The sequence below is a fragment of the Rhynchophorus ferrugineus genome, unplaced genomic scaffold, assembly GCF_030347505.1.
Source record: "Rhynchophorus ferrugineus isolate W39M unplaced genomic scaffold, kcgeb_rfMv2 rfM7, whole genome shotgun sequence".
Lineage (NCBI taxonomy): Eukaryota > Metazoa > Arthropoda > Insecta > Coleoptera > Curculionidae > Rhynchophorus > Rhynchophorus ferrugineus.
The window spans coordinates 10868906-12022338 of NW_027472586.1; the positions used below are offsets into that span (position 1 = coordinate 10868906).

The 1153433-nt window shown below is 33.5% G+C and overlaps 38 protein-coding genes, 2 long non-coding RNA genes and 1 other non-coding gene across 81 annotated transcripts in view; 23 read left to right on the plus strand and 18 right to left on the minus strand.

Annotated features, from left to right (window-relative positions):
• The first annotated feature begins 14877 nt into the window (after positions 1-14877).
• On the plus strand, positions 14878-18476 carry LOC143199623 (uncharacterized). The gene is made up of 6 exons (XM_076409559.1): positions 14878-16220; positions 16296-16422; positions 16472-16702; positions 16757-16968; positions 17704-17907; positions 17962-18476. Exons 1-6 carry the CDS (start codon positions 14978-14980, stop codon positions 18258-18260), a joined length of 2316 nt encoding a protein of 771 aa, XP_076265674.1. The 5' UTR covers positions 14878-14977; the 3' UTR covers positions 18261-18476.
• On the minus strand, positions 18460-19188 carry PolE4 (DNA polymerase epsilon subunit 4). The gene is made up of 2 exons (XM_076409584.1): positions 18695-19188; positions 18460-18646 (listed from the first exon to the last, which is right to left on the minus strand). Exons 1-2 carry the CDS (start codon positions 18944-18946, stop codon positions 18506-18508), a joined length of 393 nt encoding a protein of 130 aa, XP_076265699.1. The 5' UTR covers positions 18947-19188; the 3' UTR covers positions 18460-18505.
• A 137-nt stretch (positions 19189-19325) lies between these two features.
• On the plus strand, positions 19326-24653 carry LOC143199621 (RNA polymerase II-associated protein 1). 2 transcript variants are annotated; one of them, XM_076409557.1, is made up of 19 exons: positions 19326-19512; positions 19586-19727; positions 19776-19981; positions 20032-20206; positions 20267-20435; positions 20491-20715; positions 20770-20901; positions 20953-21324; positions 21376-21542; positions 21604-21712; positions 21769-21909; positions 21973-22186; positions 22788-22927; positions 22977-23154; positions 23211-23476; positions 23536-23662; positions 23720-24092; positions 24164-24351; positions 24406-24653. In XM_076409557.1, the coding sequence occupies exons 1-19, from the start codon at positions 19399-19401 to the stop codon at positions 24628-24630; spliced, it is 3663 nt and encodes a 1220-aa protein (XP_076265672.1). In that variant the 5' UTR covers positions 19326-19398; the 3' UTR covers positions 24631-24653. The 2 variants fall into 2 exon arrangements, with proteins under 2 accessions (XP_076265672.1, XP_076265671.1); XM_076409556.1 differs by having other exon boundaries at positions 19326-19483; positions 19537-19727.
• Pp2A-29B (Protein phosphatase PP2A regulatory subunit A) lies at positions 24098-31027 on the minus strand. Of its 3 annotated transcripts, XM_076409562.1 has the most exons (13): positions 30663-31027; positions 30433-30587; positions 29899-30126; positions 29638-29787; positions 29386-29580; positions 29229-29334; positions 28924-29165; positions 28684-28863; positions 28500-28623; positions 28067-28440; positions 27673-27757; positions 27575-27618; positions 24098-24559 (listed from the first exon to the last, which is right to left on the minus strand). In XM_076409562.1, exons 2-12 carry the CDS (start codon positions 30514-30516, stop codon positions 27608-27610), a joined length of 1779 nt encoding a protein of 592 aa, XP_076265677.1. In that variant the 5' UTR covers positions 30517-30587; positions 30663-31027; the 3' UTR covers positions 24098-24559; positions 27575-27607. The 3 variants fall into 3 exon arrangements, with proteins under 3 accessions (XP_076265677.1, XP_076265675.1, XP_076265676.1); XM_076409560.1 differs by having other exon boundaries at positions 27575-27757; XM_076409561.1 differs by lacking the exon at positions 24098-24559 and having other exon boundaries at positions 27077-27618.
• On the plus strand, positions 24745-26300 carry Tsp33B (Tetraspanin 33B). Its single transcript, XM_076409577.1, has 7 exons — positions 24745-24823; positions 24886-25090; positions 25163-25296; positions 25349-25508; positions 25559-25805; positions 25864-26010; positions 26064-26300. Exons 1-7 carry the CDS (start codon positions 24760-24762, stop codon positions 26277-26279), a joined length of 1173 nt encoding a protein of 390 aa, XP_076265692.1. The 5' UTR covers positions 24745-24759; the 3' UTR covers positions 26280-26300.
• A 68-nt stretch (positions 31028-31095) lies between the features above and the next one.
• ric8a (ric8 guanine nucleotide exchange factor A) lies at positions 31096-33620 on the plus strand. 7 transcript variants are annotated; one of them, XM_076409567.1, is made up of 7 exons: positions 31096-31231; positions 31306-31341; positions 31459-31651; positions 31698-32025; positions 32081-32937; positions 32989-33126; positions 33185-33620. In XM_076409567.1, exons 3-7 carry the CDS (start codon positions 31468-31470, stop codon positions 33370-33372), a joined length of 1695 nt encoding a protein of 564 aa, XP_076265682.1. In that variant the 5' UTR covers positions 31096-31231; positions 31306-31341; positions 31459-31467; the 3' UTR covers positions 33373-33620. The 7 variants fall into 7 exon arrangements, with proteins under 7 accessions (XP_076265682.1, XP_076265681.1, XP_076265680.1 ...); XM_076409572.1 differs by having other exon boundaries at positions 31202-31231; positions 31306-31409; XM_076409566.1 differs by lacking the exon at positions 31306-31341 and having other exon boundaries at positions 31103-31231.
• Positions 33621-34689: 1069 nt separating this feature from the next.
• ETHR (ecdysis triggering hormone receptor) lies at positions 34690-203769 on the minus strand. 2 transcript variants are annotated; one of them, XM_076409576.1, is made up of 9 exons: positions 203635-203769; positions 161935-162211; positions 160486-160696; positions 66207-66387; positions 35866-36070; positions 35424-35598; positions 35154-35325; positions 35015-35095; positions 34690-34956 (listed from the first exon to the last, which is right to left on the minus strand). In XM_076409576.1, exons 2-9 carry the CDS (start codon positions 162157-162159, stop codon positions 34779-34781), a joined length of 1428 nt encoding a protein of 475 aa, XP_076265691.1. In that variant the 5' UTR covers positions 162160-162211; positions 203635-203769; the 3' UTR covers positions 34690-34778. The 2 variants fall into 2 exon arrangements, with proteins under 2 accessions (XP_076265691.1, XP_076265690.1); XM_076409575.1 differs by lacking the exons at positions 34690-34956; positions 35015-35095; positions 35154-35325; positions 35424-35598; positions 35866-36070 and adding an exon at positions 37730-38771.
• LOC143199711 (uncharacterized) lies at positions 198321-200560 on the minus strand. Its single transcript, XM_076409703.1, has 2 exons — positions 200370-200560; positions 198321-200267 (listed from the first exon to the last, which is right to left on the minus strand). The coding sequence occupies exons 1-2, from the start codon at positions 200386-200388 to the stop codon at positions 199405-199407; spliced, it is 882 nt and encodes a 293-aa protein (XP_076265818.1). The 5' UTR covers positions 200389-200560; the 3' UTR covers positions 198321-199404.
• A 21523-nt stretch (positions 203770-225292) lies between the features above and the next one.
• On the minus strand, positions 225293-266941 carry e (nonribosomal peptide synthetase ebony). Its single transcript, XM_076409558.1, has 16 exons — positions 266689-266941; positions 247709-247840; positions 247492-247645; positions 246217-246347; positions 236928-237092; positions 236640-236866; positions 236084-236146; positions 235816-236026; positions 231277-231396; positions 228808-229004; positions 228413-228647; positions 226682-226894; positions 226488-226623; positions 226163-226426; positions 225903-226086; positions 225293-225825 (listed from the first exon to the last, which is right to left on the minus strand). The coding sequence occupies exons 2-16, from the start codon at positions 247836-247838 to the stop codon at positions 225685-225687; spliced, it is 2571 nt and encodes an 856-aa protein (XP_076265673.1). The 5' UTR covers positions 247839-247840; positions 266689-266941; the 3' UTR covers positions 225293-225684.
• Positions 266942-291993: 25052 nt separating this feature from the next.
• Vps13B (Vacuolar protein sorting 13B) lies at positions 291994-308698 on the plus strand. Of its 3 annotated transcripts, none has more exons than XM_076409549.1 (53): positions 291994-292333; positions 292387-292564; positions 292620-292704; positions 292757-292938; positions 292991-293111; positions 293169-293258; positions 293314-293456; positions 293512-293678; positions 293731-294191; positions 294250-294565; positions 294617-294882; positions 294937-295151; positions 295204-295444; positions 295508-295678; positions 295730-295922; positions 296230-296359; positions 296468-296629; positions 296682-296870; positions 296944-297153; positions 297208-297393; positions 297459-297644; positions 297711-298034; positions 298089-298213; positions 298273-298432; positions 298592-298735; positions 298786-299002; positions 299056-299239; positions 299295-299663; positions 299717-299863; positions 299924-300092; positions 300151-300405; positions 300461-300735; positions 300795-301049; positions 301105-301371; positions 301429-301822; positions 301880-302195; positions 302260-302648; positions 302701-302991; positions 303047-303263; positions 303315-303583; positions 303642-303894; positions 303948-304128; positions 304187-304353; positions 304406-304527; positions 304577-304731; positions 304795-305241; positions 306480-306717; positions 306771-306911; positions 306984-307194; positions 307251-307435; positions 307490-307674; positions 307737-307923; positions 307983-308698. In XM_076409549.1, the coding sequence occupies exons 1-53, from the start codon at positions 292247-292249 to the stop codon at positions 308612-308614; spliced, it is 11850 nt and encodes a 3949-aa protein (XP_076265664.1). In that variant the 5' UTR covers positions 291994-292246; the 3' UTR covers positions 308615-308698. The 3 variants fall into 3 exon arrangements, with proteins under 3 accessions (XP_076265664.1, XP_076265663.1, XP_076265662.1); XM_076409547.1 differs by having other exon boundaries at positions 292030-292057; positions 292208-292333; positions 306771-307194; XM_076409548.1 differs by having other exon boundaries at positions 297483-297644; positions 306771-307194.
• Positions 308699-308932: 234 nt separating this feature from the next.
• LOC143199628 (diuretic hormone receptor) lies at positions 308933-440667 on the minus strand. 2 transcript variants are annotated; one of them, XM_076409573.1, is made up of 11 exons: positions 440404-440667; positions 440151-440341; positions 428252-428429; positions 417003-417093; positions 409242-409338; positions 403629-403709; positions 390695-390771; positions 370257-370529; positions 324605-324771; positions 314172-314700; positions 308933-310140 (listed from the first exon to the last, which is right to left on the minus strand). In XM_076409573.1, the coding sequence occupies exons 1-10, from the start codon at positions 440445-440447 to the stop codon at positions 314232-314234; spliced, it is 1668 nt and encodes a 555-aa protein (XP_076265688.1). In that variant the 5' UTR covers positions 440448-440667; the 3' UTR covers positions 308933-310140; positions 314172-314231. The 2 variants fall into 2 exon arrangements, with proteins under 2 accessions (XP_076265688.1, XP_076265689.1); XM_076409574.1 differs by lacking the exon at positions 314172-314700.
• LOC143199634 (uncharacterized) lies at positions 325724-327178 on the plus strand. Its single transcript, XM_076409580.1, has 3 exons — positions 325724-325945; positions 326456-326592; positions 326976-327178. Exons 1-3 carry the CDS (start codon positions 325770-325772, stop codon positions 327092-327094), a joined length of 432 nt encoding a protein of 143 aa, XP_076265695.1. The 5' UTR covers positions 325724-325769; the 3' UTR covers positions 327095-327178.
• LOC143199635 (uncharacterized) lies at positions 327873-328939 on the plus strand. Its single transcript, XM_076409582.1, has 3 exons — positions 327873-328149; positions 328440-328576; positions 328760-328939. Exons 1-3 carry the CDS (start codon positions 327974-327976, stop codon positions 328849-328851), a joined length of 405 nt encoding a protein of 134 aa, XP_076265697.1. The 5' UTR covers positions 327873-327973; the 3' UTR covers positions 328852-328939.
• On the plus strand, positions 330970-332037 carry LOC143199636 (uncharacterized). Its single transcript, XM_076409583.1, has 3 exons — positions 330970-331339; positions 331396-331532; positions 331872-332037. The coding sequence occupies exons 1-3, from the start codon at positions 331164-331166 to the stop codon at positions 331958-331960; spliced, it is 402 nt and encodes a 133-aa protein (XP_076265698.1). The 5' UTR covers positions 330970-331163; the 3' UTR covers positions 331961-332037.
• On the plus strand, positions 339048-341587 carry LOC143199639 (uncharacterized). The gene is made up of 2 exons (XR_013006512.1): positions 339048-339310; positions 341339-341587. It is a non-coding gene; the product is annotated as an uncharacterized LOC143199639 (long non-coding RNA).
• LOC143199632 (retinol dehydrogenase 11) lies at positions 341663-362490 on the plus strand. The gene is made up of 6 exons (XM_076409578.1): positions 341663-346711; positions 346910-347684; positions 350958-351162; positions 359466-359590; positions 359647-359960; positions 362290-362490. Exons 2-6 carry the CDS (start codon positions 347543-347545, stop codon positions 362470-362472), a joined length of 969 nt encoding a protein of 322 aa, XP_076265693.1. The 5' UTR covers positions 341663-346711; positions 346910-347542; the 3' UTR covers positions 362473-362490.
• Positions 440531-638563, minus strand: LOC143200196 (uncharacterized). Its single transcript, XM_076410599.1, has 5 exons — positions 638471-638563; positions 638338-638424; positions 624461-624508; positions 568421-568462; positions 440531-440667 (listed from the first exon to the last, which is right to left on the minus strand). Exons 1-5 carry the CDS (start codon positions 638561-638563, stop codon positions 440608-440610), a joined length of 330 nt encoding a protein of 109 aa, XP_076266714.1. The 3' UTR covers positions 440531-440607.
• On the plus strand, positions 606140-611006 carry LOC143199638 (uncharacterized). The gene is made up of 3 exons (XM_076409585.1): positions 606140-606280; positions 610521-610698; positions 610759-611006. Coding segments are annotated over exons 1-3 (327 nt in total). The 5' UTR covers positions 606140-606278; the 3' UTR covers positions 610906-611006.
• A 680-nt stretch (positions 638564-639243) lies between the features above and the next one.
• LOC143199625 (negative elongation factor A) lies at positions 639244-646509 on the plus strand. Of its 2 annotated transcripts, none has more exons than XM_076409563.1 (10): positions 639244-639463; positions 639768-639891; positions 639948-640078; positions 640136-640313; positions 640422-640523; positions 640577-640663; positions 640716-641071; positions 643022-643151; positions 643213-643361; positions 644255-646509. In XM_076409563.1, the coding sequence occupies exons 1-10, from the start codon at positions 639254-639256 to the stop codon at positions 644573-644575; spliced, it is 1788 nt and encodes a 595-aa protein (XP_076265678.1). In that variant the 5' UTR covers positions 639244-639253; the 3' UTR covers positions 644576-646509. The 2 variants fall into 2 exon arrangements, with proteins under 2 accessions (XP_076265678.1, XP_076265679.1); XM_076409564.1 differs by having other exon boundaries at positions 643025-643151.
• Positions 646510-647317: 808 nt separating this feature from the next.
• Chro (chromodomain-containing protein chromator) lies at positions 647318-656814 on the minus strand. Of its 5 annotated transcripts, none has more exons than XM_076409553.1 (23): positions 656681-656814; positions 656027-656381; positions 655607-655963; positions 655329-655547; positions 655005-655272; positions 654756-654949; positions 654517-654699; positions 654427-654460; positions 653842-653966; positions 653623-653783; positions 653313-653564; positions 652889-653256; positions 652693-652832; positions 652575-652627; positions 652163-652517; positions 651936-652104; positions 651718-651879; positions 651426-651660; positions 651157-651362; positions 650829-651100; positions 648441-648603; positions 648210-648377; positions 647318-648151 (listed from the first exon to the last, which is right to left on the minus strand). In XM_076409553.1, exons 2-23 carry the CDS (start codon positions 656348-656350, stop codon positions 648057-648059), a joined length of 4503 nt encoding a protein of 1500 aa, XP_076265668.1. In that variant the 5' UTR covers positions 656351-656381; positions 656681-656814; the 3' UTR covers positions 647318-648056. The 5 variants fall into 5 exon arrangements, with proteins under 5 accessions (XP_076265668.1, XP_076265667.1, XP_076265669.1 ...); XM_076409552.1 differs by having other exon boundaries at positions 651157-651365; XM_076409554.1 differs by having other exon boundaries at positions 651157-651365; positions 651718-651840; positions 652575-652639.
• A 474-nt stretch (positions 656815-657288) lies between these two features.
• Positions 657289-715387, minus strand: LOC143199633 (uncharacterized). Its single transcript, XM_076409579.1, has 4 exons — positions 714907-715387; positions 673483-673541; positions 658836-659042; positions 657289-658779 (listed from the first exon to the last, which is right to left on the minus strand). Exons 1-4 carry the CDS (start codon positions 715154-715156, stop codon positions 658582-658584), a joined length of 714 nt encoding a protein of 237 aa, XP_076265694.1. The 5' UTR covers positions 715157-715387; the 3' UTR covers positions 657289-658581.
• A 2029-nt stretch (positions 715388-717416) lies between these two features.
• On the plus strand, positions 717417-721688 carry LOC143199644 (hexosaminidase D). The gene is made up of 13 exons (XM_076409600.1): positions 717417-717615; positions 717853-718260; positions 718324-718521; positions 718574-718751; positions 718804-718974; positions 719036-719222; positions 719273-719351; positions 719402-719566; positions 719627-719813; positions 719872-720000; positions 720056-720305; positions 720357-720536; positions 720588-721688. Exons 3-13 carry the CDS (start codon positions 718372-718374, stop codon positions 720784-720786), a joined length of 1875 nt encoding a protein of 624 aa, XP_076265715.1. The 5' UTR covers positions 717417-717615; positions 717853-718260; positions 718324-718371; the 3' UTR covers positions 720787-721688.
• A 995-nt stretch (positions 721689-722683) lies between these two features.
• Positions 722684-725483, minus strand: LOC143199646 (dihydrolipoyl dehydrogenase, mitochondrial). The gene is made up of 10 exons (XM_076409604.1): positions 725296-725483; positions 724820-724966; positions 724620-724758; positions 724443-724559; positions 724255-724382; positions 724092-724193; positions 723804-724028; positions 723420-723747; positions 723186-723361; positions 722684-723127 (listed from the first exon to the last, which is right to left on the minus strand). Exons 1-10 carry the CDS (start codon positions 725335-725337, stop codon positions 723011-723013), a joined length of 1521 nt encoding a protein of 506 aa, XP_076265719.1. The 5' UTR covers positions 725338-725483; the 3' UTR covers positions 722684-723010.
• A 292-nt stretch (positions 725484-725775) lies between these two features.
• Positions 725776-727591, minus strand: LOC143199649 (E3 ubiquitin-protein ligase RNF185). 3 transcript variants are annotated; one of them, XM_076409607.1, is made up of 4 exons: positions 727447-727591; positions 726874-727037; positions 726596-726792; positions 725776-726535 (listed from the first exon to the last, which is right to left on the minus strand). In XM_076409607.1, the coding sequence occupies exons 2-4, from the start codon at positions 727032-727034 to the stop codon at positions 726330-726332; spliced, it is 564 nt and encodes a 187-aa protein (XP_076265722.1). In that variant the 5' UTR covers positions 727035-727037; positions 727447-727591; the 3' UTR covers positions 725776-726329. The 3 variants fall into 3 exon arrangements, with proteins under 3 accessions (XP_076265722.1, XP_076265721.1, XP_076265723.1); XM_076409606.1 differs by lacking the exon at positions 727447-727591 and adding an exon at positions 727210-727384; XM_076409608.1 differs by lacking the exon at positions 727447-727591 and adding an exon at positions 727117-727196 and having other exon boundaries at positions 726874-727067.
• A 500-nt stretch (positions 727592-728091) lies between these two features.
• rictor (rapamycin-insensitive companion of Tor) lies at positions 728092-740875 on the plus strand. Of its 8 annotated transcripts, none has more exons than XR_013006513.1 (26): positions 728092-728598; positions 728655-728702; positions 729307-729466; positions 729526-729657; positions 729720-729910; positions 729967-730189; positions 730249-730402; positions 732067-732211; positions 732271-732435; positions 732495-732636; positions 732695-732833; positions 732888-732989; positions 733049-733246; positions 733300-733496; positions 733553-733792; positions 734950-735124; positions 735181-735444; positions 735502-735770; positions 735828-736054; positions 737411-737636; positions 737754-737875; positions 737931-738099; positions 738161-738332; positions 739206-739317; positions 739401-739575; positions 739628-740875. XR_013006513.1 is itself a non-coding variant. In XM_076409593.1 (25 exons), exons 1-25 carry the CDS (start codon positions 728529-728531, stop codon positions 740023-740025), a joined length of 4503 nt encoding a protein of 1500 aa, XP_076265708.1. In that variant the 5' UTR covers positions 728092-728528; the 3' UTR covers positions 740026-740875. The 8 variants fall into 8 exon arrangements, 5 of the variants coding, with proteins under 5 accessions (XP_076265708.1, XP_076265710.1, XP_076265711.1 ...); XR_013006515.1 differs by having other exon boundaries at positions 737769-737875; positions 739628-740015; XR_013006514.1 differs by lacking the exon at positions 739628-740875 and having other exon boundaries at positions 739206-739322; positions 739401-739539.
• An 861-nt stretch (positions 740876-741736) lies between these two features.
• pcs (SH3 domain-binding protein parcas) lies at positions 741737-759504 on the minus strand. Its single transcript, XM_076409605.1, has 8 exons — positions 759451-759504; positions 746818-747535; positions 746287-746464; positions 745968-746086; positions 745753-745914; positions 745565-745694; positions 742947-743173; positions 741737-742890 (listed from the first exon to the last, which is right to left on the minus strand). Exons 2-8 carry the CDS (start codon positions 746926-746928, stop codon positions 742705-742707), a joined length of 1113 nt encoding a protein of 370 aa, XP_076265720.1. The 5' UTR covers positions 746929-747535; positions 759451-759504; the 3' UTR covers positions 741737-742704.
• Positions 747884-753916, minus strand: f-cup (leucine rich repeat containing flyers-cup). 3 transcript variants are annotated; one of them, XM_076409601.1, is made up of 12 exons: positions 753690-753916; positions 750677-750963; positions 750326-750516; positions 750056-750259; positions 749864-749987; positions 749632-749804; positions 749438-749580; positions 749175-749378; positions 748975-749118; positions 748727-748915; positions 748482-748667; positions 747884-748429 (listed from the first exon to the last, which is right to left on the minus strand). In XM_076409601.1, exons 2-12 carry the CDS (start codon positions 750834-750836, stop codon positions 748324-748326), a joined length of 1824 nt encoding a protein of 607 aa, XP_076265716.1. In that variant the 5' UTR covers positions 750837-750963; positions 753690-753916; the 3' UTR covers positions 747884-748323. The 3 variants fall into 3 exon arrangements, with proteins under 3 accessions (XP_076265716.1, XP_076265717.1, XP_076265718.1); XM_076409602.1 differs by lacking the exon at positions 753690-753916 and having other exon boundaries at positions 750677-750966; XM_076409603.1 differs by lacking the exons at positions 748482-748667; positions 753690-753916 and having other exon boundaries at positions 748183-748429; positions 750677-750970.
• Nuak1 (Nuak family kinase 1) lies at positions 751594-772720 on the plus strand. 6 transcript variants are annotated; one of them, XM_076409590.1, is made up of 25 exons: positions 751594-751995; positions 754234-754341; positions 756353-756431; positions 756494-756614; positions 757203-757420; positions 757473-757569; positions 757621-757776; positions 757858-758170; positions 758226-758853; positions 758912-759101; positions 759219-759239; positions 759598-759813; positions 759873-760045; positions 760169-760389; positions 760444-760602; positions 760660-760937; positions 760998-761103; positions 761157-761288; positions 761345-761468; positions 761524-761651; positions 762042-762208; positions 767005-769291; positions 770452-770639; positions 770696-770831; positions 771616-772720. In XM_076409590.1, exons 2-25 carry the CDS (start codon positions 754244-754246, stop codon positions 771737-771739), a joined length of 6360 nt encoding a protein of 2119 aa, XP_076265705.1. In that variant the 5' UTR covers positions 751594-751995; positions 754234-754243; the 3' UTR covers positions 771740-772720. The 6 variants fall into 6 exon arrangements, with proteins under 6 accessions (XP_076265705.1, XP_076265706.1, XP_076265701.1 ...); XM_076409586.1 differs by lacking the exon at positions 751594-751995 and adding an exon at positions 754000-754152; XM_076409588.1 differs by lacking the exon at positions 751594-751995 and adding an exon at positions 754000-754152 and having other exon boundaries at positions 759873-759952.
• Positions 765227-765948, plus strand: LOC143199651 (uncharacterized). Its single transcript, XR_013006517.1, has 3 exons — positions 765227-765348; positions 765532-765620; positions 765904-765948. It is a non-coding gene; the product is annotated as an uncharacterized LOC143199651 (long non-coding RNA).
• A 1441-nt stretch (positions 772721-774161) lies between the features above and the next one.
• Nup107 (nuclear pore complex protein Nup107) lies at positions 774162-779137 on the minus strand. 2 transcript variants are annotated; one of them, XM_076409599.1, is made up of 11 exons: positions 778824-779137; positions 776923-777227; positions 776569-776869; positions 776245-776509; positions 775988-776185; positions 775728-775933; positions 775415-775675; positions 774913-775361; positions 774653-774854; positions 774368-774599; positions 774162-774313 (listed from the first exon to the last, which is right to left on the minus strand). In XM_076409599.1, exons 2-11 carry the CDS (start codon positions 777221-777223, stop codon positions 774206-774208), a joined length of 2523 nt encoding a protein of 840 aa, XP_076265714.1. In that variant the 5' UTR covers positions 777224-777227; positions 778824-779137; the 3' UTR covers positions 774162-774205. The 2 variants fall into 2 exon arrangements, with proteins under 2 accessions (XP_076265714.1, XP_076265713.1); XM_076409598.1 differs by lacking the exon at positions 778824-779137 and having other exon boundaries at positions 776923-777363.
• Positions 777370-777930, plus strand: LOC143199650 (selenoprotein M). Its single transcript, XM_076409610.1, has 2 exons — positions 777370-777582; positions 777645-777930. Exons 1-2 carry the CDS (start codon positions 777496-777498, stop codon positions 777885-777887), a joined length of 330 nt encoding a protein of 109 aa, XP_076265725.1. The 5' UTR covers positions 777370-777495; the 3' UTR covers positions 777888-777930.
• An 849-nt stretch (positions 779138-779986) lies between the features above and the next one.
• Hml (Hemolectin) lies at positions 779987-815299 on the plus strand. Its single transcript, XM_076409611.1, has 65 exons — positions 779987-780100; positions 780158-780220; positions 780338-780486; positions 780545-780724; positions 780789-780948; positions 783690-783817; positions 783882-783977; positions 784035-784226; positions 784282-784463; positions 786245-786405; positions 786467-786633; positions 786743-787048; positions 787110-787240; positions 787299-787467; positions 787526-787654; positions 787716-788051; positions 791235-791395; positions 791450-791769; positions 791828-792126; positions 794836-795049; positions 795108-795313; positions 795372-795624; positions 795682-795836; positions 795890-796040; positions 796097-796252; positions 796307-796662; positions 796716-796912; positions 796965-797216; positions 797276-797377; positions 797454-797709; positions 798116-798392; positions 798447-798603; positions 800485-800662; positions 800715-801009; positions 801089-801192; positions 801392-801557; positions 801615-801791; positions 802232-802416; positions 802477-802623; positions 802673-802840; positions 803127-803394; positions 803675-803816; positions 803876-804081; positions 804138-804308; positions 804360-804455; positions 806024-806238; positions 806298-806435; positions 806489-806670; positions 807537-807773; positions 807832-807998; positions 808409-808700; positions 808757-808900; positions 809107-809282; positions 811498-811556; positions 811615-811818; positions 811877-812078; positions 812796-812884; positions 812948-813204; positions 813703-813873; positions 813929-814075; positions 814131-814256; positions 814316-814457; positions 814516-814635; positions 814687-814836; positions 814986-815299. Exons 1-65 carry the CDS (start codon positions 780033-780035, stop codon positions 815147-815149), a joined length of 11814 nt encoding a protein of 3937 aa, XP_076265726.1. The 5' UTR covers positions 779987-780032; the 3' UTR covers positions 815150-815299.
• Positions 815300-815758: 459 nt separating this feature from the next.
• On the minus strand, positions 815759-835087 carry Vps13D (Vacuolar protein sorting 13D). The gene is made up of 56 exons (XM_076409620.1): positions 834948-835087; positions 834423-834565; positions 834181-834371; positions 833949-834128; positions 833647-833895; positions 833416-833589; positions 833138-833355; positions 832956-833079; positions 832726-832899; positions 832543-832667; positions 832345-832490; positions 830819-830975; positions 830585-830765; positions 830337-830526; positions 829932-830279; positions 829706-829877; positions 829433-829653; positions 829062-829321; positions 828835-829003; positions 828056-828775; positions 827814-828004; positions 827521-827751; positions 826964-827466; positions 826711-826902; positions 824753-825313; positions 824520-824694; positions 823907-824467; positions 823653-823848; positions 823434-823599; positions 823167-823380; positions 822885-823111; positions 822582-822825; positions 822315-822526; positions 821899-822263; positions 821704-821846; positions 821278-821651; positions 821035-821221; positions 820798-820977; positions 820525-820740; positions 820248-820472; positions 820014-820195; positions 819786-819955; positions 819553-819727; positions 819356-819489; positions 819154-819271; positions 818829-818962; positions 818628-818776; positions 818460-818564; positions 818219-818404; positions 818029-818166; positions 817800-817972; positions 817279-817747; positions 816982-817220; positions 816811-816930; positions 816618-816755; positions 815759-816558 (listed from the first exon to the last, which is right to left on the minus strand). Exons 2-56 carry the CDS (start codon positions 834514-834516, stop codon positions 816303-816305), a joined length of 12342 nt encoding a protein of 4113 aa, XP_076265735.1. The 5' UTR covers positions 834517-834565; positions 834948-835087; the 3' UTR covers positions 815759-816302.
• A 200-nt stretch (positions 835088-835287) lies between these two features.
• On the minus strand, positions 835288-842208 carry iav (transient receptor potential cation channel subfamily V iav). Of its 2 annotated transcripts, XM_076409613.1 has the most exons (19): positions 841930-842208; positions 841720-841874; positions 841443-841665; positions 840259-840354; positions 839976-840193; positions 839631-839919; positions 839393-839576; positions 839083-839340; positions 838808-839024; positions 838529-838756; positions 837104-837226; positions 836932-837044; positions 836684-836885; positions 836571-836625; positions 836391-836506; positions 836064-836334; positions 835730-836006; positions 835555-835677; positions 835288-835504 (listed from the first exon to the last, which is right to left on the minus strand). In XM_076409613.1, exons 1-19 carry the CDS (start codon positions 842066-842068, stop codon positions 835336-835338), a joined length of 3456 nt encoding a protein of 1151 aa, XP_076265728.1. In that variant the 5' UTR covers positions 842069-842208; the 3' UTR covers positions 835288-835335. The 2 variants fall into 2 exon arrangements, with proteins under 2 accessions (XP_076265728.1, XP_076265729.1); XM_076409614.1 differs by lacking the exons at positions 841443-841665; positions 841720-841874; positions 841930-842208 and adding an exon at positions 840818-841118.
• A 107-nt stretch (positions 842209-842315) lies between these two features.
• LOC143199657 (uncharacterized) lies at positions 842316-843487 on the plus strand. Of its 3 annotated transcripts, none has more exons than XM_076409618.1 (3): positions 842316-842465; positions 843084-843266; positions 843311-843487. In XM_076409618.1, the coding sequence occupies exons 1-3, from the start codon at positions 842453-842455 to the stop codon at positions 843472-843474; spliced, it is 360 nt and encodes a 119-aa protein (XP_076265733.1). In that variant the 5' UTR covers positions 842316-842452; the 3' UTR covers positions 843475-843487. The 3 variants fall into 3 exon arrangements, with proteins under 3 accessions (XP_076265733.1, XP_076265732.1, XP_076265734.1); XM_076409617.1 differs by lacking the exon at positions 842316-842465 and adding an exon at positions 842879-843033; XM_076409619.1 differs by lacking the exon at positions 842316-842465 and adding an exon at positions 842879-843033 and having other exon boundaries at positions 843323-843487.
• Positions 843488-843675: 188 nt separating this feature from the next.
• Positions 843676-844640, minus strand: LOC143199655 (uncharacterized). Its single transcript, XM_076409616.1, has 4 exons — positions 844393-844640; positions 844103-844340; positions 843986-844056; positions 843676-843912 (listed from the first exon to the last, which is right to left on the minus strand). The coding sequence occupies exons 1-4, from the start codon at positions 844535-844537 to the stop codon at positions 843806-843808; spliced, it is 561 nt and encodes a 186-aa protein (XP_076265731.1). The 5' UTR covers positions 844538-844640; the 3' UTR covers positions 843676-843805.
• A 45-nt stretch (positions 844641-844685) lies between these two features.
• Positions 844686-845848, plus strand: Ttc1 (Tetratricopeptide repeat domain 1). Its single transcript, XM_076409615.1, has 3 exons — positions 844686-845228; positions 845288-845536; positions 845594-845848. Exons 1-3 carry the CDS (start codon positions 844775-844777, stop codon positions 845716-845718), a joined length of 828 nt encoding a protein of 275 aa, XP_076265730.1. The 5' UTR covers positions 844686-844774; the 3' UTR covers positions 845719-845848.
• Positions 845849-845933: 85 nt separating this feature from the next.
• LOC143199659 (uncharacterized) lies at positions 845934-850888 on the plus strand. The gene is made up of 17 exons (XM_076409622.1): positions 845934-846109; positions 846164-846324; positions 846380-846531; positions 846587-846675; positions 846735-846920; positions 846972-847143; positions 847204-847268; positions 847320-847411; positions 847472-847554; positions 847609-847874; positions 847930-848115; positions 848171-848504; positions 848562-848810; positions 849763-850240; positions 850294-850483; positions 850536-850658; positions 850714-850888. Exons 1-17 carry the CDS (start codon positions 845999-846001, stop codon positions 850783-850785), a joined length of 3009 nt encoding a protein of 1002 aa, XP_076265737.1. The 5' UTR covers positions 845934-845998; the 3' UTR covers positions 850786-850888.
• Positions 850889-850958: 70 nt separating this feature from the next.
• Positions 850959-883068, minus strand: kermit (PDZ domain-containing protein GIPC-like protein kermit). Of its 2 annotated transcripts, none has more exons than XM_076409624.1 (6): positions 882860-883068; positions 871236-871473; positions 864041-864137; positions 857027-857160; positions 854937-855185; positions 850959-851557 (listed from the first exon to the last, which is right to left on the minus strand). In XM_076409624.1, exons 2-6 carry the CDS (start codon positions 871467-871469, stop codon positions 851321-851323), a joined length of 951 nt encoding a protein of 316 aa, XP_076265739.1. In that variant the 5' UTR covers positions 871470-871473; positions 882860-883068; the 3' UTR covers positions 850959-851320. The 2 variants fall into 2 exon arrangements, with proteins under 2 accessions (XP_076265739.1, XP_076265738.1); XM_076409623.1 differs by lacking the exon at positions 882860-883068 and adding an exon at positions 877991-878133.
• A 123261-nt stretch (positions 883069-1006329) lies between these two features.
• TRNAC-GCA (transfer RNA cysteine (anticodon GCA)) lies at positions 1006330-1006401 on the plus strand. Its single transcript has one exon. It is a non-coding gene; the product is annotated as a tRNA-Cys (tRNA).
• A 21901-nt stretch (positions 1006402-1028302) lies between these two features.
• The window catches only part of heph (polypyrimidine tract-binding protein 1 heph), a 953472-nt gene continuing 828341 nt past the window's right edge, over positions 1028303-1153433 (plus strand). The window contains exon 1 of one of the 2 annotated variants that reach the window (XM_076409826.1): positions 1028303-1028609. The gene's annotated coding sequence lies outside the window, so the exon portion shown is untranslated. The remainder of the gene's footprint in view (positions 1028610-1153433) is intronic. The other variant, XM_076409822.1, reaches the window with a different exon arrangement.

A 1153433-nucleotide genomic window follows, 5' to 3' on the forward strand; every position in this document is an offset into this window, starting at 1 on the left:
CCAAGGGGTGGTTTTTTCCCGCCCGACCCCCCGCGCTCCCGGTCTAAGACTCGTGCCCAGCGGACGTTTAGCCCCTTCGCATAGCACGCGGTTCGTGTGAACCAGTTCGCTAATCGCATTTATTCAACCCAGAGCCAGTCAATTACCAGAGCTTATTTATACCGTCCGAATAAATTTCGCTCGATTTACCCTGGCAGCTCGTTATTTACGGGACCGAGTCAGTCGATCAACGTTTCTCGTTTGTTTTTTCTCTCGACGCTACCATGGTCGACCACCGTATAAATATTATGGTCGTTGGTGGTAGAGAGGGCGCTGGATACTGACGACAATACGAAAAAAACCTTTGTTATTGTTTTTTAATTCATTTATACATTGGTACTAGTCGTTATCTACTAACTCATAATTTGTTTTTATATATTATTACTAGCGACCCGCCCCGGTTTCGCACGGGTGCAATGCTGATACTAAATTAAATACACTACAGAAAAAATATAAACGTTGTATATAAAAACATAGCGGCCCGCTCCGACTTTGCACGGGCATAAAATATATATGCCTATGTCACTCAATGAAAACATGATTAAAATCGATCCAGTATTTTTGGTTCATTCATTACTGCCCTTGGCCTGCACGCATTAAATTTGGAGTAAAACAACTCCTCTTCCCCTATACTTACTATGAAGATTTCCTGCTATCTTTGGAATATCTAAATTCATACAATTTTTATTACATTACACATTTTTAAACGCAAATTTTAAATTTGTAATATCTCCGAAAATATTTGTTTAATTTACATGCTGTAAGGAACCATATTGATCTATATTTATTGCACACTGTATTTAAGGTACTTAATTCGATAAGGATTAATGCCGTATTGCTTAAAATAGCTTCGCCATTCGCATCTTAAATAAGCCATTTTCTCACGTAAAAAGTAAACAATAAAAATGGTTAATGTGGGTTATCCCTAAAAGATAAACATATACCATCGCGGACTTTTTTGTAGACCTTTTTATGGTGTACAATACTGTAGTACATTAATTTGATCTAACTCGTAGGGTTAGGCAACGTTTTTGCTAATTGCTAAATAAGCCTAAAAAATAGGTTAATTTACGACATCACGTTAGAAACCTCTAAAATTAGCAATGTTGTCTTAGTATATTATGCATGTATTATACATATAAACCTTCCTCTTGAATCACTCTATCTATTGAAAAAAACCGCATCAAAATCCGTTGCGTAGTTTTAAAGATTTAAGCGCACATAGGGATATAGGGACAGAAAAGGCGACTTTGTTTTATACTATGTAGTGATTGAAACCTATATTTTTACGCTAAAGAGAAAACGAACATAAATAATTTCCTTTAAAAACTGTTTTATTTCACCTAAAGGAGAGGCGACTTGAGGCAACACTGAGGGTTCTTATCTGTTAGAAAATAGACCAACCCGTCTCACTCGTTCACCAGCCAAGAGTTAGTAAAAGAGATGGCCGGATAGTCAGCACCGTATTACATAACACCTGTCTCCTAAGGAAACGGCCACAGGGATGTATAGTCTATTCAAAACAGTAGTAAACCCACGTAATCTGAGTTGATAACCTCAAAATGTCGCAATGTTGCCGCATCAACTCTGAGTTTTAGTACATTTTGACTTTGGCATATAACAAAATTTTAAATATTCGTGTATATTCTGAACAATAACACACATGCACATAAAACTTTCACTCTCTATAATACAGTTTCCTACAGTTAAAGTATATTGTTTTTATCACATTGTCTTGGTAATTGTCAGTATTAAATCACAAACCACCATTCATAAAGTTTTATTCAATCACTATCAGACTTGCTCACGATGCTGTCTACCATTTGACAATTTCTTCTTCAATGTTTCTGATCGAGCTCATCCAAACCGAATGTGTTATTGTCGAAGATGCTTCTTTCCATAAATCCAGACAGTTCTGGTTTGAATATCCTTCTCAATCTGAATATCTATTATAATAATTTCTTGCAATATCAAATATGAACTCAACTGGATTAAATATGCAGTGTTAGGAGGAAGACGTAATACTCTGAGGCCATAACGTTCAGCAATATGATCTACCATGTATCTTTTCTCAGGCTTATTTCTAAAAAAGTATATTAAATAAAATGCAATTAAATATTTCACTTATTTTTATTGAGCAAAATTCTGAAATATTTCATTCTTTAACATGGTTTCTTCAAAACTTATATTATGTACTTTAAATCATTCGTTAATTGCAACCTTTGTTGATGTACTTGTTGGAATCTTCTCCACTAGTGTACTATACTATCGTGAATTGTCCATAACAATAACGGATGATTCCCCATATTTCCGAGTTGATAAAAGTAGATTTTCAAACCACAGTAAAAATAAGTTATGGTTGATTTCTCCGTGGTAGTCATCCTTGGACTTAGAGAAAAACGTTAATTCTGCACCAGGAATACAAATATTCCTGTTTCCAGCATGAAGAACTATATGTCTGCAATGAATTATTAATAGATAATCAATTGTTATTACAAGCTTTACATTTTCCCATCCTTTACACCATTTAAATCCTAATTACCCAACAGTGTATGAAGGGATGTTCTATACCCCTCAAATAGCATATCTTTCAGCTTTTTTGGTACTTTCCAGACTCACAGTTTTCTCCGAAATAATTATATTTAATCATATTTCGATTGAAGAAACTACTTTCTGTTTTTATACTAACATCAAGCTAATCTTGATTCGTTTCTCCTTTTCGCATAAAGACGGTTTCCTTTTGGTGAATTTAAGGTTACATTGTTTTTTAGTGATCGTGACAGCACTAATACTCAGTGCAGCTGCAACACGCTAAAAATATTTTCAATAAAAACCCCGGCGGTTTGAAATTCATTAAAACAAAGCGTTAAAACAACGTTTGCCGGTTTATAACCCATAATTATAATATTTTGAAGGCTCATTGTCGAACAGCATTCTATCTCTTTTTAAATATAATAAAATGAGAAGGAAAATATTGTCTGACTGTAAAAGGATTTACAACTTCCTCCAGGCACATATTGATGACGTGAGTTCATTGCTATTTTGAATAGACTATACGTAGTTGTTATTCCGTCTAGATAGCTTATAGCAGTTATAAAAATTATAGATATAAAAGGTCTTGAAATGTATGAAATACTGTTTCCACCCAAATTTCTATGGTTATTTCTATTTCTCGATATTCCAATGGTCCACGGTTGAGAAACTGAGCTTCTGTCCAAATTCCTGTGGGCTATGTTAGTTCACTGCACCTTCAGGCCGCCTTTAGTGGCCTTATATCCTTATCTAAGAAGTTAAGGGACACGGAGTACATGGATTGGGTGTACCTTTCAAAACTTGAATCGTTCTTAGTTGGAATAGTTTATGATTAGGGGTCGTTGAGCACCTTCTACCCACTTTTATGGATCTTAAAGCTTCAGCTGCGATATTTTTGCTCAAACTCCACTTAACTACACCAAAAAATGCTTCGAGTAAGTGTGGAACGATTACCAATCCCACGTCAACTTGTCTTCTATTCCTGATAATTAATATAAACTTCATAAAATGTGAAAAAATTCAGAAAATATAAATTGTTGTAAAAAATATTCTTTAAATTTATATAGCTGGCATACACTAAAAATAATATCAAAACCATAGTACGTAAACACATACATGTTGTCTAAAAGTTTTTTAAAAGAGAAATAGCCCTACCACAGCTATAATAGCAAAAATGTGATTGGAACTGGTGAATATTACTGTATGCTCTCAGAAAGGTACTGGCCTTTCTTCGATTTGATAAAAAAGCCAATTTGGACCTATTGGGTGCAAATATGGGGTAGCACTAAAAATTCAAATCAACTAGTCATCCAACGCTGCCAAAACAAAATTCTTCGATTAATTACCGATACCTATCGCTACGTAACCATCGAAGAACTGCACGACGACCTGGAAATCAAACGGATTTGCGAAGTTATCCAAGATTTCGCCTGGAAACACGAAAGAAGATTACTAAATCATAATAATGTGGAAGCAATACAACTGCTGGACAGCCAGAATGTCAAGAGATTGAAGTGAACCAAACCATATGAACTTATATAAAGTGTATACCTTTAGTGCAAACTATGTAACTATATATAACTATAACTATTTTCTCGCACTCGTCTTGGTTGTGAATTAATCCAAATACAAATGAAATGTAGTAATAAATTAATTTATGATTAAGATGGTACTAAGCGTATCTAATAAAGATATAAAAAAATTAATATTTTTCCAACGTTATATGCATAATTGCGAATTCCCTAAGGAGTCATTCAACGATATCCCTCTGCACTAGCTACTCAACTGAATGTGAACGGGACACTAGAAGATGACATTATCACCAAAGAAACCCGAAAGCCCGTTAACTCGACGTTTACTCAACAACAATAGAACCCCAGAAAAAACCAGACCGCTCGAAATATCCCCGACACCTACGCCTTACCTCCTCCCCACCACCACCCTCTTCTCCACCCAGTAATCCGGCAATCCATCATCTCGATTACCCTTGCCGGCGAACTTCATGGCCTCGAACCTGTCGCTATTTGCATCGACGTCGCAGAACCGGGGAGGGAGAGACGCGCGAACGGACGAGGGCGTCGGGACGCGGGGGGAGCCCAGTGCAAGACGCCTTCCCCTCCTCTACACTCAGCCACCCTTATCAGCGACGGGCAGAGATTGTCACGGCTTCCGTCATATCAGGCGGATGTCTGAGCGTTGCGCTCTGCTGTTTATCCGGGGGGAATGGTGATCGTCCATCGGATTAGGAGCCTTATCTTAATGATATAGACGCTGTTTAGGCCTCAATGGAGCGTGTACGTAATGGCAGAAATCCGAGATGAGTTATGTGGAGATGGAGATGGAGGTGAAGGAGCCGATTAGCATCTTCGGGCATGTGGAAACGTTGCGCGTCTGCGGACGTGCAGTTTCCGGACGAGGGATTCCGGATTGTTTGACGTAAATGCGGTTGGTGTAAGGGCGCCGTCGTCGAATACAATATTCGAGAAGATGACGAAGAGATTCATCTGACGGAAAGGCTTAATTAGATTCAACATTCCAAGATGAACGTTTAATATATAAGAAACTATATAAACCAGTAAAGTTTTCCCTGAACTGTTTTGGAAGCTGAAATATTAAACTTAAAAAGGAATCTTACGATTGATTGATTGGATAATCTCATTAGCTATATGCGAGTTGAAAATGACTTGTCAAATTTATTTGAAATCTGGGCCAATGTTCACCATGATAAATATAATATTATAATATTTTGACCAGTGTAAGGTCAACAGTCACACAGCAAGTGCAATCGATCACTGGAAAATCTTAGGCCTTATTTATAACATAAGCTACTTAACAGGTCAATTGAACAGTCCCAGGCATAACATAGTAAAACACATTTTTTTGGCAAAATTAGTTCTTTTTATTCAACATAATTCCCTTCTGATTATAGCGACCCTCCAACTTTTGGATATCATTTTTTTAGTACGATTTGTCCTTTGCGTCAAAATACGCCTCAGTTTCGGCGATCACCTCTTCATTCGACGAAAATTTCGTCTCAGCGGGCATTATTTTGAGATCTGAGAACAGGAAATAGTCGCTGGGGGACAGATCTAGAGAATACGGTGGATGAGGAAGCAATTCGAAGCCCAATTCATGGATTCTTGCCATCGTTTTCACTGACTTGTGACTGAAACGGCCCAGTAACACTATGTAATAATGGCTGTTGATGGTCCTTCCTTTTTCAAGGTCGTCAATGAAAATTATTCCATGTGTATCCCAAAATACAGACTCCATAAAATTGCCAGCCGACTGTTGCGTTGTCCCATGCTTTGGAGCGGGTTCATCGTGTGCAGTCCACTCGGATGACTGTCGATTGGTCTTCGGAGTGAAATGATGGAACCATGTTTCATCCATTGTCACATATAGACGCAAAAACTCGGGTTTATTACGCTTGATCATCTGAAAACACTGCTTCGAATCATCAACTCGTCGTTGTTTTTGGTCAAAACTGAGCTCACGCGGCACCGACTTTGCACAGAGCTTTCTCATACCCAAATATTCGTGAATGATACGATGTACACGTTCAGTTGATATCTGCTATTTCATTCAGTTTCAATTTACGGTAATTCAAAATCATTTTGTGGATTTTTTTAATGTTTTCGTCGGTAACAACCTCTTTTGCGCATCCAATGCGTTCAACGTCTTCGGTGCTCATTTCACCATGTCTAAACTTAGCATACCAATCCTTGATGATTGATTTTCCTGGGGCAGTGTCCGGCATCAAGCCAAGTTTTCGCTTCAACTGTATTTTTTCCGTTCAAAAACAATAATTTATCAACACGCGAAATTCCTTTTTATCCATTTTTTTCACAATAACAAAAGTTGCTTCACTCAAAATGCTATAATTCACAAACTAATGGTCCGACAGCTGTCAAATTTATACACGCATCTTTTGAGGGTTAGGGCTAACTAAAAAACATATGGATTTAATTCTAGTAGCGCCATCTATGTGCCAGAACAAGGACTTCTCAATTGACCTGTTATTTAGCAGAAAAATTGTAATAAAAAGAGTTTTTGATCATAACGTCATGTTTATGATGGTCGCCGGGGTACTACGCACCCCGAGGTGGTTATCAATCGTATCTAACCGCCGCAACGACTAAATCTAGGCACCAGCGAGACACCCAAGAAGAAAAGGAAACCCTATACGTGCCGGTAAAGAGATACGCGTCGCGAGAGAGAGACGTATACGCGCGCAGCTCCGACCGAGCGGCCAGGACGAGATTTACAGCCGATGGGGTAAATTCATTACGGGAGTGTTGTAGCGGCGTCGAGGGGGCTGCATTCGGTTAAGCGGCAACATTAGCGCCCGCCTGCAGCGGAAATAAGCCGGAGATGAAATTGTGCCGTCATTTCCTTCAGACGAACACCGTCTTCGTCGACTGCGTCCGCCCTTCCAACAACCACCACCACCAACCACCCCCCCTTCCGCCCCGCCGCCCCCATCGCCGCTTTACACTAATTCTTCGTCGGGCCTCTGATTGTTAACTGCTGGACGGTTAATCGATATGGAATGGGGACGCGCGAGCCAGTGCCGTACAAATCGTGTTGTTGATGTTGTTATTCAAGTATGCTTTCAATAACAGCATACAGTAATCTTCACCAATTCCATACTCCAGCCCCTTCTCAGATGCTTTCCAAATTTCCGGTATTCCTGTCCATCGTTTCAGTACCTAGTGTCCACACCTTCTTGTTTATGAGAATAGTGGTTAAATGTTTTTTTTAATTAATTTTATGTTTACATTATCTTTGCATTATTTTATAATAATAACACTGTGTGACACAATTTTTTTAACATAAATAAGATTACGTGTTTTCAATTTTCTATTCCATTCTTAAAAACATTGTCTAAAGATAAGGATACATTAAAAATCATCGTGGTCCGGGTAAATTGAATATACTGCGCTGGCGCGTACGTCCCCAGTGTTAGAAATATTTGAATATTCTCAATGTTGCTTGGGACGCCGTAAGTATCTCTGTATCTTAATTATAACCAAACTTTTAATATCCTTTATACTTCTTGCACTATTTACTAATTAATTACAATACACTGAAAGTTGCAATAGAACATTTTTCCAAAAAAGGAAGGTTAATATATTTAATGGAAAAAGGGTTTACTCACTAAAAAACGCCACCATATTTAATGAAATCAGGACTCAAGTACGTAAAAACTCAATGATGATAATATTTTGTGTTTTTTCTTGTATATATTACCTTTCAAGTATTTTCTTTTATCTCTTATTAGATCTGCTTTCTCTTCTTTGATATTTTGGCAGACTACCCTTTGTTATCAAGCAATCATACAGCTGTAGCAAGTACAATACTTTTCTAAATAACTAGCTCTTCAGGGTTAATAGCATGCTATCTTTTCCTGCACTTCTGCAGTGCCTATAAATTGGACGATTGATTATATAAATCGATATTACTTAAATATATAATTCCCTATTACCTTGTCAAAATTCAATAAAAGAGATTCTGAGATTCATATTGCCTACTTGTATTTGCTTCAATATTGGGTCATATCATTCAGATTCTTAACAAAAAAATAGATATATATGCTTACATAGACAGACCCAAATTAATTTTTTGCCCATAACTCTTTTTTCCTTGTTTTAGTCTACCTAAAATTCATTCGTAAGATAATAATCACATCGATACTTTCATGGAAATTACTACCTTGTCAATTACTCCTTATACTGTTGTATATTAAGCTTCTTCACTTCTTGTTTCCTAAAAAATTCTTTAAACAATATTTTTTCTTTATCGTTCTGTGCGTTCCAACTTTCAAAGTCTTACAAATTCTTAAAATAAAGATTAGATTGTTTAACATCTATATTGTGGATCCGACAAAGATGCTTCCGAAATTCAGTATGTATGGATACTGAAATCATTAAGATGAGGACAGGGAGAAGGCAGATAATCCTAGTTGTCGTCGGCTTAAGTTGTGCAGCAAGCTCATGATGAAATTCATATATGTGTTTCTTTCTCTTACTACTAAGTATGTCTTATTATAATCTTGACATATTAATTTATTTACACTACAAAAAGTCAGTTAATTCATTTATCCTATTTGTAACAACTGAAACTAAACTTAATCCTGTTATAATGCTAAAATGTTAAAGTAAAAGGCCTTCTTTTTCAGTAAAAAGGAAAGTCAAAATATAACTTTATGAAAAGCCATATCGAACGCTTCAATAGTTTAACAAATAAATGCAAAACGTTTAATCAGAGCAATACGGTATGTCGCTATTTCTTTTGAGGAACGCTTGGCTTGCAATACCATATAATGTTGCCAAATCTAAAGTCAAGAACTATATATTGTACTATATACAAAAAAAAACGTATCTGCTCTATTATCATTTTCTGTTTCAAAACAAAATATAAAAGTTAATGTCAGAAAGTCTTATTGTACATTTTTAGTTTTTAGGTTTTGTTTAAATTCCATTGGGTATCTTTATCTAATGCTCGCTGGGAAGAAATTTTCGTCGAATAAAGAGGTGATCGCCGAAACTGACGCCTATTTTGAAGCAAAGGACAAACCGTACTACAAAAATGGTATCGAAAAGTTGGAGGGTCGCTATCATCAGTGTATCACACTTGAAGGGATTTATGTTGAATAAAATAAGCTAATATTGCCAAAAAAATGTGTTATAGTAGGCCGGGGACTTTTCAATTGATCTGTTACTGCACAACCCTATCGACAAGTCAATGAAAACTTTGCTAATAGAATTGCTTTGTCAGCTATTATTGTACAGTCCTGGTCTGATCCTCAGTGATCACTGCTTATTAGTATTTCCTTCTGCGTTTGTTTCAAATATCCTACCCTGGTCAGTTATAATCAATAGTGTGAAAAATAATCCGAAAGAATCAAATTTCTTGCGCGCCCCGGCTAAACCGTCGATTGTGTGAAAAGCCGTCTCTCGTGGAAACGTCAATAGCGAGGCTGACGCGTGTCCAGAGCCCATTCTAAGCGCCCGTCGGTCGAGGTCCCTGAAAAATGTTTAATGCCAAACCGACGATAACATCTAAGACTGGTCAATGTGCATGTTCATGGAGGTACGCGGCGAAGAGGGAGAACGGGACCGACGGCATAGAATTCCATGGAAATGTGCCGGACGCCTACCGCTCACGGAAACCCATTTGCCTTTTTCCACGTGAGACACGAGGGTGATTTTTCGGCTAGATATGACGGAAGAACGAACCGTGTTAACGCTGATGCCGATATCGGTGTAAAAATATTTGTTTTGAATTTTTGGAGGTTCAGATGCTCTTATTTCTTGTCTTCATGTGGGAATCGTCCTCCTCCATATGTTCTTTTAGAGTATTTTAACAAAGTAACCCTAAAAAAATCGAGGTGTGTCTGTTAAAAAGATGGAAATATAAAAAAGTGCGCGATATCAAGCTTCAATCATAAATCCTAACCTTGTTTTGAATTCCGCTCTACTTTCTTTACGTTTGGTAGCCTTGGTGAACTTTATCTAAAACAACTTATCATAACTAAAACTGATTGGAATACCAAAGTAAAAATTATTCAAAATTTTATTATTGTAAGCCTGCGTTAGACGCTAAGTTGTCCCAATACTTTTACAGTCTTTTTATATATTTTAAAGTCTCCTTTTACCAACGAAGGTATATCTGGACTGGACCTGCAGTTTAACGTGGGCTCCGAACCACGGTCCTCGGTATTAAGCCTACCGACTGGCGAGTGGCTAACTTAGAGATCATCCCAGAAGACATCCGGTCTTACCCAGCCTGGTTACTGGCGTGACTGGGATCATTTTCCTTGTCGGACATTTTACACTGTTGCCTAAGACAATCACAAATATTAACCAATCACAAACATAAATCTACAACCCTGCCCCAGCAGGATTCGAACCCGCGATTATCGCAACAGTAGGCGGACCGTCCTGTCGCCTTTACCATTGCGCCAACCAAGCCGGCTGTCTTTGTTTTTGTCCATTATTTGATCAGAAAATGCTGTTGTTTTTATACCAATAAAGTTACGAATACTGCTCAGTCCTGAATGCAAGTCTAAATAGGTATCGTACGTAATAAGTATTGTAACAGGCGATGAATAGTAGATCTTTTTTTAATAATCTCCTAGAACGTTAACAATCTGCCCGTGGGAAATAAGTATTATTAGATGATTTCAGTTATATAATATAACTATCCTGACATGTAGTAGATCACTTCAGTAAGTGATCAATGATACAACAACAAAGTCTCGTTATGGGTTCTATGGGGCTATCTGGCTGAATCAGTTTGTTGGACATATAATATGGGGCATCGACGATGACTCGCAACACTTTATTCTGAGAACTCATTCCCAAATATTTAACGTTGTCTACTTGCGGAAGTTCATGATTATTCTATTTTACTGAGGGACATGTTCTTCTACAAAGGGTGAATGTCACATGGGTAGATTTTGTCTCATTTGCTTTGATATGCCACGTTTTCAACCACATTTCGACTTTGTCAAGATGAAGTTGGAGGTTTCTTGTGGCTGATCTGGTGATTGGATCCTCGTGTGATGATAAAACCGCTGTATCGTCACCATATGTTGCAACAGTAGTGTTCTTCTTTCTTAATGTTTGTTGAAAACATCTGTAGACCCATAGAATAAGGTTATACTACACTTTTAATAGCCGAATCATGTCATCCAATTACTAACGTGATGCGTCAGTCATATAACAAAGCACCAACATTCAATAAAATATGGAAAAATCCAAAAACATTTACTCAAAAAGTGCACCATAAAACTCAACAGTTATTTTCGACTTACGATTTAAGACCTTCAGGTTCCAATATCATAATCACATCATCAGGGAAAATATCATAATCACAGGGAACAAAATCTGGAGAATATGACCGGTGAATCAATACGGTTTATTTTAATGTTTCAAGACAAGTTTTAATCTCTTGAGGTATATGCGGACGAGAATTGTTATGTAACAAGTTTGCTAACTATACGAATCGAGAATCCCGTTCTTCCTGTCGTTAGTATAATTGCTGACATGCGTAAGAAACGCCACTCAACGTATCCAGGCTTTAATTTATATAGTAACTAATGTCATTATTTTTTAATGATTTTCAGTAAACGGATAAAATATAAGAAACGGAATACGGAACCATTAGAACGGAAATAATATAAGAAACTTGAATATTTCAAAATGGTTCATTGTGGCAGTCTTGGCAAGACAGTAACAAAAAGAGTGTAAAGACAATAAAAATTGATGGAAAAGTTAAAAGTTACTATAGCATTCAATTGGGTTTTGTTGGTCATTATATTTATTAATAGTTAATTGCAGATATATTGCTGGTTGAGAAGGATATTTCATCAATAACTATTTGGATATGTGGAAGAAAGCATTGTCAACCATAACACCTTGGGTTTAGATGAACTCGATAAGACATACAGAGGAAGTAATTGATAAATGGTGGAATCGTGAACATGTTTTATACAAATTGGAAATTAACAGTTTAGTGATTTGAATTGGACAGTGAGTCATAAAGTGAAAATGACTGAAGGAAACTTTCAGGATATGTGATAATGCTGTACAGTACTGGAAATTCCTAAGACAGAGTGATGAGAGTGGAAACTACTAAAGGTATGCACATATTTAATTGAATATAACTGTAGAAAATGGTATTTTAGAGCGTGAAAGAAGTGTGTGCACAGATAAGATCGTAATTGAACGAATACTAACTGTTTTGTAGATATAGTAAATGCATTAGACAGAATTCAGTGGTTAATTTTATGAAGAATGTTGCACACAGATAGTAGCAGAAGAAATAAAATATATAGTGATACCAAGATGACTTGACAAGTAAACACAGCATTGAAGGAAACAAGAACTAAACGACAAAAGTAAATATGCCCTCGAATGCAAGTAAAATACGTTTCTCAGATATACAATTGTTAATTAGGTGGATTGGGCCTCCAGGGGGATACCACTACACAAAAAAGCGCGCCTAGAGACTCTATTTTATGGATTGTGTGGAAAAGAGTTAAATGTAAACAAAACAAATCTAACCTACAAATTATTATAGCTGTGTCTTAATTGTAGTTTTAAGTCCTTCGATAACATATGTATTAGATTTTCTATAATGTTAAAATAAATTATATTTCATAATATTTTTGTTCAATTATTTTATTTAGATTAGAATTTTTTTATGTATGTGCCAAACTGAACTAAAACTAATAGTTAATTCGGCAACATTGCAATATTTCGACGTCACAAATATCCATGATGCATTACGAAAAAAACTTTGAATAAACTATAGAATGATGTTTGACGAACAAATATTTTGCCTCGACACATCAAAATAGAATTCGCCAATTTAGGTTTCCCTTTAGTTTTAATAAAATAATTATAAAATTAGTACCGTATTCAGAGATGACACAGTACGGTCATGTTCTTTTCAATGAGAGAATATTGAATTATTGATAACAAAAACCCGGACAATATTAATTAGAAATAGAAACGCACTTCAATCTCACCACAAAAATATATAAATACAGTTTTAACTTATCACGAAGCTAATAATAACAATATATGAAAAATTCGCATCAAAGAATATGGAAAAATCGCTCCGAAACAGACATCAGTCAATTTCAACGGTGGCGCATCGTTATCCGAGCAACATTTCAATTTCGCCAGGCAACAAAAATCAGTACCGTATCCGGCTCAATAATATATTCATGATACGAGCTCTCGGCCGGCAAGATAGTTGCCCCTATAAAGTCATTTGCTATTACAGATTCATGACCGTTTGATAGGACTTGATGTATTGGCAAGATCGTTTCATAAACTACTCCAGAGTAAGTCATTAAACATCAGTCATGAACCGTTCCAGAGCCCCGCTGAATAATGGATAAATTATGCAATCTGCCCGTGTCCGTATGCTAATGGAGAAGTCGCTTGATTAATTGCCATTTGATTTGCAGATTATCCCGCACCCGTACGCAGACACCGACAACGTTTTTGTGCGGGCCACCGTTCTGACGAAACGACAGTGAAAAAATAATAATAATACACTATTCACACGAGCACAACCTAGAAATAAAGGGTGTTAAATAACCGCCGTGCGATCAATGAGAAAGATTAGAGGCGAATTTCTATGCAGATTGGATCTAAACAAAGTTAAATCCACCGTGCTAATAAAGTAGGTTCACCAAAACGAAAAGATTGATCACTGATTAATATCTGAGCCCTTTTTCCGTACTATTTAATAGCTAGTTTCCAAAAAGAACAACCAGAGACATCTACCGACAATATCTAAAACTAGCGGACCAGACAATTTTCTGGTTTTAATGCTACAATTTCGTAAAATCAATAATATGTAAACATAAACACACCTATATATAGGTTTTTGTCATATTAATTAAGTATTTTGACTCTAAAATAATTAATTTTGTAGTTATGCGATTGCTTTAGACACAAGCAATTGATACCATAGATTCTCTTAATATCGATCAAAAAATGTTATTTCAAATCCTGCATAATTATATTTATCGAAAACATTTAATCACTAGTTGACGTTGTATAAAATCTAGCGAAAAGATGTATATAACTATCAAAAGAATTCTTTAAAAGTATATACGGTTTCACAACACTAAAATATGTATTTGAATATATGTTTATTATTATTGGCAATAATTCATGTTTTAAATCGCAACTTACAAATGTCAATAAAACAATTAAATCTTTTCCATTAACAAATAATATAACAGCTACCCATGCAGGCAACTAATATTCTTCATTCGCCCCTAGAGCCCTCTAGCACCAATAAAGCGAACAATAACTTTGATGAATAACAAAAAGAAGAAAACTGTTATTTGTGGTGTCATCTAACAAAAGTCCTACCAACTATGGTTGTGTCAAAATACCGTAAGATGGAACTTTAATATTTAGGCAACCAATATTTCTCGGACCGCCAGAGTCATCTAACGCTAATCATTCGAACTATAGCTTTTATTGATCAAAAGATGGTAGCACCTAAGCAATCTAGAGCCATCTAGTGACACCACTATAACTACAACTTCGCCTAGCAGTGCAGAGATGGCACCTAAATGAACTTTGATTTTTATTGTATCGGTAATATCAGTTCTAACAGGAACTTTTATAAACTATTGCAGAAACATGACAAATTTATATAATTATAAAGATTCAACTTGGCGTTGTATATTCCATTAAAAGTACTTCTTATTTTTGATTTTTATGTTTTCGACAACAAAAATTCTTGTTACGTTTCATTTGTCACATTGTTGCATATGTTTTAGTTTGACAATGAGAAAATACAAATTTTGCACATTTGTTAAATTGTTTGAATTGTGCTGAGCATATTGATTCGTTTGAAATAGAGGATGACCGAAAATAACAAGTTGTCGTCGTCTAACGACGCCGTAGAAAAAATGATTGGGAATATGACGTCGGAAATGCAAAATAACGACGGTCAATATATTCCGCTAAGGTTTTCATCTCAAACAAATGTTCCTGATCAACGAGCTTGGGAGTCTCATCGTCCGCCAAACGCCTATCTCAATATGGGATTTCACTACGCCGAGCCTCATCTCAATAAAGTACCGCTCTCCCCAAGACAACAGCTGTATATGCATGAAGCTAATGCAATGTGTGATATTTTTAACAAAGCTATTATACCCGAATATAACAATTACAACTCAAGATCAAATAGTGCTCCCCAAGCTATGTATGCCTTTCCTCCAAATGTCGTTCCAGATAATGTTTTGCACAATAATCTCAACCACAATTCACCGACGTCCCCGATTTTCGAAAATCTAGTAGGTAATTGGACTGTTCCCAATAATACTGGGACGTATTCCCCGTTTGGAAATACTGATACATTCAAGCCAAACTTGTTTGAGTTCCAAACTCAAACCAGTGAGAATAGTTTCGTTGATGCATCAGAAGACGTGACGTTTAAACAAAGTGAGCATATTGATGACAAATTCAATTTCAATCGGGATAACAGGAAAGCCAGACCTTTAGCAGAAGTGAAGCCAATGCGTCCCAGTTACTCAGATGTCTTAACCAAGCCAGTACCATCAGGCAGCAACATCAAACAACTCAAACTAGAATCGAAGGATGTCAAGGTAAAGAAAGAGTCACGAAAAAATGGTAAAACCGATAAAACTCAGAAATCTGGAAGTATTTTGAACCGATCCAACACCAATAATGACATAAGAGATATTTCAATGGACAAGGTCTTTATGAATAATAAGGCCGATAAGAAGTTAACGAAAACGAATCAACTCAATAGAAAATGGGCTTCTCTGGATAACATTTCCGAACCAAATCCCGTCAAAGTGGATGAATCAAAGAGATTTAAGAAACAAGAAGATTCTAACGTAAACAATAAACCAGCTAAACCGGCAAAAAATAAAATAAACAAAAGTGTAAATAATATTTCAGATCATTTAATTGAAAATAGCGTTAAAGCTGAAAACTTGAATGTGTCTAAGAGTACGGCGAAGAAAAATAAAATGTCCGCTCGTCAGAAACAAACCGATAGTTTCACAGGTGGCAATGAGAGACCATCGTCCAAGAGGAATCAGAGAACGAAGAAAAAGGAAGTACAGCCATTTTCCGGTAATTTATTTTTGAAATGTCCCGTTTAGTGCTATTCGTCGGCTTTAGCAACATTCAGTTATTGTACTGTTTCAGATATTCTTGGAGAAAAAGTTCAAATTTATATGAAAAGATGGTGGAAGGTATTGGTGGTGTTCTTCCTATGGTTATATCTCTTAATTTTTGATATATGCAGCATGAGCGTCCACCTGGGCAAGGAATTGTATGTATACAGCAATACAATGATAATTGTTGCAAAGATAATGTTTTAGTGCTGCGACTTCATGGAACAACATCGTAGATTTTTGGCATTCCTTCACCAGTACTGGTGAAGCTATTTTGAAGAGATGGCGTCTGTCTGCTTGGATATGGAAGCATATTGAGGAAAAATTCAAAGGGCAGAAAAAGAAGACCCGCATAGAAGAAGAAACTAACAATTTCCTGCACAATGGCTTGGAAAACAATATCAATATGCCCACGACAGGCGATGAAGCAATGAAGAGGTACAAGGAAAGTATTTTTAAACACATCCAATATTCATCAAGCGTTTTCCACAGGTTATTGGCCTGTAAAGGCAAGGATCCATATAGTATACTGGGAGTGACGCCAAAATGCACCGATGACGATATCAAAAAGTACTACAAACGACAAGCGGTCTTAGTCCATCCAGATAAAAATAGCCAGCCGGGTGCAGAGGAAGCGTTTAAGATCTTGGTGCACGCCTTTGATATGATCGGAACTTCAGAAAGACGGGTAGCTTACGATAGAGGTAAGTGGTTCACTTTGATGAGTTGACTAAAAAATATTTAGCCAATACAATCCATAAAGGAATATCTGTTTTAAGCGCATTCACCATATTTTCAAGACTCCATCGTCATTTTATTTATAAATATAGATCTTGTATTTTGTATCTAATCTTAACAGCAACTCCTAGTACTAGTATATCAGTGATGGGGATTGATCAGTCAACGCTTCTTTTAACATTAAAACATTGTCTGAAATTGTCAACTTTGATTCTCTATATTTTGGGCATATGCTATTTTTTTATTTGTTTTACACCTTGAAAGGCACTCTTGGATTATTAAATTGTATATATTGAAAACCCAGATGAATGTAGGATATTTGTTGTTGTCCATTTGTATCGGCTAATGGATATAGCCGATACAAATGGACATAAAGTAGCCCTCACCCCTCTCTAGTAATAGAATGAGCTCTCATCAAATTTATTCACGATTATTTATTTTACCCGTGGCCGAGTCAGCCTTTGTCGCGCAAAATTTTACACATGCACATGCTATTTTTATACTTGTTTTACACTTTGAAAGGCACTCTTGGATTATTAAATTGTATATATTGAAAACCCAGATGAATGTAGGATATTTGTTGTTGTCCATTTGTATCGACTAACGGATATAGCCGATACAAATGGACATAAAGTAGCCCTCACCCCTCTCTAGTAATAGAATGAGCTCTCATCAAAGTTATTCACGATTATTTATTTTAGGCGTGGCCGAGTCGGCCTTTGTCGCGCAAAATTTTAGTCAAATGGCGGAATTGCTCCAGAAGTTACAGCAAAAAATGGAAATGAACGCCAATACGATAAGATGCAGTGCCTGTAGCGAGCGACACAAAAGAATCAAAGTAGATAGGCCAAGTTATGCTGCGCGAAACTGTCACATGTGCAAAATACACCATTCTGCGCGAGAAGGTTCCTCTACATCTACCCCTTAGAACGGCATTTATTAATGTATTAATTTTCCAGGCGATATATGGGCAGAAGCAAAATGTTTTGGTTTCCTTTGGCACTATTATGCCTGTATGGAAGGATCCGTCTATGATATCACGGACTGGGCAGGGTGCCAGAAAGACACCCTAAAACATCTCAAGCCTGATTCTCACCATGTCCAGTACAGGATCGCCTTGGGCAAACCAAACAACCAACCCAGACGGAACAGTTCCTCCCCACGAATGGACAGGCCCGACTTAGAAAATTTACTAAACTCTCTCTATGGACAAAGTGAAAATGGCAACACAAGAAGAAAAACTAGAAATAGAAAATAGATCAGGAAATATCTCGTACATTTATGCGGTTTATATCTATATATGTATATATAAGCATATATATGTACACCACCACTCAAGATTGACTTTTTTTCATTTTGGTTTAAATTTAATATACATTTCGTAATGCTTATTTATAATCTTATGCTGCGCTGTTACATTTTTTTTGACTGTACCGTTTTACTTATTAAACGAAATATTAGATATGAAAACAAAGATTTGTTTTATTTTAAGAATAACAATGTTTATTCCAAGGCTCCATCCAGAAAACATAACTGAGGGATAACCTCGATGGTGGCATCAACATCTCTTTTTGTTAGCGTTTTTCTTTTGTTCCCCATTAACTGTTTATAAGTTTCCTTAGTCAAAAATTCTATAAACATTTCCTGAAACACAATAGTTATAAACCATTCATCAAAAGGAATACTACATACAGTTGCTTTAGTAACTAAAAATGCTGCATCTTGTTGCACCAAAGCGCAATCAGGATCCATTTTCATAATTTGTTTAATTTTTGAAAAAGGTAGTCTAACATACTTCACTGGCTTATTTATTGTTGGGCTGTCTTTTTTGTTATCTAATAAATCTGAGTTTTCTGTTAATATATTTGATGAACCTAACTCACTGTCCGTTATTAACTCATCCGGATTTAAAGTTTCGGCAAATATATCATTACTTTCACTCATTATTTGTATTCGCTATCAAAACACTAACTTATGGTTGAAAAGAATATATAACCTAAACAAAAACAAATATAAAAGTTCAAGTGTGACCCAACCATTAGCTTTGGCGGGAAATCAGTTCCATTATCAGATGTTTAATGGTTTGTTCCCTATGGGATTTTGCACTCTAAATTAGTTTTGAGCACAATAGGACGGCAGTGATTAATTTTGTATATATACACATTGGAATAATATAAACAAATGCAAACAAAAATTAATATCGACAAATCGGTATCGCTTGTTGAAAATTATCGATATCTATTTTTTTTTTAGAAAATCGATACGTTCTAATAGGGTAACACATGGTCAGGCAACACTAAATCCATCGTAAAAATAAAGAAGTATAATATATGATAGGGATGTCGGAAACGTCAATATATATCGATAGTTAAAAAATATTTAAAAAAAATCCATGTATGAAGACTTTGAAAAGAACATTGATATATATTTTAGAATTTTTTTGCATTGACGACGGAAAAACATCATATATTATCTATATCGGTTTGGAAAATACATATTTTGTATTTTTGGTAGGCATATCTGTTTATTTCTAGGTTAAACAAATTTACTTATTAAGGTTATAGTATTTATTTACCAATAAAGCAACCAATTATTAAAATGCTAAAAAGACCGACACCCTATGATGATGAAGATGAAATTTTACGACAGCAAGAAGAATTTTTCAAACAGAAGGCACAAAATAAAATAAAACCTGCTGCGGTCGTAGTTAGTAGTAACATCGGAGGTAATTTTAATCTATTGTAATAATCTCGTCTGTAACGCGATCTTTTAGAAAATGCTTGCAGTAATAAAGATGAAAAAAATAACTCCGAGGAAGAACAAAACCAAATTAACATACAGGAACAAATTGCCAATACATTTGAAGCGATACCCACAGATATGAAACTAAAAGAAGTTGTGGAACTAAATAGAACTTCATTATTTAAATCAAGGATGAAATTCGATAGTGGTGGATTTCCTAAAGCAGTACGCAGAGATGTGAGTGGTATACTGAAAGGTATTTCAAGGATTAAATGAGATATTTGTAGCCAAGCATTCAACCAACCAAAGGAAGTATATTTTCGCAACATATTAAAAGAATCAAAAGGGATGTTATCGAAGATGTGACAACTAAAATGGATGTAGAAGAGATGCCATTAGTAGTAAAAGAAAATCTGAAAGATGATTGTATAGTAACGAAAGCTGAAAATAGAACTCAGAAAGGTTTGAATTCTGAAAGCTGCTGTATTTTAAATCCTATACAATAGTCACATTTCTTTATAGAAACAACAGCTCAGATTTCCTCAGTTCTTACAACCGCAGATAAAAGAACCATACATGAAGAAAATATCAACAAATTAAAGGCTATGTCATCAGAAGAAATTCTTGCAGAAAAGGAACAGCTTGTATCATCTATGGACCCAGCTCTAATACAGTTTTTAAGATCCAGAAAGTATGTACTTATTTAATACAGTTGTTCATAATAATGATAGTGGTCTTTAACTTAGGGCAAGGAAAGGTGAAGGTAACAAAAATCGAAATCCAACTATACATGAACAAAATGAAGCTGCTGAGACTATAGCTATGGAAGAGTTAGATGCCCCTAAAGAGATTTTGTCAAAACCTGAGTCAGAGGGTTGGTTGAATTTCAATAAATTTGAGGCTAGTAAGCTTGCCTGGATGAAGGATATAAAAGTACGAGATTTGAAGAAAACAACTGGATTTGAAGCACGGTTAGTGGACAAGTAGTTTTATGATGAACATCTATGGTTTCTGTGTTATTATAGATTCGATTTTGATGGTTATTTATTGCCATACTGTGTTTCAAAAATTGATGAATCCAACAGGCATCTGTATCACCATGGCGATGAACCAGAAAGACCAGGTTATACTTTGCAGGAACTTATGTTGCTTTCAAGGTAATATTGTTGTACTTAATGTAACAGATCCTACAATAAACACATAATTAGATCCAATGTGATACAGCAGAAAATCATAGCCTTGAACACTTTGGGTAACATCCTGTCCCTGGACCAAACAGGAATTTATGATAGGGTCATTGATATACCCATTGAACAGGTGTTTTTTGTCATACGGTTCTGTTTGGATGATAATACGCCGTCAGTATTAAACGGCGCCATAAAAGCTCTGAGGAACCTGATTTACTTCCAGATAGACGAAACCTGCATTGATAATATGCTAAATTTCGGCGTAGGGTTCGTTCAGCCGATACTGGCGGTTGATAACATCATGGAGGATGATAATACCGTCAACGACCAACAATTGGCCGAGACTAACCTGATCAAATGCTTGGCTAGGACCGATATATTGATCCGAATCAGGTGAGGCTGCAAGAAAATAATAAAACAATCGCTAAGGGAGGATCATTTTAGGTACATAATAAACAATATCAAGCCTTCCTTGGAGACGATTCTCTATTGTTTGGATATTCTCACCCGACTGGCTCGAGATTCGGACTTTATAATGAACAGAATTCTGCAGTGCGATGGGCTCTTTTCCAGTTTAATGAAGTATTTTGTGCCTTCTTCGTCCACAATAAGTATGATTAAGTGAAACGGCGTTTTTAGGTTGAGCGAATACGAGAACGTGTTGTGTTTCAGAGTCAGATAAAAGCAATCCCGACTATTTCGTGCCTCTGCCCCAAATGATTAAGTTTCTACGAGTGGTATCATCAAGAAGTCGAGGAATCGCTGAAAATATTTTGAGAAAGTATGAAGAGATATGATAATCCCTCCGAGAGAAATGTAAGAGTTTGTCGGTTGTAGGTATGAGGTGCTGGACATAGTGGTTTTTTATTTATATGACGAAATGTTCTCGCAAAACGCCAGGGGAATGCGTCTGCAGGTTGAAGTCATGCATTACTGGAGACTATTAATCCATTACGGATTAGGTGATGACGCGGTTCGGTATGATTGGATTGAAACGATTTTTATATCCCGATCATAGTTATTCTTTTTTTTTTCACTCAGAACTCATCAAACTTTGCTCCTAAAACTCCTGGATTATCATTTCAAAAACACCGATAACTCCGTATCCACAACGCTCATCAGGCAGAGTCACCTGTCTGCCTTACTGTTGCTGATATCCAAGGCTGTCGAAAAGGAACACCATCTGTTTCCTACCCTTATACCAGAGTGCTTCATCAAATGGATTAACCAGTTTGGTTCCATGGATAGTTTCAAGGTAACATTTTGAGCTTTTTTGTTACCATTGGTCATTATTAACAAGAAATAATTATCTTAACAATATTTAAGTAATTTCCTTTATATTTGGCCGCAAAAATGGTAATGCCACTGTAATTTCGCCTTGTGCTTTAAAACGTATCGATCTTTTTATCATATTTCTATTGTCTTTTGTAGATTAGTGGTTTTTATAGTTAAATTTAGACTATTATAAAGCGGAACTAGCTATTCCTCTCCTGAAAACTGAATCATTGTCCTGGCAATAAAACAGCCAATACACGTCATCAAAATTTGTAATGCAACGTTGCCGCGCCAAATTTAAATTTTCATTTATTTTGACTTTGAAAACAAAATATTAATGCAAATAAAATAATGAATAAAAAATAATTTATTTTAACACTATAATACATCTAATGCATATTTATTGAAGGACTCGAAGTTAAACAGCCAGAATAGTCTGTAGATTAAAGTTGTTTTATTATATTTGCATTGACATATGATAATAAATCGAATTTATAGACCGATTTGGTTACATTAGAGTTCATTCTGCCTCTTTTTAAGTAGAGTAATGTGAAATTTTGCATGTTATTCACGTTTTACAGTGTGGACATTCTCAAATTACCTCGTCTGTTTTGCTATGCGCAGCAGCATACAATTGCAACTACAGTGCTGTTTTAGATGTCGGATCATTGGAAAGAATGATAAGTTCCGAAATATTTTGTACAGCGACTAAAGATATTAGGTAAAAGAAAAACATTCGCTTGCGTCAAATTACCCGAGATAATTTTTAGCAATGGTTCGTTGCTTCTTAATAATTACGAGACACACAAGACCACTGCGAACTTAAAATCATTGGAAGCTGCAGTATGGCACACTATGGATCACATCGTCCCGGTTCTTCAATTAAACAGTTGCATGCCATTCCTGTATGCTTTAACTACCAGCATCATGACGTACAATTCCCCACAGGTTTGTTTTTCAACAGCATTGTGTTTATGGTATAAATATATATTAATAATTTTTAGTTGAAGCTTCAGTTTTTGAATCATCCCAATATCCAAACCTACACAAGTAAACTGAAAAACGCCGAGCATTATTACAATGTGGGTAATTGGTTCAACAGATGTGAAACATTCCTCGTGATGAATCTCCTCAAAATCGCGAAATCAGTTGGCGATTCCGTGAATCCAACGTTCTACTATGATATAGCTGTTAAGGGACTGAGTGTTTTCAGTGCCGAACAAAAGAGGGACATGATCTTTTTGCTCGATAACGTCGTGTTTTGTCCAAGGTATGAAACTGCAATCTTGGAGGCGTATCTACGTGTGATTTTATCGCTGTTGATCGTAGATTCTATCCTGTTGAAGTTGCCTTGCAAAATACGAGGATCAGTGACAAAAATGATGAGTTAACAAACGCTTGGAGTAATTTAGACGAGATCAAGACCGTCTACGCCAACGTCCTAGGTTTGACCAAAGTAAAACGATAATATTTGTTAATAGAATTTAATCAAAGCACACTGTGATTATTCCAGAATAACATAACGTTCGAAACTACACTCTCGCTGGATATGAGCATTGGCAACGTCATTCCCATGGATTGGATCTACACGCCCCTAGTTCTCCTTTACGCGAACCAACAGAAACGCACCAAAGAAGAAACCGTCGATGAACAAGCCGACTTTCGTATAGTGTTAAACTGTTTAAGGTGGATCCTGATCTACGAGACCTACTTCCACACGTTGGCGCAATCGATCAGCGTGACCGAAAAATATGTGAGGCTGAGTTGTCTCTTCCTGGGTAGCGATAACCTGTTCCTCCTGGACGATATACAAACCTTATTGGTTCGGATTTACGGGTTCATTAACAAAGCCGAGGCACAACTCAACTTTGAACAAGAAATTTCTGGTAAATATTATTAACCAACCATATATTTTACTTATATTATAAATACATTTTCAAAAAAAATCATTTTCTAGGTCTAACAAATTTCAAAGACTTTTACGTGCAGTTACTAGAACAATATCAAGCAGTCAGCTACGGCAACAAAGTGTTCGCAAACGTTTTACTGTTTCCTCTGATGAAAAGACACGATGTTAAATACAGGAAAACTCTTTGGTCCGAGTACATGGGCGTCGTCGAGACATTCACTGTAACTAAAGAGGATGTGAGTCTTCGCTTGGATGTCCTTTCATTGTTTGATCATAAATATTTCTTCTAGGTATGGATTAATTGGAAAAATTTAATATATCCCATCGATACAGAACAATCTCTTTGCCGCTGTTATCTCAAAGCCTTGCAGTCTGGTGCTGTACCGAAGAGAACGATATTGTACGACGTCGCCGAAGTTAACGTGAAAAAATTCCAAGAAAATGCTACAAAACAAAGAGAAAAAAAGATAATTTTAAATAAAACAGATAAAAATGTAACTGAAATGGAAATTTAAACAAATACAGTATTTAAAAAGAACACTTCAAAATTTCATTTGTTTTTATTGTCAGTCCCCTTTGTCAAATTGACACGCCAACTGTCAAAAACACTATAATGTTATATACCACTTTTTATTTCCAATATTATGAGCATTGGGTTATTTAAACTAAGCCACAATCAAAGAAAAACACTGAAGATAATATTTCTGGGTAAAAACCGGTGTCCTTTATTTTTTAGAAGTCGGACTACCTCATTAACAGTTTTATTGTAGTTTTAAATATATTTGAAATTCTGATCGGGAGTATGTTTGTTGGCGTGTCGATATACGTGTGTGTCTACATCTCGCCAATGATATTAACGGAGAAGGCTGAAATTAACTTTGTTTTCGTCGTGTACGCCCTGTTTGGGTTCAACATAGTAACTAACTGGTTAATCGGTATCAGGATTTGCTGTAAATGTTTTAGCCAAGCTCACAAGTGAGTCAGAAAACAATATAACATTTAGCGTATAATCTATATATCTGATATAGTAAGTATGTTTATCTCTAGAAAAAGTACAAGGAGTTTACTTTTGTTGTGGTACTTTGCGGGAACCAATACCGTTATTATGCTGATAATAATTGCGAATCTATCCAAAAAGACTAATAGACATATAGAAAAATCAATGAAGAATTCTATACAAAGTAAAGGAATGTAATGTGGTGATCTACGGGTAAAAATAGACATTTTTTCTAGGTGGTATGAAGAATTATCTGTACGACATGGACATTAAAGAGACAATAGACACGATACAATATAATCTAGAATGCTGCGGCTATGACTCATATAAAGATTGGCACCAAATCGAGTGGATGGACAAGACTATCATAAATTCGGGTTCAAAACAAGTTGACGAGTACGTACGTTTATTCGATAAATTCTCGATCATGCCAGGTTTTGTTAAAGATTACGATATGACAAGAACAAACTGTACCTTCCGGTCATACCCTGGTCTTGTTGTAAAATCCAGTATCCCATGCAGTGTTTCCACGATCCCATCCAACAAACTGCTTTTACTAACTTATGGGTGGACGCCCCAGAGACAGTCGCGGACTCCATAAACACCAAAGGGTGCGTGGAGAAAATGAAGGGGTCCATAGGATGCATCATCGAGGGCTTTATCATGTTGATAGTCATTGTTGCGGTGATTCATGTCAGTATTTTATATCGTCCGATACTAATAGAATTCAAAGGTGGTTTTCTCGCTATAGGTCAACATATTTCTTGTGTCCAGAATACTGTACACGTCGTGTAGGAACGCGGTTTTATTATACGACCCACAGGGAGTTGCTCCTGGCTGGATATTCGGGAGAGGCGACTGTGGGTATTCCCGGGGCAAAACCCTAACGGAGCTAATGGTACGTAACACGAGACCAGTTTCCTGTACCTTACCCGAACTATCTCTTCTTAGGGTATCACTAACGAGATACTGGAACAAAGAATATTGCAAGGGAAGAGACTGGGGACCAGTGATAAATCCAGCAAGAGCAAAGTGAACCGCCACAGCGGCGAAGTAGACTCGTCTGGTTTCCATCGAATAAAATCGATACCAGATAGTAGCAACAGAAAGAATGAGCTCGAATCCACCACGGCTGGCGTCACGGAAACAGAAATTAGTAACAAATAGTGGACTGTATACATTTTTATTATAAGAGTAATATATATTTTTATGAGATTATTATTGTCTGATTTCGAGACCAAACCAAACGCTTTCTAGTGAAGTTAAGGTTGCCTAAATACAAACCTATATATCAGTTACCATGCTTGCGTACATGACACACATTTTTGAATTTTTTTTTAAACGTAAGATTACAAATAATTGACTATGGAATATAAGAGAGAAAAAAACGCCGGAAATTTGAAGGACGATTTAGTTGATATATTGTGTTGGTTATTGTTAAAGTAGGCAACAGTTAAACAAGCTAACCTAACTGTTAAATTGGATGGTTTTAACATTTTCCCACTTAGTATTAGTTAGTTACCTAGAGTGTATATCATGAAACGCTTAAAATTGCCTACATTCATTACATTTATTGTTTGATTTGAAAACACCTGCTACTAAAGCCCATCAAACACTTTTAGAAACGTATGGTCATGCTGCTCTGTAGTGTAGTGTTTCCAATTGTTGATTTTGTTTTTCAACGATTTAAAAGTGGCAATTTTGATGTCAATGACAAAGAACGACCTGAGGAGCCGAAAAAACTTTAGAAATGTTTTATGGAAAATATTTGTATTAATTTATATTCTACCAATTTCTCTCAATAAGTACCTTTTAAAGTGAAAAATATAAGAACACACGTAAGTACCTAATCATGAATACCAACACTAAGTAATTCACTGATTATCAAAATAAGTTAATTCACAACCCGGGGGATCCCAACACTACTAACAGCAGCCGCAAATAAAAGGCAAAGAACAGCAACGTTTTTCTGATATTAAAATTTATTTTGCACTATTAAACATTACATAGTTTTAAATATTTACATTAAACAAGAAAATTAAAATTACGTAAATAAATGCTCGGGGATGATGGTAAGCCACCAAGGAAACAAAAACGTATTATGTATATGTACCAATCGAGAAACTAATAGTAGATTTCGAGAGTGAGTAGAAACAACGCAACGACTATCGGGACTTTTTCTCCTCGACATATATTTTCGACCAATGCCTTAAGAAACCTGTTTAAATTATGGCAAACATAAATACTTACATAACAAAAGAATTATTTAGCATTACTAGACCAAAACTCGTGAACAATTTCTCGTTTTTTTTTTTGATTTAATACTAAACTCTAAGTCATCCATTTTACATACTGATGTTTTTTTTAAATATATAAATGATAAGTGGTGTAACAATTATGAAACTCTATGAGATAATATTATGTATAAATTTTTTCCAGCTCTCTTGTTCTTCATTACTTACATTTAAACGTGTCTTAGCTCATCCCGAGGATTTTCAACCTAAAGCTGAAACGACCAATTGTGAATGGTGTTCGTACTGGGCACCGACGGGATACTCACCAGCTATACCTGAAATAGCCTCGGATGCTGAATATTTGACGTCCACGTCTACGTCCATGTTTAATTTATCTAAAATAGGCTTAACCTGCGGAAAAATACAAAATGTTAAGGCTCACCAATTGATCTAGAAACTTAAAAAAAAAACATGTTTTTTTGCATAATTTTAAGGTGTAAACCTTTTAGAATATGTTATCAACACTATTCGGTATTATAGCGACTTTTGTTATGTGGCAACTAGACCAGATGAACAAATAAACCATAATTGTTTCGAGGAACCTCTTTATACTTAACAAGGACAATCAAATTACTAATTAGCGGTCGTCCTTTAATTATGTCATGTTTTTAGTAACGTTTTACTTAGTTTTTAGTTATCAAAAATTTGAGATTGACTTACCTGTGGCTGTATGACGGCCTGGTCAAGTTGTGGAGCAATTTTCTGCAAGGTTTTCGCGACATTAAACCTAACGTTCGCTACTTTGTCGTTGGCCATGCTCAGAACGGTGGGTAGCAGCAGCCGCGTCGTGATGTCGCTGCCGCAGGCTTCGGCCAACACGTTTATGCAGAACAAACAGGTCATCCTGTAGAGATAGTTCTGATCCCTGGACATGGCCAACACCTTCGGTATGATGGTGGATTCGGCCCATTCGGCGCCGAACTGGTCGACCAACTTCCGCAAGTTCAGCGTCGCGGCCTCACGGATGGCGAACACGTGGTCCATGAGCCAAGTCATGCAGAGAGCGTTGAGCTTCTCGTCGAAGAACTCCCTCCCTGCAAAAATCAAGAACGATTAGAAAAGACCGGTAGTCCGGTAATGTCGTGGCACTAACCGAGTTGGCCGGCCAACAAGGGCATGTATTCGATTATTGCTGATCGGACTCTCCATTTCGAATCCTCTGCCAATTCGACGATCGCAGGTAGCAATGACTCCGACAACTGCTTTATTCCGATGACCTGAAACCATCGACCAACGTTAAAATCGTCGATAAAAATACAATCGTCCTCTTAACTCACTTCGTTGACGCAATCCAAATTGGAGATAATATTTAATCTAACCTCAGGACATTCGTCTTTCAGCTGAGTCAAAAATAGAGGTAGAAGGTGTTCAATAGTATTGTGGCGTCCTAAGATAGGACTCAATCCCATTATGACCGATGCCAGTGCTGATTTGACGTGTTGGTTAGGATCGGCGACCTGTAACATCACACGAGATTTAAAAACACCAAACTACCGGATCGGAACAAATAATCTTACCAATTCCTTAACGCATGGAAGTATATTTGTCATAATAATATTCTCTTGATGAGTTTTATCTAAGCTCTGGCAAAAGTCCTTTACTTTATTCGCAGCGGCTGCTCTTACTTCCGCTTCAGTGTCCTTGAGCAAGCCCTGGAAGGCTGGTACTAGGTCCGTTCTGGTTATTTCGGGTCCTACCGCCTTTTGTAATTCCGTAAACTTGTCCGCCACCATATACCGAACTCTCCATGATGTGTCACCTAACAAAAACACAAACTCATTGTTTATTCAGGTCCAACATGTGTGCATAACATTAAACATACCGGTACACTGCCGAAGCGTAGGCATAACTAACTGTTCCACGTCTTCCTGCTGCAGTAGAGTAGCAATACTAACACATGCCTCAACTGCCAAAAGTCTAACCGAATCCTTAAAAAGAGTCATCATGAAGACAAAATTATATATAACAATAACACAAACCTGTTCATCTTGAGCTAAATTAACAAACATGGGTATCAAATCTGATTTAAGATATTCCAGTTCCACGACTTGTGCAAGTTCCCCTAATTTTGTGGCGGCAGAACGACGCACCATAGGTGTGTCGTCCTGGCACAACGCTTTGAAATGGGACCTCAAATCTGCTTTCATCCCAGCTGACACTCTGGCATAACATACCTAGAACCATATAGCTAAAATGTAAATAACTTTAATGTAATATGATCAATTCCTTACGGCAAATAATCCACATGCTGAAGTTCTTGATGTGAACCAATCACCAGATGCCAATCTCTGAACTAATGGAACAAAATGAGTCTCTAGATCAGCTGGACTATGTTGCTGAGCAACAGCCCTGAGAGATTCTACAGCTTTATCACGAACAACCTACATGAAATTTGAAAAATTTAGTTAATCCCCTTTATTTGGACTACATACAATAGACATATATTTTAAATTACTCATACTAGCACTTAAAAATAAAAACTTCTACTTAACTGTTTCCTCAACTGTTGCTAAACTTTCCAATGGTGGCAATAAGCAATATGCAAATTCAGGGCCGCCAACTAGTGTAATGAATTGGCCCAACTGCTCCGCAAGGGCCAGAAGTACTTCGTCTTCATCATAGATTGTTTCAGTGAGGAATGGAATGAGTTCAGATCTGGTCCTCTCCACCCCCAAAGCCAATGCAATTGTTGACAACTTCTTTATTGAATTAAGCCGTAACTAAAATAAAAAAAAACAAACTTACACATACAACTTTTAAAATGCATGAAAAATTAACCAAGTAAATATTTACCATATAATTATTATCATCAATCTTACAACTATCAGCAAAACCAAAATATATGTAAAAGGTATAGATAATACGATACTTGTCAATAAACAATTAATTAGTCATATTTCCAAATAAAAAACCGTTTCAGGTGTAAAATTTTGACTAAAAGTAGGTGAAAATGAATCATATTGTCACGCTCGACAAATTTAACATTCGAATTTAAAGTTAAAATGCACAAGCACAACAATTATTACCTGGACATCCTCGTTTTTAAGTTCATCAATTAGTACGGCGATCGGATACAAAGAATCGTCGCCCGCAGAATCGCTGGCTGCCATTGTAGACCCAAGTCCAGTGGATAACGCCGATATCGTCGTTTTTACTTGATTTTAATAACCGCGTTCCGCACCTAACGAAGCAGCAAACCGCTTAGTTAGAACCGTTATTCGCCAAAATTGAGTAAAACGTGTGTAGATGTACTTACAAATCTTTAAAACCTTAAAAGAAATTTTAACGAACGATCTTGTCTGTTTAGCAGTCTCCTAGCATAATTATGAAGGCGCTGCCGCACCAAATTGCGTTGACATCTGACATTTGACAACATCCCGGGAAGTTTAAACCTAGCTAATATTATCACTTTAGTGCACAATAATAATAATAGTATCTCAAAAAAACATAAATAAATGCGCATCATTACAATCAATCATTTATCTTAAATAATTAACTTAAACATTTTTAAACATAAAAAATTAAAATTCCCTGGAAACTAATAACATTATATGATCTTTGAATTATATACTTTACTGACGGAATTTATAGAAAAAAGTTTCATTGTCTACAATTATGACTAAAAACAAATAATTTTGTATTCATATATTTATGTATTATAAAAAATAGAGTTCTATAAAAAAATATATATATTTTCCGCAATACTAGCACCACCTGTTAAGTAATTTTAGTAGCAGCAATCAAAACAAAGATCTATTTAAATCGATTTATTTCTGTATGTAGATTTGTAAAATTATTGGAAAAATAATAGGGCACTGTTCGTAGGTAATCAATACTTCTCCAAAATATTTATGTTTATTTAACACTGTATATAATGACGTTTTTAACACGCTTTATAGGTTAGTTGGTGGTTTGGGTGTGTGTAGTTCTAAAAGGTATAATTTAATTGTGTTTATTATAATTATTATGATACTTCCATTCATTTATTTTCACTAATTAGTTGGTAATTTATTGTCTCTACTGTAATGTGTCCAGGTACATTTTTAAAGCAGTTTTTAGAAATGGCTGCTACAGAGATTAATTATCAACTTCAACATTATGAACCTGATTTAACAGTACCAACAAAAAAAAACATCGAAGATATCATTAATGGGATTGAGAAAGACGATAAGCCTCTTTATGAACAAGCCTTGGTCAATTTTCTGGTAAAAGAATATAAGGAGTTTGATATTGCCGAATTAAAAGGTATATCCTCAATTAATTTTACATGTTTTTCAAGTTTTGGTTGTAGAAGGTGATATTCGCGCAAAGTTGTGGAGAAGCTTGACTAATTTAGCTACCAGTATCAATGACAATGGTTTATTAGGTGTTGTCTTCACTGTATTTCGTATTATCAGCAGAGATAAAGCATCAGTAAATAGTTTAGTTAGTGAAGAATGGTTATCTCTGGTCATTCAAAATATTGGTTTAAATGATAAATCTTTTAATTATGATGAGGACACATTGTGCAAAATTGAGGAAGGACAAAAAGTACTATGGAACACTTTATTTAACAGCAAGGAACTAGTGGAAAAATCTGTCACCAATGGCATAGTGGAAAAACTCATTAATCGTATAAAGTATGTTTGATTTAAATATTAAAAGGCACAAAATATCTAATTATATTTATCTTAGATTATATGAAAACTTCCATGTGTCTGATACAATCAAATACTATGACATTAAATTAGTATTTCTTTTATCAGCCTTATCTATAGCAGTGAGGACCAAAATAGAAACAGATTTAGATGGTTTGACTGTTCTTATAAGTGTTTTGAAAGTGATTCTCAAGGAGGCAGCAGAAGGCATTGCACAATCACATCTACCTGCAGTATTAGATGATAAAAAAGCTGATATTGCTTCGGAAACATTGAAGGCTCTCTTTAATATAACCTTGAAAATTTCAATGGAAGATCAGTGTGTTCAACAATACACTGAGTTGGTGGGGATTTTAAGGAATTACCTGCTTGCATCAACAATAACTTTGGACAAGACTTGGCAACTAAGAAATGATATAATAAACTTACTAACCAATGTGCCAGCATTGTGTTATGTAGAGCTCCTGATGCCAGTGGATGAATCCAAGCCCCTGCCAAAGACATTGAGATATGAAAATTACAACATGATCGTGATACATGAGATTTTAATGTTCCTAGAAGCTAAATTTAATGATAAGAAGGATGTGGCGAAACAGTTGGAAGTTTTCTCTCCAGTATTGACAGTATTATTGAAGGCAACTAGTACTCATAGGTCAATGAGGAAGTATTTGAGATTGCATATCCTTCCACCTTTAAAAGATGTCGATAAAAGACCTGAAGATACTGATACACTGAGAGGACATTTGTGCAAGTTGCTGACATCACCCATTACTCAAATTAGGGACTTAGCTGCAGAATTATTGTTCATACTTTGCAAATGTAATGTTGCCAGAATGATAAAATATACGGGATATGGGAATGCAGCTGGTTTATTTGCCCAGAGAGGGCTTCTAGGTAAGTAAATTTAAGTATTACGTGTATCGTTCCAAACACTTCCATCCCTAGGTGGTAAGAAAGACGAAGCAGAAGCTCACTTCAGTTCAGACGATGAAGACAGCGAGACCGAGGAATACGCCGAGCAAAAACACTTAATCAATCCCGTTTTGGGATGCCTAGACCAGCCTCATCCCAATCCCATGGAAGGTATATTATAGATTGATCGGTCGATAGCACCATCGTTTCTTTGTGTACTCAATTCCAGGTATGACCGATGAACAAAAAGAATACGAGGCTATGAAGCTAGTTCACCTGATGAATAATCTCCTAAAGTCAGGAACAATTCAGCCTTGCAGAGTAGGTGCAGATGGCAAACCTCACCCCATAGAGCACGTTCTACAGTTACAAGAGGGATTGAAGAGACAAGAAAACAATGATTCTGATAGCGATTAAATGTATACTTTTGGATTTCTAAAACACGTTTCAGACCAATGACTACATCATCTTTTATCAAGATTGTGTAAATATTAACGTTTCCTGTGCATTACATTTCATTATTTAGGAACTATATATTATGTATATCCGCATAATTTATAATATCGTAAACAATGAGACCATCAAATTATGCGTTACGTAGAAACTTTGAATATTTTAAAGATTTTTTATCTATGTTATACAAAATATATTTCTATTTGGAATTATATAGTCTTATTAGTATATCCCAGAACGCCTTGAAATTTCACAATCATTTTTTTTACGTTTAGCTTACAATTTGTTTCGACATATGTCAAATAGTTTAAATTTCTTGTTCCTTGATAATAAGTAATATAAATATCCAGTAATTAATTACTGTATTTCTCAAAATTCGAATGGTAATAAAAAAACAACGTATTTTGAATGTTTATTTTCATATATATTATTTGAGGTACAAAAGTTACATTTGTAAATATGACTAGATTAAATTGAAAAATTTATTATAAAATGTCTTTTGAATTTATAGCTTTTCAGATACTTAACTCGCTACAGCTCGATATGAATAATTATTATTCCAAACGACAAACTAACAAAAACATAAAATGTCTTTAACAATAAAGAAAAAATCACTCCATAACAGAAGTGTCGTTATAAAGTATTTTGGCGATATTCGATTTATAATACTATATATATATATATTCGCAACGGCTTGGGTATATAAGTCTTTTTATTTAAATATACCATAAATCGAACTATATTTCCTCTTTCTATATAAGCGTTTTTATGAAAGGGCAGTATACCTTATCTTATTGTCTCTACTACACTGTAGCTCTACTCATCACTATGAATCACCGTTTGTATTAAAGCTCGAAGTGTTTTCTTTGTTTTATTTGGCACTAGTACGGTATAGTAAAATGGGGAATATACTCAACAATACTTACGAATATACATAACAAATTATTTTGCATGTCTTACCAATTTTTTAAAAATATAGTATACTGTAATTAAATTTTATACCTAGCTACTTTAAGAACAATATCACATTTTTTCAAAAATAGTAAAATGCAAATGCTAGTTAATTGTATAAGAAGTTGCATAACATTCGATAAACATTTATTCCAAACATTAAAACTGTCTTGCTTGTTATTCAGTAGAGTCCCCTTTTACCTGTTTCTGCATAGCAAATCCACAGGAATGTAAATAAATTAGTAATATTAATAAAAACATTGTTACATTGGCCCTCGGTATCGTTAAAAAGGAGAATAAATAACTTAAAAATAATAATACTACAAAAAATCAAGTGGCATAAATGTCATTACATTTCGGCTACCGTAACGTTAGTCTACCCTGTAGGTTAGTACAATTTTCATTAATCATTTACAGATCTAAACATATATTTCGTTTCCTAAAGTTAGCTTTTGTCCGGTCACTCCTCCAGCGATTTGTACTGGCGCTCTTATGTAAATTTTCTTGGTTAAGTTACTTGGGGATGGTGCAGTGGGACCTCCCTGAACATCCTCCTCCTTGGGATTCTCCTTTACTTCCTTCAAACTACTCGAATACCTAAAAAAATAATTGAGGCGATGTATTGCTAGTTGCAGGTGACTGAGGGAACATTTACCTAGATTGGTTCCTACCGCTCTTTACTGCGCTCTCTGATGTTTGTTGACTGCTGGGTGTCGTAGAACTAGTAGTACTTTTTCTGAAAGGATACAGGTATCTCATACATTAAGATATAAATATATTTGTAGCGCAAATACCTGATAATTTCAGTCTTTCTTAGCCTCCTCTTTAGCGATCTCATGCCGCAGAGTTTTAAAAACCCGCTTCTGAATTTCGAGCTCATTATATTATACAGGATAGGATTGACTGCTGAGTTTATGTGAAACATTATCCTAGAGAAATACAGTATGTTGTAGAACGTTTCTAAACCTGAAACAAATACTATATGGTAGTTAAGGAAAAGCGTTTTAAATCCACCGAAATACAGGCAACCAATCATTCATTATTAACCCGTAGAAAAATGTTACCTATATTAAAATTAAATCCCGCGGGACTAATAATTATCCAAAGAGTCAGTGCTCGAAAAGGCAGCAGACAAATGAAGAACGCCAACACCACAGTGCCCAGCATCATCATCACCTGCTTGCGGTACTTGATAACACTTTGACTGGGTACTGTAACACTTTTATTCTGAAGACCAGTCTGAAAAAATAATATAATGAGAACTAAACACTTTTTCCACAAAATGTCTAATAAATATATTAGCTTTAGTAAAATACTGCTATTTATGAGGTAAAAATGAATACTAAAAATATATGTATATATTTGGTTGCATATGTCCAGGGAACAAAATTATATTTTATAATATTAGTTTAAATTTATATATGCCATTACGTAGTTATAAATAAATTAATCAGAATATTATAGGTGGTTTTTAAATGTAGTCGAACAGAAATTACTAGGACTTACCAAATTGTTGGGATGAGTCATCAGTGTTCTGGCAATTAACGCGTAGATGCATATAAGGATCGCCAGTGGAAATATGAAGAATACTACGACAGAACTGATGAAGAAAACACAGGGAAATAGATCTTCCACCATGCTGAAGCAAACGAACACAATGGTGCCGTCATAATACTTCTCGGAACTGTATTGGGTAATGGCCAGGATGGGACTAAAATACAATATTATAATAGTTTTTGTTTTCTGACGAATTGCGTTTTTTATACATTTTTTCAAACCCAAGTAGCAAAATGCTTTGTTTGTATATTTAGTTGCCTATGATTAAAAACATTTTAGGGTAGACATTTTTATCAAGAGTTATATAGTGACACAGAATTCATCTATTTTTTAAGTAAATATCTATTTTTATATCGAGTTGGCGCGACTAAACAAACAATAATTTTTTCGCCACGTAGGTTTGAACAAGTGGTAGATTTTTTTCATGTCTGACACTTTATCTCTTCCTAACTACTCCGGTCAGCGTATCGAAGGAAACTTTCTCGAACGGGAGGCGCAACAACAATCGACAGCCTACGACGGATCACAAAAAAGTTTCATCGTTAACGGGCGATAGAGGAAATTTAGCAAAATTAATGTTATCAAGCATCAGCTAAATAATATGATCTGATTTATTTACGAGCTAGCCAAACTCGAGACTAAGAAACTACACGGCCAACTGATACGTACCCCCAAATCTAATTTAAACTTTTCGCTTATCGGGTAGGTGGCTGTGGATTTCGATTAAGAAGAAGGGTTTCTTCTAAAAGTTACTGTTAACGCCTATCAAACTAATCTAAACACGGTATCATCTAAAAGCAGGTGTTATTTTTTACATCAGTGTTAAACTTAATTAGCGATTATATTTATTAAATTATTATTTGCAATTAAAATATCTATAATACAGATATAACTATAAAATAGAGTGTATATTGAGTGGTATAAATATAGGGGTATTATTAGTTTAAAAAAATCATTGTAGCTATCACTGTCACTGTCATAAAATTTAGGTTTTGTTTTCTTTAAAAGACATTGCAATGATCACTAAGAAAATTAGAGTTCTACTTATTTATCTACGATAAACACGAATTAATACAATAATAATGTATATTCTATTGTATTCTTAGATTCTTGCGAAAAATTAAGTTTAACACCGATAAATTTAATGTGATTAAAAAAATGAGACGTACTTACGTTTTCTGGGGACCTCGGTTGATTGTCATTGGTAGGATGAGCCTTAGAATCGATGATTTGACATTCACAAATGATTAGGTGTGAGTACGAGTAGTAGTGCGTGAGTTCTAGTTCGGGTGAGTTCGGGCTAAGCGTTTCAGGACATCGGTTTTGATCGGTTATAAGTTTAGTTTGGATTAATTCATTTTGTAATTGTTATATTTAGCATTTGTATTTATTTTATTACTATAGAATTTTTAGATGAGAGTTAAATATCATATTTTGCATTGAGAATAACTAAACTTTAAAGTTAACCTTAATACTTTTTAAGTTGGTTAGTATAGTTTGGCTCCGATTTAGCATCGAAAAATATAAAGGGGGTGTAATAAAATACAATTGAAACAAGCTTTTATCTTCGTATATTTAATCTTTGGTAAATATGTTTATAAATGCGTAGATGATCCTTAGACAAAATAGGATATTAACACAAATAGAGGTAATACTAGATGTGGATATAGACAGATATATTTTGGTTACCAATAGATAAGGATTCGTTTTAATTATGTTCTAGATATGGGAAGCACCGGAGGCTGATATTTGGAAGTGTCTTACAGCAAATACGCACAAGAAGCCTGATTTATAGATTTTCCGTCGGGTCTTCTCCAACTTTCTCTCCTGTTGGCATCGAAAGTTATTAATTTTAATTATCATAATACTTCGGGAACTTTTTCTGACGCCGAGCCCTTGGCGGCATTGGCGGAAGATTAATTACATCTTTTATTGGGAGTTCGTGATGCATCTAAACGAACGTTTCCTCTTCGATTTTACCGTTTTTCTTTGGTTCTTGGTGACTGTCGTTAACGTCCGACTGATGATGTTTTGCTTCGGGGCATATTATCACCTTTTCGGTGAAAATGTTGACGTTAATTTGGGTGACTTCGCTCCCGGTCGGTTTTTTGCCTGGATCCTCGTTGTTTTCACCGCGTTTCTTGTTGGTAGCTGAGTGTTTATTCACGGGACTGTTCTTGAATGAATCCAGGCTTCTAGTTTCGGACGAGTCAGTCTTGATGAGCACCGAGCAAGTCCTAGGACGATAGCAAACGCGGTATCCTTCATGACTCGTCCTGAACGTACTGCTTCTGGTACTGGACGAGTGTTGGGTACTACTGAACGTTCCGTTGGCTCGTTTTCTCAGCAATTTTCTCCGGGTATTTGAGCAAATAAGAAAGCCGTGTCTAAACTTGGAGCTCATCAGGTTGTATAGGATCGGGTTGATGGCTGAGTTGAGGTACACCATGATCCTGCAAAAGTACAGGATGTTGTAGTACCGTTCGGCGCCTAGATTGTACACGTTCTCCTCCGGTACGAGGATGATCCACATGGTGAAGACCCGAAACGGTATTAGACAGAGGAAGAAGCTGAGCACCACGGTGCCGAGCATCAGGATCACCTGCCTCCTGGCCCGGATCGAGTAGTTATCCAGGTGCTTGTTGAGCATCTCGCTGGCGGCGTTGTAAATTAGGTTTTTGGCGATGACGCAGTACAAGACGAGAAGCACGATGAGAGGTACTATGAAAAAGAGGAAAATACTGCCCAGGAAGTAGAGGGCGGACCAGAAAGTGTTGGCCAGGGTGTGACAGGCCGGCACTTTGGTCCCGTCGTAGTAATCGACCTGTTTGAACTCGGCTATACCTAGCATGGGGCTGCAAGAGAAGAAACATGGCCAATTTAGGATCAGTGGAGACGTGCAGATTTCTTTTTTGTTTAAATTTTTAAGCCCAACTATTTATCACTTACGGACTCAAATGATTATTATGTTAAGGCATTTCAAGAGTTTACCGTATTTTCAATTGCAGTTGCCAGTTTACGTTAGAAATCTCTCAGTTAAAAGAGATATGAAATTCGAGTCGATGAATTGGTATTACTATACCATGTCTGCAAAATTCTTCAAGACATTGGCAAAAGTTATAAATCAAAAGTCAAATCATAAATCAAAAATTTTGATGACGCGTATTGGCTGTTTTATCGGATGGACTATATATAGTCCTTCAAATAAAAGAGCCAATGTGCGTCATAAATAACTGAAATTAAAAAAAAATGTAAAAGTCGTTTAAAACTTGGTTCAGATTTTTCTTTCTAAATTTATCCTTTATTTAAAAAGATATATAAAATTCGATTTGATTTATTACTAATAATCCATGTTGCCAAATGTCTGCAAAATTCTTCAAAACATTGGCAAAAGTTATAAATCAAAAGTCCAAGTTGATATGGTAATATTGTGACATGCTGACGTCGTAAATTTTTATGATGCCTATTGGCTGGCTTATTCAATGGGCTATATATAGTCCGTCTAATAAAATAGCCAATGAACGTCATAGATGACGTCGAATATACTACCAAATGCAGTTTGCTACTGTTTCGTCATTCAAAACTCGAAGCCGATTTTTCCTTCTCATTCAAGTTACTTCTAATCAAGACATAAAATTCTATTTGAGTTGGTATTAGTGCACCATGTTGCCAAATGACTGCAAAGGCTGGACTATATATAGTCCTTCAAATAAAAGAGCCAATGTGCGTCATAGATAACTGAAATTAAAAAAAATGTAAAAGTCGTTTAAAACTTGGATCAGATTTTTCTTTCTAAATTTATCCTTTATTTAAAAAGATATATAAAATTCGATTTGGGTTATTACTAATGATCCATGTTGCCAGATGTCTGCAAAATTCTTCAAAACATTAGTGATAGTAAATAGAGGTTAAAAAATAACATACGGTGTAAATTGCAATTCTAAGATGATGCGGCAACATTGATACATGCTAACATCAGAAATTCTGATGACGTGTATTGGCTGTTTTAGTGCATATAAATAGAATCTGACGCCTGAGTCTGACGCATCGGAACATGTCATTGAATCATCCTATAAAACTAGAATTGGATTGGTAATGGCGAACCATGTTGCCAAATGTCTTCAAAAATTCTTCAAGGCTATAGTGATCACAATTGAAAGTTATAAACTTGAAATTGTTGTAAAACATAAATTGAGGCGACAACATTGTGACGTGCTGACGTCGTACACTTTCATGACGTGCATTTTCTATATATTCGAATAGTTCCTAACGATGCTTCTGTGTAATAATTAAATAGAGAGTCGTAAAATCATAGGTGTACAAATATGATTCCGTCTCTTTTTATGTATATCATAGATATCTGTTTCTTTAATTTAAACAATGTATGGCTAATTTTTACGTGAAAATTTTGTGAAGTTAATTGTAGCCAAATAATGCTTCTTTGCATGCATGTATAGAATCCATTCAAGCTGCAACAGTGTCTTCCTCGCAACTCTTGTAACGTGTGACCTAGCGTTGTAATGCAAAAAATGTTTTTTTGCTACAATTTACTCATATGACATCGATAGATGTCTGTAGTAAAAATTTGGGATATGAAGGAGTAGTATCATCGTAAGTTTTCAAACGTGTTTGATGGGCCACAGTAGCAGATTTCGTTAAATCAAATAAAAGTGGATACGTTAGAACCATTTTTATAGCTAAACTACAGTTGTTTCCATGGATACTTCGCTTTTTAGTACTAGTAGATCAAAATCCAAGCAAACATCAATACAACAAAATGTTGTGTAGCACGACTGCTACTTCATTGGTAACTTGACAAAATGGTATGGCAAATCTCCTGGTGTTAATAAATCTATCTCTGTTGTTCCAAAAACAAGAAGAAGCTTACTCTGCAATCAAAGAAGCTAAAGCAGGTGTACCACAAGGAAGTGTACTGGGTCCAATGCTTTATTTACTCTACACTTGTGATATACCACGAATGGAAAATATTACGATGGTTACATTTGCTGATGATATTGCGATTATAGCTGTCGGAGACAATAGTGAAGAAGCCTCACGAAAATTACAACAGGTAAGTGACAATATAAATAATTGGACACAAGCCTGGAAAATAAGAATTAATGAAAGTAAATCTGTACATGTGGAAAAGAACAAAAGAACTGGAATTGAAATATAGGAAAATGTACTGGCTAATTAGAAGAAAATCACAATTATCAGTACATAATAAATTACTATTATAAAAGCAAATACTGAAACCTATATGGACATACAGAGTTCAATTATGGGGATGTTCTGCAAAAAGTAGCATAATTAAAATATAAATTTTTCAGAACGATGTTCTGAGAGGTATTGTGGGCGCTCTCAAATGCTATAGGAATCAGTCCTACATCGGGACCTTGAGATACCCACAATCAGTCAAGAAATTAAGAGAATTGCAAGGGGGCATGAGGAGAAACTTCATTCTCATGATAATATTGAAGTATTGCAGCTTTTGAATACCACCAGAACAAGACACAGATTCAAAAGAATCAAACCATCTGATCTTGTGTACTGTTGTGTAGTGAGGGGTATATAATAAAACTATAGCAGTGACATGTATAAACATTATTTAACCAGAGACAACCGGGATGTAGGACCGATGGGTTCTCCTAGTCATATACCTAGATTTATGTTATCATAAAGACAAATTGTAGGTTAGACGGAAACGACTAGTAACAATGTATTAATTAAATAATAAAAGAAGATGTTGTTATAAAAGCTAATAAAACTAATTAATGGAAAACTAACTAAACTAAAAAGTTAACTGTGAAGTACTGGATTTTCAAAATCCTTAGTTTATGCCATGAATTCCTGGTATTAGTGTAACCTACTTGAAATTTAGATGAAACATGCATCACAATTCAACGTAAAAAGCCACCAAAGACGAACAGTGGTATATTGAAAAAAATTGGAAATATGTGTAACAATATTACACTACAAAAGGTTAAGAATGGATGTGAATTAAACTGGCAAATGAACGTATAATCATACAATTTGTCATAAGCGAATACTATCCAGTTTAGGCTAATTAAATAAATATTGTGTTTCTATCTCAGTGTATATTAACATTCCCATATAGGATGTGAGAGATTTTTTTTATTGGCATTGTATTTATTAGGTTTTGAACCCTTTTCATCTTTTGTAAATATTATGAAACATATCGTTAAGTAGCATTCAATGATGCTGCTAATAACTGTGATAATTTTAGAGAAAAATCTACATCAATTAATGTTTCCAACTCTACATACTTTTATTTCAATAACTTTCCGTATGTAAAAACCTGTTATTACATATTGTCCGAATAAATTTACTTTAAATTTTTAACCTAGCATAATATATTTATGATTAGAATAAATATTATAACCTAAAACATAACGTATTTTAAAGAAGCGAAATCATATACGTAAACATACAGTAACTGACGTCCAATTTTGTGGTCATATAGTCGAAATTTTCCAATAATTATTAATCAAAAACGATAAAAAAAATCGAGTCAAATTCAAATAAATCAAACTGTTGAAATACCTTAACATCGAGGCTCGAAAAATATGTACAACTCATAGGACAGAAGTTCGATTATTCGAATAAAGAAATAACACAAGCCCCCTCGAATTTCTTCTACTTTTAATCATCCGTAATAAGCTTTCACCATAGCACATTCTGTTTGCGAAAAATCACGAGAAGTAATCTTCACGTTCGCAATGCATGGGTTCAAAGAAGCTTGGACCTTTTCCAGTTCTGTCTCGGTGGCGTAAAGGTGATTGATAACAATCTCAAAATACTTCGACAAAACTGGAGAAGGTTTATACACATTTAGAAAGGACAAACGACGTCGTAATTCGTTTGTCGCGCGTTGATTATTTCGGCAAATAACTAAATAAGAGTTAGTAAACAATTTACAGACAAAACGTCGCTTCATCACAAAGACATTAAAGCACAGAGACATACTCTTGGGGATAAATGGGGACTTTAGGGAGCAATAAGTAAAATACGTAAGGATTGTAAGGATTTTTTATCATTTAGATAATTAAACGGGCATAACCTTAATCGTTGTTCCTGCTTGTCTATATGACATTAAATTATTTTACGAATTCGGTGTGACATCTATTGGAGATTGTTCTAATTGAGGAAATAAATTAAAATTATTTTATTTAATTTGTTTTAATTGTAACGAAATTCCTAATGGTCTATTAAACTTTTATCTTTATCCTAAATCCTTGTTAATATTAACGGCTAATACCTTTTATTTGGATTGTTTTCTTCTATTTAATATAATGTATCTCGGAATGAATCTTCATGCTAAACTACGCTGGAAGGAACATATACATGAGCATAAACAAGAAAAGGAAATTATAGAAAGTGAATTGGTTAATTGAAAGAAAATCACAATGATGAGTATACATAACATATATACGGGCGATTTAAGTTTTTGTAAAGACTAATTATCGGTTAATCGGTACCGACTAGTAAAAATGTAATAAATAAATTTAAAAAAAGTTCAATTTAAAAATAAATTTTTAACGAATCAATTCATCAAAATAATTAAAAGGCATAGATACATAAATATACATAAAATTGGTCGACATTTGATTTTATTCAAAATGTATTCACAGAAAATGGTGAAAAATATATTATTTTTTAAATAATAAACATATAGTTTATCCAAAGCTATTTTGTATATACGTCATTTAAATCTGTGATGTCAAAACGTCGCAATGTTGCCGCATCAACTCTGAGTTTTAGTTCACTTTGACTTTAAAATACAACAAAATTCTAATCTAAATAAAATAATTGTACAAAAATGTTATCAAATATAATTTATTTTAATATTATAGTACATCTAAAAACTACAGTTAAGATACAGCCACAATAGTTAGAGTTAGAGTTATAACCTTTTATCACTATTGCTTTCAAGAATTTTGCATTCGTCTGACAACCGGACGACTTTGATAGACTCATTCGTTCACGTGCTTGAAATAATCACACAGCATTGCGTCTCTTTTTAACTAGAATAAAATTAAAAGGAAAATATTGTCTGATTCTAAAACGAATTTACAAACTGCGACAGGCAATACATTAAACATTTTGCCGTATGTACAAACAAACTTTAAATAGTCTGTGTTATATATAACCATTTAGGAAATAATTTCAATATTTGACATAACTGCTTCAAACGACACTAAATAAAATTTTTAATTTTATTTCAAAGTTCACATATTTTCTTTTTATAATGTATTAGTAGAACTACAGCGACATCTGTCGGATATATGAAGAATTGTTTGATGACAAAATCAAATAATTTTTGTTGTTCTTCACTACATAGTATAAAACAAAGTCGCCTTTTCTGTCCCTATATCCCTATGTGCGCTTAAATCTTTAAAACTACGCAACGGATTTTGATGCGGTTTTTTTCAATAGATAGAGTGATTCAAGAGGAAGGTTTATATGTATAAAACATGCATAATATACTAAGGTAACATTGCTAATTTTAGAGGTTTCTAACGTGATGTCGTAAATTGACCTATTTTTTTAGGCTTATTTAGCAATTAGCAAAAACGCTGCCTAACCCTACGAGTTAGATCAAATTAATGTACTACAGTATTGTACACCATAAAAAGGTCTACAAAAAAGTCCGCGATGGTATATGTTTATCTTTTAGGGATAACCCACATTAACCATTTTTATTGTTTACTTTTTACGTAAGAAAATGGCTTATTTACGAAGCTATTTTAAGCAATACGGCATTAATCCTTATCGAATTAAGTACCTTAAATACAGTGTGCAATTAATATAGATCAATATGGTTCCTTACAGCATGTAAATTAAACAAATATTTTCGGAGATATTACAAATTTAAAATTTGCGTTTAAAAATGTGTAATGTAATAAAAATTGTATGAATTTAGATATTCCAAAGATAGCAGGAAATCTTCATAGTAAGTATAGGGGAAGAGGAATTGTTTTACTCCAAATTTAATGCGTGCAGGCCAAGGGCAGTAATGAATGAACCAAAAATACTGAATCGATTTTAATCATGTTTTCATTGAGTGACATAGGCATATATATTTTATGCCCGTGCAAAGTCGGAGCGGGCCGCTATGTTTTTATATACAACGTTCATATTTTTTCTGTAGTGTATTTAATTTAGTATCAGCATTGCACCCGTGCGAAGCCGGGGCGGGTCGCTAGTTTCTATATAAAATAAGATTTCATTCGTAAACTGTATTTTAACAGTATAAATAATAAAACAGCATAAACAATATTTTAAGTATTTAATAATAAAGCTATTTAACTGTTCTTATAATGTAAGTGGGCGTAATTGGACGTCTGAGTGACATTTGACATTATTTTATATTTATAACCTAACAATTATGGAACATATTAAGAAATTAGATTTGGAACTTGTTGATTTTATGGGTGAACGTTTAGGTGCCGAGAAACAATCAAATTTTACGGTGGCAACCTGGCGGCGTCATATTTTCGCTTTATTTTCGCGTATTCCATTGCCGGCAAAGCGCTTTTCCGTCTAGACTAGCGGCAGTCTGCGTTTGCACTGTAAGTGAATATTTTCGGATGTGGTGCACCTGATGGTCGGTAATGGAGGACGAAGAGGACGGTATCCTCTAAAAATAAGACGGAGCTGTATGGACGACACACAATACTTCGCGTAATAAAAGCAAATAGAGATCCAATGGAGGTTTTATCGGAAGATACCGGTAACTACAGGAAAATAAAGATTGGCGTGATGTTAACACAGGAAACGATTTTGAAATTTATGGCGTCATCGCCAACATTTGAAAACACAGCTGGTTCTTATATAAGTTTAATGGCAACTAATTACAATAAAAATAATGAGACTAAGAAAAAAGTAATTTCAATTTTCGTAATAGAAGAAGTGAAAAAGCCACAATTTCGTTTTCAGTGACTTACACGAAATTAGCAATTGAAAAGCTAACACAGAAAAATAGATATTTAAGTTATTCAGAGACGGATTAATTATTTTACTCGAAAAGTGGCAACAGTCACAGAGCTAATAGATATGCAACTTTATAGGCAATTTTAGACAAATGTTTCGCGATGTCCAACATCTAGTATAAAATATTGAGAATTTAGAAGGGTATCTTAAATGTGCGCATGCGATACAGTGTTTTAGTTATTTAATTTTCCCCCAGGTAGTTTCCGCGAGGTATAAATTTGGTAGCAAAGATGAAATTTGACACTTTCTGCTTTCAGAAGACTATTCTAAAAAATAAGAAGGCGTAGTGTACGTATGTTTATATTTGTTGGAGATAATCAAAAATTTACTGGATATTTTGGACCTTTTTGGTAATTCTATGCTTCCTATAGAAACAATATGATTTATATATAAAGAATTTCGGTTTAATTTTTTTACATAGTTTGGTATGTATATATATAGTCTATTCAAAGTTTTTTTTTGTACATACGTCATCAAGATGTTTAATGTATTGCCTGTCGCAATTTGTAAATTGGTTTCAGAATCAGACTATATTTTCCTTCATTTTATTCTAGTTAGAAAGAGACACAATGATGTCTGATTAGTTCGAACACGTAAACGAATGAGCTTGCCAAAGTCGTCCAGTTATCAGGCGAATCCAAGATTCTTGAAAGCAATAGTGATAACATATTTTAACACTAAACTATGAACTGTATTATTAACTGTAACTTTTAGATATAGTATAATGTTAAAATAAACTTTATTTGATAATACTTTTGTTCAATTATTTCATTTAAATTAGAATTTTGTTGTATATCAAAGTCCATTTGAACTAAAACTCACAGTTGATGCGACAACATTGCGACGTTTTAACGTCACAAATTTAGATGACGTATGTACAAAACAACTTTGAACAGGCTATAATTATATACGTAAGGTTTTTGTATACACATACATAAACTGTTAAAAACATACATTTTTAGAAAGTTAACCTATTCGTCAATTTGTTACTAACAAATGGACGATAGTTATTAGAATTTTAACAGAAAAGAATGGGGAATTTATTTTCAACATGTAAAACAAAAAGACATAAAGACGGAATAATAGAGATTTAAATTGACCAATTAAATTAGTTGAATGGGCGACTATAACCCCATCTAGATATTGGACGTAGCGAAACTTTTCTCCAGAAAACCCCATTGAGTTTTCTCTCTATTACTCTATGGCTTTTATCCATGGAACTATCACTAACTATAATTTTAACAATTTCTATGAGGATGCTTTTTATATAGAGTGCTTTTTGGTAGTAGTTTATTTTCAATAAGTAACTTTTAATAATAAATTTCGGGCCTGAAATGAAAGAGGATGTAACCTCATAATCTTCGTAAACTTAACCTTTAAGTGTCAAAATGTCATGACAATTTGGTGCTTAGTTTAAAAGTTATAGCTTTTTCAGTTAAGCAACTTTTGCTATTTGTAAATGAACTAGTGTGAAGAACTACTTTTTATGAAAACCAATTTTACTTATCTTGTTTTTGAGCAAAGTTATAGGCAATCAAAATGGTAGGTATATTAGCTACATATGTGATATACGACAAAATATACATATCAAATATACGACAAATATTCTTTATATTAAAAAAGAAATACTAATACTAACAAAAGAAAAGTGTTAGAAACCTCTCAAGATCAGTATACTATCGATTTTAAAAGTAATATACTTAAAACAACTATCGAACTTAATCCAATTGATCGACCGTAGAGGAAAAGTAAAACAAGAACAAAAGGATAGACGAATATTTCGTCTAATTTATTGTTGCCGACTAAAAGGATGTTTCGGACCAGATGGACAAAGAGAACATCTTTCCTCCGATGAACATCAGACTTTTTATTAAATTATGTTGGTTTTTGTACAAGATAATATATCTCCATCTTACTGTCGTAATATAAATCAATCTGTGGGAGGATTATATTAAAACAAACTCGTATATCATTAGAAACATCACAATAGTTAGTTATAAGATGTTCATATAAAGGATGTCCGATAATTTACGTAATATGTTTATTTACACAAAAATGTTTAAACTCCGATAGTTTTTTTTAAATAAAAATAAGGTTGTGGAAGAGAAAAACTGAATGTCCCCTGAAGAAAATACTAAAGAAGAATAGATAAATAACAAGTGAGCATCATACAAGAAAATTGAGGTTTTTTTTTGGCGTTGGGCAGTATCTTGTTTTCGATGAAGCTTAATTTCATCTTAATAGACATGTAAATGAGCAGATCTGACGTTTTGGAATGTAACAAATTCAAAATCCCTTTATTCGCAATCGATTTATAAAGTTATGTTGTGTCATGGCGATTTTGTCCAATGTTTAAATTCTGTTAATTATTTGATTTTTTTAACATTAAGGGCACCATTTTCGATAAAACTGAAACGTATTTTATAAAGAAGTTACATTAACGAATGGACAAATAAAATTTTGTGGACGTTATACAGAGTGGATGTTAGAATGAATTAGTGAAAGTGGTATTTTATGTTCTATAATATTTATAAGCATTCAATGTTTTTAACGTCTACAGAATCTATTTCGATAAATCCCCTGAAATGTTGCGGAGTTTGCTATTGGATAAACAAAAGCCGTTGCATTACAATGGAGACGACAAAGATACAGAAACAACTTGGTCACGGATGAAGAGGGCTCGCCACTTACATCCGACCACAGGAGACAAACCCCTATCTCCGGGCAATCCTTATAGTAATTGGCCCAAATTGTTTCGACGACATTCCAACGTATACAGGGTGATAATGGAAGTTCTCGAGGGGGTCGCTCTTAATGGAATTGCGACCCTAATTTGGTTTTTTCGCTTTGCTCCACTGCCTCAATCGCCCGCATCGCCCCGCCGCCGTCTCACCCTCCTACCCCGCCACGAATCAGATTAGCTAATCAAATCAGGGCGATATTCGGGGATGATTGCAATCTGCCGTTATGGTCGATACTGGGGTTGTGCAACAGGCTGATTAGTTTTTGTTTCCTGTCTGCAATATATATATATATATATATATATATATATATATATATATATATATATATATATATATATATATATATTTCGGTAATTGGCAACACTATTGTCATGTGGATCCATCTGACAGCTACATCGTAAAGTTTGACATTTTTGACGTTATACGTACTCAGAACATTTTCTCGCACGGGCGCTATTTGTTTATTTTATATTTAATTGAAAGTTTTATCTCGGAAAAAAATGGAACTGAATCGTGAACATTTTCATGCCATAATTTTTTACGATTTTTGACGTGGATTATTACAACAAGAATTTGACAGGCTCATTCGTTTATGCGTTCGAACCATATAATATTCTGTATTTGTTAACATTATCTAGGCAACCCATTACTACGTACGGCAAAAGTCCTGCTACCATTTTGACTGCCTATAACTTTGGTCAAAGAAAAGATAAGTAAATTTGGTTTCCATAAAAAGTTTATTTGGTCTTCACATTATTTTTTTCGGTATGATTAAAAAATTATATCGGTTAAATGGTGACCGCGATTCGCTATGTAACTTTCGGCTCTATTTTTTTCACATTTTTGATGACATCCTGCAACATCTAACGCTGAATGTCTTCAATTTCGTGACAAATATTGTCTTTAAGATGTTGAATCGTTTGGGGCTTATTCACATAAAGTCTTGATTCAAAAAAGAAACCGATAAGAAAAAGTTTAATGCTGTTAAATCCGGGGATTGTATAATAATTGAATTGTTGAACGAGTTGTGTGTGCTGTGGTCCCATCTTGCTGAAATCACATGTCATCTAGTCGTTCTCTTCCATTTCGGGCACAAGAAAATTTCTAATCATGTCTTGGTACCGTTCAGCAGTAACAGTAACTGCAACACCTTGGCCATTTTCAAAAAAAAATAAGGACTAATAATGTTTTAGACAGCCTTGAGATTGTATTACTGTACTCAACCCGTTGATCAGGATTTTCAGGAATTTTTGGACTAATTGAATTAAAATAAAGAATTTTGTACGAGAACATTTTCAAATCAGTTTTAAATTCGCCTTAACTGCGTATAGAAATGTGTAACTGGGAACCACGTCTCTGAATTGATGTTTCTGGAGACTATGCAACACTATCGCGCACCAGAGCCACATTTTTAGCGTAACGAAACATCCGTTATCTTTCAGAACGAGTCCTGTCTGCTGTCGTACCGTACTGTCGAAAATTCGGATGTAAACGATAAATTGTGGTTTTGTGAGGCACTGGGTCATTGGATATTTTTGACGCAATTTCCACTGAGTGGCAATAACGGAACGATTATTTTCAATAAATATTGTCACTATTTCTGCTCGTTCTTGTGGCGTATATTCATACATAATAAAATTTGGACCACGATTTTTTACGATTTTTGACGTGTATTATTACAACAAGAATTTGACAGGCTCATTCGTTTATGCGGTCAAACTAATCAGACAGCATTGTGTCTCTATTTAACTGGATTAAAATGAGAAGAAACATATATTCTGATTCTGAAACGAATTTACAAATTGCGGCACGCAATACATTAAATATCTTAATGACACACAATTGGGGAAATGATAATCGTTTGGCAATATTATAAGCCTTTAAATTCAGATCGTTTCCCCTATTTTCACATGATCACTAGATGGAGAAAAATTGGTATTTTTTGCAATCGAAAACTCCAATCTTCTCTTGATAAAGTTGCTATTTGGACTAGGGAATTGTTAATCATATTAAATGAAGTAATATCTACACACATTAAACACTAATAAGAGCAAAACTGCAAATTCCATAAGTAGCACAGAACGCGATGAACTCAATCATCAAGTTCAGGAAAATGTATTGGTTGCTTGGCCGAAACTTCGAGCTATCAACTTACAACAAGCTTATTGTGTATCAGCAGATACTGAGACCATTATGGAGCTATGGAATTCAGTTTTGGGGCTGCGCCAGTGACTCCAACGTCCAGGTGTTTCAGAGGTTACCAAATAAGGCGCTAAAGTGTATTGCCAATGCGCCTTGGTATGTAAGCATTTGTGACCGAAGATATGCCGACTCCAGAAGCACGTCAATACGGAAGCCTCCAGACTTCTAAATGTGGTTAATGTCATTAGACGTCTCGGAAAGATGGAAAAGAACCTTTTTATCTTGCAAATGTTGGAACATTAAGTGATTGTTGTAGTTGTTTGTAAGTAGGTTAAGTCAGATTACATCAGAAACAATAATAAAACGTTGGTTTGTTGAGTTCAAACTTGGTCGTAGAGACACCGATGATGCAGAACGCAGTGAATGTCCAAATGAGGTGCAAATACTAGAAAACATGGAAAATATCCACAAAATCTTAAAGCTAACATCTTAAAGATATCAAAAGAACGTGTTGGTTTTACATTGTAGGAGAATTTGAGAATGAGAAAGGTCTGTTCAATGTGGGTACCGCGTTTGCTCACTGTTGACCAAAAACAGCGGAGCTGGAATGATTGTGTGGTTCTTGATGGAGATTACGTTGATGAATAAAGCCAATTTTGAATTAAAAAACGAGTCTCCTTTGTTACGCCCGGGACTTTTCAGCCCATGTGTCAATGTAAATAATATCGTTAACTAAATTTAACTTCCGCGTTACAGATATCTATATCGCTCGTTTGTTTTCCGGTAGTTTTTGAAACTGTAGAATGTAGGAAACGCCAAATGTTACTTGTATATCCAGCAACTAGAGTTAAACGATACCTTTGACTGTTGGAAAAGTAATATGTTGACAACAAAATCTAATAATTATAAGTTGTATCACCGAGTAAACTTAATTATCAACAGGATATCATCCATTTTCCAAACAGCTTTGGTACAACATCATCGAAAACAAAGTCCGGGTTCTATTAACGTCCTCCGTCTCCGTGTTTATTTTTCAATCAAGTATGCTGTATTTCCTTACACGAAATTTAATATTTCCTCCATTACTGTCTCCCCGTTTTTTCCGCCGGTGCGTCTCTCCCCCACCGCCGGGTCGCCCGGCCCAGTCCCCATCCGAATATTAAGATCGCGTCCCCTTCGCTGCCCCCTTCCTCCCCCATAGTTTCACACGTGTTGACGGCAATTCTTAGCAGGATATTTAGATACCATTTATTTTCTTCTGACGTCAGTCCCTCCGCCAGGCTGCGGCTATTGACCTGACTGACTGGCTGGCTCCCACCGTCTCCTCTCCACTCTAACCAACTTTTTTCCCCGTCTCTTTGCATCGCATACACTCACACTCGCAGGCACGCACACTTGCACATCTCGGATGGTAAGTTATAGAGTTACGACCGCTGGCCAAACACAAAAGGAAACGCTTTCCCGGTTTCCCTTTATTTTCGCTTTTCCCTCGATTCCGTGGTATCTGCTTACTGCCGGGTTGTTTTGTTTGTTCGGTCTCTTCTTGCTCATCTCTATCCCGCTCGGCGATATACGTATCGAAAGGATTGTTGGTCGGGGAGGGTGTCTGCGAAGACGTTTACAGATCGTTACTATCAGTTCGTTAGACTCTACCGACTTGGATTGATCGGTATTGGTCACTATATTTATATAAAGTAAATTACCCCCTCGAAATTAGAGATATGATAGAATAAAGGAGAAAGGCTAGAATAAATATTGGTACAGACTCAGAAACGCTGCAGATAAAAGAATGTCTAATAGAGTCAGTAATCAGACCAATTAAGAGACAAGAGAATATAGACAGAACTACTTCTACCACATTTTAATGGCCTAAGCTCGGAAAGATTATCTCAACAAAGACAAAGCTAATCCATTTTCACAATATCTAGTTAATGTATTTCAACAGAACCGTATATCAATTTATCAGCCCTAGGTAACTATAGAGTTGGTTTCTTCAGTGGAAGTTGTCATAGATATTTACAACACCCTAAGCCCTAAAATGGCTCCTGGAATTCTTTTTTTTGATAACATCTTTATTAGATACGCTTAGTACAATCTTAATTTACAATTAATTTATTACTACATTTCATTTGTACCTGGATTAATTCACAAGCAAGACGAGTGCGAGAAAATGCATCAATATGTATTCCTCAATTATAAAATTATAATAACTTAAGCTATAGTTTACACTAAAGATATACACTTTATATAAGTTCGTATGGTTTGGTTCGCTCAATCTTCTGACATCCTGCGCGTTGTCCAGTAGTTATATATTGCTTCCACGTTAGTATGGTTTGGTAATCTTCTTTCGTGTTTCAAGGCGAAATCTTGGATAACTTCGCAAATCCGTTTGATTTCCAGGTCATCGTGCGGTTCTTCGTTGGTTACGTAGCGATAGGTATGGTAATCAATCCAAGAAACTTGTTGTTGTTGACAGCGTTGGATGACTATTTGATTTGAATTTTTAGTGCAACCCTATATTTGCACCCCATATTTCCAAATGAGCCTTATGATTGTATTATAGATCAATTTCTTTTCTTTTAAATGAAGTTGGGAGTATCTTCCGACTAAGCAGTATAGTTGTTTTATTTTGGTTCTAATACGTTTTGTTTTTTGCATAACATGATAGGCAGAGATATGTCGTTTGCCATATTAATTGTGTCTTCAGTAAGGGTTCCAAGTAGCGTTTCGTTTGTTGTTGGGATGTCAGCAGTGTAGAGCAGATACAGAGGGTTTGTCAGGTTTTTTGAGCATAATTATTTGTGCCACCTTAAAGCATTCCAGAACATGCTTCAATCCTAAACAGGCATTAAATATATATGTTAACATGACAATTGCTTTTCGTGGCAGTTTTTTCAATAATCCAGGTGAAATGTCATCTATACCAGGCGCCAGGTATATATTTAGGATTGAGGTTGTCAATTTCAGTGGCAACTTCTAATGGAGAAATTAGATTTAGATCTACATCGGGTTGATAAACAGGAGATGTATACATGGTATGTGGTTTGGCGAGTACATTGGGATGCACTAATATTCTTTCAGAGTACTACGCACTAACACTCCGAATCACACTCGTTATGGGTTCTATGGGGATATCGGGCTGAATCAGTTTGTTGGACACATAATATGGCGCATTAACATATTCGACTCGCAACCCTTTATTCTGGAACCTCTGGAGGATATCTATGTCAGATTTGCTAGTACCCCACAGTTAAATACCAAATAGGTCTAAGTATTGTCTTATACAGCAAAACCTTGTTATCTAATGATAATTTAAATTTACGCCCTATCAGCCAGTACATTTGGTTTAGTTTAAACCTAAGCTGTTCGCGTTTTGTAACATTTTTTCCATGTCAAACGTCGATCGAAATGCATTTCCAGATATTTAACTTTGTCTGCTTGCGGAAGTTCATGATTATTCAATCTTAGTGAAGGGCATGTTCTTCTACAAAGAGTGAATGTTATATGGTGTAGATTTTGTCTCATTTGCTTTATTAAGCCATGTTTTCGACTCTCAATTTGACTTTGTTAAGTTGTTAAGAAGTTGGAGGTTTCTTGTGGGTGATATTGGACCCTCGTGTGTATCGTCAGCATATGTGATGAAAAGTGGATCTATTATTATGATCCAAAGAGAGAAAAATTATGGAGACTACGTGGTTATGCATCAATAGCAACGGCAAAGCCGAATATCAATAGCTCCAAGCTCAATGTTCTGAATTTGGTGGAATTAGCTTGATGTGGCTGATGTTACTTTTCAAGATGACAATGCTCGACCATATGTCACAAAACTGGCGAAAACATACATGGAAACATGAAAATGTGAAGTTCTACCCCACCCGCCGTGTTCTCCAGACCTTGCTTCTTCTGAATACTCCTTGTTTCGACATATGAGTCGTGACCTATTCGAGCAGGGCTTCACTTCTTATGAAAATACCATCGAGTCTGTAGATTCGTGGATAACCTCAAAACATATATCATTCTTTCGAGATGGAATTCGTAAATTGCCTGAAAGATGGTAAAAGTGTCCGCTATCGATGGACAATACTTTGAATAAAATCCAGTGTACCGATTTTTAACGATAAAGCTTCAAATTCATTAAAATTAATTTACAGGCCGTAACACAAAATTTAAACTGGAAATGTAAAGAAACCCGGTAGGCTATGGAAACGAAACCACCCGCAAGTCAATCGAACACCACCAATTCCGGCGGTAAATGCCTCCGATCTGGACACGCCTATTCCAAATATACCCGCCTGAAATGAAAAACTGACCCGGACATCACGCATAGGCGTCAATAATTCACCGACCATAAAGCGAAACCATCGGATAAAGAGCTCAATAAAAGGCGCGACGTCGTATCGCCATACGCTTCAATCAAATTCGGTTTTCCAGTGACGTCAACGAAACAAAAGTGGCCTTTTTATTGTCGTGATCTACCAGTTCGTTTGGGCGCTCATAATATTCGCTAATAGGGTCTTCTGTTAGATTCTCTTTTCGTATTTTTTTTTTGGTAGTAAAGTGTATGGTGTCAGTTTGATACTAAACCAACAATAAAATCGGTGTTATAAAGAACATTCAAACTCTCTTTAGTGACGAATCACTTTCGTTTCCTGATAGATTTATATGAAAATACTTTTGACTGTTTTATGGCAATAATAGCTAATATTTCGATTACTCTCTCGATTTTCGTTTTGTGGAAACATTTGTGGAGTATTCCATTCCATAGAGAACTTCCATTCTTTTTGCAGATCCATAGAACATTCGAATATAAAAGTAATTCTACCTCTTTCAAAATGAAATTATTAATTACGTGTTGATAGTATTCACTAATAATTTTTTTCCTTTTCTTTTTTATAGTTAGTACGTGAAGGAATATGCACATCTCCGTCTCGCTTATACTACCGTTGGAAAATATAAGCACATATAAAATTAACCGTTCCAAGCAATTATCTTCGTCTTTTCCTCTCTCACAATTTTACAGGAAAGGGTTCGTATATCTTCGTCTGACATCACGAATTGACAGAAAAAAAAACAGTCGAACCGTGCATTTGTCTGAAAATTGTAATTACTATTTTCAGTCGCTAGTTTTTGGGCTATCGACTATTTCGACTCTATTGCGACTATCTAATGTTTCGACTGTTTTCAGTCGATAGTTCCCAACGCTACTAATTGCTAATCTACAAGACTAATCTACAAGATACAAGATACCAATGTACAAGATGAAGATGAGCAAATTGCTACCGCAGAACTATTGTCAACTGCTGAGGTCATATCTTTCGGAAAGAACAAGCGGCATTCTCAACACTTAAACTTATTTCGTCTGGAGTTCTCCAAGGTGGTATCTTAGGACCACTCCCATATCTGCTCCACACGGTTGATATCCCAACAACAAAAGAAACAGTACATGGAACATTTTCCGACGACACAGTTATTATTGAAAAGATATATCTCTGTCTAACGCTGCAGAAAAATTACCAGTGATAGTTAACAAGATCTACAAATAGACGAATACAGCTTAATAGCTCCAAATCTGTCCATGTTAATTTTGAGTTGCCTAATTATGTCACTTAACGGATGTCCGATTCCCTAAAAAGAATCAGTTAAATACCTCACCATCCATCTAGATAGTAGGTTACATTGAAAACATCATGTTAGACAAAAGATAGAGTAGATCAGACTCAAAATCAAGCAAATGCATTGGTTAGTCGGGAGATCCTCAACTTGAGCTAAAATCAAAGATATTGGTTGATTCATTTATCATAAAATCGTTAGGACCTATAGGGTACAAATATGGGGTTATAACTAAAATAGAAAGAGACAAAATCTACCCTCAAAAAGTTCGTAGTACACTCAAATAAATAAATAAACACACCCCAGATCAGAATATAAAAAATAAAGTAATAAACTTACATCAAAATGATATTCGCCCACCGGAGGATTTAGTTTAATGGCTATTGTATCTTATGGATGCGAGATTAAGCTGCTTAATGGGCATTATTTTGTTGTGTGAGACGTAAACAAATTTTTCAGAAGTTTTTATTGTCCCACTATCAGATTGAGCCACCACTCACCACTTATACACTTCAGAGATCATAAGAAATACACCCAACACATCTATACATAAATTGTTTAGATAAATTAGCTCCTGTTTGTTTGTTTTTTTTGTTGAAACATTTATTTCCTACAAAAATAATACACTTTCTGGAAATACTAAGTATATCAAAATATTATTGAACAGTTTTTTTAAAATTAGTTATGTCTGATATTGAGAATAGGAAGAATGACAAAAGTTTTCAGGACTTTTCATTTAAAAATGGTCACAGTAATTGTTCTTCACAAAATATCACCACCATTTTATTTTGGAAGTTGGAATGTTCTTATGTTATTATTTTATTGGTTTATGTTACATACAATGTCAATAGATTCATCCAAAATCAAGCCACATCAGTCATATCATCCATCACATTGGTTAAGCACGATATAGCGACTGTTATTATATTCAATGATGGTTTATCATGTTTGTCGTGACAATTTACTATATTAAGAAAATATCTAGATGAGCAAAATACGGTTGGGATCATTATTATAGTTTTTAGATATGTATACTCGAAAATGGAAATTACACGCTACCAATTCTGGTGAGTTTAGACGATGTTATCTAGTTATATCTGAGGTATTTTCATCGTCCTTTTATTTTAAGTTTCCCCTACTTTATCGGGATTACAGAACGGTACAGCGTTTTCCAATGACCAATCTAAAGTTTGTTGATAAATATGTCCCGTTTTTATAGAAATTTCTGGATAATAAAGGGAACAAAAACCATCAATCAAGTGAAATTATTTCAGTGTGTGAAATGTTATTGACCACATAAAACACAAAATGTTTGTTATTTATCCAAATTTATATCCCCTTCAAAGCAAGTCTCTCGAAATAATACATTTAGGTTAACAAATAACTTCTTCAGTTCATGGACCATTGCCGCCATTTATCTTTTATGTGTTCTATTAACTGAAAACAGGCGACTTGAGATGGTAATTTGAGTTCTGGAAAGAGAAAGAAATCGAGCGAAGCTATATAAGGCGAATAAGATGGTTAGCCGATAAATTTTGGCTAGAAACAAGTAAAGTAGCGATACTAACTTTAGCAAAAGAAGTTGACAGAGAGAGGCAACTCTTCCTCCACATCCTTCTGTGATATTTCCAGTGATTCAGTACATGAAATTCCATTTCATGCAATTTCTTTTAGAATGACGAATTCCAAGTACTTTTTGATGTGGTATATGTTGAATAATTAATAAACTGTGTCATTGTTTATATATATATATATATATATATATAGTTAAAAAGAGACACAATGCTGTTTGATTTGTTCGAACGCGTAAACGAATGAGCCTGTCAAAGTCGTCTGGTTGCCAGACGTATGCAAAATCCTTAAAAGCAATAGTGATAATAGGTTATAGCACTAGCCTATAAACTATTGTGTCTGTATAACTAACTGTAGTTTTTAGATGTACTATAATGTTAAAATAAATTTTATTTGATAACACTTTTAGGTTAGACCTCTGTTGTATGTCAAAGCCAAACTGATCAAAAACTCAGAGTTGATGCGGCAACATTGTGACGTTTGACGTCACCAATTTAGATGACATATGCACAAAATAACTTTGAATGGCTATGAATTCAACAAGACAAAGAGGGAACAACTCTAAAACGAGATAAATTAAATAATATAAAATTGCAATGCCTTTTTCTAAAGTTAACTGCATCTAAATCGATAATATTAGAGACAATGACAATGTCTACTGCTTTTAGGGCAAGGAAACCGGGAACTTTGCACCGCTTCATCCACCGGGACTGCTTTTGGAAGATTAGAACCTCATTCTCCTTCGCTGGAGTCTATAAAAAAGAAAAATAGGATATGGGGGGCGCAAAATAGACTGCGTGTAAGTCAACGTAGGCGACGGCTCGGTGAAAATAACCTTGAAAGATGTCAGTTGTCGAGTTATTTAGATTTATTGTGTGGCGTTAAGGCTTGTTTACTTAATCTTAATTACAATAATTTGCGTCATATTAATTACAATTTTAATTATATTCGCAAGTAGGTGAAATGATTAAAATATACGTCTCATTCTTAGATTAATATTAATTAAATTCCCGATTTTACTATGCGCAAAAATTACGAGGGTTACAGGAGAATAGGAGAAAATCTACGCTAAACTTTTATTCTTAAGCTTGAAACTGATGAATTTTTATCTCATAATATATCGTGAACAAGTTTCTCTCGACAAACACCAATTTTTTTTTCATTTATTTAGCGTTGATATTTACATTCGATGTTGTTTACGATACAATTTTTGTTTTGTTTTTACTAGTTCAAAAAATGTAAGGTAATGATTCATAAAATATTAAAATTTATACACTTGTTAATATAAGGTCGGGAAAAACTAATACAGCCGTTTTCGAGTGTTGTTTAACATAGTACATTATTAATTATTATATAGTGTGTTCGGAAATTTAATTTGTCACTAAAATTGTGGAATCCTGATTAAAATCACCGGCATTCAAGTAGACGACGAGCTACCTCTCCATCTAACCGCACTGATGGCCAACAAGAGACAATTATCATAGTGATAATAACGAAAATATCATTGGATCGGATGCTATCTGACGATCATAATGAGACGATCGATGAGAATGATAGATGTAGGTGATGTACCGTTTTGATTGGCCGTTCCAGGTGAAAATCAGAGATACTCTCTCCAGCCGGAAAACCATCGACCACAAGGTACCCTCCTGGCACCCGCTTTATCTATCTTTTTCGTTCAGATATCCCTAGGACAAATAATCGCAGAGGAGAGATTTATTATTCCAGACCATCAATTTGGCTTCCGTAATAAACACGGAACAACAGAACAAATATATAGATTAGGCAACCAAATTAACAAAAACTTAAACGATAAAAAATATTTCTCAGGCCTTCGACAAGGTGTGGCTCACTGGACTGCATGTTAAACTGAAAAAGCTTAGATGGGCTTTGAAAGTGGCCATACGCAGTTTCAACTGCTAAAATACTGCTGCTCACAGACAAACATTTTATTGTCAAACAGGGTGACGAATACAATGACCTATACCTAATATATTCGGGTGTTCTGCGGGGCAGTGTTCTTGGCCCATTCTGGTATCTATTGTATACAGCTGACCTGTGGACCTCAAGACACACTACTGTTGAAACATATGCTGATGACACAGTGCTTTTATCATCACACAAGGATCCAATATCAGCCACAAGAAACCTCCAACTTCATCTTAACAAAGTCGAATTGTGGTTGAAAACGTAGCGTATCAAAGCAAATGAGTCAAAATCTACCCATGTGACATTCACCCTTTGTAGAAGAACATGTCACTCAGTAACATTGAATAGTCATGAACTTCCGCAAGCAGACAACGTTAAATATCTGGGAATGCATTTTGATCGACATTCAACATGGAAAAAAGGTATAGTAACAAAACTCAAACAGCTTGGGCGTAAACTAAACTAAATGTATTGGCTTATAGGGCATGAATCTAAATTATCCTTAGATAACAAGGTTTTGTTGTCTAAGTCAATACTTAGGTCCATTTGGACCTATAGCATTGAACAGTGGGGTACTACTAGTAAATATAACATAGCTATCCTCCAGAGGTTCCAGAATAAAGTGTTGCGAGTCATCGTCGATACCCCATATTACGTCTCCAACAACAAACTGTTTCAGCGCGATATCTTCTTAGAACACATAATTAGTGTGATTCGAAGTTTTAGTGCAAAGTACTCTGAAAGATTATTAGTGCATCCCAATGCGGCTCAAACGCAAACTGCCATACGAACTGATTAAAACACACATACAGTGAGATATAATAATCTCTAGTTAGAAGTTCTAGTTCTCTAGTAAGTTAGAATAGTCTTTAGAATTTGTTAGGATAGATTTAGAATAAGTTAGAACAGTATTCAGAATAAGATCTAGATTATAAGATTGTGCAGCAGATCACTTACTGAAGCGATCTTCTACATGTCAGTATAGTTATATTGTATAACGGAAATCATACAATAATACTTATTGCCCACGGGAAGATTGTTGAAGTTCTAAGAGATTAATTAAAAAAAATGAAAATGCGTATTTATGTCAAGTAAAAGTCAGGATACTTAAGAAAATATCTTCAAATAGTAGAATAATACAACAGCTAATGTGAATATCTTCTCATACATACTTATATATGTTTAATATACCTTTCATAGTATTCGTACGTGATTTTGCAGATATCTGAATAGAATAAAAATTGCTGTAACAATACCAGACCGAACTGCTCCAAAATTGTTTAAAACCCATTAGTCCCGATTCACTAACAAGCGATTTTGATTTATCGAACACAATTTTTTTTTATTCGACCTGTTTATGATCCGTGTTTCCTTTTTCCATCCTCTAGCATTGTGCGATTTTAACGGGACCTTAATCTGTTAATATCCTCCGTATATGGCATCTACCATATATACGACATGTCATGAACTAGCTGAGATCACTCTGATGAGAAAGATTTTGGTGATAACGAGCGTTATTATGCGAGATGAATGTCAGTAACTTGTTTTTTTATAGTTTACATATATTGTGCTATATGGTATGGGTTTTTTTCGCCGATATAGTAGAAAACCGGTATATTAACAAGGTTTAAACTTTTATTTTGGTGTTGGGTTTTGTAGGGTAATTAAAATCGCAACTATTGGGATTAATATCGTCATCGTCCGTATTTAGAATTTATCATTTAAAAGACGTCACCAGGATTTTTTTAATATTTTTTTTTGGAAGAATTCAAGGTTTCTAATGAATTAGTCTACGAAAATTTTGTAGAGCGTTTTTGTGGTTGTATTGCATTTAATGAAGCTTACTTTGAAAGTAACGCAAAGTAACTTTTGACGTAAATATAACGTGATATATAAACATTGTATTGGTAATTTATCTCAACAAAATTTCAACTAGTCGTACATAAGTTGCCGTTGTATAAGCATATAAACAACAATGTTATGAATCGTCCTAAATATATACTTAGTTTTTAAGTAAGTAACAGAGTAAAATTATAATAATTAAATAAAATTGAGCAAATATATTTATCAAGGCTATGAAATATATTAACTAGGCAAAATTTAAAACGCAAACAGCTATTAGTCACTGAGGACGAGGTCTGGGCAATTTGGTGGGTGCCAGAACACTTTTAAACAAATCTACTTCAATTTTATCACTACTGTTTTGAAATGAACGAAAATTGCTTCACTAAAATCACTAAACTTGTACACTAAGTACCAGACTGCCATCAATTTATGGCATATAGGATTGCTATATTATCTTTAGGCACATTAGGAGAACCATCTCTATTTCAGGACCAATACTTATTGAATGATCATCGTTTCATTTACTTAATGGGCGACAAAATAATGTATCTTCATTAATAGTCAATATACATTAAAACGAGAGACAATTTGGAGCTACTCAGAATTTATTAGTAACAATATATGGTATTGAATTAGTAACATTATTATTTAACTCTGAGTATTTAAAATGCGGGTTTAATCTCGTTGAATGTTCATTAGATTCGGAGCAACCTTACTGAAAGGGAGATTAACTTTACCAATATCCTTCTCTCTGTGTTTCTTTTGGTTATGGTTATGTCACATGCTGTTACCACAAATTCATGCATTCTATGAAGATTGTGTAGCAATAGTAGTGTGTTGAAAAGCACGCTGACCAATATATTCGGCAATTTGGAGGGAGAGTTCCATAAAAAGGGAGGTATTTAGTTATTGAGCTTAATCAGGGTATTGTGAAATGTTTGTCATTCGTTTTGTCTTGTTCTATAGGATCAAATTAATGGTAAAATACTTTATTTGTTTCAAGTTATTGTTGTATCTTAATTTGAATGAGTTTTGGATTTTATAGAGTGTATATCACGTCTTGATTGTTGTCTTTTGTGGTGGTTTGGTGAAAGTTTCCAGTAGGAAATATTTTGGAGCCCCCATTTTATTTATGGGTTTATCTGGGATGGACCTAATGAATAACGTGGGCACTAAACCGCGGTCCTTGCCATTAAGTCTACCGACTCCCGAATATCTAACTAAGAGATTATTCCAGAAGATAACTGGTCTGACCCAGCCTGGTTAAGCACGTAAGTGCATAAGTGAAGCACGTCGTATGCAGTATTGCTAGAAGCCATCTTGTTTCAACTCCGTATTCTTATATTTCATATTTTGGCAACCTGATAAAAAACTGACTTATATTTGTCATCACTCAGAATTTTGATAATCAGTCTCATATGGAATAAGTACTCCGATACCTAGTTAGTGAATATACGACTCTTTTTGTTGTCCTTTAGAGTCTGCAGCTACTACTGAGTTTTAGTTTTATAATTGCTTCTCTTGTGCAGCTGCAGGTTTAAATTAACGCCAAATTCAAATCTCAGATTGATATGGTAGTAGGAGAGCTGTAGCTAGATTTTTACTAAGTTGGTTTAGTGATTTGCATCCATTACTTATATGAATCCATGGTAATTTGAACTATGAAAATTATCATCAAGGTTATGGCCACAGAGTATTACGTCTTCCCCCATCAATGCATATTTAAGCCAATTGAGTTGATATGGGGTATTGCAAAGAATTATTACAATGAACATTCAGGCCGAGGAGGATATCCAAACCTGAACTGTCTGGATTTATGGAAAGAAGCATTGTCAAAAATAACACCTTCGGTTTGGATGAGCTCGATCAGACACAATGTAGAAGAAATTGACAAATGATGGAATTGTGAACAAATGTTAGCTAGATTGGAATTTAACAGCTTAGTTATTCACTTTATTAGTGTTTCTGAAAGTGACAGTGATTGAATATATCTATATAAAGGTTGTTTTATGATTCAGTGCTGACAACTAAAGGTTAGTATGTAATTAATATACTTTAACTGTAGGAAATTGTATGATAGAGTGTGAAATGAACGTTCGGTAGAAATGTATGAGGAGAGATATGGCAAATGCATTGAGGATAATGCAGTGATTTTAATGTAGTTTTATCAAGAAAGATGTATACATGTATGTTAGTAACAGAACAAACTAAGGAAAAGTATAGTAATATCAAAATGACTTTACAAGGAAACATTGCATCGAAGGAAACAAAAACTAAGCGTAAAAGGTAAATTGCTCTCTAGTGAAACATAAAAAGACGCACCCAGAAATCTACCTATACTAGTGTGGAAAAAATTTCAATGTAAATATAATAAAATAACTCTAATAATTATTATTATTTTATAATCAATTATACTTTTAAGTTCATCGATGATATATGCATTAGATGTACTATAATAGTAAAATAAATTATAATACATAACATTTTTGTTTCATTATTTTATTTAGTTTAGAATTTTGTTGTATGTCACAGTCAACATGTACTAAAATTCATAGTTGGTGCGGCAATATTGCAACGTTTTGACAGATCACGTGGGTTCACTGCTGTTTTGAACTGACTATCTTATATATAAAATTCTCATGTTACAATGTTCCGAGACGGCTTGACCGATTCTTATGAAATTTTTTTATGCATATTCAGTAGGTCTGAGAATAGGCTACTATCTATTTTTCAAACCCCTAAGTCATAAGGGGTGTCCACCCCATTTTTTTAAAAAATTTTTTGAATAATTTTTTTTTGTTGTAGCAGTAAAAAATACATACAACCCTAAATGTTCACTTTTCTATAACCAACCCCTGCTTTTTAATAGTAATTTTAATAATTTTATCATTTTTTATCCCGCTCGATAATATCAATAATTATCACTTGGTAAGTTATTCCCCCATGTGTCTACCGGTGTCACTTCTCACCCAGTAAACATCACGGAGTAGAGATGACAACGAATATGGTCTCCTATTTCTCTCAAACAATAAGTCTTCCCTCACTCCCTCTACAGTTTTCGGCTACTATTAGTTTATGCGACAAGCGTAGTGGTTAATCAATTTTGCTATCTCAGTGTAACTCTCGTATCAAATATATTATCAAGTAACTTTATTATTTATTTATTAATAACTAATATTATGAAATATAATTTATTATTAATAAATAATAAAATTGTCAATTTTGAGTGTAATTCGCACAATAATTAATTAACTGATTAAGTGATTTACATAACCTCTAAAATACTCAGCACGTGTCACGAGTTCCCGCAAACAACGGCTACTGAGTTGTAAGTATGAATTATTCGTATACGTTTATTATAAAATCAAAAATTATTCGTTCTTATTTATAACGAAAATATTGTTGGGAATTGTGAAAAACGAATTCGGTGAAAATTTTTTTGTGTTTACTTATAAGAGCTCTAACTTCTACAGATTTTTTTCACTATTTCTAACAATATGTATTTTCGTTATAATTAAGAAAAAGATCGCTTTCGTGAAATTAATATTTACATGTATATTTAATGTAAGCAAAGATAAAATAAATTATTAATATAAAACTTTCATTATTAAATAATTCAATCAGTTCTATTCATGTGTGTTTAGTATTGTACAGTCAACAAATAATTCTAGAAGCATTCGAAATAGAACAGCCCAAAGAACCGAAGAACAAGTTCAGGAAGAAAATACCAGAGGGCGTGTGAGAATGGCGCAATTGCGTCAAGAACAAAACAAAGACGGACTAAGAAAAATATTGTTCACGCTGTAGCATTAACAGATTTATATTATGTAATGTATTAATGACATAAATAATTATTACTTAAAATAAATTATAATAAATTAAAAAAATTAATGTTTGGTGTTTTATTATTTTTATATTCCCTCATTGTTCACAGCGCTCCATGCCTTTTTCATTCATATACCACATCCTTACACCTCTATAAATCCTCTAGAAATTATTTACGTGGCAAAACCACGTTTGCCGGGTCAGCTAGTATATATACATATATGATAATGATTTACATTATGATTTCAACGTCAACAACTGAATAAAAAACCATAAATGACCCGAACAGAAAAAACTTTATGATAATGTACGTGGTATCGCAGCAAGACCGACAACATTTCACAATACCCTCGTAAAATCTACGGGACATCGACACTGTTTTGTAGCTCATTCCGGATTAGGTCTAATAGATTTTTAGGGCGAAATTTATGGGCTCGTCTGGATATATAGTTAGCTATTAAACTGGAGATTGATGGTGTTGATATCTCGTCTCGTTTGACGCACACGGAACAACGTGCTGCGAATCGATAGAGTGTGGAATTGGTCGCAGTGTGCTATGTCGGCGTGCGTTCAAGCTGAGGGGATTTGGCAGGGAAGGTGTTAATGTACCTGGTGAAGACGGCGGCAACGAACCAGGCCAGGAGACAGATGAGCGACGCCCTGGCTTTAGTGCATATGTAGCTGGCCTTCAGCGGCTTGCAGATGGCGTAGTACCGCTCGAAACTGATGGCCAGGATGGTGAGGACTGATGCGTGAGCCACGGTCAGTTCCACGAAAGGGACTGCTTTGCCTGCAAAACAGAATTGTTTAGAATTTTTTATCAGTCTTGATAGTTACATGAAAATAAAAATATTTTAAACAATATAACCTAAAGACTGAAAAGGGAAATACTGGAAATTAAAAACAAAACCATAAAGGACTATCTGAGAAATTTAACACATGATAAAGAAACTGATTATTCACTCTGGAAAGCCACAAAACATGTAAAGCACTCATATCTACACAGTCCATTTATAAGAGATCTATGTGGGAATTGGGCACGTGTCAATCACCAAAAAACAGAAGCATTTGCTGAATATCTAGAAAAAACTTTCAATCTAATATTGAATATAATTTGCTGAACATTCGATGATTGAATTAGTCACGCTGAAAGAGCTAACCAAAGTTAGTAAAACTGACATTAAACCTAGGAAAACACCAGGCTACGATTTAATAACAGGATAATTATATTTAGGTTAAAACATGTCCCAGGCATTTAGAAGATGGTGGAAATTATAATGATCACCAAACTAATTGGAATTCACCAAACGAAATATAAGCCTATAGACCTATATCACTGCTGCCAGGAATATCTAAGGTTTTTGAAAAATTCCTGTTGAAAAGAATAAAACTGATCATAAAGCGAAAAAACCTAATACCAACACACCAGTTTGGGTTTATTAACAAGCATTCAACAATTGACCAGATCCACAGAATAACAGATGTTATAAAAAAGCCTTCGAAAGTAAAATGTATGCTCAGCTATATTCTTAGATGAAGCACAAGCCTTCGATACGGTTTGGCATGAAGGCCTTGTTCATAAACTACAGAAAATGTTACCAAAACAACACACCGAACTACTAAAATTGTACATTCCAAACAGAATGTTTAGAGTCAAACAAGAAGAAGCTTACTCTACAATAAAAGAAGCTAAAGCAGGTGTACAACAAGGAAGTATACTGGGAAGATGATACTGCGATTATAGCTGTCGGAGACAATAGTGAAGTCTCACGAAAATTACAACAGGTATGTGACAATATAAATAATTGGACATAACCTTGGAAAATAAAAATTAATGAAAGTAAATCTGTGCATGTGCAGTTTACTTACAATCAGACCGTACAAGCACTAGTAATATTAAATAATACTATCATTCCATATAGCAACAACGGTAAATATCTCGGAATGAATCTTGATGCCAAACTTCGCTGGAAGGAACATATAAAGAAGAAAAGGAAAGAACTGGAATTGAAATATAGGAAAACGTACTGGCTAATTGGAATAAATTCACAATTATCAGTACAGAATAGATTGCTACTATATAAGCCAATACTGAAACCTATATGGACATAGTGCAATTGGGATGTTCTGCAAAGAATAACATAAATAAAATACAAATATTTCAGAATAAAGTCCAGAGAGGTATTGTGGACGCACCCAAATACTACAGGACTGACTACTATATCGAGACCTTCAGATACCCACAGTCAGTCAAGAAATCAAGAGAATTGCAAGGGGACATGAGGAAAGACTCCATTATTATGAGAATATTGATGTATTGCAGATTTTGGATACCACCAGAACAGGGCACATACTCCAAAGAATCAAACCATCTGATCTTGTGTAGTGTTGTGTAGTGAGGTGCATATAATAAAAAAATACAGCAGTGACATGTATAAATATTATTTCACCAGAGACTGAGATAGGGGTTCTCAATGGGTTCTCCTAGTTATTTATCTAGATTTAAGTCTTCATAAAGACAAATTGTAGGTTAGACGAAAACGACTAGTAACAATGTAACAATTAAATAATGAAAAAGTCTACAACCTGATGAAATTTATATATTTACAATAAAGCGCTGGGGACATGTACATCTTTCTATATGTACATTTTGATTCTGAACTTCTGAACTTGAAAATAACTCAATGACTTGTACAATATATAAACAATGATGATAATGTTGCTCCGTGAAGTTATTAAACAACCTAGTGTATAATCTGGTAATTCTAATAGTTTAATTCTATTTGCAGCGATATGAGGAATTTATAACTTCCTTGTTATCTGTATATTTACAGATCATCGCTTTCTCAAGCCTGCTTTGTGTGATATATCGAGAAAATTCCCAATTACGCATGGTCGTAGCAAATATTTTGCGAGCACTGATTTATTTGAGCGCAGAGGAAAAACATACGCCAAAATATATGGATCTGGAAACCTGTAAATTATACTGGAAAAAAGCGAATGGTTTACCTTATGGATCGTAAAAATGGAGATCGCTACCATTGCCGCATATGAATAAACAGAAAACCCTTGTACAGGACAGTTCGATGTTTTATTTTAATACTTGCGTCATTTTTATAGTAGAATTTTATATCTAAAACAGTATTCCTAAAGTGATTAGCCTTTTTGTTTAATCTTGCAGTGTGTAATTTACTGGGTGGAGTCGGGACTTTGGTAGGACACCCAAATAATTGTCCAAGAGTCGTCGGAAATATATAAAAAACTTTCTTAGCTACTAATTGGTACAATGTTGCATATTATAAAACATGACAACGAATCCGTAGTAGATAAGTCGTTAACAGAATCGTAGAGCGTATTACAAAAGGCCAGAAATATATCATAAGATCATATGTTTAGTATAAGACAAATAATTGAAAAAATTCAACGCTGGAAAAAAAACATTTACTGATTTAGAAAATACATTTGACAGAGCATAAGAGGGGAAAAAGCTACGGGTTATATTAAATTAAAATAACATGATATTAAAAACTTTAAAAATCCAAGGAGAGTAAATATTAAGACCAACTCTGTTTATTATGTTAATGGGGTACAAGAATATGGAAAACACAGAAATGCCGATGGTAGCTTTTGCAGATGATATAATAATAACAACTGACAAACCAGAAAATCTACAAACCTACATCTTAAACAGGTGGAATATGATAACAAGATAATATAGAGTGATAGTGAATAAAAAGAAAACGAAAGTTATATAAATATATTAGTAATAAATATCTAAATCGGTTCGTGGTTCTAAATAGCAAATTCGTTCATAAAAAGGAAATATTAAGCAAAACTAAAATAGAAGTGTACAAAGCGATTTACAATTACAGTCCAGTCCTGATATTGGCTTGCAAGACCAGTGTATTGTGAAAGAGAGATAAAAATAAGATACAAGCAGAAGAGTCAGTGGTATAACAATGATGGACAGGATGAGACGTAAAGAAATAAGGAAATACTTCAATATTAGATCAGCGGAAGCGGACATACTAACGACACAACTCAGTCGATGGGGATACTTACAATGCACGTAGGACACAAGACAGATAAAGAAGAAGAAAGAGAGAAGAACAAAAACAGAGGATGAGCAGAAACAGGAAAAATGAAAGGAACTTATACTTGAGTCAAAAGGGAATATACACTAAGCAACACACCTACATCTTTATGTTGCATGAAAGCTGTTTTATTTGAACTGACAGTTTTTTGACCTTGGTTGGTTTGAGGAAAAGTAACCATACTTGCAAACCGCAATCAAGGGTTTTAATCTACACAGGAGAGGGAAGAGTTTTTATACGCCAACATTTTTGACAATATCCTGTTGGCTGCCGGCTTGGTGGCGCAGTGGTAAAGGCGATGGGACAGTCCGCCTACTGATGCGATAGCCGCGGGTTCGAATCCTCCTGGGGCATGGTCGTAAATTTATGTTTGTGATTGTTTAAAATTTGTGAATGTTCTAGGCAAGAGTGTAAAATCCGACAAGGAAAATCATCCTAGTCACGCCAGTAACCAGGCTGGGTAAGACCGGATGTCTTCTGGGATGATTTCTAAAGTTGGTCACTCGCCAGTCGGTAGTTGTTGGATTTGATCTAGCCATTTTAAACGGCAATTGTATATGTCAAGTAGTCCAGTGAATATGAGCAAAAATTTGTAAAGCGTTGTTAATTTTGTATTCAAAATCAAAGTGTACAAGATGCTGTCTAAAAACTGTCTATTCTCTGTACATCAGAAAATCGAATCTAATGATATCAGTGGAAATGTGAAGCCTTCGCGATAACAATCACAGAAAATAGTTTTTCTTGGTGTATCCATTACAGCTCCCAAGAAAAAAACATCCTACCGGACAGTTTAATCCATTAGATATATTAGTTTTCGATTGCATCGGATTCTAACACGTCAAATAGATAAATTTAAGCTCCCTAAATAACGCGGGGCCGGGAATGCATTCTGCACCCATAAATCCACGTCAAAAAATTCATTCTGTCCCGATAGATTTACTGCCGCCACCCTTCTGTCTACCATCGTAGAAACAATGAGGTTCGGTATAAGTAATTTATTTTTATATCCCTTTGTTACCAGGAACAGTTTGTCTGTAATATCAATGGTATTTCCAGTTGCAAGCGCTTAAATTTTCACAGAAATAACGTAGAGCGGTCAAATTTGGAGCTTTGAGCAACTATTATGGGATTTTTTTTTCAAATATGGAGCTCAATACGATGGTACAAGCTCGTTGATCGATTTGATGTTCGCTGATGATAACGCTCTATTCGGTGATAGAGATGTTGAGGCTTCTAGCATTCTTCATGATATAGTTCGCACTGCAGAACCATACATCTTGAAAATTAATAAAGAGAAGAACAAAATATTCACAACTAATGGATTGATATTATTACACGGCTTTACGGCTGCTATTATAAATCCGAGGATTCAGTTAAAGGAAATTAGTTCACGTATTTAGGATCAGTAATACAGGAAAATAAAGTGAAAAAAGCTGTTTTTACAGTGGCTTTTGCTTCTCTAATATGGTTCATATAGAAGAGATAAAGTATTTCAATAAATACTAAAATTAGCATCTTTTGAACGTTTATCTTGTCAGTCCTTCTGTATGGCTGACATTTGTAAGCTTGAGGTTTTTCACATGCGAAGGCAAAATCTAAACAAGTCATCAAATATTATTTATTCTAACATTAAGGTACATTTAACGCATATATTATGGACTTAAACGACAGTTAATTACTCACCCATAATAGTTTGTAGGTTAGAGTTGTTTTATTATATTTACACTGAAGTATTTCCCTATGAGGTAGAATTCTAGGCGTAATTTCCAGACGTTTCTGGCGTTTTCAATTAGAATAGTTAGAAGTATTAAGCAGCGATTTGAAATTCACCAACAGAAGCAAAGTGCAAAAGCAACGGTTGCCGTTTTATAACCTCTAATTATTAGCACTAATGTTTTGAAGACATTTGACAATCGGTTGAATTTTACAGGCTGATTCGATTGCATGACTATATATAACAAGTCAATAGAAAAGTCCCCGGCCTACCATAGTAAAACACATTTTTAACAAAAATACTTTTTTTTTATTCAACATAGTCCCCTTCAACGGTGATACACTGATTATAGCGACCCTCCAACTTTTCGATACCATTTTTGTAGTACGATGTGTCCTTTGCTTCAAAATAGGCTTCAGTTTCTCTCCTCTTCATTCGACGAAAATTTCTTTCCAGCGAGCATTATTTTTAGATCTGAGAACAGGAAATAGTCGCTGGGGGCCAGATCTGGAGAATACCATGGATGAGGAAGCAATTCGAAGCGCAATTCATGGATTTTTGACACGGTGCATTGTCTTGGTGAAGCAACACTTTCTTTTTCTTCAAATGCGGTCGTTTTTCGGCAATTTCGTTCTTCAAACGGTCCAATAATGCTATGTAATAGTCGCTGTTGATGGCCCTTCCTTTTCCAAGGCAGTCAATACAAATTATTCCATGGGTATTCCAAAATACAGACGCCATAACCTTGCCAGCTGACTGTTGCGTTTTCCCACGCTTTGGAGCGGGTTCATCGTGTGCAGTCCACTCGGATGACTGTTGATTGGACTTCGGAGTAAAATGATGGAGCGATGTTTCATCCATTGTTACATATCGACGCAAGAACTCCGAATCATCAACTCGTCGTTGTTTTTGGTCAAAAGTGAGCTCGCGCGGCGCCCACTTTGCGCAGAGCTTTTTCATACACAAATATTCGTGAATGATTTGATCTACATATTCAGTTGATATACTTAGAGTGTCTGCCCTTTCATTCAATTTAAATTTACGGTCATTCAAAATCATTTTGTGGTTTTTTAAAATGTTTTCGTCGGTAACAACTTCTTTTGGGCGTCCATGGCGTTCTCGGTCTTCGGTACTCATTTCACCACGTCTAAACTTAGCATACCAATCCTTGATGGTTGTTTTTCCTGTTACAGTGTCCGGAAACTCGGCACCAAGCCAAGTTTTTGCTTTAACTTTTAACATTGTTTCCCTTCAAAAAGCAATATTCCTTTTTATCAATTTTTTTTACAATAACAAAAATTGTTTCACTCAAAATGCTATAATTCACAAACTAATGATCCGACAGCTGTCAAATTTATACACACATTTTTTGAGGGTTAGGGCTAACCACAAAACAAAAGGATTTATTTCTAGTAGCGCCATCTATGTGTCAGGCCGGAGACTTTTTAATTCATCTGATATATATTTTCGAGTTTGTATTAGAAATTAAGTCATTTGTTTAAGATGAAACAATCAGAATTTCTGTAGCGAAATCGACCTTTTGAGTGAGAGATACAGAAAACACTTCTGATAAATATAAGGATCAAAACGGCCACATATGGAAAAATTTAATAAAGAATGTTTTGCAGCACGAAAACAATATTGGTGTATTTGTATTGATTGAGGAACAGATACCCTTCCCGAGCGCTGGGGCTATGGATTCATGATGATGATTATAACTGAATAAATGCTATATATAATGTTAAACATAACAAAAAATGATCAATTAATGAGGCAGTATTTAAATATCTAGTAAATAAACGTCGAAAACATTAATAAAAAATAATAATAACATCTCCAGAAAGAAAACAACGAACCATATCGACGTTTCTCACTTTATAATATCGACTGAATGAAGAGGACGCCTCCCCCTCAATTGAGACGATACTATTAAGCTAACAAAGCGTGCGACAAAAGAAAAACAATTCGGTTTCTTGAACTGGAAAAAATGCGCCTTTTATTAAAGCCATAATTTAGCGTCGGCGTCACTAAATGACAACGAGGCACCCCCCTCGTGGAGAGCGCCGCCCCGAAATGACGCCCCAAACCCCCGTTCTGTCATCGATCTCGACCTTCGAAGGTGATAGTAAACCGTTCCGTGATCCCGTCTAACTGTTCGGATGATTTTAATCGCGCGGCAATGTGGCTTTCATTAACCGTTTAATTGGTCGTAATGATGTGGTGTAGTGGGGCGGTAATCTCACGAAATCTCGGAGATATTCAACTGATTTAGGGTCGATTGCTCGCATATTGAATTTGATATGTCGGCAGCCACGATAAGTTTTCGTAATTTTTTTAAATGATTGCCACGGCATTGCAATGCTTATATGTGTGTTGTTTACAAAAATAAGGTATGTCTCAGTACTGTGAATACGGTAGTACCCAGCCTGGTTTCTGGTGTAACTGGGATGGTTATTGCCTGTCGAATGTTCTATTGTTGCCTATAAAGACATTTATAATTATAATCACAAACATAAAGTGCATCCATGTCCCACCAGGATTCGAACCCGTGACAATCGCAGCAGTAAGAGTCCGTCTGACCAGTCGGTCCAGTCAGACCGTCCCGTCGCATTGACCACTGCGTCAATCAAGCCGGCAACATGTATTTTTAAAGTATTTTAGAGTTCATCCCGACTGATATTTATAGTTAGTTTGATATTCGAACCATATTCTTTGAATTTATGTCTAACACCTGGTGAATAACCATCTAGAGACCATCCGAGAAGTATATTCGGAACGTCCTTGGCGGGATTTGAACTCGCAACAATCGCAGGAGTAGAAAGAATGTACTATAGTCTTAACCTCTAACCTCTAGTGGTTCGACAATATGTCCAGTGGTAATGAGCATTTCTTATAATAACTATTAGTTACATGAAATGTAGTAGATCGCTTCAGTAAGTCAGCTCCTGTGTAAATAAAGTATTTTATTCCAAACCTTACTTTTAAGTCTGTATCTGTCCATTAAATAAAGTGCATCCATGTCCCACCACGATTCGAACCCGTGACAATTTCAGCAGTAATAGTCCGTCTGACCAGTCGATCCAGTCAGACCGTCCCATCGCATTGACCACTGCGTCAATCAAGCCGGCAACACGTATTTTTAATGTATTTTAGAGTTCATCCCGACTGATATTTATAGTTAGTTTGATATTCGAACCATATTCTTTAAATGTAAGTCTAACACCTGGTGAATAACCATTTAGAGACCATCCCAGAAGTATATTCGTAACGTCCTTGGCGGGATTTGAACTCGCAACAATCGCAGGAGTAGAAGGAATGTCCTATCGTCTTAACCTCTAATCTCTAGTGGTTCGACAATATGTCCAGTGGTAATGAGCATTTCTTATAATAACTGTTAGTTACATGAAATGTAGTAGATCGCTTCAGTAAGTGAGCTCTTGTGTAAATAAAGTATTTTATTCCAAACCTTGCTCTTAAGTCTGTATCTGTCCATTAATCAGATGAATATTTTAGTCTACGCACTTCATTACTATCAAGCTTACTTATTTTCCAAGCACAAGTGGAGTACACTTAACACTAAACACTTTGAATTATACTAATTATGGATTCCAAGAGGATATCATAATGTATCGCTTCATTAGAGCTGTTGAATATGGAGCATCATGAGCATTATGATGAAGATAATGGCATGTCATACTTTGTCTCGGAACCGTTGAATGATGACTATATTAGATTTGCTAGAAGTAGCCCATTGTTGGATTTCGTAAGACCAAACGGATCTAAGTATGGATTTTTGAGCTTATATCTAGTTATCTATACTAGTATAGTTGGTTTAGTTTAAGTCCAAACTGTTTGTCCTTTGCCAAGTATATGTTTTTTCCAAGTTAGACGTTATTCATATTCATTGGCGGGCATGTTCTTCTATGCAAGGTAAAGATAATAAGCAAATTGAAATATGATTTATAAGAAATAGGAATGGGAGATAACAGTGACCCACTATGTGGCATGTCTAGCCAATCATTTGTTCATTAAAAACTTTATACCTTAGAGTAGATTGGATTTTATCAGGCCTATACATTAACTTTAAAGGATTTGCAATAGACGGTGTTAATGTATATTCCAATGCATTGGATACATTTGTAAGCAATTTCATTGAAACCTCACTAAGATGCTTCATTTATCAGTATGTGTCATCTCGTAAAAGTATAAAGATTTTTTTTTCTGAAAATGTGGAAAATTAATTTTTACCGAATGCAAATTAGCATTTACGCGAGGTTTTACTATGTTACTTCATTTTGAAGAAAAAGGCCGTCATCGAATACAGACTTATAGTACGAGGCTCCATCGATTTCAAAATGTGAATAATGGTTTCGATGACGCCCAAACAATACAAAAATAATAAAACTTTGTAACATATGCACAAAATGAAATTACGAACAAAATAAATCTATTTTGTTGCTCTTACCGACTTCAAACTGATCAGTTGGTAGTAGTTAAAATAATAATATTGCTAAATGGTATGTATATAGTAGAATATAAAATACGTGTAGTAACAGGTCAATTGAAAAGTATCCGGTCTGACATTCGCTACTAGAATTAAATCCATATGTTTTTAGTTAGCGCTAATCCTCAAAAGATGCGTGTATACATTTGACAGCTGTCGAATCATTAGTTTGTGAATTATAAAATTTTGAGTGAAGCAACTTTTGTTATTGTGAAAAAAATAGATAAAAAGGAATTTCGCGTGTTGATAAAATATTGCTTTTTGAAGGGAAAAATACAGTTGAAGCAAAAACTTGGCTTGATGCCGAGTTTCCCGACACTGCTTCAGGAAAATCAACCATCAAGGATTGGTATGCTAAGTTTAGACGTGGTGAAATGAGCACCGAAGACGATGAACGCAGTGGACGCCCAAAAGAGGTTGTTACCGACGAAAACATTTAAAAAATCCACAAAATGATTTTGAATAACCGTAAATTGAAATGGAATGAAATAGCAGACACTCTAAAGATATAAACTGAACGTGTACATCATATCATTCTCAAATATTTGGGTATGAGAAAGCTCTGTGCAAAGTGGGTGCCGCGCGAGCTCACTTTTGGCCAAGAACAATGACGAGTTGATGATTCGGAGCAGTGTTTGACGATGTTCAAGCGTAATAAACCCGAGTTTTTGAGTCGCTATGTGACAATGGATGAAACATGGCTCCATCATTTCATTCCGAAGTCCAATCGACAATGATCCGAGTGGATTGCACATGATAAACCCGCTGCAAAGCGTGGGAAAAAGCAACAGTCGGCTGGTAAGGTCATGGCGTCTATATTTTGGGATGCTCATGGAATAATTTTCATTGAGTAAATTGAAAAAGAAAGGACCATCAACGGCGACTATTACATAGCGTTATTGGACCATTTGAAGGACGAAATCCCCGAAAAACGGCGGCATTTGAAAAATGTCAATAATCTATGAATTGGGCTTCGAATTGCTTCCTCATCCACCGTATTCTCCAGATCTGTCTTCGAGCAACTATTTCCTGTTCTCAGATCACAAAAGAATGCTCGCTGGAAAGAAATGTTCCTCGAATGAAGAGGTGATCGCCGAAACTGAGGCCTATTTTGAAGCAAAGTAGGTTCAATTTTTTGTTAAAAATATTTTTTGTATGAATTTTTAATTTACTTACCTAATTTAAGGGAATATATAACTGCTTTGGACAAAATCATCACGTTTTCACGCTTTAATTCAAACAGGTAACATATTCGACTTATTCCAAACGATTTGCTTGATAGAAAGAAAATAATAAACATCGAAACGCTGACGACGACAAGCCTTGTCCGATGGCTTCTCTGTTTAATTTAACCATAAAACAACTTGACATTTTAAAGGAGCCAACGGTGGAGAATTTAAGAACGATTAATGATACGGTAACATTGATCGAGATGTTTCGATACTCCCTAGATTTTTTCTTTGAGTGGGTGTGTTAAATTCCATCGATTAGTTGTTTATACAATTGTCGTCAGGTTAATTTATATGTGAGACTTATTTTTATCGCTAGTGTTGATCCATGAAGTCAATAGAACTGTTGTAGATTTTTTCAAGTGATATAAATTGGAATAAAAGTTAAATTAAGCATGTCCATCACAACTTGATCACTAAGTTCGCAGTCTATTTGTAAAAGCGAATTTTATTTGCTTATATTTTCTCGATATTTTTTTGCTAAAACACAGACAGAGAGACATGTACCATTTTTAACCGAATTCGACAAAGAAGGAGCTTCCATGTTCGGCTGTATATATATATATATATATATATATATATATATATATATATATATATATATATATATACTAGCGACCCGCCCCGGCTTCGCACGGGTGCAATGCTGATACTAAATTAAATACACTACAGAAAAAATATGAACGTTTTATATAAAAACATAGCGGCCCGCTCCGACTTTACATGGGCATAAAATATATATGCATATGTCACTCAATGAAAACATGATTAAAATCGATCCAGTATTTTTGGTTCATTCCTTACTGCCCTTGGCCTGCACGCATTAAATTTGGAGTAAAACAATTCCTCTTCCCCTATACTTACTATGAAGATTTCCTGCTATCTTTGGAATATCTAAATTCATACAATTTTTATTACATTACACATTTTTAAACGCAAATTTTAAATTTGTAATATCTCCGAAAATATTTGTTTAATTTACATGCTGTGAGGAACCATATTGATCTATATTAATTGCACACTGTATTTAAGGTACTTAATTCGATAAGGATTAATGCCGTATTGCTTAAAATAGCTTCGTAAATAAGCCATTTTCTCACGTAAAAAGTAAACAATAAAAATGGTTAATGTGGGTTATCCCTAAAAGATAAACATATACCATCGCGGACTTTTTTGTAGACCTTTGTATGGTGTATAATACTGTAGTACATTAATTTGATCTAACTCGTAGGGTTAGGCAGCGTTTCTGCTAATTGCTAAATAAGCCTAAAAAAATAGGTTAATTTACGACATCACGTTAGAAACCCCTAAAATTAGCAATGTTGCCTTAGTATATTATGCATGTATTATACATATATACCTTCCTCTTGAATCACTATATCTATTGAAAAAAACCGCATCAAAATCCGTTGCGTAGTTTTAAAGATTTAAGCGCACATAGGGATATAGGGACAGAAAAGGCGACTTTGTTTTATACTATGTAGTGATCACACATTCTTAAAATAATCAGATATTTGTGTATAATGTTATTGCTGAGCTGATGTAACGGAAAATAAGAAGTCGTTTAGTGCAAACGCCATTCAGTTTACCTTTTAAGCACTAACTATAGCATATAGGACCTTGTAGAAATAGGCAATAAATAACTGTTTCCATGGTGTAATGGTTAAACCGTTTAGCTCTCAAATTGATATCGCGGGTTCGATTCTAAATAAATACTAAATAAAATAACGTTAATTATTTATAAAAAAATACAAAAATGATAATATAATTTTGTGACATATACAATGACAATGACATATTCAATTTTTTTGTTAAAGATATTTAATAGGAAGTCATAAATCTTTCCAAATTTCTATGGTATTTAGAATTCTATCTCGTAGTTCGATATTTTAGATCTATTCATTTTGGGTCGTTTAAGTGTTTTTTAAAAAAAGTTTAAATAGTAATATAAAAGAACTAGGCGGGATTGCCGCTTCTTTTTAATTGTATGATGTGTCGCCGTTACGAATATTTAGCAACATAAATAATTGCCACGAATGGCAACATTGCTTCGGCAGTTTCTTAGGATATTAGAACTTTATAAAGTCAAGGTCACTTTATTTTACCGGGTTTGTAATAATACAATAATTCCGAAGAAAACTATTATGAAAACAGACTTATGGAATATTGCCTTCAACATGTAGTCTGCTAGGCGTGGATAATGAAAATCATATTGATGATAATAACTGTACATGAATATAATAATGATCCAAAAACTCAAATTAAATTCTGGTCATATAGACAATCCAGTTTAATCGGGAATAGGGTCAACTGTTTTCCTATTATTTCGGAACTGTGGTTATTATATAGTTCTGAACTCAAATATCTAACGTCTAAAATAATCAGCCAGTCTTTCCTAATACATTCACTATCCTAGTATATGAAAACGCGTACAATCAAAATGAACCCTGCATCCTAAACAAACAAGTTTATCCCTCTCGAGTTGCTATCTAGCTTAAAAAGTGATAACAACCTCATCATCTCCGCCACAAACTTGCGGATACACGTGCGAGCTCCTAAATTATCCAGAGAACGCGTTTTATCGAAAATTCAGCGAAAATATGCTCCACACACTTGGGATTATCGATCAGATGTATCAATTACCTCGGGCGAACTCTTTCGCAAACTATTACGTTAAATTAACTGCTAACTAAACCAAATTAACCTAACGACAGATTTATTTCCACTACAGCAAGGAGTTCTGGGAACAATAGAGCTGTTTCTACGTGAATATATCGCCTCTGTTCATTGGTTGAGAGTATCTTACGACGCATCTTTAATTTATTATATCTCGTGTTAAATAATTTATCCAATATTAATTTTTAGTAATGTTGCCGCATCAACTCTGAGTTTTAGTTCAGTTTGGCTTTGACATACAAGAAAATTATAATCTAAATAAAATAATTGAACAAAAATGTTATTCAATACAATTTAGTTTAACATTATAGTACTTCTAATACGTATATTATCGAAGGACTTAAAACTTCAATTAAGAACACAGGTGTAAGATTTTGTAGGTTAGATTTGTTTTGTTTACATTTAACTCTTTTCCACACCACCCATGAGGCTGAGTAACAAATTAAGGGAAGTATAATCACATATATGTCAAATATAACCATCTGCTAAAGGTAAACAAAGAGAAAATAGAAATTTCACTATATAGGTAATTTTGGAGAAATGTTTTGCGACGTCCAATATCTAGATGTCACTACTTTGAATATATTGTGTAAATCGTTATGCTAAGAACCACAGGGCATTTGATTGGTCAATTTCATATATATATATATATATATATATATATATATATATATATATATATCCTGCGTGATGTGAATGAATGTTATTTGCAAGAATATATTTTTTTCAACTTTTGGAAAATAAAGGCAAAGAACAGAAAAAAGTCTAGAAAGAAGAAAACAAAAAACTACAATTAAGTTTAAAATTAAGTACCGAAACGCACAATCTTGGTTTTTACTAGCCAGTTTTTCTCAACATATATCTTTTTAAAGTGAAACATCGATCTGAATATTTGTAAGTACATAGTATAAGAAGGTTTTTATTATATATTCAATTTAAAGGTTTTTTCAACTTTTATTCTATGTATACGCTTGCCAATTTTTACAGTTTCCAGACACTATTATATTAGTATTTTTTGTTTTAGTATATATATATATATATATATATATATATATATATATATATATATATATATATATATATATATATATATATATATATATATATATATATATATATATATGAAGCTGTTACTGCAGTTATGCACCGATGTCAACTGAACAAATTGAACGAGTTATTGTAGCAAAAGACCGACAATATCGAGTAACATTCTCAATGTCATCCTCTTGTATGGTAACACTCGGCCACACGTATATATTCTTCTACACCCAGTCCCTACGTATTCACCAGACATGGCACCTTCTGATTATCACTTGCTCCGAAATTGTGAAGAAGTGTAAAAATGTATCGCTGTCAAAACAAAATCGTTCTTTCTAAACGGTGTCGTTATGTTATCAGAAAAATGGGTAGAAAATGATGGAACATATTTAGTTTAACATGTATCGAGCCAGTTTTTCTCAACATATATATTTTTGAAAGAAATATATCGCCTAGCAAAAATATCGATATATTTTGTCAGCTAATAAAGATATATACAGATTCCACTTTTCCCAATAATCATAATAACGCCGTTTATTAACTCAGAATCAACAAACGTTCAATGCACCTACTAAATCCGCCCAACTAGAAACGTATCTAAATAGGGCGCGCGAATTATAAATCCAAATTACTGCGGGACGATGACGTTTTGATGGCAATTAACGTGGGAAACAACACGGGGCAAATTTAAAGGGAATCATTTTGTGCCGGTTAGCGGAAAGAAGGCCGATGGCAACATTGATTAAAACTCGGTAATTTCTTCTAATTTGTTTCATCTCGCCGCCGAAATAAGATCGTAATTAGGTCCTAATGAAGTTAGTCGGAAGGAAAATTACCTTTTTTTCCTAATATATTATCAACCTTTTGAAAAGGACGAGGTTATTTACCTTATTTCTTAAGCCAATGTGGTATAAGGAGGTTTTCGCTGTTTACTGAACTATCGGGTCTGTCTATTGGTAAGAATGCGAAGTATCAATGTAAATAACTGTCAAATGGGACATTTTTCTACAAAAAATTATTGTTTTCGATTTCTCTGGAACGTTCAAAATTACATCTTCCACGAAGAAATCTGCTCATTAAACACTTATGTTGATGCCATTCCGTAATATCCTAATTGTCAGTTTTGGTTTCAACGATTTTGAAGATAATTTGAGAATAATTGATAATTCTTATTTCAGCGACAAAGAATAACAAAACAATCGAAAGACAAGGAATCGTAAGACTTATTGGACAAAATCTCAGCATAAACTCTCAATGAACCTTCAAATAATATAACATTTGATGAACCAACTGCTTCCATTTGTTTACATGCAATGAGAATGTGTAACGTTTCATTACTTGCCGGAAGAGTTTCTTGTAGTGTATTGCGAGTGACAATGAAAAGTAAATTTATTATGATAATTCCAAGTTTAAAAAGTTATGGGTTAGTCCAGGAAAGTCATCCATATCTGAATGAAGCTGAACATTAATAACCATAAAGTGTTTCTGTTCATATGGTGGGATCAGCAAGGCGTAATGTATTACTAGCTCCAAAAACCGAATGAAGCTGTTACTGCAGTTATGTACCGATGTCAATTGAACAAATTGAACGACTTATTGTAGCAAAAAAACCAATAATATCGATTTTTTTTTCATTATTTAATTATTACATTGTTACTAGTCGTTTCCCACTAACCTACAATTTGTCTATATGATAACTTAAATCTAGGTATATAACTAGAAGAATCCATCGGCCCTAGTCTCTGGAGAAATAATGTTTATACATGTCACTGCTGTATTTTTGTATTAAGTGCACCTCTCTATACAACACTACACAAGATCAGATTTGATTCTTTTGAGTCTGTGTCCTGCTCTGATGGTATCCAAAAGTTGCAATACTTCAATATTCTTATGATGAGAGTGGAGTCTTTCCTTATGTTCCCTTGCAATTCTCTTGATTTCTTGACTGACTGTGGGTATCTGAAGGTCTCGATATAGGTAGTCAGGCCTGCAGTATTTGGGTGAGCCCACAATACTTCTCAGGACTTTATTCTGAAAAATTTGTATTTTGTTTATGTTACTTTTTGCAGAACATTCCTATAATTAAACTCCGTCTGTCCATATAGGTTTCAGTATTTGCTTATATAATAGCAATTTATTATGTACTGATAATTGTGATTTTCCTTCAATTAGCCAATACATTTTCCTATTTTTCAATTCTAGTTCTTTTCTTTTCTTCTTTATATGTTCCTTCCAGCGAAGTTTTGCATCAAGATTCATTCTGTGATATTTAGTGTGGTTGCTATATGGAATGATAGTATTATTTAATGTTATTGGTGCTTGTACGATTGTAGGTGAATTGCATATGCAAAGATTTACTTTCGTTAATTGTTATTTTCCAAGCTTGTGTCCAATTATTTATATTGTCACTTGCCTGTTGTAATTTTCGTGTGGCTTCTTCACTATTGTCTCCTACAGCCATAATCACAGTATCATCAGCAAATGTAGCCCTCGTAATATTCTCCATTTGTGGTATATTACAAGTGTAAGGTTGATAAAGCATTGGCCCCAGTACACTTCCTAGTGGTACACCTGCTTTAGCTTTCTTTATTGTAGAGTAAGCATCTTGTTGTTTAACTCTAAACATTCTGGCTATAATATACGATTTTAGTAGTTCGGTGTGCTACTTTGGTAAAATTTTCTGTAGTTTATGATCGAGGCCTTCAGGCCAAATCTTATCGAAGGTTTGTGCTACGTCTAAGAATATAACTGAGCATAGTTTTTACTTTCATAGGTTTTTCATGAGTTATTCTATGGAGCTGATGATCTATGAGCTATTATTGAATGCTTGTTAATAAACCCAAATTGGTATTAGGTTTTTTCGCTTTATGATTAGTTTTATTCTTTTCAACAGGAGATTTTCAAAAACTTTAGATATTACTGGCAGCAGTGATATAGGTCAATAAGCTTTTATTTAGTTTTGTGACTTTCCAGGTTTTGGGATCATTATAATTTCCGACATCTTCCAAATGCCTGGGAAACAATATCGAATAATAGACGCAATGTCACGCAACAATGCACATATTGCAAGAGTTGTGAAGGATATACTGTTATAGCTCGAATGAGAAGTTCTGCCACACCCACACTCCACGTACTCACTACACATAGCATCTTCTGATTACCACTTGCTCCGAAATACTGAAGAAGTGCAAAAATGGATTATTTTCGATACGGTATTTCGTCATGTTTCCAGAAAAATGTGCAGAAAATGATGGAAAATATTTGGTTTTTAGTAGCCAGTTTTTCTCAAATTATTTCTTTTTAAAGTACTTTTTAAAATACATAGTCTAAGAAGGTTTTTATTATATCGTCAATTTAAAGGTTTTTTCAACTTTTATTGTATGTATAGTTGGCTCTACTCTTATTGTTGTTATTCGTATATATATATATATATATATATATATATATACGCTTGCCAATTTTTACAGTTTCCAGACACTATTATATTTGTATTTTTTGTTTTAGTATAGATTCTGTCCGTATATATATATATATATATATATATATATATATATATATATATATATATATATATATACACCCAGTCTCTACGTATTCACCAGACATGGCACCTTCTGATTATCATTTGCTCCGAAATTCTAAGGAAAATGTACTGCTGCCAAAACAAAATCGTTCTTTCGAAACGGTGTCGCTGTTATCAGAAAAATGTGTAGAAAATGATGGAAAATATTTAGTTTAACATATATCGAGCCAGTTTTTCTCAACATATACATTTTCGAAGTGAAACATCGATCAGAATATTTGCACGTACTTAATATAAGAAGCTTTTTCACTATATACTTACTTAAAGATTTTTCAAGTTTTATCTTTTTACCTTCTGGTTTTTCTACGCTTGTCAATTTTTACAGTCTCCAGACGGTATTATATTTGTATTTTTTGTTTTAGTATAGATTTTGTCCGCATAAGATTTTAAATCGAACGAGATACCCTTTTAACTCTAATGTTTTAAAATATAGAAATAAATTCATAGGTTGGTAGTCAACACAACTAATTTTCTATAAACTGGAAATTTAAAAAATAGAAAGTAACACCGTAAATGTCACTTTTATAGTAATTTTTCAATTAAATACGCTATTTTTGAGCCAAAGGCTTTTTATTTGTTGTCCACGAAAATTATTTCACATTTCTTAGAAATATTATAATTTTCTGATACTTTATTAAGATATCTCAATTAATTTTTTAATTAAATTCTTGTAATCGTTCGTTTAAGGGGGTATTCTAGTCGATTTTTTATATTTTCAAAGCTTAACGTTAAATCATTTTTGGAGAAATTAAAAAAAAATTTTTTGAATTTTTAATATTTTCGACTGCATTTATGTATTCTTTAAATATTAATAAACATCTAGTAAATGCAATTTTTTATTTTTATTGTAGTATACTAACACTAATAAGCTATTTGTTTTATCCTCATTTGCTATTCCTATCTGTTTTAAAATTACAAACCACTTCTACGATAGACACTTTGGGCTTAAACTATATGTCACTATTTTTAATATGCACTGAGTTCTACTCTTATCTTCTCATTAATCTTCTGACTATGCCATCACTATCTAGGAGCTGGAGAACTTCAACATTGATGTGCTCATGAAGCCTTTGTTCATGTCTTTGAGCATAGTCCTTGATAACGTTCTCGACAGTTTCTACCTTCAGGTCTTAATGCAGATAGTCATTACGAATGTACCATGAAGCATCAACAATATATTGCAGTACCTTGTTTTGAAACCTTTGTATAATATTTTTGTTGCTTTGACTCCAGATCCCAGATTTGTAATAAGTCCACACTGGTTTCAAGACTTGTTGGTAAAGTAAAAGCTTATTATATACTGACAGAGCTGTAAATATAAAAGGGATAGGCCAAATATTGTTTGTTTTTTAATTCATTGGAAAAAAATACCTCTAGACTAGAATACCCTCTTAATCGTCCAGAATATGACTGTTAAGATACTATAAAAGAAATTTCATAAAATGCAATTTTGCAGGAATGAACTATGCCCGTTTTTAATTTCCTCCCTGCTCATAGCCTGCATCTGCGATCTCCACTATCAACTTCCTGTCTGTTGGGATTTAATTAATTTTTATTAAATTTCTTTTCGTGCCAACTTTAACGTTCGACAAGTGCCGGTGTGGCAGGAATTCTGCCGGAATTGTTGCGGCAACTTTCGTGGAAATATAGGTCGGTATAGCAGGAAATCTCTCAGGTCGTAAAGTTTGCTTTATATAATATTGCCTCAGTTATAACAGTCGATAATAAAGTAAATTGCAAAAAATATTGTTGTACGCGAAATATTTTAATGATATACCGAATAATATTTAACATTATCTGCGTATAAGAACCGTGTTAACTCTTACGAATATTCATTTATTTAAATTCTGATTATACGACGTTTTTACCTTTAAATATTTGGTATTTTAGCGGTTAACGATACGTGATTCCGTCCGAAACGAACTGAAGAGATAATAATAACGACACCATAAGCCATTAAATTAAAATATCTTCACAAAATATACCATTCATAACATCGTATCACCTCTTGATCGAACTGTTTGCATTTCGGATAAAAATAATGTTACTAAATAACCATCAGCATCAAGCTAACCTAAATACCTACCTTTTATCTTTACAGTTTGCTGTAATATCTTTAGAACGTTAATTGGATCTCGCGTCATCTTCCGTAAGTGTTTGATAATATATGAGTTTTTTTTATGGATATTAAGTGTGTATGATTACTTTTTATTTTCTAAGAATTACGAATCGACATTCAGTCCAGTCATATTTATCTGCTCTGGCGAGTGCATTGACATTCTTTTAGAGCACTTCAAACTGCCACATTTGGTGAAGCTCATATGGGTTTCAAGAACGTATTATGGGTCATTGACAATGGAGTATATCAGTTGATTTTGGAAACTTTGAAGAATGGCTATGTTGCATTTACTAGTAGTACTCCACAGCTGTTGAACACCATAAGTTCAAATGGGTCTATGGATTAATGGACTCTATGGATTCATTTGATTTTTATCAGAAAAAACAATTATTTAGTATAGTTTAGTAAGTTTTAGTAAAGCTATACTGTAGTAAGCTATACTGTTTTTGCCGAAATATAAGTATTAAATATTAATGAAATGAGTGTTGAATTCTGCTGTCACTTTTGCCGCGATAATGTTATGTTGTCACTATTCACTATTCCTCTTCGCTGATGATGTTTTAGCATATTTTGCGTATAGAGTCGCTATCGTGAATGCTATCGCTCGTAAAATGTTGAAAAATTGAAATATAGCCACTTTTCAAATGCTAGATATATATTTAGTTTTGCTCTAAAATACCGTTAATTATAAAAATTATGTTAGGTAGTAAATTAAAACTTTGGGTTGTAAAACGTACAAAGTGCCATAATAATGTGTTTAATTATGTGATGTGCAAATTCACTCTAATATTTTTAAGAGTTAAAAATAAAAAGTTGATTGTTTTTGAGGAGATATAGTCTTAGGGTGGAATACATTTATATACCTATTTATGCGATATAGGTTACTAGATATTTCAACTAAATTTTATGAAAATATATACTATTTGCTCAATTTTCGTTAATTTAACATGAGACGTACAAACGAGTGTCTTACCCTTAGACAGCTTACTTATGTAATTTGAAGAAATCTACGTAGGGGATACTTCGATTGTTTGTACACATGATAATGCTAAATTAATTGAAACTAGTTGGTATAAATGGCTTAACGACATTGAGTGCGGTAAGAAAATAACGTGGTAGATGGTCGGAATTCTATAAAAACGTGGGATTGATCGTTGTGTCCTTTTTCGAGTTTTCGATTCGAGTGTTCCTTTCTATGGCGTCATTTCTTACGAGAACGCCGAAAATGGTTGATTCTTGAATCAAAAAACGAAGAATCTTTCATCGCATTTCAATTCGTATAGAACCAGACAGGCAAGGAATAAAATATATGGTATTATTTTTCCCCTTTCTCGTTTCTACATGTGACAAAGATTTGTAAGTAAATGTTAGTATAGTCTATTCAAAGTTTTTTAGTAATGCGTCATGGATATTTGTGACGTCGAAACATTGCAATGTTGCCGCATCAACTCTGAGTTTTAATTCAGTTTGACTTTGACATACAAAAAAATTCTAATCTAAATAAAATAATTGAAGAAAAATGTTATCAGATATAATTTATTTTAACATTATAGTATATCTAAAAATTGCAGTTAATTATGCGGCCACAACAATTTATAGGAAAGAGTTAAGATCTTTTATCACTATTGCTTTCAAGAATGTTGCTTACGGCTGACAGCTGGTAGCCGTCCAGTTGTCAGATGTACGCTAAATTATTCAAAATATCAGTTATAATTACTACAGGTTGTAAACCGGCAAACATTGTTTTAGCCCTTTGATTATTTTGATATATTTTTAGTCGCTCCGTAATATATAATATTACTTTGTTTAAAAATGCCGAAAACTATAAATATTCAGGGTCACAAATAGACTGCGGCCTTAATTTATTATTTCGAACAGGAACGATATAATGGAGGCCCTCTTTTGCGGGTAAATTCTGTTAGGGAGATAATTATTGATGATATTAAATAATATAAGTCCCTACAAATTTATTGAAAATGGTTTTAGCGGGTTGCTGCTGCGCTAAATATTAGTGTGGGTACTATGAATAATATCGCTTACAAAATGAAGAATAATACCTTAGATTCACCCAAGAAAACCCATCTACATACAAAGTGGGTGACGAATCTTGGCCATCTTGATATTGGCTCTATTCGAGATCAAATATACGAAATGTACAAGAGCAGTAAGTACACAATCTATTTTATCGATATAAACATAATTTAATAAAATTATTTTAGAGAAAACTGTCTGTCTGGGAGGTATACTTAAAAGAATTAGGGACATGCAACTTTTTGAGGGATGTAAGACATACTTTCATATACTCTTATAGGCCATAGGTTTAAATGGTGTGAAGATAACCCTCGGAGAGGTTTAATGGAACTTACAGACATTGCCATAAAAAGAATTCAATTTAAGACTTAAAATAAGACCCAGGAAGATAAACTATTTGAATTTGTGTATCTTGATGAAACTTGAATATTTCAAAATGGTTCATTGTAGGACTTTTGCCAAAACAAGCAAAAATTGATGGAAAAAGGTAAAAGTTACAATAGCATTCGATTAGGTTTTGTTGGTCATTATATTTATTAATAACTAATATGCAGATATATTGTTGGTCGAGGAAGATATTCCATCAAAGACTGTTTGGATATGTGGAAGGAATTATCGTCAATAACAACACCTTTGGTTTGGATGTACTAGATAAGATATACACAGGAAGTAATTGATAAATGGTGAAATTGTGAACATATTTCAGGCAAATTAAAAATTAACATTTTAGTGATTCAATTGGACAGTGAGTCGGCAAGTGAAAGTGACTGAAGGAAACTTTCAGGAGATGTGATAATGCTGTACAATGCTGGAAATTCCTGAGACAGAATGATGAGAGTGGAAACAGCTAAAGGTGTGCACATAATTAACTCTAGAGACTGGTACTGTAGGGCGTGAAAGATTTGTGTGCATAGATATGATTGTATTTGTTCAAAATTAAACATGAGCATTAGGTTAGAACGTATGAGGAGATAATGAATACTAACTGTTTTGTGTATATACATTCAGTTTCAGTGATTAATTTTATGAAGAATAGTGTACATAGATAGTAGCAGAAGAAATAAAATATATACTGATACCAAGATGACGTGACAAGTAAACACATCATCGAAGGAAACAAGAACTAAAGGTAAAAAGGTAAATATTCTCTCCAATGAAAGTAAAATAGGTTTCTCAGATATACAATTGTTAATTAGGTAGATTAGACCTCCATGGGGATACCACTATATAAAAAAACGCGCCTAGAAATTCTACCGCATGGATGGTGTGGCGTTCAATGTAAACAAAGCAAATCTAACCTAAAAACTATTATACCTGTGTTCTTAATTGTAGTTTTAAGTCCTTCGATAATATATGTATTAGATGTAATATAATGTTAAGATAAATTATAATTGATAACATTTTTGTTCTATTATTTTATTTGGATTAGAATTTTGTTATATATCAAAGCCAAACTGAACTGTGTTTCGACGTCACAAATATCCATGACGCATTACTAAAAAGACTTTGAATAATACTAACTATAGATACTTCTTATTGCTAACAAAACAATTTTATTGTTAATAAAGCTTTGTTAAGTTGTTAGAAAGAAAAATTACTGTAATAACAATTTAAATTTGATTCACTGTGTTGAAATTCAGTTGGCAATGAATCCATTTAATTTAACGTTCATGTCCTTTTTTATTTTTACTACTTTTCATTGAGAATCTGGCCAGTAAAAACAAAATTAGGATATATTAACTGACTATTCAGATGAAGCTGGTTACAAAGTCGACCGTCCCATAATTTTGGTGCAAATACACGCCGTTTCAACGACAACGAATCGCCGCCATTTTCCCGCCGAGTAGGCGGACTCATAGAAGAAATCAAATAAGCCGTAATAAATAAACTGCAATCGTAAATATCTTTATTGCTATACTAAACAAAATTTATCGTAAATATCTTTATTGCTATACTAAACAAAATTTATCGTTGACAAACTATCTTTATAACGTTAATACGTCTATATAAATCTCGGTAATCTCTTACGGTTCTGTCGGTAGGTACGGTATGACGCCTGGTATCGATTCGAACGTTTTACAGCGAAAACTTAATTAGCAATCGTTAGAATTCAATAACTGGGATGGGTTAATATCGCGTCGTTTTGATATGGAACGTACCCAATTAGAATAGAGAGCGTGCGGACTGAGTCTGGCGGGTGGCTTCATAAAATTCAAAGTTTGCGAAAACTGAATAATTAATAAGGTGAGGTATATCGGAAACCTTGGAGCTTACATTTTACGAAGTATTTAGGCAACATATATTCGATTATAGTACGGTTTCTTTCGAGATATTGTTAGGAATTTTTAGATATTTATAGTCATGATATGTAATACTGGTCTACAAAAAATTAAAATTTCTTGCACATGGGCTTGGATATTATATTGTATAAAACAGGTGGGGCAAAAGACCCGCTGCTATTTTGATTACGCGCCATCTTGGTTATGTGACGTTTAGCTCAGTTTTGCTTTAACCATTGTGTAGGCGTCCAAATTTTATTATGGATATATACTATATACGATATATATATATACGTCGCAAGAACGGGCAGAAATATTTATGACAAACAATATTTATTGAAAATAATCGTTCCATTATTGTCATCAGCGTAAATTACGTCAAAAATATCCTAATCGTCCATTGCTTCACAAAAGCACAATTTAATGTTTACATGCGAATTTTCGACAGTACGGTACGATAGCCGACAGGTCTCGTTCTGGAACATAACAAACGTCTTGTAATGCTGAAAATATGACCCTGGTGTGCGATAGTGTTACAGATTCTCCAGAAACATCAATTCGGAGACGTGGTTCCCAGTTACATATTTCTGCACGCAGTTTAAGGCGAATTTTGGAAACTGATTTTGAAAATGTTCCCTTACAAAATTCAATTAGTCCAAAAATTGCTACCGAGAGGTCCTGATCAACGAGTTGAGTAATCCTAAGGCAGCCTGGTAAAATTGAAGATTTTTCGTCTAAATTGATAATGAGCGATGAAGCCCATTTTCTTCTCAGTGGCCACGTCAATAAACAAAATCATTGGTTTTGGAGAACACAGCATTCACTAAGCATTATTGCATCTACTAAAAACAACTGTATGGTGTGGTATTCATGCTGGAAACATCATTGGTCTCTATTTTTTGAAAATGATCAATGTTGCAGTTTCTGCTACTGCTGAACTGTACCAAGACATGATTCGAAATTTTCCTGAAATGGAAGAGCGAGGACTAGAACCAACTCGTTCAACAATTCAATTATTGAATGATGTTTTTCCACGAAGACTAATTTCGCGAAGAGGCGACTTAGCATGGCCAACTATATCTCCGGATTTATCAGCACTAGACTTTTTCTCATGTGGTTTTTTAAATTAAAAGATTATGTGAATAAGCCACAAATGATTCAACATCTCAAAGACAATATTTGCCACGAAATTCAAGAAATTCATAGCGAATTGCAGTCACCATTTGACCAATCTAATTTCATAACGGAAAAAAATGACCAAATAAACTTTTTATGAAAAACAAACTTACTTACCTTTTCTTTGAGCAAAGTCATAGGCAATTAAAATGGTACCGGGACTTTTGCCTCACGTATACAAATTCCTTTGTATATATAATGTAAATTAGTAGTGCATAATAATAATTGTAAATTCTTTAGGTTTTACTTTTTGGATCTTCACTCTAGTTTTGTTTTGAGATAAATAAACGGCGTTTATTCATGAAACTATGTATCAAAATTGTGAAACTCAGGAACACTCAGAATTAAAATTGTGAAATGTTTAGCTAGTTCGCAGCAGATTTTATGATTTCAGATTTTTATGAGCGCAGTTTAACTTTAGATTATTGAACATAATATGTTAGTATAGTTTGGCAGATATATCGGAATAGAATTATGTAACAGGTATTTGAAATACAAAAAACAACAGTAGAGAACTATATAAATAATTATAATTATAAATTATGAAATATAAAGAAAAAGAATGAGAAAATTCCAATCAACGATAAACTTTATTAATAGAATGTTGCTGAATATATGACTAAATGTAAATATAATGAGTTAACATAAAAAACAATATTGCTAGTAGCACTTCCTTAACTGGCAATGAAACAAGACTCCTACAGATTAACAGCTACTTTATGTTTTGCAGGAAAAAACCTTTTTAGCTACGTAGTTGGGTAATTTGAATATCAGGGGTGGTCCTTTTTATGTTGTATCAAAATACATGATATAAACTCTTAGCTTGAAGCATATTCATGATATGATGACATAATCATGATTCATTAATGGAGTAATATATATATATATATATATATATATATATATATATATATATATAACGGAATATAGAACGGATTTAGTATATTGAGCCTATAACTCATAGTGTTATCATCACTCGAATCGAACATAGATCGTGAATAAGAAATAATATAATGATACTATTTCAAAAATTAGAAGAAGGAACCAATAACAACTATGCAATTTTAGGTACATTTGAACTACATGACTTGATGGATTCTTCTTCCAACTAATCTTTTTTCCTACTTTTCTTAAAACAAAACTTTATAATTGAGAAATGGTCGAAATAATATAGAAACGAGCAAAACAAGCCATATATTACTGATGCCGAAATGATGTTTACGAGACGTGACGTCACGCGTTTATGATTGACGTTTAACCTAATATGACAAATAAAGAAAATTAATTACGTATTCACAAAAGCTCCCTCTCTCTCTCCCCCCCCCCTCTCTCTCTCTTTTTCTAAAGTTGTAAAATATAAAATTTTGTCCAAGTCAAATAATACATTCTAGATTGTTTTGATTGACATTTGATATTTGAAAATGTTCCCATACAAAATTTAACAGTTCAAAAGGCTGTCTGGTGGAATTGATTTTTCCTCTAAATTGATAATGAGCGATGAAGCCCATTTTCTTCTCAGTGGCCACATCTATAAACAGAACAGTCTGTTTTGGGGAACAGAAAATCCTCAACTAATTCATGAAACATCATTGCATCCACTAAAAATAACTGTATTCATGCTGAAAACATCATTGGCGCCTATTTTTTTTGAAAATGACGAGCTAGGACTAGATGACATATGGTTTCAGCAAGATGGAGTCACAGCACACACAGCTCGTTCAACGATTCAATTATTAAATGACGGTATTCCACGAAGACTAATTTCGCGAATAGGCGATTTAACATAGACAGCCATATCTCCAGATTTAATAGCACCAGATTTTTTCTTATGGGGGTTATTAAAATCAAAGGTTTATGTGAAAAAGTACCAAAGGATTCAACATCTTAAAGATAATATTTGTCACGAAATTGAAGAAATTCAATCTCAGATGTTGCATTGATGTCATGAAAAATTTACACATGTTACATTCACAATAGCAATCTTCATAAGGATCTGAAGGTAGAATCTGTCGAATGGAATAAAAACTAGGCTGATTCACTCCAAATATTCCATAAAGCTATCTTAAAAGCGAAAATATACCTTCATAGGACATTAAAACCAAACACTCATTCATAACATAAAAGTATGAATAAGTTCGGGAAATGTCGTTCTGAGTTTCATAATTCCATAATTTATGACGCACGTCCCTTCCTTCAAGTACATTTACGATCCGAATGAGATTTTAAGCTCAACGCCTATAAATATAATTAGAAATTAGACGTCGCCGGAAATATGAACAATTCATCGTCGGTCTCTCCCCCGAGTTGGCCCAGCAGATGTCTGCCAGGGTATTTAGTTAGACCGGTTCGTTCAGCCACTCCATCGACGACCCCTTTCTTTCCTTGTGTCGGGCCGATCTCTCGATCCGACTGCCTGGGGTGGGACTTTTTCACTTTAGCTAAAAACTTCTCTATATTTAGATTGAGACGACACGACTCTATTAATATTAATAAGGGTATTTGGTTGTTGTTTTTGGAAATGGATTTGTTAGATGTCCTCGTATTTTTTCTGTTATTCTCGTATTTTTTCATTGGTCCTCTTAAAACACATCAATTTCTGTCACAGAGTCTCTATTATTTTAATTATAATAACTATTTGGTTCGTACTAAATTAATTGTGGTTATAAACATGCCAAGCTGAAGTACATCCAAATATCTTGGCGTGATCCTTGACGATAAACTTAGGTGAAATACAAAAAAATTATTGGTTATTGGGTCGATATTCAATCCTGTCAGTCTATAATCAGCTTTGTATAAAGATTCCAGAATAAGATACTTTGAGTTATTGTTGATGCCCCATGTTACATTCACAACAGCAATCTTCATAAAGATCTGAAAGTTGAAACTGCCGAATGGAATGAGAACTAGGCTGATTCACTCAAAACATTCTATAAAGCTACCTTAGAAGCAAAAGTAAACCTTCATAGAACATTAAAACTAAAGACTCATTCATAACATAAAAGTATGAATAATTTCGGGAAATGTCGTTCTGAGTTTCATAATCCCATAATTTATGACGCACGTCCCTTCCTTCAAGTACATTTACGATTCGAATGAGATTTTAAGCTCAACGCCTATAAATATAATTAGAAATTAGACGTCGCCGGAAATATGAACAATTCACCGTCGGTCTCCCCCCAGAGCTGCCCCAGCAGATGTCTGCCGGGATATTTAGTTAGCCCGGTTCGTTCAGCCACTCTATCGACGACCCCTTTCTTTCCCTCTGTCGGGCCGATCTCTCGATTCGACTGCCTGGGGTGGGACTTTTTTACTTTAGCTAAAAACTTCTCTATATTTAGATTGAGATGACACGACTCTATTAATATTAATAAGGGTATTTGGTGGTTGTTTTTGGGAATGGATTTGTTAGATGTCGTATTTTTTTCTGTTATTCTCGTATTTTTTCATTGGTCCTCTTAAAACACATCAATTTCTGTCACAGAGTCTCTATTATTTTAATTATAATAGCTACTTGATTCGTACTAAATTAATTGTGGTTATAAACATGCAAAGCTGAAGTACATCCAAATATCTTGGCGTGATCCTTGACGATAAACTTAGGTGAAATACAAAAAAATTAATGGTTATTGGGTCGATATTCAATCCTGTCAGTCTATAATAAGCTTTGTATAAAGACTCCACAATAAGATAGTTTGAGTTATTGTTGATGCCCCATGTTATATTCACAACAGCAATCTTCATAAGGATCTGAAAGTTCAAACTGTCGAATGGAATGAGAACTAGGCTGATTCACTCAAAATATTCTATAAAGCTACCTTAGAAGCCAAAGTAAACCTTCATAGAACATTAAAACTAAAGACTCATTCATAACATAAAAGTATGAATAATTTCGGGAATTGTCGTTCTGAGTTTCATAATTCCGTAATTTATGATGCACGTCCCTTCCTTCAAGTACATTTACGATTCGAATGAGATTTTAAGCTCAACGCCTATAAATATAATTAGAAATTAGACGTCGCCGGAAATATGAACAATTCACCGTCGGTCTCCCCCCAGAGCTGCCCCAGCAGATGTCTGCCGGGATATTTAGTTAGCCCTGTTCGTTCAGCCACTCCATCGACGACCCCTTTCTTTCCCTCTGTCGGGCCGATCTCGCGATCCGACTGCCTGGGGTGGGACTTTTTCAGTTTAGCTAAAAACTTCTCTATATTTAGATTGAGACGACAGGACTCTATTAATATTAATAAGGGTATTTGGTTGTTGTTTTTGGGAATGGATTTGTTAGATATCGTATTTTTTTCTGTTATTCTCGTATTTTTTCATTGGTCCTCTTAAAACACATCAATTTCTGTCACAGAGTCTCTATTATTTTAATTATAATAGCTACTTGATTCGTACTAAATTAATTGTGGTTATAAACATGCAAAGCTGAAGTACATCCAAATATCTTGGCATGACCCTTGACGTTAAACTTAGGTGAAATACAAAAAAATATTGGTTATTGGGTTGATATTCAATCCTGTCAGTATATAATAATCTTTGCATAAAGATTCTAGAATAAGATAGTTCGAGTTATTGTTGATTCCCCATGTTACGTTCATAACATCAATCTTCATAAGGATCTGAAGGTAGACACTGTCGATAACGTAATCAAGAACTATACCCAAAAATATAGAGATGTTCCATCGGCACATCAATGTTTTCTTTCTCTAGCTCCTAGATAATGATCACTTAGAAGATAATAGAGAGTAAAACTATTTGATCTAGATCAGTGGAGTGATAAATAAAAGTCACTGGATATTAGAAAATAGCGACGTAGATGTTAAGCCCAATGTGTGTAGAATAAGTACTTTGTAATTTTATAACCATAGCAAATTAGGATAAAAACAAATAGCTTATTAAAGTTAATTTGCTATAACTAATAATAAAAAAATAAATAAATATGATGCTATAATAAATATAAACTTATATTTATAAATATTATAAACTTATAATAAATAATAAAATAAATAAATATAAATTTCGCGATTCATTTAAATTTAATTTGATTAAGTTTAAAAATACAAGTTGTTTGAACAGTGGGTAACTATTTTAGCAAAAAATAATGTGTCGAAATTAATTTCTTGTTAGTTTTTCTATTACACGTTGTTTACAATGAATTTTTAAAATGTATTTAGTCAAACTATTGACCATTTGAATCTATAAATTTTGTTCATATCTCAAGCAATGTCATAACAGAAAAACAGTTTCTCATTTGGCCTAAATTGTTGATCTGCTAGCGCGTCTTCCGTATCGATGCTCGATGCAAAGTGATAGCCGGATTGAGCCAGGTCTGGACAGTACGGCGAGTGCGAAAAAACTTCCCATCCAAGTGATTTCAACGCTTCTTTTATTGATCTTGTTGTATACAGAGTTCATCTTGTATATCCTCCTTCTACAGTAGAATATTTTCTACGAACAAGATCTCAGAGGATATTAAATATGATAAATGAGCTGAATTTTTCAAAGTTTGTGTTTTAATTTATGAGTTTCATTGATTTTTTGAGCTGTGCACCTGATGATTGTTTTTTTTTCCGAGAATAGAAAAATTATATTATGTATAATTATGGTTTTATTTTGACAAACTAAGTTCAGGTATACGTCTAAGATTAATATCTGATAATATCTCATGGTAATAATGTTAATAGCTAAGTGTTTATAGATATAAATTGGTTGTTAGTTTAAGGTTGATTTATCTTGAATTTAATTAATGAAGGTAGGTTATATATTATAGAGTATAATATCGGAAACTCATTATTATCTCATTACTTCGGTAGTGTGAAAATAAACAAAATATTTACAAACTTATATTAATTGTAAATATTATTATCATAAATTCTGAACTATAGAAATTTTAAGGTAAGTAGATAAAATTTTCTCAGGCACATATATTTATTTTTCTTTCTTCAAGTTCACCATTGTTGGTTTGAAATACTTTTGATGCTGATTTTTTATTTTGAAAATATAATGGAAATTAATACTTTTATTGCAGAATGAATTGTTTCTGTTTTTATAGTTAAAGTTACATTACGAAAAAAACTTGAGAATGTTTTTTTCTTCTAAATATAAGGAAATGTTCAAAAATACAATTACATTATGATATTATTAATTATTATTGTATTTCAATCATAGTTATAACTACTACATATTGTGCCACAAGGTAGTGTCCTTGGGTCAATATTGTATTTACTCGAAAATAGTAGTAATTAAAAATAAACAATCCTTTAAAAATATACATATGTTATTTCAATAGAATTATCAAAAGATAACTTTATATATAGGGATTTTCAATAAAAGTGGGTAGAAATGGAACGAAAATAATCTGTTTGTGAGGTATTAGCGAGAAAATTAACTTTTAACAGAGTTCCATGGATGTATTTATTAAATAATACTGTTGATAAATATTATTCTTCAACTAAATATCAGATTTAACATCAGTGGAGTTTAAAATAGCTTCGCAGCATCCGCGCCATCAATCGCCATCAGTTTTTATTCAATTACGTCATTTTTTTCCTGACCCTGTCCCTTTCCCTTGCATCTCCTGCGACCCTTCGACGAGCCGGCCGCTTCCATTTGCCCTGACCTTCGATGACTGATCTCTCTGTTCTCTCCCCTTTCATTTTTTTCTGTTCAGTAAGCGATTAAAATGGCTGCGCTCCAACATTGCTCGATAATGGGATCCAAGGGTCTTGGTTTTATGTAACTTTAGGCTTGACGTGTCCGATTGTGAGGTTTATTGGCAATTTATTGGACGACGATGTTGATTGTCGACGGTTCGGGCGTTAATAGGATGAAAACCGAAAAAAAATGGCCAGCTGCCATCATCGTCGTCCTGGTAATTTAAGATGTCGTCAGGAACGAGGGAAAGTACATGTTTTATAGCTCTGGATCGGGTTGTATCCTGTTATAAAGCAGCTTAACTCGATCTCAGACGACCTCACTTCCTTATAAAATGCGAACACTAGAAGAATCCAAATTCAAGAAAATAAGATCAAATATAGGGTTTTGAATAAGAGAAGTTCGATGTTGGACATGTAATGAACAACCTGAGCTGAGGTATTAACGAAATAGTGCGGCTAAATCGGCAACCTCCTTTCCCCTCCCCATCACGGATATTTGTGTCCATATCTTTATCCCATACGTTTCTTGTTTCACAAAGAACGAGGTACAACATCGTTAGGCCCAGAAGGCCAACCTCAATAGGCTCTTTTAGGTTAAAGCTGATTCTTTCACCTCTTTTCCCGTTCATTCCCTTCGTCACCATGTCGTAGCTCTGAATCGACGGCCACTGTCGTTTCTCGCACGGTCACTTGATAACTTATTTCAGTCTCATATACTGAATGACTGTCTACCCATTCGTTTCTTGTTTCACAAAGAACGAGGTACAACATCGTTAGGCCCAGAAGGCCAACCTCAATAGGCTCTTTTAGGTTAAAGCTGATTCTTTCACCTCTTTTCCCGTTCATTCCCTTCGTCACCATGCCGTAGCTCTGAATCGACGGCCACTGTCATTTCTCGCACGGTCACTTGATAACTTATTTCAGTCTCATATACTGAACGACTGTCTACGGTTCGCCCAGATTAGAACTAAGTACGAGCTGCAACATTTTAGAAATGCTTTAACAGGAGAAAATACAGACAGACTCCTCGGATTTCTACGAGAATTTTGTAATAACCATTACCACTTTGGTGTGGGTGTTGATGTGTGCTATCTGGATAGAGCCTCTACTTCGTTATGGTTGTGTTTGTAGTCCTGTATTTGTGTTCATTTTCAAATTATATATATACACTATTTATATTTTTAGCGTCCCTGTTTGTGTTATTACTTTTATTTATTTATTAATTTATTATTTTACAGACACACTGTTTATCTCCGTCCCCTCTATATCAACACCGCAGTATTGTTAGTCGCGAAATGACAACAAACATCAAAGGGACAAAAAAGCCACTAAAACTCATAAAAAATGTTATAAATATGTAACTACTAATTTCCACCCAATTGAATTCTTTCTAATCCTTTAAATCCTTTTTACTAAGTAATAAAAGCCTATCCTACCATTAATGGTCGTTGGATATAAGAAATTATTTTTAATCCTTCTACTTTTATTTCAGGCGTTTTTTATTTAAGGCTCACAAAACCCTTGAATGCCATGTTAAAATTTCAGTTGATCTCTAAAAATCTAATAGAGTTTTTTATAGACCGAAATATTATATTGTTTTTTACAAAGATTATATTGTAATCGCTATTTTAATTTCTTCCATAATGAGGATACGTTGATAATGATAACTGGGGCAATGTAATTTTATTAAATTATCAATTTAAAAGGCTTAAATATTTAGTTTTAGTTAGAATTTAGAATGAGAAAGTATATAGAAGCATTTTTCCATGCAAATTAGTTAACTAAATTGGGTGTTTTCCGGACATAAACATACTGAAACTGATTATTAAGGTAGCTTATTACTTTAAGACGAAAGTTTTAAGAAATAGAGCGCTTGAAAACCCTGAAATCTACTGCAACGTATATGTATTAGTGAAATACCAATATTTGGTATTTGTGTGAAATACATATTTGGTATTTGTCATCCAATTACTTTTTAAAAACGTATAATTGGTATTCTAATTACTGAGGTATTTTGTAGTTGGTATCTCAAATACTTACGACCTCAAAATATATTTAAACATAAATACATTTATGATTCAGCTCAGATCGACTGAAGTCTTAAAAACTGTCTTAGACATCATCAATATATGTCTGTCCCAAAAGATAGAATTAAGAGATAATCAATTAATATATCTCTGTTCACAAGATGGAACTCTCTAGGTGATTTTATAGTGCAGTTTATGAGAAGTAAATCTAATTGTAGTAGTGAAGACTATTGCGAAACTAATTTATCGCAAGCGTCTGCATGCTTTAGTGATTATATAATCGGCTACAGGATTGAAATTTGAGACATTTTACTGTTAACTTCTCACACTCACTCACTTCTCTAGAAGAGAGCTTAGAAATAATTGGCGTCATGCTACCACTCTCGTTACAAAATGAATTGTTTACCAGAAAGCATCAGGACAGATGAAAGGTAAATAATTCAAAATGTTGCAATATATGAGCTAGAGGAAGCTTACGTAATAATTATAGTAATCAACTGTAATGGATACCAAAAATAGAGTTAGAATTAGTCAGCTATATAAACAATAGAAGCAAAAGTTTATCAACTTTGAACCCTATAAGAAAAATATAAAAAAAGCGTTCATACAATATAACACAAATGTAGACTGTATATATTTCCTAAAAACAACAGTCTGTTTGTCTGATAGTACATTTAAAAATCTAGTGTTCATGAAAGGAAATTCTTCTTTTAATGACCAATAGACTGACATAACCTAAGAAATGACTGTATCTTATCATTTGTATTTTATGTTTTAAATATGAATAGTTAAAATACAGTAGTATAATGTATATTTCAAATAGACGACAAATGTATTGTTTTTCGTATTTAAAAAAAAGCATGTATATTGCCCGGCTGTGAATACCTGTTACATATTTTTGAACAATGCAATTGTTCAGCAAAGTTTGCATGAAATCTGAGGTCAGCTCTATGAGGAAACCTACTAAAAAAGTATTTTAAGATGGTATATTCCATCTGACTAGATTATTACAGATTATCATTGAACCAGACAAAAAGTCGAAGAAGAATACAGAAACGTTTTTCTGTTTATTGTCGAAATTTCAAGTTTTTCCCTAAGATAACTTGATCGTTGGCATTTTCCGTTAGTTTTTTGTCTGCTAATGGATGACAATATTTCCTTACCACTCGATTATTTACCTCATTTGCTAAAAGCATTCCAAGCACGGATCGACGAATAATTTAAATAAAAACATAATAAAAGTCCCCGTTTCTCCTGCGTTCCCGATCTACCTACCCTGTGTGTGTTTTTTCGCAGACAAATTGAGTCGCATATATATGGAGGTCACCGTGATAGCCGTTCTTAGGCATTGCGAAAAAAAACGCACGATAAAAATATACAAATACTTCACGATTTTTTTTTCGTACGGCTGCTTGGCAAAGGGCAAAATGTAAAGCGGAACAGGTCTGGGACGTTCGTTGAATTTTAAATAGGCGGGGGATGAAGTTTAGCGCTCGAAATGTCTTTTGTTTGAACGGTATAACGGAAAACTGAATGGTCACGAGTGACGTTAAGTGAGAACAGCGTGAAAGAGATACCATTCATTCGAATATATTTATATTCTAGGTTGTTTTATAATTTTGACGAGTGCTATCACCTCGTAAGCAGTAGAATTAAAATGTATTGAAAAAGTTTGTTTTTGCAGTAAGATCATGTCTATGATTATAATTGAACAATCTAGTTTATTAGGATCAGAAATTAATCCTTATTAGTGTCAATTATTTATTGTAAATTTAATGTCATGAAATTTAATTGGTAGTTTACACTGTCAAATAAGATATAAATTATTAGTGCCTTATTTATTGTATATAAAACAGGTCAATTGAAAAGTCCATGACCTGACACAGAGATGGCGCTACTATAATTAAATCCATATATTTTCAGTTAGCCCTAACTGTCAAGAGATATTTATATAAATTTAACAGCTGTCGGATCGTCACTTGGGAATTATAGCATTTTAAGTGAAGCAACCTTTATTATAGTGAAAAAAAAATGATAACAAGGAATTTCGCGTGTTGATAAAATATTGATTTTTGAAAAGAAAAAGATATAGTTGAAGCAAAAACTTGGCTTGATGCCGAATTACCGGACACTGCCCCAGGAAAAGGAACCATCAATATGTATGCTAAGCTTAGACGTGGTGAAATGAGCATCGAAGAGGGTGAAGGCAGTGGACGGCCAAAAGAGGTTGTTACCGACTAAAACATTAAAACAATTCACAAAATGGTTTTGAATGACCGTAAATTGAAATTAAATGAAATAGCAGACACCCCAAAGATATCAACTGAACGTGTACATAATATCATTCACGAATATTTGGGTTTGAGAAAGCTCTGTGCAAAGTGGATGGGACCGTTTGACGGACGAAATCGCTGAAAACGGCAGCATTTGAAGAAAAAAAAAGTGCTGTTTCACCAAGCCAATGAACCGTGTAAAAAATCCATGAATTGGGCTTCGAATTGCTTCCTCATTTACCGTATTCTCCAGATCTGGCCCCCAGTACTATTTCCTGTTCTCAAATCCCACAAGAACGCTCTCTGGGAAGAAATTTTCGTCGAATGAAGAGGTAATGAATGCCGAAACTCAGGCCTATTTTGAAGAAAATGACAAATCGTACTAAAAAATGGTATCGAAAATATGGTGGGTCGCTATAATCAGTGTATCACCCTTGAAGGAGATTATGTTGAATACAAAAAAAAATAATTTGCCAAAAAATATGTTTTAGTATATTAGGCCGGGGACTTTTCAATTGACCTTGTTAGGTCTTGCACTCTTGCCTAAGGACAATAGGATTTGAATTGGCGACTATAGCAACAGTAGGAGGACTGTCCTGTCGCCTTTACTACTACACCAACCAAGTCGGTTTATTTATTGGTAGAAACTCAACGGTAATCTATTAAGTTATTTTTTTTCTTTTACATATATTTTTATGTATCTTAGATATTATCTATACCACAAAACATAGAGATATAAAATGGGAACTTAAATGGGCAAACCCGTAAGCATGCCTCGACTGTGCATCTTAACCAATAGAGGGCGCTAGACAAAACAAGTACAGCTGGAAGATGGTTCTCTTTTCTGCCATTTCAAATTTACTTCCTAATCGTTTTTGTAGCACTTATGGTAAATAAGATTCATTTAAAGGAAAATATATTAAAGATTAATGGCAACCTTTCATGAGCTTCCACATCAAGCTTCTGGAAAGGAAGGTTTGTTCTTTTTATTTCAAACCAAATGATTACCAAGAATCTACATAGAAAATTGAATAGAAATACATAATATATGTACATTAACGGGATATTTCCTATAACCTATCGAAAAGGAAAATATTGCTGCAAGTTAAATATTGGAATCAGCAATTGCTCAGCAATTAGACATTAGAACTCAACATTAGAACAACATACTCAACTCATCATTGGAGTCTTTAAGAAAAATTAAAATGTAGAAGTAAATGCAATATATTTTTTTTCAATCACTCTGACTAGACCTGAGAAAGTTCTTTTCAATATCACACTGTTAATTTCTACTATATATGACTTTTTCTAAACTCAAAGCTTGCAATGTGTGAGAATATATTCAAAGGAGTTACTATTGAAATATTCCCTGGATTTCTTATTCTACAATTGTAAAATTGTAAAGAAAACAAATCTAAAGACTTTCAAAAATATTAATTCATACAGAGCACTCTAATGGTTATATTTTGAGCTATCAATATAATTTTTGTAACTAATATAATCGATCTATGATGACGTCTTAAATACAAAAAATCGTAAAGCTATTAAGACATTATAAATATAAGTTTTTCACGAAAAAGCTGAAGACGGTATTTGTTGAGATGCGGGAGAGAAAACAAGGTTGTAAATTAAATACAATTTATTTTCCCTCTTCCGTGAGTAAATTAATATCCAAAGACGGGTTGTTTAATTGATGATAAAGAATACACATATATACATTTAAAGGATATTACTTAATACGTCAAGGGAAAAGGATTATGATTGAAATCGCATGTACTTACTATTAAAGAATGGTATAGATTGGCTGATATAGACAGGAGTTCTATGCTTTCAATTAATACAGTGATTTCTTCAATTAATGCTCATTCAATTATTTCTTCTTCATTCAATTCAATAGTTTCCGATTCGTTGAAAATATCGGAGTGGGAAACACTCTGCCAGCTAGGAACTTCTCACACTGATAAAACATGTGCGTTTCGGACACTTAAAAAATTCCCAAAAATTCCACGATTTCGGGTCTTCTTGATATATTTATGGTTAGGCGCCATAAAGAGTCCTCTACCAGGTCTAACATCCGACACGTTTCGTCTAGCCTCGGTACTTAAACCCTCGTTATCCTGAACACCTGACAACGAGCCGATGGGAATCATCCTTGTTGAACACGTCTGTTCTGTTTACTTGGAATCGTTTTGCTTGTCTATATTTACCAGTTCAATGTGAACGTTATGTTTTTTATCAGGTCATAATTCATTTCCATATCATATATATTAAAAACTTTAGTTAACAGGTCTAATAAATTATACCCTCTAACAATAGAACCGAAAGAATTCTACAATTAGCTTAACTTACATTTTACAGTCGCAACATTATTTATAACGCATATAATAGATATATTTTCGTTTTCTAAACCACTTCTCCATATAAATTATAGTGAAATTATGTTAAATATCATAAATATACTTATAAAATTATTTTCCTCTTGTTTATATTACTGTTGTTGTTAATAGTTCAAATTGGAGATTTAGAGCTACAAATGTAGAATAATCAAAAAATATAGTACAAAAATGATTTAGGGTCAAAAAATTATGTTGTTCGCACATGTTCCAGTTCAATTTAAATTCAATAAGTTTAAATCTTGATCAATATCCATAACCTTCACTTTAGAATAACTTATGATTTGTAATTTATATAACTGACGATAATTTAAATCACTATAACAAACATATGTGGGCAAAAAATATATGTTAGTAAATTAGAAGGAAGCCCACACCTTTTCTTATACCACATCCCCAGATACCAATAAGTTTTCGTGGCCGAATTGGAAAAATCCGGTGAATTCCTGCCGGACTATAGAGCTGTACAATCACCGATGCCTGGCAGAGCGAGTTCTTCGAAAACAATTGCTAGGCAATCGATATTTTCTTGTGCTGGGACATAGTAATTTATTAAAATAGATGAATATGGTTTATGGATGATGTTTGATTGGAATGGTATAGTTTATATTATAACACCTGTTATAACAAAATACCTCAACGTTATAGCTCTCAAATATATAATAATTTACTGCTAATTCATTTATTAGCTTTCAGTATATATATATATATATATATATATATATATATATATATATATATATTTATGTGCATAGATATTTGTGTAGTTGTTTAGAATATACATTAGCATTAGGTTAGAATTTAGTAGAGAATTAATTCTCATAGAAATTTTTTTGCAGATATGGAATATGCATTATGGAGAATATTGAGATTAAATCTAATTTTATAAAGGAAATCATAGAGGCAGTAACTGAAGGAATTCAGGAGATGCTTAACAAGAAAATACAGGAAAGAAGGAAACAAGAACTAAACGTAAAAAGAAAAATATGCTCTCTAATGAAGTAAAATATATTTAGATATAGAATTGTTAATTAGGAAAATTAAGCCTCCAAGAGATACCATTATATAAAAAAATATAGAACTCTATATCATAGGTAGTGTAGAAAATAGTTAAATATATACATAATAAAAGAACTTTAAACTACAAACTATAGTGGCTGTTTAATTTACAAGTAGTTTAAGTTCTTATGAAATATATGCATTAGATGTACTACAATGTTAAAATAAATTATATTTGGTAACGTTATTTTTGTTTCATAGTTTTATTTTTATTAGTATTTTGTTACGTCAGAGTCAAAATAAATCAAAGCTTAAATTTGATTCGGCAACATTACATTTTGATGACGGGCATTAGCTATTTTCTTGGAAGCACTCTAGAATTGTTTTCTGGATAGCATACAAGAACAAGAGATCACTTGTTGAGGAGATCTTCTACATGTCGCTATATAACAAAAATTCCATCAAATACTTATCGCCCATAGGGTAGATTTTGAAATTCTATGAGAATGGTTCTAAAAAAATCCTTTCAAGAGTTGCCTATTATATGTTTTTTTATTAATCTTAGTAGTTCCACAATCTGCCAAGAGGGCAATAAGTATTTGTTATGTTTATATTATATATACATGGCATGTAGAAAATCTCTTCATTAAGTGTCCTGTATAAAATACTATTTTATTTAATTAGTCTTAGTTCAAAGCTTATTCTAAAGTCCATATATGTTCAATAATCACATCGGATGGTGTTCAATATATTAGTCTACGCACTTCACTGTCACATCGTGTATTTACCTGATTAGTGTGTACATTGCACTTTCGTTATTGGTTCTAGAGAAATATCCTGCCGTATTAGTTCATTTGAAACTTAATACAATGCATCGACAACGCTACACTAATTAGACTTGCTAACGGTTCCTTATAGTTGGATTCCATATAACCAAATAGGCTTGAGTATAGATTTATACAATAATATCTTATTATCTAATGATAACTTGGATTTACGCCCGATAAGCTAATATATGTTGTAGAGTAGTCCGAGTTGTTTCCGTTTGAGGAGTATGTGCTTCTTCCAAGTTAGGCATCGATCTAGGTGCATACCAAGATATTTAGCGTCCTCTGCTTAAGGGAGTTGATAATTAGTGATATTGACTGGTAGACCTATGCATCTACGGAGCGTAAAAGTTATAAAACTGGATTTTGAGTCGTTGGCTTTTATACGCTATTTTCAGCCACGTTTGTATTTGATTCAGGTGTGTTTGTAGGTTAATTGATGCTATGGCTGGGTCTTTACGAGAGGCTAAGACTGCTGTGTTGTCTGCGTATGTTGCTACAATGGTTATTTTTGTTGCAGGTATCGGCTGTGTACAGAAGATATAGTACTAGACTCAGTACACTATCTTGTGGAGCTCTTGAATATATTGCATGTAATTCGGTAGATTCATCGCCCTGTTCTACAGTAAAATGACGATCTGGGAAGTAAGATTTTAGTAGCTCGTAATCCGGATGTGGGAGAACTTTCCTTAATTTATCCTGCAATCCCGTATGCCATACTTTATTAAAGGCCTGAGATATATCTAGGAATGCAGCTGAATAAAATGTTTTGGCGTTTAAGTCCATATTTATTTTATTAACAAGTCTATGCACTTGTTCTGTTGTTCCATGCTTATTTCGAAATACAAATTGGTATTCTGGAATGATCTTTCTCCTTTCTGTTATAAAATTGGGCCCCTTTATGTACAGTCTCTCAATATTTGTTGAGATTATTGGTGATAAACTTATAGGCCGGTTGGAGGTGATATTTTCTTGTGTTTCCCTGGTTCGAGAATCATTATTACTAGAGCTACTTTCGCAGATGCTAGGAAAATCCTATTATATATAAATGGAAAAATATATAATACGGTTTAGCTATTTTAAAAAAGTCTTTAACTATTGTTTGACATACAATAAAAATCCATTTAAGGAAGGAAATTGTCAATATTGCTGTTTCATGTCATCTTTTTACGATACTGGGAAGCTTAAAACCTTCATTCCCACAATCCTCGACGACAAATAAGCAATATCAATGTTTCCTCGCCTTGAACGCCGTCTTATAAGGACTCATTCCGGGATTATCGACGGTTTCCCGCTTTTTTAACTAACGGCCGCGTACCCGCTCCGGCGGAAAAATTGAAACTCGGCGAATTTTCGCCGAATTAGGATTTCGTTATTCGCGATGGAATGCCGCTCTACGCTCTCCGTATCGGATCGATCCGGTAAAGACCCCATCGGGAAACTGTAACGTTTTTCCAATAAAGCGACAATGGAAACGTGGAATGCCCGATACGTCCTGCCAGGCAAAGACCCTGAAATTAGATCTGGGAACGTTTAAAGGGCAGTTTTAATAAATGTTTCGTTAATATATCGTTACGGTTCTGACCTTCGATACCGCCCCGTAGACGACGGAAAGGATATTTATTCTTTTCGTTGCCGCGTTACCATTTTATTGCTTCTATTATTTCTATTGCCATTGTGTGTTTTACTCGGTTAATATCGACACACGTTTCCCAATAAATGACTGGATATAGTATAAATAATACACAAAAATAAGAGAATAATAAATCAAAACGCGTTAGTTTCGCAAATTAAAATTCACCAAAAATATGAATGAACCAGAAAATGGACATTTCGCATCATGGATTTGTCAAAAACTAACTGTCTTTTCAAAATCCAAATTTCTCTCTCTTTTTCCCTCTTTAGCCCTCTTCTTCATATCTGCTTCTATCTTCTCTTTCTCTTCCTGTCTAATATAATCTATAATCAATTTGTACACAAAGATAATACAGTAAAGTACTTAATTTTTAGATGAAGTATTTTACATAATTTTATCATTCCAATGCACATAATACGATGTATAAAAATCTATAATATCTATTTTTTACTGCAAAAACATATAGTTTATTCAAAGTTTATTTGTACATACGCCTTCAAGATGTTTAATGTATCGCCTGCCCCAATTTGTAAATTCGTTTTAAAATTAGACAATACTTTCCTTCTCATTTTATTCTAGTTAAAAAGAGACACAATGCTGTCTGGTCAGTTCGAACACGTAAACGAATGAGCCTGTCAAAGTCGTTCGGTTGTCAGACGTATGTAAAATTCTTGAAAGCAGTAGTGATAAGAGGTTATAACAGTAACCAATGAACTATTGTGGCTGTATAATTAATTGTAGTTTTTAAATGTACTATAATGTTACAATAAATTTATTTGATAACATTTTTGTTCAATTATTTTATTTAGCTTAAAATTTTGCTGTGTGTCAAAGCCAAACTGAACCAAAACTCAAAGTTGATGCGGCAACAATGCGATGTTTTGATGTCACAAATTTAAATGGCGTATGTACAAATACAGTAAACGTTGTTTCTTTGTAGTAAATATCGCTTATGTTTCCAAGAATTTTGTAGAAATTTGACAACAGTGTCGACAAGTGCGAACACAAATCGAATTTTACAGACCGATTTGGTTACATGTTCCGACTCATCAGACAGCATTGTGTCTTTTTTTATCTAGGGTAAAGTGAGAAAAGAAATTCCCTTCGAGTTTAAAAGTAGTACTTTTTATAAACTACATTGTTAAAGATATCAGAGAATGAGTAAAATAGTTAATTATGTTATTCTAATAGTCATTTTACAAAATACAGCTTTGATAATAGCTACATTTTTATAGCTTTATGGAGGTATTTTGATCACTCCGGCATTTTGTCGGTCAGTATTTGATCATTGTTTGAGATCATCATGTTGTTACCGCTACTTGACCTCTGGCTTATTTGGGATATGGAAAAATCATTATAATTGACTACTGGCTAGAAGAGAAGCCGATTGGCAAATGCAGTAGACTTCCAAAGTAGGCGTGACGTACATAACATCTTAAATAAGTCCAATCGAGATTCTCAAAGTGTTAATCCTCTTTCACTTAAATTTGATAACCCCACAATTTGCGATTATTCATGAGGTCAAAATCGAGAGGTCTATATAGAAAAACCCATAGTAAAGACCGCCTTGGTTTATTTAAATAGTAATTAATGGAAACCAATTAAGTAGTTTACAGTAAAGTGTTTCATTAATTCGCAAGAACGTCTAGTTGAAATCGTCAGCTGTGAGCAACCAGAGCGCAAAGTGAATTAGCAACAACAAACAAATTAAAGGGCTCCAACGGCAGTTCGCTACGAGAGCTATTAAAGAAGTTTTCTAATGTCGAAAAGAGAACTAGGTAGTTTTTTATTAACAATATTTGGCAGTATATTTGATGTCATCTATGACGAGCGTTGGTTGTTTCATTGGAAGGACTATAACTTGTGCGAAATAAAAATGTAAAATATAAATCCATCCACTCATTAAACCATTTGGTGTACAAGATACCAGATATTTGATGATATTGGAGTTTTTAAAATTTTGAGCTCTTTAATGCTTGACTGATACTTTTTAAGATTAAGATTGGCAGTTAGGGAGTTTTAAAAACTCATTTTCTTCTATTTTATTGGTATTAACATCTTTTAAAAATATATCCTGACTTCATGCATACTTGTTAAATTGAATCCATCAAATGACACTGAAAATTTAAATATATTTCCATATTATTTGATAACAGGAATAACAAAAATATTATTGGTTGCTCACATACGCATATGGTACTGTGATTACAATAAGCAAAACTAATAAAATCTAATCTCAAATGAGTTCGACTGTAAATTACTCGATATATATTATTGAGACACGTCAAACATAACTACATGAAGATAATAAATAAAGTAAAACTCATGTCAAAATGGTTTTACCAAAAATAAATTACCAAATTTCAAGATAGTGGGATGAGCACCGAAGACAGTGAACACAGTAGCCGCCCAAAAGAGGTTGTTACCGACGAAAACAAATCGAACAACGATGGTAAAAATCCATCCATCCACCGTATTCTCCAGATCTGGCCACCAGCCATTTCCTGTTCTCAGATCCCAAAAGAATGCTCGCTGGGAAGAAATTTTCGTGGGATGAAGAGGTGATCGCCGAAATTGGGGCCTATTTTGAAGCAAAGGACAAACAGTATTACAAAAATGGTATCGAAAAGTTGGAGGGTCGCTATAATCACTGTATGTGAAGGGAATTGGTGTTGAATAAAAAAAAAAACGAATTTTGCCCAAAAAAAATTTTACTATGATAGGCCGGGGACTTTTCAATTAACCTGTTACACAAAATATTTTTTATTGATTTTTATTTAATTATAACACAAAATTATTAAAATAGTATCAGTCATGTATATAAACAGTCATGTGCGACGTAACACCTACATGAATGAAGATGGGGCGTTTCTGGCGCGCATTTAAAATCATATTTGAGAAATCACTTCTGTCATTTCTAGAAAAGTATATTCGTAAAAATACCGTAGTCTCTCAAAATTAGTCATATTAGTCATACTAAAAAGTCTAATAGGAAAATGATGAAGGCGCCATAGCAAACCGAATGAAACTGAATCACTCTACTAAAAATGCCAGTTAATGACCACAAGAACTGATCAGCGACAAGTATCCGTAGGTGGCTCTGTTATACACCAAGGTCACTTATTTTAATAACCGCAAAAAAAACCTGGATGAATAATAGGACGGTATAACACGATGGTGGTCATTAAATTTCACCATACAGCGAGCCAAGATAACGAAACTAGTATGCTAAATCTTTCAACGCCCGAAAGGAAACGTTCGTTTGCGTCGATCATAAAGGCATTCGTGCGGGTAACGTATCCGCGACTAACATATATTCGCACAACAATCTGTGAGGCGTTGTAGGCCCTTGAAATATAAGCGAGCCATGTTCGAAGCCAACGCTTTGTCACCGATCTTTCGTCGAGAAAAAAAATACGGTAGCGTTGGTCGGAAGGTTTTATCGGTGTTGATTCATACGACAAACGGGCAAAATATACCGGGTTCCGCTAGTCACAGTCTAATTGCTTGTTGCTGGCGTTGAACTACGAGCAGTAGGTCTCTCGGGTCGGACAAGCACATGTTTTGTACTTAAGAGTGGCCATTTTAAGTCAGGCTTATACCGTGTTGCATCATGAACAATGTTTTATGTATGCTATTATATTAAGGGGTTATATTTATAACGTTGTTTTCCGATAACTGAGTTTTTTTTTTAACTACTCGGTGGTTTTCAAAAAAAATATTGAAGGTTTATATTCTGCCAAAAAGTATTGGAAATTAATTATTTAAAAAATACGATCAAAGAGATTTTTAAAATTATTTTTGTCGCAGTGATTTGACATAATTGTCCTCTATATTGACGTGAAGTCAAAGTCAAAGAATTTATTCTAAATCTTGCATTTGTATAGGGAATTTCGTGCACCGACTCGTTGAAGATGTTCCAGAACGACTTTACCAAAAACATCACTAAAATAAAGGAAATGCTGACTGAAAATCGTTATTTCAGTCGAAAAATGTTAGATTTTTGTGTACAACCTGCACCATCACAACTCTCTGGGTCACATCATTTCTATTTTTTTCGTTTTAAAGAAATATCTAGCCCAAAAATGAAAATTTTCAAAGAATTTATTGTTAGAATATGCGAAAAACATCGGAAAGTACCTTTTTTATTTTTCTGTATACATTATTTTTTTTATTTTATGTTATGTTTCTTTAAAAAGTTTGTAAATATATTCAAACCAATTTTTAGCCTATTTTCTGGTTAGTATACCTGATGTAGTACTGATGAAACATCGCACAATATTCTATTAATATTTTGAAAGCAAATGGGGTGCCATGAGTTTTACTTAGTTCCATCTATTTTTAGGATTTCAAATGAAATTTTATAAGATAAACCATACCTATGGCTCGAATACGTGGACAATACTTCTGTGATATAAACGCATGGAGGATGAACAAGAATGTTGACACAATCCTACCAACTCCAAGACAAGTCTCTAGACCCTTTTAGCGAGATATTAATAAATGATAATAAATGAGGCAAAATGAATAATATAGTATATTCAAAGTTATTTTGTACATATAGTCAATTCAAAATAGCAGTGACACGAGTATCAATATATGTCTGTCTAAATTTGTAAATTCGTTTTACAGTCAGCCAATATTATTCTTGTCATTTTATTCTATTTAAAAAGAGATAGAATGCTGTTAGAGAAGTTCGAACATGTAACGGAATGAGTCTGCAAAAGTTGTCCGTTTGCCAAACGTCCGAAAATTCTTCAAAATATTATAATTACGGGTTATATACCAACAAACGTTGTTTTAACGATTTGTTTTAATAAATTTGAAATCGCCGCGGTTTTTATTGAAAATATTTTTTTCACTGCCTTTCAGCTGTACTGTATATTAGTACGGATACGGCCACTAAAATATCTTAAAAAATAAAAAAACAATTTAACCTTAAAATCGCCATAAAGAAACCGTGTTTATGTGAAACAGGTGACGATTCAAGCTCAATCTTGGTGTGCCAGAGATCAAATATACGAAATGTATAAAACAGTAAGTAGTTTTTTTCAATCGAAACATAATTTAATACAATTATTTGAGAGAAAATTGTTAGTCTGGGTATCTTCCACAAAGATCCAAAAGATATGCAGTTATTTGACAGATGTAGAACATCCGTTCATACATTGTTGGATAATACAGGATTTAAGTGGTGTAAAGATAACCCACGAAGGGGTTTAATGGATTGCATTGATGATCCAGGGATTGCTTTTAAAAGAATAAAATTTTTAAAAACATATAACAAAATCAGGGAAGAATTATATTCATTTATATATTTAAAAGATACATGAATATTTCAGAAAGATACATTCGTTTGCTCATGGCAAAATGATAATAAATATAGTGTAAAGACAACAAAGGTTCATCGAAAAAAGTAATCGTCAGAATAACTATCGATTAGGTTTTGTTAGTCATAATGTATACATAATGTATACATAATGTATACATAATGTATACATAATGTATCAACGCATTATGCAAAGTCTGGATTTATGGGAAGAGGCATTGTCGAAAATAACACCTTCTATTTGTATGAGCTCGATCAGACACATTGAAGAAGAAATTTACAAATGGTAGAATTTTCAGGAAGTTTTTAATAGACTGGAAATAAACAGCTTGGTTATTAACTTGACAAGTGTTTCTGAAAGTGACTGTGATTGAATAAAACTTTATGAATGTTGGTTTTTGATTTAGTGCTGATGTTTACCAAGACAGGGTGATGAAAGAGGAAACCATTAAAGGTCAGTATACAATTAATATACTTTAATTGTACGGAATTGTATTATAGCGTGAAAGCTTTATGAGCATGTGTGTTATTCTTCAGATTATACATGAACGTTTGGTTAACATGTATAACTAGAGAAATAACACTGTCTTGCAGATATGGCAAATGCATTAAGAAGAATGCAGTGATTAAATGTAGTTTTATCAACAAAGATGTATACAGGTAGTAACAAGACTGGAATTTTAATAGACTGGAAATAAACAGCTTGGTTATTAACTTGACAAGTGTTTCTGAAAGTGACTGTGATTGAATAAAACTTTATGAATGACAGGGCGATGAAAGAGGAAACCACTAAAGGTAAGTATACAATTAATATACTTTAATTGTACGGAATTGTATTATAGCGTGAAAGCTTTATGAGCATGTGTGTTATTCTTCAGATTATACATGAACGTTTGGTTGACATGTATAACTAGAGAAATAACACTGTCTTGCAGATATGGCAAATGCATTAAGAAGAATGCAGTGATTAAATGTAGTTTTATCAACAAAGATGTATACAGATAGTAACAAGACTGGAATTTTAATAGACTGGAAATAAACAGCTTGGTTATTAACTTGACAAGTGTTTCTGAAAGTGACTGTGATTGAATAAAACTTTATGAATGTTGGTTTTTGATTTAGTGCTGATGTTTACCAAGACAGGGTGATGAAAGAGGAAACCACTAAAGGTAAGTATACAATTAATATTCTTTAATTGTACGGAATTGTATTATAGCGTGAAAGCTTTATGAGCATGTGTGTTATTCTTCAGATTATACATGAACGTTTGGTTAACATGTATAACTAGAGAAATAACACTGTCTTGCAGATATGGCAAATGCATTAAGAAGAATGCAGTGATTAAATGTAGTTTTATCAACAAAGATGTATACAGATAGTAACAAGACAAACTAAAGAGAAATATGACTTTACAAGGATACATTGCATCGAAAGAAACAAGAACTAAGCGTAAAACATAAATATCTAATAATCCTCTAATGAAAGTAAAGTACATTACTCAGATATACAATTGTTAATTAAGTGCATAAGGCCTTCGAGGGATACCACTACATACAAAAACGCGTCTAGAATCCTACCGATACTAGTGTGGAAAAAAGCTCAATGTATATATAATAAAACAACTCTAACCTATAATTTATTGTGGCTGTAAAATTAATTCCAATTTTAAGTTCTTCAATAATAAATGTATTTGATGTACTATAATGTTAAAATAAATTATATTTAATAGAATATTTGTTCAATTATTTTATTTATATTAAAATTTTGTTATGTCAGAGCCTAACCGTTGTAATACCCAGAATAGCTGCGGCAACATTGCGACGTTTCCCGTGTCACTGCGATTTTGAATTGACTTTATACCATCTAAATTTGTGACATCAAAACGTCTCAATATTGCCGCACAAACTCTGAGTTTTAGTTCAGTTGGGCCTTGATATATAACAAAATTCTAATCTTAATAAAATAATTGAACCAAAATGTTAACAAATATTATTTATTAATTAACATTATAGAACACAAAAGCATTAAAGCCACAAAAGTTTATAGGTTAGAGTTATAACTTCTTCTCATTATTGCTGTCGAGAATACGTCTGACAACTGGACGTCTTTGACAAGCTCATTCGTTTACGTGTTCGAACTATCAGACAGCATTATGTCTCTTTTCAGTTAGAATAAAATGAGAAGGAAAATATAGTCTGATTCTGAAACGAAAAACTTTGAATGGACTATAAATAAAAATGCATTCATTTCGCCAATTAATATATATTACACCAAAAAGTTAACATTTGGCATCATGGTGATGTCTAGAACTACTACTATAACAGAAGAAGGAAAGGAAAAAGCAGAGAAAGAGAGAGATATAGATAGAAAGAAAGAGACAAGGGGAAAGAGAAGAAAAGGGGCAAGGAAAGAAAAAGAGTTCGATATTTTTTCAACACAAAACCAACATATTCGAGATCAACTGACAAAATTAAGTACTGTAAAAGAGCTAAATGACAGATGATCTTCAAACACCGGATCACTCATATCAGTTATGGTGACATTTATGTCACTAGGTGTCAAAAATAATTAACAAGCCGTATAAACGATTTTTAAAATGATTATTCAGACATAATTCATTTACTGCTGTAATTCAACATTATTTAAATAAAGATAATATGTATATAACAAAACCTGTATATGTAATTGGTATTATAACCACGCCACTATGTGAGATCTCTTACTTATCGAATTTTTATCATTAAACCAGACGGACATTTCCTCGGAAGTCTCCTAGGAACTCTAGTTAACACCTAAGAAAACATCATTGAAACCTTCAGTGGCTCGTTATGTCGTAGTTTTAAACGTAGTTATTTCAGAAAAAGGCAGATATACCAGCCGAATGTCAGATTGCAGTTTTTACCGATGTTCACTGGTCGGTAACGATTTTTATCGACGAAATCGCCTTATAAGAGAGTCATCGGCCTCTTAACATCTAACCTATATGGTCTTGGAAAGTATATTAGTTTAAAAGAAAAAACAATTAAGTTTTTTTTTCATGTCACATCGAAAAGGAGACAATTAAGTTGTAAGAAATAATAGTTAGTGGGTTGATTTTAGTTGGGTGACTCAATTTTCTAGTATTGTCGATTTACAACAAAAGGCGTAATTTATGTAGTGTATATTTTTTTGCGGTCAAGAAGTGGTAATTTTTGGTTGAAAATTCGAAGTTTTCACATGAAAGGGTGGAGACTGTTAATAAACGTATTAGTGTGTTCGTGGACCCTTTCCTCTTTTCCTGCAACACTACTTCGGAAACCTCCAGAAAACTCCGCAAAAAAGCGAATAGAAATCGCATTGTCTTGAAAGGCTTCTCATATTCAGTATCTATATATTAATTGGCTTAGCAAAAATTTTGCCTCTATTTCTGAAGAAAACGGGGACACCTGGAGGCGTAAAATTTGGCACGAAAAACGAAAAACGTCCATATCAAGCAACCTGGCCGTCAGATCAGTGACACAAAGAATATAAACAAAGTCAGATAATTTTCTTCCCAGCGCGCATTATTTTGAGATCTGTGAACAGGAAATAGTCGCTGGGGGCGATTTCTGGAGAATGCGGTGGATGAGGAAGCAATTCGAAGCCCAATTCATGGATTTTTGATACGCTACATTGTCTTGGTGAAGCAGCACTTTTTTTCTTCAAATGCGGCCGTTTTTCGGCGATTTCGTCCTTCAAACGGCCCAATAACGCTATGTAATAGTTGCTGCTGATGGTCCTTCCTTTTTCAAGGTAGTCAATGAAAATTGTTCTATGCCCATCCCAAAATACAGACACCATAGGCTTGCCAGCCGACTGATGCTTTGGAGCGGGTTCATCATCGTGTGGGGTCCGCTAGGATGATTGTCGATTGGACTTCGGAATGAAATGATAGAACCATGTGTCATCCATTATCACATATCGACGTAAAAACTTGGGCTTATTACGTTTGATCATCTTCAAACACTGTTCCAAATCATCACCTCGTCGTTGTTTTTGGTCAGAAGTGAACTCGCGCGGTACCCACTTTGCACAAAGCTTTCTCATACCCAAATATTCGTGAATGATATGATGTACACATTCAGTTGATATCATTAGAGTGTTTGCTATTTCATTCAATTTCAATTTACGGTCATTCAAAATCATTTTGTGTTTTTTTTTAAATATTTTCGTCGGTCCCACTGCGTTCACCGTCCTCGGTGTTCATTTCACCAAGTCCAAACTCAGCATACCAATCCTTAATGGTTGATTTTCCTGGGTTTGCTTCAACTGTATTTTTCCCTTAAAAAAGAAATGTTTCATCAACACATGAAATTCCCTTTTATCAATTTTTGTTAACAATAACAAAAGTTGCTATAATTCACCAATGAATTATCCGACAGCTGTCAAATTTATACACGCATCTTTTAAGCTTAAGCTTAGAGCTAACAAAAAAACATATGGATTTTATTTTGGTAGCGCCATCTATGTGTCAGACCGGGGACCATTTAATAGACCAGTTATTGTTAATATATATATATACATATATATGAATACATGAATGCAGCAATGAAAATATGCCTGAGTTAAAATGAAACTAACTACATAATTTGCATAGATGGAACATATAGGACAAATAGAAGCAACTAATTGTTAAAAATACATTTAAAAGAGGTTATTTCTTGAGACAGTTTTTTTTATACACTTCCGATCTATATTGAATTTACTGTTAAAACATGTTTTAGTAACATATCATTTTAAAATGAATCCCTTTACTTTGTTATGTGAGAAACATGATTAACCTAACAAATTCGGTCACAGGGCGATCACTAGTTCAAAATAATTCAGCTATGTTAAGTTTAAAGACTCAAACTAATTTAAATTATTGAGCTAATTACACCATTGAGTCAGGGAAATAATTTTTTTTCTTTAAATAATCCAGCTTTCGAATATTTATCTTCGCAAATCTCGGAAAGTGGTTGATTGATTGACCTGATCTTTTTTAAAAATGCTGAGCTTCAACAGAAGAAAGTATAAAACATGTTTCTAAACCAGACCAGTCTTTTAATCATAGTTATCGGATCTCTTGGTTTGTATTAAAACGCCGAAAATCAATCGACGGAACCAGGAAACGGCGTTACTCCCTGAGGAACGGGCGGGGTGCGAAAAAAGGCGCGAAATAAACAAGTTACGGCATGCAAAACACGAGGAAAACGAGCCGTAAGACGGCAATTTATAATGGGCGATCTGACCGAACGGCGGCCACATTAAAAAGATAAATGGGGCATACGTTAGCGCTAGATCGTAAATTCGACGATGTAAATTAAACCACTTGTTAAAAGCCTGCGAAAATACGCGGTCCGCATCGAACCAATTTAGCGCATTAAAAAATGGCGGCGAATTGATTTCAATCGACGACGAATTGACTGGTGTCGTCAATGTGACACGTCGCATAGATTAACTGGCTTTTATAAGTGGAACGTTCATGTGCAACACAACGAACATAGAAAAGTTGACGGAGATTTAACACGAATCCACATGCTTTACAAATGGTATAATTATTTCCCGTCGCGCATTCACCATTTCTCAAAAAGATTTATAATAATGGATAATATTAATATTTAGTTCGTTGTTACAATATTCAGTTCACTATCAAGTTATACTGGCAGCGAATTATGTCCTATGACAGCCATATTACGCATCTTAAGACGATCCTGGAATTCTATTTCAATTTTGATTACCGTCTCTTATAAAGTCCTACAATATTGGAACGTTATGTAAGAAGTTCAGAGGAAAGATGGCGATAAAATATCGATATATCGATAGGTTTATTAAAATATCAATATATCGAATATCAAACTATCAGAGTATTCAGAGTATCTCTATATGAGACATATTCCTGCGAATTTACCAATAAAATCAAAACAGTCCAATAGAGAAAGGCTACAAGTGTCGAAAAGGAATATTTCGTACATTATAGGGGATTCCAGATTCCACTGGATAAATTGAATAAACTTTAATATAGTCTAATAGTTTCTGTTAAAAACAAAAAGAAACTTAGATTGGTTTAAAAGAAACTAAAGGTATTCTAAAAAGGTGAATTGACTTTTTGTTATTGGGGTATTTTAAGAAGGTATTCCAGTCTAGAAATTTGAAAAAGGGTTAAGCCTTTTAGAATATGCCCTTAAAAGTATTTTTAAAAGTTAAACTATTTTTTGAAATATAACAGGTCAATTGAAAAGTCCCCGGCCTACCATAGTAAAACACATTTTTTAGCAAAATTACTATTTTTCATTCAACTTAATTCCCTTCAAGGGTGAAGCTGATTATAGCGACCCTACAACTTTCCGATATCATTTTTGTAGTACGATTTGTCCTTTACTTCAAAATAAGCCTCAGTCTCGACAATCACCTCTTCATTCGACGATAATTTATTCCCAGCGAGCATTTGAGATATGAGAGCAGGAAATTGTCGCTGGGGTCCAGATCTGGAGAATGCGGTGGGTGAGGAAGAAATTTGAAACCCAATTCATGGGTTTTTGATACGGTGCATAGTCTTGGTGAAGCAGCACTTTCTTTTTCTTCAAATGCAGTCGTTTTTCAGCGATTTCTTCCATCAAACTGTCCAATAACGCTATGCAATAGTCGCTGTTCTTCCCTTTTCAAGGTAGTCAATGAAAATTATTCCATGCGCATCCCAAAATATAGACGCCATAACCTTGCCAGCCAATTGTTGCTTTTTCCCACGCTTTGGAGCGGGTTCATCGTGTGCAGTCCAGTCAGATGACTGTTGGTTGGACTTCTGAGTGAAATGATCGAGTCATGTTTCATCCATTGTCACATATCGATGCAAAAACTCGGGTTTAATATTAATCATCTTCAACTTGATCATCTTCAACCACTACTCAAAATGATCAACTTGTCGTTGTTTTTGGTGAAAAGTGAGCTCGTGCGGCATTCACTTTGCACAGAGCTTTCTCATACCTAAATATTCGTGAATGTTATGATGTACACATTCAGTTGATATCTTTATAGTGTCTGCTACTTCATTCAGTTTCAATTTACGGTTATTAAAAATCATTTTGCGGATTTTTCAAATTTTTTTCGGTAACAACCTCTTTTGGGCGTCCACTGAGTTCACCGTCTTCGGTGCTCATTTCACCATGTCTAAACTTAGCATACCAATCTTTGATGGTTGATTTTCCTGGGATAGTGTCCGGAAACTTGACATCAAGCCAAGTTTTTGCTTCAACAGTATTTCTTTCAAAAACTTTCCATTTTTTTCACAATAACAAAAGTTGCTTCACTCAAAATGCTATAATTCACAAACTAATGATCTGACAGCTGTCAAATTTCTACACGCCGCTTTTGAAGCTTAGTGCCAACTAAAAAATGGATTTAATTCTATTAGCGCCATCTATGTGTCAGGCCTGGGACTTTTCAATTGACCTGTTAGTTGTTGTAGTTAAATGACGTTCACATAATATCTCACAAAAATATCTTGCTCTAAAGTGCATCTAACATATAATACCTTCCTAAATTTGCTTTCGATTTATTAATGAACACCGAAAAGTAATTTTTTCCACTGGATACATTAAACAATTAAGTACAGGACATTATATTAAAATATACATAACCTGATTACTAAAATCCGGTAACTAACATAATTTTTTTAAAAATTGAATTGGAACGACCACTAGTTATTATTGCTAAACAACATAATTAATCATTGATATTGTTCCTAGACCTGCATTATGATTAAACTTATATCTAAGACATGGTTGTTTGAACAGTTGTTTAAATCAAGTGTATTTTTCAATCTCAGCTACCTACTCTGTTATTGTAGAATGTGCCGCACTTTGTAGTTACACGTTGTATATATTAACAATCAGTAAATAAATCACTTCTCGCGTCGCACGACTATTTTCGCAAATACATTGCTTTAATAAACAATTATTATCTATAGAGATAGTAAATGTGGTAAAAAACAAGTCAATATTACAGGATCGGACAGATGGGAAACCAATAAAATTGTATTTTTACCTAATTCATTGAACCAAAGCTCTGTGGGTTTTATATCTATTTTTAGTACACACCACTATCAATCTAAGTAACGGCCAGAAGTCCAATGAAGTTAAATCAGGAGATTGGTATTACATATTTTAAGAATGATTAAATCATTGGAAGTTAACATATCAATAAAAGAGGATTAAAAATACATTCATATTATTGAAGGAAAACGGTCAAAAGATAATTGGAAAAAACTCAATGTTTTTATCTATATATTCTATTATTACTTATAACGTAAATTTAGATATATATCTAGGAAGACACAACGACTATATCTTAGTCTCTGGTGTAAAAATGTTCATATGCATCTACCAGATTATACTACACAAGATCAAATGACTTCTGAAATGAATTCTTTTCAGCCTGTCTTCTATTCTGGTGTTATCCACGAGTTGTTATCCTTCGATATTGACATGTGAATGGAGCCTCTCCTCATGCTTTGTTGCAATTATCTTGATTTCTTTAGTGACAGTCGGTATCTGAAGGTCTCGGTGTAAGTAGTCAGTCCTATATTATCTGCGTGCATCTACAATACTTGATAGTTCTTTGTTCTGGAAAACTTGCATTGTCTTTATATTACTTTTCGCGGAATATCTGTACTGTTTAACAGCTCTTTATTACCGTAGAGTATACACAGAGGTTTTACTTAAATAGGCGAAACCGAGGAAATGTTTTGCGAGGTCCAACCAAACTGGCTCTGAGACCATTTTTTGCATTAGTTTATTTGAATTGGCCTACAAAGGCATTTTATTGGCTCATTTCTATAACGCGATTGCTTGTTCCAATTTTATAACGCCATTTTTGTGTCTTAATTATAATCACTATTATTTGATCATAATATATCTTCAGTCTCAAAAGTGTTGTGTATCCAGGGTATGTGCGGAAATAAAAACACCAGACGTTGTTTTCCTTGGAAAAACAATCCAAATTAGCTAGATTAAGAGTGTGACTTAGCACTGCTTTTATTTGGTATGTATACAGTTATTTATATAAAGCATTTGTGTTCATATATATTGTTATTTGCAGGAATACAACGGAAGAAATCATGAAAATATTACCCACACTTTAAAACCTAAATATGTCCCAATTAGGGAATGGTATAATTACATTTAAGGTAAATATTATTATACTACATGAAAATTTTTTGTTACCCTTTAGACAGTTGTTTGTAAAGTATCATCAGTTAAAAACCTAATACTTTTGAAGGTTTTGAAGGTTTGTTGAAAAGGTTATCTCGGTTAAGAAGCCTTAAGCCAAAATTTTAATTATAAGTATCTTGACCAATTTATTTATTTATTTCATTTATTTGAAATAAATGAATAAATTATAATTAAAATTTTGGCTTAAGGCTTCTTAACCGAGATAACCTCTTCAACAAGGACGTTAAAAATATATTAATACAAAATAAAATAATACAATTAGTAGACCAGCAAGACGAGTTTTGACTTTATAAACAATTGATTATCATGCTTGTTTTACTATATTATTAATAGATACTTAGTCTGTCCCTTTAACTCCTTAATTTTACCATAATAAGAGCAAAGCAGTAATTTTGATACATATCATAAATTTCAATTTTTGGTTGCTGTTTAAAGTATTAATTTTTGGTATGGTTTCTCTTTTCTAAAGTATATCATATAATTTAATCAATTTAATTATCTGATCCATAATTTTTACTATAACATTGTAAGAATAATTATAACTTGTCTCAATACCTTTTTGTGTTGAACAAGTAAGTAAGATAATAACAGACACAGACTTTTCGCTGTGCTGGTCTACTTTCAGTATGAGGGAACAAAAAGATAGAAACTTTAATACATCTTATTTAAATTAATAGCATTAAAGAAATATGAAAAGGGGAAAATATCTATAGACAATTTTGATTATATTTGCCAGGAGATATCTTATGTTTTCAATTAGATTGCGGCCTTTTTTACATTTAATTAGTTTTTATTTCTGTATTTATGTCATTATTTTTTATTTATATACATTATATATATTCATTACGTACTTATATTTTAGTTTTTTGATATTTTATAATATTTGAATTTGTATAGAAGTTTATTTTAATACATTTTTTTGAAAAATTATATTTGGGTTTTATTTCAAATTTAGTTGGACAGTAGAATGGGACGTCAGAGGTCAGTCACGTGATGCATATATGCATATCAACGACCAATGAAATGCTTTCCTAATAAAATAATTTGTCTGCAGGTGCTTGTAACTTAAACTAACCAATGAAAAGCAGCAAAATGACGTTCTCAGCGCCTTCCTGCTGAGGCTACGCAAAACATTTCTGAAATAATTTGTATTTTTTTCTCTTATTCCAAGATGACCAGCTAGAACCAAATGGTATTTTGCTGGTGTCGCTTCGGGCTCGGGATGTGAGTGTTTTGCGGGTGACAGAGACAATGGGATTGTCGTAGTTGGTTTACTACCGAGGTTTATGAATGAATGAACACTTGAAGTAGTTCAAGTTGTCTCTCAGATACTTATCTGTACCACACCTGTGCTCTGTAGAGGCAGACTGGATGGACTAACATTTTGTACAGAGTAGCTTTCTGGGGGATTATGAGTTTACTTTTTCTGCAGAGAAGTGGAAATAATAGGTTTTACACGCCATTGCCTTTGCAAATAGCGTGCTGTATTTCAGCTGACCATTGGAATCGGTCGAACTGGAGACCGAGGTATGGTCGAACTGGAGGCTATAGGCGCGAAACCCAGTATGATAGTTTGTATTAAGTTCACACTCTATATATTGCTCTATGTTTATTATGTACTGATAATTGTAAGTTTCTCATTAGAAATTGTATAATTTCCTATATTTTAACTCCAGTTCTTTCCTATTTTTTAAAATGTTTCTTTTGGCCAAGATAAAACCTGAATTTTTCAATATTTTCTTGATTACAAAGTAGATAAACTATGAAAAAAAAAGTTACGAACTGATTCAAACACGTAACAAATCCATTTTCTAACAGTGTTAAATGTAAAATTGAAACAGACTGCGAACATTTTAATAAGAATGTTCCTTCTTGGTCACGTATCCACACATGTCACGCTTATTGTCTCACGACTCCCATTTCGATAGAATGTCGGATATTATATGCGCATATATATAATACCGTCATCTATAATAAATAATTGTGGTAAGGGGGCTTGTTAAGATTCATGCTTAAGCTGATGGCTATCGATGTGACCGGTGCTTCAAGTGCCATCCTGGAGAAAAATTGTTTTTCACCTACATGGTCTGCATAACATACATGTTACATTCTATTGAGTATTAGACAGTGCGTGTTATTTGTTCTCGCAAAGTTCCAGGGCATTGTATGGGCCTTATATTATAGATAATAGATATTTTCAATCAAAAATTCTTATTATTACATATGTATAATAAAATATTCTTAATACTCATATGAGCCATACTTCAGTTTAGATTGTTAAATTAATTGTGACAATTATTTTAATATCTGAAGGTATTTGTTTTTCGAATTATAATAATATTACTCTATAATATTGATTATGTTAAGTATGTTAACATTAAAGACCAACAATATTTAATAAGTCAGTGGCACTTTTATGTCCTTTCTCAAAAAGAATGCAGCTTTATGGATATAACAGGTCAATTGAAGAATTCAATCCATATGATTTTAGTTAGCTCTAAACCGCAAAAGATGCCCGTATAAATTTGACAGCTGTCGGATCATTAATTTGTGAATTATAACATTTTGAGCGAAGTAACTTTTGTTAATGTGAACAAAATGGATAAAAAGGAGTTTCGCGTGTTAATAAAGGGAAAAATACAGTTGACGCAAAAACTTCGCTTGATGCCGAGTTTCCGGACACTGCCCCAGGAAGACCAACCATCAAGGATTGGTATGCTAAGTTTAGACGTGGTGAAATGAGCACCGAAGACGGTGAACGCAATGGACGGCCAAAATAGGTTATTACCAAGGTCAAATCGTACTACAAAACTGGTATCGAAAAGTTGGAGGATCGCCATAATCAGTGTATCACCCTTGAAGGGAATTATTTTGAATAAAAGAAGTAATTTTGCCAAACATTGTGCTTTACTATGGTAAGCCGGGGACTTTTCAATTGGCCTGTTAAATATCCTCCAATTGACCAATTAGATCCAATGCTTGATAGCTGTAAAGTAAAATAAGAACAACAGACCAAATTGGATACTAAAGAAATAATAAAGCTATATTCGAACGGCATAGGAAGGTTTCTCAGAAGCCCTCTAACCCGAAAATTAAAATGGATTCGTTAAATATAATTGCTGTGTACAAGATTCCTTGAAACTGAAGAAGGAATGGTGCGCAGAAGAGAAATTGGGATGATGATAAGTGACTCATCAATGAACATAAACGACGTCTGAGATATGGACACGCGGTGCAGTCAACTTTGGATAGAGATGTTTAAATACTGGCGACAACATTCACCTCAATGAAGTCGAGATTTTAAGAGAACTCTACAAGGCTATACACACCAAAGTAATATCCATATCAATAATATCAAGGAAGGCCCATATAAGACCTAATATAGGGCTGTACGATCAACCCTCTCTGTTTTGCTTTAACCTGTTGATCACTTGAACTTTCGCCTAGAAGATATAACCTGTAACGATTTCAAGACATTGGCATTGGATTATTGTCAGTACACGCGGTACTACTTTAAAAGCTAATAATAATCAGTACCAAATCTAAAATCGAAAGAAGTTATTTTTAAGCATTGATGACAAAATGCATTTTTTTGTTCAAATGTGTTAAGTAGAACTCACCAGTGATAGTTTTGCTATGTTGAAATAACTATTAGTGGAAATATTATATACCAAATACAGACATGAGCTTTGATCCAAAGTTATTTTTTTTATTATTAACCAAATTAATTTCATAAAATATATACACACATTTTTAACGATTTTAGATCCTTTAACGAAGTTCATTTCAATAAAATTATAATTTTATCATTAGTTAGTGAAATAGACTTCGTCAAAATAACACCATAGATCTACCCTTATTGGAAAACCCTATAATAAGTTATGCAATCAATTACAAATCCTCCAAATTTGATAGTAATTCTGGGATTATGTTATCAGCTATATTATAATGATGATGATTGATTAATACTAATATTAAAACTATTACGTACTCGAAATAATGAATTAGGTGATGTTCATTTAACACAAATAATCAATATAAACTACATATTAATAACGGTCAGTATTCGACCATCTTCACTTTATTTGACTTTATTAAGTTCCTTTATACAAGTTTACTATAACAGGACAATTGCAAAGTCCCCGGCCTGACACATAGTTTTTTAGTTAGCCCTAAATGCAAAAGATGGGTGTATAAATTTGACAGCTGTCGGATCACTCTAAAGATATCAACTGAACGTGTACATCATATCATTCACGAATATTTGGGTATGAGAAAGATCTGTGCAAATTGGGTGCCGCGCGAGCTTATTTTTGACTAAAGACAATGACTAGTTGATGATTCGGAGCAGTGTCTGACGATAATCAAGCGTAATAAACGCGAGTTTTTGCGTCGATATGTGACAATGGATGAAATATGACTCCATCATTTCATTCCGAAATCCAATCGACAGTCATCCGAGTGGACTGCACACGATGAACACGTTCCAAAGCGTGGGAAAACGCAACAGTCGGCTATGTTAATGGTTATGACTGTCTGTATTTGAGGATCCGCATGGAATAATTTTCATTGACTACCTTAACAAAAAGAGGAAGGACTATCAACAGCGACTATTACATAGCGTTATTGGACCGCTTGAAGAACGAAATTGCTGAAAAACGGCCGCATTTGAAGAAATAGAAAGTGCTGCTTTACTAAGACAATGCACCGTGTCACAAGTCAATGAAAGCGATGGCCAAAATCTATGAATAGGGCTTCGAATTGCTTCCTCGTCCACCATATTCTCCAAATCTGACCTTCAACGACAATTTTATGTTCTCAGTTCTCAAAAGAATGCTCGCTGCGAAGAGATTTTCGTCGAATGAAGAGGTGATCGCCGAAACTGAGACCTATTTTGAAGTAAAGGACAAATTGTACTACAAAAAAGGTATGGAACAGTTGGAAGGTCACTATAAGATAATTATATTGAATAAAAAAAAATTGTTTTACTATGGTAGACCGGGGACTTTTCAATTGACCTGTTAGTCTTTAGTAAAGTTTATTTATTAAGTTCCCTTGACAGTTATTATTATATAATTAGAATAAAAACTCATATAGTCAATTCAGAACTAGTATCCTCAAATATATGAGACAAGTATAACTATTATTATAATTAGAGCAAAAAAGTGTTTAGCGTTCATCGGCACTAAAAAGATCGTAAATTTATTCCATCATTTTATTACGATACAACTAGAACAACAACGGCAAATGCAAACAATAAATCTCAAACTTCACCGAGAGTTACAAGGGTCATAAAGTAAAAGTCTGCCTGAAAACTCCACCGTCTCACCGTTGTTAGATCTCGGTTATTTATCAGAATCAGATTTAAATGTAACGGGAGGGTCCTTTTCGACCTCTTAGTATACTTCTTTTTTAAATCATACAGTGCAATGGTTGCTAATTATATTTCTGGCTTGATAATGAAAGTTGACGATCTAAACTGAGTATATTGCTTCTCGAAATACTTTCCAGCAAAATAAATACATTTTTCCGATGACTTGGAACTATTTTTCATGACAATTTTTAAGGTTATCAGTTATATTGTTCGCTGATTTCTCCGTCAAATACGGATCGATTTTCAAAATTCTTTTTTTATTCGAAAGAGCACTTCCTAGTGGTCCAGTTGGAACCAAGTCAGGATCTGATGGGGGAAGGGGGGAAATCGAGGAAAAACCTCAAATTTTAAAGGCACGTACAAAGTTTTCACTTATTTTTTTATCTAAAATAATCAGATATTTGTGTGCAATGTTATTGCTGAACGGAAGTCGTTGAGTTTGAATTTTAAACACTAACCATATCATATTAGAAAACATAGAAATTTTGCGGGCTACTGCTTCTATGATGTGGTGACTGGAGCGTTCACCTCCTACACGAAGATCGCGGGTTCGATTCCCGGCGTGGGTAACTACTCTTTGTTGTTGTTCTAGTTTGGTTAGCACATTTGTCAAATCTTCTAGGTTAAGTAGCGGACACCGTTCCTTATTTTCAATCATTGTTTTTTAATCCTATTTTTCCTCATACGGCCTGCAATTTCACTTGGCCTATCCACTGTAATACTTAATAAAATAACTGCGTAATTTATTGAGTAAATATTTAACACAAAAAGAGAAAAATGAAACATATTTAACAAAAAAAAATTGAACCGATTTCAAGAAATAAATAAGGAAAAATTTTAAAAAATAGTCAAGCTTAGATTTTTAACACAAAAAAAACGTTTTAAAATAAAATATGTACATAACAATCGGTGGAATAACTAAATAAAAATAAACAAAAACCTTATTAACCTATCTACTACAAGTTTTTTATATTCTACTATATTCACACAATTTAGCTTAATACACACCTAAACCTATTCATCTATTTACAATTTTATTTTAACTACTATGAACTGATCAGTTTGAAGTTGGTGCTAAGCTCAAACAATATTTGAATAATAATATAATTTTGTGACGTATTCATAAAATTAAATTACGAACAAAACAAATCTAATTTGTTGTTGTTATTTATTTTTTGAAGTCGGTTCAATTCCTTACAAAAATATTTTATGTACTGTAATAAAAATGGTGATGGGGTGCCAAATCAGGACTGTACGACGGATGTCCCATCAACCCTGTATTGTGACCGGTTAAAAGACTTCAAATATTTTAACGAATAAAACAATTATTACATCAACTTTTACAGTGCTGTAAGATGATAATTTACCACTTTGCAAATAATTCAGTTCATCATAAGCCATGTAAATCAATAAACCAAGTTCATAAATTATTCAAGTTATTCTAAACAACAAGGTTAATCCTATGCCATATATAGTAAGTGTTCAACTTACCCCCAACACTATATATATATATCTATATATATATATATATATATATATATATATATATATATATATATCTATATATATATATATATATATATATATATATATATATATATATATATATATAGTCCAGATATATATAGGCATTTCAATAAAACAACCAATGCATGTCATAAATGTATATACTACCAAAATGCAGTTTTTACAATCTAAAATTTGTTTAAAACTTGGATTCTCATTTTATTTCAATTAAAAGGGGACAGAACACTTCCTGATGCGTCGGAATATTTAACCGAGTCTATAAAATTAATTTGTCTTGGTATTGCTTGACCCTATTATAAAATGTCTATAAAATTCTCCAGAACATTAGTGATAATAATTGGAGACCGGTAAACTTTGTAATACCAAATTTGATGATGTGCATGTTCTTTGTTGATAATGGGTGATAAATGAGTATTTTGGATTTCTTCCAGAGTAATCTGATATAAGAAACACTAACACCTTTTAGATAATTACTTAGTCAAAGACAATTCTGATAACTTATCAACATCCACACGACTGACTGGTATAGTAATTAAATGACATCGTCATTTTCCTCAATATATCAATAATAAAATCAACGAGTTTACTTAACGTTATCTTGTGTAATATATGCACCCCAAGTGACCCTATTATTACAGTAGTATTAGCTAACGATAAGAACATTTGGTCGATAAATAATATTAGAAAAATGCAGTTGTTTATCTTTTTTTAATATTGTACTATAAATCAGTCACCTTGACCTGATTACATTGTTATCAAAGCGTGTAACCTAATCTGTTTTTATTGCTATTATTTTTAGGCATTTTTTGTTTTTTATCGGTCAAGTGTGTTAGTCCTTCATTAATATACACTTGATTGCTGTAATTTGAAATTATACTTAGAATGAAGCCCTACTATATTTTTTATTTCTGATTCATGACAAAATGTTTTACATCTCTGCTGATTAATGTGTTTTAGGCTCCAGACAATTGATGTTTCAATACTCTTAATTACAGTGTTTCAATTCAGTTTTCCCAATTTTCTGTTGTTCCTTATAGCAGGTTAATTGAAAAGTCTCCGGCCTGACACATAGATGGTGCTACTAGAATTAAATTCATTAAATAAATTAAAATACGTTTTTTAGTTAGTCCTAACCCTCAAAAGATGCATGTATAAGTTTGACAGCTGTCGGATCATTAGTTTGTGAATTATAGCATTTTGAGCGAAGCAACTTTTGTTGTTGTGAAAAAAATGGATAAAAAGAATTTGGCGTGTTGATAAAATATCGTTTTTGAAGGGAAAAAATAAAGTTGAAGCAAAAACTTGGCTTGATACCGAGTTTTCGGGCATTGCCCCAGGAAAATCAACCATCAAGGTTTGGTATGCTAAGTTTAGACGTGGTGAAGTGAGCACCGAAGACAGTGAACGCAGTGCACGCCCAGAAAAGGTTGTTACCGACGAAAACATTTAAAAAATCCACAAAATTATTTTGAATGATCGTAAATTGAAACTGAATGAAATAGCAAACACTCTAAAGATATCATCTGAACGTGTACATCATATCATTCACAAATATATGGGTATGAGAAAGCTCTGTGCAAAGTGGCTAGCGCACGAACTCACTTTTGACCAAAAACAACGACGAGCTGATGATTCGGAGCCGTATTTCAAGATAATCAAGTGTAACAAAACCGTGTTCTTGCATGGGTATGTGACAATGGATGAAACATGGCTCCATCATTTCACTTCGAAATCTAATTGACGGTCATCCGAGTGGACTGCACACGATGAACATGCTCCACAGCGTGGGAAAACGCAGCAGTCGACTGGCAAGTTTATGGCGTCTGTATTTTGGGATACGCATAGAATAGTTTTCATTGACTACCTTGAAAATGGAAGGACCATCAACAGCGACTATTTCATAGCGTTATTGGACCGTTTGAAAGACGAAATCGCCGAAAAATGGCTGCATTTGAAGGAAAGGGAAGTGCTGCTTCACCAAGACAATGTACAGTGTCAAAAATCCATGTATTGGGCTTCGAATTACTTCCCCATTCACGATATTCTCCAGATCTTGCCTCCAGTGACTATTTCCTGTTCTGAGATCTCAAAAGAATGCTCGCTTGGAAGCATTTTTTGTGAATGAAGAGGTGATCGACGAACCTGAGGCCTATTTTGAAGCAAAGGACAAATCGTACTAAAACAATGGTATCGAAAAGTTGGAGGGTCGCTATAATCAGTGTATTATCCTTGAAGGGAATTGCGTTGAATAAAAAAACTAATTTTGTCAAAAAAATGAGTTTTGCTATGGTAGGCCGGGGACTTTTCAATTGACCTGTTATTTAATAATGTGGATTTGTCGAACGTGGAACTTCTAAGCTCTGACGATTTTTTTTAAAATCTAGATTAACTCATAATATCGTCTGTATGCTATATAAAAAATCTTTTATGATAAAATGATTAGTCTCTAAGTAATATTTTTAATTGTTATATGGCAATAAAACATATTTGCAATGGTAGCAAATATCCTGTCACAAGCGCTTAAAGCCATAAAACCGTTATTATGGACACCTTGATCTAATTAACATCTTATCTTCATATTACACTGTCTATTTTTATTGTTTTTGCAATTTTATTGTTTGTATTTTTATTACGGTATCCTTGACCGTAGAAATAAACAAATTAACTGTAATAAAACCGTAGATAGTCTGGAAGAATCGAGATTGTTTTCCCATTTTAGGCTGATATAAAGTTTTATGCCAAATCAAACAACCATGTATCTAGAATACTGAAAAATCACTCATAAAAAATATTTTTAACAAAAAAAATGAACCGACTTCAGAAAATAAATAAGGAACTTACTAAAAATTAAAAAATAATCAAACTTAGATTTCTGACACAAAAAACACATTTTAAATTAAAATATGTCAAGTTTTAAATAAATTTTAAACGCATTTTAAATAAACCATCATTCTAATAACTAAATAAAAATAAACAAGGACCTTATTGAACCTATCTACTATACGTATTTTATATTCTACTATATACACACAATTTAGGTTAAATACCTACGTAAACCTAATTACTTATTTACAATATTCTTTTAACTACTACCAACTGATTAATTTGAAATCGCGCCCCTATGTTCTAACTAAACTGGAGTAAGGAATTATTTTCCGCATCGGGAATCGAACCCGCGACCTCCGATTAGGAGTTAAACGCTTTAATAATTACACCATAGAAGCAATTGTCTACAAGATTTTTACGACGTCTTATATGCTATATATAGTTAGTGCTTAGAGAACAAACTGAATGGCTCAGCAATAACATTATACACAACTATCTGATTATTTTAGATAAAAAATATGTAAAAATTTTGTACGTGCTTTCCTCGATTTCCTGGCCTTCCTCCCAACAGATCCAGATTTGGTTTCAATGGCACCACCTCGAAAGTATACTCTTTCGAATAAAAAAAGAATTTTGAAAATCGGTCCATAATTGACGGAGAAATCGGTGAAAATACATTAGAAAAAATACACTCGAACATAGAACCTCCTCCTTTTTTGAAGTCGGTTAGAAATTATAATGATTAATCAAAAACTGTAGAAAGATAAATGTTAAGAACTTCACTTACCCAATTATTAATACGAATTCATTATTCTATTATTTTATTACATAAAAAATGCAATAAATTTTAAATTAATAAAAATTAAATGTTTTATTGTCTTCTATTAATTAATAAATGCAGTAAAAAGAAATCCGTTATCCTTGCGATCCATGAAATTGAAGGTTTTATTTAATATACTTAGAATGACTCGATTTAGGTCAAATATGCACCGTTTTATTTGATGATTTGTTGCCGTTTTGCGTGTAATTCTATTGACAATTAAATTTTCACAAACCTCTTTTGCGACGATTTTTTTACTAGTAAAATAGTTCGCCAAGGGCAGGAACAAATGGTAATCACTTGGTGTTAAGTCCGGGTTATATGGTGGATGTATAAGGACCTCCTAATAAGTTCCTAATCCTCCCTAGAAAGGATCATTAATCAGGCTACGAAAAAAATTATTAAGCCACCATACGGCTTTATCACTGGTTGATCTAAAATGGCAGTTTCTCTAGCATTCTAATGAAAGTTTCGAAAGAAGTCGCATCAGCCACTAAATGCGGACAAAAATAGAATATTAAACGAAAAATGAGAATAATTATCAAAACTTCTTGGGAAGTATGAGCAAATATATATCTCCTATTATGACATCAGTCCTTTGACATTGTGATTATTCGATTTCTTTCTATGATAAGAACATCTGCATCATCTTTGACGTGTCTTGTAGTGTTATTAACGACTTAAAAGTCTTTATGATTGAAACAAACATTGTAGAGGGTTTTATTTGCTGCCATATGTATAATAAATGAATTATAATAACATTAGACCCATGATAAGCAAAATACCTGCAATAACTGATTTTTGTGACCTTTGGCCTTTAATATCTCAAGACGTGGGTATGAGATTTTATCAGAGATAGATTTTAGAATGTCAAAATAAACCTTTACACGGACTTACAGCTTATTAAGTTTCATTCCGAGATTAAACCTCTTTGGCTTATACGACCGGACCATGAAGAATATTCTGATAGAAAAATACATAGTCAAGGGAGCGCACAGTTTATGTCACTTGGTACTATAGAATATTGTCGTCAATAACCTGTTTAATATACCCGTCTATTTTTGCAACTTGCAAGGAAATAGGCGTAGAAGATCCAAAAAATTCAAATTTTTTTGTTTCATAAATCGACAGCATAACTATTCAAGAATTTTTCGAAAATATTAAAGTAAAATTCCGAACAATTTAATAGAGCGCGTGACGTATTGTGGTCTTGGAAGAATTCTTTGTTTCTTTTAATCTTTTAATCTTTGAGATTTTTGGTATAAATGTACAGAAGTATTAGTGATTCAGACAAGGGTATTTACATTTTAAAATCAGTTCTAACTTAACTTTTATAGCGTGGGTTTCATTTATACAAAAAATGTCTTCGTATCCGAAAAATGAGCACGGTGGTTCAAGCAGTAGTACTACACCTCTGCGTTATGATATTTGCTTGCTAGTAAGGTTTTTCAGATGGTTTGCTGTTATACCATCTGGGCCTGGAGATTTTTTAGAAGACAGACGTTTTATGGAAAGTTTAAGGTCTCTGGGAGATACTATGCTCTTCAGAAGATAAATAGACTGTAAGTATTTCCTCTTTAGCGAGGGTATAATGTTATTGATGATGGACAATGTCTGTTGAGGTAGGCCATGGATTGCATTTCATTTGGTTCTGGAATGAATTAGCGAGAAGCTCGGATTTCCGGATTTGTCAAGGCGATGTCCGGTTATTTTGAAGAAATGGCACGCAAGAAAGCCAGAGATCAGGGACTGAACATTACAGGGAACTAAGAGAATAAAAATCGCAATAACGTCGCGACGGTACCAAACAGGTGCTCGGAAACTCATCCGTGAACTGTTACGGTGATTTTATGTAGGAACGACCATCTCATAGCTTTAACAAGCACCAGAGCTAAAGACAAATGGTCTACAATTTCAAATTATGCCACGCGTTTATCCTCAGGATCCAGAGTGGTGCGAGCTCTTCTCGTTAATCGGTTCTTGTACCTGATTAGTTCTTTTGTTTCTCTTGTTTGTTTTAGTAGCTCTGTCTGCGACTCATTGAATATCTGGAGTGAGTTGAGCGACTGACCTTTCTAGATCGTCTGGAGAATTTATATTTGGGATAAGTCGTGTCCGCTGAAGCTCGAGTTGAAACAAATTCCAGTTGATAGTTTTCTTGGGTCTAGCAGATACGAAACTCAGGGGAAAGACACTGATAGTAAGGAGGATTGGCCTGTACTTGCAAGTCGCAAGATTGATTCGCATTTTGATAAATGAAGAAACCAATTATTGTTGGTTGATTGGAAGAATAATGAGTTGGATCGCTTCGAGCAATTAGTCTAAGTTTCATCTCGTCTATTATCTCGGTGATGCCTGGACCATCAATGTTTAGTCTGCTTGTACTCCAAAGTGGATGGTGTGCGTTAAAATCATCCCGAATTTAGAGATGTTTCCTTGAAATAATGATTTAAATTCATATGCAATGAATCCATTTTTTTTTTCGATAGATTGATGTGATTTGAATTTGTCTGCTGTTCAACACGATTGTTATAGAGGTGTGTTCAAGACTTGATAAAGACTGCGATTTCAGTAGGATGTGCTTGATGTTGTTTTTGACAGCGATGGCTGTACCACCGCCGTGGCCTGTTGTTCTGTCGTTTCGATAAATCGAATAATTCGGAATCTTCAATCGGATGGAGATTTTTAGAAAGGTTTCCTGGAGAAGCAATATGTCGACAGTACGGTATAAGTTCCTCCTTCTTATCAAGCACGGAAAATGCATTCCAGGACATTATTGTTGTTAATGATCGGGGAGGGGAATTAATCATGGCGGACCGATAGTAGCTTTTCCAGAAGCTTCCAAATCACCTATCTGAATGAATACTTATAACGCGCGACAGTCTATATCTTCTCGTGTTTTATTAAAAAAACTTTTCTCGTGTTTTATTAAAAAAACTTTTAAGGATTTGGTTATAAACTCTTAAATACATGTACAATATATTCTCAAAATATATGTTAAATGAAATAAATGAATGAATGAATAATAAATAATTCTTAGTAGGTTAGTCTTCGCCCCTTAAGTTTACTTAAATAGTAATATTTACTGTTATCAATTTTCGAGGAAAAACACTTTCTAAAATAATTAACTTTAAAATAACACGCGAACTATCTATATATCAAAGAAACGTCAAATTTAGTTCCCATCAGCACCCAACAAGTTCTACTTCATTTAATATCGGAACTTATCCCTCTCGAAATAACGCTTCGACCAATCGTCCTAATCCCAACAACCAAATTCGCATCTAATACCGTCCTACTCGACCTCCTCCCGAATATAATTTCGGGATCTCGGTCGCAGTACGGGATCTGTCAAATTGAATTCGCCGAAATTGTCTCCCGCCTCGCTATTCTCTCCTCTAACTCGGTTAGTCGTCGGTAGCAGGGCCAGTTCGGATGTTCATCCGGATCGGTTTCAGGTATACCTTTGTCAATCAATTAATGAGAGATATTTAGTGATGGACTGAGCGGTGTTGAGCCTTTCAGCTTCTTCGGGGTAAGGGTTCCCGTTTAGATTATCACGCCGTCCTATACAAATTAACAAATAAACCTGAATAAATGAAGGAATATAAAGTGGACGGTCCTGTCATAATAGCGAGACGATTATTGGACTCTTATCAGTTGAAATAACAAAGTTATATCGGATAGTAAATCTATTTTCTATATAAGTTATGTGAAGTTATGAAGAAGTCCTAAAAATTTGAAGAATTCAGAACAATTTTTTTTAATTGTATTATTTTGCGGAAAGAAGTGGAGAAATATATTCTAATATAAATGAAAGCCCTAATTTAGTTCTAATTTGGGTGAGCCGTGCGCTACTGGGTGAGCAAGTACTATAAAAATAAAATTTACTAAAATTGTTACAAAAAATAACTTCCTGGAGAGTAATAGTTTCTTAAATTTCTTCATTCATTAACTGCTTGCAAAGAAAACTATTCATTCATAAGTAATAGAACACTCAGTTAAAAATAAAATATAAAAAGAATAATTATTATGTAGTATTCGCATTTGTATCGATCTAGTTCTGTTTTATGTAAATCCTAAAAAATAATCTAGCTGATATAGTATAGTTTAATAACCAAGATTCAAGTGGTTTCGATTTTGGCAGAAAATAATCTGCCCACTATGAATTAATAGATCGTTTTTCCACTCCGTTGAAAACATACAGAACAGCGTTGGAGTATAACGAACCGTTTCATTCCTCATTGTCAAGGATTAATTTACTATCAATTTAAGTCTATTTTTAGTAGACATACGTAGCGACTACTCTTTTAGATATTTATCATAAAACACGCTATTACTATAGACACGGCGTAACCGACTAGAGTTCAGAGAAGATATGAAGCTGACGAGAATAGAATCATTAATAACCTCTTGACAGAAAAAAATGCTAATCATTGTTGCTAACCCTAAAAAAATATTTAAAAACACAATAACTTACAACATTATTTAACTGATAGGACCACACGCATATACAAAGCCTGCCCGCTATGTAGTTAGAATACTGTCCAGTATATTCAAAAGACTTTACGACATTGGCATTTCAACAAGCCATTCTGATTCCGGATCAAAAGAGAATAAAAATGTACCGATGTTTTTCGATGAACACTTACAGAATAACTTTTAACTGTATCTATGAATCGCTGAGTGACTTTTACTGTCATTTTGTTAAAGCGAAATTTCACTATCATTATTTGAGATTAAGTAAAAGTAAATGAAAGTGTTGCAATTATTTTTTTTTAGTATTTTAAAGCTTCGTTCTTGCCAGTGATAGTTTATAGAGATCGGAGCTACAGTTTAACGTGGGCTCCGAACAATGGTTCTCGGAATTAAGCCAACCGACTGGCAAGTGACCGACTTTGGAGATCATTCTACAAGACATCCGGTCTTACCCAGTCATTATAAAATGATATAACGACAGCAATTTCCAAAGCTTTGCGTGGCTACTGAACTGCTGGTGCCGCATATCTCTAGTAATATTTATTCAATGAAGCCATATTATAACATATAAAATATTCTACATATAGTCCGACCAAAACAATAGTGAACTAATGTCATTATGACGTCGAAAGCAGTTCGTAAATTGGTTTGAATTAAAATCAAACACTTCATTTACTGAACTTGTAATACATCCTTCGTACAGTGTGGAACTTGCTCCCTCCAACTCTTAGTCCTACAAAGACGGATTCGAAAAATGCTTGTAAAAAGTGACGCTGAATTTTGGTTTTTGCCAGAAAAAGGAAAAATATTCATGGATCAAAACAGCATATATATATATATACATATATATATATATATATATATATATATATATATATATATATAAATGATTAAGTTTTAAAATATATATGAATATATTCGCCTTGAAAACGGCGCAAATACCCAAAAACTTTTTTTAGTAACGATTAGTTAGAAGACGTAACATCAATGAATTGATGATTAATTTTACTAAAACACCTTCAGAGACAATCTGAATAATGCCCCCATATTTTTCCTTTTATGTGAAAATCCATTTATCCTGTGATCCATTTATATCCCCAATCCCCGGTTTATTCCATAAATTATCCCGATATTTGTGAGCGAAATTAATGTTGTATAATTAGGATATTGTTCAATAGTATCCACTATTTATTTTTCCTAATGGGACGTCGTTAGACGACCCGTAAGTTGACCTTGGCTAATGCCACCATCAGCGATATCAGGACGTTGTTCAGAAAATTTCGATCACTGAACAAATAATCTAAAAATAGTTCGATGGGAATTTTTTGCCCATAACAATATACCTTCAAAGAAACCTTTAGCTATAAGATTCATACTTATAAGGGCTATCTTTTAATATTATCTTAACATTTTAGATATTAAGAATATAGTTATATCCTAGTATAATATCTAAAACAATAATTAAGATACATTTTAAATTTACTAATTGAATGTAATATAGCTGGTGTCGGTTTGCTGGTGGGTGACATAAATAAAGCATTATTTCTAGATTCGAAAGTTGAAATTTAAAGCATTGACTTCTTTTGCTTCGAGACATGTCATTTAAAAACAATAATTTTTCTATGTTGTAGGACAGGACTATATGTTCCCAGAGCTCCTCTATGTACCCCATGATGACTCTATAAGGATTTCTAGGAACTTCTCTAAATCCTTCAGTGTACCATTGATAATATTGTAGGAAATACTTTTATTTCTTGCTAAATTAAATACGAATATTCAGCAAAACATTATATTGGTCATTATCTTGATAATATACTATACAAGGTTATATAACGGTGATTACAATAACATTCGGTTATCAACTACGTCAACAAGTACCCTTCGAGAGACTCTAAGAAACTATATCATTTTTAGTCAAGGCACCGGCTTTTATATCCAAAAGTGTACATCTCAGCATTCCCATCGCCCGGTCCCGAATGAATCATCAGATGCCCTTTACGTAATTCCTCAACAATGCCGTTCTATATTTTCTTACAATATTTCGAATCAGCTTGTTTTAATTCTTTACTTCTAACAGAGGTCGTAAAACTTTTATTTCTTTTTTTTTTGAATTTGACTAAATGTATTAATTTAATTTCGTATGTTCGTTATTTTAATTTAAACCAATTTAAAAATAACGTCAATCTGTCAATTCTCGCACGAAATGACGTTCTCGACATTTAAAACTATTTCGGCTAGAGTGAAACAAGGTCGAGTCTTATGACATCTCCTGCATCTGCTCTACACCGCTGACATCCCAACAACAAAAGAAACACTACTTGGAACCTTTGCTGACGACATAATTATTATGGCAAACGACATATCTCTGAATAGGGCAGTACAAAAAGTACAAATGGACTAAAGATTGGAAAATTTAACTTAATGGCTGCAAATCTGTTCATGTTAATTTTGCATTACGGCGAAATAATAAATACCTAATGATATCACTCAATAGATGCCCGATTCCTCAAGCAGAATCAACTAAATACTTTAGCATCCATCTTGATAGTAGATTATATTGGAAAGGTCATGTTAGGCAAAAAGCCAAACACATTGGAACCAAAGTAAAGCAACTATACTGGTAAGACACTCTCAACTTGGTCTGGAATCAAAAAGATTGATTTATCAGTCAATCATAAAGTCAATTTCGACCTACGGGGTGCGAATGTAAGACCTATGGGGTGCATCAAAAATTCAAATCAACTAGTCATTCAACGCTGCCAAAACAACATTCTTCGATTAATTACCGATGCCTATTGATACTTAACCAACGAAGAAACTGCCCGATGACCTGGAAATCAAATGGATTTGCGAAGTTACAAGATTTGACCTTAAAACACGAAAGAAAATTACTAAATCATACTAAAGTGGAAACCATACGAAGTTATAAAGAATGTAAACTATAGCTTAAATTATTATAATTTTATAATTGCGGATACTCTCAATATATTGATGTATTTATCTCACACATGTCTTGCTTGCGAGTTAATCTAAGTACAAATGAAATGTAGTAATAATTTAATTTATAATTAAGATTGCACTAAGCATATCTCAAAAAAATGTTATCAAAAAAAAATCTGTCAGTGTATTCTGTACTGTCATCTGAGTTATTGTTTACATGATATGAGACCTAAAGTTAAAAAAGTTTTCCGTAAGCTTTATTAAGTACTAACCTTGTCGTAGTTATAACAAACCCAACAAAAAATACTTATCCAATTTGGTGAAGCGGTTCTGAAGTTATGGGCATACATAAACTTTGTTTTTGGTACTGGTGCAACCTATTAGGCCACCACGCATTCACCTACATCAAAGTCAAAGGTTGGTAACGCTGGTGGATTGGATGCAGTTGCCGGCTACAAAATACCACCACGACGACGTCTCGCTCTCTTTTCTTTTCTCTACCCCCTTGTACCACTTTTACGGCGCTACCGTACTTCTTCTAACTAACTTAATATCCTGTTCATTCTCCCGTCGACCACATATTTCAATTTAAATCGAAATAAACAAGTATTTCTTCAATTCATATTTTTAGTTCCCGGAAAATTCTTTCCACAAAATAGTAGTGAGTGTTCGAGCAAACCATCGCATCGACAGCCACACATTCCGGCCGATCGACCAGAAGAACATTCCTACACTGGAATATTATTACACAATTCGCTTTGATATTTGATTATTACCATGTCTATATAATTTATTAATACCTAAGTTTTGTACAAAATGAAATTTCGAATAAGAAAACCTTCAACAAAAACCCAACTATTGGAGAAAAAAAGTTCCCCAAGCTATTATAACTTTTTAGGAGATATTAAATCCATAAAGAGTGGGCAGAGAAGTTGTCAATAATAAGGCGACAAGCTCGGTATTCCTTGAACCTGTATAAATAAAGTTCGAGCATTTTCAATACAGCTTTTAAGAATATATAATAAGTGTCAGTTGACAATACGGATTGCAAAGTTCTGTGATGCTCGTTCGAGAAGAAAGGCGAACGGAAAATGGAAGATACGAGACATTTTATTTTGTCACAGTATTTAATAACAGATTAATAAAAAGGTCCCCGACCTGGCACATAGATGGCGCTACTAGAAGTAAATCCATATTTCTTTTAGTTAGCCTTAACCCTCAAAATATGCGTGTATAAATTTGACAGCTGTCGGATCATTAGTTTTTAGCATTTTGAGTGAAGCAACTTTTGTTACTATGATGAAAAATGGATAAAAAGGGATTTCGCGTGTTGATAAAATATTGATTTTTGAAGGGAAAAAATACAGTTGAAGCAAAAACTTGGCTTGATGCCGAGCTTCCGGATACCGCCCCAGGAAAATCAACCATTAAGGATTGGTATGGTATGTTTAGACCTGGTGAAATGAGCATCGAAGACGGTAAACGCAGTGGACGCCCAAAATAGATTGTTACCGACCAAAACATTTAAAAAATCCAAAAAATGATTTTGAATGACCGTAAAAATTGAAATTGAATGAAAAGCAGACACTCTAAAGATATCAACTCAACGTGTACATCATATCATTCACGAGTATTTGGGTATGAGAAAGTCCTGTGCAAAGTGGGTGCCATGGGAGCTCACATTTGACCAAAAACAAGGACGAGTTGATGATTCGGAGCTGTGTTTCAAGATGATCAAGCGTAGTAAACCCGAGTTTTTGCATCGATATGTGACAATGGATGAAACGTGGCTCCATCATTTCACTCTGAAGTTCAATCGACAGTCATCCGAGTGGACTGCACACGATGAACCCGCTTCAAAGCGTGGGAAAACGTAACAGTCGGCTGGCAAAGTTATGGCGTCTGTATTTTAGAATGTGCATGGAATAATTTTCATTGACTACCTTAAAAAAGGAAAGACCATCAATAGCGACTATTATATAGTGTTATTGGACCGTTTGAAGAACGAAAACGCCGAAAATGGCTGCATTTGAGGAAAATAAAAGTGCTGCATCACCAAGACATGAATGAAATACATGAATTTGACTTTTAATTGCTTCCTCATCCACCGTATTCTCCAGATCTGGCCCCCAGCGACTATTTCCTGTCCTCAGATCTCAAAAGAATACTCGCTGGGAAGAAATTTTCGTCGAATGAAGAGATGATCGACTAAACTGAGGCCTATTTTGAAGCAAAGGGTAAATCGTACTACAAAAATGGTATCGAAAAGTTGGAAGGTCACTATAATTAGTGTATCGCTCTTGAAGGGAATTATGTTGAATAAAAAACATAATTTTGCCAAAAAAATGTGTTTTACTATGGTAGGCCGGGGACTTTTCAATTGATCTGTTGCACGTACCATTTTGAAGTTATGATAAAGTAAAGTACTATTAATAAAAAGAGTGAACATTTTAAAATAATAAAAAATAATGAACATTTTAAATCAAAGTAGCTCAGGTTCTGAAAGAAAATGACGAAATGTTGACTTTCCTTTCGAACAGTAGAACTCTGTTTGATTATAAACCAATAGTAATCTGTTAGCATTTTAGCCTTCCGCTTTCCTTGACCTTCGTCATTCGCCATTCCAAGATTATCGGTCTATAGACCCTAGGTACAAGATTAGATAAGTCTATATGCGAAATAGTATGTAATGGTGACCAATTCATATTTAATGTACTGACATGCACAAAATGTTAATCCGGAACTAATTCCAAAACAAAAATAAAAAATAACGTTATGACTTCGTCGTTAATACGCGTACCACAGCTCGCCAAATCACCAAACCGAGCGATAAACATTAGTTCCGCTACTTTGCATATCAACGGAATTAAAGACGAAACCAAACCAAACGATATTTAACGTTTTTACAGAATAAAAACTAGGTCGTTTGCATATTCAAAAGACGGACCGATAGGAAACCACAACGTTACCGTCCATCGAAAGACGGCAGCGGTTGGGGGGAAGTTCGGGCGTCGAGCCCTTGCATCGTATAATTCCTCGAGATCGATACCCGTCCATAAAAGAACGATTCGAACGGGACCATATTGGAATTACGCATAATTTTCCACCCAAATTAAGGCCACGAGCGAAATTACTTTCTGATGACTGCTGGTGGTCGGTTAGTTATGTATCGATGTTGCAGGAAACGCGATAGCTCGATAGCAGCGGCCTCCTTTTTGAGTATAGGGAACATAGAACATATATAAGGGAACAAACAATTGTACTTTTCATAAGATTTTTATACTTTAAAGGGCAACTTGTTGAATCGACGGTACAGATGATAATGCTACTTATTCTTATTTTAAAAAAAATCTTTAACATGGCCTCCGAACCACGGTCATTAAGCCGATTGGCGAGTGATCAACTTGGAAATCATCCCAGAAGATATCCGGTCTTACCCGGTCTGGATACATGGCATGAACGGGACCATTATCCTTGTCGAATTTTGCACTTTTACCTTTTGGAAAATCACAAATATAAATTTACGACTATGCCTCACAGGATTCGAACCCGCGACTGTCGTAACAGTAGGAGCACCGTCTTGTCGCCTTGACCGCTGCGCTGAAGAAAGCCGGCTGAGACAAATATAACTTTTGAAACATGACAATTACAATAGTGGCTAGTTTCAGTGGCGCTTTGTCGGTATTCGGTTAACTTCGGAAGTTCGCGAGTTATGAAGCATTTTTAAGCTATTGAGAGATCCAAAAATCTAACTAACCGAATACCGTCGTTTAAGTAGTGGACGAAATCTGGAAAGCAAATTCGATACTCCCCTTCAAGAACCGTAGATCTTCGTATCGAACTTTTTTTAACAAAACCAACTTTTCACCAAAAAATTAAGCACCATGGAAGAAAAAGTTCGATACAATACTTCAAAATATCTCAGCTTTAACAGCGATATTTTTCTTTGAAATTCAAATTTCGATATTGTTTTACAACTATCGATATATATAAAACAATATTGAAAAATATCGATATTTTGTCGGAATCCCTACCGCTATTTATGTTTAGTTGTTGAATCCGATGAGTTAAGTTGCTTCAATGGCTTGTTTATATATGATATACAGTTATATATAGTTTACAGTATTTATAGCTATATATATATATATATATATATATATATATATATATATATATATATATATATATATATATATATATATATAGCTATATATAGCTCAAGTGTTATATTATTATTTGTTCTAGTTTCAAATAGTATGCAATAATGAATGGAGAAATTCCTCACTCATCGAGATGAGTATGTGTATTATTCATTTGGATTATGCAATTCTACAACAATTTCAATATATTTTCAACAAAACTGAGTTTGCGAGTGTAAATTTTCCAAGAAATATTACTCGATCTGCTTTGTGCGAGCCAGAAAAGTAAACCAGAAACATTGAAAATTGACTCGACTGAAGTTTTTGAAAGGAAAACAACGTTATGGCTATCTATAAGAGAACCTATGTTAAAATTGAATATTTTTATCGGATATTTATAAAAAGTTTTGATTTTACTTGTAATATTGATAAGTATATAAGAATATACTTTTAGTATATTCTAGAAGCTGATATTTATATTTATATTAATATTTTAATCGATATTTTAACTTGAATTTATAGGATATTTTAGGATATTTATTAAATTTGTATTAATTTTAAATGTATTTTAGGTTAATTTGTAAATCTAAGAAAACATATTTTATTATTTAAATACACATATAATACGTATAGATATATTATATCACTTTTTACCAGCATACATGCTATATATCGCTATGAAATATATATGTGTAACAGTATACATCGCTATGAAGTCACAATGGATATTACACATAAAAAATAGAGAATATGATATATACAACAAACCTAAGGAAACCTTGTCTGAAATTAAAGGGACATCTATGAGGTTACAAAAAAATTATAGTGTAGTTGCAGTTTGGGAGTAGTATAGAAAAGAAAATAATGGACATTAAAATAGTTACACGTTTTTATAAGCTTATTAACTTAAAAAAAAACTTGATACTTCATAGCTTGTTCGTCCTTATTGAAAACCCCTACTTGTGAAAGAAATATTCTGTTAGCACAAAATGTTATTATAAAATGTTCATAGTAATTTAAAGTAATTCATATCTAATTTGCCTTCTATCGATTGCGTTAATGTAGTATATCTAACTTGTCATCATTTCTACTTTGTCTTATGTCCCACTAACAATGAAGATATTTTATAATTTGTAATATTCTTTGCAACATTCATTTTAATTCTTGTTACACCAATTAACGTATTTATTACCAATATTTGGTTAATGTTTTGTTGGGAAATGGAGTTAACAATAAAGCATAAAATTAATTAGAAGTTAGTACCACTAATATATACAAAAAAAATCTTAATAATCGTTAGAATTTCCATTCAATGTTATACTATGTCTCCAGAACCATATTAATTACAACCAATTTTTAAGCAAGAACAATTTTTCTCAGCTGTTCTGTGTTCACCAGACATAAAATAAAATCAGTAGCTGCCAGCGAAAATACAAATGCTTTGCAAATAAAGAGGACAGATGATTCTTGTTATTTTCGAATTTTGCCTAACATCGATCCGCCCGTACTGAAAAATCCTATAAAGAAGACAAATATACTGTTAGCACCATAATCTTGAAGCCACTTAAATAATAAAAGTATTTCGAATAAGTAATCTGGTTCTATTATAAAATGTTCATAGTAATTTAAAGTAATTCATATCGAATTTTCCTTCTATCGATTTCGTTAATGTAGTATATCTAACTTGTCATCATTTCTACTTTGTCTTATGTCCCACGTGGGATCTAACAATGAAGATATTTTATAATTTTTAATATTCTTTGAAACATTCATTTTATTTCTTGTTGCACCAATGAACGTATTTATTACCAATATTTGGTTAATGTTTTGTTGGGAAATAGAGTTAACAATAAAACATAAAATGAATTAGAAGTTAGTACCACTAATATTTACAAAAAAATCTTAATAATCGTTAGAATTTTCATTCAATGATATACTATGTCTCCAGAACCATATTAATTACAACCAATTTTTAAGCAAGAACAATTTTTCTCAGCTGTTCTGTGTTCACCAGACATAAAATAAAATCAGAAGCTGCCAGCGAAAATACAAATGCTTTGCAAATAAAGAGGACAGATGATTCTTGTTATTTTCGAATTTTGTTTAACATCGATCCGCCCGGACTGAAAAATCCTATATAGAAGACAAATATAGTGTTAACACAATAATCTTGAAGCCACTTAAATAATAAAAGTATTTCCAATAAGTAATCTGGTTCTATTATCAAAAGTAACATCAAGAGAGTGTTGATACTATCAACATGGATATTAAACCCAATTGTTATTACGGTCACCAAAAAAATGACCCTTTTACTTTGTTGTCATCCTCAAGCCATCGCAAATACCGGTGATGTTATTAAAATCGTCGTCAAAACTTTCGAGGGTCACCAACACCTACTCTACGTTGTTAAAGTTCCTACAAAGAACTTTCAAGTTTTATTAATACAAGTCTTGGGATAATAGTTGCCGTCAGCATCGTTAATATCCGCAAAAAAAGTTGTTCCGACGCCTTTACAAAACTTTCTGCCCGGAATAGTTCGCTGACATTAGCCGAGTCTTTGTGCTCCTTCTTTTATTATACAACCAAGTATAAATAAACCGCCATCAGGGGAGAATATAATATCATTCATGTTTGTAAATATACGACCAAAGCTATTATAAATTTACGTCTCAGTTCGAAGGAAGTTCGTAATTCATTTAATACTTCCCAGCATCTTGTAGTTTTTGGTTTCGTTGACAAAATATCGGATTTTGATAAATTATTGGGTGGAACTGCGATTATGTTACTAATCATGGTTCGTTCTGACATTCTAATCGACTTCTCACTGTCTCACAACAAAATTGTTGTTGATAACAAATTATATCGGTTTAATTTGAAGACTTTTCTTGTTTTCATTTTGTTATCGTGAAGTTCTTTGCAATTTTTCTGAGTTGTAAGTTTAAAAGCTGTTTTAAAGTACTTCAAATTTTGAAAAAGTATAAATATTGATAGTTATAACCCATTCAATGTTACTCATAACCTTTATCTGCTGAAATACGAGTCAAATTATGATGAGATTATTAAGATGACAGTTTTGTCACAGGTGATAATAAGTATGGGAAATCATGAAAAAGAACAGAGATAAATGATTTAGGAGCATTACTAGTTGAAAATGTATTCAGCGAGAGTCGGGAGAAAACTAGTCAATAACGGACAATATTTTGATTAAAATGTACATTTATTTTATTGTAAAATTATTGATTTTATATTTGTCTTAACCTTAACAAGCTTAACCGTCCCAAATTTTCTGCCCCCAGGTACCACCGTTTTCATCAAAAAGGGAGGCAAAATTGTCGCTAAGTCGATTGATATATAAGGGTACATTACTTAACAAATATCTCCGGATTTGGCGCATGCGCATACTGGATTCTATTTATTTTTAAAACAACTAAGCTGTATATAGCTTAATTTACTTACTCCTTTTTTATATAAATTATTTTTATAAGCAAATATACAGAAATTTGATAAATGATTCATTTAATGTTGAAACTACATATAAACAGGGACATAACATTGATTTTTTTAAATAACACACATATAAAATAATATTGAATAAAATGATATAATAAAAATAATTTCTACATGCCTTCCTATTTTTACAAAAACACCATATATTAATTTACATACTTGAATAATTAACAAGAACTCCAATAATCATATAAAAAAAACATTACCAAAATCGTTTAGATTAAAGCCAGCCAATATAGTTAAAATCAAACGAAAAAGCCACCACTATATATAAAATAAGTGAAATTCTAAACATTTTCAAATATGATCAACTATGACCGCTACTATTCTTGATCCACAAACCTCATTAATAAATTGACTACCTCGAGCTTTCGATTAACATATTTTACATTTACTAATGTAAAATGAATGCATGATCGCACTTTTAAGTGGGAAGAAATCTCAGTTAATCCATCATTATTTTTACAAAACAATAATTTATTTACCTATACTCTATATAATAATGCATTATATTTTCGTTAACACTGTTAACTAACATTTTCACTATAAACAAAATTGATGCCGTTTGGATTTTATAACTTTTAAGAATTTAACCTTACATTCTGCACTTACCCTTGTTCTTCTATACTTTAAAACCATTGTATGTTAAACCACCAAGAATAACACAACAATTTAATTGTTATTACTATAGACTTATTACTGTAACACAAAATCTAAATATTCTAAATTTTTTGTTGATCGACTGTACCTATCGATTCAAAAATAATTGTACCGCTATTATAAAAGAAAGGCAATATAGTTTATTCTTCTCTATGGTTTTCTATGCAGGATAGTGCACATGCGCCAAATCTGAAAATAGTTTTTAAGTAATGCATCCTTAATATATAGATATAACAGATCAATTGAGAAAAGTCCCCGGCCTACCATAGTTAAACACATTTTTGTGGCAAAATTAGTTTTTTTATTCAACATAATTCCCTTCAAGGGATATACACTGATTACAGCGACCCTCCAACTTTTCGATACCATTTTTATAGTACGATTTGTCCTTTGCTTCAAAATAGTCCTCAGTTTCGTCGATCTCCTCTTCATTCGACGAAAATGTCTGCTCAGGGAGTATTTTTTGGAGATCTGATAATAGTAAATATTCGCTGGTAGCTAGATCTGGATAATACGATGGATGAAGAAGAAATTTTAAGCCAAATTCATAGATTTTTGACTCGGTGAATTGTCTTGGTGAAGCAGCACTTTCTTTTTCTTCAAATGCGGCCGTTTTTCGGCGATTTCGTCCTTCAAGCGGTCCAATAATGCTATGTAATAGTCGCTGTTGATGGTCTTTCCATTTTGAAGGTAGTTAATCAAAAGTATTCCATGCGTATCCCAAAATACAGACGTCATAAACTTGCCGACTGTTGCGTTTTAACGCACTTTAGAGCGGATTCATCGTGTGCAGTCCATTCGGATGACTGTCGGGTTTATTACGCTTGATTATCTTCAAACACTGCTCCGAATCATCAACTCGTCGTTGTTTTTGGTCAAAAGTTAGCTCTCGCGGTACCCACTTTGCACTGAGTTTTCTCACATCCAAATATTCGTAAATGATATGATGTACACATTCAGTTGATATCTTTAGAATATCTGCTATTTCATTAAATTTCAATTTAGGATTATTCAAAATCATTTTGTGGATTTTTAAAATGTTTTCGTCGGTAAGAGCTTCTTTTGGGCGTTCATTGCATTCATAGTCTTCGGTGCTCATTTCACCACGTCTAAGCATACCAATCCCTGATGGTTGATTTTCCTAGGGCAGTGTCCGGAAACCCGGCATCAAGCCAAGCTTTTTCTTTAACTGTATGTATGTGTTTTCCCTTCAAAAAGCAATATTTTATCAACATGCGAAATTCCTTTTTATCCATTTTTTTCACAATAACAAAAGTTGCTTCGCTCAAAATGTTATAATTCACAAACTAATGATCTGACAGCTGTCAAATTTATACATACATCTTTTGAGGGTTAGGGCTAAATAAAAAACGTTTGGATTTAATTCTAGTAGCGCCATCTATGTGTCAGGCCGGAGGCTTTTAATTGAACTGATAAATTAAAATAGTTTGTTTTAGAACTATCTTGTTTTATTTTACAGATTATATAATTAATAACTAATTATATTTAATAACTTAATATTGTTGATAAGAATCAACAAGCAAAACTAAATTTGATTTTGCCCCCCAGATGCATTAAATATCCCCGGAACAATAGTTTCTCCACCCACTACCGCTGTAATCGCATATACTCCCATCCCAATTGCACAGTAGAATTAAATCGAAGTTATCATCATCCGGAGACATTTTCTTCACGTATCGCCGACTTTTAGATCCGTTTCGTACAATTATACGATGGTTTTCTTGGAATCGGTGGCAAAAACATCTCTCGTTTGCCTAATTCTCCTATTTCGAGTCGTCGGTTGTTCTTTTCCCTTGGCCGAATAAAAAGTCTCTCCCGGTATATAAATGAGGAAATGGAGAAATGTTTTTTGTATTTCCTGACGAGAGATTCAACGATTAAAAAAATATGTTTTAAAAAAATATCGATTAACTCTGCTTTAGAAATGTAAATGATACATTATAATTTGTATATCTCCCATAAGAAAAATTTTGAAGTTCTTAATAGGTCGCAGGAGGATGTAATTAACTTGTGGATGAAACTGTTTTACTTTATTAAAAATACGGGCACATGTAATTCTTAATATATTTTTAACCGACTTCGAAAAAGGAGTTCGGCTGTATATACACTTTTTAATGTATGTTTGCCGATATCTCCGTCAATTACGGACCGATTTTCAAAATTTTTATTCGAAAGAGTACACTTCCGAGGTGGTTCCATTGGAACCAAATCAGGAACTGTCGATTAGAAGCTGAAAATTCGATGATTGTATTAGTCACGACGAAAGAACTAACCAAAGTTATTAAAACTGACATTAATCCTAGGAAATCACCAGGCTATGATTCAATAACTTGATCAATACAGCATTTAGATTAAAACATGTCTCAGGCATTTGGAGAGATGGCGGTAATTATAGTGATCCCAAAACCTGGAAAGTCATCTAACGAAATAAAAGCCTATAGACCTATATCACTGTTGCCAGTAATATCTAAGGTTTTTGGAAAACTCCTGATGAAAAGAATAAAACCGATCATAGATGTAAAAAACCTATTACCAACACACCAGTTTGGATTTATTAACAAGCATTCAACAATTGACCAGGTCCACAGAATAGTAGATGTCAGTGAAAAAGCCTACGAAAGAAAAAAGTATGCTCAGCCATATTCTGACATGTAGCACAAGCCTTCGATAAGGTTTGGCATGAAGATCTTGTTCATAAACTACAGAAAATGTTACCGAAACAACACACCGAATTACTAAAATCGTACATTACAGCCAAAATGTTTAGAGTTAAACAAGAAGAAGCTTACTTGAAGAATATTGATGCAAAACTTCGCTGGAAGGAACATATAAACAAGAAAAGAAAAGAACTGGATTTGAAATACAGAATAATGTATTGACTAATTGGAATAAAATCACAATTATCAGTACCTAATAAATTGCTATTATATAAGCAAATACTGAAACCTATACGAACATATGGTGTACAATTATGGGGATGTTACATAACCAAAATACAAATTTTCTAGAACAAAATCCTGAAAAGTACTGTGGGCGCACTCAAATACTACAAGACTGACTACCTATATCGAGACCATTAGATACCCACAGTCCGTCAAAAAATTAAGAGAATTGCAAAGGGGCATGAGGAAAGAGTTCATCATCGTGAGAATATTAAATTATTGCTACTTTTTGCTTTTTGCTTTTGCTACTTTTGTATACCACCAGTGCAGGACACAGAGTCAAAAGAATCAAACCATCTTATGTAGTGTTGTGTAGTAAGGTGCAAATAATAAAAAATACAGCAGTGATATGTATAAACATTATTTCATAAGAGATTGATATAGAGCCGATAGGTCCTTCTAGTTATATACCTAGATTTAAGTTATCATAAAGACAAATTGTTGATTAGTCGGAAACGACCAGTAATAATATAATAATTAAATGATATAAAAATGATCTGTTGAGCAGAATGGGGGGAAATTAAGCGAAACGCTTAAATTTCAACAGCTCGTACAAAGTTTTCATATATCTTTTATCTGAAATAATCATATATATGTGTAAGAGTTCTCCATGACAGTTTGTGAGTGATTATAAAAAAGTTATCCACATAATCAACCGACGCGGAATATTCATGCGCACTCACCAGACAGTAATTACCGCCTGGTCAGTTTGATGCAGCGTGGCTTGGCTGACCTAAGTTTTCTAGTTAATGTTCTCTAGAAATTCATTTGTAATGTGATATGATGATCAGACGCCATAGAATTGTTTAACAAATACGAGCTAAGTACAGCATAATAGTTGATTGTGGAACCTAGTTGTCAAATATGAACAAAATCCTTTTAAAATTTGAATGCACTGATTGTCTACAACATAGCTGATGCCTGTTTGATTTTGCGTAACGTAAAAAAAGTTTTTATTTGGATTCCAAACTTGGAATTTAAAATGTTGATTTCTTTTGTTTCGAGTGATGCCATTTCATAAATTGCATTGTATTTACGAATCATAGATAGAAAATGTTCGGAGAAAAGAGCCTGATGGATAAGGATATAATCCAAAGGTTTAGGGCACGGCTCAATAATAGCAACTTGACAGCTATTACAGCAAATTTTTGAATGTTCGTCCTTCTATTTTAAATCACGACACCAAATACAGGGCAGCCCATTTCGTATACTTACCGTTTTATCATTTGAATGGTTAATAACTTTTCTATGTACTTAATGATGATTTTATAGCGTATATCTTTTAGTAGCTTCTCTAGGTTCTTCAATGTGATTTTGATAATATTTTGAATTAGCTTGTCTTCTCTCTCTTATTTTTTGCTCTTCAATAAATGTATTAATATGTATTTTTATTATGTATTACGTACCAGGTGTACAGGAAAGTCTATCGATTTTTTAACAGATCAGTTTCAAAGTTATAGATATTATATCTCTTTAAAAATGTCAAGTTTCTTGCCTGAAAGCGCGCACGCATTTCTTTTTCTTAAGGGAAAAAAAGCTGCTGAAAGTCATCGCTTGTTGGTAGAAATTTTCGGTGAGCATACTCTAGTCTTGAAAACAAGATTGGAAGGTGGATATCACATCATTTAAATAAATGGCAAATAGAAAATCGAAAAATCGCCTGTGAAATTATGCTTCAAAGGTATTCGCGGAAACCAGTTCCGCATCGAATAGTGATGGGTGATGAAAAGTGGATATATTTCGAAGATCATCTGGCAAAGCCAGCCTATCGGTTCCAATGGCCAATAATTTAGGTTGCAAGCCAATGCTCTGTGTTTGGTGGGACCAGAGTAGCGTGGTGTATAACAGTTAATAGTGATCGCTACCGATAACAAATGACCAATTTGAATCATTCAAATTCGACCAACGAAGTACTCTCCAGACTTTGTCCCGTCAGACTATCATCTTTTTGCATCAATGGGACAGGCTCTTGCAGAACAACACTTCACCAATTTCGAAGAAGATAGAAAATGACTCGATTAATGATTTTGCTCAAGGGACAAACCGTTTTTATATGACAACATCCACAAATTGCCTGGAACTTGGGCAAGATGTATAGAATAAAATGTTCAATATTTTGAATAAATACATTTTATATATTTTCGTTAATATGTTTTTATATTCACTATATTAATGTAAACCTATTTAAAGAAAACGTCAATTAATAAATATCTTATCAACAGACAAAACAAGCTCTCTTCATATCATGAGATTTAAGTATAAAAAATATTTCAATAACGGACACAACAAAAACATAATTATCCAATTTTGTATAGTGTTTCTGAAGTTATGCGTTATAAGTTAATATTTATATAGATTCATTCACAATATCGAACTGATTATACATTTGCAGGCTCAGTCAAGTCTCCTCATTTCATATACGACATCTCTCCAATAAATCCTTCTTATTATTTTCCAGTTGTAGATGCAGCACGACGAATTTATCTAGTAAAACGGCGATTTTAAATTCAACTAGTGCGCCGTTCCCCGAGAAAGTAGACAAATAGGAGGATATCGATATAGGAATGCGTCCGTGTTCGCGGCGATAGATTTTAAATATACGATAGCTGTCGGACCGCGGCTGGTTTAGCTCGATTTTGATTTGGATCGGTCTGGTGGTACGTAAACGTCCTGACTGTATCAAGATGTTTTATTCATGTGTACGAGAAGAATACGTCTTGTTCAACGTCAATGCCGGTCGCGTTCGTATTTATAGAGATATCACCGAGATACGGGGGCAAACTAGGAAGTACGTCATTTACATCATTTGAATAGCGAGGGAGTGAAACGGAAGATGTCTACAAATCAAATGTACGAACACAGAATACGAGAGTCAACGACATTCCACTATTTCTTGCATCTAAGACTTAGTATTGCTTAAAATACGCTTCAAGACAATTTATATATCATTTGTATTTTCTTAAAATACAAAGATATATACCATTCCATCCAGGTACAATACTTTCATATGGTAGTTCGGTATTTTAGACCTTTTAATTTTGGTCGTTTGGTTTTTTTGTTTTTAAAAAAGATATTAACGATAATTTAAAGGAACTTTGCTGGATTGCCGCTTCTTTTTAAATATAGAATTTCTTCATCTTTACAAATACTTCGCAGCAGGAATAATTATCATGAATGGCAACATTTTTGACGTTTCTTACAGGGCCGTATTTTCCAGATGTGGAGGGATGTTAGAACTTCAAAAAATTTAATTTCTGAAGACGCGACACTAAAAGTCACTGCTTGTGTCTTATTCATTTTATTTTTCTATGTTTTGTGCCGCACAACCTAAGTTTCATCAAATGGTGAGATTATTCACACAGTATTCCAATTTTATCTTTTTAATTCCCCCTTATTATTTATTTTATCTCGATTTATTATTTTCTATTTATTATTTTTCATTAATTATTCTGTATTTAGTAATTTATATTTGTTATTTTCTATTAATTGACCTATAATTATTTATTTATTATTCATCTATCGTTATCTATTTTATTCTACTCTATTTTATTATTTTTTCGGGTAATCCCCCTAAATATGATAAATCAAAGATAATAATTTTATGGTTAATTGTAAATATAAATTATAACTATTTTATAAACCAAAAACTAACACCAAAGTAGCCACAGTTACTGATATGTAGTTATGACCTATGGATAAATTGAACTTACTATGGAAGATGTTTGATGATATTCTGATACTCTTTTTGGTCATATATATGGGCGTATTATCATTCTAGATATGGCAGTGGTAGCAATAGTCATAGCAAGAATTTCATCACTGAAGGTGTCGAGATAATAATTAGCAGTAATCCGACCAGTGATGAGAGTGTCCTCCGAGCTGAACACCACTATATATCCACCGAAGTAATAACGGAACTTCACTCATGCTTGTCTGTAGGAAGCAGGCAATAGGATTCTTTTGAGACCATCCATAAATAAATACGGCGGTTTGTAGAAAACAAGTGTTAAAGTATGTTTTTAAAGTAAAAAATTGATTTAAATACACGCGACCACCTAATAAAAGGCAGCAAAATTGCACATATAAAACGAACTGAAATTATGCATTTCGACATACCGATACTTTTGCTACAATTGTTTTATTTGTAATACGATATTATCAATAGTTTCGGGACTTGAACTTTGTTCGAATTAGATATCAACAACCTCGAGGCGTCAATAGACAAGCTGTCAAAAGACAAATAGGTAGCAACATGTATCTGCTTGGATAGTAACCGAAAACTCATATTTTCTTAATTATATTGGAATCTTGAATAAGTTCTTAGTGTTTTTCAACAGATATCTGAATTATATCAGTTACCCGTAAAATATTCCTCTATACCCGCAACATCTGTCCCCTGGGAACGAGTTTTTTCAAAATCTGGGCAAATAATTAAGTATCGAAGAAATCGCCTCACGGGAGAAAAGTTGAACATGATCATATTCACAATAATTTAAAAATATTTTCGTTCAAAAATAAATACAATTTTTATTTAAAAAGGGTCTGGTAGTTATTGTATGATCATTTTTAGGTTCATCATGGATTAGATTTTTCAATGATTAGGTATATGTTTCTTTTCTTTTTTAAAGTTATCAAGTGAATGTATATATATACATCTCTGTCTCGCTTACACTACCATTGGAGAATATAAAGACATTTAAAATTAACTGATCTAAGCATTTATCTCCGTCCTTTCCTATCTCATATTTTATACGGACAAGAATTCGTACATCTTCGTTTGACATCACGAATGGAAAAAAACAGTCGAACCGTGCCTTTCACTGAAAATAGTAATTACTATTTTCAGTCTCTATTTTTGTGACTATCGACCGTTTCGACTGTTTTGCGACTACCGACTGTTTCTACTGTTTTCAGTCGATAGTTCCCAACGCTAGTATTAAGCTAAATTGTGTGTATATAGTAGAATATAAAATAGGTGTAGTATATAAGTTAAACAAGGTTTTTGTTTATTTTTATTTAGTTATTACAACGATTATTATGTACATATTTGATTTTAAAACATTTTATTCTGTTAAAAATCTAAGTTTTATTATTTTTATGAGTTTCTTATTTATTTTTTGAAGTCGGTAGTTAAAAATATATTAAGACCTTAATATACCACAACTATCCATGTACGGTATCTATCGTAATCCAAATGAAGTATAACAAGAATTATTTTTAAATAAATTTAATAAGGAAATAGCGGGATTTTATTCAAGAACCTAATATATTAACCAAATCTAATCGCGAATCATTAGACCGGAAACCAACATTAAAGGTTCCAGACAATTTTCACTCATTTTTTATCGTCGAACTTTCAACTTTCCTGTCGGTGAAGAAGCCACCGATGATAATTCAGAGGTTACTGACGTATGCTTGGCGCTTTTTTTTCTAAAAAGAAAACCGGAGGAAATCCCATTATACTTCTTAATCTCCGACAAAGTTTATTTGCTTTATTAGTTTAATGAAGACGGAACGGATGGGACGGAAATTGATAGATGATTTATTTGTTTTAGTAAGATTTATCGATTCGTTTGAAATTCATTCGTATATTAAAATAGGGCATATCCAGGTTTTTATTAGGATTTTTTAAATAGCGGTAGAGTCGTAAAAAATCCTGATTTATTGAACAATAACAATAACAAACTAAGAATTTAGAATTTTTGGGTTAATAGTTCGTCACGAACAACACTTCTTTGCTCTACATATCTGGAATAGTGACGCTTCTGTACTTCTGTTACATAATTAAATACTAGGGTGCAGAAGTAATTCGAACTAGTCATCGCCCTGTGGCCGATATTCGACCACAATGTATTAAATTAATCATGTCTGAGGTTCTCTGATAACAGAGTAAAAATTTTAAGTTACTAAAACTTGTTTTGACAATATTTTCAATATAAGATCAAAAATGTGACTGATACATTACATTTATTAAAATAATAAATGTTTGCGTATTAAACACTCTAACACACTGACATTTAACAATTATTAATAGTATAAATTAATATAAATTACTTATAAGTATAAATTACTATGCCACGAATACACTTAGGTAATTTAGTTTTTATAATTTGGAAATATATGTTAAAGGAATGTATTTACAATCATTAAATTAACTATTGATTTTGCAAAACTTAGGTATATAAAGTAAATAATCAAAATAATTGATACAAGGTTCTAAGAATAAAATTAAACAGCTTAAAATGTATCAGTGTTTTAAAATATTTACAAATACATTGTTACTATTTCTTAATTTATTTTATTTATCCTAGGGCTTCTATCTATGAAAATTGTGTACATCTAAATTACCACAATGTTTTAGCAAGTGGATGAAAGAAGTCCAATGTCCGATAAACAGAGGAAACTACTTACCTAGATTTTAAAAATCGTTTATGAATGAATTTTTAGTTATCGAGAAAATTCTGCAGCAGATATAAAAAGGTTATTAACAAGAAGATGAAATTAAAGATTGTTGTTTAAATTAAAGAAAAGTTTTTGTCCTTATTTATATTCAATTAAAATATATTCATAGCTTAATAAAGATAGGAGGACTCTATTATAATTATTTTAATTTATTATACCTATAACCAAGTATTAATCTCACTACTGCTGGCTTGATTGACCGTAGTGGTAAAGGCGACAGGACGGTCCTCCTACTGTTGCGATATTCGCGGGTTCGAATCCTGCTGGGGCATGGTCGTAAATTTATGTCCATGGTTGTTTAACATTTGTGATAGTCCTTAGGCAAGAGTACAAAATCCGACAAGGAAAATCATCCCAGTTGCACTAGTAACCAGGCTGGGTAAGACCGGATGTCTTTTGGAATGACTTCTAAGTTGGTCATTCGCCAGTCGGTAGGCTTAATGCCGAGGACCGTGGTTCGGAGTCCACGTTAAACTGTAGATCCAATCCAGATAAACCCTCGTCGGTAAAAAGGAGACTTTAAAATATATGTAAAAATATCCCTACTATTTTAAACAACATATCGTTTAGATTTTTTTTTGTTTTCCCTATATTAATAGTGACATTTTATCTTAATATTTTAAAAACTCTCTTTTCGGATATATGTATATTTTGATTGTATGGACTTTGTAAAGTTTGTTTATGTTATGTTGAAAAGTTAGGTTTTTTGAAATGTGACGTTTTTCTTACTAGGGTGCGATGTATTATTAAAACACAAATCTAAGATTTATAACTTAATTTTACTGGTTTTACTTGATTTTTTCTGGGGTATTGAAGTGATATTAGATTGAGATTGGTAGTGACCTCCTGGCCTAATCCATGATATTGTGCGTTTGAGATTGTGGCAGTCAATCAGCTTTGCATTACCATTCACAATATATTGAGGAAACCTTTTGTTTTTTGCCTGGCAAGTAATAAAGTCATTATGTTGGAAGGGTCCAAAAGCAAATTTTTAACAAATTAGTATGGCAATCATTCTTCGTCTTTTTGAATCTTTCCCATTGCATGTAAACGACCTGAGACAAGCAACAAGTCTTCAAACTTTCTTAGTCCTCCAGATGGTTCTACTATAAGCTTCTAAATAGAAATGGTGTCCCTAACTATTAGTTTATTTACACTGGCTAGGAAATATTTCCACTAGGCATTCTCACAATATTAAAAAATATATATTATTGACCTAGATATAGGGAAAATTATATTTTCATATATAATATTTTAGTTATCAATGTAACTACTACACTGATTATTCCAAAACTAAAGACTGGAGATCCACGATGATTCCACAACAATTCGTTACCATATGCGCTCAGAGTATTATAATATATAAATTGTTACTTACACATTTCTTTTCCTAGCACCCACGTCTCTGGTTTAGAGTTCACTTCCACCAAAACAGTCGGAGTACATACCAATAACACCATCAGATCGGCGATACTGAGATTTACTAAGAAGATGTTCGTACTGTTTCTCATATCTTTAGTTTTAAAGATCACTATAGGCACCATAACGTTGCCGATCACACCGAGACACATTATGATGATGCAAAACACCTGAAACAAATGAAAATATCAGTTATCGTAATGAGTGTTGTTTGTATTTTTTTTTAATAGTTTATGAATCTTGCAGCTAGCTTTTACAGGTGTGGGGTGTTGAACAAGATTCCGAGATATTCTATATTTTCACCACTTAAATGATGCACTAAGCAAAAACAGGTTCAGACATTTATTAAGCCGATACAATATAGGAGAAAGCGAAAGATCAAAGTCATTAAGCGCGTAGAAAACCTGGAAAATGTTAATCAGTCTGTTAGTGGCGATTTGAACCTTTCAATTGTTGACGATATGTTATGTTTTTTTGGCATATTCAATTTTAAAATTTCAAATTCTTAAAAGAAGATTTTATTAAAATTCATCAAATAAACTGAGTAAGTCATAAAGAAAAACATTTGAACTGTTTAACTGCAGTTTTTTTGAGTTCATTAAACAAAATTACTACTGATTGTTGAAATTGTGAAAATGAGTCATTTCTTGGAAAGCTTCTGAAAAACTTTTGTTTTTTTCAACATGGAATTAAAATACAGTCAAAAGGTAATGGTCAAAGTAATGGTACATAATTTATTACAGTTTATATTAAGAAGAGTTAAAATAACAAACTACTCCAACATGTAATCCCCGCGCTAGCATCCAAAATAACACATATATGTTATATAATGCAGTTGGAGAGTTTGGTTCTTAAAAGAAACTTTAATATTTTAACGACGTTTCGGCAGAATCTTATCAATCACCTTCAGGACTTGCATGCTTTAGTTACACGAGCTGAACTAGAACCTGTTGGAATCAAATGCGGATAGAAGACCAGAATACTACTCCAGCAGTAACACCCGCGGAAAGATCACAAACACCATAACATATATCAACAAATATATAACACAAAACAAGCATACAAAAGCAAAAAGCAAAACGTTAAAGTTTGGATTTTGAACCTGTTTCGAAAAAGCCATTGGAGAGGTCCAATACTGATCGACAGAATGGTATTATTGATTTCTTTACCTTTGGTACATTTGTAATTTTTTATGGTTGCTCAATTTTAGCCGGCTATATGCGGTAAAGTTATTGAATATTGAAGCACTCGGATGATTAAGGCAACGATGACAGACATTTACGCAATCATGTTATAATCTATACATGAAGGCATACATGACCGTTTCATAACACACATCTTGGAATAGAGTGAACCCCAGTTCAACCTCGACACGCCCTTATTGAAAATAAAGGGTAAATTGGCATACCATTGATGTAGTTCGTATATAACTGGGAAACAGCAACCCGCTATATTCCAAACTCCCATTGTAGCTGCCATTTCCTGCGTAAAACGTCGTATTCACTCCGCTAAGGTCCGATGTAGTGGCTGTGTAGAGGTAGCTGTAGCTGGCGGTTGTTAAGTTGAGGTCCGTCGAGATGGAGCTGGTATTGAGCGTCAATGGCGTAGTAAGCGCCGTAATTGGTGAGATCATATCATAGTTCGGTCAAGTTTGGCGGCCGGCTCGCCAAAATAACAATGACAGTCTGAAAAATAAAAGCAGTTTTATTGTTTTCCTACGACAATTTGCCTATAAAGATGATATAATCGATGATTTCAATTAATATTCCATAACTAATGGCATAGAAACTAAAAAAAATATATTACACATAATTCACCAACGTTGATCAATCATCGATCAAGACATTTGACAATCCTCAAACGGTTGACATAATATGACTATAAATAGACTCATTTAAACCACGATTTCTCACGAACAGGCCGAGGTGGAAGTGTACCTCCTACATCAGCGATTTTTAAAGATATCTATTGTAAAAGAGACAGCAATAACATTGGCTTAATCTTGCATCCTTATTTTATTTAGATTCGAATTTTGTTGGACGTCATAGCTAAAATGAACTAAAACCCAGCATTACGACGTTTTGACATCAATGGCGTGAGTTCACTGTTTTATTGATGTTACTATATACATAGTCTATTCAAACTTTTTTGTACATACGTCATCAAGATATTTAATGTTTGTTTCCCGCAATTAGTAAATTCGTTTCAGAATCAGACAATATTTTCCTTTTCAATTTATTCTAGTAAAAAAGAGACACAATGCTGTCTGATTAGTTCGAGCGCGTAAACGAATGTGCCTGTCAAAGTCGTCCGGTTGTCAGACGTATGCAAAATTCTTGAAATCCATAGTGATAAAAGGTTATAACTCTAACCTATAAACTATTGTGGCTGTATAATTAACTGTAGTTTTTAGATGTACCATAATGTTAAAATAAATTATATTTGATAACATTTTTGTTCAATTATTTTATTGAAATTAGAGTTTTGTTGTTTGTCAAAGCCAAACTGAACTAAAACTCAGAGTTGATGCGGCAACATTGCGACGTTTTGACGTCACAAATTTAGATGACGTATGTTAAAAAATAACTTTGAATCTACTATATATAATAGACTATATAATAGGCTATATATGAATTTACTCAATGTATGTAATGAAATAATCTATCCGTTTCATTCAATTTAAATCTCAAATATCTCTACTGATTTTATAACGATATCACTCTTATGAACGCCTATTCGTTTGAAGGAACAGAGGTTCAACTATCTCTACATGCAATTCGCTCTAACAGCAACGAAACCATCAACCCCATCGAGCAACCCTGCTTTAAAAGTTCGGAACGATTCGGCGGCTAAACGCGAACCGTTTTTGCGAGCTAATATAGACGAAAGCTCATTAAGATCAGAAGGAAACAGCGATTAAATCCTAACGGCGGACCGTTACCATCAAGTTCATTGTGTTTTCTATGTTCTCGTCGATTTTTTCGACCGCGTTTTTCGGTTTTGGGCTTGTAAATAGATTTAATACTGGAACTATTACTGTAGCATTGGTTTTATGCGTGTGTGTGGATATGTTTTTATTGTTAAAACTGGTTTAGTTTAGTTCGCAACAATCACTAATATGCTTATTAACTACACTAAAATATTATTATCACAATAAAATATCAATATCTCTTTTTTATCTACCATCAACTACCTTCCAGCCAAATTACAAATTATTTCTCAAATTTCGATACTTAAATTATTGATCCAATGGCCTAGGTAGCCATTTTAACTGGTGTACTACTGGCAATCTAACGTAGCTGTCCTTCAGAGGTTCCAGAATAAAGTGTTGCTAGTCATCGTCGATGTCCCACATTACGTGTCCAACAAACTGATTCAGCGCGATATCTCCTTAGAACCCACAACAATTGTGACTCGATGTGTTAGTGCGAAATATTATGAAAGACTGTTAGTGCGTCCCAATGCACTCGCCAAATAGTTAAATGTGCGCGATGACAGTGAAGTGTGTAGGCTCAAACGCAACGTAAACTACCATACGAACTGATTAATAGACACAAAGAGTGAGATATGATTATCTCTAGAATAAGTTAGAATGGCCTTTAGAATAAGCTAGGATATACCTTATAATATGTTAGAATAGTACCTAGAATAAGATTTATATTATAAGTTTGTACAGCAGATCACTTACTGAAGCTATCTTCCACATGTCAGCATAGTTATATTGTATAACGGAAATCATATAATAATACTTATTGCCCACGGGCAGATTGTTGAAGTTCTAAGAGATTAATAAAAAATATAACTGACCTTCACTATTATCACATCATACAATATAAAGATATATTCCCTTATATTTAATCTAAACTTAAACGAAGTGACTCAATTGTAAGATAGCACCAAGTTATGGCTAATACGATTTCTTCACCTCTATTGTCCTATCCAAATCCAGATCCTTCCCAGTTATTCTAAACCAACTTATGCTGGGGCATTGTAAAGTCACCCATTTTCATCTGCTATATGTCAATAACTAGGAATATGATATGATAAGGACTTTTCTGGTTGTTTCTTTATAATGGTGACCCCAAGGTCTCTGCCAAAATTCAGCTATGTCAGAATTGTGGTGATTTGATCACTAATTTTACGGCTAAACTGACCGGACTATAAAACTCTGATATCAGAAAAAATATGACACAATTTCGCATGTAGATTTTCAACATTGTATGGTTCTTCCATCCAGTTCATATGGTTACCATAAATAACACCATAAAATATAAAGGAAATGTATCTTTCTTAACATATAAAACATATTAAAACTATTGTATTTCGAACATTTTACTCAAACGAATTCGTTCAAATGATCCCAAAGTTAGGAAGCCTACAAACAAGCTACGTTTACACGAATTAAGCAGATATTAAAAATGCGAGGAAACCAGAAACGGAAAATGCGATTCGTAACCGTTCATTCCGACGCGAGATGTATTTAATGCTCTTTCCCCGACGGAGGGGAATAAATCCGGGGTGTAACAGGTGGCGCCCCCTCCGTCACGGCGGTCCGTTTGGGTATCAAATATCCAATAATTTCAACTTGCGGGAGTTTAGGTAGACAGTTTAAATGAAATTACCCTTAAAATGGTGTTCGGTTTTACGGAGAATGGGAACGAATCGAAAGGCAGGGGGTGGCCGGGCACGGAGGGTAGCGGGAGAGACGGTGGGAACTTGTCGAACGATTCCTAATTCGAGTGGGGTGATATTCGATGGTTTCTATTTTTAAATGTGTTGGAACGTTATATGGTTGGATTCTAACATATTTTTACTGAAATCGTCTGTAAAATGTACTCATAATTGTCAAATAAGTCAAACGTTAATAAGTAAACAGTTTAGTTATATATAAATGCTTGAATCCTTTCCATGTTTTTGATTGTCTATAGGAATTCTTTAATATTTCTTTGATTGGCTCAAATGTCATGTAACAGGTTAATTGAAAAGTCCCCGGCCTACCATAGTAAAACATATTTTTTTGGAAAAATTAGTTTTTTTATTCAACACAATTCCCTTCAAGAGTGATACACTGATTATAGCGACCCTCCAACTTTTCGATACCATTGTTGTAGTACGATTTGTGCTTTGCTTCAAAATAGACCTCAGTTTCGGCGATCATCCCTTCATTCGACGAACATTTCTTCCCAGCGAGCATCCCTTTGAGATCTTAGAACAGGAAATAGTCGCTGGGGGCCAGATCTGGAGAATATGGCAGATGAGGAGGCAATTCGAAGCTCAATTCATGGATTTTTGACATAGTTGTCACTGACTTGCGACACGGTGTGGTGCATTGTATTGGTGAAGCAATACCTTCTTTTTTTACAAATTCTAAATGATTTCGTCCTTCAAACGGTCCAATAACGCTATGTAATAGTCGCTGTTGATAGTACTTCATTTTTCAAGGTAGTCAATGAAAATTATTCCATGCGCGTCCTAAAATACAGACGCCATAACTTTTCCAGCCGACTGTTGCCTGTTCCCACGCTTTGGAGAGGATTCATCGTGTGCAATCCACTCGGATGACTGTCGATTGGACTTCGAAGTGATATAATGAAGCCATGTTTCATCCATTGTCACATATCGATGCAAAAACTCGGATTTATTACGCTTGATCATCTTCAAAAACTGCTCCGAATCATCAACTCGTCGTCGTTTTTGGTCAAAAGTGAGTTCGCGCGGCACCCACTTTTGCTTCTCGTAACCAAATATTCGTGAATCATATGATGTACACGTTCAGTTGATATCTTTAGAGTATCTGCTATTTCATTCAATTTCAATTCACGGTCATTCACAATCATTTTGTGGATTTTTTAAAATGTCTTCGTCGATAACAACCTCTTTGGGGCGTCACTGCGTTCACTGTCTTGGTTGATTTTCCTGAGGCAGTCTTCGGAAACTCAGTATCAAGACAAGTTTTTGCTTCAACTGTACTTTTTCGTTTCAAAAAGCAATATTTTGTCAACACGCGAAATTCATTTTTATCCATTTTTTTTCACAACAAACTTTGCAAAGGTTGCTTCACTCAAAATGCTATAATTCACAAACTAATGATCCGACAGCTGTCAAATGTATACACGCATCTTTGGAGGGTTAGTGCTAACTAAAAAACGTATTGATTTAATTCTAGTAGCTCCATCTATGTGTCAGGCCGCGGACTTTTCAATTAACCTGTTAGAGTGAGATTTAATAATCTCTAAAATAATAGTTAGAATGGTGTTTAGAATAAGTTAGGATAGACTTTAAAATAAGTTAGAATAGTATCTAGAATAAGATTTAGTTTATAAGTTTGTACCTATTGAAGCGATTTTCTACGTGTCAGGATGGTTATAATATATAATGGATATCATATAATAATACTTATTGCCCACAGGAAAATTGTTGAAGTTATAAGGGATTAATAAAAAAATTATTCATAGTCCATATAATTTAATCGGACACTAAGTGTACTATACACATCTTAAATTCCACCCTGTATATCAAGATTTACAACTAAAGAATGAGGCGTATAATGGCTCTAAGCCAGTAAAAATTTTATGCCTGTAAAACACAGCAACCACAAGAAGGCGCGCAATTTTCTAACAATTTTCCGCAGCCCTCTTGATCTATAGGCCGAGACCTTCGTCGTCGTCTAGTTCTCGCGATTTATAACCGGAGAACCAACAAGTTCATTGCGGCGTTGTCGCTATATAAATAACATTTTTCTACTGATTAAAATTCCCCATAATACCATATGGGAGGAGGTCGGAACAAAAAGCGGCCAGGTCCCGAAGACATAGCGGGAGGACGACGAGGGGGGACTCGTGATTTGTGGACTCCCAGATCCACCCTCCTAAGCTGAGACCGTGGAAATTTATTCGTTTTTGGTTGCTGAACGGGCAAACTTGTTTTCGACGACTCGTTTTCTTGTTGATAATAATATTTTTTATTTCAGAAATTTATATTTAGATCTCAGATTTTGCTTGACATAACACGTGAGTTGAAATATTTATTTCCACACCTAGACAATTAATTGCAGTAATTTAAACTTTGCTGCTCGTGTTACTTTCATTGTTTAAAACAATGTCAATATAATTAAAGAAAAATGTTATTGCACCCAACATGTTAATGTGGAGTAAAGTATATTTAAATTAATCTCTTAGAACTTCAACAATCTGCCCGTGGACAACAACTATTATTATATGATTTCCGTTATATATTAGTATGATTATCCTGACTTAGATAAAAATTTCGGTTTTATCTTTATCATTCCCAGCCCAAGAGTATCCCAAGGATCCCATATTTTTTATTAATAAAATCATACATTAGGTATGCTTAGCGCAATATTAATTTAAAGTTAATTTATTACTACTATTTTGTTGTACTTGTATTAACACAATCAAAGCGAGTACATTACAAATACATGTAAGTAGGTATTTCCCATATCACTACATAGTATAAAACAAAGTCGCCTTTTCTGTCCCTATATCCCTATGTGCGCTTAAATCTTTAAAACTACGCAACGGATTTTGATGCGGTTTTTTTCAATAGATAGAGTGATTCAAGAGGAAGGTTTATATGTATAATACATGCATAATATACTAAGGCAACATTGCTAATTTTAGAGGTTTCTAACGTGATGTCGTAAATTAACCTATTTTTTTAGGCTTATTTAGCAATTAGCAAAAACGCTGCCTAACCCTACGAGTTAGATCAAATTAATGTACTACAGTATTGTACACCATAAAAAGGTCTACAAAAAAGTCCGCGATGGTATATGTTTATCTTTTAGGGATAACCCACATTAACCATTTTTATTGTTTACTTTTTACGTGAGAAAATGGCTTATTTACGAAGCTATTTTAAGCAATACGGCATTAATCCTTATCGAATTAAGTACCTTAAATACAGTGTGCAATTAATATAGATCAATATGGTTCCTTACAGCATGTAAATTAAACAAATATTTTCGGAGATATTACAAATTTAAAATTTGCGTTTAAAAATGTGTAATGTAATAAAAATTGTATGAATTTAGATATTCCAAAGATAGCAGGAAATCTTCATAGTAAGTATAGGGGAAGAGGAATTGTTTTACTCCAAATTTAATGCGTGCAGGCCAAGGGCAGTAATGAATGAACCAAAAATACTGGATCGATTTTAATCATGTTTTCATTGAGTGACATAGGCATATATATTTTATGCCCGTGCAAAGTCGGAGCGGGCCGCTATGTTGTTATATAAAACGTTCATATTTTTTCTGTAGTGTATTTAATTTAGTATCAGCATTGCACCCGTGCGAAGCCGGGGCGGGTCGCTAGTTTTAAATAATACTAATCTACTTAAGCTACAGTTAAGAATACACTTATACACCACCCAAGTTCGTGTGGTTTGCCATGTTTCAATCTTCCAATTTCCTGCGTGTTATCCAGTAGCTGTATTGTCTCCACTTTGCTCGGACTCAGTAACCTTATTTCATATTTCAAGAGGAATTTTTTGATAATTTCGTATATCTACCTGATTTCTAGGTTATCGTGCTGTTCTTCGTTGGTTTTTTAACACACAATATCAAACAATACATCACAGATAAGCATTGGTAATTAGTCCTAGAAATTTGTTTACGGTGCGATGGATTACTAGTTGGTTCGATGTTTTAGTACGAAGCCATATTTGCACTCCATAGGTCCAAATTGGCTTTATAATTGACTGATGAACCAATAAACCCGTGGGCAACAACTATTATTATATGATTTCCGTTATATATTAATATGATTATCCTGACTTGGATAAAAATTTCGGTTTTATCTTTATCATTCCCAGCCCAAGAGTATCCCAAGGATCCCATATTTTTATTAATAAAATCATACATTAGGTATGCTTAGCGCAATATTAATTTAAAGTTAATTTATTAGTACTATTCTGTTGTACTTATATCAACACAATCAAAGCGAGTACATTACAAATACATGTAAGTAGGTATTTCCCATATTTTAAATAAAACTAAACTACTTAAGCTAAAATTACGAATACACTTATACACTACACAAGTTGGTGTGGTTTGCCATGTTTCAATCTTCCAATTTCCTGCGTGTTATCCAGTAGCTGTATTGTCTCCACTTTGCTTGGACTCGGTAACCTTATTTCATATTTCAAGGCGAATTTTTTGATAATTTCGTAAATCTACCTGATTTCTAGGTTATCGTGCTGTTCTTCGTTGGTTATTTATCACACAATATCAAACAATACATCACAGATAAGCATTGGTAATTAGTCCTAGAAATTTGTTTTCGGTGCGTTGTAATACTAGTTGGTTTGATGTTTTAGCACGAAGCCATATTTGCACTCCATAGGTCCAAATTGGCTTTATAATTGACTGATGAACCAATAAACCCGTGGGCAACAACTATTATTATATGATTTCCGTTATATATTAATATGATTATCCTGACTTGGATAAAAATTTCGGTTATATCTTTATCATTCCCAGCCCAAGAGTATCCCAAGGATCCCATATTTTTTATTAATAAAATCATACATTAGGTATGCTTAGCGCAATATTAATTTACAAGTTAATTTATTACTACTATTCTGTTGTATTAACACAATCAAAGCGAGTACATTACAAATACATATAAGTAGGTATTTCCCAAATTTAAATAAAACTAAACTACTTAAGCTAAAGTTAAGAATACACTTATACACTACACAAGTTCGTGTGGTTTGCCATGTTTCAATCTTCCAATTTCCTGCGTGTTATCCAGTAGCTGTATTGTTTCCAGTAACCTTATTTCATGTTTCAAGGCGAATTTTTTGATAATTTCGTAAATCTACCTGATTTCTAGGTTATCGTGCTGTTCCTCGTTGGTTATTTATCATACAAAATCAAACAATACATCACAGATAAGCATTGGTAATTAATCGTAGAACTTTGTTTTGTGTGCCTTGGATTACTAGTTGGTTTGATGTTTTAGTACGAAGCCATATTTGCACTCCATAGGTCCAAATTGGCATAATGATTGACTGATAAACCAATATCTTTGATTCTAGGTAGGTCTTCTAGGTCAAGTTGAAATAGATGACATAGGACAAATAGAAGAAATTTTTATGTACACTTTAAAGCATAATAAATTAACGTTTTTAATGACTAATGTTATAAGATAAGTGACTATAGTTATAAGATACACAAATACTTATATTCATTTAGATTTGCGTAGTTGTTAATTGAATTTTTTGTATATGTCACATAATTATATTATATGTGTATTGTTTGGGCTTGGCACCGACTTATAGATAAATAGGTTTAAGTAGGTATTAAGGTAAATTGTGTGTATATATTAAAATATAAAATAAGTGTAGTAGATAGCTTAAATAAGCTTTTGGTTTCTTTTTATTATTTATTTTTGTTTAGTTATTACAACGATTATTATGTACATATTTTATTTTAAAATGTGTTTTTTTTTGCTAAAAATCCAAGTTTGATTATTTTTTAATTCTTAGTGAGTTCCTTATTTATTTCTTGAAGTCGGTTCAATTGTCTTGTTAAAAATATTTTATAATTAATGTTATATATCAAATAGATTTCTGATCCTATATTGCGAAGTTCTTCTAAAACAAGTTTTAGTAACATGTCATTTTTAAATTATTCCGTTTACTCTGTGACGAGGAAATATGAGTTTCGACCACCGGAAGATCACTATTTAAATAAATTCTGTTAAAATTTGAAAGGAACAATACGATTCCGAATTTTTTTTACGAAAATCATACGTTTGGCGTGCAGAAAAACACCGAAACTGGCAACACGTCCGCTGCTGATGAACCCTACACGCATTTAACGATGATTAACGTGTCAATTCTCGAGCCGTCGACACCTCGGCGATTTGTAAAACGTTTACTTCCAACTTCAATCTGACGCGAGCTGATTTTTTAGGTCTGTCGGCCGGCTCGGGCCGCCTGCCCGCTCATTTTCCCGAAAATTATAAATTAGCCCGACGCTTTCGACGGAATTCCGTCTATTTTTAACGTGTCGCAATTTCGCTTTCCATTTTCCCGTCGAATTTATCTGTTGTCGTACGTACGTCGGCTTCGAGATAAATCACCAAACATCGACGATTCATCGTTAAGGTACTCGATAAGTTTTTCCGCGTATTTATTTCGAATAGGCTAGCTCGTGCTCAGAAAAAAACAAAATTTCAACAACAAACATTTTAGAATATATATGAGGTTTTTTTTTCAGTGCCTGATATCCACAAACAAGCATATATAATTATCAATTATTTTTAATGTAGATTTATTGCTTTTCAAAACTTTCTATTAAAATTTTATATTGGTGTGAATTCAAATCTCTACAGCGATTTGGAAAGTTGAATATTTGTTCTTCATAAAAAGCTTGAGGGCGAGTTGTGAGCCAATTGCGTACGTACTCCTCAACTTCTTCATTGCTCTCAAATATTTTGCCTCCTAGTGATTCTTTCAAAGTTCTCTTCGCGAACAAAAAATAATCACAAGGTGACAAGTCAGGGCTATAAGGAGAGTGCTCGAGGGTTTCTCAGCGTATTTCTTCCAATTTATTCCTTATCAAAACCGCGGTGTGTTTCTATAAAGCCAAGTTGATTAGTGATGATGGATTGAAAAGCACGGATCTTCTCGCTCGTCCGTGAGTTCTCTGAAAAAAACGATTCTGAGTGTACTGTTTTCCAAAATGGCCTTTATTCGTTAAATAGTTTAGGATGATGCGTTATGTAACAGACGAAGTTAAAATATAAGTATATTTTTCATGTCTCTAGTGCCATCAACTCAAACAAGATGTATTAAAGTTTCTATCTTTCTGTTCTCTCATACTGAAAGCAGAGCGGCACACCTAAAAGTCTGTGTTTGTTAATATTTTACTTACTTGTCAAGCATAAAAATGTATTGAGGCAAGTTATAATTATTTTTACAATGTTTTTATGGAAATTATGGAACGGATAATTAAAACAGATAAATCGTATGATACATGTCAAAATGGAGAAAACATACCAAAAAGTAATAATTTAAAGAACAGCAACAAAAAATTAAAATGTATGATATATATAATAATTGCAGTTGTGCTTTTATTAAGGTAAAATAGAGGAATTAAAAGAACAGCTTAAGCATCTATTAACAATAAAATAAAACAAGCATGATAATCTCTTGTCTATAAAATTATATTCTTGGTCTAAAACATGTATTATATTATTATGTATTAATGCATTTTATTAACATCCTTCTTGAAAAGATCATCTCGATTAAGGAGCCTTAAGCCAAAATATTAATTATAAGTATCTTAAACAATATACGTTTGTTTGTTCAAGTAAATGAACCCCTAATAATTAAGTTTTAAATTGATGGCACTTTACAAACATTTTTTTAAGGGTAACAAAAACTTTTCATGTAGTAATTTTTTTATAACATCTTTATTAGATAGGCTTAGTACAATCTTAATTTACAATTAATTTATTACTACTTTTCCTATGTACTTGGATTAATTAACAAGCAAAACGAGTGCGAGAAAATACATCAGTATGTATTCCTCAATTATAAAATTATAATTATTTATTAATTATTAAACTTACAGCTATAGTTTACTCTAATAGTACAAACTAAATGTTCACACAAGTTCGTATGGTTTTGCTCGTTTCAATCTCCTGACATCCTGCGCGCTGTCCAGCAGATGTATTGCTTCCACGTTAGTATGATTTAGTAATCTTACTTCGTGTTTCAAGGCGAAATCCTGCCCAACTTCGCAAATCCATTTGATTTCCAGGTCATTGTGCAGTTCTTCATTGGTTACATAGCGATAAGCATTGGTAATCAATCGAAGAACCTTGTTTTGGCAGCGCTGTATGACTAACTGATTTGATTTTTTAGTGCAACCCCATATTTCCACCCCATAGGTCCAAATTGGCTTTATAATTGTATTATAGATCAACCTCTTTGATTTTAGATCAAGTTGAGAGTATCTTCCGACTAACCAGTATAGTTGTTTTATTTTGGTTCTAATGTGTTTTGCTTTTTGTCTAACGTGATGCTTCCAATTTAATCTACCGTCAAGATGGATTCCAAGGTATTTAGATGATTCTGCTTGAGGAATCGGGCATCCATTGAGTGATATAATTAAGTATTATTATTTCGCCTTAATGCAAAATTAACGTGGACAGATTTGGAGCTATTAAGTTGAATTTTCCAATCTTTCGTCCATTTGTAGATTTTGTTGACTGCCACTTGCACTTTTTCTATTGTCCTAGACAGAGATATATCTTTTGCTATAATAACTGTGTCGTCAGCAAAGGTTCAAAGATGTGTTTCGTTTGTTGTTGGAATGTCAGCAGTGTAGAGTATCAGAGTCAGTATCGATGGGACCACGCAAAACATTTGCTCGGTTTAGCCTATTTAAGTAAAACCTCTATGTATACTCTATGGCACTGCGGACAGAACCGAGCATAGCTGCTACCCACACCGGTTGTGTTTGTCTTGATGATTTTGTATTTTATTAATTATTTAAATACTAAGTAGTATTTATATTGTTATTATTATGTATCTATTTTTACCAATGAAAATATTTAATCAACATATATATTGATTATTGATGTTTCTGATGATCTCTGCGCTTCTAAAGGGCCTAATTTAGTTACAGCTTTTTATATAGGAGATCGCTTTCTCTGTCTGACTACTCATGAGGTCTATCGAAAAATAAATGAACACTATATAGACGAAAACGATAGGAAAATATCAACAGTCAAAATCGAACCATAAATAAATGGCGACAAGTTTAAAGCTGGATATTATAATTTGCGAATATTAACCGCAGATATTCGAACTCATATTAGTGAATGCTTCAAAATTGATGTTAGGTTTACATCATAGAGTCATAGAGCAGAGTGTAAAGAGAATAACTAATCCAGTGATGCCTGAAACCAACCTGGGTAAGACCGGTTGTCTTTTAGGAAGGTCATTGAGTTTAAAAATACAATTTAAAAACATATTTTTGCAATTTTAACCTATATAAACACATAAACACAACAAGACATACAGAATATTCGATAATTAATTTAAAAAATATCTTCTTTGATATCGACGCTACTATTTTAAATAGCACAACTTACTTGATTCGCATTATTTATTAAGCTTTTACATCGACGGCGTGGTTTCATGAAACATCAAAGTTAGTTCGGGAGGAACGCGATTTATTTTCAAATGTTTTCATTTATTTTATTTATTATTATACTATTGATGTACCCGCGGGACTATTTGTTTGCGAAACATAACCTAAATCTGTCGAATGACAATTATGTGGCGACGTGACCAACAGCGATGTTTTTATTTTAGTAGTAGTGGCGTAATTTTACACTATTTTTTAAAGTTTGTTAATATATTAGTACTAAGCGTTGCCGACTAACTTACAATTCTTCTGCATAGTGTCTTAAAACTAGGTACTTAGTCTAAAAGTTAGCTACTTTTCAGTGTTTTTTCCACTTAGTACATTTCTTTACACAATGCTTCAAAATCATAGGGTTTGGTTATATTCAGTCTGCATCCTAGTTCAGTGTTATCCAAGATCTGCAGGACTTTGATGTTAACAAAGGAATGGAGTTCTCCTCATGTCTTGATTCGAATCTCTTAATTTTCTCTATAACAGTTCCCAAGAAGTAACAGAATCCAAAGGGCTCGGTGTAAGTAATTGTTTCCATAGCACCTGGATGGAGCCACAATACCTTTTAGGACTTTATTCTGAAATAATTTTATTATGTTCATATTACTTCTCACAGACCATCCTCATATCTGAATTTTGTAGTTCTATACAGGTTCTATTACGACTTCATTTCAAATAAACAACACGCTTTTTGTATTATAATTCTATTTCTTTACTTTGTTTTCGTTATGCTCCTTCCAAAGAAGTTTCCGATGTCAGGATTAATTACAAGGTACTGTATGGGATATGTTGCTCAGTTCTCATTAGAATTTTACCAATATAATATTCTTTTCAACGATAATAAATTGAGAGGTTGGATACTGAAAATTATAATGTCTTTCTCTGCAGACGATTTTGCAACAGAACAACGAATTTCCGTTTAAAATTCACATACATAAAAGCCAGACAGTAAAACACCAAAAATACTAAGAATTAAGTGTATATGTGGAAATATTGCAAGCAAGAATTGTTATATATATTTATATGATTCTGCTATGATTAGTTGTTATTGCTTGTTTATGTTGTATATGTTTATTTTTATTTCCCCCATTTTATATTTATTTTTTAAATTTTCCCCTGTAATAAATAAACCCACTTTGCGCGCCATAAGGTGACTGGAACGAACAATACTTGGCTACAACTTTATACAGGGGAAATCTGTCTATTCTGTGGTGACGATGTGACATATACTGATTTTTCAGTTTTCATTTTAGTTGTAATCACAACGCATAAAAATAAAAAATAGGAACTTAAATGGGCACACTCGTAACCATGTTCCCGCTATGCGTCTTAGTCACTAGACGGTTAAAGATGACAGATAAGAAAAGGAAAATAAAAGGAATCCTTTTACCAACTATGGGTTTATCTGGACTGGACCTACAGTTTAAAGTGGTTTCCGAACCACAGTCCTCGACATTAAGCCTACCGACTAGCAAGTGACCAACTTGGAAATACCAGAAAATATCCGGCCTTACATAGCCTGGTTACTGGCGTGACTGGGGTCATTTTCTTTGTCGGACTTTGCACTCCTGCAACTATGCTTACCACTACGCCAACCATGCCGGCTAAAATTATTTTTGTTTATTTCCGGTACTTTAGACGAATAATACTGGGCTACAACTTTCTACAAGGTGACAAGTCAATAGAAATGTCCCCGGGCTGACACATAGATAGTTTTTAATTAGCCCTAACCCTCAAAAGATGCGTGTATAAATTTCAATCATTAGTTTGTGAATTATAGCATTTTGAACAATGAGAGTGAAGCAACTTTTGTTATTGTGAAAAAATGGATAAAAAGGAATTTCGCGTGTTGATAAAATATTGCTTTTTGAAGCGAAAAAATACAGTTGATGCAAATACTTGGCTTGATGCCGAGTTTCTGGACAATGCCCCAGGAAAATTAACCATCAGGAATTGGTATGCTAAGTTTAGACCGTGGTGAAATGAGCACCGAAAACGGTGAACGCATTGGACGCCCAAAAGAAGTTGTTACCGACGAAAACATTTAAAAAATTCTTCACCAAGACAATGCACAGTGTCACACGTCAGTGAGAACGATAGCAAAAATCCATGAATTGGGCTTCGAATTGTTTGCTCATTCACCGTATTCTCCAGATCTGCCCCCAGCGACTATTTCCTGTTCTCAAATCTCGAAAGTATGCTCGCTGGGAAGAAATTTTCGTCGAATGAAAAGGTGGTCGCCGAAACTGAGACCTATTTTGAAGCAAAGGACAAATCGTACTACAAAAATAGTATCGAAAAGTTGGAGGGTCGCTATAATCAGTGTATCACCCTTGAAGGGAATTATGTTGAATAGAAAAAACTAATTTTGCCAAATACAAGTGTTTTGCTATGGTAGGCCGGGGACTTTTCAATTGACCTGTTACATCGCATTCTGTGTCTCTTTATTATGTGGTTATGACAGCGTAATTTTACACTAATTCGATTTATCCATTGATAACCAATAACCGACGCTAGATGAACTCCAATTTGCTGCCTAATACGTTCTTTTTGCTCCGATAATACCACGCATTTGTCATCTCCGAACTTCTTCCGCCGTTATATTCGATGTTTACCCAAATAAATAACTTGTGTCAGATTCTCGGACGGTTTCTTTGCCATGTTCTATTCATCGTTCCGTCTTTACCCTCTTCAAACCTCCGAAAGCCATCGACCTACCAAACCGTCTTCGTCCGCTCTCCGCCGGTTAGACAAATAAATTTCGTCGGAAAGACGAGAACAGTTCCTGTTCCAGATTTACACAAATCAAAATCGGCCTAGGACGTTTACATTTGATGGCTTGAAGTAAGATATCGGGAGAAATTGTTGTCTTTCGCCCTTAAAAAAAAGTTCGAGAGTTATTCGGAAAGATTAGATCATCAGGAACGTCAAAATCGACAATATTATATATGGGTAAAGAATTTGTTATTGGGAAGTGATTGTATGGCATCAATATTGAAATTATCTGTTCTACAAGTATATTGGGATTGTCTCAGTCATCCGGCAGTCACTGAAGTTAATGGCAGATACAAAAAACAACAAGAAAATATGTTATACATTAGGTGCTTATAAATTTATTGGTGAAAATACGAAATATCATTGTAAACAACTGTTATATCATATTGTTTTGACATTTCTCCGCAAACAAATAATAGTTCCTCAATTACCTATTACGCCTATCAAACATTTTTAGAAACTTATGATGATGGCGTTTCGTTATACCCCATTTATCGGTTTTAATTTCAACCAAGTAAGAGGAAAGAGTGACCTAGAGGACCAGAAATGTCCGAAGACTTAGTGGACAAGACAAAACCCAGCTCAAACTTTCAGACAGCTTAGCACTTGATGAAACCAATTGTTTATAGACTTTTACATGTGGTATAAAAGATACAAAAAGGGGGAAGATTGCTATCATAAGAATTTAAAATTGAAATGCAATATTAATCTGTTTTATTATTGCGGTTTTGCATTCAGTCCATCACCATGTCCAAAATTCAATGCATATGTATTACGATCGGCTAAAACCGATTGAAACTGTTACTACAGATATTTACCGATATCAAATGAAGAAGTTAAATGGCTTATTGTTGCAAAAAGTCCAGCAATAGCGAGTAACAAATGCAAAACCATACTATTCTGAGTCATAGCAAAGCTCGGCTCTATATTGCAAGAGTTGTGAAGGATATACTATTATAGCTCAATAATACCCAATAACTGCCACGAAAAGCAATCATCATGTTGACATATATATTTAATGATTGTTTGGGACTGAAGCATGTTCCGGAATGCTTTAAGGTAGAACAAATAACTATGCTCAAAAAAACCTGACAAACCTGTATAATACTTCATATACAAATATTCAAACTAATATTCAAACGTGATAAAAAATTTGTAATAGTACTAAATTTCTAGTTTAGTTTTCGAAATTACCACTCAACAATCGATGCACAGAGTGCAGAGAGTAACTGCGGCTATTGAAAATGCGTTTCAGGAAAAGAAATAATGCCCTGCAATATTCCTGGATGTCTCACAAGCTTTTTATTCGGTTTGGCATTTGGAATTAATCTGTAAGATCAGCAAATTGTTACCGCGTAACTATTGTCAATTGTGTCTCGCACGAAATGGCGTTCTCGACATTTAAAGCTATCTCGGCTGGAGTTCCACAAGATAGCGTCTTAGGACCTCTCCTGTATCTGCTCTACACTGCTGACATCCCAACAACAAAAGAAACACTACTTGGAACCTTTTCTGACGACACAATTATTATGGCAAACGACATATCTCTGCCTAGGACAGTAGAAAAAGTACAAGTGGCAGTGAACAAAATCTACAAATGGACGAAAGATTGGAAAATTCAACTTAATAGCTACAAATCTGTTCACGTTAATTTTGCATTGCGGGGAAATAATAAAAAATTAATTATATCACTCAATGGTATCACAATGGACGGTAGATTAAATTGGAAACATCATGTTGGACAAAAAGCAAAACACATTAGAACCAACATAAAATAACTATACTGGTTAATCGAAAGATACTCTCAACTTGATCTAAAATCAAATAGATTGATCAGACAATCATAAAGCCAGTTTGGACAAATTGGGTGCAAATATGGGGCTGCACTAAAAATTCAAATCAACTAGTCATCCAGCGCTGTCAAAACAAAATTTTTCGATTAATTATGAATGCCTATTGCTACGTAACCAACGAAGAACTGCACGATGACCCGGAAATCAAATGGATTTGCGAAGTTATCCAAGATTTCGCCTTGAAACACGAAAGAAGATTACTAAATCATACTAACATGGAAGCAATACAACTACTGGACAACGCGCAGGATATCAGAAGATTGAAGCGAACGAAACCATACGAACTTATGTAAAGTGTATACCTTTAGTTGAACTATAGCTTAAGTTATTATAATTTTATAATTGAGGAATACATATTGATGTATTTATGTCGCACTCGTCTTGCTTATGAATTAATCCAAGTACATATGAAATGTAGTAATAAATTAATTTATAATTAATATTGTACTAAGCATATCTAATAAAGATATTATCAAAAAAAAACCAATGAAGCCATAGTATAGCGCGTCAGTAGAACATTCTAAATAGAAAGGTAGCAATTACTCAATCAAATGTTTTCAAATTTTGTTTGGTGCGATTGGAGAAGAATGGTTTGGCCAATTCTTGCCATCCCTACCATTTGTTATGGTCTCGACTAGTGAATCTTCTCGTGAATCTGAAAATACCCCAAGTTCCATTTTCCCCAGTCTATTATTCAAGTATTTTTATAAACACCATTAATATTTTCGTTATAAAAATTTGTTACAAAATACCAGGTGGGTCGGTAATTCCTTTCCGATTTTTCGCTTGTTGAAGAAAACACGTAATCCGCATAAAGCCATTTTCATTACTCTTTACAAATCGATGTAAAAATGACCTCCTTTTGTACCTTTGAAGCAGCAGTTCACTGACGAATTTTCGATTTCGAACCTTAACATCTTTTGGATCATTCCCACCGCTTGCAATGGTTCACGTTCGGCCTTCATCCAGCTCCTTCTATTCCTCATCTTCAAACGTTTTCGGCCTAACAGGACCTTCTTTGTCCTGAATATTGAAATCACCGCATTTCATTGATTTGAACCACGTTTTATATGTTCTACTGGTTGAAGCAGGCTCACCGTAAGTCACTACCGATGAGTTTCAGTGGCTTTTTTCTTTTGATGGAACAAGAAAAGTTAACGCCTGATCAAATCCAAGTTTTCAGGCACAAAGTTCTACATTTTCAAAAAAATTATAAATCTATAACGCTGTTATTTTGGCGAAGCTTGTGCGGTTTTGAGGTTGTCAGTCGAATAAAATGACATATGCATCAAACGATAACATAACATACTTATGGAACCTGATATATATTTCTTATAATTCTTTAAGCCAATACTATTCCACATTCAGCACTAAAAACATCGAGATGGACTATCAATATGTAGGTCGTTGTTTTCTATCTATTTCTTTAGAAACTAGTAAATTTAAAGTTAGTTTCTCGTACTTTCCAGCATAAACAAGCGGGTGTTTATCCAGACCGAGGCCGGCAAACACTAAATAGAAAGATAAAAATGAAATTTTGAAAGGTTTATTGCGCAGAAAGAACCAGTCCCCTGAACATATCAAGGCAAAGGCTTTTGATACCCAATTAATGTGTTTGTTAACTTGGGCCATAGCCCAAAAAACAAACTCCGGCTGCAAAATATACAGTTTTTTATAACGGCGAAACAGTTTATTCGTGTCTTTCTCTAGTCCGTGGTATTTCGAAATGTGGGCGCTTTGCTGAGGAACGATGACGGCTTTGACTTATTTTTATAGAAACGATTGATGGTGGTGTCGATTCTAACGATGTCATATTGCGGGTTTAAATACCAATCTACTCATAATTTAATATTTGTTCGTTTTAAAATATATTATACAACGTGGGGCAAAAGTCCCGCTACCATTTTCACAAAAATTTTATTTGGTATTTACTTTTTTTTCGTTATTATTGAAAAATTATATCGGCTATATGGTGACCACGATTTTCTATGCAAATTTCGGCATTTTTAAGGCCTTTTTCATGACATCCTGCAACATCTGATGCTGAATTTCTTCAATTTCGTGACGAATATAGTCTTTAAGATGTTGAATCGTTTGGGGCTTACTCACATAAACTTTTGATTTTAAAAAACCCCATAAGAAAAAGTCTGGTGCTGTTAAATCCGGAGATCTGGCTGGCCATGCTAAATTCTGGCTGGCTCATTCAGTACTTGAATTGTTGAACCAGCTGTGTGTGCTGTGGGCCCCATCTTGCTGAAACCTCATGTCCTCTAGTCCGTGTTCTTCCATTTCAGGCACAGAAAAAATCGAATCATGTACCGTTCAGCAGTAACAGTAACTGCAACACCTTGGTCATGTTTCTATAGACCCTGCAACACTATCGCGCACCAGAGCCACATTTTCAGCGTAACGAGACGTCCGTTGTCTTCCAGAACGAGGCCTGTCTGCTGTCGTACCGTACTGTCAAGGAATCGCACGTAAACGATAAATTGTGGCTTTATGAGGCACTGGACGATTAGGATATTTTTGACGCAATTTCTGCTGAGTGGCAATAATGAAACGATTATTTTAAATAAATGTTGTCACTACGTATGCTAGTTTTTGTGGCATATATTTACCACAATAAAATTTGGACATCTACACAACACAATGGTTAAATGAAAACTGACCTAAACGTTACATAACTAAAATGGAGCACAATCAAAATGGTAGCTGTACTTTTGCCCCACCGTTTATATAGATGTTTAACTTAAACTATATATGTGCTTTTTATGGTAATTTTTTCCGCATAAAAAAAGCTTTTGTCAAGAAATATAGCGAAATATATACGAGTTAAAATATTTTCCATAATTTTTTACAACTTTTTCCCATCATCGATAGATCTATTCATCAATCGCATTTCTTCAGCATTTGAATTTTCATCGAACTGAACATGTTTTACATCAGATTTCAGTGGCAGAACTTCCCATTAAAACTGCAACAGAGTGTCTTTTATAATATTTTTTGACATTAAAATTATGGTTCGTACTCTTCTCATCGCTAATCATATATGTTGGGACCCTAACCCACGATTTCGGTTCATCAAATATTTATGTGTACAGAAATTAAAATGTGCATCAAACTCACTATTGCCTTTGCCTAACTATTTAACTTTAGCAAATAATAAACTGTGATTTTAGTTGTTTATAGACTTAGTAATAACAGCGTCTTTATAGTCAATTCATTTGGTAAGCTTTTTTCCTTCTATTGGATCTTTCTTTCTTCTGAGTTATCGTCTTTTCAACTGAGTTATCATCCAATAAGTATTTCAAATCATTATCTTCCAACTTGTTTAATCTTTCAAGTTCAATTCTCCATTGACCCAAAAATTACCACTTTTAAATCACCGAGACGAATACCGAGAATTGGCATATGAAGGAATAGCATCACCATGAGTTTCTAAGTATGCCTGATGGCCATCGGCAACAGATTTATTCAAATCAAAAAAAAAGTAACACTATATTCAATGAAAAACCATTATTTCATGTATATATATATATATATATATATATATATATATATATATATATATATATATATATATATCAAAATCATCGAGTTTAATAATATTAGGTATTTAGATAAATACAAATCTTATATTGGAAAAATCATTTTCTTGAGTAATCCTTATCATTTTTTCAAGGACTCTAACTAATCCAATGTTGTTAAAAAGCTGTGATAATATGAAAAATGTGATATTGTTTTATACAAGTAAATAATCAAAAAGAACTATAAATCGAGAATACGGCTATGAGATACACCTTCTTATTTTAAGTATTTTGATATAGGTTTTCAGGGATTTTGCATGATAAAGCTTTAAAGCTGTTAGTATTCATTAAATAATTTAGTATTAGCAAAAATATAGGAAAAAAATGCTTCAAAATGGTAATTTTTCATTATTTGACAATATAATTCTTATATTAATAATAGATGTTTAATTTAAAATATTATAGCCTAGATTGTTGTCATATACAAAAACAACATAATATTTAAATAGTATTAATAGATAATATCAGAGAAAGAGTCACACATCCCTAGTATACTTATTCCATGAAGCCAATCAACTGTATTTTTTCCTTCAAAAAGTAATATTTTATCAACACGCGAAATTATTTTTTATACATTTTTCTAACAATAACAAAAATTGCTTCAGTCAAAATGCTATAATTCACAAACAAATGATCCGACAGCTGTAAAATTTATACACGCATCTTTTGAGGGTTTTTCAGTTGACCTGTTAACTAAATAAAGGATATAGTGGAATAAAAATTAAAAATGAAAGGTACCCTCAAACCTTATTTGTACCCTCCATAATCGATTTTTCGTTTTGTTTAAACTACAGGCTTAAATACCTGCTCTAATCTTTGATTGATAGGTACAACATGTCAGTATTAATTAGAATTTCTTAGTAATTAGTTAGTATTTTTCGTACCATCATTAATAAACATAACAATGTCTAAAATGTGTATTGTTTTTAGAGTCAGATGTTTTTATTTTCCATGCTCAAAAAACAATGTTTTCTAATTAAAAGGTTATGAATTTTTGTCTGCAAGCTAAGAATTAAGATATTATTAAATTTTTTTTTAAATATTTCCCTAACTGTTTATTTTCCTAATATATGTTAAATTAATTTATGACAGTCCTCGTCACGTTACATTGTAAGTTATAGATTATTTATAGTATTTGTCTTTATATTAACACATAGTAAACAAAAGTCCTCTTTTGTTCTGAATGAACTTGAATTAAACTTACGCTTAAAACAATATGCAACAGCAAGTATAACTAAAACAAACATTATGAATAATAATACAATATTTTAGATCTCAGACCGACCATTATTTGATGTAGAAAATAGTCGACATAAAATACCTCAATACCACATATAATACTGAAATATACTTCCTGCTATCGTTTTAACGATATGGTTATATAGTTTTGGCTATATGGAGGCTTTCTATATAAGTGAGGTCGATTTTTTTGTCAAAATATCTCGAGTTTTATGGTACAATATTACTCATATAACATTATAGATCACCTCTCAATTGATCTGGGAATTTATCTTATTCTTTAGATTAGGGAACTAAAAAAATAATGGTGTATTGATGTTAATGTATTATCCAAAGGAATATTCAGAGAATTTCTAAGAGCTAATGGCGACTTAATTTTTTAAAAAGGAACCACATAATTTCGACCCATTTTGATATATTCATAAGTAAAGCGCTGCTCAGACAAGTCACCACTCACATGTCGGAAGAAGTAGCCGTCACAAGGACCAATATCTGGAGAATACGGAATGTAGTGTAGCACATCCCATTTTCTCCATGTCTCTCCTTTCACCGATTTTGCAACAAGTGTTGTTCACATTTTCATTTTCTTTTTCACATCTCAACACACTTCATGTTGTTCCTATTGCCATGCTGAAGAATAGCACTGTTGTGTCTTTACTCGTATTCCGATCGTTTATCGCGTAATGCTCAGCTCACACGCATAGTGATCCCCAATGATGGTCTCATTGAGGAATACCTTCAAATCTTCAGTTAAAATTTAAATTCTTCAATATTCTTGGCTGTTCAGAACCCTCTTTGTTTTGAGGTGTGTCGTTAATATATATAACTACAAATCAAAATACGACATTAATAGACGTAATATCATGACCATGACCAAAAATTAGCCTGATAATTTCATGATTATTTAGAAAAACTCAACAAAATTTCAACACTTTCTCCGTCATCAAAATATTTAAGAATTATTCTGCTACCAGTTAACCTTGTATATATCTCATAACCATTTTACAACAATATTCAAAGTGCGTCTAATAAAAATGTCGTATTACAACCAGTACCCACCAATATTATTTAACCATAAAGATAGGGTCTTGATAAAATGACACAAGAAAGGATTTTGCGACGTGATCATCAGGCTAACGCTTTGCGTATACGTTTAAATTGGAATTTATTCATCAAAAAAATTACTCGGAACCTTAAAATATACGGTGTGACGCGTCCAGAATGCCTTTGAAGATAGAGAACGTTTTACGTTTATTAAAGAATTTTAATATGGTAGAGTAATGTCCAGTATAATAAAATATGTATATTTGTGCTTGGTTTTATATCTCAATTTAATAAAGTTGAGTTATTACGTAAGCAAATTATATACATTCCCATATGTTATGTTTAATATGATTTACATATAGGTCTAGTAAAGAGAAATTCATTATCTTTCCAATAGATGGTTTTAATAAATCGTCTCGTGCTGTTAAAATCTGATCATACACAATCGATTTCCTATATATATATATATATATATATATATATATATATATATATATATATATATATATATATAAAACCTCCTCCTTTTTTGAAGTCGGTTAATTAATACTGATACTAATTAAAATGAAGGAAATTACTCTTATTATATGCATAATTACATTTTTAACAGATATAATTGAGATTAAATTACGTAAATCGCTCAAAGAGTATTTAAACCAACTGTGGTAAGCGTTCAAATAAGAGCGCCCCAACAAAAAGGGGGAACCGTAAATAGAAAACCGACAAAATTGGGAAATGTTTTTGTCGGGTAGAGATCTTTTTTCATTAGACGGACAATTGTGTGAGGAAAACTGCAGGAAAATCCGAGCAAATCCGAAATTTACGACACTAAAATGAGAGATGGGCGCGCGTTGGTGTGTATGAAGTGGCTTTTTGCCGGATATCTTTTATTCAACATAAAACAAATATAGCATCATCGTAAAATGAAGTAAAACCTTGAATATTTAGATTTTGTAGAAACTTTTATACATCATTAGGCAATGTTAACAATATTCGGTCACAATATATGTAAATATATACGAATGTATCATTAAAAGTTATTAAAAATGTTTATCTTTCTACTTACTAAAGTCTGTTCAAAACATTAGTCATCAATATATTCCTTCTCATTTTATTCTATTTTAAAAGAGATAGAATGCTGTTAGAGAAGTTCGAACATGTAACCGAATGAACCTGCCAAAGTTGTCCCTTTGTCAAACGTCTGCAATATTCTTCAAAATATTATAATTACGGGTTATAAACCGGCAAACGTTGTTTTAACGCTTTGTTTTAATTTTTTTTTACTCTTTGTGATTCCACAATCTTCCCTATAGGCAATAAGTATTTCTTATGTCTATATTATATTTACATGGCATGCAGAAAATTACTTCATTAAGCAATCTTCTGTATAAATTAGTATCTTAATTAATTACTCTTATTCTAAAGTTTATATATGTCCAGTAATCAGATCAGATGGTGTTAAACGTTTTAGTCTACGCACTTCACTATCACGTCGCATATTTAGCTGATTAGCGAGTACATTGGGATGCACACCCTTTCGAAGTACTTCACACAAACACGTTGAATTACACTCGTTATAGGTTCTAGAGGAATATCGCGTTGTATCACTTTATTTGAAATATAGTACGGAGCATCAACAATGGCACGCAACACTTTATTTTGGAACCGTTGAATGATGGATATATTAGATTTGCTAGCGGTACCCCATAGTTGGATTCCATATGACCAAATAGGCTTGAGTATAGACTCATACAGCAACACCTTGTTATCTAATGATAACTTGGATTTGCGCCCGATGAGCCAATATATTTGATATAATTTCGTCGAAGTTGATTTCGTTTATAGAACATGTGCTTCTTCCAGGTTAGGCGTCGATCTAAGTGCATACCAAGATATTTAACTTGGTCTGCTTGGGGGAGTTGACGATGATTGATATTCAATGGTGGACATGTGGGGTGGAAAAAAACGTATACAGGCAGCAACAAAACAAACTAAGGTGAATTATAATAATATCAAAATTACTTTACAAGGAAACACTGCATCGAAGGAAACAAGAACTAATCGTAAAAGGTAAATATGATCTCAAATGAAAGTAAAACACATTACTCGGATATAACATACTACTGTTAAATAAGTGGATTAGGCCTTCGGGGGGTACCACTTCATAAAAAAGCGCCTAGAACTCTATCGATAATAATGAGGAAAAAAGTTCAATGTAAACCTATAAAAATATAAACCTATAAATTATTGTGGCTGTATAATTAGTTACAGTTTTAATTTCTTCGATACTATATGCTTTAGATGTACTATAATGTTAAAATAAATTATAATACATAACATTCTTGTTACATTATTTTATTTAGATTAAAATGTTCTTGTATGTTAAAGCCAAAATGTACTAAAACTCTAAGTCGCTACGGCAACTTTACGACGTTTTGACAGATCACGTGGGTTCACTGCTATTTTGAATTGACTTCACATAAACAGGTATTAGCATTAGTTTCTTGGGAAACAAACTGACAGAATAATAAACTTACGTCATTATTATAATATCTGAGTTTTGGAATAGGCATATATCTCAGAGAGTGTAGGGCAGTAGAAGTGTCCGTGACAGAGTCTTTCGACATCCTTCTGTATTATAATTAAAATTTCAGAATATATGTATTTTAAATCAAATTGAACGACTAAAAATAAGTAATCTATTTAAAATTCTACGACAAAGTACTGTAGAAAAAAATTGAAATAATTCAATTTAATCTAATACGTGGAATTTTCAACAAGGGTGTGTCTATTGCGGCCTCGTTATTTTGGACTTATCTATTTAACTTGTTGTTCATTAGCCAGTTAATGACATCAAATCACTGTAACAAATTACATTATTGAGTAACACGTTTACACATACTTTCTGGTAGAGATTTTTGAAATTGCATATCTACGCTAAAAATTGACATTGACGCACACAATTGACAACCCAAAACATCGGTCAAACGCATTTTGATTTATGATGCAGAGTCATGGAAAACTAGACCATTCCAATCCTTGCCATTGTGAGAAGACATCATTTATATAAACGTCCAACTTCTTATATTCAATAAAAACACTGTGTGTAACAGCTCATAATGTTTATATTTTTTTACCAAAATTGTCTAAAATTCAATAAACTATATGAGTTTATTTTTAATCTGTAAAATTAGTCACCGATGTCAATGAACTATTATATTTACGTATATATGAAATTCTATATAGAATAGTCTCAAAACTTTTATACATATTATTATACAGATTTTTAACAAAAAAAATTTTTAAAATAAAATATGTACATAATAATCGTTATAATAACAAAAAAAATAAACAAAAATCTTATTTAACCTATCTACTACACGTATTTTATATTGTACCACTAGCGACCCGCCCCGGCTTCGCACGGGTGCAATGCTGATACTAAATTAAATACACTACAGAAAAAATATGAACGTTTTATATAAAAACATAGCGGCCCGCTCCGACTTTGCACGGGCATAAAATATATATGCCTATGTCACTCAATGAAAACATGATTAAAATCGATCCAGTATTTTTGGTTCATTCATTACTGCCCTTGGCCTGCACGCATTAAATTTGGAGTAAAACAATTCCTCTTCCCCTATACTTACTATGAAGATTTCCTGCTATCTTTGGAATATCTAAATTCATACAATTTTTATTACATTACACATTTTTAAACGCAAATTTTAAATTTGTAATATCTCCGAAAATATTTGTATAATTTACATGCTGTAAGGAACCATATTAATCTATATTAATTGCACACTGTATTTAATGTACTTAATTCGATAAGGATTAATGCCGTATTGCTTAAAATAGCTTCGTAAATAAGCCATTTTCTCACGTAAAAAGTAAACAATAAAAATGGTTAATGTGGGTTATCCCTAAAAGATAAACATATACCATCGCGGACTTTTTTGTAGACCTTTTTATGGTGTACAATACTGTAGTACATTAATTTGATCTAACTCGTAGGGTTAGGCAGCGTTTTTGCTAATTGCTAAATAAGCCTAAAAAAATAGGTTAATTTACGACATCACGTTATAAACCTCTAAAATTAGCAATGTTGCCTTAGTATATTATGCATGTATTATACATATAAACCTTCCTCTTGAATCACTCTATCTATTGAAAAACCGCATCAAAATCCGTTGCGTAGTTTTAAAGATTTAAGCGCACATAGGGATATAGGGACAGAAAAGGCGACTTTGTTTTATACTATGTAGTGATATACACACTATTTAGCTTAATATCTACTACCTGCATATTTATCTATTTGCTATTTTAATTTAATTACTACCGACTGGTCCCATTGCACTTTGAAGTCGGTGCTTGAGGGTTTTTTTTGGGTCTATGCACGGTGTAAGAAAAAATAATTCTTCAATAAGTATGTTATGATTAATACAATGTAATGTATTTGTAATATGTGCCAAGAAATATATTGAGTTAAATGAGTTTATCAACTCAACTAAAGTAGAATTAAAAAATACTTACCAGTTATCAAAAAAAAAACACTACACCACGTAGAGTTATAAAAAGAACAAAATATTAATTAACTATTTATTTGTTTCTAAGCGTCTGGATAACACTTAACAGGTAAATTGATTCTGCACCAACCTAACTAGCGATCACTAACCGATGAACTATAAATGATAACGCAACACTATTTTCGAGACAAGCGGAAGTATAAATAAAATCCCCAATCACCTCCGACTCTAACATTGCGATAATTCCTGTTACTCTTTAACCTTGATCCACATTTTTTCGACAAACCTGATAAGTTTCCAGAATGAGATTGTCGCGAAATTCGTTTGAACTCCATCACCGTGTCATGTAGCGGCTTTGTCGCATTTTATTTTTATAAATAGTGACCCATTAAATCGCCGAAGCCGTCTAATGATCATATATTACACCACTCCCCCTTTCTACGGCTCCAACACCATCTCGAACGCTGAAAAAAATTCTCGGTATATCTAGATTCGCGTTCCGCGTTCGTTTTGCTTTTTTATTGGCCAATTAACGGTGAGATTGCTATAAATAAGCGGTGTAACGAATGTTTTCTTTTACTCCTGGATTATTCAGATCAGCTGGAGTAAGAATAACGATGTTTTGGCAAAGTAGATTGTCACAACATCGATTGAGAAACAATCTCGCAGTTCGCGGCGTATTCTTCATTGGATAGAATAAAGAAAACATTATCTATCTTCTTCTCTATATACTAGTCGGCTTAGCGAACATTTTGCTGTTATAAATAAATAAATTCCAAAAAAACGAAATGCGCGAAAATTAAGAAACCAGGTGTCAGATCGGTGACACAATATACATAAACAAATATGTGATTCTCTGATCGTCTCGTTGCCAGCGCCTAATTAAATTCGATAGATTATTCAACGTTTCTGTTGTACCTAAATCATAGAAAAAAAAATTCACGGTATAGGCGACCTTGGGGAAATGTTTTGCTTAGTTCAACCGACGGTAACGCTGCGATCGCAAATTGTGATTGGCTAGTTTAAATTGCTGGAACCGCCACTAAAATGGAACGTTATTAGTTGGTCAAATTGTGAGAAGCCATCATTTTATATGGGCATCAATCTTTAAGTTTGTTTTTTAAAATTTTTGTGTTTGTTTATGTTAAGAAATCTTCGTTAGTAGTAATATATAAGTAATAATATAAACATTGATTACAATGCATCCGTGTAGTAAAAGATGTAGTGTACTTGGGTGTAAATCTACTACCGAAATTAGACATAGCCCAAAGAATGATCTCGCTCTCTTCCAAAAATGGGTTGATCATATAAATAGTAGTAAATTATATGGATTAACCACAATGTAAATATATCAACGTCATCGTGTCTATCACAGACATTTTAGTGAAGAAGTTAGAATTACCCTTTCTTCACGAACAGGTATTAGGGCAAATGCATATCCAACATTGTTTTTATCAGGTACACAGAAAATTATCTATCTATTACATATTTGTTTATCTATTGTTTGTTTACAGAAAAACAACCTGCTAATGAAGATGTTAATGGTAATAATGAGAATATGAATTCAGTTATTCTACCAAGTTGTTCGCATGCTGTCAATATGATGTCACCCTATAAAAAATCTTGCAAGAAGGTAATAATTAAGTCAACTGGATAATTAATACTAATAAATAATATTTCTATTTGTAAAATCTTTAAAATATTTGAAACACTTATGTAATACTTATGTCATTTTTTAGAACAACAATCAGTGTTCAATAATTTTGGAGTAGAGCTAAATGTATATCTAAAAAGCTCCAAATTCTATTGCCTTGTTAAGAAAATATTTGTTACGGTACCATGAATTAAGTATTTAATTGCTACTTTTAGGGGATTTATTTCCTTAAAGAAATCTATTTTGTCTAAATTTATAAATAACTACATTTATTTACGTAATTTTAACCACGATATCTTAGAGAATTTTTTTGGAACTATTAGAGGTCATGGAGGTAGAAACATATATCCTTCACCTTCCTTCCTTTATCATTCATACAATCAACATACTAGTTGAGAGTTTTTTATAGTGCTCATCATCTTTTCATTTTTTTCACATCATTCTTCCGGAGCAAATTATGAAGATGAACATGTTGGCGCTTTCGCTAACTTTTATTTATTTTAATATATTAATTGCTACTTTCAAATAATATACTATAATAAATACAGACAATACAATAGAACTTAAACAAAACCTAAAATTTAAAGATGTACAATAACAATAAATATTAAATAAACATTAAACATATCCCTAATCATAGAAAAGAAAATTAAATCATAACATAATTAAAAATGGTCGCACAATAGTCAAAAGTGCTTTATTATTTATCATTTACAATTTTAATCTTTTTACCCTATTACATCAACAATCTTGAAAATTTTCGTTCCAAAATGCTGCTATATTAATATACAATTTATTGTTATTTACAAGTAATCTACGAAAAAATCATCAAACATGTATATTACATATAAATCTATGTAAGCATAAATTAGGTACATTTTTGTCAAGGTCGCGGCTAGGATGACAGAGCCAGAACGTTAGAAAAGAGTCGATAGTAAAAAGTAGTCAATTACTAAACAGTCGATAGTCGATTTCAGTCGAGATTAAAAAGAATCATTTGACCTTTTTTCACAAGATATTTAGATTTATAATGTAAACATTAATGAATTCATTTGAAATTTTAAGAATGTCTGAATTTGTTATATGGAAAACACAGAATAGAAGTGAAAGTTTATGTTTTCTTATGGACTGATAATATTCGATATTGTTATGGAAACATAATATATCAGATACTAGTGGAATAGGAATAATTTTCATTGGCTACCTTGAAAAGGACCATCAGCAGCGACTATTCCATAGCATGGACCATTTGAAAGAAGAAATCGACGAAAAACTGCCGCATTTGAAGAAAAAGAAAGTGCTGCTTCACCAAGACAATGCACAGTGTCAAACATCCATGAATTGAACTTCGAATTGATCTCTCATCCACTGTATTCTCCAGATCTGGCCCCTAGTGACTATTTCCTGTTCTAAGATTTCAAAGAATGCCCGATGGGACGAAATTTTCGTCAAATGAAGAGGTGATCGCCGAAACTGATACCTATTTGGAAGCAAAGACCAAAAATCGTACTACAAAAATGGTATCGAAAAGCTGGAGGGTCGCTATAATCAGTGTATCACTCTCGAAAATAATTATGTTGAATAAAAACACTAATTTTGCCAAAAAGATGTGTTTTACTATGGTAGGCCGGGGACTTTTCAATTGACCTGTCACTCTTGTGATAATTTTATATTGTCATATATTCCTATAGTATTTTTAATTTAGTGATATTTTCTTAATTATTGGAATTTGATGAAAGTAACCTTGATATTTTTATTAATAGAGGTTGGTTATTAAGTTATTTTATAAAAATGTTTAATGCGCCTCATTCATAATAATATTTTACTCTTTCCAGTTATTTTATAAATAATAGCACAGCTCAATAAAATGTGGTCGAATTTCGACTACTGAACGATCAGTATTTTTTATAAATAGTGACCCATTACCTCGTCGGACCTGTCAAATGATGTCATATCTCGAACAGCGCAAAAATTTCTCGGTATTTTTCGATTAGCGTTCCGTGATTTAAAAATTCGTTCGTTTCCCTTTCTTTTATCGGCCAATTAACGATGGAATGGCTATAAATAAGCAATGTAACGTATGTTTTCTTTTACTCCTGGAGTTTTTAAGTCAGCTGGAGTAAAAATAACGATGTTTTGGCAAGGTAGGTTGTCAGGACATCGATTGAGAAACAATCTCGCCGTTCGCGGCGTATTGTTCGATGGAAATAATAAAGAAAACATAATATATTTAAATCTTTATCGTTTTTGCGTTTGAATGAGATATGTATACCTACTAATCATTCTGATAGAATAATAAAGTAGGTGAATGGTAATATTTTCGCAAATCCGACGTGGGCGGACAGAAACATGTGTTAACTCAATTTATGACATTTGAAAAATTTTTTTATGTATGTTAGAGAGGCTGTTGGTACTTAGGGATTATGGTAATGATAAATGTTGACCGAAAAATTCTTGTTTGCTTACGGATAATTATTTAGTATCAATCGGTGTTGTATTTAATAATAATAACAACTACTTTTGAGTTATTTATTCACAATTAGAGGTGGAAATATAATAGTATAAGTTGGAAAATAAGTTATTTCGTTTTCTTTTTCTTTTCCAACATTAAGAGACTTCTAAAGAACTTCTTGTGAGATGATGAATTTAAGATGTCTGAGTAGATTGTCCTATACAAGATTTTAAGGCCAGAAAACACCCGTCAATGGGCCAAAGAAACCATGAGTTAATAAATTCCTACATTTCGTTAATATATTGGAGAATGACAACGGCTCATCACCATTGGGACACGGAGATCTCTCAATTGGATCCATTAAGAAGAAATGAATAAATTGGCTGTGATTTACAACAGATAGTGTTATTGTTACAAACATTTCTTCGGAGCGCTGAAAATCCCTGAATTGTACCCAGTAAATCGAATTTCCGATAAGTTTTATTTTTTTACTTCAGCCTGAAGAAAAATTTCTCTGAAGGTCATCAAATACTGTGTGAGCCTTGAGAGAACCAGGCTCCATCGATATCAACATGTGAATACTTGTTTTGACGTTTTAAAATCAGTGATTTTGACACCGAAGACAAAGAGCGTTCAGGACAAACAGACTAAAATTGAAGACGATAATTTGAAGGAATTAATCGATTATGATCATTGTAAAACGCAAGAAGAATATGCAGAATTGTTGGGAATGACACAAGAAGCAATTCTGAATGTTTCAAAAGCAAAGAGACATTGAAAGGCGTTTGGTCATGTGTGAAATGATACAACGGAAATATCGGAAAGGTTTTTTTGCATCGTATTGGTATTGATAATGAAAAGTGGTTCAATTAGAATGATCCAAAATGGAAAAAATCTTAGAGGCCATCTGATTATGCATGAATATCAACGGCAAAGCTGAATATCCATGCTGTATTTGGTGGAATCGGCTTGGTGTTATACATTATGAACCAATAAAACCTAATGAAACCATCAGTGGGAATAGCGATCGACTACAATTAATGCATTTAACAGGTCGATTGAAAAGTCCCCAGACTGACACATAGATGGCGCTACTAGAATTAAATCCATATGTTTTTTAGTTAGCCCTAACCCTCAAAGGATGCGTGTATAAATTTGACAGTTGTCGGATCATTAGTTTGTGATTTATAGCATTTTGAGTGAAGCAAGTTTTGTTATTGTGAAAAAAATTAATAAAAAGGAACTTCGCGTGTTGATAAAATATTGCTTTTTGAAGGGAAACAATACAGTTGAAGCAAAAACCTGGCTTGATGCCGAGACGACGTGAAAAGATTAGACGTGGTAAAATGAGCACCGAAAATGGTGAACGTAGTGGACGCCCAAAAGAGGTTGTTACTAACGAAAACATTTTAAAAATCCACAAAATGATTTTGAATGACCGTAATTGAATCAAGTAGGACATACTCTAAAGATATCAACTGAACGTGTAAAGTGGAAGTGTGGAAAACGAAATAGACGGTTGGCAAGGTTATGGGGTCTGTACTTTGGGATGGACTTAGAATAATTTTCATCGACTACCTTAAAAAGGAAGGGCCATCAATAGCAACTATTACATAGCGTTATTGGACCGATTGAAGGACGAAATCGCCGAAAAACGGCCGCATTTGAAGAAGAAATGGACCGTGTCACAAGTCAGTGAAAACGATGGCAAAAATACATCAAATGGGTTTCGAATTGCTTCTTCATCCACCGTATTCTCTAGATCTGGCCTCCAGCGACTATTTCCTGTTCTGGGATTAAATTTTTGTCGAATGAAGAGGTGATCGCCGAAACTGAGGCCTATTTTGAAGCAAAGGACAAATCGTACTACAAAAATTGTATCGAAAAGTTGGAGGGTGGCTATAATCCGTGTATCAACCTTGAAGGGAATTGTGTTTGAAAATGTGTTTTACTATGGTAGGCCGGGGATTTTTCAATTGGCCTGTTAGTTCGAGCACTATGCGAAAAACGACCGGAATACGACCAAAGAGGTAACAATATTATTCTTCAGCATGAGAACGCTCAACCACATGTAGCAAACTCGGTATAGACATATTTGGAAAAGTGTTGCGTACTGTCCAAACCATGCGCCTTTTGAATACTACGATCTCTAATAAATGAGCTGTGACCTGTCTGAGTAGCGTAAATGGCCCGATTTGTGGATAACCCCAAGAAACACAACTTATATTGCAATAAAAAGTGATAAAAAGTACCGGCTACCGTTGGAACACACTTTAAGTAAAGTACATTGATTTTTCAAATAAAGCTTCAAATAAAACAAAATCAGCACAAAATATAAATTACTTAATATTCTAAATTACGTTAAACAAAATTGTTATTTTAAAATACTAATTAAAAGCGCCTCTTAAAAATCTATTTTTAAATATTTTAATCAAGAGAATAAACCTGGCCCAACAAGGATATCATCGAGGGATTCCCCTTCTCCAATTTTTCCGAACAAAAAGCACAATCTCTTCTTGTTTAATCGTTCAAATTAATTTTCGGTTACTATAACAGGAACAATATCAATTGTCAGCAGAATTATTGATTAATATCAAGGGACAAGAGCTCGAAATATAAAATATTTCTGATAAAAAAATTGAACCGACTACAGAAAATAAATAAGTAACTCACTGAAAATTAAAATAATTAAACTTAGATTTTTAACACACGAAAAACAACATTTTAAAATAAAATATGTACATAATAATCATTGTAATAACTAAATAAAAACAAACAAAAACCTTATTAACATCTCTACTACATGTATTTTATCATATCATTTATTTGTGTGTATATTCTACTATATACATACAATTTGGCTTAATACCTACCTGAACCTATTTATCTAGTTACAATATTATTTTAACTACTACCAACTGGCTACTTTGAAGTCAGTGCCGAACCCAAATAATTATATTAATTTAGATATATTTTGTTGGTTATTTAATTTTTGTATATGTCATAAAATTATATTATTATTTTTGTACTGTTTGGGCTCGGCACCGAAAGTGTTCAGTTGGTAGTAGTTAAAATAATATTGTAAAAAGATAAATAGGTTTAGGTAGGTATTAAGCTAAATTGTATGTATATAGTAGAATATAAAATATGTGTGGTAGATAGGTGAAATAAGGTTTTTGTTTATTTTTATTTAGTTATTACAACGATTATTATGTACATATTTTATTTTAAAATGTTTTTTTTGTGTTAAAAATCTAAGTTTAATTATTTTAAAATTTTTGGTGAGTTCCTTATTTTTTGTTGTTTTGAAGTTGGTTCGATTTTTTTGATAAAAATATTTTATTTTTCTCTTTTTAGTGTTGGATATTTACTCAATAAACCTCTCTACTACACGTATTTTATTATATCACTAGCTGACCCGACAGACTTCGTCCTGTACAAAAAATTTGACTTAATACGTGGCAGTTTTTGTGCCTACGTATTTTAAAAAATTCTCTGAACTAGAACCATCACCCTGGTGATAGGGCGTTGTGAATAAAAAATAATTAAATAAAACATATATAAGGATTGGTAAGTAATTGCTTTATTGTATATGGAATCATAATTATATTATTATTTTTATATTGCTTTGTGGTATACGATGTTTTTTGTTTGATTACCTGGCGCATAGATAAACAAATCTGATGGTTTTCCAACACGGGAACAGACAACATACAATTGACCATGTGAGAAACATGGGTTTTCTAGATTAATACCACAAACACTTAATGATTGCCCCTGGGACTTGTTTATAGTCATAGCAAAAGCAAGCCGTCAACATGTCTATAGGAAATTTGCCATTACCAATGTCAATGAGTTGTTTAGAGAATATGTTTCCAGATTGGTCATTTTGCAACTCGACACGCATATTCTTGCTTAAATGAAGTACTTTAACATGTTTCCACAAATTGGAGGACTTTAGACATGCATTGAGTTCATCAGCTGGCGTTGATCGTGGAATCACTGGCAATGTTTGACGAAAATCTCCTGCTAATAAAATCATTGCACCACCAAATCGGTTATTATTGCTACGTAGATCTTTTAAGGTTCTGTCTAAAGCCTCCAAAGATTTTTTATGTGCCATCGTGCATTCATCCCAAACAATCAATTTACATTGCTGCAAAACCTTTGCCATTGCAGAGTTCTTCGAAACGTTGCAGGTTGGAGTTTCATTGCTTTGCATATTTAATGGCAATTTTAGTGCTGAATGGGCTGTTCGACCACCTTCAAGCAAAGTTGCTGCGATTCCCGACGAAGCGAGTGCAAGTGCAATTTTATTTTGTGAGCGAATTGTTGCTAATATTAATGAAATAAAAAAAGTTTTTCCTGTACCACCAGGTGCATCTAAGAAATAAATCCCTCCAGTTTCATCATTTGTTACTTTCATAAGAGTTTCAAATACATACTTCTGTTGTTCATTTAATAGTGGAAGATTTGTTTGAATTTATTCTTTCAAAGCGTTGAGATCATACAGTCTTTCTCGATGCAACTCTTGGTTAAAAGCGTCATGCATTGGACGATTGGGCGCGGTCAGGCCTAATTGAATTAATAGTTTGTTTGACATTATCAAGCACATGTCCTCAATTGAAATCAATGCTTCATTGTAAATTTCTTCACTGATTTGTATATTTGGATTTCCCATTCTATTCCGTATTTGATACAAAATATCATCACACATATAATCTTTGTACTTCATCCACAAATCAATTGGGTTTGATGGGAAGCATGTAGATATGATTATAGAAAACAATGTTCGTATTTGATGAGTGTGTGATGATATTACAGCATCATTGAGAGTTTGATCCCAATGAGCGTCATTTTCAAGCAATTGCAAACGTTGACAGGCTTCTCTGTAGGATCCACACAATTCACCATCAACAGTTCGTAACTGTTGGAATGATGTTGGGTCACGTACATTGACTAATAGCAGTCGTAAATAAAAACATTCATCATTGCTTGGATGTACTGAATAAATCCGGCCAATCGCATCGGTGGAATATACATCTGTATATCCTGGAACTGGTTTTCCTTGTTTCCGTCGTATAAATCTCCTTGAGGATTGATTCCAGGTATAATATTTTGGCATTTCAGAATATAGCAATGTTTGTGCGAAATCATCGTTTTGGCATGTCTCAAAAAAACTGGTTAATGTAGTAGATGGTGGCTGAGCAGCTCTTTGTACTGCGTTCTGTGCTGTAAAATACACTCTTTGTCCATTTTCTAAATGCACAGCTAAGTGAACAACAGAAGGGTGTCTCTCATGAATAGGAAAAGAAAATATTCGCCAAACTGCTTCATTACTACTGACATAGCGGCCCATTTGGTATTGGGTAACTTCATCATTAGAATTCTCTGCACCAATTCCAATCACAGCCATATCACTCCCTTTGGTTACATATTTGCAAATGTATTTAATCGATTTCACTGAATGGCAAGATTCAACGTTGATGTGTGCTTTGAATGTCTTTGATAAAATGGGTGAATATGGAACAATCCAACGATTATCTATTTCAATATCTTGTTAATTTAATTTGACAATTGTTGATTTTCCATTATCTGCTGTCGATCTGCGACGATACAATGGATAACCGTCATTACCAGTAATTGTTTCCGATATTAATGTCCGTGGATATCGTTTTGAACATTTACCATCCATCATACACGGTGAATTTTGATTAAGAGTTCCACAGGGACCATGTATCATGTTTTTGATAACTACCTCATGCAATCCAGGATCTACTTGTACATTAGGGATTTCAGCTGATATCACTGCATCAACTTCATTTGGCCTTATCTTTTCAACCAACCAAATCAAAATGTGTGCATGTGGCAATCCTCGTTTCTGCCACTCCACAGAATACATCCAGCAGCGTGTCTCACCAAACACATTATGTTTTACGATGAAATTCATTAAAGATTTCAACTTTGGTCTAAAGACTCTGGCTGTAATATCATGACGATCAATGGGTGATTGCCCAGGGAATAACTCCTGCTTAATTTCTATCCATTGCGGATTGCATGTAAATGTGATGAACAAATCTGCTGTACCATAATGACGAACATACGACATGGCATCTTGAGCATATTCGTGCATATGCCGAGGGCTTCCGATGTATGTTGCTGGAAGAATAGTCATCCGACCGACATTCTGTGCATTTCCATCAGTATTAATCGCATCTCGAAGGTGAATATACTCTTCAGATCGGAGTTTGGTTTGATTCAACCTGATGAATGTTAATCTCTCCGTTTCAATTTTAACATAAATGTCAACAACATATTTGTGATATAATCGCCGACATTTCAATATGTGATTATCTTCATTTTCCCGAATCATTAGGCGGTATGAATAGTTCATTGAACTGACTTTTTTGTTGGTTTCAGAACCTGTAAATAGATTTTGTTTTAATAACATTCAAATATAAAATTAAAATACGTAATATAGTGACTGAGATATTATCGCCATAGCTAAACTAATATTTTAGTTACCTGTAATGGGATTTATCATTTTTATTGAGAAATCGTAGCCATCTTCACCTTGCCAAAATATAATGGGATATTGCAGTGCATCATATGAGCGGTGTGTTTCCTTTATACGTTGTAATTGATCATTCCGACGATGTAAAACAATATCACGGGATTCCAAGTTTTCTACAACTACAACGACAGCAACTTCATCAATAGTTGGTGCATTAAAACATCTTGTATGTTGACCTGCAGGTGTTTTATCAGCTCTGATTACAATTTTGTGATTATCGGATGGCATCAGATCCAGGGCAGTTTTAAACAATATAATCAATTGATTGTGTTGATGAAATAAAGTTTGTAATTGTTCTACAATAGACCTTTTTACTAAATTGTTATGTGCACAACGCAGATCAATTTCTTGTGGTGAATTGCCCATAAAATAAATTTGCAGGAATTTGTTGTCGCTATCTGACACTGGTAACAGTGAACCTGCTCTGTGATATATTTGCCCTTGTATCTGTAAATAAAAAAAATATTATGGTGTGGTATAAATTAATGGATTGTCAATGATCAAACTTAAATAATATTTGATCTTAAAAAGTATATATTTAGTTTTAACTAATATCTATCAAATATAAAATATAATAAAAGTGTCACTGAAACTGAATCACCATATAATATGATGACTAAGTGATATATTTCGTAATGATTAAGAAATTGAAGATTAGTAACACATCTTAACTTTGGTGACAGAAAATTTTGTTCGCTAAAATAATTATGAGTAACTGCTATAATACATACCTTGAAAGTTGGCATAAAATTTTCCCGAACTGCATTTGTTGCCCCAAATGAAGTCATTTGAAAGCAATTGTTATATTGTTGAATATGTGTCAAAAAGTGTATAGAATCTGTTCCTATTCCTGAAACCAATGAGTACAATGGTTCTGGTGGTGGATCCAATTGTATCAATTTCACTTTACCATTTGCGCAACACAATCCATTGGCTTCGTTTTTGTATTTTAATGCCTTACAGTGTGAGCAAACCAAGTTCATAGAACCAATAACAACACATTGGTAGTTACTGTAGTCAATTGACACATCGTAACTGAAAGCAGCTGGATTCAAACTTGCGCGATTATTAGTTGAATGTCGCGCTCGCGCTTCACGCGTTTGTGATATCCGAATTCTTTCACGTTCATTTCCGTCGTCACGTTCTTGTGCAGTACGATTAGATCGGTAATTAGCTTGGTTTATAACATTTCTGGTTCTTCTACCTAAATTGCTTCGTCTTATAGGAGGCATATCAAATATAAATTATTTTTTCACTAATCACGAACTAAACAAACACTAACTAACTAAACACTCTGCACAAAACACGATATACGAATTTGTTTCGTGTATCACTTGACAATTCATCTGTCATCTGTCAAAAGTCATCTGTAACAGACAACTTTTTTTTTTAAATTTGATATGACTTGAACTCAAATCCTTTTAAGCCGTACGAATTGTTTTATTTATTTAAAATTTGAATTAAATTTTAAACAAATAAAAAATTTTAAATAAATAAAACAATTCGTACGGATTAAAAGGATTTGAGTTCAAGTCATATCAAATTTAAAAAAAAAAAGTTGTCTGTTACAGATGACTTTTGACAGATGACAGATGAATTGTCAACTGATACACGAAACAAATTCAAACAAAAAGGGCTATTTTTAGGGTTTTTCCAGCAATAATTCTAATTTTTCTCGCCGTAAAAACCATCCCTGAACTTCAACGAACATTTTAAAAAAAGATTTGGCCAAATTGGTCCAGGCGTTGTTGAGTTATGCGCTTAGGAACATATTTTGCGATTCATTTTTATATATAAGATTTATTTGTGTGTATTCTACCATATACACACAATTTGACTTAATACCTAGCTAAACCTATTTATCTATTTACAATATTATTTTAACTACTACCAACTGACTACTTTGAAGTCATTGCCGAACCCAAATAATTATATTAATTTAGATATATTTTGTTGGTAATTTAATTTTTTGTATATGGCACAAAATTATACTATTATTTTTGTACTGTTTGGGCTCGGCACCGAAAGTGTTCAGTTGGTAGTAGTTAAAATAATATTGTAAATAGATAAATAGGTTTAGGTAGGTATTAAGCTAAATTGTATGTATATAGTAGAATATAAAATATGTGTGGTAGATAGGTGAAATAAGGTTTTTGTTTATTTTTATTTAGTTATTACAACGATTATTATGTACATATTTTATTTAAAAATATTTTTGTGTTAAAAATCTTAGTTTAATTATTTTAAAATTTTTGGTGAGTTCCTTATTTTTTTGTTGTTTTGAAGTTGGTTCAATTTTTTTGATAAAAATATTTTATTTTTCTCTTTTTAATGTTAGATATTTACTCAATAAACCTCTCTACTACATGTATTTTATCATATAATTTATATTCTTAAATATAATTAATTTAAATATTTTATAATATATATTTAACTTCACCGTCTAAGAAGATTATTTTCGAATAATACAGAAAGATTGAATCAAGCGGAAATGTTAAAGTCATTGGTCATCAACATCAACAAATACTGGAAGTATCATTGAAGTTTATGGTAAGTATTATTGGTATTATTATGCTAACCAGAATGTCTGGTTAGTCAGACTTGTTTCTATTTTCCACTTTCTGAGAAATAGAAGAAAAGTGTGAAAATGACACTAATTACTATTAATTACTATTAATTATAATTACTATTAATTAATTGACTAAAACAATAGGCAAATTACAAATAATAGCTAACAAGATCCAAAGATGACCTTGAAAATTTAACATTTGTATCTCTAGATTTCACTTCATTAAATGAGAAGATGGTATTTAAATAATACAGAAAGACTGAATCAATTGGTAATACCAAACTGACCGATCATCAACATCAAAAAATGGATGCTGATTTCGTGAAGATGATTATCGAAGACCAAGTTCATCCATAACATGTCGATGTTAGGTATGGATTTTGTGCTGAAAACATCATTGAATCCTCACGTCTCAGGACATGAGGCTGATCAAGTAATAATTGTTATTAATGCTCCATATCGTAACATGATTCTTAGTTCGAGTTATTCTATTTTGCCTAAATTTAATGGCATTGATGTTGACAACTGTTAGTGGTTTAAACAAGTTGTGAATTATGCCTGGTATATTTTATAGAAAAGTACTTATGATCAGAAATAAGAGTCGGTGGTTTATTTCAGTCATCATCAATCAACCAAATGACACTTACATGTGATTCTTGCGATTAGAACAAAATCTTCAGCGAACATATTGTTTGGTAAACCAACTTCATCACAATCATTCACATGAATCACTCCAGTATGTATAATCGCTCATGAATTGAACCTCATCGTCGACATCCCCGCGATATCGGGTGGAAAGTTTCTCCGCTTCGTCGTACGTACTGAACGGATCGCAGTGGGCCGGCACGCGCTGACGGAACCACGTCGTCATACGGGGAGTTCCGATCCAAGCAGGCGGCGAAAACAAACTGACGTCGCCATAGCCAAGAAGCGCCGTGGTCGAACTTTTTCCGTTTAATGATTCGATGACAGAGCGAGCGCGCAGATTCGGGAAATTGCGAAGGAGTCGCGAAAACGCGGAAAAAACACATGGCTGCGGACCGGGAAACTGTCGGGATGCCGCTGACAACCGTAGTTGCGATAATGCCGACTGATGTTTGTTCCAGGAATCGGCGAGAAGGAACGTAACATCAGCCGAGGTTTTTCGCTATTTTTATACCTGGGTTTTTTCGCACTATTATCCGAGGTTTATTAGCTTTTATAATAACCACTTATTTTTTAAATTATATAGGCTGTAAAAGCGAGTTTTTTTGTTTATTTTTTCTTGATATTTCTTCCCTCAAACACAGACAGAGACATATACCATTCAAGGAAATCACAAATCGTCCCGTATATCTATTATACTTAAAATTCTATCTCGCAGTTTGATATTTTAGACCTTTTCAATTTCGGGTCGTTCCAGTGTTTTTTTAAGGTGTAAAAGATAATGTAAAGGAACTAGGCGGTATTGCCGCTTCTTTTTATTTGTATGATAACACTTATCAATAGAAATAATTAACATGAATGGCAACATTGTTGATCTTTCTTCGCGGGTTATATTTGCCAGATGTGATCATGTCCTAGGGACGACAGAACTTTATAAAAGTCCATTTCTAAAGACGCGACGGTCAGAGTCATTACATTCTTCTTATTCAGTTTATTTTCTACTTTTTTGTGCCGTTCATGTTGAGTTTCGTGAAATGGTGAGTTTGTTCACAGAGTATTCCAGTTTTCTGTAATATAGTTTTATCTTTAATAAATAATTATCAATTATTATTTATTAAATCTCCATTTATCATCCATTCGTTTATAATTATCTACTTATTATTTTATACTTATTATTCTCTATTCATTATGTTCTACTTATATATTTATTTATTTATCCATTATTGTTTCTTAGAATCGTCGTATATACGCTGTAATTCTAAAATTATGGCAAATTAAAAATAATATTTTTTTATATACATTTTAAAGACTCCTGTTTACCGACGAGGATTTATCTAGGGACTGGACTTACAGTTTAACTTGGATTACGAACCACGATCTTCGACATTAAGCTTACCGACTGGCGAGTGAACAACTTAGGAATCACCCCAGAAGACATCCGGTCTTACCCAGCCTGGTAATTGGCGTGACTGGGATCATTTTCCTTGTCGGATTTTGTACTCTTGCCTAAGGACAATCACAAATGTTAAACAATCACGACCATGCCACAGCAGGATTCGAACCCGCGACTATCGCAACTCTATGTGGACCGTCCTGTCGCCTTTATCACTACGCCAACCAAGCCGGCATAATTGTGGCTAAAGTTACTGAGGTGCAGTTATGATTTGTGGGTATGTTGAAGCATACAAAAACGTCACCAAATGTGGTTCCTGCTGGCACTGAGTGGAAGTATATCTAAAGTGTTTGGCTTTAACTTTTTCCCTTGCACGCATTGCACGTTCATTATAGCCTGAGTTAGAACCAATGGACGCACAACAGCAAGATTTTTGTGCATATTTATTTATATGGGATTTTGGAGTTACCATAGTAGCATTTCACTCAATAATCCATTAAATTAACTTTGATATTGACATCAAAACTCACCCCAAAAGAAAATCCTGGACGCACTACCGATGACTCTTGCTGATTACTGCTTATTAACGAGCCGTCCAAAACAAAACAAACAATTTTCCAAATATTACAGCGTAATTATAATAAAAAATTACCTTATTACCGTTAAACTGCTTCCTATTTTCCCGAAAAACTCCCGCCATCCATTCCGCAAGAAAATATATGACACTCGCTCGGAAGCAAAACATAAACAACACCATATCTTACCACTGCGGTAAATATGAATAAAAAATTGAATAACCTTAATAAAGGACTATTTATCAGCAGCAAATGGGACTCGTAATATTTCGATATCTCTCCGGTCCTGATTCATTAACCGCTTCCATGATAGGGCGGAAAGAAGAAAAAGAAAAAAGAAAAAGTTTCTTTAGTCTCGAAACAACAAAATTCCGGCAATATATTAATTAAAGCCGTCGTAGCTGATTAGAATTTCAAACTGCTGACGACGCTGCGGAAGAAGCGGTCTGCGTTTATTTCTTCGTCTATCAATTCGTGGATTATCCTTAATATTAATCGATTGGTGTTAAAAGAGTGTGATAAACATGAGAGATGAGTGCTGAAGATTATGTCCATTAATATTGTTTTATTAATAAAATATGGAATGTTTTCAGTAAATTTACTTGTTAATTAATCTGTTCGGTCAAGTGATCTCCTGTATAAAATACTATTATAATTAATTAGCCTTATTCTACAGCTTATTCTAAAGTCTATGTATGTCTAATAATCAAATCGGATAATGTTAGACATTTTAGACTACGCACTTCACTGCTACTTCACATATTTAGTTAATTAGTTGAGATGCACTGAAACACTTTCGAAATACTTTACACAAATACGTTGAATTGCACTTTTTATTGTTTCTAGAGGAATATCGCATTGTATCACTTTATTTGAAACATAGTACGGAGCATCGACAATAGTAAGAAACACTTTATTTTGGAACCGTTTTTTGATGGATATATTAGATTTTCTAGCGGCTAACCATAGTTGAATTCCATATGACCAAATAGACTTCAGTATTGATTTATATATTAATATATTATTATCTAATGATAAATTGGATTTGCGCTCGATAAGCCAATATATTTGGTAGAGTTTAAGTCCAAGGTGTTTCCGTTTGGCGAGTATGTGATTCCTCCAAGTTAGCTGTCGATCTAGGTGCGTACCAAGATATTTATCATCGTCAGCTTGCGAGAGTTGACAATTATTTATATAGACAGGACGTTCTTCTACGGAGCGTAAAATTTATATGACTGGTTTGTTTCGTTGGCTTTTATACGGCAAATTTTCACCCACATTTGTATTTGATTTAGGTGTGTTTGTAGGTTAATTGATGCTATGGCTGGATCATCACGAGAGCTTAAGACTGTCGTGTCGTCTGTTTATGTTGCCACAGTGGTTATTTTTGTTGTAGGTAGATCAGCTATGTACAGAAGAAATAGTACTGAACTACCTTGCGGAACTCCTGAATATATTCACTTACAAGTTCGTGTGGTTTGGTTCGCTTCAATCTTCTGAATTCCTGCGTGTTGTTTAGTAGCAGTATTGCTTCCACGTTGATATGATTTAGCAACCTTATTTCATGTTTTAATGCGAAATCTTGGATCACTTCCATTTATATCCATTTCATTTCGAGGTAATCGTGCAGCTCTTCGTTAGTTACGTACCGATAAGCATTAGTAATTAATCATAGAGATTTGTTTTCGATACATTGGATTACTAGTTGATTTGATCTCTTAGTGTAACCCCATATTTGCAGCCCATAGATCCAAATTAGCTTTATAATTGACTGATAAATCAATCTTTTTGATTTTACGTCAACGTGAGAGTATCTTCCGACTAATCAGTACAGGTGCTTGACTTTGAGTCTAATCTGCCCTGCTTTTTGTCTAATATGATGTTTTCAGTTTAATCTACCATCGAGATGTATTCCGAGGTACTTAACTGATTCTGTTTGAGGAATCGGACATCCGTCAAGTGATATAATTTGTTTCAAGTTTTTGTCATTTAGCCGCTACGCAAAATTAACACGGACAGATTTGGAACTATTAAGCTGTATTTTCCAGTCTCTAGTCCATTTGTAGGTCTTGTTGACCGCTACTTGTACTTTTTCTACAGCCTTCGACAGACATACATGTTTCACGATAATATCTGTGACGTCGGCAAATGTTCCAAGTACTATTTCCTTTATTATTGGGATATCAGCAGTATAGAGCAGATATAGGAGTGGTCCCAAGACACTACACTGTGGAATTAAATAGGTATAAGTGTTGAGAATGCCCCTTCATGCGAGAATTTAAATTTTCTTTCGAGAATATTTGATTTCAACCGTCGATAGTAATTCCACGGTAGCAATATACTCATTTTGTAGATAAATCCTCAATCTCAATTGTAGATGTATTGCAGGGAAGTATTTCTTTCCTTCGAATACCTTTTCAGCAACCGCTAGTGGCTCTATGCACTTGGTCGATTGTCGCGTGGTGATTTCCAAATCCAACCTGGAATTTCTATAAATGGTTTAATACGTTTTAACAGCAGATTCTGAAGTAATTTGCAGTGCACGTAAGTTAGCGTCAAATGAGAAGTAAAAATCCGTATTACACTAAATTTAACGTCATGTATAATATGTTCTGGTTGTTTTTTTGGAAGGACTATAGTTGGTTTATTTGCGAAAACTAGAAAACCACCAGATAACTATTAAACTTAATATTTCTCCGTAGTATTTTGACAAAATCTACATAGTGCTTTATAGCCACATTCCAGATTTCAGTTCTAGCTCGTGTTTCACACAACACAGATGTCCAACATCATTGTTTTATTTTCCACTTCGTCGGTACATTAGACGCACTATTATCAGATCAATAAACACCCAGTTGACATTCCGCATACTGTACCCGCCATCGCTTCTACGAAACGGAAAGAACCGTTTTAATATGTTTCATGTTCAGTCCCACCGTCAAACGTCCATCCACCGCATCGCTTCAAGCTTCACGATTTTACGTACTTGTCCGTGTACGTAGCTAATAATAAATATGTTGGGCGTTTATTTTTAAAGACTTCTTTTTAATCGCATCGCACACCGAGGAATAACGATTGAATGCACGGGAATGTGGGATTGTTCGATTGTTTCGACGTATTAGATTTGAATAATACTATAAAATGCATTTAATGTATCGGCCGAGGCTCGTAAATGTTCGCCGTAAAGCTGTTTTTGCTCTTGAAGTGGTCTGATTAAACTAGGGATTCTTCGGAACATTTTATTGCTCAGGTAAAATTTGAGATATTGTAATAAAAATACCGTAATGTATGTCATGACTGATATCTTGAGGTGTGATTACACACCATTTTAGACCTGAGCTTGAGGTGGTCTGATTAAACTCGAAAGATTCTTAGGAACATTTTATTGACCAGATAAAATTTGAGACATTGTAATAAAAATGCCAGTATGAATCTCATGACTAATATTATATTAAATTGTGATGTGAATTACACACGATTTTGGACCTGAGCAACCAAAAGCTGTCTGTAAGGTAAGTCGGGCGGCTGAATCCAGATCATCAGTTTTTTGCATCAGATCACGTTTTTGAAATTGGTTTTAGTTTTCGAATTTTCAATAAAATCACTGTATTATTACTGTCTAAGCATTAACGTTCATTTACTGAATTAAAAAGTATAAATTCGAAATTAACAGAGGTTTTACACTGATTGGGATCTATTTCACTCAGTAGGGTCCAACAGTATGGCTCTGCATGCCTTCGTCCCAATATCCTTGGTATCGTCTTTCGATTTTCTCTATAACTTAGTGTAGTCGCTCTTCTAGCTTGTTGCTCGTGTCGTAAAAGCTTTGTGGGAAAAAGATGTGCCTGCAGAAACTGTATTTTGAGAGACATTCGCATTCCAATCTTGTGATCATGTTACAATAATTGTCGATTACGTACTTGTAATCTGGTGGTTTATGGTTACTGAGAAAGCTGTTTCTTCAGGTATTAAATATTTTGTAAAATTTGCGTCAGTCTTTGATTCTTCCATAACAAAATCGCTATAATTGCTGGTCGCAATTATCTACGTGATTTCTTATTTTCATCAAGTAGATACTTTGTTCTGCACGCGTTATAAAACAATTTTGCTGTCCAATTGGGCTGTCACTGTTTAATACAGAAAAACCAAATTACTGCAAGTGTGCATCTATTAATGTATTTGTGATAACTGATTTACTTCACAGAGCATATAACTAACATATATCCACAAACATAACAAAAATACTTTCAATCACTACATAGTCTTCATACATAGCTTAACTATAATAATTCAAAGGGTTTTTGTCTGTTGAACTTCCTCGTGGACCATTATTAACAAGCACTTGTAGTACATTTTATATTTAATGTTTTTTGCACATAATTTCTTCATGACTAATGATACATCTAGATCATTGTGGATATCCTCATTTCTAAAATATAATGGGGCGTTAATAATGCTAGTTAGGATCATATTGATATTATGCAACCCCCATAGGTACACGTCGCATCTCCATCCGCGTCTGGCTTCAAAATATATATATATATATATATAATATTTTGTTGTATAATGTTGAGCCAATGCTCTTACGACTTGAGACAATATCATCAGTACATTTGGCCATTGTACTACTTCACATTTAGGGTTATCATTGATATAAATTAAGTAAAATATTGTTTGAAAAATATTACCTTGTGGTATATAGTAGTTCACATTGTAACGTTAAATTTAGTGATAACTTCAGTGATAACTAACAGCTAACAAATGAAGTAATAAACAAACAAGCACATTATTTTCTTGTCTGCTTTTTATGGTCAATAACATATACTACGAACAACTGGCGACCCCGAGAAGTTTATCTGGGAAATTATTAAAGGGTACATCCCACCATTCAGTATCTGACTTGCGTTGAGTTCAGACGCGCCACCATCGACTGTTCAAGTCTCGTCACCAGGTAACATCGCTCCCAGCGTTTTTTTAACACTTGTATTTTCACACTTTTATATTACTTCAATAAACAACGGTCACATGATGTAAACACCACTGTTTGATTTCGTCTTATCTCCATTCATTGACCCATATCCTTACCCTAATCTAATGTAATATTATTTCATATAAACATAGCCCTATGTAATACTGTTGTTTTTTTTTCATAACACACTATTTGAATATATATCACATAATAAAAAAATCATAAATTTAATTTAATTAAAACGTAAAACTTTTTTATGTCACATAAAGGTACGAATACGGTTTACAGCATCGACGTGTTTATATGATTTGCTTATTCATCATCGTTCTCTTGTAACATTTTATGGTTTTATGGATTTATCCATTATATACATATATATATATATATATATATATATATATATATATATATATATATATATATATATATATATATATAGCGAAAAACTGATAACAAGAATAGAGAAGAATATGATTCTTGTTGTGTTGGAAGTAGTCAAGACATTAAAGAGGTTTGTCCTTCAAGAATACTAGCAAAAACTGTAGTATCTGGTAATAATTAGATATTTATTTTAAACATAATATATTTTAGCAATTATTTAAATTTTTTTTTATAGCTAAGATGTAGCTAGAGTTTGTTGAGAGTAAAAGTCGAAGAATGTGAAATTCAGAGAATCAGAGAAAAATAAATTAGACAGTATTTTGCTAAAATATAAAAACAGCGTACAGTGATACTTGCAAATAATTAAATTTGCTTACAAAAGTAGACGTGGATCAAATAAACAAACTATAAAACTATTAACGACACCCTAATGATCTAGTGATAATGAAAATACAATGCATTATTATACAAGAGTATAGGTAAACAAATTATTGTTTTGCAAATATAATGATGCATTGACTGAGATGTCGTTCAGCTCTAAAGTACGATCATCCATTCGTTTTAGACTAGTAAATATTCAATATGTTAATCGAAAGCTTGAGGTAGTAAATTCATTAACAGGGTGGCTTTTTCGTTTGGTTTTAACTATATTAGCTGTATTTGATCTAAACGACTTTAATCTTTTTTATGGTAATGTTTTTTTATATGGTTCTTGGAGTTCTTGTTAATTGTTCAAATATATAAATGTATTTATATATACTGTTTTTTAAAATTAGAAGGGCATATAAAAATTATTTTTATTATTTCATTTTATTCAATAATTTTTTAAATAAAATGTGTTATTTCAAAAAATGTTGAATGTTTATTTCTGTCGTTATATATAGTTTCAACATTAAATTAATTATTTATCATATTTGTGTATTTTTATTTATAAAAAATAATGATGTTTAATATAATGTTTTAATAAAATTAGAATAGCTGGACATATATTAAATATATTTTTATTATTTCGTTTTAATCAATACTTTTTTAAATAAAATATGTTATTACCAAAATTTTACCATTTTTATTTAGTTCCTGAACCTATTTACCTGCTTAATATATTCGACATTAGATCTAATAATCATGATAAAAAATAAATAAATAAAGCTGTATATACGCATGCGTCAAATTCGGAGATGTTGTGGAACAATGTATCCTGTGGCTAGTAACAGTGCTCGGTTCTGTCCGCAGTACGGCCATGAGTGAGCTTGGGGTACTTTCGTCTGCTGCACAACGCATCTTCATAAAGTTTTTAACTAATGAAGGCGTTAAACCATCGGAAATTTTCGCTCGTTTGAAGGCACGGTTTGGGAATGAGACACTGTCTCGGAATCGAGTATATACGTGGGTCAGAAATCTGATCAGAATTGGGTATGAGCTATGGAGGTGTTCAATCTATCATCACTAACCAACTTGGCTTTAGAAAAATTAGTGACCAAACACCGCAGATTTGACAAGGAATATGATTGAAGAAAAGCGCTGAGAAGCTCTCGAGTACCCTCCTTAGAGCTCCGACTTGTTTCCTTGTGATCATTTTGTTTGCGCCCTTGAAAGAATCACTTGGAGGTAAAAGATTTGAAAGCAATGAAGAACTAGATAAGTATGTGAGCTATTGGATGACAACTCGCCCTCAAAATGTTTATGAAGAAAGAATATTCTTGAAAATTGTTAAATATTCTGTTTGTGTATACCATTGATCAATAAATTTGTTTTACAAAATCGTAATTATTTTAATATTTGTCGTATTGAATATTTCAATTTATTTTACATGATTTAATTTATAGTAGGAGAACAATTCTTTACGTTTTGTTGTCTCCCTTTTTTTTCATGTAACTTCCCTTCACTTTTATACAGGCCGAGGATATATATAAATTCACGTTGAACCCATATTAGACATTAGGATTAAATTTATGTTACTTTGTCAGGGTAGAGGGAGTGGAATATATAGATATTATGCAAAACGTTGATCCTTACAACTTATGGTAAATCGGTGAACGGAATCATATTGTGGGATCATAAACACAATTTTAAAATAAATATTTCAATTTTTTACTTGTCATAGTATATTACAAGGAATAGTTATTTTTAAACATAAATAATAAAAAAACATACGTCTTGAAATATTTAAGAGTTTACTAGTTTTTAACATGTAAATAGATATTATAATTTATATTAACATGTAATTTATTATTTTATATTAACATGTAAATATATATATATATATATATATATATATATATATATATATATATATATATATATATATATATATATATATATATATATATATATCACTACATAGTATAAAACAAAGTCGCCTTTTCTGTCCCTATATCCCTATGTGCGCTTAAATCTTTAAAACTACGCAACGGATTTTGATGCGGTTTTTTTCAATAGATAGAGTGAGGAAGGTTTATATGTATAATACATGCATAATATACTAAGGCAACATTGCTAATTTTAAAGGTTTCTAACCTGATGTCGTAAATTAACCTATTTTTTTAGGCTTATTTAGCAATTAGCAAAAACGCTGCCTAACCCTACGAGTTAGATCAAATTAATGTACTACAGTATTGTACACCATAAAAAGGTCTACAAAAAAGTCCGCGATGGTATATCTTTATCTTTTAGGGATTAACATTAACCATTTTTATTGTTTACTTTTTACGTGAGAAAATGGCTTATTTACGAAGCTATTTTAAGCAATACGGCATTAATCCTTATCGAATTAAGTACCTTAAATACAGTGTGCAATTAATATAGATCAATATGGTTCCTTACAGCATGTAAATTAAACAAATATTTTCGGAGATATTACAAATTTAAAATTTGCGTTTAAAAATGTGCAATGTAATAAAAATTGTATGAAATTAGATATTCCAAAGATAGCAGGAAATCTTCATAGTAAGTATAGGGGAAGAGGAATTGTTTTACTCCAAATTTAATGCGTGCAGGCCAAGGGCAGTAATGAATGAACCAAAAATAGTGGATCGATTTTAATCATGTTTTCATTGAGTGACATAGGCATATATATTTTATGCCCGTGCGAAGCCGGGGCGGGTCGCTAGTATATATATATATATATATATATATATATATATATATATAATCAATTCAAAATAGCAGTGACACGAAGTGTCAATATGTGTCTGTCTAAAGTTGTAAATTCGTTTTGCAGTCAGACAATATTATCCTTGTCATTTTATTCTATCTAAAAAGAGATAGAATGCTGTTAGAGAAGTTCGAACATGTAACGGAATTAGCCAGCAAAACTTGTCCGTTTGCCAAACGTTTGAAAATTCTTCAAAATATTATAATTACGTGTTATAAACCGGCAAATGTTGTTTTAACTCATTGTTTTAATAAATTTGTAATCGGCGCGGTTTTTATTGAAAATATTTTTGCGGCTTGCAGTTGCACTGCATGTGTGTTGTTGTTCAGAATATACATGAACATTTGTTTAACATGTAAAGAGAGAGAAATAACACTAACTGTTTTGCAGATATGGTAAATGCATTAAGGAGAATGCAGTGATTAAATGTATTTTTATCAAGAAAGATGTATACAGATGGCAATAGGACAAACTAAGGAGAAATATAGTAATATCATAATGACTTTACAATGATACATTGCATCGAAAGAAACAAAAACTAAGCGTAAGCATTTTTCAGATATACATTTGTTAATTATGTGGATTAGGTCTTCGGGGGATACCACAACATACAAAAAGTGTCCATTTGATGTACTATGATGTTAAAATAAATTATATTTAATAAAATATTTGTCCAATTATTTTTTTTATATTAAAATGTTGTTATATATGTCAGAGCCAAAATGTACTAAAACTCAGAATTGATGCGGCAACATTGCGACGTTTTGACAATTCTCCCGTGTCACTGCTATTTTGAATTAACTATATATATTTTAGTTTCTCTTTTTCTAAAGTCTCCTTTGACCAACTATGAGTTTATCTGGACTGGGCCTAAAGTTTAACGTGGGCTCCGAACCACGGTCCTCAGCATTAAGCCTACCGACTGGCGAGTGACCAACTTTAGAAATCTTCCAAGAAGACATCCGGTCTTACCCAGCCTGGTTACTGGTTTCTGACATGACTAGGATCATTTTCCTTGGCGGATTTTACACTCTTGCTTAGAATATTCATAAATTTTAAACAGTCACTAACATACATTTACGACCATGCCCCAGCAGGGTTCGAACCCGCAGCTATCGCGCCACCAAGCCGGCTTATTTATTATTTTTATATGACAACTTCAAATCTTCCAATCGCTATAGGAACACTTCCCTGGGCAGCCATTTTTTAAAGAATAATGAGGACAGTTTGATAAGTCACTAACTTTTTAAATGTCCCGCGTAATTACTTGAAAGGCATCACTGCTGCCATCAACAGCCACCTATTATTATTAGACTGCCACGAGGTTCAGAGCAATAATAGAATTCATCCATTCTATCTTCTTTTTGCGGCGAGATTTCTATTCAATCCCCTCATTGTCACTCAGCACATAATACTTATTCTACGATAGATACTTTGGGCTTAATCTATGACACTGTTCTTAATGTGTACTGAGTATTTCTTACAACTCCACTGAACTAGATCAAGTGGTATTACTCTGTTTAATCTTCTAACTAGGCCATTATCATCTAAGAGCTGGAGACTATCAACAATGATGTGTTGATGGAGCTTCTGTTCATGTCTTTAGACGTAGTCCTTGATAGCGTCATAGCAACAGTTTCTACATTCACGTCCTTCTACAGATTGTCGTTACGAAGGTACCATGGAGCATCAACAACACCTCTCAGTATCTAATTTTCGTAACTTTGTATAATATTTATATTGCTCTTGGCTGGTCTAACCCAGAGTTTAACACCGAAAGTGGTTTCAAGACTTGTTGGTAGAACTAAAGCTTATTATATACTGACAGTGCTGAATACCCAACAACCAGTACATTCTTTTGTACTTCAAATTGTGTTCTTCAGATTTTTTATTAATATATCACATGTTCCGTCTGAATTTAACAACAATATTGTATGTCCGCAATAGCTGTGCCATTGAAGAAAGCAATAGCTAGAATTGCCGTATCATTTGCAAATGTAGTAACAACATTTTAACCGAGTATACACAAGATAAAGAAAAAGAAAAATAATTTTTGACTGAAAGACTGAAATATCGGTTAGTTATGCGTGAATAAAATATTTGATCAAAGGTCAGTGAGACGTCATCCCCATATACAAATGTCTTCTCGGCATTTTTCCATGACATTGGTGATTCTGTGAACCTGATCAATAGTTGAATGTTGTTTCCTGAAACCAAATTGATGATCTGCAATAAGATTCTTTTTCTCATTGATTGGTTTTATCCTTTTGAATAGAGGTTTTTGAAATAAATTGGAGATTGCCGGCAATAGTAGTGTTGGTCGGTATGATGCTGTTTCATGAGACGGCTTTTCTGCTTTAGGAATTATAATTGCTTCGGCCACCTTCCACGGTTGTGATGCAGATTGTAGTCTGAATGAAGTATTTATTAGGTTGACGATCTTAATTTGTTGTTTTCATTTTATTATATGTTACTTATTCCTCATTTTATATACATCTTGTGATCGTAACCAATGACGGTGACTGATTGAAGCTGAGGTCGTATATCAATCTAATTTAAACTCGTTATATTTATTTGAATTCCACTCTAATTTAAACGAGACTCTTAAAATATCTAATAAATATATATATATATGACACTAGTTAACCACTTTTTCAATTAGTACTAATCTATAGTAAAAACCTGTTAAAATTTCATGACATTTTACTCATAAGTTTGTGAGTTACAGTGCTAAGAGAGACAATACTTTTGTTATTGTCAAAACAATGGATCAAAAACAATTTCGTATTTTAATTTTACACTACTTCTTGAAGGGAAAAAATACAGTTCAAACGAATCAATGGCTTGACCAATTGTTGATAAGAAAACAAGAACGTGTTGACAATATGTGACAAAGGATAAAACATGGATCCATCACTTCCACTTCGGAATCAATAGGATCGTCATCTGAGTGAACAGCACCTGGTGAACCTCATCCAAGGCGCCCGAAAGCGCTCGCACACTAATCGGCTGGAAAGGTTATGGCCTCGGTATTTTAGGATGTGTGCGTGTAATATTCAAAGTCTATCTTGAGAAGGGAAATACAATCAACAATGAATGTTATATAGCGTTATTGTTAGAGCGTTAGAAGGCCGACTTTGCAAAGAAATAACCGCATATGACAAAGAAATAAATGTGTTTCAACAAGACAAGGCACCATGTTACAAGTCAATCAAAACAATGGCAAAACTACATCAATTGAACTTCGAATTGCACATCCACCGTATTAGCCAGATTTGGTTCCCAGCGACTACTGACTGTTCGCCTTTTCTTTGTTAGTCCCGGAGCTTTCCAGCATATGTGTTATGTAACACTTTCTTTCAAAAAAGCTTAAAATGTACAAAAAATAATGTCAGAACTTATTTGTCCAGTCTATAGAAATACGAATTATTGTTTCTGTTGTTACGAATAACCTTGATTGAATAAAACGTCCGAAAAAATAATCGTGTAGAATAACAAGCCCGAAAACTATATGAAAAATACGAAAAAATATGAATGAAAAAACGCCCATCGCCATTATACGAAGCCATTTGTCACGAACAAATGGAGAGGCTCATATTAGAGAACCTCCTCCTGTCCGTCTGGATTCATTAAGTCGTCCGAGAAGAATCCCGAGGAAAAAACCTTCGCTGTCGGTCGATTCCTCCAGACTCACTTTCTCCAGCCAGCTCCTATTAATTAACTCGTCATGCTTGATTAGAATTTCGGAACGGACCGAAGGATAATATGTTCGTTTCTTTGTTGTTACTTCTTCTCCTTCTTCTGTCAGTTATACGAATTATGTCGGACTTAGACGGGGTAAATTTGAAAAGAAAATATCGCGCGAATATAAATCCATCCATTCGGTGAGATGGAGTGGATTTATGGGGCGTCAGAATCAGACTGATAATTTTTTTTTAGTGACGGTCATTGTCTCCGGAATAATAGGCGTTAAAAGGTGGCATTAGAACGCAGTTTTACAGTTTAATTTAATTGATGTTCGTGTCTATATGCTGTGGTTAAATAGAGTTGATAAAAATTAATGATTTTTGCTATTTACAAGAATTCTATACCGAGAATGTTGACTTTTTCTACATATAAGTTGTTCATTAAAATTTATTAAAATAGTGATATGGTTAGCGATATTTGTAGGTGGAGTCGACAAGTATTATTGTAAAGAACTTAACATGCTAAATTCAATGATTTTAACATTTCCCTACATAAATAGTATTATTGAATTATTCAGTGTATATAGACCCTAGTCATCGAACGCTTAAAATTTTCGACATTTTCGATATTCATTACATTTATTTAGTGTTTGATTTTAAGAAATCTACCGCCAAAGCCCATTAAGCGCTTTTAGAAACTTACAGTGATGCTGCTTCATGTTATCCCAATTGTCGGTCTAGGTTTCCACAATATAAATGTCATGATGTTAATGTCAATGACAATGAACAGTCTGGGGACCGAGAAAATTAAAAAACAATGGATTTCATGGCTTACTGGACGAAAATCCAGCTCTAATTCTCAACGAATCTTCAAACAGCATAATAGTTTAAGAATCAGCTGTTCTCAGTGATGAGAAACTATATTTTATTTCAATTATCTAACACTATATTTTACAGTTAAGTTTAATTGATATTCTTTCATGCACACTTCGATTGAAAGGCGGCCATAAAAATTAATGGTTATTGTTACTTACAAGTATTTTTTTAATACAAATGTTGATGATTTTTTTTCAAGTAAGTTCCACATTGAGGATATTAAAGATATATAATTAACTTCATTCAGAAACACAAAACTCTAATAATGATGAAACATATTTGGTACATACAGTATTAATTAACGCTTTAATTTAATTAATTTTCACAATCTTCTTTATAAAACAATCATTTTAATGATAAATCTGTAACTGAATTATTTTAAGCTCTCTTAGAAATATAAACAAAATATTTCTCTTGATCTCCAGGAAGGTGTGATTGTCAACCAACAGAACATAATTTGACAGAAATTTACATTTCTTATTTAATTCAAACTAAACTAACTGGTGACAGTACTCCATTGATATCTAAAATTGGTAACAGTATTTTAAAAACAGTATTGGACAAAAGTAATAGTAAAGAAAAAGAAAAGTTCAAAAATATTCAAGGAATTAACAGTTCAAAATCATTACATTTTATACCCAAAGTATGTTACAATACGTTTGATAACAATCCAAAAGAAATTTTACATAAACATTAAAAATGAGTTAGATAAACAGTAACAGCAATGTAATCTTTAAAAAATAACGGTACAAGAAATAAAAGCAACCCACAGATGACCAAAGATAACTACCGGCGATGTAATCATACCACATGTGACATATTTAGCATTGTTTCATTTATTAAATACCAAAACTTTCATTTGATGAATAGAACTGATAAGAAATAGTTGATACATTTAAATATATTATGTTGTTCATTCTTTTTTTATTAACCCAAGTCACAAATCAAAGTCAAAGTATGTATAAAGCTAGCTGGCTTTGTACGTAGAAAAAAAAGATTTTAACTACTGCCATAGAATATACACGAAACAAAACGTGTTTTGTGATGTTGTGAAAATGCTCGTAAAAGATCTGCTCTAACCAAGACTCTCTTACGAGTTCTTACGTAAGTAGAGGAAGGTTTGTTCTTTACATTTCAGACCAGGTGATTATAAATCCAAATGTGGACTGGTATTGCTTAACCAGGATTATGTGCCTAATTGGAATTTAAAGTAAATTGAGAACTTTGAAAATTGAAAATTATAACATGTTTTTCCACAATACACTAGGCATTAGAACATCACAAAAACCAAGAACTAGGTGTGATAATAACAATAAAATGTTGTTTATTTTGGTAGATGGTAAAAGTCACCAGAAATTAAAGGGCATTTTTACACCTATTTTAATATTAAATGTTGTTGAAAAGGAACATTTTTCATTAATATTGAATTCTCTCAAGCAGATGATGTTATTTATCTTGGTATGCATTTAGATCGACGCCTAAACTGGATGAAATACATACTGGCTAAACGAAAACAACCCTTTGCTTTAATTATATAGAATGTATTGGCTCATTGGATACAAATCCAAATTATCATTAGATAACAAGGTGTTGCTGTATGAGACTATACTCAAGCCTATTTGGTCATATGGAATCCAACTATGGGGTACCGCTAGCAAATCTAATATATCCATCATTGAACGATTCCAAAATAAAGTGTTGCGTGCCATTGTTGATGCTCCGTACTGTGTTTCAAATGAAGTGATACAACGCGATATTCCTTTAGAACCTATAATGAGTGTAATTCAACGTGTTTGTGTGAAGTACTTCGAAAAAGTGTCAGTGCATCCCAATGTACTCACTAATCAGCTAAATGTGCGACGACGAATGATGAATTAATGAATTGATTTTCTACATGTCATATATATATATAATATATATATATATATATATATATATATATATATATATATATAATATAAACATAAGAAATACTTAACCACTAAGAGTTATGATAATAATGAAGGAGTTATAATTTACATATTTCATATTTAACATAAGAAACTACAAAGAATAAAATTTTTTTTACATACAATCCCTCTTAAAATTTAAGTTATTGGCCTAATGCATATTTTTTCATATTTGATTAAACATTACCTCTGTCAGAGTGTATAGAGATCTTAAATTAATAAAAATTTAGTATTAAAAAATATTGTTATTATTATGTACATATTTTTAAATAAATATAAAAAATAGGTTATACTAATTAATTTTAAAAGATTTTTTTAATTTCCCTTCAAGATTTCAAGCAATATTCAGCAATGTATCATTTGAAGCTGTCCACAAATCGACAATTTTTTGCCATCTTCATAAGAAATGCAGCGCTGCTCAAACAGGTCACGACTCATATTTCGGAACAAACACTAATCAGAAGGAGCAAGGTCTGGAGCATAAGGCGGGTGTGGTAAGTTTTGTAATAAGTTGTCGAGCGTTGTTATGCTGAAGAAGAGTATTGTTCTGTCTGTTTTTCTTGCAGTGCTTGACTTAAATGACGGTTTCGTCGAGTAATGTCTGCAAATCCTCAATCCTGTCTCAAATGACCAGAACGCTATTTGCCTTCGGTGTCAATTAGTATTCATCTGTTGATGGGTGATAGTTACTATAAGTTTCACACATCCTTCTACGACCTTCAGTCGTTTATTTCTTCAAAATGAAGTAAAATTTCCATTTCTAACAGTTCGACCTTATACATGGGATATCGCCTTTTATGTTTCATCATTCTACGGTTACAAAATGAGATATCTGTGCTTTTTCATTCAATGATTATCTTCCAACTGATCTGTCGATTAAAAACAAGAAGTTAACTGAAACCGGCTCACGTAAATTACCATTTTACTTATAATAAATGAAAAGCTCATACATCTAAGAACACCTAATTGACTTGTACATGAGAATCAACTGTCACATCGCAGCGTGATGGGTTTTCCAACAAGAATCAATAAACGAAATCTCTATCTCCAGCAGCAGATGATTTAATTTGTAACCGCCCGTAAAGCGAATTACAAATTACATAAACATTCGGTTGTCGATCTGGCGTGCGGTGGACGCGGACGACGTTTCCAGTCTTCCTGGCCAGTCTGGCGGAAGAACGGCCGTTATGAATTATTAACGCAAACGTTTTATATTCAAATTGTTTTAACGCGAAATTGGAAACAACAATGTAGGGCGGGCGTCGTGACATTTCCCCAGGAAATTACAGCCCGTCGTGTTTTTTTTTCCGAAGATTACGTCATTAATGATGTAATGGAGAAGGAGCATTGAAAATGAGTTTGTTGAGATACAAAATTTGTTTCAACATCTATTCTTTCGTCATCTTGTCATTTCGTTTTAGTCTACTACTTCATTTTTATCACTATTACCAAATATTTAGCCGATTGGCAAGTACATTAGGGTGCACTGTCAGTCACCATTAAACTCGTGAAATTAGAAGCATCATTTTAGATAAAAAGCAGAGCAGATCGGACTCAAAATCAAACAACTACACTGGTTAGTCTCGAAGATACTATCAAGTTGACCTAAAATCAAAGAGATTGTTTTATCAGTCAATCATAAAACCAACTTGGACCTATGGGGTGCAAATATGGGGGTTGCACTAAAACATCAAACCAACTAGTAATCCAACGCTGTGAAAATAAAGTTCTACGTTTAATTGCCAATGCTTAGCGCTACGTAACCAACGAAGAGCTGTACGATGACCTAGAAATCAAATGTATTTACCTTAAGTGATTCGACTTAAAACATGAAATGAGGTTGCTGAATTTCAGCGACGTGACAAACCCTACCAACATGTATAGTATTAGTGTATTCTTAACTTTAGCTTAGAGCTCTAGTTTGTAGACTATGGAGAAGGATTTATTTATTATTTCTAACATTAAGTCACATGAACGGCAATGAAGGCATCTCAGGACTCATCTCTATTTATGTCCACCTAATTATGTTACCATATTTCTTTGATAGAACGGAGAGATAAACTCTACGGGTGCTCTAAGGGTTCCCTTAGAGAATTTTAAGGGATCTAACGACTGGTAGACGTTTCTCAACCATTCAGAATGTTTAACTGAAAATAATAATCATAATTTCAATGTTGTTGCCACATTTTTAAATTTATCTGTTACATTGTTACTTGTCGTTGCCGACTAACCTACTGTTTGTCTTTACAATAACTTACATATAGTTGTATATCTGGGGTCCATCGGCACTATCTTTATCTCTGGTGTAATAATGCTTATGTATTAACATCACTGTTTTTCTATTAAATATATCTCACTAGAGTACACTACACAAAATCAAATGGTTTGATTATTTTAAATCTCTGCCCTGTTCTGGTATATTACAAGAATTTTATTACTTCGATACTGACATGAGAACGGAGCCTGTTCTCATGTATCTTTGAGATTCTCGCGATTTCCAGAGTGACAGTCAGTATCTGAACGTCTCGGTGTAAGTATCTGGGTGCATCTAAAGTACTTCTCAGGACTCAGGCCTGTATTGTCAACTTTGCTATTTTTACATCCATATTGTCATTCACAGATCGCCGAAGAGAAAGCTCCGAGAAATCCTGTTCTTGAGCGAATTATTGTCATTATTTTTAAAGGAAGAGTTAGGGGCCTTTTAATGTTGGTCTCTGTTGGTTTTGATGGGGTCTCTTGTTGTTGAATAATCTATAAAGAATAATAGATTGCCTTTCCTTTCTTTTCTTCAGTCCTTACTTATTGCAATTTTTTCGAAGCTTCATTTTCTCCGCTGAATCGTGAACTAAGGAATCCAAAATAATATCTATATTTTGTGTATTATTTAAAAGAGAAAATTAAAGATATTTTTAAACATTTCAGAATATATGACTCTAAAATGAAGTCTTTGGTATTAATTAACTTCAAAGGTTTTTAGAAAATATTAATACTTTTTTTAACATTGACATTAAAATTGCGACATTAAAATATTTGAAACCAAAACCGACAATGGTGATATGACGGAAAAGCACCATCATATGTTTATAAAAGTATTTGATGGGTGTCACTAGAAGATTTCTTCAAATCAAACTATTTTATCAGTACAATTTGAACAACTCATAATTATCATCTATACAAATTGAATAACTCAATAATGCTAAATGAAAAACTCTTGTTTTATATAGAAAAATGCAAAAACCCTCAAATTTAAGAGTTAATTTAGATTGTTTAATGGTTGTTTAAAATAATACTTCTACGCCAACAGATAAAGCCGATTAAAAATACATGCAAGGACCTAACTATACTATAATGGCTGATATAAATAGCACAATTTAGTAATTATAATTTTATTTATATATTAGAAAAGAAAACTTTTAAAACATTAGTTACATGTTATATGGCACAGAATTGTTAAAATTTATTCAAAATCTAGAAATAAATATTTATTATTTTCACTGAAACATGTAGCGATTATTGATATCCCTATGTATTATTGCATAAAGGTCAATATTATATTTGTAAATAGTAATTATTGCAATGTCAATTGTAAAATGATAATCAATAATTGGGTATCGATAAAATCTGCAATGAACATAAACTACTATAAATATAAATGATTAAAGAAATAATTTCACCGAAACTCACACCAGCTACACTCACGATCATCGCTGTTAATGAACACTATCGACGAATGTAAATAACACCATTACAAACAATAAAGTGCAATAAGGTACGAGTTATTAATGTTAATCAAGTTACGAGAGTCATTCGTTTAAGTTAATCAACGACTTTAGGTAGCCCTTCGATATTTCTCGCTGAATGTAAACGTTTGGAAACTGTTGAATCATTTACTGCCGAACTGTTTAATAGTTTGAACCGGGTTTTTGAACAATACATTTTTCAATTTGTTTGCTTCGAACATTTTTTAACTCCGGATTGTTTCTTAACATTGACATCAAAATTGCCACTTTAGAACATCTGAAACCAAAACGGGCAATAGAGGTATGACGGAGAAGCACCATCCTAAGTTTATAGGAGTTTTTGATGGGATTCAGCAGAAGATTGCTTAAATATATGGATATTTTGGAATTTCAACCGTTATAACAATAATTCATAATATGTGAAAGGGTTTAGGAAACTAAAAAACTATTAATTTACTTGAAAAATATTATTTGATTTAAGGGAAAGAAGAGACTTTTTATATATTAGAAAACAGACCTCTCCAACTCATTCTTTCACCATTCAGTTAGTATTACACAGATGATTGGATAGTCAAGACCTTAATTATATTTATATATATATATATATATATATATATATATATATATATATATATATATATATATATATATATATATATATATATATATATATATATACATATATATTCTTCGAGGCCTACATCCTTATGGGGAACAACCCAACAATCCAATTTTTTAGAATCTGATGATAAATAAGGAAAAAACGAATCTTGTTATCTGGTTCTTAAAACACAACAAAAATAATCACAGCAATTAATATTATATGATTATGTTTTGTTTTCATTCGTGCGACGCAACCTTCGCCATTTCGTTATCACATCAATGTAAAACTGGGGACAAAAACACGACGAAAAATACCACAAAACACACACGGGCGGAAGTTGGGAAAACATTTATTGAACATTTTTTTCCGTAAACGATAACATTTCTCTTACGCTATCCCCTATATACTAACAAATAAATTATATACATATTTGATAAACAATAAAAATACTACATATAAGTAAATACTGTATATAAATATATAAGTAAATACTAAAGAAAGCTTTTATATATTGAGCGTATAACATTCTAAATAAACCACAGGCTTAACAATATCTCCTAGCTACAACAACAGTAATAATAATTTGCATCGTAAAAATAAAAATAAATATTATTTGGAATTTTTTTTCTCTGCATTATCACATAAATACTTTTCCTAGAGTTTAATTATGAAGTTTGGATACAAACTGATCTAGGGATAGGTATTATTTCGACGACAACTCTCATTTATTCCAAGGGTTTCCAATGAACTATGGCCCTTTGGTCGTCTGGTGCTAAGCCGAATGGTTTAGTATTGTCACTGGAAACGTATGTGTTTACTTGATAGTTGAGCATGCATTTATACTTGTAAACATCGCTACCCAGTTGCTAAAAATAAACAAAAGTTATTTATTATATGTTTAAGCGCCTTCACCAATTTGAATGAATATTGCAAAAACATTTACCTGTGTCAGAGGACTTGTGTTGGTCGTAAAAATACCAGCGAAACCTCTGGTTTTGGCCAGTTTTAACTCCTCGTTTTCCATGAATTGGAAGATGGCGACGTTTTCCCTGGGAGTCAACGACGAATGAGTACCCATCATGAAGGAATGTAACACTTTTCCTTTGCCGACTGGTAGCTCATTATCTCTACAAGAACAAAATAAAGAAAACGGTTCTCGTTTTAAGTTACTTTTAAGTTTCTTTAAGTTGTCGTTAATTTTACCTGACTGGGCCTTCGATGCTTTCCAGGAACTCGAATATTATGGTCAAGCGGGATTGAATATGGACTTCTGGTTCATCGTGCGCATCAAAATTCAATGCAACTCCACATATTTTGCCATCCCGATTTTTGGCGATGAAGCTCAGGTTTTTCTCTAGCAGGGGCTCCCATAAAGCGTCCATGAGTTCCTTGTAATCCGCCACGGATATGTCAGAGATAATCCATTGTTCCAGATCAGCTTTTTGGTAGAAACTAGTGGTAATCATGCTGGAATTTGACAAAAATAACATAAAAATAACGATGGTTATCGATGGTCATCAGTACTTACTCTAAAACGACATCTTTATGCTCCATTTTCAACATTTCTGATACATAGCTGGGTGGTTCTTGAACAATCTTGGTTGCCTCGGTCATTCGTTGAAGGACCTCGCCGAAATCGATAGCAGCAATAAAATCGCCGATATCTTTAAGAAAGAACGTAGATTATGCACAATTTTGCACCAAAAAGTATCGAGAACTTACTGATATGGTAACCTTTTCCGGTTAACCTGGAGATGGTGAAGATGGAGTTCAACGAATTACCGCCGATTTCGTAGAAGTTTGCGTTGATCGAGATGGTGGTCCGGGCGGAACGTCCCAATACCGAAGCCACGGTTTCGAAGAGGTCTTTAGCGGCTTCCATCTGGTGTGAGAGGACTCCTTCGTAGCTGATGTCGACTTGAGGTGTACAGTCATCTAAAACATCATCGATAGCGTAAATTGTTGGTCGTTAAACAAAATCAAATTCCACCAGAGTTACTTTTTATAGTTTTGGCCTTAGCAATACTAAGGGTTGTTAGACCCCATCTGGTGTCTCCAACTGGGATATTAATAACCTTCAATAACCATTACATTTTTCAGAATGTTTTGTCATTAGAACAGAACTTTTGACGACTCACCTCGAGGAATGCAATGAAACAATTTAAAAATCAACCGTGCGCGAGATTATATTACAAGATCATCATATGGCTTACCATGAGGTTAAGTCATACTTGGACATTAGTACAACAACTGATGCTTGTACCTGTCAAACATTGTTCACAATGGTCTGTCAAAAAGATGTTCGTGTCAATTGGTACAAAGGAAGGTTCAAGATATGCAATATCAGACTATCAAAACCCAGTATAACATCTATTCAGATAGTGGAACTAGGATCTATACATATGGGCTACCAAACGACCATTTAACAGCTTATTTAATACATCAAAGGTTCGAATTGATGAAGCATACTCCGTACAGACCTGATTTAGCAATATTTTCCATGTTTCGGGCGTACCTTAATCAGTGTGACAAAACTGTTACAAAGATTGGTTCAAGAATATGCAAAAGTGCATTGATCATCATGAAGAATGTTTCGAAAAACATTATGCATAATAAACGTTGTGGCGAAATGACAAAAACATAATTATATCACTTGACGGATGCCCGACTTTCCAAGCAGAATCAGCCAAATACCTTCGAATTTATCGCGATGGTAGGTTAAACTGGAAACATCATGTTAGACAAAAAGCAGAACAGATTAGAATTAAAGTCAATCAGCTGTACTGGTTACTCGGAAGATAATCTCAAGTTGATATAAAATCAAAGACATTGGTTTATCTGTCAATCATAAAGCCAATTTGGACATATAGGGTACAAATATGGGGTTGCACTAAGAGATCAAATTAACTAATTATTCAACGCAGCCAAAACAAAGTTAAATGATTAATTACCAATGATTATTGGTACGTAATCAACGAAGAACTGCACGATGGCCTCGAAATCAAATGGATATACGAACTGAACCAAGATTGCACCTTAAAAGATGAACTACAGTAACGTGGAAGCAATATAGCTATGGCACAACACGCAGGAAATTAGAAAATTGATGCGAACCAAACCACACGAAATTATTTAGTGTTAGTACAACAGAACAGTGGTAATAAATCAATTTGTAAATTAAGATTGTACTAAGCATATATAACGTAAGAAGTAATTAACAAAAAAATTAAAATAAACGAACTCGTCGAAAATAAATGTATGTATTTCATTTGTAACACCGTGTTCTCTCGTCAACAACTCAACAACATTAAAACGAAGATTTAAAGAAAACCAAAGCCAACATTCCATAACCCATTCATAGTCTCGTGTACTGCTGACATAAAATGACTCGAAACTTCTATTACATCAACGGCCACAAGTACAGTCAGTTTAAAACATGATTTTATCACTCACCATTATTATTAGTATTCTCATACATCTTCAGCAATGACTGCCTGTCTATTTTTCCATTAACAAGCAATGGAATGGTCTCCACCAGTACGATTTGCGGAATCATGTACGAGGTCAGTTTATCGCTCAACATGACCTCCAGCTGATGCTCGCTCAACAACACCTTGGTGGTGACGAACGCCAGTAAAGCCTGGCTGATCTCTCCCGGTTTGTAACACAGCACCACGGCTTTATCCACCTTAGAAAAACGTTAAAAAACTGGTATAATCAATTGTTGAGAAAATTACGTCAGATCGAGCGGAGCAAAATCCGTAAATATCAAAATAACGAGTCCGGAAGATAAATAAACCATCCCCACGCCGGCTTGAGTCAACAGGTGGAATCAATTCGTTACTTACCGGCTCTAGAGATGTCACCGCTTTTTCCACTTCACTTAAATCCACTCGGTGGCCCCTGATTTTTACTTGGGAATCGGTCCTGCCCTCGTACAATATCGTCCCCTTCTCCACCTTGGCGAAGTCGCCGGTCCTGTACAATTTGGAGTAAGTGGGATCGATCGCCAGTGGATTGTCAACAAATCTTTCGGGATCACGTCCTGCATTTTCAAAAATAAATAAATATTTGCTCGTATAACTCGATACAGTAGGTGGCCAAATTTATTAGGCACAGTACTTGTATTTATTTAATGTATAGTTTATAATATTTGATTAAATAAATGATGTTGTTTTAAAGGGTTATTTTATCTTAAATAGGTACTGGTACTATTATTAATTGTTTTTGTGAAGTGGCAACACAGTACCATATACGGCCCAGGACACATCTCCAAGAAAATTAGAGACATACAAACGTTGTCACTGCACTCCATAACAGGTACATTTAAAAGTCCCTGGCCTGACATATAGATAGCGCTACTAGAATTAAATCCATATGTTTTTTAGTTAACACTAACCCACAAAAGATGCGTGTATAAATTTCAGGGCTGTCCGATCATTAGTTTGTGAATTATAGCATTTTGAATGAAGCAACTTTTGTTATTGTGAAAAAAATGCATAAAAAGGAATTTCGCGTGTTGATAAAATATTTGAAGGGAAAAAATACAGTTGAAGCAGAAACTTGGCTTGATTCCGAGTTTCCGGACACTGTTCCAGAAAAATCAACCACCAAGAATTGATATATTAAGTTGAGACGTGGTGAAATCAGCATCGAAGTCGGTGAACGTAGTGGATGCCCAAAAGAGATTGTTACCGACGAAAACATAAAAAAATCCACAAAATAATTTTGAATAACCGTAAATTGAAGTTGAATGAAATAGCAGACACTCTAAAGACATCAACTGAATGTGTACATCAAATCATTCACGAATATTTGGGTATGAGAAAGTGCGAGATCACTTTTGATCAAAAACAACGACGAGTTGATGATTCGGAGCAGTGTTTGAAGATGATCAACCGTAATAAACCCGAGTTTTTGCGTCAATATATGACAATGGATGAAACATGGCTCCATCATTTCACTCCAAAATCCAATCGACAGGCATCCGAGTGGACTGCACACGATGAACCCGCTCCAAAGCGTGGGAAAACGCAACAGTCGGCTGGTAAGGTTATGGCGTCTGTATTTTGGGATGCGCATGGAATAATTTTCATTAGTCAATGAAAATTATTCCGTGGGTAGTCACCTTGAAAAAGAAAGGACCATCAACAGCGAATTTTACATAGCGTTACTGGACCGTTTGAAGGAAGAAATCTCTGAAAAACGGCCGCATTTGGAGAAAAAGAAAGTGCTGCTTCACCAAGACAATGCACCGTGTCACAAGTCAGTGAAAACGATGGCAAAAATCCATGAGTTGGCCTTCGAATTGCTTCCTTATTCACTGTTTTCTCCAGATCTGGCCTCCAGTGACTATTTCCTGTTCTCAGATCCCAAAAGAATGCTCGCTGCGAAGAAATTTTCGTTAAATGAAGAGGTGATCGCCGAAGCTGTGGCCTGTTTTGAAACAAAGGACAAATCATACTACAAAAATGGTATCGAAAAGGGACCAGGGTCTTTTCAGTTGACCTGTTACATATTCAGATATAGATAGCAGCTATTGCTGGGGTTTCAAACTCTGTTATCAACCTAATTAAATTTAAAATTGATAATACAAAGCCTTTTAAGGCAAATCGTATTGCTAAATGTGACAGAACATGAATCACCATATCATTTTAGGTGCGTTTTTCCGACTTATCAATATTCCAATTTTTTATTGAAAAAAATTATTGATGATTCCACGCTGATTACCTTGTAGAGATGATTAAACGCCCGGTTAGTGTTATGGTGTCGTCCGTTATCTCATCCAAAGGCATGGCACACATATACATTATAGAAGGGACAATAAAACAAGACCGTACAAGCGAGTATTAGGAACCACTTACTACTTTTTTAAGCATAAATCTATAGATAAATAAGCCATAACATGTACAGCTTAGAATCTTGATGTCCATAGAATTAAATGACATATGTGTCAAATCTTAACGTTGCATACCTAAGACCAGCTATATTTCTTAGAGAAACCGGGAATGACTTTCCGGTACACCTGGTAAAAACAATATCACTCATTATAGCAAAAAACAATTATTATCTATAAAAAGACTTACAATGCCACTAATCTCATTACAAACAATTAAAATGTCGTTAATAAGTACCAGGTGCGATTAGAAAACCTTCACAGAACACAAATACTATTACCTAACGTTACATAATAATTAAACCCAATAGAGTCTAACGTTTGAGATCAAAATAAAACATATATCTGAAAATATGCCCAAAATAGTGTACTTAAATTCTATTTTTATTACAGAAATATTAATTTTAAGACGTTATATTACCGTTGACGTATCCAGCCGCAAGATTTAGTCCCGAGACGAAGAGTTCTCCAACCTCTCCCGATTTGACAGGTCGAAAATCTTTATCCAGAAGATAGATCATGGTGTTGTCAATCGGTAGACCTGGAATATAGAAAGTGTTAGTGTAATACTAATTAGAATCGTTGTTTCATCTGGATTTGGATGTATTGCTCTATTATCTATTACAATAAAATTAGTTTTACTTTATAGTTATTTTACACAATATGTTAATAGTTTATCAGCTAAATACCTCATCATCCTTCTTGACAGTAAATTAAATTGGAAACTTATGTTATGAAAATTATGTTAGACAAAAAGCAAAACACATTAGAACCAAAATAGAACGACTAAACTGGTTAGTCGAAAGATACTCTCGACTTGATCTAAAATCAAAGAGATTGATTTATTAGACATATATAATTCAAATTAACTGACTATTGGATGACTATCCAACACTGCCGAAACAAAATTCTTCGATTAATTACCAATGTCTGTCGCTACGTAACTAACGATGAACTGCATGATGACCTGGAAATAAAATGGATTTGCGATGTTATCCAAGATTTCGCGTTAAAACACGAAAGATTACTAAACCATAATAACGTGGAAGCAATACAACTACTGGACAATGCGTAGGTTATCAGAAGATTGAAGCGAACCAAATCATTCCAATTTATATAAAGTGTATACCATTAGTGTAAACTATAACTCAAGTTATTATAATTTTGTAATTGAGGAATACATATTGATGAATTTATCTGGTACTCATCTTGCTTGTGAATTAATCCAAGTACAAATGAAATGTAGTAATAAATTAATTTATAATTAGGATTGTACTAAGCGTTTATTTGTTTTTGAAAATCTATATAATCCCTGAATTAACTGTCCTAATATAAAGCAGGAGAAAAAGTAGTCTCGGTTTTTCCTAATAGATGGCTTTACAGTATGCATATATAAAAATATTATCACTATTCACTTTTTCCAATTATTTTAGTTATTTACTTTAGAGGCCAAAATTCAATAGTTTATTGATTATTAAAACTTAATGAAGATGATTATTAATTATTAAAATGCTTATAATAAATAATTCTTATAATAATAAATTACTTATGATTATTAGAACTTAATATTAGATTTATTTAAATGCCATTAAAAAAAAAGGTTAGTGAGTGCTAGTTCTGGAGATAATTTGCATATATTTTAATATACAGGCATTTCTTACTGTAACTGTAACATTTAACTATAATATTTAACATATAGCATATGCTAAATATATTTCTGATCTTATAGTGAAGATATTGTAAAAACAAGTTTTAATATATAATAACATATCATTTTTAAATTGTTTTCTTTATTGTAAGGAAAACATTATTTAACAAATTCACTTAGGACATCAAGATTTTAACGACTAACAGGTCAATTGAAAAGTTCCCGGCCTACAATAGTAAAACATACTTTTTTGGCAAAATTACTTTTTTTTATTTAACATAATTCCCTTCAAGGGTGATACACTGATTATAGCGACACTCCAACTTTCCGATACCATTTTTGTAATACGATTTGTCCTTTGCTTCAAGATATGCCTCAGTTTCGGCGATCACCTCGAATATTCGACGAAAATTTCTTCCCAGTGAGCATTTTTTTGAGATCTGAAAATAGGAAATAGTCGCTGGATCTGGAGAATACGGTGGATGAGGAAGCAATTCGAAGCCCAATTCATGGATTTTGCCATCGTTTTCACTGACTTGTGACACGATGCATTGTCTTGATGAAGCAGAACTTCCTTCCTTTTTCAGATATAAGGTAGTTAATGAAAATTATTCCATGCGCATCCCAAAATACAGACGCCATAACGTAACCAGCCGACTGTTGCGTTTTACCACGCTTTGGAGCGGATTCATCGCCTACAGTCCACTAGGATGACTGTCAGTTGGAGTCCGGAGTGAAATGATGGACCCATCTTTCATCCATTGTCACATATCGAAGCAAATACTCGGGTTGATTACGCTTGGTCATCTTCAAACACTGCTCCGAATCATTAACTAGTCGTTGTTTTTGGTGAAAAGTGAGCTCCCGCGGCACCCACTTTGCACAGATCTTTCTCATACCCAAATATTCGTAAACGATATGGTGTACACGTTCAGTTGATATCTTTAGAGTGTCTGCTATTTCATTCAATTTCAATTTACGGCCACTCAAAATCATTTTATGGATTTTTAAAATGTTTTCCTCGGTAACAAACTCTTCTGGGCTTCCATTGCGTTCACCGTAACTTAGTATACCAATCCTTGATGGTTGATTTTCCTGGGGCAGTGTCCGGAAACTCGGCATCAAGCCAAGTTTTTGCTTCAACTGTATTTTTTCCTTTCAAAAGCAATATTTTATTAACACGCGAAATTCCTTTTTATCCATTTTTTTCACATCAACAAAAGTTGCTTCACTCAAAATGCTATAATTCATAAACCAATGATCCGGCTGTCATATTTACACACGCATCTTTTGAGGGTTAGGGCTAAATACAAACCTATGTATTTAATTCTAGTTAGCCATCTATGTATCAGGCCGGAGACTTTTCAATTGACCTGTTATTGCTCTATTATCTGTTACAGTAAATTTAGTTTTACTTTATAGTTATACATTATATAATATTTTAATAATTAGCTTGAACTGATTGTTTCATATATTCGTTAAATTATTTAGTCTAATATTTGCTTTATGTTGCTATTTTATTTTATATTATTTTATATGCTATATTAAAACTATGCTATCTTTTTATTTGTAAATTGAAAATTTATATAACCTTTGAATTTATTGTCCTAATATAAAGCTGGAGTAAAAGGATTCTCGATTTTTACTAATGATGGCTTTATAATATGCATATTTACGAATGTTATCACTAACGTTCTAAAGAATTTTCATTTTATGTATTGTTTATACTACATTAGATATTTGGCAATATGACACTGATAAATTCAATTGAATATCAAAATCTTAACGACTCTATAATTACACAGTACTAATACCTATATTATATGGTACATACTTTCGTTATTAATCTATGGTTTTATTTTTTCTATTTCTTCTCATTGGATATTCTGTTTATAAACCTTTTTTGTAAATAAACCTTTTATATAAATGTCAGATTTTAAGTGATACACATATAATATTCTTTCAATATCAATAACTTCAGTGTGTTATATTTAACGTGGCCAATTTAATTCAAGAACATTGCGACATTTAAAAAATGCAAGCAGTCTGACGACGAATTAAAAAAAGCTTTTTACGCAATTCCAGTAGGAAACAATACAAAAGGTAAAAAACCTAAATATGATTTCGTAGCTACTAACTCAACCGTTGCAAAGTGATATCGAGTACAAGGTAACTCTTAAACAATTATGTTAGTGTTTTTTCTTCGTGAATATATTCGATATTTATTTTATTAACGACGAAGCCTTTGTTCGCGGTTGGTACTTTATTACCATGATAACAGATATGAATATTTCGTTCAAGTTCGTTTAACTTCAAGTCTCTCTACTAAAAATCTACTCTAATAAATCCTGTTCGTCTCTGTTGAAAATTGGTTAGAAAAAAGCTAATAAGCTCAACCAAAGAGATAATATCTAGATAGTGATATCTGAAAAATAATTGATACTAGTTCAATGAGTAATATTATGTAGTTCTAAATGACTAAAAAAAAGATTTTCGAAAAGATAATTGATTGCTTTGCTTTTGCACTAATATCACACCACACCAGCTCGAAAGGCTTGAGTCATCCTATCCTATACGTGCCATCAAGAAGCTGGACTACCTCGACATTGACATAGTGAAGACATGTTTGTTCTTGACTCGGGGTAAGTTTTCTAATGTCCTGGTTAATTCTGTCCATTTTCAAATAACTATGGAGATCACTATTTCTGAAGTACCAAAGGGCATTAACAGCACACCTTAATATTTTGTTACAAAACCGACGAATTATGTCAAGACTGCTCTTCTTCCCATATATCACTTGCTTATAAAGCAGTACTATACTGATAGAGCAGAATTTCTTCGAAATAGCCAATACATTCTTCTAAATGAAATATCCAGTTCTTCTGTCGTTTTCTTTATATGAGCATATTTAAATATTTTGTGGTTTAAGCATATGCCACTTTTATATTTTATATATTACTTATTATGAGAGCTCATACTTTAGCTCATTCAAACTGATATTATTTTATATATATATATATATATATATATATATATATATATATATATATATATATATATATATATATTGTAGTATGTTTTCGCAACATACAGCATCACCTGTCTATACCAGATAAAGGACTGGTCCCAACGCACTACCTTATACTCACACTTTTATTTATTTCAATTCCGAAGAGACATCCTCAAAGAACATAATCATAAATTAAATTTAAACTTAAATTAATATTTAATAACTTAAATTTATTATAAGATTATTGAATAAATTTAAGTAACTCGCAAAACTGCTAATAAACATCATTCAATACTACTTACCTATTGGAACTTTGTCCTGGTGTTTCAGTTGGCTGCGCTGATCGATGACGTGATAAGTAACGTCGCCCATTATTTCAGTACTACCGTAGAAATTGCACAGTTGATAACGGCCTTCCTCAAAGAAGTTGAAGAATTCCTCAGCCAAAGACACGACCAAAGTTTCACCAGAACACACCCAAGTTTTCAAGGATCTCAAGATGTTTCTTTCTTTCTATAATAATGATGGGCGTTAAATTATACCGAATTAATGACAACCAACTAATTTTACCTGCAAACTCATGTACATCAACAAGCTTCTCAGGAGAGAGGGTACCAGAACCAATCGTTCAATCTAAAACGACAAAAATAGACTGAAAATACTGCACATACTGAAATATCTAGACAAATGTTTAGGTATATATGAAAATAATTCCCAAAATTACCAGTAGGCATCAAAAAAGATATAGATTTCCAATGTTTATTTTTTTAACAGTTTGACCGAGTTTAATGCAAAGCAACTCAATCCTAAAACAGTCCTTTTTCTTCTCTCGACCTCTTTTCCCTGTATTTTTACTGATTCGAAAACAACCAGAAATCGGACGGAACTAAATCTGAACAAGAAGGAATTTATAGATTTTCACAGCGTATGTTTTTGTTCCATTCTTAGTGGAAGCGGAACATATTGTGCGCATAACTTATGTTCATATAAAATGTCATATTCTTATAAAAGATAAAAATTGATAAATAAAATATAATATCTTATAAAAGATAAGATTAATCACTTAACAAGGGATGAAGAAGAAGAAGAAGAAATAATAATAAACTGAAAAATGGGTATAATTTACCTGGTATTCGTCAATCAAATTGATCAACTTCTCTGGATCTTTTGTTAAAGCTTTTGGTACCACTAGAACGGACAGTCCATTGATCAAGGGTCCCCAAATTTCGCTCACGCTGTCCACAAACGTCAATGCTGTCTTGAACACGCAAACCTTCTCGGTGGAACTGTACGGGAACCGCTTGAATTGCCAATGAAGGCGATTCAGTATCACCTTGTGGGGCAATCGAACACCTGTTGAAAGAAGAACCATCACGAATAACCGTCTACTGATGATTTCTGACTAGTGACATACCCTTTGGTACTCCGGTACTGCCGGATGTGTATAGCACGATGGCGAGGTCATCTCTGCTGTGGCGAAGTTGCTCGTCAACCTGAAGAGAGTGGTCAGGTTGATGGGAACTCCTATGTACCAAATCGTTGAAAGATATTTTGTGCGTATCCAGATAAAATGGTGAATCTGTAAAAAAATATAGATATATATTAGGTAATTTTGTTATACAGCGCGACTAATACGAGACTGAATATTATAAGAAAACGATGTGGTGTATAGTGATACATTACTGATTATAGAGTTTCATTTATATTGGAGTAGGTATTTTCTGTATAAGTTCGTTTCAAGTTCATTAGTTAATTAAATCAAACAGTTTAAATAAAGTGCATTAAAAATATTTGGTTGAAACACCTATTTGGATTATTAGTTACTTATAATCACTAAAAAATCATTAAAAAAGTGTTTGTATATAATTAACGTTCTTGTCAAATACTCAGTCATATAAACAGTATCCTTTTGTTTGCCTTTTAATAGATACAAATAACGAAATCATCTAGACAATCTAGATTAATCTAGCTGATTTACTGACGTAAATTATTATATAGTTCTTGGAGAATTGACTGATAACATGGAAATAACTCTGAAGTCTGTTTACATTATAGCCAATATTTTGAAGATGGAACATTTCGCTGCAAGATCAGCTATAAAATATCTCGGTTTTGTCAAATAATTCTTGAGAGAAAACACATCTGTTCAAAAAGTACTTATTTTTAAATAGATCAATATGTAAAAGTAGCGTGATTTTATTCTACGAAGGTTAATACGCCGAATTTGGAAGTTACTTTGGATACATTACATGATTTAAATGACAATAAATTGAAGAAAAATCAAATATGGAACGCATTCTCGATAAAACGCTCACAGGCCTTAATTTCAATTGCTATGAGACATTTATAGACGTTAACAGATCCTATTATAATTATAGCAAAATAAAGTATTTTTAAAAAAGAAAAGAATATTGTATAATTCTACTATATACACAGAATTTAGCTTAATACCTACCTAAACCTATTTATCTATTCACAATATTATTTTAACTACTACCAACTGACCACTTTGAAGTCAGTGCCAAACGCAAATAATTATATTAATTTAAATATGTCTTGTTGGTAATTTATATGTATTTATATATTTTGTATATGGCACAAAATTATTATTATTTATTATTTTTGTACTATTTGGGCTCGGCACCGACTTTAAAATGATAAGTTGGTAGTAGTTCAAATAATATTGTAAATAGCTAAATAGATTTAGGTGAGTATTAAGCTAAATTGTGTGTATATAGTAGAATTTAATATACATGTATAAGATAGGTTAACTAAATTTTCGTTTATTTTTATTTAGTTATTACAACGATTATGTACATATTTTACTTTAAAACATTTTTTTTGTGTGTAAAGAATGTAAGTAAGTGTTTATTTTTCTCTTTTTAGTGTTTTCACTCAATAAATTACGCAGTTATTTTATTACTAAAATAGGAATAAAACACAATGATTGAAAATAAGGAACGTTATAGTCCTGGGGTCCGCTACCTAGTCTAGGTGATTTGACAAATGTTTCAATCAAACTAGAACAAAAAAGTCGCTGCCATGTTACACCACAGAAACAGTTACCTATAACCTTTCTACGATGTCTCATATGATATGGTCATTGTTTGAAAAGCAAACTGACTGACTTTTACACTGAACTATTATACACTAATATCTAATTATTTTAGATAAAAATATGTGAAAACATTGTACGTGCCTTTGAAATTTGAAGTTTTCCCTCAATTACCCTCCTTACCCCTCCAGATCGTAACTTGGAAGTACACTCTTTGGAATAAAGAAGTAATATATAATAATATTAAATGTATATATATATATATATATATATATATATATATATATATATATATATATATATATATATATATATATATATATATATTCCTCCTTTTTGAAGTTGGTAAAAAATACATTATTGTATAAAGAAGATAATGCACATAAGAATTATGAATTAATCTCAAAGGGAATTATTCGACTTCTTTTTTAGATTTGTCACTTATCTATCATTTTATTGAAATATAAATAGGTGTGAATAAAAATAATAACTAGCAATGTGTCAAAGTTTGCAAATCATCAATGCGACACTAATCATTCTAATTGTAAATTACATAGTAATACCTTTCCAATATTTATTTTTGTTAGATTATGGATCATTAGATTCGCAAGAAAATTAAGAAACAAATGTTATCAATAAGCCTTGATTTATGAGCATATGGGGAAAGAGAAGCAACTTCATAAGCATTTTTAATGATACTGAAGGACTGTACTAAAGGAATAAATTAAAAAATCGACCTTATTATGATGATTATACTTTGATCAAACCAAAACTTTTAACTGATAACTTTTACAGTGTGATACATTTTTTTAAACAGTGGTGGAAATCGATTTGACTCAGTCTTCATTTTATAAAAAGTAAATTATTCGATGAACTCAGGAGATGTGGAGAAACTATGTACAAGAAACTACCAATCTCCAAGTATAAAAGGAACAAAGATCATCATACTGCAAGTATAAATGTAATGTTGCTTTTGCTTCAACTATAAAACAATTAAAAAGGTTTGCATTTATGTTTTAAATTAGAGTTCAACAAGTCATGGATCTTCAAACTACAACTGTCCAAAATTTCAAGACAATATGGCGTTTTGTATAAAAATTACTGCGGTCTTATTGAGAGAACTATCATTATTTTCCAGACAATACACCATGTGAGGTATCGATGAGAAAATCGTCAAAATGAACGAATTATTTCGCTACCCACTCTATACTTCAAATATGGCCCCCAGTGACTACCAACTCTTTGCAGACCTCAACAGAATGTACCAAGGACATCAATTTAAAATACTTCTATTGCATACACCGAGCTACCTAACAATTTTTATAATTGAACACCTCGACAAAATAAAATTATTAATGATTTATAAACATCGCTAATGGTTTTAGCATGTATTATCGCCCATTCGTACGATAAATCATCAAGCTAAGCGGCAAGAACGAACTGAAAAATGCTAAAATTATAATAGAAAGTTCTTTTTCAGCGACTCCGCCAGGGGATATCGATAATTTCCATCACAAATCGACGCAGAAAGGCCATATCAATTATATTCGTGATAGAATTCAAGTGGATTAACACAAAGAATAAAATAACAATCGTTTATTATAACGATTATTTCTTAAATAGCCTCTCAAGGTAAGCAAAAAAAAACGACAAATTGATCTTTGTACAATTGCTGTGGCGGTTCTTTAAGAATAGGTAGTTAATAAAATACCTTTTATTACTTCCTCCTGTTTTAGTTTCGTATTTTTTCAAGAATTATATATCACATAGACTGAATAGTTTACAATCATCTGAGATCAATAATTCATATTTGTCTTGATTGTATCGCATAACAATAAAAATGTTTTGCACCTTAAATTACATTGCTATTAGCTGTAAAAATAAGCCAATTGTGTTCAGTAAAAAAGATACCACCACTTAAGTAATGTGAAATTGTTCAATATAAATAGATTCTGCTAAAAAAATCTTTTTAGTAGGTGTTAACGTCGAGGAAGGAACAGAATGGCCCTCCTACTGCTGCTGTCCTAAGACTATACGTAATGATCACCTAACTAAGACTAACTAGTATTATGATAACTAAACTGGAATGGACTAAAACCCATAAAAACTGGACGGAAATATTTATAAAAATATGCTATGGACAGATGAGCATAAATTCCATATCTTTAGATCGAATTTTACGAACCAATACTATGATAGACACTGTGGACTTAACACTATGTCAATGTTTTCAATGTACGCTGAATTTTACTTATAACATCACAGAACTAGATCAAACGGCTTTAATATCTTTAATATAATACTATGGTTAAGTTATCATTATCTAGGAGTTGGAGAACCAAGAGCACTTGCTGATTTCTATATACTGGCTTGTGCTTATTAATTTTGTTTGCCTTTTTTCTCTCCAGAATTGTATTTCGACAATAACTGTTTGTAACTTTTCGATTGATTCATTGTTGTTATCTCTAATGGCTAGGATTGCATTGTCATCTGCAAATATAGTAACAACATTTTCGTTGAATGTGGACAAGTCCACAGCTTACAGAATATAATTAACTGGTTCAAATACACTTATTTGTAGTACACCTGCATGTATTTTCCTCAAGTCAGAATAGGCATCTTCTTTTAACAACTCAATTGAAAAGTCCCCGGCCTACCATAGTAAAACACATTTTTTTGGCAAAATTAGTTTTTTTATTCAACATAATTCTCTTCAAGGGTGATACACTTATTAGAGCGACCCTCCAACTTCTCGATACTATTTTTGTAGTACGATTTGTCCTTTGCTTCAAAATGGGCCTCAGTTTCGGCAATCACCTCTTCATTTGTCGAAAATATATTCCCACCGAACATTCTATTGAGATCTGAGAACAGGAAATAGTCGCTAGGGGCCAGATCTGGAGAATACGAGGGATGGATGGATTTTTTCCATCGATTTAACTGACTTGTGATACGGTGCATTGTCTTGGTAAAGCAACACCTTCTTTTTCTTCAAATGCGGCCGTTTTTCAGCGATTTCATCCCTCAAACGGTCCAATAACGCTATATAATAGCGCTGTTAATAGTCCTTCCTTTTTCAAAGTAGTCAATCCAAATTATTCCATGCGCATCCCAAAATACAGACGCCATGAACTTGGCAGTCAACTGTTGCGTTTTCCCACGCTTTGGAGCGAGTTCATCGTGTGCAGTCCACTCAGATGACTGTCGATTGGACTTCGGAGTGAAATGATGGAGCCATGTTTCATCATCAACTCGTAGTTGTTTTTGGTCAAAAGTGAGCTCGCGCGGCACCCACTTTGCAAAGAGCTTTCTCATACCCAAATATTCGTGAATGATATGATGTACACGTTCAGTTGATATCTTTAGAGTGTCTGCTATTTCATTCAATTTCAATTTACAGTAATTCAAAATCATTTTGTGGATTTTTTAAATGTTTTCATCGGTAACAACCTCTTTTGGGCGTCCCTGCGTTCATCGTCTTCGGTGGTAATTTCACCACGTCTAAACTTAGCATGCCAATCCTTCATGGTTGATTTTCCTGGGGCAGTTACCGGAAACTCGGCATCCGGCCAAGTTTTTGATTCAACTATATTTTTTCCCTTTAAAAATCAATATTTTATCAACACGCGAAATTCCTTTTTATCCATTTTTTTTAATAACAAAATATGTTTCACTCAAAATGCTATAATTCACAAACTAATGATCCGACAGCTGTTAAATTTATACAGGCAACTTTTGAGGGTGAGCGCTAACTAAAAACATTTGTATTTAATTCTAGTTGCACCAACTATGTGTCAGGCCGGGGATTTTCAATTGACCTGTTATGGCTCTAAAATATTTGAATATTGGCCAGAGAGAAGCATTTTGGTCCTATGCTTTAAACCCTCATGCAAAGCTTTATCCAAAGCTTCGGCAACATCTAAGAATATTCTAGAACAAACTTTATTTTGTCGTAGTAATTTTTCTATGATATCGCTGATTCTGTGAATCTCAGAAAGGTCATTATTTAACTAAGAATGTATTTATTTTTTAATTTAATTTTTACTAAAGATATTTAACTAACTTTAACTGAATGTTAGTCCAAGGTTTTGTAGAGATTTGAGTATAATACATTATAACAACAGAGAAAATAGAGATTTAACTTTATAGATAATTTTGGAGAAGTGTTTCGCGACGTCCAATTTCCGGATGTCACTATTTCGAACATTTTACTTGTCGGAATTGCTATGCCGAGAACCACCAAGGCATTTGATTGGTATATTTCTTTTCTATGTTGCTTTTTTTATTTTGGGCGCCATTTTCTGAGTACAGAACCAATAAATACTGATTTGTAATAATTTTCTATGTTTTCGTGGTTAAGTTATAATCGAAAGTACTTCGTTATGATGCATATTCGTTCTAAAAAGTACAACTGGGTGTACAGAAAGGAAGATAATAAGATATCATTTTACTTTCAATTAATCGATTAATCATGTGTATCGTGTGATTCATAGCATTTAAATCCAAGATCCAATCCCTGTGCCACGGAATGGTTCCCGAACAGTCTCCCTTGGTTATTGATTGACATTGACAGTATTTTTGTCTATAAAACATAAATAGAGTTTTTATTTATAATTCCTAACTTTAGAAGTGGGAATCTTATCCAATCAAGTATGTGTAATTAGAATAACAGTGAACAATTTGCAGATAAATGATAAGTGATGCTGATGTCTTTAAGCTATCTGCCTCATTTTATTCCTAGATTCTGCCATGTCAATTATTTATGTTGTATAACATGTAATGATTTTCAAGATAAAAAGTTACAATGATTATGTTAAGAATATGAATGATGGATTTTTTGTGGAAATATTTTGGATTAAAGAAGTTATTAGAATGACAACAGGGAAGGATGAGGAATTTGTTTTCAATATTATAAAACAACAAGACAGAACTCTAATAGATCCTATTAATTGAAAGGCACTAATGAAATGTGAAACGCAGTAAACTAATTTACTAATTTTTATATATAATATATATAATATATATATATATATATATATATATATATATATATATATATATATATATATAGATAGATAATAAAATTACTTAAATGGTTATTATCCCCATATAGATATTGGACGTAGGGAAACTGTTCTCCAGATTCAAAGTTCGTTTGTATACGCGTCATACGAATTTGTTTTCAATATTGTAAAACAACAAGACAGAACTCCAACAGATCCTATAAAATGAAACGCACTAATGAAATGTGAAACGCAGCAAACTAATTTACTAATTTTTATATATAATATATATAATATATATATATATATATATATATATATATATATTTATATATATATATATATATAGATAGATAGGTAATAAAATTACTTGAATAGGCGATTATAATCCCCATCTAGATACTGGACGTAGGGAAACTGTTATCTAGATTCAAAGTTCATTTGTATACGCGTCATCGAAATTTGTAGCGTCAAAACGTCGCAATGTTGCCGCATCAACTCTGAGTTTTAGTTCAGTGTGGCTTTGACATACAACAAAGTTTTAATCTAGATAAAATAATTGAACAAAAATGTTATGAAATACAATTTGACAATAGTTTATAGGTTAGAGTTATAACCTCTTATCACTATCGCTTTCAAGAATTTTGCATACGTCGGACAAAATATTGTTGTTGTTGACGTATATACAATTACACTTTAAATAGGCTATATCTGCTTTATTGTCGTATCATTTAATTATCTTATTGTTTCCAAATGTTTGATCTGCAGTGACTACTCATTTTGCTTGAGACTGACTTTCCTATATTTTCCATTACTCTTTGTTGTAATTTATACGACAAAGGCTGCTTTTGTTTGCAGTTAATCTTCCGTAACCGATTCTTCAACATTCCCGTATTTTATTTTCGCTATTCATCCGACAACCATTGGCAATAAACTCAGTATTGTATATATACCATTTACCTTGATATTAGAAAAACATTAAATTAACATCATCGCAATACTACGGCGATAGATATCACAATTTAATTAGTAAAGAGTTGAGCTAATAAAGCTCATAAATGCTTAGAAATCCTTTATGTAATTAATTTTAGCGTTTCGTTACGATAGTAAAATAAATATTGTGTAATGTGTGCGTGATGCAGGAAAAATTGTGGATTTATTGTTGAATTATTTCTTATATTTTTGTTTCTTTTGTCTTTTATATTCTTTGTTATAATAATAACATTATTTTTTTAAATAAATCCTTACGTGCAAATACAGTATAACACTCAAGGTGGTCAATCACTTATTCACAATCACCAATTTATCATTATATGTTTATTTTTATCTTCATTCACATTTTTTTTGTTCAAAATTGGTTTGATTCATCGACGTAATCTCCATCAAGAGCCACATAAACCTTCCAGTATCGCTCTAACATTTCAATGCCATTTTTTAGAACGATTTATGTTTTGCCTCAAAATAGACTTATCACCAATTGCTGTCCATTCAGATTGCGATCGTTTTGATTTCAGAGGGAAGTAATGGATCTATGTTTCATCCATTGTCACTTATCAATGCAAAAATTGTGGTTTGTTACGTTTAAACATGACCAAACACTGCTCAGAACTAACAACAAGTTTTGTTTTTTGGTCAACAGTAAACAAACGAGGCACCCACTATATAAAAGCAACACTATGATATCTTTACGATGTTAGCTAACTCACACAGCTTCACTTTTCGAACAACCAAAACGATATTGTGGATTTTTTTCATCATCGGTGTCTCTAGGACCACATTCGAAATCATCAAACCAACAATTTATTGTTGTTTGTGATGAAGTGGAGTCCTTATAACACTTTTCAAGCCACTATATCTCTTGACCGATATTTTTTCCACGAAAAAACACGAACTTGTTTTTGATCTATTGTTTTGAAAATAACAAATGTAGCACAATAACTCACAAACTTATAAGTAGAATATCAAAAAATTTTAAAAGTCTCATTTTGAAGGTTGGTACTAACTGAAAAGGCTGCGAAAGCAAGAAACCTAGCGCCATCTATATGTTAGACTCTGTACTTTTCAATCTATATATTATATAACTTCACCGTCAAATGTTAAAATATCGACCAGTTCAATTCATGCGACACCAAAATACTTCATTCAGTCATCTCTTCAAAAATCCTTAATACGAATTATTTTCAGCTAAATATTTGTTCAAACAATAAGAAACTACAAATGAAAACCACTTTATCAAAAGGAAATATTGCGTCGAATCCTTGGAAACATTTTTGAGTTAAGATACGAAGTTATTCTATAACAACCATATTTTCCAGACATATGTTTCACATGTAAATATACATTCTCTCTTGTCAACATCAAGAATTCAAGTAATTAATTCCCCTATATTGTGTATATATAACTTTCGCCATATACTTCCTGTTTTTGTAATATTAACATATAGTGGATAACCTTCTTGTACTGAAGACCAGTCATAAAATCTCGTATTATTCTACCCACTACTCACTCAAGAAACCGAGTTGGTATTTCAAATATTATATTATTATTAAAATATTTTTAATGGAAAATTTGGGAATGTTATTCAGTCATTGAAAAACTCTTCTCTGATTATTTTCTTGGTCTTCTTGGAATATTATGATACATACCTTCATCAAATAGAACCATCACAGGTTTTGATTCTCTTATGATATGCTCGATTCTAGGACCAGGGAAAGCATGATCCAAGGGCAAATAAGCACATCCTGCTTTCCAGATAGATAACAGCGTAATTACCAGGCTATCAAAAAAGAAAGATCTCTAATCAATATAATAAACATCAAAATTTAGCTCGAAGAAATCTGCATATTAATAAATGGTTAGTTCTTTTAACAGCACTATTAAAACTACATCAATAATCATTAGGAAAAATGACATTCTAACAATTATAACATTTTGCTTAAGCTTATATTATATTTCAGAGAAAATCTTTTTTATAAGTTTTTCTTTTTTTTCTTTCGACCAATATCTTTTTAAAGAACATGTGACGGTCCCATCTACCCTGATATCTTTCTTCCATTCATTTTAGATACAGGTGGAATAAGAACAATTTATTGGGAAATCTATTTAGATTATAATGGTGAAAATTTAGTTTCTTGTCAAGACGTGTAGCTTATCAAAAAGTTTTGTGTAATTTCTATATAATAGAAGGTGCTTTATAACTGTAACTATCTAAACAGTTTCTACCACTAACAGAAAACCTCCCCGAACTTCACTCCATTCAGTAAAACTTCGTTTTATAAGTTGCATGATGAGTTTAGAAAGAATTCTGCTTCTTTATTCTTTTTGATGAACAATTTCATCATAGCTAATTGGATATGCAGTGGTGGAACATAATTCTTTACTCAGGAATGGGTCATAAGAGCCACATGCCAAAAATATCCGGTTGCTTACGTTGAAACTTGGCCAAATACTGCTCATAATCATCAACATGTTCTTGTTTTTGGTTAACAATGAACAAACGCGGCACCCACATTGAACAGATCTTTCTTATAGTTAAAAGCTCATGCAATATAAAACCAACACGTTCTTTTGATATCTTAACGATGTTAGCTAATTCATGCAAATTCACTTTTCGATCATTCAAAATAGTTTTGTGGATTTTTTTATGTTTTCTGGTGTTACCACCTCATGTGGACGTCCAATACGTTCTCCACCATCGGTGTCTCTACGACCACGTTTGAACTCAGCAAACCAACGTTTTATTGTTGTTTCTGATAGAGTGAAGTCCTTACAACACTTTTCATTTTTCAATAACTTAAATCACGTTCCTTAATATAACTATTTCTATAATGTGAACGTATACACTTGGTTTAAATTAGTTCCCTATAATATGAACTTGGGCTTTGTATAAAATTTTGATCCAAAAACTCTGAAATTGTTACCTGTCACTTGGATGTAAATTAACCGCCACTATATAGTCACCATCTGCATTCTTCGACAAATTATTCGAGATAATCTCATCTCGAATACTCCTCGCTATTTTGTTGGTGATTCTATCGAGTTGTTCGTACGTATGCTGCCTGATATTGTCATTATCTGCAAAAACAAAACCAAAAATATGATAACGCTCGGTATTGTAACATCTAGTATAACAAATACCTTTGAATATCAATGCGGTATTGTTCGAATGAATTCCTCCGGCCACATTTTCGAATAATCGATGAAGAAAATTCGGATTCAACGGCCTGCTGGGACCTTTGATGATCGATAGTTGCGGTATTGTACCCATATCTAAAAAAATCGATAAAAAACATTTTAAATGGCTTCAAGGTAAAGGAGTTAATGTAGCGACTTGACAATCAGAGGCAAAAATTCGCGATGCGCTATTTTGTGATTAATCTGTGCTGTCTGTACGATTCAAAGTGTTTTGAATTATTCAAGAACGTATTTTGGGACCGTGTTTGGGAACGTATTATGGGTTTGTATTTATGTCTCTTGAGAATATAGAAATCCTCAATGTAATTATTGGTTTTTTATTGTGCGATAACGATTCTCTATATTATCATACTACCACATTCAGTCATTCATACAATAATTTCACTTAATTTCAATCTGTGAATTATACTACTCCATAATCTACAAATATGACTAATAAAGCAACATATTTTCATCATAATTCACCAAGATATGCACCTTCAAGTGACTTGTGTAATGGAAACAGATTCAGCTCGTTAAAAAATTAATTTATACGTCCTTTGAACATCTGGGAATATCCAATAACAATAATAACTACAGATTATAAAGCCGCAAACGTTTCTGCGATTTTTATTGAGAATACTTTGTAGGGTGTTGTAGCTGCACTGAATATTAGTATGGACACAGCCAGTGCATTATCTCAAAAAATTAAAAATATAATCTCGAATTCGCCGAAAAGAAACCGGCCTCATACGAAATGGGTGACAATATAAATATAGTTTAATACAATTATTTCAGAGGTCTAGTGGAACTTTTCTTCTTTTCTTCTTTTCTTTTGGAAGGAAGACTTTTGTAACTTGTGTATTTGTGTAATTCAAGCAAAGCAATGATTTTGAATATTTTTTTTTGGTGTCGGGAACGACTTTCTATTTAAATATTGAAATCGATGTTCGAATGCAATGTTCGAAGCACCGATCGAAGACGAACAGTCTCCAATGACTCTAAGCAACACTTTTCATCCAATTAAAGTAGAAAATTAAAATTTCTCGCCAAAGATGTTTACTTAACCCATCAATTGAAATTGAAAATAGTACACACTAAGAGTTTCTTAATGAAACGACAGATATTACCTGTCAAACTTAAACATTGCATTTTTTAAAATAATTTATATATCACTACATAGTATAAAACAAAGTCGCCTTTTCTGTCCCTATATCCCTATGTGCGTTTAAATCTTTAAAACTACGCAACGGATTTTGATGCGGTTTTTTTCAATAGATAGAGTGATTCAAGAGGAAGGTTTATATGTATAATACATGCATAATATACTAAGGCAACATTGCTAATTTTAGAGGTTTCTAACGTGATGTCGTAAATTAACCTATTTTTTTAGGCTTATTTAGCAATTAGCAAAAACGCTGCCTAACCCTACGAGTTAGATCAAATTAATGTACTACAGTATTGTACACCATAAAAAGGTCTACAAAAAAGTCCGCGATGGTATATGTTTATCTTTTAGGGATAACCCACATTAACCATTTTTATTGTTTACTTTTTACGTGAGAAAATGGCTTATTTACGAAGCTATTTTAAGCAATACGGCATTAATCCTTATCGAATTAAGTACCTTAAATACAGTGTGCAATTAATATAGATCAATATGGTTCCTTACAGCATGTAAATTAAACAAATATTTTCGGAGATATTACAAATTTAAAATTTGCGTTTAAAAATGTGTAATGTAATAAAAATTGTATGAATTTAGATATTCCAAAGATAGCAGGAAATCTTCATAGTAAGTATAGGGGAAGAGGAATTGTTTTACTCCAAATTTAATGCGTGCAGGCCAAGGGCAGTAATAAATGAACCAAAAATACTGGATCGATTTTAATCATGTTTTCATTGAGTGACATAGGCATATATATTTTATGCCCGTGCAAAGTCGGAGCGGGCCGCTATGTTTTTATATACAACGTTCATATTTTTTCTGTAGTGTATTTAATTTAGTATCAGCATTGCACCCGTGCGAAGCCGGGGCGGGTCGCTAATATATATATATATATATATATATATATATATATATATATATATATATATATATATATATATATATTGAAATTAAGTGATACTATTGTATGAATGATTGAACGTGGTAATATGATAATAGAGATTATCTCTTGGAAAATGACTGGAGCTTATATGACTTCTACACCACCAGTGGACGTTAATATTTTCCCCAACAACACCAAGCAGAAGATGCTAAATATCTTGCACGCACATGGACCAACACCTAACTTGGAAGAAGCACATACTTGCTAAAAGAGAACAACTGGAACGTGTAACCAAATGTTTGATCTTGACGGATGCAAATCGTTCACAAGTTATCCTTAGGTAACAAACCGATAATTAATTCAAATTGTTGTAATTTAAATGCAAGTACTTTAGAAGAGTGTCAGTGCATCCCAATGAGCTTGCCAATCAGATAAATGTATATATATATATATATATATATATATATATATATATATATATATATATATATATATACAAATATATATATATATATATATATATATATATATATATATATATATATATATATACAAATATATATATATATATATATATATATATATATATATATATATATATATATATATATATATATATATATATATATATATACAAATATATATATATATATATATATATCTGTATATGTATATGTATACATATAGGTATAAAAAATCTACGCTGTATTAGTCTAATTAAAGGTTATCTTTGCACTTAAATTGTTTTCCACTTTCTGTAAGTTTCCTACATAAACAGAAATGGCTAAAGCAAAATTCTTACATGTACTACGTTTAATTTATGGCCTTTAAAACCATTCGGATCTAAAATCAGATACAGACCAACATTATTTATGAATGTGGAATTTTACTATTTTTGGAACATCGTCTAAAAGTAGTTTTTTTTTTAATTGTTATTACCTTGTCGAAGGCAATATATCTTATAGAAAAGGACTCAGTTGATCTTTTATAGACATTAAAATCTAAATAGGAATAAAAATCTAATAAAGATTTCAAGGCATCTCTCAATACAGATGCATCCATCTTAAATGGTAGCAAATAAATTGATGTCAAAAAACCCTATTCGTTCAATAAAATCTACTTTTAATGATACATAAAGCAATCGTTAATTTTATTTATTAGCTCTAGAAAAAAAAACGAAATAATGTTTTCCATTCACAGATTTATAAGGTACAATGATGCTATTGAAGTAGAAAATTGTGCGGAAGAAATACAGTTGCATACATGACTTTTTCAACATAATTTTCCTCAAACTTAATAACATAGAACTATGGAAAGCAAATTGACGATTTGGTGATTTTCTGGAAGATCTAATGGCATCTAGTGAAAATCGTTTTGCACGAAAAATTTTTGCCGATGTCAAAGGGAACTAAATCTGGCCAGTTCCTTCTCTAAAAATGCTAAAACAATTTGTTCTTTAGCTCACTGAATTTCTTGGTGCACTGTTTTAAATTGTACGAGCAGGTAAGATGAAATTTGTAGAAAGAGAAAAATGAGCTTTAAGAAAGAAAATTGATTAACACAGAAAAGAGACAATAATACGTATGATAAATAATGATAAAAACAAATGATAAATAATGTAAAACACGTAAAACAAGATTTCAAAGACAACGAGGATAAAAATACGTCGTATAAATAAGTTTTTATCGCATTTCTCAGAAAAATTGGTACAATGTATTTTTTTCAAAATATAATTAGTTATACATTTTCCCATGTTTCATTCAACATAAATATTCTGAGTTGATAAAAGGTCTTGTTTATTGAATGGATCCAAGAACCATCCATGGGAAATATGTGTGCTATCTATTTCGAAATCATTTCGAATAGAAGGAACATATAAATAAGAAAAGAAAAGAACTGGAATTGAAATATAGGAAAATGTACTGGCTAATTGGAAGAAAATCACAATTATCAGTACATAATAAATTGCTATTATATAAGCAAATATTGAAACCTATATGGACATACGGAGTTCAATTATGGGGATGTTCTGCAAAGAGTAACATTAATAAAATACAAATTTTTCAGAACAAAGTCCCGAGAGGTATTGTGGGTGCACCCAAATACTATAGGACTGATTACCTACATCGAGACCTTCAGATACCCACAGTCAGTCAAGAAATCAGAAGAATTGCAAGGGGGCATGAGGAAAGACTCCATTCTCATACGAATATTGAAATATTGCAACTTTTGGATAACACCAGAACAGGACACAGATTCAAAAGAATCAAACCATCTGATCTTGTGTAGTGTTGTGTAGTGAGGTGCATATATTAAAAAATTCAGCAGTGACATGTATAAACATTATTTCACCAGAGACTGAGTTAGGGCCGATGGGTCCTCCTAGTTATATACCTAGATTTAAGTTAGCATAAAGACAAATTGTAGGTTAGACGGAAACGACTAGTAACAACATATTAATTAAATAATAAAAAAAATTCGAATGGTCTTGTTACGAAATCACTTCGAATAATAAAATCAAACTTTTATTTCTTTATTAAAAATTGTATACAATGATTGGTTCAAATATATCAATCTTAATTTATTAAGAACTTGCTTGTAATCTAATCATTTTTAAACACGTTTATTGAGTAAAATATGATACGCAATATACAACATATGTAGTAATAGGACGGCGCTAAATCTGGTGAGTATACAAGCACAACTACAGTATCAGAATTTACCATCCGAGTCTATCCTTCACAGCTCTTGGAACGTGTGGCCAAGCATTGTCATGCAAGAAGATGGTCTATTATTCACTATTGTTGGCCTTTTCGCTGCAATTTGTTATTCAATTTGTTCAATTGATGTCGGTATACAACTGCAGTAACAGTTTCAGTTGGTTACACAATGGTCTTTATCCCACCAAATGCAGTGTGCAGTGCGTTTCGGTTTAGATGTGGTTGGTTCTTATAACTAACCCATAACTTTTTGCGCAGTCACAATACACCACAGAAAATTGTTCTTGTTTTTCTTTGACTGGTAAGCAAATAGACACTTGGATGTTTTGGCTCTTTCGTATAGCATGTAAACAAATAGTTAATTAATCAAATATCGTTAACGATTTAGTGAGTTTGAGTTGTATTTTCCTTCAATAAGTGTGTGATTCATTGTCTTTGTATGTTTATGATCTTACAGGGCGTCCTTTATTGTTGACATCGAAATTACCATTACCAATCAAATATAAGTGGTAAACAATCAAATACCGTCGAATGTTTCGAAACTCTGCAAGATTTTTTTTAATTTAAATTAACTATGATATTTGTTGATCATTTCGTAACGAAAATCCTGCTATATTAAAACTGATATTGCCGTCGTCCAATGTCAAATTAAGCGGAAGATTTTGAACAAACCACCGCTAATTAATCAAAATCCTGCAATTTCCTTGGTGATTTTGTTATTGAAAAATCGAGTCGAATGTAATCTGGTGCCTCGGACGCCAGGTGTATTGTACACACGTTAGTTGCAACAAGACCGACGTTGCATAAGCGACGTAAACAAAAATGCTGCAATTTTTATCGCTTCCTGCTACCAGACCGGTCTCTCGAGCGACGGCCGCTCGCTCGTAGTTTTTTTTTACGCAACGATCTGACGATCGAAATCAAAAGTCCTCGGAACGCTTCGTACGTACGCTGCGCTTCGGGCGCTAGGCCACATCTAAGTCAAGGCCCCGCATCGATCACTTTCGCGTTCAACGGAAACGGCCTTGAGAGATGAACTGGACGTTTTTCCGGTACCGAGAGGGAAAAAGACCGGCAGAAATCTGTTTTCTTCGGGTTGTTTGTTCGTTCTTACCGTTACCGGACAAGGTCGAGGTCATCCAATTTGTGGAATCGTGTTGAAAGGACGTCGAGAGTTCCACGGCGATTCGTTCTTGAGAATGAAGACTTTGTGCGACTTTTTTTTCAACATAATATTCAAACGCTACTAGGAAAAAAACTGAAATTTCTTGAGGTGTGAGTGGATCCTTGGGAATAAGCTGGATTAATTCGCCAATTTTTAGGGTGTTTTTTTGATCTGTATAAGAAGCTGCACTATTTTGATGGAGAGTGAAATTTCTCTTTAACAGGTAAATGTTTGCTCCAATGTGGTTAAAAAGGCTAAAATAATAATCTGATTTATTTTTATAGTACTAATATCAGCCACAAGAAACCTCCAACTTCATCTTAACAGAGTCGAATTGTGGTTGGTCATCTTTAAACACTGTTCCCAATCATCAACTCGTCGTTGTTTTTGGTTAAAAGTGAGCTCGCGCGGCACCCACATTGCACGGAGCTTCTTCGCACCCAAATATTCGTGAATGATATGATGTACATGTTCAGTTGATATCTTTAGAGTGTCTGCTATTTCATTCAATTTCAATTTATGGTAATTCAAAATCATTCTGCGGATTTTTCAAATGTTTTCATCGGTAACAACATCTTTTGCACCACCGCGTTCACCGTCTTCGGTGCTCATTTCACCACGTCTAAACTTAGCATACCAATCCTTGATGTTTGATTTTCCTGGGGCAGTGTCCGAAAACTCGGCATCAAGCCAAGTCTCTGCTTCTGATGTTGTATTTTTTTCCCTTCAGAAGGCAATATCTTATCAACACGCGAAATTCCTTTTTATCCATTTTTTTCACAATAACAAAATTTGCTTCACTCAAAATGCTATAATTCACAAACTAATGATCCGACAGCTGTCAAATTTATACACGCATCTTTTGAGGGTTAGGGCAAACTAAAGAACATATGGATTTAATTCCAGTAGCGCCATCTATGTGTCATGCCGGGGACTTTTCAATTGATCTATTATATGAGCCCGGGTAAATTTTTCTAGTTAGTTTATTTGTTAAATTGTCTGCAAAGCCTTCGTACACTTCTTTACTAAAGTCATAGGCGGTACGTCTTCAAATACAGCTGAACTTTTTTTCAACTACATTCGTAACATTATATAACATTATATTATTACTATTACCAAATGGATTTGATTTTCCTCAATCGTTGCTTTGGCTCATTTTAAGAACAGGTTATCGGACAGACTGGATATCATTGGTAACAGAGGTCTTCAGTTAAAAAAAAATATAATCGCCATCCCAACTTAATATGTATAAAAAAGTTAACGAAATAAAGTGTATCTTAAGATCTCTCACAAGTTAATTGCCATAAAAAATTATCTCATGGTTTGTTTCAAGATACTGACTAAGTGGCTGCCAATTACTTTTTTACGACTCTATTATAATTCACTCATTAATCACTACATTAATTAATTTTTGGTCATCCAGCTTATAAATAGTTTACAAGGCAAGGCATATATTAAAAATATGAATTAATCTCGTAGGATTTATAGCATCAAATATGTCTCCAATTATATTTTACCATTAAGGTTTACTTGTATAATATAAAATGAATTTTAATTTTATACGAAAAAAAAACTACGACGAAATTTCGACAGAATCGGTCAATTACATCAAAGCGACTTAGACTATTATAGGAGATTGTTATGGATTCTAATAGATACATTTGGTCTCAGCCGTGAAGAAAAGACAAAAACGCGACAAAATTTTTTTAAAACAAAACAAATCTCAAAAAAATTACAACAATACGTGAAAACACGTGCTAAAGGAAGCTATAACGAAGTGGAGTGGTATGAGACATTACCTTATACTTGATCAGCAATGTAGTGTGACTGAAATATTTTTGTACCATTTTTCCAATATGAGATACAAACGCTACTAGAGAGAAAAAAAAGAATACTTTTTGAGGCGTGAGAAGATCTTGAAGAACAACTACGATGTTCAAATAATCAAGTATATTAATTGGCCGAATTTTAGGATGATCTTTTTATTAGCATGAAGATGATTTTGATGGAAAGTGATATTTTCTATTAAAAAACTGACACCAAATTGATCAAAAAAAGTTACAATAGTAGTATGACTTTATTTAGAAGTAACCTACAACCAAAATTCTTTTCACGTCCCTAAAAACTGACGCCAACAATCTCTTGATGGATTTTTGAACAAAAACTCGCTGTGGATCCAAAAAGTAATTTTCATATGACTACTTATTCTCTTGTTTTGGTATATAACCATGATAATAGAACCAAGTGTCATCCACAGTCATAAAAGGACGCACGAAATCCTTTCAATCATTTTAAGTCGCACTCTAACGTTTTTACAACATTCCTGATATCTATACTCCAAATCTTTAGTTTGATATCATAGCAACACCACCAAAATATGTAGCTATAATAAACTGTGTTATTCAACCAAGTAAAGTGATCATTCAACCAAGAAATTACCATAAATAAAATGAAATTAAACCATAAATTAATTAATTACGATCTTGGAGTAGGAAAAAAAGCGATTTTAATATTAAACAGTTTCGAGAAATACTCGGCACCAAACCAGATCGATTTAATGAACCCGTTACGTCGAACTGGCATTTGGTTCGGTGATTTCCAAATCGCTAAAGATGAATTGGCGCGACAACTATTTAGCGTGTGCAAATTTACACCCGAAACTACGTTCTCGAGACTGTTTTTGGTATATATTTAATAATTATCTTGTGTAAGAACGTGTGAAAAATATTGGGGGATCAACAGTATATAAAGTCCATATATGTCGGCTAAAATACATGACATTCAAAAGCTTATTTCTTTCTCTTTCATACAGTTTGTCTTCATTTTATCATTTACGTAATTTAGAATCAGCTGAAAGGTACGACAAACGACCATAAAATTAGAAGAATACAATGCAAAAGACGATATTTTCATCAGCGTACAGAAATTTACATCCGATACTAAATTCTCGAGACACTTTTTGGTATATATTTAATAATTATATTTTGTAAGAACGTGTGAAAAATATTGGGGGATCAACACTATATCAAGTCACTATATATCGGCTAAAATACATGACATTCAAAAGCTTATTTCTTTGTCTTTCATACAGTTTGTCTTCATTTTATCATTTACGTAATTTAGAATCAGCTGAAAGGGACGACAAACGACCATAAAATTAGAAGAATACAATGCAAAAGACGATATTTTCATCAGCGTATAGAAATTTACATCCGATACTAAATTCTCGAGACACTTTTTGGTATATATTTAATAATTATATTTTGTAAGAACGTGTGAAAAATATTGGGGGATCAAGAGTATATCAAGTCACTATATATCGGCTAAAATACATGACATTCAAAAGCTTATTTCTTTGTCTTTCATACAGTTTGTCTTCATTTTATCATTTACGTAATTTAGAATCAGCTGAAAGGGACGACAAACGACCATAAAATTAGAAGAATACAATGCAAAAGACGATATTTTCATCAGCGTATAGAAATTTACATCCGATACTAAATTCTCGAGACACTTTTTGGTATATATTTAATAATTATATTTTGTAAGAACGTGTGAAAAATATTGGGGGATCAACACTATATCAAGTCACTATATATCGGCTAAAATACATGACATTCAAAAGCTTATTTCTTTGTCTTTCATACAGTTTGTCTTCATTTTATCATTTACGTAATTTAGAATCAGCTGAAAGGGACGACAAACGACCATAAAATTAGAAGAATACAATGCAAAAGACGATATTTTCATCAGCGTATAGAAATTTACATCCGATACTAAATTCTCGAGACACTTTTTGGTATATATTTAATAATTATATTTTGTAAGAACGTGTGAAAAATATTGGGGGATCAACACTATATCAAGTCACTATATATCGGCTAAAATACATGACATTCAAAAGCTTATTTCTTTGTCTTTCATACAGTTTGTCTTCATTTTATTATTTACGTAATTTAGAATCAGCTGAAAGGGACGACAAACGACCATAAAATTAGAAGAACACAATGCAAAAGACGATATTTTCATCAGCGTATAGAAATTTACATCCGATACTAAATTCTCGAGACACTTTTTGGTATATATTTAATAATTATATTTTGTAAGAACGTGTGAAAAATATTGGGGGATCAACACTATATCAAGTCACTATATATCGGCTAAAATACATGACATTCAAAAGCTTATTTCTTTGTCTTTCATACAGTTTGTCTTCATTTTATCAATTACGTAATTTAGAATCAGCCGAAAGGGACGACAAACGACCATAAAATTAGAAGAATACAATGCAAAAGACGATATTTTCATCAGCGTACAGAAATTTACATCCGATACTAAATTCTCGAGACACTTTTTGGTGTATATTTAATAATTGTCTTGTGTAAGAACGTGTGAAAAATATTGGGTGATCAACAGTACATAAAGTCACTATATATCAGCTGAAATACATGACATTCAAAAGATTATTTCTTTGTCTTTCATACAGTTTTTTCATTTTATCGTTAACGTTATCAAGAATCACTTGAAAGGAACGACATGTGACTATAAAATTAGAAGAATACAATGCAAAAGACGATATTTTCATCAGCGTACAGAAATTTACATCCGATACTAAATTCTCGAGACACTTTTTGGTGTATATTTAATAATTGTCTTGTGTAAGAACGTGTGAAAAATATTGGGTGATCAACAGTACATAAAGTCACTATATATCAGCTGAAATACATGACATTCAAAAGATTATTTCTTTGTCTTTCATACAGTTTTTTCATTTTATCGTTAACGTTATCAAGAATCACTTGAAAGGAACGACATGTGACTATAAAATTAAAAGAATACAATGCAAAAGATGATATTTTCGTCACAATCAATGTTAATAAATTAACTGAAGATATTCATCAAAGAGTTATAATAAATTGTCATGGATTATATGGTCCAACAATACTTTAATCAATAATTACAAGAAATATTGAATTTATTTAACGAAATCTAATAAATAGATTTGCAAAAACTAATTTAGTTTCATATATATGTCGAGATTGATAGTTTAGCTGATAAAATATAAGAAGAAAATACAATAACTCGCCGTGATGAATTAATCAACAATTTGAACAAATTACGTCACTGTTCAGCGACAAAAAAGCGTCCTTCGTCTGGTCACTATATTAGTTTAAAGAAATATCATTTTTGATATCCTGTACAGATATTTTTAATGGATTTTATAAATATATCGATATTTTTTATAGCGGGCCCAAGAAAAAATCGTCAGTTCATTTTGTTTGATAATTATATATATATTTGTGCGGGAGTAGGCATCATTTATACGCTTAATAATTCATAATTAATACACAATAATAAGTGATTATGATCTTTTCGCTGATAACTATTTTTTCGCGAATTTAAATCTAAAGAAACGGCAATTAATTAAATCATTTAAAATCAAACAAAATCGAAAAAATCCGAATAACGATGACAGATCAATTAAGAAATGTACTTAATATAAATGGAAAATCTCTATATTATCTTAAAGAAGCCTTTAAAGTTTACCAAATCCATCATAGATCATGGCGCCATAATAAAATTAGTTGGTAGAATGACAAAAACAATTTTAAATTATCTCGTTGTGGTGAATATTCCCTGCTGAGTCAGTGCTAACCATTACTAGGTTCAAACTTCCGAAGCAATTATCACGATCCAAACATTGTTACATCATTATATTTGTAGTTTCCAATCTCGGTATCAGTATTCAATAATAACATTTCATTTCTATAGTTTTTTTTAAATAGAAAAAGAAAAAAATTGTACGCAATATATGTTACATGATCAAAACAGCCAGTGGTTATTAATTCACAGGTACATGGAAGCAAGACATCTACTGGCCAACAAGTTGCGGGAAATAAAAAGATTGAAGCGAACCAAACTACACGAAATTATATAGGGCATAAATGTTACTCGTAACATTAGCTTAAGTAGTTTAATTTTATTTTAATTTTCGAAATACGTATTGATGTATTTATTCCGTACTCACCTTGCTTGTGTATTAATGCAATTTTTTTTACATCTATATTAATAAAAAAGGATACATTTCCACAGATTTGAAAAAGGTATTTGACAGAGTAAAAAGACAGATATTAAGGGTTATATTGAAACTTAATAAAATTAATTCAAGAAATATGTAGAATAAACATAACTGCTGTAATACCGAGTCAAACACTTTCAGATCAAAATTCAGATTAATATCCTTTAAATAAAGAAATATTAGATCGAAAGGCGTTACAAGTTTAAAACATTAGAGAAAGTAGAGACGGTGCAATCTAATCTTAATCATGAATGTATAATTAATTTTTTACAGGCAAATTCTTAAATTTCAGAAAAGAGCAACAAAACACAGAGGAAGAATACGGGAGACGCAGAACAAAGAAGAATGATAGGACATATTCAAGATAAAGAACATACAAGAATAAATTGAGATAGTGTTAAGCTAAAAGAAGAATCGCTATTATATAAGAGGATATGTTATATATAAAAATTATTTATATTTTGGCATATGCATACATACAGCTTCATTTACTTTAAAATACATACATACATATATATATATATATATATATATATATATATATATATATATATATATATATATATACCATATTTAAACATGAACTCCAAGCACCATATATATAAACGTTATATGAAAATATATTTAAAGAATTTGATGGACAAACCCTATTAATTAATTGATTACGTCCAGGTTTTGGTTGACATATTATACATTTACTAGCCTAAAACGAATGGTCACCTGTAATATTTCTAGTACAATTGTATATTTCTACCCCACATATTTTACGTGTTTTTTAAATTTGAACACCACGAATAATCTTTTTAAAATCTGCAGCTCTTTCGGGATAAAATTTGAAAATGTTTTGTTACAGATTTGGAAGCTAACATTCCCACTATAAACAAAACTGATGCTGTTTGGATTTTACACCTTTTGAAAATTTAATCTTACGTTCTGCACTTACCTTTGCTCTGTCGTATTTTAAAAACAATGTCTGTTAAAACACCAAGAATAATACAACAATCTAATAATTATTCCTATAAAATTATTAATGTAAAATAAAATCTAAATATTCTATAAACTCTGGGTTTTTGTTCAGTTTGGCTTTAACATACAACAAAATTCTAATCTAAATAAAATAATTCAACAAAAATGTTATGAAATATAATTTGTTTTAACCTTATTACAGTCAGTTATACAGCCGCAATAGTTTATAGGTTATAGTTATAACCGCTTGTCACTATTGCTTTCAAGAATTTTGCATACGTCTGACAACCGGACGACTTTGACAGGCTTATTCGTTTAGGTTGTTCGAGCACCTTCAGACAGCTTTGGGTCTCTTCTTAACTAGAATAAAATAAGTAGGAAAATATTGTCTGATTCTAAGACGAATTTACAAATTACGGGAGGCAATAAGTTAAACATCTTGATGACGAATGTTCAAGAAAAGTAAGACAATATAGTGTATTGTCTATTCTACTAATATAGTGCGCCCTGTAAATACGCCCATGCGCAGAGATGAAAATAATGTTTCTAAATAACATCCTCATAATAAGAGGGTCAAAAATAACACAAAACAACAGTTATGAGAATGGCTATAAAGATATAAGATCTTAAAAACGACCATATTATGTTGAACAGGCCTGTAACTGCTGACAAAAAGTCATAAAATTATATTTCAGAGCAGTTCAACATTGTTGTGAATAAATTAACTGTGAACTAATGTTTTCAAGGGCAGGATTCTTGGACGATAGATCACAATTTTTTTATTACAACCCAGTGTAAGGTCCACACTGCGATAATAATGAAGACAAATATTAAAGTCACGCCCACATATTTCCGTACGAAATATTTTTGAAAATACACAGATAACGAGCGCGGAGATCAGAAGAGGTGGTATTGAGCGTTGACCACTTTCAAGCGTTTTAATTTTTTTGTTTCGGTAATTCTAGCGACCATTACCTTGCAGGAATGAGACATTTAAAATTTTTCTCGCCATTTTTTTCGTTCGGTTTCTCAAGGATTATAATTACGAAGCAATTTTTATTTTCTCATATGTCTTATTTACTGAATTATTCTTTCATAATATCAGAATAACAAATCCTCGTTTCAAATGTTGATGTCGTCGTTGCTGCTTCTTCTAATTTTTCGCTTTTTAATGGTTATATGAAACTACAAATTATAGAAATTTAAAATGGGACTTAAACAATTAATTAAATTAAATAATTTCCAAGGAATTCTGCTCTAGCGTAGAAACAGTTTTTAAAAGTAAACGTCAGGAAACCTGTTATGATCTCCTACATCAAGCGTCAGGAAGGGAAAACTTATTCTTACCCAAGATACAATTCTTAATAGTAATTTCAAGAATAAGTTCTTCAAATACAAAACATGCGTAATATTCACAGATCATTTCCCTTAACCTATCGAAATATTGAAAACAGCAGTTGCTTAGCTCACTTTAGAATATTTAAAAAGAATTAGAAATAAGTACAAACAAAAACTTTTCTCAAAGGCAAAAGAGTACATTAAGATGTTTGAAAGCAGAAAACGTGTGTTTTCACAGGTCCTTTTAAAACAGACTAATATGTATCTTCAACTTCATGAAAATAAGAATCAGACTATATAACACCAAAAAGACTAAAAACTAGATATATATGAGTTAATATTGCGAGCAAAAATTGCAATATATTGTTTTTTATAATTCATCTATTATATTATATTATCTAAATGCTATTTAACGGTACCAGGGACATAATTTGATTCATTTGTGTACGAAACCTTTTCTAGACTTTTTATTTATTATTATTTATTATTTGTTGACAAAAGAATATACAAAAGCAAATTCTCATTTAGATTTATTTTTATTTTGAGCAACGAATATTACATTTCCTAGAATTCGGTGTTTCTTGTTCTGGTGGTGAACATACATTACAGATAATATGGATAGTGTCCAATTATATACATATAAAAATATATATTAAGTTGTAAAGGCGGTTTTGTAATCAAAATTGAAATATGTAATTCTTATATTTAGTAAATTTACATCCTGCACCCTTTTTATTTTATGACTCAAACACACTAATTGCAGTGACATTTCAAAAATATAATCAATAATAATAAATTTCAGTAAGTCAATAATAAAAAGTAAAAACTGTTGTAAAAATTTGAAAAAAAACAAAGTTGTAATTGTTCTAATAAAAAACTTGATATTTCGATGTTAAAAAGGTACGTAACTCTGGCTGTGTCTGTTGAGGAAGATGTAGGCAATCCTCCATGACCCACCAAAGGCCGTCTAAGAATCTTAGTTGTTGACAATGACATTTTGCGGTTAATGTCTCGCCTTAGTCTCCCTATTTGCAGTTATCTGCTTTTTATTGGCGAAATTAACCATCAATGACTAATTGTCAGTAACAAGAAACTAAATTCCAGCACATAGAAAAAGGAAAATCGAATTTATATACTGGCCACGGCCGTGAACGGTTCATACGGTCTGTACGCTCAACTAAACATAAAATCCGTTGCAAAATATGTATTAGGTAAGTTTCTTATGACATTTAAAAGGAACACACATAAGCTGAACACTATATGTATGCAAACAAATTAGAAATTCCGCAATTACATTAGATGTGTTATAGTTGAAAGGGAAAACAATCATATAAAATCATGCAAACAAATGTCGATCCACTGTTCAACCAATTAAATGTGCATAACGAGATATTTTATAATATCTTGCGTTAAATAATCTTAAAATATAAATAATGTATACACTCGCGGACTCAAAGAACGTTTGTTTGGATGGAATAATGTATTAACTCACAAGACAAATAAGTTAAAATATAGCAATATTAGTATATAAATAAGTATAGTCTATTCAACGTTATTTTGTACAAACGTCATCAAGATGATTAATATATTGCGAGCCACAATTTGTAAATTCGTTTTAGAGTCAGACAATACTCTTTTCTCATTTTATTCTAGTTAAAAAGAGACACAATGCTGTCTGATTAGTTCAAACATGTAAATGAATGAGCCTGTCAAAGTCGTCCGGTTGTCAGACATATGCAAAAATCTTGAAAGCAATAGTGATAAGAGATTTTAACCCTAACCTATAAACTAATGTAGCTGTATAATTAACTGTAGTTTTTAGATGTACTATAATGTTAAAATAAATTATATTTGATAACATTTTTGTTCAATTATATTATTTATATTAGAATTTTGTTGTATGTTAAAGTTAAACTGAACTAAAACTCAGAGTTTATGTGGCAAAATTGCGAAGTTTTTATGTCACAAATTTAAATGCAATATATACAAAATAACTATGAACATAACATTAACCCTTTTGTACAAATAAGCTTATAATGTTTCGTGGAAATTATACACAGATGTTGCAGATACACAAATGTTGCAGATAAATATTTACTTTGGTTTTGTTTCATCCAATAGCAATAATGTTAAAATTAAAATGACAAAAATTGATAAATACTCTTTTTTTCTTAGTAACATTGGATGACTGTGACTAGTTAATATAACAAGGATGAGCACCATTTATACGACTTACTAAAGCAGTAGCTGGTTATAGTGTTAATGTTACACGAGTTGCCTTTAAATATAAACATAGATATTCGAACCTCTAACATGAGCTATATTTAGTTAATAAACACAGCTCCAATCCAGAAGATCATCAATCCATCATCATAGAAGAAACCAGGAGATCATATTCTCTTCGAGTTTAAAATGATATTTAAAATAATACAATATTCGAAGTTCTGAAAGGATAAAATGGATTGTAGGTGGGAAGGAAACGTTCAAAAGCTTGCTCAATTTTTACTAAACATAGATTGAGGTGGTTGGAGCCCATTCCACCGAAGCCAAATTGAATAATTTTTGTTATACATCCGATGTAACACGAATAAAAATGCCTCGAATCCTTGAAAAGAGTCAGACGTGATTAGGTACGGCTAGGGCTAAGAACTCAACAAGCTTGAGAAGAACTTGATCAAAAAACGTCAATTCACTATCAAATGCCATATATGATCGAGAAAGGCTTGCATAATGCATAGAAACACGCAAAAATTGCCCAAAGAAATATAAAATAATGGGTACCATGCTTAGGATCATGTCTCTTCATTTTTCATTTAACATAAATTTGGTTAAAAAAAACTCTGTAAGAACGCGTCAATAATAATAGCATATACCTAACAGTTAGATTTGCATAGCAAGAGGATGTAGATTTCTCCTTCAGAATAGTATGTGCAAATATATTCAATGAGTTTCGACTTATTCGTTCCTTAGAAATATCACAAAATTGTAATAATTATGACATAGAGCAAATCTTGTGGTAACAGTTTCAAGCCAAAACAAGAACAAGCCGACCATATTATTTATACCACTTCTTTCTATTCGTAATACTAAAATCACTACCTTGGAATATACATATCATATACAATAATTTTTATAAAAAAAGTCGTAAAAATGGACTAAAAAAAGTAATTCCAAAATCGTCATATCACAATTTTAATAAATCTCACATTCATTGCCCCATACATCTGTAAAAATTAATGTATTTTAACCAGACTGACTGATTTATTGTTAACAAAAAGTGCAGACGGTCATATGCTTTAACTCATTCTCTCGACACAATACGTTCAATTATCCTTTATAGAGGTGCATATGAATGGACATTAAATGATTTGCACGTTGATCACTCTTAATTTAAGTATACCATTTATTAGTTTAACAAATAAAACCTACAGTTGTCAACAACAAAAATTTTGCTTGTTTGACTAGTAGTAAATACAAAATTAGGACGTTCTTTTTAAATGCCACTGGCCCCCCTTGATATTATAACGAAAAATTTATAAAAATGTTGTCACAATAAAACGAAATAATAGTTTTTGAATGCTGCAAAAGACAATAATATGAGGAAAATTCCGGAACGTCAGGAAATGACCTATTGCAATAACATTAAAGGTTTGATTGATTCATACAACCCCAAAGAACACCTCAAAGAAACCTACAAGAACTCGACATATTATATGAAGACTATGGTTGACAGGTGTGCTCGAACAACACGCAAATTCTCTTTCTATAGGAATAGCAGAGATCGAGCAAATCACTAGAGCAACAAAGATGGTCGCAGAAGGATTTTAAAGTTGACGAACTTCTTTTAAACGTAGGAATGATGAAGTATTTTGTAAAATAACTCCTCAAAGATACATTGTTTCAAATCTTCCAAGCCTCTCAGAAACAAAGGTGAGGACACCTTCCTTTTGGTTCGGCCAGACGTTAGACGATGCCACCATGATGACTTTCCGAAGAATTTGGTAGATTTGATCGCAAAACAAGGTGAACGATTTCATCAGGATTCTTCCCACAAGCAAAAATATATAAAGAAGAGCATTACTGGGGAAAAGAAAAGGTTTTAGTGTGTGCTAGTGAACGTATATTAAACAAAATATATGTATAGTTAATGATTTGTAAATAAAATTATATTCTTTTTTATTTTGATGTAAGTGTTCACATAATTACCCAAATTGTCAGGAGACGTGTCGTCCTAAGACACACAGGAAGTCATTTTCGATACACTCAAATATATATTAGGTCACAAATCCTAAACAACTCTTAGACATTTTTGGAGACCAGTATCAGTATAACAATTACTTATAAATGTAAAAATACTTTATTAATATTTCGAGAAAATCACGCCAAAATATATTTTTAACATTCAAGATCATCACAGCATACATTTGATGTATTTATATCACATTATAGTCATATTACTTTGAATAATCTATTATTTTTAGCGATAATTGTATACTATAATTAAAAACAAAATAAAACCAGGGTCCAAAACGTGAAAAAAGATACTAATTTATAGTTATTTCTCAATGCACATTAAAAAAACGATCGCAAAAAATAATAATTTTAATACTGATGCCTTTACATACCTTATTTTATCTATTTGAGTTTTCCAAGCACTATTTTACGAAACAATAAGGGAACAATTATGCAAATAAGAATATTAGAGTGATACTGAACCACGATTAATTCGGTTTTGTCGTGTCAATTCAGCCCGACCACTTTGCTCGAAGGACCGAAATTAAATAAGCTCGCAGAAATCGCGCTTTTATTGTCCAATGAGATATTTAGCGAATCACGGACATACCACGGTACCCGACGCGCGTACGCTAGAAGGAGACAGAGCTACGGATTCGGCTCTCAATGATAGGGTTCTTGGTTCGGTGGTAGGGTCCGACGAAAGAGCTGTGACGTAGGCGCGGGAAATACTGCGGGCGGTCCGTTTCGGATGTTGCGAACTCTCTGGTCGGGGAATTTTGTGACTGATATGTTATCGTGCAGAAATTGGAGGAATTTTTCGAATCGGTTTCGATTTTTCCGAAATATTTTGCGCGAGAGTGTGCCGGTCAAGCGGATGAGTCATGCGGTTCTAAAAATACGATAGTTTCAGCTGCATGCTGTATGGGGTCAACAAGCCCAACGATGAACGAGATGCATCGATTGTAAACAACTATCGATACCACCAAGTTTGCGTCCTTGAATGCTGAATGTATATATTAGGTGTCATATATGCAATCTTCTGGTTATTTTTTCACTTTAGAAAGGTTTTTTTTACGAAAAGTTGATACAACTTGAAATAAATTTTCTTCATCTTTCTTGTAGTAAAAGTTGACAACGTGCCGAAAAACAATGTTGGTTTGGCAGCGATCCAATCTGTAATATTTCGAAACCGTGTGCTGATTAAGCTATAGTATGCCCAAAGTAGCAGTGAAACTATGTCATCTCATTGCATATCCCGAAAGTTTTATTTAGTAACTGTTTCTTACTTTGTCACTGTTCAAGTTAATCACTGTTGTTAATCACAAACTGTTGATTTCCAATATATCTAAAACTTCCACCATTTGTCAATTTCTTCCTCTGTATGTTTGATGGAGTTCATCCAAACCGAAGGTATTATTGAAAACAATGTTTCTTTCCACATATCCAAACAGTTCTTTCTTGTATTTGCTTCTCGACCAGCATGTCTATTGTAATAATTATTTGCCACCCTCCACACCCTAAATCGCAAAAACGCAATTAAACCTTTCATTTTTATTTACCAACAATCGGTACAACAATCGGAAATATGTTTGTTGAGTTTTTAGTATAGTTAATTCAAGTTTTGCAAGCCAGTCCTTCATTACCTGTTGAGATTTTGTTCCACCAGTGTGCTATGATATGGTATATTGACCATAACAATAACTGATGGTTCCTCCAGGTTCTTTAACAATTGATTTTCAAACCAGGGGATTTCTCCATGGTAGTTGCCGTTTATCTTGGAAGAAAATGCTAAGTCTACTCCATAAATAAAACCTGCAATGAATTATTAAAAACTATTATGACCAACAAAACCTAATCAAATGTTATTCTAACTTTTATCCTTTTCCATCAACTTCTGTTGTCTTTACACCCTTCTTGTTAGGGCCTTGCCAAGAGTGTCGCAATGTACCATTTTGAAATGTTCAAGTTTCATCAAGATAAACAAATTCAAACAACAAATATTCCTTGATTTAATTTTTTTTTAATTGAATTATTTTCAAGGCCATGTCAGAAAGTTGCATTAAACCTCTTCGGGTATTATCTTTACAGCATTTGAATCATTTGTAACCTAACAGTGTATGAAGGAATGATTTACATTCCTCTAAAAGCTGCGTATCCCTAAGCATTTTATGAATATTTTTGTGGACGGTTTTTCTTTGGTAAATCTTCATTTTTTAAAATATTTTAATTACCATGTCCATACTAATATTTAGCGCAGCAGCAACACTTTAAAAATATCTTCGATAATACATTATCTGATACATGTACTGAGCAACATTATCTCATTCCTGTTCAAAGTCACTAATTAGAGACGCAATCGGTTTCTAATCCTGGCTATCTATTGCCTTCAGCGGCGTTTTAATATTTATCAAAACAATCAAAGCGCCATAATAACGTTTGCCGGTTTATAACTTCTTATTATCACTAATGTTTGAAGAATTTTGCGGACATTTGACAACCGAGCCACTTTCGCAGGCTCATTCCTTCAATTGTTCGAACGGATCAGACAGCATTGTATAACTGGAATAAAATAAGAAGTAAGATATTATCTGATTCTAAAACGAATTTACAAATTACAGCAGGAAATACATTAAACATCTTGATGACGTGATTTCACTGCTTCTTTGGATAAACTATATGCATCGTCGACCTGAGCAAGGTGTAATAAGAAGGCTCTATGTGTCATAAATACGCTGACTGTAACAGAAGTTCCCATTCGAGCTACAACAGTGTATCCTTCAACTATTGTAACATGTAATCGAGCGTTGTTATGCAAGAACATGACTATGCGTCTATTACTCGCTATTACTAGATTTTTTACAAGAATAAGTCATTTATATTATTCAATTTACGTCGGAAACATGCTGTAATAGTTTCGATCGGTTTTAACAGCGTATGGCTTATAATTACACATTGCTGATCCCACCCTATAGTCAGCAGAATGGCTCTCTCAATATATCTACTTTCCAATGGCAGTCACTATACGCCACAGAAAACTCTTCATTTTATCTGGTAAGGAAAGAAACAGCGATCTTAAAAAGTTTCACTTTCTCATTTTGATTCTTTCTCTTCAGATCTCTTCCCTCGTATGTCTTGTCAACTCTTAAGCTATCTTTAAGTACTTGAACTGGCTTCTCGTCAAATACATCTTTAAATTCATTGTCTTCAAACTTTTTGGGCTTGCAAAACGTTCTTTATCATTGACATCAAAATCCATTTTTAAATCGTTGAAGCCAATTAGGATATAACGGAGCACCGCACTACCAACTAAAAACTCAACAATACCAAATGAGAATCTGTTCTTTCATGTAAAGAAAAGGTTATAATTTTAATCTGAATGTATTACCTCTCGAATTTGGCGTCAATATATAAACAAAATTCATCTTGCATCCCAAATAACTCCCTCTGAAAAGCAATTAAGAGGACCAAGTTGCCTACATATATCCCATCCTTAACAAAACGATAATGTACCATTGATCAGAAACCACAAAGCAGGGCTCTTTTGTTGAACATCTAGCTAATAATAACAAACGGATCGCTGTAAAATTAGTAGACATTAATTAAAATCCGAAAATATTTTACGAGTTACTACAATATACCTAACCAAAACCATAAGAATAAACTTAACAAAAACAAAACAAAACCGGGATTTAGAATGTAGCCCTGGTACATGATCATAGCACTAAAATCTTATAAGTATACAATATCTAATCAGTTACCTCGACATTTTTTAAAAAACCATTAAAAAATTGAATAACCTAACCTTATATAATTAATTTGTCATCACCATACAGTCCACCACTCATGGCTTTACATATTTGATCCAAGTAACACACGTTATACATATCTTAGATCTATTAAATGATTTCCCATTATATTCTTACAACACTGTTAAAAATATCTTAAAACTTAGGAGAAAATAATTAATAAATAGCAACCCCAGACTCATAATTCATAGTTTCTAAATTTCGAAAGATAACCAGAAATTCCATCATTCTTCACGCGATTCCTTCAAACAGTTTCAGTAAAACATTCGTTCTGTAACTTTTTTGAACATTTTTACAAAAAAGCTTTTTAATTATTTCGTATGTCTGGAAATTTTAATCACAATTTTTTCACTCATGCTAAAAATATCTGCTATTGAAATGATATAGGTAATATAGATCTAATAATGCAGGTCTTATAATACATTTGACATGGATGTTAGTCGACGTTAAGTCTTATTAACAAAACAATTTTAAATTGACTAAGTAAAACTCTATTCGAAAGTAGTTAATTTTGCTAAACCCTAATTGCGGAACTGTCGTATAGTCATGTTAATTATATGAGGAACAAATACATTTTTCAAGAAAGATTTCATGAAATAACTCTTATCTGTTATAGAGTCTTCATAAATACAGCTAATTTCTACATTATTCAGTTTATATCGAATTTCATACTAAACTACTCTGCTTTGGAACGTAAACTCGTTGAAAATTCAGCTGAATGCTGAGTGAATGCTTGCAAATGAGAATGTCTTCTAGGAAATAATTTTGACGACTCAAGAAAGGTGATCCGAATATAAAAAAACAAATAGTCAATTTCATATACCAATAGATATGGATAATATTTTATCACATACAGTAACAATGCTATATATGTTAGCTTGGGATGTATCTTGACGCAAACTTCATTGCAAGGAGTATAACAGAAAGAAAAAATATAATTTGAAATACAAAAACTGTATTGGTTGTTTGGAATAAAATCTAAATTATCCGTACATAATAAGTTGCTGTTGTGAAAGCACATACCAAAGACCTTCAAATACTTACTGTTACAGAGGAAATTAAGAGATTAGTAACAAAACATATAGTCCATTCAAAGTTTTTTAGTAATGCGTCATGGATATTTGTGACGTCGAAACATTGCAATGTTGCGTATCAACTCTGAGTTTTAGTTTAGTTTGGCTTTAGCATACAACAAAATTCTAATCTGAATAAAATAATTAAACAAAAATGTTATGAAATATAATTTATTTTAACATTGTAGTACATCTAATACATATATTATCGAAGGACTTAAAACTACAATTAAGAACACATGGTATAATAGTTTGTAGGTTAGATTTGTTTTGTTTATATTTAACTTTTTTCCACACCATCCCTGAGGTAGAGTTTCTAGGCGGGTTTTTTATGTAGTGGTATCCCCCTGGAGGCCTAATCCACCTAATTAACAATTGTATATCTGAGAAACGTATTTTACTTTCATTCGAGAGCATATTTACCTTTTTACGTTTAGTTCTTGTTTCCTTCGATGGTGTGTTTACTTGTCAAGTGATCTTGGTATCACTGTGTATTTTATATCTTCTGCTACTAGCTGTGTACACCATTCGTCATAAAATTAACTACTGAATTATGTCTAATGCATTTACCATATCTACAATACAGTAAGTATTCATTCTCTCCTCATATGTTCTAACCTAATGCTCGATAATTTTGAACAATTACAATTATATCTATGCACACAAATCTTTCACGCCCTACAATATTCTCATCACTCTGTCTCAGAAATTTCCAGCATTGCACAGTATTATCACATATCCTGAAAGTTTCCTTCTAGAGTATGCAACATTCTTGAAAGCAATAGTGACAAGACGTTTTTAACTCTTATCTATAAATTATTGTGGCTGTATAATTAACTGTAGTTTTTAGAAATACAATAATGCTAAAATAAATTATATTTGATAACATTTTTGTTCAATTATTTTATTTAGATTAGAATTTTTTGTATGTCAAAGCCAAACTGAACTAAAAATCAGATTTGATGCGGCAACATTGCAATGTTTCGACGTTACAAATAGAAGAAGAAGTGATATAGAAGTGAAATCTTGTGCAGTTGTCTAATGAAATGTACTAAATGGTAAAAACACTGAAAAGTTTTACAAACTGTTACTCTATTTAAGAGTAAGTAATTTTAAATCACTGTAGGGACAAATTATCTTAAGTTAGTCGTCAACTAGTTATAATATATTAATAAATAAATAAGACAAAAGAGGAAATTGATAGAGACAATGATGACAGAGATCGCAAGAAGTTATTCTACAATTAAATCCACGATTTAAAAAGAAAACACTTGAGTGCCCTACGAACTGAAACGAAAACGTCGAAAGATCAATTTTCACCTCTGATAAGTCGTAAAAGATATTTGAACATATTCTAATGGAATATTTTACTCAGCATATTCGCCGGACCTTGTTCAATCTGATTATTGGTCGTTCTGGCTTTTACAGAATCGTCAGACGTGACAAAAAGTACAAAAGGTAGTATCAAACATTCATATTATCCTATTAATTAAATAAAACAGATCTTATTTGTAATAATAGATAAAAACGTACTCCAAATTACATTGAATTAATGTTTTCTGTTGTCCATCTACGAAGTTTACGGAACTAAATCGTTGGCATTAATTTAGCTTGATTCTATTTCCTATACATCAATAGCATTATCCAATTAAGCTTGTATTTTTTAATGAATTAATTTTATAATGTCAGCAGACGTAGTAACATTGATTATAAGGTTAGTACTTTTACCCGCTCCGTTATATTATCAAAAATTCGAATGTTTCTAATTAAAAACGCTATTTTAATTCATTTCAATAGCAGGTTAACCATCTTGGGAGCTGTTAGTGGATTTTTTAATTTGTTTTAGAAACTATTAAATCAAGGCCGGGTAGATTCGTTTAGATTTTTACCTAGTATAATTATGTATTCGAATAAACTGATAATGGGTATTTATATAAAAAATATGATCGTATTTTTTATATATGCTCGAAAATTTTATAATGATGTGAAACTATTTTATGAGATTCAGAGCACACATTAAATAAGTGGGTGCATCCCAGATCAATCCTTAAACATTGTTTCAAGAACCATAAATTAACTTAAAAAATCTACTATTCAATAAACTTTTACAAATTAAACGGACCTTTTCGAAAACAAAAACAATAGTAAAAAAGTTTATAGTATCAGGTCAATTAAAAACTTCGCGGCCTACCATTTTTTACCCTACCAAACACATTTTTTTGGCAAAATTAGTTTTTTTATTCAACGTAATTCCCTTCAAGGGTGATACACTGATTATAGCGACCCTCCAACATTTCGGTACAATTTTTGTAGTACGATTTGTCCTGTGCTTCCAAATAAGCCTCAGTTTTGGCGATCACCTCTTCATTCGACGAAAATTTCTTCGCAGCGAGCATTCTTTTGAGATCTGAGAACAGGAAATAGTCGCTGTGGGTCAGATCTGTAGAATACGGTGGATGGGGAAGCAAGTCGAAACCCAATTCATGGATTTTTTGCCGCCGTTTTCCCTAGCTTGTGACACGGTGCATTGTCTTGGTGAAGAAGTGTTTCTTTTTCTTCAAATGCGGCCGTTTTTGTTTTTTAAATACTATGTAATAGTGGCTGTTGATAGTCCTTTCTTTTTCAAGGTAGTCAACGAAAATTATTCCATGCGCATCCCAAAATACAGACGCCATAAATGTAACAGCTGATTGTTGCGTTTTCCCAGGCTTTAGAACGGGTTCATCGTATGTAATCCACTCGGACGACTGTCTATTGGACTTCGGGGTGGAATGATTTAGCCATGTTTCATCCATTGTCACATATCGACGCAAAAATCGGGTTTATTACGCTATCATCTTCAAACACTGCTCCGAATCATCAACAACATCAACTGAGGTCAAAAGTGAGCTCACACGGCACTCACTTTGTACAGAGCTTTCTCATACCAAAATATTCGTGAATGATATGATGTACACGTTCAGTTGAATCTTTAGAGTGTCTGCTATTTCATTCAATTTCAATTTACGGCCATTCAAAATCATTTTGTGGATTTTTTAAATTATTTCGTCGGTAACAATCTCTTTTGGGCTTCCGCTGCGTTCACCGTCTTCGGTGCTCATTTCACCACATCTAAATTGAGCATACCAATCCTTGATAGTTGATTTTCCTGGGGCAGTATCCGGAAACTCTGCATCATGCCAAGTTTTTTGCTTCAATTGTATTTTTTCCCTTCAACAAGCAATATTTTATCAACACGCGAAATTCTTTTTTAGCCATTTTTTTCATAATAACAAAAGTTGCTTCTCTCAAAATCCTATAATTTACAAACTAATGATCCATGCATGTTAGGGCTAACTAAAAAACATATGGGTTTAATTCTAGTAGCGCCATCTATGTGTCGGGTCGGAGACTTTTCATTTGACTTTTCACTTATCCCAACAAGGGGTTTCCATTTTTAATTTTTGTGAAAAGTCGGAAGTCTGACTGAGCTTCGGCTAATTAGGCGGATGTTGTTGAATATTGGCATCTAATTTGCATTTAAGTTGCAGCAAGAGCAACCTCAAATAAACCAGCGTTTCCGATATAAAGTCCTAAGGAACAGGGTACTCTGATACTGCCGAAATAGAGACATCCATTGTGATCTTCAAATTAATAGTTTCGATCAAACCTTTGCCAAATTTGCCATTAGCCATGAACGAAAGTTACTCAACCATGTGTACGATGAAGCTATCCATTTCCTGGATAACAGAAAGCTAGTAGTAAAAGTCAAGAAAATGAAGCTTAGTGATTTTGTGAAATAGTGATAATGCAACGCAGAGTATTTTACGGATTGTGCAACATACTAACTTTAGTGTAGTTAACTTAAAAGAACTTTGTTTAAATAATGTTTTAATGTGATTAAAAGACCTGTAGTGGTTGTTTTGAGTTAATAATAAAAGAACTGTCTATTTAAAAGAGAAATCCTGAAATTCTGATTATTTTGATGATGAAACATTACATTTTACTCTCAATTAGTACTCTCTTGAGTCTTAAAGAGCCATATACATGAGCCCACTACGAGGCTTTTTTTATTTTTCCAGTTTGATCATGTAGAACCAAATGAACCACAGGAAGTGGGAAATCAGCCACGTAAATGTTTAACAGGACTGGAGCTAGTGGAGAAGCTTGCGGAACTTCTGCGGAGATTTCTTTTCGAGAGGTGACTGCATCGCCGATCTTTACTTGAAAGGATCTCCCTTCCAAGTATGAGTAGACCAGGGAAATTCGGTAGACTTAGTCGATTCACTTTAAAGATTAGACCGCTGTATCATACTTGATCGAATGCTTTAGATAGATTTAGAAAGATGGCTCCAGCTTAGCAACCCGTTATGCGACTTCGAGGTAGTGTCAAAGAACATGTAGTCTTCTGACGTGGAATTCAATTTCCAATAGAAAATGCTCGTAATTTGGTTCAATAAACAAAATAATGGTACTGGAATTTCAAAATGAGTACAAGAAAACAACACAAAAGATGTATAATTATGTTAATTTTATATTACATACGTACGCAGTTTTCAAAAACAGTAAATATATGAATAAATACGTTCATCTCTGATATGATAAACTTAGAAATGACAAATTACTAAAAAACCAAAAAATTTTTAAACAATTTATTTTCATCACTATAGTAAAAAAATAGTTTTATTCGCCTCCATTAACAAACTGAAATTACTCTCTGGTTAGATCGACATCATCATTAGAAAAAAAAAACACGCATTGAAAGTTCGGAATGCAATGGCACGCTATACTTGAAACAATCGAATAATATTTCATTCATTCACCACACTAGCCGTAAATATCAGCTTGTATAGTATCATTATGTAACAACGCAAAACAGACAAAATCATTTATTTCAATAAGGTGTATAAATTATAGTATGCTGGATTTTCGTGTAAGTATAATGCGTTAGACACGAGCAGAATTTTATTTTTCCTATTAATAATATACATTCTAACGAAGTTGAAGTAATATACTAGAATTACGAACTGATTTCCAGAGATTTATTATCTAAATGTTAAATCTAGTAAAAACAAATTCTTTATTTTTCCTTTTATTAACAAGTGGTTTTAATAAATTATATCTTGCTAATTAAAAGTCTCAGGATTATGTTTTTATAACAACGGATTGCTGTTCTAGCTAAATCTCGAGAGCTACTGAACCGATTTGGTTATTTTTGGTTTTGAAATATATTCGAAATTTGAGAGACAGTTTATGTGGTGAGAAAATATGGAGGAATTGCGAGAAAAAGAGTGAAAACAACAATTTTGTTAATCCATACATCCCATACATCATTGTCACAAGGGATCGACGTTTCTGTTTGCTATCAAATGTTTAAGATTATTTTGTAACTAGAAATGTTGTAACAGGTCAATTGAAAAGTGCCCGACGTGTCACATAGATGGCACTACTAGAATTAAATCCATATGTTTTTAGTTAACACTAACACTCAAAAGATGTTTATATAAATTTGACAGTTGTCGGATCATTAGTTTGTGAATTATAGGATTATGAGTGAAGAAACTTTTGTTATTGTGAAAAAATAGATAAAAAGGAATTTCGTCTGTTGCTAAAATATTGCTTTTTGAAGGGAAAAATACAGGTGAAGCAAAAACTTGGCTTGATGCCGGGTTTCCGGACACTGCCCCAGGAAAATCAACCATCAAGGATTGGTATGCTAAGTTTTAGACGTGGTGAAATGAGCACCGAAGACGGTGAACGCAGTGCAATGCCAAATCTGTCCACGTTAATTTTGCATTGCGGCGAAATAATAAAAACGTATTTATATCATTCAAAGGATGCCCGATTCCTCAAGCAGAATCAGCTAAATACCTTGGAATATATGTTGACGGTAGATTAAATTGGAAACATCACGTTAGACAAAAAACAAAACACATTAGAACCAAAATAAAACAACTATACTGGTTAGTCGGAAGACACTCTCAACTTGATCTAAAATCAAAGAGGTTGATCTATAATACAAAATAAAGTCAATTTTGACATATGGGGTGCAAATATGGAGTTGCACTAAAAATTCAAATCAACTAGTCATACAACGCTGTCAAAACAAGGTTCTTCGATTGATTGTCAATGCCTATCGCTACGTAACCAACGAAGAACTGCACGATGACCTGGAAATCAAATGGATTTGCGAAGTTATCCAAGATTTCGCCAAGAAACACGAAAGAAGATTACTAAATTATACTAACTTGGAAACAATACAACTGCTGGACAGAGAGCAGGATGTCAGAAACAAACGAACAAAACCATGCGAACTTATATAAAGTGTATACCTTTAGTGTAAACTATATCTCAAGTTATTATAATATTATAATAGAGGAATACATATTGATTATTTATTTATCTCGCACTCGTCTTGCATATGAATTAATCCAAGATTATAATAATGCTGTATCTTATAAAGAAGAAACCACAACGGCTGCCCTTGACCTGATATTAAAGATTTATCACAGTTTTAAATATTAATATTTCATGATAATTTTTATTTTATTTTCATTATCAAAAAGGTCGGCCGTCCACCATCACCAGCAACCGCATAAACCATAAAAATATAGTGACTACGAACGTTATGCGACCACAACCGTGTTTTTTTCTCTGTTGGGATATCCCATCGGAAGCAACGTGTCCAGCAAATTAAAAGTCCCAAAAACATTTCGCCGAACTCTTATGACACATTCTTTGTTTACTAAAATATTCGTGCAATATTGATTAGGTAAATATAGTGAAGGCGAATTAATTTTGATGGTTTTTTTTCTAGATCCAAGGATTATTACACTACGCATTGCCGCTTGCATAAGTATTATATTTCCTTTTCCTACGAGAACGTAAATTAAAGCAGTGAATGATGATTTTCGATATATTGTTATAAAATCTGTCTCAATTTCATTAACTGCATGAATGAATACATTATTCAAAACATTTTCTATTGAAAGTTAAACATTCTGATTTTTCTTTATTTCTTCAGATGAACTGAAGCCTTTTCTGTAATAATCAGAAGGGGCGTAGTCAAAGCTATAAGAAGGGTAGAATAGTACTTGTATTGCCCAATATCGTCGTTTTATAGACAATCATTATTCCAACTCCTAAAAATAGATCCTATAGACTATAGATTATAGACTGAAAATAGTCGAAACAATCGATAGTCGCAAAACAGTCGAAACATTCGATAGTCAAAAAACTAGCGCAGTAATTACTATTTTCAGTCAAATGCACGGTTCGACTGTTTTGTTCTATTCGTGATGTCAGACGAAGATGTACGAACCCTTTCCTGTATAACTTGTGAGAGAGGAAAGGACGGAGAAAACTGCTTGGAGCAGTTAATTTTATATGTGCTTATATTTTCCAACGGTAGAATAAGCGAGACGGAGATGTACATATTCCTTCACGTACTAACACTAAAAAAGAAAAGGAAAAAATAATTATTGAATATTATAATATGCAATTAATAATTTCAACTTAAAGGAAGTAGAATTACTTTTATATTAGAATGTTCTGTGGATCTGTAAAAAGGAATGGAATTTTTCTATGGAATGGAATAATACCCCACAATTGTTTTATCGTATTTTAATATGTTAATTGCTATTTTTAAGTAATATACTACAATAAATAAAGACAATACAATAGAACTTCAACAAAACCTAAGAACTAAAGATATATAATAACCATAAATACTAAATAAATATTAAACATATACCTAATCGTAGAAAAAAACACTAATTCATGACATGATTAAAAGTGATCGTACAATAACTACTAGAGCTTTTTCAAATAAAGTAAATGCTTTATTTATCACTGAACGGAAATATTTTTTAACAAAAAACGAGAGAGTAATCGAAATTTCACCTATTATTGCCATAAAAACAGTCAAAAGTGTTTTACTACCTATCATTCAAAATTTTAATATTTTTACCCTGTTACATTAACAATCTTGAAAAATATTGTTCCAAAATGCTACTATATTAATATACAATATATTTATTTATTTACAAGCAAACTACCAAAAAAATCATAAAACTATATATATTACATATAAATCTATGTAAGCATAAATAGGGTACATTTTTGTCAAAGTCGCGGCTAGAACAACAGAGCCAGAACGTTAAAAATCCATCGAATGACGCTAGTAGAACCAAAAGTAGTAACTAGTTACGTACACGACTGAAACAGACGATAATACATAGTAACAAAATTATTCGGAGCGAAAGTAGCGAATGAAAACAGTCGACTGAAACAGTCACTGGTAAAAAGTAGTAATAACATCAGTAGAACAAAAAATAGCGACTGAAACAGTCGATAGTAAAAAGTAGTCATTTACTAAACTGTCGATAGTCGAATTCAGTCGATAGTTCCCAACACTAATTATATCGCATTTGGTTGCATCATGTTGGTAACACTACTTACGTGTAAATAATGCCACGAGTGTGTATTACAGAAATGAACGGTTATGGGAAGCTTGAGAGCAGAGAGTGGGGCGTAAATTTCCAAAGTCATTGAAGCAATTGAGGGATGTTTTGGTATAACGGGACAAAATTGCGTTGGAAACCCTTCAGACACTCCACCGATCTATTCCGCGAAAACTGTAGCTATTTTAAAAGCAAATGGTAATTCAATATATTATTAATAAATGAATACTGTGTCATACAATAGGTCAGGTGTTCATATTATTTTGTCCATTTACCGTAAGACGATTGGTTGATCATATTGTCTTGTAAGTTGTCCAGTTCTTCATCTTTACATTTTGCAGTCGATCAGAACATTTCCGCCTCTCGCATCAACACGTTTTTTTTTCTGATAACATCTTTATTAGATATGCTTAGTACTTAATCTTAATCTTAAATCTTAATTATAAATTAATTTATAACTACATTTCATTTGTAGTTGGATTAATTTACAAGCAAGACGAGTGCGAGATAAATACATCAATATGTATTCCTCAATTATAAAATTATAATAACTTAAGCTATAGTTTACACTAAACCACAAACTTTCAATCTTCTGATATCCTGCGCGTTGTCCAGTAGTTGTATTGCTTCCACGTTAGTACGATTTAGTAATCTTCTTTCGTATTTTAAGACGAAATCTTGGATAAATTCAAAAATCCATTTAATTTCCAGGTCATCGTGCAATTCTTCGTTGTTTACGCAGCGATAGGCATTGGTAATTAATAGAATAATTTTGTTTTGGCAGCCTCGGATGACTAATTGATTTGAATTTTTAGTGCAACCCCATATTTACACCCCATAGGTCCTAATTGGTTTTATGACTGACTGATAAATCAATCTCTTTGATTTTAGATCAAGTTGAGAGTATCTTCCGACTAACCAGTATAGTTGTTTTATTTTTGTTATAATGTGTTTTGCTTTTTGTCTAACGTGATGCTTCCAATTTAATCTACCGTCAAGATGGATGCCGAGGTATTTAGCTGATTCTGCTTGAGGAATCGGACATTCATTGAGCATCAATACGTGAGTAACGAAAAGTACCTTGACTGTATTACATAGTCAAAGTGCCAACTTTGATCAATGAAGCCGGTGAAAACCATTCAATAAAGCCAAACTAGCTGGTTTAAAATAGTATAGCATACTGTTAATCGTAGTAGTATAGAATATTATACATACTATATAGAGAACACGGACATTCTAAACATATCGACAAATATTGATTTCAAGAAATCATTAAATGAATTATTTGATATTATTGAATTATTGGTAAAAGGAGACTTTAAAATATATTAAAAATATATATATATAAATGTCTCCCATGATATTTCCTTAATTTCTAGCATATACATAACGAAGGTAGGTGTACCATTTGATTATTTTTTTACAGTCATATATTTGAGGCTTTAGTCAAAGATGAACATTTTGAACTTCTTCCTGTAATATGCTATAGCTTTACAAGGTGTCTTTTCACCTTATTAAATAACTAAAGTAACTTTTTGGTAGCACAAAACTGAATTTATATTCACGAAATGTTAGACAAATGCTGCAAATAACATTTAAACCAACAAAAAAGCTCGAACAATGTAAAAAATTATAAAATTATGTTTACGAAAGTGTGAGGTCACGCGATTCTGATCCACCGAAGTTTTAAAACTTCAGTTCATCCGCTAACTGAAAGCTCTTAAACTTAATTTGTTTGTTTGGTTTCGTGTTACACACGTTTCATTCCTTTGTGAGATTGTACTAGAAAGAAACCTTGAATTAAACGGTCTGAACGAAAAGTTTCGAAGCCCTACAGCCATAAGTTATATTTAATTGATGGCGATATCTCTATATGAGAAGGTTTACTGTAACAGACAACCTTAGATCTTGCCGATACCTTTTACAACCTGCCCGGTGAATGTTGTAAGAATAACGGAATACGTTGTATCATTTTGTCTAGTAGATTTGTTAGAAATCTAATGTTAATGCTTTTTTTTGTTATTTATATTGTTAAGTCAGTGTAAAGAAGCTTCGGTTTTCATATGTTCTTAAAACGAATTTTATTTATGCGCTTTTCAAGTGTTACAAATAACCATTCTGGTAAAACTATAATTCCATCACTGTAGGACTTGTGTGGTTTCTGAGCCAAAAATTGAACTAAATGATTTTCTTAAGCCCCTTTCGAAGAAAACCTACTTCTTCGAAAAACACTTAGTATATTTTTATATAACAGCTTTCTAACAGGCAATTATTTTTTATAGTCTAAGAGCTAGTAACGTTTTTGAGAGAGAATTTCAGGTCAGCTGATGTTTATACATATATATATATATATATATATATATATATATATATATATATATATATATATATATATATATATATATATATATATATATATATATATTTATATATGTATATATATATATATATATATATTTATATATGTATATATATATATATATATATATATATATATATATATATATATATATATTTATATATGTATATATATATATATATATATTTATATATGTATATATATATATATATATATATATATATATATATATATTTATATATGTATATATATATATATATATATATATTTATATATGTATATATATATATATATATATATATATATATATATATATATATATATGTATATATATATGAGAGTGAAAGAGATGATATATATATATATCATCTCTTTCACTCTCTCAGTCAGCACCCGGCCCTTTACCGGAAAGCATTGTACCAGGTAATTATAAATTAATTTACAGGTAAAGGTTTGTTGTTATATTTATATTATATATACATGATATGTATCAAATTGTATTACATGGTATGTAGCAAAACATAATACGGAGAATGGACAATGACACGCAACACTTATATATTAGGCTTGCTGGCAGTTCCCCATAGTTGGATTCCATATGACCAAATAGGCTTGAGTATAGACTCATACAAAAACACCTTGATATCTAATGATAACTTGGATTTCTCTTCTGCTTGCGAGAGTTGAAAATTATTAATATGTGAACGGTGTGACTGATGGGGACATGTTTTTCTATGCAGCGTAAAATGTTATATGACTGTATTTTGTTTCGTTGGCTTTTATACGCCATCTTTTCAACCACATTTGTATTTGATTTACTTATGTTTGTAGGGTAATTGATGCTATGGCTGTATCTTCATGAGAGGCTAAGACAACTGTGTCGTCTGTGTATGTTACCACAGTGTTTTTTTTTTGTTGTAGGTAGATCAGCTGTGTACAGAAGATATAGTACTGTTATAGCATCGCCTTGTTTTACAGTAAAATGTCAATCTGCGAGGTAAGATTTTTAGTAGTTCATAATCCGGATAAGGGAAAAGTTTCTTTAATTTACCTGCAATTCTATATTACATAGTTTATCAAAAGCCGAAGATATGTCTAGAAATGCAGCTCAATAATATATTTTGGCATTTAAGTCCCTATTCCTTTTTATAACAAGTCTATGCTCTTGTTCTATTGTTCCATGCTTATTGCGATACCCAAATTGGTGTTCTAGAATGATCTTTCATTTCTATATTATACAATTAAGTCTCTTTATGCACAATTTCTCAAAAACTTTTGAGATTATCGGTAATGAACTTGTAGACCGGTAGGAGGTAACATCTTCTGGTGTTCTGGCACGCGTTTCATTAATTCTTGATCAGTTTCAAGATATATGGGGAAAATATGTAAGAACCTGCATTATAATTTACATACATTTACATAAATATGAATTTTATATTTCAAGGATCTTAACCTCTCTAATTCTAATTTCAATTAAATTATATTGATGGATTATATATTTTTAATAACGAACGAATATAATAGTAATTAATAGGCTCCAAACAATGATGTTTTACAGATTCTGCTTTGTTTTGTATTATTGTGTTGGAATTTTAGCAGCTGGTTTGGCTACGATCATATTAATTATTAGATTTCAATAACTCTCACAACCCCCCCCCCCTCCCCTTCTATGAATACCTGATCGATTATGCTCAAATTTAGACCTAATAGTATTTTTACCAATATAGGAACTACCAACCGTAAAAACCTCCAAGTCAGCCAAACTACAGTGTTCCTTGTTCCGTTTAAATGCTCTGGATTGACTATATGATCAATGAGTTGTGACTTTGATGAAATATACTCATATAAAGGACATCGAGTCATAACAAGTCAATTGAAAAGTCCCCAGTACCATAGCAAAACACATGTTTTTCATAATTCCCTTCAAAAGTGATACACTGATTATAGCGATACTCCAACTTTTCGATACCATTTTTGTAGTACGATTTCTCACTTTTTGTAGGCGATCACCTCTTCATTCGTCGAAAATTTCTTCTCAACGAGCATTCTTTTAAGATCTGAGAACAGGAAATAGTCGCTGGGGGCCAGATCTGGAGAGTACGCTAGATGAGGAAGCAATTCGAAGCCTAATTCGTGGATTTTTGACAAAGTGCATTGTCTTGGTGAAGCAGCACTTTCTTTTCCTTCAAATCCGGCCGTTTTTCAGCGATTTCGTCCTTCAAACGGTCCAATAACGCTATGTAATAGTCGCTGTTGATGGTCCTTCCTTTTTCAAGGTAGTCAATGAAAATTATTCCATGCGCATCCCAAAATACTGTCTGTATTTCTGAAAAGTACACATAAAAGAGTTGGGGACATGCAGCTTTTTGACGGATATAAGACATCCTTTCATACACTCTCACAGGGCATAGGATTTAAATGGTGTAAAGATAACCCTCGTAGATGTTGAATAGAACTTCCAGACATTGCCTTAAAAAGAATTCAACTTTTAAAGGCGTATAATAAAATCAAGGAAGATAAATTATTTGAATTTGTGTATCTTGATGAAACTTGGATATTTCAAAATGGTTCAATGGGACACTCTTGGCAAGACGGTAACAAAAAAAGTGTAAAGACAATAAAAATTTATGGAAAAAGGTAAAAGCTACATTAGCATTCGATTAGGTTTTGTTGGTCATTATATTTATTAATAATTAATTGCATATATATTGTTATTCATGCGGGAAATAAGAATGGTTTTAGTCCTGGAGTGGAATTAGTGTTTTCCTGCAAATCCAAGGACGACTACCATGGAGAAATGAACCATAGCATGTTTTTGTTATGGTTTGAGAACCAGTTGTTAAAAAACCTATAGGAACCATCATTTATTATTATGGACAATGCACCATATCATAGCACACTAGTGGAAAAAAAACCTACAATAGCATCAACAAAGGCTGTAATGAAGAAATGGCTTTTAAAACATGAGTTTTGAAAAGACTATGCTAAAACTGAACTATTTCAGATTGTTACTAAGTAAATATAAATGAAATGTTTTATTGCGTTTATTACAATTAACTTTTTTCAGTAAAAAGTCCGAAAAGAAATATACAGTAGGTCACATAGTATTACTTACGACCTCAGTATCACTGCATATTCATTCCAATCGAGTTGACATGGGCAGTAGTAAAGTCTTATTACAATAGATATGCTGGTCAAGAGGGATATTCCATCAAGAACTGTTTGGATATGTGGAAGGAAGCATTGTCAACCATAACACCTTCAGTTTGGATGAACTCGATAGACATACGGAGGAAGTAATTGATAAATGGTGGAATCGTGAACATGTTTTAGACAGATTAGAAATTAATACTTTAGTGATTGAATTGGATAGTGAGTCGGAAAGTGAAAGTGACTAAAGGAAACTTTCAGGATATGTGATAATGCTGTGCAATGCTGAAAATTCTTGAGAGTGATGAGCGTGGAAACAACTAAAGGTATGCACATAATTAATAGAATATAACTGTAGAAAATGATATTGTAGGGCATGAAAGATTTGTGTGCACAGATATGATTGTAATTGTTCAGAATTAAAAATGACCATTAGATTAGAATATATGAGGAGAGAATGAATATTAACTGTTTTGTAGATATGGTAAATACATTAAACAGAACTCAGTGATTAAATTTATGAAGAATTGTGTATACAGATAGTAGCAGAGGATATAAAATATACTGTGATACCAAGATAAATTGAGAAGTAAGCCCACCATCGAAGGAAACAAGAACTAAACGTAAAACGTTAGATATGCTCTTGAATGAAAGTAAAATACATTACTTTGATATATAATCGTTAATTAGGTGTATTAGGCCTCCAGGGGGATACCACTACATAAAAAACGCGCCTAGAAACTCTACCTCATGGGTGGTGTGGAAAATAGTTCAATGTAAATAAAACAACTCTAACCTACAAACTATTATACCTGTGTTCTTAACTTTAGTTTAAAGTCCTTCGATAATATGCGTATTGGATTTACTATAATGTTCAAATAAATTATATTTGATAACATTTTTGTTCAATAATTTTGTAGCGAATTGAGGCATGTCGAATTTTACATCGTGGAATAACGGTCTACAAAATACCCAGAAATATAATCCCAGATGTTGAACACGGGCGGGGTGCCAACTGGAACCCGACAACGAATAGCTGGCGGCAACCCCGAGACGTTTATCTGGGATATTATTGAAGGGTATTTCGGTCATTCAGTGCTCAACCCTCGTTTGGTTAAGACGTGCCACCATCGACTGCCCAAGCCTCGTCAACAGGTAACTCCGCTGCCATCCTTTTTATCTTTGTATTTTTTCTCATTTTTTATACTGTCAATAAATAACGGTCACATCATGTAAACACCACTGTTTCATTTCGATTTACCTCCATTCACCGAGCCACATCATTTTTACCCTAAAGCGCTGGAACCCGACGTGATCTTTCGGAAAATTGGGTTTGGACTCGTGAATGGAGGGTACGTGGAACATGGTGTTTGGTATGTATTTTACGTGGCCGTTATATTTTTTTTGTTTCAAAATTTTAAATATTTTTAATTCGATTCCTTTTCAATTTTACCTTCAAGATTCATTTTCATTTTATTCCGATTAATTTCATTATTTCCAATTCATTTTTTTTAAATTTTTTTTGTCAAAATTTTTATTTCACAATCTTTTGAATATTTTGACATCACTGCTTAATCATCAGCGTCTCGGCTAAACATTTCTTTCGGCGCTATGTTTAAATCATAATGTCTTCCTTCGCTCGCCGTCTCCGTCATAATGGCAGATATTTTGATTTAAAAGGCTTTGGGCAGCTTCGGTCGGATACCGTCGTTATTTGTTTTTTTTCTGAATTAACCTAACGTATGTGACTACGGATTAGTCACAGAGCAGCTCCAGAAGCTAGGTACCGATTGCAGTCACCGTAGACTCGTTATGTCTTCGCCGAAGTACCAGAATTGCTAACGTCTCGTCGTCGAAGAAAATAAGCTACCACGTCGTCGAACAGTCGATCCTCCCACAGCGTCGATTACGGGAGCCCTGTCTGAAGAATAGCTTGTTTTCAACGTCGTCGATGGACCACATTCAAGTGCCAAAGCGACGATGATGCAAGGGTATCTGTAGGACCGGAAGATATCAACAGCCGTACCAGATCGCAACCGTACCAACCACAACCGTTTCGAACTATCATATTTTTTCAAAGCCCATTTTACACAGCACATTTTGTTTGGTATATGTTTTTTTTTGTATTTGATATTTTTGCAAACATTTTTGTATTTTTGTTGAAGTAATTTTATGTAAAATTCTGGCAGGGGAGTATTGTAGCGAATTGAGGCATGTCGAATTTTACATCGTGGAATAACGGTCTACAAAATACCCAGAAATATAATCCCAGATGTTGAACACGGGCGGGGTGCCAACTGGAACCCGACAACGAATAGCTGGCGGCAACCCCGAGACGTTTATCTGGGATATTATTGAAGGGTATTTCGGTCATTCAGTGCTCAACCCTCGTTTGGTTAAGACGTGCCACCATCGACTGCCCAAGCCTCGTCAACAGGTAACTCCGCTGCCATCCTTTTTATCTTTGTATTTTTTCTCATTTTTTATACTGTCAATAAATAACGGTCACATCATGTAAACACCACTGTTTCATTTCGATTTACCTCCATTCACCGAGCCACATCATTTTACCCTAAAATTTTATTTAGATTAGAATTGTCTTGTATGTAAAAGCCAAGCTGAACTAAAACTCAGAGTTGATGCGGCAAAATTGCAATGTTTTGACGTTACAAATTTCTATAACGCACATATAAAAAAAACTTTGAATAGACTATATCGATCTTTAACCCACAAAATGTCGCCGTGACTGAAGCTGCGTCACCTCACCAAGCTGCGTCCCATTGTGCGTCTGGTCTTAATTGTCTGGGAGATGAGCAAAATGTACATTGTGAAATGACGAATAGTTTGAATAAATTAATAACAACTATCCATCATAAATAACGCGTTTTTCTTCTGCGAGAAACTCGGAAAGGATTAGCAACAACTGGTATTTGAAAATTAAATTTCCACTGACTACTTGATCGTTTGTAAGCAATCAGAAATTGCCTCCTTTACTCGCAAAGAATTCGGCTTCGAAACAATCTCAAGAAATCGTTTTTATCCGAAAATTCAGGCCGAAATATTAATAATTCATCGAAAACCAACGGACACACCCTAAAATATTAACGCGCCACATTCAGAAACTGGGAAATTAACAATTCAGCTCGGATAACGAGCGTTTTGATTTTATGCGCTCGCGAAATAATTAAAAAACGTTCATAAATACATTCGAGCTCGGTACGCGATTGTTGAAATATCGCAATTCGAAAGTCCCTACTATTAATTAGTTTTAATTTTGAGATATCGACCGAGCTGTGGCGTAGTTTTTGTCTAAGGTCAGTCCTTTTTTGGGTCAAGTGTGTCTAAAACGTACCACTTTACGGGTTGGAATACGATTTCCTGTGCGAAAATTCCGCGTTTCGGATTGTCGAGTGGAAGTTTTCCGTCCTGATTAGGCGCGTAAACGATCGTTTCACCAGTGCCGGGGCCGTAGAGGTCAATACGAGAACGGTAGGAAGTAAATTGTGGCTGAGAAAACAAGTTGGAGCGTCCCAGGCGTTATTTCGATAATTCCATATAATTAATCTCTTTTTTTTACGTTTTTCGACGCGACTCCATTAAAATAAATTTCAAACACTCAGCATATAACCCTTTATTTACTTCCTATTCAATTTCCCCCCGGACATCACGGCTTCTTTTATAGATACTTCCCGCCGTCTATGTTCCAGGAGGGGTTACAAGAGCGACATTTTTTACCTACTCTCCCTCTATCCGGAGCAAGTAGTGGCTAGTCCTGGAGAATCCCAACCGCTTTCGGGAAACTTATATATAATATCCAGCAAGCAAAGCAATTGAATTCTACAAGTACAAAATGTAAAAGTGACGCTACAAGTGTTAAAGCATGGGTAAATGAGATCAAAAATACAGGATGTGTGTTATATAAGCCATAGTTTTAGTTTCTAGTAGCGTTGGGAACTATCGACTGAAAACAGTCGACACAGTCGATAGTCGCAAAACAGTGGAAACAATCGATAGTCAAAAAAATAGCGACTGAAAATAGTAATTACTATTTTCAGTCAAATGCACGGTTTGACTGTTTTTTTTCCATTCGTGATGTCAGACGAAGATGTACGAATTCTTGTCTGTATAAAATGTGAGATAGGAAAGGACGGAGATAAATGCTTGGAGCAGTTAATTTTAAATGTCTTGATATTCTCCAATCGTAGTATAAACGAGACAGATATGTATATATATATATATATATATATATATATATATATATATATATATATATATATTTATTTATTTATTTATTTATTCACGTAATAACTTTAAAAAAGAAAAGGAAAAAAAATACTAATTTCTATTATCGTGTAATAAATAATATAAATTTAAAGGAAGTAGGATTATTATACGGAATGTTCTGTGGATGTATGTATATATGTAATTGTTAACTTATATGTTGTTTTATTTTGTCCTTTGCTTTTTAATATATGCTTGTATAGGTTAAATAATTTAGAATTTTGTGAATTCGAGAATATATTTTATACTCTTCAAGAACTATAACTTTGGTTTGTTATTGTAATATTTATATATTAATAAATAATTACATATTGTTTCATTTTCTCTATTTCCTTTTCAGAATTAGTTTAAAATGAAATATGCTAACAAAAGGTTCTTCTTATTACATTTTTTATATTATAGGAGATGACAAATGTACTAAAAAATTTTAACTTGAGTCCTACAGAAATATTAGATTAATTTGTGAATTCAGTAAAAGATAATTTATATATATATACTAATACTAACTAATTATTGTTAACTTATATGTTGCTTTATGTTGTCCTTTGCTTTTTAAAATATGTTTGTAAAGGTTAAATAATTTAGAATATATTTTATACTCTTCAAGAACTATACCTTTGGTTTGTTATTGTAATATTTATATATTAATAAATAATTACACATTGTTTCATTTTCTCTATTTCCTTTTCAAAATTATAGAAGAAACTCATAGTAAAACAACTAGGAACAGGCGACAGAAATATTATTCCACTCAAAATCAAAGTGCATTCATAATAAACAAAAAACAAGTCTTATTTTTTTCAATCAAATCAATCAATAATATAAAATTAAAAACTCGTAGTAAAATCACTATGAACAGGCGAGAGTAATATTTACCCCACCCAAAATCAATGTGCATGCGGAATAAGCAAAAAAAACTACTAAATATTGAAATCGAATCAATCAATATCACAACCTAAACGAGCATCCACCAAAATTAGTGAAAGGTTCGATGCCTGATACAGCATGTTTCAATTGCTAGCTGACACCCGTCATTTTTCAGGGTTAAAAAATACACCTAGCATTTCGGGCTGAATAAAAAATGCATCTCCGACATCAAAGTGAACGCTCGGGGAATAACGACCTTTCACGGTTGTTATCTCACTCGAAATCCCCGTGCCTACTTCGATCTCAACCATCGTTAACATCACCAACAATTTTTATCAACGTATTATTATGACAAAATTCGTATGAATATTGATAACCGATTATACATGACGTTAAGTCAGAACTAAATAAACAATCAAAATAACTACTGTAAAACCTGAATCTCAATCAATAGCTTCTCGATTACATCAGCTTGTTTTTTCTTAGGCCGTTGTTTTTTAAACCTAATGTGTGATTGATTAGCTTCTTCCTCGTTTTTATAGGTGATTGGCTTGTTGCGACCGAAAGGAGCGTTATTTGTTTTGTTTTTATTGCTGTCCTACAACACTGGATGTTTCATCATAAAGCTAATACTGGATTGACCTTGTCAAAAACTTAAACATTGCCTTGAATCCCCGAATGCCTTGAAGATATTTCGGTAATTTTTTAGCCAAAATATTACTCGATTTTATTGCATCATATCAACGGAGGTGTGTCGACAAAAATTTACATATTTATCTAAAAAAGTAAACCATTTCTTGCATTCGATTATCTACAAAGGTTTTTAACGATTTGAAATTTCTTTATTCAGTAATACCCATTATTATATAAAAATATATTATGACTTCGAAATACCCTCTTACTTCATAAAATACCAAGCGTAGTTAACAAAATGTACCTATATGTCATCATGACACTGACGTTGTCATATGTATTAATCAAACACATAGGGTTAAAACCTTGTAATTCATTTGAACTAAATAAATTACGGAGAGTTCTAAAGTTTTCCGGCTTAAAATTCGAATTTTCAATTACACTAGGTAAATGAGATGTCTTCCCTGCTTTACCAGGTTAGAAAATCTGCCTCTATAGAGCAGGGGTATCTTAACGCTGTTGAGGCAGTAAATTGAATTGTGAACCCGAGCAAAACATTTTTAAAATATATATGGACATGTTGTAAAACATTAATTTAATTTAGGAATGTTATTAATAAAAAATTATAAAAATAAAATACCTGTCTCTTAAATTAACAATTAAACAGGTAAATGTATGTTTTGCCCCATCTATCGACATCAGTGCTAAACTTACTAGGCGAATCTCGAACCGCATTATAATTTTTTACAGAAAACTAGATTTATATTGAGATATTTCATAATATCTAATTTAGTAAATAACCTGGTATAACAATTAAATTACCGTTTATGGGACTAGCTCATATAGACAAACCAGAATTTATCAAATATATAGTGTGTGTATCTATTGGCGACTAACCAAAACATATTTGAAATAGACTCTAAGTTTTACAGAATACTTTATCATATAGTATAGTATTTTAAAATAAATAATAGTGTATATTTAAATTATTCTATATGGACATTAATCAAATCAAAATATTATAAATATACTTTAAATCGCGATATTAATGACAAATTCACAAAACTACTTCAAATCAGCTGATTTCGGTTTGTTGACATCGTCGAGATGACAGTCCCATCGTACCCTTTAAATTCTTGTTTTTAAATGTATGAAAATAACTTGTTTGACGTTAAGTATTCCTGATAACAAACAATTTTAATAAACTCGTATTAAAATATGATAAAACACCTTATCACCTGCCACATATTCGAATTCTAACCTATTAAATCGATCTCAAATAAACAAATATATTTCAGGATATAAATATGATAAAATGGTAAAATAGAAACTTGAAAATGTTCAAATTAGAATCATATATAACTCCTATTATATTAAGTTATGTAAACAGATACGTTAATAATTTTAAAACCGAAGATTCTCAGGTAAACATCAAAGTTTGTTTAGGCATTATTTATTATTTATTAAATGGTTATAGGTGTCATTATGGGGTGGTGATGCAACTTTTCACAATCTAGAATTAAATCTTGAGGTTCTCGAACAGGAACTTCAACTACCTTTCAGTTTTGTATCTGGTAATATTAGAGAATTATCCATTCACGTACCATGGACAAAAATTGCTTCAGAACCAATTCGGATCACTATAAATACCATAGGTTGTATTATGTTAATTTGGAGGAGATTTCAATAATGTACTGATTATTTTTTTAGAATGTATATTAAATTTGAAAGGGAAAGGGTCAGTTAAAACACCTCAGAGACAAAAAGCAAAAGAGAAAAAGTCTGCAGGGCAGAGGTATTTATTTTTTTCTATGTACATTTTATTTTGACAGTTTCATCTTTTGTAGTAAAGCTGTAGAAGCACCACCTGGTTATATTCAGTCACTAATTAACAAGATTGTTAGTAACATATGCATTTATTGTAATAATTTAATATTGAAATATGTGGAGGAGGATATTGTTCTGTCAATGAATGTAAGGCTTTTAAAATATGAAAGCGCTAATGATAAATGGGAACCGGCATATACAGGTATTTTTTCAGAAGAACATTTAAATTTCAGTAACTTACCGAAATATTTTAGATTTATCCCCTGCTCAAGTTATACTCAGAAAAGTTATTAGTGTAAATGATTTAACTTTATGTTTGGATAAACGGAATGCCTCTGGTAAAATTGAAGTGTATCAGGAACCAATGTTATACAGGTTAGATTGATTAATTCATTATATCCCAGTTGAATTAACTTTGTAGCCATTTTTTAGGTGTTCAATGACAATTCATTTATTAAGAAACTATCATTCTGCCACTGCTAATAAAGCTTCGATTACCAGGCTTGATATATATTGCAACAAGTTAGTATCTTCATAGTGTTACTGTTTGTTTTGATTTTATTCTTGTTTGTTGCAGTATGGAGTTCAGTATGACTGAGCAACAAGTGCCCATGTTAATGAGGTTATTAATGTTGCTTTATGCCCTTCAACAGAAACAGCTTAAGCCAGAGGAGGGCTCACTAACAGATGCAGTGGGAAGTTGCAATGATCTTAGAAATGGTTGCTATTAAATACTATATATGTAATTATGTAATTTAATGTATGATATGTACAGATAATCCAGAAAATAATGAGACTTGGACTGGTTGGGCATGGTCTTATGTATCATCAGTCCTGCCAACACCATGGGATAGTGAGTGGAATGATGAGGATTTCAGTGATCATAAGGGTCATACTTTACAATTTGGATTGTATGTCGATCGTGCTTCTATAACTTTTAAGGTATATTAGTGAAAATTTATTTAGAACAACGTCTCATATAATTACACTATAGGTGTCAGAACCATCAACTGATAAGACATATTATCATCACAAGAAGCTGCGATATTGGCCCATGCTCACGTTAAACTTGCAAGGAATTTACAGTGATACCATTATACATGGTTTGCAATGGTTTAATTGCACAGGAGGGGTGAGTGAAGCTACTCTTATCCCGGCGGGACATTGCAGCTGTGGTTCACTCGAAGTAAATGAGAGCACCGCGCCATATTTAAAAATAGGTGCCTCCTCCAATTATCATAAAAGTGACTCGTTGTTTGATGCCGATGCGGTGGAAAATAAGGGAGAAAGGAGGCACTACAACACATCCTGGGAGCACCACATGATGACTAACACCGAATCGGTCTTGTTGGAGAGAACCCCCGCGTTCGCCTTTGACTATTTGTACCAGCTTGTGGTTCCTGATGACACTAGCAGCGATATTTTATCAGAACTGGGCAGTAACTACGAATTTAGGTACCAACTTTAACTAACATTGGAAAACAGCCGAACCTTACCGTTTCATCTCTTTTAGCAACTTATCGGAGACTTCCGCGCTGCGTCTTTGCGTAGGACCTCTACGACTACGCGTTTGCTCGGGATTATTTCATCGATTTAGCACCCTCCTCATGGCGGCGTCATTCTACGATTATCCTCCCTATTACACTCCAAAACTAGACGTTTCTATTCAAGATTTGCTACCGCCATCAGAAGACGATTTCGATGCTCTGATCGAATTCATACCCACTAGAAGTATGAGGCTGACTTTCTTCGCGCCCCAGATCGAACTTGATTTAATGGATCATCCCTTTTTTGAGCCAAACAAATTTGTTATGTTTAAAAGAAACAAGGTAAGTATTCATCAATGTCTTAACTGTAATGTTCATTTAAAATAATCTTAGAAAGCAGCAACATCAAGCATGCCTACCTCTTCATCTACATTGCCTAAAATTACCATTGAGTGCCAATTTATTGACATGAGCGCTCAGTATCCCATGTATGTAAATAGACTGGTGCACACCACGTGTCAACTACCCGAACCCCCGGAAAAGTTGTTTAATGCTTGCTATACGAAGAGGAGCATCAAAATCGTGGGATTATTAAGTCGACTGGTGATCAACCCGATGTGTCAGAGTATCATACTGACTCCTAGTTCGATGTCTTACAGGTTCTTATACCCCGCCACTAAAAGTTGGTAAAAATGTTGACGCTCCTCTTTCAGTGTTAAAACAATTTTGAAACCCCAGTACTGGACGAATTTCAACATAACACATAACGAAGTTGTGTTCGAAAGCGAAAGCGTGACCCTCAACGCAACAAAGGCCAAGCTTCTGGTGGTATACAATATCATCGAGAAAATGTTGTCGAAAGAGTCTGACCCGGTGGGTAAAAGCATCTACAGTTCCAGCTTGCTCACCGATGCTTGTAGAGATTTTGGTAAATGAGGGTATCAAAACGGGACTCGCTCGTAACTTTTTGTTAATTCCAGGATTTCCTTACATGGAAATTTGTATTGAAGGCATGAGGTTTCAAAAAGTAACGACAAACTCTACGGAATCACTGAACATGAGCCTAGAATGTATAAGAGCCTTTGTGTTTGAGTCGGTTGATGCGAAGAACAATTTGAGGATTAGTAAGGGTATGGCGGCCTCGGATATACAACAGGTGTTATTTTTATCGGGTCCCGAGGGAACCACTTTTAAAGAATCCGACACTCAGCATAAAAAAAGGTATTCTCTATAGCAGAACGCTCCTAATGTAGCCCACATCTTAACGTACCTTCATTGTTTCAGCGAGATACCAGAGAACATACCTCTGCTAACAATAACTTTGCAGTATCCATTACAACCAACATTACAAAAGCACGCACCAATAGTAATTTTCAATTTACGGGAAGTTCGGATCTGCATCGATCCTCTCTTATGCAAATGGTTCCTGTATACTCCCAAAAGCTTCCTGTTCAAGTAAGACAATGAACGCGCCTTGTAGGAATTTTTAATTGATGAACGTTTTAGCGATATCCAAGACAGTCCACCTCTAACCAAAATAAAACCTTTGTCTGAAGCCAGCATTAGTGGTATTGAGACTTCAAGAAAATTCAGCTCGCATCAAATAGGATCGGTACACAGTAGTTCGGACAGAGATCATAAAACCGTACTGGCTAGGAAATTATCGATGGAAAACAATAACGATGGTCATTCTGTTGATGTAGGTTTTTTTTTCAGTTTGGACGGGTCGATGTTGGTGGCTGTGTTATTTTTGCAGGATCTGTTTAAACTATTGTTTATTAATAAAGCCAAACCAAATATATATATATATATATATATATATATATATATATATATATATATATATATATACACTTCTATATAAATATATATATATATATATATATATATATATATATATATATATATATATATATATATAATTATGTTTCTAATCAACATCTACTAGCCCTTCTTTAAAAGCTTTTGTTGTGTTATTTGGTGATGTTCAAGTTTTTCCTTTCCAGATGCAGGAACGAGTGTATAATGTATTGAAGACTTGGTTTGATGTATGGAAAGGAATATATCTTTGCGGGAATATATCGCAATGTAGCATATATTTCCCGACAGTATCGTTATCAGCTATAGGATCACAAGGTAACATCGGTTCAGTAACTAAAAAATATCGATTATTTTTGTTATGCGAGCAAAAAATAAGCATACAAAATCAGATAATCTCTGTGACAGTTTAGTATTTCTGCGCAGGCATACAAGAAGCTGTCGAGGACATTGTCAACAAATCAAACCCTCCTGATATTATGGTGATTACCCTGCCTTTTGCTAATATAAGAAGCGCCCAAAGGCAAAGCATTAAAAGTTACCTCAAGGAACTTCCAATTACATTACCAAGTTCGTTGTGGTCACCAGGTAAAATTACTGTATATTATAGTGCTTTTTGGTGATGTGTTGTGTTTTATAGATAAGTCTAGTTTTCCGTGGACTATGTCTGTGTCCGACTTATCTTGTTACACCATACAAGCAGGAAAAAAATTAACTTTTCTGAAACCCGTAACGCTTAGCGCTACAGTGGGATTATCTACAAGACCCTCCAAATCAACGCCAACTTCTGGCAATGAGCCAGAGAGTGGGAACAGTAACTTTAGCCAAGGTTTATAGTTTAGTTTTTATTGTATATGTATATTTTATTGTTTAATTATATTTTCATTTACTTTGTCTTGAAGGTAACAAAGACGACTTAAGTGGAACCAGCACAACTACTCAGAAAAGAAAAGAATCCAAAAACACCAATTTAAGTTCTGCCAGTGCAGGAAACCCGCGGCATTGGAGAAATAGCAGCGGCAGTGCACCAAACAGTCCTAATAATCAGGTAATGAATACTGACTCTGCAGAATTGAAAAATACCTCCACCAAAGTGGATATTGGTTATTTGGGTATGAGTTAATACATTAGTTATTTATGAAAATTATTAATAACTATATTTTCAGGTATATGTGTCCATATTGATATGACTCCAGTCATTATATCCACGTCAGAAGTACAAGTATATCTTTTTGCCAGCATTCTCTATGGCCTGATGGAGGTGGCTCAAAATCTATTACCTCTTCCCAAAAACAAAACTAGCGGTAAGACGCCTCCACCTGATGTGATACCAACATCATTAATTACTAAAGGTATACATCAAGTTTTTGTTCTTAAGTTGATCTAGCTTACTTGACACTATAACCCATAATATTAGGCAGTACCACCATTTCTCCCACAGTGCAGAATGATGACACAGAGCATTCAAGTCAAAAAACCCCACCACTGAATGAAGCTGCGATCGCTAACGTTGTGCTAGATCATGAGTCTGTTAAGTTAACGGCATGGATACAGTGGACTATCACCAGATTTACCATAGAGCTGCTTTCCTGTCCTTTTAAAGGTTATTTTTCTCCTTTAGGTCTTTTTATTTGAAATATGTGTGAAACAAATAATTTCTTATTATTAGACAATGAATCAGAGGCGGAGTCTTCTCAGCCCAAATTAAAATTAATACTGGACGCCGAAGACATCGTCAGCTCGCTGGATTTTCAAAGCGTCTACCTGAAAATTAAAAGTAAAATTGGTTCAGCTTCGATCAGGCACTTCGAGCGGTCCTCTCCTAGTGCCAACTGGGTTGCTGGCCCGTTCACGGGTATAGTGATGAGACTAAGGGAAGATTTATCGCCGGGCCAGAGACAAGAAGATAATAGTTTAATTAGCGTGGTTTTAACAAGAGCCAGCTGTCAACATACTCATACATTATGGGGAGCAGTAAGGAAGAAGGATAAGGGTGAGTTAAATGTAGAATAAGAGCGGATGGGATTTTTTAGTATGATTTTCTCAGACAAAAAGGACAACGCCCCACAAGTGCTCTCACTATCGAGATACATCACGGAAATAGTGATCAATATCCAGCCGATGGACTTTATCGTTTCACTGAGTACATTGAGGAGTTTTTACTTAGTTTTGGTCAGTGTTTGCTGCTCTTATTTTCACGTGACAAAAAGCTTATCGAAATTAATTTATAGATTCCTTTATTGAACATACCAGTTAACACTTTAGACTCTGAGAAACCCGATTCGGTATCGAGCAACAGTTTCTTACAGTCGATCAATAATCAAACGTTGCCTCTGGCCTATTTGGACTGTCAAGATATTAGGATTATTATGCCGTCAGCTGATTTACTAGGTATGGACATATTTCATTGGAATTCATATTTTATCAATTATATTTTTATGAATTTATGCATTTATTAAAAATAAACAAATAGTATGTGTATGTATCATTGATTTGCACTGGTTATAAAGCCTACGATAACAAGTTTATTAAAATGAAGCTCTATATTAGGTAGTGGTGGTCTTCATGACTCCTTGGTATTCCAACTTCAAAAGATTAATCTCAGTCCGCAAGCAGTGAACCCCATATGTCGTACTCCTATTCGATCGGACATTTACGATCAAGCTGCACATGCTCGCATCTTGAACGTTCCTGGTAAAGTAATCATTATTTTCTTCTGTCAAAAAAATATGATTCGTTTTTAGGCAGTGACGTAGAAGATCGGCAGTATCAGATGGACTTGATCGGGTTATCTTTATCGACAGGCATATGGGACGACATTCATGCGGTACTTTCACCGAAGAACAACGCCCTCTCGGACTTACGAGGAATGAGCGAGAATCCAGCTTTGGAGTGGAATATTCTCGAGCAGGGGCAGCCCAACCATACACCAACCCTTAACCTAAGATGTATCGTGGAGAAGTAAGTTTGGAATTCGATGCTTATCGTTGATGGTACTTACTGTTGTGTTGCAGATTCGACATATCTCTTATAGCCGCGCCCGCTATGATATACAAAGATAACACCACGATTTGCGGCCATGCTGTCGAAGTCAACTTCGTATCCGACATTTCCGTCAATCTGTCTCTTCATCAAATTAAAATTTTATCTGCTGTATTGAATGAATTCGTCGTATTAATTACCCCCCTCATCCTCCAGGTAATTTTATTTTCCCACAGTAGATGTTCGTACCTAATCGGTTTATGGTTATTAGGATGGCATGTTAAAGAAACCTAAAATCAACTTCCCTTACACCAGAGTCGAATCATTCCGGTTGGAAAAAGGGTCCGAAAAGGAAGTCGCCGTGATCGAAGGTTTGAATAAAGATTCCGGTATCGAGACATCCGATGTTAAAAGCGTGCAATCGTTGAAAGGTCAGGGAACTATCTTGAGGCAGAGCTCTGAGAGTGACAAGCAGTATATTTTCCCCAGACCTCCGAATACTGTGTCTTATGTGTACCATTCGGTGCCTCTCGAGATTTTACTTGCCGCTGGTAGGATTAGTTTTACCCTGTACAGCGCGGAAGACGAACGAAACACCTTCATCAAGTACAAGGGAAAGAAAAAGAAGTCATACAAGAAGGTGATATATTGAAACGCGGTGGCAGAGAATCGTTATATCTTATTCCATTGTAGGCTGATGAAGATCAAGGCTATGAAGCATCGGAAGAAAGCACAGACGATCGAGCGGATAACCACAAGAAATATAATCCTTTATTTTATGTCTGCATCAATCAACCCAACTTGTTTTTCATAAAGCAACAATTAGGACGAAAGTTACAGGTAACATGCAACATCATCTCAGTTGAGCCCCAGTTTTCAGTCTAACGCTCTGTTTTCTAGCTTTCATGTTTTGACGTTAAACTAAAACTAAGCGGACCAGAATATCCAGCCGTCAATCACGTTCCAAACGAGACTGATTTCCCGGTAAGTTTGCTGGAAACAAAGAAAGGATCACCCAACCCTAGCAACGGGATATTTCCTGCTTTTTTCATATTGAGGTTTATAAAAGGTTAGAGTACAGTATTCAGCATCTTTATACAAATAAATAAACTATTTGCTGTCGTCAGGTGTTGGTAAGAAATCGAAGATTGAGCTGGACATATCAAAACCGACCAAAATCCTATGCAAGACGTCCAAGTGGAGTTATTTGCTGTCTATCAAAGATAAAGTAGTTGATACCTTCAAAAGTGGAGGTGGTAGCGATAGTTTTATGATCCTCTTGGAAGCCACTGCCAATAAACAATCCCCTAAAATGGATAATCAGAGAACCTCTCGAGTGAGTGACACCTACGGTAAATTTCAAGAAATTCGAAATATTTTGGGTATGTCTATACTGTTGAAAAGAACTTTACGTGTAAATAATTGTGTCATTTTAAGGAAATACCAGTGCGGTCTCGGTAAACTTTGACCAAATAGTTTTTGCTCTATCATCAGAAAGTGGCCACGAACTTCATCTCGCTACGCAAAAACTGAAGAGTCATCTGGCACTCAACATGAGACCAGAAAAGCTCTGCCTCGTGACTACTTTCGAGTGTCTAACCTTGACGGTGATACACGAGAGCTTCAGGAAACTGCTCCTGAATCCTTGGACGGTTACTTTTGATGTGTGCGTGTTTTGGGAGTCCTGGCAAGATAATGATAGCGATCCTCAGGTGAAATATCACCTCTTTTGAGTAATACTGCTTAACGACTTTCCATTATCATTATTCAGATTCAAATAACAATGGAGAGCGATTGCATCGCTATAGATGCAACTGCTGAACACCTAAAGTGCGTGGAAATGGTAATGAAGGATGTCAACGAGTTTGTATCGATGTTACCACAAAAAGAATCAACAGTTAGTGCAGTAGAGTCACTAGTGAAAGTCGATAGAGATCAGTACTACAAGGATGACTTAAGGGCCGGCGCTTTTCAGTTTATCGACTCCAACACGGACAATTCTGATGAAATGCCTTTACCCTATCAGGTAATCTGTTTTTATTAAAACACATTAAACGTTAGTTGATTTCTCCCTGTTATAGGTAATGTTCTGGTCGAAAACTATCTCAGCGATGGCCTGGAAATATCCCCAACCTCGTGCCCTGACCAAGGTCCGAGTGTATCCAGTTCCCTATAAGATGGCATTGGACTCGCAAGATAACATCATGATGCTTTGCCATTTAGAATACTGGTCCGAATGCAGGAATTGCTATTTACCATACACGCAGTTTTATTTGTCAGAAAGCGAAGTGTGTCATTTGAATTTACCGAATACTTGTCCGAAAATGATCGTTGCCAGCGTTTGGAGGGTGAGTTTAGCTGATATTATTCTAGGTATGGATGGATGATTCGACGACATTTTATAGGTCGTAATAACAGCCATTGATGAGAACACTGAAGAAAATATAATCCATAATGTAGCGATATCACCACGAGCACTAGCGGCGTGTATGAGGATCGATTCGTACTTCAATAAATCCTTAATTCCGAGCTTAACGGCTGCTTTATATATAACCAAGATAGAATTAGCACTGTACAATTACTTTCCTAAGTGGGAGAATATCAAACTACCAGATATCTTGAAAAAATACTCGCCCGACTATGCATTCCCCACGAACCAGAGGTTTTTAACGTTGTCTGTCGACAATTTAAGTTCATATGTCTCTACATGGAACTTCAATATCTTTTCTACCGAAATATCCGGAGCGCTCAGCTCGAACGTATTGGATTATGCTTTTCTGACCCAGCAAAGTTTTTTGGGTAAGTAATAATTGGACTTTTGGGTTTAGGAGGAGGTACATCATTTAAATTCAACAGACCCATTTACATGCAAATTGGAATTTTGTTTACACGATGGTTTTCAATGCAACGTCATCTCCAAACCAATGCAGGTGAACTTTGGTCCAAGCGTAGCCCATACTCTGGCCGTCAGTTCACAGATTTGGACCCAGAACAGTTTGCTTGATGACAATGCCATCGCAGAGTTTGTGATTGTAACGAGAACGGTCATTTGTAACGATACCAACGTTGGTATACGACTCGCTCAGTGGGGAACTGAAGAGGACATTCTACTACCCTCCAGAAAGTTTAACTTATATACATGGCGTTCACAGAAGAAAAAGCAGTATTTACGGTAATTAAAAATGTTAAATCTATTAAAGAGAGAACATCCATATACATCGTTTCGTGTTATTCAGAGTGGCGATTGAAGAAACCGACTGGGTCTGGTCTAAGGCATTTTCCATCTCAGAAACGGGGAGACAAGTGATAAATTTCAACGGCGAGAAGAATATTACCATGTACGTCGTCGTGAAAGATTTATCGAAAACACAAAAGCAGGTGACCTTCTTTGGTCAACTGATCGTCTACAATATGCTGTCGGAGCACTTCGAAATGAAAGTGGTGGAGGCAGTAACGGAGAACAAAGAGAATGAGTTTAGGAACGCCCCGAATCATATCGCTCCGGCCAGAAGCAGCGCCCCCAGTATTTTCGTAAATAACAGGAGGACTTATTTCTTGAGACTGAGGTTCTACGGTTTGGATTCAGCGTGGACTGGTGATATTCCCCTAAGAGAGCATGCTGTCGGTTGGTATTTCTTTAAACGACAATTTTCGATTGGTGATTTTTTTATTATCAGATTCACAGCCTTGGTTGGTTAAAGTCCCACTTAAAGAACGTGGCCATTTTCTCTCTATATGGTGTCGAATCTTCATACAGGACTTTCAGAAGAGCAAACGAATTTTAGCCGTGCTATGGCCTCTGTTTATGGTGAAGTCTAATTTGCCGATGAGTGTCAACGTTCACATCGAGACCCCCACGCTGAAGGTTCATCTGGATTCGGTGGTAAATGGGAAAGGAGAACCTCAACAGCTTTATTGTCCAGGAACGATTGATCATTCTCATCAAATTACATTCCAGTTAGAATCAGGTATATGTCAGGCGATGGTTTCATTTTATTTTCTGCAAAGGCTGATTTTTTTTAGAAAATACTAGTAACGCCAATAATCCCTATGTACCGTTGAATTACAGCTTGGTGGATCAACAAAAGTTTTTCAAGAGATTTTTATCTGAAGATATAGATAATGTTTTGGAATCGTTGAATTCTTGTTTCGATTCGAAATGGCCCTATTTCGGCGACGACCTAGATGACATCGAATGGATTGTGGATGATAATCAACCATTAACACACGTCCAAGTCAAGTAGGTCTAAACCATCGTTAATTTAGTCGATATTGTTCTTGATTTTCATAGATATCAAAATTCCTCCAAATATTCCTGTGCTTTACTGGTCGAACTACTGCCATGGTGTTTGATGGTCAATACTTTAGGAACGCCGATATCTCTCATGCTGAATGGGGTAGAATTGTGTAGACTCCCGCATCATGGTATAATGGCACCGCCTAAACTGGAAGAAAATTTTCATTTGGGGGTGTCTAAAGGAAATGAGTGGTTCTTCTCCGGGCCATTACAACTGGCCAAGAGTGATTGGAGTCAAAGTTTCTACATGCCGAAGATAACTGGTATAAGACCTTAATGAGACCTCTCCATTGAGAACTTATGTTTTTGTGTTATTTTCAGGAACTATCCCATTAGAAGGTATAATAAAGTGTTCCATAAGATGTGAAACATACGTCTCTATTGTATCAATAACCAGTTTGATTTCAAACGAGATACGGTTACTAAAAGTATCCTCCACTCATGTTATATCTAACTATTTATCAACACAGATCAACGTTGTATGTCTGGCCGTACCGGACACAAAAGATATGGTGGAGCTTACTGCTGAGCTTGATAAAATATGTTTCACTGTGGCACCTCAATTACAAAAAAGGTAAAATCTAAAGATCTGACGTAAAGACGATCATTTATGATGCTTTTTTGTAGTCATTGTGGAATACCTATACTCCAATGGTTTGTCGTCAATTTGCCCGTTGACACTGCTAATGTAGAGTACGCCTTATATATGATATTTTCAGTAGACCCGACACTAGGATGGTCTAGTCCTATACGAGTAGATAAACCTCTAATGCGCAAATCATTTTCGGTGCAAAACCAGAATTTGTCGGTATGCATAACTCCATCAATGTGTTTCATCCTCAGTAACACTCATGCTATGTTTTTAGATACCCGCTGTTCTTACAGCTCAAGAGATTAAGGGTCAGATATATCTAGCTATTCACAACGATCCTCGTCCTCAAGTTTTCATCGAAAACAAAACCAAAGTTAATTTTTACTGTGGGCAGGCTTTACCCGATGATAGTGATGTGGTCAAAGAGTCGGATCATTTTCGGTAGGATTCTAATGGTGTCCATTATCGCTGTTTCCTTATTTATATTTTTTAGACACGCTTATAAAATTAGGAGCATGTCGAGTGTTTACTATAACATGCCTGGCATATCGGAAAAGTTTCCGGAGCTGCCCCAGACGTATTTCTCTGAAAAACTGTCTCTGGGTTACAATGATGGTAGGTTCATGTTTCAGAGATTTTTCGGTTTTTGATTAATGTTTTCTAGATGAGAACGAACCTAGTAATATCGAATGGTCTGCTGGAGTCAGTATCGTAAATAACAACACCCTCTTTATCCGGGTCCCGTATTATGGAGATGTTAGATTGATTATACACAATACGGCATGTATCACTTTTGTAACCATTGAGAGTGGTAGTCAGGTAAACAATAATACTAACCGTAGTATGAGGTGAACCGTATAACAACATTTTGATTTGGTTTAGGTTGAGATAAGCGCCAGAGACATCAGAGTTCGATTATCCATGAGACAGGCCGAGAAGAACCAGCCTCTCTACAAGGCCAATCGCGAGTTGGAAAAATTCATCAAGAATACTGTTCATGAAGATAGTGTATCAACTATTTCTACTACCGAGTCACCCACGAAACTACCATCGTTTCAGTCTCTACCCACTGTATCTGAACATAACCAGCAGCTTCAAATAAAGAAACTGAATAGGGATCAGACCACTTGTCGTCACCTCGATCACAAAAAGACTATACTGACCAACACTATTTACATGAAGGAGGGATGGAAGAGCTTCACGTTCAATGTCTATATTCAAAGTATTGTGGTGTGCTTGTGGTCGGACGCAGAAAACGACGATAGAGAATTATTCGAGGTTTCCAGTTTGACATGCGATAATATTATGGTAGCGGCTTCTCAAACAGAGGTATATCATTACTAATTAACAGGTCAATTGAAAAGTCTCCAGCCCGACACCTAGATGGCGCTACTAAAATATCAATCCATATGTTTTTTAGTTAGCTCTAATCCTAAGCCTAAAAGATGCGAGTATAAATTTGACAGCTGTCGGATCATTAGTTTGTGAATTATAGCATTTTGAGTGAAGCAACTTTTGTTATTGTGAAAGAAATGGATAAAAAGGAATTTCGCGTGTTGATAAAATATTGCTTTTTGAAGGGAAAAAATACAGTTGAAACAAAAACTTGACTTGATGCCGATTTTTCGGACACTGCCCCAGGAAAATCAACCATCAAGGATTGGTATGCTGAGTTTAGAGGTGGTGAAATGAGCACCGAAACGGTGAACGCAGTGGACGCCCCCAAAAGAGGTTACCGACGAAAACATTTAACAAATCCACAAGATGATTTTGAATGACCATAAATTGAAATTGAATGAAATAGCAGACACTCTAAAGATATCGACTGAACGTGTACATCATATAATTCACGAATATTTGGGTATGGGAAAGCTCTGTGCAAAGTGGGTGCCGCGCGAGCTCACTTTTGACCAAAAATAACGGCGAGTTGATGATTCGGAGTAGTGTTTGAAGATGACCAAGCGTAATAAACCCGAGTTTTTGCGTTGTTATGTGACAATGGGTGAAACATGGTTCCATCATTTCTGCGTGCGTATGGAATAATGTTCATTGACTATCTTGAAAAAGGAATGACCGTCAAGAACGACTATTACATAGCGTTATTGAACGGTTTGAAGGGCAAAATCGCCGAAAAACAGCCGCATTTGAAGAAAAAGAAAGTGTTGCTTCACCAAGACAATGCACCGTGTCACAAGTCAGTGAAAACGATGGCAAAAATCCATGAATTAGTCTTCTAATTGCTTCCTCATCCACCGTATTCTCCAGATATGGCCCCCAGCGACTATTTCCTGTTCTCAGATTTTAAAAGAGTGCTCATTGAGAAAAATTTTCGTCGAATGAAGAGGTGATCGCCGAAACTGAGGCCTATTTTGAAGCAAAGGACAAATCGTACCACAAAAATGGCATGGAAAAGTTGGAGGATCGCTATAATCAGTGTATCACCCTTGAAGGGAATTATGTTAGATAAAAAAAATTGCCAAAAAAACTATTCTATTATGGTAGGTCGGGGACTTTTCAATTGACCTGTTACTATCACCCATCAGCAGATCTGTATATATATTTTGTAGCAATTGGACGTGAGGGTATCTGTATCTGATATTCAATTGGATAATCAGCTTGTTACTAGAGAGTCCTACGACTTTCCGGTGGTGCTCATAAGTCAGGAACTCAGACAGATAAAGAAAGTTAACATCCTGAACATGACTATGGAGCAACTGGTCGAAACTTTTGCACAGGACGCCATGCACGTGGCTGAGTTCGTTTTGGAGAGTTGGAGGAATGAGTCGGCTAACAAGTCGTACACAGGTATGGCTCTACATGAATAGAATTGGGAAACCTAAACATTTTTTTTGTTGTAGGAATAAAGTCACTAAAAGTAAACATCAGCCCCATTTCGTGTTTTGTCGAAGATATTTTTATAACGAGACTGATGCAACACCTGAAGACATTTAACGTTGATTTGGTTTTGTGGTCCACTCACAAAAATATTTTCAGACCGAGTAAGTTTCTGGTTATCAACCGTACTTTTTGTGGTAGTTCATGTAAAGGAAATCTACGTTTTATTCCTTTAGGTTTTAACTCCAGCTTGGTGAATGTACCAGAGCTGGTATCCTGGCAATGTGCCATTTTGGCTCATCCACTAATAATACGGAGCTTTAGTGTTAGCCCATTATCAGTATTGTTGTCCATTCATAGTTCGATGAAAATATACATTGCTCTAGATCAAAGTCCTTTACAGTTCAGCAAGTTTGAAAGAAAACGACTATATACGACGCCATACAGGTATATTAATCGTGCCAATGAAATATATGCACGTAAATTTATTGTATTTAACACAGATTAGGCCATGCCCTTACTATGCATTATTTATCTGGTGCTATTTTTGGTGCCGGTTGGGTGGTAAGCTCCTTGGAGTTGTTGGGTAGTCCAGGAGGGTTAGCTCGAGCCATGGGGACGGGTTTAAGAGACTTCGTGAGCTTACCCTATAGAGGTTTAGTGCAAGGCCCTATGGCCTTTCTAAAAGGTAGACCATCGTATCAAATTCGAGCATTCAGTTTTGATACAACATCCATTTCAGGTATCACCACAGGCTCAGCTTCGCTTATGAGACACGTTACGGCCGGAACTTTACAGTCGGTCACTAAATTGGCGTCCAGCGTCGCTCGGAACCTAGATCGTCTGACTTTGGATGAAGAACACCAAAAGAGGGCAGAGGAGCAACGTCGACAACGTCCGCAAGGTGTTGCCCAAGGTTTCATGCAGGTATTTGACGTTTATTCAAGGCAACCTTGTGGAGTCGTAATACGTATACATTTACATTGCAGGGCATGACTAATTTAGGAATAAGTCTCCTGGGAGCGGTGGGAGGTATCGCCCATCATCCGCTGCAGTCGGTTATGGCAGACGGGGCTAGTCCAAGATCGTTAGTTGCTGGAGTTGGTTTGGGGATCGTTGGAGTATTTACAAAACCACTCAGTGGCGCGGCTGAATTGGTAGCAATGACTGGACAAGGTGATTCCTCTTCATATTAGTATTAGGCATTAATTAATTTGTGTAACAATTAATTACAGGTTTACTGCAAGGAGCTGGCTGGAACTCACTACCAGATCCGCGCAGACATCCTCAAACTCAAAAAATCGGTCTGGCTACCAACTCCACCCTAAAATACTCCTGGAAATTCATGAACCTCCTCAGCAACCACATGTTGTTCGTGACCGAAGCTACCAGTTTATCGCAGGGTGCAATATATGCCGCAGTCGCCTTGATTTTAACCACGGACAACGTTGTCGTTATCGTGCTAGACGGGGACGAGGTGAATCGTGTGTTACCCTTGAAGGAACTGACCGTCATCGCCAGTAACGATCCCACGCTGCTGTCTTTGAAGCATACCCCGACGACGCCCACCAAGAAGGACCTGGAGAAGGTCGACGACGACTTGGCGATTCCCATGGATCCGGAAATGAGGGCCAGGGTTGCTGACTATGTCCGTAGTACCGTGGGTCTCCTGAATCTACCCGAGGTCGATTCCATGCATTCCGAGATCAGTATTAGCCCTTTGTCGAGCCCTACTGCCGACGAGGAAACATTGGGCGAAGCCACCGTGGTTAGTTTTTATATGAGCGCGCAAAAAATCAGATACTTCACCTGCTTATTCAATTTGGCCAAAAGACAGACGGATGGAAATCATTTTCCCGTGTTGTAATTTTAATTATGTAAATATGATCTAAGCCTCACAACAGATTGATAATATTTTTAATAAAACGTATACTAACATTCTGCATACTTACATCGGAGTTGTTTTATTGACATACACACACTGTAGATCTTACATAACTCAGTAAACAGGGAAATATCTATAGTATTAACTTTATTAGTGTTTTTGACAATATCATAACTATGAGAATGGCACTATCATATTATTGGTTGGTTTAACTGTTAGTCCCATAAGGACGAATATGACAAAACAAGTAATTTAAATATAAGTATTTCCCTGTAAATGCCTTTAAAATCAAACAAAATATTTAAGGGAATTCAAATTTATTTATTTCAAAGAAAAATTTACAATATATCTTCAGAACATAACCAAATATTGGTCGAAAATAACTAATTAATAACCAGTACATAACAATAAACCTGCGATGAAAAATCAACAAAAAATTATTAAATTGATTTTGTACTACTTATTCTTAACTTTATAAAAAAATATATAAATTTAACTAATGTTTAAGTTTACCTTGGAGACATAGATTAAGATCAGAAATTGATGGCGTGGATTACGTTTATAACTTTAGGCCACATTATCTTGGTATAAACAAAAACATTCATGGTTCAAATTCCGTATAATTCGTATTAGTACACAGATTTTTATACTGTAACTGTCAGAATTGACAACAGTTCGGTGGTTACTAGATTATACGATATTTGTTTTTTTCCCAAGTAAACGTACACGGGATTTGACCGAAATAACATTTTATGCTTAATCTAATTGTTGACAGAAATACAGCCTGAGAAAACTATAAACATAAAGGTCGCACGGAAGCGTTCGAAACAAAAAACGAACGATTTCGCACGCCACTGTGTGACATTGGTTCGGTTAGCTCGTCTAAGTCTAATGATAAATTTATAAAAAGGCTTTAATGGTAATAATATTTACACTAAATAACTTTGGTATAAAGGAGGTACATAGTCTTTGAATAGAAACATTCAAATATATTGTTTTTACTTTGATAACATTAAGAAGTAAACTTTTTATTTATTACAACTTTGTGCCCTTTAACATGTAACAATTTTCGCAGATGAATATTTGTGTTAGAATATGTGTACAATTGGATTAATTGTTTGTTTGGTTGCATACATAAAGACATTTTTATTATTTGGACTAGAAAATAGTTAAAACGTTGGTTTATTTTTTGACATTATATACGAAGAACAATTGAGTTAATTTTTTTTGTTTATTGTAAAATTTATTATTATTTCTGGCATGATATGGTTTGATAGATTTTTTATTCTATCAAGAATATATTAATAGGACAGTTATCAGTTTACACTGTACAGAGCTATGAAAAAAAGGAGGTTTTTTAAACGTTTCCTCCATAGCTTTGTCTGGGCGGCTGTAGGAAGGGACTGCGTCCTTGTGGTCCACCATTGACGGTCACTAGGGTAGTGGTGGTGACTTCGGACGTGCAGGACTCACGTTTATGGTAGTAATTAGTGGGTTGGGTGTAAAGTCTAAAACAGGCAATATTATTACACGTCAATATCTATGCGTGTATATACTGTTGTTTTTATTATTTATATCAAATTACACGTCATCAATTGGAATGCTATACAAAGCAATGTATTATATATGTGATCTGTTAACTATTGTTAGTTGTACTATTATAGAAGCGAAACATCTATAAATAGCAAACATATTAAATATTAAGTACTCTGTTTCTACTGGGCTGAAGGAACCAGAAGTATAGGGGCTATATAACTAGGACAAGTGTTTGTACTAGTTTTTGTTCTGAAATATCAGTTGATCGATTTTCTTGTTATTATAGAATTGAGGTTATTTGTTTGATTTTGTTGATAATATGGGGATTTTTTGGATTGGGATGGGTCTGCGTGGAATTTCCTGCCAGTATTACTTGAGAAATGTATTTTGAACTACTTGAAGTCTTTCCATTTCGACGATACTAATGAACCAGCACTAGTTCGAACCCTACAACTGTGCGGACTAGATTAACGGCCTGTAGAGCCAAACTTTGATGATGACAAACTATTTTCTGTTCCTACGAATGAGCGGGCAGGAATCTTCGATAGAAATGGAGGCTGAGGTGACTTCTTCAACTGCACGGTGATTTGAATGTCTTTGCGGAGATGGAATATGACGGATTGGGTTTCCGGAGGGTTGACTGGTAATCAGTTGACCGTAGTATTTAACTGAATTCGTAAGTAGTCTTCTTTGAGCGGTAGAAACGGAACATACATATGAGAAGGAATCCCTGTTTTTGTATTACTTTATTGGAATGTATTTTTTTGTATGATTTAGTCTTAAGCTGGTTGCTTGTTAAGCTAAATGTTTGGTAAGTATCAATGACTCTTGGGGAGGGGGGGTTTGCTAGTACCGGCAATTTTAGGGGGATAAGGTCGCTAGAGTACACGGGTAGAGATTTGACGAGCGAATTTTCCTCGACAAAAAGAATTACAGGTTCACGGTGATTTATATTTCACCGTACTTCTCCCCGTAGGGGGATGACACAACATACAGTCTACACAACAGTGAACTCCTCATTAAGGTGGTTTAATGTATTACCTATTGCAATTTATAAATTAGTTTTAAGATTAAATAATATTTTCCTTCCCAATTTATCCTAGTTAAAAAGAGATACAATGCTATCTGATAAGTTCGAACATGTAAACGAATCAGCCTATAAAAGTTGCCCGGTTGCCAAACGTCTGCAAAATTCTTGAAAACATTAGTTATAACAACTACAGGCTAATGTTTTAGCATTTTGATTGTTTTGATACACTTCAAATTGCTGCTTATTAATAATCAGAGTCAGAAACACATTGCGTCTCTAATCAGCTACTTTGAACAAGAACGATATTTTTGCCCGTAAAATGATTTAGATATGCCATTGATACTGTTAATACTTGTGACGGTTTTTATTGAATATATTTTTTTTCATTTTCGATTCACCGGAAAGAAAGAATCTACATATGGTGAGTAGTTTTTTAATATAAACATAATTTAATATAATTATTTCAGAGTTAACTGATTAGTACGGAAAGTATCAATAGGAAACTTAAGAGATATACAGCTCTTTGAGAAATGTAAGTCATCACTTCAAACACTGTTAGGAAATACAGTATTTAAATAGTATAAAGATAATACACGGAGAGACTTGTTATTTCAATTTGTGTATTTAGATGAGACATGGATATTTCAGAATGGGACCAATATACTCAACGGTTACTCATGGCAAAATGTTAATAAAAATAGTGTTATTATAACTAAAGTTGATGGAAAAAGGAATTCAATAGGTTTTATTTGTTATAATATTTATTAATGATTTATTGCATATATATTGTGCTTCATGCTGGAAACAGGAAGATTAATAGTACCTTCGGTGTCTATGACCTCGACCAGACACATTGAAGAAGAAATTGAGAAATTATGGAATCGTAAACAACCGTTCGATAGATTGATTGATTGAAATTGAAACTTTCTGACTATGGGATTATAATTCAATGTTGATTATTTCTAAGACAAAACAGGGTGCTGAGAGTGGAAACAACTAAAGATGAGTATATATTTAAAATATAATAACTGTAGGAAATGTTATTGTAGAGTGCGAAAGATTTATGTACATTAGATATGTGTGAAATTGTTCAGAATATATCGAACTATCAGAAAATATATCAACTGTTTTGCAGATATAGCAAATGCATTAGGGAGGATTCAATGATTAATCTGACCAAGAATGGTGTACACAGGTAGTAGCAGAAGAAATAAAAAATAATATCAAAATGACTTGACAAGGAAATACACCATCAAAGGAAACAAGAACTAAACGTGAAAAGGTAAATTGCTCTCTAATGAGAGCAAAATACATTATGAGTTAGATATACAATTGTTAATTATGTAGATTAGGCCTCCAGCGCAGAAAAACGAGCCTGGAACTTTACCTCATGGGCGGTGTTCAATGTGGGAAAAGAGTTCAATGTAAATATAATAAGATAATTATAACTTATAAATTATTGTGGCTGTATGATTATCTGTAGTTTATTCGATAATATATGCCTTGGATGTACTATATAATATTGAAATAAACTATATATATATATATATATATATATATATATATATATATATATATATATATATATATATATATATATATATGAATTGAAAAGTCCCCGGCCTACCATAGTATAACATATTTTTTGCAAAATTTTGGTTTTTTTATCCAATATAATTCCCTTCAGGTGTGATACACTGATTATAGCGACCCTCGAACTTCTCGGTACCATTTTTGTAGTACGATTTGTCCTTTGCTTCAAAATAGGTCTCAGTTTCGGCGATCACCTCTTCATTCGACGAAAATTTCTTCCCAGCCAGCATTCTTTTGAGATCTGAGAACTGGAAATCCGACGGATGAGGAAGCAATTCATGAATTTTTGCCATCGCTTTCACTGACTTGTGACACGGTGCCTTGTCTTGGTGAAGCAGCATTTTCTTTTTCTTCAAATGCTGCCGTTTTTTGGCGATTTCATCCTTCAAACTGTCTAATAACGCTATGTAATAGCCGCTGTTGATGGTCTTTCTCTTTTCAAGGTAGTCAATGAAAATTATTCCATGCTCATTCCAAAATGCAGACGCCATAACCTGCCAGCCGACTGTTGCGTTTTCCCACGCTTTGGAGCGGGTTCATCGTGTGCAGTTCACTTGGATGACTGTCGATTGGACTTCAGAGTGAAATGATGGAGCCATGTTTCATCCATTGTCACATATCGATGCAAAAACTATGTTTTCGTCGGTAACAACCTCTTTTGGGCATCCACTGTGTTAACTGTCTTCGGTGCTCATTTCACCACATCTAAACTTAGCACACCAATTCTTGATGGTTGATTTTCATGGGGCAGTGTCCGGAAACTCGGCATGAAGCCAAGTTTTTGCTTCAACTGTATTTTTTCTCTTCAAAAAGCAATATCTTATCAACACGCGAAATTCCTTTTTATCCATTTTTTTCACATTAACAAAAGTTACTTCACTCAAAATGCTATAATTCACAAACATGCATCTTTTGAGGGTTAGGGCTAACTAAAAAACATATGGATTTAATTCTAATAGCGCCATCTATGTATCAGGCCGGGGACTTTTAAATTGATCCATTATTTTGTTTCAACTAGAATTTTGTTATATGTCAAAACCAAACTGCACTAAAGTCAGAGCTGGAAAAGAAAAATTTATTATGTATGTAAACATTGCAATGTTTTGGCGTTATAAATTTTGATGACGTATGTTTATACCAACTTTGGATAGACCATAAACTAAAATGTGTAAAATGTCAAAGTTAAATGCGGCAACATTGCATCGTTTTGACGTCATAAATTGAGATAACGCGAGTTCACTGCTGTTTTTGATAGACCATACTTTCGAGTTAGACCTAATATTTCGAAAATAGGGGGAAGCCGAATGAATGCACATGGTCTACGCTAAGCATTGTTAATCACAAGCATACAGCACCGCTAAAAAGTACCTAAATAAATACCTCTACCGTTTCCTGACATGCAGAAGCGAGAAGCGAGAGTTTCCCCCGTACCCCGCACCTCTAACCGTCCCGGCCCTTGTCCCAGCCGGAGGGCACGACGATCGAGGCGCCTCGCTCGTCCACCATCACCGCCACCCTGGGGTACAACAACCCGCCGAAATCCGCGATCTTCGTTTCGGCCGCCGTCGGCGAGTCCTCGCTCTGCTCCAGCAGCGGCTGGTTCACCAGGGACTCCTTGCGCTGCGTGCAGAACACCGCGTTCGGGTTCAGGGTGTCCTTGTTGACCTGGACGTCGCTGTTGCACTTCCTGCCGGGATGGAGGGCGTTGTGCGAGTGCTGGTGGGCGACGTTGACGGACTCGTTGCTGAAGCGACGCAGCAGCGGTTCGCGGCTGAAGCTCTCCTTGCGACTGTTGGGCAGCAGCGACTCTTTGGTCTGGTTGAGGGGGGAGGCGCGCAGTTTGGCCGAGTGTCGCTCGTCGTCGTCGTCGAGGTCCTCGTCGGCACCGACCAGGGTGCATTCGGTAATTCTGCGTGAATGCGGCACATCAAACATGCAAAAACATGCAAAAATTAGAATAGGACAGGCCAAGAAGCTGATTGCGATTATGCGTAAACCTCTACACTAATACTAAACGATCTAAAATCGTCGATTTCTTCTATAATCGATGAAATTGTTACAAAACGAAATGTTTAGTGACGACAAACATATCCTAACCTCACTTAATACAAATAAAACAGCTGTTGTCTGGGAAAAAATCGTAGCGTTTGCCCGATAGATGGCGTTAATTGAAGTATTTTTTTAGCAAATGTACGTTATGTTGTTTTTCCTTAAGTAGTCACAACTATTATTGTTGAAGGGAAATAGCAGGGGAACAGAAAATACTGGTTAATTTTATATTATTTTTATTTAATTCGAGATCGATGGAGGTTGGGATGAAAGTTGGATAGGGGAAAGGGGGAGATACGTATTTTTCTTAGTCTATATTGATCAGTTATAATCGATTGGTCTTTGGCTGATATGGCTTGATCTGGTTAGTACGAGACACAGCTGCAATTAGGACTGTCGCAGTGGGATTGTGCGTGGGTAGGGACTTAATCAAGAGATTGAAATATTCCAAGGGAGAACCTTATACTGGGCACGTTCGTGAAGCATTTCACAAATTAAATATCTGTCTCTAGGTAGATGTTTCGTTCCTCATGAACGATGGAGTGCTGTATAGCGCTTGAACCTTCTTAGACTGAAAGATCTGAGGTAGGTCAAATTGTCTGTACAGATCGGTTGGGTTGTTGAGCCCCGTACACACACGGACATATCAGGGTAGCCTTAGTAGTAATTTTAAAATAAAGTATCAAACTTTGAATATAAATATAAAAGTCTAGGGATTTTGGATTTCTCTTGGATTTTCTCGTGGTAATCAAAAATTTGGAATAGAAAAAGATCGATATTAAGACCTCGCGAAGTAGGATATATATATATATATATATATATATATATATATATATTCATATATATTTTAAGTATCGAAACTCGACGTAGTTCTCATTCTTTATACCCTCGGATTGCATGATATATGTGGCGGCTTATGGAATGACAGCGATTTATTGCCACAACTCAATAGGCAACCACATCTTCACCAGTGACGAACCAGCTGCGTGCAATGGATTTGTCGGTACTAATACTATGGTAACTTGATTATCTCAAAGGAATCAGTGTTTCTGTGCCCACGTAAACTTCGAGAATGACAATGAGTACTGTTTGTTAATCAGTCAATTATTTTAAAAAAATCAAGTATACTATCCATAATAATGCGGCATATTTGATTCTTTATCTTACTGCAACAACAAAACATGACTAAAAATAATGCTAAGAATTTTTTCCCACACTTAAAATATTTCATTATCGGACAATGGAAAATTGGTTAATTTTTGTTTAGATTAAGGCGAATTTTAGGAATCCCATACTGTTCTAAGTTATATAGTACATATTTTTAGAAAACAAGCAGCGTTGGTTTGATTACTATTTACAAGAAAACCCAATAAATACTGTAATTTTCACTAATAAGTTAGTTCTATATATTTATGTATTCTGGTCTAGAAGTTTAATTTTATATGAACCTAAAATGCATAATTATTCATTAAAAAAATGGACACAGAATGTCTTAATATTTGTTATATCCTAAAAAGTATGGGGACTGAAACCACTTTTTACTCATTCTTTTGGCGACAGGTGACAACACAAACCATTTGACGAGGTAGCACAGCTACCAAAATATTTCAAAAACCTGTTTTAGTTTTCAACGTTGCCAGATTGTATCAATTATATCTATATATGGGGATTTATATGTAGTAATCATTAAAATATTTAAAAAGCCTATACTACAAACTTAAAAAAAGTTAAGTATTAATCGAATATTAAAACCTTTCTTGGTTATTTATAAAACAATAAAAACATTATATGATAATATTATAATAAATATAATTTATTTTAAAACAATAAATAGTGAAATATTAGTCTGAAAAAAAAGCAACATCGCTGGTCGTTAAATGGTTTTAATAGATACTTAATTTATCAGAAAAAGTCGAAGAAATCTATCTCCAAAAATATTACTTCAAGTATAATTTAAAAAAAATTGTATATTTTCAAAATATCAATAAATGTGTCGTTGAAAATGAATATTAAACTCAAGAAATTGTCCAAAATGTATCCGTGTAGAGTAAAAAACTAGCGCCAATATATTTAGAAATAAAAATAAAACATAACTTCTTCGTTTAACATTAAAAAATATCCCGTGTTGCATTATTAATATTTAAATGGCGTATATCAAAATTTTAAAATATATCTATGCATATAGCTGTGCCAGTTTTGTTTTTTTTAATATTAATAGCTTTATTTAGCATTTAAAAAAGATTTAAATGAGAAACCTGTCAGGTTTTTTAACTATGGCAGAAAAAGTAGTCTCATTTATTTTTCACCAAAATTCGTATATTTTTTTGGAAGATTATTTGACTTAAGACATACATTTCAATGTCTTAGGCATTGGTTTTATTTACATATATAAATATACTAGTGATCTATAAATATACCAGTGGTCGAAGCTCTATATGTTAATTATAACAATTCGTTTGAAGGACGAAATCGCCTAAAAACGGCCGCATTTGAAGAAAAAGAAAGTGCTGCTTCACCAAGACAATGCACCATGTCACAAGTCAGTGAAAACGATGGCAAAAATCCATGAATTTGGCTTCAAATAGCTTCCTCATCCACCGTATTCTCCAGGTCTGGCCCCCACCGACTATTTCCTGTTCTCAGATCTCAAAATAATGCTCGCTAGGAGCAAATTTTCGTGATCGCCGAAACTGAGGCTTATTTTGGAGCAAAATACAAATGGTACTACAAAAATGGTATGGAGAAGTTGGAGAGGCGCTATAATCAGTGCATCACCTTTGAAGGGAATTATGTTGAGTATAAAACACTAATTTTTCCAAAATGTGTTTTACTATGATAGGCCGGGGACTTTTCAATTGACCTGTTATATTCTTCTGTAAAAAAATAATCATAATAAATCAAGAATATATATGTGATTGTCAAACTTGAAGCCTATTTTGAAAACAATGACACATCATTGTGAGAAATATTTTTAAAAACCGGATTCGTGGTACTGTGGTTAAGGAGACAGGACGGTCCTCCTACTGTTGTGATAGTCGAAACCTGCTGAGGCATTGATATACTTTATATTTGTGTTTGTAATTGTAAATGTATTTATAGACAACAGTGAAAAATCCTAGGAATGACTATGCCTCTCCCGCCAGTAACCAGGACGGGTAAGACCGGATGGTTTTGGGATGGCTTGTAAATTAGCCACTGGCCAGTCGATAAGCTTAATGCCAAGGACCGTGGTTTGGAGCCCACGTTAAACAGTAATTCCACTCCAGATAAACCCTCGTTAGTTAAAAGAGATTTTAAAATTTATCAAAACAACAATAACGCAGTAAGCACTAAATTGAATAATACATTAAGCATGTTGTTTTCTTGTAATATTTCATTCATTCAATTATCGGTAATATCGGAACCTACCAATTTACCTTAAATCAATTACAATTAAAACCCAACATAGGCAACAATAAAAACAACTAAAACATGTTACAATAAATTGATTGAAAACTATGGTCCACGTTTATTTTTTTACAATATTGCATTGAGAGTATTAAAATCGAGTTTACGGGATACCAATCGATATTAAAATTGGAAATATGATTCTATTTACTAGCGTCCGGTCCGGATATTGCGTAAAAACTCTCGTCGATATGACATAATGTTTTTTACACGATTTTTTTTTACCGTTAGAGGTCTGTGTGCATTATTAAATAACGGCAAATGCTGACTATTGAAATCTGTTATTGTTTGTAGTATTTAATAAAACATCAAATTTAATTTGAAACGCTACGAGAACAATTGAATAATACAATAGGCACTACACGGCTGTCATTTAAAAGTCGTTGAAGAGTTGGGTACATCATAACTTAATAATACCTGAATTAGAAATAAAAGTGCTGAATGTGTTACTTCTTTTTTACTGATTTTTTTTCATCCCGTTAAGAATTAGTATATTTAAAATACTAATACAAAATATTTTCATGACCTCTGTTGATTTTCAGGCCATGGAATCACAAAAATATTGTACTTATCTAATGAAATCATATCGATGGATATATAAAAATGCACCAGGTCTGGAAAATATCTTCATTGGTTGAAAAAAAAATCGTTTTTGATATCTCTTCCATATATGTAAAATATATAGGAAATAAAATATATTGAAGCTTTTGCGGACATCTTCATTGGTTAACTGTATTCGGAGAATCCTGGCATACGCACGAGGATTTGAATTTGCAACGTTGTCAGTTCTTGAGGATTATACGTATATTTGAAGAATATAATAAAAATATAACACTAAGGTTGGAGGTACTTATGTTGGTAAAAATTGCAGTGCATCTACATCTACATCTCAAGGTGAAAGTGAATTAAAACTACTCATTAATATAGCCTATATATAAATATATAGACAATCATACATACACATTAATGTGTGCAATAACTTTGGTTTGTTATTGTTACGTCTACATATTGGTAAATAAATTATACTTATTATCTTACATATTATTTTATTTTCATTTTTTCTATAATAAAAGTTATTTTATAATTACATATCTTTATAAAGTTTTTGAAATAAATTTTAATGTATTATAGATGAAATTTTTATTAAAAGAATTGAGTTTTGGAAATTTTAGGTTAATCTGAGAATTCACGAAAATATGTACTGTTTTACATATAACATTACATATTTTTTTGTATATTTTATGTTGTATTTTATATATTCTATTTATGAAATATACATATAATTTGTTAGAACTAGCAAGGTGGCACCATCAAGTTTTAGTGCGCATGGTAGACCCTTGTACCTCATCTGTCGCCGGCGAAGAAATTTTAAATACATTAGAATATTCCTAAATACTTCTAAAGCACAGGAATATTATAAAAGAATCCTCAATTCTTACTATGAACCAAAACATTTCGAAGACAAACAATTGGAAGCACCAGTTTATGAATATCCAAGTTAAAAGCAAGAGTGTTTTTTGATAAAAAATAACGAGAATACGAGAAAATATGAAAAGTTATTCATTTATATGATGACAACGTTCACTCTCATTGCCAAATACGTCTTATTTGTCGGACACTGCTTCTTCCGAATATGGTTTTGTTTCATTTTTGGAAATAAAAATGCACAATTGCGAGATCATATTAATTCGTACTACTAACATAGATACATTTTATAAAATCCGGCAACACTTTGGAATAATTACTATATTATACATGTCACACAAAATTAATACAGAATAACAAAAAATTTAGAGAGTAAAATAATAAAAAGAACCAAACATCAAACGCAAACTATTCGTAAAAGAAGGAAAGATATCTACATTTCACATATGACTTACATCACAATCTCTTCATATACTTGAGATCTAGAAACAAAAATCAAACCAATCGTCAGTTATTTTACCGATAAAATTAATCAATGAAATGTAGTTAATAAAATAAAGGTTGGGCCGCAACAAACCTTTAACATATTACGTCAAGATGTCCCCCTATTGAAGCCTCTACTCCCATAAAAAGAAATCGCTAGGTGACAGGTGTCTTTTGCAGGACATATGTTCATACTCATACTCATATTCACATACTCTCTCATTAAGCCTTCGAAACTCTGTAGCTAAGAGCTCGAATGTTATGTTTCCAAATAAAAGTGAAGTCTAGTACCTAGTACATAGTACTAGTACTAGTCTGGTATAGTACGGCCCATCCTTTATTTCAACTATAATATTTTAAGATTTTTTTTTACTAACCCTTATATACATTTTGTTAAAGTCGGGAAAAAAGGATTTCCAAATTGAACTGAAATAATATACCGTGTGTTTAACTAAAGCTTCTATGTGATGAATAGTAGAATATGGAACCGAGATATATGGAATAGATATTTTTAGGTTATGTTGTTGATAGTTATCTAATCTAAGCTTATTGTTATAAATAATAAAATTTAACTTTTGTTGAACCTAAAATGCTTATGTTAATAAATGGATATTATTACCCTAGAGATTAAGATACGACCGATGGGTTTTCCTAGAAATATATGTAGATTTAAGTTATTGTGAAGACAAATTGTAAGTTAGTCAGCAACCACTAGTAACAATGTCAATTGTCAGATTAGATACTCTTTTTGATGATTTAGTATTTGAATATTAAATGTTATTTAACAGGTCAATTGAAAAGTCCCCGACCTGAAACATAGATGGCGCTACTAGTATTAAATCCATATGTGTTTTAGTTAGCCCTAATCCTCAAAAGATGCGGGTATAAATTTGGCAGCTGTCGGATTATTAGTTTGTGAATTATAGCATTTTGAGTAAAGCAACTTTTGATATTGTGAAAACAATTGATAAAAAGTAATTTGGCGTGTTGATTATATTGCTTTTTGAAGGAAAAAATACAGTTGAAGTAAAAAATTGGCTTGATGCCGAGTTTCCGGACACTGTCCCAAGAAAATTAATCATCAAGGATTGGTATGCTAAGTTAAGACGTGGTGAAATGAGCACCGAAGACGGTGAACGCAGTGGACGCCCAAAAGGGGTTGTTACCGACGAAAACATTTAAAAAATCCACAAAATGTTTGTGAATGACCGTAAATTGAAACTGAATGAAACAACAGACACTCTAAAGATATCAACTGAACGTGTACATCATATCATTCACTAATATTTAGGTATGAGAAAGCTCTGTGCAAAGTGGATGCCACTCAAGCTCACTTTTGACCAAAAACAACGACGAGTTGATGATTCGGAGTAGTGTTTGAATATGATTAAGCGTAATAAACCCGAGTTTTTGCGTTGATATGTGACAATGGATGAAATATGGCCCCATTATTTCACTCCGAAGTCCAATCGACAGGCATCCTAGTGGATTACACACGATGAACCCGCTCCAAAGCGTGGGAAAACGCAACAGTCGGCTGGCAAGGTTATGGCGTCTGTATTTTAGGATGCGTGATGGAATTATTTTCATTGACTACCTTGAAAAGGAAGAACCATCAACAACGACTATTGCATAGCGTTATCAGACCGCTTGAAGGACGAAATCGCCGAAAATCGCATTTGAAGAAAAAGGAAGTGCTGCTTCACCAAGACAATGCACCGTGTCAAAAATTCACGAATTGGGCTTCGAATTGCTTCCTACATGCACCGTATTCTCCAGATCTGGCCCCCAGCGACTATTTCCTGTTATTGGATCTCAAAAGAATGCTCCATATGAAGAAATTTTCGTCGAATGAAGAGGTTATCGACGAAACTGGCCTATTTTAAGGCAAAGGACAAATCGTACTACAAAAATGGTATCGAAAAGTTGGAAGGTCGTTTAATCAATGTATCGACCTTGAAGCGAATTATGTTGAATAAAAAAAAGTAATTTTGCAAAAAAGTGTGTTTTACTATGGTAGGCCGCGGACTTTTCAATTGACCTGTTATATTGGTCTTATTACGCATATATTTTCATAAATAAAAAAAGTTAATTTAAATATATATTTTAAATTTCCCACTAAAAATATTCTCGCTTGTGGCGCTCTCTGTGGTTTAGAAGCGCATAGTTTAAACACAGTTTTTATATGGGAGATCGCCATCTATGTTTATAACTTATGGTTTTACTGTCAAAAAACCCAAACCTCAAAATACGATGAAGAAGTGGTCTAAAACATAATCTAGTAATCTAAAATACCTCAGCCAATATATCTGGATTTAAAACCACCTCTGAGCTATTTTTGAAAACCCGCCTGAGCACATAATAATTATTCACGTCGTATAGGGTTAATAAATCGAGGAACTCGATAATAGTTCCCAATATAAAATATCTGCAGCATGATTAACAACGCATTTAAGGCGAAAATACTCCATTATAAGCATTAACTGGAAGCTTCTATAAATAGTCTGTATGGAGAGACCGGAAGCCCATTCCCATAACCGTCAATAAAGTCACCCTTTGTATTAATCATTCTCCTGACATTATTTAGGTCAAATATTACATCGACATTTTATGGATGATACATGGAAGGAATTAATGGTTATATCCAGCCAGTTAAACTCATTAAGCATTCTAAATATTGTGCTTTATAGTACAATCAGATTAGGCGTTCAACATTGGAAGAAATGACAGTTCGTCAGTAGTTGTCAGAGGGTCTCAATGTAAATATTGATTCTCCATTTTCCGAAAAAATACTATTAATTCTTATAATCAATAATAATTAAACAACTAGAATAATTTCGTGAACATTATATGGCATATGTTTTATTTACTTCACCACAGGAGGTTTTGTTGACATCCTTAACCTCTTTCTCTTGCACACTACAGAAAAACAAACAATAAATATATATAGTATATAATTGATTCATTTGAGCATGCGCATTTCGATAATTTACATCTTAAGTTATGTTTACTTACTTATTATATAGGCCACAGTAAAAGGGCCCAAACGAACGTGTTCATTGGCCAGAACTGCTCATGCGCATTTACTCTAAACATGACACTTTATAAGCCCACAACTTTTATCTAGCTTAGACTACAATATAAAATAACAAATAATTATATTACCTCAAGAAATTACCGGTAAATATAAAATTAACCTAAAAATTGCTTCTGTGCAAGTGAAATCTGTCAAGCTAATTTAAAATAAATGCACATGAGCAGTTCTGGCCAATGAACATGCACACCGGGGCCCTCTTACTGTTATATTAACTTTATGGTAATATTCTTACTTCATTATAAATATATTATAAACGATTGTAAGAATTTGATAAAATTCATTCAAATACTAGTTTTTTATTGGTAATAAAAAAATGAAAAAATATATACATAGCGAAGCCGAGATAACAAATTATGTTTGTGTAAATTAATCCCAATAAGTGAATGTTAATATAATATATATTACCAGTACAAAATTCATTGTAAAAGGTAATTAAAATACGAATAAAAATTTTAAAATATTTTCAACTGTCATTTTCACTAATTATAAAGTGAGCCGTTTTAAATAAAAATAGCTTAAATAATAATGTAAACAATATAGTTAACTAAATGTACTTGTCACTGAAATATGAGCATTTAAACAATAAAAACGTATATATATCCAAACTAAAATGAAATGTTCTTAATGTTATTTAAGTGCGCATGTACATTTAATTAGGCATTATCACATTGTACAGTTTGTTTGTTTCTTTGTAATGTGTAGTTGCCTATCTAGATTTACGTATATTATTATACTATTTTTTTAGGTGTGATTATAACTCTTCTATGAATTATTAAATATAACCGCTTTCCAATAGTGACAGTATGAACTTTAAAAATAGGAATATTCGAAATGAAGTCCGTGATATATTCAGTATTTTATCCAATATCAAAGTCATTACATTGCTCGAATGTTTCTTATTATAGCATAAGTTTTATAACGAAACCTATATAAAATCGTTTATTTTTCTTTATATAGCAAGCTTTTAGTTCAGTGTGGTTCCATTCCACACTATAGAAAAGTTTTTCTAGATCCTTTTGTTAGTTAGGTACAAAGGAAAGTTTAGATCTTTACAAGAAACTTTTTCTATTTTGTTTTATTATCTGGGCGAATACAATATATATATATATATATATATATATATATATATATACACATATATATTTCTCATTGATAAAAATCGGTACTTACAGTATTTATTGAGTTTATATAGTTCAGAAAAATAATTTTATTTCAATGGTTAGTACCCTACACCTTCACCAAATCTTTTAAAAGCAACCGTTTCTAATAAATAGCTGCCAAAACATTTTGTATCGTATCTGTAGATATCTACCTTAAGCTCTCAGTCCTTGATCTTGGCGACCAGTCTTTGCTGCGGCTGCTGGACCGTAATCGGTTTTGTCTCAACGACTTTTTGGTCTTCCAGGTTTGGAAATGGTGCCTGAGCGTGTTCTGGACTTCCGCGTTCATGAAACAGTAGAACAATGTCACCATACAACCCTAGAAATATAATATAATAAATGTGAGGTTATCTTGCTAAGTGGTCTGTTATAATATAAAGTTTTTATAAATTAAATTATTTGGTTTACAAAATCTCTAATGCATTGGTATTTTTATAGACCGATCAGTAAGAGATAATTACTAAAAGGAAAATGTTGTTAATTAATTATGTCATGTTAATGTTTAGTTAGATAATTACAAGTAAAATTATGTACACAGCTACCAATTTTTTCTGATAAATGCTTTTATTAAAATTTATTTAAAAACCCTATATATATTTGTTTATATAGAAATCAAAAACTCCGAATGTTATATACAAAAGTTAATCATTGTTTTGTAGATAAACTTACAGAGAAAGTAGAACCGTACATTATTATTTTGTAAGAAAGCGCAAAGTCGGCCATGGAACAACTTCGAATCCTACCAGACAACTTTATAGACCCTGTTGGCGTCTATCCCTAATCTACTAAACGATAAGCCCGTGTAACGTATTGAGTATATTCCGGGAGAAGCCGCGTTGATAACGTTACGCGAATGAGCACGTAAGCTCTAAAATGAGCTTGCGGTTTGTCTGGTTGTCTAACTCGAGATAAATTGGACCGTTCCGAGGCTAATTTGATGTTCTCGCCCTGGAAAAATAAATGTCTTGTTCACGATTGGGATTGTTTGTCATTTTTGACAATACCACGAACATAACCAAACATTTAAGGTTTACCGGCATTATTAACAATTAAATTATGACGGGAAAGGGTTTTTATCGAAATTATTGTGAATCATTATCGTTTTACCTCGTATTAACAAATATCACTGTAAATAACCTTGTTTTGTTGATATTCCTTTTAATATCGATTGCAAATCGTAACACTATCGAGGTTTTATTGTTTATATGCTAGGATTTCATCAGAAATTATGCAAAAATAAGGTTGTGTTGTTCGTTATAAAAGGGAGATATCGGTTTTATCGTGGCGTAGTGACCGAAAGTACTTGGCGCCGTTAAGATGAGAAGTTTAATTGTATTCGCGACTTGCGTGTTTGTTTGTCAGGCTCTTAAACCTGCACCGGAATGCGATCCTTGGGTTTCGTGTTTGGATACCGAGTGTAAACCGTTTCCTGATAGGTGCCCTGACGGTCAACACTTGGTTTGGGATAAATGTGGATGTTGTCAATTGTGCAGGTAAGAGTAATGTAGTTTTTCTATATTTGTAGCGCTTATATATTTTGTTGTTTTTTTTTACAATTTCAAATCCATAAATATGTATTTTTTTGATTATTTTTAATAACGATATTATTTTTCATTATTCGTCACAAATTAATGTAAACTTATTTTTTAGTTATTTTCCACATTGCACCTTTAAACCAAAGTTCATATCTTGAAATTATTGAGTTTGGCCAATGCAACGGTTTAACAAACAAACGAATCAGTTTTAGCTTTCCTTTTTTTCGATCAAATATAATTCTGGAGAAGTAGTAATTTCGAGTTATCTTAATAGATAGCCGTATATTTTTAGTGATACTGATTTAGTATATATATATATATATATATATATATATATATATATATATATATATATATATATATATATATAAAAGAGATATACCAAATTATAGAAGTGTTAGCGTTGTATGGATGATAGTATTATTAATGGTTAAATGTGAAAACTATATATCTAGAATTTTTTTGCAGCAAGGAGCCCAGAAGTGGACCTTGTGGAACCTGTGGCAAAGATTTGGTGTGTAAAGAAAAAAATCCAATTTGCAAAAGAGGACAAATTACTACCCTAGACTACTGTGGCTGTTGTAAAGTTTGCAAGGATGTACTGGGTGAGATCTTTTTAATATTACATACAAGTTCAAAGATAAGTTTTAGTTTGGCTTTTGGATCACCGAACCAAGAAGTTTGTCTGCCATTTAACCTTCTTTACTTTTAAATCTACTATTATTTTTCATTTTAGAGACAAGTAGATATATCGAGAAATAATGGTGCCGTGGTCTGACGGTATCAATGACATTTTAATTCAATACATTCGTACTCTGCTATTGGTATAGCTCTGTCAATTTCTGATGCACTCTTTGTAATTTTGCGTGAAATTAAACCTTATTGTTTTATTAAAATTATTTGATTTGCTATGTCGTTGTTTGTTCGTTGTTTCAGATCTAAAAATGAATTCGAACGATTATAATATATTTAATGTCGTTTATTTCAGAATTTGATGAGAAATGTACCCCGGAGGAGCCCAACTATGGTGTCTGTAAATTTGGCCTGACTTGTATAGAGGGTAGATGTAAGATCTTGAGGCAGCTGTTCGGTAATAAACGTCATTGAAATATAGCTTTCAGCATGCTGAATTCATTTTTATCATTAATTAAGTTATAAACATTTTATTTTGTAATACATTATTATATAATATTAAGTGTATTTATTACCCGCCCTTTATTTCCTAATTCAGAATGATATATTACTATAATCAAAAAATAGTAAGACTTTAGTCACAGTAATTTTATTTTGCGCGAATGTCCTTTTTTGAAATATAATTTTTTCTGTGATTTTACTCTCCAAAAACGGCGTGACACGTTCATTGCTGTCGAAGGATTCCAAGGATGCCATTAGTTTGGAGCCGGTGACGGCATTTACAGAAAGTGGCAAATTATTACTAGCAGTGGGTGTTTTAAAACACTGTCTTCGGAACATTTTTTGTGTTTAGGAAATGTTCCGATGGTGCTGAATCGAATAGGGAGATTGTGAACGATAAGTTGAGTAATCGAGTTATAATTCGGGCAAATAATGTGATTCATAATGTTTAGTTCGATTCAGTCGAAAGAATTATTAATGAATCCTGTTATGGTATTTCCAGGAGCGATTATATACCAACGTAACGTACTGATATCGGTATAATTTATTTACGAGAGTTGTTGGTAAACAAGAAATATATTCAAACCTCTTAAATAACTAATTCTCCTGTATATATCGACTTAGCTAATGGTAAATAATAGTTTCCACGTCATTAGCAGTGAGATGTTTCAAAGAAAAGAACATTAGCCGCTTAACCTTGAATTTCAATCTTTCTACGAGCGTTTCGAACATAAAACTGATATGGTTCGTTTATTTCGTGCGTTGTTTAGCTAGACGTCTATCGACGCAATTCTGTTATCGAACTAAACTTGACCATAACATCAGTTTTCGTTTTATAATAATATAACGAGTATGAGAGGTTTTGTATTGATCGTGTTGGTGGCTTTGCTCCATTATTTTACTGAGGCATCATCAGGATGCGAGGATTGGACGTTGTGCTCCAGGGTATTATGCGCAGCGCCTCCCGCAAAATGTCCTACTGGTGAATATCTCGTGTGGGACGACTGTGGATGCTGTCAGAGTTGCAGGTAAAGTGTGGTCCTGGGTTTATTGATTGAAAAAACTCGTTTTGGTTTGTTTGGAATCAAAATATTAGATACTTGCAGGTCTACTGAGATCATATTTTCACTTAAAAAAGCATATATATATATATATATATATATATATATATATATATATATATATATCTTTTATTCACTGTTTCCCATCTTCCTGGTGACAAGATCTTTTCCATAACCTGTAAATTTGTCTAAAAGTTTGTACACAGTTTGATTTGAGTTTCATATAACGTTTGTTTCTTTATTTTGGGCTTATATAGCAAATACCCTAAGAACGGACCATGTGGCAAATGTGATCAAGACGTAGTCTGCTGGAAAAAAAATCCTGTCTGTCGTGAGAATCAAATATCCACCATAGATCACTGTGGCTGTTGTAAAGTTTGTAAAAATGTTCTAGGTAAGTTTGAAGTTTGTATATATATATATGTATATATTGTATATATCCAATACTAAATGCAACAAGTGGGATTAAAATTATCCGAATGTCTTTCCAAAAATGACTAAAAGATATAATTAACAATAACAACAGATATGACAAAATACTAATATTTTCTCAATTTTATATCGTTGTGTTTTACAGATGAAGGTGCGAAATGTTCCGAAAAAGAATCCACCTCCGCAGTTTGCAACTATGGACTCAAATGTGTAGGAGGTATATGTAAACGCCAATGATATTTTATTTTCGATAATATTTACTATTCTAAAACATTTCTTGTTCATTAATATTGTTATATAAGATAATAAATTGTTATAGATGTCATTTGTTTTAATTAGAATGATATATTACAAAATGAGTTATCAAACTTCTTGATAATAATTTGAAAAAAGAGTCACACTTAGATTACTGGTCATTTTCTTAAACCATTTACTTATTAGATGCTTGATTTATTTGTGCGAAAATGACCCTCTAACATTAATATCAGTTGCCAAAATAACATAATCCAACTGTTAAATTCAATGACTTTCATAGTTCTCTACACAAAATAATAATTGTCTCCTTAGTGTTTATTGAATTATTCAGTTTATTTTCTACATTTATTACAATTATTGTTTGATTTGAAAAAATCGATTGCCGAAACTCATTAAAAATGTTGAAAAACTTAAACGATTTGAAAGTGGCGGTTTGATGTTGAAGTGCTTTGAGAAGAATTCGAATTTTATAGCATTTGATGTGTATTTTTTATGAGGATTTGGTAACAACGGATAAGACTATTATACAAAAACGAAAGACGAAGACAGTGGTTCAAAACTAAAGAAAGGAGATAAAAAATTGATTACTGCATCTGCCGCAGATGGAACAATTACAGGCCAGTATTAGAGAAAGATGTTTCACTTAGACATTACATCTTTATATAAAAGCGTTGGCTATGCGGGATTTGGGCTTAAATATCCCTCCTGTTCTCCCGATATTGTATCGTTAGATTTTCATCTGTGTCCAAGCTTGAAGACTTTTGTTTCTGTGAAGTGCCTAGAGTGCAATGAAGTTGAGAGGGCGGTAGATTAAAATTTTCGCTTCTTAAACTTTTCACTTTTTCTTCCATACAATCACTTTTTAATTGAAAATCGTTGCCGGTATTTACCGTTGTACTTCTGCCAAACAAACAGTAGTCGGTAATGCTTAAAAATTATATAAACGTTTTGAAGTAATGGCTTCGGAAAATTTTTCAGTTTAGAGATTGGTTTGATGGAGCTGAATCAAGCCGATATGGCAATTGCGGAATGATGATAAATTTTTTAATGGAAGACGTCGCGAAAAGTCAACGCTGAGTCGATTTTATCGGGCCAATGATATGAAGTGTATTTATTACAACTTGCTTGATCGAAATTTAGTATACTCGCACTTGTATCTGTTCCTAATTTTCTCACTCTCTTTCAGATGCCGGAGAGATGCCAAATCAGGTTTGTTGAAGCCCTTTTTTTTAACTTGCAGACCGAGAACTTTCCATCTTGTCCTCGTATAAATATAAAACACTTTCCTAAATTAGCTTAATGCGTTCACTGTGTCGGAAAAAAATATCCAAAAAGCGCCATTAGTATGGTGCCGGTGACGGAATTTACCGTCAATAAAACTGTAGTCGGTAACTGTAAAAAATTAACAAATTTTTACCGGGAGTGAAAGTTTTAAAGTGATGTCTTTGGAGTTTTTTTTAAGTATAGAAAATGGTCTGATGGAGCTGAATAAGGGGAATAGGGCGTTCGTGAAACGACCATGAAGTTTGAATTACAAATGTCCCGAAACATCACCTCTGAGTCGATTACCGCGCCAAGAATATGATGAATAAGTTTATTTATTACAATTTGCTCGACCGTCCCCCATATTTTCCTCATTTAGTTCCCTGACTTGAAGACGCTTGTTCCTAAGCGTTGGGCATTTAATGAAGTTGAGAGGGTGGTAATTTTACACACTTCCAAACTCTCACCAGCAGAACCGAGTACTGACGGTGGAGAAACGCGCCAAATGAGACTAGATCATGTAGACAAACAAAATAATTCTTTTATTATTCAGACCGAGTACTTTTCACGTTGTCATCGTATATGCAAAACAAATTATAGTAATACAATAGAGTTTCTTACAGATGTTATAATATAATTTATTAATATGTATACATTATATTCTCGAAAATAAATGTTACATCGATATTATTAATTAATAAAAAATCCCCACGATTGTAACGGTCAGAAGTTTCAGAGAAATGAACAATACCCAGCTAACCTTGGGTCTTAACCTCTTCAAGAGCGTTAATTTAACGAGAAACTAAACGGTTATGTTTACTTAACCCGTTGTTTTGTCACACGTTCATCAAAACTCGGTAAACTACATTATTCTGTTGGTATATCGTACAAAAACCTGACCATAACAACGAGTGTTTATCTCCACGTCTACGTTACGAACAAACAACGTTAAATCAAGTATAATTCGCAAATATACACCGAATTTGTGTATAAAACGAACGTTGGTTTCGTTTTTCAACAACATATCGATCATGAGAGGTTTGCTGTTAGTCGTGCTGGTAGCTCTGCTCCATAATTTTACTCAAGCATCACCGGGATGTGAAGATTGGACCTTATGCACTCGAGTAAGGTGTGCAGCGCCACCTGAGAAATGCCCCGAGGGTGAATATCTGGTGTGGGATAGCTGTGGATGTTGTCAGAGTTGCAGGTAATGCTTGATTATTAATAAGAGATTGTTTTATGATGTTTTTACAACTTTTGCAGTAAGCAACCCAAAACTGGACCTTGTGGAACCTGTGGAACAGACGTAGTGTGCAAGGAACAGTACCCCATCTGCAGAGAGGGTCAAATTACCACCATAGATTATTGTGGTTGTTGCAAAGTTTGTAAGGATACTTTAGGTGAGTTCAAATGCCATGATATTATAATAAAAAATGTGTTCTGGGCTATTCTGGTTTAGCCAATTTAGAATCTATTTTTTTCATCAGATGTTTATTTATATTTTAAGAGATCCCAAAAAGGTAGTGTTTTTCACGAGTTCTTCTTTATCAAGGCAATCATACACTATTAAAACAGTTTTGTAGAGACTATAAACAAATGGCAGTCACACGAGACAAGATCTGGGCTATCAGGCGTTTTTATATCTTGACTGAATGTTTGAAAAAACGTCGTAACTTGTCTTAACTTGAACTTATTTACATTGTATAGTGAAATTTCGATTATATTTTATGGTTTTACAGATGAAGGTGCTAGATGTGGCGGCAAGGACTTTGCTGTTTGCAAGTACGGACTTAAGTGTATCCGGAAGAAATGCAGACGCGAAGAATGATCATCTTCCCTGATTTGTCCCAAGCATTTATTGTTTTGCTAATATTATAAAAAATAATAAAATGTGTATATAACTTGCATTAATTGTTTTAATGCTATAATTTTCTAGAAACAGTTTTTAAGAAATACTAAAAAGATACGCTATGTTATGGGTGACTTGGGGACTTGTTCTTGCGACGTATCGATTAATTAGATGGTACTGCAATCGCTTTTTTTGTGAAAGCATGTTTTTCTATGTCTATAAAATAGGTGATTCCTCGATCTGTGGCGCTTTTTATACCGGGATGTACAGAAAGCTTTGAAATGAGATATCGTTTTTCTAACAAGAATGCATTTTTATTTCAAAAACGGATGAATTAAGTTGAAAATCCCAAACTATCTATATTTGGCCTGAAACTGATGAATGTTTTGTGTGTTTGTGTGGGTGTGAGTGTTAGCAAAGCTCCAGTGAAGACTTCAAGGTTACGAATATTATCTGTTTCTACCTACCATCTACATAATTATCATATAAAGCAGTTTCTATCAGCAAATAGGTGATGGTAGCGAAAATAGAATAGTGTAAAGTTATATTGAACGTATTTTTTCGTAAAACATTTCTATCTTTAACCAATAATAAACAACATTTTGTTGGCCTATATAAAGAATATTTGTTAGGGTGTCATCAAAAAAGCTAATTATTTCTTTAAGGGGTTTATTTAAATGCAAATAATATATACGCTAGTAGAATTAAATCCATATGTTTTTTAGTTAGCCCTAGCCCTCAAAAGATGCCTGTATAAATTTGACAGCTGTCGGATCATTAGTTTGTGAATTATAGCATTTTGAGTGAAGCATTTTTGTTATTGTGAAAAAAATGGATAAAAAGGAATTTCGCGTGTTAATAAAATATTGCTTTTTGAAGGTAAAAAATACAGTTAAAGCAAAAACGGCTTGATGCCGAGTTTCCGGACACTGCCCCAGGAAAATAAACCATCAAGGATTGGTATGCTAAGTTTAGACGTGGTGAAATGAGCACCGAAGATAGTGAACGCAGTGGACGCCAAAAAGAGTTTGTTACCGACGAAAACATTGAAAAAATCCACAAAATGACTTTGAATGACCGTTTGAATGAACTAACTTTGCTAAAAAAATGTGTTTTACTATGGTAGGCCAGGAACTTTTCAATTGACAATATGAGGGTAACAAGCCATTAAAATTAAAATTGTAAAACCACCTATTGAGTTATATATACTTTTATGACATTTTTAACGTATTATCAGTGGAGAGAAGTATCTAAAAATCGAAGAAACTGAATGTCCTGTGTTCTTCGTATTAATATTTTGAGTTTTTCGATCTTCTTAAATATCGATAATTATATGTTATTCGATATATCGTTATATCACTACTTTCTATATTTCGTATCGATATTTTAAGTTATTTCGATATCGATAAATATCGATAATTTTGGCTGACTATATATAGATTATTATAGTTTATTTGATACATTTTACACCATTACTTTCGATATTGCGTTTCTATATTTTGATTTTTTTCGATACTTATAAATATCGATATTTTCGGTCGTCTACATATCGATAATTATCGGTTATTCAATATATCGTTACATCACTACTTTCGATATTTCGTATCGATATTATGAGTTTATTCGATAGTTTCAGGCGACTATATATAGATTATTATTGTTTATTTGATATATTCTACACCACTACTTTCGATATTTCGTATCTATATTTTGATTTTTTCGATATTTGCAAATATCTGTATTTTCGGGCGTCTATACATTGATAATTATCAGTTATTCAATATATTGTTACATCAGTACTTTCGATATTTCTTATCGATATTATGAGTTTATTCGATATTAAAGTAGTAAATCTAAATATCGATAATTTTAGATGTCGATGTATGAATTAGTATCTGATATATCGTTGCCTTACTAAATAGTACCGACTCGTCGCCTTAACCATTACGCAATCAAAAAAAAAAAATACCCCAAAGAATGTCAAAACTGTCAAAACTAATCCCACAATGACAAGACCCCAAAAAAAATTAGTAAATTTAAAAAATTGCAATAACATTCTCTGTATACCCGCGACCTCGTGCTGTTCGACAAATTTAAATTTGCCGTAAATTACCTAAACCTATTCGTCAGTAATAATGGTAATTTCGATTACCTAACATTTGTTGTTATTATCTGACTTGACGTAGAAAAAAACTCGTTAAAACAACCACCTTATCGTGTCCCATATCTAAAAATAATTGAGCAAAATATTGCTTCCAAGTTACGAATACATAAATAAATAAATTGGATATAATATCGTTAATAACACCCGCCCATTTCATCTTCATCAAGTCACATTAATTTTATCGCTTTGCGGTAGTTCTCGCGCGACGTTTTAAATCGCATCCGTTAACGGTATTTTATCTACCTTTTTTACTGAAGAGAAAACTGAGAGATTCTTTAAGTACAATAAGTGAATAACACCATTAATAAGTGCTAAAAACTGATAAAATAAATCTTCTTTTGTCATTTTTCCTTTTTCAGACATTCTGACATTCCTTTAACAATATTATAAGGGGTAAAATGACGCAAAATAGTTTTTTTGAAATTTTTGGCCTATGTGAGCCTTGGATTCGTACTTTTTTTGTAGGCTTCAGTAACCTCCGAGTTGTTTTTCTTCTGTAAATAGTTACATTTTTCACGATTTTCATAATTATACAGTACGACAGTTATAATTGTAATAAGAATAATAGAGCTGTTTTGTCTGGAAACATCAATGCCAACAATTTAAACAGTATTCAGAATTTTATTTTTCTAGACCTGTGTTCAAGGTCATTGAGTTAGATCAAAGTTTTTTCCATTGTGACACTACAAAGCACAAAATTCTATTTGTTCTTATAAAACGTTTAAAATGTTTCGTTAGAAAGTGCGATATTCATTGGATATACACCTTTTTAGAACCCAAAGCTTCAGTTAAAATATTGTTCATTGTACCTAGTGAAATATTTCAGTCAAGTAATATCTTATTTTTGGATTTTTCCTGATGAATTTTGGCGTTGGTTGGTGCAGTTTTTCCTAGGATTTACTATTACTTGGTTTACAGCGGATTACAGCAATTTTTCATTGTTAGAAATTAACTATATGTCAATTTAAAATGATTTAAAATAGTGATTACAAGGGAGTTCTCTTCGAAAGACAAATCTGTTCAGTTTTAGTGGTGAACCTCGTGTATTTTGTATTGTGTAACTACAGCTATTAAATTTGGATACAAGTCTACATGAAAAAGTAATGACGCAATGTTTGCTCTTGCCCTTTCATCCGACCAAGAAAAAAAAAAGAATAAAGTTGTCTCAGTCTATGTAAACGAAAAAACTATTCTTGACTATGCGCCTATTCAGTTTATTAAAAATTAAGAAGATTTTAAGAACAAACTGAGTAAAAAAGTAGTTATTTATTATTTACCGTTTACGACTCTTTTGAGGTTTTCCGCCCATAAGGGCCTCTCCAAATACCGGCTTTTTTCCGGCAATAAATAATGAAAAACATATGCCTTTAAGTGGATCAGAGGAAAAGATTTACATCTCCCAATAATATCGTTTCCCATTTTTCCCCCTCGCCGTATTTCTCCACCGACGTGGCGTATACTCCTCCAGACTATCAAATCAGATTGAATTTTTACGACCTCGTCTGTTGAATATTTCGTTATGGGAGCTCAATATACTCGGTTTTGTTGTCATGAAATAGTAAATATTGTGAGACTATTGTTTTGTTCATTTCTAGCGTTGAAAGAATATTGTTTGAAAAGATAATGACACTGTTAATTGGTTTACTAGAACATCCTTAAGCTGATATATAAGTCGGTATCTGTTATTCACTGTTGTTTATTATAATTTTAAGCTATGTTAGTGTTATGCCATTTAAAATAGAATAAATCTTTTATTAAAAGATGTATTCTGAAAATGTAGCAAAAGCCTTATAGCAACGGTAAGTTATATTTGTTGAAAATTATAAGAACTAAAAGTATTAATGTAAATAACTCAAACTCTAATAAACTAACCTACCTGTTAATTTCGTTTTCATTACATTCGATATTACTCTACATAAAACAATAGTTTTCAGTGTATTCAGTGTTTCAACATTGTATTGTATTTTCATCTGAAGAAATCTGCTGCAGAAGCTCATGAAACACTTTTAGAAACTCATGGTAATTCTGCGTTGTTATATTCAATGGCAAAACTGTGAAGGATACACTGTTTTAGTTCGAATGGGAAGTTTGGCCGCATCCAGCATACTCATCAGACAGAACCAAACCAAAGTAGCAACAGCAGCATCAGAAAGATGGGAAAAATTGTAGAAAATAACAAAACATGATCAGAATATGCAAGAAGTAATAGCACCATTACGTAATAGCTCTAGTGGACAACTATGATGAGAAAAATCCATATCAAGAAGCAACTGTTCGATAATTTTGAAAGCAAGTCTTAGGAAGAGTTAACTAACTGTAAGAGATGGACAATTTTGTCAAAAAATTTAAAAAATGAGATTGGTAAGTTAATAAATTACCATACTGACTTCGTAAGTGACAATTCGTTGAGGCAATTCATAAGAAATACATGGAGATTTGGTTTAAGCCTTATCATAGTTCCACTGAGCTTGATTTAAATTACTGTAAAGGTGAAACCCTTACAATAATAAATTATTAAAAAGAACCACTAGTATTGAATCAATGTAATACTAACAGGACAGATATTTACATTTTTTAATATATATTTATAAATAGAAAATTAATCATTAACAGTTAAAATACACATTATTTTTATTTCCCTGGGGTAATGTCTTGGGACCAGTGTCTTATATACCCCTGCAAAACAAACAATGCTAGAAATATTTGCCGATGTTGCAGTAATCATGGCAAAAGAAATATATCTGCTAAGGCTGTAGAAAAAGCACAAGTAGCAGTCAATAATATCTACAAATGGATTAGAGACTGGAAAATACAGTTAAATAGCTCCAAATCTGTCCATGTTAATTTTGAGTTGCGGCGAAATGACAAAAACTCAATCCTATTACTTGATAGATGTCCGATTCCTCAAGCAGAATCAGCTATATACCTCGGCATCTATCTCGATGGTAGGTTAAATTATAAACATCATGTTAGATAAAAAGCACAGCAGATTAGACTCAAAGTTAAGAAACTGTACTGGTTAGTCGGAAGATACTCTTAACTTGATCTAAAATTGAAGAGATTGGTTTGTCAGTCAATCATAAAGTGAATTTGGGCCTATAGGGTGCAAATATTGGGTAGTACGAAAACATCAAACCAATTAGTAATCCATCGCACCCAAAACAAAGTTCGAGGATTCATTATCAATGCTTACTGTGAAGTGATTTAAGATTTCGTCTTAAAACATGAAATAAGGTTGCTAAATCACAGAAATGTGGAAGCAACACAGTTACTGGACAACACGTCGGAAACCACAAGAACTTGTACAGTATATAAGCGTATTCTTAATTTTAGTAGTAGTAATAGTTTTATTTTAATTTGGGAATATGTTACATACTGATGTATTAATCCAGCACTCTCCTTGCTTGTCCATTAATGCAAGTAAAACAGAATACTACTAATAAAAGTAACTTGTAAATTAAGATTGTACTAAGCATATCTAATATAAGATGTAATAAAAAAAATTATCCCCATTTATATATAGCCAGGAAAAATGTAGATGCAGATATATCTGGAAAACATTTGAAACCGTCAGTAATCCGCAATAAATCAATCGATCGAAACAAAGGACTCTCAAGTGGTTTGTCACACGAAAACATTAAACTACAACGACCAAAAAAAAAACACGGAAAAAACAACATTTGCAGCAAATGTCAAAAGCCATTAAGTATTTTTAAGAGGATAAAAGATGTTTAATGGGCTTTTGATGGCTGTTTTATTCCACTGTTAATAGACCTTCAATTGTCATAGTCCCCGAAAAGGTTTTATGTTGATTTAATTTGTTTTTCTCTCAGAATAAATTTTTCTTTAATAAAAACGTAATAAAAATTTGGTTACGATTTTTATTTACAAGTCTTTTAAAATTGACGTCCGTGTCAAGAATGATTAAAAGCTATGGAAATTCACACCAAATTGTGGGAAATATTGATTTTTTATCTATTTTAAAATTTCCTTTTTACCAACGAGGGTTGATCTGGGTGGACCTGCTGTTCAACGTGGGCTCCGAACCACGGTCCTCGGCAATAAGCCTACCAAACAAAATATAAATTTTTCAGAACAAAGTCCTGAGAAGTATTGTGGGAGCACCCAAATACTACAGGACTGAATCCTACATAGAGACCCTCAGATACCCACAGTTAGTGAAGAAATCAAGAGAATTGGAAGGGAGTGTGAGGAAAGACTCCATTCTCATGAGAATATTGAAGTATTGGAGCTTTTGGATACCACCAGAACAGGACACAGATTCAAAAGAATCAAACCATCTGATCTTGTGTAGTGTTGTCTAGTGAGGTGGATATAATAAAAATACAAACTACTAGTATAAACATTATTTCACCAGAGACTGAGATAGGGCCGATGGGTCCTCCTAGTTATATATCTAGAACAATTACATGACTTATTATATTTACTTATTTTCTTAATTTCTTGTGACCTTATAGCCTCAACTGCTACCGAACTCTACTTAATTACAGGAAAGAATGCTTGGAGTAACTTCGGATCGATAACCATACCAGTCCAACATCAGCCTCCTTTATTTTCTTGTTAATTTATTTGATTCCGATTAATTGAAAGAATTAAAAATTATAAACAGTCTGATGATCTCCTCGGAATATTACAGAACGCTTTTATGAAATGTGGAGGATTTAGAAGGAACAAAAACTATTTTATTTTATGGAAACGAGTGTTGACTGTTGAAAGCATAAAACGATATTGAGATACTTATCTGTATATGTCTAGACGTCTCATCCATCACATCATTAAGTGAAACATAAATACTCAGTCGATATAACATATGCATACCTACGAAAACTCTTTCTAACCAGATTAAACTAGTCGTGTGGCCAATATCTCTGGTACTCAAGGAATAGTCTGAGACTCAGTGTTACCTTGACGGTCATATGAATTGAATTAATAAAAACACATGATGCTACAATGCAGAAAAACAAGCAGACTAACAGTATCCACCATAATTTTACTGACGCTGGTTGTAAACAGTGTAACTGCTTCCCCATGCGGTATATGTGGCGTCGACATTATCTGTAAGAGCAAGTACCCGGTCTGTTCCAGTAACCAAGTGGTGACTTTGGATATTTGTGGGTGTTGCTTGGTTTGTAAAAGTATTTTAGGTAAGCGTTTTGTTAAATTGCTATGTTTACTATGAAAACTGGTTCTTTGTAACTATATAATTGATCATTTTTGCGAAACGACGATTATTTAACAGTTTAGGACGTATGAGTCATTTCGTATTTGAAGCTGAGAATTTTAACCGTCCTCATCAGTTCTATTTTCTTATAAACCTCCTTCTACTATATAGGTTTGAATGCTGTTAATGACGAACAAACTTCATTGTATCATATTCAAGCATTGAAAGTAAACAAAGATCTGAATGTTAATGGTTATCTAAAATATTATGCCAATGAATTTAATATAAATATCAGATTTGACATGACACTTTCTTAAAAAATATTGGAAAATGATCTGAAAAACCCGCTCAATTTGGCATAATTGTTTGAATTTGCTAGTTAAAAACATTGAACAAATGTTGTATTGCCAACAGAATTTCATGCATTCTACATTATGATAATACAGATTTTCGCAAAAACTTTACAAACGTCGTCGAATAAGCACTGTATTTACCTGACATAGTTTTGTCGACTCCTTTTTATTTACACAATTCAAATTATTACTTCCAGATATTCGATTTTTGGCTAGAGAACATAAAACCTTTCCTCTGTAAAGTTCATAATATTGTATTTCCTCGATGTGATGTCTCTTGTTGTTTCATGTAAAGTGTCCAAGAGTTATTACCATTTATGTTCTCCATCTTTTTGTATCATGATTAAATCCTTTTCTTTACCCAACATGCACTGAGTTGATAGTTTTCAATCAAGAGTTTGGAATTTAACATACTAGCTATGACGACTTTTGTCATATTGTCACAAAACATTTAGTCGCAAGTTCTGTAAATGACATCCAAGCCTAATTTTCCTTTGTACTCATTGTTGATCTGAAGTTGGAATCTAGCTTCATTTTACGAATATCTCAAAACATCCCTTCTTTCAGTTTAGATTCTTATAAATGAGAAAATAAACTGTTTCATTAAGCCCAGCTTATGGGTAGTGATGATGGAAGAACAATTTGAGGTTCACTATTGTTACATGTTTCTTACCGGGCGCCAAAGTTTTTCAATTTTATTTTTGTTTTTAAACTACTGTCGATACCTTCTTGTTATCCTACACGGAAAACATTGAAAGTAATTCTTTTTGTATTAACGAAGAAGTGTAATTAGACTTTCGTAAAATTATATTACGATTTTTGTAAGTTGTCTTAATATGGGTTGACTGGACAGCAGACAACGAGTGATAAATATTCTTATTTGCATGAATACGTATTTTTAAGTCGTTTTTGATAGTGAAGTATTAAAATATAAGATTTTTTTTTATCTTTTTTATTATTTTTATGGGGATTAGTGACACCAAACACCCCATTAAGTAAAAATCAGTGATATATGATATAATAATTGATATTGTATGATAGATTGATACTACTTGACAATATGGCCATCGTCTTGTAGGGAATTTCTCAATTTGTGGGGAATCTCATGTTGATTTTGGGATTGGAATTATACGGGGAAAATAATTCATTCGTATTATTTGAAGATAAAATTGATGGTGAATGGAACTGGTCTAATGTGTTTCGCCTTCTTCCCAAACATAAACATTGTGGGGTCTTTACTGCCAATACTACCGTTTCCAAAGGCATCGATTCAGCGAAAATCTAGTGTCCTAAACAATTTAAAAACAGAGAACAGCAATCGACTAAATATAGAAACTGTTGTGTCATGTACAGATATACATGTGTAGTGTTTAAAGGTGACAAGGGAAGGGATTAATAAATTGACGGGTATCAAGTATCATATTATGAACGGATGAAAAATAAATATTACTTAAATCGTTTGGGCTTGTTCCCTATATTAAAATAATTTTGAGGGGAATTTGTGGGGAGGGGCGTTTCTCGACAAATGTTTCTCACCAATTTGGGGAATTTAATTAGGTTTACTGGGAAATTTGATACATTGGCATTGGCAATATTGATAATCCAACATTTTTACGCAACTATCATAACCATAACTAATTAACGAAATTACGTTTCAGGAAAAGGAGAAACCTGTTCCTCAACAGTGGAGACCGATTTCATATGCAAAGTCGGCTTGGAGTGCATAAATGGTAAATGCGCGAAGCCAAAATAGTCCCCGTTATCAGGCTGCAAACGTTCTAATTACGCCTCATTAACGGACAAGAATTATTGTGTTTTGGGCGGAATGTATTGCGCATTAAGCGATGATAATATCGTTTAACAGATATTGTTTTTCTTTAACGGCCAATATATAATTTTATAGCGAACGTATGTAGTGTTTTTTTTTCATTTAACCCCATTAAACGACAAAATACATTGATGGATGCATGTAATTAAGTGTTTTTTTTTGTGAAGGCTGACGTTCACTATTATAAAAATATCTTTAATTATTTGTTTGCCTTTATACGGGGTAGATGGAGAATTAAATTATCAAGGGCGGTACTGAAAGAAAGTCGTAAATATTTGTATTGCCAGTTTGATTGAAATAAAGAAGAATATTTGTAAAAATTTAACTTTTCAGTTTTGCCTTTATTTGGTATTTGCCTCTATAATTATTCAATTCGTGTTATTTAACACCAAGAGATATCTTGTTTTGCAAAAGACGTATCTATTTTTTAAATAAGTTAAGCCTCTGCAATATTTTTAGTTTTCATAAATTGTGTAATAACCTTTCATTAAAATTGTTTATTTCAGAGATCTTTCTCAAACTTTCTTCAATAGATAACATTGTAATGAACTGTTAAACATGAGTTTTACTTTGATAATCTTCTGAATTGCATTGTTTTTATCAAATTTCCATGTTGTAGTCTGTATGGAATGGTTTTAAAAGTTTAGCAACTGATCTACTGAACTGCAAGCTTCTGTCCAAATTCCAATGTACTAGGCTGCTTCACAGCTATTTTGGCTTGCTGCTTATGGTTAGAGGACGTTGATCACTCTGGTATGGTGGTTATTATCATAATATAATTTTTGTGTAATCTATTTCCTAGACTATTTGCCGTAAACATATTTAGAATATGTTGTGTGCATTTAACGTCTTTATTTCCATGCATTTAGTTCTAAATAAATGACAGACTATAACAGACTTACCTCCTTATATACTCCAGTGTCTCAAAAAGGATATTGAGACAACTACAACTATGATGGAAATTAAATTGATCTATTGCACAATTTATAACAAGCTCATGCACTTCTAAAGCAGAAATGTTATGATAATCATGATTCTTCATCAATAATATCATGAATATTACTTCGAATTTGAATGATAGTATGTCCAAAATTTTCGATATCGTCTCCTGCTAGAGTGGGTTGGACTTTTCCTCATTCAATATTCAATCAATTCAATAAAAAATCAATAAAAAATTGAAAATCGGATCATTCAATATAGGGCATATGCAGTCACGCATATAGACCTATAGACATGTACGTCATATATACAATATATGATTATGGACGATGATGTGGAAATAGAGAGAAAAATCCTAATACCTACATACCAATTTGGATTTATTAACAAGCATTCAACAAATTGATCAGGTGTGTAGAATTACAGATGTTATTGAAAAAGCCTACGAAAGTAAAAAATATGCTCAGCTATTTTCATAGATGTAGCACAAGCTTTCGATAAGGTATGACATGTTGATTTTGTTCATGAGCTACAGGAAATGTCGTACAATACAGCTATAATCTGTAGAGTCAAACAAGAGCAAGGCCCCTCTACAATAAATGAAGCTAAAGTAGGTGTATTGCGAGTTAATTCTTTACCTATTCCGCACAAGTGATATATCATATATAGAAAATATCACGATGGCTACGGAGATAATAGTGAAGAGGCCGCAAGAAAATTACAATAGGCAAGTGACAATATAAATAATTGGACCCAAACCTGGAAAAATAAAAATTAACGAAAGTAAATCTGTGCAAATGTGGTTCAATGATATTATTATTTCTTTTTGGTAAAAACGCTAAGTATCCCGTAATGAATATTGATGTAAAAACTCACTGGAAGAAGGTAATGAAATATGGATATATGAAAAATAAAACAAATACTGTACAAGTTTTCCAGACCAAGGTCCTGATCCTGGTCAAAATATTATAGGTACTACACTTAGATACTACAGGACGAATTACTTACTCCGTGGCCTTCAGATACCGACTCAAGGATATTAAGAAAATCGCAAAAAGGCATGAGATTTACTTATATTTAGTTATTGTAAAGACAAATTGTAGGTTTATAGGAAACTACTAGAAACAATGTAATAAAGAAATAAAATGTTTTAAAGAAAATGTTGGAGAATCTATTCAATCTACACGTACAATGGAAGAATTTGTGATTTCGCATCCAATGTTAACGGTTTGTGTATTAAAATTGCAACGGGCTTTAGAACATTTAACATTTCTAGAGGTGTTGAAGAAGTAGAAGTGTTATGGTAGAAGTTAGACCGTCTGTAATATACTTAAAACATTTAACTGGCAGTTTTTAATATCAACCCTTAAACATAACTGCACCATATAACTTTGTGCAATCAACTTTTAGTTTTAACAATTTTCAGCAAATAATTCTTAGCTTTACTGTTGAAGGTTACGTGCTGTTTATTATTGAACAACCTGATACACACTCAAAAACTTCTTTCAAATCCTTATGAAACGTGTTATTGTCTTTGGAATATGCAAACTAGGACAGTAAACACTAAAGGAAAGATTCTTAATTTAACGCCTTGTTAAATCCCGTTGATACGGTCATGATTTCCACGTAATGAAATTCGAGTTTTATCTAGGTAGAAATCTTCATCGGCATCAGATGGTAATTTATATGTATGAAGCGCAGTAGTTCGAAATATATTATTTTACCTTTTTTCATTCCCGCTGGAGGGAGAGTGAGAGCATCTAGGAGGAACGGTTTGCGCAATGAATTATGGGGCTTTAAAATAACTGTTGGAGTAAGCAGTTGGATCTACGCATTAGATTTCAGTTTGCAATTAGTCTTTCTGGTTTTAAAAAACGTATTAAAAAATTGGAGTTGAAATTGGTACGTTTAAATAAAGCATATCACACAAACGATATTATTGTTATCCATATTATACGATTATTATTACGAAAATGTGTGAAAATCTAGACGGAACTGTTTAATTGAGATACCCTAACTAATACGTCGCATTCACCAGATATTGGTTCACCTTACAAAGTTAAGAACATATTCCCAACTAGATCTAAGATTAAAGTGATTGGTTTATCAGACAATTATGAAACCTATTTGAAGTTATGGGATGGTAATGTGGGGTTACACTAAAACGTCAAACCGACTATTAATCCAATGCTGGCAAAATAAAATTCTTCGATTAAGAGTTAAAATTTGTATCGCTATGTTACCAACGAAGAACTGGACGACAAACTCAAAATTAGATGGATCTACGACATTGTACAAGATTTCGTCTTAAAACATAAAATTAGATTACTAAGCCAAAGCAATGGGGAAACAAAATAGATACTGGACAATGCGCAGGAAATCAGAAGATTGAAGCGAGTTAAAATACACGAAAAATACACGAATTTGTATAGTATGTAAGTGTTTTTTGTCCGATAGGAGTGTTGCAAGTAACAACATAACTAAATGTATAGACAGGGGCTTGATTCAACTGATGTTGGCAGCATTGTGTCTCTGGAGTCTTGATGTTGATGGGCTCACGATGAGTTGGTTTGAATATTCGATTTTTTGGGTCGTTGTCGGATTAATATCCTACAAGATCTGATTTAAATTAACCACAGGGTGGTGTACGAGCAACGTGTGTTTAGTTGGGAAGACCGTCATTGTAACTGGAGGAAACTCAGGTAATTAGAAGAATCAGAAAATAAACTAAGTTGTTCAGAAAATTCGTTCACGTTCTCTGATAGTTATTTTTCATTTTAAAAAGGTATTTATTCGGAAAAATGACTACAATATATATCGATCACAATATTTTTCATCCTTTTCTATAAGTTACTTCCATTTCTCTGGCAACATAGCAATACTGTGTCAAAAGAACGATGGTGGTTTGGCATCCATCCGTTTCCACATTTAAAAATGGTGTGCCAGCTAGTCAAGCTAATCTGCATTGATCAGAACAAGTAGTAATTATGAGGCACTATGTCTGGTGAGTACGTTGGATCGTGAATCTCATGCAACGTGTGGTCCATAGTTATCATGCAAGAAGATGACTGTTATTCGGCATTGTGAGTCTTTTTTTAACATGGCACTATGTTTAGTGAGTACGTTGGATCGTGAATCTCATGCAACGTGTAGTCCAAAGTTATCATGCAAGAAGATGACTATTATTCGGTATTGTGAGTCTTTTTTTAACTTGGCACTATGTTTAGTTAGTACGTTTGATCGTGAATCTCATACAACGTGTGGTCTAAATTTATCAAGCAAGAAGATGACTATTATTCGGTATGGTGAGTAAATTTGTAAACATTTTTAAGTATTGATAATTATTAAGGTGTCTAACGATTAATGTAATAAGATATCTGACCGTATGATATTTTATTCTTCGAACTTTGTATTAATGTAGACCTAAGTTTTGAAAAATCAATAATTAATTTATTCATTATAAATATATTCCTTTAACACACATTTTAAAATTCTAAAGAATAAATTACTTAATTCGTTATTGTTTCAATATATAGCTAAAGTGAAATATCAATTTTAAAATTGTTTTATTCATATATTCCCTGTTTTAATATACAAACACGTATTACTTCATTTATTATTACATATTTTTGTTCATAACATGATACTTTCATAAGATGAGATCATGTATACACATATTTGATGATTTGAAGTTGTTACAGTTCTGAAAATAATTTTATTTGTGATACTTTGTTATAACGTTCAGTGGTGTACTAATTTAAACTCATTAATACTTGGATTATTGAAACTTAATTTAAATTAGGTTTAATTAAATGTAATTTAAAAAGGCAACATAACAATACTGTGTCAAAAGAACGATGGTGGATTCAATTTTTATTTCTATGGTGTGCTCCGACACCTATTTGAAAAATATGTCAAAAATATGTTATATGAAAAATCCCAAATTATCTAAATTAAGCATGTCTGGTTTATGAATGAGCATTGCTTATATGTATAGGTAGAGCTTCTGTATATATATATATATATATATATATATATATATATATATATACATATATATATTTTTTATATAGAAAGTTAACCTATTTTTCACCTTGTAAATATATTGGCCACAGCAAATTTTGTTCAAACGAAAAGATCTCGAAAATATGAAGAAAAATGTGACTACTATACAAGGAAGATTTGTTAATAAGTTTATCAATATTTGAATAATGTCATATTGTATTGCTTATTAAAGTATTACATTTTTAAGGGGTTAATTTATGTAAAGAAATATTTTTTGGCTAAGCATCCAAGTTAATATATCCAAGACAGCTTGGATTTTTGTTTTGGATCTATTTGAAATCATGGGATCAAAATAATACATGCCTTAACAATTGTGTAAAAAAAGAAGTTAAGTGAAATTTTGGTTTATAGTCTATCATGGCTAACCCTGTAGACCAAGATGAGATAAAATTTATAGAGGCAAGGCAAATATGGTATTCTGCACCTAGCATCTCCGTCAAGATTGTTGTATTATATTGTGGCTCCAAACTATCTGCCTAATTTTATTTTTATATTCAGATATGACAATAATATAACAGCAATTGTACATATTTTTTAAAAAATATAAATTTGAAACTATTTCCTTATGTGATAGGTAGTGATTTTCAGGATTAAATGTTAATATGAATGATATATTTTTAGATTAAAAAATAGATCCTATTTAACTAAAGGCACAGGTAAAATTAAATTTTTATAAACAAAAAAAGAAATTTTATAAATTAAATTGTAGTACAAAGAAGTTGATAGTTTCAGTTAACAATACCCGGTAATACCAACAAAAAAGCTTCATGACTATCGCAAATCACTACGCAAGTTAGTTTTGTGGTGAAAATCACGGGAGTTTGATCGAATTTGCCGAAACTACTTTTCCAATTACCCGAGCTAATTACGCCGTTCTAATTGTTTGATACAATCAATCCAACATTACGCAAACGGCGATCGATTATGCGACGAAAGGTCGAAAAATCGTTTAAAACAATACGATTTCGATGTCCTCAATCAGTCGTTGTGCTCGATTGGTCTCTGGAGTCTTGATATTCATGGGCTCGCGATGAGTTGTTTTGAATATTCGATTTTTTGGGTCGTTGTCGGACTGATATCGTACAAGATCTGGTTGAAATTAACCACCGGGTGGTGTACGAGCAACGTGTGTTTAGTCGGAAAGACCGTTATTGTAACTGGAGGAAACTCAGGTAATTATAAGGATTAGAAAATAAACTAAGTTGTTCAGAAATCAGAGAAAAGTTCAGCATTCGTTCACGTTGCCTGATAGTTAGTTTTCATTTTAAAAAGGTATTTATTCGGAAAAATGACTATAATATATATCGATCACAATATTTTTCATCATTTTCTATAACTTACTCCCATTTCTTTGGCAACATAACAATACTGTGTCAAAAGAACGACGGTGGTTTGTGATCCATCCGTTTCCACATTTCAAAATCGTGTGCCAGCCAGTCAAGCCAATCTGCATCGATCAGAACAAGTAGTAATCATGAGGCACTATGCCTAGTCAGTATGTTGGATCGTGAATTTCATGCAACGTGTGATCTAAAATTATCAAGCAAGAAGATGAGTATTATTCGGTATTGTGAGTCTTTTTAAACAATATGTTATTCAGTTCTTCAACTGATGGCAGCATTGTGTCTCTGGAGTTTTGATATTGATGGGCTCGCGATGAGTTCCTTTGAATATTAGATTTTTTGGGTCGTTGTCCGACTGATCGTACAAGATCTGGTTGAAATTATCCACCGGGTGGTGTACGAGTAACGTTTGATTGGTCGGGAAGACCATCATTGTAACTGTAACTGTAACATATAGAAAATTCTTATTTTTTGCTTCGCAAGCAATGAAACTGCGATGTTGAAATAATTTGAAATGGTATTTTCTGTCAATTCAACATCATCTCAAACGCTTGGAAACATCTGATTTTTCAACTGCTAACCTGTTAAATTTATTTGACAGTTTGAGCTGGGTTTTCTTCCAATAATTCTTGTAATCCATTGTCCTCGAACATTTTTGATCCTTCAGGTTGTTCCTCTTTGTTGAAATTAAAATGTCCACTTTTAAATATCTGAAATTAAAACGGAAAATTGGGATGTGGTAGAGTAGCATATTATAAGTTCCTAAGAGTGTTCGATGGACTTCGATAGCAGATTTCTTTACTGTCCGAAAATCTGAGCCAACTGATTTTCAGAAGCCTCTTGAAGGCCGATTTACCCTTTTAAGTTAGTTTTGAAGATATCCGAATAAATGGTAACCAATCACTGAAAATGTGTGTGGTCCAGCATTGTCTTCATGAAAGAGAAAACTATTCTGGTAATTTTTTTCGATCAATTGATTTTGATTGTTTATTTCTTCAGTTGCTGATTGCCGAAGAGTAGATGATTTGGTCAGATTCAAACATTCATTCAAGGTGTTGGGTAACTTTCTCTGGCCTTAACGTTTATCATTTGTGAACTTTATAATGTTTTTTTGCAATGGACAGTTTTGGTCTGGTTGTGCTATTTTGATGAGAATTTATCCTCCTCTGTAATGTCTCCTTTTGTTTCTATTTTTTAACTATACGCTGATCTCAAAATCAAATAGGTTTACGAACTCATCCAAGATCTCGCTTTAAAACAATATGAGGCTGCTAAATCATAGCAACGTGAAAGCTACTAGACAAGGAAAGAGAAAAGGAAATCAGAAGAATGAAGCGTATCAAATCATACAAATTTGTACAGAATATAAGCGTTATTTTTAAATTTAGCTTAAGGTTGTACTCTAAAAATTAATTTTAAAGGATTTACAATAGATGGTGTTACTGTGTATTAAATCGCATCGGGTACATTTGTACCTAGCTTCAAGTGAGTGTTATTTTGTTGAATGTCTAAATTTGTATCAAGCAAATCGGTTTTGAGAAGTTTTATTGATTTACATCAGTTTGAAGAAAAAGGCGACGGAAAGTGGCGATTTTAAGATCGAAGGCAAGGACTGTTCTGGATAGGTATTACTCCATGAAGTTCATGGGAACGAATATGTAGAACTGTTGGGAGTAATACAATAAACCATTTTCATCCACTTGAAGAACATGGTATTGATCCAAAAGCTTCGCTATGTTGTACCGTATGTGTGTCAAGAAAAGAAAGTCAAGAGATATATTTTTTTATAAATCTCCTGGAATGTCAATAATCTGCCCGTGGGCAATAAGTATTATTATATTATTTCCGTGATATAATAAGTATAATACCATCCTTACATGTAGAAGATCACTTCAGTAAGTGATCTCCTGTACAACTTATAATTTAAATCTTACTCTAGATACTATTTTAACTTATTTTAAATATTAAATCTCACTCTATGTGTCTATTAATCAGTTCGTATGGTAGTTTGCGTTTGAACCTACACACTTCATTGGCATCGCGCACATTTAACTATTTGGCGAGTGCATTAGGATGTACTAATGGTTTTGCAGAGTACTTTACAATAACACTCCGAATCACACTCGTTATGTTTTCTATGGGGATATCGCGCTGAATCAGTTTATTGGACACCTAATATGACGCATCGACGATGACTCTCAACACTTTATTCTGGGACCTCTCGGGGATATCAATGTTATATTTGCTAGTAGTACCCCACAGTTCAATACCATTGACTTATACAGCAAAACCATGTAATCTAATGATAATTTAGATTTACGCCCTATCAGCCAGTACATTTGGTTTAGTTTAACCCCAAGCTGTTTGCGTTTTGTCATTATATGTTTTTCCAGTGTCAAACGTCGATCAAAATTAATTCTCAGATATTTAACATTGTCTGCTTGCGGATGTTCATGATTGTTCAATTTTACTAAGGGACATGTTCTTCTACAAAGGGTGAATGTCACAAGGGTAGATTATGTCTCATTTGCTTTAAGAGGCCACGCTTTCAACCACAATTCGACTTTGTTAAGATGAAGTTGGAGGTCTCTTGTGGCTGATATTGGATCCTCGTGTGATGATAAAACAGCTGTATCGTCAACATATGTTGCAACAATAATGTTTCTTGTGGTCGGTAGGTCTGCTGTATACAATATATATAACAATGAGCCAAGAACACTATACCAAGGCCACCGAACTATAATACTATTGATACAAAAGCTTGGATATGTTATACCGTATGTGTGTGTTGAAGTCAAGAGACATTGAAAAATTGGAAAGGTTTTTAGCATTTTATTGTTATTGGTGACGAAAAGTGGATATTACCTGAAAGTTGGGAGAAAGTAATGACTATCGACTGACAGTACTTTAAATAAAAATATTGGTTCGATTTTTCACAATAAAGCTGCAACTTAAAACATCCTTTGAAACTTATTTAAAAATAATTAAAGATAACGTGTTAAAATGGCGTTTAATGCAGTATAACCTGATGTATGAACGAAACTAAAAAGGAATTAAATCCTATTCTCCTTGTTCGTTAATATAACTTTTCTGGTTCTACAGGTATTGGTTACGAAACAGCTGGTGATTTAGCCAAACGGGGAGCCAAGGTAATCCTCGCATGTCGGGTGGAGAAAAAAGGCCTAGCGGCTGTCAGAAAACTGATCGAACAGACCGACAATCCCAACATTTTCTTCAAGCCGCTGGATTTGTGTTCGTTCCGCAGCGTTAGGGCGTTTGCTGACGATATAATAAAGACGGAAAAAAGGTTGGTAATTTGTAACGTTTTTTTTTGGGCATATGGCGCGATGGTATATAAGGTCAGTTGTATTTAATGTTTCAAAATTAACATATAACATCATTACGGGCTTGTATATATATTATAATTAGATTATTTTTTGAATTTTTCATGTTTTATCAAAAATTATTAAGGTTGTTACGATGGTTTAATAAGTTTTATATGGGTACACAATTATAATTTATCTTTATTGATTATTGAAAGCGATGTCAGCGGAGGATAAGTTGTTTTTCGATATCGCAAATTAGTTAGTATATATACGTTAGAACGGTATGGGAAGCTGAGATAATGGGAAGAAGCTAGGAGGAAAGGCTTATATAGATAATTTACTATTGGTATAAAAATGTAGCCCACTTCTGAAATAAAGTCTAAAAGGGTAGATTATTTTTCCAAATCAACTTCATCTCCTTCAAAGTAACTCCATTCAGATGAGTGCTTTTTTGTCAACCTTCTTACAGTTTCTGAAATAATTATTGAGGTTCGAGAGAGCTAAATCAGGTGAGTATGGGGGTCTAGTAGTAAGATAAGTTGATTTTTTATGAGTTGTTGCACAAAATAAGCAGAACAAGTTGGATCTTACAGGCCTATTTAACTGCTACCTGCGACACCAAAGCTATTTGAGAAACTGCTGTTAAAACATATTAAACCATTTATAGAAATACCAGATTTCGAGTTTGGTTTTCGAAGTCTCTCAATCTATTAACCGGGTATGCCATTTGGGATTAATCTACAAAATGAGCAAATTGCTACTCGCATGAAGGTGCATTTTCAACCCTTAAACCAATTTCAGCTGAAGTTCCACAGGTTGGTGTTTTGGGATCACTCCTAAATCTGCTCTATACTCTTGATATCTCAACAATAAAATAAACAGTACTTGGAACATTTGCCGACGACATAGTTATCATCCGAAAAGATGTATCTCTGTCTAAAGCTGTAGAAAATGTGTAGAGGTCAACAATATCCACAAATGGACTAGAGACTGAACAATACAGCTTAATAGCTCCAAATGCTGCCCGATTCCTTAAGTAGAATCAGTTGAATACCTCGGAATTTATCTCGATGGTAGGTTAAAATCAAAATCAAAGAGATTGGTTTATCACTCAATCATAAAGCTAATTTGGACTTATGGGGTGCAAATATGGGGTTGCCCTAAGACATCAAACTAACTAGTAATCAAACGTATGCAAAATACATTTGTACGATTAATTACCAATGCTTACCACTACGCAACCAACGAAGAGCTGCACGATGACCTCGAAATCAAATGGATACACAGAGTGATTCATGATTTCACATTAAAATATGAAATAAGGTAACTAAATTACAGGAACTTGGAAGCAATATAGCTACTGGACAACACGCAGGAAATCATGCAAAACATTAACTTTAGCTTAAGTAGATCACTGACATACTGATGTATTAATTCCGTACTCGCCCTGCTTGTGTATTAATGTAAGTACAACACAACAAAAAATTGTAAATTAAGATTGTATTCAGCATATCTAATGTAAGATGTAATTAACAAAAAAACAAGTATAGTTGCGATGTGTATGACAGTCAAAACATATTGTAGTGAACCAAGAGTTAGTGACCAATAATTTTGAACTTTCTGCCTCATAAAAACAACGAACGACACTTAAACAATATTTCTTATTGGAAATGTTGCACATCAATAGTGTTGATGAGATCAAATATCCAGAAATCCTTGATCATCTAAGTTCTCAAAAATTACCAAGAAAGAGAATTATAAAACTCGCCAACTTACATTATAATCCTAAAATTTGGAAAATATATTTAATTTTTTTTGTAACCAATAACGTCTGTTTATGGAGATTAATAATTAATACTCAAGGAATTAATTGAAGCGCAGAAGAGAATGAAAAATTGCGAATCAATATTGTAGTAGACAATTTATTTTTGTTTTCAAAATTTATTTGAGCCAAACTTCATTCGCTGTAGTCGGTAGTTTCTGGGAATCAGACCAGGACCATATGGTGGGTGGCAAACCAATTCGAAGCGCAAGTCGGCCAATTTAACTATTTTCTCTAATGAGTTATTATTACGGTTTAACACTTTTTATATATACGATGTACGAGGGATACTATTAAGATTAAAGAAGTAAGTAATTGTGAAGTCTTGCTCTACTCGCAGTATTAAGCAGATATTGTTCTTTCAGATTACACTGTAATGTTACACCTAAATGGCCAATAGAAAAAATGATATATAACATTGATAACGCTCTTGTATCTGTTTTATATTCTGGTGAAAGCGTTCACCTTGTTCGTCATTCACCATTCAAAGATTAGGAGGGAAAGTCAAAATGGGAATGAAAAAAATGTATTTTCAAACACACACATTGTGGAGTATGTTTATATAGCTTTTAAGCCTAAGTAGTATGGAACGTGACGTGTTACACAACCATATCAATAGACAATGTTTTTAACAATGAAATAAGCAATTCAAAACAAGTAATCTTATTTATGTTAACAAAGTTGTGTGAGTCAGTGTTATTATTTCATCCAAATGATGTAAAAATGTAATACTGGGAAGTGTAACAATTGTTCATCAAAATATAAAGTTAGAAACACGTTAAAGGTTTTTTATTAAATATATTTTAAAGTCTCCTTTTATCAACTAGGGGTTTATCTGGAGTGGGTCTACAGTTTAACGTGGGCTCCGAACCACGGTCCTCGACATCAAACCTACCGACTGGCGAGCAACCAACTTAGAAATCATCCCGGAAGAAATCCGGTCTTACCCAGCCTGGTTACTGGCGTGACTGGGATCATTTTCAGTAGTACTTAAGCAGTAGTAGGACTGTCCTGTAGCCTTTACCACTACATCACCAAGCCGGCTTTAAATGTTGTTATGTCGGATATTACCCCCTGATCACCTATGGGGGGCCATTTTAATTGATGAATTAAGATTAGTTGTAATATTTCCACGGCAGTAGGTTATAAAAAAAGGGAACAAAACTATCTGTTTTATATCCTGGTGAAAGCGTTTATCATGTTCGTCAATCACAATTCCAAGATTAAGGGGAAAACCGAAATGGCATTGCAAGAAATGTATATAAGATAACCAAGCCGCTACCGCTTTCGTAGTAAGATTTTCATCGAATTCATTGTTTTTATAAGTTTCTTTATCTGTGGACCAACAAAAATGTCTTATATCAATTTAGCACTACTTTATTTAGACAAAATTGCTTTCAAATACAAAAATCCTTAACCAATTTTATCCACGGCCTTGACAACATTTTTCATTAAGCTAAGGGTGGAAGAATCTCATTTTCTTGTGAAATAAGAGTTTCATATTTAACGTTTGATTTACCACAAACAAAGTCAGTTCTTTTTTGGTCAATCTTTAACTTTATAGTAGTTCTTGGTGTCTCTACTGTGTCACAAACAGAGAAAATAATAATATTTTGTGAAACAAATAGTAGAAGTCTAAAATTAATTTCATGTTTTCGTACGTTCTTTTAAAATGAGAGAATATGCAATAAGTATATCGGCTGCCGTTGTGGAGTATGTTGATGCAGCTTTTAAGCGTAAATAGCATGCAAGGTGACATGTTAGATAACCATATCAACAAACAATGTTTTTAACAACGGAATAAATAATTCAAAACACGTAATCTTATTTATGTTAGAAAAATTGTGGTGACTCAGTGTTATTACTTCTAACTTCGGTGGTGACTCAGTGTTATTACCTCTTCTTATTAACATATTTTAAAGTCTCCTTTTATCAACTAGGGCCTACAGTTTAACGTGGGCTCCGAACCACGGTCCTCAGCATTAAGCCTACCGACTGGCAAGTGACCAACTTTAGAAATCATCCCAGAAGACATCCGGTCTTACCCAGTCTGGTTACTGGCGTGACTGGGATCATTTTCAGTAGTAGTTAAGCACTAGTAGGACCGTCCAAGCTGGCTTTAAATGTTGTTATGTCGGGTAATATCCCCTGATCAGCTATGGGGGCCATTTTAGTTGATGAATTAAGATTAGTTGTAATGTTTCCCCGGCAGTAGGTTAGAAAAAAAAGCGAATAAACGACCGGTAACGCCTCGTAGATTCCCGGAACGCCTTGTGGATGTCGGTAATCCGAAAATCCTTATATCACTTTTACGATAACAGCAGACCCTTCTTTTATCGACCATATATTTAATTTCTCTGACGTTTTCTGCAAACCGAGCCGCCCATTTTGTACGCCGTCCGTTCTCCATTATATAACGGCCGTTAAAGCGCGCACGATTTCCATTAACTTTATTGAAGCCTCATTGTTTATTAATTTAAAACGGATATTCAGATCCGTTACCTTTATGCTCGCTATTTGGCTATGGAATTTTCAACGAACGATGATTTGACGAACCGTATCGATATAGGTACTAGGTTCTTGGTAATTGGCTGTTATATAGGGTGTTCGAATTAATTTTGAGGGGTTTTTTTAACTTTGTAAGTTCAGAATACTGATAAAAGCATTAAATCTTAACATTGTTTTAAATTAATTACATCTTACATTAGATATGCTTAGTTTACAAATTAATTTATTAGTACTGCTCTGTTGTATTTGCATTACTACATAAGCAAGGTACGGGATTAGTACATCAGTATATATTTCCCAAATTAGAATAAAACTAATGTACTTAAGCTAATCTTAAAAATACACTAACTACACTAAACTAGTTCGTTTGGTTTGGTTCGCTTCAATCTTCTAATTTCTCGCGTGTTATCCAGTAGCTGCTGGACGTTGCTGTCATTTAGCAACACTGTTTCATATTTTCGGGCGAAATCTTGGATCACTTCGTGTTAATCGATACACGATAAGCGATAAGCGTTGGTAATTAATCGTAGAACTTTGTTTTGGGTGCATTGGATTACTAGTTGGTTTGATGTTATAGTGCAACCTCATATTTTCCATGCAAATAGGCATTAGGAATGACTGATGAATTTCTTTGATTTTAGATCAAGTTGGGAGTATCTTCCGACTAACCGGTACAGTTGCTTGATTTTGTGTCTAATTTGCTCTGCTTTATCTCTCATATGATGTTTCCAGTTTAACCTACCATCGAGATATGTTTCGAGGTATTTAGCTGACTCTGAGGAATCGGGCATCTGTCAAGTGATATAGTTAAGTTATTGCCAATTCGTCGCAACGCAAAATTAACATGGGCACAGATTTGAAGCAATTAAGCTGTATTTTTCAGTCTATAGTTCATTTGTAGATTTTGTAGACCGCTACTTGTACTTGCCTTATAGCCTTAGACAGAGATACATACATCTTTTGCCATTATAAATGTGTCGTCAGCAAATGTTCCAAATACCGTTTCTTTTGTTATTGGGATATCAGAAGTATAGAGCGGATATAGAAATGGCTCCAAGACACTACCTTGTGTGAACTCCAGACGAAATAGGTTTAAGTGTTGAGAATGCCCCTTCATGCGAAACTCTAAATTTTCTTTCGAAAATATACGATTCCAGCAGTCGACAGTAATTCCGCGGTAGCATTAAATCCTAACATGAGTTAAGTTTTTGTTCTTGTTAGCCTTTTAAGTTTTTATATAATTCGAATTGAGTGATATAATTAACGCTGGCTTCAGACTCGTATATATTTTTTATTTGATGCAAACCGTAAATACGCTGGATAAAAAGTATTATTGCATTTTTCCAAATGGATTTATTTCATGGAAAAAAAGGAAATAATTGGCAAATTCGTCGGCAAACGCTGGCAAGATTTTCTAACCGCTCCTGCATCATTTTGCGCAACATTTTATCGCAATTTTGTAGAAATTGTAATTCACGCAAAAGCTCTGTTTGTTCTTATCTTATTCGTTTCCACTCTTGTTGGTTAAAGCTTCATCAAGACTTCTACAAAAATTATATTGGTCGTGGTCAGAATACTATTCAGAATCCTCAAAATTCCACAAACATTTAAAAATATAAGATAGTAGCGTAACTCTTTCATTTATTTAGCACTGCAATGAAATAAATTACTTTCAATTTTAATTCTCGATTTTCAATGATCAATCTAACCTAGAAACATATAAATTATTAAGAAGTTTCACCTTGTGTGAACTCCAGACGAAATAGGTTTAAGTGTTGAGAATGCCCCTTCATGCGAAACTCTAAATTTTCTTTCGAAAATATACGATTCCAGCAGTCGACAGTAATTCCGCGGTAGCATTAAATCCTAACATGAGTTAAGTTTTTGTTCTTGTTAGCCTTTTAAGTTTTTATATAATTCGAATTGAGTGATATAATTAACGCTGGCTTCAGACTCGTATATATTTTTTATTTGATGCAAACCGTAAATACGCTGGATAAAAAGTATTATTGCATTTTTCCAAATGGATTTATTTCATGGAAAAAAAGGAAATAATTGGCAAATTCGTCGGCAAACGCTGGCAAGATTTTCTAACCGCTCCTGCATTATTGTACGCAACATTTAATCGCAATTTTGTAGAAATTGTAATTCACGTAAAAGCTCTATTTGTTCTTATCTTATTCGTTTCCACTCTTGTTGGTTAAAGCTTCATCAAGCCTTCTACAAAAATTATATTGGTCGTGGTCAGAATACTATTCAGAATCCTCAAAATTCCAAAACATTTAAAAATATAAGATAGTAGCGTAACTCTTTCATTTATTTAGCACTGCAATGAAATAAATTACTTTCAATTTTAATTCTCGATTTTCAATGATCAATCTAACCTAGAAATATATAAATTATCAAGAAGAAAGTACAAAATATGCCCTATTCTTTCAAGCCCTCAAAAGACTAGGATTTTTTTTAACGCAGAAATCGTATGCTGGCTGAAGGATAGGAGAAAAGCCAGAGGACAAACATTGTTTTGAACTTTATTATAACAAATTTACATAAAGCTAAAGATTATTTATCAATACTAGTGGTAACCGGCTTGGTTGGCGCAGTGGTATAGGCGACAGGACGGTCGCGGGTTTGAATACTGCTGGTACGTACACGGTCGTAAATTTATGTTTGTTATTATACTTAGACAAGAGTGTAAAATTCGACAAGGAAAATGATCTCAATCACGCCAGTAACCAGGCTGCGTGCGTTTTCTGGGATGATCTCCAAAGTTTGTTACTCGCCAGTCGGTAGGATTAATTACTATATAATAGATAATAATTAGTTTGAATATGCATGCTGTGTTTTTTAAATAAAAAAGTCCTCGGCCTACCATAGTAAAACACATTTTTTTGGAAAAATTAATTTTTTTTATTCAATATAATTATCTTTAAGGGTGATACACTGATAATAGCGACCCTCCAACTTTTCGATACCATTTTTGTAGTACGATTTGTCCTTTGGTTCAAAATAGGCCTCAGTTTCGGCGATCTTCATTCCACGAAAATTTCTTCCCAGCGAGCATTCTTTTGAGATCTGAGAACAGGAAATAGTCGCTCGATGCCAGATATGGAGAATACTGTGAATGAGGAAGCAATTTGAAGCCCCAATTCATAGATTTTTGCCATAGTTTTCACTGACTTGTGACACGGTGCATTGTCTTGGTGAAGCAGTACTTTCTTGCCAGCCGACTGTTGCGTTTTCCCATACTTTGGAGTGGGTTCATCGTGTGAAGTCCACTCGGATGACTGTCGATTGGACTTAGGTGTGAAATGATGCAGCCATGTTTCATCCATTGTCACATATCGACGCAAAAACTCTGGGGTTTATTACGCTTGATCATCTTCAAACACTGCTCCGAATCATCAACTCGTCATTGTGTTTAGTCAAAAGTGAGGTCGAGTGGCACCCACTTTGCACAGAGCTTTCTCATACCCAAATATTCGTGAATGAAATGATATACACGTTTAGTTGATATCTTTAGAGTGTCTGTTATTTAATGCAATTTCAATTTACGGTCATTCAAAATCATTTTGTGGATTTTTTTAATGCTTTCATCGGTAATAACCTCTATTGAGCCTTCACTGCGTTCACCGTCTTGATGGTTGATTTTCCTCGGGTAGTGTCCGGAAACTCGGTATCAAGCCAAGTTTTTGCTTCAACTGTATTTTTTCCCTTCAAAAAGCAATGTTTTATCGATACACGAAATTCCTTTTTATCCATTTTTTTCACAATAACAAAAGTTGCTTCACTCAAAATGCTATAATTCACAAATTAATGATCAGACAGCTGTCAAATTTAAACAAGCATCTCTTGAGGGTTAGGGCTAACTAAAAAACATATGGATGGATATATGTGTCAGGCCGGGGACTTTTCAATTGACCTTTTATATTGAATAATTTATTTTTATTGCAGATTGGATATATTAATAAACAACGCAGGTGCAGGAGTACTGCCACCAAAGACAACGGAAGATGGATTGCAAATAATGATGCAGACCAACTACTTCGGTCATTTTTTACTGACCAATTTACTGTTGGGTAGAACGAAACTGATGATATACCTTAAAATCATATATAAACGAAGCCTTTTTCAGATTTAATCAAACAAACTCCCAAATCTCGAATCGTGAACGTTTCCTCTTTTCTCGCCCAGTATCCCTTCAAGCTGGACGTGAAGAACCTCAATAAATATCCGCAAACCGGCCTGCGGCAGATCAACGATTTGATCATCTATTGCAGGACGAAGTTGTGCTCGGTGCTGTTCACGATAGAACTGACGGAACAATTAAAGGGGACTAGTACCACGGCTTATTCGCTTCATCCAGGAGTGATAAACACGGGTATCTTTCGGAATCATCCCTTATGGTTACGTTATCCAACCTATTTGACGATTTACTTGTTTTATAAGGTATTTTATAAGTTTTCCGGTTTATGTGAAATATTAATAAGTCATAACTATCCAATATTATAATTTGATACATATATCATTTTATTCTATCGACATTAACTTCAAATCTGCACAAGTTACGTTCCTCCAAAGTAAGAACGTTATGTATTTATATTTTTTTTGAAAATGTCGATTTTTGTGTCTAAAAACGTGCATTTGCGGCTCCCATTACTTTTTTGTTTCATTAACAAGGAAAAGTCGCTGAAAGTCATCGTTTGCTGGTAGAGGACTTAGTTGAACAAACTCCAACCATAAGAACAAGTGAAATGTAGTTACCACAGTTTAAGTGTGATGATTTCAACATGCAAAACAAATAACGTCCCGATAGGCCGAAGACGTTTGAAGATACGGAATTGCAGGAGAACTTAGATGTGGACCTAACATAAACTCAAAAACGATTGGCAGGAAAGTTGAATATTTGCCGAGTCACAATGGATGTCATCACGAATTTAAAAAATCTGACTACATTATTTTCGCATCGGTGGGACAACTAAGTTAAAAATGGCTCAATTAGTGATATAGCTCTAAAGAGAAATCGTTGTTTTGGAGTAGCCTCTATATGGAATTATTTGAATAAATAAACATAAATACAAATCTTTAGCGAAAAATGTGGAAAAATTAAAGACTTTATCATGAAAAAGTTCTAATAGTAAACTAATTCTTCCATTTTTATGATAATGAATTAAGTGTTTAACAAGTTTATATATGTGGAAATCATTCATTGAAGCGACATTCTATGTGTCAGTTATGTAATGAAAATCCCTAAAGATATATGTGGCCCATTGGATAGGTTTTTAAACATCTAGTAGAATAATAAACATGATGGAAATTAAATTTTTCTTCTACAAAATAATAGTCTAGGTTTATTATTTTACCAGCGTGGAGGTAAACTACGCACAGAATTCTTTTAGCATCCTAAAAAATCAACCTGAACATTTTTTGTTCGATTTCTAACATTAGTTTGTTTCGGAGTCCGATAGATGATATTATATTACTCTTCAGCCTGTTATTATGAATCAGAACTATAGCGGTGAACATAAGTCTAATCTATAGTAAAATTTTGGCTAATATAAGGTTACGGAAAAGAAAGTTCGAATTTTTCTGATAGATATACACATTTCATGGAACATTCGAGATATAAATGTAGTCATTCGACTATTCAGTCAAAAGTTTTGGGTTTTAAAAATGTAGATTTCAGAAGGTAATTTTCGTCATATTTTGCTTTTTTATTTCAGAAAATTCTCAAGATGTAGCACGTGCTAATGAGATACTATGTGGAATTTATAGCGATGAATTTTTAAATAAATTTCATATCACGTTTTTGCTAAGAAACTAGACATCGATCAGAAAACAGTTTTCAGTCATATTGTTATTTTATATGGTCCAGACCATCCTGTCAAATAGAAAACAGATGTATTTCTATTTATCTGACTGATGAACTAATGAGACGGGTTGGATCTGTTTTTACCCTCAGTGTCGATTTGTATCGCAGTTCAACCAGATATCAAAATAAGTTCAATGCTTGGGTTCCAGTTGAGTTAACATTGAAATATTTAATGGAGCTAGTTCCATTTGTGTACTGTTGTTGTTGACAAGAATGAAAAGTGTATTTTTACGACAATAATCTGCAAAAATGGTGATTGCAAAGGAAGTGCTCGAAAAATTGAGAGAAAACGGCTGGGATCTTTTAATGTCTCGAGCGTCATTTGTTATGATCTCCTCAGAATATTTTTAACAGTGTAAAGCTGGCTTGAAAAAGGATTGCGAAAACACTTTGTGATAGTGATAGGATTATAATCATACCGGACTTGGTAAAAGATTTGGCTATTGGTTTGGAAAAATTTGAAAAATTGATATTATTGAACTTATTGAAGAATTTGGTAGAGGTTTAGAATGATATCAGATTTTGCAAATCTGAGCGTATACCATATAATATAAAGACCACTTTTATTTCAACGTTTCACTAAAAAGTATTAATCGTATTCGACAATAATGTGTCAGGAAAGACAAGTTTGATTCTCCGTCATTTTTGAGAGTTCTGGATATTCTTTATCAATTGTGTCGAATCTACCACTTCTAAAACCGAATAATCTATAGTTACGTGTTTCATCAATAGACTGTGATTACTATAATTTAGTATTAGTATTGGATTGTAAATTATTCATAAGTATTTGACATAAATCGATCTATTCGTTTTCTTATTAATTATACAATTAGTATCATTAAAATAAAGCGACGAAGAAAGAAGAATATATATCGTTGATTATTTAAATAATTTTCGTTATTTCAGAATGCCATAGAGGGCGCCCAGACTACCGTGTATTGCAGCGTCACTAAAACCATCGAACACTTATCCGGAGATCATTTTCAGGACTGTAAAGTGGTCGACAGGTACCCGAACGCTTGGAATCCAGACCTAGCGAAAGATCTGTGGGCAGAATCTATGAAAATTGTCGGCTTGCATAATAAATAACACTGAATTTCAACAAAATGGTTGTTTTAGATACCTTATGTTGTCTACATATTTATGTACATATCTAAAATACTGAATTATCATTTGGTGATATCTTTATTCGTAAAAATGCTTATATCAGAAATAACAATAAATTTTTTTTATTAAATTGAAAAATAATAAAAATATAAACAGTACTAAATATGAGTAGCCATAAAAAAGTATTTATAATTAAGTACCACACATCACTACATAGTACAAAACAAAGTCGCCTTTTCTGTTCCTATATCCCTATGTGCGCTTAAATCTTTAAAACTACGCAACGGATTTTGATGCGGTTTTTTTCAATAGATAGAGTGATTCAAGAGGAAGGCTTATATGTACAATATATGCATAATATACTAAGGCAACATTGCTAATTTTAGAGGTTTCTAACGTGATGTCGTAAATTAACCTATTTTTTTAGGCTTATTTAGCAATTAGCAAAAACGCTGCATAACCCTACGAGTTAGATCAAATTAATGTACTACAGTAATGTACACCATAAAAAGGTCTACAAAAAAGTCCCCGATTGTATATGTTTATCTTTTAGGGATAACCCACATTAACCATTTTTATTGTTTACTTTTTACGTGAGAAAATGGCTTATTTACGAAGCTATTTTAAGCAATACGGCATTAATCCTTATCGAATTAAGTACCTTAAATACAGTGTGCAATTAATATAGATCAATATGGTTCCTTACAGCATGTAAATTAAACAAATATTTTCGGAGATATTACAAATTTAAAATTTGCGTTTAAAAATGTGTAATGTAATAAAAATTGTATGAATTTAGATATTCCAAAGATAGCAGGAAATCTTCATAGTAAGTATAGGGGAAGAGGAATTGTTTTACTCCAAATTTAATGCGTGCAGGCCAAGGGCAGTAATGAATGAACCAAAAATACTGGATCGATTTTAATCATGTTTTCATTGAGTGACATAGGCATATATATTTTATGCCCGTGCAAAGTCGGAGCGGGCCGCTATGTTTTTATATACAACGTTCATATTTTTTCTGTAGTGTATTTAATTTAGTATCAGCATTGCACCCGTGCGAAGCCGGGGCGGGTCGCTAGTAATATTAATAAACTCGTAAACAATACACTCTAATTTTGACTACTTTGAACCTTTCTAAGCAAAAAATGCTCTTTAAAGATCGTAATTTCATTTTGAATGTCGTGAGTAAACCTGTTGTTTTTTCGTCTGACCTCTCACCTTTCAGTTTCATTCGTTCTCTGTTGGTAGGCGTGTGCTTTGTGTGCTTGCTGTTTGTTTATTTGATATATTGTTGTCAACAATAATGTTAAACAATTAAAAGTTCTGCTGTTTTTGTTTAAACATAATTTAATAACGTCTGCACATACAGAAATATATTGTTATTGTGGAAAGTTAGCTGAAAGTAAATACAGACGTTAAACGTCAGTCGCTTGTTGTTTTAGAGCAATACACTTCGAGATTTCGTATTGTTTTAGCAAGTATTATTACGAAATATATAGCGTTATTTTCTGATTTTGGTCTCTTGTTCAATTTTGTACAGTTTCGATGTAGAAATGGTATATTTTCGTTCTTAAAATAGTTATATTTTGTTATTCGAATTTTCTATCTGTCATTGTTTCATTACCTTCCTCTCCCTTTCCCTTGGAACCCATTAATTCAACACGATATATCAATTTTTTAATGAAACCAAGCAAACAGATGTGCAATATTTAAGCAAGAAAATGACGAGAAGGGAATATCCAATTACCCTCTAATTTCAATGAACACTCTATTTGCTGACGACTTATGTAGTTTGAATTCAAGCAATTTAATTCAACTCACAACAGAGTGTGTTTAAAGGACTACGATGGTGAAACTTTTAAGGAGACCAATAGAAAAATATCAGAACATTTGAATATGAACACTAAAGATGCCGGCGCTGAAGTGGTGTTTTGTCACATGCAGAGGAAGCTGAAGCAATCGAAAACATACTGCACATTATTTCAGAGAAATATTTGAAGGTTGCACACTAAATTCATTTGTAGTGAATGCTTTTTAATTAACAACATTTAAGAAAACTATATGTTGCCAAATTACTTGCTGATATAACTAAATTTAATTTATTTTATTTGAATTTATAGTTTTTAAGCGTAATTGTAAACATAATGATGATAATATTCATATTATATACATGATAATAGTAACAATATAACATAACAATCATAACACTATTCTTTAAGTTTGAATTCTTTGCAATAAAAGAAAGTATTTTGATTTAAACTGTATACATTTTTGTTCTATACACAAAAAAATATTACTAAGTAATTAATGTTTTATCTTCCTGAAATTTCGCATAGGTCTTTTAGGTTATGCACAAAAAAGAAAACTCCATTCAAGAAAATGTTTTACTTTCGGGCCCTTGGTCAGTTGGATTTTGTATACCTACCGCATTTTCTAAATGGTTTTGAGACAATGTTTTCTTTTTACCCCACAGACTGATATTTTATTGTCAAACAGGGTGACGAACATACTGGCCTACACCCAATATATTCGGGTGTTCCGTAGGGAAGTGTTTTTGGTCCATTGTTATATCTATTGTATACATCTGACCTACCGACCTCAAGAAACACTACTGTTGCAACAAATCTATTGAAAGTTTTTTTGTACGTACGTTATCAAGATGTTTAATGTATTACCTGCCGCAATTTGTAAATTGTTTTCAGACAATATTTTCCTTCTCTTTATTCTGCTTAAAAAGAGACACAATGTTGTTTGATTACTTTGAACGCGTAAACGAATGAGCCTATCAAAGTCGTCCAGTTGTCAGACGTATGTAAAATTCTTGAAAGCAATAGTGATAAGAGGTTATAACGCTAACCTATAAATTATTGTGGCTGTATAATTAACTGTAGTTTTTAGATGTACTATAATGTTAAAATAAATTATATTTGATAACATTTTTGTTGAACTATTTTATTTAGATTAGAATTTTGTTGTATATCAAAGCCAAACTGAACTAAAACTCAGAGTTGATGCGACAACATTGCGACGCTTTGATGTCACAAATTTTGATGACGTACGTACAAAATAACTTTGAATAGACTATATAGCTTCTTGTGTTAATTATCAGCTGAGTTAAAACATGTTTGTTTAATACTTTCTCTAATAACCAACAACTGTAATTACATTTGTAAAGAAATTGTTTTCAATTTTTACAAGTTGCTTAATATTGAAAACAATATTGTACAATATACGGCAAAAAATAATTACACGAAAATCAAATAGACGGAAAAAGTAGGACATTAAATAATGAGTGTTTACTGGAGCATATTTCTTATTAATAATTGCACTGAAAATCTACGTAAAGATGTATGTATAAGCAAACAAATGAGGCTTCGGTAAATAAATCAAACAAAACATAGACTAATTTACTAAACAAACAGTATGTTCTTTTATTAGTCGTTGTATTAAGATAATAAACAAAAACATCTTTTTGTGTGTTGATAAATAAGTTCTGTAAAGGTGACATGTAAACTTTATTATGTGGATAAACGATTTGTGAAATGTTATTTGAGTGCCACTCACAAAACATGGAAAGATAGAATGGAAACTTAAATGGACTTAAACTTAATTTTCTATTTTTGTGTATAATTTTAAAGAAATTTGTTGTTATGACGTTATTTTTGTAGGATTTAAAGTAAATGTTATTTGTTTAAATGCGAAATCATATTAAGAGTGTTGTTCTTCAAGGTGTGAAGGTTGAAATGAAATTAATTATTTTCCAAAGGATTTTGCTCTAGCGCAGAAAAGGTTTTCAAAAGTGAATAACGAAAAACTTCAGGAAACCTCTTATAATCAGACCGCCTAGATGATGATGGTTCCGATGTGGATGGATGATCATTGCTTAATCAAGACGTAATTCCTAATTATAATTTTAATGAGTCTTCTATTAAAATCTATATCGATAATTGAATAATTGAATTAGATAAGAGAATTATATGTGTTTATTCGCAGATTCTTTCCTTTAACCTATAGAAAAGGAAAATATGTCTAAACGTTATAACGTTAAATATTGGAAACAGCAGTTACTCAGTCCACGTCAGAATCTTCAAAAAAATTAGAAGAAGTATATTTAGAGCTTTGAAGTTTTCAGTTTATAGTTGAAGAACAAATGCAGAGACGTTGATTGCAAGAGTTTGAACATGTCTGTTGAACGAATTCCTCATATACATGCTTAAATGGACCTTTTGGGTAAAATGTACGCAATGCAAGTATCAGTTCCAAAAAAGGCATGGTCCATGGCCGTGGAAGTGACCTGAAGTATATGAGACTAACATTGACTGACGATTGCCAAAAGTGGTGAGATTTAGCAAAGAATATTCCCGTAAGTTCTGCGCACCAACAGCAGCATATTGATAATGAATTGAAAATAAAATTATTTGAAAATATTGAAAATAAAACTTGGATTTACGAGAAAAGATATTAATTCCGCGAACAGTTCATTGAAGCAATCTTTAAAAATTTGGTGCCCTATCAGATGAATATGGAGAGAGGTTTCATGAGGCTTCCATATTACTTCGAGGCCCCATAATGGAAAATAGTCAAAAGTAATGTCTGGTGATTTTTGTTAGTCGCGTTACTGTGCCACTCAATGAAATTAATAATAGTTCTTTTTGTTATTAATCTCAGAACTTCAAAAATCTGGGGTATCGACGATGACTAACAACACTTTATTTTGGAATTTCTGAAGGAGAGCTATGTCAGATTTGCTAGTTTTTCCCCACAGTTCAACACCATAGGTCCAAATGGGCTTAATTATTAACTTATACAACAAAACCTTATTATCTAATGATAATTTCGATTTACGTCCAATACATTTGGTTTAGTTTAAGCCCAAGCTGTTTGTATTTTGTCATCTGAAACGCTGATCGAAATGGCTTCTCAGATATTTAATGCTGTTTGCTTGCGGAAGTTCATGATTATTCCGTTTTACTAAGGGACAAGTTCCTCTACAAAGGGTGAATAGCACATGGGTAGATTTTGTTTCATTTGCTTTGATACGCCACCTTTACAACTACAGTTCGACTTTGTTAAGATGAAGTTGGAGGTTTCTTGTTGCTGATCCCCGTGTGATGATAAAACCGCTGTATCGTCAGCATATGTTGCAACAGTAGTGTTTCTTGAGGTCGATATGTCAGCTTTATACAATAGATATAAAAATGGGCCAAGAACACTGCCCCGCGGAGTGTAACTCGTCACCCTATTTGACAATAAAATGCCTGTCTGTGTTAAGCTTGTCGAAGGTCTGAGATATATTGAGAAATGCAACGCAGCAAGATTTTTTATCGTTTAAGTTTTTGTTAATTTGGTTGACTAATCTATGTATTTGTTCTGTAGTTCCGTGTTTATTACGGAAGCCCAAAGCTCCGTGATTATTTTGAGACCCTTAATGTATAGTTTTCAAAAAGTTTAGAGATTACAAGTAACAGGCTTATAGGACAATAAGAGGAGACGTATTTTGATTTTTTCCAGGTTAAAAAATCATAATTAATGATTTGAGCCACTTTCCAAGTGCTAGGAATAGACCGTTTTGAAGGGTCCGTCTGCACTCCGCGGTGGTTTGAACAGAACTGTTAGTAATAGGTAAAGAAAAAAAAAACAAAGTAGCTAAGTGCTTGATTATATGATAACTTTTACGCGTTCTATTTGATTTTTTCATTCAAATACATGACATATGATATTATCAGACAGGTGGTTCTTGTATCATCAATGTAACACCATCAATGATAAACTCAAACATAAACATAATCATTGATGAGCATAAAACCGAAAAAAAACCCTTAAAGAAAACAGGATCTTCATAAATATTAACGAAGTTTCTTCTAACATTTACCTCTAGTTTGATTGTTGTTACTCCGTAACGATTGTTGAAAGATTTCTCGTGTTGGAAACGCTCTTCAACTTCTCGCCCGGCACCGAATAAATCACCCGAGATTATGTAGATTCGAAAGTCATTTTAAATGATTGTCGAAAAAATAACGGAGTTTTTTTTCGTTCGAAGGAACGATTATTTTTCCGCGTCGAACTGTTGCCTTTCGAACCATTAAATCCGAACTGGAAAAAGTCCCACTCTCTTCTTCGTTATGCCAACATCATGGGTCATTTATTATTCAGAATTGACGTTTCTGTATTATTAATTCATGTCTTTAATCCATTAGTTGAATTAACTGATGTTTGCTAATTAGTAAATAATTGTGGAGATTTATTTATGTGCATTAAGACCGGTGCATTAATTTTGGAGGTTTTTTGAAGATAGTCGACGAGTGTTAGTTGTTATTTTCAACAACTTGACTTCAAAGAAGGAGGAGGTTTTATGTTCGACTGTATATTTTTCTGTAATGTATGTTCGGCGACTTCTTCGTCAATTATGGACCGATTTTCAAAATTATTTTTTTATTCGAAAGAGGGCACTTTCAAGGTGGTCCCATTGGAGTCAAGTCAGGATGGGGGAAGGAGAGGGGGGAAATTTAGGGAACCCTCAAATTTCAAAGGCATGTACTGTAATAATATAAAAATAATATTACAATTTTGTGACATATACAAAAAATGAAATTATGAACAAAACAAATTGAATTTGTTGTTTGTACTGAGTGATCAGTTGGTAGTAGTTAAAATAATATTGTGAATAGATAAATAGGTTTAGGTAGGTATTAAGCAAAATTGTAAGTATATAGTAGAAAATACAATACGTGTAGTATATAGGTTAAATAAGGTTTTTGTTTATTTTTATTTAGTTATTGCAACGATTATTATGTACATATTTTATCTAAAATGTTTTGTGTTAAAAATCTACGTTTGATTATTTTTTTCCTTATTCCTTATTTATTTTTTGAAGTCGGTTCAATTTTTTTTTGGAAATATTTTATTCTAGACATCACTGAATTCCTCTTAAATGGTTTGACAGGTTTTGATGAAATTCCGGTAGGTGATGCTGTGATAAGATAACAGGATTTTTTAATAAATTTTTGATTTTAAGAACATGTCACAACGAAATCACTATTAGGATATTATTATGATCATCTTATAGTGTTTGTTTTATTGCCGATTAGATATTATTATTAAATAAGTTATTATTAATAATAACATATTAATGTTTCATATTATTTTATTATTGTTCATTCTTTTTGTTTAGGCCACAAAATTGTCGATTTTACCATGTGGTTCAGTTTTTCTTTTGACAACGAATCAAAATGCAATTACTATAAATTAATTAAATTTGTTTTAAATTGAATATAGCTTTGTAATTAGTAATTAATATATTGTATTATTATAAAAATATATGTTTATATACAAAACAGTTTGCTATTCGGTGAATTGCCACATAAAACTACAGGAAAGTACTTTGTTCTTGGTACTAAGCCCATCTATTAAATATACACATTTCTAATAGATATTATTGCATAATTTTTTAATAAGTTATATATTTCTTCAAAATAAACGTAATTTTTGGTTTTGTTTACTTATAAGTTTATTGTATTAGAATATATGATAATTCTGATACTTAAAAGGACAACTTAGAAGTAAAAGGCTTAAAAAAGGCGTAAAAGGTAAGTAAAACGTTAGTTTTAAGTAACTTTAAGGTAAAATTTGCTTTTATTCAAGACAATAGGATTTTGAAGACACGCGATATATTCCCTTAAGCGGTTTTCTAATTATTTTATGCTTTTTTCGTAGAAGGAATTATATTTTCTTTCCAAATATGTATAGTAACTTGGGATACTTACCTGTAAAGATAACAGAACGCTGCGGAATATCTCCCATATGGAGAAGGCGGGAGCATATATGGTGATGGCGTACGTCACGCCCAACAGCGGTATCAATATGGCCAACGCCTTGACAGCTTTCCGGTATTGTTGAATCTCCAGCGTGTTGGCCGATCGCAGTTTCGTCACTAGTACCACCATGATGGAGATCATGAAGATAATATTGATGAAGATGACGGCTATGGTAGGTACTTGAAACAGAAGGTCAAGATTGGTGTCCCTGAACCAGTGGCACTGAAACAAGTGAGAAATTATCACCTCACAGTGAAAAGCAGGTCATTTTTAGTTTATACGTTTAATTTATTTTACATATTAGGTATAGTAGATGCACCCAAATATTAGGAATGATTAGTTACACCGAGATCTTCAGATACCGACCATCACTCAGAAATTCATGAGAATTGCAAGAAAACGTGAGGGGAGACCCCATTCTCATGCCAAGTATTACAACTCTTATATAACAACAGAATAGGATACATGTCATAATATCAAACCAATTGATATTTTAGGGCAATGAAGTGTATTTTACAGAATATTTAACAGCAGTGCTTATTAACGTATGGATATTATTACTATATGGAGTAAGTAAGGATTAATGAGTTCTAAAAAATACCAGGTATGCCGCTAATTCCTTTCTGGTTTGATCGATTCCTGGTCGAAGTGATGACTATTTGATTCCATTCATCGAGCTATTGTTTAACTTTTTGGAAATCTCTGATATGCTGCTCTGCAAGTATATAAAGCTAAGCTAATATAAGTGCTCCATCAATGCGAAAAGGTGGTAGTCGGACGACCGATCACTCTGACTGGTTTTACAGTATGAGATGTCCCACTGTCATATTACAAAATCAATTTATTATGTATTTAAGCATATTGTAGGCGTTTTTCAATCAATGCAGAGTTCAAATTGATTTTTTGTTGCCAGTAGCGTTCACCAACCTGGTTTCCGCCGACAGAGAGCATGACAAATTTAAAATTAATGGGCCAGCTTCGCGATGCGATAAGCATGCTTCTTCCATTTTGAATTTTCGAAATAAAACCATTTTTCGCCAGCCGTTACTATTCTATGGAGAAATGAGTTCATTGCATGTGTTTCCTCATCTTCCCTTCTTTTGGACATTCCACATTGCTTGTAATCATTCACAAATTGTGATCCTATAAAATTGGGAAGTAATTATTAAAGTATCTGGTATATTTACTTAGTATATCTAGTTTTTACTTACTTTTTTACTACTATACTTTAAGAAAACACAAATTGTATAGTCTACCCAATAAAATAGCCAATGGATTTTGATTTACAACATTTGCCAGTTTATAACAATTAGTTGCATTGTGGTTACATTGTTAAAAACATTGTTTATTGATATGATTATCTAGCACGTCACGTTTCTTAGTAATAGTGTGAGTATTATTTATATTACGCTTAAATGATTAACGTTGCTTCAAAAGTTTCACGAAATATCTGTTTGTCGAACAGTAGAGATACCAAAAACAACTATGAAGGTAAAGGTTGTCCATGAGCCTCTTATTCCACAAGAAAATTTTATTCTTCCATCCTTACATGTAAAACTTGGTTTAATGAAAAATTTTGTCAAGGTTATGGATAAAAATGGTAAAGGATTTTTATATTTGAAAATTGCTTTCTCTAAATTAAATGATGCTAAATCTAAAAAAGGCATTTTTCTTGGCCTTCGATGAAAATCTTACCGCGAAAAAAATAGAGGCTTGGTTATCTCTGAAGAAAGTAATTCCTGGATGTTTAGGCAATATTAAAAGCTGAAAATTCGAGTTTTTAGTGAATGACTTGTTAGAAAAACTTAAAATAATGGGGTGCAGTCTTTAAAAATACGTTTCTTGCATTCCCATTTCGATTTCCTCCCCTAATATTGGAATGGTGAGTGACGAACAAGGTGAACACTTTCACCAGGATATAAAAGAGATGTTAGAGCCTTACTAAGGAAGATGGACTGCTAAAATATTAGCAGATAAGAGGAAAAGTTAATATTTCGTCATTTTCTTTCAGCCTGAGCTATTTTGATTCATTGTCTATTTGTAAATATATATTACTATTCTTTTATAAATTTAATAATTTAAATAAATAAATATGATTTAAAATTTTCGTACTCTCTTTATTTACGTACTATACTTATACTGCTTTGATTTAGCTTATTTTGAAATGATACATGTTACAAAAAATCCGTTTCAGTTTTTGTGTTCAGCACGTACAATTTGATAAAAAAGCTGTTTTAGAAGAGCTGTGTTATAGAACAAAAAAGGTTGTGTTATTATTACTAAAGTTTTGAAGAATTTTGTAGACAATTGACAACAGAGTCGACCAGTAAAATGAGAAGGAAAACCCCACTCCGGGTTTAAAATGCATTTTGTATTTTTATAAATTTCATTAACTGTTTTACTGGAAGGACTATATTTTAGTCGGGAACGACTAGTAATAATGTAACTAAAAAAATAGGTGAAATAATTCTAATTTCGTATAGAATGATTTAATTTTTGATACAATTCATTAGTTGACCAGTTTTTGTGAATTTTTAGTGCTACTGTTGACGAAAAAATGGTACACCATAAACTGATTGAACAACCTAGTTTACTGAAAGCGACAAAGCCAATTATCATAAACGCATTCTACCGTAAATATTATTTAATCCAATGATACAGTTCCTGATTGAACCAGTCCACCTAATAATACGAATGCTACATCGGGGACCGTTCGTTTAAGCAACGAACCATCCACTCGAGCGGTAAATAATGACCTTTGCCACTGAAATGACTCATTCTTAATTAAAAGGAAAGCCATCAATTCCGGCGGCGTCTCTCCAGACTTGAACTGGCAATTTGCCATCAAAATACTTTAAAAAAAGGAAGCGGCGCGGAAGAGGAGGAGGCTTTGTTACCCAGTCATGTCCGGGTCTGGTGGTTGCGGTGCGAGAACGAGAGAGAGAGTGACGCAAAGAGGAAATTGCTGACTGGCTTCTTTACCACGGTTGAGCAGGGTAAAAACGCTTCTTAAAAAGCGATTAAGTTTTCTATTTTTGCGCACAATATCGAACCGGGACTTGTGGTTGAATATTTGCCATCGTATCTTCTGCAAGGGCTTTTATTTCCAACTAGCGACCCGCCCCGGCTTCGCACGGGTGCAATACTGATACTAAATTAAATACACTACAGAAAAAATATGAACGTTGTATATAAAAACATAGCGGCCCGCTCCGACTTTGCACGGGCATAAAATATATATGCCTATGTCACTCAATGAAAACATGATTAAAATCGATCCAGTATTTTTGGTTCATTCATTACTGCCCTTGGCCTGCACGCATTAAATTTGGAGTAAAACAATTCCTCTTCCCCTATACTTACTATGAAGATTTCCTGCTATCTTTGGAATATCTAAATTCATACAATTTTTATTACATTACACATTTTTAAACGCAAATTTTAAATTTGTAATATCTCCGAAAATATTTGTTTAATTTACATGCTGTAAGGAACCATATTGATCTATATTAATTGCACACTGTATTTAAGGTACTTAATTCGATAAGGATTAATGCCGTATTGCTTAAAATAGCTTCGTAAATAAGCCATTTTCTCACGTAAAAAGTAAACAATAAAAATGGTTAATGTGGGTTATCCCTAAAAGATAAACATATACCATCGTAGACTTTTTTGTAGACCTTTTTATGGTGTACAATACTATAGTACATTAATTTGATCTAACTCGTAGGGTTAGGCAGCGTTTTTGCTAATTGCTAAATAAGCCTAAAAAAATAGGTTAATTTACGACATCACGTTAGAAACCTCTAAAATTAGCAATGTTGCCTTAGTATATTATGCATGTATTATACATATAAACCTTCCTCTTGAATCACTCTATCTATTGAAAAAAACCGCATCAAAATCCGTTGCGTAGTTTTAAAGATTTAAGCGCACATAGGGATATAGGGACAGAAAAGGCGACTTTGTTTTCTTTCGACTTTCTATTCGATTGTCGCTATTGTTGTTTGCATTTTAATTTATTTTTATATCCCAACTAGTTGACTCGAATCGTTGTTCCGTCCCAGCTATGAACATTCAATTCGAATTGGAATACTGGATACTGTACACATATTATACAAGTCGATGTTTCGAGAGCTCAACATCTGTCAATATGGCTGTGTTAGCGATCCATGACCTCCAGTCCCATTTCCCATGTCCTGTCAGTTTGGCTAAACTATCTAAAAGGGTGGAAACTTTTGAGTGAATTACAAAAGGATGCTTTTTTATTAGTATTATTTTTATATTATCTTCTTTTATTCTTAATTTCTAATTATATAATTTTCTAATTCTAATTTTTTAACATAAATTGTTGAAGCATGTATTTTTTTTGACTGCCATGATTTTTTTAATAGATCCAAAACAAAATATAATCAATCTTGCTTAAGTAGCCTTAAGCCATAACATATTGGTTTGGAAACCGTAATTACAATACTCTATACTCTCAACTCTCTCGCAAAAGAAAACAATATCATTCCTGATGAACAATTCGGCTTTCTCGCTCACCGTCTATCAGGCTACCCGTCTACGTCTTCTGGACCTAACCAAAGCCTTCGACAAGGTCTGGCATGACGGTTTGCTCGCAAAATGCGTGCGGTTAGGCCCCCCAGAAGACCTAACCGCTCAATCAAGTCTGTCGGACAGATTTTTTCAGGTCAAGATCAGGAAAACACTTTCCACTCAAAAACAAATCGATGCTGGCGTACCTCAAGGTTCCCTACTGATCCCAGTCTTATTTAACCTCTTTATTTCAGATCTGGCGAGAAAAGAGCGCATTGACGTCGCGCTTTAGTTAATTTTAGTTTTAGGTCAGAACAAAAAAATGTAATTACAATTTACATAGATTTCACTACTTCTTCTTGTGCCCGAAGGCAGTTTATTGTTTCATTTTGGGCGCCATTTTCTATATATAATATATTATATGTATAATATAAATTACAAATTATACATAAAGTTTTTAAAGGCAAGGCAATGTCTCATGCCACACTTGGCAACTCCTTCAAGAATGTTTTGTTATATTGTGGGTGTGTTTATCTGTTTTAATTTTATATATTTTATTCATAGATTTTGCTATATCAATAATGTCACAGTAATTTTACATATTTTATTTTAAATATAAATTTTATAACTTTTCGTTGTATAATACGTAGTGGCTTTGAGAGATAAAATGTTACAATTATTGTGTATAGAATATGAATGGTAGTAGATTTTTTGTGAACATATTTATTTCATTTTATAAAACATTCTATTTTATAGATTTATATTTACATATCTATGTAATAAATATAGGCAAATATAAATCAGTATATATTTATATATGTAGTGTTTCTATATATACTTTTTATGTATTTATTGAATTTTATTTAATGATTTTTTTACAGACATTGAATTGTTTATAATTTGAATTTCATTGTTCAATGAAATGTGATTTTTTTAAAGAACTCTAGTTATAGGCCCCTATAGAGTTTTAGTTGTATTATTCTATTTTAATAATGTGGTTCCTTTTTATATATATTTTAAAGTCTCCTTTTACCAACTATGGGTTTATCTGGAATGGGCCTAAGGTTTAACGTTGGCTCCGAACCACGGTCCTCAGCATTAAGCCTACCGACTGGCGAGTGACCAACTTTAGAAATCATCCCAGAAGACATTCGGTCTTTCCCAGCCTGGTTACTGGCGTGACTGGGATCATTTTCCTTGTCGGATTTTACACTCTTGCCTAGAACATTCACAAATTTTAAACAATCACAAACATAAATTTACGACCATGCCCCAGCAGGATTCGAACCCGCGGCTATCGCGACAGTAGGAGGACCGCCCCATTGCCTCTACCACTGCGCCACCATAATGTGGTTCTTGTTTATGTTATAATAGTTTTCTTAATATTCAAGAAATTTTACTAGAATTTTATGTAGAATTTCTCCATGAAAACTTTCATTTCAAATAGACACAGATGGGGTCCTGGCACATTAGCTGCAGTTACAAGTATTTGATAAACTCGAATTTAGGAAATTGTAACTTTTCTAATGGTATTTGTGATGTTTTAGAATACAGGAAGCGGAAAAGCGTCGGGACAATAGATCGCGCCTTCAATATTTGTCCCATTTCTCTCTCTTTAAACCGTTTGCGGGAACGACGGGACCCTTTTTACGTCAGCGGTTTAATTGGGAGTGAGCCGGCACTAATAAAAGAGACCTCAGCCACGGAAAGTGGGGTCTCGCCGCTGATCCACAGATATCCAGATGGAGTTTTTTCGCGAAATTAATTTTCACGCTTAATTTAAAAGTTGTGTTCCGTCTGCCTCTCCTCTGCGTGATAATTAGCTGAGAGAATTGTTTTTTTTTCTCGAATACTGTAAACTGGGGAATCGGTAGAGGTTTTGGAGCTTCACTCGCTCAAGTTATTTTCCGTAGAAAGCACAAAACTCTTGAAAAAATTGGTAATTTTTGTTTCCCCTTTAATGTTACTATCTGTACTCTAACGCTCTGTACAAAAAAAATAATAACAATAATACCATCCAACATCAGAAAATGGACAATATTGGACAGTAGTGCCTAATTCTGGATGACCCCTAGCTGGCATACAGTAAACTTGTATTATGTGAAGAAACATGTGAGGGAACTCGATCCAGATGCGTACCTTGCAAATTGGTTTTAATACCATACCAAATTTATTATATTTCACTCATAAGTGACCCTGCGAAAGTAAAAGTTCAGATAAATTTGACTCGATGTCCTTTATTTGAACATACTTCACCAAAATCACAGCTTGTTAAACGCTAAACTAACGCTATATATTTATATAAAAATAAGCATATATAACATATATTTATTTTCCTTTCTTTCATAATATTGGTCCTTTGATTAATACGTGTAATTATGTACCAGTTCAGTACACACTCAGCGAACAAAAGCAACCGCAAAATTATTTCTCTTTGCTACATGGTATAATATATCTATATATAAATTAATTTTAAAGTGGTACAGTACAAAACGGACCGTTACAATTGACGGCTAAGTTGTTTTTGAAAATGGACGAAGAAATTAGCATCGTACAAATGAAATTTTATGAAACCGCCACCGGGGTAAACACATTTCGCATTCTGCTCGCTTTTCACAAATAATACACATCGTCTACTTCTGGTTTATTCAGTGGCGGGACTAACAAAAGTTATTGGGGGTACGGGATCTTTAAGTGGTAGTTTTCGATTGATTTTGGTGCCCTTCTGGAAAAAGGTAGACTATAGAAATTTATTGTTATGTTAAATGTCGTTGAAAACTACCAAGATTATTAAAATGCCACTCACGATTTACAGGAGATAGACAAAATAATATAAACATCCGACATATACACAATATTTATTTATTAATAGGGTATTGAACCATCTTTTACTTTTAAAATATGAATAGTTTCTAACAGAATTTTGCCCCATTCTTGTCTCTTGGAATTCAAACTCTTGGAAAGATTGGTAATTTTTATGTTGGTTTTAATAATCCTATCTGTATTCTAACGCTCTGTCCAAAAAAATAATAACAATAACACCATCCAACATGAGAAAATGGACAATATTGGACAGTAGTGCCTAATTGTGGATGAGCCCAGCTGCGTGCGATCCAGGTGCGTACCTGTTCAATTTTTAGTTAAATTTTGCAAATTGGAGTCAATTCCATATCAAATTTATTGTATTTTAATCATAATTGACCCTGCGAAAGTAAAAGTTCTGATAAATATGACTCGATGTCCTTTATTTGAGCATACTTCATCAAAATCACCGCTAGTTGATCACACCGAATCATTCTACAATATTAAAATTGAAAAAATAATTGCAGCTTGACACATTTGAAGATTTTGAGGTATGGAAAGGTAATTTTTAAACAACTATTTCTATTATGATTGTGGATTCCTATTTTGGTAAAAATATTACAACTTCTAGAAGTAGTAGAATAAATTCTCAATGTTCAGCTGGTATAGAAGTGACAACACATGTAGGACATGAAAATGACTTGGGCAAATTAATTCTATTCAACTCAGACAAAATCAGAAATGTGATTACAGTCAAAATAGCAACTAAACAAAAGTATAACGTTGATTTGTTATTATAATTCTTATAAATAGTTAATTAAATTATATTTATTATGTTACATATTGTATTGTATTTTTTGTTATTTAGTTATTTTGTTATAACTTAATTATTATGTATAATATAAATTATAGATGAACATTTTACCAATAAATTTAGCTCAATTTGAACTTTAGTTTCAACGGTAATTTTACGTTAATTTGTGATTTCGAGAATATATATTCTATATGAATTATACTCTTCAAATATAGGAATAACTTACAAGGACTATAACTTTGGTTTTTTTGTATTTCCTCTTTGTCCTTTTAGAATTATATATATTTATAAAAAGTTCTTCATATTACATTTTTAAATTATAAGAGACAACAATTTTAGCTTGAGTTTCAAGGGCGGTTTTAGGCTAATTTGTGAATTCAAGATAATTGAATCTATTCTTCAAATATAAGTATACTTTGCAAGAACTGGCAACGTCCCAAATTCAAATTCTTGTGTGCACGCCAAAATCTTCCAAAATTAGGCTCTTGTATAATGGGTTTGGGAACAAGTTCCGATAGATGATGCTAGTGGTAGAGGCAACACCACTAGAGACAACTTTTATATAAACATCGACGTTGCGCAGTGAAGAGAAAGTGGAAAGAAGCAATGAAAAAATGTGTCATATTATGTAAAATTACTATGACAAAGACAAGCTTGCTACACTAAGTATATCAAAAAGTAAAAAGATAGAAGACAGGAGAATGAAAACGAGCAAATTTAATTTTGAAGATATCGCAGTCGCAGATTTGGAAGTTCAGCATGGACAACTGAATAGCAGACGTTGAACCTAATTCTTGTAAAAACTTCTAGAGAATTTTTAGAAAATTACTGTCAGTTGCTATTAAATGAATTAACCCTCTTAAATCATCAAATCGAATCTTAAATCATTACAATACTTTTAAAGGTGACATAACTTCACAGTACACATTTAAAAAACGGTTAATATAAGCAGAAAAGAAAAAAAAACCTATTAAATTAAGAAAATATTTCTTGATTAAAATTCTCACCATAATTTTACCAATTTGAAATTGAAAAGCAAGAGATTATATTGGAAATTGGTATTGTCGAAGTAGGCGTTATAATACACAACAAAATGGCCCCTTAAAGTCATCATAAAAGAAATTTTAATTTTAATTCCAGTTAATGTTTTATACGTAGAAAATATGCAAGTTTCTTCCGAGTTTTTCGAAGTTTTTGTGTTCTATCCGATCGACTTCATTTCATAATAAAATATTAACTTTACAAGTCCCAATTTATAAGAAAGAAGTAAAATTTGGAACACAATCAATATTTAGGGACGATCTTTACAGAAGCCTTGCCGAAATGCTCTACCTTAGTGCTTTGCAGAAATTCTTGACATCCAATAAAGATATTTTTAACAAAAACATTGAACCGATTTCAAAAAATAAATAAGAATGTCACAAAAAATTTAAAAATTATCACGCTTAGATTTTCAAAAAAAAACATTTTAAAATAAATTTTGTATATGTCAGAAAATTATATTATTATTTTTGTATTTTTTTGGGCTATTCAGCTGTTTTCATTACATATACTTCTGCTAATTGAGCACCAACCATGTGCCCTCTTTCGATATTTCAGGGATTACGCATTTGACAAATCAATCAATCAATCAATTTCACCCAATTATAAAACGCTAAAATGTATCCTACAAGACTTGGTATATAAATTGAGCAATACATACGTGTAATGTTATTGTATAAAATCTATTACACTCCATATCTCCTGTGTATGTGATAGTTTTTGTGTAATAACTATTTAAGAATTGAAAAATAAGGACGATTTTCAATTTATATTTCCAATATTTTTTTAAATTTTACAAATTTCTTGAAAAAATTTGGAGTGAGATCACAGAATTATTTTAAAATTTTGAAAGCCAATAAAACTCTCCAGGATTATAGAACAGAAGACGGCGAATCTTGTAACGGAAGTTCCATCTCTGAGGTTTCCACTACGTGTTTTGCTTTCGATGCCAATTTTACCCAAAAAGCTTTTGAAGCCACTCCTGATAACTTCTTTCATTTAAGTTAACATTTCTATCTAAAAAAGACTGCAAGTTAACAACGAAAATGGCCCATCTATTTTTAAAACCATATTAAAGAGTTATATTTTTAAATGTTCTTTAAAGTTTTGCTGAGAAGTCGTATTTAAGGGTTTGTGTAATGTCATAAATTCGAGAAAAATGAAAAATTATGATTACTTTTCTAGATGTCTGCCGTAATAATTTAAATTATTTTTATAAACACGAACAGCATTTAACAATGGAGACGTCATTAAAATGAATTCGTTCAATTTAAAGACCTTAGCGAGGCAAGGAAAAGAGAAAATTCCCCTTGTCTGGGGTTTATGAATGTTTATTTTTAGTTCTTATCTTTTAATGCTTTTATGAATCTTATGTACATCCTTTTTATAAGTACATAATTAGATGTAAAGGTGATTCTAGTTTTAATTTATGGTCAGTTAATTATCAACTTACTTGACATCGATTCCGTGTTTTAAAAGATGTGAAGTAATTGACGTTTCAGAAAATCATTAAGATGATGGATCCAGTTCCATGTTTCAGAATTTCACTACGTATTTGACCGTCGATCCAATTTTACCAAAAAGCTTTTGAAGCCAATCCTGATAACTTATTTCATTTAAGTTTTCTGGATAACTGCCACAATAATTTAAATTATTTTTATAAACACGAATAGCACAATGGAGATGCCATTAAAATGAATTCGTTCAATTTAAAGACCTTAGCGAGACAAGGAAAAAATGAAAAATCCCTTCACCTGGGGACTTAATGCTTTTAAGAATCTTATGTACATCCTTTTTATAGGTACGTAATTAGATGTAAAGGTGATTCTAGTTTTAATTTATGGTCAGTTAATTATTAAGTTATCAAGTTATCAGTATCAAATAATTATCAGTATCAAGACGTCGAATTCGTATTTTAAATGATGTTCAAAGAAAGCAACATTTTTTATCATTCAATTTGATTTATTTTGTAAAATATAATGAAATCCTTTATTGCATTTCTCTCTTTTCAAACAGAAATAACTTGGAAGTTGCTGTATTGAAACATGAATATCAGACTTTGTGCCTAATATTTAAATGACTGATCAGTGATAACATTAAAAGTGTCATCAGCAGTATTCGCTATGTTGCATAATGGAGGAAGAATTTGTTCATTCTACTCTACAATTATGGCTCACCATAGTGATTAGCAACTTCGGTAATAATTATCGTTCCCGAATATAAGCGGTATTTAGCAATAAAATCACTAGAGTGCGGTAAAATATACTGCAATCAATCAAGTTATTTATCCGGTATTACATCCAATATATTAAAGAAGAGATTGTAAAAACTTCTAGAGAAGTAGAGTCCGTGAGTCTCTATCAATTGTTAGAAAAGTATTAGGAATTGGTATTCAATGGATTAACCTTTTAAATCATCACATAAATGCCTTAAGTCATCAAAATACTATTAAAGGTGAGAAAAATTAACGGTACAAATTTACAAAAATGTTATTAAAATTGTTAACTGCACAGAAGAGAAAAAACGTAATTATAAAATTATATTATGTTATTTTTTTAAAATATATTTTAAAGCCTCCTTTTACCAACTAGGGGTTTATCTGGACTGGACCTACTATTTAACGTGGGCTCCGAACCACGGTCCTCAGCATTAAGCCTACGGACATCCGAGTGACCAACTTAGAATTTATCCCAGAAGACATCCGGTCTAAGCCAGTCTGGTTACTGGCGTGACTGGGATCATTTAAAATAAACTGGTACTTACGGCACAGCGATCCAAGCTATTATTCCCGTCCTTTCCTATTTCAAAATTAATAGGGGAATTAATGTGTACATCTCCGTCTGTTATCACGAATAGAAAAAACAGTCGAAGCGTGTATTTGACACCTTTTCGTTATTACTATTTTGAGTCAACTACTTTTGTGACTATCGACTATTTCAACTATTTTGTCGATAGTTCTCAACTCTAGTTAAGAGTAAAAGCTTCATACAATAGAAACATAAATAAAAACTGTACAAAGTTATTGTTTTTATTATAACTTATGTTCAAAAATAACATTAACACTTTATAAACTAACAATATTTGATAAAATAGCTCGATTATACTAAGGCGCTCGTTTCTAAGGCAACTTTTAAATCTAATAAAAGCAAATAGAGTCAGAGATAGCGGTAATATGGGGGCGATTCCGCCGGCACTATACGAAGTTTAAAGTCGAATTATCATTGTGGGGAAGTTGTTCTAAATGTCAATGGGGAGCAATTCGAATTTGCGTTTGTTGAGGTCGCAACTCAAACCCTTCGTCGCGAACTGGACGCCGAACTCGATCCATTGCAGCAAAGTTGCATATGGAAACTCGAAATTCTCTATATAATACGATGGCAAAACTAAACAGCAAATTGTTGTTTAAATTATACTTTGAGTTCAAATAGATCTCTTTGATTTCAAATGGTTATATATAATTTAATTCTCAATATATATTTATTATGAACAAGAATAAATACATAGATTAGTTAACAAAAATCTTTTCCCCATACGCACTTTGAACTGCTGAAATCATACCTCACAGACAGACATTTTATTGCTAAACAGGGTGAAGAATACCGGCCCATTGTTATATCTATTATATACAGCTGACTTACCCACCTCAAGAAAAAACTCTACTGTTGCAACAGATGACCAACACGACGATCCAATATCAGCCACAAGAAACCTCCAACTTCATCTTAACAAAGTCGAATTGTAGTTGAAAACGTGGTGTATCAAAGCAAATGAGACAAAATCTACCCATGTGACATTCACTCACCATTTGTAGAAGAACTTGTCCCTCAATAAAATTGAATAATCATATATTTCCACAAGCAGACAACATTTTGATTGACGTTTGACCTGGAAAAAACATATAGTGACAAAAGGCAAATAGCTTGGGCTTGAACTAAACCAAATGTATTAACTGATAGGGCGTAAATCTAAATTATTATTAGGTAACAAGGTCTTGCTGAATTCATTACTAAGGCCCATTTGGACCTTTGGTATTAAACTGTGAGGTACTACTAGCAAATCTAACATGGATATCCTCCAGAGGTTCCAGAATGAAATATTGCGAGTCATCGTCGATGCCCCATATTACGTCTGCAACAAACTGATTCAGCGCGATATACTCTTAGAATCCATAACGAGTGTGATTCGAAGTACTGTGAAAGACTCGTCCCAATGCACTCGCCAAACAGTTAAATGTGCATAATGACAGCATAGGCTCAAACACAAACTACTATACGAACTGATTAATTGCTACATAGAGTGAGATTTAATATTCTCTAGAATAAGTTAGAATATTAGTTTAAAAATGTCGGTATGTATGTCACTCTGGAATAAAATGGCTTTTAGAATGTTGACCAAGGGTTCATTTGTTCAATGATGACTACTGTTTCTGAAGTGTTCTCTAGTTCAAGTCAAATGACATTTTATCGATATCATTAATAATACCGTTTTAATGTAATACGAATTCAGAACATATATCAATAATTTATTAGTCAGTGTTGGGCAAAACCGCCAGTATCTCAGCTCTACCTATAACAAGAGGTTGTTTCGAGCAAAAATATGTATATGCTGGTTCTTAAATTTATTATATTCGTTAACATTTTTTATTTTTTATTTTTTGCGACCATCCTCTATCAGTTCTTTTTTCAGTTATTCTGTTATTATCTTTATTATTGATGTTCTCTCGGTTCATCGTTCTATTTACTTTTTTCTTTTTATTTTTGTAGTTAGTGCTGGGGCAATGGGGTCGTCTTTTCTTTCTTTTTTACGTTAACAATTGTATTTTTTCTAATGTCTAACCATTTCTGTTTGTTTTATAATTTTTAATATTTGACTTCTTAGCGAATATATAAACTCTTGTTTCTATACCCCAAATGTTATCGGAGTTCTTTTGTTTCTCTGTCTCGCCTTTATATCCTCCCTCCTCCATCATATTACTTAATTTTGTCAATCAATTTGTCAATTGTGAGTTCGTAAGATCGATTTTGCGTCAATATTTAATAGTTTTTTTCATAATATTACTCAATAGAATATACTTTTCCTTTCCTAGGTTTCACAGTTTTTATTTCTTACTTATTATGGTCTTGTCTCCTTCAATAATTGTGTGGCCATTTTGTTGGATTTTTAGTGAGTTAAGCCTTTTAATTACCACCGCCACATCTTACCACTTTGATCATCACTTTCTTTGTTTTCCGGAAGATTGAATATATAATTCAGGATATATAATATGACCCCTGGGCTAAAGTTAGGCCATCTTTCTTGTCATTTTTTCCATTTGAATAAATAACTTTTTATTTTTTAATTTTGTTCGTTTAACATTTTTAAGTATATTTTATTTACGTTTAACTTTGTTATGTTCGTTTCTTCAAAGGATACGTCATGCTGCTAATCTAAATGTTTAACTAGGTGTAACAGCCGGCTTCGTTCGCGCAGTGGTTGAGGCGACAGGATGGTCCTCCTAATGTTGCGATAGTCGCGGGTTTGAATCCTGCTGAGGCATGCTACCAGCTTGTACTTAATGTTTGTGATTGTAATTGAAAATGTCTTTTTAGGTGGAAAATATGGCAAGGAAAAACCATCCCAGTGACGTCAGTAACCAGGCTGGGTAAGACCGGATATCTTTTGGGATGGTCTCTAAATCTGTTACCGATCAGTCAGTAGGTTTAATGCCGAGGACGTTCGGAACCTACGTTAAACTGTAGGTCCCGTACAGTTAAACTTTCGTTGGTAAAAAGAAAACTAAACTATTAAAAAACTAGAAGTAACAAATGTTTATATTATTTAGATTGGTTTAGATGGGAATTATAAAGAAATCGGCAGCATTGTTTGTGTTTTGAAGTAATATTCGTGTGTATATATATTACAACTAAAACAGACTGGAGACAGTTTATTTAAATGTACAAAATTAGACTGTCAAGAACAGTCACTTTTACGTGGTGACTTGTGTGGTTCTGACTAAAGAATAAGAATGGGCCTCCGTGTCTCGCGACGTTAACCCGGGACTTGACGACGACAGATTCGGAAAACGTAATTTAGCCGAGCAAATTTATATCGTAAAATCTCACTGGGAAAATATTTGTCTCAGTGTTTACCTCAAACTTAACGTTTCAGAACTGGAAACTGTAATTATTGTAGCTAAATTTGTACAGCTTTTAAGCGACTGTTTATTTTTCGTTTTCATCGAGTCCGAATGGGTACAAAACGACTTGATACAAATCAGTTTCTGTCATCGGATTCTGAAATTATGTTGATCTCTTCGAGTTCCTCAAAGAGTTCCAATAAGAATATTTAATATGTCTGTGTATCGCTTGTTTTTGATCAATTACATTATATGTATGGTCAACATATTGGAGCTGAATGGCGTTCTACCCAGTGCCAATTGTGAATGCCTTAGGAAATACAGACTGCAACTTTATTAGTAGATAACCATCGGAAAGGTGATGGTTGGAAGCGAAAGACAAAGTTCGTTTGGGTTCAATTTTTTTATTTCAGTTAAAGAAAATGGTAGGCGTAGGACCATAATGAACGATTAATACGCAGGTTGATGCTGAAAAATTGACTATATCAGTTAGTCGAGCATTTAATTATTAACACTATTGTGGATAAAAAGAGGGATTGCACCAGATAATCGGAAGAAAAAAGTTCGAAATGACGCCCGAATAAGTATTTCGTGAGGAGCATGCTTGAAGAATTTTTGGTGCATCCATCGTAATGTCCAAACATAGCACCCTACTTATTCTATTGACAATAACTTGTTCCAGTCTCAGCAGAATTTTCTCAATGTAGTTAAGTTACCTTCAAAGAAATCCTGTGAAAATAATACGATTCCAACTTATTCCAAAAAGTACTGATTAAAAAAAGCACTAGGTGCAGCGATAGGAAAGTTAATGTAAATTAAACATTTCCTTTGTCCCAGGTGAAGTGCAGAATTCGCTAGAGCTACACTGATTTTTTTAAAACAATTATAAGAATTCGAAATACTTTATCTGAGAATTAAGAAACAGTATCTGTAAAAATGGTTTTAAAATAAGTTATCATTCTAAAATTGTACCAATTTATTACATTTTATGTCTTCACAAAAAATCATTTAATAAATTTTGATCTAATATAATTATGTGATATTGAATATTAGCAACAAAATACAAAAAAATCAGATAGGAATAAAAACTGGCAACCGCAATTTTATATAAAGTGTACTGAAAACTGAAACGTTTGAGACATTCCAAACAAATGAAATGCCTTCAAAATATGGAGAAATCATGGAAACGTCAATAATTTTTATCGAAAATTCTATTGATATCTCGATTGAAAGGAAATTTATTTGAAACAGAGATATAAATAAAAGTTTTAAAAACATCTCAAGCATAAAAATTTATCCATATACGTGCAGTTATGAAGGTTAAAATCTAGTTAACCATGCAAAACAAATAATTGTAGATATTGAGTCATAATGTAGTTTGCGAAATTCGAATGAATATTTTTGTTATCAATATTAAGGAGTCACGACAGAACTTTTGGAAAATAATTTATCAGGGTTTAAAGGGAAGCATGACTTCATATCTGGTTGAGGAACGTTTGGGCGTTATTACAACTTGACTGTATACAGAAAATTGCTAGGTTTGTTTTAACAAATTTTTAGCTAATTTTAACCTTCAAACCATTACTGAAATAAATAACTGAAAGAAGCATTATATTTGTTCAAAAATAGATCAATGAACACTGGAAATATTAAAATCCCAACAACTAAGAAGTCGAGATACTTTTTAACACAAAACTTTTGATTTTCCGCTAACCTTGACGTATTAGGACTGCCATTAACGTTATATTAACATCATATATTCTGTCTATTGTCTGTTTGAAGCCTATTGTGAAACCACGATATCAAGATGCTTAATGTATTGGCTGCCAGACAATATTTTTCTTCTCATTTTATTATAGTTAAAAAGAGATATAATGCTGTTTGATACGGACGAATATGTTACCAAATCAGCCTGCAAATGTCATTCGGTTGTAAAATCTTTGAAAAATTTTTCAGTGCATTAATGATGATAAACCGTCAAATGTTGTTTTGTCGCTTTACTTGTTTTGATAAATTTCAAGTCGTTGCTTAATATTTGTGATTACACTATGGCTAACATCTCTCAAAAAAAAAAGAAAAGATAAACAATATAATTTTAGATTCACCGAAAGGAAAGTGCCTTTGAAGTGAAAGTGATATTTATGAAATTTATAAAATGTATAAAAACGTTGAGTAGTTTTTTAAAAATATAAACATAATTTAATATAATTATGTCAGGGGAAATTGTTAGTCTGGAAAGTCTACATAGAAAACTTAGGGATATATAGCTCTTTGAGGGATGTAGAATATCCCTTCATAAACTGTCTATTGTTAGGTAATACAGAATTTAAATGGTGTAGAGATAGCCTACGAAGAAGTCTAAGGGAACTTTCACATTGTTTTTAAAAGAATACAATTTTTAAAAGTAAAAAATAATATCATGGAAGACTTATTATTTCAATATTCTAGAATGGGACATCGAAACTCATGGCAATATGATAATAAAAACAGTGTTAAGGCAACAATAGTTGGTGGCAACGGGAAAACGCGCAGTACAAATTGATTCGGTTTTGTTAGTCATATACAAGCCAAAACTGGCTGGATATGTGGAAAGAGGCTTATCTACAATATAAAAAGATATTTGGTTTAGATGAACTGGATCAGACACATTGAAGAAGAAACTGACAAATGGTGGAACCGTGAACAAGTGTTAGATAGATTAGAAATTAAGAGCTCTGTTATTCACTTCAGTAGTGACAGTGATTGATTTAATCTTTCTGAATGTGGGATTATGATTTAAGGTTGACAATTACCAAGACAGGATGATGAGAGTGGAAACACCTAAAGGTAAGTATATATATTTAATATTCGATAACTCTAGAAAATCGTATTGTAGACTGTGAAAGATTTATGTGCATGGATATGTGTTTAATTGTTCAGAATATAAATGAGCATTTGGTTAAAATGTATAAAAGGAAGAATATTAATTAATTTTCGGGTATGGCAAATGCATTTGAAACTATGCAGTGATTATATGTAGTTTTATCAAGAAAGTTGTATTCAGTTACTATCAGAACAAACTTAGGAGAAATACAGTGATATTAAAATTACTTTGCAAGGAAACACTGTACCGAAAGAGGCAAGAATTAAACATTTGGATATGCTGCTGCTAACGCAATCGTGCAACAACTTACCATGATAATATAGATGATATTAGTGATTTAATAATAAATAATACATAAAATAAGTGTTTTCAAAAGCTGTCAACATTTTTATTGTTAAAAAAACCTTTGTTGCAAGTACTTCTAATAAAGTTAGACTCCGCTTGTTGCTTATAAGCATTCAAATCATATCTATAACCCATTCGTCCTCTTATACAAGCTATATTAAGCATCTACGAACAGTAGACGCTATCTACGCCTCCGTAAACTTAGGGTTTCGTTTCGAAAACTCCCCGAACTTTCCAGACGCTATTGGTCGACGGGCAATAGGCATTAGACGAGTACATTTCCAGAATTCCGGAGAGCGTTAACGGGCGACGACGTCAGCGGCGAATTCAATCCGCGTACGGCTAATTGCCGAAAGAAATTGCATTTGGCGAGCGTGGAACCGAAACTAGCCGCTCAGGGGTTGTCGCCGGGACTCAGGTTTGTCAATGGCGAACGTTGCCAACGGTCGAATTAGATAACCTGGGGCCTTGTATGAACCGCGCCAAGACTATATTAGGGATTTGGCTTAATTCATTCGGACAATTGGCGAGAATGGACAGAGGCGTTCATTCAGAATTGAATTGTACCCAATAAAATTAGAGTTTCTTATTCTTTAAAATGATATGTTTCACTCTAATAACGTTACGTTACTTGTTTGTTGTCAGATTCATAATTAACGAATCTTATATTCTTTAGAATTAGCTCTTTGGTCAATCTTTCCTTTAGTGGTATTTGTAAATGTGGGGTATAAGAAAGCTTATAACGGCAACAGAACAAATTTGGGCTTATGTCTTGTAAACTATAAGAGGTAAATAAATATGCTTGCCAGATTAGGAATTGGCATGTCTTGTATGTTCTAGGACAATTTCTTCGATCAATCTTTGACTTACTATAGAGGTTTTAGTAAATGTGAGCCCTAAGAAGCTTACCATATCCACAGAACGAATTTGGGCGGCTTGTATATCGGAAAATATAGGGGACAAATTTAAATGTTTGCCACAGTAGTAATTATGGAGTCTTATATGTGCTAGGGCAAGTTATTTGGTCAATGTCAATGTCACTTGGTACAGTGGATTCAATAAATGTGAAGCCTAAGAAATCTTACCATAGTGACAGAATATGTTTGGCCAGCTTATATTTCGAAAACTACAAGAAATACAGTGAAATGCTTACCAGATTCATTATCAGTGGGTGTTATATGTCCTTGAGAAGGTATTTAGCCAATGTTTCTTTTAATATGGCTATTTTAGTAATTGTGGAAAGGAAGAAAGCTTAGTTATGTCTCGAAAACTATGGATCATACATTGAAATTATAAGTTGATTCACTCATTTATTTAACCCAAAATTTTGTAAGAATTATATGTTAAAATTGAGTAATATCATAATGAGAGCAATCTATGAACTGCAATTGTTTGAGTGGAACATTGAAATTGCAAAGTTTTAGCGGTTCAAAACTTCATACGATTTATTCACTAGATATTCGCTATCCTATGATTATTGCATAATAATATAGTTTATAATGTCAATTTATGAATAGGAAAATGTTGTATGATATTCTGGTACTCCTCAAACAAAAGCTAAAAGCAAAAGACTTGTTACACGGCAAAACAAGACATTCCCTTATTCTACTGTGATATAGTGAGATATGCAAAGATGATTTAGTATGTATTTAAAATATTTCAAGTTATGCTTAGTCTGTTTTATAAGAAATACATTCACTAAGCAAATTGTGAACATATATACCTAATTTATGAAAACAAAACTATAAAATAAAGAGGAAAGGTGAATCATGCCCTTTGATATTATGACAGCGTATTCAGTTACATGTTAAATCAAAACAACATAACTAGATACCTTAAAAATATTCATTATAAACAAAAAAACTTACCGAATCAGATGGATCTGGTGGTGGCGGTATAAGAGTTTTCAGTACGGCCCAAACAATAATGAAGAATAATGGAGTCCCTGAAACAACACATTGAATGAACATTCAGAAATATATACGAAAAAACTTTCGTATAATAACAGGTGGAATGATATTAAAAATGTGATGTTGCGCCATTGGTTATTATATAAACTTTCGTCGGCACTGAATGTACTGGGATGCGCCCCTTAAATTTTGCTATATTGCCACAGGTTGCAGCGAATTTCCAATGTGTATGAGTTTGAAAATGTAGATATGTTCGTATTTACTCTTCGATCGTGTACATAACTTTTATGCAGAAGCAATATCGAGATAAAATATATCTCTTTGTATGCATTCTCTCCTTTATTTTTGGTGAAAAATCGGGAATTTATGGTGAACGAACGGAAAGTTTTGTTCTATTTAAGCTATTATTGATCGTTTTTCCATCGCTACTTCTCCCATCTCATCAATTTTGTTTGTTTTTGTATATTTTAGGGGTATATTTTATCAGTCTAGGTCTATAATTTAGATGTTTTTTGTAATATTTGTGACATGGGAAGAAATCTATGACTTCAGAAAATATAAAATATCGTATCAAATCTCTAATAAAGCCAGGCCAAGATAGGAAAGGCACCGAGAAAAGCAGAAAACACATGACTAGCAAAAAGGATACCTCATCAGCTCGTTGTTGAGTGTTCCGGATAATGAGGGTTCAGTTACCAGAGCTAGATGAAGCTTGTTAGAAGTTAGACCTGGTAACTATAGTCATAAACTTCAAGAAGGCCCAAGGCCGTGGAATTTTCGAGCATTCCTTGAGAGTCCATATTTCCCTCCCGGAAATTCTGAACAAATCGGGATACAGAAAGGGTTTTTTTGAACCAAACTTCTCAGTCACCACCAAGAACCCGAAGGAGGAGCTTCAACGACAATAAAAAGCACAATGCACAATGCATCGAGAGTGGTAATCAGAATTAGCTAAAGAAGAGTCAGAATATAAACAAGCATCAGAATTTAGAAGAAAGAAAAAGTCAACAACAATAATCAAGAAGAGAAGCAGAATTTTGTAAAAAACAGCGCGATCTTCATCAAAGTACAAGTTCACATCAAGAGGAACAGTAGAATTCCTATATATCATTTTTATAATCGTCAGTTGGGTTCGATGATGGAGTCGGCATTAGCCAAACCAGACATAGATATAGTAAGTCCTTTCTTATCATTTAATATTTCCCTCACGTATCGATTTTATATTATTAACTTATTTTATTTTTGTATATTTGTTACGTTATGCAGTTAAATTAACTCATATTTGTGCGTTAATTTACGCAAAGAAAAGATAAAATTAATTGTATTTGATTTACAACATTGTTTTATTTCCTTAACAACTGATGTATTAACCTAACATTCTGTTAATATTTATAAAAATAGACAATCAGAAATTATGCGATGAAAAAATAATAATAATAAAGGCTGTCAAGTTAGAAATATGTTAATTAATTTAATTATAATTAAAGTATAAATAATATTGTGAAATTGCTAACCACTCTTCTAATAGTGTAGAAGGAAAAATAATTTTTTACAGGTTTATATATAAGGTTTTCTATGCGGTTTTGTTCATTTTTTGGGATCATTTTTATTATTAAAACAAAATTTTTTCGTTCAATCGTCAAATACAGCAGTAGTAATCAATATGAATTTATTTAAGCTTATTGAATGTTACAATACTCAAACCTTTTCCAGTGAAACAGTCTTCATAACAATTATCGATACGTTTCAGTAAATGAAGTATGTTAACATGAGCTTTCTTCGAATATAAAAGAAAAAATCAATGTTAGAGCTGAGAAAAAATGTGATATTTGTCAAGACAGGACTTCGTTGATATAATAATGGATTATATATATATATATATATATATATATATATATATATATATATATATATACATATATATATATATATATATATATATATATATATATATATATATATATATATATATATATATATATATATATTGATAACTTTTTTCAAACAAACCCTTTTTCATTCATTGGTAAAATACATCAGTAACAATCGACATGTGCATTATTATTATATCGACTTATTGAATATTACAATACTCAATTATTTTTGAGTAAAAAAACCTATAAAATTATTATTATTGTGTTCCTCGGAATGAAAATTATTCATACGAGATATATCCCTAAGTGATTCTATAAGATTTATATGATTTGAAAAGAAAAATAACGTTATAGCTGAGAAAAAATATCATATTCTCACACTCCGCAGGCACAAACATTATATGGAATATTAACAATTACTTATTGATAAAGATTTTCGCAAATATCCATGATTATATATCGTAAACTGAGCAACTCCAATGTCAATATAAAGACTCGGTATTATTATTGACAGGGCGTACGTAATTCAAATGAAGTTAACCTTCGGCAATTTAAATCAAAACTCGGCGTTTCAGTGGAACAACTTCGGAATATCTAAAACGCGAATAATTAACAAAGTTTCGAGAAATATTGCTAGTTTACCGTTATTCAACTCAACCCCCGCCATTATTCCACAATTTGTTTAGATTAAAATACAAATATTTCCCGAACAGAGAAAGTTTTTGTCGTTGCTTTTAATCATTTCAATATTTATCGACCAGTTAGTTTAAGTCAGTCCATTTCCATACATTTTAATGGAGATTTTGTTGTGCTTGATGAAATTCCATCCAAGTTTGAAGTTATGGTTTTCAAAATACTTAAGGTTTCGATTAACCATGTTCCGAATAAAAAAAATATTGATGAAAAATAGTGAAAGAAATCTTTTTTCAACTCAGGAAGTCAATAATTGTGATTAAAATATAATATTTTATCAATAATTGAGACATTCGACTTGTTAAACACATATTGAGTTTTGTACTTGTACATAATTTTGGAAAATTGGGCGAAAACTACTGTATTTAGGGTCAGTTGCATTTATTTCTCGTATTATCAATATGATATCATTGGTAGTTACGTCATCTAATCTACCTAATGTAGTATGAACATTTCGAACAATTTAATAAGAATTTTCAATAGGTAGTATCTATTTTTATTTTTGTAATTGATACGTTCAGTGGCTTTTTATAAATGATATTTTAGTTTTAAACACATAACCCTATTATTTATTTTAATATGGCAAATTTAATTGAATTCTATATCATGCACGTAATAGTGGAGTATTGTAGGTCATTTAAAATGTTTTCGTAAAATATATAAGCAATTGTGAGAGCATGCATTACTTAAATATATAACTACTACAAAGTATAAAGTTAGTAAAGATATCATTATAGAGATTCAACCTTAACAATTGATGTTTTCAACAAAAAAAAACTCGACATATATCTATAATAAAGTAGTTTGGAAAATTGGGCGAAAAAGAACTACTATATTTAGGACCAGTTGCATTTATTTTTCGTATCATCAATATGATATCATTGGTAGTTACGTCATCTAATCTACCTAATATAGTATGAACATTTCAAATAATTTAATAAGAATTTTCAATAGGTAGTATCTATTTTTATTTTTGTAATTGATACGTTCAGTGGCTTTTTATAAATGATATTTTAGTTTTAAACACATAATCCTATTATTTATTTTATTATGGCAAATTTAATTGAATTCTATATCATGCACGTAATAGCGGAGTATTGTAGGTCATTTAAAATGTTTTGGTAAGGTATATAAGCAATTCTGAGAGCATGCATTACTTAAATATATAACTACTACAAAGTATAAAGTTAGTAAAGATATCATTATAGAGATTCAACCTTAACAATTGATGTTTTCAACAAAAAAAAAACTCGACATATATCTATAATAAAGTAGTTTGGAAAATTGGGTTTTAGAAATATACATTTTAAGAACTACGTAAACTCAACAGGATATAGGTAGCATTTTAAAATTGCGAACAAAATTTATATTTATATATTCTCCATTTAAAATGTTGTAGCCTATTTAGACTTTTTAAACTTTATTATTTTTATATATTCATATATATACGTTCGCTTCATGGGCAACAAATAAATTATTCAATATAATGGCGGATTTATTGTGTTTATATTCATCATAAATTTTACATAAATACACAGTAATAAATTTTAAAATAGTATTGTTAAAATTGTTGTGGTTAGTCAATACTGAATGACCAGTTAATTAATGAGAATGTTGTATTTTTAATTATTACGAATAGATGATTATTATATTTGAATATTAACATATAACACCTTTATTGTATGAGGTTCTAATAATTCTAAAATTCAGATGGGAGAAAAAGTTATTTCGGGATATTTTTCCAAAGTGAACTGCATTTATATACATTTTAAATATTAATAAATGTATATGCGATCGATTACATTTTGACACTTTTTGACACAACATTTGGTATTTCACTGGCAGTTTCTAATTGGCTTATTAAAATTGAAATAAATCAAAATCTCTAAAACAGTTCATAGTCGAAAATATAGTATCTACAATATATTACAATTATTTAAACATTTCTAAACTCTTGCGTAATAAAATATTGTCTGAGAACTCTTCGTGGTAATCTAAACAAGATATTGTGTATGACTGCCAAACATAACACAAAATTAGTATTCGTATATTTTTTATCAAAGAAAGGATCTAATTAGAAACTTGGGAACTGGTATTAAACATTTTAAAATAAAGAATGTGGAGGTTGGGAAAAAGTTGTAAAATATATATAATGTTCATCAAGTATGGTGCCATAAACTACAATGTTTAAAAACTGTTTCACGTGATTTTACTTTATGTAAATTATATAAGTATTCATAAACCTTTCTTCGATAGTATTTAAAATAGGCAGTACTGAAATGGTGAACTTATAAAAGATATACTTGGAAATAACAATAATTCTTTGAAAACTAATGATCTACATAATATGTCAGATTTTGACTATCCATATAGAGGACAAACTGTACAGTTTAAAATGTAAAATCATATGTCTGGATATGTAATTATTAGTTCGAAATCGTCAAATGTTTTGACGACTTATTTATTTCGTTAAATTTCAAATACAAAGAGGAACTGCCTACATGCGAAGCGGATGACGATTAAAGATCATCCTGATGTTGAAAAAGTCAGTAGTTCTTTTCGATATTGTCTTGATATAATCATAATTTAATACAATTATTTCGGAGGAAACGTTTGCTAATCCGGAAAATATTCTCAGAAAACTGAGGAATATGTAGCTCTTCGATGGATGTAGATCATCCCTTCGTACACTATTGGGAGACGCAGACTTTAAATGGCCAAAAGTTAATTTTCTTATTTCTATATGAATTACTTTTACTATAAACTTTACTTACTTAAAACTACAATTAATTTTACAGCCACAATAATTTATAGGTTATAGTTGTTTTATTATATATACATTGAGCTTTTTTCCACGTTAGTATCGGTAGGGTTCTAGACGCGTTTTTGTATGTAGTGGTAACCCCCAAGGCCTTATGCACTTAATTAACAATTGTTTATCTGAGTAATGTACTTTACTTTCATTAGAGAGCATATTTGTGTTTTACGCTTAGTTCTTGTTTCTTTCGATGCAATGTATCTTTGTAAAGTCATTATGATATTACTATATTTCTCTATCTTTATACATATTTCTTGATAAAACTACGATAGTAATCACTGCATTCTCCTTAATGCATTTACCATATCTTGAAAACAGTTAGTGTTATTTATCTACTTATACATGTTAACCAAACGTTCATGTAAATTCTGAAGAATAACACACATGCTTATAAAGCTTTCACACTATAATACAATTCCCTACAATTAAAGTATATTAACCTTTAGTGGTTTCCTCTTTCATCATCCTGTCTTGGTAATCGTCAGTATTGAATCAAAATCCAATATTCATAAAGTTTTATTCAATCATAATTATTTTTAGAAATACTAGTCAAGTTAATAACCAAGCTGTTTATTTCCAATCTGTTAAAAACTTGCTCAAAATTCTACCAATTGTCAATTTCTTCTTCAATGTATCTTATCGAGCTCATACAAATCGAAGGTGTTATTTTCGACAATGCGTCTTTTCATAAATCCAGACTTTGCATAATGAATTGATGCATTATGTTATGACTAACAAAACCTAATCGATAGTTATTCCAACGTTTACCTTTTTCCATGAACCTTTGTTGTCTTTACACTATATTTATTATCATTTTGCCATAAGCAAACGAAGGTATCATTCTGAAATATTCATGTCTCTTTTAAATATATAAATGAATAAAATTCTTTCTTAATTTTGTTATATATTTTTAAAAATTTTATTCTTTTAAAAACAATCCCTGGAAGTTCCATTAAACCCCTTCGTGGGTTATCTTTACACCACTTAAATCCTGTATTATCCAACAATGTATGAACGGACGTTCTACATCTCTCAAATAGCTGTATATCTTTTGGATCTTTGTGGAAAATACCCAGACTAACAATTTTCCCTCAAATAATTGTATTAAATTATGTTTCGATTGAAAAAACTACTTACTGTTTAGGGTAAAAATGATGTGGCTCGGTGAATGGAGGTAAATCGAAATGAAACAGTGGTGTTTACATGATGTGACCGTTATTTATTGACAATATAAAAAATGAGAAAAATACAAAGATAAAAAGGATGGCAGCGGAGTTACCTGTTGACGAGGCTTGGGCAGTCGATGGTGGCACGTCTTAACCGAACGAGGGTTGAACACTGAATGACCGAAATACCCTTCAATAATATCCCAGATAAACGTCTCGGGGTTGCCGCCAGCTATTCGGTGTCGGGTTCCAATTGGCACCCCGCCCGTGTTCAACATCTGGGATTATATTTCTGGGTATTTTGTAGACCGTTATTCCACGATGTAAAATTCGACATGCCTCAATTCGCTACAATACTCCCCTGCCAGAATTTTACATAAAATTACTTCAACAAAAATACAAAAATGTTTGCAAAAAATATCAAATACAAAAAAAAACATATACCAAACAAAATGTGCTGTGTAAAATGGTTGTGGTTGGTACGGTTGCGGTCTGGTACGGCTGTTGATATCTTCCGGTCCTACAGATACCGTTGCATCATCGTCGCTTTGGCACTTGAATGTGGTCCATCGACGACGTTGAAAACAAGCTATTCTTCAGACAGGGCTCCCGTAATCGACGCTGTGGGAGGATCGACTGTTCGACGACGTGGTAGCTTATTTTCTTCGACGACGAGACGTTAGCAATTCTGGTACTTCGGCGAAGACATAACGAGTCTACGGTGACTGCAATCGGTACCTAGCTTCTGGAGCTGCTCTGTGACTAATCCGTAGTCACATACGTTAGGTTAATTCAGACAAAACAAATAACGACGGTATCCGACCGAAGCTACCCAAAGCCTTTTAAATCAAAATATCTGCCATTATGACGGAGACGGCGAGCGAAGGAAGACATTATGATTTAAACATAGCGCCGAAAGAAATGTTTAGCCGAGACGCTGATGAACAAATGACGTAAAAATATTCCAAAAGATTGTGAAATAAAAATTTTGACAAAAAAAAATTTAAAAAAATGAATTGGAAATAATGAAATTAATCGGAATAAAATGAAAATGAACCTTGAAGGTAAAATTGAAAACGAATCGAATTAAAAATATTTAAAATTTTGAAACAAAAAAGAATATAACGGTCACGTAAAATACACCATTTTCTACGTACCCTCCATTCACGAGTCCAAACCCAATTTTGCGAAAGATCACGTCGGGGTCACCACTTTAGGGTAAAAATGATGTGGCTCGGTGAATGGAGGTAAATCGAAATGAAACAGTGGTGTTTACATGATGTGACCGTTATTTATTGACAATATAAAAAATGAGAAAAATACAAAGATAAAAAGGATGGCAGCGGAGTTACCTGTTGACGAGGCTTGGGCAGTCGATGGTGGCACGTCTTAACCGAACGAGGGTTGAACACTGAATGACCGAAATACCCTTCAATAATATCCCAGATAAACGTCTCGGGGTTGCCGCCAGCTATTCGGTGTCGGGTTCCAATTGGCACCCCGCCCGTGTTCAACATCTGGGATTATATTTCTGGGTATTTTGTAGACCGTTATTCCACGATGTAAAATTCGACATGCCTCAATTCGCTACAACTGTTTATAAATTTCGTATATTTGATATTTGAAACACCAAGATTGATTGACTCGTCATCTGTTTCGCATAAACAAGGTTTCTTTTTGGCGAATTTAAGGTTATATTGTTATTTATTTTTTGAGATATTTTAGTGACCGTGTCCGTAATATACAGTGCAGCTGCAAGGCGCAAAAAATATTTTCAATAAAAACCGCGGCGATTTCAAATTTATTAAAACAAATCGTTAAAACAACGTTTGTCGGTTTATAATCCGTAGTTATAATATTTTGGAGAGTTTTCAGATGTTGGGGCAAACGGACAACTTTTGTAGGCTCATTCCGTTACATGTTCGAACTTTTCTAAGAGCATTCTATCACTTTTTAAATAGAATAAAATGACAAGGATAATATTGTCTGACTGTAAAACGAATTTACAACTTTAGACAGACATATATTGACACTCGTGTCACTGCTATTTTGAATTGACTATATATTTGATAACATTCTTCATTCTAAAATCCGAACCAAAATAAACTGGAAGGCAAAGTTGATGGGACAACATTGTGACGTTGTCATAACCGAACTTATTTCTTGCGATGTTCTCTTTAGTTTTATTTATAACAATTTAAATTTTCTTATGGAACATGTTGTATTTAAAATAGTAGAATTTTAAGCCTTATTCCATAGAGACGACCTTAATATCGCCAAAGCCTTTGACAAAAAAGCCTTTTTTTAAAATTATTTTAATTTGTAGTCGGGTAATCACGTTAAAAATGTCGAGAGGCTAAATTTTAATTATCAACTACGAAATGTCCGAGAACATCTTGGTATGATTAGATTTTTTCAGGCAGAGAGGTCGGATAATTAGAATATACTCTGCAGACGAGTAATTAGCGCTAATTGAATCAACCGGCAACTTTTTAACAGCTTGTCCTTATAAAGCCGCTCAGTCTCTTAATTAACTGACCCCTCGACGGTTTCGCAGCCGTCAAGAGAGCGGCAGAAAAAGTTGTTTCCGGAGCTCAAAGTATGAAAAGTGGAAGGAAATAGTTAAGAAGAGATTTTTTTATCAGCCGAGGTCAAAGACAATGGGTAAGGCAAATGATTAACGTTTAAAGGCAAGTATCCACTGAACATCAAGACCGTGAATTAATTTTAAAGAATTTGCTTTTCTTTGAAAATTTCTATAAATAATTCTCAATTTGATTTGAAAATACGTTTTCATACGAAAATATACATACAATGCGGGTAACCAATGAAATGTATAAAAACAGTTAATAGTTTTTTTACAATACACATATTTTGATACAGTTATTTCAGAGAACTGTTCAGGAAGTTAGGGTATTATCTTAGAAAATTTAGATGCAGTTCTTTGAAGGGTGTAGCTCGTCGCTTCATACGTTGTTAGGGAACATTTTAAAGGAGTTATTTTATTTCAGTGCTTTGCTTTTACAATTTCTGTAAATCATAGTCAATATAATTTGAAGATTTGAATAAGAATTTGACGTGTCGTAAAGAAAAGATATCGTATTAAGAGGTTAAGAGTGGTGCACAACCAGATCTGAAGCAGAAATTCACAAAGACGTGATTTTGTTTTTGCGATTCCAAAGGAATTTTGGTCACAGATATATTTGAAACTAGTGAAACAATAAATTCAAATAATTATTACAACTTTTTGGACCAAACGACCGCAATTATGTTTAAATGTACCCGATTTAAGGACAGATGTTTATGAATTCTGTCTGAATATAATACCGAATCAGCCATAATATATGTATTATAGTTAAAATCTTCCAAAAAATTAAGAATCTTGTATTCACCGAAGAGCGTTCACCTACGAATCTGGTGGCTAATCAAGATCACCCTTGATGTTGTTCTTGAATGCTGTATTTCCGATTAAACTGATGAAATTTATAAAAACATTGAGTACTTTTTTCAGTATAAACATATTTTAATACAATTATTTCAGAGAAAACTGTTCAGTAACTTTGGGAAGTATCTTAGAAAACTTAAGAGTAGTCATTGGGCCACTCATGACAAGATGCTAATTAAAAGAGTGTAAATATAACAAAATTCGATCAAAAAAGGTTAAACTTATAATAACATTTCTTTAGGTTTTATTAGTTAGTATAATAATTTGTAATAATTCATTGCATATATATCATTCTTCATGATGAAAACGAATGGAAAAGCTTAATTTACTTTTTTAGAAATAAGCCCGAAAAAGGTACGGCCTAGATTACATAGTTGAATAATATGGACATAGAGTATTACGCCTTTCACTTTATTATTATATATTCAGTCCAATCGAACTGACTTGGGGATAGTATGACAAATACATTAGGGGGAATGGAGTGATTAGTAAAAATATGTTATAGGTTGTGTATAAGTATTATGGCCGTTCTTCAATAATATATGCATTAGATATATTATATTGTTAAAATAAAAATACTGAATCTGATAACATTACTTTTGTATAATTACTTTATTTACGTTAGTATTCTGTTATATGTTATAGTCTAAATAAACCAAAAGTAATATTTGATGGGGCACTACTGCAACGTGTTGATGTCATACATTTTGATGATAACGTGCAAGGCGAGGTATATATATGTCAATAGATGAAAATCAATCAAATAATCCATTGAATATTTTATATTGTGTGAAGGAATAGAAATGATGGTATAAACAAACATAAAATATTCTATTTATTTAATGAATATTAATGGATTTAAAAGCAAAATATTTATTCTCATATTTAGATCGATATTGATAATATATTTGATAAAATATACTCATAAAAGCTAGCCATCATGATAATTATCATGACTGGTGTTTCAATCAGTGAAAAATACCTCATTGCTCGTCAATTAAAGTTCATTAAAAAGTACATTGAAAACAGTGACGTAGAAGTTAATTCTAAATGTCTATTGTAGACTATTTTGTAATTTTAAACCGTAACAAATTAGGACAAAGACAAATAGCTTATTAATGTTAATTGGCTAGATTGCTATAGTTCATAATAAAAAAACTCTTTATAGGGTAAAACAAAAGACAGTTTACAAGAAACCAAACAACATAGGAAACGGTATGACAAACCAGAAAGGATAACAAAACTGTTATGTCGGTTATTGAATAAAGTTTTAAAAATCTAAAGCAAGACAAATAAGGGACATGATACAGTTTTACAAGCTTAATTATAGCAGACTAAAGAAGCATGTAATAAAATTAAGGAAGGTTATTTATTTCATTTTGTGCATCTCGATGTTCCAAAAGTGAACATTGTGCCACTCATGACTAGATGTTAATTGAAAAAGTGTAAATATAACAAAATTAGATGAAAAAAAAATTAAACTGATAACATTTCTTTACGTTTTATTAGTTAGTATAATAATTTGTAATAATTCATTGCAAATATATCATTGTTCATGATGAAAACACGAATGGAAAAGGGTAATTTACTTTTTTAGAAACAAGCCTGAAAAATTTACGGCCTAGATGGGGCACTATTGCAACGTGTTGATGTCATACATTTTGATGATGATGTGCAATGCGGGTTATAGATATGTCAATAGATGAAAATCAATCAAATAATCCATTGAATATTTTATATTGTGTGAAGGAATACAGATGATGGTATAAACAATTATAAAATATTGTATTTATTTAATTAATATTAATGGATTCAAAAGCAAAATATTTATTTTCATTTTTAGATAGATATTGATAATATATATGATAAAATATCATAATAAAAGCTAGTCATCATGATAGTTATCATGACTGGTGTTTCAGTCAGGGCAAAATACGCCATTTTTCAGTGACTAATCAGAAATGTGAAGGTGGCAAAAGTATTGATATATCGTTATTAAAATACTAATCAATTCGTAGAGACTTCTTTAGATAATCTATATATCTTTTGATCCTTTAATTATTATATCTGTATTTGTACTGATCTGTTGATGTTTACACTTTAGCATTGTATTGAATTATTTTATTAAGGATTTAATTTTCAAGACAGTAATGTTTCTGTATATTATTTAAATGGTATATTTCTTTTGACATGATATTTCGTAGTCCTATAAAGAAATCTATGAATATTTTAATCAAATTTAAATAGTGTCTCGTTTTCCATCGCCAAAAACTCCACGGCCAAAACAAAACAAACACATAAACTTTTATTTATTTCCTTTTTTCCTCTCCGGTCGGGTTTCTTTTCAGCTTTCCCCGAATGTTGTTGATACAAACTGGAAGAAACAGGTCGAAATATTAAATTGAGAAAGTTTAGGATCCAGTTTGTTATTCGATAGTTTTTCTTCCTTTTTTCCTGTATACCTACTAATAAATTTTTGTTGTCTGACGTAGTGGGAAATAATATTTTATATATCCTATTGTTTTTTTTTAAGATACAGGCCTCTGACAAAAGAACAAGGTCCAAAAATAAACCAAACTGTTATAGTTTTTCATGAAAAAGTTAATTTTGTAATGTATATTTTATTTTAATCTTTACCATAACCAAATTTAATTAAAAATAATCAGAGAGAGAGGAAATTACATTAAATTTTTACTGAATATAATTAGAGAATTTGTTATTTTAAATTGATTTTGGAAAGGGAATGCGTAATGAACGTTACAGTTCACCCTTTCCTCTCTTTCTGCATTATGTATCAACACAGATCATCTTTCAGACAACTGAAAGAGATCAAAGAAAGAGTGGCGATTAAAAGATCGTTTTAAAATGTGTAGGTGTGAAATGGATTTTTACTTACCCCAACCTATAGCCAGGTAGACGCGTAATTTAAAGCTTTCCCTTGTCAGTGTTCTCACAACCAGAATGTATAAATAGAGACCTGTAATTTGATAAAATATTAAATCAATACAATTTTAAAAGAACAAATAATATTTTTTAAAAAGTAATACAAAATGTTGGAAAAAAGAAAGTTTAAGGTTTATATTTAAAGAAAATATTTTTTTATCGATTATCACTATATGTCTGTCTAAACTTGTAAATTCGTTTTACATCAGACAATATTGTCCTTATCACTTTATTCTATTTAAAAAGAGATAGAATGCTATTAGAGAAGTTCAAACATGTAACGGAATGAGCCTGCAAAAGTTGCCCGTTTGCAAACGTCTGAAAATTCTTTAAAATATTATAACTACAGGTTATGAACCGGCAAACGTTGTTTTAACTCTTTGTTTTAATGAATTTAAAATTGCCGCAGTTTTTATTGAAAATATTTTTTTGCGCCTTGCAGCTGCACTGTATATTAGTACAGACACGGTCACTAAAATATCTCAAAAATAAAAAACAACATAACCTTAAATTCGCCAAAAAGAAATCGTGTTTATGCGAAACAGGTGACGAATCAAGATCAGCTTGGTGTTTCAGAGATCAAATATGATACGAAATGTATGAAACAGTAAGTAGTTTCTTCAATCGAAACATAACTTAATACAATTATTTCAGAAAAAATTGTTAATATGGAAAGTATACATAAAAATACAAAAGATATACAGCTATTTGAGAGATGTAGGACATCCGTTCATACATTGTTGGATAATATAGGATTTAAGTGGTGTAAAGATAAACCACGAAGGGGTTTAATGGAATTTCCTGAAATTGGTTTTAAAAGAATACAATTTTTAAAAACATGTAACAAAACAAGGAGGAAATATATCAATTTATATATTTAAATGAGATATGAATATTTCAGAATGTATATTGGGTTGCTCATGGCAAGATGATAATAAATATAGTGTAAAGACAACAAAAGTAGATGGAAAAAGGTAAATGTTGGAATAACTATCGATTAGGTTATGTTAGTCATAACATTTATTCAATAGACATTAGACATATAGTTCTTCATGCTGGAAATAGGAATGGTTTTATTCCTGGTACAGAATTAGTGTTTCTCCAAGTCCAAGGGCGACTACCATGAAGAAATTAACCATAAGTTATCTAATGCAGTAGTTTGAAAATCAGCTCTTAAAGAACTTGGAGTTATTGTTATGTACAATGCACCATATATATCACTATATATGTACGGGATATGTATGAGGAGAGAAATAACACTAACTGTTTTGCAGATATGGCAAATGCATTAAGGTGGAGTAGGATATTCAAACCAGAACTGTCTGGATTTATGGAAAGAGGCAATGTTGAAAATAGCACCTTCGGTTTGTGTGAGCTCGATCACACACATTGCAGAAGAAATTGACAAATTGTGGAATCTTGGGCGAGTTTTTGATATATTGGAAATAAACACCTTAGTTATTCACTTGATTGAATGCTGACGATTATCAAGACAGGGTGATAAAAGAGGAAACCACTAAAGGTCAGTATACAATTAATATACTTTGTTTGTACGGAATTGTATTATAGAGTGTGAAAGTTTTATAAGAATGTGTGTTATTGTTCGGAATATACATGAATGTTTGGTTAACATGTATGAAAAGAGAAATAACACTAACTGTTTTGCAGGTATGGCAAATGCATTAAGGAGAATGTAGTGATTAAATGTAGTTTTATCAAGAAAGATGTATACAGATAGTAACAGCACAAACTAAAGAGAAATATAGTAATATCATAATGATTTTACAAGGACACATTGCGTCGAAAGAAACAAGAACTAAATGTAAAACATAAATTGCAACCTAATTAAAGTAAAATACATAACTCAGATATACAATTAATAATTATGTGGATTCGGCCTTCGGGGATACCACTACATACAAAAACACGCCTAGAACCGAACCGATACTGGTGTGGAAAAAAGCTCAATGTGTACATAATAAAACAGCTCTAATTTATAAATTATTGCGACTGTAAAATTATTTGTAAGCTCTTCGATAATAAATGCATAAAATAGATGTATACATATACATTTAAATGATTTCACAAAAACGCTTCAACAATAATTAAATATATATTATATATATGGTAAATTAAAAGAAAGAAATCTGTCGAATTTTAAACCAAAAGCTCCAGACCTACTTTACTTTTCAGTTGGCGGCAGAAGCCGAACTGAAGTGAGCAATTTTAGGAGTAAATCGAAATTTAAAATGCCATAGCAAACTGCATCGGAATATGGAACGGAGCCGAGATGAGAAAGAGGGTGGAAGGGTTGAGCGGGCGAGAGGGGAAATGGCGTTATGATTAAAGCAGTAACAGTCACTGGCTCGAATGAGAACGCTATATTTTAATAAATAATGCAGCAGGTTCGGTAATTCCCTGGCTTTGAACTTGAAGAAATATAACACCAAGCAGGAAATTACATTATATATATATATATATATATATATATATATATATATATATATATATATATATATATATATATATATATATATCTATATATATTAATTAATTATTAGTTGAAGCATTTTTGTGGGATCATTTAAATTAATATCTAACAGGCCTGTATGTCACTGCATACCATCAAAGGTAACAATACTAAGCCAACTGAAAAATTTCAATATTTCCGAAATACAATGCCGGACAGAAAAATGGCACATCAAAATGAATAGAGATAAATCACTGCATATTTATTTCACCAACAAAAGAATGAAGCTTAAGCCAGTGTATATAAACTAGCAAGTAGTCCGTATGTAAATACAGCCAAATAACTTGATATCGCCCTTGATGTTAAACTTAAGTGGAAGTCACATGTTAAGAAAAACATTGAAGAACTGGTGCCGAAGTATAAAAAATACACTGGTAAGTAGGTAGATATTTAGCTGTGTCAGTATATAATCAGCTTTTGCTTTACCGGCAAGTCTTGAAACTTGTGTGGACTTATAGTGTTCGACTATGGCGTTGTACTAGCCAAAGCAATAAAAGTATTGTAAAAATATTTCAAAACAAGATACTGCGAGGTATTGCATAACAGGACAATCTGAATAACAGGACCTGAAGGAAGAAGCTGTCGATAAGGTTATCAAGGACTATGCTCAAAAATATGAACAGAGCACACCAATATTGAGATTCAGTGTTAATTCAGTGAACTTATTTACTGAATTAACATCACAGTCACACATTATTACAAAATTCATTGAAATGTACATTGAAAATAGTGACGTAGACGTTAATTCAAATGTCTGCCGTAGACTACTTTGTAATTTGGAAATGTAACAAATTAGGACAACGACAAATAACTAATTAATGTTAATTCGCTAGTTTGATATTGTACATAATAAAAAAACTTTTTATAGGATATAAAAGAAGACAAGTTTAGACAAGTTTTGCAAGCTTAATTAAGACAGACTCTTAGGTAAGAGCCATATAAATTATGCAAATACTAAAAAGAAGACAACTTTGTAATTTTAAAACAGATTAGGACAAAGACAAATAACTTATTAATGTTAGTTTGCTAGATTGCTATAGTAGATAATAAAAAATCTGTATGGGATATAACAGGAGATAGCTTACAAGAACCAAACAACATAGAAAATGGTATTATTCATGACAAACCAGAAATGATAACAAAAATGTTATGCTGGTCATTGAATAGAACTTAAAAAATTTAAAGCAAGACAAATAAGAGGCATGGCAAAGTGTTATAAGTTTAATTAAGGCAGACTCTGAGGTCAGAGCCATATAAATTATAAAAATACCAAAAAGAAGACTACTTTTTTAAATCGTAAAACAAATTAGGACAACGACAAATAGCTTATTAATGTTAATTTGCTAGTTTGTTATGGTACATAAAAAAACTTTTTACAGGATATAAAAGAAGACAAGTTTAGCAAGTTTTACAAGCTTATTTAACACAGACCCTTAGGTTAGAGCCATATAAATTATACAAATACTAAAAAGAAGACTACTTTATAATTTTAAATCGCAAAACAAATTAGGACAAAGACAAATAACTTATTAATGTTATTTTGCTATATTGCTATAGTAGATAATAAAAAATCTGTATGGGATATAACAGGAGATAGCTTACAAGAAACCAAACAACACAGAAAACGGTATTATTCATGACAAACCAGAAGGGATAACAAAACTGTTATGTTGGTCATTGAATAGAGCTCAAGAAATATAAAGCAAGACAAATAAGGGGCATGGCAAAGTGTTACAAGCTTAATTAAGATAGACTCTGAGGTTAGAGCCATATAAATTATACAAATACCAAAGAGAAGACTACTTTGTAATTTTAAATCGTAAAACAAATTAGGACAACATGTACTAAAAAGAAGAATGTTGCTATAGAAGATAATAAGAAGAAGAATCCTTTATTCTAGTATATCGATGGAACGTCACAAAAATAATAATCATTCGTTTTAAATAAAAATAAACAAACACGCATATATATATATATATATATATATATATATATATATATATATATATATATATATATATATATATATAAAGGAAACGTACAGAACAATAATATTTATTTTCGAAATGTAAGCAGCCTCACTGCAGTCTCTCACGACAATATCTTTTACAAACTCGAGACCTTCTCTGTTTTTGTTTTCTTTTATTCGATTCTTGGCGAAACATACGCCCTGAATATTTATTCTGATAGAAAAGCCTGTCCGGAATTCAAACAAAACTTGTTTCCTTCGAAATCATTGAATACAGGCTATACGGAATGTTGAAACGTAATTTGCGACGATATTCAAATATCCTTAGTTTTATAAATAAATATTGTGTTTGTGTGGATAAAACTATTACTGTTTTGAGTAGTGTACTACTTTTTAAATTTCTTTAGTAGTATAATTAAAAAGACTTGCGCCTCAGCACTGGCCTGTATAGGCTGGAGAATGCATGTCTTAATATTATATTTAGGTTTAAATCATTCTTTATCAAAATACACCTATAGTCCATTAAAAGTTATTTTGTGTATATGTCATTTAAATTTGTGACATCACAATTTCGCAATGTTGCCGATTGAACTCTGAGTTTTAGTTCAGTTTGCCTTTGACAGACAATAAAATTCTAGTTATATAAATTCTAGTTCATAGGTTAGAGTTATAACCTCTTATTACTATAGGTTTCAAGAATTTTGCATTCGTGTGACAACCGGACGACTTTGACAGGTTCATTCGTTTACGCGTTTGAACTAATTAGACAGAATTGTCTCTCTTTTCAACTAGAATAAAATGGGAAGGAAAATATTGTCTGATTCTAAAATGAATTTACAAATTGCGGCAGGCAATATATTAAACATCTTCATGACGACGTATGCACAAACAAAATTTGAATAGACTATACATATTATTGTTACTCGAATTTAAGAGAAAACTATATATATATATATATATATATATATATATATATATATATATATATATATATATAATAATAAATTATTTATAAAGACACTGTATCAATGATATATTACAATATATATTTTAAGAAATTGTCTTACCTTCTACGAACATCCAAAAAAAGGTCGTAATGTGGAAATAATGGAGAAGGGTAACGAGGAACACGCACATTATTGCCATCTGTTCCCTAAAATTTACCTGTAAATGGAAAAACAGTATTATATATAGATTCGATGTCGCAAATAAATGTGTTCATCCAGGACACATTTTGTGTTCCAGAAGTGCGCGTTTGAAAATATTGATGATAGCCGAAGCTAAAAGCCTTTTTGTCTCAGTCATCTGGAGAGTTGGTGGAATAGTATATTTATTTTGAGATTTGGTGAGCTGTATACCGCAGAACTAAAAGCTATTGTTCTCGGTTCGTCTGAAATTGTCAGATAAATAGAAAATATGGTTGTCGTATTATAAATATAACCCATATACTGGGTTATATTAATAATATTAAGCGTTGTTTTCAGCTGGCTATGTTTATTAATAAATTTATTTAAAATGAAATTGAAAAAACTATTGTTTGTTCTATTATTTTTTTCCATTTTCACGCAACATATAACACAAATAAATCATGTTAAAAATCAATGACAACTGTTAGAATATAGGCATTTACTATCTATGGTATGGTGAATGAAAAAAAAAATCCACAAAAGCAAAAGCAAAAAAGAACTAAAGAGGAAATAAGACAGAAATTGGTCACAGGGAAAAAATATATGCAGGAATAGGAAAAAGTCGATGAAAGTAGGAACATAGGACAACATAAAAGCAATGCTTCAATGAAAAATGTGAAACAGATATAAAGAAAAAATGATGGCGATGAAGAATACAAAGTTATCAGTGTGGATTCGTTAGATAAAACTCTAAAAGGATAATAAAATAACAATAAATAAAAATTAATAATAATATATCAAGAAATAAAAACTGAAATGTTGTATATGAAGAGGAGGCAATTGAAGGAATGGAAAGAGAATATCAGTTAAATTACAAAATCTAATGAAGATGGTACTAGCCCAAAATAATACTAGTATAATAAAACCAAAATAAAGTTAAGAATTTACCATTAATGGAAAAGAAAAATTTTCATATAATAGAACATACAATAATAACACAATAAAATTAGAAGGTGGATAAGAATCCTGTATCGTTGACCTAATTGTAATAGTTAAAACCAATAATTAATATCAGAAAGACAAAAACTGACAGCTGAAATTGTATTAACAAAGAGAATGGTTAAGAAAAGGTAAAACAGTTTAAGTATCTAGAAAGTATGGTGTTAGAATATGGAGAAAGGGAGATAGAAATAAGAGATGAAATTATAAAAACCAGCAAAATATTCTGTGCAGTTTAAATATTATTGTAAAGTAAACATACATTAAAAATTGCAAAAGGAAGTATATTAAACGCTAGTGGAATTAACAAAAGTGTATAGTAAAGAAACAATAACAATAATAAAAACGAACGACAAAAAATCGAAGAAAAAATAAGAATAGAGAAAATTAAGTTAAGAAGAACAATAAAAGTTAGTACATATTAAAAATATATTGGAGAATAAATTGAAATAGATATAGTTTGGAAAATAAAGCATCAGACAGTACAGCAGAGAGAATATATATTGAGAAGCGACAAGAAAGGTATTACAAATAAAAGGAAAAAAAATACGAGGGAATAATAAATATAATCTGTAATTTTCAGAAAAATTCACCTTGTAGTAGTTGGGGAAGAGTCGTTCTGAATAGTTTTTAAAAGGAGTAATTAAATAAAAAAACCATTTAGGTAGAATTACATAAGATAAGTAAAAAAAAAAACACAAATAGACAGTACAATATCTTTCCATATATATACCCACAATAGGTGAATAGACGTCACAAAGTTCATCGAGTTCAACCGTCAAAGGTTTACAACCACGCAGGTTACCAGCATGATGAAGAGTTTTTCATCCTGCGGCGAATCGATATCACTTAAAATCATTATTACGAATTGTATAGCAATAATATAATGAATTTCTGGTAGGCATTCGGCATGATTAATAATAGCGGAAGTAATTTTCGTGCCTGAACTTTAAATCTGGGAAATTGGATCGCGTCCGATCGCCTATACACGAAATCGTTAGTCGTATTTATTGCGGTAATTTTGCGGTCTTGAGGGGAGTCGATGGAATGGTGGATGCGCCATTCGTTGTTCTTGCGAGGGCGAGTTAGAAATCCTAATAATAAAGTAATCTATTAGAGATGACGTTGAATATATAGCAGACATTACTGTTGGTAACCTGTTGCTGTGGAATTATCATGATCTCGCAAGTAACACGATTGACAACTAACAGGTCAATTGAAAAGTCCCCGGCCTACTATAGTAAAACATATTTTTTTGGCAAAATTAGTATTTTTTATTCAACATAATTCCCTTCAAGGGTGATACACAGATTATAGCGACCCTCTAACTTTTTGATGCTATTTTTATACTACGATTTGTCCTTTTTTTTCATAATAGGCCTCAGTTTCGGCGATCACCTCTTCATTTGATGAACATTTCTTCCCAACGAGCATTCTTTTGAGATCTGAGAACAGGATATAGTCGTTGGGGGCCAGATCTGGAGAACACGGTGGATGAGGAAGCCATTCGAAGCACAATTCATGGATTTTGACATCGTTTTCACTGACTTGTGACACGCTGCAATGTCTTGGAGAGGCAGCACTTTATTTCTCTTCATATGGGGCCGTATTTCGTCCTCCAAACGGTCCAATAACGCTATATAATAGTCGTTGTTGATGGTCCTTCCTTTTTCAAGATAGTCAGTGAAAATTATTCCATATGCATCCCAAAATACAGACGCCATAACCTTGCCAGCCGACTGTTGCGTTTTCGCAAGTTTTGGAACGGGTTCGTCGTGTGCAGTCCACTCGGATTAAATTTCGGAGTGAAATGATGGAGCCATGCTTCATCCATTGTCACATATCGAGGCAAAAACAAGTTTATTACGCTTAATCATCTTCAAACACTGCTCCGATTCATCAACTCGTTGTTGTTTTTTGTCAAAAGTGAGCTCGCGCGGCACCCACTTTGCACAGGGATTTCTCATACCCAAATATTCGTGAATGATATGATGTACACGTGATATATTTAGAGTATCTGTTATTTCATTCAATTTCAATTTACGGTCATTCAAAATCATTTTGTGGATTTTTTAAATGTTTTCGTCGGTAACAACTTCTTTTGGGCGTCTACTGCGTTCACCGTCTTCGGTGCTCATTTCACCAGGTTTCAACTTAGTATACCAATCCTTGATGGTTGATTTTCCTGAGGCAGTGTCCGGAAACTCGGCATCAAGCCAAGTTTTTGCTTCAACTGTATTTTTTACCTTCAAAAAGCAATATTTTATCAACACGCAAAATTCTATTTTATCCGTTATTTTTTCACAATAACAAAAGTTGCTTCACTCAAAATGCTATAATTTACAAACTAATGATCCGAGAGCTTCCAAATTTATACACTCATATTTTGAGGTTTAGGGCTAACTAAAAAATGCATGAATTTAATTCTAGTAGCGCCATCTATGTGTCAGGCCGAGGATTATTCAATTGACCTGTTATCTATTTGAAATAATAAAACTTTTACTTGGATCTTATAGAAAGTTCACCAGAAGGTTTGTCAGGTAAAATGCATCTACTCAAAGTTAGTGTCTGATGCCAATTTTAGGCGGAAGAAATAGCTGATGCATTGTACTTCCTCATTCATCAACGTCCAGTACTACAGAATGATGATTATTGATTTAATTTAACCCAAACTTAATGAAATGTATGTGTGTGATACGTGGTCTCAAAAGGATGGTACTAGGTGGGCTTTACTATGACTATTCCTTATGAACGCTTTGAAGGTATAATTTTCTGCCGTAGAGGTGACCCTCAAATTGACCACCGAGTTTGTGCGATTTAACTTTAGCAAATAATAAACTATGTTTTTAACTGTTTATTGACTTCATTCGCTATTTTTAATTATCACACATTAAGCTTAAAATTATACTATTCAACAAGACAATTCTGTTGTTCATTCCGCGAAGCTCTTTAAAGACTATTTTTCAGACCCTGATTCTAATATTACTGAAAATTGTTGGGGTAAGTTAGCACATAATGTGTACTCAAATGACAACTAACAACAACTAATTTTATCCAAGATGAGTGCAAAAATGTAGATCAATATAATGCTAAAAACCTGAAGAAACTGATTGACACTGTAAAAATTGATGGTGCTGTGACTGTTACTGAAATAAATATTAAAAATGTTAATCAATTCTATTTTTATACCTAGCTGTGCTATAGTTTTGTCGTACAATTCGAGTGGCACGATGTTACGCAGAAGCTATAAGTAAACAACAGATTTATTCTTGTAATGTTTGCATGAATACCATGACTAACTGTCCGTTATGGCAGAATCTTAAAGCAAATACTTTATTTTTACTAAGAGTCGTAATTAAAAAGCGTCTAGTGTGCTAAAATTTAGTCGCTGAGATCATGGAGGGCAAGTGAGAGCGAAATTAACATCTCTAAACAAACTTAATTCACAAAACAAATCTTTACGATCAATCCCAATCCCATCTCTGTTCGACACCGCCACGAAATATCGAACTCGCCGAAAACATAATCCTATTTTCGGGATAATGAAATTTTAATGTGTTCAGTTTATACAGAACAAACAACCGGCCCGTCATATTTAATGAAATTATGTTCGATCACTTCAGGGTGGTCTCGGGGGGCCGCGGAGGCCCGAGAAGAAAAAAAAACAGCGAAGCGCTTAAAAACTTTACAAAAATAATGCCTCGAGTGGGATTACTCGATTAAAAGTTTCTCCAAGTATCCGCCACGGTAATTAGTTTTTAGTTATGAGAGGACGATATAAAAGTTAAAACGTCGTTAAGAGCCGACCGACTAAGTGAAATTATTTCATAGACAAACTACGAACTGTAATGGCGTTTCCAGCTTTTGTTCTGCCGCTGCGAGTAGCAGTTTGTTGCGCCGCGGGAGGGAGAAGTGGGCGAGGTTGGTTCGGGGAAGAATTTATTTTTGATTGCTGCCGGAGTAAACGTAAGTTCCGAACGGATATTTGGGGTATTATTAGGAAACTGAGAGTTTTATATCTAGAGTTTCGAGATAAAATGAACATTAGTATTTATTTAGGCTTCCAAGTTAATTTCGTCTCTTTCAAAGTGATCTTGTATACAATGTTAGTATTTAGAGTAAGTTTTAGCCATTCAGTCAACGAAAAAGACGACCCTCAAGCAGCTTGTTAGATTTTTCTCTGTAGAATTATATAAATTGAATTATGTAAAATTTGAGAACCAATACTACGTGAAAAGAGATATAATCATGACGAAAACTCATCGAAAACTCACGAGATTCATCAAACCAATACCAGCAAGTACTCAAATAGCGCTGGTATGCACCAAAAAAGCTGTTTGTGTATTTTGATCCAATTTATATGTATTTTCTTACGCCGATAATGAAAATAATATGGAAAACATTCCAGGACATCAGGATTATTTAAAATTAATTTAAGATTCAATACGATACTGCATCTTTTCAAAAATTCGCCAAAAAATTCACAGATTTCCTGATTCCTTTTTTGTAGGTCATTTCGTACACCCGAAAGAAACCTACAAGAACAAGATTGGCATACTTTAAAGGTATTCTGCATGGTGCCTGGTCATCAAGCTGGGTTTACCAAATCCTTTTGCTTTTATTGTCTATGCGATAGCAGATATCGAGTAAATCATTGCATCAAGAAGAGTTGACCACCTAAAGAGCTAAAGGTTAGTAAAAAGAAGTCCTCCAAGAAATATTGTTACCTCCATATAAAAGGCTTTCGCTCTGTTGGTTCATTACTGCACATAAAGTTGGGTTGATGAAGGACAGAGTAAAATCATTTCCCAAATAGAGAGTTTGCTTTAAATACATAGATTAAAAGTTTGAAGGCTTTTAAAAAGCAAATGTAAAGGAAGGTATGTCTGTCGGACTAAACTTTAGACGGCCTATGACCCCATAATTCATCACGACCGTAATGGATCCTCAAAAAGGAGGGTGGATTGTTTCATGGAGTACATAGAGAAAATATCAGAAAAAAAGATGCATGCAGTCCATGCTTTAGGTTGCCTAATGCGCCTAAGAGATCTTTTTCTTTTCCATTTTATTTTAATTCTATTTATTTCCACTTCGACAATTTTCCAGTAAATTTGTAAAATATAAGTGAAAAATAAGGGTAACAATTTCAGTAGGACATTAATGAGATGTTTCTATACAGAACTTGTTTAACATAGTTACCCAAATTGTTAAGAAAACGTGTTACAAAAATTACAAAAATGAAGTCAGTTTCACCCAAAACATAAGCAACTTAGAGTTTATTTTGCAGTCCTGTCAATTTCATAATTGTTTGGCTAAGCTTAACATTTCCGTACATTCTCATTGATCTTACTATTTTTTGATCGCAGTAGTAAGACCAACATGTTCCTTTGATTTTTGTCAATGATTAAAATATGACTTAATTTTGACAATCATGTTTTCAGTAGGTTCGATGGTCTTTATATTACAAAATTCATTCGTAAGTCAGACGGTAATAATATAATAGGATTAAAGAGTATATAAAAGAACTTATAAGAGATTGAAGAAGTACTTAAACAAAAGTAATATTAATTTATAGATATAATGGGTGGCAAGAAAAAGCAAAACATATTGTAAAATCACACGATGATATAACCAAATGCTTAAGTAATAAATGGAGAAGAAATATTCAAGGATATAATCATAACCGTAAAAATAAGTAGGAACCTAAAACTACAGAGAACTGTGGAACTTAAGCGTTGGAATTTTGGTTGGAAGCGAGAAACCGAAAATCTAGAGTGCCATAGTTTGTGTTGTAACTTTGAAGCCCTTTTCAAAGCTGATTTCTTTGAAACAATGTATTGTATTTTGGTTTGAGGATATTTTTTTCCATATTTTAATCATTATTTAATTTTAATCATCAATAACATCTATTATATTTTATTTCACGACCTTTCGTTCTTATTTGGTAAAAGCATAATGTTCAAATATGTGAATTTAAAGATATCCCTTAGGAAAAACCGAAATTATTTTTTCCTCAATCTTATATTACGCCTTTATATTCTGTTTAGCGTAACTAAAATATATTTTGTGTTACTTAATTTATTGCCTGATCGAAGATAATATCCTGATTCCGTCAAAAATAATCATGGCATCGATTGAATTTTCCAAAATCCCCCACAAACCGAGAATAATGTTTTTTCGCGAGTATTCGATTAAAACTTGGTGGAAATGGGAAATTCTTCGGCTTTTCTCCGCTCCTTCTCTCTCCAACGTCAATTAATTTTTAGTTACGAGACAATATAAGAATTAGTCTGCGGCCATTAGAAACGCAGTTCCTTCTGGAGACCGAACAAGTTTATTAAATTAATTTAAATTGTAAGAGATCTGTATATTGTACCTTTGTCTACAAATATTATCTCTTTTCTTGTCTGTGTATACAATTAAAGTATGTTTCATGGAAATAATGTACACCAAGTGAAGGAAAAACATTTCACCTCTCGAAAAAATTAAACAGCCTTAATATAACAATTTTGGAGCAAAAGAAATGGGAATATCTGTTAACTGCTTTATTCGAATCGTAAAATTACAATATTATATTTAAATGGCTTTTTCTTAAATTCATTTGAAATATATCTGTCTGTTTTCTGGACAGTATTTATTTAAATTTTCTTATAAGTCAGAATCACATCATAACTCAGTAAATGAAGAAATTTATATACTTACTCCTATCAGAAATATAATCCATGTGACGTAGGTCAAAAGATATGACCACATAAGGTTCATGTGTATGATATTCCTTAAACATCTGAGCTCTCTGAAACAAATGATAAACAGTAATAAATAGTGGTGCATTATCATAATAGTAAAAGAATCAATATATGTAGTACGTTGCCAGTAATAAGCTTTTTATAATTTTTAACGTATAGGAACTGTTTTTGTTAGCTACTTTTGGTTAATGAAAATAGGTGGATGTTTATGTGACTCAAACTTTGCTAATACTGTACTGAGTACATGATCTGAGTCATCTTTACCTCGTATTTTGCACAAAACCCTTAAGCTGAAGCCTCATAAAATTAAACTGGCGCAAGAATTGATGTCCCTGGAATAAGCTCAAGGTTTATCTTCGTAAATCAGGATAATGAACTCTTTTCAACGAAGATTTAGTCTTTTGTTAAAAACATATTTGTCAGCGCGATGATTTATATATGCATATTGTGTTTAAGACATAAAATAATGGCCGAATTTAATTGCTATTTTGGTACATGCAAATTGCACGTCTGCAAAATTATTCAAAACGTTAATGATAACAATCAGAGGTTATAAACAGTCAAACGGCCTTTCGCTCTTGTTTTGACACATTTCTGATTGTTGCTTAAGATTTGTGATAATTCTGATTAAAAATATCAAAACCGTTAAATTGCTGGGAACTCGTTGCGTCTCTAGTCAGTCACTTCGAAAAGGAACGATACAATGGGGCCCCCCCTATTACCAGTAAAAGGCGATAAAGAGACAAGCATATAAACTATTAAATAATGCTGCTGTAGTTTTATTGTAAATACATTTTAGCGTGTTTCAGCTCAGAACTTAATATTAATATAAGCATTGAGTATGGATAAATACAAAGAGCAGTACAAAATAAAGCAGCTGACGAATCATATATATATTAAAATGGAACATTGAGCCATTCTTGGCAAAACGCTAATAAAGATTGTAGAGTGATGAGAGTAGAAACACATAAATATGACTATATAATTAATATAGGATAATTGTAGAAAATCATCCTGTAGAGTTTGAAATATGTATATGCATAGATATTCGTGTAATTGTTTAGAATATGCATGGGCATTAGTATAGAATTTATGAGGAGATAACTAATACTAAGTATTTTGCAGATATGGCAAATATATTAGGGAAAATGTTGTGATTTAATCTAATTTTAAAAATAAATATTTGCACAGACGGTAATAGAATACATTTAAAGATACAATTAACTTATAGTGAAATATGTGAACAGGAAACACAGGAACAAAGAAATTAAACGAAGGAATTAAGAAGTAAACGTAAAATGGTAAACATGCTCCTTAAGTATTATTTTTTTATTATTTAATTATTACATTGTTACTAGTCGTTTTCGTCTAACCTACAATTTGTCTTTATGATAACTTAAATCTAGGTATATAACTAGGAGGACCCATCGGCCCTATCTCAGTCTCTGGAGAAATAATGTTTATACATGGCACTGCTGTATTTTTTATTATATGCACCTCACATGCACATTGATACTTTTGAGTCTGTGTCTTCTTCTGGTGGTATCCAAAGCTGCAATATTTCAATATTCTCATGAGAATGGGGTCTTTCCTCATACCCCCTTGCAATTCTCTTGATTTCTTGACTGACTGTGGGTATCTGCAGGTCTTGATGTAAGAATCACTCCTATAGTATTTGGATGAGTCCACAATACCTCTCAGGGCTGTGTTATGAAAAATTTATATTTTATTTATGTTACTCTTGGCAGAACATCCCCATAATTGAACTCCGTATGGCCATATAGGTTTCAGTATTTGCTTATATAATAGCAATTTATTATGTACTGATAATTGCGTTTTTCTTCCAATTAGCCAGTACATTTTCCGATATTTCAATACCAGTTCTTTTATTTTCTTCTTTATATGTTCCTTCCAGCGAAGTTTTGCATCTAGATTCATTCCGAGATATTTAGCATTGTTGCTATATGGAATGATAGCTTTATTTAATGTTATTGGTGCTTGTAAGGTCTGTTTATAGTTGAACTGCGCATGTACAAATTTACTTTCATTAATTTATTGTCTTATTTTCCAAGCTTGTGTCCAATTATTTATATTCTCACTTGCTTGTTGTAATTTCCGTGAGGATTCTCCACTATTGTCACCTACAGCTATAATCGCAGTATATCAGCAAATGTAGCCATCGTAATATTCTCCATTTGTGGTATATCACAAGTGTAGAGTAGAAAAAGCATTGGTCCCAGCACACTTCCTTGTGTTACACCTGCTTTAGCTTCTTTTATTGTAGAGTAAGCTTCTTCTTGTTTGAATCTAAATAATCCTTGTTGTAATGTATGACTTTAATAGTTCAGAGTGTTGTTTTGGTAGCATTTTCTGTAGTTGTGCTCTGGCTTGTGCTACATCTGAGGATATAGCTGAGCATACTATTTTACTTTCGTAGGCTTTTTCAATAACATCTGTTATTCTGTGGACCTGGTCAATTGTCGAATGCTTGTTAATAAACCCAAACTGGTGTATTGCTATTAGATTTTTTCTCTCTATGATTCTAATAAAAGTAAAATACATTACTTTAATATGCAATTATTAATTGGGTAGATTAATCTTCCAGGGGATACCACTATATAAAAAACGCGTTTAGAAGTCTACCTCATAGGAGGAAAAGATGTAAATCTGTTAAAACAACTCTAACCTATACTAATGTGGCTCTTTAATTAGCTGTAGTTATTTTAGATTCACTATTTGATTTACATTAATATTTTGTTTTGTTAGAAATATTTTCTGTTTTATTGGAAGGATTATATATTTTGTCATTTACTTCATTTTGAAAGTATCAACATTTGAATGTATAATTTGATCTTGTCTAAAATAGCTGTGTATTACTTGGGCTTTAATGAACTTTAAGTGAAGTAAGCAAGAATCTATTCAATATTTCATTGCATAAGTAAATAAACATTTGTAAAAGACGAAGTCAAGTTTGTACTCATATTAAAAAACACCGAGTGTAAAAAAAATGGACAATATTTATTAATATCAACTGGTAGACTAGGTTTTCTTGTTGAACGTTCTTGATTCCACGAAAAAATATCGAATAATACCGGCCCATCCCTCATCCTCCGAAAGGTAAAGAACCTCTCCATTACAGGAACCGTATTCAATAGCCTTTTATCCCCTTTTAGCCGGCCGGTCTGTCGGCATTTGCTAAATCAACTATGGAAAATAAAAGGCATCGATTCCCCAACCGAAGGAACGGCCCAAAAAAATCCGACAGACCTCTTATCCGGTAGCGCCGATCTGCCGAAATCGTCTCGGATGTGGAATAAGATCCGCGTAGATGTTCTCAACTTAATACTTCATCTCTCTGCGGATTAAGTGAATAAAAGAACGGAAAAAAACATCGGCTGATGGTTTTTTGGTTAATGGACCATCTCCAAAATTAAAAATAAATTGATTTGAAATATTATGATATAATTCTGGTATTTTTAAGGCAAGGAAAATAAGGTAAGGACGTATTAAGATTTTTTTCCAATATTTTAAAATCTTTTTCATAGCAACTATGGTTTAACTGGACTGGACCTACTGCTTAACGAATGGCTGGTGACCAACTTAAAGATCAATATTACCCAGCCTGATTACTGGCGTGACTGGGGTCCTGTTCCTCGTCAGATTTTGCATTCTTGCCTTTTGGATAGTCATAGTTGTAAACAATCATAAACATATAGTTACCACCATGCCCAGCAGGATTCTAGCCCACTACTACCAAATCTATTAAAAATTTTGCAATGACATCTAATTAGTGAGACACTTTATCCCTTTTTATATTCTATAAATTTGAAAAAAATAAAAAATATACTCTTGGTAGGTTTTCAACAGCCATCACTCTAACACAGAAGAAATGTTATCAATATTAGTTCTACAAGAACAACAAGATTTATTGGAGACCATATTTTTTGAATAGGTTTGGTTAGAACATCAGCTGGTAAATTATAATATAGTTTTCTGCATAATTTATAGTTTTCGCGGTACGTAGTATAAAGAGCATCTCACTCATTTTTGCCAATACATTTTTCATTACCTAACTCAAAAACTAAATGTTGAGTAAAAATTCAATATAGAACCATTCAATTCAACGTTACTAATTCAATAATTAGCGGTTATTTTGATAGAAATGACAGCAATAAACTTGGAAATCATCGAAAATCAAAATGTTTTATGACTATATAACATATGTGGAAAAAGGAACAATTTTCAACTTTCAAAAATATTAAACTCTCAACATATTTGTATTTTAAGCTAAAAGAAACAAATATCTATGTTAAATTTCGCTAGCATCTTTTAAGATATGTGATATAATCAAAAACTATTAATTTTTTTGGAAAATACAGTTTTCATCGTATAACTGAAAAACTAAAGGTCGTATAAAAATAATTATACTACCAAACCATTGAACGTAAAGTTCTTTGTAATCCCTATTATTTTTATTAGCTAGCAATTATTTGGGTAGAAATTCCATTGAAAATTGCTGAAAATCGAAAATTTTCACGACTATATGTATAGAAAAAGTGCAACAAAATTTCACTTCAGGAAAAAAGATAAGGCTCTCAAAATATATGTATTTTAGGTCGGAAGAAACTAAAATCCATGTTAAATTGCTCTAATATTAACAGATCAATTTAAAAGTCCCCGGCCTACCATAGTAAAATACATTTTTGTCAAAATTAGTTTTTTTTTCTTCAACATAATTCCCTTCAAGGGTATACACTGATTATAGCGACCCTACAACTTTTCGAGACCATTTTGTAGTACGATTTCTCCTTTGCTTCAAAATAGGCTTCAATTTCGTCGATAACCTCTTCATTCGACGAAATTTTTTTTCCCAGCGAGCATTATTTTGAGATCTGAGAACAGGACATAATTGCTGGGGGCCAGATCTGGAGAATACGGTGGATGAGGAAGCAATTCGAAGCCTAATTCATGGATTTTTGCCATCATTTTTACTGACTTGTGACACGTTGCATTGTCTTGGTAGCACTTCCTTTTTCTTCAAATGCGGCCGTTTTTTGGCGATTTGATCCTTCAAACGGTCCAATAACGCTATGTAATAGTCGCTGTTGATGATCCTTCCTTTTTCAAGGTAGTTAATAAAAATTATTCCATGCGCATCCCAAAATTCAGATTCCATAACCTTGCCAGCCGACTGTTGCCTTTTCCCACGCTTTAGAGCGGGTTAATCGTGTGCAGTCCAGTCGGATGACTGTCGATTGGACTTCGGTGTGAAATGATAGAGCCATTGATACATCCATTGTCACATATCGTCGCAAAAGCTCTGGTTTATTACGCTTGATCATCTTCAAACGCTGCTCTGAATCATCAACTCGACGTTGTTTTTTGGTCAAAAGTGAGCTCGCGCGGCACCCACTTTGCACAGAGCTTTCTCATACCCAAATATATCTTTAGAGTATCTGTTTATTTGATTCAATGTACGGTAATTCAAAATTTTTTGTGGAATTTTTTTATGTTTTCGTTGGTAACAACCTATTATATATGGGGAGTCCACTGGGTTCACGGTCTTCGGTGCCCATTTCACCACGTCTAAACTTAGCATAGCAATTTTTGATGGTTGATTTTCCTGGGGCAGTGTCCGGAAACTCGGCATCAAGCCAAGTTTTTGCTTCAACTGTATATTTTTCTTTCAAAAAGCAATATTTTATCAACACGCGAAATTCCTTTTTATCCATTTCTTTCACAATGACAAAAATTGCTTCACTCAAAATGTTATAATTTACAAACAAACGATCCGACAGCTGTCTAATTTATACACGCGCCTATTGAGCGTTAGAGCTAATTAAAAACATATACATTTATTTCAAGTATCTATGTCTATGTGTCAGGCCGGTAACTTTTCAATTGACCTGTTATGCCAGTAAGAAACTTAAAAATGATTGAAAATTTAAAAATAAACAGATACCAGACATAGCTTCAACAATGAGTGTGTCGAGATATACATTCGCAGTAATACGGCCAGTGATGTGAATAAGAGAGCCAGATGAATACCACGATATTGTCGCCCAAGTCATAACGGAAACTCCTCCATGCTTGATTGTATTATTAATTCATATTATTTGGTCTATCCCCTGTATAATTTAATATATTTTGCAACATTTCGTATTTATCTATATAACATTCTTTTGTTGAGAGAATTTAATTATATTCCGTATCGTTTTTAAAGAGAACAATAAAGGGAAACAGGTTTTGTTTCTAACTAAATTATTTATCCAACATAATTAATATTTACACAATTAATTGAGTTTTGTCTGACACTCACTCGCTCAGTGGTTCACACATGAGAATCGGCCTTTATAAATGTACGGTAATAAATGCAAATAAACCGTAAATACGTTTACGTTTCTATACTCTATATCCCGCAGCTCCTCTTCTCATTTGCCCGCCCGTCATAATTAATTACATTTGTCTAATTTACTAATTTGTTTGTATGGCAAGACTAAGAGACGGGGATACCGCCGAATCGTCAGCCATCAGTTCGAGCGAAATTATTTATTATGTTATTATACCGATACGGTTAGAGCGTAGGTCCCTTTATATCGCTAATAACTTCTGACATATTAAGACCCCAGACATTAGAAAACATTTAATCGGGTAGGCCAATTTTCGAAATTGCTTATTTGCTCGAGTCTGTTGATTTATATCCGAATGGTATTGTTTTTCTTGTGTTGTATTAAATTTACTTTACGAAGGAATAGAAAAAATATCAGTTACACACATATAACTTACATCAACGAGTCTAAAGTTACACGGGCTGTCGATGAAACATTATTTTTCGTATGTAGTAGCACCCATAATTTTTTCGAATCTTCATCTATGTGTATAAAAGGAATTGTTGATCGTTAGTCTCGCTAAAACTCGGGAACGGCTAAACCGATTCTGCTAATTTTGGTTTTGAAGTATTTGCGGAGATCTAAGAAAGGTTTATATGGTGAAATAATATGGAATATAACTAAAAATATTGAATACCGATTAAAACAATCGGCCACTGTTATCAAAACGCGATTAGAATATATAATGTAGTATAAATTGAAGATAATTTCTCTCACTTTGCTACGATTTGTATTTCACACAAATGCATGTCATTTTTGATAGGTATTTTGATTCGATAACCTAAAAATAAACGGCATATATATATAAAATATGATATAACTATATGCTAACGGTAATTTCAAATCGAATTCTAATTGCGATCGAGTAAACATTTACCAAGAATATAATTGAACTACATGATTTTTACCTTTTATGCTAAAATATACTTTGTAAACGAAATTCGCATTTATTACGTCATGAATCTCACAGATAATATCATTGATGGCCAGCGATGGCCAGATTGGATATGAAGTTTGGTTTGGTTTGGTTTAGTTTAGTTGGTAAAATATATTTACTTGTATTGAATATATACTCATTTATCAACAGCTAAATAGAAAGAGGAGATTTTGTTGGTATTGAATTTCGTAAAATGATGTTAGATTCTAACCGAGAAACATAGATGCTACAAAAAAAGGAAGAGAAAAATAAAAGGAGATTTCGATGTAATTTAATAATATTTATGACTCATGTGATGTTATATATAAATATATATAATTTTGGGCAATATAAAAACTTAACTATAAACTATCGGAGCTAATATGACAGACAAATTAAAACTCTTGTTAGTCTCTTAAGCGTCTATTATATGTTGTTTTAAGTACACTTCTTGTACAACTATTTTGGGTCTCTTTTTGATATCTTAGAATATCATCTTGAAAAGGTAACAAAAGCACTAGGCAAGATTTTATTATGACATAAAAATGATGGACAAATTGTACCAGGGAATAAGAATATAATGGGTGGAACTTCATAGAGAATTAAAAGATGTACCTCATAGGGGAGCAAATTATAAAACAAGTTTTACAGAGAAAAAATCATAACATTTGGATTTTATTAATATCATATTTTTTAGGCGAGTTGTAATTACAATTGTAAAACAAGCCTTTTATATATATTTCTTAATATTTTCTGGTGTGAAGCAAAACATCTCAGGTGTTTTGTTGAGTCCAGTAAAAATATTTCTCACAATGCACACATTGGGTTATTATTGCTTTTCTCTTCACAGAAAATTACAAAAGACGTTCCATAGGAGAACAAATTATGAACCAAATTTACAGAAAAATTTTTTTTGTAACTTATTTTTGTAAGTAACTATTGTAAGGTAATAAAAAAGTACGACTTTTTATTTTTATGTATAAAATTTTTAGTTTTTTTTGAGGTGATGACGTATTGTGAGAAAATTGTGGGTTTCAAATAAACTGGCTGGTTTAAAAAGCTTTAATAAACATTTTTTTGACATGTCTGAATGATCTCTAAAGATAGAAATGTTTAATACTAATTAATGTACACCATATCTCTTCATCTATTATCGCTTTTTATAATTTTGTTAGTCTATATTTCGAGTTTTACAATGTTATCCCTGAAGCTTCTTGACATATTCCCAGAATCATCTACAGTATCCGAATCACAGGTTTTGTAAAACTGTGACACAAATAAAGCATGGTTTGTTCTATAGAACTGATCTAATCTGGTGACTGAATTCACAAAAGTCAGGATACCGATTGATTAAAAACTTTCTTTTGAAACAGCTGAGTTAACAAGTTTCATTTTAGAACACGAATATCTGCATCATTTTCTTAAAGGTATTATACCTATTGATTAATATAAAGTTTAAAATTAGCCTACTAAGACACATTATCAAAAAAAAAATAATGCAAATTTAGTAGGATAATTTCAATTTAACAGAAATTATGTTAAACACGAAAAAAAATTTCATTCCTATTGAAGTAGTTATAGTATTTGTATAAAAATACATTTTACATATATTTCTTAATTTTTTTATTTCAAAAGCAAATATTTCAGGCGTTTTGTTGAGTTTTATAAAATATGTTATCATTTTTCTTTTTATAATGTATTAATTATTAATGATTTATTATTTAAAGTAATACATATTTGAAACTGATGAAGTCCCTGAATTTTGAATATATTATTATTTTGGTTTTAAGTAATATTGATGACATCATTTATAAAGCATCTGAGATAAGAAGATAGTAAGCTATCAGGTACCACTATTTCATCAAGAAATGACTATAGGACATTAATTAAAGCAAGCAATAAAGGAAACACCTTTAAGGAAACTAAAAATTTACCAGAAATTGTGCTAACAATTCTCATGATACTAGAGCCTCAACGATGTTTCTTAACAGCAAAACTATAAATTTTCAATAATCGTGTTTCTCAAAATTGTTATAGAGATATGCTTAAATAAGATGACATAAACAATAGATATAGCAAAAATATCGGCAACTATTAATAATAAAAGTCAAACGACGCTTGATTTAAGTACAATATCAAATTTCATTTTATGACAGCTGATTTTTCTATAATTTTCTACTGTATAATACATCAAGTCGCTTGACCACTAGAAAAACAAGCGAGCTCTGAAAGAAGCAATTTCCTCCACGTTCTTCATAAAAAATGTCCACGTTTTCGCTTGTTCTGGCGTCGATCAATTTCTCCTCACCGAGGCGCGCGATCTCAAACTTCAATTATACCGAACCAACATTTGTTTTACTTTCTGATGTTTGTCCAAGTTCCAGTCAGGCCGGAGACCTAGCCGAAAAAGAGTAAAAGGAAACCGAGGAGGAAAAAGGCCGGTAGACATATATTTCTCTCCGCTCCAACTTTTAATTTGATATCCTGCGGCCCAAACGACGAAACCTAGAACAGCGAAAAATGGGGACGAACGTATGAGATCTGTGAAACTTTTTCTATTTCCTCGGTTTTGTGTGTTTTTTTTTGCGGCAGGGAGATGCAAATGGGGAGTTTCTTGACGGGGATAAAGGCGACGATCGTTTTATTTTTATCCTCTAGAAGGAAATTGCACTTGCTCTAATGGCAAACTTTAGCAATTATGATTATTTTGAATTTGATTTTGTAAATAAACTTTATTATTTTAAATATAAATATATTAAGTTAACAATATGGTGAAGTGCCCTATCCTGAAGGAAAATTATAAAAATCATAAACTAATTTTATACGAAATTAGCTATAGATTCTTATGCTGAGACGCTGGTGGTTTTGGCGTAAAGACTATATAATGTTCAATGACAAAGATTGATAAGGACAATTTACAAAACTGCCATGTTTTATATGTGATTAAGAAAATAGCACAACAATCGATTAGTATTAATCCACAAAAGAATGGCCCGTAACATTTTTCGTAAAACTTTGGCTCCCAAAAAATTCCTTTAATATTTCTGCATATAAAGTTGGGCTTAATGAAGAACACTGTAAAACTTTACAGAAAAAAAACGGTCAAAATTGGTTACTAGGAAAGTTATCTTGTCATTTGGTTCGCAAATCTCGGAAGTTTAATACTGAGAGAATTTACTACTGGTTTACTAAGCGAAAGCGATACTTTATCACTTTATTCATAGAAAAATATTATTGGTTAGTGTTTCAAATTCATATTAACAAACTTGCTTTTAAAGACATGCAAAAACCGAAATAAACTTTATTTCAAACAACTATATTACTAATAAAAATATAAATCAAACGGCTATGATTTAAACTTACTCAAAAGAGGTGAAATATTTCACGTAGCGAAGTTTAAACTTATAAAATTTGCTAGGCTCAAATCGTACTGCACTGACAAAACTATTTGAAGTGTCCCGTTTATATATAGACAATATAAATAACAATATAAGTAATATTTTTTATAGAATGAATAACCATAAAATTAATTCTCAATCGAATTAAATAATCAACTAACATTTTAAACTATAATAGAAAAGGTCTATCATACCCAAACAAAGTATGACCGATTTGTAATTTTAAAATTTAATTATAACTATTATCTTGGTTGCTTGGATGCTTGGTTCAGAAGTCTAAGAAATTTAAAACCGAGGGAATTTAATAGAGGCTTTCAGTAGCGAAAAGTGACAAATAGATCGATCAATCATTAATAAATATAATATTGATTAGTGTTTGATTTATATGAACTGTATAAACAAATTTGTTTTGAAAATATATAAAAACCCAAAATTACTTCAAATCAACTATATCATATGATGATATCAAAATATAAATTAATCCGCTATAATTTAGACTTACTTAAAATAGGTGAATATAAAAATGGCAACTATCAGCGTGATTGTGCTAATGATGTATCCTATCAGGTAGATATTAGTCTGAGTATCCACGCTTGACGGGAAGAGGTCCAGCTCCTTACAGTTATCGTACACTGACTTCATCCAGGTTCCATTACCCATACAGGTCCTGGTAGCATTTTCTGAAAAAAAAATGAAGAAAGTTTATTCATCAATTTACATATGAATAATTATTTGAAAACTTATATCCAACACCAACAAGGATTTCAAAAACAATTTACATCATTAGATCCTTTCCCGAATAAACTCTATCTAATCGTCTTTACATAATTGATTATGAAGGGTCTAAGTATTTTCCATATTTATGTAAATAATTTTATTTATTTGTGTAACTTTTTAATAGTTATTTTTGTGTATTGTAATTTATTGTAAAATAAAAATAATTACTTAAAATATTGTCCCAAAATTATTAATATTATATTTAAACTTCCAATACGTCAATGTTATAAAAAATATTTTAATCCAAGAGTTTGATTTTTAGTTGACGTTTTAATAAAGAAATAGTAAAAAATTTAAACTGGAATGAGAAAACTATTCGAAATATTTAGTCAATATATAAAAGATTTAAGTGCAGTCCTAGTAAATCATGAGCGATGATGAGTTTTAAACTTTAATTATTAAATGAATGATCGACAGGAAATATCCAAGAAATCATATTCAGTTTTATATATTAAAATATGATATAATGTTTTGATTTCAGTTAAGCCAATGAACCCGTGGAAATTGTGGAAGACATTTTATTCAATTAGGATACAATTGAAGTGGTGCAACACACGATATAATGAAGATTGTATCTTGTATTATTGAAAATATTTCGACATAGTGTTGAAATATTTTTAAAGATATAGTAAAACATTAAAAATTCTAAAATTGCCTAGATTCATATTACACTGGACTGAAAAAACTATTTGAACAACGTCAACAGGAACAAACGTCCAGTCTATATAAAAAAAAGATATCAGTTATATCATTTATAAGAGATCTTTTGAAGCTAATTCACAACCCACGTAAATATTAAATCAACACTTAAAAAATAGAAAATGTGTATCATGACGTAATAAATTATGAGCGATTTAGAGTTATAAAATTTAAATATAAAATGAATATTAACCAAACAGTCTTCAGGAAATCAAACTAAATTTGATTAATCATAGTCATAGCCGCAGCTTCTATATATTAAAATTGTATATAATGATTTAACTTCAGGTAAGCCAATTATGTAATGGAAACTGTTGAAAGCTTTTTTCGATTTGGGTGCAATTGAAGTGCCGCAGCGCACAGTAAGATGAAGATTGTAGTCCGAAAATATTTTAATTTCGCGTTAAAATGCTTACGAAGATATAGTAAAATCTTTTCCAGGTTCAGAAGATAGTGAAATGACAAGACTATTTCAAAATTTTCTGTCTATATATAAAATATTTAAGTTGCGTCATTATAGGTCGTTTATAATCTCTTAAAATTATTTCACAAACCAAGTAAATATTCAATTGATATTTTAAAATAAAATAAAAAACGTGCATCGTACCATAACAAATAGCGATATAGAGTTTTAAAATTTAATTATAAAACGAAAACTCGCCAAACAATTCCCAGAAAATCAAATCGGAAGTAATGCATGTCTGTTTTCCCTTTCACAGTGACACAAAAATCATCCTTCCGTCATCTCGGAAAATAACACTCGTCGCGGATTATAGAAATCCTCGCCGTTTTTCGGGTAGGGAGGGCGAAAAACGCCACTCTCGGGCGACCGAAGTAAGTTTTTCTCTTTGTTTGCTCTCGTTTCGGGATCTAATAGAAGTCAGCGGCTCGGCGCTAACTTTAATTGATGGAGGAGCTAAATTAGATGATGGAGAAGATTTTGTTTCATTGATTATGGGGCCGAGGACAAGTCTGACGCTATCTATTATCGGGTTTTGAGATGTTTGTTGAAGAGAGTGGAGGAACGTCGACGATGCAAAGAAATTATTTACTTCTTAATTGATGTATGGCACACGGAGATGATTGTTATGTCGAACAAGCTTAAAATATCTTCAAGTTGCTGAAAATCCTTAATGATCATGGGAGTTTATGTTCTTCCTCTTTTAAACCTGCTCCTCTTTATTGATCTGTTGTTATTGTGCGTTTAGCAACAGTGTTCATCAACTTCTCTTTTTATAGTTTTATTCCTTTACTCAGTATTTTGTCTTGTTTTTCCGTTAAAGCCTAACAATATTGTTGGGCATGAACAATATTTAGTTATTTTATTAATTGTTAAGCTTTAACTAACTGTATAATAGTTAATAGACTTTAGTAGTATTAAGCAGAAATAATTATAGTATATTTTTGAGATAAAAACGAAATAGTTGCATTAAATTCTCTGTACCAAAAGAGTAATAATTTCGATCTTATGAAATACCTGCTAGAGTAACAAATATAACTCACATCTCAAGAAGGCAATCTGCACTTGACTAGCTGAAGGGTCTAGATATACTGCAAGTGCGCATACAGCATTTAAACGAGAAACTTAGAATAGAACGATTCTTTCCCGTTCAGATTCCAACCGGAATTCAGATTCCAATCAGACTGAAGGACTATGTAGAGAGCATCAGCAGATGAACTACAGTTTTAAAATTCAGTTATAAAATTAGAGCTAAGATAGAAAAATAAGATAAAGATAGTGATTAAGATAAAGATAAAGATTAAGATAGAGTTAATTAGAATATAAAATTAGGGTTGGTCTCTTAGATTCTCTTTTGTTGATTAGATTAGGTTGGTGTCTCTGAGACGCTAATGTACTGTCAAAGATGTTTGAAATATCCAGTCTATATAAGAGATATAAGATATATTATTAATGGGAAATTTCTCATTTTTACTCTACAATCAAAGTAAATAATCAATCAACATTTAAATCTTAAATGAAAAACGTGCATCACATCCTAATAAATTATGAGCTATCTCATCTAGATCAAGAGATACTGTAACTGAGCCTATGGGCATATATGGCCGATTCTTTCCTTTTCTATAAATCACAACCAATCAGAATGTCAGGTGCAAAATGCGATATCCGTGTAAGAGTCTTCTTATCAAAAACTCAGAATTAATTTCAATGAACACAAGTCGTCGAAACAAACATATACGTAGTAATTTCTAAGCACATATCTCCGCTCATATCTTTATTGGTCACATCAATCTCTGTGACTATTTTATATTTTCTTTCGCAAATGTAGCTTTTTTTCCTCTAATTCCAGTTCTCCTAATTTTTATCCATCCTCATGAAAGATTAACTTCCGTGTTATAATTATTTTTCCTAATCCTTTTACCTCTATTAAAACTGATATTAACAATTTCCCTATCTGACTTTCATTTCTCTTAATTTATTTTGTATTTATATAAATCTGAATATATTTATAATGATAAATAAAACCAGGATACATACATGGCTTTTTGATGATACTATATTTCCATAAAACACTAAAAGCCGTACTGGTGGTAATACGGAAGTTCTCTAAAATTTTTGCAGTAGCTCTAGTGACTTTGTGATAATAAACGGTAAAACCTATAATACAGAATAACATAAAATTCGACGACATTGTTTTATGCAGGGATGCGAATGGAAAATGTGACTCTAGAGTGTGACATCTTACTTAACATCAATAAAAATAGACATTAAGGTAAAACCAGCGAACATATTTATATGGAAACATAAAACAAAAAATGGTAATAATTCATTTCATAAGAAGAAAATGGGAATGATGTATGAAAATATTACCACATTGAAATAGCAATTGACCTGTTAATATATTAGAAGGCGTAAATGAGAAGAACTTTTACTTTTTACTTTAATACAATTCCATAACTTACTATTATTGCAAATTTAAGTAGTTTTAAGGGCTGTGAATTAATTTCTATGGATTATATTGCAAATGTAAGGCGATATTGTGTAAAGGTACCACGAAAGGGTTTATACATCGTTGTACACTACTTGTTCAGAATTTAATTATGACTGATTTATGGTATAACAGAAAAATTGAAAAGTTTCCGGCCTATTATAGTAAAACACATTTGTTTGGCAAAATTAGTTCTTTATTCAACATAATGGTCATTCAATTCATGGATTTCTGTCATCGTTTCCACTGACACTATGTATTTTCTTTGTGAAGCAGCATTTTTTTCTTCAAATGCGGCCGTTTTTCGGCAATTTTGTCCTTCAAACGGTGCAATAACACTATGTAATAGTCGCTGTTGATGGTCCCTCCTTTTCCAAGGAAGTCAGTGAAAATTATTCCATGCGCATCCCAAAATCCAGACGCCATAACCTTACCAGCCGACTGTTGCCTTTTCCCACGCTTTGGAGCGGGTTCTTCGTGTGCAGTTCACTTATGACTGTCGATTCGGAGTGAAATGATGGAACTATGTGTCATGCATTGTAGCATGTCTTGATCATCTTCAAACACTGCTCCGAATCATCAACTCGTCGTTGTTTTTAGTCAAAAGTGAGCTTGAGTGGCGCCCACTTTGCACAGAGCTTTCTCATACCCAAATATTCGTGAATGAGATGATGTACACGTTCAGTTGATATCTTTGGAGTGTCTGCTATTTCATTCAATTTAAAATGACGGTCATTCAAATTCATTTTGTCAATTTTTTTAATGTTTTCGTCGGTTCACCGTCTTCGGTGCTCGTTTCACCACATCTAAATTTAGCATACCAATCTTTGATGGTTAATTTTCCTGGGACTGTGTCCGGAAACTCGACATCAAGCCAAGTTTTTGTTTCAAATGTATTCTTTCCCTTCAAATAGCAACATTTTATCAACACGCGTAATTCCTTTTTATCCATTTTTTCACAATAACAAATGTTGCTTCACTCAAAATGCTATAAATCACAAACTAATGATCCGACGCTGTCAAATTTATACACGCATCTTTTGAGGATTAGATTGAAGATTGAAACATATGGATTTAATTCTAGTAGCGCTATCTATGTGTCGGACAGGGGACTTTTCAATTTACCGGTTATTTGTTCACTAATGGGTCAAAGTCTTTCAAATATATAATTTTCTACTAGGATTATAAGCCTATCAAATCAAGATGCAGCAAGAGATCTAGATCATCTAGATCCATTCACATGTAAGATGATACTTATATTATTAGTAGTCATAATATAACGTTTGTAGATAAATTTTGTTTCATTTCTATTGGTTGTTTAGTTTTACACCAGTCCGATAATCTCTTGTGTCAATTTGCAACAAGAAGTGTCAACATATAAAAGCTTGTGAAATATTTTAACGTGGAATTTTGAACAATACTTATGCAAACAGAGGGGCTTGAACACTGAATTTTCTTTAATTAGCCTTGCAGTAAACTGCGATTAGGTTGAATTTATTTGAGTTTTGCAAACGTTATAGACCCGAACGAATTTACTAATTATTCTCTTTAATTTCGTTTTATATCTCTTTTTCGAAAAAAAATGCGTTCTTTTTTCCAGATAAGATCGCCAGGCCATAACAGGGCCATAAAAACAAGCGCTAGAAAAATATATCGACCAGTATATTCCTAATTCGTAAGGACGTTAGATAAGGCCAATTTGTCACGACGATATTAAGTCACGTGATTGCTATAAATATGCGGCGGAGCTCTTAATCATCGAACTCGGTCTTGGAGCAGGAGCGGTGCCCAGGGCATGATTTGTCAACGGCCATAATAAAGCTCAGGAGGTGTAATAAAGAGATATAGAGATATATCGCGATGAACACGGTTACACCGTTCTGTTTTTTTTTCGGTATGTCACACCGAGACACTCGCGTTTATAACTGTACATTTTTCGAACCTCATGTTAGGATTTATGACGTATCGGCCCACGTACACACACACATAGCCATGAAGAAATAATTAATCCTTCGAGATCTGACTGGGTACCGAATAATTGGCACGATACCGAACGTAAACGCCGACTAATCGTTTCGACCATAGCTCGATCATAAAAGTAACGAGCACACACTGCCGCTGGGAGTTTATCGTACGGAAGGTACACCCACTCCATTCCCGAGATTCTGGCACGAAACATGAGGGGCGAATGGTTTGGAGGACCATTAAATACAATCGGTTGGATGAAGGTATGAGGGTGCGCGAATAAAATAAATCCGGGATCTAAATATGTCGATGCGTTGAAGCCTTTCCGTCACGAAATATATATTAAGATGCTAATGTGAAGGTTTCATAGAAGATAGCTTTGCTTAAAATATATATATTTTTATTAATCTCTTAGAACTTCAACAATCTGCCCGTAGGCAATAAGTATTATTATATGGTTTCCGTTATATAATGTAACTGTTATCTGCTGTATAATCTAAATCTTACTCTGGATACTGTTCTAACTTACTTTAAATCCTGTCCTAACTTATTCTAAAAACTAGCTTATTCTAGAGATTATTAAATCTCACTCTATATGTTTATTAATCAGTTCGTATGGCAGTTTGCGTTTGAGCCTACGCACTACACGGTCATCGCGCACATTTAACTGTTTGGCGAGTGCATTGGGATACACTAATAGTCTCTCTAACACTTCGAGTCATACTCGTCATGGGCTCTAAGGTGATATCGCACTGAATTAGTTTGCTGGAACTATTTATTATTATTCTTTATGTTTATTATGTTTATTTTTATTATTCTGGAACCTTTGGAGGATATCTATGTTAGATTAGTACCCACAGTTCGATACCATAGGTCAAAATGGGCCTAAGTATTGACTTATACATCAAAACCTTGTTATCTAATGATAATTTATATATACGCCCTATCAACCAATACATTTGGTTTAGTTTAAGCCCAAGCTGTTTGCGTTTTGTTAGTAAATGTTTTTTCCATGTCAAAAGTCGATCAAAATGCATTCCCAGATATTTAATGTTGTCTGTTTGTGGTATTTCATGACATGTGTCTGAAATGACATGAAGGACATGTTCTTCTACAAAAGGTGAATATCACATGGGTAGATTTTGTCTAATTTGCTTTGATACGCCACGTTCTCAAGCACAATTCGACTTTGTTAAGATGAAATTGGAGGTTTATCGTGGCTGATATTGGATCTTCTTGTGATAATAAAACCACTGTATCGTCAGCATATGTTGCAACAGTAGTGTTTCTTGAGGTCGGTAGGTCAGTTCTTTGCAATAGATATAACAATTGGCCAAGAGCACTTCCCTGCGGGAAACACGAATATATTAGGTGTAGGTTAGTGTATTCTTCACCTTATTTGCTAATAAAATATCTGTCTGTGAGGTATGATTTCAGCAGTTGAATGTGGGTATGGGCAAAAGCTTTTTCAATTTAACATGCTGTCCAGTGTTGCCACACCTTGTCGAAGTCCTGATATATCGAGAAATGTAGTGGAGAAATATTTTTTATCGTTTAGTTATATAACATAATATATAAATTAAATTACAAATCCAAGAAATTTTTAAAAACTTTTAACGTATTGAACTCCAAAAAACAATTTGACAACTGACAGTTAAATGTTAAATGTCTGAAATAATGTTGGTGCTCCTTATCGCTACATAATAAACTATATTTTTCTGCTGAAAAACAGTTCTATTATATCATCTTTAGTTTTAACTTAAAGAAAAATATATAAGTAAAAGATAAAATTCACCCTGTTAAATTTAGAGTTTAGAGAAATATTACCCGATGTACTTTATGTGAGTATACGTAATCAAAATTACAACTGAATCATATACAGTCATTCCATAACGTTAATATTGAAAAAGAAACATTGAAATTTGTCATAATTGAGGATTCTGTGATGCTATATTTAAACAAATATGACATCTTCCAAGGTTGGTAGGTTGGCACAGGGCGACACACATTTACCATTCATCAAGTATTTATATGAGTAAATTCAAAGAGTGAGGGGCATTTTAATATCTAGGAAACTATTAAAAGACTTGCTTACTATTCAGCTGGTATAAGACTAACACAAAAGCGATAAGAATGCGATGAATAAATTAGAACATACGCAAGTCCTAAGATTTATTTCTATTAAAATCAGATAAAAATATATATACAGACAGTCCAACGGATGCTATAGTAGGCGAAGATATAGAAAATGAAAATAATGGCTATAATATTCAAAAGAATTAAATATTAGTTTGCATTGTTGAAGAAACGCAAAATGGATTAAAAGGGACGTCCTTGGTTTATTATTTTATTCTATTATCCAGAAAAATTAGTGACACGAATTATCTTCTTGAAATATACAAATAATTTTCCTGAACTGACAACGTGGCAATTTTATATGGTTGTTATTTTATATTCAATGTAAGGGAACACATCTTTGTATAATAAGATATATTGGTATAGAAGGTAGGAAGGTGATGCTCTTGGCTAGTCAACCATTCCATTTCCTTTATTTATTCTATTAAAATTGACGTTAATCCGTTTATTTTACCTTAGGAGGTTGCCATATGTTTATAAATTTACCATAAAAAAAGGAAAAACTCCATTATATTTCTATCAACTTTTTTAAGTTGTTTATTATGTACCCTACTGTATATTTTTTATATAAAGTCTTTGTCAGCGCTCGAAATAATCTATACGCATAGAATTTTCCATAACAAAGTATTGGAGAAAAAAAAGAATCAATCGAAAAATGATTTCACAATCCTCATAGTTTTTTTTCTAAACAGCAATTGTCTGTGTTTCTTGTAAACCTGAAAAACGCCAAATCACAAATATTCTAAATAAGTCTGATTTAATTTGCGACTTTTCACGCGAGACCGTTTTTCCAGTCGCCATCGTTTTTTCCCGCTAAATCCGTCGCGTTACTGGTACAGATTTTGCCTCAATTCCTTTCTCCATCCGTCGAGCGTTCTCGAACCGTCAAAGATCGAACTTTTTCTCCATCTCGATTGTATCGGTTTGTTTCTTTCGCTTCTTTTTGCCCCACCATTCGCTCGTCGGTATTTACGGCCATGAAAATACGCGATTTTCCATTTTTCTCGTCGACTCTTTCGGACAAAAAACCACTCGGATTAAATGACGTGTGATAGACGGAGAGGGGGAATGATGGATGAATAGAGTTCGATTAATTAGGATTGTTTACGAATTAGGATCGTTCGATTGTCTTTTATTTTTTATTTTCGGTTCTATTTTTATTTTTTATTTGTTAAATAACAACAAAAAATATTACTTAATTGCTTTTGTATATTAACAGGTCAATTGAAAATTCGCCGACTTACCATAGTAAAACACATTTTTTTGAAAAAATTATTTTTTTTTACAACACAACCTAACATAATTCTTAACATAGATTTTTAACATAATTCGCTTCTTCACCCTGATTATAGCGACCCTCCAACTTTTCGATACCAATTTTGTAGTACGATTTGTCTTTTGCTTCAAAAAGGCCTCAGTTTCGGCGATCACCTCTCCATTCGATGAAAATTTCTTCCCAGCGAGCATTCTTTTGAGATCTGAGAACAGGAAATAGTCGCTAAGACCAGATCTGGAGAAAACGGTGTATGAGGAAGCAATTCGAAGCCCAATTCATGGATTTTTGCCATCGTTTTCACTGACTTGTGACACGGTGCATGTTTTGGTGAGGCACACTTTCTTTTTCTGCATATGCGGACGTTTTTCCGCTAATTCGCCCTTCAAACGGTCAAATAACGCTATGTAATAGTTGCCGTTTATGGTTCTTCCTTTTTCAAGGTAGTCAATGAAAATAATTCCATGCACATGCGAAAATACAGACGCCATAACCTTGCCAGCCGACTGCATTTTCCCAAGCTTTGGAGCTGCTCCATCATGTGCAGTCCACTTGGATGACTGGCCGTTGGACTTCGGAGTGAAATGGAGCTATGTTTTATCCATTGTCACATAACGACGCAAAAACTCGAGTTTATTACACTTGATCATCTTCAAACACTGCTCCGAATCATTAACTCGTCGTTGTTTCTGGTTAAAAGTGGAGCTCAATATTCCAAATATTCATGAATGATATGATGTACACGTTGAGTTGATATCTTTAGAGTGTCTCAATTGAAGTGTCTTCAATTTGAATTTACGTTGATTCAAAATCATTTTGTGGATTTGTATTCGTCGGTAACAACCTCTTTTGGGCGTCCACAGCGTTCACCGTCTTCGGTGGTCATTTCACCACGTCTAAACTTAGCATACCACTCCTTGATGGTTGATTTTCCTGGGACAGTGTCCGGAAACTCGGCACCAAGCCAAGTTTTTGCTTCAACTGTATTTTTCCTTTCAAAAAGCAATATTTTATCAAAACGCCTTTTATCCATTTTTTTTCACAATAACAAAAGTTGCTTCATTCAAAATGCTATAATTCACAAACTAATGATCCGAGAGCTCTCAAATTTATACACGCATTTGTTGAGTGTTAGGGCTAACTAAAAACATATGGATTTAATTCTAATAGCGCAATCTATGTTTCAGGCCGCGGACTTTTCAATAGACCTGTTAGATATCAAAAATGCAATACAAAAATATTTTAATACTGAAGTTCAATATCGCCAATAACAGTTTATAAAATTTCCCAATAATCCAACTTAGAAATTGAATAGAAAAATTTGCTGATTTTAAGAAACGAAACAAGTCTCGATAATGTTGCTTGATAAATTAAACTTGATGCTGCCGCTCAATTTCTTAATCCTTTCCCTTGTTGCCATTAAGGACAATACAGTATCTGTATTTAGTCGAACAGCATTTTTAGCGTTTTTTTTTCTACGTATTAAATTATAATCAAAATTAGTTCGTTATAATGCATATTCGTTCTAAAAAGTTTAACCAGGTGTACATAAAGCCAAATAATGGGACGTCGATTTCGTTTCAAGCTTTTTCCGACTGTTATTTAATAAATAGTCATATAAAAAATCCTGAATTATCTGATTTAGGGATGTGTGGTGTGTGACTTCAAATGAAACACTCTCAAAAGAAGATAAATGTGACTACGTTATAAGAAGATTTGTATCGCAAAGTCAATAAAAATATGTTTGTTAAAGTAGCATCAATTTTGTTAATCGGTTAATTTATTTAAATAAATATATTTTAGCTAAGTATCTAAATCAATATGTTGTGACGTCAGGCCGCTTAACCAAAATGGATTGATGTTTGTTATTAATCTATTAGAAGTAATACGCCCAAATATATACATGCCTCAATGATTATGTAAAAAAAGAAGTTAAGTGAAATGTTCGTTTATTGTCAAGATTTTTGGGCAAGAAATTGCTTCCGAGCTGAAGAGTCAGGTTCACACCACTTTCTAGCTTCTTAATTTCTCTTTTAGATCATAGTTATAGGGCTACGTATGATTAAAATCCTTTTTATGTCTTTCTAAAATCCAAATGATGCTAAGAAATTCAATTATGAGTTATTTAAATTATTGTTTACTACACATGATAAAATACCTACAGGCTCTATTAAATCTTTTTCAAACACTAGATTATCCCATATATAGCCATATTAGCCCACATATTTAAAGGAGCATATTCGCCTATATATTACCCAATCTGGTATGAAATTTCTCAGCTATTAAATATTTTTTACAAGAATTTAATTAATGAACGAGTTCCAGTTTTTCATTGTTAAAAATACAAATACTTAAAAATTAGTTAAAAATTAGATACCTTTCTTCTACCACGTTTAGGTCTCAGTGGTGGCGTTCTTCCTGTTCCTCATTATAATTTGATAGATTTTCAGGAAATATACTTTTTTTTGATAATATTGACATTGATAATGGAACAAAAGAGTTTTTTTATGTTTATGTCCAATTTTAAATTTACATAAAACAATTAAGATAAAGAGTATGGGGTCCAATTTTTCCCGATACTTAGATAGATAAAATCTACTCACGTGAATCATCATATCTGATTCCCAGGAAATCAGAAAAACATTTCATTTCCGCCGTAGAGTTCAGCAATGTGGGCGGCCAACACAAGATATTGTCGAAGGATGCGTCACAAAAAGCACCAGGGTGTGTTTCTGACAGTTTTGCTGTCAGATTTGCGTGCATCTTTTGACAGTCCTGCATGGTCATATTGGCACTGAAAAAAAAAACAATCGCTTATATAAACTTGTTATACATAATTCACATATAGTCACTTACTGGTAATCTAGGGGTTCGTCATCCAGTGTGTAATTGGCACCCATTTTGTCTTCGTGATATAAACCACGAGATGCTTGAATTTTTTAAGTCTAACTCGTTCTTACACTGGTGGGTTTCAGTTCTCCCACTCAATTTACAGCTATACTTTTTTGTTGGTAATATTTCTGATGCAGAGACAAATGTTTTTGTGATCCTCCGACAGCCTTATGGTATCTGCCAAGGTTCATCTTCTTCTACACGGTGATATTTACACGTAATTTCCTTCTGAAACCAACAGGAATTTACATTAATATGATTGTGTATTTAATTTAAATAGAAATGGAAAGAGCAATGAAAGATGGCGCATGAAATACAAGACCCTTTACTGAGAACATTCAGATTTCGACTTCTTATATATAGTAAAAATATATTATAGCGACTGCTACGACCCTTTAGGCCACCAGGCATTCACCTACAGCAAGTTCAAAGGTTGGCAACGCCGGTGGCTTGGTACCATGCGGTTCCCGGCTATAAAAGTCCACCACGACGACGTCTCGCTCTCTTTTCTTTTCTCTATCCCCCTGTAATAGTACCAATTCCAGAGCGCTACCGTACTTCCTTTACCTTAACCTAATATCCTGTCCATTCTATCGCCGACCACATGTATCATTTTAAATCTAAATAAACAATTATTTCCTCAACCAGTATTTTTAATTCTCGTGCAAATTCCTTCCAATAATAGTAGTGAGTGTTCGAACATTTCTAAATTTGGTGACACCGACGTAATCAAAGTGCCTAACAGGTAAACCAGCTCAACATAAGACACTCGTCAACTGTTTGACACATGCAAGGGAGGATAGCACGAGGAACGGAACCTATCAACATTACACCTATAACATGGTCGACGTTATCCCACGAGTCTAGCCTGTTGGACGAAAACCACAGAAGCCCATCATGTATAACATCAATACATGAACACCCTTGTATCACGAAACGGGTCACGTAAGGCACCACACCTATAGCTACCCTTAAACAAATCGGAACGCCCCAAGACGAACGACGTCCTACTACAACTTCGATGGCAGCTGATCCCGTAAAACTCCTCGCTCAGGTTGTAATCTCCATCCCATAAGCAGTCCCTAGGCGATTCATAGCGCAATTGCGGGTGCACTTCGGAACCTGCATCACATAGAGGTACGTTCCACGGTAGCTCCACTAGGAGGGGAGCTCCACTAATGACTGAAAGGTTGTCTATCTTATTCGCAAGTAGTTAATTTTAATAATATGAAAAAGGCAAGGGCCCAATCTCTATTTCTATCGTATTTTAAATGTCAGCAAAAATAATTTTGGTCAGATCCAAGCATTTTACAATATACAATAACATAATACAAAAGACGTAACATTCCCTTTTCACACTCATAAAACAAAATTCAACCAAATTGATCGTCCCAAAAACCAAATATTTAGCTGAGTTGTTGATGTTGACTAATGTTGATACATTTATTAGGAAACTTCATTAGGTAAAAGCGAAATTACCTATTCCTAAACTTATAGTGATTCTTTTCTAACATTGTTTACGAGTTGCAGAACAAATACTACTTCTTTTTATAGGATTGTTTATAATTTGTGGTAAGTTTATTTCCAGTATGTTTCTCTTTCTTATTCTTCTTTCCTTTATGTAACATTCTCATTTTATGTCTGTTTAGTTTATTTGGTATTTGTGAGATCAGAAGCATTCTTTAAATATAGTTTATCATTTTTCATCTCTACCTTTGGAGAGCCTTTATACAGCGTGGGGCAAAAGTTCCGGCACCATATAAGGATAAGTAAGTTTGTATATCACAAAAAGTTTATTTGGTCTTTACATTTTTTTTTCGTTATGATTGAAAAATTGTTTCGTTTAAATGGTGACCGCGATTCGCTATGCAACTTTCGGTTCTTTTAAGGCATTTTTCATAGCATCCTGCAACATATGAGCCTGAATTTCTTGATGAAGATGTTGAATTGTTTGGGGCTTATTAACATAAACTTGTGATTTTAAAAAACCCCATAAGAAGAAGTCTAGTGCTGTTAAATCCGGAGATCTAGATTTTGCGAAATTAGTCTTCATGGAAAAACGTCATCCAATAATTGAATTGTTGAACGAGCTGTGTGTACTGTGGTCCCATCTTGCTGAAACCACATTTCCTCTAGTCCTTGCTGTTCCAATTCAGGCACAAGAAAATTTCGAATACTGTCTTGGTACCGTTCAGCACTAGCAGAAACTGCAACAACTTGGTCATTTTCAAGAAATCAAGGGACCAATGATGTATCCAGCATGAATACCACACCATACAGTTGTTTTTAGTGGATGCAATGATGTTTTATGAATTAATTGATGATTAAGTGATGATGAGTTTATTGACATGGCCACTGAGAGGAAAATAGGCTTCATCGCTTATTATGAATTTAGACAAAAAATCTTCAATTTCATCAGGCAGCCTTAGGATTGCATTACTGTACTCAACTCGTTGATCAGGATCTCTCGGTACCAAATTTAAGACTAATTGAATTTTGTAAGGGAACATTTTCAAATTAGTTTTAAAAATTCGTTTTTAAAAGATTTAAAAACTGCGTTCAGAAATATGTAACTGGGAACCACGTCTCCGAATTGATGTTTCTGGAGACTCTCCAACACTATCGCGCATCAGAGACATTTTTATTGTTACGAGACTTCCGTTGTCTTTCAGAACGAGGACTATCTGTCGTACCATGTGGTCGAAAATTCGTATGTAAACGGTAAATTGTGGTTTTGTGAGGCCCTGGACGATTAGGATATTTTTGACGCATTTTCTGCTGAGTGCCAATAATGGAACGATTATTTTCAATAAATATTGTCACTATATCTGGTCGTTCTTTTAGCGTATATTTATCCATAATAAAATTTGGACATCTACACCATACAGTGGTTAAAGCGAACCTGTAGCGGGATTTTTGTCAATGTGAAACTATATTCATAATACATAATACACAACAACTTTTCATGGTTTCCGTTTTTACAATAATGACCTGAATATTTGATTGTTGTAAAATAAAAACTAAACACATTTTCAACAATATTATGAAATCGTGTGTATATTATCAAAATAATATTGCAAATTCATGGTGGAATAATTAATAAATGAAAAAAAAACAATTAAACTACGCTGTAGTAAATGGTATTTAATTTAAAACCGATTTTGTTCACATCAGGGCTTTCACAATATTTATCCAACATATCTCTATTTATATTTGCATTGGACTATTTATAGATAGCTTTGGCAAATAGAAAAACAAGAGGTTTGCTGGTTCATTAAAAAATGATCTATAAACAGGCGGTACAAGTGAACTACATATTTTAATATGCTCAATAGTAATTAGATAAGAGGGTAGCGTCGGTATCAATGAAATGGCAATCTGCTAGGAGTTAATGTTTGGAAATTATACTTAACATTTTCTCTCACTTTGATATATAAGAAATTAGTTTTCCAAGTAAAAATAAACACTAAATGATCATGATATTATTTCTATGATTTGGTTTTAATAAGTACACTTGAATTTTTAATGAAAAAAGCGAGAAAAATCAGTTAATGTCTGCGTATTAATACCATGTAGTAAAAATCAGTACTGATGAAGTACCTATTATTTATTTAAATATGGTAATGCTCTTAAAACTATTTCAAAACTTGTTGTTTTTTTAATATATTTTCTCAATATTATAATTTCTTGAAGTAATGAGAATTATATTGGCTTGATATACGAATCAACCGGATATCGGATATCATACATACAGAATCCATATATATTATATCCGGATATCTCTGCAATCCATATATAATGTTTGGAAATTATACTTAACATTTTCTCTCACTTTGATAAATAAGAAATTAGTTTTCCAAGTAAAAAAAAACACTAAATGATCCTGATATTATTTCTATGATTTGGTTTTAATAAGTACACTTGAATTTTTAATGAAAAAAGCGAGAAAAATCAGTTAATGTCTGCGTATTAATACCATGTAGTAAAAATCAATACTGATGAAGTACCTATTATTTATTTAAATATGGTACCGTTCTTGGAACTATTTCAAAACTTGTTATTTTTTAATATATTATCTAAATATTATAATTTCTTGAAATAATCAAGTCCACACCATATTAATTGGATATAATAGGACAGAGATCTGGCGAATGTGATAGCCTTTTGCTTTTTTATAAAACAAACATTATTTACGAGATTTTGTCGCTTCTTTTTTACTCTAGGAACCGCTGATCATTTTGACGAAAGTTAGGGATTAATATATAGGTTGAAAACAATAAAACTTTAGCCAGGACTAGTATTTTCCTGAATAAATTTCACAGAGTGCATGTCTTTTGATCACCGCACAAAAAAACCATCTATTATATTTAGATACATCCGTTCTTAGGACTAGTTCAGTTTTATATATTTTGGTCTACTACAGCCTATTTTTCTTATTCTGCAGATAGTTAACGTATACATACAGTTGAAACTAGCTTTCCTCTTATTTCCTTTAAATAGTTATTACAACACTTTGGTTGTAGATTTGAGACGTCTAGATATCGATTGATATTAATATCCTTCAGTAACTCGGTTCCGTGCGTATAATATGTAATGTACCTCTATACGAAATTCCGACTTTTTCTACAATTTGCCATATAGAATATTCTTCCCGGGTCAAAGTACAGGTGTCGCTCCATTGTTTCAGAGAAATCTATTTAATTTTTGCCATTTTATCGGCTTATATACTATTGAATCGTTACATGAACGCCACAATAGGCAGTAGAGCAAACTTTGTGCTATTGAGTGTTGCTATACAGCACTCTAGTAAAATAAATATAAAATATATTCCATTTTAGGGTAAATGACATGGCTCAATGAATAGAGGTAAAACAAAATAAAACAGTGGTGTTTACATTATGTGACCGTTATTTATTGAAGTTGAATAAAAAAGGGGAAATTACAAAATAGATAAAACTGACGGCAGCGGTGTTACTTGAAGTCGAGGCTTGTGTACGATCCAAAGTAACCTTCAATAACATACCAGATAAACGTCTTGGGGTTGCCAGATAATCGTTCTCATTTCATAGTTGATGCTAGACTTGTAAACAAAATAAACACTGACCTAAATGCCAAAACATATTGTTCGGCTGCTTTTCTAGATATATCTCAGGCTTTTGATAAAGTATGGCATACGGGCTTGCAGGTTAAATTAAAGAAACTTCTCCCTCATCCGGACTATCAGTTATTAAAATCGTATCTCAATGATAGACATTTTACTGTAAATCAAGGCGATGGACATACCGAATTAAATCTTCTGTATACGGCCGATCTGCCCACCACAAAAATAAATACTGTGGCAACATACGCAGACGATACAGCAATCTTAGCATCCTATGAAGATCCAGTCACATCATCAATAAACCTACAAACCCACCTGGACCAAATACAATTATGGTTGAAGACATAGCGCATTAAAGCCAATGAAACAAAATCCACCCATGTAACGTTTACCCTGCGTAGAAAAACATGTCCACCAGTGAATCATCGTCAACTCCCCTAAGCAGAGCATGCTAAATATCTTGGTATGCATTTAGATCGACGCCTAACCTGGAAGAAACACATACTCTCTAAACGGAAACAACTTGGACTTAAATTGTATCAAATATATTGGATAATCGGGCACAAATCCAAGTTATTATTATATATCAAGGTATTGCTGTATGAGTCTATACTCAAGCCCATTTGTTCATATGGAATCCAACTATAGGGTACCGTTAGCAAATCTAATATATCCATCATTCAACGGTTCCAAAATAAGGTGTTGCGTGCCATTGTTGATGCTCCGTACTATATTTCAAGTAAAATGATACAACGCGATATTCCTCTAGAACCTACAATGAGTGTAATTCAACGTGTTTGGGTGAAGTACTTCGAAAGAGTGTCGGTGCATCCCAATGTCCTAATCAAGTGCTAATCAGCTAAATATGCGACGTGATAGTGAAGTGCGTAGACTAAAACTTTTAACACCATCTGATCTGATTATTGGACAATTGTAGACTTTAGAATAAGCTTTAGAAGACTAATTAATTAAGATAATATTTAATACAGAAGATTGCTTAATGAAGTGATTTTCTACATGCCATGTAAATACAATATAGACATAAGAAATAGTAATTAAAAAAAAGTTGGTGCTGTTAGCACCCGGCCCGTGTTCAACATCTGGGATTATATTTTTGGGTACTTTGTTATTTCACGATGTAAAATTTGACATGCCTCAAGGTCGTTACACCCTATTATTACAAATTAATTATTATAACCAATATGTTTATTTAAAAATGTATAGTATTACTTTTTCGCATTTCTTAACGGTATTATATACGTTAACATAATTGTATAGTAAAGTTCTTAATTAAACTTATAAACGTTGGATGTATGAATATATGGAGTAATATACTACATGTCAGGCTTATAATTAATTTTTTGATTATTTACAACAGATGGCCTTACTGTGTATTAAATCGCATCGAGTACATTTATAACTAACTACATGTTGAAGTCTCACTTATAGGCTTTCCTTTTTAGCAAAAGGCTATTCGTCGAAGAGTGAACAAATTTTTTGCGGTGCGTTGAAAATATCTGAATTGGTACAGAGTAAATCGCATGTCTGGGGAGTTTTACTTTTTCGAATGCTGTGTGAAGATTATGGCAACCATTCTCCATCAATGTCATCATGCTAGTTTTGATGTTTTAAAATGGACGATTTTAACATCGAAGAGAAAGAGCGTTCTGGACAGCCAAAAAACTTGAATTTGAACGTATTATTCGATTAAACCATCAATGGGAATCGTTTAGCTAAGCAATATGAGAAAAATGACAAGAATACGAGCAAAACCCGATAAAAACACACCTGGGAACATTAAAATCGGAAATGCTATCCTACCCGCCATATTCTTCAGACATTGCTCCTTCTGATTACCATTTGTTTCGACATATGAATCGTGACCTGTCTGTAAATTTCCTGAAAGTTGTGAAAAAGTAGCGGCTATCAATATAATATTTAAAAGACGTTTCGATTTATTTCGTATTATTTTGAATAGCCCGTTATTGAGTTTATTTTGTCTGAAAAGTTAAATTTTGAAACAGCAGGTTGACACGAGGCACTTGAAAGAACTAATCAAACACAAAACGGGCTTGTTTGTCCACATTGGAAGCTTGGCAAACACTCGAACTCAGAGGAAGTCGTGGTTTCTCGGAAATCAACATTACACTCACTGTTTACTGAAACAAAATACTCACCAACTTTGATCCAGCACAGAATATAGAGGACTTGAACAGCACACAATGTTAAGTTACTTAATGAACGTGGTATGTTTCACATGCGATGATGTTAAGACAGTGCGCGCCTTGTTAATTCCCTTGGCGAATCGCTATCATTGTTAAAACACCTTGGATCCGATTTATCTCTTGCTTTATTGTTCGGAATTATTTAAATATTTGGCATACTATTTATGTGTTAAGATAACAGGCTTCGTCTCAGCGAAAGAAAATATGTTATTCGGTAAGAACGATAACAGTTCCCGTGTGTTGATTTGTCGCTTTTTTTTCTTATTTACAGTTTTAATGAAGCGGACTTAGGTTGTGTTGATATTTTAATTTCAGTCGCTATTATCAATGGCAACAAATGCTGATTATGTAAGGAGGGTGAATTAATTTTTAAGTTTGTTTTTGGTTTCACTCATATAGCCTCTTTGGGGATACATTTTCGCTCATTTTCAGGTATTTCATGAAGTTCCGGTGCTCTCAATGGCCAAATTGTTTATACACAAGTTTTTGTTGATTTTTTCATTGGCTTAAAAAGCTTTTCAATGGAATAAGTTGATGATTACAGTCCTGGACGTTCTGACGCGGTTTGTTTTTCTTTTAATTTTTTTATTACATTGTTACTAGTAATTGCCGACTAACCTACACTTTGTCTTAAGAGGACACTCCAACCCTGCCTTCTTTTTTGGTGTAATAATGTTTATATATTAACCCTGTTGTTTTTCTGTTAAATGCACTACTCTACAACATAATACCCAAGATCAAATGGTTTGATTCCTTTGAGTGTGTGTCCCGTTCTTGTATTATCCAAGAGTTGCTTTACTTCGACATTGACATGAGACTTGAGCTTCTCCTCATATTTCCTTACATATCTCTTGATATCCTGAATGACAGTCGGAATCTGAAGGTCTCGGTGTAAGTAATCACTCCTGTAGCATCTCGGTGCACCTGCAATAGCTCTATATACCTGGTAAATCATCGAATGTTTGTTAACAAACCCAAATTGAAGTGTAGGTATTAGCTTTTTTCTCTTTAAAATCGGTTAATAATAAATATCAAACGAAAATAGACCTATAGACTGTTATTTCAATTGGTGATTTTCCAGTTTTTGGGATCATGATAATTTTAGCCATCTTCTAAAAGTCTGGGACATCTTTTAGCCATAAATTCGGCATTGATCAAGTTGGTGAGTTTTATAACTCCCTTTCGTGGTAGTTTTTGCAGCAATTGTCCTCTAATTAAGTCATAACCTGGTGATTTTTCTAAAATAATATCAATTTTAATAGCCTTGGCTACTTCTTTCGGCGTGACTAGTTGAATCTTCAAACTTTCCTATTCTAACAATTGAAAAATGTTTTTCAGTTAGCCCTAAACCTTAAAAGGTGCGTGTATAAATCGTGTTGATAAAATATTGCATTTTAAAGGGAAAAAATAAAGTTGAAGCAAAAATTTTGGTAAACCATCAAGGATTGGTATGGTAAGTTTAGACATGGTGAAATGAGTACCGAAAAGAGTGAATGCAGTGGTCGCCCAAAAGAGGTTGTTACCGACGAAAACATTTAAAAAATTCACAAAATGATCTTGAATGGCCGTAAATTGAAATTGAATGAAATAGCAGACATTCTAAAGATAACAACTGAACGTGTACATCATATCATTCACGAATATTTGGGTATGAGAAAGCTCTGTCCAAAGTGGGTGCCCCGCGAGCTCATTTCTGACCAAAAAAAAAAGACGACTTGATGATTCGGAGCAGTGCTTGAAGATGATAAAGCGTAAAAACCCGAATTTTTGCGTCGATATGTGACAATGGACGAAACCATGGCTCCATCATTTCACTTCGAAGTTCAATCGACAGTCATTCGAGTGGACTGCACTCGAAGAACCCACTCCAAAGCGTGGGAACACGTAACAGTCGGCTGGCAAGGTTATGACATTTTGGGATCCACATGGAATGATTTACATTGACTACCTTGAAAAAGGAAGGACCATCAACATCGACTATTGCATAGCGTTATTGGACCATTTAAAGGATGAAATCGCCAAAAAACGGCTGTATTTGAAGAAAAAGAAAGTTCTGCTTCACCAAGACAATGCACTGTGTCAATCAAATCAGTGAAAACGATGGCAAAAATCCATGAATCGGGCATAGAATTGCTTTCTCATTCATCGTATTCTCCAGATCTGGCCTGCAGCGACTATTTCCTTTTTGTAAGATCTCAAAAGAATGCTCGCTGTGAAGAAATTTTCGTCGAATGAAGAGGTGATCGCCGAAATTGAGGTTTATTTTGAAGCAAAGGACAAATCGTACTACAAAAATGGTATCGAATAGCTGAAGGTTCGCTATAATCAGTGTGTCACCCTTGAAGGGAATTATGTTGAATAAAAACACTAATTTTGCCAAAAAAATGTGTTTTACTATGATAGGGGACTTTTGAATTTACCTGTTAGATCCCTAAAATAATTAAAACACTGTCATTTAACAGGCTTTCAGCAGTTTAATGGAATTCTTTTTGCATATTATTCACACTCTGTTTACTTCTATGTTATGTAAACAAAACTGTATATGATAATGTGGTGATTAAGATTAACGTAATTCATTTTACGACATGTATAACATAATGCACTAAATTGGAGGAGTGACAAACTGTTTATATGCTGTGTTCCGAGGATTTTATTATATTTTTTGCGTAACCAATATATTAGTTAATGTTTGCAAAGTTAATAGCACCGATATTGAGTTTGTGTATATCACGCATATGTCCTTGGTACAGCAAGGTTTATTATCTGGAGGTAATAATTTGTACTAGTGATAACCCTGTGGTGGAAATTTGACCAAAATTTATTAAGTTAATCGTTTCTATCATAACCGAGTAAATGGTTTAATTTTAAAATTATTATTAACTTGTTTTTAATATAAGATCACAAAAATATATTTATTTGATACATAACATTAATTAAAATAATAAATGACCGTAAAAAACATATTAGGTTAAATTACTACAACACTGGACTGTATAATAAAGTATCATGAGGAAGATGATTTTCAGATCTGTAACGACTTCAGAATATCAAACATAAATATATATTATCTTTCTTCACTTTCATTCTATAAAAATAATTATGGAATGTTATACAGCGCCGGGCAAAAGTCCCCCTACCATTTTTATTGCCTAGAACTTTGCTCAAAGAAAAGATAAGTAAGTTTGGTTTTCATAAAAAATGTATTTGGTCTTTGTGTTTTTTTTTTCGTTATTATTGAAAAATTTTATGGTCTAAATGGTGACCGCGATTTGTTATGAAACTTTCGGCAATTTTTAAAGCATTTCTCATGACATCCTGCAGCATCTGAGGCTGAATTTCTTCAGTTTCGTGATGAATATTGTCTTCAAGATGTTGAATCGTTTGGGGCTTATTCACTTAAACTTTTGATTTTAAAAAACCCCATAAGAAAAAGTCTGGTGTTGTTAAATCCGGAGATTGGGCCGGTCATGTTAAATCGGCACTGCGAAATTACTCTTCGTGGAAAAACGTCATTCAATAACTGAGTTGTTGAATGAGCTGTGTGTGCTGTGACCACACCTTGCTGAAACCATCTAGTCCTAGTCCACCTAGTTCTTGCTCTTCAATTTCAGGCACAAGAACATTTTGAATAATTTCTTGGTACCATTCAGCAGTCATAGTAACTGCAACACTTTGGTCATTAAAAAAAAATAGGGACCAATGATGTTTCCAGTATGAATACTTCACCATATAATTGGTTTTAATGGATCCAATGATTTTTCATGAATTAATTGAGGATTCTGAATTCCCCAAAACCGACTGTTCTGTTCATTGATGTGGCCACTGAGAAGAAAATGGGCTTCATTGCTCATTATCAATTTAGACAAAAAATCTTCAATTTCACCAGATAGCTTAAGGACTGCATTACTGTAGTCAACTCGTTCATTTTCGGAATATTTTCAATTCAGTTTTCAAAATTCGCCTTAAACTGCGTGCAGAAATGTGTAACTGGGAACCACGTCTCCGAATCGATGTTTCTGGCTACTCTGCAACAATATCGCGCACCAGAGCCAGATTTTCAGAGTTACGAGACATCCGTTTTTTTTCCAGAATGAGGCCTATATGCTGTCGTATGGCACTGTCGAAAATTCGCATGTAAACGATAAATTGTGGTTTTGTGAGGCACTGGACGATTAGGATATTTTTGACGCATTTTGAATGGAACGATTATTTTGAATAAATATGTCACTCTTTCTGCTCATTATTGTGGCGTATATTTATCCACAATAAAATTTGGACGTCTACACAACACAGTTGTTAAAGGGAAACTGAGCTAAACATCATATAACCAACATGGTGTGCAATCAAAGTTGTAGCGGGACTTTTGCCCAACCTGTTAATATCTAATTATAATGCAAAATTATAAAAATAATGTATAAATAAGACCAGTATCCATAGAAACCGTCCAGTGCGACCAAAACAACTACGTCACGTGTAGATTTGGAGAGTGTTAGAGCGCATTTAAAATTTCATTATTTCTAAAATCAATTCTTCTTTAAAATCGCATTTTTTGCGGAAATAACTTTTATTCTAGGTAAATTAATCTCTTGGAACGTCAACAATATGCCCGTGGGCAATAAGTGTTATTGTTTGATTTGCGTTATATAAAATAACCATCCTAATATGTAGAAGATCACTTCAGTAAGTGATCTGCTGTACAATTTATAATCTAAATCTTATTCCAGATACTATTCTAACGTTCTCTAGAAATTATTAAGAATCATCCCACAATGCGCCAGATGCCAAGCATATGGATATACCGAAACATACTGTCGCAAGTTGTATAGATGCGTGAAATGCACAGGAGAGCATGCGAGCAGTAATTGCACATGCGAAACACGTGACGACAAAGTAAAATGCGTCAACTGTGACGGTAACCATCCTGCAAATTATAGGGGATGCCTAGTCCATAAAGCGTTGCAACAAAAACAGCCCATATCATCTAACTCGCCTAAAGTATCAATACAACATCCTCCTATCTCATACGCACACGCAGTAACCAACAGTCGGACCCAACCTAATACGCAGACAACGCCAGTCATCAGTGAACCTATAAGTACCTATAAGTAAATTAGAGGAAATGATGAGAAAACTTATGGAACAAATGAGTACCATGATGAATTTACTCACCGTCGTGGTTAACAAGCTAGCCTAATAACTGATAGCCACTACAGCAAATATAAAACAGCCGTCTGGAATGCTAATGGACTCCAGCAACATGCCAGGGAGCTTAACATATTTTTTACATATTTCACGGATAGAAATTATTTACGGATTCCGAAATACATGAAAACATAAGACACTGTGAAAGAGAGAAACTCAACGAGGAATATTTACAAGCCACCAGTGTAACTATTGAAGAAGTGCACGGGCCATTAACAATTAGTACTATATATAGTCTACCTAAACATAACAACAAGGCAGAACAATACCACGGTTTCTTTAAACCGCTGGGTAATAGATTCATTGCCGGAGGAGACTACAATGCAAAACATGTTATGTGGAGTTCTAGATTAATAACACCAAAAGGCAGAGAATTAGCCAAAGCAATGAAGGAATGTGAAATGATTCTAACTACTTCTTGGCCGATTAATGGTTATTTCCATCAAATGTGTTGTAAAAAAGATAAAAAACAATGCTATTCTAGGAAAGAATAAATAATAATGACCAGTTACGGTAAGTATATTCAGTCGGTGTTATATATAGATCGATGTAATCTATTAGACATGAAAAACTAATAATAATTACGAAGTAATACGATGTCAATACAATTTTCTAAAGATACCAGCGCTCCGATATATTTCTCTCGATGTTTGCTCTGCAATAAATTGGTTTTCAATTAAGGTATGTCGGTAAAGCTCGCTCGCCATTTTCTCGATTATTCAACGGCCCTAAATTAACTTTTAATAATCGAGAACGACAAATTTAGTTGTGTTCTCAATACAGGGATGTAGATCTAGCCGTAGGCGTTAGCAGTATTTACCATCTTTCAATTACAAGTGCTTGCTTGATATATTAATAATTTAGTTTCTCTTATTAGGTAATTTAGGTTATTTAGCAAATAATTTAGACAATGATATATATAGTCGATCCAAAGTAGTAGTGCATTAATTTGTTTTGTAGCGACTTTGAGGCATGTCGAATTTTACATCGTGGAATAACGGTTTACAAAATACCCAGAAATATAATCCCAGATGTTGAACACGGGCGGGGTGCCAACTGGAACCCGACAACGAATAGCTGTCGGCAACCCCGAGACGTTTATCTGGGATGTTATTGAAGGGTATTTCGATCATTTAGTAACCGACCATCGTTTGGTTTAGAGGTACCACCATCGACTGTCCAAGCCTCGTCTCCAGGTAACACCGCTGCCATCCGTTTTATCCATTTTGTATTTTCCACATTTTTATATTACTTCAATAAATAATGGTCACGTAATATAAACCACCACTTTTTCATTTTGTTTTACCTCCATTCACCGAAACCCTAAAATTTTAATACAAAAAAATATTTTGCTTCTCATTTCATTTCAGTTAAAAAGAGATACAATACTGTGTGATAAATACGAACATGTAACTGAATCTGAGAGGTTATAAACCGGCATATGTTATCTTGCTGCTTTGCTTGATTTGATATATTTTAAATCGCTGCTAAATATTTGAGATTACTCTGGTTCAAAATACCGAGGACGAACAATAGTTAGTCGGAAACAGGTTACGTCTGTATTCAGTAACTTTGAACAAGCACGAGATAATAGGGCCCGTTCTTACCAGTAAAATGCGTTGGAGAGGTAAGTATTGATACTGTTAAATATTAAGCTGTTGAGGTTTTTGAAAATGGTTTCATCGCAATCCCCATTCATAACTTAATTATCATATTTGTGATATTTCTGATACTTCATTATTGTTATCATGTACATTGCGATTTTTGCCAGAATAGTGATAAATAGTGACAAACCTTATTTTACATTTTTAGTTCCTTAAGACTTCTAGCTTCTCCCACAATTAAAGAAATCTCACAGAAGAAGAGTTTTATTAAACCAAGGGGTAACAGCCAGGATGAGATGGATACAATAGAGGAATATTGGAAAAACTAGTTTTAAGTAATTATTACTATTATGTTTAAACTATAACCTCCAGGTATGGTATATTCCGTCAGGTAATTGAATAATATAGTACATTAGATGGACACAAAATTTTACCAAAAAAGAATCAATATTTATAAGTGTATTCGAGCATTACATAACCGAACTGAATTAAAACATAAAACCTATTTAATGTTTACTTTATAAAAGACAATGGTAGTCTGATAATTATTTAATACAACTGTCAACAACAATTTAATATTGTTTTATTCATATTATTGTTTCATAATACAAGCAATGTATATATATATATATATATATATATATATATATATATATATATATATATATATCATATATATATATATATATATATATATATATATATATATATATCATATATATATATATATATATATATATATATATATATATATATATATATATCATATATATATATATATATATATATATATATATATATATATATATATCACATCATTTGATCCACTAAAACCAATTGTATGGTGACGTATTCATGCTGGAAACATCATTGGTCCCTATTTTTTATTAATGACCAAGGTGTTACAGTTAGTATGACTACTGAATGGTACCAAGAAATGATTCAAAATGTTCTTGTGCCTGAAATGGAAGAGCAAGAACTAGGTGTACTAGGACAAGATGGTTTCAGCAAGATGTGGTCACAGCAAACACAGCTCGTTCAACAATTCAATTATTGGATGACGTTTTTCCATGAAGACTAATTTCGCGAAATCCAGATCTCCAGATTTAACAGCACCAGACTCCATCTATGGGGTTTTTTAAAATCAAAAGTTTATTTTAATAAGCCCCAAACGATTCAACATCTTAAATAATATATTGGTCACGAATAAATTGCTCACTGCAGGATGTCATGAAAAATTCCTTAAAAAGTGCCGAAAATTTCATAGCGAATCGCGATCACCATTTAGACGATTTTATTTTTTAATAACAAAATAAAATACAAAGACCAAATAAATTTTTTATCACAACCAAACTTACTTAACTTTTCTTTGAGCAAAGTTAGAGGCAAAATCAAAATGGTAGGGGGACTTCTGCCCGGCGCTGTATAACATTCCATAATTATTTTTTATAAAATTAAAGTAAAGAAAGATAATATATATTTATATTTGATATTCTGAAGTCATTACAGGTCTGAAAATAATCTTCCTCATGATACTTTGTTATATAGTTCAGTGTTGTAGTAATTTAACCTAATATGTTTTTTACTGGCATTTATTATTTGAATTCATGTTATGTATCAAATAAATATATTTTTGTGATCTTATATTGAAAACAAGTTAATAATAATTTTAAAATTACTCCCTTTACTCTGTTATGATAGAAACATGATTAACTTAGTAAATTGTCATCTAATTTCCACCACAGGGTGATCACTAGTACAAACTATTACCTCGAGATAGTAAACCTTGCTGTAAAACACCAGTATAAACAAAAAAAACAGCGGACGTTGCCATATTTATTTTTACATCATACATATATATATCATAATGATAATAATATTTTGTAACCTATCTTACCTTTGATCATTGTTTATAATTAAATAAAACACAAACATCTTAAGTCTTTGCAGTCAAAATTACCACAATATAAAGCATCATCGGTTGCAAACAACATAGGGGAGCAAAAATACACTGGTCTCTGTCGTTTCTGTTGACAATTTTTTGTCCTGATAAACACCTTAACTAACTTGTGTACGGTTGTGTAAATGCGATGTCTTTTCTATAATTTTTAAATACCGAACATTCCTTTTACTTCATTACATTCATTTAAAACTACAATAACGTGTTTTATTTGCATAAACGTATAAATAGAATAATAATAGACCCATGATATTATATTGCCAATAAAGTAATTTTATTTGAATGGTAAAAGAATATTGATTATTTTTACTTTACAGTTGAAATATCCCGTGAATTTCGAAGCTGTTTCGAAGAATCAGATGACACTAGGTCAGGTCTATATGTCCAGACCATAAACTGTTTAAATTACCTAATGGTTTGTGCTCTCATATTGATTTTATTTAGAAATAATGTACAGAGAATATATATCATTAGTAGTATTCATTATAACACATCATTCGATAAATTCAGTAATTAACATTTCCGAAACCAGATCATCTGCAGGCGAGTGTCAACTGTGGCGAGATTTAAAAGAAAGTCCATTGGCACCTAACAGTAGCGTATGGGTTACGAGGTTGACACTTTCCCCAAATGCGGGCTATCGATTGATAATGACGATTACTAGAATGATGTGCCTTAGAAGAATGCTACAGAAAATGGGATTAGACTCAAGTGAAGGACATATCACTGAAGGTAAGTGAACGCAAAATATATACAGATAGGTGGTAAAGGTATAATAATAGATAATGTTGTATTTTGCCAAAAATTTTATTTATTAGATAAAGACGAGATTAATTAAGTGATGTGAAGTACTATAACAAATTATTTACTAGGTAACGTTTTTTGACATCAGTTTGTAAGTCGTACCAAAAATACCAGCTCACAATACAATATCAATCAATATAAAAAGAATTACGAAAACTACTTTCCTTTACTGATATGTATCATTATGAACGAGGTATTTTCTGTAAATAACAAAAAAAAAGTAAAATTAATGGAATTAAAACAATTAAATTATTGTAATTAATAAGAGGGAATTATTTTATATTTTATTTTACCAAAATTTATTAGATTTTTTCTAATATGTTCGGTTTTATACACAAAGGCTGGATCTTTTTTCTGGTTGAATAAATTGATTCGCAAAGAATGGAATGAGTATGATTTGTAGCCCAGCCTAGAGATTGCCTTAGACTACGATTTCTCGGTGATTATTTACGATCTGGTCGTAATTCAACCCTTTCTGTACTACCGTCGAGAACAGATTATGAATGTCTTAATAATTGATGGGACTGAGCTGTTTCGTTGCCAAAAGTCGCACGATTTCTGGTAAAAGGCGCTGAGATGTAAAAATATGGATAATTGCGATTTATTTATTATAGTTCGGAGTATTTTCTACCAACTAGAGTTTACCTCAACTTATGCTGGTGACTATATAACTGAGACACAATCTTAGAAGCTCTACGGTCATACCTAGGTGACCATCAGATTAAGGCTTTGCAGAAAAGGTAGAACTTCACTGTGCCAAGCCCAAGCCTGTGAAAGAACGAAGATGGTCACATTACAGCAATGATTAAAGCTGAGAAACCAAGGAAACTATGCAAGATACCCTTGAACAAGAGTATGATAAGGATGAGAGAAAAGGTTTATTCAAACGTCTATCAAGATTAACGTTCAAAAATGTGCTGCTAGAAGAATCTTTATGTCTATATAGACCCCACAAATTACAAAATTCCTCTACTTATTTCTGAAGGGTAAACCCTTATTGAAAAGTATATCAGTTTACTAAAACTATATGAAGATATATTGAAGAATTTAAGTGCTAACGATGGTCAATGTTTCTGTCTCTAGAAAGTCATTTTAGAAAGAATTTTTAATCATTTCCCTTCTGCTGGATATTTAATTGGTGACACGATAGCCGTTTTGAAACAACTTCTCAATTTTAGAGAATAGTAAGAAGATTACGTAAACAATCACTGTGTGTCTTTGAGGGATAATTAGCGGAAACTACTACCTACCAAACTAATTACCCACTAAAACTACACAAGCAACTACAACATTTTTGTTTACAACAGTTTATACTTTTTAAGTTCTTCATAGAAAGAGAAGAAAACTTCTCTACTGAAATTTTGATTAATACCTTGTTATCAGAACATTATATTTTTATAACAGATTATAGAAGTCATATGAATTATAAAAAATATTTACATTGGTTGCTTTCTAAAACAAGTTTAATTAGAGTTTATTTGTTAATACGTTTAGTTTCCTAAGTTCAAAATGAAAGTAAATTTCCATAAAGGAAGAAAACGTTTTTGTTTTTAATTTTTGTGAAATATTGTTTACTTTTACTTTTGTGGTCTAACAGAAAGGTTACTCTGGTTAACTATTATCTAGGTTAATATATAAGGATAAAGGTTTTGTATGAAAATGATAAGGATTTTTTGTTTGTATTATTTATCTAATTTTATTAGATGTAGATAACTACTTTACAGGTATAAACCTAGGATAGTCAAAATAATATGAACAGTATACAATATAGTATATCTTGTTGTACGTTAGCAACACTACTTCCGTGTAAATAATGTGACACGTATGTATTGTTCAGTTTATATGGCAAGTATTATATGTTATATTTCAAACAGTTAAAACAAGATATCGGTGAAATGTGTCTGATGTTGTTTAACTTAACACGAGAGATAGTACTGACGGTATTGACAACATACCAATAGTAAAACATTACCGGCGAAAAGGAATAGTGGGCGAAACCCAAAGTTAACTGACGGCCCCAAAGAAATCTACTATACCGACTGCTTCCTCATCAAGCATGGGGACTGATGGACGACTTGTATCATGGTATATATCATTGGCATGTATCACATCACAGCTGGTGCTCTCATTTACATCACTGACTGGATTACTGCGAATGCATATCTCGACATCCTGGAAGTTCTTAATATGATTAACATATCGCTAACATACACACAACCAAAAAGGTCCATTCTTGGATTGAGGAGGATCACAATATCATCAAACATCTTCATTGATCAGATCTCAGCATAATCGAACCGTTATGGCGAGAATTAGAGTAAGTTGTTGTAGGTTTTGGTACAAGAATGGAACAACATTTCTTTGGAAACTATTCACTAATCGAGACATTCTACCAATCTATTCCGGGAAGAATTTCAGCTGTTTTAAAAGCCAATAGTTACACAATATCTTATTATTATTAAATAATTATCGTTTATACGTCAGGTGTTCATGTTATGTTGTTCCTTGTATGTCTGCTAAGCTCTCGCTAATGGTAAGAAGTATACGAATGTAGGTAGATTCAAAATGAAATTGATGAATTCAAAAATCCCTTAAAATTGATTCAAACTCGGAAAAAAGATATTTTCTATAGCTGTGAGGAATCGATTAATTTTTAATTGAAGCTAAGCACTCTGCCCCCTTTTACCTGTTTAGTTAATTTATTATCAGCGGTAAAAGGGCCGGAGGGAGCTCGTGACGGGGATGAAGAAAATTGACAATTACCCCGACGGAAAATTAATTTTCCAAGATGGAGGAGCCCCTGATTCCAGTCACTCCCACCTAATTATCGCTACCATTATTATCGGAACAGAGGTGTCTGTTATCTGTAAAAATATGAATAATTGTTCAGGGTTGGTTAATAGTTGATTCTTCGCTTCTTAATCATTTATTCTCTTTCTGATGTCATTCATAATCACCATCTTGACGAGTAAAGTTATATGAGTATAGTTGCTAGTTAATGTGAATTAATTCAAATCAAGTATAATTCACACTACCGAAATGTTTACATTAACGAACGCCATTTAAGTTATTTAAATAATAAACATTTTATAAAAAGAAACGATTAATTATAATTAATTTTACGTATAAGTGTAACAAACGAAACAAACACAAAAACACTGATGAATATTTTTAATATGAATGAATAGTGAATGAATCAAGAATATTAATGATAATGTGGATTTTATTTTACTTTTTTTTTGCACAGAAAACAAATTGATGTGCTCTCTTTATCTATAATTATATATACAGTTGTGAAAGAAAAACCCGACATATACTAAAATTTCATCCCATAGTTAGTTAACATGGATTCACTACATTCATCACTACACAACACTATACAAGATCAGATGGCTTGATTCTTTTGAGTCTGTGTCATGTTCTTGTGGCATCCAAAGGTGCAATATTTCAATATTGTCATTCAAATGGAGTCTTTTATTATACCCCCTTGCAATTCTCTTGATTTCTTGACTGACTGTGGGTATATGAAGGTCTCGATGTAGGTAATAAGTTCTATAGTATTTGGGTGCGCCCACAATACCTCTCAGGATTTTGTTCTGAATTTTTTAAATTTTATTTATGTTACTCTTTGCAGAACATCCCCATAATTGAACTCCGTATGTCCATATAGGTTTCAGTATTTGCTCATATAATATCAATTTATTTTGTACTATTTCATGAATTCTTATTTTCCAAGCTTGTGTCCAATTATTTATATTGTCATTTTCCAATTGTAATTTTCGTGAGGTGCACTATTGTATCCGACAGCTATAATCGCAGTATCATCAGCAAATGTAGCCATCGTAATATTTGTAGTATATCACAAGTGTAGAGTAGATAAAGCATTGGTCCCATTACACTTCCTTATGGAACACCTGCTTTAGCTTCTTTTATTGTAGAGTAAGCTACTCCTTGTTTGACTCTAAACATTCTGGTTGTAATGTATGATTTTAATAGTTCGGTGTGTTGTTTAGGTAGCATTTTCTGTAGTTTATGAACAAGGCCTTCATGCCAAACCTTATCGAAGGCTTGTGCTACATCTAAAAATATAGCTGAGAATAATTTTTTACTTTCGTAAGCTTTTCCAATAAATAAACCCAAACTGGTGTGTTGGTATTAAGTTTTTTCTCTCTATGATGATTGCAATTGGTATGGTTCTGGGGACATAGCATATTTTTTATTTTTGTGCTAGAGGTAATTCTAAAGACTTTAAATATTTTTCTGTAAATTTTAGTGGTATTAACTTCTGGTTCATTTCAGGTTCCATTAGTAAATGCATTTTTTAACAAGGCACCAACCAAATATCAAAAGGGTAAGATAGAAGAGTTGTGAAATAGGCAAAGAACAGGCTGGTATATTTATTGTTTTTGAATATATATTTAGGTGCCAAATAAAAGAATAAATATATTCATAAAAATATTCGAAAGGATAAATATAATAACACATAATAATAAATATAATAACACTTGGATGGAGTGATAAACATATTTAAAAAAAATTAAACTAACTTTACATAGATTGATCAAAGAAATTATGAATTATTACCAGTAAATAATATATGTTGAACACACTTTGAAGCTTGTATCAATTATTTTGAATATTTACTTTATAGATCTTTTGAAAATTCATTTTATGATTGTAAATACATTCCTTCGATAAAAATTTCTAAATTGTAAAAAATATATTACCAAATTGGGTTCGTTATTCTTCTAACATACGTGCTAATGTCAAATATCAATTTCAAAATCATTTTATTCATTTATTCTTTAGTTTAATATACACATATGTATCATCCCTTTTATTATTCCATATTTATGTTTATAACAATAATTTAAAATTAAAGAAATGTTATGTATGCTCTGAAGTTGTTACAGTTCTGAAAGTAAAAATTATTATTTACTTATGATACTCTGTTATAATGTTCAGTGGTGTAGTAATTTAAACTTATCAACACTTTGCTGATTATTTGGTGACCATTTTTGAAATAGTTTACATGTATGTTAATATGTTTTTACGGGCATTTATTATTTTAATTAATGTTATGTATCAATTATCTTGTTGATCTTATATTGAAAATTCTGTAAAAACTAGTTTTAGTAACATCATTTTTAAATTAATCTCTTTATTCTGTTATGAGGGATGTATACATTGTGGTCGAATTTCGACTTTTTGCCCCAACTGTTTACATAATCGACCGCCGAAATTGTTTACGTTATCGAACGTTTCATTTGGTGCAATAGTATGAATTTTGTGTTAATATTAACGCAATGATCACATTAGCGAATATTTACGTTATCGAGCGACTGTTCTATTAGTACTATTCATAGTCAAATAAATTAATTACATATAATACAATGTTGTTTATTACTATATTTACTATATTATGTACGTACGTTATCAAGGTGTTTAATGTATTACCTGCCGCAATTTGTAAATTCGTTTTAGAATCAGACAACATTTTCCTGCTCATTTTATTCTAATTAAAAAAAGACACAATGTTGTCTGATTAGTTTGAACGCGTCAACGAATGAGCCAGTCAAAGTCGTCCGGTTGTCAGACGTATGCAAAATTCTTGGAAGCGAAAGTTATAAGTGGTTATAACTCTAACCTATAAACTATTGTGGCTGTATAATTAACGCGGCAACATTACGACGATGTGACGTCACAAATTTAGATGACGTATGTACAAAATAACTTCGAATAGACTATATGTGACATGCTGAATTAAAAGTAGCATTTGCAGTAGGATTAGTTAAAATTAGAACAAAATTTGTTATCAATATCTGACCTACATTAGATATATGAACAAAATTGAGGCATCATCAACCAGCCCGCTCGTATTCCGAACAGTAAATTGACATACAAGAATAAATAAAACCCAATACAAAACTATGACACATATTTCGCCACTGAATGGCGAAACAAAATAGGATAAATTAATAAAAATACCCAATATTTTTTAAAACACATTTATGATTCAATTTTCTACAAAACTCCGACGTATAACAGTCCAAAAAAATCCAAACTACCCGGCGTTATATATTTCAACAAATCCTACATTCGCCAGTAAAAAATGTCATCATGTGTCGCGGGAAACGTTTCCGGCAGCCATTTTCGTTCGTACGACAGAAACAGGCTTTCCTAACGACTAAAAAAAACCTCAATACGGGAATAATCAAAATTCGTTTTTGTTGTATCGTACGGGATGCAGAGACCTTCCAAATTAGTTTCCATCGGGAATATAAGAGAAAATCATATTCTCTTCGGTTTAAAAATAGCTCGAGGACCGGAGATTCGAGAATAGAAAATTATCTTCATTTTTCGGGGGCATCTAAGAGAATGGTCTCGTTCTTGGTGAGGCTCAGTCTCTCCGTCTCAGTGACCAATCAATCACTGTCAACCCTTGTTTTCCAGTTAACTGTTATTCGTAAAACCTTTCAAGACGTACGAATGCCAGCTATAGAGTTGGCCCAACATGTAACCCTTTGAATAATTATCATTATATATAGATATAGTGGTGATTCTCATTTCATTTCATTTTATTAACTGGCTTCAAAAAAGATGATGGTTCTTAAATGAGGTTATTACAATGATGATTATGTACATATTTTATTTTAAAACGTTTTTTCACTGTTGAAAATATAAGTTTGATAATTTTTTACTTTTTAGTGAGTTCATTATTTATTTTCTGAAGTCGGTTCATTTTTTTTGTTAAAACTATTTTATTTTTCTCTTGTAGAGACTGATGTTTACTCAATAAATTACGTGGTTATTTTATTAAGTATTACAATGGGTAGATCAATTAAAGATGCAACCCATATGAGGAAAAATAGGAATAAAGAAACAATAATTGAAAATAAGGAACGCTTCAGGCCCCGGGGTCTGTTATCTAGCCTATGTGATTTGACAAATGTTTTAACCAAACTAGAATAATGAAAAGTAGTTACCTCCGCGGGGAATCGATTCCGCGACCTATGTGTGTGAGCTGAACGCCCTAGTCATTACACCATACTACATCCACTGCCATACTACATCACCTGCAATATATTTACGGCTTCCAATATTAGAAAGCAAACTGAGCGACTTTTGTACTGAACGACTTCCACTCTTCCGTCGCACCAGCTCAGCAACAACATTATACCCAAATATCTGATTATTTTATTTTACATTAAAAATTGAAAATAAAATTAAAGTTAAAATGTGAAAACATTTTACGCCACTGAACATTATAACAAAGTATCATAAAGAAGATTGTTTTCAGAACTGTAACAATTTCAGAGCATCAAATATAAGTATACATTATCTTTCTTTGATTTAGGTTTATGTTATGAAAATAAATATGGAAAAATAAATGAAGCAATACATGTTTATATATTAAAACAGAGAATATATGAATAAAACCATTTTGAAATGATATTTGATTTTGATTTTACCATGTATATTAAAATAATAACGAACATAATTAAGTATGAATTTAGTAGGAATCAATTTGCAATTATTGAATTCCCAAAAGTAGGTCTATATAAAATGTCATATAGTCAGATATCTTATTATATTAATCATTAAACACTTATATATAACACATTATTTTCTTTATTCTTTATCTAAATGCTTAAATAAAATTGGATTGTTCTTTACTTATTTATTTCACTCTTCGATCTCGCGCTTGCAGTTAGCTCATATTTAGTTTGTTTCTTATGGCCTTCATTCATCTACTGCTATTTACTTTATTTTGCGTGTACCACATGGGAACTTACTAAATGAGGAATTCACTCACTCTTCGATCTCGCTCATATTTAGTTTGTTTCTTATGGCCTTCATTCATCTATTGCTATTTACTTTATTTTGCGTGTACCACATGGGAACTTACTAAATGAGGAATTCACTCACTCTTCGATCTCGCTCATATTTAGTTTGTTTCTTATGGCCTTCATTCATCTATTGCTATTTACTTTGTTTTGCGTCCCACGTGGGAACTAACAAATGAGGAATTAGTATTCTAAGAAACCATGATCGAATTTTATTAATTTATGTTAGCATGTTAATTATGCTATATATTTATTATTATGTTAATTATATTATATTAAAAAAATATGTGAAAACCTTGTTCGTGTCTTTGAATTTTGAGGATTTCCCTGGATTTTCCCGAATTCCACCATCAGATCCTGACTTGGTTCCAATGGGGCCACCCCGGAAGTGCTCTCTTTCGAATAAAAAAAGAATTTTGAAAATCGGTCTACAATTGACGGAAAAATCGGTAAACATACATAAAAAATATATAATCGAACATAGAACTTCTCCATTTTTAAGTCGGTTAAAAAAATCGAAGTAGTTCAAGAGTCGCTGCAACGAATAGATGCGAAATAAATGAATCTGATCCACATTAATTAGTTACTCAATTAGCAGAACAATGTAGAAACTAAAATAGAGCAGAACATCGGACCTTCCTATTAAAAAGTTTCAAAAGCAATTAACAAGAACACTTAGAGCAATTTTAGAGCAATTTTTTTTCTTTTTATCGTTTATCGCGATTTTTATTGCAACAACTGAACTCCATCATTGTCTAAGTAGTATGAGATTGTCATTAGATATAAATAATGGGGCCATATCTTTTGCTAGTTTTTAAAGTGTTATTATTATTGATTTTTTGTGAGCAATACTTATATTTTATTTTCTTCTATTCGAGTTTTGACCTCAGTAAACGTAATTTTCGTTGAACTTTCATTTCATTTATAATCCGAAGAAACCTGCAGAATGTTTTTCATCGTCGGTTGTTTTTAGAAGCATATGGTAATTCTTGCATCCCTTTAAACATATTGGATAGTAGTAAACATTTTAGTCTATGCACATCATTGTTCCCATTTAAATATAGGAACTACATTGGGATGTACTGTCACTCTTTCGAAATGCTTAACACTAACATTTTGAACTATATTCGCTATATGTTTACGTTATACGTTGTTTGCTACAAGTATGTATAGTTAAATTCCATAGAAACAAATAGACGTAAGTAATTATTTGTAGAACTATATCTTGTTAATATTAACTAGCGAATACATTCTTCTAGAGAAGGTTAAGTTACACGTGTACATTTTGTTTCATCGGGTTTAATACGTCAAGTTTTCATCCAGATTTTTTTTTGTTAAGATGTGTTTGATTTTGTTCTATGCATATTTTGTCTTAGTAGTGATTTTTGTGGGCGGTAGATCAACCAAGGTTAGAAGATATAATGCTGAATCTAGTACACTACCTTGTGAAAGTCCTGCATAGATTGGTTGCAGTTCAGTAGTTCATCATCTTGTTTTATAGTAAACTTTATATCTATAAGATCTTGTCTTATAGTTCTTATAGATCCTATCTTATAGATATCTATCTTATCTTATTATCAGTAGCTGAAAGTGCGGATAAAGGAGAAACTTTTTGGACTAAGCTGCAGCCCTATATGCTGTTATCTAAATAAGAGAGAGTTGCTTCTATTTTTACACATACCTCACTTTTTGTATCAATATTTTTCGTAATACAAAGATCTATAGTATCGGGGTTCCTAGCTGCTGGCCTGTGCATGTTGGTTCATTCAATATGTTGAAAAATTTGGTTGAGGCGGTGAATTAAAAGACATGAAATTGAAAATTAAAATCGAATCAGATTTTCATGTGGCGTTCAAATTTATACTTTTGAATTGTTACCATAAAAATACAAGTGCGATCAAGAGCGTTATCTCACATCGCTTAAATGAAAATCTCTATCCCATCCGCCGTATTCACCAGAAACCTCTCCTTCTGGCTATCGTTTATCATGTCGATGAGCCCGAGTTTGGTCAACAATTTCTTCAGTTTTTCAATCTTTTTAAGAAAACAAAAAATAAATCTCTCTGAAAATTAGCAGACAAGGTTTTTGCGAAACCAATCGAATGTTTTCGTTTAAATATCGATACCTACATATATTCTGATAACCGCATCACTGTAGCCTGACGAGATAAATCAGTCACGTCGTGGGTTACCTAATAGGGCGTCGCTTTCAGTGGCTGCCCGTCATTATTTCATTGATGGAACAGGATAGCACTTCGGGTGGATGCAGGCCGTGTACCTGCGACCGCCCTAATCGCATCATCGAGTGGACCGCATCCTAATTGGCATGCCGTTCGTCTTCGATTGTCCGTCATTGTTATGGTAATGAACGGAACACTTTGATATCCAATAGCGTTGTATACCATCTGGCGTCGTCGCTCACTTCCACCGTCCTTTCATCGACGCATTTAATGTCATTTAAATTAATTTTCATTCTTTTAAGTCAATATAATAAATTGTTCAATACTTTCTACGATTTCTCAAGTTTAATAAATTACTATTGATTGCCCTGTGGTCGAAATTCGACCACAGTGTCTTGAATTATTCATTTTTCTCTCATAATAGTATTACTCTATTAAACAAGAATAACCCAAAAATGATATATTACTGAAACTTAGTTTCACAGTATTTTCAATATAAGATCTGAAATGTACTTGATACATAAAATTAATTAAAATAATAAATGTATGTATATTAAAACATTACAATATATGCAAACTATTTCAAGAACTAACACTCACTAACTTCTTTTAAATTGCATTTAGTTACATCTAGTTTCCGTTCATTTTCAATAACCAACAAAGTATTGATAAGTGTAAATTACTACGCCACTGAACACTATAACAAAATATCATAAAGAAGATTATTTTCAGAACTGTAACAATTTCAGAGCATCAAATATAAGTACACATGATCTTTCTGCGATTTAAATTTATGTTATGAAAATAAATATTGAATAATAAATGGAACAATACATGTTCATATACTAAAACAGAGAATATATGAACAAAAAAATTTTGAAATGATATTTAATTTTACCATGTATATTAAAATAATAACGAACATAATTAGATAATTTCAATTTTCTAATTTGGAAATGTATATTAATAAATTAATTTTCAATTATTGACTTGACTATTGATTTTGGAAAATACTAGTAAGTAAAAAAGTAGGTCTATACAATAAATAATCTAAATAGCTGATACAAGGCTCAAAGAATAAAATGTCATATATTGTATTAATCATTAAACACCTTAATATATACATATAATAGGTCAATTGAAAAGTCCCCTGCCTACCATAGTAAAACACATTTTTGTAGCAAAATTAGTTTTTTATTATAACATACATCCCTTCAAAGGTGAAACACAGATTATAGCGACCCTCCAACTTTTCTATACCATTTTTGTAATACGATTTGTCCTTTCCTTCAAAATAGGCCTCAGTTTCAGTGATTACATCTTCATTTGAGGAAATTTTCTTCCCAATAGTCACTGAGGGCCAGATCTGAAGAATATGGTGGATGATGAAGAAATTCGAAGCACAATTCATGGATTTTTGCTATCATTTTCACTGACTTGTGACACGGTGTATTGTCTTGGTGAAGCAGCACTTTCTTTTTTTTTTAATGCGGCTTCTTTTCGGCGATTTCGTCCATCAAACGGTCCAATAACGCTACGTAATAGTCGCTGTTGATGTTCCTTCCTTTATCAAGGTAGTCTATGAAAATTATTCAATGCGTATCCCAAAATACAGACGCCATAATCTTGCCAGGTGACTGTTGCGTTTTCCTATGCTTTGGATCGGGTTCATCATGTGCAGTCCACTCGGACGACTGTCGATTGGACTTCGGAGTGGAACGATGCAGCCATGTTTCATCCATTGTCACATATCGGTACAAAAACTCGGGTATATTACACTTGATCATCTCAAACACTGCTCCGAATCATCAACTCGTCATTGTTTTTGGTCAAAAGTGAGCTCGCGCGACACCCACTGTGCACAGAGCTTAGGCCTACCCATAACAACTATGTCAGTTTAATAATTATATAGGAAAATGTACTGGCTAATTGGAAGAAAATCACAATTAATAGTACATAATAAATTGTTATTATATAAGCAAATACTGAAAACTGATATGGACATACGGAGTTCAACTATGGGGACGTTTTGCAAAGAGTAACATAAATAAATACAAATTTTTCAGAACAAAGTCCTGAGAGGTATTGTAGACGCACCCAAATACTATAGGACTGATTATCTACATCGAGGCCTTCATATACCCACACTCAGTCAAGAAATCAAGAGAATTGCAAGGGGGCATGATAAAAAACTCCATTTGAATGAGAATATTGAAATATTTCACCGTAGGTAACATCGAGATCTTCAAATACATACAGTCAGTCAAGAAATCAAGAGAAATCAAGATCAATCAAATATTGAAATATTGTATGCAGCTTTTGGATACCACCATAACGAGACACAGACTCAAAAGTATTAAACCATCTGATCTTGTGTAGTGATGTGTAGTGAGGTGCGTATATTAAAAAATATAGCATTGACATGTACAAACATTATTTCACCAGAGACTGAGATAGGGCTGATGGGTCCTCCTAGTTATATACCTAGATTTAAGTTATCATAAAGACAAATTGTAGGTTAGACGGAAACGACTAGTAACAATGTATTAATTAAATAATAAAAATAATTCAACAATCGAAGAACCAATTTAAAATAAACTGACAAGAATAAGTTGAAAATGTATAACTTCTACAATGTATACCAATAATGGAAATTCAATCTATAATTCCCCATATATTAAGTATCAAGTCAAAAATCTAATCGTCCAATAAAACTTTACAACTTATAAATAACGAGGTAGATATATTTAATGTCAATTAATTAAGAAAGAAGCTGTTATTCATGTTAATCATGTGTTAATCCTAATCCATAGGCAATTCTCCATCCCTCCCAATCGTTTTATGGGACCGACCGTATCAAAGATTGATAAAGAAAAGACAAAAAACTTATTTAGTCGAAATTAAATTCCTTTCGGAGGATAGCGAATCCAATAAACCGTTGTCCACGCTCCTCTATGCTTTTATTAGTTTACCAGGCTTTTGTTTCTCCCTTTTTGGTTCCTCCCATAGAAGGCGTCAGCTGTCATCCCGGCTTAGTTAACTCTTTACAAGAGATAATACTTCCCGGGGGAATGCCATTGCATTTAGGCCGACTTTGACCCAGTTCATATTTTATTCCTTCGCCTGATACCGAAAGGAACACACATCTGACTAAGAATAAGGGGATATTTTAGTGTTATACGGTCGGGTTTAATACGAAGGGAGAGGGCGGTTATGGATATACCGTTATAAGCGTCCGAGATTGACCATAAAGAAAGACCGAGCAATTTTATTAACTTAATTATATCCGTTTATAGTTTCTTTCGGATTGAGCTTTGGCTCGGTTTACTGTCTTTTAAGTGACTGCGAGGCCTGGAGCCATACCGGCTGCGATAAAAGCACTGTTATGGTCTTTGGAATGTTACTGTTTATGGGGATTGCGACGTAGAGTTCTGGTTGGTTCATAAAATAGTAAAGTATCTTTTGTCGATGTCGTTATTATATGGTTTCAGTAACACGTTAATCATATTCCTTGCTATTTATTGTATTTACAATGTAAGGAAACAAAACATAAGTTATATTGAATCCAAATTATACTAGATGACTAAAATAAACTGGGACCTAACAGAAGATATCAACAAGCTATGACTAATAAAAAACGATATCTTCTACTATAAACTACTATGCAAATCCACATCCTGCCAAGTTATCCTTAAGCGACTTATGCTGGGGCATTGTAGACCTTCCTCCGCATTGCCCTAGCTGTTAATTTTAGAATATTCCTCTTTGGACACATTGACTTCTCTCACTACCTATCTGACTTGTTCACTTCGGAAAACCTACTTAAACTCCTTAAGATCCCTTGTAGTCCTTAATCTATAACATGAGATCTGATCACAAATGTTGCTATCCAAATATCTTTTATACCTTGTACAAATGTTTATAAACATATGAATGTGTTTAGTCGTCCCCCTGTTACTCTGTTATTATTATATTGTTACATTTTATTATACATTATTTATATTTTATACTCATATTGTGATCGTAATTATATACACTACCGACGTAGTCGCCAAATAATATATATGTTTTGAGGTGACAAAAAAAATTTAAAAAACATTTCAAATGAAAGATATTTTTTCATAGCTTAATACATTTCTCAATCCTGCATTTTAATTCCTTACAAAAAATTGTTTTTTTTTCAACGCAATCAAAATCGACGTTTGTTACAATGGTGACAAATTAATATGATCCAGATCTCTTACTGGGATTAGGAAATAGCAGCAGGGCAATAAATCTGAATAATAGGTTGAATTGGATAACAGTGTGGAGACCAATTAACGGGTTTTTGCAATGATAACTGTATAAGTGTGTGAAATACATTTCTCCTCACCAAATGCACTTGTTTTGACTCAAATCAATATCAATTCTATCTAAAAGCTCTGAATATTATTGGCCAGTTATAGATTCATTTCGGACGTGACACCCCTTTCGGGCAATCTGAACTTCGGTATCCTTTGTGCTTCAGTAATCCACTTCTTAATTATTAAAATAGACTGTATAGAGTTTCCATGGTATTTATCAAGTCTTTTCTTGGTTGTGATGATATTTTTAACACAAAAAATGTTTAATCAGCATACGAAAATCAATTTTTTACATTCTGGTTAAAATTGGACAGGTTGTCTGCTGTCAATGGCTCTCAACAAACACAAACTAAATGATGGCAACTTACTCGAAATCTCACAATACTCAATACAGAAGTGATGCATTTAAATTTATCGTGTGGAAGATTCAAAAAGTCACTGACAAGGCGACTACCTTCGTATATCCATGATAAGAGGATAATATATAGCAGAAAAAAATTAAACAGAAGAGATCCAACGATTACTGGTAATCTACAACATAATAATAATGGAAATCCTTAATTATTAAAAAATTAATATATATAATCTCATTCTATATTATGAAATTTCATCCGGCTGATCCTAAATATTTCTGGTTTATTTCCTAGATTAGAATAAATCTGTCTAGATGTTATCTTACAGAAATTATAACGGACAAAATCACTTTAAATGAAATGGTGGTTTAAGTTCAGAAACACGATTACAAACTTCCAACTATATAATTTTGCTTTTGATTATTAACGAAATTGTGTACTGTTTAATATTAAATAAAGCTGTGGCCTAGAAATTTCGTTATGTTCTATTAATTAATTAAATTGTTAACATTAATTCGATATTTTTCTAAGCAATTTAACGTCTAAATGATACCGAAATAACAGGAAAGAAAACAAATATCTTAAATAATTTTTGAATGTACCATTCTACTGTGTTAGAAATTATAAAATTCTTTAGCAATATCTTCTGGGCTGAACACAACAACTTGGATGCAAAATTGATGAAATATCAAGCAGGTTTCAGACCAGGCAGATCTTGTCCAGAACAAATATTAATTTTAAAATAAATTCTCAGACAACAGATACTTTATAATAAGAGAGTGGCCTGTACATTTGTAGCCTTCAAAAAGGCCTATAATTCTGTGGACCATGAATATCTTTTTCAAATTATGGAAGAACAAGATCAGGATTTGAAAACCAATCCAGTTATCAGACAAACAGTGACTCGTACAAAATATAAAGTGAAATTTAAGGAAGTAATATCGGAAATCTTGAAACTGACCAACCAACCAAAGTTTGAAATAATCAAGTGGATCGCTGCAGTTAAGGAGGATTTGAAAGGAGCAAATATAACACAACAAGAAATATAAGATAGAAGGATTTTTGGACGTAATGTTTGCAACTAGGAGGTAGACCAGATAGAAAAAACTAGGAAAAAATGCGTACTGTGCACCCAAAAATACACAAGGTTTAGGTAAATACATTTTAATCAAACTTATTTAGAATTAACAAACGTATATACATGATAAGAGGATAATATATAACAGAAAAAAATTAAACAGAAGAGATCCAACGATTACTGGTAATCTACAACATAATAAGAATGGAAATCCTTAATTATTAAAAAATTAAATCCTTGCATTATTAAATCTAGATGAACATATAGTAGGATGGCGATTATAATAATCTCGTTCTATACTATGAAAGTTCATCCGGCTCATCCTAAATATTTCTGGTTTATTTCCTAGATTAGAATAAATCTGTCTAGATGTTATCTTACAGAAATTATAACGGACAAAATCACTTTAAATGAAATGGTGGTTTAAGTTCAGAAACACGATTACAAACTTCCAACTATATAATTTTGCTTTTGATTATTAACGAAATTGTGTACTGTTTAATATTAAATAAAGCTGTGGCCTAGAAATTTCGTTATGTTCTATTAATTAATTAGACTGTCAATATTAATTAGATATTATTCTAAGCAATTTAACGTCTAAATGATACCGAAATAACAGGAAAGAAAACAAATATCTTAAATAATTTTTGAATGTACCATTCTACTGTGTTAGAAATTATAAAATTCTTTAGCAATGTCTTCTGGGCTGAACACAACAACTTGGATGCAAAATTGATGAAATATCAAGCAGGTTTCAGACCAGGCAGATCTTGTCCAGAACAAATATTAATTTTAAAATAAATTCTCAGACAACAGATACGTTATAATAAGAGAGTGGCCTGTACATGTGTAGCCTTCAAAAAGGCCTATAATTCTGTGGACCATAAATATCTTTTTCAAATTCTGGAAGAACAAGATTTGAAAACCAATCCAGTTATCAGACAAACAGTGACTCATACAAAATATAAAGTGAAATTTAAGGAAGTAATATCGGAAATCTTGAAACTGATCAACCAACCAAAGGTTGAAACAATCATGTGGATCGCTGCAGTTAAGGAGGATTTGAAAGGAACAAATATAACACAACAAGAAATATAAGATAGAAGGATTTTTGGACGTAATATTTGCAACTAGGAGATAGACCAGATAGAAAAAACTAGGAAAAAATGCGTACTGTGCACCCAAAAATACATAAGGTTTAGGTAAATAGATTTTAATCAAACTTATTTAGAATTAACAAAATGGCTATATACAAATATATAAAACCATAAGTATATAAAGTCAGTATAAAAACTTTATGCTTTTATAAACTAAATCTTCTAGATTATAAGAGAATTTTCTCATCTTGCGTAAAATGTCTGAACACCGTAAGGGTTGGTTTCTTGAGACTCTAGCGAGCATCTTTCATCACCGGCTTGCCGCATACTCTTTCTGATTGTATTGCATTTTTCTGGCGTTGAATCTTAGACACGAAACAATTTTCTTGCTGTGTATTTTGAACGCACAAAAGAGGTCGACCTTAAAGAACACTTTTGGTTTATTTAAATTATGATTTTAGACGAGATTTCTTTATAAAAATATGCATGCGATTTCTTAAAAATAAAATTATAATTTAATTGTTTACATTATTATTTATATCGTATAATATTGTTTATAAATGGTCAGTTATAGCCCCATAGTTTTTGGTAATATTCGAATACTATCTTGGGAAAGAAGTGTTGTTTTAGTTAGTCAATTTTCCATTCAAACGAATCTAGGGGATATTCTGGTTCTTCAGTCTTAGTCGTAAGTCTATATAGCTGCCAACAAAACAATTCCTACACCCAGGGCGAAAAAACAGTTAATTTTTATATATCAGATACAGGTATTATATTATATAATTGTATGAACGGGGCAAAGTGTATTTATTTGTTAAATAAAGACGGAATTTATTCAACACAGACTCTGAGCATTGACCGAGTAATGGAGAAAGTGTTGTATATAACGATAGAAAATGTAAAAAATGGAATAATGTGTACAAATTAAGCATCCTATAATTAGTATACCCTATAATTAACAGGTCAATTTAAAAATCCCCGGTCTACCATCGTAAAACACATTTTATTGCCCAAAATAATTTTTTTTTATTCATCATAATTCCCTTCAAGGTGATACACTGATTATAGCGAGCCCCCAACATTTCGATACCATTTTTGTAGTACGATTTGTCCTTTGCTTCAAAATAGGCCTCAGTTTCGGCAATCACCTCTTCATTCAATGAAAATTTCTTCCCAGCGAGCATTCTTTTGAGGTCTGAGAGTAGGATATAGTCACTGGGGCCAGATCTGGAGAATACGGTGAATGAAGAAGCAATTTGAAGTCCAGTTCATAGATTTTGCCATCGTTTTTCCTGACTTTTGACACGGTGTATTGTCTTGGTGAAACAGCACTTTTTTTTTCTTCAAATTCGTTTTTCGGCGATTTCGTCCTTCATACGGTCCAATAACGCTATATAATAGTCGTTGTTGATAGTCCTTCCTTTTTTAAGGTAGTCATTGAAAATTATTCCATGCGCATCCCACAATACAGAAGCCATAACCTTGCCAGCCGACTGTTGTGCTTTCCCACGCTTTGGAGCGGATTCATCGTGTGCAGTCCACTCGGATGACTATCGATTGGACTTCGGAGTGAAATGGTGGAGCCATGTTTCATCCATTGTCACACATTGACGTAAAAACTCGGGTTTATTACGCCTGATCATCTTCAAACATTGCTCCGAATCATCAATTCGTCGTTGTTTTTGGTCAAAAGTGAGCTCGCGCGGCACCCACTTTGCACAGAGCTTTCTCATACCCAAATATTCGTGAATGATATGATGTACACTTTCAGTTGATATCTTTAGAGTGTCTGCTATTTCAATTAATTTTAATTTACGGTCAAAATCATTTTGTGGAGTTTTTTATTGTCTTTGTTGGTAACAACCTCTCTTGGGCGTCTACTACCTTCACCGCCTTCGGTGCTCAATTCACCCCCCTAAACTTAACAGGTTAATTTACCTGGGACAGTGTCCCGAAACTCAGTATCAAGCCAATTTTTGGCTTCAAATGTATATTTTCCCCTCAAAAAGCAATATCCTGTCAACACAGGAAATTCCTTTTTATCAATTTTTTCATAATAACAAAAGCTGCTTCACTCAGAATGCTATAATTCACAAACTATTGATCCGACAGCTGTCAAATTTATACACGCATTTAATTCTAGTAGCGCCATCTATGGATCAATCCGGGAACTTTTCAATTAACCTGTTATATTAATTTACAACCCTATACAAAGATATATATTCTGCTACACCCTGGCTCCTTAATTCACCTGGGTATATGCCCATAACTTGTCTAATAACATTCCAAAAAGTTCTTAAAGTATCACGCGTCTTATAACTTTATCCGTTAGCGCGAATATAAAATTGTTTTGGGGGATCGCTTTCGAGGAACCTTTTTCGAATGTAATATTCCCGAAATCTCAACGAAACTTCTCCCAGATACGATATAACTTATTAAATAACGCGCCAGAGACCTTAATAAGTTTCTCTCGTGAAAAAGCAAGACGAAAAGCCGACGCCTCTCTAGTATAATGAATGTTTATTAATCGATTGATTTATTGATAATAAACTGAAGGGTGTACTTAATTTTGGTTAATTGAACAAAGGAGAAATGAAACAATATTGTCACCGTTTAAATAAGGTGTGCTATATGTACTGTAAAAGAGAACTGTAGTGTATGTCATTGGGTTTAGTACTGAACAGTCCTGGACAAAATAGGCGCTTTGTTTTAATTAATAAGCCAGGAAATCAATTACCGGTTCTTCCAGCAGATGTCGCTAGGCTTAATTATGCAATGTCATGATTATATATATATATATATATATATATATATATATATATATATATATATATATATATAGTTATATATATATATATAGTTATATATATATATATATATATAGTGATAGTAGTGATTTCAAATTGAAAAGTGGTGAGAAAGTTTGAAGATATGATACAGCAAGAGCTATTGGATGAAGACCCAACTCAAACCGTTACATAAAGCAATACCGATCAGGGAAGCGTCGATAGCACTTGGATTGAACATATCCCGCCGTACTGTCTATGTATGTTTCTTGACCATGCCACGATCGACTGTCAACTTTTCGCATCAATGGGACACGCGTTTGCAGAGCAGCACTAAAATATGGCCCGATGATTCGTTTTGCTGAAACGGCAAACGTGTTTTTTTTGGGATGGCATCCATAAATTACTTGAAAGATGAGCTAAATGTATAGAATCAAATGGCCAATAATTCGAATGGATTTCTTTTCGAAAAAAAAAGTGGTAATGACACCCGGTATAAATTACAAAATACAATCAAGTGTTACGTTATGTAAATAGAATAGAACGAATCCAGTCAGCCTATTATTCATTAAACATTTTTTTAAAAATATTGGAATATGTTCATTTGTAGCGCATATTAGACAAAAATACTAGGCCTAAATAACAGGTCAATTGAAAACTCCCCGACCTACCATAGTAAAACATATTTTTTTTTTACAAAATAACTTTTTTTTAATCAACATAATTCCCTTCAAGGGTGATACAGTGATAATAGCAACCATCCAACATTTCGATACCATTTTTGTAGTACCATTTGTACTTTGCTTCAAAATAGATCTCAGCATTCTTTTGAGATCTGAGAACAGGAAATCTCCTCTGGGGGCCAGATCTGGAGAATACAGTGGATGGATGGATTTTTGCCATAGTTTTCACTGACTTGTGACACGGTGTATTATCTTGGTGAAGCAGCACATACTTTTTCTTTAAATGCGGCCGTTTTTCGGCGATTATGTCCTCCAAACGGTCCAATAACGTTATGTAATAGTCGCTGTTGATGGTCTTTCCTTTTTCAAGGTAGTCAATGAAAATTATTCCACGGGCATCCCAAAATACAGACGCCTTAAACCTGCCAGCCGACTGTTGCATTTTCCTACGTTTTGGAGCGGATTTATCGTGTGCAGTTCACTCGGACGACTGTCGATTGGACTTCGGAGTGAAATTACGGAGCCGTGTTTCATCCATTGTCACATATCGATGCAAAAACTCGGGTTTATTACACTTGATCATCTTCAAACCCTGATCCGAATCATCAACTTGTCATTGTTTTTGGTCAAAAGTGAGCTAACGGGGCACCCACTTTGCACAGAGCTTTCTCATACCCAAATATTCGTGAATAATATGAAATACATGTTCAGTTGATGTCTTTAAAGTGTCTGCTATTTTATTCAATTCCAATTTACAATCATTCAAAATCATTTTGTGGATTTTTTAAATGTTTTCTTCGGTAACAACCTCTTTCGGACGTCCACTGCGTTCACCATCTTCGGCGCTCATTTCACCACGTCTAAACTTAGCATAACAATCCTTAATGGTTGATTTTCCTGGGGCAGTGTCCGGAAACTCGGCATCAAGCCAAGTTTTTGCTTCAACTGTATTTGTTTCCTTTCAAAAAGCAATAATTTATCAACACGCGAAATTCCTATTTAAAATTTTTTTCTCAATAACAAAAGTTGCTTCCCTCAAAATGCTGTAATCCACAAACTAATGTTCCGACAGCTGTCAAATTTATACACGCATCCTTTGAGGGTTAGTGCTAACTAAAAAAGGTATAGATTTAATTCCAATAGCGCCATCTATGTGTCAGGCCAGGGACTTCTCAATTGACCTGTTCTTCTTCCTCGATATAAGCTTAAACCGTGCCAAATTCTACGTGCCCCATTGTCTCCAAAAAGGGAGGCAAAATCTTCCCTAATGTATAGATAATTTCTTTCTTTCATCTCAATCTAACGAGAAAAATAAACGGCAGTGTTATTGATATATCATAAAATAGTTTATATTTAGGCAGTGAAATATTATTTTGAACTACTCGACATTATTTCAGTCCCACATGCGAATAAACAAATCACTTGACCGAATCGATAGAAATGTTTCACGCCTCAGCGCCATTAAATGCATAGCTTGTCGTAAACATGCTGTGCGGTAATTTGCATTATTTTAATCATCTATCTTTTTATTATCCTCATATATATGTCAATTATATGGTCGAATATCGTCGCGTGATGCCGTTTATTTTGGAAATATAATTCTATTTGTTTTTTATTGGAATATATAGTGGGATAACGAAGTTTTTCATTATTCAAAAAAAACCACTCAATTATATCCACCGGGAAAACAGTTTTAAAGTTAGTTGGGTCTCTGATTAATTATGATTTCGAAATAACGGATGAGTGAGGATCAGGGGACATCAGATCATTTTTAAAGCATAGTGGCTTTAATGTTGTTTAACCATTTTCATAACTCATACTATTATTCATAAAAAGTGCTCCAAAATTTAGGCAATATTTATTAGCGTTGAGAACTATCTACTAAAAACAGTCGAAACAGTGGATAGTCGCAAAAGAGTCGAAACAGTCGATAGCCTAGCGACTGAAAATAGTAATTACTATTATATTATACTAATTATTGTTTTCAGTTAAAGGCACGGTTCGACTTTTTTTTTCCTTTCGCGATGTCAGTTAATTATATATGAATTTATATTTTTGAAAGGTAGTATTAGCGAGATGGAGATGTACATATTCCTTCACGTACTGTATATATTACATATAGATATATGTAAGCATAAATTGGGTACATTTTTGTCAAGGTCGCGGCTAGGACGACAGAGTCAGAATCTTAAAAATCAGTCGAATGAAACTAGTACAACCAAAAATAGTAACTAAAAGTACACGACTGAAACAGTCGATAGTAAATAGTTAACAAAATCAGTGGAACCGAAAACAGCGACTGAAAAAGTCGATAGTAAAAAGTAGTTAATTACTGAACAGTCGATAGTCAATTTCAGTCGATCATTCCCAACACTAATATTCACATTGTTAGCAGGACTGGACAGTTTAAAGTTAGTAATACTTGAACACTAAATCAGAGAACAATGCATTTTTATTAATGAACAAAATTTCGAAAATATCGAGGACTTGGCAGTCGCAGTGTGCAATTTTCGCACAAAAGATGGTAAGGATGTTGATTTAATTACAGCTCGTGAAACACTTTTAGAAACCTATGGTAATTCTGCTCCGTTAGATCTAAATTGTGGGTTTCAGTTTCAACCATTTAAAAGTGGTGATTTTGTTGCCAATAACCTTCTAATAAAACCTTCAGACACTTAGTAGTTGATGAATCAACTATTTCCAGGGACTAAAATGGCTACCATACCATACCAGTGTATTAAAAATGCTAGTTCAACCCATCTCAGCATTACTGTATCATTGCTTGACAGGCAAAAAAAGGAATTCTCTAATTTGTTTTGACTATAAATTAAAAGTGGGAAGAAAGGAACAGTTTCAATCGCAAGAAGTCAGAAGTTAGTCCAGGAGAATCATCTACATTGACAGCGAAGTTGAATATTAATGAGATACTTCTCTGGAGTTTTGAATGCCTCGTAGTCTTTGATACAATCTTATGAATTCCTGATCACAGTCAGAAGCAGTACTTTTGATGAAGTATGCTCACATGAGCCATATATATCTGTACATTTACTTTCGCAGGGTCAACTATGTTGAATACATACTCACCTGGATGGAATGTCCGCAAATGTTTCTTCTTATCAGAAGTATTATAAAAGCTTTTTTGACAATATTCACAAATCGACGATTTATTGCAATTACTATTAGTTTCTACTATTTATAATCAAAATGTGGATAGTACAACAACAAATAAACTAACTATAAACAACAAAATTCTTAATTTAAAGAAAACAGACGTCCTACCAGTGCCAGGGTGAAACTCAAAATTTGCTTTCTGCCAAAACTGATTAGTTTTAAATGGCATCGTCGCAAAATCAGACGGAAATTATCAAGGTTTACCGACTGCCCGCTATGTTGCTCCAAAATTCGCCACTACTCTCGAAATGTTTCATGTTAATGTTATTTTTTTTTTGTTCTTATTTATATATATTTGATGATAGAATAGTTTTGAAAATTATTTTAGTTATAATCAGTTCGGCCATGATTAACTTTAAATGACCTTCTATAAACGCAAACTGACCCTTCTTTCCCTAAAAAAACATCGGCTGACCCAACGGTTTCAGCGTTATTCAGGTTAACTCGGCATTATTTTCTACCTAGTTTATAAAGCCGCTTACGGTCAGTCAGCGTTCATTAAAAATATTTAAACTCCCGTCCGGTATCCAGATAATAACGTTAATGGACATACGGTAGCGACCATCGCAGTTTATTTGAATATTATTATAGAAATTTGCGGATAGTTTGATTCTAAAACTAATAAAATCGGATTAAGTTTCTTTTATTAGTTGCTATAAAAGATGGCAAGAGACTAGTATTATGTTCAGTTTTAGTAAAAGTCGAGATCGTTATAGGAAACTTTTGCCATTTTGTTTTAGAATCGAACTGATATATGAGATGAAAAAGACACAACTACATTAAATGATTCGAAAATTTTCTTAATAGAGTTTTGAGGATTTAATAAGATAAGATTCTAATAAGTTTTTAATAAGATTCTATTAAAACGCATTTGTGCTTATGAGACTTGGATCTATTCTTACGAACTTCAATCGAAACAAAAGATTAATTATTGGTGTGAACCCAACTCTTCGTTTTTGAAGCTTTGAAGCAATATTTCTTGGAGACTAGGTTTTTGGAACATCATTATCTGGACTAAGCCTAAAAAAATTGACAGCAAACTCTGCAGTTTACAACATTATGGTATGGCGATGAAGATCGGTATGAAGATCGAAATTTTAAAGAGATTACAGGACAAAGCGATTGGGAACATGTTGACTATTCTTCGAGGCATGAACAAGAATTACGTGTGCCTATATTTTAATATATGAACGGTAAAGCAAGAAAAATATCAACATTGCCTAACATATCAGAAAATACTTGTACAACACACAAATGAACTAGCAGTAACCTGGAATAGAGTAGGAAAACAAAAGCACACGAAGCTAAATGCTTTTTATGACAGACTCTCACGGCGTAGAGAAGTGAAAAAACTTCCTCCATATCAACCAGGAAAATTCAAAAAGATTTTATTCGTGCATTACCATAAAACTAAGAAAACAACAAACTCAAATTACTACTGTAACTCTGTCGGTTAATTATGTGCAAATATTTGTGAAAAAACTCTCTAAAATTTTTAACTACGAATCGTTTTAATATCTAGCTATTCCCCAGATTTAACCTCCTCTGACTGAAAGATGAAAAAATATTTAGGGGAAAATATTTTAGGAACAATTTGGGGCATAAATATATTGAGTGAAATTACACTGAAAAGGTCGATTTTGCAACTATACATCTGCTCGTCTATTTCAATTTCATTTTCCTGAATTCTAAAGATAATGACCGGACAAGTGCTAAAATATGTACCAAAAAAGGTAGTTATAAAAACATAATACATATCTCGAATGTTTGTAAAACAACTGAAGTTATTGTTATTTCAAAACTTGAAAAACCACTAAATGAAATAAAATCGTATCAACCAATATTACTAGTACCAGCAATAAAAAAGTACTCGAAAAACTCCCGTTAAAAAGGTTATAAAACCAGTGATAGATAGAGGAAGAGTATACATATCAGTTTTGTTTTGAGGCATTATTGAAAAAGCCTGCGAATAGAAAAAATGCCTACAGATATGTTCTTGGACATAGTGCAAGCCTTCAATAAAGGCTGGCATAAGGGACTCATATATAAACTCCACAAATTGTTACTAGGTAAATACATTGAACTTTTAATATTATATATGTCACACAAGATATTTGGAGTCAGACAAGAAGAACAACACTCAACAATGAAAGAAACAAAAATAGGTTTACCGTAAAGTAGTGTTTTGGATCTTGTACCTTACCTACTCTATACCGGTGATATACCACAAATATTCTTTTTACTATGGTTATATTTGCCAATACACTTGGAATGAATCTTGACGCAAAATTCGAATGATCGTTCGAAGGAGCATATCAAAAGTACTCGAACTAAAATACAAAAAGTCTATTGGTTATTCGGAAGATATTCTAAATTATCCGTACAAACTAAGCCACTGCTATAGTAGATTCTAAAACGGAAAAAGAAGTAAATTATGAGGATATTCTGCGAAAAGTAATATTAACATAATACAAGTATTTCAGAAATATTGCGGATATATCCAAATACCATAGAAACAATTACTTACATTGACCTTCGAATTTCACCTGTTATAGAGATATTAAAAAATTCGCTGTCTCATATGGAAGCAAATATTTCGATTTCTTACGTTTAAACATAGACAAATACTTCTAAGAATAATTAACACGTTCTTGTTTTTGGTCAACAGTGAGCAAACGCGGCACCTACTTTGGCCACAGCTTTCTTATAGTTAAATGCTCATGCAATATTAAACTAACACGTTCTTTTGATATTTTTACGATGTTAGATAATTCACATGACTTCACTTGTCGATCATTCAAAACGATTTTGTGGTTTTTTTATGTTTTCTTGTGTTACCACCTCATTTGGACGTCCATTGCGTTCTGCATTATCGGTTTATCTACGATCACGTTTGAAGTCAGCAAACTAACATTTTCTTGTTGTTTCTGAAAGAGCGGAGGCCTTATAATATTCTGCAAGCCATTGCTTTACTTGAATGGTATTTTTTCACATCAAGTAGCGGTGTAAAATTAAAATATTGTTTTGAAGAAATTGTTTTTGAACCAATGTTTTGAAAACAAAAGTAATGTCACTCTTTTCTCAATTTATTTTAAAGGTTGATATTAACTGAGAAAGCGTTGAATCCAATAAAACTAGAGCCATCTATATTTGAGGCCCGGTTATTTCTTCTTAATCAAATGAAATCAACTGAAACGGGTATATGTATGACGCTACGAATTAATGCCAACATAAAATTATGAAATTTAACTTATCTTTAAGTCTGTTAACGACATATTAATCAAACGACTTATTTCAGGAAATGGAGGGCCTAATGGTCTATTCATGAGGATGTCTGACAGTGAGATAGCGAGAGTAATATCGGGACAATCTGATTGATGCCATTCGTCAGCTGTGCCTCGATATCCCACCGGCTGGAGGGCGGTAGAAGATTAATATTTCGTGCAATAATGACGGATGGGATTGATAATACGTATCTGATTCTTCCCGACGTGGAATGGAAAGCGGTCTGTACCGGATGTTTGTAACGATATTTTTAATATATATAGTCTATACAAAGTCGATGTGAACATACGTCATCTCAATTTATGGCGTTAAAACTGTACAATGTTGCCGCATCAACTCTGAGTTTTAGTTTATTTTGTCTTTGAACTAATATAAATAAAATTATGAGTCAAAAAAGCTACCAAATATAATTTATTTTAACGTTATAGTACATATAAAAACTGTGGTTGATTATACAGCCACAACAATTTATAAAAAGGTGGCCGAAGGTCATCGAATGATATGTGAGGCGTTTTTTCGGGTGGTAATCTTGACACCGAAGACAAGAAGTATTCCGGAGAGCCAAAAAATTTCAAGGACGAGGATTTGAAAGAATCAGTCGATGAAACTATCAATCGGGATCGCTATCGATTACAATTGATGCGCCCGAGCTGAGCACTGCCTGAAAAACAGCGGGAATACGACGACAATGTTATTCTTCAGCATGACAATGCCCGACCATATGTCACAAAACTGGTAGAAACACTCTTAGAAACATTAAAATGGGAAGCTGTACTCCCCCAGCCACATTTTCCACACCTTGCTTCTTCTGATAAGTACTTGTTCCGATATGAATCGTGATTTATCTCAGTAGGCCTTCGCTTCTTACGAATATATCAAAAAATGAGTCGATTCGTGGATAGCACATACATCATTCTTTCGTGAGGCAAACCGTAAATTGCCTGAAAGATGAGAAAAAGTAACGGCTATCAATGGACAATACTTTCAATAAAATATATTCTACCAAATTTTACCAATAAAGCATTAAATTAAAACAAAAACCATTTAAAACTAATTTATACGCCTAATAAACTATAAGAAATTAAGAACTTAAACCAGAATTAATGGAAAACATTTAAATTCATCCGCAAAACAGTACTAAATAATCCCGGCTTGGTTGGCGCAGTGGTAAAGGCGACAGAACGATCTACCTACTGTTGCGATAGTCGCAGGTTCGAATCCTGCTGTAGCATGGTCGTAAATTTATGTTTGTGAATGTCCTAGGCAAGGGTGTAAAATCTGACAAGGAAAATGTTTCCAGTCACGCCAATAACCAGGCTGTAGGGTTAATGCTGAGGACCGTGGTTCGGAGCCCAGGTTAAACTGTAGGTCCAGTCCAGAAACACCACTTTTTGGTAAAACAAGACTTTAAAATATAGATTAAAAAAAGTACTAAATAACATGTTATATACCGATAACAAAGAAAAACTTCGAATCTGTCAATAGATTAAAAAAAAAACGTTCCTACACAACATATTTTTAGTAGCAAAAATAATATTTCCTACACAAATACTATAAATTACCCACAAGTCCCCACTGTTAAACAACAAGATATATTTCAATCTTTTCTTCTTCGAACCGTTTGCCAGTTAACGGGAGGACCGTGTGTTTTCGTATGATTTATGATCGGTTTAAACTGAGTTTGGTCGATCCGTCGCGGCACAATGAAATCGCGTTATCGCCGTTGGATTGCACACGTGGCAAAGGAAAAAATAAACGGACAGGAACCATATTAAAAACCCGCCATAGAAAAATAGGTCTGATTTATGAGAAACTGTTCTGTAGTTGGGAGGATGTTAAAAACAAAATATATTCGTCGAGTTTCTGAATCAGATATACAGGGGATGGATAAAAGAAGACGAACATCTGATGTATACACAATACGTATTTGTTAATAAGATGTTGATCCGCCATTTGCTTTTAAAGCGAAATCTGAATATCTCAATAGTTTCCAACAGAATGTCCAATTCTTATACCAAAACTTCCATCAAGCATAAATCTCTGTTATAAAACTCCCCATGTCGGTTCAATTATGATAAGGTCCAGCAATTGTGATAACTAGCGAAGATGCTTCACCATATTCTCAACATTCTCTAATGAGTATAGTCGGGGCACATTATCATCTTGGAATGTGGCAATGTTTGGTAGCGCATAGATGGCGCTACTAGAATTAAATCCATATGTTTTTTAGTTAGTCTGTATTTTGGATACAAATGGAATAATTTTCATTGACTACATTGAAAAAGGAAGGACCATCAACAACGACTATTATATGGCGTTATTGGACCGTATGAAGGACGAAATCGCCAAAAAAAAGTCCGAATTTGAAGAAAAAGAAAGTGCTGTTTCACCAAGACAATACACTGTGTCACAAGTCAATGGAAATGATGGCAAAAATCCATGAATTGGGCTTCGAATTGCTTCCTTATACCCCGTATTCTGCAGATCGGGCCCTCAGCGACAATTTTATGTTTTCAGATATCAACATGCTCGCTGGGCAACATTGCTCGTTGTCTCCTTCGGTGGAGTGTTAAATTGCCAAGTCGTTTTAATATTACTGTACTTCTCCTTAATTTGTTCTGTTATTACCTGTATACACATTTGCTGTTAAAACTAGATTTAATCACTGCTTTCTCCCTAATGAAGTTGCCGATTCTGCAAATCACTTACATTTTTTTCTCTCCTCGTATATTCTAACTAAAGGCTCACGTATATTCTGAACAATAATACATATATCTATACACATAGTTATCATACAGTTATCCTTTATTAATTACTAATAACTTACCTCTATTTGTTTCCATTCCTATAATCTTGTATCTAGGAAAGAGTGTAAAATCCGACAAGGAAAATGATCCCAGTCACGCCAGTAACCAGGCTGGGTAAGACCGGATGTCTTCTGGGATGATTTCTAAATTGGTTACTCGCCAGTCGGTAGGCTTAATGCCGAGGACCGTGGTTCGAAGCCCACCTTAACCGTCCGGTCACTGACCAAACTTTCACCATTCGTTCAATTACCGGGTACCTGGGTACCCACAGGTAAAATTTTTTTCCTCATAGAAATAACAATAGCGGAATACCAAGCCAATCGATATTTAGGTACCTAAGATATCTCTTTCCCCTTCTCGTGTCGTACGAATAGTCGTGAGAAAAACGTTGGTGAAAGAGTTGTCAAAGACTTGGTGGCACCCAATAGAGGATCCGGTAGAAATATTACAATGGATAATTTCTTCACTACTCTTCCACTGGCAAAATTTTTACTATCTTGGAACTTGATAATTGTTGGAACCTTGAAGAACAATAAAGCATACATTCCACCAGCAATGGCTGTATCAAAAACGCGAGGAGAATTATCCACTGTGTTTGGCTTTCATGAAAAAGTTACCCTATGTAGTTATGTGCGTGTGCTAAAAAAAAACAAGGTAATAATTATGCTATCCTCAATACATCATGAAGCTAAAATTAGTGATAGTGCAAAGAAAAAACTCGAAATTATTGAGTTTTATAACTGGTCTAAAGCTAGAGTAGACACGATGGATAAAATGCTTGGTAGATATACCACAAAAAGATCAACACAAAGGTGGCCTCTAGCATTTTTTAACAATATTCTCGATATTGCCTGCCTTGCATCATATTTTCCGTATTATTGAGAGTAATCAAATAATTGTTAAAAAATCGTATGAACGACGATTATTTTATCGGCAATTGGGCAGAGAGCTATGTACTCCATTCGTTGAAAGTCGTTCGAATAATGCACAAATTATGGGGCATTTCTCAACGAAAGTAGCGATTGAATATCTTCTTGGTCGAGCTATCAATCCGAATGTTAATTATGAATCTGAATGTGACTCAGACGCAGCTCGATTCAACTGTGAGGAAAAAAATTACTGGTGTATGCTATGAATGTCTCCAAAGTGAATTTAAGAACCGTCGCAAAGAACCGTAGAAAAATATATTCGGTATGTGAGAACCCTATTTGTGACGAACACTGTATTACAAACAAGACATGTGAAGGATGTACGAAATAATTTAATGTACTTCAATTTTTATATGGCACTGTATAAGAATGGAAAACGATATTAATAAAATAAAATAAAACGGAGTTATGTATTTCATACTTTCTTACTATTTTTGTTATTGTTTATAATGAGAATTATAGTCTAATTATTGTTCAAATAAAAAAAATTACAAACTATATTGTCTATTATCAATTTAAAAGTCAAATTAACTAAATAATTTAATAAGCAGTCTCTGAAGTACGTATAAACCCGTCGTTTATATACATTAATCTTAGTAGGGTACCTGGATACCTGGATATTGAACGGACGGGGTATCAAGTTTGATAGTTAATAACTTTTATTAATTCATTGATTGTTAAAAAATTTGACGAAAAATGGGTGTCAAATTACTTCAATTTTATCTGCGGATTGAGATGGATACCCGGTCATTGACCGGACGGTTAAATACTAGGTCCAGTCCAGATAAACCCATAGTTGGTAAAAGGAGACTTTAAAATATATTTAAAAAAAAAAAATCAGTAGGATGGTTTTACAAAGGAAATATAATTAACTTGAATGGATCTCTAGTTCTTATAAAAGGAGTTATCGTGAATATCAAGTAGCCAATATATTTTTCTTCGTTCGAAACACAGGAAATAAGAATTAAAGTAAATGTACGCCAAGGCCGAAACAAAATTAATGTTTTTGCTCGACATGCAGCGTTAGAAGTAATTTCTCTCAGACGATAGCCGATCCGTACGTGGAATTCGAATGGGACCGTCTCGTTGTTTCGCAGATAAGTCGCAACTTCGAACAAGTTTAAATTGTGTTGACAACAGAGAGGCTCCCGCCCTCGCCCCCTTCGTACTTTCCCCCTCCCGCCCCCGTCGTCTCCGTGCCACCCCTGAAACTAAAGTCGAAACATGAACGAACAGTATTTATAGAATTTTCCAATAAGTAGCTGTGCCCCGTTTGTTGAAAGTTAAATTCAAAAACTTTATTAACTAATATATGTGAAGATAAAGTTGGCCGTGGGTTAGAAGTTCCTAGGGGGGTGCAGAAACCCTCTAGGACATTGTTATAATAAAAGTTGATTGAGCTTAAAGTGTTCGCTCGGTTATATAAACAGGACGGGGATAAGTAATGATTTTAATTTAAGAACATGCAAAAAGAATAAATATGCGGCGAATATATGGGTTTTATGGGAAAATTAAAACGTAAATAAACGTCTATGAAACTACAAATGTATTTATTATTTATATGTATTTTATATTTTCTGTTCATACCTTAATTTAGCTTTAACATACATATTTTTTTGTTATATTTTGAGTGTTCTTTTTACCAACTAGTGTTTATCTGGAGTGGACCTACGTGGGCTTCGATCATTATTAGTTGTACCGGGAAGTCATTACTGATTTTTCTAACAGATATTGTTAGGCCTAAGTATGCAAAGTTATGCTTTGACACATATCTTATTTTGTTGTAGTTATACCAAGCTTCAAAGCTATATATGTCACGTCATTACGAAAGTAATAGATACTTTTATTACTTTCGTAAAATTACTTTAATATTTTTTAATATAAATATTAAATAATAATAATAAATGCTCGTTATTAATTTAATACTTTTTATTACTTTTATTATTATTTTATCAAAATAAAGAAACCGCTGAAAGTCATTGTTGATTGGTAGAAACTAGCGTTGGGAACTGTCGACTGAAAACAGTCCAAACAGTCGATAGTCAAAAAACTAGCGACTGAAAATAGTAATTACTATTTTCACACACATTCCTAGAAATTAACAGTTTAGTGATTGAATTGGACTTCCAGGATATGTGATAATGCTGTGCAATGCTGGAAATTCCTGAGACAGAGTGATGAGAGTGGAGACAGCTAAAGGTATGCACATAATTAATTGAATATAACTGTAGAAAATGGTATTGTATGGCGTGAAAGATTTGTGTGCACAGATATGATTGTAATTGTTCAGAATTAAAAATGAGCATTAAGTTAGCATGTTAGCATGTTAGCATTAGAATACTATTTTGTAGATATTGCAAATGCAGACATAATTCAGCGATTAATTTTATGAAGAATGCTGTACACAAATAGTAGCAGAAGAAATAAAATATATAGAGTGATATCAAGATGACTTGACAAGTAAACACACCATCAAAGAATACTAAACGTAAAAAGGTCAATATGCTCTCCAATGAAAGTAAAATGCGTTTCTCAGAAATACAATTGTTAACTAGGTGGATTAGGCCTCCAGGGGGATACCACTACATAAAAAACGCGCCTAGAAACTCTACATCATGGATGGTATGGAAAAGAGTTAAATGTAAACAAAACAAATCTAACCTACAAACTATTATACATGTGTTCTCAATTGTAGTTATAAGTTTTAAATGTATTATTAGTTAGTAGTCATCTGTTGCTGAAAACCTGAAAGGACAACATGTTAGCAGTTTAATTTTCGTGCCAAAACATTTGTAAATAAATTCCGAATTTTAACGCTACAACGATTGCCAAAAGTACAACGACCGACGCGACATCTATACCGGCGTCAACGAAATTACTTTTCCGGGACGTCCAATAATTCCCTAAAGTTTAAAACGTCAGAGGGTTAATAAAAAAAGGTTATACGACAGAAAAAAGAACATTTCGGACGGGGAAAGAAGAGACTGGAAGCGACAAAAGGAGCATTAGTTAATGCATTTTCGATGGTTTTTCCTTCGCTTTTAATCGTCACGCGATCGATAGTGTCGGGAGGAAATTGACGAATGGATTAATAGTCCAGAGTCCTTCATCAATCACGGGCGACCTCGCAATTAATCATTTTTTCTAATTAGAGTCCAGTTTAAATTGTGTTTGTGTCCTCGGAGTATTGTGAGGTTCTGGCCAATTTTGATATATTAATTTTCGATACAAAAAAACATTCAAATGTATGCAAAATTATATGATAAACCTGGTAATTATTCTTATCACACCTTCCTAAACTTTTAATTTCAATAAATATTGACTAAGGATGTAGTACTTTATTTTTATTGAGCTAGCATAGGCTCAAACTTTAATTTTTCCGATACTTCACAGTAACAGGTCAATTGAAAAGTCCCCGGCCTACTATAATAAAACATTTTTTTTGCAGAATTAGTTTTTTTTTATTCAACATAATTCCCTTTAAGGTTGATATACTGATTATAGCGGCCCTCCAATCTATTCGATCGATTCAATCTTTTCGATACCATTTTTGTAGTACGATTTGCCCTTTGCTTCAAAGTAGGCCTCAGTTTCGGCGATTACCTCTTCATTCGACGAAAATTTCTTCCCAGCGGGCATTCTTTTGAGATCCAAGAACAGTAAATAGTCGATGTGGGTCAGATAGGAGAATACGGTGGATGACGAAGTAATTCGTAGCCCAATTCATGGATTTTTGACACGGTCCAACGTCTTGGTGAAGCAGCACTTTATTTTTCTTCAAATGCGGCCGTTTTTCGGCGATTTCGTCCTTCAAACTATCCAATAACGTTATGAAATAGTCGTTGTTGATGGTCCTTCCTTTTTCAAGGTAGTAAATGAAAATTATTCCATGAGCATCCCAAAATACAGACGCCATAACCTTGCCAGCCGACTGTTGGGTTTTCCCACGCTTTGAAGCGGGTTCATCGTGTGCACTTCACTCGGGTGACTCTCAATTGGAATTCGGAGTGAAATGATGCAGCCGTGTTTCGTCCATTGTCATCTATCGATGCAAAAACTCGGGTTTATTAGGCTTGATCATCTTCAAACAGTACTCCCAATCATCAACTCGTACCCAGATATTCGTGAATAATATGATGTACACGTTCAGTTGATATTTTTAGACTGTCTGCTATTTCATTCAATTTCAATTTACGGTCATTCAAAATCATTTTGCGGATTGTTTTAATGTTTTCGTCGGTAACAACCTCTTTTTTTTGGGCCTCCGCTGCTTTCACCGTTTTTGGTGCTCATTTCACCACGTCTAAATTTAACATACCAATCCTTGATGGTTGAATTTCCTGGGGCAGTGTCCGGAATCTCGGCATTAGGCCAAGTTATTGCTTCAACTGTATTTTTTCCCTTCAAAAAACAATATCTTATCAACACGCGAAATTCCTTTTTATCCATTTTTTCCACAATAACAAAAGTTGCTTCACTCAAAATGCTGTAATTCACAAACTATTGATCGGACAGCTGTCAAATGTATACAATCATCTTTTGAGGGTTATGACTAAGTAAAAAACATATAGATTTAATCCTAGTAGCGCCATCTATGTGTCAGACTGGAGACTTTTCAATTGACCTGTTACATGTCCCTTTAATTTCTTGTTAACATACTAATGATGGAGACTAATAAAACGTTTGTAATACTTGTAACTGATTCCTGCGTCATTGAGTGTGCTGATTCCAACAATAAAATAATTCACACATCCGTTTCTTATATTTTAACATTTCAATATCAAAAACATGTTTTAAATGTGCAGTTAGTATAAAATGAAAATATGAAAGAAGTTTACGAACATCTTTATATAATTTTTTAGAATTTTAACTATACAGCTTCTGGTTGAATGCTGTAAGGAGACTAAAAAGTTGTCCCCATACTGCTTGGCCCACAAAAATTTGATTTACGAAATTTCCATGTCTTATACGTGAATAAAATAGAAGAGTAAAGGATCAACATTAATTCAAAATACAACGAATGGTACGGAAAAATATTGACACCTCATAAGAAAAATGTTTAGAATAAAACTTTAGTAGAGACCATACAGATTGTTCGACCATCACTGTACTCAAAGTAATAAAACAATTTGAAAAGGCTTTGTCTTAAAAGCAGGGTAGGATTGATGTTCTATTTAAACTTTGAAGCCATGATCAGTACAAAAGAATAGGAAGGTAGAATAACATTGACAGATGTTCTGATTTGATTGTTCTGGTTCTGTTTTTTGGTCAATGTGAAAGCTTCCAACTTTTAGGAATCAAAAGAGATGATAACTAAATTCAGCTGGTCACAGTACTTCTCAAAAAATACCATAAATTGACTACCTTCTAATTTTATTCAATCTAATTGTGCAGAAATCAGTGACTAGCATAAAAAAAGTTCTATCAAGACAGAAAAACGCCTAGTTATAGCGATTTCATCAACCATCAAATGATTATTTGTAGACCTAGTAATCACCAGTTTGTTTTTTTAGTTAAGAAAGTAATATAATTAATAAAAAGAACTTTAGATTAAGCTGGTACCCACATGTTCTCAAAAATTGGTTAATACATGTAATTAATTTTTACTTAATAAAAATGTTTCCTTCTCGCCTGCCCTAAGGTCTTTCTCGGCTACGTCTCACTCCATATTGATAAGTGATATATTAATTTATAGTTTAATATATTTCTTTGATTACATGAAATTGTTTTTAAAGGGTTATTTCATCTTAAAGAAGAACCGGTATCACTATTATTGTTTTTGCGAAGTGGCAACACAGTATATGTTACGCATGTTATTTCCTTGTGCTTCTGTGACGTCTCTTCTCATTCAATCATTGTCCGTTGAAAAACGCGCTTTGCAGCCTTATTGTGGTATTATCTCATTACTTTTGACAGACGTTTGTATCTAAAATAATCAAAAAGTACTTTTGCTATGGTTTGTCCGCGAGTTTACATTTTATTAAAGGTTAGAAGCAATTACCTCAATTTTTTTAATTTTTCAGGATAAGTAAGTTTTGCTGTAAAGCTTTCCAGAGAGAGATTGCAGCTATTGATGGAGTTTCAAAGTCTGTGGTCAATCGAATTAAAATTAAAATTGATAATAAGAGGCCTCTTGAGGCAAATCGTATTGGTAACCTCGTGCTGTTCGAAAAAATCGGAAACATCTGCTTCGAAAATGGTAAAAAGAGCATTGCTAATTTGACTACACTAATAAACGACGAGGGTGTAAAGATTTCGCAGAGGATAATGTGGAGGCGGTTGGTTGAAGAGAATGTAATAGGACGGTAGTCTTCCAAAAAAACAGGGTTAATCAACAACATGAAAAAGAAACCATTTCAATGGGCTAGAGGACAACGAAGTATGACTGTTGCAGATTGGAGTTTTTGTAGTACAATTTTTTAAAAACGATTTTCTAGTATTCATTCTATTAATTTGCAGGTGTGCTTTTCCAATGATTCAGCCTTCCAAATTTTGAGTGACAAAAGTTTTTTTGCAAAACGACGCCCTGGTGAGTATTTCCACGTCGATTGCATTGTAGAGAGGGCTAAATACACGGTTAGTGACATAGTGTGGTCTGTTATCTCAGCCAAAGACATGGGACGCCTATAGAGTGTAGAAGTGACAGTTAAACAAGACCAATACAAGCGAGTACTAGAAACTTGGTTATTACTGCTGATCAATAAATGGTTCCCTCACGATTCCAACTGCACTTTTATGCATGATTCGGCACCGTGTTACTGCATCTTTGTCGGAAAAAAACACTGTTTTCCCTTGGCTAGGGAATCACTCTTTCAAACTCCATAAAAATACGAACACAGGTATTAAGAACATGCCCCCATACATCGAAGCTCTTATTGCAGAAAACGGTGACTTCACAGAATATTAAAATTATTTCTATTATTTTTTAATAATATCAAAACTGCTAAAGCGAATATTACAAAACTGTTTTATATATTTTTTTCTAGTGTTTATAATCCCATATTACAGATAGACATAAACATATTGTACACGAATAAAGGCAGTATAAATAAGAAGCTTCTAGTAATAACAATATCTAATAATAATTCTACAATGCCCTTAACAGTCGTACGTTATCGTAAGAGGGGACACGAAACGCCAGTTATGAATAAAACCCCCATCATCTCGTTCCCTCCACCTCTGCCGGCTCCGTATTTTAGCAGGTAATGGACGATTTGTCATATTGTTCGAAATTCATTAGTATTCGTCCGCAACTTCTCCCGTACTCGGTGTCGCTCCACGGCGAATTCCTCGCAGATGCCGGCGACAAGGATGAACGATGAGTTCTCGTAGGTGTGTCGTGCACGCCATGAATATAATGAAAAATTATTACGCATTACTAGCAGCGCGTATGTTCTAATTTTTTAAGCAAATAGCGTACGCGGCGGTAAGCCCGCTCGATTTTCGCTCAAGTTCGCGGAGGCCTCAATCATTCCGGCTTTAACTTGACGTAATTAGTTTAGTCAGGCTAGTTACAACAAATTATGAGCGTCGTAACAAGCCTCTATAATATCCCACACTCTCTCCGCTTCTATGTATTCTGAAAGTCCGTGAGCACTCGGTATTGTCACAGCAATTTATACTTTTTCATCAACTAACAGGAAAAAATTAAGATATACTGTTTCATTTAAAGTTTTCTTTTGTTTTCCTTTAATACTGTTCCATAAAAGAATTTTTTAAGACGTGAAAATATGCAGAAATCAGAGGAAACTAAATCTGGTGGATAATCTGTATATAGAAACAATTATTGCTTTGTGTCGGTTACCTTGTACGGTACGTTACCTTGAAGAAACATTCTTTGTGTTCGTTGATAATGATGTTTGTCCACCAACATAGCTCGAGACGTTTTTAATAATTTTAATTACCTTGTGGGGTATCTGTGCTGATTTCAAAAATAATAATAATAAATTAGTATAACCAGTTAATTTCTCACATTTTAATAGTTAATTGAAATATATTTAGTGTGACAAAGAGTCGGAAAAGTTCAATGCCAACAGAAAAAGAGATATATCCAGCTTTCGTCGAATTGGAAGCGGCATTTAATAGAGTAAACATTGAAGACAATATGAAATAAAAAACCTTCAAAACTAAAGTAGGGCTAAGACAAGCCCAACCCAGTTTACAGCATTAATGGATGAAATAATATCAAATGTTAAATAAACAGAATAGGACTACATATGGAGTATAAGTATATGGAAAAATATAGAGATGTCGGTAAGAACGTTTGCAGATCATAGCGTAAAATTCCTTTTAAACTCAGATCATTTTTCCTTTCTCATTTTACTAATTAGCATTACTTTAATTAAAAAAAGACACAATGAAGTTTGATAGGTCCGAGCATGTAACCAAATCGGGCTATAAAATTCGATTTTTGTTGGTACTGGTCGACACCGTTGTCATATATCAATGTAAATATAATAAAACAACAATAACATACATTAGTATTTTGTTAGAGTGAACATAAACGAAAACTTAAATTTGGTACGCCAACGTTGCATTATAAATTTTGATAACATACGTTGGTTGTTTATACACGCAAAATTCCTTTTTATCCTTTTTTGTCCACAATACCAAAAGTTGCTTTACTCAGAATACTATAATTTACAAACTAATGATCCGACAGCTGTGAAAAATATATACACGCATCTTTTGAGCACTAGGGCTAACTAAAAACATATGGATTTAATTCTAGTAGCGCCATCTATGTGTGAGGCCATATAAACATTTTGAATAAAACTTTAGTAGACCCCTTTTGTATATTCATAAATTCTAACTTGGAAGCAGTGATAATTATAAAGAAAACTAAACTTTTTGGAAACGCGAATGCGTCTAAATACAAATTTATCGTTACTAATAGAATAGACAAGTTATCAGACTGTTGTTTGATGAGTCTAATAAGCCTTAAAGTTCATTTTTTTGACCAGCCATATTTCCCCCTCTCTCTGTTAAGTTTAAGTTCAAGGGCTCCGTTTCCTCCGACAGCGAATGTTCCAGCCTTCAGTACCAGAATTTCAAAATTCGTTCACTAAAAAAATGGTAAATAGACAAGACAATCGAAACACGAGAAAGACCGAGCACTTCATCCTGATATACTTGATCGGACAAATATTCTCGCTTGTTGCCAACAGATAATATTCAGTAAAATAGAAAGAAAAATGTTCGTCCGATGACTCAACGTATCCCTTTCGATTGCTCGGCAGAACAAAACGCAGAAAATTAACCGGCAAAATTGATGGAGAACAAAGCGACGAAGGGCAAAACAAGGAAATTAATTCTCCTCCGCGTTTATTAAGTGGCATAGCAGTCGGTAGCCGTAACAGAAGTCTTATTTCAATTTACGGTCATTCAAAATCATTTTGCGGATTGTTTTAATGTTTTCGTCGGTAACAACCTCTTTTTTTTGGGCCTCCGCTGCTTTCACCGTTTTTGGTGCTCATTTCACCACGTCTAAATTTAACATACCAATCCTTGATGGTTGAATTTCCTGGGGCAGTGTCCGGAATCTCGGCATTAGGCCAAGTTATTGCTTCAACTGTATTTTTTCCCTTCAAAAAACAATATCTTATCAACACGCGAAATTCCTTTTTATCCATTTTTTCCACAATAACAAAAGTTGCTTCACTCAAAATGCTGTAATTCACAAACTATTGATCGGACAGCTGTCAAATGTATACAATCATCTTTTGAGGGTTATGACTAAGTAAAAAACATATAGATTTAATCCTAGTAGCGCCATCTATGTGTCAGACTGGAGACTTTTCAATTGACCTGTTACATGTCCCTTTAATTTCTTGTTAACATACTAATGATGGAGACTAATAAAACGTTTGTAATACTTGTAACTGATTCCTGCGTCATTGAGTGTGCTGATTCCAACAATAAAATAATTCACACATCCGTTTCTTATATTTTAACATTTCAATATCAAAAACATGTTTTAAATGTGCAGTTAGTATAAAATGAAAATATGAAAGAAGTTTACGAACATCTTTATATAATTTTTTAGAATTTTAACTATACAGCTTCTGGTTGAATGCTGTAAGGAGACTAAAAAGTTGTCCCCATACTGCTTGGCCCACAAAAATTTGATTTACGAAATTTCCATGTCTTATACGTGAATAAAATAGAAGAGTAAAGGATCAACATTAATTCAAAATACAACGAATGGTACGGAAAAATATTGACACCTCATAAGAAAAATGTTTAGAATAAAACTTTAGTAGAGACCATACAGATTGTTCGACCATCACTGTACTCAAAGTAATAAAACAATTTGAAAAGGCTTTGTCTTAAAAGCAGGGTAGGATTGATGTTCTATTTAAACTTTGAAGCCATGATCAGTACAAAAGAATAGGAAGGTAGAATAACATTGACAGATGTTCTGATTTGATTGTTCTGGTTCTGTTTTTTGGTCAATGTGAAAGCTTCCAACTTTTAGGAATCAAAAGAGATGATAACTAAATTCAGCTGGTCACAGTACTTCTCAAAAAATACCATAAATTGACTACCTTCTAATTTTATTCAATCTAATTGTGCAGAAATCAGTGACTAGCATAAAAAAAGTTCTATCAAGACAGAAAAACGCCTAGTTATAGCGATTTCATCAACCATCAAATGATTATTTGTAGACCTAGTAATCACCAGTTTGTTTTTTTAGTTAAGAAAGTAATATAATTAATAAAAAGAACTTTAGATTAAGCTGGTACCCACATGTTCTCAAAAATTGGTTAATACATGTAATTAATTTTTACTTAATAAAAATGTTTCCTTCTCGCCTGCCCTAAGGTCTTTCTCGGCTACGTCTCACTCCATATTGATAAGTGATATATTAATTTATAGTTTAATATATTTCTTTGATTACATGAAATTGTTTTTAAAGGGTTATTTCATCTTAAAGAAGAACCGGTATCACTATTATTGTTTTTGCGAAGTGGCAACACAGTATATGTTACGCATGTTATTTCCTTGTGCTTCTGTGACGTCTCTTCTCATTCAATCATTGTCCGTTGAAAAACGCGCTTTGCAGCCTTATTGTGGTATTATCTCATTACTTTTGACAGACGTTTGTATCTAAAATAATCAAAAAGTACTTTTGCTATGGTTTGTCCGCGAGTTTACATTTTATTAAAGGTTAGAAGCAATTACCTCAATTTTTTTAATTTTTCAGGATAAGTAAGTTTTGCTGTAAAGCTTTCCAGAGAGAGATTGCAGCTATTGATGGAGTTTCAAAGTCTGTGGTCAATCGAATTAAAATTAAAATTGATAATAAGAGGCCTCTTGAGGCAAATCGTATTGGTAACCTCGTGCTGTTCGAAAAAATCGGAAACATCTGCTTCGAAAATGGTAAAAAGAGCATTGCTAATTTGACTACACTAATAAACGACGAGGGTGTAAAGATTTCGCAGAGGATAATGTGGAGGCGGTTGGTTGAAGAGAATGTAATAGGACGGTAGTCTTCCAAAAAAACAGGGTTAATCAACAACATGAAAAAGAAACCATTTCAATGGGCTAGAGGACAACGAAGTATGACTGTTGCAGATTGGAGTTTTTGTAGTACAATTTTTTAAAAACGATTTTCTAGTATTCATTCTATTAATTTGCAGGTGTGCTTTTCCAATGATTCAGCCTTCCAAATTTTGAGTGACAAAAGTTTTTTTGCAAAACGACGCCCTGGTGAGTATTTCCACGTCGATTGCATTGTAGAGAGGGCTAAATACACGGTTAGTGACATAGTGTGGTCTGTTATCTCAGCCAAAGACATGGGACGCCTATAGAGTGTAGAAGTGACAGTTAAACAAGACCAATACAAGCGAGTACTAGAAACTTGGTTATTACTGCTGATCAATAAATGGTTCCCTCACGATTCCAACTGCACTTTTATGCATGATTCGGCACCGTGTTACTGCATCTTTGTCGGAAAAAAACACTGTTTTCCCTTGGCTAGGGAATCACTCTTTCAAACTCCATAAAAATACGAACACAGGTATTAAGAACATGCCCCCATACATCGAAGCTCTTATTGCAGAAAACGGTGACTTCACAGAATATTAAAATTATTTCTATTATTTTTTAATAATATCAAAACTGCTAAAGCGAATATTACAAAACTGTTTTATATATTTTTTTCTAGTGTTTATAATCCCATATTACAGATAGACATAAACATATTGTACACGAATAAAGGCAGTATAAATAAGAAGCTTCTAGTAATAACAATATCTAATAATAATTCTACAATGCCCTTAACAGTCGTACGTTATCGTAAGAGGGGACACGAAACGCCAGTTATGAATAAAACCCCCATCATCTCGTTCCCTCCACCTCTGCCGGCTCCGTATTTTAGCAGGTAATGGACGATTTGTCATATTGTTCGAAATTCATTAGTATTCGTCCGCAACTTCTCCCGTACTCGGTGTCGCTCCACGGCGAATTCCTCGCAGATGCCGGCGACAAGGATGAACGATGAGTTCTCGTAGGTGTGTCGTGCACGCCATGAATATAATGAAAAATTATTACGCATTACTAGCAGCGCGTATGTTCTAATTTTTTAAGCAAATAGCGTACGCGGCGGTAAGCCCGCTCGATTTTCGCTCAAGTTCGCGGAGGCCTCAATCATTCCGGCTTTAACTTGACGTAATTAGTTTAGTCAGGCTAGTTACAACAAATTATGAGCGTCGTAACAAGCCTCTATAATATCCCACACTCTCTCCGCTTCTATGTATTCTGAAAGTCCGTGAGCACTCGGTATTGTCACAGCAATTTATACTTTTTCATCAACTAACAGGAAAAAATTAAGATATACTGTTTCATTTAAAGTTTTCTTTTGTTTTCCTTTAATACTGTTCCATAAAAGAATTTTTTAAGACGTGAAAATATGCAGAAATCAGAGGAAACTAAATCTGGTGGATAATCTGTATATAGAAACAATTATTGCTTTGTGTCGGTTACCTTGTACGGTACGTTACCTTGAAGAAACATTCTTTGTGTTCGTTGATAATGATGTTTGTCCACCAACATAGCTCGAGACGTTTTTAATAATTTTAATTACCTTGTGGGGTATCTGTGCTGATTTCAAAAATAATAATAATAAATTAGTATAACCAGTTAATTTCTCACATTTTAATAGTTAATTGAAATATATTTAGTGTGACAAAGAGTCGGAAAAGTTCAATGCCAACAGAAAAAGAGATATATCCAGCTTTCGTCGAATTGGAAGCGGCATTTAATAGAGTAAACATTGAAGACAATATGAAATAAAAAACCTTCAAAACTAAAGTAGGGCTAAGACAAGCCCAACCCAGTTTACAGCATTAATGGATGAAATAATATCAAATGTTAAATAAACAGAATAGGACTACATATGGAGTATAAGTATATGGAAAAATATAGAGATGTCGGTAAGAACGTTTGCAGATCATAGCGTAAAATTCCTTTTAAACTCAGATCATTTTTCCTTTCTCATTTTACTAATTAGCATTACTTTAATTAAAAAAAGACACAATGAAGTTTGATAGGTCCGAGCATGTAACCAAATCGGGCTATAAAATTCGATTTTTGTTAGTACTGGTCGACACCGTTGTCATATATCAATGTAAATATAATAAAACAACAATAACATACATTAGTATTTTGTTAGAGTGAACATAAACGAAAACTTAAATTTGGTACGCCAACGTTGCATTATAAATTTTGATAACATACGTTGGTTGTTTATACACGCAAAATTCCTTTTTATCCTTTTTTGTCCACAATACCAAAAGTTGCTTTACTCAGAATACTATAATTTACAAACTAATGATCCGACAGCTGTGAAAAATATATACACGCATCTTTTGAGCACTAGGGCTAACTAAAAACATATGGATTTAATTCTAGTAGCGCCATCTATGTGTGAGGCCATATAAACATTTTGAATAAAACTTTAGTAGACCCCTTTTGTATATTCATAAATTCTAACTTGGAAGCAGTGATAATTATAAAGAAAACTAAACTTTTTGGAAACGCGAATGCGTCTAAATACAAATTTATCGTTACTAATAGAATAGACAAGTTATCAGACTGTTGTTTGATGAGTCTAATAAGCCTTAAAGTTCATTTTTTTGACCAGCCATATTTCCCCCTCTCTCTGTTAAGTTTAAGTTCAAGGGTTCCGTTTCCTCCGACAGCGAATGTTCCAGCCTTCAGTACCAGAATTTCAAAATTCGTTCACTAAAAAAATGGTAAATAGACAAGACAATCGAAACACGAGAAAGACCGAGCACTTCATCCTGATATACTTGATCGGACAAATATTCTCGCTTGTTGCCAACAGATAATATTCAGTAAAATAGAAAGAAAAATGTTCGTCCGATGACTCAACGTATCCCTTTCGATTGCTCGGCAGAACAAAACGCAGAAAATTAACCGGCAAAATTGATGGAGAACAAAGCGACGAAGGGCAAAACAAGGAAATTAATTCTCCTCCGCGTTTATTAAGTGGCATAGCAGTCGGTAGCCGTAACAGAAGTCTTATTTCCGCTTACAAAAAGAAACAGCGTATGTCGGTATAACAGATGGAGGGAATATATAATGTTGGTCGGTTGTTATTCCTCATATTGTGCAGGTCCTAACCGTTATTTCATATAGAGTCAATTTTAATTAAATATACGCAACAAGAGAAATAAATTATGTCTTTGAAAAGCTAAAGAGTTTATCAAAATATTTTATCCTTATCAGCTCAGTTCTTCTGCATTTCGAAGTGTGTGCCAGCCAAACCATGCTGCATCGATCTGAACAAGTAGTAATTTGAAGATGCTATGCCTGTTGAATACTATATATACAGCAGAACTTCCTACACGACTTCTAACAATCATTCACAAATTTTGTAAGATGTGGCCAAGCCCTGTCATGGCCCAAGGAGTGATCGCACTAGATCATAGATTAATAGATCTGGACTGTTGTCTATTAAGTTTTAGAATTTATTATTTTCGTGCAATTTAATTTTCCCATCGTAGGAAATATCTAGAAACAGTTGAAAGTTCTTTGGGAATTTAAGCCGGGTTTTCGTCTAATAATGTAAGACTTATTGTTTTCATGCTTGTTTAATTACTTTCGCCATTCTTTGTTATTGATATAAGTAAATTCGTCGCTTTTACATCATTGAAACTAAAAGTGAGAATTAGGAGATCAAACCACAAAATAATGAATATGGGAAATACAATTTCGAATCTGCTATGATTACCAGTTGTATCACTAGTACTAAAGGGTAAAATGTTATTTAAATTGAGATATGTCAGAACCATCAATTTTCACCAATAGATATTGTAGATCAAAATACATGCAAGCATCTAATATACAAAATTCAATAAGTAAAACTAATACCTGGAATCCTTTTCAAAACACTGAAAGATCTATTTAGAGTTTTTCTTTTTATATGCAACCGTAAAGAATAAGATTCTTTATTACTAAAATGATGATTAGTACTAAATAAGAAAAGGATCAAGTTGTATTTTACAATCTTTCAATTGATCTGAATGATCAATTGATGATAATTGTACTCAATTATATTTCGAAGCCTTGTTTTTATTAACGTGGTTATTGGCAATAGATGTTGTAGCACGACCAACAAACTCATACACCTTTAAATGTTTTGGGTAGAACATATGAAATGAGTCTTTGTCATTTGGAAAATTTGGAAATGAAAAAAAAAATTAAAAACTAAACCTAATGCAAATTATTGACTCAATTATTTTCGTTGCTTTTAAAATTAACAGTATTTTTTTGTTGGACTAGTGCAAACTAATATTAGTAGTTAAAATTTGACACAGATTGCAGGTAAGTTCTTACCAACCTAACAAAAAAAATACGATTAGCAAATTCCGGGGTATATTAAATAATTTTTTAAATATGTTCTGTTTGCAGTATTATATTTGAAGTGACCTAAATATTAATTGCAAAACGAAGGCACCACTGTTGAAGTTGAAATTAGATCAACGATATTTGTTGGCAATCACCAGATAAGTTTAACATTCGGACACTAATGAAATCAGTTCGGTAATTCGTACTACTTGATAATATTAAGATGAGAATATAGAAGAAGTTTGATGACATATTAAATAGTAACAGCGAAAAAATACTAATAAACCCTGAACTTCTTTTAAAAATGTTATCGTCCAAAAATAATTTTAAACAGACTCCTAGATAAATAGAGCCGAAAAAAAAACAAGAATGGATCAATAGTCTACCCAGAGGTCGTATTAATAAAAATCCAAGGCTTTTCCACATGTTGGATTTTATCTATGCATATCGCTTCCTCCACAAGAAAAACAAAAAAAAACAATAGACTGTGTTTTAAAAACGAGTACAATGTTACGGAACTTACATTTCCGCTATTACAAGAAGAAACGGTAGAACTTTCTGAATACATATTAATGAATACGAAGGTTGTATAAGTGCTCTATTTTTCTAAAAAAAGAACTATTTGTTTGAATAATGTATTATTTCTCAGTGTTAAATTATCTTTCATTTCTATCTATAATATCAATTTTTTTTCAATCTGATTAGAAAAAATTGATCCAATACATCCATTCAAATATTATTTTAAGCAAAAACCTCATCGTACAGAATGTTTCAATCATTCTAGATTTTTTTTTAGAATTATCTCTACTGTTAAAGACTAAAGCGACTCACGTAGGTTATTAACACAAACTGACCAGACCTGATCAATAGGAAAGGAGTTTTTTTTATTTTACGTATATTTTTCTTTACCAACTAGGTTTATCTGTACTGGACCTACAATTTAACGTGGGCTCTGTAGGTAAGCCTACCGACTGGCGAGTGACTAACTTAGAAATCATCCCAAAAGACATCCGGTCTTACCCAGCCTGGTTACTGGCGTGACTGGAATCATTTTCCTTCCATCATTCAAGGGGTTTGTGAAAATAATTTGCTTCATTTTACTAATTTATGATTTTATCAGAAAAGTGTTAAAATATTATTGATAAAAGCGATATACATGAATGTTATATATAGTGCAGCATTACGGCTCTGATTATCGTGGCCATGTGCAAGGGCCATCTGTTTTCTAATAGATAAGAAACCTCAGTGTCATTTTGTATCGCCGTTCAATAAGTGGCCTCTTCTTTCTTTGAGTAATTTTGTTTAAGTAAATTAATAGTTTTTGTGTTTTAACCACTTTCCCTGGCGCAGTTCACTCCTTGGTGTTGTTAAGTAGGGCTCAGCTAAAAGTATAGTAGCCGAGGCTGTAAGGTCACAAAAGATGTATTGTAGGCGTTCATAGACTTCTAACCACAAAGTATTTCAAGTAAAAAACATCCAAGCATTGAAAAACACCCCTATTCCGTGGAATCCCGGTCCATGCATCACAGTTCAAGGTGTAAAGCTCCCAAGGGCAGGCTCAAGTTGTTGTGAATTAACACAGTCTACAGGAATTGTTCCACATTTTTACTCTCCCTTCTTGGACAAAAAAAAATGCCTTCGATTTTCACCTGATAAATCGAATAGCGTGCACTATGGCAGAATAAGGAATTGTCCCCGAATGACAGCTCTGTTTATTGATGGCAATGATATAAATAACAAACCTAAGCATAAATTCCTGGGAATTATATTCGACTCACATCTCAGCTGGCTATCACACTTCAAACATACAAAAAAACAGATGCCTGACTGAGATTAGCCTAATTCGATCCCTCGCCAACTTTCACTGGGATACTCATAGAACCACTCTTCTGAACATCTCTAGAGCACTGGTATTGAGGAAGCTGGACTATAGCTGCCAGTTTTTCATTTCTGCAACTCCCTCATATATAAAGAGATTAAATCTAATCCAGAACACAGTACTAAGGATTGCTCTAGGAACATACCAATTTCCAGTCCAACTGACAGTATACTCTGTGAGGCGGAAGTTTCTTCTCTAGGCTCTTAAATGCGTTCAAGACAGTTCAGATATGATCTCGATGGTAATCATCACTGACTCTATGAGTTCTCTTGAGAGCCTAAAGTGGGCACAGGCACATCAGCCACTGACAACGCATATTCGATAATTAAACACTGCCGCTCGTCATAATGGCAAGAATATTACCTACATGTGGGTACCATCTCACATGGGAATCGAAGGTAACGAAAAAGCTGACCATCTTGCTGGGAAAAGAGAAGGATCACTTTTGGAAAACCATCTATATTGGAGAAGGGATCTGAATACATATCATACCGCACTTTATAAAAAACTGTATCAATTAAACTGGGACTTAATGATCAATAACGAATTGTGCAAGGTAAAAGAGGAGTTTTACCAAGAAGGAGTTCGAGGATCTTCAAAGACAAACTGCTGTACGAAGGTACAATCGATACTCAAAATATTTTACAACAACTATAAGCCGTCCATTATTAATTAGTGTATATTATTAGTTTCTCTTTAAATGCTTTAAACTATTTTGTTGATAAATATGTTAAGTAAATAAAAAAATTACGGTGTAAACTAGACAATTTTTACTTTCTTGTAATCAACGAAAATAATTTTATGTACATATAACAGTATGATGATGAAGCTAAAGAAAATGATTGAACAAGAAGATTGAAGCTTAAGATAAATAAGAGGATATCTATATCACACATAATATCACACCAGATAAAAATGTTTATCATGAATAATATTTAATAATTAACATCAAATTTCCTATCCTGTTATTTACATTCGTGCTTTCTCACTTTTTCTTTACTTCTGAACATTTCAGCAATTCAGTGAACGTGCAAAAAAAAATCAACTAAATTATAAACAGAATCAATATTAACACAGGCTGTAAATAAAATAAATAACTAAATTTTAAAACATTTCAATTTTAACGCTGTTATATCGAAGAGGAAGAAAGTTCCCGACGAAATTACCGAAACAATTTTGACAACAGTTTCCGATACAATGTAGCTATTTAATGTCACTCCGAACTTGTATAAAATGAATTTCCCCCTGGGCAATGACTGGTTTAATTAAAAGAACTGGGAGAAAAAATCGGGATAAAATTCGGTTGATGGTAATCTCATTACAAATGGAAATAAATATCGAAATAATTAATAAAGAGCGGGACGTACTCGCTAATCTACTTAAGATTTCAATTAAATAAGAGAAAGTTCTTTTTTCGAGAAAAGTTTTAACGTTATTTGTTCTCTCGAAGGACTTTTTAGAAGAGAATTTCTTAGGAAAAAAATGTATGTTCTTGATAAAGGCGTAAATTAATGTAAAGCCGAAGATAATTTTGATCGATTTTATTTTAAGGTTCTTTTCGCAATATATTTTTATTATTAAAAAAAACCTATGGCAGACTAGTCATTAACTAGAAATATATAGCAGATTTTCTTTCTTATTGTTCTTAAAATTCATATAAAAACATAATAAACCTTTGATGAATGTATACTCACTATTCACCCATTTAACAATACTAGTGGTCACAGGGTGATCGAAATCTCATAATAGAATAAAGGGAATCATTTAAAAATGATATGTTATTAAAACTTGTTTTCACAGTATATACAATGTAAGATCAGAAATTTATTTAATGTATACCATTAATTGATATTAACATATAACACATTAAAACAAATATCACAAGAACTAACACACAGTAATATTTTTTAAATGGCATTGAATAATTAATCTAATTTATATTAAGTTTTAAGAATCACAAAGTTTTAACAAGTTTAAATTACTAGACCACTGAACATTATAACAAAGTATCATATCAATACATGTTTGTATATGAAAACAGAAAATATACGAATAAAACAATTTTGAAATTGTAATTAATAGAATTTATTTAGAATCACTAAATTAACTATCCATTTTTTAAAACGTAAATCTATATAGTACATAATAATTGATACAAACTTCAAACAATAAAATGTTATTAATTTTACACAATTTTACACATTAATATTTATATTTGCTTTAAAGGGATTATAAATTTACTGTTAATAAATCATATATTTTTGTATTTATCCTCTGAGTCCCATCTATATAAATTATTTACATTACACCGAGAAAGGAAATTATAAAACTCACCAACTTGGTCAATGCAGCATTTAGATTACATATCCCAAGCATTTGGAAGATGGCAGAAATTATAATGATACCAAAAACTGGATAGTCACCAAATGAAATAAAAGCCTATATCATTGTAATATCTAAGGTTTTTGAAAAACTCCTTTTGAAAAGAATAAAACCTATCAGAGAAAATAAAACTTAATACCAACACACCAGTTTGGGTTTACTAACATGCATTCAATAATTAACCAGGTGCAGAGACTAACAGATGTTATTGAAAAAGTTTACGAAAGTTAAAAAGTATGCTCAACTATATTCTTAAATGTAGCATAAGCCCTCGGTAAGGTTTGGCATGAAGGTCTTGTTCATAAACTACAGTAAATGTTACCAAAACAACACATCGAACTACTAAAATCGTACATTACAACCAGAATCTTTATAGTTAAACAAGAAGAAGCTTAATCTATAATAAAAGAAGCAAAAGCAGGAGTACCACAGGTACTGGGGCCAATACTTTATCTACTCTATACTTGTGGTATACCACAAATGGAAAATATTGCTATGGCTACATTTGTTGATGATACTGCGATTATAGCTGTTGGAGACGATAGTAAAGAAGCTACACGAAAATTACAACAGGTATGTGACAATATAAAAAATTGGACACAAGCTTGGAAAATAAAAATTAACGAAAGTAAATCTGTGCATGTGCAGTTCACCTACAATCAGATCATACAAGCACCAATAACAGTAAATAATACTATCATTCCATATAGAAACAACGCTAAATATCTCGTAATGAATCTTGATGCAAGACTTCGCTAGAAGGAACACATAAGGAAGAAAAGAAAAGAAGTGGAATTGAAATATAGGAAAATGTATTAGCTAATTCGAATAAAGGCACAATTATCAGTACATAATAAATTGCTATTATATAAGCAAATACTGAAACCTATAAGGACATGCGGAGTTCAATTATGGGGATGTTCTGCATAGAGTAACATAAACAAAATACAAATTTTTCAGAACAAAGTCCTGAGAAGTATTGTAGGTGCATCCAAATACTACAGGACTGACTACCTACATCGAGACCTTCAAATACCCACAGTTAGTTAAGAAATCAAAAGAATTTCCAGGGGACATGAGGAAAGACTCCATCCTCATGAGAATATTGAAGTATTGCAACTTTTGAATACCACCAGAGCAGAACACAGACTCAAAAGACTCAAACTTAAATGTTTTTAATAAAAAATAAAGCAGCCTCCTAGTTATATACCTAGATTGAACTTATCATAAAGACAAATTGTGGGTTATGTTCTGGGCAAAAGTGTAAAATCCGACAAGAAAAATTATCTCAGTCACGCCAGTAACCAGGCTGTGTAAAACTGGATGTATTCTGGGATTTTTTAAAAAGTTTTTATCTTTTAACCATATTTTTAACCTAAAATATATATCACAAAAACAATAAATACAGCAGGTTGATTTAAAAAATTGTTTCTTTACTTATATTTTTAAATAAATAAATAAATTTTAAATAAAATTCTTTGCTTACATATTCCACACTTCGATCTCACCCTTGGAGATACCTCACGTTTTATTTGCCTTCTATGGCTTTCGTTTATCTATAGCTTCCTACTATGTCTTATTTCACACGTGAGAACTAACAACTCACCAATGCGGAATTAAACTACTATGAAGCTATTTTATAATTTTTAATATTCTTTGCAACGTTCATTTTAACTCTTAATGAGCAAATTAACGTATTTATAACCTGCAATATTCGGTTAGTGATTTTCTAAGAAATGCATTTATATAAATAAATATAAATTAAATCAAAAGTTAAGCACTAAAATTTACAGAAAAGTCTTAATAAACCTTAGAATTACATCTAGTAGAATGATATACTGTGTCTCCAGAACCGTATCAATTACTATCAGTCCCTAAGCAAAAACAATTTTTCTTAACTCTTCTCTGTTCACCATATATCATATTAAATCAAATAAAAATATTTTTCTTTTTAAACCGGTTTATAAGTATTCTTTAAACCTCAACAATTAAACAGAAAATAATATTAATCCTTCTTAAGGCTCTCGCATAGGTTTATGTTCCATTATTAGCGAATACTGAACCCATTGTGTACACAGCTTGGTATGCCTGTAAAATTTTTAAATTAAACTAGTTTAATCATGAAATTTTGGTTATTATGAAACATGCGACATCTGGCGGGACCAACAATTCTTGGATTTTTTCTTTAAAAAAGACAAAATATACTTGGAAAAACATATAACCCTTTTACGTTTTATTTATTTCAAGAGTCGTTTTAAAGTGTATCCTATCAAAACGAGATCAGATACAACAGGATAAAGCATTATATGAAATAAATTATAATACGTTATCTATGAGATATACATTTTTTCTCGACATACTTGATTAGAACCACTGCACGAGAAGAACGACTCTATCTTGGACAAAAAGTAATTCCTCTCGACGCGGCATCCAGTTTGATGAACTCGCCTGCAAATTAATTTATCTCTTCCTTGTTTCTCCAATTTCCCGACTTTGGACGGTCCCGTTTTTGTTTCACTTCAAAGGCGAGCGATTGTATATGTGTGCATTGAGGTTTACTTTATTTATTTATTTTATGTATCGTATATTTTTGACAATAAATAGGGAACGAACAAAATGTTTATTTATTAATAAGATGTTGAGAGACCATTTACTTTTAAATCATCTTTAATTATTATCAGAATAGATTGGTAGAGTTTATGAATACTTTATAATGATATGTTGCCATTTTTATAACAAATATCCGCCATTGATGTTGGTAATGGAAATTTACATTCTCTGCTCTGAAACTTCCCATAACGCTTCAATTATATTGAAGACTGGCACTGGTACTGAATACCCCGTATATCTACAAAAACTTTCTCACACATAAAGGTACAATTTAGCTTATAAGCTTGACGGCTACTGATCTACATAAACTATATATTTTAATGGTTATAATACTCTTCCAACAACTTTAATAACCTCAAATCACTTTTTTTACTGATTTTTATAAGAGAGTCAACACTGAACTGAATATCTGCTATAGAAATATGTTAACTTGCCTTTAATGGAGAAAAAACAAGAAGTTATATTGTAAATATTTTCAATGAAAGTTTAGGGGTTACCCTGTATGAGTCGTCACACACACTCAAAGAAGCATCAACACTTCACATTAACTCAAAGAAGCACGTCAAAATCAAGACTGAACTAAGATCTCGGCTCTAAAAATTTGATATTTTGTCTTTGATAGAAAAAGAAACATAATCAAAGGTGGTTTCCCCAGAATTCATTGTACTGTCCGCACATTGGTCGCATTTTTTATGGACAAAAAAACCCTTTAAAGTTATTCTGTACAAATAATTTAACCCACTACAATTTTGAACATTTTAGTTAATAAGTTCTTATCTGCAATAACTTATCTCCCACTAAATTAACTTTGGAATATATACTTTTTCACTGAACATACTATCTAACTTCATAGAGCTTCATATATTGAGATATCTAATTTCGACTTCCCATAACGATTCAATTATATTGAAGACTGGCACTGGTACTGAATACCCTGTATATCTACATAAACTTTCTCACACATAAAGGTACAATTTAGCTTATAAGCTTGACGGCTACTGATCTACATAAACTATATATTTTAATGATTACAATACTCTTCCAACAACTTTAATAATCTTAAATCACTTTCAAATATTTTTTTACTGACTTTTATAAGAGAGTCAACACTGAACTGAATATCTGCTCTAGGAATATGTTAACTTGCCTTTAATGGAGAAAAAATAAGAAGTTATATTATAAATATCCTCAATGAAAGTTTAGAGGTTACCCTGTGTGAGTCGTCACACGCACTCAAAGAAGCATCAACACTTCACATTAACTCAAAGAAGCACGTCAAAATCAAGACTGAACTAAGATCTCGGGTCTAAAAATTTGATATTTTGTCTTTGATAGAAAAAAAAAACATCATCGAAGGTGGTTTCCCCAGAATTCATTGTACTGCCCGCACATTGCGCGCATTTTTCATGGAGAAAAAAAACCTTTAAATTTATTCTGTATAAATAATTTAACCCACTACAATTTTGAACATTTTCGTTAACAAGTACTTATCTGCAATAACTTATCTCCCACTAAATTAACTTTGGAATATACACTTTTTCACTGAACATACTATATAACTTGATAAAGCTTCATACATAGAGATATATAATTTCGACTTCCCATAACGACTCAATTCTGTTGAGGACTCGCACTGGTACTGAATACACCCTATATCTACATAAACTTTCACACACGTAGAGATACAATTTAGCTTTTAAGCCTGACATCACGTCCAAATAATGTTTTTATTGATATTTATAAGAGAGTCAACTAAACATCTGCTTTAAGAATACGTTAACTTACCTTTAATGGAAAAAGAACAAAAAGTTATATTACAAATATCTTCAATGAAAGTTTAGAAACCCTGTATGAGGATTTACAAACACAGAGGTATAATTGAACTTTTAGCCTTGATGCTAACTAATTATTATTGGTTTTTGTGATTACAAAATTCTTCCACCAACTCTAATGATTCCAAATTACATATAAATAATTTTTTTCTGAAATTTATCGTATAAGTATATACTTCTCCCATTTACTCAAAGAAATACGTCCAAATCAACACTGTACTAAGATCTCTGCTGCATAGTAGATTCTCCAGCATTTATGGTACTCTCTAACCATTACGCTTTACGTTTTTACGCTTTCATCAGTTAGAGTTGAAAAAGGAGTTAAACATAGATGAAACATAGAAAAGTAAAAAATAAAATCTCTTCATATTGTAGATGTATAAAATACTTTGAATTTTGCACTGAATATTTATATAAATCTTCATGCACATAAAGGTACAGTTTAGCTTTTAGCCATCATGCTAATTGATTAATATATGTCTAAATGGATATGAAATTCGTCGAAAATTAATTATCTTTTGATATTACTTTTGAATGAATTTTTATACTGATATTTTCCAACAATTCTATAAGCAATTGCTAGTCACACTAATTCAAAGAAGCACGTCAAAAGACTGAACTAATATTTCGACTCTAGAAATTTGATATTTTGTTTTTGGATGGAAGAAGAACTTCATTAAAGATGCTTTCCCCAGAACTCATATATACGTACGTACTTATCTACAATAACTTGTGTCCTACTAATAACATTTTGGAATAAGAACTTTCTCGCTGAACATACTGTAAAACTGCATACAGTTTGACACATTTAGAGAACTGATTTAGTTTTTAACGCTGATGCTAAGTAATTTAAACTTTGCTGATCCCAAATCACATTTTAATTAATGTTCTACTAAGTTTTTCTCACATTAGCTTAAAGGAACACGCCAACATTAACACTAAACGAGGATCTCTGCTATAGAAATTCGAGGAATTATCTTGAATGGGAGAACAGACGTCATCAATAGTGGTTTCTCCAGTATTCAGTGTAATGTCCAAACATGACGCTTTACGTTTCTCATAATACGGTCTCATCAACTACAGGAGAAAGAGAAGTTAAAAATGTACAAAAAATACTGTAAGCATTTCCCACATTAACTCGAAGAAACATGCTGAATGCATGCACTGAACTAAGATTTCAGAACTTAGCGGAATAACAACAAGAAATTATATAATAATCATCATTAGTGATGGTTTCCCCGATATTCATTGAACTTTCCAAACATTTTGTTAATAAATAATTTACCTAATATAATTAAAACCTGCTAAAATTTTAATTTTGGACAATTCGTCCAACCATAAACAGTAGAGAATAAACAATTTCTTCGTTAATTCATTAACCCAGCCCGATTTTCATCTAAGCAAGTCCATATATTAAGAAAAACGACTCTATTTCGAATATTTACGACGCCCTATGCGATCCAATTATCCCGGTGTTTCCAGAAAAACGGCGTTACCTAAGGAAAACGGGGTAAAACCGTTTCGATCGACTCCTATCTTGTTTAATGAATATAGAAAAGGATTAATTTACTTAGTCCTCGATCCGTCCCTATCTGGAATCGCCTCCGGATTCGGTTAATTTTCCAGTCCCTGCTCCCGCTGCTAAAGATAAGAAACAAAAACCTACCTTGAATTTGACATCGAGCGGGTTTTTTGTTGTTGTTGATGTTGAAATTTATTTTGGGCCAAAATAATTAAGGAAATTGATCCGATTTTTTTTGTACGTTCATATTATTAATTATTTCAAGCTTAAGTACAAAAAATTTACTGGTTATTGGCTAGATATACATCACTGTCAGTATATAATAAGCTTTTACTTTACCAACAATTCTTGAAACTAGTATAGATTTATAGTGTTCAACTGGAGTTGTCTAGTTTGTGGTCAATCAGTTAAATCAATAGAAATATTATACAAAAAATTTAGATAATCGTAATGACAATCTACGTAAGGACATTAGGGTAGATACTGCCCTCATAACGTTATCAAGGAAAAATAAATGAATAGAGACTCCATCACCACATTAATGTTATGTTAGGTGATAATGGCTTGGTTAGAAGATTTACTTTACAAACAAGTCTTGTCGAATGTTTAACTCTGGGGTTGTACCAGATAAAGCAATATAATTGGTATACATATATTACTCAAATATGGTACTTCGAGGTATTGTTGATGTCCATGGTACACTCGTAAGGACATAGTGCTTATGATATAAATTGATAACGTTTTCGACAACTATATCCAAAGAAATTGAACAGAGATTCCATCAGCACACCAATATATTTTGGGGGCAACCAGGCAAATCAATAGAAACACTATTAAAAAAATTCTAGATATTAGATATTATGGTCTATAGACCTTAGGGTAGATACTGTCATTATAACGTTATCAAGGGAAATGCCCAAAGAAATGAACAGATACTCCATCACCACATTAACGTTATGTTAGGTGATAATGGATTGGTCAGAAGATTAAGTATTGAAATCAGTGTGGACTTCTGGTGTTTAACTCTGGGATTCTACCAGACAAAGAAATATAAATGGTATACATAGATTTCAAAAAATGGTACTGCGAGGTGATGTTGATGTCCATGGTACACTCGTAAGGGCATATGCATAAAGATATGAAGGTACAAAGTGTTGACAATGGTTTCAACAACTATACCCAAAAAAATCGAACAGAGACTCCATCAGCACACCAATATAGACGTTGTCCAATTCCCAGTGATCATTAAGTGAGGATACTAAAGAGAGTCATACGATTTTATGTTTTAATTTATTAGTAAACTCAGTGCACATAAAAAACAGTGCCCTAACTGTTAAGCCCAAAGTGTCCACCGTAAAATAAATAATTTTAAAACCATAGCATATTGAAACGAAAAAAAGCTTTTACTGTTAATTTACTGGACTGCTGCAATAAATAACTAAAACAAAGGTACAACTAAAAGAAGTTGTAAACTTTATGACCACTGAAGTAATCAAAGACGTAACTAAATTGTAAACTATCCAGCAGAGATATGAGAACAAGTGTAATAAACCCTAAAAAATGACACTAATAGGTATAAATTTCCATATATCTACAAGAGACATCAGCATACCAAGAGTTTAATCATCATATCTGGAAAGCATAGCTCTTTACTAAAAATCTAAAGCTAAATGTAAATTATCTGAAAATATTACATCTGCTATCTCAAAAAAAATATTACTTGCTATTGGCTGAAATTTATTTTCTAGCAATGGCAAAAGTCCCGCAACATTTTGATTGCACGCCATCTTGGTTATGTGACGTTTAGCTCAGTTCTGCTTTAACTGTTGTGTTGTATAGACTTCCAAATTTTATTATGGATAAATATACGCCATAAAAATGAGCAGAAATAGTGACAATATTCATTTGAAATAATTGTTTTATTATTGTCACTCAGCGGAAGTTGCATCAAAAATGTCCTAATCGTTCAGTGCCTCACAAAACCACAATTTATCGTCTACATGTGAATGTTCGCTGAAAATGTGGCTCTGGTGCGTGATACAGTTGCAGAGTTTCCAGAAACATCAACTCGGAGGCGTGGTTCCCAATTACACATTTCTGCACGCAGTTAAAGGCGAATTTTGAAAACTGAGTTGAAAATGTTCCCATACATCAAGTAGTTGCTAACGAGAGATTCTGATCTACGAGTTGAGTACAGTAACGCAATCGTAAGGCTGTCTGGTGAAATTGAAGATTTTTTGTCGAAATTGATAATAAGCGATGAAGTTCATTTTCTTCTCAGTGGCAACGTCAATAAATAAAACAGTCGGTTTTGGGCAACAGAGAATCCTCAATTAATTCATGAAACATCATTGCATTCACTAAAAACAACTGTATGGTGTGGTATTCATGCTGGAAACATCATTGGTCTCTATTTTTTTGAAATTGACCAAGGTGATGAAGTTACTGTTACTGCTGAACGGTACCAAGACATGATTCAAAATTTTCTTGTACCTGAAATGGAAGAGCAAGGACTAGAGGACATGTGGTTTTAGCAAGATAGGGCCACATCACACACAGCTCGTTCAACAATTCATTTATTGAATGTTTTTCTACCAAGACTAATTTCGCGAAGTGGCGATTTAACATAGCCAGCCAGATCTCTGGATTTAACACCACCAAACTTTTTCTTATGGGGATTTTAGAATTAAAAGTTTACGTAAATAAGCCCCAAAGGATTCATCATCTTAAAGGAAATACGCGTCACGAAATTGAAGATATTCAGCCTCAGATAATGCAGGATGTCATGAAAATTGCCTTAAAAAGAATCGAAAGTTGCATATCGAATCGCGGTCAGCATTTAGATCATCATAGCGAAAAAAATGTAAAGACCAAATAAACTTTTTATGAAAACCAAACTTACTTCTCTTTTCTTTGAGCAAAGTTACAGGCAATCAAAACTGTAACGGGACTTTTAACCCACGTTGTAGTTAGAAGAGACTTATCCTCCCTAGAAATCTAAACTAATTAGGCTGCAGAAAGATCAAACACCCAATGGGAGAGCTTCAGGGATAAAACAAAATGTATCCAGCGAATCATATGAAAAACATCAAAGTTATCAAGCAAAATCATCGTTAAGCAGTAATGAATCCTCAAGATAGATTACAGATTCTCTCTAGAGATTCTCGTCAAGGTCATATGAAATTGCCAGATGTTTTGAAACAGAGTCGACGCTTAAACATCAAGTAAAATATCAAGAATTCGTAATTAAATGCCCAACAATTTTGTAACGTTCACAACTATTTTTGTAACTATAATTAATTTGTTCATAAAAAAAGTTTTTTTAAGACTAAGTACGCCTTCGTGATTTAATTTAGAAGAGATATACACTAGAATTTTTACAGTTACCCAGCGTATTTTGGTTTAGTTAAGCGGACTTCGGGTAAAGTATCGCAACTGAGACTCTAAGGGCAAAAAAATTGGATTGAAGATGATCAACGACCCTTACTCATAAACTATACCAAAAAAGAAACATTCAAATTTTGAAAACACCCCTAGTCAGTGTATCCCCGGCAGATTCATCACAGTTCAAGGTGTAAGAGCACCAAGGCGAAGTAAAGTTACTGTGAATTAGCATAATCTATAGGAATTCGGGTAGAAGCTTGCAATACAGGGTGAACGGCCACCAAAAGCAGACGGAGTAGCTTATTTTCTTAGTCGTAAACTATAGAAAATATTGATAAAAACGGTGTCATTTCGATGATTTTCAAGGGGAAACTAGCGTTCAAAGGTTCGGGCTCAAACATAATTTTGTTAGAACTCTAAGCTGCCCAAACGGTACCTATCTCTATGGTTTTTTCGTTAGAAAGGTGGTGTTATATCATACCCCTAGTACTGCAATGGGTGCGGACTGCAATATGATTTGAGGAGCCAATCTCTTTTGAATGACGTTACGCATGAGATATCTAAAAATAGACGTTGGGATAATTATTATACTGTCGTTTTGCATCATCGTTCAACCAGTCGTCCTTTTAGATCTTCAGATTTAAAAGTAAGTTAATAGTTTCTTTGTATTTCTAAACCAAAACTTATAAATAGAATAAAGCGCTACCACCGATTACAAAATTTTATTTAATTTGTAGTCCCACCATCAACAACCGAAAAAAGCACATTGCCATTTCGAATAAATGTTCGCATTAATTAAAGTTTTATTTACTTTTCGGTAACCCAAGCAAAAAACTCCGAACTGAAACGGAAACGAAGAAAGACGATCGAAAACGGGATATATTTTATGCGTCGCCGAAAAAACACGGTTGAAAGGAGGATCGCTCCAAAAAGGATTCGCAGATGGAAATTTCACGTGAAGTGTCAGCAAAAATCGTACACTTTTAATCGGCGTGAGAGCACAACGCTATGAAAAATTCGGATTCCCGACCTGATTTAGCGAAACGACATTATTAAACAAAGGGTTATTAATTGTTTAGCTACTCTGTTGTGTTTAATTATAGGGGATACAAATACGTTTTGGGTTCACATATTTATTAACTTTGAAACTCTGTACAGAGATAATCGTTATATGTACTTTATCCAAGGTATTATCCATCAGAAGCCAACGACTTTTTACTTTTCACTTCATTCACTTTTTACCCTTAGTAATTGTATGTATAACATTCTTTCAACTTAACAATGCGTTTAAGTTATAATTTGTGAAAGAGCATTAAACAAAAAAATATTATTTTTATTGGTTTTATTTTACGGAAAGAAGGGACGACTTGTTGAATGGCGATACAAAATGTTCTTATCTATTAGACTGTCACTTGTTCATCATTCAGGTAGTTTTACAACAGTTTGCCGGATAGTTAGGGCCCTGTTACATAATAACACCCTATTAAAGAAATGACCACAAGGACATACATCTGGATAGCGTGTTATAAAAATTGTTTTTAGTCATCAATTATACTTTCATCCGTCAATTTTAATTTAAAGATAATCGAATTACAAATATATCTAACACACCGCCGAAGCTATAAATCTTTCTGATAACTTAACCAATTTGAGCTCGATGATATCTGAGAATCTATTTCGATTTTTATTACTCTAGAGAGCAATGAATAACTAAGTTTTCTGTATAATTTAAATCGTTCTGTTTTAATAAATCTGATTGAAATTGAAAAATAAATAATAAGTTAAAACTGTCAAAATATACGTATTTTGGCTCGAAAGAAACAAAAATCCATATTAGATTGAATTAGAATGTATATGTTTTAAAGATATATGGCTAAAAGAATTCTACTCATTGTCTAGAAATATATCTTATTATGTATTTTAAAAACTCAATTAATTATTTTATCATAGTAGTACAAATTATAATACATTTTAATTTCGCTCTAAACGTATTGTATATTAAAATATAGTTAAGAATTCCTAGTACTATCTACGAGATAACACTTACTAAATGATTGTTTGATATTAGACGACTAAGTATAACAAAATTCTACTTATTTATTTTAAAAATTGATTTTAAATAAGCTGATATCGAAAAATATATAGTGTTACCCATTACGAGATTTTTAAAATTATGGCTCTAATATTGTTAAACATAACAATAACATATTTACGTACGAAAATATATATTTCAAGATTACTTGAAAATTCTGACCCCTCTGTATTAATTGAGATATTTTTAAACAACATAGATCAATAAGACATACTTGCTTTGCACAGATAATCATCAAATGACCATTTAATCATTTCATATGTTAAAAAACTATATCTAATGAAAATCAACCAATGTTGATGAAACTTGTTAAGCCTCGAAGCTACAGTTTCAAAAATTGAGGTTAATTAAGGCCAACTAAATTAAGTCTTACTATTTTTCAGTCACACTGATAACCTAGAGCAGAGCTGTCCAAAAAATGGCACGCAGCTTGAATTGACGAAGCCCGATAAATTTTATTGTCTATATTTAAATAACAAAATTATTGTACAGAGAATATCAAAATTTGTTTTTTTTTGTAATCTCAAATAATTGATGAGCAAATTATTTTCTCTTCTGACAACAAGTTTTTTTATATCTCAATAAGAAATGGGCAATGCCTATAATTCAGTATTTGATAGGTTTGTCTGCGAGTAATTAAACGACAAAAAGACATGTTGGTGATTGCTGAACCACTATACAACTAAAGGCATATATTCACCAAAACTGTCAAGGACTACGGAGGATTTCCTACATGTTCTTCTATTGTGACTGATGGGGCAACGGCTATGAGAGTTGTTGAGGATAACCAATTTGAATGGAGGTGGAAACAGGGCACTGATACAGAAAATTCAGATACTTTTAAGTGAAATTGATGCAACATATGAAGATTTATTATCGCATTCAGAAAGCAGATGGCTATGTGCTGAACAGCTCTTGCGGCGCTCTTTGCTCTAGAAAAAAAAAACCTTTATTTCTAAAAAATAAAATGACACTTCCTAACTACAAAATAAATGGCAAGATCCTTATTTCCTGGATAATTTTACTTTCTTACGAATTGAATTTAAAGTTGCAAAGCGAAAAACCTAATATAGCCAAGTTCTACGGTCACGTGATTGGATGTAAAATCAAACTAAGATTGTTCAAAGTGTCTCTAGAACAAAATTGTTTTTCTTTTCTTCCAAGTTGTAAAGAACATTATTTAGACATGGAAAATGTATGGAATTTGAACAGCGATTCGCAGGTTTTCAAAAATTGAGGGCGATTAGCACTCTTCACTCATCCATTAACGAACGCAGTTGAAGTGTCAAGATTGCTTATCAACTAGAACTGGGTGATCTGCAATCAGACCTTTTTTATAAGAGCAGAACAGAGTGAGGAATTGATTTTTTTAAGCTCCTTGTTGAATGTTTCTGAAAGTGGCAAATTTTGACCTAAAAATGGGTTCAATGATGGGTAGTACCTCTTTCTTTCTGAAAGTGCATTTTCAACAATGAAGTTCGATAAAATCAAAATACAGGTCTTCGATACATAGTCAAATATATTGACAGAAATATCACTTAAGCATGCATTGCATCTAGCTACTACCAATATTGACGTTGATGTTGATAGAATTGTAAACGATAATCTAATGAAAAAGTAATACAATACAATAATTATATTATGCCTGCATTTTGTTTTTGCAAATATTTTGCCTCAATGTCTAAATTAGTCAATTTAATTAGCCCTAGGTCCTAAATAGTTTGGACAGGCCTGGCCAAGTGTCTATATTGTATCTTCAAAATGAATTGCAAAATGATTTTATAAGATCTAACATGAAAAACATTAATTATAATTTCATATTGACGATGGCTCTGATTTAAAAATAACATCTTGCAGTATGCAAATACGTATTGATCGAGATAAAATTAAATTAACTTTACTCAAATATTTCACTCGCTTTACTTCGAAACTCCTGACCCCTCGGTGTTAATCGCGTTATTTAATTTTCATCGAGTCCTAACTTTTCCGCGATTCGAAAAGGAAAGAAGACCAAGCTAATTATTTTATCGATATAGTAATATAAACAGCGGGCGAAACCGACCTGAAAACTTCCCAGAAGCTTACGGGGAGTAAAATATTCAGCAGTTGGAGAACCTGTAACAAATTTTAATTTACATATTAATTAGAAACGTGGGTTACCTTTGCCAATTTAAACACGATTATTCTCTTTAGACGTTCTTATGGGTAAATCCTATACAGACACAGCGCTACCGACTGTTATTCCTTGTTTATTTAATAATGCTGTCTGAATAACGAGGTTCTTGTTAATCATTATTTACTATTAAAAGACCTATATTGAGGTGTGTCAGTTTTGAATATATCTTTTAATAATAGTTTATCCTAGTATATCCTACAGATATAATTAACAATAATTGCAAAGCAGATTAGTTTACCTTGACATAAGATGCGAATGTGTTGTAAAGCTACAATTACTTGCTTAGGCATACTGAGGGATGATATTATAGGTGTAAAGTTTCGCTTGATGGCCCAATGTTTTTTATAGTTCTTAGTCAAATTACACTTTAGTCATTTGCCTTGGTTTCCTTTTCAGTGATTCCCACGTAACTGATGACCCAGGTGATTTAAATATTCTAATCGAAGGTTTTTTTCGTCAAGTAATTTATATAGATATTGTAAAAGCGGCAGAAAATATTAGTTTATTTCTTACTAACTGATTTTTTGTCGGTTTAAAAATAAAAATAAATAACGAAGAAACATTTCTTTACCAATAAATCATTATATACACATTATTTGAAATTACTAAAGCTTACCAAAACTATTAATATATTTAATATTAACACCAAAAGATATACAAAATATTTTTAGTAAAATATTTAGTAAATATTTTCAGTTATATGAAATAAACAGTTCCATATTTATGGCCTATTGAAGCAAGCAATTTTATTAAAAACATATAAGTGTGAATGTGTGTTTATTTCTAAACTTAAAAGAGTAATTTGGTAAATAATATACATCATAGTAAATAGACACAATATCAAATCATCTTTCAATACTATGTGAATACATCTCTTGTTGATCTATCTGCTACTATATCCGGCTCGAAGGACCATGTTGAATTACTTGCTTAATTCAGTAAGTAATTTCCGGAAAACTGTTTCTTAATGTATAGTTATTATATATATATATATATATATATATATATATATATATATATATATATATATATATATATATATATATGTATATATATATATAATATACATAGTATACATAAGTAAAATAAGTTATATTACTTACGATACTTATTTTACAAATCTGAAAATATCTAGTAGTGAATATAAACTTATAGTGAATTGGTCGTGAATGCTTGCGAACCTTTTTTTCTCATTCCAAGATGACTAGCCATAACCAAATGGTCTTTTGCTGATGTCGCTTCGGGTTCATGATAGTTAAGTCTTTTGCGGGCTAAAAAGACCCTGGCTTACGACTGGGATTGTCGCAGTTGATTATCTACCGAGGTTTGTGGATGGGTAGGAATTTTATCAAGGCGTTGTCGTGTTCTAAGGCACCTATGGAGAAGCTGACACTGAGCATGTTCGTGAAGCTTTTCACGAACCTTTTTGGGGGACTGAGAGTTTACTATTTCTGCAGAGGAGGATGAAGAGTAGACTATACACTCCATTGCCTTTGCAGATAGTGTGCTAAATTAGGGCTGACCATTGGAAGCTGCGGTCGAACTGGCGACCGATGTATGATTCTGGAGCCAGGGGACAGCGACTTTATCGATTTGGAGGCGCTAGGCACGGTACTCCTTGCAGTGGAATAGAATAGCCTGAATTTTGATTGAGTTTATCTGCAGCCGTCAGAATTTGTACCACGTAATTACCTGGTTCAGTTGGACTTGGAGTCTGTCATGAATAGCGTCGGCACTGTAACCGGTTGTGCAAAAAGCAGTATCATCTGTATAAAATGCTGTGTGGGAATGCTTGTGGAGTGGGAAACCAGCCATGTAAAGGCTGACTAGGGCGGGGCCTAGTGGAGTACGCTGCGCAACTTCTGCGGACATGTGTATTCGAGAGGAGACTGCGTCACTGAATCTCACTTGATAGGACCTACCGTCCAAGTATGAATCTATCAGGTAGATTAGGTCATTCGGTAGACCAAGCTGTTTTGCTTTGAATATTAGACCGTGGTGCCATACTTGATCGAAAGCTTTGGAGATATTTAAAAAGATGGCTCCAGTTTTTCGACCCTTTCTTAATGCCTGGTTGATTGATGTTCTAACGCGAGTAGCTTGATGAAGGCAAACCTCTTGGTTCGCCCTATTTAAGGTGGTTTGTATGTCGCTCCCACTCTGAAACTATACAATATACCACAATCACATTTTCTTGGAAAGAATACTTTACCTATAAAGGTTTTTTTTCCCAAATAAACTAGAGGCAATAAAATATCCTGCCAAAGAGACCCAAAATACCGTAAAGCCATAAAATGGTAGATATTATAAAAACGGTATTTTGGCAAGTAATAAAAAATGTATAAACATATTTAACAATGTGTCTAATTTATCTCTCTAACATCCTGAACCTCTCTATCGTTAAAAGTTCCAGAGACTTTAGTAAAACATTTTTTGATGGAAAACAGTGCACCGTATATTCCAGATCTGACCCAGAGTAACCACTGACCAACTGTTTGCAGATCTCAATAAAATGCTCCATGAAAAAAGGCTACGCTCAAATGAAGAAGTGATTAACGAAATCGAAGCCTACTCTAAAAACAAAAGCCAAATCATTTTAGGAAAAAAAGTGTGTAAACAAATTAGAGAAAGTATTTGACTAAATATTGTTTATTATTGATGCTCGGGACTTATAAACTCACCTCATGTCACTATTTATTCTATTAATAGAAATAACACTGAAATTCGTAAAATATTGATTCATATATTGTATAAAAATGTACATTATAAAATATTTGCTTGATAATGGTATTACCCTCTTTACTCTCATGTAACGTCAACATTTTAAATTATTCTTAACTCAACACTAAATCGAAAAAAATATTATTTTGTTCCAATAAATGATATATTATAGTGAAAATGATTGAAACCCGGCCTACTGTATTTTGAAGGATCTCCGTTAAAACCTCACAAATAATGAGAAAAAAGGATTTATTTCAGAAAAAAATTGTTTTTTTGTTTAAATTTCATTGGTCAATTAAACATGACGTCAAGGCTGTCAGGTGCCAAACATTACAAAGGAGCCAATCAAATGTCTTCACATTGAAATATTTTTCTTACAGGTGCCTATAATAGAGATTTAAAGAGGCCAATCAAATTACTTAAATGGTCCATTATGGCTCCTTCTGGTTGTTGGGCAAAGCAAAACTTTGCTCCGTTGATCTATGATTATAATACAAAATAACTTTTTTACTGCATTAGTTTTATTCAAGTGAAAATAATAACGAAATTGCGCACAACCTAATAATTTCACTAATATTGTGGTGTTCAATAAGTTAGCGGATATAAAATAGATATATATAGTCATCATTGTAGTACTCGTAATATAATTATTTGGAAGGCTTCTAAAGTTCCCCAACACGACAGGTATTACCGCAGATAATGAAAAATGTTATGCAACTCAGCAACTGTTTTATAATTGATAAAATAATACATATCGAATTAATAGACCATGCGTTAAAACATGACCAAATATATTACAGCGTTTTGCAAATGAAACGTCAATATTTATCCCATTTCACGTGCACATATATCCTCGTATGTGTACATTCTATTATTTTTAGGTCCATCTACAGTAACGACCCGTTCGATATAACAGCAATTAGTTTTAGAATAAACGCAACGTGAAAAAATCAACGCAGCCTTGAACCATAAATGATGCGCAGAACCAATATTAAAAAAAAAACGATTATCTAGTTGTGTCTTGTTGGCATTAATTTAGTTTCACCAAATTGTATGGCAATAGCTCTCATACAAGAACAATAACAGTTTTAATATACAGATTGGAACGATAGTATCTTAATATTTGAAGAGCTCGCTATTTCTATGATGACCGACGTATTCCAGCCACAACTCCGTTGATCCAAGATATCGAGAAAGTCAAAAAATGTAGAACCCATAAGAAGAGTTCAAGAGTCATCTCACCTATCTACTCGAAAGTTGTCTAGCCACTGCCAGAATACTTCTAGTCTATGTTACACAACAGAATATAGATACAAAATTTAATTCATAAATCATTTATATTTACTTTTTAATAGAAGAATTGTCACACTACTATCAATACAAAAAAATATGTTACTATGCTGCATACTTTCTGTTGTGCCAGAATTACAGGAATTATAAATATTCAGGCTCTAAAACTGAGCAATAAGTATACCTTCTATATCTTAATAATATCAATTAGTGCCACTGTTGGTCAAAAAGCATTATTTTGAGACAAGCATTATAAGAGTTGACATTAATTGGCCACTCCACAGTTGAGATCTGTCTCCACTTAACTTTTTTCTGTGCGGATATCTGAAGAGTAAAGTATAGATCAGCAACTTAAAATCTACTGGATATTAAAAAGAAAACTTATATAGTAAAATGCAATACCTCCACTTATGGCCATCGAAAACTTTTCTTACAAGTTAGGAAAGTCTAAAATCTTTAAAACTTACACCGAAAACACTTATTCGCAAAATCTAAAATAAAATAAACAGTTTTTATCTAACATTGAACAATTTAAGCAAACCATTTGATCACAGGAAGCTATTTACAGGTTAAGGAATCGAAATCGTACTTCTGCATAAGTTAAGAAACTTTCAATAAGTTGCAAAGACATAGAGATTTATGTTTATTTGTCTAACAATTTCCTTCGTATATTACTTGAGAGTTCGGGCTCTATAATATTTTTGTTTATTCTTGTATGGTTTTTGTAACTTAGTCTGCTATTTAATATTAAGGAAGGATATGAACATTCACTAGGTGATATATTTTGTAAAGATAAGATAATATTAATGTTAATATAATCACTTTATAACTAAAACAAACGAATGAGAATCGTAACGTGTGAAAATAGAAATTAAAAAACACTTGCCCTTCACGGTTGTTAATAATGAGAAACTATCTTCAATCCCTATGTATTTTTAAATTGGTCTTATCTATTTTATCTAGCTAAAATATGCGAAATTTAAAATAATATTAAACAATCGCCAACAACCTGTTAATTCAAAGTCGATTCAAAGTGTTATTGATGTCCTTGTGGAAGTTATACCCTCGGAAAAGTCATGAAAATTGTACTGAAATATGCGTATTTGCAGTACTTTTCTTTTGCTGCAGGTACATAAATTGTGATGAGCAGAACAAAGCTGTATAAGTGGTCACTTGTTGAAAATGTATCTATTATTCTATTCATTTTCCAACGTTATGGAGAGACTACAAAATCATATTGATCATTTTTACTCGACGAATATCGTCGATAAAGCAAAAAATAGTACAGTATGAATATCCTGACGAGTGTCGAAGTTTCACGTACGGACAGTGATGCATTACCAAATTGTCCAGGTACAAGTGCAAAATATGCTTTCTTAAATATAATTTCGTCTCCATCATCGGCGAGCAAAATTATTTCGTTATGATAAAAAGGCATTTAATTTATTAAGAAATATTTGTCGTACCTAATATTCGAAAATTAATGACTGACACAAAGTTTACAAAATGTTTAATACGTGATGAAGCAGCATGGGTATTGTTTGATGAGAAAAAAGAGCAGGTACGAGAAGATACAGCAAAAACAACAATCACCTGGACAGGTTATAGGCTCGGTATTTTGGGACGTGCGTGGTGTAATATTAATCGGCTATCTTGAGAAGGGAAATATCATCAACACTGAATATTATATTACCGAAATTGTAAAGAAACGAGCGCATATGATAAAAAAAAATTGCTTGATCAAGACAACGCACCGTGTCATAAGTCAATCAAAAGAATAGCAAAACTACATGAATTGAACTATGACTTGCTCCCACATCTACCGTATTCGCCAGATTTGGTCCCTAGCACCTACTGGCAGATCTTAGACCGTAAAAAAATACTTACCGGCAAGAAATTTCGCTCAAATGAAGAGGTTCAATCCCTAAAACTGAGGCCTATTTGGAGTCAGAACATATAGAATTCTACAAAAGTGGTATTGAAATATTAGAGCGGCGCTGCAATGATTGTATGCCTTTTGATGTTATATATGTCGTTGATGGATAAAGCCAATTTGGACAAAAACACTTTTGAAATTTAACTAATTATATTTGGAGTTAAAAAATTGTATGGTTATCATTTCCGTTGCATAATTAGGTAATACGTAAATAATTATTGATAATACTAATGTTAGCGACGTAAATGCGACCAAACTCATCGTATTGATACAAAACCACTCCGTGGACGATAAATACGGAATACGGTCTATCGGGCCACCGAAATACGCGAGAATTACGGCAAATTATAGCGTGGACAGTGCACGCCTGCAGCTTCAGCTTGTAAACGCTGTATGTAGCTTTTCCACTCACGATAAACAATAATGTCCATGACAGTATTAAATATTGCGGGACCAGCGTGTATAGTGTGCTTTTTATCGCGAATTCAATGGTGCACTAAGCCGTAAAAGCAATAACGAATTTGCGGTAATGAGTGCTATAATCTAAAAGGCTTTATGTTCCCAACTAATTGTTTAAATTTGTACTTAATTACGGACACAATGCTAATAATAATACTCTAATTATCCTAATAAGACTCTCCAAAAATTAACTTTTTTCTTGATAAGCTCTAGCAAATAAACGAAATTTTATGATGAGCAAAAGATTTAGTTAACATCGTGAGATGTACTCATCTTTGCTAGTCGTAGCAAACATTTTTGATGGGGCAGGATAGTTACAATAATTATATTAACATATTCATGCTCAAAACGTAGGTCTATAAAGTAAATAATCAAAATAATAGATACAAAGTTCAGACAACAAAAAGTTTTTTCTGCATATGTCTTCAAGATGTTTAATATACTACCTGTGGCAATTGATAAATTAGTTTCAGAATCAAACAATATTTTCCTTCTTATTTTATTCTAGTCGACAAGACACAATGCTGTCTAATTAGTTCGAACGCGCAAAAGAATGAGCCTGTCAAAGTCGTCCGGTTGTCAGACGTATGCAAAATTCTTGAAAGCAATAGTGATACGGTTATAACTCTAACCTATAAACTATTGTGGTTGTATAATTAACTGTAGTTTTTTGATGTACTATAATGTTAAAATAAATTATGTTTGATAACATTTATGTTCAATTATTTTATTTAGATTTGAATTTTTTTATATCAAAGCCAAACTGAACTGAAACTCAGAGTGTATATGACAACATTGCGACGCTTTGACGTCACAAATTTAGATGACTTATGTACTGTAAAATAACTTTGAATAAACTATAGTTACATATCTAATAACATTAATTGCTAAACACATTAATTTACTGTATTGAAATGTTTACAAATTTACTGTTAATTATTTCTGATCTGTTAATAATTTCAGTTAATAATTCATTTACAAATTATGTAGTTTCATTTTAGCTCCTGCATATTTTCATTATTTCATGTTTGTATTCATATAGTGTTTATCTTCATATTTCTCAGTCTTATATATACGAATATTCCTTCCCATGCTAATTTTAGAAGAGGAAAGGACGGAGATAGTTCATTCCAACATGTGATTACGATTTTTTTAACCATTTCACAAGTGAGACGGAGATGTACGTACTCTTTATTACGTTCGAAATAACAGTTTCATTTTAAATGTAAAATTATTTGACTTAATTGTAAAGATGATCACTAAATATTACTATCGTATTGTCTCAATAAATATAACTATATCCTACTAACTATCCCACCTACTAATAATACTAACTATATAACTATCACATTTTATATATCACTACATAGTATAAAACAAAGTCGCCTTTTCTGTCCCTATACCCTATGTGCGCTTAAATCTTTAAAACTACGCAACGGATTTTGATGCGGTTTTTTTCAATAGATAGAGTGATTCAAGAGGAAGGTTTGTATGTATAATACATGCATAATATACTAAGGCAACATTGCTAATTTTAGAAGTTTCTAACGTGATGTCGTAAATTAACCTATTTTTTTAGGCTTATTTAACAATTAGCAAAAACGCTGCCTAACCCTACGAGTTAGATCAAATTAATGTACTACAGTATTGTACACCATAAAAAGGTCTACAAAAAAGTCCGCGATGGTATATGTTTATCTTTTAGGGATAACCCACATTAACCATTTTTATTGTTTACTTTTTACGTGAGTATATGGCTTATTTACGAAGCTATTTTAAGCAATACGGCATTAATCCTTATCGAATTAAGTACCTTAAATACAGTGTGCAATTAATATAGATCAATATGGTTCCTTACAGCATGTAAATTAAACAAATATTTTCGGAGATATTGCAAATTTAAAATTTGCGTTTAAAAATGTGTAATGTAATAAAAATTGTATGAATTTAGATATTCCAAAGATAGCAGGAAATCTTCATAGTAAGTATAGGGGAAGAGGAATTGTTTTATTCCAAATTTAATGCGTGCAGGCCAAGGGCAGTAATGAATGAACCAAAAATACTGGATCGATTTTAATCATGTTTTCATTGAGTGACATAGGCATATATATTTTATGCCCGTGCAAAGTCGGAGCGGGTCGCTATGTTTTTATATACAACGTTCATATTTTTTCTGTAGTGTATTTAATTTATTATCAGCATTGCACCCGTGCGAAGCCGGGGCGGGTCGCTAGTACAGTAATAATTTCATTTATCGTTAACAAAGGCTATTTAAAGATTATTAAACGTTGAAACTTGAAGTTTTAATATTCAAAAGCTTCAATAAACATCGAGAGACTTCGAAAAAATCTATCAAAAAGGCCTGACAGTTGCCAAGACAAAATAAATTCATTCAAAATTTTTGTTCTATTTATCAATCAAAACCTTGTTCTTTTTGCCATTTTACATTAATAAATAATCTCGGAAAAAATTGAGTTTCAAAATTCTGCTATATTATTATATTTTAAGACATTATAAAGGATTATATTTTGCTAAGCTTATGAAAAGAATATTTTAAATAATACCAAAAAACAATAATAAAGGACGCAGAATACTTTTCTAGTTTCAATATAAGTTTCGTTACAATAATACCGCACGATTAAAACTAATCGCCTCTATTTCAAACCCAGCGGAAACCTGATTGAAAATTAAACCGATACCCATCCAGAAAAAGGACTTTCTCTACAAAAATAGACGATGTTTTCGATGAAAATTAACCGCTCGAACGCGGCTCCAGTCTGTTGATGCGAATGCCACAAAAAATTGTAATTGAACGAATAACAATAACATCCCCCCTCCCCAAAAAAAAATGGAGAAAGAAAACGATAGCAGCCACCAAATAGGAACGTATAATTCATATTCAAAGCCCGGTTTCATAGAACGAAATACATATTAAAAAGACATTATTGGCTGCGGGGGTGAAGAGGAGAAGGAGGAGGAGGAGTTAGGGGGCTCAAAGCGCGGGTCCCCGAGCGTACGGGGATTATCCGGCGAAATTGATTTAGCTGGTAAAACACAAAATAAAAATGACATAAAGAAGTTAATCTGCCGCGGACTACAGAGAATGTACATTCAATTTAAATTAGTTGTGTGTGATATTGAAGGTCTCGGGTCACGTATTATACTATATTAAAAAAATATACAGATAAATCATCAAATTTATCACACTATCAAAAAGCTGTCAAACAAGACAAGACAAGGAAAATGATCCCGGTGATACCAGTAACCAGGCTGGGTAAAAACGGATGTCTTCTGGAACGATTTCTAAAGTTGATCATGCTGAGGACCGTGGTTTCAGATAAACCCTTGTTGGTAAAAAGAAGACTTTAAAATATACAAAAAAAAAAAGAATTACAAGGATTGTTTAGATTATGTTTATGGATGAACGTAATTTATAATTTTGGTTGACATATATAGGTGCATAAGTATATAATAAGTGATAAGTTTCATCCCAAAAACGTATTTATTGAGAAAAATTAGTACAATATATGTGAAACAAAATATTTTCCCTCATCTTTCTATGATTGTGGCGATACTGTGTTGAAAAGACGATGTTGGTTTGGCAGCTCCAATCATCGATCCATTTTCGCACTTTTACAGCATTCAGACACCGTTTGTCAGACAAGCTGGTCTGATGCCAACTGGTGAATACGTTAGATGCGAGACATCACTAAAAGAGCGTCCAATAATCAGAATGTAATTTTCGATTTAGCACATGCACATTTTCATTTATTTCAGCTAATAAAGTCTCAAGAAATAAGAGGCAAAGGGCTTCTGGCAAGCTTTACGCAAGCGCATACACTTTGTTTTGTACCTGGGGTTGAAAACTTTAGTCTATTTTTCTTTGTGCTGTATATAAATTTGATGGAAAACTTTAGCCCCATGAAATTAAAAAGCTATAATAAAACATATGTCACAATAGTAAAGAAATTGTTAATACTTCCTAAATGGTAAGAGCTCGTAGACTTTCATAGAGATTTCTATGAAATATTTTAAATTAAGTACTACCCTCCAAAAGCCAATTATACATGAATAAATGAAACATTTAAATGTTGGGTTATATATATATTTTAATAATTGCAAGTGTTGTAATTTACAGGTTACAAAGTTGTGTTTACCAATTAAATAAAAATTGGGAAACATTTGGAAATAATAATTCATATTCCATTAGAAAATTTTATTTGCAAAAATCCGAAAAAAGGAGTGAAAAATATATACTAAATATACACCATATTTACTTGATATCATCGTATTGAAACGTTTTTACAGAGAGTTCATGAACCATGTCCATGTCCATGTGATACTCTATGAATATTTACATAAAGACTTGTTATTATCTAATGATATTTTGAAAAATTCTAGTAAATCTATCTATCTCAAATCAAAACTCATCTTGCAGACCATTGTACTCTTCACCTGAAAGAAGTGTCCAATCAATTAAATCATTATGTTTACAAAACAATAACTTATTTATCTATGCTCTTTTATAAAAATATAAAGTTTATTCCTTGTTTTTTTCACTCCTCCACCTTCGAAGTAGTCGTTATTAGATCATTAGGGTGTCATTGATGGTTAATGTTATATCTTTTCTGAGCTCGATTCAGGTTAACTTGTTGGTTACCATCTCTATTCTTGCATCTTGCAAAATCCTTCCTAACAAAACATTCAACCAATTTCAAACATTTCAAAAACATTCGCTACTTACCTTCATTTTTCCATGTATTAAAACCAATATGTTACAACTAGTGTTGGGAACTGTCAACTGAAATCTACTATCTACTGTTTAGTAACTGACTACTTATTACTATCGACTGTTTCAGTCGCTATTTTTTGTTCGACTGATTTTGTTACTATTTATTATCGACTAGTTCAGTCGTGTACTTTAGTTATTATTTTTGGGTCTACTAGTTTCATTCGACTGATTTTTAACTTTCTGGTTCTGTCGTCCTAGCCACGACCTTGACAAAAATGTACCCAATTTACGTTTACATATATTTATATGTAATATATATAGTTTTATGATTTTTTCGGTAGTTTGCTTGTAAATAACAATATATTGTATATTAATATAGCAGCATTTTGGAACGATATATTTCAAGATTATTAATGTAACAGAGTAAAAAACTTAAAATTGGGAATGATAAATAGTAAAATATTTTGGAATGCTTTTATGGCATGCAATGCTCTCGATTTTTTGTTAAAAAAATACTTCCGTTCAATAATAAATAAAGCATTTACTTTATTTAAATGTTTATGCCATGAATTAGTTTTTTTTTCGGTTATTGTAAATCTTTAATTTTTAGTTTTTGTTTATGTTCTATTGCACTGTCTATATTTATTATAGTATATTATTTAAAAATAGCAAACAATATATTAACATACGATAAAACATTTGTGGGTTATTATTCCATTACATAGAAAAATTCCATTCCTTTTTGCAGATCCACAGAATATTAAAATATAATAGTAATTCTACTTGGTTTAAAATGAAATTATTTATCGCATGTTAATAGTATTTAGTATTTTTTCCTTTTCTTTTTTAAAGTTAGTATGTGAAGGAATATGTACCGTAGGAAAATATGAGCAGATATAAAATTAACTACTCCAAGATCCAACTGATCCGTCGTTTCCTCTCTCACAATTTATACCGGAGAGGGTTCGTACATCTTCGTCTGACATCACGAATTAAACGAAACAGTTGAACCGTGCATTTGACTAGTTTTTGACTATCGACTGTTTCGACTGTTTTGGACTATCGACTGTTTCGGATGTTTTCAGTCGATAGTTCCCAACGCTAGTTACAACCCTAAGAATAACCCGAGGATTTAATTATTATTTTATTGATTCTTTGATTTTTTCACTCAATTAATAGTAAATTTTAAAATGATCGATTTCACATAATATACGTAGTAAAACAGACCGCAGGACGGCACATTCTATATTCACGCAGGACGGCTCATGCGTATTCATTCTAAACTAGCCTAACAGATTTTATACATATTTACAAGATGTGTTCTTTTGTACCTTGAATTACTTTATTTCGATAATAAGATTCACATCACTATTTCAATTCATACTTCACTTCACCCAATTCATCGAACTATAGTGCCAATTATTTATAAATAAATATTTATATCGCACCAACCACTGTTTACCAATCAAGTGTCCGACATTTTAATACAATGAATACTAAAATAAACCCGCACATTTATATCATGATTTTTGACTATTCATCTTTTTCTTTTAAGTCGAATTCAAAGACGAAAATAAATAGCGTATAAACTTCTATGGCTTTTCTTTAAAGAATTACGACTCTATTCAGTCTAGACTGATAGGCAAGAAAATTCTCATTCTTAATCACAGATTGTAACGGGTGCTTCAGTCAAAAGGAACGTAACAACACTTTCAGCGATAATGAGCGAGCCGACAGCTTCGAACTTTTTTTGGATTTTATCGATTTTTTACAAGCACTCAGGCAACAACTATCGTCGATTTTTTTTCTTTTATAAGCGAAATGTAAAAGCGGTGTTTCGAAGACAATATTTATGATTTTATTACGAAATCATGCTTCTTGTTTCGATAAGAATTAATTGGCAATTATGTCAACTATAGTAAATTAAATGGCATTAAATCATACTTTCGCTATATCGAATCGAACTTTTAAGTGCATTGGTATTTATTCTTGCTGAGGTGTAAATAACCCATTCTACGAACCAAGAAAATATTACAAGATGTCTCAAAAGAAGGTAAATATTCAGCACTGGAAATATTATTGGAAACAGCTTTGGTACATTTTTGGCATAGTGGAGATTCATATTATCTTCATAACTTATTCAACAATAATTATTTACGGTAATATAATAATTGCTTGCATGAGTTTTGACCAGCGATTTCTAGTAATTGAATTCGATGGTTTTTACATTTTTCTACCTAAAATATCAGTTTCCATTCAAATTATTTTAAAATATTTAGGATATTTGACATTCATTACTTTTGTTATTTTATAAAAAAAATGCAACTAAAACCCATCAAATACTTTTAGAAACGTATGGTGATGCTGCTCCATCATATCCAAATTGTCAATTTTGGTGTCAATGATTCAGAACTGGCGAATTTGATGTTTATGACCAAGAAAGACCACAAAAAGTTCGAAGACAAGGCCATTAGACGAAAATCCAACTCAAACACTCAAGGAACTTCCCGATAGCTTAGCGGTTGCTGAATCAACTATTTCTAGACGTCTACATGCGATAGCTATGACCAAAGAAGGGGAAAATAAGCTGCCATACAAATTAACTGAAAATTCCACTTCGAACAGGCAAAAATGAACTTTCCCTGGCGTATTGTGACTGACGATGAAAAGTGAAAATACTGCAATAATCTCAAACGCTATACAGATTTAGTTCCAAGCTTCTGGAGATCTTTCCATCAGTATCAAACACCATTGTATCTGTTTTTAACTAGAATAAAATGAGAAGGCTAATATTATCTGATTCTAAAACGACAGGCTATACGTTAAAAATGTTGATGATGTGAGCTCAGTACTATTGTGAATATACTATCAATGCGCTGCCTCAACGTTACGATATATATATATAGTGCCTTTAAAAAAATCAATTAAAGCACTCTGGAAATAAATTAAGCGGAACCTTTATAAGACGAATCTGTGTCCAATATTTGGATTAGACCAATTAAACAGCAATTATCGGTCGTTAATCAGTCGAATACCTGTCCAGTAAATCAATTACGAGGGCGTGCCTACGGCTAGCTCCCGACGCTTCCAATTATGAGATTATTATTGAGAGTCACGTATTCGGTAAGCCCTGTCATCAAATTAGGATGGTTTTCCCGTACAAGTCAAACGTAAGGGACCGTAAGCAACGGCTCCGGCTAGCACGGACGCGAGATATCATCAATTCAGGCATCGCGTCGTCTCTATTTTGAACTCGTTTGAAATTCTTCTCTCGACGCTCCGTCAAATTTCATCAGAAAATATGTCGAAATGGTGTCGGGATGTTGATACGATCGAACTGAATCAGCAAAGGAGCCATAATCGCTTTGGCAACGGGTAATTCCCGGTTGATATTTAAGATAATGGCGGGTGGATGTTGTAAGGGAACGAAACAAACTGTGGGAAACGTATGCAATGTATGCATTAACGGGGGGGGGGGGGATGGTGAAGAGGCTTCGAAAAATTAAATTATTTTGTTTCATATAGCGAAGATACAACTATTCAAGAATATACTCTGAAAATTTCAAAATAACATAACATTCCAAACCATATAATAGTTATAAACGCTTTGGTGAGCTTTCTCCAGTCTAATGGGTGGAGCGCGTACATAGTACTGGGCGGTATTGGAAAGATTCTTTGTTTATTTTAACAATAAAGATTTTGGATAAAAACCTTCGGAAGTATTGGTGACCCAACAAGTATATTTATATTTTAAAATCAATTCTTACTTAAGTTTCACAACGTGCGTTTCATTTCACAAAATATGTCTTCGTGTCAGAAAAACGAACATGGTCCTTCAATCCGTAGTACCTCGTAAACGATCATTTCACGGAAATCGGTGTACAGATCGGTAGTCAAAGAACTGTTGTGAAAATGCTAAAGTAGACTAAAGGCTAAAGACGAAAAAAAATATAGAAGAGAAAGAAAAGAAAAGAAATAAGGAGAACGTGGAAATGAAGAAAATGAGGATTTATCGAGAAATTATTTGCTCAATAGATGTTTAGGCGGTCATACTCAAAATGAAAATAAAAGCTCCATTTCAACAGTTTGGCTATTGGCTCCAAAATATTTGCATTCTGTTTTAAAAATCGTTGAGGTCTCGGCATACTTGACTGTATGCTTATTTAATGGAGGAACTTCCAGCACTTTAACCATTCTAAACGAGCTTAATATTACCTTTGGAAACAGAAGCTTCAATTATGCTCAAGAAGTCAATAATCGTTAAAAAGCTCGAAAAGAACAGCATCAAGACGAAAATCACATATATGAACTGATGAAGTACTGCAATATGATGCTGGGATAGCTGATTAATTAATAAGTTCTTCAAATTAATTAATTACTCCCGTAAACTTGCCTCTGCTGGTACTGTAATTTCAAACGTGTTTTTCTTAAAATATCTTTTTCGCATTTTGAATATTCTAGTTCTAAGAATATTTAACCAATCGTTATGAAATTGTACACATATCTTCTTTATATATATATATATATATATATATATATATATATATATATATATATATATATATATATATATTCCTTTTTTGCTATTTTTTATTAGATGTAAGAAATAAAAAATACTGTAAATAATCTTTTATTAATTTTCGTGTCTTTTTCTTTCGTCTCGCGTCTTCTGTGTTGCATCTCAGAGACAGCATTAGTTGAACTATGCAAAATATTTCTCTATCTCTATCTGTTTCGCATATTTAAATTAAACTTCTATATAATACTATATGGTATAAGTTTGTTCCTATCAACTACAGCAACAAATATTTATATATACAGTAAAGTGCTAAAAACCAAATATGCTTATATGACAGACAGCTGTAAGAGAGCATCTTAGATAGTAACTTTAAAAAATATTAATAACAATGTTTCATAAGACGTAACACAATGAATACTTACAGTCAAAGAAGAGATCAAGAGGCAAATGGTTGAAACACATGTTAATTATTTGTGATAATATACAGCTTATCATCAATCAGACAGGAATTGGAATATAGTATAAAATTAAAGAAAAAAACCTTTAGAATTATTCAGGATAATCCAAAAATATCTAAATATAGCAATAAAATAGATTCTCGTCTTTTAATAAAATGGTGTCGGTCCTTAAATATCCAAAATTCTCAAATGTTAATACCTACTTGTAAACAGGAAACGTCTGCTAATAGCAGGATATCTGAAACCCCCTTGTCGTCGCTGTCGACACAAGGCCCCTATTTAATTATTATCCTGCTGTGTATCTTTTATCGTCCCTTCAGCTCACCTACGCCGTTAGCGACGACAACAGCAATCCTAAGAATTTATGACCCATCTTATATTTGCCTCTCCAGTTTTTCTCTGTCTTGTATGTTATTTTGAATATAAATGGTCGGATTAGATGCTGCTGTGATCCAAAATTGTAAAATATAATGCAAATGGGTGAAATGACAATAATTTCCTATTAAAATTTTCTTTGGTTAGGTTTTATTTTCCTTGGTCCATTAAATTAGGACTATTGCTTAAGATTTAAACTGCAGTAGTTTATTGAATATTGATAGAACAGAATTCCTTTCAAATAGCCCATATAGTCTTTTAAACTTAATATGCAGTTCTTTCTTCTTCTTTTTATGAATTTTTCAATGTCATTCCTAAATATTTTGCTGTATTATCTCAGTCTTTATTGTAGCATGAATGTGTTGATTTATTATATTTGTAAAATTGGCGTGTGCATATTTAGTCTCATCAAACTCATTCAAACTGAGTCCGTTGCTTATTAAAATATTTAAAAAAAGGAAAATAAATCACAACTAAAACGATAAAAAGAGAACTAAAAAACGAGAAAAATGTATAAAAGGTAAATAACTTGGTATGAGATAGGGAAGAACAAAGAGAAATAAGAGAGAAGAAAGGCCCATCAGTATAGAAAACGAAGATGAAATGAAAGACAATAATAATATAAAAATAAAAAACAAAAACTAGTGTTTTATACGTGGATATTTCGAGACATTAAAAAAATTAACTTAAACTCATAATATAACATCATATCAATTTGCAATCGTCATTTTAGTAATTATTTGTAATAAGCATTTAAGTCAAATGTTGAAAGAATAGTAATCAGATCAAAATCATAAATGAGCGTACCTCTAACGAAGTTTCGAGCAGTTTTAGAGACCGACATTATTATAGCCCAAAGTGTTGTTTTCTTTATGACAATACATGATATGAAAATGCTAGCGGTAAGATGAAATAATATCATAAAATGTTAGTTCTTAAAAAGTCCGCAACCTCTTTTCGTTTTTCTACGGTACATAAGTAATATGATTTCCACACAAGTGACTACACCTCATTTAAAAACAAAATAAAAAATCACATTCTAAATGAAAAAATTAGCCGCATATTATTGCTACATGTCAGTTCATAGAAATAGCTGGTTTAGAAGAATCAGAAAATCAAGTGAAATAGTCTGCATTCGACAGAAACCTAAATGGAAATCTTAAACATTCTTATTAGCCCAGGAAATGAAAAAGAAATTGTATTTTTTAAAAAAAAGTATTGTTTCAAAAGAAGTTCCATTGTTATTTTTCTTTTGTTGTTCTGGCCAAAACCCAGGCGGTGGAATACCTGACGCATACCTGGTCGCGGAGACTAATTGGAACGGGTTATGTGGGATTACCTCTGGGCTTACCAATATTCTAAACCGAAACCGCTTCACAGTTAACCTCTGTGGATCGCTACTGCTACTGAATTAAATTTTGGTATATGACACCCGTTAATCGGGCAGCCGTTATTGGGGACGAGAACCCGGCGAATTATCAGATAGTGAAATTAACTATTGATTCGTGAACTTGAATTAACACACGACTAGATACTGTCGTATCGGGTCAAAAGTTATGACCGTAGCGACGGATGAGGTCGTTTCAGTCTGGAAAAGTGGGAGGCGAACAAGCGCGTTTTTATAAGAACTGAGTTGAGCTGAGCTGTTGTTTGTGGAATGATTGAAGTATGAAGTACTTGATTTCTGAAGTGTCAGTTTCCCTATGAATTTGATTATTTCTGACATATCATGGAGCATTTAACATTCTCCTGATGAGCTTATTTTGGAAAACTTGAAGTCGTTTCACCTGGTTGGATGTAACAAACTTGAAGTAGACATTAGATCCATAGAGGAGTACGGACCGAATTAACATCTTGTAAAATAAGCATTTGATGGAAATGGGAAGTCTGCTAGAAGTACTAGATAACATGGAATGCCAGCAGATTGCGTGGAAAGCAGAAATGGAAGAGGTCATGACATTCTATGACGTCGACATCACTCTCATACAGAAAACTTTCCTGAAACCTTCGCATCGTCTCTCTTTCGAACATTTTTTTGTTTACAGAAACGATACGGGGGTCAATCGAGGAGGTGGGACCGCTATTCTCATCAGATCAAAAGGAGTCAAACACGAGCTCCTACTCTCGTTATCAGCAAACAACTTCGAAACAACCTTCATTAAAATCGATACCCAAGAACCTCCTTTCGTGATTATATCCCTGTATAGGAAATCTTCTGCATTGAACTACACAGAATACCGATGACACGTCGAAGGAAAATTTCCAAAAATCATAAGGTGGAGACTTCAACGAAAACCACCCCATTGTTATTGTACTGTTATCGTATAACATAAAGGTTGTTCTGTTTAAATGCTGATAAATTAAATTCAAAACTGTATCTTTTTCTTTGACAAGACCCACAGAACCCCTCGAAGCAAATAAAATTCGACCTTTCCCCTCTCCGCGGCCACTCGACGACCGCTCGTCGAAAAACAAAAACCTGTCGTCGGATATCACGGCCGTCCCCGATCCTAAATGTATTTAAATTCGCTCTTGTAACACGAGCTCGCCAGTATGACCCTGAAGGATCATGCAGATATGGTCCGATCTGGACCTTATCGTGAACGGGTAGGGGATAGACCGTCCAGATGTTTTTAAGCGAGCTGTCCGCTTCAGACACGTTCGCTTGCTAATTGTCGACCCGCAAAGGACCGCGAGGGCGACGCGGGGGGCGGGAGGTTGACGAAGGGCGTAGGGATCGAAGGTCTGGTGGATGTTACGCGTGAGGTGATGGGGAATTGACAGGAAAAGTGGTCGACAATGAGATGTTTGTCTGGAAACTGTTGTTTGCACAGATACGGGAGGGATGGAGATCGACAAGAAGGGTATAGTTTAGGTTGAGATGTTTCATTTTTCTTTAAATTTATTTATTACATTGTTACTAGTCGTTGCCTGCAATAGTTAACCAACAATTTGTCTTTAGAATGGCTTAAACCTAGGTTTATATCTAGTAGGATCATTCGGTCCTATCTTGGTATCTAGTATAATAATGTTTATATATTAATGCTGCTGTTTTTCTATTAAATTCACCTCACTGCGCTACACAAGATCAATTTTTTAAATTATTTTGAGTCTCTGTCCTGTTCTGGTGTTATCCAAGAGTTGTATTACTTTGATACTGACATGACAATGGAGTCTGTCCTCATATCTCCTTGCAATTCTCTTAATTTCCTGAGTATCAGTCGGAATCTAAAGGTCTCGGTGTAAGTAATCGGTCCTGTAGTATCTAGGCGCACCGCAATACTTTGGCAAGACTTTGGATTTTTGGAAAACTTGTATTGTATTTATATTACTTCTCACGGAACATCCCTATAATAGAATTCTGTATGTCCATATAGGTTTCAATATTTCCTGGTTTAACAGAAATTTATTATGTAGTGACAGTTGTGATTTTCTTCCAATTAATCAATATATTTTCCTAATAACTCCGGTTCTTTCCTTTTATTTTTTACATGTTCCTTCCAGCGAAGTTTTGCATCAATATTCATTCTGAAATATTTAGCATTATTGCTATATGGAATTATAACGTTGTTGGTGTTTGTCAGTCTGCACATACACACATTTACTTTTGCTAATTTCCATTTTCTAGGTTTGGATGCAATTATGTTTATTGTCACTTTGCTGTTCACGTTGGTGTGGCTTTCTTGTAGTACACCTGCTTTACCTTCTTCATTGTAAAATATGCTTTCCCTTGCTTCCGTCCATACCCTATCAAAGGCGCGTGCTACATCAAAGAATATAACTGAATATACATTTTTACCTTCATAGGCTTTTTCAATTACATCTGTTATTCTATGAACTTAGTCAATTGTCAAATGTTTGTTAATAAATCTGAACTGGTGTGTAAGTTAATTAGCATTTTATTATTCTCAACAGGACTTTTTCAAATACCTTAAATATTACTGGAAACAGTGAGACAGGTTATTATATAATGTACATCCCTATTATACCTGGAAGGAAAATTACATTGACAATAAGACATATATTTTTTAACATTAATAATCTATTTGTTTTCGTCCTAACTTCCTGCAGTTTGAAGACTAAAAAGCACTTATTCTACGATAGACACGTTGCGCTTGTCATTGTTTTTAATAACCACTCCTTCGCATTTCACACTTCACACACAAGTTCTTCACATTTTTTCTTAAGGTGTGACTTCCACATGGGTGTAAGATCAAGGATAATGTCATATTTGGCTGTATTTCCATACAGGATTACTTGTGTATTTGTATATTTATATACTGGTCATGCTTGATTATATTGTTGGAGAAATCAATATGCACTGATTTATTTTGATTAATTTCGATAAGCCATTTTCTGTCAAGTATTCTATTTCGGCAATAGCTCTTTGTAACTTTCTGAAAATATAATTATTTTTAATATAAATTTAGTATAAAAATTTAACAAAAAAAATATAACCAGAAAACGCAGAAATCCCCCATAATAAGTTAAACACCAACCAGAACGAATTAGCTGAACGGTGTCATAAATTGACTTCCCCAAGAACCAAAAAAACTCCTTGGTCTGTATATATACACTAGTAATATATAAATACATTTTAATGGATTTTATTCATAGACCGATAATTTTTCAACAAGCCTAGGATGCAACGTTATTTTGTTCTGTCAAATTTTAGACAATTTCTGGGTCTTTTATGGCTTGATATTTTTTTCTGCAGTAGTACGCACCACTTACCACTTGCACCATCATCTCCTGTAGAAACAATATATTTTTAACTAATAATAAATACATTAAAATATTTTTTTGAAATTGTTTTTCAAAATTGCTCATCATCCTATTATTAACGACCGACAAAACTTGAATAACCGGCTATTTAATAAAAATCAGATGTACAAAACCAAAGCATAATGTTCAAACAACCCTAATCTTCGACAATTTCCATTCCATCCTCGCTAACAAAAGAAAAACTTAACTGGCCCTAAGCGACTTATAATCCCTTTGTCCTTTAAACTCTTATTCTCAGCGCAACCCCTTCAACATCCATCGCCAGTCGCTTTCCTCTCGAATAAGAGACATTCTCAGCATTTCTAGGTCAAAATATATTTTGTAAAGTCAATGTTATTTCGATGAAAAATCTGGAAAAACGGCAGCAGAATGTCAAAATTATTAGGTCCTTAACAGATTATTAATAATTTGAGGAATTAACACATGAACTGTTTGTTTTGAGGAATATATTTGTTAAGTGAAGGTTTGGTGATGAAAAATTTTGTAGTCAGCTCAGCATTATATTTACTAAAGGTTACATTTCATCTATTCTATGAAGAGATAATTACTGAATTATATAAATCTGAATTGAATAATAAATTAATTGAATCTGAATTATATATTTTAAATGATGCAAAATTATTTTTATTTTTCAGAAAACTGACTCCCAGCTGTTTTTATCGAATTTTGATAATATTTAAATTACTGTTTTGTAATAAATATAATGATAAAAACTGTAATAATATAATTAAACCTTTAAAAAACCAAATATATATGATATCCTCTCCTAAAATTTAAAAACAGTATATATATATATATATATATATATATATATATATATATATATATATATATATATATGTGTGTGTGTGTGTGTGTGTGTGTGTATGTTACTGACATGTAAGTCGATATAGGCATAAATTCGGTACATTATTTTCAAGGTTACGACAGCAAATCCAATATATGGAAAACTAGGCTAACATTAATCAGTATAAAATTAGCCAGTATAGAACTAGTCAGTATCAAACTAGTGAGTATATAACTAATTAGTAACGACATAGTCAGTATACAACTAATGAGTGTAAAATTATTCCGTATAAAATTACTCAGTATAATATTAGTCAGTATAGAATAAGTGAATAGAAAATTAGTCAGTATAAAACCAGTCAGTATACAATTAGTCAGTATAGAACTAATAAATATAAAACTAGTATATAGTTAAAACTAGTTAGTACAAAATTAATTAGTAGAACATTATTCAGCATAAAATTAGTCAGTATAATATTAATGAATGTAAAATTAGACAGTATTAAATTAGTCAATGTAAAATAGTTAGTATAAAAGCTATCAGTATAGAATTAGTAAATATAAAATTAGACCATACAATATTAGTCAGTATAAAACTAGTTAGTATAAAACTAATCAACAGAACATTAGTTAGCATAAAATTAGTCAGTATAGAATTACTGAATATGAAATTAGACAATACAAAATTAGTCAGCGTAAAAATAATCAGTGCAAAAATAATCATAATAAAACGAGTCAGTGTAATTAGTCAGTATAGAATTAGTAAATATAGAATTAGTCAGTATCGAAGTAGTCAGTATAAAATTAGTATGTAGTTAAAACTAGTTAGTACAAAATTAATTAGTAGAACATTATTCAGCATAAAATTAGTCAGTATAATATTAATGAATATAAAATTAGACAGTATTAAATTAGTCAATGTAAAATAGTTAGTATAAAAGCTATCAGTATACATTTTTAACTTCATAAGCTTTTTCAATTACATCGGTTATTCTATGAACTTGGTCAATTGTCGAATTAGTAAATATAAAATTAGACCATACAAAATTAGTCAGTATAAAACTAGTTAGTATAAAACTAATCAACACAACATTAGTTAGCATAAAATTAGTCAGTATAGAATTACTGAATATGAAATTAGACAGTACAAAATTAGTCAGCGTAAAAATAGTCAGTGCAAAAATAATCATAACAAAACGAGTCAGTGTAATTAGTCAGTATAGAATTAGTAAACATAGAATTAGTCAGTTTAAAATTAGTATATAGTTAAAACTAGTTAGTACAAAATTAATCAGTAGAACATTAGTCAGCATAAAATTAGTCAGTATAATATTAATGAATATAAAATTAAGTAGTATAAAATTAGTCAGTCTAAAATAGTTACTATAGAATATGTCAGTATACAATTAGTAAATATAAAATTAGACTGTGTAAAAATAATCAGAATAAAACGAGTCAGTGTAATTAGTCAGCATAGAATTAGTGAATATAAAATTAGTAAAGAACTAGTCAGTATCAAACTAGTCACTATAAAAATAGTTGGTATAAAATTAGTCAGTATAGAACTGGTCAATATACTATTAGTCAGTATAGAATTAGTAGATATAAAATTAGTCAGTATAGAACTTGTCAGTATAAAATCATTCAGCATAATATCAATTTATATAGCAATGAAAGTATTAATCGAATAAGATTATCTTGACTGAAAATAGTAATGAATTTAAACATTTCACAATGAATGAATCATTAGTAAAAAGTAGTCAATTATTAAACTATACGACTACGGTAGTCGTCTGCATTCGAAGCAACACTAGTTGTAATGTTATATTATTATTGGTTAAGATGATGAGAAGCGCACTTCCAGAAAGTTGTGACGCTATCAGAGCTTTTAAAGCATTTTAAACTGTCTCATCCCGTTACCACAAAATCGAAACGGGAGGCGGAACGTACCGAATCCTTAAGAAACGTCCCGGGTAAAATAATAATCGAGTTACCAAAAATGTTCGTGTCTCGGGGAGAGTTGCAAAATCCGGGCGAAAACTTCCTTTTATTATTTAAACGATGCCAGACCGCAAATAGACGAGTGAAAAGTTGCAAAGGTAAAAAGGTCGATCGGTTGGCAGGACGGGGTGCGGGCGGACGACAGGAAACCTGTCGAAAATATTAATCGCATTACGGTCAAAGAGGCGAAAGTGAATTTTGAGAGGTTGCTTTTGATGTAAACTTGTCTGGGATGACTTGGCGAAAGTATATAATAACAACGATGTCCTGTCGATAAATATCGATCAGATTGTATCGACTCTACCGAATAAACCATCCAGATCCATCGAGGTAGACGTATAATAAAGATGTGTTGCAAACTTGCGATGAGAAAATGGATTACTGTCAGGACAGTAAGTCCACCTTTGGTAGCCTTACACCTTGAACTGTGATATATGTGCCATAGGCCATCCTAATCCATAGACTAGGAGAATTTCTAAAAGCTTAAGTGTTTCCTACTTGAAATAGTTTATGGCTAGGCGTCGTTGAGCTCCCTCAATTTACTTTTTGTGGCCTTACAGCTTCAGCTGCGATAACTTTGTCCGAACTCCACTTAATTATACTAAGAAATGCTTCATTTTCTTAATAATTAATTTGATATTTTTTCTATATGATCTCCCTGAAATCCTATAGACTGCGCTAGTTTTAATATATTAAGGGACTTAGAAAACCAAAACTTATTAACTTACTTGGAAATATTATTTTATTTAAGGAAAAGAAGAGCCTACTGGTTGATCGGATCATAGATATAGCTTCATTATCAACATGAAAATTAAGGTAAAAAATCAGATCAGAAAAATCAAATGTATACCTGTAAGAATGAATTTTATCATTATATATTTATATTATTCATATTTTATTACCCATATATTTGTCACATACTTATTTATAGACATTTAAAATTTCATTTTAAAAGTATAATGTATGGATTGCTCTTCGGCATCTCTTTATTCCCTGTTAGATTGTTAAAAATAGTTTCCCATTAGATTTTAAGGTGTTATGTATATTTTTCTAATATTATTTTCTACAATAATATCCCAACTTTATGGTAACATCATCCATATAAATGCTATTTGCTATTTGAACAAGTGGTAATAAAAAGGCACTATGTCTGGTAAGTATTCTGGGTGTAACAGAACTTCCCATTCGAGTATGCAAGAAGATGGTATTGCGCCTGTTACTCGCTATTCATAGTGTTTTTGCAATAATGCTACATTCAGTTTCATCAATTAAGGTTGGTATATATCTCCAGTTATACTTTCATTAGGTTTTAGCAGCTCGTGACACCTACACCTTGTTAATATCGCCCTATACACTACAAGACTTTATAATCATCAATACTCGGTTTTGGTGTCGATGTGGATGGCTCTTCTGAGCTAACCCATGGCTTTTTGCGATTAAGAATGTGTTAGTAAATCCGCTTTCCATCGCCAATTACAACACGATGCAGAAACATCTTCTTTCCTGTCTAGTAAGCAATATAACCGCAATGTTGAAACTTTTTATTAGTTTTGAGTATTTCCCATTACATGTCAACGTGTGGAAATAGTTCACCCATCAAGAGTTGAGCAATGCCAGAGTTCTTAAGAGGGTATCAGCTGGATTTACGGTAAGTCTTACAGTTCATTGTTTTCGAACTTTTTTTAGTCCTCCTGGTCATCCTTTGTTATTTATATCAAAATCACAACTTAGAAGGCATTAAAAGCAAAACCCTCAATTCAGTTTAAAAGTGAGTGATAATCTTAACAGCAGGTTTCTTGAGATCGAACAACAATGGTAACGAATCATTTATATTGGAGGATTGTTGGAGGAACTTATAAAAAAGGAAAGAAAAGAACTGAAGGTAACATATAGGAAAATGTATTGATTAAACACAAAAAACTTGCTCAAACAATACAAAAATAATAATTTAACTTTGTCATATCCACAAAATGAAATTTCGAACAAAATAAATCTAAATTGTTACTCGTACCGACTTCAAACTGATCAGTTGGTAGTAGTTAAAATAATATTGTAAGTATCGTATGTATGTAGTAGAATATAAAATACGTATATCACCTGAGTTAAATACGGTTATTATTTATTTTTATCTGCTTGATAAAACGTTTTTTTTTGTGTTAAAAATCTGAGATTTATTCTTTTTTACTTTTAGTCAATTATTTATATTTTGAAGTCGGTTCAATTATATATATCGCTGATTAAAATACATGTAAGCACATAATGTATCTATTACCCAAATAATGTTATTATTCATCTATATCTAGTTCACCCCAGCACTGATGATTTAACGCAAAAAAAAACAATTAAAAAGTAGCAATTAACAAGATAATTTCGGTCGTTAAAAAACAGAATTACTGCCAAAAACACTAAGCTGGATATGCCTAAAGTGGATTCGAAATGAATCGTTTTTATTTACGATTTGTTTTAGGCGAAGCGTCGACCGACCAAACTAGTGCAAATTGTGTTCGGACTTGTAAAATAATAATCCCGAAATTGGACGATTTCGTGCGGATAAATCAGTATTCAGCAATAGATAAATTGATTGATGCAATTCTACGTGCAATCGAATGAACATCCGTGTAATGTATTCGTGCCATATCACTATTTAAAATTAATCACCTTTCGATATGATTAAATAGAGTTAGTCAGAGAAGAGTGGATCAGAACTACTATCAGGCCTAAAAACTAATTTTAAAGGTTTTACAGGATGAACAGATGGTATTATTGTGTACTAAATGGCACCGTGTACATTTATAATCAATTTCGTTTTGTGTTGTGTGTCACTTCGTCGAAGTAAAAACATTTTTTCGTGCGTTGAATATGTCTGCAGGAAGTTTTCCTTTTTATTTCAATTTAGAGAAAAAGCCACATGAAGATCATCGAATTATGTATGAAGCCTATAGCACTCATTCATTCATGGTTTAGACGTTTTAAAAGTGATGATTTTGACGCCGAGGGCGTTCCCACTACTTGTCCCCACACCAGTAAATGGATACTTGGAAACGTTAAAATGGTAAGTTCTCCACCATATTCCCCAGACCTATTTCCTTCTGATTACTTCTTATCCGACATATGAATCGTGACCTGTCTAAGCAGCGCTTCGCCTCTGTTGAAGATATCAAAAATTGGGTCGATACGTCTACAATGAAATAAATACATTGTATGTCCGATTTTTCATAATAACGGTTCAAATTAAAACAATCCTTTACAACTTATTTTTAAACCTAATACTTATTGAGAGAGTATATATTGCCAAATAGATCTTAATGATATTTGTAACACATTTTAGGTGAGGATTGTCATATCGTGTATTTTCAATGTCCATCTCAAATGCACCAATTGTAATCAATAGTATTGTCTTACGATGATATCGTTCAGTTACTTTTAGCTTTGTTAATTTTTAGTTCAAATTTATTATCTTGCTCTCTGGTTTTTCTCATTTCTCCTTGTCTCAGACATGCTCTGTACCTGACTTATATCTTCTATACGCTGTAAATATCTTCACCAACTGAATTTTCTCCTTTGTATATGCCCTTCCCTGGTTCAATATCGAGGTTTTTTCTTATATCTTTACTTATCCATCATTGTTATGTAGTTGGCTCTTTTGTAGTTTTGTTTCTACTCCTTGTACCATGATTTTACCCCCACTTGACGATACCCACCCCCTGCAATCGAATGTTAGGTTTGGCCTATATATATATAACAATAGCAATAGCTTTGTATACTTATATTTTCATTTTTTGTGATATTTCCTTTTTGTTAATGAAATTACTATTTATAATTAAATACATACATTTCAAGCATTAATTTATTTCTCCTGACTTTCATTACATTCGATTCATATACCTAGATACCTAAATGTATTTGCTTGTTCTGTTTTTACACCTTAAGTTTGGATGTTACAGGATTGGAACCCGCGACTATCGCAGCAGTAGAAGGACCGTCCTGTCGTCTTGACCACTGTGCCAACAAAGCCGGCTATAGAAACACATAAAACAATATAACACTCTAATCCAATAATATTACAGCAAATGGTTCTTCTCAAAATATTTTTAGATTCAAAGTCTTATGAATGTCATATTAATAATTCAGCAACTCTAAATATAACAATCTTTTTCACTTGTTAAATATATTTCTTCTAAGCCAACCCCTTTAAATCTACAAGAATAAAATTACAAACAATTTCGTAGATACTTTATAATCATAAAATTCTTTACCATCGTTATAACTCTTCTTAAAATATTGTTCAAAACTCAAAAACAAAATAAAAAAGGACAGCAAAATTCAACGGATAAATCCGGTGAATCTTTTCCAAAATGAATACGTTGAAGGTATCCCTCCCTTGTTTCCTTTTAATCAAAATATCAAACATTCGAAATCCCATGCTCCTATTTTTATAAATAGTATTATTTGCATTCATTAATATTAACGACAATGAAACGTGGCCAATCTCCGAAATAAATGTGCTAATGAGGCGTTGCCCTTATAAATAATTATTTAAATCATTTTCAGAGTAACGTATAATCTTAATTTGAAATTCAGATAATTCCTTCATATTTAATGGATATTTTTAACGTCACAAAATTCGAGCTTAATGATAATTCCAATAAATATTGACTTTATTTTTAGACATTTTTTATTCGACTTTAAAATTATAATTACAATAAAGGCAAAATAGAAATTGTTTTATGTAATTAATGTGTGTGTATAATAACTATCAATATATAAAGAATTGCGATCCATCGTCCATGTCCCATATTACGTCTCCAACAAACTAATTCAACGCGATATCCCCTTGGAACCCATAACGAGTGTGATTCAAAGTATTAGTGAAAAGACAGTTAAATCTGCGCGACGGCAGTGTAGTGCTTAGATCAATAGACAGATAGAATGAGATATAATAATCTCGAGAATAAGTTGGACTAGTCTTTAGAATAAGTTAGGATTTGCCCCCCAGATTATATGATTTAAAACCGCTTGATTTTTACGGGATCGTTTAAAGCCAAAAACCCAAGTACAAGTCCCATTACCCTTACATTAAATAGTGTTATTCCTTTTATCTCCGTCAAATATAACCATTTCGTATTCGTTTTTTTTTCTGTACGTAATTTGTAACTTCAACCCTCCAAACCCCCATATTTAGAAAACGGGCGGTAGGGGACGTTTTTTTTTCTCACCGGATGAACACGGCGACATGACGGGGAACGATTTTAAGAGCTCTCGCCGAAGCCTGGATGGATATTTTCTCCAGTACGTTCGGGGTTCCTTATTTAAGTATCGTCTGAGAAAAATGGGTCCCCAACCCGTCAGATTATTTCTTTATTTTCAGCTTAGTGGCTGCGTAATGTCGAAATAATGCGATTTTACGTCTAAGCGGTTCCTATATAAAAACAAATCTGTTATATTTAATGGATGGTGTACAAATAGGTTTTGAATGTTCTCCTTATATAGTTTTAGAGCTATATTAAAAGATATATGTACTACTTATTTAATTCAAAATATTATTCTACGGTTTTTTGGTGCAATATGTGGAAATAAGTGGAAAAATGATTTTTGTTAATATACTAAATATAATCATAGAAAGAACCTAATACCGGCATAGCAGTTTGGGTTTATTAACAAGCATTCAACAATTTACCATGTTCTTAGATGTAGCAGAAGCCTTCAATAAGGTTTGGCATGAAGGCCTTGTTCATAAACTACAGAAAATGTTACCAAAACAACACACCGAACCATATAGCATAGCAGTTTGGGTTTATTTACAAGCATTCAACAATTTACCATGTTCTTAGATGTAGCAGAAGCCTTCAATAAGGTTTGGCATGAAGGCCCTGTTTATAAACTACAGAAAATGTTACCAAAACAACACACCGAACTATATCGCATAGCACTTTGGGTTTATTTACAAGCATTCAACAATTTACCATGTTCTTAGATGCAGCAGAAGCCTTCAATAAGGTTTCGCATGAAGGCCTTGTTCATAAACTACGGAAAATGTAACCAAAACAACATACCGAACTATATAGCATAGCAGTTTGGGTTTATTTGCAAGCATTCAACAATTTACCATGTTCTTAGATGTAGCAGAAGCCTTCAATAAGGTTTGGCATGAAGGCCCTGTTCATAAACTACAGAAAATGTTACCAAAACAACACACCGAACTATATCGCATAGCACTTTGGGTTTATTTACAAGCATTCAACAATTTACCATGTTCTTAGATGTAGCAGAAGCCTTCAATAAGGTTTGGCATGAAGGCCCTGTTCATAAACTACAGAAAATGTTACCAAAACAACACACCGAACTATATCGCATAGCAGTTTGGGTTTATTTACAAGCATTCAACAATTTACCATGTTCTTAGATGTATCAGAAGTCTTCAATAAGGTTTGGCATGAAGGCCTTGTTCATAAACTACAGAAAATGTTACCAAAACAACACACCGAACTATTAAAATCGTACATTACAGCCAGAATGTTTAGAGTTAAACAAGAAGAATCTTACTCTGCAAGAAAAGAAGCTAATGCAGGCGTACCACAAAGAAGTGTAGTTCACCTACAATCAAACCGTAGAAGCGCCAATAACATTAAATAATAGTATCAATCCATAAAGCAACAACGCTAAATATATCGGAATGAATCTTTATGCAAAACTTCGCTGGAAGGAATTGGAAGAAAATAACAATTATCAGTATATAATAAATTGCTATTATATAAGCAAATATTAAAACATACGGAGTTCAATTATGGGGATGTTCCGCAAAGAGTAACATAAACAAAATACAAATTTTTGAGAACAAAGTCCTGAGAAGTATTGTGGACGCGCACCCAAATACTACAGGTCTCACTACCTACATCGAGACATTTATATACCCACAGCCAGTCAAGAAATCAAGAGAATTGCAAAGGGGTATGAGGAAAGACTCCATCCTCATGAGACTATTGCAACTTTTGGATACCACCAAAGTAGGACACAGACTCAAAAGAAACAAACAACCTGATCTTGTGTAGTGTTGTGTATTGAGGTGCATATAATAAAAAATACAGCAGTGACATGTATCAACATTATTTCACCAGAGACCGAGATAGGTCCCATGGGTCCTCCTAGTTATATACCTAGATTTATGTTATCATAAAGACAAATTGTAGGTTAGTCGGAAACGAATAGTAACAATATAATAATTAAATAATATGTATATATACTAAATCCTTAAAGAGCAACAGTATTTGGCGTAAACTAACAGCTATCTTGTAAGAATGGCAATAACTTTTAAATCACCACAAAATTTCTACCGATATTCAGCTGATTTTTCAAGTTCCCTTCGTGTAATCTGCATAATCATGGGGGAAATTCAGAAGAAAGGCAGTTGTCATTGTGAAGTAACACAGCTTTAAAATTAAACTTGAAAGAGTCTACGAATAAACACTAGTCAGTTTAAATTATTCACTAAATTATTGATGTCAGTACAAAGAGTATTTTGCTATCAATAAAACAAGTAGTTCTCATTAAAGATTTCCTTCATTTGAAAGGCCTGATATCATATCGCAAAAGATCTGATTTCTGTGATTAATACTAAAACTTCTCCTTTCTGGAATTAGATCATAAAAATTGGACGTTTTTGTTATAAAAACAAATATGAGTTGCAACATGACTTTAAGTTTTATAGATTTACAATTATTCTCAGGCGTCTGATTTTGACAGAGCGATTGAATATTCTCAATTTCAATCTGAATTGGTCTTTGCAAATAGTATGGTATTCCCCAGGAGACAAAAGGTTTTTACAGAATTATAGAATTATCAATACTAAAAAAGAAAACACCCGAGTCACGCTCTCAATCGAGGACCCAATGATGGAACAGATCCTATAAAAACCCCGACAGATATATTCGACGGTCTCTTATTTCTCTAGGCTCCCTCGAGTGGCTGTGTCGATCACTCGAATAAATCATAAATAATTCCGTTAGTTTTTATCAACTTCACCACGTGTCCATCCTTAATTCTCGTATCCAAGAAACAATAAATATAATATATCTTGGGCAATATTCCAGATGCAATAACTCAACATTTTTTCTTAACAAAGTTTACAGCTACATACAATGAAAATTGAGATTCATTTTCATAAAATCAGAAATATATTTTATATATAATATTAATCACAGTAACAAGTGTCTGTATTTATTTAAAACATATATTGAAAAACAATGAATTTAATAAAAAAAACAGGCTTACTTTACAAAAGAATACTTTCTTTACCTACATTTTTACATAAAACTGCATCGTTCCTTACTTATTTATACCAATATTCGTTCTTTAAAAGACTAGCTTTCAAATTTTTTTCCTGTCAGTAAATCTTTAATGTCTTCTATTGCTTCCGTTAATATACTGCTTTCTATTTTGCCTTGTGTCCCACACGAGGATTACAAACTCACCAAAAATGAGAAATTAAATCATCTATTTTAACTGTTTATGCCTCATATTACGTCTTCAATAAATTGATTCAACGCGGTATCCCTTTAGAACCCATAACGAGTGTGATTCGAAGTACTTTGAAAGAGTATTAGTGCATTCCAATGCACTCGCCGCATACGCACTTCACCGTCATCGTGCACATTTAACTGTTTGGCGAGTGCATTGGGATGCACTAATAGTCTTTCAGAGTTGTTCGCATTAGAACTTCGAATCACACTCGTTATGGGTTCTAAGGGGATATCGCGTTGAATCAGTTTGTTGGACACGTAATATGGGGCATCGAAGATGACTGGCAACACTTTATTCTAGAACCTCTGGAGGATATCTATGTTGGATTTGCTAGTAATACCCCACAGTTCAATACCATAGATCTAGATGGGCCTAAGCATTGACTTATACAGCAAAACCTTGCTACCTAATGATAATTTAGATTTTCGCCCTCTCAACCAATATATTTGGTTTAGTTTAAGCCCAAGCTGTTTGCGTTTTGTCACTATATGTTTTTTCCGAGTAAGACGTCGATCAAAATGCATTCCCAGATGTTTAACGTTGTCTGCTTGTGGAAGTTCATGATTATTCAATTTTAGTGGGGGTCATGTTTTTCTACAAAGGATGAATGTCATATGGGTAGTTTTTGTCTCATTTGCTTTGATACTCCACGTTTTCAACCACAATTCGACTTTGTTAAGATGAAGTTCGAGGTTTTTTGTGGCTGATATTGGATCCTCGTGTAATGATAAAACTGATGTATCGTCAGCATATGTTGCAACAGCAGTGTTTATTGAGTTCGGTAGGTTAGCTGTATATATAAGATAACAATGCGCCGAGAACACTGCCCTGCGAAAGACACGAATATATGGACTGTAGGTTAGTGTATTCGTCACCCTGTTTGACAGTAAAATGTCTGTCTGTGAGGTACGATTTCAGCAATTGAAAGTGCTTATGGGGCAAAAGTTTTTTCAATTTAACGGGCAGTCCAGTGTGCCATACCTTGTCGAAGACCTATGACAAGATATCATATTAATTGAGATTCTTAAAATTAAAAATGGATTCATTGATGTTCATATTATGAATCTGAAAAAGCTGCTTGCGAAAATCTAAATACCTTGCAAATAGAGTACAGACGATTCTTATTATTCTGGAATTTTGTTAATCTATATTAGGATGAAACTTTGGCATTTGTTGCATTTTTATGTCACACTCTAATTAATTAATTTGTTGTATCTAGAAAGAATGTGAAATATAACTTAATATAATCATACTTGTCTTAAAAATTAAATCATAACTACCAAAACTCTTCAATAGTTTCAACAATACGGAAACAACCAAAAGTAATACAGAATCTTAAACAAAACTGTTTAAATTTAAATAAAACAATGTAATACAATCTAATTTACTAATTTATCGTGTCAATATCGTTTCAAATAGTAATACAGCGTAAAAAATACATGTTCGTAGTCGATTTACCTACAATAGAAGCGGCGATTGATCTACTGTATAAGAATTAGAGCTGGCAACGGTCAGCGGGTCAGTCAGGTCCAATGAGGATAGAGCCTAAAATATGTGTTTACATATCGTGTGTCACCGATCTGACGGCTATTCCTCACTGCTAATTCGAGCGTATTTCGTTTTATTGAAATTTGATTATTTGTAGGGCATATTGCACAAAAAAATTTAGGCATAAAAATTCTTCTTCCGTATAAACTTTAACCGTGTCAAATTCCAAACCTCTCGCTTTACCCATCTTCCTCAAAAAGGGAGGCAACTTTATCGCTAAGTCGATTAATATGTAAACCTTTTTGGCTTGATTGGACACATATTGAAAACGCAAGTTAGATCCAATAAAAATAATATTGACTCTAACTGTAACCCAATTGTTTGAAACACTATTTTTTATTTCGTTCGATTTTTATAAGTTGGATACACGAACGTGTTTTTGTTCCATTTTTAGTTCGTGCGACACCCTCCATGTAGCATCACTACATAGTATAAAACAAAGTCGCCTTTTCTGTCCCTATATCCCTATGTGCGCTTAAATCTTTAAAACTACGCAACGGATGTTGATGCGGTTTTTTTCAATAGATAGAGTGATTCAAGAGGAAGGTTTATATGTATAATACATGCATAATATACTAAGGCAACATTGCTAATTTTAGAGGTTTCTAACGTGATGTCGTAAATTAACCTATTTTTTTAGGCTTATTTAGCAATTAGTAAAAACGCTGCCTAACCCTACGAGTTAGATCAAATTAATGTACTACAGTATTGTACACCATAAAAAGGTTTACAAAAAAGTCCGCGATGGTATATGTTTATCTTTTAGGGATAACCCACATTAACCATTTTTATTGTTTACTTTTACGTGAGAAAATGGCTTATTTACGAAGCTATTTTAAGCAATACGGCATTAATCCTTATCGAATTAAGTACCTTAAATACAGTGTGCAATTAATATAGATCAATATTGTTCCTTACAGCATGTAAATTAAACAAATATTTTCGGACATATTACAAATTTAAAATTTGCGTTTAAAAATGTGTAATGTAATAAAAATTGTATGAATTTAGATATACCAAAGATAGCAGGAAATCTTCATAGTAAGTATAGGGGAAGAGGAATTGTTTTACTCCAAATTTAGTGCGTGCAGACCAAGGGCAGTAATGAATGAACCAAAAATACTGGATCGATTTTAATCATGTTTTCATTGAGTGACATAGGCATATATATTTTATGCCCGTGTAAAGTCGGAGCGGGCCGCTATGTTTTTATATACAACGTTCATATTTTTTCTGTAGTGTATTTAATTTAGTATCAGCATTGCACCCGTGCGAAGCCGGGGCGGGTCGCTAGTCTATAATAATTCTAAAATTAAATATGAATTATTCAGGTAATCGTTATCGTTATATACCACAAATGAAACCGATATTAGTGGCATCAGGCCCGACCTCAACTCCGCGTAAACTAAACTGTTTTCGCACGTGATCGACTGACGGAACATCGATCAAAATCCGTCCGTGACCGATCCCCGCTTTTCAGCTCATAAATTGCCCACGTCCGAAACACTACTAGTCGCGAGAAGAAAAAACGAGCTAATTGGCCTGTCGAGAGAACGTTCCGTGATAGATGCTGCCGCAAAGCTGACAACAGAGGCACGGCCTGTCTCTAATAGGCCCCTTTTCGCATCGGGATTTCTTTTTCCGACCAGTCAACCACATCTATCTCGGGCGCAACTTGTTGATGGACCCTAGCGGTAGGTTATTGCCCTTAAATTAATTAAAAAAAGATAATTAATTTACCGGGATTTGTTTGAACACTAAAATGCCTGTAGAACGGTATTTTTCAAGAAAGTGCAATATAGATATAATAGAAAGTATTGGCTATTCGATTTTATACATCTTGCCCATCTTTCAAACAATTTATGGATGATATCCCAAAAAAAACTGCTTGTTCTTTGAACAAAACCATTCATCAAGCAATTTTCTAACTTAAGTGCTGCTCTGCAAGCGCGTGTTCAATTGATACGGAATGTTGATAGTCGGGCGGGGCAAGGTCTGGAGAATAGGGCGGATCCGACAATATGTCCCATACAATTGCTTCCTATCCTTTCTTAACCGGTTTTGTTTTATAAGACGACTCATTATCGTGCTATAAAATCACTTTACCACATCTTAGGACCCATTCTGGATGTTTCTCGATCAATATATGGTTCAAATTGATCATTTTTGGTCGGTAGCGATCACTATTAACTGTTTCACCAGTTTTCAACAATTCGTAATAAACCATGTCACTCGGCTCCCATCAAACTCAGAGCATAGTCTTGCAACCCAAACGATTTGTCCTTGGAATCGGTCGGCCAGATACACCAGGTGGTAAACATATTTTTTTTGTATTAGGGTTTTAAAATCAAAGTCCCTTTTCATCACCCGTTACTATTCGATGCAAATATTACTTCCGATCATACCTTTGAAGCAGCCTTCCACAGACGATTTTTCGACTATATATTTGCCTGCTTTTCAATTGATGTGACACCCATCCTTTGGATTTTCCCCATTGCCCGTAAACGGTCGCTATTGAGGTTGAATTAAGCAATAAAGGTTGCAATTATTTGGATAAAAGCAAAAAACTTATATAAAAATATGATCATACAATATAATACAAGTTTGTGGTCATGACCTGTAGAGGGATTTTTTATTTAGAAGATTTTATTTAATCCTCAAAAAAAGGCTAATTGTCTGATAATACATTTACTGATACCTGAAAAATAGCTAAAATGCTATAGTTTGTATTTTAAATATGCCACATAAATTATTTTGTATCTGGTATTTTAAATACACGCGATACGGTATTTTGTAATTTGAATTTTGTTTAAAACAAAACACATACGGTCGGTTCTGTTGAAATCTATAAGTTATGAGCCATAGATCTCGTATATTCGGATGTGTTATATACTAAAACTGGTACGCCAAATACGGAAATATCTTAATTCAATGTCATTCCCGACATTATGACGCCCGAGTTATAAATCAGATAAAAAACAAGCTGGAGACGGTTTTATCAGCGATCCCTCGCTCTATATATAGACGGCTATGATTTATCATTTTATTTATTGGAGGAATACAGCGAGTCCCGACGGCTTCTCCCCGTAAATGTTTATATGTCGACAGAATATAGTCATCAATCATGTGGCTGTTAATAAACCGTCACACAATTCAAAAGTAAAAACTGCAGAATCTGACATCGAGCGTGAATGAAAGGAAGTGAAGTGGACGAAAGGAGGTAATGTATAAAAAAGGGGATGCGATGACAGAACGACAACATGGATTACGCGAGTATTTTTAGGTTCTTGTAGATCCTGTTGTTGGCAAAACAGGATGATGAATCGGTTTAAAATTAAAAATAAAATTTATAATTATCGCTGAATATTTGTCATAATTTGTGAGGACATGATAACCATTTTTTAATATCTTAAATACAGTGTGACAGTGCTACTAAACTACATCAAAAGGTGTGTAAATAAGTAATTTTGCTTGTAACCGTTTTATAAAGGTTTCGATATTTTTGTAATAGTATGTATGTACGCGCATAACTTCAAGTCCGTTGGACCAAATGGAAGAATTATTTTATGATATGTTCATTATTATGAAGTATTTTGTATTTTGTATTGCATATTTCGTATTTAATATTTCGTATTTCAAAAAATAATATGACTAAGGTTTGTTGTCACATATCTTTTGCGTATATAACGCTGCTTATGATAGAAAATAGATAGGTGATTTTGGTTACAATAAATGCTTAATAAGAAAAAAACTAAAGTGGAACGAAGTTCACAGGGTCAGTTAGTATTTCAATCATTTTAATTAGAATTAATTAGTTAGATACATTTTAAAATAATGACCGAACTATAAAAAAACTTTCCAAAGAATTTTAAAGGATTCCATTCAGATTTTCACTCTCGAACGGATTCGCAGACTATTCGCTTACAGCGAATTCTATTAAAAATACGAATCTTCAGAATCGGCTGTTAATTCCGCTACTAAACACCGAATATTGGCGCAGGAATTCCGCACTAATGAAACCCAACGAGATAATTATATAGCCGTGTAAAAATATCAATTAGGGCTGAGAGCATATTAAATTTGCCTCAATGGCGATACGATTTGGCGGCTAATTAGCCAGAATACAGTAATTTCGTTCGAGTGGTGGATACTCCTTCAAAGTCTTCAAGTTCCCAGCGCTAGATTGCTGATTATTTTCGTATTACGAAAGGGAAAGCCGGCAGAGTGGCAATTAAAGGTTGTTCAGATAATGTACATTGGATTATCGTCTCAACAGTGCACATATTAGGTTAGTTATTTATAAATTGATTGGATGTATTAATGAAATTTAGTAGATCGCTATACTTTGTGTTGATCCGTTTAAGACGATAATTGAATGAGAAATGTATCGCATCAAATTATATCAAATGATGCATGAAATGTATAAAAACTAAATGAGAACGTTTAACCATTCACCAGATTTAAGAGATATTTCCTCTCTCGATAAGTAACACTTTCATTCCCGTGAATATATCCAAAAATAAATAAATAATTCTTGGATATTGTCAAGTTATGTGTATTTTTGTGAGATTCCATGATCTGTATATACTTTCGGAACAAACTTCAATCCTTTAACAATAAATTAATGAAACATGTGTAAATGTATTCCTATCTGGCTTACCAACGTAATAGTAATCAACCTACCAATCTTAAAACATCACTACTGTAGCATATGATGATAGTACATTGGATATTAAATTAAAATGGAGCCATAATCCCAAACAAGAAATAGCATTAATTTATTTTTAGATAATTTAAATTTATATATATTTAAACACTGATTCAAAATTAATTGCAAATGGTTATTCGTGGTTTACTCTTCATCAAATGTATACTAAATCCATTATTATTAATGCTATTTTATTGCTTGCAATATCTATTAATTAACGCGTAATTATTTATATAGTTTAGTGGCTTGAAAAGCTATAAATATCGATAAGATCGATTCAATTATGTGCGGAACTAACGCGGAGCGTAATTTTTTATTTTAAGGTACATAACACTGCGTTTGTTGTGACGAAATTCCCTTGTCCGGCCTGTTATAGACTGTGCAGGTATCTAAAAATAATCACCAGCTAAATGTTGTCGTCCTATCAGCATCTACCTTTTGTTACACTTCATCTCATTTTACCCTCTTCACACACCTTTCGCATACACTTGGCCCTATATGCAGTTTTTAGATTTTAAATATTTGATGAATATATGTAAAAGGTAAGAACTTCAATCAGATTCTGATTTAGAAATTTGTAAAAACCTATTATTTTATATTTATATAAACTATAACTACATTTTAATTTTCAAAAAAAAATTTTAAAAATTTGTCGTTTTCTTCGACTCACAACTTTCTAAATATTCTGAAGAAAAGATCATTTTAAAGACATCTATTTCACAATCATAAAAAATAACGTGGGTAAAAATGGGAACATTATACACCGATAAATAAAAAAATAAACAATAACCAAAAATATAACAATAAAACGTAAAGGGTGAAAAGGCGAGCCAGGAATTAAAATAGATATTTCGCATGGCTAATAACCAATAAGAAAAGGAGGTTAAAAAATTAAATTGTTGTTGAGTGTGTCTATTGTAAAGCAAGCAATACAATTGCTAATGCTAGGCTATTCCGTCCAAGCAAAAATATCAAGGTAAAAAAAACAAAGCTAAGCTACTCTCTAATGAATTATCAATTACTGTTGCCAAAGAAAGATTTATTTAAAGAAACACATTTATTTTTAAGTTGCAACTGCTACCGAAATATGTACCGATGTAATGGAATTTTGCCACCCAAGTTAGCAAAAATACATTTCTAAATCGAAATTACTGTTAGCGATAATATTGCATTACACCACAAGCTGCTCTCAGAAAGCTTCAATTATTCAACGTTCGTTTATCGATGAAGTATATTATATAGAAAAATAATCGGAAAAGCGCATCAAAGAAAATGCAATTTGTTAGCTAGATCTCTAGAGGTAACTCAGACTTCGACACTTATCTTTTCAATGTTCCATGGTAGAAGAAAAATGATGACATGAGGGCTAAAAACCAAAATCTCTCCAATTAATGTTATTCCTTCAGTTGAAATTAAAATATGTAAAAAGATCTTCGGATATGCTCAAGTTTGGATATAAAACTTTAGCAAATTTACTTTAAATGGTTGGACTAAACTTTATTCTGAGTATCGTCTGTACCATCGTCCGCCAGTTTTTCTTTGATCTTCTGTTTCTACCTAAATTTTGATTGTATATCCTGTATGAAACAGTTTCCCAAATTTTAATGACTCTAAATAGTCTACGTCAATCCTTCAGTAGCCGTACGCTTCAACCTACAGACCTCTATCCCGTGTTCAATAGGCTATGTGACGTAATCCATGAACTGGGGATGGATATATATATATATATATATATATATATATATATATATATATATATATATATATATATATACCTGTGCAATACATAGATGAATTCAAATTTTCATCAATATTATATTAGGATAAGGGGTACTTCTTTATATTAAAGACACCCTCGCTTTCGCTCCTGCTGAAGCTAAATTATACCGACAAATTCCTATTAAGTCCGTTATATAACAAATCACCCCATAAGCCCCCCCTTTATCCAATACACTCGATCCAGGAAGTCGAAACCGCGGCATTACCCTTTCCTAAACGATTTTTGTGGTTTGCATTGGACACAGTAATCCCGGGGGAGGGGAAGGAATGGATCACCGTGATAGGGTGGTAAAATAAACTCTCTAATGCAACTTATGGGGATCCAATGGATATATCGAAATACTCAGTAGACTCATAAACAATTTCTCCAACGATTATTTCTTCATCGATAATCTTTTACCATGTTTTGTGTATGCTGTTATATCGTGGATACTGTCACTTGTGATAGGCTAAACAGTAGCTAAGAGATCATACATTTATCCGATAACTTGTTTTAACCGCCTGAGACGTACAAAACATATGAATCGCCCAAATTTAACCTGCGCGACTGTAAACGGCATGTAAACTGAACAGTACTTACGCATTATTTACACCGAATCAGGGTTGTTAAGATGTAACAAGATGTACTATAATCTATCCAAAATAACAGTGAACTCGCATCATCAAGATGTATAATGTATTGCCTATTGCAGTTTGTAAATACTTTTTAATGTCAGATAATATTTTCCTTCTCGTTTTTCCCCACTTCAAAAGAGACATAATGCCATCTAAATACGTTCAAACATGTAACCGAATAAGTCTGCATGATTCTTCAAAACATTAGTAAAGATAAAAGTTATAATATAGTGTAAAAACTGGAAAACGCTGTTTTGGCGCTTTACTTGTTATAATAAATTTTAAATATTTGCTTAATATTTGTCTCTGATTGAAAATGCCGGCGTCAAATATATAATCAGAAAGGTAAAGGGGGCCCATTCTTACCGACAGAAAGCGTTAGAGAGATAAAATAAATAACAAATATTGATACTATTATATATTAAGCTGCTGTGATTTTTATTGAAAATATGCTTATTGTGTAATAGTTGCACTAAAAATTAGTATGGCTATAATAACTAAAATCTCTGAAAAAAAATTATAAGCTTGGATTCACTGAAAAGAAAGTATCTATATACCTTGATTTCCATTTAAGATCAAATTTATAAAAGTTATGATATAAAAAATGTATAATAATATTTATGAGCAGTTTTTCTAATATAAGAATAATTTAATACAACCATTTCAAAGATAATTGTTGGTATGGAAAGAATCCATAGAAAACTTAAGGAAATGCAGCTCTTTGAAACATTGGTCTGAAAATGGAATATTAGATCAAAATGCTAACAAAAAGGGTGTAAAGACAACAAAAGTTGAATAACATTTGAGTAGGTTTTGTAAATCATTATATTTTTATTAATTAATTGCAGATATATTGTTGTTCATGCTAAAAACAGTATTCCAACAGAAAGATCCCAACAAGCTTGCAAAACATAAATTAAATTTTGGAGATACCACCCGAAAAAGTAAATTGAATACCATATGGAAAAGTGAAGGTTTGCATAGATATGTGTTGTAATTGTTCAGAATATATATATATATATATATATATATATATATATATATATATATATATATATATATATATATATTCTGTGATATCAGGATGATTTGATAAGAAAACATAGCAACGAAGGACAGAATAACTAAACATAAAAAGGTAAATATGTTCTCTAATGAAAATAATTATAAAATAATTAATTGTAAATATAATAAAATAACCTACAAAGTATTATGTTTAATTAACCGTAGTTTAAGTCCTTAGATAATATACGCATTACATGTACTATAGTGTTTCTCATTTTTGACGTCATAAAGAGATGACGTGAGTACTGCTACCTTGGATAGAATATATATTGATGTGGTTCATAATATTTTGTATCTCCCCTGTATAATGACTCATTTAATGCAAATGCTGCATCGTTAGTACAAAATAAATAAAATAATTGGTAAAAGGAACCACTTGCTATAATTCTTTGAAATCATTTTCAATTTACTATCAATTATAGATATAGTTAATTCTAGTATTTAGCAGTCATAGAAAAATCTAATTTTACACAGCTATAAAATATCTTTATCCTAAATTTTTTATGTATGTTTCGGTCAGAATTACCATTTTAAACATCAAATTTGAGATGGCCAATAACATGTACTGAGGGTACTGGCTAAAATATGTGTTGATACTTTGCTGACTCAACAACACTGGGCTATAATCCACGAAATGGTCCATATTCGCCCTTTGCCCCTTTATTAAAACAGAAACAGGATCGCTAAAAATGTACAGAAGTCGGAGGAAAAAACGAGAACGTGAACATTCTCATCCGCCTGTTTATTTCCCTGTTTATTCAGAAAATTAAAAAGGATTCGCCATTATTCGTAGCGCAGCAAGGTATTTGAAAATTCTTTTATAAGGGTATCACAACCTGCTTGGTCGCTTTACCTGTTTTTTCCCCTGTATTTTAATGTAGCGTAATTGTTTTTGCTGGAAATGGCCGCTATCATATTCTAAAACAACGTGGTAAATTAAAAGAAAATATTGTTGGAGGGTAATAGCTCGGCTATAATAGATAGATGAAAATTGAAAACGTACAGGGTCCTTCCGAGAATGAGTAAGTCTGTTTTTTTTATTAGTTGGCAATAGTTTTAGATGAGATCGAGCGGAGATGCCGTCCCTTCATGATTGGCGAGGGGAATTCCTTTTTGGCGAGGGGAACAAAAAAAGTTTGTGGATGCAAGAAGGAAGAAAATTGTATGATGTAGATTTGAGATTAAAAGATGTCTTGACGGTTGCTCATTATCACAGAAGAATATATTCCACTACCTCTAACTTAAACTTAAACAGCCATGTATCAGAACATTTGTTCACTTTTTTATATTAACATTTGTTTAAATAATAATCAACTATTTAAATAAAGTATTTATTTTATACTGCTTTCAAATTCGAATGAGTGGCCGTTACAACACAACACTGAACATAAAACTACTAAAATTTTAAGGTATGTAGATCCAACAGGTGACCATCTCACGCCAGAATCATAAGGCTTTTGAATTTATTGGTTTTTATCGTCGGTAGTACTTAATTTAAAATAACACAGCACAATTTTGAAAAATGACATAGCGCTCTGGATAGTTACAAGAGTATAATAAACAAGTCAAGCATTGCCAACTTGTGAAGAATTACCCAATCTGCAAGGAACCTCATGTTAATTAGAGATTTATTGAAAACTTAAACATCTAATTGTAATTATATCGAAGATCCAGATCGGAACACTATCATTCTACTAATAATGGTATATAATTACATATTACATTGATATAATCGGTAATAAAATTATAGTATAGCACATCATTTTTCAATATTTTTAAAATATAAAAAAATATTTCTATTTATATTGCAAAAAATTTATATTACACTGACGTCAAACATTACCAAGTGACTTGCTTTCAACCGCCCGTTATTTTCTTTTATGTCCGCTATAAATACATCAGAAACTCAACAACTCACAGTGCTGAAGTGACTTCAAATGCTTCATAAATCTGTGACAGTAAACAAATTAGATGCCATGATGAATATGGGCTTGATATTTATGAATATAACATTGATGGTGAATGCTACTGGAGTAAAGTGTTTCGCGTTAAAAGGGCTGCTCAATACTTAATCCTAAACATAAAAATTATGGTGTCTTTACTGTTGATACTATTGTTTTTGAACACATCGGTCTAGCAAAAACTTGACATCCCTAAAAATATAAAAACAAAGAACCGCAATCGACCAAATACAGATATTGTAGCATCTTTAATGACAATAAGGGGAGGTATTAAGCCGCATATTGGGCCGCAATCTCAAGTTTAACTCATCAACAAAAATGCTTGCTAGAAAAATTTGGAAAAAAGTGTAAAATTATAATTCATAATATTACACATTATTCCATATTAGGAAAAGATACAAAATAAACATTTTTTAAACGGTTGAAACGTGCCCCATTTCTTATAGTTTTAAAAATAGTTTCAAGGGAAAATTAGTGAAATTTGTGAAATTTGGCTTAGGTTATTAGCGAATTTGATGAACTAATGACTAAGGATAGATCGTATTGTGAGTAAGGAGTTATTATTTTTAAGTTTTACAAAAACTTGGCGCTTTTTTTTAAGTTATTCAAACCCAGGTAATTTTGTTTGTTTTGCTTGATTCAGCGACGTCTTTGTATTATTAAACTTTCCTCTAAATTAAAATATTAAAAGATCGTCTCCTCCTATTATTAAAATAAAATTGTCTAAGTAAAGTAAAAGTATGTTTTCGTCCCAATACTAATCAAAACTTTAGGTTAGGGCTTCGGTTAACTCATCACGATTCTTTCCGCGTCGTTTGAAAGTTTGTGTACGGTTTCGCGCCATCTTGTTGGGACTATAATGAGGGTAAATCAACGTTTTGTTCTGTCGAAGCGTTGACAAGAGAAAATCGTTCAGCACGACCACACAACGCTCGAACCCGACCGTTACTGCTTTTTCAATATCATCTTTAAAAAAAAGGTATGACCCGAACATCCCAGTTAACTCATTCAATATTAAACTCTTACTTTTTCATTATTTAAAAGACTATGATAAGGCAAATGAGTATTTTCCTTTGTTCGTTGTCGATATGTTCACTTAAAATGTAATGGGTATTCATCTGTTACTATATGAGGAGAATAAATTAAATTTAAAGGATTTACAATAGATGGTGTTACTATGTATTAAACCGCATCGAGTATATTTGTAGCAAGTTTCATATTCAAGTCTCACTAACAGGCTTCACTTTTCAGTCATTTCGTCGAAATGTGAACAAAACATTTCTCCAATGCGTTGAAAATGTCTGAATTTGTACTGAGTAAATTGCTTTTGCGGAAACTTTTACTTTTTTACTTCACTTCGAAGAAAAATGTCACTGAACGTCATGGAATGCTGTGTGAAGTTAAGAGTAAAATGTGAATAGTGCTTGTAATATTTTAAAAGGAACGATTTTGACACCTGACTAGGGTTTGAAAGCATTACTCGTTGAAACTATCGATGGGAATCACTATATATATATATATATATATATATATATATATATATATATATATATATATAGTATTAGTATATATGAGTCGTCACTTGTCTAAGCACTAGTTTTTAGGAAGAGACAAAAAAATGGGTCTATTCGTAGATGGCCTCAAAATATATATCGTTCTTTCCAAATGGAATCCATAAATTGCTTGAAACATAGGAATCAATCATATAGAAAGAGAGTGCCTTGAATAAAATACAATGTACCCATTTTTCACAATAAATTTTCAAACTTCCTTCAAAAAATTCCTTTAAAACTAATTTGTAGGCCTAATAAGATACTATAATAAATGTTATTCGATACAGATATTGGAGAACCTCTTCGATAGCTCTCGTAGTGTAAACTTCCTTTGACGCTACTAAATTCAATTTTCCTACATTGCTCATGGTTGAGAGTTCGGACTATTTACAATGAAGTGAAAAAGCTATCGCCTTTTTTTAGGTTTTTCTAATTCGACCTCCCGAATATAAGTGTTTCAGACGATGCTTTATGTCTGCATTGTAATGTGGCAGGTATACAAACCCACCCTGACAGGACATTATGTTTTGTAAACACGCATAAACCCTGGAAAGTTTTTCCCATGAAATAAGTAAGATAAAACAGATAAGATGGTAAGACGACGGTACTATAAAATGTCCCCAATACGTAAAAAAAGTACGGCATTCACTAAATACAAATTTACAAACGTGACCAATAATGTCCATTAAAAACCTTTCTAAACTTCGATGGTTAGGGCCATTCTTGATGTTGCTTGACACATCGTCTAGGGTAGAATAGAATAAAGTACCCAAATTAATTTGAAATAGATGAATGACTATCTCTAAAAAACATTTTTATTCTTCAATAATCCGGATCTAATTTCATGAATCTTACTTCTTATTGATCAAAAAAGGTTTCAATCAAAATACGCATTATAATATATAGATATAACAGAAAATAATAGAGAGCAAGGAGAAAACTAAAACATAGCACTTAACACTCACCTCGAATAATTGCTTCATAAACTCCAAGCTATCTCGATTCGCCTGAAACAAGAAAAATATCGTTATCGTCTATCGATATGACAAAATGGATGCCCCCCATAAAAAGAGCCGAGAAAATTTGAAACGTAATATGAAACGTAAATGGTCAATCTTAGATTCGACAAACGAACGCAGCAGTCGTTTATATGAAGACGGCCCAGTAAACTGATGGTGGAAAAGATCTCGGACAATGAACCGATTGGGAAAAAGGTCGGAAAAGCGAATTTTGCAATAGGGTTACTATCGATCCCTCAGGAAAATTTATATACTGATTTTTTTTGCGTTTTTAGCGTAATTGTGGGTGGTAAGACAGCATACAAACAGATATACCTAAAATACAATAAAATTTTCTATATAATAGATTGATATATTGAGTCAATATATTATATATAGTATCATATATGTATATATATATATATATATATATATATATATATATATATATATATATATATATATATATATATTTGGTGAATCGAAATCGCGGCTTAAATGCCCCAACAAATTGCCAAATTCTTTCGTTAATGAGCCCCAATATTCAATTACTTAACACACAATTTTTAATTATCTGGCCATACTATAAAATTTCCTTCTCCCCTGCTGTAACAGACACAAAATTTTCCTTTTTTTACAATTACGTTCCCCGCTTTGACATTATTCCTTTCTACGTATGATTATGTCCTTAAATGTAGTTAATTCAAATAATATTTAGAATATTTCCAAATTCCAATTTTTCCAATTTTTGATTCATAAAAAGTCTTCCTTAAGAACTTGTCTTAAATTAGAATCTACTACAAGTTTGCTACAATTATTTAAACAAAATTACAAATTAGGAATTCAAGGACGTCAAAGGCCTTAAATCTTAAACTAATTCAATCCGACAGCATTACGATTCAACAAATATTTTTAGTATCAGTGTCCACAAAACGCCCTTTATGTATGTAGAAAGGAAATAGCTTAAAGGTAATAGTCCCCAAATACCGTTGGCCATGTTTTCGGCCAATAAAAATGTCAGAACGTCCCCCGAGGTCCCACTGTGTATAAGCGATTTCCCGTAAGGGGTAGCTGACGTTTCGCAGTCGGCTGTTCTTTTACAAACGACATGGAAAACTTTTCTCGACATTTTTTTATGTTTTTGTGCTTGAACGAACCACCGATCCGATATCCGTTTCATTAAAATAGGACAAGGGTAAAGAATAATCCGCAGCTATTTTTGATGGTCATATTTTATTCAATTGAGTGGGCTAATACAGTCCATCAATTTAACAGCGTCAAACATTACGAAAAAACTACATAACTTGGATATATTATTCATATATTAGTCTTGATATATTTTTTATTAAGCCAGATTTGATTCCGCTTATGTCTAGAGTCTATAGACATAGAGTAACAGAGATGCAACTCAATAGGGGACTCTGGTGCAAAGTTTCGCGTTTCCCAACATCCAGAGGGCGCCATAGTTGGCCATTCAAGTAATTTTATTGGTCAATTTAAATCTTCATTATAGGAACCTGTAAGAAAAATATTTTACTGTGAAGACAATTGATTGGCTCATAGTAATGTTTGGGACGTGACAGTCTTGACGTCATGTTTAATTGACCAATGGAATTTACATAAAAACAATTTTTTCTGAAATAAATTTATTAAATAAAATTCAATTAAATATACATATAAATATATCTAAAAATAAATAAATATAAATATAATCTATAACAATAAATCACTACATAGTATAAAACAAAGTCGTCTTTTCTGTCCCTATATCCCTATGTGCGCTTAAATTTTTAAAATTATGCAACGGATTTTGATGCGGTTTTTTTCAATAGATAGAGTGATTCAAGAGGAAGGTTTATATGTATAATACATGCATAATATACTAAGGCAACATTGCTAATTTTAGAGGTTTCTAACGTGATGTCGTAAATTAACCTATTTTTTTAGGCTTATTTAGCAATTAGCAAAAACGCTGCCTAACCCTACGAGTTAGATCAAATTAATGTACTACAGTATTGTACACCATAAAAAGGTCTACAAAAAAGTCCGCGATGGTATATGTTTATCTTTTAGGGATAACCCACATTAACCATTTTTATTGTTTACTTTTTACGTGAGAAAATGGCTTATTTACGAAGCTATTTTAAGCAATACGGCATTAATCCTTATCGAATTAAGTACCTTAAATACACTGTGCAATTAATATAGATCAATATGGTTCCTTACAGCATGTAAATTAAACAAATATTTTCGGAGATATTACAAATTTAAAATTTGCGTTTAAAAATGTGTAATGTAATAAAAATTGTATGAATTTAGATATTCCAAAGATAGCAGGAAATCTTCATAGTAAGTATAGGGGAAGAGGAATTGTTTTACTCGATCGATTTTAATCAATACTGGATACGATTTTAATCATGTTTTCATTGAGTGACATAGGCATATATATTTTATGCCCGTGCAAAGTCGGAGCGGGCCGCTATGTTTTTATATACAACGTTCATATTTTTTCTGTAGTGTATTTAATTTAGTATCAGCATTGCACCCGTGCGAAGCCGGAGCGGGTCGCTAGTATAAATATATAATGTAAATTTATATACAAAATATAAATATAATAAATATGTCGTTAAAATATAAATATTAATAGCGACGTCTACATGTTGGACGTCGCGAGACATTTCCCCAAAATTTCTATTTCTCTTAAAGTTAAATCTCTATTTCTTTATGTCTATAGACAGGTAATGAACAATCAGAGTGGTAGTAAAAAAAACCGCATATTTATTGACATTTTATTAACGAAATAATTAAATACCCAAAATATAATCAGTAAAAAAATATAATCAGTGAAAAAAGTAAGCAAGGAAAAATGTAATTTAAAAGTTATAAAAATATAATATAGAATAAACTTTTAAAACTAAATTTTGGTACCTAATTTTAAAGGTTGAAATTAGTGTTTAATTTTAGAGCTTTGTAGAAATAGCGATATTTTTTTAGGCCGATATATCCATTTTTTCAATGCTTCAATATTTCTTACTTGGAATAGTTTATGGCTAGCGGTAGTTGAGCACCTTTTCCCACCAGTCAATTCACCTTTTGTGACCTTCACTCAACCTGTCTTATTTTCTTGAAAATTAATTTAATTCCGTTTAATTGAATGAAATCAAAAGAGAACAGAAAGAAAAGGAGAAACTATTGGGGAAAACTTGCATGGGATACATAAAATCTACCTAAATCTAATCCATCTAATCTAAATTTAAGCAATGATCAACGCTGACAAGAAGATTAGCGCAAAACTGCTAACCCCAAAACCCAAGAGCGAGCTGGAAGGCGAAGAGATGTACAAAATGTCCTGCCACGACTTTGAAAATGTCGACACAGGACAAAGAAACAGAACAATAGGCGTTCGAAGGGAGAATCAAAAGGAATATTTTATGTATTAATCGGCTTGGCGAAAATTTTGCCCCATTGCTTTCTTTGAGGAAAACGGAGGCACTTGGAGGCATAAAACCTTGATTAAAGCTTATATGGAGGAACAACTTCTAGGCCTACAATGTTTATATAATATGCGCTACAAATAACTAAAATCCAACAAAATGAAAGTAACCCAAATCAAGTAACTAGAAATAACCATCAGATCGATGACACAAAATGAAAATCTGGCAGCTCTGTGCCGCAAAATGCCGGCAGAGCAATTTTATTGCCGTATTGCCGAAACTGCCAGAGAGTTATGACAAGTCTAGATAGAAAACTATTAAGAAATAGTATGATAATGTAAAGTTACATTTTACATTTTATTAGAGAGAATATATTAACGAGTCTGCTTTATCAGAAGGTATATACAGCTGTGAAAGGAAAACCAGACATATTCGAGATTTTCGTCGTAACATAAACCAACAAAGTTCGAGAACAACAAGAATTGTCTGTTTTTTTTGTTTACAAAGTATTTAAATTTTGGCAAACAGCTTTTGAACAGCAAGCAGGTGAACAAAAAAACAGCTAAGAAAAATTGTTGTTGCTTAAAAACTGATAGTACTTGATATGGTTCTGGAAACATAATATATCATTGTACTACGAGTAATTCTTAGGGTATTACATTTTTCTGTAAATTTTGGTGGTATTTATTTACTTCTATATGATGCCAATATCCTCAAATAAATACGACTACTCACAGGTAAAAGTACAGCTAGTGCTTTAGAGATAGAAGAATGGAATATATAAACAAACAACGATGCAATTTTGTTTAAAAAGTTAGGTTAAGAAATTATTCTATTAATTAGTCTGGTGCATTTATTGATTTCCAATATATATTTCACTAAATATTATTAAAACGTGGTCGAATTTCGACCACTAGTGACCACTAGTATAAATAAATTCCCTTCGAAAAGACAAGAAAAAACCATTATAAAAAATGTGAGTAAAAAGCATCAAGACTTGTCGTGTTAAATAACTATATATAAGATAATACCATAACACGATTGCAGGAGAAAGAAGCTTAACTGGAGGTCGATAAAAGGCTAAACTTACACATTCGTACTCTCGTATTTACCAGAATACGTAACAAAGCTCAAGATCCAAGAAAATAATAAAAGAACTAAAAAAAAGTTCAAAACCTCTGGATGCGTGGGCAAATTTTTTAGTCGTGGCCCAATTTTATGCCTAAAAATCACGTATTCCTTGATACTCTCCGCTGTTTATATCAAATATTAAACAAAAATATCTGAATATAAGGAATACAAGTTTATACGACTGGCACCGGTCCAAGATCTATGTTTAGAAACCGAGATTTTTGTGTTTTTCCTTGTGCGGGCGTCAGTAAGATAATCGGACGCTCTCGTCCTATTATCCCATCGATCTAATAATGTTGAATTACCATGGATTTTATTGGCCAATACTGATTGATGCTCTCAGCGAGAGCGAAAATCGATAAACCGTGAAGGAACAAGCGCGAAAAGTTATCTGTCGCTTCTTAATTATACTTGGAAGCGTTGGGGTAAACTCATAAAAATTTGATAAACAACTTTTCACCCACGAATTTCCATTAATCTGGCTCCACTATAAACAGGATTATTCATTGAATGCTGGAAGTGTATTTTCTACCGATACAAAGTTGCATTGTACAAAATAGGTGTACTGTTAATCATATAGTCGAATATAGTTCAAGAACAAATAGTTTGTTTAGTTTTGAGTTGAAGAAAGGATTAGAAGATCTAAAGATTTTATGGCTTTAAGATGTTAAGAAATATAGATGAAGCCACCTGAACTTCTTGATCCTAACTAGTAGTACTACGCTTCGACGGGCACCAAATTTAGATCAAAGGGAAACAAATAACCATTTCGATAACATAAACCTAGAGTTTGCATATACAGGGGATAGGCAAAATAATATTTACACCTAATATTAACAATATTTATTTGTTAATAAGGTGTTGAGCCTCCTTGTCCTTTTAAAACAGCTGCAGTTCTTTGCTGTATAGATTCGTAGAATGACTGAATAGTTTTCAACGAAATATTGTCCCATTCTTGTACTAAAATATCCGCCAAATGCTTCAATAATGTTGGAAATGAACATCTACTACTCACTCTCCACTGTAAACCCCATCGTGCAGCCTAGTAAATATGTTTCATGAGATTCGGATGGTCCTCACTTAACGTAAAAAGATAAATATTTCAGACAGACAACCATTAGTTCTAATCTCCGTAAAACTCTCTTAACGACATAAAACTGGCTTCGAACAAGGCTTGCAAAAATCATGCTGATCTACAGTGTTGAAATTATGGTTTTATTTAGACACAGAAGCTGTGTCTTTGATAATTTCCAACTGAATTCAATTTAATTATGAAATCTTACGAAAATAAAACGAAATATTAATAAAACGGCGTTGAATTTTCAGATATCTCGTAACGAACGAACAAAATGCAGTTATTAGAACATTCTCGAAATCCTCAGGAACCCTTATCGTCTTCCTGTAATTATCATCGCCCATATGTGGCATTTTTCCTCTGCTCGGAAGCCCACGTCTGAAAATCAGACGCGACACCATGAATATTTCAACGATAATTACAGACTTCTTTCAGAAACTGAAAAACCCTCCAGCTTCATCCAGCGAGAAACATTCGAGGGCCATCAGCGAGACGTATTAAAATAAGAAAAAAAAATGTTCCAGTTTTAATCAATACCAATGTGACTGAGGAGAATTTGTTTTTTTCGAGCTTGTTGTTTCGCAGATTCTGGTTGGTGCGATCTAAAATTATTTTCACTTAATATTTGTTATTTTTGAAAGATTTTTTTTTTATTCAACATAATTCCCTTCAAGGGTGATACACTGATTATAGCGACCCTCCAACTTTTCGATACCATTTTTGTAGTACGATTTGCCCTTAGCTTCTGAGAATATTAAACAGTCGCTGGGGGGGCAGATCTGGAGAATACGGTGAATAAGAAAGCAATTGGAAGCCCAATTCATTGATTTTTGCCATTGTTTTCACTGACTTGTGCGTAGTGCATGGTCTTGGTGAAGCAGCACTTTCTTTTTCTTCAAATGTGGCCGTTTTTCGGCGATTTCGCCCTTCAAACGGTCCAATAGCGCCATATAATAGTCGCTGTTGATGGTTCTTCCTTTTTCAAGGTAGTCAATGGAAAATTATTCAAAAATTATTGGAATAATATGATGTTTCGTCTTATGAAGAGGTGATTGACAAAACTGAATCCTACTTAGAAGCAAAGGACAAATCATACTACCAAAATCGTATCGAAAAGCTGGAGGATCGCTATAATCAGTGTATCGCCCTTGTGTTTTATTATGGTAGACCGGCGACTTGCCAACTGACCTGTTATTAAAGGCAATATTTCAGATGTAAAATTCAAGAACTAATCTAAAGAGATTCTGTTTATTTTAGGATGAACATAAGTTTCATATAAATGTATATCAGAATATTATTAAAATGATCAAAAAAACTGATTTTCACAAAAAATAATGTCGTTTGACATTAAAATTCTTCTTGTATACAAAAATCAACAATGCCTTTATTCTGCGACTTTCTGAAACTGTAAAAGTATCACCACATGCTGCTGTGGGTTTTTTACAACAATGCCCTCCATCCAACAAGCATTTTAATAAGAGCGAAAATGTGAAGAATTGAGATTTATTTAAGATTTTTAATAAAAATATCCTACTTATAAACTCCCGAAAGAAGACATGTACAACGTCCCACATATTTTTCAGAGAATGAAAAACAATAATGAATTTTTTAACGGCATTGTTTCTTTTTAAGAACCTCCAGATTATTAAATTATCCCTTATGTCAAACTGTTGTAGAAGTAGCCGGGATATTTATATTTTATAGGATCCTGTAAAAGTCTTCTCGTTGAGAGTTGACATGCGAGACTATATTTGAAATATCTTGAGAGCGAACTGAAGTTTTCTGAATTTTAATATTGATGTAATGGATTTATTTCGAAACAAGAAGCAAATACAATAATTCCAAATAACCTTTATGTTACTGTAGAGTACTTCGTTGCTTTAACTATAGAAAAAAATAAATAGTTCAACATGGTAAAAGGAAAGAACTATTCTGATCCCAATAACTAAATCATGCCAATAAGACTTCTTTCTAATGAACAATCCAACCAACAGTCGAGTCGAATATACGATAACTTAGTTAATGATTCGGAGCAGTGTTTGAAGATGATCAAGCGTAATAACCCCGAGTTTTTTCATCGATATGTAACAATGGATGAAACATGGCTCCATCATTCCACTCCGAAGCCGAATCGACAGTCATCCGAGTGGACTGCACACGATGAACCCGCCCCAAAGCGTAGGAAAACGCAACAGTCGGCTGGCAAGGTTATGGCGTCTGTATTTTGGGATACGCATTTAATAATTTTCATTGACTATCTTGAAAAAGGAAGAACCATCAACAGCGACTATTACATAGTGTCATTGAACCATTTGAAGGGCGAAATCAAAACAGCCGCATTTGAAGAAAAGAAATTGCTGCTTCATCAAGACACCGTCTGACAAGTCAGTTAAAACGATGGCAAATATCCATGAATTGGGCTTCGAATTGCTTGTCCATCCACCGTATTCTCCAGATTTGGCCCACAGAGACTATTTCCTGTTCTCAGATCTCAAAAGAATGCTCGCTGGGAAGAAATTTTTGTCGAACGAAGAGGTGATCGCCGAAACTGAGGCCTATTTTGAAGCAAAAGACAAATCGTACTACAAAAATGGTATCGAAAAGTTGGTAGGTCGCTATAATCAGTGTATCATCCTTGAATATCTTCTCTCTGTTCCACATCATCTTACTTTTCCGTCTATTAAAAGATCAATTTCTGATATCAAATACTTGCACGTTTTGCTTCTATTTAGATATGGTATTAATAATTCTCTACCAACCCCTGTTTCTTTGTATGAGTATTCATTGATTCTTATCTGAGTATATTTTAAATTGTCACTGCCATCTATTTTTTTATTAATTTGTTTCCTTTTATTTATTCTACTATTCCCCTTATTTATTGCATTCTGATCATATCGCATTTTCTAACCACAATTTTGGTCTTTACAGGACGAAACTAAACTTAACATATATTAACATAAGTTTATATCTATGAATATGTGTATCTAATAATGGAAATATTGTTCACTAAATATAGTTTTATTTAAATGTATTTATACTATTAGAAATTCCGAATTTCGGTTTGCTTTTCTCAAGAACAAAGTTTGAAACTGTGTAATATGCGTTTTCTAATAGTCAATTATAAGTGGCAAATTGAAGGAGCCAGTTCACCAACTCTAATTGTTCTTCAACAGAGAAGAATATATAGGAAAACTTTAGGGTATGTGTTCTTATCTAATAAATAATATAGCAATATGATATGATATGATATTATGTACATTATGACGACAAGTATAAAAAAAGTTCGCAAGATTGTGTACTGGACCCAGTACTATATCTTCTGGACACAGCTGATTTTCCTACAACAAAATTAACCACTGTAGCAACATACGCACACGGCACAGCAATCTCAGCCTCTTATGAAGATCGCATCAATTAACTTACAAACAAATATGGCTGAAAAGATGGTGTGTAAAAGCCAACAAAACAAAATCTAGGCATATAACTTTTACGCTCCCTAGAAGAACATGTCCACCAGTTTATATCATTAATTGTTAACTCCCGCAAGCAGAAGATGCTAAATATCTTGGTATGCACCTAGATCGACCCCTAACTTAGAACGCACATACTCGCTAAACGGAAACAACTTGGACTTAACCTCTACCAAATGTATTGGCTTATCAAGCGCAAATCCAAGTTATCATTAGATAACAAGATATTTTTGTATCAATCTATACTCAAGCCTATTTGGTCATATGGAATCCCACTATGGCGAACCGCTAGCGAGTCTAATTTATCCATCATACAAATGTTTAAAAAAAATGATACAACGCGATACTCGTCTAAAACCAATAACGGGTGTAATTCAACGTGTTTATCTGATGTACTTCGAAAGAGTGTTAGTGCATCCCAATGTACTCGCTAATCAGCTAAATATGCAAGTAACAGTGAAGTGCGTAAACTAAAACGTCTAACACCATCTAATCTGATTATTGAACATTTATAGAATAATCCTGAGAATAAGACTAATTAATAAAAATAGTATTTTATACAGGAGATGACTTAATGAAGTGACTTTCTAAATGCCATTTATATATAATATAAACATAACAAATACTTATTACCCTCTGGGTAAACTGTGGAACTACTAAGAGTAAAAAAATTGTAAATGTTATTTACAACAATCACCATTTTATTGAACATTAGAATGTATTTTGAATTCATTTTTTTTTAATTCAAAAGGAATTTTTTAAACCGTCAGTTTCATTTAGATAAAGGACTGTGTTAAATTCATTTACATTGCATTCAAAATAAATTAAAGTACCGCCCTACGTGAATCTAAAGTAATGAATCAGCTGAACCTTTATATAATTGTAGATACAAAAACAATGATAATTACTTCTTCATTTTCTATTAATAGAGCAATCAAAGACAAAAATATGAATAGGTAAATAAATTTGATGAAGAAATAAACTTCGTAAAACTGTTATACACTCAGGAATATGAGGATGGGACCCACTCAACCTGACCAAACGAATTCTATGGATGCTCCTTCCCGTGGAAAAAGTTTTCTGGTAAAATGCTTTTAACTTAATAAGTTCTCACAGTACCCTAAATGGAAATAGAAATATAAAGGAAATTTAATATTTCCTTTTAAGGCGGAACAAGTACTTATAAAGGGAATTTGATAATAAGATTTTCAACTAGCAAACAGACGACACGCCATTCCTACGGGGTGGGATCAATATATGACACGTGCCCCAGGCATATCGAGTGAATTCAAGAATTTAGTTGAATAATTTACAATTACGTATTTATTAGATAGGGTGATATATTTCACATATAAGTTATCCTTTCGGCTGATATTATGTTTTGCTATCTGAATTACTATCGTTGATATTACTGTTTAACTGCTCATACAGTAAGTTCACTGAACCTCATCAGTGGTTTTTATAGTTCTGTGTGATATTCTGGAAAATATTGTAAATCAATTCAGTCTATGATTGTTGTACGTTCTTATTCTTCTAAGATATTTGACATTAATTATTGCTGAGTCGAGAGATTATCGGAAGAATCGTATTCTATAATTCTTTTGATTCATGTTTATCACTATAGTTTTCACACAAAGAGTGTTTGATTTTCCTTATATAATTTATTCTGTTTAATTCATCCAAGACTTTATTATTCTTCATACATCTTTTGGATATTGTTTGACCTTCTAGGCATTAAAAATAGAATTCAATAACAGTTTCGAGAACTGAAGCGTTGCCTCGCATTTAAGAACAATTATTCTTTAAGAAGATGAAGTATATTTGGAGTAAAACATACTGAAAATCTTACTCTTATTTTATTATATTATTATAATTATCAAAAAAGTGTACTCTTTGTAAAATTGTAACAAGTTTTATTTATTCTGGTGTTGAAAATCCAACAATGATTCTGTTCTGTTCTTCATTACGTTTGACACATTATGTATACGGATTACAATTATAATAATCATTAAATAGCTTCTTCTTCTTCTTCTTGTAGTAAATAGCATACAATATAAATCAATTATCATTAAAATCAAAACATATTTTGTATTTTATTTATTCGCCTTACATCTACCGGCCCCACAATATTGGCGGTCGCATATCCGTACTACAGGTCTTTAATTAACGATTATTTTATTTATTTTTCCGATTGCCGTTCCAATCACACATAAAAAACGCGGGCGCCCATGTTGGACGACGAATTATTTGCTTTTAATTTGACTGAAATGGTCTAAATTGCATCTGAAACGTATTCGTTATTGGTGGGAAATTTCGACCGCGTTATAGTGGCGGTGCGATTTTTGGACAGTTTTTCGTTTGAAACGGGACAAGAGGCTGTTTTCAGGCTAAAAAATAGCATACAGTAATCTTCACCAATTCCGCTCACATTATTGCTGTTATAACATAGCTATGGTAAGTTTGATTCTATTTTTTAATAGAAAATAGACAACATGAATGTATTTACACACAATACTTTTGATTTTATTTTCAGGGCACTGGCAGTTAAATAAATTTAAATATATTTTTCTTTTATAGCAGTACTCTACTCGACAGTCCTTTTCGCATATCGCACTTATCAAAATTACGACATATTGCTCAGTGCTTTCACATTATTTAATATAAATAAACTTTGGTCCCTAATTATAACACTTTACCTATAATTCATAATTTACGCACGTATTGTCTACTGCTAATTTTCTCTGTTAAGTAATAAATAATTATAGAAATTAACGACTAAAACATTATTCATGTAAACATAAAATTAACAAAAAATATCACATAATCACTACTCTCTTTAACAACAAGTGGACACCAGGAACTGAAAAATTAAGCAGCAATACAGGAAATTTGGCAATATTTAAGAATACGCAAGAATTTGGAATCGGTGAAGATTGCTGTATGCTCTAAAGCTTTAAAGTTTTTTTAAAATATCTGATTTAAAAGATATTGTATGGTGGGACGCAGGAAACATAACAATAAATACTAGCGATTTTCTATTAGCATCATATATTTATTGTATGAAAAGACAAAAATACTGAGAAAAGGTGAAAGATAGAGGAAATCCGTAGGCACTAAGTATTTTTACTGAATATCTTCTAATTGATATACATATATATGTATATATATATATATATATATATATATATATATATATATATATATATATATATATATATATATATATATATGATTGTTAAATAATAAAATATAAAAACTATATTAATAGGTCACAGAATTCCCTGAGATTTTTCAGGCACGTTATTTTTACTTTAAACCAAAAGTGAGGAAGTTTAAATGGCAAAATTGTCATAAAAAATAATATAGTTCTAACTGCTTTGCAGCTTTTATTTTCTTTTCGTATTATCAACTAAAATTTTACAATCGCCCAATATTCCTTCTGAAGGTGTTCCATATCCTGGTGACACCATTCACCATTTACATCTGATGCGACACCAAGATTTTTAAGGGAATAAACGCTATAATTCCTAGTTGTTAGATTCTCTTCTTTAAAATAAAACCTATTACATAACATTATAATAATTCTGTTTGTTGCTTTATCAACTTCATATTAGCGCCCTTGTTCAAGACATCAAAACCAATTTTTTGACTTCAAATACCTAGGTTTATATCACCGTATATTTCACAGATCCGCTTGAGCTTTAGACATGGGGATATTCACAAATAGCAAAAGCTACACCTACTGTCAGTAATGAAATTAAACTCTTTACACAAAAACACCCAGTGAGGTTCTGAAGATACAAAGTTTTTACATGTACATTTAAGATATACGTGAAGAAAGTTTCAAATTTCAAGTATATGTGAAGTGTCCTAGTAAGAGGAAGTTCGTCAAACCGTATTTAAATTTTATTCTAAAACCTTGGAAGATCAAAACTGGAAAAACAATGTCAAGAAACCCAGTCACATCAGTAACCAGGCTGAACAAGACCGGATGTCTTCTGGGATGATGTCTAAGTTGGTCACTCACCAATCAGTAAACTTAATGCCGAGGACCATGGTTCAGAGTCCACTTTAAACAGTAGGTCCAGTCCAGATAAACCCTAGTTGATAAAAAGGAGACTTTAACACGTTTACTGCCAGTCGCATTTTGTTGCCGTATCTCAAGCGCCAACAGTTTAAACAACCGTTTAAACGAGCCCATGGAGTTCCAAATGCAAGCGCTGATAGGCGACTTCCCGCCCTTGACAGTGAATATGTTAAAATATATTTAAAATAACTCACTCACAATATTTCAATAACAACTCACTCTTTGTAGCCATTTTTTCGGCGAATAAATACAACATAAAGAATCCACTTCAGTTCACTTCTCTTGTCTTATTATTTTTATTAATTATATGCAAAATAATATAAAATACTAGCGACCCGCCCCGGCTTCGCACGGGTGCAATGCTGATACTAAATTAAATACACTACAGAAAAAATATGAACGTTGTATATAAAAACATAGCGGCCCGCTCCGACTTTGCACGGGCATAAAATATATATGCCTATGTTCATTCATTACTGCCCTTGGCCTGCACGCATTAAATTTGGAGTAAAACAATTCCTCTTCCCCTATACTTACTATGAAGATTTCCTGCTATCTTTGGAATATCTAAATTCATACAATTTTTATTACATTACACATTTTTAAACGCAAATTTTAAATTTGTAATATCTCCGAAAATATTTGTTTAATTTACATGCTGTAAGGAACCATATTGATCTATATTAATTGCACACTGTATTTAAGGTACTTAATTCGATAAGGATTAATGCCGTATTGCTTAAAATAGCTTCGTAAATAAGCCATTTTCTCACGTAAAAAGTAAATAATAAAAATGGTTAATGTGGGTTATCCCTAAAAGATAAACATATACCATCGCGGACTTTTTTGTAGACCTTTTTATGGTGTACAATACTGTAGTACATTAATTTGATCTAACTCGTAGGGTTAGGCAGCGTTTTTGCTAATTGCTAAATAAGCCTAAAAAAATAGGTTAATTTACGACATCACGTTAGAAACCTCTAAAATTAGCTTGCCTTAGTATATTATGCATGTATTATACATATAGACCTTCCTCTTGAATCACTCTATCTATTGAAAAAAACCGCATCAAAATCAGTTGCGTAGTTTTAAAGATTTAAGCGCACATAGGGATATAGGGACAGAAAAGGCGACTTTGTTTTATACTATGTAGTGATACCATATCACACATTCTATATATAACTAACAGAGAAGGAAAATAAGATATACATTCGACGAACTAAATCTTCACATTCACAATAGGTTTTGCAGAAGGAATTCGCTTTCGAATTGTTGAAGGAATTCCGAATACGCGATTAGAACGAAATATGCAATTTTACATAAATTTTCCGAAATATCGTGGACCATCCGGACAAAACCGGGCTCAAATAAATTAAACCAAAATTAATTTGTCTTATATCCGATAGCTGTATCAAATAAGACAAAAACCAATACCCATTTATTTGATAAAGGAACGACCGTCATACGATATGCTGCTAATATATTTTTTGCTGAAGGATCTGCGAGCCTTCTCTCAGAAATAAAGTTGATGTAATGACGACGATAAATTCTCGAAGACTGCTTAACTCCACCGTGTTCCCCCCTACGATGGGGAGTCCCTCTAAATTATGGCGGTATTTATGTGTCGGTTGATCGCGATGAATCAACCCAATCCGGTTTCGTAGCCAGATTGTAGTTGCCTAAACCGAACTAAATGGAAACGGAAATATCTTCTGGCTTGAATGGCGGGTAGTAAATTGATTTTAATTGCAAGGCGTGCGAATTAATTGGTTTGAGCCTCACGATTATTTTCGTTTCTCTAGTGTTATCTAGTGGATTTTTCATTGGGTATTCTCAATTAATCAATCTCGTTTCCTCTCCGATTATCCGCATTTTAAACTAATTTTCACTATTTCTCTAGAAATATAATTTTGTTAGATATTTGTACAGCATCTTTGCCTAACAGGTCGATTGAAATGTCTCTGGCCTAATATATAGATGGCGCTACTAGAATAAAATCCATATGTTTTTTAGTTAGCCCTTATACTCAAAAGATACGTTTATAAATTTGACAGCTGGCGAATAATTATTTTATGATTTATAGCATTTTGAGTGAAGTAACTTTTGTTATTGTGAAAAAAATGGATAAAAAGGAATTTCGCGTGTTGATAAAATATTGCTTTTTGAAGGGAAAAAATACAGTTATGTCAAAACCGGACGATGGAACATTTTCCGGACACTGCCCCAGGAAAATCAACCATCCAGGATTGGTAAGTATCAAAACGCAACAGTCGGCTGTCAAGGTTATGGCGTCTGTATTTTGGGATGCGCATGAAATAATTTTCATTGACTATCTTGAAAAAGGAAGGACCATGAACAGCGACTATTAAATAGCGTTATTGAACCGTTTGAAGGACGAAATCACAGAAAAACGGCCGCATTTGAAGAATACATGAATTGGTGCCAACGACAATTTCCTGTTCCCAGATCTCAAAAGAATGCTCACTGGGAAGAAATTTTTGTCGAATGAAGAGGTGATCGACGAAACTGAGGCCTATTTTGAAGCAGAGTAGCGTCAGTTAATTGAATATGGACCAAACACTGACACAACAGACGTTATTCTTGAGCTATGAATATTCAATTCGAACTTAAATAAATAATTCTTAAGAAATATTTCAAAATCGTTTATTGTAATACCTTTCGATGCACAATATTGTCATAGTCCTTTCAGTAACACTCACTCAGAGCGAATTGTTCATTCTCATTTTACTAGTTAGAGCTAGTCTAGCTAAAAAGAGACGAAGAGACGAGAATGAAGATTTGCGTTGGTACTTGTCGACACCCTTCTTATACGCCTGCAAAATTATTCAAAACGTTATTTATAATAATCAGAGGTTACAAACTGGCAATTGTTCCTTTGGCACTTGTTCTGATAAATTTCTATCTACTATTTAAAATTTGTGACAATTTAGATTAAAAATGTCAAAGCCATTGAATAGTCACAGTCAGGAACTGAAAGCGTCTCTAATCAGTTACTTCGTATAAGAACGAGACAATGGAGGCTCCCTCTGGCCACTGAAATGCGTTAGAGAACCAAGTATGTATACTACAGTCTATCCAAAATAACAGTGAACTCACGTCATCAAGATGTTTTATGTATTGCCTGTCTCAGTTTATAAAGTTTCTAGTTAAAAAGAGACACAATGCTGTCTCATAAGTTTGAACATGTAACCGAACTAAGCTGCAAAAGTCGTCTGAAAATGTTGTTTTAACACTTTGCTTGTTTTGATAAATATCAAACCGCTGCTTATTACCACTCTGATTAAAAATGCCGAAGCCAGACAGAACAGATCGCGTCTCTGATCAGTTACTTCGAACAGGAACGAGATAATGGCCCGCTCTTGCGAATAAAATTCGTTAAGAGAAGTAAGCATTTTTACTGTACAATATTAATTTGCTGCGATTTTTATTGAAAATAGTTTTAGCGTTTTGCAGCTGCACTGAATATTACCATGGATACGGTCAATAAAATATTACAAAAAATGAAAAATATAATCTTGGATTCACCGAAAAGAAACCGTCCTCATACAATCAAGATTAGTAGGATATTAGCTCTATCACAGATGAACTATATGAAATATATAAAAACAGTGAGTAGTTTTTCATTATAAACAAAATTAATTACAATTATTTAAGAAGAAACTGCCTGCAAACTACGATTAGTAAGATTGTTGCAACAAGAGATATGCAACTCTTTGAGGGATGTTTCGTTGGGTTAACATAGGATTTAAATGGTGTATAAGTAACCCACGAAGAGATCTAATGGAACTTCCAGGCATTACTGTTAAAATAATACAGTTTTTAAAAGCATATAATAAAATCAAGGGAGGCTTAATATTTCAATTTTTGTATTTAGATGAGATATGGATAAATCATAATGGGACCAATATATCCAATGGTCAGATTAGAATTACTTATTTAGATTAGAATTTTGTTTGTCAAGGCCAAATTGAACTAATACTCAAAACATTGGGACCTTTTGACGTCATCAATTTAGGTGATATGAGTTCACTGTTGAAATAATGTTATAGCATACGATACGACGCATTGGTTAAATGAGGATATCGAGTGGTCTTTAACAGGTAAAAAGTATATTATTATAAAAGTACATTAAATTTTATATTAAAAAAGGTTTTATTATAATGGTATAATAATAAAAGAATATAGTTAGAGTTAGAGAAACGTTAAATATTGTTCAGCCCGATGCTATTTCAGTAGCCGAACACGGTCTCCATCCAAGCGATTCCGTGCTATCTCCTTTCCATTTCTATGCTAATTTCCAACATTATATTTCCACTAGTTTAAACGGTATTGGTATGTATGTGGCGGGCGAGACGTTCGACTCTGGTCCTTTTCCGTTTCCAATATCGAGCGAGAAAATGCGCTTCTCCGTTGATATACTGACACAGCTGACGGGACGCACCGGGCTGATTTATCGAGTCGGTTTGATGTCGAGTGATGATGCGGACACGGATTTATTGGGTACGTCGACGCGTCCGATTTCATATGTGGGTCTCCGGAAAGGTTTCTATGGTAATCTGACAGTTTCTGATTAAAAGGAAAAAGTGACGAGACATGTGCGCGAATATGTAAAATAGTATAAGTCTCTCCAAAAAGTAGTGGCTATTTCTGGAGAGTCCTAAACGTAATTCGGTAAACTTCGTAAGTTAAGAATTTCGTTGTTTATATTTTATATGTTCTTGTACTGTTCATATTTTGATTATAAATGGTAGGCGGTAATGGACAAATCATGGATTCGTGAATATTGTGAAAAAACTATTATATTTTTAATCTGAACAGACATATGGGGACGTGTTTCATCCAGGTGTGTAGCCATTTAATTTTTATTTTACTCTTGCGAGTTTTATTCAATTTTATAACAAATTCATTATATTTCAGACATGGTTGATCCTGCAGAAGTAACAGTACAGATAAATATGACTTAATGTCTTATATATGACTATATTTCATCAAAATCACAGATCATTAATCTTATAATTAATTGTCAGTATTAAAATTGAACAAGAAACATTAAAATTCGGCTCGCTTAATTAAATACCTTCATAATGAATACATTTACACGAGTGTATCAAAAGATGAGGGGTAAGAGTTAAAATTAGATAAAAATATGATAGTTTTACTTTTAGTTGCTTTATTTTTTTATTATATTATTTATTATATCTTCGGCCCTTGGTAATATTCTATAAGCTTTTTTGCTTTCTTCATTGCTTATGTTCTACACTTTCTCCTATTACTTATATAATGTCTTCTTTTCCATATAATATTTGTTTACGTAATATTTGGATTATTGTCTTCCTCCATTTATTCTCCTTCTCCAAATATATGACATACTTTTGGATAAAAGAAATTTTTAGAATCAAAACAGGGAAGGGTGAGGTATTTGCTTTCAATATAGGCGAAATAATAGGTCAATTAAAAAGTCCCCGGCCTGACACATAGATAGCGCTACTAAAATTAAATCCAAATGTTTTTTAGTTAGACCTAACCCTCAAAAGATGCGTGAATAAATTTGACAGCTGTCGAATTATTAGTTTGTGAATTATAGGATTTTGAGTGAAGCAATTTTTGTTATTGTGAAAAAATGGATAAAAAGAAATTTCGCGTGTTGATAAAATATTAATTTCTGAAGGGAAAAAATACAATTGAAGCACAAACTTGGCTTGATGCCAAGTTTCCGGACACTGCCCCAGGAAAATCAACCACAAAGTATTGGTATGCTAAGTTTAGGCGTGGTAAAATGAGCACCGAAGACGGTGAACGTAATGGACGCCCAAAAGAGGTTGTTACCGACAAAAACATTTAAAAAATCCACAAAATGATTTTGAATGACAGTAAATTGAAATTTAATATAATAGCAGACACAAAGATATTAACTGAACGTGTACATCATATCATTCATGAATATTTGGGTATGAAAAAGCTCTGTGAAAAGTGAGTGCCGCGCGAGCTCACTTTTGACCAATAACAACGACGAGTTGATGATTCGGAGCAGTGTTTGAAGTCGATATGTGACAATGGATTAACCATGGCTCCATCATTTCACTCCAAAGCATGGGAAAACGCAAGAGTCGGTCGGCAAGGTTATAGCGCCTCTATTTTGGGATGCGCATGGAATAATTTTCATTAACTACCTTGAAAAAGGAAGGACTATAACCATCGACTATTACATAGTGTTATTGGGCCGTTTGAAGGACGATATTGCCTAAAAACTGCCGCATTTGAAGAAAAGAAAGTTTTGCATCACCATGACAATTCACCGTGCCAAAAATCCATGAATTGGGCTTCGAATTGATTCCTCATCCACGGTATTCTCCAGATCGGGCCCCCAGCGACTATTTCCTGTTCTCAGATTTCAAAAGAATGCTCGCTGGGATAAAATTTTCGTCGAATGAAGAGGTGATCGCCGAAACTGAGGCATATTTTGAAGCAAAGGACAAATAGTACTACAAATATAGATCCAGTCCTGAACGTAGCCAGTTAACGTAATAATTATAGTATGTAATCAGTTACTACCCAGCCAACCAAGGCAATCATTTCCATAAAACTTAAAAACATTTACTACTATTCCAAAACATTTATAAATGTATTTTCAAATCAATCTTTGTTAATATCTCATCTATATTATTTAATATTATCTTATTTTTATAATATCTTATTTAATATCTTATCTATATCAGTCTTATTTAATAATAGCTAAAATCAGATAATAGAATACCATAAAATATTAATTGAAATACTTATTAAGCCACAAAATAAATATAATCAAGGTTTATCTATGTTCAAATAAAACATTTTAATACTCTAAAAACGGATTGCTTAATACGGAATACTGTTTACTTATAGTGATATTATATCCGTCCATTGAAGGGCGGGACTTCGAAGATCAAAGCGTGTACAGAACGACTTTTCAGCTTTCTATATCGAAGAGAATAATCGGCGCTGAAATATACACCATTGCCGCTGGTGCCGTGTAATTTATTTAATGGAAATTCTCTTCGTTAGACGCTATTTCCACTATACTTCCATTAAAATGGTACCTTCCTCCACTCCCGTCTAATAAATCGAGGATTTACTACAGTTTCTATTACAATTTCAGATTCCACGTCGGGGCCATTTGCCTCGCCGGTAATTACGTCAAAGGAGAATTAAAATCGCCGCCTTGACAATAAATTGTCACGCCACTCGATTCTTAACTGCACACTTGACAATCGAATCTGCCGATTCGTTTTTTGTCAAATGATCAGAACATCAGCGTTGCTCATAATAAAACATTTAATAGCTCTAATTAACAGGTCAATAGAAAAGTCCTCGGCCTGACACATATATGGCGCTACTAGAATTAAATCCATATATTTTCTAGTTAGCTCTAACCCTCAAAGATGCGTGTATAAATTTGACAGCTGTCGGATCATTAGTTTATGAATTATAGCATTTTGAGTGAAGCAACTTTTGTTATTGTGAAAAAAATGGAAAACACGAATTTCGCGTGTTGATAAAATATTGATTTTTGAAGGGAAAAAATACGTTGAAACAAAAAGTTGGCTTGATGCCGAGTTTCCGGACACTGCTCCAGGAAAAACAATCATCAAGAATTGGTATGCTAAGTTTAGACGTGGTGAAGTGAATACCGAAGACAGTGAACGTAGTGGATGCCCAAAAAATGTTACCGAAGAAAACATTTAGAAAATTCACAAAATGATTTTGAATTACCGTAAATTGAAATTGAATGAAATAGCAGACACTCTAAAGATATCAACTGAACGTGTACATCATATCATTCATGAATATTTGGGTATGAGAAAGCTCTGTGCAAAGTAGGTGCCGCGCTAGCTCACTTCTGACCAAAAACAACGACGACTTGATGATTCGGAGCAGTGTTTGAAGATGATCAAGCGTAATAAACCCGAGTTTTTGCATCGATATGTAAGAATAGATGAACCATGGCTCCATTACTTCACTAGAAAGTCCAATCGACAGTCATCCGAGTAGACTGCACACCATGAACCCGCTCCAAAGCGTGGGAAACCGCAACAGTCGGCTGGCAAGGTTATGGCGTCTGTATTTTGGGATGCGCATGGATTAATTTTCAGGGACCATCAACAGCGACTATAACATAGTGCTATAGGATCGTTTGAAGGACGAAATCGCCTAAAAACGGCCGCATTTGAAGAAAAAGAAAGTGCTGCTTCACCAAGACAATGCCTCGTATCACAAGTCACTGAAAAAGATGGCAAAAATCCACGAATTGAGCTTCGAATTGCTTCTTCGCCCACCGTATTCTGGCCCCCAACGACTATTTTTCCTGTTCTCAGATGTCAAAAGAACGCTCGCTGAGATGAAATTTTCGTCGAATGAAGAGGTGATCGCAGAAACTGAGGCCTATTTTGGAGCAAAGGACAAATCGTGCTACAAAAATGGTATCGAAAAGTTGGAGGGTCGCTATAATCAGTGTATCACCCTTGAAGGGAATGAAAAAAAATATTTTGCCAAAAAAATGTGTTTTACTATGGTAGGCCGGGGACTTTTCAATTGACCTGTTAGTCGCATTGTGTTAATACAGAGAGATTTTATCTGGAAAGAAATCGAAAGGATTTATTATTAAAGGCATTAATATGGCACATTCACGCATTAATCATGATTGGTAATTAATCATGATCATGAGTATCACTCATGATTGGTTTATTCATTCGTTATTAGTTTTTCGTGTTCGTGTCTCCCCAGTGACCTTGTTGATATACATATAACACAGAACCTCAACTATATATTCACATCTTTCGATATAGTCCTTGAAAACAGTTTCTATCTTCACCTCCTTATGCAGATTACCATTAAGAAAATACCATTGAGCAGACATAATACCCCGCAGTACCTTGTTTTGGCATATTTGTATGATATTTCTATTGCTTTTGCTGGTACAACTCCAGATTTAACGACCATATGTCCACGCTGGTTCTAAGAATTGCTGGTAAAATAAAAGCTTATTCTATACTGAATACCTACAACAGCACATAATAAGCAGTATATTCATTGAACTTCAGCTTGAGATCTTCACATTATTTCTTAACGTATGACTTCGATCTGAATTTAACACCAACGGTCATGCCAAAATATATGGCTGTATTTCCATACTAGCTTGTGCTTGATTCTTTTGTTGGTGAAATCAATACGCACTGATTTATTTTGAAACGCCATTTTTGTGTTGTGCATTGTATTTCGGCATAAGCTGTTTTTAACTTTTCGGTTCATTCAACCCGGTTCAATAACGATATTTTCATTGAACGTAGGCAACTCCCGAGAGTATAGCAGATAAAGGCTAGTCCCAATACACTTTTTTGTAGCACACCTGCTTTTATTTTCCTCGAGCCAGAATAAGCATCTTCTTGTTTGACTCTGAAGTATCTGTCAGTTGATGATTCTATTTTTTTTTTTTGAATATTGGTCAGAGGGAGGCATTTTAATATTATGCTTTAAACCCTCATGCCAAACTTCATAGCAAAAACTAAAACTTGAGCACTTTTTATTTTAGTGTTTTTTCTACGGCATTGCTGATTCTGTGAACCTGATCAACCGTGGAGTGTTGTTTCCTGAAACCAAATGGATGGTCTAGAATAGGAATAGGCTTTTTCTAAATTTGTACTGACTGAACCGCCATCTTTTATCAAGATAAAAGATTTTCACTCTCGTAAAGAAAGCTCTGAATTACATAACAAAATACTGATGGTGTATAAATTCATACAAGTGTTGATTCAATGTCCTAGCTATGTGTTACTAATGACATTTTAGTTGTTCAGATATTTCAGAAAATAAGCACCAACTAAAGCACATCACCAGTAGTCTCTAGATACCCCAAAAATAGATTCCTCCATTCTCCCTGATATCCCAATGCAACAAGAAAAACAAACCAAATTAACAAACCAAAGTCAGAATGATACAAGAAGAATTTGAACCGAGTCTTATTCCCTTGAGACAAATAAAAATCACTCAATCAATTCCCCAATGAGTCCACTTAGTTGGCGCAGTGGTCAAGGCGACAAGACGGTCTTCTTACTGCTGCGATCGTTGCGAGTTCTAGTCCTGCTGGGACATGTTCGTCAATTTATGTTTGTGATTGTTTATAATTATCATTGTCCTCAAGTCAAGAGTGTAAAATCCGACAAGGTAAATGATCCAGTCCCAGTCACGTCAGTAACCAGGCTGGGTAAGGCCGGACGTCTTCTTGGATGGCCTCCAAGTTAGTTACCAGCCGGTCGGTAAACTTAATGCCGAGGACCGTGGTTCAAAGCCCAAATTAAACAGTATGTCCAGTTCTGATAAACGTGATACGATGTCCCACTGACTACCAGTCACATTAAAACGGCTTGATTTTAAATTACAGAATAGTAAGAGCTTCGTTACAAGACTATTTTAAAAAAATAAATTATCTGTCCTGTTTTTGTTCTTCTTCTGAACGATCAATCAAGCCGGGAAAGAGAATCCCTTTCACCTCATTTTCCACGTCACGAAATAAGAAAAGAAAATCGGGATTGGTTTTTCTGACGATTGGTGGTTTGATAAAAAAAACTCCTAACTCGCAAAAGGAAAAACGATAGGGATAGAAGCAATATATCGTTTTATTTTACGGTGATTCATAATCGATGGCCCGTCATATACGAAGCTCATTTCCATTTAAATAAAGAGGTTTCGTATGGTAACTGCCTACAAGTTCTGGTTTTATGTTTTAGGTACTAGAAACAATTATTTGGCGTGTAATAACTGGATGTGTAAAGTTAAGATAATTGAAAGTTTCTTGCATGTATTACAATAAATTATTCTTACGTGTTATTGAAAATTGGTAAAATATTAATCAATACATTTTCCATTATTTTCTTCAATTTATTTTTGGTCTTTCTTTAAACAATACAACGTGCAATTTCTTCAGTTGACATTCAGTTTCATTCGATTTTAGCAACTCGTAATATACTACACCTATGCATCATATGCGCAACAAGACTATATGACCATAAAGTGTCGATATGACTACCTTGGACTAATACATGACTTTTATACATCTGCAATTGTTGTAGTAGAACCAATTTTCCAGGTCACTCACAATACGTCACAAAAAACTCTTCTTCCTTTGCCTGGCAAGTAATGACTACGATATTGGAACGATTCGAAATTGCATTTTGAATAAATTCGTGTGATAGTCGTTTTTCCTCCTTTTTTTTTCTTTTTGTAGGTATGCTATTTGTTATTATCTTAACATTAAGCCGCATTACGTTATATTATTTTATTTCTCTTATTATAGCGAGTTCCATCTCCTTTTGTATCGCCCTTATTCTATCTTCATTATCCTAATTAGGTTTAGTAATTCGTCATAGCTATATTATCATTTTACTTCATCATCTCTGTTAATATATCATTAGATTGTAGTAATATAATGTCTAGTTAATATATTGTAGTTTCTTATATAGAAAAATTTCAACAATTTTGTTTAGTTTTTGGGTCTTTTTTACATGAATAAACTGTTGGATTACAATTTTTAATTTTGTCCCAATATTAGTATTTTCTACTCTTGTTGTTTTTGTTTTCTTTTTGCTGTCCTAATTACTACTTGTTGTCCTTCTCTTATTAATTCTTCTCCTAGAACATTCTCAAGTGCGACTATATATATTCTGGTCTCTATTAAAATTATATGCTAAGTGCTCTCCTCTTATTTTATTTTGATATTTCCTGTTATCTAGTGTATATTCGTATACTGCATGGATTGTGGATGTCTATTTGTATTGTACACTAGTAGTGTAGTAACTACTTTTTCTTTTGTTTTGCCACATGTAGTAAACTTTTCAGCGTTATTGTAGCTAATATCGTATGATAATTGGGATAATTCCTAATTCTGATCTACTATTTTTGTAATATATTATTTCTACAGAAAATAACAACTTTCGAGTGAAAAACGCTTCGTTCTATTTCAGGATTTAAATTAGCGCCAAAACGTTAGTATAAAAGAATTCAAGTAATTTATTTCACGTATTCTAATTATGAATTCAAAAGTGGATAATGTGTTTATGATCCTACACGAAAGCAAATAAAGCGATAAGAAGATAAAAATATAAAGGGTTAAAATTATTCAGATTTTGTCGAAGTTCTCACAAAACAAAATGACGTTTGCATCCTAGACTTGTTGAAAAATATCGACATATATATAAAATCGATAAAAATATATCTATATTGGGAAAAATAAAGAAAATGTTCACAAAAATCATATCGTCGGGCCAACATTTATAAATTACAGTATTTTTGCCGCTTCTGGCATCCCTGTAACTTCCACATCTGAAGATTGACGTAATTTTATTGGCTCTGATTGCTGCTCAACTTATCATGATGGATTGCTGTATTTTCTGGTAATATTTTATCAAGTTATTAATCAAGTATCAGTGATTAATATCGAGCGAAATTTTATTTTTACCCAACTGAAAACCATTGACCTCTTTTATTCCTCAACTTCATATCAACTATTCATATATAAAGTTTAAGATAAAATAAATCACTTTGACCTTTTGTTACTTAGTCAGTTCCTCGCCAAGTTCAAATGTTTGTTTTAAACAAAAGCCATCAGTAGATCCCCAGACACGTTGAATATGTGGAATCTCTTGACGGATCCGCGGAGATTTCGTACTGTTTCTAGCAAAGTGTGCACTCTTACGACACAAAGAGCCCTTTTCTCCGATAATGACATGTCAGTTTTCGGTAGTCTCGCGATCTTTGATCTCTAATCCGAGATAATAATTCTCGCCGGTCGTCGAAAAGACCAATCTCCAAGCCTCACCAGCGCCAGTCCGTCGACCCCTCCTTCGTTCCCCCGTTCGGTCTACGTGCCTTGTCCTGAACGGGAATTGAGCGACAGGAGGCGCTGATAGCCGCAGACACAAGAACAGTTTCAATTACGTTAAACTTCAAACGGTCTCATCGAGTTTAAGAGTAACAAGTTCATAATAAGTTTGCACGTACGCGAGGCAATTTGGCCGCTTTTCCAGCTGTCGAAAAGCTTGTTCGACATCAAGTTTTAATTGTTTGTGTTTGTATAAGGATTGTTCACTAATTTTGATTTGAATTATAACTAATTTCTTACGAACTTAAGATCCGATGCATAACACATGACAGAGATAAAGTAGATTTGCAAGAGAGGTCAGAATATAAAATATACATCTCTATATTGTTTAAAAATATCTGCACTATTACATTTTAATGACAAACTCGAATAATATCAGGACATCTTGGTAGCTGGGATTAGCTGGGTTTGTCAACATGAATTGTTACATTATCTAGAGGTTACATCATAGCGTCGTACTATGAAAAGGTTCGAAACATCACAACACTACTATTAATTTACTTCAAAATTCTATTTTATTTTAAGGAAATAAGAGACAACTTCTTGAACGGCGATACGACACTGCGTTGGAAACTATCGACTGTTTAGTAATTAACTAGTTTTTATTATTGACTGTTTCAGTCGACTACTTTCAGTTACTATTTTCGGTCCGACTGATACGACTACCTTTTACTTCTTCTTCGTCCAGTTAGTGTCGACTTGTAAGCTTACATATGTAATATATATGATTTAATGTTCTGTTTGTAAAATAACTATAAATAACAATATATTGTACATTAATATAGCAGCATTTTGGAACTCTATTTTTCAAGAATATATATTAATTTAATAGCGTAATAAGAACAACATTTTGATTGACAAGTAGCAAAATAACTTTGACTGCATGTATGTTATCTTGGTAACTATTATGTCATTTTTTATTAACTTTTTCGATTTTCGATGTCTCTCGATGTTTGTTCAAGCCTTTTGAATATTAAAATTTCTTTCATTGATGTTTCCTGATTGAATACATATGTATTTAATACAGATAAATACAATTATTATTATATTTAAAAAGGGTGTGATAGTTTAATAGTTGATAAAGATTGACTGAGAAAATACCAAACAAATATTTAGTGGTCACTACTCCATTCCTCTTTATTATCGGGTCATATAAAAATAATTTTACAACATTCAAAATGAAACTGTTATTTTGAACGTAATAGAATCCAGTAATTATTTGTTTGCTTTTCTTTCCCAAAGAAAATTCGAGATGGAATACGAATAGGGATAAACCATTTACTTCTATTATATTAGGTCATTGCTACTTTCCTAATATTCAAATACGATGACACATATTTGGGATATTTATTCCATTCCTATTTTTACACCGCCACTTTCCTATCTACAACGATTTTAAATGAACTGATCTATAGATCACTGAGAATCAAACAATTATCTCCGTCCTTTCCTCTCTCAAAATTAGTACGAGAGAAATTCGTAATTCTCCGTACATGAAAAAAATATACTACACACTTTAAATAACTCAACAGATGCAAACTGCATAATTTCCAACGAACAATTCGGTTTCCGACCTCAACATTCAAGTTTTCATCAAGCTGCTCGCGTCGCAGCCACCATCTACTAGGCTCTTCGTAATGGTCGCAAGGTTGGTGCCGTCTTTCTAGACTGTCTAATTTTTAAAGCGAAAAAAAAATTGCTTTACTGGATAGCCTAACATATTATCACTAATTCACTCATATTTGAACGAAAGGTCTTTCAAGTAAAGGCTCAAGGCTCTCCATTAAACTCGCCTCTGTTTAATTTGTACATGGCCGATTTTCAACTAGGTGATCGTGTGGTGGAAATTCTGGAGGCTGCAGATTAACTCGAGTAAAACTCTGGCTACTTTAGTCCATAGTCGCAAAGAGCTGCATGCATATCGTCTTCTAGTCAAGAAAGTCCAGTTCTCCTGGCTCTAGAGAGCCCCATATCTCTGTCTCCATTTCGACCGTAGGTTCTAGTAGTAGTCCCAAACCTAGCACGCCATCTGCAAAGGCAATTATGTGTACAGCATTCTATTCCCACTACTCTACAGAAAAAGCAAACTCCCAATCACACAGAAAGCAATGCTGCATAAAATGCTGGATCTGCCCGTCTGCCTCCATGGAGCCGCGCGTTACTCAATGCCCCATGATATATATATATATTCAGTGTGAGGTTCTCCCTTCGCATCTTACAACATGCAAATCCGCTGGTGATGTATGGCATACCTCCTCCCCCAGGGACTCTGTCAGCCGTACAATCTAAATGTTCTTAAATTGGAATAATATCAGCAAAAGATCATTTAGTACTAGCTGGATAACCTGATTTAATTTTTTAAAAAGTGTCATCAGTTACCATTCTGAGAGGTTTTGTCACGTAACTAGCACCATGCATCTGACCATTTCAAGAACAGAAAACCACGATTTGTAATAAATATGTTTTAAAATATTTAATTGCTAACGAAGAAAAAAAGTAACAAGATTTTGCAACATAACCAAGTAATTTCTGTCTGATTTTCAGCCGGTTTGTGAGACCAATAAAACATTTATGGCGGGGATGATATTATTATTTTATTGAGGTTCTTTCGACATTACTTCCGTTACTTAAAAAGCCGGGGTCCTATAATAAAGTAGTAGGAAATGGGGATAAATAAAAAAGAAAAGCCGAAAATGTATCATTTCTGCTAAATAACGCCATTAAAGCTGCAGAACGAGCTCCCGTTACGAAGAGATAACGTTCCAACGACAAGGTTGGCGAAATTGTTTCCTGCATGTGTGCAGGATCTACGCTGATATAGGATAGATCCGCATGGCTAACGGTGGTAAATTAAAAGATAAATTGCTAGAAAAAAAATTTTTAAATCTAGTGAAACAGGTACATCGATTGTATCAAATAAATAAACCTTAAATCAAACGAAATATAAGCTTGAAATATAAGTTCATATACACTACCGTTCAAAAGTTTTTAAGTAATAAAATAGATAAGTTAAAAAACGACAATAATTATTTATTACACCCAAATCTTAGTTGAAGTTAGTTAAATATATTTAATATAATTTTTTTTAAATACATTTTCCGTTAAATTTTGGATTTTTTAAAATAGTCACCCTTATTTTTAATTACTTCTTGGCATTTTTCTCATGCTTGTCGTTAACTTATTTAAGTGTTTGGAATCCAGTGTCTTTTATTCACTTTCTAAGTATTCCCATAACCATGGTGAGCTTTATGGTGATGGATTCTTCATTATTCTATTATAGAAAAAAAAACGAAAATCAATCAGATAGTTAAAATTGGTTAAATATACAATTGAAGGTACTGAAAACGTTTTCCATTCGCTTTGTAAGCTTCCCCACAGCTATTAAGCCCGATGGGCATCAATTCTTTTCAATTTTCTGTTAAGTTTTTCTCATAATAATTCGATAGGATAGAGACGATTTATAATTTACAAAATTTCTCCATTTCGTTTTTGCTATAGCGACCTCTCGTCATAGTTTTGACGAATGTTTAAGGTCATTGTATTGCTGAAAGACAAAACATCAGCGACTTCATCGCATCGTATCTAAGGAATAGCATTTTCCAAAAAATAATTTTCATAGAGCTTTATTCATTCAGTTTCTCATCAATTCTGGCAATGAAAATAATACATTTTAATGCCAAGATGTTCATTTTAAAATATATTACAGTATTTTTTATATTAACTAAAATTACAGTGTCTCCAAACTCTTGAACAGTATATAGCTTTACAATCGTATTATCAACAATGATACTCATTCTATGAAGTCATACTATAGATCAGTGCAAAAGTTCACAGAACATTCTGATCATTCATCGATAATGCCATTCGTTTACTCAGTCGAAGTTATTGCACTTTGAAAATCAAGATTACAGATGATCATATCAATCATATTTACTTGTTGTCGATTTTTCAGCAATATTCGAAGCCACGACTTATGCAAGAGTAGGATGACCGTCCTGTCGCTTTGACCACTGCGCCAACCTTTATAACCTTTTAAGATATATATAAGAGATAGATAAAATTACAACTGGCAAATAAAAGACAATATAAATGATTGGACCCAAAGACCTGGGAAATTAAAATTAACGAAAGTAAATCTTTGCATGTACAGTTCACGTATAATCAGACTGCACAAGCACCAATAACAATAGATAATACTATCATTCCATAAAGCAACGACGCTAAATATATCAGAATGAATCTTGATACAAAAATGGGCTGGAAGAAACTTGTATATAAGTTAAAATGTAAGAAAATGTATTGGTTAATTGGACTAAAATCACAATTATCAGTAATAAATTATTACTATTATACAAGCAAGTATTGAAACTAGGATTGGGAACTATCGACTGAAATCGACTATCGACTGTTTAGTAATTGACTACTTTTTACTATCGACTGTTTCAGTCGCTATTTTTGGTTCGACTGATTACTACTTTTTTTTACTACTACTTTTTACCAGTGACTCTTTCAGTCGACTGTTTTCAATCGCCTTTTTCGATTGATTGTTTTTACTATCGACTGTTTCAGCCGTGTACTTTTAGTTACTATTTTTGCTTCTACTAGTTTCATTCGACTGATTTTTAACATTCTGGCTCTGTTACCCTATCCGCGACCTTGACAAAAATGTACCCAATGTTTTGGTAATTTGCTTGTAAATAACAATATATTGTATATTAATATAGCAGCACTTTGTGAATAATAAATAGTAAAATACTTGTTTTTATGACAATAATAGGTAAAATTTCGATTACTCTCTCAATTTTTGTTAAAAAATATTTCCGTTCAATAATAAATAAAACATTCAGTTTATTTAAAAAAGCTCTAGTAGTTAGTGTGCGATTATTTTTAATTACCTCCTGAAATAGTTTTTTTTTCTATGATTAGGTATATGTTTAATTTTTATTTAGAATTTCTGGTTATTGTACATCTTTAGTTTTTTTAAGGTTTTGTTTAAGTTCTATTGTATTGTCTGTATTTATTATAGTATATTATTTGAAAATAGTAATAGTAACATATTAAAATACGACAAAACATTTGTGGGGTATTATTCCATTCCATAGAAAAATTCCATTTGTTTTTACAGATCCGCAGGACATTCAAATATAAAAGTAATTCTACTTCCTTTAAAATGAATTTATTAATTTCATGTTATTAGTATTCAGTAATTACTTCTTTCTTTTTCTTCTTTAAAATTAGTACGTGAAGGAATCTGTACATCTCCGTGTCGCTTATACTACCGCTTATACTAAAAATATAACAACATATAAAATTAACTGTTCCAAGCAATTAACTGTCTGACATCACGGATGGAACAAAACAATCGAAACGCGCATTTGACTGACAATAGTAATTACTATTTTCAGTCGCTAGTTTTTTGACCATCGAATATTTCGACTATTTTCAGAAGATAGTTCCCAACGCTAATTGGAACTTATATGGACATACGGACTTTATTTATGGGGATATTCCGTTAAAAGCTTTCCGAGCGTAGGAAACCGAGAGAATTGCAAGGAGACATAGTTCTGGATAACACCAGAAAAGCACACAGAACCTAAAGAATCAAACTATTTGATATTGCGTCGTGTAGTATAGTGAGGTGCATTTAATAGAAAAACAGCACTGTTAGTAAATAGATAAGCATTACTAGAGATTAACATAGGGCCAATGGGTCCTCCTAGATATACATCTAGAGTTATGTTATTGTAAAAATAAATTATAATATTAGTATCAATGTAATAAATACATTAAAAAACAATTTATGATAACTGCATATAAAAAAATACAAAGACAAGCAGCTATCTTAATAACGAAAAGATAGAAATATTATTTATACACACAGTATTATTCAAATTATCTGATCAAACTCTTAACTCACTACACTACACTTAACGACCAAACTTACATCGTCAATATTGACTCCAGCAACACAAAGACAATAATTTTCTTCAAGCAAAATCACTATATAACCGTATCCCTTAATCAGACCGTCGAAGATAGACGATCCGCGCCATTCTGTGTAATGAACCGGAGAAAATGAAAGGAGATCTAAATGAGAATCCGTAAAATGTTCACGAGAAGCATCTGTACAGCGTCGATTCGGATGAAACTGCAAATAAAACGGCAAGCGTTCGACGGAAAGGTCAATGGTTCCTTGCTCCAACGTAATCTGGATGAAACAGGATATTGGCCAAGACCAAACACTGTCAAAATTAAGGAACAGGACAAATACCGCTACTGTTCGACCGGTATTGTCTTTCCTTCTGTTTCGGTTGTTTTAAACCGGTTCAACGACTCGCAATTGTTTTAAAATCCTGTAAAGTTAATGAACATAACAGGAGTTAGTCTTGAAAGTTTTTTTAATACACCCAGTGGTTCAACGATCTGCCTGGTGGGTAATTCTTATTTACACCATCGATTTTCACGAACGTTTGTTTTCAATTAGCACAAAAGTTTACAATAAATTTATTATTTCATCAAAAATAACCAGAGGAAAACGAATATTCCAAAAATAAGTACACAGACGAAATTTATTATTATTTTGGCATGATTCAATATTTCAGAACCTAGTACCCAGAGTTGTGACTATTTCAAGATGACCTCTGCCGTCATTCGGTAAACTTCGGCAGTTTCCGCCTAGCTTTACAACGTTGCCACTTGCAAGGGAAACTTAATGAATTACGGCGGCCATTTTTTGTTTTAACTCTGACACTGTTAAGAGCTCTGGTAACTCTTGATTCTTGATATATATTTACAGTTTATTTGTTGTACCGTTCATAGTTTAATTATAAATAGTAGATAGTAATGGATAAAATATTAGTTATTATTGAAAATGATTAAAAAAATTATTGAGTTCAATACTCGTTGACCATATAGAGTAATTCCACAACATTTAAATGGAACAAGGAACATTGAAGTTTAACTGGATTGAAGATTTTGAGGTGTGGAAATATAATAATGAAAGATCCATTAAATCTTCATTTGTTAAGATTGCTGGTTCCTTTTTTTAATATTACTACTTCTAAATTTGAGTGTAGTCGATCAGGAATTTGTGAGAAAATATTAAGAGTGAGTTCAAAAAGAAACGGTCTTCTATGAAAGAAAATAGGAAACAAAACTTTTGACAGAGATAGGATTGAACTTTTTGTAGACCAATATGATGCAAGATGATGATAGTTAATATGTTGGGTTTGAAAGATATATTATTGCGTGATTATAAAGATAAATACATGAGAACATAGTTTATCATATATTTTTATAAAAAGTATAGCTTGTTTAATTCTTATTGTAATTTGTACCTATTGATAAATAAATTATATTTGTTACTTTACATATTGTTTTATTTTCTCTTTTCGTCCTTTCAACATTATTTTAAAGTTATATATGCCTATAAAAGGTTCTTCATATTACATTTATTATATTACAGTAGACAAAATTTGTGACAAAAATTTTTAACTTGAGTTTCAATGGAAATTTTAGATTAATTTATGAATTCAAGATAATTCATTCTATGTATATTATATTCCTCAAATATACGTATAATTTACAACAATTGGCAACGTCATATGTCAAACTTTTCAAGAATTAGACTCTTGGTGCTAAAGCGTTGTTGTGGACGAGGTCAGTGGTTAGGGTTTTAAAACTACATAATGGCTGAAATTGTGGACATATGGAATATCAAATTATGTTGATGAGGCCTTAATTCAGACGATTAATCCTGAGCTAACAAAAGTGTTACACTTAAATAATAATAACAAAGAAATATCAAAAACAAGACAAATCTAAAAGAAATCTTGCTTTCCGTATAAAAAATAGTCGAAAAAATAATATAATGATAATTAATTATTCAATTTCCAAAACATTCTACAATTGTCAGGAATAAACAATATTTAATCCATATATTATGTAACATAGTGTTTTTTAGTGGGTAAGAATGGACGACCCACATATTGGCTATGTTCTGAAGAATGGCTAATATTTCTGCATTATGGATCTACTCAGGATGGTTGTATAAACCGAAAAAAATAAAAAATCACGAAGCTTCAAACCTTATGTTATCAATTTATTTCACACATTTTCTGTTAACAATCTTACATCAATACTATATTAAAAAATCATGATATTTCATTCAGACATATTCTACCTTTTGTTAGTCTTTCCAAATATGTAGAAAATCAAGATATTATTATAAACATTTACAAATACGACCACATTTAATTAATACTAACGATTTAAAAATTCATACCATTCAAAACAATTCTTATATATTCAATATAATTATATTTTTTAATAATCCATATATTACCAACACATTTTCATATTATCTGCTGCTAATTTTCTCTATTAAATAACAGATAATAATTTGAACTCAACAAACTAATTGAAGTATAATGTAAATATAAAATTAACCTGAAAAATGCCACTTAACCACTGCTCTGGTCAACGACAACGCGTGAAAGCAACTAGAAATAACCAAAATTTGGAAAAATTGAAGAGTATTGGATGGTGCGAAAAATGTTTGCTCCAAAAACTCACGAAAAGAATTTGAGTATCGAATCTTTACTAATTCATTCATAGAAATAAACCAAATAATTCCAACTATCATTAAATAATCCGTTCTCATCAATATCCCTATAAATTACAATAAACAATTGCTATAATTACACAAAGAAACCCTAATTATCTTTACCAGATTTTTTTGATAATTAACAACGCTTATCATAAACAATAATTAAATTGTTGTTATCCTTGTTTTATCATGTCTTTATTGAAGATTGAACAACTAAAACTGCATCACTAAGAATAGAAAAAATCATAAATTTATTCCCAGCAGGAAAATGACTTCCGACGCCATTAATCAAGGTCACGTGGGTCATGATGATCGGTAAATTGCATCTTGCATTTACACATTTACCTCATTTTCTAGATTCCAGTGGCGCGAAGATTACACCTTAAATATGATTATTCGATTAAAAAGAAATAAATAAAGAAAAGGTCTGATGATTTCGGTTCACAGGATAAAAGTTGATTGTGGAATTAATTTCGAAAACATTAACAAAACAAATAATAATTAATTTAAAATTCGAATATCTATTCTCATGATGACTATTCTATAGGGTATATCTTCTAACAGTTTCTCTAGGTTCTTCTGTGTGATTTTAATAATATTTTGAATTGTCTTGTTTTAATTGTTTATTCCTGGCAGCACTTGTAAATATCTTCCTTCTTTTTTGCTCTTAACTGAATATATTAATTTAGTTGCATATACTGTTCGCTATTTTAATTAAATCAACAATAAAAACGCCAATCTCTCAATATCAATATTTTATCAACTATCTTCTGTAGCAGTCTCTTCATATAATGAGAAAATTTCGAAGATGTTATGCGCGTGCATATATTTCTGCGATTCATTTTTATTTACATATATTTTTGCTATTTTTGCTTTTTATAACATAATTTTTCAATTTATTCGTTTTACTTTTATATTTCAAAGAATCATCATAATCCTCTTCATTTAAAAATCTAATTAAAACACATTGATTTTCAAAAATCAGTATGTATTATTTGGTTGAATTATTATTAACACACATTATCTTTATTAAACGCATATGTTCATTTATATATATATATATATATATATATATATATATATATATATATATATATATATATATATATATATAACATATTAGAGTCATTTTCACCAACTGGGCTTTATCTGGACTGGATCGACTGTTACCGACTGGTGAGTAAATAACTTTCTAAAACTAACTAAGAAATCACCCCCAAAAGACATCTGATCTTACCCAGCCTGGTTACTGACGTAATTGGTATGATTATCCTTGTCGGCTTTTTCTCTCTATCTCAAAATGGAAGTGAAGAAACCAAGCCTAATATTCGGTTGCGAGACGACGATATTGTCAAGAAGGGGTAAAAGTACGAAAGTAAGATGCAAGCAGCAGAAATAAAATACCTCCCAAAAGTCAGGAGTACAACAAAGATGAACAAAGTAGAAAGCACATAACACAGCTGGTGAAAACACTTACAGCACATGAAGGATACAAGAGCAGTAAAGAAAATATGGGAAGCAATGACAAAGAGAAGAAAATTCAGAAGGCGACCTAAGCGAACATTTGATCAATATATCAGAGAAAAAGCAAAGAAGCAATAAGAATGAGCACAGATAGAAAAAATGTACGGTATTTGTATATGGAGCAAAAGATAATTCACACAATTACTCTACTATATGGTAGAAAAGCAATTTTTTTAATTAACAGCGCACAAAAATAAATGAACAAAATCTTAGAATTACAAAATTAGGTCATATGAATGTGCACTTACCAAGTGTACCGGAAAGTTGGTTACCATTATTTTTTTCGGAAAAGAAATCACATAATTTTCAGGAAAATCGAAAATTTTATTTGGCTACTTGAGTCAGACGATTTATGAATGTCATCCCACAAAAAAAAATGTTTGTCCTTGGTGTAAAACCATTCATGGAGCCATTTTGTAAATTAGTCGAAATTGGCTCTGCAAGCGCGTATCCCATTGACGCGAAAAGTTCATAGTCGGACGGGGCAAGGTCTGGAGAGTATCCAAAAGCTTTCAAAGCTTTCTTGGCCGGTTTTGCTTTACGAAACGGCGCATTATCGTGCTGTAAAATCGCTTTACCGTGTCTTCGGGCCCATTCTGTACGTTTTTCGATCAATACATGATTCAAATAGATCATTTGTTGTCGATAGTGGTCACTATTAACTGTTTCATTAGGTTTTCCTGGTGAAACTCTGGTCTCACCAAATATAGAGCATTGTCTTGGGACCAAAAAAATTTGGCCTTGGAGTCGATCGGTCGGCTTGGCCAGATGACAACCAAGATATTTTGCACTTAGGGCTTTCAAACTCAACCCACTTTTCATCACCCGTCACTATTCGATGTAGAAATGACTTCCGATCATGCCTTTGAAGAAACGATTTTTCAATTTTTCATTTTCCTGCCATTTCATGCCACACACCCATCTTCCCATCTTTTGAATTTTCTCCATTGCTCGTCAACCGATCGCTAATCATTTCCTGTGCCACATTTAACGCTTCTATCAATTGCTTTTGAGTTTGGGTTGAGTCTTCATCCAATAACTCTCGCAGTTTCGCATCTTCAACTTTTTCGGTCTACCAAAGAACGTTCTTTTTCTTGGACATAGACAATAGTAAAAGTTATGCGTGCCACAAATTCGCGTTTTCAGGTACGAAACTTGACATTTCCAAAGAGGTATAGATCTATGACGGTGTTATTTTCGCAAAATATAACATGTACGGCTTTGAAGCTTGATGCCAATCACATCCTAACATTGCATACTTAAGTCTAAAGAGATCTGTCAGAAGAAAGGGTAATGAGTTCTAGGTACACCTGATATACCAATAATTGAAAGATAAGTAATAAGTAACTAAACTACGCCTACGCCTATGTGGAAACTATAAAACAATTAACAAATAAGAGGAATAATTAAATTCAGAAATATTTATCGCCTTGTGTCAAAAGTGGATTCAATGTAAACAATCCATTCAGCGGGTATATAAACAACTATTGCTGGAGGTGCTCGTTAAATAAGTCAGAACGTTTCGTTTGCACACGGCCTGAGCCCTTCGCTTACTCCGGAAAAACATGTAAGTATACAAGTGCTCGAATAATTTATCCGCCGGTCATATCATTCTCGCGTGACGCTCATTATTAGGATTTTATTAAATTAATAACGCTTTTGGCAAACGTTCAAATTTGATCTCCAGAGTGCTCGGCGAGCTAATGGCCAATTTAACGAAAATGCCTAATAAAACTGTCCTATATCTGTTTGAACTATTAGAAATTTCGTTTCACTGGCAAATAATTTTGACTGTCTCCAACAATTTAGTGATATTGTACCACGTTGATCGATAAATTAGCAGATTGTTTTTTATTATATATTTAAACTAGTTTCCTAGACTATTATTTGGTAAATCGGTAATAACACGGACGATGTTTTCATCTGTGATGACCTTTCACCAGTTTTCCGTTAAAACCATAACTAATAACAATGAAAAGTTTCCCACCAATCTCTCTCAATATCTGCCGTCGTATGGTGAAAGACAACGCCTTTCCTATCTCTTTAGTTGTTAACATGGAAAGTCGTAATAATGGTTATGTCAGGTTCGTCCTTGATGAACAATTCTGTTCCAATCACACTAAAAATCTAACATCGTCTTCCTTGGTGTCAACGTCGGTTTTGTAACTGATTGTGAGTGAAGCCTCTCTCGCTTTCGACTACAATCTTTTTCGCCCATTATTGCCATACGTGATCGACTTTTCATCATTCATTACAAAAGTGGCAATCAGTTCTTATGGAACCCAAATATCGAGCTTCTTTTGGTATTCACTTTTATGTAAATGACTCAAAACTATTTCGTGGTCAATATTTACTTCTGTATGTCAGTATGTCTCAATATTTTTAAGACTTTTATCGACATTTCCGATTATTGGTCGGCGAAATAACATCGAAATCTTCAGAAGAAAAACACCAAAACCAATTCTGACACTGGCGTTCACTTAAACAATCATATCCGATTCCAGCACATAATTTCCAGCGAGTCTGGACTCCATTCTCCTTTCTCGAAAGTAAAGAAGCGAAATATAAGGAAATAGCCTTCTGGAATCGGCATTTTCTAATGGTCGCAAAGCCATATATCAAAGTTACAGCTGATAAACAACACTTGCCCCATTGCACTCGCTACCGATTTCAACGAAACGATGCTTCTAAAACATTGGAATCAACTGTTTCAAGACGTTTGCGCCAAAATGAAAAAATCAAAAATTAGGCAGGAAAACCTAAGTATCCTAAGAAAACAAAAAAATATCTTTTGTAGAAATTTGCGAATGGTGGTAAAATATATACATCAATTCCAAGTGTACAAAGTCATGAATCATGAGTTATGAATAATCTTCAACAAATCAGAACCTCCTATCCCCCCTTACACCTGGCAATACAGCAAGCATCAGCGGAAAAACAGTTCAAAATGCGTAAATTCGTTGATTATTTTCTGAAAGTTCATTTCGCGACCATGTTGATATATAAACTGAAAGATGCTGTAAAGTTATTGAAAATAATAGACAACATACCCAAGAACAAGTTCATTGTTATGTATTTCTATGCCAAATAAATTCGCAAAAAAATCTGTACACTTTTAACCTAAGAAGGTGTAGAAAGTTTTCATTAAGGAAAGACATGTTTAATTAGAAATAAATATTAGTATATTCTTAAAATATAATAATTGCCAAATACATTTTATAAAGCACGTAATATTATAAGAGTTATTGCTACTATATCATTATAAAGATATGTAAACTAAAATTGTAACACTTTTTATTTATGTTTTTGCATGTATTTTGCAGCAGTATTTATTTCCCAAAATAAAATAAAACTAAACTACTTAAGTTAAAGTTAAGAATATACTTATACACTAAACAATTTTGTGTGGTTCGGTTCGCTTCAAACTTCTGATGTGTACGTGTTGTCTAGTAGCTGTATTGCTTTCACGTTGCTATGATTTAGCAATCGTTTTTCATGTTTCAAGCCGAAATCTTGGATCACTTAATATAAGCATTTAATTTCGAGATCATCAGGCATGTATTCGCTGGTTACGTTATAAGCATTGCTAATTAATTGATGTTTTGGTGCAACCTCATATTGTGTACCCCATAGGTCGAAATTGGTTTTATGAATGGCCGATAAACCAATCTCTTTGATTTTAGGTCAAGTTGACTTCAAGTTTGATCTTCCGACTAAGCAGTATAGTTGCTTAACTTTGGGTCTAACTACTCTGTATTTTGTCTAACATGATTCAAATTTAACCTACCATGTAGATGTATACCGAAGTTTAATATACAATATACTATTATTAAGTTAATCAGAGTATATATATAATGAAATTTCAATTATTTAAAATAATCTGCTGCCGATACACATGAACCATAGTATACCACAATATATCCATAGAGTAATAGAGATGCAACTCAATAGGGGACTCTGGCCCAAAGATTTGCTTTGCCCAACATCCAGAGTGAGCCGTAATGGGCCATTCAAGTAATGTGATTTGTCAATTTAAATCTCCATTATAGGTACCTGAAAGAAAAATATTTTACTGTGAAGACATTTGATTGGCTCATTAGTAATCTTTGGCACGGGACAGCATTGACGCAGGTTTAATTAACCAATGAAATTTAAATAAAAAACATTTTTTTCTGAAATAAATTTATTAAATAAAATTAAATTAAACATACATATAAATATAATATTTAAAAATAAATAAATATAAATATAATCTATAACAATAAATATAAACTTATAATGTAAATTTATCTACAAAATATAAATATATATAAAACCATAAGCAAAAAACTTTGGTGCATTGCAAATCAAAATTATCACTTCCGTCTTTTTCTTTTTTCATACTTGTTTAGTGCCATCAATTTAACAGGATCTATCAGAGTTCTTTTTTTTTGTTTTCTTATACTGAAAGTAAACTTTGAGTGTTTCCCTCTTAATATTCTGTTCACCTGTTTTACTCAAAAGCATATAGTGCACCTTGTTAGTACTTTTAATATTTTATCCGACAGATCATTATGAAATGTACAGGGTACAAATTACAGGGTTTTAAATTTACTTTTTTTTTATTTGACAAAAATTTTGTTATACTATCGACATGACAAAATCGCTGAATAAAATAAGACATAGCTCAAGGACCTATTGACAGTATAATAAAACAATTTTTTTGGAGTCCGGGACACGAGAGGCCTACTGATTTATTTATAATTGTATGTAAACAAAAATCACACTTAATTTCGTTTTTAAAAAATTTACTAAATAACCTAAGATGTACACTACGGTACAACGTAAAACTTTGTTTGCTCTTATAGGAACATCTGAACTGAAGTTATAGAGTCAAGTAATTAACAATAAGAATGAGCAGAAAGGAGGATACTGGTTAAATGAATACAAACTTTACCATTATCTCAAGGAGTTTGTTCAAATGTCGATGATACTTGCTTCCTTGTTGTGGGCCTGGAACGATGGAAATAGGCACTAAAAATATAGTAAAACAGTTTTGAAATTAATGGTAACAATTATGAACAGAAATATGACTGACTCCTTCAATTTACCTTCTATATAATTTTGATTTTGATCCACTTCCATTTCTACATATTCTGGGCTCGTAGTATTATTTTCACCATCACTAAATTGTTCATAAGTACTTAAAGGAAAGTTTAAATGTATCACAAAAATGTCTCACATGGTAACGATCATAAATCTGTTTCATGTTTAACCCAACCAGTTTAGGATTTTTAATGTTTTCTACTCATTTCTAAAAATCACTACTTTTTAATTGAAAACGATGATGCATTTCCTCACTATCTGTGCATCCGGACACACAACACTTCCTAGAACGAGAATGCATTTCTTCTACCGACTTCTATATACTAATAAAATAAAATAATAATTTAATGTATAAACGTTATAAAAAGCTAAGCCATAGGGAGCATTGAAAATGGCGTGCAAAATAAACAAACCATAGAACTAAATGAACCAATCGGATCCCGTCGCAGGTCTTACCATAGCGATTAAAACAAGTAATATGTTAAAACTAGCGACATCTGCATGTTGGACGTCGCGAAACATTTCGCCAAAATTTCCGATGAAGTTAAATCTCTATTTCTCTCTGGTCATATCCCAATTTTCGATAACGAACGCCTTCTTAAAGTAAAAAAAGGATCAGAATACATGCTTATTATTATTTTTATTTAATAATAATTAATATTATTAAGAACTTAATATTATCATTGATCAACTAATTTTTGTACTTTTTTTATAAATTAAAGGAACAGACTAATGCATCTCTTGATTCTTGCCGTTGGTGTAATGGGTACTAGCCCACCACACCCTTGTCAATGCTGGCCTGATTGGCAACCGGTCAAGGACGGCGATCAATGGTATTGTAAGAACGGAGATCGAAGCTTCTCCTGCAACATAGATATCCCACCATTATGTATTTGCATGGTAGGGACATCCTACACCATAGACAAGATCAAGCTAATAATAAAACCACTTTCGTTTTAGGAAAAAGGGAAACCGGTCGAACTCCCTCTTGGGGAGACAAACTGTATCCACCTCGATCAGTACAGATTCGACAACACCCGCTGCGAGATCACACCAGAATTGGAGAAATGGTTCGGAAAATATCCCCAGTACAGATTATATGATTGATAAAACGCATTGTGACAAAACCTCGCACGCTTTTTAGAAAACTGTCGTCGCTATTGCTTGCTTCCAGCAGATTGTTGCAAATAAATCTTAAATATATTTAATTTGTTCGAGTTATTTGCAGCCCGATGCTTTTAAAGTCCCTTTAATTAACGGGAATGGGTCCATAAATCCCGATCGTAGACTGCAGCGGGAGGGAGAACGATATAAACGGGGAAAGTTCGGACTTGTTATAACTTTCAACTCACCGGTGGTTTTTAATAAAACCGATTAAATAAACTTTTTTGATAATCTTCTTGTTTGAACTCGCATCGCTGATTCTCAGGAAATATTTCGATATACTGACCCAAATTAAGTAAATCTGAAATAAAATCCTTTCGTATAGACCACGATATTAGTAAACGAGTATAAAAGGAACGTTTCGGAATAAATTTTATTAATAATTAACCTGAACTAATCAGTTAGTTAGTACTATTTAGGAAAAAATAAGTATTTTCTTACAATGTAGAAAAATATATTAAAAAAGAAATATATAACCATTAAATGATCTATTAACTTATTAATTAACGAACAATTAATAAACAGTTAAAAGAATAAAATAGTATATATAAAATAGCTGCAAATTTCGTTTTAATAATTAATACTAGTGATCATCCAATAGTCGAAATCCGACCACAATTTACCAAATTAATCATGTTTCTCATCATGTTTAATCGTGAACTGTATAGTGAAACATATTAACATATTGAAATATATTCAAACTATCTCAAGAACTAACACTCAGTCAACAAAGAATTGAGAAATTTAAATTAAAACGCCACTGAATATTATAACAAAAGTATCATAAGTAAGATTTTTTCAGAACTATAATAACTTCAGGGCATCAAACAAAAGTATATGTCATCATTCACTTTTATATTATAAACTTAAATATGGAATAATAAATGTATGTATGTTAATTCAAAATAGCAGTGACACGGGAAACGTCGCAATGTTACCGCAGCTACTCTGAGTTTTAGTACATTTAGGCTCTGACACATAACAAAATTTTAATATAAATAAAATAATTGAACAAATATTCTATTAAATATAATTTATTTTAACATCATAGTACATCAAATGCATTTATTATCGAAGAACTTAAAAGTACAATTCATTTTACAGCCACAAAAATTTATAGATTAGAGTTGTTTTATTATATATACATCGGGTTTTTGTTTAATTAACAATTGTATATCTGAGTAATGTACTTTACTTTCATTAGAAAGCATATTTATGTTTTGCGCTTAGTTCTTGTTTCTTTTGGTGCAATGTATCCTTGTAAAGTCATTATGTCATTATTACTATATTTCTCTTTAGTTTGTCCTGTTACTATCTGTATACATCTTTCTTGATAAAACTACATTTAATCACCCCATACTCCTTAATTCATTTGCATGCATATCTGCAAAACATTTAGTGTTATTTCTCTACTCATACATATTAACCAAGCGTTCATGTATATTCTGAACAATAACACACATGCTCATAAAGCTGTCACACTCTATAATACATTTCCCTACAATTAAAGTATATTAATTGAATATTGGCCTTTAGTGGTTTCCTCCTTGATCACCCTATCTATTAAAAACTAGCTCAATATTCTACCATTTGTCAATTTCTTCTTCAATGTGTCTGATCGAGCTCACACAAACCAGACGTGTTATTTTCGACAATGCCTATTTCCATAAATCCAGACAGTTCTGGTTTGAATATTCTACTCGACCTGAATATCTATTGTAATAATTCTTTGCAATACCCCATATCAACTCAATTGGATTAAAAATGCAGTGATAGGAAGGGAGACATAATACTCTGTGGCCATAAAATGTTATGATTACTGAATGCAGTAATCTGATCTACTATATATTTTTCTCAGGCTTAATTCTAATAAGGTAAATTGCATAAAATGCAATTAAATATTTCATTTATATTTACCGAGTAATAACTTGAAATAGTTCATTCTTTAACATGATTTCCTCGAAAACTTATTTTATTTACTTTAAGCCCTTCCTTAATTGCAGCCTTTGTTGATAAACTCTTAGGATTTTCTCCACCAGTATACTGATGGTTTCTCCAAGTTCTTTAAAAGCTGATTTTCAAACTACTGCAAAGACAAGTTATGGTTCATTTCTTCATGGTAGTCACCCTTGGACTTAGAGAAACACTAATTCTGCACCAGAAATACCAGGAATTCCTGTTTCCAGCATGAAGAACTATATGTCTACAATTAATAAATGTTCTACAAAACCAACAAAACTTAATTGATAGTTATTCCACCGTTTACCTTTATCCATGAACCTTTGTTGTCTTTATGCTATATTTATTATTATTTTGCCATGAGGAACCCAATGTACAACCCAAATAGCTGTATATCTTTGGATTTTTATGGACACTTTCCAGACTAACAATATTCTCTGAAATAATTGTATTAAATTATGTTTCAATTGAAAAAACTACTTACTTTTTTATACATTTCGTATATTTAATCTCTGAAACACCAAGATTGATATTGATTCGTCAACTATTTCCCATAAACACGGTTTCTTTTCGGCGAATTTAAGGTTATGTTATTTTTTATTTTGTGAGATATTTTGGTGACCGTGTCCGTACTAATATACAGTGCAGCTGCAAGGTGCAAAAATATTTTTAATAAAAACCGCAGCGATTTCAAATTTACTAAAACAAAGCGTTAAAACAACGTTTGCCGGTTTATAACCCGTAATTATAATACTTTGAAGAATTTTCAGAAGTTTGGCAAACGGACAACTTTTGCAGGCTCATTCCGTTACATGTTCGAACTTTTCTAAAAGCATTCTATCTCTTTCTAAATAAAATAAAATGACAAGGATAATATTGTCTGACTATAAAACTAATTTACAACTTCAGACAGACATATATTGACTGCTGTTTTGAATTGACTATATATATATATATATATATATATATATATATATATATATATATATATATATATATATATATATATATATATATATATATATATATATATATATATATATTTTTTTTTTTTTTTTTTTTCAATTTCTATATTTCATTTTTAATTCGGTATATTTAACAAGTAAAAAATTTAAAACTCTATGTTTCCGGTTGTCTACCCAAGAACAGTGGCTATAATTCCTACCACTGACAGGTCCATTATTAAAAACTCCAACAAAACGCTCGAATTCGAACAATATATGTTACAACTCGATAACGACCAGCTGATGTAAGCAAATGCGAAAATTAGCACATACTGTCCGGATAATTATACCAGTATATCAATTCAGTACACCAAAATAAATTAAAAATCAGATCATCAGAATAAACTAACAGAAAAAGAATACGAACCAAAAACAATCGAAAGCTTTGTAATTACCACTAAATTGAAATGATGTTCTAGAGTACTTCCTGTTCCTTAAAAATATATTATCTTTGCAAAAAGCAATAGGCTTTAGACAAATAAAAGATTATAAGAAAGTTTGCACCGAAAGACTTTTCGATATATGGATAAATTTTTCAAAAAATATCAATATTTTTGGCTTTTAATAAATTATTTTTTTGACCGATATATAACAGTAAAACACATTTTTTGACAAAATTAGTTTTTTTATTCAACATACTTCCATTCAAGGATAATACACTGATTATAGCGACCCTCTAACTTTTCGATACCATTTTTGTAGGACGATTTGTCCTTTCCTTCAAAATAGGCCTCAGTTTCGGCGATCACTTCTTCGGCGAAAATAGTCGCTGGGGCCAGATCTGAAAGATACGGTGGATGAGGAAGCAATTCGAAGCCCAATTCATGCATGATTTTTGCCATCGTTTTCACTAACTTGTGATACTGTTGCGCACATTGTATTGGTGAAGCAACACTTTCTTTTTCTTCAAATACGGCCTTTTTTGGCGATTTCGTCCGTCAAACGGTCCAATAATGCTATGTAAAAGTCGCTGTTGATGGTCCTTCCTTTTTCAAGATAGTCAATAAAAATTATTCTATGCGCATCCCAAAATACAGACGCCATAACCTTGCAAGCCGACTATTGCGTTTTCCATCGTGTGCAGTCCATTCGGATGACTGTCGATTGGACTTCGGAGTGAAATGATGGCGCCATGTTTCATCCATTGTCACATATCGATGCAAAAACTCGGGTTTATTACACTTGATAATCTTCAAACACTGCTCCGAATCATCAACTCGTGGTTCTATTCGGTCAAAAGTAAGCTCGCGCGGCACTCACTTTGCACAGAGCTTTCTCATACCCAAATATTCGTGAATGATATGAAGTATAGGTTCAGTTGATATCTTTAGAGTATCTGCTATTTCATTCAGTTTGAACTTACGGTCATTCAAAATCATTTTGTGGATTTTTTAAATGTTTTCGTCGGTAACAACCTCTTTTAGGTGTCCACTGCATACCAATCCTTGATGGTTGATTTTCCTGGGGCAGTGGAAACTCGGCATCAAGCCAAGTTTTTGCTTCAGCTGTATTTTTTCCCTTCAAAAAGCAATATTTTCTCAACACGCCAAATTCCTTTTTATCCACTTTTTTCACAACGACAAAAGTTGCTTCACTCAAAATGCTATAATTCACAAACTAATGATCCGACAGCTGTCAAATGTATACACGCATCTTTTGAGGGTTAGGGCTAACTAAAAACATATGGATTTAATTATAGTAACGCCATCTATGTGTCACGCCGCGGATTTTTCAACTGACCTATTATATAGGGAAAAAGTAATCTGAACTATGGATAATTTTTACTTGATCCTGTAGTATTCGAGAGATATAGGAGATGGTATATAACATTGGCGAACTTACATGAGAAATACTAGAGCAAGTTTCCTTGTAATCTGGGATTTGAACTGATCCGAACTAAAAAGGACTATAAAACCGCTTCCCCTAAAAAATTATCAATAGTGTCTTCTTGACACCATATAATCTTATCGATATAAGGTCGCCGACTATCAAAAATGTCGAGTTTCATGCGTTTTTAATGGGAAACTTCCCCTCCGAAAGGGCGACATAGTCTTGACCAATTTAGATATCGATCCCCCGAACGCAGCTCGGTTTCTGCGTTTTTTTTTCGGCACCGCTTTGATGGCCATCCGACGCTTTTATCTCATCGACGACTGTTATTCTTCTTCTATCCTCGTAAAGTTTTCGGTTTACGACAAATTTTGTAGCGGTTAAATCTCGCTTTTTATGTCGCGTCCCTCCCCTTTTTTAATGCGATATAGATATAAAAAGAGGCGCGGAGATCAGACTAAAGCCGTCGAGTTACGAACGATGGACGGGTGTCATTACGTGACACTTTTTAAGTCTATTTTGCGTTTAATGTGTCTCGTTTCCCGACGATTCTAATTTAGATACTGAAAACTGGATGTAAATCTAGACTTATTAGGGTGTCTACTCCCTTCTGATTCTATTTAACACCTGATTTTTTTGACTTAATATATGAACGCGCATAACTTCAAACCGCATCAAATCGGATAATTCTGTTTTTTATGTCTTCATTATTGCTAATACAAGGTTTGTACAAAAAAATGGAAAAAGTTTATAGACATTTTTTAAATTTAAAATTTTAAAAAGATTTTTTTTTATAATTAGTAGTTTCAGATCCTCGCAACTATAACAGTCATTTATAGGTAAACAGATTGGTTCATCTCGTCAAACATATTTAACACCAAAGGAGGATTAACTGTAAGTTCAATACAAGAAGAATTTTGGTGCAGAGCAATTCATTATCTAAATAGTGCAAAATTGTATTGTCCAAGTAAGATCAATTTGTTAATACCACCATCAATTAAAAATTTAAAAACTACCTTGCGGGGATTCATTCCTTTAAAGAAATAACTGTGTAATTATCCTAATAAATATATTGGCCTAAGGATACTTAACCAAGATAGTTTGTAAAATTTTTTGGTCCTATTAGAACTCATTGATTCAGTAACAATTAAAAAGAAAGATTATTCGAAAACATCAATTTGGGTTTCGTAATAAGCACGGGATTATAGTACAAATGCATAGGCTTGTAAACAAAATAAACATGAACCTAAATGCCAAAAGATATTGTTCGGTTGCTTTCCTAGAGAAATATCAGGTGTACAGGACAAAATATGGTAAACGGGCTTACAGATTAAATTAAAGAAACTTCTCTCTCATCCGGACTATCAGTTACTAAAATCGTATCTCCCTGATAGACATTTTACTGTTTAACAAGGCGATAAACATACCGAATTACATCTAATAAATTAAAGACTTCCGCAAGGTAGTGTACGTGCAAGGAGTTCAATCTATCCACCACAAAAATAACTACTGTGGCAACATACGCAAAGGACACAGCAATCTTAGCATCTCATGAAGATCCAGTCACATATTGGCTCATCGAGCGCAAGTTATCATTAGATAACAAGGTATTTCTATATGAGTCTATACTCAAGCCTATTTGGTCATATAGAATCCAACTAAGGGGTACCGCTAGCAAATCTAATATATCCATCATTCACCGGTTCCACAATAAGGTGTTATGTGCCATTGTTGATTCTCCGCACTATGTTTCAAATTAAATGATGCAACGCGATATTCCTCTAGAACCTATAACTAGTGTAATTCAACGTGTTTGTGAGAAGTATTTCGAAAGAGTGTCAGTGCATCCCAATGTACGCTCTAATCGGCTAAATATTCGACGTGATAGTGAAGTGCGTAGACTAAAACCTTTAACACCATCTGATCTGATTATTGAACATATATAGACTTTATAATAGAATAAGCTTTAGTATAATTAATTAAGATAATACTTTATACAGGAGATGACTTAATTAAGTGATTTTCTACATGCCAATAACATGCATATAATATAAACATAAGAAATACTTATTGCCTATTGGGCAGATTGTGGAACCACTAAGAGTATAGGCGAAACTTTATTGAAGTGCCAATCAAATGTTTTCACAGCAAAATAGTTTTTCTTACAGGTACTTATAGTGGAGATTTAAACGGACTAATCAAATTATTTGAATAGCCTATTCTAATAACCACCTGGATGTTGGACGTAACGAAACTTTTCTCCAGAGGCTTCTATTGCATGTTCTCTCTATTACTCTAAGCATAGAAGACAATTGAAAAAACATTGAGAGATTGAGGTTTTTTTAATTGGTTTCTGAGTGCATAGAGTAATAGAGAGACTTTCCAACACATTTTGTGTTCATACTGTGGCCAATATTTTTGCAAGTATAGCCCATTCGTTGGTAATAAGGTAAAAAGATGTAATGTCAATATCAACATCACAATGTCATCTTTGACATGACAGAACAATAAATTACATGGGTAAGTTTGGCTATAATTAATGCTTAATAATAAATAATAATAAAAAAAGTATTAACAAATGATTTATAATTATATTCATATGAAATACTGTGAAAAGAGGAAGATGTGTGTTATTGTTGACTGATGTACAGGTTCAGTTGATATCTTTAGAGTGTCTGCTACTGCTTACGGTCATTCAAAATCATTTTGTGGATTTTTTATAAACATTTTTATAAATATTTATTTGAATTAAAATATATTTTTAAAATTTCCCACTAAAAATATTCCCACTTGTTGCGCCTGCTGCGGTTCTGACGCGCATTATCTAGTCACAACCTCCTATGTGGCAGATCTGCTTCTATGTCTGACTATTCTGTGGTATCGCTTTTCTATTTATTAAAATACTAGCGACCCGCCCCGGCTTCGCACGGGTGCAATGCTGATACTAAATTAAATACACTACAGAAAAAATATGAACGTTGTATATAAAAACATAGCGGCCCGCTCCGACTTTGCACGGGCATAAAATATATATGCCTATGTCACTCAATGAAAACATGATTAAAATCGATCCAGTATTTTTGGTTCATTCATTACTGCCCTTGGCTGCACGCATTAAATTTGGAGTAAAACAATTCCTCTTCCCCTATACTTACTATGAAGATTTCCTGCTATCTTTGGAATATCTAAATTCATACAATTTTTATTACATTACACATTTTTAAACGCAAATTTTAAATTTGTAATATCTCCGAAAATATTTGTTTAATTTACATGCTGTAAGGAACCATATTGATCTATATTAATTGCACACTGTATTTAAGGTACTTAATTCGATAAGGATTAATGCCGTATTGCTTAAAATAGCTTCGTAAATAAGCCATTTTCTCACGTAAAAAGTAAACAATAAAAATGGTTAATGTGGGTTATCCCTAAAAGATAAACATATACCATCGCGGACTTTTTTGTAGACCTTTTTATGGTGTACAATACTGTAGTACATTAATTTGATCTAACTCGTAGGGTTAGGCAGCGTTTTTGCTAATTGCTAAATAAGCCTAAAAAATAGGTTAATTTACGACATCACGTTAGAAACCTCTAAAATTAGCAATGTTGCCTTAGTATATTATGCATGTATTATACATATAAACCTTCCTCTTGAATCACTCTATCTATTGAAAAAAACCGCATCAAAATCCGTTGCGTAGTTTTAAAGATTTAAGCGCACATAGGGATATAGGGACAGAAAAGGCGACTTTGTTTTATACTATGTAGTGATAACAGTACGAGTGACCAGTGACAAGAGGAATGAAATATATTCCGAATTCCCATTCGTCGTAAGAATCGGTTGTTGACTAAAGCCGAAACGATTTTATTACAATTAAATTTTACTGCACTTTTATATAAACTGTTTTCATTTATTTTACGACTTAGCCGGCCTATAATTGCCCTATAAATACGGTTACGGGGCAATTAATGACCGTTCTAAAACCATCGGCATGAAATATGTTCGAGCAATCATGGAAAATTAATGGAGGAAAACTCCGAGGTACTTTTATCATTCTCTAATAACTTAAAAGCTTCTAAAAGGTATATTAATATAATACATAAATACAATGCCAGTTTATAACAGTGGCACTTTATTAATCAATACACTAGATTTCTAAATTAACTTTGAGATAATTCCAGTTGATGAAAAAATGCACGTCATATTCTTGTTGCCATATTTATACTAGGATATTAAATAAATTCAATAAAGATTTTTTGAAGTGCGAGTGGAGTCAAAGGGAATCAAATCGGGCGATTGTGTTGGATGTTATGAGACTATATTTATCGAACTGACACTCTACAATAAACTGTTATTATATAAGCAAATGTTAAGGACTTCAATGTCGACCAACGGTATGTAATTATGGTGTTGAACAAAGAATCAAATACTAATATTATCCAAAATCACCGAAAGAAAATTCTTCGGGGCATTGTTAACGCTCCATGATACATTATAATTGAGGATATATACAAAGGTCTAATGGTACCGACAGTCAGCAAATACATTAAATGGCTTGTAGAAAAACATCAAGAGAGATTACGTGAACATAAAAACGTCGAAGTACTACAGCTGCTCAACAACGGTGGCTTTATCCGGAGGTTGAAGAGACAAAAACCCTTTGAACCAAGTCAAGTGTAGTTACGTGTGAAGAGTGTGCCTTGTTTGAAAACTATGTGGACTACGTTGGAAGTATATGCATTAATTGCTCATAAAGTTTAGCTCTAAAATATTATATCTGAGCTTAAACAATATGAAGGAAGAAATACTGTAGTCTATTCAAAGTTTTTTTGTACATACGTCATCAAGATGTTTAATGTATTGCCTGCCGCAATTTGTAAATTCGTTTAAGAATCAGACAATATTTTCCTTCTCATTTTACTGTAGTTAAAAAGAGACACAATGCTGTCTGATTAGTTAGAACACGTAAACGAATGAGCCTGTCGAAGTCGTCCGTTTGTCAGATATATGCAAAATTCTTGAAAGCAATAGTGAAAAGAGGTTGTAGCGATCGCTACAACCCTTTAGGCCACCACGCATTCGCCTACATCAAAGTCAAAGGTGGGTAACGCTGGTGGATTGGTACCATGCGATTCCCGGTTATAAAAGACCACCACGATGACATCTCGCCCTCTTTCCTTTTCTCTACCCCCTTGTAACAGTACCACTTCTACAACGCTACCATACTTCCTTTACCTAACCTAATTCCTGTCCATTCTCCCATCGACCACATGTATCGTTCAATATCGAAGTAAACAAGTTTTTATTCAACCAGTGTTTTCAGTTCCCGTGCGAATTCCTTCCACAAAGTGGTAGTGAGTGTTCAGACAACAATCGCATCAACAGCCACACATTCCGACCGACCAGACGTTGTACAAACTAATGTACTAATGTAGGAATGTAGATGTACTATAATGATAAAATAAATTATATTTCATAACATTTTTGTTTAATTAACTTATTTAGATTAGAATTTTGTTGTATATCAAAGCCAAACTAAACTACAACTCAGAGTTGATGCGGCAACATTGCGACGTTTTATGTCACAAATTTAGATAACATATGTACAAAGTAACTTTGAACAGACGATAGATAGTTGTCTTTAAGAACTACTTTTAAATCACGTTCTTCTAAATTAAAAAGAAAACATATTTATTTAACAAAAACAGCCAACAAAACCCAAAGTTTTTACATTTACAGATTAATGTTTTTTAAAAGTTTTAATCAATAATCTACTTTTTTCTAATATATTCAATGTTCGAATCTTTAAGAATATTATAAAATAAATCGTATTATATTCGGAGTTACTGCAACTTTATCCATGCATGCATATCTCCCTCTAAAAGTCCATATGTTTAAACAGCAATAGACCGGCATAAGAAAGCTTATTGTCAGCGATATTTTACTACCAAATTTCAGTCTCAGAAACACAAAACAATTTCAAACTCATTAATCTGATCTTTCAAAATCAGAGACAATTTTGATATCGTTGTAAATCATAGGCCAGAGCCGTTGTTTTTTTTTCTGAACATTACAAGAAATAGAACATGGTGAGAAATTAGAAATGATGTTGTTATTATAATTAATATTATTGAAATATGTATTTTAATTCCATTGTTAGCAACCATTGGGCAGACAGCTTGCAGTATCTTTAAATTGTCATATTCAAACTTAATTATGAAATATTAGTGTTCACTAACTTAGTAAACAATTATTAACCTTTGTAACCTTAACTGCAGTTCTAAAAAACTCATAAATATACCAAAAACTCTCTCGAACACTCTCCCCAACTCTCTGAAGTGATATAGTTCGAGAAAGACGAGTTTGATGCAGTCCATACCACGGGGAATTGTTTTTCTTTGTTATTATAACAACGAAATAATTCACTTCAAACTCTGCGGCTTTATATTTTACTGTTATTGTAATGAGGCCTCGCTATTTCGCTCCTCTCCATCCGAAACTAAATCCCACCAGACCTCCCTTCTTTCTATCGTTGCGGCGTTACGTGAATATAAAAGAAAAATCGGTTAAGGTTTTGGTTGCTTTCAAACTTTTAACAGATTCTGCAGCTATATTCTTTCGTTAAATTATTAGCGAAATAATTAAGCGAAAGCTTATATTGTTAATATTTAATTTAGAACATTTTAAATCAGATACAGATACATAGATTGATTCAAACAATGTAAAGAATTATCGAACGTTACGCGTTGGTTCACAGAACCTTTACCTTAACCTATTCAATAATGAAATCAGCAGAAAAAGATCAACAAATAAGTGTATATAGGGTAATATTGCAAACAATCATTGTTGTATATATTTTTTAGATTTTTATTTTTTTTATTTACCAAAAGTATGTACAACTAATTTAATTAATATTGTTAATATATTTTATGTTAGTAAATGCTTGTATTTTTAAACATAATTACTTGTCTGAAGCATCCACAACAGGACACAATAATTAAGCGCTTCTTATTTTGGTGGATGGGAAAAGTCAATAAAATTTCAAAGGGCAGTTTTACATACATTTTCATACTAAATGTGGTAAAAATGGAAAATTTTTCATTAATATTGAATAAAAGAGATACGATTTACATACTTAATATTTAAAAGTATAAAAATTTGAATATTTAATACTATATTAATTTAAAACTATATTACTGGATTTACGAAAAATGTTTCATATTTCATGGACATAATTAATGTCGAATTAGGGAGTGTTTTTTATCTGTTTTGAAAATATGTTAACTAGCATTTAAATATATAATTTTTTTTTAAATCTTTTAGTAATTTCCGCTATAAATATTTGCCCTTGGTGACAAAGTAGGATATTGTCTTCTATGCGTTTTTTATGCTAAATTATCTGATTGAAAACTTCATATCATAGGATAGAACATCCGTTAACATAATAATATTCAAATATTAGCGATTTTGTCTCAGATTGACATGTTTTTTTCTAAGATACATCGATTGTTTTTAGAAACACGTGCTTCTATAATATGTCAGACAAGACTATATTTTTCTGAATAAAATCTTGAAATTAGAGAATTCTCAAAAGTGATTTGCAGTTGAGGAATTAGAATTAGAATCCACTCTCCTTTATCCCGCCTACTATCAATGGTTCAAGTTGAAGAGGCTGTCATAAATTTCCATCAATTGCTGTTAAGATGCTGAAATTGATTATGTAAATGCTGACTTTTTCTAGAGTCTTAGTTGCAAAGTAAATTGTATATAATGAATTCAAGATGAAAATGAATTCAAGTTATTTTCGTTTAGCAAATATAGAATATTTAACATTCGAAATCATTATGAGTGAAACTTAACATATCTAAAACATCACCAAAAAAAATAAACATAATTCCAACAGTTGCTGTTGACGAATCATAAATGGTAGGACAACGTAGAGGCTAACATTGGACGAAACTGTAATACCAGGAAGCTTTACATTTCTAAAAGACTACATACAAAACGAGATAATATACTATCACTAGAGTAAAATTGACTAAATACCGAACAATAAACGTCAGCCATATTCACACGCACATAATTCCAAATTTATCACGAAAAAATATGGAGCTTGTTATGCATTGTTTGTAGAGCTGATCCGGAGTACGAAATAAAGCAAAACAATGCCAAAAAAGTGTGATTCCTTTTTATGATCCACCGTTATCAGATCAGGTGTAAAAATCTCCAAGAAACCAAGGTAAATTTTCTGGATATAAATATAAAATTACAATAACGAATTTACTGTATAATATATAAGTTAATACAACTATCTAAACCAAATCAAAACAAACAGAATTATTTTTTATACACTATATGAATAATTACGGTGATAACAATAAAAAGTAATGAAGATGTTTGTGCAGTATTATGACTAATTCATTTTATTCTATAGGTTGGAAATGTGTAATTAACACAGCTAATTAAAGCACCAGTGATTCATTAATAATAATATAACAAAGCACAAAAATAAAGTACAGGCAGTGTTGTTTCTTCAACTTTTATCATATAAAGTTGAAATATTTCTGAATAAACTATTGCCATAAAGCAGTTGGAATCTACGCCGTGATCATTTTGTAGTAAGAAGGGATGAAACGTTTACAATTGCGATATAACACTCCATATTCACCAAACATTACCCTTTGTGATTAGTACTTACTTTAAGCAATAGGTGAAGACCGGATGCCTTCTGAGGACTCAGTAGGGCCTAGTTGATAAAAAAGATACTATAAAATACAGTTAAAAAGGCAGTTCGAAATTCGATTAATTTAAGAAAGGAAGAAAAAATTGAATGAACTTATATTAAGGTAAGCTGTATAACAACATTTTTTAATTAACATATATACGTATACGTATTCCATTAAAACACACAACAATATACCACCAAAAAGCCTTCAAAATGTTGCTCGAGCTTAATCATCTTATAATTAATATTAATTAAAACATATTTCCTTTTAATATAAAATACCCCACAAGAAATTTTAAAAGATCGCAACCAAGAAATAATTAATAAACAGAAAACAACATTATATCATCCCAAATTTCAAACGAAGCGGGCCGTTTTCGAAATAAGGGGTGACCGTATCGATCGGAACAAATAATATTTTGACGGTGCAAGGTCTGGTGAATATGGCTAGTGGGGTAAATGTTGTAAACTCTATTCTCGCATAGCAATTAAATGAGTGTGCCTCGAGGAATTATACTGTGAATTTTAAACCTACAATAATTCTGGGGCGCTTTTTCCTGTAGAGAGAACTTTTCGCTATTTGTTTTTTTTTGAGAATGTTCCAACGAATAAAAATGAAGTTTTGTACTATTGTTATTAACTATAAATAAAAGGTGTTAAACGCCGGTAAATTGGTAAGTGTGACAAACTATAGGCAGTGGCGTTATCTGATGAGATTTATTTTCTAAAAGGGCGAAATCATGTTTGTGTACCCAATCATTTATTATTATCAAGACAAGATAAACCTTACCGATATATTATCACTAGTAAGTGTCCAGAACACCTTCACAACTCAACTAAACCACCCACCACATATCTATCAAAAAAAAATTAAATAGTTGAAAACAGACGCACTGAACTCGCACGACTGTTTCCGCGTTATTTCGATCAAGTTGGCGGGTCGCGTGACGTCCTTCCTGATACCGCGACGAAGAATCACTGCGACGCCGGAGCGTCCCGACGCGCCGCTGAGATCGGTCAGAGGCCAACGCGTACGGTTAGGCCCGCGGCCAACTGCGATCCGCCGAGCACGTCCGGAACATCCACAAGACTCTAATCAGAACAGAGTCCACTTGTAGTTGATGTATCCGGCCTGGATGAAAGTATCGCGTTGTGTTGTCAATGAGTTTACACCGTTTTCCTCGCTAATCGATGACCTCTTGCTTTTTTTTTCGAGGTAGATTTCAAAGACAAGATGTTCCAAAGACTCAAACCAGACCTAGAACTTTATAGAAAACACTAAGAACAATTTTAAGATATGCTTAAGACGATATTATTACATATAATCCCAGAAAAAATATTTGAAATATTGATTATTTATAACCATATACAGAAAATCAATATTCAACAAGGAATAACAATGATGATGAACCAGATGCCTTCTGAGTCATTGAACAACCAATAGGCTTAATATCAAGGATCTAATTTGGAACCCACGTTCAGTAATAGGTCTTAGTTGATAAAAAAGATTTTTTAATTATTATTGAATTAATACATTGTTACTAGTCGTTTCCGTCTAACCTACAATTTGTCTTTATGCTAACTAAAATCCAAGTATATAGCTAGGAGGACCCATCGGCCCTAACTCAGTCTCTGGTGAAATAATGTTTATACATGTCACTGCTGTAGTTTTTACACTACACAAGATCAGATGGTTTGATTCTTTTGAGTCTGTGTCCTGTTCTGGTGGTATCCAAAAGTTGCAACATTTCAATATTAGTATGAGATTAGAATCTTTCCTCATGCCCCCTTGCAATTCGCTTGATTTCTTGACTGAGTGTGGGTATCTGAAGGTCTTGATGTATGTAATCACACCTATAGTATTTGGGTGCACCCACAATACCTCTCAGGACTTTGTTCTGAAAAATTTGTATTTTATTAATGTTACTATTTGCAGAACATCATCCCCATAATTGAACTCCGTATGTCCATATAGGTTTTAGTATTTGCTTATATAATAGCAATTTATTATGTACTGTTAATTGTGATTTTCTTTCAATTAGCCAGTACAATTTCCTATATTTCAATTTCAGTTCTTTTCTTTTCTTCTTTATATGTTCCTTCCAGCGAACTTTTACATCGAGATTCATTCCCAGATATAGCGTTGTTGCTATATGAAATGATAGTGTTATTTAATGTTATTGGTGGTTGTACGGTCTGTTTATAGGTGAACTGCACATGTACAGATTTACTTCCATTAATTCTTATTTTCCAAGCTTGTGTATTGTCACTTGCCTGTTGTAATTTTCGCGAGGCTTCTTCACTATTGTCTCCGACTGCTATAATCGCAGTATCATCAGCAAATGTAGCCATCATGATATTTTCCATTTGTGGTATATCACAAGTGTAAAGTAGATAAAGCATTGGTCCCAGTACACTTCCTTGTGGTACACCTGCTCTAGCTTATTTTATTGTAGAGTAAGCATCTTTTTGCTTGACTCTAAACATTCTAGTTGTAATGTATGATTTTAACAGTTCGGTGTGTTGTTTTGGTAGCGTTTTCTGTAGTTTATGAACAAGGCCTTCATGCCTAACCTTATCGAAGGATTACTCTTAGAAGTGCTACATCTTAGAATATAGCTGTGGATCTGATGAAAGCAATAGTGATAAGACGTGATAACTTTAACCTGTAAACTATTGTGGCTGTATAATTAACTGTAGTTTTTAGATGTACTATAATGTTAAAATAAATTATATTTGATAACATTTTTATTCAATTATTTTATTTAGATTAGAATTTTGTTGTATGTCAAAGCCAAACTAAACTAAAACTAAGAGTTGACGCGGCAACATTATGACGTTGTGACGTCACAAATTTAAATGACGCATGTACAAAATAAAGCTGAATAGACTATATGTATAATTTGAAAACACAAATAAACACTCCATTACTCGGTGGATCCCGAAATCGACGAAAGGCTTGAGAGTCCCCACAGCGAACAAAGACCGGGAAAAAACCGGGTTGCGGACGCGGCCGTCCCGCCGGGACGGAATTATACCCTAATATGTCATTTGACAAGTTTAAGGGTTGTTCCCGTAGCCGCGGGACGATTTAATTATGTCTGTCGAATTATGAACTGTCGTCGATCTCGTCGATTACGACGTCTCGCATCTTCAGGTCCTGTATTTGAGTTAATTTGATTATTGCCGTCTCGTACGGTCGGTCGTGGGGAGAAGGGCTCCCCCTTCCGAGGGAGGTGGAGGTCTATATGTCCCAACGGAGTTTGGTTCGATCTCCATTCTTTGATTGATGTTGGTCGAAATTGAAACTTGTTTTCTAACAAAAACAAACAGTGACACGCGGCGTCGACATCGAAATAATTGACAATTACAATTTCTGAACAATGATTTAAAAATAAGTTCTTCTCCATCTGTCCTTGCTTAAGTCTCTAATATAGGTGTCCCAAACTTTTCTTCTTTGGGGACCACTTTTATATTACCCTTGTTAGCAGGGACCACTATGTCGGTATAATAAAATTAAACTATAATAATCAAACTGAAACTTTCTTCTTCCAGAAGACATCCGGTCTTACCTAGCCTGGTTACTGGCTTGACTGGGATAATATGTCTTGCCTAGAATAATCACAAATGTTAAACAATAACAAACATACATTTACGACCATGCCCCGGCAGGATTCGAACCCGCGGCTATCGCAGCAGTAGGAGGACCATCAGTTTGCTTTTTAAGCACTAACCATATCATATAGGAAGCCGTAGAAAAATCGCCACTGCTCCTATGGTGTGGTGGTGAGAGCTTTCACATCACGCGGGGAGATCGCGGGTCCGATTTCCGGTGGGCGACGGCATTTTGTTGTTGTTCTAGTTTGGTTAGAACATTTTTCACATCACCTAGGCTAGGTAGCGGACCTTGGGGCCTGAAGCGTTCCTTATTTGCAATTATTGTTTCTTTACTCTTATTTTTCCTCATATGGGCTGCACCTTTACTGGGCCTACCCATTGTAATAGTCAATAATATAACTGCGTAATATATTGAGTAAACATCTAACAGTAAAAGGAAAAAATAAAATAGAAAAAACATTTTATTAGGCACGTGTTTTCTGTTTGCTCGGTACCTTCTTTATCTTTGCCTAGCTTCACTAGACATTCCATACAATGCGATCTATTATATTGTCTCAACTTATAATTCCTTTCCCATGTCACAAATATTACAAATCCCAATGATTTAATGAATTAGCCCTCTGAACTATATAAAAGAAAAAAACATTATAATTTTCGTAAACTTGAACAATTTTCTTAAATATCAGTAAATGCAATGTATAATACAGTAAATATTATATATATATATATATATATATATATATATATATATATATATAGATATAGATATAGATATATATATATAAATATTATATATATATATATATATATATATATATATATATATAGATATATATATATATATATATATATATATAGATATATATATATATATATATAGATATATATATATATATATATATATATATAGAGATATATATATATATATATATATATATATATATATATAAAGTCTCCTTTTACCAATAAAGAGTTTATCTGGACTGAACATACAGTTTAACGTGGGCTCCAAATCACGGTCGTCGGCATTAAGCCTACCGAGTGGCGAGTAACCAACTTTATAAATCATCCCAGAAAACATCCGGTCTTACCTATTCAATATTCAACAAGGAATAACAATGATGATGAACCAGATGCCTTCTGAGTCATTGAACAACCAATAGGCTTAATATCAAGGATCTAATTTGGAACCCACGTTCAGTAATAGGTCTTAGTTGATAAAAAAGATTTTTTAATTATTATTGAATTAATACATTGTTACTAGTCGTTTCCGTCTAACCTACAATTTGTCTTTATGCTAACTAAAATCCAAGTATATAGCTAGGAGGACCCATCGGCCCTAACTCAGTCTCTGGTGAAATAATGTTTATACATGTCACTGCTGTAGTTTTTACACTACACAAGATCAGATGGTTTGATTCTTTTGAGTCTGTGTCCTGTTCTGGTGGTATCCAAAAGTTGCAACATTTCAATATTAGTATGAGAATAGAATCTTTCCTCATGCCCCCTTGCAATTCGCTTGATTTCTTGACTGAGTGTGGGTATCTGAAGGTCTTGATGTATGTAATCACACCTATAGTATTTGGGTGCACCCACAATACCTCTCAGGACTTTGTTCTGAAAAATTTGTATTTTATTAATGTTACTATTTGCAGAACATCATCCCCATAATTGAACTCCGTATGTCCATATAGATATATATAGATATATATATATATATATATATATATATATATATATATATATATATAGATATATATATATATATATATATATATATATATATATATATATATAGATATATATATATATATATATATATATAGATATAGATATATATATATATATATATATATATATATATATATATATAAAGTCTCCTTTTACCAATAAAGAGTTTATCTGGACTGAACATACAGTTTAACGTGGGCTCCAAATCACGGTCGTCGGCAATAAGCCTACCGAGTGGCGAGTAACCAACTTTATAAATCATCCCAGAAGACATCCGGTCTTACCTAGCCTGGTTACTAGCTTGACTGGGATAATTTGTCTTTCCTAGAACATTCACAAATTTTAAACAATAACAAACATACATTTACCACCATGCTCCAGCAGGATTCGAAGACGCGGCTATCGCAACAGTAGGAGAACCATCCTGTCGCCTTTACCACTGCGCCACGAAGTTGGTTAGTTCTAATATCGTTACTCAAAGCTACACGCAAATCATCATTTACTTTCAAATGATTACTCGCTTTGTTTTCGATTACCAACAAAGCAGAAAATCATTGTTCACATAAATAAGCTGTTGAGAAAACCATAAAATAGCGCAGGGTAAATTCTCCATCTTGCAACTTGGTTGTGAGACATTTAGCTCAGTTTCGCTTTAACCATTGTGTTCTGTAGACGTTAAAATTTTATTATGAATAAATATACGCCACAAGGACTAGCAGAAATAGTGACAATATTTATAGAAAATATTCATTCCATTATTGCCACTCAGCGGAAATTGCGTCAAAGTTAGCGAGACCTTTACCCCACGTTGTATAAGAAATTGCTACCGATTACACCAAAACGACTTAAGTGAATTCATTTAAAAAGCATCCTTGCACTATCTGTCAATGAGTTCTTCGTAGTTTCCTTTAGTAACTTCCCCAGCATCCGTGCTAAAAGGGTTACGAATAAGTTTTTGATCAACTTTAGCTTCTTCGATATATTCTGGGGAATAACGATTAAATTCATCAACCAACATTTGTTTTGTTGTATATTTCCTTTACTAGCGTCGTACATTTTACATTCCACAAGCGCTTTTAATATCACAAACGCAGAATTATTTTCTTGAAATTTACGTAACCACAACTGAAGTTTGCAAACAGAAGCGTGAAGTTTATCTTAAAAAATGAATATCTTTGCGACGTCTCCTAATTGTTTATTTCCAGAACATGTATTATTTCCAGTTGCATATGCAATTTATTTAACAAGTTTATTGAAAAGTCCCCGGCCTACCAGAGTAAAACACATTTTTTGGTAGAATTATTTTTTTTATTCAACATAATTCCCTTCAAGGGTGATACACTGATTATAGCGACCCTCCAACTCTTCGATACCATTATTGTAGTACGATTTGTCCTTTGCTTCAAAATAGGCCTCAGTTTCGGCGATCACCTCTTCATTCGACGAAAATTTCTTCCCACCGAGCATTCTTTTGAGATCTAAGAATAGGAAATAGTCGCTGGGGGGCAATTCTGGTGAATACGGTGGCTGAGAAAGCAATTCGAAGCCCAATTCATAGATTTTTGCTGTCGTTTCCACTGACTTGTGACACGGTGAAGCAGAACTTTCTTTTTTTTTCTTCAAACGGTCCAATAACGCTATGTAATAGTCGCTGTTGATAGTCCTTCCTTTTCCAAGGTAGTCAATGAAAATTATTCCATGCGCATCCCAAAATAGAGACGCACAAACTTCACAAACTAATGATCCGACAGCTGTCAAATTTATACACGCATCTTTTGAGGGTTGTGGCTAACTAAAAAATATATGGATTTAATTCTAGTAGCGCCATCTATGTGTCAGGCTCTATTTCAAATTTGTTTTACTCATATATTCTCTGTCTCCATAATCAAATATGTGTTACTTCATTTATTACTCCATATTTATGTTTATAACATAACATAAAAGTAATAAAGATCATGTACATATCTGGTGCTCTGAAGTTGTTATAGTTGCTTCACTTTAATGCTTTGTTATCATGTTCAATGTCAGTAGTAATTTAAACTTATCAAAACTTTATATGTTGATAATTGAAACTTAATGGAAATTAGATTTAATTAAATGCCATATAAATAATGTTAATGAGTGTTAGTTCTAAAGATAGTTGTTTTAATACCAAAAATTTATTTTTTTTAATTAATGTTATATATCATATACATTTATGATCTTATACTGAAATTACCATGAAAACAAGTTTTAGTAACACATCATTTTTAAATTTTCTATTGTCATTTTACTCTGTTATGAGTGAAACATGCTTTACTCGACCAATTTTGGTCGAATTTCGAACACAGATACTACAATGTGATAAACCCTATGGATTTTCGTCCATTAAATTTCTAACAATATATATTACTTAGATTTTCCGTAAAGCTTTAGCTGGATGTTCCATCTGGCTGCATGCCAAACGAGAAATACACGACGCCAGTTTACGTTGCAACGATTCCATTCGTCTCCCCGAGTCTCTATCGATGGATCCGATCTCAGTCCCGCATTTCCTCCAGGGAATTGTAACAGCAGCGGACAGATTAACCTGCTAATCTTTCGGGTAATTGTCTTTAAATTATTCAGCAGCCGAGTAATGAAATCTTCGAGGCGCGGACAGGAGATAACAGCGGGATTTCTGGATAGATCGGGAACGAAGCCGCTGCAGCAACTACCCGCCAGACGGATGAAGCTTTGGACGGGAAACGGAACGGAACAGATGAAAATATATAGAGAGTTCGATCTTCGGCCAGGTGGAATTTTTTCCCGGCAGCGTTGTCGAACGATTTATGGTAATTTATGGACGCCTCATCGACTTTCGGATATTTTCACGGACCGCTGCAAATTCGGGATAGATTTTGCATAAATCAGCTCGCCTAAACTATGGAGTTATGTCAAGTCGACGATACTATTTGCGGACGTCAGACTCAGCCATGAAATATATATAAAAAGTGCACAAAAAATCGCTTACAAACACACGTCATTTGTATATTTTACTGATAATATGAAGCTTTGAAAAAATTTTATTCATATGTTCAAAGCTCAAGGCTTTAAGAATATGCCCTCGAGAGGATTTTTTCAAAATCGGAATTATTTTCAGAGATATAACTATTTTAGTATTGTTTTTCTTCTCTGTTATGTTGTTCTCTTCTAAACTATTTGTTTGTTGTACTTTTTTATGATAGAGGTTCCATGTGTGTTTGTTCCCATCTCTTTATGTGAATTTGTTGCTGAGTATTAAGACGTAATTACATTTACTGATATTTAAGAAAATTGTTCAGGTTTACGAAAATTATAATGTTTTTTTCTTTTATATAGTCCAGGAGACTAATTCATTAAATCATTGGGATTTGTAATATTTGTGACATGGGAAAGGAATTATAACTTGAGACAATATAAAAGATCGCATTGTATCGAAAGTCTAGTGAAGCTAGGGCAAGATAAGGAAGGCACCGAGCAAACAGAAAACACGTGGCTAACAAAATGTTTTTCTATTTTATTTTTCTCCTTTTACTATTAGATATTTACTCAATATATTACGCAGTTATATTATTATGGATAAGCCAACTAAAGGTGCAACTTATATGAGGAAAAATAAGAATAAAGAAACAATTATTGCAAATAAGGAACGTTTCAGGCCCCAAGGTCCGCTACCTAGCCTAGGTGATGTGAAAAATGTTCTAACTAAACTAGAACAACAACAAAAAGCCGTCGCCTACCGGAAATCGAACCCGCGATCTCTCTGCGTGATGTGAAAGTTCTCACCACCACACCATAGAAGCAGTTGCCTGCAATTTTTTTTACGGCTTCTCATATGATATGGTTAGTGCTTAAAAAGCAAACTGAACGGCTTTTGACTTCCGGTCTTCCATCACATCGGTTCAGATATTTGCGTATAAATGACATTATACGCAAATATCTGATTATTTTCGATAAAAAAATATGTGAAAACTTTATACGTACCTTTGAAATTTGGGAGATTCCCTCGATTTCCCCGAATTTCTAATTTCGATCCTCATCATACGAGGATCCAATATCAGCCACAAGAAACGTCGAACTTCATCTTAACAAAGTCGAACTGTGATTGAAAACGTGGCGTATCAAATCAAATGAGACAAAATCTACCAATGTGACATTCACCCTTTGTAGAAGAACATATCCCTCAATAAAATTGAATAATCATGAACTTCCGCAAACAGACAACGTTAAATATCTGGGAATGCATATCGATTGACGTTTAACATGGAAAAAACATATAGTGACAAAACGCAAATAGATGGGGTTTAAACTAAACCAAATGTACGGGCTGATAGAGCGTAAATCTAAATTAACATTAGATAACAAGGTTTTACTGTATAAGTCGATACTTATACCCATTTGGACCTATGGTATTGAACTGTGGGGTACCATTAGCAAATCTAATATATATATATCCACCAGGGGTTCCAGAATAAAGTGTTGCGAGTCATCGTCGATGCCCCATATTACGTGTGCAACAAACTGATTCAGCGCGATATCCTCTTAGAACCCATAACGAGTGTGATCCGGAGTGTTAGTGTGAAGTACTCTGAAAGACTATTAGTGCATCCCAAAGTGCTCGCCAAAGAGTTAAATGTGCGCGATGACAGTGAAGTGCGTAGGCTCAAACGCAAACTTCCATACGAACTGATTAATAGACACGTAGAGCGAGATTTAATCATCTCTAGAATAAGCTAGAATAGTTTTTAGAATAAGTTAGGATAGGCTTTAAAATAAGTTAGAATAGTATCTAGAATAAGATTTAGATTATAAGTTGTACAGTAAATCACTTACTGAAGTGATCTTCTACATGTCAAGTTGATTATATTATATAACTGAAATCATACAATAATACTTATTGCCCACGATCAGGTTTTTGACGTTCTAAGAGATTAAAAAAAGGTTGTATACCATGCTAGATTTTGTCCTTATGTCAAAAAAAGCAACAGAGTACTACAGTCAGTTTTCGAGGCATCAAATGATTTCCATTCGTTTATTAATTACTGATAGAAGGGTTATAGGTCCATATGAAGTCATGTCCTGTGGTGGTTAGCCTGGTTTGGGTACCATTACAACTGGAACAATTTTCCAATATCCAGGTTAAAGCAAGCTTTGAGGATTGAAGCTATTTTAGTGTCGAGGTATCTAAAAGGAGAATTTAAACGGGCGTTTCTCGAAACTACTTTTCCGGAAATTGGCTACATTATATCTCAAGCTCTACTAAACAAATTTACTTGATATTTGGTGTGATTCTGCTATATATATTGTGCTATCGTAAAATGTAAATATGTGTCGCACAAAAAAAAATTGATTTTTACAAATGTCGAGACTGGAATACCCCCTTACAGGTAACGAGAAATATTCTCATAACAGAAAAGAACATCGGGTTCGAAAAGAAGCGTAGCAGATCAGACTCAAAATCAAAAAAAAAATGTACTGGTTAGTCGGAAGATACTATCAAACTTGACATCAAGATCAAATATAATGGCTTGTATTACGTAAATACAATCACAGCAATGTCGAAGCAATGCAGCTACTGCACAACACGCAGAAAATCAGAAGATCGAAGCCAACAACCACATGAACTCATGTAGAGTATAATTTTTTACTCTCAAGTCATACTTGTGTATTTATTCAAGGGAAACAGTAATAACAACAGTAATAAAGTAACTTTATAAAATAATATTGTACTAAGCATATCTAACGTAAGATGTAATCACAAAATAATTATTAAGAATGAATGATTAACAGCATCCCATCCTACCGGTAATTATTTTCTCCAATTTTCAGCTACTACCTCTATATTGGTCCTTCATCATTGATTATATTTGTAATATCTCGATTATTTTTGTTTTACTTACTATATTTGCATCTGCTTCCTTCTCCCGTTCATTGATTATTTCTATTATGTACTATTATACAATTCTTAATATTCTCCTTTTTTGAGTTTTTCTTAAATTTGTTTTGTCATTGTTTCTGTACCATACAGTATTAATAGTCTTATTAAAATTTTGTATATTATTATTATTTATATCTGTTTTGGTAGATATTTATATTTCAACAATATTTGGTATTTGTATTATAATTTTATAATGTAATTTACTATTTATTAAAAATCCATCTATCATAATCATCCCCTTATCATTTCTTTTTTCCTATTTTAATGGACAATTAAATCATTAATTTTGTACAGACCCAGACAAACTGAAGTCTCTAAACAGTCATACAATAAACGAAATGATATTTGAGTCCTGAACAATCACCGTATTCACCTGGCATGGGTCCAGCCTAAGAGTCTTCACACCAAGGCGTTCGTTTTCATCCTATAGAAGACATAGTTGCGTATTATATCGGACAATATTTTGAGTACATTTAAAATTAAACATAAACATTTTGTATTTTTTTTATATATTATTATATTATTTTATATAATTAAAGTCTCCTTTTACCAACTATGGGTTTGTCTGGACTGGGCCCTAAAGTTTAACGTGGGCTCCGAACCACGGTCCTCAGCATTAAGCCTACCGACTGGCGAGTGACCAACTTTAGAAATCATCCCAGAAGACATCCGGTCTTACCCAGCCTGGTTACTGGCGTGACTGCGATCATTTTCCTCGTCGGATTTTACACTCTTGCGTAGAACACTCACAAATTTTAAACAATCGCAAACATAAATTTATGACCATGCCCCAGCAGGATTCGAACCCGCGGGTATCGCAACAGTAGGAGGACCGTCCCAGCGCCTTTACCACTGCGCCACCAAGCCAGCCATTTTGTATCTTAATGACCAATACCCAATACTCTTTGACAGAACGTAAAAAACAATATTATCAAAATATACAAAATGACTTATAAGAATAACATATCATTGTTTCAAAATAACACAGAAATATCTACAGACACAACGGTAAAAACTAAAACCATAAATAAACAAACTCTTTCATACAAATAGTTTCTGACAAGAAACGTTGGACTGAAATAAAGTATATAAAACAAATCACCCGTAAAAATAAAATATATAAATCCTAAAATGCTATAAAACATTCTCCGTCGATAATAAATCAAAATATTGAAATGTACACACAGCGTTGCCGTGTCTAACAATAATTATTTAATAGATCTACTATTTATCAATAATTTTATCATCATAAATATACCTACAAGATACTACAGAGTTTTAAAAAAACATTACCAGTGTTGGATTAATTCATATGTGTAGCAGAACATTAATGTTCATAGGAAATTAAAAATTCTTTTTCTAGTAACTATGATTGTGACTTGAAAATTGACATGTTTTAATACACTGACAGTTGATAATAACTATTCATTTCCCCATAAAATTAAATATGCATCAACTCGCTGAAGTATAAACAGCATAATACTACAAGTATATGACATTATAACAGTATTTATGGAAAACTGACTGAACAAGATAAAATGAATAAATCCGAAAATATGGCAACGATTCCATTTTATTTTTTAGCTCCTAAAAATCCCTTAACTTTTTAAAATTAAAGCTGACAACACTGTACACACCTACCATAACATGTAAGGTTGGAAAAACCTAACCTAATAAAATCTAGATATATTTTAATATCATAATAGAAAAATCCATTAAAGAGAGTTATGTGAAAGCCGATATTTTAAAACAACCTGCAGATTTCAGATGAAAATGACGAGTTATTTCACGACCAAGTAATAAAAACTGGTACAAAATAAATATGCATAACACGGGATCATTGTAATTAGTCTCGGCCATTAAAATTCCCAGTGTTTCCTGTGCAATAACTTTAAGTTTTTCCTAGCAACCTTTTATGGACAATATTTAATATTCCTCATGTAGAACACGCACTTATTCTATAATAAAATCGATAGCGACAACTTCATCAAGACGAACCAAAAGGATACTTAATGGCTTGTAGGAAATAATTTGTTTAATTAGCCCACAATTGCATTATCAATAATAACTATAATGAGATTAGTATTACAGTATTACACTTACAGATATTTGAGGTTATTTCTTAAGAAAGTTGTATCAAGAGTTAAACATTTTTTAAGATATTAGCCAAAATAATTGTCAAGACTTTGGACACTTTTGCAGCTTAAAATGTTGATAGTCCGTAGTAATGAATAAAATACTAATGACAGAAGGATGATGTTTTCAAAAAGTTTAGAGATTAAAAAATACCGGATGTATATATATATATATATATATATATATATATATATATATATATATATATATATATATATATATATATATATATATATAAATATAAAATATACTCGTTTTTAATCGTTTTCACCATCTAGTGGTGGTATTGGCTATTAATTTTTGAACTGTAACGAAGATGCGTTTTATATATTGTTATTCTGTTATGAAAGTAATTAATCGTGAATATATATCACATAAAAATGGAGACACTTGACTTACTACTTTGTGTAAAATTTGTGAAACTTACCAATTTACCGCTATAAACAACACAACCGTAGTTCGCACAAAATAAAAACACTGACCACACGCGAAGAGCACTATTACGCTGAGTATTCTTTCAAACAAAATCGAAAAATCAACAGGATGAACCGCGTTATCACCCAGAAGACTTTTTTGACTATTTTCACAAATCGCGCGGATATTCGATGCGAATAACGCGGCGTCTCACAAACATCAGCTGTTTGGAAGTGCATCATTGACGTTAAAAATCAACATCCACAGCCCACTTGATTCACTTGAGCCGCGCGTCGACTACTATATTCACCACTAGTTAATCGAGTGTTTATTACTCTTTTCCTATGGTCACTTTTCTAATAACAAATGATACTTATGTCAAATTAACGACATGTTCCGACGCCACTTTGACCTCTCCTTACATACGATTACACAACGCGCTCCCAATAATAACAATTTGCCATGAAAGAACGGAAAAAATAAACATACAAAAATACAAATTAGTAAAGGTTCCGTTCTATCGTATATCATTCCGAATTTAATAATGTAAACAAAATTTAACGGGCGCGGAGGGGTCAAGCCAAAGATTAAGGCATATTTTGTTAATTCACAATCGTTTTCTTAATTGCTACAGATGCCTTGAAATGAAATCATCATTATATATGCATACATACATAATTACTACTATCGTTTTTACCTAATATAAAACCTGTACCTTTTTATAATTTGAAGATCAGTTAGATTACAGTTTGAAAAACTTATACCGTATGGCCATCTCTCGGTCAATTTCCGCTGTAATAATTGCTAGTTGCCTAACAATCGCTAGCAAAACATTTTGTCTTAAAAATATTTTATATTGGCTATAATGACCGTTGACAATTCCAAACCAAACAAAACAATAATGTCAACAAACGTCAGTTCTCTTCAAGATGGCGAATGTGCGTGACAGTGATACCTCTCTGTGGCTTCACAATAAACTCGGAATTTCGAATGATTCATGGACCGGTGGTTCAATTTGTTCGCAGCTAAATGCTGAAGTGTTAAGGAACATTAAAGATTGCTTTCCGGACTTACAAACCCAAGTGAAATTAAAATTATTATTAAGTTTCTTTCACATCCCGCGCAGAAACCTCGAGGAGGTATGTTTATGTTTATTAGATGATGCTAGGGCCGTCCGTCTTTTTCTAATGCACGAACGCGCTAACATAGTATTTTGTTCGGTTGTTCGTTGATTAGCGCCGTGATGTGATGTTTGCAAGGGAGTTTTGTAATTAAAATTTTAGGCGCTCATCCTTACGAAAATAGATCGTTTAAATAGTCCACGCACACAATAAATAGACCTCATAAGATGATTTTTTTTAAATCAATGATATGTGCTTTAAATCAAATATATACAAATGTGTGAGAATTTTCCGTTGCTAACCTATATTTTCCTTGTTTTAGTGGAAACTTGAACTGGAACAAATATTGGATGTTGCTTTACAGGATTCTGAATTATGGGTAGCTATGATTGCTGATGCCTTGAAAACTTATCCTTCGACGGGCTCCTTAAATACTGAAATAACAGGTATTAACTAATAGGTATAATAATAGGCAGTATTAATGGTTTATGAACCTATTTAGACGTAGATGAGGTGAGGTCTATATTCTCTGATTTAATATCTGACCTGAGGAAACATGTTCGTAAACAGAACGAACACACTATCCTACCAATGGAATGTCATTATTTAAACAAAAATGCCTTGATATCAGTGGTAAATGATTAAGTTATGTCATTTGTGTACATTGTAAGTAATGTGAAATAATCATAGGTAGGTCATAAACCAGAACCCATAAAACATTTTACTATCAAGAAAAAGCCAAAGTCTGCCCTTCTGAGGGCTGATTTATTGCAAAAGTCATCTGATGCGGCGTCTAATTTGAAAAAATCGAGCGCTCCAGTAATACCAGTTCGATCAAGAGGGATGCCCAGGAAGATGACTGATACTAGTAAGCGTTTTTTTTAAATTTTGTGCCAATTATGTGGATATGTGGAGATAATGAATATATGTAAATATTGGATCAAAAAATCATAATGATGTGAACATTTATTTTTAGCACCACTTAAAGGCATTCCCAGTCGTGTGCCTACTTCAGGCTTTCGTACAAGTGCTTTGAATAGTAACATGAATAATAGACCATTGGTACGACCTCCGGCAGGTAAATATATAAAACCGTTTTTTTGTGTCTTTTCTGATTTTGGCTTGTGTTAGGTCGGAAAGAAGGCGGGGTTAAACTGCTGGATATAGCGGACCAACCGTTGGGATACACAGCAACGAAAAAGAGGAAGAAGCAGCAAGGTATGTTCGAATTACTAGACATTGTTTTGTTTTGTTAAGTTTGTTTCGTTAGAAATGGAAGAGAACCAAGCCAAGAAGGCGCAACAGGAGAGCGCGTTACAGAGCCCGCAACCGCCAAAGAACGACACACCGACGACTCCCGATTACGCCGCTGGACTTGGGAACACGACCCCGGCATACGCCCCTGCTACACCTCAACCGACGGCCACGCCGCCTGGCGGTGCGGCGTTGGCGTCTCCAGTCACGCCGACCACCCCCGCATCGACTCCGGCAACTACCAAATCAACCACACCTCAATTGTCTTCCTCAACCCCACAACTGACCACGACCACCACCACAGCTTCCAGTCCAAAACTGTCGAGCTCGCAGGCTCAGATTCAACACATTCAAGTACAAACTCAAACCCAGGTATGCATGTCTATTACCATCGCGAAAAACGAGAGTCTTGGTAGCTGGTTCGTCCGAAATACCACATGGGCAGTTCTTTCTACTTCAATTTATCATGACGTGTTCTTCTTGAAAAGATATATTATCCAGGTGATAATTTTATGCTGATTAATACAGACTAGTGATCGAAATTCGACCACAATTTACTAACTTAATCATGTTTCTATCATAATAGAGTAAAGGGAATAATTCCAAAATAATGAATAAAACTTGTTTTTGCAGTATTTTCAATATAAAACCAGAAATGTATTTGATACATAACATTAATTAAAATAATAAATGTCTGTACATATATTAAAATAACGATCTCAAGAACTAAAGCTCACCAACATTTTTTAAAAGGCATTTAACTAAATCTAATTTTCATTGAATTTCAATAATTAACGAAGTATTAGTAAGTTTAATTACTACGCCAACGAACATTATAACATAGTAAGTATCATAAGGAAGATTATTTTCAGAACTGTAACAACTTCAGATCATCAAATATAAGTAACATAATCTTTCGTTGCTTTCATATTATAACCATAAATATGGAATAATAACTGAAGTAATTCATGTTTGTATATTAAAACAAACAATATGTGAATAAAACAATTTTGAAATTGATATTTGACTTTAGCGTGTATATTAAAACAATAACGAAAACATTTAGGTAATTTATTTTTTACAATTTAGAAATGTATATTAAAGAATGTATTTAGAATCATTAAATGAACTATTCAATTTTAAAACATAATCAGTAAAATAAATAATTGATATAAGGTTCAAAGAATAAAATTCCATATAGTCACATATATCTTAATATTTATTAATGCTTTCAAATTTTTACAAATTTACCGTTAATAATTCGTAATTTCTTCTATTTGTCCTGTGTTTCATCTATGCAAATTATGTATTCGTACAGTTTTTATCATTTAACCATATTCCTCACCTAAAATGTTCACTAGACATCAAACTAAATCAAAAGCTGATTTCGAAATTCTAAATATCTTGGAAATAAATAGGACAGACCATTCTTGTTATTCTCGAATTTTAAGTGACGACACTATTCTTATTCGTTCTTTATATTAACACAAAATCTTAAATAACAGTAATTAAAAATAAAAAACTTCCTTTAATAATGTTTTAACGCACTCATTTTCCGTTTTGATATCGTTCTTCCGATTCAAAATTTCCTTACTGTGTTTGCGGTACAGCGCGGCCAGATTTTGTTTTTAAAAATTACGCGTCCGTGGTTAATTTACGTACAACAGAAACGACAAAACGACACCTACAGTATAAAAATTTAAGCTAGCAGCGCGTCGACCAGAGCCTGGAATATTTGTTTATGTATTCTGTCACCGACCTGACGGCTATTCCTGATTGCTTGATTTAGACGTATTTTATTTTATTGGAATTTATTTATTTGTAGCGCATATTACATAAATATTTTAGACCTAAAAATTATTTCTCGATGTAGACTTTAACCGTGTCAAATTTCACGCCTCCAGATGCTACTTGTAACTTTTAACACTTACACGTATGGGAGTTCATTGTTCACTTTTGCCGTGTCATTAAAATATTTCGGGTCATCATCGCCCATAAAATACCGAATTCCTAGCTCTTGTTAAATCCTATTTTAAATTCAGTTTCTAATACAACTGATAGTTTTATGATGTTATGAACTTGGCATCGAAATCAATATTACAGGTTTTAAAAAATACATTCAAATAATTCTGCAACTTACTGATCGATTCGATTTATGAGAAAAATATAACTGGAAACCCAGAATTCATATTTCAACCTCTGGCAAATCTGTCAGTTCATAATGGCGGAGTGTGCATGCGCAAACCCTGCCAATCCCAGCTAGCAGGACGTTCTGATACTAGTGAAATCTAAAAACAGCTCACACTCTCGCGTCATTTTCAGCAGCAGCAAATTCAACAGGTCGTCTCGCCTCAAATCGTCACGCCCCAGTACATCACCGCGCAGAATCTAAGACCGGTGCCGCCCCTCTTGGCGACAACACCCAGCGGTCAGCGGACGATTATCACGACAGGTACGGTAGAAACGTAACAACGATAATGTATAGATGCGACGATGTTTTTTCGTTCTTCCAGATCAAGCTACTGGCATCAAGACTCAACAGATCATTACTGGAACCCCAGTGGTGGTGACGCAGAGGCCTACGCAACAGCAAACGGTTACCCATATCAGAATACAGCCTCAGCCCACGACAAACTTCCAACGAAGAGGATTGGCTCTTACGGTATGTTAACATTCTTTACGCGAAAAAGTGATTCACGTTTTTAAAGTTCATTTTATGTCAGTAATGACGTATAATCTTCTGCGTTGTTTAATGGTGTTAAACCAGAACTGAAAATATTAATAACTTCAATTGATTTTTTCTGCTTACCAATTATACTCATTATTTATCGTAGAATCGAATTTGAAAAAACATCGAAATTATTTTTGCAACTAAGATAAGAAGTACTAGGAAATACTGATATATTTAATAGACATTTAGAATTAAGTACCAAAATTCACTAAGTTTTTGAAATTAAGTACCAATTTTAAAGGTTTTTTAAAACTAATTAAAAGCTTTTTTTGTAATGTTTAAGATGTACCTTAAATTTTGTTTAATATCGAAAAATGATTATCTTATCTCCATGTTCATTTTTTGTTATTTCATTTTTAAAACCTAAAAACGAATGTTACTAGACGCAGTTTCCCAAATTGAGTACTAGGTACTGGACCGACGCTGTACTAGTAAATCAAATAAATACTTTTCAATTAAACAACTTTAAACTTTAAATCAGTTTAACAGTTTAAGACTGAAACTTGAAAGACTGGATTTTTATAACAATTAACAGTAGACTTTAGTAAAAGAGACATCCTTAAAAATAATAACTTATAAATAATTTGGCTGACTGCACATCATACAAACTTTTTCCACTTAAACATAACTAATTTTGTTCTTCTCTTTGCTTCAAAGAATGAAAATAATTATAGTGGAATATCGGACGTTAGCAGGTACGTTAAAAAATACACTTATAGATTAAAAACGTGGATTACTTTATATTTTCGCGCACTAAATATCATGTTAGTCATATGCGTCCTCCAAAAACTCAACGATACTAATTTCTTCATGGTCTAATTTAGCGCGAGCAAATGTTGGAAGCTCAAGATATGTTCCGTACGGCTAACAAAGTCACCCGGCCCGAGAAGGCACTTATCTTGGGCTTCATGGCCGGATCCCGCGATAATCCTTGTCCCCACCTCGGCAACATCGTCACGATCAAGCTGTCTGAAGACCAGGAGGACGTGCTACAGCCGGACGAGACCTACGTGCCCATGATGGTCGAGACCCATTTCCAAATGAACTACAATAACGGCGAGTGGAAGCGGATCAAGAAGTACCGGCACGTGAGCAACGAAATCGAGCACCTGCAACAGAACCAGGCGGCCGCCGCACTCGTATGATTGAAGCTGAATAACAACGCGGTTGTCTAACGTGAGTTCGAAGCGAACAACGAGGTTAGTGACGATGGATCGGGCCCGAGTGCTCACTGCGCAAGGACGACCCTTCCCGTTTCAAGTCTGACTCAACGACGGAGAGAAGTACGAGTTAGTTAGTCATCTAGAAGCTTTTAGACCACTAAATCCATTATTAAAACTAAGCGCGTTCCTGTCCGTTCTTCTCTGATGCCCCAGTACAATATTACATTAACAAGCGCATTCCTCATCACAGAGTTACCAAGCATCGTTTTAGATCGATCATTCGACATTTATTATTACTACAACAATGATTACACTAAACATTTTCAGAAATTGGTCAGTTCAGACATAGATCTGTTTAACCTTCCGTGTACCAGGTGGTTGAAAAACCTTGATGTTGAAAATGCATGTACAAATTTGTCGGTGAATATTATTATTACTTAATACGGTTTAAATTACTTAAGTAATTATCACAATTATTTTTATTTATAAATCAACAAAGCATATACTACGATTGAAACAGTAATTAAATATGGTAAATCACTAATTTTAATTGGGATCACGGGTTCCAAATTATTGCTCCCAAATCAGCGTGCTCCATACATATTGGAGTATGACATTTTGTACAAGTGTATTTAGTTCTTCTGTATTTTGAGAATCTCCGCATCATGTTAGGCCTTTTTTCAGTAGATTTGTTTACATTTTCAGAATAATCTTCAAGGTATTTACTGACTGATGCTACTGCGCAAGTCTTTTGGACACTTCTGATTTTGTCTTCTTGTATATAAATGGTATTTTACTAAAGGAAGGCCCAATTGAAAAACAAAACAAAAAACTTGAATTACGAGATTATTATGATTATATTAATTATGATGCCCACACACAGTTAAAATGCTCTACTTGCTTAGCGGTAGCCACTTGACTAACGTAATGGCGCAAATCAGAGCGGCAACGTCGCATCTCCAGCTAGTCAGACCGTCTACTGTCACGCTTTTTAAATTTTAAATCCGTTGCGAATTTTTAAGAATAGTCTACTGGGATGCGTCTTACCCCACACGGTACACCGAAGGTTAAGATATAATTTTTTGTATTACAGCTGTTTACAACGAGCGAATCAAATCAACTAATCTTGATTGATTATAATAAATGTAGTTGCTGAAGCCAGGATTAGAACAATATGGGGACCTAATTGTTTTCAATGATGAGAAATAAATTCATATATTACCTGTTTGTAATTTTGCAGTTGTAATGTGCTGTTAAACACTAAGAATGATTGTCTACGGTAATTGCTCCTTATTCACGGGACGGTAAATTAAGTCAGTTATAGGCAAAAACAAGTGATAGTCCATTGTAATTTAGAAATAATTCAACGGTGAATAAGGATCACTAACATTGTACGAACATAAAGTTAAAAATCTACGCTGGCCATTGATCATAAATAGATATATATATAAAAATAATTTAACATTGGGTAAGACTGAATTTAAATAATTAACTTATATAGTTTTACTAGTTGATAATCCAATAGTATTTATACCTGTTTTCCCTTATTAGTAAAAACCGGCAACGACTAATGGTCAGATGTGATTTTTTCCGTTTAGGATAATATTTGTTAATTTTGCCAATTTCTGCGACAGATCCATTAGTGCAATGATGTTTTATTTCTTTATACAAGCACTAAAACGCCAGAATTCGGTTTTTATTTTATTGTAATTAAAAAAGGAATTATAAAAAACCGGCGGATCCTATTTTTATGTATATAATTTTAAAAATACCTATTGACAATTATATATATTTATTGTTTTTTCTTATCGTATTATTTTTGTAAATAGAATGAAATTTGTTAAATGATATTGAAACAAATTTAAACAGTTTTTCTTATATTGTTAATGCTGAATAAAAGTATTTAATATTTTTGATCCACGTAGTTTTATTGATGGGAAAATGTAAAGGAAATCATGTTTAGACTCGGTATACGGTCTAATGCTGCGTACAGACTGGGTCAACGAATGGGTCTGTTGGAATATTTTTAGTTCTGTTTGTAAGGCTTGACGACGACCAACGAAGGTTTGTTGGCATTCGCTTGCAATCCGTAGAGTGTCAGTAACATCAAAAGAAATGAATGGAATCGACAAATGCGGCGTTGAAAAATACGAATTCACGCTCAACAAACGTTTGCTCCCAACAACATATGCAATATGTATATTGCATCGAAGGCCAATGGAATGTTCGGTTTCCAACGCCGACTCTCATTCGTTGACCCGGTCTGTACGCAGCAAGTCACACAGGGCATTAGGTTTGTCACTTTAAAATTAACAGAGGGCAAATTCTTACTTTATAATTTTGTTGCCAAACTTAGTCAATAGTTTAAAAACAATGTCACTGTCGAAACTAAGGCTGTCTCTTATTAATGAATTATTTTAATCCTGATAAAATAAATGCCTGTTAATAAAACATCAAGTTATATAATTTATTCAATTATTTTTGATTAATATAAATACATTCGTTCGAAATATTTAGTTCTGTATATTTCTTTATGGTTCATTTGCATTAAAAATGGTTTGCGTTAAAATAGTTAAAAATAATTTGTAATCAATAACGATCCCTTACTGTTAATATTAACCACGCCCACTTATATACGTAATTCCACACTATCAGCGATTGTTTAGAAGTTACTTTGCGACATTTATGTTTGAAACAAGCGAAAAAAAAAATAAAACAAATAAATTAAATACTAGAAAAATGTTTATTGAATATTTATTTATTACCTAGAATAACATAGGTAGTAGACAAAATATTTACAAAAAATTTACAATCATAATAGATACTGTTTATTTTTATACCTGATACATAAAAGGGACCAACATTTCTTGCAAATAAAAAATAAACTACTACTGTACTTGCCAACGGCTATTTCTATTATGTTATTTAAAAAATATATAGGCGGTCACCAATAAAATTAAAGTATCCATGGATATATATATATATATATTTATATATATAGGGATGCGTGTGTGTATTCATATATATGCATGACGAAAAAAAGATAACAAAAAAAAATTAGAGAACCGAAGTTTTAAAATATCAATACAACAACCATCTTTAAAAATACCTGTTTTCTTTTAAACTCTAAATATATTTATCTCTATTCTAACCACTACGCGTATGGTTTGTACATAGAAAAAAAATGTTCCTAAAAAAATACCTGGGTATGAACGGCAACACTGCAGACCGAAGTTCGGTCGTGTTCGGGCCAACTTCAAGCCGCGCCCCTACAGTGCGCTCGACCGCGTGCGCCACCTCATCGCTGCAATGTTCCCATCGATACGCCGCAAGAGGCTTAACAACCACCCCGACCAAAGAATAAAGATCGTCGCGGGACACTGTCGAAGACTTAGCGAGGGAAATGCATGAAAGGAATTAGTTTTTGTTTGATCTGCTGTATGTAACTGGTGCGATCACCGGCTTATTCTAGCTCCAGGCTGGCGTATTCCTCGGGCGAAACTTGCGTTACCATCAGGTTACCGTCCGGGAGCATCACGACGACTTTGTGGGTACCACCTGGAATAAAACACGGTCAAGACGCGCCCGCTTGGGATCCGCGCGGCGATCGACTTACCTGGACTGGGAGGTTCGGCTCTGACGACTTGTGCCACGACCTGATCTTGCATGCCCTCCTCGATGCCCTCGATTTCGCTGACGTCCGTTTTAATCTGTAGGGGAACGGTGGCGGCGGAATCGTCCACCAAGGCGGCGGCCACTGACGTAGGCGTGGCCTCTCCTACAGCTGTAAGAAAACCGTCTTCGTTAAAGACACAAAGTTGCTGCTGGTCTCGCTCGGCTTCGCTACCTTGAAGGGGATTATCTTCCGGGATGGCCAGGACTGATTCGGGGGTGGGCGCGACTTCGGAGGCGTTCGGTTGCTCCTCGGCCGGCGTATCTCCCACCTCGTTCGTCACAAGTAGGCACTGCTGTTGGCCATCGGGGCCTTGGGTGATCAAGATTGTCTGACCCTGAAAAACGATTTAGGTCCTATAGTCCTTATCCAGTAAAACAGCCGATGCAGGTTATCAACACCGTCGAAAGTATTGCCCAATTCAGTTTACAAAAACGTAAATTCCCTTTTACACTCGGGATATTTATCTCACTCATTTTACTAATTTATGCAACGAAAAAGGTCACCCTACCGATTATAAGGGTGTGTAGTGCACCAGAAAACAATAATTACAATAAAAAGGACTTCAGGCAAACAAAATGACAGCTGTACAATGATTAAGACAACTCGACAAAGCTGAAAACTTTGCAAAGCCATCTACCATTGAACATACAAAGCTTGAAGGATCAGCAATTCCAACGGCAATTAATATATGCAACAAAAAATCGAATGATAAACAAATTAAAGTAACAAAGCAGAAAACTGTAACCAACGAGCCAACCATCGCCGACATGATGAAATTGTTCAGTAAAAGCGACACTATTTCAGTCAATTAGCAAACAGGGTAGAAATATTAGAAGATCAAGAAGGCAAGATAAAGAAAAACAAACATGAGTATTTCGTTCTTAAGAATTATAAAATGGTATGCAAATGGCCTAAATCTGCGAGTCCGAGAACTAAGACTATTTATAAGGATAAATAACATAGATGTAGCTCTCATATCGGAGACTCATCATTCTAAAAAAATTATATTAAAATAATTCCGAAAAAATATTGAAATTTTTGCCGGATATTTATCCAAAAATATAATATAAATAATAATATAATATATATATATATATATATATATATATATATATATATATATATATATATATATATATATATAACTTTTGTGTTTAATTTTAAAGGCTGATTTTCTGGTATTTAATTTTGTTTGACTTAAAGTTTGCTAAAAATATCGCTTTTAAAAAACATTCATTAAAATATCGGTATTTTTCCGGGTTGTTGCAAAAAATGTATTTAAAAAGAAAGATCGATTTTTTTATTCTCCGATATATCGATATTTTTGAATTGAAAACCGTTCTACAATGATATTTGAAAGTTTAGTTAAAATTTTTTGTCGAGGAATCGTTAATACCAAAATACACGTTTTTAGTTTGCAGTTGATGTAAGTATGAAATAGCCCAAATTATTCTTGTAAATTAATTAATAAAAAGCAATATGTACAGTTCATTTCAGTTATCTTATTTAAAATCAATATGACACTGATTACTGTCACACAATGCTGATTTTATATTAAATAATAGTAATATGTGTAATGTGAAAGATACATGATATTGGATATCTAAAATTTGTCCGCGACAGCACGACATTAAAAGTGAATTAGCAAAAATTCTAACAGCAAAATATAGAAATAGTTATAGTTTAGAAGATCGTGGCTATTTAAACAGCTTGATAAATCCTTACGAGACAGCCAAATTACAAAAAGATAATCAAATGGTTTATATGAAATGTCTGTTTACAATTATTCAAATATAAATTTCACCAAAACATGTTTTTTAATAATTAGAATAAAAAATTGTGAATAGCTAAAATATATTGATGACAAGCACTTTGTATCAATAAGTTTATATTTAACATTCGAAAGAGGTACTATAGAGTGCCACCAAAATTCTTTTTATAACTTAAATAAAAATATCCACACTTGAAATTAAAAAAAAACCTAATATAAGAAATAATGCAATTAAAAATTGTACAACTGTAATTAATGCCTTAGGATTGTTAATAAAACAACTGTCTAGATGTAATATTAATCTCTTTTAATAACCCAATTGATGCCCTTGTGATATCTGATCATCCATGCTTTTCTCCCTCTGTCTACTGTAAAAACCTGCATAATACTGGGTCTATTTCTGCTGGTTTTCAGAAACAGTGGCAGAATTATTTTTTTAGCGCATTTATGGAGGGAACTATTTTAATTCATGCATCATTTGGACATGTGTTTGAAGAATCAAAACATATAAGATTACGCAAACTGAAGAACTGAAAATCTCTTAGATTCTACAACACTCATTGAGAACTTTAGAAAGGAGCTACAGAAGCAAAATATGGCGCGAATGTCCAACTACACAAATATTCATACTATTATTTACAGAAGAATTTCAATCAACTAATACAAGCACACGGTAAAAAAACGTCGTCCGATCGATATATCTTTTTTCAGTGCATTTATAACAGGATTTTCTTAACCAGTGCATTTGTTATCGGATGAACGTAAAAACGGTAGAGGATGGTAAATACCTGTTCGTTTTGACCGGCGACTTGATAGATAGTACCGTCATCACCGGTTATGTAGATGGGATTATCGCTGTCGGCCATAGTGAACGACGACCAATCGGTAACACTGTCATTCGACACTGCCTCGGACGTCTCCTGCTGGTTAAGCGCATCGTTCTCCAACGACTCCGACTGAGACAATGCTTCCTGTTTGATGATGGGCGAAGAGACAGCCGCCCCCGAAGAGCCCGGCGGCTTTTGGGCCTTGGTTATGGTGCCCATGGACGTGTCATCATCTACGACAAAATTAAGTATTAAAATCGTAACGTTGGAAAAAATCTCGGGACGTTACCAGTCAAACTTGGCATGTTAATCACGGCCTTGGGCTTCGACGCTTGGACCTTGTTGTGCACAGATGCAGCGGAGCTCATCATTCCGACACTAGGTTCGGATTTCCTGGCGCTGGTCACCACCCTGCGCACCACCTTCGTCGGCGTCTGCCTCTGGGGATACTGGCCCTGAACCTTCTGCGTTCCACCCATCTGACCAGACGAATTCCTGCTGTGAATAAAAAACCGATATAACGTTTTCGATGCTCAAACGGACACCATCGAAACCAACCTAACTACCGTGGGGCCCTTTCGAACCATACCGCCCGCTTGACCCATCTGACCGGTGCTTTTCGTCGAATAAACCTGCACCTTGTTGGCGGCGTTGCCTCCGATCTGTTGACGCACGCCGCCAACCGAAGAGTAGGTACGCGTCGGCTGCAATGGCGATGGCAACGGTTTCTGCGGAGCCAAATTGAACTTGGGCTTGGGAACTACCGTTCTGGTCCTGATCACGTTCATATTACCTGGAAACCGACGCTGATACCGATGCCCCGTTGGCGACGTTATAAAGCAAACCTTACCGTGACTACCCTGGGGCGCTATCACATGTCTGACGATGGTCTTATTATGCCCGGGCACTCTCTGCGTCACCATCGAGTTAATGACCTTCTGCTGAACGACACGCGTGTGTTGCTGCGGCCCGCCTGCTTTAACCGAAGATATTATTGCTCTCTGCTGCCCCGCTAAAATATCGTAATTTGATGCGTATCACACAAGTAACCAGTCAGTCGAGACTCACCCTGTGTCAAAGCCTTGTTTAAAATCGAACCCTCCGTCAATCCGTGCGACGTGGTGTACTTAACAACCCGCCTAACGCCGAGATGCCCCGATGATGAAACGTCAGCTTTAATGGTCTGGACGATGGTGTTCTTCGGCTCTTGCGCGATGGTCATCGTCTCCGTGTCCACCTGCAACAACAACAAAACTAAACTCTAAAACCCATGATACGTCGATGAAACGACGTACAGAAGTGTCGCCCTGAAGATCCTCCTCGGTGATATCGGCGGCGGCCAGTTTCACGATGTTCTCGAGTTCGTTGGTGGTCTGCGGTACCGACTGAGGTTCCTCCTTAATCACCACCGGCTTGTCGACGTATTCTCTGCCGGCGATCTTGCCAGTTTCAGGATCCAGGACGAATTCACCCGGTGGACTCTCCGGTTCAGGCAGTGGATCGTCCAGGGCCGGGAACGGTAACGGCTCCAAACCGTCATCAGAATCCTCGTCACTCCTCTCATCAGACAATTTGGATTGGTCATATTTCCTAATGACCTTCGTCGGGTCGGTACTCAATGGCGAACCTTTACGAATTTTTACCGGATTCCTATACAACAAACGTAATAATATAATAATGAAACGCCAAAAGAACAATGAGACGTACTTTTGCGAGGAAACCTTAACTGGCGTGACCTTGATAGGGCTAGAGGCTACGGTCTTTGGTGAAATCTAAAACATTGAACATCACTTTTCTATAATGACACAAGGAACGATCAAATTACTTGTATAATTTGCTTGGTGGTGTTGCCCTCCTTCTTCACTATCTTGATCTGGGTCTGTCCTATTTTCGGAGCTACCTTCACGATAGTCTGGCCTCCGCTAGTAGCGACCTTAGACGTTGACGAGTCCAATTTTATGATACCTTTAAAAGAAAATGTTGCAGGTCATGTTCGGGATTAGTCTTAAAATGGCGCCTACCTGCTGTTTTCGACATAATATACACTCCAGAACTGAGAGATGGCAACTGCTTCTGGTTGATGCGGACGACTCCGTTTGCGTCTGGGATTAGAATGTTTGAGGGCAGAATTTGCTGAGATCCGGTACTGCCATTCTTCACTGTAATGGGGGTGGTAGGTTTTCCCACTTTCTTTACAGAAATTTTGGGCTTGATATCTTTATCAGAGTCGTCCGATTCTTCTTCCAATTTGATTCTCTTCTCATCATAATCCTCGTCGCTATCGTCATCGTGTTTCCTCTTATAACCAGTTGAATCGTCATCTGAAATATTACCGCACCAGGCCTTGACCTGATTCAAAGCCTTCTGTTTACTAGACCTCTGGGGGCGGCTGTAACAATATAATTTTAGAATCTCGCCAAATAAGTGGAAAGAAAAAAATATTACCCGGACCCGCTCGCATAATCGTCCGACATTACATTTGACATTTTCGGGGACATCACCTTCGGCGCAATGGGCACGTACTGGCTGGTCGTCGATTTGTTGTACGATCGATTTGGGGGCCTTCCTCGGCCCTTGGGAGCGGTCTGTGTCTGTTTGGCCTTTTCTTCTTTCACCCGCTTCAGCTGTTCCTCAAACTTCTCGAGCATTAACTTGCAATGACCCAAGTTGCTTACTGGCTCCCATGTGTTTGACTCACTAAAAAACCCCGTCAAGTCGAAATATAAACTGATGTCGAACGATAGATTAAACTTACGATGGAAAGCTCTCCCATTTGATGTTATACTCCCAGGTTTTCTTCCTAGGGTTGAACCTCTTCGCGACAATCTTCTCGACCGGAAACTCCTGTTTCTGTGTGGACAGGATTTTGGTAGTGCGAATAGCCGTGTTGGTTTGATCCCGATGGGGAGACCCGATCTAAAATTATATAAATCACGACATTTAAGGCTTGCCTTTAAATTCGGGATGCGCTTACCTTATTACTGGGCATAATTGTAACGTCATTATTTAATTTGACAGGTTTGTTGATTGTTTTCTTGATTATGTTGCTCGGGGAACTGTCTCCGTCTAAACTGTCCGAATTTTCTTTGTTACTGTCAACTAAAAATATAATAAATAATACTCGATTTTATTTCAAAAACATTTCAAAGAATATTTATAAATGCTAGAAAGACCTACGTATTTCGGCCATGGGATCGCACAAAAATTAACTTTTTTCACTGAATAAGGCAAAAAAATTTAAATTCAAAATACAAATGCCTAATAACAAATTCAAATCGGGAAAAATAGGCAACAGTTAAATATCTCTCAGTCAGAAATACGATAATTTAGATATTTCAATTGAGCTATGTAATATAACCTATAATTTGCGGTAAACAAATGAAATCTAAAAATAAATTATTCTAAATTTATTATATATTATAAAATAATAATTAAACTAATTAATTAGTGATTATTCACGTTAAAAATGTTTAAATATTATATAAAATGCGTAACTAATTGAAATTTTTATGTTTTTTTAAGTTACATATTGACTAACAAGTAAGTAAAATTCACTTACCAAACTCCAAAGGCAACGTTTCATTATCTACTACCTGAAATAAAAAAAGAATGGATAAAATATAAGTGGTTAAATATCAAATAACTTTACCTTTTGTACTAAAACTTGTTTGTTTTGCTTCCCTTTAACTTCAGTTATTTTCGCACCCGAAATTTTACTGGCAAACTGTATAGATTGTCCTGCAGTTATCCATGCATTTTTATCATCCTCTGGCAATTTACACCACTTCTGATACATTGACCATGAAGATGAACTACTACTAAGTCCTAGTTCCTAAAATTTACACCTACCATGCAAACATCAGATTTACACAGATCAAAATTACATACTTTAGCTTGTTTAATTCTCCATAGAACATATCCCCAAACTTGAGGTTTGCTTTCATTCTCACATGAACTGGTTATTGTAGACACTTTTGTGCATTTTCCATTCTTATGAGCAGTAAATTCCTCAATAAAATAAAAGGTATTGTGACACTCTCCACACACCAAAACATCAAACTTTTTAATTTCTTCTTGTGCTTCTACAACATAATTAAAAATAGCAACTATACCATTATTATTTGTTAATGTATTTACTATCAATAAGAATCCTATCTCTAGACACTCCCGATGTGTCCTGTGTGTTATCATTTCCAAATATATATTTTTCATCATCGTCAGTTACTGCCTTTTCCAAACCATCACATAATATTTGTTCAATACTTTTTTGCGTATGATTTTCATTTTCATTCTTGTCAGGGTTTATCTTCAGCGAGTCATCTATTTTACCATTTTGGGTGCTATCTGTAATTTTTTTTGGTGGAATTTTATCAATCTCCTTCTGGATCTCTTCAATGGACTCAGCCTGAAAAAGTACATATAGTCCAAAGAAAAACTTATTTCCATGGTTAAAAATCAGACCTGCATAAAATCTGATGGGGATTCAGTTTCCCGAGTATCCTCATTCATGTCTTCAGCTGGTTCATTCTTTGGCACTACATTTTCTTTAGAATGTGCTTCCAAATGACTCTCATCTATATCCATAGGTTCAGGTTCTTTATTTTGGCTTAAATCAATATCAGTTTCTGATAACTTTTCTTCAGATTTAACTGGCATGGTGCTTTCATTAATCTCGCTTAACTGCAATGAGTATTATGCACAATATGTAATTGCAAGCATGTATTTACAGATTTACTTACAGCTAAAGCTTCATCAGGCAGGGTATCATTTTCAAGTGGCAATGAATTTGTATCCTGCATTAGAGCTAAAGGTGGTTTAGAAGTAACATTCTCTGGCACTACCAAAACATTGTCTGGCTCTGCTGGTAAAGCATTATCTTCCACAGGGATACCACTTATTTTATCATCTTCAATATTATTTTCATCCTCACCTTCTAGGAGTTCTTTATTCTCAGGTTGCAATACTAAATCTTCACTAATCTCTTTTTCTTGATCATTTTCTTTCTCTTCTTGTGAACCAATGCGTTTAGAACTAAGTTGTTCATCTGCAATCCTTTTGATGAACTGATCAATAGCAATGGATGGGTCTTCTTCCCCCTTAAATTAATAATTTATACTCTATTAGCACTTGATCGCAAAACAAATAAAATCGATCAATACCTGTGAGTCGTCAAGACCTTCTTCTGGCTGTGGCAAAACTTCTGTGTTATCTTCTACAGAAGGAGCCTCTAGAGATTGTGTATTCTCTAAGGAAGGAGTATCAACAGAACTATATGAAATTGAATCAGGTGTTAGGGCATCTGATGATGTGACCAAAGCATCAGTGACCACTGCTGTAAATTGAGTATCAGTACACACGAAAGTGCTATTCGTTTGGTCAGTGTTTAACGTAGAGGTCGTGGGAACAGGAAAGTCGTCCCCAACATCTAGAGACGGCATTGAAACACTAGCCCTGTGACCAGGCTCTTTACTGATTTCATCCATAATACGGCTTGTTTTGTTTTGTATATTTCACCTGAAAACATGATTGGTATAGCAGTCATAGTCATGCAAACGGAACAATATTCTGTGTATTATTTATTTTTTATATTTAGCGCCAAAAAATAGTTTTTTCGAACAAGCCTCCTCTGACCTACGCAAAGAAAAGAATGGCCTCGCTGTCAAGCAAGATGGCCGATTAGACAGACGGGAAGAAAAAGGATGCCTGCGAAAAGTCAAGTAATTTTTCGCACTAAAAAATATATGTTTACTACAAAAAATGCAGCTCTTTACACCCCATTAACCTTTATAACAATAATACGTTATATACTTTACCTCACGAATAGTTTTTTAATAAAATCACCACTAGCGTTCCGTACATAGCGAATGTGCTGCCGCGTCGAAACTACGCACTAAAACATGGCGGGAAATGCCAATCAACGGGCTCACACACGATGCGTAAATATGGTCTATTTAATGCCTTTTCTTAGGCTTTCCCGAAAATATCTTGTGAAAAAATGATTTTTACTTATGGAAAATGACACCTGTCCAGAATGTTGGCCAATCTGATTTTTGAAAATTTTCCATTTTTTGTTTTCAAGTTTGTCGCCATGCCAACTTTAAACAAGGACAGACTTATGCATATCTCACTAACTAAACAGAGATAGAAACACCGCCTCCATTAGTACAAAGCGGTAAGTTTAAATTTGACCTCTCGTAATTGAACAGTAATTATTGCAATAATAGTACGATATTAGGAAATAATTCCTTATTTTATAAAAAATAGACGCCATATTTAATTAGTATTTATCGATTTTATATATGTACCTGGAGAAAATACATCCGTGTATATCTGGTTGCGGATATGAGGAATTAAAATTAATATTTTTATGTATTTTTCACAATGTAGGGAGAAATAGGCGAGGATAAAATGAAAACGTATATTTATAATAATAATCTTTATTGATCTGAATAATATATCGTTCAGATTATAATATAATAGTAAAAAAACGACTTAAAACTAAGAATATTAAAATTATTCATCGATAGTGAGATGGGAATGCGGCTAAAACTAAAAAGAGTCTCAAGTCAGCTGTTGAATTGTCATCATTGAGAGTATTATTTGTGGAGAGACCGTGCGACAAGTGTATGATAAGCCAGGGTCGTTATCAACACCTTGACGAGGGAATGGGGCCACTACAGCTGAGCTACGTCACCGATATGTATATCTTAATAGAAGCCACAATAAAAAATACGCTCTTTATTAGAGAAGGCACGAATCACAACTATTCACGCGTCACAAGGAGCCAATTTTCACCGTTGAAAATATAGTATCACAAATAAGTGTAGTGGAAGATACTTGTTTCTCTTATATTTAACAATAGGGAGTAGTATACATTATATACAGGGCGTTTCAAAAATATTACTACGAAAACGTGTTGTCGCCAACCTTACGTACTAGACAATACAGTTCGCCGCTAATTTCAGACGTACATTCAGTCAGCAAGACTGCTCGGAATCACCACTGTTCCGGGCTTCTTGCGATAATTTATCAGAGAGTTTACAGTTACAGCCGGTGAACGGAAATAATTTGTCGATATTATTTTCGATCTCATAATCGCGAGGCGCTCCACCTCGCAACCGATAATATAATACCGTAGCGGTTTCGATAAGGTCGTCGCGTGTCAATTGTTTTTCCCAATCACTCGATAATTATGGTATTATTGAATGAACACTTTTTAGATTCAATAAAAAATGTTCCGCATTTGACATGCCCATTTACATAAAAATTATATAAAAAGAAAGAGTAGTTTCACTGTGTATATCACACTGAACACCTGTGCGTTCGGGTAGCCAATTAAATATAATTAATCATAGAAATTTAATACTTAATATCACCCATCAACAATAGAAAATTGGACACAGTGGGCGGGTCTACGGAAAACCGGCCAAAACGTCGCTATCTCCCAATAAATAACCGTTTCGTTAACGAAACCAGTTTCTCCATTTGGAAAAATCGCCGATTTATTTTGCTCAGTTGCCGGAACTACCGTTAAAACCGACGAATTTCTGACCACCTACTGTAACTGTTTAACATATCTGGACGAATTTCAAATATCACAAATTATTGGGTAAGAATGCGTTCGATCCTTACAAAATGTTGTTTTTTTTTGTTTTGTTTTAATTTCGCCGTTAGGGGAAGCGTGTTTTCTTCGTTCTGCGAGGATACGCTTTTCCTATGTTTCTCCCTTCGAGCAACAGAGCTTCAGCCATTTTCTTCGACGCTGCTGTTTTCGTTTCTTGAGAACCGCCGTGATGGCTTCGTCGAAGGCCTCCTTCAGGTTATTGCAGGTCTTCGCCGACGTCACGACGTAGGTGGCGTTGAGTCGGTGAGCTAATTCTTGTGCGCGGGCTCGAGTCACTGGTCCTTGATGCTGAAAGAGAACGTATAGTTAGTAACGCTATCGGTATCAATATTGGTATCGATCACCTGTCTGTGGAGATTTCCCAGTACGTCGAGATCATTGAGTAAATCGGACTGGCATCCAACCAAGACCACCGGAGCCCCTAAGCGTGTCAGTTCTTCAGCCCACCTCTTGCAGGCGGACTCAAAGGAATTTGGTCTCACGACGGAGAAACAAAGCATGATGACGTCGGTGCCGGGATAGCACAGTCGCCTCAGGGAAGCTCCCAGTTCCTGTGAACAAACAAAAAACAATTATAATCTATCCAAAGTAGCAGTGAACTGACATCAACAAGATGTATAATGTATTGCTTATGGCAATTTGTAAATTCGTTTTAACATCACACAATATTTTTCTTCTCAATTTGTTCTAATAAAAAAGAGACACAATGTTGTCTGATACGTTCGAACATGCAGTAGAATTAGACTGCAAAAATCGTTCGGTTGTCAAATGTCTGCAAAGTTACAAGAGTCTAGTTAAGTTCAGTCCTCGCAGCGCTCGAGGATTTGAGTTTGAGTTGCAACGTTGCCGGTTCTTGAAAATTATAGGTATATTTCAAGAATATAATATAAATGGAGTTAATTATCTTGAATGTACAAGTTAACCTAACACCATAGATCCTATCATTTCTGTTGAAATCCAAGTTAAAATGTCTTTATATGTTTTTCGTCCCTTATGATACATAAAGAGTAATATGAAGAAGCTTTATTAAACATCTTTCATTTTAAAAAGAAAAAAGTTGATGTAAAACAATATGTAATTATTTATCAATACATAAATACTCCAATAACAAACCAAAGTTATATTCTCCACCAAATTAACATCTCACTTGAAACTCAAGTTCAAATTTAATTAAGTTTACTGTCTATTATTTTAAGCCATAGGTGGTCTAGAAAATAGTACAATGTAAATATCATAAAATAGCTCTAACTTACAAACTATTGTGGCTTTTTAATTATCTGTAGTTTAAGTCCTTGGATAGCATATGCATTAGATGTACTATAATGTTAAGTTTATTTATAAAAGAATGTTGTTACTTGAATGTCATAAATTCAGATGACGTAAGTTCACTGCTACTTCGGATAGATTATAGAAATAATATTAACAGAAAAAGACGCATTGCCTAATCTAGTCGATTTGATGGTCGACGACCTCGGGGCAACGCGCGAGATAAAAGGCGCCGGTAATCCCCCACCAACGTCCGTCCGAATCTGGTTGCGCGGTGTGGCGCATAAATTAGGCCGAAATGAGGCCTGTCTGGAACAGGACTGATAAGGAGCACAGGAACATAAAAGGTGATGTCACAAATTATGCAAATCGTCCCGTGCAAAACGGTCGTTTCGGCGGACAGGTGGAAAAAAAGGAGTGGGGCATCCACCATCGACCATGGCCGAGTGGGTAGAGGCGTAATGCGTTCGTGAATAATTTAACTTTTTCGGGTTTGAACATGCTTTATGTTTATTTTAATCTCTCTGTATCATATATATGTTATTCCTGATGCTTCTACTTCTGCAAAGGATTGTAAATATGTATAGATATGTAAATGTTATGTTTTTATTTAATTTTAAACCAGAAATCTAGAAAAATCAATTTTTTATACATATTTTCAAATCGTAAACCCCTAAGAATGTGCCCTTAAAGGAGGTTTTTTAAAATTTAAATTATTATCGGAGATATAACTGTTTACTCACGCGGCATCTAAAACCTTTAAACGCGTTTTTTTTTTCAAAACTACTTTTCTTCAAGACAATTTACATGATATGTCAAATTCTACTGAGAACCGGCTTAGTTGGCGAAGTGGTCAAGATGACAAGACGGTCCTCACTATTGCGATAGTCGGGGGTTTGAATCCTGCTGAGATATGTTCGTAAATTTATGTTTGTGTTTGTTTATAATTCTGATTATCCAAAAGGTAAGGGTGCAAAATCCGACAAGGAAAATGGTCCCAGCCACGCCGGTAACCAGATTGGGTAAGACCGGATGTCTTCTGGGATGATCTCTAAGTAGGTTACTCGCAAGTCGATATGCTTAAAGCCGACGACCGTAATTCGGAGCCCACGTTAAACAGTAGGTCCAGTGGAGATAAACCCTAGTTGGTAAAAAGAAGACTTTAAAATACGAAATATAACACCCCCTAATAAAATATCATATATGGTCCAAAATACAGAGAAAATAAGGACTTAATTTTATATGCAATTTTGGGGAAATGTTTCGCGACGTCCAATATTTAGATGATACAAAACATATTTTTAAATTAAAGAAGTTATTATAATTACAGCAGTTTGTTTTTTATGTAAATTTTATTAGGTAATAGAATGTGAAGTCTGGAGTTAGTTACATGATGCGATGGTGTCACCTGCCACATTTGCCTGGTAAAATCTATTTAAGAACCAATCAGATGCCTTAACAACAAAATATTTTCTTTACAGATGCCTGTAATGCAAATTTATACTAACCGAAATCGCTACAATAGCGATCTGAATATCGGACGTTGCGAAACCTTTTTCCGGAGACTCTGCGGTCCAAACGAAAAAGTGGCCCAAGACAATAAAAATCGAATAAAAAATCCGGATCGATTTTACGCTTAATTTGTACCTAATTATCTCGAGAGTTAAGTCCCACCGTAATCAGGACCGGGCAAATCCGGTGAAATATCGATTTCACGTCTAAATATCGATTCATGATTCGTTTCCCGTGATTTTCGAAAACGGCGGTTCGACGTAATAAAAATCGGACAGAAAAAAAAACTCAACAACAGGCGATCTTTGACCGTTATCCTCGAAGAAAGTCTCCGTCGATCCTATCGATCCGGTAATTATACGCTGGCTCTTCTTCCTCGATAGCGCCGTTCGGCCCATGCAACGGTACTCTCGGTACGAGCTATTCGCGTATAGGGGGAAGAAAAAGGAAAACAATCGCCAATCGTAATGGTCGACGGTGCCTGGCCCGAAAAGAGAAAGTGTTATTTTTTTCGAAAACGGATTGGGTTCGGTTTGAGGTTTAGGAGAAAAGATCCTAACCTATAATCGTTCTCAGCGATGAGTAACGCTAAACCGACGGTATAAAGGTGGTCCAACGTTTTATGGTTTCTTTGCTGTTTTTTTTTGTGTCCGTTAAGACAGTTGGTCGGAACAATAAAAATCGGGTCAAAAAACATTTAGATATTAATTTTAGCGAATAATTCAAAAAAAATTTTTTCGAAAAAACAAAGGTCGACAACAATCAACATTTCTGTACGTTTTTTTATATATAAATAATATTGTTAATTAAAATTTTGAGTTGAAAAAACTTTAACAAACACCTTATTACTATTTATCATAAAAATATCAAAACATAAGGACATTAACATAATAAAAACTGATTCAAAACAAACGCCCTGTGTTTAATTATCATATTTTTCAATGACAGAAAGTTGTTGAAGATTTTTATATATAGATTTGAAAAAACTTATTTTTTTTACTATTTATCACAAATATATCGACACAAAAGAACATTGACGTAATAAAAACGGGTTCAAAAACAAACGCTCTGTGTTTGATTTTCATATTTTTCATGGCACAAGTTGGTTTCTTTCGGTTTTACGTAGCAACTAGTTAAAAGTCTAAATTTTAATTTTATCAGATTTTTCGAAAAATAGTGATCCAGAATAATGAACATTTCTGTACAATATACAACGTGGGGCAAAAGTTCCGTTACCATTTTGATTCCCTAAAACTTTACTGAAAGAAAAGATAAGTCAGTTTGGTTTTCATAAAAAGTTTATTTGGTCTTTACATTTTTTTTTGCGCTATGATCACCTAAATGCTGACCGCGATTCGCTATAAAACTTTCGGCTCTGTTTAAGGCATTTTTCATGACATCCTGCAACATCTGAGGCTGAATTTCTTCAATTTCGTGACGAATATTATCTTCTTCATATAAACTTTTGATTTTAAAAGCCCATAAGAAAAAGTCTGGTGCTGTTATATCCGGAGATCTGGCTGGCTATGCTAAATCGCCACTTCGCGAAATTAGTCTTCGTGGAAAAACGTCATTCAATAATTGAATTGTTTAACGAACTGTGTGATCTTGCTGAAACCACATGTCCTCTAGTCCTTGCTCTTCCATTTCAAGCACAAGAAAATTTCGAATCATGTCTTAGTACCGTTCAGGAGTAACAGTAACAGCAACACCTTGATCATCTTCAAGAAAACAGGGACCAATGATGTTTCCAGCATGAATACCACATCATACAGTTGTTTTTAGTGGATGCAATGATGTTTCATGATTTAATTGACGATTCTGTGTTCCCCAAAACCGACTGTTGTGTTTATTGACGTGGCCATTAAGAAGAAAATGGGCTTCATCCCTCATTAACAATTTATACGAAAAATCTTCAATTTCACCAGATAGCCTTAGGATTGCATTACTGTACTCAACTCGTCTCCGTAACAAAATTTGGACGTCTACACAACACAATGGTTAAAGCAAAACTGAGCTAAACGTCACATAACCAAAATGGCGCGCAATCAAAATTACCTTATTTTAAAAATTAACTAGCAATACATCTGCAAGAGTGTTTGTTACTGAGTAATTTTCCGATTATTTAAAACACAAGTGAGTAAAACACAAAACAAATGCACTTTATCAGTTGTTTTTGTGGTGTTAAACGATGTGTTATCGAAAGTTCATAGCTAGTACGTATTATTACTGGATGTGGTTAGCATCTCGTGCTTTATTTCCAATATCTAATAATAACTTTGCGGTTTTCTTGGTTTTTATTTAAATGATTTCAACTGATACCGTTTCTGGGTCAGTTAAAACCATCTCCATTTCCACAGTGTTAACTAAAGAAAGAGTAATTTTTTACGTTTTGATGTAAAACATCAGAAATTCTTTATAAGAGATAATTTTTAACGACATATAAAATGTATGAGTGTTTATAAAAAAAAACTGCGTAACTAGCAGTAAATTATGTCGAAGAATCTTATAGATAAGTTCATATTAAGGTGGAGGGTTGGGCAGTATTTCAATGACTTGTAAACAAAATACGTAATTGAAATACTAATATGATCTATTCAAAGTTCTTCTCATCTTCTTTATTGTTCTTTCTAGTTAAAATGAGACACAATTCTGTCTGATTAGTTCGAACGCGTAAATGAATGTGCCTGTCAAAGGTTGTCAGACGTATGTAAAATTCTTGGAAGCAATAGTGATAAGAGGTTATAACTCTAACCCATAAACTATTGTGGCTGTATAATTAATTTTAGTTTTTAGATGTATAATAATGTTAAAATAAATTATATTTGATAACGTTATTGTTGAATCACTTTAATTAGATTAGAATTTTGTTGTATATCAAAGCCCAACTGAACTAAAACTCAGAGTTGATGCGGCAACATTGGGACGTTTTGACGTCACAAATTTAGATGACGTCGTATGGACGGTACGTCGTATTGGGACGTACATATTTGGTATTTTTATTTCAATTGCTTCTTAAAAAGTAATTCTTAATTAGTTTAAGTTACCTGACTGAATATAGTTAGTATTTTAAATACTTATAAAGAAGAAACCGTCACGTGAAATAAATGGAGCCATATTGCCATCATACTAGTTACAATATGCATTGAAAGCATCACAACAGATGACAGATGGCAATGAAATATTGCAAATCATACCTAAGGAATAAATAACAAAAGACTTGAAAAGAATCCTAGAAGTAACAGGACTATCATTACTAGTAAAGAAAATGATGATTTTATTCTTTTTGTGAACAGAGTTAATTGAGTTAGAGTTAACCAAATTTCTAAATGACAAAAACAAAATGCTTATAATCCTTGAAAGCTATCCTAATATAAAAAATGTGTTTATACAATAAAATATATATTAAAATTTTATTGTTTATATATTATTAAAATTTTAATATAACAGAAATTTGTGCTTTTTCAGGATCTGTAGAAAGATTGTTCTCTTTAGCATGTTTAATTCATTCCCCAACAAGGGGCTGTTTGTCTGACAGCGTTTTTTAAAATATGATGGTCATGAAAGGAAATTCTTCTTTTGGTGATAAATAAGATTGATCAATTATATTCTATTTGCAAAACGTAACACCTGACTGTATTTTTTTTTAATAAAAATAGTTAAAATATAGTATCTTGTATCTTATGTTTCAAATATACAAGTTAAAAATATTGTATATTTTGGATTTGAAACACAGGCGAGATAATAATTTGTAATTTGTATTTTAATTAAAGCAAAATTCTTCAACTTTGTTAAAATGGCATAAATTATCTCTAAAAATCTGTACATTCTATCAAGTATTAAAAATAACTCTCATTGTGCTTTACGTCAACCCTTTGTATCAACAAAACACAATTTGCGGTTAAATTTTGTTTGTGATTGTTAGTAATAAGTCAGAGTAAAAAGAGACCGAAGAGAAAAAAGAGTTTGAATATCACTAATTTTGCAGTTTAAATACAACGTAAAGTGTCTGTTAAACGTAAACTGTTACTTAAAAGTTTTGAAAGAATGTGTAAATTTTAAGTATATTAAAAGTATTTGGTTTATTTTAAAAGAACTTTACACTATAATTTTACAGTTCAAATACAACGTAAAGTGTCTGTTAAACGTAAATTGTTACTTAAAGTTTTGAAAGAATGTGTAAATTTTAAGTATATTAAAAGTATTTGATTTAATTTAAAAGAACTTTACACTATAATTTTACAGTTCAAATACAACGTAAAGTGTCTGTTAAACGTAAATTGTTACTTAAAGTTTTGAAAGAATGTGTAAATTTTAAGTATATTAAAAGTATTTGATTTAATTTAAAAGAACTTTACACTATAATTTTACAGTTCAAATACAACGTAAAGTGTCTGTTAAACGTAAATTGTTACTTAAAGTTTTGAAAGAATGTGTAAATTTTAAGTATATTAAAAGTATTTGATTTAATTTAAAAGAACTTTACACTATAATTTTACAGTTCAAATACAACGTAAAGTGTCTGTTAAATGTAAACTGTTACTTAAAGTTTTGAAAGTGTAAATTTTAAGTATATTAAAAGTATTTGATTTAATTTAAAAGAACTTTACACTATAATTTTACAGTTCAAATACAACGTAAAGTGTCTGTTAAATGTAAACTGTTACTTAAAGTTTTGAAAGAATATGTAAATTTTAAGTATATTAAAAGTATTTGATTTATTTTAAAAGAACTTTACACTATAATTTTACAGTTCAAATACAACGTAAAGTGTCTGTTAAACGTAAATTGTTACTTAAAGTTTTGAAAGAATGTGTAAATTTTAAGTATATTAAAAGTATTTGATTTAATTTAAAAGAACTTTACACTATAATTTTACAGTTCAAATACAACGTAAAGTGTCTGTTAAATGTAAACTGTTACTTAAAGTTTTGAAAGAATGTGTAAATTTTAAGTATATTAAAAGTATTTGGTTTATTTTAAAAGAACTTTACACTATAATTTTATTTAATTTACTTTTTCTGACAAAACATTTTAGTTAATAATAAATAATTAAGATTAACTTTTACCTTATAGTATTTATTGTTTTGCAAATTGCAATGTTATGCCGTCGTCAAAAGTTGTTTGTTTATTTTAAGATATGCATTTTAATAGCTTGTATTTTGTTAAAATTTACTTTTGTTTTGGCTTGTACGTCATGAATATTTTATGAATATTTAATATTAAAGTGCTTGCAAAGCTTTCTGATCATTTTTTCACTTAAAAAAGACATTTATTGAGAAATTTTGGTACAATATATATTAATTAAAACATTTTCTTTCTTTCTTCTTCAGCATTTAATTTCGTTTTTATTTTCATGGTAAGGTTTTATTTTTATATTTTTCGATTGCATGAATCGTTTAATCGAGCTCAAGAATCAACTCTAAATTAAAACATTAATATAATTTTAAAGTTAATGAATTTATTTATCAAATCGCAATACTATGAATAATTCAAATTTATTGAATAAAGCAGAAAAATAGTCAGGAACAATTATATTTTTTATTTATGATAACATATTAAGCATATTACATTTCTTATATTTACAAAAAGTTAACTATCCCTAGTTGCAGCATGTATTATTGGTAGCACAAAACCAATTTTATAGTACAGTTAATGTTTCCATTTTTACTAAAATCTTAGTAACCACATTCGTAATTTAGAAACAAATGATTTATCTCAACAAATGAAATTCTCTTTACATTATTTTTCACCGTACGTAGAGGAAATTATCACAAATTACTGAGATAACGAATAAATCGAGAATTAGTCATCGTGAGGATAAAATTATTTCGTGGGTTTAATAAGAAAAATTAAAATTAATGTGACACTTTGTTTTTCGTAAAATGCGAGTTCCTGTATTTTTCCACAATATAATCTTGAAGTAAAAAGGTGTGGTACTTAATCATACTGCTTTCTAACGTTCTGCTTAATATAGTTCATGTTGAATGGAAACAATAAAGTTGAGAATGCTCATGTGATATATAATAAAATATCCCAAAATGTATGTAAAATTTAATTAAATAAATTACACAAGTCCGCAGGTTTTGTGACGTAATATTTATGTTTCTTGGTATGCTGAATCCGAAAATGATGTCATTTTTGTCATAGAACGACACGTTCCTTGATTATTTGGGTAACTATGTCCAATGAGTTTATTTACAGACCATTGACAATTCGTATTGTTTTATCTAATAGTGAGTACAGACATGAACGAAGCGAGTGGTCCGAACCTTCGGGGAAGATTCGACGAACAGCGATATTTTCTGGTGATCGAAATAAACTCATAGTGTGTTCGGTTCCGGTCGGAAAGTCTCGGTCCCAAAAAAGCATTTGACGTTTTTCATCGTTTGGTTCGAAGCCGCGTAACATTTTGTTTATAACTAGCGTTGGGAACTATCGAATAAAATAGTCGAAACAGTCGATAGTCGCGACACAGTCGATAGTCAAAAAACTAGCGACTGAAAACAGTAATTACTATTTAGGCACGGTTCAACTGTTAACTCGTGATGTCACACGAAGATGTACGAATCCTTTCCTGTAAATTGTGAGAGAGGAAAGGACGGAGATAATAGCTTGGAACAGTTAATTGTATATGTGCCTATATTTTCCAGTGGTAGTATAAGGGAGACGGAGATGTATATATTCCTTCATATACTAACTTTAAAAAAGAAAAGAAAAAAAATTTACTGACCTTATTTTTTACTGAAAGGAAATGTTTTAACAAAAAATCGAGAGAGTACTGGAAATATTACCCATTATTGATATAAAAACAGTCAAAAGTATTTTACCATTTATTATATAATACACAATATATTATTTACAAGCAAACTAGTAAAAAGTAGTAAAAACAGACGAAACAAAAATAGGGACTGAAACAGTCGATAGTAAAAAGTAGTTAATTACTAAACAGTCGATAGTTCCCAACGCTAGTCACTAATAAAAAGTAGTAAAATCAGTGGAACCAAAAATAGCAAATGAGACAGTTAATAGTAAAAAGTAGTCAATTACTAAACAGTCGATAGTCAATTTCAGTCGAAAGTTCCCAACGGTATTTATAACCATATTTTTCACAATGGTATAACAAAATAAAATGTCTTGTGAATCACTTTTCGATAGTAATATACAGTGTCCTTCTCCTCGAAAGCAATGTTTATTGTTAAAATATGTAGTGTATGAGCTTTTCTTGAAGAATATTAAATTATTGTAAATGGCCAGTTACATAATGAACAAAGTTATGATAAGGAAGAAAATATCAATGTTTATACAATTTTAGTATTCTATTTATAGATTTCTGAAGAGATTTCAAACATTTACAATTCTTTAATGACTGTAAATTAATCCAAAATCGTCTACGTTAAAAATCATTGATGGCACAAAATATATAAATGGAGCCATCAGGCAACTCAACCGTCAAGGATAGACGAATTATAATAAACAGGTACGAATTTATATTTACTGCATGGTGTATGGTTATATTTTAGAAATTTGATTACTGTTTTGAAGCTGCAAAATTTGTTAACTGTGCTTAAATTATTTCAGACACAACGGTTAAGTAGAATTATTATTATTTAATACATTGTTACTAGTGGTTTCCGTCTAACCTACAATTTGTCTTTATGATAACTTAAATCTAGGTATATAACTAGGAGGACCCATCGGCCCAGCTCAGTCTCTGGTAATATAATGTTTATACATTTCACTGCTGAATATTTTAATATATGCACCTCACTAGACAACACTACAAAGATCAGATGGTTTGATGAGCCTGTCTTATGAGTCTGTGTCCTGTTCTGGTGGTATCCAAGAGTTGCAATATTTCAATATTCGTATGAGAATGGAGTCTTTCCTCATGCCCCCTTGCAATTCTCTTGATTTTTTTACTTACTGTGGGTATTTGAAGGTCTCGATGTAGGTAATCAGTTCTATAGTATTTGGGTGCACCCACAATACCTCTCAGGACTATGTTCTGAAAAATTTGTATGTTACTCTTTGCAGAACATCCCCATAATTGAACTCCGTATGTCCATATAGGTTTCAGTATTTGCTTATATAATAGCAATGTATTATGTACTGATAATTGTGATTTTCTTCCAATTAGCCAGTATATTTTCCTATATTTCAATTCCAGTTCTTTTCTTTTCTTCTTTATATGTTCCTTCCAGCGAAGTTTTGCATCGAGATTCATTCCGAGATATTTAGCGTTGTTGCTGTATGGAATGATAGTATTATTTAATGTTATTGGTGCTTGTACGGTCTGTTTACAGGTGAACTGCACATGTACAGATTTACTTTCATTAATTCTTATTTTCCAAGCTTGTGTCCACTTATTTATATTGTCACTTGCCTGTTGTAAATTTCGTGAGGCTTCCTCACTATTGTCTCCGACAGCTATAGTCGCAGTATTATCAGCAAATGTAGCCATCGTAATATTTTCCACTTGTGGTATATCACAAGTGTAGAGCATTGGTCCCAGTACACTTCTTGGCTAAGTAAAATGAAAAAATTAAAGCTGACCAGGATAAGATGATTTAGATGGACGAGCCACAGTCCTTGTGCAGCGGCGGTAAAACAACTTTATGTGGAGGTACAAATGTTTCTTGTAGAATGTTCTTTACGCCCCCGCGGTGTCCAACTCTTTTTGGTCATGTGATCTGCTCGGTCTCTGCTGTCTCACAGACAAAAAAAGCAATGGAATTTGATAAACCCAGCTTGTTGTCCGGGTAACATGTACAAAATGTTCAAAAACAAAATCACAGCACACCACACCTTCGTGCTTTCAAGTTCTTGTAGGTTTCTTTGAGATCTACAGAATGACCTACAGGAATGGAAACAGCAGTCGGTGTGAAGCAGAACTGTTTTAAGGTTTCTTTTTGATGAATCTATGAAAATACTTTATTGTTCAGGATACTCAATGCATTTCAAAAAATCCTGACGTTCTGGATTTTTTTTTCATATTATTTTCGTTGTCACTACACATAATCAACTTTACGTTGCAAACATGTGTAATTTGATATTTAAAAAAACATTTTTTTTTTAATACAACAAATTATTAGATGCTTGCATGTATTTTGAGCACCGATATCTATGGGTGAAAATGCGAAGTATTAACGTACAACAACTCTTAAACAACCTAACCTAACTCTTAAATTCGACGGTTTCGACATATCTTGACATAAAATAACGGTTTTCCATTTACTATTATTGAGTTACTCAGTGAATAAGGACACTAATCATGCAATGTTCATTAATTTTCTTTAACTTGATGAAATATAATATAAAAAACTATCAAAAATACCAAAAGTCCAACCGAAATAAATACAAAAAAATGAGACGCATTAAACGGTCACGAGCCCAGCCAACCCGGACTAGATGTTAATTGGCATCGGGGATCAATATTATCTCTAAAAATTAGCTTCAATTAACGGGAGAAAAACGTCGCGGTTATACGGTTATATATATTAAAAAAAACTTGGCGTCTTCGCTGATGGCTTCTTTCAGATCTCTTCGGCGGTCTAACGCATGGCGCCCGATTTTATTTAAAGGACGCGGGATGAGCAACAGAACTTTACGCGTGAATCAGCCCTGGCAAGTGATTTCTCCTGGTTGAACGTCCAGATTTAGCGCTTTCCTTGACACGTAGGCTATCTTTGTTCAACCACCCAAGGTTAATGCCTCTTTCAGGTTCAACACGTCTCAACGTATAAAGCTAAATGATGTCGTTGAAAATTATAAAGTTGGGAATAAAGTAATTTCGGTTTTTCGTAATAGATGACTTTAAAGTACTGCAGCTATGGTAGTCAACCATTTTCATCAAATTCTGCCTTTTTTTTGTTTTTTCATAGTTTCTTATCATCGAAAAGTGAAAACCAGCCCAGACTAAACGAAAATTAGATGGTTTTTAGCAACGAAAACGACCAACGACAAGCGTCAAAAATTTGACGTTGCGACGTTGCCAGCTCCTGTAAATTATACCTATATTTGAAGAAAATAATTATAATCTGTTCGAAGTTGTTTTGTACAAACGTCCTTTGAATTTGTGACATCAAAATGTCGCAATGTTGCCGCATCAACTCTGAGTTTTAGTTCGGTTTGGCTTTGACATACAACAGAATTCAATCTAAATAAAATAATTGTTACAAAAATGTTATCAAATATATTTTATTTCAACATTAGTATATTTAAAAACTACAGTTAATTATAGAGTCACAATAGTTTATAGGTTAGAGTTATAACCTCTTATCACTATTGCTTTCAAGAATTTTGCATACGTCTGACAACCGGACGACTTTGACAGGCTCATTCGTTTACGTGTTCCAACTAATCAGACAGCATTGTGTTTCTTTTTAACTAGAATAAAATGAAAAGGAAAATATTGTCTGATTCTAAAACAATTATGAATTTACAAATTACGGCGGGTAATACATTAAACATCTTGATGACGTATGTAAAAAAAGCTTTGAATAAACTATAGTATAGTACCTTGAATTCACAAATTAAACTAAAATTTCTTTTGAAATTCAAGTTAGAGCTTCGTTTAGTTTGGACACTTCGCTAACATTGGACAACTTAAATTTTTTTTTATAAAAATTTTAAAATAATTTTTATAGGAAAAAAGGAAATAAAATATATAAGATAACAAACATAATTTATTTATCAATTTTATATACGACAATAAAATATCTGATAAGAGATATTTCTATAAAAATATGCGATAAACTCTTTTCCACGCCACCCAATCCATTGCCTTCAGTGTTAATGTTATACCAACCGAATAATGACAAATGTTTTAAAGACTTTCCTACAGTTTTTAATGCCTCTTACCCTTTGACATATTCCCATAAATCTCTGATAAGAGTCAAATTTATATTTTTACCAAAAGCAAAGGAGGACTTTTTTGTTCTTTCCACACTTTAGATTTTATTCGATTTTAATGTTGTGCCATGACTATATGATCTATAAGATGTGATTTTTGATGAGATATGCTCAGATAAAGCATTCCATTCTATACCAAATCAATTATATTTTGGACACCATTGAGCTTGCCAACGTAAATGTTCTGCGAAATGTTTGTGACTGTTTTATGCGAATATGTCCCAGACTAATCATATACAATCCTTCCATAACATTACTATTTAACAAGAACCATTGAAAATTGGTTGAACAAAAGTCTCATATATTAAGTATCACAAAACAAATGTAATATAATGTAATTATTTTACTTTATAAAAGTAAATCGATAGGTGAGCGGTAACGAAACTAACACAAAGGGAGAACAAAATGTAAGATAGAATACATTAGAACACGTGTAGGACACGAAAATGACTTCTTCTATTAAAATCAGATCGAAATAGTATTGTAGAGAAACTAGAAATAAATGTAATTTGGAAAATTTACATTTACGGACTAGTAAATTTATATTTTTGATATTCAGCAATCAAATAGATTAGATAAAATTAATACCTTAAATTTGGGCTATATATTAGAGAATTATTTAAGATAAATGGAGGATTGTAAACCATACCTAAAGGAGATACCATATTTTAAAAAATGCACCTAGAACTCTGTTTATATATCGATAGATAAATTATATTTTTTATCAAACATGTTGTTTTATTTTTTTCCTGTTTCCCATTATAATTTTTTTACTGTTAATGTTTTCTATTTAATAATTGTTAATACATCTAGTATACTATGGAAGGCACGTTTTAGATAATGATGTTTACTCATTAAAATGATTCAATAAATCGATGCATAAATAAAATTCAGTTTTTTGCTCTTAAAGTGTCACATTAAACGTTCCATTACATTATTCTACATACTAAAAAGCTTTCTTTAATTTATGATTCTAGTAAATTACGTAATTAACATTAAGTGATATATTAATTGGTTTATTGTATTCTTGGAATACACCTATATTTTGCAAGAACTGGCTACGTCGCAATATTTTTAGTAAGGATTACAAGATTCGCGCTTGCTAAAGTATTGTAGATCGCATGAATAACGTTAAATGGATGTCTGATGAACAAAGAGAAGTAGGGCTCTACAGAAGATTGGATTTATAAAAACTTTTTTTGCTGGGTACCATTTAACATTGACATTTCAATTTCCAATTCCTGTGTTTGATTTGCTCTGATTTGTTTATGTTAACTTGCTCACTCGCCTTCAACTTACCTCACCAGCTGTATCACAGATTTCCAACCCAACGGGTTCATCATCGACTAGTACGTCCACTGCAAAAGAAGAAGAAAAACTATCAGTCTAAAACATAACATTTTTATCTATATATATTTAACATATTTACTTATATGTCTTTATTATACAAATTGTACATTCTTAGAGGCATGACTTAATGTTTCTACAGATTTGCCTCTCAGAACCAGACTACCTAAGTAACATTAAGTATAGTATAAGTTCAAGGACTGTTTATGTGGAGACTGCCTCTGGGCTACCCACTAAACCCCACCCTATCAGCTGATCCAATGACCCTAACTGATACAAAACGTTTGAACAAGACAACTAATGCCAAACGAAAAAATCTTGAGTAGATCCAGGACCACCCAATAACAGGTCAATTGAAAAATCACCGGCCTGATACACAGATGGAGCTACTAGAATTAAATCTATATGTTTTCTAGTTAGCCCCAACCCTCAAAAGATGCGTGTATAAATTTGACAGCAGTCGGATCATTTTTTTGTGAATTATAGCATTTTGAGTGAAGCAACTTTTGTTATTGTGAAAAAAAATTGATAAAAAGGAATTTCGCGTGTTGATATACAATATTGCTTTTTGAAGGGAAAAAATACAGCTGAAGCAAAAACTTGGCTTGATGTCGAGTTTCCAGATACTGCCCAGGAAAATCAACCATCAAGGATTGGTAGGCTAAGTTTAGACGTTGTGAAATGAGCACCGAAGACGGTGAACGCAGTGGATGCCAAAAAGAGGTTGTTACCGACGAAAACATTTAAAAAATCCACAAAATGATTTTGAATCACCGTAAATTGAAATTGAATAAAATAGCAGACACTCTAAAGATATCAACTGAACGTGTACATCATATCATTCACGAATATTTGGGTATGAGAAAGACCTGTGCAAAGTGGGTACCGCGCGAATTCACTTTTGCCCAAAAAGGACGACAACTTGATGATTCGGCGTCTTTGAAGAAGATCAAGCGTAATAAACCCGAGTTTTTGCCTCGATATGTAACAATGGAAAAAACATGGCTCCATCATTTCACTCCGAAGTCCAATCGACAGTTATCCGAGTGGATTGTACACGATGAACCCGCTCCAAAGCGTGGGAAAACGCAACAGTCGGCTGGCGTCTGTATTTTCGGATGCGCATGGAATAATTGTCATTGACTATATTGAAAAAGGAAAGACCATCGACAGCGACTATTGTTATTGAACCGTTCGAAGGACAAAATTTAAAGAAAAAGAAAGTGCTGCTTCACCAAGACAATGCACCGTGTGTAACAAGTCAGTGAAAACGATAGCAAAAATCCATGAATTGGGCTTCGAATTGCTTCCTCATCCACCGCATCGTCTAGATCTGACCCCCAACGACTATTTCCTGTTCTCAGATCTCAAAAGAATGCTCGCTGAGAAGAAATTTTCGTCGAATGAAGAGGTTATCGCCAAAACTGAGGCTAATTTTGAAGTAAAGGACAAATCGTACTACAAAAATGGTATCGAAAAGTTGGAGGGTCGCTATGATCAGTGTACTACCCTTGAAGGGATTTTATGTTGAATAAAAAAAAAACTAATTGTGCCAAAAAATACGTTTTACTATAGTAGGCCGGGGACTTTTCAATTGACCTGTTACATCGACAACAAAACCGGATATCTACTAGAACCAACAATGCTTGCTTATTATGGATTTTTGGAAATTGGCCAAACAGAGTGCAAAATGCTGCAGCTAATCATTCAAGAAACTCAGCGAAGAAAGAAGAATGAAAAAAGATCAATTATGCAACCAAGTAGACAAGTTCTTCAATATTCACCAGAATTTTTCCCATCCAACTACCATTTGTTTCGATAAATCAATCACCACATCTTAGTCACTTTCTTGTGGGATTCGTATGTTACCTGAGAGATGGTGCAAGGTTATCTAAAACAATAGACAATATCTCTAATTTTATCCATTTGGTTAGTTATATAGTTAAATCGGATGATTTTGATATTTTTGTATGAAATGGAATAATACTCCACGAATGTTTTGTCGTATTTTAATATGTTAATTGCTATTTTCAAATAATATACTATAATAAATATAGACAATAGAATAGAACTTAAACAAAGCCTAAAAACTACTGGTAAAACGTAGAGAAGATTAGTCGAATGAAGTTCTACATAAAATAACAGTTTTCCCGTAAGTATTATTGAGTTATTTAGTGTAGACAGACAGAAATCTACTGCTGAAACCCATCAAATACTTTTAGAAACAGAACGTTTGGTGATGTTGCTCCAGCATATCGCTTGCGGATCATCCTCTTGCATGACAATGTTCGACCACATGCTACCTCACCTCAAATATGAAGTTCTACCGCACACAGCGTATTCACAAGACATAGCGTCTTGTGATTACCACTTGTTCAGACGGATGCTGCATGGTTTGGCTTGGAAATGAATGGAATGAATTATTTATTCGCTGTCAAACCAATACCATTCTTCGCGCATACCAGGTATACTGGAAAGTCATTACCGGTTTTTCTAACAGACGTCTTTAGGTTTAAATTGTGATATTATGATTTGACATATATATATATATATATATATATATACGTATATATATAAAAGTCATCGTCTGCTGGTGGAAACGTACAGTGAGTGTGAGGATGAACATTTGAAGATGCAAAACCGCAAGAGTTATTGGATGGAGACCTAACCCAAACACAAAAATAATTGACAGAAGCGTTAAATATGGGCCAATAAATGATTAGCGACCGATTACGAGCAATGGAGAAAATCCAAAAGATGGGAAGATGGGTGTCATATCAATTGAATGGCAGGAAAGTGAAAAATCGAAAAATCGTCGGTGAAATGATGTTTCAAAGGTATGATCGGAAGGAATTTCTGTATTAAAGTCAAAAAATCATGGTTATCATCTGGTGGAGCCGATCGACTCCAAGGTCAAATCGTTTTGGCCGCAAGACAATGCTCTCAATGGTGGGACCAAACACAGAAACTGTCGAAACCTGGTGAAACAATTAATAGTGATCGCTACCGACAAGAATTGATCAATTTGAACCATATGACACTTGACAGCAAGATAACGCGCCGTCTCAGAAAGCAAAACCGCCCAAGAAAGCGTTGAAAACTCTTCCGATGGACGGATGCGACATATTATCGCGCCTGCCGTGCTCTCCAGACCTTGCCCAGTCCGACTATCAACTTTTCACATCCATGGGACTCGAGGATCCAAAGCAGCACTTCGCTAATTTCGAAGAAGTGACAAAAATAGCTCGATGAATGGTTTTACTCAAATAATTTTTTAAGATGTCATCCATGAATTGCCTAAAAGATAGGCAAGCTCTATGGAATCAAATGGCCAATACTTTGAATAAATACATTTTCCATTTTCTTGAAAATCATGCAGTTTTTTAAGAAAAAAACAACAATATAGACCTGTTAATATCGGTATGTTGCTAAAAAGTTGTAGAAAACGATGGAAAATATTTTCATTAATATATATTGTACGAATTCTCGCCCATAAATTAATTTTTTAAAGCAAAAAAAATATCTGATTACAGGTAAGAACCTAATAACATAAAGTACATTTGCTGAAAAACCGGTAAAAGTATTTTCATAAAAACGAAAGGGCATTTTCTGACCTGAAGTCAGCATCGAAACTTTCCATCCAAACGCACCCACTTTTACAGTGACTCATCAAAGACCTTTCCTCAATTTCCTTCTTTTAACGAACATTTTTCGCGAACCCCAGCAAATTCTTTCGACGACCTTCGGCATATCCGAATAGTTTACCAATCGAACGTCATAAAAAATTCACCGACTGCTTGATCCTAGAGCTGGTGACCTTGACAAGGCCAAGTTCATTCCGCGAGGCGCGTTATAAATAATGTAACGCTTTTTAATTTATTTTTAAACGACATCCGACTTGTCGGCACGTCAATGAATAATGTATAGGTGTAGACGAGCCGAAATAAGAGCAGAGTCCTCCGAAAGTCCTCTCGAAGGCGCCGAGGTCGCGGCTGTATATCGGAATCGACGAAGGTTGATCGGAACAATGGGCAGGATTCGTTGCTCGTTGTCATTGAGGATCGAGGCAGCGCCCTCTAATGAAGAAAGAGTGTAGAGGCGAAACAAACTCACTGAAAATCGTTCGTTCATCAGATTATTATAAAACAAGACGATGAACACAGTGAACTACAGCAGATGAATAAAATAACATGAACACCTGGCATATAAACAATATTTATTGATTAATAAAGTGTAGAACCACCATTTACCAGGTGTACCGGAAAGTCATTATCGGTTTTTTTTAACAGATGTCGCTAGGTAGTCGCTAAGTATGCGATGATGTTATGATTTGACACATAGAGACCACTCAAAGTTTCTTTGTACATACGTCATCAAGATGTTTAATGTAAGTTATGTACAAAATAACTTTGAACAGACTATATATATATATATATATATATATATATATATATATATATATATATATATATATATATATATATATATATATATATATATATATATATATATATATATATTATCGCAGAACATCCCCATAACTGAATTCAATAGGCCCATATAAGTTTTAATAATTGCTTGTACAGCGGTAATCCAAATAACCAATACATATTTTTTGTATTTCAATTCAAGGTCATTTCTTTTGGATATGCTCCATCCAACCAAGTTTTACATCAAGATTAATTACTAAAGATATGTGAAAGCCAAATTAATATTTTACATACTATATAAAAATAATCTTAGCTCAAGACTGATCACCGACCGCACTACAGAAACAAATTAGGTGGTCTAGCATCGAATTTGGATCCATTAACGCTAAAGCACTAGAAATTATCAAAAACGATTACCAGACGTGACTACTAGATTCGTTTATATGTCCGCTAGCTGTTAATTACAGTACATCGAGTATAATAATCTCGTAAATCTTTAAACGTTACCTTGCTTGATATAAAGGCCAGTTTTTTTTTCTTTCGCAAACCGTATAAGGAAATGTGTTTCACAAAAAAAACAGCTTAATAATTAGAAAGTACTGGTACTAGTGTAGGAACCGTATACACTACCCGGTGGATACGTAAAATACAATCAATTCTTCGGTGGATATAAAGCGGCTGATTGTTCCATGGTTTCAAGCAAAAAATAACAGCCTTGTAATGAAGGTAGGTTCTTCAATGAGTTTATGATCTTTTTTACATTCAACTGTTCCAAAATTTCATAAAATTAATCTAATCTTCTTAATCTTTTATCAAAAAATATTGATGCTAACACCAGGTCTATTTCAGGATTACAGCTAGTTAGCTAAACAAAACTAAATCACCCGATTAGAACCATAGGGATAGAATCGGGTCTCATCTATAGTAATCAAACTACACAGAAAATCTGTATAATTGCCTTTAAAACAGCACTGAAATGTGTTCTTTTCATTTTTAATGAATCCTCATATAAGAAGCAACAAATGGAACATTAAATAAAAAGCAGAGCACTTTGCTGAACATCTAGAAAAAGTGTATACTCTCAATCAAGAACAGACAAGTTAGGTTATAAATAATAATAATAATAACTTAAAAATGGTATCATAATAGTTACCCCAAGAGTAAATCTAATCGCTGGAGTAATATTAAAATAATTGCCTAGAATAATCATAACAAAATGTACCTAATTATTGCACACTGGAAACCAAAGCCGAGAAAATCGAATTCAGTCAGGAGACAAAGGCAATTATGAACCTAATAACGAAATCTCGGATTATTAGTTCGGATTCAGACAAAAACAATCGTCAATCGGTCAGATCCATAGAATATCGGACAATGAACAGTAAAAAACAAACAAATATCCTTTGTATATTTCCTATAGATTTGTAGCACAAGCCTTGTACACAGTTTGGTATGAAAGTTTAATATATATGTTCGTAACATACGTTTTTGGTTCCCAAATATTTTGAACACTTTTATAACAAATCAGAACTTTGTTAAAAAATTTAAAAATCGAACTTTCCTTCTAAACCAAAGAAGACAAAAATATTGCAGATCTGCACCTAACTTAACGAATGATATAAGAATTCAAAAATCTAATACAGAACTAAATTATTTATAAAATAACTAAAATTAACATAATAGACAGATAATAAATGAGTTCACTGTTTCTGTATGTGTTACCAACAAAGATCAAACAATCCCACCACGTGTTAAACTTAAAAGGACATATCAAACTGTATGACTATGTCATATGACCACATCATATAAAAATAGTACCAAACATTTAGATTTGTTGGAGGTGACCTTGGATATTATATTAAAATTCAAGAAGAAAATCCAAAATGTGAATTCACAATAAGGTTTTAATTTATAATCTAACCAAAACGTAAGACTGTCCATAGTCAAAGAAGGAATCAAAGGTATCGTCAAGAACACAAAACCTGTTTACACCTCAATGAAAACCCAAAGAAGACAGTCCAGTCTGATGAAAAGGCTTGATAAAAAATTAATTCAATATGAATTAAACTAAGATCATTGATGTTGATCGCTCATTGTTCCTCATCCTTACCTCATTGATATTGACGTTGTTTGAACAGACTAATTATAGAAGATTATATTTCTCGTTAGACTGCTTGTATGGACGATAAAGTTCAATGAATCTATAGAAATAAGAAAAAATTTAAACAGAAGAAGATGCCGACTTTTTTGTGTAAATATTATCTAATAATGGTTACGATAAAAAATATAGTAAACAAACGCAAGGTGGTGCTTACAAGCCTTATCTCTATTAATCATCCTCTTAATCGAACTGCTGTTTACTCGAGATTTATTATTTAATCTTTGAAAAAATATATAACAACGGCTTACAGTTTTATTAAAGAAGTAAATAAGTCTAACGAAAATAATTTGGGTTTGAGTCAACATTGTTGTTGAGAGAGACAGAGACTTACAATTGATCGCCCAAAAGCTCCCGTTATTCAAAACTTTACTACTTGTCATTTTACTGAAGTATAAATAATATAGGGTAGACCAAAAGTTCATTAACATTTCCTTAGAAATAAATACCCAACGTCATGAATAAATAACTGTTTATTGTATTTTAATGCGCCAACATATTGGCCGTCTGATAGAAATAAAATTTCCGATACTACAGAGTTTTGTGTTACAAAAAATATTGACACCAAAACGTGCAAAGCTAAATCATGCTTCGATCTATCATCTGATCACTCACCCGTTATTATAACAATGAACTCAAATATTCTCAACAAAATAAAATCTCCTTCTTTGCATACCACCAAAACTAATTGTCCATTATTTAGAGAGAATTTATACAGTTTAATATATCTAAATTTATCTCTCAAAGCAGAAAGAAATACAGAAATACAACAGGCCGCATAGTACGCAACCTCTAATAGGTTAATTATATTTCATCTACAATTAAACAAAAAAAAATTGCCAAAAAGAGAAAACCTGGCAACAGCAGAAAACAAGAGAAAATTTAACAAGGACACAGAAGAGTTGAAAGGGCTAAACAATAAGAAACAAAATGAAATAATTCAAAACTATTTAGAAAACCTAACGCCAACTGATGCAACGGAATATTCTCTCTGGAAAGTAACAAGAAAGATTAAAAAACTTCAACAATATAATCAACCCATTAAAATTGACAACAATACCTGCGCTAGGAATGATAAAGATGAAGCGGAAGTCTTCTCTAAACATTTAAAATAAATCTGAAATAAGTCTGAAATATCCGCAACAGAAAAAAATAACATAGTTGACTTTCTTAACACTCCGTTTCAAATGGATATGCCACATGAGAAACTTAATATTTATGAAGTAAAACAAACAATACATAAAGAAATTAATTCCAAAAAAAAGCTCCTGGTTCTGACCTAAATACTGAAAGAATCTTAGAAGAGCTCTCAAAAAAGTCAATTACTTTCCTAGCACTTGGAAAGTGGCTCAAATCATTATAATTCTTAAACCTCAAAATCAGAAGACATCTCCTCTTATTGTCCTATAAACCTGGGATCTCTAAATTATTCGAAAAACTGTACATTAAGACACTTAAATATCGCAGAGGAGATAAATATTATACCAGACTTTTTCCGTAATAAACACAGAACCATAGAACAAATACATAGATTAGTCAACCAAATTAACAAAAACTTAAACGATAAAAAATATTTCCCCGCTGCATATCTCGATATTTTTCAGGACTTCGACAAGGTGTGGAACACTGGACTGCATGTTAAATTGAAAAAGCACTTTCAATTGCTGAAATCGTACCTCACAGACAGACATTTTATTGTCAAACAGGGTGATGAATACAGTGACCTACACCCAATATATTCGTGTTCTTGGCCCATTGTTATATCTATTGTATATATCTGACCCACCGACCCTAAGAAACACTACTGTTGCAACATATGCTTACGATACAGCGGTTTTATCATTACACGAGGATCCAATATGATCCACAAGAAACCTCCAACTTCATCTTAACGAAGTCGAATTGTGGTTGAAAATGTAGCGTATCAATGGGACAAAATCTACCCATGTGACATTCACCCTTTGCAGAAGAACACGTCCCTCAATAAAATTGAATAATCATGAACTTCCGCAAGCAGACAACGTTAAATAACTGGGAATGCATTTCGATCGACGTTTGACATGGAAAAAACATATTGTGACAAAATGCAAACAGCTTGGGCTTAAACTAAACCAAATGTATTGACTGATAGGGCGTAAATCTAAATTACCATTAGATAACAAGGTTTTGCTGTATAAGTCAATACTTAGGCCCATTTGGATCTATGGTATTGAACTGTGAGGTACTACTAGCAAATCTAACATAGATATCCTCCAGAGGTTCCAAGTGTTGCGAGTCATCGTCGATGCTCCATATTACGTGTCCAACAAACTGATTCAGAACGATATCCCCATAGAACCCATAACGAGTGTGATTCGGAGTGTTAGTGCGTAGTACTCTGAAAGACTATTAGTGCATCCCAATGCACTCGCCAAACAGTTAAATTTGCGCGATGACAATGTAGTGCATAGACTCAAACGCAAACTACCATACGAACTGATTAATAGGCACATATAGTGAGATTTAATAATCTCTAGAATAAGCTCGAATAGTTTTTAGACTAACTTGCTTGCCCACTGGCAGATTGTTGACGTTCTAGCAGATTAATAAAAAAATGTTTTTCAAAAATTCTCTTTGGAAGAAATCTAATTTTCCAAGTTTAGGATTATTATCAATCTTTGACCTAAACCTTGATGAAATGCCGCTAGAGTCAGTAATAGCGTGATATGTTACCCCATCTTGTTGAAGCCAAGGTCTTTGAATTATGTGAAGGTCTGTAAATTTGGCCACGAAAAAGTTGTGGTATCACAACGTATCGCTCAGAGCAACGTATTGCTCAGAGCTTAGAGCAACATGCTGTTCAAATATTATTGGCCAATTCTGTATGTTCCTTTTGACGTCTGAGGGTTCACAAGTTTAGTAATTAATCAATAAGAGAAAGTTTTACTTTGCTTGTATGGTGAAGTTAATCAATCTACATATCAGAATAATACGTGAGCATTGCAAAATGCCTAAAACACCACTAAATCCCACTCCACTATTTGGATACTTCCGTCTTCACGAATATATTAAAAAAAACTAAAATTAGTTCGCATAAAAATTAAAAAAAATTACATTAAAACAATTATTTTTTACAAGATCCAAATGTATTTTTAAGTATAAAATCTGTGGTACATCACAATCTTAAGATAACAATATAAATATATAAATAACGATATAAATAATAATAATAATTATAATGAAAAATATATAATGTTATATTTTTATAAGTAACTTTGTTTTGTGTGCAGTCAATTTTAAATTTCCGAAAATTGTGCCCGTTCTTATAGCAAATTCGTCAGCGTTGATTTACTTCATCTAAAGTCTTAACGAATAAATGCCGTCAATTGACGATGATCTTTAAATAATTTATACTGAATTCATGTAACATTTGACGCAAGTAATACAATTTTATTTTAACCGCCGTGCATTACCATCATTCCGATTCACGACAAATATATGACACCCTATGTTTACTTGCCATTTTTGTTGTTTGCGTTTAACAAACAAGTTGTTTAGCGAAAAAAAACATGTTATCTGTTACAATGTTATACAATTTTATCAAACCTTTCGCATTTTCACATGATTGCATTTTATAAATGAACTGAATGAATGAATTATAAGGTATCTCTGTTTACGACTTCATTAAAAGTAATGCCAACATTTAGATTTAGACTTTTCAAACACTGCACGAATATTTTCAAAACAAATAATAACTCAATGGATTATTAATAAATAAATATTGCCTATATGTCATATTATTTTACCCATCCCCTGGTATATATGTCAGGTGTCAGTTATAAACGGAATCTAAAAAGAGAAAAACGTAATTACATAGTTTTCTATATCTCTAAGTACATATTAACAAGAACGTAGATCCATTTTTTACTTTGTAAACAGTCCAAATACTTAGTCATGACCTGACTGACCAGACCGCTCTTACTACTAATTGAATCATTAAAAGATCACCTGAAATATCAGGACTTAAACCGGCAGCTGTGATCTAAATATAGCGTATGACAATAATAATAACTGCTAAAAGCAATATCAATAATACAAAGGTTGAACCTTGGAAAAAAACAGAAGGAAAAGTGATATTTATCTTAATTGTTGCGCATGACTCATTGATTAATATTCATAATTATGCTAAAAAAGCAGGAATTCTCCTGCTTTTTGTGTTGAAAGGTAACAGGTATCTGTGGGAACTTGAATGACAATGATAAGCGTGTAAGGTTGATGTCTTGACGCCCACCAGTACATTTCTTTTTTGATATATTTACTAATAGTTGATTAAATTATGAGTCACTGTCTTAACTTACCTTTTCTTCCTGTTTTTCAAGCAGTTATCATCGAAGACACCAGAAAAAATATCGGTATTTTACAAAACATATATCAATATTCTTAAGAATAAATAAAAATATTGATATATCGGCACAAAATATATGATATTTCTTAAACATTTTAAAAATTAGCAATATTTTTAATAAAGCTTTAAACTTAAATATCAGTTTTACAGGTTTATTAAAAATGCTTAAAAAGTTTTTTAAAATGCTTAAGAAATATGTTTAATTTTTACCTAATAAAAATCAATTTATCCATCGAAGAAATACTAAAATCGATATATCGATATTTTACAACATCACTACTACTAAGCATCCGAATAGTTGGAAAAAATTATGTAAAGTATGTCTCTGAGTTTTTGCGATCTTGGAAGTTCTTAATCAAAAAGATACTGGAATACTTTAGGTAGAAACAGTGCTATTTCGAATATATTTAAAGGCAACTGGCGGATGAAGGTACAATCAAAACTCTTTTTGTAACAACTACGACGGTAGCTGTCCAGACGGTAGAACGACCATGTATAGTTTATTCAAAGTTTTTTTAGTAATGCGTCTTGGATATTTGTGACGTCGAAATATTGCGATGTTGCCGAATTAACTCTGAGTTTTAGTTCAGTTTGGCTTTGACATACAAAAAAATTCTAATCCAAATAAAATAATTGAACAAAAATGTTATTAAATATAATTTATTTTAACATTATAGCATATCTGAAAACTACCGTTAATTATACAGCCACAATAATTTATAGGTAAGAGTTAAAATATCTTATCACTATAGCTTTCAAGAATTGTTCACACATCTGACAGCCGGTTGCCGTCTGGTTGTCAGATGTACGCTAAATTATTCAAAATATTAGTTATAATTATTACATGTTACAAACCGGCAAACATTATTTTAGCCCTTTATTTTGATAAATTTTAAGTCCCTCCGTAATATATCATATTACTTTGTTTGAAAATGCCGAAAACAATAGATATTCAAGGTCACAAATTGATTGCGGCTTTAATAGGTTATTTCGAAAAGGAACGAGATAACGGAGGCCCCCTTTTGCTGGTAAATTCCGTTAGAGAAGTAATTATTGATGATATTAAATAATATAAGTCCCTACAATTTTATTTAAAATGTTTTTAGAGGGTTGCTGCCCCTCTAAATATTAGTGCAGGTACTGTGAATAACATCGCTTACAAAATGAAGAATAATACGTTAGATTCATCCAAGAAAATCCGTCCACATACAAAGTGGGTGACGAATCTTGACAATCTTGATATTGGCTCTATTCGAGACCAAATATACGAAATGTATAAGAACAGTAAGTACACAAACTATTTTATTGTTCTAAACATAATGTAGTAAAATTATTTTAGAGAAAATTATCTGTCTGAAAAGTATATATAAAAGAATTAGGGACATACAGCTTTTTGATGGATGTAAGACATCCTCTTACACACTCTTACAGGGCATAGGGTTTAAATGGTGTAAAGATAACCCTCGGAGAGGTTTAATAGAACTACCAGACATTACCTTGAAAAGAATAAATTTTTTAAAGGCATAAAATAGGACCAAGGAAGATAAACTATTTGAATTTGTGAATCTTGATGAAACTTGGATATTTCAAAATAGTTCATTGTGGCACTCTTGGCAAGACGGTAACAAAAAAAAGTGTAAAGATAATAAAAATTGATGGAAAAAGGTAAAAGTTACAATAGCATTCGGTTAGGTTTTGTTGATCATTATATTTATTAATAATTAATTGCAGATATAACCGTAAAAAATGGTATTGTAGGGCGTGAAAGATTTGTGTGCACAGATATGATTGTAATTGTTCAAAATTAAACATGAGCATTTGGTTACAACATATAAGGAGAGAATGAATACTAACTGTTTTGTAAATATGGTAAATGCATTAGACAGAATTCAGTGATTAATTTTATGAAGAATGCTGTACACAGATAGTAGCAGAAGAAATAAAATATACAGTGATACTAAGATGACTTGACAAGTAAACACACCATTGAAGGAAACAAGAACTAAACGGAAAAAGTAAATATGCCCTCGAATGAAAGTAAAATACGTTTCTCAGATATACAATTGTTAATTAGGTGGATTGGGCCTCCAGGGGGATACCACTACATAAAAATGCGCGCCTAGAGACTCTATCTTATGGATAGTGTGGAAAAGAGTTAAATGTAAACAAAAGAAATCTAACCTACAAACTATTATGGCTGTGTCTTAATTGTTGTTTTAAGTACTTCGATATTATATGTATTAGTTGTACTACAATGTTAAAATAAATTATGTTTCATAATATTTTTGTTCAATTATTTTATTTAGATTAGAATTTTTTTGTATGTCAATGCCAAACCGAACTAAAACTCAGAGTTAAATCGGCAACATTGCAATATTTCGACGTCACAAATATCCATGATGCATTACTAAAAAAACTTTGAATAGATTATATATCCCTGTGGACGTTTCTTTAGGAGAGAGGTGTTACGTAATGCTGGTTACGCCCCTAATTATCGTGGTCATTTGATTTAAAACTACCTGAATGATGAACGAGTGAGACAGGTTAGTCACTGTCCCTTTGTATCACCGTTCAACAAGTCCGTAAAATAAGAACAGTTTTGTCCAAGTAAATTAATTGTTTTACAATTAGTACAATATTAGCTATTTGTTTTAAGGACATTTAAACACCATGAATGAATGCACACATTGGGCGATAAGCTCGAGGCAACGCGTGACAACGCTGATATCGCCCCGAACGCAAAACAACGGCGCATCGCGTACTTAATCCGAAACGGAGGTGCGACCGACATCATGTCATGGTCCCTTATTCATTATCGAGGTAATAAAAGTGGCGCCTTTGCCATTATTATCGCTACACCTATGAGTTTAGACATGATTATATTGTCAATAAAATAAGTTGTATGTATATAAATGGTTTCATTAAATGCGATCATAATTCTAAACATAACAAGTTAGTTAACGCGATATGGATCGTTGATGTTTGAGTTTTGAGTCCATTAATTCATTCTATTATCGTTTCCGAAGAGAATTTAGAGTATCAAACCTATTTCGGTCGAAACTCAGCAAAGTAGTATCCTGCGACCTCTCCAACATCGATTCCATACTGCCGATATCTAGATAAACAAAAGAAACAACACTTGAAACATTTGCCGACAACAGAGTCAACCTGTAAAAATATATATCTCTTGCTAAGTGTTACAGAAAACTGAACACATCCCTTGAAGAATACCCAATCCCTAATTTTAATGTTAAATTAAAGTAGAAACATGACGTTAGACAAATAATAGAGATAGATGCTTCTAACTTGTCCTAAAATCACAGATGTTGGTTTATCAGTGGATTATAAAGCCAATTTGGACTTATTTGGTTTAAATATAGGGTTGCACTAAAACATCAAACCAATTTAGTAATGGGCTAAGCTTATCGTTACGAAGCCAACACGATGACCTCGAAATCATATTGATCCAAGAAGTTATTCTTTTAGCCTTAGAGCATGCCAAGGAAATCTGAAGATTGAAACGAACCAAACTACACGAACTTGTATAGTATAAAGTATGAAGTATTATTATCAACTAAGGTGGCGAAAATAAATTTAAAAAATCAAGAAGGAATAATACAAATTGAACAAATGGAAATAAAATAAATCATAAACAAGAGTGGCAACATTAAACAGTTTATGAGGATGGAATAAATATGAATCATTAATAGAAAATAACTTATTAAAGAAATATGAAAAAAAAGAAAATGTTTTCAGATTTTCATGTAGAACAGACAAAATAGTGGCAATAGATAAAAAGGAAAACCAGCAAGAATGCAAAACTGATAAAGGAATAACACTACAAAATCCAACTTCTGAAAAATAAGATATTAGTGTCGGTAATACAGAGATCACTACACCAAAAGACTAAACTGAAAATAGAAAGTTATTGATGTAGATTCGTAAAAGAAAGATCAAAAGTGATAAATTAATTGACGTAATGTGTACCATATATCAGCTAAACTATCATATGTACTAGTAAAAAATATTTACAACAGAATGACATAAACAAGCAATGAGGATAAACAAAGCAGTGAAATAAGGATTATAAAAAAACACAACCATAGTGAGAAAATGAAACAAGACAAGCTTAAATATTTAGAAACTATAGTATTAGGAAATAGAGACAGAAAATAAAAATAAAAGAAAGATAAAATAGAAGACTATTGAACAGTAAATATATATTTAAAAACGATAAAAATAAGAATATATGAGATTCTAAAAAGACAAACATAATACAGAGCACAAAGAATAATAACGATAATTAGGGAAATAAAAAAAGTAGATATAGTAAGGAAAATAAAACAGCAAATAGCCAAGTGCTTGGGACTTGTACTGAGAAGCGACTAGAAAGAAATTATAAATTACAAAGATTGAAATCAATTGTTTCAACGAATCCCTCCAGAGACGCCAAATATTCGAGAAAAAGGCTATACCCAATCACGGTTCATTCACACATCTTTCAGGTCTATCTAGTTCAGATTTTCTTTGGCGCTATTTAACTAAAACACAATGGAATCGACACTTGATTCATTTAGGGAACTGGTGACGCAAATTCAATCTTATCAGGATTACGGCGTGACTGACGCCAGGAATCTGAGAATGTTATCCAGGTGATAATCTGTCCAACAATATTTGATCGTCAGATATAAAACATATATGAGCATAAATCCCAAAAGATTAACTAATCTCAGTAATGAAACAAGTATAAAATAATCAATTACTCAACAATTCAATAATGATTATGATAAATGATCAATTTACACTATAGAAGCTGAAAATTTGATGACTGAATTAGTCACGCCGAAAGAGCTAACCAAAGTTATTAAAACTGACATTAACCCCAGGAAATCACCACAACAGGAGAATTACTGCAAAAACTACCAAGAAAGGGAATTATAAAACTCACCAACTTGATCAATACTGTATTTAGATTAAAACATGTCCTAGGCATTTGGAAAATTGCGGAAATTATAATGATCCCAAAACCTGGGAAGTCACCAAACGAAATAAAAGCCTATAAGGTTTTTGAAAAACTGCTGTGAAAAGAATAAAACCGATCATAGAGAGAAAAAAGCTAATACCAACACACCAGCTTTGGTTTATTAAGAAGCATTCAACAGTTGACCAGGTCCACAGAATAACAGATGTTATTGAAAAAGCCAACGAAAGTAAAAAGTAGCAAAAAGTAAAAGTATGCTTAGCTATATTCTTAGATGTAGCGCAAGCCTTCGATAAGGTTTGGCATGAAGGCCTTTTTCATAAACTACAGAAAATGCTACCAAAACAACACACCGAACTACTAAAATCATACATTACAACCAGAATGTTTAGAGTCAAACAAGAAGAAGCTTACTCTACAATAAAAGAAGCTAAAGCAGGTGTACCACAAGGAAGTATACTGGGACCAATGCTTTATTTACTCTACACTTGTGATATACCACAAATGGAGAATATTTCGATGGCTACTGCGATGATACTGCTACTGCTACTGCTATGATACTGCGATTATAGCTGTCGGAGACAATAGTGAAGAAGCCTTACGAAAATTACAACAATTAGAACACAAGGCAACTGACAATATAAATAATTTGACACAAGCTTGGAAAATAAGAATTAATGAAAGTAAATCTGTACATGTGCACTTCACCTATAAACAGACCGTGCAAGCACCAATAACATTAAATAATACTATCATTCCATATAGCAACGACGCTAAATATCTTGGAATGAATCTGGATGCAAAACTTCGCTGGAAGGAACATATAAAGAAGAAAATAAAAGAACTGGAATTGAAATATAGGAAAATGTACTGGCTAATTGGAAGAAAATCACAAATATCAGTACATAATAAATTGCTATTATATTAGCAAATAGTGAAACCTATATGGACATATGAAGTTCAATTATGGGGATGTTCTGCAAAGAGTAATATAAATAAAATGCAAATCTTTAGGATTATTAAATACTATAGGATTGATTATCTACATCGAGACCTTCAGATACCAACAATCAGTCAAAAAATCAAGAGAATTGCAAGGGGGCATGAGGAAAGACTCCATTCTCATACTAATATTGAAATATTGCAACTTTTGGATACCAGCAGAACAGGACACAGACTCAAAAGAATCAAACCATCTGATTTTGTGTAGTGTTGTATAGTGAAGGTGCATATAATAAAAAATACAGCAGTGACATGTATAAACATTATTTCACCAGAGACTGAGATATGATTTAAGTTATCGTAAAGACAAATTGTAGGTTAGTCAGAAACGACTAGTAACAATGTAACAATTAAATAATAATAATAAAAAAATTACACTAATCATCTGTTACTGTAATCAAGAAATATCATAATAAGATGTAAAAATCCAGTGTGTCCAGGCCAAACTGTCATCGAGGAGGTTTATTCCATGATTTTGTGTTACAATAACTGCTTCTTCGTACCTTTTACAACAATAATTCAACAGACAAGGGGAATTACTACGAAATAGCAAAATAATCCAGCTATTTTATGATCATAGCAGTACATTTTTTATGATCATAGTTTACAAAATGATACAGCACTCCGAACGCTACTGCTAAGCAAGCAATACGTCCACGACTAATAGCAGTGTAAAATAAATTGAAAGACCCCATAAGCATATTTTAATATAATAAGTATCCGTAGCGCCAGCATTGCTTCCAAAAGGCCGTAACCGCTGAGAACGGAGATAAAAAAGCAATTAAAAAAACATCGGGTATCGATTTATATCGACGGGAACCAATGACCGGCACCACTAGTCCAGTCAGATTTGCTTAGAATCCGTTAGTTTCCTTTTGACTATGGTTCAAACATACATCAGTAATAAAATATTTTTAACAAAAAAAATTGAACCGGCTTCAAAAAATAAGCAAGGAACTCACTAAAAATTAAAAAATAATCAAACTTAGATTTTTAACACAAAAAAAAGCTTTTAAAATAAAATATGTACATAATAATCGTTGCAATGACTGAATAAAAATAAACAAAAACTTTATTTAACCTATCTACTACACTTATTTTATATTCTAATATATATATACACAACATTTAGCTTAATACCTACCTAAACCTATTTATCTATTTACAATATTATTTTAATTACAACAAACGGATCAGTTCCAAGTCGTTGCCGAACACAATTATATTAATTTAGATTTTTTTGTTACAAAATTATATTATTATTTTTGTATTGTTTCAGCTTTATTTTTATTTGGTTATTTTTTTAATTTTTAGTGAGTTTCTTATTTTTTGAAGAATTTTTTTTGTTAAAGATATTCTATTTTTTTGTATTTAGTGTTAGATATTTACTTACTTAGATTTTACTTATAAAAATCCTCTAGTTTTGAGTTTAAATGGTACTACTCAACTATATCAAAACAGCTCAAAACAAAAAAGAAGACGCACATATAGAGACTTCAACCAGCTAGCTAACATATATAATACAGGAGATAGACAAAATAATGTGAACGCCAACATTGCTTCCGTGATAATAATACGATGCGTATGTATTGCTCAGTTTACATGCCAAGTCTTGTAGTTATATTTCAGTGTATTATACGTCTTGTTCTGTGACGATTAAAACAAAGCCAACGCTATGCTGTGAAAGAAGTGGTGCAACAATCATAAAACATGGACACCTTATAATTGAAAAAATGTGGTAAGGTCCATTGAATCATCATTTACTGTTTACTGTTCGAATGAATATCTCGATCCCTCAAAAGATGCGTGTATAAATTTGACAGCTGTCGGATCATTAGTTCCCGTGTTGATAAAATCTTACTTTTTGAAAAGAAAAAAATACAGTTGAAGCAAAAACTTGGATTGATGCCGAGTTTCCGAGCACTGCCTCAGGAAAATCAGCCATCAAGGATTGGTATGCTAAGTTTACACGTGGTGAAATGAGCACCGGAGACATTGAACGCAGTGGACGCCCAAAAGAGGCTGTTACCGACGAAAATATTTAAAAAATCCATAAAATGATTTTGAATGACCGTAAAATGAAACTGAATGAAATAGCAGACACTCTAAAGATATAAACTGAACGTGTACATCATATAATTCACGAATATTTGGGTATTAGAATGCTCTGTACAAAGTGGGTGCCGCGCGAGCTCACTTTTGACCAAAAACAACGACGAGTTGATGATTCGGGGAACCCGCTCCAAAGCGTGGAAAAACGCAACAGTCGGCAACATGGCCTCTGTATTTTGGGGTGCGCATGGAATCATTTTGATTGACTACCTTGAAAAAGGAAGGACCATCAACAGCGACTATTACATAGCGTTATTGAACTGTTTGAAGGACGAAATCGCCGAAAAACGGCCGCATTTGAAGAAGAAGTGCTGCTTCACCAAGACAATGCACCGTGTCACAAGTCAGTGAACACGATGGCAAAAATCCATGAATTGGACTTCGATTGCTTCCTCATCCACGGTATTCTCCAAATCGGGCCCCCAGCGACTATTTCTTGTTATCAGATCTTAAAAGAATGCTCGCTGGGAAGAAATTTTCGTTGAATGAAGAGGTGATCTCCGAAACTGAGGCCTATTTTGAAGCAAAGGACAAATCGTACTACAAAAATGGTATGGAAAAGTTGGAGGATCGCTATAATCAGTGTATCACCCTTGAAGGGAATTATGTTGAATAAAAAAAACTAACTGACATGTTATTATACCAAAACAGTGCTCAAATATTTACCTCTGAATCTAAACTAAATTGATAAAAAATTAAAACTAATCTGACCGGACTAGAATACAGACGCCACCAAATTGGAACATTTTCAATTCCATCGGATCTGAACGGCTTTGACAAAAGGACCGAGAGCAAAAAAAAACGGAACCATTCAGACGCGTTCGGTCCGTCGAGCTTCTTTTGTGGCCGTTAGGATTTCGTCACAAAAGAACGATCAATGATGATCGTGGGAGCGGTTCCTCGGGTACCACTGGTAATCGAACGCAAGCAAAATAAATAGTCGAGGAACTAGCTTGTTTTGTAAGAGTGACGTTGTAAGATAGGCATGGGAATAACTGATAAGCCTTCGTCAAGGTCGATGACGCCCCGTGGTATCATCAAATATCATTTAAATATTCCAAGATCTATTAATGAAAGAATTGTTGAAATTTTGGTTTTGGTAAAATTTTAACTAGGTAAAAATGGTACGAGTTAAACAGCCTTAAGATATTGAAAATTCTCTACATAAATTGACACTTATCCAGTTAGTATTAATGTGTTACTCTGCTTATATTTTATAGAGAGAAAAAAATACCTACATAGCAGTTTAGGTTTATTAACAAGTATTCAACAATTGACCTTTTTTATTATTACTTAATTATTACATTGTTGCTAGTCGTTTCCGACTAACCTACAATTTGTCTTTATGCTAACTTAAATCTAGGTATATAACTAGGAGGACCCGTCGACCCTATCTCAGTCTCTGGTGAAATAATGTTGATACATGTCACTGCTGTATTTTTTATTATATGCACCTCACTATACAACACTATACAAGATCGGATGGTTTGGTTCTTTTGAGTCTGTGTCCTGTTCTGATGGTATCCAAAAGTATCAATACTTCAATATTCTCATGAGACTGGAGTCTTTCCTTATACCCCCATGCAATTCTCTTGATTTCTTGGCTGACTGTGGGTATCTGAAGGTCTCGATGTAGGTAGTCAGTCCTGTAGTATTTGGACGCGCCCACAATACCCTTCAGGACTTTGTTCTGAAAAATGTGTATTTTGTTTATGCTAGAACATCCCCATAATTGAAATCCGTATGTCCATATAGGTTTCAGTATTTGCTTATACAATAGCAATTTATTATGTATTGATAATTGTGCTTTTCTTCTAATTAGCCAGTACATTTTCCTATATGTTAATTCCACTTCTTTTCTTTTCTTCTTTATATGTTCCTTCGAACGAAGTTTTGCATCAAAATTCATTCCGAGATATTTAGCGTTGTTGCTATATGATAGTATTATTTAATGTTATAGGTGCTTGTATGGTCTGATTGTAGGTGAACTGCACATGCACAGATTTACTTTCGTTAATTTTTATTTTCCAAGCTTATGTCCAATTATTTATATTGTCACTTGCCTGTTGTAATTTTCGTGAGGCTTCTTCACTATTGTCTATAGCTATAATCGCGGTATCATCAGCAAATGTAGCCATCGTAATATTCTCCATTTGTGGTATATCACAAGTGTAGAGTAAATAAAGCATTGGCCCTAGTACACTTCCTTGTGGTATACCTGCTTTAGCTTCTTTTATTGTAGCTTCTTCTTGTTTTACTCTAAACATTCTGGTTGTAATGTACGATTTTAACAGTTCGGTGTGTTGTTTTGGTAACATTTTCTGTAGTTTATGAACAAGGTCTTCATGCCAAACCTTATCGAAGGCTTGTTCTACATCTAAACATAAAGCTGAACATACTTTTTTACTTTCGTCGATAACATCTGTTGTTCTGTGGACCTGCTCAATTGTTGAATGCTTGTTAATAAACCGAATCTGGTGTGTTGGTATTAGGTTTTTCTCTCTGTGATCGGTTTTATTATTTTCAACAGGAGTTTTTCAAAAACCTATATTTCTGGCAGCAGTGATATAGGTCTATAGGAATATCAGAGATGAAAGCTTATAACACTTTACAAGTCATCACTTCGATTGAACGGTATTTTTCCCAAGAAGCAGTGTAAAATTAAAACACGAAATTGTTTTTGATCCATTGTTTTGAAAATGACAAAAATAGTGTCACTCTTAGCACAATAACTCACAAACTTATGAATAGAATGTCATGAAATTTTAACAGCTTTCTTTTGAAAATTCAACAGACTAACAGTCCGAAGCAGCTGATTATATTCGAGATTTATTTAACTTTGTTATGATCGAAAGTTCAGTCATCCGTAGTAATCATCATAATTATCATTAAACTAAGCATCCGAAAAAATTATAGAACAACAGGATAACCTGCATCAAAACACGAAACGTGTAAAAACTTCATCAAGGACCGGTATTGTTCTTGTTCTCTTCCTTTCGGGAAACAATGAGAAAGCAATAACCGTTAGAAGTACCACCATCCACTACCCACCAAGCGGCGTTCACGCCCGAAGACCTCGGGGTCGAAGCAAAGGTTACGCGATGACCTTGTTGATTTTCTTTCTTCACGCAACAGTCAGTGCGCAAACGACGACCTCTGGCGACCTTTTAAGGTTCCCGTAATTGGAGCGCGCTTATCTCGACGATAAGTCTGCTAATTTTGGTGAAGAGTAAGGCTGGATGCGGTTGCTCTGGTCACACGTGATGCCAGAGATCAAGCAGTGGTTGGTGGGACGTTTATTCCCACGATAAAGGATAGATGTGCCAGTTTTTGTGAGCATAGATGCCCTTGAGGCATCTGTATACAACAACACAGGAAACATAAAATATTTTTAACAAAAAAAAATGAACCGACTTCAAAAAATAAATAAGGAACTCACTAAAAATTAAAAAATAATCAAACTTAGATTAGAACACAAAAAAAACATTTTTAAATAAAATATGTACATAATAATCGTTGTAATAACTAAATAAAAATAAACAAAAACCTTATTTAACCTATCTACTACACTTATTTTATATTCTAATATATACACACAATTTAGCTTAATCTGTACAATGTACGGTGATCATTGTAGGCAATACCAACGTATAAAATTACGCACTGAAAAAAATGTGTTCATTAAAAGTAAAAATTATAATATTATATTAAAATAATATTAAATAGTCGAAAAAAAAATAAAAAAGAAAAAAAAACAAGAAAGAAGAAGCCGTAAAGGGATTATGGTGATTTTTAAGATAATATGTATTTGAGGTTACGGCCAAAGACGATTGTGCCATCTAGCTGACGTTAATTAAACTTAAGACATTTTCCAAAAATACTCAAAAAAAATTACTGTATTTTAAATTAGATACCTTATAAAAATATTATTATGTAACGATAGAAATAATACAATGCGTAAAATAAATAATAACGAATAGGGGGCTGAAATAGAATTTGAAATAATTTATGTTAATAAGATAATATCTAAAGTAAGTAGGTACCAAATATGATTGTGACATCTGAAAAACTAAAATATTATTCCGCTAAATACATGATTATAAAAATATATTATTTTTTTTATAACCCAGTAAAATTTACAACAATACCTGGGCTAGGAATGATAATTATAAAGCGGAAGTTTTCTCTAAACATTTAAAGACAGTATTTAAACCGTGAAATATCCGCAACAGAAGAAAATAACATAGTCGGCATAGATTAGTCAACCAAATTAACAAAACTTAAAACAATAAAAACAAAAATTAACAAAACAATAAAAAATATTGCTCCGCTACATTTCTCGATATTTGTCAGGCCTTCGACAAGGTATGGCACACTGGACTGCATGTTAAACTGAAAAAACTTTTGCCTCATACGCACTTTCAACTACTGAAATCGTACCTCACAGATAGACATTTATTGTCAAACAGGGTGACGAATACACTGACCTACACGCAATATATTCGGGTGTTCTGCAGGGCAGTGTTCTTGGCCCATTGTTGTATATCTATTGTATACAACTGACCTACCGACCTCAAAAAACACTACTGTTGCAACATATGCTGACGATACAGCGGTTTTATCATGACATGAGGACCTAATATCAGCCACAAGAAACCTCCAAATTCATATTAACAAAGTCGAATTGTGGTTGAAAATGTGACGTATCAAAGCAAATGAGACAAAATCTACCCATGTGACATTCGCCCTTTGTAGAAGATCTTATCCCTCAGTAAAATTGAATAATCATGAACTTCCGCAAGCAGACAACGTTAAATATCTGGGAATGCATTTCGATCGACGTTTGACATGGAAAAAACATATAGTAACATAACGCAAACAGCTTGGGGTTAAAGTAAACCAAATATCTAGTTGATAGGGCGTAAATCTAAATTATCATTAGATAACAAGGTTTTGCTGTATAAGCCAATACTTAAGCCTATTTGGACCTATGGTATTGAACTGTGGGATACTACTAGTAAATCTAACATAGATATCCTCCAGAGGTTCCATAATAAAGCGTTGCGAGTCATCGTCGATGCTCCATATTACGTGTCCAACAAACTGATTCAGCGCGATATCCCCATAGAAACTATAACGAGTGTGATTTGGAGTGTTAGTGCGAAGTACTCTGAAAGACTATTAGTGCATCCTAATGCACTCGCCAAACAGTTAAATGTGAGCGATGGCAGTGAAGTGCGTAGGCTCAAACGCAAACTACCCTATAAACTGATTAATAGACATATAGAGTGAGATTTAATAATCTCTAAAATAAACTAGTTAATAGTAGAATAATAGTTTTTAGAATAAGTTAGGATATACTTCAAAATAAGTTAGAATAGTATCTAGAATAAGATTTAGATTATAATGTCATGATATGTCAGGATAGTTATATAACTGAAATCATATAATAATATTTATTGCCCACGGGCAGATTGTTGACATCGATTAAAATTAATAAATTAAAAATATTCATAGTTTTTTCCTCAGCAGCAACTATCTCACGATTCAAAATATAACTACAGCGTCTAAACCACGCAGTAGGCATCTATCCCGGTATATAGGACTTTTTTATTATGTTTATAAAGAAGTATCCTGATTATTTCCTTCCTTAATAAGTATAGGAACTAACACTGAAGTCAGTCAATTCACTCATTTCAAAAAAGTTGGCATCTATTCTACATTTACCCTAATGAAGAGTGAACAGTACTATCAGCCGTAATATATAAACATTAAATATGTATTTCCACTGATGGTACAACGATTTCCTATGGTCTGATACCATAAAGAAAACATACCAATAAAAACGACATATTTTTCTTGGCGAATCTGAAAATGGCAACAATGAGTCATGAAAATGTTCGGTTATAAAAAACAAATCGGAATATGAAGAGCCGGTGACCAGTGACTAATTGATAAACAATTAGAATCAGATTTGATGGCCCTGACCCGGTAGCAAAAGACAAAAACTGACTGACATTTCGTATTGACGCACAAAAACAAAAAATCGAACATCACCAACACAAAGGACGGCGTGAGTCATCGGCGTGAATCAGTTGACGGTGAAGAACGGAGGAATAAATCACACAACATCAACGATGCGCACGATTAAAAAAAATTATCCATATTCAGTTGTTAGAGCGAAAAAAGCCACTCAAAATGGATTCACGCTCCACCGGGTACCGATAATGGAGGTACCATGTCAACCAACGGCGCTACGTTGCCGAATTTATTTAATATTACTAAATACGAACCGAATAAAACTTAAAATAATTAATCACCACTAAAAATTGTATTTTTTATAATTTATCAACTGTTACAAAACTAATACAAAAGTTTAATAAGTGGGTAAAACAATTATCTATGATGTTGTTTAAGATAAGCAGATGAATATTGACATATTTACCAAAATATAAAAAAATAACTTCCAATATCGATAAAAGAGTTCTCTTCTTTTAATACATATTGACCCTTATAATGAAAGCCTGTAAATGTTGCCAAATAATGATCCAGATGTAAATTTATTTAGGAGTCCCACTCCATAAATCACATTACAGATTATAAAAATATTTACAATTTTATGTGAACATCATTTAAATATATTTTATGATTTATCTTCCAACGTTATGTTCCAATGGAATATTGTCAAAAATCACAAATATTCAAACAATTTCGTATTTTAATGTATAGTCGACAAAACAGTTGCATATCGTCATCTTAATCGGAATTGTCGAAATGTATATTCACTTAGGATAGTATATTCACTCTGCTCATAAAAATTATATTAAATATTATAAGAAAATATTTTATCTTTTAAATGTAACAAAAGACCTAATAAAATATCTATAGTTTTGCGTAAAAAGCATTTAAATATATTTCGTTTTTTTTAATTCCAATGTGGAATAAACACTCAAATATAAAATAAATGTTAATAATTACAAAAATCTAATCTATTTCTAATCGTACAAAGTTGATAAAACAGTTGTCTATCCCCTTCCTTCAACTACATATCGAAATTTATTATGATGGCTTATTATATTTATTTAGAAGTCACAAAGTCGATAAAACAGTTAGCCTATGAAATGACATTAAAATGGTTAAATTACCTTTTTATAGTTTAAATCTAATAAAATACCAATAAGTTTTACGTTAAAAAGTGAAATCTATCTCGGTATCGCTTTCATTACCTTACCTTGCTAAAAGTTCTGTACTAATGTCATCAAAGTTTAGTAAAAAAAATAATTTACATAACATTTATAGTCAATCATAACTGATGTTTAATAATTAATATTAAAAAATCCAAAGTTCTTGTGACTTATGAGATATGACAACACTGTCACAAGCTGGTATTAAAGAAGCAGTAAAAGTTAGACAGCTGGGCAACAGCTACTCGTCACCCTGATGGCACTGGTTCTTTCACTAACAAAGAAGAATCGTTTTCTTTGTCTCTTTATTGCAAAATTCGCACTTTCTATAGCGTAACATTGTGGCAGTTTTATTTTATCGTAAAAGTATAACAGATAATAATCTCGTTTTATTTTAGGGTTAATATATATTGAATAAAATAAGACATGCTCTGATAACGGTCGAAAACGTCACCAAGCAGCAGCAGAGAAAGTGTGCCGAACCTTTAAAACCTCAAAACCCAACCATAACCTCTTTCTTGTTTACCGAACGAAAAAAGATCTTTTCCATTTTCTCGCTAAAGGTCATTTTGCACAATCTCTACGTTCTACCGTAACGGTCGCCCAGCAAAAATGGCAGTTTGCGTAACTCCCGATTTTTCACCTGCTTGAAGCTAAATTACATCGTTTGCTTTCTGGGAATTGCATTGGTTTGCGCTCAGACAGTCAAGGCTCCGATTATAATAGTTGTAACGTAACAGTCCGCTTTGTCTGTTCTAAGATTCCCAAGCCAGCTCGATCCTAACTAATTTCAAGTATCGTATATCTTTATAGACTTAATTATTATGTCCGTGTATATGCAATTGAACTCCTCCTAAACAGTTGGACCGATTTTGATGAAACTTTTTGTGTGTTTATGTGGATTCGAGAATGGTTTAGATTCTGACAGGTAGATGGCGCTGCGATAGGGTTCCAGGATTTTCACGTTGTAAACATTTTTCGATTAAATGAACGTGAATAATAAAATCACTAATTGGCTGTTATTGTGATCAACTTGTAGTATTTGTGTTACGGCTTCAATAAAAGTATCAAAAACAGCTAACTATGGTTTTATTTTATAGTTGAAATATTGTCAATATATGTTATTTATAACACAAATAAATATAACAACCATTTTTCGAACTAATATTGAATATACTTTTTTAAGGATTCTTTTAACTTACTATTCAAGTAAATCGACACTATAGTCTATGCAAAGTTGCTGTCAACATGCGTCATCAAAATGTTTTACGTATTGCCTGCCACAATTTGTAAATTTGTTTTAGAATCAGACAATATTTTCCTTCTCATTTTATTCTAGTTAAAAAGAGACACAATGATGGCTGATAAGTTCGAACATGTAAACGAATGAGCCTGTCAAAGTCGTCCGGTCGTCAAAAGTATGCAAAATTCTTGATAACAATAGTGATAAGAGGTAATAACTCTAACCTATAAACTATTGTGGCTGTATAATTAAGTGTAGTTTTTAGATGTACTATAATCTTAATTTTCGTTTCATTATTTTATTTAGATTAGAATTTTGTTATTGGCCAAAGGCAAAATAAACTAAAACTCAGTGTTGATGTGGCAATATTGCACCGTTTTAACGTCATAAGTTGAGATGACGTATGTTCACACCAACTTTGGATAGACTATATGTATTTTATTCAAAGTATTGTCCAAACAGCATGCAACCAACCCATGGGACCAGAACATGTAGTAGCAATTCACCGTCTTTAGCTTTTGAAAGCACAGAAAAGTAAAAGTTCTCCGCAAATGAAGCTTATTAGGTTCGGAACTTGGACAGAAGAAAAGAAAATATATTTGATAATACAAAATTGCTAACTGAATATTATAATATTGTTGACAGATGGCAAATCTTATAACAGTTCAAAATCAGACATTTTTACATTATTTTAGTGATAATGTCTTCATTTGTTAAACATAGGAGGATTATTTGTATACCTAACAGTATAATGATTTTTTTTCAAAAATAATAATCTAAAACTAATAATAACATCTCAATGAAATTATCAGGTGTTTTTTAACAACTGAAATTAAAATTTAAAATCAAACTGAACAGAAATATATCGACAACAAACATTGTTATCGTTATTAGTTAAAAGTTGTCAATACAACAATTATCTATTGTTTCACTTCAAGAATAAATGAATGTTATCAACGTTTATAAATAAATATCCTTTTTTTGTCTTTAGAGTTGATAAAACAGGTATCTAACCTTAAATATAGCTCTTTAAACATTATTTCAGTAAATATAGGTTTTCTCTGATTTCAAAGGTTTATAAAGCAACTACTTATCGATTTACATTATTAGTGAAAAGTGAAATATAGGATTATATAAAAATTAAATAATAAATAAACATAGATAAATAAAAATTAAAAAAGATATACAAATAATTTATTGGGTATATTGAGTAAAGGATAGATGTTTTACTAATAATTACTTGAAATTTTGTAGTAGTGACTATTTCTAAATTAGTAAGGACGAACAAATATCAATTAAAATTTTTTTTATTTCATTTGTTTGTGAATTCAAGATAATTTATTCTGTTTATATTTGTTTATATCTTAAAATATTCGTACAATTTGCAAGAACTGGCAACGTCGCATGCCAGGCGTTTCAAGAATTAGATTAAATGTTGCTTTCTTTACCTTTAGAGCTCACTTGTATAATAATCTAATCATGTTTATCTCTAAAAAAATTTACAGTTTCTTGTTTAACCTTTTTTCAACCTCGAATAAACGGTTTATCAATGAATTTTACCATCGACGATACGTAATAACAACAAGTCGCCTCAATTAATATTATTACTCGCCCAAAGCTCCGAGCCAAAGCCTCGATATCACTGCCCAGATGTCTGCAACATCTTGCATCGTAATTATGTAAAGGAGATCCATGGTTTCCGGCCTTATCGCCGCTATAAAATAACACTTCGAGGGAAATCGAACGAAATATTCAGCCGCGATCGCTGTGAGACAATGATCAAGAGAATATTAGCTCCTTCGCCAACCTTTCGATTAAATCACGAGGATCACCACCTGTTGGCCGATCTCGAGACCTCCGGAGCGAAAAAGAGACCGAAAGGCGGCGACGTAATGGAATAGCCGACGGTCCAGGGAGGGACGTATCGGCGATTGAGAGAGGAGGGGGGGGGGGAATATGAGTGACCAGTAGAGTCTTTTAGAAATGTTGGTAAAAGCAAACAGGTAAAATCAGAGGCGTAGGACAATAAAACACAGAAATATAGATACAAAATAAAGAGTTTTAGTTTCATAAATCGTCGTTAGGCGAATGCGTCTTCTGCTATCGTCCTATAATCCTGTTACCTGCGATCTCCAACCTTTGTGAAAACCCATTGAACCAGTGAATTAAGAGACCCAAAATAATCAAGAAGAATTATTCCAGACCATCAAATTGGCTTCCGTAATAAACATGGAACAACAAAACAAATACACAATTAACAAAAATTTTAATTAAAATAATTACTCCTCTGCATTTCTCGATATATCTGAAGCTTTCGACAAGGTGTAGCACTCTGGACTGCAGGTTAAATTGAAAAAACCTTTTGCCCCACACGCACTTTCAACTACTGAAATCATATATCACAGACAGACATTTTATTGGGATATTTTTTATTGACAAATACACTGACCTACGTTCAATATATTCGGGTATTCCGTAGGGCAGTATCCTTGGTCTATCCTTATATCTTTTGTGTACAGCTGATTTCAAGAAACACCACTGCTGCAACACATGCTAACGATATAACGGTCTTCAGTGACAAAGTGACAGAACAAAAACAGCTTGGGATTAAACTAAACCAAATGTACTGGCCGATAGGACGTAAATCTAAATTATTATTAGATAACAAGGTTTTGCTGTATAGCAAGTCACATAGAGCCATCTGGACCTATGGTATTAAACTATGGGGTACTACTAGCAAATCAAACATAGCTATCATTCAGAAGTTCCAGAATAAAGTGTTGTGAGCCCCATATTACGTCCCCAACGAAGTAATACAGAGCGAAATCCCCTTGGAACCCATAATGAGTGTGATTCAAAGTGTGAGTGCAAAATACTCTGAAAGACTATTAGTGCATCCCAATGCACTCGCCAAACAGTTAAACGTGCGCGATGACAGTGAAGTATTTTAACATTTTTTTCTTTTAAAACAAATGAAACAAAATCAATACATGGATAACATTCACTCTGAAGTGATATAATCCATAACGACGGTGATTCAAAATGTGTATGTTAAGCACTTTAAAATATTGTTAGTGAAGTGTTTAAACTAAAATGTTTAAGACCAACCGATCTGGTTATAGGACATACATAGACTTTAGAATAATATTTAGAATAGGACTAACTAATTAAGATAATATTTTACACAAAAGATCACTTAATGAGATAATACCCAAGCTCCTAATATTTCAATTGTAAATCTATCTAAGTTAGATCAAAATTGATCATTAATCAGTTTAATTTTTATTCTTGTTATGAATGGATGAATTATGAAAAACGATAAAAAAATCACGTGTCTGTTTTGCTACTATAAAATCGAAATCCTAGACGAGGTAATGTTTAGCATTAATACTTTTAGCAATTTATCATCATTCTTTAATCACAATGGCAATGAAGCATTTTAATTAGTTCAATATTTCCTCGGGTAATCGTACTAGATTAAGATAAAACCGATATCATTGTCTCATTCGCTTGCAGTACCAATTATAAAGGATCTCCAAGAATGGGATTATTGAATAAAATATGTTTACTTTGTTAGACTATAATATACAATATTTCTTACAAAACCACTAAAAAATTAGTTAGATTATTGTTAAAAGATATCTTAGAATTATTAACTTCATATGTCCACCATGGCAGATATGATTTTCACCACAGTGTAACATCTACTGTGCCTGTTGATTTAAATATGGTGTTTCGAACTAACTCTAAGATGCCGAATCATTAAAAACGTCGCGGAAGACCTACAATGAATCACGCACGTCAAAAGCACAGGTATCCGAATGGTATAAAGCATTTCAAAGAAGGCCGAGAAGTGGTAGTCGATTTGCCTCGTTCTGGTCGACCTTCGACAGCCACAAACGACGAACAAGAAATATCTTTTAGATTTTTTCCTAACATTATAGCTAATATTTAGCGGCACAGCATTACTGATGCCGGGAATTCTCAATTTTGTCCAAAAGTCTTGCCATAAAACTCAACAGATCGATCACCGTACTCGCCCGACCTGGGCCCGTGTGATTTGTTTGTTTTCAAAACCATAATTAAGTCTCTTTGAGACAATTCGGACAGCTAAAACAGACAGACAACTAAAACATCAAACTAGCTAGTAATCCAACGATGCCAAAACAAAGTTCTTCGATTAATTATCAATGCTTATCGCTACGTAACATGATGAACTAGAAATCAAATAAATGTACGAAGTTATCCAATATTTCGCATTAAGACATGAAATAACGTTACTAAATCATAAAAGAACGAAACAAGCGTGATCGATCCGTCGTCGCACTCGCCTGATCTGGCCTCGTGCGATTTTTTTTTGGTTTCCAAAACCACGATAAAAGCGTTTTAAGATAATTGAGGTTGTTCTACACTCATCTGTGTTAAAGGTGTTTGATACTGATGTAATGTAACACCTTATATGTACAATATGATGGGGAAAAAGAAGAGTCTGATTTCTCCACGTTTTATGAAGTGCTTTTCTTCATATAAATTTTAAGCACTATAAAAAGAAAATAAGTGCTTTTTTGAAGCCAGTTCGAAAGAGTTTTGCAGAGACAGGAACAAATGACAGTCGGAGTCAGTTTGAACAATTGAAAAGTGTCCGGCTTGACACATAGATGGCGCTACTAGGATTACATCTGTAGGAATGTTCGTCGGGTCGGTCAGTCGGTCGAAATGTGTGGCTGCCGCGGCGATTATTTGTCAGAACACTCACTACTATCTTTGGAAGGAATTTGCACGGGAACTAAAAACACTGGTTGAATCAAAGTTGTTTATTCTAACTTACGATTGATACATGTGGTCGATGGGAGAATGGACAGGATATTAGGTTAAGGTGAAGGAAGTACGGTAGCGCTGTGGAAGTGGTACTGTTACAGGGGGACGGTGATAAGAAAAGAGAGCGAGACGTCGTCGTGATGGCCTTTTATACTCCAGAACTGCATGGTACCAATCCACCGGCGTTGCCAACCTTTGTAGTTATTGATGGTGAATTGGTGGTGGCCTAAAGGGTCGTGGCGGTCGCCACATAACTCCCCTCCTAGTGGAACAGCCGTGGAACGTACCTATATGTGGTGCATGTTCCGGGATGCACCCGCAATCACACAAACAAACGCCCGGGGACTGCTGATGAGATGGGGATCCCAACCTGAGCGAGGAGTTTTACGGGATCAGCCGCCATCGGAGCTGTAGCAGGACGTCGTTCGTCTTGAGGCGTTTAGCTTTGTTTGAGGGTACCTGTAAATGTGTTACGTGTCCCGTTTCGTGATGCGAGGGTGCTCATGTGTTGCTGGTATACATGATGGGCTTCTGTGGTTTTCGTCCATCAGGCTAGTCTCGTGGGATGTCGTCGACCACGTGGTGTTGATGAGTTCCGTTCCTCGTGCTATCCTTCCATGCACGTGTCAAGCACCTGTCGAGTGGCTTATGTTGAGTTGATTTACCTGTTAGGCACTTTGATCACGTCGGGGTCACCAATTGTAGGAATGTTCGTCGGGTCGGTCAGTCGGTCGAAATGTGTGGCTGCCGCGGCGATTATTTGTCAGAACACTCACTACTATCTTTGGAAGGAATTTGCACGGGAACTAAAAACACTGGTTGAATCAAAGTTGTTTATTCTAACTTACGATTGATACATGTGGTCGATGGGAGAATTGACAGGATATTAGGTTAAGGTGAAGGAAGTACGGTAGCGCTGTGGAAGTGGTACTGTTACAGGGGGACGGTGATAAGAAAAGAGAGCGAGACGTCGTCGTGATGGCCTTTTATACTCCAGAACTGCATGGTACCAATCCACCGGCGTTGCCAACCTTTGTAGTTATTGATGGTGAATTGGTGGTGGCCTAAAGGGTCGTGGCGGTCGCCACACATCCATACGTCTTTAGTTAGCCTTAACCCTCAAAAGATGCGTGTATAAATTTGGCAGCTGTCGGATAATTAGCTTGTGAATAATTGCATTTTGAGTAAAGCAACTTTTGATGATGATTTTAAAATCACATCAATTAAAATTACACTTTGTAGCGACCTTAAGACGTCGAATTTACATTTACATCGTGGAATCCACATTTACATCGTGGAATAATGGTCAACAAAGTATAATTCCAGATGTTGAACACGGGCGTTGATTGTTTCAGTTTTATCCTTCAAATCTTCAGGTATTTCCACGTTCAAAGAGATACGAATTGAACGGGCAATAAAGACATTATATCCTATTTATTTTATTTATGGAAAACCTTGAAAATCCCTCGATCTCAAATGGGGTTGAAAATGGCAACGAAATCGACTGCCGTTTAACAGTACGCACAAAGCCGGAAGCAGTAAAATTCGAAAAAAATCCCCGATAGTGGCATTAGAACTTTTCCCAGAAAAACGACGCATTTTTCAACAACCACCCCCCAAATCCCTTAGTAAAATAGGGGTGATATAAATCAGCGGTATGCATTTGTTTACGTTGTCGAAACTTCTCTTATCTCTCTCTGACCGAGCAAAACTGAACTGTATACGAGACAGCGTTTGCTTCCCTTTTTACAGTGTTTTCGCATCGTGTTGTTGATTTTCTGAATCACTTGGCACACGTCCGTTGTCCAAATATCTGGAATTGCTGACAAAGGCTACGTAATATATCAACAGCAAACTGGAGGGAAATGAACGAGGTTTAGTATATAATTGGTTTGTATATATATATTTTTTTTGTATATATATATATATATATATATATATTATATATATATATTTATAATATGCACGCATTCATTCAATTCAATCTTGATAGATATATACATATAATCTGATATATATATATATATATATATATATATATATATATATATATATATATATATATATATATATATATATATATATATATATATATATATATATATATTAATGTTGGGAACTATCGACTGTAGTGTTCACTGATTCGACTGATTTTATTGCTTTTTTACTATCGACTGTTTCGTCGTGTACTTTTAGTTACTATTTTTGGTTCTACTGTTTCATTCGACTGATTTTTAACTTTCTGGCTCTATCGTCCCAGAGGAGACCTTGACAAAAATGTACCCAATTTATACTTACATAGATTTATATGTAATATATATAGCTTTATGATATTTTTGAGAGTTTGCTTGTAAATAACAATATATTGTATATTAATATAGCAACATTTTGGAATGAAATTTATCAATTTAGAATTGTTAATGTAATAGGGTAAAAAGATTAAAATTTTGAATGATAAATAGTAAAATACTTTTGACTGTTTTTATGGCAATAATAGGTAATATTTCGATTACTCTCTCGATTTTTGTTAAAAAATATTTCCGTTCAATAAAAAATAAAGCATTTACTTTATTTCAAAAAGCTCTAGTAGTTATTGTGCGATCATTTTTAATTATGCCATGAATTCGTTCTTTTTTTCTATGATTAGGTATATGTTTAATTTTTATGTAGTATTTATGGTTATTGTACATCTTTAGTTTTTAGGTTTTGTTTAAGTTCTATTGTATTGTCTGTATTTATTATAGTATATTATTTGAAAATAGCAATTAACAAATTAAAATATGATAAAACATTTGTGGGGTATTATTCCATTACATACAAAAATTCCACTCCTTTTTACAGATCCACAGAACATTCAAATATAAAAGTAAATCTACTTCGTTTGAAATGAAATTTTTAATTGCATGTAATATAATTCAGGAATTATTTTTTTCCTTTTCTTTTTTAAAGTTAGTACGTGAAAGAATATGTACATCTCCGGCTCGCTTGTACTACCGTTGGAAAATATAAGCACATATAAAATTAAGTGCTCCAAGCAATTATCTCCGTTCTTTCTTCCTCTTTCACAATTTAGACAGGAAAGGGTTCGTACATCTTCGTCTGACATCATGAATTAAAAAAAAAACTGTCGAACCGTGCATCTGACTGAAAATAGTAATTACTATTAGCTAGTTTTTTGACTATCGACTGTTTCGACTGTTTTGAACGGAAAATCATTACCGGTTTTTTCGGTAAAAACTACATAATTATCAGAAAAATAGAAACATTTATTTATTCAAAGTATTCGCCATTTGATTCTACACATCTTGCCCATCTTTCAGTCAAAATATGGATACCATCCCAAAAAAACTGTTTATTCTCTCAGCAAAACCATTCATCGAGCCATTTTCTAACGTCTTTCGAAATTGGCGTGTCGCATTGATGCGAAAAGTTGATAGGCGAACGGGGCAAGATCAGGAGAGTACGGCGAGTGCGATAATATATCCCATCCAAGTGCTTTCTGTCAAGTGCTGTCTTGACCGACTTTTCTTTATGAGACTGCGCGTGATCGTGCTATAAAATTATTTTACTGTGTTTTCGGGTCCATTGTGGACGTTTTTCGTTCAATACATGGTTCAAATTGATCATTTGTTGTAGTTTATCTACCCTAGTCCCTATACACTGTGTCACCAGGTTCCAACAGTTCGTAATACACCACGCCACTCTGGTCCCACCAAACACAGAGCATGTCCTGCGACCAAAACGATTTGGAAAACGACCCGATTGGCCCGATCTGTACGCAGCATTTGGCTAGTAAATGTACATTACGTCAACCAAAAGTTGGAATCAATTCATTAATGGAGTTTACCCATTAAGAATAGTAACAACAATTATAGTAGGGGTCATAGTTGGTCATATTTGGAGATGTTTAGGACATTTTCACTTCCTACATGTATAATGATACTGGTGGCTTTTTTCTTTTGTTTTAACTGTGTTGGCTGGATTTGATCTCAACAATTAAATATGGTGTTTTTATAGGATTAGATAGACTGAATATATATTAATTATATTTTTATTATTTCATACTATTACGATGGCTACATTTGCTAATGATACTGCGATTATAGCTGTCGGAGACAATAGTGAAAGAGCCTAACAAAAATTATAACAGACAACTGACAATATGAATAATTAGACACAAGCTTAGAAGATAAAAATTAATGAAAGTAAATCTGTGCATGTGCAGTTCACCTACAAACAGACCGTACAAGCACCAATAACATTAAATAATACTATCATTCCATATGAAACAACGCTAAATATCTCGGAATGAATCTTGATGCAAAACTTCGCTGGGAGGAACATATAAAGAAGAAAAGAAAAGAACTGGAATTGAAACATAGGAAAATATACTGACTAATTGGAAGAAAATCACAATTATCAGTACATAATAAATTGCTATTATATAAGCAAATATTGAAACCTATATAGACATACGGAGTTCAATTATGGGGATGTTCTGCAAAGAGTAACATAAATGAAATACAAATTTTTCAGAACAATGTCCCGAAAGGTATTGTGGGCGCACCCAAATACTATAGGACAGCATCGAGACCTTCAGATACCCACAGTCAGTCAAGAAATCAAGAGAATTGCAAGAGGACATGAAAAAATACTCCATTCTCATTAGAATATTGAAGTATTGCAGCTTTCGGATACCATCAGAACAGGACATAGACTCAAAAGAATCAAACTATCTGATCTTGTGTAATGTTGTGTAATGAAGTGCATATAATAAAAAATACAGCAATGACATGTATAAACATTATTTCACCAGAGAATGCGATAGGGCCGATGGGTCCTCCTAGTTATATACCTAGATTTAAGTTATCATAAAGACAAATTTTAGGTTAGTCGGAAACCACTAGTAACAATATAATAATTAAATAATAAAAAAAATCACTGTATTTAATAATTTTTCAATAAGATATATTATTTCGAATGTTTATTTATCTTCTGATATATACTTTCTAATAAAAAAAATATATAAAAAATATATCTAAAGCAAAGTAAGCTCTATATACGCATGCGCCAAAATATAAATATTTTCTAATCTCTTTCGCGCATTCGCCAAATCCGAAATCTTTTTTTTTTTTCGAAATAACGTATCCGCAAATCGTTAAGCGAAAAAAAATCACGACTTTCGCCTCGCAATCAAGCTCAAGCTAAAAGTCAATTGTCGCGGGCAGGTGTGGTAGAAGCTGAGATAATTATATCGAAAATAACTCCGTACCACTTAGAAGTTAACTATACGTAACGCTCTTTGTTAACCTTCATTTAAAAATGTCACAATTATCATTATGTACAGGGTGTTAACTTTACGTTTAAATTGAATCCAAGCTCGTAAGCGGTTTGACCTCAATCAAGATTCATTAACGTTGGATCTGGGAAAAGGTTTTTTGCGTTTAATTACAAACTACTTATTCTACGATAGACACTTTGGGCTTAACATATATGTCACGGTTTTAATGTGAATTTTACTAATAACTTCACTGAAAAAAAGGTTTTATTCTATTTAATCTTCTGACTAAGCCATCAGTTTCTAAGAACTGGAGAATCTCAACATTAATGTACTGATGGAGCCTCTGTTTGTATCTATGGAGGTCGGGTTCATATATGAGATATGAGATATCAGCAATACCTCGCAGTACCTTGTTTTAGAATCTTTGTGTGATATTTCTACTGCTTTGACTGGTACAATCCCAGAGTTGAATACCAATACCATACCAAGTTCACACTGGTCTCAAGACTTGTTGGTGCCGGCTTGATTGGCGCAGTGATAAATGCGTCAGGACGGTCCTCCTACTGTTCCAATAGTCGCGGGTTCGAATCCTGCTGGGACATGGTTGTGAATTTATGTTTGTGATTATTTAACATAAGTGGGTGCCGCGCGAACTTACTTTTGGCCAAAAACAACGACTATGATTCGGAGCAGTGTTTGCAGATGATCAAGCGTAATAAACCCGAGTTTTTGCGTCGATATGTGACAATGGATGAAACATGGTTTCATCATTTCATTCCAAAGTCCAATCGACAGTCATCCGAGTGGACTGCACACGATGAACCTGCTCCAAAGCGTGGGAAAATGCAACAGTCGGCTGGCAAGGTTATGGCGTCTGTATTTTGGGATATACATGGAATAATTTTCATTGACTACCTTGAAAAAGGAAGGACCATCAACAGCGACTATTACATAGCGTTATTGGACCGTTTGATAGACGAAATCGCGGAAAAACGCCCGCATTTGAAGAAAAAGAAAGTGTTGCTTCACCAAGACAATGAACCGTGTCACAAGTCAGTTGAAAACGATGGCACAAATCCATTGGGCTTCAAACTGCTTCCTCATCCACCGTATTCTCCAGATCTGGCCACCAGCGACTATTTCTATGTTTTTCCTGTTGTTATTCCTATTGTTGTTCTGTCTATTTCTTGTTTTCACATCTCAAAAGAATGCTCGTTGAGAAGAAATTTTCATCGAATGATGAGGTGATCGCCGAAACTGAGGTATGTTTTGAAGCAAAGGACAAATCGTACTACAAAAATGATATCGAAAAGTTGGAGCGTCACTATAATCAGTGTGTCGCCCTTGAAGGGAATTATGTTAAATAAAGAAAACTAATTTTGCCAAAAAATGTGTTTTACTATGGTAGGCCGGGAACTGTTCAATTGACCTGTTATTCTCCAATGGTAGCCGCTACTTTTACCCATCTTTCAGGCAATATACACATTCCATCTTGAACAGGTCACGACTTATACGTCGGAATAAGTTGTAATCAGAAGGAGCAAGGCCTGGAGGATACGGCGTATGGTGTGACATTTCCCATTTTACTGTTTCGAACTATGTTTCACCGGCTTTGTGACATGTGGTCTAGCTTTGTCATGCTGAAGAATAACATTGCTGTGTCTTTCCACTTCTTTCTTCCAATCCGTTCAATCTTCGACTAAACTATTATACAATATTGTTAAAATTAATAACAGAATTGTTATATTCTTTATATCCTAAAGCTGTTGACTCGAAGCCAAACAATCAAAAAAAGAAACGGTCTCAAACACAAGATTCCACTAAGTCATCGCTTGCTCCAATAGATTTATCAACAGTTGGATTGCGATGTCTTCTTCGGTTTCCATCACTATTCACGACGCCGACTCGATATCGTGAATGAACCGATACGGTATATTCACCTTTCGTCAGAATCTAGCTGTAAGAATGCAGCATCGGGTAAGGTGACAGGAATGACAACTAGTTCCTTTGCATTTTTTATGTAATAGACCTGCTCGGTATGCACGCGATGCCGCCCGTACGCAGTCTGCGTAGACGACGACGTTAAATATCCTGCGGATATTGCCATTTTTCGAGAAAAAAAAGTGACGATGTCATCGGCGTCCATTAACCGATAAATCGCGAGGTAAAGCAATGAGAACACCAAGAAACCTTGGGGAACCCTAACGCCAACTTCAAGGTCGCCCTGGCGAAGTACAAACAGCGTCTAATATTCCTCGAAAAACTAAAAATAAAACCGCAGGTCAAAGTGCCGAGCAAAAAAATGACGTACGTACGATATCAACTGCAAACACGAATTCCTCGACGAAAAATTATACACGACACAGATTACACCGTAGGAACTAAAAACGTAAAACTAAAAACAGCCGAAACACAAAAACAACTATTATCTCACCGTATCAGGATACCTTAGTATGTTCAAGTGTTTCCCCAGAGTAGTTCGAGATTTAAATAATCTTTATAATTGAATATAATTACACCATCAATATTTATATACTAAACAAATTTACTATTAAAAATCAATTCTTATATTATTTATTTGTGACTTTCCTTTAAAATTAAGTTCTAATTAAATGTCTCTAAAATAGTTTTAGTTAAAATAACACATCATGCTAGACAAGATTGAAAAGAATCAACCGGCACGAACATCACAATCATATTAATCGAATTTACTAGTAAAAAATCATTGATATTTAGGTAGCTGTGCAGGCTAAGAGTTTAGTTCTCCGACAATAACGTACTAGGATCTAATCTCCCTGAGGCTAAAGGCCGTTGAAAAATGTTTATAATACAAAAATAAGTGTTTGAATGAGTGAATGAGGTGAGTTGTTTGAGGTGGGGGGCTATAAAGAAAGCACAACAATGTTGGGCGACTAACAAATGATACATTAAAATAAAATTACAAGTTTACAAAAAAATATCGAAAATAATTAGAATTTAACGGTACATCTGAATGAGTATTGCGCTATCGATTAATCACACAGGCATTGGAAAAAACGGCAATCCACCCCGAAAAGTTTTGAAAAAACGTCAACACGAACCTTGTAGCTGGAACTGCACGACAAAAATTAAACCAGACGAAGAGACTGTGGACAATTTATGACAACAGGTATTCGAAAGTATGTATTCCTAGAAAATGCAAATCTTGCCCAGCGTTAACGCGGCGTGAAGAAATCTCTTTGTAACACACGGGAGGACCGTAAATAGAAATAAACCTGTTTGAACACGTGGACAAGGAGAGAGAGAAACAGGTAGGACTGGAGCCCGCCACGTACGGCACCGTTTCTTCGATACTCCTTCGGCCGGTCGCCTTTTTCGAGTCGTGGACGGTTCGAACACCTGCCCGGGAGTACCCCATACAAAGAGAACGGACCTTTCCTTCAACGGGAATACTAAGAAACAAAAACAAGCCGCTGTCACGTCGATTGAAGCACCTCAATCGAATAACTCTTCCCGTCTAATCTTATATCCGTGAGACATAATAACCACGCACCAAACCAGTTGAAATCCAATATCGTCCCGTACTAATTAACAGCCCATTACATGCAATAACTTTAATCTGATATCGAAACTATCAAGGACCGGCTCTTATCTCAATTACCCGTGACCCTATCTGCCAAAAACAACCGTGACAAGCGGCCAGTCGATCGCGAAAACAAACAAAAGAATCGCGTGTCAGTAAAAGGTAGTTCCAACGCACCGATGAGCTGGAACTGCGTCCGGGGACACGGAGGGCACACTTACCCTTATAAATGTCGTACCCCGTCGGCACGTACTCGTTAGGGAAGCTGTCGTTGCTGTAGGAAACCGCCAGCGAAGTCTTTCCCACCTGTTTGTCGCCGACTATCACACACTTGATGGTGTCTTTCCGTTTCTTGCGCTCGTTCTTTTGCAACTTTTTCGACGCGGCCGAACTGATCACCACCACCTGGTTGTTGTGCGGCAACAGGGGCTTCTTCGTGTAGTGCAGCACCGGGTTGCATTGCGGTGTCATTTTCGCCGTTGATTGGATCGCGTTGTCCGACCGTCGTACTTTTGTTTCTAGGCGCGTTCCGACGGCATGACGGCCGGCCTGGCACTGTATCGTTTACCGGAACGGGGAGAAAGAAACGCGCGTACAGCGGTACCCCGATTAGATGCGAGCACTCCGATATTCTGAAATGTAACTGAACTGAGTCATTTCGAAGTTCGCGGCCGTAGACCGGGTCGAGACGATCGTACGACAGAGAGGGATATAGAGATTACGAATTACTTTTACCTGTCGGTTATGCACGGCGAACGTACATCGAGGGTGAAAACGGGGACGGAGTATCGGCCGTCTTTACAAGGCAATAAATATGCAAGAGTCTAGTTCTGGAGAATCCCCGAGAGCACAAGGATTCGAATTTGCGAGATTGCCAGTTATTGAAAATTAGACATATATTTGAAGAATATAATATATATAGAATAATTTATCTTGAATGCACAAGTTAGCCTAGTATTGTATTTTTCGTCCTCTATAATACAAAAAAAAATACTATGAAGAAGCTCTTATAAACATCTTTCATTAGTTAGTACTTTTAATATTTTATCCGAAAGATCATTATGGAATGTACAATTGAAGGGTTTTAAATTTACTTTTTTTTAACATTTGACAAAAATTTTGTTATATTATAGACGTGGCAAAATCGCTGAATAGAATAAGACATAGCTCAAAGACCTACTGACAATATAATAAAACAATTTTGTTAGAGTCTGGGGCACGACATATTATCTTGCCTCTATAAAATCAGTCTCAATTTGTGGGTCTACTGATTTAGACTGAAGTCTTGGACTGGACTGAAGTTATAGAGTCAAGTAATGAACAGTAAGAATAAACAGAAAGGGGGATACTGGCTGAATGAATACAAACATTACCATTACCTTCTGGAGTTTGCTCAAATGTCGATGATACTTGCTCCGAACACCCTGGTTATGGGCCTGGAACCATGGAAATAGGCACTACAAATATAGTATGACAGTTTAGAAATTAATGGTAAAAATTATGAATAGAAATGTGATCGACTTCTTCAATTTACCGTCTATATAATTTTGATTTTGATCCACTTCCAATCATATTCTGGGCTCGTGGTATTATCTTCACCATCACTAAATTGTTCGTTGTTACCGACTTGTATATACTAATAAAATAAAATAATAATTTAATGTACAAACGTTATAAAAAACTAACCACACTATTATGTATACAGGGTACATTGAAAATGGGGTGCAAAATAAATAAACCATAGAACGAAATGAACCAATCAGATACCGTCGCGGCTCTTAGCATAGCGAATAAAACAAGTAATATGTTGAAGGTGGCGACATCTATATGTTGGACATCGCGAAACATTTCTCCAAAATTTCCTTAAAGTTAAATTTCTATTTATCTATGGTGGCAACTTGATAATAAATAGAACAGTGCCTGGTAAACACAGCGGGTGGAGGGGGGCCTCCCATTTAAGTATTTCCCATCCTACCAGCGACATTATTCTTTAATTCGATCTATGCTTTAGTGTCATTCATTTATTATGTAAGACAATTTTTCTATTTTTCACTCCCTACCCTTCCTATGTAAAAAATATAACCATAGGACCACCCCTCCCTCCCACGTTTATTATTTATTACCTAAGAATCAAAAATAAATAAAATACGCCTTTGGTTTGTCTTAATTTTTATTTTTCAAATAAACAATTTTTAGCTGCTTTTATTTGTACCTACAAAGTAACTTTGTATGTGCATTTTTGTGATGTTATGTATGTCCGGATGTTCGAAATATTAGGACCCCTTCCACCCCCTCAAAAGAAAAATAAGTCAGAGTCGACCCCCTCTCACTAAATGTATTACGTAATTCTTTTGGCGTTCCACTGTTTTTTTGTCATCAATTCTAAATTCACCGTCCCTAATATTTTCAAATCCACTCCAGACAACTTATTTTCCATAAATTACCATCGCTGGTTAATACCTCAAATTAATGAACTAAAATAAAAATTCCGCACAAATTAAATTTACGGGTTTTTAAGAAAAACATTTGTGATGCTGATACAAAATTGCTAAAATCGAACAAATTTACACTCCCTGTTATTGAGTGCAAAAGTTTTCTTTGTGTATGTAAAAACAATTAAATGCTACATCCCACCGACAGTCCGTCCTCGATGGTCGAGCCTTTGTAGTTGAACTTATCTATCGTCCTTGTTTTCAAAAGTTGTTCTTTGTAAGTTCAGGTACATATTTGATTTCATCCCGAGATTTAGTTTGCACGAAATGGGGTAATCTATCAACTAAACTATCAATAATACTAAATAAACATTATTAGCTTTATTCCACAAGAAAGCGATATTTACACGACAAATGCGTATACATAAGTAATATATTACTGTATATTGACTGGTTATCTAGTCTTAATGTTACGATACAATTTTATTGATCTATTAGGTAAAATCTTATGTTTATCTTTTTTTTAAATTTTGTCTAATTAAATGAATAAACAAAGATTGCTGTAGGTTAGGCAGCTCCAAATACACAAATACTTTTTGAATAAAATCACATTGTTTTTTTCAAAATTGCTGCTATAAAACGACAGTATTATGATTCGTCATCAAATTACCTCATTCCAATTAATTGATGAAATTATCTTTCAATGTATCGATTAATTAGTCTATTTCGTTTCAGGATGATGAGAGTAAGAGAGATATGAATATGTAATGTCATATTTCTGAAATGTTATGATGCTCCGTGTTTTTAAAAAAAGTCCTCCTAAAAGTAGTTAACACTGTTTTGATTTGTTGGGGAAGGTTAAGGACCTTTCAAGTTAATTAAACCACGGCTTTAACAAATCCTATCTGAGAAAATGAGCGTTGCAATGCAGTAGTCTATCTCGGCATAACATAGATTTAGGCAATTTGTAGGAACATTGTGGCAGTTCATTGATTTTTTCCCTCAATATGAGATTGTTTGTATAAAATATAAATAATAAGCACCTTAAGCTTAGCTAGTTGCAAATTATATATTATATAATCACAAGAATGAAGTAGGTTTTGTCAAGTTCCACCAGAAAGAAAAGAGAAAGGAGTGGAACAGGTATCTGATAAAAATATGTTATTCTGAATATCATTTGTTTTCATTTTGATATACATTTTTTAGTGTTTTAAGAACAAGTATTAAGGCACCACAGAGGAGGAACATAATAATATGACCAACTATGTACATAGGGTAGGTCTGACAGCCTGGAGGAAAAAAACAACCATTTTAGTTGCTGTAGGTTTCCTCTCCTTGATCCTATTCGGACTGCAGTTTTCTGTTATTGATAACAGATCTTCTAATTTGGTCCATGATGAAAAAGTAATGTCATTCTTTAACTCATTTACCAATTTTAATATGAATTTGTTATCAGGATGAAGCATTCCTGCAAAGTATTAAGGTGAAATTTATTGAGGCAGCAAACTTGAACAATCGAGAACTGGATAATAGAGTAAATTCAAAACACGGAAATGACTTGGACAGATTTCAACACTTGGATCAGCCCACTAGAGATGAGATTGCTAAAAGGCAGACTGAGAAACCTTTCGAAGGTAAATTGTATATTTTTGTATTATTTTTTAATTATCTTTCCTTACTGTCCAGAGACTGATCAGGTGTTAGGTATCCCCTATGTAAGTTATGATTCTAAGAAGCCATACATACCAAAACACAGAATAGTTCATTTTGATCTGAAGGGAGCTCCTCCATCTTTAACATACTTTAAAAAGCTCATAACTCTAGCTAAGAATGTTGGTGCTACTGGGCTTTTAATTGGTAAAGACATTATGCCTTCTCCAGATATAACTTTAAGTAATAACATTTTTATTTACTATAGAATATGAAGATATGTTCCCCTACTCTGGAATCCTGAAATCCATATCTGCCAAAAATGCTTATACAGTGGAGGAAGTTAAGGGAATTCTAAAGTTTGCAGAAGATCTTCATTTGGAGGTCATCCCTCTTATACAGACATTTGGTCATATGGAGTTTGCTCTTAAGCACAAGGACTTTGCTCATATAAGGTAGGCTTTGGAATGATTTCGCCAATACAACATCAAACCATTGCTTCTAGGGAAGTTCCAGAAAGTCCACAAGCCTTGTGCCCAAGCAGAAATGCTTCTCTGGACTTAGTAAGGGAATTAGTCAGCCAGGTATGTGAAAAAGTTAGTTTGTTATTGATAAAACAATGATGAATTTATAGATTCTAGATATGCACCCATCTAGTAACTATTTGCATATTGGATGCGACGAGGTTTTCGAGATGGGCGAGTGCGAGGTTTGCAGGACCGAATTGCATGAGAATTTATTTTTGAGGCATGTTCAGAATGTCGTCAACATCGTGAAAGACAAAAAATCCACAGTTCAGGTATTAATATTACACCATTGTAACTCTGAACATGATGAGGACTATTTGTTCATTCATCAGATAATAATATGGGACGACATGTTAAGACATATATCGCTGCAGACACTTCAGATGTCTAATTTAGGCGATGCTATCGAGCCAATGGTGTGGGTTTATGCTGAAGATATATACCGGTTCGTTCAGCCGCCAATCTGGGATAAATACTCGGCTGTTTTCAAAACTGCCTGGACAGCGTCGGCTTTTAAGGGTGACCGATACGTCCTCACCCTGTCCCCCGTTACAGCAATTTAATCAAGATGTTGCAGGTGCTTTCGGCGAGACTTTATACATTCCGAATGGTCGCAGACACTTGGAAAACAATTTGAGATGGTTGGAAGTGATGTCGACCCAGTCCACTATATTCAAACACAATTTAAGGGGAATAGTGTTAACAGGTAAAGGGCTACTGTATTAATCCAGTCAAAATGTTTTAAACAACTTAAAATCTAGGTTGGCAGCGATACGATCATTTTGCCGTCCTCTGTGAACTCTTACCGGCCGCAGTACCATCCTTGGTCCTCAATCTCTTGGCCACCAGCAATGGATATTTTAATGCCACTTTAAAAGAATCCTTTCTCAACACTCTCAGTTGCCCTCAGCCGGGGGACAGGAGATCCTCACCGTTCCTGAACCTGGACGGAGATCCGAACATGTGGGAGAAACTGTCCAGGTGTCTCTTTCCGGGGAGTGGCTTTTTTAAGTACTGGCAATGATGATGTGTTACACCGTATTAGTAATTTACATGTTCCAGATTGATGTATAGACTCCACAACGTGGAGAATGAAGCTAAGGAGTATATTGAGACAACTACCAGGCAGAAGGGATGGATGACGAGTTATAACGCGAAGTACAACTATAGTTTGCCCTTGAGAGTGGAGGAACTGACGCAGGAACTGCCCAGGGTTTACCACGGCATGGTATCATTAGCCAGGTATTAAAATCTCTATCAAAATACAGCGTCGCATCATGTTGTTCTTTTCAGAAACGCTGCTGATACGCTGACCGGGTTATTTGACAATTACACCATATCAGAGTGGATCGAACAAAGGATTTATCCATATCTCGTCGAACTGGAAAGGATCCAGAACCGTAGTACCGCCCTGAAAGCCACAAAGTACTGGCCTTCGAGGCCCCTGCCAATTTTAAAGGAGCTCCAGAAGCACGGCGTAGCTATAGGCTAAACAATCACCGACCAAGAACAGTCAATATAATTTCCACCGATATTATCTCAAAAGGAATCTCAATAATGCTGTGAATACGTAGTAGTTTTGTTTATTGCAGACTGCAGCTCGCACTCTCAAAGTTTATTTTTTTATATTATTTACTATATATTTTAATATTTACAAAATTGACGAATACTCATCGTGAAAGCTTTATCAGTAACGATTCCAGAACCAGGTCCTGTTCTGAGACCGTTGCAATTTTACCTTTTTTTCTAGATATATTTATATACACTTTCTTAGTTCGTTCGAAATGAGACTGAAATTTTATTTTTGTTAAACCAATTTATTTTATGCCGACCACTCGTTTATGGAGTAGTTCATTTTTAGTAGGTTGTAGATCGATACTAATAAATCAATCTAGTTTCGTCGTCGTGGTATAAGGTGTTGTCTGGACATCGTTTTTTAGTAAAAAAAAAATACAGGGTTAACATTTGGTTCCAAAAACTACCAGAGGACTTCGAGATTCGTTTAGTAGCGTAATCAAACGTGTTAACACTAATATCTGCAATTGAAATCGTTTAGTGTAGTTGCACGTTGAACTTCGAAAGAAGGCGGCATCGATCGTCAGATGTTTCCGAGACGATTCAGTAGCAAAGGGTCTGTTCTTTGTTGGGAGAAAGTACCTTGGCTGTGTGGGACTCTCTTGTGTTGTTTTTAAACGTTAAACCTTTGATGATTTAAGTAATGTTGGATTTTAAACTCGATACGTTGTTCGAAAAATTAAATTTTTCCACCACTTCAAGACCCTACAAGCGTATAACTTTTCTTTATAGTAACTGTGCAATCACCTTAATTTTTAACTTTTCACTGTAATTATTCATGATACTTCTACAATTCTTAATAAACTATAGACGTTTAAATATACTTGTTTGATTTCTGTACTCTAAACAACATAAATTTCGATGTCGAAATTGAAAAATTAATAATAATACGAAAATTACCTTCTGGAATTTTTATTTTTAAAACGCAATAACTTTCAATGAGTAAACAAATGACGCTACTTTAATATTACTAAGTACGTTTAAGATTACAATGAATGACGTATTATTAACAATTTTAGTACTGAATATAAAACACCATAATTTTAAACTAATAATAATCTGTAATGTAATAAGTTAAGGAGAGTAAAATCCATATACCTAAAAGATTGAATTATTTTTATTGTATTTTAAATCCACTCTTACCAGATGACGAAAGTCCGACGATCACAGAATCTTGGACTATAAGTATTTTTAAAATAACAGTTAACTCACTTCATCACGATATCGAGTGTAAATTTTTCTTCTAATTGTATTCCGGTTAAAAAGAAATACAATGCTGTCTGATACGTTCAAATATGTAACTGAATTAGCGCACATAATTCATCTGATTGTCCAAATTCTTCAAAAAATTATTGATTATAATTACAGGTTATAAATAGGCAAACGTTTTGGTGCTCTGCTTGTTTTAATAAATTTCAGATCGCCGCTTATTATTACTCTGATCGAAAATACCGAAGCCATTAGAGAGTTAGTAAAAGTCTCTAATCACTTCGAACAGGAATGAGATAATAGATGCATTAGATGTACTTAATGATACCGTTTACGTATATTGAAGAATATATACATTAATAACAAAACAATATGATATCTTTCTGTCTTTATCGTCTCAAAATAATTTTTATAAATCACGCTTCTCAGCACGATACGAAGTGATAACTTTTAACGCAATATTCGAAATATTTTCCTTTTCGCTCAATTAAATCTCATCAATACTAATAAACAAGTCAAGGATATCCCAGCGATCACCGTAACGTAAACATGATCTTGATGTAGGTTGTTAAACCAAAACAGCGGGGACGAATGAAACAAGGAACTCCTAATAAATAAATTATTTTATTTAAAACGTTCTCGTTCACTTTCGGTAGCCGTACATTATAATTATCCATTAATTATCTAAAAATTTCGCAGTTAAACTGGTGCAAAATCCAAAAACAGAAATCTTATATACAAAATAGTAATAGATAACAAAATGGGGAGGATAAGGGGGGTGGGGTTATTCTTATTCGCAACAGTATTGATATGGCCAGCTCTCAGAGCATTTCTTAACAATAAAGACTTAAAGCAAATGTTAAACGAGAAATGGTACCTTTCTCAATACTTTTGGAAATAAGTGGGTTTTATTATTGCTTTGAGGATTGAAATTAGAAGTTGATGGGTTTGCCGAAGTAGGCGCTTAAGTTGGCTTCCCTAAGGGCCTCGGCGCAGGTGGGGTGGGCGTGGCATACTCTGGCCACGTCCTCAGCTGACGCGCCATATTCCTGCACAATTATCAATAAGTTAGCATCACCCGGACAATTCTTACGATATGTTCCTTACCTGGGCTAAAACGGCTTCATTGACCAATTCGCCGGCGCTGGGCCCAATGATGTGGGTTCCCAAGATTCTATCGGTGGCCTTGTCCGACAAAACTTTGACGAAACCGTCGGTGTCGTTGTTGGTTTTGGCTCTGGAGTTGGCCAGGAATGGAAATTTGCCAACCTTGTAGTCAACGCCTTGAAAATTCGAGGGTGAGTACGGTCTTCATAAAGCCCGTTTCCAATTATTTCCTACCTTCACTCTTAAGGTCTTCCTCTGACCTGCCAACCCAGCCTACTTCAGGATGAGTATAAATTACTGATGGTACACAGTTGTAGTCGATGTGGACTGGTCCTCCCAGGATACCTTCAACACAGATGATACCTTCATCCTCCGCCTTGTGGGCCAACATCGGTCCGTGGATACAATCACCGATAGCGTAAATATTTGGAATGACGGTTTGGAACACGGAATTCACAGGTATCCTTCCCTTTTGGTCACGCTCAATGCCCATCTCCTCCAAGCCCAGGTTGTAGGTGTAGGGTCGTCTTCCCACACAGACCAGAAGAACCTCGCATTCAAGCTGTATTTAAAACCAACATTAAGTTGAAGTCAGGGATTCTTTTGACTGTCACGCACCTCCTCGGTCTTACTGCTATCCTTCACATCCTGAACACTGACTTTGACCACGCCTCCAGACTTTGAAGCGCCGGTGACCTTGGTTCCCAACTTGAATTTTAAGCCTTGCTTGGTTAAGATTTTCTGTAATGTTTTGGATACTTCCTGATCGATGCCGACGCCTCCGATGGAGGGTAGGAACTCGATGGCGGTTACTTCAGAGCCCAATCGGGACCACACTGAACCCTAATATATATAATAACGGATAAGTATTATTGCAAACATCAAAAATAGGATTTTAAAACTCACCAGTTCCACTCCAATGACACCAGCTCCAATAACAATAAGCCTTTTGGGAACTTCTTTCAGTGACAAGGCACCTGTAGATGATACAATTTGTTCCTCATCAATCTAAATGAACAATCAAAACTATAAAACTACCAGTAACACACTTTTTATAAATCAATTTTACCTCAATCCCAGGGAAAGGAGTGACTTCAGAACCAGTAGCTATTAAGATATTTTTTGTATTCACAACCTCTGTTGAACCATCTTCCTTAAAAGCTGTTACTTGATTAACACCAGTGATTTTTCCATGCCCTGTATGAGAGTAGATTAAAACTTATTTTTCTCTTTCTCTTTGAAGATAATCTCACCCACCTTTAACAAGATTTACTTTGTTTTTTTTAAACAACTGCACTATCCCTCCAGTCAAAGCTGATACTGCATTGGTCTTTTGCTTCATAAGTGCTTCAAGATTTAATCTTATGTTATCACCTACATTAATAACAAATTAATAATCCAATTATACTATATATTTATTAATATACTGATTACTTTCAATTCCTCTCTTGGCTAAATCTCCAGAGTGTGCCATGTGATAATAATGTGAATTGTTTAGCAAAGCTTTAGAAGGAATACAACCAACATTCAAACAAGTTCCCCCTAATGTGGCTTCTTTTTCTATGGAGACTGTCTGAAAATAACCAATATGAAATATTACAGCTGAATATTGACGCTTCATTTATATGACAAACCTTAAGCCCCAATTGGGCGGCTTTAATTGCAGCAACATATCCACCAGGTCCAGAACCAATTACTACTAAATCAGCATCGGTTGATGATGAATAATACCTCTGATATAAACTTGCCAATGCATTGCGTTGAAGTCTTAATGCTGAAGGCTATAAAATATAACAGTTGCATACAAAAAAAAGACATAACATTATTTAAGTGCGCATTATTTCATTTTCCCATTATTTATGAAACAATTAAAGGATTATAACATTAAGTGATATTGAAGCATTTATATTTTTATCAACACCGACTATTTTTGAGACAAATATAATACAAATTGCAATTAGTCTCGTCCTAGATCAATTTCATTTACATTATGTATGTAATTCATTCAAAAAACTATTTTTAACATTTTTGACGAGCCGAATTTCTGGGGTTAGATTACGTAAATCACTGTTTTTCTAAGGATGTGAACTAAATATTCAATAACACGTACCCTTAGGGTGTTAGCCATGGTAGTCCATACTTGCGCCTGCATTGTGCCGAACCAAAACTCAAATACAGATCTACGAACTAATATATCTTCGGCTTAATGTTGGGGACACAAGTATGGAAATTTCGATGAATTTTTGACAAGACTGTGAAGGACGAAAGAATGACAGTTGGAAGGTGACGTCTGTCAACAGCCAAACACGTGATATTCAGCGTTGGAGGGATGCTTATAGAATTTAATCTAGAGGGAGATAACGGACGTCATGTTTGTTTAATTGGTTGCCGGACAGTGGGATTAAAAAATTTCTTTTTTCAATTTTTGCAAATCACCGATGTTACGCCGCGTGATTTTGCAATCTAATTTCTATAGATATTAGTTATTTGAAAGCTATAAATTTATGATTCAATTTTCATAAAAGGTAAAAGTTGTTAGGATTTAGATTTATTTAAAAGTGTGTTAGGACAAAATCGAAAGTAGGTAGAATCCGCTTACGTAAAACAAATATATTATATATTTCCTGTACATCTATATATTTGATAAGATACTTATTTCTTAGCACATAGATTAGTTACAACAGATCTGAGTTATACATCTAGCCAAAAATTACATAAGCCTTAATTCCAACACAGAGTGATCCACCCAACCATTATCTGCACTTATAAAACTCTCCTAAATCTAATTCTGTAACGACTAGTGTTCAATTTCAACCAATTGAGTTAATCACTCTGTATGGTTGCTGAGCAATATGACTGTTATATATGTAATACATTTTTAAAGTATCTAATTGAATTTTAATACATGGAATGTTCGAAAGGTGAAGGATCAAACTCTGGTTTCCACGTTAAGTAACTAAATCAATAAGAAAATACCCCTTAATACCCCCATTGATGAACTCAACTAATCATATATAAATAACAAATATAGCCTGAAAATATTAATTTTCCATGACACAATTTTTTTTTCCAACTCCAAAACTCCACCGCATTTTCCACTATGAACAAAAGTAACCCAATTCAAAATTCATCCAACAGCTGATACTAGGCATACAATAACCAGGCTATAAACAATAGGGCCAACCATAAAAATACTTTTGACAGAAACTGTTCCTCCATATATTGAGGGCTGCCATGGGGGCCTACATTTGGCCGGGGTTCTCCTATGTTGAAAGTGGATGTGAAGAAACCGAACGGGAAAGCACCAATGCCAAATGACATGTGAAATCCACTATCTCCAAAACCAAAACCTATTCAGAAATCGAGCAAATTTAGAACTCATTAAAAATGCTTCAACATAATTAAATTACCTGAAAAATTGTTACCAGGTTCAGGTTCGGTTCTCTGTCCCGCAGGTCTAGGGGGCACTTTATCTCTGGGATCTTCCTGCTTGGTGCTGCCTCTACCATAAAGGGGTACAACTTTTTCTTTGCTTATTGCTGCCTTACACACTGGACATACCTGATGGTTTGGTCTTGTCTCCAACCACTGATGTAAACAGGGCCAACTAAGAGAAATATCTGCTGTTAAGTGACCAATTTTCGTAATTCTATTTGAACTTTATACCAAATGCGACTTGTTTACTCACCAAAATAAATGACCGCAAAGACTCACGACCGCATCTTTTGCCGTATCTAGACATATGTTGCACTCTAGCAAGCTTTCCTCTTTTTTCTCATCATCTTTGGTGTTTGGAGATTCACCCCCATCACCCCGTGTAGTTTCGACATCCTCCGATGCGCTAGCCATAATCTAATAAAACGGCAAACCTATATTACGTATCTAACAGAATAATAAGCGCACAATTAACATTCAATGATTATCATGTTACCGTGCAAAACAACGTAAATATTGATAAGACAAGTTTGTTTTAATTTTGGATTTATATATTTAGTATTTATATTTTCACTACCCGCCTATATACCTTATGTGAAACTGACGTGTCCTTTGAATAAAAAACCGCCTTTGTAGGTAACTATTGCACAAAATCGATAGTAGCGGTTTATTTAAAAACACTACACAGTAATTTTCTATAGAATATAACGTTTCAGACAAAAATCAGGTGACTGAATAGACCCGCATGTCATTTATTCATACACTTCTGTCAATATAGTCAATAATAAGAAAAATCAGATGTTCTACATAACTCTTAAACACTTACATTTTTATTTATGTGTAACTATTCAAAATAAAACAGCTTAACTCATATAATTACAAATACGTATAAAACTGCATTATGCGTCTTGTATACGGTATTCAAAGAGTAATTATTTATCTAAGTCCGTAATTAAAAATTTTAATTTCCCTGTATATGAAAACGCTTTGAATAATAGTTTACTTCTTGTCTTGCTAGAGGGCGCATTAAGACCGATTAGTGTTGGAAAATATCGAATGAAATGGAATATTGAATGAATAATTTCAGCTATCGAATGCATCCCTTTCAATGTTTTCATTTGTTACTAGCTTTGTAGTTAATGATTTCTAGAGTTTTCAGGTCTCCCGTGAGCTTATAAAGGAATCTTTTGAAGTTAATGTATTATTTAATGTTTTCTCTATATTATAGTAAACATTAAAGTAATAGCTTCTCCTACTATATCTATTTTTATAATTATTCTTGAATTAGAGTAAATAGAATTAGAGTTAGCATTATTTAAAAAAATGTTAGAAATGTTTTTCAGTTCGTTTTTAATTATTATTCTTAAAATTTATTAATTACTATTTTCATTTGACTAATTTTTGACTATCGAATATTAAATGTTTCGGCCGTGTTTATTCGATGGTTTTCATCGCTAATACCGTTCAAGACAGCCCAAAAAAGTAAAACGTAAATAAACAGCCATATTGGAATGTTCCAGCGTATTTTCTGTTTTTCTAAATTAAACTTTTTATTGTAATGTAAATTAAATACCGTATTAAACAAATAAAACCTAATATTTATTGAAGATTGAGTAATAAGTGAGCGCAATTAGTTGCCTAACGTTCTTATAACAAAAAGTGACAGCTGCTTAACCTAAACGGTGTTTGTATTTTATCGAACCACGACAATTGTGTCGAGTTTTGCGACGAGAGGCTCGTTCAAAAATGATTATTAGTTACGCGAAGTATGTGAGACATTGCGGGAATAATTTGTGCATGTTACGTTAGGTGCGTATAATGTTGCGGAAGCGTAAAGTGTATCTAGTAAATATGCCATTGAACTCGATTAGAGTGTAAAAAAAACTTAAGGAAACAACATTTTCCATAATGGCCCTATCAAGTTGGATGCTTCGCAAGCAAATAGCTTGGCCGGGTCGTAGGTATAATATTAGAACGAGTAAGTGGCGATGTTTGGTAATAAATCCCCAAGGATACCTAACTAGTTCATTTCAGGTCTAAAGAACAAGGAGGAAGACTTGTTTGGCGATTGCCTAAAGCAAGGTGAGTGAAATACGCGTGACTAATTTATATTTTCTTTGCTTTTTAAATGTATTGGCACTAAATATAGATATGGCACGCGAAAACGCGTGGGTAAAATTAGGACACAAACAAGTAAACAATTTCAGGGTTACTCAAAACATATTTTTCCATCTCAGTTTTCTCTTAAAATATATGCTTTATATGAATCATGAAAGTACTAGAAAGCATAAAGTCTTATAAAAAAGTGTACAACTAAGGCAGATAAAAAAATTATTCATTTATCTCAAATATTTATTTACATGTTTTGTGAACCGCATAAACACAGACATTTGGTAGATGTTTACTATTATTTTTTGTATCTGATTCAATTAATAAATATTTTGCTAATACTCCTAATATTATATTTGTTTATATATTATCTGTATATTTTTATTGTCAATCACTATTATTAGATATTTGTTGGGTAGTATCAGAATGAGAGCTTCTGAGAAATGTTTTGCAAAGAAATAACAGTTAATAAGCAACACTGGCTTTTATGGTAACATTAAGCTATTTGTTTGTTATGAGTCATAGATTCTTAATGATGTTATTCAATTTACCTTGTCATAATTATTCTTCCTTTTAGATACCCAAGAATGTTTGAAAAATATATTAAGTAAATTATTTGATGAGGACACTGAGGAGAAAATTCACCTCATGTACTTGAATACTTTAGTGAAATTGTTGTGGCATTATGAGAAAAATTCAGTCGACATTAATTTTAACAGGAGGGATATTTTGTGTTGGTAGGTATTGATGGAATAGATTGTCTAATGTTAACTGACCACTATCATTTGTATGTTAGCCTAAGAGTTTCTTTAGTACATGAATCTACTATAATAAGGTCAGCTGGGCTGAGGTGTATACGACATACAGTTAAGACAGAGGATGATGTTATATATATTAATAGTATTTTAATTCCTTTTCTTATTATCAGGTAACTGTTTTATACTTTGAAAATACATACGACATATTGCAATAACATGATGGTTGTTATAGATCCCTTGATCTAGTACAAAAAAATGATGTAGAGAGAGTGGAGGCTATGAAATTAACTAGAAAGTTGCTAACCCTAGCTCCAGACCATTTCGATATTTGCATGGTGAGGAGCCTGGTATCTTTGGCGAATGAGGGTACGGAGTCGAAAGACCGTATGTTGCGGATTTCATTGGCCACGCTGTCGGAAATCGGTAGGAACATCGCGTATTTATCTATCAACTTCGTAATCATACTCCCGTTTTCGTAGGCCTATTAAACACAACCCTTTTCATCGAATCCGGCGGAGTCGCCGCCATAACTCGAAACCTGATTGATTGTCAGATACCTACCATTGCGGAATCTCTCTGCGGCTTGTTGCTCTTGCTGCTCGACAGGCCGCACACGCGGAAGCGGGCCGCCATAGACCTTCACAGTATTGCCGCTCCGTTTTGCGACTTTCACTATAAGCACGGGTGGAAGGACAAGACGAGGTATTCGCGCACTCTTCCTGTTTTATGATGATAGGTCTTGAGCTAGGATTTGGTTGCAGGGACGAGAGGGAAATGCGGTTGAACTGTAGCAGGTTGGCTTTGTTGACGATCTTGCGAAGTTGGCCGGGTGTTTTACACTTTTGCAATCCGCGGGACCAGGGGGGATTCCGAGCTATCATCGAGATATTGTATCTGAATCAATTGGAAGTTAGGGTAAGTTAAACAGCTTGTGAAATTATGCTAAATCGCAGGCTACCGAATAGCTTTATGAAAGCGAATATTTTTTAACAAGGATATACAACGTAGGGTTGGTGCACCAGTACAAACCGTTTCAGAGACATTTTGAAATAGAATTTGATCATGTATTTCGCACCTATAATAAAAATACCTCCTAGTCATTTACTCTAGAATCAAATAGTTTATTCTTCGGATTTTCATCGTTCAGTAATTACATCTTGAATTAGATATGCTTAGAATAATCTTAATTTGGAAATTAATTTATTGCTACTATTCTGTTGTGCTTGTATTAATGGACAAGCAAGGCGAGTACAGGATAAATACACCATTATGTATTTCCCAAATGAAAATAAAACTAAAGTTAAGAATACACTTATGCAGTAAACAAGTTCGTGTGGTTTGGTTCGCTTCAATCTTCTAATTTTCTGCGTGTTGTCCAGTAGCTGAATTGCTTCCACAGTTCAGTATTTACACCCCATAGGCCAAATTGGTTGATCTTTAATTTCAGGTCAACTTGAGACTATCTTCTGACTAACCAGTACAGTTCATTGATTTTGAGTCTAATCTAATCTGCTTTTTGTCTAACATGATGTTTCCGATTTAACCTGTCATCGAGATGTGTGTCCAGGTATTTAGCTGATTTTGCTTGAGGGATCGGGCATCCGTCAAGTGATATAATTAGGTTTTTTTCTTTTCTCTTTCCAGTGTCTAGTCCATTTGTAGATCTTCTTTACCGCTACTTGTACTTTTTCTACAGCCTTAGACACTTGGTCGATTGTCGAGTGGTGATTTCGAAATCCAAACTGGCAATCTGATATTTCTATAAATGGGTTAATACGTTTTAACACCAGTTCCTCAAATAATTTTGATATCGCAGGTAGCAGCGAAATAGGTCAACTTGTTCTGCCGGTTTGTCAAGCTTTTTAAGCATAATTATTTGAGTAACTTTAAGACATTCTGGAACATGCTTCAGTCTCAAACAGGCATTGAATATATGTGTTTATAGTCTTTAATCTTTTTGTTTATCTGATCATATGCGAACGTTGCTCATAAGCAGTATGCTAAGTTTAACCATACTGCATCAGCAATAAACGAGGTATTGTGCCAATAGGAGACCAGTAGAGAATTGAATACTTTTAATGGAGAATAATTATTCCGTCCGTTGGTGTTTGAGCTATTTTCTGCGATATATAAAAATTTTTCCTTTACTTATTCGTCTTTCGCGCAAGAATAATTTTAGACTTCACGTAATGATCGATCACGGGAAGTCGACATTAAGAATTCAAAATACAGTAAGTGCCCAAAACCTATAAAAGCTGGTTTTCTATCAGCAACCGCTAGTTTATCAATTGACAGCATAATAGTTGTCTATAACAACTGATATAAATACTTAAGAGGATTAAGTACTTGCCGTCACACACGTGGTTATTAAAATATCAATTTTTTTAGTTATGATTACTTAATGTGCGTCAAAGCAAAAAGTGGCTGTTTGAAATAGTGCAGAACTACTTCATGGTGTGGGACTGATGCATCGATTCTATTAAATAACTATGTAGAAACGTCTACAGTAATGTCTTTAAATACTATAATGATCATCATCTTCCATTAGCTCGTTATGAATATGATATTTGTTGATATAGAAAGCAGTATTAGATCTTTTGTATGATTTGTTGGGTCTACCTCAACCCGAATGGTCCGACGAGTTATCTGTCGCCCTTAGCGCTATTGATCCCTGTGAAGCCCAGTCATCCTGGAGATTAAAAGAAGGATTTGTCGCTGCTGAGGGTACGTGAAGAATTCTATGGACGTGTACGTTATTATCTTCCCTTTTCTTTAACCCGTAGGACGCGCAGTCTTGCCCCATCTAGCTCAGACCACGCCATCACCAATCGAAATGCATCTAGCTCTATTATTGCAGACATTCTTAGAATGCGGCTTGTTAGAAGCTTTAACCGAAGTTATTATCAGCAGCGATACGTTCATAAGCGTCAGAGCCACCATATTGTTAGGTAATTCCTCTGACTCGGGGCATAAATACCCTTAACTAACAGATAATATTTCTCCCAAGCGGAATTGTTGAGATTAATTCAACTATTACTACCTCCTGGATGTTCGAACCTGTCACCTTCCTTACCGACGCTCTTGGATCATGCCAGCAAAAACAAACCCCAGGCTATGGACGCACTCACGGCCCTATTGCAGTTACACAAGTGAGATATATCGCGCGAGATCGTTCTAAACTCCAGTTCGTCCTCGAATTTCTTTTAGGTTGATGAAACGGAGACCGGCCTCTTATAGTGTGCACCTGGATTACATAATGAGGAACAGCAACAGTAAGAGGTCGAAGAACCGACACCAACGTAATTCGCGACACAAAGGCTTCAAATCGAAACTGAACCAGGTGAAGGTGAGGAATTGACCAGTTGGTAGTCGTTTTTGTTTATTTTCATGCTTTTTTTAGTCGGTACTAAAGGATGGCGATGATATTGTTAAAGAGACCGGCGTGTTGGCGAGTAACGACGCTCTGAGTTGGAATTGGGATCTCATTAAAGTGATACTGAAAGTAAATGATTCGGAAAAGTTGCCTGGAGGGTTGGTGATGATACTTTGGTTGTTTTGTAGGCGAATAAAGTGAGACTGGACCTAACCGAATCATCTCATAAAGTATTCGTGAAGAGATTATTGGAATTCTACACTCCCTCGCAGAATAAGTACTCGCACATGGACTTGGGCACCACTCCCGCCGATTCCTTTGACCTGACCAGCAGCGGCATTGACCTGATTAACTATTTGGTCGAGTTAAAACAGCCTGAATTCCAAGTAGGTCATGGTATACCCTTTGGGGATAATTCTAATGATAATTGCGTTTTCAGTGCATGGTACTCGATCTGTTCAAAGACATCCAGGTACAGATACAGGCCATAACGAACAGCAGGAGCGTGCACGATTGTCTGTTTAGCCCGGCGCATATGGTCAACACCCACTGTCAGAGCTATTTCCTGTTCATCGGCCAGTTTTCGAGAAGCGAATCGGGACTGTGGATACTGAACAACATTGATATGTTCTCCATGTATGCATCAATTAACTGATGTGAGAATGATCTATTATCGTAATTCTGATCGGCAGGTTAAAGAAATTGGCGACCACTACGCGGCACGATTCGTACGTCAAGCTGATCATCTCAAGTCTGGATTACGCCAGTTCGGGCCCGTCCAGGGATATCCTGGAGGCGGTGCTCAATTGCGAAGTGGAGAGTTCTCGTTTGTACGCTACGCAGTTTATGCTAGTGCTTCTACGAGTCAAGAGTCCCGGTTTTGCCAGCTGGGCCATACGATTGTTGGTGAAACGTTTAGAAGATGAATCCAGGTATTTATCTATTTATTGGAAGTGTTAAATAATAATCCGCGTTTTTAACGATTATATCATAAGCTCGGTAAGCTGTCTTTTCCAGATTAATATTTTTTGTATTGATTATCATATTTAATCAATTTTTTATCACACCTTAATGTCTTTCTGATGGTAAAGCACATCTTCCAGGTTTTTAGTTGTAAAGCAAATTTAACTGAATGGTAATTAACACAAAGATACCAAGTTGGTTAATAAATTCCTTGAAATGAAATGAGATTTTTAAAAATCACACTTATCTTTCTATATTCCTTAAAATGTCAATACATTTAATAAATTATTTTCTATACAAAGTACTCATCGAAAGACGTTTTTGAGATGTAAGAAATAGAGTTGAGCTTAACACCTGCTTTTGAACTACTTCTTTGACCGAATCTAAGTTACTGCTACTTTCTTTTTAGCACCCTTTATATTATATTCATATGGCCGCTTGTTTATTTTTTTAAAGATTGCAGCCGACAGTGATGCCATGTATTAATTATATAGGCATGGTTTTTCATTGATATATTAATAAAAATTGATCAAATCTTATTTAAATATGATTTAGTATATGGGCTCTTAGAAGTCAGTGGAAAAACATTAGACGTTATATTTCTAACATTAACTTTTAATTTAATTAAATGTCAATAAACTAACTTACGAGTAACCTTGCCTCTCGTTCCCTTGGCCTTTGATTTTAAGCGAATAGGTTCGAAAGATAAGGGAATCCTTAAGTTCCACAAAGTTTTAACAGTGTCTGACACAGTTTACGTCGCTTTTAAATTCTCCGAGAGTACTGTACTAGCAATGGAATCGGCTCTTTTTTATTTCTTATATGCTGACCAAAATCGTGAAACAACTTTTCAAGTCGCTATGTTGTATATTAGATCGCCGATTAAGTCCTTGGCAATAAAATATCATCATTCGTGAGAAGAGCCAGAAGTCTAAAGAATAAGTTAAAGCATATTGTACTCCTCTTTCTTATTGAACAACCTAGTATATATGTAACTTGAAACCAAACAAAGTAAGCTATTTTAATAACACAATTTTTGTATTTTATCCTACATAATTTCAATAAAACGAAATTTGAAAAAGCTGGGTTACATTTTCATGCACTAATATCATTTTTCATTGTGTAGGAAAGTGAGTTTATCGGCGTTATCCACGCTTCACGAGGCGTGCGAGCTTCCCGACTGCTTGGAGGCCCTCACCGACTTAAATCCGAACTTGAGCGAGCTAGGCGAGAAGGGAGAGTTGCTGCAAATCAGGATACTGTCCACCGAGAAAGGCTTTAAGAAATTCGGAAGGGACAAGGTTGGATAATTATTTCGGATCGTTATTTTAAATACTTATTCGTGTTTATCGACTAGGTTGTGGAGATAATAAACAAGTGGGACACATACATGAACTTCCGTTATGTTAAAGTAGTTGAGGGTGAAATATCCGACTCGCTTACCTTGCACCAGAGAAACGAGGACGGTAAGTACGACAAGAGAGTATCGAGCGCTTTTGGGGCGCGGAACAGCGGCAAGAAGGACGTGTTCCTGCCTCAGCACCTTTACGGACAGCTTAACGGACACGAGGAAGGTTTTAAGTTGTTGACTAACAACGGAGCCATCAATACCTTCGTGGAGGTAAGGACGGTATTGCTTTCTTTAATCGTTTATCTAACGAATGCTCCTGTTAAATAGTTAGTTCAAAAAGGAAGCTGTAACTCGGATGATGAGATACTGAAGCTGAAGGCCGCGATCTGGGCCTCCAGTCACATGAGTACGTCCAACCGTGGCATTGAGTTCCTCAGCCGGCTCGGTTTCGTCGATAACCTGGTCAAGCTGGTGAACCAGAGTCCGGTGTACGCGATAAGGAGCACGGCGTATTACGGACTGGGGCTGGTAGCGACCACGTCGGCGGGAGCCGATGAACTAAGCTTTAGTGGCTGGCTGGCTACACGTCATAACAGGTGGGTACATGATGTGTGACTTTTAACAAATAAACTTGTTGATCCCCATGATAACAGGCATGATCAGTGGCCGGTAATACAGGAGGAGCTCCTAGACGCTTTCTTCCTGTCGTATTTCGCCGCTTCTCTACACGAGCCCGACAATCCCATCAACGCCAACAGCGATAAAGCCACCACCGGCGATAAGGACACCAATGGCGAGTCGCAGGACGATGACGATGCTACCTTGGTCGAAGAAAACAAAGCGTTAATCGAACAATTGTTATCACCGTTCCTATTGCCAAGTATGTAATTTAATTTCACAACATTATAACTTGGAAAACTAATAACAGGTTGAGGAAAAGGTAATTCGGTTTATTTTCTCTTCCACTGCTTGGTCTCTTTGGACGACAACTTTAGACCGTTAAGATAGCATTGTAGTAATGAATGCCTTTTCTATTGATCAGTTTTAACGTAGATACCACACATTTCTTGATCAATTGTTTCTCTCTCTCTCTCTCTCTCTCTCTCTCTCTCGATCACTTATCAAGATTAAGGAAGCAAAAAAAATGCCATAACTTTTGACCATGTAAAGGAATGACGCTACCTTTATATCTAGAGTGCTCTATGTACTGTTACAGTAATTAAGTATTTCCCAAAATATGCGACTTTAAAACTTTCGATGAGGACAAACCGACAACCAAATACAACCTCGGATTCTGTGTTAGCTGAAGATTCAACGCTCTCGAAGGGAATATAATTCAAAAATATAACATAGAAACCAGTAAACCCAGTTTTTACTGGACGGAGACATTTTTTGTTATTTGACAAAACTATTTATTTAATTATTTTAACAGTTATCTAGATAAACTATTATAAGCCACACGATTATAATTGTTGTATTATTAAATAAAACAACGATTATAATCGTGTGGCTGAGAATGAGTTTGGATCTCGTACTTGGTATTGTTCATTTTTTTCAACAATACGCCGTTCAATTTGTTCAATTGGCGGCGATAGTAGATATATACAGGAACAGTTTCATTTTTCCTGCTGCTGCATCCCGCGATATTCACAGTTAGACTTTATGGTCATGAATGTTCCACCTTGGTACCGATGTTTCTCCTGAACCATCCCATGGGTTTTCCTCCAATTAGTTCATTGTCTTCGAACTTGTTTGGTCCTCCAAGCCGTTTCTTATCATCGACATCAAAATCATCACTTTTAATTCGTCGAAGCCAAAACCAGCAATTGGGATATGATGGAGCAGCATCAGCATAACTTAAAAGTCTTTGTGGACTTTCACTGCACATTTCTTCAAATCATTATAATTTGTACACATTTCGTACTTATGTATATTGCAAGTAAGTAATATTATTTTCAATTTCAATAGTATTAACTTTAAAAAGATCCTTCGATTTAAGTTTGAATTAGCGCAATCGTTAGTAGGAAAAAATAAAGCTAAAAGTAACAATACCGAAAATCATAAAGACGAAATTCCAAAGCAGTTCAAAAAGAATCCTCAAACTAGAACAGTTTCTGAACAGAACACTGTTCAGTGCTTAACAGGCCGAGTTTTTGAACAGAGTGAATACTAGAATAGGAATAGTCACGCATATCACGGACCCATGACTGTGTAAATGAAACTAATAACATTGCAGATATGCGTAAACTGAGACAGCGGACTTTACCAGCAAGCCGAACCCCAACCGAAGTATTTCACGTTCGATCGTTGTCCGAATCCAAAACATTCGATACCAGCAACGGACTCGATGACAATCGAATACCCTACGAGGTTCCCGTCAGGCAGAGGAACACTTCGATGACTGAAAGCACTACCTCCGGTGTTAGTTCCTGCGATTCCCTACCAAATAAGCAAGGGGGAGGGTGAGTTAACTAACCGATTACTATGACAGCGTATTTTTCGTGCTTATACTGTGATGTTACCTCAAATGTATGATGCCGCGAACGCTTCGGAGGGGGTACATCCATAGTGAAGTGCAGTTTCCTCAATTTCAGAGCCAATTACTTGCAAACTCTCAGTCCCATTCCCAGCTCGGCTAGCCTAAGCCTATTGAAACTACCTCCGCACGTTAAGCGATACTCGAATCGTGTCTCCTCGAATAGTGAGTAGCTCCGGCTCGAAGCCGAACACTGATACAGCCAAAACTCTTTCTATAGGTGCCGGTTCCGAAGCCTCCACCTCCTCCTTCACCGGCAGCACATCCAACGAGCTCAATCTCCAGAACATGATAGGCTATCAGATGATCAGATACATTAGGCGTAGGGATCATCTGAATTTCTACAGGACGGAGAAAGACGACTATCTGTTCAGACCGCCTCCGGAATAGTGAGTTTGATCATGATCCTGGCGCTGTCTTCGTGAGTTTTATGATTTTATGTTTTTCTAGTAATCAATACCAACCCGTGGAGCCCAGCACGACCATACATTACACGAGTTTACGCATGGATATGTTCGAGCCGGTCTATGAACCATCCAAAAATTACAAGCCTAGAGATACGGTCTACATGGGCATATGCTTGCCTAAATCGGTGAATGAGATGTATCCAGATGATATAGATGTAAGTTGTTCACATAAACTGTCACCTATGCAAGAAATGTAATCATTAAGTTATTTGCCTTTAAATCTTAGTTTATTTTGTGGTTCAATTTAGGTATGCCGAACAAAATATCGATATTTTTTCAACGAAGTATCGTTAGTTGTAAATGAGAGTATCGAACTTTTTTACTTAGTAATTAGTAAAATATCGATATTAAAAACTTAAGGTTTTTGAAGCAGATTATTGAAATTTTGTTTTGTGATTTCTCCCCCTGGTCATCAAGTGAATTTTGCGTGAAAAAGTACACGTATCTAACTTTTGTATTTCCGAAGTTGGAGTTGGATGTATGTTGTTCAGGGCTGTTTGATAAAGTCAATATCATAATGATAACCTTACTAGCGTCTTTTCGAAAAAGTGCGGACGAATGATACGTTCCGTTTAAAATAAGAAAATATTTTGTAGATGTATATTCACCTGGCGAACCTCATGTAGGTTCTTATGGTTCCATATATCGCTCATCTTCACCTAGACGTGAGGCGTGATTGAATAATGAACAATACCTTGTTAATAATAAAGGAAAGTAACTAGAAACGGTAATTAAACAAGTAGTTGACAACAATTCGAAATGTCGGTCGATTCATCACACTGCAAAGCGAGAAATGGCAACTTTTTGACTCTTGAAACAACTTGCTCCTCTGTATCATTTGGCATAAGTTCAATTCGAGCTTTGACCGTGTTACTGGATAGATCTAGTTTTTTTTGTTGACCTCTAATCTCAAAACTTCTTCGGCGGCTTTGATTAAACATGATTTTACAAGTTTAGAAATGTCAAACGACATGATTTTTCCGATGTTGCAGATCTCGTACCACTAGACCCGAGTTTCATTTTTTCAGGTTCTCCAATTTTCCTTCGAAGAATTCTAGCCGACGGTCAGACAAATATGACCGTGTAAGCTTATTCGAGGACCATATTTTGGTATCTGTGGTTGGGAACCATTGGTCTAGCGTAATGTACTTCCAAACTGAAATACCATTTTTTTAAAGATTTAATTTCTTAACACACCCCCAATAATAATTGCTCCTTTATAGGTATATTGTGCAAACAAGACTGTACTCCAGGAAGAATCACCTCGCGTAACCATGGAGCCGAAGTTGCAGGACCAAGATTCCAAGAGCTCCATCAAAGTATGGAAGCACTGCAAGAAGAGTTGCCTGTACTGTAGCCAACTGCAACTTAGCCCCGTCGTGTCAGACTTCGGGAACGGTAATCAGCCCGATATAAATTGATTCCCATAAATCACGATCGTCCTTTTCAGACCCCATCAAGACGGAAATCTTAAAAATAACCGAACGACTCTCCAACCCCGTCTTGAACAAGCCGTTCAAGACCCAACTGCTGCGACTCAAGCAGAGGGACGCGAGGGCCTTCAAGGACGTGTGCGTGTACTCGGAGGTATGCAAGCTGTTTGGCGAGTCGAACTACGCGCTGATGACGCGGCGCATGCTGCACGAGCTGTTCCTGGACGTCAGCTACGACAGGCTGCTCGACGGTCCCCGCAAGATATTGGGCATCGACCCCAAACAGAAATCGAGCGGTAGGAAGAGCACCGGTGATATCGTCGTCAACCTCATGGAGTTCAAGACGTTGGATTCCCTGAAGCTGATCAGTGCAGAGAATAAGTTCCCGATAAGGACGCGCAAAAACACGAACTGATACGCCTAGTGTTTCGACAGCGAGAGGGCCTCACGGCTTGTCTCGGGAACGCCATTGGTGAATAGTCAAATTTTATTCGGAGAATGAGAAATCTCTTTTTCAATCGACCTTAAATGTTAATAGTTCAGGCGTAATTGCAGAAAGATACGCAAACATGCATTTCATCGCTTATCGTTGGTGTGGGAGTGTTGAAATCGTCAAAGCGATGGATCCGGAATCATGATTTAATTAATTAGTAATCACTAAGTTCCCGCCCCTCAAATTACTAAAGAAGATTATTTTACGGTCGAAGTAGGCTGGGTGGTTCATGTTTTGTGCAACCTAGAACGTATTCTTTCAGTATCTGAATTTTCAAGTAACTTTAAGAAAAAATCTATTAAGTCTATCTAAATTGTTCTTGTGTTAGATATAAACTGAATTAAATGTACGGGAACTGTCGATCGTCTATTGTTTTTTTATCGTTATACATTCACAGTATTATCGAAGTTGATGGAGCACTCTTCGGGGGGCGCGGGAATGAGTCCGATGCGCGGCGGACACCACAAGACACACGCAATCTACCTCATCGATTTGTTGTAAAGTGGTCGAGATGATCTTTCGACCGGATTTTAGTTGAAACAGGGTGGAAAATTCGATTTCAGATTTTTTGATGTTACTGGATTTGGACGGACGGACGGATGGAAACTGTTAAAGTTGTATCGATGGATTTGATCCTCGAGCATATTAACGTTGTAATTATTCAATCGAAATTTTACCCGATGATAGGGCAAATGTAATCATACGTTCCATTATTGATTTTTTTGAGGAATTTGTTTATAAATGAAGTAAAATAAAAATCACCATAATTTGATTCGGTGTTTTATTTTTCATTTTTTACCGACAACGGCTTCGAACCATAATTCCCGACTTAAACCTATCCCAAAAGACATCTTTCCAAAAGCATTTACATTTATAATTCCAAACATAAAGTACATCCATGCCCTGCGGGATTCGAGCTCGCGACACTGCTACGGAGCCGGAATATGTATTGATGAAACACGAATTAAGAGTTCAATGTTCGATAATTAGAAGCCAAGTTAACGTTTCTGGTTTCATATGAGACCACATTTTTGCAGTATCATCGAGCCTGATTAAACATAATTTAAAGAGTACAGTCACCCGATGATCAATAGTTATTTCAATGGGCGTTTGATGAGAACCAAGCGTTATTGAACTTGGAGATGACGAGTCAATTCATCGACATTAAAAAACCGAAACTGTATCTAATGAATTTGTTTATAAACAAAATTAAACTATGGGCAGTTTGATTCAGTGTTTTATTTTTTCGTAGGATAACAACGATTCAGCTGTTCTTTTAACTGGTGAACTATTAGTCAGTAATCTTTTACTCTAATTTACTCTCGATTGATTGTACAAGAATAATAAAAAGAACTAACTGATGGTTAATCTTTCGTTGTCGTTAAAAATCCTGATATTACCACCCAGTATTCAAGCACACATTTGACTTTTCTGGTTTCATATGGGACAACAATTTTGCAATATCATCGAGTTTCATTAAATATTATTTAAAGAGTATGATCACCCGGTGAAGTATCATTATTCCATGGGGATTTTTATGAGAACCAAACGTTATTCAATTTGCAGATATTAAAAAAAAGCCCAAAACTGTATCTAATGAATTTGTTTATGAACAAAATGAAACTACCCACAATTTGATTCAGTGTTTTATTTTTTGTAGGATAACAGTTAACAGAACCATTCAGCATCCGTTTTTGTTTTAACTGGTGAACTATCAGTAAGTTTTATCCTTTACTCTGATTTACCCTCGATTGATTGATGATAATCTATTGAAATGTTAAAATACACAGCTCGAGAACAGTAAAATCAACTAACTGATGGTTCACCCTTCAAATAAGGCAATACCAAAATACTTGTCGCTAACAAATCCTGATGTTATCACTCTCTATACAAGCACATCTTCATCCTACATAATTATTGTTTTGCACTTGGTACACTAACCCATCACTAATTCAGGTGCTTTTGTTTAAATAATGTTAATAAAAAAATAATCAGTTGCCGATACCCTTCCACTCAGGTCAGAGCCAGCTCTACTAACTCAACTAAACTTCAATTCCTACGATGCTTTAGAAACAATTATTCTCTATTTATAATAATACCACATCATCAGGCAAGACAGAGATTTTGTATCCCGAGAATTCATCAGTATAATATCGAAACGTGCAGTCTTACCACACCGATAAAAGATAAATAAATATTACAACAGACGTCACACGCAAAACCCGCAAGATTCTGAATCTTGGTGCCAATCAATTGGTTAAACCACTTAATTATATTGCCTATTTGCTTACCGTATATGATCGATTATCTTACTCTATAAACAGCACAAAAATTAAATAAAAAATATATCCTCTCGCTTTTAAAGCTGTAAAAAAACTAATTTGTACATTTTGTCAACCAACAGAAAATATATGTGTATATATATATATATAAATTTTGACTCTGATACTCAACAAAAACATGGAACTTACATTAAATAATGTTAGATTAGGTTAGAGATTAAACTACTCTCGCGCGAATATATATAAATATATAAAGCCGTATGAGAAAAAGGTACATATTATCTACACGAATGAACTACTACTGATCGCCCCAGCCATTCTACGATGTTTTGTCGATAGCTAATTTAGCTGTATCCACTGATGGAGGTGGTGGTGGCGGTGACATCGACTTCAATTCGTTGGGCGAGGAAATGTTACCGATATGCAATTCCGAAACGAAAACCTCTTCGTTCATGCCTTCTGCGTTATCCGGTCTCAAGCTCATGTCTCTCAGTATCGCCTTCACCTAAGCAAAAAGCGCGCGTCACTTCGCGTGGTTTAGGGGACAGTGGATAAAGGTACCTCTTCCAAATCCGCGTAGACGTTCTCGGATGGATCCTTCTCGCTGACCGCCGAGCTCGTTGTAGCGACGCTGCACACTTCACACCGATCCAGTTCGGCCGCAATGTCCGGCAATGAGGTCATATGCCTGGGCCGGTGTGTAGGGGTCTCCTCGAATGTGCTATTTAGTTCGGCTCCGACACCAGGTTCCCTCGGTCGTTTTAGCATGTCTTTCTCAATTTGTTTACCTACAAAAATCAATGTTACGCTTTGACGATACGCTCTCCTATAAAGGTCAGATAAAGGTGTCGATTCCGTTCGGGTAATCTAGATGTCAAAGATACTTCACGCTCTGGAAAGCCCAACTGTTGAAAGGTCGTTTAATCTCGATCGGAAAAGACTGGATACAAAAAGAGGGGGATGGGTGCCACACGAGTTAAAGCAATAAAATCTGGTCGAAGCGCGGTGAGCCACCACGAAATGCGCAAATAATTAAATATTATGAATTCTAAAATAATTAGAACAGTGAAGTTTGTCACACATATCGATAATGAATCGCAGAACCTCCGGGAGTTTAGTTCAGACGTTCTTCACCTATTCTTCTAAGAGGGTCCTACGAAAATCGAATCTATCGAAGTCCTATCGAAATGTTCTAGTTTTTCAACAATAGGAACAATGGCTTCTATGAGAGAGGCATAATGGAATTATCTTCTACGAGTCACCAACAAACACTGGTATCATCAAGTATGGGTCAAATATAGGCTTATTCTATGGCTTCCTTCCTTATTGTGAACTTGGAACTATTAAAGTATATAAAAATTGCGAAGACAGTTCATCTAACTGAACTGAATTTCACCAATATTGAATTGGTAGAATAACATGTGTCTTGTTGGTGAAGTGTTATATTTTAAAATATATATTTTTCTAGGTTTCTAGGTAGCTAGGGATTTTTAATGTGTTATTTATTAGAAGCATATCTACTTTGTTTTTCCGATAGGAGACGTTTCTATTAAATTGTTTGTTAAATTCCAAAATATATATAAGTTCCATCATTAATCTGAAAATGAGTGATTTTCAGCAGTTAATTGTATCTTACCAGCTTACCCAACCAGGTCAAACGGCTTAAAGTTTTCCAAAATAAGCTCCTCAGGGGAATATTAAACGCTCCATGGTTTGTCAGAAATAATCAAATTCATAGGGAAACTGACACTCCAGAAATCAAGCACTTCATATCTCAATCATTCTACAAACGACAACTCAGCTCAAGTTCTTCTGAAAACGCGCTTGTTCGCGAGTTGGTCGACATGCTGGGAGCTTGGCACCGCGTCACCACCAAGCTCCCCCCCTTTTCCAGGCTGAAACGACCTCATCCGTCGCTACAGTCATAACTTTTGCCCCCATACAACAGTATCCAGTTGTGTGTTAACTCAGGTTCGCGAATCAATAAAATCGCCGGGCTCTCGTGCCCAATAACGGCTGCCCGATCAGCAGGTGCCATATCCCCAAATTTAATGCAGTAGCGATCCACAGGGGTCAACTGTGAGGCGGTTTCGGTTTAGTGTATTGATAAGCCCAGAGGCAGTCCTACATAACCCGGTCCAACTTGTCACTCCAAGGCAAGTCTCCGCGACCAGATATGCGTCATGCATTCCACCGCCTGGTTTTTAGGCCAGAACAAAGAAAAATGTATTTTACCAGTTTTTCTAGGTTAACCAAATCCACCAGAGAGCCTGGTAGTTGCTGAAGCATATTATGACTAATGTTTAATACCCTGAGCTCAATAAGTTTATCAAAATCATTTCGTCATATGTTAATTTTCTTATGGCTTCGTAATAGTTTAGTTAAATTTGTTAATGTCATTAATTCTGCAGGACGAATAATTACGGAGTTATCTTGTAATTAGAAATGTTGAATAAAGTTAATAAACGTAGTCTAAACCTAACTGTTCAATATGTTCTCATATTCACTACAGTTAAATCTTGATACCTATTTTGCTAGGTATGGCTGTTAAAACATTCGAACTTAAATCTAGATGAATTAAGGGTTTTGGATTCCACTACAGAATAACAGTTAGTTAAACATACAGTTTTATGAGATCTTCTACAAACACTGGTATCATCAAATACGTGTGAAATATAGGCTTATTCTAGGGTTTCTCTATTATGAACTTGGTAACTATTAAAATAACCAGCGAGTAGAACTACTGTAACATTATTTAAAAATATATTGGTGCCTCATTTATTATTATTACCAAAATACAACTTAAAAAGCGTTATGATTCAGATGACCTAACGTTTATACAACCTTCATATCTAAACCGAGGAAATAAAAAAAGACCGACAAGGTTGTAACAGGTGGTATAGAAACGTCTGTTATCGTAAAAACAAAGTGGATATGTTTGTGATAAAAAAACACATTAATATGCCGCTATAGATTATAGTGTATAAAAATGACGGAAGCTCCGATTAAGTCAAATGAAAATCATTTCAGCATTTAAAATCATAAATAAACACTAAAACTCAAATATCTAATAATTCTAATGACCTTCCCGATCATAACCTTCATACCTAGCTTGAATAAGTCAGAATACCGAAAGGAACTTAAAAAAACGAAGAGCACTTGATGGATACAAAACCTACCTTGTCGTTTCATGTGAATTTCGTTGGATATTTTTTCGAGATTTTTGAGTGTTTGCGAATAAAAGTTTTTGGTCTTGATGATCTCCTGCTTTATGGATTGGATTCGCATCTTTTGAGTATTCAACTGGTCCTAAAAGGAAACTTCATTGATCAATAGCAAACAAGGGGACACGGAGCGAGTAACATACTTGACAGAGAGCTTTTTCGTCGAAGTATGGCCGCGATTTGACGATGAACTTCTGCAGCCGTTCTTCGAGCTGCTTCAGGTGTTCTTCGGTTTCCTTGTAAACTGACGCTTTAATCTGATGTTCTCGGCCTCGTTCGGCCCTTTGCGTTTCCGCTTCCATTACCTGATACATATAGAGATTAACCGAGGAAAGAGAGAAAATATGTATCGACGCACCTTCATCGTAGCATGATTTAACATTTCCTGCCAGGCGTTGTCAAACTGCCACTCGTGCTGGTTAGTCAGGAAACGTTGTTCCGCCAGAGCGACAGTTTCCTTCGCAGCGGCATGTATTCCTATAGGAGAATCGATGTTAAATTTACAAAATTTACTTAACTCAATCAATCCTCATTATTATTTATCTGTTATTTGTTAGGGGTTTTCTGGAAATTAATATTGTCATGGTGGTAAATTTCGATGTGCTTCATCAACCATTGAAAACATTGATGCTTCAGCTAGTACTCTCATAATTTCAAGTTATAGTTTGTATATTTACCATTAGCTTTTTGATATTGCAATGCTGCCTCTTGGCATTCCTTCTGTTGGTTCCTTGCGATTTCCAATAGATCATAGTATGGTCTGGCCTTTTCTATGCAACTTCCCAATTTTTTAGTCAACAATTTTAGTCTCCTTGTTGACTCATTAAGCAGCATTCGAAAAGTGGTATTTGCTTCCTGAAATGAGGAATTATAAATTATCGTGGAATAACAAAAAGTTACTTATAAAAACCTCAAGTTATACAAATAGTTAATATAATACATAGTCAAGGACTTAATACAGTTAATTGCAATGTATGTGTATTTAAAATTACCATATGAATAACACTGAATCATAATAAATGCTATTTTACACCATATTGCTAAATAATAATGATAACATTGTTTAAAACGCGGGATATGTAAGGACAAAGCTTTATATTATTAATAACTTATTGTTACAAATTATTATTAATTTTTTTTTAATCCATTAAAACATGATATTATTGGCTCAAATAATATTTAAAAAACACTAATAAATTAGTACTTACATCATATTCAATCTCTAATTTATTTATTTCGTCAGTTGTTGTATTTAACTTTTCTAGTTCGATCTGAATCCTTGGGTCCAATTCTGAATCTGCCTCATCATTATCACTCATATCTAGCGGATTTCAACAATTTTTTTCCTTCTCAGTTCGCCAAATATTTTTTGTATCGTAAATTGTATAAAAAGCTACGATGCTAATTTGTTTCACTTACAAAGCATTGTTATTTAAATACACCTCGTCTTTTGTAAATGTTTATCACCCATGAAAAAGGTGCTCAACCTATACAACAATTATATGACCTAATTTTTTTCGCTTATTGCAGACGAATTTCCCGCATCGGCAATGTTTATTTAAAATCGCTGGCGTTGGAAAACTGAATTCGTACTTATTGGGAAGTTATAGAAATTCCGTTCTCATTCCTCGGTTTCTATTAATATTCCGTGACGTTCCTTAATTTTAATGATTTGCGAAGCCTTTTAACAATGTAAACAAACACAATGAGAATATCTCTCACTGGCGCGCCGGAATTCACGTAATCTTAATTAAGCTAACACTATTCATTCGATCCATCTTCGAAATTAATATAATACGTTCACAGCGCACTTTTAAAATAGCAAAGCTTCTCAGTCACATATATTTGTTTGGTTTGTTTTTGCTTTTTGCACTGGGAAACGTCACAAGACATCACATCGCGCATGATTCCTACGTCAATAGGGAGCTATCGAGAATCACGAAATAAAACGGATTATCAGATTTTAAAATTAATCCCAACAGTTTTTTGTATATGTAATAAATTGAAATTTAGTAAGTGGCAGGTTGAAAATTTTTTATTAGCAGTTAAAGTACGATAATAATATTGTATTCCAGACTGGAACAAAACGTTAAGTTTAGCGTTGCGTTAACGTAAAAATTGCATGATATCTCTATACTGATCGAGAATTTTGTTTTCTTCGGTGAGAAGATGAAAGTATTTATGATGACATTTCCTTCGTATTCCGTGTACATGTTAAATAAACATTTACGAAATTGTACTGCACGTACCAATGGGGTAGATAACGAAAATGTATTTGTGAAAAATACTGATTTATTTTTCATTTAATTACATTTGAGCGGGTTTATACTCACAAGTTAATTGTGCTGGCACTTGTTTACAAATATATATTTATATTCTTAAAGCCTACGACCAACCGAACCGCAACCTAAAGCGCCAAAAAATTCTTTGGCTTTATTCAGATTGATTCAGTTGGTTAAATACTGTCACTTATTACTAGTATAACAAATTAGTAACAAAAAATATTTTTAATAAATCAGGTAAGCAGGTGATTTTTCTCCGGCATCCAAACAATAGCTATGGCACGATATCAACAAACAAGATATATAAAATAATGAAGAAATAACAAGAAAAAATAAAGTTTTTGTACTGCAAATACAACAAAACATGAAGGTTTAGCTACCGCTATGATAGAAGCTTAAATATATATTTATATCTTATTCCATATTTATAAATTATCTGGGGATTTTATCCCGTAGATAAGATAGGATCGACTCCGTTCCCTGCTCTAAAATAGCGTATCGGGGTTGCCGGAATGAGTTGCCTTTCAACTCCAAGGACCTAAAAGCATATTAACTGTACAGTCGAGTTATGCATCCAGTTCGGTACATACTTTATGTGTGTCATGTTTCCCAACTGGGGTGGAACAAAGTTTATGTTGTTGTTCGTCAGGTTCAGTGTCGTTATTCTCGTCAGTTTTAGCAACTGTTCAATATCTATCTCATCCAACTTATTGTCGTTTAACATCAATATTTCTATTCCGGCCATGCCGTAAATGCATTGAGGAATTTTAATGAACCTAACAATTTAACGTTGATGATTTTACAAAGCAGCAGGATCCCTATGGGGCCAACTAACCTGTTGTTGAACAACACCAACTCTCTTAAACTAACCATATCACTTAGACTATCGGGTAGATCACTCAAAGAATTATTGCTTAAATCTAAGAACTTTAGTTTGGTAAATTTTGCCACAAAATCTGGTACCACCTTCAAATGGTTAACGGACAAATTTAGTTCGGTGAGATAATCTGATAATTTCTGTAACCTGAAACATCAAAAAGCTGGTGAGGTGTTGTGAGCGAAACTATGCAACAAAATGCTAACCCCTCCGGAACAGTAGATAATTTATTCTTACATAGGTCTACCACAGCCACTCTAGCTTCACATGCTTCATTAAATACATTTTCAGGTACTTCAGACAAATTCCTCATGGTTAAGTTCAGGATATTTCCATTTTTCATTTTATATCTAAGAAAATTAACTACATGAGTATTTCGCTTCTGATGATGAGAGCAATTAATCACCGGTCTGGGAAAACACAGACATCACTTGGAGCACCAGTGATATCAATGACCAAAGACACATCCTCCTCCTTCAGCCTCTCCCTCAAATGCTGCAAAATTCTCTGAGTGCCGGTGTGAATAATGTCACCTCTAATCTGCTTCAATTTATTGCCTTCAAGCTTCAATGATTGAAGGTGTGGTAATAATCCCAAAGCTGCAGGTACCCTAGGAGAATGTATATTTTAAACTCGTTCATCTTGTTTCATCAGCAGGACACATCTTACTCTGCCAATTCATTATTGGTGAAATCCAGTTGAGTTAGATGAACCATCTTTGCAATTTCTGGAGGAATTACTTCGATCTGATTATCTCTGAGATCAAGGATTTTCAGCTGCAGCAAATTTTCATGGAAATCCACAGGTATCTCCTAAAAATAACATGTTTTTTGATATATTCAAGCCAGATTTATAAAGTTTACTTTGATGAAATTGTTTCCAAAATACACTTCCAGCAAACACTCACAACCAGTAAAATCAGGAATCTTTCCAATATCATTATGCTGGGCATAAAGTAGCTGCAGTTTTCTTAACTCACCAAGGCTCTCTGGTAGTTCCTTGATATTGTTATTATTCAAATCAAGCTTCATTAAACCTTAAAAAACATAATCAATGATATGATTCTGAACAGAAAATAGGAACAAAAGCACCTACTTCTTAAATTCACTATATCTGGAGGTAAGGTTTTTATTTTATTATTTGATGCAATTAGATCAGTTATCCTGACGAGATATCCTATTCCTGATGGAAGACTTTCTATTAAATTGTTTGATAAATCCTAAAATATATATAAGTCCCATCAGTAATCTGAAAATCAGTGATTTCCAGTAGTTAATTGTATCTTACCAGTTTTTCTAGCATAACCAAATCCACCAGCGAACCTGGTAGTTGCTGAAGCATATTATGACTAATGTTTAATACTCTGAGCTCAATAAGTTTATCAATATCATTTGGTAATGTGTTAATTTTATTATGGCTTAGTAATAGTTTAGTTAATTTTGTTAATGTCATTAATTCTGCAGGCAGAATAGTTAGGGAGTTATCTTGTAACTGGAAATGTTGAATAAAGTAAATAAACGTAGATAGTTTAAACCTGACTGTTTAATATGTTCTCACATTCACTACAGTTAAATCTTGAAAGATACCTATTTTGCTAGGTATGGCTGTTAAAACATTCGAACTTAAATCTAAATGAATTAAGGGTTTTACATTCCACCATAGTTCCTCCTCCTTATCCTGCCGGTTAAAGTCTAAATTTACCACATTCTCATCTACTTGATCATAGATAGTAAACAATTTCTCAGGTACTAGAATAATACAGGCTATATTTGCACTATTATTAAAACCAGTAATCTAAAGTCGCTGTACTTACGTTACCCAAGATAATCTTGTTAGTACTAAGAAAATATTTGACCTACTACCGTAAAATGCATTATCTCGAAATATAGTTAAATACAATGCCCTTACCAGTCGCTAAATGCTTGCCACAAAGCTTTAAAATGCCTGTTCTTCTAACCGTTTTTATCATTTCTTTGGAAAGGTGTTTCTCGTCTTCATTTTTTGTTTGTGTGTGAAACACCGGACTTATCATTTTCCTACGACTTTTCACTTGTGTACGCTTTTCCATTTTGTCAATCTTTTTCGCGCTCTATATCGATTTTAAATGACATAACCCTTTACCTTGAAGGTAAATATTTTTGTGGTACTGTCAGACTATGTGTCAAAAAAAAAATGAGGTGATCCTTGAGATGTGACTAAAATACTAGATGTTTATCTAATGAGTTTTTTAGATAAAGTAGTTTTTACATTTTAATGCACATATAATTATTTACTATACGTTTATTTCTATTTAAATAAATTAAAATTATTTTAAATATTAAGCTGAGTGTTTTTCACGCATGCCTAGATTCTACACTATTGATGATCATAGAAAAATTGAGGATTTTAAATGCTATATAGGAATTTTTAAATAAAATTTATAAAACTGATTCGATTGAGACAATTGTTTTTAAAGTTCAAAATGTTTACCTAACGTAGGATTCAGGCATGCGCAGTATACAGTTTCGGATCGATTCGAAAGATTGCTCAGTGTACGAATCTATTTTAAGAATCCAAAATATACGTCGGGCAGTGTATTCAGAGTTGGTCGTGAAGTTAGGTTAGCTTTGGCAGAAAACAGTTTTGATGTTTACAGGTCGCCGTTTAAATTATAATTAAATTTAAATAAATAAGAATGTATTTAAATAATGGGTTCGTTTAAAATGTGTATATTTAATTTATTTTTATATTGCAATTTAATCGTTTTGGGAGAGGACAAAATAAACGATCTGAAAGCGGGAATATAAAATTAGATGGGGTGAATTTTACCGGACCCTAAAAATGCTGACAATAACAAATTTTACGCTAACGGTGCATCGTTCGATAGAGTATATGTGAGCACATGAGGTCGATTTTATTAATTGGGAGCGAAAAAATCGCCTAAATAATATCTCGCGTCGTAGAAAATAAAAAAAATCACATTCCAATGTCGCGCACTATTTTTAAACACAAGAAAGAAACATGGCGGTCGTCGCACGTCGTACTGCCGTGAATCTGTGTGTTATGTCCGTTTTTCCGATAACGCTGGTCAACATGTGAGGTGTTAAACGACGGAAAAGACTGTTTCGTTGCGGAGGACAGTGTTTTGTACAGTTTATTTATTTATACTAGTTTTTTTAGTGTGTTTATACCTTATTTTGCACCTTTTGGGTGGACATCTCTCCGTCGCCTACCTAGAATAATTTAAGGTAATGCATTGTGTCGCGTCGGCGGCGTAGCTTCGAGTTTTGGTCGCGTCCGTGATAAGAGATTGCCCGATTATTATCTTATCAACAAAAACCTTTTGACGTAAGACGTCAAAAGAGCTATATTTAAAAACCCTAGTTTATAATTAGGTTAGGAGACATTTTAACTTTTAATCGAGCGATTGGTCGGTTCCCGTGCCCGATCGGGTGCCCTCATCCGCCGGGAATAGAACGTTATTCGAATGGTGCATCCGAATTTTTTATCGCACGATAGGCGGTTCCCTTCTATCCCGTCCGGACCCAGTCCTCTCCCGTGACAAATGAAATGGGTCTTTACCCCGCCCACATCGGATTCCGGCCCACGTGTATTTTTTTCCTAAGAAGTTTGTGGGCATTCTAACAGAATTTCCCACAGACCGCCGGCGAAATCGAAAGCTTTCAGAGTTGTCCTAGAGGTCACACGTTGTCGGTACATTTTTTTGTTTACATCGAAGGTGCAATGTGACAAACGACCGTATGATTCAGAACCATGGCCCACATAGGCGGAGACAAATTCCTCTTTTGTTTTCGCAGAGAACGAGATCAGAGGTCGCGTGTCCAAGGGACGTTACCGAAAGTCTTTTTCCGCTAGTCCCGCAGATGTTCGCACCGCCTGTAAAAGGAATACGCGACATCTGTTCTCGTGAGGATACCAGGCCGCCGATTCGACCTGTCAGAAACAGCTGATCGCTCAAATAACACGTCCCCGATGGCGCGACCGGAGATATTACTCGTAGATGATTGTTAACAGACAAAAGACGTCGTTTTCTCGAAGCGTGGATGGCTTATCATTCAGTCATTGTCAACCACATCCCCGGGACAACCATTTAAAAATATATTTTTTAATCCAGCCCGATACTTCCTAGAAAAATCCACCTAATTTTCTGGAAAACGTTCGATTAGCGCTTATAAATATATAGAGTGAATCACGAGAAAACGTACGTATGCCAAACAATAAATTTTTCATCAAAAACCTCTCCGAGAACGTATAGAATACCGTAACATTTTTTCCCAATCTTCGAATGTCAAATAAGTTAACAGTTGAAAAGCATGTTTGTTTTTGTTTATGTCGTTTTAACTCTCTGACTAAAACAGAAAACTGTAATGTCCAGTTGACACAACTAGCAATTTATCGTTTTAAATTGTTACAATTTATGTTTTTTTTATGTTTAACACGGATAGCCGAGTAATATAGAAAACTATTAATAATAATAAAATAAGTTAATAAACAAAAATAAGAATAAAACTCGACATGTGACATGACACGTTTCGTAATAGTTCACTCATTGCAACTATTTATTGAGCGAGAGTTGTGGGAAGAGCTTCCTCCGAAAATAAATCTTGGGTATAAAAAATCTAAAAAAAAGCCTAAGCGGAAATACCGTAACAAACCGAGCACGTTAAAGGGTAAATAAACACTTCACAACGAAAGAATCGGTTTATGCGTTGATTACCGCCTCTTTTCGGATCTCGTTTCATTTGTTTTCCAATAAAAGACACTGAAACATTAATTTTAAATGCCATGATTGACATTATCTTATATCGTGAATTGACTTATATAAATGTCACGTCTGACAATTATTCAAATTCGTTATCTCTATTGTAAAAAGTCTAAGCTAAATTTAAATGTATATTATGAATTATTTAATTACACTTACCCGAAATGATAATAATAAAACGGCTTTTAATAGGATCTAATAAACTGAACAGCTATGCTGTTATATTAGCTGTTAATAGTACTAAAACTTCGATGTATATACGTAGCTCTTAAAAAATCATGCATGCAAGTTTGTTTACTTCGATTTAATGTTGTTTTAAATGTTTCCAATGATAAATTGATGCGATATTTCCTGTCGTTTCGGCAGGGCTCCCCAACACTTTATGCACTTAGTATATTTTCGGTGAAGCCACTCGTATGGTACTCGACAGAAACTGTTCCGATAAGATAATAGATCTATTTGCATGTTAATCCGCGAATATCGATTCTGTATTATATATTATCCTGAGCATGTCGGAATTTTTCCACTTTAACAGCTTGTATACTCAGTCAGTGGGGAAGAAAAACAATGGTCAACTCAAACATTTTTTTAAAAAAGTCAAAGCTTGCATTGACGTATTTGGGTAATGCGTTTTATCATTTCCGGGTGTTATACGGGTTTTTATTTTTTTGTTTTTCTTAACGAAAATAGTTTTTTCTTCTAGACAATTCAAAATGGGAGTCGAAGACGCCGCGGTGAACAGCATAATGAGTGGTATCGAGAATACAGGACGAATCAAACAACACAATCACAAAATGAAGTTAAGACAAAGGTGGGTACCTGTTTTTCCATAAAATTTAATTTTTGACTGCCACTGTCAGGTATAACAAATGACAACTGTCAACTTGGTCTTAATGTTATAGTGTGAAATTGAAAGTTTAATTTCAGTTCAAATAATGAATAGGTAAGTTTGAATTAAAAAATACAAATGACAGCTGTCAAATGTTAGCAATGTCAAATATAATTTAAAGTAGGAGCATAATACAGAGTTGTTATATCAATTTGCAATTTATTTTGGAATTGAATACGAATGCAACTGATTTACAATTCCAACGTTTTATATTATCTGTCAGTTAACCAGTGGATGGTATTTAATATCGGCGTCAACAGATGGCGTTTATTTAAATTCCAATTAAACTTTCAAATTATCTTTTTGAAGTTCCGAAATTAACTAGCTGATGGATAATTGTGGGTGTAGCGATTTAATTATACCAGGACGCAATTACCGAAGGAAGATAAACACGAACGTAATTGATTTAAATTTTTTCGAGCCGTCCAGATCGTAGTAGTCGTCGACATAACGATATCGTTGGGCATGACAATAAAAAAAACACGATTTTTAAATACTTTTGGCAAGGGACTTTGACACGGATCGTTTTTTTGGACATCGTCCAATAGTCGCCATAGATCAATGCGGCTAGTTTTTCATGTTGTTAATACCAACTAGGTCATCTACCCAAAAAAAAGCACTAACAACGTCGCTGTCGAATACAATAGGCTCGCTTAAGTTAGTCGTCCAATTAGGGATTTTTTAAATTGCTGATAAAATAACTTAAAATAATTAGAAATTACAAAGGGGATGAAATACAACTGTTGCTCTAGTAATTATTAATATAATTGATGCTATTAATATTAGTATTTATGTAATTATTTGGTAATATGTAATTTTACGTTATGACTCGTTCAAATCTCCACGCAACACCAGTAGCATTACTTAAGGCATGCAGTGCTGCCAGTTCAATTTTTTTTACCCCCCTCCCCTCAAGATTCATTTATTAATAATATTCATTTAAGTAGATTTTTATCAGAATTTGTTATTTTTTATCAATTATAATTATTTTATTGAAATTATAGCTTCCCATCGATGCCCTCTTTTTATTTTATAGTATGTTTAAAAATAATATGAGTTGTAAAGAAAAACAAGCTGTATATATTATCAGGAATTGTCAGATTGTTATTTTCATCCCTAAAAATCTGGAATTTTTGTAATGTTTTTTTCATAAGTTCGACTCACCGCTAGATTATGACCTTCTTAATGTCCTACCCATAGTAACAGTCTCTCGATTTGAAAATTATTTTCAATAAAACCGTTAACCTACGTTATTGTGAAACGCGAATAATGAGCAACCTTCGAATGTTTTTCATATAGGTGTAATTTACCTAGTTTTTTTTCCTTTGCGTATTTTTAGTTTATGGTCTAATTTTAGAGTCAGAGGCTCGACCTATGACGTTATTACTGACGTCGATATCTCCATCAAAATCTCCCATCCCATACCATTAAAAAAAACAAATCGGTACGTCTCAATTGAATTGAATACCGTGTAGTTTGAGTTTATCAGATTGTTTGAAATTCTGGGAAAAAAGAGAGACCTCGGACACTGCTGAATTACTACAGCGGTCAAAAAATAGTAAGACGTGCCAATTGTGATGTTTATTATGCATTCCTTCCAAGACATGATTGGTTGCCACTACCCTTTTAGCCCGATTTAGCTCTGTCGAACCTTGGCTATTCCCTATACTAAAAAAACTGCTTTGAGAACATCGTTATGGGAAGACTGAAATCGAATCGAAAATAGCATCAACAACTGCTTCTTCCAAGACTGGAAGAAGCGTCTACATAAATACATTATATCCAAGAGAATATTTTGAAAAATTTTATTTCAAGTACTACTATTTCTTGTCCACATATATAATATATCACGCTAAATTAATATATCTCTCCGGAGCTGTACAGCCACGCTACCGGCTTGTTTGTATTTTAATAGAATTTAATTTCTGTCCAGGTTTGATATAATCAAGAAATTGGGCCAGGGTACGTTTGGCAAGGTGCAGCTAGGCATTAACAAAGAGACTGGACAAGAGGTGAGTGAAATGTTGCGTTGTCGTTTTCTCCCCCATTATAAAATTATCCCGTCCGCCTATAGGTGGCCATTAAGACGATAAAGAAATCAAAAATTGAATCTGGTGCGGACCTCATCAGAATTCGGCGTGAAATTCAGATAATGACCTCGGTACAGCATCCCAACATCATACATATATACGAAGGTATTTATTTTCGATTGTTTGAGGAAAAACAACGTAATGTGGCAACATCGATTAAGCACAAGAAATTGAGCATTTGTTTCTTGGCATTGATAATAAGTTTGGGGAATGGCATAGTCCTTCCAATAAGACAGCCAATGCACATCTTACGTGACGTCGAATATACTGTCAAATACAATTTGTAAACATGTAAAATTCGTTTTAATCTCAGAAATAATTTTTTTTTCTCATTTTACCCTAGTTAAAAAGAAAGACAGAATTTTTCGGTTTCGAAGTTAATGCGGCAACACCGCAACGTACTGACGTAACATATTTTGGTGGCAATGAGTGCGTTGGTTGTTTTATTGGATAGGCTATAGTTCATTTCAAATCAAGTTAACGAAATTCAAGTTTAAAAACGCCCATAATTTTTTTAATTCATTTATTTGCATCAAATTATATTTTTTTATATTTAGACATTACAAAACCGTATTACTTTTTCTGGAGTATAATATACTTACATAACAGAAAGAAAGGCGCTGTTGCCATTTTACATTAAAATATTATTCGTGGGTATACATATTAGTGACAGCTGATCAATATTCTGTATAGTGTTCGAGAATAGGGATAAAATGGTCTTAGTTATGGAATACGCCGCGGGCGGTGAGTTATATGATTACCTCTCAGAGAGGAAGGTACTACCGGAGGAAGAAGCCAGAAGGATATTCAGGCAAATAGCCACAGCCTGCTACTATTGCCACAAACATAAGATCTGTCACCGTGATTTAAAACTAGAGAACATCCTGTTGGACGAAAATAACAACGCCAAGGTAGATCGATTTTACGACTAACCATATTTTATTCATCAAAAACTTCATGAAGATTGCAGATTTCGGATTGTCCAACGTTTTCGATGACCAACGACTGCTCAACACTTTTTGTGGGTCCCCTCTATACGCCTCTCCAGAAATCGTTAAAGGTATCACTCAGTACTTTTCTGTCGCCCTTGTTAGAATGTTGTATTTTTCAGGTACTCCATATCATGGGCCTGAAGTTGACTGCTGGTCCCTAGGAGTTCTTCTATATACGCTGGTGTATGGAGCGATGCCCTTCGATGGTAGCAACTTCAAGAGATTGGTGAAACAAATCTCCCAGGGAGATTATTATGAACCGGCCAAGCCCAGTCGTATGTAATGATCATTAATTACTAATATTTATCTTCCAGATGCGTAGCTTCGTCACTGATTAACTGATTTGGATGTTTCAGCCGCTTCTCCCCTGATTCACGATATGTTAACGGTGAATCCCAAGAAACGCGCAGACATCGAGAAGATCTGCTCGCACTGGTGGGTCAACGAGACCTACGACGATAATTGTCTAGAGGTAAGCGAGGAACTTGCAAACAAGACCCCCGTAAGGCTGGACGTGTTGCTGTCTTTGGCGCCGCCCGCACCTCAGCTTGAGAGCGAAAAACTGGTGGTCACAGGTGACGTAGCTGAAGAACCAATACAGACTGAAACGGTGGTGCCGACGCGATCACAGAGCGTCGGTAGTCTGATGGATCTTTCCACTCCGGAGAAGTACGTAGTTTTTTTGATAACTCTGTCGACAAGTTTAACGATATCATTATTTAAGGAGAATATTGGATCTCATCAACGAAGAGAAGTTTGCGCCCAAGAGAAAATTGGAGTCTACCGTGAGCACCGACCGAGCCAACTTGGACTCCCGCCGGGACATCAAGATCATTAAGGAGAACACCGTTGCTGACATCTCGGTACACGGGGTGATTCATGAGAACGCCTCGCAAGAAGACGCCAGCATCTCGGAAGCGGCCCCGCTCAATAAATCGCTCACCCAAACCATATCCAAAGAAATGGAGGTGGAACCTACGATCGAGGGCGCCGCTTGCCAGGAGGTAATCGAGGAAATGAAGGAGAAAGAAAAAGAAAAGGAGAACGCGGCCAATAAGGCTAAGGTTGCGTCGAAAGTGAAAAGGACTCAGTCCTCATTGGGAAATAAAGTATTAGAAGGAATAAATGAGATTCCCAGTCAAGAAAACTTGGCCAATAATGCGGACAAGGAGAATAAGTCCCAGGCTCAAGAAGCCACCAAAAAGACTGACGACAAACAAGTTGAGAAAAAGAATATTGTAAAGAAGGTGTTGACTGATAAGAATGAAAATGAATGTAAAGGAAAGCCGGACGAACCGGAAAAAGAAGTAACGAAGGAAGAGGAAAAACCAACAGAAAAAGAGAAACCTGAGGTAATAATCTACATATCTTAGACATATCTAACAATGTACACATTTTTTTCTGATGTAGATCAAAGAGAATGGAAGTGCAACACCTAAAGAAGAAAAATCACCAGTAAAATCGCAAAAGAGCGAAGAGAAACCAATAGAGAGAAGAAAATCAAGGATTTTTGAAGCGGCAGAAAAATTCCAGAACCTAATCAGTCCTACCGAACAGAAACCAGCTCCCATGGAAAAACCCAAAAGGATCCTCATACCAGGTAAAACAGTTTCCAACCGCAAGCCACCATCAAACCGCAAATCCACAACACACTATTTCACTAACAATCCAAATTTTTCGCAAAATTGTTTGATACCAACTTTTTTTTATTTTATAGACAGCATGGTTACGAAACAAGGTATGTGACTTGTAGAAATTTTCGCTTAAGTCATTCACTTATTACCATGATCATTCTTGCCTAGGTACATCTTTTAGTTTGCAACTCCTAAAAATGTTTTAGAATCAGTGTGATGAGCTCTGGAATATTCTGTTTGATCTCTCACCATCACAGCAGAAACCATCTTAAATCTCACAGTTCTGTATCCCAAAACCCTCATGCGTTAAAATGCGTTTTGGGATATGGAATTGTAGATTCCTTCATCATTTTATTATGCGTTGTTATTTATCTCACACGTTGACTAATGTACATTGTTACTCATCACAGTGTCTCCCATATAATATAAAGCGAAAACTCACTTTCCAACTAAACTTTGTAGGCGTTTCTGTTGATGGTTTCAAAAAAGAATTCGAGCGCAAAGCTAGTCTTACTTCCATCGTTCCCCCGAAGCTGAAAACATCTCCGGCACCCAAGAAGACCTTGATCGATAAGCCTAAACCCGAGGAAATTAGGTCGGAACCACCAGTCGAGAACGAAGAAGACGGTAAGAAACCCGGAGTAAAACGCAAATTCGGCAAACTATTCGATGAGCGCGGTAAGGAGTTCATCAAGTTATCTGGAGATGTTCCCGATTGAGGGGGTTTTTCTTTATAGACAAAATCAGCATTAAACCCGAAGCGCCGGAAGAGGATCCGAAAACTGACGCCGACCGAAAAGAGAAGGTGAAAAATGCCGTTAGTATCATATCCAGTGCGTTAGATAAAGAGGGTACTAGAAAGAGTAAATCTAGGCCTTGCATGATGCGGAAACCACCAGTACCATTTGGAGTAAATAACTTTTTTTTTCATTTTTTTTTTGGTCCATTAATAACTGTATTCGTTCGTTTTGTTCATTTCAATGTGAAACCCGGTGTTGTAGTTGGGGTTTATAATCGGGGGCGTTTTGTTTAGGCTAGCGGAAGGTCGGCTTCGGGTAATATCGGGACCGTGGCGCCCATGAGCCCGCCAATCCAAAACGTGAGTCCCAAACCATTCGTGAGGCCTTGCTACGAAAACAGACTGGTGACCAGCGAGGCTAAGCAGGTCGTGGAGGAACCTGCGCCACCTAAATCTGAAGAACCGCAAACCAGTAACGCAGAGATTACGCTGAAGAGCGCTACATTGCCGAGAAGGTTAATTTTTTTAGTGCGCGATAATGAACGGTAAATAATTGCATTATTCAACAGGAAAACGACAAAAGCGGAAATACAACTGAACTACCCGACACCCAAACCAGCTCAAATGGAGTTCCGCACCGAGGCATCACACAACGTCGAGGCTCCTCCACAAGTACGCAGTGAGGTCGTGGTACCAGTCGGGTCGCCCACTCCCATGGTCGACTTTAGGTGATCCGATGATGTTCGGAAATAGAACGTGTTATCGACTAAATCTGTAACGTTTAGGGCGAAAGAATACCAAGACAACAGATCGTCCAAGGAGCGCATTATCCCCATATCCTTTGAGAAGACTGAAAATCACAAGGACACCGTGCAATCGCCACCCGCCAAACCGCCGATGCCCCGACCCTTCCAGACGCAGAGGTCGAACATATCGCAGAAGACAAGTAGTCTGTCAAGGCAATCTACCCAGGAGTCCGATTCGGAGACGACCACGTCCACCGGTGACCCCATCAAGAAATCACCGAGGGAGTATATTATTCCTATAGCGGTTGAAGGAGGCGGTAGGTTCATAAAAGGCACAGTCCTTAATTATCTGAGTTTATTATATGTTTTATGTGCAGGTTATGTAACACCCAGAGCAACGAGCTTGGAACCTAACGATTCCACGAGCAACGCTAGCAGCATGACAAACAGAAGCAAGAGCAGATGGGGTACACGACGACTGAAGTAATTCTGAAGACTCGATTTTGAGTCGATCGCTAATTTTCTATCATTTCCAGTTCTTTCCTCAACGATCGGGATTCAGAGGACGAGTCTCCGTTCTCCACCCTCCATAGGCACAGTTCCTTCGGCAAAGACAGCGACACGGAGGATTCACGAAAGGAGAACATCCGTCCTATGCACAGGCTTCGGTGAGTGCCGACATTTAGTGCTAATCGATGTCATTAAGCTTATTTTGGATTTGCAGGAGTAGCAGACCTAAGAAGGCCACCCTTGAACACAACGATTCGCTGAGCTCTGGGGAGGAGGATGACGATGATGGTTTTGAAATATTAACGGCGGAGAACTTGTTCTCAACCTTGTTGTCCAGGGTATTTTATTGAGTGTGTTTTAGTCGTGTATCGATGGTAATTCTGGCCGTTTTAGGTCCGAGATCTGACGAAGAATCTGAACGTGGACGATGGTTCGAGACCCGGCTTCCCAGCATCGAGACTGTTGAGGCACATCGATCATGGCACCAATTTCTGGAACCGAATGGACCATCCTCTAACAAGGTGAGTAATATTCTGGGTCCTGGCTCGAGATAAACGTCCTACCGAATTACATGGTCTGTCCATCTTGTTCTTGCAAGCACTCACTGTCAGATAGTGTACAGAAGACGGGTAGAAAGAGTGACGTAAGTGAGTCATACTTAGAGCTGTAGCTTTATTTGGTAGGTTCCTAAGTAGTTTTTAAACTTTTACTATCCCGTTCCGTGTCTAAACATTTTCTTGGTCGTATACTCGTCGGTTTAACTTACCCAAGAAAGTGTCTTTTCATTTTCATTCGAGACCCGATCCAACTCGAGAGTTTTTGAGCCGTTACGGAACGGGACGCTCAGAATCTTTCGCTGTAGCGTACGAAAAATCTGTATCCCGTATTATTTTATCGGGTGTTTTTTGTAGACACTCGTCGATGAGCAGGACCTTCGGTCGTCCCACTGCCACCGTTCTACCGCAAACGGGGATACCGTGGCGCAGAAGCGTCAGCAGAGATCTGGCATCGGACATCGAGACGGTTTTCAATGAACCGACCAATACCGCGACAGCCACCGCGAGAATACCCAGAGGAGGTGAGTCGACCTTCCGAAGTGTATTTTAGTTTTTTTATATCCCGTATTAGTTACCATACATTAATGACATCCTTTTTTTCTTTTAAAGTAGAATCCGTTTGTGTTGTGAATCTATAGATTGAATATATAGAATATTGTTACGTGTATAACAGAACGATGGCTGTTTTTAAACGCTTTTGTATTTTTTTTAAATTTTCATGTTTTGTTTAGCTAAATCGGTTTAAGTACAGCCATCGGGTGAGTTTTTTTTTCATTTTGTAAAGCATATCTTTGAGAGTAAACGGGCTGCACTGCACCACCATTCTAATTTTTAACCATAAATCGTTATGGAACCTTCTGATACAAACATATCAGTAATTAAAGGATGAACATCCATTGGTTTCTTTTTGATATGTTAACGAGACTACACTACCATTGTTTCCACCATAGTACATCTTTTGATTATTTATGGACCACATTTTCAGTAAAATTGGTGATACTAACTGGGATCATTCTCTTAACACAATTTTACAACGAATTATCGATAGTTTAAGGCTTTATTTGATCAAGAACACCATGAGTGTTTTTCTTAAATGCATCAAGTGTTGGTAAGTCTTTAGTGTAACATCGATCCACAGTTGATTTCTATAAAAATAATCAAATTACCAACACATGACAGTTACTACGCTGGGCAACATGGGAAGGTCTAAGTTGGCCAGTCGGCCTTCGTCTGAGGTCCTTTCGGTTTCTTAATGTAGTCTATATCTATTTCAAAATAAACCAACAGATGGTCACGTTATACTTGAAACATGGATGTTTTTCCATGAACTTAACAGTCTGGTCTTGGCAGTGTAGTTTTTTTTGTACCCACACACTTTGTGTACTAAATATGATTTTTTTCTATTACCCAAATAGAGAGCACTGTTTTTTTTTGTTGGCGATTTGAAAATTTTCTTTTTTTACGAACGAGACAAGAAGTCCGACTTTTTGTGCGTAGTATGAGGTAGATAGATTGGTTTTTTGGTTAAATTAAGGTAGACAAATTACCAAAATTTGAGCCTTAATGAAGGAGAAATATTACCGAGATTTAAACAAAAAATTGACAACCGTAGATATTTAATTATAATTCTTACTTTCTTGTCACGTCTTGAAGCGTGTTGGACGCTAATTGAGCTAGTAGGATTGACATGGATTTAAGGTACGCCATCACTGGGGTAACATTCTGCAACTCGCTACAATTTATATTGCTAGAAGTTTTTTGATGTTAATAATTTATCAAATTTGTTCAGGCAACAAACTCTTACTGACAATATATTTTAATAAATGTTTGGGCTTGTATTTTTATTCAACTTCTGTCTACATTGCGCATTCTCTTATAAAGTCTCGCATAGAAGTATAAATGTTAAGTTTGAAGATATAGGAGAAAGCCTTGAGTTATTAGACCCGCAACTGACATTTATGATCCCAAATACATGGTTCTTTGCAATTAATTTAACTGCATTACTAAAAGCTAACTTGAGCACAATCTCCCTACAAGTCCCAACTTACAACATTCGATTCACTTTGAAAACAAATCTTTTGATATTGGACAAGTTGGTAAAACAGGTTGCTACTCTATCATATTGTAGATTGTGCCCCATTATGGAAGTACTTTTAGCCTAGATGATTTTTCGTAGTACGAGTTCTGTAGATTACGATAAGCTTGTACGGTTGTTCATCAATTTTAATTTATAGTCACAACATGGCCGTCGTAAAAGCTGAGGTTAGTTTGTACATAAATACCGCCAACGTATAGTTTGCATATTTTTGCTTATAAGTGTAGTCGATAAATATGATATAAAAAACAAGTAAGTTAACAAGCAATATCATACAGAGTGCAGTTTAAGACGTTGAAATTTTCAATTACACAATACACTTCAATAAGTTGGAAGACTTAAACTTATAAGTATATTAAGACATACATAGAGAATATGACAATTGGGTATGGCAAATTGGTGGCGCAGCTGTTTTGTAGATGACATTTGATTGGATCATGAGAATAATAAAAATGATATTTAAACAAAATGGATACATGTTTTAAAAAAATTAATGTATTTATTCAAAAATATTGTAGTTATGGATATTTCATAGGCATTCGTAGGATATAATTTGAGTTTTGAAATTATTGGTGATTCTTTTTAAATATTTTTCTTGAATTTTTTTTTAAAGTTTAGAATGTCTCCAGGAAAAAAAACTTAATTGCTATATGTAGTTGTATAACAAGTGATCTGATTATGGCTATATTTAACGAACCGATCAAATGTCACAAAACTATAACATCCGTGTCATTAGTTTGGATACAATACAATTTGGTTTAGTGAAACCTATGGGTATATGGCATCCATGTTCTTTAGGTTTGTGCGCGTGCTAGCGTTATTAATTGGGATTTGCGCGGGCGCATCAAGACGTGACGGGATTTTCGGCATGTCGTGTTGACCGTAGTGTTGCGTTTTGCAGCGCGCGTGCGCGTCACAGTGCATGTGCCCTGCGGACCGGCTGCCAACCAGCGGACCGGCACCCACTAACCAAAGCCTCCTACGCTACCGGCTACCTGCCAACAAACCATCAACATTCTCGATCGACTACTGTTCGGTAGGCTGATGCATGCACGATACAATGCTACCAACCACACTCTTGATATATGCGCGGCCTCTACAACAGTAACTTTTCAGTTTTCCAGTTTTATCGATTTTTCCGAGACTACGGGGAAACGAACGAGATGTAGTACGTGATTAGTTCGTTATGGGCATGCGCATTCTGATAATCTACATCAGGTTATGTTCATAATTTGCTAATTATATGGTTATGTTTTTACATATTTGTTAATAAGTTATACACGATTGTGAACATTTGATGAAATTCAGAAAAAAAATTACAAATCACTAGTATTTTTCTGATACTTGGAGAAATTAAGACATTATAGCGAAACTGAGAGCTAAGTAGAGTTTATGAATAATATATTAATCCCACTAAGTACCTGTATATAATTCTGTTACAAAATTTATTCGGAAAATTAACTAAGACAATGTAAAATGTAGTTAGTTATCTAACATTATTTGGTAGGGAATGTTAAATTTGTATATATTAGGGTATTTTTTCCTAGTGGTTATTATAAATATAATGTGTAAACATGTATATTTGATAAGAATGTGTGTACTGACACTGTTGCAGATAATATTGTACATATATTCTATTAGATGAAAGATATTAAGTTACAAGGAAAGAATCCAAACATACAAGAACATTTTAGCATATAGGTGGTATAAACAAGCTAAATGCAAAGAAAATATATTAATAATATGTAGATATACATAATTGAGTATATCGACACTTCAATATCGAAATACATTATATTTCACATCAATTTTGTTGTATCTTTTTAGTTTTTATTAATGTTTTCCATAAATCAATTAAAAGCTTTTACTTACATTATTTTAAGTTATTTAGTAAAGAAAGAGGTTCAGTATAATAATTTTTTATTGATACAAGTTCGATTTTAATTTAAGTTTTTCAACTTACAATTCCATTAATTGAGATTCTGTTATTTCAATATTGAAATATAATACTATATTTGACATAAGTAATATTTTGTTTCTTTCGATTTTATTAGTGTTTTCAATATATCGGTAAAAACTTTTATTTATATTATTTTAAATTATTGAGGGAAAGAGGTTAAGTATAATAAGTATCGATAAAAATTCGATCTTAATTTGAGTTAAGTTTTTCAATTTTCAATTCCATTAATTTCCCTAAAATATTGATAATGGTAATCGTATTGTGATGAATTGTTTTTCAAAGACAGACAATATTATTATTAGTTAAATTTATTTCTAAATTTAATACGGGCATATCAATAATCAAATCGTTAAACATAACTAAAGTACATTGAAATGTTACTTATTTTAAGTGCGCATGTGCTCAACTAGCCAGTTATATATTATATCTTGTTTACTTCCCTCTAGTCAATTTTTCCGTCGTTTTGTTTTCTTTAGAACTTTTACATAGTGCCAAGTCTTACAGGCCCCTGGTTTCGTACTTTGAACGTCAAGAACAACCGAAGATACCGATTTTTATACCACTCAATTTAATCAAAAAACATTTTGAACTGAAAGTGTATACAAAATATTTCTAGACATTTGTTTGGTTATAAATATTTTGTTTTTTCCTGCTTCTTGATCAGCTTCAGAGTACGACATTTTGCGTGTTTTTATCATAATTTTTGTTCGCTTCTCATCATCAAATTTGCCATGGACTGTCGTCGCTTCTAGTTAATTGACGTGAATGATAGGCGCTGCGATTTTTTTTCCTTTCGTTCATTGCGCACGAATCACGCGATAGGCTCATTGTTTTTTAGTCGAAATTTTTTCTTTTTTGCGATCTTTTTACTAATTTTTCGTTATTTTTTATGTGTTCTTTTCAAGCTGCCAACCACGTTTTGTGCCAAAAATTCACACACTAACACAATACTAAGGTAGGTGAATATTTATTATTTTTTTTATCATTTTTTCTCTCTCGATTAGTACATTTGGTGTGTTTTTTTATATCACGACAGTTTAACTCGCATGGTGTTACTTCATAATTAATTGCAATGAGCATAGAATCGAATCGTTAGGGTGGGTCCAGTCGGTATGGTACAGTACGTTCAACAAAAATGTCCGCTTAGTGCTTAATTATCGTTGTTTTGGGAGATTTACTGGTGACGAATTTGTCGTACGAACTGTAGGAGACTGGATCCGCTATCGTTGAAAATATTCACCGAGCGTTCACCCCTTTTCCAGATGATCACACCGACAACGGCCGGGAGAACCTTAATCTAGCCGAGCTGGACCTGAAGAAGCTGAACCTGAGCGAGGAGGATCAACTGGCGCTGTCGTACCTGACCCCGGGCCTGTCCCGACGCATCGAGAAGCAGCTGCTGGCCCAGCTCACGCCCGCCGAGGTGAAGAAGCTGCGCAGGACGCTGAGCTCGAAGACGAGCGATGAGACGGAGAGACCTGAGGTGGAACGCAGGAGGTCAGCGGACAGGACGAGCTCCACGCTGCCCAGGAGGAACGCGGACGAGAGCGGTATAGGTGCCGGGCGGACGACGCCGAGATCCTTCCTGCCCAAGTGCTCCGCCGCCAAGGAGGAGTACCGGCCGTTCGAGTTCAGCGTGCGCTCGTCCAGTATCGGCGCCGAGCCCAAGGGCAACTTCAAATTCGCCTACGCGAGGCCGAAGGTGTCCCGCCCGATCAGTACCCGGGAACCCAGGATAGCGCGCGTCGATCTGCACGGTCCCGGGGCTACCGTCTCGGAGACGCCGTCCAGGTACGACCGGTACGTGTCCGGCGCCGTGTCACCCTCGACATTGGAACCGTCCAAGATCGAGAGGAAGCCAGCTGCCCAGACATCGCCCCGGCGTATATCCCGGTTCCTACGGCCGGACTTCTTCGAGCCCAAGGAGGAGAATGTCTACCTGAAGGAGAAGAAGGAACGAGAGCGGGAAACCCAGCAGGTGCTGAAGGAGATCCGAGATAAACGCAAGAGCAGGCTCCGGTCGAGGTCGCGAGGCGATGAGAGCCGACGCAGTAAGACGCCCTCCAAGGAACTGGAAGCGAAATCCCCTCCTCCCGCGAAGGACGTTCACGATTACGTCAACGTTTCGGTCGAAGTCCCGTCGGTCCCGACCAATCCGAGTAGAACAGAAGCGGAACTCTCACCCACGATACACGACTACGTCAATGTCAAAGCATCTGATCCTAATCCTCCGTCTCCCGCGAAGAAGGAATCGAGGCTGTCTCGTATCGCCCGGCCCAAGAGCTACCCGAACGACAACACGGAGAGGGCCAAGACGCCCGGCAAGGAGGAGATGTCGCCTCCCCCGGCTGAAAAACCCGAAACGAAGATCGGCCGGCTGAGGAAGGGTTTCGGCAAGAAGGACAAGCCGAGCAAGGAAGACAAAAACGAAGCGAACAAGACGATAAATGAGGAGGACAAGGCGCACAAGAACAAGCTGTTGCAGAGCATCGAGAAGAAGCTGGAGAAGTTCCGGTCGAACTCGGTGGCCGCGAAGGATCCGGACGAGGCCCGGGCCCTCCTCGACAAGAAGTCCGTGGTGGAGAGCGCCATCACGCGCCTGAGGGAGCAGAGCCTGCCCAGGCATCTGGAGTCGTGCACCGAGAGCGGTCTGATCAAGCGCGCCGTGTCGGTGGAGGACCTGGCCGTTGGGTCGAAGCCCCTTCAGGCCAGCAAGAAAAGCGTGACCAAAATACTGGGCCTGTTCAAGAAGTACGAGGAGCAGGACAAGAAGAAGGAGAAACCGGTCAAGAAGACTAAAAGTAAAGAGGAGAAGAAGACCAAGGAAAAGGGCGCGAAAGAAATAAATAAAATCGAAGCCGAGAACGCGGAGAAGAAAGAACGTCCCAAATCCCTCCTCTTGGATAAGATGAAGCACTTTCAGCAGAGTTATAACGGTAATAAGAACGACATCGTGCCGGATAATACTGAATCCTCGACCAAATCCAAGTCCAAACTGCCCGTGAACTCGTTCAGGCGCAGTCTGAACCTGGACAGTCTCCCTGAACCTCCGAAATCGAACAAAAACCCGACCGCCGACAGATCGGACAACCAGACCAAGCCGGACAGGAGGCACCTAAAGTTGGACTTAAACAGGGTACCCTCTAAACCAAACACGCCCCTAATTGTGGAGCCCGAGGTTCGTACCATCGACGATATGAAACAGGAGAATCGCCATTCGGTAACTACCGATGATAGTTCGACCATTTTATCGCCCACTGACGATTACCTGTCGTGTGACTCATGGTCCGCTTGCTCGGATTTCCATCATCTCACGGACCTGCATTCTCCACAATCTTACAACGGTCACGCATTATATTCGGGCGATGAAGGAGAGTCGGTTAGCGACCGCATCAGAAGGAAGAGCTTCTACACTAGATTCAACGAGAAAAAACGAACTCGGAAGCCGAGCCTCATCGGGACTTATAAAGATTTGGATTTGTACAAGGACTACAATAAGCCAGAGTATAATTCGCTGGACCGATACAGGAGTCCCAGCGTCAGTAGAAGGTAAACAACGTCATAACTAACCTTCCGTATACCAGGTGACTAAAATACCTGCCCTTTACTAGGTGGGATGCGGCATATTTTAGACGTAAAACATCATAAGATTTGCTTATACAGATTTGTTGGTCAATGTTATGTATCTAATATTATTTCTACATTGTAACAATCACATTTAAGTAAAAATCAGAGGTAATTAAACATTTTTTATCAGTTTTAATGACAAAATTACAAAATATATTAAACTTTTATATTCTTAAGGATAACATTTTTTACCTTATGCACTAAGTTTAAATTACTTTCGTAGTTCGTTTAATAAAACAGTGAACTCACGTCATCTAAATTGGTGACGCCAAAACGTTGCCGCATCAACTCTGAGTTTTAGTTCAGTTGGGCTTTGATATACAACAAAATTCTTATCTAAATAAAATGATTAAACAAATATACTGTTATCAGATATAATTTATTTTAACATTACAGTACATCTAATCTAAAACTACAATTAATTACACAGTTATAATAGTTTGTAGGTTAGGGTTGTATTTTATTATATTTAGATCGAACACTTTTCCATACCTCTCCATTTCTTCAGTGTGTCTGATCAAATTCATCCAAACCAAAGGTGCTATGACTAATAAAACCTAATCAATTGTTATTCCAACGTTTACCTTTTTATTGTATATTGCTCCCATTGTAAAATATCCATGTCTGATTAGAGACGAAATCTCTTCTGTCTGGCTTCGGCACTTTCAATCAGTGCGATATACGCTGTGATTTGAAATTTATCAAAACAAGCAAAGCGTTAAAGCAACGTTTGCCGGATTATAAACTGTAATCATAATTAATATTTTGAAGAATTTTGTAGACTCTTGACAACCTACAACTTTTGCATTCAGATGCAGGCAGGTTCGGTTACATGTTCAGACTTATCAGATAGCATTGTGTCGCTTTCTAAATAGTATAAAATGAAAAAGAAAATATTGTCTGACTTAGAAACAAATTTACAAATTGCGGCAGGCAATACATTAAACATCTTGATGACTTGAGTTCACTCTTATTTTGAATAGACTAATATCTCTTGTTACGGCCTGTTAGGACTGAGATGTGTCATATCCTACACGATAAAGTAAAGGTTGAATACAATTTAAGGCCCCGTATATTTTCAGGCCCAGCTTCAATTCCTACATCCCCGAGGTTAGTACCGGCGGAAGTTCGGCGTCATCTACCCCGAGAGAGTACAAGCCTTACACCAGGAGCGCTTCGGTCCTGAACGATTACGTCAACGTCCAGCCGCACAATCCCCTCGGCCACAACTATCAGAACGTACCCGGATCTCACCACCAGTCGTTGATCGGCATGTTGTGAACCGAGAGTCGTGGCGTCCGTATTTACCGGGGTGATTTTTTGCAGGTTCCTATCAAAACTTGCCGGGCTCGTATCAGACCTACAGCAGTCGAATCGCCAGACCGAGCAGCGTGACCAGAGGCCTCTATTCTGACTCTGACGCCCATTTGGATGATCTATTGACAAGTGCAACACCAAAAAGGTGAGTGAGTGAGGTCGTCGAGGATACAGTAAACGGAAGGTAATGCCGGTTTAAGACATGCGCATTTTCATTTATTTGAATAGTTTAAGGTAGGAATGCCAAAAAAATATAAAAATACCTATGCTCTCTTATCAAAATATATATTCTTTTTTCGTTGTTTGTTTGACTCCCCCACCTTGAGAGTACCTAGATGTTTTGTTTATTCGATTCAGGTCAACTCTTATTAGTAAATTTGATCTTTTAAAAGTATCGTCCTTCACTACTCTTGCAGCCTGCAAAATTCTATCTAATTTTTTATATTATTATAATACTTCACCTATAAAAGAAAAATTAAATTGTTACTAAAATAATGAATAAAAGTCTAATTTTTATCAGTTACTGCAATTTTTGCTACTATTTTTGATGTACGAACCCCAGTAATGAATTGACTACTGTACATTTACTACCCTAAAATGAATGAATAGTTAATTACAACAAAATGACTATAAAAGTTATAATTACTTTTAATATTGTTATTATCATATTAACTTAAACAATATTAATTAATGCAATTATTCTATATTATTATATAGATATATATTATAATATAGTAAATATTCTATATTATTTGTTTTCATTCGATTAAAGCATATTTTAAAATGGTGGATTATACACACTGTAGGTAAAAAGAGAGAGAGAGAGCAAATAGCCGATTGTGCGCATGCGCTAATTCGAACGTTCCCTTCTGTATATCGTATTCTAGGTCGTCGTCGAACCTGTCACGGTATAACTCTGACTTTTTTAGACACAGCCCGTATACCCATCGTTCAGCTTTAGACAGAGGATCGGTGTCACCGGCCAACGAGCAATACTACTCGGACAGACACGCCCATCTCATTCAATCGCCCACCACCTCCGAACCTATTTAACCAGAATCCTCAAACTGCCCCCATTTGTTACGGACTTTATCGTTTATTTGATTTGCGTTCTTTTTATTTTTGGTCTCTACATCAAGTGATACGCATCGAAAATCATAACTACATTTCGGTCCTCCTAGGACACGAAAAATTTTGTCGAAAAATCGTACTCGTTAGGGTTCATCTCGGTAAATTAAGGATTTCCCGCAATTTACGCTAGAATTCGTCTAGAACATGATACCGTGATGTTTGTGTGAGGCATGGTAGCCAGTCTCTGTAAATTTTTTATTTTATTCTTTGCTTATAGTTTTAAGAGAAATTTAGTGAAATATCAGTTTCAAAATACAAAGGGAGAAACGCGTCGAGAGAACGAAGTATTTATTTTTTAAAAGGTCGCTGGTGCTGCCAGTCGACGCCTTCTAGATTTAGTTGAATAGGTTTAATGCTCACGTAATATTTTTTCGCTATTTATTATTAGTATATCTTTTTTCTTTACTATTTATCATTATTTCTTTTCAGTAAGGATTAATTAATATACAAATTGCAGTTTTAACAGTTAACTAAACCCGTCTAGGTACATTTTTTTATATATATAACACTACTGTTATACTATTGACAATTATGCACCCCTTCTCTCTTAACATTGTTAATTTAACATTATCCTGTAATATAATTTTTGCGTTGGTTCATTAACGACATACGGACGTAAAAAAATGTATCTAGCAAAACGATTTCATTGTTGGTGCTTCCCAAAGAGTCTACATTTATTGTTGCAATACTACCGCGCATCCTACAAGAGCTATGTTTTTCATTCTCTCCGAGATCTTGTTGAGTTATATCTATTTATGACATATTTACACATTGACATTGTTATGGAGTATTTATTAGAAACAGTCGAAATCAAGTTCTTGAGTTTGCTGTGTGGACTTGTTATGTAAAGGATGTTAATGTTTGTGATTTTATAAAAAAATGTAATAAAGAATAATATCGGAATGTGGTAGTATTATTTACTAAATTAAACACCAGTATCTCTTTATTTGTTTTACTACATTTCTTTCTCTATATATTAATTAATCGGCTTAGCGAGAATTTTGCCTCCCATTTTTTGGAAAACGAATGAGGTTAAAGCTCATATTGAGGAAGAATTTTTAGACCTAAAATGTTTGTATAATATGCTCCAAAAATAAGTAAATTCCAATGAAACGAAATATACCCAAATCAAGCAACTAATAACCGTCAGATCGGTGACACAAAATATATAACCAAATATTTTAGGCTCTACTTTAATTGTACTTGGCTACAATTCTAATACAGTAGATTAATCTCCGTTTCTGTTGTACGTGTAAGTTGACTACGGGCGTGTAATTTTCCATTGTGACGTAAGTTTGGCAGCGCCGTACCGCAAAATGCAGCCAGAGCAATTTTAAACCAGTCCTTATTGAAATTGAAACAATTTTATGACGGAAAATAGGTGAGTTAAAACATGAGTGTCAGTGTTGTTTAAGAATTACTTGTGGTAATTCCCGTATTGTTGGAACTATTAAATGTTTATGGTAGTTATGATTTAACGATTAAGAAGTTTCGTCATATAAAGTTACATTTTATTTTATTTGTAGGATAATTTTATCGGACGGTATAAGACATGTGAAAATTTCATTTATATATTTTTATCTATATAAATAATTGGGTGGAGGCGCCTACATGCAATGTCCTCATGTATATATGGTTGTATAAGTCGATATCGAAGTAGTTTCCTGTAAATTATAATGAACGCTACGGCGCATGCTCGTCTTAAAACCATCCGGACAGAATGAAAATCCCGCCATCTGGATTCATTCATAATTCACATAATTTGTAAATTTTTAATTCCTCATTTGTTAGTGTCCTCATGCGGAACACAAGGGAAAGTAGAAAGCAGTATATTAACAAAACCCATAGAAGAATTATGGTGAAATTCCAGAATGTTACATAAAATGATAGCTAGAAATAAATAAATTTACTTAGGAAAAAATATGACTGCTACTGTTTTAAAGACTGAATAGTGGAATAAATAAGTAAAGAATGATGCAATTTTATTTAAAAATGTAAATAAAGAAATTATTATTTTATTAAAAAACTAAAGCTTGTTTTTTTTGTTAAATTTATTGTATTTCAATATATATTTTGGATCAAAAATATGTATAAACGATCGAAATTATATTGATACATAAATGAAGTAATGAAAATATGTAGATAAAATGAAACGAACTACATAACTTGCCTAGCTGGAACACATGGGAAAAACGGAAAAAACTCTGATTATTAACAGTAATTTGATAAGTATATTATAAATGATAAATATTAACCTTTTATCAATTATTTTAGTAATTTACTAGTTAAAAAAAACAGATATTCAGTTGTAAATGGTGACTGGTATAAAATAAAACATTTCCTCAAAATCAATATAATTTAATTTAAAAAGCATGTATAATTAAAGATCTAGGCCGTTATCTCGTTTCCCCAAGCATCTTTGTTAAGAGTGGTGAGGATTAGTGAGCTTTCCGAGATTTTAAACAGTAGATTCGCAATTTGCTCCCTAGAGAAATCCTGCAAAGGCAATAAAATAAACCAGATGTGGTGATTGATCCTTTTTAACTTTACCTTGTATAAGCAATGACTTTCCGCTGCTATGACATCAGCCAGCTGAACGCATTCTTGGTGGAGCTCACTTTCAGAAAGGACTGAATACAGTAATGTCGTGATTTCTGGGATGACCAACTTCCTCAAGTGTTGGGCATCTTTGGCACCGACTAGCCAACCTTCAGGAAACAACAGCACGTTATAAAGCAGTGCTTTTGCTGATTTTGAAAGATGTGACGTTGTTAGTTTCCACCTAAAAATGTATCTGTTAAGAAGATGATCTCAACGGATATTAAAAACTTTTGCCTCTCCAATTCAGCTTTATATTGAGACACTCTATGTTGATGAGCTACCTTCTCTGGAAATTGTGCACTTTCTGGCAGTTCTTCAGGTTCAATTGGTTTGCTCTTGGCCTGCTTGAACCACTCATTGAAAGCTTCGTATGCCTCCAAATAGGACTTGTAACTGAGATGTTCTTTTACTGTCTGAACTATTTTAGTATTTTTCTCTGGAAAAAACAAGTATAAGTTAAAAATAATTGTTAGCGAAATAATGATGTTATTTACCTCCATGTTCGTCTGACACTAGTTTCACAGAGTCATTTGGTAACTTGTCGAAAGCCAACTGGGCCGCATCCAACTTACCCAATGTCAAAAAGTTGAACATCAAGGCATTGGTTTGGGCCATGGCGTCGGCTCGTTGACTGTCATAAAACAGTAACCAGTCAATGGATGATATTTTGAAGGTATCTGTTTCGGTCAACTTTTGCTGCAAGTTCCCAACGTTATCCAGTTCTTCAGGGCGGCGTCTAATATTTTCCACCACCTGCCTGGCTACACTTAACACATCAAGGCCGCATTCTTCCGCGTATTCCAAAGCCACTTTCCGTTCATCATATTCAAGTATATATTCCAAATATTGAGCATATATTTGTATTTGGTTGCTGGGGCTCAATTTACTCACGTAGAAAGCTACCAGACGCGTTTCTTTCATATCCATAAGACGTTTTATGTAACTGAAAGAAAACCGGGTGGTTTTAAAGTTTACTTTTGAAGGCTAAAAACTTACGCCTCTAGAACTTTCTCAATGCTGTACTGTTTATTTCCATGGCCGATCTGGTCCAGGAACAGCACTAGATGAGCGGCAAACCGCAAGAAATGCACGGAAACATTCGCACCTTCCACCCATTCTTCAAGTTCCTTTAATAGAGAGGGAATTTCGTCCAAAATAATATATTTCTGGATGATATGTTCTGGTTCCTTGGATTGTTCCCGAACATTTCGGTTTTTAGATGACTCCATATTAGCAAAAACATCATTGAGAGACATTCTATAAACATAAAGTTTATGGATTTCTGCAAAGACTTACATAACATACTTACCGTTGGAGCCAGTATTCATCAGGTAAAGGTAAGTATTTATTGTTTTTCGTGCAACAGTCTCTAATTTCTGACTCTACCCTAATATCAACCATTGATTTCATGTAAGCCCATAAACAATCTTCCCAAGAGTTACAGACAGGTAGTACTGAATTGATATGCCCGCAAAACACACCCACTGATGCTCTCTCATAAAGACTTATCCAATCCTGCAATATTATCATGACTTTATTGTTAAGCTACTTGTTATATATTATATGTACCTGTTTACAAAATCTTAGTGCCATTATTTTCCAAATATCTCTGTTGCTGTTACCCTCAATATCTTTCAGTTCATTCACTTCCATGTCTTCATATCCATCATCAGTGTCAGTTGTTGTTTCTTTGATGTTTGGATCATGAAACAATCTCCATCCTTCAAAGATGGCTGCTTTCCAAGCATGACCGCACTGTCTAGCCAGCTAGAATGTTATCAAAAATAGCTGTCAACTTATATTGACATTATTATAATTAAACATACTTTTTCTGCTTCTTCCAGTTTCCCACACCTTATCTGTTCAAATATATATCTATTTAATCTCTGCTCATCATCTGCATCTAAATCATGAAGGCATTTTTTCTGATAGTGGGGAGCATCAGGATCCAGTTTATCTACAATTTGTCTTGAACTACCAAAAGCTATAGTATCTGAAGACTCTAACTGGTGTAATGTATTTTCCCAACCAACTGTAGAATCTGAAAAATGTAGGGTTTTATCTTCTTTTTCTGAAGCTTCAGCTTCCAACCTGAAAATGTGGAAAAAACTGGTGTTCTCGATAACAGGAAATAATAACACAAAAATTACCAATCTATGACAAGCTGACACTCTCTGACTAAGCTTTCCCTTTTAAACAGATTTTCAACACAGATCTTCTCTGATTTACCAAAATACTGTATAGGAATATCCTCATCCATGACATTCTGACTCATGAATCTGTCTTGGTATAATATGAATAATAATCTCCAAGTATCTCTTTCTTTTTCAAGCCAATTTTCTTCCTCGATATTATTTACAACTGCCTTAGAGTGAAGTCCTCTTATTACTTTCAGAGCATCTGAGCAACAACAGGCCAACTCTGATACGATTTCTAGTATATCTTTATTAGCTAAAAAATAAGAGACAATAAAGAATGCCTTGTTAATGAATGTAGTAATCTACCAGTATATCCTTGTAGAACTTCAAAAAATTCAGTGTATAAACTGTCAACTGTTGTTTTCCAAGGAGTCTCATTCTGTATCACTGAGCCAGTTAAGGTTTTATCTTGTTGGAGTAAATCAGTCATTGTTTCGTTGTACAGATATTGAGTGGTGTTGAGTCGTTGAAGTTCGTGGGGTGCTAAAGTTAGGCTCATATTCGTTAGTTCGTTGAGTGATTTTTGAGGCTTTTTGAATAAGCCCCGGCTGGGCGTAGATAGTGCATCTTCTAGCAGCCTTACTGAGCGATTTAGATCATTATCCATGTTGCTTTGGACAAAAGTAAAACTATTAGAAAATTAACGCATGTAAACAAACGAAAACCGCTAGTAACATAACCTCCCTTGGAATTTAAAATATTTATTTGACAGCCCTCTCTTTGAATTCATATTAGTTATTATGTGTCACAAGTAGTTCAAATACGTAAATTAATCTTGATCTTGACAAACCAATTCAAGTTTAAGTTATTTAGGGTTAATTAATAAAATTTTTTTGTGATAATTCAGTATTCGTTTGTTTAACACAACATAGGTTTACAATGAGGGCCTATATCATGGCAATATTATTAATTGTTGCTTGTTCACAAGCAGAAAAAGACAAGAAAATCGTCAGTGCCCGGATTGAAGTAAGCTAGTTATCCGCACCCTTTTAATGACTTCTTATATTATGCGCTCAATATACTTTTAGAGTTGCCCGGGCTGTTCTCTCAATCGACTTCCGGAAGTACGCGCTTTCATCTATGAGGATATCCCCAAATATGGTATCGAATGGAAAAGGATTCCAGGGAATCCACCAGAACTGTTATTTTTCAATGCCGCGGACGAGGAGATTGAACGGCACGAGCTGAGAAACTTGAACAGGAAATCCTGCAACCGTCTGTTGGAATCTAGAGGCTTTCAGATGAATGCTGATACTGAAAATGAACTGTAAAATCATGTAACATTGTAATATATTAAGTTATATCTTTTTGTAACATTGTCATTATTTTTTTCCTTTTGCAAAATAATTTTTACCTAGATGAAAATGCCAGTCATTCAAAATATAATTTTAGTTTAATTTAAAGAGGTTTCTGACAATTTGAAGTGCTCATCACTTTGAGTACACTACATAATTAGGATTGATATTTAATGATCTTCTGATATTTTAATGATATTAAAGGGACTTTGTTGATTAAGTTATTTAAATGTTTTCACAAAGATATATTTAATTGCATATATTTACATTTTATGTGTTAAAAGATTATATTGTATTGTATAAAATGTTTATTATTTTGTCAATATTACTAATTGCAAGTATACTTAGTAAAATCGCTAAATTGTGTGTGTATATGCAAAATATCAAACAATTGATAAGGGTGGATGTCGCCATGCTTATTTGTTTTTTATCGATAGGTATTAAAACTGACGCCACTACCATTTGTATAACGATGATTATATTAAACGCAATTATAGACAACTTCCATGACGACTAGTGAATATTGTGTTGCATACGTCTTCGTCAATTTTTAAATTAATTCTTATATTTTTATTCACAATATAGTTTTATTAGTTATTTTGTTTGTGAATAAATCAATTTATATTTATTGAGGATGATAAAGGAAGTTTGGGGGTGAAATTGGTTGACGTGAATGATAAAAATATCGCCAGAATTGGATGGTGACAAGAGTTCCGGGAATATTTATACTAGTAAACACCAGAATTTTAGAAATCGCATCAGATGCAGGAACCTACTCAGCAACGCTTCCTGTTTCGGTATTGCCAAAAAACCTAATCACACACGCGTTAGCTGGCAAATGTATTGCACAAAATCCAGACGGTTTATCGGAAACTATCCTTGACATACTTATCAAAAACATGCAAAACTTACATTAGATATTAGTTTCCTCTTCCTTTGTTTTGCTAATGCACCCACATTTTTTTTATAAAAATATCCGAGTAAAATAATCAATAATTACACACAGCGGGTTCGTACAGTCGAATTTGTGTATGGATATCAGAGCTACTAATTTAAGCTCTATGTCGTTCCGTATCAAACCTGTGAGTTTCCGGTATAAACTGGAACGTGTGGTATCTCAGCTAATGCAAAAAGTTCTTATGACAGTTACAACCGCAATTCGAACCTCGGACATATCGAAATATATATGGAAATTCAGCTTTCTTGTATTTCTTGTACGGAACTTCAAACATTCACATTGCAACTGACATTTGATTGTGACTTGTTTCATTTGATTGTTTGGCAAAAAAAGGAAATAAATGACAAGTTGTCAAATAATTTTATAATTGTCAATGTCACTGTCAATTTCATTCTAAAATTGTATTAAAAATTTGTATTATTTTCTAATATGATAATGTTTACCTAACTATAGCTAGTGCTTTATATATATATTTTATTAGATCCATATGTTGGATGCAACTAAACTATTTTTTTTCTTTTTATTATAATAATTGATAATGTAAATATTTAATAAAGGATATTCTGTGATATAACAAAAAAAATTTATTGTTACTGGAACGTTGCCAAATCATACTTATTTTCTTAAATATTAGCAAAAATTATAATTTTATTCATAAAATATATTTCTATATACCTCTCTATATACCTTTATATATATTTTATTAGATCCATATTTTGGATGTCACTAAACTATTTTTTTTCTTTTTATTATAATAATTGATAATGTAAATATTTAATAAAGGATATTCTGTGATATAACAAAAAAAAATTATTGTTATTGGAACGTTGCCAAATTATACTTATTTCCTTAAATATTAGCAAAAACTATAATTTTATTCATAAAATATATTTCTATATACCTCACTGGAGATATTGGTAGTATAATGTACATTGTCGAACTTGTATAAACAACAAAGGAATGAAATTTTTTGAAATGACCTTGTATCCTAATCACAACATTTGTGAGTTAGTTTGTGTATCTGTGCGATTACGATTGTATTATGAACTTTTAATGATGCGAGGGTGGGGGACAGAAAAACAAATGGCAAAGAAGATAAATTAATTAGCGTGTCCCGATCTCCAGCATATTCGATTCGGTTTGTACTGTTGGCGGTTACGACAATGGGGGTTCTTGGGACATGGACCCCGGCGCTAGCGGTTGTTCTTGTGATTTTGGTCAATAATGTCAAGTAAGATTCGTACCGATTTCTGAAGTGATGGTTTTAATGTTGTTTTCTTTTCCACAGACCGGAGGGTTACGTTCCCCAATTCTTGAAGACGAAGTATGGCGGTATTAATTTATCTGGAGGGTGAGTTTTGGCGATGAATAAATAATTTCATGTTATTAATAGACGATGATCATTTATTCTAAATCTACCAAACTAAACATGTCTTTTATGGATGTTTTACCGCTTTTTTGATTATAGTGTTGGAAGTTACGGAGGAGGTAGCGCCAAGATAAAAAGTAGCATCGAAACTGATGGATACGAAAATCCGTTCGGACATTCCATGAAGAAATTCGGCTCACTCAAAACGAAAACCAAGACCAAAACTAAAACCAAACTATTTTCCGGAGGTGAGAGTGTTATTTGACTACATCGAGAGGTTTTTGACGAACTATTTCTTTTGGTTAGGGTGTACGGGTAGCCCGCCATCGCCGATGAATTCAGCATTGAAATGTTCGTCTTTTGGTGGCTGTAGAGCTGAATGTATCCAAGACTACCAGTTTCCCAATGGAAAGACGATGCTGGCCATCACCTGCGTTGACGGAGAATGGAAAGCAGCCGATTTCGATGAGATTCCGTCCTGCCAACGTGAGTGGAAGGCTTCGAACAAGAAAAATCCTCATTAGACTATATCAAAATGATTCTATTTCAGCTGTTTGCTTGCCGGAATGCCAGAACAACGGCATCTGCGTCAGTCCGAACCAGTGCTCTTGCTCGGAAGACTTCTCGGGTCCGCAATGTCAGTTTGAGAATAAGCCGTGTTTGAATCATCCGAATTTGCCTCAAAATTCGAAGAGGTCCTGCCGATCAGAGTAAGTGATTGATTTTTTTTTGCTTTCCCTAAAACTAAATTAAACGTACCGTTGGAATTGTGAATGAGTTTTGAAAGATCTATATTCAAGTTATCATTGGGTATTTTCTTTAACGATAAGATGTAACCTTACAAGCTAACAAAAGAGCAGAACGTTTTATTTTGTCTGCTTAACGACACTGCACACGTCCTGTTGGAACCGCCAGGAAAGATCAAAATTCGAAAATGGACTGGTACTTGGATATCCCTAAAAGTAACATCTTAAAAATACGAAAATACTTCTTAAAAAATTATAAATGATAATTTTTCACAATGATGTCCTCAAACTATTAAGTGTTTACATGTATTTTGATCAGCGGTATCTATCTAACAGGTCAATTGAACAGTCCCCGTCCTACCATAGTAAAACACATTTTTTTGGCACAATTGGTTTTTTATTCAACATAATTCCCTTCAAGGGCGATACACTGATTTTAACGACCCTCCAACTTTTCGATACCATTTTTGTAGTACGATTTGTCCTTTACTTCAAAATAGGCCTCAGTTTCGACAATTGCCTCTTCATTCGACAAAAATTTATTCTCAGCGAGCATTCTTTTGAAATTTCTTCTGGAAAATACGGTGGATGAGGAAGTAATTCGAAGCCCAATTCATGGATTTTTGACTTTCACATTCACTGACTTGCGACACGGTGCATTGTCTTGGTGAAGCAGTACTTTTTTTTTCTTCAAATGTGGTCGTTTTTCGGTGATTTCGCCCTTCAAACGGTCCAATAACGCTATGTAATAGTCGCTGTTGATGGTCCTTCCATTTCCAAGGTAGTCAATGAAAATTAGTCCATGCGCATCTCAAAATACAGACGCCATAACCTTACCAGCCGAGTGTTTTTCGTTTGCACACAAAAGCGTTTTTCCACGCTTTTGTGTGCAGTCCACTCGGACGACTGTCGATTGGACTTGAGTGAAATGATGGAGCCACGTTTCATCCATTGTCATATATCGACGCAAAAATTCAGGTTTATTACGCTTGATCATCTTCAAACATTGCTCCGAATCATCCATTTGTAGTTGTTTTTGGTCAAAAGCTCACTTTGCACTTTACACAGAGCTTTCTCATACCCGAATATTCGTAAATTATATGATGTATCCGTTCAGTTGATATTATATATTCAGATAGAGTGTCTGCTATTTCATTCAATTTCAATTTACGGCCATTCAAAATCATTTTGTGGGTTTTTTAAATGTTTTCGTCGGTAACAACCTCTTTTGGGCGTCCACTGCGTTCACCGTCTTCGGTGCTCATTTCATCATGTCTAAACTTAGCACTTATAGCTTCACTCAAAATGCTATAATTCACAAACTAATGATCCGATAGCTGTCAAATTTATACACGCATCTTTTGAGAGTTAGGACTAACTAAAATGCATATGGACTTAATTCTAGTAGCGCCATCTATGTGTCAGGTCGAGAACTTTTCAATTGACCTCTTATATAAACAACGGTTAAATTCGATGATTCTCCATTTGGTATTATTGAACTATTCAGCGTATACAGGCACTAATCATGGAACATTCATATTTTTGTGAATTGTATGTGTGGACATTCATTACTTTCGTTGTTTAGTTTGAAGAAATATTCTGTCCATCAGACACTTTTAGAAAGTTATGATGATGTTGCTGCATCCAATCCAAATTGCCAGTTTTACTTTTAACGATTTAAAAGTGGCCATTCTCATGCCAATGACAAATAATGGCCTGGATGACCAAAAGAGTTCGGAAACAATGAATTGCAGGACTTGTTTGAAGAAAATCCGATTTAAACTCTCAAATACGTTTTGGACAGCATAGCAGTTGATGAGTCAACTGTTTCCAGCTTTTACGTGCGATGGGAAAGATCCGATCCGAGAAGTGACCAAAAGAAGAGAGAATGGCTACTAAAGGATTTCAATCTCATTGCTTAAAACTTATGATAATGCTGCTCTGTCATATCCATATGGTTGGCTGGTTTCAACGATTTGTATGGGCGAATGCGAATGCGAATGGGCAAAAAAGTTCGAAGGCACTGAATTGCCAGATTCATTGGACGAAAATCCAACTCGAACTCTTAAAGACATTTCAGACAGCTTATTAGTGAATAGAGCAAAAGGAGAGAAAATGGCTACCACATGAACTGACCGAAAACACCATTTCGAACTGTTTGAGCGTTGCGGTTTCATTGCTTTTCTGCCAAAAAAAAAGAGTTTTCTGTGGCATATTATGACTAGGGATGGGAAGTCGATCAATTACGACAATCCAAGTGACAAAATCTTAAGTTAGTCATTCACATCAACTCTGAAGCGGAATATTCATAAGCATAAAGTATTGCTGTGCATATGGAAAATAAATAAACAACGAATGGACCATAGAAACGAAGTGAGCCAATCAGATTTCGTCGCGGCTTATAGCGTACCGATTAAAGCAAGTAATAAGTTAAAAGTAGCGTCATCTAGATGTTGGACGTCGCGAAAAATTTCCTCAAAATTTCCTATAATGTTAAATCTCTATTTCTCCATGGTGCTAAATCACTATCGTTCTATCGACACAGTATCTTCACCCCATCTTACCAGAATTCTAGTGAAATGCCTAGATGCAATGAGAAAAATGATAATAGTACATGCAAGTACCTACATAATAAAAAAATAACAATTTTTGAATATGATTTTGATGGAATCACATATTCACTACCGGCCTTTTACATTTTTCAGTCAATGTACCATTGAGTGCATGCCACATTACCAATTTCCTGATGGCTCTACCATTACTACCATGGTATGTAAAGACGGACTGTGGGTACCGTCAAAAAGTCAATGGGCCACGATACCTGACTGTAAAGGTGGGTAACACATCGCTCAGTACTTTACTGTGAATTGGTACTTAACCAAGTTAAATTTCGTCAGCTACCTGTACACCACCTTGCCAGAACGGGGGCAACTGCTTGTCTTTCAACTTCTGTCAGTGTCCTCAGGAGTTCAGAGGTCCCCAATGCCAATACAGTGAGCATAAATACGCCATAAAGCCTCAACTCGTTATTAACTCGAACCTACTTCCAGGTACCAAAGTATGTAATCCCAAACAGTTGCAGTTCAACGGCGGTTACAACTGCTCCGGGGACATGCTGGCGTTCAGTTGCAGCCTCTCTTGTCCCGAGGGAATCGAGTTCGAGTCCCCGCCAGAGCCGGCCTACACTTGCCTGTACTCCGAAGGAAAGTTCCAGCCCAGTCCCATACCCCAGTGCTTATTCCGTACGTAGACATAGCTTCGCTCACCAATACCGTGATAATGATCGTTCTTTTAAAGCTCCCGGATTCGAAGTCGTGTCGCAGGGATCGCAGTCCAACGAGTTCGATACCAGCGACCCGTTCATGCAGGAACTGTTCCCGAAACGCGAACAATTTCCCACCAAACCGACTTACGGTGAGGAGGAAGAGGAAATCTTTGAGACCCACAGAACCAAGAAGATCAAACACTTGCAGGATTATGTAAGCTTTTTTATTATTATTACTCTTGATGGTTCAACAGTCTGTCCATTGGGCAATAAGCATTTCTTATGATTAAATTATATATACAACAGGTCAATTGAAAAGTCCCCGGCCTACTATAGTAAAACACATTTTCTTGGCAAAATTAGTTTTTTTTATTCAACATGATTCCCTTCAAGGGTGATACATTGATTATAGCGACCCTAAAACTTTTCTATACCATTTTTGTATTACGATTTGCCCTTTGCTTTAAAATATGCCCCAGTTTCGGCGATCACTTCTTCATTCGACGAAAATTTTTTCCCAGCGCGCATTTTTTTGAAATCTGAGAACAAGAAATAGTCTCTGGGGACCACATCTGGAGAATACGGTGGATGAGGAAGCAATTCGATGCCCAATTCATGGATTTTTGCCATCGTTTTCACTGACTTGTGACACGGTGTATTGTATTGGTGAAGCATCACTTTCTTTTTCTTCTACTATGTAATAGTCGCTGTTGACGGTCCTTTCTGTTTCAAGGTAGTCAATGAAAATTATTCCATGCGCATCCCAAAATACAGACGCCATAACCTTGCCAGCCGACTGTTGCATTTTCCCATGCTTTGGAGCGGGTTCATTATGTGCAGTCCACTCGAATGACTGTCGATTGGACTTTGGAGCCATGTTTCATCCATTGTCACATATCAACGCAAAAACTCGGGTTTAATGCGCTTCATGATCTTCAAACACTGCTCCGAATCATTATCTCATCGTTGTTTTTGGTCAAAAGTGAGCTCGCGCGGCACCCACTTTGCAAAGAGCTTTTTCATACCCAAATATTCGTGAATGATATGATGTATAAGTTCAGTTGTTATCTTTAGAGTATGTACTATTTCATTCAATTTCAATTTACGGTCATTCAAAATCATTTTGTGGATTTTTTAAATGTTTTCGTCGGTAACAAACTCTTTTGGGCGTCCATTACGTTCACTCTCACGTTTAAACTTAGCATATCAATCCTTGATTGTAGATTTTCCTGGAGCAGTGTCCGAAAACTCGACATCAAGTCAAATTTTTGCTTCAACTCCATTTTTTCACTTCAAAAGCAATATTTTATCAACGCGTGAAATTCCTTTCTGTCCATTTTTTCACACTAACAAGAGTTGCTTCACTCAAAATGCTATAATTAACAAACTAATGGTCCGACAGCTGTCAAATTTATACACGCATCTTTTGAGGGTTGGGGATAACTAAAAATCGTATGGATTTGATTCTAGTAGCGCCATTTATGTGTCAGACCGAGGACTTTTCAATTGACATTATAAAAGTTTTTGTCAGCAATAAAAACACTTGAATATGCAGAAGAAAATTATAGCATTAGAATTGGTAGAATTTAAAAGCTTTAGGGAAGTTTGACTATGGAGATATTAATGATAATGGTTTATGTCCATTGATAGTCTGTGCTGAGTCTTCAAGCATTCTTCATGATATACAGAATTTGGATAAAATAATATGAATATCTGACATGATACAATAAGGCATTGAGGAATATCTTCTCCTTATCCTTATCCAAGGAATGAAATAATATCATTCCTGTACCAAAACATTCGCCAATTGCTCCAATGTTGTTGGAAATAGAAATCTACTCATCACTCACTGCTCTAAAACTCCCCATAAGAGTTCAATTATGCTGAGGTCTAGCCAAAAAGGAATAGGGTTCATAGCTATAGACATCCTAAATATTAATTAACTACACCTAATTATTTATGGAAATGTCAGTAATTTAATATTACCATTGGCAGAAATTACCACAAAAACCTATCAACGAAACCAATTACGAGATAGGACCGACTTATTCGTACAAAAAATTCCAAAATCAGGTCATAGACCTCATTCCCAAACCTGGATCTTGCTTCAGCTGGGCTGGAAGTCATTTCAAAACATTCGACGGCAAAGTTTACAGGTATACTACGGACGATCTCCTCAAAAACTCACATATTTAATCGTTTACCTATTCGTTCTAGCTTTGACTCAAAGTGTTCCCACATCTTCTTGAAAGACGCCATAGATAATACCTTCAGCATCATCATCCAGAACCATCCGGAGTGTTACAAGGGACCCGAGTCCAAGGGATGTTACAAGTTCATCAAGATCTACTATCAGGACAAAGAGTTCTATCTCAAAAGATCAGGTATTATTTTATTAGATCCAATTTTATGTCATTTGGAAGCAATAATTATTTTTGATGATTTTAGTTTCCGAAAAAAAAACATACATAACGCGTTCTGTCTTGTTTTTAGATGAGGGCCATCCTATTTTTGCTTCACCCAAGAAGACGCTACCAATCCCGGGACAATTACCGGGTATACGGGTGACCATGGCCGCCAACTACATCGTCCTGTCACTGGACACGGTGGGCGTCACTTTAAAATGGGACGGACAACAGTTGGTCCACGCAGAAGTCAAGGAAAGCATGTGGAACAGAACCGAGGGTCTCTGTGGCAAGATGGACGGTGACAACGTTAACGATCTGGAAACCAAGGAAGGACGTCTGGCCAAATCTGTCATCACTATGGCCTCCAGTTGGAAGGTGGACGATTTGGACGGTATGTATTGATGATCTTCAACACGTACAGCATTGCTCAAAACTGCGTCGACTTCCTTCAGAGCCTTGTAATGACTCGCCCGTGGAAGAACACACTTGCAACGTAAATGATTTCACTGGAGAATTGGGTAGAGCTGCCACCAAATTCTGCGCTAAGATCCTGGCCGATCCTCGATTCGCAGCCTGTTCGGAGGTATGACTCGCATTTGTTTATTGTTTGGTTTTTTGGATGTTCGCATATTCTTGTGCAGGTCGTGGACATAACATCGTTGCTGGAATCCTGTCGATGGGATTTCTGTAACTGTCCCAACCAGAAGGATCCCTCGATTTGTACCTGCGAGACTTTGGAAGTGTATGTGAGGGATTGTACCCATAAAGGTGTCCAAGGACTGTCTCAATGGAGAGATGATAAGACGTGTCGTAAGTCCACCTGTCCTGAATTATTAAACTATAAACTGATGGGCCCTCTTTTTTCTAGCCATGAAATGTACTGGTGGTAAAGTATACATGCATTGCGGGCCGAAGAAAGGACAGGAAATGTGTGGAGCGGCTTCAGTCCTGCCTGAAGTTGGAGACACCTGCATTGAAGGATGCTACTGTCCAGAAGGTATGGTAAAAGTTGTCTAACAGCAAATAGCAAAAGGATTATGGTTATTTTGTTGATTTAGGAACGGTCTTATACGAGAACAAATGTATATCCAGAAGTCAGTGCCCGTGTAAACTAAGAGGAAAGAGTTACCCACCTGGACACTCCATACCCAAGGACTGCAACACGTGTACTTGTAACAACGGAGAATGGAAGTGTACTCAGGTATCCTGCGGAGCCCGTTGCGCAGCTGTCGGCGATCCCCATTACATCACTTTCGACGGAAAACGATTCGATTTTATGGGACAGTGTTCTTACTACCTGGTGAAGACCGACAACTTCAGCATCGAGGCTGAGAACGTGGCCTGCGCGGGCGCCATATCGGAAGCTATGAATTTCCCAGTGAGCGTGTCATCTGGTAAGTTTTCCGTCAACAGTTTTGATCGAAATTAATTTTAATTTCCTGCATTATTTCTTAAATTCATACTTAACCTCGTGTATTCGTAAGTACTTTAATCTAGGTATAATATTTTTTCTTATTTTCATTTCATATTATTTGTTCTTGTTTTCCTTATTTCATATTATTATGAAGATTTGATCAAAGATTTTCATTATCTCTGCTGCTATAGAGATATGTCTGCTGCTAGAAGAGCACGCTTAACTCAAATAATTTGCGAAAATGTTAAGAAGTTAACGTAATACGACCATATTTAACATTATTAAATTTATTAAAAACCTTTGGAGACAGCCTCAGGGTATTGGCGTTGGTAGTAAGGTGTTGAGTCATCATTTGCTCTTAAAACAACAGCAATTCTTCGCAGAATAGATTCATAGAGTATATTCCATGATGTCTATTCGTAACTCTGATGATATCTTGATGACATGATGTGAAAATATTGATAGACATTTAAAATTAAGTACCAACATTCACTAAATATTTAAAATTAAGTACCAATTTTAAAGGTTTATTATAAAACTAGCGACCCGCCCCGGCTTCGCACGGGTGCAATGCTGATACTAAATTAAATACACTACAGAAAAAATATGAACGTTGTATATAAAAACATAGCGGCCCGCTCCGACTTTGCACGGGCATAAAATATATATGCCTATGTCACTCAATGAAAACATGATTAAAATCGATCCAGTATTTTTGGTTCATTCATTACTGCCCTTGGCCTGCACGCATTAAATTTGGAGTAAAACAATTCCTCTTCCCCTATACTTACTATGAAGATTTCCTGCTATCTTTGGAATATCTAAATTCGTACAATTTTTATTACATTACACATTTTTAAACGCAAATTTTAAATTTGTAATATCTCCGAAAGTATTTGTTTAATTTACATGCTGTAAGGAACCATATTGATCTATATTAATTGCACACTGTATTTAAGGTACTTAATTCGATAAGGATTAATGCCGTATTGCTTAAAATAGCTTCGTAAATAAGCCATTTTCTCACGTAAAAAGTAAACAATAAAAATGGTTAATGTGGGTTATCCCTAAAAGATAAACATATACCATCGGGGACTTTTTTGTAGACCTTTTTATGGTGTACAATACTGTAGTACATTAATTTGATCTAACTCGTAGGGTTAGGCAGCGTTTTTGCTAATTGCTAAATAAGCCTAAAAAAATAGGTTAATTTACGACATCACGTTAGAAACCTCTAAAATTAGCAATGTTGCCTTAGTATATTATGCATGTATTATACATATAAACCTTCCTCTTGAATCACTCTATCTATTGAAAAAACCGCATCAAAATCCGTTGCGTAGTTTTAAAGATTTAAGCGCACATAGGGATATAGGGACAGAAAAGGCGACTTTGTTTTATACTATGTAGTGATATATTTAATTTATTTTGAAAAAAATATCGGCTAAAAACATATCGGCCGAAAATATCGATATTTTTTCAGCATTCCTATTCTAATGCTCGCATTATCATCATGGGTGGTAGTGTTCGGTAGCAATATATTGGTCATGGTAAGGACATTGAGAGGACCAGCTGAATACCATGATATTGTCATTCAAATCATAACGAAAGCTCCCTCACTCTGGATTATAGGAAGCAGGCAAAGAACAGCTTCTGCTTCAATTTATTTTCCCATGACCCATCATCAAAAATATTCCTTCTTATTATCTTATTATTGACGCATATTTTATGCATAAAATATATGCAGCGCCACCCGCCCATCCCTCTACTTTCTCCGTCAGTACCATCTGCAAAGCATTGCATCTTCAAAATTACTACACCATAGAGTAAATCGTAATTAATAAAATTCCTGCATATGATCTTGTGATTGAAGTTCCATCTGACCTTGTCAATTTTTCCTCAGTGACAAGAATTTCTTTATAATGATAACATTTAACTTTAACGTCATCGTTTCTTGCTTTCTATAGAGTGTCTTGAACCCTTTCTAAACTTTGACCTGTAGATCATCTCCTCTCGGAATTCAACTTTGGGATATTTTCTTTAATCCGTTGCTGAACTCCTGAATGCCTTTCTATAGCTATAACAGCAGCATTCTCACATGCTTGGCCTCATAGTTAGTTGCTGACTCAATATCATCCTTTGAAATTCCTGCGGCAATTGTGGGTACGTCAAAAATATGAAATTGTTCAAATATTTACGAGAAATTTTTATTATTTATTGTGAAATTTTGACGCACCCACTACGCATCGCCATTGATTAGCTAGAAAATATTGATGCATCCACCGTATAAACCAGATATTGCTCTGCCGCATATTTTATATATTATAGAAAATTGGAAGTCGTAATGGGTATTTTGAATTAAATTTAGTCTTATTTAACGTTTTATGACAAAACGTTACAATAATTCGTAATAATTAGATAAATTACTATTCGATAGAATTGTTAAAATTATTAGTTCAATAATGGTTTGGTACCATATAATTTGAAACGTGTGAAAGAAACATCACTAATTTATCAGGCCAGGATTTACAACAGATGGTGTTACTGTGTATTAAATCTCATCGGATATGTTTGCAACAAACTTAATGTTCAATCCGATTTGATACGGAAGATACAAAACGTTCTGTACAGCCAAAAATATTTGAAGACGTGAATTTGAAGGCATCGCTCGATGAATGAGAATTATTATCAACTACAACAAGTTGACCACTGTACGAAAAACATTTGGAATACGAGCAAATATACAATAATATTGTTCTTCAGCATAATAACGCTCGGCCACATATTGCAAAACTGGTGAAAACATACTTGGAAACATTAAAATGGGAAGTTCTACCTCACCTACTCTATTCTCCAGACCTTGTTCCTTCTGATTACTACGTGTTTAGATATATGAATCATAACCTATCTGATTAGCGTTTTACGTATTACGAAGATATCAAAAAATTCGCAGATAAAACGCTTCAGAGCATACATTATTCTTTCGAGATTGAATCCGTAAATTTGTTGAAAGATGGGATAAAGTAGCGGCTATCGACGGATAATACTTTGAATAAAATACATTGTAACAGTTTTTCACAATAAAGCATCAAATTAAAAAAATCCAAAAATGTCTGCTTTCTACTATTTAGAATTTCTACTAACACTACTCAATAATCAATAGGTTTACCATCATGCACAAAAACGGTCACCATAAGAATAAACGGACAAGAAATCAAACTGAAACAGAACCACGACTTGGTGGTGAACGGCAAGGATATCACGAAAATCCCTTATAACGTGGCTGGCGTCGATATCAGAGCAGTGTCGTCCATTTTCCTGCAGGTTGGTACTCGTCCAGAATCCAGTGACCTTTGATTACACCGGTCCGATTTCCAGGTGGAGCTTCCTAACGGAGTTGAGGTTTGGTGGGACGGAGTGACCAGGGTGTACATAGATCTTCCTGGTACATTCAAGCAGAAGACCAGGGGTCTGTGTGGAACCTTCAACAACAACCAGAAGGACGACTTCTTGACACCCGAGGACGATATCGAGCCGTCCGTTGTTCCCTTCGCCAACAAATGGAAGACCAGCGAGACCTGCAACGACGTACCGGAGGTTTTGTCCAATCATCCGTGCGACGTGAACCTACACAAGAAATCCACCGCCGAGAAGCACTGTTCCAAACTTAAGTCAGACTTGTTCAAGGACTGTCATTGGTAAATCTATATGTTCGATGCTGTTTCGGGTTGATATTAATGATTTTTCTCGCTATAGGCAGGTGGATCCTGAGCAATATTATCAAGACTGCCTGTACGATATGTGTTCCTGCGAGTATAAGGTCTCGAAGTGTCTGTGTCCGACCATCTCTGCTTACGCGTTGGAGTGTTCCAGACAAGGAGTCAATGTCGACTGGAGAAATGACATCAGAGAATGCGGCGTGCACTGTCCGGGCGGGCAGAAATACCAAACCTGTGGAAATTCCTGCACTAGGACCTGCCAGGATATTGCCCTGCGACCGGAGTGCAAGAGAGAGTGCGCGGAAGGTTGCAACTGTCCAGAAGGAGAAGCTTTAGGTAAGATCGTACGTTTCTTTCTTTATTTTAGACTAGATAACCTGGTGAACTTCGTACCTCCTAGTAAGTGATGTGTCCTCGTATCTGCAATTGTTTATGATTTCGTTAACTTATTCCACCATATTACCAAAAAAGTTATTTGGTATAATACGTTGGTATAAGTTGGTCTGAAATTGTCCTGTACAATATGGGTTGCGAGGTGTTCAACTGCAATGGTAAGTAGTGGGGCAAAGTTTCGCTTAGTCCAATCATTGGCGGCGCTGACAACGCGAATTTGATTGGTTAGTTTAAAATAGTTATGTAGAAACCTGTAAGGAAAATACTTTGCTTTGATTGGTCTGCCATTTTACTCGATTACTTTGTGACGTCACATTTATTGGCCAATAGTATTTAAATGAAAATCAAATTTAATTTTTAAAATTAATTTATTAAAATAAAATCTTATACAAATATACATAAGTGTAAATAATATAAATATATATAAACAAAAAGCAAAAAAAAACAATTATGAACTCTATTCTAGGCAATATTAAAATATTTATAATTCTTCTATAACGCCTTCCCATATATGTTTAGTGCCATCAATTTTATGGGATCTATTAGAGTTCTAACTTATCTTGATATATTGAAGGTAAACTTTAAATCCTTCCCTGTTGATATTGCATTAACTTTATTAAACCAAAAATACAATCACACCTCATAATAACTTAAAATTTGGTCTTGAAAATCATTATGGATTGGACAGTTGAAACATTAAAAATGTATGTGTTTTTTAAAGATATTTAGATTTTAGAGTGTTTAATCTGTGGCACTACTTAATATAGAATATAGACAAATATTGCATGTTGTTTCTTTTTCAGAAGTTTTGTTAAATAGCCTGAAATAAGACTAAAATACAATATTAGACTCTTGTTTTCCCCAGAGCAAAATTCTCTGGAACTGAAAATATAGACTCAACTGGGGATTTAACAACCTCAAGTGGTACTAGATCTCCCGTTAAAAAAGAATATAAGTTATCTAACATGTTCATCTTCTTCACAATTTTCTCCAGGAGAATGATGTGAAAAAATTGAAGTGATGAGCCCTTTTAAAAATTTCTCGAACATACTAGGGGAAGGATGCTGTTTCTACCTCCATGACCTCTAATAGATCCAACAAAATTCATTAAGCAATCTTGGTTAAGATTTGTTAAACAAATGTAGTTATTTGTAAATTTAGATAAAATAGATTTCTTTGAGGTAATAAATCCTCTAAAAGTAGCAATTAAAATTTTAATTGATGGCACCATAACAAATATTGTTAAGAAAATAAGGCAATCAAATTTAGATATATAATTCTTCTACTATAAAATGATTGAACACTGATTGTTCTAAAAAGTTAAAGTATTGCAAATATTTTAGGGAAATTTTACAATTAAAAGTAGTATTTATTACTACTAATTATCCAGTTATATTATTTATTACCTTTTTGTAAGACTTCTTTATGTAGAGACATCACACTGACAGCATACGAACAACTTGGTAGATTAATTGAATTTTATTACTACTAACATCTTCATAAGGTTTTGAATTTCTGTGAACAAACAATATATAAACAGACATGTAGTAGATACATAATTTTATATGTACCTGATAAAACCAATGATGGATATGCATTTACCCTAATACCTGTTCGTGAAGGAAGGATAATTCTAAATTTTTCACTAAAATGTCCATAACAAACACCATGACGTTGATATATTTGCATTGTGGTTTATCCAGGTAACTTACTACTATTTACTTGATCAACCCATTTTTGGAAAGGAGCGAGATCATTCTTTGGGAAACGATGTCTAATTTCCGTAGTAGGATTTTACCCCGGTACACTACATCTTTTACTACACTGACGCATTGTCATCAATTTTTATATTATTACTCCATAATAATTAATGTAAAACAGAAAATATGCACAACGTAAAACGAAAATTTCGTGATCTAAACAAAAACCATAACCTACAACCAACAAACATAAAAATGGACGCCCATAGAAAATGCTGATTTCACTCAATTTGATCGACCAATCACATTTCATGTTAGTGGCGGCACCAGGAATTTAAACTAGCCAATCACAATTTGCGATCGCAGAGCTACAGTTGATTGAACTAAACAAAACATTTCCCCAAGGTCGCCTATACCGTGAAATTTCTATTTTTTCTATGGTTGCGGCAAACAACGACACCTAAAAACAACTATTTGATTTTTTATTGTTATAATGTGACAATTTCCCATTCCAGAATCTAATATAAAACAAAGTGGATCTGGCAGTAGGCTAACTGTAGCAATTTTACTTTTCAACTGGTACTAATTGGGATTGTTAATAATAAAAGTAAAGAAAGTTCTTGTGCACTATATTTGTGACTAAATAATCCAAGCAATTAGAATACGATTAGCACGTAATTGTCGCATTTGACATATATGTCATTATTTTCACCTGATTTTTGTACGAAATATATATCAATTCCTTGTGACAGTGAAACTATTAATGATAGTGACAGTGTTGACAGAAATTGTCGATTTTCTTATATTTCTCACAAATATACCACATTTTCTCACCATATAAACCTTCTCTGGACTTCCACAAGTATATTAAATCCAAAATTAGCGAACTCCGCTCAGGAGTTCTCGAGTTTTAGCGAGACTAACGAATAGAAATTGATTTTTAAACATATAGATGAGAATGGCGAGTGTATTCCCATTGGTCAATGCAAATGTCAACATGAGGGCATCGACTACCCAGCGGCGTACAAGGAAATACGTCCCGGAACGAAAGGCTTGCAGCTGTGCACCTGTTTGAACGCACTGTGGCACTGCAAACTGGCCACCGTGCAGGAAATTCAAGAGTACCCGCGAGCCAATGACCTAAAAGCCAAATGCGATGCTTCGAGGTTAGTCGAATCATACACGACACCATCTCCATTCTTTATGGTCATGAATAATTCACAGGAACTTTGAATTTACTACTTGTGAGGACGTGGAACCAGTAACATGCAAGAACATGCACAAGAACGATCATTACTCACCCGCTGTTTGTCACTCTGGCTGCAAATGTAAAGAGGGATACGTGTTAGATACCCGAAACAAGCGGTGTGTTAAGCCAACGGACTGCCCATGCCAGCACGGGGGTAGAAGTTATAGAGAAAACGCCATTGGTATGTTAAGTTATGAACAAGATCACCCCTCTCTTACGAAAATAATTGGTACTTTTAGTTCAGAATGATTGTAACACCTGTACTTGCAAAAACGGTAAGTGGTCTTGTACCGATCGTCAGTGTACAGCCGAGTGTAGTGCCTGGGGAGATTCTCACTATAAAACCTTCGACGGAAAGAGCTTCGACTATCAAGGACAATGCGACTACGTCTTGGCAAAGGGTAACTTGGGTACGGATTCCTTCGACGTCACCATACAGAATGTTCCCTGCGGTACCCTGGGCACCAGTTGCTCCAAGAGCATCACCATCAGGTTTGGTATTACCCTATCTAACCCCAAACCTCGCCCTGATAATTCTTAATATTCTAGGATCACTTCCGGGGAGGAGAACGAAATTATAACTCTGGCCAATGACAAGACGATACCAAAATTGGTTACCAAGGCTCACGTCACCGTCAGAGAGAAGGGCTTGTTCGTGATAGTGGAGGCGCCGGACATGGGTTTAGTGATCCACTGGGATAAAGGTAACGAACTGGTCGGACATCACAGATGTGTACTACAAGCATCCATTTTTCAGGCACCAGGGTTTACGTCAAAGTTAATCCAAAATGGAAGGGTAAAATCAAAGGTTTGTGTGGTAATTACAACGACAACGAAGAGGATGACTTCCAGACGCCATCTGGTGGACTATCGGAGGTATCTGCCAAGATATTCGGAGATTCATGGAGGTTGGTTTTGGATAAAATTGTATTCGTGCTAAATCAATAATTCTCGTGCTGTACAGATTACAGACTTATTGTCCTGAAGCTTTAGAAGTATCCGACACCTGCGCAGACCGCCCTGATCGGAAAGTGTGGGCGTTGAAGAAGTGTGGAATTTTGAAGACATCTTTGTTCGCTCCTTGTCATTCCGAGGTACCACTTGACGCTTATTTCGATCGGTACGTAGTTGCGTATATTTTGAATACGAAATCATTATGATCCGAATGCCGTAGATGCGTCTTCGATGCCTGTGCTTGTGACCAAGGAGGTGACTGTGAGTGTCTTTGTACCGCCCTAGCCGCGTACGCCCAGGAATGCAATAACCGTGGTGCTCCAGTAAAATGGAGAAGTCAACACCTATGCCCGATACAATGCGACGAGCGATGTGCCAAATACAGTCCATGTATCAGTACGTGTCCCCAAGAAACTTGCGACAACCTTCTAACCAACAGCAAACTAACCAAGAACTGCGGGGAAGATACCTGCGTCGAGGGATGCAACCCGAAGCCCTGCCCTCCTGATCAAGTGTACCTCAACGATTCCTACATCGATTGCGTACCCAGGAACACCTGCAAGCCGATCTGCATGGGTATGAAAAATGTTTAAACAATCCTACATCGTCTTCTAATTGATATCTCACAGAACTGGACGGTGTCACCTATTACGAAGGCGACTTGGTGGAAGAGGACGACTGTCACAGCTGCTACTGCTCAAGGGGAGAGAAGATCTGTAAAGGACAACCCTGTACTACCACGGAACCCACCATTTTCACCACCCATCAACTCGAACAGGTCCAACAATGTGTTTCCGGCTGGACCTCATGGATAAATCAAGACAGGGTAAAACGGTCATGTTTCTTGATGATCTTTAATTGACACCAGACATTTTCAGGAGAGGATAGCCAAAGGAAATAAAAAGAAGAAGAAGCTGAACGATATCGAACCTCTCCCCACGCCGTTACTACTAAGCACGTTGGAAAACAGCAGCAGGTGCTCCATAGAGCAAATGGCAGATATAGAGTGTCTCACTGTAGACGGTAGACATCTCAAAGACCTAGATTTTGACGTGGAATGTAGCTTAGAGCGAGGTTTGGTCTGTAAGACTACCAACAGTCGCAGACCTTGTCCAGACTTTAAAATAAAGGTGAATACAACTAAAATGCTTATAAAAATAGAAACTGTCTTAATCAATTTTTTTCTCAGGTACTGTGTTCCTGCGAACTAGAGTCCTGTAGTGTTCTCACCCCTAATAAAGAACACCCAACAGATTGTCATAAGTTCCTACAGTGTGATAATGGAAAATTCGTAAGTTAATTGTTGTATATTGTTATATATTAACCAGTTTAAAAAATCATGAACAAAATAATTTTTTGAAAAACAGGTAGAAAAAACTTGTGGTCCCGATATGTTCTACAATCCTCAAACCATGACTTGTGATTGGGAAGACAATGTACTGGCAATCAAGCCCATCTGTGGCGAATGTGCTCCAGGAACTGTACGTGACGAATGTGCGATAGAATGCGACAAGCTCTGTGCTCATTATTTGTACACCGTGCGTGAAAAAGGCCTGTGCAAAGAAGGAACAAAGTGTGAATCCGGCTGTGTAGCAGCTCATAAGAAGAAAGACTGTCCAAGAGGTACATATTTTTGAAAAATATTTCACCATTTATTCTTTTATTGCTTATAAATAATTTTTTTTCTTTTTCTTGAACAGTTTACATTTTTAATATATTCGTAGCGTTTCACAATTAATTTAATAATTTATGTAAATTTTCAAACATAATCCCAGCATAATCATAGTCATAATTTTGCTGTCTATGAGACGCATTTCTTTTTGTTTCTGTATTAGCTGAACAAAAACTATTTTTATGATTTCAAGATTGAATATTCTTGATTGAGGCTTGTCAAAGATAAATCGCATGTATATTAAATATTTTTCAGGGGGATTCACAATTATGCGATGTATGATAAACATTTCCTCTTTTTTAATAAATTATGTATGTAAACGGCTTTCTTTATGAGACGCATTTCTTCTTATTTCAGAAAAGTATTGGCTAAACGAAAACAAATGCGTTTCGAAAGCTGACTGTTTGTGTGTGAACGAAGAAGGCAAGATAATGAAACCTGGAGAAATTATTTCGGAAGGCCCTTGCAAGCAGTGCCAATGTGTGGACAATTTCTATTCCTGCCACGACAACTGTATGGTAACCGAAGAAGATATTACAAAGCAAGATCGACCTATGGTATTTCATGAGAAAATCACCACGCAGGTGTACTTGACACCGTCCGTATCGCCACCGCCATTATGCACGGAGGATCGGTAATACAGGAAATTTCTTTCCTCTTTCAAGGAGAATCATCATTGTTTTTTCAGGTATATATATCTCATTCAAGGCGATGATCCGCTACCAAACAGCGCCTTTAGCGCTAGCAGCGTTCTCAGTGCGTCATTCGCGCCCAAGTACGCTCGCTTGGACAGCAAGATTACCGAGAAATCCGGAGGTAGTTGGGCACCTCAGTACACCAACCAGGTACAAATTATTATTTTTTAACGATTCTCTTAGCATTCCACAATCTTTCCAATGGGTAATAATAGGATTTATATTATAAAATTACATAAAGATAATTGTTTCAATAAGTGATCTCGTGTACTTAATTTGTAAATTCTACTTAATTTAATCACTGTCTCATGTTGTTTTAAAAACTATTCTACGTGTCTATTAATCAGCTTACACACTACACTGACATCGCGTACATTTAATTGTTTGACGAGTGCATTCGAGTGCACAGATACTCTTTCAAAGTACTTTACACTAGCACTTTAGATTACACTCGTTATGGGGTTTCCGGAGGGATATCACGCTGAATTAATTTATTATTGCGCTTTATTTTGGAATCTCCGAAGTTCGATACTATACATCCATATTTCGACTAAAAATTGACTTGTACAACAATACCCTTCTTTCTAGAGATAATTCAGATGTATGCCCTATAAGCTAATACATCTGGTTCAGTTTAAGTTCAGTAAGTTATTTACGCTTTGTTAGTATATGATTCTCCCAAGGTAAGCGTGCATCCAAATTCATTCCAAGATATTTAATGTTATTTTCTTGTTTGAGTTTATGATTATTAATCTTTACCGAAGGACAAGTACTTCTACGCAAGGTGAACGTCACATGATTAAATTTTATCTTATTCCCTTATTTTCATCCATAACGTCATTTTGTTGATATGAAGTTAGAGATTTCTTGTGGCTGATATTGGATCCCCGTGAGATGATAAAATCGTCACATTGTCAGCATATGTTGTCGCAATACTGGTTTTTGAGGTCGGTACGTCAGCTGACATACAACATCTGAATATATTCAATACTAGCGACCCGCCCCGGCTTCGCACGGGTGATGCTAAATTAAATACACTACAGAAAAAATATGAACGTTGTATATAAAAACATAGCGGCCCGCTCCGACTTTGCGCGGGCATAAAATATATATGCCTATGTCACTCAATGAAAACATGATTAAAATCGATCCAGTATTTTTGGTTGATTCATTACTGCCCTTGGCCTGCACGCATTAAATTTGGAGTAAAACAATTCCTCTTCCCCTATACTTACTATGAAGATTTCCTGCTATCTTTGGAATATCTAAATTCATACAATTTTTATTACATTACACATTTTTAAACGCAAATTTTAAATTTGTAATATCTCCGAAAATATTTGTTTAATTTACATGCTGTAAGGAACCATATTGATCTATATTAATTGCACACTGTATTTAAGGTACTTAATTCGATAAGGATTAATGCCGTATTGCTTAAAATAGCTTCGTAAATAAGCCATTTTCTCACGTAAAAAGTAAACAATAAAAATGGTTAATGTGGGTTATCCCTAAAAGATAAACATATACCATCGCGGACTTTTTTGTAGACCTTTTTATGGTGTACAATACTGTAGTACATTAATTTGATCTAACTCGTAGGGTTAGGCAGCGTTTTTGCTAATTGCTAAATAAGCCTAAAAAATAGGTTAATTTACGACATCACGTTAGAAACCTCTAAAATTAGCAATGTTGCCTTAGTATATTATGCATGTATTATACATATAAACCTTCCTCTTGAATCACTCTATCTATTGAAAAAAACCGCATCAAAATCCGTTGCGTAGTTTTAAAGATTTAAGCGCACATAGGGATATAGGGACAGAAAAGGCGACTTTGTTTTATACTATGTAGTGATATTGGGTGTAGCTCAATATATCCATCCCTCTGTTTCAGAACAATTTACTTACAATATACATCCGTAATAACTATTAAAATTAAACTTCAATAATAATTATCATTAATAGTAACCAGTAAAGCACACTTGATATTTACTTACGACTTAAACATTCTGGTGATTTTGGCGTACAGGAACAATATTTGGAAGTCGACTTTGGACAACAGGAACCTGTATATGGAGTAATTGTTAGAGGAAGTCCCCTGTACGACGAATATGTCACCAGTTATATGGTGCTCTATAGTCCGGACGGCGGCGATTTCTTTTACGTTCTGAACGACGAGACACCACCAAGACCACAGATCTTCAGAGGTTCGTTATCATCGATAAATACGTCATCACATTTAACGAAAGCGTTGTTTAGGATCTATGGACGCTACCACGCCAGTGAAACAGCTCTTTAATAAGCCGGTCGAGGCCACCATCATCAGAATCAAACCCCAGACGTGGCACAACGGCATATCGCTCCGGACTGAGATTATAGGCTGTCGTGAACCCATCTCCACCACACCGGTTTATAGGCACTTCGAAGTGACGCTACCTCCAGACCATCCGTCCCTTTGTCACGACGAGATGGGATTGTCTAACGGGTCCATCACCGACCAACAGATTAAGGTCAGCTCCGAGCGATCGGCCAGATATGGAAAGAAGAAGGTCAGGTAAGTGACACGAAGAAGCTTCCCCGAAGTTAAGGTAGTTTTACGTAACGACGGTCTCATACTGATGCTTTTTGTACAGGTTGAGTAGCTTAAGTGCCTGGCAACCGTTAAGTGATTCTCCCACGGAATGGGTTGAATTCGATTTCCTGGAACCCAGAGATCTTACCGGAGTCGTCACTAAAGGTAATGATCTGCATGCTGCAATCACTGATCCAGTTTCGGAAAAAATCAAACTTGCGTCGACACGGATATTAAACACCTGAAATAATACTAGATTTTATTGACCATGGTTAACATAACCTAGCTTTCCACATCGCATAGCAAACCTTATTATTGAGGTTTTCCGCTTCCGAGCTGACACTAATAATTATTTGGTGCTTAGGTGGAAGAAATGGATGGGTCAGCGCATACGCAGTGAAATATTCTCAAAACGGTAAAGAATGGAACCCCATCCTGGACCAGAAGACTCAAAAGGAGAAAGTGTTCCTCGGCAATTTCGATGAGTCCTCAGACCAAGTGAACAACTTCGCTTTACCCATCAATGCCAGGTAAGTCGACACAATCTCGTGAAACATGACAATTAATTTATTGTGTTTATTCTCCAGATACCTCAGACTAATCCCCGTGAAATGGCACGAACAGATCCAGCTGAGAGCAGAGATCATCGGTTGTTTCAAGCCTTATCCCGTCGTCGAGGTACCACCCACCACGACTGAACCCAGCTTACCCTGTAACACTTGCCCAGGAATCGAAACTACCACATTCGAACTAGGAGCTTGCAGGTTATACTGATTTCTAACCTAACTTATTCAAACCTATATTCAATTCGCAAGGTTGCCAGATTGTATAAATTTTATTAAAAATAGGGAATATATGACCTATCCAAAGAAACAGTGAAGTCACGACATCAACATATATAACATATTGCCTATTGCAGTTTCTAAATTCGTTCTAATATTAGACAATATTTTCTTTCTCCTTTTATTTCAGTTTAAAAGAAATAGAATGCTGTCTGATATGTTCGATCATGTAACCGAATACGTCTACAAATTCAAATTCTATAAATTGTTTGGTTATCAAATGTCTGCAAAATTCTTCAAAACATTAGTGATAAGAGGCTATAAACTGTCAAACGTTATTTTGACGCTTTGATTTTTATTTTATTTTTTATTTTAATTATTAATATTATTGTTTTAATTATTATAACTTCGTTAACTTGTAGATGTGCTCAGGATTTATGGTATGACGGTTCCAACTGTGTCAACCGCACTCAGTGTCCATGCATGATCGGTGAAATACTTTACGAAGTAGGTACAGTATTTGAAAGCGAAGAGTGCTCGGAATGTATATGCAAATTAGGAGGTGTTCCTCACTGTACACCAAAGCAGTGTGACCCTTGTCCTGACGGTAAGTCAGTTAACTGCTTATACTAGATACGAGATGTTGAAAATGGAATTATTTCAACAGGCATGAGAAGCATCGTTACCACAACTTGTCGTTGTTCATGTAAACCTTGTCCGAAATCGACGATACTATGTCCCACCAGTAATATTTGTCTAAACGCTAGTCTATGGTGTAACGGTATCCAGGATTGTCCTGATGACGAGCTAGACTGTACGTTTCTCAATAACCGTTTGCTTTCACTATAATATACGATTTTCAGGCGTTGCAACTACCATAATACCGAAAGTTATCCGAACCACAACTACCACAAGGAAACCGAAGACTTGCAGGGTCGTAGAGTGTCAACCCGGATACAAGAAAGTCCTACAGGAGATGTCGAAATCGGAGGCTCACAAGGCGTATCTCTCGCCCATGATCGTCAGTCAAGGTACGAGAAAATTATTAATCCAAGAAAACAATGAAAATTCTCCCGGATACATACCACCAGATATACACACATATATTGGAGTTGTTACAAACATAATCCTATTTCAAATAATTAATTATTAAAACAAAGCAAAATAATTTAAAAAATTATTTTATTTATACATATATATTTATTTTTCGTTGTAATTACTTTTCTTTCTACCAAAATGTCTATTTCTATACAAATATCTAAAAAACAATCGCTACTTCCTGAACCTAACCTTCCTTACTCTCGTGTTTTTTTGCAGTTTTTAGTAAAACGAAGCGTAAGCCCATTAAGAGTTACGGAGCAAAATCGCCTGTCAAAAACGGATACGGTAGGAGGAAATACTCGTTGAGCAGGCCCAAGAATAACGTCGTTGAAGAACAAATATGTCCGGAGTACAAGTGTGTCCTGAATAAACCACCAACTGATTATCATCACAGTATCGAGGAATGTCCGCCGATCGTATGCCAACCGAACTTCATCCCCGTGCTGGATTACTATGACGACTACGGCACGAAAACTTGTCCCACGTAAGTAACTTTGCCTCTCGCAACTACTCTTATAATAGAAGCAGACTCGGAGTTGTCATATTGTTCAGACATTTCATTTATCAATCTATACATTATATCATAACTTCCTAATATATAAATACAATTCGAACAATATGGCAACAGCGCGAGCCAAGATATAGCCTTTTTAAACATATTTTGGTGGATGCGCTAGTACATTCAATTATAAGACTAACGACTAGTGGATTCTAGCTTCACTGTAATACCAGACAGGTCAGCATTTCATACATTCATTTCGTAGATGGTCCTGTTATCCTCAACCCCAACCAGACGCTATTTGCAACATTACGGGCCGTACATTCAACACGTTTGACAACACGGAGTTCAAGTACGACATATGCAACCACGTAATCGCGCGTGATCTGGAATACGAAGAGTGGGAGGTAAGATATTGTGTTTTGACGGATATTTTTTTGTAATGCGTTTGTTTTTATTGTTCTAGGTGGCACTGAAAAAGAACTGTACGAAAACCTGTTCTCGCGACCTTATAATCAACCATTTAGATCACGAAATCATCATCAGATCAGATCTGAGCATAGAATACGATGGTTTTGAATACAACGTCGATCATATTAAAAATATAGGCGGCCCTGACAAGGGATTTACCATCACCCAACTGGGAAATACCGTACTATTTATTTCTAATAGGTAATAAAATCGTTATTTTAATAGTCCTTTATTAATTTACACTCCCTTGACTGTAGGTACGGTTTCTGGATAATATGGAACAGGTTAGCTAACGTGAAATTCGGCGTAGTGCACAAGCTTGAGGGTCAAGTAGACGGTTTGTGTGGATATTTCAATGATTATCCGGAAGATGACAAAAGGAAACCAGATGGTTCTCCTGCAAGAACTACGGCTGAATTTGGAGACAGGTGAGACTTTTTATATTAACGTCAAGCATAACCACAACTGTTTTGTTTTAGTTGGACATTGGATAAAGAACAACCAGAATGGTGTGAAGTGAAAGCGTGTCCGTTACATATCCAAAACAAAGCCTGGGACATCTGTACTAAAGTAAAGTAAGTAAAAAACCTAGTCACACATTTTTTTTTATTATATATTTATTATTTATATATATATATATATATATATATATATATATATATATATGTATATATATATATATATATATATATATATATATATATATATATATGTATATATATATATATATATATATATATATATATATATATATATATATATATATATATATATATATTGTTTATTATATATAGGTGTCAAGAGTCCAAAATACAAAACATACCAACATATCCATAAAATTTCGAACTATACTAAGCTAACTACGAACAATTAAATTTATTGTTGATACTTATAAGACTAATTCAATTGTCATCTTTCGTCTTAAATACCTAACAGTTGAAAACTAACTATGGATTCTAAACTATATACCAATTGAAAAACGTCAAATTTGACATTTTCTTTATTAACTGATTCATTTTATTCTTATTGGATTATGGGTCAAAATATATCGAAAATTATTCAATTATTATTTATGTAATCAAATGAATGTGTCATATACGTCAATTCTTCTTTTTCTTTTGGCTGTCGGATTAATATATTTTTATATAATAATAAGCGATAAGCGGCTAGACTAACTATTTGACAAGGTGGCGTAACCATCAAAATATTAGGTGTATGTTTTATTACGCAATGTTGCCAGATTATATGAAGTATATTTATGTATGGGGAATATAGTATGTATATTTTTTAAGGTCGACAAGGTTGTAAGAATGTTTCTGGTTGATTCTATTTAGTGTTTCTTGAAGACTTTACTTGGTTATGTTTCTTGTTATGATAAGAAGAATTTCGTTGTTTTTATCGACATTGCCTTTGTGCTTTTTAGAGAAACCATTCTGAATCAGTGTTTTTTCTTCAGATTTTCCTACTTATTTTGTGTAGCTCTTATTCTGGATTTATGATATTAATGAAGCTGTACCGGTGGGACAAGTGTTCAAATACTGATTACTCTGAAATGTTTTATTATATATTTGATGGTGGTGATGAGAGTGATGGTTTTTTATTAGTACATTTAAAAAGGAAATGTATTGTACCTTTCAATCTCCATTGTAAATTTAATCTTTACCAGCATTGTTTTCTTTTCCTTTTTTTGAATCAATATGGTAAAAATATGGAATGGCGTTCTTTTCTGCGTTTTCCATGAAGCACCTATATCTGCTTTTCAGACAATGTTTCATCATGTTTATTGAGTCTTCTAGTATTTTTTATTTTTAGTACGATAACCGCCGCCTCTTAGGTGGGTATATTGGTCAAAAAATTGCTTGACTGCCATATATTTCTTGACCCATTTCTCTTAAACCGATTTTGTTGACTATTAACTGTTTATGGCCGTATTACATGAATATTCTCATGTATACTGCCGTTAGGCATGGTTTGTGAGTTGAATTCGAGGTTGGTGTGGCACATCGCAGTTCGAAGTTTATATCAACAGTTTCTTACCTCAATTATTTAATACAGCAGTTTGTTAGAAACCTGACTTTACCAGAAAAAATGGTCAAAAATAAACCAATAATTGGACGACGTACTCTAAACGCTGGGTTTTTAGGGAACAACCACTAGGGGAATGTGCCAAGGTCCTCGATATCGAATCCTTCATTTCTCGATGTCTGGAAACCACCTGTAACTGTTTGGAAAAGGCGCCCAGCAATCACACGGCAGCGGAAGAATGCAGATGCAACGCTATGCAGACCTTCGTCATCGATTGTCTGTCAACGGACTCGTCCATTGATCTATCCGACTGGAGAATGATTCAAGACTGCCGTGAGTATTATGTTGGTTATCGTAGGAGGCTGAATACTGAAATGTGGGTGATCTTGCAGCTGCTACCTGTGAAGCGCCTTTGGTTTATCATGACTGTTATCAGAGGAAATGCGAACCAACTTGCAAATCCATAGCAGATCCCAATGTTTGTCCCAAGATAAACAGTATGTGCTTCCCTGGATGTTACTGTCCAGTTGGTAAGTGATCGAGTGGTGTTTAGTGAGTGTTTTTGACATTATGTCTATGTTAGGCCACGTACGTAAGGACGATAGCTGCATCAAGCCTTCCAGCTGCAGGGATTGCGAGTGCAACGTTCTGCCCCACCTACAGTACGTGACGTACGACGAGAGCAACTTCACCGTAACCGGAAACTGCGTGTACGTGATGTCGAGGGACGCCCTGATTGGAAATGAGAACACTCATAAGTGGCAGGTGAGTTTCGACTCGCATGTTAAAATGAAACATATTTGTCTAATTTCCCACAGACTGACTTTATTTACATTCTATGCAAAATAGAATGCTGGCATTTCTTGACTGCTTATATTACTAATCTATACTATAGGCCCAACTAGCACAAAAATGATAACAGGTTTATACTGACTGTTTTTAAAGAAAAAGTCTCATCCATGTCGATACCTGGTTTCTGAGTACATCCGGTGTGAAGTTCATTCCAACCATGCTCCTTCGATTTCGATATGTGGATACTGCTCCGAATTTTGCTCCGAAGACAAACGGCGTTCTGGGCAGTCAAAAAAATTGAAGATGAGGATTTGAAATCATTACACAATGATAATCTACGTAAAATGCAAGAAGAATATGCAGAGTTATTGGGAGTAACACAATAAACTATTTCTAATCGCTTAAAGAACATGGTAATGATTCAAAACTTGAATATTTTGTGCTCGGTTCAAACGCTCGACCACATGTTGCCAAACTGGTGAAAATATGCATAGAAACATTAAAATGTGTAAACCCAAAATCCGTATTCTCCAAAACTTTGCTCCTTCTGATTCCTAATTGTATCGACATGTGAGTCATGACCTGTCTGAGCAGCGTTTCACTTATGGAGACACCAGACAGCCTCAAAAGATATATCGTTCATTCGAGATTCCGTAAATTGATTGAAAGATCGAAAAAAGCAGCAGCTATCGATGGACAATTGAATGACTTTGAATGTTAATAAAACGTTAACACTTAAAACAATAAAGATTGAAATCCTTTAAAACTAATTTATAGGTCCAATATTACTGACCTCCTGTTTTAATACATCCAGCCTTCTGCATTCGAAATCTTTTCAGGTCCTGATAACTAACCATCCATGCAAGAACAAACCGGACAAGATGTGCGTGGGCAAGGTGACGATACTGTACAAGGGTCACAAGATGCACATCCTGCTGGACTACTTCAGGAACAAGCTGAAACTGATCGTGGACGCGGAGAGGATCGACGAATACGACGAGATCGCCGACTGGGCCAGCGTGAGGGAGACTGCCACCAAGCATATGAAGATACTGTTAGCCGAGGACCAAGTGGAGGTAGGTTTCTGTTGGAGGAAAAATAATTGCGATTTTTATGCGCTGTTTATTTCAACAGGTTTCGGTTTATTATCCATCCCTTGGCGTTTCGGTGAAGGCGCCGTCTCATAAGTACGGTGGCAAGCTCGAGGGGTTATGCGGCGACTGCAACAAGAATCCCGCGGATGATATACGGAAGCCTAACGGCGGTAAACCAAGGGATATCGACGATTTTGCCTTGAGCTGGTAAGTAACCTCATTTTTAATTGTTTTTGTAACGTCTGTGGTCGCGCGTATCCTAAAAGACCTATGGGTTTATATTAAAGAAATAAAATACTTATTAATCAATATTAACATTATTTTATCGAAAAAAATAAACTTAACTTTAGATAAAAAAATTTAACGTAACGTTTCTTTGGATAATCGCTATATCGTTTCGAAGTCTACGCTATGACTAAAACAATTGAGTTCCGTGCGGTAAGGGGGTACACGGAGAGTAAGGATAAACTGTTTATTTGGTAGGTATTAAAACCATAACAAGTTATATAATAGTATGCGATGAAAATTATTATTATCAGCGAAAATGTATTGAGTGAATAGCGCGACCGCTTGAAAGTTAACCAGTTAGTTATTTTATCGAAACCGAACACCTGCAGGCTTTACGAGCACTTACCGGGAGGTCAAGACCGAGAACAGTGTCACAATTTGGAGGAGGAAATTTGTATTGACTTACCCCCGGAGGAGGATCCCTGCGCCCAGATACTGGACGCCACCAAATTCGGACAATGTTTGAACGTCCAGGACCCGTCACTCTTCCTCGACTGGTGCAAGAAAGACACCTGCGGTCGTCGCCCAGCGTTGTCCTGTTCCGCCATCGAGGCTTACGCTCGCGACTGCGCCGCTTCCGGATTCTGCGTCAACTGGAGGAACGAATACTGTCCGGCTGAGGTAACCGTCGTCCACTAAGAGTCGGTGTAACATTAACCAACTTCATTTCTCCACAGACCTGTCCGTCGGATCAACTGTACGAGCCCTGCGCCACCGTGAAACAACTGACGTGCGATGACATCAACGAGAAGGGCTTCAAGGGCAAAACAACGGTGAAGAAGAGTGGAGTCTCCGAGGGATGCTTCTGTCCAGAAGGAAAAGTAAGACTTACTAAATTTAACTATAAATTCTGTTGAAATAGCGAAGAAAAGTTATATTAGATCATATTATGATAAAATGGCGAAGGATTATAGTATAATGATAAAATGGCGAATGCGAATTTACTAGTTAGCAAATAAATCTCGAACTAATTAACAGTTTCGAGATTGATGGATTGATATTGATAATTAATATTGTATGGTGTCAGGTACTCTTAAACAACACCTGTGTCACTCCGAAAGACTGCGAGGTCTGCGACGATGAGGGTCACCATCCGGGCGATGTCTGGAAGAAGGACAAATGCACCACGTGTAGATGCGAGGGTACGTCACTAAAATGCCGTACTCAGTACTGTCCAGGAAAGGAAACTATCTGTGAACGAGGGTAAATATCCATAATGAATATTTCATAATTTACATTCACCGTACTTCAATTTTTAATCAAAAAACGTTGCTCAGTTTATAATCAACCGTAATTACATATATCCTACTTAATTTACAATATTATATTTACCACAATTTTTCGTGTTTTTTCTACTGCAAAAACGCATCGTCAACTTGGCAACGCTGTTATTAACATCAAGCCAGTTTCATAGCTGACCAATAAGAGGTTTTGTATTAGATGTGGTTGCATATCAACTAGTTTATTTATATACAACATAATGCAACATTTTTTTTTAAACTAAAACCAATGAATTATGAAATAATACGTCTTAGAAGAGAATCTCACATACATATAACTGAGATTTTCCCGAATCTATTACTTAAGGTGATCTCAAACGTCAAATAAATAGAAATAAATTCAAATAATAATTTAAAAATATAAACAAAAATTGTTTTATGTGACTACTTTAATTATATTATTTACCTTAATATCGTTTTAATTTTTACTAATGTAATACATTTTTACATGTTCAATAGACATTTAATATATCGCTATCCAAATAAGTTCGCTTTACTACATACAGTAACCCTTTTTAAATTTAATTAAGAATATATTTTAATATATCAATCAACATTAATTTTTCTGGAACATTCTTTCCAGGTATTTTCATTGAATCATACGGTAAAATTCATTCAATTTTACTTTTGACTAGTGTTATCGCGCATTCTTTTAGAAACAGTTGTTTCACTAAACTCACTGTAACTTTTCAGTTAAACGCTGGATTGCCATGAAACTTTGGCGTTTCGTTTGAATGTTAGGGCTACTAGGTTAGGGCGTGTTCCTTTGTACATACGTCATCAAGATATTTAATGTATTATCTGCCGTAATTTATAAATTCGTTTTAGAATCAGACAATATTTTTCTTCTAATTTTATTCTAGTTAAAAAGAGATACAATGCTGTCTGATTAGTTTGAACACGTAAACGAATGAGTCTGTCAAAGTCGTCCGGTTGCCAGACGTATGCAAAATTCTTGAAAGCAATAGCGATAAAAGGTTATAACTCTAACTATTATAAACTATTGTGACTGTATAATTAACTGTAGTTGTTAGATGTATTGTAATGTTAAAATAAATTATATTTAATAATATTTTTCTTCAATTATTTTATTTAAATTAAAATGTTGCCAAAGCCAAACTGAACTAAAATTCAAAGTTGATGCGGCAACATTGCGACGTTTTGATGTCACAAATTTAAATGACGTATGTACAAAATAACTTTGAATAGACTATATGTTTCTTTTCCACAAGGGCCGTAGTAAATTTCGGTCTAAAGAATAAATCTTCTTATTTTGGTGTTAGAATAACTATTCTCATGTTTTGATTTTATTTAATTTCTTTTTCTTCTTCTACCTCTTTAGCTCTTTGCTTCCTCTCATCTTCTCTTTCTTCTACTTTTGTTACGTTTTTAGTCTTTCTAGTTTCTTCATCGATTTAGTTTTGTAGTTAATGTTGAAATCATTGGTTTATCTAGTTCTCTCTTGTTATTTCCCATTCTTTTTACCATATTCTATTTTATTCTTTGCTATTTCTACATTCATTCAATCTCTAATTGTTGTGTCGTTTTCTCGGACGTCTTTTTATTTTGAGCCTCTTTCTTTTCTTATATCTTTTTTATTTTTTCGGCTTTTCTGTCTCAATGAAATCATTACGTTGTTTTTTTCAGCTAAGAGTTCATATTATCCATGTCTTATAAAACAGGCAATATATATATATATATATATATATATATATATATATATATATATATATATACCACAGATTACGTCAAATATATTACTAATTGCTTTTATAAATATATAAATTTCTTTTTAAATCCTCAGTTAATTTTCTTTTCTCTCTCATCCTAATTAAAATGAGATAGAATGTTGTCTGATGTGTAGAACCTACACATGGAACACCGAATCAGCCTACTAAACTCGATTTGTGTTGGCACTAATGGACCATGTTGTCAAATGTCTGAAAAATTCTTTAAAGCATAGTGACAATTATTAGAGCTTATAAACCGTCAACCATTGTAAACTAAAATTCTAAGTTGATGCGGCAACATTGCGACGTACTGACATCATATCTAATGAGATTGGCTGTTTTATTTGAATACGGCATAATAGAAACAATCATTGATCAAATATAGATTAAAATATCGATATTTTCCAGTTTCAACCCCATCAAAGTTTCGAGCAAAGAAGACGAATGTTGCGACAAATACGCTTGCGGTAAGGTATTCGCTGTCCGTTTGATTTCGAGGTTACCGTCGCCCTCTTCCCGTTTTAGTACCCGAACCCACCGCCGGCCCAACCTGCGAGACCCCGCAGAAGCTGGTGTGCGGCCCAGATCAGGTGCTGAAACTAGACACGAAACCCAACGGCTGTCAGACGTTTATTTGCGAGTGCAAGCCTGAGGACGAGTGCGAACCCGTGGACTTGGCTAGCGACGCACCCCTGGAACCCGGTTACATAAGAGAGATCAATGAAGACGGTACGAAAACAACTTGATAGCCACCGTAACCTTGTTGACGTGTTTTAAATCTTCGTAGGATGCTGTCCCGTCATCAGATTAACATGCAAGAAAGAAAAATGCCCGCCACCGAAAGAATGCCCTCAATACTACACGGTAAAGAAGGAGGAGATCGAAGGTAAATGTTGCCCTTACTATTCCTGCGAGCCACCCAAAGAAAAATGCATTTTTGAAACCGAATATACCAGCGCAAAGAGAGGCGGTGAACGGCGCCTTGCCACGTAAGTACTCACTACGCAAAATTATTGAATTGAAACACTTTTGTCGAATTTCCTGCACGGACTAGACTTTATTTAAAATATTATAACACATGGGATGAAAAGTTCCGGGCGCAACAAAGAAAATCAATCACCGAGAACCCGAATCACTGAGAATATCGGGGTGGGAAACACTCTTCCAGCTAGGAACTTCTCACGCTGATAAAACATGTGCGTTTTGGAATCTTAAGGAATTCCCGAAAATTCCACGATTCCAGTAATTTCAATGTTTTGTAGTTAGTACTAACTGAAAAAGTGGTGAATGTGTAGGAATGCTCGTCTGGTCGGTCGCAATGTGTGGCTATCGATGCGATTGTTTGTCCGAACACTCACTACTATTTTGTGGAAGGAATTTACACAGGAACTGAATATACTGGCGGAATGATACATATGGTCGACAGAAGAATGGACAGGATATTATGTTAGGTAAAGGAAGTACGGTAGCGTCGTGGAAGTAGTACTGTTACAAGGGGGTAGAGAAAAGAAAAGAGAGCGAGACGTCATCGTCTTTGAACTTGCTGTAGGTGAATGCGTGATGGCCTAAACTGTTGTAGCGGTCGCACTTTTCAGCCCATGTGTTACAGTACTAAAAATATCGATATGTCGCTAGAGCTGACATCTCTTATACCCTTATGCTACTAATCAATCAAAATGTTCCTTTATTTTCATTATACCACGTAGATTCGAACGACAGAAGGTCCTGAAATCCGCCAACGATACCTGGAAAGACGGTCCCTGTAGGGACTGTAAGTGTACCACGACCAGCATCGGTGAGAAAACATAGAATATTTCTCGGTACATCATTAAAACCGCCCAATTTAAAAAAAAAACAGGAACGTTCCAGGCAGCGTGTACCGAGACCGAGTGTCCGCCCATCGAATCGCAGGACGATTTCCCCGAATACGACCTGGTTGCCGTTCCCGTTCACGGACAGTGTTGCCCGAAGATCAAGAGGAATGGTTGCAAGTACGGAGGCCAGACGTACCACGTCGGGCAGACGTGGGAGAAGGAGGGAGATCACTGCGTCCACTATGAATGCGTCGAGACTGACACTATCCAGAAACAAACGACAGTTCAGACATGTAAAAAGGTAACCAATTTATTTATTTGTAACTGTTCGGCTATATTCGGTTAACTTTGACAGTTTTCGGGCCTACGTATATGTGACATTTCACAAACGTCGAGAATCCAGGAAATCATAATAGAACTTATTATTTTTTAAGATATGTAACGTAAAGAAAAAAACACTAAATTTTCGATAATGCACTTTTCGCTGAATGTCTTAAAATCCGAAAGTATTACAAAAATGTTGTAATGGCATTCGATTCAACATAAAATTATCTGTAATTTTCATTATCCTGTGATTATTTCAGCGGAAATGACATACTACATACATAAACAAAGAACCAAAATTTTTTCCTTTCGTATAATGAATTTTATAAACTCTCTAAATATGTGTACTATGAGATGAGTGAAACGAAAATCTGTTTTTCAAAAATGCGCTTTTTATTGGTAAAAAAAATTATATAATAAAAACTAAAGGTTGTGCAAAAAATGTTGACGCAAAACTGATGGTGTAATTCTGTAGGAATGTAAACTTGGTTTCAAATACGAAGAACCCACCAAGGCTTCTAAAGAATGCTGCGGAATATGCAAACAAGTGGCTTGTGTCATCGACGATGTTGTTTACGAAGTCGGTGAGGAATGGAGCTCCAGCGATCACTGCACAAACTACTTCTGTTTGAACCTTAATGGAAGCGTAAGTTTTCTCAAAAAACGTTGCTGCTGGTTTCTTTTTTACCGAGTAATTTCAGTTGCAAGTGGAAGCTGTTAAAGTAACCTGTCCTGTGGTATCTCATGACGACCTGAAGGACTTCGTGCACGAATTTGTACCAGTCGAGGGACAATGCTGCAAGAAGCATAATGTCGTCGCTTGTAAAGTGGGAGAGAAAGTTCACAAGGTATTCTGTGATCACCTTAATTTTTTCCTGTGTGTAATCACTGATTCTACTATAGATCGGCGAGACGTGGCCTTCTCCAGATGGTGACAAATGCAAAACCGTCACGTGTGTGGAAAAACCGAACAAAAAGGGACTGGTGAAACAAGAGTCCGTAGAAACCTGCAAGAAAGACTGTGCCAAGGTCAGTTCACATCGAATTAACCAACATCGTGACTATCTCTAACAAAACTTAAATTACAGGGTTGGGAATATAAGGAATCCGACACTCAGTGTTGTGGCGAGTGCGTGCAAACACATTGCATTGTTGCCGGTGAACTCAAGAAACCCGATGAGACTTGGAAATCCGAAGATGGTTGTGTCACATACTCTTGTGACAAATTAGGTAATTATTGGCGATGATACGTCAACGACAAACTGTTACAGGAGTTATGTTTCTGTAGGTGGTCAGCTGTCGGTCTCCAGTAACCACGAGGCTTGTCCATCGATCGAAGACTGCCCGGAGGAAAACGTGTACATCAAAGGGTGTTGCAAGTACTGCAACGTCACCATAGAAGCCATGAGTACGACTGTTTCACCACCATCACTATCGCACTAATGATAATTATTTTCAGCTTTATGCAGTCCACAACCAATGGCACTGGAAAAAACTGTCGGAATGATCGAGGTGATTCGGGGAGAACGAACCTGCGTCAACCAGAAGGCCATCAGAGATTTCACGGAATGCGTGGGAACATGTCACTCATCCACGTTCTTCAATCTAAGTGAGTTTGGTTAACATTAAGAGTAATCCACGCTTTAACCATAACTGCCTTCAAAATAATCCCGTAATATACAATTTAAAAAACGTGGATTACTTTTTTAAGTAATACTTACATAATACATATACTCAACTCGCCTTTGTTTAAAATAGAGAGCGGTCTGCACGAGTCGGTCTGTTCTTGTTGCCAAGCCACGTCGTACCAGTCGCTGGAGATCGAGCTGGACTGTGATGACGGAAGCAAGTGGAACAAGAAGGTGGCGGTACCATCCAAATGCGCGTGCGTCCATTGTGGCGGTAATACACCACTATATTAAAATATTTATATGTGTTTATTGAGAAGTGAGACTAACCGTAAGTTGTACATACCTATATATATGTTAAAAAATATTTTGTTATCATTAATCTCTACAATTAAAATGTAAATTTTGCCAAATACATTTTTACTAAATCTGCTTCAAACAAAATGTTTTTTTTCAACCACCTTAGACGAAAATCTGCTCTTTGATTTGGACTCAGATGCAGTGAATACGTAGAAAAAGCTTTTTTTCTCACTCATTAGAATACAATATATGATAATATGAAACATATGAAGAATTCTTTTAAAAAATATCAGTAGATAAACTGTAGTACTTATACTGTTGAAATTTATAATATATGTTTCACTAATCACTAAAAAATTGTTCAGCTTGAACTTAAATGCAGTGTAATTAAAATAAAAACTAGTTTTTTTTTATTCACTAGAACACATATATATTATCATGAAGTTTATGAAGACAAATAAAAGTATCACCCAATAAACTATTTTAAGTTAACTGAGATTTTTAAGAATTTTCACAAACAAGCCCTGATAAAGCTAGTTTAATCCATTTGTGTAACATCATCCGCTAACGTGAAATAATATCCCTTAATAAAAACACTCTGTATTTAGAAGATAACTTTATTTTCCATTCTTTGGTAAAAAAACCTATACCTGTATATAATATTCAACAACGGATTTTGCAACGTTCCAATTGCCTTAAATCAATAATACTGAATATCATCCTTACATATTTTCTTCCTAACAAATATTTTTGATTTAAAATTCAAACTAAAAAAAATCAGGACGAGCATTCGACCGGTCTTCCGAGACCGGCCGCATATCTCGACCGACTGGGAAAAAAACAAATCATTAAAAATGCAACAACACGTAACATAAAATTCGATACATTGAAATGCAACAAAAATCTGTAACAGCGAACAAAATCAATAAATATCTAACGTTTATTATAAACAAAAGCGTAACGGCTAAAAAAATCTGGTCCGACCGTCTTTTTTGGGTGCGAAATAAATTAAAATCATCCATTAGATTTTATATCACAATTATTTCATATCATTTTTACGGGATAACATCCCCAGTTATTACCATATTTACACTGATTTATATTGTATTGATGCGGGTGGTATCCGCTCAGCCATTAGAAACCAGTTTCAGTCTTCCATTGTTGCATTGCTTTCTTCGCTGATGAGGGTGAATTCGTTCTCGACATAGAGCATCTTGGCGCAGTTTATCTGTTGCGCGGTGGCCACGGCGAGGTCCGCGGTACTGCATCGCACCCTGGGTTTTTTGATCGGGTCCGGGTTTAGGACAGCCGCGTTCACGCCCGTGTGGTGCATCACTATTTCGATGTAATACTTGGTCTCTCCCTTCTCGGAATCTTTGACTACGTTGCAAGCCTCCAGATTGCTGTTAAAAATTATTTTGATGCTACAGAGGGTTTATGGAACCAGAGATTATAGACTTACCTTAAATGACAAGGAATAACAGTAGTTAACTCAGGAGGTCCTGTAACTATCCTGATCATTTTATCCGAGACAATACAAAGCAAGTCATCGGTTCCACTTTTAAGCACTTGATAGGCCAATAATTTCTCATCATAGTTTCTGGAATTGAATACATATTAATACAATAATAATTAAAATATTTACCAGTGTTTACTTGTCATTAATAATGTACAAGAATAGTTGTCCTTGGCTTTGAACAGAATCGAACCGAGGCAGCAAGCTTCCTGGTCCATACACACATCTGGGTAATCTCTTTCGTTCGCGAATAAGCTTGCTGTAAGAATATTAATTATTATGACTGACCTGCACCGTAATAAAAACCTGCCTTCTACTTGAGTCCCTAACGGCTCTCGCTGTCTCCGACGCCAAGTCCAAGACCCCCACGACTGGTTTAGTGACCGCTCCAACGACCCCTTTACCGAAACCCGTAAACATACCTTGTAGACCGTCGGAGGAAACTCCTTCATACACCTGTTTAAATATGCTGGTGGCCCCTCCTAACAGACCGAAACCAAAACCTTTCATGCCGGCTAAAAGATGATCTGCCGATTTTCCGGTTTCCACCTAAGAACCCCAAAAAAACACTGTCAACGGATGATGACAAAGACATCAAAATTATTACCTGGCGGATCTTCTGTCTCATCTCTTCGTGATAGTCGTCCATCGCGATTTTTCCCAGACCATCACTGAGGGACTCCGTTACTTTCGCCGCCGAATTGGACAGGCCGTGGGTAACGTTCTTCACCAAGGCACTGACGTTTCCCTCGTAGATCAGCCCGGACACACCTTCAGACACGTCATTCATCAAACCCAAGGGATTCCCGATAAAATCGATAGACCCCAGTATCACGGCCGCCTGCCACACCAGCTCCGCCTTGAAATGTTTAATGACACTGTTATAGAGAAACTGGCTGGTCTCGAAGGGATGCTTTCTGTCGAAGGGGTTCAGGTTGATGGTGGCGTCTTCGAATTTGATGAGGGTCAGTCCAAGTTTCTTCTTGATCTTGTGCAGATGGCCGGATAGTCGACTCGATGTCCTCACGCTCAGTCTTATCTCGCCAGGAATTAGTTTCAAAACGCCGAAATAATATCTGCCAGAATATTATCAAAACCCGGGTGCTAACAGACTTTAAATATATTTACCTTTTAGCGCTGGCAGCTGAAACTTCCGAAAGTAACCTTTGCGTCTCGTAATCGCTCTCCTCCTTATTGATCACTTCTTCCTGGTCCGAATGGAAGCCAATAAACGCAATCAGCTTAAGGAATAGTTTCTCCTCAAGTATAGCGGTGATTTTCTTAAGTCTTAGTATAAGATGCTAGAATTGGTACAATTATTTAGATTTATTCGTCCTTTGGTGCCTTACTCTTGTACCTTAAATATAACGGCGTTTTGATTATCCTGATGTTGAATTTCCGAGTTTAGATCGATAGCCGGTAAATAATCTGAAGCTTCCTCGTTCGTTTTCGGAGGTGTTATATATAAAACGACTGGTACCTGAGCATCTAATAACTACACATATAAAACAGGTTAATGTTGGTCAAGAATGTATTGGGCTAGGTACCTGATTATCTATCTGTAGGTCTTTAATACTGAGACATATTTGTTTGCTTTGCGAGGTAAAAATAGTTTCTCCAATTATATGGGAGAAATGGGCGTATATAAGTTCTTCTGGTGCTGTCCGGTTAACCACGCTTATACCAATCCCTTTCAAATTTAAATTGAATTGAAACTCGCCAGTGGACTTTTTCTGTGAATAAATACAGTAAATAGAATTATATAAAGCATATGGTCAAAAGAGTTACATCATCATCTATAGTCAATCGAGGCCTCTGCGATATAGTTCCCCATTCTCTATCGTCCGGTAAAGCGTACATTCGTTTTTCCTTTATATCCTTAATTGTTATTACCTTTAAATACATATAAACAAATGCTAGATGAATATGAACGAAAACTGAAAGTAATATTTAAACCTGAGTTGGTCCGTCCATGCTTATGTTTACTGTTAACACGCCGGAGCCGGGTCTGAGTCGCTGAGGTTCAACAGCCTGTTCAATCGGTACCCCTTTGTCAGTTAGCTTGTGGCGCTTTTCTACGGTCAGGCCCAAAACAGCCAAAGATCCTAAAACAAACAAGCGTAAATCAAAGACGTCAAATGCACGGAAACCTGTTACCTTCTCTTAAACCGAAAAAGCCGTCTTCTGACTGAACACACATGTTGCAGTGACCACAGCACAATCGACCATCGCTACTAAATTGCCACCGCTGCGTCGACAATCTTCTGGGGTCGATCCTCCTCAAGGTAAGTCTGCTAACAGAATTACACAAATGCGGTTGGGTTCTTGATTTACTAGCGGACTTATAATTAAACACGCTGAAATAGAGAAAATTTCTAGGACAATCAGGATTTTGGTTGAGAACCATATAAAAGCGCCCACACCAGGAGTACCGAAGGATCTGGCTGATGCGAAAGGAAGGAAATTATCATCGTATTTTTACCTGGAATGATAGTTCGGCTGCGGAGCAGTATCGGCTATATCCAGTACCAGGACATTGGTTTTGGACACAGGAGAGCTGGGATGCGTTGGTGGAATGCTGCCTTCGTGCTGTAAATATCCTTTAAAAAGTGAACAAGAGTTAAAATAACAATCAGCAACAAATTATCATGATGGAACCTATGAAATAAATATATTTCTCCTACCTTCAGAGGTACATTTCCACAATTGAGATCTCTGTCCCGGAATTTTCCTGGCCAATATTACGCGATTGTTTTTTACGACGTCCAAGACAAGTTCTTGGCTCTCCACGTCATGAGGATCTTTAATTTTTTGACTGCTGGAAACCGAGATAACAATAACAACACACGAAACAAAATAATACCAGATCACTAAGACTTACTTCTTAAAGGTGCCTACAAAGGCGATATAAATAAAGTTCTCGTAGGTTAGTTCTTTGGCGGGACCCAAATTATTTAAAGAGTATGTGTGAGATACACCGCCAGGTGCTATAAGCTTTATGTTGTTAGGTTTAGTTGGTTCATCCCAAGCATAGGGTACACTTGAATGAGCCCTGGCTGGAAATTAAAAAACAGAGTTGAGCTTAGTTCTGTGGGTCATCAGAATTTCTCGAACCTGTGCTGAGCATCTCGCAGTTGCTCTGACCAAAAATAATCGATACCTCAGAGAAATTATCGATGCGAATGGGAGGCGGCATAGTATCGGCGTCAGTGAAGACGACATAGTACGTTGGGCCTTGAAGTACAACTTCCAGCCGCAAAAAATACACTCGGGAGTTTGCATCTCTGGAAACAGATATTACTAACAGTCGAACAGGTCTAATATAAAAACGTTGGGATCTACCTGACATTAATGTGCATTGAATTATCGGCGTCGATCTTAAATCCACCCGACCAACAGCAATCTGGAATATCTTCTATGGAGACGCATAGGAGTTGGGATTTGTCCAAAGACGACCAGTGGAAGGGAAAATACGAGTTGGGTACGGCTTTTAAGAACATTTTTCTATTATATGTATTATCGCTCTGAAACATTCATAAGTATTTTTGTGCGATTTTAGAGATCATTTTTACTTACGACGTTTTTGACCATGAACGACTGTGCAAACGCTAGGTTATACGAACTTTTGTTGTGCAGCTGGAATCTGGGCGATATGGACACCACGGTTGTGCCTCGATATCGACCTCTGCCGCTTCTAACCTCAATGCCGATCATGAATATTCGATCGTTTCTGCTCTCGTGCATAGTTACATGCAACTTGCGGTACTGCGTTCCCTTCTGAAGATGTATGTTGCCACACCACTAAAAACAACGTGATATCACTGACGAATAATAACATACAAGACTTGGGTACCTGTGGCGTACCATCCCAAAAAACTCGCTTCCCTACCCTCGCGCTTAAAACCTGATTGCTATCGTTTTCCGGGAAACTAAAAAGTAAAGGTGAAACCATTCTAGCCTGCTCGTGCTCATCGAACTGTCCAGCAGCTTCCGATGAAGATCCAGTGTGCTTAAATACAATCGGCAGACCAGTCTTATTCACAATCCAATAAGGCACAGACACTGATATCTAATGAAATTGTCATAAATTAAAACAAAGGAGGATATCAACTATGCCATGTTATACCTTAAGTTTGGCATCTCTGTTAAGGTGTATATCGAGGCACAAGAACAGTTTCCTCTGAAATCTATCCTCGAGCCGGACTTTGTAAGAAGTCTCAGTTACCGTTAATGGTATGGAGAAGTGCTGGGTCATCTTAAAGTTCTCCAGGCGTATCTCCATATTTAATTCACGATCAAAATCAATCTACAGAGCAATAGAAGGCATGTTGATGTAATAATGTATCAAACTATTTAGACTTACGTGAGTGAGCGCCGCATTCGATCCTGGTTTAACGATGTTACTTTCACCAGAAAGCACATACTGCATTTCAACTGGTAGAAGATTAACCAGCAATATAGTGGGATGTAAGACGATTCGATGATAAGGTTGCTCGATCTTTGTGTTCCGTTCTATTAACATCTTTTCTTTAAAGATATGGGCACAGAAACTATAACAACAAATTTATTTAGCAAAAGCTTCTGATGAAACCTAAGCAAGTTTTACTTGAAATTGTGTCCTTTGTGTGTATGACATGAACCCGTTAACAACATGGAGGGAGCCCCGCTGGAAAGATGATTCCATGTCATAATCGTGTTTGAGAACGTGTAATCATAAGGTAAACCCAAGGGCTTGATCTTGATCAAGGAATGGGCATGATCCAACGGAATGGCCAAAGTCGCTTTCGATTCAATTATACAGTTCTTCTTCGGCAACCATAAGGGTATAAAATCATGAGGTAATCTGCTTTCCAGCTTCATTTCAATCGACTGTGATAGGTAATTGGTTATTTTCAATCCAGACCTAACCGTTACCAATTTCCTGGCTGATCCCTCTAAAGTCACGTCGAATACAACACGGGCAGGTGGAATATCTAAATTCTGCCGAGAAATTTATTAAAATGGGATAGAATACCTTTTCCCCGTATCTTACCCGATCAAGTACGTCTGCTGGGGTGTCTCTGAAGTAAGTTCCAACTTTATCAATGGTTACAGGGTCCACAGAGTGCCATCCATCGATCTTAACTGTGAGGTAGTGCATCAGCAACTTATGAGAATTTTGGTGTCTCAATTTCGCTACACGCAAAAACAAAATTAACAACTGGGGCAACTGAAACTAGTCACCTACCTCTATTGGTAAAAGAAAATGGAATAGTCTCTCCCGGTTCAGCAGATATCCATCGGCTCCCGTCCGAAACTGTGGGTTTGGGTGTGTTCAGATCACTGGTGAGCAACGTGAACCGCAAAGATGAACCCGTATCGTTCTTCAAGGCGAACGGTATGAAGGGAGATCTTCTCTTAAAACTACCAGCCATCTTCTGTTCTGACCTGGTCATCTTCAGAAAGTCGTCCATCCAACTTTCCTTCACCTGTTTATATAAATCCATGAACGTTGACGTTATGTTGAAATTGAACGTATGCTCGGACTCAATTTTCAACTGGAGGCGATTTCTGCGGTTTTGAGACAAAGTCTTCTCCCACATTATTTTGCAGCTGAAATCAACGATAAACAAGAGATGCTATTTATAATAGAAAAAAACTTACAGCCAAGGTTCTATCACTGGTTCCCAACCAGATAAAACTCTGTTATAATAGTCGCTTGCCAAGGAGCAACGTAAGTGGCCCTTTGAATTAACCATATTCAAATCCGGCAGTTCTTGTCGAAATTCCAAATCGGAAAAGAGTAATTCTATCAGAGGAACATCCGAGTCCCCGCAATCATCAATGATACAAATTGATATACAGTTAGCCTTTACCTAAAAGCAACAGCGGATAATTCAATATATCTTTGAACACAAAAAATCTTCTTACTTCCACATAACGAATATCCAGCGGTGCTTTTTTCTTATTTTCGTTCAAGACTTTTGCGTTTTGAGTGAGCCAAATGGCAGCGTCGTTCAAGTTATTATCCGAAAGCTCTAACGCCTTAATACAGTCACCATTTTCAAAACCCAGGGTTCTGAGAGATATTACGTTGTTTTTTTGACTCGGAGTACCCACCATTTGTTTATTCCTTCCCATCAAGAATTGTTTCGGCAACGAATCCAACATTTGTCTAGAGAAATAGGTAACAATATATATATATCAAATATGTTTTGTATTTGGTAATATTACTTGAACATGCACATGTCATGATATGAAAGACGAACAGTCAAAAACTGTAGCTGGATATCTAGGATACTATCCTTGATTATATCCACGTTCAACGTTATGGGATCGATGATGGACAAAGCTGTGTCGTCTTCAATTCCTAGTATACACGAGAACATTTCGCAGTTGTTCAGACTGCAGGAAAGAGGTTTTTCAACATTGTTCGGTCTGTATTTTATAACAGTAGTGCTCTAAAAACATTATGTAAAGATGGACGCTTAAATAAACAACTACAACCATTCTTACTTTTAAAATTACAGCATTCGTGTCCCACTGTGACGAATCCTCGACTAAAACCAGCTCCGAATCGGTGACATTTAGTTTCACCTCGAAAGAAAGGTTGGTAGAATTACTCTGAGTTCTTCCGATTCTCTGATGTTCAGGGCTAGTCTGAACGTTCTCTATTTCTTGGAAGATATACTCCCGCAAGGTCTCCCACCAATCAAATATAGCCATCAATCTATAATAGTATACAAAAAACAATAGTGCATTTGAACTACCCACAGCACTGACCTCATATTATTCAACAAAATTGTGACTTTCGCGTGATCCTGCCGTCTCCTGCTGTGAATTTCGGCTTGTACTAATTCGTGAGACTCGGCCGAATTTGTAATCGGTTGTAAAATTCGCATAAACACATTCTTATTTTGATTATCCTTGTTATTCTCGGACCTAGTATCTGTAACGATAAAAATCATCATTTTGAACGATAGCATTTTGAAAGCGATGTACCCAAAATTAAAATTTCTTGCGATACCAAATCGACGTCCTGGCTTAAATTACTGAAAGTTTCTACGGTGAGGTGAGATTTTATAAAATTGATGCAAGTTAAGGATGACTGATAGGAGTGCGATTTGATTAAGCGAAGCACAACGTTTTGCATATCCAGCTTTATACAGGATATAATCCATTCTTCTCTGGTATCCGTCTAAAGGTAACAAGCAATGAAATGAGATGTTCTTTTTCTTTATAAAACAATGACTTACATCTATGCTGATGTTTGTTAAGTTGACAGATGGACAAATCCTTTCAGTGTCTTCACCTAAATTGTAAGTCAAAAGACCTCTGATTAGCTTATACTGATTCAGATCCAGAGCACAATCCAGTGTGGACAGATGTCCGTATATACTGGAATCTGGAACGATGTGGCAGAAGTTTTTATATAAGTTTCTTTCATACTGTAGTTTCAACTCGAACTTTTTCTTTAGCAGCGATGGCCCCTTGCGCATTATGAATGACGAACCGAACTTGAAACTATTCTCCAAGGATTTCTTCGTGGGACTCAGTTCGCTATCTTTTACTCCCGTGTACAAGTCCAAGTTTTGCAAATCGATAAGCATAACCTCCAGCAGGCATTTTCTATGGCTCTCCGAGTCCGACAGAGCACTGATTGTGCCCTCATCACCAGAAAACTTGAAGCTATTAGTCACCAGCAGTTGACCTAAATCAATTATAAGGAGATTTGTTGATTTAGAGCTGACTGGAAGAAGAATTATGGGAGATCCAGCATTGAGATTGAGCGATAATCGAAATGGTTCATCGGACGCCTGAAAAGAAAAAATTAAATACTGGATAATGATATTTCTATTAAGAACCTACCAGTTTCCCACTAGTGGCAGCTTGTATCCCCTTCATAACAGTCGCTTGGCGTTCGATGAATTTGTTGAAGAAAGCTTGTATTTCTGCTATAAACCTTTTCGTGTGGACGTACATGACAGATGCCATGTCTAGCTTAAGCTGAGCATCATATTCCTTCACTCCGTCTGGAGGGTGCCTGAATTAAATAAATAAATCGTCACGCAAAAAAAAACGTCATTAACTTGAATCCCTACCGAGTATACTGAAATTGTAAGGCTTCTTTTCCCGACGTCAGAAACCTTTCTCTGTAAATCTGACCGTGTAAAGTCATATCAAATAAAGACATGGAACCCAACTTTCCATTCACTTCCTTATAAAGTCCCCAGGTCTTAATCATGACCTCAACAGTGGATATATTCGCTCTAGCAATTTCCATGTCTGGTTTCACCAAGACCACGGTCAGCGAACACACGGAAATGTTCGTGACTGCCTTCACCTTCTTTTGGATACCAGACTTATGGTCCTCCTTGGAGCTACTCAAACTGGAAGTGGACGAATATTTGTTGGGGGTATTCGAACCACTGAAGAAATCGATGACCACTACCCAAGATGGCACGCTCATCACCAGATCTAGGCAGCTGAAATCGACAGATGTGGATCGTTCAGTGGAGTTATAGTGGCTGTCAAAGTTGGGCGCGGCTGGATCCACTATAAGAGACGAGATAAGCACTAAGTTTTTCTCGAGCTGCTTACGCCCTATACTTGGGCTAGGTGGAGGTGTGGTAGGGCAGCAATTCGGATCGGCTAGTAAGTTGCTGTAAAAGTAATTCGTTTTAAATGTATTTAATGTAATAGGTGCATGAAAAAATAATATTTTGTAGGAATCAATTGTTTTCATTTAATTATTTAAGAACATTATTGAAATCAAGTTTGATTTATTAATTTAAAAATCAATATTTTCTAAATAAATCTCAATATCCATTCTCGGAATTCTCAAATCTCGGAATCTTCTATTTCATATAATAATACACAGCCAATGACTGAATGAAATGAGAAGGACTTATAAGACATTTTTTTTTGGAAACTAAAAATCAGTCTAAATGTACCTAGAATAAAATTCCTTTTTGATTTTGATAAGAAAATTATAGGTCAATTGAAAAGTCCCCGGCCTGACACATAGATGGCGCTACTAGAATTAAATCCATATATTTTTTTAGTTAGCCCTAACCTTCAGAAGATGCGTGTATAAATTTGACAACTGTCGGATCATTGGTTTGTGAATTATAGCATTTTGAGTGAAGCAACTTTTGTTATTATGAAAAAAATGGATAAAAAGGAATTTCGCGTGTTGATAAAATATTGCTTTTTGAAGGGAAAAAAATAAGTGGAAGCAAAAACTTGGCTTGATCCCGCGTTTCCGGGCACTGCCCCAGGAAAAACAACCATCAAGGATTGGTATGCTAAGTTTAGACGTGGTGAAATGAGCATCGAAGACCGTGAACCCACTGGACGCCCAAAAGAGGTCGTTACCGACAAAAACTGAAAAACTGAAAACTAAATTGAAACTGAATGAAATACTAGACACTCTAAAGATATCAATTGAACGTGTACATCATATCATTCACGAATATCTGAATATGAGAAAGCTCTGTGCAAAGTGGGTACCGCGCGAGCTCACTTTTGATCAAAAACGACGAGTTGATGATTCGGAGCAGTGTTTGAAGATGATCAAGCGTAATAAACCCCAGTTCTTGCGTCTATATGTGACAATGGATGAAACATGGCTCCACCATTCCACTCCGAAGTCCAATCGACAGTCATCCGAGTGGACTGCATGCGATGAACCCGCTCCAAAGCGTGGAAAAACGCAACAGTCGGCTGACAAGATTATGGCATCTGTATTTTGGTATGCGCATGGAATAATTTTCATTGATTACCTTGAAAATGGAAGGATCATCAACAGTGACTATTACATAGCATTATTGGACCGGAAAGAAAGTGCTGCTTCACCAAGACAATGCACGGTGTCACAAGTCAGTGAAAACAATGGCAAAAATCCATGAATTGGGCTTCGAATTGCTTCCCCCAGCGACTATTTCGTCGAATTTTGAATAAAAATGCGTATAAAATTATGAGTATAATCTTATAAATCACTTCAAAAAGTGTAGTGTACAATTCCACACTGTAATTTAAATATTTTAATTAAACTTACCCATTAGTTCTTGGTGCGTTACTGATATAATTAGCTCCAAACACATTGGCTGTCTCCAAATGATCCGGCAATGATCCATGCAAAAAACTCGAATAATGATGGTATGCTATTATATCTGGACAGGACTTAGAGACGCAGGTGGTAGAAGGAGGAGGGTCCGAACCACTCGACGATATAACCATGGAACGTTGCCTGTAACATGACCATATTGCGATAATTAAAAACAACTTCCCAGAATTTCGCGGTAAAATACCTAGAACCTTCTGGCTGGAGCAGGTCCTCCATGAAAATAGACCTCAACGATATCTGAATGTTGGTCTCGTATCTGTCGCATTTTTCATAGTTGAAGATAAAGTCTCGAAAACTCAAATCAACCAATCCTTGCTCGCCATTTGGTCCGTCACCTCGTAACTCGACGGTGAAAATGGGAACCTCGAAGTTCCCTATTAACACAACGTGGGCAGTCTGAGGCACGTTCTTCAGGGCCTTCTGGAAAGACGCTTGGCTTGGCGAGAATAGTTTGGCCCGCACGTGCGGGTCCATGTTTAAAGTGGTCACGCCCGGATCTTCCTCGCTAATATCGGTCAGCGGGGCTTGGGACCTTATATTGGTCCTTGAAATTCCCTGCGAGTCGTTCAGTGTTGGTGAGGAGGTGAGCCACTGTATGGTATCTAACACTTGTTCATATTGGGACCTGGTTAAGGACACTTTCAAAGCTGTTACTATACTGCCGGATATATTAAATACATCAGGAAGCTAAAATAATTGCTTGGCATTAAATAAAATAAGAATACGTTTTGGTTTATGTACCTTTTCAAATGATACGTTGCTCTCTTCCTCCATATCCATAAAATTTCCATCATCCAACCTACTTTTGGAAACCTTTTTAATCTCTCTGTCTATATTTAATTGCATCATAGTATCATGTAAAATTGGTTTTGCTAAACTTTTACAACTGTACAAGACTTCTGGCTTGCAGATCATGGGTCCTGGTACTCTCCTTGAACTGGTGTTTAGAGAGAATATGTTCATATCTCTCACCTGTAATGCAAAATGAGCAATGAAGACGATGAAAAATAAGACTTTTTGTTAATCAACGTTACCTCAATGTCGTAATGTTCCTTCCTATTTTCAGGGAATTCGTAAAAATAATTATCTTTTAAACAGTCGCTGGTATTCCCATGAGTATTGGTTATTTTAATCTTTCCCAAATGCGCTACAAATACTTCAGTACTGGCATGGGATCTAGGTAAGACCAAAACTGGACTGTCTAGCTCTATATCTAATTTAACATCTAAGAAAGAGGTTTACAACAATTAATTTACCGCATTGTCATATTGAATACCTATCACAAAATCGTCTTCCTCCATTGGGCTGTAGGGAGTTTGGGGAACAGTGTCCCTGGCAGAGACAAAACCGCTCGGTTCATTCGAACTACTCCGTCTTCTGCGCCTGCCTGGTGAAGCAGTCTCCGCGAATGACAAGGCGCTACCGTATATGGAGCTCGGTAATCGTTTGTTCATGCTGAGTGACTGAGCGATAGCTTCAGCGCGTGCGTGAACCAAACCTAAAGCCATATCAGTAGCCGCCATCCGGATCGACCTAGCTAAGTTGGACAAGTACTGCTTGAATTCGGTGGCGCAACTTTGTAGTTCCACTACGAACTTCGGAGAATGGGTGTACCACAAAGAGGCCATACGAACCGTAACGTCCGCTTTGTCCTTGTGCGTTTTATCCAGGTTTCTCACCACTTTAAAGCTAAAGGCCCGTCTTTCGTCATCCTGCGGCATAGACATCATATATATGGGATGATGGGCTTCCAGAAGTAGATCCCGGCCGACACTGATTATTCGCTGATGCATCTGACCTTCCGGCGTCAAATCCAAAACCTGGAGGCCTCCCAAAGAACCCTCCACGTCTAGTTTCTCGGCTACGGTGGCATGAACCTTAGCTTCACTCATTGTAGCGGTGCATATTTTCTTTCCATATAGAACTCCGTCTTTGATGACGCCCCTCAACAGCAAAACATTGAGTCGGTGAAAATCGAAAGTCAGTTGTGTGGTTCCTAACAAAGAAACATCAGAGAATTTTACATATCGATTGTCTGGGAGTAGGAAAATATACCTATACTAGCACTTTCAACAAGTGACTCAGTCGATTCGTGCACACTGCTTGGCAAAACAGATGACAAATGTATATTGGAAGATTTTTGCGATTTAGGAAATACGCGTCTGACGAAACCAACAAGTTCCACTATAGTTTCTTGATTTGCTATGATATCCAAATTATTGAACTATAAAGCATTAAAATATTGAATATTTAATTATATATACCCAGCTAAATGATTATACCTGAATATTGGCAATATGTATAGGCTCAGAGCCTGATACTAAACATATTTCAATAGTAATTAGAGCCTCTGTATCTATAAATAAGCCATTTCTTAAAGCGCCAGGCCACTTAGGTGGATCACTTGATAGAGTGCTCAAGGCCTGGGTCAGTGCAACTGGTGAAGTAGCGCTTTGCCTGGTGGCGTTTGGGTCTGGACTGGCTGGGGAGGTTGGAGAAGTAGGCTCACTGTCTCTAAGACTGCCTGACATTGAATCCATACCTAGGGAAAACAAAGACGATCAATAAATAATTGACAAATTCATGTTTTGCCTGTTAGCATCAACACACCCCAAGGTTGAGCCCCACAAAAGTAAAAAATAACTATACTGACCAACATGTTTATGACTAGCAACCAGTAATTCAAAATCAGGTCCAAATGTTTGTAGGGCGTCCACTAGAAGAAGACTATGGACTGTTAAAGTGATTCCTGTATCAACGGCCCTCTTAGTAAATGCTATCTTAACACCTGCTACTTGAAGTTCTGCCACTGAACGACCCCTGCTTTGCAAATCCAGTGACATATGATCTACAGTGAACTGCATCATAAGCAACCTACAAAAAATTGCTTAAAGTCGATCTACCATGAATCACAGAGAAAGTATACCTGGACATTTCAATGCTGGTGTCCAAGCTGATGCTTTCATCATTATCAACACTACCATCCACTGTATCACCATCAAAACTCTCAGAGTTGTTGAAAGGAGTGGGTAGACCAGTCGATTTTATTAAATGATACAAATTCCTTGCAGAGCTGATCTTATTTTCATTTAGATGAACTGAAATAAATAACAGGTCAGTGGAAAACTAATAAACTCGCATATTCTACTAACAAACTAGTTTTGGCAAATTGGCATTCAACGTTAAGCTTGGATATAAAGGATCACTAGTATGCACAACCCTCCGCTCGATCTGCAACGAAATATTAAACCTGTCCAGTACATGCAAAGTTGAGGAACCTTTGTTCAGAGCATATCTCCAGTTCTCTTTGGCCTTAGCGACCAGAACCTGCATGTCGTTCAATTCCAAACTGTAGCAGTCGTACAGTTTGTTATGGAAGTTGTTCTCGTTCAACTTGTAGTCGATTTCATCCGTTTGCGATATTTGTTCTAGAGTTTGTTCTTCGGAATCGCCACTGTTTTCACTAGCCGGAGGTGTGGAGCAAGGTGTCACGAAAGTTTCTGAAATTTATGGAATCTCCCGTTTAGACCTATGTTGTGAATGAACAGGTGTATTACCATCATCCTCGCTCTCTTTGGTGATGAACTCTGGCTTCACCGGCGGCGGAGTATTGGTGCTATTATTCCTTAATTGTAACCTACCGAAATCTATCACAGCCATAGCCGAGTTTTGATCGGTGAAATCTTCGACGAAAATGATTTGCGGTGCTGATATATTTAGCTCAAGATCCCAGGTACTACGAGCCACCTAAAATAAAAATCAAACAACATAAATACAAGACCAATACATTGAACAATATAATTACAACTCGTCCTTCGAGTATCTGTTCCCAATTCTTTATAAATTCTTTTTTAGTCCGCGATTTCATGGCTTCTATTCTGGACTGGGTGATATCTCGCTGATGAGGTAGACAGATGAAGTCCGTGAGCCACTTTACTGCGTTAGGTTGGTACACTACGTCTAAACACTTTGTCTTAACCATTAATCTGACAAATAATGAACATGAATATTGGTTACTCATCAACAGCTGAAGGTTTACCTATAATCACAGGTTGATTTTAGAGGCTTCTTTTCGTAGCAAAAATAGAACAGTTGCTGCTCCAAATCATCCAATTTGCCACTACTGAAAGCTCTGTTGGGTATACTAGATGCTCTGGTCCTGGCCATTGCCGTCCGATCGTGTCCAGGTGGTCCAACTAAAAGAATCATCAAGTCAAACTTTAAGTATTCCCATTAACTTTCCTATATGCCCGTGGTGTTCTACGGAACCAACAAAATTCAATAATTTTCGAATTTATTTATTTTCTAGGTAATCCAGAGACGCCTACAAACAGTAACATCAGAAATCATCCAAAATAGTTCATGATATCGAGTTGAACAACTGGTGGGTGAGAAAACTGACGCTCTAACGGCATCACAAGAAAGACTGCAAAACATCTTGTATAAATGATTAGCTCGCATAAGATAAATTCCGCATTTGCTGAATGCTGTATCTAAATCAAATGCTTAGAAGCTTTTCGTATCAATTTTTCGGTCGATTCAAAAGGAAATCTTCACTATATATGGATATGCATCCACCACTACACACCAGAAACTAAACACCTGTCGAAGCAGTGGGTCGAGATAGATTGTCAAGCGCCAAAAAAAGTTAAGCACAAGCTGGGAGCCAAAATTCAGAAGAAAATATCAGAGTTAAAGAAAAAAAATTAACCAGAACAACGCACCTATACACAAGGGTGCATTGGATTATCTCGTCATCCCTCCTATTCTCTTGATTTGGTACCATCAGTCTTTCAGCTGTTTCCAAATTTTAAGAAATTTGTTTCTGGGAAGTACTTCGCGTACAATGAAAAAGTCGAGAGGGCCGACGAATATTGTGGGATGTTGGAGAAACGCTGGACTAAGTATGTTGAAGTCGAGGGAGATTAAGCAGAAAAAATAAAATTATTTTTAACCGAAAATCGTAGTGCTTCATTGTCTGGTCGAGAACTTTCACTTCATTATCGTATAGCTTCGAAATCTACTGAACAAAAAAAATAGTTGTAAAATATTTCTTGAATCATATCATATTACATCACAACTCGGACAACAAACTCTGAACTCATCTTTGCCAATAACTATAAATAAACATATATGTTGATTAGGTGATACCGAGTCTTCAGCCATTCTAATATAAATAATATTCATAAAAAAGCGCAAAAATTGCAACATCTGCAAAAACACTTTTGTTTGAACATATGTCCGATGTTTCCTGATTCTTATGTTTTAATTTTTTTTTAATATCAAATATGTTTTTTAATGTTTAAACGTTTATTATTATTTTTTATAAGAAAATATGGCTTTGATTCTGTTTTTGTATTATTCAAGAAAAAGGTTCAATTCTGTCGGATTTTTTATGAAAAAGTGATTGAATAATTAATAAAGTTATATTTACATATATAGTATTTATGTTTTCGTTACATTCTTTAGTTTTAAGGAAAAAATATATTACATATATTTTCTTGCTATAAAAACAAAACGTTAGACTCCAAATTTTAGGTATAAAAACTTAAGTAATCAACCTACCCAAGACTGGAAACATTGTATCAGCTGTTATACGGTCCTTCAGATAAAGAGTATCCAAAGATAGTTCTACAGTGTGGGACGAAGTCCGAGGTTTGCTGACAACAGTGAGGGACAAATTCTTAAACTCCAACTCCAGCATTGAAGCACTGAAATTATTTCGCAGCTGAATTAATGCACTAAACTCGAAAAACCACTCACGTCTCATTCGATTCTGAATCAACGGTACACAAATTCAACGATCCTGTCTTCAGGCAAAACGTGAACTGACCAAAAACGACGTCTCTCTTCAGAACGGTGTTATTATCAGCTGAATCAGCCAAAACCTGAAATGAACCAAGGCATATATACAAATATGTACTGATGTGAAAAAAATCGGATTACTTGTAATATCTCTCCTTCCAACTGTTTAGCTTCTGGTGACGTTGAAGAACTACTTTCGCTGTTTGAAGACGAGTACCAGCCCATCCATTGGGGAAACCAACTCTCCAACATACTCTGTCCCCTGGAGCTCTTTTGCCTATTTTCTTTTGGTAGGGTGACTGTATCCATTGCTAGCTAAAATGTCATAATCCACTGAATAATCCATATGTTTATAATAAGAATAGTATTACCTCTCTCAACACTTTCAAATCTTTATACTCCCTGTCGAATTCCACGTCATCCTTCAGTTTCTTTTCATCAGGGGTTAAAGTCACTGAAGGTGTAATTAAGAGCTTCTTATAAATTTCAATATATCTTGAGAAAAAAAAGTTTTAAGTTAATAAAATGTAAAAAGTTGTCTAAAGATACATACTTTATATTTTGTCTGGCTCTAGTTAAACAAGTGTCCCATGTTGGTTTCGGTCTGCAAATTACTGGCTGACCACCCGGATAAAAACAACTAATTGCATATAGCCACCAAGCTCTTGCATCAGACTTGATGGAAAGACATGGTTTGTATCGTCTATAAGCTCGTAATTTTCCCACAGTACCCAGTCCTCTTACACAGGTAACCATTTGATTATATTGCCACTATAACAAAAAAGAATAATGCTGAAGCCATCCAACTTTGGCTAAGCATCAATATATTACATCTACAATAGTTAAAGGCACTTCCTCTAGCAATAAATCACATATGATTCTAGGAGTTGTATTTGATCTTAAAGGTTCCATACTTCTGTTCCTTTTTAAGTGAGCTTGGGCACTAACTGAAGGTACTATATAGTGTTTCAGAGTTTTCTTAGATTTAGTGGTATTCATTAATTCCTAAAAAATCATTCCTATAAACCTTGTTGAACCATAAAATCTTAGGGAACTACATACTGCAAGTTCTGTAACATTTAAGTTCACGTAGCTTTCACCTTCACCCAACATATCCCAATAGATGGCGAAGTTCTGGAGTTCCAGCAGTTTATAGGAGTGATCTCCTTTCCCTGATGATACAAATCCAGGAGTCCAATTATTGTCACAACTCTGAGCAGTAAGGGAATCAATGGTAATTCCGAATGCAACATTTTTACCTGGATTGCTAAAAGAATCTTCATAGCGTATATGAACATCTTGAATTTTGAGCTATAAAATTTGAATTTAATCGTCGCTTTAAACAAGGGAATATATTTATATACCTGTAAATTTTCAAGGATTTCTGAAACAAATCCTGTGCCATAACTGTACCATGATGAATAACTGGAGGCATAATAATTGGAATCATGAAAATCTTTCTCTAATCTCCATTTTGCTTCTAAGTCATCTAATGCTGTAATTTTCAAGTCATGTCTCATGGACTGTTCACTTTCATAGTCCCACTGCAACAAAACACTTTCAAGGAATTGTTCATATAGCCCCTATGTCACCTACCTCATCCAGTGGCAATGGACTAGCAACAACATATAACTTATCAAAAGCTATTACCCAAGGAGCAGACCGAATTTGCCTAACAGGTATTTGCAATTTAACTTTTCCTATAAAACCAGCCCGAATCCTTACTGGCAGACCTAAATGTCTAAGCGCATCAGTTTTGAGAGGAACATTTTCAAGTTCCACTTTCCCTAAGATTGTTAGTGTTTTAAACATGACATTGCTGATAAATCTAAACTTACCTGATAAAAGGGCAATACTGAGTTGATCTGTATTAAGATAAACATACTTTCCTAAATAGTTATTCAAAATCCATGCTGCTAAACCTTCAAGCATCTTTGCATTTATTTATATTGCAGTGCAGAAGATATACAAACATCCTTAACTGTAACAAGAATATTACTGCAATACTAACAGAATTAAAATGCATATATACATTTTTAATTACATAGAAATGACTCAAAAAATGTTACATAACAAATTCATAAAATATTTTTAAAAAACACTTAAAAATTGAGTGAGCTCATACAATAGAGCTTGCGAAATTGTATCATTTAAACAAACGTTAATTAACTAAAATACCTTCTCTCCTAAAAATACCTCTATTATTAAAAATAAAATTTCTTCAGGTATTACTTAAACATTCTTTTATACTGAACTCTTTAAAGTACGGTTTGGGTAAAAAAGTCTGTGTTATTATTTCTATAAATAGTTTATTACGCACCAGACAATAAATAAATCTAGACACGGGCAAAAGTGCAACATACCAAAATAAACAATATTCACGTGAATTGCACTAGTTTTTTACACTCTTGTTGAAAAGATCAGCATTCTCTATTCTGGTAAAGTTTTATACGTTTATTGCCACGGTACAAATTCCAATTAAATCACTGAGTTAATCCTGAACTATGTGATATTAATTATTCTAACCAAATTTCTAATTTTTAAACACACATTTCTCTTGAGATAGGTAAAGATTCCACTTGGATTGAAGTTTGACATAAATACGTCAAAATAACCTAACCTCGGTTTCAGGGTTTAATTTTGTTATGTTTTTTTCACAGTTGGGTTCGTTTATTGTGGAATATATTTAAAGTAAAAAGCTTATTGTGTTTTGAGCATTTATTAAAGATTAAGTTAAAATTTTATTTATATCTAAATACTATCCTCTTCTTGTTCCCAAGCTAGAATAGCATTCATGCTGGATATATTTTTAGTGCTCCAAGGTTCCAGAGGATCCGGGGAACTACATGGTTCTTCTACGCTTTTGTTGATGTTGTTAGCGGATTTATAAGGTCTGGTCTCAGTAGCTGTAGGGGCAACTCTGTAATTAAAATATTTAGTGAAACATAAGCAGCATATTTTAGTGTCTACCTGTTGCTTTTAGCAGTTTTGGATCTTTTTTTCTTTTTCTCTTTCCTAGGATTACTTGATTGTTCAGCTTTTCCGTCCCCGTCACCTTCTACTTTTATTATATTTTCTGATATAATAGCTGACCTAAAATAACAATAGTGGTTACTCTGGTAAGGTTAAAGTTTAGATATTGTACTGATCATCTCCCTTCATGGCTGCATCAATATTTATGGGTCGAACATTGGAGGACTCCGTTTTTAATTGCTCTTTTACCGCCCTCATTCGTTCTTCCGCATAATCCAAATGATTCAGATCTGATTTAGTCATATCCTCAGTTGCGGATGATTCCATGGAGCTAGAGGTACTTGAAACAATCAGCTTATATTTATCAACAGCTGTCTTCTTTGAAGCTGAGTTTCTGAGGTGTGCTGTCTTAGCCCTCTTAATTCTTGATATTTTACCCAATACTACTTCTGTAAGTATAACAATACTCAGTAAATAAATATGATTTTCAGTCAGAATCGTCTTACCGCCAAATCCTTCACAATCACTGGTGTCCAGCACTGAGTATTTCTTCTTCATTTTCTCCTCGACTTTCTTGATAAAAGTGTCCGTTCCAGTGAAAATTCCTGCTAAATTTTTCACGGACGACGTGGCTTTGTTCTGCGCCGAGATTACTTCGACGTTTTCGGGCATATTGGCCGCTTGGATAGCGAGATTTTTTAGATCATCCGGATTCTTTGGTTGATCTAGAGATTGCAACACAAGGTCCCTGAGAGGATCTTGAGGAATCGCAGTGACCTGGAAATGAAAATGCATTAGAAGAGGTGTGCGATGTTGAGACATGAAGGTCTTACGTTTGATTCGCCTGGTAGGTGGATTGGTAATGTGGAAAGTGACTTGGTGGTCACAGATATATCGTTGTGGGCTTGAGATGCGGTGATTTGGCTCAACGTACTCAACATGGATGCGTCTGGAATTGTTGAATACATTTTTATTGGAGAATATCATGTATTATTTGTTTGGATAATACATACTTGAGATATTACCTGGACCAGCAGCAGGTGTTTTATTATTTGTACTGGCTAAAACCTAAGAATTCGTTTAATAGAGTGGATGTTGGGAATTTATACGATTTAAAAAATAGTACCGTGTCGGGAGGAAGGGTTTGTTTAGATGGTACGATCGGAGACGGAGCGGCGGCGGCAGCGTTTTTGGCCAAGTTCAAGCCCTGAGCGTTGATATCCAAGTCGTGAGTGAAGGCCATAACATCCAGAGCGGCGGTGAGCGCGTCACCGAACCCGTTGGTCAGATCTGGTCCTTGAGGATTCGATAGAGGATCTTTCTTCGGCCTAAAAATGAAGATCAATTCGGTTCGTGATGCTGGGAGCGCGTTACCCTTTGATTTTTATGGGAGTCGTGATGGATTCCCTTCCCCACATCAGGCATCTCATCTCCTCGCCGGTCATGCCTTTCTTTTTGAGGGCGTTTATCGTTACCTTACCGACTCTCTGAAACATATTCAGTTCTGCATTGATCTGGAACAAATATATTTTTACCACAGTAATACCTTCCAGTTTGCTACGGCGCCCTTTCTTTGTTTAGCTCGGGTTTTATTTTTGGACTTGATGACCATCACACCTCTTTGCTCTGTGGCTGGATCTTCGGCAGGTCCCAGAGAAATACTGTATTCCTGGATGAAATGATCTTTAAATGATATATATAGTGAATAATAACAGGTCAATTGAAAAGTCCCCGGCCTGACACACTGATGGCGCTACTAGAATTAAATAAATATGTTTTTTAGTTAGCCCCAACCTTCAAAAGATGCGTGTATAAATTTGACAGCTGTCGGATCATTAGTTTGAGAACTATGGCATTTTGAGTGAAGGAACTTTTGTTATTGTGAAAAAAATGGATAGAAAGAAACTTCGCGTATTGATAAAATATTACTTTTTGAAGGAAAAAAATACAGTTGAAGTAAAAACTTGGCTTGATGCCGAGTTTCTCGACACTACCCCAGGAAAATCAACCATCAGGGATTGGAGTTTAGACGTGGTGAAATGAGCACCGAAGATGGTGAACGCAGTGAACACCCAAAAGTGGTTGTTACCGACGAAAACATTTAAAAAATTCACAAAATCATTTTGAATAACCGTAAATTGAAATTGAATGAAATAGCAGACACTCTAAAGATATCAACTGAACGTGTACATCATATCATTCACGAATATTTAGGTATGAGAGAGCTCTGTGTAACGTGCGTGCCGCGCGAGCTCACTTTTGACCAAAAACAACGACGAGTTGATGATTCGGAGCAGTGTTTGAACATGATCAAGCGTAATAAACCCAAGTTTTTGTGTAGATATGTGACAATGAACGAAACATGGCTCCATCATTTCGCTCCGAAATCCAATCGACAGTCATCCCAGTGGACTGCACATGATGAACCCGCTCCAAATCGTGGGAAATCAGCAACAGTCGGCTGGCAAGGTTATGCCGTTCTGTATTTCGGGATGCGAATGGAATAATTTTCATTGACTACCTTGAAAAGGAAGGACCATCAACAACGGCTATTACGTAGCGTTATTGAACCGTTTGAAGTTCGAAATCGCCGGCAGGCGCATTTGAGGAAAAGCAAAGTGCTGCTTCACCAAGACAATGCACCGTGTCACAAGTCAGTGAAAACGATGACAAAAATCCATGAATTGGGCCTCGAATTGCTTCCTCATCTACCGTATTTTCAAATCTCAAAGGAATTCTCGTTGGGAAGAAATTTTCGTCGAATGAAGAGGTGATCGCCGAAACTGAGGTCTATTTTGAAGCAAAGGACAAATCGTACTACAAAAATGGTATCGAAAAGTTGGAGGGTTGCTATAATCAGTGTATCACCTTTGAAGGGAATTATGTTGAATAAAAAAAACTAATTTTGCCAAAAAAATGTGTTTTACTGTGGTAGGCCGGGGACTTTTCAATTGACCTGTTACTGTTATACCTGTAGGTAATTATGAGCTTCTTTCTGTGGTATGGCTCGCTCTAAGGAAATCACAATCTTGGCCCACTGTTTTACCCATTCTTTCTCGCTCTGCTCCGTCACGTGAGCGTAGGTATTTCCCATCATGGCGATCAACATGTTCAATAGAAGGATCGGTACAAACACCATAAACAATCCGAAGACCGATTTTGCCACGCCCGGGTAGGTGGTCAACATAAGCTCGGAATACTACGAACAAAAACAGTTAACGTTTGCCAGAGTGATCGAGAAGAGACTTGCATCATAGTTTCCCAAAGTAATCTGGAACAAGGCCATCCAAGTTGAGCTGTAACTGTGATACAGTGTCCCGTTAACATTCGGATTACCCTTGTACAGAAAGAAGAAAGACTGGGAGAAACCGAAAAGCACTATGGTGTAGATGATGCCGAAGGTCAACATGTCTCCGGTGATCATGCTGTAGATCATGGTGACGAATGGCCCAGTCAAACGCACAGCGCTAAATAAAACATTATACAGTTTTGGAAAAAAAGACTAATAAATGATCACGGACTCACCCCGCAAAGAACATCAGCAGAAACCAGGATCCCGGCACGGCGAAAATCAGGATGCTCTCTTCGGTGTTGCGATTTCCCATCAGTCTACACGGTATGCATGCCAATATCATCAGATTTGACAGGAGGAATATCAGTTTCGGCGGTGAATTGGTCTGTTGTTTTAAAAATGACCAGAACCCCTGGTTCCGGATTTCGTCTCCTTGTTGAAAAACCAGATAACTGAGGATACTCGTCAATGTTCCTATTTCCGCTGCGTACCTGTAAAGCATAGCTATCGCTGAACTGTAGTGACCAAAAAATATTTCAGTACCGAACGATAACAGCCGGTTCATCAGACCATCCCAGCAAAGCAACATCGGGATCATCAGGCCTCATGTAGAGTGCGAAAGACATGACGGCCAAATGAACGATGAGGATAATCAACCTCTTCAAGAACTGGTTCCTAGCGAAGGATTTCCACTTTTCCTCCAGCAATCTTTGGATGATGCCACCGTCTACGAAACGATGATGACGATTTGATGACTAAAACCATTTTTATATTTTGTTACCTAACATGTCAAGATGCTCCTCCTTGGTCCCGTTCAGAATTATGAACAGCGCCGAGTTCCAGTTAGTTCTGCCATCGGGAAGAAGTGTATCCAGGGCGTTGAGCGTGTATGCCGAGCAAGTGATGTTGCTGTATCTCCAAAATTCCTTGCACGATAACTCCAGCATTTCTCTGAATACTTCAGCTCGTCCAAGTTTGCAAGCCAGAGTCAAGGGCGTCAAACCGGCCTTGTTGATGATGCCATTGCTGGCTGGTAGTTTCGGGTGTCTCAAGGCATACCCGAACATATCCTGAAATCGCCAAAATTCGATTAAACCAGTAGCTGAACCAAATCAGAGAATGTTACCAGCTTATCACAAACAACCACCATGTGCAGAATCATGTTCCCGAAGTTATCCTGGAGATCTGGGTGAGCTCCGTTATCCAGTAACAAGTTGTAAACACTCTCGTTAGCGCAGCACGCCGCCCATGCAAGAGGGTACTCTCCCAGATACGCCAAACCCTCATAATCCGTGTGCTTGGCCGGTCGGGACCTTTGCTGATCTCTAGGAATGAAAAAACTACCTAAGAAGAACACTTGTAAACAGTAAAAGTCCGGTGTTCTCATTGCAAAAAAATTCAAATATTACCTACGGCTCTTTGATTCACATTCGCGCCAGCCTCAACGAGGTCCTGCACCAACTCGTTATTGTTATATGCGATAGCTAGATGCAAAGCTCCCGCACCTAAATATATGCAATAAATAAAAGCGATCGTAATCACTTGCGTTGGAAACTATCCATTGAGAACAGTCGATAGTCGCAAAGCAGTCGATAGTCAAAAAACTAGCGACTGAAAATAGTAATAATTTAAATATTAAATTTAAAAATAGTAAAATAAAAAAATTTATGACATAATTAAAAATGATCGCGCAATAACTACTACAGCTTTTTTAAATAAAGTAAATGGTTTATTTATTATTGAACGGAAATATTTTTAAACAAAAATCGAGAGAGTAATCGAAATATTACATATAATATAATTGCCATAAAAACAGTCAAAATTATTTTACTATTTATCATTCACAATTTTAATCTTTCTACCCTATTACATTAACAATCTTGAAAAATATCATTCCAAAATGCAGCTCTATTAATATACAATATATAGTTATTTACAAGCAAGCTACCAAAAAATTATAAAACTTACATATAAATGTATGTAAACATAAATTGGGTACATTTTTGTCAAGATCGCGGCTAGCCAGAACGTTAACAATGAGTTGAATGAAACTAGTAGATCCAAAAATAGTAACTAAAAGTACACGACTGAAACAGTCGATAGTAAATAGTAATAAAATCAGTCGGACCGAAAATAGCGACTGAAAACAGTTACTAGGAATTAAGACAAGCCCAAATTTCATTGAAAAATTCAGAAAGTTTGTTAGGTATGAATGAGTCCCCATATAGCAAGTGAAAAGCATTATGTTAAGTTATTTTTAGTTGATAAAACACAAGTCATCAATACTTTGACTAGTAAATTGGGTACATTTTTGTCAAGATCGCGGCTAGCCAGAACGTTAACAATGAGTTGAATGAAACTAGTAGATCCAAAAATAGTAACTAAAAGTACACGACTGAAACAGTCGATAGTAAATAGTAATAAAATCAGTCGGACCGAAAATAGCGACTGAAAACAGTTACTCAGTGTAAACTGTAGAAAGTAGTAAAATCAGTTAAACCAAAAATAGCGACTGAAACAATCGATAGTAAAACGTAGTCAATTACTAAACAGTCGATAGTTCTCAACACTAATAATCACATTAATTATTTACCTAAATATTCTTCCCCTTCTACCACATCCAGCGCCAACTTGGGAAAACACTTTATTAGAGTCCTCGCCAATTTGGTATGTATTTTCGTATCACAGATGATGAGTACGTGCAGTAGGGTTTCACCCAGCGAACCTCTGTACTGCATCTGCCAACAGGCTTCGTGATCTGACCATTTTCCCAGAGGATCGTATCGACTTAATGATGCTTCTATGGGTAGTATTACCTGAAAACGACCAAATAATCAACAGGCTCCTGTCGGCAGGCCTGTGGAAACTACCTGATCATAATCTCGAAATTTCCACCGTAAATATTCCGAACGGTTGATGATCTGACCCTTTCCTTCTTGATACATCAATTGCCCAAACTGCTCTCGTATCAGCTTCTCGCACTCTGCCTGTCCGCCAACATTATAAGCATCTATTAACTCACCCCCTTAAAACAATTGATGAAAAATTGATACACACACATTGGTTGGCGATGTAACAACCTTTTTTATAGTTCGCCAAACGATACAATAGACATTGGTCCTTGTTGGAACTCTGGCTTATTACCCTGTCCAAGATCGACCCTCCGGAATACTGCTTCTTCTTCCGCTTACAGCATGGTTTACAGCTGCACCCACCCATAATTCACGCGATTTTAACATCCCCTAATATCTCCTGTTTTCACTGCACCAAAATGTGGAATCAAAATATGAGCAACAATCGATACATAAAGGGTCAGGGTAAAATCGTGTTATGCCAAGGGTAAACTAAATAGGATGGTACAAACTGATACAAGCATAGTCAGGCGTTTGAAGTCGATGATTATTTTATAAAGTTAAAAGCGATTTTAGTATTTTTATTATGTAGATAAATTAGTAGTAATTAAATCAATCACTGTATCGGCTATAACTTCCGAAAAACGCTGCTAAACGTACTTTAAAACAATAGAAAACCACAGTTTTACTGTTATCCTTGTATAAATATTGCAGGTCTATCTAAAGTCTGTAAATTAAATTAATTTGACTCATGTATACACGAAGTAAGCGTCTCTAGTATTCATAATATTTTTTTCGAGCGTTTCAAATCATAGGAAAACAAATGCGAATCAGCTAGTCACAATAATGAGGTACGATGTTATTTTCATCCAAGCAACTGCATTAATTTTATATTTAGATTACGCATCAAAAAATTATTTGTTTATTAATAATTATCGAATGACCTATGGAACATCGTGGATGGTGGCAAGGCTTCAAAGGTTACACTTTTTAAATCCCCGAACTAGTATTTTGGTTACATACTTTTGAACCTTTAAAATAATTCGGCAAAAAACTTCAAGTCTCCTGTTTAATTTATAATTTATTCTTGTCCATTCAAATTAGAATTTCTTGATTAAACCTTGTATCGTAAATATCGTTCAAACAACGAAATACTTACTCTATGAGTTATCTTTATCGAAAATAAACAAACAAATTAATGTTATATTTAGATTACACCGAAAAAATTATTTCGTTCTGATTATTACTCTTCTGTAAGACGCTCGAGAGCGTTTACGAAAACTTGTCTGAAACCTTAATCGATTTTGTATAAATAAATGGAAAACATTGGCGGTAATTCGAACCAAGAACCACTTGCATGTTTACAGTTTGTGTTATTTCAGGACAAGCTCTGTTGATTTTGAAATATATAAGAAGCGTTATTCTGAAATGGGCTGGAGAAAATCCCGCTCAGGCTTTGGCAGCGACCATCATCATCGCTGGATGCTTGTTGCCTTTTATTAGTGCTATGGCATTAATGCCCTTAGTTGCAGTAATTAATGCAGGAAACTATATACAGACAACTGGTAATAAACAATACCTAATTATGGCTAATTTAATATTTTTAAAGTTAATCTTGTAGGTGTATCAACAATAATTACTACTGTATTTGGACCAGGAAGTTTTCTTGCATTGATATTAGTTATTCTGTTCACAGCTGCATTTTTAATGGGTGTTGTAGCAACTTGTATTCATTATTATATTATTCCAAATAATATAATAGCTATTAAATGATATTGAGCAAATATTTCTATATTTCCTTTCAAAATTTATATGCAAAAACCTTGTTTGTCTTTAACTGTATAAAAACACAAATAAACAATTTGCAATAATGCAACAGTGCACAGTACAAATCAGTCAAAATTTAATAATTGCCAAATTAAATTGACATTTGAATTACCATAAAAAAACACGAAAGTTTAAAAAAACTATAAATAAATATTATGAATAAATATATTTATTCATAAATAATAAAATATATACCTAGTGAGATAAAAACTTAACAGCTATTTAAAAATCTGCTATGTACACTTATTTATTTATGCTGTAATGTTTATTATTGTTACTAACTAGAGTCTTCTATTGTTAATTTCCACAAAGCCTCTGTTATTTCTTCCTGACTTGTCTCTTGAGGATCAAAAGTAAAGGTCCTTGGAGATTTACTAGCCATGTCTGATTGATAATTAAGGATAAGTTTTACTCTGATGATGAATCTGACTTTAATGCTTCTAGATCAAAAGGATACATCCAGTTACCTTCTTGCCAGTGTATAAAAAGTTGGCCTTCGTTAACAGCTTGTAGGTCAAAATTTGATCCCTAAATTTCATACTAAAGAATATGCCTAAATAACTGTATCACTTACTTTTTTTTACTGATTTCATCCTGTATACTTTTGGTAGAAGTAATCTTTTGCTCTTCATTCTCAGCTAGTATCGCTAATTTTTCTAATTCTTCTTCTTTTTGTGCTTTCTGTGCCTCCAGCTTTGTGACAGAATTTTCCTTTTTTTCCAAAAACAATTTATTTTTATCCACAACACTCTCATAATGTTGAAGGTTTGAAAATTGGGTGCTTTTAAATATATTTGCGTCCTTATGTAACTCTAAAATATACAAATGAATAATATAAAAAAGTAAATTATTTGTACATTGTACCTGTATCACTTAAAACCCCATACAATAATTTATCATATAGAATTTCGAATTGAGAAAACCTCTCATTAAATTTACTTTCATACATTTTAATAGATTCTATTATAGGCATTGTAGTCAATAAAATTTCTTCCAATTCGCTGTCCATATTAATTTTAATATAAATAATTTAAAAATACAATATTATAAAACACACAATACCGATACTGAAATTCCCATATTCTGATTCTAAAATACGTTATTTTCGATTTGACTTAATTTTAATATTCTGTGAAGATAGTTTTGATCTTTTGAATAAGTTGACATTTTGACGTAAAGAAGATCGTGCCGCTAACCGTTTCTGTATTCTATTCCAAAATTAAAATTTTGTTTTTATTTTATAATTATGTCGAATGTAGAAAATTTACGTGATATTCCTAGTAATGAAGATATCGTAAATGATATTTTAAATAGCGCTACCGACAATTTATCAGTGAATGATAACAATGATTCAGTGATCAATACAGGCAGTACTGCGGAAAATGTTTCGATCAACGATAACGGAAATGCTAGTCCTCCAGCTGACTTTGATCAATGCGACCCAGAGAAGGAGGAAAGCATCGTTCCTGATGATTTCATTGATGAAGAAAAGCTAAAGGACTTGGAGGTAGAGTTGACTGAAGATGAAAAGTCTGAAAGGCACCAGAAAGCTCTAGAGTATAAGCAAAAAGGAAATGAAGACTTTAAAAACCAAAAATACTTAGAAGCTGTGCAATTATATACTGAGGGATTACGGATATGTCCCCTAACATTTGGTAATGATAGAGCTATTTTATATGCTAATAGGGCGGCATCAAAAGGTATATAATCGTCTATGTTTTATAATTTATCATTTATTAAAGAAATTAATAATTTGTAGTTAAATTAGATAGAAAAAGTAGCGCAATTGATGATTGTTCTAAAGCCATAGAACTAAATAACAAGTATATAAGGGCCTATTTAAGGAGGGCTGTTTTATATGAAGAAACTGAAAAATTAGATGAAAGCCTGGAAGATTATAAAAAAGTTTTTCAACTAGATCCAGGGAATAAGGATGCTACAGCTGCCCAGATAAGATTACCACCACTGATAAATGAGAGAAATGAAAAGCTAAAAACAGAGATGTTGGGTAATTATTCTTATAGAGTTTTTAAAGCGATTTCTACTGAATCTATATTTTCCTTAGGTAAATTAAAAGATTTGGGCAATGTCATTCTGAGACCTTTTGGATTGTCAACAGATAATTTCCAGTTGACACAAGATCCTAATTCAGGAGGGTATTCTGTTAATTTCACTCAAAACCCTAGGTAGAATAATAAGTATTCTTTAGTACTTCTTATTATAATTTAATTTAAAACTTAATATATTTTAGTTATGCGTTTTTGTTATGAATATTTTTATTTATGTATACATGTGGAGTTCTAATAAATAATGAAATTATGTTTTGTGTTTTTCTGTGTCAGTTCATTTGTATTAAGAGAATATAGCAACGGTTTTGAACATCATCAAACCTTTTTTCTACAACCAGTTGATTCTAACCTTATAGTAATTTCAAAATAAAATATACCATAAACATTAAAATGTTGATAAAATGGACAATCCTGGTATAAGTTTATTTCAAGGTACCGATATAAATATTAACAATTCTCAGAATAATGAGGAGGAAGAGGATTTAGAGGATCAAATTCGGCGTAAAGAAGAGGTTTTCATTTTATTATTATTTGAAGTATTTGAACCCATATGCTTGTTTTTCTAGCTACAAAATTTACTTCAAGCTAATTTAGATGATTTTAAATATGATGACAGTACTATTAATTCCTCAACAAACATTTCAATGGTCTCAGTTGATAACATAGAGCAAAATTATAAAAATGCTATAACACCAAGTGAACAATTAAAAGTTTTGTATGATGTTAGGTAAGTTAATAAACATAATATAAAAAATACCTTTGTTAATAATGGATTTATTCAGAGTTAGAGAGATACAAGCATTACATGATGAATATAATCAGTACAAGGAGACTGCAAAAAGAGATATTGATTCATTAAAGCACAAAAATATCTTGTTTGAACAGGAATTAAGACAAGCCCAAATTTCATTGAAAAATTCAGAAAGTTTGTTAGGTATGAATGAGTCCCCATATAGCAAGTGAAAAGCATTATGTTAAGTTATTTTTAGTTGATAAAACACAAGTCATCAATACTTTGACTAGTAACTTAGCTGGAAAAGATGATGAACTTAAAAGTTTGAAAGACATAATTAAAGCAGTAAGTCAGAAGCTTATATTGATACTTAACTTTTTATATATCCTTTATGCTTTTATTAGAATGAAGCTGAGTTAATGACATACAAGTCAGAGCTGACTGAACTTCATCTGAAATTTCAAGCACACAATGGTCCATTCAATCTAACCGCTAAATATAACTCAGAAGAGTATCAAAAGTCTTTGCAGGAGAAAATATCTAAACTTGAAGAGCTGTTGGAAGATGAAAGGCAAAAAAGAGAACATTATGTATGAACACACGGGTTACATTGAGACTTACTTTAACCTAGTTCATTGTAGGTCAAAGAAAAGGATGTACTACAAGAAGAAATCCAGAGATTAGTAGTAGAAAAGGTAAACTTCGAGAAGGAAAATGAAGCCTTAATAAGCACATTTGATGCAGCTCAATCTCAGTGTCGGGATTTAATAGAAGTAGTTGAAACACTGCGTAAGGAAAATGATCACTTGAGAGGTATGTTAAAAGTTTGAAAAAGTGAGCATTTAATTAATTAATTTAATTAACTCCTTCCAGAAAGAATGAAGCAACAAAATAGTTTTAAAACGGAAAATGCTGATGGCACTGACCATAATTTAACTGTAAGTTGTAATTATTTCTGATTTTTCAGTTTTCTGATATTTAAAATTTAGGACCACTCGTCTTTGATAAATCATAATGAAAGGTTGAAGAAAATGTTATTGGATAAATCTGTTGAGATAGATTCACTTAAATCTGAATTGAAGTAAGTACTTTCAGCTAATGTGATGAAAATTATGTGATTGTGGTGACTATATATCTTTAGGTTTTATTTGCAAGATATCAAAGAACTGTTGGAATACAGACAATTGAAGTGTGATATCTACAAGAAAGAATTTGAAAAATGCAGTAAGTCAAGTTTTCATACTAAAACTGAGTTTCTGGTTTAATGTGCATTTTCAGATAATGTAAGCCACACCAAAGACTTACTGATATTACAGAATGATCTCCAGAACTATAGGCGAATAATAGATGACAAGAATCAACAGATATTAACTCTCAATTCGAACAACAAAGATTTAAAGGAAAAGATTGAGGAGATGCTTTTGCAGACCCGCAATGAAATACAGAATATTTCGTCTAAGTACAGTGTCCCAAAGTTGGAAATAATGAGCAAGGAATTGGAAAAGGCCGAGGATACTGTGAAGATATTAAGCGAGAAACTCGAGGTAATTTGAATAATGTGTTTTTAAGTAAAGTCTAATATCATTTAACCTTTAAAAGGAATCTGAAAAGAGGCGGTTAAGCATAATGAAAAAAATGCAAAATAAAATCGATCAAAACGACGCCGAGGTTGTTGGGGAGTTGGAGAAATGCCGGCATGAACTGCGCGAGGTTAAGGCGTTACTTGTTAAAGAAAGGGACCAGAATGCGGTGCTCTTTGATGAATTACAGTTCAGCAAAAATGAGGTAAGTTCCCTGTTATTACTGGTTCCTTAACGGCTTCAAAATAAAAACATCTCAGGTGCTCAGTTTGAGAAATCAGGTGGACAAAATGAGACTGGCTCAAAAAAAGTCAGATAGTCCCAGGAAGAGCCCAAATAAGAATGAAAGGGACTCAGAGGACCAGGGTACGAAAAAGGAGTATGAGCAGCTGAAAGATCAGATAAAACAAGTGATGCAACATTTGGTAAAAAACAACACTAGATCTGGAAGAGAGCCTCCTCTGATTGTTAAGGAGATCAAGGAGCAAATGGATACATTTCTAATTAATATAGAAGGGGCGTCCATTGAGAAGGGTATTTTGGAGGAAAAGTTTTGCTCGTGGAAGAAGCTGTTCGATGATGTTATCCTCAAGGGTAAAAAAAACTCTGTCTATATTTTTTCCAGTACTTAGAGGCTTTCATGTCATTTAGATCCTGACGAAGTATTGAAATCGCAATACCAACAGGCTTTAATCGGGCTCCACTCTTCCAATGAAAAGTTGAAAGAGCTGGAGAAGACGATTCTTGGTTTAAAAAGTGCGGTAGATGCCGGTGAAGATGACAAACGCATTCTCAACACAGACCTGGAGAATTACAGGATGAAGTTGGAGAAGGCTGAACATGTTTGTCAGCAATTAGTAAAGGAAATTAACAATTTGAAGCATAACCAACACTCCACAGGTAATGTTCATAGTACAAGGTGTTTAAAAATAAAATTCGAAGAGTTACAGGCTAGTGAAGTAGGGCCTAAAAAAGGTGCGTTATGTTTGATATGTTTTCAACCTGTTTAGTGCCCTGAAACAAAAGAAAAACAAAATATATTTAATATATTTTATTATAAAAAAAACAATTTTTTTTGTAAATTGGTGATTTCATATAATTTTTAACTTTCAGAAATTTTTAATATAGTAAAAAAACCATTTTTTTTCCGGGCGCAGGGGATAAAGAAAAAAGAAAATTTCAAGTAAATCATTTAAATAGAACTTGAGTTATCATGTGGATTAGATTGGGTTGACTCATATTTGGTTAATTAACTATCCATTAGATAATACCAACAGAAGCTTGCAATTCACAGCGGTTAATTCGGCCTTAGTTGCGTATGATAGCAGTACTAACTCTTAAAAATACTCCTAAATATTCCTAAATGCAAAAAATATATATTTTTTAAAATTTTCGAGTCTTTTAAGGTTCTATACGGCCACTTTCGGCGATTAAAGATGTTTCTGCTTGTTTCTTGTTTCAGCTCAGTAGTGGCAGTAAACTAGAAAATAAGATGGTAATAAAATAATTGAAAAGCGCTCGGTTTTCTAAGCTCTTTATATGTTGGTTGACATTCTCCACGCTGTCCATCTGTCTTGATGATCGTGGCCGCCTGGATTTTGGGTTTTGTATCATTCTCTTCAAACGTTTTCAGCCACAAGGGACGAAAGAAATTCTGCGCGATCATTTAAACGGTGAAAACTTTGAAGCTGACCGAATCCCTTTTTTTGTATATCACACGCATTCCGACTTAATGGCCAAGCGCTGAGCTAAACAAAAATAAACTTTCTTCTGAGACACTCATGTCACTATTATATCATCAGGTTTATTATGATACATTTGATGATTCGTATAAACACTTTTTTGTCTCCAGATGAAATCAAGAAACAGCTGGAAGAAACAACAGTTCAACTCAATTTAAAAGACAACGAACTCAGATCCAAATTAGAGCAGCTGACAAAAATTGAGGAGGATCGACGAGAGTTATGCAAGAAACTGGATAAGGAAAAGTCCGACGTCGACAAACTCAGAATAGAAAATTCGCAACTTGTCGACGAACTCAAACAGGCCAAGGAACAATTGGCCAAGAGGAATCTGATCAAAGAATTCGATGTCGCGTCCAGATCCAGCGATAGCGATAAGGAAAACGCCGTTCTTAAACAGGTGTTGAACTACAAGAACAATTTGGACGAGGAGCTCCTCAAAGCCAAGGAACTGAAGTTGAGGGACGAGATCCAAATAGAGTATCAGAAACGGTTGAATGACGTGGAAAAAACTTACAAGAACATGTGTAAAGACATCAAGGATGTCTCTAAACAATATGAAGATAAACTGGAACAGCAGGAAAAACAGTAGGGCATATTTTACATCAAGTTTTAAAATTAATTATAGTTTTTATATGTAGATATAGGGAGTATTTAAAAATGGTTTTAAAAGAATGCGAAAAATGTACTAAGGAGAGTGAGGAGGAAAAGATCGAACTGACGAATCAACTGAAATGGCTGAGACAAGATTTCGATAACTATAAATCTAGTGTGATCTCCAACGAAGAGAGATACTTAAAAATTATGAAGAATATGGAGAGGGAGTCGGAGGTTTGTGAGTCCGTCGTAGGTCTGGGGAAGACAGTAATCATTTTCGTTACAGAAAAGTATAGAAGCGTGGAAGACGTGGTCGAGGAAAGTCGTCAGCAGTTGCCTGGATATCGAAGCAACTAACAAAAAGATTCGCGATAAGGTTTTATACAATTTACAGGTTCATGATCAGGAGGTATAGGTATTTCAGGTTCTTCCTTTAATTGTATTGACCCGATATTTTTTCATAGGTAGCGGCGATTCAGAAAGGATTCGATGCGAAGATCGAGAAAAGACAGCAGAAAGACAAACGAAACAGCTGATAATATTTTTTTTTATATTAGAATTAGTCGAATAATTAATTGCTCAAGTTTTATTTATTTATATGTTTAAAAAGGTTTTATTTTAATACAGTAATTGATCATTCCTTTGTTTTATTAATTCATCTTTGCAAATTAATGGGATAATAAAATTGAAAACATCGAAAAGCAAAGTAGTCCTTGTCTTGGTAATTTTATTATTTCTTTTGACAATAGATAATACCGACATTTAGTTAACGAGTCCTGTGTGAACAGCCTCGCTCATAATACTTATTTAACACGGCTAAACAAAAAGGGATACAAATTATTTATATATAAGAAAATACAATTTACAATATAATAATAAAAAATAACGATATAACTAGGAATAATCAAGATGGCTAACGTCCGGGTTTATTGTTACTAAATCCTTTAGTAATCGACTGATGGCGAGACGCGTCTCGACGCCTCTAAACTATAATAAAATCGATCGACAGTCTTATGATTTGTTAGCTTTGTGTGGGCCATGAACACATCACACGAAAAGTCATCCGGGGTTTCACTTGATCCTCCCTTGTCGGGCGTCGGTGATACAGCCCCACAACTCAATGATGAGATCGTCCGAGAAACCGAACGCGGCCAGGTCGGAATCGTCGACGGCCTCGGCGAAGTCCATGGAGTTCTTTTTACCCTCGCTTAGCTCCCATATTTGCGTGGCCAGCTCAGAATCGTTGATGCCCATGAACGATTCTAGGATACTGTTGATTTTGTCGATACCTGCGTCCATAGCATCATCCTATAAAAATTAAAAAAAACAATTATGATCTAAAATAAAACGTATAAAGGTGTAATATATTGGGTTGCATAACTTTTAGGAGAAACCCAAGAATAAGTGTATTATTGGTTATCTAAAGTCGATCTAAAAAAATCACCTTTAATAACGAATGATTTAAATATTTATGACTACGATTTTAAAACCGTATAGAGGAATGTCTCGTAATTGCAGTTAAATGATTCAAGGTCCGCGAACAAACAATACGTGCATTGTGATTCAACAGAATAAATCGCCGTGCTAAAAATGCCCATAATATATATCGGCGAGAATTTATTGAGGAACTATTGCTAACGTTCTTACAAGGTCGCGGATTTGTATCCATTTACGATCTGGCCGGCATTGCATCACAGATCGTTTTGTTCGAAACGGTAAAGTCGAGGAATTTGTTTTTCAAATCGACGACACGACCAAGCGAATGTTTTTTTATGCGCGTCATTTCTTGCTTTTCCGAACCGTTTCTTTTTATGTATAATGCGTATTGAAAACAATCTAAAACGGTATACATTAAAAGCCGGGAGAAATCTAATACATACTTCGTATTCTCTAGGAAATTATGTAAAATAGCATTGTTTAAAGGTTGTACCGTTAGATTTATCGGTCGCATATGTGACATGATTACGAAATATTAATTTTTTGATAAAATAGCCATAGTCTACTATGACGTCTAGTACATATTTTTAAAAGCTAATGAAAAAGTAAATCTAGTAGGCTGTGATATACATTGTACTTTGACAGTGATATCAATTATCAGTCCTCTTATTTTGACATTTATGTTTGTCAAACTACTCAACTGTTACTTATGTATAAAATAAGTTTTAGATCAATTACATTTTAATATAATATATATATATATATATATATATATATATATATATATATATATATATATATATAAATATTTCCAGTTTTGAAATAGTGTTTTAACAACCACCGATATACACGCGCCTATATAGAAATCGCCTGAAATTCTAAACCGTGAAGGAACAGGTTCCCAGACCTATCAGGAAAAAGTGAAATTGCATTGCCTATATTCGTAAACTGCGGAAGATAACGCGTTTGATCTATGTTTTCTCCGTTCATTTATTTGCTTTCAGTTCGATTAATCAATACGTTTTACGTCTTATATATGCTGCCGAGAAAAAGAACCCGGGAGAACCGGATAGTTGTCCATGATAATGTTTGCGTTTGTTGAATAATTAAAAAATAATTAAATTTATACTTTTTCTTGGTTTGTAGATTTTAAATGATGGTTTATATTTCGAATATTTTATTTCCATATTATATATTGTCTGATTTGATAGTTTATTTATTCGTATCGGTGGATCTAAAAATAAACGGGTGTTACTATTAATAAGATATAAAAAAGTATTTAGAAGAGGTACCTGTTGTATACGTTTCAAGGACGAAGAAAAGATATAACCGCTTGAACCGTTTCGGAACTGGTTCTATCATTAAATTATCGTTAAACTCGTTGAAATATTCGATATCTTAAGAAATGTTATGCATATGCGTGTTTTTTAATGAAGCTTTCGATATTTACAGGTCTGGGAAAAGTATCACCGTATCTTCATCATCTATGAACAATGTGATTAAATAATATTAAAATCACATTTCTCTATCAATTGTTATTTAGAAAGGTCATATTTCAGAGTAGGATATTACATTAATTATAAGGTTAATTATAACTATAGGATATTAGTGAATGCTTCACATAACCTAAAAATAATTGATGATATTGTTCAGTAATCCTTGCATTGAGAGTATTTCGGCTATTTAGTCGTATTATTTAATATTTTATACATTTTACATGACGTAATATGTTATATTGAAAATAAATCTAACTTTGTATAAATAATGATAATGTTAACATCAATTATGACGTTAAATGGTTATTAATAAATAATTGATAATACCGATTCGTATATTTTGTAGTACATTTTGAATTGCTTGTTATTTTGTTTTGTAACTTATTAGTCAGATAAATAAGTCTCTGTCGCCAAAAAAAACAAGACATCATCAGATTACCTACCGTACTTTAAATAAAGATTTTATGTTAATCATAATAAATGAAGGACAATATGAAATGTTAAAAGTAGTGTTGGGAACTATTGACTGAAATCGACTATCGATTGTTTAGTAATTGACTACTTTTTACTATCGACTGTTTCAGTCGCTATTTTTGCTTCGACTGATTTTACTACTTTTTACCTGTGACTGTTTCAGTCGCTATTTTCGGTCCGACTGATTTTGTTACTATTTCCTATTGACTGTTTCAGTCGTGTACTTTTAGTTACTATTTTTGGTTCTACTAGTTTCATTCGACTGATTTTTAACGTTCTAGCCTTGTAGTCCTAGCCGCGACCTCGACAAAATAGTAATCAAATTTATACTTACATAGATTTATTTGTAATATATAATATAGTTTTATGATTTTTTTGGTAGTTTGCTTGTAAACTATATATTGTATATTAATATAGCAGCATTTTGGAATGATATTTTCCAAGATTGCTAATGTTATAGGGTAAAAAGATTAAAATTGTGAATGATAAATAGTACATTTTATGGCAATGATATATAGTTCGATTACTCTACCGTTTTTTGTTGAAAAATATTTCCGTTCATTAATAAAGCATTAACTTTATTTAACGAAGCTCTAGTGGTTATTGTGCGATCATTTTAAATTATGTCATGAATTAGTTTTTTTTCTATCATTGGTATATGTTTAATTTTTATTTAGTATTTATGGTTATTGTACATCTTTAGTTTTTAGGTTTTGTTTAAGTTCTATTGTATTGTCTATATTTATTATAGTATATTATTTGAAAATAGAAATTAACATATTAAAATACGATAAAAGATTTGTGGGGTATTATTCCATTTCATAGAAAAATTCCATTCCTTTTTATAGATCCACAGTAGATTAAGTGATTAAAAAATTGATAATTTTTTGACTATCGACTGTTTCGGCTGTTTTGCAACTGTCGACCGTTTTCAGTGGATGGTTCCCAACGCTAGTTAAAAGAATATAGCCATATATTTATACATGTTAATTCTACACACAGGCTTAATGCATATCGATTTGAATTGCATTCCTTGTGTTTATTGAGAGAGGGGTTTCCATGCTATTTTCACATATCGATGAGATTCCATGAGGAAACAGTGGAGGTTTTTTTTACTGAAATATATTAGTGAGTAATATATATTGATAAATATGTTATTACCTTACATGCTGTTTTATTTTCTCTTTTTCATATTAATTTTAAATATGTTTATAAACGGTTAAATAACTTAGATATAATGTATAAGCTTAAAATAAACATAACCTCTGAAAATAATTTACCTGTTCTTGAATTTCCGCTTTTCCGCCCGCTTTAAATCGTAACGTCTCTTTCCCCGACCCGTAGCCGGATTTCTTGGGCCCCTTGCCGGAACTCTTGGGGGCGATCTGTCCGAAACCGCTGGTCATGGGCTCCACCAGCCTGATGGTGAACGTGTCACCCAACGGGATATCCTTTAGAGCCTTGGCCACCTCGAAATGCCGCTTGCCCACCATATTCTCGCCGTTGAGTTTTTCGATATGATCCCCCACCTAAAACAAGCGAGGCGTCACTCCACCGCCACCTTTAACCGAAGCTGGAGCAGGCAGTGTCCAAAGAAAAAAAAGTTGATATTTTTGTATTTTTATGAGTGATTGAGAGTATAGCCCGTCTAATAAAACACTCCACACACTACGTAGCAATGTTGCCAAATCAAATTTGGCGGTTTATAACTAATTATCGTCACTAATGTTTTGAAGAATTTTACCGACATTTGGCAACATGATCCCTAAAAGCAAAATTTGGTAGATTCCGTCTAATTTTGCGACCTTGCAATCGACAAGCAATCCAGAGGTAGAACGCAACGAACTACAGCGGCAAATTTGGGTTGATCCGGGTACTGCTAAACGTTTTGTTTTGTAAGGTTAAGAATGTTGTTGGTTATGGTTTATTTGTACTGGTACTGTTCATATTTTAATTGTAAATAGTAGGTAGTAATGGATAATTCAAGAATATTTATTATGCTCTTCAAATGTACTTATGCGCATGATGTAATTAGCCAGAATTAGACTCTTTTTATTCGGTTACCCGAGTTTAAAACGAATTTTTGATTTGTAAAAATTACAAATTCACACTATATATTGAACGTCATCAAAATTGTACATTGGTTGTTTTATTGGGCTGGCTAATCATCTCTTCGGTAGCCTAAAAATCCATGTCCACGAAATCGAACTCAGGGTGATAAAAACAATGTTATCCTGGATCTTATATATTAAATCAATGCCAGTAGGCAGGCGTTTTTGCCAAGAAAATTTCACTACAAACACATTTTATTCCTTAAAACACCCAGAATAAGATATTCTGTAGTAAATATAACGAAAACTTTTGAAATTCTCCGTAACAGCAATAGTATCACCATTTATAACCTTAATTAGGGATGTGGAAAACTATCGATAACGATTTCTTGAAAAAATATCGATACTTTTGGCGGTAGTTTTATATCGAAAAAATAATTTTAAAATACAGTATCGAATTTTGAATTTTAGATTTCTCATACCCTATTGTAAATTTTTAATAAGAAAATATCGATATTAAAATTTAGAGTATTGCATTTTTTAGAGAATTCTTTCGCCGCCATAAGAAGTTTACGTGAAAAAGTGAGGTAGGAGACAAGAATATCGATAGCTTAAAAATTATCGATATAACACTTAAATATCGATATTTATCGCACTGGACATTTTTTGTAGTTCATCGATATTCTCCGCTGCATCGATATTTTAAGGAATCTATAAAATGAAGCACCAAAAACCTTAACTCCTCCCTAGAGAACTATTGAATCTTTAAAACAATATATTATTTATTAGTATCGAAGCCGATATAACCATATTTTTTAAAACATCGATATTTTACCCCGCGGCCGACAATTAACAGGTGTGCCAGCATCAAAGAATGTAAAAAAATGAAACATTTATGACTGACCCCGGATATCTTCATTGTTGAGAAGCGTTATTGGAAGAAACAACTATTTTGATTAAGGTCAATGTTAACATGATTTGGTTGAGAACCAAAACAGCAAAATGACAACTACGATGGTTCCATTGAATACATTATTTTACGTGAAAGAGTGAGGTTGGAGCGAAGAAATTTCTATAGCGTAAAAATTATCGATATAACAATATCGATATTTATGGCAGTAGACCGATTTTTTTTATAGTTCTTTTTTGATATTTTCTGCTATATCAAAGTATCACAATATGTTCATTTTTGAGTGGTATTATTGACAGAAAAAATAATCTTATTAGGGTCAATGTTAACATGATTTGGTTGAGAATCAAAACAACGCAAAACGGTACGTACGATGGGTTCCACTGAAGAAACCGACCGTTCGACTTACTTTAATATGCGGTATGTTGTGTATAACGGAACCCTCCTTGATTCGTTTGATGAATGAACATCCGGCTCCGTTGTCCGTGATGGTCAGACCCAGGGACTCTTCCGACTTCTCAAGCTCCACTTCCTTCGGCCGTCCTACAACAAAAACACCAGTTCACACCATCATTGTTTTGTTTACGGTACCTTTCAATACGTTGAAGCGCCATCCAATCTGTTTTATCACTATACATATCAAAATATATAAAACAAAATCCTAAATAATAACAAAAAAATACAAGGTTTATTTCGATTGACGTTGATAAGTAAATACCCTGTTAAAATAGAATAATTAACACAGTAAAACCCGCTTATTTTTTCAAAACGTTAATTGACACGTTACATCACTGCAAATATTAAACCAAACATCATAAATAACAGTTAGAATACGAGAAATGGGTTGATTTACAACACTGATAATACCTCGTATCTCCAATTAATGAAACTGACAGCAATAACTTATGTAAGAAAAGGGAAGAAAGCAACAAGTACTAGATAGAAATTGACATATGGTTAGCGAAGGTTTATTTATTACTCAATTAACTATTAATATCTCATTCATTTTATAGTAATTCGATCATAAATAGGACTAACGTTCATTTTTATCCGAAACATCTGTTATGTATATAAAAATGATAAATTATTTAACTTTCAATATATAGTAAAAGTGTGTAACAGTTTTATACTCTATAGATGGCGCCACAGCTATGTGTTAGAGTAAAAACTTTTTACTACTACTTGTTTTACCATTATTTTGAAGTAAAATACAATTTCAGGTTAATGTATACATAAACTCGTATAACTGGGTATTTAATAATTTGATACAGTATTTCCACAGATTATATTTAATGTCATAATGACATAAAATGACAGTGACAATCAAAATGTACCGACAAACAGAAAGAAAAATAAAAAGTGACTAACGTTAACATTAAACATGTGATAACAGTTAACACACGCTTGTTAATTCGAGTGCCGATTTTATATTAATGAAAAATGTGTACTGAATTTTATATTGACGTTTGAGGTGCCTTACATTTTAAAGATTTTATCAAGTGTGGGATAATTTGATAGACCGATATTTTGATATCCACTGACAGGCGTTTGTTTTCTTTGTTGTACGAGGTCTAAATGTCATCTAAATAGACATAATTTGAATTGGATAGTCATTTGATTGAGTTATTTACGTTAATGATTATTTTAATACTTTTAAATATACCTTATATTTCTTTTAGATAATAAACGATAACTTTATATTGTTTTTGATTGTTAACAATTGTTAATACGAGATGTTTTACGAGTATTTTAGTATAGTATTGAACTTCAAAAGGAGTAATTAAGGTACGTCCATACTGAGGCAACATATGTCAACTCGATAGTACTATAGTAACTTGTTTGGAATAGAAAAAAATCAAATTTTTAAGAATCTGCTGTTGGGTTGCATAGTGTTGTGGTTCAACAAAAGTTATTCTACGTTGAGGAAATACTTGGAAAAGATATTTTCAGAGTTGGCATAATGTTGCTAATCGAGCTTTTTTGCGTTAATATTGTGTAAAATGGTAAACTATATTTTAATAATGTCTAAGTTAATTATCGATTTATATTTCTTTTAGATAATAAAATATTATTTTTTGTTATTTTTGCTTATTAACAATTGTTAGTACGAGTAGTTCAGTATAATATTGGACCTTAAAAAGGAGTAGTTAAGGTATGTATAGTCAATTCAAAATAACAGTGACACGAGTGTCAATATATGTCTGTCTAAAGTTGTAAATTCGTTTTACAGTCAGACAATATTATCCTTGTCATTTTATTCTATTTAAAAAGAGAGAATGATATTAAAGAAGTTCAAACATGTAATCGAATGAGCCTGGAAAAGTTGTCCGTTTGCCAAACGTCGCAAAAATTCTTTAAAATATTATAATGAGGGGTTGTAAACCGACAAACGTTGTTTTGACGCTTTGTTTTAATAAATTTGAAATCGCCGGTTTTTATTGAAAATATTTTTTGCAGCTGCACTCTATATTAGTACGGACACGGTCACTAAAATATCTCAAAAAATAAAAAACAATATAACCTTAAATTCGCCAAAAAAAACCGTGTTTATGCGAAACAGGTGACGAATCAAGCTCAATCTTGGTATTTCAGAGATCAAATATACGAAATGTATAAAACAGTAAGTAGTTTTTTCAATCGAAACGTAATTTAATACAATCATTTCAGAGAAAATTGTTAGTCTGGGTAGTATCCACAAAGATCTAAAAGATATACGGCTATTTGAGAGATGTAGAACATCCGTTCATACATTGTTCGATAATATAGCATTTAAGTGGTGTAAAGATAACCCACGAAGAGATTCAATGGAACTGCCAGAGATTGCTTTTAAAATAATACAATTTTTAAAAACAAATAACAAAATCAAGGAAGAATTATATCAATTTATATATTATTATATAAATTATCACTACATAGTATAAAACAAAGTCGCCTTTTCTGTCCCTATATCCCTATGTGCGCTTAAATCTTTAAAACTACGCAACGGATTTTGATGCGGTTTTTTTCAATAGATAGAGTGATTCAAGAGGAAGGTTTATATGTATAATACATGCATAATATACTAAGGCAACATTGCTAATTTTAGAGGTTTCTAACGTGATGTCGTAAATTAACCTATTTTTTAGGCTTATTTAGCAATTAGCAAAAACGCTGCCTAACCCTACGAGTTAGATCAAATTAATGTACTACAGTATTGTACACCATAAAAAGGTCTACAAAAAAGTCCGCGATGGTATATGTTTATCTTTTAGGGATAACCCACATTAACCATTTTTATTGTTTACTTTTTACGTGAGAAAATGGCTTATTTACGAAGCTATTTTAAGCAATACGGCATTAATCCTTATCGAATTAAGTACCTTAAATACAGTGTGCAATTAATATAGATCAATATAGTTCCTTACAGCATGTAAATTAAACAAATATTTTCGGAGATATTACAAATTTAAAATTTGCGTTTAAATATGTGTAATGTGATAAAAATTGTATGAATTTAGATATTCCAAAGATAGCAGGAAATCTTCATAGTAAGTATAGGGGAAGAGGAATTGTTTTACTCCAAATTTAATGCGTGCAGGCCAAGGGCAGTAATGAATGAACCAAAAATACTGGATCGATTTTAATCATGTTTTCATTGAGTGACATAGGCATATATATTTTATGCCCGTGCAAAGTCGGAGCGGGCCGCTATGTTTTTATATACAACGTTCATATTTTTTCTGTAGTGTATTTAATTTAGTATCAGCATTGCACCCGTGCGAAGCCGGGGCGGGTCGCTAGTTATTATATATTTAAATAAATATAGTGTAAAGACAACAAAGGTTCATGGAATATGGTAAACGTTGGAATAACTATCGATTAGGTTTTGTTAGTCATAACATAATGCATCAATACATTAAGCAAAGTCTGGATTTATGGAAAGAGGCATTGTCGAAAATAACACCTCCTACTAAAGGAACCACTAAAGGTCAGTTTACAATTAATATACTTTAATTGTAGGGAATTGTATTATAGTGTGAAAGCTCTATAAGCATGTGTGTTATTCTTCAGAATATACATGAACGTTTGGTTAACATGTGTAAGTATATAGCAGTAACGGTTTTGCAGATATGGCAAATACATTAAGGAGAATGCAGTGATTAAATGTAGTTTTATCAAGAAAGATGTATACAGACAAACTAAAGAGAAATATAGTAATATCATAATGACTTTACAGGGTTACATTGCATCGAAAGAAACAACAACTAAGCTTAAAACATAAATATGCTCTCTAATGAAAGTAAAGTACATTACTCAGATATACAATTGTTAATTAAGTGCATAAGGCCTTAGGGTTATACCACTACATACAAAAACCCGTCTAAAACAATACCAATACTAGTGTGGAAAAAAGCCTAATGTATATAAAATAAACAACTCTAACCTATAAATTATTGTGGCTGTAAAATGAATTGTAGTTTTAAGCTCTTCGATAATAAATGCATTTGATGTACTCTGATGTTAAAATAAATTATATTTAACAGAATATTTGTTCAATTATTTTATGTATATTAAAATTTTGTTATATGTCAGAGCCTAAATGTACTAAAACTTAGAGTAGCTGCGGCAACATTGCGACATTTCCCTGTCACTGGTATTTTGAATTGACGATATATGACTGAGGCAACATACATCGACTCGATACTACAGTAACTTGTTTGACACAATGCTGTCTGATTAGTTCGAACATGTAAACAAATACGCCTGTGAAAGTCGTCCAGCTGTTAGACGTATGCAAAACTCTTGAGAGCAATAGCGATAAGAGGTTATAACTCTAACCTACAGACTATTATGGCTGTATAACTAACTGTAGTTTTAGATGTACTATAATGTTAAAATAAATTATATTTAATATCATGTTTGTTCGATTTTTTTATTTAGATTAGAATATTGTTGTATATCAAAGCCCAACTGAACTAAAACTCGGAGTTGATGCGGCAACATGGCGAGGTTTTGACGTCACAAATTTAGATGACGTATCTACAAAATAACTTTGAACAGACTATACGAAACATGGCAGCTCATTTTTATAACGAAACAAATATTACATTATGACAAAGGTCTGGAGCAGTGTGTATTATTTTTGAAATTCCTAGAGTAATGTCTATCGTTAGCTATGACTAATTTGCCACCTTTTAGTTATCAAATAAATTTCGCCTTGAAAAGATGCCTAGTCTTTTGACAAGATCTAAGAACCGATCTAATTTTTGTCTCCTTTGCAAGATAGTGTTGGTCGGCTAAGTTGTGCGTCATTGATCGGTAAAATTTGTAGTCAGAAGGAGGAATGTATGATGAATACGATGGGTAAAGTAAGGTTTTGTATTTAAAACGTCCTAGGGATATTCCGATTACTCGGCACAAAATTCAAAAAGAAGAAAAGACAAAGTATGTGATGGTAATATAGTGATGCTAAATTTTTATTGTTCGGCTGGTATAGAGTTGATAGAAAATTGAAAGAAATGTGAAATAGAATACATTAAAACATATGTAGATAAGTGAGCTCAAAAATACAGGATGTGTGTTGTTATATAAGCCACAATCTCTATTACGGGATATTTGCCCTACTGTAAAGGAAGACAATTTTATTTCAATCATGAAGAATAAAGGACAATATGAAATGTTATTGAAATGAAAATAATGTAGCTATGATTGTATATGTATACACTGACTTAATGTATATGCTTGTATTGAATTGAGTGTTTGGTTGAGACCATGTACAATTTGCCACAATTTAGATATATTGTTGAGTAATTGTAAAGATAAATGAATGATTGTGTATTTGGTAATATTTCTAACCCGAGTCTCCACAAGTAATTTATTGTATTTATATTATATTCGTCAAATGTACGTATAATTTTTGAGAACTGGCAACGTTGAAAATTCAAATCCTAGTCTACATGCCGCGATTTTTCAGAATTAAGCTCTTGTTCAAATATTTACGTTACAGAGCATCGACGAACGACAGAAACGGTTAAAGCCAATGCCCACCATCGCATAGCGGTACCAGTTGGAAGCCCTATCTTCGCTTTTTCGTCTTTATCGGGAGGTACCTGCATCGGCGATGGTTCTGGGTGCAGGCGCGCCAACGTAATTAGCAGTTCCTCTCCGATCTCGAACCGGATAGAACGGCGGCGAGTGGTACCGGCCCGGATCGTGATGGCACCGTAGGAGACGTCGTCGACACAATATCGATTATCCGTTCCCATGGCAGATAATAGACTTGTCTAGGAAACGTGTTTCTGATTTTTTTGCGTCGGCAGGAACTGCCAATGGTACTGTTAAAAGAATACCGACGCGGAAATGGCTAGGAATGTGAAACGGGCGAACGAACTTTCTTGAATTTAGCGAATTTATTATTTGAATTCTGATGCTAACCTTCAATGAGTTAGGTGCTTGCATGTATTCTGACTATTGTTTTACTTTAAAATGGCATTTATGGAGAAAATATGGTAGTACGTGTATTAATCAAAATATGTTTTAACATCTTCTATGGCAATACTAAAGTAACTACATAAAAACATGGCAATACTATCTCGAAAGATCGATTCAATCATCGATCCGTTTTACAACTTCTTCGGCATATCGAAACAGTGTGCCATCCAATCCACGCTGCATCGATCTGAGCAAATGTCAATGCCCTTTGAGTATGATATTTATGATAAAATTTCCCATTCGAGCTTCAACATTGTATTCTTCATAACTCTTACAATGTATGGCCGAGCATTGTCATGTAAGAGGATGATTTTGCATGTATTACTCGCTATTACTGACCTTTTTCTCAATAATACATCGTGCAATATGTTCAACTGTCGTCGGAAGACATCTGTAATAACAGTTTCATTCGTTTTCATCAGTTCATAGTATACCAAACCAAGCTGATCCCACCAAATACAGAGCATTGCTTGCAGCATTGAATATTAGGCTTTGTCGTTGTGTCTTTCAATGTGTCTTGGTTTCAATATATATGGCACAATACATCCAAGCTTCTGGACCATTCCCACGTCGTTCGATCGTTCCGTCACTGAGCATAGTTCAGTTCAGACGTGCCACCATCGACTGCTCAGTATTCACATGTTGAAATCGACGGAACAAGATTGCCATAAACTTTATATAGCATTCGATGACCTTCAGCCGCTTTTTTTGAAATTGAAGTAAAACAGTAAAACTTCCGGTAAATGCTACTTATTTGGTTCTATTATGCTACTAATTCAGACAGACAGTTATAGAATAAATGTCTCCTATGTCTAAAAATGTCTAAAAAAACATGCGATCATATAATCATGGTGGAATCATATAATCATGGACGCTGTTTTCGGAGGAATCATTATTTGATTCCAGTAATACGTGAATTTAAGACCAATAGCTAGTGTGATAGTTTACTCACCTTTTCTGTGTGCGAAGATGAAGTCTTCTAGACCGATTTGGCCACCGAGCAGTTTCCTCATGTCCGGCTTGAAAGTGTTGAGCGTGCAGAACAAAACCTGAAAAGGATCAAAAAAAAAATAGATGAGAATCAAATGACAATTATATATTTGAAGACGATAAAATAATGGAATAGGTAAAAAGTAATGTAGGTACATGGTTTAAAACAGTTTTACTATTGTACGTATATTAAGATAAATTGGAATTGTTTTTTCCACGACCTTACGAATTCAAAAAATTTTATTGAGGAATACTGAAACTAATTTTTCTACACATTATACACTATATTCCACATACATAAGTACAATTCCTACAAGCCAGCAACTGTTAATTTTTAAATGCGCTGTTAAACTGTTACGAAAAACTGGAATTACATTTCCCACGATCTTACATTTAAAATATAATTCATCTGAATTTTTAATATTAAAATTTTGCAATGTTGTAAATAAAATAATGATACAAAAATAATGTTATAAAATATGATGTATTTTAAAATTATAGTATATCTAATGCATACTTTATATAGTTCAAAACAATTAAAGCGCCAAAACAACGATTGCCACAACATTAATGTTTTGAAGAATTTTGCAGACGTTTGGCAACCGGGCGAATTTGGTAGGCTGATTCGTTTATATGTTTGGACGTATCGACGTTCATATGACATTGTATCTCTGTTAAAATGAGAAGGAAAAATCGGCCCCCAGTTTAAAACGAATTTTACATTTCCACTAAATATGGCAATATATTCGACATCATCTATGACGTACATTGGCTGTTTTATTGGAAGGACTATATACTATAATCCCCACCTATAAGTACAATTCGTACAATCTGCCAACTTTAACCTTTCAAATGCGCTATAGCACGGCTTTACTGAACATATTTTACGGGAGATATGCGAGTATAAAACCATATATTAAGGAAACCGTCATTCGTTTACAAACATTACGTATATACTATATTCCCTATGCATAACTACAATTCATACAATCTGGCAACATCGCGGCCTGAAATATATGTTTCTCGATATTATGGTGGCTGCGCCTATACCTTCAATTACAAGCGCGATTACGGTTCGTCGCGATGACAACATTCACGCATAAGAGCACGCCCGCACACATTAACAATTTAAAACACGTCAAAATCAGAGCAGATGTGTCATTGTTTCGACGCGGAATAAAAGGTCCACAACCGGAAGTACGGCCGGTGGCCGAGAGAATATATGTATGTGTTAAACAGCATCGGCTATGCCCGAACAGGAGGACCGCTATTATCATGCGACTATTAATTAACTACGTTCACGACAAATTGCGCTCTCTATATCGTGGTGTTTTTTATGCTACGTGTTTGAGGGTCAACGTGATCGTTTGCTTCGAATGTTACTAATGTCAGCTCGTTTGGTGAGACCCAGAATGATATACATAAACAAAATTAAGGAATACTGAACTTACGCTCATGATTATCAGTCCGTAACTATCGGTTAAACAGAACTATAGAAGAACACTTGACGAATAATGTGAATTTAAGAAACCGCAAACCCACGTGTAAATGAAAGTCGAGAACGTCTCTGAGCTAATAGATTGAAACCATAGAGCAGTGTGTCCCAACATTGTTCTGCCATGGCCTGGTAATTTTCACACTGCCCTTTCATGACCCAGTTAACACTTTTAAACCCAAGCTTTCATTAGGTAAAATAACACACATTTATTAATAGTATAAATGGTTTATTAATACCACATATTTTGGTATCGACTCTTTAACAGATCAATTGAAAAGTCCCCGGCCTACCATAGTAAAACACAACATTAGTTTTTTTTTATTCAACATGATTCCCTTCGAGGCTGATACACTGATTATAGCGACCCTCCAACTTTTCGATACCATTTTTGTAGTAAGATGTGTCCTTTGCTTCAATATAGGCCTCAGTTTTCTGCGATTTGTCCTGAGAACAGGAAATAGTCGCTGGGTGGCAGATCTGGAGAATACGGTGGATGAGGAAGAAATTCGAACAAGAAATCCAATTCATGAATTTTGCCATCGTTTTCACTGACTGATGACACGGTGCATTGTCTTGGTGAAGCAGCACTTTCTTTTTCTTCAAATACGGACGTTTTCCGGCGATTTCGTCCTTCAAACGGTCTAATAACGCTATGCAATAGTTGCTGTTGATGGTCCTTTCTTTTGTAAGGTAGTCAATGAAAATTATTCCATGCGCATCCCAAAATACAGACGCCATAACCTTGCCAGCCGACTGTTACGTTTTCCCACTCTATGAAGCGGGTTCATCGTGTGCAGTCCACTGAGATGACTGTCGACTGGACTTCGGAAATGATGGAGCCTTGTTTCATCCATTGTCACATATCGATGCAAAAACTCGGGTTTATTACGCTTGATCATCTTCAAACACTGCTCCAAATCATCAACTCGTCGTTGTTTTTGGTCAAAAGTGAGCTCGCACTTTACACAGAGCTTTCTCATACCCAAATATTCGTGAATGATATGATGTATATGTTCAATTGATATCTTTAGAGTGTCTGCTACTTCATTCAATTTCAATTTACGGTCATTCAAAATCCTTTTGTGGATTTTTTAAATGTTTTCGTCGTTAACAACCTCTTTTGGGCGTTCACTGCGTTTACCGCCATCGGTGCTTATTTCATCACGTCTAAACTTAGCATATCAATCCTTGATGGTTGATTTTCCGGGGGCAGTGTCCAGAAATTTGGCATCAAGCCACGTTTTTGCTTCAACTGTATTTTTTCCCTTCAAAAAGTGATATTTTATCAATACGAGAAATTACTTTTTATCCATTTTTTTCACAATAACAAAAGTTGCTTCACTCAAAATGTTATAATTCACAAACTAATGATCCGACATCTATCAAATTTATACGCGCATTTTCTGAGGGTTAGAGCTAACTAAAAATATATGGATTTAATTCTAGTAGCGCCATCTGTGTGTCAGGTCGCGGACTTTTTAATTGGCCTGTTAGTCACTAAATTTTAGTGCGACGTATGGAACTGCTGCTTATTTCTTACTCCAAAGAATCCAAATTTGCGGAAAATGACCAAAGTTTTATCCTAAGGTACGATTCGACATAAAATCGGTTTGCATATTTAAGCTTCACCTTTATAAGTTGTAGCAAAATTCATTAAAAAAGTTATTGCTTGATGAGCTAATTTTGTGTATTCTTGAAGACAAGATACACAAAAATCTATCAATGGTCCTGTGTCAAATATATCCTTGAGGGCTGTGTTAGTTGACAGTTTAATTAACGAGCCGGCATTTGAATCTGCCAAATACGTTTCGGAATCTAACTTGAATGTAAATGGGTTTCCTATCCAAGCTTTATTCCTGGCGATTGGAGGAAAATATTCTTGCAGATTCCTGTCCAGTCCCAATAGATGTTCTTTAATTTGAGTTAAGCTGTCCTGCGGTGATGCAATCATGTTGGGCTCTTTTTGCATTTCACTTAAATTACAAAATGCTTTGAAGTTCCCTGTTTTCGCGCTTTGTTCCTACATATTAAGCTTTTTTGCAACTTCCACCTTATCTTGCACTTTAAATATTGTGACATTGTTACCTTGTAATGCCATGTTTAGATTACTTAAAAAATAATATCATATGTAAGACACTTTTGCCAACCAATTAACATCATTAAATATGTCGGATGTCTTGCCGATGTTTCGACGACGACATCGTCAGGTCTTGCTTTCTTATAGCTCAAAGCTTAGAGGTAGCTGTGTATAAATATGGTGGATATAGCCACCAAAATATTCCCGGTCTATATTACAAATGTTAAAATATATTAAGACTGACAGAACTAGTTGAAATTTAATTAAAACAGTTAGACAATAAAACATTCAAACAGATAGTAAGTTGATATTTTCACTGCTTCTTTTCTAAAGAATGTTATTTTTCAACTGTTGCAATGGTGTCACATAATGTGCAATCGTCTTCTAGCTGACTATGTCAAGATCACGTAGGTACATGGGTTTTGTTCTAATAGTACGTGTTACGGTTGATTGGCGTTCTATTTCTTGGGTTAATGTTAAACATGTCTTTCGTAGCTAATACTCTTATTTTATGTATTTTATAGAAGTAACACAAAAGCACAAGTTAGCTTTATATAAGAAATAGTTTTTCGTGCAAATAGTCTTCACACTGTTAGCAGAATGGTTTACAGCAGAAATATCTCAGTTGTTATGCGGCAGTATCAAACACCAGCATCTCCACATTGTGGATGCGCTTGTTCCACATCGCGTGTGATTTCCCTGAATCCCAGAAGTGTCAGTTTGAACTACTAAAGAAGGCGTTAATGTGAAATAGCTTAGTAGCTCAGTATGCTTTTGCTTGAACATTAACATTGATTAATATTACATTAAACCGATATGCTAGGCTATGAAGCTTCAGTTCTAATTTCAATTAAACTTCGTAAATATGGAGAGACAGATCTTTTGGGGTTATACGCGGTGAAAAGCCTTCTGAAACTTGTAATTATGGTCCACAATAATTATTTGATGGCCCTTGTGTCAAATATTGCTGCAAATTCAAATCCTGCATATATTTTGGGCCGCTTTATGCAAATAAAGATCAATCATATACTCAATAACCCTCATACAGGCTGAAACTCGACATAATTATTATAAAACGTGAAAATGATTGGTCACAAGTTGAAAATAAACACGATCGTCGTAATCTCCGGACTTTGCTGCCACTGAATATCACTTACTACCGGTTTTCTTAAAAAGTAAAAAACTGCATTGACTTCGAAAAATGTTCGTATGTTTCTAATTAAAAGAAAACAGAAAACCCTCAAAATTAAGTCACGATCCTGGATATTTTTATTCGTGCATCCTTAACACCTATTACGTGAAAAATATCATTATACTATAATTTAATAACCACGCATAATACTGCTAGATAAATTTAATTAATAGTCTAGGATGGCGAAGACCTAGAAAAAAAACGACGATCGCTCGCCGGTAACACGAACCGTGCAAATAAAATCGGTAATCGGTGGCGAACAAAGAAACGACAATGTACCGAAGCTAGACGAACGAATCTCTGGCGCAAAAGTAGGTAAAGGTAAGCCGAACAACCGATACGTTAATTGTCCCTTCTTTTAATTCGATTTTTCCTAATTTTATTATGGCTGAAATCAATTATAACGGTTGAAATTGTACAACAATTATAAAACAATGCGCTCTATGAAGTACTCTGTGTAATTTTCTGTAAACCAGTCTTGTTTTTGGATGCGAGAAATATATGAATCCAATGAGAGAAAGATATGCTTTATAAATAATTCTTGTAGAGATCTAGATAGAGTATCTATAGAGTATACGTCATCAAGTCACCAATACTGAAATAACATGTCCAAATCAATATTATTAACAGGTTAATTGAAATGTCTCCGGCCTGACACATAGATGGCGCTACTAAAATTCAATAAATACGTTTTTTAGTTAGCCCCAACCTTCAAAAGATGCGTGTATAAATTTGACAGCTGTCGGATCATTAGTTTGTGAATTATAGCATTTTGAGTGAAGCAACTTTTGTTATTGTGAAAAAAATTGATTAAAGAGAATTTCGCGTGTTGATAAAATATTGCTTTTTGAAGGGAAACATACATCTGAAGCAAAAACTTGGCTTGATGCGAGTTTCCGAACACTGCCTCAGGAAAATCAACCATCAAGGATTGGTATGCTAAATTTAGATGTGGTGAAATGAGTACCACAGACGGTGAACGCAGTGGACCAAAGGAGGTTGCTACTGACGAAAACATTAAAAACTTCACAAATTGATTTTGAATTGCCGTAAATTGAAATTGAATGAAATAGCAGATACTCTAAAGATATTAACTAAATGTGTACATCATATCATTCACGAATATTTGGATATGAGAAAGTGATGATTCAGAGCAGTATTTGAAGATGATCAAGGGTAATAAACCCGGGTTTTTGCATCGATATGTCACAATGGATGAAACATGGCTCCATCATTTCACTCTGAAGTCCAATCGACGGTCATCCGAGTGGACTGCACACGATGAATCCGCTTCAAAGCGTGGGAAAACGCAATAGTCGGCTGGCAAGGTTATGGCGTCTGTAGTTTGGGATGCGCATGGAATACTTTTCATTGACTATCTTGAAAAAGGAAGGAGCATCGACAGCGACTATTACATAGCGTTATTGGACCGTTTGAAGGACGAAATCGCCGAAAAACGGCCGCATTTGAAGAAAAAGAAAGTGTTACTTCACCAAGACAATGCACCATGTCACAAGTCAGTGAAAACGATGACAAAAATCCATCCATCCACCGTATTCTCCAGATCTGAAAGAATGCTCGCTGGGAAGAAACTTTCGTCGAATGAAGAGGTGATCGCCGAAACTGAGGCCTATTTTGAAGTAAAGGACAAATCGTCCTACAAAAATGGTATAGAAAAGTTGGAGGGTCGCTATAATCAGTGTATCACGCTTGAAGGGAATTATGTTGAATAAAAAAAACTAATTTTGCCAAAAATATGTGTTTTACTATGGCAGGCCGGACTTTTCAATCGACCTGTTATATGCTATATCGAACCTATCCAGACGAGTCCTCCATTCAGATTTGCGGATTTTGTATTTGGGGTGTGGTAGAAAACCGAACGCAGATACAGAATATTTCCGCGAGAAGTAATATCAACATAATGCAAGTTATGACTCTATGAAAGACTCTATGTTCATGTTAAGACCGAAGCGCTGCAACTCTTGGACAACACTGAACTAGGAGGCAGAGTCAAGAAAACCAAACCGTATGATCATGTGTATAATTGTGGCACTAAGTGGTAAAACCACTAAACTGTATACTACTAACTTTATTTCGTTAGAGAATAAGTGAGAACCAATGGGTCGTCCTAGATAAGTACCTTGTTTTAATTAACTGTGGAGAATTTTTCTTTATTAATCTTTTTCAATAATATTAATCTCATATTAGTATAGCTAATGATTCTGAGAGGTACTGTTTCTTATGAAGGGACATGATCAACCAGTTAATGATTGATGAATGGCAGCAGGTTGAATAAACATGAATATCATCGCCTAATTTTTACAAGTTTAGTGCTATTGTCGATCTTACTAATCGACAATGAATTAATAAGCGATTGTTCTCGTACTTACATCTGATGCGGGTATATCGAAAGCTTCGCCGATTTTCTTGTACAGTTCCCTGACGTTAGAGAAACCTGATACGAAAGCCGTGGGGCTTCCGTGAGCTAATTGGCAGTAAAATTGCAGCGAATTGGTATGGTAGGCGGGCGTCGGTTTCGGAACGCCATTCGGGTTGCTGTGCTCTGTCCCGTTATTGTCCGGGATCGGTGGTGGTACCGCTTTCGATCGGTGCTTCTTGAACATGGTTCTGTCAACAATAAAATGCCCATCACACAATTATCGTTTCAAGGAAAAATAATAAACTTGGCAACAATGTACAACTTCAAAATATCTTATCATATAACTTCAAAATAAAACAATACATTTGGCTACATCTTAAATGCTCTGCATTTATATAATTATAGTAAATTTCCAAATTATTCGGGAAAAACCAAATCTGACAACAACGTAAAATACTTAACGTTACTGTATGTCAATGCGCACTTTCAATTTTCGGTGTAAGTATCTTTTTAAATGAAGAACGCAATCACTGCGCTGAGCTACCTACAATCACTTTCGAGATATTAAAAACAATCGATATGTTCGCAAAAAAAATCAGTTACTTACATAAATCGACTATATACGAAAGTACTATAAAAAATGATTGCCTGATCACTATCTTTGATTAACGGGAAATATATTTTAGTAAACAGGTATTTTAATATAATTAAAAATTCTGTCAGGGGGCTATAAAGGTAACATAGTTCTTGGATTGTCGCTTTATTTCTGACTTTGTTGTTCTTACCGCGTCAATATGTACTTGAATATACAATAAGTGTGAATATATAATCTGTACATGTTTTTAAATACGTTATGGCAATTTTTGACGGGTTATCAAAGAAGCGTGCCATTGGGACATGATGGAAGACCACCTTTCTAATTATTCAAAGCAGTTTTCTTTGAATTGTCCCACGTAATCCTTTTAGTTGTCCATGGTAAAATTAAAAGTCCGTTATTTAATTTTTTAGCCCTGTGTTATCTGTAATTAACGCCAATATTATCTATATACCAATATATCTTATCATCAATATTGTTAACTGTTCATAATATAGAGCTATAACTGATTATCTCAAGGAATTTAGAAGAGTTCGGGAGAATTGACAGCAGTCCATTGGATTTACTTAGAGAGAATTCAAATCCATGACGTGTCAAGTAATAAAGCGAAAGATTTCTAATAATAGGTCAGCTGTCAACAATTTGGTGTAAATGGTCAGTGATTTTTTAAGCAAATATAGATACAACTGCACCTACTAAATAAGAACATTATTAAAAAAACTAGCGAAGATTTTCAGAAAAGTAATATATCTGGCAACAATGGAAACTTTTTATTTCGCTTCGAGTATTCCAAACCGTTTTTATTAAATCAATGTTAACACTAATTTTTATTCAGTTTCAGGCAACATTTTCGCAAAAATAATACATTTGGCAACATTGAATGTTTTTTTTTGGTTTCAAGCAATTTAAACATTATTACATCTATGTTAGGGAAATCACTAGATATTAAATAATAAAACTGTTAGAGGAGAACACGTTTAAAAAAATAATAAATTTGGCAACAAAGGAAACGTTTTGTTTGTTTCTCAATATTTTAAACCATTTCTATTAAGTCGATGTTAGCTATATACTAAATAATTAGAATGCTGAAAGACTAAGGAACATTTTAGTAAAAATAATAAATTTGGCAGCGCTGAAAGTTATTTTTTTTGGCTCCAAAGAAACCAAATGTTTCTTTTTTTTAAATGAATGTTGGGTATATACATTAACTAATAAGATTGTTAAAAGAACGGTGAAAGTTTTCTGAAAAAAATGAGAAATTCTGTAACACTATAAGATGTTTGCCTTTAGTTTCGCCATTCTCATGGAAACAGAAACGGCAAGAATACTACGCGGACGACGATTCGGAAAACACGATTATTTATTTTCTGCGTATCTTGCCGCTAGTCACCACCAATTATCTCGACGACAATAGATCTCTATTATCAATCATTTGGCAGTTGTTGACATCAATAATAAAATAAGTATTAACAAATCGAAGATTAACATTAATCAATACGTTATTGATACAAACTTGTAATACATCGCCATTTATATCTAATCTTCTGTAAATATTTGCTCGGTTAATCTGCCGTTGTTCAAACATGCGTTTCGATGTCCCTTCTTGGCTGATGGCTCGTATGCACTTTCGCCAGAAAGAAGGTCTCACTCGAAACGGCAAACTTGGCAACATCACGAACTGCTTGCTTGTCGCAGTAATTGATTTATTTCGAGAAATAATAAACATGGCAACGTTGTGTAACTAAATTCAACAAGTTCGGCTAATATTCTTTGTATTTACGACATACAAAAACAATTAATATTACCAAATATTGTCCTGGAATCGATCAACCATATTAATATTGCTTATAAGAACGTTTTTTAACGATAAAACAATACAACAGCATTGAACTTTATTATTTAGTAACCATGGCGACTTTCAAGAAATTATTATTTTTTGTTTAAACAAGTAACAAAACAGCAAACGATTAATATTGTTCTATTCCTGGTATAACATCCGATGTTTCACGACATATAGTAAATTTAGCAACTCTGTAGAAAGGTGTATTTACTATTATCGATAACGAGGTAATATGTGAAACTATAATTTTGAATAAGGAAATTAACCTTAAGTTCTACACTATTTACGCAATCCGGCAACGTCGTACCTAAGTGACACTGCTCTATATTCTGTGGGAGAATCTCTAAACGCGTTTCAACAATCAGGCCGTTCAACGATACTTCGGGAAATATTCCGTGTAATTTTAATTGTCTCATTGTTCCTAAACGATCGTATGTTTTATTCAAACTGAATTCTACACGTTGCCGCGTCCGTCCTTTTTTTCTCTTGTCGATTCCGTAGGTTAACTGGACGCTAAATTATCGCTAATTTAAAGGCCAATTGTTACGCTCGACGAAAGAGTTCGGCGTCACGCGGTCACACGCGGCAGGTTGTCGAGATGAAGATTGGCTGAAATGGGTTGTCGGTTCTTTATGGCCTAGATTGTATAATGAGCGACCTCATAATGTCCACCGCCTCTCTATTATCGGACGGTGCCATTGTTCGATGGCATTTCTCGTTTTCGCTCGTGACATTTTTGTCTTCTTTCGTTTGTTCGGATGACGATGCTGATGAGGTCACTAGGGTGATCGGTTGAAATTTGGTCTTTGGGTAAGCCGGGATTTAGATAAAGTATTGCGTTTTATTAAAATAAGCGCGCGCTTGTACGTATCGGGATATTCCGATAGTTATACAGGTTTTATTCTTTTTAACCGACTTCAAAAAAGGAGGAGGTTCTATGTTCGGCTGTATATATATATATGTATATATATGTATATATATGTATATATATGTATATATATGTATATATATGTATATATATGTATATATATGTATATATATGTATATATATGTATATATATGTATATATATCTATATATATGTATATATATCTATATATATGTATATATATCTATATATATGTATATATATCTATATATATGTATATATATGTATATATATGTATATATATGTATATATATATTATTTATTTATTTTTTTAATGTATGTTCGCCGATTTCTCCGTCGATTATGGACTGATTTTCAAAATTCTTCTTTTATTCGAAAGAGTGCACGTCCGAGGTGGTGCCATTGGAACAAAGTTAGGATCACATGGGGGGAAGGAGGGTAAATCGAAGGAAAACCTCAAATTTCAAAGGCACGTATAATGTTTTCACATATTTTTTATCTAAAATAATCAGATATTTGTGTATAATGTTATTGGTGAACTGATTTGACGAAAAATCGAAAGTAGTTCAGTGTAAAAGCCGTTCACATTGCTTTTTAAGCCCTAACCATATCATATCTAAGTCTTAAAAAATTGGTAGGCAACTGTTTCTATAAATCTGTGTAGTAGTTAGAACGTTAGGCTCACACGCGGAAGTCGCAGGTTCGATTCCCAACAGAGCAGCAACTTTCTTTTTTCTACTTTGGTGGGAACATTTATCAAATCACCTAGACTAGATAGTGGGCCCCAGTGCCTGAAACATTCCTTATTATCAATCATTGTTTCTTTATTCCCATTTTTCATGACACGGGATGTACTTTTACTCTGACTACCCATCGTTATACTTAATAAAATAACTGCGTAATTTATTGAGTATATATCTAACACTAGAGAGAGAAAAATAAAATATTTTTATAAAAAAAATTGAACCGACTTAAATACTAAATAACTAAAATGTAAAAAATAATCAAACTTAGACTTTTAACAATACAACAAACAATACAAAAATAATAATACAAATTTATGTCATAAACACAAAATTAAAAAGGAACAAGGCAAATATAATTTAATATAACTATTTGGGCACGGTACCGACTTCAAACTGATTTTTATTTAGTTATTACAACGATTATTACGTACTTTTTATTTTATTTTAAAGCGTTTTTTTGTGTTAAGAATCTAAATTTGATTATTTTTTACATTTTAGTGAGTTCCTTATTTTTTATTATCGATTTTTGATTACATTATTTTATTGTATATATATTATTAGGTGTTTGCTACATCGACCAGGACACGTTAAGTTTTTCAAGAATACGTCGTTATATTTGTTCACCCGCCGAAGATACAGAACTGCGGTAACAATTTCAGTCGGTTTTAGCACTAAACCTTAAGGATTCCACCATATGCGCAGCAACACATCCTGTACTAATAGTTTGAGATGAGTTTTGGTCCAATAAGTTTTGATATCCATTGCCTTCGGACTTTTTTGGTCCTCCAGGGCGTTGAAATTTTTAATTGAAAATGAAACCATTTAAATGAACATTTTAATTATTTATATTAAGTTTTACTATTTAAAAATAACTAACAAAAATGTAGAAAATAATTTAAAAGTGCACGCTTTTACTTTTTCTGTTATGTTCACAGGTACTATCTCTTAATAAACCCTAAATATAGTCTCCCATCATGTTTTCATTGTATTGGCAATGATAACGTTGTACGAAGCTCATAATGTCCTGGTGAAAACGTTCTCCTTGCTCTTCTGAATAAGCTCCCATGTTGTTTTTGAATTTATCTAAATGAACATGCAACACATGAACTTTTGATGACATCTTGCGGTCGATGACTTTAATTTTTTTAGCATATTTTCAACTAGTTTTTGTAGTTTCCCGCTTTGTTATTTCCTACAATTCTAGAAACGACTACTACGAAACTGTTCCAATTCACTTTTTGAGTACGATTCAGCAGCATTGGAAATTTTTCATCAGCGAAAATCTGTCTGATTTGCGGACCAACAAAAACCCTAGCCTTAAGCTTTGAATCTGATAATTTCGGAAAAAATGTCCTCAAGTATTCAAACGCTTCTGAGGTTTGATGCAGTTTTTTAACAAATTGTTTCACAAACCCTAAGTTAATGTGCCGAGGCGGCATTAACACTTTCGCTGCTTCAACAATTGGCTCAAATTTTACGTTTTCTTTCCCGACGCAAAGTTCTGTTCTTACAGGCCATGACCGTTGAGTATAATGCTTAGCAGCCGCTCTGCTATCCCATAAACACAAATAACACGGATACTTGAAGTCCCATAAAAAATCCCACCATTTTAAATCTCCAATCAGCTGCCAGTTATACTCGCGATACTTTACAAATTCAAGCAAAATTTTAACATTTTCTCACGTGTACCTTTTATGTCATTGCAAAAACAAATTCCATCTTCTTTTGTGAAACATGCTGAGAATATTTCATGCTTAGTCCGCTGATCCGTGATATCAACATCATCAAGCAAATTCCACTGTTTTAAAGAGCCTAACAGCTATGCTTTACTCTTTGGCAAAGTGAAATCCAAAATTATATCATTATATCATTAGAATCTTCTGTAGTAATAAGATGGTGCTTTGGTTGTTCTGGTGTAGGTAAAAACTCCTTATCGGAATTACTTTTATGAGAACTAAGAGATGAGCTATATATATTATAATGCACAATGCCACAAATCGATGAAATCGATGGTCGAACTAAACGAATTGCGCTTCGATTGCTTTACAACGCACCGATCCGAGAAGAGAAGGGGAATATCTTAATGCATTCTGTATCCTCCATTAAGTGTAGAACTGACACCATTAGGCATTTCGTATATTAAACGCAATAGTTTAACACCTCTAAAAATAATAAAAATGACAGACATCAAAAAGTCTAAAAGAATACATCTGAATCATCCACATTATTTTTGATTAACTAAAACTGTAATTTCCACCTAAACATTAAACAAGAACAAGAAAAATTGAATAACGCCTGAACACGTCATACACTCCACATATTTCACACTTGGTTTTTAAAGGATATAGGTGTTTAAGTTAACAATCTCATCTCAAAAGCAGCATCATTACGGTACCGCCCCGCACCTCGAAAACTTACATTATAGTAACGATTTGTATATCACGTTAACGTAACATTCAGGTTGCTCATTTGTTTTTCCCAGTTTTAACGAGCATAAACGAAACCACAATTTCATTTATTGCCCATCGCATTATCTACTTGACGTCATTAATATCTACTCTATAATTTTATCTTTACTCAAATCAGATCCAACCATTCTTTTGTCGTCTATAACTGATTGAAATGATTTTTCTAAATGTTTTGTTAATCTAACAGAAACGTCAACTGTGAAATGTTCGGACGTGACTAGTACTCACCCACTACGACGTGTTTTTGTTAAATCCTAGCTAATGAAAAAAAAAATCAAAATCAAACTTTCACTCGCGTGTTGTAGACTGAATCGTTGGCGATCTCGAATAGGTACTGAGTTGGAGTACCGTTCTTACTTGTCACATTGATTTCGACGAGGACTGATAACAATGCGCATTACAATCGTCTGCGTAATCTCATCTAGTTTGATAAGCGTTATCAGTACATAGCGTAAAGTCTATTTTCGTACCTGATTATACATAAGATGTATAATAACATTTATTTTTAAAATATAGGGTGCCCAAAATTTACGCTAGATTGATATTAGAATGTATAAAACAAAGTTATTTTCCAGCCGGCTTGGTGGCGCAGTGGTAAACGCGACAGGATGGTCTTTCTACTGTTGCGATAGCCGCGGATTCGAATACTTCTAGGGCATGGTCGTAAATTTATGTTTGTGATTGTCCTAGACAGGAGTGTAAAATCCGACAAGGAAAATGATCCCAGTCACGCCAGTAACCAGGCTGGGTAAGACCGGATGTGTTCTGGGATGGTCTCTAAGTTTCTCACTGATCAGTCGGTAGGCTTGATGCCGAGGACTGTGGTTCGGAGCCCACGTTAAACTATAGGTCCAGTCCAGATAAACCACTATTATTATTTTGGTATTGTTTGGGCTCGGCATCAACTTCAAACTGATTAGTTGATAGTAGTTGAAATAATATTTTAAATAAATAAACAGGCTTAGAGGTATGTATTAAGCTAAATCGTGTGTATATAGTAAAATATAAAACACGTGTAATAGGAAGGTTAAATAAGAACCTTGAACTAATATATTCTTTATCAAGAGTGTAATAAACACAAAACAAAAAAGTTATAAGAAAGTGTCTCCAACAACAGGGAACTTATGATAAAAAGTAAACTTGGCAATATTGGCAATATCAAACTATAATTTTTAGTAAGAAAATATACAAGCGGCAACGTTGTATGTAACCAATAGTGCTCTATATTCTGTGGGGTTTCGAGAAACAAGTTTCAACATTGTCAAACCATTCAATGAGATTTCAGTATGATTTCAAAAACTGTATTTTTTTTTTAAACCAACCGTTTCATTTCCTTTAAATCTTGAGAGTTAAAACGTTTGTTTAGTACTAGAATGTAAAACCACATTTCAAAATGATTAAACTAATAGAATGACGTCTTTTTCATTCCCTGCCTTTATTGAAGTCGAGAAAATAATAGAAATCATGCTGGTAGTAGTTGTCGTACCGAGAGCTATGTTGCCAAGTTTATGTTTATTCATTCAGACACTTTAATTATGATTTATCGATGAAGTAATATCTCAAAATAATATAATGTATTTTATTTCCGCTCCCTTTATATATTATTGTAATCAAAAATAGTAATATATTAAAATCGAGGTCTTGTCTCATATGAAATTTGACTTTTTATCAAAAATTCAACCCGTATCATTCTGCAATCACCCTATTGGCCTGATTTGGCTCTGTTGCACTTTCGCGAGCTGCACCAAACGCCTTGAGGGCATCGTTCTTTGAGTCAGTTGATTAAATCGCATCGAAAAAGACTTTAAACGACAGTTCAGAAATAGAATTGTTTCAAATAACCGAAAAAAAGTTGAAATAAACGTTTCATTAATTGATGATTTTTTTTCTTGCGTGAGAAAACCAATACCTTTTCTCTTTTATAAGTTGTACCGTTACAGCTTACTCGCGAGTTCATTTGTAACTCAGTCTTTCTGATTCCCTAAAGGTAAATTTAATTTGCCTCTTAACACTTAACACGTTACTGCGGCTGATGGCAGAATCCGCTACTCTCGCCATTAGCCTGACGCCGATGACGGTATGTACCTTCAACGAGACAATGGTCGACAACCGTCGAAATTTAATAAAGGAAAGTGCTTTAAAAATTAGATGCAGAAAATAAAAAAAGGAAAATGTATTTATATATCAGTTATAATTGGAATGATGACACTAACCAGCAATCACACACAAATATTGTATTTATCTAATGAAATCGGATTAATAGATTAACAAAAATGTATGTGTTTTCATATTTCGGTCGAGATTGATAATTTGCCTGATAAAAAATGATCTGAAAATATTGCAATGCGTTATGATATCTTGAACATCTGATCTGAAAGAATTACGTCAGTGTTCGGTGATGGATGCTATAGTAGTGTATGAAAAATATGTTAGAAATTTACTACCTCCAAGACCAAAGAAAGGCCCTTGAAAGTAAGTCGGTTTGTTCAAAAAAATATCGTTTTTGATATTTTTTTTATATTTGGATATACTTTTATTGATTCTATAGCAATATCGATATTTTTACATAATTAATGTACCAAATAAATTATTTTTGATCCGTGCCAAACTTCATTGTTTACTGACTGTGTACTGACGTTATATGACACAGGCGCACGTTTTGGCGGGATTCAGATCCTAAAATAGAAAAAAGAGTTTTCCCTAAATATTCTTACCCCCTGGATAAATAATATATATTTAAGAAAATGTTAACACATCACAATATTATGTTATAGAATGGTTAATTATTAAAAAAAACCGTTTTCGTTTTATTCTTAGTATCTTTTAATCAGGCAATCTCGGAACGCATAATATCAATATTGATGGCGGACATGTTAAGTAAATAACTTAAGATAATATATTATTCACCATCAGATAAACGGGAAATATAAATGTGCCTGCCGTACAGTAGTTGAGGTTCGACTCGTAAAGCAAGACTCGTTAAATCAGTTTAATCATTACGATGTCCCCTAGGTGGCGGTAACTAATTATAAGCTATTAAGATTTCGACACTCGACGATTTATATATCCCCTTGATTGACTGCTTTAAATATGATATTCAGCATTAAAAGGGGAGATTACAGTAATTAACAACAGGCAATGATAATCTTCAATCACTTAACCTATAATTTTCATCATGAGGTACACATAAAACTACAATAAACATACGCTTAAACGATTTAATGTTAAAACTGACATTTAAAACGATAACATACAAGAACATCCGCGGACGACATAACAATAATCTTTTTTCAACAATTCTAAATTATTTTTAACTTTTTTTTATAACATCTTTATTAGATACGCTTAGTAAAATCTTAATTATAAATTAATTTATTACTACACATTAATATGTATTCCTCTGTATTCCTATTATAAAATTATAATAACTTATACCTGTAGTTTACACTAAAGGTATACACTTTATACACCTATAAATTGATCTATGACAGATAATAATATAAAATGACAGTGACAGCTCTATAATTTTGGATCCCAGCTTTGAATAGTTACATAAATTTGATGAAAGTAAACAAGTTGCCCCTTTAAAATAACACTATATAACTGAACAACTTAATATTAAATAATACGATATTAAATAAAATTGAAGAAAATAAAAAATGAGTGTGATCAAGTGTCATGACATTTGAAGTTTAAATAAAATAAAAACAAAAAAATTACAGTTTTGATGATATCTGCAAAATATTGACAGTGACAGTTGAGAATGATATGGTACAATTATCGATTATTAAAGATTATGATTTAGACAACAAGCTTTACTTTTGCAATATTAAATAAATTAAAACTACTAAATAAAATTTAATGCAAATAAGGTAAGTATATATTGCCAGATGAAATAAAAGGTAGTAGAATATGTTTAATTATTGTGGAGCTTGTTGGGTGGCGGCAAGTAATTACAACTTGTCAGTTTTTGACATCTCCTATTAACCTAAAATTACACGTTTTACATATACGCATAACGATGATGTGTTGCCAAGTGTCCAATTTGTACGGGATTATTTCTATGTATAAACATTAAAGAAAAAAATGATCATTAATAATTACATAATATATAAAAAGGTAATAATTAATAATGTTTTTCTCAAAACAAAGGTGTAGTGTTAAAAATCAAGAAGCAACCATAAAAAAACAATACACAAAGCACGACTAATTTTTTATTTAAGCAATCGGTATGCAGGTTAATATCTCGGATTTTACATCTTCAGTCCGTTCAAGTCGATCGGTGTGGAATATGTTTAGTATAATATTGTTTCGAGCCGAACGACGATACATTGGTTTTTCTCATAAGACACTCATTTCTTTGGTTAAAACTAGGACAATAAGTTCTGATTATTCTATAAACACGACCGCTGTATTTACCCATAAGAGTTTTCAATGACGAAATGAAAAGGAAAAACCGAAAAGTAATCTATATATATATATATATATATATATATATATATATATATATATATATATATAAAAGTGTAATAAAGTGTGTTTAATCGAAATGATTCAGGATAATGACTTCATAATGGAGCGTGCATACCGCGCATCCATCTACCGAGCAAAAAACGTACCCTTTCGAAAGCAAAGGTAACTCGAATCACCTTGTATTTATCGAAAATAATAGAGCTCAGGGTTACAAAAAATTAATCTGGTTCCATTCCGTGCGGACCTTGTCCACTTTCCGGCGTTTTTTTCGGTACGACTGAGATTTATTTCCATTAACTCGGACGCACTGGATCCGAAGAAACTGATATCGAGATGAATCACCGTGACTTGTAGTTAAGGTACTTTAAGTAGCACAGAAAATCGGCGTAAACATGTCGATGAAATATAATATTTGCATATCCGCTTGCATCGTAAATATAAAATAATAAAATGCAATCCAACGGTATTTCTATTAAGGAAATATTAATACATAATGTCGTTGTCAGCAATAAACAAATTTATATCGAATTGAATTTTTAAGAAACATAAACACATTAAGAATTATAAACACTTCGTGTATTACTATCAATATAAAATTATGCATAAAAAACCAGTGGTACGTACCTAGTTGGGCCAATATCCAATCACTTAAACTTCACAAAAACAACAAAACAGTCAACTGAAAAACAAAAACACCAAAAAACGGAGAAAAATTATCACATTTTTTTATCCTGCTATGGTTCGGGTGGTCGCAGAATGCGTTGCATAGGTACACACGTCGAGTCGTGAAAGTCACGCGCGACTATTCTACCAAAACGACAGCGAAAGACTGCAGCAAAACGACCTGTAGCTAAGCCTGACCGCGGAATGGTGTTCTCGTCCGTTGAAGTCCTGAATTTTCCGTTTCCTGTACCGGTTTTCTATCAAAATCGCGCCTAGTTTCCGATGGGCCTATCACGATTATGATCGCGGCCGTTTTCCTGCAACAAGTTAACTGTATTTTCAACGCGGCAAACGTTGGCGTTTTACAACTATGCATTTAAAAACAATGTATTGATATACTCGCGGTATTACCAGCCACAAATCAAGAGAAAATATTATTCAAGCTAATACAATAAAAAGAAAATGTCACCGATTGTCAGGCGTCAGTTTTACGAAATAATTTTGTTTCTCGGAAATGAAAATAATGTATAATAAGAACTTAATATAAGTTTTACATTGATTTGAATTATTATTTTACAATATTATTACCCTTGTAAAATTCAGACAAACAGAATCATCATCATTTTTATCTTTAAAATGTTGTATACAAACAAATACTTTTCAAACTCTAATGACATGTTGAGTTGCATAACCTTCCCGAATTAACAAGATTAAGGATATTATTTGTTAATCCACCTAACTAAAATTAAGATAATTTTTAAAGATAAAATAAGAATAAGATAAAATATTATTATAGTATTTTATATATTTAACTAGCTTTTCGAAATAAATGATTTTGTTTCAGCCTAGACAGTATGTTGGGTTGCGTGATATTGGATGAAAATTATAAATACCCTTTATTGCCTATTGACATTTGACATAACAATAATCTTTTTTCAACAATTCTAGATTAATTTTAACTTTTTTTTTAACATCTTTATTAGATACGCTTAGTAAAATCTTAATTATAACTTAATTTATTACTACACATTAATATGTATTCCTCTGTATTCCTATTATAAAATTATAATAACTTATAGCTATAGTACACACTTTATATAAGTTCGTATGGTTTGGTTCGCTTCAATATCCTGACCATAGGACCAAAGTGGCTTTGTGATTGTCTTATAAATCAACCTCTTTAATTTTAGATCAAGTTGAGAATATCTTTCGACTAACCAGTGTAGTTGTTTTATTTTGGTTGCAATGTGTTTTGCGTTTTATCTAACATGATGTTATTTTAACAAATTATTGCCGAATTGTAAGTGTGAGTTATACGCAAGTTGACACTGAAATAACATGTTTTTCCACTAGTTATCACTAGTCTAGACATTTTTAGCCTCGTAATTAAATTAACATTTTAATATTTCTTCTTCACTCTGAGGAGTTTTTGCATTGTGGCAATTACGACATTAAACGATATAATTAGGAACATAATTAAAAATATAACGAATAACAATATACTTAAAAATTTATAATCTGCTGTCATCGAAAAATGCAAGATTATACAGATTCCTTGATTATCGTAACTATATATAAGTATTTATGAGTTAATTGTCATTGTTTATTTATAATAATATTGAAGGAGATTAAAATTAATCCTTGTATTTATAAAGATCAATTTTGATTGATATTTTTGTGTTTATAACATAATTCTTTCCGTTATTATATTTTGTTTTTTACTACCGAACTTGAAGTTACCCGTGACGATGGTTGAATGTGAAGTAATTAATTTTTTGTGTAAACTAGGATAATCTAGTAAGAACCTTGTTTTAATATGTTTCTATCCTTGTTAATCATAAATCGTCTTGTATATTCTCTTTTTACTTCTTAATAGAATATTAGTAAATAAGAAAACTATATATTTATTAAGTCATAATTGTTTTATTGAAATATATGTTCTATAATAATGATATTTAAATTACAAGGGTTTTGTTTACGTGTCCGATTGGGATTGGATTGATATTATTTTCTGTACAGTCGACTCAACAAGTCGCCACTTCTTTGTCATAAAACCAAACAGTTTTCGAATAAATTAAACGTATTTGATTTGATGAAACCCTATACGTTTTAGAATGTGACAAAAAGGATGTAGATATAGACATATTATTGTAAGATATCGATTATGCACATTAGAGATTACATAGAGGTTTTAAGATTTTGCATGTGAACATATGAATAAAATTTCTATTTATTTTATATGAGCTCCCTTGTTGACATGTACATGTTTAATGTTAAAGAAATTAGAATGTGATAGCTGTTGTGAAAAGTAATATTCATATTTTTATTTGATTCGATAAATTTAATAAATAAAAAACCAAATATTTTTTGAATCGGATTTTGATGAAATTTGAAATAGTTCAGGTAGGAAATAGTTTTAATTATAATCATCTGAGATAAAAAAAGATAGATTCTTTATCAGAAAAGATGTTGTTTGGAGTTCGAAGAAGACAAAATTTTAAAAATTCCAGGTATTGTGGAAAATACATTTTTACTTTTTTTATAGTTGCGGATTTTAAAACATGTTAGAAGCATAAATTATGTGGATATAGAGTAAAGAAGATGGCATGGATGTATAGTGAAAGTTAATATTAATTAGAACTTTATTCTTTAGATTACATGTTAAAAAGTTCTTTCACAATATTGTGGTGAATAATTGATAACAAATTATTAAAATTAAGACTGTTAAAATATATAATGATAAAACATATTTTATAACTATATTTATTATTCTCAATCTACTTATTGTTAATTAATTTAAAAGTACACACATTTAATAATCTACCTTCACCATTGTATCATTAATAGTTGATATACCTTGAGCATATATATTAAGATATCACTCTAATGCCTAGCTCCAGATATGTGTTAGGCAGCAAAATTTAAAATACTTTAATTTAGAATATAGAATCTAAGCGCAAAATATGTATCATTGTTCTTTCAATGTTGTTTTTAAAACTTAAAAATTATATTGTATAGGTTATGCTCTATGTATATAAAAGTGCTAATGCTATAAAAGTGAGTAGAAATAGAAATAGTGCGGGAAGCGTCTACCTTGAATTATCACGAATAAACCTATTTTCAAATATAAAAAAAAATGTAAAAAAGAGTATTTCTAATGTATGTCTGTGTAGTATAGAATTTAACTGACATTATGGTGGAGGTGCGAATGATTTCAATAATAAATGTTTTGGGTGGACACTTATTCTTATTTTAATCTGTAACTGAATAATAATAATAAAAGACTGGATGTACCTAGAAAGAATATCAAGAAGGATGTTTCAATAAAATTATTTTATATTACGAGCTACTTTCTCTTGAATATTTTTAATATTCTTGATTATTCTTTATTATGGTAATAATTACCACTAGTAGATTAGTTTAATTGAAATACTATTTGTTTAAAATTTGAATTTTAATTTGCTAACATGACGATCTTTATGAAATAAAATGGTAGGTACCAATATTAAACTTATTTGGAGCAGAATTTTCTTTAATCATTGGTGGGATCCACTTTTATTCAAACTTATTGATGAAGTCTAACCTTTTTTAACAATTTTTAATACTATTGTAAACAAGTTTTCAGTGCTCTGAAGTTTTAGCTTTGTAAAAGAAGAAAAATCTTGGAATATTATATTGTTATGCATTCTTGTTATTATGGTGGAGGTACCTGAATATTTAATAGGCCTTTTTCATTTATTTAAGGTCTATCTTGATAATAATTATAAAACATTAAAGCAACTAATTAATTTTAATTTTGTCGAGATTAAAATATTTATTTATATAATATATATAAAATATTATATATACACATTTTTAGTTACGCAATTAATATTGTCAAATACAATGTAAGGAATGATATAGTACGAAATATATTTGTTTGTTTTCAAACAAAATTAATGACTAAATATATTGGTTCAAACCTATATTGAATTATTAGACAGTGAGTTATTATTGAATACATATGAGTTAGTTTTTTATTATATAAGTATATTATTGTAGACAGGATCTGCAATAAATTAAAAACATAGGATCGTAAATATATTCTTGACAATATGGCGAAGGAAAAATTTTTTTTGAAAGGTTTGAATGACTAACTTGAGTTTTTAGTGATTAGATCACTATTTTGTTTTGAGCAACTGAAAGTGCCATTGGACTTGATTTTTTGTTTTGGATAAATGCAGATAAAGGTTTGACTTTTTATTCTTATTTACTATTTTTATTATAAAATGATAATTTTAAAATATTTACATATTTATTGTTATTCATTGTTAGGGATATAGATTATTTCTATAACACTAACATTAGTTTGTAACGATTTACTTATTTATTAACATTAACATTAAAATATTGAAATCCTATAGCGATATCAGGAGGAAATATCAAATTAATAAATCACTTCTTTATAATATATACAGTATTTATAATATATTGATATTATATCTATAATAAGGTCAATTTATTTGTGTATTTTTTTGGTTTTTTATATATAGCTCTATCTTTTAGAAAAAATATTAGTCTAGATTACTGTAATTACATATTTGCAATATTTCTACGATAGTATGGATCAATTTATTTCTGTATTATTTAATTTTTTTGTTATATCTATTTTGTGTCTATTTCTTTAATAAAAATTGGAGACTTCTGTTTTATTTTATTTTTTAGTCAGTTACATTGAATTAGAACCTAACTGGATGAACATAATTCTGTATAAATAATATAATTAGCAGAAAAATATAATTATTATGACTTTTTCTACACCAGATAAAATATGGAGGCAAATGCTTATCATAAAACAGCCATAAACTAATAGAAATTGATTTTAGCATTTAATAATTTTATTACCCTATTTCTTTTCACCGGGTAAATGTCCCGGAAAATAACTCCTCTTCCATTCTTTCCTTCCCATAAAAAAACAGATTTCTCCACAAATTTTACGAGGATATTTAATTTGTAACTTATCATAAATCAAATCTCTTTCACTGGCCGAAATCCCCTCCGATAAAGGACTCCGGACCTGACCGATCCGTCCCGATAAGCCAGCGCCCTACTTTACCGGCCATCGTCACGCACACCCTCCGCACGGAATCTGACAGTCGATTTTTCTAGTGGACCAAATAATGTAATGATTTACCTGTAACCGGACCAACAATTAATATTTGAATCGTATTTTTGTATCTGTATATACGTTCTATTGATTCAGTGCATTATGTGTTGTGCCATTAATCTACTATACGTTTGATCACCGTCTATTATCCCTTGTTGTTTGACGTTTTTTATCGCCATATTTTAGTAAAACCACTTGTTAACATTCGGTGTTTTAATTATTTATGACTGCATCTTGCTTGAAGCACGCAATCGTAGTGTCTTGGAGCTTTTTTAATTTTTACAAACCCTTTCTGTGTCGTTCCTATTTTCTTCGTATTGTTCGTCTCTTTTTGTCGCCTTTATCATGATTGGGTAAGTTGATATCTATGTAGATTGTTTATTTACTTAACCTTATTCTTATTCTTTTATATCGATGAGGTTTCTCATGTTAATATTTGTATTTAAACGGCACCAGACAAAGCATGCTGTTATGTTGTTTACGATTTTTGATAAACGTTTCAGTGTTTTTTCAATTGTTCTTGTGTTATTTAGTCTGACTATTGGCCCGCATGTTTTCGGAAACACTTGTTGGTTTTTTTGGGGATGCTATCTGATGAGCGATCTCGATATTTTAAGTTAGCAAACAAATTTAATGTAAATTATATTATTATTCGCAACTAAAATTGTTCTCGCATGGGTTATGAATATATTCAACAAGTGGGATAATCTCTTGAGAACTATTACGAACTGTTAAAATCAGTTTCTGCTGTTCTAATTGCGTGAATAGTATAATTATTTGAATAAGTAATAGATTTGAACATTGTTTAAAAAAATGCGAATCATATTTCTTTTAATTATGTTATAGAAAATTGAGAGTACAGAAACAAAATGTGTACAGAGTACACATTGTTTGCTGGTTTTTATGAAAAAATTGTACTTTTTTTTTAAAAAATCTAGGTACCTTTTTGTTAGTACTTTCATATTGTTAGTTTCTTCATATTGTCATGCCACTCAGTATTTTATGTTTTTATATGGTGTAAACTTTTGCTTAAATAGGCCGAATGATGTTCGAAACAAGAAACAATAAAAAATCTGGTGAATACAGCGGGTGGTGTACAACTATCCTTTTCTAAAGTTTCTAAATAATCTAAAATTAAGCTAAATAAGTTAGTAGAGTAATTTTGTTATATCCGTAATAGTACTGGGCGAGTGTTTTCAGTTTACAGAATTTCTTGGTTTAGTTCCAGCCACTATTTCTGGACTCTATAGAGTCGCACAAATAGTTATGTACGGTTTGTTCAATAGTATTTTAAGAGTAATATTCACCTTGTCTGTCAATGTTGATATATGATTAGATGGATTCCGTTTTCATTATTAATTACTTACGATTCAAGAACCTTCTTTTTTATGCATCATAATCAGGATTTAAAATGCAAAATCTTGGCGTTCAGCGTTTGCCATCTTTACTTTATATGAAACTTAATTTTTCAATGATTTTAAACAACGTGAAAGTGTCTCGATTTACTTATAATGTAAATGTAGGTCAGATATGAATATTCATTGAATAATGTTTCCAATTTTTAGCCTCTGTTTCTTTTTAGTGTTTCATTAGGTCTTTTGGTGGATCTCCAACATTAAACTTGTAATTCCTAAACTTTTAAGTTTATTAATAAATTTTTCTTGTTTGCTCTGTATGGACTGCAGATTTTTGTATTTTTTAAAATTAATTACTTCTTTCATTAAATATGTTTAGTAGAGTCTTAATTTACTAATTAATCTATTACTACTCTTCTGTTGTACTTGCATTAATACACAAGCAAGGCGGGTACGGGTTTAATACATCAATACGTATTTCTCAAATCTTTTTGTAATTAAAGTCAAGTTAGCTAAGATCCGCTATCAAAAATATCGTTTATTCGATTCAATGCTTGATATTCTCTTAAGTAAAATATATGATCTAACATTTCAAGGTTTTTTTTAATATACTAGGTCATTCAATAAGTTCGTGGAGCGACATTTATTAAGTACTCAACAGTGTGGATAGTTGTGAATGCAGTGGATTTTAGATTTTCATCTAGTCAATAAAAACTGAGGATTCACTAAGGACTAACAACGAACCAATATTGAGGGTTATGAACTTCTTTTTTGGGATGATTGTTCTAGATTATAGACTGCTCAACTATTTCTGCATTTATTCCTTGTAATTTTCACTCATTCTGTGTAGACGCTTTGTCTTCTTTGCCAACTGGCAAGTATGCAAACGTTTCAGTAAGATTGAACCATTAGTTTGTGAGAAATGATCTTTCAAGAAATAGTAACTGTAGAAGAAAAAGGTTATGTTTGTGTTGGAAGTAGATTTTAAAAACCAGATTAATTACCAGTTTACTCATATTAATTTGGCAGTGTGGCACAGCACAGCATTTATTCTAGATATTTAAAATAATTATCCAATAAATAACATTCAGTTAAAATTTCATAATATTTTTTCTTCTTAATTATTCGTTTTACTTTTTCATTTTTTAAAAATATTTTAATACTATATTAAAACTTTTATTATATACTTACTAACTATATCTTACTCTCGGTGAGACTTACTTGTACCCTCAAAAATATTTCCTCTACCATAAATAAATCGCCATAATCGCCTATAAAAAAACAATTGTTTGCTGTTAATATACACGGATTTTAAATCAATAGCACCCGTGGTAAATAGTGTAGAAAAAAGAAACCGTCTCCCCAATAAAAATTCAAATTTCTGCATTTGCATTTTAAATGCTTTTTCATACACGGCAGTCGCCTGTTCATGCGTAACTGAAAAGTGAGTGCCGTTTTACATAACATTATGGACAGTGATTCGTAAGGAAGCTCTCACAGTGAAATGCGAGCATTGGGAAAATTCGAGCAAGCCAAATTATTTATGTTATATCGGAGAGGTTTGCAGTCGTACAGAAAAATAAACAAGACAGCAGAAGGATACATAACACGATATAGTTACATCTATTTTTCGAATATTAAAAATGAAAAAATAAAAAAACTACTCCTTTTACAAACTATTAAATGCCTAATTTTAAAATATTGAATACCATACGATCTTTGTTGGATTAATATTGATTTCAGTTCAAAAATAAAACTTTATTGGGCAATATTTGATGGACGTTTTCTAATTGTTCATCATAATGTTTATTGTAGTTGTCCCGAAAACTCATACTATGTATTTAAAACTTAAATGAAAGAAATTCTATTTTAAGTGTAACAACACTATCTTATCACCATATTTGTCAGCTATATTGAAATCGATAGTTTAAAATTGTGATATCACACTAAAATAAAAACATACTTTGATAATATATGAGGCACGTTTTCTAATTGTTCGTCATAATGTTTATTAGAATTGCTACGAAATCTTATATTATTTAATTGTAACCCATTTTCCATCATTGTCAGTTATATAAAAATCAAACTATATACCAAACGAACTCGTCCTTGTGTAATTAATATCAATTTAACTTTAAAAATAAAACATAATTTGACAATATACGATGGACGTTTTTTAATTGTCCATCATAATGTTCATTAGAATCGTCCGGAAACCTTATACTGTGTTCTTATTTCACCAGTTAAGTCAGAAGAATTCTAGTTTAATTGTAAAAACCCCTCTTTTCATATTTAGTGCCTTTCTGGCGCCATTCTTCCGGCCGCCGAGATGCGGAAAGAACGGTTTTGAAGAACTAATTTTTCCCATTTGCATAATTAGGTTTAGTTTCATGGGATTGCTTTTTGTAGCCGGGCAAAGTTTTAAGATTTGCAAATCCGATTAGTTTATAGAATAGAAAGGGAAAAAATGGAAATTGTTCGCGAGATAAACTTTTTCTCGATGTATTAATGTTTCTTTTTGGAAATCGGAAAAGATTTCGGCAGAAATATAGCAGAATTGGTTATAACTAACATTTTTAATAAAATGATTCTGGTTTAAATGTGTATAATAATATATAGTTATAGATTAATATTGATTTCATTTCAAAAATAAAACTTTATTGGGCAATATTTGATGGATGTTTTCTAATTGTTCATCATAATGTTTATTTTAGTTGTCCCGAAAACTCATACTATGTATTCAAAACTTAAATGAAAGAAATTCTATTTTAATTGTAACAACTCTATCTTTTCACCATATTTGTCAGCTATATCGAAATCGATAGTTTAAAATTGTGATATCATACTAATACATCTTTGTTGAAGTAATATAAATTTAATTAAGTAAAAACATGATTTATTAATATTTAAGGCACGTTTTCTAATTGTTCGTCATAATGTTTATTAGAATTGCTACGAAATCTTATATAATTTAATTGTAACCCATTTTTCCATCATTGTCAGTTATATAAAAATCAAACTATATACCAAACGAACTCGTCCTTGTGTAATTAATATCAATTCAACTTTAAAAATAAAACATAATTTGACAATATACGATGGACGTTTTTTAATTGTCCATCATAATGTTCATTAGAATCGTCCGGAAACCTTATACTGTGTTCTTATTTCACCAGTCAAGTCAGAAGAATTCTAGTTTAATTGTAACAACCCCTCTTTTCATATTTAGTGCCTTTCTGGCGCCATTCTTCCGGCCGCCGAGATGCGGAAAGAACAGTTTTGAAGAACTAATTTTTCCCATTTGCATAATTAGGTTTAGTTTCATGGGATTGCTTTTTGTAGCCGGGCAAAGTTTTAAGATTTGCAAATCCGATTAGTTTATAGAATAGAAAGGGAAAAAATGGAAATTGTTCGCGAGATAAACTTTTTCTCGATGTATTAATGTTTCTTTTTGGAAATCGGAAAATATTTCGGCAGAAATGTAGCAGGATTGGCTAAAACTAACATTTTTAATAAAATGATTCTAGTTTAAATGTGTATAATAATATATAGTTATAGATTAATATTGATTTCATTTCAAAAATAAAACTTTATTGGGCAATATTTGATGGACGTTTTCTAATTGTTCATCATAATGTTTATTTTAGTTGTCCCGAAAACTCATACTATGTATTCAAAACTTAAATGAAAGAAATTCTATTTTAATTGTAACAACTCTATCTTATCACCATATTTGTCAGCTATATCGAAATCGATAGTTTAAAATGTGATATCATACTAATACATCTTTGTTGAAGTAATATAAATTTAATTAAGTAAAAACATAATTTGATAATATATGAGGCACGTTTTCTAATTCTTCGTCATAATGTTTATTAGAATTGCTACGAAATCTTATATTATTTAATTGTAACCCATTTTTCCATCATTGTCAGTTATATAAAAATCAAACTATATACCAAACGAACTCGTCCTTGTGTAATTAATTTCAATTCAACTTTAAAAATAAAACATAATTTGACAATATACGATGGACGTTTTTTAATTGTCCATCATAATGTTCATTAGAATCGCCCGGAAACCTTATACTGTGTTCTTATTTCACCAGTCAAGTCAGAAGAATTCTAGTTTAATTATAACAAACCCTCTTTTCATATTTAGTGCCTTTCTGGCGCCATTCTTCCTGCCGCCGAGATGCGGAAAAAACAGTTTTGAAGAACTAATTTTTCCCATTTGCATAATTAGGTTTAGTTTCATGGGATTGCTTTTTGTAGCCGGGCAAAGTTTTAAGATTTGCAAATCCGATTAGTTTATAGAATAGAAAGGGAAAAATGGAAATTGTTCGCGAGATAAAATTTTCTCGATGTATTAATGTTTCTTTTTGGAAATCGGAAAATATTTCGGCAGAAATGTAGCAGGATTGGTTATAACTAACATTTTTAATAAAATGATTCTAGTTTAAATGTGTATAATAATATATAATTATAGATTAATATTGATTTCATTTCAAAAATAAAACTTTATTGGGCAATATTTGATGGATGTTTTCTAATTGTTCATCATAATGTTTATTTTAGTTGTCCCGAAAACTCATACTATGTATTCAAAACTTAAATGAAAGAAATTCTATTTTAATTGTAACAACTCTATCTTTTCACCATATTTGTCAGCTATATCGAAATCGATAGTTTAAAATTGTGATATCATACTAATACATCTTTGTTGAAGTAATATAAATTTAATTAAGTAAAAACATAATTTGATAATATATGAGACACGTTTTCTAATTGTTCGTCATAATATTTATTAAAATTGCTACGGAATCTTATATTATTTAATTGTAACCCATTTTTCCATCATTGTCAGTTATATAAAAATCAAACTATATACCAAACAAACTCGTCCTTGTGTAATTAATATCAATTCAACTTTAAAAATAAAATATAATTTGACAATATACGATGGACGTTTTTTAATTGTCCATCATAACGTTCATTAGAATCGTCCGGAAACCTTATACTGTGTTCTTATTTCACCAGTTAAGTCAGAAGAATTCTAGTTTAATTGTAAAAACCCCTCTTTTCATATTTAGTGCCTTTCTGGCGCCATTCTTCCGGCCGCCGAGATGCGGAAAGAACGGTTTTGAAGAACTAATTTTTCCCATTTGCATAATTAGGTTTAGTTTCATGGGATTGCTTTTTGTAGCCGGGCAAAGTTTTAAGATTTGCAAATCCGATTAGTTTATAGAATAGAAAGGGAAAAAATGGAAATTGTTCGCGAGATAAACTTTTTCTCGATGTATTAATGTTTCTTTTTGGAAATCGGACAAGATTTCGGCAAAAATGTAGCAGGATTGGTTATAACTAACATTTTTAATAAAGTGTATCTGGTTTAAATATATGAAATAATATATAGTTATAGATTAATATTGATTTCATTTCAAAAATAAAACTTAATTGGGCAATATATGATGGACGTTTTCTAATTGTTCATCATAATGTTTATTGTAGTTGTCCCGAAAACTCATACTATATATTCAAAACTTAAATGAAAGAAATTCTATTTTAATTGTAACAACTCTATCTTATTATCATATTTGTCAGCTATATCGACATCGATAGTTTAAAATTGTGATATCATACTAATACATCTTTGTTGAAGTAATATAAATTTAATTAAGTAAAAACATAATTTGATAATATATGAGACACGTTTTCTAATTGTTCGTCATAATATTTATTAAAATTGCTACGGAATCTTATATTATTTAATTGTAACCCATTTTTCCATCATTGTCAGTTATATAAAAATCGAACTATATACCAAACGAACTCGTCCTTGTGTAATTAATATCAATTCAACTTTAAAAATAAAATATAATTTGACAATATACGATGGACGTTTTTTAATTGTCCATCATAATGTTCATTAGAATCGCCCGGAAACCTTATACTGTGTTCTTATTTCACCAGTCAAGTCAGACGAATTCTAGTTTAATTGTAACAACCCCTCTTTTCATATTTAGTGCCTTTCTGGATCCATTCTTCCTGCCGCCGTGATGCGGAAAGAACAGTTTTGAAAAACTAATTTTTTCCATTTGCGTAATTAGGTTTAGTTTCATGGGATTGCTTTTTGTAGCCGGGCAAAGTTTTAAGATTTGCAAATCCGATTAGTTTATAGAATAGAAAGGGAAAAAATGGAAATTGTTCGCGAGATAAACTTTTTCTCAATGTATTAATGTTTCTTTTTGGAAATCGGACAAGATTTCGGCAAAAATGTAGCAGGATTGGTTATAACTAACATTTTTAATAAAGTGTATCTGGTTTAAATATATGAAATAATATATAGTTATAGATTAATATTGATTTCATTTCAAAAATAAAACTTAATTGGGCAATATATGATGGACGTTTTCTAATTGTTCATCATAATGTTTATTGTAGTTGTCCCGAAAACTCATACTATATATTCAAAACTTAAATGAAAGAAATTCTATTTTAATTGTAACAACTCTATCTTATTATCATATTTGTCAGCTATATCGACATCGATAGTTTAAAATTGTGATATCATACTAATACATCTTTGTTGAAGTAATATAAATTTAATTAAGTAAAAACATAATTTGATAATATATGAGACACGTTTTCTAATTGTTCGTCATAATATTTATTAAAATTGCTACGGAATCTTATATTATTTAATTGTAACCCATTTTTCCATCATTGTCAGTTATATAAAAATCGAACTATATACCAAACGAACTCGTCCTTGTGTAATTAATATCAATTCAACTTTAAAAATAAAATATAATTTGACAATATACGATGGACGTTTTTTAATTGTCCATCATAATGTTCATTAGAATCGCCCGGAAACCTTATACTGTGTTCTTATTTCACCAGTCAAGTCAGACGAATTCTAGTTTAATTGTAACAACCCCTCTTTTCATATTTAGTGCCTTTCTGGCGCCATTCTTCCGTCCGCCGAGATGCGGAAAGAACAGTTTTGAAGAACTAATTTTTCCCATTTGCATAATTAGGTTTAGTTTCATGGGATTGCTTTTTGTAGCCGGGCAAAGTTTTAAGATTTGCAAATCCGATTAGTTTATAGAATAGAAAGGGAAAAAATGGAAATTGTTCGCGAGATAAACTTTTTCTCAATGTATTAATGTTTCTTTTTGGAAATCGGACAAGATTTCGGCAAAAATGTAGCAGGATTGGTTATAACTAACATTTTTAATAAAGTGTATCTGGTTTAAATATATGAAATAATATATAGTTATAGATTAATATTGATTTCATTTCAAAAATAAAACTTAATTGGGCAATATATGATGGACGTTTTCTAATTGTTCATCATAATGTTTATTGTAGTTGTCCCGAAAACTCATACTATATATTCAAAACTTAAATGAAAGAAATTCTATTTTAATTGTAACAACTCTATCTTTTCACCATATTTGTCAGCTATATCGAAATCGATAGTTTAAAATTGTGATATCATACTAATACATCTTTGTTGAAGTAATATAAATTTAATTAAGTAAAAAAATAATTTGATAATATATGAGGCACGTTTTCTAATTCTTCGTCATAATGTTTATTAGAATTGCTACGAAATCTTATATAATTTAATTGTAACCCATTTTTCCATCATTGTCAGTTATATAAAAATCAAACTATATACCAAACGAACTCGTCCTTGTGTAATTAATATCAATTCAACTTTAAAAATAAAACATAATTTGACAATATACGATGGACGTTTTTTAATTGTCCATCATAACGTTCATTAGAATCGCCCGGAAACCTTATACTGTGTTCTTATTTCACCAGTCAAGTCAGAAGAATTCTAGTTTAATTATAACAAACCCTCTTTTCATATTTAGTGCCTTTCTGGCGCCATTCTTCCTGCCGCCGAGATGCGGAAAGAACAGTTTTGAAGAACTAATTTTTTCCCATTTGCATAATTAGGTTTAGTTTCATGGGATTGCTTTTTGTAGCCGGGCAAAGTTTTAAGATTTGCAAATCCGATTAGTTTATAGAATAGAAAGGGAAAAAATGGAAATTGTTCGCGAGATAAACTTTTTCTCGATGTATTAATGTTTCTTTTTGGAAATCGGAAAATATTTCGGCAGAAATGTAGCAGGATTGGCTAAAACTAACATTTTTAATAAAATGATTCTAGTTTAAATGTGTATAATAATATATAGTTATAGATTAATATTGATTTCATTTCAAAAATAAAACTTTATTGGGCAATATTTGATGGACGTTTTCTAATTGTTCATCATAATGTTTATTGTAGTTGTCCCGAAAACTCATACTATGTATTCAAAACTTAATGAAAGAAATTCTATTTTAATTGTAACAACTCTATCTTTTCACCATATTTGTCAGCTATATCGAAATCGATAGTTTAAAATTGTGATATCATACTAATACATCTTTGTTGAAGTAATATAAATTTAATTAAGTAAAAACATAATTTGATAATATATGAGGCACGTTTTCTAATTCTTCGTCATAATGTTTATTAGAATTGCTACGAAATCTTATATTATTTAATTGTAACCCATTTTTCCATCATTGTCAGTTATATAAAAATCAAACTATATACCAAACGAACTCGTCCTTGTGTAATTAATTTCAATTCAACTTTAAAAATAAAACATAATTTGACAATATACGATGGACGTTTTTTAATTGTCCATCATAACGTTCATTAGAATCGCCCGGAAACCTTATACTGTGTTCTTATTTCACCAGTCAAGTCAGAAGAATTCTAGTTTAATTATAACAAACCCTCTTTTCATATTTAGTGCCTTTCTGGCGCCATTCTTCCTGCCGCCGAGATGCGGAAAGAACAGTTTTGAAGAACTAATTTTTCCCATTTGCATAATTAGGTTTAGTTTCATGGGATTGCTTTTTGTAGCCGGGCAAAGTTTTAAGATTTGCAAATCCGATTAGTTTATAGAATAGAAAGGGAAAAAATGGAAATTGTTCGCGAGATAAACTTTTTCTCGATGTATTAATGTTTCTTTTTGGAAATCGGAAAATATTTCGGCAGAAATGTAGCAGGATTGGCTAAAACTAACATTTTTAATAAAATGATTCTAGTTTAAATGTGTATAATAATATATAGTTATAGATTAATATTGATTTCATTTCAAAAATAAAACTTTATTGGGCAATATTTGATGGACGTTTTCTAATTGTTCATCATAATGTTTATTGTAGTTGTCCCGAAAACTCATACTATGTATTCAAAACTTAATGAAAGAAATTCTATTTTAATTGTAACAACTCTATCTTATCACCATATTTGTCAGCTATATCGAAATCGATAGTTTAAAATGTGATATCATACTAATACATCTTTGTTGAAGTAATATAAATTTAATTAAGTAAAAACATAATTTGATAATATATGAGGCACGTTTTCTAATTGTTCGTCATAATGTTTATTAGAATTGCTACGAAATCTTATATTATTTAATTGTAACCCATTTTCCATCATTGTCAGTTATATAAAAATCAAACTATATACCAAACGAACTCGTCCTTGTGTAATTAATTTCAATTCAACTTTAAAAATAAAACATAATTTGACAATATACGATGGACGTTTTTTAATTGTCCATCATAATGTTCATTAGAATCGCCCGGAAACCTTATACTGTGTTCTTATTTCACCAGTCAAGTCAGAAGAATTCTAGTTTAATTGTAACAACCCCTCTTTTCATATTTAGTGCCTTTCTGGCGCCATTCTTCCGTCCGCCGAGATGCGGAAAGAACAGTTTTGAAGAACTAATTTTTCCCATTTGCATAATTAGGTTTAGTTTCATGGGATTGCTTTTTGTAGCCGGGCAAAGTTTTAAGATTTGCAAATCCGATTAGTTTATAGAATAGAAAGGGAAAAAATGGAAATTGTTCGCGAGATAAACTTTTTCTCCATGTATTAATGTTTCTTTTTGGAAATCGGACAAGATTTCAGCAGAAATGCAGCAGGATTGGTTATAACTAACATTTTAAATAAAATGTATCTAGTTTAAATATGTATAAACATATATAGTATATAATGTAAAATCTAGTCTTGTTTAAATAACTTTATAGGAGCTAAAAATCTGACCATAACTGTCTTAGAACATGTTTTTTGAAGATTGTTTAAATTGTGAGTGCACCTGATTCCTTCACTAAATATGTTTATTGGCTCAAATCACCTGAGATTCTTTTCACTCTTTCATTTTAGAATATAATTCATTTATTATAAATAGACTTTAATATTACCGAAACAATGATATAATTTTGTTTCCAGGTAACAATTTAAAATTCAAATTCCATACCAATTTATTAAATTAATGACGAATTGACTACGAATTAGTAAATGTATTTAATAAACTAAACAAACATGTACATGAAAACCCAATTGAAAATGTATATGATAGAAAGTAGAACTATTGCACGTAATTAAATAAATTGTGGTTTCGAGCAGAAACTATATTGATATAAGTATCCCAAATAAATCATCTCATTATTAGAAAATTTTCAGTAATACTTGCCCAAATGTAATTTGAGGCGTTTTTATGAGCAATGATGTGGATTACATTGTTATTTTTTAGCTGGTTTACAGTTGAATATAACACGTCAATGGAAAAGTCCCCGACCTACCATAGTAAAACATATTTTTTTGGCAAATTTAGTTTTTTTTTTATTCAACAAAATTCCCTTCAAGGGCGATACACTGTTTATAGCTATCCAAATTTTCGATGCCATTTTTGTAGTACGATTTGTACTTTGCTTCAAAATAGGCCACAGTTTTGGCGATCACCCCTTCTTTTTAGATCTGAGAATAGGAGCTGGTCGCTGAGGGCCAGGTCTGGAAAATACGGTGGATGAGGAAGCAATTTGAAGCCCAATTCATGGATTTTTGCCATCGTTTTCACTGACTTGTGATGCGGTGCATTGTTTTGGTGAAGCAGCACTTTCTTTTTCTTCAGATGCGGCCGTTTTTCGGCGATTTCGTCCTTCAAACGGTCCAATAACGCTATGTAAGAGTCGCGGTTGATGATCCTTCCTTTTTTAAGGTAGTCAATGCAAATTATTCTATGCGCATTCCAAAATACAGACGCCATAACCTTGCTAGCCGACTTTTTCAATTGACCTGTTGGTATCTTGAAAGCGGACATGAAATGGCCCTGTACAATATGTATTGCGGATAAGTACTATGTCCATCATTTAAAAGGTTCACTAGTTCGTTTCTTTTTGTGACAAAAACCTATAAGCTAAAAGACGTTTCTGTGTCTGACATAGGAAATCATGTTTGTACTAAATCGTCTCTTTGTCTGAAGTAGTCGACAAGGAGCCGAGTGCCTTTCCTACTATGGCCTGGTCTCACCAGATACGATACGTTAATCGTTAAAATAGTTAAAAGGGTTCACTTATTCGATTCTCTTTGCAATAAAAACCTGTAGGTGAAGTTAAAAAGCGTTTCCGTGCCTCATATATGAAACCGTGTTCATACGTCATGACGCACCCTTTTACAATTATCACCGGTAAGCCGAAATATATTATCCCCGTAATTTTCACCGACAACGAAAAGACCGTCGCGCGTAATATTTGATTTGGACGGGTTCAAAAGGTGGAAATTAAAAATCTGCATGTTTCATTAGTCCCGCGTTTAAAAAAGGTAATTTAATCAAGTTTGCGGAACAAACTAAATCCACGACGGGGCGGGCAAACACACTTTCCGAAGGCTTTTTCTCTCGTTACGGCAAATTAAAAAAGATAATTTAATGTTTGGGATGTTGGGAGAAAGAGTTTTCGGAGCGGCGGACCGTCGCAGGGTACGGTCGATGGCGACCCTTTCGGATAATTATAACTACCCGACGGGGGAAAAAAAGTCTAATGCATATACGGTTTTTGTGCGCAGTTACGGCCTTTTCGGCTCCTAATTTAGACACTTTTTAATCAGGACGTTGTTAACTATTAAAAATGTGCGACGAGAAAGCTGAAAAATTGCCTTCAGAAAGACGGATTATGATGTATATACTAATGTAATTAATGTTGTCGGTTTTAAGGTCAACTGGTGCTTATGTTCATCGCAGATACCGTATTTTTTCATATCTTGTATTCCTAATCCTTTGCAGGTGACAAATTTTTTACAGATTCAATAACTATGAAGCTGGCTGACTAAAAATCAGGATACATTAAAAATAATCGTGGTCCGGTATATTGAATATAATGCGAAGGTGCGCGCGTTCCGGTTTGAAATATTTCAATATTCTCATTATTGCCTGAGACGCCGCGGGTCACTGTGTGTCTTATTTATAACCAAACCTCTAATATCGGCATAGTATTGGTCTTCAAGGGGTAAAATATATTCTGTATCATTTTTTAAATAAAAGTAAACCCGGATGCCAACTTTTCGATACCATTTTTGTAGTACGATTTGTCCTTTGCTTCAAAATGTGTCATGTTTCGGCGATTACCTATTCATTCGACGAAAATTTCTTCCTAGCGAGCATCCTTTTGAGATCGGAGAACAGGAAATAGTCGCTGGGGGACAAATCTGGAGAATACAGAGGATGAGAAAGCAATTCGAAGCTCAGTTCATGGATTTTTGCGATCGTTTTCACTGACTTGTGATACAGGGCATGGTCTGGTGAAGCAGCACTTTCTTTTTCTTCAAATGCGGCGGTTTTCGGTGATTTTGTCACTCAAACGGTCCAATAACGATATGTAATAGTCGCTGTTGATGGTCCTTCCTTTCTCAAGGTGGTCAATGAAAATTATTCCATGCGTATCCCAAAATACAGACGCCATAACCTTCTTAGCCGACTGTTGCGTTTTTCCACGCTTTGGAGCGGGTTCATCGTGTGCACTCGGATGTCGATTGGATTTCGGAGTGAAATGATGGAGCCATGTTGCATTCATTGTCACATATCGATGCAGAAACTCGGGTTTATTACGCTTGATCATCTTCAAACACTGCTCCGAATCATCAACTCGTCGTTGTTTTGGTTAAAAGTGAGCTCGCGTGGCACCCACTTTGCAATGTCTGCTATTTATATTATTTTATACTTACATATTAATTTACTTTCACTGTCAAATAAAAAAATCACTGTCAAAGTAAAGGAAGTAAAAAGAACGTAAAAGATAACTAATATAAAAAGCCATATCAAATGCTTTAATAGTTAAAGTTAATAAATAATAGTTAAATCTAAAGGCAAGAACTATATATTGTACTAAATTTTAAAGAACATATCTACTCTATTATTATTTTTTGTTTCAAAACAAAATATAAATTTTTAAAATAAATTACATCTATAAAGCACATGGCCCATCGGGAAATTTGGCAACATCGTCTTTTAGCATTTTGGCTTGCCGCGGCTAATTTCTGGACCAAGATGATTTTTAATGTATCCTTTAAAAATCTATCTGGAGTGGCTTAGAGAGCTAAGTCAGTTGTTAAAACACTTTACGCCCTCTCTCGTTCTTATCTATAAACGTCTTGATATAAATCCGTTTTTCGAAGAAACTAACGGGACACCATCAATTCATCTGACTGTCAAAATAAATAGAAAGTAAATAAACCATTGGAGACATTGTTTTTTTTTCATATATTAATTATATTAAGTTGTGGAAAAAGTAATTTCGATTTATCCTGGTAGATGACCTTTAAAAATATTCTTTATATAAATTCTATTGGCTTTTATCATCAGCCAAAACAAGCAACACTTAATTATTAAATTTTATTGTTGCAAAGTCCTGTTAGTGAGGCTCTGGACGCAAGGAGACAAGCCGAGAAGAATAAGTGAGGTTTAGACCGAATCGTAGTTCCAGGAGGGCCATGTTTTTATTGATTTTCGCTCTACTTTTGACTGTATCCCACTTTCGACAGCTTTGGAAGCTGTACATATTCCCCCAAAATTACTAAACTTCTTCAAGCATCTTGCACGATGGTTTCAGTAGCTGTGTGGAGTGCGAAATTATTTGTCAAATTCATTGAAGATTTAAATAAAATTTAGTCGTATCGCCTGTTTCAGAAGAACATGCGGATAAAAAACTCCCTGTAAAAAATTTCAATATTGAACTTTCAACATATTTTCATTTTCGATAAGTTTAAACAAAATATCTGTGAATATACACATAGTATGTATCTTAATTCATTTATACAGAGATTGATATTGACTTTAATGAAAATCTTACTATTTAAATTACAATTAGGAATTGCATCCTGGTTAAGCAATGATCTTCCACGTCTATAAACATGTGGTCTGAATTAGTAATAAAGAACCTTCCTGCCCGAAAGCTTCATATCTTTGCTCACTTTTAAAAAGGTTTGTGAGCTAGAGTAGAATCATTTGGAAAATAATTCACTATATTTCAACCTTCACATCCTGGAAAATAACGTTTTTGTTCTGCGTTGTATTTAAACAAACTTTTTTTTACCTTAAATACTAAAAAAATAACTTCTGATGTGGTACAAAATATCAGATCAGAGCTCTAGGCACATGGAACATACTTCTTGTCGACACTTGTTCTTGCCCTTACACATACCGCCCTCTAGTGTCTCAGATGCACAATGAGAACATGGTTACGTATGGTCTATTTTATATTCTCGAAGACTGATTCTCGAACATTAAATGAAATGAATTGAAAATAAAATGAAACCGCCCTCTAGTGTCTCAGATGCACAATGAGAAATGGTTACGTATGGTCTATTTTATATTCTCGAGGAATGAATCTCGAACATTAAAGGAAATGAATTACAACAGATGGTGTTATGTGTTTTAAATTTGCAGGAATGTTCGTCTTGTCAGTCGGAATGTGTGGCTGTCGACGCGATTGTTTACCAGAACACTCACTATCCGGCTTGGTTGGGGCAGTCGTAAACGCGATTTGAATCCTTCTAGGGCACGGTCGCAAATTTATGTTTGCGATTGCTTAATATTTGTAATTGTCCTAGGTAAGAGTGCAATTCCCGACAAGGAAATGATCCCAGTCACGTCAGTAACCAGGCTGGGTAAGACCAGATGTCTTCTGCGATGTTTTCTATATTGGTGACTCGCCAGTCGGTAGGCTTAATGGCGAGATACTATCGTTCGCAGTCCACATTAAATTCTAGGTCCAGTCCAGATAAACCCATAGTTGGTAAAAAGAGAGTTAGCATCGTTAACGCTACACACCCACAAGGACCTAAGGGTAATAAGGGTTAGCGAAGAAATTAAACGATTTACAAAAACAGTAAAGATGTTATATGAATACCCAGAGAGAGGTTGAAGGGAGAATAATCCTATGTAAGAGATCTATGTAAGTTGGTAGATATATATATATATATATATATATATATATATATATATATATATATATATATATAAATATATATATATATATATATATATAAATTTATATATAAAATATATATAAATCTATATAAAAGAACACTCACTAGTACTTTTGTGGGATAAACATTATATTAGGTTAGGTATAGGAAGTACGGAAGCGCCATGAAAGTGGTACTGTTACAAGGGGGTAGAGAAGAGTGAAAGAGACGTCGTCGTGGTGGTCTTTTATAGCCTTGAACTGCATGGTATCAATCCACCACCGTTGCCAACCTTTGAATTTAATGCAGATGTAATAGCGGTGGCCTGTAGCGATCGCTACATATTATATCAGTTATATTTGTAACCAACTACATGTTGAAACCTCATTGAGTTTTCACTTTTTAGCGTGAACAAACAATTACTTGAATGCGCTCAGTTCAAATATCGGTATTTGTAACAATTTTTGACAATAAAGCTTTATATTTTGCGGATTTTATTTGTCCGGAAGTGCCGACAAAGGGGGACGAGTCATCTTGGGATGCCGTGCTGCTGCATTCCATTCCATGGTCCCATTCGTATATAACCTATACGTACGTTTCTAGGTACTAAATATTTATTTTGGCTGCGAGACTGTTTTATGCGAGCTACACAAATAATCCCTACATAATCACCGGGAATATTACATTTTGTTTGTAATAATCTGCCGGCTATTTAAAATTATTTTCAGGCGCGAAAAGGTGCCCGAATTATTTTTTAAATTAACAGTGTGTTTATTTTAGGCGGGTCCGTTATTTTTTTCCTGCAAACATAAAGCTAATGAAACATGGGGGTTTTTCAGTTTTTTAACCTTTCAAATTAAATATTAGGACGGATTTAATTGCCAGAGTGGTTCTCATAATCTCGTGCCGAGTCTCAGGAATTAACGACACTTGGAAATCTTAATGTTACGCGTACAAATAAGTCTTGTACGTCCGAAAAGAGAGAGATGTCATCAACTGTGCAACATAAAGTTGCAGAAACGTTATCATAATGTTTTTTTTGTTATTAATCGTTGCCAGCTAATCTATAATTTGTCTTTACAATAGCTTAAATCTGGGTATACAATATCGGAATTATCTGGTAGGACCTATTGGTTCTTACAGTTTCTAGTTTACGTGTTAACACTAATATTTTTTCTTTTAAATTCACCTCAATATACTATACTACACAAAATCTAATGGTTTGATTCTTTTTAGTCTGGGTGTGGTCTGGTGTTATTCAAGCGTTGCAATACTTCGACGTTAACATGACGATAGAGTCTCTCTTCATGTTTTCGGTGCTAGTAGTGAGTTCTATAGGATTTGAGTGTACTTAGAATGTTTCTTAAGACTTAGTTCTGGAAATTATAATATAGGTTTATGTCGGTTTTAATATTTAAATGTATAATGGTAATTTATTATGTATTGATAATTATGATTTTCTGCCAATGAACCAATACATTTTCCTATATTTCAACTCCAGTTCTTTTCTTTTCTTTTTAACATGTCTCTTACAGGGAAGTTTTCCATCAAAAGTTATTTTATATATATCGAATAATGTACAAGTACGTCTTGTACGTCCAAAAAGAGAAGATGTAATCAATTGTACAACATAAAATTGCAGAAACATTATCATAAAGTTTTTTTTTTAATTGTTATTAATCATTGCCAGCTAATCTACAATTTGTCTTTACAATAGTTTAAATCTGGGTATACAATATCGGAATTATCTGGTAGGACCTATCGGTTCTTACAGTCTCTAGTTTACGTGTTAACACTGATATTTTTTCTTTTAAATTCACCTCAATATACTATACTACACAAAATCGAATGGTTTGATTCTTTGTAGTCTGTTTGTGTTCTGGTGTTATTCAAGCGTTGCAATACTTCGACGCTAACATGACGATAGAGTCTCTCTTCATGTCTTCGGTGCTAGTAGTCAGTTCTATATGATTTGATTGTACTTAGAATGTTTCTTAAGACTTAGTTCTGGAATTTATAATATAGGTTTATGTCGGTTTTAATATTTAAATGTATAATGGTAATTTATGTATTGATAATTATGATTTTCTACCAATTAATCAATTCATTTTCCTATATTTCAACACCAGTTCTTTTCTTTTCTTTTTAACATGTCCCTTACGAAGAAGTTTTGCATCAAAAGTTATTTTATATATATCGAATAATGTACAAGTAAGTCTTGTACGTCCGAAAAGAGAGAGATGTCATCAACTGTACAACATAAAGTTGCAGAAACGTTATCATAATGTTTTTTTTGTTATTAATCGTTGCCAACTAATCTACAATTTGTCTTTACAATAGCTTAAATCTGAGTATACAATATCGGAATTATCTGGTAGGACCTATCGGTTCTTACAGTTTCTAGTTTACGTGTTACCACTGATATTTTTTCTTTTAAATTCACCTCAATATACTTTACTACACAAAATCTAATGGTTTGATTCTTTTTAGTCTGTGTGTGTTCTGGTGTTATTCAAGCGTTGCGATGCTTCGACGCTAACATGACGATAAAGTCTCTCTTCATGTCTTCGGTGCTAGTAGTCAGTTCTATAGGATTTGATTGTACTTAGAATGTTTCTTAAGACTTTGTTCTGGAAATTATAATATAGGTTTATGTCGCTTTTAATATTTAAATGTATAATGGTAATTTATTATGTATTGATAATTATTATTTTCTACCAATTAATCAATTCATTTTCCTATATTTCAACACCAGTTCTTTTCTTTTCTTTTTAACATGTCCCTTACGAAGAAGTTTTGCATCAAAAGTTATTTTATATATATCGAATAATGTACAAGTAAGTCTTGTACGTCCGAAAAGAGAGAGATGTCATCAACTGTACAACATAAAGTTGCAGAAACGTTATCATAATGTTTTTTTTGTTATTAATCGTTGCCAACTAATCTACAATTTGTCTTTACAATAGCTTAAATCTGAGTATACAATATCGGAATTATCTGGTAGGACCTATCGATTCTTACAGTTTCTAGTTTACGTGTTAACACTGATATTTTTTGTTTTAAATTCACCTCAATATACTTTGCTACACAAAATCTAATGGTTTGATTCTTTTTAGTCTGTGTGTGTTCTGGTGTTATTCAAGCGTTGCGATGCTTCGACGCTAACATGACGATAGAGTCTCTCTTCATGTCTTCGGTGCTAGTAGTCAGTTCTATAGGATTTGATTGTACTTAGAATGTTTCTTAAGACTTTGTTCTGGAAATTATAATATAGGTTTATGTCGCTTTTAATATTTAAATGTATAATGGTAATTTATTATGTATTGATAATTATTATTTTCTACCAATTAATCACTTCATTTTCCTATATTTCAACACCAGTTCTTTTCTTTTCTTTTTAACATGTCCCTTACGAAGAAGTTTTGCATCAAAAGTTATTTTATATATATCGAATAATGTACAAGTAAGTCTTGTACGTCCGAAAAGAGAGAGATGTCATCAACTGTACAACATAAAGTTGCAGAAACATTATCATAAAGTTTTTTTTAAATTGTTATTAATCATTGCCAGCTAATCTACAATTTGTCTTTACAATTGCTTAAATCTGAGTATACAATATCGGAATTATCTGGTAGGACCTATCGGTTCTTACAGTTTCTAGTTTACGTGTTAACACTGATATTTTTTCTTTTAAATTCACCTCAATATACTATACTACACAAAATCGAATGGCTTGATTCTTTTTAGTCTGTGTGTGTTCTGGTGTTATTCAAGCGTTGCGATACTTCGACGTTAACATGACGATAGAGTCTCTCTTCATGTCTTCGGTGCTAGTAGTCAGTTCTATAGGATTTGAGTGTACTTAGAATGTTTCTTAAGACTTTGTTCTGGAAATTATAATATAGGTTTATGTCGGTTTTAGTATTTCAATGTATAATGGTAATTTATTATGTACAGATCATTGATTTTCTACCAATTAACGGAGAGATTTTTATATGTTTCAACTCCAGTTCTTTCCTTTTCTTTTTAACGTGTTCCTTACAGGGAAGTTTTACATCAAAAGTCAATTGGTATATATCGAATAATGTACAAGTAAGTCTTGTACGTCCAAAAAGAGAAGATGTAATCAATTGTACAACATAAAGTTGCAGAAACATTATCATAAAGTTTTTTTTAAATTGTTATTAATCATTGCCAGCTAATCTACAATTTGTCTTTACAATAGTTTAAATCTGGGTATACAATATCGGAATTATCTGGTAGGACCTATCGGTTCTTACAGTTTCTAGTTTACGTGTTAACACTGATATTTTTTCTTTCAAATTCACCTCAATATACTATACTACACAAAATCGAATGGTTTGATTCTTTTTAGTCTGTTTGTGTTCTGGTGTTATTCAAGCGTTGCAATACTTCGACGCTAACATGACGATAGAGTCTCTCTTCATGTCTTCGGTGCTAGTAGTCAGTTCTATAGGATTTGATTGTACTTAGAATGTTTCTTAAGACTTAGTTCTGGAAATTATAATATAGGTTTATGTCGGTTTTAATATTTAAATGTATAATGGTAATTTATGTATTGATAATTATGATTTTCTACCAATTAGCCAATACATTTTCCTATATTTCAACGCCAGTTCTTTTCTTTTCTTTTTAACATGTCCCTTACAGGGTAGTTTTGCACCAAAAGTCATTTGGTATATATCGAATAGTGGTATTATTTATCGATGGGGGTTTGTGCGGTCTGATTATAGATTAATTATTATTTGGCACTTACTTGGTTTCAGCTTCAGTTTTACGATTAATTAATTATGTTGTCATTGGCCTTCATTGGGATACATTTGCTTTAGACTATTTTATTGTAGAGTAGGCTTTTTCTTGTTTGACTGCAAATATCCTAGTTGTCATTTAAGATTTTTGTAGTAGAACGTATTGCTTCGGTAATATATTCTGTAGCTTTGAATAAGGCTGTCGTGTCATACCTTATTGGAGGCTTATGCTACGTCTAGGAATATAGATGAATATGGTTTTTTTATCGTAATAGGCCTTTTCAATGATATCTGTCATTTCATATACCTGATTAATTGTTCAATGTTTGTTAATTTGTCTAAACTGCTGTAGTGGGATTAAGTTTTTTCTCCCTTAAATATAATCTTCAAACGATTTTGTATTAGTATTTTTTCATTTTGTAAATAAGCGTCATCTGTACATAGAAATTTATTTTCCAGCATATTTTACGTCTTTAATTGAGGAAATCTACAACTAAGACACACCTACTGTCTAAAAAAGTAAATGGTAATAATTAATGAAGTGGAACAGGTGGTTTTAAAAGTTTAAATTAGGAATAATTTCAAAAGAGGACATCATTATGATCTCCTGGTGACCTACTGACTTTTGAAAAAAAGTGGCAACATGTTGGAAGGATTATAGAGACGATATTACCGGCCCAATTCTATTTCACCATAAAAGAAGTCTTCCACTAATTACATGTCATATATCATACACATATATTCATTTAAAACTTGAACAGATTGTTTTAAGTTTCTAACGACTGTTATTGTACCATAGCGTCCAATATTTCTGATATTGTCCGGCAGAGAGAGGTAACGGGATGCTTTTAGCGCAGAAATGAACTTTCAATTCGGCAATGGTAAGTTCCGTTGGCGGAAGTTAGTTCATTAGTCTATGAAATGACATTTTTATGGATACAGTTCGAACGTTTTGCTATTATATTTTCTATTTCAAAATCGATAATGTCCAACACTTAAACACAACACAAAAATATAATTGTTTTAAAAGTACTAAAACTGATATTAAAAGTTACCGAAAGTAACCGAATGTTATTTATTGATAGAGTTACTCAGTGATGCCTGAGAAAAAACAAAAATGAACAAAAACGCTTGAATATCGTTTTAAGTCAGCCTATAGAGGTTGTAACTTTGTCGATTTTAGTTGTTTTGCACGTAAGTTTGTTGACTTCAGGGTTATTGATATACATGATGCTTCTGTTATCAAACACATGCTATGGTATGATCACCTGATAAAATTTAACCATTTTAGATCATGATTGACTTTTCTATTTCACTTAATATTTTTATTTATATCTGAAAGAGCACATGGTCATTTTGTAGTGTTAGCAACTCGTTTTATGGAACTAGAAACAAAATTCTTCGGAGCATTCTTAACGCTCCACATCCACAAGGACCTAAGGGTACTAAGGGTTAGCAAAGAAATTAAATTATTTACAAAAAGTACTATATATATATATATATATATATATATATATATATATATTTCGGGACATGGAAATCTTTTTTACAATGTATTTCTATTATTTTATAACTTTTCAGTAGAATGATGCATTCAGCAAAATATTCTTTGGCTTGAGAATATTGTTAAGATAATCCTCAACTTATGCTATTTGCAGTCTTCAATCTAAAAAACCAGTATATATATATATATATATATATATATATATATTCTACTATATATATTATCTTTTCTTCTTCTTTCTCTACTATCCCATTGTTCTGAGTGTATGATTAGTCTTCAGAATTACTTGTAAATAGCTCTATCTACGGATATAAATCTCTCTTTGCTTTTAGTAATACAAATTGAATTGTTTTGCCTTGATCTGAGTGCAGTGTTTGATTTATATATATATATATATATATATATATATATATATATATATATATATATATTCTCCTATATATATTATCTTTTCTTCTTCTTGCTCTACTATCTCATTGTGACCGGCAAAGAAAAGTAATTGAGATTTTGATTAAAAATCTTCATGAAAATCAAAAACTGGGTGATCAAATAAAGGAAATATACGTATTAACTCTGCTATTAAACATAAGCCGAGTAACGAAATTAAAGCTACGTCGTTCGTGTCCAAAAACGGCAGCTCGTCGACTGATTGCTTCCGGCAACGGAAATTGCCGTATCCGAACCGAAGTTCATTTTCCGAATGTTGACTGACTCTCGTTATCGGACGTAAACGGGCTACACATTCGTTAAAAGAGATTTTTCGAATTATGGCAGAGTGGAAATGGAAAATGTATTTCAAATAATGGATATAGATCTCTCTTTACTTTTAACAACGCAGACTGAAATGTTTTGTTTTGTTCTGGGCGTATGACTTAGTTTTCACGGTTTCTTGTCATCTAGGGATATAAATCTCTCTTTACTTTTAGTAATACAAATTGAAGTGTTTTCCCTTGATCTGGGTGTAGTGTTTGATTTAGTCTTCACAGTTCCTTGTTAATTTGTTAATAGCTTTATCTATGGAAATAAGTCTCTCTTAAGATTAATAATATTGGTTGAAATATTTTGCTTTGGTCTGGGTGTATGATTTAGTGTTTACAATTTCTTATCATAGCTCTAATTAAGGGTACAGAGCTCTCTTTACTCTTAATGATACAGATTGAAGCGTATTGCCTTGTTCTGTGTGTATAATTAGTCTTCAGAATTACTTGTAAATAGCTCTATCTACGGATATAAATCTCTCTTTACTTTTAGTAATACAAATTGAAGTGTTTTGCCTTGATCTGGGTGTAGTGTTTGATTTAGTCTTCACAGTTTCTTGTTAATTTGTTAATAGCTTTATCTATGGAAATAAGTCTCTCTTAAGTTTAAAAATATTGGTTGAAATATTTTGCTTTGGTCTGGGTGTATGATTAAGTGTTTATAATTTCTTATCATAGCTCTAATTAAGGGTATAGAGCTCTCTTTACTCTTAATGATACAGATTGAAGCGTATTGCCTTGTTCTGTGTGTATAATTAGTCTTCAGAATTACTTGTCAATAGCTCTATCTAGAGATATAAATCCCTCTTTACTTTTACGAATAAAGATTGAAATGTTTTGCTTTGGTTTGATTTCTTGCGTGCTATCCAGTTGAGGTCATGGTGCAATTAGTAGAGAACTTTGTTTTGACAGTTTTGGATTGGTAGTTGGTTTGTGCATCTTTTTGAATATAACAGGTCGATTGAAAACTCCCCGGCTTGACACATAGATGGCGCTACTTGAATTATATCCATATGTTTTTAGTTAGTGTTTAGTTATTATGTTTATTTATTGACCCTCAAAAGATGCGTGTATAAATTTGACAGCTGTTGGATCATTAGTTTGTGAATTATAGCATTTTGAGTGAAGCAACTGTTGTTTTTGTGAAAAAAATGGATAAAAGGGAATTTCGAGTGTTGATAAAATATTGCTTTTTGAAGGAAAAAAGGTACAGTTGAAGCCAAAACTTGGCTTGATGCCGAGTTTCCGAACACTGCCCCAGGAAAACAAACATTAAAGATTTGTATGCTAAATTTAGATGTGGTGAAATGAGCACCGAAGGCGGTGAACGCAGTGGACGCCCAAAAGAGGTTGTTACTGGCGAAAACATTTAAAAAATCCATAAAATGATTTTGATGACCGTAAATTGAAATTGAATGAAATAGCAGACAGTCTAAAGATATCAGCTGAACGTGTACATCAAATTACTCACTAATATTTGGGTATGAGAAGGTTGACCAAAAGAACCGAAAGAAAGCGATATTTCGCTATAATCAGTGTATCACCCTTGAAGGGAATTATGTTGAATAAAAAACTAATTTTGCCAAAAAATGATAACTGTTTCGTCGGAATTTGAACCTAGTGCTATTCCTTTTGTTGCTAGGATGTCAGAAGTGTAGCTGATTCGGAAGTGGTCCGAAAACACTACCTTGAGGATCTCTAAAACGATTTAGTTCTAAACATTGAGAAAACCTTTTCATGCGAAAGTCCATACTTTATTTTGAAAAGTTAATTAATTATTGTTTGATTTGGAAAAAAAATTGTAGGTGTATGTACTTAAACCATTTAAAATCCATAAATGTGACTTTTACATATATGTGTGTGTGTGTTCAATGAGTTTTCTTGAAAGAAGAAAAATTAGACGGAAAGAGAAGTAGAGCATGATGACCAGCAAAAAACAAATTTCAAATCAGAACCTGCGACCAAGTAAAACATTAATCCTGCAATGTTGGTGAAAATCTGTTGTTTACTGTCGGAAATTGCCTCGTTCGGATCGAAAGTAATTTTCCAAATGTCGAATGACTCATCGTGACTACTGTCGATCAAAATACAATAACATCCTAGAAAAACCTGTGGCCACAATAAAAGAGTTAATCAGGGAATTTGCGATAAGAACTTTCTTGTTTTGTCATCTGTGATTAAAAAAACAATAACTGTAAGACGCAGTAATCACCAGGACAAAAAATCAATAAGAATTATTATTTGAGTGTTAGAGATCATTTGCTTGATAGATATTTTTCCATCATATTACATTGTTTGTAATTATTATTGTAACTGATTTTCTGTTATCACTACATAGTATAAAACAAAGTCGCCTTTTCTGTCCCTATATCCCTATGTGCGCTTAAATCTTTAAAACTACGCAACGGATTTTGATGCGGTTTTTTTCAATAGATAGAGTGATTCAAGAGGAAGGTTTATATGTATAATACATGCATAATATACTAAGGCTACATTGTTAATTTTAGAGGTTAATTTTAGAGAGCAAAAACGCTGCCTGACCCTACGAGTTAGATCAAATTAATGTACTACAGTACTGTACACCATAAAAAGGTCTACAAAAAAGTCCGCAGTGGTATATGTTTATCTTTTAGGGATAACCCACATTAACCATTTTTATTGTTTACTTTTTACGTGAGAAAATGGCTTATGTACGAAGCTATTTTAAGCAATACAGCATTAATCCTTATCGAATTAAGTACCTTAAATACAGTGTGCAATTAATATAGATCAATATGGTTCCTTACAGCATGTAAATTAAACAAATATTTTCGGAGATATTACAAATTTAAAATTTGCGTTTAAAAATGTGTAATGTAATAAAAATTATATGAATTTAGATATTCCAAAGATAGCAGGAAATCTTCATAGTAAGTATAGGGGAAGAGGAATTGTTTTACTTCAAATTTAATGCGTGCAGGCCAAGGGCATTAATGAATGAACCAAAAATACTGGATCGATTTTAATCATGTTTTCATTGAGTGACATAGGCATATATATTTTAGGCCCGTGCAAAGTCGGAGCGGGCCGCTATGTTTTTATATACAACGTTCATATTTTTTCTGTAGTGTATTTAATTTAGTATCAGCATTGCACCCGTGCGAAGCCGGGGTGGGTCGCTAGTAGTTCAATATATTATTTCAAACTTTTACTTATAATTTTGGTAAATTAGTAAGCACATGTTCTAGTGATGTTGTAAGTTCGCGTAACACCATTTATCTTATAATAGTTGAACTAGTAAATAATTCCTCCACAAGAACATTTAATTTCAATCTGTCATTCATTCTTTGTTTACGAACCATTTAAAGTTGATGTGCTGTTTTAGCTATGAAAACAAATGCACATCGTATAGTGATAAACTTCTTTGAGAAAAATGGTTTAAAGACTATGAAAATATAAATGTGAATGCTAAATGTACTAGGCGCGTCTTCTTCCTCTTCATAAATAAATGGTTCGTAAGTGTCAAGTAGTGTTCGTGTAAAATTGGTTGTAAAAATTATAAGGTACAAGTGCCAGGATACTTCAAGCATTTTAAAATAATAAACTAAGATTCTAAACTAAGATATAAAAAGGTCTAGTTAGAGGTTAGGTTGGACTGGTTCTTCTTCTGATTCTTCTTGCATGTTTGGTTTCTTTTTGTTGGCATCTATTTGTAAAGGGTTCACAATAATTTTGCAGATAATATCTAATTCATTGATATAATATTAATAAATATATCACAACTTTCTCTGTATTAAAATGCAAAAAACTTTCTGATGTCTATACACTCCAGACAACATTCTTGTAAATTGTCGTCTCTACAACGATTTAGTGACGTCACTGTGCTCTGTATTTTCTGACCTACTTGCACCTGATATCATCTGGTTCGAAAAACGTCGCGAAATTTTCCTCACAATAAAGAAAAACGAATTACAAATATTGCAAAGTCCCTATATGACAATTTGTTATCGACGATGAAAAATATTAACCAAACGTAATTAATAAAAGCTCTCACGGTATTGCTGCAAATATTTGCCTTGCCTGTCAAGAGAATTGGCAAGTCTGAATTCGTTAATTTTCCGAGATGTGGTACCGCACGATCATCTTTTAATCCGTTAAATTGCCGCATCGAGCAGGTGGAGTTATTACGAAAATGAAGCGGAATATCAAAATAAGAGTCAGTACAAACATTATAACAAGTTAATAGATAATGAGAGCGATTCATTTCCATGAAAGCTACTGCGAAGGATAAGTATATCGGAATCAAATGAAGATATGTGTAGATTTAATTTATTTTATGCTACTGTGATTATTATATATAATAAAAATATATAACAATAATGTACTTAAGAAAGAGTGACAGAGAAATACGTCTGTAAGCTATGCATTATTGGAAAATGTTTATGATCCTGATTGCCGTCTAATACACATTTATATTAAGTTGTATGAAAAGAAAGGTAATAATGGAAGCTGACCGTATTTAGACTACATGGGGAAAAAGTCCCGCTATCATTGTGATTGCCTATAACTTTGCTCAAAGAAAGGATGAGTAAGTTTGGTTTTTATAAAAAGTTTATTTGGTTTTAAAATATTTTTTTTCGTTATGATTAAAGAATTATATCGCCTAAATGGTGACCGCGATTCGCTATGCAACTTTCGGCTCTTTTCATAACATTTTTCATAACATCCTGCAACATCTGAGGCTGAATTTCTTCAGTTTTATCACGAATAACATCTTTAAGATGTTGGATCATTTTGGGTTTATTCAAATAAACTTTTGATTTTAAAAAACCCCATAAGAGTAAGTCTGGTGCTATTAAATCCATCTACATAAATGTAGTCTTAATGTGTCTTTTACTTGGTCTTTGGACTAGGAGTGAAGAGCTATGAATAAGCTGATATGTGTAATTTTTGAAAGATAATATGTGGAATAATAACTAAAAAAACGAGTTTCTAACAGAAACTATTATTCTTAGTTAGACAGGCTATTTGTTGACTAAATCGGGAAGAAGAATAATATGAAAAACAGTACAATAAGCTAACAATTAGTAATAATATTGCTTTTATGGAAGACACCGCTGGATTTTCTAAACAGGCAGATTTATATTTTATTATTAAATCCGATCTTTCTGCATCCACTAGAATTCTGCTCCAGTAATCTAACCACCGGCAATCCTTGGCGAAACATACCGAGCTAATGTCGGTTTTAATATTTCATTTTCCACACAATCCTACCTGCACGATATGGGAGTTCTACGGATTAAAAGATGATTATATACTCGCGCGTCTCCCAGATTATTTCGATGTTAGCAACTAGTGCAACGCAAATGTTTAATTCCAACAGGATGGAGGTTAGGTCGGGGCTGATTTCTGCTTAACTTGTTGATGCACCTTAATCGTGATTTGTTATATACATTAAGGGGTTAGAAATTGTTTTGTATAATTTTCTTCTATGTATTAATCGGCTTAAAGTTTTGCCTCCCTTTTTGAGGAAAATGGGGACACCCGGAGGCGTGAAATTTGGCTTAACCTTGCCAAGTTTATAACGATGAAGGAGTTTTAGGCCTAACATTTTTGTGTAATATGCGCTACATATAAATAAATTTCAATAAATCCAAATACACCTAAATTAGGCAATCAGGAAAAGTCGTCAGATCGGTGAAACGAAATATATAAACAATTATTTTAGGTTCTGGACGACGCTCTGACAGCTCCAATTCTTCTACGGCAGATTATTTGTCGTTTTCTGCACGTAAATCAACTACGGACCCGTATATTTTAAACTAAAATACTGACGATGTTGTATCGGAAATTTAATGTGGAATGTGAGTGTTTCAAAGCATTATTAAAGGAAAATATTTAATTTTAAGCAATATTATATAAGATTTTATGTTAATTTCGGTTATTCCCGTATTGTTCGAAGTATACATAGATGTGGCAAGTTTGGATAAAAAACAATTAAGAATTTTATGGTCATATAAAGTTATATTTTACATTATTTACATTATTTGTAGAGATTTGTAGAAGGTACATAGAACTGTGAAAGAAAAACCCGATATATGTGAAAATTTCATCCCAACATAGATTAACAAGTCCGACCTTTATAGGGTGTAGGTACATATATGTTAGGACGTATAGGTCAATATAAGTTGAGTAACAAGACAACCAATAATATAAAATAAAATAACCATCGCCAATATATGAATGAAATGTTGTTAATTTTTCTAAACCATTGAAAAATATTTTTATTTTCTGATTTATTTTCTACTAATATATTATCTTTTTTTAAATATTTCCTCAGTGTTTTTTAAACATCCCATATTATCGCAACCAAGAACTAATCCCAGTAATCAGACTTGAGACAAACCCGTTGAGTTTTCACCATTTTGATCATTTGAAAATAATGTAGCCATAAAAAACTTTTATAATTTACATCATCATATGGTTATTTATATTCTGTTCTTTTTTACTTAGACTTTGGATGGACTAGGAATGAACAGCCAAGAATAAGCTGATATGTGTAAACTTTGAAAGATAATATGTGGAATAATAATTAATAAAACGCGTTTCTAACAGAAACTATTATTCTTAGTTATACAGGCTATTTGTTAACTAAATCAGGAAGAAGAATAATCTGAAAAACAGTAAAGTAAGCTAACCATTAGTAATTTTCGTAATAATATTGTCTTAATTGAAGATATTGGTAGATATTTTAATATAATTAATATATCGACATTTATTATTGTTCGAAGTATTCATAGATGTGGTAAGTTTGGATAAAAAACAATTAAAAATTTTATGGTTATATAAAGTTATATTTTTCATTATTTGTAGAGAGAATAAATTAATGTATTCCCTTTATCCGAAGGTATATAGAACTGTGAAAGAAAAACCCGATATATGTGAAAATTTCATCCCAACATAGATTAACAAGTCCGACCTTTATAGGGTGTAGGTACATATATGTTAGGACGTATAGGTCAATATAAGTTGAGTAACAAGACAACTAATAATATAAAATAAAATAACCATCGCCAATATATGAATGAAATGTTGTTAATTCCTCTAAATCATTGAAAAATATTTTTATTTTCTGCTTTATTTTCTACGAATATATTACCTTTTTTTAAATATTTCCTCAGTGTTTTTTAAGCATCCCATATTATCGCAACCAAGAACTAATCCCAGTAATCAGACTTGAGAGAAACCCGTTGAGTTTTCACCATTTTGATCATTTGAAAATAATGTAGCCATAAAAAAACTTTTATAATTTACGTCATCATATGATTATTTATATTCTGTTCTCTTTTACTTAGTCTTTGGACTAGGAATGAACAGCCATGAATAAGCTGATATGTGTAATCTTTGAAAGATAATATGTGGAATAATAATTAATAAAACGCGTTTCTAACAGAAACTATTATTCTTAGTTAGACAGGCTATTTGTTAACTAAATCAGGAAGAAGGATAATCTGAAAAACAGTAAAGTAAGCTAACCATTAGTAATTTTCGTAATAATATTGTCTCAATTGAAGATATTGGTAGATATTTTAACATAATTAATATATCGACATTTATTATTGTTCGAAGTATTCATAGATGTGGCAAGTTTGGATAAAAAACCATTAAGAATTTTATGGTCATATAAAGTTATATTTTACATTATTTACATTATTTGTAGAGATTTGTAGAAGGTATATAGAACTGTGAAAGAAAAACTCGATATATGTGAAAATTTCATCCCAACATAGATTAACAAGTCCGTCCTTTATAGGGTGTAGGTACATATATGTTAGGACGTATAAGTCAACGTAAGTTGAGTAACAAGACAACCAATAATATAAAATAAAATAACCATCGCCAATATATGAATGAAATATTGTTAATTCCTCTAAATCATTGAAAATATTTTTATTTTCTGCTTTATTTTCTACGAATATATTACTTTTTTTTAATATTTCCTCAGTGTTTTTTAAGCATCCCATATTATCGCAACCAAGAACTAATCCCATTAATCAGACTTGAGACAAACCTGTTGAGTCTTCACCATTTTGATCATTTGAAAATAATGTAGCCATATAAAACTTTTATAATTTACGTTATCATATAATTATTTCTATTCTGTTCTCTTTTACTTAGTCTTTGGACTAGGAATGACCGTTTCTAACGGAAACTATTATTCTTAGTTAGACAGGCTATTTGTTAACTAAATCAGGAAGAAGAATAATCTGAAAAACAGTAAAGTAAGCTAACCATTAGTAATTTTCGTAATAATATTGTTTTAATTGAAGATATTGGTAGATATTTTAATATAATTAACATATCGACATTTATTATTTTAATTAATATTATATATCAAATGCATTTCTGATTTTATATTGAAAATACTGTGAAAACAAGTTTTAGTAATTTCGACAATAGGGAAACACTAGTATGATATTAAACTCGTAGAACATCCATGAAAACTAACAAATAAAATTGAAACAATGCGATAGTTTTTAATGCACTCTATGACGGGATATCAAATATCCGAAAAAATATTAGACCCTCAAACAGTAATAATAAAAATTGCATTCTCCCTCCCCTGAATCAACGCGGGACCATTGTGTAGAGTCCATTACCGTCATTTATACTATACAGCGTCAAACTTTTTAGCGAGAATGGAATGTCGGATGTACATCGAACGTTTTGAAATTACCTGCAGCGCTATTAAAACAAAACAAGCTCAAATTGGTTTCATGTAGACGTAGAACCATTATCGGGAAAAACTTTTCCCATTTAAACTGAGACCGGCGAAAAAATATTCATAAAATAGTTCGAAAAAGTAATTTAAGGGATAACTGTTTACATTTGTAGGGGAGCTTCTTTCTTTCTTACTACTATAGAACTTGAATATCATTTTAATATAACTAAAGTGTGATTAATGAATTAGTTCAAGTTGTGTTGAAGTTAGTTATTATTAAAACGACATCATGCATGAAAATATGCAATACGTCCAGAAAGGTGAGAGGGGCTTCAAGATTTGTTCGAGATTCGTTTTCAGTTTAGAAAGTATTGAGGAAAGGGGACTATTGGCAATGGTTAAATTAAGTAAAACCTAATATAACCTGTTCAATAAAACCGTGAACTCGTTTACTTGTACTATTTACATTAACTGTGCTCCACATTACCTATGAGTCAGAGTTCTATGTGCGTTTTTTATGTATTTGTATTATTGCGATGCAAATTTAATTATTTATATTTGGGGCAGTCGTGTAAATTTAAGTTTAATATTCCTAATATTTATGGCATGAGAAAAGAATTATGGCTTGACACAAAATATAACATCGCATTGTATTGAATGTCTGGTGAAATTAGACAACCAAAAAAGGTACCGTGTAAAGAGAATATACGTGTTCAAGAAAAAGAATATCCCATCGACTCGTTGTCGATTGTTTCGGATAACTGGGGTTCAAATACCGAGGCTAGACGAAATGTGTCTGAAGTTGGACCTGAGAGAGGATTTCTTATGGCGCCTAAAACCATAAATATTAGGAGGACCGGAAATCGTGGAATTTTCGGGAATTCCTTAAGAGTCCGAGACTGAGAGGTTCCTAGCTGGAATAAAGTTTCACATCCCGATATTCTCAGCGACAAGCATTGTTCACCGTCACCAAGAACTCGAGGGAGCATTTTAAGGGATAAAACACAAATATCGACAGCGAGAGACAGTATTTACATCGACAACGAGGGAAAGAATTGAATTGAGAAGAAGAAAGTATTGTTAAGAAGAAGAAAGTATTGAAATGATTGAAGAAAATATTGAATTGCTAAAGAAAGTATTGAATTGATTGAAGAATCGATTGAAATGAGCATCGATTGAAAAAAGCATTGAAATAATATTGTTAGAAGAATTGAGAGCAGTATGGTTGGAAGAATCGAAGAGAGTAATTTTAACCGCAGTAAAATTGCCTGTCAATTCCTAGCCAAAAATCAGTAGGTAACAGTAAGATTTAAATCATAGTCTTTTTCCCATGACGTATTGATTAATATCTTTAAATGTATATATATCTTCTTTATTATTAATTAAGCAACTCGTCTTTTGGTATTAATTTACTCAAGGAAGAGAAAAAATAATTTGTATTTAATTTACAACCTTGTTTTCTCTCCCACATCTCAACAGGTATCTTGTGGATTGGTAATCCACCTAATTAACAATTGTATATCCAAGTAATGTATATTACTTTCTTTAGAGAGAATATTTACGTTTAATATTTAGTTCTTGTTTTCTTCGTTGTCAAGTTCATATTACTGTATTTCTCTTTAGTTTCTTCTACTAGTACTTGTGTTCATTTTTCTTGATAAAATAAGATTTGATCACTGCAATCTCTCTGCATTTTCCATATCTACAAAACAGTTAGTATTCCCTCTCATACATTTTAAACAAAATGCTCATCTATACTCTGAAAAATAAATCATACATAAATTAACATAAATTTCTCATACAATCTACAATATTATTTTCCACAGTTATCCTATATTGATAATAATTTAGTTATTTCTACTCTCATCATCCTGTTTTGGCATTTATGAGCGTCATAATCCCACATCCGGAAAGTTAATTAATTTGTTAAACATAACAGGTCAATTGAAAAGTCCCCGGTTTGACCCATAGGTAGCATTACTAGAATTAAATCCTTATGTTTTTTAGTTAGCCCTAACCCTCAAAAGATGCGCGTATAAATATGACAACTGTCGAATCATTAGTTCATTCAGTTTCAATTTACGGTCATTCAAAATCATTTTCTCTTTTGGCCATCCACTGCGTTCACCGTCTTCGGTGCTCATTTCACTATGTCTAAACTTAGGATACCAATCTTTGATGGTTGATTTTCCTGGGGCAGTGTCCGGACACTCGGCATTAAGCCAAGTTTTTGCTTCAACTGTATATTTTCCCTTCTAAAAGCAATATTTTATCAACACGCGAATTCCTTTTTATCCATTTTTTTCACTATAACAAAAGTTGCTTCACTCAAAATGTTATAATTCATTTACAATTCAAGGTTATTCATTTACTGAGTCAAACGTTGTTGTGCTTTAAAAATGGAGATTACGGATAGCTTTCCGTTATATTTTCCCTTTTAATCTCCTAATTGGAGAAAGGAAAATTGTGCGGTGTTTTAATTTGGCTTCTCAAATAGTTGCAAGCAAGATGGACCTAAGTGAATTGGAGAAGCATTGTTCGTCATGAGCTTCTCGAAATTGGTCAAACTATTAATTAAACTTTCTGCTGTTGTAGATACAGTGTTACAGTGATAAAGAGACACATAATTGTTAGATTCATAAATTAGATTCGTATGTTCCCTAGACCAATCCATCACATAGTGTGGCAGTTCTAGTAATTGGGAAGCAGCAGAAGGTTTTATACCTTAGTCAGATATATTTGTCGATTTATATAAGGCCTCTACATCCTTTTCGATTTGGCCGTTGAAGTAGCATTTCCCACATGACTAAACGCCTTTCAATGTCTCTTAGATCCTACTCATGGAGGGCACAATATATCGATATTTTTGGATCATTCCTGTGTTCTTCAAGCGGTTGGAAATGGATTCTTGTATTACTTCTAATAATTATGCATATTCTAGTTTTTGCACGGATTATCAACTTGTCTTCAAACCTTTTTGTTTGTCTAGAATGCTCTCTGTCTGTGTCTTTGTCTTGTGAAACTAGTATTTATATGTTGAAGTCGATGAAGTATCGTTACCATCAGCTTCATCAGAATTCGATGATCTTCGGTCATTTTCTTCAAATTGCGGGTCTTTTATGATGAGTATGACTAATAAAAACACCCGAAATGGCTTTTTATCTGACCTATTACATTCTCGTAACAGAACGATACTTCCACCGCACGGAAACCTTGGATTTTCAATCCGACACCCCGCAATGACAAACTTTTAAACACTCAAAACGAATAACAGCCATAACCGGCGAAATCGGTAATCCACTGCAGAACCGTAATCCGCACATCTGTCGGCAAAATATATTCTTTAATAACAATTAAACACGCGCAATCACCGAGTTATAGAATATAAATCATTTAATTAAGAACGCCCCAATTAGAGACGGCGTTCGTAAAAGGTCTGAAAACATAAAAGGGTGAATTTAAAACGAAACGTGACGAGGCCCATCTACCGCTTCGAATGCACTTGGGCCCGCGTTTTTATTATATCCTGTTTCGTGAGGCTTGTCTAATAATTTTATACGGATGTCAGTCGGTTTGTTTACGACTTTTGTTCGGAAAACTTTTCTAATAATCCGGAATAGTTCCCGATAAAATTAAAAAATTATCAAATTCAATGGTGGTTTATACAACAAGCCTTTATAACTTTCAATTAGACACCCAGATGGAGCCATCTTTGATAAACGTATACGATTGTTGACAGTAGTGGCTATTTTTGGAGAATCCCAACTAGTATTCGGTAAATTTCGGTAGTTTCCGGAGAGGTAGAATCGAACGTACTACAACAGCCATTTTGGATTTGACCCTGACGTTAGTAGGAGTTCCTTTTGTAAGGTTAAGTTGTTATAGTTTATTTGTTCTTGTACTGTTCATATTTTGATTATTGTCAAAAAAGCTATTAAAACACTTTTAATGTGAACAGACATATGATGTTTCCATCCAAGTAGGTATCCATTCAATTTTAATTTTAATTTTGGAAATTAGAATCAATTCCTTACCAAATTCATTATACTTTAGGCACGGTTGACTCTGCGAAAGTAAAAGTACAGATAAATATGACTCGATGTCCTTTATACGAATATATCTCATCAAAATCACAGTTCGTTGATCATATAGTCAATCCACAGCATTAAAATTGAACAAGAAACATTGAAGTTTGGCTCGCTTGACGATTTTTAAGGTTGGGGGTTCGTATTTTGGTAAAGATATTACTACTCCTAAATTTGGACATAATAGATTAGGAATTCATATAAGTGTTGAAGCATGAAGTGGTACCTAGTTTCAGGGTAGTCTAATTTTAATAAAAAAAGTTATCTTAATATTTTTTTAATAAAAAAACCACAGTCTTAATACATATTGATTTGAATTGGGTTCCTTGCTTTTATTGAAAGAATTGAGAGAGGGGTTGCTGTTTGCTGTTTTTGCATATATCGAAGATATTAAATGATGAAACAATGAAGGTAATTTTTAGTGCTGTGCGAAATATATTATTGAGTAATTTTAAAAATGAATTAATGCTTGTGTTTTTAGGTACTCATAAATAACTTTTATTTGTTACCTTACATGTTGTTTTATGTCCTTTTTTTTCCTTAAAAAATTAAATATGTTTATAAAATGATAAATAACTTGAGACATAACATATAAATTTAAAATAATAGACTGTAAACTTAATTAAATTTGAACCTGACTTTTAAGTAATATTTTAGGTTTTTGGTTTTAGATATTTAATTTGTGAATTCCGGAATATATTTTATACTCTTAAGACCGTGTTTTTTTTTTAATTTAAATTATGACCACGAAAAAGTGCGATTTGACTTCAACTTTTTCTTGTGGGGTTTTCCGAAGCCACAAATAGGTTAATACCATCATTACACGCTACTATTGATGCCGCATGATATCCTTCACTAAATCTTATCGCTGTTAATGATTCGGCACAAGCATTCAGGTCTTGGATAATGTGGACATATCTTTCTTGTTATTACTGTTAATTAATGTTATTACTGTTTGATAACTAAACTTTTGGGATTTGATCTTGGCACTGGTAGGACTGGAGGAGAATTTTGTTGTTTATAGTTGATTTGTACTTGTAGTGTTCATATTTTGATTATTGGTTAAAAAACTCCATCCAAGTAGGTACCCATTCAATTTGAATTTTAATTTTGGAAATTAGAATCAATTCCCTACCAAATTCATTATGTTTTAGGCATGGTTGACTCTGTGAAAGTAAAAGTACAGATAAATATGACTCGATGTCCTTTATACGAATATATCTCATCAAAATCACAGTTCGTTGATCATATAGTTAATACACAGCATTAAAATTGAACAAGAAATATTGAAGTTTGGCTCGCTTGAAGATTTTTAAGGTTGGGGGTTCGTATTTTGGTAAAAATATTACTAATCCTAAATTTGGAGATAATAGATAAGGAATTCATATAAGTGTTGAAGCATGAAGTGGTACCTAGTTTCAGGGTAGCCTAATTTTAATAAAGAAAATTTTACTATACACAGTCTTAATACATATTGATTTGAATTGCGTTCCTTGCTTTTATTGAAAGAATTGAGAGAGGGGTTTTCATGCTATTTTTGCATATCGAAGATATTAAATGATGAAACAATGAAGGTAACTTTTAGTGCTGTGCAAAATATATTGTTGAGTAATTTTAAAGATAAATTAAGGCTTGTGTTTTAGGTACTCATAAATAAATTATATTTGTTACCTTATATGTTGTTTTATGTCCTTTTTTTTCCTTAAAAAATTAAATATGTTTATAAAATGATAAATAACTTGAGACATAACATATAAATTTAAAATAATAGACTGTAAACTTAATTAAATTTGAACCTGACTTTCAAGCAATATTTTAGGTTTTTGGTTTTGGAGATTTAATTTGTGAATTCCGGAATATATTTTATACTCTTAAGACCGTGTGTTTTTTTTTAATTAAATTATGACCACGAAGAAGTGCGATTTGACATCAACTTTTTCTTGTGGGGTTTTCTGAAGCCACAAATAGGTTAATATCATCACACGCTACTATTGATGCCGCATGATATTCTTCATTAAATCTTATCGCTGTTAATGATTCGACACAACCATTCAGGTATTGGGTAATGTGGACATATCTTTCCTGTTATTACTATTTGATAACTAAACATTTGGGATTTGATCTTGGCACTGGTAGGACTGGAGGAGAATTTTGTTGTTTATAGTTGATTTGTACTTGTAGTGTTCATATTTTGATTATTGGTCAAAAAAGCTCCATCCAAGTAGGTACCCATTCAATTTTAATTTTAATTTTGGAAATTAGAATCAATTCCCTACCAATTTCGTTATATTTTAGGCATGGTTGACTTTGTGAAAGTAAAAGTACAGATAAATATGACTCGATGTCCTTTATACGAATATATCTCATCAAAATCACAGTTCGTTGATCATATAGTCAATCCACAGCATTAAAATTGAACAAGAAACATTGAAGTTTGGCTCGCTTGACGATTTTTAAGGTTGGGGGTTCGTATTTTGGTAAAAATATTACTACTCCTAAATTTGCACATAATAGATTAGGAATTCATATAAGTGTTGAAGCATGAAGTGGTACCTAGTTTCAGGGTAGCCTAATTTTAATAAAAAAAATTTTACTATACACAGTCTTAATACATATTGATTTGAATTGCGTTCCTTGCTTTTATTGAAAGAATTGAGAGAGGGGTTTCCATGCTGTTTTTGCATATCGAAGATATTAAATGATGATAAAATGAAGGTAATTTTTAGTGCTGTGCAAAATATATTATTGAGTAATTTTAAAGATAAATTAATGCTTGTGTTTTTAGGTACTCATAAATAAATTATATTTGTTACCATACATGTTGTTTTATGTTCTTTTTTTTCCTTAAAAAATTAAATATGTTTATAAAATAATAAATAAATTGACACATAATATATAAACTTAAAATAATAGACTGTAAACTTAATTAAATTTGAACTTGAATTTCAAGCAATATTTTAGGTTTTTGGTTTTAGATATTTAATTTGTGAATTCCGGAATATATTTTATACTCTTAAGACCGTGTGTTTTTTTTAAATTAAATTATGACCACGAAGAAGTGCGATTTGACTTCAACTTTTTCTTATGGGGTTTTCTGAAGCCACAAATAGGTTAATATCATCACACGCTACTATTGATGCCGCATGATATCCTTCACTAAATCTTATCGCTGTTAATGATTCGGCACAACCATTGAGGTCTTGGATAATGTTGGATGGTGTGGACATATCTTTCCTGTTATTACTGTTAATTAATGTTATTACTGTTTGATAACTAAACCTTTGGGATTTGATCTTGGCACTGGTAGGACTGGAAGAGAATTTTGTTATTTATAGTTTATTTGTACTTGTACTGTTCATATTTTGATTATTGTCAAAAAAGCTATTAAAACACTTTTAATGTGAACAGACATATGGGGTTTCCACCCAAGTAGGTATCCATTCAATTTTAATTTTAATTTTGGAAATTAGAATCAATTCCCTACCATATTCATTATATTTTAGGCATGGTTGACTCTGTGAAAGTAAAAGTACAGATAAATATGACTCGATGTCCTTTATACGAATATATCTCATCAAAATCACAGTTCGTTGATCATATAGTCAATCCACAGCATTAAAATTGAACAAGAAACATTGAAGTTTGGCTCGCTTGAAGATTTTTAAGGTTGGCGGTTCCTATTTTATTAAAAATATTAGTACTCCTAAATTTGGACATAATCGACTAGGAATTCATATAAGTGCATGAAGTGGTACCTGGTTTCACGGTAGCCTAATTTTAATAAAGAAAATTTTACTATACACATTCTTAATACATATTGATTTGAATCGCGTTCCTTGCTTTTATTGAAAGAATTGAGGGAGGGGTTTTCATGCTATTTTTGCATATCGAAGATATTAAATGATGAAACAATAAAGGTAACTTTTAGTGCTGTGCAAAATATATTGTTGAGTAATTTTAAAGATAAATTAAGGCTTGTGTTTTAGGTACTCATAAATAAATTATATTTGTTACCTTATATGTTGTTTTATGCCCTTTTTTTTCCTTACAAAATTAAATATGTTTATAAAATAATAAATAACTTGAGACATAACATATAAATTTAAAATAATAGACTGTAAACTTAATTAAATTTGAACCTGACTTTCAAGCAATATTTTAGGTTTTTGGTTTTGGAGATTTAATTTGTGAATTCCGGAATATATTTTATACTCTTAAGACCGTGTGTTTTTTTTTAATTAAATTATGACCACGAAGAAGTGCGATTTGACATCAACTTTTTCTTGTGGGGTTTTCTGAAGCCACAAATAGGTTAATATCATCACACGCTACTATTGATGCCGCATGATATTCTTCATTAAATCTGATCGCTGTTAATGATTCGACACAACCATTCAGGTATTGGGTAATGTGGACATATCTTTCCTGTTATTACTATTTGATAACTAAACATTTGGGATTTGATCTTGGCACTGGTAGGACTGGAGGAGAATTTTGTTGTTTATAGTTGATTTGTACTTGTAGTGTTCATATTTTGATTATTGGTCAAAAAAGCTCCATCCAAGTAGGTACCCATTCAATTTTAATTTTAATTTTGGAAATTAGAATCAATTCCCTACCAAATTCGTTATATTTTAGGCATGGTTGACTTTGTGAAAGTAAAAGTACAGATAAATATGACTCAATGTCCTTTATACGAATATATCTCATCAAAATCACAGTTCGTTGATTATTTAGTCAATACACAGCATTAAAATTGAACAAGAAACATTGAAGTTTGGCTCGCTTGAAGATTTTTAAGGTTGGTGGTTCGTATTTTGGTAAAGATATTACTACTCCTAAATTTGGACATAATAGATTAGGAATTCATATAAGTATTGAAGCATGAAGTGGTACCTAGTTTCACGGTAGCCTAATTTTAATAAAGAAAATTTTACTATACACAGTCTTAATATATATTGATTTGAATTGCGTTCCTTGCTTTTATTGAAAGAATTTAGAGAGGGGTTTTCATGCTATTTTTGCATATCGAAGATATTAAATGATGAAACAATGAAGGTAACTTTTAGTGCTGTGCAAAATATATTATTGAATAATTTTAAAGATGAATTAATGCTTGTCTTTTTAGGTACTCATAAATACATTATATTTGTTACCTTACATGTTGTTTTATATTCTTTTTTTTCCTTAAAAAATTAAATATGTTTATAAAATGATAAATAAATTGAGACATAACATATAAACTTAAAATAATAGACTGTAAACTTAATTGAATTTGAACTTGACTTTCAAGCAATATTTTAGGTTTTTGGTTTTAGATATTTAATTTGTGAATTCCGGAATATATTTTATACTCTTAAGACCTTGTGTTTTTTTTAAATTAAATTATGAAGAAGAAGTGCGATTTGACTTCAACTTTTTCTTGTGGGGTTTTCTGAAGCCACAAATAGGTTAATATCATCACACGCTACTATTGATGCCGCATGATATCCTTCACTAAATCTTATCGATGTTAATGATTCGGCACAACCATTCAGGTCTTGGATAATGTGGACATATCTTTCCTGTTATTACTGTTAATTAATGTTATTACTGTTTGATAACTAAACTTTTGGGATTTGATCTTGGCACTAGTAGGACTGGAGGAGAATTTTGTTGTTTATAGTTGATTTGTACTTGTAGTGTTCATATTTTGATTATTGGTCAAAAAAGCTCCATCCAAGTAGGTATCCATTCAATTTTAATATTAATTTTAGAAATTAGAATCATTTCCCTACCAAATTCATTATATTTTAGGCATGCTTGACTATGTGAAAGTAAAAGTACAGATAAATATGACTCGATGTCCTTTATACGAATATATCTCATCAAAATCACACTTCGTTGATCATATAGTCAATCCACAGCATTAAAATTGAACAAGAAACATTGAAGTTTGGCTCGCTTGAAGATTTTTAAGGTTGGCGATCCCTATTTTAGTAAAAATATTAGTACTCTTAAATTTGGGCATAATCAATCAGGAATTGATAAGACTCTAACAAAAGGTGAGAGGTGAGAGTTATTAAAATCACACAGAAGTATGATTGTAGCCAAACCAGCTGCTAAAATTCCAATTCATTCTATATTGGATGAAAGACAAGCTAATTTAAGTAGTGGCAATTTGAAAAGGCTAGGTTTATTGACTCATAAAGATTTATATAATATTAACCAAACAAAACAATTAAATCCCACAGGTGCAAAATATAAAAGTGGCGCTACAAGTGTTGAAGCATGGATAAATGATGTCCCATGATCAAAAAGTGCGGCCGATTACCAACTGAGGCAAGATCTAGTGAATAAAATTCGAAATTCTGCGACAACAGCACCATCTTATTGGCTTTAAAGTACATATCACTCAACAATTTAAAATTCATTCGGTGAATCTGGAACGGACATTTGATCGGTGTATGGAATATAATCAAACATTAGGCTATAAAAGGGATTTTTAAGTAAAAATAAGGCCTACAAATACGTTTTAAAGGCTTTTTCTTCTTTTATTGTGAAAAATCGGCGAAGAAAAAGTATTGTCCATCAATAACTCGAAAGAACGATATAACTTTTCATGAATAGACCCATTTTTGATATCTTCATAAATTTCGAAGCACAGTTCAGACCGGTCACGACTCATATGTCGGAACAAGTAGTAATCGGAAGAAGCAAGGTCTGGAGAATACAGCGCGTGGGGTAACAATTCCCATTTCAATGTTTTCAAGTATATTTTCAACGGTTTGGCAACATAACGATTCACAACTGTAACTGTAATAATTGCCTTTGCTGATATTTCGGCTATTTTTTATTCTTGGCTTAAATCGAGTAATGTCTTCAAATCATCGTTTTCAATTTTTTTGCCTCTCCAAAACCCTCTTTGTCTTTGGTGTTAAAATCACCACTTTTAAAACGCCGAAACCAGTATTCACAAGTTGAAATAAATGGAGCGTGGTTGCCATAAGATTCACACATTACTCTATGACTTTTAGTCGCAATTTTCAACAAAATGAAGTAAAAAGTAAAACCTCTCGCAGATACGATTTGCTAGATACGCATTTAAACAGTTTCAGTGTACCGAAAATTTGTTTTGTTCACACCTCGACTGAGTGATACATGTTGAAGAGTTAAGGCAGAAAAGTCAGTCAGGAAATATGCAAAAATTTCCACAAAAGCCATTTACCCAGTACAAATTCCGACATTTTTGCTCACATTCCAACGAAATTCCAGAATACTGAAACCTGAATCTTGTCAATGACGCTTCAACTTCATTCATCACTCAACTTCGCATCTGATGCGATTTAATAAACAGTAACACCATCTTTTGTGAATCCCTTAAACTTAATTGGGCACCTCTGTATAATAACATAATAAAGTTAATCCGCGTTAACTCTGACTATAAATCGCTTTCAAAGTAAACGGTCAATTGCGCAACAATGCGACGGGCGGCCATTAGAAGAAGCCATTGTGGCAACGATGCTCAGTTTTGTAGCTTCGGGAAGATTAACTTCAATTACCTAGCCGAATGATCTCCCGTATTGAATTTCACTTCGGTAGGACGTCGGTTTATTAACGAACTAATCAGATTTGCTGCATCCCGATCCTGAAAGGACGGATTTGCGCTCTCGTATTGTCGCTGGAAAGCGAACTTTTCGACATTTTACAAAATAGGTCTCAAAGGGAAGCTAATGGCGGTATTAAATGTGTTATTAGTCTACGTCGAACGTATATATGTGATGTAGTTCATCGAATATTCTATGAAATTTTTAAGTAGGAGATATTGAAAATATGTTACAATAGGTTTTCGTGACTTTTGTGTTATTTATTATGTTTTTGGTCTTTTAGAAAATGCCCATATAATTTACTGGAGGGATAAAATGTTCTTGAAAAATTTAGGGCAGCTTTTCGGGTCATTAACTAACGTGGTAAGGTTTTTCAACAAATTAGTTGCCTCAGTGTAATAATATACTTACTACATTGTGACTGCAACAAGGCTGTATAGTCTAAATCAAGGATTAGCAAGTATTTTAAAGTTATTTCTATTGTGATTTGTGATGAATATCATAAAATAATCAACATGTACTCTCATAATTTTATTACATTAAAAAACAAAACTTATTTTCTATAATTTTCTCATCCATATTATCATTTTGGGATCTATATCATCGCATGTAAATGTTAGGAAATATTATATTCATTAATTGCTAAACTGTCTGGAAGTTCTTTGAAAGTTTGATCTAGATTGTCCTTTCTTCTTTCCTTCTTGTTTAATTATGTTTAATGAAAGTAAAGCATCATCAGATTCAGATGGTTTATGCCACAAGCCGTAATATAGTCTTCGATTTGATACAAAGATGGCGCCATCTTTGACAAACCGATGCTATTTTTGAATAGTGCTTATTTTCAAACAGTACCAATTTTAAAATTATATAAAAATTGTATATATTAGTAAATCCATGGCTACAATCACATTTATGCGAAATACTTTTCTGTATTTTCAAATAGATTACAAGAATTCTAGTAGATGACATGAAAATTAAGTTGCCATATACAAAGACATGAAAAGATATAGAAAGACACCTGAAGCATGTATATGCTTCAGATAATTTACTGCAATTTAAGATTAATTTTAATTTATAGACTTATGTTTGAAGCAATTCAATTTGTTATTCATAAATAATCAATTCAATGCATATTGACAGCTGTCGGATCATTAGTTTGTGAATTATAGCATTTTGAGTGAAGCACCTTTTGTTATTGCGAAAAAAATGTATAAAAAGGAATTTCGCGTGTTGATAAAATATTGCTTTTTGAAAGGAAAAAGTACAGTTGAAGCAAGAACATGGCTTGATGTCGAGTTTCCGGATACTGCCCCAGGAAAATCAACCATCAAGGATCGGTATGCTAAGTTTCCACGTTGTGAAATGAGCACCGAAGGTGGTGAACGCATTGGACGCCCAAAAGAGGTTGTTACCGAAGACATTTAAAAAATCCACAAAGTGATTTTGAATGACTGTAAATTGAAATTGAATGAAATAGAAGACACTTTAAAGATATCAACTGAACGTCTACATCATATCGTTCACGAATATTTGGGTATGAGAAAGCTCTGTGTAACGTGGGTGCGGCGCGAGCTCACTCTTGATCAAAAACAATGACGAGTTGATGATTCGGAGCAGCATTTGAAGACGGTCAAGCGTAATAAACCCAAGTTTTTGAGTCGATATGTGACAATGGATGAAACATGGCTCTATCATTTCACTCCGAAGTCCAATCGACCGTCATTAATTTATCGTTAGTTAGTGAAAACGATGGCAAGAATTCATGAATTGAATTTCGAATTACTTCATCATCCACCATATTCTCCAGATCTGGTCGCCAGAGACTATTTCCTATTCTCAGATCTCAAAAGAATCTTCGCTGGGAAGAAATTGTCGTCGAATGAAGAAGTGATCTTTGAAACTGAGGCCTATTTTGAAGCAAAGGACAAATCATACTACAAAAATGATATCGAAAAGTTGAAGGGAATTATGTTGAATAAAAAAAACTAATTTTGCCAAAAAAATGTGTTTTACTATGGTAGGACGGGGATTTTTCAAATGACCTGTTGCACATTTTTAGTGACCTTTATTAAAAATTGGATAAGGTTGTCTGGAATATTTTGATGCATCAAACCGTATTTAAAATTGCTTTTTCCTGACGCGTGTTAACTGTAAAACATATATATGTCATAATAAACTGTAAAAAGATATCTAATTTAATTTGTGAAAACAAACTATATATTTCGATTGATAATACTTTATCAGGAATGCGTTATTAAACCCGTAGCTAGCAGGCGTCATTATTGAGACCGTGGCCAAATTAATTTGGTTATCAATTAGAATGCAATTGATTTCTCAAACAACGTCGGCCCACAACCGATTGGATTTTCGTCAAAGTTATTTCATTATGATAATATCCAATTTGTAGCAGTCAGGTTTGGCTCAAAGGAATAAATGTTCCGGAATAATACAAGCGGTAAAAAATTAACGATATATATTTGTTTTAGTGTCTCGTTCAGTTACGTTTTTGTAAAGGGTTGGCGAAAAATAATTTCGGTTTTTACTGTTAAGCGTCTTTATTCACGAGATTGATCTATTGAACTATTATACGCTTTTCTGGTAAAAGCATAATTCCGTCGCTGTAGTACTTTTGATTTTTCTGGGCGTAAAAGTGATTTTTAGAAGCCTTCTTTACTTGACGCCATTGAGACAGTATTTACAGACATCGGTACAATGGTATATCGGACAACAAATGGTAAATGGTAACGGTTTGATGCATCAAAATATTCCAGACAACCTCACCCAATTTTTACTAAAGGTCACTAAAAATGTGTAACAGGTCATTTGAAAAGTGCCCTGCCTACCATAGTAAAACACAATTTTTTGGCAAAATTAGTTTTTTTTATTCAACATAATTTGATTCAAGGGTGATACACTGATTACGCGACCATCCAACTTTTAGATACCGTTTTTGTAGTACGATTTGTCCCTTGCTTTAAAATAGGCCCCAGTTTCGGCGATCACCTCTTCATTCAACGAACATTTTTTCCCAGTGAGCACTCTTTTGAGATCTGAGAAGAGGAAATAGTTGATGGAAGCCAGATCTGGAGAATAGGGTGGATGAGGAAGTAATTCGAAGCCCAATTCATTGATTTTTGCCATCGTTTTTACTGATTTGTGACACAGTGCATTGTCTTGGTGAGGCAGCACTTTCTTTTTCTTCAAATGCGGCCGTATTTTCGCTGATTTCGTCCTTTAAACGGCCCAGTAACTCTATGTAATCGTAAGTAATAGTCGGTTTTTTATGCTTGATCATCTTCAAGCACTGCTCCGAATCATCAACTCGTCGCTGTTTTTGGTTACTTTGCACAGAGCTTTCTCATAGCCAAATATTCGTAAATGATATGATGTACACGTTCAGTTGATATCTTTAGAGTGTCTGCTATTTCATTCAATTTCAATTTACTGTTATTCAGAATAATATTGTGGATTTATTAAATGTTTTCGTAGGTAACAGCCTCTTTTGGGTGTCCATTGCGTTCACCGTCTTCGGTGCTCATTTCACCATGTCTAAACTTAGCATACCAATCCTTGATGGTTGATTTTTCTGGGGCAGCGTCCACAAACTCGGCACCAAGCCAAGTTTTTGCCTTCAGCTGTATTTTTTCTTTTCAAAAACCAATATTTTATCAATACGGGAACTAATGATCCGAGAGCTATTCAATTTATACACGCATCTTTTGAGTGTTAGGGCTATCTATGTGCCAGGCCGGGGATTTTTCAATTGACCTGTTATGGTCTATGGCCTTGAGGTATTCGAAGACAACTCTTTTACTACTGATACATTCTGATAGTTTTTTTAATTAATTGCTTTAGTGGCGTTAGTTGTTTGTAGTAAAGTTCGATATTTTATATTTGCTGTTTTACAATGTCCTTCTGCCTCTGTTTCATCGCTTCATTTTTTACTTTTCACCTTACTTTCTTCTGTTCCTTAGACATATCCTCGTTAATATATATTTTTTCTTTGAATTTGACCGATTTATTATTATTAGTCTTGATCAGTAGCTTATTTTTATTCCAATATCTCAATTTTCTGGCCTTTTTTTCACTAATAATTCTAATCTAGGTCGTGCTTTTTTTTATTATTTCAAGAATCATTTTAATTAAGTGAAAATAATTTCACGCCAATTTGTATTCTGAAATTTTTTGTGCATTTTTTGTTTTCGAGGAATTTCATTCGTAGATTACCTCCACACTGGAAAAGCATTTATTAACCCAGTGTGTTACTGTGTATTTAATTGTATATTTGTAATAAATTTTATGCCTCACTTCAGGTGCTTCAGATACCAGTATTTGTCATTTCGTCGAAGTGTGGACAATTTTTTTTTCATATATATTTTATATTTTTATAATTTATAGTTCGAGCCGAGTAATAATGTGTGAAAAATTGCCAGAATACGAGCAAAGACACAACCATATTATCCTTCAGCATGACACCGCTCGACTACGTGTTTCAAAACCGGTGAAATCATACTTGGAAATATTAAATTGGGAAGTGCTATCCCGCCGTATACTCCAAACTTTGCTCCTTTTAATTACTACTTGTTGCGATATATGAGTTGTGGCCTGTCTGAGCAGCGCTTAAGTTCTTAGGAAGATACCAAATAATAGGTCGATTCGTTGATTGCTCTAAAGATATATAGTTTTTTTAGGTTGGAATCCCGTGAATTGGCTAGAAGATGGGAACACGTAGCGGCTATCGATGGAATTTGAATAAAATATGTTGTACCGATATTTCACAAAAAAAAAGAAACGTTTAAGACTGATTTATTGACCATAACTTTATTATTATAATCTTTTGAACCAATTGAATGCAAAAATCCAAGTAAATCAACTTGGTTTAAAAAAAATTTTTTAGAATAATTCAACGAACTTGTTAAAAGTCCTTCAAACCTCATTCAATGGATTAAGATACAAATTTCACAGTTCAAAACTCAGTATATTATTACAGTTTCATATTCTCACTTCTCACTGAATTTTGTAGTGGAAAGAGATACCTTTCAATACTGGTATGCAGACTGATAATTTTTCAATTTATTCGTTCGACAAACTAATCGCATATTTCCCCTAATTGTTAATAATAATGTAATATTGCGCCATTTCGACGTTATCGATTCAAATGCTTAAGTACACCGGCTGCAATTTATGGATTTTGGTCTCTTGCATAATTCAGCAGACAAATTACCATACGTAACCACTTTGCGAATTCTTTACGAGATGCCGGTGCTCCATCGTTAAGCCGGAGCCATGCAATAATAATAAACATTTTGATTACTGCACGCTTAATACCGGCGAACGCCGCGACCCCTAGGTGGAAATACGCTTATTAATGGCCGAACTTTATTATTTATCAACCGAAAATGAAGTACAGTTCGGTAAAATACCGCGGTATTAGTCCGATCTGACGGAGATGATTGTTAACTGGAATGTTCGTTGGATTATTTCGAAAATAAATTGCTCTAATAATGATTATCAGAGCTTGGTGGAAAGTATTTTGATTAGAGACATCTATTGGCCAAAATGCGTCAATGTAAACAACCTAAGCTAACGTAGATTCGAAAGTTTTGACATTTCCCCCTTTGTTTTTATTCATCTCTTAGAACTTTAACAATCTGCCTGTGCGCACTAAGTACTATAATATGATTTCCTTTATATAATATAACTCTACTAATATGTAGAAGATCGCTTCAGTAAGTAATCTTCTGTACAAACTTATAATCGAAAACTTATACTAGATACTGTTCTAACTTATTCTAAAAACTATTCTAGAGATTATTAAATCTCAATCTATGTGTCTGTTAAATCAGTTCGTATGGTAGTTTACGTTTGAGTCTACGCACTTCATTGTCTTAGCGCACATTTAACTGTTTGGAGAGTGCCTTGAGATGCACTAACAGTCTTTCAGAGTACTTAGCACTAACACTTCCAATCACAGTCGCTATGGGTTCTATGGGGATATCGCGCTGAATCAGTTTGTTGGATAGTAATTGTAGTGTTTGTTTGTAGGATCTCTATGTTAGATTTGGTAGTGGTACCCCAGTTTATAGTTATTTATTTTTACTGAGGGAAAAGTTCTTCTACAAAGGGTGAATGTCACATGGATAGATTTTCTCTCATTTGTTCTGATACGCCATGTTTTCAATCACAATTCGACTTTGTTGATGATGATGATGATGTTGAAGATGAAGCTGGAGGTTTCATGTGGCTGATATTGGATCCTTGTGTGATGAAAAACAGCTGTATCGTCAGCATATGTTGGGACTGTAGTGTTTTTTGAGATATAACAGTGGACAAGAACACTGCCCTACAGAACACCTGAATATATTGGATGGTGGTCAGTGTATTCGTCACCCTGTTTGACAATCAATTGTCTAACTCTGAGATATAATTTGAGTAGTAAAAATTGCGTATTTGGCAAAAGCTTTTTTAAGTTAATATGCAGTCCAGTGTGCCACGCCAGCGGAGCAATATATTTTTTTATTTAGGTTTTTATTAATTTTGTTGACTAATATATGGATTTGTTCTAATATTCCGTATTTATTAAGGAGACCAAATTGATGGTCTGAAATAATATTTCTCTCTGCTATGATTATTTTGAGTCTTAGGGTATAGCTATCAGAAATTTTAGAGATAACAAATAAGTGGCTTATAAGACGATAAGAGCAGACCTCTTCTGATTTTCTCCCTGGTTTAAGGATCATGATGATTTGAGCAGCTTTTAAAGTGCTAGGAAAGTAATTAAGTCTTAGCATGGCACTGAATATGAATGTTATTAATTTGATACACTTTTCTGAGAGCTCCTTTAACGCTCTTCCATTAATTAAGTCAACACCAGGAGCTTTTTTAGCATTGATTTCTTTAACTATTGTCTGTTTTAGACATATACAACTCCACAATACACAAGCTAATCATGGAACAAAGAAGATATAATTTACCACATTCATTATTTTTTTAATAGACTTCAAAAAAGGAGGAGGTTCTATGTTCAACTGTATATTTTTCATATATGTTCATTGATTTCTCCGTCAATTGTGGGCCGATTTTCAGCATTATCACTGCACTTCCGAGGTGGTCACATTGGAACCAACTCAGTATCTAATGGCGGAACTCAAATTTCAAAGGCACGCACGTTTTCGTCAAAGTTATTTCATTATGATAATATCCAATTTGTAGCAGTCAGGCTTGGCTCAAAGGAATAAATGTTCCGGAATAATACAAGCGGTAAAAAATTAACGATATATATTTGTTTTAGTGTCTCATTCAGTTACGTTTTTGTAAAGGGTTGACGAAAAATAATTTCGGTTTTTACGGTTAAGCGTCTTTATTCACGAGGTTGATCCATTGAACTTTTACGCTTTTCTGGTAAAAGCGTGATTCCGTCGCTGTAGTACTTTTGATTTTTCTGGGCGTAAAAGTGATTTTTAGAAGCCTTCTTTACTTAACGCCATTGAGACAGTATTTACAGACATTGGAACAAATGGTAAATGGTAACGGTTTGATGCATCAAAATATTCCAGACAACCTCACCCAATTTTTACTAAAGCTCACTAAAAATGTGTAACAGGTCATTTGAGAAGTCCCCGACCTACCACAGTAAAACACATTTTTTTGGCAAAATTATTTCCTTCCGAGGTGGTCAAATTGGAACCAACTCAGTATCTAATGGCGGAACTCAAATTTCAAAGGCACGTACGAAGTCTTCACATATTTTTTTACCTAAAATAATCAGATATTTGGGTATAATGTTATTGCTGAGCTGATGTGGCGGAAGACACAACTCCTCAACGGTTAGGAGTTAATTAACTAATTGTATACTTTGAAGTTATTTAGGTTCAGTGCAAGAGACGTCAAAGGAGTTCAGTGCAAAAGACGTCCAGTTTCATTTTTAAGCACTAACCATATCATATAGGAAGCCGTAGAAATATTTCCGGCAATTGCCTCTATTGTGTAGTGGTTAGAGCTTTCAGTTCACACGCGGAGGGCGCGGGTTGTATTCCAGGCAGTGGCAACGGCTTCTTGTTGTTATTCTAGTTTGGTTACAACATTTGTCAAATCACCTAGGCTAGGTAGCGGACCCCGAAGGCTAAAGAGTTCCTTATTTTCAATCATTATTTCTTTATTCCTATATTTCCTTATACGGGCTGTATATTTACCTGGCCTATCCATTGTATTACTTAATAAAATAGCTGCTTAATTTATTGAGTCAATCTCTGACAAAATATTTGAAAAAATAAATTAGGAACTCTCTAAAAAGTAAAAAATAATTAAATTTAGGTTTTTGAAAACAAAAATATATTTTAAAATAAAATATGTACATAATAATCGTTTTAACAAGTAAATAAAAATAAACAAATCCTTATTAACCTATCTACTACACGTATTTTGTATTCTATGAATCTTTTATATATATTTTATATTATTATGATTAACAAACGTGGACCTTGAACATACAAAATTGTTTTAAGTGATGAATTACTATTTTTTTATGAACAACCCTTCTCTCTTTATATCTTTCGAATTCATTTAATATCTTTCTTGGTATTTTTGAAAACTGTTGACCGTACTATTATATTAGATGCTATTAGACGAAGTCGTTTTGCTTGTAAATTGATGCAAGTACAACAAAAGAATAATAGTAATAACTTGTATGTAAGATGTAACAAAAATATTTGACTGACATACAGATTTTGAAGAAACACACTATGGTTTTATTTGTACCTTTGTTATATATTATTTCGTTATATATTTATTCCTGTTCGAAGTGAATATTCATAGCTTAAACATGACGACGTTTGTGGAGTTAGCTAGTTAAGAATAAAAATGTTTTTCAGAAATTTAACAACAACATTTGCGTTCGAAAAGTACAAATTAATCAAATATTGCAGCAATACGAGCTTAAGCTTCAGAGAAACAAACAAATCCCCGGAATACAGAACAACCGACTTCCACTGTCAGTGCTAGCCGAAACGTATTTGCTGACCGCATCCATTTTGCAGCTTATAAATTATCAAGCACAATTAATGAACATGTTTAGACCGCCGGACGCACTGCATTCAGCAGGATTAAGCTGGCGGTAATCAAAACATTTGTTAAGGAATTCTATTGGTTTAACCTGCTCTCACTGGCGAATTCGTTATGTGTTCGGGAAACGGTACTGTATTGCATAATAAAACGCGGTAAATTATTCAGAAAATTAAAATAAAATATCACATACTTTAATAAATACTAATATAAAGTTAAAAGCACACAAACTGTAATAGAAGGTATCCCAGAAGTACGTTTTTCAAAAGAAAATCTCATATTTAGTGGTTTTATTCAACAATAAACGATATGAAGAGGTTTCTGTTTATTTACGTGACTATTAAAATAAAAATTAACTCAATGAGAAGAAATATGTAACCTGGTTCTTAATTCTTGTACGAATTTAATTTTGTAGGAATACTGAATTGTACATATTTTTATCGTTGCTTTTCAGATTTTCTTCATATATTAATTACGTTTACATTAACTTTTTTCACTTCGATTAATTGCAATTTACGATGCCGAGGGGAAGACGACCTGACTTAAGTTGTCGCAGTCAATCAAATGTGCGAAGAGCTACCTCACGTGCTCACCGCAGTGATGACCAGAGAGAGACAGATCAAGAAAATGGTCGTATTGCTTTGTCAGAATTGCGTTCTTTAGGGAGTGACAATAAAGTAGATAGGCTTAGAATGCAACGAGTTTGTGCACATCAAACACAACAACAGCGAGCACGACATAATAAAATTGAGCGATTCGGCAGACACAGTGCTCCTGTGATACTGGAACGAGCTGCATTCCATTATGATGCGGCAATAGATTATTGTGGCGACAAATCGGTAACAGTTGGGGAAATGACAATAATTTGTAAATATTGCAAGGCGTTAAAATACAGTGGTGAATCTACTGGATTATGTTGTGCTGGAGACAAAGTAAACAAAGTCCACAATTGGTCCCACCACCAGATCCTTTACGCTCTTTAGTTTCTGGAACTGGAAATGATTCTAAGCACTTCTTGGCCAACATTCAGAAATATAACAGCTGTTTCCAGATGACATCATTTGGCGCTAAACATATTATACAGGACAATTTCATGCCTATTTTTCCACAGTTGACCCAAAATTGCATGCAGTAGTTACCAAACACATGATACATGGACCTTGCAGAGTTTTCAACTACAATTCACCCTGTATGATTGACGGCAAGTGTTCCAAGCGATACCCAAGAGACCTGATTGCTGAAACCATAACGGAAAATGATGGGTACCCATTGAATCGTCGGCGATCAGTTACGGACAATGGGCGGTCGGTAGTTGTGAAGATAAGAGGACAAAATGTTGATGTAGATAATCGTTGGATCGTGCCATACTCGCTAATATTATCCAAAGCCTTTGGGACTCACATCAATGCGGAATATTTTAACTCTGTGAAGCCGATAAAGTACATATGTAAATATGTTAACAAAGGTAACGATATGGCTGTCTTCGCTGTAATCAATGCAAATGACGAAATATCACAGTACCAGATGGGTCACTATGTAATTAGCAACGAAGCAATTTGGCGTATCTTTTCATTTGCGATCCATGAAAGACACCCTACAGTAGTCCATTTGGCAGTCCATTTAGAAAATGGTTAGAAAGAAAAATGTCGAGGATTCGAGATTGTCGAGGATCTCAATCGACCATTCAGCCGACCATTCAGAATTTTCTTCCGGGACAGTTGATTTCCTTCAAATCAGTCGACACCGTTATGAATCTGGACGACGTAGTCAACTATCTCACAGAGTTTTTAAATTCACTGGAATTGCCTGGATTAGCACCTTACAATTTGCAGTTAAAAGTAGGATTAGTTGCCATCATGCTGCATTAATCAACCTCGACTGTGTAATGGAACAGGACTGGCTGTGAAAAATATGATGAATAACGTCATTGAGACAACAGTAATAAACGAAATGAAGAGATTTCTGTTGCATGGATTTTTGGTTTTGCTTATTTACGTGACCATTGAAATAAAAATGAACTCAATTAGAAGAAATATGTAACCTGGTTCTTAATTCTTACACGAATTTAATTTTGTAGGAATATTGAATTGTACAAGTTTTTATCGTTGCTTTTCAGATTTCCTTTATATATTAATTACATATACAACCTGGACCAAAAGACCGTTTTTATTGCCTGTAACTTTGCTCAAAGGAAATATATCTATATGATCAAGTAAGCTTGGTTTTCATAAAAACCTTATTCGGTTTTCACAATTCTTTATCGTTAGGATTGAAAAATTATATCAGCTAAATGGTGACTGCGATTCCTCTATGCAACTTTCGGCTTTTTTTAATCTGAGGCTGAATTTGAAACCCCATAAACTTCGCGAAATTAGTCTTCGTGCAAAAACGTCATTAAATAATTGAATTGTTGAACGAGCTGTGTGTGTTGTAGCCCCATGTTTTTGAAACCACATGTCCTCTAGTCCTTGCTCTTTAATTTCAGGCAGAAGAAAATTTCGAATCATGTCTTGGTACTGTTCAGCAGTAACAGAAACTGCAACACCTTGGTCATTTTCAACAAAATAGGGACCAATGATGTTTCCAGCATGAATATCACACCATATAGTTGTTTTTAGTGGGTGTAATGATGCGTCATGAATTAATTGTGGATTCTGTGTTCCCCAAAACCGATTATTCTGTATATTGACGTGGCCACGGGGAAGAAAATGGGCTTCATCGCTCATTATCAATTTAGACGAAAAATCTTCATTTTCACCAGAAAGCCATGGGATTGCATTATGGTACTCAACTCGTTGATCAGGATCTCTCTTTAATCTGCGTGCAGAAATATGTAACTGAGAACCACTTCTCCGAACTGATGTTTCTGGAGTTTCGGCAGCACTATCGCGCACCAGAGCTACATTTTCAGCGCTACGAAAGGTTCGTTGTCTTCCAAAACGAGGCATGTCTGCTGTCGTACCGTACGGTCAAAAGTTCGCATGTAAACGATAAATTGTGGTTTTGTGAGGCATAGGTACTATTAGGATATTTTTGACGCAATTTTCGCTGAGTGACAATAATGGAACGATTATTTTCAATAAATATTGTCTCTATTACTGCTCGTTCTTGTGGCGTATATTTATCCATAATAAAATTTCGACGTCCACATAACACGATGGTTAAAACGAAGCTGAATTAAACGTCACATAACCAAGATGGTTACAAAGATTTAGGTTAAAATTAAAAAAATATATATGTTATAATTTTGGATGCCTACTATATATAATAACATGTTTGTATTATCGTAAATTGTAAGAAATATTATAATTTTGGTTACATAAATAAACATTTCGTCAAACGGATTGTTTAGTATGTATAAGTTTTATCTGTACAATATATTTTTCTTACTAGATTTGCACATTATTTTATTGCCACTTCTCTTCCGCAGCTCTACTATTACATTTTGTAATGATCTCCTGTATTACTTATTCTTTCCTTTTCTGGTTTGTCTGTATGTACTTTCTGTTAATGTTTGTTTCTATTTCTTTTTAGGGGATTGAATGTCGTAAGACGCCTTAAGGTGAGTTCACTCTTTTCACAATCTATGCTTCTATGATGCACCGTTCTTGCTTTTTATTCTATTAGTAGTTTTACGCAGGGGAGGGTACGACCCATGAAAGCTAGTAGCATTATTTTTAAGTTGTATTTATTGTTTTTTATTCGAGAATTAGCTTCTTTGGATAGATTACCTTTTATACAAAATCCGAATCCTCCTTTTTTGTATGCTATATGCTTGTATACCCGCATGGACATTGATAGCTAGACATTTAAGTAATATGTAGTGTAAAATAATAATTATAAGTTATAATGAGTACGTAATGGGTAAATATACTAATTAGGTTATTATTGTATAATAAAATCGATTATATAATGCTATAGCGATTCATATTATAACGAAAATGTAGCTAATTGTCAATATCGACACTTTGATGTGGTTGATGGAACAAGTGATTATTTATAACTTCGGATTCAATATATAGTCTATTCAAAGCTTTTTGTACATATGTCATCAAGATGTTTAATGTATTGCCTGCCTGAATTCTACTTGTCTGGTTAGTTCGAACCCCTAAACTAATGAGCCTGTCAAAGTCGTCCGGCTGTCAAACCTATGCAAATTCTTGAAAGCAATAGTGATAAGAGGTTATAACTCTAACCTATAAACTATTGTGGCTGTATAATTAACTGTAGTTTTTAGATGTACTAAAATTATATTTGATAACATTTTCGTTCAATTATTTTATTTAAATGAATATAATAAAATAAAATTTTATTAAAATCTATTTTTTAAATATTTTAAAGTCTCTGTCTGGACTGGAGACACAGTCCTCGACATTAAGCCTAGCGACTGGCGAGTGACCGACTTAGAAATCAACCAGCATAGAAAGCATCCGGTCTTACCCAGCCTGGTTACCGGCGTGACTGGGTTCATTTTCCCTGTCGGATTTTGCAGTCTTGCCTAGGACAATTACAAACATAAATGTAACGACCATGCCCCATCAGGCTTTAAACCCGCGACTATAGCCATAGCTGAAAAATCTAATTTTTATAACTTAATGTTACATTACTTGGTATTGGTTACTTGCAAGTGTTATTAGTTATTTACATTTCATGATGAGAAAATTGCAGAGACGGATTACACAATGACAGAAAGACAAACAATATGACGACACCTACGTCAGCGTTCCAGCCCGTTTCGTTGTTTTATTTTCGCGGCTATATAAAATCCATTTATTATACCCGCCATTAAATGCAGGATATTGAAATTACAGCCCCTACTACTTGTATAAACCGCGATTCTCCGCATAATCAGGTCGGAATCGTTCGTCCATCATTATTTTAAATTATGTTCGTAACAGGTGAGCAAAATCTACATTTATTTTTCAGAGACTAATGCATTTTTCTAACAAAGCGTGCAATTTTTCTCGCTGGGTGTGCCCCTTTTTTCGCAAATTATACCGGCTGCCATTTTTCCATTATCTCCGTAATAAATCATCTGTTTTGAAACGGACGCGCGGCTATTTCCTGGTCGGGAAGCTTCGCCTCCTGCAGGTTTCCGAGTGGTTCACGGGGCAGCCGGGAATGTTTATGTACGGTATATCTGGTTGCATACGGGTAACGACCACAAGATGATTTAATATGGTTTTAGTTTTTAAATGCTCGAAATTAAATAAAAACCATTTTGTTGATTTTTTGTAATAGTGACACTTTACTGCTAAGTGCGCGAGAACTTTTTTCACTTCGATTAATTACAATTTACGATGCCGTGGGGAAGACGATCTGACTTAAGTCGTCGCAGTCAATCAAATGTGCGAAGAGCTACCTCACGTGCTAACCGCACTGATGACCAGAGAGAGACAGATCAAGAAAATGGTCGTATTGCTTTGTCAGAATTGCGTTCTTTAGAGAGTGACAATAAAGTAGATAGGCTTAGAATGCAGCGAGTTTGTGCACATCAAACACAACAACAGCGAGCACGAATAATAAAATTGAGCGATTCGGCAGACACAGTGCTCCTGTGATTCTGTAATGAGCTGCATTCTATTATAATGCGGCGATAGATTATTCTGCCGACAAATCGGTAACAATTGGGGAAATGACAATAATTTGTAAATATTGCCAGGCGTTAAAATACAGTGGTGAATCTACTGGATTATGTTGTGCTGGAGACAAAGTAAACAAAGTCCACAATTGGTCCCACCACCATAACCTTTACGCTCTTTAGTTTCTGGAACTGGAAATGATTCTAAGCACTTCTTGGCCAACATTCAGAAATATAACAGCTGTTTCCAGATGACATCATTTGGCGCTACACATATTATACAGGACAATTTCATGCCTACTTTCCTACAGTTGACCCAAAATTGCATGCAGTACTTACCAAACACATGTTACATGGACCTTGCAGAGTTTTCATCTACAATTCACCCTGTATGATTGACGGCAAGTGTTCCAAGCGATTCCCAAGAGACCTGATTGCTGAAACCATAACGGAAAATGATGGGTACCCATTGAATCGTCGGCGATCAGTTACGGACAATGGGCGATCGGTAGTTGTGAAGGTAAGAGGACAAAATGTTGATGTAGACAATCGTTGGATCGTGCCATACTCGCTAATATTATCCAAAGCTTTTGAGACTCACATCAATGTGAAATATTGTAACTCTGTGAAGCCGATAAAGTACATATGTAAATATGTTAACAAAGGTAACGATATGGCTGTCTTCGCTGTAATCAATGCAAATGACGAAATATCACAGTACCAGATGGGTCACTATGTAATTAGCAACGAAGCAATTTGGCGCATCTTTTCATTTGCGATCCATGAAAGATACCCTACAGTAGTCCATTTGGCAGTCCATTTAGAAAATGGTTAGGAGGAAAAATGTCGAGGATTCGAGATTGTCGAGGAGCTCAATCGACCATTCAGTCGACCATTCAGAATTTCCTTCCAGGACAGTTGGTTTCCTTCAAATCAGTCGACACCATTATGAATATGGACGGCGTAGTCAACTATCTCACAGAGTTTTTAAATTCACTGGAATTGCTAGGATTATCACCTTAAAATTTGCAGTTAAAAATAGGATTAGTTGCCATCATGCTGCATGAATCAACCTCGACTGTGTAATGGAACAAGACTGGCTGTGAAAAATATGATGAATAACGTCATTGAGACAACAATCATAAAGGGAAAATACAAAGGAGAGGATGTCTTGATCCCTCGTATACCGATGATTCCAACGGATTTACCATTCGATTTTAAACGTTTACAATTTCCAGTACGTCTGGCCTTTGCGATGAGCATAAATAAATGTCAAGGCCAGTCATTGGAAGTTTGCGGAATAAACTTGGACTTTCTCTGTTTCGCGCATGGACAATTATACATCGCGTGTTCACGCGTCGGAATGTCATCTTTGTTTATTTACACAGCACAAAACAATACAAAAATATAGTTTATCACAAATCTTTAAATTGATTAACAAACTATATCATAACTGTGTGTTCGAATCGAATCGAATGTAATATCCAATTGAAACCTTATAAATAGCCAGTATTTCAGGAAAACTCTGTTTTTTAAGTATGAAACATCATGTGTAATTAATCGAAAAGAATAATAACAATTCATTCATACCGAGCATTTTTTTTATTAATTACGGTTTATTAGGTTCTTTATTTATCGATTGATGCAGTATGAAGTCTGCCGGGTCAGCTAGTATATAATATGAAAATATTTACAAAACAGAATCTATAATTTTATTTAAAAAACTGTTTTATTTTTCGGAAAGGATAGGCGAATTGTTGAATGGCTATACAAAGCGACACTGAGGGTTCTTATCTATTAGCAAACAGAACCCTTCGTCTTATCCTTCAGGCGGTTTTGAAACAGATGGTCGAATAGCCAGGGCCGTATTATATAACACCTGTCGTTAACTCGACAGTTTTGAAGTTTCTCTACATAAACTGACAGTTTTGCAATTATTACTCAGTTATTCATATGTCAATTGTCGGTTTTGGTTTCAGCCATTTAAAAGCGGTTATTGTGATTTCGATGAAGGGTTTGGAGGCTCAAGGAAGTTCCAGGATGAAATGCAAAACCTATTTCGACAAAAACTCTCAAAAAAATTACAGGCATCTTAGTAGTTGATGAATTATTTTTTAATTCCGTTAAAATGCGTTAGTATATTTTTACGATTATTATGTTATTTAAGACTAATTGAAAGCGTTTGTTTTTTAGTGTTCCATGAAAATTGCTATGTATAACGATTGAAATTGAGGATTTCATTCGATTTCCCATGATATATTATGTCGAATTTCCAATAGTGAATCATATACTTCATGTACTTTATATACTTCATGTACTTTTTTTTATTAATTACGGTTTATTAGGTCTTTTATTTATCGATTGATGCAGTATGAAGTCTGCCGGGTCAGCTAGTATAAAATATGAAAATATTTACAAAACAGAATATATAATTTTACTTAAAAAACTGTTTTATTTTTCGGAAAGGATAGGCGAATTGTTGAATGGCTATACAAAGCGACACTGAGGGTTCTTATCTATTAGCAAACAGAACCCTTCGTCTTATCCTTCAGGTGGTTTTGAAACAGATGGTCGAATAGCCAGGGCCGTATTATATAACACATGTCTCTTAAACAAACGGCTACAGTTATAAAAGTTCTTTTTGAGCATCGAGCCTTAACCCGCCCGTTTGTCTTTGAAGATTTTCGAATTGGTACTCTTTCTACCCAAATTTCCATGGTACGGAATGGTTTTCCAAATATTGATAACTCCATATTCCAATAGTCTATGGCAGTGTTGGGAATTATCGACTGAAATCGACTATCGACTGTTTAGTAATTGACTACTTTTAACTATCGACTGTTTCGGTCCCTATTTTTGGTTCGAGAGATTTTACTACTTTTACCAGTGACTGTTTCAGTCGACTGTTTTTAGTCGCTATTTTCGGCCCGATTGATTTTGTTACTATTTACTATCGACTGTTTCAGACTGTTACTTTTTGGTTTTATTATTTTCATTCGACTGACTTTTAACGTTCTGACTTTGTCGTCCTAGCCGCGACCTTGACAGAAATATACTTGCTACTAGTTTGCTTGTAAATAACAATATATTGTCTCTAAGGTTTTCCATTTGACTACTTTGTTCTGTTTGCTCAAAAACTATTGATTTTTTAAAAAGTAAATTCGGAACGTATTAAGAATGCGCTTTAATGGTTTGTCTCTGGAACATTTCGCTGCAAAAAACGGCGACCCTCTCTCTAGTTATACATCATACTCGTTTTAAACGGCAAACCTTACGATATGGCACATGAATAATGCAAAACGTGATATATTCAACCGGTGGTCATAATAAAAGGAAACGTAATAGATTAGGCAGAGGGTGGATAATGCGTGGCGTGTCAACCCTTAGAAACGAGGAACTGGGGGTGTCGGTTACGACTCAAAGTTTACTTGTTGCGGACCGTACGCTTCCGGGTAAGAAAAATGGTTTGGGTATGTTTTTTTGGCTGATGGTATTTTAGTGCAGTTACTAAATAATTTACCTGTTCCCATGAGAGATATGTTGTACTGGTTTTAAGTCATTTTAGTCGTTATATTATTATATAATATAATTTCATGCTTTATGGCAGAGCAACAGTTAATATGGGATAGTGGAAAGGAATTTAATGCTCTTTTTTCGATATAGAAAAGAAAATCTAGAATATATAGGTAATAACGGTGGTTTGATTAATTGAAAGATAATTCTAGATAAGATAAGAGGATGGTGTCTTCATTACAACGATTTAACAACAATCATTATCAAGTAAAATTATAGAACTATGATTACATATTTTGTCAGTGCCCATTCAAGATGTAATATATTGAATATTTTCCATATATTTTATAGTTTAGATTTTAAATTCTTCATAAATGACACTCTTCAAGGTTAGATTATTAGAAGAATTTATAGAACTCTCTTCAGCTTGAGTAACAAAAAGCAAAGAAACACCAAGACCTGAAGATGGCAGATGGGATGAAACGAAATTATTGAAAAATTCACCATAAATAAAGATAATATACAAGGTAGTGGTTAACACTTACGTACTATATACTTGAATAAGAAATATACATATTAAATTTCTTTAATTTCGTTTATTTTTTATTAATTATTTCAATTAGCTTTTTTTATGTTCTAAATAATGCCTTTTCGTTAATTTGCTAATTTGACAGCGGCTTAAATAGGGAGACATTTTGTTGATATATGTTTTTATATTCGGGATTTTGGAAAAAAAATCAAGAAATATAATATTGCCGCTCTGTGTCCATACACATGTAGAGAATGATTGCAGCGCCATCTGTCGGGCCCGTTTGTGAATGTAAATCCTTGGTCATCAAGCCTATCTAGGTTATTTTAATTGGAAATAAGACATCATTACTTCTAAAAATAGAGTCCTTATTTGCAAATTTTTGCACCCAAATGTTTAGAAAAGTTTCCATAATCATCTAAATTCATTTGTTTTTACATACATTACAAACAAAACTGAGCATTTTCTTGGTTAATTCCTGAACACGAATATGCTTGGGAATCGTAGAACTTGGTTCGCACACTACTTCTAACCCCTTTCTTGGGTTCAGGGTCATAATAGCAATTTCAAGTGTCACCTGTAGTGGTGATGACATAAACCATTATTTTAATTCATGAATTAATTGTTTGTTAATGCAGGATCTAATTTTATACTTCAAGTAAATTTAATTATGAAATTTTGGAAATTACGCTATAAAACATAGAAATATGTTTTTCTTTTAAATCTCTCTAAATAGATTATGTAACGGAATGCCTTACAGTCAAAGATAAATAGCATTACAGCGTTGCATTTTCTACAGCATGCCCCCTACTATACTTTATTACCCAAGCAGTGCTGCAAACAGATCACGTCCTAAAGACATCTGAACTTAATATTTTATGCGAACTACATAGGAAATATTATTTTTCACTGAACTTATAACTTTATTTCGACAGAAACGTCTATATAATACCAGTAAATTTTAAATAGATGAAATATACATTATGTACTTTTAATTTAACTATATCATCAGTTGAGATATAACACATAATAATATATTTTGTCTTAATTATTACGCCTTACCCTCTATAATGATGCTCCATCTTCTTAGTGCTCTAATCTTCTGAATGCTCTTAAGTCATTGATTGCTACTATTTTTACAATGACTATTTCTTCACATGTTATTCTTGTGCATGATTTAACATTAATATATATATATATATATATATATATATATATATATATATATATATATTATGTGTATATGTATTATATATTTAATATACATAATTAAATCTATATATTATATATATGTATGTTCATAAGAATTTGTTTTAAAAATCAAATAATCATAGCTTAATTATACTAATAAAAAGTGTTTTTGACCTCCGAATAGACTCATTATTGCCGAGCAGTGTACTACAACTGACGTTTTTGTGTCAATGCAATCTTATTTCGTGAGGATATCCACCCACTTCATATTCACGATCATATTCATTAATAGTAAAATAAATATATTAATAGTAAAATCTAGAAATATTCGCTTGTCTTCAAAATTCAAAAAATATTCTCTTTTTCAAAATTCACTTTTCTTCAAACGTTTTCTTAGTTATATCCATGATACTAATTATTTGGTCAAATTGATGAGTTGAGAAGAGCTGATTTCTTTTGAACTTTTTGAACAATTTGAGAGCAAACGAGCGGCCCACAATCTAGAATATTCTATGGATTGTAACCTTATCTTTGATGGTTATTGGCCACATGTCTGATTATTTTTGCTCTGAAATACATTAGCAGATTGATGTAGTTCTATTATACCATTTGCTGTTGGTGAAGGTCTTCGGTTATCCCTTTATTAACTCAAAAAAAGTCAATGTTAAAACTTTGGAAATGTTATTCACATATTTTCATTGATGGAGTATAGTTCTTTCATATATCAGTCAATGTATATCATTGAAAACTTTCTTCAAGTTAAAATGAAAAATAGTACTTCTCACAAAATGTGCTTTGCTGGTATAAAAGTTGATACGTGAAATTATTATGGTTACACTTCATTGTATTAACAGATACTATTATAAAGAAGAATAATGATATTTTAACATGAATTTAAACCACACTTATTGGCTTAATTCGAATCATATTTAATGTTATCCTACAACTATAAAACCAAAAGCAAGACAAGACGGTTTTCTTAAATTATTTCCATTAAACTAGAACAGAAACCCATCTATTATATTAAAACGCTTCCTTTTACTTATGCAGTACTAACTTTTATTTTATTTTCTTTTCCATCGCCGTTCATTCCGCGAGGATTCGATATAAAATATTAAGTTGCGATTCGTGATCCGTTTACAATAGCGATCCTTTCATACCTCATAAAGATGTCCATTTACAGAATACTCTAGAATGATAAATGTCTGTTTCTGAGTATAACCAATACCGCTGCCAAAGGGATATTTGAAAATTTTAAACGAGAACAGCTCTTATTTTTACTCGAAAGCCTTTGAGTCTAAATTTTTATATTCATTCGAATGAAAATAATCATTCTTACGGAAGTTTGATGTCAGGCAACCAGTGTGGTGGTTAAGAATTATGCGGGCCGAGAAAGGTGTAGTATAAATGAGTGTTTTTATTTAGACGTGTGTTTCCTCTTTGTATTAGTTGTGGTTTCCTTTGGTGTTATATATGTTATGCCGTAAAATTTGTCGATTTATATGCATTCTTCATATTTAATTATTTTGCATTTTATGTATCAAGTGCTTGCATGTATTTTGATCATTATCTGTTGATGAGACAATGTTAACTCGACAGTTTTGAAGTTTCTCTACATTAACTGACAGTTTTGCAATTATTACTCAGTCATTCATATGTCAATTGTCGGTTTTGATTTCAGCCATTTAAAAGCAGTTCCAAGAAGTTCCAGGATGAAATGCAAAACTTATTTTGACGAAAACTGTCAAAAAAATTAAAGGCAGCTTAGTAGTTAATGATTTTTTTTAAATTCCGTGAAAATGCGTTATTATATTTTTACGATATTTCTTTAGGAGTAATTGAAAGCGTTTGTTTTTGTGTGTTCCATAAAAATTGCTATCTATAACGATTGCAATTGAGCATTTCATTCGATTTCTCATGCTATATTATATCAAATTTCCAATAGTGAATCATATACTTCATATCCTTCATATACTTCATGTACTTTATATACTTCAAATATTTCAAACACTACTTATATACTTCATATACATATATAACTTCTTGAAAGGACTGGCGATATATTCTATTGCTCAATTCGGCTCTAGATAATGTCTTTAAATTGTTAATTTAAATGTTCGCGAATTGCGCTCTCAAGCACCATTCGACATTTTCGCCAATTTTCGACAACAACTCGATATTTTCTAATTTTGATTCCATTTGCTTGTTATCGAAAGCGCCGATTCACCTAATCTGTTTATTACATCAGGATGAGTATCCATAGCATTTAACAATTTCGAGATCTACCAATAGGTTCTTCTACGTAATTTAATCAGATATATCTGTTGGTGAAAATGCGAAGCATCAATGCAACAATTGTTTAACAACCTAACCTAACTACTAAATTTGATAGTTTTGACATTTGATATTAAAAATAATATTGCCGGCTTAGATGGCGCAGTGGTAAAGGCGACAGGAGTGTCCTACTGCTGTTGCGATAGTCACGGGTTCAAATCCTGCTGGGGTATGGTCATAAATGTATGTGGTATATATTTGTGATTGTCCTTATGCGAGAGTGCAAAATCCTATAAGGAAAATGATCCCAGTCACGCCAGAAACCAGGCTGGGTAAGACCGGATATCTTCTGGGATGATCTCCAAAGTTGGTCACTCGCCGGGCTTAATGCCGAGGAGCGTCGTTCGGAGCCCACGTTAAACAGTAGGTCCAGTCCAGATAAACCCATAGTTGATGAAAAGGAGACTTCAAAATATACAAAAAAAACACATATTTTTCAAGTTAGTATTATTGAATTATTCAGTGTATACATAAGTTAGTCATAGAATGCTCAAAATATACAAAAAAAACACATATTTTTCAAGTTAGTATTATTGAATTATTCAGTGTATACATAAGTTAGTCATAGAATGCTCAAATTGCATTTTCGATATTCATTATTTTTTAAGAACTCTCGATTTGAATGATTTAAAAGAGGTGGTTTTGATGTCAATGACGAAGAATCAAAATTTGAAGATTTATTAACCGTAAGACGTGTTTAGACAGTTTAGCAGTTGCTGAATGAATTAACACACTCAAGATATTGAAAATTTGATGGGAAATAATCAAAAGGGTGGAAATGGCTACCACAAGAAAATGTCATTTCGAACTGTTTTTAACATCGCGGTTTCATTGCTTGTCAAGCAAAAAGAATAGTTTTCTGTGGCGTGAATCTACTGCGATTTTCAGCCCATGTGTTTATATCGAAGTTTTTCAAATCTTGGATAATACCAAAACAGGAGACATACTCAAAATAATCAAACCATTTGATATTGTGCACTGTAGTGTAGTGAGATGCATATACCAGAAGAAATAGCAGTGTCAATAGGTAAACAGTTTTAGGTTAGAGACTAAGTTAGGGCGGATGGGTCCTCCTAAATACGACAACGACCAGTAACAATGTAATATTTTTGAGATCTCATTCAAATTTCGGTTACGTTCTTAACCCTTGTTAAAACAACAAGCGTGTGTAACATATTTAGACAATGATACAACGACAAACGAGCACATAATATATTAACTTTGACCGGGGCATACGTAAAATTGCCAACATGAATCGCTTTCCTCGCTTTGTTTAACATCCCGGCTTACAGTCTCCGAACGATACCGATACAGACAAAACCTGGGGTTCCCCGTGAGATTTCGGCCGGGCGGACCGCCCGCCATTTCGTCATTCAAATTTAATAATTGAACCAAAAAGCTGCCCTAATGAAAAATGCAGAACAAACACACGGGCCCCGAGTCCCCGGTCGCCCTTCTAACGTAAACAGTTAGTTAAATACTCTCCGATGGGACCCTAACAGTGAACCTGTATTTACCTTTGCAACCATAATAGTCGGCCACATAACAAGGAACTCCCCTGGTTCGCGTCGCATACGCCGCGGCACAGGAGCAATATGTTCCTGCTTCTTTGGAATTAAATTAAGCGAAACGGCCCGTCTTAGAAAGGCGTGTTTGTACAGTCGACTACGTTACGTTACTTCGTATTATTGTGTGCACAGTGATTATATGCTTTATGCTACTGTGTATTAAACGGACGCTCCGATATGCGTTTCGTCCTCCTGCTGTTGCGACAGTCGCGGGTTCAAATCCCGGTGGAGCATGGTCGTAAATTTATGTTCGTGTTTGCTTAACATTTGTGATTGTCCTTATGTAAGAGTGAAAAATCCTATAAGGAAAATGATCCCAGTAACGCCACTGGGTAAGACCGAATGTCTTCTGGGATGATCTCCAAAGTTGGTCACTCGCCACGCCTAATGCCGAGGACAGTATTTCGGAGTCTTTTGAATTTCTTCAACAATTTAGAGCAAATGAATGATCCACCTTTATATCGAGAATATTGTATGGACTGTAACCTTATTTAACCTTATCGTAACCTTATCGAAGAACAGTGCTTCTCGCAAAATGTACTTTGCTGGTACATAAGTTGATATTTTAATAAATTTTAAATGAGGACAGCTTTTATTTTTACTTGAAAGCCTTTGAGTTTAAATTTGTATATTCATTCGAATGAAAATAGTCGTTCTTACGCAAGTTTGATGCTAGGCCACCGGTGTAGAAGGGTGTAGAAGGGTGTAGTGTAAATGAGTGTTTTTATTTAGACGTGTGTCTTCCCTGTGTATTACTTGTGGTTTCCTTTCGTCATATATATGTTGTACCGTAAAATTTGTCGATTTATATGCATTGTTCATATTTAATTATGTTGCATTTTATGTATTGAGTGCTTGCATGTATTTTGATCAATATCTCTTGAAAAATCAACGTAAACTGACAGTTTTCCAATTATTACTGAGTTGTTTAGTGTAATATACTCGATAGTCGTTAATTTGTTTATTTGATTCATACGTCAATGGTCGCTCAGTCAAAAGGAGGCTTTAAAATATAAGAAAAAATACCGAAAAATCTCTAAAAATCGAGTCGTACACTTAGTATATAACATCAATGAAAATTTGGCGTTTTTTTGCCTTGTGTATGCGTATCAGATCCGTAGATTTAAATTATTCTTTTTAAACATCATTTTTGCGAACCGTCCTATCGGTCTAGCATAAATATTAATGTTTGATATTCCATTGTCATGGGAAAAATTTGGGGATGAATATTACATCTGACGAATTCCGCCAGGTTATCTACTGTGCTATTCCCTTTGTACGCCAAATTTTCAACATTTTCATGCATATTCAATTCCGAGCTCTCAGCAGACAGGATTACACTAACAAAAATAGATTATTTATTAACGAGATTCTCTGTATGTGGGAGATTGGGGGGAAGGTTATTTTTTACCTTTATTTACGATTTCGTTCCGAATAACTAAGGCGCGATGTGTTCGCTGATTGAAATTTGTGTTTGATGCAGCGTTTTTCTTGAAAAAAACGATATTTTTTAAAAAATTCTCAAAAGTTAAAGAATGCTTTATGTACACCTACAGCTCCTTGGAAATAGAGTAAAGGGTAATTTAACAAGAGTGGTCAAAAACGCGTGTTGTAATCACCTTTTTTTGTTTTAGTGATTCTGAGTATATATGGTCTAAAAGCGTCAGAACTTTTGCCGGAGCTCACTTTATTAAAAGTTTAACATTTATGTACAGATTTAGGTCCGAGATTTGACCGTAAGGGGGGTAATCAACATTATATAGACTCCATACAAGGTGAGCTCCGATATATGCGGCAACATCGCGCGAGGATATTTCGGCTTGGTTATTAGTCGTAGTTTACATTTGAGTATTAGTTTCATAAAATAATATGGGAGCCTCATAAAGAGCCGATTGCTTTGTCTTATTAATTTGTATAATTCCGTACAGAAATGAATATTGATAAAACTAGTGTTGGGTACTATCGACTGAAATCTAATATCGACTGTTTAGTAGTTGACTACTTTTACTATCGACTGTTTCAGTCGCTATTCTTGGTTCGACTGATTTTACTACTTTTTACCAGTCACTGTTTTCAGTCGCTATTTTCGGTCCGACTGATTTTTTTACTATTTATTATCGACTGTTTCAGTCGTGTACTTTTAGTTACTTATTATATATGTACTACAAGGTGAGATCTAAAATCGGAGCTCGGGTTGTAATCTTTTTTTTTTGTTTTAGTGATTCTGAGTATATGCGGTCTAAAACGCGTAGTGTCAAAGCTTTTGCCGGAGCTCACTTTGTTAAAAGTTTAACATTTATGTACAGATTTAGGTCCGAGATTTGACCGTAAGGGGGGTAATCAACATTATATAGACTCCATACAAGGTGAGCTCCAATATATGTGGCAACATCGCGCGAGGATATTTCGGCTTGGTTGTTAGTCATAGTTTACATTGGAGTATTAGTTTCATAAAATAATATGGGAGCCTCATAAGGAGCCGATTGCTTTGTATTATTAATTTGTATAATTCCGTGCAGAAATGAATATTGATAAAACTAGTGTTGGGTACTATCGACTGAAATCTAATATCGACTGTTTAGTAGTTGACTACTTTTACTATCGACTGTTTCAGTCGCTATTCTTGGTTCGACTGATTTTACTACTTTTTACCAGTCACTGTTTTCAGTCCCTATTTTCGGTCCTACTGATTTTTTTACTATTTATTATCGACTGTTTCAGTCGTGTACTTTTAGTTACTTATTATATATGTACTACAAGGTGAGATCTAAAATCGGAGCTCGGGTTGTAATCTTTTTTTTTGTTTTAGTGATTCTGAGTATATGCGGTCTAAAACGCGTAGTGTCAAAGCTTTTGCCGGAGCTCACTTTGTTAAAAGTTTAACATTTATGTACAGATTTAGGTCCGAGATTCGACCGTAAGGGGGATAATCAACAATATATAGACTCCATACAAGGTGAGCTCCGATATATGCGGCAACATCGCGCGAGGATATTTCGGCTTGGTTATTAGTCATAGTTTACATTTGAGTATTAGTTTCATAAAATAATATGGGAGCCTCATAAGGAGCCGATTGCTTTGTATTATTAATTTGTATAATTCCGTGCAGAAATGAATATTGATAAAACTAGTGTTGGGAACTATCGACTGAAATCAACTATCGACTGTTTAGTAGTTGACTACTTTTACTATCGACTGTTTCAGTCGCTATTCTTGGTTCGACTGATTTTACTACTTTTTACCAGTCACTGTTTTTCTCCCTATTTTCGGTCCGACTGATATTTTTACTATTTATTATCGACTGTTTCAGTCGTGTACTTTTAGTTACTTATTATATATGTACTACAAGGTGAGATCTAAAATCGGAGCTCGGGTTGTAATCTTTTTTTTTGTTTTAGTGATTCTGAGTATATGCGGTCTAAAACGCGTAGTGTCAAAGCTTTTGCCGGAGCTCACTTTGTTAAAAGTTTAACATTTATGTACAGATTTAGGTCCGAGATTCGACCGTAAGGGGGATAATCAACAATATATAGACTCCATACAAGGTGAGCTCCGATATATGCGGCAACATCGCGCGAGGATATTTCGGCTTGGTTGTTAGTCATAGTTTACATTGGAGTATTAGTTTCATAAAATAATATGGGAGCTTCATAAGGAGCCGATTGCTTTGTATTATTAATTTGTATAATTCCGTGCAGAAATGAATATTGATAAAACTAGTGTTGGGAACTATCGACTGTTTAGTAGTTGACTACTTTTACTATCGACTGTTTCAGTCGCTATTCTTGGTTCGACTGATTTTACTACTTTTTACCAGTCACTGTTTTCAGTCCCTATTTTCGGTCCGACTGATTTTTTTACTATTTACTATAGACTGTGTCAGTCGTGTACTTTTAGTTACTATTATTGGTTCTATTAGTTTCATTTGACTGATTTTTAACGTTTTTGCTCTGTTGCCCTAGCCGCAACATGGCAAAAATGTACCTAATTTATGCTTACATAGATTTATATATATATATATATATATATATATATATATATATATATATATTATAAATGATGTATACCTTGATTGAAATTGAACCTTAACTCTCCCTTATAGACAGAGGAACACACTAGGGCAACGTCGGATATTAATTTTTAAATTTTAATAGTTAAGTCTTTGATCTTTTAAGTTTTAATTAAAAATGACCAGCTTTAGTACAAATTTCGCACCCTTCATTGCCGGTTTAACCCCGTGGTAGAGGAATATTAAAACAGTACGTCCCGCACAGGCAGAGGTGCTTTTATTTGATAAAATCTCTAAATAATGAAGGCATCATCTCATCTAATATTCCACATTTCTTCTGCTAAATGTATGCATGTTATATGGCGTGACTAATACGATCCTAGTCAGGAATTTTATTATTCGGATTTCAACATCAGATCCTGATTTGATTTCAATGGCACTACCTTGAAAGCATAGTATTTCGAATAGAAAAGAATTTTTAAAATCGCTCTAAAATAGACGGAGAAATCGGTAAACATACACTAGAAAAATATGCTGTCGAACATAAAACCTCCTCCTTTTTTGAAGTCGGTTAAAAAGGAAGCACCACCCTTGTAGAGAAGAGTGCGTTTCTGCTGTTGGACCATACTTTAAACATAATAAGATCCTAAAAAAGTCTTAAAAACTTCCTTTAAACAGGTAAGATGAACAATGTGCCACTCTTTGGCATGAATTTTGGGCCTGGCGGCAGCACTTAACTTTATTTCTTGACTATGACCATTTTTTAACCTACCTCATTGATTGATATATTTTTCTGGGATGATTTAAAATATAAAACATGTCAATAAATTTACAATCACCAATATATTAAAGAAGACCATTCTACGATATTCTGCAACATTTGTGCATGATGGTCATAGAGAATTTTAAAGGGGTGTTAAAAGAGGGGTAAAGTACTAGTGAATTAATATAATTTGGTTGCAAATTTGAGTGGTAGAGGAATATTAAAATTGTACGTACCGCGCAGGCAGATATACTTTTATTTATAAAATCTCTAGAGAATGAAGGGTCCATCTAATCAGTGTTCCACATTTCTTCTGCTAAATTTACACATATTATATAGCGTGACTGATTCGATCCTAATTAAACATTCTATTATAGTTGTGAGGCATGTTATTTCGTTTCATTTAGTCGCTATCATTTTTTGAGTCACTATTCAAGTTAAGCTAATTGTAACTAAGTTGTTAATTTTAAATGTATTTAGCACTTGTCAATTGGTGGAGAAATTCGATTGGATTAAATATGCAGTAATAGGGAGGAATATGTAATACCCTACGGCAATACACCGTGCTTCTTTTTCAGGCCTTTTTTAAAACCGATTCCTTAATTACAGCTTTTTTGATATACTTATTAGGATTTTTTCCACCAGTGTGCTATGGTATGTTACATTGTCCATAACAATAGGTTCTCCAAGTTCCTCCATGTTTTTTAACTGATGATTTTTAAACCAGAGCCAACACATGTTATGGTTCATTTCCTCCATTGTAACCGCCTTTGGACACGGAAGAACATACTAATTCTGCTTTAGGAACAAAAACCATTCCTATTTCCAATATGAAGGACAATATATCTGCAGTGAATTAAAAAAAATATTATGACTAACAAAACCTTATCAAGTGTAACATTATTCTTTTTTTACCTTTTCTATCAACTTTTTTGACTTTTATGCTATTCTATTATGATTTTATAATGAATTGCTCAATGTTCCATTCTGAAATATCCACATCTCGTTTAGATACACAAATTGAAATAATGAATCTTCCTTAATTTCATAATATGCTGTTAAAAAGCAATGTTTGAAGGTATCATTAGATCTCGTCATGAGTTAACTCTACATCATTTATTTTGTTTCTGTTTCCCGGAACTGTATGAAAGTAGGTCTTATATGCCTCAAAGAACAGCATATCTCTAAATATTCTCTAGATGCTTTAATTTACTTAAAAACTATTCATTCTTTTTTTATTTTTATATTTTATTATTCCATAAATTTGATCTCGAATAGAGCTAACATCAAGGTGGTCTGAATTCGTTACCCACTTTCTTTCCGGTGAATCCAACATTATATTTTTTGCAACATTATTGAATTTTGCAGATATTTGGCAATAAGACGAATTTTATACGCTGATTCGGTTACATGTTCGGATGCATCAAACAGCAGTATACCTTTTTTAACTTGTATAAAATAAGAAGGAAAAATACTAGCTGATTTTAAAAGTATTCTAGGCAATATATTTGACATCGAGATGACGTGAGTCCTATACATCAAATATACATTATATATTAGACTATATACACCATGTATACATTACACAGTTTATTCAAAAATTTTTTTTGTACATACCTCATCAAGATGTTTAATGTATTGCCTGCCACAATTTGTAAATTAGTTTTAGAATCAGACAATATTTTCCTTCTCATTTTATTCTAGTTAAAAAAAGATACAATGATGTCTGATAAGTTTAAATACGTAAACAAATGAGCCTGTCATACTCGTCCGGTTGCCAGACGCTTGCAATATTCTTGAAAACAATAGTGATAAGAGGTTATAACTCTAATCTATAAACTATTGCGGCTGTATAATTAACTGTAGTTTTTAGATGTACTATAATGTTAAATTAAATTATATTTGATCACATTTTTGTTCAGTTATTTTATTTAGATTAGAATTTTGTTGTATGCCAAAGCCAAACTAAACCAAAATTAAGAGTTGATACGGCAGGGGACGTTTTGATGCCATAAATTTAAATGACGTATGTACAAAATAACTTTGAACAAACTATATATTATTTATTAACAATTTTAATAATAGTGTTTTCATTAACTAATGCTCCTTAAGAGGACGAATAAAAATGGTTTCCGTGGACATACCTATTAACTCAATACACTTGATTAATTGTTGTTTGATATATAATATATTATAATATTTTTAATATCATTGATGCCGAGATAATAGTTACATTCGGAATATTTTGTTATTTCTTGACAATTATTTATAGCAAATATAATTGACATAAAAAGTAAAAAAGACTTAAATATAGAAGACACGTTTTTCATATTGTAAGAAAAAAAAAAATAAAATGCCAAGTCTAAAATGAAATGGCAAAAACTACGAATAAAATAAAGGCATGTACATCCCAAAAAAATATGGGATGTGACAAAGACACGGCGCGGTTTTATGACTTCAAGTCGCCATCTGCCATGCGAAATGGCAGATATAACAAATGGCCGAAGTCTAAACAGGCTTTACGTCTTCATCGTTGACACATTGGGAGGGTAAGTTGCTGCCGCCGTGAAATTCGGTTATTATTATATATTTTATACGTACAAATACACGTTGTGTTATGTTTATTTGTGTATTTCATATTTTATTAGGCCTATACATTAGTTTTAAAGGATTTCTTTAAAAATCGACCTATTTTAAGGTATTTTTATAAGAGGTGAAGTCCTGCCTAGACAGTTCACGACTCATATGTTGGGAAAAGTAGTAATCAGAAGGAGCAAGGTTTGTATAATTGGGCGGATGGGGTAGCACTTTCTATTTTAATGTTTCCAAGTATGTTTTCACGTTGTCATGCTGAAGAATAACAATGTTGTGTCTTTGCTCGTATTCCGTTTATCAGTTGTAGTCGATAGCGATTGCAGTCTATTGATGGATTATCGTATCTTTTTTTCGGCTGTCCAGAACCCACTTTGTCTTATAAAATAACAACTTTTAAAACGACGAAATCATTATTCACGTGTCTAAGTAAAAATGCCATTTACCCGGTACAAATATAGACATTTTCAATGTACTGCAAGAATGTTTGGTTCACTTCGACGAAGTGATACTTATTGAAAAGCGAGAGAGTCAGTAAGGCTTCAACATGAAGTTATTTACAAATGTACCCGATGCGATTTAATACACAGTAACACGTCTGTTCCTTTATCCAAGACAAATCTTTTAAAAGTAATGTATAGGCCTGATAAAATATTTGGTTACTATAACATGAGTCCTAGTTTAGATATGAGTGACTATAACACAACGTATAATCATTTAGGATTAGTAAAAAGGAAGCACTACCCTTGTGGAGAACAGTGAGTTATCATTCTTGGCCCATACTTAAACAGAATAACTAAACATTTAAAATACACAATTGTCATTCTTTAGCATGAGCTTTCTTGACCATGACATTATTTCTCAACAAGACAGTACTACATCGTTGATTGATATATTTTCTGGGTTGATTTAAAATTAAAAAAAAACATATGTCAAATTCACAATCACCATAATATTGAAGAAGAATGTTCAAAATTGCACCAACGATATTCTGCAGCATTTGTGCAAGATGGCCATAGAAAATTTCAAAGGGCAGTTCGTATTACGAATTAAAACTTAAAAACCTCTATAATTTGTAGTGTATATTAAATGTGTGAACTTTTTAATGAATGTGTATTATTGAATTAATATAATTTGGGTCCAAATTTGAGCATTTCTATTTTATTACTTGCGTTATATTTATAATGTATGTTGCAAGAACATGTTTAAAATTAAATTAAACTATTTTATTTAAGTATCTCGAATTTACTTGGGGAACGTGCGATATTCCTGCCGTTCAGGCGTTGCAAGTTACGCTTTCGAAGTAACTCTGACAATAGAGGCACAGAGTCGTTTTGGATTACTGCTCATTTATAATTCCTACTGTTTTATCTGACAAAGGAGCGATGAGGTACGTAACATTTCGCTATGTTGTTCTTTGTGTTGGCTTTTTTAAATTACGCCTACGATGGTTTTCACAATAATTTCACATTTCTTCATCATATTAGGCGCTTGCCGTATTATGTATTTTGATCAGTGTTATCTATTGGTAAAAATACTAAGTATGAATGCATTTCAATTATTACCTAACCGTTAAATTTGGAAGTTATGGTATGTTACATTGTCCATAAAAATAGGTGGTTGTTCCACCAAGTTTTTAACAGATGATTTTTAAACCAGAGCCAAAACATGTTATAGTTCATTTCCTCCATGGTAGCCGCCTTTGGACACGGAAGAATATACTAATTCTGCTTCAGGAACAAAGACCATTCCTTTGTATTGGCTTTTTTAAATTACCTTACGATGGTTTCGCAATAATTTCAGATTTCTGCATCATATTAGGCGCTTGCCGTATTATGTATTTTGATCAGTGTTATCTATTGGTAAAAATACTAAGTATCAATGCATTTCAATTATTACCTAACCGTTAAATTTGGAAGTTTTGACAATTCTCTATATAAAGTAACAGTTTTCTAATTAGTATTCTTAAGTTATTCAGTATGTAGAAACGCTAATTATGGAACGCTCAAATGCATTTGCTCTAATAATTTATTTTTTGTTATATTTGGAGGAATCTGTTCTCGAATCTAATCAAGCACTTTTAGAAATTTATGGTGATGCTACTCCATCGTATTCCAATTTTCGTTTTGGGTTCTATCGATTTAAAAGCAGATATTTAGATGGCAATGACAAAGAACGGTCTGGAAGAAGAAAAATTGCAAAACTTATCAATCAAGAGTCTTCGTTTATATATGGTGAATGCCTAAGCGTAAAAATAATGGGTTAGTCCAAGAGAACCATCCACATCGACCATATTTTCCCTTCTCTGTGCTGCACTATAGCAATCTGTTTCATAATAATAAGCCGCTATGTTGCTTATCTTCTAAACTATTTCTTATTGTATTTTTTTAATAAGTGAGCTTCAATCTGTGGGACAAGCTCCCATCCCTCTATTTCCCGTATAGGAGTTACTTGAGGTTTAGGATTCTTTATAGTTTTAGTTGCTTTTCACAGCAATACATTCTTGTTCTTGGTTGACATCTAAATGTACATATGATGGGATCAGCAAGGTATAGTGTACAACGAAGAATTAAAACCTAATGACACTATTCTTGCAAATAGGTACTGACGTCATTTGAACAAATTCAACGACTTATTCATCCAAAAAACAAGTAACAGATGCAAAATCCTCTTACATGACAACATTGGATCACATTTTGCAAGATTTGCGAAGGGTATACTGATTATCACTTGCTATATATACCTCATAACATGATTTTTGCTCAATAAATATTATTTTAAAGTGAAAAAATAATAATAACACATGAAAGCATCGTATTGTTGAGCTCAATGTAAGTTTTTAATTCATTTAATTTACTTTATAAAGATATTTGAACCGATTTTGATCAAAGGCAACTCTCAAAATTATCCTAAAAAGAGTTATTGCAGTATAGACACACATTTGACAATTTGAAATATTATCCTAATTCAGATTTACTACGATTAATTCAGTTCTATGCAGTACATTGAATGTAGTAGAGATTATGAGGTCATGCGACAAACTAAAATATAGCGTAATTTGTAAAAGTACTTAAGATTAATTAGATTTTCCGAAGTGCGTTTGAATCTTTCCCTCCGACTACTGTTTTGCCTTTCCCCGTTCGAATACCCCTTCCCTCCCTCGGTCTCTTCTGCTCTAATTGCAAAATCTAGTCCATTAGGCTTAAAACGACTAAGTCGTACATCCAACCTGCATATACGTAACTGCTCGACATACGATTCTTTGGGGTATTAGCCGAAGTAAAATACACTAACGGCAGAGACATATTTTGCTCTCGCTTTTACCTCCATAAAAGTTGAATAATGAATGAGACCCGGCTACAGGACGGAGAATTGGGCTATTCCTTCCACTTGGAAAACGAGAATCCCCGTTGTTTTTTTTTTATTAATTAAATTATCTTTTTCTTAATCCAACCCTTATACCCACCATTCGGTATTGTTGAAATTAGGCTAAAATTGAGTTTCACTCGTGTTATATTACTTGTTTAATATATTTTTCTCAAATTACACTACTATTATTTGTGAATATAATGGGCATAATGGCATAATTTTTGAGAAATTATTTTATGAAAATTTTACGTATAAGGAATAAAAATTACTTCCGAAAAAAAATGATTTAAAAGAAAAAGCGACCTTTGAAATGGTGTAATTTTAGATCTATACGTGACATAGTTGTTTTGGTCGCGCTGGGTGCTTTATATGGGTACCGGTCTTATATGTACATTATTTTAATAACTTATAATATTCTAATGTGTATCGATGGTGTGAGATTGTGTTATATTGATAACGCATTGATGCAATGGTTAAGATTCCAAAAAAGTTGTGTATATTGGATCCAAGTTCGAAAAGAGTTAAAGAAATTAACTAGCCGGTATTATTTCAAGAGCGTTGGGAACTTTCGAATAAAATTGACTATCGATTGTTTAGTAATTGCCTACTTTTTATTCTATAATAAGTCAGTCGCTATTGTTGATTCGACTGTTTTTAGTTCTTTTTACTACTGACTGTTTCAGACGCTATTTTCTGCCCGACTGATTTTATTACTATTTGTTATCGACTGTTTTAGTTACTATTTTCGGTTCTACTACTTTCATTCGACTGGTTTCTGACATTCTGGCTGTCGTCCTGGCTGCGACCTTGACAAATATATGCCGAACTTAGGCTTGTATAAATTTATATGCAATATATATAGTTTTATGATTTTTTTGGTAATTTTCTTGTAAATAACAATAAAGTGTATATTAATAGAGCGGCATTTTGGAACGATATTTTTCAAGATTGTTAATATAATAGAGTAAATAGATTATATTAGCCGTAAAGAGGTGATAAACTATATTCAATATTTACAATAAATATTTCTAATACATTTTCTGATAGGAAAAGTCTTCTTTAATGTTCGACAATTTATTTTCTAGGCTATTAAAAAATTAAAGAAAATAATGAAGATCGCCGCACTTTTTAGTTAAGATTTATTTTATCAGTAGGTAAGGCAGAGAAATCTTTTTACAACCTATTTTAATTATTTATAACTTTTCAGCAGAATGATACATTCAGCTAAATGTTCTATGGTTTGAGAAAATTTTGAAAGAGAATCCTCAACTTCTGCTATCATCAATCCTCTTTTTAATGAATCAGTATTTTTTAGTACAAATAATGCTGAGGTGATAAAAGAGATGTATTCCATTCCAAAAATTCAAATACAGTACTACATCTCGAAATTCAAGACACAAATACTGACGAAAAATGTATTTCATCTGAAGACAATAATTACAAGAAATAATTACACTAGGTGCTACAACAACTTTAAAAATTAAGCAGTATTTGAAAATGCCACTTATTGGGCGTCTAGAAAACCCATTACATTTTTGATATATGTCAGTTAATATATTCTGCTATAGCTGCAACATCTATCCTCTCGAAATAAGTTTTTGTAATATCTGGTCAAATTATAAACAATCGAAGAAACCTTATCACGGGTTAAGAGCTGAACATGTATATTATATTTCTGAAGAGTGATTAAAAAATATTTACGGTCAATAATAAATAAAGCATTTATATTATTTAAAATATCTCTAGTAGATATTGTGTGATTATTTTTAATTATGTCATGGATTAGTTTTTTTAAAAGATACGTGTATAAATTTGACAGCTGTCATATTATTAGTTTGTGAATTATAGCATTTTGAGTGAAGCAACTTTTGCTAAAATACAGTTCAAGCGAGAACTTAGCTTGATGCTGAGTTTACGGACACAGGATTGGTATGCTAAGTTTAGACGTGGTGAAATGAACACCGAAGACAGTGAACGCAGTGGACGCCCAAAAGGAGTTGTTACCGACGAAAACATTAAAAAAATTCACAAAATGATTTTAAATGAGCGTACATTGAAATTGAATGAAATAGCAGACGCTCTAAATATATCAACTGAACGTGTACGTCATATCATTCACGAATATTTGGGTATGAGAAAGCTCTGTGCAAAGTGGGTGCGGCGCGAGCTCACTTTTGACCAAAACCAACGACGAGTTGATGATTCAGAGCAGTGTTTGAAGATGATCAAGCGTAATAAACCCGAGTTTTTGCGTTGATATGTGACAATAGATGAAACGTGGCTCCATCATTTTACTCCGAAGTCCAATCGACAGTCATCCAAGTGGACTGCATACGATGAACTCGATCCAAAGCGCGGGAAAACGCAACAGTCGGCTGGCAAGGTTTATGGCGTCTGTATTTTGGGATGCGCATTGAATAACTTCCACTGACTACCTTGAAAATGGAAGGACTATCAACAGCGACTATTACATAGCGTTATTGGACCATTTAAAGGACGAAATTGCCGAAAAATGGCCGTACTTGAAGGAAAAGAAAGTGCTGCTTGACCAAGACGATGCACCGTATCAAAAATCCATGGATTGGGCTTTCTTATCCACCGTATTCTCCAGATCTAGCCCAGCGACTATTTCCTGTTCTCAGATCTCAAAAGAATGCTAGCTGGAAAGACATTTCCGTCGAATGAATAGGTGATCGCCGAAACTGAGGCCTATTTTGAAACAAAGCACAAATTGTACTACAAAAATGGTATCGAAAGGTTGAAAGGTCGCTATAATCAGTGTATCACCCTTGAAGGGAATTATGTTGAATAAAAAAAACTAATTTCAATTGACCTGTTATATTGACAGTTCGAATAGTCACTAATAGATATCGCTGTTCAGAATACATGCAAACAAAACATTATATAAATAATCAATATGTAATTTATGTAAATAATGCAACAAAATGGTTTTAATCATATTAGAAAATCTATAAGTTGACATAAACTGGTCGTGTTTTAAAGGGAAAGGAAATAACAAACTATACGAAATAATTCAGGATATAGTAAAATAAATGCAGTTCTCCGCTGTATCATGGATAGCTTAAAACTGATAGGTAAATTTCCGCTCATCCCGATGCTTGTTGCGGAGCAAACACAAACGGGAACATAAAAAATTAAAATACTTCCTTCCCGGTATCTCCTGCAGGCTAAATCCTGAAATTGACATGATTAGAACTTTAGTAGTCTGGCATGTAATTTAGAATATCGTTAAAAAGGTAAATACGGTTAAAATCATTTCCGGCTATTTCTACTTAATAACATATTTTAGTCGAATATTATATTGTAACGAATAATAAAGTTCTGATGTTTTTAGATGATAAAAGCATTGAACAAAGAATATTTACGATGCACTGCAAATGGAATTTGATGGGTAACTAGTTGGTTTGATATCGTAGTATAACCCCATATTTGAACCTTATATGTCCTTATCTATATATATATATATATATATATATATATATATATATATATATATATATATATAATTATTCGTCACATCAGTTGATGTTCAGAAACAATATTATACACAAATATCTGATTATTTTCGATAAAAAAATATGTGAAAATATTGTACGTGCCTTTGAAATCAAGGTTTTCTTTGGATTTCCCCCCATTCCCCCAACCGATTTGATTTGGTTTCAATGGGATCACCTCGGAGTGCACTCTTTCGAATAAAAAAAGAATTTTAAAAATTGGCCTACAATTGACGCAGAAATCGGCGAACATGTGTTTAAAAAAATATACAGCTGAACATAGAACTTCCTTTTTTTTGAAGTCAAAGCAACTGCGACTGATTTCTCTTAATAGCCAATTGTCTTATCTTGAAATGCCACTTTTTGTAAATTAAAAGTTTGATTTCCACATGATCTCGGACTATAATACATTATATTTTTTATATAACAATCCATGTGACATTATGAGATCAATATATTATACAGCATAATTTGATATTCCTTTTACTATATAAATGATATTACTGTTTAAAATTACCCGTATACTAATATATATGTAATGTATGCGTCTCTAATATAGAAAATGTACGAATTATTTATTTATCTCCATAATTTATTCGCATACGATGTAGGCAAAAGATACGCTGGACGTTGAGCGATATGGAATACGGTATGAAAACGATACCTGAGACTGGGCATTAGGCTCGACCTCGTCGTTTTCGTAGTCATATTGAATAGAATTTATGAATATTGTATATATGAAGACATTTATGCATGAGGTTTGCATACCAAATAGATGGTCAGGTAGAAGGTATAAGCTAACTGACACTTTTGTTGAATGTATTATCCCGCGTGATCGACGAGCCAAGGATTATTTTATCATGCTCTCGTTTATTTTTAAATATACCCGGAGGGGAATACATTGTACGGATGTGACATACAAGTTATGAAATGCGAATGGTCTAAAGTAACAAACACATTTATTTTAATTAAAAACTATTTTATTTTATGGTTAAACTCACGTGGAATGTACAGGTTAAAATATGTTTGGAAAAATTAGCTGAAATACAATGAAATTTATTTCTTCTAGTATATAATCACTCAGTATATAATATAGACAGTATGTAATAAGCTATTGGTTCACTGAGATGTCTTGAAAAGCAATACAAATATCATACAAACGTGAATTATACATCTCCATGGTACATTTGTAATGACAAGGACCTGAAGGATCTGAAGGTAACTATCGATAACCTGCATCAAGGGCTATGCCGAAAGATAATACGGAGATAAACAGAGGTTCCATCCATAGAGAAATAGCGATTTAACTTTGTAGAAAATTTGGGCGACGTCCAACATCTAGATGACGCTACTTTTAACTTATTACTTGCTTTAATCGCTACGCTATAAGCCGCGACGAAATCTGATTGGCTCACTCCGTTTCTATGGTATACAAAATAGCGGTGACACGGGACACTGGTCAAAACGTCGCAATGTTGCCGCAGCTACTGTGACTTTTAGTACATTTAGGCTCTGTTATCTTATCATCAGTGAATCTGTTAGATACTAGAAAGTGAATCTCAAATATCAGATTGTAAATAGGAATACTTTGACATGGCCCTTCGAGACAGACCGCACTGTCCAAAACATCATAAGTAATGTTTCTGTAATTTTTTGACGTGATTTGATTTTAACCAGATGATATAAAAGTAAATGATAAAATACACTTAAAAATACTCCAAAATATGTATCTGTCGTGGAGTGTTATATAACATAAACGAACTATGTTTATATACCCTTACATTTTTATTAAAAGCATTATTATTTTAATTCAAACTTTCGTATTCATATGACCTGAAATCGATGGATATATATTCATGAAGATACATCTCTTTTTGTCGATGTATACATCAGGAGTTTTACATATTAGGCAGGCGGTCATATAAATTGCATAAATCAACGGACACTGCAAACTTATTAGTAAGGGTTGAATTAGATTTAATTTATTCCTTTTGTCCCTTAACCTGTCGACGATTCGTGCCATTGCTTCTGAAGTTATGTATACACCGAAAAGAAACGATACAGAATATTTAACAAACTTCTCTGATTAATTTTTAATTGATTGTTTTTATTTATTCAAGGTGTCTGACTCATTGTTTTCTTTGAGATTGAAATCATATTGTAAGTAGTAATATTTTCGCAGTTTTTTTATCTCTAGAGAAAATAAAAGACTCCCAAAGTCTACTAAGAGCAATAACAAAGTATTTTTGGTATTATTGAGTTCAGTGGACAATCAAAATTGTATTTTTTAGACTTTCGTTTTTATTTTCTTGCTTGATTTGAGGAAGTCTCCTGTTAAAGACCATTATATATTATTTAGAAACATCTGCTGATGCTCCATCATATCCCAATTGTTTGTTTTGATTTCAAGAGAATTTTGAGATGGTTTATCAGCTAATGAAGCAACTATTTCCAGATATTTACTATTATTACTATTTACTGTATCAGATGGGAAAGATCCAACAGGAGGGAATGTTGTGATTTCATCTCTTACCACGCTAATAAAGAAAAGTTTTCTGTGACGTATTATAACCGATTATAAAAAGTTGATCTATAGTCAATTCAAAATAGCAATGACACGCGAAACGTCGCAATGTTGCCGCAGCTACTCTGACTTTTAGTATATTTAGGCTGTGACATATAATAATATTTTAATATTAATAAAATAATTCAACAAATATTCTATTAAATATAATTTATTTTAACATTATAGTACATCAAATGCATTTATTATCGAAGAACTTAAAACTACAATTCATTTTTCAGCCACAATAATTTATAGGTTAGAGTTGTTTTATTACATATACATTGAGCTTTTTTCCGCACTAGTATCGGTAGGGTTCTAGACGCGTTTTTGTATGTAGTGGTATCCGCCGAAGGCCTAATCCACTTAATTAACAATTGTATATCTGAGTAATGTATTTTACTTTCATTAGAGAGCATATTTATGTTTTACGTTTAGTTCTTGTTTCTTTCGATGCAATGTATCCTTGTAAAGTCATTATGATATTACTATATTTCTCTTTAGTTTGTCTGTATACATCTTTCTTGATAAAACTTCATTTAATCACTGCATCCTCCTTAATGCATTTAGTATTATTTATCTTTTAGTATTATGTATTTGTATTTATCTTTAGTGTTACCAGCATTTATAAAGTTTTATTCAATCACAATCACTTTCAGAAATACTAGTCAAATTAATAACCAAGCTGTTTATTTCCAATCTATTAAAAACCTGCTCAAGCTTCTACTATTTGTCAGTTTCTTCTTCAATGTGTCTGATCGAGCTCATTTAAGTCGAAAGTGTTATTTTCGACAATGCCTCTTTCCATAAATCCAGACAGTTCTGGTTTGAATATTCTCCTGGACCGGAATATCTATTGTAATAATTCTTTACAGTACCTCATATCAACTCAATTGGATTAAAAATGCAGTAATAGGGAGGGAGACATAATACTCTATGGCCATAACATTCAGTAATCTGATCTACAATGTATCTTTTATCAGGCTTATTTGTAAAAAACTAAAATACATAAAATTCATTTAAATATTTAATTTATATTTACCGAGTAACAATTGAAATAGTTGATTCTTTAACATCATTTCCTCGAAACTTATTTTATGTACTTTAAGTCATTCCTTAAGAAGTGAGAAAGTTCCTTAGGAGTGGAGAAAATCCTAACAAGTTCATCAACAAAAGCTGCAAATATATATATATATATATATATATATATATATATATATATATATATATATATATGGTAGATATGATACTTTATACATAACAATAACTGATGGTTCCTCCAAGTTCTTTAAAAGCTGATTTTCAAACTACTGCAAAGACAAGTAATGGTTCATTTCCTCATGGTAGTCACCCTTGGACATGTGCCATTCTGAAATATTCATGGGTCTTTTAATTATATAAATTGATATAATTCTTCCTTGATTTTCTTATATGTTTTTAAAAATTGTATTTTTTTAAAAGCAATCTATGGAAGTTCTATTAAATTCCTTCGTCGATTATTTTTACACCACTTAAATACTATATTATCCAACAATGTATGAATGGATGTTCTACATCTCTTAAATAGCTGTATATCTTTTGGATCTTTGTGAATACTTTCCAGACTAACAATTTTCTCTGAAATAATTGTATTAAATTATGTTGCGATTGAAAAAAATACTTACGGTTTTATACATTTCGTATATTTGATCTCTGAAACACCAAGATTGATCTTGATTCCTCACCATGTAATTACTGCATGAACACGGTTTCTTTTTGGAGAATTTAAGGTTATATTGTTTTTTATTTTTTGAGATATTTTAGTGACCGCGTCCGTACTAATATAAAGTGCAGCTGCAAGGCGCAAAAAACATTTTCAATAAAAACCGCAGCGATTTCAAATTTATTAAAACAAAGCGTTAAAACAACGTTTGCCGGTTTATAACCAGTAATTATAATATTTTGAAAACATTTTAGAAGTTTGGCAAACGGACAACTTTTGCAGGCTCATTCCGTTACATTTTCGAACTACTCTAACAGCATTCTATTTCTTTTTAATTAGTATAAAATGACAAGGATAATATTGTCTGACTGTAAAATTAATTTACAACTTTAGACAGACATATATTGACAGGCGTCTCAGTGCTATTTTGAATTGACTATACTATAATAATCTAAAGTGTAAAAAGTCATAGGTTAATCCATAAAACTCATTGATATTGACACGGAGGTGGAATATTCAAGACCATAAAGTATTTCTGTGCACTAATATGATAGTTTCTTTAATTTTTTCATCTTTCAATTTAGTTATAATATTCCAGCTTGTTTTTGAATGTTTCTTTTTTCCACTTGTTTCCCTTTTGTTGTGCTTCCGTAGTGATCTGTCTTGCCTTGCTTAGCTTTTATGGTTATTATTCAAAAATTTATTGTTTTTCAGTTTATTACTGTTACTTACTATACTTATTACTCTTGACCTGATTTTTCTCTTCTAATTATGTCAGAAAATTTTCTGTATGTAGAGTAATCAGCACACAGTTATAAATCACACAGTTCTAGATCGGGCGACTTGACGATAGATAAAGATTTTATTTTCACTTCTATAATAACAGTTTGTACACAACATTTGACTCAAAGATCAAAATATTATGGGAAATACATATTTATTAAGCTGTTGGAACCACCTCTGACAACGTATTTCGCTTTTTTTATCACTTGTTGTTAAGTGATCAGTATCATGGACCTCGAAAATAATCGATGCGTATCTTTTTTTTAATTATTTCCAGAAATTTAACATGATACTTTAAATTAGACAATTTTACTTTACTTAGCTGATATAGTATTCTTTTATTGAACGCAAGAGGCGTACTTGTACGATCAACATACACAAATTCGGTAGAAACGTAATTTACATGAGAATTTCGAATAAAACTTGGTCCGTCGTCCATTTGAAAGTGATCTCTTGTTTCTCTTAGAATGGCGAGGAACTTGCTAGTTATTTAGCAATCGGCTGCATTATTCATGAAGCTCTTTGCGGCTTAAAGAACAGCATATTTTGTTTTCCTGGAGCGACTACTCGCTGCTGACACGATTTTGATCGCTATCCGATATCAAAAATAGAACAAAATATCCAACACAGTAGAGTACGCTTTATTTTCATATATAGATAGAATACAAAGTAAATCAATACAAAATTTTATTATTTCTCTGGCATGATGATTATTTTTCGGTAATGGTAACTTGAAAATTTGACTATTTGACTAGTAGGATTTAGTAGTACCGTTATATCAGTCGGCTTAACGAAAAATTTGCCTCCTGTTTTGAGGGAAACGAGTGCACATGGAGGCGTGAATTTTGTCACGGATAAAGTTTATATCAACGAAGAATTTTCAGGACTAAAATGGTTGTGTAATTTGTGAGAGTTAAGAGTTAAAATGAATGTTGCAAAGAATATTAATAATTATAAAATAGCTTCATAGAATGTTAATTCCTCATTTGTTGATGAGTTGTTAGTTCGTACGTAGGACACAAGACAAAGTATAAAGCAGTAGATAAATGAAAGCAATAGAATGATGGTGTATTTATTGTTTTTGTAATATATATTTAAAGATATCGATAAAAGATAAAGACTATATGAATACATCAATGAAGTAATGAAAATTCTCAGAGGTCCAATAAACTAACTACATAATTTGTATCATCATTATCATCTAAATTCTTAGTTTTCGCTGCTAAAATGACTCATTGGCTCAACTAAGCAGGGTTTTTGTAATTGGCACCAATATTTGATAACACTTTTGATATTAATTCTTCTTTTGATGTTGCGAATTGACAAAAATTGTGTAGTACGTAATGTACGTATTTTGTAAATACGTAATGAAGCCAGTGGAAGTGCCTACAGGAGATCAAATCTAGAAGAAAATATCAATCTGTCAATTCTTATCAGCTATCTATTTTACTCTCCTTTTATTATGAGATTTAACATTTCCCCAAGCTTTTTAAATTTTTTTTTAATACGAACCTTGGGTTGACAATAACGAACACAACAAAAACATATTTATTCCAATTAGTACAGTGATTGTGTGAAGTTGTGCATTTCGGCGATTCCTTTTTATTTATATAGAAGATAAGTTGGTTGGAAATATTTAGTAATACTATATTATAATGAATAGTTCAAATAATTTCAAAATAAAAATATAACCAAGTGCCACAGTCGCTTCTAATAAAGCAGATTCTTGTCGTAATTATCGGTTGTTGTTTGTAATTGACAGAAATTAATATTCTTAACGAGAGATGCAATTTAAAAGGTCGTTTGATGCATCGACGTTGATTTAAAGTTCAAAGAAGACTCATTAAAAAATTGCCCCAGGCATATTTTTTAAGGAGAATCTTATATTCAAAGGAAAATATCTACATTTTAAATATCCCATGATTATAATTGGATTTTTTTGGGAACTGTATTAATTGCCGTTCGATTTTATATTTGGTACTGTGTTCGGATTTAATAGATTGATTGTTATATCTTTTTTAATATCTTATAAGAAAAACTGGATCATTATTGTCCTATATTGTTTTAATTTGTTTTAAATTTTATTTGAAATCTTGAAAGAATTTGTAGTTTATTATATTGCAATCAAAAGTAGTAAGGCTAATTAGTAAGGATTGTTTTTCATAAACTTAGTAGATATTGGAATTTAACGACAGGGTTATCGCAATTAACCAACTTTAGAAATCATCCCATAAGACATCCGGTCTTACCCAGTCTGGTTACTAGCGTGACTGGGATCATTTTTCTTGTCGGATAAATTACTATTCTAATTTAAAATACAAATTATAAAATGTAGTATTAGGTTATATAAATAGAATAGAACTACACCAGTGCAGCCTATTAATTATAAATTAAGAATTTTCTTTCATAAACACTAGATTTTTCGATGTATTATCAGACAAACAGCCTCTTAGAGTGGGGGATGAATAAAACCTGCTAAAGAAAATAACTTTCTATAGATCCTGATGATCAGAAACTTGTGGTACGTTACATGGACAAATTATTTCTACTTTGGATGGTGCGCAAATATGGTGATCTTTTTGCTTTGATCGTTTAGTAAGCTGATTAACTCTAACTTCATTTTTGATGCTTGTGTCTGCAAAAACAATAAAATAATCATCTTCATTACTATTACTGCCATTAGTATATTATAATCCCCAAAATGGATTATACGTAACTATTACAATAATTCAAATCTAAAAAAGAAATGGTGTAAAACATAAGGAAATATGGTAAATACACTTTTTTATTTTATGGTAAAAGCCACTCTATCAAGAACTGAGGACTAGTTATTTTAGCATGTTCTCATAAATAATGCAGTGATATTTTGAGCAAATGCTAACATAATTCGCATTCAACAGGAATGGAAAATGCACTTTCGTTAGATAAAAGGATTTCGAAATGGCAATTACAAGTAAATATCTTTTTAAAATAACAGGAACTATAACAGGGAATATTTCAGTATTGTATATTAAAGCCAACTGAACGAAAAAAGAAATGGGTTATAAATTAATTAGTTCTATTTGCATCATCAATGAATTAATTGCTGTTTTATAGTGAGAAATATTATTAAATATTTACCTGTCTCTGACTTGTTACACTTAATTATCAGTAAAGAATATATCAATTATATGTAAAAGATATGATGCTATGGTATTTAGAGCTTTAAATGCATTCTCCAGAATTCTGACAGAACCATGAACTTCTTTCTTTTATCTGCTATGACGAATTGTACTGATATGTCAAAAATATTTGCTGTATTTCGGATATCCATACTAGAGGAAATTGAAGTGTGTTTTTAACATGTTGTTGTAATGTTTGACGCATAAGAATTATTTCGAATCATTTACGCAGTCAGTCAAAATTTAGATTCTTGGGAAGAACTAGAAGTAGTTCTTATGCAGATACGTCATCAAGATATTTAATGTATTGCCCGCCGCAATTTGTAAATTCGTTTTAGAATCAGACAATATTTTTCTTCTCATTGTATTCTAGTTAAGATGAGACACAATGCTGTCTGATTAGTTCGAACGCGTAAACGAATGAACCTGTCAAAGTCGTCCGGTAGTTGGACGTATGCAAAATTGTTGAAAGCAGTGTTAAGAGGTTGTAACTCTAACCTATAAATTATAGTTGCTGTATAAACTGTAGTTTTTAGATGTACTATGATGTTAAAATAAATTATATTTGATAACATTTTCGTTCAAATATGTTATATTCAGATTAGAATTTTGATGTAGGTTAAAACTAAACTGAACTAAAACTTAGAGTTGATGCGGCAACATTGCGACGTTTTGACGTCACCAATTTAGATGACGTATATACAAAATAACTTTGATCTATTCTAATATCATTGTTTTGTTCTTCTGTTACTACCTGTATACTATTTTCTTGATAAAATTGTATTGTATTACTGTCTTTTGACTAATACATTCACCATATCTGCAAAACTGTTGGTATTAATCCTCTTCTCCATCATTTTAACTAAGTATTTTTCAGTAGTTCAGTATTCTGAACAATAATACAAATATATTTGCACATAAATATTTTACACCCTATGATACGATTTTCTACAGTTATATACTAATTATATACTCACCTTTAGTTGTTTTCACTCTTATCACTCTATCTTGGAACTGCCAGCATTGTATCATAATTTAGTATCGAGAAAGTTACGTCAGTGTGCAACTAATGATCCCTCCTAGTTTTTCAGGAGCTGATTTTCAAACCAGATCAAAAATTTATGGTTCATTTCTCCGCGGTAATCGCTTTTAAGCTTGAAGGAAAGCACTAACTCTGCTTAAGGAACAAAACCATTTCTGTTTCTAGCTTGAAGAACAATATTTTTGTAAAGAATTATTAAAATAATTTTATATTGTTCTAACATTTACCTTTTTATATGATATAATATTTACAGTGTATCCGAATATAATATAATAGAGTATATATAATAATTATCATTTATCCTAGATGTACTTAGCATTCGACGCTCTTTTCTATATCTATGAAAATTTTAATAAGAAATCTATAAAACCCCTGTTAAAACAGATTATAAAATCGCGCATACTCTTTGCTTAAACAAACTTTGATTATCGTTATCTCTTTTTGGGAATCTGCAGAAAGCCTAATTAATTCAGAACAGTGTTTATTACAAGAATTCAATAAAGTTTATGCCCAGTTGCTGCGATATTAACATATTCAATGAATTCAATGGATAAGAAGTTTTCCCATCATGATTCTTCTGTTACCTTGTATCGTATTTTAAAAATAAAACCAGAGCAAATCTATTGGAAACAACGAGACAAAAATAAATTTGTTTTTAATCTTTCCGTTAACATTTTCCTTGAAGGTTTCAGTAAAAATTACGGAAAAGTATGAGGTAATTAATATTTCCCCTCTAATACAATGAGTCGAATAAAAGTTTCAATGACAATGACCACGAAGACTCAAATGATGACAAGGTGACTAAATTTGTGATAATACTGACATAATAATGGAATCAAGGTATTTCGCAATATTTTTTGAGCGCGAAAGTTTTAGTAATAATAAATGAACTATTCTTCTTAAAGTTTTCCGGGTGTTTTTACTTAGCATTCGAGAAAACAAGTTGTTCTTCCATCAATCGTCTGGTGTACTGTCATCATACTGATATAATAACTGTTGTTGGTATGCTGAAAAGCGTCAACAATATGAAGTGATAATACTCTTTTACTTTTTCTACATATTTTATATCAAGAAGGAAAACTAACGACTTGTATGTAGAGAAATAAGAAAGGCATTGTCAATTTGATGCCTTTCTAAACAATTTTCTAAAATTAAACATCTTATGATAATATATCTCAAATAAAGAAACTTATATTATGCAATGTATAAAATGTAAAAAATTATGTAATGCATTTTGTTGATCTTTGAAAAGTGACCAAGAGTGATCACTAATAACGTTGAATGTCTATTGGCCTTGGTATCGCCCCTATACATTTTTTCTTTCCACTCGCACTATTTTTCAGTACAAAAGTCAAGAAGATTGTTAAGTTTTTACAAGTTCACTATAAATAATTCATAATTTCTTCTATTTATCCTATGTGTTCCATCTGTATAAATTATGTAGTTTGTTTAGTTTAATTTTAACTGGTGTATCATCGACTCGATATCGACGACACCGACTTCAAGCACATCGATCAGTTGATAGTTGTTAAAATACGATTCTAAATAGATAAATATATTTAGGTAGGTATTAAGCTAAATGGTCTGTTCATAGCAGAATATAAAATACGTGTAGTAGACAGGTTAAATAAGGTTTTTGATTACTTTTATTTAGTTATTACAACGATTATTATGTATATATAATTTTAAAATGTTTTTCTTTGTGTTCAAATTCTAAGTTTGATTATTCTTTAATTTTTAGTGAGTTTCTTATTTATTTTTTGAAGTCGGTTCAATTTTTTTGTTAAAAATATTTCATTTTTCTCTTTTTAGTGTTAGATATTTACTCAATAAATTACGCAGTTATTTTATTTAATATTACAATGGATAGACTAAGTAAAGGTGCAGTCTGTATGAGGAAAAATAGGAATAAAGAAACAATTATTGAAAATAAAGAGCATTTCAGTCCCCGGGGTCCGCTATCTAACCTAAGTGATTTGACAAATGTTCTAACGAAACAACAGCAAAAAGTTATTTTCCCCGTCGGAAATCGAACTGGCGATAGCCGTTTGGGAGGTAAACGCTTTAACCATTTTACCATAGAAAGAATTATCTACAATATTTCCACGAGGTCTTGTATGCTGTAGTTAGGGCTTAAAAAGCAAACTGAATGGCTTTTCTCTTATGTGGCTGTGATTATTTTAGATAAAAAATATGTGAAAACTTTGCACGTGCCTTCGAAATTTGAGGATTTCCCTCCTTGATTTCTACCCCCTCCCCCAATAGATGCTGATTTCGTTCCAATGGAACCATTTCGGCACTCTTCCAATAAAAAAAGGGATTTTGAAAATCGGCCCACAATTGACGAAGAAATCGGCGAACATACATTAAAAAAATATACACAGCCGAACAGAGAACCTCCCCCTATTTCGAAGTCGGTTAATAAATAAAAAAGTAACAAAATAATATCCAAATTTTATCTAATTAACTATGTCGTCTTGTCGCAAGAAAAAACCCTTATCGTTCTCTTTCTTAAAATTGACGGAGACACCGCAGGATGTTAATTATTCTGTAAAGTAGTTGTTTATCGAAATCCATGATGCAAACAGGCGGACGGGCGGGCCAGGAAACTTTCCTTTAATGATTTAGAGTCAAAAGAAGAATTTTTCAGATCCGCTCGGATTTCTTGCTGTCGAGCCGGGCCGGACAAAAGACCTCATTGAATGCCTTTAATAAACGCTTCTCGAAATTAATTAAAACAGATGTTACACAGATTTTCCAAAAAGATTAAGTCAAATTTAATTAATTAAAACAAAAAGAGAACGAGCGAAGAGAACGAGAAGCCCGTAATGGCGCCGTCGGTCCGTCCTCGTTTTCGGCAATTACTTAATGATTCCCGTGTAATAATAAAATGGAAACCAGGAGATTTCGTTTCAATAATACTTTTTACGGCTCTTGGCGGATTTTTCTTTCTTTTCCGGTCTCCAGCTGCGCCGCTTCTATCTATTGTAGGTAAGTATTGAAATATTATAGTTAAGATTTGTAGTTAGAATGCTTGTTAAATACGAGGGTCACTATATATTTCGGGAATTGGCAACACTTTTGTCATGTGAGTCCATCTGACGGTTCCATCGTAAAGTTTGACATTTTTGACGATATACGTACTCAGAACATTTTGTCGCACGGACGCTATTTGTTTATTTTATATTTTGTTGAAAGTTTCGTCTCGGTAATGGAACTGAATCGTGAACATTTTCGTGCGATGATTTTTTACGATTTTCGACGTGGATTATCACAACAAGAGTGCATCCATCAACTTAATTTGACTTTTGGCGATGAAGCTCCATCAAAAACCACCGTGTATCACTGGTTTAGTGAATTCAATCGTGGTCGTAGTTCGCTGTCGGACGAGTTTCGTGAAGGTCGTCCGAAATCGGCCGTTGTGAAAGAAAATATTGTGCACGAAATGATTAAGCAAGATCGTCATGTCACCTATTGTGAGATTGAGGCATCTACAAATTTACGTGTGAAACAATTAACTGTGTGAAAGTTATGTTCGCGTTGGATCCCACACAATTTAACAACCGCTCAAAAAAGGCCCGTGTCGATTGGTGCAAAGATATGTTTAAGAAATTCAATCGTGGTGCTTCTAAAGACGTTTATAAAATCGTGACAGGTGACGAATCATGGATATATTCGTATGAGCCCAAAAGTAAGCAGCAGTCGACGGTATGGGTGTTCCAAGATAAATCAAAGCCAACAAAAGTTGTTCGCGCATGCAGCATTTCAAAGAAAATGGTGACATGTTTCTTCGGGAAAACTAGTCAAAGTGCAACAGTACCTCTAGAGGATTGCAGAACAGTAAATTCTGATTGGTACACAACCATTTGTTTGCCAGAAGTCTTCGGTGAAATAAGGAAAACCAACAAGAGACGCCCGATTGTTCTTCATCATGACAATGCGAGCTCTCACACATCGGCTCAAACAAGAGACTATTTGAGTGTTCAAAACATCGAATTTGACTTCTTTTTGTTCCCATTCGTGAAGAATAAACTGCGTGGTCAACAATTTACATCGCCCGAAGAATCTATTGAATCGTTCAAAAATTATGTTTTGAAGATACCTCATTCGGAATGGAATAAATGCTTTGAAAATTGGCTTAAGCGTAAGCAAAGGTGTATCGATCATCGTGGCGGAAACTTTGAAAAACAATAAAGATATATTCGCAGCTTAACTATTTGTTTTTTTTTTCCTATTCCCGAAATATAAATAGTGATCCTGGTATAAGCAATAAGTGCGAACAAATCTGTTATTTTATACATACGTCATCTAAATTTGTGACAATGTTGTCGCATCAATTCAGTTTGATTTTACATACAAAAAAATTCTAGTTTATATGAAATAATGAAACAAATATGTTATCAAACATATATAGTTTATTTTAACATTATAGTACATCTAAGGCATATATTATCAAAGTACTTAAAACTACAATTAAGAACACAGCTATAATAGTTTGTAGGTTAGAGCTGTTTTATTAAATTTACATTGAATTCTCTTCGACACCACCCATGGGGTAGAGTTCTAAGCGCGTTCTTTTATGTAGTGGTATGCCCTGGAGGCCTAATTCACCTAATTAACAATTATATATTAAAGTAATGTAGTTTATTTTCATTAGAGATCATACTTACCTTTTTACGTTTAATTCTTGTTTTCTTCGATGGTGTGTTTACTTGTCATGTCATCTTTATATAACTGTATTTTTTATATCTTCTGCTACTACCGGTGAACAGCATTTTTGATACAATTAATCACTGAATTCTGCCTAATGGATTTACCATATCTATAAAACAGTTGGTTTTCATCCTCTCCTCATATATTCTAACCTAATGCTCATGTTTAATTCTGAACAATTACAATTATATCTATGCACACAAATTTTTCACACCCTACAACACCATTTTCTACAGTTATACTCTATTAATTCTGTGCATACCTTTAGTTGTTTCCAATTTCCACTCTTCCAGCATTATCTCATCTCCTGAAAGTCAATGAAACATTTTGAAATAGCTAAGTTCCATCAAGATACGCAAAGTCAAATAATAATAATCAAGAACAAATAATAATATTTATATTGAATTTTTGATTTAAATCAACAAGTGCAACTAAAATAATGATTAATTTTTGTTCCTCACGCTTGTGTTTCGAACAATGACGCAAAATAATTATTTAAGCTGATTTGTGGTCCGGTGTTTATCTTAAACATTCTTCCATTTTAACCACTGGCTCATGTAAATTACGGGTCCCTACAGAAAAAAAAACAAAAACCATTTATGGGGAGATAAACAAAATCCCATTTTGTCCGTCTACGGTTTTAGTAGTTGTTCCGTTAGGGGATGGGGTTAATCCGCGTGCACGATTGTTTCTGTTTAAGCAATTCCAATGGCCAATTAGGCGGATTACGCGGCCGTGATGAAGGCATTAGCTGACGTCTGCTTGTTGTAGGCTTTGTCTGCGGATTTCGACAGGTCCGCATAAGATGGATTTTAATTTAAGGCCGCATGACATAGTTTAGTATAAATTTCTTGTTTCGGCTTACTTCGTTGTATACGGTGGAGATACAGGGTGGCTCAATAATCATCATCGTCATTATTAACGTTATCAATACTTTATGTAATCTTCATTAATTTTCAGACCATATAACTTTGCAATAGCAGCATTAGACAATTTTACATTAGTTACCTATAGTCCATACAAAGTGCTACTGCGCTGTGAACTAACGTCATCTCAATTTATGACGTCAAAAGGTCGCAATGTTGGATATAACTTTGATATTTAGTTTATTTTAGCTTTGATATATAACAATATTCAAACACAAATAAAATAAATCAACAAAAATGCTATAAAACATAATTTAATTTAACATTATAGTACATCTAATGCATACATTATCGAAGGACTTAAACAACAGTCACAATAGTTTGCAGGTTAGAGTGGTTTTATTACATTCACATTGAACCATTTTCTAAACCACATGTGGTAATGTAGTAGTAATGTAGTAAAAGTAGTTATTATTACTTTTCATTTGTACTTGGATTAATTCACGAGCAAGACGAGTGCGAGAAAATACATCAATATATATTTCTCAATAATAAAATTATAATAACTTATAGCTATAGTTTACACTAAAGGTATACACTTTATATAAGTTGGTATGGTTTTGTTCGCTTCAATGTCCTGACATCCTGCCCATTTGTATTGCTTCCACGTTAGTATGATTATCTTCTTTGGTGTTTCAAAGTTAAATTGGATAACTTCGGAAATCCATTTCATTTCCAGGTCATCGTGCAGTTCTTCGTTGGTTACGTAGCGATAGGCATTGGTAATCAATCGAAGAACCTTTTTTTGACACCGTTGTATAACTAGTTGATTTGAATTCTTTGTGCTAGCCCATATTTGCACCCCATAGGTCCAAATTGGTTTTAAAATTGTATTATAGATCAATGTCTTTGATTTTAGATCAAGTTGAGAGTATCTTCCGACTAACCAGTATAGTTGTTTTATTTTGGTTCTAATGTGTTTTGCTTTCTGTCTAACCTGATGTTTCCAATTTAATCTACCGTCAAGATAGATTCCAAGGTATTTTGCTGATTCTGCTTGAGGAATCGGGCATCCATTGTGTGATATAATTAAGTTTATATTATTTCGCCGCAATGCAAAATTAACGTGGACAGATTTGGAGCTATTAAGTTGAATTTTCCAATCTTTTGTCCATTTGTAGATTTGGTTGACTGTCACTTGCACTTTTTCTATTGCCCTAGGCAGAGATATATCTTTTGCCATAATGATTGTGTCGTCAGCAAAGATAGAAGGCCTGTAAGATTCGACTTGTTCTGCAGGTTTGTCAGGTTTTTTGAGCATAATTATTTATGCCACATTAAACCATTCCGGAACATGCTACAGCCTTAAACAGGTATACACATATGCAATAAATTAGTTATATACTCACCTTTAGTTGTTTCCACTCTCAGCATCCTGTCTTCCTCACTGTCACATCCTTAGCCGCTATTCAAGTCAATAACTACGTTGTTGATTTCCAGTCTAACACTAGTTCACAATTCGACCATTTATCAATTTATTGTTCTGTGGGGGTTATTATAGATAATCTTTTCCACATATCCAAACTTTTCTTGTATATTTTTCTCGACCTGCATGTCTATTGCAGTTGTTCATTCTTCTCGTCTATTGCAGTAATACTGTGTATCTTTTTTAGGCCTATTATGAAAAAAGTAAATTATATAACACAATTAAACATTTAATTTATATTTACCAAGTAACATTTTCACATACTTCCCTCTTTAACATGATATTTTCAATACTTAATTTATGTTTTGCGAGCATTCCTTAACTACAGCCTTTGCGACAACTTGTTGGGATTCTGTTGCTCAATTCCTGTTTTTAGCATGATGATCAATATATAGGAACAATAGATCTAATGAATTATTGAAAAATATTATGATTTACACATAATCAAATGTTATTCTAACTATTACTTTTTCCATGAAGTTTTGTTGTCTTAATATCCTTTTTAAAAGCGTCTTGCCGAGGGTGACTTAGTGTTCATATTGAAATACCTATATCTGACACAAATAGAAATAATAAGTCTCCTTCAATTTTATTGTGCTTTTGAAAATTATATTCTTTTAAAAGCAATGTCCGGGTGTTGCATTAGACCTCTTTGTGCGTTATCTTTATACTGTTTAAATCCCATGTTTTCTAATAGTGTTTGAAGTGATGACTTATATCCTTCAAAGAGCTGAATATCGCTAAGTTTTGTATGGATACTTTCCATACTAACGGTTATCTTTGATATAATTGACTTATGTTAAGTTATATTCATATTGAAAAACTTCTCACCCTTTTTATACATCTCATAAATTTAATAAATAATAAATTTAGTCTATACTTTCTTTCTTTCTTTGCAGTGAATCCAAAATTATATTGTTTATATTCTTTGGAGAGATTTTAGTCATAGCGTTCATACTAATATTCGGTGCAGCTGCAATACAATAAAAATATTTCCACCAGAAACACCAGCAACATAATATTTGACTATCAATACTTACCTCTCTAACGCATTTTAGTGGTAACCCATTACTTCGTTCCTATTCTAAGTTACTGATCGGAGGCCCAATCTGTTTTTGACTGAGTATTTTTATGGCCTCAGCATTTTCAACCATTTGATGGTTCCCAGGTTTTAGGATTATTATAATTTCTGCCAACTTTCACAAACCTGTTCAATATAGGGAGTTTTATAGTTCCTTTTTTTGGTAGAATTTGCAGCAGTTGTTCTTTTATTTAATCACAGCCCTCGGTTTTGTTTTTCGGTTAAAGTCTATCTTGCTATTTTATTTATTATATAATTTTTGCCCCATAAGTTACTCTTTCAATAACTGATATATTATTTTGGATATATAGGAATAACAACAAGATATAAACAAATACATGTACTAGAAGTGAGTTAAATATTGGGGTATAGTCCTGTTTTTCTCAGGTATGCTGCCAAGTTCTTTATGTTGCGTGGTAATACGATTTTTTCGAAGTTGTTCCCAATATTCAGTGGACTACTTGCTTCGCTGTAAGAGTTGCATTTTAGAATGCTTGTCGGTTAGTCTTGAGTGGCATGCTGTGACGGCGAATATCTGAGTTGTAAGGACATTTATAGTAATTCTTCTTAGCATTACAAAATTTGTTTCCATCTAGAAGATTCCAGTTAAGATGGTCTAGTTTTTGAAATAATTTTAGTGGTTAGATGAATTATTTTACATGGAGTGGGGTATTCCTTGGGGATGACTCCGAAAGCTGGACCCTCGTGTGAGAGGGAAGCCACAGGAAGATGGAATTGTACTGGTCAAGGCTGTTTATAATTTTTCCATGATAATATACCTCGAGGGTGATGGGAGTAAATGGACTCAAAGATTTTTAATGATGCCATTTAGTCTATCATGATTACGAAGGACTTGTTCTGGCTTCCAAAAGTAAAATTAAGCGATTTATCATTATAGAAGGGCTGTGCTTTTAGGAATAACAACTTATGGCCCTTTGTAGATGTCAAAAAAATCTTTAAATTAGGAGTTGTACTGGTCTTTAGGACGGTTTTCTATGGAGAGCTCTGTTTTATACATTTAGTGACTTGTTTTAACACAGGGGTTGAAATGTCCCGGGCGTAACAAAGAAAACACGTTTTTTTCTGTTCATAATTTGATTTATTCATCAACATAATATCCATCGAGAGCCACACCGCTTTAACATTTTTTTTCTTTGTAATTCCGGCTTTTAAACGCTCCAATAACGCTATATAATATTCACTGTTGATGGTATTTCCCTGCCCAAGATAGTCGATGAATATTACACCAGGCACATCCCAAAATACCGAGACCATAACTTTTCCAGAAGATTATTGTGCTTTCGGGCGCTTTGGAGGAGATTCAGTAGTTGCTATCTACTCATATGATGATCCTTTTGACTCCGAAGTGAAGTGACGGATCCATGGGATTTTTGTTTTTGATCAACAGTGAGCACACTTGTCGTCCAATGTGAACAGATCTTTCTCATAGTCAAATGCTCATGCAATATAAAACACATTCCATAACACGTTCTTTTGATACCTTTACGACGTTAGAACTCACGCAACTTTACTTTTCTATCATCCAAAACGATTTCTTGGATATTTTGATGTTTTTTTTTTTGGTGTTACCACCCCATTTGGACGTCCACTGCGTTCTGCACCATCGGTGTCTCTACGACCACGTTTGAAGTCAGCAAACCAACGTTTTATTTTTTTTTCTGATGGAACGGAGTCCTTATAATGCTTTTCAAGCCACTGCTTCGCTTGAAGTGTATTTTTCTATCAAGAAGCAGTGTAAAACCAAAACACGAAAGTGTATTTGATCCATTGTTTTGAAAGTAACAAAAGTAGTGTCACTCTTAGCATAATAACTCACAAACTTGTAAGTAGAATATCATGAAATTTTAACAGCTTTCTTTGAAAGTTAGTACTAACCGAGAAAGTAGTGAATGCAATGAAACTAGCGCCATCTATGTGTGAAGCCCGGGACTTTTAAATCCGTTTGTTAGGATAACTATTTTAATGATCAACTTTCATATTCAGTGAAATTATATCGATAATCATTTTCGTCCCGTCAGTCTTATCAGGACAATATGTAATAATAACAAAGAAACATATTAATTCTTACTGATGACAAATACCACTTCACAAAGTGTCTCCATTTAACGCATTTCAACTAATTTACGAACGACGTAGTTATTTCTGATTTAGGAGCGGGCTACATTCCCCACGGCCCACCTCAACTCACAGGTAATCCGAGAACTTCCGTTCGCCACTGAAACTATCAATTATTAATGGAGCCACCTAGCGAACAATTCCACTTTGAGAGATCGTGATATTGGTCAGTAAATTCATTTCTCTCGATGAATTATTGATGTCGTCGGTCTGGAAACTTGCTCGGTTTCGGTAAGTTTTATTCGGCCGTATACCGGCGTTTTTACATGTCGGATATTGATAAAAATAAAATTTCAACCTTCGAAAAATATGTACTAAAAGGTTTTCGAGCTTGTCGGCATCTAATTTTGATTAGGTTGTAGTATGGGGTTATTCATAAGTTCTTGAGTGAAATTACCGTTTTACCAGGTTTACCGGAAAGTCATTACCGGTTTTTCTAACAGATCATCTTATTCAAGCCTCATAGCTATACATGTTATATTCTGCGAAAGTAACACCTTCATAGACTTTTAGGGTAAGTTATATGGCTCAGTGAATGGAGGTAAAAAGAAATGAAATAGTGGTGTTTACATTATATGACCGTTATTTATTGGCAATATAAAAAATGCAGAAAATACAAAATAGATAAAACGGATGGCAGCGGTGTTACTTGGTGCGTGGTTTTGAAAATTCAATAATGATTAGTTTTGGTAAACCGAAAAAGTTTGAGATGCGAAACTGTAAGAGTTATTGGAAGAAGACCCAATCCGAAAAAAGATTAGCGATTTATTACGAGCAACAGGAAAAATTCAAGAAATGGGAAGATAGGTGCCACATTAATTGATTGACAGGAAAATTGAAAATCGAGAAATTGTCTACGAAATGTTGCTTCAGAAGTATGATCAGAAGACATCTGCGTCGAATAGTGACGGGTGATAAAAATTTGAGATTTTTAGACTTTCAAAATAAATACGATTTTGAAAAAAATCATGGTTATCACCTGGCAAAGCTGGCCGATCGAATCCATTTCTAAATCATTTTCATCGTAAGACAATGTCCTAATAGTAATCGCTACCGACAAAAAATTATCAAATTGAATCATGCATTGACAGAAAAACATTCCGAATGGACCCGAAGCATTGAAAGCACTTGGATTGGATATATTATCGCACCGGTAATTTTCGGACATTCCTCGGACCGACTATCAACTTTTCGTATTAATGAGACACGCGCTTGCAGAGCTGCTCTCAAAGAACAAACAGTTTTTTTCGGATGGCATCCATAAATTACCTGAAAGATGGTATCAATCTTCTTCCTATGGCTTCCCTCTCACACGGGGGTCCAGCTTTCAGACTCATCCCTAAGGAATTCCCCACTCCATGTGAGGTAAAAATCTGGACATCCATCTAACCACTAAAAGTATTAACGAGACACGCGCTTGCAGAGCTGCTCTCAAAGAACAAACAGTTTTTTTAGGATGGCATCCATAAATTACCTTAAAGATCTTCTTCCTATGGCTTCCCTCTCACACGAGGGTCCAGCTTTCGGACTCATCCCTAAGGAATACCCCACTCCATGTGAAGTAAAAATATAGACATCCATCTAATCACTAAAAGTCTTTCAAAAACTAGACCGTTTTAACTGGAATCTGCTAGATGGAAACAAATTGTGTGATGCTAAGAAGAATTACTATAAATGTCATTACAACTCAGATATTCGCCGTCATAGCATGCCAGGCAAGACTAACCACCAACCATTCTTCTATAATGCTACTCTTACAGCGAAGCAAGTAGTACATTAAATATTGGGAACAACTTAGAAAAAATCATGTCACCACGTAACATAAATAGCTTGGCAGCATACATGAGAAAACTAGGACTATACCCCAATATTTAACTCACTTCTAGTATATGTATTTGTTTATGTCATGTTGTCTTACTCCTAAATAAATACTCCTGTAACCATTTACTTAAAAATATTTCTATTTCCAAGTGGAATGTCGTTACATTAATTTTTTCACTGTTAATACTAGCAAAACTTAAATATCGATCTTTTTTAATATTCAAATTTTGAATATCATTCCCTGTTCAGCGAGCCTGAAAAGGGAGGTTTGCCCTTCAGAAATAACGGTACAACCAAGTCTTGTACTAGATTTGGTGCCATAGGTACAAATGTGTTTGGGAGGTGAATGGAGGTAAATCCAGCTTATTCTAGAAGTACTGTGCAGAATAAGTCCGAGTTCATCATTTCAAAAATTATATTCCACAATGTACGTATTTATTTTAATAGAAAAACGATGTTTCGCGTAATTCCATTATATTACAAGATATTTTTCTTCAGTTTATTTTTATACGTAAATACAGGAAATGAAAGCCGGTGGCAAGGGCATTAAGTTAAGACCTTATTTGATATTTAAAATGTTTTGATCGCTGTGTCCTAACTCGGCAAAGCGATAAGGCAACGCCGCTCTCTCAAGGACAAAAATAAAATATAAGCCCATAACGGTCGGAGTTAATTCTCCGTGAAAGCAAATTGCGAGGGCAGATTTGTCGACGAGGGTTTACATTTCTTTTACATCTAAAATGTGAGATAAGTGCCTTGAAACTAGAAATGGTAAAGCTACATGTCTAAATCGATCGGTAAAACTATGGTGAGACTATGAACTAATTTTGAAAAATTTTCAGATAGTTCTGTTACAGTGTCATGGCCATGAAACAAATCTTTATAGTCTGGAACATACGAAACAAAATATAATACTTCTAGTGTTACTTGATGATGTTGTAAATATTTAAAATACTATTTAAAAATAAGTTATGTGGAAACACCTTAAACCTTATGCATATTTATTCCTGTTATATCTTCGATATCCTCTATAATTCTCTGTCTTTCGTGAGGGTTCGTGTTTAGTTAGAAAAACAAAAATGAATGATGAACAACAACACAAAAAGAATTTAAGGACACAACATTAGCTTGATTTTATTAAGATTTCATTAGGTATACGGAGGAAGTATATCCAGTATATCAAAACATATATGGAAATAAAGTACATTGTAAAATAGTAGTTTTATTTTATAGAGTCTAGAACATTTATTAGAGCACATTCAATGAGAGCAAAATAATTATGTAAATGTTTCAATATTTTATCTTTTCCTCATGAATAAATGATCTGCTTCGTATTCAATACTTGCGGATTCCAAGGTGTACACTATTATAATCATTATAATCAGCCATGACATCTGCACCAGGTTGTAAACATTCGATGAAGTCGCATGGTTCAACCAAACATGTATTAATTACTCTAAAGTTATAGATATATTTTCTGTTGTCAAGACACCACATATTCGATGGTATTAGATTTTGTCTTACCATGCTAGAGCTTGAGTAATGCTGTTGGGTTTCAAGAGTTCTTTTATTCCTAATAATTTTTAGCAATGTTAAGTGTTGTTAAGCTCCATCTGTCGATTTCAATTGCTGCAAAATTTGGTTTGGTTGGTTTGGAAATTTGATATTTTTTACCATAAACCTCTTAAGATAAATGTTTTGGTCGCATTAGATGATCTGTATGTGTACAAGACTTATTTACAAATGGTTTTAATAATTATGTGTTATAATTAGATATTCTATTATTTGGTGTGGTTCTACTTTGTGTTCTGTGATACTAGGGCCCCTAATATGATTATACGTGACTAGAAAATTTGTGTATTTCCGTTCCAAGGCAGATAAATATTGCAAGGTTGGAACCAGCCAATATAGTTTGAATATCGGTAATTTATTAACAGCAATTTTAATTAACATGATATCGAGGTAAATAACACTGTTGGTAACATTTGAGTTTAGGTCTCATTGGTTTTGTTTATATAAGTATATGAGTCCCTAATAATTTTATTTTTTTTTATCAGTTACCAAATAATATAAGAAATTATATTTTATATAATGTGACTGGTTTAGTCGTACAAGTGTGCATGAAGTCAGTATATGTTCCTACAAGATTGGAACGCCAACTAAACAGAAGAAAATGGGCTTCTAACTGAACATTCCCTGTTGTTTACTACTGGCCATAAGTATTTGATGAAATATTTTAATTCCACATGCTTATATTATTGTTACGCTATTATTAAAAGGAACTTCAAAATTACAAATTTTGTATTTTATTTACGCATATATTACAAAGCAGTTAGATACAATACAGAGCTGCATCATTAAATGTATACAATTTAAAGCTTTTTTCGATGAAGTAAATAAATCTGTTAATAAAATTGAGCTTGGGCCTCATTTGTTTTGTTTATTGCGTTTATGAGTCTCCGAGTATGATTTTGTTCAATTACTTAAAATTAATATTTTGGTAGCCCTGTTAAATACATTTGCATCTGTATGATCAAATTATCATCACGAAATTTTTCAGTAGGTTTGTTATCGAAACAAATTTGATTTGTCTTAGCAAATTTGTAGCACTTGATTTTTCACTTGAACATTCAAAATGGTGGTTTGGAAACGGTAAGTGATGTTAATGTTTCGTATCGCTTCTAATAGAAGTTTGACTTAAAATGAGAGATTTTATTTCTTCTAACATTTTAGTAATCTGAACTTAAACTTTAAAATAAATGTATTTTTAATTTTCTCTCTATAATATATTATTATTATCAATAAACACTTTTGTCATTCTTTATTAGAGTCATCTAGACTACTGTTTTCATTAAGAGGGTCACTATTTATATTTCGGGAATTGGCAACACTGTTGTAATGTGAGTCCATCTGACGGTTCCATCGTAAAGTTTGATATTTTTGACGATATACGTACTCAGAAGATTTTGTCGCACGGATGCTATTTGTTTATTTTATATCTAGTTGAAAGTTCCGTCTCGGCAAAAATGGAACTGAATCGTGAAGATTGTCGTGCGATGATTTTCGACGTGGATTATCACAACAGGAGTGCATCAATCAATTTAATTTTACTATTGGCGATGAAGCTCCATTACAAAATCACCATGTATCGCTGGTTTAGTGAATTTAATCGTGGTTATAGTTAGCTGTCCGACGAGTTTCGTGAAGGTCGTCCAAAATCGGCTGTTGTGCCAGAAAACATCGATGTTGTGTACGAAATGATTAAGCAAGATCGTCATGTCACCTACTGTGAGATTGAGGCATCCCTAAACATTAGTTCCACCAGCATATATGCGATTTTGCAGGAACACTTAGCTGTGCAAAAGTTATGTTCGCGTTGGATCCCACACAATTTAACAATCGCTCAAAAAAAGCTCATGTCGATTGGTGCAAAGAAATGTTTAAGAAATTTAATCGCGGTGCTTCAAAAGACGTTTATACAATCGTGACAGGTGACAAATCATGGATATATTCGTATGAGCCCGAAAGTAAGCAGCAGTCGACTGTATGAGTGTTTCAAAATGAACCAAATCTAACAAAAGTTGTTCGCGCACGAAGCACTTCAACGAAAATGGTGGCCTGTTTCTTCGGGAAAACTGGTCATATAGCAACAGTGCCTCTAGAAAATCGTAGAAGAGTAAATTCTGATTGGCGCACAAACATTTGTTTGCCAGAAGTCTTCGGTGAAATAAGCAAAACAAACAAGAGACGGCGGATTGTTCTTCATCATGATAATGCGAGCTCTCACACATCGGCTCAAACAAGAGACTATTTGAGCACTCAAAATATCGAATTGGTTGGCCATCCACCGTACAGCCCTGATTTGGCACCCAATGCCTTCTTCTCGTTCCTATCCGTGAAGAATAATTTGCGTGTTCAACGATTTTCATCGCCCGAAGAAGCTATTGAAGTATTCAAAAATCATGTTTTCAACATACCTCATTCGGAATGGAGTAAATGCTTTGAAAATTGGTTTAAGCGTATACTAGTATAGAGTATAGAGTTCTTTGAAAAACAATAAAAATATATTCGCAGCTTAACTAACTTTTTTTTCTGTCCCCGAAATATAAATAGTGACCCTCGTATTAGGCTCAAAATATAAATACCACCAATTAGACCACTCGTAGTGATAGAAGCTCGTTCGCGCGTGTCTAGTTTGCATTTGTGGGAATTTTATGGGAATACATCATGCACATTTCTCGTCATAATGCAACATATAGACATAATGTGAATGTGAATGTTGTATGCGAATAAAATATCAATGTTTAAGAAAATCTTCCTAATATATTTGGACGCTGTATAATAATAAATTCTCTTTAACTATAATTCCGTGAAAAAATATTGTCCTTTTTCGATTTAAAAAAAAATTTATTCTGAACTTTAGAAAGGTTCTATAGAAGAATGGCGCAAATGGACTTTTTGTTAAATCCTGACTAAATGGCGACTGATTGGTTTCCGTCCAGTCTCGGTCACAATGACGAACAATAATTTCATTAGGTAGATCGATAACCGGAAATGCAGCTCATCGAAGGCGGAAGTTCGATTGAATTTGACGAACAATGCTCCGGCCAAATTGGGAAAAATTGCCCGCGGTACGCGATGTATAACTCCGAGTGCATATCAAGCCGACATTTTCGAATCGATTTCGATTGCGTTTATTTTAACTGTTAGCGCACGAACCTCGACCATTTTCCCAATAATTTTACGTTAAAGATCACTAATTCGTTATTAAGTGCTTGGATGATTTCCTTTTTTCACTGTAAAGACATTTATTTATTGTAAAAATTGGTGCAATATATATTGATCAAAATATTTTCTAACATGTGGTACAACTTTTTCCCATCATTCTCCATATATCGATATTTTTTGAAAATATATTTTGTGTCGATATTTTTTTAAAAGCATATCGATTGTTGTAAATGAGAATATCGATCTTAAGGTTTGGGACTTCTAATGTAAGTGCAGAATATAAGGTAACATGTTTAAACATTACAAATCAAAGCTGCATCAATTTTCGTTATAGTGTAAATCTTATCTGCCAAATCTGTAATTATACAATATTTTCAATGGCACCAAAATGGAGTCAACATATGGAAAACATTCACCGCGAAATAGTTGCAAATTTCAAAAAAATAACGAGAAACTGAGAGGAAAATTATTCTTGTTGTTCAAAGAAAAAAATTGTAAAGTGTATGAAACAAATAATATATAATTGTGTTGGAAGTAACATTAAAGGTTATTATCACTTTTCAGGTAGTCAGTCCATTAATATAGTTTGCCTTTCCAGAATAATAAACAAAATTGCAGTAGGGATCATAGTGCATCATATCGGGTATATGATATACAGTTCAGACAATTCCGTCATATATTTTTTTAACTACTTTTTTACTATTTTACTACGTTTTTATCCTCAGTATTGCTTTGTACCGTTGGTTAACTAGTCTACCCTTTCACATATTATAACTGGAACAGTCCGTAGGATTCCGGGAAGGTCAAAAAGCTGTTCTCTTTTCAATTCATTAACTAAACCGGAATTAAATTAATTATCAAGAAAAGAAGACACTTTAACGTTGGATTGGCAATTGTTCCACAGTTACTCGAAGTGTTGCTTGATATAGTTATGTGGAGTTCGGGCTAAGTATCGCAGCTAAAGCTATAATGCTACAAAAGGTGGATTAAAAGTGCTGGTGGTGATGGCGCTGGATTAAGCGATCCCTAGACATAAACTATTCCAACTAGTAAATATTGAAGCTTTGAAAAATACCCCTAGTCCGTGGATATCCGGAAAATGCATCACATTTCAAGGTGTAAGGTCACCAAAGGCGGTCTAAAGTTATTGTGAGTTAACATAACAGGTTAATTGAAAAGTCCCCGGCCTATCATAGTAAAACAATTTTTTTTGGCAAAATTAGTTTTTTTATTCAACATAATTCCTTTCAAGGGCGATACGCTGATTATAGCGACCCTCTAACAATTTGATACCATTTTTGTAGTACGATTTGTCTTTTGCTTCAAAATAGGACTCAGTTTCGGCGATCACCTCTTCATTCGACAAAAATTTGTTCCAGGTGAGCATTCTTTTGAGATTTGAGAACAGGAAATAGTCGCTGGGGGACAGTTCTGGAGAATACGGTGGATGAGGAAGCAATTGGAAGCCCAATTAATGGATTTTTGCCATTGTTTTCACTGACTTGTTACACGGTGCATTGTCTTGATGTAGCAGCACTTTCTTTTTCTTGAAATTTCGACCTTTTATCATTGCCTGATGGATAGTTGCTGCGACGCGGGCAGCTTGATGAAGGCATGAATGTTTAGCACGGAAACCAAATTGTTCGTTTGGAATTATGTGATATAGGTCTGTGAAATCGTTTAATTTAATCGATAATTTTGGAAAGTTCAGATAGTTGCTTGCTGGTGAGGTTTTTTAGATGGTTTATTGTTATACCATCTGGCCCTGGAGCTTTTTGGGAGGACAGACGTTTTATGGAGAGCTGAAGGTCTCTGGGAGAGACTAGGCTCTTCAGAAGATGAACTGACTGGAAATCTTTCATCTTTAGAGAGGGGATATTGTCGTTTATGATGGATAATGTCTGTTATGGTGGGCCTAGAGATGGATTGCATTTCATTTGATTGAGAACGAGACGTCGTAGTGGTGGTCTTTTATAGTCGGGAACCGCATGGTACCAATCCACCGGTCTTGCCAATCTTTGAAGTTGCTCTAGGTGAATGCGTGGTGGTCTAAAGGGTCGTAGCGGTCGCTACAATGTATTTCCCATAGTAGATAAAGATGATGATTATGTAGAAAAATAGAGTAAAATATTATAATAGTAATAGAAAAATTTTATTTCTAAATCAACCCTCGTATATATAAAAAATATGAATAAATATTATTATTATATTTATATTTATATACATATTCTTTAATGTGTATTTTAGAGAGTTTCTTTATGTGTTAGAGATGTCTACCACTGTCTTATCTTACCACTCATCTATTATTATCAGTGATAACTATGCATTGTTTTTAGAGACATAGAGCAATACTTAGAATAAGATATTTTACCCACCAAAACATTTTTGATTAATCTTTTTTATTTGTCATGTTAAAGCGCCATCTGGTGAGTGGACGACACTACTTACGACAGACATCTCTCCACAGTCCTCTATTTCATTTCTTTTTTCATTTTAGAGCCTAGTTTATACTAGTTTAACATACATTTCCATGCTCCTGTAGGACAGGAGGATCTATCGCTTTGTGTTGTGAATAACATTAAATATCTAGCTAAAATCAGCATATGTTACAATGTCTTTCCACCTGAAAGATACATAAATAAGTCGCCCTAAATCCCAACGTGTGAACAAGATACCTAACATTGTTTATATGAGAACTATACATATCTAAAAGTTAGTCCATGCACAAAAAACATGTAGAAAAGGTTAATATATATAAAGAATATGTTAAAAATCAAATGTTAAACCCGGCGGTGGTCAATTTTGTTTGTAGAAACAGCAGCATAATGGTTCCGTTCTCTCTAACGAATGCTGAAACAAAACATTAATTTAAACGGGCAATACGAACTTCCATTATTTTAATTTGACTTATTTGCAGTACGTGCAGGTATATTTATAATTAAATTCCATATTTGTTTTTGCTTTGGCATAAAAAATACTCAGCATGTTTGGTTAAACTAAAATTACCAATTTCAACTGTTATAATTAAAAATAATTCATGTACTTTAATAATCTGATGGTGGTTACTACATGAAAATAAACATACATTCTTCTTACAAATTCATTGAAGTCAGGACATATTCCTATAGGACTTTAAAACCAATGACGCTGAAGCTTTCAAATAAGCTTTTAACACCTTAAAAGTCTTCAAAATCGTCAACAACGTTATGGTCAGATTGCATAAAGTCAATCTTCTGAAATATATATTGTCTTATACACAAGATGGATTGATGAATTACATTTCACTAAGCTATGGTACATATTTGGTTGAATCATGTGACGTTACCAAGTGTTTACATTCAGGTATCTGTGTGTGATAGCGGACAGAGGCTTCAAACATTTTGGAACGACGACCTTCTATATGAATAGTGTACAACTTGTTAAAAATCAAGTGTTGTCATCATCATGTTGTCAAATTGGAATAATAATTAGACTTTTAAGAACCTATAATTTAGTATGTTAAAGCATGTCCAAACACCAATTTTGTAAAAGTATTTCATGAATTAGATTTTCTAATTCGAAGTATCAGCTGATGATGAAAAGTCATAGTTTGAAGCAAAAGGAGTTATTTTCATGAATTCTATATATGCAAGAATATATATATATATATATATATATATATATATATATATATATATATATATATGTATATAAACTTGGCTTGATGCCGAGTTTCGGACACTGACCCAGGAAAATCAACCTTCAAGGATTGGTATGCTGAGTTTAGACGTGGTGAAATGAGCAATGAAGACGGTGAAAGCAGTGGACGGCCAAAAGAGGTTTTTACCGACGAAAACACTAAAAAATCCACAAAATAATTTTGAATGACCGTAAATTGAAAATGAATGAAAAAGCGGACACTCTAAAGATATCAACTGAATGTGTACATCAGATCATTCACGAACATTTGAGTATGAGAAAGCTCTGTGCAAAGTGGGTGCCACGCGAGCTCTCTTTTGACCAAAAACAACGACGAGTTGATGATTCGGAGCAGTGTTTGAAGATTATTAAGCGTAATAAACCTGAGTTTTTGCGTCAATATGTGTTCGTTCACCAAAACAATACGCCGTGTCACAAGTTTGTGAAAACGATGGCAAAAATCTATGAATGGGGCTACGAATTATTTCCTCATTCACCGTATTCTATAGGTACAGATATTCTCCAGCGACTATTTCCTGCTCTCAGATCTCAAAAGAATGCTCGCTGGGAAGAAATTTTCGTCGAATAAAGAGTTGATTGCCGAAACTGAGGCCTATTTTGAAGTAAAGGGCAAATCGTACTACAAAAATGGTATCGAAAAGTTGGAGAGTCGCTATAATCAGTGTATCACCCTTGACTGGAATTATGTTGAATGAAAAAAAAATATTTTGCCAAAAAATTTGTTTTACTATAGTAGGCCGGTGACTTCAATTGATCTGTTACAATGTTCAGAATCTGAATCTTTTATCCAAGAAGTATTCCTTTTTTGCTTGATGCCCATTGAAAGGGGAACTGAACATTTTCATTTCATTTTCATATAAAAAGTAATATTTACAGTTTCTTGCTTATTTAACTAATAAAAAATATATACCAGTTGAATAGAATTCTTTTAGCAAATACTTTTTAATAGAGAGTCTTTAATGTTATTTTTTTAACAATAAAGTAGATGATGATATTATTATGATAGTTAAATCGATAGATAGCTAAACGTTGATGTTATATTTGCATTCATATTCTGTTATTTCCATGAATTCTTGCGTTCATATTGATGAAGGAGGGAAATCTGTCAGTCAAATTTAGACCGAGAAGTTAGTAGATTGAGGAATTAACTGGAATATTAAGTTTTTCAGGGAGTTTTATTAAAAGTCTTTATGTTAATGTAAATTTCTCATGACTTTTTTACAGTTTAGGGAATATATTTTTACAATATTTTTTCTTCTGGGGTGTGCATGAAATTAATGATACATTTGTCATTGTTTCGACATCACTGGTATGATCATCATCATTAAATTTATAGTATGAAAACTAAGGGCACTCAATTATAATTTCTAATTGTATATACGTTATGAAAAAGTTAATTATATTAAAATGAGTTATTTAATTTATCCTTGCGGTATAAGTAATACAATATTTTCCGTACAGCAATACACAACGAACTAAAAAGTCATAAATTATATTTGGTTTTCGGTCTCTTCCGACTTTTTCAATTTCCAAATTGGATATATAGGTTAACGCCATTTGTCAGGGTAATGCGTCGATTTTTTTTCAATATGTAATCGTCGAAAAACAAAGGGAATTTCGCAATGGAGATTATAGCGTTCCACTTTTTTAATCCACTATTTCGATGGCGATAAAAGTTCACCTGTTTTGTAACGTGTTGTTTTTCATGTCGGTAATTCCTTTGAAAAGATGGATATGTGCTAAATTGTTATCAATTTTACTTTATTGTCGATGTTTGTTGTGGAATATTCACGTCAGATTCAATAACCTTTCATTAGTTGTTTATGAAGTTCTTGCGTGTATTTTGATCAGCGATATCTGTTGGTATATTAACTTAAACAACTGTTAAACACCTTAAGTGCTGAATTGGATGGTTTTGACTAGTGTTGGGAACTATCGACTGAAATCGACTATCGACTGTTTCAGTCGCAATTTTTGGTTGGGCTGATTTTACCACTATTTACTATCGACTGTTTCAGTCGTGTACTTTTAGTTATTATTTTTGGTTCTACTAGTTTCATTCGACTGATTTTTAACGTTCTGGCTCTGTCGTCCTAGCCGCGACCTTGACAAAAATGTACCCAATTTATGCTTACCTAGATTTATATGTAATATATGTAGTTTTATGATTTTTTTAGGTAGTTTGCTTGTAAATTACAGAATATTGTATATTAATATAGCAGCATTTTGGGACGATATTTTTCAAGATTGTTAATGTAATAGGGTAAAAGGATTAAAATTATAATTATGATAAACACATATAAAATTAACTTGTCCAAGCAATCTCCATCCTTGTCTCGGTCGAACCGTGCATTTGACTGAAAATAGTAATTATTATTTTCGGTCGCTAGTTTTTTGACTATCGACTGTTTCGACTGTTTTGCGACTATTGACTGTTTTCAGTCGATAGTTTCCAATGCTAGTTTTGACATTTTTCTGAGTAAAATAACAGCTTTTTACGTAGTCTTGTTGGGTTATTCACTATATACAGACGGTTGTGATTTCAATAATTTAAAATTTAGCCCAAACTTTCATGGAATAACAATAAATTGTTTTACCAACAAGAATAACAAATTTAAAACCGAAGCCAGGCCAAAATGAGTTTTTGTACGAAAAAACGGTTTTGGCTTGTGAAATATTTACTTACACATTTTTAATATTTCAGTATTTAGAATGTAATTATTTCGCATAACCCGATGTAAATGATACAATCGTTTGTTTTTTCGAAACACAGTGTTGTAATGATGAACATGGAAAGCAAAGGAACTACGTAAAACATTAATTAAAAACAGCAGTAAGGATTCCTATTGTAATAATTTGACTTATTTGTATTGCGAAGAACATAATTAAAATTAGGTTTGTTTTTCTGTATTTGACGTAACGAAAAATATCAATTTCAACCTCTAACATACAATGTAGTGTATTCGTATTTATAGTTTCTATGTGAATTATTCGTAGTTCTATATTTACTTATACATTTTTTTGTTACTCTTAGTAGTTTTACGATCTGCACAGTGTTCAATAAGAATTTATTATGTTTATATTATATATACATTGCATGTAGAAAATTACTTCTTTAAGTGATCTCTTGGATAAAATACTATTTTATTTAATTAGTGTTATTCTAAGGTCTATATATGTCCAATAATCAGATCGGATAGTGTTAGACGTTTTAGTGGTCTCTTTCGAAGTACTTCATACAAATACGTTTAACTATACTATATATATCGCGTTGTATCACATCATTTGATTTATACAATAATATGTTGTTATCTAATGATAACTTGGATTTGTGCCCGATATGCCAATACATTTGGTAGAGTTTAAGTCCAAATTGTTTCATCTCATCATCCTCCGCTTGCGGGAGTTGACAATTATTGATATAGACTGATGGGCATATTCTTCTACGGAGCGTAAAAGTTATATGACTGGATTTTGTTTCCTTGGTTTTTATACGCCGTCTATTCAGTCACATTTGTATTTGCTTTAGGTGTGCCTGTAGGTTAATTGATGCTAGGGCTGGATCTTCATGAGATGCTAAGACTAGCGTGTCGTCTGCGTATTTTGCCATAGTGGTTATTTTAGTTGTAGGTAGGTCAGCTGTGTACAGAAGATATACTACTGGACCCAATACACTTCCTTGCGGAACTGAATATATTACATATAATTTGGTATGTTTAACGTCTTGTTTTACAGTAAAATGACGATCTATGGGATAAGATTTTAGTAGCTCAGAAACCGTATGAGATAGACTTATAAGTTATTGTTAATTACCAATGAACATAACATTGATTGAGCGATAGCAGTGCGTGGCCTAGATATTCTTATTCAATATAATAATTAAATATGATCTAATGTGAAAACAGTATAGCACACTATCATATTATAGCAGTGTTTATGTAACTATATAGAATAGTGTAGAAGAAACGTTTTATAAAATAATTTTATTATGTCAAATTAATTAACATTAAATTTAATTGATTAAAGACAGCGAAATATTTATAGATTAGGATTTGAATGTTTAATCTGAAATGTGTATAAAACTGTTAAAATATTCTAGCTGCATTTTACGTGTATGTTATTGTTCAGGTGACAACCATTGTTTCTTTCAGTATTCGATTGAAATGCGTGGCAACTGTAGCCTCGTCATCTTGGCTTCTTGACTCAATATCCTTTACTTGTAAAATTGTAATTTTGATGGTATTACAAAGTATTAGTGGGTTGATATTTCGGAGAAACATGTAAGACAATTTTTGGTATTCGATATTAGTCAGGTAGTTTATAACTTTGTGTTGATCTGTTAGAATATAGGTTGTCTTGTTACCTTATGTTATGTTTTGAATGCTGTATTTAAAAGCTTTGATAAGATTTTCATTGTCAATTAACATAGAATCCAAGTATCAATCTTCTTTTAGAGCAAGAAGTAAGCAAAACTCTATTATTAATACTCGATTTTTAATTTTGTGGTAATGTGAAATGAAACATGACGGTCTACCTTCATAGTTTTAAGAATTTGAACGATTTTTTCATCAATTAGCTGGTCAGGAATGAAAGCGAGCAAAAATTATGAACCCACATCACCACAACATAACTAATCACCGTAAACAAAGTATAATTTTGTTTGAATATGTGCTATATGTTCTATATTTCTATATTTACATAAGACAAAACCAAAAGCAACTGGTGAAAGCAACGGAATGGCCTAAGGTTTCACAAGCAATAGTAGTCAAAGTAATTATAGTGTATACAAAACATATTCAAATATTATCGACGAAGAGGAATAGTGGACGAAACCCAGTTAACTGACAGAGAGCGATCGTAACGCGTGAAACAGATCCTCTGTTCATTTCTGATTTGTACATTTTAGTTCAAGTTCATTGAAAATTTTGCAAAACTGGAATCATTTTTTGAAACGGGTTGCTGATTTGGATTCAACCCGTCAATTTACCTAATAAAAAAACTTTTTGTTCCTCATGTTCAAAATCGTGCATACTTGTGTTTTAGTAGTTATTATCATTTGCCATTGTTTTGATATATTTTCTAAATTATCTTGTCGAAATATAATAAAATAAAAAAATATTTAACCCATATTTGCCCTTAATAAAAATGTTTGACAAATATTATTTCACAGAACCCCCGAAGAAGTTATCTTCGATCTCTTTCATTATCCATTTTTATAGTGGCTCCCCACAGGAGGGGTAGATAACGGATTCTTTCAGCTGCCAAACGTTTCTGGCGCCCTCTCGCACCATTCCCTATCGGTATCTCAACGGCAGGAAACGGGACTTCGCATCTGTCATCCGACGCCAAGTTACATCGCGGATGAAATCGTCTTTCCGTTATAGAAATTATACGTTACAGAAACTTTTAAGACCTTTAATATAGTTATATAAGATGAAATAAATTTGGGCTATTAATGAATAGATCGAAAAGTTTTCGGTTTAATTCTAAATCAGTTCAAGTTGGAACGTTACTTAATTTTGTTTGCCACCAAAAATAAGAAAAATCTTATAAGGTCATTCTTACTTGCATTCTTCATCCGTAATAGTGTTGCTTAAAATCCCAATTGATTTTTTAATTACAATAATTTACAAATTATTTTATCACTACTCTTCTGTTGTACTTGCATTAATACGAAGGCTAGTTCTGAATAATACATCAGTATGTATTTCCCAAAATAAAATAATACTATACATTTATATACTAAACAAGTTCCCGTAATTTGGTTCAATGTTCTAATTTCCTACGGGTATATTCCGAGGTATTTAGCCGATTCTTATTGAGGAGTCGGGTACCCGTTAAGTGATATAATTAGATCTTTTTATTTCGCCTCAAGGCAATATTAACATGGGCATATTTAGAGCTGTTAAACTGTATTTTTCATTCTCTAGTCCACTTTAGATCTTGTTGACACCAACTTGTACACTTCCCACAGTCGTAGACAGATATACATCTTGCATACAGTGTGGAAAATGGATACCCAAAAAGGCTCCACAAAAATATTTTTATGAACGTTGTAATAACAAAATTATGTTAAAATTCAACTCTGCACGTAGTATAAACAGTCGCTAGTTAACCATTCGCAAAATATTTGTTATATTGTCTTGAGAAATTCGGATTTCGTAACATTTGTGTGACTCACTTAAATGATGATCTCATGGTATTTGTTCTATTGTCGAACTAAATCATTCAATTAAAATGAAATTCAATATGCGGTTAGGACGATTTTTTATTATATCAGTTACGTCTAACATTAATTCTAATAATTATATAACTAGGTCAAGTATATACTAAAATGATAAATGTATATAATTATTTTGAATAAATATAGTTACATAAAATTTGATAGTGGTGGGGATATAGCTCAGTGGTAGAGCATTCGACTGCAGATCGAGAGGTCCCCGGTTCAAACCCGGGTGTCCCCTGCTACATTTTTTAATGTTTAATTTGTATACGAGCTATTAGACGCAATATATTTTTCACAGAATTTAATTCTAATAACAATTTCAAAAAATCTTTACGTAGATTATCAACGTTAATTGTTTATTTTTATGTGACTGCTGATAACTTTATTTTTACATTTTAAACAGTTGTAAGCTAATTTATATTCATTTGTATATTTAAATTTTGGAGACAAGACAGTTCTTTTCAGACAGTTTTTCTTCAGGCAGTCTGCAGAGCTGTTAAAATTTGCAACATTTCTAGATGTTGCTCAAGCTTTTGATAAAGGTTGTTATCTCCCTAATCACTATTCATAAATATCAGTCTTATATAACCTATCGATACTTGAGACATTACACATTAGACAATTTTTTAATTTTTTTCCCATTCACTTGCTAATATCCTGGATTTGATGGAATGTTGCAGTCCTCTTATTAACGGAATAATTAAAGACATCGTGGGATATCTTTCACCAGATAACACGATGGTCATTATTTAAATGGGCTTTAAAAGTTGATCACATTCTGTTAAGATAGTACATTCGTTAACAAATAAAAACAGTGGTGCTCGTCTTAATAGCCATCAAAATAAATTGTTTAATATTAAAATAAAGTTTTCCTATCAGAAAATGTATTTTTTACAAATTTTTAATATACTTTATTCACCTCTTTACCGTTAATATTTTTAAAAGAAATTCAACAACTGCTACTGCAAGAACTTCTTGAAATATTTTGGAATCAAATGCAGTTTCAGAAACTTTTGGAACCTAATTTTAGTTTTCAAGATTTTAGGAAGAAAGTTTTGATAAACAAAATGATTGGACAAAAATCGTGGAAGTTTACCAAAAAAGTATGACCAACCAGTCAAAAGTATCTTACTATTTATCATTTACAATTTAATTTTTTTGCCCTCGAAAACTGGCGTTCCAAAATGCTGCTATATTAATTTACAATATATAGTTATTCACAAGCAAACTACAAAAAAACATAAAACCACATATATTACATATAAATCTATATAAGCATAAATTAGGTACATTACGTTCAAGGTAGCGCCTAGGACGACACAGCGGCATTGTTAAAAATCAGTCAAATGAACTAGTAGAACCGAAAATAGTAACTAAAATTAAATGACCCAAACAGGTTGAAAATCGCGACTGAAAACAGTAACTAGTAAAAACAGTCGAACCAAAAATAGCGATTGAAACAGTCGATAGTAAAAAGTAGTCAATTACTAAACAGTCCGTAGTCGATATCAGTCGATTGTTCCCAAAACTAGTTATAAGCAAAACTCAGAGTGCCTTAAAAACGGTGATATAGATGTTAATCCCAAAGTGCCCATCGTAGAATAAGTACTTTGTAATTATAGCTTATTAATGTCAATTTATTAGATTGCTATAATAAGTAATAATAAAAAATTTGGGGGTATCCTATACATAGTGGGTCTACAGTTAAAAATGATATTTCGATGATATCGAATTAGTTTCCTTTATTTTTATAATTTTGTTTTATATATTTTAAAGCCTCCGTTTACCAACTATGGGTTTATCTGGACTGGACCTAAAGTTTAACGTGGGCTCCGAACCACGGTCCTCAGCAATAGGCCTACCGACTGGCGAGTGACCCCAACTTTAGAAATCATCCTGGTTACTAGCGTGACTGGGATCACTTTCCTTGTCGGAAACTCTTGCCTAGAGCATTTATAAATTTTAGGCAATCACAAACATAATTTACGACCATGCCTCAGCAGGATTCGAACCCATGGTTATTGCAACAATTGCAACAGGAGGCTTTTTTTATTCTGTTTTATACTGTGTTCTCTTTCTCTTTGTGTAGGGCTAGTAGTTGAGCGCTGATATACAAACCATTTAAAAATTGCAAGCCTATTTCCGATTAAACATTAACAATTCATTCTCGTTTTTACCAGCTTAAAAACGGATTTGAGTTCGTTGTTCGACCAGCCGCGTATTATCAACAATTCGCCGACAAAATTAGTTTATTTCAAATATTTAATACGTCGTAATTTGTTATTAAATTTATCATTAAATCCCAATCAATTGTGCCCCTGCAAATTGTAATAATAAAGAACCGGCAGCTAATTGCTGATTTAGCTGTTTTGCCAAATCCTGGCAAATGCAGATATTCGGAGCAAACTACGATTTGTTCTAATTAGCGTATTCAATCTGCAGGTGATTTAATGTAATTTTAGATTTTTAGTATTTTATATGAGAGCTTTGCTATAGGTGTTCGTTATTGTTATCTTTTTAATAGATGTTCTATACGGATTTCTATTTACTGTAAAAATTACTGTAAAAACAATAGCTAAAATTATTTTTCATTTATGTTTTATCTGTGCAAAGCCTATTGTTTAATGGAGCAAAAACCCTCAAAAAACCTCAAAATTTATAAATCCGTATCAGTCGTGTATATTTAAGTTTACGTTAATTGTAGAATTCTGTCGGATGTATAGTTAACGGGTCTAATTTATTAGACCTTTAACTAATGTTCCTAATATTTATGACATGGGAAAGGAATTATGGCTTGATGCAAAATATAACATCGCATTGTATAGAATGTCTGGTGAAATTAGTCAACCAAAAAAGGTACCGAGTAAAGAGAGCTTACGTGTTCAACAAAGAGGAATCGCATCGGCTCGTTGTCGAGTGTTTCGGATATCGGGGGTTCACGTACCGAGGCTAGACGAAACGTGTCAGACTCCTTATGGCGTCTATAATCATAAATATCAAAAAGACCCGAAATCGTGGAATTTTCGGGAATTCCTTAAGAGTCTAAAACGCACATGTTTTATCAGCATGAGAAGTTCCTAGCTGGAAGAGTGTTTCCCACCCCCATATTCTCAGCGTATGGGGGTAGAGAAAAGAATTTCTTGGGCCAACCTTGTCCACCACCACCAAGAACCCGAGAGATGAGCTTCAGCGATTAAACACTGTGCATCGACAACGAGAGGACAGAATTTGCAACTCTAACGAAGAAAATATTTGCATCAACACCGACGGAAAGGGTTGAAATGAGATAAAGAAAGTATTGTTGAGAATTGATAAGAAGGTATTGAATTGATGGAAGAAAATATTGAGTTGATTGATAATTGAAGAAAACATTGAAATAAGAATTGTTAAAAGTATTAAGCATGAAGACAGCATTGATGTAATATTGTTAGAAGAAATGAAAGCAGTATGGTTAAAAGAAATGAACGGAGTATTAAATAACTATTATACTATTTCCACTGCTCTGCAGAAAAAGCAAACTTCCAATCCCACAGAAAGCGACGCTGTATAAAATGCTAGTCCGTCCAGTCTGCCTCAACGGAGCACAAGTATGGTACAGGTATGCCTCGGAAAGACAACTTGAACTACTACAAGTGTTCCAAGCCAAAATAATCCGGGCGTTACTCAAAGCCCCGTGGTTTATGAGGAACGTCAATACACACCTCGAATCAGGCATCCTGTTTATGAAAAATTTAATAAATCAGTTTCCAAATTCGCCTTAAACTGCGTGCAGAAATGTGTAACTGTGAGCCATGTCTCCGAATTTATGTTTCTGGAGACTCTGCAACACTTTCGCGCATCTGAGCCACATTTTCAGCGTTACGAGATGTCTACTGTTTTCCAGAATGAGGCCTGTCTGCTGTCGGCGGCATAATAAAATAAGGACGTCTGCACAACCCAATGGTTAAAGCGAAATTGAGCTGAATGTCACAAAACCAACATTTGGTTCTAGCTGGTCAATCGGGTAAAAGAAAATAAACTAGAAATGATATAGTTTCTTAGAGTCTCTCGAAGGGTACTTGTTGACGTAGTTGGTAGACGAAGGTTATTGTAATCACCGTTGTAATTACCTATATTATCAAGATAGTGACCAATATAATGTTTTGTGTTGAACATTTGTATTTGATTTACCAAGAAATAGAAGTATTTCTTACACAATATTAATATCCGAGAACTAATATTCTTTTTATTTTTTCCTTGCCAAGCTGCTGAAATTCTTTATGTTCATTTATTTAATTTCAAAATTCTATTTATTTTTATGAACCCTTCGGGGGAACGACGGCAAAAAGATTCGCCGGCATAATATTTATTTCATTATGTTGATGAAGCAAACGCCATATGTACGGAATCACCTAGAATTGCAAAATAATATTTATGCCGAATAATTAATTCAAATCATATTTCAGAATTGCAAATGTCGGGAAGTTTTTTGTGCCGCGGAAATTTACAATTATGAACGTTCGGCCAAACGCCAAAATCAGCAATTAGCGGGTGGGTTCGTTATTGTTATATTCGGCGTCAGCAAAATTAACCGGTATTTAACAGTAATTTTATTAACAAGCAATGATACATTAAATATTTAAAATAAATCGGCCGGCTTCAAAAATCATATCGAATTTGTAATTAGATTTATTAATTATTAAATTGGATTAGTTCAAATCAAATTATAATAGTATTCCCTTACTTTTATCATTATGTTTTAAAAAAAGTTAAATACAATTCGTTCAATAAAACAATGAACTTACGTCATCTAAATTGTTGACGTCAACACGTTACAATGTTGCCGCACCAACTCTGAGTTTTTCGAATACATGAAAACTTCCGTCTACATATCTAGACAGTTCTTGTATTTCCTGCTCGACTAACTCAATTCAATTGGATTGAATACGCAGGGGAAGGGAGGAAGACGTCTGATCTATAATATATCTTTTTTGGGGTCTATTTCTAAAAATATAAATTACATAAAACTCAACTAAGTATTTCGTTTATATTTATCGAGTAAAAATTTGAAATAGTTTACTTTTTAGTATGGTTTCTTTAAAATCTATTTTTTATGTACTACAAGTCATTCCTTAATAGCAGCTATTGTCGTTACACCTGTTGAGATTTTTACAATCAGTGAACTGTGGTATGATATATTATCCATAACAGTAACTGATAGTTCCTCCAAGTTCTTATTTATATTTATATTGTTCTATATCTCCATGCTGGTCACCGTTGGACAATATATCTGCAATGAATTATTAATAAATGTTATGACTAAAAACACCTAATCAATTGTTATTCCAACGATTACGTTTTTGAATCAACTTTTAATGTCTTAACATTTTTTTTATCATCATCTTGCCTTGAGTGATCCAATGTCCAATTATGAAACATGCGTGTCTTTATGATTTTATGATTTTAAAAATAATGTATGGAAGTTCCATTCGACCTCTTCGTTGGTCATCCTTATACCATTTAAATCCTATATTACCCCTTTGTGTTCTTTCATACAGATGTTCTAAACATCTCGAAGAGCTGCACACCTATCTTCTAATCATCAAATATCATGTAATGATTTTACGAAAGGCTTTAAAAAATACACATCCGCTGCTAGCTCATTTGAAGGAAACTGCATGGAAAAATTCTTGAGACCTGAGGAGAGCCAAAAATCAGAGGAAGACAAATACGGCGAATAAGCAGGAAACTATGGTTATTTGAAGTATTGGAATACATACAATTCAGGATCATATTTTATTTTATGTTTAAAATGGAATTCAAACTCATGGTACGTTGAGAACTTGCATCTTAGTATTCGACCATCTATCCAATAAAAATTTGATTATTTTTATTGTTGAAAGGGTTGATTATAGGCAACACTGTTTGAAAGCATAATAACGAAAGCAAGGAGAGACTTCGCCATTTTGTCATGTTAAGGTTATATAGGTACAGGAAAATTGTAATAATACTGGAGCTGCAAATTTTGCAATGAAGTGCGCTTAAAACTGTTTGTGAACAATCATACTGATTGTAGTTTAACCTAAATTACATCCTTATTGGAAAAATATTAGTGAAAGCCTAAAGCTACAATATTAATTCGTTATAATCAATATATGGAAGGCCTTATGACTGAAATTGAATTTTGATTAGACTTTTACATCAAAATTAAGATTTCCATAAGTTCTTTCATTTGGTCACGCTGTTTTAATTTAGGAGCAGCAGAAACTCGCAATTTGGAACTTTCGTCAATTCGTTGTATCTGTGAGGATGTTTAGTACTAATAGAAATGACCGCGACGTCAGAAAGGCATGTATGCTGTATCTTTGAAAATAAATAGAATTTTTAACTATTTATTTATCTTCCCGAAGGCGTATTCGAAAATATCTAAACTTCTTGACCAACATCAGAAACACCTTTAGAATGTAACAAGGAAAGTGTACTATATTAAGTGGCGTAATCCAATTTTTTATATTGAATAAAGAACGGAACTTTTTCATTATAATCAAGTTTATCTTGTTAGATTTTGCTAACTGCAAAAATACACCGCAGTATTTAAATAAATAAATCCCATTTTTAGTTTCCAACTTAGAATTCCGTATGTGAACACAGCAAAGTATCTCGAGTATGTTAAGAAGAAACTAATAGAATTTTGTTACCACTTACACTACACATTACCCACTTAGTACTACTTACTTCGTCATGGTTGTGTTTGTAGTCTTGTATTTGTGTTAATTTATAAATTATATATACACTATTTATACGTTTAGCTCCCCCTGTTTGTATTATTAATTTTATTTATTTATTAATTTATTATTTTATATATACCATTTACCGTTGGGGACTATCGACTGAAAACAGTCGAAACAATCGATAGTCAAAAAACTAGCGACTGAAAATAGTAATTACTGAAATTAGTATTTTCAGTCAAATGCACGGTTCACTGTTTTGTATAATTCGTGACGTCAGAAGAAGATGTACGAACCCTTGCCTGTATAAATTGTGAGAGAGGAAAGGACGGAGATAATTGCTTGAACCAGTTAATTTTATACGTGCTTAAATTTTCCAACGGTAGTATAAGCGAGACGGAGATGTATATATTCCTTCAAGTACTAACTTTAAAATAAAGAAAAGGAAAAAAAATACTGAATACTATTAACATGCAATTAATAGTTTCATTTTAAACGAAGTAGAATTATTTTTATATATCAATGTTCTGTGAATCGGTAAAAAGGAATGAAATTTTTCTATGGAATGGAATAATACCCTATAAATATTTTATCGTATTTTAATATGTTTATTTCTATTTTCAAATAATATAGTATAATGTAGATAGACAATACAATGGAACTTAAAGAAAACCTAAAAACTAAAGATGTACAATAACCGTAAATACTAAATAAAAATTAAACATATACCTAATCGTAGAAAAAAAATTAATTCATGACTTAATTAAAAATTATCGCATAATAACTACTAGAGCTTTTTTAAAATAAAATAAATGCTTTATTTATTATTGAACGGAAATATGTTTTAACAAAAATCGTGAGAGTATATCGAAATATTACCTGTTATTGCCCTAAAAACAATAAAAAGTATTTTACTATTTATCATTCACTATTTTAATCCTCTTACCCCATTACATTAACAATGTTAAAAAATATCGTTCCAAAATGCTGCTCTATTAATATACAATATATTGTTATTTACATGAAAACTACCAAAAAATCATAAAACTATATATTACATATAAATTTACGTAAGCATAAATTGGATACATTTTTGTAAAGGTCGGGGCTAGGATGACAGAACCAGAACGTTAAAGTCAGTCAAATGGAAGTGGTAGAACCAAAAATAGTAACTAAAAGTACAGGACTGGAACAGTCGATAGTAAATAGTAACAAAATCAGTCGGACCGAAAGTAGCTACTGAAAACAGTCGACTGAAACAGTCACTGGTAAAAAGTAGTAAAATCAATCAAACCAAAAATAACGACTAAAACAGTCGATAGTAAAAAGTAGTTAATTACTAAATAGTCGATAGTTCCCAACAATACTAATACAATTTGTCTGCCCCCCGTCTTCTTTATATCAGCACCATACTGTTATATAGTCACATCCGTCATAGCGACAAAAAATTACTCAAAACCAGTAGGTAAGTCTAAGTTGAAGAGTCAAAAACCCTTTGAATTAGTATGGTTAAGGTATGTGTGAGCACTGTGCAGTGTTAAGGTTATTTGTAGTGCCACTGGACAGTATACCCATAAAACGATAATTAAGTTTGAGTCTGAAAACTTAGGCATGTGCTTAAGGAAGAACAATATTAATGAGAAATTACTACATAGTGAACAAATAATTGTAACACGGATGTCATGCGGATTTTTTTTAAATGAAAACCATATTAGGCTTTTAACATCAACTAAACACTTATTTCGTGTTAAATACATTTGTATCCATTTGTTCTGGTCGAGTTAAACTTTTAATTTAACAAATTACGATCTATCGACCGCCGATTATCAGAATTCGGCCACAATAAAAAACAATTACGTAATAAAACGATTAGATACCTACCCCAATTAATAGCGTTTATAGAAGCCATCCGTTAAATTGACGATATTGAACGTGGGTTTAGGTTAATAAAACGTTCATTTGTTTTAATTCGTCAGGCATTGCTTTGGGATATCAAGCCGACGAAACTGATGTCATTTTCTGTACTGTCTGATGTCACGGCTATTGATTTTTAGCTTATGTGTTGTTAGATTTAAGTAATCTCAATATACACACTGGTGTTGAATAATCTGTGCATTAACAGATGCATTTATTAGAACCAAAAACATATTGTGTTACTCTGTATTAAGACGCATCGGGTACATTTGCAAACAACTTTAACAGGTCAGGTCAAAGTCCCCGGTCTAACATAGTAAAACGCATTTTTTTTTGTAAAATTTTTTGTTGTTTTTTTGTTTTTTATTCAACATAGTTCCCGTCAAGGGTGATACACTGATTATAGCGACCCTCTAACTTTTCGATACCATTTTGATAGTACGATTTGTCTTTTGCTTCAAAATATTTATTTATTTTGACTTTATTCGACGAAAATTTGTTCCCAGCGAGCATTTTTTTGAGATTTGAGAATAAGAAAGAGCCGCTGGTGCTAGATCTGGAGAATACGGTGGATGAGGAAGCAATTCGAAGCCCAATTCATGGATTTTGGACACGGTGCATTGTCTTGGTGAAGCAGCACTTTCTTTTTCTTAAAATGTGTTAAACAGTCCAATAATGCTATGTGATAGTCGCTGTTGATGGTCCTTCCTTTTTCAAGGCATTCAATGAAAATTATTCCATGTGTATCCTAAAATACAGACGCAAAATACATAACCTTCCCAGCCGACTCTTTCATTTTCTCACGCTTTGGAGCGGGTTTATCGTGTGCAGTCCACTCGGATGACTGCCGATTGGACTTTGGAGTGAAATGATGGAGCCTTGTTTCATCTAGTGTCACATATCGATGCAAAAATTCGGGTTAATTACGCTTGATCATCTTCAAACACTACTCCCAATCATCAACTCGTCGTTGTTTTTGGCCAAAAGTGAGCTCGCGCGGCGCGGCACCCTCTTTGCACAGAGCTTTCTCATACCCAAATATTCGTGAATGATATGATGCACACGTTCAGTTGATATCTTTAGAGTGTCTTCTATTTCATTCAATTTCAATTTACAGTCATTCACAATCATTTTGTGAATTTTATAAATGTTTTCGTCGGTAACAACCTCTTTTGGGCGTCCCCTGAGTTCACCTTCTTCGGTGCTCATTTCACCACGTCTAAAGTTAGCATACCAATCCTTGATGGTTGATTTTCCTGGGGCGGTGTCCGGAAACTCGGCATCAAGCCCAGTTTTTGATTCAACTGTATTTTTCCCTTCAAAAAGCAGTATTTTATAAACACGCGAAATTCCTTTTTATCCATTTTTTTCACAATAACAACAGTTGCTTTACTCAAAATGCTATAATTCACAAACTAATGATCCGACAGCTGTCAAATTTTTAAATGCATTTTTTCAGGGTTAAAGCTAACTAAAGACAAATGGATTTAATTCTAGTAGGGCCATCTATGTGTCAGGCCAGGGACTCTTCAATTGACCTCTTATGTTGAAGCCTCACTATTCAGTTCATTTCAGCGAAGTGTGAACAACAATGTTTATCAGTGCGTTGAAAATATCTGAATTTGTACGGAGTAAATCCTATTTTGTGGAAAGTTTTATTTTACTTTTATTTTACGTTTTACGTTTAAAGAAAAAAGAGACTGAAAGTCATCGAATGTTGTTTGAAGGTTATGGCAACCATGCTTCATCGATCTCAAAATGTAAATACTGGCTTTAACGTTTTGAATGTAGTGATTTTGACACCGAGGACAAAGAATATTATGGACAGCCAAAAAAATTAAGATGAAGATTTGAAGCATTACTTAATGAAACCATCAATAGGGATCGCTATCGACTACAATTGATGCGTTTGAGCTAAGCAGTGAACGAAATCTGTTACCGTACTCTCTATATTCTCTACATCAGACATACGAGTCGTAACATGTCTGAACAGCGCTTCACATCTTATGCGGATACCAAAAACTACCAAAAATATCCCAAAAAATTACACGTGAAGTAGCTCAAGGTTTACATCGTTTTTTCAAGAATTAATTCGCCATGGACATGTATTCAAAACATGGGGAAAAGCGGCAGTAGCGAATGCACTTAATTAAAAAAAAACAAGAAGAAAATTAAAAGAAAACTAAAAACAGAGAAGATTGGAGAAATAATCCAGAAATAAGAAAACAAAAAACAACAATGTTTTAGACGGCGACAGTGAAGACCAGACAGCGCCAGATGCCATAATAGGAAAATAAACACCTGAATCTGTAGATGCAAAATGTTAATATATGGGCTGAAAAGTTCCGGCCCTAACACATAAACGGTGCAAAGTTTAAAGCATTAATAGACTTTTCAGTTAGTAATAACCTTTCAAACAAAAACTTTTAAGATTTCATGATATTATACTCATAAGGTTGTGAGTTATTGTGCTAACAGTGACACTATTTTTGTTATTTTTAAAAAATGGTTCAAAAACAATTTCGCGATTCAATTTTGCACTGTTTCTTGATGGGACAAAATACTGTTCAAGCGAGCAATGATTTGAAAACTGTTACAAGGACTACGCTCCATCAAAAACAATAATAAAACCTTGGTTTGCTGACTTCAAACGTGGTCGTAGAGATACCGATGATGCAGAACGTAGTGGACGCCCAAATGAGGTGGTATTTGACTATGAAAAAGCTCTGTTCAAAGTGGGTGTCGCGTTTGTTCACTGTTAACCAAAAACAAGAACGTGTTGATGATTCTGAGCAGTGGTTGGTCATGTTTAAACTTAACAAACCGGAATTTTTGCGTCGATATGTGACATGATCCATGATGAAACATAGATCCATCACTTTACTGAATGAAAACGATCGTCATCTGAGTGGACATCAATTAGTGACAGGCATATTTTGAGGCAAAAGATAAATTGTTCTGCAAAAGGGGTGTTGAAATGTTAGAGCGGCGCTGGAATGATTGTGTGGCTCTTGACTAAGCCAATATTGAACAAAAAAGACAGGCAGTGCCATAATTAGGCCCTTGAATATGTGATTTTTGCAAGTAAAATAATTAAGTTATTTGATTTCTTCTTATTTGCTTGCTTCACGGTATTTTCCTGCGAGATTGTTATATTAAGAGAACAACAAATTTAATATATACGAAAAAATCTATTATAACCCAACCTGAAGAAACGCACAGGCAAAAAATCCCGCCCAAAGATTATTAAAAATAAGACTCTTAAGCGAAAATTCATTATACCTTCTATCGCTACTTAAAGTACACTCATTTTTTTGTAATTAAATCATATATCATACCAGGGCTTAAATTATTTTTCAAAATTAATTCTTTAATATCCCTATTGTCCTTTCATATCTTTTAAGACGGATTTATTAAAATTTACACCTTAGGGTGTTACAATGTCGTCCCGCGTATTCTTGGAACAGCGGATCATGTTTTTTAATATAAAATATAAGAATCCAGTGGGTTCTATGCTGATGCGAATGGACAAAAATTTTGTTTGGGCTATGATTTTTCATCTGTTCTGAAGCATTTATCTGATACATTTATACAATCTCAGTTCCCCGACAATTCTCTCTAGCATATAATACAAATTTTTCTATGTTTTCTGTTTTGCCCCTTGTATCATGATTTCTATTTTTTTACTCTACTTTCATGAATATTTCGTAGTTTTTAGTTGACTTTTCATTCAAATAATTTCATCAGATTTTCTTCGCGTTTGTTGCTTTATTTCCTTTCTTAGATCTTTGGACCACCAATTTGTGTATCTTAATCTGACCGAGGCTTTTTTGTTAATACCACAGGATGGAAGCAGTTTACACATTTTTCAATTGTTTGTCATTTGATATTACTTCATACATTCATTTTGTTACTTCTAAACTAGTTTCAAACTGTGTACCCTTTTTTGTTAACAGTTTCTGTTTCATTGAATCATTGTCTAGCTTCATTTTCATCACTGCTAAATAGAGATCTCTCTCCCGCTTCCTCTTTCTACCAATATACAGACTGTGAAGGATTATTTTTTCTTCAGTTTTCACTTCTCTTTTTAATGGACGTTGATTTACCATTTATATTGTATATAATTCCATGAAAGCTAAACCAGGTTGTGAAATAGCGGGGTCTCTAGATCACTAGTAACATTATAAAGATGAAATAAGGAGAAAGCCAGTGCCTTTTCTTGCTATCTTGGAGTCTGACCAGGAACACACAGCAGAAATAAATCAATATCTTAAATAAACCTCTGAAACCTACCGTTAAAAAGAGTCCATCCTAAAAAGGGTCTGGGAAAAATAATATCTCTCAATGAAGGAAAAGCACTAGGCTACTACCGTGTCGACGCAACTCTCTGAAAATATCTACCATCCAAGGGAAAAAGAGCAATGAAGTTTGCAGTGTCGAGAATTTGGAGGGAATCAAGTAACCATCACATAGATTGCTATTTTTTCATTGTAAATCCACTTAAAGGTAATAATACAAAGAAAACATCTCATCGTAATGTAACATCAACTTCCGCTCCAATACCCCATACAGAAACAAATCCTGTACTTGCTCCTCCTGTAGGAGCTTGTTTAGCTTGAGGAGGTTGCCATCCACCACGCAGTTCATCTGTATCAGTACCAGAGCTATTTGTATCGCGGTTAAAACAATGGAGTTTACTTGATTCTGATCCAGTACACTGAAAGCATGATGAGGGGTTGGGGGTTGACAAGAGGTTGGGTGTTGAACATGACAGGAATATTGATATTGACACTATTTTAAGATAATCTATAATATATCTTAAACCGATGTTTTTCTCTAAACATAAAATAAAATTCAGAAATAATCGTTGTTATTATTTTTATTTCTAGGCATAAAAGCAAAAAAAAATTGGATACACATGTCCCATGCGCAAATATGCCGTTGACCAGTGAATCGATGTTAAATGTTAACTAATATATTTTTGAGTTTTCTGGTACGAACTTACTGTAGCTCCCGACCACTGGCCCGCGGACGTTGCCGAAAGCGGCCTTTTGTTTTTTAAAATTAATCTCTTTTCTATTGTTACAGGTACAGTGTCTGCCTTAGATTAGCCGCCAGCTTTTAATATTAAAACATGAGGTAATTAAGTTAAGTTTTTGGTAGCATAGTTTATTGTTGGGTATTCGGTAGGATCGGGCGGGGAACCCCGCAGCAAGGAAAAAATCCGCGCTTGTTCGGTCGCTTCTTTCTCCTTTCATAATATGAAAGAGCTTCGACGTAAATCATTACCGAAGTTTCCCGGTTGCGAGGGGTGGAGGGCGGTCAGGTCTAACGTGCTCTTTATTGAGCCATACTAACGAGTCTCTTGTAAATGGGTAATGGTTTAAAAAGAGGGGGGGTGAGGGGGCGTAGAAGGGAGGTAATTTATTACGCGAGTTCTCGTTTTTTAATTCAAGAATATAACTCCAACTGATCCGCGATTGTTGTCGATAAACTACTTTTTTTGTATATTTTAAAGTTTCCTTTTACCAACTAGGGGTTTATCTGGACTGAACCTACAGTTTAACGTGAGCTCTGAACCACGGTCCTCGGCTTTAAACCTACCGACTGGCGAATTACCAACATAAATAACCCGAGAAGACATTCGGTCTTACCCAGCCTGGTTACTGGCGTGACTGGCATCATTTTAACTTACAATCACAAACAAAAATTTACGACCATGCCCCAGAAGGATTCGAACACGCGACTATCGCAACAGTAGGAGGATCATCCTCTCACCTTTACCACTGCACCAACCAAGCCGGCATAGGATTGCTTTGAATTATTTCAGAAAAATGCTTGTATTAACACATGAGCTGAAAAGTCTCGGGCGTAACAATGAAAACGCGTTTTTTTGTTCCCAATTGGCCCCCAAAAATGGACACACCAGTTTGGGTTTATTTACAAGTATTAAATAATTGCCCAGGTCCACAGAATAACCGATGTTATTGAAAAAGCCTACCAAAGTAAAAAAGTATGCTCAACTATATTCTTAGATGTAGCACAAGCCTTCAATGAGGTTTGGCATGAAGGGCTTGTTCATAAACTACAGAAAATGCTACCAAAACAACACACCGAACTATTAAAATCACACATTACAACCAGAATGTTTAGAGTCAAACAAGAAGAAGCTTACTCTACAATAAAAGAAGTTAAAGCAGGTGTACCACAAGAAAGTGTCCTAGGAGCAATGCTTTAGCTACTCTACACTTGTGATATACCACAAATGGATAATATTATGATGGCTAAATTTGCTGATGATGCTGCGATTATAGCTGTCGGAGACCATAGTGAAGAAGCCACACAAATATTACAACAGGCAAGTGGCAATAGAAAAAATTAGCCACAAGCTTGGAAGTTAAAAATTAACGAAAATAAATCTTTGCATGTGCAATTCACGGACAATCATATAGCAACAACGCTAAATATCTCGGAATGAATCTTGGTGGAAAACTTCGATGGGAGGAACATGGGAAGAAAAGAAAAGAACTAGAATTGAAATATAGGAAAATGTATTGGCTAATTGGAAGAAAATCATAATTATCAGTAGATAATAAATTGCCATTATATAAGCAAATACTGAAACCTATAAGGACATACGGAGGTTAATTATGGGGACGTTCTGCAAAGAGTAACATAAACAAAATAAAAATTTTTCAGAACAAAGCCTTTGAAGTATTGTGAAAGCACCCAAATACTACAGGACTGACTATCTACATCGAGACCTTCAGATACCCACAGTCAGTCAAGAAATCAACAGAATTGTAAGGGGGCCTGAGGAAAGACTCCATTCTCATGACAATATTGAAGTATTACAACTTTTGGATACATACTCAAAAGAATCAACCATCTGATCTTGTTTAGTATTGTGTAGTGGGGTGAAGTTAATAAAAAATATAGTAGTGACATGTATAAACATTATTCCACCAGAGATAGGCACAAACTTGTGAGTAGAATATCATGAAATTTTGACAGCTTTCTGTTGAAGATTAGTACTGACTTAAATAGTGGTTAATGCAATAAAATTAGCGCTATCTATGTGCTAGACCCAGGACTTTTCAGCCAATGTGTTATAATCACAAGACATTGTAACATACATGAAGTGTAAAGCAAGAGGATTGATTATACGATGTGTTAAACACAGCTAGAGTGACATAATTTATACAATTTCGATTCTATCTTGGATTTGAACTAAATATAGCCGACGTTTCACAGTCATTGCCGCTTGCATCTTCACTCCAGGAGCCCTGGTCAATCAGTCTATTCTATTTAATCAACTACCTAATATAACTGAGTGATCAAGCGATAAAAGCCATGCTTTTTCATGGCCTATAATTCTCAAAAATCGTCTATATTTCAATTTTGTCTATCAGAATATTTGTATATTAATTAAAACAATAACGAACACAATCAGGCACTTACTATATAAAGTAATCCTTTTATAATCATTAAATGAACTAAAAATTATTTCCTAAAACTTATATCCATAAAACAAATAACTAAAATAATTGATAGAGGGTTCCAAGAATAAATTGTCCCATAGTTTGGAAGCTTCCACACTTGGAAGCTGATAAATATACGGTGTTTCCTTATCATCCAGGAATAATACAACTCTTTAAAAGATATTTCGTAAATATTTTTACAGATTTTCAGCAATTTTATTTCATGCAAAGAAAAGAATTACATCGTGAAAATATTGTCCATTATATTAGTTATGTTAAGGCACAGGTTGTTTCATCGTTTTCAAAAGCACAATGTTGTACAACGTTGAAAATCGAAAATAACAAAGTCACATAACAATAAAAAATAGTGTAATCTTTAAATATATCTTATCCCAAATTATTATCTCAATAATCATTTTTGTAATTATTTTCTATAAATTAATAAAATCGAGACTGAAACCAGTCCTATTAAACCGAATATAAAATCCAAAATATTTAATTAATATATTATACATCGAAATACCCCGAATAACTTTATTCTTTGAATACATTTAAAACTATATGCTTTTGATGGCCGTCAAATAATAAAATTACAAAATATTTATAGAATATCGCTATGAAACCAATTGGCTGAAAAACTAATTAATTCCTCGGTTGTGCCTGTATCATGACATTTAAAATAATCTGCCTTTAAATTATATTTTATTATTGATACAGAATAAATACGGTATAATGTATATATCAGTGCATTAAGGGATTATATCTGTTTGGTGTAATTTTTTTTAAATATTTTTTTTATAAATATTTAAAGTAAAACAAATTTATGTTATATAGTGCGACTGATATGGGCCTGATTATAAAATGCAGTAACGAGATATACAATATAGCATACAACAATACTGTTGCTCGAGTAAAAACAACAAAAACTCTGGAATAATTAGATCTTGTGATGCAGTGATAACTCTATAACAATCATAATTAAGTTGTTAAATGTTTAAAAGTTTAGTAAATATACAATACGTCAACCAAAAGCTAGACAGTCAGTTCAGTAGTCAATTCATTAAGGGGGTTTGCACATTAAAAATAGTAGCAAAAATTATATTAAGTGATAAAAATTGGACATCTACTTTAATATTTTAGTGTAGACTGTCTGTCGGCAAGTGTGAAAACACTGGTTGAATAAAAACTTGTTTATTTCATATATTAAATGATACATGTGTGTTCGATGGGATAATGGACAGGATATTAAGTTAGGTAAAGGAAGTACGGAAGCGCTATGGAAGTGGTACTGTACAAGGGGTAGAGAAAAGAGATAGAGACGCCGTTGTGGTGGTCTTTTATAGCCGGGAACCGCATGGCACCAATTCACCAACGTTGCCAACCTTTGAAGTTGGTGTAGGTGAATATGTGGTGGCCTAGAGGGTCATAGCGGTTGCTACATTATTCCCCTCCTAGTGGAGCTGCCGTGGAACGTACATCCACGTGGTGCAGGTTCCTGAGTGCACTCGAAATCACGCAAACAATTGGGAGCGACTGCTTATGAGATGGGGATCCAAACTGTAGCAGGACGTCGTTCGTCTTGGGGCGTTCTGATTTGTTTGAGGGTACCTATAAGGCAGGGTGTTCATGCGTTGATGTTATACATGATGGTCTTCTGTTGTCTTCAACCATGACGTAGTCTCGTTGGATAACGTCGACCATATGATGTTGATGGCTTCCGTTCCTCGTGCTATCCTTCCATGCACGTGTCGAGCACTTGTCGAGTGGCTTATGTTGAGCTGGTTCATCTGTTAAGCACTTCGACCACGTCAGGGTCACCAATTGTAAGGTAAATTATATGGCTCGGTGAATGGAGGTAAAACGAAATGAAAGTGTTACATCCCAGATAAATGTCTCGGGGTTGCCAGATAATTGTTATTATTTCACAGTTGGCTCTGCAAGCCATATAGACAGTTATTCCACTACAAAATCTTTCAACGTGTTGGAAGAGCGAGAGGTCACTGGGATTTTAATCTGGCGAAGAGCTATATTTTGAATGTTTGCCATAATTTTTTTTTGAGCTGCGTCCTCAGGTGTTTAATGGAAATGGTATTGTGATGGAAAATGTAAACCAACGAAGACTCAGAGACTTTCTATTCCTACTTATGTTTGATTAGGCTACATAATTTATATGTAAATGAACTACTCGACTTCGAATTGTTAGACGAAAGTAATATTGCCGCGTTCTCCGAGTAAAACAAACGCATAATAGAAGGCGCGAGAATTTTTCGGTCAACTGAGAAAATTGGCCCGACAACACGAACGGCACAAAGAGAAAATTAAATAGTTTTGACTACTTAATTAGTCTCCGGCCGCCATTTTATTTCATCGCCAACAAAGCACATACAAAACGCGCAGCGGTCTCTCGTTTTTATTGTGTTCGTACCGCACGCAAACTGAACGTTGGCCCTTTTCAGAACTGACCGGTAAACAATGCGGGTTATTTAATAATTTATCAGCAAATTTTACGCTATTGATTCAGGGGCTTTTTGCGACTATGTCGGTGGGCATACGGGCTTTATAATTAACTGGAAACTCTGCACGGAATAGTGTTGGATAAATAATGCGGATTTTATTACTGAAAATATGGGTGTCCGTGTGTACAGAGTGTGGCAAGGGGATACGGTTTGACATACCTTTTTTATTAAGGGAATGTTCTAGAAGGGAATTTTTGGGGATAAAAACATATTTATTTACATAAGAGGTCAATTGAGAAGTCCCCGGCCTACCATAGTAAAACACATTTTTTTGGCAAAATTGTTTTTTTTAATACAACATAATTACCTTCAAGGGTGATACACTGATTATAACGACCTTCCAATTTTTCGATACCATTTTTGTGGTCCGATATGTCCTTTGTTTCAAAATAGGCCTCAGTTTCGACGATGGAACCTCTTCATTCGACAAAAATTTCTTCCCAGCGAGCATTCTTTTGAGATCTGAGAACAGGAAATAGTCGTTGGGGGTCAGGTCTGGAGAATACGGTGGATGAGGAAGCAATTCGAAGTCCAATTCATGAATTTTTGCCATCGTTTTCACTGACTTGTAATATGGTGCATTTTCTTGGGTAAGCAGCACTTACTTTTTCTTCAAATGCGGCCGTTTTTCGGCGATTTCGTTCTTCAAACAGTCCAATAACGCTATGCAATAGTCGCTGTTGATGGTTCTTCCTTTTTCACATATTGACGCAAAAAATCAAAATGGTGTATTACGCTTGATCATCTTCAAATACTGGTTTTTGTTCAAAAGTGAGCTCGTGCGGCACCCACTTTGCACAGAACTTTCTCGTACTCAAATATTCGTGAATTATATGATGTACACGTTCAGTTGATATCTTTAGAGTGCCCGCTTTTTCATTCATTTTCAATTTACGGTCATTCAAAATCATTTTGTGGATTTTTTAAATGTTTTCGTCGGTAAAGAACTCTTTCGGGCGTCCACTGCGTTCACCGTCTTTGGTGCTCATTTCACCACGTCTAAACTAAGCGTCCTTGATGATTGATTTTCCTGGGGCAGTATCTGGAAACTCGGCATCAAGCCAAGTATTTGCTTCAACTGTATTATTTTCCTTCAAAAAACAATATCTTATCAACACACGAAATTCCTTTTTATCCATTTTTTCACGATTACAAAACTTGCTTCACTCAAAATGCTATAATTCACAAACTAATGATCCGACAGCTCTCAAATTTATGCACGCATCTTTTGGGGGTTAGGGCTAACTAAAAATCAAATAGAGTTAATTCTAGTAGGGCCATCTATGTGTCAGGCCGGGGACTTTTGAATTAACCTGTTAGTTAGTTGTTATCGACTAACCTACAATTTATTTTTACAGTAACTTAAATCTATAGTCACACAGGTAGTACACAAGAAAGTAGACAAGGAAGTACATCATCGAAGGAAACAAGAATCTCTCCAAAATATCTGTGAACTTACGTCATCACAGTTGATGATGTCAAAACGGTGCAATATTGCCGCATCAACTCTGATTTTTAGTTCAGTTCTTTGACATACAAGAAAAATCTAAATTAAATAATTGAACAAAAATGTTATCAAATATAATTTATTTTAACGTTATAGTACATTTAAAGCATATATCATCGAATAATTTATATTTATATAATATAATTAAATATATAATAATATAATTTTTATTTTATATATTTATTTACAGTAACTATATAGCCATAATAGTTTATAGATTAGAGTTGTGTTATATTTAGATTGAACTCTTTTCCTCGCCACCCATGAGGTAGAGTTCTAGGCGTGTTTTTTACGTAGTGGTATTCCCTGGAGGCTTAATCCACTTAATTAACAATTGTATATCCAAGTATTATATTTTACTTTCAATAGAGAACATACTTACCTTTTTCTGTTTAGTTCTTGTTTCCTTCGATGATGTACTTCCTTGTCTACTTTCTTGTGTACTACCTGTGTACACCATTCTTGATAAAATAATCGTCTCCCCATACGTTATAACCTAATGCTCATGTATAATTCTGAATAATTCCGCATATATCGATGGACATAAATCCTTCACATTCTACAATACAATTTCCTACAGTTATCGTATAGTAATTACATACTCGCCTTTAGTTGTTTCTACTCTCATCATCCAGTCTTGGAAATTGTCAGCATTGAGTCACAATTTCACATTCAGAAAGTTTAATTCAGGTGAATAACTAAGCTGTTACTTTCCAATATATCTTAAATTTTGTTCACGATTTAATCTTTCGTCAATTTCTTCTTCGACATGTCTGATCACTCCTGTTTCCAGCAGAAAGAACAATATGTGCTATGATTGATAAATCCTAATCAATTGTTATATTCCTCTGAAATAATTATAGTAAATTATGTTAATGTTAAATAAATTATTCACTGTTTTTATACATTTCATAGCTAATAACAAGCTGATCTTTGATGCTGATTCGTCACCCGCTTCGTATGAGGACCGTTGGTTTTTCGCTGAATCCAAGAGGATATTTTAAATATTTTTCAGACATTTTAATGACCGTGCCTATACCAATATTCAGTACAGCTGCAATACGCTAAAATTTTTTTCAATAAAAACCGCAGCAGCTTAATATTTAACAGTAAACATGCTTACATCTCTAACAAATTTTATTGCAAGAGGGAGCCTCCATTATCTCATTCTTGTTCGAAGTCTAATCGGTTAGAGTCGCAAACTGTTCAGTCTGGCATCGGCATTGCCAATCAGAGTAATAATAAGCAGCGATTTGAAATTTATCAAAACAAGCAGAGCGTTAAGACAACGTTTGCCACTTTATAATCTGTTTTTGCTATTTTCAAGAATTTTGCATACGTTTGACAACCGGACGACTTTGACAGGCTGGTTCGGTTACACGTTCGAACTCATCAGACAGCATCGTGTCTCTTTTTAACTAAAATGAAATGAGAAGGAAAATATTGTCTGATTCTAAAATAAATTTACTAATTGCGGCAGGCAATACATTAAACATCTTGATGACGTATGTTCACTACTTCTTTGGGTAGACTATATGTTAGTCTTTCCATACCACATGCTCCACGATTAGCGAATGAATCATTTCTCTGCACTCTCTATGCAATTCCTGAAAAACGTTGTTCTGATTTTTACACTATCGATACTTCTTTGAAAGAAATATCGGGCAAACAAATATTCGCAAAAAATATCGGTATATTTTTCGGTATCTCTGTAATAACGCACGACAACGACCGGAACCAGGCATCGAAACGTCGCGACATCGACGCTCCGAGCGCGACCGACTATCTTCCACAGCCCACTGCATTTTCTGTTCCCCTTCACCTGCATTTTCTTGCCAGGTACCCAGCCCCACAGGTAAACAAACGGTAAACAGTCAAACGACTCGCGTGCGCGTTTTTTTCCATCGGCTTCGTTCTTTTCCGACCGATTTCGACACGGCTCGCCCGTCGCCGCAGCAACGAACGTTTACTCAGCCGGGATGGCGCGCCACACATCGAAATTTTCTAAACGAACATCTTCAGTCCGCCGACTAGATTATTCGCAATAACGCGCGTTCGTTTTTTTGTGTTCGTGTGTTTTTTTGATAGTTTCCGTCGCCACGGTAACGATACCTTGTTATTGTCAGCGCGGTTACTTTCTGTGTTTGTGGATCTTTGCCTCTCTCCCTCTTCCGAATATCCATTGAGCGAGTGTCAAGAGTGTTTCGTTCGTAATAAATTGTTTTATTTGTTGGTGTGGTGACGGTGCAGTTTCTCTTCTTTTTTTGGATCCATAACGGACACCTGCTACCAGACAATTCGCGGCGTTTCTGTGTCTTAAGGTAGGTGAAGGCCGCTGCAAAACGAAAGATGCAGTTGTGTTGCTGGTAGAGTGTGGCGTAACATCACAATTGTTTCAGTGTCATCGCTCGAGGATTTTAATGTTTACGTATACGTTTGTTGTATTGCAGACGTTTGTTATTATTTACATGAGTAAAATAAAACATTTAGCTTCATTTAGCACGTTCTGGAATGCTATAAGGTGGTTTTTAATACATGAGATGTAGTAAAACGTAAACAAAATTTGAATTTAATGGAAATCACAGATTTCTTAAAATAATATTTTGCATTGAATCATAAAGTACATAGGATAGGAGTTTGTGCAAGTAACCTCTACATAAACACTTTGTTGTTGATGTTTTTCATGAGCATTTTTACATAAATGATGCACCAGCTTCATGAAGTTCATTCCTCAACGATTGTCGATTTGTTGACATATATATTTGACTATATATTTGTTCTTATATTTGCTTCATATGTATGTTATAAAATGAAATTGGCTTAGGTTTTTTTTAATTTATTTATCACATTGTTACTAGTCATATCCGACTAACCTAGTATTTGTCTTCACAATAGCTTAGATATATACCTAGATTATGAGGACCCATCAGCCTTAACTTAGTCTCTACTGTAATAATGTATTAACATTGCTGTTTTTCTATTAAATGCATCTCATTGTACTACACTAGACAATATCAAATTATTTGATTCTTTTCAGTCTGTGTGCTGTTCTGATGTTATCCAAGAGTTGTAATACTTCGATGTTGGTACTAGAATGTACTCTCCTTGCGGTTCTCTTGTTTTTCTGAGTGACAGTCGGTGTCTGAAGGTCTCGGTGTAAGTTACCAGTCCTCCAGTATGCACCTACAATATTTCTCAAAACTTTATTCTGGAAAACTTGCATTGCACTGTATTTACATTAGTTTTCGTGGGACATCCCCATAATTGAATTCCGTATATCCGTATAGGCTTCAGTACTTGCTTATATAGTAGCAATTTACTATGTGATTGTAATTGTGACTTTCTTCCAATTAACTAATACGTTCTCCTATTTTTGAACTCAAGTTCTTTTCTTTTCTTTTTTACATGTTCCTTCCAGTGAAGTTTTGCATCAAGATTCATTCCGAGCGTTGTTAGCTATATCTAATAATAATTTATGGCGTCTTCGCTATTGTCTCCGACAGCAAGAATCGCAGTATTTTCAGCAATATTGCACATGCAGAGTCAATATACTTCCTTGTGGTAACTTATTTTAGCTTCTTCTATTGTACAGTAGGCTTGCTTTTGTTTGATATGAATATTTTGGCTATAATGTAAGCTTTTAATAGCTCAGCGTGTTGTTTTATTAACATTTTTATACCTTGTGAACAAAACCATTATGCTATACCTTATAGAAAGAAGCCTTGTGCTACATCTAGGTATATAGATGAACGTACCTTTTTACCTTCATAAACCAGTCTAAATTAACAAGGCAATTAATTTAGTTATTCTTGTATTATTTTATTCTGAACTGCAAGCTTTTGTCCAAATTTCAATAGTCAAGGCGTGGATGTTCTTTAATTGTATTTTTGATGGCTAGAGGTCTTTGAACACCTTCAATCCAGCTTTTGAGGCCTTACAGCTATAACTGCGATACTTTTACTAGGACTCTTATCTACACTAAGGAATATTTCTAGAGTAACTGCGAAACAATTGCCAATCGTTGTGAACCTGTCTTTTTCTTGATAATCTGTTTCTTTTGTTGATAAATAAGTTGGATCCGCTTGATTGAATGACTTAAAACGTGAACATCTTTGTACATAAATAGTTTAAAAGTTTATTTTATGGGAAGAATCGGTTATTTACTCAACGGTTCATATATTCTAGATTGATCTTTCTTTGAAAAAACCTCGGATTCGACGCAGAGGGGTAATTCGTAGTACCCATTTTTTAATATATTTTTGAACAATTTTTACTGTAGGTTATTGATGTGATACTGCTTCATCAAAAATCTTCTTTAACTCAGGTGGTTATATTTATTACAAGGCCGTCATATTCAGCTAAGTTATTAAAAAGTAGTAATACATATATTTGTCTATATTATCTTTGGCTAACCCATGGGTTTGGTGCGATTTTCGTAGTTCAATCACTTTTTATCGCCAGTTACAATACGCTACAGAAAATTCTTTTTTTACTTGGCAAGCAATGAAATTATGTTGTTGAAGTGGCTCGAAATAGATTTTCTGTCAATTCATATGGTAACCATTTTACCTCATTTTCGTAAATTTTTTCATCATATATCTGGAACAAAAATCAAGAATATACTTGGAAGTACTTTATTCATCAACTGCAAAGTTTTTTGTAAGTTCTTTGAGAGGTTGAACTCATTTTCTTCAATAAGTGTTTGGGGTAAGTTATATGGCTCGGTGAATGGAGGTAAAACGAAATGAAACAGTGGTGTTTATATTATGTTACCCTTATTTATTGGCAATATAAAAAAATGTAGAAAATACAAAATAGATAAAACGGATGGCAGCGGTGTCACCTGGTGACGAGGCTTGGGCAGTCGATGGTGGAACGTCTGAACCAAACGATGGTTGGTTACTGAATGATCGAAATACCCTTCTATAAAATCCCAGGTACGTCTCGAGGTTGCCAGCTATTCGTTATCGTGTTCTACTTGTCGCTGCTGGCACCCCGCCCGTGTTCAATATCTGGAATTATATTTCTGGGTACTTTGTCGGCCGTTATTCCACGATGTAAAATTTGACATGCCTCAAGGTCGTTACAAGTGTACCAATTCATTGTCTTTGAACTTATTTGTTCCTTCGGGTTCACCATTGACATTAAAATCAACATTTTTTTAGGTTACAGATTTATCAAGAACATACTTAACATCACATGGCTATATTTATTACAACTATATTGACCATTATATGTTGTCATCGAACGTATCTGCAATATACGAGTAAAAGAAAACCTACACCTCTAAGAAGTGTGTAGGTATAGTCAAGTTCGTGAGCGAGAAATAAATGAAGTTAATAACACAGTTTCTCTTGTCATTAAATCTTCTGGTTTTCCACTATGTTTTTTGTATTTCACGCCAAATTTACGTTACAATATAACTAATATATGTGCACCTGATATAGTTTAAACTATTATTAATAATTTAAATAATATATTGGAAGGTAGACGCAATACATAAATGTGCTGTATGAATAACTTATTATATTACGGGCGTTTTATGCTAATTTATCAACTAATTAATGTTTTGTTATCATAGCAATTATTTAAACTATACTTGGATAATTTATTAAAAACATAAACAAAACTATTCTTACAATTGAATAATATTATGAACCGGCTTGGTGGCGACAGGACGGTTCTCCTACTATCCGATAAGGAATAACAATACCAAATACGCCAGTAATCAGGCCGTATCTTTTGGGATGGTCCGTAAGTTGGTCACTGGCTAGTCGGTAAGCTTAATGCCGAGGATCGTGGTTCGGAGCCGACGTTAAACGGTAGGCCCAGTCCAGATAAACTCTCGTTGGTGATAAGGATACTTTAAAATATATTCAAAAAAATTATGTAAAATGTTGACTTCCACTCTTCGTTTGCTTTTATCATCTTGTTTTCATATTAGTTTGTGTGACAAAGTTCCAACAATGTAAACCAATACTTTACAAAATAGGAATTAAAGTACTATAACATTTTGTTGTTATTACTAATCTTTCCAACATTCGCTTTCATTTTGGATTTATGAAACCACGTCAATGTATTTAACTACAATGTTGTTAAATCTTCGAATCTTCTGGCCATATTATTTATAATATTTTTGTGTTCGAACTTGCCATTGTTCTTTTATAATTCCAACAATACTGGGATAATCAAAATAAGAACAAATAAATTAAAGCAATATTGCTTAAAGTAATAATTAAACAGAATAGTTCAAATCGGTGCAGTCTCATTTTTTATATTGAATTGGATTGCTTAAATTTGGGTTAGAATGGTGCCATATTTTAAAAATTACAAGAGGAAACTCGACGTAAGTCAAGCAGAAACAGTGAATCTATGGCATAAAAGGGAGAGCTGACAGGACCACCAGCTTATACCAACGTGTCTCTACAATAGGCTTGATGCGAGAAGCCCAATTGACAACTGTGAGTGGTTTCCTGTCTATGAGTGTTTTGTTTTATTCCATGGTTTTGTAGTATAATATTAGCTTTGTTCATTTCTTTTCCATATTAAATTTCTTCTTTCTGAGTTCTGGCTTGGTGTGTTATTATATAGAAGATACTAAAATACGTTATTAAACTGCAATATTGGAAGTGACAATATTTTGTATATGTAACATGAAATAACAATTAAGATAATTAGAACATTTTAAACGAGGTTTTGTGTTTAGAAGCGTGACTACGAAAATTCACGCAAACCAAATTGTTACAATATGATTCCGGTTATTTTTATTCATTTTATTTTAGATTACGTGTATTATAAACTAATTAACAGTTACGTATATGCAGTGTTAAAAATCCAATTAACATTTATATTAAAGCATTAATGTTTTTAATTTTCAAAAAATTTAGGACACGACAAATTTAGCCATTTTTCCGATAAGATCCATACAATCTGCTATAAAATGTTTTATGATATAATAATTTTATGGTGCTTTGGTTCTTTTATCAAAAGACTATTATTAGAAATAATATTTGTCTTATTATTCAGTAATATTTTGCGCTGGAGCAAAAGGTGGTTGGGTCTGAAGATGGTAGATGAGATTCTGTCGAAACTTTGTATATATAGGGTGGGGCAAAATACCCCGCTAGCAATGACGCATTTTCCGCTGAGTGGCAATATGGAATGATTATATTCAATAAATATTATCACTATTTCTGCTCGTTCTTGTGGCGTATATTTATCCGTAATAGAATTTGGACGTCTACCCAACACAATGGTTAAAGCGAAACTGAGCTAAACATCACATAACCAATATGGCGCGCAATCAAAATGGTAGCGATACTTTTGACCCACCCTATAGTACGTATATATAGATTTATCAAATGTGCAGAGTTCTAAACAAAAATATTTAATTAATTTGATAACAACTTATATATAATCCCATTTTAATAATATACAAACTCACACTAAATGTGTATTTAGTATAACACATTCAAATTAGAAACACCATTGCTTTCATATGTATCTGGTTTTTGTTTTTTACTTGTATATATAGTCAATTTAAAATAGCAGTGACATGGGAAACGTTGCAATGTTGCCGCAGCTACTCTGAGTTTTAGTACATTTAGGCTCTGACATATAACAAAATTTTAGCATAAATAAAATAATTGAACAAATATTCGATTAAATACAATTTATTTTAACATTGTAGTACACCAAATGCATTTATTATCGAAGAGCTTAAAATTATAATTAATTTTACAGCCACAATAATTTATAGGTTAGAGTTGTTTTATTATATAAACATTGAGCTTTTTTCCACACTAATACCGGCAGTGTTAGGGTTCTAGACGCGTTTTTATATATAGTGATATCCCCCGAAGGGCCTAATCCACTTAATTAACAGTTCTATATCTGAATAATGTATTTTATTTTCATTAGAGAGCATATTTATGGTTTACGCTTAGTTCTTGTTTCTTTCGATCCTTGTAAAGTCATTATGATATTACTACAGTTCTCTTTAGTTTGTCCTGTTACTATCTGTATACATCTTTCTTGATAAAACTACATTTAAGCACTGCATCCTCCTTAATGCATTTGCTATATCTGCAAAACAGTGTTATTTCTCTACTCATACATGTTAATCAAACGTTCATGTATATTCTGAACAATAGCACACATGCTCACAAGGATTTCACATTCTATAATACAATTCCCTATAATTAAAATATATTAATTCTATACTAACCCTTAGTTGTTTCCGCTTTCATCACCCTGTCTTGGTAATCGTCAGCATTGAATCATAAGCCAACATTCATAAAGTTTTATTCAATCACAGTCACTTTCAGAAATACTAGTCAAATTAATAACCAAGCTGTTTATTTTCAATCTATTAGAAACTTCAAGATTCTACCATTGTCTATTTCTTCTTCAATGTGTCTGATCGAGCTCATACAAACGGAAGGTGTTAATTTCGACAATGCTTCATTCCATAAATCCAGATAGTTCTGGTTTGAATATCCTCCTCGACCTGTACATCTATTGTAATAATTCTTTGCAATAACCCATGTCAACTCAATTAAATTAAAAATGCAGTGATAGGGAGGGAGACATTATACTCTGTGGCCATAACATTCAGTAATTTGATCTACTATGTATCTTTTCTCAGGCTTAATTCTAATAAAGTAAATTACATAAAATGCAGTTAAATATTTCATTTATATTTACCTAGTAATAATTTGAAATAGTTAATTCTTTAACATGATTTCCTCGAAACTTATTTTATGTACTTTAAACCATTCCTTAATTGCAGCCTTTGTTGATGATAGATATGGTACATTGTACATAACAATTACTGATGGTTCCTCCAACTTCTTTAAAAGCTGATTTTCAAACTACTGCAAAGATAAGTTATGGTTCATTTCTTCATGGTAGTCACACTTGGACTTAGAAAAATACTAATTTTGCACCAGGAATAAAACCATTCCTGTTTCCAGCATGAAGAACTAAAAAAACCTAATCGATAGTTATTCCAACGTTTACCATTTTCCATGAACCTTTGTTGTCTTTATACTATATTTATCATTATCTTGCCATGAGCAACTAAATGTACCATTCTGAAATATTCATGGCTTTTTTAAATACATAAATTGATATAATTCTTCCTTGATTTTGTTATACATTTTTAAAATTAGTTTTCTTTTAAAAGCAATCTCTGGAAGTTCCACTAAACCCCTTCGTGGGTTATCTTTACACCACTTAAATTCTAGATTATCCAACAATATCTGGACGGATGTTCTACATCTCTCAAATAGCTGTATATTTTTTGGATTTTCGTGGATACTATCTCTTTTTAAATAAAATAAAATGACAAGGATAAAATTGTCTGACTGCAAAACGAATTTACAACTTTAGGCAGACATATATTGACACTCATGTCATTGCTATTTTGATTTGACTCTACATATATTAGGTTTTATTAATATGTTAACACTCTATTGACAACTTTTAATTTGTAGGATCACTATCTTCGAAAGCCTTACAGATATTTTTATTTAGTTTAGTAAAAAAACATTCAGATCTATTAATAAACATGATAAGGTGTATTTTCGTGCCGGCATGCTTGTTTATTTATGATTTAATTCTGTTGTAGAGTTGATATGAATAGGATAATTTGTTAGATTAGCACTGATACAGACGACATTGTCTCCATTCTTATTAAGTAGAACTTTGTCGGATTAGGATAAAATATAGACCTATAAATTGATTTTAAAGGATTTGTAATAGGTGGTGTTACTGTGTATTAAATCGTATCGGATTGATTTGTCATCAACTTCATGTTTTCAAGCTTTACTTTTTAGTATGTGTCATGTCACTGTTACAGTCAATTGTAAACAAAATATTTTTTCGATGCGTTGAAATTGTCAACCATGCTTCATCGATTTCAACATGTGAATATTGGCTTCGATGTTTTAAAAGTGGTGATTTTAACATCGACGAAGACAAAGAGCGTTCTCGACCGCCAAAAAAATTGAATATATTGAAAGGCGTTTGTCAACTGTAAAGTGCTCCTTCAGCGACAAAATCGGAAAGGGTTTTTTATGGGGACCACCTGCTCATGTATCAACATCATCGGCAAAGCTGAACATCCATGGCTCCAAGCTAATGCTCTGTATGTGGTGGGATCAAATTGGTGTGGAATAATATGAGCTGGTCAAACCTAATGAATCTATCAGAGGGGATTGTTATCGACTAAAATGGATGCAAAAACACAACAATGTTATTCTTCAGCATCATATCGCTCGGCCACATGCTACAAAATCATTTTTGTTTTCGAGATGGAATCTGTAAATTGCCTGAACGATATTGTTAAATTTCGTAATCCTTTTATTTTAAGAGATTATTAGTTTGATGAAGCTGAATCAGGCGAATATGGTGGCTGAAATCACTATGACCAATACTACGTTTTATTATGTTTGTCCATTGTAGTATATTATTTATTCTTTTTTGTGAGTAAATTTATAATTTATTATACGACTTTATCTTCGCATCATAACAGATAAATTATATTAGCTAGTAAAAAATGGGATGTTAATATATTGAGACGTCCTAAACATCATCCGACTCCTGCTTTTATCCCACCAAATTGGTCGGTTGAGGTTTGTTTTATTACTTACCCTTTTACCTGTTACAACACGTAGCTAGTTGAGTTGCTATTGTAATTGATACTGTTATTATAGTAATAAACTTCCTCTACAATTTCGTAGGTTAATTAATCTAACATTTTAATACTTTGTATATATTTTAATATATGCTATTATTCACAATTATAGTTGTTATTATCATGGTTGTTAAATAAACTATAATTAATTTGCTAATGATTATTGATTATTTCTATATTTATTGCAGAAACTAGTTTATTATCATATGCTAAATTGTACATTATTTTAACATAGTTTTCAGCTGATACTTTTTTTATTGTAGTTTAATATTATTGTTCTTTTGTACTCGCATCAATATACAATCACGACAAGTGCGGGATAAATATATCGTATGTACTTCCGTAAAATTAAAATAAACTATTTAGACTAAAGTTAAGAGTATACCCTATTTAAAACAGCAGTAAACTTACGTTATCAAGATGTATAATATATTGTCTACTATAGTTTGTAAATTCGTGGTAATATCAGACAATATATTTCTTACCATTTTATTCTAGTTTAACTGACAGTAGAATATGTTTTTTTACACTTATTGTGTACTTGTTTTCCATACAGTTAGTTTTGTTTTTAAGTAATAAGAGAAAAAAAAAATATATATATATATATATAATTAAATAAATTTAATTTAAATAAATGCAGTGTCTATTGGCTGAACATAATTAGACGAAAATTAACACACATAGCTATATAAAGTACGATCGATCTATAGTAATAAAATCGCTTATGATCAGTTGATTAAATTCCTACCGATATTCGAACAAGTATCGAAAACGAACAGTTTCATTATGACAGCATACATTATTCAAGTACGAATCGAAAATGTGTTGAATCATTTAAACGTGCCAGTAATTGCTTTTCATTTGCCTTGACAAAAATGCGATTTGAATATTGAAAACTTTGCTATGAATGAGACCATAAATTTTTGAAAATTCCTCATTTCAATTATTTCCTTTCCGTTAACGTATATATTACAGATGTTTAAATGGTGAATGTATTATCAGTAATTATTATACTGACTATTAGGTGTATGATTTAATTTTTGTAGGGTTTTTTACCAAGTTTGTTTTATGTAAAAGTACATAATGCATATAGTGTGGAAATATTGCCTGTTGTGTTCTATGACTTTATGCCATCTTTCAAGTAACTTACGAATGCTGTTGCTAAGGTATGATTTGCATCAACGAAACAGCGTTGGTCTAAGTAATGGTCTTTCAATGCATGTGGATTGAAAAGTGGGTCTCTCAAAAATTAAATAAAGCGTTGATGGTTTTCCAACTGGGACGAGTATTTTTAATCTTCACCTGGAACGATCGTCCTGACATAAATGATTTGATAAGAGTGTTTGGGTCAGCGGATCGACCTAGCCGAAAGCATTTTGCCACTAAGCCTTCATGCCAAACCTTGCCAAAGGATTTATTTCCAAGGGGATCGCTTCAAATCTTTCACGTTGGTTAAAAGCTCAGTAGATTTTTGCGGACAGCCGATGAGCCTGATGAATGGCTGAACGGATTGCTTATCTAGAATGATATTTTTTCAAACTGATCAAAAGAACAATAATAATAAACTACAATAAAAAAAGTATCAGCTGAAAACTATGTTAAAGTCATGTTTGCCTTCGTAAAATCATTGGGAGCATAGAGAATTGCTCTTCCAGTAAGCTTGGTATTGAAAGACTTGACACTGATAGATTCGCAGTCAGAAGGTGATGACTTGGATTCTTGTTTTGAGGATAATCGCGATTAGTTCGTGTTTCCAGGTAGATGGGAAGTGTTGCAGCATCAGACTGGAGTTGATGATATTAGTTAGTTCGGCGAGATGCTTGTAGGGGAGCTTTTTAAGTTGTTTTCTGAGTTTTTGTGTTCGAAATTTGAGTTGTATTGTCGTGCTTATATTGATATGTTAAAACTAACTGTCATGCAACATTGAATTGACACCAACCATCAATATTTTGTGGTTGAATTAAACATTATGAAGTTGAAAATTTACCCTTTTAACAAATAGAGTTTTATATCTTTTACTGTAGCTTCAGCTACGTCGAATTATAAAAAAAATCTATTGTGTAGAAACTTTGTGCATATTATATTACACTCTTCGCAAAAAAAAAGAACATCGGTCGTAACGAGATATTAATAATGGTACACACAAAGCTTTAATATCGTCCAATGCCCCTTTCTATGTGGACGTAATGACCGTTCATTTTCCAATATTCATATTGATTTTTAAAAAGGTAATTGCGATAATTATGACTGGCAATTTTATTTTGTCTGAATTATATACTTTTGTTCCAGTTAATATCATTGATGAAAACGACATCAAACAACAATTATTCGGAATAAAAAGTCTAGTCGGTCATACAAAATAGACATTATTATTTATTATCTGTATTTAACAGGGGAGACGATTAGGCATTCAACAATGCAAGTCTTTTAACTCTTTAGTTTGGATGAGTAGTTTTTTAAAATCTAATTAGAGAGTCAATAGTCAGAGGGATATAAATCTGGTGAATAAGCTGAATGTTTAAAAAAGTATTAAAATTATAAAAAATAATTAAAAAAAACTGAAAGTTACAATAAATAAAAAAATCATTGGAGAATCCGTAATAGGGTTCTCATAGTATAACAGGTCAATTGAATTGTCCAATTCAGGGGACAGGACGGCGACAATTGTCATTGTCCCCGGCCTGACACAGAGATGGCGCTACTAGAATTAAATCCATATGTTTTTTATTTAGCCTTGACCTTCAAAAGATGCGTCTATAAATTTGACAGCTGTCGGATCATTAGTTTGTGAATTATAGCATTTTGAGTGAAGCAACTTTTGTTATTGTGAAAAAGATGGATAAAAAGGAATTTTGTTTGTTGATAAAATATTACTTTTGCAAGGGAAAAATACAGTTGAAGGAAAAACTTGGCTTGATAAAAAAATCCACAAAATGATGTTGAATGATCGTAAATTGAAATTGAATGAAATAACAGACACTCTAAAGTGCACTTAACGTGTACATCATATCATTCACGAATATTTGGCTGTGAGGAAGTTCTATGAAAAGCGGGTGCCGTGCGAGCTCGCCTTTGACCAAAAATAATGACGAGTTGATGATTCGGAGCAGAGTTTGAAGATGATCAAGCGTATTAAACCCGAGTTTTTGCGTCGATATGTGATAGTGGATGAAACATAGCTCCATCATTTTACTCCGAAATCCAATCGATAGTCATCCAAGTGGACTGCACACGATGAACCCGCTCCAAAGCGTGGGAAAACTCAACGGTCGACTGGCGAGGTTATCGCGTCTATATTTTGGAATGCGCATGGAATGATTTTCATTGACTACCTTGAGAAAAGAAGGATCATCAACGGCGACTATTACATAGCGTTATTGGAGCATTTGAAGGACGAAATCGCTGAAAAACGGCCGCATTTGAATAAAAAGAAAGTGCTGCTTCACCAAGACAATGCACCGTGTCACAAGTCAGTGAAAACGATGGCAAAAATCCATGAATTGGGCTTCGAATTGCATCCTCATCCACCACATTCTCCAGATCTCGCTGCCAGTGAATATTTCCGCTTCTCAGATCTCAAAAGAATGCTCGGTGGGCAGAAATTTTCGTCGAATGAAGAGGTGATCGCCGAAACTGAGGCCTATTTTGAAGCAAAGGGCAAATCGTACTACAAAAATGGTATCGAAAAGTTGGAGGGTCGCTATAAACAGTGTATCACCCTTGAAGGGAATTATGTTGAATAAAAAAAACTAATTTTGCCAAAAAAAGTCTTTTGGTAGGCCGGGGACTTTCAATTGACCTGTTATATCGTATTTTTCCAACCAAAAACGAAAGGCAATTACGTAGAAATTTAATTAAGCAAATGATCGAACGCGTTTTCGATATTTATCTGAATAATGTATACTTTTATAATGAAACTGTTCGCTTTTCCCTCTTGTTCAAATATTGTTACGAATTTAATCAAACTGCACATACTAGAGTTTATTAGATTGATCGTCATATATTAATAATGTTCTTTGTAATGGAAAAGCCTGTGGCTTTGGCGTCGCTCTACATCGATAGCTCCATATTGAAGCTTCAATAAAAATCCAGACTGACGATTATATAGAGTACAAGAACTGGTAAATTTTGTTTTGGATAACAAATATTAAGAGATCAATGTGAAATTGAGGACAGATAGTTGCATTAGGTTGGTTATAATGTCCTCTAATGAATTGTATATTCTGATAATTTTTCATGTTAAAAAGGTATTTATTGAGAAATATTGATGATATAATAAGCAAAATACTTTCCATTATTAAATTGATGTATTATACAGTGCAAACAATTAGGAGCTTGCGTGTATACTGATCGTGTTTTCACTTAAAAAGGCATTTATTGAGAAAAAATAGTACAATACATTTTAATCAAAATGCTTAAATTTCATCATCATCTAAGACTATTTCTTGTATTTAGCATAGCGATGCCGTGTTGAAAGACCGTTATTGGTTTGACAACGATCCAAGCCCTTCTCCATCAATCTGAACAAGTGATAATCGCATAATTAGATGGCGCTATGTCTGGTGAGTAAGTTGAGTGCAGCAAAAGTACCAATTCGAGCTGCAAAAGTGTATCCTTCATAATTCTCTCGCGTGTAGTCGAGCGTTGTTATGCGAAAGTATTACGTTGCCTCGTTACTCTCTCTTGCGGGCATTTTTTGCAAAAACGAGTAGATTTTGTTCAATTAACGTCGCCATATATCTGTTTTGGCAGTTTGAGACCCCGCTTCGGCGTCAATTTGGACGGTTCTCCTGAACTAAGCTACGCATTTTTGCACTTGAATTGTCGTAGTAGATAAACACACACATTATTGGCAGATGTTTAGTCTTAAGGTACGATGTTTTAAGTCATTTAAGTTTCATTACCTAACATGACCATTCGTCCTTTTCAATAAATTATTATATACCTATAACACCAAGAATCGTACACTGCTTATAAATTTCAATTAAAACATTCACATTCTACGTGCGATGAGTTCTTTTAAGGCCGATCCCGTTGGTCTAAAATGATGGAATGCTGGTGAAAGTGCGGATTCGCATAAATTAGTCGGGATTTTCAGAATTGTGGGTATGTTTAATCATCAGCAGGTTTGGAAAGGAAATTACTAAAATACGAACGCTGGTAAGAGTAGTTTATATTTTATGTGGAATACATGCGTACACACACACGTATATATATATATATATATATATATATATATATATATATATATATATATATATATATATATATATATAATGATTATATAATTATGGAATTTCAAGCTTTAAGTTATAATATATCGAAAAATACTACATCTTGTTACATATTTTAATGAAACAAATTAAATGATATCAACCAGATAAAACCTAATTAAACACGAAATATTTTAACTGTGAATATCTTATTTAGCTTAGTCTGTCTTCTGAAAATAATGTGGCTTAAAATAACTTGTGAGTATAATATTTTTCTAATAATGTATAGCTTTTACTGTTTGTTCATTTTTTCTGTGTTGATAAACATTTTTCGCTGTTGGTAATATCCTGTAAAAGAATATAAACGCAAAGTTGTCTAAAACAAGAACATATGTTTAATTTGAAAATAATGTTTCTACTTCTAATAGTCTTTGAAGAATAAGTTCTGCTGACCCCAAAATTTAACTTATATGGCCATATGTTATGCATTTCCATTCAGTTAAGTATATCAAGCATAATGAAAGATTAATTAGTCAAAGAACAAGAATTAAGAAACAGTCAAGGGGATCAAGATTTAATCAGAATTAAGAAGGAAGAACAAGTATCCAGAATGGAAGTCAAAAATCAGGAAAAATAAAATTCTTGTATGTCGGGTGTATCATCAGTCGGGTCTGATGACAGTGTTAGTGATCAGTGTTATCCTAAAGCAGACAGACGATTTAGTAAATCATTTCAATCCAATTCATAAATTATATTCACCATTACGTATCGATTTGATATCTTTTATTGTACGAGGGTCACTATATATATTTCGGGAATAGGAAAAAAACAAATAGTTAAGCGGCGAATAATGCATAGCTCGCATTATCATGATGAAGAACAATCCGGCGTCTCTTGTTTGTTTTCCTTATCTCACCGAAGACTTCTGGCAAACAAACGGTTATGTGCCAATCAGAATTTACTCTTCTACGATCTTCTAGAGGCACTGTTGCAATATGACCAGTTTTCCCGAAGAAACAGGCCACCATTTTCTTTGAAGTGCTTCGTGCGAATAACTTTTGTTGCATTTGGTTCATCTTGGAACACCCATACAGTCGACCGCTGCTTACTTTCGGGCTCATACGGATATATCCATGATTCGTCACCTGTCACGATTTTAAAGACGTCTTTCGAAGCACCGCGATTGACTTTCCGAAGCATTTCTTTGCACCAATCGAATTCGGTACTGTTGCAATACGACCAGTTTTCCCGAAGAAACAGGCCACCATTTTCTTTGAAGTGTTTCGTGCGCGAATAACTTTTGTTGGATTTGATTCATATTGGAACACCCATACAGTCGACTGCTGCTTTTTCGGGCTCATACGGATATATCCATGATTCATCACCTGTCACGATTTTAAAAACGTCTTTCGAAGCACCGCGATTGACTTTCCGAAGCATTTCTTTGCACCAATCGACACGAGCCTTTTTTTGAGCGATTGTCAAATTGTGTGAGATCCAACGCGAACATAACTTTCGCACAGCTAAGTGTTCATGTAAAATCGCATATATGCTGGCAGCAACGATGTTTTCCGGCCCAACAGCCAATTTTTAATGATCTTCACGATACTCGTCGGATAGCGAACTATGATCACGGTTGAATTCACTAAACCAGCGATACACGGTGGTTTTTGATGGAGCTTCATCGCTAAAATTCAAATTGATAAGTTGATTGATGCACTCTTGTTGTGATCCACGTCGAAAATGGTAAATAATCATCGCACGAAAGTGTTCACGATTCAGTTCCATTTTTTGCCGACACGAAACTTTCAACTAAATATAAAATAAACAGATAGCGTCCGTGCGACAAAATGTTCTGAGTACGTATATCAAAAATGTCAAACTTTACGATGGAACCGTCAGATGGACTCACATGACAACAGTGTTGCCAATTCCCGAAATAAATAGTGACCTAGACATAAACAAACTCGTTTTTGTGCATTAATTTACGCAAAGAAGAGAGAAATTAAATTGTATTTCCTTTGCAACATTATTTTCTCTCCTTAACGACTCAACAGTTTCGTTATATCGAGGTTACATTGCATTTAGGATAAGTTAACGATCTGCTACGGGGAAGTGGGGATATCTTTTGGCTAAATACTAAAACTGTGGACCACCACTATCGCGAGGTGAGCCGTCAAATGGAACATCAGCGACATCGCGGCGAAACTATCCATTTACCTTAACTCGAGCTAATTCGAATGGTGTTCCATAAACCGCATTACATAAACAGAGCGCGTCCCCTAAAATGTTTCAATTGAATTATTAAAGATTTATTTTGCCTTGGGTGGCGCGGCTGATGGCGCGGTGAGGGAGACGAGAGGTGGAGGGGTGGTTTCTGGTTAAGTTACGTAATTAAAAGGGTTTACGCAACAACAAAGGTATGAGCACCGCTCGCTAGTCTGGCGCTACAGGGAGTATGGAGGGTGAAGAGAAACGGGCCTCGACTAGAAGTTGTGTTGAAGTTTGATACAGTTGCAATTAGTAGTCGATTTGGTTTGGTTTTGCTATTATATCATAATAAGTGAGCTGAAATCAAAACATTGCATAATTGAAATGTAATGACTATTTGTTCGTACATTTCAAATGAATCACTGGGTACAGTGGAGGTCAAATTGTTTGGGTCAATATTGAGATTACTTAATTTTCTGATTTGATTGGATTTTCATGACAAATGGTTAGTTGGGGCTCTCTTATATATTTTTATTTTCATCTGTAATCTATTGAGATCATAAAAAGTACAGGAACAAATATACAAAGCAGTTTGTAGGAATGTTTGTCAAGGCGGTCGGTCGAAATGTGTGGCTCTCGATGCGATTGTTTGTCCGAACATTCACTACGATTTTTGGAAGCAATTTGCACGAGAACTAAAAACACTGATTGAAGAAATTCTTGTTTATTGCGATATTAAATTGATACATGCGGTCGACGGGAGAATTGACAGGATATTGGGTTAAGGCGAAGGAAGTACGGTAGCGCTGTGGAAGTGGTAATGTTACAAGGGGGTAGAGAAAGGAAAAGAGAGCGAGACATCGTCGTGGTGGTCTTTTATAGCGGGGAACCGCAAGGTTGCCCTGCGTTGCCAACCTTTGAAGTTGGTGTAGGTGAATGCGTGGTTTCCTAAAGGGTCGTAGCGGTTGTTACATCACTCCCCTCCTAATGGAGCTGCCGTGGAACGTACCTCTATGTGGTGCAGGTTTCGGAGTGCACCCACAATTACGCTATGTATCGCCTAGGGACTGTTTATGAGATGGGGATCCCAATCTGAGCGAGGAGTTTTACGGGATCAGCTGCCATCGAAGTCGTAGCAGGACGTCAATCGTCTTGGGGCGCTCCGATTTGTTTTAGGGTATCTATAAGTGTGATGCCTTGCGCGTCCCGTTTCATGATGCAAGGGTGTTCATGTGTTGATGGTATACATGATGGGCTTCTGTGGTTTTCGTCCATCAGGCTCGTGGTATAACGTCGACCATGTGATGTTGACGGGTTCCATTCCTCGTGCTATCCTTCCATGCACGGGTCAAGCACCTGTCAAGTGACTTATGTTGAGCTGGTTTACCTGTTAGGCACCTTGATCACGTCGGGGTCACCAATTATAGGAATGTTCGTTAGGTCGGTCGGCGGGTCGGTCGAAATGTGTTGTTGTCGATGCGATGGTTTGTCCGAACACGCACTACTATTTTTTGAAGGAATTTGCAGGGGAACTGAAAACACTGGTTAAAGAAATACTTGGTTATTGCGATTATTATTGATACATTTGGTCAACGGGATAATTGACAGGATATTAGGTTAGGTAGAGGATGTACGATAGCGCTGTGGAAGTGGTACTGTTACAAGGGTGTAGAGAAAAGAAAAGAGAGCGAGACGTCGTCGTGGTGGTCTTGTATAGCCGGGAACCGCATGGTTGCCCTGCTTTGCCAACCTTTGAAGTTAGTGTAGGTGAATGCGTGGTTTCCTAAAAAGTTTTTAATCTTCGTTCTAGTAATTTTAGTATTATTAAAAAAAATAATACAATTAATTTTAACATTTACCGATGCCACCTTTTAGTGTAATAAGGGCTTCTATGCATCAGGGCATGCTCTCAATGTATGTTTTCGCATCTTCCGAAGTTTTGGGGTTGCGGTAATAAATTCTTTAGCAATAGTCCAGTTAGTGAGTTCCCTCATATTTTCTATGGGATTCAGGTCTGGTGAATTTCCTGGCCAGGGTAAAACAGTGATTTTTTCCGGCAAATATGCAACACTTCTGACTTTGTGATACGGTGTCGAATCATGCATAAAAATATAGTTGTCGTCGTCAGGGAACCATTCATTTATATGCGGCAGTATCCGGGTTTCTAATACTCGCCTATTTCATTGTCATTTCTACTATGTATAGGCGTCCTATGCCTTTGGCATATATTATCGAAGGGTTTAAAACTATATTTAAGAACACAGGTATAATAGTTTGTAGGTTAGATTTGTTTTGTTTACATTGAGCTCTTCCACAACATCCATGAGTTAGATCTTCTAGGGGCGTTTTTGTGTAGTGTTATCCCCCTAAAGGCCTAATCTACCTAATTAACAATTGTATATCTGAGAAACGTATTTTCCTTTCATTCGAGAGCATATTTACTTCTTACGTTTAGTTCTTTTTTCCTTCGATAGTGTGTCTACTTGGCAAGTCATCTTGGTATCACTGTATTTTTATTTCTTCTGGTACTACCTGTGTACATTATTCTTGATAAAATTAATCACTGAATTCTGTCTAATGCATTTACCATATCTACAAAACTGTTAGTTTTCATTCTCTCCTCATATGTTCTAACCTAATGCTTTTGTTTAATTTTGAACAATTAAAATCATATCTGTGCACACAAATCTTTCATACCTCGTACCGTTTTCTACAATTATATTCAATTAATTATGTGCATACCTTCACTCTGTCTCAGGAATTTCCAGCATTATCACATATCCTGAAAGTTTCATTTAGTCGCTTTCACTTTACGACTCACTGTCCAATTCAACCACTAAACTGTTAATTTATAATCTGTCTCGAACATGTTCACGATTCCACCATTTATCAATTACTTCCTTTGTATGTCTTGAGTTCATCTAAACAGAAGGTGTTATGATTGACAATGCTTCCTTCCACATATCCGATCCAACAGTTTTTGATGGAATATCCTTCTGCAATTAACTGTTAGTAAATATAATGACCAACAAAACCCAATTGAATGCTATTGTAACTTTTACCTTTTTCCATCAATTTTTATTGTCTTTACACTTTATTTGTTACTGTCTTGCCAAAAATGCAATGAACCATTTTGAAATATTCAAGTTTCTTATATTATTTTATGCCTTTAATTAAATTCTTTTTAAGGTAACGCCTAGAAGTTCAATTAAACCTCTCCGATGGTTATCTCTACACCATTTAAGCCCTATGCCCTATAAGAGTGTATGAAAGGATGTCTTACATCCTTCAAAAAGCTGCATGCCCCTAATTCTTATTTATTCTTTCCATAGACAATTTTCTCTAAAATAATTTTATTAAATTATGTTTTTATCGATAAAATAGTTTGTGTACTTAGTGTTCTTATACATTTCATATATTTGATCTCGAATAGAGCCAATATCAAATTGGTAAAGATTCGTCATCCACTTTGTTTGTAGACGGGTTTTCTTGGGTGAATCTAATGTATTATTCTTCATTTTGTAAGCGATGTTATTCACAATACCCACAGTAATAGTTAGCACGGCAGCATCCAGCTAAAAACATTTTCAATAAAATTGTAGGGACTTATATTATTTAATATCATCAATAATTACCTCTAACGGAATTTACCGGCAAAGGGGGGCCTCCGTTATCTCGTTCCTTTTCGAAATAACCTATTAAAACCGCAATCAATTTGTGACCCTGAATATCTATTGTTTTCGGCATTTTCAAACAAAGTAATATAATATATTACGGATTTTAAAATTGACCAAAATAAAGGGCTAAAACAATGTTTGCCGGTTTATAACTTATAATATTTTGAATAATTTAGCGTACATCTGACAACCGGACGGCGACCAGCTGTCAGACGTATCTAAAATTCTTGAAAGCAATAGTGATAAGAAGTTTTAACTCTTACCTATAAATTATTGTGACTTTATAATTAACTGTAGTTTTTAGATATGGTATAATGTTAAAATAAATTATATTTGGTAACATTTTTCTTGAATTATTTTATTTAGATTAGAAATTTTGGTATGTCAATGCCAAACTGAATTAAAACACAGAGTTGATGCGGCAACATTGTAATGTTTCGACGTCATAAATATCCACGACGCATTACTAAAAAAACTTTGAATAGGCTATCGTTCAAAATAATTTCTGATAAAGCGGCAATATCTTTTGAACTTCAATCTAGTCAGTAAATCCGCAAACATACGGGTTTTTATAGACCAACTTGACATAACGGTCTTATTATTCTTAACGTTTATTTCTACTAAAATATAATTATTATTGATATTTTTATAACGTTTTATGGTTTTATATTAGCCGTCGCAAAGTAAATATGACCGGCAAACATTAAATTTCACGTTATAAATCCGCAATCTACAATAAGCCTTTATTTATTTTATGCGCGATGCCTTTGTTATGTGCCGTAAAAAACTTTTATCTCTACACGTGTCGTAAAATATTAATTAATGTTTTAAATTCAGTGTCTTTTTATAGTTTTAGTGGTTAGGGTTTTATATGAGCTCTGGTGCGGAGACAACGGGTTCTGTTTTTGATTGAAACGAAACAAAGCGAAAAAAAAACAAGAAAGTCAAAATAAAATAAACGCAACTGAATCATAATCGATTGAATCCATTATCAAGTGCAAAATATTATGAAGTATTAATATATTATTTGTGATATTTCAAATGAAACGTGCTGCTTTCAACATATAGAGCTAAATGGAGCTTGGTCTCATAACTATAGTAGTGACATAACAGTGACACGGGAGACTTGTTGAAGAATGTTGGGGTATGTTGCCGCAGCTACTCTGAGTTTTAGTACATTTGGGCTCTGACTTATAACAAAATTTTAATATAAATAAAATAATTGAACAAATATTCTATTAAATATAATTTATTTTAACATTATAGTACATCAAATGCATTTATTATCGAATAACTTAAAATTACAATTTTACGGCCACAATAATTAATAGGTTAGAGTTGTTTTATTACATATACATTGAGCTTTTTTCCACACTAGTAACGGTAGGATTCTAGGCGTGTTTTTGTATGTAGTGGTATCCCCCGAAGGTCTAATCCACTTAAATAACAATTGTATATCTGAGTAATGTATTTTACTTTCATTAGAGAGCATATTTATGTTTTACTATATGGCCATAACATTCAGTAATCTGATCTACTATGTATCTTTTCTCAAGCTTAATTCTAAAGAAGTGAATTACATAAAATGCAATTAAATATTTCATTTAGATTTTCCGAGTAACAATTTGAAATAGTTCATTCTTTAACATGATTTCCTCGAAACTTATTTTATGCACTTTAAGCCATTCCTTAATTGCAGCCTTTGTTGATGAACTTGTTGGGATTTTCTCCACCAGTATACTATGATATGGTGCATTGTACATAACAATAACTGATGGTTCCTCCAACTTCTTTAAAAGCTGATTTTCAAACTACTGCAAAGACAAGTTATGGTTCATTTCTTCATGGTAGTCAACCCTGGACTTACAGAAACACTAATTCTGCACCAGGAATAAAACCATTCCTGTTTCCAACATGAAGAACTATATGTCTGTAATGAATAAATGTTATGACTAACAAAACCTAATCGATAGTTATTCCAACGTTTACCTTTTTCCATGAACCTTTGTTGTATTTACACTATATTTATTATTATCTTGCCATGACCATTCTGAAATATTCATGTCTCTTTTAAATATATAATTTGATATAATTATTCCTTGATTTTGTTATGTTTTTAAAAATTGTATTCTTTTAAAAGCAATCTCTGGAAGATCCATTAAACCCCTTCGTGGGTTATCTTTACACCACTTAAATTCTAGATTATCCAACAATGTATGAACAGATGTTCTACATCTCTCAAATAGCTGTATATCTTTTGGATTTTTGTGGATACTTTCCAAACTAACAATTTTCTCTGAAGTAATTGTATTATATTATGTTTCGATTGAAAAAACTACTTACTGTTTTATATATTTCGAATATTTGATGTCTGAAACACCAAGATTAATCTTGATTCGTCACCTGTTTCGCATAACACGGTTTCTTTTTGGCGAATTTGGCGAGTTTCCGTACTAATATACAGTGTAGCTGCAAGGCGCAAAAATATTTTCAATAAAAACCGGGGCGATTTCAAATTTATTAAAACAAAGCGTTAAAACAAAGTTTGCCGGTTCATAATCTGTAATTGTAATATTTTGAAGAGTTTTCAGATGTCTGGCTAACGGACAACTTTTGCAGGCTCATCCGTTACATGTTCGAACTTTTCTAAGAGCATTCTATCACTTTTTAAATAGAATAAAATGACAAGGATAATATTGTCTGGCTGTAAAACGAATTTACAACTTTGGATAGACATATATTGACACTCGTGTCACTGCTATTTTGAATTGACTATATATTCATTTGTCTGGATGAGTGATGATGCTGACTTAGCTCCATTCATTATTAATCTCCATTCATTAGTAATAATATACTATAGACGTTAGTGGCATTACTAAGATTTTACCAGAAATAAAAGACAAAATTTCAGAATTTGCCATTTTCAGATAAACACCTATCAGAAGCGCTACGAAACATTGACGTCACTTACTATTTCCTAACCATCAATTCCGCAATCTAATATATCAACTTTATAGTGGGCTTCAACTTTATTTGGATTGTTTATATTACATTTCACATCGTAAAAAAATGTTGGTTTTCTGCAACCAACGGAAAGAAAGGATAAGTGAAAAAATAAGTGAACTGGGATTTATCAAGCCAAATAACAAAATGGACAAATTTACCACAATCGATTTGTGGATAATGCCTGTTCTGAATCAATAATTTTAAAAAGATTACTGGAACTTTTATGGAGTTGAAGTAAATATTAAGAATATTAAGTAAAAACACTATCGTACTTTCTATAACCCTTGACAAGAAAGTTAATAAATGCAGGTAATAACAGGTCAATTGAAAAGTCCTACCCTTAAAAGATGCATGCATAAGCTGCCCAAAAGATGTGTGACAAGCTGTCGTATCATTAGTTTGGGAATTATAGCATTTTGAGTGAAGCAACTTGTGTTATTGTGAAAAAAATGAATAAAAAGGAATTTCGCGTGTTGATAAAATATTGCTTTTTGAAGGAAAGAAATACAGTTGAAGCAAAAACTTGGCTTGATGCCGAGTTTCCGGACGCCGCCCCAGGAAAATCAACCATCAAGGATTCATATGCCAAGTTTAGACGTGGTGAAATGAGAACTGAAGACGGTGAACGCAGTGGATACCCTAAAGAGGTTGTTACTCACGAAAACATTAAAAAAATCCTTTAAAATGATTTTGAATTACCGTAAATTGAAATTTAATGAAATAGCAGATACTCTAAATAGATCAACTGAACGTGTACATCATATCATTTACGAATATTTGAGTATGAGAAAGCTCTGTGCAAAGTTGGTGCCGCACAAGCTCACTTTTAGCCAACAACCAGTGTTTGAAGTCCAATCAACAGTCATCCGAGTGGACTGCACACGATGAACCCGCTCCAAAGCGTGGAAAAAGGCAAGAGTCGACTGGCAAGGTTACGGCGTCTATGTTTTGGCATGCGCATGGAATAATTTTCATTCACTACCTTGAAAAAGGAAGGACCATCAACAGCGACTATTACATAGCGTTATTGGACCGTTTGAAGGACGAAATCGCCGAAAAACCGTCGCATTTAAAGGAACAGAAAGTGCTGCTTCACCAAGACAATGCGCCGTGTCAAAAATCCATGAATTGGGCTTCGAATTGCTTCTTCATCCACCGTACTCTCCAGATCTGCCCCCCAGCAACTATTGCCTGTTCTCAGATCTCAAAATAATGTTCGCTGGGAATATATTTCCGTAACTGAGGCCTAGTTTGAAGCAAAGGACAAATCGTACTACAAAAATGGTATCGAAAAGTTGGAGAGTCATTATAATCAGTGTATCACCCTTGAAGGGAATTATGTTGAATAAAAAAAACTAATTTTGCCAAAAATGTGTTTTACTATGGTAGGCCGGGGACTTTTCAATTGACCTGTTACGTTGTTAAAAAATATATTATGTTCTTGAAAAATTTGTTTCAAAGCAATTTTCTAAAAATATATTTTCATTTTATCACGGCACTATATTTAATCTTAAACATATCATATATTATCAAAACATTGCTTATATTTTACAACTTTAATTTTAACTTTTTTTACAATGTCCATTATAAAAATGTAATAACATTTGTTATAGTGAAATTTCATACAAAAGAGGTGACGTATTGCATCTTTGCTTTAGACATGCCTTAGTATAATTATCTAAATAAATCTCGATTATTTATGTGGTGTTTAAACCTTGTCCTGAGGTTCATCGGAATTTTCTATCTGTTTTAATGTACCTATTCTTATTTAGTGTTTTTTTTTTGTTAAATTAAACGGATTTCTTTATGATGGGAAATATTATCGATGGTATTCGATTCAGAACTTTTTTATTCCTTACCATTTCTATGTCTAGATTATAAGGTGAATATGTTATAATGACCAAAGAAAAAGGACATCAAGTAACCACAACTGAAATGTATCGAAATTGGAGGAAAATAGCGAAATTTTTAGGCCTATTATTTTGACCAGAAAAAGGTCATTAATTTGTAAGATATTACGATTTGTTGAGATGTATGGATATTCGAAGAAAATATCGATATATTTTAATTATTATTATTTTGACAACCAAAAAGTTCATTTTTTGTGATATTTATCGATTTGTTGATATTCGAGAAAACGTATCAATTTTTGCAGATTTGTTTGAGGAAAAAATCCTTAATTAAAAAATTGGTTTGTTAATATATAGGAAAAATATAGACATTTTCTAAAATTGTTACTCTGAAGTGCAATAAGGCGTCTATACAAAATATATCGATTTATTTTAAAAAGGACATCGATATAGATATATATGCGATATACTCTGCCATAGGGATACAAAATTTAATTAATTTTAATAAAGACTTTAAAATAATAATAAGTACCAAAAACTTAAATTAAGAATTTTGTTAAGAACATGGCTCCTGTTTAAGATGTTTAAGAAATACCCATAATTTTTCTATGTTATTTCTATATAAGTTTATAGTTCAGTAGTAAGAAAATCGATATATTTAAAAAGAAGTATTTAATAGCGAATTCTTTAGAATATTAAAGGCTTATTAAACATATGGATATTTATTGAAGTCTTTAAAAAATATCTATATTTTTGGACCGATACAATCTTTCTGTTTTCAGCTATTTTTTTTAAGTTCGATATTTTTTATTTGTCGATATATCCCTACTATTCTACCCAACTAAGCTGGTCTTGTCAGCATGAAGCAACACTAGCACTAATTATGGTAAACGTGAAATGCGTATCAAGTGAGAATCCCAAAAGAAGTAAAGTAAAGCTAGATTGATGGAAAGTACCCTTTATTTAGGATTCAAAATATTAACAGTTAAAAACAGTTATAGTTTATAGTTGTAGCCACAATAAGGCGCCACAATATATTATAAAATAGTTCTTGCTGTTATCCACTAACGTACTATAAGCATATTGCGTTCTTTGATTGCACACATTTAAGATATATTAAGTTGGCTTGGTTGGTGCGGTGGTAAAGGCAACAGGATGGTTCTACTGTTGCGATAGTCACGACTTCGAATGTTGCTTGGGGATGGTCGTAAATTTATGTTTGTGATTGTTTATTATTTGTGATTGTCCTAGGTAAGTGTGTAAAATCCGACAAGGAAAATTATCCCAGTCACGCTAGTAACCAGGCTGGGTAAGACCGGACGTCCTTTGGGGTGATCTCCACTCGCCGGTCGCTTAGCGCCGAGGAGTTTGGTTGGAAGCTCACGTTAAAGTGTAGGTTCTGTCCAGATAAACCCTCGTTGATAAAAGATATACTTTAAAAATACATTAAAATAAAATTGAAAATATTATTTGAAAATAAAACTTGTATTTTTTTAAATCAATTAAGCTTCAATCAATACATAATTGACATAGTATACAACTCAAGTCGTAAAACGTAAGCAAGATACGATAAATCTAGTGCATTTGGTATTATATTTCATAAATGTTTCGCATTTTCTACGTTGTTTTGATTGATTGATGCTCATTTTCTAGCTAGTTAAATACACGACTTCCACGCCAACCGTTTTACGACTGCCTATTTATTTTTGGCTTTTTACTAGTTGACACGGTGTAATTAACATTGGCAATCGTTTACTCGCCATTTTGCCTGTAATAGGTACGAGATAAAGATAAATAGATTTAGAAAAACCTTTATTTATTAGTTAGTCATTGCAAAATTTGGAGGTTTAAAGAACGATACGTGATTCTGGCGAACGCAGCGTTCTTGTCTCAGTTTTTTCGCCCAATGTCACGATGAGTATTTAAAAATGGAAGAATAATTAATCGAAGATGTGCGGATTCGACAAGATTTGTGCGGTTCTTTATTAAATACTTTAATTAAAGTGAATTATCCGTGAGTCTTTATTCTTTTTAGGTTTAACTTCTCAGTTACCTTTTACTAGCCATCAGGGAGATAAACATTCCCAGATTAGATTCGAGTTCGTCTTCCGAATTATATTCAAAACTAAATTACAATCAAGTCGAATTATATCACAAGTTGATGTAAACTGATATTTTGTTTCGTGTGAGTTTTGATAATATCAGTTATTTTTACCTGAGTTTGTAGAGTTGTCCATCATTTCTATACAGTGGCGGCTCCTGATAAGAAAAGTTAAGGTGTTCGGCAATGTTTGCAGAATTTACTTATTTTTTATAAATCAGGTCCATCCTACGTTCTTTTCTGTTCTCAAATGTTATAATCACTTTGCCATTAAAATTATCTATTTTGGAAAGAATGGATACATTGGAAAGAGCTGTTAAACGATCTTTAGTCATTGAATTTCTGAGAAACGTTTTGATGCATTTTAGTGTTTAGAGACACCTTTCGGCCTCTGATGTCATCGGAGTTCTTACCACGATTTCTAATAATTGTTTAGTCTCCTTCAACCAGTCTCCTAGATTGTTTGCTATTTAAAATCTCCAAGTTCTCAATTTACTTCCTCTGAAAAATATATTATATTTGTACTTACTTCCAATTCTTATTGAAGTAAGTAATTATATTTACGTATAATTGAGACTTCAAATTACCAATAAATTTTCTTACGTTTGAAATCCAGCCTTTTTGTGTTTAATGTAGTTCTTACAGAGAGGTTTTATATCAAGATTCATCACCATATACGTTTTTTTTGCTATATGAGATGATCTGCTTGCGCTATCTAATTAATATGCACTGTTCTGCTTTAGTCAGCTCTTATCTCTCCATGTCAGGGCTAGTTATTTATATTGTTACTCATTATTGTAGTTTTCTGGTTGCTTCTTCAAATATATTCAATATATCGTAATATATTCAGAAAAGTGCCATGGTGACCTTTTCCATTGGTGGTACAAGGAATGTGTAAAATAATAAAGAATAGACAAGAATAGTCATTTATGTTAAAGGTTGCCGAAGGCTTGAACTACGTCTAATAATCTGGATGGGTAAACTTTTTTTATCTTCCTACCTTTTTTCAATGACGCTTGTGATTATTTCAATAATACGTAGTATAATGTAAATGTATTAGTAATCTCTAAAAAATATTAAGCATCTATAAAATCAGTTTTTAAAAGCATTGTTATGGATTTGAGGTTACTTGTTACATACATATTGTTTCTGTTAACTACATATATATCATATGCCTACAAATATATTTTTTTAGTTTAACATTTACAACTACCAAAATCGCCATATAATAATTTTTGAAGTATATGTTGTTGAAGTATTATAACAAATTTTGTAAGAACCTAGGCTACATTTGTGAGAGCAATACTTAAAATATCTTAAATTCATTTACCAATTTATTACTAACTTTATAGGTTTTTTATATTGTTAGTTAGTACATTTTATAATAATATTACATATAATAGTAACAGTATTATTTTATTTGATTTACTTTGGTGTTAAAGTAAATTATAATATTAGCTGAACACTGTTTATTATATATGTTCGAAGTTTATTATTCAAAAGTCTAACACATACAGATTTTCAAATAAATGTTAAAATTAATATAAATCTGATAAATTTTACTGAATCTTTTCGTATAAACTATTCGACGTACACTAACCTTGATCGATAGGTCGATTATAAGGACCCATATATTCGAGGCATATTTATTCTCTAGATATACGTTATTTTCTACTGGAAAGCTGAGTTTTTTCTAATATTTCAATAGGTATTTAAAAAATAGAAAGCGAATTTATTGAGTGGTTTTGTTTATCCAGCGCTGGCATATTTTTTGGATCGCTTTCCAGCATTGGATGCCAAAACAATTAATGAAATAAAATATATATTTATACTAATTTTAGTATAACGGCTATGAATTAATTTTGATTTTTTTTCTATAATTTGGAGTTATTATTTTCAGTATTTGTATTCTACAGTATATTTGTATCCATAAGAAGAATTCCGAATTAGTTTTGTGTTTTTTTTATAATTTGGAAAGTTTATTTTGATATGTGGATAACACAGGACGTCAGCTTGGCAATAAGCCGACTTTATGTTTGAATTTTGCTGTTATTTTGACCCCAGAAGGTAAAACTCTTAGCTGTAGTTTTGCTCCTTTTTATTCTATTTTGCTCTTTTTGTTACTACAGGAGTTTTCAGAAAGCATTGAGAATTTACAAAGTTGATATAGTTACTTTTTAGTTACCCAAATTCTCTCTATGAGAAAAAATAACTCATTTTCATATTCAGCACATCCAAAAGCATAAAGATTTCGTCACAGAACCTAAACGGGTCTTAACATTTTTTCGATGACCCGTATAAACTTATCAAATTTTTAATTTCAATTTAAAGGGATATTTTGGGTTAGTTTATGAATTCAATCAAATATATTCTATTCTTAAAATATACGTATAATTTACAAGAACTAGCAATGTGGTAAAACCGAATTTTTGAGCTTATACCAGGCGTCCCTTTGAGATGGCTGTTATTATGTTTACAGTTTGGAGGGCGACAAGCTGCCACTAATTCTTACTGTTTGTTTCATTGACTTTATTACTGTTAAGTGCAGTTGCTTTAATCGTATTGCCAACTCTAGCTCTGCTATCTCTTACAATTTTTTAACATGTTATTTTAAGACAAAATTATGTGAACTCTTCCGCTAGGACCTGTTATAATTTACCATAGATATACAGTTATTCGTGTTGCACTTTTAATAATATTTCTCCCTTTTTTCTCTTTCTTGACGAAAATGCAACACATTTTCGCGTTAAATTTAAAATCAAACGTTCGGGTAATTTATATTTCGGAAAGCGCGACGGCTTGGAAACCGCTTGGCAAGACGAACTGTTTACCTTCAACTTAACAGATACATTGTTTGCTGTGTCAATTCAAACCGATCCCGTGTCATAAACACAGTTTTCGACGATACGGACCTGATTATGTCCATAGTGTTTATTTCGAATCGCAGTATTTATTTTAGAGGATCCAATTTTATTGTACAAATCCAAATATTTCTCTATGAAGCGAGATATTTATTATTACTAGTTTGATAATAAATTATATGCTTATCGGTAAGACTAACAATATCGATCAGTTACTGTCTATGAAAAGTAGATCACGCATAACAAGGATGCGCTAAGGAAGGCCCACAAACGGTTTCAAAGCAGGCGTTAATGCCAGATAAGTGACGTGTATGACGTTTGGTCGGTTTGGCAAGAAATTATTCATCATGATCTTAACCAAAATCGCTGGTTCGACCAGCTAAGGTCAACATCTAGCTGGACTAAAGCAGGCGATTACAAAAGCATTAAAATTAATTAATAAGAAATACTTTGTCTTCCATTAAGATAGCACAAATCTTTACTTATTCAATTTAATACTCAATTAAGAACAATTGAGACGAGTTTGCTGGAGAGTTTTTTCTAATTTTAATATTATCCATTTAATTAGGACTGTAGCATATATTTTAAATTATACTTAGTGATGGAAAAGAGAACATAATAAAGTATGCAGGGGATAGACAAACTAATATTAACACCTGGCGGGTTGGTTGGCGTAGTGGTAAAGGCGACAGGACGCCAGCCAGTTAATCACCAGCTCCAACAGGTCACGGAAGATTCTTCTTTTTCGTCTGGTAGCATGGAATTTTCAGTAAATTCGTCAGGGATCGTCAGGAAACAGCTGATTCATCAATTGCTAGCTCTCTGAGAGCTTCTGTGAGAGTTTAAGTCGGGTTTTCGTCCAATACGTCTTGCATTTCATTATTGTCAATTTTTTTGGTCTTCCTGACCGTTCGTTGTCATCCAAATCAATTTAAATCACCATATTTAAATCGAAATCTAAACCAACAGTTGGAATAGGGGGGAGTAGGATCATCCATAGTTTTCTAAAAGTGTTTGTTGGGCTTCGCCAGCAGATTTCCCCAACAAAATAGTGAATTTTGAGCACTCCATGATTAGCAGCTAGATTAGGTTGTTCAACAATTAACATTAATTGACCAATAGGTATCACTGATCAAAATACATATTAGCAAGTATGCTCCCAACTAACGCACTAAAATAAATTCAACGACTGCCGGCTTGGTTGGCGCATTGGTAAAGGCGACAGGACGGTCCTCCCACTGTTGCTTTAGTCGCGAGTTCGAATCCGACTGGGGCCTGGTCGTAAATTTATGTCTGTGATTGTTTAATATTTGTGATTGTCCTTAGGCAAGAGTGCAAAATCCGGCAAGAAAAATGATCCCGGTCACGCCAGTAACCAAGCTGGGTAAGACGGGATGTCTTCTGAAATGATTTCTAAGTTGGTGACTGGCCAGTCCGTAGGCTTAATGCCGAGGACACTGATTCGGAGCTCACGTTAAACAGTAGGCCCAGTCCAGATAAATCTTTGTTGGTAAAAAGGAGACTAAAATATATTTTAAAAAATTCAACGAACTTTCGAATGAATTTCGACCACTGGCAGATCGCTAGTTATATATTACTATATAAATAATCTATTTAATCAATATTTTATTTCTAGGAATGTATATACATATGCGATGATATATAGGTCATGAATTGTATCTAAATTTTATTGAAAACAGCTGCCTACTCTGATGTTTACCTTTGTAGGTGATGTTTGTAAATTCTGGTTTAACCTAGTTGTATGGCAAATATTTTCGCTTTTTATCTTATATTCAGGTATCTATTTATCGGGTATTTAGATGTAATATTACTAAAAATAAACTAGGTTAACATAATTGTTTTTTTATTTGTAAAAGAATCCATTAAAATTAATAGAATTAATAAAAATTGATTGGATTTAATATAATGATGGAGTAACTAAAAAACGTAGACTGAAATATATGTTCAACTGGTAATCATTAACTATTAATATTGGTTGAAGATTACAGTAACTGTTATGTACAGTTACATTATTTGCAGCTTTGATTTGAAATTATGTTCCTCATGCAGTGCTTATAAAAAATATGGAAGACTGATCGTTGCTTAAAGCATTTGAAGTTTGAAAATTTACTTTCTTGGTTTAATAACTATGTCTTTCTTTGCCTTGTATCTATTTCCACGGAATTCTATGATGATAACTTGATGATGTTACCTTATATCATGTTAAATAGTGTGATAATGTGTCTGGCCTTTACAGTTATAAAATTATGCATTTGGCAGACACAAAGGTGTTAATACAGATAAAAAAGTGTTAGTTTAAATATTTGAAGGATGATTTCATCGCTCATTAACGGCGATTGTACTGTGGCTGTTCAAATTCTTCCTCAAGAGTTTGCGTTGGTTGTATCCGAAAGTTGTCCGCCAGAAATAAATGTATCAGGCCTGTAAATTTATTTCAAAAGATTTACAGCAGACGGTGTTACTGTGTATTAAATCGTATCGGCTACATTTGTAACTGAATTCTTGTTGCAGCCTCACTGGCAAGCTTAGCTTTTCAGTATGTGTGGTTAAACTGGTTGAAATCATACTTGAAAACAATAAAATGGGAAGTTCTCCCCACACTCCAGACCTTCTGATTACTTCTTGTTTCGACATATGGGTCATGACCTGTCTGAGAAGCGCTTCACTTCGCATGATGAAAACAAATGAAAAATATCACCATGACTACTTGTCCTGATTACACTGTGATTCTTGCTGTTGCAGATAATAGTGAAGCCAGACGAAAATTAGAACAGGCAAATGACAATTTAAATCATTGAACCCAAACTTGGATTAGAAATTAATGAAAGTAAATCTGCATGTGTAGTTCACGTATAACCAAGATTATATCGGAATGAATCTTCATATAAGTGTAGGGACGTCGGGTCGGTCGGAATGTGTTGCTGTCGATGCCATTGTTTATTCGAACACTCACTACTATTTTGTGGACGGAATTTGCATGGGAACTGAAAGCACTGGTTGGATAAAAACTTGTTTATTTCTATATTGAATGTTACATGTGGTCGATGGGACAGTGGACAGGATATTAGGTTAAGGTAAAGGAAGTACGCTAGCGCTGTGGAAGTGGTACTGTTACAAGGGGGTAGTGAAAAGAAAAGAGAGCGACGTCGTGGTCATAACCGAGAACCGCATGGTGCCAATCCACTAGCGTAGCCAAACTTTGACTTTGATGTAAGGAATGCGTGGTGTCCTAAAGGCTTGTAGCGGTCGCTACATAAGACTTCGCTGGAAGGAAAACGTAAAAAAGAAAAAGAAAGAACTGGAGTTAAAATATAGGAAAATGTATTATACAGGCAAGTATTTTTTTATATATATTTTAAAGTCTCCTTTTACCAACTATGGGTTTATTTGGACTGGGCCTAAAGTTTAACGTGGATTCCGAACCACGGACAAGCAAGTATTGAAACCTATATGGACATACGGAAATTCATTTAGGGATATGTTCCGTGAAAACTAATATAAAATACAATACAAGTTTTCCAGAACAAAGTCCTGAGAAGTATTGTAGGGGCACCGAGATACTACAAGACTGATTACTTACACCGAGACCTTCAGATACCGACTGTGACTCAGGAAATCAAGAGAATTGCAAGGAGACATTGGGATAGACTCCATTTCCATGTCAATATTGAGGTAATACAACTTTTGGATAACACCAGAACAGGACACAGACTCCACAGAATCAAACCATTTGATTTTGTGTAGTGTAGTGTAGTTTAAGATTTCCTTTATGAACAAAAACGCCTGATCTCGTTGTCAAAACAGCGTCATTAAAACGTTTCGTCACTAAAACAGCTATATTACCGAAAATAATTGAAAAATTTTGAAAAATCCTCTTAAGACCGCTTTCAAGAAAAAATAAAAGATTTTTTGAAATTTATAGTTGCAGAAAGATATACGCCGCTTCATTCCATCCACGGCGAATAACTATTTAATTATTTAAAAGCGGATACGTTGTGTTTGCTCACTGGACTGACAATACTGAGATATAATTTTCAATTACTAAATTACGTCTTCGTACTCCAGAGGATGCTAAACTAGGAAACGTTTATTTTTGCATAAAGCATCACTGACGTCTAACATAAATCAACATGTTTTAAGTGTAAATATGTTTAGTAGTTGAAAAAATGGTACTATAAAAACATCTCGTACATATGCAAAACGGTATCGTTTGCATAGTAATACTTCGCAATATCGTAAACATTGTTAGCATATGAATGTTAAATACACAAAGTAATTTTTTCTAATTAATTTCTAAACATGATTTTTCATTATTTCTAATAGCTCGGTTATAAATACTTTGTTCTTTATGATGTCGATATTTTTGTTTTGTTCGGTTAATGAATTAGATGCTTTTGTTTATTATTTTCCTGACCTGATGATGTATAAGGTGTATCAAAAGAATTTTTATGTTTAATTGATTGAGTAAAAAAAGTAAATTTTCTCTGCTCTGCCTGAAGTTCTGATGTAACAATGTTGTCGCATCAACGCTGAGTTTTAGTTCCTTTTGGCTTTGCGTTTTTCGATTATTAAAATACATAATGTGGAAATATATTTCTTTAAACTAAGGAGGCTAAATAAAATAATTTTGAGACCATGCAATATATAATCTATCTGATGTAGCAATGTTGCCTCGTCAACTCTGAGTTTTAGTTTTTGATTATTAAAGTACATAGCATGGAAATATATTTCTTGAAATTACGGAGGCTAGAAAAAATAATGTGAAGATCATGCAATATATAGTCTACCTGATGTAACGACGTTGCCGCATCAACTCTGAGTTTTAGTTCCTTTTGGCTTTGACATATAACGACATTCTATGAATGTTAACAACATTCTAATCTAAATAAAATAATTAAACACAAATGTAATAAAATGTAATTTATTTTAATATTATAGTATATGTAATGCATATATAATCCAAGAATTTAAAGTACAGTTAATTAAACAGCCCCAATAGTTCTCCCTAGTACATTTGCCATATCTGCAAAATAGTTAGCATTAAATCTGTCCTTGTACATTTTGACCAAATGCTCATATATATTCTAAACAATGATGATATCTATGCATATAAATCTTTCACCCTTTACAATACGATTTTCTACAGTTATCCTATATTAATTATATACTCATCTTTAGTTATTTTCACTCTCATCATCCTGTCTTGGTGATGTCAGCATTCAATCATAATCAAACATCCAGAAAGTTTGACTGGCTTACCGTCGCGTTCTGAGCTACTATGCAAGTCAATAGCTGAGCTCTAATTTCCAATAACACTGGTTCATAATTCGGAATTATTACCAATTATTATTGTGTTATCGGAATGTGGCTAGATAACATAAAAGTATCGGGACATACAGCCAAAATAACTCAGTTTTGGTTTGAGGTGCTTAAGAATATCATCAAACGTTGATTGAACCGTTAAAGGGGGTTTTACAACAGAGTGTGAGGGTCCATCTCCAACATCATTGAAACTGTTTTGGGACATTTAATGTGACAATATTCCGTTGAAAACTATTCAGACACTCTCGAGGTATTAGTAAACGCTGAAAGCAACTGATTTGCGTGGTTATAAAGTTTGTAGGAATGTTCGTAGGGTCGGTCGGTCTGTCGAGATGTGTGGCTGTCGATGCGATTGTTTGTCCGAACACTCACTACTATTTTTGGAAGGAATTTGCACGAGAACTGAAAACACTAGTTGAAGAAATACTTATTTATTTCGATTATAATTGATACGTGTGGTCGACGGGAGAATTGACAGGATATTAGGTTCGGTAGAGGATGTACGGTAGCGCTGTGGAAGTGGTACTGTTGGGGGTGGAGAAAAGAAAAGAGAAGAGAGCGAGACGCCGTCTTGATGGTCTTTTCTAGTCTGAAACTACGCTTTTGAACTTGTTGAATGCCTGGTGGTGTGCGAGTGATAGACATCTAGCGGCTTGAATTCTTACGGATTGATTAACGCTCTCTAAGATTTCTACGGCTCTTGATGATCTTGTCCGTCAAAGCTTTGGGTTTTCTGGTATTGTACCGGCTTTTTCCAATGCTTTCACCCACTGTTGATATAAAGGAATCCTTGGTGCGTCATTTAAGTGGCATAAAACACGAATAGTCAACATGGAATGTTCATTTCTGTAAGATCTTTAACAACTATCAAGACTGACTAAAAAGTACCTCTGATGACGATAAAACTGTTCAGTTACATATATAAGGAAACGAAGATCTATATTAAATCCTTTTAGAATTTGTAAGTTCTGAAAATGTCTGAACAACGGAACTATACTCATTTGATAAAAATACATTTTTTAATGTATAACCCATATATATTATTCCATATATATATCAAAAAAACGTATTTTATATCACCAAATGCTGTGAGTTTATTATGTTTAGTGTCCATGTACAAATTTCTTACCTGCTCAATTTTCTTCTACCGTATCTCTCTGATATATTCATTCCAGGTTCTTTTAGGTCGCCCTCTGGTCCCTTTCCGGTTTTGCATTTCGACGTAATAATATTTAAAGTCTTTGTAATTTTCATTAACTTGCGATTATTTGAACGGAAATGATGTCAGTAAAGCTTGAAAATAATAAGTATTTACTTGTTGATTGTTTTATTCGTTCTTTTTTTATTAGAAATCTATAAAAAGAACCCGTTTTCATCAAAACGATTACAGTGTTTTTGTTTATCCATTGTCGATATATTTCGAACGGTGTTTCTAGACCGGATGCCAAAGCCATTAATAAAAAAAACAATTATTTATTTAAAAAATAATTTAGTTTTTGGGTTTTCGAATTATAGAAGTAGGGGATTTTATATCTGTAGCGACCTTGAGGCATGTCGAATTTTACAGAGTGGAATGAAACCCTAAAGTGGTGACCTCGACGTGATCTTTCTGGAAATTGGGTTTGGACTCGTGAATGGAGGGTACGTACAACATGGTGTATTTTACGTGGCCGTTATATTTTTTGTTTCAATATTTTAAATATTTTTAATTCAATTCGTTTTCGATTTTACCGTTATTCCTTCAATATTACATTCTGGCTGGAACAATGGATGTCGTCGATGGACCACATTCAAGTGCCAAAGCCACGATGAAGCAACTGTATCTGTAGGACAGGAAGATATCGACAGCCGTGCCAGATCGCAACCGTACCAATCACAACCGTTTCGATTTATCATATGTTTCAAAGCCCTTTTCATGCAGCACATTTTGTTTGTTATATCAGTGTTTTGCATTTGATCTTTTTTCATACATTTTTGTATTTTTATTTGCTTAAAACAGTTGTATGTAAAATTCTGACAGGGGAGTATTGTAGCGACCTTGAGGCATGTAGAATTTTACATAGTGGAATAACGGTCTACAAAATACCCAGAAATATAATCCCATGTTGAACACGGGCGGGGTGCCAGCAGCGCCAATTAGAACCCGATAACGTATAGCTGACGGCAACCCTGAGACGTTTATCTGGGACGTTATTGAAGGGTATTTCCATTCATTCTGTACTCGACGATCGTTTGGTTTAGACGTGCCACCATCGACTACCCAAGCCTCGTCTTCAGGTAACACCGCTGCCATCCGTTTTATCTATTTTGTATTTTCCACATTTTTATATTACTTCAATAAATAACGGTCACATAATGTAAGCAACACTGTTTCATTTCGTCTTACCTCCATTCACCGAAACCCTAAAAATCTTAAGATAACTTTACCAATTTTTACCGTAGTGCATATTATATTTCTTTCTATTCTTTTTAACTATTTTTAAGCTGTCTTAGTGTCATTTGTTTTCTTTTCTTTGATTGTCGTATTAAATTTAAGCATTTGAAGTCAAACTGTGTTATATGAGTAAAAATGTGGTCTTTATATAGTGGTCCTTGCCAACAAGAATAATTAAAAGTGGTCCCTTAACAAGGAAAGGTTGGGAATCCGTGGTATAGAGGATAGAGAGAGGGACATCGTCGTACTTGTATTTTACATCCGGAACCACACGGTACCAATCCTCTAGCTTTAGGACTATCGTTAGGAGTGTAGGACAATCTTATAATCCAGCGTATTCAAAAGCATGTTTAATTAAAATAAAATAAAAACATAAGACATTGTATAATAATTACCGTAGATACATGGAGGCAATTTATTCGCCATTTATAAAAGCAAATTTTGAAGCGCATAAAAATTAAATAACAATATCAATTTCGTTAAAGCATGCTCCAGGTCAATATCGGCAAATCGGCCACATTTCGCTCTACTCTGTTACAACATATTATATGTCACGACAGACTGTACACAAACAAGTCGGCAGGCACAGGTAAACGCATGACGATGCTTCGTTCGTAAATGTTTATTGTTTTTTCAATGTTAAATGCATAATTTTGTCGTTAAATTATTTTGCTTCGGTGGTCGGTGTGTTGACAGCTGGTCGTATCCATACATTCTCATTCAATTTGTTTGGAATTGAGTGTAGTTATTTCAACTAATTTTTATATATGAAATGGTTAGAGTTGATTGCTATTTAGTTTCTCAAAAACGTCATTATACTTCATTATATTCATAAAATGTTACTGATATAGTACTGAAATGGCTGGATGTGTTGGTTATTTTAACTAAAGGAAAAAGCAATAGATAATATGGAAACTAAAAGAAGTTCTTTATATATATTTTAAAGACTACTTTTTACCAGCGAGGGTTTATCTGGACTTGACCTAGAGTTTAACGTGGGCTTGAGTCCAGTAATCGTTGACATAAGTCTACCGATTGGCTAATGATCAACTTAGAGATCATTCCAGAAGACATGTATTTAGTTCTTGACACTCTCTGTTAAACTTATGTTATATACACCCAATAAGTCATAATCAATGCTTAATCACTTCAATCTCAATATGGGTGCAAGAGTATATCAATTATTATCTCTCTAACATCCAATATACTTAATAGTTAATACATCCTGAAAGGCAGACTTTCACATAATTTTCGATGCATGGAGATAAGACCAATATAATCGGAGATAGCTACAACATAATTTCTGTTAAACATTGGATATTTGCAGTTACTATAAAAAGGATTATGGTACATTAACCAGAGTCTGATATTAATAAAAAGGCGTTACCTTGTTTATTTATATTTATATTATTTATCTTATCGTTTGCAATAAAATGTGTAATATGATGATAAAATTGAGTATATTTTTCAATATTTTTTTTTTAAATTTCTCAAGAATTACAATCAATATATTAATGAATAATTATAAAGTTTCAAATGATATAATTATATACTGGCTTTAAATAAAGATATGAAGAGGATTTATTCATATATATGCTTTACTTTAATTATCTTATGTGTCCCTATAGACAAATAAATAAAACATTAATAAAGCTTGTACGAAAATGAGATATAGTCCGTTCAATAAAACAGTGAACAGTAAGCACATCTAAATTTGAGTTTTACTTTATTTTCAAATAATGAAACAAGAATAATGTTAAATACAACCTATAAGATAGAGTTTTAGGTGCATTTTTTATGTAATGGTATCCCCTGGAAGCCTAATCCACCTAATTAACAATTGTACAATCAAGTAATTCTACTTTTATTGTGGAGCATATTTACCCTTTTAAGTTTAGTTCTTGTTCATTTTGTTGCATGTTTCCTTGACTAGTCTTTTAATCACTCTATCTCCTTAGTTTCTTTTGATATTACCTGTATATTACTATTACTACCTGTACATTTTTCTTGATAAAATTTAATTTAAACACTTGCTAAATGCCACACTGCAAAACTGTTAATATTCCTTCTCTTCTTATATATCTCTCTGTATTCTGAACAACTACACTATTATATATCCATACACACAAATCTTTTAAGGACATTGGATTTTTAAATTCTATTGGATAGAATACGAGGAAGAAAGATAGGGAAGGAAACCATATTGTTAAAACGCAAGTAAACATTTCATTTATGGTTACCCTTTAAAAATTTCAAATAGTTCACTCTTTAGCATGGTCATTGTAACATACATTTACATTTCATATGTTTTATCTCTGGTAGAGCCAACATTAAGGTGTTCTTGACTCGTCACCCGCTTCGTATGAGGACGGAATTTTTTCGGTGAATTTGAGAGATTTTGGTCAGAGTGCCCATATCAGTGTATCTGAAAGATATATTGATATATTCTTCAAAAAGAATTCAAGATATTTCTTAAATATTTTTCTTAAATCTTAAATAAATATCTCTAGCTTGTACATTTGATGCATCGGAATTAATCCTAAATCTTTACTTCTGGAGAATCCCCGCATACTCACAAGGATTTGAATTTACAACGTTAATGTATAATCGAAATATGAATAGAGTATATGAACAAATAAACTATAAACAACAAAATTGCTAACGTTCCAAAAAGAGCTTCTACCAGTGCGACTCTCAAATCCAATATGGCTGTTGTATGGTTGTATCATCGCAAAATCAAGCAGAAACAACCGAATTTCAACGAATACCGTTTATTAAACATATTAATATATTTTAGGGTTGATGATATGGCTCAGTGAATGGAGGTAAAACGACATGAAACAGTGGTGTTTACATTATGTGACCGTTATTGACGATATAAAATAAAATGTGGAAAATACTAGTGATAAAAAGGATCGGCGCTGGGTGTACCTGTTGACAAGGCTTGGGCAGTCGTTGGTGGTACATTTGAACTCAGCGCTAGTCAGATACTGAATGATCCAAAGTACTCTTCAATAGTCTCCAGATAAACGTCTCGGGGTTGCCAGATATTCGTTATCATCTCGTAGTTGGCGCTTCTAGCACCCCATGCATGTTCAACATCTGGGATTATATTTATGGATATTTTGTATAGTCTATTCAAAGTTTTTTTAGTAATGCGTCATAGATATTTGTGACGTCGGAATATTGCAATGTTGCCGAATTAACTTTGAGTTTTAGTTCAGTTTGGCTTTGACATACAAAAAAAGTAAATATGCTCTCGAATGAAAATAAAATACGTTTCTAAGATATACAATTGTTAATTAGGTTGATTAGGCCTCCAGGGGGGTACAACTACATAAAAAACGCCTAGAAACTCTACCTCATAGATGGCGTGGAAAAGAGTTAAATGTAAACAAAACAAATCTAACCTACAAACTATTATAGCTGTGTCTTAATTGTAGTTTTAAGTCCTTCGATAATATATGTATTAAATTTACTATAATGTTAAAATAAATTATATTTCATAATATTTTTGTTCACTTATTTTATTTAGATTAGAATTTTTTTGTATGTCAATGCCAAACTGAACTAAAACCCAGAGTCAATTTGGCAACATTGCAATATTTCGACGTCACAAATATCCATGATGCATTACTAAAAAAACTTTGTGTTTACTATAGATAGTTATTCCATGATGTAATATTCGACATGCCTCAAGGTCGCCACATTATATTACAAAAAAATATCAATATAATTTTTTTTTCGATATATCGATATTTTTTTGAAAATATCGAAGTCGATATATCGTTATTTTTTTTAAATATCGATAGCCACTAGTAGCTTTTTAAACATATCAATGTATCCAGGCAACTGTATCCGAAACGGCGCCACCATAATAATATTATAAATCTTACTCTGGCAAAGAGCCGCAGTAAAAATAATTTTAACCTACAATAGCGGATAAATCGCGTTATCAAGCATAATCGAGCGATCCAATCGATTGAGCGCCGGTAAATTCGCGGGATAACGACGGTGTAGTTTATACATTTGAACGGGCCCATAAAACGCCGTTTAACTCGCCGAATTTTTACGATTATTCGGTTGAATTTAATCCAACATAATATATCCGGACCATTATCCGGCTACGTGTTCATTGTATTTAGAAATATCTTATCTATTGTCGGTGATTAATTTGGTTAACGACATTATTTACCTTACCATTATTACCATCTGAATGCACTCATTAAATTCTTTAGATCATTCTCTTTACCTCAGTCTCTAAGTGCGAACGTTAAATTCGAAAAGCAAGATACATTTGAGCATCAATCTTCACCAACAATGGTGAAGCTAAAAGTAAATTTGATTTATAATAAAATATTTAACTGGTACCAACTAATCAAAAATCGGTAGGAGCAACAAATTAGATTTGTTTCCTTCTTTATTTAATTGTTTGTATATATCACAATCATATTATTATTTTTGTATCATTTGGGCTCGGCACCGACTTCAAACTCATCAGTTGATAGTAGCTAAAATAATATTGTAAATAGATAGTTAGGTTTAGGTAGGTATTAAGCTAGAGTGTGTATCAATAATATATTGTTGTTACAGCTTTGTTCTGCACGCGTTCCAAAATAATTTGGGTTCCATGGCTTGTCAGTGTTTACTACAGTAGAACCAAAGTACCGCAAATACGTATCTTTGAAAACATTTGTCATGATGTTCTGAATTTTGATGTAACACTAACTATAGTGGACCTGCAATGGGTACAAGGGAAGAGAAACATAACAGGTCAATTGAAAGGTTCCCGGCCTGACACAGATGGCGTTACTAGAATTAAATCCATATGTTTTTTAGTTAGCCCTAACCCTCAAAAGATGCGTGTATAAATTTGACGGCGTCGGATCATTAATTTGTGAATTATAGCATTTTGAGTGAAGCAACTTTGGTTATTGTGAAAAAAAGAATAAAATGGGATTTCGCGTGTTGATAAAATATTCCCTTTTTGAAGGGAAAAAATACAGTTGTAGCAAAAACTCAGCTTGATGCCGAGTTTCCGGACACTGTCCCAGGAAAATTAACCATCAAGGATTGGTATGCTAAGTTTAGACGTGGGGAAATGAGCACCGAAGACGGTGACCGCAGTGGACGCCCAAAAGAGGTTGTTACCGATGAAAACATTTAAAAAATCCACAAAATGATTTTGAATGACCGTAAGTTGAAATTGAATGAAATAATAGACGTTCTGAAGATATCAACTGAATGTGTACATCATATCATTCACAAACATTTGGGTATTAGAAAGTCTGTGCAAAGTTATTTCCGTGCGAGCTCACTTTTGACCAAAATCAACAACGAGTTGATGATTCGGAGCAGCGTTTGAGGATGATCAAGCGTAATAAACCCGAGATTATGCGTCGACATGTGACAATGGATGAAACATGGCTCCATCATTTCACTCCGAAGTCCAATCGGCAGTCATCCGAGTGGATTGCACATGATGAACCTGCTCCAAAGCGTGGGAAAACGCAACAGTCTGTTGGTAAGGTTATAATAATTTTCAATTTTTAAGGAATAATTTTCATTGATTACCTTGAAAAAGGACCATCAACATTGACTATTACATAGTTATTGAACCGTTTGAACGACGAAGTCGCCGAAAACGGCGGCATTTGAAGAAAAAGAAAGTGCTGCTTCACCAAGACAATGCACCGTGTCACAAGTTAGTGAAAACGATGGCAAAAATCCATGAATTGGGCTTCGAAGTTCTTCCTCATCCATCGTATTCTCTGGATCTGGCCTCCAGTGACTCTTTCCTGTTCTCTGGTCTCAAAAGAATGCTCGCCGGGAAGAAATTTTCGTCGAATGAAGAGGTGATCGCCGAAACTTAGGCCTATTTTGAAGTAAACGACAAATCGCACTACCAAAATGGTATCGGAAATAGTGTCGCCATGAAGGGAATTACGTTGAGTAAAAAAAATAATTTTGCCAAAAAAATGTGTTTTTCTATGCTAGGCGGGGGACTTTTCAATTGACCTGTTATGAGATATCCAGAGTTAGCAGGATCTTGCGAAGCTGAAGGATTTTCAGTTTTTTCAGTTTTCAGTTTAATGGAAGTGTAAATTGAGAATTCACTACTATTATGTCCATTTTTTATACATTAACAAACACAAAACATTAATTGAAATTATAATTATATAGAAAACAGTTATTACACATCTAATCAACCTGTCTTAACAAAAAAAAATGATTTTTTTGACAACTTTACTAAATTATAAGGCATTGATTTAGTAGCATTGCCGTCAAGTTAGTTGAGATTAAAAAAACCTATAAATCTATTCAATTGACGGATTACTAAATAAATTACTACGTTTGACATAAAACCATTTCTATTGTGGTTTATTAATACACATAACACATAACTGTTTCAGACAGAGATTAAACATAAAAAAAACAAACAACATTAACCAAACAATTTATCAGATACGAATTTATTATAGTTATCGCTTGCCAGGAAAGAAATTATGAAATAAAAAACCTATTTTTGTGGCCTGTATAAACCTTTGGCTATACTTAAAGTTAATTCGTTGTGCTTGTCATAAGGACCCGCAAAGAATCGATATAATACACAGCTGAAGAACCATATCTCTCAGTTTCATATTTGGGAATATCAAAAATGTCAAAGCATCATAGGTTGTGATCGTATAATGTGATTTGAGGAGTATTTGGATTCCTGATGCCCGAACAACTGTGAAGAACTAACTAAAGAACTAAATATTAATCATATAGAATATTTTTTTTTTGGATATTTATAAATTACAATGGGAACTATTTAATCAGACTCAAATTAATAATTTATTTGGCCGGCTTGGTGGCGCAGTGGTAAAGGCGACAGGTCGCGGGTTCGAATCCTGCTGGGGGATGGTCGTAAATTTATGTTTGTGATTGTTTGAAGATGGTCCTTAGGCAAGAGTGTAGAATCCGACAAATGATCCCAGCCACGCCGGTAACCAGGCTGGGTAAGACCGGATGTCTTCTGCGATGGTTTCTAAAGTTGGTCACTCGCCAGTCGGTAGGCTTAATGCCGAGGATATAATTGGTAAAAGGAGACTTTAAAATATATATATACATTTTTTAAAATTTATTTGACCGGTTTTCGGTGGTTTGTCCCAAATTTATTGATTTTAAGTTCGTGTTATTTTTTATACTATCGATGTTAAAACTAACGCGTAGGTGCTAAAATATTTGATTACTTTTGCCAATATCTTGTTAAAAGTTAAAGCTAGAAAATGAGAAATTGTTTCTTTAATTTTTTTAGCAATAATGAATTATATATTTTTGATATAATTTTATAATATAGGAATTAAACATAAATCGACTTTTATCGCGACTAATATATTCTAGAATAAAACAAGTGGTTTACTAAGGTATAAACCGCAAGATATAAATTACATAAAACTGAAACCAGGAAATAATGTAAGGTAAAATTTTGTTTGTTTCAAAAATTCTCTATTAGGAGTGAATGTCTCTGATTGTTTTGATTATATATATATATATTATTATTATATATTAATATATATATATATATATATATATATATATATATATATATATATATATATATATATATATATATTAATAAATAGTAAATTACAAAGCGCTACTTCATATTTGCGATTACTCTGAATGAAAATGCTAAAACTAATAAATAGTCGATCAGAAACAGATTAAGTTCCTAATGAAAAACTTCGATCAGGAACCAGGTAATGGGGCCCCTACTTACCTGTGAAATACCTTAGAGAGGTAAGTATTAATATTAAATATTTAGTTGGTGGGTTTTATATAATATTTTTACTGGGTTGCAGCAGCACTCTATATTAATATGGACACTGCGACTAAAATTTCTCAAAAAAAAAACAATATAATGTTAGACTCACCGAAAAGAAAGCGTCTACATTTTAATTTCGTGTTATTTTTTATACTATCGATGTTAAAACTAACGCGTAGGTGCTAAAATATTTGATTACTTTTGCCAATATCTTGTTAAAAGTTAAAGCCAGAAAATGAGAAAATGTTTCTTGAATTTTTTTTAGCAGTAATGAATTATATATTTTTTGATATAATTTTATAATATGGGAATTAAACATAAATCGACTTTTATCGCGTCTAATATATTCTAGAATAAAAGAAGTGGTTTGCTAAGGTATAAACCACAAGATATAAATCACATAAAACTGAAACTAGGAAATAATGTAAGGTAAAATTTTGTTTGTTTCAAAAATTCTCTGTTAAGAGTGAATGTTTCTGATTGTTTTGATTATATATTATATTATATTTATTATTTTTTGTTATATTATCGATTAGTATGGAGGATGGCCTTTGTCTATCCAATAAAATTAATATAAACTACATCCATCTAAATTTGTGACGTTAAAACGTCGCAATGTTGTCGCATTTAACTTCGACTTTTAGTTTAGTTTGGCTCTAATATATAACATTCTAAGGCAAATAAACAAATTAAATAATTAAACAAAAATATTATAAAATCTAATTCCTTTTAACATTATGGTCCATCTAATGCATATATTATTGAAGGAGTTTAAATACAATTAATTATGCAGCTAAAATAGTTTGTAGTTGGACTACACATGATGAACCCCTTCCAAAGCGTGGGAAAACGTAACAGTCCGCTGGGAAGGTTATGGCGTCTGTATTTTGGGATGCACATGGAATAATTTTCATTAACTACCTTGAAAAAGGAAGGACTATCAACAGGGATTATTACATAGCGTTATTGGACCGTTTGAAGGACAAAATCGCCGAAAACGGCCGCATTTGGAGAAAAAGAAAGTGCCGCTTCACCAAGACAATGCACCGTATTACAAGGCAGTGAAAACGATGGCAAAAATCTATGAATTGAGCTTCGAATTGCTTCCTCATCCACGGTATTCACCAGATCTGGTCCCCAGCGACTATTTCCTGTTCTCAGACCACATAAGAATACTCGCTGCAAAGACATTTTCGTCGAATGAAGAGGTGATCGCCGAAACCGAGGCCTATTTTGAAGCAAACGATAAATCATACCACAAAAATGGTATCGAAAAGTTGGAGGGTCGCTATAATCAGTGTATCACCCTTGTAGGGAATTATGTTGAATAAAAAAACCAATTTTGTCAAAAAAATGTATTTTACTATATAGGCCGGGGACTTTTGAATAGACCTGTTACATGGCATATTTACCTTTTTAAGTTTAGTTCTTGTATCTTTTGTTACTGTGTTTCTTTGTCAAATCATTTTGATATCATTGTATTTCTCCTTAGGCTCATGCATTCCTCCTAATGCATTTGCCATATCTTAAAAATAGTTAGTATAGTCTGTTCAAAGTTCTTTTGTACATACGTGATTTAAATTTGTGACGTCAAAACTTTGCAATGATGCCGCATCAACTCTGCGTTTTATTTAAGTTTGGCTTTGACATACAAAAAAAAATTGATCTAAATAAATAATTAAACGAAAATATTGTTGTCAAGTGTAATTTATTTTAACACTATAGTACATTTAAAAATTACAGTTAATTATACAGCCACAATAGTTTATAGGTTAGAGTTATAAGCTCTTATCATTATTGCTTTCAAGAATTTTGCATACTAACAACCGCACGGCTTTGACAGGCTCGTGTACGTGTTCGATCTAATCAGACAGCATTGTGTCTCTTTTTAACTAGAATAAAATGATAAGGAAACTATTGTCTGATTCTAAAACCAATTTACAAATTGCTACAGGCAATACATTAAAGATTGCACTTGAATTAAACATACAAACTTGATGATGTATGTGCAAAAAACTTTGAATAGACTATATTTATTTTCTCCTGATATATTTTAGCCAAATAGTCATATATATTCTGAATAATTACATATATATCTATAATATCTACAATTAGCCTATATTAGTTACTCACCGTTAGATTTATTCACTCTTATCACCCTGTATTGGTATTTGTCAGCATTGTATCTAAATGCCACACCCAGAAAGTTTCATTTAGTCACTGTCACTTTATGATCCCGAAGTCAATAACTAAAATGTTAATTTTCAATCTAACACTAGTTCGGTAGTAATACTATTTGCCAATTTCTTCTTCCGTTTATCTGGAGATCATCCAAACAGGGTGTTGTAGAAAATCCTTCTTTTCCCATATCAAAATAGTTGTAACTTGTATATCTTTCTTAATCTACATGTCTAATATAGCAATTCTTTGTCTCACCCATACCAATTCCATTTAACCGAATATGTAGTGGTAGAGATGAAGACGTTACATTTGATTACTATATTGTTTGGCCAAACAATCTAGTGTGTATCTTTTTGCAGGCCTAATTCTAAGAAACTAAATTACATAAAATGGAATTAAACGTTTATTTTATATTTACGAAGTAACTATCAGAAATACTTTATCCCTCAAAGAGTTGCATATCCCTAAATTTTATGTGGGTACTTTCTAGACTATCCGTTATCTCCGAAATAATTCTGTTAAATTGTGTTTATACTGAAAATAACTACTTACTATTTTTATACATTTCATAAATTTAAACTCGAATAGGACTAACATCAAAGCATGTAGACGCTTTCTTTTCGGTGAGTCTAACATTATATTGTTTTTTTTTCGAGAAATTTTAGTCCATATTCCTTCTTTCCCCATATCAAAATAGTTGTAACTTGTATATCTTTCTTGATCTACATGTCTAATGTAGCAATTCTTTGTCTCATCCATACCAATTCCATTTAACCGAATATGCAGTGGTAGAGATGAAGACGTTACATTCGATTACTATATTGTTTGGCCACATAATCTAGTGTGTATCTTTTTGCAGGCCTAATTCTAAGAAACTAAATTACATAAAATGGAATTAAACGTTTATTTTATATTTACGAAGTAACTCTCAGAAATACTTTATCCCTCAAAGAGTTGCATATCCCTAAATTTTATGTGGGTACTTTCTAGACTAACCGTTATCTCCGGAATAATTGTGTTAAATTGTGTACATACTGAAAATAACTGCTTACTATTTTTATACATTTCATAAATTTAAACTCGAATAGGACTAACATCAAAGTATGTAGACGCTTTCTTTTCGGTGAGTCTAACATTATATTGTTTTTTTTTTTGAGAAATTTTAGTGGCAGTGTCCATATTAATATAGAGTGCTGCTGCAACCCAGTAAAAATTTTATATAAAACCCACCAACTAAATATTTAATATTAATACTTACCTCTCTAAGGTATTTCACAGGTAAGTAGGGGTCCCATTACCTGGTTCCTGATCGAAGTTTTTCATTAGGAACGTAATCTGTTTCTGATCGACTATTTATTAGTTTTAGCATTTTCATTCAGAGTAATCGCAAATATGAAGTAGCGCTTTGTAATTTACTATATATATATATATATATATATATATATATCACTACATAGTATAAAACAAAGTCGCCTTTTCTGTCCCTATATCCCTATGTGCGCTTAAATCTTTAAAACTACGCAACGGATTTTGATGCGGTTTTTTTCAATAGATAGAGTGATTCAAGAGGAAGGTTTATATGTATAATACATGCATAATATACTAAGGCAACATTGCTAATTTTAGAGGTTTCTAACGTGATGTCGTAAATTAACCTATTTTTTTAGGCTTATTTAGCAATTAGCAAAAACGCTGCCTAACCCTACGAGTTAGATCAAATTAATGTACTACAGTATTGTACACCATAAAAAGGTCTACAAAAAAGTCCGCGATGGTATATGTTTATCTTTTAGGGATAACCCACATTAACCATTTTTATTGTTTACTTTTTACGTGAGAAAATGGCTTATTTACGAAGCTATTTTAAGCAATACGGCATTAATCCTTATCGAATTAAGTACCTTAAATACAGTGTGCAATTAATATAGATCAATATGGTTCCTTACAGCATGTAAATTAAACAAATATTTTCGGAGATATTACAAATTTAAAATTTGCGTTTAAAAATGTGTAATGTAATAAAAATTGTATGAATTTAGATATTCCAAAGATAGCAGGAAATCTTCATAGTAAGTATAGGGGAAGAGGAATTGTTTTACTCCAAATTTAATGCGTGCAGGCCAAGGGCAGTAATGAATGAACCAAAAATACTGGATCGATTTTAATCATGTTTTCATTGAGTGACATAGGCATATATATTTTATGCCCGTGCAAAGTCGGAGCGGGCCGCTATGTTTTTATATACAACGTTCATATTTTTTCTGTAGTGTTTTAATTTAGTATCAGCATTGCACCCGTGCGAAGCCGGGGCGGGTCGCTAGTATATATATATATATATATATATATATATATATATATATATATATATATATATATATATATATATATATATATATATATATATATATATATATATATATATATAAATCAATATAATTTCCCCTTTTTGTCTTCAGCATAAGTAAACTACGTTTTTCCATTTCACGAAGTAAGAAACCTGTAGCATCGACCTAGTTATCGGCGATAGGAAGCCGCCGCTGCGGGCCGCAATCTGTTGCCTCGCGGACGTGATGTCGACGCCGGGGCGCAACAGGAACGGCGTCGCGACGGACAATCAACAGTTTGTCCCGCAAAGACACGCGAGACTCGTTTCTATTTTCGGATAAGGCCGGTGTCGTGCCGGTTGCCTGTCTATGCGCTTCGATGACCGACCTTTGGCGTTCGGGCAGCCTTCTTTCCGTAGGGGTCCGCCGATCGATAGGAGAATTAGGTTAGGAGCAACAAGCGGCCGACCTTCGGTCGAATCAACAAGCTACGTATCAACAGGAAACCGTGCAACAGTTTTTGTAGCAACAGTTTTTTTCCTTGACTTCCTATGATACTCAGGGTAAATGTTATTACTTGCACTTTATTATACTTCTTACGGTTAGCTGTGTTCATGCAAAATGTAGCTGACAAGTATGTTTTATTTTCGGTTATTTTTTCTAGTTTTTTGTTCTATCTTTTCTTTCTGATATTGGTACAACTATGTTATATATTTTTTCTAGCGAATCGACAAGCGACATATCAACAGGAAACCGTGCAACAGTTTTATTCCTTACTTCTTATGATACTTATGGTAAATGTTATTACTGACACTTTATTATACTTCTTACGGTTAACTGTTTTCATGCAAAATGTAGCTGCCAAGTTTATTTTATTTTCGATTCTTTTTTCTAGTTTTTGTTCTATTTTTTCCTTCTGTTATTGGTAAATCTATGTTACATATTTTTTCTAGCGAATCAACAAACGACATATCAACAGGAAATCGTGCAACATTTTTATTCCTTAACTTCTTATGATACTCAGTAAATGGTCAATGGTTAAGACTGATATTTTATTGTACTTCTTATGGTTAATTGTCTTCAGGCAATGTGTATCTGACAAATATGTTTTATTTCCGGTTCTTTTTCCTAGTTTCTTGTTCTATCTTTTCTTTCTGATATTTGTATATCTAGGTTATATATTTTTTCGAACGAATCAACAAACAACATATCAACAGGAAATCGTGCAATAGTTTTATTCCTTAACTTCTTATGATACTCAGGGTAAATGTTAATATTGATACTTTATTGTACTTCTTACGGCTAATTGTCTTCATGCAAATGATAGCTGACAAATATATTTTATTTTAGGTTCTTTTACCTTGTTCTTTCTTTTCTTTCTGATATTGATTCTTCTATGTTATATATATTTTTTCTGTAGTAATCTAAATTTTATAATTTTCTATTTTGTAAAATAGTTATAATTTATATTTACAGTTGCAACCATAGAATTATTATTTTTGATTTACCTCAATTTAAGAATTATAGAAAAGATTCGAAGATACGGTATGATAAAATAGAGTAGAATAAAATAGATAACGACAAATGGATAAATAAATAAATACGTGGAGGACAATGGATACAAATAATATATAGAGAAAAACAAATTAACTGTAATAAATAATAAATTAAAAAGAGAAAACTAGAATACTCTGTGAACAGACTCACCATTTGATGAAACTCAGGTTGGGCGGTACAAAACACAATAAAATAAGCTAAATGAGAAAATGGTAGTGACTCGGAGTATTGCGTCTTCAGAAACTAATTATTATGAAATTCCAACGTCTCTTGGAGGTGTCAAGATATCACGTCTTGTAAATACAGTCCCCTAAGAAACATTAACAATCTAAGTCTTTCATGGTAATTATTTTTGTTGCAAAGTTTTTGCAATAGTGAAGATATTCCGAATATTTCCTTGAATGTTATATGTTTTCATGTTTTAAGAAAAAAAATGGAGAAAATATAAACAAATAAAACTCGCATTTACAAATGATGTGATGAAGTGTTTTTTTATCGTATAGTATACGTAAACTGCTCATATATACATATACATTTTATACATATACAACTACATAAATATATATATGTATATATATATTATTTTTTTTTGATTAGTTTTTATTTTCCAAGTTTGTTCTTTGTTATATAGCATGACTGATATGGTCCTGATTGCTAAAAAAATGAACGAGTGAATTATTTGTATTATAAAGATTTCGTTTATGTTAAGACAAGGTTATACATGCAGTGATATCTGTGTCGTTGAATCAATAAGTCACTGTTGAAATAACATAATTTTTATTGTAATGTGATCATGAACTGCATCTGAGTGTTTACGTCACATTACAGAAATATACAATGGTGGCCCGTCGAATAAAATATTTATTTAAACCTTAGCTGGTATCACGAGAATAAATCACGGAAATTACTTGATATCGGGGTGAAAAGTAACCCCTATACAATGTTTTAAGGAACTATTTAAAAAACAGTGTTCCTTTTTATTTTTATTTTTGTATACTAGAGCAACTTTTCTGATTCGTTTCCTTAAATAATATAAATAACAAAACAAATGGACTTTGATTGGGATTAAAGAAAAATAAAATAAATACAACTTAAACCATATTAGTTACACAAGCACAACTGTTTTTACATATAAAAAATAAGCATTTTCGGCACTTGCTTGTACATTTCAAGGTATTTGAAATGAATAATCTGTCTTTGTAATATAAAATTTTAAAAGTGGGTTTCTTTATTTTATTTGAACATATTTTCTATATAAATATGTTATCATAACCAAAAAGTTACGAATTACGAAGCAACAAGTGTCAAGATTAGGCAGAATCAACAAGCGACGTATCAACAGTTACTTAAGCAACAGGTTTTCCTTTCGATTTATTTTCTACTACAAATTTCTGTGATATAATCTGGTTTAGAATGTTTGGACATTTTCATATTAATTATTCACATAATTAGGTATATAGTAAAGAGTCAATCACAAGAATAAATATAATTATATTTTATAGTTTTATATTTTATATAAATAGATATAAGTTTTCTTTGCTGAAATAACAGGTGTTGTCGTTTACGTTTAAAAAGCGTTTAAACTCCAAAAATAACTAAATTTTTGAAAAATCCTTTCCAAAGAACAATTATTTTTTCAAGTTTCTGGACCAAAGTTCTTCCTTAAACTCAATATAATCGATTCACTCCCACAACTCTCCATTGACACTGTTCGTAATGGATCCAACAGAGTTGTTTTCCTTCATTTTGTCAACTGTATTTATCGAGTGCGGAAACCGAATACATTAGTTACGTCGTCGGATTCGGGCCAAACAATTTTCTTTTGATGTAAAAATAAATCATTTCCAGGACTGTAGGATAACATTAAAACAAACAACTAAGAATACATCTGGAATTTTAAAATTAGTGGAGATTTATCGCCTTTCGAATATTATATACAGATCGAGTATATCTTTTGCGTTTTAATTCACAGTTTGTAAATAATATTTTTTTACAACTCGATCTTGTTTGTTTAAATCCTGACCGGGCGTCAGCTCATTCACTAAGCTTGTTGAGGGTTTTATTAATGAAATTATTTAATAAATATTTGCTATATTTAGTTTATTTTTATGTTGTTCTGTTTTGAATTCCATTAGATTACATTATTTTATGTATTTGTGAGTGAAAAATAAGTATCTGCCATTTAATTCAATCAACATTGAAACAGCAAATCATTGCTGTAGCAATAACATAATAACAGTAATCTATTAAAAAACTTCATATCTTGGACTTGTAGCATGATAGGTTAAGGCATGTATTTAAACAAGTTTTTAATGGCTGATACCTCCTTTTGTGTTCTTTTGACAGTGGTATCAAAATCGCCACTTCAAACTGCTGGTAATGCTGCTCTTTTGTTTTTATCCATGGATGAAGTTTCCTAAAATTTTTTTTAGGCTAATATTTAACTATTATATATGACATAATACATAACAACATTTAATAACTATGACATATATTTATTATTGAATTTTACAAGATGGTCCGATCGCTGCGAGTCAACACTAATTAGTGATCACATATTGATTGAAATTCAATGATGAAAATCGATTGTAAAATTGTAAGAACTCTTATATTATATTATGTATTATATATTGTATATATTAACGTCATTTGTTTGCTGTAATTCCTTGCAATACCTATTAAATTACACATTTTAATTAAACATTGTCTGTTATATTTTATATTTTGAGATTTAATGATTCAAAATTTCCTAACTGGCTTTAAATTATGTTCCGAAATATAAAACTTAAATAGTTCAGATATTTTAGAGCTTTAAATGAGTATGACGTTGGTTTGGTGAGTGAATTTTTTATTAAAATACGTTGTTTCGCCAAAAAATCGTAGATTTTCTTAAGGCGCTAAAATAATAGGTAATAATGGCTAAATGGTGGTTAAATCTAGAGATTATTTTATACATCAATATTTGTAGAGAATATAACTCTACATTTAACTTGTTTGACATTTTAATGAGACGATTATTAATATTACCTAGATATTGTTAAAAGAAGGATCAAAAAATGTCATCTCTATATACATTTTTGAATATAAACGTTGAACAAATGAAATATTTTGAAACAAATCTAATTTGTACGTCTTATATTATATCATAATTATTTACAAACAAATATGGTTACCATGACATCCTTATAAATATGAATAAACTCAGTGAGTAAATGTAAAGGTCAAATAACAAGTATAATGTATGAATAAATTCTAGCTACAAAATTAATCAAATAAAAACCGCAATCATAACCAATCTTCATCAGGGGAACATTATCAAACCATCAAATATGTAACGCAACAGTAATATATATTTTGTTTTCGGATGAATAACTATTATAATCAAGGTAGATCCTACAAGGTCATGGTAGCATCTCTTACATTCCGACTAAGTCATTTGAAAGTTACTCGAGGTTCTTTGGCTATGGAGATGTCGTAAGATTGTTTGTTGTTGCTTTTAGGTGATTGTTTCGTACTTAGCTATTATAGAATAGTTTTATTATTATAGTAATAACATTTTTATATGCTTATTGTATTCAATAACAACCGGTATTTATGTAATTCGCATCAGGGTGCCTAATCCTATATTGATTCTATCTCGTCATCGGCAATGAGGTTCAATATATCTGTTCTCTAACTAGAAAAAATATTTTTATAAATTCCACTTTATTCTGTAACATATTCGTCCTTCAAGAGTTACAGTTGCGACAAATTTCTTCTTATTTCTTTATCACAGCCATTTTTTTGTGAGTCCCAAAAAAATCGTGATCGCTGCGGGCCAGATATGGAGAGTACGTCGGTTGGAGGCGAATTAATTCGAAATATAATTGATGAACTTTTTCCCAAGACAAACATTTCTCCAGTACTTGAACACGCGTTTTAATAACTTTTTGGGACTATTTGAATGTTTATTTTATTTAAAGAATATTGGCATTATACATAAGATTTCGGTTCGGTTGATTCACTTTAGCTGGTGATCTTTTTGGCTCTAGTATACTGTAAACAAATTGATTCATGCTTCATTCATTCTTCTCCAGATAGTGTTCTCAATATGTTACTGTTAACTTGTTATATTTTTGTTTCTTTTCTTTGGTTTGATTAACTAGTAGGTTAAGCTAAGGAGTCGAACACCAAAAAGTATATCAGCATTAATTATGAGCTATAATAACTTGGGGAGAGAGTAATTTCGTGTCTTTTCATATGTTTCTCTCAAAATATGCAATATAAATTTCAATACTAATCACTTGATTGGTAAAATCATAGTTTCATCACTCCAGAACCTCTGAGATTTTTTTGGTAAAATACTAGATCAATTTTCACAAGCCTCTTTTGAACCCTGCTTTACGTCAGCAGAAGAACAGAAGAACCAGAAGTTTACAGAGGCTTGAGCAGATGGTAGTCGAACGGAACAAACTCCAGACTATACAAGGGATGGTTCCAAACTCCCCAGTAAATCTCTCCCAATTGTTACTGAGTCACTAAAAATGTTTGTGGTTCTGATATGAGACATCTCTATTGACCAATTGCCAGTTTTTTGATCACCAGTTCTGATTGTATCAGTTTTTGACACTAAAGAGCTAAATTAATTATTTAACCTTATACAAACAGCTTATAATGAACAATTCGTTTTCAATCTGACAGAACATTCAGCATGAATTTTCTTAGCATCAATATGAGATTTAGAAACATTTGTGAGGGTTTCAGTCACAGATAAATTCATTCACTATTGATTCCTGTTGTTTTGAATGAAGCATCGAACTTCTTTTGAGCATTCGTTCAAATATATATATATATATATATATATATATATATATATATATATATCTATATATATAGATTAATAATAAGCATCAGAATATAATGTTTATTCAACACAAGTAATTCTTTTTTATCTTGTAAACTAATAATTGAAGTAACCTGAAATTTGGACATGTTTAAGAAATACAAAGAGTTTGATAGCCTTTCTTACATCACTAAGCTAAATAATTAGTTACGAATTACTTTTTATACTGCGTATTCATCCGACATGGACCACTAGCCTAATTCTTAGAAATCTGCAAATATTTGTCTAAATTATTGGTGAATTATGGTTTGTGTTGTATTTGTAATGTGTTAGAAGTTTATAATGAAACGCTGGAAACTGCTCAGTCGAAATCTATGGGATCTTACAGCAGATATTTAAAGAAATTGAGCAAATAATTTGAATATAACAGGTCAATGAAAAGTACCTTGACACATAGATGGCGCTACTAGAATTAAATCCATATGTTTTTTAGTTAGCCCTCAAAAGATGCGTGTATAAATTTGATAGCTGTCCGATCATTAGTTTGTGAATTATAGCATTTTGAGTGAAGCAATTTTAGTTATTGTGAAAAAAATGAATAAAAATAAATTTCGCGTGTTGATAAAATATTGATGTTTGAAGGGAAAAGATCCAGTTGAAGCAAAATCTTGGCTTGATACCGATACCGAGTTTCCGGACACTGCTCCAGGAAAATCAACTATCAAGGATTGGTAGTCTAAGTTTAAACGTGATGAAATGAGCACCGAAGACGGTGAACGCAGTGAACGCCCAAAACAGGTTGTTACCGACGAAAATATTAAATAATCCACAAAAGGATTTTGAAAGACCGTAAATTAAAATTAAATGAAAAAGCAGACACTCTAAAGATATCAGCTGTACATGTGTGTATAACCTGTACACAAAGTGGGTGCCGCGCAAGCTCACTTTTGACCAAAAACAACGACGAGTTGATGATTCGGAGCAGTGTTTGAAGAGCATCAAGCGTAATAAATCCGAGTTTTTGCGTCGATATGTGACAATGGATGAAATATGACTGCATCATTTCACTCCGAATTACAATCGACAGTCATCCGAGTGGACTACACACAATGAACCCGCTCCAAAGCGTGAGAAAACGCAACAGTCGGCTGGCAAGTTTATGGTGTCTGTATTTTGGGATGCGCATGGAATAATGGAATAATTTCTTTGACTTCCTTGAAGAAGGAAAGACCATCAACAGCGACTATTATATAGGGTAATGGGACCGTTTGAAGGACGAAATTGTCGAGAAACGGCCGCATTTGAAGAAAAAGAAAGTGCTGCTTCACCAAGGCAATGCATCGTGTCACAAAACAGTGAAAATGATGGCGAAAATTCATGAATTGGGCTGAATTGGCTCACCGGAAAGAGATTTTCGTGGAATGATGAGGTGATTGCCGAAACTGAGGCCGATTTTGAAGCAAGTGACAAATCGTACTACAAAATTGGTATCGACAGGTTGGACGGTCGCTATGATCAGTGTATCACCCTTGAAGGGAATTATGTTTAATAAAAAAAACCTAATATTCACAAAAAAATGTGTTTTACTATGGTAGGCCGGGGACTTTTACATTGACCTGTTAAAGGCGACTTACTGTGCAACGACGACAGAAGACAGGTTATGGTGCTGCATGATAATGCTCAATATTACTCCTTTTGATTCATCCTACTATAATTTGCCTGATAATTGTGACCCGCCTTAATGCAAATTTCTTTCGCGGTTGTATTTTTATTTTATTGGAGGAATGGCACACAAAACCAATATTTTCACTCTGTACAAATATTACATTGTAGATCTTTTTAGATCTTTTTAGATTGTAATTTTTTATTGTTATTTTATTAGAGCTTTATTTTTAATAAATAAACAAATTTTTGTTTATGAAATATTTAGTAATATTAATTAAAATTTACGATCGTTTCACCTTGGCATTTAATGTACCTTTCAAGTAAACTGGACAAAACAAAAGTTTTTGGATGGGAATCATTTCCATTCAATTGATGTGTCTAAAATTATCCGCGATTATCGACGTTTGAAAAAATACACAGACAAAATCTCCACCCACTAGAAGCGTCTTTTATCTGTTGACGTCATTGCCAGCTATTTTCGGTATTGTGTGCATCTGGTTTTTAACGTTATGCTGTTTACAAGGATCGCTCAATAATGACAAGATTTTAGAATTTTACCAGTTGTCTATGGTCTCCATTTGAGCGCGGGAATAACGAAATAATTTGGCCCGAAGTTGTTGAAATGGAAACGTGATACTGATGTTTCGAAACATGCAGTAAATTATATTTTAGTATTTCGATGGAATTTCGATATTGTTAAGCCCACATTGTTAGGACTGTTTATGTAGGTAGTTAACACTGACACGTTTCAATAGAACATGGTTTGAATTAAATGTTGCTTCAGATTATTAACTCTTTCTTTTCGCTGTTTTCTTTACATAAGCTCCATTATATTAAAATTTTAAGACGGTTGTTGAAATATACAATAATAATAACCAAAATAGATGTTTCAGCACCCTTCCAGTGCGGTTTGTTGTTCTTTGAAGAAATTGTATAAACATTTTTCGATCTTACCAACCGACTTCAGAACAGGAGAAGAGGTTGTATGTTCGACTATATTTTTTTAAATTTACGTTCGCCGATTTCTCCGTTAATTATGGACCGATTTTCAAAATTCTTTTTTTTTTCGAAAGAATACACTTCCGAAGTAGTGCCATTGGAACCAAGTCAGGCATGTTATTTATCAAATATCTAACACTAAAAAGAGCAAGATCAAATACTTTTAAAAATAAAATTGAACCGATTTCGAAAAATAAATAAGGAACTCACTAAAAATTAAAAAATAATTAAAATTAAGTTTTTAATACAAAAAAAAACATTTTAAAATAAAATGCCTGGTGCCGAGTCCAAACAATATAAAAATAATGTAATTTTGTGACATATAGAAAAAAATTAAATTAAGAACAAAACAAATCTAAATTAATATAACACTTTCGAATTGACATAATATATATATATATATATTATATTTATTATATATATTAAAGTTTCCTCTTACCAACTATGGGTTTATCTGGACTGGATCTAAAGTTTAACGTGGGCTCCGAACCACGGTTCTCGGCATCAAAATAAAAAAAATTACCTACCGACTGGCGAGTGACCAACTTTAGAAATCATCCCAGAAGGCATCCGGACTTACCCAGCCTGGCTACTGGCATGACCGGGATCATTTTCCTTGTCGGATTTTACATTCTTACCTAGAACAATCACAAATTTTAAACAATCACAAACATAAATTTACGACCATGCCCCCGCAGGATTTGAACCCGCGGCTATCGCAACAGTAGGAGGACCGTCCTTAAAATAATATTGTAAATAGTAAAATAGGTTTAGGTAGGTATTAAGCTACATTGTGCGTATCTAGTAGAACACAAAATACTTGTACAAGGCTTTTGTTTATTTTTATTTAATTACAGCAACGATTAATATGTACATATTTTATTTTAAAATATTTTTATTGTATTAAAAACCCAATTTTGATTATTTTTTAATATTTAGTAAGTTCCTTTTTTTGAAGTCAGTTCAAATTTTTTGTCAAAAATATTTTAGCATATAAAGTTAGGTTGTGGTTACTCTATTCTCAACAATAACTGTCGGTGATATATCTTACGTAAATATAGTTATAGAACTCTGATTACAGAGCTCTAATAATTAGAGTGTATATTTTTAAAACATCACATTAACATTTCAAAAACATATGTTCTCAATGCTTCAATCGAATTATGGCGATTGCCGAAGCTTTTACATTATTCTATTATTAAACTACACATAAATATTCTTTTCTGTTATCGAATAGTGTTTATATACGTGTGTTATTTTTAATTTACGATTCGGATGCATAGGTTTTAATGTGCCTTTGTTTATACAGAACAGTGAATAATGATTGTTAACTGTTGTTCTAATGGTTTTATATAGCAAGGAATATATCACAACAGCATATCACCCAACAGGACTATTTTTACTAGTTTATATAAATAGGAAACTGCATTTGTGTTCGGGCTTTGAAGCCAAATCCCAAGATACGTTATTTTTATGTGCTTCTAATAAAACTGTCATCAGAACATTCATGTTCGAGTATTACATCTCATTTTTTATTTTGTTAAGATTTATGCCCCACATCTCAAGGATGTGGTAAATATTGGTGAGGTTATGATATATATATTAGTATACATTTATAGAGTGGATAAAATGTTTGATAATTTGTTGAATAGGTTTATATAGTGACTGAAAGGGAACTACGTTTCCTTTTTTTGGTATTTTAAAAAATGTCATCGTTGTAACGAATTAACCTCAGTAAATAAAGAAAAATACGAAAAATAACACTAAGAAAACATTCTAAGTCAATTTACATAATGTTCCAAAGAATGTTATTTTCAACAATGAGAAAGTTTGATGACGTCCGGCAGTACCTAGTGTTGTCATGGCCATAATTATAAATAGTAACATTTAAGTAGTGACTGCAAGAAAACCATATTTTATTTTTGTCGGTATTTTAAAAGATTTGATCGTTGTAACTAAACAAACTCAATGAATAAAGGAAGCTTTACAAGGAACAAAAACATAAATTGTTGTATAAACATGTTGTTCTAATGGTTTTATATAGCAAGGAATATATCACAACAGCACATCACCCAACAGGACTATTTTTACTATTTTATATAAATAGGAAACTGCATTTGTGTTCAGGCTTTGAAGCCAAATCCCAAGATACGTTATTTTTATGTGCTTCTAATAAAACTGTCATCAGAACATTCATGTTCGAGTATTACATCTCATTTTTTATTTTGTTAAGATTTATGCCCTACATCTCAAGGATGTGGTAAATATTGGTGAGGTTATGATATAAATATTAGTATACATTTATAGAGTGTATAAAATGTTTGATAATTTTTTATATAGGTTTATATAGTGACTGAAAGAGAACTATGTTTCCTTTTTTTGGTATTTTAAAAAATTTCATCGTTGTAACGAATTCATCTCAGTAAATAAAACAAACATTGTAATAAAGAAAAATATGAAAAATAATAGTAAGGAAATATTCCTAAGTCAATTTACATAATGTTCCAAAGAATGTTATTTTCAACAATGAAAATGTATGATGATGTCTGGCAGTACCTAATGTTGTCTTTTTTGGTAGTTTAAAATATTTGATCGTTACAACTAAACAAACTCTGTGAATAAAAAAAATCTTACAAGAAATAAAAACATAAAATATAGTAGCAAGAAAGTGTTTCTAAGTCAATTTACATAATGTTCCAAAGAATGTTATTTTCAACAATGAAAATGTATGGCCAGAATTATAAATAGTTACACTTAAGTAGTGACTGCAAGGAACTATTTTCTTTTTTGGTAGATTAAAATATTTGATCGTTGCAACTAAACAAGCTCTATGAATAAAAAAAATCTTACAAGAAATAAAAACATAAAATATAATAGCAAGAAAGTGTTTCTAAGTCAATTTACATAATGTTCCAAAGAATGTTATTTTCAACAATGAAAATGTATGATGATGTCTGGCAGTACCTAATGTTGTCATGGCCAGAATTATAAATAGTAACATTTAAGTAGTGACTGCAAGGAACTATTTTCTTTTTTGGTAGTTTAAAATATTTGATCGTTGTAACTAAATAAACTCTATGAATAAAAAACCTTACAAGAAACAAAAACATAAAAAAATAGTAGTAAGAAAGTGGTTCTATGATGAAGTCTGGCAGTACCTAATGTTGTCATGGCCAGAAGTATAAATAGTAACATTTATGTAGTGACTGCAAGGAAACTATTTTCTTTTTTGGTAATTTAAAATATTTGATTGTTGTAACTAAACAAACTCTATGAATAAAAAAACCTTGTAAGAAACAAAAACATAAAGAAATAGTAGTAAGAAAATGTTCTCAAGTCAATTTAAAAAATGTTCCAAAAAATGTTATTATCAACAATGAAAATGTTTGATGATGTCTGACGACTACTTAGTGTTGTCAATGTCAGAATTACAAATACCAACCCTCAATTTAAGAGGGATTTAAGTTTCTGAAATAAGAAATATTTCGAAATAGTTTTTGCACGAAAACAGAAACCAACAGTGTGTTAACTGGTCATTCATTTCTTGTAATTTAGAAAAACAGAAAACATTTTAATTCAATCATGAAACAATTTCTCTAGCGTGGCGAGAAACAAATAGGTGCGAGAACACGTTAATTAAACAATTCTGACGTCGTAATGGACGACCGACGATTAGGGGTAATATTTTAAAGAGTCTTAAGTAAATTGGAGAATTCCGAATAATTGTTTGTTAGGAGGTTCTGCCAGGACGTAAATCGACTTAAAATAAAGATTTTGTTTATAGCTACGCTCATGTCCGTTTTAAAGGTTGTAAATGTTAAACTAAATTTAGTCCCGCATAAAATTTTGTGTAAACTTTCGGTTTTGTTTCGGACGAAACAAAGAAAAAACACGTGGACGCCATTACTATTTACGACGCGTACTAAGAAACGTAATAAATTTAAATGATTAATTCATTTATTCGAGTTAGACGTCTAGTTTTACAAACATTCTACGTGCATATTTGAATATCATAGATTTGGGGTTATCTTTTCATCAATCAATCACAACGTCAATTATCATAAATCATATCATAATTAGTGTTGGGAACTATTGACTATCGACTGTTTAGTAATTGCCTACTTTTTACTATCGACTGTTTCAGTCGCTATTTTTGGTTCGACTGATTTTACTTCTTTTTTCCAGTGACTGTTTTAATCACTATTTTCGGTCCGACTGATTTTGTTACTATTTACTATCGACTGTTTCAGTCGTGTACTTTTAGTTACTATTTTTGGTTCTACTAGTTCCATTCGACTGATGTTTAACTTTCTGGCTGTGTCATCCTAGCAGCGACCTTGGCAAAAATGTACCCAATTTATGCTTACCAGTATTTATATATAATACGAGTATATGTAGCTTTATGATTTTGTGGTAGTTTGTTTGTAAAAAACAATATATTGTATATTAATACATCACTTTGGAACGATATTTTTCAAGTTTGTTAATGTAATAGGTCAATTGAAAGTTTTGATTTTAAAAAAATCCATAAGAAAATGTCTGGTGATGTTAAATCCTGAGAACTGGCTGGCCATGTTAAATAACCACTTCTTGAAATTAGTCTTCGCGAAAAACGTCATTCAATAATTGAATTGTTGAATGAGTGTGTCTCTGCTATGGCCCCATCTTGCTGAAACCATACGTCCTCTAGAAGAGCAAGGCTTCTATTTCAGGTACAAGAAAATTTAGAATTATGTCGTGGTACCGTTCAGCAGTAACAGTAACAGCAACACCTTTATCATTTTCAAAAAAATAGAACTAATGATGTTTCTAGCCTGAATACCACACCGTACAGTTGTTTTTAGTGGATGCAATGTTTTTATTTCATTAATTAATTGAGAAATCTGTGTTCTATATTCGGTCCGACTGATTTACTGATGACTGATTAGTTTTATGATTTTGTGGTAGTTTGCTGGTAAATAACAATATATTGTATATTAATATATCACTTTGGAACGATATTCTTCAAGTTTGTTAATGTAATAGGTCAATTGAAAGTTTTGATTTTAAAAAACTCCATAAAAAAATGTCTGGTTATGTTAAATTCTGAGAACTGGCTGGCCATGTTAAATAGCCACTTCTCGAAATTAGTCTTCGCGAAAAACGTCATTCAATAATTAAATTGTTGAATGAGTGTGTCTCTGCTGTGGCCCCATCTTGCTGAAACCATACGTCCTCTAGTCCTTGCTCTTCTATTTCAGGTACAAGAAAATTTAGAATTATGTCGTGGTACCGTTCAGCAGTAACAGTAACAGCAACACCTTTATCATTTTCAAAAAAATAGAACTAATGATGTTTCTAGCCTGAATACCACACCATACAGTTGTTTTTAGTGGATGCAATGTTTTTGTTTCATTAATTAATTGAGGATTCTGTGTTCCCCAGAAACTGACTGTTCTGTTTATTGACGTGGTCCCTGAGAAGAAAATGGGCTTAATCGCTCATTTAGACTTTCAGCCAAATCAATTTAGATGAAAAATCTTCAATTTCACCAGACAGCCTTGGGATTGCATTACTGTATTCGACTCGTTCATCAGGATCTCCCGGTAGCAATTTTTAAACCAATTGAATTTTGTACAGAAATGTTTAACTGGGAACCACGTTCCCGAATGGATGTTTCTGGAGACTGCAACACGATCGCGCACCAGAGCCATATTTTCAGCGTTTCGAGACGTCCGTAGTCTTCCAGAAAGATGCCTGTCTGCTTTCGTACCGTACTGTCGAAAATGCGCATGTAAACGATAAATTGTGGTTTTGTGAATCACTGGAACGATTATTTTCAATATATATTGTCACTATTTTTGCTCGTTCTTGTAGCGTATTTTTGTCCTTATCAAAATTTGGACGTCTACACAACACAATGGTTGAAGCGAACTGAGCTAAACGTCAGCTAACCAAGATGGTACGCAATCAAAATGGTTAACATTAATTGTTAGTTTTATTACTAGTGTTAATAATTATTAAAAAAAAATGATTACCCTAATTACCAAAATAAACTAAAATTGATGGGGCAACATTCCGACGTTATGACCTAATACGTTTTGATGACATTTGTTCACTGTTATTGTGCAAGAACTTTATATTGTTATTTAGGTTGAATTATTTTAGTTACAAAGAGACCATGAATGAACAATAAATAGATGTAAAATTATACATTATCTTAAGTAAACTGGTGTGTTTTAGTATAACTGTTTACTACAAACTTTTGCCAAGACGTAAGTCGAGCTGAAATAAAGATTAGGTTTATCCGAATGCCGTCCGATTTAATGGCAATAAATTCCGTACTAAATTTAGTAGGATTTTGAACGTTTGCGTAAACTTTCGTATTATATTTGATTCAGATGCGAGTAATAAACAAGAACCGCCATAAAACTATTACTATTCGGGTTAAATGTTTTTCTTATCGTAAATATCGGACGTTTCCTTGCTGCAACATGAATTATGGAATGGTAGCGATAATAAATCGTTATATGTTTTTGGAAATATCGGTATTAGTTCACGATATATCAGATTTCAGTTAAACTGAATCAATTTATAGATTTATTAATGATCACCCTGTTATCAAAATTAGACCACAATCTATTAAGTTAATCATGTTTCTTTCATAATAGAGTAAAAGGGCTAATTTAAAAATGCTATGTTACTATAATGGTATGTTTTCACAGTATTTTTAGTATAATATCAGGAATGTAGTTGATACATAACATTAATTAAATTAATAAATGTCTGTATATTTAAACATATTAATATGTATTTTTATAAAGAATGTTTCTATAAACTCTATACAGTAAACTATCTCAAGAACTAACACTCACTTTTTACAATTACTTTTAATTAAATCTATTTTCCATTAAAGCAGACAATATATGAATAAAACAATTTTTAAGTTGATTCTTGACTTTCAATAATCATACATGTACATGATTGTAACTATTGATTTTCCAAAACTTAGGTCTATAAAGCAAATAATCAAAATAACTGACACAAGGTTCAAACAATAAAATATCATATAGTAATATGTAGTCAATTCAAAATAGCAATGACACGAGTCTCACTATGTGTCTGTCTAAAGTTGTAAATTCGTTTTACAGTCGGACAATATTATCCTTGTCATTTTATTCTATTTAAAAAGAGATAGAAAGCTGTTCGAGAAGTTCGAACATATAACGTAATGTACCAGTAAAAGTTGTCCGTTTGCCAAACGTCTGAAAATTCTTCAAAACATTATAATTACTGATTATAAACCGGCAAACGATTTAACGCTTTGTTTTAATAAATTTGAAATCGCCGCGGTTTTTATTGAAAATATTTTTTGCGCCTTGCAGCTGCATTGTATGTTAGTATGGACACAGTAACTAAATTATCCCAAAAAATAAAAAATAATATAACCTTAAATTCTTCAAAAAGAAACCGTGTATCAGAAGATGATAATAAATATAGTGTAAAGACAACAAAAGTTGATCGAAAAAGGTAAATGTTGGAATAAATATAGGTTAGGTTTTGTTAGTCATACCATTTATTCATCGCAATTGCGAGGGTGATTACCATGAAGAAATGAACCATAACTTGTCTTTGCAGTAGTTTGAAAATCAGCTTTTTAAGAACATGGAGGAACCAGCAGTTATTGTTATGTTCAATGCACCATATCTACTATATATATATATATATATATATATATATATATATATATATATATATATATATATATATATATATATATATATATATATATATATATATATATGGTGGAGTACATAAAAGTACATAAAATAAGTTTCGAGGAAGTCATGTTAAAAAATGAACTATTTCAAATTGTTATTGCTACTTGGTATAAATGAAATATTTGATTGCATTTTCTATAATTTTACTATTTTAGAAATGAGATTAGAATCTGAGACAAGGTACATAGTAGATCAGATTACTGGATGTTATGGCGACAGAATATTACGTCTTCCTTCCTATCACTGCATTTTTAATCCAATTCAGTTGATATGGGGTATTGCAAAGAAATACAATAGACATTCAGGTCGAGAAGGATATTCAAACCAGAACTCTCTGGATTTTTGGAAAGAGGCATGGTTGAAAATAACACCTTCGCTTGGTATGAGCCAGATCAAACACATTGAAGAAGAAATTGACAAATGGTAGAATCTTGAGCAAGTTTTTAATAGATTGGAAATAAACAGCTTAGTTATTCACTTTATTAGTGTTTCTGAAAGTGACAGTGATTGAATAAAACCTTATGAATGTTGGTTTATGATTCAATGCTGAGATTACCAAGACAGGGTGATGAAAGAGAAAACCATTAAAGGTCAGTATGCAATTAATATACTTTAGTTGTAGGGAATTGTATTATAGAGTGTGAAAGTCTTATGAGCATATGTGTTATTTTTCAGGATATACATGAACGTTTGGTTAACATGTATGAGAAGAGAAATAACACTAACTGTGCAGATATGGCAAATGCATTAAGGAGAATGCAGTGATTACATGTAGTTTTATCGATGAAATATGTATACAGACTATCTGTAGGACAAACTAAAGAGAAATATAGTAACATCATAATGACTTTACAAGGATACATTGCACCGAAAGATACAAGAACCAAGCGTAAAACATAAATATACCCTCAAATGAAAATAAAATACATTACTCAGATATACAATTGTTAATTAGGTGGATTAGGCCTTCGAGGGATACCACTACATACAAAAACGCGCCTGGAATCCTACCGATACTAGTGTGGAAAAAACTCAATATATATATATAATAAAACAACTTTAACCTATAAATTTTTGCGGCTGTAAAATTAATTGTATTTGCATAATAAATGTATTTGATGTACTATAGTGTTAAAATAAATTATATTTAATAGAATATTTTTTCAATTATTTTATTTATATTAAAATTTTGTTGTATGTCAAAATGTACTAAAACTGAGAATTGATGCGGCAACATTGCGACGTTTTGACAGTTCCGTGTATTGAATTAATAATTAAACACCTTAATATTTATCAATGCCTTAAAATATAACAAATAATCTGTTAGTAATTAATAATTTCTTCTATTTGTCCTATGTGTTCCATCTATGCATATTATGCAAATAATTTCGTTTAAACTCGTGCATATTTTCATTACTTCATTTATATATTGATATAATCCTTATCTTTTATACATATTTCTCACCTAGAATATATTTTACAAAGACAATAATAATTTCTTTATCTATATTTTAAAATAAAAATTCACTCTTCGATCTCGCCCTTACAGATAACTCGTCTTTAATTAATCTTCTTTGGCTTTTATTTATCTATGCCAGTAATTTGGAAACATTAAAAAAAACGCAATTATGAAAAAGCTAGGCAAGTTACAAGGTAGTTTAAATTTAATTAAACCATATTGGCTAGAAATAGTTGTTTGCATATTTGATGAATATTGGACAAAGAAAGTTGAATCAGTGGAATGTACAAAGAATTTAGCTTTTAGTCGATTGTGATTCTTTTTTCTAAATGATATATCCATTTTAGTGTTGACCAAATTTCAAAGACATAAAATGATACTAATAGAAATATGCGAATTATTTAATTTTATGAAATTAATCAATTTTAGAAAGAATAGTGCAGATATTATTACGGTACAGTATAACCCTAAATATATTCATACCAGAAGATCAAACATAATGAATGTTTACCATTATTATGACGAACCACTAACCAGAATGCTATTCGATTTTTTCGTTTCAATATCATTTCGGATTGTACGTTTTGGTAATTACGTGCCAAACGGTTTCTGTTTCGTTAAATATTGACCAATGATGTGAATGTTATCTATCGGTATTTCGTAAATCAATGTGATTAGATTCGTCGCTTATAAAATCATACTTGTCACGCAGTGGTAATGTTATTTGATGTTTGTAAATAAATATTGACAAAATTGAATATTACTTCGATATTTGATATAGACTTTTAGGAACACGCGGTACTTTGCACAGGTCACATTCAAATGCGGTAATTTTCGGTTACTTTCCGGTAGTCCTGTCAAAACGTCGCGATGTTGCCGTAGCAACTCTGAGTTTTAGTACATTTTGGCTCTGACATATAACAAAATTTTAATACAAATAAAATTGCTGAACAAAAATGTTATCAAACATTATTTAGTTTAACATTATAGTACATCAAATGCATTTATTATGCAAATACAATTAATTTTACAGCCGCAATAATTTATAGATTAGAGTTGTTTTATTATATATACATTTAGCTTTTTTCCACACTGGTATCGATAGGGTTCTAAGCGCATTTTTTTAGCTACTGGTATCCTCCGAAGGGCTAATCAACTTAATTAACAATCGTATATCTGAATAATGTATTTTACTTTCATTAGAGAGCATATTTATGTTTTACGTTTAGTTCTTGTTTCTTTCGATGCAATGTATTCTTGTAAAGTCATTATGATATAAATATATTTTTCTATAGTTTGTCTGGTTACTATCTGTATACATCTTTCTTGATAATACTACATTTCATCACAGCATTCTCATAAATGTATTTGCCATATCTGCAAAACTGTTAGTGTTATTTCTCTCGTCAAACATGTTAACCAAACGTTCATGTATATCTTGAACAATAACACACATGCTCATAAAGCTTTCACACTCCATAATACATTCCTTACAACTAAAGTATATTAATTGTATACTGACCTTTAGTGGTTTCTTCTTTCATCACCCTGTCTTGGTAATCGTCAGCATCGAATCATAAACCAATATCCATAAGGTTTTATTTAATCAGTGTCACTTTCAGAAACACTAATCAAGTGAATATCTAATCTGTTTATTTCCTATCTATCAAAATCTTGCTCAAGATTCTACCATTTGTCAATTTCTTCCTCAATGTGTCTGATAGAGCTCAAACCGAAGGTGTTATTGTCGACAATGCCTCTTTCCATAAATCCAGACAGATCTGGTTTGAATATCCTTCTCGATCTGAAAGTCTATTGTAATAATTCTTTGCAATACCCCATATCAACTGAATTGGATTAAAAATGCAGTGATAGGGAGGAAGACGTAATAGTCTGTGGCCATAACATTCAGTAATCTGATCTACTATGTATCTTTTCTCAGATTTATTTCTAAAAAAGTAAATTACATACAATTCAATTAAATATTTCATTTATATTTAAGCCATTCCTTAATTGCAGCCTTTGTTGTTGAACTTGTTGGGATTTTCTCCACCCGTTTACTATATATATGGTACATATGGTGCATTGTACATAACAATAACTAATGGTTCCTCCAAGATCCTTAAAAGCTGATTTTGAAACTACTGCAAAGACAAGTTATGGTTCATTTCTTCATGGCAGTCACCCTTGGACTTGGAGAAACACTAATTCTTTATTTGAGTTAGTACTAACCTTGAAACGAAAGCTGTTCCAATTTGATGATATTCTACTCATAAGTTTGTGAGTTATTGTGCTCAGAATGGTACAAATTTTGTTAATTTCAAAACAATGGATCAAAAATAATTTCGTGTTTTAATTTTAAATTGCATCTTGATGGGAAAACTACCGTTCAAGTTTGGCAATGGTTTGAAAAGTATTATAAGGACTCCGCTCCATCAGAAACAACAATAAAACGTTGGTTTGCTGACTTTAAGCGTGGTCATAGAGGCACCGATGATGCAGAATGATGTGGATGTCCAAATGAGGTGGTGAGTTAGCTAACGTCGTGAAGATATCAAAAGAATGTGTTGGTTTTATATTACATGAGCATTTGAGTATGAGAAGGCTCCGTTCAAAATGGGTGCCTGCAAATCCAGGTGGGTTTATAGGTATATTGATGTTGTTACTGGATCTTCATGAGATGCTAATGATTATATCATTATTAAATATATTATGTTTAAAATAAATGTCTAATTATTACCAGATACTACAATTTTTGTTACTATTCGTGATGGACAAATCCCATTAATGAATTGACCACTTCCAATACAATAAGAATCATTTTCTTGCCTGTTCTTGTTATCATTAGATTTTGGCATATGTTGATACGTATTCTATGTCGTTGAAAATGATATGTTAATAAATTTAGCAGCTAACATTCCCATTATAGATAAAATTCATGCATTTTGGATTTTATAACTCTTACAAATTTAAACCTACATTCTGCACTTACCTTTGTTCTTCCATATTTTATCCAATCGCAATACAACAATTTAATTATTATTAGGATAGAATTATTAATGTAACACAAAATCTAAATATTCAAATTTTTGTTGTTGTTTTGACTGCACAGATCGACATGTACCGCCATTAGAAAAGAAGAGCAATATAGTTTATTCTTTTTTATGGTTTTCTATGCAGGATAGTGCGTATATGCCTAATCTGGAATTATTTGTTAAGCAATGTATAATATAAAAGACTATATAAACCGTATTCGATATTATCGTGAATTTTATCATGGATATTGTAATATTAACGCTTATTATAAAACAACAGAAATAATTGGACTTTCTAAATTTCACTAATGTATTTACGGATGTAATATTCATGACTGTAAAATGTTTACTCCCCAAAGTTCCAGTTCAGCCGTCTCTTCCTTCACGATTCAATCGTAATGCCGTAATAATTTCGAAGTTTTCTTTATTATAAAGCGAACGTTATGGTCCATTTGAAACAAAAACCATTACAACTTTTTCTAAATAATTCAAAAATCCATTTACTTAAGCAAACCCTCGAACTTTTCTTGTTCTGACTTTATTCCGTTTTATAGTGGAGGGCATTAGTCGTCAAATCTCGAGCTCCATTGTACGGGATAATTAAGAGCGTCGTTCGAGTAGTCGATTATCAATTAATGCCCAGCGTCATTTTTATATATAGACTTTTGACTTTTTATCACTACGCTTGTGTAAATAGCGCTTAGGAATAAAAGAATCGGGAAAAGGTAAAGTTGTTTTTTGTTCATGTTTCAGAGAACATTATAACCCTGATTTTTAAACGACTTCGAAAAAGGAGGAGGTAATATGTTGGGCTGTGTGTCAATTGTGATCAAAGTGAACCGATTTTCAAAATTATTTTTTTATTCTAAAGAGTGCACTTCCGAGGTGGTCCCATTGGAACAAAATCAGTATCTATTAGGGGCAGGGGGAAGTGTAAATCGAGGAAAACGCTGAAATTTAAAATGCACGTACAATGTTTTCACATATTTTTTATCTACAATAATCAGATATTTGGGTATAACGTTATTGCTCAGCGGATGTGATGGAAAATCGGAAGTAATTCAGTGCAAAAGCGATTCAGTTTGTGCTTTAAGCACAAATTATAGCTCATATGACGTCGTAGAAATATTGTACACAACTGCTTCTATGATGTAATGGTTAATTCGTTCAGTTCCCAAACGGAGGTCGCGGGTTCGATTCCCGGCGGAGACAATAATTTTTCGTTGTTACTTAGTTAAAACATTTGTCAGATCAGGTAGCAGACTCCAGAGCCTAAAGCGAGAGCACAAAAAAAACACTTAGAAAATATGTACATAATAATCGTTGTAATAACTAAATAAAAAGAAACAAAAACCTTGTTTAACCTATCTACTACACTTATTTTATATTCTACTATATACACACAATTTAGCTTAATACATACCTAAAATTATTTATCTATTTACATTATTATTTTAACCATTAGCAACTTTTTCAACAATTTCAAATGATCATTTGAAGTCGGTGTGGAGTCTTTTTTCTACAAAAACCAACATTTTTTTATTTAATATTATTGAGTTGTTCAGTCAAGCGACGCATTCAGTTTTGGATTTGTAGGGTAAATGATGTGGCTCGGTGAATGGAGATAAAACGAAATGAAACACAGGTGTTTACATTATGTGAGCGTTATTTATTGGCTAAAATGTGAAAATTACAATTAGATAAAACGATTACCTGGAGACGAGGCTTGGGCAGTCGATGGTGGCACGTTTAAACCAAACGATAGTTGAGCACTGAATGAATGGATAATACCATTTAATAACATCCCAGATAAACATCTCGGGGTTGCCGCCAGCTATTCGTTATCGGGTTCTAGTTGGCGCTGCTGGCACCCCGCCCGTGTTCAACATCTGGGATTATATTTTTTGGTATTTTGTAGATCGTTATTCCACGATGTAAAATTCCACATGCCTCAAGGTCGCTACAGATTCGTAAATTTGAATGTGGTGATGTTGATGTTAATAATCATAAATGACCTACAAGAGTAAAAAGTTCTAATGTAATTAATTACAAGATGAATGTCCTTATTGGACAAAAACCCAGCTCAAATTCCCACATAATTTTCTGATAGTCTAGCACTTGATGAATCAAATGATTTCAAACTTATACATGTGATAGGAAAGATCCAAATGCAGACAAAATTAAAATGATTTCGCCAGTTTAGGTTAATTGTCACATGGTTTCTAATTTCTGAACAAGTACTAAAATGATATGATAGATGATAAAATATAGAATTTCGCGTGTTGATAAAATATTGCTTTTTGAAGGGAAAGTATACAGTTAAAGCAAAAAATTGGCTTGATACCGAATTTCCAGACTCTGCCATCCCCATCAAGGATTGGTATGTTAAGTTTAGACGTGGTGAAATGAGCACCGAAGACGGTGAACGCAATGGATGCTCAAAAGAGGTTATTACCGACGAAAACATTTTAAAAATCAGAAAAATGATTTTGAATGACCGTAAATTGAAATTGAATGAAATAGCACACGCTCTAAAGATATCAACTGAACGTGTACATCATATCATTCACGAATATTTGGGTATGAGAAAGCTTCGTGCAAACTAGCCGTGCGAGCTCACTTTTTACCAAAAACAACGACGGGTTGATGATTCGGAGCAGTGTTCAAGCGTAATAAATCTGAGTTTCTGCGTCGATGTATAACAATGAATGAAACATGGTTCCATTATGTCACTCCGAAATCCATTCGACAGTCATCCGAGTGAACTTCACACGATGAACCTGCTCCAAAGCTTGTGAAAACGCAACAGTCGGCTGGTAAGTTTATGGCGTTTGTATTTTGGGATGCGCATGGAATAATTTTCATTGGCTACCTTAAAAGTGAAGGACCATCAATAGCGACTGTTACATAGCTTTGGACCGTTTGAACGACGAAATCGCCGAAAAACGGCCACATTTGAAGAAAAGGAAAGTGCTGCATCAACAAGATAATGCACCGTGTCACAAGTCAGTGAAAACGATGGCACAAATCCATTAATTGGGCTTCGAATTGCTTCCTCATCCACCGTATTTTCCAGATTTGACCCCAGCGACTATTTCCTGTTCTTAGATCTCAGAAGAATGTTCATTCGGAAGATATTTTCGTCGAATGAAGTGGTAATCGCCGAAATTGAGGCCTGTTTTGAAGCAAAGGGCAAATCGTACTACAAAAATGGTATTGAAAAGTTGGAGGGTCGTTACAATCAGTCTACCACAAAGTACAATCAGTCACCCTTGAAGGGAATTATGTTGAATCAAAAAATTTGGCAATAAAATGTGTGTTACTCTAATAGGCCGGGGACTTTTCAGTTGACGTGTTATATCTATATATGGTATATGGTATCTAATATTAAGTTACATTGATAATATATAGATTAAGTGTTCTTTGAACGTCTTAGAAAATGCAAATTATATCGAAAAGAATATTATACTAACATTGCTTTATTTTAAACTTTCACTTTTGTCTTAACAATATTTTTTCTGGTTAAAAATACCGCCCAATTTCGTTCAATATTTAAATACAAAATCGGAGACAGTTCGGGGAATTTCTTCAGCTTAATGTGGACGAAAGTTTACTCAGAAGTCCTGAAACTCCAACTTATAGGACCTTGTTAAAACAGTTTTCCAGGTGGTTTCTATCTTGGCGGCGACCACAGATTTTCCAACGGCAAATACTCAAACAGGAGAAGAGCGTCCTTTAGGGTTTTGTTAAAGTTTTAATGTGACTCCTCCAGGCCCAGGAAAAAAGGAAAATAACGAATTAGCCAGTGAAAATCTCGAAAGTATTGCTACGTACAGTCGGGCCGTACGTGAGTTGACATTTAACTAACTTGAGCTACATCGAAATTGAACCGGCTGATTTAAAATGACCGTTATTTATCTAGGTTAACTTCATATTTACCCTTACCGTTGCCGTATTTCTGTAAGAGTTCTTTGTTGACATTTTTTTCGTTCTATTTCTTTATCAATCATTATGTATAACAGAGTTACACCAAAGTAATACGTAACAGTTATAATGAAAATTTTATTTTTATTTTTGATAATAATTGTCTTAAATTCAAAACGTATCTTCATATATAGTGTGGGGCAAAAGTCCCGCAACCATTTTGATTACGCGCCATCTTGGTTAGGTCACATTCAGCTCAGTTTTGTTTTAACCATTGTGTTGTGTTGACGTCCAAATTTTTTTATGTATAAATATACACCACAAGAAATTATTGAAAATATTCCTTTCATTATTTTTCATTATTGCTACTCAGCAGAAATTGTCTAATAGTAGGGACACATTTGCCCCACATTGTATCACTCGCAACATATATATGTTGCGATTTTATATGTAAAAAGGCTTTTATTATTTTATGGTTTTGTACGTCGATGGGCAATATTTCTTTCTTCTAAAGGCTGACATAAAGATGTTAGGTTTAAAGAAAGAATAGAGAAATACCGTAGAGCAACAAGTAGTATACATAAATATATAGAATATAAGTTATCTAGCGTAATATGTGCAATTAAAATAAGTGAATAAAGTTAAGTGAATAAATATTTGATAATATAGTTCGTTATTTACTAATGTGAGATAAACATATTTAAATCAAATTGTTCCTTCGAGTTGATGCACGTGTTTAATTCTATATAACATATATATTTGGTGAACCGAAATCGCGGGTTAAGAGCACCAACCATATAACAGGTCAATTGAAAATTTCCCGGCCTGACACATAGATGGCGCTACTAGAATCAAATCCACATGTTCTTTAGGTAGCCTTAACCAGCAAAAGATACCTGTTTAAATTTGACAGCTGTCGGATCATTAGTTTGTGAATTATAGCATTTTGAGTGAAGCAACTTTTGTTATTGTGAAAAAAAAATGGATAATAAGGAATTTCGCGTGTTGATAAAATATTGCTTTTTGAAGGGAAAAAATACAGTTTAAGCAAAAACTTGGCTTGATGCCGAGTTTCCGGATACTGCTCCAGGAAAATCAATCATCAAGGATTGGTAGCGAAGTTTAGACGTGGTGAAATGAGCACCGAAGACGGTGAACGCAGTGGACCCCCAAAAGAAGTTGTTGCCGACGAAAACATTAAAAAATCCACGAAATGATTTTGAATGGCCGTAAATTGAAACTGAATGAAATAGCAGACACTCTAAAGATATCCACTGAATGTGTACATAATATCATTCACGAATATTTGGGCATGAGAAAGCTCTGTGCAAAGTAGGTGCCGCGCAAGCTCACTTTTGACCAAAAACAACGACGAGTTGATGATTCGGAGCAGTGTTTGAAGTGTTGTAAGTGCAGTTGTGAAGATGATCAAGCGTAATAAACCCAGTTTTTGCGTCGATATGTGACAATGGATGAAATATGGCTGCATTATTTCACTCCGAAGTCCAATCGACAGTCATCCGAGTGGATTGCACACGATGAACCCGCTCCAAAGCGTGGAAAACGCAACAGTCGGCTGGCAAGGTTATGTCGTTCTGTATTTTGGCGTCTGCATTTTGGGATGCGCATGGAATAATTTTCGTTGACTACCTTGAAAAAGGAAGAACCATCAACAGCGACCATTGCATAGTGTTATTGGCCCGTTTGAAGGACGAGATCTCCGAAAAACGGACGCATTTGAAGAAAAAGAAAAGTGCCGCTTCACCAAGACAATGCACCGTGTCACAAAAATGACCAGGAAACCCTACAAACCTAATATATGGAAACCAAAAATCTCCTGCACGTTTAAAACTAAGTACTCTCTTATCCAAATAAAAAGGTCACAAAAAAGTTCTTCTCCCCACAGAAATATTAACGAATCATACTGCAGAAAAGGGTTCTGGATCAAGAATTCTCAACCAAATCAAATGAACTCACAGTATCTATGTAAATATTCAGTGTATTCAAGATTTTTATCAATGATGATCGGTCATAGAAAAGCACACGGTATTACTGTTCATCACCATCATTGGATAAAAAAAGCTGTTTAGTTAGAATGACTTCATTTTTGTCATAGCGTCCTATTACCCATTCCTTTGTACATAAAATTATTATTTTATGATAATACTATACTTAAACCTTTTCTTCTTCTCAGTGGGGCTTCTCTTTGTATATATTTTTTCCATCTCTTTATTATCCTGGTGAAATCGTTCTCGCCTCTCTCAAATTTTCTTTAGCAAGTGGTTTTACAACCTGCTGTATCAGTCTCAACTTTATGTACAAAGGTGACTAAAGAACATTATGTGAAGATACCAATGTATATTTGATCCTAAGCTCTCTTAGTCAACAATCCTCTTTGGTCTAGTGGTTTGCTCGGTCTCTGCTATCTCATAGACACAACAGACAAAATCTTCAAAATGTCCTGACATTTTTTCATTGCTATTTCTGTTTTCATCATACGAAATTACAAATCAATTGAGAGCTTTTCTGTTGCTCATCTTTGTAATACTCTAAATCTTAGTAAAAATTAGCTGGAAAAAAAGCTTAATAAATATTTTGATAATTTATTGTGCTATATCGACGACCTTTCCTCAGAATCATAATGTTTTATTGATCAATTACTAAACAGAATTACATCTATTTGCGACCGATCAGTCTAAACAAGAAACCAATTTATAATAACAACGGCCGCGCGATGCGATAGTGAGATTAAGGTCAATATTGCGGCCCTAGACTTTTTCGATTAGTCAGATAATAAATGGACTCGAGCGTTCAACCTCCGGTAAATAATATTTACACTCAATCACCAGCAAATCTAATAAATACCTCGCGAACGACATAGAGTGGTTAAAAGACGTGGAGCGCTCGCCCCAACGGAATGTGTCAACAAGACCGAAGGAGTTAGCCCGTTGCGACGTTGCGAGCTCTCCGCGTTTTACTGAATTAGCCGGGATTTCCGGTGATGATTTATTTTTGTATTATTTTCATACAAAAAGGATCAGATTGTAATAGTGTCTTTTATTTTAAGGCTTTAAGTATACTGGCTCATGGGAAAAGTTTGTGACAGTTTTCTCAATAGATCATCAACAGATTAGATAACTATTTATGAAAATATATATTTATTGGACGTTCTGAAGGACCTGTATTGGTAGAGGTCTTATTTACACATTATTTTAATAATTTTCTGTTATAATTAGACGTTATAACGTGTATGGATGGTATGAGGGTCCATAATGTAATTGGTAAAAACTTCAAACAAGTTGTATTTATTCGTTCGATGACGTTATACTGAAATACCTTAGAGAAATATGGTTGAACTGAGTAAGACGTAAACCAGCTGGTATAGTTTCAACATTGGTAATTTATTCACAGCACTAACATCATTCTAATGCAAGTTACTATTTTACTATTTTAATTACCTTTGATTATGTTTAAAATATACAATATGGGGCAAAAGTCTCGCTACCATTTTGATTGCCTATAACTTTGCTCAAAGGAAAGATAAGAGTATCGACCTTGAGGCATGTCGAATTTTGCGTAGTGGAATAACGGTCTACAAAATACCCAGAAATATAATCCCAGATGTTGAACACGGCCGGGGTGCCAGCAGCGCCAACTAGAACCCGATAACGAATAGCTGGTAACCCCGAGACATTTGTCTGGGGTGTTATTGAAGGGTATTTCCAATCATTCATTATCTGACCACCGTTTGGTTTAGACGTGCCACCCTCGACTGGCCAAGCCTCGTCTCCAGGTAACACCGCTGCCATCCGGTTTATCTATTTCGTATTTTCCACATTTTTATATTACTTCAATAAATAACGGTCACATAATGTGAACACCACTATTTCATTTCGTTTTAACTCCATTCACCGAGCCACATTATTTACCATAAATAAGTAAGTTTGGTTTTCGTAAGAAGTTTATTTGGTCTTTTTTTTCCTTATAATTGAGTAATTATATCGGATAACGCATTTTTCATGACATGCAACACCTGAGACTGAATTTCTTCAATTTCGTGACGGATATTTTCTTTAAAATGTTGAATCGTTTGGTTTTTATTCACATAAATTTTGATTTCAAAAAAATCAATAATTGAACTGTTGAACGAGCGGTGTATGCTGTGACCTCATCTTGCCGAAACTACATATCCTCTAGACCTTGCTCTTCCATTTCAGGCAAAAGAAAATTTAGAAGTCATGTCTCGGTACCGTTCAGCAGTAACAGTAAGTGCAACACCTTGATCATTTAAAAAAAATATGGATCAATGATGTTTCCAGCTTGAATACCACGTACAGTTGTTTTTAGTTGATGCAATGATGTTTTATCAATTAATTGAGGATTCTGTGTTCCCCAAAATCGACTGTTCTCTTTATTGAACTGGCCACTGAGAAGAAAATGGTCTTCATCGTTCATTATCAATTTAGACGAAAAATCTTCAATTTCACCAGACAGACCTCTCGGTAGCAATTTTTGTACTAATTGAATTTTGTGCGGGAAATCAAATTTTCAATTCATTTTTCAAAATTCGCCCTAAATGCGTTCAGAAATGTGTAACTGGGAACCCATTTTCAGCGTTACGAGACGTCCGTTGTCTTCCAGAACGAGACTCGTCTGCTGTCTTAACGTACTGTCGAAAATTCGCATGTAAACAACAAATTGTGGGTTTGTGAAGCACTGGACGGTTAAGATATTTTTGACGCAATTTCCGCTAAGTGGCAATAATGGAACGATTATTGTCAATAAATATTGTTACTATTTCTGTCCGTTCTTGTAGCGTATATTTATCCATAACAAAATTTAGCCGTCTACACAACACAATAGTTAAAGCGAAACTGAACTATGTGTTACATAAACAATATGGCGCGCAATCAAAATGGCAGCGGGACTTTTGCCCCACCTGATAGTATACTGTTGATAACATTTGAGGTTAGTCTTGATTTATTTTGTTTATTGTGTATATTGAGCCCGTAACAACTTGTTTTTTTCTTTTACCAGATTGACCAGCTAGAACCAAATGGTTTTTGACTGATGTCGCTTTGGATTCGGGGTATGATTAAGTTACCTAATAATATAAAAAATTACATTTAATATAATGTTGTGGGTTCATGCAAGTATTCATACAAGTGTGCATGAAGTCCCTATATATTTCTACTATATTAGAGTACCAACCAGGCAGAAAACTAAAAATGTGGGCTTCTAACTGAAATCACTGCTGTTCACTACTGAACCACCATATATTCTCAGAGTACAGAGAAATATAATCATCAAATTCAAGTTTTCGACAAATGTTGATCAAATCCCCAGTATGGTTAATAAAGTCTTGATTTACATATGATGGGATCAGCAAAATGAAGTTCATTACGAGCTGAAATAATCGAAAGAAACTCATACTGCAGAGGTTTACCAATGTCACTTGAACAAATCGTACGATGTATTGTTACAGAAAAGACTCTTGCACGACAATGCTCCATCAGACTGATACTCGATTGAAGGTAAAATGTAACAATTGCACACTTACCAGACATCATCATCTTCTGATTAACACTTGTTCAGATCGATGGCGTTACGTACACGGCTTCAAAGTACTGAATAATTAATATCTTTTATACTGTACCAATTTTTCTCAATAAATGCCTTTTTAAAATAAAAATACGATCAGAATACATGCCTAATACTAATATGGAGCAAATAATCTTAACCATTAATTTTCTCCAATATCTAATATCCCGGATCGGGATTTTATCGAAAGGAATATAGTTTGGCAACGCTGTCTATTTGATTTTCCCATTAGATCATACGCTTGGTTTCTCTCCAATTACACGGAATGAAATTATACTTACGAAGTATATTTTACCAGTATTTTTTTTTGTTGGCATTTCCTCCCTTTGTCTTTTTAACAATAGCCTGAGGAAATATGAATCAATACAATGCAATTGATTTGACTGCGTCTGTATCTGTTACGAATGGTGTGGCTGATATTATAGAGGTTTTCTAATTTAGAGAAAGTGGCAATTTCTCGTTAAAAAATCTTGATTTATTAGTAACATTGACTTTTGATTGACGAAGTTTATTTATCAACAGCAATGAGGAAATTTTATTACGTGGGTATTACCATTTTTTTATCAACAAATTCAGAAAACAAAACAAAAAAATCATATTTAGCAGACTTGTGAAAGTTTCAATAACCTTAGTGCTTTTATAAAGGAACATCGTTCGTATGAAGGTTTGTATATATAAAGGGCTTGTAGATACAAAAAAATGTGCATCTTAGTGCAAGTCGGCAATATAAAGATATTTTTTAACCTTTTGCTTTTTAACAATTTGGAATACATGATTTATTAACCGACTTCAAAAAGGGGGGAGGTTCTATGTTCGACTGTATATTTTTTTTATCGGTGAACTTTTTTTAATTGAGCCCAAACAGAACAAAAATAATAATATAATTTTGGGTCATATATACAAAATTAAATTACGAACAAAACAAATCTAATTTGTTGCTCGTACCGACTTCTAACTGATCAGTTGGTAGTAGTTAAAATAATATTGTAAATAGATAATTAGGTTTAGGTAGGTATTAGGCTAAATTGTGTGTATATAGTAGAATATAAAATGCGTGTACTAGATAGGTTAAATAAGGGTTTTGTTTAATTTTATTTAGTTATTATAACGATTACTATGTATATATTTTATTTTAAAATGTTTTTTTTTTATCTTAAAACGTTAAGTTTGATTCTTTTTGAGTTTTCAGTGAGTTCCTTATTTATTTTTCGAAGTTGTTTTTTAAATATTTTATAACTTTACCACTGTTCTTTTGTTATTCTCTAATAAGAATTTTGACAATTATTTTTATGCGTATACTTACAGTTTGTTTCAAATAATAATTTTGGAATCCATTTGTTAAATAAGCCACCCAATAATTTTTTAAAATAAATTACCAAAAACATCATTTCAAAGGTTTTATATATTTATATATATAACAGACCATGGTTTGGAACCCACGTTAAATTATAGTCCAGGCCAGATAAACCCCTAGTTAGTAAAAGGAAACTTTAATATATATATATATATATATATATATATATATATATATATATATATATATATATATATATATATCTATTCCTCCCTTTGTCTTTTTAACAATAGCCTGAGGAAATATGAATCAATACAATTGATTTGACTGCGTCTGTATCTGTTACGAATGGTATGGCTGATATTATATATATATATATATATATATATATATATATATATATATATATATATATATATATGACTGGCGAGTGACCAACTTAGAAATCATCACAGAAGACCTCCGGTCTTACCCAGCTTGGTTACTGGCGTGGCTGGGATCATTTTCCTTATCGGATTCTTCCACTCTTGCAGGACAATCAGAAACATAAATTTACTACCATGGGCCAGCAGTATTCGAACCCGCGACTATCGCAATAGTAGGTGGACCGTCCTGTCGCCTTTACCACTCCGCCATCAAGACGGCTCATTTTAGTGGTTTATTAAAAAACATTTGAAAAATATCAAAAAATATTGGTCAACAAATAGATCGATTATCAGTCAAAAATATTGATATTTTTCTGTATCCCTACAAACTAGGACTAACAATTATTAATTTTTACCTTGGACCTAATGGCCTCGAGACATACTAAATAGTAAATTAAATATATCTATGCTATTCCACCGCATCTCGGTAATATCTATTTTAGGACTGTTTTGAACTCTTGTTTTTTTAACAGTTTCGTTCGAGGTTGACCGTCGGACCAACGCTTTACTGCGATATGTGAATACATTTACATATGTTTAAACGAAAACTTATATCATCTTACGTAGTTCGAAACAGGTTTGGTGTGGACCTCATCGATGTTATTAAGTGGTTTGATGCTTCTTCTTTCCTTGATGTATTTCATAATATTGCCACTCGATTGTTATTTTAAAATATTATTACGTAAATCCAAACATTCGCAGTAATTGATATGATAATTAGGGTATTCGTTTTTTTTATACCATAGCACCATTAATATTGCTATGGTCACTATCTCGTTCTGAGTAGACCCAAAAGTTCGTCCAATTGAAATTTAGAGAAACATGCATTCAACATTTCTGGTTCAATTCAATTTTAACTATCTGTCCAGTGGGCTATAATTATTTTTTATGATAATCATTAGAATATACTAGTGACTGCCCTGTGGCTGATATTCGACCATAATTTATAAAGTTAATTATGTTTCTCTACTAACAGAATAAAGCGAATAACTTAAAAATGATGTGTTAATATTAGTAAAACTTATTTTGACAATATTTTCAATATAAGGCCAGAAATATATATGATACATAACATTCACTACTGTAAGAAATGTCTGTATATTAAAATACATGCAAACTAGTTCAAAAGCTAAGAGTAGCCAATTTTTTTAAATTACATTTAATTAAATCTAATTTCCATTAAATTTTAATAATCAAAAAATTATTAATGAGTTTAAATTACTACATCGCTGAACATATGTGTTCCATCTAGACAAATAATGTAGATAAAGTGAATCTATATATTTTCATTACTTCATTGATGTATTAATGTAATTTTTATTTTTTTTTGTGCATATTTTTCACCTAAAAACCTTAATAAACTTTACAATTACTTCTAATGCAAATATATGCTAGATCCCCAGATCCTATAATCAAGAACAATTTTTCTTAGCTGTTCTGAGTTCACCAGATACCAAATTAAGTTCCAAAAAAATCGTAAATGGTTATTTAATCAATTAGATTTTCTTTATGAATTAATATGGATGTCTCCAGTTGTTGAACTTATGAAACAAGGCGATGTTCATCTAAAATAGTACAGTTCTTACAGTAGTGTCATCTGTGATACGCTGCATTAAAGGCATAAAAGGAAATTTGTACGTCGAACAGTAACGGATAACGAAAAATAGATTTATTTCGAAAATTCCAAGTGTACAAAACCATGGTATCATGCTCTATGTCTGGACGGAGCAGGTTGATATCGTATATTATGAAATGTTGAAATTTGGAGAAACAGTTAACCCTGTTCACTACTGACAAAACATTATCAATTTGAACTGAAACATGTAAAATACGCTCAAATACATGACAAAATAATTTTGAAGCGTGATGATAACTCGCCATCTCTTAGAGCAAAACGAGTCAAAGAAGTGTTGATATCACTTTGGTGGGAAGTTTTATCGCAGACTACTTCATCCGATTACCACCATTTCGCATCGATGTGGCACGCGCTTGCAGAGCAGCTATTTAGAAGAAATTAAACAGTGGCTCGATGGATGGTTTAGTTTAAAGGAAAAACTTTTTTTTTGGATTGGCATCCGTAAATTACCCGAGAAATGGACGAAATGGCCAATACTTTAAGTATATTTTTATTATTATTTAATTTATATTAAAATAATAAAGTCATCTATTAGCTTCTAATAATCGCGCTACAGTATAGCTTCATGGAATAAGTATCTGTCACCACCTTTTAAGAAAAGCTAATATTACTTTTTTCTCAAGCTTATAACAAACAAAACAAGTGCGTGAGTAGGTTTTCGCAGTAGTAATGTTAAACTTTCTAATGCGCTTATCAGTTTCAATTTTATTTAGTTTAGAAACAATTTAGTTTTTCTTCGACGTGTTCCGCAAGCCGCCAACCTTCCCTATCGGGCGCCCGGGCTTATCAAACCGAATGCAGCCGAAGTTGGGTAGCGGGTGAAAACTTCGAAAATCGTTCCTATAGTTTTAATCTGCCGGCGATTTATTAATGTTGGTAAACCCGCGACCCCGTAAACCCCGGGCCACCACCGAAGTGTCGGTTCTAAATTTGAAAGTTTACCTTTAAAGATTACGCGAAAGATTAATGAAAATATCGAAGGGGTGCTTCGACGGCCCCCGCTGCTGATCAAATGCGACAGATTCGTTAAATTCTCTATTCAATGTAAAGTGGTAATAATCCATTTTAATTATTGTTAGTTTCCGTTCGTTATTTGTTTGTTATCGTAAGTATTTATAGTCTATACAAAGTAGCAATGAGTTCACGTCATTTAAATTTGTGACGTCAAAACGGTGCAAAGTTTTTTTTTGTTTATTTTAGCTTCGATATATAACAACATTCCAATATAAATAAAGTAAAGAAAGAATATAATTAATTTTAACATTATAATACATCTAACATTATACTACAACTACTATTAATTAAACAGCCATAATAGTTTGTAGGTTAGAGATATCTTATTAGATTTACATTGAACTTTTTTTTTAAATCACCTATGGAATCCCCTATAGGCTTAGGCAACCTAATAAATAATTGTACTTCCACGTAATGTATTTTATTTTCATTAGAAAACATAGTTACCTCTTATGTTTAGTTCTTGTTTCCTTCGTTGCTGTGTTTTCATGTCAAATCATTTTAATATCACTGTATTTCTCCTTCGTTTTTTTCCTACTACACCTATATACATTTTTCCTGATAAAATTAGATTTAATCACTGCATTCTCCCTAATGCATTTGCCATATCTGTAGAACAGTTAATATTCATTCTCTCATTGTATATTTTAACCAAATCTTTATATATAATCTGAACAATTACACACATATCGATGCACATAAAATTTTCATATTCTACAATACGATTTGCTACAATTATGCTATATTAATTATAAATTTAGCTCTAGTTGTTTCCACTCTCATCATCCTCTTTTGGTAATGTCAGCTTTAAATCATAATCCCACATCCAGAAAGTTTCATTCACTCACTGGCATATTCTGAGTCAGTATTCAAGTCAATGACTGTTTATTTCCAATTTAATACTAGTTCACAATTCCACCTTTTGCCAGTTTCTTCTTCTATGTGTCTGATGGAGTTCATCCAAATCGAAGGGTATTTGAAGATAATCCTTTCTACATATCCAAACAGTTCTTGCCTATATATCTTTTACGGCCTGCATGTCTACTATATGAATTCTTGGCAACATCCCATGGCAATTCAATTTGGGTGAATATATACGCTGTGATATGAAGGAAGACGTTACACTCTGTGGCCATATCATTCAGTCTTATGATCTACTGAGTGTCTGTTCCGGGCCTATTTCTAAACAAGTTAAATCACATAAAGCACATTTCATTTCACACAGCATTCCATTTATATTTACCAAGTGACAATTTGAATCAGTCAACATTGAAATATAATCCCACATCCAGAAAGATTCATTCACTTACTGATACATTCTGAGCCAGTGTTCGAATCAAAAAACAAGGTGTTTATTTCCAATCTAACCCTAGTTCACAATTCCACCTTTTGCCAATTCTTCTTCTGTGTGTCTGATGGAAGTTCATTCAAACCGAAGGGAATTACAAGCCAACCCTTTCCATATATCCAAACAGTTATTTCCTGTATATCTCATTCGACCTGCATATCTACTGTAGTTATTCTTTTCACATACCATAGCAATTCGATTTGAATGAATATATACGCTATGATATGAAGGAAGACGTTACACTCTGTGGCCATATCATTCAGTCTTATGATCTACTGAGTATTTTTTTCAGGTCTATTTCTAAACAAGTTAAATCACATAAAGCATATTTCATTTCACACAGCATTCCATTTATATTTACCAAATGACAATTTGAATCAGTCAACATTGAAATATAATCCCACATCCAGAAAGATTCATTCACTTACTGATACATTCTGAGCCAGTGTTGGAGTCAAAAAACAAGATGTTTGTTAGTTCACAATACCACCTTTTGCCAATTTCTTCTTCTGTGTGTCTGATGGAAGTTCATTTAAACCGAAGGGAATTACAAGCCAACCCTTTCCAATTTGATTTGATTGAATATATAAGCTGTGATATATAGGAAAACGATACACTCTATGGTCATATTATTCATCCATCTGATCTACTGTTTATCTTTTTCATTCCTATTTCTAAAAAAGTTCAACTACATAAAACCCAATTAAACATTTCATTTATATTTATCGAGTGACAATTAGAAATACTTAACTCTTTAACATGATATCGTCGAAGCATCATTTATATTTTGGAAGCCAATCCTTAATTATAGCTTTTGCCGATCACTTGTTGGAAACGTTTATTGGATTCCTGTTTCTAGCATGAAGAATAATGTATCTGCAACGAATTATTGACATATATTATGCTTCACATAACTTAATCACTGGAAATCTGGCATTATTACAAATTTTTTAATACCTTTACATATTAATTGCTCAAATAGCTTTGATATTGCAGGTAGTAGAGAAATAGGCCTGTAAGATTCGACTTGTTCTGCAGGTTCGTCAGGTTTTTTGAGCAAAATTATTTGTGCCACCTTAAAGCATTCCGCAACATGCTTCAGCCTTAAACAGGCATTAAATATATATGTCAAAATGATGATTGTATTGCTCGTGGCAGTTCTAAGAAAGAAAATTGCTGTCTTTTTTGAAGCTGAATAATATTTTGTAGACAATTTGGTCGATGTTGTTCTTTAATTATAATTTTTTCTTCTTTTTTTTTCAGGTATGGTATTAATATTGACATAGATCTACTCGACATTCCAATTTTGGTACCAACATTAAGGTAGATATATATAAACAAAATAATATATTATGTTTTGTATTTATATTCGAAATACCTTTAAAATATCAAAAAAATATACTTAGAGTTCTATCGCAGCGCCATCTGCCGGGCCCAATTGTAAATCTGAAACATCCTGAGACCCACTCAAATATATGTAAAAAGTTTCACCCAAATTGATTCAGTAAGTGACTTGTTCGTGATATTTTCTTAAAATCGAAATGTCTGAAATTTAAAAACCCTGAAATCATACCGCAACGGCACTTACCGATCTGGTTGTGAATCTAAACCATTCTCGAATATCCCATAAAAACACACAAAAAATGTCAGCAAAATCGTTTAGTTCAGAGTTTAGTGGCATACACACAGACAAAACAATTACATAAATGTAATATAATAGACTAGTAAACAGTTTTATAAAATATAATTAATAATACAACAAAGAATGTGCAGTTTAGCGAGAGTGGTCGGAATATAATATATACGGAATTTGTTTGCAAATGTCTAGACAGTTTCAAATATCTATGCTGTAACATATTTGTGGCGCATTCATAATAGGGCCCCATTGTCTGGCACTCGAATGGTTTCTGGTTTTTTCTACAATCGACACGCAGTTATTGAAACCGCACATTGATGTTTTTTCTCAAAAGCTTACCCTTCCAAAGCATGAAGAGAAATACATTTACTATTATTATTTTAAACATAAAATATTTTTAACAAAAAAATTGAACCGACTTCATAAAATAAATAAATAACTCACTAAAAGTCAAAAAATAATCCAACTTAGATTTTTAACACAAAAATTCTTAAATAAAATAGGTACATAGTAATTGTTGTAATAACTAAATACAAATAAACAAAAATCTTATTTAACCTATCTGCTATATATACACAATTTAGACTAATATCTACCTAAGCCTATTTATCTATTTAATATAATTATTCTAACTACTACCTAACTGATCACTTTGAAGGTAGTTTAGATTTGTTTTGTTGGTTTTTTGTAACAGGTCAATTGAGAAGCCGCCGACCTGACACATAGATGGCGCTACTAGAATTAAATCCGTATGTTTTTTAGTTAGCCCTGACCCTCAAAAGATGCGTGTATATATTTGACAGCTGTTGTATCATTAGTTTGTGAGTTATAGTATTTCGAGTGAAGTAACATTTGTTTTTTTGTGAAAAAAATGGATAAAAAGGAATTTCGCGTGTTGATAAAATATTGTTTTTTGAAGGAAAAAAATACAGTTGATGCAAAAATTTGGCTTGATGCCGAGTTTTCGGGCACTGCCGCAGGAAAATGAACCATCAAGGATGGGTATGCTGAGTTTCGACGTGGTGAAATGAGCACCGAAGATTGTGAACGCAGTGGACGCCCAAAAGAGGTTGTTACCGACAAAAACGTTAAAAAAAATACAGAAAATTATTTTGAATGACCGTAAATTGACTTTGAATGAAATAGCAGACACTCTAAAGGTATCAACTGAACGTGTACATAATATCATTCAAGAATATTTGGGTATGAGAATGCCCTGTGCAAAGTGGGTGCCGCGCGAACACACTTTTGACAAAAAACAACGACGAGTTGATGATTCGGAGCAGTGTTTGAAGATGATCAAGCGTAATAAACCCGAGTTTTTGCGTCGATATGTGACAATGGATGAAACATGGCTCCATCATTTTACTCTGAAGTCCAGTCGATAGTCATCCAAGTGGACTGCACACGATAAACCCGCTCGAAAGGCTGGGAAAAACGCAACAATTGGCTGGCAAGGTTATGGCGTCTGTATTTTGGGATGTGCATGGAATAATTTTCATTGATTACCTTAAAAATAGAAGCACCATCAAGAGCGACTATTACATGGCGTTATTGGACCGTTTGAAGGACGAGATCGCCGAAAAACGGCCGCATTTGAAGAAAAGGAAAGTACTTCACCAAGACAATGCAACGTGTCACAAGTCAGTGAAAACGGTGGCAAAAATTCATGAATTGGTTTTCGAATTGCTTCCTTATCCAGTGTATTCTCCAGATCTGGCCCCCAGCGACCATTTCCTGTTCTCAGATCTGCAAAGAATGCTCGCTGAGAAGAAATTTTCGTCGAGTGAAGAGGTGATCGCCGAAACTGAGGCCTATTTTGAAGCAAAGGACAAATCGTACTACAAAAAGGGTATCGAAAAGTTGGAGAGTCGCTATAATCAGTGTATCACTCTTGAAGGCAATTATGTTGAATAAAAAAATCTAATTTTGCCAAAAAAAATTGGTTTTACTATGGTGGGCCAGGAACTTTTCAAATGATCTGTTAATATTAAATTAATGACTTTTTAACATTTTTCTGGTGAAATCATACCACCTCTGAAGGATTTTGGAAATTTCTGAACAGAACCGAACCAAGTGATTTTTATGAGTTCCTTTTGAAACCCGCTTTATACTATTAACAGAGTTCTGTTTGAGTTTTGGCAAATGGCGGTCAGGGGAGGCAAAGTTCGGGTTACTCGATGGATACATTAAATCCTCCTTAATGGAAAATTATGCCTTTTCTATTAATCTCTGCAGGCTGTTTTCACTGTTATGGACAACATAGGTGTAACAATTTTGAATATGAAAAAGTGTGATATTTTTTTTATATCTTAACAATGTTGTCATCAGTTTGGCTTTTAGTATATTTGCGGGAATGGAAATTATTTTGTCGAAAGGCTTCTTTGTGATAGTTGGTGATATCAAATCCTTCTTGCTTTTGAATATTGGAAAAAGTTTGATGTATAATTTTTATTTTGAGAAGGCACTATTGGTGGTACCTGTCTACGGTAGCACCAACTGATATAGGTAGATTTTTTATTGTTTATCTTTCATGGCTTTGAGTTTCCATTGTCTCTGGCTTTGTAGATTGAGTTCAATGAATCTTAGGTGCATGAATGGAGGTGTTAACCCATTTTCATCGGATGAACAGAAGAGTATGTTTCGGTTTCTTTTTTTTTTCATTTTACTTTACTGAAATTCTCCTTCATTGCATGAATCTCTGCTAGTTCTTAATTTTTTTATACAAGGAAATTCTATATCCCAGTGGGATGTAGTCCCTTTTATAAGAGAGAATATAACAACTATTTTCCCTACTCAAAAACCCACTTTTATATCTTATCTCGATTTCCTGAAACCGCGGAGCTATACTGAATGTAAATTTCTCCTTAAAATCAACTATCCAATTAAGTCATTCTTAAGAATATGAATTCACCAAACAAAACAGCAACTTTGTTGTTATTTTCAAGTTTTATAATTAGGATTAGATTCGTTATTCGTAGTATTCGAACTGAGCTAAAGTTTTGACTTGCCGAGACTTGTAATTTGTGAAATGGAATGTTTTTCAGGGGATTGCCTCTGGAAAGGTTGTTTAAATTTCTATATAGTTTTGTATAAGCTTTTATTAGTCAGCTTACTATTTTATATGTTGCCGTGTAACTTTTTTGTCTGGGATTCTTTCTTACTTTATTCTTTGTTGAGAATATCAAAGATTATTTTATAAAATTCTATTAGTGCACGATCTGATCTAGATTTTCCACGGATGTAATATATACTAGCAGAAATATAAATATTGATACCATTCTACAGCTGCTTGTAGAATTCTAATTGTCTGTTTGTGTAGTTGACAATTTTAATTTAAGGTGTTAATACCTTGATAATAATTGTTTTTGTTCCATATCATTGAACAAAACGGTTTTTTCGTCAAATTTTATCTGCTAGACAGAATAACTTAAACGGATTTTATAACACGTACTATTTTAAAGTTATAATAAATTGAAGGCGGTATGAAAACTTTAAATCATATTTATTTTTTATATTATTAATTTCATATAAAAATAGTAATATATATTTACATATATAACGAATCAAAATAGCTCAGGTTTAAGTGGTCAATAGAAAAAGTGAGCCATATAGCATGAAAGAAAATGACGAAATATTAACTTTTCTTGTCTTGTGAACAGTTCTCTTTCGTATAAAACCAGCAGTAATCTGTTAACATTTTAGCATTCCATCTTCCTTCATAACGGTCTTCTATCTGTTTTATGTCCTAGTTCACCTTGTTCGTCATTCACCATTCCAAGATTAGGGGGGAAAATTGAAAAGAGAAAAGAAATGTATTTTTGATGACGTCCTTTCAAATATTTGTAACAAGTTATTCATCAAAAACTGGGCATTTTCAGCTTTAACATTGCCTAAAGATCCATAAATTGAATTCTTTAAACATAACCAAGTTAACTCTATAGATTTCATTACTTTTTTATTTTCAAAATTTTGGGCCAACAAAAATGTCTTCTTTTAATAAATAAAGCAGTTTTCAAAAACACAAATCCTTTATCATTTTTATTCAGGCCTTGACAAAATTTTCCATTAAGCCCAGATCTATATGTAAGAGTGGAAGAATCACATTTTCTTGTGGAATAAGAGGTTCATATTTAACGTTTGATATACCACCAACAAAGTCAGTTCATTTTGGCCAATCTTTAAATTCATAGTGGTTTTTGGTCTAAGTCTAAAATTAGTTTAATATATTCGTACATTTCTTTAAAAATCACTGAGTGTGCAATAGGTATGGAAAGATATCGGCTGCTATTGTGGAGTATATCGCTTTTAAGCGTAAATAGTACTCACATTATTACTAAGGAACGTCACGTCCAAGACAACCATATCTATGACAATGGTTTTAAGAATGGAATAAGGAATTCCGAACACATAATCTTATTTATGTTAGAAAATTTGTATCACACAGTGTGATTAGCCAATGATGACATGCTTTGTCAAAAGCCCTGATGAGGCCTAAGATGACTTGAAGAGGTTCTTGCTAAGAGACGTGTAGTTTACTTAGCCTGGTAAACTCGCAGCTTGTTGGATTCATGGGCCCTTGGCTCTAAATCCAGACTGCTTGTTTTTATCATGTTGTTCATTTTTACAGCTTCAGTCAAGAGTGTAGGGATTACATTCTTGACGATTTTGGGTAATGAGACTGAATGGACATAGGAACAATAGTGATATAACAGGCCAATTGAAAAGTCGCCGGCCTCCCATAGTGAAACACATTTTTTGGAAAAATTAGTTTTTTTTTTATTCAGTATAATTCCCTTCAAGGGTGATACACTGATTATAGCGACCCTCCAACTTTTAGATACCATTTTTATAATACGATTTGTCCTTTGCTTCAAAATAGACCTCAGTTTCGGCGATAATTCGATAATTCGACGAAAAAAATAGTCGCTGGGGACCAGATCTGGAGAATACGGTGGATGAGGAAGCAATTCAAAGCCCAATTCATGGATTTTTGTCATCGTTTTCACTGACATGTGACACGGTGCACTGTCCTGGTGAAGCAGCACTTCCTCTTTCTTTAAATGCGGCCGTTTTTGGCGATTTCGTCCTTCAAACAGTGTAGTAACGCTATGTAATAGGCGTTATTGATGGACCTTTCTTTTTCAAGGTAGTCAATGAAAATTATGCCCTGTGCATCCCAAAATAAAGGCGTCATAACCTTGTCAGCCGACTGTTGCGTTTTCCCAAGCTTTGGGACGGGTTTATCGTGTGCATTCTACTCGGAGGACTGTCGATTAGACTTCGGAATAAAATGGTGGAGCCATCATCTTCAAACATTGCTCCAAATCATCAACTCGTCGTTGTTTATGGTCAAAAGTGAGCTCGCGCGACTTATGACTTTGCACAGAGCTTTTTCATACTCAAATATTCGTGAATAATATGAATGCACACGTTCACTTGATATCTTTAGTGTGCCTAGAGTGTTTAGAGTGTCCTGTCCGGAAACTCGGCTTCAAACCAAATTTTTGCTTCAACTGTATTTTTTTCCTTTCAAAAAGAAATATTTTACGAATTTAACACGCGAAATTCCTTTTTATCAATTTTTTTCACAATAACATAAGTTGCTTCATTCAAAATGCTATAATTCACAAACTAATGACCCGACAGCTGTCAAATTTATACACACGTCTTCTGAGGGTTAGGGCTACCTAAAGGATATTTGGATTTAATTCTAATAGCGTCATCTATGTGTCAAGCAGGGGCTTTTCAATTGACATGTTAGATGTGGTTCTAGGTAGATGAACTTTTTTGCTACCTGAAGTTGATATTTATAATATTGCTTAGCTCATGTGGAAGTTGTAGTTATACCAGCGAGACCAGGTGGTTTCTGAAGACTGGGTTTTTTAATAATAATAATAAATGAACTAACATTAATCGTACAAGAATGATTGAGTAAAATAATTTTTTTAATAACATTACAGTATAGTATGGCATTTATTATATTCAACAATACAGTATTTATTTATGGCAGTACGAATTAGGCTTGTACAGAGTAGTATGATAAAGAATCCTGCTTTAGACAATAAATACTAATGCGTTCAATTAACGCGAAATAAACTATTCGGAATTATATAAAGCAATTACGTACACCATTACATTTGGGTATTAGTGTAACAAATTAATTTCGAAAAGGATAAAAGCAAATTTTGTCCGTTGTAAATGGAAACAAATACTGCTAATTACTGTTGCGGTTTGTAACGATGTTTCGATAAAGTTGCTCTGTTAATACACAGTATTTTGATATTGTTAAGCTACTTCGTAAAAGAGTGAAAAAACACACACATGAAATAATGTGAACTTTTAATTTGAAATGCTTTTGTTTGTTGCTTTTTATATTTTTTCTGTAATATGATTGTTGCTCACTGGAGAATAATAATTTTGAAAACCTGTGTATCGATTGAATCTCTATGAAGCAAACCTAATTTGTCAAAAAAGTCTAATGTAGTAGTGTCTGTCTAGAAGTAATTTTGATCACTAAGATTTTAGTAGAAATATTAGATCATATTAAGTTAAACGGCAATCAGAAACATTACGAAACATTGACGTCACCTACTGTTTCCCAATCATTGCTTTTATGTTTCATCATTTGAGTACATCCGAACCTTTTGGTGCATTCTTATTGTCTTGAGTTATAAAACAAAATTTAAAAAAAACTCGTAATAATATGGAAGGGTGGTATACTAGCCATAAAAGAGAGATTCTGAAATGGAGATTCGAGATACTTCTACGTCTTCCACCAGGGGGCGTAGCTCAGATGGTAGAGCGCTCACTTAGCATGCGAGAGGTACCGGGATCGATACCCGGCGCCTCCAGAAATTTTTTTTATATCATGTTTAAGAATTTCGTTGTAACAAAATTGTATCTATGACAAACTTACTGAAGAATTTCATGATGGTAATTTTAAGATACCGATGAAAATGTATTTCACAGGGCTACCAAAAAGTTTATGTTATATACATTTGATGATGGATGTTTGATTTTCTTAAACATTTCTTTAAAAAAAATTCAAAAATGTTTTCTATAAGTTAAAATCTGATGTTACTTCAACGTAAACAAATCATAATACTCAGTGCGGCAAAATTATCTATTTATACAGCTAGTGTGCATTTCTTCAATGTCATAATATGGTAAAGAACTCAACATTCTCTGAGATGTATTTTTTGCACCTGTTATGGATAATGAAATCAATATTGATGTAATATAGCGTCTAACTATTAATCTGAAGAAGGCGGCCTGAATGAAATGCTAAAGAAATAGGCATTTTTAATCAATCAGGTTTCACTTTGTCGAACTTATGGGTTTTAATAATGTTTAGATACATATACATCTCAAGGAATAATTTAATTTAACATATGGTAGAGTTTGTTCCATATTTTTCTACACGTTGCTATAGGGGGCGTAGCTCAGATGGTAGAGCGCTCGCTTAGCATGCGAGAGGTACCGGGATCGATGCCCGGCGCCTCCAGTAACACTTTTTTATATCGTATGTTGTTTAATTATTTTTCTGTAATAAAATTTAGGTTGGTTAAGATTAAATAAATTAATATCACATATATAATTTTACTAGATTTTACCAAAAAGTTTCAGGGACTTTTGTTTGTTACAATAATAATGGTTAACAATAATAAGGTATTACAATAATTCTGAACCAAAACAACAGGGTGACGTGTTGATAAATTGTTCAAGGAAGAGTTATCCATTTTGTTGGGACGAAAAAGGACTTTTTCTTAGGATTATCTTCCTATCGGCACTAAAACTCAACTCAAATTATTATAGCGGCTCGTTAAATCGATTTAATATAAACAGTGAAAAATACCTGGTCTTCATGGAAAAAAAATTACAGCTTATGCTTGATTGTTTCCGATATTACGTTACAATCATATCTGTGCACACAAATCTTTAACGTCCTATAATACCATTTTCTACAGTTATATTCAATTAATTATGTGCATACCTTTAGTTGTTTCTACTCCATCACTCTTTCTCAGGAATTTCCAGCATTGCACAGCATTATCACTAATCACCCAATCCTAAAAGTTTTCTTCAGTCACTTTCACTTTCCGACTCACTGTCCAATTCAATTCTGTTCTATCTGTTAAGATTTATTTTGTTAATATCTAATCTGTCTAAAACATGTTCAGGATTCTACTATTTATCAATTACTTCCTCTGTATGTCTTATTGAGTTCATCCAAACCGAAGGTATTATGCTTGACAATGCTTCCTTCCATATATCCAGGCAGTTTTTGATGGAATATCCTTCTCGACCAGCAATATATCTGCAATTAATTATTAATAAATATAATGATGAACAAAACCTAATCGAACACTATTGTAACTTTTTCCTTTTTCCATCAATTTTTGTTGTCTTTACACATTTTTGTTAGTGTCTCGCCAAGAGTGCCACAATGAACCATTTTTAAATATTCAAATTTCACACATTTGATACACAAATTCAAATAGTTTATCTTCCTTGGTCTTATTTTATGCCTTTAAAAATTGAATTCTTTTTAAGGTAATGTCTGGAAGTTCCATTAAACCTCTCCCAGGGTTATCTTTACACAATTTAAACCCTATGCCCTGTGGGAGTGTATGAAAGGATGTCTTACATCCCTCAAAAGGCTACATGCCCCTAACTCTTTTATGTATAGTTTCCAGACAGACAGTTTTCTCTAAAATCATTTTATTAAATTATGTTTATATCGATAAAATAGTTTTTGTACTTACTGTTCTTATACAATATGGTCAAGATTCGTCACCCACTTTGTTTGTATACGGGTTTTCTTGGGCGAATCTAACGTATTATTCTTCATTTTGTAAGCGACGTTATTCGCAGTACCCACACTAATTTTTACCGCAGCAGCAACCCGCTGAAAAACATTTTATTATTTAATATCACCAATAATTACCTCTCTAACGGAATTTACCGGCAAAAGGAGGCCTCCATTATATCGTTCCTTTTCGAAATAACCTACTAAAGCCGCAATCAATTTGTGACCCTGAATATCTATTGTTTTCGACATTTTCAAACAAGGTAATACGACATTTTACCGAGCGACTTAAAATTCATCAAAATAAAGAGCTAAAATAATATTTGCCGGTTTATAACCTGTAGTAATTATAACTAATATTCTGAATAATTTAGAGTACATCTGATAATCGGACGACGACCAGTCGTCAGACGTAAGCAAAATTCTTGAAATCAATAGTGATAGGACGTTTTAACTCTTACCTATATATTACAGTGGCTATACAATTTACTGTAATTTTCAGATATACTATAATGTTAAAATAAATTATATTTTATAACATTTTCGTTTAAGATTAGATTTTTAGATTATATTTTTCTTGTAGGTCAAAGCTAAACCGAACTAAAACTCAGAGTTGATGCGGCAAAATTGCAATATTTCGACGTCACAAATATCCATGACGTATTACTAAAAAAACTTTGAATAGACTACATGTATCCTAGCCTTTATAATATTATTCATTACGATAATATTTTCTGTATAATTCGAAACTCATGACGCCCTCAGGTGATTTAGATATCTCTTTGTTTTTCTTTTTAAAGACATTCTGCATAATATTAATGCGTCCTAAGGGTAGAAGCTGTGGATAACGTTATCAAGGACTATGCCCAAGAGTTTGAACAAAGGCTTCATCAGTATATCAATGTTGAGATTCTTCAGTTCCTAGATAATGTTATGAAGATTAACAACAGTAAAACCTTGTTATGTATTTCAGTGAGGTTTACTAATTAATACAACTGAGTATTCATTAAGAACAGTGACATTAATAGTGAAATATTAAGCCCTAAATAAAGGTGTCTATCGTAGAAAATTTTTTCATTAATCTCTTAAAACTTCAACAATCTGCTCGTGGGCGATAAGTATTATTATATGATTTCAGTTATATAATATAACTATCCTGACATATAGAAGATCGCTTCAGTAACTAATCTGCTGTACAGCTTATCTAAATCTTGTTCCAGATACTATTCTAACTTATTTTAAAGTCTATACTAACACATTCTAAAGACTATTTTAACTTATCCTAGAGATTATTAAATCTCGCTCTATGTGTCTCTTAATCAGTTCGTATGGTAGTTTGCGTTTGAGCCTATGCACTACACCGTCATCGTGCACATTTAACTGTTTGGCGAGTGCATTGGGATGCACTAATAGTGTTTCAGAGTACTTCGCACTAACACTTCGAATCACACTCTAAGTTCTAAGGGGATATCGCGCTGAAGCATCGACGATGAAGCGCAACACTTTATTCTTGAACCTCTGGAGGATTTGCTAGTTGTATCCCACAGTTCAATACCATAGGTCCAAATGGGCATAAGTATTGACTATCGTAGAATAAGTACGTAGTTTTAAAACCGTAGCACATTAGGATACAAATAAACAGCTTATTACTGTTAATTTACAAGATTATTATAACAAATAATTGAACAAAAACATTGTTCCAACTGCAATTCAAGTTTTCCGAAACCTCATATTATACTTTCCACTTATAGAAATCTCACTTACTTTGTCTGGTGTATGGTCTGGTGATTTATTGGCAAATGAACGAACACAAATCCGGCCAGTTTTAGTTTCTTCTATCTTAATAGAGCCAGATGTGCCGGCATAAATAATACCGTATTTCAAGTTTCCTTATTATTGGTCTAATTGTGTTTCTGGCTTCGATACATAGGCTTCGGTCGTAAAACTATATTCTCGTGAGTATTAATGCCAGTTTGGTTTTTGTTTATTGGCCTGTCGAAAGATGTTTAAGTTCCATGTTTGTTTAACGAAAATAATACGATAGTTTTTGACCTAATTCGATAAGGCATTTTGATTTCCCTGTGTTTTTAGGTCATAAAAGTATTGTATAGATATTATTTTAATCAATGAGTTGTCAAAACAATAATACCAATTATAAAATCAGTTATAGAGAACTTAGTTCTAATAGGTAAAAAATAAATAAATATTTATAATAAATTTAATTAATAATAAATATTTTTTTTCTTAAATAAAATAGTATTTTAAATTAAATTGATAGATTTTGTGTTTAAAGTTCATTCTCATTTTGTAAATGACATAGTCAAATTCACTTAATTAACGTGAATAAAATTAATTATCAAGATTAGAGGATATGATTATCTTTCTCAGAGGTGACAGTAGCTTGACCCTGCTAACCTTCTTCTTGTGGAATTTTCTGGAATCACCTGTCTCTGCTAATAATATCTACCCTTGATGTCAAAATTGCCGAACCATTGCTCAAGTTTCCTTTGAAAAGCGTGTGCTGTATGAAAAAGCTATGTGTGTATTCAAGTATAAGTTATTTTGTACATACATCATCTAATTTTGTGACGTTAAAACGTTGCAATGTTGCCGCATCGACTCTGAGTTTTAGTTCAGCTTGGCTTTGAAATACAACAGATCTATATATAATATAAATAAAGTAATCGAACAAAAATGTTATCAAATATAATTTATTTTAATATTAAACTACATCTAAAAGCTACAGTTAATTATACAGCCACAATAGTTTATATGTTAGAGTTATAACCTCTTATCATTATTACATTCAAGAATTTTGCATAATAGGACAAATTGGACCGGCTCATTGGTTTACGTGTTCGAACTAATTAGACAGCAATGTGTCTCTTTTTTACTGGAATAAAATAAGAAGGAAAATATTGCTTAATTCTTGATGACGTATGTCCAAAAAAACTTTGAATACACTATACCATATATTTGCAGCTAAAGCACTAAATTGAATTAAAAAAAATACATGTAATTATTATTACCCTTTTACAAAATAAACATAATTACACGATCAGTATGTTTATTAATGGCTTTTATTTTATTTACATAAGAATTACAACTATATATTACACATATTCAACACACTAAAAGCATTCCAATCGCTTGTATATATAGTTAATTAAATTTAAAAAACGTTTGTTATGAAAAATAAAAGTAGGAAATTCTGTTTTGATCTATTTAATTTGTGAAATCCAAGAAAGCCGGTTTTGATATTCTCGATGACATCATAATAACAGCACTTGTTTTAGGTCGTGTCGTAACAACTCGCGGTCCGATGATTATCGCGAAGCAACAAGCTGCCTGGCATCGCCGTAACTTTTTGAACAAAGCGTTCGTTATGTGTTATATTAACGTGTTATACGTTAAAAATATATTTTATGTAGTTTGGTGTATGATTTATGTATTTAAGGTCGCTATTAATGTTGTTATTGTATTACTGCTTATTAAGTTATAGTTCGAAAATCGTCAAGTGTTCTTAACTACCAGAATATTTTAATTGTCATCGTTTCGTACCAGAAATAATCTCCAAAACCTTACTGCATGTCCTTATTAATGCCTGGTGGTCCGGAAAGTCATTACCGTTTTTTTTTCGGAAAAAATCTACATAATTTTCAAAAAAAAGAAACAGTTTATTTATTGAAATATTGGTCATTTGATTCTGTTCACCTTGCCCATCTGTCAAGCAATTTAAGGACGCCATTCCAAAAAGTGCTGTTTTACAATCGCGTGACCTATTAATGCGAAAAGTTAATAGTCGGACGGATCAAGGTCTGGAGAGTAAGGCATGTGCGATAATATGTCCCATAAAACTGCTTTCAACGCTTTCTTGACCGATTGTGCTTTATGAGACGGCGTGTTATCGTGTTGTAAAATAACTTTACGGTGTCTTCGGGTCCATTCTGGATGTTTTTCGATTAATGCATGGTTCAAATATATCATTTGTTGTCGGTAGCGATCACTATTAACTGTTTCATCAGGTTTCAACAGTTCGTAACATACCACACAACTTTGGTCCAACCAAACATAGAATACGGTCTTACGACCAAAACGATATGGCTTTGGAGTTGATCGGCTTCGCCAGGTGGTAACCATGATTTTTTGCGCTTACGGTTTTCAAAATAAATCCACTTTTAATCACCTGTCACTACTCAATGCAGAAATGACTTCTGTTCATATCTTTGAAGCAGAATTTCACAGACGATTTTTCGATTTTTCATTTTCCTGCCATTCAATTGATGTGGCACCCATCTTTCCATCTATTGTATTTTCCCCATTACTCGTAATCATCGCTAATCGTTTTTTGGATTACATTTAATGCTTCTTGCTTTTGAGTTTGGGTTGGGTCTTCATCCAATAATTCTTCCAGTTTCAAACTGTACTGTAAGTTTTTACCAACAAACGATGACTTTCAGCGCCCTTTTTCTTTTAATTAAATAAGAAAAGTAATGAGTGCAATGTGACGCGTGTGTAATGACGCAAATGCGCGTTTTCAGGCATGAAACTGGACGTTTTCAAAGAGATAGAGATATCTATATATAAATTAGCGAGACTTTTATTTAAACAGGATAATTTTTGAGTTTTAAATACCCAGTTAAAATTAATAATGACTGTTTGGAATTGGAAAATTATCAGCGGTTGTTCTTTTTTCATATTTGTGAAAAACTAATTAAGAGATAAGGAATTAGAGTAGGCGAGAATCCTGCCTGCTTCTTAGATTTGCGCAGCTAACTTTTGTTCACTGAGCAAGGTAAGCTAAGAGACTGTAGCTTTAGTTTTATAGATTTACACCCGTTTCATTTTTTATGAAGTGACATTGCGACCATTATCTGTGGTGTATCATTTTTCTGTAGAGAAGATTTGAAAAGTGTATGTACTTGAAACACTGTTTATTAAATACTAAAACTAATAATAATGACAGATGGATACCATAACGTTAATTATATCAATATAATTAAGGTGATCTGTGTTTTGTCTGTGTAAAGTCTACTACTATAATTTTTTTAATTAGATCTTATATTAAATCTCCTTAGTTTAGAATCTTAATTATCAAATTATATTATTGCAATTGTTACATTGTATGTGTATCAATAAAGAAGTAAAACGAGAGCGATCAGTATGTATTTTCGAATTTAAAAATAAATTAAACTACTTAAGCTAAACTCAAGAATAACTCCTAAAATAGTCCCCGATTTGACACATAGATGGTGCTACTAGAAATAAATTCGTGTGTTTTTCGTTAGCCCTAACCCTCAAAAGATACGTGTATAAATTTCACAGCTGACGGATCATTAGTTTGTGAATTATAGCATTTTGAGTGAAGCAACGTTTATTACTGTGAAAAATATGGATAAAAAGGAATCTCGCGTGTTGATAAAATATTGCTTTTTGAGGGGAAAAAATACTGTCGAAGCAAAAACTTGGCTTGATGCCGAGTTTCCGGACACTGCCCCAGGAAAATCAACCATCAAGGATTGGTTTGCTAAGTTTAGACGTGGTGAAATGAGCACCGAAGACGGTGAACGCAGTGGACGCCCAAAAGAGTTGTCACAAAATGATTTTGAATGTCCATAAATTGAAATTGAACGAAATAGCACACATTCTAATGATATCAACTGAACGTGTACGTCATCTCATTCATGAATATTTGTTTGAAGATGATCAAGCGTAATAAACCGGGTTTTTGACCCGACAACCTGACAACTCAAAAAAATGCTCGCTGGCAGGAAATTTTCGTCGAATGAAGAGGTGTTCGGCGAAACTGAGGCCTATTTTGAAGCAAAGGACAAGTCGTACTACAATAATGGTATCGAAAAGTTGGAGGGTCGCTGTAATCAGTGTATCACCCTTGAAGCGAATTATGTTGAATTAAAAAAAATAATTTTGCCAATGTGTTTTACTTTTGAAGGTTCGTGTGGTTTGGTTCACTTCAACCTTCTGATTTCCTGCACGTGAATTAGATCTATTGTTTCCAGGTTGCTTTGATTCAGTATACCATATATCGTATATTATTTAAATGGCGAGGTCATCGTGTAGTTGCTTTGGTTGCGTAGCGATAAGTTTTACTGACTTCATGACTTCATTGTCTGATAAATCATTCTCTTTGATCAAGTTGGAACTATGTTGAACTACGGTTGTTTAATTTCTTGTTGAGTCTGATTTAGGCATCTCTTCACTAGCATGATGTTTCCAATTTTACCTACCATCGAGATGGATGAGGAGGTACTTCGATGATTCCGCTTGAGGAACTGGACATCCCTCAAGTAATATAATTAGGTTTTTCTCTTTTGGCTGCATTGCAAAACTAATATCGACAGATTTCGTTCATGGAAACTTCAAATAATCCCAATGAGTATGTCCGTGATTGAAAAAATATATGGAACTATGATATTTTGAGTTCCAAGACGAACTGGAACATAAAACAAGAACGAAAATTCAATTTGTCCTCGATCTAAGTAAATATAAGTTTGATACTAGTACGTGTATGCATGTCTATCTTGTAATTCGTTTTTCTCCTCTTCTCCTTCGCAGCCTCGTTGTTCTCCACTCTTAAAGTGCTCGCTACGAAATTATGTTTCCATTCGAAATCTCTGTTTATTATCTTCCGCTTACCGAACAAACAAAAGTTTTCGTAATTTCTACGTCGCCGTTAAGGAGATTGCCATGTCGGGCGTCAACTTTTTCAGATTTTGTTTAAAGACAATTTAAAGTTTTCAACGGCAGTCGCCAGAAAAGAATCTATTACCGGAGACAACGTCATTCCTGTCATGGAGTTATCTAAATTATTCGGGAATAGAAGCATTTCTTGGTATATCTCTTGTGTTGTTTATAATAGAGGGTATTGTTTACGTTTCAACAGGTTGGCCAGATATATAGAAATGTTAAACTTGGTGTGTCTAGTGTGTCTGGAACTAATTTGCGAACATTCCTATTCGAAAGGACACAAATACTTTAAATGTACATCATTGTATATATGTTATTTGGTGCGAATTTTATCTACGGAGTACAGTATGGATTCAAGTGCTTATGATAAGTTCGAATAGTGAGAAAAATTGAAGCGCCATGATGCCAGATCACTTTTACTGGCATCCTGTTTTCGGAAGAGGATCACTTTCATCTTAATGCATACGTAAATAAGCAGGATTGTCATTACTATATTGTAGTAAATTCGAAATGTCAAGATGTTCAAGACCTGTGACCATATTGACTGTGGTATTGGAAGGATTGGTGATAAGTTCAGTGCGATACTTTTTTGAAGATAAGCCTCATGAATGAAGCGCTGCAGTGGTCAAGGTGACAAGAAGGTCCTCCTACTGTTGCGATAGTCGCGGGTTCGAATTCTGCTGAAGCATAGTTGTAAATTTATGTTTGTGGTGATATGGTGAAGAGTTTTTCGCCCATAATTTTCAAAAGTTCTACGGTGAGAGGACTATTATTTGTATCAAGGCCCAAGCTCAACTTTCTTTTGACAAACCTCTACTTTCTTTTGAATATATAACATTGAACCGAAGAAAAGGTACACATCCAATACTGCTGATTAAAATACTGCAATAATTATGTATCTTATATCATTAGTGTGTTTTCAAATATGTTGTGCTATATTATTTTGACATTTTACATCATGTTAAACAAAAATCAGAGGAGATTAGACTCAGAGTCAAACAACTGTACTAGTACTTGACCTAGAATCAAAGAGATTGGTTTATCAGCCAATCGTAAAGCCAATTTGGACCTATGACGTGAAAATATGGGGTCCCACTAAGATATCAAACCCACTAGTAATCCAACGTAACAAAACAAAGTTCTACGATTAATTACCATTGCTTATCACTACCTAACCAACGAAGAGCTACACGATGACCTCGACATCAAATAGATATACGAAGTGATACAAGATTTCGCCTTAAATAAGGTTGCTAAAATATGTGTCTATTTTTTCATTTTAATACAATTTTCGTAAAGTACTTCTTTAATCCTTTGAAAAAGTTCGAAATGCTAAAAATTTAACTAAAATATGAAAATATATAAAAAGAAATGCACATATCTCCATATAGCAGGAAGGAACACATTCAAAATTAAATAACAGGAATTGTACTGGTTAATTGGAAGAAAATCTGAATTATCTGCACATAATAAGTTGTTCTGGAAGCAAATCTTAAAGCCGATATGGATCTTTAGAATTGGGATGTTCCGCGAGTAACATGAATAAAATACAAAATTTTCGGAGCGTCGTAATAGTCTTGTAGATGTAGTTAGATACTATTACTCCGAATTATTATTTACACCTATATCATCAGATACGGACTATTATTCGGGAATAGATAGTCGCAGAAAAACATGAAGAACATGAGGACTCTACTCCCATGTTAATACCAAAGTATTGCAACTCATGGATAACACTCCAGCAGGACACATAATGGATCAAATATTTTGATTTTGGAAAGCATTGAACTATATTTGATTGAAAAAAGAACAACACTGTTAATTAGTACATAGCATTATTGTTATAAAGACTAAGGATCGATAGGTCCTTCCAGATACACACTTAGTTTTTCAGTTATTGGAAAAACAAATTGTCCGTTGACAGGCAGTGTGTTAATTTTCAATAAAAAAAAGATTACAATTTTAAATAACTAATCAAGCCAATAAACGTACCCTATGCATTATATATGAATAAACTTCTCGGTTAAAAATTATCGATTTTTGTTACACCGCTATAAAAAAGGCTTATGGAACTTTTACACCGATAAGCGCCGAATAAAGCTTTGCCGTAAGTTTAACAAAAATACCACAATAAACAGCCGTACGCATATTCAAAGCGGGAACTGTATGGATATTTTTTCCTGTGAAAAGTTTAATGAAAAATATCAGTTCGACAATTTTTTGTTGCTGTTGTTATTTGACAGTTAAAGAAAAAACCGCAATCAAAAATACTATTTAAAAATACACCTGACCATATAAATAAATCGGTAAAAACTTAAATAGGTGGACTTTGGTATTTATTACTACTTGTTCGGACATATGAGTCGTGGTCTGTCTGAGAAGCGCTTCACTTCTTATGAAGATACCAAAAAATTGGCCGATTCGTGGTTGCCTTCAATAGAAACATCTTTCTTTCGAGATTGAAGCCGTGAATTGTCTGAAATGTGGGAAAAGTGGCGTTTGTTGATGTATAGTACTTCGAATAAAATACATTGTACCGATTTGTTTAAATATAAAGCTATATGCCCACGTATTAGAAATATTTTTCAATTTTCTAAATACACTTTACGAAGTAGAATTACCTGAGAACGCCAGGTTACAGATATACCATCCATCCAAACAATACAAACAAATTCTTAGTTATAATAAAGAATAATACTAAACAATGATAGCAGACATTTGTAAAAAACACTTATTATTTCAATACCTGGGGTAAAACTAATCCCAAATAACGGTAAACAATTATACAATGCAATCAAGTTAAATAAGTATACTAGTTTCCTAGTAAATAAAAATATTGGGTAACAGACTATTCGATAACCACATCGAACGAAATTCTTGTATTTATAATAAAAATCATATAATCTGGCCACAACGTCTTCAAGTCACTCACCGACTATCTCGATGACACGATCGCGACACGATTATCAATATATGTCATCTACCATCATTTATGAGCAAATTGACGGATGAGAATTTATGTAGAAAGAAAGTAAGTTCATTAGCTTGCTCCATCGCAAACAGCTGAAGGACTGGGCAGTGAAGCTGAATTATTTGTGATTAATTTATAAATAAGACTAATTAAAGTAGAAACGAGCTAGCACTGGAAGACATAAACTGTGGTAAATTAATTTTTTGTCAATCAGAAAAATAAAATCTGTCTCTCTTGGGATTAAACATATGACGAAGATAGATAAAAAAATGCAGAGAAAGAAAAGAGGAAGTCTTATTTCATGCTATCAGAAGGTTTTTAATTAATTACGCCATGGGACTTGAGTTGTCCGCGAGTTTTGGCATTGTACTAACAATACATTGTTTTGATTATATCTCCATTAAAACTTATAGTTTCAAAGGTTTACAAATTGTGCTATGTTTTAACATTTCGTCAAGTAAATTAATTCTGTTCTTGTAAATAATGAGTTCACCGACCAGTTAGCTTTTCAAATCAGTTAAAAAATGTAAAGAATAAATTAGAACAAATTTGTTTTAGTTTAAGTTATCTAAGCTTGCCGAAAAGGCGATATTAAACGCCTTAAACGATTTCACAGACGCACATCACATAATTCCAAACGAACAATTCGATTTCCGTGCTAAAAATTCATGCCTCCATCAAGCTGCCCGCGTTGCAGCAACTATCCCCCAGGTAATGATAAAAGGTCGAAAAACAGGAGTCATATTCTTAGATCTCTCCAAAGCTTTCGACCGAGTATGGCATCACGGCCTAATATTTAAAGCTAAACAATTAGGTCTACCGAATGACCTAATATCCCTGATAGATTCATACTTGGATGGTAGGTCCTTTCAGGTGAGGATCCGTGACGCAGTCTCCTCTCGTAAACAAATCTCCGGAGGAGTCCCGCAATGTGCTCCATTAGCCCCAGCCCTATTCAACCTTTATATGGCTGATTTCCCGCTCTACAAACTTTCCCACACAGCATTTTATGCAGACGATAACGCTTTCTTCACAACCGGTTACCGTCCGGTCGCAATCCGCAATAGACTCCAAGTACAATTGAACCAAGCGATAGCGTGGTACAAATTCTGGCGGCTTCAGATTAACCCGAGCAAAACTCAGGTTATTCTGTTCCATCGCAACAAGGAGTTTCGCGCCTATCGCCTCCAAATCGATAAAGTCCCTGTCCTTTGGCTCCAGAAAGTCCCATACCTCGGTCTCCAGTTTGACCGCAGATTTCAATGGCCTGCCCAAGTCCAGCACGCTATTTGTAAAGGAAATGGCGTGTACAGCCAATTATTTCTTCTACTCCGCAGAAAAAGCAAACTCCCAATCCCACAGAAAGCGACTCTGTATAAAATGCTAGTCCGTCCAATCTGCCTCAATGGAGCACAGATATGGTACAGGTATGTCTCGGAGAGACAACTTGAACTGCTCCCAGTGTTCCAATCCAAAAAAAATCCGTGCATTACTCAGAGCCCCATGGTTTATGAGGAACGTCAACACACACCTCGAAACAGGCATCCCGTTTGTGAAAAATTTCATGAACATACTCAGTGTGAGATTCTCCATAGGAACCTTAACACACGATAACACCTTAATAAAATCCCTACCCGTCCACAAACCCCGGTAGTAAACAAACTACGGCAGTCCCAGTCGTAACCCAGGGTGTCTGTTGCCCGCAAAACTAACATATCTCGAACCTGAAGCGACATCAGCCGAAGACCATTTGGTTCTACCTGGTCAATCTAGAAAAGGAAAAAAACATTAGTTTAAAGCAGAATTTGTATTGTCCAACCCTAAGACATATATTTCGTTTTGAACGTAACTATTATTTATTATTTTATTTTGTTTACGAAATCAAGCCAGCGACTGACATTCTAAGGCTTTTATCTTGCATCAGTTAAATTTGTACAGGTGCAGATCTACGTTTTTGTGCAAAAAAGCTTTGTAATCATGATATTTGAATATGTCTGGTTATGATGTACAAATGAGAAAAATACAATTACATAAAACGGATGACAGCGGTCATACCTGGAGACGAGGCTTGGGCAGTCGATGGTGGCACGTCTCAACCAAACGATGGTAGAGGACCGAATGAATCCAAATACCCTTCAATAACATCCCAGATAAACGTCTTGGGGTTGCCAGCTATTCGTTATTGGGTTCTAGTTGGCGCTGCTGGCACCTCGCCCGTGTTCAACATCTGGGATTAGATTTCTGGGTATTTTGTAGACCGTTATTCCACGATGTAAAATGCCTCAAGGTCGCTATATATATATATATATATATATATATATATATATATATATATATATATATATATATATGACCAAATGGGCTTGAGTATAGACTCATACAACAATACTTTGTTATCTAACTAGCGACCCGCCCCGGCTTCGCACGGGTGCAATGCTGATACTAAATTAAATACACTACAGAAAAAATATGAACGTTGTATATAAAAACATAGTGACCCATAAAATATATATGCCTATGTCACTCAATGAAAACATGATTAAAATCGATCCAGCATTTTTGGTTCATTCATTACTGCCCTTGGCCTGCACGCATTAAATTTGGAGTAAAACAATTCCTCTTCCCCTATACTTACTATGAAAATTTCCTGCTATCTTTGGAATATCTAAATTCATACAATTTTTATTACATTACACATTTTTAAACGCAAATTTTAAATTTGTAATATCTCCGAAAATATTTGTTTAATTTACATGCTGTAAGGAACCATATTGATCTATATTAATTGCACACTGTATTTAAGGTACTTAATTCGATAAGGATTAATGCTGTATTGCTTAAAATAGCTTCGTAAATAAGCCATTTTTTCACGTTAAAAGTAAACAATAAAAATGGTTAATGTGGGTTATCCCTAAAAGATAAACATATACCATCGCGGACTTTTTTGTAGACCTTTTTATGGTGTACAATACTGTAGTACATTAATTTGATCTAACTCGTAGGGTTAGGCAGCGTTTTTGCTAACTGCTAAATAAGCCTAAAAAAATAGGTTAATTTACGACATCACCTTAGAAACCTCTAAAATTAGCAATGTTGCCTTATTATATTATGCATGTATTATACATATAAACCTTCCTCTTGAATCACTCTATCTATTGAAAAAAACCGCATCAAAATCCGTTGCGTGGTTTTAAAGTTTTAAGCGCACATAGGGATATAGGGACAGAAAAGGCGACTTTGTTTTATACTATGTAGTGATGATAACTTGGATTTGCGCCCGATGAGCCAATACGTTTCATACAATTTAAGTCCAAGTTGTTTCCGTTTAGAGAGTATGTGCTTCTTCCAGGTTAGGCGTCGATCTAAGTGCATACCAAGATATTTAACATGCTCTGTTTGGGGGAGTTGATGATGATTGATATTCACTGGTAGAGTTTGTTTCATTGGCTTTAATGCACCATGTCTTCAACCATAACTGTATTTACTCCAGGTGGGTTTGTAGGTTTGTTGATGCTGTGACTGGATCTTCATGGGATGCTAAGATTGCTTTGTCGTCTGCGTATGTTGCCACAGTAGTTATTTTTGTGGTGGGCAGATCGGCCGTATACAGAAGATACAGTACTGAACCCAGTACACTACCTTGTGGAACTCTTAAATATATGGGGTTTAATTCGGTATGTTCATCGCCTTGATTTACAATAAAATGTCTATCAGTGAGATACATAAGTTTCTTTAGTTTAATCTGCAAGCCCGTATGCCATACTTCGTCAAAAGCCTGAGATATGTCTAGAAAAGCGGCCGAACAATATCTTTTGGCGTTTAGGTCATTGTTTATTTTGTTCACAAGTCTATGCACTAGTTCTATAGTCCCATGCTTATTGCGAAAGCCAAACTGATGTTCTGGCATAATTTTTATTTTTGCTATTATATAGTTTACCTTTTTATTTATAATTTCTCGAAAACTTTTGAGATTATCGATAATAAACTTATAGGTCGGTAGGAGGTCACATCTTCTGGTATTTTTCCTAATTTAAGAATCATTAAAATTTTAGCTACTTTCCAAATACTAGGGAACTAATTAATTCGTAGCATAGCATTAAATATAAATGTTAATAGTTTTATACCCTTTTCTGATAGTTCTTTTAAAATTTTACCAGTAATTAAGTCATAACCAGGAGCTTTTTTAATATTAATCTCTTTCATTATTGTTTCTTTAACTTTTTTGATCGTTAATTTCTCGTGCGGCAAGTCCATTTGAAATGGCGAATCTAGAAAACTGGTAATTTTATTTTCCTCATCTTTATGTAGCTGAGACTGGAAAGGTTTAAAAACATTTTTTAAGTGTTTTGAGAAAATGTCGGCCTTTTCTTTATTGCTTCTAGCCCAATTACCATTATTCGTTTGTTTTAATAGGTCGGTTATGCTGCTGGGGTCTCTTAAGCTTTCTTGTTGCTTTCCACAACGAATAGTCTGTAGCCGAAGTTGGTGTCAAATTCTCTAGGTATGCTTGAATGCCTTGATTTTGTTAAATTTGGATTAGTTCTTTCAGCTCTTTTATTGAACTATTAAATTTTCTTTTATTCTCTTCAGTCCTTTGCTGTTGCAAATTCCGTCATAATTTTATTTTTTCTATATTGTACATGATATATGTGTATTTTTTCTTGTAAATGTTTCACTGTTAGGAGTCGCGGAATATGCTGCCTCCTGTATATTTTTGTAAGGTTTATTGCTGCTATTTCTATATCCATTTCAGTTTTAGCGGTAAGTTGAGGGAGATGTTTCGGTCTAACTTTTCTCTAAATAAGGGCCAGTTAGTTCTATCAATAGGTTATAATAAAACATTTTAAATCGCCTTGATACGCTGGAATCGAGATATTGACAGATGAACAAAAATGTACGGTTTAATACTGTTTTCCATCGCGCTGTCTGATATTTTGGCATAATACCAAAAAACGATTTCGCTCTCATTTTATTGGAAAGAAAATATACTAAGGCTAATTAACAAGTTTAATGTATTTTTCTTTAATTTAAACATAGACGATCTATTTTTATTGCTCAAATATGTATGTTCAAGTTGTCCCATATTCAACTGTTTTATAACTCTTTTATTATTACTGTTTATGAATACATTTATAATTATGGTATAGAACAAGATAAAAATTGTGGGGAGTTGTTTATTGTTAATTCCGATAATTAATTAATCCTGTTTATCCTGTAATATTAGCAGGTACTAGGTCTATGTTCAGTAGTTGAAATAATATTGTAAATAGATAAATTGCTCTATTGTGTATTCAAAGTTTTTTTAGTAATGCATCATGGATATTTGTGACGTCGAAATATTGCAATGTTGCCGAATTTTAGTTCAGTTTGGCTTTGACATACAAAAAAAATCTAATCTAAATAAAATAATTGAACAAAAATTTTATGAAATATAATTTATTTTAACATTATAGTAAATCCAATACATATATTATCGAAGGACTTAAAACAGCAATTAAGACGTAGCTGTAATAGTTTGTAGGTTAGATTTGTTTTAATTACATTTAACTCTTTTCCACACCATCCAGGACGTAGAGTTTCTAGGCGCTTTTTTATGTAGTGGTATCCCCCTGGTGGTCTAATCCACTTAATTAACAATTGTATATCTGAGAAACGTATTTTACATTCATTCGAAAGCATATTTACTTTTTTCGTTTTGTTCTTGTTTCCTTCAATGGTGTATTTTCTTGTCAAGTCATCTTGGTATCACTGTATATTTTATTTCTTATTCTACTAGCTGTGTACACCATTCTTCATAAAATTAATCACTGAATTCTGCCTAATGCATTTACCATATCTACATGCTCATGTTTAATTTTGCACAATTACAATCATATCTGTGCACACAAATCTTTCACTCCCTACAATATCATTTGCTACAGTTATATTCAATTAATTATGTGCATACCTTTAGTTGTTTCTACTATCATCACTCTGTCTCAGGAATGTCTAGCATTGCACAGCATTATCACATATCCTGAAAGTTTCCTTCAGTCACTTTCACTTTCCCACTCGCTGTCCAATTCAAACACTAAAGTATTAATTTCTAATCTGTCTAAAACATGTTCACAATTCCACCATTTATCAATTACTTCCTCTGTATGTCTAATCGAGTCCATCCAAGCCCAAGGTGTTACGGTTGACAATGCTTCGTTCCATACATCCAAACAGTTTTTGATGGAATATCCTTCTCGACCAGCAATATTTCTGCAATTAATTGTTAATAAATATAATGATCAACAAAACCTCACGATCACGTCTCTTGTGAAATAATGTTTACACATGTCATTACTGTATTTTTTATTATATGCACCTCACTATACAACACTATACAAGATCAGATGTTTTGATCCTTTTAGGTCTGTGTCCTGTTCTGGTGGTAGCCAAAAGCTGCAATATTTCAATATTCTTATGAGAATGGAGTCTTTCCTCATGCCCCATTGCAATTCTCTTGATTTCTTGTCTGACTGTGGGTATCTGAAGGCCTCGATGTAGGTAATCAGTCCTATAGTATTTGGGTGCGCCCACAATACCTCTCAAGACTTTTTTCTGAAATGTTTGTATTTTATTTATGTTACTCTTTGCAGAACATCCCCATAATTGAACTCCATATGTCCATATAGGTTTCAATATTTGCTTATATAATAGCATATATATATGATGTACTGATAATTGCGATTTTCTTCCAATTAGCCAGTAAATTTTCCTATATTTCAATTCCAGTTCTTTTCTTTTCTTCTTTATATGTTCCTTCCTGCGATGTTTTGCATCAAGGTTCCTTTCGAGATATTTAGCGTTGTTGCTTATGGAATGATAACATTATTTAATGTTATTGGTGCTTGTACGGTCTGTTTATAGGTGAACTGCACATGTACAGATTTACTTTCATTAGTTCTTATTTTCCAAGCTTGTGTACAATTATTTATATTGTTACTTACCTGTTGTAATTTTCGTGAGGCTTCTTTACTATTTTCTCGGACAGCTATAATCGCAGTATTATCAGCCAATGTAGCCATCGTAATATTCCCCATTTGTGGTATATCATAAGTGTAATTTAAAAATAAAAGTGGAATTTTCTGTTGTCACTGTACCGTCAACAATGTTGGTAGTTGTATTATATACTGTTGTGGGGAGATGACTGATATTAATTTATGTGTTTCGATGATATTCATGTCTATAACAACTACCTTGTTACTGCAAGAGCTCACATAAAGTAAATCCAAGCAAGTTTTATTATATAAATAATAAATTTTGTTGTTTGTTAAAAGTTGAATTTATTTCCAAGTGAACTCGAAAAATGCATTTGACAATTTTCTGAATAGCGCCGACCGGAAGACGGAAAGTTTCGTTAGTATCATCAATTATAAAGTTAACTGTAACTAAAAATATATTCAAGATTTGAAAGGGTATGCAGCTGAAAGATTTCTTAAAAGTTTTATTATAAACAAAGGTTACGCCAAAAGTTGTTAATTAGATCTGCGTACTTTAAGTCGGTCGGATGTTCGTCTTAGATAAAATAATTTTAAAGTTTTAGTCTGTTTAAATCTGATCTATCTACGAGTTTATCTTATTCTGCGTTCTTATGATGCTTATTCGTTTGTTTTGAACGCTAGCATATTTGGAATAAGGGTTTTTAGCTGAATAAAATTAATTTATTTTTGTGAAAGTGTTGTCAATTGCTGAAGTCGTATATTTTGTTCAAACATTAGATTTTGGCTGGAGATCCACAAGTAGTGTCTTGGGGTCATTTTTATGTCCGCTCACAACTGCCGATACTCTAACAACGAAATAAGCATTGCTTGGAACATTTTCTTACAATCCAATATTTATATTCAATATATATATATATATATATATATATATATATATATAGTTATTTTGTACATACGTCATCTAATTTGACATAAAAAAAAATCTAGTGTAAATAAAATAACGACACAAAAATGTTATCAAATATAATTTATTTTATCATTATAGTATATCTAAAACCTATTATTGTTAATTATACAGCCACAATAGTTTATAGGTTAGAGCTATAGCCTCTTATCACCATTGCTTTCAAGAATTTTGCATACGTCTGACAACCGGATAGCTTTGACAGGCTTTGAATCAGACAGAATTGTGTTTCTTTTTATCTAGAATAAAATGAGAAGGAAAATATTGTCTAATTCTAAAACGAATTTACAAATTGTGGCAGGCAATATATTAAACCTATGTACAAAAAAACTTTGAATAAACTATAGTTCTGCTTACAGCTAAACAGAAACTACAAGAATCGGAAATTGTTCACTCATTTGAAGATTGACCAATTCTTCACTCAGAATCAGCAACATATCTCGGCATCTATTTTGATGGTAGATTAAATTGGAAACAATAGGTTGTATAATACTGCGCTAGTCTATTTGGACTTATGGGGTACAAATATGGAGTTTGGCTAAATCATGAAACCGAGTAGTAATCCAACGATGCTAAAACAAAGTTCTTTGATTATTTACAGATTATATCAGTGCTTAACTATCAAGGAACTGTACGATAACCGATATAAAATGATTTTGTCATTAAACATGATTACTGGACGGAATTTAAATTAAGCGAATTATTACTGAAATTATCTTAAGTTAGAAAAATTAAATTTTAATTTGGAACTATGTATTTATCCCGCAGTTGTCATACTTGTGAATTAACCCAAGTACTAGAGGAAACAAATATATACATTTTATTGAATTGCAAAATACATTTAAGTAACACGAAGAATAAGAACACTAACACTAAACTTAATGACAATTTGAAACAGTTATTCCCCAAAGAACTACATATTCCAGAATTTTTTGAGAATAGTTTCTATATAACAGTTTCCTCTGAAATAATTGTATTAAACTATGACTATATTAAGAACATAATATCGACAAAAACTACTGCCTATTTTCATACATTTCATATATTCGATTCCGAATAAAACCAACTTAACAATACAATTCTTCACTTTTTGAGGAACTTTAGTCACAGTGTCTATAAAAATGTTCAATGTAGCTGCAAGACGTTAAATAATATTTCTAATCAAACCTCCGGAACTTATTATTTAATGGTTTTAGTAACAGATCAATTGAACCCCGGCCTACCATAGTAAAACACATTTTTTGGCAAAATTATTAAGATCACCCCTTCATTCGACGAAAACCAACGGTTTAACTTAAAAATAAACGTCGGGATGATTTCTAATTGTTTTTACCCTCAGTATCACTTTGTATCGTCGTTTATAAAGTCGCCTCTTCTTTTCGTTAAATAAAATGGTCTTTTAAAGAAAACTAGTATTGAATTAGTGCATAATTATGATAGTATATATAATAAGATAAGCGTATCTAATAAAATATTTAAAAAAATGTAATTTCTCAAACAAAATTCTCTATATTCACTTCCGTATATAGAATAGTTCGGATATATCGTAAACTAGTAACAATGTTTTATGACTTTGTTTTGTTACAACACCTTTGTCATATTCTTTATGTTCCGTTGTGATAAATTCCGGTGAATTTAACAAGCTCTAAATATGTTATACAAATAGGTTGTTCAAGTGATGCTTATATTCAACATCATGAAAATAAATTCGGAGTATAGTTACTGTATAAATTGGAAGACTGTTAGAGCAAGTGTATTGATATTAAGTAAAATTAATAATATCGAATTATTTTCTTCATTCTCTTGGCTTCGTAAAACTTCCAACAATATTAAATCAAGCAAACTAGGCTGTTGTGATTCCTTCCGTGGCAAGTAAAATGCATATTATAAGCTTTGAAGACAACTTCGCGCCCTTTGACGGGCGTAATTAGATTTTCGGCATGTGATGCTAAAATAGGCGGAAAATTCTACGGCGTTATCGCTGCTACTAATTTTGTCCGTAAACATTAACTTTTATGTTGTTTTAAACAACGGTATAATAAAAACTTGAAAAACCACAGTTTCGCATGTGGACGGTGTCTCTTTGGTGAATCTAGCACTATATTGTCCTTTATTTTTGACAGATTTTAATATTCCACAGTGTCCATACTAATATTTAGTGCACCAGCAAAACGCTAAAAATAGTTTTTAAATAGTATAAATACTTACCTCTGTAATGCACATTTTTGACAAGTAGGACCCCTCATTATCTTGTTCTTCTTCGAGGTAACTCGAGGACTAGAGTAAATACGGTGTTATCTGCTGTACTAATTCTGTTAATAAATATTAATTCGTATGTAGTTTCAAAACATAGTTTTTAAATAGTATAAATACTTACATTTGTATTGCATGTTTTTGACAAATAGGAGCCCTCATTATCTTGTTCTTCTTTGAGGTAATTCGAGGAATCGAGGACTCGTATGTAGTTTCAAATAATTGTATAATAGAAAATTCAAAAACCAAATAAAAATATCAATTTCGGTTTTTCCTAATATATGTCTTTAAAATCGCGTACTCATAGCTGCACTTATTCATTGTAGCCACACCAAGTCCTATGACCTCACAACTTCGCAATGTTCCCGCATGAACTTTTATTTTTAGTTTAATTGACTTTAACATGTAACAAAATTATTATTTATTTAATTTTCATCGGAGAGCTCTTTTCATTTTTCATTTTTTTTTTCTGGATTTGGATTTTTTAACTCTTGTTTCCTTCGTTACTAACATTCTATCTCACGTTTCTTTCAAGAAGTCATTTTGATATGAATATGTTTTTCTTTATTTTGTTCTATTACTACCCGTGTATACTTTTCTTGCAAACCTTTACCTATATATCAGAAATCATTACCTCTATATCAGAAAATATAGATATATATCAGAATATAGGCACTGTATTACCATTAATGTATTTGCTATGTTGTTCTTCCTTTCTAAACAGTTGCACACATATCTTACACATAATGTTTTTACATTCTACACAATTATCCTAGATTAATTATATACTTATCTTTAGTTATTTCCGCTCTTATCACTATCCCTGTCTTAGTAATTGTCAGCATTGGGTCATAAGTCCATATAAAGAGTATTTCATTGAGGCACTGTCACTTTCACTATCAAAATTACTATTAAAGTCAGTTGCAGTTTAATATTCCACTATTTGCCAATTTCTTCTCCTGTGTGTCTGATGGAGTTTATCTAAACTAGGGGTGTGACTATATTGAATATCCTTCTCGACTAGCATGTTCGTTATATTTCTTTACGAATGACGATGGAATTAAATATGCAATAGGACGTTGTAGTACACACCTACCATATTTTTCTGATATCTCATCTAAAGTATATATTTTTTCAGGTCTGTTAAAAAAAATAAATTCCATAAAATATAAGCATTTAATTTGTATTTACTTAATGACAATTTGAAACAGTTATTCCCCAAAGAACTACATATTCCAGAATTTTTTGAGAATAGTTTCTATATAACAGTTTCCCCTGAAATAATTTTATTAAACTATGACTGTATTAAGAACATAATATCGACAAAAACTACTGCCTATTTTCATACATTTCATATATACGATTCTGAATAAAACCAACTTAACAATACAATTCTTCACTTTTTGAGGATCTTTAGTCACAATGTGTATAAAAATGTTCAATGTAGCTGCAAGACGTTAAATAATATTTCTAATGAAACCTCCGAAACTTATTGTTTAATGGTTTTAGCAACAGATCAATTGAACCCCGGCCTACCATAGTAAAACACATTTTCTGGCAAAATTATTAAGATCACCCCTTCATTCGACGAAAATTTCTTCCCAGCGAACCTTCTTTTGAGATCTGAGAACATAAAATAGTTGATCACCAGACCAGATCTGGAGAATATGGTGGATGAGGAAGCAATTCGAAGCCCAATTAATGGATTTTTGCCATAGTTTTCACTGTCTTTTGATACGGTGTATTGTCTTGGTGAAGTAGCACTTTCTTTTTCTTCAAATGCGGCCGTTTTTCGGTGATTTCGTCCTTTAAACGGTCCAGTAACGCTGTGTAATAGTCGCTGTTGATGGTCCTTTCTTTCTGAAGGTAGTCAGTGAAAATTATTCCATGCGCATCCCAAAATACAGGCGCCATAACCTTGCCAGCCGACTGTTGCGTTTTCCCACGCTTTGGAGCGGGTTTATCGTGTGCAGTCCACTCTTATTTTTTCAGTATTTTCCCTTCAAAAAGCAATATTTTATCAACACGCGAAATTCCTTTTTATCCATTTTTTTCACAATAATAAAAGTTGCTTCACTCAAAATGCTATATAATTATTGCCAAATTTATACGTGCATCTTGAGGGTTAGGTCTAACTAAAAAACAAATAGATTTAATTCTAGTAGCGCTATCTATGTGTCAGGCCGGGGGCTTTTCAAGTGACCTGTTACTTACATCTCTAACGCATTTTACTGATAAAAGAGTGTCCCCTTTATCTCATTTTTGTTCGAAGTTACCGACTAACAATGAAATATGTTTCTGACTATCTGGCTGTGGCATTTTTTACTAACAACTTTGAGTAATCACAAATGTGAAGAAGTGATTTGAAATTGATCGAAAAAAGTAAATCTCCTACATAAAGTTTGCCGGTGTATGATCTGTAGTCGTTATCAGTAATGTTCTGAAGAACTTTGCGGTCATTTGACAGCTGCCGAATTTCAATGACTGATTCAGTTACATGTTCGGACGCATCAGCGGCATTGTATCTATTTTTAACTGGAATAACTTAACTGGAATGAAAACGAAGAATACGATTTTTCTGCACGGCAATTCACTTGATGGCGTTACGTAAGTTCAGTAATTTTGGCTGGACTGTATATTGCAATTGAGGAATAATAGTCAATAGAATAACAATGCTTTGTCCTAAAAAGTGCTCGAAAAAAAATAGAGATTCTAGATAGTTTTCGTCATATTTTGTTATTTATTTACAAAAATGATAAATACAGCCTTCTTTTTTTAATAAAAATCGTTTGCGAGGGCTTGGAGTCTTGAGTTCTTGAAGGTGTGTGAAAATCCAGAAATCATAGGGAACTAAATCTGGCGAATAAGATGAATATTATGGGGATGTTTTTAATATTATCACGAACTTGCATTCAAATGTTTTACTGAGGACTTTATTATCCTAAATCATGACGCAATGCATCAAATCAAGTAAAAGCTTCGGATTACGATGACATAATTTTGCACACGACCCATTCGTGTTGCAACATTAAAATTAAAAATCTTTATAATAAAATTCCAACACCCTCTAGTTCATTCTAAATTAATTACGACAAGGCACGAAATAGAAATATCAGTTCAACTTAGTTTACACACCAACTAGACACTGAAATATACATTTAAATATTGAACTCCTGCCAAGTCATTAATTAAAAGGCAGAGATATTAGATCACTTGTCAGTAATACCGATTACCAAAAATAAAACAAAAACCAGCAATGTTCGCCCAGTGCCGCATCGCTTTTCGTGCCAGATGTCGGAAAGAGTATGGATTTCGTTTAATAAAGCGGATATATCTATAATATATCTATTTTAAGTTTTGTTGCGTGTTGTGATGGACATACATTTTTTCCTTTTTACCAACTAGAGTTTATCTAAACTGGACGTGTATTTAGAACTAAGACATTCAGTGTTCAGTACACTAACTGGCCAGTGACCAAGCCAGAAGACATCCGGTTCCATCCAACTGACACGTTCGGCCACAAAGGCTCTTAAGTTCATTGCATGTTATAAAGAACATTCAAGGCAAAAGGATACTAAAATTCCAGAACTTAGAGCGCAAATACAAGAGAAAATGAGGAAGATTGTTAATGAAACAGACAAAACTAAATATATGCAGCTGGTGAATATGCACATCACAAAATTAGCTAACGAAGTTGAATTTTTAAATTATTTGTACAAGTATATGCTACTATTACTGTATGAAAAATTATTTTATTGTTATATTATTTTTACGGGTATTACAGATAAGATGCGGTCATAATAAAAAGGTGGGCTTTTTTCCAGAAAAGCGTTGGATCGACACAAATATAGCAATAGAGTCCATGGAAATTATTAGATTTGTTAGATAATCTGATTGATTTTTGAAAGTAAGCAAAATGATTTTGGATTTTGAACGACCAACATATAAGAACGACTCCTCAGGTACCAGTGTGCCATTTCTTTTTTATCTATTTGTATTTTGTCATCCTTTATATTATATCACTAAATAACAATCGCATAATGTAACCATCGCGGTTTTATTTCATCTTACGTCCATTCACCGAACCAATAACCATCCAAAAATCCAAAAATGAAAAAACGTGGTTTCCTTTTTCTTTAAGTCCTTAAATATAATATAACATTATATATGTGTATCATCATACAGTTATGTTTGAAGTTTTGTTAGCGTTATCCATTATAGCTTTATCTTAAGTTTACTTATAGTTATAGTATCAAATTAATGAAATAAAATAACAAGCCTATTTGTATTAACAAACCTAATTTTCAGACCTACCAAACGTACTGACCTAGTCATATACCAACACATAATAATTGGTAAAGTAAATAATTATTATTCATTGGTCATTTATTATTCATTTGTTATCGTGATGATTAAAATATATTATCCCGCTTATTGTACTACTTGGCTCAAAAAATAATAATTGTGATGTTATTTATTATGTATTCTACGTAGTTAAAATGCCAATGAAGTTGATGGTAAAATTTAGTTAGTGCAAAGCAAATATTACTGAAAATTTCCGAATACATGAAAATGTTATTCAAGAGACAGACAATTACATACTACAAAATCCAATCAATTATCGACGAAAAAACACACCCAAAAAGAAGTCCCAGACGGTGCACCAGACTGTAGACCAATTATCCTGCTTCATGGATATCATGGCTCAGGGTAATCATCCTCGTTATAACTATGACCTCAACATAATAGCATCCCTAGTGAGTAATAAGGTTTCCATAGAAGAGTAAATGGTTTAATTCTTCTTTATTTGGGCAGCTGCAGAATCAGGACTCTCTGCCTTCTAGCTGAAGCCTTGCTTAACAATTAGGCAACTCTTAAAGCTGACAATAGGAACTTCTTCTCAAACGACTATATTGCTTATGCCATCAGAACTTCACGATGGACGACACATTCATGGTAAAATAGCAAGCGTTCTGGCCATTACACTTTAAAATGACATGAAGTTGGTACAATATATTAGTCAAAATATTTTCAATTACTTTCTAAAACTATTTCGTATCATTCTGACAACATGTGGAAAGAACGATGTTGGGTTGTCAACGATCCTATTATTACTCTATTTTCGTACTTCTTCAGCATTTCGAACCGTGTGATATCCAAGCTATGCTGCATTAATTTTGCCGAGCGACAATCAAACAAAAAGGTTCTCTATCTGGTTAGTACGCTGGATGCGAGAGAACTTCCTTTTAGAGCTGTGACAGTGACTTTCTCAGATTCTGAAAATGTGTTGCCGAGGATTACCATGCAAAAGTATTGTTGTTGCTGGCCTTTTTTGTAATAGTACGTTGCTAATTATATTTAACTGATGTCATTAGACATCTGTAGAAACAATTTAATTCTCTTTTCCAAGAACTAATCTTAACAATTCTTTCTTTTTTTTTGTTCGTTTCTTTATCTGCGATGTTGAAACGGTTCTTAAAGAATTTTTTCAGTCAATTCGTAAGGTAGCCATTTCCCCTCCCTTTAGATATTTTAATTCATCATTTTATTGTTCATTTATTATCCGTTAAGTTGCTGAGTAATTGCGCTAAGGTGTTCTTTGTTTGGATATGATCGATCAGCATCATTATAAGTTTCTAAAAGTATTTGATGGACTGAGGAAGCAGATTTCTTCATATCGAGCAAGAAGTAATGAATGTTGAAAATGCAATTTTGTTCATTAGTACCAAAACATTTTTAAAAATCAGGTTTGGCTCTTTTAACATCTGTTTACATGAACCTCACTGCACTACACCACCCAAGATCAAATTCATTCTTTTGAGATATGAGAACAGGAAATAGTCACTGTGGGCCAGATCCGAAGAATACGGTGGATTAGAAAGCAATTCGAAGCCCAATTCATGGATTTTTGCCATCGTTTTACTGGCTTGTGACACGGTACACTGTCTTGGTTAAGCATTACTTCCATTTTCTTCAAGTGCGGCCGTTTTCCGGCGATTTCGTCCTTCAACCGGTCCATTAACGCTATGTAATGGTCGCTGTTAATGGTCTTTCCTTTTTCAAAGCAGTCAATGAAAATTATTCCCTGCGCATCCCAAAATACAGGCGCCATAATCTTAACAGCCGACTATTGCCTTTTCCCACGCTTTCGAGCGGGTTCATCGTGTGCAGTCCACTCGGATGACTGTCGATTGGATTTCGGAGTGAAACGATGGAGCTATGTTGCATCCATTGTCATATATCGACGCAAAAACTCGAGTTTATTAGGCTTGATTATCTTCAAATACTGCTTCGAATCATCAACTCGTCCTTGTTTTTGGTCAAAAGTGAGCTCGCGAGGCACCCCCTTTGCCGAGAGCCTTCTCATACGCAATTATTCATGAATTATATAATGTACACGTTCAGTTGATATCTTTAGAGTATCTGCTATTTCATTCAATTTCAATTTACGGTCATTCAAAATAATTTTGTGGATTTTTTAAATGTTTTCGTCGGTAACAACTTATTTTGGCCGTCCACTGCGTTCACCGTCTTCAGTGCTCATTTCACCACGTCTAAACTTAGCATACCAATCCTTGCTGATTGATTTTCCTGGAACAGTGTTCGGAAACTCGGCATCAAGCCAAGTTTTTGCTTCAACTGTATTTTTTCCCATCAAAAAGCAATATTTTATGAAGACGCGAAATTCCTTTTTATCCATTTTTTCACAATAACAAAAGTTGCCTCACTCAAAATACAAATATTAGTTATAATTAACAAACTAATGATCCGACAGCTGTCTAATTAAATAACATATACATTTAATTCTAGTAGTGCCATCTATGTGTCAGGCCGAGGACTTTTCAATTAACAGCAGTTGTCTGAATTCATATTTTTTATTTTAACAAATACTAAATTAGTTTTTAATTTTACTTAGTACTAAATGTGGAAATTTTGAATTGTTTGGTAGAATGTAATAATATGTTTTTAAAACAAGACAACTTTAATGAAGCCCTAGTAAGAAAAATGTGATATTATTGCTTCGTAACTAATTTTTAACAAAGTTACCCACTCACAATCCCTTCGGATGAATGGAAATAATTCATGGCCTCCGCTCGAAGCCGGTTACATATATTTTCAAGGGAAATAAATTTTTCTGTCGCGGAAAAGGGGGCTCACCCGTTAGGGTGACGCCAAGATTATTTGAAATGTAGATTGGAAAGTTGTGTCGGAGTTGTTTGAACTTTGCGGGAACATCGCGCTGACCTTAATTACCCGCTGTACACGGTTAAGTGCTAAAGAAAACTTAGCAGTTGATTGAAAAATATTTACTTATTTATTTATTTATTCCTGCTGAATATGTATATTTCCAGATGCTTTTAGTTTACCCGCGGCGTTGAGTTTTTGGATGGATTCAGTGATTTTTAATGTTTATATATCGTGTTTGTTGTCAGATGAATTAAATATTGATGGTATCAGTGGCGAAATATCCAAGGGATGGATGAGATAATATGTACACCTTAAACACCTTATACATATGCATATAATATCTATTAATTAATTTGTTGTTGAGTCACCATTCGTTTTAACTGCAGTAATTATTCGTTTTCAATAGAATATTCTCTCAATTTGTACCAAAGGATTCTGCTGTTGCTTCGATGATGTTGGAGATAGAATTAGATCACTTGCCAATAATACCGATTACCAAAAATTAAACAAAAACCAGCAATGTTCAGCCAGTGCCGCATCGATTTTCGTGGCAGATGTCGGAAAGGGTATGGATTTCGTTTAATAAAGCTGCGTATTGTGATGGAAATATATTTTATTCCTTTTTACTAATCAGGGTTTATCTAGATTGGATGCGGGCTGTGAACCATGGTTCCCCCTGTTAAGTCAACCAGTTGGCTAGTGACCAACCCAGAAGATATCTATTTTCACCCAATCTGGGCATTAATAAGCTATCTAATTTTAAAGTTGTGGCGACCTTGAGGCATGTCACACTTTATATGTTATAGTAACGGCCTTCAAAATACCTAGAGATATTATACCAGTTGACAGAAGTTGAACACATGAGGGGGTGCCAAAAAATACGACTAGTAAACGATAACGAAGATCCGGCAACGCCGAGACATTGATCTCGGATATCACTGAAGGGTATTTTGAATCCGTAGCGTTCAGGTTTTGGATGGATTCAGTGATTTTTAACGTTTATATATCGTGTTTGTTGCCGGACGAATTAAATATTGACGGTATCAATGGCGAAATTTAACATATGCAAGGGATGGATGAAATAACATGAATATATATATATATATATATATATATATATATATATAATAAGAGTTTCCTCAATGATGTTTCATCATGTCGATATAACAGGTCAATTGAAAAGTCCCCCGCCTGACACACAGATGACGCTTCTAGAACTAAATCCATATATTTTTTAGTTAGCGCTAACCCTCAAAATATACGTGTATAAATTTGACAGCTGTCGGATCATTAGTTTGTGAATTATAGCATTTTGAGTGAAGTAGCTTTTGTTATTGTGAAAAAAATGGATGAAAGGGAATTTGCTTCAGGAATTGCTTCAATTGATCACTGT

Bases quoted from the DNA above. Each gene is read 5' to 3' on its own strand.
- LOC143199623 (XM_076409559.1), top strand. From the start codon at position 14,978: ATGACCGAAAATAACAAGTTGTCGTCGTCTAACGACGCCGTAGAAAAA. The intron at 16,221-16,295 runs GTAATTTATTTT...GTACTGTTTCAG, and splicing joins GGAAGTACAGCCATTTTCCG to ATATTCTTGGAGAAAAAGTT. The intron at 16,969-17,703 runs GTAAGTGGTTCA...TATTTATTTTAG, and splicing joins ACGGGTAGCTTACGATAGAG to GCGTGGCCGAGTCGGCCTTT.
- PolE4 (XM_076409584.1), bottom strand. From the start codon at position 18,946: ATGAGTGAAAGTAATGATATATTTGCCGAAACTTTAAATCCGGATGAG. The intron at 18,647-18,694 runs GTATGTAGTATT...ATTGTGTTTCAG, and splicing joins TTTTAGTTACTAAAGCAACT to GAAATGTTTATAGAATTTTT.
- LOC143199621 (XM_076409557.1), top strand. From the start codon at position 19,399: ATGAAGACTTTGAAAAGAACATTGATATATATTTTAGAATTTTTTTGC. The intron at 20,716-20,769 runs GTTAGTGGACAA...GTGTTATTATAG, and splicing joins ACAACTGGATTTGAAGCACG to ATTCGATTTTGATGGTTATT. The intron at 21,543-21,603 runs GTATGATTAAGT...GTTGTGTTTCAG, and splicing joins GCCTTCTTCGTCCACAATAA to AGTCAGATAAAAGCAATCCC.
- Tsp33B (XM_076409577.1), top strand. From the start codon at position 24,760: ATGAGCATTGGGTTATTTAAACTAAGCCACAATCAAAGAAAAACACTG. The intron at 25,297-25,348 runs GTAAAGGAATGT...CATTTTTTCTAG, and splicing joins AATGAAGAATTCTATACAAA to GTGGTATGAAGAATTATCTG. The intron at 25,509-25,558 runs GTACGTACGTTT...GTTTTGTTAAAG, and splicing joins GGTTCAAAACAAGTTGACGA to ATTACGATATGACAAGAACA.
- Pp2A-29B (XM_076409560.1), bottom strand. From the start codon at position 30,516: ATGGCAGCCAGCGATTCTGCGGGCGACGATTCTTTGTATCCGATCGCC. The intron at 29,788-29,898 runs GTTAAGTAGAAG...AATTTCATGTAG, and splicing joins TAGCAACAGTTGAGGAAACA to GTTGTTCGTGATAAAGCTGT. The intron at 28,624-28,683 runs GTGAGTTAAGAG...CGATGGTTTCAG, and splicing joins ATTTGGATTGCGTCAACGAA to GTCATCGGAATAAAGCAGTT.
- ric8a (XM_076409567.1), top strand. From the start codon at position 31,468: ATGGCTGCTACAGAGATTAATTATCAACTTCAACATTATGAACCTGAT. The intron at 32,938-32,988 runs GTAAGTAAATTT...TTCCATCCCTAG, and splicing joins TGCCCAGAGAGGGCTTCTAG to GTGGTAAGAAAGACGAAGCA. The intron at 33,127-33,184 runs GTATATTATAGA...ACTCAATTCCAG, and splicing joins TCATCCCAATCCCATGGAAG to GTATGACCGATGAACAAAAA.
- ETHR (XM_076409575.1), bottom strand. From the start codon at position 162,159: ATGATCTCACCAATTACGGCGCTTACTACGCCATTGACGCTCAATACC. The intron at 66,388-160,485 runs GTAAGTAACAAT...TCTGTTTTGCAG, and splicing joins GGTGCTAGGAAAAGAAATGT to GCAAAGCAGTCCCTTTCGTG. The intron at 38,772-66,206 runs GTACATTAACAC...CTTCTCTTGCAG, and splicing joins GTTGCCGCCGTCTTCACCAG to CCCCATGCTAGGTATAGCCG.
- e (XM_076409558.1), bottom strand. From the start codon at position 247,838: ATGGGTACAATACCGCAACTATCGATCATCAAAGGTCCCAGCAGGCCG. The intron at 246,348-247,491 runs GTAACAATTTCA...CTTTTTTGATAG, and splicing joins AATTTACATCCAAGTGACAG to CCTGGTAATTACGCTGTTAT. The intron at 228,648-228,807 runs GTAAGTAACGAA...CGTTTTTCTAAG, and splicing joins CGGTGACATCTCTAGAGCCG to GTGGATAAAGCCGTGGTGCT.
- Vps13B (XM_076409547.1), top strand. From the start codon at position 292,247: ATGTTCAAATTAGAATCATATATAACTCCTATTATATTAAGTTATGTA. The intron at 295,152-295,203 runs GTAAATGAGGGT...TGTTAATTCCAG, and splicing joins CGATGCTTGTAGAGATTTTG to GATTTCCTTACATGGAAATT. The intron at 304,528-304,576 runs GTAGGTTCATGT...AATGTTTTCTAG, and splicing joins GTCTCTGGGTTACAATGATG to ATGAGAACGAACCTAGTAAT.
- LOC143199634 (XM_076409580.1), top strand. From the start codon at position 325,770: ATGAGAAGTTTAATTGTATTCGCGACTTGCGTGTTTGTTTGTCAGGCT. The intron at 325,946-326,455 runs GTAAGAGTAATG...ATTTTTTTGCAG, and splicing joins GGATGTTGTCAATTGTGCAG to CAAGGAGCCCAGAAGTGGAC. The intron at 326,593-326,975 runs GTGAGATCTTTT...CGTTTATTTCAG, and splicing joins AGTTTGCAAGGATGTACTGG to AATTTGATGAGAAATGTACC.
- LOC143199635 (XM_076409582.1), top strand. From the start codon at position 327,974: ATGAGAGGTTTTGTATTGATCGTGTTGGTGGCTTTGCTCCATTATTTT. The intron at 328,150-328,439 runs GTAAAGTGTGGT...GGGCTTATATAG, and splicing joins GGATGCTGTCAGAGTTGCAG to CAAATACCCTAAGAACGGAC. The intron at 328,577-328,759 runs GTAAGTTTGAAG...TGTGTTTTACAG, and splicing joins AGTTTGTAAAAATGTTCTAG to ATGAAGGTGCGAAATGTTCC.
- LOC143199636 (XM_076409583.1), top strand. From the start codon at position 331,164: ATGAGAGGTTTGCTGTTAGTCGTGCTGGTAGCTCTGCTCCATAATTTT. The intron at 331,340-331,395 runs GTAATGCTTGAT...CAACTTTTGCAG, and splicing joins GGATGTTGTCAGAGTTGCAG to TAAGCAACCCAAAACTGGAC. The intron at 331,533-331,871 runs GTGAGTTCAAAT...ATGGTTTTACAG, and splicing joins AGTTTGTAAGGATACTTTAG to ATGAAGGTGCTAGATGTGGC.
- LOC143199632 (XM_076409578.1), top strand. From the start codon at position 347,543: ATGAGTTGTTTTGAATATTCGATTTTTTGGGTCGTTGTCGGACTGATA. The intron at 351,163-359,465 runs GTTGGTAATTTG...TTTTTATTGCAG, and splicing joins ATAATAAAGACGGAAAAAAG to ATTGGATATATTAATAAACA. The intron at 359,591-359,646 runs GTAGAACGAAAC...AGCCTTTTTCAG, and splicing joins ACTGACCAATTTACTGTTGG to ATTTAATCAAACAAACTCCC.
- LOC143199628 (XM_076409573.1), bottom strand. From the start codon at position 440,447: ATGGGTGCCAATTACACACTGGATGACGAACCCCTAGATTACCA. The intron at 403,710-409,241 runs GTAAGACAATTT...ATCAAATTACAG, and splicing joins TTTTTGGATGTTCGTAGAAG to GTCTCTATTTATACATTCTG. The intron at 314,701-324,604 runs GTAGATATCTAC...GCATTCACGCAG, and splicing joins TCAAGGACTGAGAGCTTAAG to AATTACCGAATGCACCCTGG.
- LOC143199638 (XM_076409585.1), top strand. The intron at 610,699-610,758 runs GTAGGGACATCC...CTTTCGTTTTAG, and splicing joins CACCATTATGTATTTGCATG to GAAAAAGGGAAACCGGTCGA.
- LOC143200196 (XM_076410599.1), bottom strand. From the start codon at position 638,563: ATGCACTTCCAAACAGCTGATGTTTGTGAGACGCCGCGTTATTCGCAT. The intron at 624,509-638,337 runs GTAAGTTTCACA...TTTATCAACTAG, and splicing joins TTGTTTATAGCGGTAAATTG to GCCCTACTGAGTCCTCAGAA. The intron at 568,463-624,460 runs GTAAGTACTAAT...TTCTTGTTTCAG, and splicing joins GTCTTCACCTATTGCTTAAA to GCGAATCGAGATAGCTTGGA.
- LOC143199625 (XM_076409563.1), top strand. From the start codon at position 639,254: ATGGCGAATGTGCGTGACAGTGATACCTCTCTGTGGCTTCACAATAAA. The intron at 639,464-639,767 runs GTATGTTTATGT...TCCTTGTTTTAG, and splicing joins CGCGCAGAAACCTCGAGGAG to TGGAAACTTGAACTGGAACA. The intron at 640,664-640,715 runs GTATGTTCGAAT...TTGTTTCGTTAG, and splicing joins AAAGAGGAAGAAGCAGCAAG to AAATGGAAGAGAACCAAGCC.
- Chro (XM_076409550.1), bottom strand. From the start codon at position 656,350: ATGGATGAAATCAGTAAAGAGCCTGGTCACAGGGCTAGTGTTTCAATG. The intron at 653,784-653,841 runs GTAAGCGCATCC...ATATAATTTTAG, and splicing joins CAATTATGCCCAGTAATAAG to ATCGGGTCTCCCCATCGGGA. The intron at 653,565-653,622 runs GTAAGTTTAATC...GGGGTTTTTTAG, and splicing joins AAATGGGAGAGCTTTCCATC to TGAGTCAAACACATGGGAGC.
- LOC143199633 (XM_076409579.1), bottom strand. From the start codon at position 715,156: ATGACACCGCAATGCAACCCGGTGCTGCACTACACGAAGAAGCCCCTG. The intron at 673,542-714,906 runs GTAAGTGTGCCC...CTTCTTTTGCAG, and splicing joins GGGGTACGACATTTATAAGG to TGGACGTACTAGTCGATGAT. The intron at 658,780-658,835 runs GTGATCGATACC...GTTCTCTTTCAG, and splicing joins TGGGAAATCTCCACAGACAG to CATCAAGGACCAGTGACTCG.
- LOC143199644 (XM_076409600.1), top strand. From the start codon at position 718,372: ATGACCAACTATGTACATAGGGTAGGTCTGACAGCCTGGAGGAAAAAA. The intron at 719,223-719,272 runs GTAGGCTTTGGA...CATTGCTTCTAG, and splicing joins AAGGACTTTGCTCATATAAG to GGAAGTTCCAGAAAGTCCAC. The intron at 719,814-719,871 runs GTGACCGATACG...AAGATGTTGCAG, and splicing joins GACAGCGTCGGCTTTTAAGG to GTGCTTTCGGCGAGACTTTA.
- LOC143199646 (XM_076409604.1), bottom strand. From the start codon at position 725,337: ATGCAGGCGCAAGTATGGACTACCATGGCTAACACCCTAAGG. The intron at 724,383-724,442 runs GTGGGTGAGATT...ACTCTCATACAG, and splicing joins CAAAGTAAATCTTGTTAAAG to GGCATGGAAAAATCACTGGT. The intron at 724,194-724,254 runs GTAAAATTGATT...TTGTTCATTTAG, and splicing joins CTCCTTTCCCTGGGATTGAG to ATTGATGAGGAACAAATTGT.
- LOC143199649 (XM_076409607.1), bottom strand. From the start codon at position 727,034: ATGGCTAGCGCATCGGAGGATGTCGAAACTACACGGGGTGATGGGGGT. The intron at 726,793-726,873 runs GTGAGTAAACAA...TATTTCTCTTAG, and splicing joins CTTTGCGGTCATTTATTTTG to TTGGCCCTGTTTACATCAGT. The intron at 726,536-726,595 runs GTAATTTAATTA...ATTTCTGAATAG, and splicing joins ACCTGGTAACAATTTTTCAG to GTTTTGGTTTTGGAGATAGT.
- rictor (XM_076409593.1), top strand. From the start codon at position 728,529: ATGGCCCTATCAAGTTGGATGCTTCGCAAGCAAATAGCTTGGCCGGGT. The intron at 733,497-733,552 runs GTATGCATCAAT...TCTGATCGGCAG, and splicing joins AACATTGATATGTTCTCCAT to GTTAAAGAAATTGGCGACCA. The intron at 738,333-739,400 runs GTAAGTTGTTCA...GCTCCTTTATAG, and splicing joins TGTATCCAGATGATATAGAT to GTATATTGTGCAAACAAGAC.
- pcs (XM_076409605.1), bottom strand. From the start codon at position 746,928: ATGAGTGATAATGATGAGGCAGATTCAGAATTGGACCCAAGGATTCAG. The intron at 745,695-745,752 runs GTATGTTACTCG...GTTTCCTTTTAG, and splicing joins ACGAAAAAGCTCTCTGTCAA to GACCAGTTGAATACTCAAAA. The intron at 742,891-742,946 runs GTACCTTTATCC...CTTTTTGCTTAG, and splicing joins TCTACGCGGATTTGGAAGAG to GTGAAGGCGATACTGAGAGA.
- f-cup (XM_076409601.1), bottom strand. From the start codon at position 750,836: ATGGAAAAGCGTACACAAGTGAAAAGTCGTAGGAAAATGATAAGTCCG. The intron at 749,581-749,631 runs GTAAACTTTATA...TGTTATTTTTAG, and splicing joins TTGGAAACAATTTCATCAAA to GAGATACCTGTGGATTTCCA. The intron at 748,916-748,974 runs GTTAGCATTTTG...TTGATGTTTCAG, and splicing joins TTATCTACTGTTCCGGAGGG to GTTACAGAAATTATCAGATT.
- Nuak1 (XM_076409586.1), top strand. From the start codon at position 754,040: ATGTCGGAATTTTTCCACTTTAACAGCTTGTATACTCAGTCAGTGGGG. The intron at 760,603-760,659 runs GTGATCCGATGA...TGTAACGTTTAG, and splicing joins ACTCCCATGGTCGACTTTAG to GGCGAAAGAATACCAAGACA. The intron at 762,209-767,004 runs GTGAGTCGACCT...CCCCTTTTCCAG, and splicing joins CGCGAGAATACCCAGAGGAG to ATGATCACACCGACAACGGC.
- Nup107 (XM_076409599.1), bottom strand. From the start codon at position 777,223: ATGGATAATGATCTAAATCGCTCAGTAAGGCTGCTAGAAGATGCACTA. The intron at 776,870-776,922 runs GTAGATTACTAC...CTTATTTTTTAG, and splicing joins AGTTCTACAAGGATATACTG to CTAATAAAGATATACTAGAA. The intron at 774,855-774,912 runs GTAAATAACATC...TGTTTTTTCCAG, and splicing joins AGTGTCAGACGAACATGGAG to AGAAAAATACTAAAATAGTT.
- LOC143199650 (XM_076409610.1), top strand. From the start codon at position 777,496: ATGAGGGCCTATATCATGGCAATATTATTAATTGTTGCTTGTTCACAA. The intron at 777,583-777,644 runs GTAAGCTAGTTA...ATATACTTTTAG, and splicing joins TCGTCAGTGCCCGGATTGAA to AGTTGCCCGGGCTGTTCTCT.
- Hml (XM_076409611.1), top strand. From the start codon at position 780,033: ATGGGGGTTCTTGGGACATGGACCCCGGCGCTAGCGGTTGTTCTTGTG. The intron at 795,625-795,681 runs GTTTGGTATTAC...TTAATATTCTAG, and splicing joins TCCAAGAGCATCACCATCAG to GATCACTTCCGGGGAGGAGA. The intron at 808,901-809,106 runs GTAAGACTTACT...GTATGGTGTCAG, and splicing joins GCTTCTGTCCAGAAGGAAAA to GTACTCTTAAACAACACCTG.
- Vps13D (XM_076409620.1), bottom strand. From the start codon at position 834,516: ATGCTTGAAGGTTTAGCAGCATGGATTTTGAATAACTATTTAGGAAAG. The intron at 823,381-823,433 runs GTCAGTGCTGTG...ATACTATTATAG, and splicing joins ATTTTGTTGAATAATATGAG to ATTGATGGCTATATTTGATT. The intron at 820,473-820,524 runs GTACCCAAGTCT...CGTTGTTTTTAG, and splicing joins TTTGGGATGGTACGCCACAG to TGGTGTGGCAACATACATCT.
- iav (XM_076409613.1), bottom strand. From the start codon at position 842,068: ATGGGTGGGTGCAGCTGTAAACCATGCTGTAAGCGGAAGAAGAAGCAG. The intron at 839,341-839,392 runs GTACTGAAATAT...TATGCTTTACAG, and splicing joins GAACCGGCTGTTATCGTTCG to GTACGCAGCGGAAATAGGAA. The intron at 836,626-836,683 runs GTACTATTTTTT...ACGAATTCTTAG, and splicing joins AAACCCTTCCTCCCGACACG to GTTTTAGCCAGTACAAATAA.
- LOC143199657 (XM_076409617.1), top strand. The intron at 843,267-843,310 runs GTAATAAACAAT...ATATTTTTAAAG, and splicing joins AAACTATATACAGACAACTG to TTAATCTTGTAGGTGTATCA.
- LOC143199655 (XM_076409616.1), bottom strand. From the start codon at position 844,537: ATGGACAGCGAATTGGAAGAAATTTTATTGACTACAATGCCTATAATA. The intron at 844,341-844,392 runs GTACAATGTACA...TGTATATTTTAG, and splicing joins TGGGGTTTTAAGTGATACAG to AGTTACATAAGGACGCAAAT. The intron at 844,057-844,102 runs GTAAGTGATACA...TATGAAATTTAG, and splicing joins GATGAAATCAGTAAAAAAAA to GGATCAAATTTTGACCTACA.
- Ttc1 (XM_076409615.1), top strand. From the start codon at position 844,775: ATGTCGAATGTAGAAAATTTACGTGATATTCCTAGTAATGAAGATATC. The intron at 845,229-845,287 runs GTATATAATCGT...AATAATTTGTAG, and splicing joins TAATAGGGCGGCATCAAAAG to TTAAATTAGATAGAAAAAGT. The intron at 845,537-845,593 runs GTAATTATTCTT...TATTTTCCTTAG, and splicing joins GCTAAAAACAGAGATGTTGG to GTAAATTAAAAGATTTGGGC.
- LOC143199659 (XM_076409622.1), top strand. From the start codon at position 845,999: ATGGACAATCCTGGTATAAGTTTATTTCAAGGTACCGATATAAATATT. The intron at 846,110-846,163 runs GTTTTCATTTTA...TTGTTTTTCTAG, and splicing joins AAATTCGGCGTAAAGAAGAG to CTACAAAATTTACTTCAAGC. The intron at 848,811-849,762 runs GTAATGTTCATA...TTTTGTCTCCAG, and splicing joins GCATAACCAACACTCCACAG to ATGAAATCAAGAAACAGCTG.
- kermit (XM_076409624.1), bottom strand. From the start codon at position 871,469: ATGTTCAAGAAGCACCGATCGAAAGCGGTACCACCACCGATCCCGGAC. The intron at 857,161-864,040 runs GTGAGTAAACTA...TTTTTGTTGTAG, and splicing joins CATCTTCGCACACAGAAAAG to GACGGCCGAAGGAAGTGGAG. The intron at 855,186-857,026 runs GTAAGTCGAACG...CGCTTGTTTTAG, and splicing joins ACAACATACCGCATATTAAA to GTGGGGGATCATATCGAAAA.